Source organism: Pseudorca crassidens, chromosome 13 (assembly GCF_039906515.1).
Source record: "Pseudorca crassidens isolate mPseCra1 chromosome 13, mPseCra1.hap1, whole genome shotgun sequence".
Classification (NCBI taxonomy): Eukaryota; Metazoa; Chordata; class Mammalia; order Artiodactyla; family Delphinidae; genus Pseudorca; species Pseudorca crassidens.
Window position 1 is genome coordinate 46,013,690 of NC_090308.1, and position 1,109,840 is coordinate 47,123,529.

General features: G+C 38.4%; 5 protein-coding genes, 2 long non-coding RNA genes and 2 pseudogenes across 12 annotated transcripts; 5 read left to right on the top strand and 4 right to left on the bottom strand.

Moving 5' to 3' along the window:
- The first annotated feature begins 465,663 nt into the window (after positions 1-465,663).
- Positions 465,664-492,580, top strand: LOC137204633 (uncharacterized). Its single transcript, XR_010933761.1, has 4 exons — positions 465,664-465,778; positions 465,916-465,973; positions 488,634-488,772; positions 491,949-492,580. It is a non-coding gene; the product is annotated as an uncharacterized lncRNA (long non-coding RNA).
- LOC137204634 (uncharacterized) lies at positions 475,651-744,982 on the bottom strand. The gene is made up of 3 exons (XR_010933762.1): positions 744,896-744,982; positions 558,125-558,170; positions 475,651-475,696 (listed from the first exon to the last, which is right to left on the bottom strand). It is a non-coding gene; the product is annotated as an uncharacterized lncRNA (long non-coding RNA).
- Positions 558,215-571,099, top strand: LOC137205090 (CWF19-like protein 1; annotated as a pseudogene).
- RFPL4B (ret finger protein like 4B) lies at positions 646,137-647,151 on the bottom strand. The gene has a single exon (XM_067702948.1). It carries the CDS (start codon positions 647,048-647,050, stop codon positions 646,145-646,147), a length of 906 nt encoding a protein of 301 aa, XP_067559049.1. The 5' UTR covers positions 647,051-647,151; the 3' UTR covers positions 646,137-646,144.
- On the top strand, positions 692,721-708,144 carry LOC137205000 (nucleophosmin pseudogene; annotated as a pseudogene).
- LAMA4 (laminin subunit alpha 4) lies at positions 731,961-884,119 on the top strand. 5 transcript variants are annotated; one of them, XM_067702317.1, is made up of 39 exons: positions 731,961-732,120; positions 732,226-732,572; positions 771,921-772,022; positions 783,008-783,132; positions 789,728-789,808; positions 799,497-799,711; positions 801,898-801,993; positions 803,860-804,011; positions 806,036-806,146; positions 811,750-811,861; positions 814,911-815,078; positions 817,306-817,499; positions 823,228-823,344; positions 835,634-835,782; positions 838,970-839,111; positions 839,720-839,816; positions 844,313-844,429; positions 846,010-846,189; positions 848,533-848,672; positions 851,089-851,265; positions 851,939-852,084; positions 852,769-852,931; positions 853,815-853,948; positions 854,411-854,582; positions 857,639-857,770; positions 859,411-859,553; positions 861,149-861,287; positions 861,743-861,880; positions 863,522-863,655; positions 864,794-864,958; positions 866,796-866,949; positions 871,875-872,062; positions 873,351-873,540; positions 874,282-874,437; positions 875,826-875,985; positions 877,943-878,073; positions 879,131-879,224; positions 879,699-879,818; positions 883,648-884,119. In XM_067702317.1, the coding sequence occupies exons 2-39, from the start codon at positions 732,378-732,380 to the stop codon at positions 883,791-883,793; spliced, it is 5,475 nt and encodes a 1,824-aa protein (XP_067558418.1). In that variant the 5' UTR covers positions 731,961-732,120; positions 732,226-732,377; the 3' UTR covers positions 883,794-884,119. The 5 variants fall into 5 exon arrangements, with proteins under 5 accessions (XP_067558418.1, XP_067558421.1, XP_067558420.1 ...); XM_067702320.1 differs by having other exon boundaries at positions 801,898-801,972; XM_067702319.1 differs by having other exon boundaries at positions 801,898-801,966; positions 803,854-804,011.
- Positions 884,120-892,320: 8,201 nt separating this feature from the next.
- FAM229B (family with sequence similarity 229 member B) lies at positions 892,321-901,166 on the bottom strand. The gene is given in 3 exon segments (XM_067702322.1): positions 892,321-892,543; positions 893,718-893,856; positions 901,012-901,166. Coding segments are annotated over 2 exon segments (252 nt in total). The 5' UTR covers positions 893,843-893,856; positions 901,012-901,166; the 3' UTR covers positions 892,321-892,416.
- Positions 901,167-901,198: 32 nt separating this feature from the next.
- On the top strand, positions 901,199-919,822 carry TUBE1 (tubulin epsilon 1). 2 transcript variants are annotated; one of them, XM_067702324.1, is made up of 12 exons: positions 901,199-901,329; positions 901,424-901,497; positions 902,129-902,181; positions 904,665-904,722; positions 908,358-908,473; positions 911,054-911,175; positions 914,376-914,563; positions 914,782-914,957; positions 915,782-915,922; positions 917,757-917,897; positions 918,528-918,702; positions 919,021-919,822. In XM_067702324.1, the coding sequence occupies exons 1-12, from the start codon at positions 901,305-901,307 to the stop codon at positions 919,177-919,179; spliced, it is 1,428 nt and encodes a 475-aa protein (XP_067558425.1). In that variant the 5' UTR covers positions 901,199-901,304; the 3' UTR covers positions 919,180-919,822. The 2 variants fall into 2 exon arrangements, with proteins under 2 accessions (XP_067558425.1, XP_067558426.1); XM_067702325.1 differs by lacking the exon at positions 918,528-918,702.
- A 695-nt stretch (positions 919,823-920,517) lies between these two features.
- CCN6 (cellular communication network factor 6) lies at positions 920,518-953,002 on the bottom strand. The gene is made up of 6 exons (XM_067702898.1): positions 952,894-953,002; positions 951,278-951,468; positions 929,771-930,068; positions 925,654-925,896; positions 922,216-922,409; positions 920,518-921,178 (listed from the first exon to the last, which is right to left on the bottom strand). The coding sequence occupies exons 1-6, from the start codon at positions 953,000-953,002 to the stop codon at positions 920,897-920,899; spliced, it is 1,317 nt and encodes a 438-aa protein (XP_067558999.1). The 3' UTR covers positions 920,518-920,896.
- Between the last annotated feature and the right edge of the window lie 156,838 nt (positions 953,003-1,109,840).

Consider the following 1,109,840-nt stretch of genomic DNA (forward strand, 5'->3'; position numbering starts at 1 on the left):
GGTACATAACTAAGCTGAATTGCTGTTACTGTTTGTTTCTTTATACAAGTTATAAGATGTTAACATTCGATTTAAAAAATATTACTCCTGGAAAGAAAGATGGAAATATGCTCTCCTTATACATAAAGATGACAGATGCCTTGCCCACCAGAGGTTCAAATTCAGTTCACGTTTAGCTTGTGTCTTGTCAGGAAAAGGCAGGCAGAGATGAAAGGCTTAAATTAACCCCAAAAAGCCAGCCTGGTTATGTAGCACATTGTAGCAAGTTTATGTTTATATGCCTTTAAATAATTTCTCAGTCTGTAAAATTTAGTAATATGTTAATAATTAAACATCAGGCAATTTGTAACTTTTGGAATATAATAAAAATATTAAAGCTTAGTAATGTAATCATATAGAACTTTCCATTTTCAAAAGTGTTTTTATATGTATAATCTCATTTGCTCCTTACAATAGCATACTATACAGACCGGGGAAATGTCATTTTCCTCATTTTTCAAAGGAAACTAATGTTCACAGTGTTGATTGACACAAATAAGAAGACACAGAATCAGTCTGGTAACCAGGCTTTCTGATTCCTCCTGGTCTAGTGTTCTAATCAACAAATTAATTCCCATCAATTCCAAAATAAAATTGTTTAAGACTGAGTTCCCTAGAAGCAGAATCCAAAAAATTAATTTGCAGATAACTTACTGAGGGAATATTCTCAGGACAATCTTCTAGGGTGGTGAGGAAAGCAGGGTAGAGCACGGGGAGAAGCCAGGGAAAGATGGGGTCTCAGGAGAAGGCTAGCCTCAGCCTGATCCTGCAGGCAGCTTTGGCGTGTGAATTGCACCTAAGGTTTCCCACTGAAAGGTGAGAGCTGTTGTACGGCTTTCTCCCCATCAGTCATTCATTAGCTGTGGACACCGTGAGGGTGGGATGGGGTGGGATGGGGCAGCTGTCTTGGGCATAGTCATGGGTGGTGACTCCCAAAGTAAACTAAGGACCACGCTCTGAAGAAGGGTGCACAGGAGAGCAGCAGATGGGTAGGGGGCCACCGGACCACTAAAAATACCCAATAGAATCTGCTACAGATAACTAATTATAATTATTCTTTGAGAATTGTTTCATTTTTCAATTTGTTTTGTGAATAATTTGAAACATATATCAAGATAGAAAAGCATAATGAACTCCTATTTACTTATACCTGCATCAGTAATAATCAAAATGTGGCCAATAATATTTCCTCTGTGAACATTGTTTTGAAATACAGTGCAGTGCCTGTTACTCTCTGTGTTCAGGACACCAACATACACAGCATAGTTTAAATAATTGTTTTGATTGAAATAGTTCCTTGTTGTTGAGGAACCATTTAGTCTACTACATTGAGACTAGGATTTATGATATATGCGTTTCAGTCTTTGTTCTGCAAAGTTAGGGAACTGGACAGATTACCCACTATGATCCTTTGTAGCTTAAACACTTGATAGTTTCCTAACCAAAGGTAGCATAGAACAAATCGCTTATATTCTCAAATGCATTCAGAAGTTTTGCACTAGTTCTCTGATGACTGTTGAACCCAAGACAGACTCCCAAGTACAGCTTGTACAAAGTGGCCTTCTTCAGGTCATCATAGGACAGATGGGCATGCCAATTGGAGCCCTAGGGCAGGGGGTCTTAGCAGATTCCTATTGTTCATAGGATGAACTCCACACTCTTAGGTGAGATGCAAGGGTCTACACAATCGTGCCACTACATCTCTTTACTGCTTCACCATCCTCAAGCCTCCCACATCTATGCTGTGTCCCTGGCACTCCTGCTCCTAAGTCACCATGTCCTTTGGTGTGACTCTGGGCCTTTTAACTTTCTATTCCTCTGCCTAGACTCTGAGTCTCCACATTGCTGTGTGAAAAGATTAGTAATAGTACAGAATATCGTCTACCCTCAGAAATATTTTTCAGCCTCCATTATTTCCTCTTTTCACACTTTCTTTTTCCTTCTTTCCCTCATCTTTTCACTCTCACCCCATCTCTTCCTAGGCAAAGAGTGATTTCTTTGTCCCCAATTAATAATCTACATTCCTAGAAATATCTAGGACAGTGCCTTGGTGCCTTGTTTACATTTGCATGAATTGGGAACCTAGAAAATGGTGCCCAACAAATTATTGTTAAAAACGAACAGATGAATGTAGCTCCCTCCTTTGATTCCCTTGACGTTTTTAACATATATTTACTCTACATTTTTTTTTCGTGATTATCTGCTTCCATGCCTGCCTTACATTTTATGTTTCAACTTCACTGGGCTAAGGGATGTCAGATAGCTGGTAAACTATCTATTTCTGGGTGTGTCTGTGAGGATGTTTACAGAAGAAGAAGATCACCCTCACCAATGTGGGTGGGCATCATCCAGTCCACTGAGTGCCCCACTAGAACAAAAACGTGAAGGGAAGACAGATTCTCTCTCTCTCTCTCTTTGAGTTGGGACATCCATCTTCTCCAGTCCTCAGACACTGGAGCTCCTGGTTCTCAGGCCTCTGAGCTCAGGCTAAATTATACCTCCAGCTTTCCTGGTTCTTCAGCTTACACATGGCATATTGACAAAGAAACTAATATCTCAGACTCCACAATCAACATGAGCCAATTCCCATAATAAATCTTCTCATATATCTGCATGCAGTTGATCCCTGAATAAGGCCGGGGTTAGGGGCACCGACCTGCACAGTGGAAAATGCACGTATAACTTTACAGATGGCCCTCTGTATACCCGGTTCTGCATCCACAGATTCAACCAACCGCAGATCATGTAGTACTGAAGTATGGATTTTTTTTTTTTAAAGTTTGCATACAAGTGGACCTGTGCAATTCAAACAGTGTTGTTCAAGGATCACCTGTATACCCCATTGGTTCTGTTTCTCTGAAGAATCCTGACTAATATACCTATTGTCTTAATTTGCATTTTCCCAGAAACAGCCCCTGTGTTAAGGATTCTAGAACAAGTAGCTTATTTGTGTCACGATATTAGGAAACATGAATAGGGGAGTGGAGAAACAAGATAGGAAAGGAAAAACCAACACCGTGGGCAATTGGAACTTCAACCTGATGGGGAACTCTGGAATCTGTAGAACATGGACTTCAGTGCTATCCCATCTGCAGAGACTGATGTAGGACTGTTTCTGAGAAACGTTAATTTCCAGCATTTCAGCCTACTGCACATGGGCAGAGCAGGATTTGATGGCCAGAGAGAGCCCTCTGATAAAGAGATTCAAGTGCTGGCTGTTGGAAGTTAGTCAGGCATGGAGGAAAATAGTAGCACCAAGGGCATCGGGTGTGGCGCCGAGAGCATCTATTTTACATACAGATTGAGGGAGGTGCTGGATTTTAATCAAGATCAATTTTGCTTTTACCCTATCCCGTCAAGCTAATGATAGTGTAGAGGACCAAAATAAATGCTATAAAATGAATGCATAAATTGGTAAGTGAATGGTATGATGAATGGCTCCACTAAGTTATAGTCATGCTAAATCCAACCAGGCTCAGGGTCCTGCGAGGAAACCTCAGACCAGCACAACAATCCTGTCCTGGAATGTGATTTACTCTCCCATACCGACAGATTTTAAGACCCTCAAGCTGAATCCTTTACAACACATGCATACCACCGAAATGCCACCCCTGCTATATGTGGTAATTCTACTCTCCAATTGTGGCTTGTTAGCTGAAACCGTAAAACATAATCATAAAAGGCCTTGATATGGGTAACCTAACACATTCCAAATTTTTTCCAAGCCCATTTTCCATTAAGTTGCCAATGTGTGGTTATTTCAAGTGGAATACGATCCATATGGCTCATTTACATTTACCTCTCTGAATATTGCTTTATAAAAACAAGTTAATATCCTGAGGTACATTTTCAAAGATGTTTTAATTTGAATATATTTCTCTTTGCCTTGGAGATAACTTGACCCAGAAAAATGAAGTTGATTTTTGTGGGTTTTGAGTATCAAAAGGTTTTAGGATTGAGTTAGGTATGCACTTAACACAACCCAGATTTTGCCTTCATTGCTGTGTAAGGCAATGGGGAGTTTTTATCATAGTTAACATATTTGGAAAATGAGTGTGATTATAATGATTTGGTGTTAAAAATGTTTGACTAGGAAAAAAATGCATTACAGCCAATCTTCCACAGTGAATGAAAGATATGTGACTCTGGTTTCTCTGAGATATTTGGTATAAAATGATTTTTTATGCTCACATACACACACATACATAAACAGGGGAGAAACTTGTATTTTCTTTCACTTGTGAATATAATATTGTTGCTATAGCTTAAGATATATTGATATCACGTATTGTGAAGTTTATAGGCTTAGTAACATCATAGGTAACCTCTTATTTGCCTGAAATCTGTGAGAGTTTAAGATTTTATGTTAAAATTTGTTTCTCACCACTTTGTTATGAAAAATTTCAAATATACAGAAAAGTTCAAATAAATTTACAGCGAATGCCCATACACCCATCACCTAGATCATATCATTAACATTTTACTGTACTTGATTTATCACATATCTACGCGTCTCTATCCTTTCCATCAATCTTCAATTTTTGTATGATTCATTTCAACAAAAATTGCAGCTCTCAGTACTTCTTAAATACTTCAGCATAATAGATTTCATGATACATTACCTTTGAACAAAACCATGTTTTGGAAGATAAATAATGAAAATAATTTTAATGCTGTTGCATTTTATTACCTTTCATAGTTTGCAAAATAATCTCAAAAACAATTTTATGAAACATAAGAAAGATTTTATGTTTCCATTTGAAGAAAAAGAAAAAAACGGAAAAGAATATAGCACTTGTCATAGTTTGTAAAACTAATATGTGATAGTTCCTGTAGATCACAAATGTAGGTCTTGTGTCTCCCAATCCGATCTATTGCCAAATATATTATAAGGCTGAGGTATTTACGCTAAAGATATATGGGCAGTGTTGTTTAAATATATAGATATTCTTTGCTTCAACCATCAAACATAATTTAGAAAACTCAAAAGGAGGAGGGAAGTCTATAATATTTATCTATATTTTTCACTATTACTTCAAGATTTCTTAAGGTTTTTTCCTTTATTGTTTATTTCTTTTTCAAGAACTTCCATTAACCGTTCTTTGAGTGCAGGTTTTCTGGTGACAGATTCTCTTAGTGTTCCTTCATGTGAGAATTTCTTGATTTCCCCTTAATTCCTGAAGGATATTTTGCTAGATACGGAATTCTGGCTTGACAGTTCTTTCAGCACTTTAAATGTAATGTCACTTCCTTCTGGCCTCTGTTGTTTCTGATTAGAAACCTGCTGTCATCCTAATTACTTTTCTACTTCTACTTTTCAAGATTTTTTTTTTCATTTTTAGTTTTCAGAAGTTTGATTATGTTATTTGGCATGGCTTTTCTTGAGTTTATCCCGTTTATTGTTTGCTAAGCTTCTTGAATTTGCAGATTTATGTCTTTTACAAAATTTGGGAAATTTTTAGTCATCTCTTCAAATATTTTTTCAATCCCACACCTTTTCTTCTCTCCTTCTGGGGCTCTAATGCCGTGGATATTAGGTCGTTTGTTTTAGTCTTATGAGTCCCTGAGGCTCTACTTACCTTTTCCAGTCTATTTTTCTGTTTGTTGTTCAAATTGGCTAAATTCTATTGTTCTACTCTCAAGTTCATTGATTTTTCTTCTGTCCCCTCTATTCTACTGTTGAGCCCATACTGTTTTTTTTTTTTTAATTTCAGGATTTTCTTTCTAAAATTTCAATTTGATTCTTTTTTATATTTTCTTCACATTTTATTTTTGGCTGAGAATTTCTATTTCATTTGTTTCAAGTGTTTCCTTGATTGCTCATGGAAGCATATTTATGATGACTGCTTTAAAATCTTTGCTAGTTAATTCTAATGTTTGTATTATTTTGGTTTTGTTATATGTTCATTATCTTTTCTCATTCAAGCTGATATTTTCCTGATCTTGAAATATTGAGTGATTTTTTTTTTTATTGTATCATGGATACAAGATTCTGGATTTTATTAAATATCTCCCATTACATTGGAGGGAAAGAGTATACTGCCTTGTTACTTTCAAGGGAGTGGTAATTGATTTCTCTGTCTTGGTCTCTGTTGGTACCCCAGTGGGGGAGGATGCCTCATTACAGCTGAGCTTGATGAGAGTTCAGGCTCCCCACTAGGTTTCCAATAACACCACCTTGATTGCAAAGGGAAGGAGTTCCTAGTTACTATACCCCATATAGCCTCCACTAACTCTGTGGTCAGGAGAAGACCTTACTCATGCTGGAAGGTGAGGAAAGTTCCTGCTTCCTACTTGGCCTCCTCTGACATTATCCTTGTAGGGAGAGAAAGTGGTGCCTTGTTACTTCTGGGTGGAGGTTGAAGGGTCCCCTCATGGTCTTTACTGACACTGCCAGTGGGGAATCCTCATTATTCCCTAGTGGAAATCAAAATCCCACCTTCTCACTTCTGTCTTCTCTGGTATTATACCTCTGACATAATCTTGGTGGGAGGGAGGTATGACTTGTTACAGTCAGGGCAAGGGTGGAAGTCTAATCTCCCCATTTGGCCTTTGCTGACATGGAAATATAGCCAATTCTCTGTGTGTGTTATTTTGTTGGAGTAGAGCAGTTGCTGTCTAAAAGCTTTCTATCTTACTAGAATGCCCTTTTCCTGGTCCTATGGTTACAGAGAGCAAGCTTTCCTGAGGCTTTTTTGTCTGAGCCATTGGTTGGCATTTCCATGTTGCTTGCTTCCTCAGTGCCCACTCTCTCTATAATAGAAGGCCCGGGGAATATACCACTGGGTCTTTTCTTGGGTCTTGGGAATCTTAGCTAATCTGCCTTCAGAGCACTCTTATGATTGTCTCATTTACAGTGTCTATGGTGTTTAGCTATACTTAGCAGGAAAGATGAGAAGTGTGTCTACCACGCTTTACTGTAACTCAAGTTTGTTTTAATAGAAGCATAGAAAGAAAAAAGTAAAAGTATCATTTAATGAGACCATACAGATCATATCTATTAATATTAATCAAATAAAATGGTTAGAAAAGCAGATGGAAGAGAAAAACATAAATAATAATTAGAAATCTACTGTGCTTGATGTCTACTGTGCTTGATGTCCTTTTAACAAAAGTAACCATTATGAACAGATTTTGTTTTAATACATGTATATGTCAAGGAAAATGACAAACAGAATATGTCGATATAAAACCAAATATAAATATTGCTTTCTAGTATTTTTTTAAAAGGAGGGATAATGTTATACTCAGAGATCTATGTCTTTCCTATACTCAGTGTATCTTAGGAATCGAGACATGAATACATCGATTTCTTTAGCAGCTGTATGGATTCCATTACAGAGCTGCACCTTTACTTATCCCATCCTCTAAAATCTCTTGGGCTTTTTTGGTCATAAATATTGTCAACTATAGAAATAACATAGTTTTGTTGTCATATCTATAATATAATTTAGTAGCAGTGGATTTTGTTGGTCAAAGAGCACATACACTTTTAATTTTGATAGATATTTCCTAAAAAAGTTCTCCCAGTTTGCACTTCCACTAATAGTATATGAAAGTGCCTCTCCTACAACTTCAACAACTGTCAGTATCACTAAACATCTATTTTTAAATGATTATGTATATATCTAATGACTGAAAATAATACCTTATTGTTAATTTCACTTGCATTTAATTATGAGCAAGTTTACATCTTTTTTCACTGTTTTCCTACTTGTAGCTCTTCATCTGTAAGCTACCTATTGGACCATTTTTAAACTGAGCTTTTCATCTTATTTATTCTCAGGAACTCTTCTTCACAAGAAGAGATTGTCTTTTCTTTCAATTTTATCATGACGTTTTTGCTGAATAGAATGTTAACTTTTTTTTTTCCTAGTCAGATTCAAAAACCTCATACTTCATGGCTTTTGGGTTTTGTGATTTTCCTCAAGTGTCTGTTGAGATTTTGATTGAAATTGTAAGGTCAATTTGCAGAGATGACGTCTTACAGTATTGAATTTTGAACATTATATACCTTTGCATTTTTTAAGTCTTATTTCTTTCCTCTCTATAATATGTTGTAGTTTTTAGTGTAGAGATTGTGCACATCTTCCCTTAGATTTATTCCTAGGAACAAGATTTTTATGGTACTGTAAATGTTATCATTTTTTAAATGTAATTTTTTGATAACTTTTTGCTGACACATAGAAATAGAATTGAATTTTGCTTGATGGTCTTGCACTCAGCATCTTACTGAATTCACTTATTGATCTGCATTCTCTATTTTTATAGTTTTCAAGTTTTCTGTGGGTAAAAACATACCAAGTGGAAACAATAATTATCTTATTTCTTCTTCAATCTTCATATCTTTTATTTATTTTATTTTTACTGGCAAGCCTCCAATGCAATGATAGATTGGAAGTGTTGATACAGCGTATCCTTGTCCCTTTCCTGATTCCACAGAGAATGTGTCCAATAACTTACCAGTAAGCATAATGTATGCTGTAGTGTTTTTCACTTGTATATATTTTTTATCAGGTAAAGGAAGGTCCCTTTTATTCTTAGTTGGCTATGAGTTTTTATCATGAATGGATATTGTCTTTTGTCAAATTCCACTTCCACATTTCTGAAAAAAAATTATGTTTTTCCTTCTTTGTGTGTGTTAATGTGGCAGATTACATTGATTTATTTTCATATGTCAAACCATCTTTGCATACATGGAATAATAATCATTCTTACTGCTAATTTTTTTTTTTATGTTTGGGTTTCATGGTCATATCATCTTCAAAAAATGAATTGGGAAGTGTTTCCTCATTTTCCATGCAGAATGTATGGAAGCTTTCATCCCTGAAGCCAACTAGACCTGGAATTGTCTTTTTAGAACAGATTTAGGTAATGGGCTTAATTCTTTAATATGTATGTGTCCATTCATATTTTCTATTTTTCTTTTATTAGCTATGGTAAATTTTATGTTTCAAGGAATTTATCCATTTCACCTAAATTTTCATATGGATTTCTGTAAAGTTGTTCATAATATTCCATTGTGGGCTTTTTTTTTTTTGTAGTCAACAGGATCTCTAGTGATGTTCATTTTTTTTTTTAATAGAGAGAGTATTTTGTCTGTTAATGCAGTCTTGATAGATGTCACAGATAGGACTATCACTGCATTGTAAAGTAAGCTTTCCTTTGTGATTCTTGTCTTTAGCTGGGTGAACCTGAATAAGCTTCCTAAAAATAATCAAATATTAAAATAACCATTTCATAAGGGGAGTCTCTTTTACAGGTTATAATTGAATTTTGATAAAATCTATTATTTGTTGTATAACATGATATTATAAAATAGATATGACCATTTGAAATAAATGCCTATTTAATCAGTTTTTCTTTCTGATTTGACAATTGTTTTGCTTCCACAAAAGTACATAGAAAATGCTGTATTCACATATTGAGTAACTTCATAGAAAATTAAAATTTTTCTTTGGTTTTTAATGAAATTTATTATTAAAACATTGATAAAGCTTCAAAATAGATTTGACTGTAGAAAATATCAACCTTGCATAATTTCTACTTATTGTCCATTGTTGTTTTTAAAAGTAGTTTCTTTCATCCTTCTGGCCATTGAGCCATGACAGATGTATCTTCCTATGACTTTACAGAGCTATAGTATTTATTATAAAGACAACTTATAACAAGCCACTTAGGAAAGGCCCAAGAAGACTTCTGCAACCAAATCCCTAATCAGTCAAGTTATTATTTAAAAGTTGCTTTATTGTTTGTATTTTGCTGGATTCTAGTGAGAAAGAAAAGAATTGTTGGTTGTTTTACTTGCTTCCAATGGCCAATATTATTATTTTTTTTAATATCGGCTATATTCCCTGCATTGCACAATATATCCTTTTAGCTTTTTTATTTTATACATAGTATAAAATAATGGCCCATGTTATTTTACTGACAGAAAAACCTGATATGTAAAACAGCTAGAAGATAATACAGAATATAATAAAGAGGAACTTTTGTTACAGTGTGGGATGGGTTCGAATCTTGAAAAAAGATACTAGACCCTTTTAAAATCATTTAAGAAATGCCATGAGCACATCTGTGCCTACATGATACTAGAATAATCTATTGAAATACAAAAAAAAAATTATCCATACTTGCCTGGTACAAACTGACAGCATATTAACAAAAATGATGTTTAAAATCAATATTTTCTTTAAAATATTGGTCGAAAAAGTTATGTCTAAACAGATGGTTAAAAACTGAAGGAAATGATTGGGCAAATAATAAGTTAATCATTTTGTGTACATTAGTCTAGATAATAGTCTGGATGATTTTTGTTTTGTTTTACTAAACTGAGTGATTTTTATGGACCTAAGTAAGCATAATATCAAAGGCTCTTTCAGGAACTACTGCAATTCATTTTTTTATCCTGGAGAAGAGTCAGGATGACTAGGAGAGTACTCAACAATGAAGGTTAATACCAGATTATGAAAACAAATGAGGAGTCTATATACAGAGTCCAGTGGTAGCACGGAACCTGAAAGATACATACAGATACTTCCCTCAGATTTAGAAATATATAACCTTTTAAACTAAATGCAGAGTTTATGAGGTCTCTATCTTGAACTCCCTTCTCATTTAAATTTTTCTTGATCTGTGGATAGAAGATGAATCAGGGCTGTGTTTAGTAGAACTGACATAAGCAAGATTCTTTTGTCATGTCACATGATAAAAAATGATTACAGCTGCAATATGGGTACATAATCTCCAGAGCAATATTACATAGAAGCTTCATAAAAACCCTCTATTTCTAAAACACACTATTTCTATTCTGTGAAATTGAGATGATGACATAAACTTTATGAAAAATAGTAGCTTTACCTACCATAGTTTCAAAGTAAATTTGGGGCAATAACTATTTGAGGAATATAAACTGTCCTACATTTTGAGGTTAGGGTTTAAAAAAAAAAACGTGAAACACAAGATTTGTTAGCAAGGACATGGACGTCTTTAACCTACATATTTTTGGTGCAAGTATATAATAGTACAATTTATTCAGAAATCTGTCTGGCAGTTTCTCATAAAGTTTAACACACCTACCCTACCATTCAACAATTTCACTCCTAAGTATATACTCAAATGAAATTAATACGTAACACACACACACGTACACATACATACAATGTGTACAGAAGTGCTTGTAGAAGTTTCATTCATAATAGCCTCGAACAGAAAACAACTCAAATGTCCATCAACAAGAGAATTGATAAACAAATTGTAGCATATTCATACAATGGAATATTATACACCCATGAAGAACATACTACTTATATACACAACGACACATATTAAGATAAAAAAACACTATGCTCGATGAAGAAGCCTGAAACAAAAGAGAATATAATGTATGATGCCATTCTTATGAAGTTTCAGATCAGCAAAATTAATCAATGCTCGTTGAAATTCAGAGTAGTTGCCAATGGATTAACTTGAAAGAACATGAAATAATTACTCTGGTGATGGAAATTTATATCTTGAGCTGGTTGATGGTAATAAGCAGTGTGTCCCGGTACATGCTTTAACAAGTGGCTCTCTGAAGGAAAAAGAAAATCCTACTTTGCAGCACAAATTTCTGAGTTGTAAATACTCTCGTTATGGTCAGTTTCAAATTACCAATATGACATTCCTCAAGCAAAGCCAGGAAGGGATGTACCCAGCAGCTCTTGTGAGCCAGTAAAAGTGGGCCTTCGTACATCACTGGTTGCAAGGTGTACACATTTTTAAAAATTCATGAAGCTGCACACCAAAGATTTGTTACTGTATATAAATTATATCTCAAAATTCTAAAAAAAACTTGAAAAAAGAAAACAACATGGAAAGTTCCTCTAACCCCTTTCAGTAATCTGAAATCCAACAGTGAAAGGTCATTCACTAACAGTGACATTTCTAAGACATATTTATGAAGCATCTAGCTTTGCTACATTATGTTTAGTGAGTTATAAAGATGAGTAAGCCTTGGTTCTTATCCCCCCGTGAGCCTAAGGTGCAAGTAGAGAAATAAAACAAAAACACTGAATAGTTGCAACATACAGTAAGAAGTGTAAAAACAAAATACATATATACGTGCATACATACATTCATACAAAATGCCTGGTAATAAAACACATCTGATAGAAAAGGAAAAAAGGTGTCTTCACAGTATGTTCCCTCCAGTTTCTTGCTAACTTAATTGAAACCTTATTCCCAAGTTAGCCTGGGTGAAAGCAGTACATTTTTCTAGCTCTCTGGTGATGTTCCATGACTTACATTTTTTTTTTTTTTTTTTGCGGTACGTGGTCCTCTCACTGTTGTGGCCTCTCCCGTTGTGGAGCACAGGCTCTGGACGCGCAGGCACCCTGGCCATGGCTCACGGGCCCAGCCGCTCCGCGGCATGTGGGATCTTCCCGGACCGGGGCACGAACCCGCATCCCCTGCATCGGCAGGCGGACTCTCAACCACTGCGCCACCAGGGAAACCCAATGACTTATATTCTTGTACCTCCATGTACCCATGATTTTTACTTATCATTCTGTACTTCTACTTAAAGTACCTGCTTTTAGGGCACATACTGTATTCACTGAGGACTTTCCATCTGCTTACAGTGGCCTTCTATACCTCAAATCCTGTCATCACAGGAAGTTATTTCATCATCTATGAGGATGCCAGTCCAACTCGGGATTCACTTAATCCCTGTGACCTTCACCTTTGTTCTACCTTAGCCATCCTCTTTTAAGTGTATACAGCAGCATTGTTAGCTGAAACTTCTATAACTTTGAACTCAAATGTCCAACTTCCTGATCTCAAACTTCTATTTTGCAACTTTTTCCACACCTTATTTCTCACACCTGTTTAAAGTAGCTTAGATTTCAAAAGCATTTCCAGCCCTTGCCCTTGACACTTAACACTTTGACTGGGGTTAATAGTTCTATGTCAGGTTTTCCTCTCCTCCTACTTCTTCTCTCTGGCTCCCAACGTTGATTGTTTAATTCCCTAGTTATTTGGTACCGGAAATAGACAAAGGTTTTGATAAATATTAGTTGAATGAATAATGAAAGTCCTTGATATTCATTGCCAGAAATAAGCACCCAGTGATTCTTGCTGACACATGGTTTTAAGAAGAAACAATGACAAATTTAATTGTGATTTAAAATTACACTTTAACACTTTAAATACACCTTTTCTGGAAAATTACAACATGCCTGTATGTTACTCGTCTGAGTTATGACAATGTATTAACCGCACATAATATTCTTTAAAACTGGTGGCCTTTTTGTGTTCAAAATATTTGCAAGTTATAATTAGAAATGACTTTAAAATTTCCGAACTGAACTTGTATGTATTGATACCATGTATTACCTGGCTTTAAGTTGTCCGTACTTGATCAAGCTCCACAAATCTTCTATAAACCATTCAGGAAAGGTGGATATTTAAATATTAATGAACAATAGCAATGCCACTTATGGGGGTGGCACCTTGCTGACAGTTTTGTACTCCTCTTCTTATTTTTCTTAAAGGACCCAGTGCTGTAACATTATAGATTCATAATTTTAATTCTAACATATGAATTGTCTATCCTGCCCCTAAAGTGATACATAGATTTAAAGTGCATTTCTGAGATTATTCTTAGTAATTTGGATATAAGTGTTAGAGCTATTTCACATTCCACAAGTGTCTCAACATCATTTACTTTCAAACTGAGTTACTGTATTTGAAAGATATGAAGCTACAGTGCAGGACACCCTATGCCAAACAACTAGCAAGACAGGAACACAACCCTACCCATTAGAAGCGAGGCTGCCTAAAATCATAATAAGGTCACTGACACCCCAAAACACACCACCAGACATGGACCTGCCCACCAGAAAGACAAGATCCAGACTCATCTACCAGAACACAGGCACTAGTCCCCTCCACCAGAAAGCCTACAAAACCCATGGAAGCAACCTTAGCCACTGGGGGCAGACACCATGAACAACAGGAACTACGAACCTGCAGCCTGTGAAAAGGAGATCCCGAACACAGTAAGTTAAGCAAAATGAGAAGACAGAGAAACACAGAGCAGTTGAAGGAGCAAGGCAAAAACCAGACCTAACAAATGAAGAGGAAATAGGCAGTCTACCTGAAAAAGAATTCAGAATAATGATAGTAAAGATGATCCAAAATCTTGGAAATAGAGTGGAGAAAATACAAGAAACATTTAACAAGGACCTAGAAGAACTAAAGAGCAAATAAACAGTGATGAACAACACAGTAAATGAAATTAAAAATTCTCTAGAAGGGATCCATATCAGAATAACTGAGGCAGAAGAACGGATAAGTGACCTGGAAGATAAAATAGTAGAAATAACTACGCAGAGCAGAATAAAGAAAAAAGAATGAAAAGAATTGAGGACAGTCTCAAAGACCTCTGGGACAACATTAAACGTACCAACAATTGAATTATAGGAGTCCCAGAAGAAGAAGAGAAAAAGAAAGGGGCTGAGAAAATATTTGAAGAGATTATAGTTGAAAATTTCGCTAATATGGGAAAGGAAATAGTCAAGTCCAGGACACAGAGAATCCCAAACAGGATAAATCCAGGAGAAACACGCCAAGACACAAATTAATCAAACTATCAAATTAAATACAAAGAACAAATATTAAAAGCAGCAAGGGAAAAACAACAAGTAACACATAAGGGAATCCCCATAAGGTTAACAGCTGATCTTTCAGCAAAAACTCAGCAAGCCAGAAGGGAGTGGCACGATATATTTAAAGTGATGAAAGAGAAAAACCTACAACCAAGATTACTGTACCCAGCAAGGATCTCATTCAGATTTGATAGAGAAATTAAAAGATTTACAGACAAGCAAAAACTAAGAGAATTCAGCACCACCAAACCAGCTTTACAACAAATGCTAAAGGAACTTCTGTAGGCAGGAAACACAAGAGAAGGAAAAGACCTACAATAACAAACCCAAAACAATTTAAAAAATGGTAATAGGAACATACATATCGATAATTACCTTAAATGTAAATGGATTAAATGTTCCAACCGAAAGGTATAGACTGGCTGAATGGATACAAAAACAAGACGCGTATATATTCTGTCTACAAGAGATCGACTCAGACCTAGGGACACATACAGACTGAAAGTGAGGGGATGGAAAAAGATATTCCATGAAAATGGAAATCAAAAGAAAACTGGAGTAGCAATTCTCATATCAGACAAAATAGACTTTAAAATAAAGACTATTACAAGAGACAAAGAAGGACACTACATAATGATCAAGGGATCAATCCAAGAAGAAGATATAAGAATTGTAAATATTTATGCATGCAACATAGGAGCACCTCAATACATAAGGCAAATACTAACAGCCATAAAAAGGGAAATTGACAGTAAGACAATCATAGTAGGGGACTTTAACACCCCACTTTCAGCCATGGACAGATCATCCAAAATGAAAATACATAAGGAAACACAAGCTTTAAATGATACATTCAACAAGATGGACTTAATTGATAATTATAGGACATTCCTTCCAAAAACAGCAAAGTGCACTTTATTCTCAAGTGCTCATGGAACATTCTCCAGGATAGATCATATCTTGGGTCACAAATCAAGCCTTGGTAAATTTAAGAAAATTGAAATCATATCAAGTGTCTTTTCCGACCACAGCGCTATGAGACTAGATATCAGTTACAGGAAAAAATCTGTAAGAAATACAAACACATGGAGGTTAAGCAACACACTACTTAATAACCAAGATATCACTGAAGAAATCAAAGAGGAAATCAAAAAATACCTAGAAACAAATGACAATAAAAACACAACAACCCAAAACCTATGGGATGCAGCAAAAGCAGTTCTAAGAGGGAAGTTTATAGCTATACAAGCCTACCTTAAGAAACAAGAAACATCTCAAATAAACAACCTAACCTTACACATAAAGCAATTAGAGAAGGAAGAACAACAACAAAAAAACAAAGTTAGCAGAATCATAAAGATCAGATCAGAAATAAATGAAAAAGAAACGAAGGAAAAGTTAGCAAAGATCAGTAAAACTAAAAGCTGGTTCTTTGAGAAGGTAAACAAAATTGAGAAGCCATTAGCCAGACTCATCGTGAAAAAAAGGGAGAAGACTCAAATCAATAGAATTAGAAATGAAAAAGGAGAAGTAACGACTGACACTGCAGAAATACAAAGGATCATGAGTGATTACTACAAGCAACTCTATGCCAATAAAATGGACAACCTGGAAGAAATGGACAAATTCTTAGAAATGCACAACCTTCCGAGACTGAACCAGGAAGAAATAGAAAATATGAACAGACCAGTCACAAGTGCAGAAATTGAAATTGTGATTAAAAATCTTCCAACAAACAAAAGCCCAGGACCAGATGGCGTCACAAGAGAATTCTATCAAACAATTAAAAAAGAGCTAACACCTATCCTACTCAAACTCTTCAAAAATACAGCAGAGGGAGGAACACTCCCAAACTCATTCTATGAGGCCACCATCACTCTGATACCAAAACCAGACAAAGATGTCACAAAGAAAGAAAACTACAGGCCAATATCACTGATGAACATAGACGCAAAAATCCTCAACAAAATACTAGCAAACAGAATCCAACAGCACATTAAAAAGATCATATATTATGATCAAGTGGGGTTTCTTCAATATCAATCAGCATCATACACCATCTTAACAAATTGAAGGAGAAAAGCCATATGATCATCTCAATAGATGCAGAGAAAGCTTTCGACAAAATTCAACACCCGTTTACGATAAAAACCCTCCAGAAAGTAGGCATACAGGGGACTTTCCTCAACATAATAAAGGCCATATATGACAAACCCACAGCCAACATAATCCTCAATAGTGAAAAAGCGAAACCATTTCCACTAAGATCAGGAACAAGACAAGGTTGCCCACTCTCACCACTATTATTCAATATAGTTTTGCAAGTTTTAGACACAGCAATCAAAGAAGAAAAAGAAATAAAAGGAATCCAAATTGGAAAAGAAGAAGTAAAGCTGTCACTGCTTGCAGATGACATGATACTATACATGGAGAATCCTAAAGATGCTACCAGAAAACTACTAGAGCTAATCAATGAATTTGGTAAAGTAGCAGGATACAAAGTTCATGCACAGAAATCTGTTGCATGCCTATACACTAATGATGAAAACTCCGAAAGTGAAATTAAAAAAATGCTCCCATTTACCATTGCAACAAAAAGAATAAAATATCTAGGAATAAACCTACCTAATGAGACAAAAGACCTATATGCAGAAAATTATGAGACACTGATGAAAGAAATTAAAGATGCTGCAAACTGATGGAAAGTTATACCATATTCTTGGATTGGAAGAATGAACATTGTGAAAATGACTCACTACCCAAAGCAATCTACAGATTCAATGCAATCCCTATCAAACTACCACTGGCATTTATCACAGAACTAGAACAAAAAATTTCACAATTAGTATGGAAACACAAAAGACCCCGAATAGCCAAAGCAATCCTGAGATAGGAAAACGGAGCTGGAGGAATCAGGCTCCCTGACTTCAGACTATACTACAAAGCTACAGTAATCAAGACACTATGGTAATGGTACAGAAAGTGAAATATAGATCAGTGGAACAGGATAGAAAACCCAGAGATAAACCCACGCACGTATGGTCACCTTATCTTTGATAAAGGAGGCAAGAATATACAATGGAGAAAAGACAGCCTCTTCAATAAGTGGTGCTGGGAAAACTGGACAGCTACATGTAAAAGAATAAAAGTAGAACACTCCCTAGCACCATACACAAAAATAAAATGGATTAAAGACCTAAATGTAAGGCCAGACACCATCAAACTCTTAGAGGAAAACATGGACAGAACACTCTATGACATAAATCACAGCAAGATCCTTTTTGACCCACCTCCTAGAGAAACAGAAATAAAAACAAAAAAAAAAACAGATGGGATCTAATGAAACTTAAAAGCTTTTGCACAGCAAAGGAAACTGTTAACAAGACGAAAAGACAACCCTCAGAATGGGAGAAAATATTTACAAATGAAGCAACTGGCAAAGGATTAATCTCCAAAACATACAAGCAACTCATGCAGCTCAATATCAAAAAAACAAACAACCCAATCCAAAAATGGACCGAAGACCTAAACAGACATTTCTCCAAAGAAGACATACAGATTTCCAGCAAACACATGAAAGAATGCTCAACATCATTAATCATTAGAGAAATGCAAATCAAAACTACAGTGAGATATTATCTCACACTGGTCAGAATGGCCATCATCAAAAAATCTACAAACAATAAATGCTGGAGAGGGTGTGGAGGGAAGGGAACCCTCTTGCACTACTGGTGGGAATGTGAATTGGTACAGTCACTATGGAGAACAGTATGGAGTTTCCTTAAAAAACTAAAAATAGAACTACCATACGACCCAGCAGTCCCACTACTGGACATATACCCTGAGAAAACCATAATTCAAAAAGAGTCATGTAGCACAATGTTCATTGCAGCTCTATTTACAATAGCCAGGACATGGAAGCAACTTAAGTGTCCGTTATCGGATGAATGGATAAAGAAGATGTGGCACATATATACAATGGAATATTACTCAGCCATAAAAAGGAATGAAATTGAGTTATTTGTAGTGAGGTGGATGGACCTGGAGATTGTCATACAGAGTGAAATAAGTCAGAAAGAGAAAAACAAATACTGTATGCTAACACAGATATATGGAATCAAAAAAAAAATGGTCAGAAGATCCTAGGGGCAAGACAGGAATAAAGATGCAGACCTAGTAGAGAATGGACTTGAGGATAAGGGGAGGGGGAAGGGTAAGCTGTGACAAAGTGAGAGTGGCATGGACATATATGCACTATCAAATGTAATATAGATAGGTAGCGGGAAGCAGCCGCCTAGCACAGGGAGAACAGCTCGGTGCTTTGTGACCACCTAGATGGGTGGGATAGCGAAGTTGGGAGGGAGGGAGTTGCAAGAGGGAAGACATATGGGGACATATGTATATGTGTAACTGGTTCACTTTGTTATAAAGCAGAAACTGACACACCATTGTAAAGCAATTATACTGTAATAAAGATGTTAAAAAAAAAGAAAGATATGGATTATTCCCCAACTCCAGACTTAAGTTAATAGACACCTAGAGATATATAAAATGTATTTTTTTATTAAGGACAATTAAGGTTTTTTTGTCCAAGAAATATTACAAATAAAATCTGTTTCATTTGGAATGTTTTTCACCTTCTTGACTATCAAATTATATTAATTTCACTATATGAAAATCTGAAAATTTTTTCCTATTCGGAGTATATTGGGGTATAATAACAGGAAATAAAACTATTCTATCTCGGTAGCTGATGAAACTACTTGGTGTATAGGAATTGGTCTTTTTCACTGTGAAGTGATAGAATTAGCATAAGCTGAAGGATTTGATTAGAAATAGCCAACATAACTCCATGCTATGCTTTCACAGGTAGTGTCGAAGAGCATTTCTTACAGACATTTTTGACCAATTTGTCAATTTTTGTTTTATGTAATTTGTGACTCATGTAAATGGTTACATAGGACTTTTTTTTTTTTAATGGTACAGTCACTTTTTAATTTTATTTATTTATTTACTTTTGGCTGTGTTGAGTATTTGTTTCTGTGCGAGGGCTTTCTCTAGTTGTGGCAAGCGGGGGCCACTTTTCGTCGCGGTGCGTGGGTCTCTCACTATCGCGGGCTCTCTTGTTGTGGACCACAGGCTCCAGACGCACAGGTTCAGTAGTTGTGGCTCACAGGCCTAGTTGCTCCGCGGCATGTGGGATCTTCCCAGACCAGGGCTTGAACCCATGTCCCCTGCATTAGCAGACAGATTCTCAACCACTGCGCCACCAGGGAAGCCCTGCATAGGACTTTTTACATTGACCGATAAAATGCTATTGGCTACTTTTAATTATGTTGTCTGGTCACAGTAAAGAATACATTTCATTTCAATTTTTTTAATTTACTTTTTTGGTAAGGAGAAGATGTAAATAAACAAGATACTAAATCAATTACTTAAGTACGTTCATGTTCAAGGGATTTCCTAAGTACAAATTTAAACTGAGATTTATTTTATATTAGAAATGAGAGTACTTAGTGACATTTTAGGATTGTTCAAATTCTGGTTTAAGAGAGAATCAAATGTATCTTTCTCCTATTGAGTCAGCATTCATTCAACCAAGTTTTGGAGCAATTCAGAGTCTATTTTATATTTAATATGCTTTATATTTAAAAATAAATATGAAAATATGATTATATATATGAGGTATAAGGGGATGAGATCAAAGGATTGAATTAATTTAGAATATCTTGACAACGGATCTACGTTGGCACCAGGAATTGATTCTGCTTCTCGCAGGCCTATCTATTAAGTTGTTGGCACATTTAAATGTGTTCACACCCAATAATGCCAGAGTATATTGATATGAATATGTTCAGCAAAGTATTAAAGCTAGGTGTATCTCTATAATAATGTTTTTATTATGTTTGTGGCATGTGGTTAGATAGTTATGGAAAGAAATAATTTTCTATCTCCAAATGGACTTTCAAATATAATGACTTTCACTTAAAGACAAATTAACTCCAGAGTTTACCATGTATATTCAAAAAAAGTCTGTTTTGCCATCCCCAAATTATCATAGTACAATTGGATTCTATCTTTTAAAATCTCACTCTGTTATCCAGGGTTTAAATGCCAAAAATGTTTTTGTTTTGTTTTGCTTTGTTTTAAATGTTAGTTTATGTGAATTGCTTAAGTCTGCAAATTTCAGAAGGAAATCTCTGCAGTACAGACTTTGCTAAAATATTTCCAGTATTTCCTGCATCTGTTTGGGTGGAAATGGTACCCAATGCAGCTTTTACAACTATTTCAGTAAAAAACAGAGGTGGTTAGAATATAAGTTTAAAACAATGGAAACGTTGGTTATTTTTAAAGTTAAAAAATGTGTTTTAAGCCTAGTTCCTGACAAGGTTAAACTGTTAGTTATTTCTTATTCTGTCTGAATTCCTTCAGACCCTTAGTCCTTGAGTTGGAAGTAACTTCAAGGAAGGTTTAATTCATTATTATGTGTACATTCATATGTATAACACAGTTTCTAACAGTTTTATTTCCCCAGTATTATTAATTTTTCTATTAATCTATAAACCATGGTTAATTAGGGAAAATTCTATTTTATTGTATTAAGTTACAGCTCCACTGTCATTCCAAATAGAGTTATTTAAAATTCCACTTGGAATTAGCAGTTAATCTGCATAATCTCATGTATATATTTAAAATCCTTTAAAAATCATAACAGCAATAGAAAGAACACTCGTAATAGAGGGTCAGACTTCATTTTTGATGTTTGATCACTGACAGATTGCAAGCCCCATCTTCCCCTTTTTTTGCATCATCTGAGCAAGCTGATAAGAAACTTTACACACACTGCCCCTTTTGGTACCAGCAAAAAGTTTAAGCCTTGCAACCCTCCAACCCAGGTTCTGGAACTTTTCCCCAGCCACAACTCCTAGCTGCTATAAAGGCTCAGCCTACACACCCTGTCTCATTCAACTCAGCTCAAACCCACTTATACCTACTCAGTTCCCTCTTTAGATTATCCGTTTGAAGAGACACAATACATTTTTACTTGGCTACTTATGGGAATACCTCTTGAGCCCTGCCATGGCACACAATATTTGCAGACAAGATCTTAACTACACCCAGCCTTTCTCCAGAAACACAGGTATGACATTGCACTAATGACCTCAACCCCACAATTGGATTCACCCCCTTTCCTTGTAATAACCAGCCCTGCAGGTGTATTCACTCCTCATGATGACATCACCTTCACAGCTAGATTCATCCCCAGTGATTATCTCAACTCTAGAGTTGGAACGGTTGGATTCATTCTGGACAGAATCACCCACAACCTTGAGTCCCATTATAAAACCTATGAAATATATTCCCCCCCCATATTCCCTTCTACGCCCCAACTTTCAGCAACCACCACCTTGATTAGTCGGTAGCCATCAACATCTAGGCAAGAGGCTCAGATGATGGTTAGCATTTTTTAGCAATAAAGTAGGTTTTTTTTTTTTTTTTTTGCGGTACGCGGGCCTCTCAGTGCTGTGGTCTCTCCCGTTGCGGAGCACAGGCTCCGGACGCGCAGGCTCAGCAGCCCATGGCTCACGGGCCCAGCTGCTCCGCGGCACGTGGCATCCTCCCGGACCGGGGCACCAACCCATGTCCCCTGCATCGGCAGGCGGACTCTCAACCACTGTGCCACCAGGGAAGCCCTAAAGTAGTTTTAAAATTAAGGTTTATACTTTTTTTTGGACATAATGCTATTGCACACTTGATAGACTACAGTATAGCATAAACATAACTTTTATATGAACTGGGAAACCAAAAAATTTGTGTTACTTGGTTTTTCATGATATTCACTTTATTGCAATGATCTGGAACTTATCCCACAATATCTCTGAAATACGCCTGTACATACATTTTGTTTTGTCATACTTTGTCAGTTCCTTTGTTTCTGGATTCCAGCAACTGCCAGTCTTGTCCTTTTCTGCATCTTACACCATATCTGAAAACACTGTTTGTCAGATCCTCTCCTTCAGTTTGTTGCTTTGATTTCCTGCTCATCTCCTGTACTGTCTGCTCCCCTTGGATTTTAGCTTCATCCATCCATTCTTACTGCTGTGGACATTTGCTCCCCACTCTGCATGGATTTCCTGTATCATGTTGCCCTTTTGCCTCTATGCCCACCACTTACACAGGGCCTTCTTGACATACTACTTTCCAGTCTTAGTCCCTTTTCTTCTCCAAAACCTCATGTTCCTTCAATGATCGCTGAAATTCATCACCTCTAACCTTTTTCTCTCTCAAATTTTGACTCCGCCAGGAGTTAGGAAGCGTGGCTATTTCTGGTGGTATCACAGTGTGTAGTGTGTACTTGTTATTTATACCTGCAGTCAGTCGTTCACTCTTCTTTTCAAAAGCCCCTATTTTTCTATGAGATAACACCTCCTCTAACCTTAGTCCAAGCAGTTTGTTTGGGAGAAGGTGATTTTCACCTCAGTATCTTGGAAGACTTATGACTCAGGAGAAGCCCCTTGGGGCTGAGAGTATTTAAAGAAAGGACTTTTGTGGAAGTATAGGAAAATAAATAATTTCTTTCCTGAGGGATTTCTGTAAGGTTAGATATAACCTTGGAGATTCACTGTAATCACAGTTTGCAAGAGAGTGCTCTCCTTGTCTCTTCACATGGTATGAAGGGAGATCTGGACTGGATTCATAGATCTGTAAATCATTATACAGTATGCTGCAGTGTCAGCCAAGTGAGCTCACTGAGTGACTATCTGTAGAGTGAGAAATGTTGCCAAATGGAACTTTGGAGGAATGTCCAATATTTCATGATTAGGTGGAGGAAGACAAATCCCTAGAAGAAAAGAGAATGGCCAGGATAATTAGGAGAAAAATTGGGAGCTATGGCTAAAATAAGACAGAGAAAATGTTTTGAGAAGTAAGGTATGATCAACAGAGTTAAAATCCGCTGAGAGACCAAGCAAATTAGAACTGAAAACTGGGTGGTGTTGGTGATCTTGGCAACAGATATTGAAGTAAATTGATGAAGGAATGGGAAATGAGGGAATGGAGACAGCAAGTACACCTATGCTTTCATAAAGCTTGACTCTGAAGGGAGGAAATAGGTAAGGAAGCAACCAGAGACCAAAAAAAAAAGATCAAAGAGATTTTTTGAAGATGAAAAAGATTAACATATGTTAATACATTGATATGAAATATGGGGAATGTGAGAGAGGGGAGAGATAGAGAGGGAACTGAGGAAGAGAGGGAAGAAGAGAAGAAAAAAATGAAGAAAAGGCTATTCGGTGGAACAAAGTCTTTGAAGATACTGGTGGGAATAGATTTAAGCTCACAGGATGAAAGCAGATTGCCTGTCTTCTTCACCCTGCATCACCTTTCCCCACCCTGCTCCTAGGGCTGAGATTTATGACTAGTAAATTTTATATCATAGTTACTTAAAGTTATCTCAAACCCTGCATACACTAAATATTTCCTTATCTTTTCTCTGAAAATCTGTTTTCCCTATTATATTGCTTATCTTGATACCACCATATATTTTGCATCTGCTTTCCCAAGTCAATAATCTCACATTCATTCTTCACATTTTGATCTGCCTTACTCTTATTAGCTCATTAATCAACAACATTTTTTGTTTCAAGTCCTTATCATTATTTACTGCAGGTAATCTCTAAGAAGCATCAAAACTCTCTTGAGAATCTGCACTCTCCTCCTCTGTATCCCTTCACAGGCAATCCTTTCTCTATTCATTTATGTTTGAATAAATAAAATAATGTTGCAGAATTGCTGTATATAAAATCTTAAAACAGGCTTCTTGATATTTTCATTTCTCCCTTTTATATTTTTTCTTACTTTCCTCTTTCTAGATTTATAGGATCTTCATCATGTCTCTAAGGTCTTTCATAGTCAACATCTAAGACACTATCTGTCTAGCACCCCTTTCTTCTCCTGGGAATGCTTCTCATGTGGCTTCTCTCCAACATTTTAATGTGGTTGATGTTAGAACTACCATGTTTTTATATGATGTTGATTCTAGAAATAGTTGATTGGATCTGGAGTGGTCCAAGACCTACTATGATACAATTAGGGTTCTTTCCTGGGGCTATTTGAAACAAACTGAGGAAGTGAAAGAAATAGTTTTTCTTTGGTGGTGTTTTTTTTTGTTTTTTGTTTTAGAAGATGTTGGGGGTAGGAGTTTATTAATTAATTTATTTATTTTTGCTGTGTTGAGTCTTCGTTTCTGTGCGAGGGCTTTCTCTAGTTGTGGCAAGCGGGGGCCACTCTTCATCGTGGTGCGCGGGCCTCTCACTATCGCGGCCTCTCTTGTTGCAGAGCACAGGCTCCAGACGCGCAGGCTCAGTAGTTGTGGCTCACGGGCCTAGTTGCTCCGCGGCATGTGGGATCCTCCCAGACCAGGGCTCGAACCCATGTCCCCTGCATTAGCAGGCAGATTCTCAACCACTGCGCCACCAGGGAAGCCCCTTTGGTGGTGTTTTTTAGAAGAGGTAAAACTCCATCTTCTGTAGAAAAATCTGGTATACAGTCAGAGACTATACACACACCCCACACCCACATGCACATATACACACTCAGAAAGAGAGAAGAGAGAGAAGGAGAGAGAAGTTGACATACACAGAAACATAGATAAGATTTTGAGAACAATTTCAGGTGATTTTCAAGCCCATGATATTAGTTGTTTGTAACACCCAGCCTTAACTGTATGCCTTCTCTTACTGAGGTTATGTCCATTTCTTACAACAGTATTTCAGATGGTTTTCTGTTACTTGCAACTGAAGGATTTTTGAATAACAATCTCTGTTTACAACTCTTAGTTAGAAAGTATGAAAAAATAAACGTATTGTATCCTTTAGAGTTTGTGATAACAAAATACTTTGTGGTAACGAACAAAACTAAGTGTTACTGGCTTATAGCAACAAAAGTTTATTTCTCTCTCCTTTTATATATGAGTTGAGTGTCACTGTGGGTTTATTCATCATGTGATCCAGACCAAAGAAACAATTCTTACTTAGGATATACCATTCTCATGGCAGAGGGAAGAACAATTACAGAACTATGAAATAACTCTAAAGCTTCTGCCATTCATGGCACACAGCACTTCTTCTCTTATTCTATTGGCTAAACCAATCACTTGGCCAAACCTTTGTCATCTTGATGCAAAGTATTTTCATTCCACAGGGAATTCTGTAAGTCATAATAGCAGTGAACATAATATATGACTCATAAGAAGGATGATGAATACTTTCTAATAAGAATTCAATCTACCAAACCTAGTTTTTTCCTTACAGTATTCCATGTTCTAAAGTTACATTTTCCACTCATCATGCCAGTTCATCAAAGAGTGAAATAAAATTTTACCTCTTCTCTTCCCTGGTCTCAGATACATATTAGAAAAAAAAAGATTGAACCTGTACTAAAGCCTTCCCAGAATTATTTCTCCTGTTAAAATAGGGGTTGGTTTAAAAAAAAAATTGGAGTTGTTCAAGTAATAGGAGAAGAAATAAGTGAAATATCTTGGGCAGTGTGAGGGAAATACATTTTGAGTTATATCTGTTTATTTTATCTATCTTATGACTAGTTAATATCTTCCCTGTTTTACCTAAAGCTTCATGAGAGAAGATACAAGAGCAGGGAAGCATGGTGTGGTAGTCACACATCCCTTACCTTGGAGTTAGACCACCTGGGTTGAAATTCTAGCTCTACTGTTTCCTAGCTATATCACCTAAATTCTTTTTCTTCTCAGTGTCTGAACTTCAACCATATAGTGCTTTTTTATGGGGTTAATGATTAAGCAAGTCTAGAAAAGGCACATAATTTAGAACAGTGTCAAGCATGGATATAAATCTTTGTTATTGTTATTACTATAGAGATGTAGAATGTCTTGCTTATAATCACATTCCCAGGGATTAGCATAACGCCTGTATATAGCAGGCACTGAAAATATTTACATATTGAGTGGATGAAAGACTGTGTAAATGAACAGATGATTATATCTTTGTATATATTTTTCTGCATGTGAATATATCAATACATCAACATTGTATATGTATATATGTATAAACATATATACATGTAATTGTTTTATCTTTTTATGGTAATGCATTAAGGCAAATACATTTAAAATGTAGAAGTAGTAAAAGTCTTACATTTTTAAAGCTATAAAATCATTAATTTTGCAAGATGTCAGAATTTGAAAGGAAATTATCAGTGAAAAGCCATGGAGATATTTCTATATAATGGGGGACAAAAGGAAAGAGGTATGGCATTATTCTTCTGCCCTGCCACTTGGGCTTTATGTCAGCTGCTTAAAAGGTGGCACTGAAGTATGTGATTGGTTTTATAAGAGCCTTAAAAATGAAAAAAGAAAAGTGATTCTTGCATATTAAAACAAAGGTCCAGCAGATTCAACAGACTGAAAGAGAGTGAGGAACAGACATCGTCACATTTTATTATGGATACCAGTGTCGCTTCACCATCCTGAAGCTGACAACCAAGATGACCATAGAGTATTAGGCCATTGCTTGTGTACTGATGATTCTCTGCGTTCAGTATATATTTGTAGTTTTAGGGAACCTCAGCAGTGATAACCAGCTGGGAACTTCTGACAAATAAAATCATAAAATACTGATGCTAGAAGGAAACTCAGGTTATATGAATTCAGGTCCAGCAACCTATCCCTGCTCTGAGATTGCTTGGTCTGACCTATTTTGTTTTATGGAGCCTGTTAGGCCAAGGAAAGAAAACGTTTATCAAATGTGGCAAATGACATTCAACAGTTTGAACATATATAAATTATTCATTCAAATTCAGAGAATCTTTTTTCATGTTTAAAACAAGGTAATTGGAAAACTGAAACTTAGTGCCTTCCCAAACCATTACTAATTATAATAGTAATTAGAGATTTATTTAATAAACATTCAGTAAACAGTTTATGATTGACTACTGGAAAATTATTATTTTTTTGCTTTTTGAAAGATTAGTCAAATTTACATACAATAAAATGTCTCAATTTAAAGTATCCAGTTCAGTGAGTTGAGGCAAACAGAATCAGCCATGTAACCATCATGAACAATATATAGACTACTTCTTTCACCCCAGAAAGTTTCCTCATGTCCTTTTCCAGTTAGTTCCTTCCCACACCCCAAAATCAACTGCTATTTTTGCTTATACTTGAACTTCATGGAATTTATATCATGCAGTATGAACTATTTTATTCCCATATTTACTCATTCAACATAATGTTTTTGAGTTTTTTTCCCTAAATTGTTGCATGTATCAGTGGTTCATTCTTTGTAATTGCTGAGGGGGATTTTATTATATAAAGTATTACAATTATTTTCTTCATTTTCCCATTGCTGGATGTTTGATTGTTTTGCATTTATTAGTTATTATGACTAAAATTTCTGTTAATATTTTTATATTAGTATTTTTGTGGATGTATGTTTCTATTTCTCTTAGGAGTCAAATTGGTGGGTCAAAGGGTAGGTATGTTTTTAATAAATTGCCAATTACTTTTCAGAATGGTGGTAGCATTTTACACTCACACAAACAATATATGCAAATTATGATGGCTCCATATCCTCCCTCTGTTGGTATTGCCAGGCTTTTAAATTTTAACGATTACAGTGGGTATAAGACAGTATCTCATTATGCTTTTAATTAGCATTTCTCTGGTTACTAACGATGTTAAGCATCTTAACAGATGTTATGTTCAGGTCTTTTCACTTTAAAAAAAATTATTTATTTTAGTTTTGGCTGCGATGGGTCTTTGTTGCGGTGCACGGGCTTCTCATTGTGGTGGCTTCTCTTGTTGCGGAGCACAGGCTCTAGGTTTGCAGGCTTCAGTAGTTGTGACACGTGGGCTCAGTATTTGTGGCTCGCAGGCTCTAGAGCGCAGGCTCAGTAATTGTGGCTCACGGACTTAGTTGCTCCGTGGCATGTGAGATCTTCCCAGACCAGGGCTTGAACCCATGTCCCCTGCATTGGCAGGCGGATTCTTAACCACTGTGCCACCAGGGAACCCCAGGGTCTTTTCACTTTTATGTATGGGTCTACAATACATCTCAAATTAACTTTTATATATGAAATAGAGGTCTAGGTTTTTGGTTGGTTGGTTGGTTGGTTGGTTTCCTTTTTAAATGTATGACTATCCAGTTGTTCCTGCACCGTTGGTTGAAGTCTATTCTTTCCTCAGTGAATTATGTTGGTGTATGTGTCAAAAAATATAATTGGTCATGCAAGTGTGGGTCCATTTCTGAAAACACTATTCTGTTCCATTTATCTGTTTGTTTGTATGCAAATACTACATTATCTTGATTATTGTGGCTTTATGTTGAGTTTTAAAATCAAGTAATATAATTTCTCTAAATTTGTTATACTTTTCAAGATTGTTTTCACTATATTAGGTCTTTAGTTCTTCCATCGTTTTTAGAATCAGCTTATCAGTTTCTATTAAAAAAAAACAAAACCTGAGATTTTTTGAATGGGATGATGTTGAATCTATAGATAAATTTGTAATGAATTAACATCTTAATGTCTTAAAATCCATGAACATGGTATATGTCTCTATTTATTTAGGACTTCTTTAATGTTTCTCTATAATGTTGGAGATTTTTAGTATAGAGATCTTGAACATAATTGTTAAATATATTGCTGAGTATATTATGTTTTTTTAATGTTACCTTAAGTGGTATTTTTTCTTAATTTCATTCCCAGTTGTTTGTTGCTTGTATACAGAAATTAAATTGATTTTGTATATTGAATTTCTGTTCTTAAATCTAGCGAAAATCACTTTTTATTTTTAGGAGGTTCTAAATGATTTTATCACTTGCGAATAGTAGTGTAACTACCTCTGTAATCAAATGTCATTAAGTATGTGTGCAGTCAACTATGCCATAACCACAAATATTTACTTCATGCTACTCCTTTATTTTCATAGCTATTCCCTGTCCCCAAGCCATCCCTAATTCCTGCCAGCCACTAATCTGTTTTCTACATCTATAATTTTGTAATTTGAAAAATGTTATATGGATGAATCATATAGTATGTGACCTTTTGAGATTTTCTTTTTGACTCAGCATAATGTTTTTGCAATCTATTCTAGTTGTTGTTTATATAAATACTTTTTATTATTGAGTATTATCCATGATATAGCTATGACATTTTATTTACCTATTTACCTGTTGAGAGACATTTTGATTGTTTCCAGTTTTTTTCTACCACAAATAAAATGGCTGTGAACATTCATACACAGGTTTTTGTTAGAATATAAATTTTCATTTATCTAGGAAAAATGCCCAGCAGTGTGATTCCTGAGTCATATGATAAATGTAGTGTAGTGATTCAAAGAAACTGCCAGACTATTTTTCACAGTGGCTTATCCATTTTGCATTCCTATCAGCAATGTTTGAGAGATCCAGTTTTATTGCATCGTTGCCAGCGTTTTATGTAGTCACTATTTTGTAATTTTAGTTTTTTAATATATGTTTTGTGATATCACGTCATGGTCTTATTTGCATTTCCCTAGTGGCTAGTGATGTTTTCATGTTTCTTTTTCCATTTATATTTTCCTCTTTGGTGAAATGTCTCTTCTTGTACTTTGCCTACTTTTCAATTAGATTGCTCACTTTTTATAGTTGTATTTTAAAGATGCTTTACAAATCCTAGATATAAATTCTTTGTCATGTGTCATTGGCAGATAGTGTGTAGTCTTCTTATCTTCTTAACAAGGTCTTTTGCAGAATAAAAGTTTTTAATTTTAATGAAGTCCATTTTATCGGGGTTTTGTTTTTTCCTTTTACTCATCATGATTTGGGTCATTTCTAAAAACTCTTGCCCAAGCCCTAGTTCTTAAAGACTTTCTCATTTGTTTTATTCTGAATGTTTTACATTTAAATATCCATTTGAAGTTAAACTTGTATAAGGTGTGAGGTTTAGCTAGAGTCTTTTTTTTTCTCTTTTTTTTTTTTTTTTTTACCTATGGTACATCAGGCAAAAGACTATTCAAAGACTATTCTTCCTTCATTGAATTGCTTTTGCACTTTTGTAAAAAAAAAAAAAAAAAAAAGAAAAAAGAAAAATTCGTTGACTGTACTGGTATATACTTGTGTATTTTAAATTCTGAATTCTTTATTGTTTTCCACTGATTATGTGTTTATCCCTCTGCCAGCACTACTGTTTTGATTAGACTAGCTATATAAAAATCTTAAAATTGTGTAGAGAGATTCCTCCTACTTTATTATTCTTGTCCTTGTTAAAAAATTCTATTCTAGTTATTTTGCCTTTCTGTAAAATTTTAGAATAATTTTATTTAAATCTATAAAGTATCTTGCTGTAATTTTGATACAGATTGCCTTGAACATATATCAATTTAAAGAACTTTAATATTTTTACAATGTTAAGTGTTCCAGTCCATGAACATGGTATGTGTCTCCATACCATTTAGATCTTCTTTGATTTTTTAAAAATAAATGTTTTATTTTTCAGCATGCAAGTCCCATACATGTTTTGTTTATTTATACCTAAGAGTTTATGCAGTTCACTTAGTATTATTTATTTAGAAATAGCTAAGTATTTTAAAAATAAATTTATACCCCCTTCATCTATTTCTCTTACCCCCATTCCCTGCCTCTGGCAACCACCAATTTGTTCTCTGTATCAGTGAGCTTGGTTTTGTTTTATTTTGCTTTAGATTACACATGGAAGAGAAATTATATGGTATTTTTCTTTATCCATTGGACTTATTTCACTTAGCATAATGTTTTCGAAGTCCATCCATATTGTCACAAATGGCAAGATTTTATTTTTATTTTTCATAGCAGAATAATATTCAGTGTGTGTGTGTGTGTGTGTGTGTGTGTATCACAATTTTCTAATCCATTCATTCATTGATGGACACTTAGGGTTTTTCCGTATCTTTGCTATTGTAAATAATGCTGCAGTGAGCATAGGGGTGTGTATATCTTTTTTATTTAGAATTTTCATTTTCTTCAGAAAAATATTCAGAAGTGGAATTGCTGGATCATATAATAGTTCTATTTTTAATTTCTTGAGGAAGCATTATAGTGTGTCCCATAATGGTTACACAGTTTACTTTCCCACCAACAACGTACAAGGATTCCCTTTCCTTTACATCCTCACCAACACCTATTATTTGTTGTCTATTTGATAAGTCATTCTAATAGGTGTAAGGTGATATCTCATTGTGGTTTTAATTTGCAATTCCTTGATGATTAATAATGTTGAGCATCTTTTCATGTACCTGTTGGCATTCTGTATGTCTTCTTTGAAAAACGTCTATTCTTATCTTCTGCTCATTTTTTTAAACAGAGTGTTTTTAAACAGATTGTTTTTTTGCAGTTGAGTTGTATGAGTTCTTTATATTTTGGATATTGTCCCCTTATTAGATATGCGACTTGCAAGTATTTTCTCCAGTTTAGTGTGTTGGCTATTTATTTTGTTGATGGTTTCCTTTGTTGTACAGAAGATTTTTAGTATGATATAGTCCCACTTATTTATTTTTAAACTTTTGTTACTTTTGCTTTTGGTGTCAGATTCAAAAAATCATCCCCAAGCCCTATGTTGCCTATATTTTCTTCCAGGAGTTTCATGGTTTCAGGTATTACATTCAAGTCTTTAACCCATTTTGAATTCATTTTTGTGTATGGTATAAGAGAGTGGTCCAATTTCATTCTTTTGCATGTGGCTGCCCAATTTTCCCAGCACTTTTTTGAAGACACTTTCCTTTCCCTATTGAAGAGTCTTGGCTCACTTGGTATAAATTAATTAACCATATACACATGGATTTATTTCTTGTCTCTCTATTGTGTTCAGTTGATCTGTGGGTCTGTTTTTATGACAGTTCCATACTACTTTAATTACTATAGTTTTGTAATATAGTTTGAAATCAGGGAGCATGATGTTTTGTTCTTTTTCAAGATTGCTTTGGCTATCTGGGTTTGTGTGTGTGTATGAGTGTGTGTGTGTGTGTGCGTGTGTGTGTGGTTCCACAAAAATTTTGTGATTATTCTATTTCTTGAAAAACACTTGAAATTTTGATAGAGATTACATTGAAATTCTAGATTGCTTTGGGTAGTATGGACATTTTAACAATACTGATTTTAATCCTTAGGCTTGGAATATCTTTGCATTTATTTCTGTCTTCTTCGGTTTCTTTCATTAATGTCTTAGAGATTCTAATATAGGTCTTTCATTTCCTGGATTAAATTTATTCCTAGATATTTCATAATTTTTGATACAATTGTAAATGAGAGTGTTTTCCTTATTTCTCTTTCTGATTGTTATTTGTGCATAGAAATGACACATTTTTGCTTATTGATTTTTTGTGTGTTTTTTTGAATTTTATTTAATTTATTTTTTTATACAGCAGGTTCTTATTAGTCATCAGTTTTATACACATCACTGTACACATGTCCATCCCAATCGCCCAGTTCACCACACAACCACCCCCACCCCCCGCCACTTTCCCACCTTTGTGTCCATACGTTTGTTCTCTACATCTTTGTCTCAATTTCTGCCCTGCAAACGGGTTTATCTGTACCACTTTTTTAGGTTCCACATATATACGTTAATATATGATATTTGTTTTTCTCTTTCTGACTTACTTCACTCTGTACAACAGTCTCTAGATCCATCCACGTCTCAACAAATGACCCAATTTCGTTCCTTTTTATGGCTGAGTAATATTCCACTGTATATGTGTACCACAATTTCTTTATCCATTCGTCTGTTGATGGGCATTTAGGTTGCTTCCATTACCTGGCTATTGTAAATAGTGCTGCAATGAACATTAGGGTGCATGTGTCTTTTTGAATTATGGCTTTCTCTGGGTATATGCCCAGTAGTGGGATTGCTGGATCATATGGTAATTCTATTTTTAGTTTTTTAAGGAACCTCCATACTGTTCTCCATAGTGGCTGTATCAACTTACATTCCCACCAACAGTGGAAGAGGGTTCCCTTTTCTCCACACCCTCTCCAGCATTTGTAGTTTGTAGATTTTCTGATGATGCCCATTCTAACTGGTGTGAGATGATACCTCATTGTAGTTTTGATTTGCATTTTTCTAATAATTAGTGATGTTGAGCAGCTTTTAATGTGCTGATGGGCCATCTGTATGTCTTCTTTGGAGAACTGTCTATTGAGGTCTTCTGCCCATTTTTGGATTGCGTTGTTTGTTTCTTTAATATTGATCTGCATGAGCTGTTTATATATTTTGGAGATTAATCCTTCTTCCATTGATTCATTTGCAATTATTTTCTCCCATTCTGAGGGTTGTCTTTTCATTTTGTTTATGGTTTCCTTTGCTGTGCAAAAGCTTTGAAGTTTCATTAGGTCCCATTTGTTTACTTTTGTTTTTATTTCCATTACTGTAGGTGGTGGATCAAAAAAGATCTTGCTGTGATTTATGTCAGAGTGTTTTTCCTATGTTCTCCTCTAAGAGTTTTATAGTGTCTGGTCTTACATTTAGGTCTCGAATCCATTTTGAGTTGATTTTTGTGTATTGTGTTCGGGAGTGTTCTAATTTCATTCTTTTACATGTAGCTGTCCAGTTTTCCCAGCACCACTTATTGAAGAGACTGTCTTTTCTCCATTGTATATCCTTGCCTCCTTTGTCATAGATTAGTTGAGCATAGGTGCGTGGATTTATCTCTGGGCTTTCTATTTTGTTCCATTGATCTATGTTTCTGTTTTTGTGCCAGTACCATATTGTCTTGATTACTGTAGCTTTGTAGTATAGTCTGAAGTCAGGGAGTCTGATTCCTCCAGCTCCGTTTTTTTCCCTCAAGACTGCTTTGGCTATTTGGGGTCTTTTGTGTCTCCATACAAATTTTAAGATGATTTGTTCTAGATCCATAAAAAATGCCATTGGTAAATTGATAGGGATTGCATTGAATCTGTAGATTGCTTTGGGTAGTAGTCATTTTCACAATATTGATTCTTCCAATTCAGAAACATAGTGTGTCTTTCCATCTGTTTGTATCATCTTTAATTTCTTTCCTCAGTGTTTTATAGTTTTCTGCATACAGGTCTTTTGTCTCCGTAGGTAGGTTTATTCCTAGCTATTTTATACTTTTTGTTGCAATGGTAAATGGGAATGTTTCCTTAATTTCTCTTTCAGATTTTTCATTATTAGTATATAGGAATGCAAGAGATTTCTGTGCATTAATTTTCTATCCTGCAACTTTACCAAATTCATTGATTAGCTCTAGTAGTTTTCTGGTGGCATGTTTAGGATTCTCTATGTATAGTATCATGTCATCTGCAAACAGTGACAGTTTTACTTCTTCTTTTCCAATTTGTATTCCTTTCTTTTTCTTTTTCTTCTCTAATTGCTGTGGCTAGGACTTGCAAAACTATGTTGAATAATAGTGGTGAGAGTGGACATCCTTGTCTTGTTCCTGATCTTAGAAGACATGCTTTCAGTTTTTCACCATTGAGAATGATGTTTGCTGTGGGTTTGTCATATATGGCCTTTATTATGTTGAGGTAAGTCCCCTCTATGCCACTTTAAGGACAGTTTTTATTATAAATGGGTGTTGAATTCTGTCAAAAGCTTTTTCTGCATCTATTGAGATGATCATATGGTTTTTCTCTTTCAGTTTGTTAATATGATGTATCACAGTGATTGATTTGCATATATTGAAGAATCCTTGCATCCCTGGGATAAATCCCACTTGATCATGGTGTATGATCCTTTTAATGTGTTGTTGGATTCTGTTTGCTAGTATTTTGTTGAGGATTTTTGCATCTATATTCATCAGTGATTTTCGTCTGTAATTTTCTTTTTTTGTAGTATCTTTGTCTGGCTTTGGTATCAGGGTGATGGTCTCATAGAATGAGTTTGGGAGTTTTCCTTCCTCCTCAGTTTGTTGGAAAAGTTTAAGAAGGATGGGTGTTAGCTCTTCTCTAATTGTTTGATAGAATTCACCTGTGAAGCCATCTGGTCCTGGACTTTTGTTTGTTGGAAGGTTTTTAATTACAGTTTCCATTTCATTACTTGTGATTGGTCTGTTCATATTTTCTATTTCTTCCTGGTTCAGTCTTGGAAGGTTATACGTTTCTAAGAATTTGTCCATTTCTTCCAGGTTGTCCACTTTATTGGCATAGAGTTGCTTGTAGTAGTCTCTTAGGATGCTTTGTATTTCTTCAGTGTCTGTTGTAACTTCTCCTTTTTCATTTTTAATTTTATTTTAGTCCTCTCCCTATTTTTTTTGATGAGTCTGGCTAATGGCTTATCATTTTGTTTATTTTCTCAAAGAACCAGCTTTTAGTTTTATTGATCTTTGCTCTTGTTTTCTTTGTTTCTATTTCATTAATTTCTGCTCTGATATTTATGATTTCTTTCCTTCTGGTAACTTTGGGTTTTGTTTGTTCTTCTTTCTCTAGGTCCTTTAGGTTTAAGGTTAGATTTTTTATTTGAGATTTTCCTTTTTTCTTGAAGTAGGCTTGTATAGCTATAAACTTCTCTCTTAGAACTTCATTTGCTGCATCCTATAGGTTTTGGGTCATCGTGTTTTCATTGTCATTTGTCTCTAGGTATTTTTTGATTTCCTGCTTGATTTCTTCAGTGATCTCTTGGTTATTTAGTAACATATTGTTTAGCCTCCATGTATTTGTGCTTTTTACATTTTTTTCCCTGTAATTCATTTCTAATCTCATAGCATTGTGGTCAGAAAAGATGATTGATATGATTTCAATTTTCTTAAATTTACCGAGGCTTGATTTGTGACCCAACATGTGATCTGTCCTGTTCTGTGAGTATTTGAGAAGAAAGTGTAATCTGCGTTTTTTGGATGGAATGTCCTATAAATATCAGTTAAATCTATCTGGTCTGTTGTGTCATTTAAAGCTTGTGTTTCCTTATGAATTTTCTGTTTGGATGATCTGTCCATTGGTGAAAGTTTGTCCATTGGTGTCCATTGTTAAAGTCCCCCACTATTCCTGTGTTACTGTCGATTTCCTCTTTTATAACTGTTAGCAGTTGCCTTATGTATTGAGGTGCTGCTATGTTGTTTGCATATATATTTATACTTTTTATATCTTCTTCTTGGATTGATCCCTTGGTCATTATGTAGTATCCTTCCTTGTCACTTATAAAATTCTTTAAAGTCTATTTTATCTGATATGAGTATTGCTACTCCAGCTTTCTTTTGATTTCCATTTGCATGGAATATCATTTTCCATCTCCGCACTTTCAGTGTGTATGTGTCCCTAGGTCTGAAGTGGGTCTCTTGTAGACAGCATATATATGGGTCTTGTTTTTGTATCCATTCAGCAAACCTGTGTCTTTTGGTTGGAGCATTTCATCCATTTACGTTTAAGGTATTATCGATATGTATGTTCCTATGACCATTTTCTTAATTGTTTTGGGTTTGTTTTTGTAGATCCTTTTCTTCTCTTGTTTTCCCAACTTAGAGAAGTTCCTTTAGCATTTGTTATAGAGCTAGTTTGGTGGTGCTGAATTCTCTTAGCTTTTGCTTGTCTGTAAAGCTTTTGATTTCTCCATCAAATCTGAATGAGATCCTTGCTAGGTAGAGTAATCTTGGTTGTAGGTTCTTCCCTTTCGTCACTTTAAGTATATCATGTCACTTCCTTCTGGCTTGTAGAGTTTCTGCTGAGAAATCAGCTGTTAACCTTATGGGAGTTCCCTTGTATTTTATTTGTCGTTTTTCCCTTAATGATTTCAGTAATTTTTCTTTGCCTTTAACTTTTGCCAATTTGATTACTATGTGTCTCAGTGTGTTTCCCCTTGGGTTTATCCTGTATGGGACTCTGTGCACTTCCTGGACTTGGGTGGCCTTTTCCTTTTCCAGGTTAGGGAAGTTTTCAACTGTAATCTCTTCAAATATTTTCTCGGGTCCTTTCTCTCTCTCTTCTCCTTCTGGGACCCCTATAATGCGAATGTTGTTGCGTTTTAGTGTTGTCCCAGAAGTCTTTTAAGCTGTCTTCATTTCTTTTCATTCTTTTTTCTTTATTCTGTTCCACAGCAGTGAATTCCACCATTCTGTCTTCCAGTTCACTTATGCGTTTCTCTCCTTCAGTTATTCTGCTATTGATTCCTTCTATCTATTGTATTTTTCATTTCAGTTATTGTATTGTTCACTTCTGTTTGTTTGTTCTTTAATTCTTCTAGGTCTTTGTTAAACATTTCTTGCATCTTCTCGATCTTTGCCTCCATTCTTTTTCCGAGGTCCTGGGTCATCTTCACTATCATTATTCCTAATTCTTTTTCTAGAAGGTTGCCTATCTCCACTTCATTTAGTTGTTTTTCTGGGTTTTTATCTTGTTCCTTCATCTGATACATAGCCCTCTGCCTTTTCATCTTGTCTATCTTTTTGTGAATGTGTTTTTTGTTCCACAGGCTGCTGGGTTGTAGTTCTTCTTTTTTCTGCTGTCTGCCCTCTGGTGGATGAGGCTATCTCCAAGGCTTGTGCAAGTTTCCTGATGGGAGGGACTGGTGGGGGGTAGAGCAGGGTGTTGCTCTGGTGGGCAGAGCTCAGTAAAACTTTAATGTGCTTGACAATGCTGACAGGTTGGGCTGAGTTCCCTCCCTGTTGGTTGTTTGGCCTGAGGCGACCAAGCACTGGAACCTACCTGGGCTCTTTGATAGGGCTAATGGCAGACTCTTGGAGGGCTCATGCCAAGGAGTACTTCCCAGAACTTCTGCTGCCAGTTTCCTTGTCCTCACTGTGAGACAGAGCCACCCCTCGCCTCCTCAGGAGACCCTCCAACACTGTCAGGTAGGTCTTGTTCAGTCTCCCCTGACGTCACTGCTCCTTCCCCTGGGTCCCAATGCACACACTACTTTGTGTGTGCCCTCCATGAGTGGAGTCTCTCTTTCCCCCATTGCTGTCAGAGTTCTGCAATCAAATCCCACTAGCCTTCAAAGTCTGATTTGCTAGGAATTCCTCCTCCCGTTGCCAGACCCCCAGGTTCAGAAGCCTGACCTGGGGCTCAGAACCTTCACTCCAGTGGGTGGACTTCTGTGGTATAAGTGTTCTCCAGTTTTTGAGTCACCCACCCAGCAGTTATGGGATTTGATTTTATTTTGCTTGTGCCCCTCCTACCGTCTCATCGTGGCTTCTCCTTTGTCTTTGGATGTGGGGTATCATTTTTGGTGAGTTCCAGTGTCTTCCTCTCAGTGATTGTTCAGCAGTTAGTTGTGATTCCAGTGTTCTCGCAAGAGATAGTGAGAGCACATCCTTCTACTCCGCCATCTTGGTCTAAATCCCTGCTTATTGACTTTGTATCCTGCAACTTTATTGAATCCATTTATTAGTTCTAATAGTTTCTTGGAGGATTCTTTAGGGATTTTATATATAGTATCATGTTATCTGCAAATAGTGACATTTTTATTTCTTCCTTTCCAATTTGGATGCTTTTTATTTATTTTTCTTGCTTAATTAATTTGGCTGGGACTACCAATACTATGTTGAATGGAAATGGAGAGAGAGAGCATCCTTGTCTTACTCTTGATGTTAGAGGAAAGGCTTTCAGCTTTTCACCATTGAGTATGATGTTATTTTGTGCTTCTCATATATGGCCTTTATTATGTTTTGAATGATTATAAATGGTAATATATTTAAAATTTTGGTTTCCATGTGTTCTCTGGTCATTTATGGAAATAAAGTTAATTTTGTTACGTTGATTTTGTATTCTGTAATCTTGATGAAATCAGGTATTCTTTCTAGGAGTGTTTTTGTAGAGTCCTTGGGATTTTCTACATAAACAATTATGTCATCTGCAAATAAGGACAGCTAATTTCTTCTTTTATGAGCTTTATGCCTTTTATTTCCTTTTATTTTTACCTTTTTGAATGGACGAGAATCTCTAGTACTATGTTGAATGAAGTAGATGTCTTACCGTGTTCCAGACCTTAGGGGAAAAGCATTCAGTCTTTCACTACTACATACCATGGTAGATGTAGGTTTTTTGTAGTTTAGGAAGTTTCCCTCTAATTTGCTGTGAATTTCTAGCATGGACAGGGGTTAAATATTATCAAATGCTTTTTGCATTAATTTGCAATGCTAATGTGATTTTTCTTCTTCAGCTTGTTAGTATGGTAGATTACACTGATTGGTTTTCACATATTGAGCCAGCTTTGCATCCCTGGATAAACCCCACTTAGTCATCATGTATAATTCCTTTTATATACTACCCAATTTTACTTGCTATTATTTGGTTAAGGAGATATGCAGCTATGCTCATGAGGGATATTGGTTTGTAGTTTTCTATGTTTTGGTACTGCCTTTGTTTCTTTTTGTTATTAGGGTAATACTAGCTTTATAAAACAAATTGAGAAGTGGCCCCGTTTACATTTTCTGCAAGAGATTATTTAGACTGGTGTTAATTCTTTAAGCATTTGGTAAAATGCTTGAAATCATACAGGCCTTATTTGGAGAAGTTTAAAATTTTGAGTTCAATTTCCCTGATATTTTTAGAGCTACTCACACCTGGGCTACCAGACACTATGTGGTTTTTTAAAGAACTTCATATTTCTGGGAACTACACTTTTCTTCCAGAAAGGGCATGTAATGAAAAGAGAACCTTGACTCTGATGTCACTTTACTTTTCCCACTTCATATCTAATATTTTGTTATTCTTCTATAGCAATAGTTTCCAAACATTTTTTTTTTCATAATGTGGAAGCCCAATGTAGAAAACAGACAAAAGAAGTGGTCAGAGTTGGAAGGACTCTCTCTTGTGTTTTCTCATAAGGTGTCTCTGAAATGAACAGGACTCTGTGAGACACACTTGTCAGTAACCCTGGTCTAGGAAAATAGAGTACTGGAGTGTGAGTCAGCAGGTCTGCCCTCTTAAATCATCTCTGCCATAAAATTTCTGACCTCAGTTACATTTCTTTATTTCTCTAGGCCTCAGTACTCTACAGAATAGAGCATTAAAATTGATCAGACATTCATAACCAGGGTGCAAGAAACACATGAAATTACATCCAATATTTTGCTTGCCTGTGAATATATTTATTTTTCTTGGTATAATATCCAGAAGTTTTATCAAATTTCCAATAAGTTCTGTGACCTAAAAATGTTTCAGAAACATGGGACTAGAAAATGTTCTCTGTTCCATTCTAGAGTTAAATCTGTGATTCTAAGTCATTATATTATAAACATGATAAAGTCAAGGTATGGAATGACTTGCACTTTCTAAAATGTTATGATTTTAGCTTGCTTTTATTCATATTCTTATTTGATTTTGATAATAATCTGATAACACGGTCGTACAATTTTTTCTTCATTCTATAGGAAAGAAAGAGTATAAGTGACTTGTCCAAGGTAGAGAGATTTATATAGGGAAGCTGACAAATGAGCACAGACTTTCTGGCTTCAGATCCAAATTCTTTTTTCCTATCTCATATAACCCAGAAAAGGAAAGTTTGAGAATCATTTTGAGGGTAATTTTATGTTAAAGCAATATGAGGTAGTTCAATTTATTTAGTGTCATATGAAGTTCACTTAAATTCTAGGCCTATTATCCCAATATCTGTCTAATAAGATAAAAGATATTCCATTAAATTTATCTCTAAGTTGACCAATAAGGGCCTACTATATAGCACAAGGAACATGGCTCAATATTCTGTAATAACCTAAATGGGAAAAGAATTTGAAAAAGAATGTATACTTGTATGGGTATAACTGAATCACTTTGTTGTGCACCTATAACTAACACATCATTGTTAATCAACTATACTCCAATATAAATTAATTTTTTTACAAGCCTAATCTGATAGGCTTTTAAAAATAGTAAAATAAATAAATAAATAAAGTTGAAACCACTCTACCATCTAGAGTGTAGGTAAAACCTGATGCAGGAAAAAAAAAATCTAAAAGCTGTATTTAAAACCTTTTGATTTATTATAAGGAAAATAACTTTAAAAAAAGTTTTTTGTGTTTCTTTTTTTAAAATTTTACACTATTAGGAAATATTTTTAATCATTTTTATGCTACAAATACAAATATTAAATTTCCTCAGTTTCTAGCTACTTGCTTCTAAAAACTCAGAGAACATTATCTCTTAGAATAATGATAGAGAATTATTGTAAAGTGTAAGTATTAACAGGAATTTGGAAGATAAACTGAAGGTCTAAGGGAGGTGATGTGGAAACTGTATTTCACTGCTTTGATCTCCCTATTCCTGAAAAGAGTTAAATCTATTCTTAAAAGTTCTCAAGAAGAAAAACTACGTACAGATATAAAGACAAATATATAGACACCAAGGGGTGAAAGCAGTAGGTGGGAGGTGGTGGTGGGATGAATTGGGAAATTGGGATTGGCATGTATACACTAATATGTATAAAATAGATAAGTAATAACTGCTGTATTAAAAATTTCTGTTTAAATAAAAAGTTCAGACATACAAAAAAAGAAAAAAAAAAGAAAAAAAAGTTATGTAGTCTGAAACTCTAACAGCTTGTACCAGATTCCTGAAAGTTGTTTATGGAAAGAATATTTTTTCTCTCTCCTTAAAATTTTAAGTCAAAGCTTTATCCTGCTGAGTGGACTTTAATAGGAACCTAGAAACTCAAATTCAGATTTATTAAAAAAAAAAAAAATTCAGAAGATATACTCTGTGAAGTGAATCAAAGAATAGAGTTGCTAAATATACTAAAAGGTTTTTTTCTTTTTCCCAACTTTTTTTTTAATATCTTTATTGGAGTATAATTGCTTTACAATTGTGCATTAGTTTCTGCTTTATAACAAAGTGAATCAGCACTACATATACATATATCCCCATATCTCTTCCCTCTTGTGTCTCCCTCCCTCCCACCCTCCCTATCCCACCCCTCTAGGTGGTCACAAACCACCGAGCTGATTTCCCTGTGCTATGCGGCTGCTTCCCACTAGCTATCGGTTTTACGTTTGGTAGTGTATATATGTCCATGCCACTCTCTCACTTTGTCCCAGCTTACCCTTCCCTCTCTCCATGTCCTCAAGTCCATTCTCTAGTAGGTCTGTCCTCTTTATTTCCATCCTGCCCCTAGGTTCTTCATGACCTTTTTATTTTTCCTTTGGATTCCATATATATGTGTTAGCATATGGTATTTGTTTTTCTCTTTCTGACTTACTTCACTCTGTATGACAGACTCTGGGTCCATCCACCTCAGTACAAATAACTCAATTTTGTTTCTTTTTATGGCTGAGTAATATTCCATTGTGTATATTTTTCACATCTTCTTTATACTAAAAGGTTTTTAATGGGCTTTTCCCTTTCTTCTTCAGAAAATATCTATACTTCCTAATTACAAGTTAATGGAGAAGGTTAAATAACTGCCTTCACAAAGACAGCCTGAAAATATCAATTACATGTTAATGACCACCTATCTTGGTATTGCACGTAAAATTTCTGAAAAAATATACATCTTTTAGTATTCTGCGCATGTTTCCGATAAAGCTATTTGTATTATTTCTGCTTTAAAATAAATGATTAGAGCACAGTCTGCTCCAGTTTGTTTTCATACTTTTCCGGAGGATTGTGAACTAAGGTTAACTACTTTTTACAGATAAGTTTCAAGATAATCAGATTTGAATACACACAATTATCCCATATAAAGAAACTGTCATAGTTCATTGAGAGTCATTTCCTGAGCTTCACTGCTGATAAAGAAAACTTAGAGGGAATTGCCTTTAAGCTCAAAAAAAAAAAAAAGAAAGAAAAGAAAAGAAAAAAGAAATCCCATGCTTAGGCTGACATCTGGTAAGTAAGAAACTCATCTGCCCTTTGAGCAATGGAATCTGAACTTCAGTGAGTAGAGGCTACAGTGAGTCCAAATCTTTTATCATTCTCTTGGCCTCATTCAGTATTCAAAAATCCATCACAGTGGAGCTGTTGTTGTTCGTGTTGCTCAAAAGCTTCAACAAATATGCATGCCAGTATTTGTGGGAATAGTTAGTAATCTTCCTATTTCAAAAGAAACAGAAAGAGAGTTTCTTCAAATTGATGGAAAAGAAAACTACCCGAAGATTTTATTTTTTTGTGGTAAAAACTCATCTACAATCTTAGCCATTTTTTTAAGAGTACAACTCAGTAGTGTTAAGTATATTCACATTACTGTGAAAGAGCTCTCCAGAACTTCTTCATCTTGCAAATTTGAAACTCTACATTCATATTAAACATTTCCTCTTTTCCTCTTCTCCCCAGGCCCTGGCAACCTCCATTCTATTTTCTCTTTCTATGTGTTTGATTACTTTTGATACCTATATAAGGGGAATCATATAGTTTTTGTCTTTTTGTGCCTGTGGCTTATTTCATTTAGCATAATGTCCACAAGGTTCATCCACATTGTAGCATGTGAGAAAATTCCCTTCCTTTTTAAAGGCTGAATAATATTTTGTGTGTATACCACATTTTGTTTATACATTCATCTGTCGGTGGACATTTGGGCTGCTATCACCTCTTGGCCTTTGTGAATAGTGGTGCTCCAAAGCTTTTATTTTACTTTTCTAATTTAATCTAATTGTTTGGCTTACATCAAAGCAAATGTGGGAGAATATATTTAGTTAATTGTCTAGGAGTTTTGTTTTCCTGTAGAGTGAACCAGAATAGTAAATATGTGTAAATGAATTTTAATGAGTCAGGTACAGTTTCTCTAAGAGCAAAATTAATTAAAGAGGGAAATGCTCCAGGAGAGACTATGGGAGTTGGGAGTGGGGATGGAAGTTGGACTTGAGTTGGGAAGTGAGGTGAGAAGCAGGGTTGATTTGCTTGCCTCAATCTAGTGCCCCATGCAGATATAGGAGATGAGTCCTTTGGTCCATGAAAATTAGGGATTTAAAAAAGGGGCCTTCACCTAAAGTGGGGGCCTTTGAAGTGCTATGCCATCAGTGAAATGATGGATAAAAGTAAGTTCACATACCTGTATAGGAAGATAATCAGGAAAGCTTTTGCTCTGGTTAGGAAAGGTAAAGTGTCCTCTAGGAATTCCTAACTTTTTGCTTGTTCTTACATGAGTTTGGTATTTAAATTTATGCAGTTAAGCTGAGAAAATGACATAAAAAGGAGTCCCAGACACACTAAGTATTGGCAGAGATATGGAGGAACTGAATTCTCATACACTGCTAGTGGGAATATAATATAGTACAACTGATGTGAAAAGTAGTTTGACAGTTTCTTAAAAAATAAAACACCTACCATATGACCCAGGCATTCCACTCCCAGGTATTTTTCCAAGAGTAATTAGACATTTTTTCACATAAAGTTTTGTATGTAATTGTTCATAGCAGATTTATGTGTATTAACTTCAACTGAAAACAATTCAAATATCCATCAATAAGTGAATGTATAAACAAACTGTGATATGTCCATGCAGTGGAATACTACTCAGAAATAAAAAGGAATAAACTATTGATATGCTCAATAGCCTGGATGAATATTAAATTGTGACACTTTTATTATCAAATGTCAAAACCATTATGTTGAACTTTAAAAGCTATGCAAACAATAGTATATACTATATGATTCCATTTATATAAAATCCTAGAAAATGCAAACTAATGCAAGTGTAGCTCCTCCTCTGGGAAATTACAGATTAGTGGAAAAGGAAGATCTATTTAATAAATATATACAAAAATAATTTTCAGATGGATCAGAGACCAAAATACAAACATTTGCAACTGTTAAGAACAATATAAGTATATAACAATGACCTCAGGGAAGGAAAATCTTCTTAAACAAGATATTAAAAGCATAAATCAGGGCTTCCCTGGTGGCGCAGTGGTTGAGAGTCCGCCTGCTGATGCAGGGGATGCGGGTTCGTACCCCGGTCCGGGAAGGTCCCAATGCCGCGAAGCGGCTGGGTCTATGAGCCATGGCCACTGAGCCTGCGCGTCCGGAGCCTGTGCTCCACAACGGGAGAGGCCACAACAGTGAGAGGCCCGCGTACTGCAAAAAAAAAAAAAAAAAAAAGAAATGCAAATTAAAATGAAATTATATATCTATATAGATTCCTAATAGGTTTTTTTTTTCGAGGGCTTGCTAGGTACTCTTTTTTTAATCATTTTTTAATTGAAGTATAGTCAATATACAATGTCGTGTTAGTTTTAGGTGTACAGCAAAGTGATTCAATTATATATACATATATTTTTTTCAGAATCTTTTCCATTATAAGTTATTATAAGATACTGAATTTAGTTCCCTGTTCTATACAGTAGGTCCTCCTTGTTTATCTGTTTCACATATATTAGTGTGTATGTTAATCCTAAACTCCTAATTTATCTACCCCTTCCCCCCACTATCCCTTTTGGTAACCATAAATTTGTTTTCTATGTCTGTGAGTCTATTTCTGTTTTGTAAAAAGTGCATTTGCATCATTTTTTTTAGATTTCACATATAAGCAATTATCATATTTGTCTTTCTCTAACTTACTTCACTTAGTATGGTAATGTCTAGGTCCATCCATGTTGCTGCAAATGACATTATTTCATTCTTTTATATGGCTAAGTAGTATTCCATTGTATATATGTACCACATCTTCTTTATCCATTTATTTGTTGATGAACATTTAGGTTGCTTCCATGTCTTGGCTATTGTAAATAGTGTTGCTGTAAACATTGAGGTGCATACATCTTTTTGAATTATAGTTTTCTCTGGTTGTATGCCAAAGAGTGGGATTGCAGAATCCTATGGTAACTCTATTTTCAGTTTTTTAAGGAAACTGTGCTGTCTCCATAGTGGCTGCATCAATTTACATTCCCACCAGCAGTGTAGGAGGGTTCCTCTTTCTCCACACCCTCTCCAGCATTTATTGTTTGTAGACTTTTTGGTGATGGCTATTCTGACTGGTGTGAGGTGATACCTCATTACAGTTTTGCTTTGCCTTTCTCTAATAATTAGCAATATTGAGCATCTTTTCATGTGTCTGTTGGCCATCTGTATGTCTTCTTTGGAGAAATGTCTATTTAGGTCTTCTGCCCATTTTTTTTTCTTTTCCCTCCCTCTTGAGCCTCCCTCCCATCCTCCCTATCCCACCCCTCTAGGTCTTCACAAAGCATGTAGCTGATCTCTCTGTGCTATGCAACAGCTTCCAACTAGTCATCCATTTTACATTTGTTAGTGTATATATGTCAATGCTACTCTCTCACTTCATCCCAGCTTCCCCTTCCCACCCTGAGTCCTCAAGTCCATGCTCTACATCTGCATCTTTATTCCTGCCCTGCCACTAGGTTCATCAGTACCATATTTTTAGATTCCATATATATGGGTTAGCATATGGTATTTGCTTTTGTCTTTCTGACTTACTTCACTCTGTATGGTAGACCCTAGGTCCATCCACCTCAATATAAATAACAAAATTTCGTTCCTTTTTATGGCTGAGTAATATTCCATTGTATATATGTGCCACATCTTTATCCATTCATCTGTCGACGGATATTTAGGTTGATTCCATGTCCTGGCAATTGTAAATAGCACTGCAATGAACATTGTGGTACATGTCTCTTTTTGAATTATGGTTTTCTCAGGGTATATGTCCAGTAGTGGGATCGCTGGGTCATATGGTAATTCTAAGGAACTTCCATACTGTTCTCCATAGTGGTTGTATCAATTTCCCTTCCCACCAACAGTACAGGAGGGTTCCCTTTTCTCCACACCCTCTCCAGCATTTGTTGTTTGTATATTTTCTGATGATGCCCATTCTAACCAGTGTTAAGTGATACCTCATTTTTGCACTGATTTGCATTTCTCTAATTATTACTGGTGTTGAGCAGCTTTTCATGTGCCTCTTGGCCATCTGTATGTCTTCTTTGGCGAATGTCTATTTAGGTCTTCTGCCCAATTTTTATTGGGTTGTTTGTTTTTTTAATATTGGACTGCATGAGCTGTTTATATATTTTATAGATTAATCCTTTGTCCATTGATTTGTTTGCAAATATTTTCTCCCATTACAAGGGTTGTCTTTTCATCTTGTTTATAGTTTCCTTTGCTGTAGCTTTTAAGTTTATGTTCCATTTGTTTTTATTTCCATTATTCTAGTAGGTGAGTCAAAAAATATCTTGCTGTGATTTCTGTCAAAGAGTATTCTTCCTATATTTTCCTCTAAGAGTTTTATAGTGTCCGGTCCTACATTTAGGTCTCTAATCCATTCTGAGTTTATTTTTGTGTATGGTGTTAGGGAGGGTTCTGATTTCATTCTTTTACATGTAGCTGTCCAGTTTTCCCAGCATCACTTATTGAAGAGGCTGTCTTTTCTCCATTGTATATCCTTGCCTCCTTTGTCATAGATTAGTTGACCATAGGCGTGTGGGGCTTTCTATGGGCTTTCTCTGGGCTTTCTATTCCATTCCACTAATCTATATTTCTGTTTTTTTGTCAGTACCATACTGTCTAGATTACTGTAGCCCTGTAGTATAGTCTGAAGTCAGGGAGTCTGATTCCTCCAGCTCTGTTTATTTCCCTCAAGATTGCTTTGGCTATTATGGGTCTTTTGTGTTTCCATACAAATTGTGAAATTTTTTGTTCTAGTTCTGTAAAAAATGCCAGTGGTAGTTTGATAGGGATTGCACTGAATCTGTAGATTGCTTTGGGTAGTATAGTCATTTTCATAATATTGATTCTTCCAATCCAAGAACATGGTATATCTCTCCATCTGTTTGTGTCATCTTTGATTTCTTTCATCAACGTCTTATAGTTTTCTGAGTACAGGTCTTATAACTCCTTAGGTAAGTTTATTCCTAGGTATTTTACTCTTTTAGTTGCAGTGATAAATGGGATTGGTTCCTTAATTTATCTTCCTTATCTTTCATTGTTAGTATATAGGAATGCAAGAGATTTCTGTGCATTAATTTTGTATCCTGCAACTTTACCAGATTCATTGATTAGCTCCAGTGGTTTTCTGGTGGCATCTTTAGGATTCTCTACGTATAGCTTAATGTCATCTGCAAACAGTGACAGTGACAGTGACAGTTTTACTTCCTCTTTTTCAATTCATATTCCTTTTATTTCTTTTTCTTCTCTGATTGCCGTGGCTAAGACTTCCAAAACTATGTTGAATAATAGTGGCAAGAGTGGACATCCTTGTCTTGTTCCTGATCTTAGAAGAAGTGTTTTCAGTTTTTCACCATTGAAAATGATGTTTGCTCTGGGTTTCTCACATATGGCCTTTATTATGTTGAGGTAGGTTCCCTCTATGCCCACTTTCTGGAGAGTTTTTTTAATCATAAATGGATACTGAAATTTGTCAGAAGCTTTTTCTGTATGTATTGAGATGATCATATGGTTTTTATTCTTCAATTTGTTAATATGGTGTATCACATTGATTTCTGTATATTGAAGAATCTTTGCATCCCTGGGATAAACCCACTTGATAATGGTTTACTATCCTCTTAATGTGTTGTTGGATTCTGTTTGCTAGTATTGTGTTGAGGATTTTTGCATCTATATTCATCAGTGATGTTGGTCTGTAATTTTTTTGTAGTATCTTGTCTGGTTTTGGTGTCAGGGTGATGGTGGCCTCATAGAATGAGTTTGGGAGTGTTCCTTCCTCTGAAATTTTAGGAAGAGTTTGAGGAGGATGGGTGTTAGCTCTTCTCTAAATGTTTGACAGAATTCACCTGTGAAGCCATCTGGTCCTGGACTTCTGTTTTTTGGAAGATTTTTAATCACAGTTTCCATTTCATTCCTTGTGATTGGTCTGTTCATATTTTCTGTTTCTTCCAGGTTCAGTCTTTGAAGGTTATACGTTTCTAAGAATTTGTACATTTCTTCCAGGTTTTCCATTTTATTGGCATAGACTTGCTTGTAGTAGTCTCAGGATGCTTTGTATTTCTGTGGTGTCTGTTGTAACTTCTCCTTTTTCATTTCTGATTTTATTGACTTGAGTCCTCTCCCTCTTTTTCTTGATGAGTCTGGCTAAAGGTCTAGAAATTTTGTTAATCTTTTCAAAGAACCACTTTTACTTTTATTGATCTTTGCTATTGTTTTCTTTGTTTCTATTTCATTTATTTCTGATTTGATCTTTATGGTTTCTTTCCTTCTATTAACTTTGGGTTTTGTTTGTTCTTCTTTCTCTAGTTCCTTTAGGTGTAAGGTTAGATTGTTTATTTGAGGTTTTTCTTGTTTCTTGAGGTAGGATTGTATTGCTATAAACTTCCCTCTTAGAACTGCTTTTGCTGCATCCCATAGGTTTTGGATCATCGTGTTTTCATTGTCATTTGTCTCTAGGTCTTTTTTGATTTCCTTTTGATTTCTTCAGTGATCTCTTTGTTATTTAGTATTGTTTAGTGTCCATGTGTTTGTGTTTTTTACGTTTTTTTCCCTGTAATTGATTTCTAATCTCATAGTGTTGTGGTTGGAAAAGATGCTTGATAAGATTTCAGTTTTTCTAAATTTACCGAGGCTTGATTTGTGACCCAAGATGTGATCTATCCTGAAGAATGTTCCATGTACACTTGAGAAGAAAGTGTAATCTTCTGTTTTCAGATGGAATGTCCTGTAAATATCAATTAAATCTGGTCTGTTGTGTCATTTAAAGCTTGTTTCCTTATTAATTTTCTGCCTGGATGATCTGTCCTTTGGTGTAAGTGAACTGTTAAAGTCCCGTATTATTATTCTGTTACTGTTGATTGCCTCTTTTATAGCTTTTAGCATTTGCCTTATGTATTGAGGTGCTCCTATGTTGGGTGTATATATATTTATAATTGTTATATCTTCTTCTTGGGTTGATCCCTTGATCGTTATGTAGTGTCCTTCCTTGTCTCTTGTAACATTCTTTATTTTAAAGTCTATTTTATCTGAGTATTGCTACTTCAGCTTTCTTTTGATTTCCATTTGCATGGAATATCTTCTTCCAGCCCCTCAGTTTCAGCCTGTATGTGTCCCAAGGTCTGACCTGGGTCTCTGGTAAACAGCATATTTATGGGTTTTATTTTTGTATCCATTCAGTGGGCCTTTGTCTTTTGGTTGGAGCATTTAATCCATTCACATTTAAGGTAACTTTTGATATGTATGTTCCTATTACCGTTTTCTTAATTGTTTTGGGTTTGTTTTAGTAGGTCCTTTTCTTCTCTTGTTTTCCCCACTTAGAGAAGTTCCTTTAGCATTTGTTGTAGAGCTGGTTTCGTGGTGCTGAATTCTCTTAGCTGTTGCTTGTCTGTATAGCTTTTGATTTCTCCATCAAATCTGAATGAAATCCTTGCCAGGTAGAGTAATCTTGGTTGTAGTTTCTTCCCTTTCATCACTTTAAATATATCATGCCACTCCCTTCTGGCTTGTAAAGTTTCTGCTGAGAAATCAGCTGTTAACCTTATGGGAGTTCCCTTGTATGTTGTTTGTTGTTTTTCCCTTGTTGCTTTTAATAATTTTTTTTGTCTTTAATTTTGGTCAGTTTGATTACTCTGTGTGTCGGCATGTTTCTCCTTGGTTTTATCCTGCCTGGGACTCTCTGCACTTCCTGGACTTGGGTGGCTATTTCCTTTCCCATGTTAGGGAAGCTTTCGACTATAATATCTTCAGATATTTTCTTGGGTCCTTTCTCTCTCTCTTCTTCTTCTGGGACCCGTATAATGCAAATGTTGGTGTGTTTGATGTTGTCCTAGAGGTCTCTTAGGCTGTCTTTCATTTCTTTTCATTCTTTTATCTTTATTCTGTTCTGTGGCAGTGAATTTCACCATTCTGTCTTTCAGGTCACTTATCTGTTCTTCTGTCTCAGTTATTCTGCTATTGATTCCTTCTAGTGTAGTTTTCATTTCAGTTATTGTATTGTTCACTTCTGTTTGTTTGTTCTTTAATTCTTCTAGGTCTTTGTTAAACACTTCTTGCATCTTCTCGATCTTTGCTTCCATTCTCTTTCTGAGGTCCTGCATCATTTTCACTATCATTATTCTGAATTCTTTTTCTGGAAGGTGGCCTATCTCTACTTCATTTAATTGTTTTTCTTGGGTTTTATCTTGTTCCTTCATCTGGTACATAGTCCTCTGCCTTTTTATTTTGTCCATTTTTCTGTGAATGTGGTTTTCATTCCGCCGGCTGCAGGATTGTAGTTCTTCTTGCTTCTGCTGTCTCTATTCTGCCCGTTTTTTGTAGTGAAAAAAATAAAAAACATAAATTATTAACATCAGACTGATAAAACTTTTAAAAATATCGCAAAACTGAATGTCAGCATGGAATTCTCACATACAGTACTCAGGGTTTGAGTATAAATTGGTACAGCCAGTTTGGAGAGCAACTTGAAAACATCCAGTAAATTTTAAGATTTCTTTTCCTTAAAACCCAGAAATTCCATGTCTTGGCTTATACACTATGGAAACTCTTAAAAATATACCTACTAAAACATATACATATTTTCCATTAGCATCATTTGTAATAGTAAAATCAGAAACATCCTAAATATCTAGCTACAGAATAAATAATTATAGCATATTTGTTGTCATCAAGTAAAATATGAACCAGAAAATTTTTCAAGAAACATAAAGCTAAAAAATATACACCCATTAAAAATTGCAGTTCAAAACACTATCTAAACATTTTGACCAATACCATGTATTTTTATGTCTAACGGAGTTATGGTAAAAATATAAGATAAACATATTCAGGCACATAATAAACACTTCATTCACTATTATGGTTACATTTAGAGAAGGGAGACTGGAAGATTGCATTTCAGAAGGATATACTGATGTTTTCAACTGTATCTATATTGTTTGATTTCTTAAGAATAAATTTAAAATATCACAGTCCAATGCAAGGTAAGGTTTATATTGATCAGAGTTGGCTACAAATTCTTAAGTGTGTTCTTAAAACATTAACAACAAGAGAAGCTAGAATTTATCTGTCTCTATGACAGTATGCTTTTAAAATGTTCAGTTTTTCCATCACCTGCTTCTGTATCCCTCTGGGTAGTTGCTTTACAATGTAAAAAGGAAAACAAGTGTTCAGGCAGCTTGGGTAGTTATCTCAGCCTTTTGTTGTAGGCTGAGTTTCCTTTGCATGTACTGATCAATTACTGGAAATATTCATGAAGACTTAGGTTACTCCAGGAAATGAATTTTGCAGGTTGTGGACCCAGTGGAAAATTTGTGACAGATTTGAAGATTTTCTTGTTTTTGTAATTCATTGTCAGTAATTTGGGTGGCAGAGTTAAAAAGCATTTAACCAGGACTCAGGAAACTATCCTTAGCTAATTTTTTGACTTTGTGAAAATTTCTTCAACTCTCCATACTTATCATTTTTTTAAAAAAAAATGCAGACTTTGGATTATCTCACCAATAACCATCTTTCCAGTTCTAAATGTTCCAAGTTTCCGTTTTAACATTAATTCATATTGTTAGCCCTAAGGGAATTATTTTAATTCTATGTACTGTGTTGACACAGTCTCACTGTGACAAAATTTTAGGATGCTAGCTTGAAGCTTCACATGTTATTTGCTGACATTAATTCTCTGAAGACATAATTATATTTGGTTTATCAACTAAACACATAATCACAGAACTTTTATCAGAATACAGTTTAAAATGTACACATATATTCTTTTGAGCTGAAGATTAATGTTCTAAAGATTCCAGTATGAACCAGTTGATTTGCAAGCTGTTCAGGGAATTTAAATGCTTCTAGGATATGCATTAAATTTTAGTCACAGCATGTGTTTTCCTTCTCCAAGCTATATTTCATTGATACACCGTAATTAATTGGCTTTTAAATAAATGTTCTCTTTGTATTTATCAAGCTGACAAGAAATTAATCAAAATCATTATTTAACTTTTTAACTTGAAATAACTTTTAGAGAAATTTAAAAACCTTTTTTTTGTCATATGATTTATAATTTCCTCAAAAATACAAATAGTTCAAGAACATTTGGGGTATTAGAGTTGACTATTCTCTAGCCTGGTATAAATAGGAAAGCTCAGACTTTATAATATTTCTTTAATGAGGTATGTATTACATTAACTTGTAATGAGATGATTTCAGAGATACAGTTGCAAATACCAAACAGTCTGCTACAGGTTAAAGCTAATTCCTTCCAAATGGTTACACACTCCAATCATCACCACCACCTGGCAAAAGTAATTCTGGGATTTACACAAAAATATACATTTTTAAAATTTGAAAATGGTACTACTGTATATTTAAACCTTGTTAAGTGTGTAAATAACTGTATAAAAATGTATCAAAATGAACTCTTCCCATAATTCCCTTAAGGTTTAGTCCTTATCATACCAATATTAGTAAACTGATTTCTGGGGGAATCAGTTCATAAGTAACTCTTTCTGGTTACTTGTTAGGGTTTTAAATGAAGCAATTCATAATATATGAATCTTAAAGAACTATGCATTGAGTTTTACACACTGTATACCATAATATTCTTGTATTGATCTCTTATCCAACACTTGTGCAGGGAAATCTGTTTGTTGTGTTACAGTAGGCAGATTGGCAGAATTTCTATTTATGGTACAAATGAGCAATTTTCACTGATTTTTCAGAAAATTAGTCATATAAGATTAAATTATGTATAAATGGTAACTTATTGAAAAATAATTATTTGAAATATTTAGTTGTATCAGTATTCCATCATATATATTTGTTCTTCCAGGTACATTTGTCAATATTTCACCTCTCAGTCTTGATTTTCCAACTGAATATTAAGCCTCATCTATCTTCTGAGGTTCTGGGAAAGTAAAAGAAACTAATTAAATATATGATGTTCACAGTAGTTTTAAAACAGACACATCTATTATTTTGAAAAATCTTATTTTTCAAAAATTCATATAAATAAGCCTAAGGATTTTTTTATAAAGCATTTTTTAAATTTATTTATTTATTTTTGGTTGTGTTGGGTCTTCATTGCTGCACTTGGGTTTCTCTAGTTGCAGAGAGCGGAGGCTATTCTTTGTTGCAGTGCACAGGCTTCTCATTACGGTGGCTTCTCTTGTTGTGGAGCATGGTCTCTAGGCATGTGGGCTTCAGTTGTTTTGGCACACAGGCTCTACAGCACAGGCTTAGTAGTTGTGGTGCACGGGCTTAGTTGCTCTGTGGCGTGTGGTATCTGCCTGGACCAGGGCTCGAACCCCGGTACCCTGCATTGGCAGGTGTATTCTTAGCCACTGCGCCACCAAGGAAGTCCCAGTCTAAGGATTGTTAATCATGGCCAAATATAAGTTTTTACTGCTTTGCTTGTGACTGCAATACAAAATTTAATTCCAAAAATTCTAAGTTTAGTAAGACAAAATAGTTTGGAACTCTTCTCAGTTTAATTAACCACAGGTTAAAGGCTCAGGAGAGCTGGAAAAGGATGCATTAACATAACCTTCGCATTGCTTTTTCCCCCATTGGGTTACCAAATAGCTCTTGAATTGTGCCCAAATCTGTTTATGGCAACTGTACTTTTTATCACAATTATATGATTTAATTAATGTCACAATAAACCAATTATTATCACCAAAAAACTAATGAGAAATGAGTGACAAATGGAACAAATTCTATGAAAACTCATTTGAAAGCTTTGGAAATATTAATGATATTATAGTGAGTTGCTAAAAAAATAATGTTAAATTAACTTTGATCAGACAATTATAAAGTATAGAAGGAAATATTATAAAAATCTTAAACAAGCCTGCATCTAGAGGGCTTAACAAATATCTATTATTAATTGCTTGTTCATCTTTAACAGTGTGGTAATCTCAGATAGTGCTTTATGAGTGTGACTTATACACAAAGACTGGGAACTCCAATCATTGGATCTACAACCAAAGACTCACCCATGCATTAAAAGAAGATGAATGAAAAAAAAAAAAAAGAAGATGAATGTATGCAACTTCTCTACATTTTATATATATATACACATATATATTTCATATGTATGTTTCCCATCTTAATAGACTTAAAAAGTTAATCTACCAGTGACTTCTTCTAATCATTTGAGAACAGAGGATATCTATCTTAAATGCCAGACAAATTATGGACATTGGGAATGGAGTGATGAAGAAAGTCCTTGCAACTTTGAACATCATTTGCTGTATTCCTTGCAACTTTGAAAATCACTTTCTGAGACAGGTGTGGTAAGACAGACAATAAATATAAGAGCCAATAATCAAAAGATAATTACAAATTAACTTAAGGTAGTAAGTGCTATGAAGAGACTATAAACATACAGAGTAAAAGGGAGTGATAGTTGCTTTGACTGTGGTGGTCAGGGAAACCATCTTTGGAAAGCAGAAATTTGAATAGAAACTTGAAAATAGTCATGAAAATATCTATAGTTCTCTACAGGGAGAAAATGATTTGACGTGCTTAAGGAACATCTAGAAGGTCACTGTGGTTAGAAAGTTGTGAATAATGGGGAAAGTGGAGAAGTTAAATTCGGAGGGAGAGGTAGGGGTCCGTTTACATGAGCGTTTTTAGATAATAACAAGTCTTTTGATAAGGGTTTTGATTTTAGTTTAAATGCAGTAAGTATCCACTGGGGAATTCTAAGCAAGTATATAATATAATCTAATATGTTCTTTGATTTTTACCTTAAAATGATAAGAGAAGATACTGCAGAATCTTAAGGATTAGCATGGTAGCAATGGAGATGGCGACCTGTGACTTGAATTATTATCTTTTTCTTTTTTCCAGAATGTAGCCACCAGATTTTGCTGATAGTTGGTATAAGTGGAATGAAAGAGAAAAGAATCAAAAATAACTTATAAGTTTTAGGCTTAGCATCATTAGCTAAGATTGTAATGACTAGGGGAGGGGTAGGTTTGGCGTATGGGGCAGGTGGTGATAAGTGATTAGTTCTGAACAACAGTTTCAAAGTTGAGATGCTAATTTGATACTAAGGTAGAGATGTCAAGTAGGAAGTTCAACATACAACTCAAGATCTCAGGAGATGGGTTGTAGTTGGAGATACAAATTTAAAAATCATCAGAATCTAGGTATATTTGATGCCCATCTAGGGAAAGGGTAAGTCCAGAAGAGAGAATAAAGAGAATAACTGAGATATGAGCCATGCTGTCCTTGAGAGGTCGGACCACAGAGAAGAAGTCAAAAAGGAGATTGAAAAGAAGTAACCAATGGGGTATAAAGAATTTGACAACTTTGCGGTAATGAGAAGTAAAAGGAAATGCTGCTTTGAAAGAAAGAATGGGTAATATAAATAGTTGGGAAAGAGACTGTTGTGGCTTCAATAGTGTCTTAAGAGCCCTTCTCAGAGCTCTTCTTGTTAGTAGTGAGAACAAGCCTAGAGTTCCTTAAAAGTATATGCTATTGATACTGTGTATAAAATAGATAACTAATGAGAACCTACTGTATAACACAGGGAACTCTACTCAGTGCTCTGTGGTGACCTAAATCAGAAGGAAATCCAAAAAAGAGGGATACATGTATATGTATAGCTGCTTCACTTTGCTGTATAGTAGAAATGAATACAACATTGTAAAGCAACTATACTCCAATAAAAATTTTAAAATAAACTATTCAAAAATTTTTTAAAAAGTAGAGACATGAAGATGTGGACCCACAGTATAAATGACTCATTTAAGGAATGTTGCTATGAATTGACGAGAGAAATGGGTGGTAGCCATCAAGGAATATAAGGTCACTATGAGTGCAAAAGAGATCTCATATTAAGTAAGCCATGTTGCTATACCAGTGACAATAGTACTGGTGTGAGGGAGAGATTGAAGATGTAGGGGGAAAGTGGGACAACCACCAAAGCAAAATCCTTGAACAAGTGACTGAGATTGGCTCCAAGCATAACTGTAGAGATTGACCTTGGATGAATGCAAGGCACTTAATTTATTGTGACAGGAAGAAGTACAGTGTAAATGAGTCCAGATGCAGAGGATGGATTTGGAGAGGTAAAGTAAGTCCACTCCCATTTGAATATGTAGTAGTTAAGAGCAGCGCTCTAGGGCAGACTGCCAAGGTTCATTTCTTAGCCTGGCCTCTGACAGCATTCTCATCTTGGACAAGTTACTTGACCTTTGTGTGGCTTGATTTCTGCATCTGTAAAGTGTAGAACTACCTTATAAGGTTGTGAGAATTCAGTTAGTTAATATATCTCTAATACATGTACAGCAGTGTCATAATCCTTTTTGCAAGCTGAACTAGCTTCTAAGAGTGAGGAGACAAATAGAAAGGGATTTTGGAAATTGTTGTTTTTCTTAACATGGTATTTGTCCTGACAATCTTAGGCACTGTTTTAATGCTTTAAATGTATGAATATATTAAATACCCACAACATCCCTAATAGACATATAAATAAGAAAATTGCCTAAGGTTACACAGCTGGTAAGTGGCAGAGCTAGTATTCATATTAAGGGAGTCTGCCTCCAGAGCCTGAAATCTTTTCTTTTTTTTTTTTTTTTTTAAACATCTTTATTGGAGCATAATTGCTTTACAATGGTATGTTAGTTTCAGCTTCACAACAAAATGAATCAGTTATATATATACATATGTTCCCATATCTCTTCCCGCTTGCGTCACCCTCCCTCCCACCCTCCCTATCCCACCCCTCCAGGCGGTCACACAGCACCGAGCTGATCTCCCTGTGCTATGCGGCTGCTTCCCACTAGCTATCTACCTTACGTTTGGTAGTGTATACATGTCCATGCCTCTTTATTGCTTTGTCACCGTTTACCCTTCCCCCTCCCCATAGCCTCAAGTCCATTCTCTAGTAAGTCTGTGTCTTTATTCCTGTTTCACCCCTAGGTTTTTCATGACATTTTTTTTTCTTAAATTCCATATATATGTGTTAGCATACGGTATTTGTCTCTCTCTTTCTGACTTACTTCACTCTGTATGACAGACTCTAGGTCTATCCACCTCATTACAAATAGCTCAATTTTGTCTCTTTTTATGGCTGAGTAATACTCCATTGTATATATGTGCCACATCTTCTTTATCCATTCATCCGATGATGGACACTTAGGTTGTTTCCATCTCTGGGCTATTGTAAATAGAGCTGCAATGAACATTTTGGTACATGACTCTTTTTGAATTATGGTTTTCTCAGGGTATATGCCCAGTAGTGGGATTGCTGGGTCATATGGTAGTTCTATTTGTAGCTTTTTAAGGAACCTCCATACTGTCCTCCACAGTGGCTGTATCAATTTACATTCCCACCAACAGTGTAAGAGGGTTCCCTTTTCTCCACACCCTCTCCAGCATTTATTGTTTCTAGATTTTTTGATGATGGCCATTCTGACTGGTGTGAGATGATATCTCATTGTAGTTTTGATTTGCATTTCTCTAATGATTAGTGATGTTGAGCATTCTTTCATGTGTTTGTTGGCACTCTGTATATCTTCTTTGGAGAAATGTCTATTCAGGTCTTCTGCCCATTTTTGGATTGGGTTGTTTGTTCTTTTGTTATTAAGCTGCATGAGCTGCTTATAAATTTTGGAGATTAATCCTTTGTCAGTTGCTTCATTTGCAAATATTTTCTCCCATTCTGAGGGTTGTCTTTTGGTCTTCTTTATGGTTTCCTTTGCTGCGCAAAAGCTTTTAAGTTTCATTAGGTCCCATTTGTTTACTTTTGTTTTTATTTCCATTTCTCTAGGAGGTGGGTCAAAAAGGATCTTGCTGTGATTTATGTCATAGAGTGTTCTGCCTATGTTTTCCTCTAAGAGTTTGATAGTTTCTGGCCTTACATTTAGGTCTTTAATCCATTTTGAGCTTATTTTTGTGTATGGTGTTAGGGAGTGATCTAATCTCATACTTTTACATGTAGCTGTCCAGTTTTCCCAGCACCACTTATTGAATAGGCTGTCCTTTCTCCACTGTACATTTCTGCCTCCTTTGTCAAAGATAAGGTGACCATATGTGCGTGGGTTTATCTCTGGGCTTTCTATCCTGTTCCATTGATCTATATTTCTGTTTTTGTGCCAATACCATACTGTCTTGATTACTGTAGCTTTGTAGTATAGTCTGAAGTCAGGAAGCCTGATTCCTCCAGCTCCATTTTTCGTTCTCAAAATTGCTTTGGCTATTCGGGGTCTTTTGTGTTTCCATACAAATTGTGAGATTTTTTGTTCTACTTCTGTGAAAAATGCCAGTGGTAGTTTGATAGGGATTGCATTGAATCTGTAGATTGCTTTGGGTAGTAGAGTCATTTTCACAATGTTGATTCTTCCAATCCAAGAACATGGTATATCTCTCCATCTATTTGTATCATTTTTAATTTCTTTCATCAGTGTCTTATAATTTTCTGCATACAGGTCTTTTGTCTCCTTAGGTAGGTTTATTCCTAGGTATTTTATTCTTTTTGTTGCAATGGTAAATGGGAGTGTTTTCTTGATTTCACTTTCAGATTTTTCATCCTTAGTGTATAGGAATGCCAGAGATTTCTGTGCATTAATTTTGTATCCTGCTACTTTACCAAATTCATTGATTAGCTCTAGTAGTTTTCTGGTAGCATCTTTAGGGTTCTCTACGTATAGGATCATGTCATCTGCAAACAGTGACAGCTTTACTTCTTCTTTTCCGATTTGGATTCCTTTTATTTCCTTTTCTTCTCTGATTGCTGTGGCTAAAACTTCCAAAACTATGTTGAATAAGAGTGGTGAGAGTGGGCAACCTTGTCTTGTTCCTGATCTTAGTGGAAATGCTTTCAGTTTTTCACCATTGAGGACGATGTTGGCTATGGGTTTGTCATATATGGCCTTTATTATGTTGAGGAAAGTTCCCTCTATGCCTACTTTCTGCAGGGTTTTTATCATAAATGGGTGTTGAATTTTGTCAAAAGCTTTCTCTGCATCTATTGAGATGATCATATGGTTTTTCTCCTTCAATTTGTTAATATGGTGTATCACGTTGATTGATTTGCGTATATTGAAGAATCCTTGCATTCCTGGAATAAACCCCACTTGATCATGGTGTATGATCCGTTTAATGTGCTGTTGGATTCTGTTTGCTAGTATTTTGTTGAGGATCTTTGCATCTATGTTCATCAGTGATATTGGCCTGTAGTTTTCTTTCTTTGTGACATCCTTGTCTGGTTTTGGTATCAGGGTGATGGTGGCCTCGTAGAATGAGTTGGGGAGTGTTCCTCCCTCTGCTATATTTTGGAAGAGTCTGAGAAGGATAGGTGATAGCTCTTCTCTAAATGTTTGATAGAATTCGCCTGTGAAGCCATCTGGTCCTGGGCTTTTGCTTGTTGGAAGATTTTTAATCACAGTTTCAATTTCAGTGCTTGTGATTGGTCTGTTCATATTTTCTATTTCTTCCTGATTCAGTCTTGGCAGGTTGTGCCTTTCTAAGAATTTGTCCATTTCTTCCAGGTTGTCCATTTTATTGGCATAGAGTTGCTTGTAGTAATCTCTCATGATCTTTTGTATTTCTGCAGTGTCAGTCGTTACTTCTCCTTTTTCATTTCTAATTCTATTGATTTGAGTCTTCTCCCTTTTTTTCTTGATGAGTCTGGCTAATGGTTTATCAATTTTGTTTATCCTTTCAAAGAACCAGCTTTTAGTTTTATTGATCTTTGCTATCGTTTCCTTCATTTCTTTTTCATTTATTTCTGATCTGATTTTTATGATTTCTTTCCTCCTGCTAACTTTGGGGTTTTTTTGTTCATCTTTCTCTAATTGCTTTAGCTGCAAGGTTAGGTTGTTTATTCGAGATGTTTCCTGTTTCTTAAGGTAAGATTGTATTGCTATAAACTTCCCTCTTAGAACTGCTTTTGCTGCATCCCATAGATTTTGAGTCGTCGTGTCTCCATTGTCATTTGTTTCTAGGTATTTTTTGATTTCCCCTTTGATTTCTTCAGTGATCACTTCGTTATTAAGTAGTGTATTGTTTAGCCTCCATGTGTTTGTATTTTTTACAGATCTTCTCCTGTGATTGATATCGAGTCTCATAGCGTTGTGGTCGGAAAAGATACTTGATACAATTTCAATTTTCTTAAATTTACCAAGGCTTGATTTGTGACCCAAGATATGATCTATCCTGGAGAATGTTCCGTGAGCACTTGAGAAAAATGTGTATTCTGTTGTTTTTGGATGGAATGTCCTATAAATATCAATTAACTCCATCTCATTTAATGTATCATTTAAAGCTTGTGTTTCCTTATTTATTTTCATTTTGGATGATCTGTCCATTGGTGAAAGTGGGGTGTTAAAGTCCCCTACTATGAATGTGTTACTGTCGATTTCCCCTTTTATGGTTGTCAGTATTTGCCTTATGTATTGAGGTGCACCTATGTTGGGTGCATAAATATTTACAATTGTTATATCTTCCTCTTGGATCGATCCCTTGATCATTATGTAGTGTCCTTCTTTGTCTCTTCTAATAGTCTTTGTTTTAAAGTCTATTTTGTCTGATATGAGAATTGCTACTCCAGCTTTCTTTTGGTTTCCATTTGCATGAAATACCTTTTTCCATCCCCTTACTTTCAGTCTGTATGTGTCTCTAGGTCTGAAGTGGGTCTCTTGTAGACAGCAAATATATGGGTCTTGTTTTTGTATCCATTCAGCCAATCTGTGTCTTTTGGTGGGAGCATTTAGTCCATTTACATTTAAGGTAATTATCGATATGTGTGTTCCCATTCCCATTTTCTTAGTTGTTTTGGGTTTGTTATTGCAGGTCTTTTCCTTCTTTTGTGTTTCTTGCCTAGAGAAGTTCCTTTAGCAGTTGTTGTAGAGCTGGTTTGGTGGTGCTGAACTCTCTCAGCTTTTGCTTGTCTCTAAAGGTTTTAATTTCTCCATCAAATCTGAATGAGATCCTTGCTGGGTAGAGTAATCTTGGTTGCAGGTTTTTCTCCTTCAACACTTTCAATATGTCCTGCCACTCCCTTCTGGCTTGCAGAGTTTCTGCTGAAAGATCAGCTGTTAACCTTATGGGGATTCCCTTGTGTGTTATTTGTTGTTTTTCCCTTGCTGCTTTTAATATGTTTTCTTTGTATTTAATTTTTGACAGTTTGATTAATATGTGCCTTGGCGTATTTCTCCTTGGATTTATCCTGTATGGGACTCTCTGTGCTTCCTGGACTTGATTAACTATTTCCTTTCCCATATTAGGGAAGTTTTCAACTATAATCTCTTCAAATATTTTCTCAGTCCCTTTCTTTTTCTCTTCTTCTTCTGGAACCCCTATAATTCGAATGTTGGTACGTTTAATGTTGTCCCAGAGGTCTCTGAGACTGTCCTCAGTTCTTTTCATTCTTTTTTCTTTATTCTGCTCTGCAGTAGTTATTTCCACTATTTTATCTTCCAGGTCACTTATCCGTTCTTCTGCCTCAGTTATTCTGCTATTGATCCCATCTAGAGTACTTTTAATTTCATTTATTGTGTTGTTCATCGTTGCTTGTTTCATCTTTAGTTCTTCTAGGTCCTTGTTAACTGATTCTTGCATTTTGTCCATTCTATTGTCCATTCTATCTCCAAGATTTCGGATCAACCTTACTATCATTATTCTGAATTCTTTTTCAGGTAGACTGCCTATTTCCTCTTCATTTGTTAGGTCTGATGGGTTTTTATCTTGCTCCTTCATCTGCGGTGTGTTTTTCTGTCTTTTCATTTTGCTTATCTTACTGTGTTTGGGGTCTCCTTTTTTGCAGGCTGAAGGTTCGTAGTTCCTGTTGTTTTTTGTGTCTGTCCCCAGTGGCTAAGGTTGGTTCAGTGGGTTGTGTAGGCTTCCTGGTGGAGGGTACTAGTGCCTGTGTTCTGGTGGATGAGACTAGATCTTGTCTTTCTGGTGGGCAGGTCCACGTCTGGTGGTGTGTTTTGGGGTGTCTGTAGACTTATTATGATTTTGGGCCGCCTCTGTGCTAATGGGTGGGGTTGTGTTCCTGTCTTGCTAGTTGTTTGGCATAGGATGTCCAGCACTGTAGCTTGCTGGTCGTTGAGTGAAGCTGGGTGCTGGCGTTGAGATGGAGATCTCTCGGAAATTTTTGCTGTTTGATATTATGTGCAGCTGGGAGGTCTCTTGTGGATCAGTGTCCTGAAGTTGGCTCTCCCACCTCAGAGGCACAGCACTGACTCCTGGCTGCAGCACCAAGAGCCTTTCATCCACAGGGCTCCTTAATTTGGGATGATTCGTTGTCTATTCAGGTATTCCACAGATGCAGGGTACATCAAGTTGATTGTCGAGCTTTAATCCGCTGTTTCTGAGGCTGCTGGGAGAGATTTCCCTTTCTCTTCTTTGTTCTCACAGCTCCCAGGGGCTCAGCTTTGGATTTAGCCCCGCCTGTGCGTGTAGGTCGCCGGAGGGCGTCTGTTCTTTGCTCAGACAGGACGGGGTTAAAGGAGCCGCTGATTCGGAGGCTCTGGCTCACTCAGGCCCGGGGGTAGGGAGGGGCACGGAGTGTGGGGCGGGCCTGCTGTGGCAGAGGCCGGCGAGACGTTGCAGCCTGAGGCGCGCCTGTGCGTTCTCCCGGGGGAGTTGTCCCTGGATCCCGGGACCCTGGCAGTGGCGGGCTGCACAGGCTCCCCGGAAGGGCGTGTGGCTAGTGACCTGTGTTCGCACACAGGCCTCCCGGTGGCGGCAGCAGCGGCCCTAGTGTCTCATGTCTGTCTCTGGGCTCCGCACTTTTAGCCGCGGCTCGCGCCCGTCCCTGGAGCTCTCTCAAGCAGCGTTCTTAATCCCCTCTCCTCGTGCACCAGGAAACAAAGAGGCACGTAAAAGTCTCTTGCCTCTTCGGCAGTTCCAGACTTCTCCCCGGACTCTCTCCCGGCCAGCCGCGGTGCACTAACGCCCTGCAGGCTGTGTTCACGCCGCCAACCTCAGTTCTCTCCCGGCGCTCCGACAAAAGCCGGAGCCTCAGCTCCCAGTCCCGCCCGCCCCGGCGGGCGAGCAGACAAGCCTCTCGGCTGGCGAGTTCCGGTCGGCCCGATCCTCTGCGCTGGAATCTGTCCGCTTTGCCCTCCGCACCCCTGTTGCTGTGCTCTCCTCCGCGGCTCCCAAGCTCCCCCACTCCGCCTCCCGAAGTCTCCACCCGCGAAGGGGCTTCCTAGTGTGTGGACACTTTTCCTCCTTCACAGCTCTCTCCCGCTGGTGCAGGACCCGTCCCTATCCTTTTGTCTCTGTTTAGTTTTTTCTTTTGCCCTACCCAGGTACATGGGGGGTTTCTTGCCTTTTGGGAGGTCTGAGGTCTTCTGCCAGCGTTCAGTAGATGCTCTGTAGGAGTTGTTCCACGCGTAGATGTATTTCTGGTGTATCTGTGGGGAGGAACGTGATCTCCGCCTCTTTTCTTTTTTTTAATGGGGATTTTTTTTTCTTTTTTACATTGGTGTTGAGGTACAAAATATATAAAGTATCCATAAAGAAGATATACAAATAACAAATAAGCACATGAAAATATGTTAGCCATTAGAGAAATTAGCCATTAAAGAAATTCACGTTGAAATTATATCACCCCTATCAGAATGGGTAAGATGAAAAATAGTGATAACACCAAATGCTGGTGAGGACTCAGAGAAAGTGGATCACTCACATTGCTGGTGGAAATTTAAGATGGTACAGATACTCTGGGAAGTAGTTTGGGAAATCATTTTGGCCTTTCAAAATTGAAAATGGACTTAGCATAAAACTTAGAAATTGCAGCCTTGGGCATTTAGCCCAGAAAAATGAAGACTTATTTTTATTCATGTTTGTAGCAGCTTTATTCATTATAGCCAAAACTAGAAACTACCCAAATGCCTTTCAGTGGGTAAATGATTAAACAAACTGTGGTATATCCACACCATGGAATAGTGCTCAGTGATAAAAAGGAAGAAACTTGCTATGCACACCAAATTGGATGAACCTTAAGGAATCATGCTGAGTAGTAAAATAGCCAGTCTCAAAAGAATACATACTGGGGTAGATGCACATAGAGTCTGTCATACAGAGTGAAGTAAGTCAGAAAGAGAAAAACAAATACTGTATGGTAACATATAAATATGGAATCTAAAAAAAAAAAAATGGTAGTGATGAACATAGTGGCAGGGCAGGAATAAAGATGCAGACATAGAGAACGGACTTGAGGACATGGATGGGGGAGGGGAATCTGGGGCGAAGTGAGAGTAGCATCGACATATATACACTACTGAATGTAAAATAGTTACCTAGTGGAAGCAGCAGCATAGCACAGGGAGATCAGCTCAGTGCTTTGTGTTGACCTAGAGATGTGGGATAGGGAGGGTGGGAGGGAGGCTTAAGAGGGAGGGGATATGGGGATATATGTATGAGTATGGCTGATTCACTTTGTTGTACAACAGAAACTAACACAGTACTGTGAAGCAGTTATACTCCAATAAGGATCTATTTAAAAAAAAGGATACATACTGCATGATTCCATTATATTACGTTCATGAAATAACATAATTAGAAAGATGGAAAATAGATTAGTGTTTGCCAGGGTTAGGGATGGCAGAGAGGGAGTGGGAATGTGGCTATTAAGGGCTAGCAAAAGGTAATCAAGTTGAGTTTCTTGATTATGATGGTAGTTACATAAGGCTACACATTAATAAAATTGCATTGCTCTGTGTACATAAAAGAATGTATGTGTAACCTATGACATTTGAATAAGTTCTATCAGTTGTAGTATTCTCAATGTCTTGGTTTTGATAGTCTAATAAAATTGTGTGAGACGTTAAATTTGGGAGAGGCTGGAGAAAGGAAGCACATAATTTCCCTGTACATTTTTTCTTTTGCAGAAAGAAAAGAAATCTATATTTCTTTGTGAATCTATATTCATTTCTTTGTGAATCTATATTGTTTCAAAATAAAAAGGTTTTTTTTTTTAAAAGAAAGCAAAGTACAAAAATGTGCCATTACCAGTGTACAGGTCAATGAATTTTCACATGCGCACATGTCCTTACAACAACCACCATGTGGATTAAAAAATAGAACAATTCTAGCACCCTATAAGGATTTCATGTGCCTCTTCCTAATCAGTACCTGCTCACTCAGACTTCTATCACTACTCTGACTTATATTACCACCGATAAGTTTTTGCTGATCTTGGAACTTTGCAGAGATGGAATCCATTGGTATACTCTTATGCATCTGGCGTCCATCCATGCTGCCACATGCATCAGCCATTGTCCTTTTCCATTGCTATGTGGAATTCCATTGTGTAAATACACCACATATTTTTTTACTTTGCCATTGATGGATATTTGGGTTGTTTTATAGTCTTTGGCCATTTTGAATAAAACAGCTATGATTGTTCTTACACATGTGTTTTGGTACATACATTCTTCCCCCCTTGGGAATGTGCCTAGAAGTAGAATTGCTTTAGTACATACAGCCAAATAATTTTGAATCAATTACACTTCCACCTGCAAAGTATGAGAGATCCAATTGTTGTACATCTTTGCTAGCACATAGAAAGTGCAGTCGTAACCTCTATGCTATACATAGGAGTAAGGAAAAGATGTGAAATAAGCACAACAAAGAGAAGAAAATGGACTTTACTTGGAAAGTGTGGTAGGATTACTGACATTAATAAATATCCATTTGAAATTTCTTGATCCTAATTTTAAAGGAAAATGAGTAGTCCTGATTGTGTAATTCACTCCATCAAGATTTAGCTGCTTGAATGATGATATAGCTTGTTGGATTTAATCAAGGTGTTTTAGGAAAAGCAAGTAGAACAGATTGGAGCCCTTTGAAGTGCTTAACACCTTGTAGCTAGGAGGTTTGTAGATGGTGGCAACAAGGACAGATGACGCATGCTTGAAAAAGTGGGAATAGCTATATTTTGGGGTATTATATATTTCTTGGGGTACTATATATTTGGGGTACTATATATTTCTTGCTTTAAAAGAACCTCAATATCTCCTTTGTATCTTTCAAAAGGTCTTAATACATCTTTTAGAGAGTGCAAATTTATGGTATTGATAAGAAACTACTTTAGAGAATCATGGCAGATAAAATTTCAGTAATATATCATTGTTTACCCATTAGGATGCCTCATTTTGCTTTTATGTTGCTTGTACTTTTTACTTGCAAAGCCCATTGTTTGATATTCTCTATAGAACTTCACAAAGTTTAAGTTTACAAATCCTACAATACATCCATTATCTTATGTTTCAAAGCTTTTAGGAACATAAAGGGAGACAGCATTGTTATCACAAACTTCTGATTCCAGTTCCCCACATATTTGTTAAATCTGTTCTATAATCCTGCCTGTTGGAAGGTTTCCTTGAGAATTTCCTCCAGAGATTCCATTGCCTTTTCATATTTTACCTGCTAAGGAGGCTTAGCCAAGTAATGTCTTTCAAAAAAACAAGATAGTCAATTATTTTTAACAAAATAATTATTGGTAAAGATATTTCCAAGTAGTTCTGAATTTTACAGAAAGTCACCTGTTTTTCTTAATCATCATCTTGAGTTTTCATCATCTTTTGTAGATAAGACTGTTAGCTTCTCTCTACATGTCTGTGTTTATAACTGTGTACTGCAAAAAGTTTCATGAGTCTTTTGATTGGGCCATGCCTTTAATAACATAATTTTGTTTCATGATATAGAATTCTTGACCAAGAACTTTGGCTAGAGTGACTTTAACTTATTTTATTATGCTCTTTCTCAATTGCATACATAAATTTAAAAATATCTACTACACAGTAAGTTGAATTTTTCCAATGCTGTTTTAAAAATTTCTAGAAAATACCTTTCTGTATCTCATGATAACTTAAAGTGTAGAATAACTCCTAATGTTATTGGGAGGTATTATGATTTTGTGGTTTTAGTGACTACTTCTGCTAAAACACCCTGTGTTTCAACCTGTGTATGCCACGTGATTTTGGAGGTAGTTGGAATGACCTTTTAGGTGAAAAATATCAGCTCCATAGTAAGGTAGCTTTTCTTTACATAATTTATAAAAATATGTTCATCTTACTACAATATCATTTACTACTTTTACTGAGAGCATTTACAATAGTGATTTTTAGAAAGGATGAATATTACGGAGATTTCAAGATTCCAGCTATAAGAAGAGCCAATTTTCAACTTCCTCCGAATTTTAAAACCACAGACCTTACCTTATTATTCTCTTATTATATTGAGAGAACTTGTCTAGGGGTAAAGAAATTATTGTTACTAAATTCCATAACTCTTTTTATATAAAACTACCAATTTGATCATTTTAGAAATTTATTTTGAAGAGAGGAGAACTTAGATGGCAAGATTGAAACTGAATCTATTCTCAGCATTTACATCATCTACAGTACAATTGGCTATAAAAGGCAGAAACCAATTCTGACTTGCTTAAGCAAAAATAAAGAATTATTAAAAAGATATGTAGGGCCACATCATGAATGGGAGTCTGGGAACCAGGCTGGGTACTAGGAGAGCTGCTTAGAACCAAAAAGCTAGAAGCACAATGACTGTCTTTTAACAGAAAGAGTAAAGCTAGGTCTTCTGAGGCTCTAGGATATGGTCTCTTCTGTAGCCTTAAAAGAATTCTTCTTGTTCCTCATTTTTTATGTCATTCAATCAAGAGACAAAGGCCTACTGGGGCATCTGATAAGCTATTGCAAAATGATGTCCATATGTGCTGCCTGCCAGTGTAGAGCAAAAGTTCTTGCCTTTCTTGTACTGGTAGTGGGAGACAGACCATTGCCTTTCAACAAGGTGACACATACAGTAGGGAACTCCTACCAAATAGAAAAGAAGGATGGAAACTCATCAATCAAAAGAAGATACCAAACTTATAAATGAGCTCTTCCCCATTAAAAAATTAAATATATACATACATATATACACACATTAATACACGTATATATAAATTAAGTGTACATATACACATGTGTATTTCATGTCAATATGCATGTATATTTTACACATATTAGAAGAAATAAAATTCCTTGGAAAAAAGAGATCAATAAGTACTTTTTTCTGTGACTCTTTCCCTCCTTTTTCCCTTCTGAGCCATAATATTTTAATCTAGAGAAAAAGTATTTTGACTGCTGGTTTCCTCACCTCTGTGCAATGAATTAGTGTGTTAACAGTGTGAATAAAATACATAAATACTTTCCAATGATATTGTCCTCTAAAATCCAAAAAAAATGTACAATTGCCCCATTATTTCACTTTCCAAATGACAAGAGTGAGGAGAAATTCAAGTTGCTTATTTTAATAAGGAGTAGACAAGTGATGCTGTCACAGGTGCTACATGATGTGTCCCATGTACATGACCCTGTTGCCCCGAGAAAGCTCCCTGACATGCTTCCATCAACCCTCCCTTCATCGGCGGTCTGCATGTTCTGAGGAGACCCTGCAGACAGAACTAACCTTTCCCAGCTGTGTCCTGGTCTCTCCCTCCTTTCACTCAGCACCTTGCCAGGAAGAGGCTCTAGGGCTCCAGCAGCTCCAACCACAGGGGGCCTGGCTAATTTCTACTCTAGGTGGATTTTCAAATGATATAGTTTAAAGTTCTGATAAAAAAGTGCAGTTTCTCTTGCTAATGCTGCATCTCATATGGGAACCAGGATCTCTAGTCTGAAAATTTGTAATTAGAGATTGATGCAACGTAGAGGACTATATAATTTTAGACATTAACCAGGAGATAGGCAGCTAGGTACATAAACAGATAATCACAATGTTTGAAGATAATCATACTCCAGACTTGTAAAGTCTTTGAGGAAAACTAATGCTTCCATTTTCTTTTCCTTATATTGAACCAAAACATATATTTTAGAGAACAATATATAGCAATATTTACAATTTTGGACTTATATCTGAAGCTCTATTATTTTCAAAGTAAAGAGTAATATAAATGGATTGGACTTGGATTACAACATTAAACAGTTAAGAAAATAATTCTCCGTTAAGTTTGTTCCTATGTGTAGGGCCACTCTTAAATTCAATCTCTCTATGACACTGACCCACAGCTTTTAACAAGAAACACCTGTTTACAGAATTGTACATATTTTCCTTTTGGACTGTCTTGATATTTATATTTTCTATTAAAATACAAAAGAATAGGGCTTCCCTGGTGGTGCAGTGGTTGGGAGTCCGCCTGCCGATGCAGGGGACACAGGTTCGTGCCCCGGTCTGGGAAGATCCCACATGCTGCGGAGCGGCTGGGCCCGTGAGCCATGGCCGCTGAGCCTGCGCGTCTGGAGCCTGTGCTCCACAATGGGAGAGGCCACAACAGTGAGAGGCCCGTGTACAGCACAAAAAAAAAAAAAAAAGAATAAATTTCAGCCCACTTCTCATGGTGAAAGGGTGACCCTTCTAAAATATTTTTTGGCATATTTAAGTTGCAACGCAGCAATACAGTGTTCTTCTAGTGTTTAGAGATGATGTGTCAGAGAAGACTCTTTTAGAGAGCAGAGTTGGCTCAAATCCTTCACAGATGTAGTTAGCACAACTTTAAAGCTAAAATAGGAAACAAAAAATCCAATGTGATCTAGGTATATCTCAACTGTGATCGGAGCCTGTCTTTCCTTTCCCTTTGGAAACGCTGAGTCTTCCCAGAAGTGGATTAAGAGAGAGGACACCTGCTTCTCATTTGAGAGCTGACAGGTCATCAAACATTAGTGATTCTTGCTTAGTTCTTAACATTCTTTTCCCTGTTCTGATTTTATTTTCATTCTATGCTCTTCAGTATAAATTAATATTTCAGCCCAAATGTCCAAGCTAGTTTTTACCTTAAGAACCAGCTCATCCCTTACCTTCCCACCACCATCTTTTCCTTTGTTGTTGAGTTATTCTACTGTCATCTCGTTTATTCCTCCCCTTTAGTGAGTCACTCATACCTAGCATTTCCCCACTGAGCCACCCTGACCAACACAAAATCACTTTATAGCAACTACTCTTAACCACCAAGAATAAAAATAAAATTTGAAATAAACCTCATTCTTTGTAAGTGGAGGTGTGAGAGGAAAAGTACTCCTTTGTTTTCATAGTCACAGGCTCTCTTGGCTTTTTTTTTTTTCCAGTTTAGAAGGTGAGTGTATCTGACACCGAAGCATATTTTATACCCTAAACCGAGGGAAAATAGCAGGAAATAGTTCTAACCCAATGATAGAATAACCAACTTTGCCCATTGTAGTAGTACAGGGAGAGAGTACTCAGTTGCTTGGAAAAGATTCCTTTATCAGGTTTTTGCAAACCAAATGTATTTTATCCTCACTAACGCCTTACCCCTCTCCCTATTAAGTTTCTAAAGCTTCATGAAAATGATTAGACAAAGGATGGGGAGAATTCACTTTCTCTGGATATGTCAAAGAACTATGTTTTTCCTGTTTATTTTAGTTTTAAAAAATTCTAAACATTTTTTTTTTCTTCCTCCTCTGCTTTCACATCACTGAGTCCCAAAGAGGTTGTTACTTCGAGTACTTTTTGAAAACTGACAAATAGACAAATACATGGAAATAAAGTTAACCGCAGCAGTGGATGTTTGTTCAGACCTAATTAAAGAAATAGAAATTTGATTCAAGGACATTTTTACCATTCTGATTTGAGCTTGTCCCCAGCAATACTGAAATAACCTTCTTCTTTATAATTAATGTTTTTAGCTCATTGATGTGAAGCAGGGGCCGTTTTACAGTTTGGATGAATTGTGTGAGGGTTGCTGGGTGAACAGGACTGGCTGCCATCCTCAGGCCAAAAGGCTTTGGCTTCTGCAGCCTCTGCCACTTCTGCCATCACCTGTAGGGTTGAAGGAATGGACACTGAAGCCATTCTGCAGACTCCAGTGCAAGAGGGACTGCTCCTTACCAAAACTTACCGGAAAAAGAATTTCAGAGAAATTTTCATTCTGAGTGCAATGAAGACAATGGGCCCCAGGGGAAGGTCCCACCTGGAAACAGGAAGAAATGTGTAAGGGACCTTGAATTTTAAAATGGTGATATGGTTGAAAGAATAATGGTGCCCTAAAGATGCCCACATCCTAATCCCTGGAACCTGTGAATATGTTAGGTTAAAGGGCAAAAGTACATTAAGGTAGCAGATGGAAGGACTTCCCTAGCAGTCCAGTGATTAAGACTCTGTACTACCAATGTAGGGGGTGCAGGTTTGATTCCTGGTCAGGAACTAAGATCCCATATGCCTTGCAGCATGGCCAAAAAAAAAGGTGTCAGATGGAACTAAGGTTGCTAATCACTAACTGACCTCAAAATGGATTATCCTGGGTTCCTGGGTTTTCCAGGTGGTCCCAATGTAATCACAAGGATTCTTAAAAGGGGAAGAGAGATATAGAAGAGAAGGTCAGAGTGATGAAGTATGTGAAGAACGCAACCCACTGTTGCTGGCTTTGAGAGGAGGAAAGGGCCATGAGCTAAGAAATGTGGGTGGCCCCTAGAAGACAGAAAATACAAGGAAATAGATTCAGCCCCGCAGCCTACAGAAGTCTGTGTACCATTTTTCTAGATTCCACATATGTGCATTAATATACGATATTTGTTTTTCTCTTTCTGACTTACTTCACTCTGTATGACAGTCTCTAGGTCCATCCACGTCTCTACAAATGACCCAATTTCGTTCCTTTTTATGGCTGAGTAATATTCCATTGTATATATATGTACAACATCTTTATCCATTCATCTGTCAGTGGGCATTTAGGTTGCTTCCATGATCTGGCTATTGTAGATAGTGCTGTAATGAACATTGGGGTACATGTATTTTTTTGAATTATGGTTTTCTCCATATATATGCCTAGGAGTGGGATTGCTGGATCATATGGTATCTCTATTTTTAGTTTCTCCATAGTGACTGTACCAATTTACATTCCCACCAACAGTGTAGGCGGGTTCCCTTTTTTCTCCAGCATTTATTATTTGTAGACTTTTTGATGATGACCATTCTGACTGGTGTGAGGTGATATCTCATTGTAGTTTTGATTTGCATTTCTCTAATAATTAGTGACGTTGAGCATCTTTTCATGTGCCTCTTGGCAATCTGTATGTCTTCTTTGGAGAAATGTCTATTTAGGTCTTCTGACCATTTTTTGATAGGGTTGGTTTTTCTTTTGATATTGAGTGGCATGAGCTGTTTGTAAATTTTGGAGATTAATCCCTTGTCTGTCACATCATTTGCAAATAGCTCTTTGTTAAATATTTTTTGAATCTTTTCAATCTGTGTCTCTATTTGTTTTCTGAGATCTTAGATCATCTTTACTATCATTACTCTGAATTCTTTTTCAGGTAGATTGTCTGTCTCTATTTAGTTGTTCTTCTGATGTTTTATCTTGTTTCTTCATCTGGGACATATTCCTCTGCCATCTCATTTTGTCTAATTTTCTGTGATTACTGTTTCTGTTTTGCAGGCTGCAGGGTTGTAGTTCTTGCTTCTGCTTTCTGCCCTCTGGTGGATGAGGCTGTCTAAGAGGCTTGTGCAGGCTTCCTGATGGGAGACTGGTACCTGCCCACCCAGAGCTGGGTCCTGTCCCTCTGGTAGGCAGGTCTGTGTTGGGGGTGTGTTTATCAGGCAGCTGTTTATTCACAAAGACTTTAAGCTTATCTACTGATGAGTGGAGCTGTGTTCATGTCCTATTGGTTGTTTGGACTGAGGCATCCCAGCACTGGAGCCTACAGGCTGTTGGGTGGGGCCAGGTCTTGGTGAGAAAATGTTGGCCTCCTAGAGGGCCTACACCAATGAGCACTCACCAGAACCACCACCGCCAGTGTCCCTGTCCCCACAGTGAGCCACAGCCACCCCCACCCCTGCCTTCACAGGAAACCCTCAAACACTGGTAGGTGAATCAGGCCCAGTTTCTTATGAGGTCACCACTTTTTTCCCTGGGTCCAGGTGCACACGAGACCCTGTGTATGCCCTCCAAGAGTCAAGTTTCTGTATCCCCCAGTCCTGTGGAATTTTTGTGGTCAAACCCTGCTGGCTTTCAAAGGTGGACTCTCTGGGGACTCCTCCTACCATTGCCAGACCCCCAGGCTGGGGAGCCTGATGTGGGGCTCAGAACTGTCACTCCTGTGGGAGAACTTCTGTGATACAATTGCTTTCCAGTTTGTGGGTTGCCCACCTTGCGTGTATTGGATTTGATTTTATCACAGTTGTGCCCCTCCTACTGTCTCATTGTGGCTTCTTCTTTGTCTTTTATATAGGGTATCGTTTTTGATAGGTTCCAGCTTTCTTTTTGTCAGTCATTGTTCAGCAGTTAGTTGTGATTTTGGTGTTTCTGTAAGAAGAGGTGAGCTCACGTTCTTCTACTCTGCCATCTTGCCTCCTCTTCTAAAGTAATTATCTTATTCAGTGACAGCATTATAATCCAGTTAATTAGGTTTTATCATCCCTGAAAATAAAATATAAATTTAAATTCACATTTTAACTGCACTGTACATATCCTTCTTATTAGAATTTATTAGAGGTCAAATTTGGGTATTCAAATATATGTGTTTATTGATTTACCTATCATGTTAAAAATTGCAGAGCTGCATAAGTAGAAATCACTTATACTTCTATGTTAGTGTTACTTCAGCAAAAAGTCTGTAAGGCATTTCCATTTCTTCCAAGTAAAAGCATTATGTGACAGAAAATATAATACAGGAAGTGCATTAACGTGACACTTAGGAATATTTTAATGATTTAGGGATAAATTTTGAGCAATAAATCAGAACTTTAATTCTTTCATGTTGTTTCAACATGCATGTAGATGAGACAGGTAACAATTTCCCTGAAAAATTTCTGGACCATCTTAACTTTCATCTCCACTTTATATGAGCTACAGTGCCTAGAGAAAATCCATGAACTTAACCATCACCTGCAAATGGTCCGCCTTGAAAATCATAAATGTAACTTTCCGCTCTTTGACCACATTCTTCCATTCTTCAATCTCACTCTAACTTTCCCAATATGCCCACTTTTCAAACTAAGAGAGCTCCCAACTCCCTGATGCTTTGTTTTTCTCCTAAGCCTATCAGCCCTCCTCACTGCTAATCATCTCCTTCTGCATCTCTCCCTTCCCTCTCCCTCATTTGACACCAGTAAGCCCAACTCTGCTGCCTTCAATTCCTGTGGAGAGAGAGCAGAAAATAACTTCGTTGCACCTGCCAGTTCTGCAAATCCTGATCTATAATCCTGGAAGCAACCTTTTAATATCCTTGGTCCATTAGTGATGAGAGGTTTGCTTACGCTGCCATAGAAAATCCCAAAATCTCAATGGCGTAACACAATAGGGCTTATTTTCTGCTCATAATATACTCTGATAATACTTGATAGCCCTTCTTCAATTTATAGCTTTTCCATTGGAAGCTCACAGCCTTTAAGATTTTCATAGCTGGTGGAGAGCAAGCATGGAGCAGATATACCCACTCTAAACTGCCCCTTTGACTGGACAACACTCTGCTCACATGAGCCCTCCTAGATGTGTGAATGCTCAGGAAATCTAGAGGACAAGGTGTATATTTGCTGAACACTAACAATGTCTGGCACACATCATTAGCTCAACTCTATTTTCCTGAATATATGTTTTACATTTTTATCACTCTCCTTAAGGCCTTAAATCATTTTCTGTATCCTTCTACCTACCCCACCTCCCTCACTTCTCCTACCATTTTCAATAGATGGCCCTTTCCTTCTTCCATGAAAACTTTGAATGTTTATATTTGATCTCCTTCTATTTTCCAGTCCTATCCATCCCTCATCATTTCTCTTTCACTCTCATGCCAATGAATCTACCCTAACCCTTTCTCACCAAGACCATGCTCCCTTAATTCCTTCCTATTCTCTATCTTTAGACAACCTCTTTTATCCTAGGATCTTCTCCTCAACCTATAAGTATAGATTTAAAAAAATCTATCCTAAATGCTTCTTAATCCCCTGTTTACTTCCTTTTCTCCTCCAAACATCTCAGAGTTCTGGTTTATTACCTCTCATACACTCATGCCATTGTAATCTAGCTTTTGCTCTCACTATGTTTTTGAGATTTTACCTTACAAGGTCTAAATACAAAGGACAAAGTCTTTACTTCAATTGACTCTGCTAATCAGTATCTAGTTCTGAAAACTTTCTGTATTACAAAAGGAACATACTCTTTTGAGTCTTTTCCTATCTTTGCGTTTTTCCATGTAATGGATTTTTCTCCACCAGTCCTTTCAATGCTGATTCCTGGAGGCTTCATCCCCAGCAGCTGTTCATTTTGCATTTACTGTGGGAGATATTGTCCAATTTCATGTTTTCAGAGACCAACCATATGAAAAAAATAGCTCTGAAGTCTATGTGTCTAGTCAAGGCCACTCACATGACTTGAAGACCTTGTATCTGATTGCCTGTTTTACCACTCCAACTGACTGTTCTAAAGATACCTCAAAACCAAAAATTTAAACAGTGAACTAATTTTCTCAGCACCATCATTCAGTAGACACGTTTTCCTGAAGTCTGTTTCAGTTGGTGATGACATACTACACCCTGACAACAAAGTAACATTCTGGTCAACGCCTTCCATAACACCAATAGAAGCCTTGACCTCCTCTCTCAATCTGCACAATAACCAACCAATGATGAGGGCTGTCACTCTCACTTAGCATATATTTCTGAAGTCACTGTAACCATTCCTAGTCCCACTGCCATAGTTCAGATACTTTTCGACTCAACTTGACTACAGCAATAGTCTCCTAGATGATGTTTCTCCTTCTAGTCCTGTCTTTCCAAGTCTATTTTGCATATCCATAACCTCAGGTAATATCATTCTACTGCTTAAAATTCTTCTTTGACTTCTCACTACCCACAGGATACATTCCCAGTCTCTTAGCAGGGTATATAAAGATCTTTTCCATCTGTCCCTTGCCTACCAACCCATCTTCACATCGTTACCTATTTTGTATGTTTGCTCTCACAACATTAAACTGTTAGGAGAGCAGGAGCACACCATGCTGTTTCTCCCTCTATGCCTTTGATCATGATGTCGCCTTTCCCTGGAATGTTCCTTCTCCCCTCTTCACTTGGCTGGGTCTTCCTGTTCTCCCCATTCTTCACAACAGGGAACCAATAGGAGATATATAAACGTACACATACATTGGATTTATTATAAGGGATTTTCTCACATGATTATGGAAGCTGGCAAGTTCCAAATCTGCAGAACCAATGTTCCTGTTTTAGCCTGAAGGCTGGCAGGCTGCTCTTGTACCAGGAAGAGCCAATGTTTCCATTTGAAAAATTACCAGTGCCTTTGTGGATCAGTGGTGGGTCAGCCTTTGTGATATTCAGGACTTCAACTGATTGAATGAGGCCCATCCACATTGTGGTGAACAATCTGGTTTACTGTGTCTACTGATTTAAATGTTAGTTTCATTCAAAAATAGCCTCCCTTGTAAATCAACTATACTTTAATAAAAGAATTGGCCTCTCAGAAACACCCAGAGTAATGTTTGACCAAATATCTGTTTACCCCATGGCCCAGTCAAGTTGAAACATAAAGTTAACCATCACACCACCTAATACTATTCTAATGTATCTTATACTTGAACTCTTTTATAGAAGACCTTATCATACTTCTGTGCAATTAAAATATTTATATTAAAATTTTTTCTGATCATTATGCTGTTAAAAAAGTTTCCTCTAGACTGAGATATTATTATAATGATTATTTCTATAAAATGGATCAAAATAACATAAATATTTTACATTTTTCATAGATTGTTAAACATAAAATTCAAAATTTTACCAAGAACTCCTATTTTAATAACATAGATAGCTGCTTTCTCTTCAAATAGTTTCCATGTATTCGGATGAATAGTACTTAATGCAGGACTGAGAATGGGTTTGGCATCAATTCTATCCCTACTTTTCATTTTTATAAATGTGAATGATAAGGAATCTTGTTTTGATATAGCAGTGTCACTTGACTCCTTGTCATATGCCAAAAATCACATAGTTATCCGTCATTTACAAAAAAGAAAACTCATCTTTTTGTTGACAGCTTGATTAAGTCCTCTAACTCTTGAATCAAAGAATCAGAAGCCACCCTAGTGTGATAATCTGGGCTTTCTTAGATTGTGACAGGTAACACTGTGTAAAGTGATCACATACATGTGTTTGCCTTTCTGACTGGTTTGTGAGTCTCAAGAGGACAGGGACAATATGGTATCTATCTTTGATTCTACGGTGCTACATAATATCTGTCACATAGTAGATGCAAATTAATAAAAATTAAATTCATATATTGTGGTTTGTTTTATAGTCATTTTTATTATCTCCAAAGGTAGATAAATAATAGGTCTCACATGAGGCATAAGTAAATTAGATAGTTACCTGTATATAAAACTACTGATAATTTTTTTCAAGAAAAATTAAGAAAATCCTCTCATTCAAAGACTGGATAAATATTTCCTGCATTGTTTGCTAGGGCTGTCATAACAAAGTACCACAGACTGGGTGGCTTAAATAACAGGTGTTTATTTTCTGACAGTTCTGGAGGCTTGAAGTTGGAGATTAAAGTGTTGACAGGATTGGTTTCTTCTGAGACCTTTCTCTTTGGCTTGCAGATGACTGTGTTTTCCTTGTGTTTTCACATGGTCTTTCCTCTGTGCATGTCTGCGTCCTAATTGCATTTTCTAATAAGGAGACCAGTCATACTGAATCAGGCCCCATCCTAATGATATCGTTTTAAATTAATTACCTCTTTAAAGGCTTTATCTCCAAATACAGTCACATCTTGAGGTACTGGGGGGTTACAGCTTCAACATATGAATTTGGGGGGGATACAATTCAGCCCATAATAATCCCTAATTAATAAAATGACCGAATTTTACCTTAATTATATCTTTGATTTTACTTTCTGATTGAAATCTTACTTCCCCCCTCATCCTCACTCAAACTACTGAGTTACTTTATTCTAGGACGAATTCTCAGTTGTTTCAGTCTGTCAAGGAAATACCTTATTCACCTACCTGTGCCCTTGCTCTAATTGCCCACAGATCTAATTGCTCAGTGTCACCAAAATTGCTCTTGTTAATGGGAAGCCTTTCCATGTGTAGGTGTATATAACCACTGATCAAAATATATATGTGTACAGTTGTATAAAGAACCTAGTACAAAACTTTACTATGGAACAGATTGTATTCATTGTTGTGTTATTTTTATGTGCTTATCTCCTTCACTAGTGTATAAGTTACTGGAGGGCAGGAACCTGTCTAATTCAACTTGGACTTAGAACCAAACACAGTGCTAGTAATATGCATAGTGGTATCTCTGTAAGTGTTGAATGATCAGTTAAAAATCATATCTTAGGTTTTGCTGCATTTCAACTGATTATGTGTTGATTTTCCTTTTAGTTGGTGTAAATCTCCGCCAGACTTTTGGTGAACATAAAGGAATTGAATAGTAATTCAATTTTATTTATGTCTTTAGTAAAGAATGTTCTCAACATCCAGATGGGAGAAAAGAATGGGATAAAAGCAAAAAGCTTGAGCCTTTGAGTTTTCTGTCCTTTAATGTTCAAAGCAACTGATGCTTGAAATCTACTTCCTCACTTTCAGTGCTTGTAAGTGTCAATGTTTTAGGGGAGGAAGCATCTTGTTCTATTTAGAACTTCTTTTCCTGTGCAGGAATCTGCGCTTTTTTTTTGCTTTATTCCCCCTCCCAGAGAATTGTGTTGTATACCATCAGACCTGTGTCTTCTCTTTTTCTATTTGCTGACTCTTCTCACCAGCTACCTACGTTTTTACTTCAGGATCAGCTTGGAAATCACACTGGCTGGCTGTGATGTTGAAAATGCTTGTCCGTTTCAAATTTCTAATACAGATGGTCAGTTCCCATAACTATCTTCGTCATTTGATCAAACATACCCAGTGGAGGTGACAGAGGGGCATAGTGATCAGTACTACTCTCTTTGTGACAATTAGCTTCACTTTCATTTTCTTTCATTTGTGAGTTATATGCATTCATGGACAAAATGATGAGAAATTACTTTTACATGTATATATGACAAATCACATTAATGCCAAAAAGCTTTAGAGCACAGTGTTAGCTAAGTAGACTCCGTTCTATGAGGTTATCTGTAAATATTCTCTAGTCTGGAAAAGACTGATAAGTGAAAACATTAGTCTTAGTTTACCAGATTGCTATAGAAAAAATAGCAATATGAGAACAGATGTAATTAAATAAATGTCTAAATGCACCAGATATTTTTAGAGACATTCCACAGAGAAGTAGTAAAAATCAGTTATCTGGCTTCCCTGGTGGCACAGTGGTTGGGAATCCGCCTGCCAATGCAGGGGACATGGGTCCAAGCCCTGGTTCGGGAAGATCCCACATGCCGTGGAGCAACTAAGCCCGTGAGCCACAACTACTGAGCCCAAGTGCCACAACTGCTGAAGCCCGCACGCCTGGAGCCTGTGCTCTGCAACGAGAGAAGCCACCTCAACAAGAGGCCCACACACTGCAACTAAGAGTAACCCCCACTCTCCTCAACTAGAGAAAGCCTGTGCACAGCAACAAAGACCCAACACAGCCAAAAATAAGTAAATAAATAAAAAGGAAAAAAAATTTTTTTAAATCAATTATCAATTAAAGCCAAAATGCTATATGAGCACAAAACATATACAGTAGGTTAGAATAATACAATTCCACTCAGATAATTTTCTAACTATAACTTAGAAATGTTAACAGTTCAATCTTTATCTTCCATATACAAGATCACCTATATTTACTGGTGTATTTTGGTTGATAACCACCAACTTTATGTTCTCAATGAAGTACAGAGAAATAAATGCAAGAAATGTATTTTCAAATATAGGCAAAGTGTATTTATCTTTTTGTTGATAAACTTGGGCCAGGAAACTCATGGTTCCAAGCTTTTACAAAAGTTATCTAAAATAAAATTAGGTTTTAAGTGCTTGGGAGCAAAAGAAATAAGGCTACTTAGATAACAAGAAGTTTTGATTAAAAATGAATGATTGTGTACGTATGTCACTTTATATAGAAATTATTGGGGTTGCTGCTTGTGCGACTACCTTATATTTATAAGCTTATTTCATAAATACTTCTTTTAATAATCATGACAAACTTATTAGCTAGATATATTATTCCTCATTTACATATGAAAAAATTGAGTTTTAAAGGGGTCAGTCAGTGGCCCAAGATCACGCAACTAGAAGCAGAAGAGCTAAACTTGAACTCCCATGTACTGAGTTTAGTATATCCCAGCTTTCTCTCATGAACGGCAGCTAACATTTTTTTTAAGGTTTAAAGTTGGAAATCACCTTAGAATGTGATAACACCAAATGTCCCTTAGATAGTTAGATTATCTTTGTCTATTGGCAACTGTTATTTCTTCCTCCACTCACTTGCCCTATTCATTGCTTCATAAAATCATAGAGCTGAAAGGGACCCAGATCTTTCCTTTGTTTGTGAGAAAACAGAGACTAAGAAAACCAAATATATTTGTTCTAGATAATCCAAATAATTATTGGAGAATTTCAAATAGAATTTAGCTTTTCTAATCCCCATTTCAGGGATCCTATCGTTGCATTCCTAGTGAAGCACATAATCATTCAGAAGTTATTTATTGAAAATCTGCTCACTGTGGTAGTAAAAAGCTTCATTTTCTCTGACTTCTAAGTGCCTTATAATTCAACTGGAGAGATATAAAGATATGAAATAATGAAGTGACTGTCATTGACCATAAGTTTACTGGTACACCTCAGAGCAAGCAGAGATCAGTTCAGGACATGGTACAGGAGCCCTAAGTGAGGGAGGCTGGGCCTTAACCCTTCCGAATAGGTAGATTTCTAATGGAGGGTGGGGCAAAAGAGAATATTTTAGAAGAGGACAACAGTCTGTCGTTAACCCATATGCTACGAACTTTGTATAGATGCTCCATCAAATTGTGAACAATTTGTTAAATTTATTGTTGCTGCAAAACAGAGGCTCTGGTGATGACTGTCAGATGGGATGTTGAACTGAGCAAGGGTAAGGGACAAGTAGCTGAAGGATGTGAGAGGTGTGGCTCAATGTTTAGCTAATACCAAGGAAAAGTTGCTTTTTTTCCTCATATTTGTGAGAACTTTGTTTTGTGAAACTAGGCAAGAGGACTATCAAGGAGGTAAATGGTGCCATTCAAACAGAGGCAGCACAAGACAATTGAGTAAAAGAAGAAATAGCTAGATCTTCCTAAAGGTGTACTGAGCCAAGGGTGATGATGTGGTCAGTAGTACTGACATGTTTGGTAGGTCCTACAAGAACTTGACCAAAATACTAATTTTAAAAAATAGGTTGCAAAAACAAAAAGTTGCTGGTCTCATAGGAATGTCCATAATGACTATCAGGAGTCAGTAAAGAGATGGAGATTCAGGCTGGAGTGGATGGCCTGAATTGATGCGGGAAAGGAAACTGCGCTGCCGCTCAAACAAAGGAGAAACTGACAAGCATATTCTCTAAACTTCATTGGGTTTTTTGTTGTTGGTTTCAGTTAAAATGGAATTCAATCTCATTCCTGTTCCTAAATTTCCTTTAGAGAAAAAATAAAAGTGCTTATTTTGGTCAAGCAAATCAAAAATAAATCACAGTATCTAATACCAAAAGAGATGAGATAGTCTTTCCAGCCTACCCTAGACCTAAAACTTATTACCTTGTCCATCCAATATTTTAAGGAACATGATCTCCCTTGACAGGAATCAATTCACCTTAAACATATGTATAATGACCAGGCTTTTTTCTTATTCTTGACATGTTCTGAAGATAAAAGAGCCTATGAACCTCCAAGGAGCAAAATTTAAATACTGAAATGAAAACAATCGTAGTAATAGGAAGGCCCTAAAAGGACTTCAGTTTTATTAGAATCACAGTAAACCAATGCGTGCAGAGAAGCCAGTTGCAAATGAAAAACAGAGATTAGGTGAAGATGAATTACAAAGAAAATATATGCATTTAAAATAATCAAAGAATATTATAAATTATTACACAGCTATATCCCCAAAAAAGATTAGGAAATGAAGAAAAAAAGATACTAACAGGGTGAAATTGGAAAGTTAACATGATTATAGCTAACTTGTTACCTATAAAACAGCAATTACAAATCCTCAAACAACACTAGAGTTTGTAATACTGTGACTTTTTAGTCTATTTTTTTAAAGTATGAGCAACAGATACATATATCTTGACAGGATTAAATTTAAAAATTTCTAACAACATTTAGAACATGCTGTAATTAATTATTAGTTCTGGCTGAGTGCATTTTGCAAAAAATGCTCTTAGAAGAATACTTAGATGTTAATAGGCTCAACGTTGAAATCTTTTCAGTAAACTACAGGAAAGACCTGAATTTTAAAATAGAATGGATAGCTCATATGACAAGAATGTTATTTAAAAGAGTTGGTCATACTTCTGAGGGAAAAAAAAAATTAACAATTTTACAGCCTGGCTACAGCCTGGCAAAACTAAATAGCAGAAATTTATGAAGACACAAAGTAAAAATTCAAAACTAAAGTAATAGAAAAGGTGTGGCAAGTAGAAAAGTAAGGACAGTAGAAAAAAAGAATGCTATCCTTTTATTCCTAAATATTTCGGGAACAAATTAGAAAATAAATATACAGAAGTATTGAAGATTTTAAAGCAAATGTAGTAAATAGAAGATGAGGGTGGTGCATGGTGGGGGTGGTGTGTCTGTGATGGTGGTAGTGGTGTGTGTGTGTGTGTGTGTGAGAGAGAGAGAGAGAGAGAGAGAAACTCAGTACCCAAAGGAAACCAACCAATAGGGTTTTGTGGCTAGATTTAAAAGGACAGCAAGTTGATCTTTCAAGCTTGGTGGTAAGGCAACCGTGGGGCTTCAAATGAAAACCCATACTCTATAGGGTCACATACTTTCTTTCAAGTATAACATGCATAACTGTGGATTAGTAGTGCTACAAAGACTTGGCATTACACAGCTCATTTTGACAGATTCATCAAATCATGGATCAAATTGCACCTCTAGTCTATATGTCCAACATTTATATTGTGTGATACATAAAATGTAGCTGCACTTTGGGGATATGAGGAGATCCAGAGACACCTTTCAAACTATACTAAGAAAACACATTGCACCATGGTTTTATAAATCTTGTACGCTCACTTAGAATAGTGAGGGTAAAAAGGAATTTGAAAACAGAAAAATTAAAAAAAATACCCTTTGGAATCAATAAAGTGATTATGATGTAAGAAAATAATTAAAAAGTGGGAATGAAAGGGGAGGTATGTACATGGGAGGCAGACTTACAAGAGTGCTGAAAGGATAGATTTTTAAGTGCAAAACAATGGGACATTGGTAATTAGTATGAAATACCATCATGAACGTACAGTGGGCCGGTAAATTCAAGAGTATCATCAAGAACCTAGGGTAAGCTTTTATCTAAGACAATAAGCTATCCTGTACTGGCATCATGCCATAAACACATTTCTTTCTTTTTTTCTTTTTTTAACTTTAATTATTTCATTTATTTTTTATACAGCAAGTTCTTATTAGTTATCTATTTTATATGTATTAGTGTATATGTGTCAGTCCCAATCTCCCACTTCATCCCACCACCACGCCCCTACCTCCACTTTCCCCCCTTGGTGTCCATACATTTGCTCTCTACATCTGTGTCTATTTCTGCCTTGCAAGCTGTTTCATCTGTACCATTTTTCTAGATTCCATATATATGCGTTAATATACGATATATTTGTTTTTCTCTTTCTGACTTCTTTTACTCTGTATGACAGTCTCTAGGTCCATCCACGACTCTACACATGACCCAATTTCATTCCTTTTTATGGCTGATATTCCATTGTATATATGTACAATATCTTCTTTATCCATTTGTCTGCTGATGGGCATTTAGGTTGCTTACAAGACCTGACTATTGTAAATAGTGCTGCAATGAACATTGGGGTGGATGTGTCTTTTTGAGTTACGGTTTTCTCAGGGTATATGTCCAGTAGTGGGATTGCTGGGTCATATGGTATTCTATATTTAGTTTTTTAAGGAACATCCATAGTATACTGTTCTATTTAGTAGCTGTATTAATTTACATTCCCACCAACAGTGCAGGAGGGTTCCCTTTTCTCCACACTCTCTCCAGCATTTGTTGTTTGTACATTTTCTGATGATGCCCATTCTAACCAGTGCGAGGTGATATCTCATTATATTACTGATTTTCATTTCTCTAATAATAAGTGATGTTGAGCAGCTTTTCATATGCCTCTTGGCCATCTGTATGTCTTCTTTGGAGAATGTCTATTTAGGTCTTCTGCCCATTTTTGGATTGTGTTGTTTGTTTTTTTAATATTGAGCTGCATGAGCTGTTTATATATTTTTGAGATTAATACTTTGTCCAATGATTTGTTTGTAAATATATTCTCCCATTCTGAAGGTTGTCTTTTCATCTTGTTTAGAGTTTCCTTTGCTGTACAAAAATTTCATTAGGTCCCATTTGTTTATTTTTGTTTTTATTTCCATTACTCTGGGAGGTGGGTCAAAAATATCTTGCTGTGATTTATGTCAAAGAGTGTTCTTCCTATGTTTTCCTCTAAGAGTTTTATAGTGTCTGGTCTTACATTTAGGTCTTTAATCCATTTTGAGTTTATTTTTGTGCATGGTGTTAGGGAGGGTTCTAATTTCATTCTTTTATATGTAGCTGTCCAGTTTTCCCAGCACCACTTGTTGAAGACACTGTCTTTTCTCCATTGTATATGCTTGCCTCCTTTGTCATAGATTAGTAGACCATAGGTGCGTGGGTTTATCTCTGGGCTTTCTATCTTGTTCCATTGATCTATATTTCTGTTTTTGTGCCAGTACCATATTGTCTTGATTATTATTGCTTTGTAGTATAGTCTCAAGTCAGGAGTCCGTTTCCTCCAGCTCCATTTTTTCCCTCAAGATTGCTTTGTCTATTCGGGGTCTTTTGTGTCTCCATACAAATTTTAAGATTTTTTGTTCTAGTTCTATAAAAAATACCATTGGTAGTTTGATAGGGATTGCATTGAATCTGTAGATTGCTTTGGATAGTATATTCATTTTCACAATATTGATTCTTCCAAACCAAGAACATGGTATATCTCTCCAACTGTTTCTGTCATCTTTGGTATCTTTCATCAGTATCTTACAGTTTTCTGAGTACACGTCTTTTACCTCCTTAGGTAGGTTTATTCCTAGGTACTTTATTCTTTTCATTGTAATGGTAAATGTGATTGTTTCCTTAATTTCTCTTTCTGATCTTTCATTGTTCGTGTATAGAAATGCAAGAGTTTTCTGTGCATTAATTTTGTATCCTGAAGTTTACCAGATTCATTGATTAGCTCCAGTAGTTTTTTGGCGGCATCTTTAGGATTCTCTATGTATAGTATCATGTCATCTGCAAACAGTGACAGTTTTACTTCTTCTTTTTCAATTTTTATTCCTTTTATTTCTTTTTCTTCTCTGATTGCCGTGGCTGGACTTCCAAAACTATGTTGAATAATAGTGGTGAGAGTGGACATCCTTGTCTTCTTCCTGATCTTAGAGGAAATGCTTTCAGTTTTTCACCATTGAGAATGATGTTGACTGTGGGTTTCTCACATATGGCCTTTATCATGTTGAGGTAGGTTGCCTCTGTGCCCACTTTCTGGAGAGTTTTTATCATAAATGGGTGCTGAAATTTGTCAAAAGCTTTTTCTGCATCTATTGAGATGATCATATGGTTTTTATTCTTCAATTTGTTAATATGGTGTATCACATTGATTGATTTCCATATTTTTAAGAATCCTTGTATCCCTGGGTAATCCAACTTGATCATGGTATATGATCCTTTTAATGTGCTGTTGGATTCTGTTTGCTAGTATTTTGTTGAGGATTTTTGCATCTATATTCATCAGTGATATTGGTCTGTAATTTCTTTTTTTTTGTAGTATCTTTGTCTGGTTTTGGTTTCAGGGTGATGGTGGCCTCATAGAATGAGTTTGGGAGTGTTCCTTCCTCTGCAATTTGTTGGAAGAGTTTGAGAAGGATAGGTGTTAGTTCTTCTCTAAATGTTTGATAGAATTCACCTGTGAAGCCATCTGGTCCTGGACTTTTTTTTGTTGGAAGATTTTAAATCACAGTTTCAATTTCATTCCTTGTGATTGGTCTGTTCATATTTTCTATTTCTTCCTGGTTCAATCTCAGAAAGTTTCACCTTTCTAAAATTTGTCCACTTCTTCCAGGTTGTCCATTTTATTGGCATAGAGTTGCTTATAATAGTCTCTTATTATGCTTTGTATTTCTGCGATGTCTGTTGTAACTTCTCCTTTTTCATTTCTAATTCTATTGATTTGAGTCTTCTCCCTTTTTTTCTTGATGAGTCTGGCTAATGGTTTATCAATTTTGTTTATCTTCTCAAAGAACCAGCTTTTAGTTTTATTGATCTTTGCTATTGATTTCTTTGTTTCTATTTCATTTATTTCTGCTCTGATCTTTATGATTTCTTTCCTTCTGGTAACTTTGGGTTTTGTTTGTTCTTCTTTCTCTAGTTCCTTTACGTGTAAGGTTAGACTGTTTATTTGAGATTTTTCTTGTTTCTTGTGGTAGGCTTGTATACCTATAAACTTCCCTCTTAGAACTGCTTTTGCTGCATTCCATAGGTTTTGGATCATCGTGTTTTCATTGTCATTTGTCTCTAGGTCTTCCTGATTTCCTTTTGATTTCTTCAGTGATCTCTTGGTTATTTAGTAACGTATTGTTTAGCCTCCATATGTTGGTATTTTTTACGTTTTTTTCGCTCTAAATAATTTCTAATCTTATAGTGTTATGGTCAGAAAAGATGCTTGATATGATTTCAATTTTCTTAAATTTACTGAGGCTTGATTTGTGACCCAGTATGTGATCTATCCTGGAGAATGTTCCGTGTGCACTTGAGAAGATAGTGTAATCTGCTGTGTTCGGATGGAATATCTTTAAATATCAATTAAATCTATCTGGCCTATTGTGTTATATAAAGCTTTTCTTTCCATATTAATTTTCTGTCTGTGTGATCTGTCCATTGGTGTAAGTGAGCTGTTAAAGTTCCCCACTATTACTGTGTTACTGTTGATTTCCTCTTTTATAGCTGTTAGCAATTGGCTTATGTATTGAGGTGCTTCTATTTTGGGTGCATATATATTTATAATTGTTATATCTTCTTCTTGGGTTGATCTCTTGATCATTATGTAGTGTCCTTCCTTGTCTCTTTTAATAGTCTTTATTTTAAAGTCCATTTTATATGACAGGAGCATTACTACTTCAGCTTTCTTTTGATTTCCATTTGCATGGAATAACTTTTTCCGTCCACTCAGTTTCAGCTGGTATGTGTCCCTAGGTCTGAAGTGGGTCTCTTGTAGACAGCATATATACGGGTCTTGTGTTTGTATCCATTCAGCGAGCCTGTGTCTTTTGTTTGGAGCATTTAATCCATTCACATATAAGGTAATTATTGATATGTATGTTCCTATTACAATTTGCTTAATTGTTTTGGGTTTGTTTTTGTAGGTCGTTTTCTTCTCTTGTGTTTCCCACTTAGAGAAGTTCCTTTAGCATTTAGAGCTAGTTTGGTGGTGCTGAATTCTCTTAGCTTTTGCTTGTCTGTAAAGCTTTTGCTTTCTCCATAGAACCTGAATGAGATCCTTGCTGGGTAGAGTAATCTTGGTTGTAGGTTCTTCCCTTTCATCACTTTAAATGTATAGTGCCACTCCCTTTCTGGCTTGTAGAGTTTCTGCTGAGAAATCAGCTGTTAACCTTATGGGAGTTCCCTTGTATGTTATTTGTTGTTTTTCCCTTGTTGCTTTTAATAGTGTTTCTTTGTCTTTAATTTTTGTCAGTTTTATTACCTTGTGTCTTGGCATGTTTCTCCTTGGTTTTATCCTGCCTGGGACTCTCCGCACTTCCTGGACTTGGGTGGCTATTTCCTTTCTCATGGTAGGGAATTTTTCAACTGTAATCTCTTCAAATATTTTCTTGGGTCCTTTCTCTCTCTCTTCTCCTTCTGGGACCCCTGTAATGCAAATGTTGGTGCATTTAATGTTGGTTGTCCCAGTGGTCTCTTAGGCTGTCTTCATTTCTTTTCATTCTTTTTTCTTTATTCTGTTCTGCAGCAGTGAATTCTACCATTCTGTCTTCCAGTTCACTTATCCACCCTTCTACCTCAGTTATTCTGCTATTGATTCCTCTAGTGTATTTTTTAGTTCAGTTATTGTATTGTTCATCTCTGTTTGTTCTTTAATTCTTCTAGGTCTTTGTTAAACATTTCTTGCCTCTTCTCGATTTTTGCCTCTATTCTTTTTCCGAGGTCCTGGATCATCTTTGCTATCATTATTCTGAAATCTTTTTCTGGAAGGTTGCCTATCTCCACTTCATTTAGTTGTTTTTCTGGGGTTTTATCTTGTTCCTTCATCTGGTACATAGCCCTCTGCCTTTTCATTTTGTCTGTCTTTCTGTGAATGTGGTTTTCATTCCACAGGCTGAAGGATTGTAGTTGTTCTTGCTTCTGCTGTCTTCCCTCTGGTGGATGAGGCTGTCTAAGAAGCTTGTGCAAGCTTCCTGATGGGAGGGACTGGTGGTCGGTAGAGCTGGGTGTTGCTCTGGTGGGCAGAGCTCAGTAAAACTTTAATCTGCTTGTCTGCTGATTGGAGGGGCTGAGTTCCCTCCCTGTTGATTGTTTGGCCTGAGGTGACCCAGCACTGGAGCCTACAGGCTCTTTGGTGGGGCTAACGGTGGACTCTGGGAGGGCTCCCGCCAAGGAGTACTTCCCAGAACTTCTGCTGCCAGTGTCCTTGTCCCCGTGGTGAGCCACAGCTGCCCCTGTCTCTGCAGGAGACCCTCCAACACGAGTAGGTAGGTCTGGTTCAGTCTTCTATGGGGTCACTGCTCCTTTCCCCTGGGTCCTGATGCATACACTACTTTGTGTGTGCCCTCCAAGAGTGAAGTCTCTGTTTCCCCCAGTCCTGCCAAAGTCCTGCAATCAAATCCCACTAGCCTTCAAAGTCTGATTCTCTGGATTTCCTTCTCCCATTGCTGGACCCCCAGGTTGGGAAGCTTGACGTGGGGCTCAGAACCTTCAGTCCAGTGGGTGGAGTTATGTGGTGTAATTGTTCTCCAGTTTGTGAGTCACCCACCCAGCGTTTGTGGGATTTGATTTTATTGTGATTGTCCTCCTCCTTCCATCTCATTGAGGCTTCTCCTTTGTCTTTGGATGTGGGGTATCCTTTTTGGTGAGTTCCAGTGTCTCCCTGTTGATGATTGTTCAGCAGTTAGTTGTGATTCCAGTGCTCTTACAAGAGGGAGTGAGCATATGTCCTTTTACAATGTACACATGTGCAGAGATCATGCACACATTGATCTCTGTCTCTTTGCTTGCTAATTGTGAAAAAATAAGCAGAAAAATGAAAAAGAGTGCCAAGAGAGTATAATTACTCATTTCTCTCCATTTTTTTCCTCTAACATTATGGATGGCTTAAAGATGACCAACTAAGTGAGAGACTGAGAAACAGCAGAGTGCAAAACCACATGGGTAATAAAGGAAAAACAAAGAAAGAAAAGGAAGTATACCTCAGTTATAGGTGACTAGATTGCTTCAGAATATAATTAAATTTTATGATGGAAGAGAAAATTCGAAACTTGACTCCTTGAAACACTCTTCAAAGGATTATTCTTGACTCATTGCCTGAACCTGTATAGACTCAAGTACTCCAAGCAGTTGCCTCAGGCTGCCTGAAATCGTTCCTGCCTATAAATAGATAAGATTGGAATGACAGTTTACTGATATCCTACTTCTACTATGTTAATGCAGTTATAAACAAGAAAAAATACTCAAGGTCAGTGTTTTCAAAAGTTATAGAAAAGCAGGCAAACCTCATTCTAGACAGATAACTACTGTACTTCCTGTTTTCAACTACTAACTCTTCCAATTCAGTGGAGTATCCAGTTGTCAGTGATAAGGTGGTGTTGCTAGGCAACAAGCGTAGTCCTTGCTACTCTTCGGCAGAAGGAGCTGCTGCTGTGCAAAAGCCTTTACCAAACCTGTATTTGTCTAGAAATAGCTAGTACCTACCACTGTCTTCCTGCTGAGAATCACAAATGATAGCAAAGCCTTTTAATAATATTTAAGAAATGAATATTGGGTTTTGAGGAAAATTATTCTGCAGAGTCCATCAAAGGCTTCACATACTACAAAAGGGGTCCATTCCACACACACACACACACACAGAAAAAGGTTAATAATTCCTGGACTAGAGACAATAAAGAATTATATAAAATCAGAATTTAATTTGGAAGGTCAGAAAATTTACCTATCTATATTAGATTTCATCAATAGAATGAAATGTTGAGGTTTAACCAATTTAAAAAGTATTAATGTGACAGGAATTCTAATCTGTCAACCTTAGGGAATGTGTGCAAGGCCAAGGCAGAGGTAGAATTCTAGGTGATGTCCGCTTGTGTTTTAACATTTTCTCTAAGTGTTTTCCTACCACGAAGTACTGGATTCCTTCATGCCATTTCAGACATGACTGTCATCATGTACTATCTTCAGATATTTATCTATGTTATCTAATTGTCAGATCAAACACTAATATCTTATTACCTCTCATTTTGCTATTCTTGCTACTTTTTACACTTGCAAATATTAATGATCTTTCTCTTTGGATATGTTCATGGTAATGTTAAGGGAAGTTAAAATGTCATAAAATTTAAATTCAATACCTTCAACTCATTGAGGTACATTTTATCTTGCTTTTTGCTTTTTGTTTTATGAGTCTCATTTCTATATAATGTATCAAATTATAGTCTTCAGTTCATGGGAAACTATCATCATTGGTCTGTTTTATCTGAGGTTATTAATTTTTCCTCTTCAGCCTCTCCCACCTACAGGAACCCAATCTAATGTGTTTAGTATCTGACTTCAGTATGGGGCTATTCTATATGATTGCAGTATGTTATTTTATTTTAGAAAAGTGATATTGTGTTGTATTCTTGTTTTCTTTCTCAATTTTTTCACCTAACGTTATGTATTTAGAACCTACTCATCCTGAGCTATAACACACTCACACACACACACACACACACACACACACACACGCACCTCAACTTCAGTGTTTTTGATTGCCTTATAGTATACTGTTCTCTGTTTCTACCATATGAGCTTCCTACCCCCCCGCCAGCCCCCTGAAATTGCCCTGATTAACAGCCATATTCATGTCCTCCCTTGGGCCTGTGGGAGAGAGTCCCTGTGGACACACTAAGAAGTGGGATTGCTGGGTCAGAGAGATAGGTTGCTGTGCTAGTTTTCAGAAAGGTTGCATTTGTTCACACTCCCACTAGTAATTTATAAAGGTTTTTATTTCCCATACATTTTCTAAAACTTAGTATTATTGAGCATTTAAAAATGTACTAGTTTTTATGGAGAAAAGTAGAACCCCATAGGCATTTCTCTGATTACACTATCAGTTGATCATGTTATTCTTACATCAAAGCCACTTAGGATCTCCTCTTGTGATTTGCCTATACACGTCCTTGGACCATTTTCCTGTTGTGCTTCCCATGATTTTCTTGCTAATTAATGAGAAGTGCTTGTTAATGTTAGATACATTATTCACATCTCTGATTTAGGCATCACTAACAACTTCCTCCAATGGGTTCCCCTTTAGCAATTTTGTCTGTGGTATTCTTCATTGAATAGAAACCTTTAATTTTGATATAGTTAAGTCGTACTATTTTTTTTATTTTTTTTGCATTTTGTTTTGTGCTCTTGCATTTTATTGAAGAAATTTCCACCCCAAGATCACCAATATAGTCTCTTATATACTCTTACTATTTACCTTATAGTTTTACCTTTCCTTTTTTTTTTTTTTTTTTTTTTTTTTTTGGTACGCGGGCCTCTCACTGTTGTGGCCTCTCCCATTGCGGAGCACAGGCTCTGGACGCACAGGCTCAGCGGCCATGGCTCATGGGCCCAGCCGCTCCGCGGCACGTGGGATCTTCCCGGACCGGGGCACGAACCTGTGTCCCCTGCATCGGCAGGCGGACTCTCAACCACTGTGCCACCAGGGAAGCCCTAGATATTTTTTTAAATTAATCTGGGTTTTATTCTTCTATGTTATTTGAAAGAGGGGTTGAATTTTAGTTTTTCCTATATAGAGAGTCAGTATTACAAATGCAGTCATACATTATCTATAGTAAAAAAATATGTATTCTCCTACTGCTCCCTGTTGTCACAGCTATCACACAACACTACCCTAACTAAATATAAATCTGCTTCTGGGCATTCTTGCTTTTCCCTACTTTTATGTGTCCCCGTACCAGTATCATACTTTTTATTACTGTGGTATAGCATGCATTAAAAAAGCAATAAGGTGAGTCCTCCTCTTTCCTCTACTTCCTCAGAAATTTCTAGGAGGACAAAAAGTTTACTGGCCACATTTTTTTTCCTTCAATATAAAATTTGCTATATTTGAGAATGCTGAAAAACAATATATAAAAAAAACTTTTATGGGCTTCCCTGGTGGCGCAGTGGTTGAGAGTCCACCTGTTGATGCAGGGGACACGGGTTCGTGCCCCGGTCCGGTAAGATCCCACATGCCGCGGAGCGGCTAGGCCCGTGAGCCATGGCCGCTGAGCCTGCGCATCCGGAGCCTTTGCTCTGTAACGGGAGAGGCCACAACAGTGAGAGGACCGAGTACCGCAAAAAAAGAAAAAACAAAAAAAACCTTTTATTGCCTGCTTTAGGAATGTCAATGCAGAATTGTGCTCTGCCCTGGAACCACTAACACTTGATCTTTGGTATGTTAGAATAGGAATTGGCAGCTGTATTTTAATATTTCATTCAGAAATTAAAGCATGAGTCTTGAAGCCCAGCCAGCAACATACTCCTCCACAGTCTTTATTTTGTCCAGCACTGCTCAAGGACTTAATGTGAGATAGTTCATTAACTCTTAGCCAAAATTTTTTTAATACTCTATTGTTTTCTCTCTGTTGATCCTACTGCTTATTTTACCACTACTAGCAAAAGGTATACGAAAGAGTTTGAGAAACGTGAAGGCTCTTAATACATTACGTATTTTCCATTATAAAGAGTAGTGTTTTATAGATAATAACAGTAAAGCTTTATGTTTGTATGATTTGTAAGTTTATACGGTAAGACTTTATTCTTTCCTTGACTTTAATGACAAAACCTCTGACTTAAGAATTTCTCTTATCCCGCATTATACACGAAGGATCTGAGGCTTAGTGTGGTTCTCTTACTTTTTCAAGATCATAGGGCTGTGTGAAAGGCAGAATCAAAACTGGACCTCAGTTCTGTCCGTTAGCATGCTGATACCATTTCATTGTTTGTATTGGCAGAAAAGCCTTGTCTACTGTAGCAAATCACATAAGAGACCCCTACAAGCCACAGTGGAATCTATTATAGGTTGCATTAAACTAGAACCTCTGGGTAAGAAAAATAACCATGCATAATGTTTTTATGCCTGATTTATAAAAGAATATACTATGGCTGTCAGGCAAACCGGATTGCAGTAACAAGAGCATTAATAATCCTCTATTGGCAATATTGTTCTAATATTACCAATTATTCACTCTCCTTTTTAAATCCTTTTTTCCCCCCTGGCTCAGCTTATATCATACGTTCTGTGCATTTGAACAGTTATGCCAGAACCACTTGGCATTTATAAAAGCTTTCCCTCACAGACAAAAGTTGGCAAACACGTTGTGAGACAAATGCAAGAGGTACTATGGCATTTGCAAGGCTCAGAATATGAGGAACATATGATCACTGAGGACAAATAGACTAAGAAAAACTAAAAATGTGCACAATACGCCCCTGATTTTCCAAACTGTGATGTGGGAAGATTGGAAATCTTTGATTTGTTGCCCCTATTACTAAGAATTTTCTCACCAAAATGAAGATAACAAAAGAATTTAAGTACACCTAAATATTTTAAATATTCATGCAGAAAACCCAGTGATAAAACAAATAAAATCTATTTTTTCTGTTCTTTATTACATCATATATATATTTATATATATGTATTTTATATATATATATATATATAATTATCTCCACATTTATGAGAAAGGGAAAAGCTTATGTTGTACAAAATATGCTAGTTGAAAAAAGTTTAAAGGAGAAAATCTTGTCACCTGCTTTTTATTTTTTTGTAATAGGCTATAAATTAAGGGACTCAGCAATATAGGTGAATGACCATGAAAGACAACATGTGGGACTGACTGAGAGACCCTAGCAGTTTTCTTTTTATCTTCTTCAAATGAGCTGCATTAAACATTACTGGTATCTTGTGAAGATCAGCTCTTCAGGTTTCTGCAGATCTCTTGAGCTTGAAACTGTAGTTGTCTCCAAATGACTCCTTTCTCCATATTTATCTCCTAGTGACAAGTCCGTGCTCCTGTACCTCTGTAATAGTCTTTCTCTCTCACCACTGTCATTGCCTCAATAACTCTTTCCCAGGAGTAGTTCTGGACCCTATTAAAATAATGAATAATGTGGCCTTTTAGCACACACCTTCCCACAACACTGCAATCTATTTTATACATTACTTTCACATTAATTGTCATTTCAAACAATTCCACTAAAGAGTTTTCCTTCCCTAATCAAGATTTGTGAGCCTGTAAACGGCCCAAGGATGGATTTTGAATAGCCGAGGCCATTCACCATGCCACTCTGCCTGCTTTTTATGGCTGTGCCTCTGTTATGTATGGTTGGATTTTTAATTGTTCCAGAGCCTTCAGATAACATGTCAGCAGAGTACATTTCTAATTGGCCTTTCCAGCAACCACATTGGTTCAACGCTGAGTGCTTTATGTATGTCCCAAGGAAGAGTCATTTATATCCACCCTAGTCAAGATTCATTTGCTTCAACATTTATTATATTTAGATGTTTGACATCAGAGCATAACTCAAGGTATAATGATGGAAAAGGGAGGAATTTACAGGCATTCCTTTGCACAGTTCTCATGGGCACAAATACCAGTTGCCAAGATTTAGTAAATAACACCAGTCTACCAACAACACTTCAAATTTCAATGATCACTGTATTAGCTGTGAGTAATTGTATTAGGTACAAACTTGGAGGCTAGCTCTCAGTGCACAAATCACTACATAAATAACAGACGCCTTTATGATCAGGGACTGACTGACCACATCACTTCTTTCAAAGTCTATCAGTGATTGGTCACTGCACATCTATTATTTGGTTCACCCACAGACAGCAAAGGGTATAGTTCAGTTACCTCCTTGACTCCCAATGATAAAACCCACGTGACATTTTACAAAAGTGGATATCCAGAAGAGGAAATTGGCCAACAAAGATTGAAGTGTAGCAAACAAATGATGAATGATAATGCTGGAAGTGAAATATGAATTGGGAAAAAATGGAGGTATAAAGAAACAGCGAACCTGGGCATGTTGATGGGGCCCCGATTGGAGAGAGTCTAGATGGGCAGCCAGGAGAACTTAATAAAGGGGAACTTGACATAAATGAAGAGAGTGGTTGTGAAAAAAGGATGACGACTGTCCCGAGGAACAATACAGGCAAAACACTTCACATGAAAGGAACTCCTGGAGTTATTTCACAATACTGAAAGCACAAAGGATAAAATGTCAGAAGCATATTCAAAGTTGGAGAGAGGTATGATGGTTCTCCAAGGCTTAGAAAAAAAAGTAGCTCTGTATCCTGTTATATGGCAAGAAGAAGGCAAGCACTGTTCAAACAACCACTTGATAAGTTTTTTTTTTTACATAAAACACTCTAATTCTCAATATTTCTAGTGGTTAAAATTATAGTTTAAGTAAATAATAATTTTACATCAAAAATGTTTTAATACATTTTAAACTAACATTAACAGAATTTTTAATGTTCTGACAAAATTTTTAAAGGTCACCAAAGAATTGTAACTTTCCTTTTTAATTGTTATTAAGATCACTTTACACAGTTTCAGCTTATATGGTCATTTTTACAGTCCCATACTGTGCAAAGTGAGGAATACACACTGTGAATGTGTGTGTACGTGTGGTCGCGGTATGTGTGTGTATTTTGGGAGATAAAAATGACAAATCTTTTCAAATAAAATTTAGATATAAAGTTTATAAAGTGTAAAATGTTATTTATATATATAGCCCACATATATTTTACACTCAAATTATAGATTACTAAAAGAAGTCATGAAAAGCTATACTTTTATCAGAAAGATTACATTTATAAAAACTTAACTGGAGCTCGTCAGAGTTTATCTTTTAATTCAAATGTTTTTCAGTAGAGTTTTAAAATGGTTATATAACCATGTATTGAGGTCATATCTCTCTGGCAAGTTTACCGACCTCTCTGGAGAGTGCACCAACATGGCAGTATAGCAGTGAGTACTTTCCAATGCCCCCTGCCAAAAGGAACATTAAGTGGTTTCAACAAACAATGAATTTCAGCCACTCATATTGAATACTCTGTGTGCCATCATTGACCTACTAGAAATAGGATCCTTAGCACATTTTGCCTGCTGTAATTTTGTGACTCGATTGTCATACAGATATGAACAAGCTATACTCAATAATGGAAGGCATACTTCAATCCGTTGTGCAAATAAAATGTAATTTTTTCCTTGATATTGAAGCTTTGCAAAGCAAGATGTTGCAAAGCTACCAAAAGTTGTTCATCTGTATATGTATATGCTACTTCAAAAAACAAAAGAAAACAACAAAAGCAAAACACAGAAACATCTTGTGGTACTGAAATCTTGTCCACATGTGCAGTGAATACTCCTTAATCAATAGATTGGAGAATGCAAGGTTCAAATCACTCAAATATTCGTAATAACACACAGTTACTCTACATGTGTCTTCAGATATTAATATTTCAGATAAATAGGGCCAATAGCATTGCTTTCAGTATAATTCTTAATGAATTAGAAGATATTTTAAGATATTCTTTATGAATGGAAATTGTAGACCTCAGGAAATACAGTGCTGGTTAATGGGGATTTCTGCCTGAAGGGAAAATATTGCCAGACTTTAGGATGTGCTGTTAATAAAAAAAAAAAAAAATTCTTTAATTTGCAGCACATGCTATTTCAAAAGATTTATGTGGTTTGGAGATTTTGCCCATCTGTCATAAAAAAGGCAAAAATTACCCAACTGGTTCAAACTCATCCTTAGGCCATGGGGTTCCAGCGTACTCTGAGGAGTCTCCTCTCTAATATCACCCTGAACAAGTATCACATGCCCACCCTCTTCACTGCCACGCCAACACCCACCTTACTCCAATAACTCAGTCTTAACCTATCATCTCTAAAGGTATTACCTGAACATGGTTGAATTTCAGTCTGTGTCAACACTTGACAGCAAGAAGATCCATATATAGGTCTTTACTCTGTGAAATGCATTTTCATAATTTCTGCTTAATTTATCTCTTAAGGTTCCAAGGGGTAGGCTTTGGGTTTCATATTTCAGACTTGCTAAAGGAACTGTCTGCTTTTTACAACCCCTTCATGGCCTTATAAGCAGCAACACAATCCTATTTGGCACTTAGGTTAAAAACAGGCAACTTACTAAATTTGTGGTTTGGTTATGGAAACTTACCATCATTTACACGTTAAATACATAACTCTACAAGGCCTAGGAAATGTGAATTTGCCGTGAGGTGGTTAAGAGGCTACAATGTAAGAACCAGAGTCAGCAATCCTGGGTCCATTGCATGACATTTCGAGTCACACAAATTCTATTCTCACTTTCTTCATCTATAAAATGGGTATAATAATAATTTATGCTGCAGAGTGTTGTTAAGAGGATTAAATGAGATGATATATATCTTTATACTTGGTGGCATGTAATAAGCACTAAAATATTTTCAACTATTATTAGAACAACAACATAATTTATAACCAAGCCCAGAAGTTTTGTATTGGACAAATGCCAAACCAGACAGAATACGGAGCTTAAAATAGGATCATCCCAGGAAAACCAGGATGTATGGTGACCCTAGTTATTATTATGTGGTTGTTTTAATTAGTTTTACTTATGGCAACTGCAATTAACCTTTCTACCCACCCATTCTTACATTTTTTTGTTCTTGTATCCCAACCTATCCAAGATGGCCATATGTAAACTATAAGATGACATTAGCAAATGGTATACCATATCCGAAGTCTCTGTGGCCATACAATTGATTGCTGGAGTGGGTCAGCCCCAGAAGTACAGTGGACATGATGATGGCAGTAGCTCCATTCATTACAGCTGGCCCAAAGGTGGGCAACCCATTTTCTAGACCTGAGTCCTTTATAGCAATCTTCCTAACTTTTTTTTTTTTTTTTGGCTGCTTTGGGTCTTCGGTGTTGCGCCCAGGCTTTCTTTAGTTGTGGCGAGCGGGGACTACTCTTCATTGCAGTGCACGAGCTTCTCATTGTGGTGGCTTCTCTTGTTGTGGCGCATGGGCTTTAGGCGCGCGGGCTTCAGTAGTTGTGGCATGTGGGCTCAGTAGTTGTGGCTTGCGGGCTCTAGAGTGCAGGCTCAGTAGTTGTGGTGCACGGGCTTAGTTGCTCTGCAGCTTGTGGGCTCTTCCCGAACCAGGGCTCGAACCCGTGTCCCCTGCATTGGCAGGTGGATTCTTAACCACTGTGCCACCAGGGAAGCCCAACCTTCCTAACTTTTTCAAAGCCTTCGTCACTGTTACTTTTATTTATACAAATTGAGGACTATGAAAGTTCAGTTATAACTCATGTTATTATGTGAATTCCAACTGATGCGTGCTTTTCAGCTAAACTCAATAGTTCTTGTGTAAGTAATTCTTCAGAGTTAAATAATTCTTACCCATGAATCTCATTTTACTCTTCAGATAAAACATTTTCTTGTTTTTAATAGCTATAAACTCTAGAAACATGATGGCATTTTTCTTCCTGGAGCTAGAAAGATGTAATAAGAAACCAAGCAAGTTTATGCAACCATGGTGCTAGCAGCTGGATTGTGTCAAAATTCCTTCATTTATTACTTCAGATTTACCAACAATTATGGACTCTTTTAAACCGGCCTTCAGAGTTTGAACATATTTTATTTCTATAATCAGAGTATACTCCAAACAGATGGATTAAGAAAATGAGACCATTGACCTGTGAATGACAGTTGGGGGCAACTGGGGGAGAATGTGCAAAGTATTAGGGCTGCTGGAAATTTCCTCCTTTTATACCAAGTTTTGGACTTGAAGAAGCATAACTATTACATTTTTCTGACTAGTGGTGGGAATCATTTTCATTAGTAGTAGCCTTAGTGCCAGATTAGGACAAGGAAACCTGGGCATCAGCTAGTATTTTCACTTAACCTCTAGAGTTCAGTGTTTTCTCCTTAATATAAGAGAATTGGTGTAATCTTCAAGATGTGTGCTTTATCTGTAATTCTCTGCTTCTAGGGTTTTCTTGACAATTTAGGAGAAACTAGTCATACTTCTGGGATAATAAATCTTGCAATTGCATGATGCATCAGAGGAAATTGAAGGAAGAGAGAGAAACTCTCATATAAGAGTCAAAACCAAGCCCCTCTGTAATCCTGCAGCATCCCCTTGATGCAGTACCTATGCTTAGAAATGTTTGCAGTAGGGACTCTAGGCATTTTTACTTAAGATGAAGGTCAACAGTTGCCACAGTTGTCCTAAGTTACTCTTAGTAGTAAGCAGTCAGCTACATAAGTTCTTTTGTGTGTGCCTGAGAATCCTTCACATCTCAGAACCTTGGCCTTCCTTAGAGCCACTTGATACTTCTGCCTCAGTTTCTCAAGTTCAGTCATTACACAGTAAGTCATACAGGAAGGTGTACTCGGTGTATAGAGAGTCCATCATTCACTGCAGTATGACCAGTTTAGCTTTAGTGGAAGAGTTGATGAAGTTGATTTCCACCAGGATGGAATGAGGTTGGTCCATCTGGATGTTATGCGGGGAAGACCACACAAAAAGAGAACTTCTTTTTCCTTTGCAGATTTTAATGTATGTTTTTCTTTAAACATCTGATCTCAGAGACTAAGCTTTCATTTTATTGTTGCATAATGTCTTGCTTTCTTTCCCTTTTTCATATAAATGCCATCTTTCTGACCTTTCAGAATCACTAATTGTGTGGCATTTATCCTGAATATATTTTTGAGTTGTATTTAAATGGAACAATAACAGAATTTCTTATGACTCTGTCTCTAAGCGTTTGCCAAATGTCCTTAGATCCTCAGATTCCTGAATAACTTAAACATGCAATCAGAGATCTATTCTTTAGAAACTAGGCCTCATGTATGTGAGTCACAGGAGGAGAAAGTAGCGTCATGACCTCATCCCCAGATGCCTATCAAAGGTGAAGCAAAACAGGACCAAGTCATACTGACATCCAGGCCAAAGAGATTGCAGAGGCAGTTACTCAGTGTGCCAAGACCATAGCGCTTCATCACGTGTCCCACTAGGAACACTGAAAATTCGAACTGAAGGAGATTTTAATATGATTGTAGCTTCAGAACAAATATTTTATACCTCCAAGAATAATATGCTGTTTTGGTGAGTTGACATATCCTGGCCTGCTTTCCTGCATGAAGAAGGTCAAGCTTCAGTACATTACATTTATGATGCCACTTGGGCCTGCCAAGGGAGCTTAAGAAACACACACCTGATGTCTAAACTGAAATATTATTTTTGAAACCAACCCTATTTTGTGTAAAACTCAGCTATGTACTTTAAAAAAAAAAAAAAATCAGTTACTACTCAGCATTTACCCCCTTTCCAGATCAGGAGGCTGAGGTCTGTTTTATAATTGATTGAGAATATGTAAGTTTATCCACTGCAAGTTGGACTTCAAATTTTATAACCAGTTAGAGCTCTCATTAAGCTGCATGTCCCATGAATTTGATTCCATGTCTGTTCTCTTCTTGCCAACTACAGCAACCTTGAAATACTTGTCTACTATAAAATTTTGCTTTGCATAATAATCCCCAAAGGAAATCAAATTTAAACTTGGTCAGTTGGGTTTTTCTTTTGCTTGTTTTATTTTTGTTTTTTTTTTTTGAATCTCTTTATCAAGAATATTCTCACCTTGGTAAAAATAATGAATTTCATCTGGGTCCTGGTACCAATGTGCAGCTCCCAGACTGGGAAACTTTTCAGGGTGGATGTGAAACAAACACTGCCAGACCTCCAAGGGTCTCTAGTCACTGTGGAATGTCTTTTGTTTCTCATTGTGCAGTCTCAGGAGCCCTGGAGGTATGTAATTTTCATGTACTGGAAAGTCTTAAGAGCTAAAGTGGAAGTCACTAGACCTGGAGGAAAGAATGGTGACTTGCAAAAAGGTCTAAATAAAATATCTTTTTTTTTTTGCTGGATATTTGGAGAGATTAGGTTAGAAATACCAACACCATAGGAAAAGATACATGCGTCAAGGCACAACACGTCAGATTAAAGAGAACTCCTGAGTTATTTGAGTTCTCGGGTGTTTTCTCAAGGGTCTGACTGCCTTGGAGGTCTCCTCTGGGGGAAAAAAAAAACCACCTTACTCTTGTAATAAACAAGTTTTTTATTGCTAGGTGAGGGCCTAGCACAGTGTCTGACTCAAGAGTAAGTGCCCTTACTAAGTAGTTGTTATATTTCTTTGATATGTTGTGACTTTAAACAGTTTGAAATATCTTTTTGTCCATTATGATGTTTTTCACTTTAAATTCTATTTAGTCTTATGTTAAAATTGTTACATTGGCATTTTTATCCTGTATGTTTTATGTACATTGTCGTTCTTTGATTTCATGCTTTCTATGTCCTGTTGTTTTATTTTTCTTGTAAACAATATACCATGGGACCTTCTTTTTAAACAGATATGAGAAGCTCTATCTTTTGATTGTGTTTACCCACTTGTATTTGACTCTTACCCATTTATTAGCTCTGATTACTCTTATATCTGCCATCTTGTTTTGTATTTTCTTGTGCACGTGTGCCTGTGTGTGTATGTGTGAGACTTTGAGTACCCTGAGTTCCATGGCCAGCCAGCTAACACCAGCTGAAGTTTGTGACTACAGTGGAGAAGGTAACACCTTTCTCAGGCTACCCTGATGGCAGCTTCTGGATTGGCCAAACTCAGGGCAACGTGGGAAAGAGAACAGAACAACTAGAATGCTCTCCAACTTAGTCCACTATAGTTGGCTATTTCCTCCCTGTCAGGGGACTTGTTCCTTTTCTGATCTTTCTCAGATAACTTTTAAGTTTTCTCCATGAATGCCTTAGGACCCATGATTCTCTACCCTCACTGCACATTATTACCATCTAGGGAATATTTAGGAAGTACCAGTGGTGTAGTGTCACCTTAAGGGACTCCAGTTTAATTGGTGTAGGATGAGATCTGGGAATTGGTTGTTTTTTGTTTTTTTAATTTTTATTGCAGTATAGTTGATTTACAATGTTGTGTTAGTTTCAGGTGTACAGCAAAGTGAATCAGTTATACCTATACATATATACACTCTTTTTTAGATTCTTTTCCCATATGGGCCATTACAGAGTATTGAGTAGAGTTCCCTATGCTCTACACTAGGTCCTGATTAGTTATCTATTTTATATATAGTAGTGTGTATATGTCAATCATATTCTTCCAATTTATCCCTCCCCTCCTTACTCCCCAGTAACCATAAGTTTGTTTTTGACATTTGTAACTCTTTTTCTTTTGTGCTCTTTTTTTAGATTCCACATATAAGTGATATCATATGATATTTATCTTTCTCTGTCTGACTTACTTCACTCAGTATGACAATCTCTAGGTCCATCCATGTTGCTGCAAATGGCATTATCTCATTCTTTTCTATGGCTGAGCAATAGTCCATTGTATATAAGTACCACATCTTCTTTATCCATTCCTCTGTTGATGGACATTTAGGTTGCTTCCATGACCCAGCTGTTGTAAATAGTGCTGCAGTGAACATTGGAGTGCATGTATGTTTTCGAATTATGATTTTCTCTGGATATATGCCCAGGAGTGGGATTGCTGGATCATATGGTAGCTCTATTTTTAGTTTTTTAAGGAACCTCCATACTGTTCTCCATAGTGGCTGTACCAGTTTACAGTCCCACCAACAGTGTAGGAGGGTTCCCTTTTCTCCACATACTTTCCAAGCTTTATTGTTTGTATAATTTTTTAACATCTTTATTGGAGTATAATTGCTTTACAATGTTGTGTTAGTTTCCACTGTATAACAAAGTGAATCAGCTATATGTATACATATATCCCCATATCCCCTCCCCCCTGTGCCTCCCTCAGATTCTCCCTATCCCACCCCTCTAGGTGGTCACAAAGCACAGAGCTGATCTCCCTGTTCTATGCAGCTGCTTCCCACTATCTGTTTTACATTTAGTAGTGAAGATATGTCACTGCTACTCTCTAACTTCATCCCAGCTTACACTTCCCCCTCCCTGTGTCCTCAAGTCCATTCTCTACATCTGCGTCTTTATTCCTGTCCATACGCTAGGTTCTTCATAAACATTTTTTTTTTTTTTTTTGTGGTACATGGGCCTCTCACTGCTGTGGCCTCTCCTGCTGCAGAGCACAGGCTCCGGACGCACAGGCTCAGCAGCCATGGCTCACGGGCCCAGCCGCTCCGCGGCATGTGGGATCCTCCCGGACCAGGGCACGAACCTGCGTCCCCTGTATCAGCAGGTGGACTCCCAACCACTATACCACCAGGGAAGCCCTATAAACATTTTTGTTTGATTCCATATATGTGTTAGCATACAGTATTTGTTTTTCTCTTCCTCACTTACTTCACTCTGTATGACAGACTCTAGGTCCATCCATCTCACTGCAAATAACTCAATTTTGTTTCTTTTTATGGCTGAGTAATATTCCATTGTATATATGTGCCACAACTTCTTTATCCATTCATCTGTCGATGGACACTTAGGTTGTTTCCATGTTCTGGCTATTGTAAATAGAGCTGCAATGAACATTGTGGTACATGACTCTTTTTGAATTATGGTTTTCTCAGGGTATATGCCCAGTAGTGGGATTGCTGGGTCATATGGTAGTTCTATGTTTTGTTTTTTAAGGAACCTCCATACTGTTCTCCATAGTGGCTGTATCAATTTACATTCCCACCAACAGTGCAAGAGGGTTCCCTTTTCTCCACACCCTCTCCAGCATTTATTGTTTGTAGATTTTTTGATGATGGCCATTTTGACCGTTGCGAGGTGATACCTCATTGTGGTTTTGATTTGCATTTTTCTAATAATTAGTGATGTTGAGCATCCTTTCATGTGTTTGTTGGCAATCTGTATGGAAATAAAGATAAACAAATGGGACCTAATGAAACTTAAAAGCTTTTGCACAGCAAAGGAAACCATAAACAAGACAAAAAGACAACCCTCAGAATGGGAGAAAATATTTGCAAATGAAGCAACTGACAAACGATTAATCTCCAAAATATACAAGCAGCTCATGTAGCTCAATATCAAAAAAACAGACAACCCAATCCAAAAATGGGTGGAAGACCTAAATAGACATTTCTCCAAAGAATATATACAGATTTCCAACAAACACATGTTTGTATATTTTTTGATGATTGCCATTCTGACCGGTGTGAGTTGATATCTCACTATAGTTTTGATTAGCATTTATCTAATAATTAGTGATGTTGAGCATCTTTTCATGTGCTTTTTGGCCATCTGTATGTCTTCTTTGGAGAAATGTCTATTTAGATCTTCCACCCATTTTTTGATTGGATGACTGGTAGTTTTTTTAAGTCTCACCACCCCTGGGGATTCTAATGTGCAGTCACGGTGGAGAACCCCACTACATTACAAATATCATCTTTCACGATTTGTAACGTTTACCTAATACAAGGAACAAAAGCCTGGTCCTGAGTGGCTGCTCCTCCTGGAGGCTTTTGGAAGCTTTGTACATGTGGGGAGCTGTTTGTGGGGCTATGAGTACCCTGAGTTCTGGACTGACAAACCCCAGACAACATTTGTGGTTACCGTGGAAAGAGGGCCACCCTGCTCAGACCATTCTACTAGGAACTTCTGGGTTGTCCTCAACCAGGACAATATGGAGGGAAGGGGTTAGAATAAGGCACAAGGGGAACTTTCTACCTGTCCTCATATTCCATATTGTCTTTCCCTAGCCCTCTCCTACTGTAGGCTGCTGTTTTCTCCCAACACAGGGACTTAACCTCCTTTTTCCAAGGGTCTCTCATAGGATTTTTGTTTAGGTGACCAGTGAGGCTGTAAGTTCTGTCAGCCTCTCCTGTGCTCTTTCTGGTATTGAATGCTCCATCTTAAAAGGGCATTTTCCCTCAGCTCTTTTTTTTCATCCCTCACTGCCTTTGTCTATCTACAGTTGTAGGTTTTCATGTCTAACTGTCTTCTAGAGTGACTAGACTATAATCTACTTGAGGGTCAGAGCCTTTGTCTCTGGTAATTATTGTTTACTCTGTGCACAGAGTGGTGCTTGGCTTGGTTCATAAAATTATCTTTATTCCTGTTATCTTCAAGTAGTGAAGCTCTCCATCTTAAACAGCTTTGATTTTACAAGTTTCAATAAAAATATTTTTTAATAATCAGAAATAAAACATACATTCATTTAAATAATTTATATAATTTATTTTACTCATTTAATAGGAGGTAGGGCTATAATTTCAATTTTGTGATGGCCTCTAACTAGTTAAAATGAGCTTGTAAGTATCAAACTATTCTTAGCACGCTATGATATTACTGTTGACACAAATCAATCTGATGTGTTTATTCTGGAAAAATTACATTTTATAAAAGACATGGGCCTCTAAGATATTTTAGTTTCCTGGCTTATGGCTACATACTGCTTTTTATAATACCTAAAGTTCTGGCAGCAAATAGAGCCTTATAGAGAAAGAAAAGTAGTTGAAGGTGTTTTATTACACCTTGGGATACAAGAAAGGGAAAAACAAGGCCAAACTTTGGAGGGAATGAGCCAAGTTCAGAGCATACCAGGAGCCTCAGGAAACAGGACCTGAGGGCTTCAATTAGTCACAGAGGATGAAGAGGGGAGGCTGTAGAGCACAGTAAACAAACCGTCTTGCAATAGGCTTTAGAGCAGGCGTAGAGTCAGTTACATGCCTGAAGATGTGGAGGTTGTCCTTGTGGAAAAATTAACCTGAGAGAAAAGTCTGTCTCTGCCGGGAGAAAGGAGAAGAAGAAAGACCTAATTGGGCTTATAAGCAATTTGGTGAACAAACAAACCAAAGGGAGTGGGGGCGGGAGGGAGAGTGAGAGAGAGTACAGAGAGCAAGAGAGAGTTAATTTCCATAACTAAATAATCTGTTGGGAGAGTTTTATGTTTTTCCTTTGAGAAAACATCACAGTTTAAATGGAATATGATCAGTTTCTCAAGCTTATTCACTTTCCTTTGATTATGGCCACCATACTTAACAAAGATAGTTGGCTCAGTATAATTTTTCTCTTTGCTTGTCAGTTAGTTTATTTGCTAACTCTCAGAAAATAGCCATACATATAAAATGATTTTAATTTATAACATAATTATGAGATATGAATCTCAATTTTCCTTTAAAAAGAGTATAAAAGGCAAATTTTACATATCAGTAATAGCGTATGCGTCATTATGTCGCATTAGTCTGAAGCATTAAATATATTTTTAAACTCAAAGGAGACATGTTTAAAGTGAATAAGTTAATTTTATGTGAATTTTTTTATTCATTAAACTTCTGATAGCCAAAGGAACATTGAGATTTAAAGTTTGTTCATGTTCCATGTTCTAAAATTGAAATAATTTAAGCCCTACACATAATTTTAAGACATTCAGAAGTAAAACAACAGGGTGTCTCTAACTCCCTGGTTAACTGAGTTAAAGGGTTAAAAAGACTGTACAAGTCAATTTCAAAAGGAATTCAGAGATGTAAATCACCATGGCCAATGTCCTGCTTTCAATTAATGAATAAAAAACCCTGTAGAAAATCTACAGACTCCTATTATAGAGAATGCCCTGAAACAGCAATTGTTCCATAATGTATTGTTAAACAATAAAACATTGTCTTTTCCTTCATATAAAGTTTGAATATTTTAAACAAAGCAGAATACCACCCATCTCTTGAAGAGCTCTTGCAGCTGTTTTCCCCAGAATAAGGAGTCTATTGTTTTATAAACCAGATCTGTCGGGAGCTATCTACATGGCTGAAAAGAGCGGGATAGTCAGTAAACGGTTCATCTATAATCCCAGCAAGTCAGTTTATTGATGGTTCAGTAATCCCTCAATTCCTTGAATTGAACAACTGGGGATTTTTTTTTTTCTCTTCAGTTGATAGATGTGTCTGCCTCCAGACTCAGAATTTACCTAAAGTTCTTAAAGGATAAGTACACATACTTTATCAGTTAGGAAAAGCATGTTTGAAGTTTCAGACCATTGGTTCTCTGATGGTAGCAACTTCCTTAATTTCTGGTTTAGATTAGTCTTCCGAAAAATGATGAGATAGAGTTTGTGTAAATTATACGACAGCTATCTTCTATCTCTAAAGTTCTATAGCACTACCAAAGGGTCTTATTCCACAAAAACAGTCACTGGAATTTTTCATTTTGATAAAAAACTGGCCAGAGATATATTGCTCTCGACTTGAGGTGCCTCATGAATAGACTCAGCACTAAAATCAGGATGCACGTAGAATGTATATTCTTGTCAATTTTCAGACAAAAACAAGAGTAAAATCAAAAGCTGTCTGAAAAGATGAGGTGATCCCAAATCTGAAGGTTTCTATGTTGGCTTGTAGTTGCTATGCTTAGTAATTCAAAGAAGTACTTTTTATTTTATACTTTAAATTAAATCCACAACTTGATACAATCACTGCTGTGTTTTTTTGAGATTATAATCATACGTGAATTATTGACAAATAATCTCACGGGTTGTAATCATTGATCACTTTCTCCATTTATTTGAATGTCATTGCTCCAGGTGTTTTCAGGACTCATAGCAGGAGTGGCCCAGACTTGAAAGCTGCAAGCACAGGCATGGAGTGTGCTCTGTGAATCAGCTCTTTACAGTTGGGCCACAGTGTGAGCTTACTACACTTATTGTCAATAATTTAGGCACATAAACTATAGTATAACCAAAACTTACATCTAGATTTGAACAAAAGTTAAGCTAATTTTCTGGTATAAAGACCTCAAAAATAGTCTGTTTGCATTCCTGGTCTGGTTTACCACATTTTCCAGTTTTGAATAAGATCAAACTAAAATAATCTGCATAAATAGCATGCTAACCCAAAAGAAAACAATTATCCAGTGCCATAAATCTCACAACAAGAATTTTGTTGGCAGAGTTTTGCAAATCTCATTGATATATGAGGGCCTTGAGCTGTGTATCTGAGTACAGCTGACATTCATCAATGATTGCAAAAAATTAAGGGAGAATTAGAACACTAGAAATACTCACTGCAAAAATGGGAGAAGCTGTGAGGTGTTCCTAATCTTTAAAATAATTCCTCTCTTTCAGGGAATATATTATGTAGTCAGTTTATTAGCTAAACATTGCTTTTCCTATCACATCCTCCAAGCACAGTTCCATTCTTTTCCTAGAACATTTTGTTTATTGTGTGCTTGCATTTATATACCTTAAAATGCTCTTTTGACATAAATTTTGTAGTATTGTTTAAGCTACACCGTAAATCTTTTCTAGAGTCTTGTACATAAGGAAACAGTATTAGATGTAAAGGATTTTTTGCCTTATTAAAAATCAATAGCTAAGATAGACAGTATCAAAAATACTGTCAAACTGTAAAGATAGGGGATGGTATATTGATACATACATTTAAAAAAATAAACATATGCTTGTCATAAAAAATTAAACTTGAAGAAACCTGAGAAAACTACAAATATATGTCAACAAAAAGAAGGTAATATAGTAACTGACTACTGTGAACTACATCTAAGTGGTATATATCTATAGTATATAACTATAGATACTATATAGTATATGGCTATAGCTAAGTATTATATCTAGTAAGTTTTTTTTAATTTTTATAAAGTGGTCTTTAAAATTAATTACAAGCAATGATTTTCCTCCCCTTTTCCTACTCTCAGAAGTGAGTGCTTTTATCTCTTTAGCTTTTTCTTTTGGAAAATAATATTCTTCCAGCTAGTTCTCCATCCATCATTTTAGCCATTGATTATCTTTTGCCAGACAAATGAAATTTATCTCCTTTTTTGCCAGACCTCTAGCTCCCCTCCTCCCATATTGGAGATATATACTTTTTTTCGAGATTTAGTTCCTTTTTCAAAATGTCCCATTATATCTGTAGGTAATGCGTTAACCTCTTATTTCATGTTCCCTCAATTATGGAAGATCTCTTTGATGCTCCACTTTGTAACAAATGGATACAGTCTCCCCCATCCTACCCCACCAACAGCTCTTCTTATAATTGTGTATAAATACTGTTCATTAAAGACCCAAGAGTGAATATGATTCCACTTCACTTCTGCTGCTGCTTTTCTTTTCCCTGAAGTTGCTAATTATTCCTTTTTATGTACTGTTTATAGTAAGTATTCCCTCTATTTCTTTCTAATCATGTGTGTTTTTTTAGAAACCTTTCTCCAAGGTCCCTGTGTTCGGCTTTGATCTGGTACTCTGTACACTACACTTCTTTCCTCTTTCCTGGATTCTGTGTTTTTTCCTTTCCTTTGCTTTTCTTTCCTTTTTCCTTTTTTTCTTTTTGAATTCTGTTTTGCTGCAATCATTTAGATGGTTTGGGTTGGGTCCAGAGATTCTGAATTTCTGTATGATGCTGATGCTATTGGTCAGGGAAACACACTTTGAACAGTATTGCTGCAGACTAGTGCTGTCCAGTAAAAACATGATGCAAGCCAAATCTGTAATTTTAAAATTTCTGGTGGCCATATTAAAAAAGTAAAATAAACAGGTAATTAATTTTAATAATATATGTCATATTACCCAATATATTCAAACAGGTAACATTCAACATGCAATCAATATTTTTAAATTATTCAAAAAATATTTTCATTATTTTTCATACTAAATATTTGAAAGCTCGTACATATTTTACACTTTACAGCATCTCTGAATTTGGACTAGCCACATTTCAAAAGCTCAATAGCCATATGTGTCAGGCACCACTGTATTGGACAGTGTAACCCGAGGGGACCTCTTGCATATGTGCACTAGGACATGTGTACAAAAATGTTCACAGTGATGATGCTCAAACTAGCAAAACAATGGAAAAACCTAAATGCCTATTGACAGGAAATGAATAAGTGACTACTGTGCAGGATTAAAACTACAACTTCAAACAACAACAGGGATGAATATTGGGAACATAATTAGTTAACTAATAAAAAACTTAGTTAACTAATAAAAAAATTAGTTACATAAAACTGTACTTATAATACTATTTTATAAAACTCAAAGACATAGAAAAGTAAAACAGTATATTCCTTTGGAATACATAAACATATGTTAAACTTATAAAACAAAACTACAGTAAGAGAGTGACAAAACCAATGCTTGTGACTATGGCTTGGGGAGGGCACGAGGGTTGTGAGAGGCTGAGGAATGAGATGGAGAGAAGCACATAAGAACTTGTGAGTTATTGGAATGCACTAGTTCTTGGGAGGTGGGTAGTGTAGCCAAGGGTGTTGTAGTTTATGTAACTGCAATTCAAACCTTTTAACTCGCTTTCTTGGCTGAGGTTCCCCCAGGAAGATAGAGCCTGAGACAAGTGATGGCATGCAGGTGGTTTGTTATGAGAAGTGATTCCAGAGAACAGGATAGGGATTTTGGAAGAGGGAAACAGGGAAGAAGAGAAAGCCAACAGAGTTATTGAGGACAACTGGGGCAGGACAAATCTGCCAGGACCTCTGTGGGACCAAAAGAATCTACCTCAGAATCCCAAAGTGATGCATTCATCACTAGCTCCCGTCTCCTTTGGTCAAGGATTGCCCCATGGAGCATTAACTTCCCACTTCCAGGTGGGGCAGGAATGAGTGCTGGCTCAGTTCACCCCAGCCTCCCATGTAGTGGTTTTAGGGAAGCCTCAGCCCCCAGGTGAGAGATCACCACTCAGCTAAAGTAGATGGTCGTGGCGGGAATGGCTATAGGAATAAAATGTCCTCAAGGATGTGAAGCAGGAGACCAGAGTTGTCCAGACAACTTCCCTGCAGAATACATATATTCTTATGTAAGTATCAAATACATTTTAAAAGTTGATAATAAGGAAAAAAATACATGTACGTTTCTTTTTACCCAGATAAAATTATTTCATGGGTACTTAATACTTAACAGATATCATAGTGTCCCTAACATGGCCAAACATAGCGTCCATGACCTGGTCTTGGCTACTTCTCTAACCTCATTTTCTAACACCCTCCTCGTTCTTTACAGCAATCCATCAACATTGCCTACAGATATTCCGGGGACTCACCAACTCCTGGAACTCACCTCAGCGTCTTCACTGTTCCCTCTGCCCGGCTGCTCTTCACACGGCTTACTCTCTCTCCATGGAGGTAGGTCTCTGCTCACCTGTCAGTTTATCTGAGAAGTCTTTCTTGAGCACCTAACCTTCACATGAGCGTCCCCCACTGACCCACTAGGTTGTCACTCTCTGTACTCTTGTGCTGCTTTTCTTTACATGGCATTTCTCACTACCTGACATTACATTATAAAATTACTTTTGCTGTCTGTGTCTCCCACTAGAGTGAAAGCTCCATGAGGACAGGGATACTCCCTGTTCAATTCATAATTCATGCCTGTACCCCAAGGGCCTAGGATAGTACCTGACACCTGATGAATATTTATTGAATGCCCTCTTTTTACTGTTAAAAAAAAAAGCATACCCCTAGCTAGTTTTGTTTGTTTGTTTTTGGCCGCACCATGTGGCATGCTGGATCCTAGTTCCCCGACCAGGGATTGAACCCATGCCCCCTGCAGTGGAAGCATGGAGCCTTAACCACTGGACCACCAGGGAAGTCCCAGCTCTCTTTTTTAATTTCACACTCTACCAAAATCTCACCTACACTTCTTTTTCCAAGGACTCAAATCTAGAACAACTGCTTGAAATATATGACCCCTTTGTAAATAGCTGTGCCTTTTCTAGAACCTAAGCTGACATTTAAGTTTTAATGAAACCTAAAATTGGACAAATTCACATGGCCTCAGGCCTAACTGAGTACTTTGCATGGTATTGTATAAAGTATTGTATAGAGTGGTCATTCGTTAGCTCTTCCAGACAACACTTGCCTCCCCCGGAAGGATATTTGGGGATGCAGAGTTACAGCTGAATGGTTATGGGCTTCCTTAGGTGGCACAGTCTGTGTGTTTGTGAATCAAAAGTGTGGGCAGAAATATGCTTCACAGTCTAAAGAAATGTAGGATAATACTAACATTTGTACATATTACTTAATTTAGCCATAGGCTATTGTTATAATATTTCAGTTTACATTAAGCTGTTTGGGTTCTATTTGTAGTTGTTTCTTCTCTGACAAATGGTACATTTAAAACCGATTCATAATGCTCTCCACATAGGAAATGCTTTATACTAGCATATATTTGGTATGTAAGCCACATGGTCTTGCTCACAGGGCCAGTGGAATCACAGAGCTGATCAGTGGGGAGGAGCAGTATGAGTGACGATGGTGATTTTTACACCATTAAGTTGTAACTCTGAAGGTGGAGGACTAATGATGCTTTAGTGTTGGTGCCCAGGGCACCTATCTAGGTCCCCTTGGGGCTGAGTTACTGTCCATGGAGTCTCATCTTTGACCTGGCTACACATTATGGGTTTCTAAGAAGAAAGGACATTCACATTCAGGGGTGGCAAAGCTCTGCCTTGAAGGAAGCAGTTATGCCTCATTCATACGTGGGGCCCAACATATGAGGACCTAGTAAGTATCTGTTGATTGAGTTAATTAAATGCCCAGTATCAATGATCAACTAGTACTAAAAGAAAAACAAAGGGCAAATTTTGTTTTTGTAATTCAAAAAAGTTTAAAAGTACTTTTTTCTTTTGAAAAATGTACTGTCAGTTGTGTAGGGGTCTTTTACCCATAGCCTTAGACCAATACCATTACTTCTTAGCCTCAAACTAAATAATAATAATAAAAAAAAAAAAGCATGAAACACCAAAATTTTTAGTACTACAAAACCAAGGTTTTTTCATCCTTTGTGGCACTACATATGAGTGTGTGTGCATGCATTTGCGTGTGTATATAATACAAAAATATTAGTAAATTTAGAAAATGATATCAAAATATAAAGAGCCCAAATCCTGAAAAATAACTTGAAGTTAATAATTTTTCTACCACTATAATATATATGATGGACTTTTTTGATTTTGTGTTTGTTCTTTTTATATCTGAAGATTTAATGAATCAATACATGAATAGTACTTGAAAGAGTGCCTATTTAAAATGGCACTTGGTTTCTCAAGGGAACTTGCCAATAATTAGAATGTCGGTATCTACATAGATATGAGAGAAAAAAATATTGGAATTTTTCTAAGGTTTAATGCAACATTTCATGAAAGATTATAAGATAGAACCTAGGAGTACTAGTAAAATTTTAAGAAATTTTAGCTTGTGTCGCATTAGAGAGTTGTGTTCTGTAGATACACAGTCCTCATCCTTTCCTCATTTTCACGCCAAGTATTTTGGCTGCACCATCTTCAAATATCCATTTGGAAAAACATGTCAGCAGCTCATTTTCTCATCAATTTAAACTACTAAACTATAAATTTGTTGCAAACCGCAGATGGCCTCAAAGTCTGTGTTGACTATATAGAAAACACGCTGGATGCTTTCTAAATACGTAGCAAAATAAGAAGCATTTTTCTAAGTCAAGACATTATACCCTTTACGGAGAGACCTTCAAGATGATGGAGGAGTAAGACGTGGAGATCACCTTCCTCCCCACAAATACATCAGAAATACATCTACATGTGGAACAGCTCCTACAGAACACCTACTGAACGCTGGCAGAAGACCTCAGACTTCCCAAAAGATGCCCTCAGGCAACCTACACACAGAGGCGGGGCCAAATCCAAAGCGAACCCCAGGAGCTGTGAGAACAAAGAAGAGAAAGGGAAATCTCTCCCAGCAGCCTCAGGAGCAGCGGATTAAAGCTCCACAGTCAACTTGATGCACCCTGCATCTGTGGAAAACCTGAACACACAACGAATCATCCCATAATTGAGGCGGCGGACTTCCGGAGCAACTGTAGACTTGGGGTGTGCTTTCTGCATCTAATTTGTTTCCAGTTTTATGTTTATCTTAGTTTAGTATTTAGAGTTTATTATCATTGGTAGAGTTGTTGATTGATTTGGTGGCTCTCTTCCTTATTTTTTAATATATATATGTATTTTTTCCTTTTTCTTTTATTGTGAGTGTGTATGTGTATGCTTCTTTGTGTGATTTTGTCTGTATAGCTTTGCTTTTACCATTTGTCCTAGGGTTCTGTCTGTCCTTTTTTTTTTGGTATAGTTTTTAGTGCTTGCTATCATTGGTAGATTTGTTTTTTGGTTTGGTTGCTCTCTTCTTTCATTTTTTTTCCTTTTTAATTTATTTTATTTTCCATAATTTTTTTTCTTTTAATAACTATTTTACTTTATTTTATTTGTTCTTTACTTCTTTCTTTTTTTCTCCCTTTTCTTCTGAGCTGTGTAGCTGACAGCGTCTTGGTGCTCTGGCCAGGTGTCAGACCTGTCTCTGAGGTGGGAGAGCTGAGTTCGGGACATAGGTCCACCAGAGACTTCCTGGTTCCATGTAATATCAAACAGCAAAAGCTGTCCCAGAGATCTCCATCTCAATGGTAAAACCCAGCTCCACTCAACGACCAGGAAGCTACAGTGCTGGACACCCTATGGCAAACAACTAGCAAGAAAGGAACACAGCCCCACCCATTAGCAAGGAGTATGTCTCAAATCATAATAAGGTCACAGACATGCAAAAACACACAACCAGAAGCAGTCCTGCCCACCAGAAAGACAATATCCAGCCCCATCCACCAGAACACAAGAAGCAGTCCCCGCCACCAGGAAGCCTACAAAACCCACAGAAACAACCTTAGCTACTGGGCGCAGACACCAAAAGCAACTTGAACTACGAACCTGAAGCCTGTGAAAAGGAGACCCCAAACACAGTAAGTTAAGCAAAATGAGAAGGCAGAGAAATACGCAGCAGATGAAGGAGCAAGGTAAAAACCCACCAGACCAAACAAATGAAGAGGAAATAGGCAGTCTACCTGAAAAAGAATTCAGAGTAATGATAGTAAAGATGACCCCAAATCTTGGAAGTAGAATGGAGAAAATATAAGAAATGTTTAACAAGGACCTAGAAGAACTAAGGAGCAAACAAACAATGATGAACAATACAATCAATGAAATTAAAAATTCTCTAGAAGAAATCAATAGCAGAATAACTGAGGTAGAAGAACGGATAAGTGACAAGGAAGATAAAACAGTGGAAATAACTACCAAAGAGCAGAATAAAGAGAAAAGAATGGAGGACAAACTCAGAGACCTCTGGGACTACATTAAACACACCAACATTCGAATTATACAGGTGCCAGAAGAAGAAGAGAAAAAGAAAGGGACAGAGAAAATATTTGAAGAGATTATAGTTGAAAACTTCCCTAATATGGGAAAGGAAATAATCAATCAAATCCAGGAAGTGCAGAGTCCCAGACAGGATAAATCCAAAGAGAAACACGCCAAGACACATATTAATCTAACTATCAAAAATTAAATACAAAGAAAAAATATTAAAAACAGCAAGGGAAAAGCAACAGATAACATACAAGGTAATGCCCATAAGGTTAACAGCTGATCTTTCAGCAGAAATTCTGCAAGCTAGAAGGGACTGGCAGGACATATTTAAAGTGATGAAAGGGAAAAACCTACATACACGATTACCCAGCAAGGATCTCATTCAGATTTGACAGAGAAATTAAAATGTTTACAGATATGCAAAAGCTAAGAGAATGCAGCACCACCAAACCAGCTTTACAACAAATGCTAAAAGAACTTCTCTAGGCAGGAAACACAAGAGAAGGAGAACACCTACAATAATAAACCCAAAATAATTAAGAAAATGGGAATAGGAACATACATATCGATAACTACCTTAAATGTAAATGTATTAAATGCTCCCACCAAAAGACATAGACTGGCTGAATGGATACAAAAACATATATGCTGTCTAAAAGTTACCCACTTCAGACCTAGGGACACATACAGACTGAAAGTGAGGGGATGGAAAAAGATATTCCATGCAAACGGAAATCAAAAGAAAGCTGGAGTAGCAATTCTCATATCAGACAAAATAGACTTTAAAATAAAGACTATTACAAGAGACAAAGAAGGAAACTATATAATGATCAAGAGATCAATCCAAGAAGAAGATATAACAATTGTAAATATTTATGCACCCAACATAGGAGCTACTTGACGAGTTTAATTGTACAAGAAGATGTGCTGATGAAACCCTACTAAGTCATTCTGTACTTGGACAGGAACTATTGAGAGACTAAGTTTCACTGGAAATGAAAAAGACTTCCAGTCATTGACTGAAATGAAATTGTATCTAACAAAAATAGTTTGCAATTTAAAAAACTTCCCATCACCTAAAGAAAAAAAGACTATGATAAATGAGAGGGCAAAAATATTTTTTGGATGAAGATGGAGACTTCTTTATAGAGAAAAAAATCCAGTAAGAAATTTGGTTTGTAATGATATAGAGTAAACTTTCTAGTCAGGAAGGTTGTATTTGTTTATTTTTACCAAGGGTAAGTCCTAATATGTTACCCCAGAAGAGAGTCCTCCTTTCAAAATTATACAGTCTAAGCCCTACACTAAGGATTCTGTTACAGACACTGAAAGGACTTTCAGATTTTAAAAAGAAAACTACAGACATGACTCTTATCACTGTAAGTCAAAAGTACAATGCAAGACTAACAATCAGAAGTGGACAGGGATGACAAGATCTAATTATTTCCACCTCTGATCCAGGTTTCTCAAATTGATTCATTGCTAGTGCCCACTAGGGAATCTTAAGCCCATCATTTGCCCCTTACATAAATCCCTTTCATTGTTCCCATAATAATCAGGCTGGCACTGCTATAATTTGAAACAGTGGTTTCATGGAGTCTTATTTCTCACACTAGTTATAAGAATTCTTTGAGACACCTGGACCATACTATCCTTTGATTTTTTTCTAAGGCCCAAGGGTGAATCATGAAAGCAAAAGAGTAATGATTCCATGTATGGCAAACTAAAGACACTTATAACCCCTTTGCTGTAACATTCCCGGAGGGTTGATGTAAATACATTAATCATTCTGCCAGGAGCCAAATTTATATTCTAGTTTGCACAATTGCATCATGACAAGCAAGGTACTGTATGTTTCAAGACATCATACTTAATTAAGGCTTTTTAACAGGTCTTCTTTCCTTCTTTGGAAGAAGAATTTAAAACATTTAACATAATGTGATCTGGCTTCCTGAAGTTTACTATAATTTGTTTGGGCAAATTAAACAAACAGTATTATAACTGTTTTGTAGATTCTCATTATTTTTCTAAAATATAAACCAGAAATATGAATTAGAGCCACTTCCTCAATGAAAACCTCTGATAGATTCCCATAACTAATGCCATTTATTACAACAATGTTAAATAATACAATTGTATTGTTCTTGCAACATAATATTATAATTGTAAAGTTATTAATATAATTACATACCTGTTAATTATGGATTTATACATTTTATTATATATATAATTAGCAACTTCCCAGATACACAGTTAACAAGCACAATGATAAAACTCTTGAGAGAGGAGCATATAGTACATCTCTTGAAAGAGTTGAAAGATCTATGTAAGTTTCCTTAAAAGTTTGTCTCTATGACAAATTCAAAATATGCACAATCTTCATACATCTATTTATACACTGGATTATGGTTTAAAATTACTATGTGGTTAATGCTACTCCTTATAGATACTCTAAGAATAATTTTTAAATAAGTAAATAAATGCTCAGAAGCAGATATAATTCATACACATAATTACTATCTCCCTGTCACATGTGTGTCAACATTTATGAATTAGGAGGCACAACTTACACCTGATCACATTTGTTCATTTATTCTCTTGGATAAAAGAGTAATCACATATAAAACCTTCTGAGCTGCTCCTTGGGGAAATATACATTGGTATTTATACGTATGAAGATGGATAGCTGGTGGGTGGGAGGGAAGTTGTTCACTGGGCTATGAGTAATAGCAGCCTTGACCTCTCCTCTTACAGTCAAGACAAGGTGGAACCAGCGAGGCAGAAAATTCCTGGGGTGCTGCCATGGCATTTATTGTGCCTGGAGTTGTTATGTATGAAATGGGATCAGCCTGGGATCATGAACCTGGTATGGCCCATATGTCTGGGTTGTGTCTACAGTGCTCAGAGTATTCAATGTAGAGAGGCAAGGCCAGTACCTGCCACTGGAGTCATTGGTGTACCTGGGCCTTTAGTAGAGCATGAATAGCTAATATATCCAGGTCATCAATGAGTGCAGTAAAGTCAGTTTTCTCCATTCAGTCAGGATGTCAGTCAGACATCTGGATGGAGTGCAGGCTCCAAAAGGATCTAGGTCTACCTGCTTCCTATACTTGGCCCTTTTGTGTCCCTCCCAAACCATGACCTGAGCCTCTGTTGATGTTAGTCCCAGCAAAAATCTATACCACTCTCTTTGCCTGCCTACTCCCATCTTATTCCTCACACACAGCTCTACGTAGAATTTTGCCCGTAACCGTGGGGCCCATAACTACTACAGCTCTGGACTTCATGTTCTGGAGACCAGAGAGTGGTGGCCTAGATGGCTAATGACTTCTCATTGTGGGCTCCATATGTAGGCAGTCTGGGGTCAAGTCCCAGTTATGCTACTGTTGGTTAGGGAATTTTGAAGGAAGTAACATAACATCTTTAAGGCTCAGTTAACTTATCTTTAAAGTGAAGAAATTAATAATATCTATTTCATAGATATTAGATATGAGACCATAAATAATGCCTAGCTCCATGCTTGGTACTGAATAAGCAATGAAGAAGTGAAGTGATAGTTGTCTTCTTTTCTTTTATCCCTCCACATAAAACATTCTTCTCCCAACATTCATCTGAGCGTGGTTTTTCCATAGTCACTAGGTGGTTACACACTCATCCCTAGACTGAGAGCATGAACCCGGGGAAACAATGGAAACCATTTCGTTGGAAACCTGTATTTCCATCCCCATCTGCTCCTCACTGCCGTCTACATTCCTTCCACTCTGAGCCTCTGATTTTCTTCCCACAGCTCTTCCACACCACTCTTCTTGCTTTCACCTCTTCCCTACCTTGAAACTCCTCTTAGACTCAACTCAAATATCTGCTCTGTAAAATCATCACTGACCTCAGGAAGAGTTGAGGTCTCTCATTTGTGTCCTCAGAATTCTGTGTACAGACTCCTCTAAGTACCCTCATATGAAAATTATTTAATTCTTCTGTGAATTTAAGGAGATGTCCATCTAACGACTGCCTTTTATGTTTTAATTCTTAGGAATATAAACACCTTCCTCTGAAAATAAGGATAAGTCGGCATTAATATCACAGTTTCAAGTCACAAACTTAAAACACATACTTTAAATGGCACAGCAATGAAGACCCAATGCAGCCAAAAAAAAAAGGTTCCTAAAGCAGTCAACATTTTACACACACACAACTTCCTTCAAAGTCATATATCATAGGCTTTTAGAATACATAATTAATTATATAATTATAACAGCAAGGAAAATTGGCATCACCAGTTTGGGGAGCAAACACAACTGACTCTTGGTAAGCACAACTTGTGGGAGAAAATAGATGTAGGTAAATAAAAGATTAGCTTGCAGGTTGACTACAAGCATTAACTATTCTGTGGGCATCACTCAGCTATGTTTTGCACAGGGAAGAGAAATCCTTACTTGAGACTGATAATGCATTAATTATACTTAACACTGGATGAAAACACTGGTGTGGGGTAAGCTTATTTATTTGTATAATTCCTATAAAACTACATGAACAATTTATGAACATTGAATTTAGATGTGCCACGAGAATATTAGTCCAGGTCATTCTGTTAGGTGATTAAGTCCAAGTTAGAATGGAGAATGGCAACTGTCTGATGGGATCTGATGTAAGATGAGGAGAGATGGTGGAGAGGAGCAGACACTGGGAGAAGAGTCTGGGTTCCAGGCCCCATGTCATTGGCACAGGCCATGCAATGAGCCTCTGGTTCCTACCTGCAAATTAGGGATCCCATCTGCCTTTCTAACACATGATTAAATGAGATGGTAAATGTGGAAACCTTACAAAAGCTGAAGGTAACAATGAAAAAAATGTGATTATTATATTTTACACATTATATTTAATCTATGGAAAAACCAGCTTTTAAAATGGAAAAGGACCTTACGTGGTTTTAAAATATGTCCATTTAAAATCTTTTATGGGGCCTCAATATCCATAGTAGATAATACCAAAGAGATAACATCCAGATCCAGCTGATCTATGTGAGAAAAGCCCAGGGTCCTACTTCCTGAGGCTTTCTCTCATCCTGTCAGGCAGCCCTTAAGGCATCTTAACTCTCTCCTAAGACTCCACAAAAGTCAATTTAACACCAGAGATCCAGGCCAACGCTCAAGTTTTGCAGATAAGGAGTCTGAGGGCCAGAAAGGCCAAGCAACAAATCTGTGGAGACTTGGGGAAATAGAAAGGCTGTGATTTCACTTTCAGTAGGTCCTATTTTTTTGACAATTTGCTCACGTAGTGCCTTCTAATAAAGAGCTCTACTTAACGCGTTACTGTTCTCACTGGTTCACTGAAAGGTTACTGCCAGCACATGAACAGATGAGGAAAGCAGCATGCGTGGTCAGAATACAGCACATGCACCGTCAGCACGGCACCTAAGGCAGCTACCTTGGATAGATGACTCATTCTCTACATGACACTCAGGCATCTGCCATGTGCCAGTACTAAACATATTTTGCTCCATTTTTTTATAAACCAAATTTGTTTATATAAAATGTCAAGATGATGAAATTTCTTTTTTTATTGAAGTATAATTGATTTACAATGTTGTGTTAATTTTTCCTGTATAACAAAAGTGACTCAGTTTTATATATATATATATATATATACACACACACACACACACACACACACAGACATATATATATTCTTTTTTATATTTTTTTCCATTATGGTTTATCCTAGGACATTGAATATAGTTCCTTATGCTATATAGTAGAACCTTGTTGTCCATCCATTCTATATGTAATAGTCTTCATCTATTAACCTCGAGATGATGAAATTTCTTAATTTCTTCTGGGAATTTTTTGAGTAGTAGACACAAAGCACATAATTTCTATTTTTACAGATAACACTATGTAATTCTAGATTCTAGTCTCAATCATGCTGTCTCTCTCATACATACACACACACTTACACAGACATAAACACCCAAGGCAAAAAAAAAAAAAAATGCTCAAATGGTTAAGGTAAACAATTTTCTCAAAGTACTATACCATGCCCTAGTACATCAGTCCTGGACATTTAACGAGTAGAAAGGGTTATTTCAAGCTATCCCAAACTAGAAAGAGTTATCACATACCCAACACAAGACATTCATATGTTTTAATTTTTCACATTAGCAGATTTCCTTGTGAAAAGTGTCACTTCTGTCCTAATAAATTTAATAAAAAGTATTTAAATATTTAGAATAATAAGACCCAAATTAGGAATATGTATTTTATATGAATAGCTCAGCTTTGTTAAAAGAATACAGTTGGTTCATTTTTTAATGTGGGAAAAGTTTGAGTAAAACAAGAGGAGCCTTAAGGGAATGGAACTTAAATATGCCTGGAAATAATACTTTAGGAAAAAGGGGAACATTTTTGACCCAGTGGGAGAAACTAGAATTAAATTTATGTTGTAAAAATATAAACAAAGGCTAGAATCCAATGTGGTTAACTAGGATGTAACTGTAGAAAAGGAAATTAGCAAAGGAACTTTAAAGCACAAACAATGTGGTAAGGGAACAATTTTGAATACATATTATAAAAATAAGCAAAACTAAATGGAAAAGGATAATTAAGAAACAAATGAGAATAGACAGTATGAAGGTCAATTAAAATTTTGCCAATGATTTAAAATGAGTTTGATAATATGTGGGAGTCAGCAGTTACATCTTTGGCAAGCCTTGATGAAAAATTATTTCTTCATTGTAATTGGACTATTTTCCTCATGAAAAACTTTATTTTGAATATTTCCTTGTATTGATAATTGAATAAATGATAACTCCCCCCCCCCCACTCCCCAATACTTGACTAAGTTCTCCTGTTCAGAAACCTGCTTCCAGCTTCTCAGGCAGTCTCACCAAATAGATGCAATTAAGTAAAATATTTTTCACACTTTCAAGTAACTTTATCCTGAAATTTGTCAAGTCAACTAATTCTTTCTTCTCTCTATTTCTCTTTGCTTTCTCCAGCATTCACTTTCTCTTTATTTATTCTCTGCTAGAATATGTGCCCCATCCTGTTTTTCTTTCTCTGTTCCTGGAAATCAAGATGGAGAAGCAAGCCTACCTTGGCTTACTTGATCATGTAACACATTTGAGTATAATTAAATGACTTCTTTCATGTTGTATAATGTCCCAGATGTCAGTTCTGATTTAGATATATTTAAGACTCATCTTGAGCTAATAATGAATTAATTTCTCATCCTAATGAACTAAGTTCATTGTATACTAACTTGGGACCAGTTAGAATGCATCATATCATACTTTTCTTTGAAAATGTTTTCCTAAAAATGTTTTGTGAGTTTAGGATAGATTAAGAGAAATTCTTTTATTAGGGAATATTATCACTCTCAATTAACCAATATTTATTGAAACCCTACCTCTCAATTATAGCAACTGTGGATGATAGATACAAAGATCAGATACTTTATCAAGAGAGACAAATATGTATTCTCACAACTCTGTTGCAAAGTAAACAATGATACATTTTATAAAGTAGACCCAGCGCAAGGGCTGTGAAAGAAACTTTGCTCCCTGTGCATGAATTTTTCTCACACTGTGTATCCTCATTTGGTGGAGTCCTGTGTCTCCTGTATTGTTCAAAGATTTTCTTCACAATGGCCCTTAAACAATGAAAAATTGACTGGATTGGCAGTCTTCCAGTTTCTTTCTCCCAGGGGCATTGGGTGGGGGGCATAGGCGGAGGGAGAATTTAAAATTTTACTCTGCTTCATTTTTAACCAATGACCTCTATTCTCCGGAAACAGGGAAATGCATAACCCTGAGCCGCTAATTGGCCTTATTCCCTTATGTTATTCATGGGAAGAAATGTTCTGCTTTTTCATAATAAAACAAAAGCTCATATTTTAAATGCTTTCTAACCATTATAGTTCCAGTATGTGGAGGATCCTATGATTAACTGAATATAAAGTAGATATGATTTGGAATTTCATTTATCACATCAAGTGACTTTGTGTTTTGTTCTATACTACAATTAGAACACCACACAGAACAAAGATTTCAGCAGTGGAAATATTCTGGGATTATCCTTTATGGCTAGGACTAGAATGAGATGACTGAGGAACTTGTCTTGGACATAAAGTGTAGAGAGGTGCTGAAAAATTCAATAATTAAGATAAATAATATATAGTGCAAGATTTATAAAAATAAAAACTAACCTAGAAAATACATAATGAACAAAATATCACAATTAAAATAAAGACAGATTAGTGTTGATGATTTTTCCTTTTGCCTCAAACTATGGCTCAGCACAGCACTGGCACTGTCTCTGAAACTTCAATGTCAATGACCAATATTGAATTGGTTATTCAGTCAAGATTCATTTGTTCGTTTAAAGACATACTAAGTGGCTAGATCTGCAGTGATATGGTTATTGAGAAAGTTTATCATTTTGGTCCCCAATTTATTTTGCCTTGAACTGATGAAATTGACAAATCATTTTAATGACATGTAGACTTTACCATACTTACTCTTCTGTCTTTCTCAATTTTGCAATTCCTCTTCTTACTTTTTTCCTCTTGTGGTTTTATTTCTTATGCAAATGATGTCTGACCTTTTGGAGGACTACTTTCATTATATGTTGTAACAGATTTTTGATGGTTCACTGGTAGAACTTTGCTGACTTACTTCCTCTCCAGATTTTTTAAAATCCACTAATAATACAAGGGAAGTGATAGGTCAAAATTTTAAAGCCTTGATTATAAACCTAAATTTGAATTTCCTCTGGAGATGATTTCTTATCATTTCTGAAATTTAGTATTTTTTATCACAACAGACAATGTGTAGCTTTTTTTTTCAAAATGAATGATCATAATTTAGTAGTGAGACAGAAATACTTCTAGTAGGGTATAATTGCTGGTGTAGCATTTTTAATGCTAAACACCTCAGTTGCATACACTCCTCTTAAAATTCCAGATGAAACCAAATCATCCAGCTCTGAAACTAGCTTCAAATATCATAGCACTTAAAATAATAGAGTAAGAACCTTCCAACAGTACAATTGTCATTCCTCCCTTCCTTCTTTTGCTATACTGTTCTCATACAATTTACTTTTACATATACTATAAACTCAAAATACATTGCGACTATTTTTGCTTTAGATATACAATTTTAAAATAATTAAAAGATAATAAAAATGTCTCTTATATTTACCTGCATTTTAGCCATTTCCAGAGATCTTCATTTTTTTTGTATATACTTAGGTTTCTGTCTGGTATTATATTGCTTCTGCCTATAGAACTTACTCTAAAATTTCTCATAGAGTAGTTCTGCGGATAATAATTCTATGCTTTTGTTTGTCTGGAAGAAGCTTTACTTCCCCTTTATTTTGACATTTTCTCTGCTTATAGGATTCTGGGTTTAGTTTAATTTTTTTCTTTCAGTACTTTAAAAGTGTCACTCCAGACTTCTGGCTTGTATAGTTTCTGACAAGAGATCTGCTGTAATTCCTATCTCTGTTCTTCTGTAAGTAATGTAAAACTGCACATAGAGACCCACTTGCCTCCCAAGAAGACTCCTCTAGTATTATTAAACTTGGCACTCAGCATGCTTGGATAGATTTGAATCCATTCAGAGATAAATAAACAGAAAAATAAGTAGATTAAATGTGGGACTTGTGCAAATTTTTGTCAAAAAAAACCCACACACACATAAAGCATGCAAAAGATAGATGAGGAGACAAGATATTTTGGTTGCATACCCCAATACAGAGAAAAAAAATTGGATAAAAACTTCTTTGAACTTCGAAGGAAATTAAAGGAAACATAGATGAGAGAGAGAGAGAGAGGTAGAAATGAAGACACTATCACTCTTAAATGCTATAGATCTTTTGATTAGGAAAAGGGAGTGTAAGTATAGCAGTCCCAGTACCTCAAGTGGCTTCCAAGTACTTTCATCCTGTGCCAGTTGAAATTAGGGAATTATGAAGCTGTTTACCAATATTACCTTTATATAATTTCCCTTAACATGTCAGGTCTCTCTCAGAGAGTAGGATTATATGATTAGAAATATCTATAAATTAGAAATCATATAATCTATACATTAAAAATATAATCACCTTTCATACAAATTCCACTATATCTGGCAGAAATTCCTTTATGTATATATTTGGCACTATTCCCTAATTTTGAAACCAATGAAGTGGCTGCCACCTTTTTCATTTCTCCTTGATCATTTCAATCAGTCTGGAAGAGGAATGTGTAATCCCCTTTGCCGCTTTCCCAGAAGTTTGTATAACTGATTAAAAACAAAACATCAGCACCAGCAAAAAGAAAGACTATATCTTTTGTAAAGTTTAGAATCTGTGATCACTGTAATAATCAACATTAATTAATAAACATTATAATTTTTAATTAATAAACAAAAACGTCTGCTTTGTAGTTTGGGCTTTAATTTTAAAATTTGGATATTTATTAATATAGCATTTTAATTATAAAAATTAGAAAATATAGGTTAGTGAAAACAAGAAAATAAAGTTACCAGCAATCACCATTCAGGGCTAACCGTTGTTGACCTGTTAGTCTGGTGCCTTTAAACTTATGGAAAAATCTGTCACCCCTGCCTCCTCAAATTAACAAAATATTATGAATATTTTCCCAGGTGAATTGTTCCCTAAGGACACCTCCACATTATTTCACATTCACTATTGTGACGTTAGACATTTTCCAGTTATTTGCTACAGCTATATCTTATTTTCTTGATTCTGTTTTAAGCTATTCAAAATGGTTTCTATTAAAATTTTCTCCATCCCCACATCAATACTCTTGTGCTTTATAGAAGCCATTTGTCAAATAAAGATCTGATTGTTTTGACTGGAAGACAAGCAATGAGTTTTTAAGATTCTCATTTAAATCAAATAGGGGCCTATTCATATGGACTTCTCACATCTATATAGGAATTGAAGTTATCTTTTAGGATGCCTGAATGTTCATCATTATAATCAACTTAGTTGTTGAAGAGCATTACATCTTCAGGAGCTCATACTAAATAAATAAAACAGAAGTTTCAGGTCAATACATGTACTTGTGTCTTAAGAGATATACCTCCAGATGGCACTTTATAAAAATAATACTCATCTATAAACTCAGAGTAATATATGAAACCAATTGACTTCTCTAGTCTCATCAATACTGGGATGATAAAATCTTCTGCATCTGTTATATATGGGTAAAAATGGAATCTCATTAATTGTTTTAATTTGTGTTTTTCTGATCACAGGTGAAAATGGATATTTTTCTAATTATAAAGTACTCAGTCAATACTTGTGCTGTTTTTATTGAAATATTTCCTTATTGATTGGTAATTTTTTAATTTATGAAAGGTAAATCTTGATAAAAACATAAATGTGATTTATGCTTTCTTATTTCTTGCTTCAGTATCATGCTAAGGAAGTCATTCCATCCCCCACAATTATAAAAACTCATCACCTGAATTTTCTTTGCATATTTCAGTATTCAACATATACTTCAAATATAATTTATACATATATATTTTTTTTTTTTTTTTTTTTGCGGTACACGGGCCTCTCACTACTGTGGGCTCTCCCTTTGCGGAGCACAGGCTCCAGACGCGCAGGCTCAGTGGCCATGGCCCACGGACCCAGCTGTTCTGAGTATTGGCTATTCTCAAGTGGGTAGCTTGTTTTACTGAGTATTCCATCCTTTGCTCAATTATTTGAAATATAACTTTCACTATATACTAAATTCAGACTTAATAGTCTACCCTATTGTTCTAGATCTACTCCTACAGTAATACCACACTTCTTTAATAGATGTAGTTTTATAATACACGTCTAATTGAAAACTTTTGGATATAATTGCAGATTCACATGCAGTTGTAAGAAATAATACAGAAAGAAATATGATTAGTTTTCCCTAATCATAACACCTTGCAAAATTATAGTCCATTATCACAACTAGTATATTAAAATGTTTACCATCCATGAATCTTATTCAGCTTTCCTCAATTTTATTTGTATTCTTTAATGTATTCTTCAGTGTATCTTGACTGTGTGTATTTAGTTCTATGCAATGTTATCACATGTATATATCACCACAGTCAAGATATTGAGCAGTTCTATCACCACAAAGATTCCTCAGGTTTCCCTTTTATACCCATATATACCTTCCCATCTTCCTACCCCACTCCCATTCCTAACCCCTGTCAATCACTATTCTGTTCTCTATCTCCAACATTCTGGTGAGGATGCAGAGAAACTGGATCACTCATTCATTGCTGATGGGGATGTAAACTGGCACAGCCACTCTGTAAAACATGTAATTACCATATGACCTAGCAATTTCACACTTGGGCATTTATCTCAGATAAATGAAAACTTATATTCATATAAAAATTTATACACACAGGTTCATAGCAGCTTTATTCATAAAAGTACTCAGTAATAAGAAGGAATTATTGATACACACCTGAATGAATCTTTGGGAAAATATGCTGAGTAAAAAAAAGCCAGTCCCCAAAGATTACATACTGTATGATTCCATGTATGTAACATTTTGAAATGAAAACATTTTAGAGATAATGCAATTTAATATCTGTTAGTGCATGACCCTTATCATGGTTTTTTAGCATTTTTCTGCCTAATCTCACAACTTTAAAAATTCTGATCAAATTATCAAATCTTTTTTACCTTATTTTCCAATTACTGAGTTGTGATATAGCTGAATTACTATATTAAAATCAGGAATTTGACCCTGTGATACTAAATATTGTCATATATATGACTTAATGAGTATCTCCAATTCAAATGTTCTTTTATGTTGCTCAGTAGAATTCATGGATTCACCCATGGTGATCTTGCATATTTCTTATTAAGTAGATTTTGAGTCACTTCCTGAAAATGTGCTCTTATTAATTTCACTTTTTACTTTTTACATAAATGAAGGACACTAATTTCTGTATATTTATTTTATAAAAACTTACACTATTCATTATGCACTATATATACTAGATTTTTTTCCCCCTTAATGCTCATGATTATTGAGCACCAAGGTTTGCATATGGGTTAGATACACATTTTTAGAAGATTCGGTTTTCTAGTTATATTATTAAATAATCATTAAAACATCATTTGCATGATGGCTAGTTTTCATTTATATTTGAAATGATAAAATCCTTTGATTATTTACATGCTTTTTAATTCACATCTATAGATGCCAAATTGACATAAAAGACTTTGGTTGTTATTTAGGTTGAATTTCTCTTTGGTCTCTTAGAGTAGACATTGAAAAACATCAAAGTTCTTTGGGAGTTTGGAGCTCAGGTTTGGATTCAGGCACATTTGACTGGGTATCTCACTGGGTATCTCATCAATTGTGAGACCTTGCTCAAGAGATTTAACTTCCACCAAGTCTCAGCCTCCTCATCTATGAAGATGAAAGCATCCATCTTACAATGCTGTTATATAGATTAAATAATTAAATTTAATATAGATTAAATATAAAATATTTGGTAGACAGCCTGATAGAGTTGGAGAGCAATAAATCTGTGTGTGTGTATTGGTGTATGTGTGTGTGTGTATGTGTGTGTGTGTGTGTGTGTGTGTATATATATATAATATAAAAACGTATATATTATATGAGAAGATTTATTTTGATGTGATGAGCTGGACTCTTGTTTTAGCTGAAGTCACGCAAGGGCTATAATAAGTATATCTAAAAGATAATATATATATATTTTTTATTTAGTTAGTTTTTTAATAGATCTTTATTGGAGTATAATTGCTTCACAATACTGTGTTAGTTTCTGCTGCGCAAAAAAGCGAATCAGCCATATGCATACACATGTCCCCATATGCCCTCCTTCTTGAGCCTCCCTCCCATTCTCCCTATCTCACCTCTCTAGATCAGGCAAAGCACCAAGCCGACCTCCCTGTGCTATGCTGCTGCTTCCCACCAGCCAACTGTTTTACATTCAGTAGTGTATATATGTCGATGCTACTCTCACTTTGCCCCAGCTTTGCCCTCCCACCCTGTGTCCTCCAGTCCCTTTTCTATGTCTACCTCTTTATTCATGCCCTGCAACTAGATTCATTAGTACAATTTTTTTTTTTTTAGATTCCGTGTATATGAGTTACCATACGGTATTTGTTTTTCTCTTTCTGACTTACTTCACTCTGTATGACAGACTCTAGGTCCATCCACCTCACTACAAATAACTCAATTTCATTTCTTTCTATGGCTGAGTAATATTCCATTGTATATATGTTCCACATCTTCTTTATCCATTCATCTGTCAATGGACACTTAGGTTTGTTTCCATGTCCTAGCTATTGTAAATAGTGCTGCAATGAACATTGTCATACATGTCTCTTTTTGAATTATGGTTTTCTCAGGGTATATGCCCAGTAGTGGGATTGCTGGATTGTATGGTAGTTCTATGTTTAGTTTTTTAAGGAACCTCCATAGTGTTTTCCATAGTGGCTGTATCAATTTACATTCCCACTAACAGTGCAGGAGGATTCCCTTTTCACCACACCCTTTCCAGGATTTACTGTTTCTATATTTTTTGATAATGGCCATTCTGACCTGCGTGAGGTGATACCTCATCATAATTTTGATTTGCATTTCTCTAATAATTAGTGATGTTTAGCATCTTTTCATGTGCCTCTTGGCTATCTGTATGTCTTCCTTGGTGAAATGTCTATTTAGGTCTTCTGCCCATTTTTTAACTGGATTGTTTGGTTTTTTTCATATTGGGCTCCATGAGCTGTTTGTATATTTTAGAGATTAATCCTTTGTGTGTTGATTCTTTTGCAAATGTTTTCTTCCATTCTGAGGGTTGTCCTTTTGTCTTGTTTATGGTTTCCTTTGCTGTGCAAAAGCTTTTAAGTTTAATTAAGTCCCATTTGTTTATTTTTGTTTTTATTTCCGTTACTCTAGGAGGTGGGTCAAAAAAGATCTTGCTGTGGTTTATGTCAAAGAGTGTTTTTCCTGTGTTTTCCTCTAAGAGTTTTATAGTGTCTGGTCTTACACATATGTCTTTAATCCATTTGGAGTTTATTTTTGTGTATGGTGTTAGGTGGGGTTCTAATTTCATTCTTTTACATGTAGCTGTCCAATTTTCCCAGCAACACTGATTTAAGAGGCTGTCTTTTCTCTATTGTATGTTCTTGCTTCCTTTGTTGTAAACTAGGTGCCCACATGTGCGTGGGTTTATCTCTGAGCAATCTATCTTGTACCACTGATCTATATTTCTGTTTTTGTGCCAGTACCATACTATATTGATTACTGTAGCTTTGTGGTATAGTTTGAGGTTGGGGAGCCTGACTCCTCCAACTCTGTTTTTCTTTCGCAAGATTGCTTTGGCTATTCGGGGTCTTTTGTGTTTCCATGTGAATTGTAAAATTTTTTGTTCTATTTCTGTGAAGAATGCCATTGGTAATTTGATAGGGATTGCCTTGAATCTATAGGTTGCTTTGGGTAGTATAGTCATTTTCACAGTATTGATTCTTCCAATCCAGGAACATGGTATATTTCTCCATCTGTTTATGTCATCCTTGATTTCTTTCACCAGTGTTTTATAGTTTTCTGAGTACATGTGTTTTGCCTCCTTATCCAGGTTTATTCCTAGGTATTTTATTCTTTTTGTTGCAGTGGTAAATGGGAGTGTTTCCTTAATTTCTCTTTCTGATTTTTCATTGTTGGTGTATAGGAATGCCAGAGATTTCTGTGCATTAATTTTGTATCCTGCAGCTTTACCAAATTCACTGATTAGTTCTAGTAGTTTTCTGGTGGCATCTTTAGGATTTTGTATGTATAGTATCATGTCATCAGCAAACAGTGACAGTTTTACTTCTTTTCCAATTTGTATTGCTTTTATTTCTTTTTCTTCTCTGATTGCTATGGCTAGGACTTCCAAAACTATGTTGAATAAGAGTGGAGAGAGTGGACATCCTTGTCTTGTTCCTGATCCTAGTGGAAATGCTTCAGTTTTTCACCACTGAGTATGATGCTTGCTGGGGGTTTGTCATATATGGCCTTTATTATGTTGAGGCAGGTTCCCTGTATCCCCATTTCCTGGAGAGTTTTTATCATAAATGGGTGTTGAATTTTTTTCAAAAGCTTTTTCTGTATCTATTGAGATGATCAAATGGTTTTTATTCCTTAATTTGTTAATGTGGTGTATCACATTGATTGGTTTGCATATACTGGAGAATCCTTGAATCCCTGGGATAAATCCCACTTGATCATCGTGTATGATCCTTTTAATGTGCTGTTGGATTCTGTTTGCCAGTATTTTGTTCAGGAAAATGATATCTATGTGCATCAGTGATATTGGCCTGTAGTTTTCTCTCTGTGGTATCTTTTTCTGGTTTTGGTATCAGGGTGATGGTGGTTTTGGTATCAGGGTGATGGTGGCCTCGTAGAATGAATTTGGGAGTGTTTCTCCCTCTGCAATTTTTGGAAGAGTTTGAGAAGGATAGCTGTTAGCTGTTCTCTAAATGTTTGATAGAATTTGCCTGTGAAGCCATCTGGTCCTGGACTTCTGTTTGTCGGAAGATTTTTAATTACCGTTTCAACTTCATTACTTGGATAAGTCTGTTTATATTTTCTAATTTTTCCTGGTTCAGTCTTGGAAAATTGTCTTTCCAAGAATTTGTCCATTTCTTCGTGGTTGTCCATTTTATTGGCATATAATTGTTTGTAGTAGTCTCTTATAATCCTTTGCATTTCTGCAGTGTCAGTTGTGATTTCTCCTTTTGCATTTCTAATTTTATTGATTTGCATCATCTTCTTTTTCTTGATGAGTCTGGCTAAGGGTTTATCAATTTTGTTTATCCTCTCAAAGAATCAACTTTTAGTTTTATTGATCTTTGCTATTGTTTTCTGTTTCTATTTCATTTATTTCTGCTCTGATCTTTATGATTTATTTCCTTCTACTGACCTTGGGTTTTCTTTGTTCTTCTTTCTCTAGTTGTTTTAAGTGTAGGGTTAGATTGTTTATTTGAGAGTTTTCTTGTTTCTTGAGGTGAGAATGTACTGCTGTAAACTTCCCTCTTAGAACTGCTTTTGCTGCATCCCATAGGTTTTGGGTAATCGTGTTTTCATTGTCGTTTGTTTCTAGGTATTTTTTGATTTCTTCTTTGATTTCTTCGGTGATCTCTCTGTTATTTAGTAGCACACTGTTTAGCCTCCATGCATTTGTGTTTTTTACCATTTTTTTTCCTGTAATTGATTTCCACTCCAATAACATTGTGGTCAGAAAAGATGCTTGATATGATTTCAGTATTCTTAAATTTACCAAGGCTTGATTTGTGACTCAGATGTGATCTATCGTGGAGAATGTTCCATGTGCACTTGAGAAGAAAGTGTATTCTGCCACATTTGGGTGGAATGTTCTATAAATATTAGATCTATCTGTTCTGTTGTGTCATTTAAAGCTTGTGTCTACTTATTTATTTTCTGTTTGGATGATCTGTCCATTGGTGTAAGTGAGGCGTTAAAATCCCCTACTATTATTGTGTTACTGTCGATTTCTCGTTTCATGGTTGTTAGCATTTTCCTTATGTGTTGAGGTGCTCCTATGTTGGGTGCATAAACATTTATAATTTTTATATCTTCTTCTTGGATTGATCCTTTGATCATTATGTAGTGTCCCTCCTTATCTCTTATAATAGTCTTTATTCTAAAGTCTATTTTATCTGATATGGGTATTGCTACTCCAGCATTGTCTTGATTTCCATTTGCAAGGAATATTTTTTTCCATCCCTTCACTTTCAGTCTGTATGTATCCCTAGGTCTGAAGTGAGTCTCTTGTAGACAGCATATATGTGGGTTTTTTTGTATCCATTCAGCCAGTCTGTGTCGTTTGGTTGGGGCATTTAATCCATTTACATTCAAGGTTATTGTCGATATGTATGTTCCTATTACCATTTTCTCAATTGTTTTGGGTTTGTTTTTGTGGGTCTTTTTCTTCTCTTGCATTTCCTGCTTAGAGAAGTTTCTTTAACATTTGTTGTAAAGCTGGTTTGGTGGTGCTGAATTCTGTTAGCTTTTGCTTGTCTAAAAAGCTTTTGACTTCTCCATCGAATCTGAATGAGATGATTGCTGGGTAGAGTAATCTTGGTTGTGGGTTTTTCTCTTTCATCACTTTAAGTATATCATATCACTCCTTTCTGGCCTGCAGAGTTTCCACTGAATAATCAGTTGATAACCTTCTGGGGATTCCTTTGTATGTTTTTTTTTTTTTTCCCTTGCTGCTTTTAATATTTTTTCTTTGAATTTAATTTTTGTTAGTTTGATTAATATATGTCTTGGTGTGTTTTTCCTAGGGTTTATCCTGTATGGGACTCTCTGTGCTTCCTGGACTTGGGTGACTATTTCCTTTCCCATGTTAGGGAATTTTTCAGCTATAATCTCTTCAGATATTTTCTCAGTCCGTTTCTTTTTCTCTTCTTCTTCTGGGATCCCTATAATTCGAATGTTGGTGCATTTAGTGTTGTCCCAGAGATCTCTGAGATTGTTTTCTATTCTTTTAATTCTTTTCTCTCTGTACTGCTCCTTGGCAGTTATTTCCACCATTTTGTCTTCCAGCTCATTTATTCGTTCTTCTGCCTCAGTTATTCTGTTACTGATTCCTTCTAGTGTATTTTTCATTTCAGTTATTGTGTTGTTCATGTCTGTTTGTTCTTTATTTCTTCTAGATCTTTGTTAAATATTTCTTGTATTTTCTCAATCCATGCCTCCTTTTTATTTCCGAGATTCTGGATCATCTTTACTATCATTACTCTGAATTCTTTTTCAGGCAGATTGCCTATTTCCTCTTCATTTATTTGGTCTTGTAGGTTTTTACCTTATTCCTTCATCTGTGACATATTTTTTTGCCATCTCATTTTTTTTTTTTTTTATCAGTGGGATTGTGTTCCTGTCTTACTGGTTGTTTGGCCTGATGCTTCCAACACTGGGGATTGTAGGCTGTTGGGTAGATCTGGGTCTTGGTGCTGAGATGAGGAACTCCGTGAGAGCTCACTCCAATGAATATTCCCTGGGGTCTGAGTTTCTCTGTTAGTCCAGTTGTTCGGACTCGGAGCTCCCACTGCAGGAGCTTCAGCCCAACTCCAGGCTCATAAACTAAGATCCCACAAGCCACCTTGGGCAGAAAAAAAACTAACAAACAAAAAAAATACAACAATAGCAAAGTAAAAAATAAAATTAGACTAGGAAAGTAGCAGCTATGTTAGGAAGAATATAAAAATAAAAATATAGATGAATCAACAACCGGAAGGTACATCAGTACCACAATAGTAAAAAATAGGAGGAGGGAAAAGAAAAGAAAGGCGGGGGTGAGGCCTTGGCTGTGGTGGGGCCTAAGCAAGGGTGAGGTTTGGGTGGTGGGTGGGGCCAATGCTCAGGACCCACAGGGCTGGAAAAGGCCTTGGGGGCTGTGGGGGGTGAGGCTTAGGCTCAAGGAACAGAGGGGTCCAGGCGTGCCCCCCACCCCTGGTCTCAGAGGGCAGGGGACCTCACCTGGGTGCCCAGCAGGCTTCCTGGGCTCAAGTGGGCAGGGCAAACACCCTCCTCTCCTCTCCTGCTTCCTCCGGTCTGGGAGGGCTCCTCCCGCCTTCCTCTCCTGGTCTCCCTGGCCTCACTCCTATGCCCCCAAGGACCATCCCATCTCCTTGGGCATCAGAGTCACCCCCAGCAGTTGGCAGGCACCCTAGTTGTGGGGAGACGCTAACTCCATGTCTTCCCACATCGCCATCTTGACTCTGCCTCTATATATGTTTTATTAAAGTATAGTTCATTTACAGTGTCATGTTAGGTTCAGGTGTACAGCATGGTGATATATATATATTTCAGATTATTTTCCCTTATAAAATATTGTTATTACAGAAGGTTGTTACAAAATATCAAGTGTAGTTCTCTGTGCTATACCATAGGTCCTTGTTGGTTATCTATTTTATATATAGTAATGTATGTATGTTAATCCCAACCTCCTAATTTATCCCTCACCCCCTTTCCCCTTTGGTAACCATAAGTTTGCTTTCTATGTCTGTAAGTCTCTTTCTGTTTTGTAAATAAGTTTGTGTCTTTTTTTTTAGATTCAACATATAAGTGATATCATATAATATTTGTCTTTCTCTGACTGACTTCAGTTGGTATGATAATCTCTAGGTCCATCCATGTTGCTACAAATGGCATTATTTAATTCTTTTTTGTGGCCGAGTGATATTCCATTGTATATATATGTACTACATCTTCTTTATCTATTCCTCTGTTGATGGACCTTTAGGTTGCTTCCATGACCTGGCTATTGTAAATAGTGCTACAGTGAACAATGGAGTGCATGTATCTTTTTGAATTATGATTTTCTCCAGGTATATGCCCAGGAGTGGAATTCCTGGGTCATATTGCATGTATTTTTTCAAATTAGAATTTTCATCTTTTCCAGATACATGCCCAGTAGTGGTATTGCTGGATCTTATGGTAATTCTATTTTTAGTTTTTTTAAGGAATGTCAGTACTATTTTCCAAAGTGGCTGCACCAATTTACACTCGCACCAACAGTGTAGGAGGGTTTCCTTTCTCCACACCCTCTCCAGCATTTATTATTTGTGGACTTTTTCATGGTAACCATTCTGACAAATGTGAGGTGATATTTCATTGTAGTTTTGATTTGCATTTCTCTAATAATTATTGATGTTGAGCAGAAAAGGTAAAATATATTAATGTTGCTTTTTGTCAGGGAGGTTTTACTATACACACAGGGCCCCCATGAATTGCCATGGAGTTTGTACACAATCCAGGTCCTGGAGCACCATTCACACATACTGCAATGAGATGGTGACCTTTGTGTCTATGACATGCACAATCAGCAGGTCCAAAATTAAGGTGATGTGAGTGATGCAATCAAATATTAAATATTATTTAATATTTAATAAATTAAAATATTAATATTTCAGTGTAAAAGTTTTAAATGTCAGGTAGGCATATTTTTGCTTTTGCCTCAGACTCTGCTATAAGTGCATGGCACTGTTTCTGGTCCTGTCTTTATTTACACTTTTTATATTTCGTTCATGATAAATTTTTGCATTAATTTTTGATTCTTAAAAATATTTGTAAAATATTGCACTAAAATAGTATTTATTATCTTGATTACTGAGTTTTTCAGTGACCCCTTAAATTTTGCACCCAAGACAAGTGTCACACACTCGCCTCACCCTAGTCCCAAACATTGCAGCTAGTACAACTTTACTCAGTGGATCTATGTATACAGCTGTCATCTGACAATAGTATTGATAATCCCAAACTTTCTCTTCCTCCAGTCATTCCCTTCTCAATAAATGGCACCACCATGTACTCAACCCCTCCAGGCCAGAAACCTTACAGGTATGTTTAACTGATCTTTTTTCCTCTACACCTCGCATGTATGTAATCCACATGTAATGTGGATATGTGTAATTCACATGTAACCTAATCCAGCTGACTCTCCCTTCAAAATATATTCTACATCCACTTTTTATTACTTTTACAATCCGCCTTAATTCAAGCCTGGACTAACTGGTGTTTTTTTCTCTCTTAACCCTCACCCTCCTAGTCAAGATGAACCAGAGGGATTTTTATAAAATGTAACTCAGACCATGTCATTCTTTTCATGATCCAGAGAGACATGATTTGTGGCTTACTATACAGTTAGGGTTCATTTTTTACAAATTGGCTCTTAGAATCTAGATTCTAAACAAACATAAAAGTATTTATATTCCAATCATTAGGGCCCTCCACTGGCTTCCCATTCCAGTAGAACACAATTCAAATTCCTTTCAATGCCCTAGATCATCACAGAACCTGACTTTAGCCCATCTCTTCCTTGTCATCTCCTACCACTGACAGCCACCCTCACTCCAATCTAGCCACACTGGCCTACTTCTGTTACACTACCCTGTATTATTCTCCATCAGATCACTTTCTGGTATTTAATTATAAGTTATCTCTTTATGTGTTTATTGTCTCAGTTGCACAATTGAAAAAAATTGGAAGATAGCCTTATTTAAACTATGTAAATGATAAGGATTACTAGAATGTAATCTTTGCAAGATAGTAATTTGTCTTGTGCTTACTATGTTACTTTTTGCTTGCCTTGAAGACTTTTCTTCATGATTTTTAGCATTCCATTACAAAATATATTTCTTGTAATTTATCTAATATATACTCATATTGTTAGAGGAAAGTTCCTCAAATTATCTAGTCCTGTATTTTTAGAAGCAACTCTTTCTGAGTAATTTCTTTTTAAATAAGAATTTTAGTTTATATCAAATTTAAATGCCAATTAAACAGTGTATAATGGCTAAATATTTTTAATGTTAAAAAATTACATTTTTTAACAAAAATGCCACCTGAAAGTTTTGAAATTGAGAAGAAATACTCTTAAATCTTCAGATAAACAACACGTTACCTGAAAGTTTCTATTGGGGGTCTGCAAGTATAATTGTCATAAAAGCTCAGTTCTCTACCTTTTAGTTCTCTGTTATCCAGGAGAGACCCTGGCCCCATGTGCTATTAGCACTTGAGGTGTGGATGGTCTGATTTAAGCTGTTGCTCAAGTGTGAAATATGTACTAGATTTCAAGGACTTAGCACAAAGGAAAGAGTTTAATTTCTCTTATGAATGATTTGTATTTTACTTGCACATTAAAATGATAATATTTTAGCCATAGGGAGCTAAATAGAATGCATTTTTAAAATTAAGTTCACATGTTTATTTGTACTTTTAATGTGGCTACTAGAAAATTTAAATGATGTTTATGGCTCCCACAGTATTTTTCTTACCAAGCATGGTAGCTCTAGCTACCATTTTCAGATTTTCTACAAATTTAGTCATATTTTTAAAACAGTCTTGAAATATAAAGTGGTAATGATTTCATAAACTTTCAAAGTGTAACTTCCAAAGAAGCCTTAAATATAAGATAAATGCTATGGGTAGACTTTATGACACTTGTTTTAGAATTTGCTTTGGATAAGAAATGGTTTTAATTTTTGTTCCTATTTACAAATATAGTGCATACCCTTTGTTAAAATTTCAAACAATTTAGACACGCATAAATTGAAAAGGCAAAAAATGAACAACTCAGTTCTAACCATTCAGAACAACCTTTATAAATACCACAATATTAGATCTTCAGAATTATTTCAATTATGTACACATATACATATGATTGATTTTTTAATTAAACTCTTATTCCAAAGGTGAACAAAAGAACTCATCACTGCACCAGTAGCAATATTTCTGAACTAAACTGATGACTGTATATAAAAAAAAGTAACTATGAAACTATTATGGAATTGATACAAATTACATGTGAGATGCTAAATCTATATCTTGAGAGGTTCCCTTAATTTTTATGAATTTTTTTGTAATGATATAGCTTGCTTTCTACATACTGTGAAATGTTTTTTAAAAGAACTGTAGTTACTAAGAGAAAACCCTGAGTAGTCCATATACATTGCACCAAAATATCCACTTCTAAGAAAAGTTTAAAATTACACTGTGAGAATTCAGTAATTGCAATGAAAACCGACTGAGCAAAGGTGAAACTTATTCCTTAAGAAATGTATTAAGATTTGGGGGTGGGGTGGGAACTGAAGAGTTAAAATAAATACATCTTTGACAAGTAGTCATAAATTTAGTTACCATTACTATTTATGAAGGCAGTACTGATGCTGAACAGCCAAAACACTTCCTCCATCCTCCATGGACTTTGTATTCTTAGAAAGTCATCCTAACTGATGTTGACTGTGAAATCTAATGATAAACTTGGTTTGTTAATCTGTAGAGAAAATATTACAATTCTATTCATTTCCCTCTGCATTTTTCAATAATAACATAAAATTATCTAAACACTGTGCCATTTTTTTCAGGTTCACATCTACAGACACTGTGAGTTTCTTTTAATGAGTTTTGATACTTACAATTACTATAAACTGGGAGATAGCATACAAAGTAAAATCTAGTATTAAATCATCTGAGAATTATAGAAGTTTGTAGTTGTTGATTTTTTTTTACCTCTTTGAGAGTCATCTGCTTTACTAGTTTTCTCATGGTCTAGCCTAGATCAAATGTGAGAATTGACTTTGAGTTACCTTTTAGTGGCTTAACCGAATATAATTCATCTTTTTACTATTCTGAGAAATTTAAAACCTATAAAACTGTCTATTAGATTTAATTCCAGTTTTGATTAACAACCTACTGCCATATACTCCTTTTTACCAAATAGTGTGTGTATTTATATAGATATAATTATATATATAACTTATATATACTTACCTATAAATATACATATACAATTTTAACATTAAAAACTGTCCATATTGAACATTGTGATTGGCTTACATGTAAAGTATAATATGCATCATCTTAAATTTCATGGAAGCAACTTTGGTGGTAGAAATCTTCCCCTCTTCTTTCTGTGATGACTTGAGCTGTGAGGCTAGGGGTGGGGGTGGAAATGGCAAATAGAAAGCTTCTTGACAGTGTGAAACTCTCAGGAACATTATAGGGGAAAGAAAATTAGAAAAAAAGGAAGCGGGGTGTGAGGAAGAAGGAAACTGGGAAGCAGCCATTGAACACCACCACCTATCAGGACTAAAGATCTTCCTGGGTCCTTTGCGGGAATGAAGGTTTATGCAGCGTCTGAAGTCCACCACTTTTCTGAAATCAATTCACCACTTTTCCATTACTATTAAGAGGACCGTCTGTCCCTATATGCTTTGTCATCCTTGTGATAAAAAAATAGTGTTTATAAATGTTGAAACTCAAGAGAACATATTTGAAAATGTATCTGCTATTTTTTCCACTTTACTAAAACATTTGAAACTTAAAACTAATTACAACATCAGAATTCAAAATTCATATGATCTAAAATACATGTGTTTGCTTTGTTAAAAACTATGACTAACAGTTTGATCAAATAAAATATAAATGCATTAATAAACAGAAAAAATATAAATATTAATATTCTGTTGAAAACAGATAAAGTAAACACAATTGTTGAAAAGTGTTTTAGAAAAATAATTTTTTATTCTTTTTTTAATTGAAGTATAGTTGCTGTACAATATTATATATTAGTGATATAGTGATTCAAAAATTTTAAGGTTATACTCCATTTATAGCTATTATAAAATATTGCTATATTCCAATATATCCTTGTAGCTTAATTTATACCTAATAGTTGGTATTTCTTAATACCCTACCCCTATATTGCTCTTATATTTGTCTTACTCTGTCTGACTTATTTCACTTAGCCTAGTGGTCTCCAAGTCCATCCATATTACTGCAAATGAAAAATTTTCATTTTCTTATGAGAACAAAATAGCATTTTTTAAAATGAAAGATATAATTATTATAATTAAAAATTCAATGAAAATTTCGAACAGAATTAATGCACTGGAAGACATATCTGAAGAAATTATCTTATGTGTAATGTAGAGAAACAAGGCAATGGAAATAATAAAAGAGATTAAGAGATGACAATAGGTAATATTATACATTACAAGAAGGTCTAACATATATCTATTCAGAATTCTTTTAGAGAATGAGGAATATTAGGTGGGCAATATTTAAAGATCTAGAATGGATGAAATTTGCTAATTCACAGGCAGAGGAGGGGAGCTTAACTTAAACAAGAAAGATAAAAAGAAATCCACCATAGACATAGTGAAACTTCAAGTTAGATTCTTAAAATCAGCCAGGGAGAAAAAAAGAATTGCCTACAAAGAAGCATTAATCAGGCTGGCAGCTAATATTTTATCAGCAACAGTAGAAGGCAGAAAATGGTGAAATAATATCTTAAAAGAAGTTGAAGATAATAACTTTCAACTGGAATTCATACTCAAGAAAATGATCATTCAAGATCAAGGATGGAGTAAAGTCATGTCAAATTAAAGAAAAACTTGAGTGAGGATTGGCAAATTTTTACTAAAGTAGCTACTGAAGGATATGTTTCAGAAACAAAATGTCATATGGTAGCTCCATTTTTAGTTTTTTGAGGAAGCTCCATACTGTTTTCCATAGTGGCTGCACCAATTTATATTCCCACCAACAGTGTAGGAGGGTTCCCTTTTCTCCAACCCTCTTCAGCATTTATTATTTGTAGACTTTTTAATGATGACCATTCTGACTTGTATGAGGTGATACCTCATGGTAGTTTTAATTTGCATTTCTCTAATAATTAGCAGTGTTGAGCATTTGTTCATGTGCCTGTTAGTTATCTGTATGTCTTCTTTGAATAAATGTCTATTTAGTTCTTCTACCCATTTTTTGATTGGGTTGTTTGATTTTTTTTGATATTGAGTTGTATGAGCTGTTTGTGTATTTTGGAAATTAATCCCTTGTTAGTTGTATGATTTACAAATATTTTTTCCCATTCCGTAGGTTGTCTTTCCATTTTGTTTATCGTTTCCTTTGCTATGCAAAACTTTTAAATTTAATTAGGTCCCATTTATTTATTTTTGTTTTTATTTCCATAACTCTAGGAAATGGATCTGAACTCGGGGATTTAGGTTGGGTAGGTAGGTAGGTAGGTAGGTAGATAGATAGATAGATAGATAGATAAAGTAGGTTGGTAGAGATATACATTGAAATTTGTATTTATGATATGCCGGGTACTATCTGCATCTATGTCTATATATTAATCTATATTTATATTTTCACTGAATAAGCCCAGAAATAAGGATACCCCAGTAATAAAGATTACTCCTAGTGCCCAGGCTGTGGTGTCTGTATATTGTTTCCATTAAAATGAATCAGAACTTCTTGGAGAAATGTCTAATTCCAGAACTGATTTTATTTATCAGTTACCCACTGAATATTATTTCCTCTCCTGAAGCTTCATCTCTTGCTACCTAGTGAATCCTTTTCTCTGTCTATAGAACAGTGTTTTCCAACTTCCTTTAACCTTGCTCCCAGCTGGAACTTCTGCTTGGTGTCCTTCCTTTAACCACTACATTAGTTGTTTAAAAGACTGTCTGATACATGGTAAACACACTTCTCAGGAAATGTACAGTTCACTAGTTACTTCCACATCCTCAACTCTAGTCATCTCTTAATCTGTTGCAATCTGACTTCTGAAATGAACTCTTTGGTAAAATTACCAACGAGACATCTTTTCACAAAGTCCATTGTACTACTTCTTGACACCTGTCCACCATTTAATACTGTTTCTTGTAGTGTAAAGAACTTTCATGGCTTTGTTGGCACTTAGGCTACCTTGATTCATGCTACAATTGTTAAAACTCCTCTGTTTTTGCAACCATCAGCTTTATGTCCTATTTTTTTTTCAGATTTGCATAACTTCACTATCTCTAAATAGCTCTACTTTCTTCATTTATTTGCTTTAGAATCAAATAAGTGGAAGGATCACAAGTTTGATCAGGCTTAAGCTATCATTTTATGCTGCAATCTGCATCGATAATGACTTTTGTTAAGAGACCACCGAGTCTTTGGCTTGCTAAATTTATAGAGCATTGATGTCAGGCACTATATAGGTTAAGCACTCACCAAATACTCACAATGGCCCTTTGAAAATTAATTAATTTCCCCATTTTAGAGATGAGGAAACAGAAGCTTAGGTTAAGCAGAAATGATTATACAACTTGTAAGAGTTGGACCTTGATGGTGTGGCTCCACCCACTATCCCTGTTGCCTTGCTTGAAAGTCTTCCTTTGAGGTTGTTCTTTCCGTTTTCAGATAGTTTTTACTGTTAGAAACATATTTCTTATGTTGAAGTCTATCTCCCCTCTAGTTCCTACTATTTATACTAGCTCTGTTTCTGGAACCGTGCAGACTATGGCTAATCCCTCTTTCACATGATGACTTTCAAGTATGTGAAGATAGTTATCACATCTCCTTTAATTAATTGTCTTTCATTCTAGTACAAATACCCTCTGAACCTTCATCTATTCACCATATCACATGATTTTTAAATCACCTTACCATGCTGGCTACCCTCTTCTTATACAACGTTTCCATTTGTCATTATTTTCCATAAAGATCAATGCCTGCAATTGCCTGTAATACTCCATACATGATTTGGCCAAGTAAGAGTAATTCTCATGCTGTTCCACCTGCCAAGAATACCCTATCCCTTATCTCATCTCCTCCTACTGGGATCTTTTACTGGTCCAGATATCTGGTACAGCTGTCACTTATTTGACGAAATCAATACTGTCCCTAAAGCCAGAAATTTTTTCTGACTTCTCTACTTTCTTGACCACTTCAACCTCTCTTTTTGCATTACCATACTTGGTTTTATATTTTACATGCATATATGTTTCATCTCTCCTATTAAATAATATTCTTTGAGGTAGGAGACCAAGTTTTAAAATTTTATTTCCCACACCAACTACAGTACTGCACACTCTTCTAAGAATTCTTATATATTAGTAAGTTCTCAGTCCATATTGTGGCTCAGGTCGTGAGTTCTTTGCTACTGTGGTATATCTGGCACATGGTAGGAACATTAAGTAGTTATTTAATCACTTATGAAATAAAACTATTAGTTTTACATTCAATACATTTAGGTAGTACAAATTTAATTTTCAAAAATTTTTCCTCTTCATAATAAACACTATACATTATAATTAAAACGTGTTCTCAAGCATCTGGAATTTTTCCCCATGATATCTAACAACTATATCCTTGGAAACATTTGATTAATGAAGTGTTTCCTTTACAATAGAGTATTTTCTATTACATAAACACCACCTCAGGATTTCTATAACTAAATACAAAACAAAATATAATTTTTTAAATATAAACATTTGAAAAATCCCTGGAATTAAGCAACAGATATTTTCATGTCCAAAGAACTAAAGAAAATACACATATAGTCATTCACTGTAATAAGGGTGGCATTCAGCTCTTACTATTTGCAAATACAACCAGAGGGTAGAGAATAAGTGTTTTCTTTTGAATTTAGATCTCTGCCTTTAAAGCAAATGACAGAATCTTACTCTGATGGTACATTTTGTTACAGTGGATATTTTTTATAAATTGGACATTTTCTCTACATTGACAATTTAGTACTGGAGGAAAGAAAAATATGAAATTTACAAGTTCCAGTCACAATCTCATGTCACATTTTTACTTACAAAAAAGATTGACAACACAAAGGCCCAACCTGGCATCATTCTCTTGCCTCTCTGTGTTTTTCTTTGATTGTTGTTTCTGTTCACACAGTGCATATTTGTAAGCCAGTATGATCATTCCTCAGCACAGTACTTCCAGTAATATATAATTAACTACATATTTTTTAGACCCATAATGTCCAGTTGGTTTACCAAAAGCCTTGGTAGAGCTAGAATTAAACCCATTTTGGAGAGTCTAGAAAGGGAAGGGTAAAAGGCAAACAAAGAACTCCCCCCAAAAATTCAGCTCTGGAGTTCAGCTTTTGCTTTGAAGCAGAGGTCACCTAAAATCAGTGAAATTGAAATCCTCTGGTAGGACCTGAGAGCCCCACGCTCTGGCCTTGTGGGCAGTGTGAGTGCATTATGAGACTGCACACCCTGAAATATGAAGAGCCTCAGAAATGGAAGCCAGGACATTTGCATATAGAGTGCGGATTCGGTTGCCTGAGTGAAAGCTGCTCTTGCTTTGCTTCACCCCTGTAAAAATCCGTCCAGCCAACTGTTTACATGCTCTCCATTATGTTAGTGTTGGCAAGGAAAGGGCAATAGCGAAGAGATTTTCTTTCAGCTTACACTCTGGGGAACCGTGGGAGTTCACCAGCTTGACAGACAATTAGACAAGCCTGCCTTCTCTTTCCAAGAAACAAGAAAGTGACCTGTGAGCTATGGAGGTATATGTGATAGTGAACTAGGCTATGTTGCTTGGACCTCAGCTCCTGAAGTTCAGGTCTTAAGTGAGGGAGAGGGCAAAGCAGAACAAATAGAACAGGAATAAGTCAAGGCCATAATATATGAGTGTGCTCTGCTACAATTATTCCTTGTAGACCAAAGGGGCCTCACTGATTTTTTCAAATAGAGCTCCCTTCTAAACTCATAATTTTGTTTTTAAAATCTACTTTTCTGACCTGTTGGGAGCAGGAGGATCGGTATTTTAAAAAACTAGAAAGCAGGGCTTCCCTGGTGGCGCAGTGGTTGAGAGTCCGCCTGCCGATGCAGGCGACACGGGTTCATGTCCCGGTCCGGGAAGATCCCACATGCCGCGGAGAGGCTGCGCCCGTGAGTCACGGCCGCTGAGCCTGCGCGTCCGGAGCCTGTGCTCCGCAACGGGAGAGGCCACAACAGTGAGAGGCCCGCGTACCGCAGAAAAAAAAAAATTAAGTAGTGGGGGTGGGCTATTGACTCAAAGGCTGTGCATGAAGTCTTCTAGGGTTCAGGTTATTTTCTTCTTTGTAAGTGCTGGTTATCCAGGTTGACTCACTTTGTACTTAATATTAATAGAGTTGCAAACATTATTTTTGCACATTCTGTACATATACTTCAATGAAATTATAAAAAAATCAAACTCCTTAAATATCCTTTTCTCCCTATAAAAATCACTCATGAGGATTTCCATTATGAATATGAAGGTATAAGCTCAATATCTTCCACCTTCTCCTTCTGGAACTCAGAGTAAAGAAACAGCAAACAAAAATGATACCACAGACTCCCTTTTTTAGCAAAACTATGAGATTGGCAGTTTGAGAACTGTCAAGAATTAGATCTAAGAAAACACAAGCAAAAATACATTGGAAGTTGATGGGTTCACACTGAATTGCAAAAGTTACATCCCGTTTCTTCAAGAACGTTAGTTAAGATGTAGGCCTACCGGGGCTGATTTCTGACTGAGAATGTGCAGGGTGAAATGGAAAAAACTGGTATAAAAATGGTAGCTATAGAAGACAAGCAAAGGAGAAACAATGTACTCCTCCTTAAGGAAGAAAAAAGAGTCTCCAAAGTGGGGGGGGAAGAGAGAAAAGAGAAAAAGAGTGAAAGAAATATTTTAAAGTAGAATTCAAGAAAACTTGAGTCTAAATATAAGAATGCACCATGTACCACATCCTGCAAATTTTACACCCAAAAGTCAATACTGAGACACAAACTTGTAAATATACTGGACGTTAAAAGTAGAGAATGGATCTTTCAGACAGGCAAGCAAAAGGATCAAGCATTTATGTGTTGAGAACAATGAGGCTGTCCACAGACTTTGCCACAGTGACATTCGTTGCAGGAAGACAGGAGAGCAAAACTTACAAGATGTTCATGTGAAGGAGGCATGAGATTTATATCCAATCAAACTCTCATTCTGGTGTGAAGACTGCAGACAGACAGTTTTGAACTTGCATTATCTGAGGAAATATTATTCCCATGAACCTATGGAAGATAATTTTAAAGGATGAACTTCAGCCAACCAAAGGGTTACTGGAAACATTATGGCAGAAGAATTCCTCTCAGATTTGATCTCAAAGAAAAACGTAAGTTTTCTCTATAATGAAGAACCACTAAAAACAAGAGAGGGAGAAATTGAGGAATGTTAAAATATATGTTTTTAAAAGGATGTGTAAATGTATATCACCAAATGCAAATATACAAACAGAAAAATGTAGGAGTTGCAATCTTAATATCAAGCCAAAGGGTACGCCATAATGATTAAGGGAACAATTCACATTGAAGATATACAGTTATGTGTATTAATGTATGAAATACCATAGTAGCATAGTAAGCAGACATTACAGGAGATGTGAGAGAAATAGAAACAAAGAAACTAGCAGAAGAAAATGTTAACTCACTACTCTCAGTCCATCAGAGTTTGAGTAGACCACAAATAAAGATGTTACAAACATTCAGTGTATTTAATGAAGTAATTTTCTATCTACCACCCATCTGCCTGTCCTTCTGTCTATCTATCTATCTATCTTTGTCTATCTGCCTATCAATACATCTCACAAACTCTACTGAGAAATAGAAAACTCTCTACAGTAAAAATGGAAAACATAGATTGCTTTTAAAACAGTCACAAAAATTGCCGACGTATTAGGCCATAAAAATAATCATTCAATTCAAACTCAAAAAAATATACACGTATATGCAAATCCAATTAAAAAACATTAACAATTTGTATAAGGCCCTGGGTGAACTGCCACCTCCCTCTCCCCACCGCCCCATCCCCTTCTGCCTACCTCTCTAATTCCCTTGATGCCTCCCTGCCTATTCCTGAGCACATCAGGCATTTTCTGCCTCAGGGTTTATGTCTTATTCTTTCCTTATTTGGAATGCCCTGGTATATCATTTTACATCCTTTTACTTTTAACCACTCTGTATGTAAGGGTTTCTTGTAGATAGCATTTACTCTGGTTCTATCTTTTTTATAAATGTTGTTTCATTTGTCTTACATTTATCTGCTTTCCTTTTTGAAATATTTATTTTTTCACCCTTTTCTTAGCTCATAAATGTCTGTGCAGCTGCTTAAGTTATATAGGTTTTCTGATAAAATATTCTGGTTTTGTTGATGAGTTATATACCCTGTGATTTTCCTTCATGTCAGTGTAGGTTCATATTTCTTTAATTTTAAGGTTTATCTTGTCATATTTTTCTAACTCCTTGAGTTAATGTGTTTGTTATTTTAATTTTTTCTTATTTTACAATAAAGATATTTAAGTTTGTAAATTTCCACACAAGCTCTGCAGTCAAGTTTTATTCATTTCAAAAAATGTAAAGTCTATTTTGATTTTATTTTTATATTAAATACATGTTTGGCTTTTGCCTGTTACTTGCATTAAATACCTGAGCGGGAAGATTTTGTTGTTTGGCAGTCCCTTTGTTGTTAATTCTAATATAATACTAGTGAATTCTAGTCAGTGAATGTGTGTTGTGAGCTTTTTCCTGTTTGTATGTTAATGGTTTATCTTCATGATCAAATGTATGGTTTTAGTTGGGATTTCTTGTGTGTTTGCAAGTCCAAGCTTTGCATTTGTCCTCTATGTCTTATTTATTTTAGGTCTGCTTGAAGTTTTTTTTAGGGATTTAAAGTTATCTCTTTTTTTAGTTTATTTTTACGCAAAACATTTAAAGTAAGGTAATACATTTGGAAGAAGACTTCTTAAATAAAGAAAATCACAAAGAGAAATTCAAAAAATTTAACAATTCATAAGCAGAATTAAATGGCAAATAAAGTTAGTGCAGAGCCTCACTCCTTAAATAACTGATGGATTATATTTTAATATCTGATAGAATTTATCAGTCATTTATTACTTTTCTTCATATTATTTTTGAATATGGTCTCATTTTTTCTATATAAACTTTAGAATCATACTGTTTTAGAAATATGAACCTATTAGTATTTTACTGGGGATTGCATGAAGTATATTACTTTATCTCGAGAGAATGGACATATTTATAATGGTGATTCTGCTTCTCAAAAACTACCTATTCAAATCTTCCTTTGTGTTCTTCAGTAACCGGCCAATAGGGCTTCTAATGATAAACGACAAGTTTTGTTTTCTGTTTTTTTTTAATGCAGATCTTGCCATTTCTTATATGGTTTATTCCTAGGTTTTTGTCCTGATGCTTAATTGATCATTTCTTCTTAGTGGTTGTTCTTTCAGAAATTCATTGCACACATACCATTGAGCATTGACTAGGGTCCAGTCACTGTTCTAGGAACCAGGAATACAACAGTGGACAGAGGAAACAGCAAAGATTGCCCTGCTGTGCACTAACTTTATTTGCCATTTAATTCTGCTTATGAATTGTTAAATCGTTTGAATTTCTCTTTGTGATTTTCTTTATTTAAGAAGTGTTCTTCCAAATTTATTACCTTACTTTTAATGTTTTGACGTTTCCTTTTTTACATTGGGCAATTCATTGCATCCGGAATTTATTTTAACATTAAGTACAGAAAGGAGATAGGTGATGATGTTTTTTTCTCCAAAAGTCTTGCCAATTTTCTTGATGCCATTTATTAGTTCACACGTTGACTTATGTGCTTCCCTTGCATATATAAATTTCACATATATATACATATATATAATCACACACATAGCTATATCTATTTTATAAATACGAGATTCTCTCTCTGTCTCTCCCTCCACAGGATTCAACTGAGGAGAGTTTTGTTCTTCTTTGTTCTTTGGAACACATCTGCTTCTGTGAGCAATATCACACTGTTTATTGACTTTAGTTTTATACTATTTTTAAATTTTTGGTTCTCCTTTGTCCGTCTTCCTTTTATAAACTTTTTCATAAATTTATCTTATTTATTTTTGCCTGTGTTGGGTCTTTGTTGCTGCACATGAGCTTTCTCTAGTTGCAGCTAGCGGAGCTACTCTTCGTTACGGTGCGCAGGCTTCTCATTGCGGTGGCTTCTCTTGTTGCGAAGCACAGGCTCTAGGCTCGCGGGCTCAGTAGTTGTGGCTCACGGGCTCTAGAGCACAGGCTCAGTAGTTGTGGCACACGGGCTTAGTTGCTCTGTGGCATTTGGGATCTTCCCAGACCAGAGATCAAACCCGTGTCCCCTGTATTGTCAGGCAGATTCTTAACCACTGCACCACCAGGGAAGTCCCTATAAACTTTTTGACTATTCTAAACTGTTTATTTAAAATATAAAATTATTTATTAATAGAAAACAATCCACTGGTATTTTGATTTGGACTTTTCATAAACTTAAGGATTAGACTGAGTAGTTGATGCCTTTCTGATATCAATTTTATAATCTAAAAGCACAGCGTATCTCTCTGTTTATTTGAAGCTTCTTTATCTTTCTCAGAAAGTATCTGAGGCTTTGTTATAGGTTCTCCATATATCTTATTAAGTTTATTCTTAGATGATTTATATTTTTGTTGCTACTGTGAATTTTTGGAGTCCTTGTTTCAAATGTATCTTTTAATTATTTTGGCACCAGCGTTTTTAAAATATTTTGTTTTATATCAGAAATATCAATGATGGTTTAATAATTCTCTTTTTTACTTTACAACTTTTATTATTCAAATTTTTGTTTCATACTTTAGTGGCCAAAAGTTTCAGAAAAAATACATTTAAATGATGCTGATGTGACTTTTTCTATGTTGTCCCAGAGGTTAAGGAAAAATTAGATGTTTCTATGTAACTTGAGAGATGTTTTTATATCATATGAAAGTATTACAATATTGTTCCTAATTCGATTATTTTTTAAGATTGGACTTAGGGTTTAAATTTTATCCACTAGTTTTCTATCATCTGTGGATATGGCATGTGGTTTTCTTGGCCAACTGATATAATATTATAGTTTATGATATTAAATCATATTTACATACTTATATAAACCTACTTAGAGATGATAATTTTTAAATAAACCATTCATTTAAATTAACTTTATCCAATTAAAGATATGATGAATATAATATTTAACAAAACAATATTTATTAATAACTATTTGGGGTTTCACATATATGTCCATAAGTGAAATAGCTCTGTATTATTATTACTGTATGATATCCTGGTATAAAAGTTTTTCTAGTTTCATATTACAGATAATCTTTTAATTCTAAATGTAGTAGACAGATGGTGGTCTATACATTTAAAGCTTGAGAACAAAACTTACATAAAATTATCTATTATATCTAATTAAGACCATTCTATATCAGCTGTCTATTAAACATCTTATTTTAGTATATTATTGCTAGTTTTAAATGCTATGACTGTTAGTTTTATGTTGATCCAATATTTAGTAATAACAAAGCCTATAACAAGACCTTTAAAGTTCTCCCTAAATCCTTACATATACATAGGACTTCAGGAAAAGAATTTTATCACTTAATGAACACATTTAATGAGTGACTTTCCCCAATAAAGAATACTTGAAAATGACAAGAATGCAAAAAAAATTATTTTCAAAACTAAATTTTGGCCCTCAGGCCAAACGATGATAAATAGAAATAAAGATGAGGGTACATTGTATATCTTTCTTAATTTAAGACATAGATGTGTGTGTGTGTATATATATATACATAAACACATATATATGTAAAGAAGAAATTAAAATTGTAACTCCTCACCTTCCTTTTTATGCAGTCTATTAAAAAGTTGCATTTTAGTCATTTATTTACACACATCTGACTAATGTTTGGCAAGAAATGGCTATGGTGGAGGAAGGCATGACAAATTATCTAGAATAAAACAAACTTCAGTGCATATTTATAGTTATTGTTCTGGGAAAGCTGCCAAATAGGGAATTTTGCTTAGTAAGTTTAGAGAAAGTGGTGTGTGTGTGTGTGTGTGTGTGTGCGTGCGTGTGCGCGTGTGTGTGTGTATGTGTGTGTGTGTGTGAATAAGCAAAAAACGGAGGGCAGGGGTTCTAAAACAACTTTTAAAAAGTGGAGTCTTTACTTGACTATTTCAGGTATCAAAAAAGATATTTCTCTTTAGAATATCTTTATGCTTTAAATAAAACTTCAGTTTTTCACATCAAGGGGACATATCTTTGCCTTTTTCCCCCCCACTAAGCACTTGAACCTGCAAGATGTGGACAGTATTAGAATAGAATAAACAAATAATGTTTTTTCACCTATAAAATCACTTGACTGTTCACTTGAAATAATTTATAAATATTCTAATGTGTTAATTTTCTCTTCCTTGATAGTAAATTACCTCAAAATATAGTGGCTTAAAACAACAACAGTTTCATTTGCTCATAATTTTCTGGCCAGCAATTTGGGCTAAGCCGATCAGTTCTTTTCATGGATTCCGTTCTGTAGTCACAGTCATCTGGTAGCTGAACTGGGACTGAATGGTGTAAGACGGTCTCACTCACATGTCTGGCAGTTGGTGATGCCTGTCAGCCAGGCTACAGTAAACGTAACAAATGAGCCTGAACTCCTTCACATGGTAACGTCAGCATTTCCAAAGGCAAAGAGCAGATGCTGCAAAGTCTCTTAGGTCCTAGACTTGGAAGTTGACAAAGTAATCTCTGTCACATTTTATTGGTCAAAGCAAGTCACAAGGTCAACCCAGACTTAAAGCAAAGGGAGAGTAGACTCTACCTTTTGATAGGAAGAACAGCCAAGTTACATAGCAAAGAGTGTGAATTCAGGGGTAGGAAGAATTCTTATGGATCTTTGCAAACAATTTATAGTTCATATTATGGGACTACTAATGAGAGAAAGTTCTCAAAAGTATGTGAATGAGGTAATAAGCATATCTATCATGTCGTTTAATCGATTAAATAAACTTCAAAATAAATAAATTTGATGAATCAACTTCCCCTGAATGTAGAATGTCAACTATATCCATTCAAATAGTTTCCGTGTGTGTGTGTGTGTGTGTGTGTGTGTGTGTGTGTGTGTCTGGTTTGTGATTTGGTGTAAAACCTGCCATGAAATGAAACAACATAAACCTAAAGTTTTGGGATCAGGTTTAAAATCAACTTAGACTTTGAAGTGCAAGGTGAGACAAGGAGCAGTTTGCCTCCGTGAGGTTAACATCAGCTAGTATTTTTATTAATTTACCTGTTAGTAATTAGCAGATTGTCCGAATAGTCTTTATAGACAGTTGTTTTCCTTACTGATACCATTTCACTTCAACACAGAATTGTGTAAAAATGAGGTATATTTCTCCTTAATAAATAGATTATGCATTGATCTAATGCCACTTGAGTAAAAAACAACTCCTTAAGAAAAGCTGAAATGTTACATGATAATATGTAAGTGCTTAGTCCATCCTGACCCAATAAAAATTATTTAAATATATGTAAATAATGGCAGAATTGTCTTTAAGATAATTGAGAACAGGAAGTAAACCTGGCTACAGGAAAAGTGAGTGACTCATTGCACAAGACCTGAGACTTTGTTTGGGTTTAATATATAATAGCTTTTTGGTGAAACAAATTGTGTTGAGCTAGTCCTTACATAGACAATATATAATCTAACATTTTTTACCTAATCCTTTCACTTTATGGATGAAGAAGTTGAAATCCAGTGAAGTTAAAGAACTTACCCAAAGCCACTTAGTTAGCTGGTAGTAGAAGGGGGCTGAAAACCCAGATTCCCTAACTACCAGGGCAGTGCTTTTGTGTTTGTTTTGTTCAATTATTCAGACCTTGCATTAAGCGAATTCATATTTACCTGGTAGTTCCACTCTTCCTTCTTTATCTAGGCATTTGGCCAACCACTATTCCACCCACACCCCCGCCCCTCCACTTTTGTTTCATGTGTATAGACCAAATTTTGGGGATATCAATGGTAGCTTAAACAATGTTCTTCCTTGATAACATTTTAATGATATTATAAAAATTAATTTACTCTCATAGTATAAGCACAGTTATACCCCCGATATTAAACATTGTTTTATTAAAATGAAATGTTTGGTTCAAGTAAATTAATTCTTTTAACATCATTAACTATTATTAAGGAAAAATTCTTTAAACTGTCACTGATATAACCTATGGTATATTAAACATTGGTTTATTAAAATAAAATGTTCCGGGACAGGACAGGAATAAAGACGCAGATGTAGAGAATGGACTTGAGGGCATGGGGAGGGGGAAGGGTAAGCTTGGACAAAGTGGCATTGACATATATACACTACCAAATGTAAAATAGATAGCTAGTGAGAAGCAGCCACATAGCACAGGGAGATCAGCTCGGTGCTTTGTGACCATCTAGAGGGGTGGGGTAGGAAGGATGGGAGGGAGAGGCAAGAGGGAGGGGATATGGGGATATATGTATACATATAGCTGATTCACTTCGTTATAGAGCAGAAACTAACACAACATTGTAAAGCAATCATACTCCAATAAAGATGTTTAAAAAATAATAAAATGTTCTGTTCAATCCAGATAGCTCATATCATTATCTTCATTATTCATCATTTATATTTCAGCATTTGGAAAGATGAGGTTTTATAAATATTATTTGGGACTCTATGGAAGATAATTTTCACATAAGTAACATTAAGTAAACAACTTATTTACAAGTTTGCCTCAATTGTATTTTGCACAAAGGTTTGAATTACTAGTCATTATAGAAAAATTATTTTTCATAGGACATGTACACATTATGGTGAATTAACCAATTGCCATTTTGTAACAATATTGGCAGTTTTACATGATTTAATCCAATATACATGTTGATTGTGTTACTCAATGATTTGTGTGTTGTTTTTCTATATACGCACATTTCTAGTTAAAATTTTATTCAATCTGTTTAAATTATTAATTCAACAAATATAAACATAAATTAATGAAAAGCTTTTAAAATGGCAAATTGCTACACATTTGTGTTTTTGACAGAACCATGTAATCTTCAAGGCATAAGAAAATTCAGTCTTAAAAATAATACATAACACTCACTCAGCTTCGCTGGATAATGCAGCAAAAAGACTTTAAGCAAAAGTAAAGAAATAAGTGAAAGAAGACTGGGATACAAATCAGAAGTTGAGGGTAGAAGAGAAAAGTGGAAAAATGTAATTTTACCAAAAGGCTCAGAAGTATTAGAGTACATATTCATGCCTGAATAATACATTGATTATCTGAGATTAAATTAGAATCAGGAAAAAATGTAATACTACATTTCTTGTATTCACGAAGATATACCAGTTGAAAGACTATGACTAAGTTATTTTCTACTCAACAGTTAAACCAAACTATTTATGAAATTGACAAAGAATCTTTAAAGAAGTGTCCTCTTTGACTTTAATATTTCATTTCAAAATTGGAAATGTTATTTTCCACTCAGAAATCTCCATTAGTTTGTTACAGCAATAAAATACCATGAAGAATAAAGCTATGACCTAATAGTTTGAGAAAATTTTAGGGCCCCTACATTCAGTTTGGAATGTCTGTGTGTACATCCGTGGATTTTACGACTCCATTTTTTATTTTATTTATGTTTCTTTGGTGTTCCCACATTTGTATTTCATAGGGACTTGTCGTGGCGTTAAGCCCATTATTTTGTTTGTTCATTTTTAGCAATGAGGAAGTTACGGTTTATAGTAGCACAGTTTCTTATCTGGTCACTGTTACCAAATAGATTATTCTTTTCAAAGGAATTCAGACTTTCTCTGGCTTTTCCTGTCACTATTCTAGTGAGCCTTCAAAGTGCAATAACGTTTCACAACACAATAGGTGAGATGGGGACCTTCTTGGATAGAAACTCCTAGAGAAATGAAAGGGTATGGGCAGCACAAGTAGAGAGACCATCTCTAAGTTTCTATACTGAGTGTTAGATGGGGCTCCCAGCTGTCACTGTGTAACTTGATGAGCCAGAGGCCAAGGGTCTTAACTTCCTTGACCTGCTACTGCTCATGTTGCAAAGACTCTTCACTGAACTTCCAAGAGCTTCTTAAGTTTCTATTCTATAAAGTTTTGCTGTTCTTATTACCTTTATATTATTATTGTGATTATTATGATTAACCAAGTAGTCTGTTAGGTGCTGGGGATATAATGGTAAACAAAAAGACAGTTTCTGCTCTTATGGAAGGGAAAGACGAATCATTAATCCATAATTTGGCATAAATGTGATCACATTTTCATACTTTAGGTCAGTTTTTAACTACCCATAATCCAATTACTGTGTTTAATTTCATCATATACAGATACTTTTGCACAGATCTCAGTTCACCCTTTGGTGTTGAGACCATAGTCACTAAATTAAGCCTCCCCACTCTTTCTCCTAGATAGCATTTTTTGAGTGTCATATGGTAATCAACACTCAATATGTTTATGTTACCTTTAAAAAAATCTCCACTGTAGTCCTATGAAATCAAAAGCTAGAAATGATTAAGCTTAGTGAGGAAGCCATGTGGAAAGCTGAAATAGGGCCAAAGTAGGCCTGTTGTGCCTAATTGGTTAGCCAAGTTGTGAATACAGAGGAGAAGTTCTCAAAGGAAACTAAAAGTGCTACTCCAGTGAACACATGAATGATAAGAAAACAAAACAGCCTACTTGGTGATATGGAGAAAGTTTTAGTGGTCTGAATAGAAAATCAAACCAGCCACATTCCCTTAAGCCAAAGCCGAATCCAGAGCAAGGCCCGAATTCTCTTCATTTCTCTGAAAGCTGAGAGGGGTGAGGAAGCTGCAGAAGAAAAGTTGGAAGCCAACAGAGGTTGGTTCATGAGGTTTAAAGAAAGAAGCCATTTGCATCACATAAAAGTGCAAGGTGAAGCAGCAAGTGCTGATGTAGAAGCTGCAGCAAGTTATCCAGAAGATCTAGCTAAGGTAATTAATGAAGGTGGCTACACTAAACAACAGATTTTCAATGTAGACTAAATGGTCTTCTATTTGAAGAAGATGCCATTCAGGACATTCATAGCTAGAGAGGAGAAGTCAATGCCTGGCTTCAGAGCTTCAAAGAACAGGCTGCCTCTCTTGTTAGGGCCTTATGCAGCTGGTGACTTTAAGTGCTCATTTACCATTCCAAATATCCTAGGGCCCTTAACAATTATGCTAAGTCTACTCTGCCTATGCTCCGTAATGGAACAACAAAGCCTGGATGACTGCACATGTGTTTACAACATGGTTTACTGAATATAAGACCACTGTTGAGAGCTACTGCTCAGAAAAAAAAAAATTCCTTTCCAAATATTACTGCTTATTGACAATGCAACCCATCACCCAAGAGCTCTGATGGAGATGTACAAGGAAATTCATGTTGTTTTCATGCCTACTAATACTACACCCATGTGTCAACAGGTAATTTTGTCTTTCAAGTCCTGTTATTTAAGAAATACATTTTGCAAGGCTATAGTGGCCATAGATAGTGATTCTTCTGATGAATCTGGGCAAAGTAAATTTTAAAACCTTTTGGAAAACGTTCACCATTCTATATGCCATTAAGAACATTTGTGAGTCACAGAAAGAGATGAAAATATCAACATTAACAGGAGTTGGAAGAAGTCATTTCCAGTCCTCATGGATGACTTTGAGGGGTTCAAGACTTCAGTGGAGGAAGTAATTGCAGATGTGGTAGAAAAAGCAAGAGAACCAAAATTAGAAGTGGAGCCTGAATATGTGACTGTATTACTGCAGTCTCATGATAAAGTTTGAATGAATGAGGAGTTGCTTCTAATGCATGAGCAAAGAAATTGGTTTTTTGAGATAGAATCTACTCATGGTGAAGACTCTGTGAAGACTGTTGAAATGACAACAAATAATTTAGAATATTCCATGAACTTAGCTGATAAATCAACAGCAGAGTTTGAGAGGATTGACTCCAATTATGAAAGAAATCCTACTGTAGGTAAAATGCTACCAAACAGCATTTCATGCTACAGAGAAATTGTTCACAAAAGGAAGAATCAATCAATGAAGCAAACTTCCCTGGTGTCTTATTTTAAGAAACTGCCACAGCCATCGCAACCTTCAGCAACCACCACCCTGATCAGTCAGCAGCCCTCAACATTGAGACAAGACCCTCCACGAGCAAAAAGATTATGACTTGCTGAAGGCTCAGATGATGGTTAACATTTTTTCGCAATGAAGTATTTTTAATTAAGTTATGAACATTGTTGTTTTAGACATAATCCTATTGTACACTCAGTAGACTACAATATAGTGTAAACATAACTTTTATATGCACTGGGAAACCAAAACATTCATGTGACTCTAGTGCAGTCATCTGGAACTGAACCTGTGATATCCCCAAGGTATGCTTGTATTTTGTCATCACACACTTATTGAACACCTACTAGTTGTCAGGCACTGTGCTAGGATGCAAAAATGAATAAGTTGTAGACCTCAGTGTTGGTGGTGTGATAAGGTAGACCTATTTGTATGCAGATGTTGCACTACAAAGTGATATGTGCAAAGATGGTGGACAAAAACATGCAGCAGTAGCCTACAAGAGAGAAGGCCTCCACATCCGGAAGCTCTAGCTAGAACAGAGAATAAAGTCCTTTGTCTTACCAAAGAATAAACAATCATCTTCCAAAGAATTCCAATAATTTACAGATCACTCTAGGGTAGGAGCTTTTCCATGCATTTGTGTTTACTGGAAAGGTTCTTATAACCTATAATTAGATTCCATTCAGTTGCAAAAGTTCTCATTACTTACTTTCTCAAAATCCCAGACAGTTTCCTAAATCCCAGGTAAAGACCCATCTCCCCAGATATCTATACACAGTGGGACTTGCAAATAAAATTCCCTCTGGCCACTGGTCTAGTGGCACATGTTTCCACCAATATTAGTTTCCTAGGATGGCCATAATAAATTACCACAAACTAGGTAGCTTAAAACAGCAGAAATTTATTCTTTCACAGTTCCGGAGGCTAGATATCCAAAATCAAAGTGTCAGCAGGGCCTGCCTACCTTCCAGAGGCTACAGGGGAGAATCCAGTTATGTCTTTTTCAGTTTCTGGTGGTGCCAGGCATTCCTTGGCTTGTAGTCGCTTCACTCCAGCCTCTGCCTCTGTGGTTACATTACCTCCTGCTTTTCTGTTTGTGTCTCTCCTCTGTTTGTCTCTTATAATGTTACTTGTCATTGGATTTAGGGCATACCCAGAGTATCCAGGTTAATCGTCCCATCTTAAGGTTCTTAATTTAATTATATCCCTGAAGACCCTTTTCCTAAATAAGGTACATTTACACGTTCCAGGGGTTAGGACTTTATATCCTAATATCAATTCACTACACCATCTGAGGCAACCCTCCTTTCCAGTTTGAAACTGTCCTTTGGTTTGTTTTTGAGAGATAATGAAGGAGTTCATAGAGATTCAGGATCTCTCAGTGAAAAGGAAAGATCCTCTTTAGAAGAGTCAGGACACACCTTTCACTTTGCTGTCACCTGATAGTATTTGCAAAAATTGGGGAACCAGGAGAAATTTTGAAGCAATGTAGAATTGAGAAGCCTGGCAACAGTCTTAGAGAGACATGTATTCCCGAGAATGTCCTGGGATTTCATGAGTGGCTCTGACAAGTGGAACACAGCTTGTTTTTGATAGAGCTGGGATATCAAATGAGTTTATTTTTTTCACTGTAAGCGGCAATGATATATTTTTTAGACCCTCTCTCTAATTCCTAAGTGAGTGGTTTGGCAAACATCCTAAATCTCAGTTTATATCTTTTAATGCACTAGGTTCTATAACAGCAGTAAGCTGAGAAACACTTTTATAGAAACCAAAGAGTTCATTTGATACCTTTAAGCACATCCTCATAGGGCTCTAAAATAACCTTATATGCAACCATTATTCACGGTTTACAATTAACATCTTTATTATCCACTGACAAACTCAACCAAGTATATGACATTCTAAACTCATAGTCATTTTTAAAATGTAGTGACTGAGAAACGTTATACATTGTTTCTCTTGCCTTCTCTGAAACTAATTATGGTTTAGCAGCATCTCATAATATTAGGTCACTGGCTATGCTCAGTCACATATAGACTTTAAATTATCTCAAGCATTTTCAGAAACAAGAAGATTAAATCACATCAAGGAGTTATTTCAATATGGCATTAACAATTAAAGACACAGCTGAATCTAATTTAACTACTGTTTAATTCACCTAGTGGGTAGTGGCGATAGACTCTAGAGATCCTAATATTTTTAGGCCACATTCTTTGCTTGAATAGCCATCCACATTTGCTAGGATAAAACTATAATGCTTCATTTAACTTTTCTAAAATAGATAATGCTTGGATCTGCTGGAAACCCTGTTGAATTTGATCTATTTTTTAATCATTCTTAAACTACCTCTCTTCAGAAAGGTTCGATGATTTATAGTATTAACACATGTTTAAGAAACAAAATTATTATTAATTTTTTAAACATCTTTATTGGAGTATAATTGCTTTACAATGGTGTGTTAGTTTCTGCTTTATAACAAAGTGAATCATCTATACATATTATCCCCATATCTCCTCCCTCTTCTGTCTCCCTCTCACCCTCCATATCCCACCCCTCTAGGTGGACACAAAGCACCAACCTGATCTCCCTGTGCTATGTGGCTGCTTCCCGCTAGCTATCTATTTTACATTTGGTAGTATGTATAAGTCCATGCCACTCTCTCACTTCATCAGAGCTTACCCTTCCCCCTCCCCATGTCCTCAAGTCCATTCTATACGTCTGCGCCTTTATTCCTGTCTTGCCCCTAGGTTCTTCATAAACATTTTTTTTTTTAGATTCCATATATATGTGTTAGCGTACGGTATTTGTTTTTCTCGTTCTGACTTACTTCACTCTGTGTGACAGACTCTAGGTTTATCCACCTCACTACAAATAACTCAATTTCATTTCTTTTTATGGCTGAGTAATATTCCATTGTGTATATGTGCCACATCTTCTTTATCCATTCATCAGTCAGTGGACACTTAGGTTGCTTCCATGTCTTGGCTATTGTAAGTAGAGCTGCAATGAACATTGTGGTACATGTCTCTTTTTGAATTATAGTTTTCTCAGGGTATATGCCCAGTAGTGGGATTGCTGGGTCATATGGTAGTTCTATTTGTAGTTTTATAAGGAACCTCCATACTGTTCTCTATAGTGGCTGTTTCAATTTACATTCCCACCAACAGTACAATGGGGTTCCCTTTTCTCCACACCCTCTCCAGCATTTATTGTTTGTAGATTTTTTGATGATGGTCTTTCTGACTGGTGTGAGGTGATACCTCATTGTAGTTTTGATTTGCATTTCTCTAATGATTAGTGATGTTGAGCATCCTTTCATATGTTTCTTGGCAATCTGTATATCTTCTTTGGAAAAATGTCTATTTAGATCTGCCCATTTTTGTATTGGGTTGTTTTTTTGATATTGAGCTGCATGAGCTACTTGTAAATTTTGGAGATTAATTCTTTGTCAGTTGCTTCCTTTGCAAATATTTTCTCCCATTCTGTTGGTTGTCTTTTCGTCTTGTTTATGGTTTCCTTTGCTGTGAAAAAGCTTTTAAGTTTCATTAGGTCCCATTTGTATATTTTTGTCTTTATTTCCATTTCTATAGGGGGTGGGTCAAAAAGCATCTTGCTATGATTTATGTCACAGAATGTTCTTCCTATGTTTTCCTCTAAGAATTTTATAGTGTCTGGCCTTACATAGAGGGCTTTAATACATTTTGAGTTTCTTTTTGTGTATGGTGTTAGGGAGTGTTCTCATTCCATTCTTTTACATGTAGCTGTCCAGTTTTCCCAACACCAATTACTGAAGAGGCTGTCTTTTCTCCTTTTTATATTCTTGCCTCCTTTATGAAAAATAAGGTGACCATATGTGCGCGGGTTTATCTCTGGGCTTTCTATCCTTTTCCATTGATCTGTATTTCTGTTTTTGTGCCAGTACCATACTGTCTTGATTGTTATAGCTTTGTAGCATAGTCTGAAGTTCAGGAGCCTGGTTCCTCCAGCTCCGTTTTTCTTTCTCAAGATTGCTTTGGCTATTCGGGGTCTTTTGTGTTTTCCATACAAATTGTGAATTTTTTTGTTCTAGTTCTGTGAAAAATGGCATTGGTAGTTTGATAGGGATTGCACTGAATCTGTAGATTGTTTTGGGTTGTATAGTCATTTTCACAATATTGATTCTTCCAATCCAAGAACATGGTATATCTCTCCCTCTGTTTGTATCATCTTTAATTTCTTTCATCAGTATCTTATAGTTTTCTGCATACAGGTCTTTTGTCTCCTTACATAGGTTTATTCCTAGGTATTTTATTCTTTTTCTTGCAATGGTAAATGGGAGTGTTTCCTGAATTTCTCTTTCAGATTTTTCATCATTAGTATATAGGAATGCAACAGATTTCTGTGCATTAATTTTGTATCCTGCTTCTTTACCAAATTCATTGATTAGCTCTAGTTGTTTTCTGGTAGCATCTTTAGGATTCTCTATGTATAGTATCATTTCATCTGCAAACAGTGACAGCTTTACTTCTTCTTTTCCGATTTGGATTTCCTTTCTTTCTTTTTCTTCTCTGAATGCTGTGGCTAAAACTTCCAAAACTATGTTGAATAATAGTGGTGAGAATGGGTAACCTTGTCTTGTTCCTGATCTTAGAGGAAGTGGTTTCAGTTTATCACCATTGAGAACGATGTTGGCTGTGGGTTTGTCATATATGGCCTTTATTATTTTGAGGTAAGTTCCCTCTATGCCTACTTTCTGGAGGGTTTTTATCATAAATGGGTGTTGAATTTTGTCAAAAGCTTTTTTTGCATCTACTGAGATGGTCATATGGGTTTTTCCTTCAATTTGTTAATATGGTTTATCACATTGATTGATTTGCATATGTTGAAGAATCCTTGCACTCCTGGTATAAACCCTACTTGATCATGGTGTATGATCCTTTTAATGTGCTATTGGATTCTGTTTGCTAGTATTTTGTTGAAGATTTTTGTATCTATGTTCATCAGTGATATTGGCCTGTAGTTTTCTTTCTTTGTGACATCTTCGTCTGGTTTTGGTATCAGGGTGATGGTGGCTTCATAGAATGAGTTTGGGAGTGTTCCTCCCTCCGCTATATTTTGGAAGATTTTGAGAAGGATAGGTGTTAACTCTTCTCTAAAAGTTTGATAGAATTTGCCTGTGAAGCCATCTGGTCCTGGGCCTTTGTTTGTTGAAAGATTTTTTATTACAGTCTCAGTTTCAGTTCTGTGATTGGTGTGTTTATATTTTCTATTTCTTCCTGGGTTAGTCTCGGAAGGTTGTGCATTTCTAAGAATTTATCCATTTCTTCCAGGTTGTCCATTTTATTGGCATATAGTTGCTGTAGTAATCTCTCATGATCCTTTGTATTTTTGCAGTGTCAATTATTACTTCTCCTTTTTCATTTCTAATTCTATTGATTTGAGTCTTCTCCCTTTTTTTATTGATGAGTGTGGCTAGCGGTTTTTCGATATTGTTTATCTTCTCAAAGAACCAGCTTTTAGTTTTATTGATCTTTGCTATTGTTTCCTTCATTTCTTTTTCATTATATTTATGATTTCTTTTCTCCTGCTAAATTTGGGGGTTTTTTTGTTCTTCTTTCTCTAATTGCTTTAGGTGTAATTTAGGTTGTTTATTTGAGATTTGAGGTAGGATTGTATTTCTATAAACTTCCCTCTTAGAACTGCTTTTGCTGCATCCCATAGGTTTTGGGTCGTCGTGTTTTGATTGTTATTTGTTTCTAGGTATTTTTTGATTTCCTCTTTGATTTCTTCAGTGATATCTTGCTATTAAGTGCTATATTGTTTAGCCTCCATGTGTTTTGTATTTTTACAGATTTTTTCCTGTAATTGGTATCTAGTCTCATAACGTTGTGGTCAGAAAAGATACTTGATACAATTTTAATATTTTTGAGTTTACCAAGGCTTGATGTGACCCAAGATATGATCTACAATGTTGTACAAGTACTTGATAAGAAAGTGTATTCTGTTGTTTTTGGTTGGATTGTCCTATAAATATTAGTAAGTCCATCTTTTTTAATGTATCATTTAAAGCTTGTGTTTCCTTATTTATTTTCATTTTGGATGATCTGTCCATTGGTGAAAGTGGGGTGTTAAAGTCCCCTACTCTGATTGTGTTACTGTCAATTTCTCCTTTTATGGCTGTTAGCATTTGCCTTATGTATTGAGGTGCTCTTATGTTGGGTGCATAAATATTTACAATTGTTATATCTTCTGCTTGGATTGATCCCTTGATCATTATGTAGTGTCCTTCTTTGTCTCTTGTAATAGTCTTTGTTTTAAAGTCTATTTTGTCTGATATGAGAATTGCTACTCCAGCTTTCTTTTGATTTCCATTTGCATGGAATATCTTTTTCCTTCCCCTCACTTTCAGTCCGTATGAGTCCCTAGGTCTGAAGTGGGTCTCTTGTAGACAGCATATATACAGATCTTGTTTTTGTATCCATCAGCCAGTCTATGTCTTTTGGTGGGAGCATTTAATCCATTTACATTTAAGGTAATTATCGATATGTGTTTTCCTATTACCATTTTCTTAAGTGTTTTGGGTTTGTTATTTTAGATCTTTTCCTCCTTTTGTGTTTCCTGCCTAGAGCAGTTCCTCTGGAATTTGTTGTAAAGCTGGTTTGGTGGTGCTGAATTCTCTTAGCTTTTGTTGTCTGTAAAGGTTTTAATTTCTCCATCGAATCTGAATGAGATCCTTGCTGGGTAGAGTAATCTTGGTTGTAGGTTTTTCTCTTTCATGACTTTAAATATGTCCTGTGACTCCCTTCTGGCTTGCAGAGTTTCTGCTGAAAGATCAGCTGTTAACCTTATGGGGATTCCCTTATATGTTATTTGTTGTTTTTCCCTTGCTGCTTTCAATATTTTTTCTTTGTATTTAATTTTTGATAGTTTGATTAATATGTGTCTTGGAGTGTTTCTTCTTGGATTTATCCTGTATGGGACTCTGAATTTCCTGGACTTGATTGACTATTTCCTTTCCCATATTAGGGAAGTTTTCAACTATAATCTCTTCAAATATTTTCTCAGTCCCTTTCTTTCTCTCTTCTTTTTCTGGGACCCCTATAATTCAAATATTAGTTTGTTTAATATTGTTCCAGAGGTCTCTGAGACTGTCCTCAATTCTTTTCAATCTTTTTTCTTTATTCTGCTCTGCAGTAGTTATTTCCAGTATTTTATCTTCCAGGTCACTTATCAGTTCTTCTCACTCGGTTATTCTGCTATTGATTTTTTTAAGAGAATTTTTAATTTCATTTATTGTGTTGTTCATCACTGTTTGTTTGCTCTTTAGTTCCTCTAGTTCCTTGTTAAACAGTTCTTGTATTTTCTCCATTCTCTTTCCAAGATTTGGATCATCCTTACTACCATAACTCTGAATTCTTTTTCAAGTAAACTGCCTATTTCCTCTTCATTTGTTTGGTCTGGTGGGTTTTTACCTTGCTCCTTCATGTGCTGTGTGTTTCTCTGTCTTCTCATTTTGCTTAACTTACTGTGTTTGGGGAACACTGTAGTTTTTGCATCTATAGAAAGAATTCTTGGTTTAAATACAGAGATGTTTGTTAAAGTACCTTTTTATGTTTCTTGCAAAACTGTAGTTGGACTCGTTCAGTGCTTCCTCAAAGTTTTTTTCTTTTGTTTTGTTTTTAGTAAGTATCACCAAAGTGAAGATGCAGCAGCTAAACTTAAAAAATAGGGGAAAAAAAGAAAAAAGCTGTGTTGCTTCTGGAAGAGTCTTTTAAAACAGTCCCTGAGTTCAGAAAATTGTAAACCTGTTTCTTTTAAACATTAGATTCTCAAGTGAGATTTTGTTCACTTTGGGGTCCTAGATGTGTGAGAAGGACTGCTGATAATCTGTCATAAAAATGTCACAGTCAAAGCTCCATCTTTTTCTTTAAGTTTCCATCCTACTTTACTAAAGAAGTGGTTCAAAAGGGTGCTTTCAGAGAAGGCCATTTTTTCGTTAATGAAAATTATGTTTAAATTCACTCAGGCTCTTCTTCAGACATTAAATTAGTGTTCTGGTGTGTTCTGCCATAAACTATGGACAATTTTGGTCCTAAAATACCAGAGTGTGATCTCTGGGGAAGGTCACGCTCTCAGCAGAACTACAGTCTGATAGACACACTTTAGAAGAATCCTTCAAAGGATATTTATTACATCGTTCAACACCATAATAATCCATATTAAGATCCCACAAAAGCCTGAAGACCAACAGTAGAAATAATTATTTATAAAAAGTTATTTCCAAATGAATTACTTTAGAAAGTATTGTCATTTCAGTAGGGTTTAGGAAATTTCTAAGATTATTTTATATGCTCAGAATGTAGATTATTTTAGGTAACTATGTCAGTTATATATGTGAATTCTGACTAATGAATAATGAGGAATATTTTAGAATAATGACTAATGGACTAATTCTTATTAACTTATGAAGATGTATTCAGCCAAGTGTACCAGTGTTAAGTGGTGCTCTCATGAATATTCTCAGTTATTTAGGTTTATAAATTTAGAGTTGATTATTTTCAAGTAAACATATTATTCATGAAGTTCCGAATTATCACATTTTCCCAAGAATCACATTTTTATTGCATGCATGCAAGTTTATAAAAAATCCTTTTCTTTGGTTATTAATAAAACATATCTGACATACACATTGGCAGCTGACACATTAGTATCAAAAGTGTGACTAAATTGATTACTAACATTTCTGCTCCCTTAGGATTATGGACTCTTCATTGGATGTTAAAAGAATAAAAAATGCTATTCTGGTGATTCCCTAAAATGCTTGGTTATGAGAAAAATTGAAGCTTATCTACCATGAGTTCTTTTTTACACAAAAATGAATTTATTTCCTGAGTGATTAAAAACCATGTGTTGGCAGAGTTAGTTCCTCTTTTAAAAATATTCCATGATAGGGCTTCCCTGGTGGCGCAGTGGTTGAGGGTCCGCTTGCCGATGCAGGGGACGTGGGTTCGTGCCCCGATCCGGGAGGATCCCACGTGCCGCGGAGCGGGCTTGCTGAGCCTGTGCGTCCGGAGCCTGTGCCCTGCAATGGGAGGGGCCACAACAGTGAGAGGCCCGCGTACCGCAAAAAAAAAAAAAAAAAAAATATTCCATGATAAGTACATCAGACACAGATTATTCTTTAGCAAGATTGTTATCCTACTTTTGAAAAACTGACAATAATGTCTTACTTAAATCTTGTTATAGGTCTATGTATTATTATGTCTTACCAGGACACTGAAAAGGCTTCTTTGTGGTTTATATTTGAGCAGACAAATCAGTTTTTTTCCCTCCATTAGAAGACAGTCACATTAATAACAGTTTACAGTTATGGTCTCAGAATAAATGGGCACCATGCAGACATTTAAATCATGCCATCTATTTAGTTTGGGTGCTTAACAGAGTTCTATATCATAAGCACAGCTCTATTACTAAACTATGCAGGCAATCATTGAACAATGTTATTTTTATGTAGAATTTTTTATTTAGGTAAAATATTTTGTTTATATTCCAATTTATACTTGATGTAGATTTGATTGCATGCTATTTTTTATGGCCATGTTGACATGCCTTGATACAAAATTGTTCAGAATAAGTTGTCATAGAGTTAATAAGAACTGATTTCTGCCTAACACAGCTTCTACCCAAAGCATAAATTAGCTATTCACTTTAAATTGCTTGATCAAAAAGACAACAGTTTCTAAAAGCTTCCCTTGAAATTTTCTGGAAAATATACAGTGGAATTCATGTTGTAATGCAAAAGGTCTCAAGAAAATACATTCTTGAAGAATTTCTTACTTCAGTGTACCATCATTATAGTGTTGTACTCCATTGCTTTTAGCTGATAAAGTTATCAAGATAACTTTAAAATTCAATATGTTCTCAGTAAATATTTTTACCTAGTAATCTCTGAACACTTCCTGGCAAAAAACTAAGTCCTTGACTAAAAAACATATAAATTTCTGACTTATGTCCCTTTTCCTTCCCAATTCTCTGTCTCTTTGCCTCTGTGTAGATGTGTGTGGAACTCTTGATATAGAGAGAATAGAACAGTAAAAAAGAAGCTAGAAATGAGTTAAACATAAAATTTGGTATTAAGGAGCTGAAAATAAGGCAAAGAAACTAAAAATTTGTATACATTACATACAATAACATAGTAGGAATAATGGGATGTGAGTAGAGGGATAAGGGAGGAAATCCATTAGGCAACCTCAAAACAAGAAAGTTAAGAAAGATAATAGTGTCAGCCTCTTGCAGATCAATTAAAGAGTGGGAATTGAGCCAATGTTAGAAGGGAAGAATAGTACTATAATCTTCTTTTGAAAACAATGGCAATGGGCCATTTATCCTGTTGGTTTTACCTCGGGCTGGTGTCCAGCCTAGACAATTAATAAAATATTCTTGTTAAGGCACTGGCAACTTTATCTTGCCGCTGTTAGCAAAGTGTCACTAACAACTATGTGCACAGATCTGATCCATATTCTAAGTTTAAATGAAGTGAAAACGTAAAAATCCAATGCAATTGTAAAGAAACAAGTTAGTAGACAATGGAGATGGATCTTTGCTCTTTCTTGGGGCAAACATGTTGAATGGAAGGACAATTCAACCTGATATTTTCATGATAATGACCATTTTTACAATGAAATATCCAGATGATATCTGGGTATCTGAATGGATAAGTAAGGTAGATTATTTATGGCTCCAAACAACTGGATATTTGGAGGTCCAAGTACATTGGTCCTAACAAATGCCAAGGTAAAATAACCTAAGTAAATGTGTTTTTGGTTTGTTTTTTAACATATTTATTGGAGTATAATTGCTTTACAATGGTGTGTTAGTTTCTACCGTATAACAAAGTGAATCAGCTATACATATACATACATTCCCATAAGAAAATATATAGTACATTCTGTCCTATGCCAATAATATGTCTGAATTAGAACCAGTATTTGATATTCTCTCTATTTCTCTAAGTATTTTGAAGAGCAAATGACAACGAATACATTAGAGTTTTTTAATTACAAGGAATCCTTCAATATTTTTGCTTTCCTGTGGTTTAATCCCAATTTATTTTTATTCCCCCCAATAAATTTTTTACTAATATTAACATTGGCATTATAAACAATGTATTTTATAATTTATATACATTTATAATAAAATTCAGGTAATTAACTTTTTAATATATTATTTGATCGAACACATTTTGTTTTTCATTTGTTCTCTTTCTTTTTTTAAGAGTATTGAAGTTGCTTATTTCTGAAAATTCTTATACTCTACAATGTTAGCCACAATTGGGTCAGTTTAATCTCTTTCAAAATCAGGATCCTATCCAAGAACAAACAAGTCGCTCTCATTATTTTAGTCACAGTACGTAAACACTGGGGAAATGTATTCAGTGCTTTCTGTCAGAGTTCTTTCAGTCATCAAAAAATACACTGAATGGAGTCTAAACAATATGATTGTAAATTTCTGATAAAGATCCATTTATTTCCATCAGCCTAAATCTTAGAGATTTTATATAACATGATGGTTCACCAAAAACTAAAGGTTTGATGTGTGTGTTGAAGTTCAGTGAAAATCTAATTTCTTCTCCATACTGTTTTGTGTTAGAGAAGAAAGACTTTAAAAGGTTAACTTGGCAAATGGTATCCTTTGTTGCCTTTTCTTCTAATGGAAAATTGATACATTCCCCCAGTAATTTTTATAATGATGGAAAACTTATCGTGTTTAATTATCAAACTTACCACTTATATGCATACCCATACCTAATATGAAAATGAGAGTACAAAATTCTGAAGATTTTAGTTCCATTACCATAACAGATTAGACTACTCTTCTGGAGACTTGGTTTTCTCAAAAGAATAAGAAACACATACCCAAATACAGAAAACAGTAGAGAGGCAATAAGTAACCACTGAAGTGTGGCTGCCATATTTAATGTTTTATGTGCTATGTCTCCAGATAGCTTAGAGAGTAGAGATAGTGGAGTCCCCCCAAGCAGTGTGCCTTACTTATATACTAACATGGCATTATCACTTCAAATTAAATAAATTTTTAAAATAAGGATTATTTAAAAATCTGTAGTTTAATCAAGAGCTTGAAGATAAGCTGCAAATTTTCTGAAACTAGCCTCTGTCTCTACCTTACTCTAGTTATTTTAAGTTTTCTTTTATGAAGAAGTCTAATGAGATTTTGCACAAAAGTAACACTCTCAGAAATATATAATGATACGGAATCTTCAGAGTAGTTAAGGGTTTTTTGAGTCAACTACATTATTTTGCAGGATTATTTCAGCAGTGTTTATTTTCACCAGGGGATTTTTATTTGCTGTTGTAGTTGTATGAAGTAATGAAAATACCTTCTGGTCCTTTAAATAAGTAAATTCCTATATCCGACTTACCTAGCAGTAGTTCTTTTAGCAATTATGTGGCAAAACAAAGGACATTTCTTCTATATACAAAAGCTATGTTTCAATCCACGGATTGTTGTTGCGTTCCAAGATATTAGGTATAAATCCAGTTTATCCTTATAAAATATTCCCAGTGAAATTAGGTGGAGTCCTGATTGATTTAATACTGAAGAGTCTGGCTTACTGTAGTAAAGGCAGTTGAAAATTATATGAAATAATTGAAATTGGAATGGGACACACCCATAATGCTAAGCAGAAAGCAATATAATTAAAACCACACTGATATATCATATGACCTTGACCTAAATGGAATCAGTCTTGGACAATTCAGCAAGGGCTGTTTATCTTTGTTTTTTAATATTTGTGCTCATCCTTCTTCAGTCCTAAGAAGAAAGTCAAATGGCTTATTTTTCTTGGAAAACATCCAAACATCTGTATGTGGATTTCTACTCTCCTAACCATCCAAGTAGAATGTAGGTCACTTCCTTACATACGTGAAACTCTGTATACAGACTCTACAAAGTGGGGCAAAACCTCATTTAATTTAGAGTGTGGGTATATGACTTAATAAATGAAGGTCATATCCAAATTTTTTTATACTCAAGTTTAAACTTTTCTATTTTACCATAATTGCTAACATTTAATGACTGTTTATTTTTAATTTAAAATATTCATTTTACACCTGATAATGATAAAGAGAATTCAACTGCTCTTATTAAATTTTTTCCTACTTCTCATTCATCCCAGTCTGTCTATACGACAAGAGATCCTTCTGCACAGTCATGGGACACCCCTGCCTGCATGTCCAGGCTTTGTCCACACCCCTGTAAACAGCTACCCTGTAGCCACCCTTTGGGCCTAGAGGCACGTACTCACTGGAGTATGATTGGCCCTCAGAGGGTAGCTAGGGAAAGGGCCTGCAGGGCCTCTGGATGTGGGCATGGGGCACTCATGTCAGAGTTCCTGGTTCCTGGAGTGTGGTTTAGAAATGGTGGCAGGAGGTTGTAGCCACTGGTTGAGCGGGTGTCCTTGGGCCATCAGATGCCTAACACCACACAAAGAGACAACTGGAGGAGGATCAGAGCAGGCTTCTCTGAAATATGAAGGCCCAGGATAGGGGCACTAGTACCTGAGAATATAGATCTGGGAAATGAGAGTTCCAGACTGAGGTGGTGAGCTGTGTCGGCCCTTTGGAGTTCAAGCAGAAACAGCTTTGGCAAGAAGTGGGGTAACGTAAAGGTTGTGCACTCCACAAGGAACTAGAGAGAGCAGGATTCGACACCTGTATTTTATAAGTTGGACTCCTTGCACTTTTAATATTCTTTGTATTTATTCCTTTGGGCATTTTTTCTCTTTAGTACTTAGCTATCTGTTTTGTATTTCTAGGCCTAACTTAGCTGTGCTACAGAGAACTGGCTTATCTATACTTGCGTCAGAGCTTTTAGGGGACAGTAGCTCCAGGTGCATGCAAGGCATGAGGGAAATAATCAAAGGAAGTGGAAATTTGGGAGGCAGTGAGCATATTTACTGGATGATGGTTATACATGTACTATGGAATCCAAGTTGGAAAAGAAGGGTGTGTAAGAGAGGAGGAGATTAATGGATAAGAGAAAAATGATGGAGTCAATACATTTGAAATTTGTGAACTAGGAGTTAAAGTGGTGATGTAAATCTGTTAGTTTTTTTGGTTGGAAACCAAGAAAGTAACCCTGACTCCCTTAAACATTAAAAAAAAATTAAAAACTGTAACAAAGCCCTGGAAAATGCAGAACAGAAACTCATGGGAAGTCTAGGAGAGGTCCACGAGATGACTCAGTGAAACCACCATTCATAGTGGTTTATCTTTGCTCATTTATATTTCCTAAATTTCCAAGAAAAAGACTTTTTTTTTGCTGACTTTAAAGTGCATTTATAAATTTCTCCTCATTGATTGTTCATGTACATTCAGGGGACAGGGCTGATAACAATAATTTAATAACTAGGGAATTAACCACTTGAGCAAGAGAGCTGGATGAACAGGAGTTTATGGTCAGAGTGGAATATTAGAAACTGTGATTTCAGAAAGGGTGCAATTTCTGCTGATGACAAGGAGTGATAAGGGGTGGTGGCTGAGTTCTGCAGAAAAAGTCCTAGTCAAGGAATCATGGTCACTTGTTCCGTATTGAACAAAGGAAGAGACAAAGAATGTTTCTGGTCTGAGATATGGGAAGAATTGAAGCAGCAGTAATCAGAATGAAGGTTGTCTACCAGAAGAGCTAATTGGAGGGCGTGGAAAGAACAGACGGGGAATTATGTGGCTTAAAAATGCTAAATAAAATGCAGTGCATTATATGGAGAAATGGAGACAAATGAGGGGAAATGGGGAGACACAGCACAGGTCTCAGCCCTGCCCTGGCTTCAGTAACCTATTGTTCTTTTGATCACTCCAGGTCTCTGTTTTATTCTTGTAGTTCTCCTGTGCCCTCCCATACCTTTGTTCTTAGTGTTTTGATAAATAAACCCTTCTCAAATTATTCCAATTTGAATGTACTATTGATTTCCCGTTAGGACCCTAAATGATACATCAGCTAATTTAAAATATTTTATCTCATTTTTCTCTATTATATATTATGGTTAATGATAATGATCAACTTTGTAATTACTAATAATCAAGCAGTATGCATATATTACATAATAATAGACATTATATTATTTAATTATATTATTTAATCTGTGAGGTAGGTTGTGTTCTCTTCATATTATAGGTGAGAAAACTAAGACTCAAAGATATTGTTATATAGTCAGTAAGTTGCAAAACCAGTCTGGGTCCAGTATTTGTTTTCTTAAATACAAGTATTGGATTGACTCTCACAAAAGGGGATACCAAACTGAGTAAGCTTTACCTCTGCCCTTAGTAAGAGCAACAGCTATTTGGTAAAATAACTAATTAACTAAAAATAACTAATTAATTAATGTACGGTGTGTGTGTGTTTGTGTGTGTGTATCCTTCAAAGGATAAACTGGCTATCCTAGGTATGGAAGAAACCCACTTGAAAACTTTCCCAAAGCCCATCAAAATAGGTCATTACTTTGAGAAGTTGGCTTGATGAAAGCAACATTTACTTGAGTAAGTGTCTGCAGTGAGAAGTTTAAGCCATTCTCTATACACAGACAACCACATAGGAAAACAGCTCAGTAAATTCAAAGCATGAAGATCAAAGTTGTTATGATTACATTTTATTTCCATTTCACCTTAGCTTACTGTGCATGCTTATTATTTTATGCTGTTTATACAGTCCATTACCTACTCCCTCTAGTTCTGAGGTCAGAGGAATGGCATTTCCCCTTTAGAGCATTACTACCTCACGCTCTATAATTGGCTAGTGGAATTAGAGATTTTGTGGTTATGGGAACAGAAAATTCCCCCCTTCAGCAAAAATGCAGAATTGTCATGGTACAATTTACTTTCACTCATTCAAGCATTATTCAGACTTACTGATTTTTTAAAATTTCTTTCATTTTAAAAAAATTTGAGGTATTTTCTATTAAATTGGGCTGGCAGAAAACTATAAGATATATTTAAAACTTGGAGAAATTCCAGACACTATTAATCCAGACACTTTTGTTTTGAAAAGAATCCTTAGACATCATTTACAATTCACAGGACAGTTGTTTTCACATAGGGGAAGTTGTTATCTGCCAAAGTCATATCAAAGATAACACACAATATCTGACAGGACAGAAAATTAGAGAAGTAATGTTCTTTGAGTTTTGAATTTTTATTTTATCTTTAAAAATGTAAATATGTTCTTATAAAATAGCTCATCTATGATTTGGCATTTCTGTTGTCAATAATTTATAGAAAGTGAGAACAGCAGTTGGCTTATTTTTTTCAGGAAACTTTTCTGAAGACAACAGAACTGGAAAACTAAATTGAACAATCTTACCACCCTCAAAGGACATTTCTTAGGAGCAGAAGCCCAGACATGTAAGTTTTTCCTTGGTAATCTTGTTAATAATAACTCTTAACCACTGGCGACAAGGGGACTTTTCCGTTCAGTACCATCAAAGGCAGTTGAAATTAAGGACACTGAAAATGAAGGAGTTGGGTTGGGTGGAGGGCAGCCACTAATATAATCTAATTCATATTTAACCAGACAGTGATAAAAAAAACTTGCTTTCCTATTCATATAAATTGGATAGTTCATATAGGCTTTTTTTCTATTATAGGTTGGATTTGTAAAGAGTTAGTTTCTGTTACTTCTCCTGGTTACTGTGACTCTGCAGAATGAAAATAGAAATTCTGAAGGCTTGTGGCATGTGTTTGCATGCCTGAGTGTGTCACATGGGTGAAGAGGGAGACAGAGAGAGAAAAGCTTGTGAGCTGGTAGATGGAGCCAGTGTTCTCCAAGATGAACTCTTATGGGGGAGCCTTCTTGGATTTAGATTATTCCAAGCACAGCCTTCATTTCACTCTGATATCTTTTAATGTTGGGCTTTTTCTGTGCCAGTAGCATTCTTGAAAGCTATAAACACAAGCGAGAAGAACTGTTTATCGGTCAGGCCAAATGAGTTTTGTTTGTGGATGTTCTATGCACTGTGGAGGAAACAAAAAGGCTGTGAGGCCAGAAGAGCTGAGAACTGAGGTGCCAAGAACACCAGAGCGCATAGGGCAACTAGGGATGGGCTAGAACACAAAGGAGTTTATAATCAAGCCAGGTGAACTCTAAAACTTCATTCGTTGGGCAGGCTGGAAATTGGACTTAAGTTCGACTTCAATTTTTCCAGACATGCGGGCTCTTTTGGGCAAGTTTAATCCACGTGGACCTCAGTTTATTCTTCCATGTAATGAGGGATATCTTCTAGTCAGGGATAAAAAATATATGCATGTAGCTGAGTCTTCCCTGTTTCTCCACCCATGTGGCCAGTAAGCTAGGATGATCACACCTTTTCCTGCAGAACCCAGAGAGTGCTTAGAAGCCTTCTCAACATGATTTGCAAGAAGTAGCTATCACTTGATTGGAGCTAGTGTGTGAAGTGAAACCAATTCACCATTCAGGGCCTGACTGATCTTTGACATCTGAATTTATGAATCCAAAATATGTTGTACGTGATCTGTGTCACACGTTTGGCATAAAAATAAACAGAAAAACCATGTCTTAAATTACAGCCTTTATGGGCAACAAACTGCTTTAGGTTAAACCTATTCTAAAACAACTGGTTTCTCAATTTTCAGTACACATCAAAATCACCTGGAAAGATTTTTGAAAACAGCAATGCCCAAGTTTTATCCTCAGAGATTCTGATTCTGTTTTCCTGGGGGTGGGTCCCAAGTATCACTTTTTTTTTAAGCACCTCTAACAAATCTAATGTGAAGACAGGGTTGATAACCATTGAGCTGGAGGAAACAAAACAGTAGCACTGAACACTACTCCTCTCAGATAAGCATGAGGAAAAGAGAGAGAGAGAAACACCTGTGCAGTTTGCTGCAGTATGTCTCCATGTACGAGACAAGGATTTTATTTGGCTGTGAAGATTAAGCTGGGTCTGAATACATGTTGAGGAGAAGGGAGAGAAATTTTCAGGTTGGAGAAGTAGAATAGACAAAAAGCACAGAAGTGAAAAGCATGTCATGAGTGAAGAAGACACAAAGGCTATTTGATGTTGGGGGAGGGGTGTGAGAAATTAGATTGGCTAAGTGTATAAAGCTATTGAAATTGACTAGCATTTATCATTTAAGGTTCATAAAACTGTTCTATACATCTGCACTGGAAGTGTTACAAAAGCCTTCAGTCTCCGTTTTAGTGACTGAATAAATAGCCGATTTTCTCCTTTTAGAAACAAACTAACTCACGCTTTTAACCTGACCAATGAAGTAAAGTAGGCCTTCATCTGGTAGGAAATGCTGGTGACTGGAGTCTGTCTGCTCATTCTTGTTTAGACCCCCAGAAGAAGTGTAACCTCTTTCTGAAAATGTTATAAAAAGTGTAAGAATTCCACAACCAGTGGAAAATAATTTAACTTAGCATTAACATTAGAGAAAATCCATACCATAAGGGTTACTTTTTCTCTTTATAACAATCTTGAACTCACTGGGGTAGAAAATGAAATGGTTTTATACATCATCCTGTGACCATAAAGTACCTAACATAGAGCTTTATAGAATCTGGGTATTGAGTGTATGTCTGAAAATATAACCAGATTATTATGCTCCTTCTTTTTTGTTTTCCAATTATTGTTCCTTTCCTTGCATTTGAGTTCTTATAGCAGTCTCCCCTAATTAAGGTTTTACTGTTATTGTTTTCTGTTTTCCCGGCGCAACGCATCCACCTGGCAACCCTCTCAAGTCAGGGTGCATTTCTAAAGTTGTATGTAAGATAAGGGGAGCTCTTAAATAACCTGAGAACAAAATTCACTTAATGTGAGGTAAAGGTTAATAGATGAAAATAGACTGTGGAAAAAAAGGGCTTTACACACAAGTTCTTTGCTATTTAACTTTGAGTTTTGTAGGCAGCTAAAAATAGCCCGGGCACACCTGTGTTATTAAGTGATCCTTTATACTGTAGACTTTAGGTTAGACTGTGTTTTTACTTAGGTGTTGATAGCTAGGCAATTGCTTTAATTTATCTGCTACATTTGAATTATTTCAAGTTAGCATCATTTTTCCATGATTAGCAAAATAATAATAACTTATGAAATGGAAAGCTCTTCATTGGGCTCTGTCAATGGTAGATCATGATTTCTAATCTTGACCTTCCAGCTTCCACTAACTGGTAAAGAAATAAGAGACTGCATTAGGTGAAATAAGAATAGTAATAATAGCAATAGTAATACTTCAATGAGGAATCAACACTACACATAATCACAGAGGAAATCGTTCTCAAGCATTTTATTTTCTCCCTTTTATGGATAAGCTTTTCTACAATCTATAAACATTCATAAAAATCTCAATCTCAGTGAGTGCCCTGAACTTTGTATTTTCTAAAAATACATAAATAGAGAGGACTTCAAAATTCTGAGGTATGGATCAGGATAGCCCCAGAGATCTGTTGTCAGCATAAAGGTACATTCCAAAGATGTTTGGTTTGGTTGGAGTTTCATTGTGAATGGAGCCCACTCAGATCAGGAACTCCCCAGTATTACACTGAGCTGAAATTTTTCACTTATCCAGATTTCCTTAAATGATTCATAATCTTACTACCTCATATAATACATTTTTATTTTAGTATGTATTCCCTTCTTGTTTTTAAGTCAGCAAATTCTTTTTCAGCCGTATGCAATATATATAAGTATCTTACATACACAGTTACACACATATATATATTTCCTTGTATATTTAAGAAAAAACTTTAGCATCATCTCAGTATTGCAAAGAATCTTAAAATGTCCAATCCAACTATCCATCTGATACTAGAATATTCTCCTACTACCTACAGGCATCATCTAGGTCAGCCTTGAATATTTTCAGTGATGAATAACTCACCACCATTAGAAATCTTAGGATAACACTAATATTTGAAATGTCTCCCTTACATTGTACTGTACTTTCTGCTTATGGTTTTTTTCCTCTAGTCTTTGACAACATAAAAATTGAATCTAATGTGTCTTGTACATGCTATTTCCTGTAGTAGTTCCTCATATGGCAGAGTTTCCAAATCTATCCTTCATCAAGAAACTTTCCTCAAGAATATTACATAGAGAGGTGTTATATTCCTAGTTACAGAAAGGTATATCTACTCATAGATGTAAGTATTAGAGTATGTAAGTAAGTATGCAAGTAAAGCCCAGTATTAGCTTTTGACTTTTTTGGTTGGTTAGTTTCTTTGTTTGTTTGGTTTTGTTCTTATCTCATTCCTGTTGACCTGTTTCAAAGTTTATCATTGCATAAAATCACAAGGTTGCTAGCCAATTGATCAGACACTGTTAATTGTACACTACTATATGTTCACCACAACCATGGTTTATCTTTAAATTTTACATTAAGTGAATTTCTAATGTGTTCAGGTGTCTAGCTTTAAGGAAGTTTCCTCTATTCCAAACTCATGGGTAAATCCTGAACCCATGTCAATTATGATAATTAGTTTTCCTTACCAGAATTAAGTAATGGATGTGTGACCCAGGTCTAGTCCATGAGATGTGTTGGAAAGTCTGTAAGGTAGGAAGAGAGGATTCTGAAATACTGTTTTTTTGAAATACTTTTTCCTACAAGTAAAAAGAGAGCGTATAAAATAATAGTTTCTCTTCCACTGAATATTGTCTTACCTGTCTGTGATGCCTGAGAATATGGCAGCCTTCTTGCAAGCATGAGATAAATTAGCCAGAGGACAGGCAGACACACACAAGATGACAAAGTAGTTCTTTTTGCTGGTTTTAAAATTTATTGGGGTACAATTTAAATACAGTAAAAATATAGGCACAAAAACTTATGAATTTTAACAAATGTGTATATTCATATAACAACACCACAGTCAAGATATAGTCTCATCATCCCAAAGTGTTCTCTCAAGACACTTTGTAGTCAGTCACCTCCCTACACTCCTGGCCCTTGGTAACCACTGTTTTTTTTATTCCTGTCATAGTTTTTCTTTTCAGAGTGTCATATAAACAGAATCATACAGTATATAGCTTCTGACTCTTTTTTCACTTCACATAATGTATGTGAGGTTCATCTACGTTATCACATAAAACAGTAACTTGTTTTTTTACTACAGAGTAGAATTTCATTTTGTGCGTATGTAGCAGGAACATTGATTCTTCATGGTAGTCAACCACAGAATTAATCAGATTGAAAGCCGTCCTACTCTGGGATGTATTGATAGGCAAGACAGTTTTTCCCTTTTAAGCTATTTTGTATTTCTTGTCCAACCCATTGTAGCTGATATACCAGATTGATCTGTCCTACTATTAATGATGTCAAACAGTGAGTTTAAATGTAAGGTGGTATATTTATTCCAGCTGGACATTTCACTTAAAGTGAGTTCATTCAAAACAAGTTTGCTTAAAATCACTGTCTATAGTCCATTCACTTAAATTCTATCTTGTTGGATTGAGCACACCACAGTGGCTGTCAAGATATATTTTTGCCCTAATTTTGTCATTTAATATGTGTGCTATTCTGCTGCATTTATGCTGTACAAATTGAGTGAGCCTATCTTATATCAGCTAATCCAACATAATATAACAAAAGCTATATATATTGAAATCCAGTCTTATTGTCATTTATTATATTTTCCTTTCTCCTTTAGACCATTTATTTACCCTTTCTGATACAGATGACCACATTATTCCAATTGTTTCCAGGTTGTCTCTAAATCATTTTTCTATTTGAAATGTTTGTCCTTAATAATTTAGAGAGAGACTCAATTAATTCTTCTCCCACTGATGTTCATTTATTTCAGTAAAATTTATTAATGATAGCACCTTTCTAGAAAGAGTCATATTAATCCAGAAACACAATAAATAATATTAGTTCAGCATCTATTAAGTTGTTTACACTCTACCACATATTAACGTATATCCTCTCATTTATTCTTCACAATTATCATTTCAACTTTACAGATGAGAGAATTAAGCTTAAATCTTGTATCAACCACAGTAACATGTCCTAAATTAAATTTTCTACACCCAAATTTGTAAAATGTCATAAAAAGTAATGTGCAGCGATATGTTTTCTTTTTGAAGTGTGTTTCTTTTGACTGTAAGAGGAGGGTTTCATTTTATTTCATTAATTTCTCAACTTTAAAAAATAAACATGCCAATCTTCTACACCAAAACCCAATGGCTGCATTCAATATAAATATATCCATATGGTTTCTGTATCTGTTTTATATTTTGAAAATTGCTCCAGCTAGAAGAAGTAGTAGCAACAACATAATCTAGCAACATTCTAGCAACATTCCTCAGTATGCTTGTATCTCTTACAGGTCGCCAGAAATATAATTATATATCTCAATAGATATAATAGGTATATATATGTGCCTGTCATTTGTTTGTCCTCATCTCAAAAAGGGTTAATGGAGGCACCAAATCATATATTAAAAGCACATTGAGAAGGATAAAAGAGAGATTCTTCTGTGGGTACTTTATAAAACTACATTTACAACATGATAAAACTACCATGAGGTGATTCTCTAAATCATCCTTGAATGTTTGAGCAGTGGCATCAATACCCTTTCCTAGCAAGTCATAAAGCAGGTTGCCCTGGAGGTTCACTGGTATCCCTGCCCAATGGCCATTTTTTCCCCTAATTTGCTTTTATAGTCAATGAGTGTATTTAGTCATGTCTCCATTAATCATTTCCAGGGGAACCAGCCAACAAAGGTTATGATGTTCTGTTTTAGGATGTTAGTCCTGGTGTTTGCTTGAATACAAAAATCTAGACAATTAGCCACGGCAATTCCAAAGCTGGTGCATGGAGGCCTTCCTTCAATTTAGGAAAGAACCCTGGGTAGCTACAAGAAAGGCCACCAAGCAGGGGAATGTCCCTATTTGAGTTATGCTGAGACTAATGTGTAAATGTGTATAATGAATATGCAAGGAAGATTCTTACTTCAAAAAGAAATTACTTCTGCCCCAGGCATCAATATCTTTACAATCATAATGACTGATGCCTCTGCTGCAGCTTTCTTGGCCAGAGGTGCAATAAATGAAGGGAATCCATCAGTAGCGAAGGCTAGCAGCCTACTGTCTTATAACAGATTGTTTGATTTCCCTCAGTCAACTTAAACAAGCATGGCACTCAGGGAAGAAGTATGCATAGTATGTAGAACACTATTTGGGGAGGACTGGGAAATGCATGCTTCGGGAATGTCACTCTGTTTCAAATCCCTGCTCTGTCACTTACATCCATGTAATCTTGGTCAATTCCTTAGTTTCTCAGTGCCAAAACTTCCTTACCTTCTAAGTTAAAAATAGTACCCAGGTCATAAGTTTGTTGAGAAGACTGAATAAAATATTTTGTGTAAAGAGCAAAGAACAGTGTCTTGTATGCTATAGGCTCTTGGTTAATGGTAGCTATCATCATCGTTGTTGAATATGTGGATTACAGTTCTACTTTAGGACATCATATGAAGTTTTTTAGACTTTTTAGGTACCAGCTTCATCAAATCATTTGGACCCGCAAATACTAAAATATCTGAATGTCAAAAAGCTAAGTTAGAATCTTTATGAGCTAACTAGAATTTGCCAAAGAAAAGATTTAATCATAAAATGTGTTCTTATACTTAAATGAAAGGTACAGAAATGCTGCTACACTACTCTATACGTTATTCAGCATGAATATACAGTTTCTACATTTTTGTTTCAGTTCTTTAAAAAAATATCTGTTCTCATTTACAAGGTGCTAATTAAGAAACAAAAGAAACAAAGTGAGACCCAGGGTTGAGACTGATTCTTTATGACATATTTTACTTGAAATCACCACAGAAAGATTCTCTCTACCACATGACTTTTCTATTCCTTTCTATTTCTAGTATTTCTTACATCTCTCTGCCCTTGAACTAAAGAAACATAACCAGCTATTCATATATAATACCAATCATACAATAGGTAATGTGTGTAGAGGACACATGAATGCCCAGCACAGCTGTGGGTGCTTCCTATGTATCATCTCATGAGGCCTTCACAACTCTATGAGGTCTTAGTATTCCCACTTTATAGATGGGGACACTAAGGCACAGAGAATGTAAGGGACTTGTTTCAGATCATATAGCTAATAAGCAAACTGCATGGGACTACAGAGAATGCTCCTCACCACTGTGCCTCACTGCCTCCACAGTGCGGAGTTTGATTATAGTACTGTGTCCCTACCAGTCATAATCATCTATGTGACTTGACTAGATATCTAACAGTAATCTTCCTGGTTATTTTATACAGAATTCCATTTTCTCTCTTAATCTCTTTCTAAATATGCTGTGACAACTGTCATAAATACAAAGTATGAGGGTTATTTGGTCTCATTTCCTTTTTGCCCACAAGGATAGTGGGCAAAACTGATCAGATGATCAGTCAAAAGAAAGAATAGGTCCCTAATATCTAGATTTATGAGACTGTACTATGAAGTAATTGAACCAACTTTTTAACAAACCTCTAAATAAATTCTGTTCCATTCAGTGGTGTCACAGCTTGGTGAGGATGTGATTAACCCCAGTGATGTCTCCATTACTCTTATGGAATTTCCTTTTGTATCTGAAACACATTTTTTTGTCTTCTTTTTAATTTTGGTGGTGAACGGTCATGCATTGAATGAAAGGAGGTAATTTTCAAAATGAGCCAAAATGTATTTAATTAAAAGTATGAAAGAATATTGTAGAAGGTAGTGGCAGGACATATTTAAAGTGATGAAAGAGAAAAACCTACAACCAAGATTACTCTACCCAGCAAGGATCTCATTCAGATTCAATGGCGAAATGTAAAATTTTACAAACAAGCAACGACTAAGAGAATTCAGCACCACCAAACCAGCTTTAAAACAAATGCTAAAGGAAATTCTCCAGGCAGGAAACACAAGAGAAGGAAAACACCTACAATATCAAAACAAAAACAATTAAGAAAATGGTAATAGGAACATACATATCAATAACTACCTTAAATGTAAATGTATTAAATGCACCAACCAAAAGAAAGAGACTGCCTGAATGGATACAAAAACAAGACCCATATATATGCTGTCTACAAGAGACCCACTTCAGACCTGGGACACATACAGACTGAAAGTGAGGGGATGGAAAAAGATATTCCATGCAACTGGAAATCAAAAGAAAGCTGGAGTAGCAATTCTCATATCAGACAAAATAGACTTTAAAATAAAGACTATTACAAGAGACAAAGAAGGACACTATATAATGATCAAGGGATCAATCCAAGAAGAAGATATAACAATTGTAAATATTTATGCACCCAACATAGGTACACCTCAATATATAAGGCAAATGCTAACAGCCATAAAAGGGGAAATCAACAGTAACACAATCATAGTAGGGGACTTTAACACCCCACTTTCACCAATGGACAGATCACCCAAAATGAAAATAAATAAGGAAACACAAGCTTTAAATGATACATTAAACTAGATGGACTTAATTAATATTTATAGGACATTCCATCCAAAAATAATATAGAATACACTTTCTTCTCAAGTGCTCTTGGAACATTCTCCAGGATAGATCATATCTTGGGTCACAAATCAAGCCTTGGTAAATTTAAGAAAATTGAAATCATATCAAGTACCTTTTCTGACCACAATACTATGAGACTAGATATCAATTACAGGAAAATATCTATAAAAAATACAAACACATGGAGGCTAAACAATACACTACTAAATAACCAAGAGATCACTGAAGAAATCAAAGAGGAAATCAAAAAATACCTACAAACAAATGAGAATGAAAACACAATGACCCAAAACCTACGGGATGCAGCAAAAGCAGTTCTAAGATGGAAGTTTATAGCAATACAATCCTACCTCAAGAAGCAAGAAACACCTCAAATAAACAACCTAACCTTATACCTAAAGCAATTAGAGAAAGAAGAACAAAAAGACCCCAAAGTTAGCAGAAGGAAAGAAATCATAAAGATCAGATCAGAAATAAATGAAAAAGAAATGAAGGAAACAATAGCTAAGATCAATAAAACTAAAAGCTGGTTCTTTGAGAAGATAAACAATGTTGATAAACTGCTAGCCATGCTCATCAAGAAAAACAGGGAGAAGACTCAAATCAACAGAATTAGAAATGAAAAAGGAGAAGTAACAACTGACACTGCAGAAATACAAAGGATCATGAGAGATTACTACAAGCAACTATATGCCAATAAAATGGACAACCTGTAAGAAACGGACAAATTCTTAGAAATGGGCAGCCTTCTGTGAGTAACCCAGGAAGAAATAGAAAATATAAACAGACCAATCAGAAGTGCTAAAATTGAAACTGGGATTAAAACTTTGCCAGCAAACAAAATCCCAGGACCAGTTAGATTCACAGGTGAATTCTATCAAACATTTAGAGAAGAGCTAACACCTATCCTTCTCAAACTCTTCCAAAATAGAGCAGAGGGAGGAACACTCCCAAACTCATTCTATGAGGCCACTGTCACCCTGATACCAAAACCAGACAAAGATGACACAGAAGAAGAAAACTACAGACCAATATCACTGATGAGCATAGTTGCAAAAATCCTCAACAAAATACTACCAAACAGAATCCAGCAGCACATTAAAAGGACCATACACCATGATCAAGTGGGATTTATCCCAGGAATGCAAGGATTCTTCAATATACACAAATCAATCAATGTGATACACCATATTAACAAATTGAAGGAGAAAAACCATATGATCATCTCAATAGATACAGAAAATGCTTTTGACAAAATTCAACACCCATTTATCATAAAAACTCTCTAGAACGTAGGCATAGAGGGAACCTACCTCAACATAATAAAGGCCATATATGACAAACCCACAGCCAGCATCGTTCTCAATGGTGAAAAACTGAAACCATTTACACTAAGATCAGGAACAAGACAAGGTTGCCCACTCTCACCTCTGTTATTGAACATAGTTTTTGAAGTTTTAGCCACAGTAATCAGAAAAGAAAAAGAAATAAAAGGAATCCAAATTGGAAAAGAAGAAGTAAAACTGTCACTGTTTGCAGATGACCTGATACTCTACATAGAGAATCCCAAAGATGCTACCAGAAAACTACTATAGCTAATCAATGAATTTGGTAAAGTAGCAGGATATAAAATTGATGAACAGAAATCTGTTGCATTCCTGTAGACTAATGATGAAAAATCTGAAAGAGAAATTAAGGAAACACTCCCATTTACCATTGCAACAAAAAGAATAAAATACCTAGGAATAAACTTACCTAAGGAGACAAAAGACCTGTATGCTGAAAACTATAAGACACTGATGAAAGAAATTAAAAATGATACAAACAGATGGAGAGATATACCATGCTCTTCGACTGGAAGAATCATCATTGTGAAAATGACTATACTACCCAAAGCAATCTATAGATTCAGTGAAATCCCTATCAAACTACCAATGGCATTTTTTACAGAACTATAACAAAAAAATTCACAATTTGTATGGAAACACAAAAGACCCCAAATAGCCAACTTGAGAAAGAAAAACAGAGCTGGAGGAATCAGGTTCCCTGATTTCAGACTATACTACAAAGTTACAGTAATCAAGACAGTATGGTACTGGCACAAAAAGAGAAATATCGATCAATGGAACAGGATAGAAAGCCCAGAGATAAACCCACGCACATAGGGTCACCTTATTTTTGACAAAGGAGGCAAGAATATACAATGGACAAAAGAAAGCCTCTTCAATAAGTGGTGCTGGGAAAACTGGACAGCTACATATAAAAGAATGAAATTAGAACACTCCCTAACACCATACACAAAAATAAACTCAAAATGGATTAAGGACCTAAATGTAAGGCCAGACACTATAAAACTCTGAGAGGAAAACATAGGCAGAACACTCTGACATAAATCACAGCAAGATCCTTTTTGAATCACTTCCTAGAGAAATGGAAATAAAAGCAGAGATAAACAAATGGAACCTAATGAAACTTAAAAGCTTTTGCACAGCAAAGGAAACCATAAACAAGATAAAAAGACAACCCTCAGAATGGGAGAAAATATTTGCAAATGAAGCAACTGACAAAGGATTAATCTCCAGACTATACAAGCAGCTCATGCAGCTCGATATGAAAAGAACAGACAACCCAATCCACAAATGGGCAGAAGACCTAAAAAGACATTTTCCCAAAGAAGATATACAGATTTCCAACAATCTGTGGAAACAACATGAAACGATGCTCAACATCACTAATCCTTAGAGAAATGCAAATCAAAAGTACAATGAGGTATCACTTCACACCTGTCAGAATGGCCATCTTCAAAAAATCTACAAACAATGAATGCTGGCGAGGATGTGGAGAAAAGGGGACCCTCTTGTACTGCTGGTGGGAATGTAAATTGATGCAGCCACTATGAAGAACAGTATGGAGGTTCCTTAGAAAACTACAAATAGAACTACCATACGACCCAGCGATCCCACTACTGGGCACATACCCTGAGAAAACCATAATTCAAAAAGAGACATGTACCACAATGTTCATTGCAGCTCTATTTACAATAGGCAGGACATGGAAGCAACCTAGGTGTCCATCGACAGATGAATGGTTAAAGAAGATGTGGCACATATATACAATGAAATATTACTCAGCCATAAAAAGAAACGAAATTGAGTTATTTGTAGTGAGGTGGGTGGACCTAGAGACTGTCATACAGAGTGAAGTAATCAGAAAGAGAAAAACAAATACCATATGCTAACACATATATATGGAATCTAAAAAAAAAAATTGGTTGTGAAGAACCTAGGGGCAGGACAGGAATAAAGATGCAGACATAGAGAATGGACTTGAGGACACAGGGAAGGGGAAGGGGAAGCTGGGACGAAGTGAGAGAGTGGTATGGATATATATACACTACCAAATGTTAAATAGATAGCTAATGGGAAACAGCTGCATAGCACAGGAAGATCAGCTCGGTGCTTTGTGTCTACCTAGAGGGGAGGAATAGCATGGGAGGGAGGCTCAAGAGGGAGGGGATATGGGGATATATGTATATGTATAGCTGATTCACTTTGTTATACAGCAGAAACCATTGTAAAGTAATTATACTCCAATAAAGATGTTAAAAAAATTATGGTAGAGTTATGGCAGAGCAGGGGAGGAGGGAAGGAAGGAAGGAAGGGAGGGAGAGAGGGAGGAGAAAGAGAAAGGGGTGGGTGGGGGAAGAGAGAGAGAGAGGAGGGAGGAAAGGAAGAAGAAAGGAATAAAGAAAAACAAAGAGTTTCTCTCTGTGGTTATAATGGATCCAGAATGCAATTCTGAAAAGAAGTGTCCTAGATTTTGAGCTCTATTGAATATTGAATTGTATGCATTGGAATTTATGTGGAACCTCCACAGATGACAGCTATAAAGACAGTATTTTTTTTGTTAAACTTTGAGGAAAAATGCTTTTAAATTTTATTATTTTACTTTTTTTTTTTTTTTTAACAAACACTGAGTCAACAATCCTAAATTTTTGTTTTTTCGCAGAGGACAGCCGGATGGCAAAGAAAAAGAGTTTGCTGGAATGTGGAAATCCATTTAAACCTATGCTTGTGTCCCTCTTTACTGATTTTTTAAGTAGCCAAATGCCCTATTTAGCACTCTAGTCCTCCATTTAGGGTTTTAATCCAACTACAACCGTGGAAAGAGAGTAGTTTTAAATAATAATGGAATCTTACTTTTACTATTGAAACTTTACATCATCCAGGAACCAAAACATCTTTTTTGTCAGATGAGGCCCTCCATAAGCCTGCGTTATCCATCACTTCCACTCTAAGTTCAAAAAGCGGAAGGACCCACTTTTCTTTCAAGTAGATTTCTCATCTGTCTCAGCTAAGTCCCCTCCTGAACAGTATTCTTCGCCGTCCTCCCCTTCTCTTTGCAAAAGAACTTTAAAAGATCTCAGAAAAGAGCTCTTTGGATTGTGGTGTTCATGGCAGGATCAGCATCGCTAATTCTTCCTGAGTGTTCTCAAAGTGTGGCTTGTCTCCAAAGCCAGAAATGCAAAATACTGTGATTTTTGTCATTTCCTTCATGATCCAATTTAAGGCATTTGGAGGACTTACATTTTATATCATTAAAAGGTCTTTTAAATTTTTGTTATTGAAATAGTCCCTAAAAATTATTTGTATGGTCAGTAATAGATAAATTATGTGGTCAGTTAATGGTATTATAAACATGTGGTTATGTAACCTCTAAACCCAAAGATCTATCATAAATAAATAAGTCAGAATTCAAATCCTGTGAGAACAAATTACATGCCTCCAGTTTTCCTTAGGAAACAGCTGTACTGAATCAGGTGGATTGATGAAGGCCAACTATACTTGGCCTTGAGAGTTGGACTTAATTAGCATCCACGACTCTCACTAAAATTTATGAGGATAAACTTTCCTTAGACATAATGGTCCCTGCCTTTTTGTTATCTCACGTCATGCTCACTGGCTTCCACAAAGCACTTGAATATGTTCAGAGCCTGTGTGTAGAAACTCGATAGCATCTTATTCCTAAGGATTTTCAGGGTTATATGATGATTTCTCAGATAAATGGAACAACAAATTTCCATGAAACTTATAGATTATTAAATGAGAAATGTTCATGCTAGCTAGAGGCAATGTGCAGAATCAATCTGAGTAAAATGCAGCACTAGAAAATTTTTATGCATTTTTTAACGGACATCTATAGCAGACGCCAGTTGCTAAAGGCTAAGTAGTTTTGTTTAGCAGAAATACTAAATAGGGTCAGTCACTAATATCTGAAATTTGATATGGACCTAAGCCCTGTGTGGTTTACATGGAAAGAACATCTTTGCAGATGGGTTCAAGAAATGCTTAGGGGATCCATATGCTACAATAGTTGTATACTTTCTGCTAATTGTCCCTACCTAAAAATTGCCGAATGGTGTTAAGAAATTGGATAGATCACTTGCTAGTATACGGATGGAAGTAAGAGCAAGTTTTATAGGAACAAGTGGAAGTTATTCACATTATTCAGAAATATTAGTAATATCATTGACTTGATCAGATAATTTAATGTTTAGTCATTAGTATTAAATTAATTTTCTAAGGAAGATTTTCTGAGTTGAGATTTTCTTATTTATTTTTCATTCAAAATGTGAATTTCTTATTTTTTTAATTTTTATTTTAGTATAGCTGATTAACAATGTGTTAGTTTCAGGTGTACAGCAAAGTGATTCAGTTATAATATACATGTATCTATTCTTTTTCAAATTCTTCCCCTATTTCGGTTATTACAGAATATTGAGCAGAGTTTCCTGTGCTATACAGTAGGTCCTTGTTAGTTATCTGTTTTAAATATGATAGTGTGTATATGTCAGTCCCAAACTCCCAATTCATCCCTCAGCCCCACCTTTCCCCTTTGGTAACCAGAAGTTTGTTTTCTAAGTCTGTGAGTCTCTTTCTGCTTTGTAAATAAGTTCATTCGTATCATGTTTTTTAGATTCCACATATAAGCAATATCATATGATATTTGTCTTTCTCTCTCTGACTTACTTCACAGTATGACAATCTCTAGGTCCATCCACGTTGCTGCAAAATGCGTTATTTTGTTTTTGTCTATGGCTGAGTAATATTTCCTTGTATATATGCACCACATCTTCTTTATCCATTCATCTGCTGATGGACATTTAGGTTGCTTCCATGTCTTGGCTATTGTAAATAGTGCTGCAATGAACAATGGGATGCATGTATCCTTTTGAACCATGGTTTTCTCCAGATATACGCCCAGGAGGGGGATTGCTGGATTTGAGAGGAAGTAACAAAAAGAATAACTTAAACCATACCAAACAGGTCAACATTTAATTAGTTAATTGAAACTTACTTAATATACTTATGCATTTGGGACCACTTTTGACTCCTATTTAAAATGAATAAATGAATGAATGGGTATTTAACAAAGCCAATTAGTTAATTAGTAGCCTTTACCAGTATTTTTCCAGCAAGCACCTTGCAAGTTCCCTATCTCAGAGCAGAAATCTAAATGTTCTTACTCTGAGAAATAAAACTTCATCTGTGGATGTTTGATTGGGAGCTCAAAATTTTGACATTTATGAATAAGATTATCCATAAGAATATATCTTATTCTGACTAGTTCTGAACACAGCTGTTTGGTAAAATTGTATTACAAAAAAACATAGAAACATTTGAAAATATAATTAAATGAAAAATATTCATAACCACCAAGGCCTAACTGCTTTTAATATTTTGGTATATAGTCACTCAGGCATATTGTTGTGCACATATGGTTGCATATATAAGTATATATGCATTATAATATATAAATTATAAATCCTTAAAAATAATAGGTAATTAAATATATAATACAAAATATGACATAATAAAGCTTTCTCAAATGAAAACAATTATAATTCTACAATTCTTGCCATTTTTCATTTTACCTTCTGATCTGCATTCATATTTCTACTTAATTGTAATCATAAAATTCATACTTGCATAACTACTTTGGTAAGAAAATTATAACTGTACTTTTATTGCTTTCGGGCAATTCTTTTAACACACATTCCTCTCAAATTCATCCAAGAAGTGAAAAACCATGACATTTACATCAGAAGTGTTTTAGCCTTTTTGGGTGACAACTCAGTAGACTTATTTTAAAAAGCAATAACATAAAAAATTCCAAACATCTTATTTCCATATGGGAAGCAGCTGTTCTTTTTCATATTGGTCAAAGGAGATTTTTGTGTTCTCTGCTGTCTGGCCTACTGGGGCCCTGATCACTGAAATCGCCCTCCTGCTCTGATGCATCCTTGAGAGTTGCTGATGATACAGATAAGTTTATTGGAATTTATTCTGTGACAACACTGTGCTGTGCATTTTACAGTCATTACCTCATTTATTTCTCCAACTGCCATTTTAAAGATGAAGGAACTCAGGCTTAGAAAGGTCACCTATCTTGCCCAGGGTCATGCAAATAATAAGTGGCAGGGCCAGGATTTTCATCTGCTTGTTGCCAGAGCCCTTGACCACTAGCGCAGTGTTATCCTGCATGCCTCTGTGTAGCTACATTCCACTGTTGATTGGGAGATTAGTAATCAGATGTCTTATGCTGAAACCTTTCAAATCCTATCCGTTGTCTTCACATCTTGGAGTAAATACTTCTGGCTTTTAGAAGAGCCTAGCTTTGGAAAATCTACTGTTCTACTCTTGGGAAAGCTCCTGACACACTGTTCCTTTTCTAGCAATTTCTCCTCATTTCTTGGCTCAGTACCTTGAATTAATGCAGTGCCAATCATTACCTATTTCTATGTTATTTCTCTCCCTTAGACCTGTAAGCTTTATGCCTCCCCCCAAAATCAACCTGCATATAGTTCTCTTATCTTCAGTTTCTCATCCATTTGAGATATTTGAGGGATCCCTTGTAATTTTCAAAACAATTTAATTCCTCAAAAATCTTCCATATTGTTTTCCAGTTGTTCAGGTCAGAATTTTTGGAGTCAACCCTGAATCCTCTTTTTCTCTCTTATCCTGCACCCAAACCACTGGCACACCCTACAGGTTCTACTTTCAAAATATCTTCAAGACACAGTAGATTAAGATAAAACCACTTCTTACTTTTTTTCATTGCTGCGACCCTGCTCCAGGTCCCTATCATCCTTCTCCTTCTATCCTTGCCTCTGTATTGTATTATTTACACAGAGGCTAGAGGGATCCTATAGAAACTTCTTTCAAATTGGGTCACTCTTCTGCTCAAAGTTCACTAATGAATGACTTCCTGTCTCAGAGCAAAAGCCAGATGCCTGCACGGCCCTCCATGCTCTTATCCCTACTCCCACACTGTCCTACCAATATCCCTACTTGTCTAATTAAACTGGCCACCTGCACTTTCTCAAATAAGCCAAACATCTTTATACCTCATAGGCTTTGCACTTGTTTTACTCTCGGTCTGGGACATTCTTCTGGCCAATAGACACACGGCTTGATTCTCCATCCTATTTCACATCTTCCCTTAGAAGTCACTTTTTCAGAGTCCATTCCTGGTCCCCTTATATAAAATAGCAACTCCCAACCTCAATGTGCCCTACTCTTCCTTTCCCTGTTTTAGTTCCCACCATAGCAGTTGATCAAAACCTGACCTATGACACATTTATTTCTTCAATTGCATATTGTATTCCTATTAGGATGTAATCTTCATGAGGGCATGGAGTCTGCTGTGTTTACTGATATACTGTCAGCCTAGAAGAGCACCCACCACACAGCAAATATTTGTTGTATACATGAATGGAATTCACCTCACTTTTGAGGGATCATCGTTTTAGTATGGTGCTCACTACTTTGGAAGTAGGTTGCCCAATAATGCAAGTCACTTTAATAATAATACTTAAAGTGTTTCTAGAATATTTTAGTAATTCATGTGATATATTGACAATTGAACCCAGAAATGAATTTATCATAAAGTTATGAAGTTTAAGTAATCAAATAGTTATCTAAACAAAAGTAGACAAATCAATTTTTTGATGATGTATGTTTATACATAGCACTTGTCTTTGTCTGGTCCAATATCTCACCATCAACATTCCATACCTGGGCTCTGTGCCATTTTACAAGATAGAGAATGTTCAGAAGTGGAATAATGCTGTTTTGGCTGAACTGTCCCTATTTCTAAGGCTTTTTCTCCATTCTACCCTTACCTCTCTGTTGGAATACTATGATAGTTTTTAAAGCTGTGATCATAAGGGCAAAATTTGCATTTCCCAAATTGGGTCAAAATCTATTTGTTCCTTCATGTAACGTTTTCTCTTTTCTCCTAAGAAACATTTAACGAAAGCTGTCAGGCAGAACAATGAGAGGAAAGTAAAATCTCAACCAAAAAAATTATGGCTATTTTCACAAATTGAAAATTTATTAGAATTAAACATTCACTAGCCAAACTGGCCTCGAATGGTAATCTGAATACTATCCAATTTCATTTAGAAAATGAACCTAAGATCAAATGGTTCTTTAAAAAAAAAAATCCACATAAAAGATGACTTAAAACAAATACTGATAAATATACAAAGAAAGGAGGAGACATGGGCTAATTTAGGAAAAGTTTTTTTTTTTTTCCTTTTTGGTGGTTTATTATGACCGGGGCTGAACCCACCTATTTACAGTTTTCAGGGAAAGAAAATATTTTTTCTGACCACAGCTGAAGAGAGACCCTGACAGAGCTTTCCTGCTCCCCATCTCCCATGTCATCAGTGTTTTCTGGGAGAGGAATCTGAGGTGGTTTTCCAGCTAAGTGGTTACAGCTGTTTCCACGGCATCAGTCAGATGGAGTTTCTGCTCTTGTTGACTTTGGCTGAAGTCTTCCCCATGAGCCCAACAGCATAAGAGCATTTGCTCTGAGGCCTGGGGCTCTGGACAAACATTCCAGTTTCTGAGTTCTTAACATTAACATTTGATAAATTCTTCTCTTAATTTCTCCTGGAGAAAAGTCAAAGACACTGGAGAGTCCCCTTTGCCCTGTGACAACCATGGTATTTCCCCCACACGTAACCCTTTTCCTTCTTTATATATAGCTGAAAACCTGAAAAACATAATCATGTGTGCAAACTATGCCAATCTATGAAAAAAATGCATTCTTTTAAATACATTTCAACATATTTTTGACAGTTTTCTGAAACACCAGACTCCTTTGAAGACTTTAAAAATAAAAGAGAAAAATAAAAGAGAAAAATAGGCTTTAAAGCAAATGTTGAAATGCTGGTGTCAAAAGATGCTATGAGAAAATTTGAAGTGTAGTTACAGAGTTAATTAGGGGGGTCAGCTGTCATAATTGCATGAGGTAGGATAGCACTTCTTAAAGTTATTTTGATAACCTTTAGAAAATAGTAAGTCTAATGCTTACTTTTGGTTAAATAGTTTTTATGTGGATCCTCACATTAATCATGAGAGGCAAAACTAAGGTTTGATTCTTCAACACCTAAAGTATTGAACATAGAAGGTTATAACAAAATGACATTAGGAAATGATCCATTTTTGTTAACTGGCCAGCATGAAATGGATGAAATCTGTCTCCATTTGGGATAGCAGTAGAGGAACCCAGCTTTGGTTTCTACTCAAGGATTCCAGTTGTAAATAAGAGAGCACACCCTGAAAAAAGGTTATAAAAATGATAACTTGGATACTGAAAGTGACCTTAGAATCTTTTGCCAGCCAAGTTCTGAAAGTATACTTTTAAAAATTATTTGACTAAATTTGCCAGTATAGTCAAAGTAGGTATTAAAGTGATATTAAATGACATTTCAAAGTTCTATCAAGTCCACTACTGTTATATTTATGTAAGGTTACACTAAGACACAAAATGGCTACATGCATTTATTTTACACACACACACACACACACACACTCACATAAATTTTATATATCACTATAGTATTGTATATGTTCCTATATGTATAATCTAGAAAATAAACTCTAACAGAGCATAGTCCTTGATTCTTATCCTGATTCATTATATAAAGCTCATAACAAATAATCTGGAATCTAAGGCTATATTACCTATGTTATTTGCAACATTATTCTAAGGGTAAATGAATAAAATGTACGTTGTTCGTATGTTTGTAGATATATATATCCCCACCTATTTTAGAACAACTTAAAACCTTGTAAGAAAAAAAATCTTAACTTTGACAGTATAGGGTGATGCCTAAGAGTGTGGTCTTTGGAGACAAGTTGCCTGGGTTTAAGTCCCGTTCAGTCCCTTGTTAGCTGTTTGACCTTAGGCCAGTTATTTATCTTCTATGCCTCAGTTTTCTCATTTGTAAAGTGAGAATAATATCGGCATTTAGTCCATATACTCATAATGTTACTGAGTCCAAACTTGTACTGCTCGCCACATGACAGGCCAATAAATTAAGAGATGAGGTGCCAGAGCAAGGAATAGCAACCTTATTTGGAAAGCCAGCAGACCAAGAAGACGGTGGACTAGTGTCCCAAAGAACCATCTTACCTGAATTAGAATTCAGGCCTATTTTGTACTAAAAGGCAAGAGGGGGTTATGGCTTGTTATTGCAAACTTCTTGGTGCAGGAATCCTTTGGTCTTATAACTGTCCATGCAGGTCTGGTCACAATGCTCCTATAAAACTCCAACAAGACAGCTGTTATTTTCTGCAACTTTTTTTTTTTTTATATACCTTTAATGGTCATGCCTGGGAGGTAGAACCTTGAGAATGGGCTATCATGTATATTTCAAGCTAGAGGCACCATTCTTTTACAGAGATGCAGAGCCAGCATGACAAAGGACAGGCAAGAGAGCACAAAGTTTAGCACAATATGGAGTCAGGTTTGTTCCTCTCTGTTACAATAAGAATTAAATACATATTCTATTTAAAGTGCTTACAAAGCACTAGCCATATAACCCATTCTCAATTTAAAAAATTCATTATCTTTATTGTTTTTCTATTTTAAAGCAACTCACCTCCTAATGAAAAGATATCCTCTGTAACATGGTGCCTGTGGTCGAATAATATAAGCTTGAATATTTAAGTAAGGATGCTTTCTGGAAGAGCCCAGGGCTTTGCTGTATATCTCTAAGGGATAGAAGTTTCTTTTTTCAATTTAGGCAAAATATGACTTCCTGAATCTTCTAGATGCCTAGATCAACTCCAATCATTTCTACACCTTCCCTGTTACAACCTTCAAACCCTTAAAGCTTTGTTTAATCCCACTCCTAACCCCTATCTGTAATTACTCCCACCCCGGCCAAACACACTGCATGCACTCAGATATTTCTTCTATTATATGATTTCATTAGTCTCTTCCCATCTTAGTGAGAGGTTTGAAAACTCTTAGTTTTTCAGCCTTTGAGCCTAGCAGGTATTTTACCTTTCCGAACTTGGACACATACTTATATTGATACCGTGTAAACATTTTGGCTATATTGTTTTTGGTCGAGTAAAACCCCTTGATCTCTTTCATATAAATTTTTGTAAATCAGCTTCCTATAATTCTTTCTTTATTGTGTTGCTCTAGGACTCTTTATTGTATTGGCTCTTTATTATATTGGCTCTAGGACTTCTGTTTTTAACAATAACAGAGTGACTTCTATCAAACCATCCCACTAGCCAAGAAAACCTATAAAAGCTGGATAAAAAACAAGGACACAAGTATCCCATGTGGTTGCAGACATTAGCAAACAAAACAGCCATGATGTGAGGGGTCAACATCCCTAAGAGAAGGAAAATTCACAGGAGCAATCACCACTTCTTTCTCTCTAGGAAGGTAACAATCTGGAGCTTTTAGCAGTTGTAGAAACAAATAACTGCACTCAAGAGCTACCAAAAAGGCAAATCCCAGAGTCAAGGAAAGCACAGAGACGTGAGTCTCATAAATGGTATGTCTTTTCCCCTTCAAAATACTTGCCAAAACCAAAGCTTCCAAGGATTGAGAAGGGAAGATCCACGTGGAAAGTGACTACTGAGACAAGCAGAGTTTTTGGCATTCTCTGAGACAGTACAAGGAGATGGGGAAGGCAGAGCAACTCTTTACAGCCTGGAGAAACTGAACGTCTACCTTCTCTTCTTGACCTTTTCTGATGTGGTTGGTCCTGAGGCCCCAGTTTTTTCTGTGCTGTTTGGCCGAGTAGAGAGGTTGTCGTCTAAAAATTCCGTCTTGTTAGGTTGTCTCCTTTCTTGTCCTTTAGATAAAGGGAGCAGACTTTTATTGGGGCTTTTTAAGGTCTACTTCACTTGATGTTTCCAGCTGCATGTCTAGGATATATGAGGCAAGGTTCCCAGCAAGTCTGCCTTCTTCTCTCCAGCTTTCTGGGTCCAACTAATTAATTAATTAATTAATTATATCACGTCCAGAGTTTCCAGTTGTACCTAGTAGGAGGAACAGGGAAAAGTATACCTACTTTATTTTCCTGGAAGCATGAGTTCCCTCTTAGTTTTCTTTTACATAAAAATGCCCTTATGTAGCCTTCATTCTTGAGGGATAGCTTTTGTGGAATAGCAAAATATTCTGAGTTGGTAGATTTTTTTTTTCCCCTTTAGCATTTTAAAGATGTTCTATGTTCTTCTGAGTTCATAGTTTTTGATAAGACACTAACCATCGCTTTCCACTGTATATAATATGTCATTTCTCTGTGGCTGCCTTTTAAAATTTAATCTTTACCATTGATTTTTAGCAGTTTTATGATGACATGCTCAGGTGTGTTTTTATTTTTATTTATCCCATTTGGAATTTTTTGAACTTCTTGAATTTCTAGACTTATTAGTTTGCAGTTCTGGAAATTTTTGGCCGTTTTCAAAAATCATCTTTACCCCTTTCTCCTTCTTTCTTGCTGAGATTCCAATTAAACATATGCTAAACCATTTATAATTGTCCCATACATCCCTGAAACTGCATTTTTTCAATCACTTTTTCTCACTCAGGTGGATAATTTTTATGATCTATCTTCAAGGGAATTAATTTCTCTTTTGTAATCTTTCTTATGCTATGAAGCACACCCGGTTAATATTTTATTTTATATATTGTATTTTCAGTTATAAATTTTTCATTTTAAAAACTTGCATTTATATTTTGAGGTTTCCTCCATCTTTATTCATTATAAACATATTTGTCTTTGTGTCCCTGACTATAGTTAAAATAGCTGTTTTTATTTTTTTTAATACCTGCTTTTAAATCTTTGCTAATTGCACTGTGTTGTCTCAAAATTCTTTTCTATTTATCTTTTTCTATTGTTCTTTTCTATTTCTCTTTTCTTTTCCATGAGAATTTGTCACATTTTCCTGGTACTTCATTTGTTGAGAAATCATGAATGCTGTGTTGCGGAGCCTCTGGATTTTGTTTTATTCCTCTGAAGAGTGCTTCTGTTTTTGTTTTTGTAAGAGCAGGCAATTAACTTGATTAGACTCAAACTTCAACTTCTGTTTCCTGGCAGCAGTTCAAATCTCAATTTAGTTCTTTTATTCCCTTATCTGGCTTGTGTGTGTCTTTTCTGCATGTGTGTTTCAGAGGTAAGACAAATATTTGACAGATTCTTACACAGAAACTGGATCTTCCCCTCTCTCTGTTTCTTCTCTCCAAAATTCCTTCCTTACTTCATGTATTCATGGTTTTTCAGAGAAACTGCTGGTGTCTCTTTTGAGTTTTAACTGCCCCTTATAGAGCTACCTTTGTTCTTCCCTAAAAGCCATATAAATGGATAATTTACCTATGCCATAACTTCTTTCAAGTATTCACTCCAAAAATCTCTCTATTATTTTTCTCATTGTCCACTGCTTCTGTAGTTTTTTAAAGTTACTACTGTGTTCATAGTTGTTATCTACAGTATGGTTGGGTCCAATAGAATCTTACTTCATCATGCAAAAGCAGAACTACATCAATTATATTGGAGTGTTTGTGAATCAGAAGGCTCCCAAAGATAAAATTTTGAAAAGTACTATATAAAATCATCTTTATCTCTAAATTATTTCTAAATAAAATTGCTATATAAGAATATTAGCTACCAACTGGAAGAAAATATTTGCAAACAAAAATAACAGTATAAAAATAGTTCATCAAGACTTCCCAATTAATAAGGAAAAAAACAAATAAATCAACAGGAAAAAAGGATATCAAGAGGAAAATCAGAGATATGGAAACCCAAAGGACAATAAGTTTATGCATAAAAATTCTTAAATTCTCTAGTAAGCAAATAAATGAAAATTAAAATGTTGTCACTTCCCATGTATTAACTGAGCAAAACATAAAAAGCCTGACAATACTGGATTTTGGTGAAAATGTGGAGTAACAGGAATTTTTATGCATTACTGTTGGGAAAAAAATTTGGCATGACTACACTGGAAATATTTTGTAAAAATTAGTAAAGAGATAAGCCTAAACTATGAACAATAATCCCACTTCTAGATATGTACTCTAAAGAAATCCTCAACCATAAGGACACCTTTACAAGGATTTTATTGCAGCAAAACTTTGGAAAGAATATAAATATTAATTAATATGGTGTTATGGACTAAATTGTATCTCCTCAAAATTATATGTCAAAGTCCTAACTCCCAGGACCTCAGAATATGACTGTATTTGGAAAGAGTGTCTTTAAAGAAATAATTACGTTAAAATGAGGTCATTTGAAGGGACTCTAATCCAAAATGACTGGTCCTTATGAGAAAAGGAAATTTGAACACAGAGAGTTACAGAGGGAAGACACAGGGAAAAGATAGCTGTAAATAAGTCAATGAAAGAGACTTCCAAAGAAACCAACTTTGCTGACACCTTGATCTCAGATGTCTAGCCTCCAGAGCTGTGAGAAAATAAATGTCTGTTGTTTAAGCCAGGGAACCAGGCTGCACAGCAGGATGTGAGTGGTGGGCAAGTGAGTGAAGCTTCATCTGCCCCTCCCTATCGCTCGCATTACCACCTGAACCATCCTCCCTACCCCCGCTCCATGGAAAAATTGTTTTCCACGAAACTGGTCCCTGGTGCCAAAAAGGTTGGGGACCACTGGTTTAAGCCACCCTGTTGTGATACTTTGTTATAACTAATACATAGGATACCTTAATGATATATTGTAGTATACTTAAGTTATTACTATATAGCAATCATAATGAATGGATTAATGCTAAATGCATTTATGTGCATAAATCATTTTGAGGGAAATAACTTGCAAAATGATACATATATGGAATGATTTATAAAGTATTAAATACACAAAAATCTGCTTCATGTTTTATATATGCATACCATGTAGTTAAAGAATAAAGACTTTGATAGAAAGATTAAACAGCCACTTCAGAGATCTTATCTCTCGGGAGGGAAAAATGAAATTGGGGTGATGAATATAGAAACCTTCAAGTATACTTGTGAGGGAGAGGGAGGAAGTAAGCTGAAGCAAATATGCAAAACACTAACATTTCCTTGATGTACGTGATAAGCACATGGATTTTATTTTAATAACATTCTTTAAACTATGTTTAAATATATATAATGGATTAAAAAGAGAGATGGATCATAATTATCACATGCTGCCTCATTTTATATTGTTAGTTGTTAATTACTCAGTTGTTAGTTATTCCCGAGTCTTTCTGTGGCAATTTTCATTCTAAAATTATTTCTTGGGAATTTCTTTTACAATAGGATTTACATGACTAGAAGTACATTGTATTTCTTCATTGCTTGTCATATAAGTCAGAGATAACCATAAGGTGCCCATCAAATAGCTCCAACTATTTTCTACAATGGTAGAATTACAGATGACATTTCAAAAATGCCAATTAATGAATAATAAATTTAAGTGACAACATTTAGACCAAAAATTATGCTTTCTTCATTTCCATTTTCTGAGCAAAATTGGCTTACATATGATTGGGGTTTTATTCATCTTTTTCTTCTCTCTTACTGCTTAATTAATTGCTACTTACTTTCAACTGCTTTAAATATTTATTTTTGAAAAGGCAGTAAAATCATTTTTAATTTAATTACATTGTTGCCAACCTGTTAAACAGTCTGGCCAGAAAACTCAATGAGTGATATGGAAAGAAAGAGAAATTGAGACAAGTATTAGAACCCCATGCTATCTTTTAGATTAGTAATCATAATATAATCAGTGTGATGAATTGAGTGTTTGAGAAAAAGTTCATTAAAGTTAATAAAGAAAAACAGAAACGTCTTCAAGTCTTTCTCAACATTAGAGAGGTCTATTTTAAAAGTATTTTCTGATGGGGTCAGGCTAGATCATTTAACATAAAAAGACTCAGTAATTTTGTACTGCACATCTGTAGGGCCACTAGCGACTATTTTTACTCCCCAGGAAAAGTCAGTCTATTAGAAACATTTTTAGAATTTTTAGGATTTATCACACATTGGAAGTGGAAAAAACCCTGAAAGATAACTTAATCTAACCAACCACTTCACTGTAGTGATGAGGAAACTGAGGCACCCCAAGTTAATGGTCTCAATCAAAGTATTAAAGGGGGTTGAGAGCAGAGCCAGTAGTAAAATTCACTTATGATCTATAATTCAACCTTTCCCTTTTTAAAGCCTACTCCATTTAGTAGATGCTTTCATTATAATACTCAGTTCTTCTTTGCTTTAAAAATGCTTCTGAGGACTTCCCTGGTGGCGCAGTGGTAAAGAACCCACCTGCCAATGCAGGGGACACGGGTTCGAGCCCTGGCCCGGGAAGATACCACATGCTGCAGAGCAACTAAGCCCCTGCGCCACAACTACTGAGCCACAAGCCAAAACTACGGAAGCCCACATGCCTAGAGCCCATGCTCTGCAATAAGAGAAGCCACTGCAAAGAGAGAAGCCTGTGCACCCCAACGAAGAGTAGCCCTTGCTCACTGCAACTAGAGAAAGCCCGCATGCAGCAACGAAGACCCAATGCAGCTAAAACTAAATAAATAAAATAAATTAATTTTTAAAAATGCTTCTGAGCATTTTCAATGGGGATTTCTATGAAACTTACCTTTGGGTTGTGAATGCAACCTAGGTCTAATGCTAACCAATTGACTCTGTGTATGAGATCACTGACACTTTTCAGTGCAGCTGCCTTTGAAGGTGCTCAGATTCCAGGCCAACTGCCAAATTGCCTGGGCAAGATGGGGCACTGAACACAACCCTGTTGATTTTGAAGACCTGTCCAAATTTGTGTCCTTCATTCCTAATAGTCACTAGACCATCTGATAACTGAAGAGTTCAGTTAAGTATGGTGAAAGCAAACATCTTTTCTAAGCTGATCTTTCTTTCCATCTACTTGTTCCCATTCCTTTCTCTCTCCGTTTTTTTTTTAATTAATTTTTATTGGAGTATAGTTGATTTACAAGGTTGTGTTAGTTTCTGCTGTACAGCAAAGTGAATCAGTTATACATATACATATATTCACTGTTTTAGAGTCTATTCCCATATAGGCCATTACAGAGTACTAAGTAGAGTTCCCTGTGTTACACAGTAGGTTCTTATTAGTTATCTATTTTATATATAGTAGTGTGTAAATGTCAATACCAAACTCCCAATTTATCCCTCCCCCACTTCCCCTTTGGTAACCATAAGTTTATTTTCTACATCTGTAATTCTATGTTTCATAAACAGGTTTCATTTGTACCGTTTTTTAGATTCCCCATATAAGCAATATCATATGATATTTGTCTTTGTCTCTCTGACTTACTTCACTCAGTATGAAAATCTCTAGGTCCATCTATGTTGCTACAAATGGCATTATTTCATTCTTTTTTTATGGCTGAGTAATATTCCATTGTATGTATGTACCACATCTTCTTTATCCATTCCTCTGTGGATGGGCATTTAGGTTGCTTCCATGTCCTGGCTATTGTAAATAGTGCTGCAGTGAACATTGGGGTACATTTTTTTGAATTATGCTTTTCTCCAGATATATGCCTGGAAGTGGGAATGCTAGATCATTTGGTAGCTCTATTCTTAGGTTTTCTTGGAACCTCCATACTGTTCTCCATAGTGGCTGTACCACTATGTACCATAGTGGCTGTACATTCCCACCAAAAGTACAGGAGGGTTCCCTTTTCTCCACACCCTCTCCAGCATTTACTGTTTGTAGATTTTTTGATGATGGCCTTTCTGACTGGTATTGGGTAATACCTCATTGTAGTTTTGATTTGCATTTATTTAATAATTAGTGATGTGAGCATCTTTTCATGTGCCTCTTGGACATCTGTATGTCTTCCTTGGAGAAATGTCTATTTAGATCTTCCACCCATTTTTTGATTGGGTTGTTTGTTTTTTTGACATTAAGCTGCATGAGCTGTTTGTAGATTTTGGAGATTAGTCCCTTGTCAGTCACTTCATTTGAAACTATTTTCTCCCATTCTGTGCATTGTCTTTTCATTTTGTTTATGGTTTCCTTTGCTATGCAAAAGCTTTGAAGTATAATTAGATCCCATTTTTTAATTTTTGCTTTTGTTTCCTTTGTGTTGGGGGACAGATCCAAAAATATATTGCTGTGATTTATGTCAAAGAGTATTCCACCTCTGTTTTCCTCTAGGAATTTTATAGTATCCAGTCTTAGATTTAGGTCTTTAATCCATTTTGAGTTTATTTTTGTGTATGGTGTTAGAGAATGTTATAATTTCATTCTTTTACATGTAGTTGTCCAGTTTTCCCAGCACCACTTATTGAAGAGACTGTCTTTTCTCCATTGTATATTCTTGCCTCCTTCATCATAGTTATGTGACCATAACTACATGGGCTTATCTCTGGGCTTTCTATCCTGTTTCACTGATCTGTATGTCTCTTTTTGTGCCAGCACCATACTCTTTTGATTACTGTAGCTTTGTAGTGTAGTCTGAAGCCAGGGAGCCTGATTCCTCCAGGTTAATTTTCTTTCTTAAGATTGTTTTGGCTATTTGGGATCTTTAGTGTTTCCATACAAATTGTAAAATTTTTTGTTCTAATTCTGGGAAAAAGTACTACTGGTAATTTGATAGGGATTGCATTGAATCTGTAGATTACTTTGGGTAGTATAGTCATTTTGACAATATTGATTCTTCCAATCCAAGAACATGGTATATCTCTCCATCTGTTTGTGTCATCTTTGGTTTCTTTCATCAGTATCTTACAGTTTCTGGGTACAGCTCTTTTGCCTTCTTAGTTAGGTTTATTCCTAGGTATTTTATTTTTTGATGTGATGGTAAATGGAATTTTTTTTTTAAATTTCTCTTTCTGATCTTTCATTGTTAGTGTAATTGCCTGGGCAAGCAGGGGCCCTGAACACCATGCTTTTGATTTTAGAGACCTGTCCAAACTTGTATCCTTCATTCCTAAGAGCCACTAGACCATCTGATAACTGAAGAGTTCAGTTAAGTATGGTGAAAACAAACATCTTTTCTAAGTCGATTGCTCTTTCTATCTTCTTGTTCCCATTCCTTTCTCTCTCCATTGTTAAATAATACTGTTTACTGCTTTGAGAATCAAAAGGAGTCACCCAAATCAGTTTTTAAATCAGTCTAGAAACATTTTCTGAATGCCTACCATATTCCAGGCAGTGTGCTAAATATATCAGAAAGTGCCTTGACTGCAGGATAATTTTCACAGCCAGGTCTTTCCAGGCTATTTTGATTCAGAATCCATTGTTGGTGATCCTTTTCAGAGGTAGACAATCTAGTACCTTCTTTCATCCCCATAATCTGTCATACTTGAATACAGTGATCCAGTGCACTTAGAGTTATTGCAAATCTTTGGAAATAAGCCTGGATCATATTGACAAAAGGAGATCCAGGCTGGTCTTTTTGCAGAGTCTTTCTTGGGGTCTAATCCAGAGCCCTGACATTTCTTGCCTCCTTTGTCATAGATTAATTACTGTTAATGTGTGGGTTTATTTCTGGGCTTTCTATCCTGTTCCATTGATCTATGTGTCTGTTTTTATGCCAGTACCATACTGTTTTGATTACTGTAGGTTTGTAGTATAGTCTGAAGTCGAGAAGCATGATTCCTCCAGCTTTGTTCTTTCTCAAGGTTGTTTTGGCTATTTGGGATCTTTTATGTTATCTAATATCAACCAATCTATTATCTGTCTAAATAAAAATACCATATAACATCTTGTAACTTGATTTTGTCCTTTAAACATGTATTAGGGGACTTCTCATTTTTATTAAATATATTTCTATACTATCATCAGTCTTAATTACTAAATATTACCTCAATGTATGAATATAATTATCTTTTACAAATTTAGGCTTTTTCCTTTCTTTCTTTTACTGTTTGTAAGTGATAGATGCCCAGTGCCTCAAGTATTTGTTGAATGAATACATTGACTATAATAATAAAAATTATTTAAATTAATTTTTGTACATTTGTTCACCTACTTCCTTGTGATAAGTCATTAGAGGTGGAATGCATAGTCCACCAGTATGCATAATTTTTAACTACAGCAATTACAACAAATAAACACCCAATTAACAATTTGTTCTAACTTTCAACGTGCAGATGACAGTTGAGTAAATTACTTAATGAGGAGATTATAAAACATTCAGAACATCTGGGGGTAACTCTATAAACATGCCTGCAAGAGTTTCTCCTAAAAATTTCATCTGGGCTTTATGTTTAAAGTAAAATGTGTGTTGGTGTTCTTACTATACACAGTTCTGAATATGGACCTGAAGTAGATTTATTTCTGTTTATAGTTTTAGATTAAATATAGACCTGATGCCTAAATTGAACACAGGTTAAAAGATAAATCGATCTGCATAAAAATGTTAACAGATTTTATCTCAGTGTGGACAAGCTGTTCTAGACCTAGTGACCAACTGTCATCCTAAGAGTTCCTTTCACTAAACTTTTGTGTTTGCTCTACTCTTTCTTTCTTAAACCTGTATTTTGCCTGAATATGACCTCTGCAACAATTCCAGGAACAGCGCATATCACATAAATTTTCTGAGTACTTATGTGTCTGAAAATACTTTTATCTGGCCATTATGCTTGATTAGCTGGGTATATAATTTAAGGTTCAAAATATCTTTCCCTTTGAAGTTTAAGACATTGCTTTTCATTTTCATTTTCTTCTTTCATCAAGGCATTGCTAATGAGAAGTCTTATGCTCTTCTGACACTTCTTTGCAGATGATCTGGGGTTTTTTTCCCAACCAGAAACTTTAAAATCTTCTTCTTATACTTAGTGGAATTTTATGAGAATGCATCTAGGTGGAATTTTATGAGAATGCATGTCTTCCTTCATCCTACTGATACTTAGTAACATGAGTCTGAAGACTCTTTCTTCAGTTCTGTTAATTATTCACCTATTCCTTTTCGATTTTCAATTATCTCTTTTTTCCCTGAATTCCCCATTTGTTGAATACTGCACCTCCTATATTGATGCTCGATGTCTCTTAAATTTTTAACCATGTTCCCCTCTATTTAACTACGTCTGAGTTATCTTCTCAGTTTTCTAGCCCTTTGAAAGTTTTATGTCAACTGTCACACTTTTGAATTCTAAGAACTTCTGACCTCATGGATTTTTACTGAACTTCAGTTTTTGTTGCATGCATGCAATATCATTTCACATATCTCTGTGAATATTAATTAGACATTTATATTTTTTCTGAATTGTCCCTTTAAGAGACATCCACTGAATTTCACTCAGAGCTTTGTCTGTAGCTCCAGCAGCATAGATCAGGAAGCTGTCCTTCTTCCCAAGAAGCTGAATGAGGAGAGTTTTTGATTTGGAGCACTAGCATCCACAGTGGAAACCCATCCATCCTAAAGAGCAGTTTACCAATTGTATCTGCTTAAAATGACACTGTTGGTAAATCAGAGCCAGCACCATATTCCGGGGATTCTGATTTCAAGGCTGGTATTCTTTCATTTCTACTTCTGGCTGAGTGATCCAGCAGATATGATCAAGGCCAATTAGTTTTATATCATAAATTTTTAAATATCTCGTATAAGGGACTGGCCCTTTATAGTTACCATAGTCTTTGGTATGTAATATAAGTCATATAAAATTATATCATTTTTTACATCAACCATATCTCAATAAAAATTATAGCATTTTTCAAAGTATGAGTCATTTACAATAATACATTTATTCACATTTATAGAAGTTCTCATGCATGCAAATAGTTTGTTAAGACATCTTAGTTGAATAACCTCTACTGTGACAAGGATGCTGAGTTTTCCTTGAAATGTCAATGCTTTGAAGTCTAAGGAAAATATTCTACAGCTCCATGGCAGCTGTTTTCAGAGAGAGTTATGGTTAGTAGTTTATGGTTGCCACAGTATCCCAGTTAATACCATAGCAAGGAGGCTTAAGTCCTGTCAGAAATACAAAAGTCACTGCATTTGTATGGATTCGGATGGTATTTCTTCTCTATAGTTAAAAACAAGTCAGAGTTTTCAGCTGGTAAAATTGAGATCTTCTATGCTTTCCAAAGTACATCTCTAATCTGGTAAGGGCATATCTTCTGATGTATGCATATGGGCATTTAACGTAAGTGTGTCAGGCAAGAGAGAAGCCAGGAGGATGCTGTCATCTGCAATCTGTGGTGAGTTCTACAATGTCAAGCCCTTCCTGAACAGCCAAAGAACTTTAGGAGGAAACCTGAAAAAAATGATTTCTAGTTTAAGAAACGCAAAAAAGGATTTAAAAAACCCCACATGTTCTCTTTGCAACAGTTAATTTTTCAGGACAGACAATTTCAGAGAAAGTTTACCCCATACTTCAGCCACAGCACTGTTTCTCTATGAGGACGTCTGAGTTTCCTCAAAGAGTAATCAAATATCTGCTTCCTAAGAGACAGAAGTGCCCAATACCTCTTGGAAATTTACCCACTAGGGACTTGTCAATCATATGTGGAGACCAGTTGTCAATTCTTGCCATCAGATGGCAAATCAGAAAGGCCAACAGCAACAATGATTTAGAATGTCATAACATTCTGACTTCTCCTGAGGTGACTAATGTTTTAGCCTTGCTTTTTTTAGCTGTTAGTTTCTTGGGAAGATTTTTTTGTTGTAAGAGGAGATAATATATTTTAATAAACACAGGGTAGTAGAGTAGATGGTAGACTTATGTTGAATACCTCTGTGGATCTTTTTTTTTTTTTTTTTTTTGCGGTACACGGGCCTCTCATTGCTGTGGCCTCTCCTGTTGTGAAGCACAGGCTCGGGATGCGCAGGCTCAGCTGCCATGGCTCACGGGCCCAGCCGCTCCGCGGCATGTGGGATCTTCCCGGACCGGGGCACGAACCCGTGTCCCCTGCATCGGCAGGCGGACTCTCAACCACCGCGCCACCAGGGAAGCCCTCTCTGTGGATCTTATTGCAGGAAATATTAAGAGCAAGAATTCAGACATTTTTAGAAGTCTAGTGGACAAGAGAAAGCAGAGAATACAACATGGAAAACATTTCTTAAATGGCTCAGTAGCTTCAAAAAGATCACAGAAACATTCAATAAATGTACAGTTGTTTAGGCAGGAAATTAAAGGTCTGCAAGTGTTAGTCTGGGATTGGACACTGTCAGTGTGCCAGTATTGACCACTCTGAAGGTAGAAACGTGCTCTAATTTGCACTTGTGAATATGCTCTAATATATGTGCAGATGCCGGATGTGCTTAGACTAACATCATCAAAAGTGCAATGTTTCTGCTGATACGGTGAATCTATTCCAGCAAGGATACAGGAACACCATGGATAAAATGACAGAAGGTTTGAGTAGAGAAGTAATTTCAGAATTTAGGGAGAATTTAGGTAACATCAATTGTGGAAACCTCCAATTAGAAGTAATGAGTTCCTCCCTCTGTGTTGTCTGTAATGCTGTGTGTTGTGTTCTTGCTCAGTAAAGATCGGTGATACTCGGCCAAGTGTGACTCAGTGCCTAAGTTCAGGGGAATTTAATTCGAATGCAACTTCCAACATAGGACACAGTCTCAAGAGCTCAAATTCCATTTGGTGGATAAAATAAAAATGTGTTGTTCTCCTTTGAGACAAAAGTAATAACATTTTACTGAGTGGCTCAATCCTGTAAATATTAAGAGCTAAGTAATAATAATAACATTTAGAAAGACAATTATATTTGGATTTACCAAAAGATATTTAGGGTAGAAGGACTTAAGTATACATATAAAATATAAAATCCCTGCTTTATGTGATCAAAAAAGGTATTATTTAGTGTCAGGTCAGTTAGAATACAATTTAAACTGGGCACCCTTACATCACTCTTAGAGTATATTATATAGGTATTATCTTATTATTGAAAGAACCCCTAATCCCATTACTGTCCTATCCACAGGGATATTATGTAGTAGAATTTTGGGTAAAATTCTAATGGTAGAGATTACTGTTGTTTATTTATTTATTTTTTTTAAGATGGAGCTTATAGCGTACATAGAAAAACAAGAAGCAAAGCAAACTCAAATTTAGGGAATGATTAAAAAAAACAAAACAACAAAAAAACACAGTTCACAGAGCAACCTCTGGTATTTCCCTAGCTCAAAAATGTCAATTGGCAAGTACTTTTTGGATTACAAATCCAAGTGAAAAAGTGCTAATCAGCAAGACATAGCCTGTGAGTCACACCCTGGACCTTGGCCACCCCCTAAGCAGCCACAGGACCTCTGGGAATCACTAGAGGCTCTGGCTGCCCTTCCCCATGAACCTGAACCCTTGCAACAGAAACAGGAGCTGACTCAATCTGCTCGCTGCACACTTTTTTGTCCCCCATCCCGCTCGCCCTACTTTATTTATTTATTTATTTTGGCTCACTCTGTAATGAGTAATCTTTTGCTATCTTTTTGTTAACACTCTTTAAATCCTATTTGGATAGTCAAAGGCAAATGCTAGACTGCTAAAAAACCTATTCTCTAAAGTGAGTAAAAATTATGGGCAGAAATAAATAATATTAATCTTTTCCATGAGAACTTTGAAAAACATCTTGATATTTTAAAGAGCAGAGTTTAACTTATCAAGCATCTGATGCCTAATGGAAAGAAAATGAAACCCACTCTGTCCTTTCCAACTTTCACCTTCCCCTGAAAGATAGGCTCACACCATTACCCTCTATATGAGTTTTCAGGGGCTGCTGCAACATAACACCACACACTGGGCTGCTTAAACAACAGATTTACTTTTTCATAATTCTGGAGGTTGGTGGTCTGAGATTAAGGTGTTGGCAGGTTTGGTTTCTTCGGAGAAACCTTTGGTTTCTTTGGTTTCTTCCCCTCCTTGCCTTGCAGATGGCCGCCTTCTGGCTGTGTCCTCATGTGGTTGTCCCTCTATGTTATCTGTGTCCCTGTGTTTGAACCTCCTTTTCTTATAAGGAGATTAGTCCTGTTGGAATAGGCCCCATCCTAATGATCCCATTTGAATTTAATTATCTTTCTAAAGGGCCTATATCTAAATAAAGTCACATTCTAAATACTGGGGGTTAGGGGTTCAACATCTGCATTTTGAAGGAGGTGGGAGACACAATTCAACCAGTAACACTTTCCAACAGCATTCTTCTACTTATTACTTTTGATGATAATTTCCTCATTGTTTTTATCATGGTAAATTATTGCTGTTGCTGCTATATTGTTTAAAATACAGCACACATTTTTTTTATAATAATGTACCCTGTGCTTTGTTTATGATCAATCATCTAAGAAATGAGACATGTGGTTTTATGTCTATGTTATTAGTTAATTTTGGTCCTTGATGAACACTTCTTTAATAACGCAGTAAAAGTAAATTCTACACTTTAAGTCTTATGATGTTACCTGTTGTATTAGGCATCTGATATTCTCAAACTAACTGCCTTTTTTTTTTTTTCTGGCTGCTTTGGGTCTTCATTGCTGCACGTGGGCTCTCCCCAGCTGCGCTGAGTGGGGGCTACTCTTCCCTGCGGTGCGCGGGCCTCTCACCGTGATGGCCTCTCCCGTTGTGGAGCACGGGCTCTAGGTGTGTGGGCTTCAGTAGTTGTGGCTCGCAGGCTCTAGAACGCATGCTCGGTAGTTGTGGCACACGGGCTTAGCTGCTCCGTGGCACGTGGGATCTTCCCGGACCAGGGCTCGAACCTGTGTCCCCTGCACCGGCAGGCAGACCCTCAACCACTGTGCCACCAGGGAAGCCCCCACCTGCCCTTTTATTCTGTAGACTACCGTCAAAGATTTTTGTTGTTTATTTGGACTTTTTATACAAAATATTTGTTTGCAATATAAAATGAAATCGAATTTCATAAGAAAGCCTTAAAGGGAGAGGAAGGGAAAAGTAGTGTCCAATCAAAGTGGGAGCAAGAGGAAGAGAGATGAAGAATATAGCTAGAAATGACAAAGAAAGCACTGCCAGCTGGGACATCCAGTTCATCTGAAGCTTGTTGGAAGGTGGCAGAATGGCAGGCTTCAGGGCCGCATGCCCACAGCTTTATGTGACACACTTGGCAGTGCCAACTTTTAGCAGATTGATGATTGTAACCCTTCAGCATAATGGCAGGGAGGTTAATTTTTAAAAATCAGTGACAGGTTAATTATTCATTTCATCTAAGGTGGTTTTCTGTTGGTGTGGCCATTAAAAAACAAAACAAAACTATATTCCCGTAATGTCTCACTCACGTCCATAGTGCAGATATTCATAAATTAAAAACATGTCCAATCTGAGCACCGTGTGTTTTTCTTTTCTGGGCATAAATTAAAAACACGGAAGTGTCTTTGATGGTGGATGTTGTCCAGAGCTTGATTCATGCAATTAAGAGAAGGAAATAAGCCTGTTCTGCTCAACCCCAGATTTTTTCTTTCCAGCAAGGTGTTTCTGTGTCCAGGCATGCCTTCCAGAGCTAGTTCTATAGGCCATCTCATTCTGTCCAACTGCCTAGGTCCCTTGCATGTGAGGCAGGGATACTGGATCAGAATATCTGCTCTGCAGACACACATTCTCCCTCCTGTGGGTCATCTCAAGTTCTGTATGGGGTGGGGGGTGGGTACAGAGGCATCAAAAGGCAGATTGTTTCCCCACATCTAAACCAGATTGTCCAGGCCAGCCTTATCAGAAATCTGATAAATCTGTCTGATTTTAAGAGCCTCTAATTTTTTTAAATTTTGGTTGGAATTCTAGAGGGTAAAGCTATGTAATATTTATTGTTCCTCAATATTCATGCAATTAAACATCCATCGACAAAAACTTAAAATTCTTTATTTAACCTGCAACTCCTAGCAAGTTACATGAATGTGGTTAAGTTCTCGTTAATGAATTAATCGATGTTGCAATAAGAAATCAGTGGTTAATTGTTTTTATTGGATGGGAAAAACTTAATGAAGATGACTTCAGTAGCTTTTGAATTTATTTATAGACTTTTGTGTTAGTGGTTCTGCCACTATACTCTGCCCGTATCTTGAAAATTGCACAAATATGCTATCATTGCTACCGCAGTACTACATAACTTTGCTGCTCAGAAGATAGCACAATTTTTAGTTGTCAACGTTTATTAAGAAAATGACCCAGAAAAGCGGTGTAGATTATTTGAAGAGCAACAAATTAATGAGTGTTTAAAGAAACAAATGAGGGAGAAATGCCCAAAAGGATGAGGCAATAGAAAAGGCTCCAAGCTAAAATTTGGGAATCAGTCTAGCATATTTCTGATACCTTAACAAAAGTTGTTATAAACTTGTTTTCAATAGCACTTAAGAGTTATTATCAAGGCTTTTTAGTAACAAAATATAGTAGGGAATGTTTACTTGGAATGTGTTTAATGTTCTGATCGCCCTTCCTGTATTTCTTCGCCCCTCATTGTGTTCTCCTCTCTGCATTCAGCTACCCTATGTCTCCTTCGGCACTTGAAAATTCCCCTTTGATATAGGTATAATTCAAATGTGACTTTCATTTCCTCTGGAATTCCCTGGAAGAGCAAGCCAGAATTACCCTCATCTTCATGGGACTTTGTTGGATTTTATACTTCAGAGTGGTTCCTTTCCTTTATGCCCCAGTTCCCCAATTCTTTACTGGTTTTTCCTTAGAACACTTCTTAACTTTACCTTCACTTTATTCCTCATCTCAGGGTCTAATTTGGGGAATCTCAGCCTAAGACACTGGGCTATATAAATAGGCTGCATGTAAGATTCGAATAGCATCTCAATCAACGTCTCCTTCTTACCTAGGTTTGAGACCTTAGTACTTTTAAGGTCAGAATATGAAGGGTGGGTAGTGATCATTTGACTAATTATTGTTCCTTTAAGATTTCCACTGGATCAGAAATGTCCTTTATGTCCTTTCAAGTTTTCACCCATATTAATAAAAAGGGGGAAAAGGCTTTAGGTTAGGAATGTTTGTCTTCTAATTAAATTTTAGCAGCTAATGTGTCAGGAAATGATCTATATTCTCTTATGTCATTAGTTGTGGCTAGGCAACTTAAACTGGAGGAGAGTCATATGGATAAAAATAAATGGAAATTAATGTAAAAATGAATGAGCATAACAGAATTTTCAGGTACAGAGCATCTTGAAAAATGTTTGAAAGTCTGTTTAAGAAATTATTATTCCTGGACTTTTGCATCTGGTAATGGCAACCTAGGTAATCAGACCAAATCTCTGAGAGCAACTGGAAAAACTGGATAAAATATTCTTCTAAAACCTGCTTGAGATTAGCAAAATGCTAACAGTGTAATAAAGATTTAGGGGCCAAGATCTGTAAGAAGAATCAAACCCAGAGGGTTGAGCCCAGCATTGGGGAATGCTTTTTCTCTAGGAACATCTGCCCATTCTGGATTAGGCCAGAACTTTAACAATCTTCTGGAGTTAAGGCAACAGAAATAAGATTCCAGAATCACCAAGAATTGAGAACCCTAGTAACTTCGCTAGGTTTGGGGTTCGATATGAGCTCTAGAATTAATGATGAACAAAAGTAAATAGGCACTCAGAGAGAATGATACCCAGGTAATAAACTCAATCACTGGAATTGAATTAAAGACTGCTAATGTCTCTGTCTGTACAAAGTAAACATTTATCCTTCCTGAAACAAAAGACATTATGACAGTTCTTAAATAAAATTTACAAATTTGTATATGCAATTTCTGGTAATTATTCAGAAATTACCTGACAAGAAAGGAGATAAGACAATATGATTGCAAATTTACTGAGAAAAAAGACAGCAGAAACAGACCCATAGGTTATATAGATAATGAAATTATTAGATACAAGTGTTAAAATAATCATGCTTGATATGTTCAAAAAATGAAAAGACAAAAAGGGAATTCTAAAAGGGAAATGGAAATTATATCAAAGAACTAACAGAATTCTGGAACTGAAAATGTATAACAACAATAATTAGTAATTAAATGGATGAGTTTGATAGCTGATTAGACTCAGTGGAAGAAGGAATTAGTTAACGACAAGACTCAAAAGGAAATACCCAGAATGAAGCAGAGACAGACAGACAAGTGAAGAAAGGATAGAAGATAAAAGGAATAGACAGAAAGTCTTAAATATGTGTTGGGAGACCTAGACAGGACAGAGAGAGAATTGGGTGGGAAGAAGCAATATTCAATGAAGTAATAACAGAGAATTTCTTAAACTACTAAAATATTAAGCTATAGATTCAAAAATATAATGTTGTTTTCGTAGTAAAATTGCTTAAAATGTAAGGCAAAGGACAGGTTTTATTTAAATGATCAATAATTATTCTGGCAGCTGCTTTGTTAATATAAAGGTGTAAGTCAAAAAGACCATAGACTGATATCCTGAACATTCTGAAAGAATAAAATCACTTCTCAAGAACTCTGTGTCTTGTGAGAATACCCTTCCAAAATTAAGCTGGACTAGAGGCATTTAGACACACAAAAAATTCTGAAAAAAATTATCACTGGCATACTTTCATTAAAAGATATACTTAAAGGTGTTCTTCAGGCCAAAAAATAAAATTAATGTCAGATGGAAATGTGGAGATACAGGAAATAATAAAGAGCAAGTAAAAAGGTAAATATCTGAGTAGACATAAATAAAAATTGGATATAGAAGTATAAAAAATATTAACTGCAATGTTTTTTAGAGATATAACTTCTAAAATAAGCTGACTCAGAGACAGAATTAAGCAAATAGGATATTTATTAAAGAGAGCCGTTGAGATTAATGCCCATGGGAAGGGAAGGAAAGAAATAGGGACCAGAAAGAAGGAGAAGTTAAGCAAGCATCCAGTCTCAATCACCATCTTGGAAGATCCTCTGGGGAGCTTTGGGTCTAGAATAGTTCAAGTTGAACCAAGCCAGGATTTTGTACTCTCACATTGATCAATCATTTGATGTGTTCACCCCTGGGAAGGAGTGGAATCTTGGTTGAGGGAGCTCTCTTCAGCTGAGTCAGTTCTTGAAATGGTTGACATCTAAAGGCTATTTGCCAGCAGCACTCCCAGATGCTGGCAAATAGTCATTGTAAAAGAATCTGGACAGCACATTATAGCATTCTTCACAGTCCACCCGTTATGTCACTCTGATCCACTTATTCACATATGTTCTGGAACAGTTCCATTAGATTCTGATGGATGTCTCTTCCTGGGGTAAAACATAAAAGAAGAATAGTGGAAAAATAGTTCTTACTATGACAGCATCTCAGGTCAGGACTGATATTCATTATATCTCTCCTTCACTATCCAATCTAGTTCCCTCATTTGCAGTTAGGACGTCTGCTAAACTCAGTGATTTATTTAGGCACACGAACCAGACCCTTACCACTGACAGTTTTGTTTCCCTCTTTGGGAAGTGAGATTTCTAAACTAGTAGATCCCAGAGGTCTATGTGCAAGTTCCCTCGAGTTGGTCACTCTTGCTTCTAATCCTTGATCCTTATTCCTAAGAATTCTTCTTATTGGGAACACATTATCATGGTGAAATTGCATATAGAGTACCAAATCAAATTTCATAATGTACCTGAAGGTTGGGTCACATTCTCATAAAATATTACCTTCAAACTGGCACATTAGCTACAACTTTAATCGGTTCAGTGTAGTCAACTTTCCAACTAGTGGCTATTGGTCTTCTGAAGAGACGGTGCTAAATCAAGGACTAAGCATTTGCACAACGCTGAGAAGTGAGTGACTCCTTAAATTTTATATGTGAGGTACCTCTCCCTTTACTCTAATCCAAGCCCAGAATCTGAATATATTCTGACTTCAGATTATTTCTCTGTTCCTACAAAACTGATGACCAGATGAAACAACCCAAGCTCTGATCTTTGGTAGGATGCTCCCACACCACTGTCTTTCATACCCAATCTTGAGTGGGTTTATAGTATGGCTGCCATCTATTTTCAGCTCCCACCCACATACTGAGACAACTCATCCATAACCAAGCTCAAACTTTTTCTTTCTCTGCCAGTTTCTTGTAGGAGATCCCTCACACAACACAGGTGTGAGCTGAGAGAAAGGTACAAATGCATCAGTAGTGCATGGCATGTAGGTCTGACTACCTACTGTACAACTTGATTGTGTAATCTAGTCCTGCTTATTCTTATTCACAGATGTACCATTTCCACCTTATAATGGATCATTGCTAGATCTGTTTATTGCTAGGTCATATGACTTGGTGGGTCTGACAGAATTTGGCTCATAGTAGAAAGTTATGATCACATGGTGGCCAGTGTTCCATATCAGACACTCTACACATCTACAGTGGCCGAGTAGTACACAAGGACTTATTTTCCGAAAGGCAAAGAATTTTCTTAGGCAGATGGCATGGCCTTGCTCTGAAACCTCTGAAACCTATGGGTCTGTGTTGTGATTATCACATAAACTCCATACAGCACTTCCTTCCACTGTTGTTACCTTTAAAATAATAGGATCTGCTTGGTCTTATGGCCCAAGGGGCAGGTTGCTTGTGCAACAGTCTGGACCTGTTTGGGATCCTATTCTACTATGGGACATACACAAAGCTAAAAGCATGGTGTGTCACCAACTGTACACATCAGAGCTATATTCCAATGTGGGAAATATGCTGCCACCAGAACCCAAAGAGGGCTACTTGACATGGGCTTCCTTCTTCATATTGAATGTAACCATCCTTTACTTGGGATGACATGTCCTGATGTATCTAATTACTGGTTCTCTAAAATTTTTACCGATATGGTAGGCTCCCAGATCTTGGTAGTGTTTATTTCCCATCCTTTCAAGAACTGTGTAAGGTCTTGGATTTTACTCTGCTTACAGGTTAAGTAATTAGCCTGCCACAATCTGATGGATGCTGGTAGAATATATGATAATCCTTTTATTACTTGTATGACTTATAATTTATTACTTATAGCAATAGCAGTAACCAGATCATCACCATTTTTGTACTGGCTTCCTAAACTCCAGTTTCCACAGGGTAACATGAATATGGCCACATACCAGATGCCTACACACTCAGTGAGTTCTGTTACAGGAAAGAAACAACAAGTTGAGGGAAGCCACATGTTTTATGACTACTCTTTGCTCTTGAGGGAGATACTATCTTTATTTTCCAAGGTTATTTGCTATGAAACATTCTTGAAAAGATGGTCCAGAACAATGGGTAGTCAGTGCCTTGGTGGTAAGACATGCAGAATTGTAGGAGACCTTAGGAGAAGGTTTCTTACGAAGGTCTCCAACATATTAGCCCATTCTGGCTCATCTGGTCCAATTATCATGATATTATCAATGTAGCAGATTGGTGTATTGTACACAATGTTCATTCACTCCAGAGCTTCTTGGGTTTTATTATAACTAATATGAGAAGATTATTAACATATTCTAGGGCAAAACCTAAATATGTTCCATGTGAGTATGAAATGTTTCTTATCCTCTTTTCTAATAGGGATGAAAGAAAATATATTAGCCAAATTAATAGCTTCATATTATGTTCCTGAGGCCATGTTCTAGCACAGATAGCACACATCTGGAATGGAGGCTTCAAGTATTTGAATAGTTTTGCTCCACAAAAAGCTTTGGAATAGAAATCAACCTTCAGAGATGCCTCAAGTTGGCTAGATCTTTACTCTCCTATATCACCTATTGGATGAGGGCTGACCCAGGAAGCAGTGTGACCTGGCGTGAAGTGGCTCTATGCAGTTGAGGCAATCCTAGAAGAGGCTGACATCATGAGGCTGCCATGCAGTTGGGGCAGAAAGTGCTTCAGTGAAGGGGGATGTGGATGGCACACTACAGTGTCTGCCATGATATAGAGTTAAAATATACCAGCAAAAGCTGGCAGATAAGTCAGCAGGGATATAAATTGAGTTAAAGAATGCAAATTTTTTTCTTTTTTTTTCTTTTCTTTTTTTTTTCTTTTGCCGTACGTGGGCCTCTCACTGTTGTGGCCTCTCCCGTTGCGGAGCACAGGCTCCAGACGCGCAGGCTCAGCGGCCGTGGCTCACGGGCCCAGCTGCTCCGTGGCATGTGGGATCTTCCCGGACCGGGGCATGAACCCGTGTCCCCTGCATCAGCAGGCGGACTCTCCACCACTGCGCCACCAGGGAAGCCCTCTTTGCATTTTCTTGAAAGAATTAGAAGCATTGCTTTAATTATATACTGTGTGATTTTGACTATATGACATTCTGGAAAAGGTAAAACTATGGAGACAGTAAAAAGTTCAGTGGTTGACAGGGAATGGGGTTTGGGGGGAGGGATGAATACACAGAGCACAGAGGATTTTTTAGGGCAGTGGAAATACTCTGAATGATACTATAATAATGGATATACATCATTATACATTTGTTCAGACCTACAGAATGTACAGCACCAAGAGTGAACCATAAGGTAAGCTATGGACTTTAGGTGATTATGATGTGTCAATGTAGGTTCATCAGTTGTAGCAAATATACAACTCTGGTGGGGAGTTGTTGATAATGCTGACAAAGAGGGCAAGGGGTATATGGAAAATCTCTGTACCTTTCCCTCAATTTTGCTGTGAAACAAAAACTGCTCTAAAAAATTGTCCTGAAAGAAAGCACTGCTTTATTTTAGACTTTTATTAGTGATGTATATTGTAATTTCTAGTATAATACTGAATAACAGTGCAAGAGTGAATAGCTACAAAGCTAAAAGTGGGAAAGTTGTGGATTAATAAAATCAATCCAAAGGAGGGTAAAAATGGAAAGATAAACAGAGTATAGCTATATAGCAAGTGATTGAAATGTTAATTTAAACCAGATATATCATTATTTATATTTAAATTTATATTAGTTACATTTAATTTTGTAATTTTATTACATTAAATTTAACAAGGTAGAATAAAAGAAGAAATAGATAAATCCATAATCATAGTGGGAGATTCTATTACAGTGATAGAAAAATCAGGAAAAAATTAAATAAGATTATAAAATATTTGAACAAAAAATTAACAAGATCAAAATAGGTGACATATACAAATCGTAGCATTAAAAAATGTCAGAAACTCACACGTAACATATCTTTCGAGCACACGTGGAATATTTTTGATTGGTTATCAAAGGACATTAGACAAAGGAAATTATTAGCCTTATATGTATATATTAGGAAAAAGTTATTATTCAATGATTTAAACATCATAGGAAGTTAGTAAAATAATTAAACCTGAAGAGAATATAAAAAAACGAGTAAAGAACAGAACTTAATGAAACAGCTTCTGTTTAAAAGTTTTCTCCTCTCTCCTGAAATTGTTCATTTTTTCAGTTATTATGTCTTATCTTCTCCTGTAAATTATTTAACATATAAAATGGTCACTTTTAAGTTATTGGAGTGTCTGGGTTATCTGTAGGTCTGGGTTATCTGTAGGTCTGCTTCTGTTGGCTACTTTTCCTCTTGATTATGGGTCACATTTTCATGTTTTTAAAAAAATTCTCATTAAAAAAATTATATTCTAGACAGTTTTAGGCAGAAAAGAGGAGATTGAACACTAATATATTTCTATTAAGATTTGTTTTATATTTCCAAGATACTGCAAGCAAGCCCTTTTCTCTGTCTGGTGGTTAGGATGGCAATTGGTTATCAGATTCCTCCAAAAATCAAGTTGAGGTGAGGCTGAGCTAGAACTGAGATAAGTTGAGTTTGTCTCTGCTTAGCCCTGCCCTCATTTCCCACAGCACTGATGGTGAGGAGGAGTACTTTTTCATTGTTGGTATTTGAGCTGGGAGGGTATCAGGCCAAAGTTTCAGCTAGTTGGTTTTCAGCCCTAGCAGGCTTAGAAGCATCATGCAAATGTGGGAGACTCCATAGATTCTTTCAGCTTTCAGGACTCCCTCCACTGGTGCTTTCTCAGAAAAATACATGGGGGTTTGGTGAAGAGAAGAATTTGGGGGCTGAAAGTGTCCTCTCACATTTGTGGCTCTTCAAAATTCCAGTCCATTCTGTTAGCTCATCACATTCGCGTTTGGTTTCTCCTTGTCTCTCAAAGTCTTTCCATTGATAACAAATCTGCTCCTCTGACCACCTGCACTGAGATCAGGTGCTCGAGCCTAGTTATGAAAGCTGTTGCTTCTCTTTGTTCATTTAACAGGGGTACTTCCTCTCTAGAATTTAGTTCATCACTGCTGTATGATAGCCTCGTAAAAAAACTTTGATTTTAATTGTATTTGTTAGTCTTATTGCACCATAGGAGTAAATGTCTTTCACATTATATATGTTTCCTAATCGAAAAAGAGAATCTACCTGAGCAATTTTATTTTATACTTAAGTTAAAAATTTATTTTAAAAGTTATTTTTAGCAATATAGATAAATGAATCTGCTAGAAGACAAAAGAATTTTCACATAAAAGGAGATTTACAAAATCATATCCATTCAACACATCTGCATCACTTTAACAAAGCAAAAATTTATGTAATTTCCCAAAATTCAATCTTCCATTTCATTTGGGTGGAAAAATGTTCATTAATTATGAATTGATATCTTTTTGTTGATTATTGAAAGAGCACGGATAATTAGATAAAAAGTAGACTTCCAGGTACATTGTGGCCACTGTATTAGTTTATTTTGTAGTATTCAATTTGCCTATAAACTCATAGTAAGAAAATCTATTAAAAAGACTTAGTGCCTTTCTTTTCTTCTGTAGTGATTTAATCAGAACATGAGGGAATTGTATAGTAAGAAGTAAATAAGGACTAGATTAAGGGTTTGCAGACTAGAAAGAATATATAAAATACCTAAATCTAAAACATATAAAGAAAACTTCCTTATCATTCATGTGTTCACTTAAGTAGCACTTTTCATTTCCTTCAAGAACACTTCCTTTGCCTTCACAAGTTGGCTAACTGTTTGGGTCAAGAGGCCTAGCTTTTGGCCTATCTGGGTTTTTGACACATATTCCTCACTAACCCTAATCATTTCTAGCTTTTGATTTAAGGCAAGAGACGTTGGATTCTTCCTTTCCCTTGAACACTTACAGGCCATTGTAGGGTTAGTAATTGGCTTAATTTCAATATTGTTGTGTCTCAGGGAACAGGGAGGCCCAAGCTGAAGGAGGTAGATGGGGGAATGTCCAGTTGGTGAAGCTGTCAGAACACACATAACATTTATTGATTAAGTTCTAGTCTTACATGGACGTGGTCTGTGGTGCCCCTACACAATTACAATAGTAACATCAAAGATCACTGATCACAGACCACCATGATGAATATAATAATAATGAAAAAAATTGCAGTACTGTGAGAATTACCAAAATGTGATGTAGAGACACGAAGTGAACAAATACTGTTGGGAAAATAGCGCCAATGGACTTGCTCCCTGCAGGGTTGCCTCAAACCTTCAATTTGTAAAAAACATAATATCTGCAAAGTGCAATAAAGTGAAGCACAATAAAATGCGATATGCCTATATTCCCTTCTGTAATTGTCCCATAGTTCTTGGATATTTTGCTTCATTTTTTTTCATTTGCTTTTCAGCTTGAGAAGTTACTGTTGACACATCTTCAAGCTCATTCATTCTTTCAGCAGCCCATGTTCAGTCTACTGATGAGCCCATTAAAGACATCCTTCATGTCTGTTTCAAAGTTTCTAGTCTGTTTCAAAATACTAGTTTCCAGAATTCCCTACCAAAAGTTATATTACTGAGAGCATCAAATGAGGAATTCTCAGTAGCAACAAGTTAAGTGATTTTACTCTAATGAAGCCACCTAGTATAGCCTCTCTAGTTCACATTCTGGTTGAGAAAACTTAACAGTGCTCCTTATGAACGTAAGTCAACAGACACTGCAAGAAAATGGAAACCTATTTATTCTTAACTCAGCACAACAGAAAAGACTTTCCTTTTCTGCTCTCACTTATTAGGCCATCAATTAATTTCTCTTTACACTCCAGGACACAGCATGGAAAGGACCTGATAATTGCAAGCAAACCTAGATTTCAGTAAGATGGCTACTTCCCACTGAGGACTTTAAGTGTTCATGGGGACCCTGCTGTGTTGAATATAGATTCAGTGCCCTGTCAGGAGGATGCTCTTTTTGTTCCCATATTAACTTTCAGATCACCGACCTGTGGAGTCTCCCTCGTACTTTGAACAAAACAGAATATTCACCTATAAATTCAGACCTCCTGACAGTCGTGCAAATATCCAGTTAGGAAAGAAAGCCCTTTTCCCCTGTCACCTTTGAATTAGTAGCAAAGTATTTCCCAAACCTTTACAAAATGCATTTCTAACTAATTGGCTGCTACCCTGACTTGTTTTGAACAGCTTCAGTAATGGAGAACTTTCTTCCTCTTCAAGCAGCTCATTCCATGTGGACAGCTATCATAATGTTGGATCCAGATTGTTTCATTCTCTCATTCATTATCCTTCTTTCATTTTATTTTCCCCCAGTGTCTTATACGACAGCCTTGTAGAAAATGGCACTTCCCGTATCTAACACCCATTCACACAATGGATCTTTCTTTAATTTTTTTCAAACTGAGCATCCCAAGTTCCCTCAGTGATACCTTACACCACATGGCTGTTTTCTCTGGAGATGTGATACTCAGAACAGGACCTAGGAATGTGTGAGATGAGTGGATGAACTCTAGATTACGTATCCTATACTCTGCCTCTTCTTTGTATTTGTAAGCTATCCAAAGACAGATCACTCTCTTGGCTAAGTAATGTCCATTGACAGAGAGTCAGGAAAATTACAACAGGGAGGTGAGACTCTCTGTGATGCCTTACCTTTCTTAATCTTCCTTATTTGGGGTCCTCATTACTTTCTCATAGCATGATCTCTCATGTGCATCTGGATGCTCCCTGTCAACAACACTTCCTTTTCTGTGCCGTATCCCAGCAGGAACCTGATCATCTCTGTTGAAAGTAGATTAGTATTGAGTTAATTAGAAAAGTTTAATTTCAGGTTTACCTGGTGATACTTTTTTCTATCAGCATCAACTACAGAGTTGTGCACAAATCCAATGCTTTATAAATTGCTTAAAATAAATGTCAACCCATCCGAAATGCACATATACCCAGAAAGCACTTAAAGGATGGCTAAAGATGTTATATTCCATATTTAGAAACACACAGGTCTGAGTTGCCTCTATTTAGGACTGGGATATAGAAAGAGCAGACCTTTTCTAAACCAGTGCTACTCAAAGTGTGGTCCCTGAACAGACGTATAAACAGCATCTGGGAACTTAGTAGAAATGAAGACTTGAGGCACCTCCCCAGGCTTAACTGAATCAGAATGCCTGAGGATAGATCCCAGAATTCTCTGCAGAAAATTTTTATGCAGAATAAAATTTGAAAACCAGGCGGCTTAACCACGGCTCGCTCTCATAATCTGTCCCTTCCAGGTGGCTCTGGCTTCCTGTTGACATGGCATTAAGTGTGGTAACATGGAAGAAGAGTATATGATCTCCAGCACTGAGCGCCTGTAGTATTCAAGATTTTCAGTGATCTGATTCACTATCCTTACTTCCAGCTTTCTCCTAAAGAACCTCTCTTGGATTACAACTCTTGGACACACTGTTGTCTGAACTATCATTCAACCTAGAATGCCAATGTTATTCATCTTCATCTATCAGAATTATGTTCATCTTTCAAAATAAAACCTAAAACCCTGCTTCCTCATCACTTTCCTGACAAACCTAGATACTGCACTTAGGAAAAAACTCTTCTTTTTCTAAACCCTACTGTCACATCACTCACAGCTCTCTTGTACTCATTAACACATTCTACCTGTGTAATAATTAAGTGTTCCTAAAACAACAACAACAAAAACTGAGACTGAAGCAAAATTTTATATGCTAATAATTAATTAGAGAGTATAATCACAAAGATCAAGTAGGGGGAAAAGAGAGGAGGAAACGGGGGGAAAAAGAAATTAAATTCAAGAAGATGAATTCCTGATGTGGGTACTGCTTGGTATCAAGTGCATCTAATTGGTTATTCTTGAAGAATCCTCCTTATAGCACCCATATGAAGAACTACATCTCAGGACACCCTGTCCAGAGTGAAGAAGGTACAGAAATACAAGATTAACAGGGACTTTAAAATGTCTGCTTAATGAATTCCATGAAATTAATAAGTTCTTCTCTCTACACCAGAAACTTACAGTCTGGAAATCTTCCAGTTGTCATTTATTCTCTTTATTCTTACATCTGCCAACTAGATGTCTATGTCCAGTGCTGTTTTGGAGTCCATTTGTTAACTTCTATTAAAAACCCATAAAAGAGAGTCTACAGTCTTTAATCTATTTGACAGATAAGGAATATGACCTCCAGCTAGGGCACTAAGTATTGGATACTTTTTTTGTGTGTGCATATTTTGGGGAACGTTAGAACGTTTTATATTCCAAATTTATTTGAAACTATCTGTAGTGAAAATGATTGCATTTACTTTTCACACAGTACTTGAACAAAAACTTGCTTTGCAAGACAAATTTTTATCTTGCTCCTGGCAATCACATAGAAAGCTATAGGAAATACAAACAGAATCTGTACTTGCTGCTGTGAGGAATGGAAGCTAGAGGCAGTGCTAAAAGAATGATTTCTTCATAGCCCAGGTACATTTCTAAAGTAAAAGTCTTGGGGGTTGAAAAGAATGTCATCTCCTTGTGCTGCCTACAACAGTGCTTTAATATGGAAGGAAGTGTGCAGATATATCAGCTTTTGGCAAATCTTTTTCAGTACTTTTAAATGAATCAGTATAAATTGATCTGTTAGGTAAACTTATCATGTGAATATCCTGAAGCAGTTGTATTCTATGTAGAGTAAATTTTTTGCAATAGAAAAAAATTGCAACCAAGAGTTTATGGAAATTGAAATGATCGTGAAAGAAATTTACTCAATTTAACAACTGCTCAATTCAATAATTGCTGAATGCACACTTATTAAATACTCCATTTTTTAAAAGAAAAATACATGCCATCCATATTCTGGGTGCTTATTATGTGATCTGTAGTATAGATGTTAACATCATGGAAAACTGTAGAAATGTAATACCAAACACATGAAGCAAATGAGAATAGGCTATGAGGCAGAATGGTTTGATTTTTTTTTTTTTTACACATTATGTTAAAGCTTCTATATGTTAGATGCTCTCCTGTCCTGTGACTGTGTTTGTGTACCCAACACTAAAGGTAATGGAACTCTTCGTGGCCTAGGAATGAAGATGGGAGAAGTTAGCATCTGCCCTTTGGAGGAAAGCAGGGGCTTTTCTTCTGCCTGGAAAAATCTAGCCATAGATTTTTTGTTTTTTAAATATGGGTGATTGAGCTGATTTGGATGGGAAGTGGGGGAAGGATGGATGTTATGATGGGAGGATTCTGTGGGAGAGGAGAGAAAAAGAAATCCCTAAATGTAGAAGATGAATTTTTTCTTAAAGATATATTGCGTTATTGAAATGCTTGTATAGAATTTTTCTGTTCCTAGTCTTTTAAAAGAAAACAGTGCTTGAAAGAACATGAGGTTAGGATTTACAACGTACATCCGTGAGAGCAATGCCTCTAAGGATATTTGTGTTGCTGAGCTATCCATCACAAGAATCATCTGTGAACTGAATAATAAGTGGAGTTTCCAAAGTCAAGTTTTGAAGAGATTTATAGAAAAAGAAGGGACCTACCTTTAAGAAAATGGGTAAACAATTTAAAACTTAGCCTACACATTACTCATAATCTAAGAATTTCAAAGCTTTGACAGAATATTTGTCTAAGGGGGTTTAAATCTCAAAACTAAAATCTTAATTATTAACTGAATTTGCATTAGGAAGATGCTGTAGATATAATCAGTTTTCAGTTCTTCTCTGCATAACCTTCATTGACTTAGAAATGCCTCTAAAATTTTTTACAGACATTTCAAATACAAAACAATTATAACTCAATAAGCATTAATGTAATTATTTTGGACCCATATATTGAATGTCCGAAAAATAATTATTTTGAATCATTTCATCTAAGACAAAATGAAATCGTGATTTTTTTTTATCAGATACAATCAAGTGGAAAAGCTCAACTTCATTCATGGATTGCTTACCTCCTATTCCTTAACCAAATGTAATATGAATTAATTTGCCCTTTGGTCACTAAATTTAGATCATACTACTAGTTCGTGTACTAAGTGGAGACAGTTGTTATAATTATTAACAGGGTGTTTAAGAAAAAAAAAAGTTAATGCTAAGCCTAACTTATCCTATGGCACAATATTTAATATCTCAGACCCAAGTTTTCTTATACACTTAAAAAGGATAACACCTACTTGTAGGGTACTAAATTAAACACAACGTATGAAAAGCACTTAGCATAGTGCCTGATGAATGACACGCATGTCATAGAGGATAGTTTTGTTACCATTACTGTTGCAAATATTACTAGGCAGTTCAAGTCAAATAATCAGAAAAACTTCATTTTACAGTGCTGAGGTATAGTCTAAACTGGCATCCTTAAGAGAGAACACTTTTCATGTCCATTTGGAGATTAACATCAGTTTGGGTTTGCTTGAAATGAGTGACATACTATACTTCTCCAAATAGCAAAAACACTTGTAAAAACAAAACTGTAATAGGTTAATTTGAACCAGTTTCTAATTCCCATGAGAACTATTATTATGTTTTTATTTCCCATAATCATATGGTCATAGAAAAAACAATTTGGGTGTTAACCAAATTAATGATATTCATAAAAATTGTTAATTTGATGATGCACTGATTTTATTACTAATGGTTTTTAATCCAATACTGTCTAATGGATAGTTACAGCCCATAATTTTATAAAAATAATGACTTCAAATCATGTGGTACTGTCAAACTCAACAAAATAGTTTTGTAGAATTTGCATTTCATATATGTCTGAATGTGCAAAGTATTGATTCATTGCCTATAACCAATCATATTAATAAGTGTCAAAGAAAAAAATGAAACTACTTATCTCATATTTTTACTCCATTTCCCATATGAATAAAAATCATCTTCATATTAAAAAGTGGAAAATAGCATTCATAAGAAGGAATGGAAGTAGATTGGGATTGACATATATACACTAATGTGTATAAAATAGATAACTAATAAGAACCTGCTGTATAAAAAATAAAATTCAAAAAAAGAAAACATTGAGAAGAAGGAATGGAAGTACTTAAAGATAAGTATATTAAAGAGCACAGGCTGTTGGACTAAATGTAATCTCTGATAGAGCAAATGGTGTCCTGGTAAATTACTGAAGTCTCTGGGAAATTCACAGATGAGATAGCTGAACCACTGCTGAGAATCTCTAAGGAAACTATAGGACAAGAAAATCACCATAAATCTTGAAGATGAGCAAATATAATGGCAATTTTTCACCAAGAAATTGAACTAAACACTAATTTTTTCCTGCAAACTTGTACTCAAATTTTCCTGCACACTTGAGTTCTTGAAAGAGAAACCTGCATAGATTGCATAGATTCACTAAGGACAAGTCATTGTTTACTAGTCTTGTGGTCATTTTTTAAAATAAGACAGAGCTGGTTATTCAAGGAAATTCTACCAAAATTGTTTTTATATTATCTCTAAATTTTAGCATGGAATTGTAAAACTTCTGCTATAGCTTTCTCAACAATGTGAAATAGTAATTATGCAGTTTGGAATATTCATATAGATTTAAATAGTACTACTAATAAAAAATGATAATTAATGAGTCTTAACTTAGCAAAATGGAGGGCCTCTGTCTACAAATCTATTTCATTCAGTAGTTTATTTTTAAAATTTTCTATCAAAATAATATGGAAATATTTTTAAATACCTTATTACAAAGTAGTTTATTTTTAAAAGCAATAGTCCCTACCTTACCTTTCCCCACCCCAATCACAAACACCAGAAGCAATCATTTGTGATTTCCATGCTTAAACTTAAGTTACCTCCATTTTCTCTAAATGATATACTCATTTTAATATTTCTCAATTTATCAACAATAGGTATGATTTATTGCTTGTTATACCATGACTTTAAAGAGTTAGCTTACTTAAAATCTGCTTCATTCCCACCTCTTCTTAATAAAATTATAGTACTACTTTTCCTTTTTTTGGTAATGAGTAGAATATTTAATTTATTTATTTTTAAATTTATTCTATTTTTGAGTTGAAGCATAATTGCTGTAAAATAGTATATAAGTTACATGTGTACAATACAGTGATTCACAATTTTTAAAGGTTATACTCCATTTACAGTTACTATGAAATATTGACTATATTCCCTGTGTTGTACAGTATCACCTTGCAGCTTACTTTATAGCTAATAGTTTGTACCTCTTACTCCCCACCCCCTATATTGCCCCTCCCCGCTTCCCTCTCCCCGCTGGTAACCACTAGTTTGTTCTCTATATCTGTGAGTCTGCTTCTTTTTGTTATATTCAGTAGTTTGTTGTATCTTTTAGATTCCACATATAAGTGACATCATACAGTGTTTGTCTTTCTCTGTCTGACATATTTCACTTCGCAGAATGCCCTCCAGGTCCATCCATGTTGCTATAAATGGCAAAATTTATTTCCTTTTTATGGCTGAATAGTATTCCATTGTGTATACCACATTTTCTTTATCCATTCGTCTGTTGATGGACACGTAGGTTGCTTCCAGATCTTGGCAATTGTAAAAAATGATGCTATAAACATTGGGGTGTATGTATCTTCTCAAATTAGTGTTTTTGGTTTTGTTTTCATTTATATACTCAGGATACCCAGGAGTGGAATTGCTGGGTCATATGGTAGTTCTATTTTTAGTTTTCTGAGAAACCTCCATACAGTTCTCCACAGTGGCTGCCCCAGTTTACATGCCCAGCAATGGTGTATGAGGGTTCCCTTTTCTCCACATCCTCACCAACATTTGTAATTTGTGTTCTTTTTTATGATAGCCATTCTGACAGGTGTGAGGTTATGTCTCACTGTGGTTTTGATTTGCATTTCTCTGATGATTAGCAATGTGGAGCATCTTTTCATGTGCCTGTTGGCCATCTGCATTTCCTCTTTGGAAAAATGTCTATTCAGTTATTCTGCCCATTTTAAAATCAGGTTGTTTGTTTTTTTCTGATGCTGAGTTGTATGAGCTGTTTACATATGTTGGCTATTAATCCCTCATCAGTCATACCATTTGCAAATATTTTCTCCCATTCAGTAAGTTGTCTTTCACTTTGTCTATAGTTTCTTTTGCTGTGCAAAAACTTTTAAGTTTAATTAGGTCCCATTTGTTTATTTTTGCTTTAGTTTCCTTTGTATTAGAAGATGGATCCAAAAAAATATTGCTGCGATTTATGTCAAAGAGTGTTCCGCCTATGTTTTCCTCTAGGAGTTTTATAGCATCCAGTCTTAACCTTAGGTCTTTAATCCATTTTGAGTTTATTTTTGTATATGATGTTAAAGAATGTTCTAATTTTACTCTTTTACATGGAGCTGTCCAGTTTTCCCAGCACCACTTATTGGAGAGACTGTCTTTTCTCCATTATATATTCTCTTACCTCCTTTGTCCTAGATTAATCGACCATAACTGCATGGGTTTATTTCTGGGCTCTCTGTCCTGTTCCATTGATCTATGTGTCTGTTTTTGTGCCAGTACCATACTGTTTTGATTAGTGTAGCTTTGTAGTATAATCTGAAGTCTGGGAGGCTGATTCCTGCAGCTCTGTTCTTTCTGAAGATTGTTTTGGCTATTTGGAGTCTTTTGTGTTTCCATACAAATTTAGAAACTATTTGTTCTAGTTCTGTGAAAAATGCCATTGGTATTTTGATAGGGAGTGCAATGAATCTGTAGATTTCCTTGGTTAATATGGTCATTTTAACATTTGATTCTTTCAAACCAAGAACAGGGTATATTTTTCTATCTGTGTCTTCTTCAGTTTCTTTCATTGGCATCTTATAATTGTCTGAGTACAGGTCTTTTACCTCCTTAGGTAGGTTTATTCCAAGGTATTTTATTCTTTTTGATGTGATGGTAAATGGGATTGTTTCCTTAATTTCTCTTTCTGATAGTTCATTGTTAATGTATAGAAATGCAACATATTTCTCTATATTAATTTTGTATCCTGAATTTATTGATGAACTCTAGTAGTATTCTGGTGGCATCTTTAGGATAGTCTATATATAATAACAAATTTCTGGGATTTTTTGTTGTTTTTCAGACATAGTGTATACTGAAACCCTTTATTGCTAGATAAGTATATCAATACCCATAATCATTCCTTCACCTCTCACCCTCCTGTCCACTAACTTGTATGAGCTATACTTTGACTTTTGCATTGTCAATAGTGATGACATTTAGATTCTATTCTGCCATTATGACAAAGCTTCCATGCTTTATCTGAAAGTTGAGCCTAAAGTTGAAAGTGAAGTTTTCACATTATTTTAATTATGTGCACTGTGCCCCATGCATACTGCAGTAGTTTACTTCAATTAGATTTCTACTCTGCCACTCAAGAAAGCATGCTCAAATGAATTCTCCTTAATGGCACACCAACAGCTGGTCAAATATGTCACTTACTTTAAATTTGGTCCATGGTTGTGGTAGGCAGAATTATATGATGACCCCCAAATCTCCACTTCCTAGTGTACAGACTTTGCATACTCCTCACAATGTGAATATGATGGATTTTAGTCCTATGGTTTGATTATGTTATATGGCACAGTTGACTTTAAGGAAGGATGATTGTGTGCATGAGCCCTTTAAATTTGGGTATTAATTTCAGATACAGAGGAGTCAGAGAAAGAAGTCAGAGAGTCATTTTTCCTGTTGATTTGGAAAAATGTAAAGAGCTATGTTGTGAAATACCTATGAGGGGGATTATCCTCCAGGAGCTGAGAACAGTCCCTTGCTGACAGCTAGCAAGAAAACAGGGACCTCAATCCTACAGGCACAAGGAAACAAATCCAGCCAAAATCTTGAATGAGCTTAGAAGGGGATTCTTCCCCATGGCTGTCAGATAAGAACTTAGTCCTGCTAATACCTGATACATTGATTTCAGGCTTGTGTGAGACCCTGAGGAGAAAACCTAGTTACACTGTGCTAGTCTTCTGACCTATAGACTGTAAGATAGTAAATGGTGAGCTAATAAGTTGGTATTGTTTTAAGCAACTAAATTTGTGGGAATTTGTTACACAATAATAGAAAACATACAGCATTTACAACTGTGTTTGGAGAGTCAAAAAATCTCTGAAGTCAGGATTTTTTCCTTTTTTTTTTTTGAGGTGGTTTTAAAACATATCCACAAACTTTGATACTCCTATAAAACATGGAGTTTAATTCCTCTCCATTTGAATACGAGCTGATGTTAGTGACTTGATTTTGTTGAGCAGAATATATATATATAAGTGACGTTGTGTTACTTCCCAGGCTAGGTTGAAAAAAGTGATGGATGCCCAAAACTGGAAGCAACCAAGATACCTTTCAGTAGGATAATGGATAAACAAATTGTTCTAAGTTTATACTGTAGAATATTATTCCGTGATCAAAAGAAACAAGCTGTCAGTTCATACAACAAGATGGGTGAAATTTAAGTGCATATTTCTAAGTGACAGAAACCAGTCTTATAAGACTGCATGCTGTATGATTGCATTTATATGATGTTCTGGAGAAGGGAAGACTAAAGAGGTGGAAGACAGATCCATGATGCCAGGACATGGAGAGGGGAGGGGTTGACCAGGAGTAGGTGAAGGACACAAGATTTTTTAGAGCTGAGAAACTATTCTATAGGACACCATTTGACAAAACGTCTGTCAAAACCCGTGGAACTTCACAACATAAATTTACATAATATATGTAAATGTAAAACAAAACAGGAAAGCTCAAGATCTCGGGATGGAATGCAGTTTGTGACAAAAGAATCTAACTATATTACAAATGTATGATGTAACCTCACTGAAGAGACTGAAGAAAAAGAGGTGTTGTCCTACATAACTTTGGAAATGACTGGAAAATGTAAGACTGAAGACAAAGGAACCGTGTGAAAGCACTGCACTCTAGTTGGTAAAATTGTTTCTCACGGAAGTGCAGGTGAACAATTCTGAAGCCACTGTACATCTATACTGAATTAAACAATAAGTAAATAGATGGCAGGTGGTGAAAATCAGGCTTATTCACCATTAGAGTGGGAAGTTACAGATAAGCAAGAGGTGAAAGCTAGAATGAACCAAAGGTACTTGGACTGTGGTTTAGATTAATATAAATACTGATGGATAATGTGAACACACGGAGATATGTATGTGTACATGCATTAGTGTACGTAAATATATTTCCTCACTCTATCTGCTGAGAGGACCTAAAAAGTAATGATCACACCCACTGTCCGGATATTAGTTTACAACCCCAGTCTTCAATAAACTTAAGCAAGAGAAAGGTTGTTTTGAGAAATGACTGAATCTAGGACCAAGGAAAGGTAGGAAATATACAAGATGAGTTAGAGCATCTTGTAGTGTCAGAAGGGACATACTGCCAACTGAGAGAGCTGCTAATGGTTGAAGCTGAAACAATTTGAGCAGTGAGATAAATAATGAATAAGGGAGTATAACAAAGTATAAAATAAATATCCATGAATCCAGACTGATCTGATTAAAAATTGGATGAGAGAGAAGAGGTAAATCTTCCATACAGAAGAATTCCAAATAATGTATATAGGTACTGCTCCCTCAAAGAAGTGGAACATAACTCCTCATTCCTCAGGTATGGGCTGTGCTTTTTCACTTGCTTCCAAATAGGAGCTGGAGCCACAGAAAACATATAGCTGCCAGAGATGCTGCCTGAGGCAGGAAGGCTGAAGAAGAAATACCCTAGCTTCTCCTTTTCTGCCATCCTCCAGTCTGTTGCCAGTACCTTCTGTTGGGTGAATGCAAGAAAAGTCAGCTCAATCAGGAGGCTGGGAAATGCAGTTTGTAAGATTCAGTCTCTGACACAGATCTTAGCAGAGAAAGGCAGAGCTGAGCAAGCCCAGGAATGGCATGAAAAAGTTTTCATATGGATCCAACAATCAAATGTATTGAGTCAAAATTTATTATATATCCATGTTGAAGTGGCACGTTTTTATGAAAAAAAGAATTGTATTTTCTAAGAACTTTTTATGTTAATTGAGAACTATAAACTGAAATCTTAGTAGGAAAGTGTAGCATTTAGTTTTTCACCAAGGAGGAATATCCAAGGCAAACAAAATTGTTGCATTTATGAACTCATTCAGCTTTATATACGTCCTTAGGATTATGTATTTATCTCAACTAATGTTAAGTCAGGCATTAAAAACCTGATATTTATTGAGCTCCTGCCCCAGTAGCGATTCGCAGTCGCCACAGTGAATTGGTAGCCTCGCTGTTCCTCCACAGATGCCATCTTGAATAAAATGAATGTCACAGAAGGCACTCAGATAGAGCAACATAAATTAATCCCAACTTTATGGAAACCTTTATGGCATATATTTACAATATGTGACGTCTTTATATCTGACAATAAAACAAACTTTTTGAATTCTGCTGAACTGATACCATTATAATCACTAGAGAAGAATTGAAAAGAAAATTCCTTTTAGATATTCATTATATACTGCTGCTTAATCTCAAAGCTTTTTGATGAAAATATATGGCTGTTTTGCCCCCATGATGACAAATAACCAGATGTTTGGGAATATCCAGAAGTTCCTCTGAATATTTTTTAACTTTCCTCACTGTTTGGAGTGACATCAACACAGCTAACATATGGGAATTGCAGCTTGAATGGCAATATGTAGCTAAGAACAAATAACTATTTTTTTGGTAACTGTCTGTTTTGGCATATCGGCTATACTATAGTTATACAGATGATTTTAAAAATTAGATGAATAGAAGAGTATGCCTCACTACCATTGCAATTAACCTGGAAGGAACAAATACTACAAAACCCATCCCTTTACTGTCAAGCCTTAGTTTCCCATTTTTTTTGCCCTAGCCTCCTAGGGGCATCTTCTTTCATTCTCCCTCCACTTGGTCAAAGCATTATAGCTTTATGAATACTATTTACTGAAGGTCTAACACATGCCCTCTTTGCTAATCAAAAACTTTAAAATAATCTTATGATACTAAGCACTCTTTGCTTATCCATTCATTGTTTCAATCGCTTATCCAATGTTTATTGAGTGCCTGCTCTCTGTTAGGTGCCAAGAATCCTGACATTATTTCCATTTTACAGGAAGAAGATACACATTGCAAGAGTTATTTGCATTTTAAAGAAGGGAAAATTGAACTTTAGGAAGTTTAGGGACGTTACACAAGGTCACAAAATCCAGCACATGTAGCCCTAGGATTCCAGCTTACGAAATCTGACTTCAGTGTCAACAGTCTTGACTAGTATAATGGTTCTGATTCTCCTGCCGTTAGGCACCGTGTTTTCTCCTTTCTTAAGAAAGCCTTTAATTAATTTATTTATTCACACTGAGATGCACCTACTTGATAAGCATCTATATGTGGTAGACTGTGGGCATTGTTTTTTCTGGCCTAGCAAGCTTTCTTAATTCATTTTCCCTAGTTACAGACCCTGTCCTTGGGTCACATGGATTAAACATAAGACCCATGCCTGACCATCTTGGTAAGTCATGGTAGACCATAATCCAGACAACAGTTACTGGCTTATGGAGAGTGTATGCAACTCAAATCAAGTTAATTAGATTACCTCTCTGGGATTAATATATGGATAATAGGAGGGAAAAAAATCACTCTTTGTCTTTCATGAGTACTGATAAGGTGAGGTTGCTGGACCTTGGTAAGACCTGTCTGCGGAAGAGAATAGGGCCAACATGTAAAGAAAATGAAAGAAAAATGGATAAAGACATGGAAAAATAAGGAGAAAGAGTGAAAGAGAGAATCTCCTGACAGCGTTGAATCCCCAATTTCAGTCCCTGAGTCTTTTTCTTTTCATTTTTCTCTCTTGTTCTGTGAATTTCTAAAGCATCTACAAGACAAAAAAATCTTTTGTTTGTTTATGGGAGTTTTAATTGGGTCTCTTGTAATGCAAGGAATCATGACTAATTCTCTCTTCCAGTATCATATATATTTGTATAAGACATAAAACCTTAAGCAAATGAGTCTCCAATGTGGGAACTCTTAGCATTCATAAGCCAGTACTAAAGGTATACCTTGGTGCAGGAAGACTTGCCTCGTACCACATATCTTATGCTTATTGACTTCTTCTAAGAGATTTCCTATTGTTCAGGGCTCCTTTACTTCACAGAGTGCAATTCTCTGGACCAGAATTATTTGGCTGATATAATCTATTGAACTGGAGTGCTTTTAGGTGAGATGGGAACACTTCAGTTGTTCACAGTTCCTACCATTACTATTTTTTTAAATCTTGCCTGCATGGCTTCTTCCTGGCTCTGAAGACACTTACATTTATAATCCCTATACTAGAAACGTCTTTGTCACTCTTTGCATCAAAAAAGTGATTAATTTCTTATCAGTTTATAATTTGATAACTCCTATTTACATGTCTGACTCCTATGGAGGGAAAGAAACTTAAATTTTACCATAAAATCTGAAAACCTGATTACTCAGAAGAAATTACATGTAAAATCTTATCAGCTAGTATTCATGTTTATAATCGTCAGGTATTCAGTTGATAAAGTTAAGCAGCATGCTACTGATGTTATGGATTATAATACCAAGGTCACATAATTTTCTTCATAGATAAAAGTTAGCCTACAACTACTATACAAGGTGGTTTTAAAACTAATTGGATACTGGACATAAACCTTAAAAGTCAATAACGTATTGGCTATGGAGACAGGTGGAATGGTAGTTGACTCTTTTAGTTCAACAAAATGATGTTTAGCTGCTTCAAGGAGGTAGAATGGAAATGAGTACTTGAGTTCATTCAGTCTCCATTCAGACGAATTCAATAAAAAGTCAAGGAAAATAGCATTTGGGGATATTGGCAAGGGTATAATGGGAATGATAAATTATGAATTCTAAACTGGATTGTGTGTGAAGTTATATGAGACAAGGCTTAGTTGGTTGAAAAAAGTAGAATCATATGAATAAAAAGATGGATGGATGGATGAATAGATGGAGAACCATCTAGAACAAATGCAGGCATTTGTCAATTGACATTATATATGTCTTAAAAAACACTGAGATTTTTTTGTAGTACAAGTTTGAGAGAAAACTAAGAATATCCTATCCTGACTGTCAAGAATTCCTTTCTGTTGAAGTCCTAATATTCAATATAAATCTTTGGCCAGGAATATTTTCATCACTTCCTGTAGAAAAGCCCTTGGGGAATTACATTGAACACCTTATCATACAATACGGTGTTTTCACAATGAGATTTAATTTCAGATCATCTGTTTCTAGCCAGTTTTAAATGGGAACACTTCCTAGATATGCTGCATGTAGTGCAACAGGAGTAGTATCAAACCATCCCATTTGAACAGGAAGTTAATGTTGATGGAATCTATATAGGTTGATTTCTTTTTAATGGGACCATCCACTCCATTTATATGCAACTAACATCTTTTAAGCTTATAATTTGATAGGTTCCGTGGTAGATATTAGGCATATAAATCTTAATAGACTGTTTCTGCTCTTTAGAAGCATAAAGTCCAGTAGGGGAGTCATACATGTAAGCAGTGTAATGACATAGGTATAGCAGAGTACACTGGGATCACAAAAATGGGAAAAGCTGACTGCCTACTGAATTGGTGAAAGTTCATAAAGTAGTCAACACTTGTGCTGGGTCTTGATGGATAGATCAACAAGTGAGACTGTGTAAGATCTGAGTATTAATCATAAAATATTCACTTCTCTACCTCTGTCCCTTTGGGTGGAGCATATTTCTCTCCCACATTGATATTGGGTTTGACCAATGTGCATTGTTTTATCCATATGAACTCAGCGGCCACGATGCAAGCAGAGTCCTTAAATGTGCTACTGTGATCTAGGGTAACAACTTATATTCAGTAATCTTCCAGAAGGAGAACATACTCTGGATAGCTGCTGGTTCAAGGAGAATGAGGAAATACATGGAGCTGACCTAATTTCTAATCTATAGCTTGGAGCCAAGCCTGGTAGATCCCAGCTGAGCCTTACCTAAAACAGAGCTGCCCACACAATGCATAAGAGGAAAACAAAACTGTGTGATGCTGTAAACCACTGTACTGGGTGTTGAGGTAGTTTGTTATGCCTCATTATTGCCACATAACTAAATAATACAGAGGGAAAGTCTTGCCTGGTAGGGGAAATGCTATATGAAAGAACATGGTTATTACTTTGCTATGACTAGACATTGGGTGATTATAAGGGAAAGAAGGGAACTGGAAGACACAGTTTGAAGCCCAATAGTGAATCTGAAGTGTTGGACCAAGTCCCATAGGTGATGTAATGTCATCAACGTATTTTTCACTGAGGAAATGACATAATCATACTCCACAGAGTTAATCCTGCAATTTTATCTAGGAGGGTATCTACCAGAAAACTCACTCATTCAACAGATAATTAATGAGCACCAACTATGTGCCAGACATTTGGGATATATTAGTAAACAAAAATAAGATCTCTGCTCTTACCTCTTAGTGGAGAAAAATAGACAATAAACAACAAGTATAATAAGCAAGGTATATGGTGTATTAGAAAGTGATAAGTACTGTGGAAAAAATAAGAAAAAGCAGAGCATGCAAGGGAGGGCTGCAATTTTTAAAAGGTTATGTGGGATAGGTCTCATTGAGAAAGCAACATCATCTTGGAATCTGCAGTATCAAGGATTTTTCAAGATTGGCAGCTATCATGTAGCTGTAAGCATCTAGCCAAAAATTCCATAAAAATGATTCTATAATTAATGGTATAAACTGTTCCTTAGAGAAAGCTTATGACTCACACAACTTGTAAACATCAGATAGAAAGAAGTTGTAGAACGTTGTGACTCCAATAATAACAGCAAAGACGTCTTCGTCAATATGTACAGTGTTCTATTCTGTGATAAAGTGGTTCATGAATAGGCAGTAACTACTGCTGCTGGCCCACCTGGTGTCTTGTGATGAAACATGTTTTCAGCACCAGGATCTGAGTCTTCACTGGTGAGAAATGGTGATTTATGTTCACCAAGGCGTACCGCAAAACCTTGGCAGTCAGCACCAACTTGGCATTCTGGAAGGTATCTTTATGCTGGAGAATTCAAACACTGTGCCAGGCCTTCCTCTAAGAAACAGTTGAACTGACTCAGTTATGGTTTCAAGTTATATTTTCTTTTAAGGAAGATAGCATGAAGTTATTCAAATGGTGCAAAAAGATTCTAAGTTCTTTCTTTGCTTTACGGTGGACACATCATGGAATACAAGTATCTTAGTGTTTTGTGCTAAGTGGAACTCTGCTGATAGGAGCTGTACAATATAGATACTGTGGTGTAAGGTGCTACACGATTTTATTCATTTCCTAGTTTGCTTTCTGAAGTAGCATAGATTTGTGGAAATCTTTTGGCAAGACAATTCTTTTTTTTTTATAGATAACATAAAAATCTATTTTATGTTTTAATTTATTTTTATGTACTTATTTGTGTATGTATTTATTTTTATTGAAGTATAGTGGCTGTACAGTATTATGTAAGTTACAGGTGTACAATGTAGTGATTCGTAATTTTTAAAGGTTATACTCCATTTATAGTTACAATATATTGCTGTATTCCCCGTGTTGTACAATATATCCTTGTAGCTTATTTTATAGCTAATAGTTTGTACCTCTTACTCCCCTACCCCTATATAGACCCTCCCACCTTCCTCCTCCCCACTGGTAACCACTAGTTTGTTCTCTATATTTGTGAATCTGCTTCTTTTTTGTTATATTCACTAGTTTGTTGTATTTTTTAGATTCCACATAAAAGTGATATAATAAAGTATTTGTATTTCTCTGTCTGACTTATTTCACTTAGCATAATGCCCTCCAAGTCCATCCATGTTACTGCAAATGGCAAAAATTCATTATTTTTCATGGCTGAGTATTATTCCATTGTGTGTGTATATCACATCTTCTTTATCCATTCATCTGTTGATGGACACTTAGGTTGCTTCCATATCTTGGCAATTGTAAATAATGCTTCTATGAACATTGGGGTGCATGTATCCTTTTGAATTAGAGTTTTGGGGGTTTTTTTGGATATATACTCAGGAGTAGAATTGCTGGATCATATGATAGTTCTATTTCTAGTTTTTTGAGAAATCTCCATGCTGTTTTCCACAGTGGCTGCCCCAGTTTACATCCCCACCAGCAGTGTACAAGGGTTCCCTTTTCTCCACATCCTCACCAACACTTGTTACTTGTGTTCTTTTTGATGATAGCCATTCTGACAGGTGTGAGGTGATATCTCATTGTGGTTTTGATTTACATTTCCCTGATGATTAGTGATATTGAGCATCTTTTCATGTGCCTGTTGGCCATCTGTATTTCCTCTTTGGAAAAATGTCTATTCAGTTCTTCTGCCCATTTTTTAATTGGATTGTTTACTTTTTGATGTTGAGTTGTGTGAGCTGTTTATATGTGTTGAGTATTAATCCCAACATATCATTTGCAAAGATTGATCGTATCATTTGCAAAGATTTCCTCCCATTTAATAGGTTGCCTGCAAGACAATTTTAGGTAGTCCATCTTGACACCTCCCTCGCCCTCATCCTTCACATGCTGCCCTACTAAGTCCATCTCTCCACTGCTGATTCTCTGTCTTCTCTGACATCAACACAGTTCACAGCCACTCTCATCTCAGAATCCTCCCAGCTCTCCTCACAATGTGAGTTCTTGTACACCTACTCTCTGTGCTCTGCATTGCAACCTGAGTGATCTTCAAAAAATGTAAATCAGTCACTGACCTGTGTAAATCTCTTCACTAGTGCCCCACCGTTGTTTTATTTTTCTGTTTTTCCATCTTCTATTTTTAATAAAAACTTATTTATTCATTACAAATTTAGATGTTTCACATTCAATTTCCAGTCTTTAAAAGTTACTCTTGAATTTTGAGAATACACATGTAACAAAGTATACCCTTTGGATATGAGTTAAAAAGTCACTTGGTCAAGGAAAGTTTTCTCTTGACATAAGTCCTCATAACATCCTGTTTTATTATTTCATAGAACTTTTTTTTATCATACATAGAATTAATTATGTAATTAATTTATTACATCTGTCTCATTCCCTCCTCCTCCACCCTACCACCAACAAAGGCCATTAGCACCAAGGGCAGGTTCCTATCAAGTTTGTGCCAAATCCTTAATGCCAATCATAATACCCAGCATTTAACATTTATTTAGAGAGTAGATGGATAAATGGATTAATGAATCAATCAATATATCATTCATATACCAAACTACAATTTACCACTGAAAACCAGCATAAAACAGATAAGAACTCCCTAACAGAGATGTTTCATTATGTAAAGCAAAAGTTATATAGAGATAATATATTTCACACAAAGTTGTAATGTACAATTCAAACTGTAAGTAATTATCTTCATGAAGAAAGAAAGAAAGAAAGGGAAAGAGAGAGAGAGGGAAGAAAAGTAAAGCAAAACAAAGGAATCAGAGAAGTCTATGGAACCCATCTCACTAAAACTGCAGAACAGACACTGAGTTGAGAAAAAACACATGTAAAGTTGTAAGACATGGAATAACATTTTGATATAACTAACATATTTTTGGTTCTAAATTATATCAATTCCATTTTTTAGTCTCCTGGCCTTTTGTCCATGAAAACAAAACTATGCAATTGAGCCATTTGAAGCTTATTGGCTCTGAGCCAATAGAGGACTGAGTGACAACTGGAAGAGAATTCAAGTTGGGGTGCATTTCTGAGAAAGGGATTCTATAACCTTTCTCCTATTCCTGAAGTGAGTTTGAAGGGAAGGCATGTAAAAGAAACTCCAGTTAAATGTTGGTGATTCTGAAAATAGGAATTATCCTCTTCCCAACTGGATTTTGGAAATAACATTCTCAAGAAAGCGTCTGCTGCCTTGGTAGGGTTAGAAAGAAGTGATGGATCATAGAGGCAAGTCTTGGCAGGGAGGGCCTGAAGAAGCCCCATCAAGTCTCCATGACCCTGGAGTTCCATGAGAAAGCGAACATGGTGGGACTCTGTGGTCAGGCTGGGCAAGAGGCAGATGCAGAGGCCCACCCCACAGCCATAGGAACACATCCCTCTTGGAAGAAGTGAGCATGAAGACCATCCATAGGGCTAGAGAGTATAAGTTATAGGTCAGTGGATATACCACTGTGACAGAGGATGGCGGCCACAAAGATGACGCCTGCTGCGTGTCATGATGGTATGTAAGTGCCTGGAATGTACCCCTACAGAGAAGATGCAGTGAAAGTGGAATCAGGAATTGAGTGAATTCAAGCTTGAAGTGATTGATGATATTCTGGGATGGCTGAGTCTACCTAGACTTGAAAAAATTAAGTTTTTTGCCATCAAAAATAATAATAGCTCAAAGTAAAGATTTAGTTAAGTTGAAAGAAAAGAAGGTAGTTATATATTTGCACACCTGAGATTGCATCTTGAAAATTCCTATTTGTTCCATTAGCAAATGTGCAGATGTAACCAGCACTTTATAGATTTTATATACCAGCTGCATATTAAAGTAGCTGGCATTTGTTTCACTAAAAAAGAGAAAAAGCATAAATTGTATCTTTGGTGCTAATCCCTCCTAGAAGGGAATCCTGTTCCCTAATAAAAATATTTCTCGGGCTTCCCTGGTGGCGCAGTGGTTGAGAGTCCGCCTGCCGATGCAGGGGACACAGGTTCGTGCCCCGGTCCGGGAAGATCCCACATGCCATGGAGCGGCTGGCCCCGTGAGCCACGGCCGCTGAGCCTGCGCGTCCGGGGCCTGTGCTCCGCAACGGGAGAGGCCACAACAGTGAGAGGCCCGCGTACCGCAAAAAAAAAAAAAAAAATTTCCCTGCAAAAAATACTTAGTTCCCCCTAATATCTTTCTTCAAGCATTATGGAAAGGGGGCAAACTTTCATTTACCAAAGACAAATACCCATATTTGTAATGCTACAGAATATGTTTCAAGGACAGCCCCTCCCCGCAAATAATTCAGACACGTAAGACTCAGCCCTATTGTACACATGGCATTCTCCCTGGGCATGATCATGAATGAGTCTGAATATTGGGAAATGTTCCCACTGCCTTCTTCTGGGATATCATACCTATTCTAGGAGGTCAGTCCTCTAGTTATTTGTCCTTCTGATTCCCTCCTCTGCCCCTCTCCTAGTCCCCTTTGGAGATGGGATATTGCACATGATTAAGGCCTGAGATACCTGGACAGCAGCAGCCTCCCACTCCATGCTGCTATGGCTCCCCAACTTCCCAACTTTGACCCCAAAACAGCATTCTTCAGCTTCCACTTGGGAGGTTACTCTTTGCCTGTCTTAGCACTTGTCCACCATTTTGAAGAATAGAGGATCATTCTTCACAAATTAACCTATGGATCACATTAATTTCCTGGGGCCATTCTCTGCCAGCACTTCTGCATAGGTACAGGTCCAAGTCTCTTGAAAGCATCGTGAAGAGTAGCTCTCAACACAATGCAAATTCAGGGCTTACTAGGGAGTGCCACTTTCTATGACAGTTCTAATTTGCTTCCTTGCATTTTTGGGCTCTGTACCTGGCATTATGTGGGTGCCAACATCTTCCTCCCTCCCTTCCTTCCTTCCTTCCTTCCTTTTCTTTCTTTAATCATTGTTATACAAGAGACTAAGGTAAGCTTTCTAAATTTGCCCTAGATTTGGCTGGTACTGAATGAAGATTCCCAAAGGTTCATTTCTCTCATAAATATGCATAAATCAATAGAGAGTCAACATTTCCACCCAGGAATGAAAAAATAGTTTTCAGGGCAGTGGCATCATTTGTAGAGAGTATTTGGGCTTTATTAAAAATAATACATGTTGGCCTATTGATATTTCTGCATAGGTTTTAGTGAATCCTACATTTTTAAAAGTTCAGCTAAGCCTCTCTGGTTTGGGGGTGTTTTAGAGATAACAAAGAGTGGCTCTGGATTTTGTACCGCAGTCAATTGAAGTAATTCATCCAATAGGCAAACCCACACACTAAGAATGCTCCATAGAATATCAACTGTTTGGATGAAACATGAGGCCTCTTTTCCTCAAAAATCTGTGGAAATTGTGTTGTTGCAAATAATACTTTGAGAAGAAGCCTGAGGGTTTTTTTTATCCTTCTTTTTCAAACCATGTATTTATTCTCTTCCTCTAAATCCCTCTCCACATATAACTAAATGTGTGTATATATTTTCCCATGTTGTACCCATCCTCTGATGCTCATATTATATATCATTATATATTAGATACTATATATACATCATATATATTAGTAAAAATTCTCAATTTTTTTCTTTTAATTATCCCTTCAAGGCAAAAGATTATGCATCAAATCTGGGGGTCTCGTCCTAGTTCATCCAGATTACATGGAACCTGTAGGATTATCTTCCAAGTTTGTTGTCCGAGCCTACACTGTTCCCTTGTCTTAATAATGAGGATATTTTCTTTATAAATTTTAAAGGTTTTTAAAAAATATACCATTGAATTTTGAAGAGACCATTTACAAACTTGTACTTTTCTCAACTTTCCTGAATGTAAATCAATTTTTTAAATTGTGTGTTCAACTCATATTTTTAAAAATAATAATCCTTTCTAGATGGTGCTTGAAATGAGATAGGTGTGAATTTTAAATCCCATTTAAGCCACTTGTATCGAATGGCCTTGAGCAAGCTCTCAGCTTAATGAACCTAAGTTTTCCCACATATAAAATGGAGATAATCTGGAAAAGTATTCATCTAGAAAAGATGTTTTGAAGATTAGATATGATGTATATATAGCATCTAGGCAGCATCTGATAAAGAGGTATACAAACAAATAAATACATTATCTGAAGCCACTTGTTTCAATTAGTTGTAATTTTTAAGCTCCATTTTAAGCCACTGAGTATTTGGATATCATGATTCTTACTGTAGAATATTCTATTTATAAATGGTTTTTGAAACATATCCTCAATAACCATATCGGATGGTGGTGTGTGAGAAAAGTAGAAACTACTTCTCTAAAGTCTTCTAAGGATACTGAACTTCCATCTTTTTAAAAGAAGGCTTCTGTGAAAATTAATCAAAATGGCATTTTCAACTATTTCTCATGCTTTTACTTTTCTTCTATATTCTTCATGAACCTGTGGGAAATACTGAATTAGAAAGTTCTAAGTTATCATCCATAATTGTTCTCTCACTTTTGTATTATAAATAATCATTCTGTATACTCAGCAATTCATACAGGCAGGAGCAATTATAGGTATACTGTAGAAATAAATCACTTTTTTAGGAAAAGGAATTGAAGGAGTCATTACTTTAATTCTGTAATTTGAAATTTATAAACTGTATGTATAGGTAAGATATCACTAGGGCATACTAAAATAAAGCAATATTTTAGTAAAACTTTTTAAACATAGGGTTTAAATTCTTTTGATTATTACTTTAATGCAAATAGGAAAGCTTAGTTCTTATTCTGAATGCCACCAAGTAGACAATTCTGCATGTTCATGTTTTCCAGTAAGCTGTTGAACATTTTCATCCCAACTCTAAGAAAGGGCAAAATCACAAACTTGAAATAGTTTATCTGAAAATACATATTCTTGTCTTAAACATAGACTTTGTTTTACTGGTCCGTGTTACTTCTAACCAAGATCCATCCAGAGAAATAGTTATATTTTTCATAAAGTAGCCAAGCTACATGAAATAATCCATACACGTCCTGCTGTCTTCCTACGTAGGAAGGTTATTTTGCCATTTCCTCTGGTGGATCTATAATTTGGCTTTACAGGGAAACAGCCTGAGAAATAGCACTCTCCCAGGAGCTGACTGAGCTGGCCTGGGGCAGGAAGTCACAGTCTAAGTCGAGAAGGAACTGAAAGGAGACAAGCAGTGTGCTGACTCTTGGGTCAACCAACGAATGTCAATCAAAGTGAGATGACCTTATTTAACACTTTGTGCTTTTGACTACAGCTTCACAGTTCTCATTTCAAACCCATAGCATGAGATGAAGCATAGACCCTTGTGTAATCTTTGGAGTTCCTACGTGCTTTCACAGGTCAGGAAACATGAAGGGTGAAAGAGAACAAGGGGAAATAATAGCTTCAGCAGTCTGTTGGCCTAGCTCTATGGTTACATCCTTTCTACTCCTTTTCCTGTCTTGAAAAGCAAATCCCTAAATTAATTGTAAAATGTGAAAGCCAGGGGTAGCTTTCATGTCTATTTTTCATAGACAAATCTCATGAAATGTCCATGAGATTTTAATCACAAGCCCCAGAAGTGGAGTCGAATAGTGGTCAAGAGAAAAATTAGGCAACCTGAGTTCAAATTCCAGCTCTTTCTCTTACTAGCTGTGTGATTATTGACAAGTTAATCAATTCCTCTGTCCCTCACTTTTCTTGCCCAAAAATGAGGAGTAAAATGATAGTACTTAACAAATAAGATTTTTGTGAGGCTTAAATTAGTTAATGTACTTTTACAGTACTTAGTTTCATAGGTAATACTCAGTAAATGCAATCTATTATTAATAATATTAAAATACTCAAAACTGACCTAATGGAATATATATTTGAGTGTCTGTCTTCAAAACACAGAACCTAGGCTTCTAAACTCAGAGTATGTGACTTAAGAAAAGATACAAGTACCTTGGAATGCTCAATGTCAAGTCATGAGGCTGAGGGCACCTGAATATTAAACTTTTTTTAAGTTGAAATTCCTAAATATGTTCCCCTTTTCCCATGTTTTTTTCCATATTCACAGAAAAAAAATGTAATTGTGCTCCTGACCAATTAGCAAAATATCCCACACTATTCCATAGCCAGGGCCATATGAAATGCAAATTAATTAACTTGCCCAAAATAGAGTTGCCAGATAAAATACAGGACACCAAGTTAAATTTGAATTTCAGATAAACAATGGATATTTTTTAGTATAGGTCTACCCTATGAAATATTTGGAATATTCTCAGACTAAAACAATGTGTAGGGTTATCTGGACTTCAAAATTAACTGAATGTTCCATATTTTATTTGTTAAATCTGGCAAATGTAATCCAAGAAGACACCAAGACTGTGTTGGTTCTGTGCTAGCCAATGTGAAGATAAAACACAAGAATATCCAATATTCTGCTTCCTGGTTAGGAATCACTTAAAATAACTTATAGAATTGATATTTTCAGTAATATGATAATCAGTATACAAAAATAATTGTATTCTATTTTGAGTTTATTTTTGTGCGTGGTACTAGGGAGTGTTCTAATTTCATTCTTTTACATGTAGCTGTCCAGTTTTCTCAGCACCACTTATTGAAGAGGCTGTCTTTACTCCATTGTATATTCTTGCCTCCTTTATCAAAAATAAGGTGACCCTATGTGCATGGGTTTATCTCTGGGCTTTCTATCCTGTTCCATTGATCTACATTTCTGTTTTTGTGCCAGTACCATACTGTCTTGATTACTGGAGCTTTGTAGTATAGTCTGAAGTCAGGGAGCCTGATTCCTCCAGCTCCATTTTTCTTTCTCAAGATTGCTTTGGCTATTCAGGGTCTTTTGTGTTTCTATACAAATTGTGAAATTTTTTGTTCTAGTTCTGTGAAAAATGCCATTGGTAGTTTGAATGGGATTGCAATGAATCTGTAGATTGCTTTGGGTAGTATAGTCATTTGCACAATGTTGATTCTTCCAATCCAAGAACATGGTATATCTCCCCATCCGTTTGTATCATCTTTAATTTCTTTCATCAGTGTCTTATAGTTTTCAGCATACAGGTCTTTTGTCTCCTTAGGTAGGTTTATTCCTAGGTATTTTGTTCTTTTTGTTGCCATGGTGAATGGGAGTGTTCCCTTAATTTCTTTTTCAGATTTTTCATCATTAGTGTATAGAAATGCAAGACACTATAAAACTCTTAGAGGAAAACATCGGCAGAACACTCTATAACATAAATCACAGCAAGATCCTTTTTGACCCACCTCCTAGAGAAATGGAAATAAAAAGAAAAATAAATAGGGCCTAAAGAAACTTAAAAGCTTTTGCACAGCAAAGGAAACTATAAATAACACGAAAAGACACCTCTCAGAATGGGAGAAAATATTTACAAATGAAGCAACTGACAAAGGATTAATCTCCAAAATTTACAAGCAGCTCATGCAGATCAATATCAAAAAATCAAAGAACCCAATCAAAAAATGGGCAGAAGACCTAAACACACATTTCTCCAAAGAAGATATACAGACTGCCAACAAACACATGAAAGAATGCTCAACATCATTAATCATTAGCAAAATCAAAACTACAATGAGGTATCACCTCACACCAGTCAGAATGGCCATCATCAAAAAATCTACAAACAATAAATGCTGGAGAGGGTATGGAGAAAAGGGAACCCTCTTGCACTGTTGATGGGAATGTAAATTGATACAGCCACTATGGAGAACAGTATGGAGGTTCCTTAAAAAACTAGAAATATAACTACCATGCGACCCATCAGTCCCACTACTGGGCATATACCCTGAGAAAATCATAATTCAAAAAGAGTCATGTACCACAATGTTCATTGCAGCTCTGTTTATGATAGCCAAGACATGGAAACAACCTAAGTGTCCATCGACAGATGAATGGATAAAGAAGAATTGGCACATATATACAATGGATTATTACTCAGCCTTAAAAAGAAACGAAATTGAGTCATTTGTAGAGAGGTGGTTGGAACTAGAGTCTGTTATACAGAGTGAAGTAAGTCAGAAAAAGAAAAACAAATACCGTATGCTAACACATATATGGAATCTAAAAAAAAAAAAAAAAAGGTTCTGAAGAACCTAGGGATAGGACAGGAATAGAGACACAGACGTAGAGAATGGACTTGAGGACATGGAGAGGATGAAGGGTAAGCTGGGATGAAGTGAGAGAGTGGCATGGACATATATACCATACCAAATGTAAAATACGTAGCTAGTGGGAAACAGCCGTGTAGCACAGGGAGATCAGCTTGGTGCTTTGTGATCCCCTAGAGGGGAGGGATAGGGAGGGAGGGAGGGAGATGCAAAAGGGAGGAGATATGGGGATATATGTATATGTATAGCTGATTCACTTTGTTATAAAGCAGAAACTAACACACCATTGTAAAGCAATTATACTCCAATAAAGGTGTTAAAATAATAATAGTAATTGTACTATATATTTCAGGATTATGTATTACAAGTTATATTTATTGCTTGGTTATTAGATTCAAAACCACCAGATAAAAGTATTAATTTATTCATTTCTACATCTACTATGTAATATGTCTCATAAACCAAAAATCTGGACTAAAATATCTAAACACTTTCTATTTTCCAATTGTAAAAAATATTTACATTTAAAAATTATTTTTGTTAATTTGTTTTGTTTTTGGGTTTTTTGTTTTGTTTTTATTTTTGTTCACTTTTTATCTTTTAAAAGACACAACATGTTTAAGGGCACATAGAATATGGGGGGAAAAATCACTTCTATAAGATCAAGTGTTAGTACAAATCAGGGCTCTTACATCTTAACCAGTTCAAGAATGATATCATTAATATGATGTTTACTTCAAAGATAATATTCAAATGTGTCCTTTAGAATACTGTGCCTAATATATCTATCAAAGACTAAGCACTGCTATCTAATTTTTATGGTTTTTAATACCTTCTAGATATACCACCACCTCCTCCATATGGGTTTCCATAACTTTCTTTTCCATAGTCCCCTTTTCTCCCGTAATCTCCCTGCCCACCATGATCTCCCCTTCGTAGGAAACCATCTTCTCTACCCTAGCTTCCACCATGTCTTCTTTCTACTCTTCCTCCCCATTGTCTACCTACTTCCCAACCTCCTCCACCATCCCAGCCACCCCCTCCACTTCTACCACCTCATCTACCACCACCACTACCACCACCACCACCCCAGTCGCTCTTTCCCTGCCTGCTTGTTTCTTTTAACAAAAGGGCATTTCAGAGAGTAGTGGTTCAACTGCATTTGTTCATCCTTCCCCGTAAAGCACTCTTCACAGGAACACCATATTAATGGCACATAGTGTCTTCTCCTGGTGGGTGCCACTACTGTTTTAATATTCTTGGATGGATCTTCATGAGCAGCAAGTAGATGTGCCAAAGCCATAGTTGTCATGCATGGAAAGAAATAACAATTAGGCTGGTAAAGTTTTGTTGTATCATCATCTTTTTTAACTGAACCAAATACACATATTTTCTGCAGAGCAGTTTAACTTAAACATCCATATGCATTATTTTTTAATGATAATTTCATTCAATGGCATGTATCTATTATGATACAACCAACTGCTTTTTACTATGTCACATCATCATATTTACCATATTCTCATTTGAAAAGTTTTTATATTGAAAAATCCCATCCTTAGCACGGAAATAAATTTCTGGATTAAAATGCAAAAAACACAAATTGAAACTTCCTAGTCTGATTCTATAAAATTAGGATTACGTTTTATGTATTTTCTCCATGTTATTTATAAATAACATTTAGAATACCTTCTTTATAACAAAGAGAATATACGTATTAAAGACAAATCTCTGTCATTTATGTGATGATTTTTTAACATCTTTATTGTAATATAATTGCTTTACAATGATGTGGTAGTTTCTGCTTTATAACAAAGTGAATCAGCTATACATATACATATATCCCCATATCCCCTCCCTCTTGCATCTCCCTCCCACCCTCCCTATCCCATCCCTCTAGGTGGTCACAAAGCACCGAGCTGATCTCCCTGTGCTACGTGGCTGCTTCCCACTAGCTATCTATTTTACGTTTGGTAGTGTATATATGTCCATGCTACTCTCACTTTGTCCCGGCTTACCCTTCCCCCACCCCATATCATCAAGTCCATTCTCTAGTAGATCTGTATCTTTATTCTCATCTTGCCCCTAGGCTCTACATGACCACTTTTTTTTTTTAATTCCATATATATGTTTTAGCATACGGTATTTGTTTTTCTTTTTCTGACTTCACTCTGCATGACAGTCTCTAGGTCCATCCACCTCACTACAAATAACTCAATTTCGTTTCTTTTTAAGGCTGAGTAATAATCCATTGTATATATGTGCCAATTCTTCTTTATCCATTCATCTGTCGATGGACACTTAGGTTGCTTCCATGTCCTGGCTATCATAAACAGAGCTGCAATGAACATTGTGGTACATGACTCTTTTTGAATTATGGTTTTCTCAGGGTATATGCCCAGTAGTGGGACTGATGGGTCGCATGGTAGTTATATTTTTAGATTTTTAAGGAACCTCCATACTGTTCTCCATAGTGGCTGTATAAATTTACATTCCCACAAACAGTGCAAGAGGGTTCCCTTTTCTCCACACCCTCTCCAGCATTTATTGTTTGTAGATTTTTTGATGATGGCCATTCTGACTGGTGTGAGGTGATACCTCATTGTAGTTTTGATTTGCATTTTGCTAATGATTAATGATGTTGAGCATTCTTTCATGTGTTTGTTGGCAGTCTGTATATCTTCTTTGGAGAAATGTGTGTTTAGGTCTTCTGCCCATTTTTTGATTGGGTTCTTTGATTTTTTGATATTGATCTGCATGAGCTGCTTGTAAATTTTGGAGATTAATCCTTTGTCAGTTGCTTCATTTGTAAATATTTTCTCCTATTCTGAGGGTTGTCTTTTCATCTTGTTTATGGTTTCCTTTGCTGTGCAAAAGCTTTTAAGTTTCATTAGGTCACACTTGCTTATTTTTGTTTTTATTTCCATTTCTCTAGGAGGTGAGTAAAATAGGATCTTGCTGTGATTTATGTCACAGAATGTTTTGCCTATGTATTCCTCTAAGAGTTTTATAGTGTCTGACCTTCCATTTAGGTCTTTGATCCATTTTGAGCTTATTTTTGTGTATGGTGTTAGGGAGTGTTCTAATTTCATTCTTTTACATGTAGCTGTCCAGTTTCCCCAACACCACTTACTGAAGAGGCTGTCTTTTCTCCACTGTATATTCTTGCCTCCTTTATCAAAAATAAGGTGACCATATGTGCATGGGTTTATCTCTTTACTTTCTATGCTGTTCCATTGATCTACATTTCTGTTTTTGTGCCAGTACCATACTGCCTTGATTACTATAGCTTTGTAGTATAGTCTGAAGTCAGGGCGCCTGATTCCTCCAGCTCCGTTTTTCTTTCTCAAGATTGCTTTGGCTATTCGGGATCTTTTGTGTTTTCATACAAATTGTGATATTTTTTGTTCCAGTTCTGTGAAAAATGGCATTGGGAGTTTGATACGGATTGCATTGAATCTGTTATTGCTTTGGGTAGTATAGACATTTTCACAATTTTGATTCTTCCAATCCAAGAACATGATATATTTCTCCATCTGTTTATGTCATCTTTACCTTCTTTCATTAGTGTCTTATAATTTTCTGCATACAGGTCTTTTGTCTCCTTAGGTAGGTTTATTCCTAGGTATTTTATTCTTTTTGTTGCAGTGGTAAATGGGAGTGTTTCCTTGATTTCTCTTTCAGATTTTTCATCATTAGTGTATAGGAATGCAAGAGATTTCTGTGCATTAATTTTGTATCCTGCTACTTTACCAAATTCATTGATTAGCTCTAGTAGTTTTCTGGGAGCACCTTTTGGATTCTCTCTATATAGTATCATGTCATCTGCAAACAGTGATAGCTTTACTTCTTCTTTTCTGATTTAGATTCCTTTTATTTCTTTTTCTTCACTGATTGCTATGGCTAAGACTTCCAAAACTATGTTGAGTAATAGTGGTGAGAGTGGGCCACCTTGTCTTGTTCCCAATCTTAGTGGAAATGGTTTCAGTTTTTCACCATTGAGAAAGGTGTTGGCTGTGGGTTTGTCATATATAGCCTTTATTATGTTGAGATAAGTTCCCTCTATGCCTACTTTCTGGAGGGTTTTTATCATAAATGTGTGTTGAATTTTGTTGAAAGCTTTTTCTGCATCTATTGAGATGACCATGTTGGTTTTATTCTTCAATTTGTTAATATGGTGTATCACATTGATTGATTTGAGTATATGGAAGAATCCTTGCATTCCTGGGATAAACCCCACTTGATCATGGTGTATGATCCTTTTAATGTGCTGTTGGATTTTGTTTGCTAGTATTTTGTTGAGGATTTTTGCATCTATGTTCATCAGTGATATTGGCCTGTAATTTTCTTTCTTTGTGACATCTTTGTCTGGTTCTGGTATCAGGGTGATGGTGGCCTCAAGGATGAGTTTGGGAATGTTCCTCCCTTGGCTATATTTTGGAAGAGTTTGAGAAGGATAGGTGTTAGCTCTTCTCTAAATGTTTGATAGAATTCGCCTGTGAAGCCATCTGGTCCTGGACTTTTGTTTGTTGGAAGATTTTTAATCACAGTCTCAATTTCAGTGCTTGTGATTGGTCTTTTTATATTTCCTATTTCTTCCTGGGTCAGTTTCCGAAGGTTGTGCTTTTCTAAGAAATTGTCCATTTTTACATGTTGTCTATTTTATTGGCATATAGCTGCTTGTAGTAATCTCTCATGATCCTATGTATTTCGGCAGTGTCAGTTGTTACTTCTCCTTTTTCATTTCTAATTCTATTGATTTGAGTCTTCTCCCTTTTTTCTTGATGAGTCTAGCTAATGGTTTATCAATTTCATTTATCTTCTCAAAGAACCAGCTTTTAGTTTTGTTGATGTTTGCTATTGTTTCCTTCATTTCTTTTTCATTTGTTTCTGATCTGATCTTTATGATTTCTTTCCTTCTGGTAACTTTGGGGGTTTTTTGTTCTTTCTCTGATTGCTTTCGGTGGAAGGTTAGATTGTTTATTTGAGATGTTTCTTGTTTCTTGAGTTAGGATTGTATTGCTATAAATTTCCCTCTTAGAACTGATTTTGTTGCATCCCAAAGGTTTTGGGTCGTCGTGCTTTCATTGTAATTTGTTTCTAGTTATTTTTGGATTTTCTCTTTGATTTCTTCAGTGATCTTTTGGGTATTAAGTAGTGTATGTTTTAGCCTCCACGTGTTTGTATTTCTTACAGATTTTTTTCCTGTAATTGATATCTAGTCTCATAGCATTGTGGTCGGAAAAGATACTTGATACGATTTCAATTTTCTTAAATTTACCAAGGCTTGATTTGTGACCCAAGATATGATCTATCCTGCAGAATGTTCCAAGAGCACTTGAGAAGAAAGTGTATTCTGTTGTTTTTGGATGGAATGTCCTATAAATATAAATTAAGTCCATCTTGGTTAATGTATCATTTAAAGCTTCTGATTCCTTATTTATTTTCATTTTGGATGGTCTGTCCATTGGTGAAAGTGGGGTATTAAAGTTCCCTACTATGATTGTGTTACTGTTGATTTCCCCTTTTATGGCTGTTAGCATTTGCCTTATATCTTGTGGTGCTCCTATTTTGGGTGCATAAATATTTACAATTGTTATATCTTCTTCTTGGATTAATCCCTTGATCATTATATAGTGTCTTTCTTTGTCTCTTGTAATAGTTTTTATTTTAAAGTCTATTTTGTCTGATACGTGAATTGCTACTCCAGCTTTCTTTTGATTTCCATTTGCCTGGAATATCTTTTTCCATCCTCGCACTTTCAGTCTGTATGTGTCCGTAAGTCTGAAGTGGGTCTCTTGTAGATAGCATATATATGGGTCTTGTTTTTGTATCCATTTGTATCTGTGTCTTTTGGTGGGGGCATTTAATCCATTTACGTTCAAGGTAATTATCAATATGTATGTTCCTATTACCATTTTCTTAATTGTTTTGGGTTTGTTTTTGTAGGTCTTTTCCTTCTCTTGTGTTTCCTGCCTAGAGAAGTTTCTTTAGCATTTGTTGTAAAGCTGGTTTGGTGGTGCTGAATTCTCTTTGTTTTTGCTTGTTTGTAAAGGTTTTAATTTCTCTGTCAAATCTGAATGAGATCCTTTCTGGGTAGTGTAATCTTGGTTGTAGGTTTTTCCCTTTCATCACTTTAAATATGTCCTGCCACTCCCTTCTGGCTTGCAGAATTTCTGCTGAAAGATCAGCTGTTAACCTTATGGGGATTCCCTTATATGTTATTTGTTGTCTTCCCCTTGCTCCTTTTAATATTTTTTCTTTGTATTTCATTTTTGATAGTTTGATTAATATGTGTCTTGGCATGTTTCTCCTTGGATTTATCCTGTATGGGACTCTCTGTGCTTCCTGGACTTGATTAACTATTTCCTTTCCCATATTAGGGAAATTTTCAACTATATTCTCTTCTAATATTTTCTCAGTCCCTTTCTTTTTCTCTTCTTCTTCTGGGACCCGTATAATTCGAATGTTGGTGTGTTGATTGTTGTCCCAGAGGTCTCTGAGACTGCCCTCAATTGATTTCATTCTTTTTTCTTTATTCTGCTCTGCAGTAGTTATTTCCACTATTTTATCTTCCAGGTCACTTATCCATTCTTCTGCCTCTGTTATTCTGCTACTGATTCCTTGTAGAGAATTTTAAATTTCATTTATTGTGTTGTTCATCATTGTTTGTTTACTCTTTAGTTCTTCTAGGTCCTTGTTAAATGTTTCTTGTGTTTTCTCCATTCTATTTCCAAGATTTTGGATCATCTTTACTATCATTACTCTGAATTCTTTTTCAGGTAGACTGCCTATTTCCTCTTCATTTGTTAGGTCTGGTGGGTTTTCACCTTGCTCCTTCGTCTGCTATGTGTTTCTCTGTCTTCTCATTTTGCTTAACTTACTGTGTTTGGGGTCTCCTTTTTGCAGGCTGCAGGTTAGTAGTTCCCATTGTTTTTTGTGCCTGTCCCCAGTGGCTAAGGTTGGTTCAGTGGGTTTTGTAGGCTTCCTGGTGGAGGGGACTAGTGCCTCTGTTCTGGTGGATGAGGCTGGATCTTGTCTTTCTGGTGGGCAGGTCCACATCTGGTGGTGTGTTTTTCGGTGTCTGTGCTCTTATTATGATTTTTAGCAGCCTCTCTGCTAATGGGTGGGGTTGTGTTCCTGTCTTGCTAGTTGTTTGGCATGGGGTGTCCAGCACTGGAAGTTGCTGGTCATTGAGTGGAGCTGGGTCTTAGCATTGAGATGGAGATCTCTGGGAGAGTTTTTGCCGTTTGATATTACGTGGAGCTGGGAGGTGTCTGATGGACCAGTGTCCTTTACTTGGCTCTCCCACCTCAGAGGCACAGGCCTCACAACTGGCCAGAGCACCAGACCCTGTCAGCCATAGGGCTCAGAAGAAAAGGGAGAAAGAAAGAAAGAGAGAAAGAGAGGAAGAGAGGAAGAGAGAAAGAGAGAAAGAGAGAAAGAGAGAAAGAAAGAAAGAAAGAAAGAAAGAAAGAAAGAAAGAAAGAAAGAAAGAAAGAAAAAAGAAAAGGAAGTTATTAAAATAAAAAATAATTATTAAAATAAAAAAATTAAAAATAAGGAAAAAGAAAAAAAAGAAGAGAGCAACCATACCAAAAAACAAGTCCACCAATGATAACAAGTGCTAAAAACTATACTAAAAAAAAAGAAAAACGGACAGACAGAACCCTAGAACAAATGGTAAAAGCAGAGCTATACAGACAAAATCACACACAGAAGCATACACATACACACTCACAAAAAGAGAAATAGGAAAAAAATATATATATCCACTCCCAAAGTCCACCGCCTCATTTTTTGGATGATTCGTTGTGTAGTCAGGTTTTCCAGAGATGCAGGGTACATCAAGTTGATTGTGGAGATTTAATCCACTGCTCCTGAGGCTGCTGGGAGAGATTTCCCTTTCTCTCCTTTGTTAGCACAGCTTCTGGGGTTCTGCTTTGGATTTGGCCCCACCTCTGCATGTAGGTCACCTGAGGGCATCTGTTCTCGCCCAGACAGAATGGGGTTAAAGGAGCAGCTGATTCGGGGGCTCTGGCTCACTCAGGCCGGGGGAAGGGAGGGGTACAGAGTGCGGGGCGAGCCTGCCGCGGCGGAGTCCACTGTGACATTTTAGCAGCCTGAGGCGTGCTGTGTGTTCTCCCGGGGAAGTTGTCCCTGGATCACGGGACCCTGGCAGTGGCGGGCTGCACAGGCTCCAGGGAGGGGAGGTGTGGATAGTGACCTGTGCTCGCACACAGGCTTCTAGGTGGCGGCAGCAGCAGCCTTAGCGTCTCATGCCCGTCTCTGGGGTCCGCGCTTTTAGCCGCGGCTCCCGCCCGTCTCTGGAGTTTGTTTAGGCTGTTCTCTGAATCCCCTCTCCTCGCACACCCCGAAACAATGGTCTCTTGCCTCTTCGGCAGGTCCAGACTTTTTCCCGGACTCCCTCCCGGCTAGCTGTGGTGCACTAGCCCCCTTCACGCTGTGTTCATGCAGCCAACCCCAGTCCTGTCCCTGGGGTCTGACCTCCGAAGCTGGAGCCTCAGTTCTGATGATTTCTTTAAGGGTTGGGTTGAAATATGCTAATTCACCACTGCAGTGGCCATATGAATATATTACAACTATGCTGTTAAATACATTGATATGAACTTTTTGCTTTGTTTTATTGAAGTATAGTTGATTTACAGTATCAAGTTAGTTTCAGGTATACAGCAAAGTGATTCAGTTATACATATACATTGTCTTTTTTCAGATTCATTATACATTATTACAAGATATTGAATATAGTTCATTGTGCTATACAGTAAATCATTGTTGTTTGATATGAAGTTTTAATCTCTTACTTTAATATTAGAGTTTCTTAACCATGTTGTTTTGCTTGAACCATCAGTAGCTAACTATAGAAGAAGGAAAAATGGGATAATTAACAAAGATTAATTTTTAAAAAAAAATCTGTCAAATGCTGCCTAAGGGAAACAAGTTTGTGTCTTATCCCAGTAAGTTCAAGTAGTAAAAGCTCCTCAGGAAAATTGTATTGCAAGAGTCCTTTAGATTCAGTACACCTGTACTTATTAAACAACTAGTATATCTTAGACTCTTGGAGTGGGGAATACAGAAGTGAATAAGACATGGTTCTTGATCATGAGGAACTTCTAATCTAGCTGGCTGGCCATGTAAACCTATATACATAGGAAAGTTTAGGGCTATAAGACAATAAGTTTGTCTTATAGCCCTAATAGTAATAAGGAAAGTTTAGGGCTATAAGACAATTACAACCAAAGTATCATAGTGGAAAGGAAATAGTAATAAGGAAAGTTTAGGGCTATAAGACAATTACAACCAAAGTATCATAGTGGAGAGAGAATTTCCAATTGGAATGATCAAAGAAGACTTTTTGGAAGAGGTATTATTTGAATCAATTTGAATTTTAATTGGTGAAGGTGAAGAAAATGGAATCATCGTATATTGAAATAATTGGTTTGGAATCTCATAGCCCTAAATTCAAATCTTAAGCCCACCATGGTATAGATGGAAGCAACCTACATAGTTTCCTCATTTACAATGTAAAACTGGTTAAGAAACTTTGTCAGTCTTTTAATCTCTAACATACAACTTGTAGGTTAAATTAGATGAATGGATGTGAGAAAGAGCGGGGAGAGAGAGAGAGAGAGAGAGGAAAAGGGGCAGGAGAGAGATATGAGGTCAGAAGTGTAATGTGCTACAGGGAACCTAGGTAAAATGAAACTCCAAAGACAACTACATAGCTGCTGACCTCACCTATCTGACCTTCTCTAGGTAGCAGAGTGAAGGAGAAAGGGCAGGGAATTCAGGAGACCAAAACCTTGTCTCCTGTGTATATTTCCCAGTGGTAATTCAAGGTAGTTCAACTTTAAAATTCTTCTCTTTAAGGCTCTCTTTGCCAATTTCAAAGCTTTTCTCCTAACAATTCAATAGCAATTCCATGATATTAAAACATATAACACATAATCTTTGAGAGCAGAATAAAATAGTAATAATAAGCATGTCATGAGAGCACAGAGTATATTTGAATATTAGTGAGTATGGAAGGAAAAAATTTGAAATCAGATACTGGGGTAGCAAATGTGAAGCAATCTGATTCTAGCCATTACTAGTTACATATCAAAGTGTGTTTATGTTGTAGTGAAAAATAAACACGTGCAAATTTAATATTTCTGACTTTAGAATTACCCATCTGACAGTTTCTCTATGCTGATTTATTTTAAGAATGATTATGCTTATGGAAACATGTACAGATGTTGAATTCGATGAATTTTTATTAACTGTTGGCACAGGCTTTCTATTTAATTTCAAAGAAGCACTTCTCCTGATTTATTTTGAAAATAATAATTATTAACAATTCAGTTGTGGGAACATGCTTTGGGGAGGTCATTGCTTTTTTCTCCTTTAAGTAAGCATTCATTTTAAAATTCAGCAGGAATGTGTGAAAAGGGAACTCAATGACTAGTGTTGAAAAGAATTTTTTAAAAACAGCTCATTTTGTTGCTAGTATATTTAGGAAGACAGGGAGTCATTATGCTTTTGTATTTTGTACATTGAAAATACCCAAGGCTAGGTGTAAAACTGGGGAAATATGAAGAGAGGTAAATTTGATTCAACAATGAATTGACTATGACATCATGGGTATATAATGGCTTTTCCCATAACTGCTAATAAAAAGTCACTTTGCCAGCACAGGAAAGGAAAGTGCCAGATAAATGCCATGAAGAACCTTAAATTGTATAAATTTAGTACATTTTCAATCTCTCTAACTACTGATGAGTTAAAATGGTGTTCTTTCTTTGTGAATGTTAAAATCACACACACCAAATGTATTAATTACTGGCCAAAAGGTATACTGGATTTTATTAGGCCTACTGAAATTTTTTGTCCTCTAATACCACAAGTTAATGTAAATGAAAAAGGAATTGGTAATAATGATTCAAGACATATGTTAAGCATTAATTTATTCATTCACTCAATTAATGTATATCATGTATATTAAATTATTAGACAGCTGTGTAAATGATTCTGACATGTATCAAGGTTTGGAAATCCTGGGCCTATATAAAATAACACTACTTATACTACTAATCTTACTCGGTTTCAAAACAGAAAGGTAAGTAAAGGTGTCCCTAATATCTTTCTGTTCTCTCCCAGTTCTACTGCCATGATGCCACATCTGACCCTCATTAGCATTAACTTTCATAGGAGCCTCCTACCTGGTTTCCTTTTCTCCATTCTCTTTATTTGGTTATTAAAATACCCAGATTACTAAATCCTTAGTCCTTACTCTCAATTGACTCTCTAGAGGATGTCAGACAGTCCAGTGATTTCAGTCACCATTTTACAAAGATAACTCGAACATTTTTACATCCAGCCCAAATCTCTTTCCTGAGCTTTACGCTCATACATTTCACAGTTTAATGCACACCTCTCAAACGAGACACAAAGACATCCCAAAGTCAACTCATCTAATCTTGCCAAGCTGGTCCTCTTCTGCCATATCAAAATTCAGAGTGACCACAGGTTTACTCCCCTGACCACTCTTCTAGTGACTCCATGAGCTGGGCCCATGGATCTTTCCATGTTTTTCATTGGTTGAACTTTTTTTTTTTTTTTTTGATACATCCTTTTTCACATGAATCTGCCTCCTTCCCCTTACCAAGACACTCTGTCTCTGCCTGCCTGGTCACCTTTCTGGATGTTAGTCCCTTGATCCGGACAGTCTTCCTCTCATAGTTAACATTCTTGCTGGTCCTGATGGCCATTCCTGAGAAACACTCTCTAATTGCATCCCAGGAAAAGAACTTTCCCATCTCTGTATCTCATATTCTTCATGATAATTTACAACATTCCATCTTTAATTACAGTTATTTGTAAACATGACTTACTTATACAGTTAAGTGTAGAAACCAGATTTTTTTTGAAAACCTAACACATGCTGCAACAGTCCCAGAAACATATAAAACTCTAAATAAGTAGTTATGAAAGGAATTAATCATTCCACTCTCTGCAGCTTTGTCTTGCTCTTAAAGGCAATTTATTTTCCCAGTTGTTCAGTGGTTTTATGGATATTTGTTTTTTAATGTAAAAAACAATGCATTCGTTTCATTTTATATAGATTGGAAATGTTGAAAAACATGAAGAAGAAAATGAAAATTGCCTATTACCCCATTACCCTTGGGTAAATACCTTTAATATTTTGCACATTTCCTTCTAAATTCTTTTCCTATGCCTGTATGTAGGTATTTTGTGTAGTTACACATACCATAGATGTTTTTATGGTATGCTTTTTAGTTTTATGGTGTACCCTATAGATCTCCACAATTTTTAAAGCAGTTAATTCAACATAACTTTATTAATCATAAGTATAGATATTAGCAGCAATGTTTCTAATGGTTTTAAAATATTTGTTAGTAAAACCTGAAATACTCTAGAAATATTATACAGTAAATGCAAATAAGGGCTCTAAGAGAAAAGGAACAAAGATGGCTCTGTTTATAGTCTTATGAAATGTATATAATTCAAGCTTAGAAACTGAAGTATTTGGGAAATTTGTATTAATGTTTCCAAGAATACAAAGCAAGAGAAAACAGTAATTGTGAAATGTGTGCCCTTTCATTCCTTAATTTTAAAAACTTTCTGAACACTTGGCACTGTATTAAATATGCAGTGAACAAGATACACCAGGTGACTGTGCTTAAAGAACTTACGTAATAAATGGGGAAACAGACAATATATAGTTAAATAAATAATGGAAATCAATACAACCTGTAGTAAGTGCCAAGAAGGAAATAAAAATGATGCTGTGTAAAGAACAGCTTGTGGGACCTGCTTTAGAAACAATAATCAAGGAAAGAACCAGCTACCAGAAGAATAGGGGAGCCTCTCTTGAAAAAAAGAACAGAAAGTACATGGTGCTGAGGACAGACAGGTGTGCTGTCTTCTCGGAAAGGACAGGCCAGCCAGTGATGCTGAAGTTGGCAATAAAGGGAAGAGCATATGAGCAGAGTACGAGGGGAGTTGAAGGCATGGGCAGCTATTCTGCAAGCATATAATATAGCAGATCTATACTACATCTAAATATAAAAGCTGCTACGACTGCAATTCCTATCATTTTTTCTTGTGTTTATTTATATATGTGCACATATAAAGACAGCAGTTAATATCCACAGGTCTGATTACAAATGAGTACATTTTCTAACTCAGTCATTTACATAGCATATTGTAAAAAAAAAATCTTCAAACTTTGGGTAAAACTGAATGCATTTAATGCAGTGCTGCACACAGAAATGTTGATTGAATCTGAATTGCTGTTATTACAAAGACGAGGATGTAAAATTCAAATGTATTGGAGGAAATTTATACCCAATGTCAACCATGCTGGTTTGTATTTTATCTTCTTTAAACAAAAATAGTTGAGGGCTTCCCTGGTGGTGCAGTGGTTGAGAGTCCGCCTACCGATTCAGGGGACACAGGTTCGTGCCCTGGTCCGGGAGGATCCCATGTACTGTGGAGCGGCTGGGCCCGTGAGCCATGGCCGCTGAGCCTGCGCGTCCGGAGCCTGTGCTCCGCAACGGGAGAGGCCATAACAGTTAGAGGCCCGCACACCGCAAAAAAAAAAAAAAATTGAAATAGGAATCCATATAAATGGAAAATAAGTCTGAATATCACTTCAATAAGTCACTTTGTTAATTGTTTACGCCATTAACATCTCATTAAATCACACATATGATTCTAAAACATATGAATTATTCAGTCAACTTTTATTCTGTTAGCCATTTCTTTCCACTTAGTCTCTCCTTGGCTGCTTTCTGCCCTCATATATTTCAACTGAATTATGAACCTGCCTGAAGCTGAGTAAACCTGGCCAAAATGTACTTTCCACTAGTGCTATGGTAAGCATCCACTGCTCACATAATATATTGTACACCACCTCCTTCCATCTTAATGCTGTTTTCTGTCTGTATTTCCACCTACTTTCTTTTCATCAATTTCTCATTCATCCAACATGTCCAGATTCATGACTTCTGGTAGTCAGGCGGGAGAGCAACCCAGAGGCAGAAGGGCCCAGGAATTTATTTCATTTTGTGAGGTTTTTTTCTCCCAAAGCCACGCATCTTATTGCGGAGCAGGACAAGTGGGGTATGGTGGGTTGGGTGGAATAGGTGTTATTTTCCTCAGGGATGGCAGCCATGATGATGAGAGAGGGCTACGTGATGCCGGCACCAAGGACGTTCTCTGCACACAGTCTCTGACCAGGGGGCTGAGAGACCAGGTGGGCCAGAGACTGAGCAATGATGTCAGCTGAGCTTACCTCCAGCTGTACAGGTGGCTGGAGCACCAGCATCTCCATCTCCATGACTAGTCTCCAGGGCTTGAGCTGTCAATGGATTGAGGGTCTCCACACCATCCTGGACCTCCACATTGACTTTTGCCTCCTAACACGCTCATAGGATTCTACAGCATCAGCTCTAGAATTCACCTTCTGTGAATATACAAAAAGCCAGGCATACACCTTTTCTTCCAGGTCAGTATTTATTGAAGATTGATAGCCAGGGGTACAGGTTTGCAAAAGCAGATCCTTAGGCTTAATTTAACCCAGACCTACTGAATCAAACTCTCTTGGGCCAGGAATTGGTATTTACTTTCCTAACAATGCCTCTGGTAATATTTATTTGCACTAAGATTTGAGAACTCCAATTGTTTAGACTTAATTTATATGCATTTGTATCTGATATCTGCCTCTTTCCATGGAGAATTTTAGATAGTTAAATTCCCTAAAAATCAAGAAAAGTCAAAATATGTAAGCAAAAACTTACTTTATATTACTATGGAGAGTACAGAAAAAATGTTTATTTAGTTGTTTAATTTTTCTAATATATTGGTACCTGAGAGCTTGGGAAATTTACTTCAAACTAGATATTTTTTCAAGAACAGAGATAGCATTTGAGCTGGAACTCAAAAGATTCATATTCCTTTTCTTTATTATTTTATTGAAGTATAGTTTATTTACAATGTTGTGTTAATTTCTACTGTATAACAAAGTGATCCAGCTATACATATATATATTTTTTTCATATTCTTTTCCATTATGGTTTATCACAAGATATTGAATATAGTTCCCTGTACTATACAGTAGGACCTTGTTGTTTATCCATCCTATATATAATTGTTTGCATATGCTAATCCCAAACTCCCAGTCCTTCCGTCCCCCAGCCCCCCTTCCCCTTGGCAACAACAAATCTGTTCTCCATATCTGTGAGTCTGTTTCTGTTTCACAGATATGTTCATTTGTGTCATATTTTAGATTCTACATATAAGTAATATCATAAAGTATTTGTCTTTCTCTTTCTGACTTACTTTGCTTAGTATGATAATCTGTAGGTCCATCCATGCTGCTGCAAATGGCATTATTTCATTCTTTTTATGGCTGAGTAATATTCCATTGTCTATATATACACATATTCTTTATCCATTCATCTGTCTATGGACATTGGTTGTTTCCATGTCTTGGCTATTGTGAATAGTGCTGCTATGAACATAGTTTGCCCTGGATATATGCCCAGGAGTGAGATTGCTAGATCATATGGTAACTCTATTTTTAGTTTTTTGAGTAACCTCCCAAACTGTTTTCCATAGTGGCTCTACCAACTTACATTCCCATCAACAGTGTAGAAGGGTTCCCTTCTCCACACCCTGTCCAACACTTATTGTTTGTAGACTTTTTGATGATGACCATTATAAGCAGTGTGAGGTGATACCTCGTTGTATATTCGATTTGCATTTCTCTAAAAATAAGTGATGTTGAGCATCTTTGCATGTGCCATCTGTATGTCTTCTTTGGAGAAATGTTTATTTAGCTCTTCTGCCCATTTTCTGATTGGGTTGGTTTTTTGTTATGGAGCTGTTTCTATATTTTGGAAATTAAGTCCTTGTCAGTTGCATTGTTTGCAAGTATTTTCTCCCAATCCGTAGGTTGTCTTTGCATTTTGTTTACAGTTTCCTTTGCTGTACAAAAGCTTATAAGTTTAAGTCCCATTTGTTTATTTTTGCCTTTATTTCATTTGCCTTGGGAGACCGACCTAAGAAAACATTGGTATGCTTTATGTCAGAGAATGTTTTGCCTATGTTCTCTTCTAGGAGTTTTATGGTGTCATGCCTTATATTTTAAGTCTTTAAGCCATTTTAAGTTTTGTTTGTGTGTATAGTGTGAGAGTGTGTTCTAGCTTCAGTGATTTACATGCGGCTGTCAAACTTTCCCAACACCACTTGCTGAAGAGACCGTCTTTTCCCTATTGGATATCCTTACCTCCTTTGTTGAAGGTTAATTGACCATACGTGTGTGGGTTTACTTCTGGGCTCTCTATTCTGTTCCATTGATGCATATGTCTGTTTTTGTGCCAATACCACACCGTTTTGATTACTGTAGCTTTGTAGTATTGTCTGAAGTCTGGGAGGGTCATGCCTCCTGCTTTCTTAAAAGATTCACATTTCTGAGTGAGCAAGAACAAAACAGAAGCATTAGGGTTTAAGAATCTCAAAAGCCTGCGGACATATATAAATAGAGTAAAATTTAGATAAATATCTAGGTAGAGAGAGTAAAAGTTAGCTGCTAAAATTCTTTGGGGTCTGGAAATGAAAGACCACTTTCTAAGTAATTCAGCATAGCCATAATTATGGGAAGACTTGGGAATGCACAAAAAATAACCTCAGCTCTTTTATACCTCAAAAGCAAAGCATCCGAGATCTAGGAAACATACCTGCCTTCCAGAACTAATTCTTTACCTATGGTAAAAATGAAGAATATGGTAAGCTGGATGGCATAAGGCTGCTTTGTCTAGAAAGTGGAGTAAATGTTCTAGAGGAAGTGGCCCTAGATTAACACCTTTAAAGAAGAAAACACATGCCTCAATTCTCTGTGAAAGAGATGCCACTAGGTGTGTGCTTTGAAAAACTGAGCAATCATCCATCCGTGAATCTCATGGAAAGAAAAGAAAAGATTTGCCTCAAGTTTCGAGGTAATTGAATACATGAAATGAAGAATTGAAAAACATTATTTAAACTAGAAGTTCACATATTTTACTGTATTCTGCTATTCCAAAATTTCATTCCCTTCTCAACAACCATGATAGATATAATGTTTGACACAGTGTACAAACAGCCAGAGGCAACACTGGAATTGGTTAAGTCAACCTTCCTGAGATAAAATGGATTCAAAGCATCCCTAAAGCCAAAAGTTCCAAAAACTAAGCCCCTCTGTCCTTTGGCTCCAAAGACCAGAGACTAAGTTTAGGGTCATACTCTTAAATGAGAAGCTCTGAGCCCTAAGCCTTGCCTCCTGCACACTGGCTACACAGCCCTGGGCAAGTCATTTAGCCTCTCTGTTAATTGATTTTGTTATCTCAAAACAAAAACAATAATACCACAAAATAAGGTTGATAAGAAATATATGTGTAAGTGCTACATGATGCTGTTGAGTATAGAAGACCTAACATAATTGATATGCTGTTAAAATTATTTTCATATGCCAAAGCGATCCTTGATTTTCCAATGGCTGCCAACCATTACAGTATTAAAAATATATATGCTCTTGTGTAGCACTCAATTATATTTGGGAGCAAACAGTCCAAGAGGTCTGATATGGAACTTGTATGTTCAAGCTCTATTACACATGGCATAGCATTCTTCATTACCAAGTTACACAGGATGAAAAGCATACTACATATCAATACTTTGTATCTCTTGTCTTATTGATTGTATTTATAAACAGAAAAACTAAATTATTATTTGGTGGTTCATAACAGCTTGTTTGCTGCTTTTTGTGTTAATACTCCAGCTACACGCAGATTTTGTACCACACTGGAGCATGATTTAGTACACTCTTTGCAGTTTAGAAGTGCTTAAGCACCCTTCCCTCACATCAGCAAACCCAAGCATAGCTGCCGTTTATCAGAGTCAGCCAGAAGAGTGATGAGCTTGCAACAAATAGGATTTAAAAAGCTAGAATCAATGAGTATACTCAGCATTACTGGCCTGCATACCCCAAAGGAATGGCAAAATGACCCATGAGCAGGAACTAATAGTTGATGTCTTATGGAGCATAACAGTGATTTTACAACAGTTGGCCACATGGGTTTGGAGACTCTTCTTTGGGAGACATATCATCCATTCACAGAAATTATAATTACTGCATATTCCAGGCTGAAATTGTTGGAGCCAGCTTTATTTGTGTATCATTTGTTTTACATTTCCTCTGAGAGTTTATAAAATAGATAACTATTGCAGATAACTGTGCATACACAAACACACACATGAAGAAAAGAGATTTAGAACCATTTTCAGATTCTACTTCCACCTTTGTCAATACATTTATCCATCACTAATAGTTCTCCAATCCCAGGGCCAGAACAAATTTTTGATACTGAATTTAAATTCCATGCATTTTTTTTTTTTTTTTTTGCTTTTCCAATGGACATTTTTCTGTTGGCACGTATGAAAGTAGACACATGTCTTCTGTAATAAGAATGGAAGCAGGAGGATTTGCCAAAGCACTTTTTTCAAAATTGGACACAGTTTTAACAATTCAGAAAATTGCTATTACCGGATTTATGGCTTAACTTCACTGAGGTAAATAAGTGCTTTAATTCCATTTTAACTGGGAAAACATTTGCTAAGCTAGTCTGACACCTCGATGGACATTATCTGCTTCATCTCCTTGAGGTATCTAGGCTACAGTCAAATTTCTCTTTTCTAACATTTAATGCTACATAAAATGATGCTGGTAGTGTTTGTCACTGAGTAATAATTTTAGAGAAAGTGAAAATCAAGATAATTATAAAATACACTTGAATAATTTCTTTAGGGGAGGGGAAGTAAAGGTTCCTATATACTCTGTTATTTTACCTGCTGTTTTTCTAGCATTTACTTTCTGTTCCCAACCAGCTCAACAATTGGCTTCAGCCTCTCATTGTCACAGAAAAAAAAAACCCAAATAAAAACCATACTAACCTCTCCCTGTTGAGAATTTTATTTTCTTTTTATACTTAATTTGAAAGATCCAATCCTCGGAGGCTAAGTAATAATTATATGTGAGTTGATGATTCTAATCCTCACCTAATTGCTACTTTTATGTGGCAATCTAGGTAAATCACAAGTTTTAAGTTTCTCTTTTATGAAATGATTTTAGCAACTCTTTTGCCTTAGTTATACAGTTATATATCTTGAACACTAACAGATTTTTGAAATATATAATATATGCATAGTTGTATATGTATATATAGCTCCGCATGTAGCATCAAATTTGTTAACACACGTGAATTATTCAAACAATTTTGACTAATGTTACTACTAGCATTCTCTTTACAATACTTTTCCATTTTGGAAATATTTACAGAATTTTCAGAAAAGATAACAAAGAAGAATTACACATAATTTCAACTGGCTAACCAATGCTATCATTTTATGTTTAAAACTCAGATTTCAATATGTTTCTAAACTAAATTTATTCTGATCTACCCCTTCACCCACATTTCCTAGAATTTGAGATCAGTTTCAATTCCAAAAGCCTCTCCACCATATGTGGAGGTCTCACAAATATTCCCAAAGTCAGAACTTGGGTCACCAGGAGGGAGCCCATAGAATCAATGGTTCCTGGGAAATTCCCTGGCAGTCCAGTGGTTAGAACTCTGCTTTCACTGCTGAGAGCCAGGGTTCAATCCCTGGTCTGGGAATTAAGATCCCAGAAGCTGTGCCACGTGGCCAAAAATTTTTATTTATTTATTTATTTATTCATTCATTTATTTGTAAATAACCTTTGGTAACCGTAAGTTTGTTTTCTATGTCTTTGAGTCTATTTCTGTTTTCTAAATAAGTTCATTTGTATCATTTTTTTAGATTCCACATATAAGTGTTATCATATGATATTTGTCTTTCTCTGACAGTTCATTTAGTATGATAATCTCTAGGTCCATCCGTGTTGCTGCAAATGGCATTATTTCATTCTTTTTTATGGCTGAGTAATATTCCATTGTATATATATACCACATCTTCTTTATCCATTCCTCTGTTGATGGACATTTAGGTTGCTTCCATGTCTTGGCTATTGTAAAGAGTGCTGCTATTAACATCATGGTGCATGTCTCTTTTCGAGTTAGAGTTTTTTCCGGATTCAAAATTATACACAAAATAATAAGAAATGTCATCATTTATTGAGTGGTAGCCATTACCATATGTTTTACTAGAAATTTTCAACATATTACCTTATTATTTCTGAAAATAATTCAGTGATGTAGGTATTATTATCTCCCTTTTAAAGGTAATAAAGAAACTGAGGAATAGCAGTGCTTGGTAAATTATAATTAAGGTACAGTGCTTCTCACTTTAGTGTTAAAATATCCTATGATTTAGCACCTAAATGGACATACATTTCTCAGGCAGAGCTGTTTGAAAATCCAAAATTTATTGTCACTCCGTAACAATTTACTCCTGTTGATGGTGATGAAAACATCCTTCTTTTGCACTTTGTAATTGTACTACATATATCATTTCATTACATGCAGCTCTATTCTCTGTTTTTCTGTACCAAATAAATGTGTCACTCCTTTACATTTGGGTATCAAATAAACTGCATTTATAATGGTACTTCCATGTGTATAAGTCTTGCCTTGCCCAGTAGATTTTAACTTCACTGTGGGCAGATTGTTAGCTATGTAGTGAACTCCACAGCATCTAGGACAGTGCAGAGTACATAGGTACTCACTGAATACCCATTGTCTCATAAGTTTATTTTTTAAGAATGTTACAAGAGATATGTAATAGGTATGACCAATTGCTCAGTTTTTTAACATGAAAAATTTAGTAACTTTGAAGTATGTTTACTTCATTAATTTCTCTTCATTAATTTCTTCAGTGGTTAGATCCTTTTTCTGCTTGGAGGTTATGCAAGACTAATGGTAATATTTTTAACATGCATTAGCTTACCAGACAGACTTCATGAAGATGGTAGAATTATTGATCTAGATGTATTTTTTCTTCCTATTCCCTTAACACACTTCTCCGGCCAAGTGCCAATTTACACAGAATATGTAAAGAAACTTTATATAAAACATGCACCAAAAACATTGCACTTCTTAGCATCATTGAAAAGTACAAAAACTACCACTTTATAGTTGGAAAAAAATCAATACATATTGAAGAGCAATTTATGACTAATAATTTTTAAAAGTCATAATGTTGGATTAGCTAAACAGAAATAATACTTTTAATGAATATTAAACCCTTGTTCACACATGCTCACATATATAATATAGATATTATTTAAACATGTTCTTTTGGCTGGGGAACCATCAGGCATATTTTTCTCAATTTAAGGAAAGTACAGAGTCAACAAATACTGTTATTAGGGATGAATGTCAACTTCGAATAAATAAGCAGTACAACATGAAGCAATTTGTTTCAGTGAGAATAACTCATTTTTGTATGGCTCTGAAATGTCAAAGATTTTCTGATGATGAAGAGGCCCTTTAAGACACTGCTCCCTTTTCTAGAATGTTAAATGCTTGGACATGACCCGAAATAGTCCACATACCTGTAAACTGAGAACAAGATTTATCATATACTAGGAATGCAGAAAAATGAAGCGCAGTTAAGGAAAACCCATATGGCATTTCACATGGTAGATCATGAGGCTAAGTTGCTCTTTGTATTCAAACTGCAGGTAACAATCCAGAACTTATAAAATCAAAAGGCCTAAAACAATAATAAAAGCCACCAAGGATTTCTCAAGCTTCTCCCAATTCTGATATACTGAATCAGTTCAAATGAAGAATATGAATATTTAATTAGTTAATCCTTGAGTCAAATTTTACTTCTATGCAGCTCAAATTCTAAATATAGAAGGGAAAAGGAAAGAAAAGGGGAAAAGTTAAATTTTAATTCAACAGACAGGATGCATATTTAAAGAACTCACTGAAGTGATAAGTGTAACTTTATAGGTTATTCATATGCAAAAATAAGGCATTTAGCATAAACAAATATATACAAGTTCACACATAGAGTCTCTCTCTCTCTCTCTCTCTCTCTCTCTCCCTCTCTTCTTCTGTCTCTGTCTGTTTGTCTGTGTCTCTGTCTTCCTCTTTTTCTAATTAGCTGTATGATGAATCTTAGGACTATTTGAACTATAGCTTTCAGGCAAACAGATTCAAGTGCAAAGCATTATTGCCTCAACCTCAGAACATCTATTTCAGTTGCTAACGTATTTTCTCTATTGTCTGTTTTGGAGACTAGGTTATAGAGGGTTGAGTTTGGTAGAAATATGAACTGCAGATAAAGCTTTATTACTATAAACTACCTTCGGTGTATCAATTACCAGAATTGAAATACAAGCTTTCTCTTTCTATCTTCCTACAAAAGGCCCTTTACAAAATTTAACTGGACCTGACATAATTTACCATATCTTCATGGACGTAATTAAATGTACAAGAGAGAAAAATCCCTTCTTGAAGAATTAGATTGCTTATTTCACTTTTCAAAGGAATTTTAGAAGATATTGATAATTTATCCTAAAAGTGTGCTTGAAACATTTTGTTCTATTTAATGATAAGAAATTACCTATATGTCTTTCTTACTCCCCACTTTATGAATTAGTTCAAATAGAAATTACATGACATATCAAAAGATTCATTCAAATCTTAGTCTGTTACCTTTATGATTTCTATTTTTTAATAAAAACAATATAATAATTTTACATATTGAGCATTACTCAATATAGAATTACATAATTATTCTGCAGATCTATGAAGAAGGAAACATTTATTCTCTGGGGAGCTATAAAGAAGGAAACATTTATTCTAGTAAAGTAGAATAAACCTCCACAATTCTTTTCCTCAAACATTCACTTACTGTGACTTTTGAATTCTACCCCACAATTTCCTCTCAAATTGACTTTCTCCTACATTTCTTGCATTTGTCCATTCATAGAATACTTTTTCAGTGTTCCCCGTGTTTCAAGTGCTAGCCTAATCTCTAGGACCACAGAGATTAAAACAAGTGATAGACCTCACCCCCAAATAACTTCCAGCAACTGTAGGAGACATTCAAGAACTGGCAATAACAACATAATTGAGAGTGTCCATGGTAGAGGCTCACAGTCACAAAATTTCTGAAGGCACCTGTCTTGATCCAAGAAAGTTAGAAAAGTCTTTGAAGAAAAGGTAAAATTTGATCTGACTCTTTAATAAGTATTATTTAAGACAAGGCATGTAAAGATGTTCCAGGTAAAGGAAATACTAGCTGAAATGACTCAAAGGTACAAGGGAGCACACCTCACTCAGGAAACTGCAAGAATTTCTGTAAAGCTGGTTAAGAAACTGTAGCAAGAGATTAAAATGAAAATGTATAAAGAGGACTGATCTTAAGGGTTCTTATAAACATATCTAAAAAGTTTGGGCTTTTGCCTGAATGCAAAAGGAGCCACTGAATGATTTTAAGGTTTACATTTTTCAGCTGTGTGGATAATCAGATAGATCGGAGTCAGAGAAATCAGTTAAAAAGCTATTCTAACGATATTAATTTGTCCAATCCAAGAGCATGGGATATCTTTCCATTTCTTTGAATCATCTTCAGTTTCCTTTATTAGTGTTTTATAGTTCTCAGTATATAAGTCTTTCACCTCCTTGGTCAGGTTTATTCCAAAGTATGTTATTTTTTTGGATGTGATTGTAAAAGGGATTTTTTTTTTATAGTCCCTTTCTGACATTTCATTTTTTAGTGTGAAGAAGTGCAACCGATTTCTGTATGTTAATCTTGTATCCTGCTACTTTGCTGAATTCATTTATCAGTTCTAGTAGTTTTTGTATGGAGTATTTAGGGTTTTCTATATATAATATCATGTCATCTGCGTATAATGACAATTTTACCTCTTCCCTTCCAATTTGGATACCTTTTATTTCTTTTTCTTGTCTGATTTCTGTGGCTAGGACTTCCAATACTATCTTGAATAGAAGTGGTGAGAGGGGGCATCCTTGTCTTGTTCCAAATCCTAGTATCCTAGGTAAGAAATAAGGCAGGCTCAGCTAATGAAATCCAGTTGCAATGTGGAACAGAAGATAGGTTTGAAACATATTTAGAAAATAGAGAAGACAGTACTTGGTGATAAACTGAATGACATAAGGGAAAAAGAAGAGTTTAGGGTGAGCCCAAGTTTCTATTTTAGGGAACTGGATGAATGTGGTATGATAAGATAGTAAATACAGGGTTTGGAAGTGAAATGTGCACTTGGGTTGAAATGTGGTGAGTACGGTTTTGACATGTTGTTCGATCTTAAACAGTTTTGATATAACTAGGTTAAAATGTTGATTAGATAGCTGGAAATATGAGTCTGGATCTCAAGAAACAAAGATTGGCTGGAGAGAGAACATAGATGATAGATAAAAAAAATGTTTTTGGTGGGTAAAATCTCAGGGAGCATGTTCTGTGTGAAGGAGCAGAAGGCCACTATCAAATTATATTCTCATATATTATATTTATTTTTATAACATTTCTTGAGAGAAGGGAAGAGAGAGAATAATGATCCAAGCATGAGTAAGACTGAGTTTCCTATTGAGGCTTTCAGAGTACATAGATAGAGTCACTGGATCAACCCCAGAGGGAAGAGTTTTAATTTCCACCCCTGTTAAGGCTGTATCTAAGCTCGCCCTCCCAGGTGTTCAATGAAGGACTCCGTTTTTGTCTTTTTAGGTATGATCTGTATTACCTACCTGCTGTTTTTGTCCTGTTTGTGGAAACAGAAATGAAGCAGAATGAGGAAATAACTTGTTGAAACTCACCTAATATATTGAGATGAAAGCCAGGCCTAAAAACGAAATGTGATTGACATTGTTCTCTAGTGATCCCGTATTAGAGTTATTCCACTTATCATTCACGTGAGAAAATGAAACGAGTAAATCAGAACAAACACTAAGTGAATATCAGGACGTATATTTTAAAGGCTCTTGAGAATGTGGCTTGGTTACCTTTGGCTAAAATAGATAATAGTGGCAAAGTCACTGCTATGTGGTCACCAACTCATTCCCTTGCTTCCCACCCAACCCCCAAAAGACAAAACAAAGCAAAACAAGCTGACGTACAATTCCCAGCTTCTGCAGTTAGATGCTTGAACTTTGGCTAACGCAGTGTGGATGAAAGTGACGCACATCACTTCAACCAGGATTAGTTTCCTGTTGCTGCATACGAAATTGTCACAAACTAGGCAGCTTTAAGTAAAACAGATTATTTTACTGTTGCTGTTGGGGCATGGCATGACTTGATTCCCTGCTCATTATCTGATTGGGTGTTGGAGTGAGAGTAGCACTCATCTGGGGCTGGAGGAGCTCCTCCAAGTTCATGGTTGTTGGCAGACTTCATTTCCTTGCAGCTGTACGACTGATATCCCCGTTTTCCTACTAGCTGTCTGTCCACTGGGAACTGCTCTCAGGTCCTTGTCATTGGCCCCTCCATCCTTAAAGCCCGCAATGGAAAATTTATTCTGCGTCAACTCCCCCTCATTTTGAGTCTCTGGTTACCACTGTCTCTGATCACTAGACCCAGGTTTCCTGTAATTAGATCCATCCCACCCCGGTGATTTTCCTTTTTAAAACTCAACTCTGCCCTATAGGATAACCTAATCAAAGGAGCAAAATCCCTCATATTCACAGGACGTGGATACTGGGGAGCAGTGCATCCTCAGGACCATCTTAGAATTCTGCCTACCACTCTGGCTAACACACAAAATATTCCGTGAGACCTTCTACTCTCTTTCCTGTTTGCTGCCAGATGCAGAGAGCCAGCTGAGGACTCTGAGTGCATGAAAGATGAGGGGCCACCAGATGGAAGGGGCATAGATCCTGGAATGAGCATCAACAACATCCACTTCCTCTTCCCCCACTTTCTTGCAGTGCCCTGGAAAGTGAGCAAGAAACAAATCTTTATTGCATTAGATTTTTGGAGCTCTTTGTTCCAGTTGATAACCTATTTTGGTTAATGCAGAAATTGGTACCAAAGAATAATAGGATAATATTGTGATATATTAAGAACTTGCTGTTTTCCAGCTTTTTATCTATTCCTTCCTTTCCCTAATAATTCAGGTAGCATCTCTCGCTTTCTGTGTGTGGTGGGCTTGAGCAAAAATCTATGTTTTGAGCCACTAAGTAGATTTTGTAAATCTTACTAAACATAGACATCAATTTGAAAGCTAATGTGCTTTTGATGTGCAATGTGTAGGCTTTATTGAGAAAGAAATCCTTCTCTTGTCGTTATAAAAAACTGGTCTGCATATCAAGAGCAAAGTTGTGAGGTTCAGGATATAGACTACATATAATGTATCATAGATTAGTGAAAAATGCATATTAGTATGCAATAGTTTACTTGACTAAAAGGAGAAAAAGCATGATTACTGAAGGAGGAGGAGGATGGAGGGGTTGTAATGAGATATCCCCTTGGTCTAAAAGAAGTGGAGAGACCCACATTCCTGGGTGAACTTCAAGCCACATAGAGAAGCCCCTTGTGCATTTAGAGGTTGAAATGGTGGAAGAACTACAGCTGATGGAGGTGCTCAGGTGCATCTACCAGACTCAGTGCTGGTAAAGCACCTGAGGGTTCCAAAGTATTCTCCCAAGTAATGAATGGGCTGACAAATCTGAAGGGGCTGAGGGCCAGGACAAGGATCTCATAGCAGGTGTGAACTTGTCCTAGAGGCTGAGGCTGGGCCAGTGAGAACAGAGGCCGATGCAAGGCAAGGTAGGTGATAACCCTGCGGATGCTGCTGAAAATGCAGGATGACACTCAGTGCAGACCACACTCCTCTGATATTAGAAAGATATATTATACGACTCCCCTCCCTCCGTATTGCAAGTAGATTACTTTCAGGGAGAAGGGGAGAAAATGAAGAGAGAGAAGGAGAATAAATGAGTTTGGATTCTTAATAAAAGGGACTGGGTTTATGGACTGACAGTATTAGGCTTTCCACCACCAGCTGAAATAGAAGCCCAAATTGAAGTTACTTGGAGAAATATGCAAAATCACATCTATGAAGATAAAACATCTTCCCCTCAGTCACTTAAAGGAATACTTTTTGACTTAGATTTCAATAGCAGCTGATATTAAAAAGGTAAGAAAAAACAACAACACAAGACTTCCCAAATAAAAACCTACTTAATTTCATGAGGAAAGGAGGCCAGCTAAGGCATACTCTTCACATCTTACTGGTTTCTTTTTTTTTTTTTTTTTTTTGCCTAACTCTTAAAAGTTCCCTTGAATTTTATCCTCTGCCATCTATGTTTTACATTCCAAATACCACCCTAAAGAAGGCTTATCCACACCCATGTTATGCATAGCTGACTACCAAATCTCTGGCTTCAGCACTGATCTTGCTTCTGAGTTCCACACCTACGTTTTCAAATTCTTACAGGTCTGCATTATTGACCTCTATATAGTGGGAAGCTCCAAGTCAACACGTGTCCCTTCTTTCATCTGCAACTCCTCTTGCTTTTTCTACCTCGACCACTGAAATTTAAAAAAAAAATCTAAACATTGTCTGAGATTTCTATTCCATCTTCTCCAACTACACTTGTATGAATTCTACTTCCTGAATCTCTCACTTCTGCCTCTTAATCTCACTCCTCATTGCCTGTGTCTGATATTAGACTTCAGTGATTTCTTTGCAGGATTATGGCAATATCTTTGGAATGGCCTCTCTGCATCAGGTTTGGCTACCCTACTCCCCAAACTATATACCCAGTACCACCCAGTTCATTCTCTATATTTTTTAGAGTGGTATTCCTAAAAGACAATCTAACCATATTACTTTTCTACTTAAACTGTTCAGAGTCTCTCCTTCAGGATAAACTCCACGATATACTAGGCTTTTCATGGTCTGTCACTTGCCTACATTTAAACTTCATCCTCCTTTTCTCAATATTATGAATTACAAAGAGTTCCTTGGATGTGCTTTGTTCGTTCAGCCCTCTGTATTTGTTAACAGGAAATACAGTACCTACATTCTTGAAATCCCTTTTCCTAATAATTTTTGTCAAATATATTAACTCCCATTTGTCTTTCAAGATTCACTTCAAGCTTTACATCCTCCTGATTTTTCTCCCCCAAATCATCATTTAGATTGAAGATCTCAAAATCATTTTCTCTCTCTCAGCCCCCACCAAGAAGAACATGCGGTGATTATCTGTTACTTGCCTTTATAACTCGATTATCTGTTACTTTCCTTTATAACTCGTGTTGAAATCATTGTTTTCCCAATTCTATAAATGGAATTGGTAGCATACCTCTCATGATATTCTATAATCATCCAAAGAAAATCCATTTTTTGTTTCCTTCAAAGTTATTTTTTTCCTGGGACTTCCCTGGCAGTCCAGTGGTTAAGACTCTTAGCTTCCACTGCAGAGGGCACAGGTTCAATCCCTGGTCGGGGAACTAGGGTCCCGCATGCTGTGCGGTGCGGCCAACAACAACAACAAAAATTATTTTTTTCTGTCATCTTCATCTCACTTCAGCTCCCTTCTCATCAGTTACCTCTTTTATCGCTTTTTCAAATATGTGTATCATATCTAATTGTCTCATTTGAAAAGTTATATTGTTGCAGAAACATGTAAATGTTTGGGCCCCCTTTCTATATATAGGATACTATTTTAAATATCATTGTTTCTTAATATTTTCATGAAACTTGTTTTTGAGCTCCATCCATGTTGCTATATGTAAATCTAGTTCTCATTTTGGAATACTGAATGGCATTCCTTATATGCATGTAACATATCTTGACTACGGTATGGTATTCTATTTTATGCATATCCTGCATTTTAACTGCTGTATCTTCCCAGCAGTGGTCAACTAGGTTGCGTCCATTTATTCTCCTCCAAACAATAATACCGGGAATGTCTTCATACCTCTTTACCAGTGTGAGTTTTACTCTGAAATATCTTGAGTAGAATTGGTTACGTCTTAGGGAATATGCATACCCTATTTTATAGAGTATCTCCTGATTCCTTTTTAGAAGGAATCCTCCAATTTACATTCCCAACAACAGTGCAGAAGTGTCTTTATATACCCATGTTAAAATTCCATGTAAATTAGATATTTGAATAATACAAATAATTTCTCCCACTTCCACATTCTTTAGTTTTTTTCTTTGGTATCTCTCATGGAACAAAAATCTTCAATTTTGATGAAATCATATGCTTCAGTTTTTTTCTTTGGTGTTTGTGCTTTTTGGAGTCTTGTTTAAAATCTCCTTTTTAACCCTCAGATCACAAAAATATTCTTTATTTTGGTGACTCCTATTATCCAGTTGTTGACAATTTTGCCTATATCCACTTTTGCTCATTTATTTTTCTTCTATCCTTCTCCCATGTCATCCCAAATTAATCTCTTCCAGTGCCTTCTTGAAGAGTCTCCTACCCAGTCTTCACCTGACTAATTCAGTTTCCTACAGTATATATTTTGTCATTCAACCCACTCCTTGTCCTTTCTTATTTCCTCATTTCAGATTTTTCTCCCCATACCTGCACAGTTTCTTTAAAATATCTGTTTTGTTTCATGTTTAATATTTTCCTTATGTGTTGAATATATTTTTAATGTGCACTTTAAATGTTTGTTCTTCCTGTTGCATTAGTTCTGCTTTTTCAGGTAACAGTTTTTCCATTAGTGATTTTTACTGCATAGTGTTTGAGCTCCTCAGTAACTGGAAAATCACATTTTATTGGATCTATCTATTGCTTTGACTAATATTTGTTACTGAAGAGGAGATTTAGAAACCTAGGCTCTAACTTGTGCTCCCCTTTGTTTAAGAGTGGAGATTTCAGTATGGCATTCTACCCCTTCCATCCCTGTCCTATTTCTAGGAAACTTCTAGTGACTCTGCTCCTGTCAATGCTTTTGGCCTGGACCCTTATTTCTGTTCTGATTAGCTCGTGCAGTGGGGATAAGGGTGGAGGTGCAGGAATGATCAGAACCTCCCCAGGCTGTGTACACTCACTAATAGGGCATCTCTACCACAGCCAGACTTGTTATTCCTTGTTACTCCACTGCATGTCGCTGACAATGGGGCTGGTGCTGCTGTATTCCTGCCCCACGGAAGTGAAGGCTGAGAGAGAGAAAGGGGCACAAATAGGAAATCTAACCCAGTCTGTGCTTCATTTGAGGCTCCTGTCCTCTAATTTGCAAACTTCCCCATCTCCCACTACCCTGGTTCCATCAAGATCCAACCATCTTTCATCTTTTCAAAGATTTTATAGTTTTCTGTGAGTGGTTGAATGGGGGCTTTAATGGCTGTTGTTCTACATTGTCTAGGGAGCACCACTCATATTGTATTTTAAACTCCAGTGAGGTGCCATTCACAGAATACAATGTGAATAGTGACTTTCACAATCGTGCAATGATGGACTTAGAATTCATTAACCGTCCTAACTCTCCTATGGCTGATTCTATTGGAGGAATATAGGAGCTTGTGGTAGTTCATCGTGTTGTCTAGAAGCAGAAGAAACCATCAAGTGTCTTTTTTTGGTTTGTTTGTTTGTTTTAAATACGGTATCTCTTAACTTACTAACAGTTCATTTAAAATGAAGATTGTTTCAAGTACCACTCTATACCCAGCATGAGATTCAGCTCCTGGTTCATAATGAAATTTAGGGAAAAGGTTACATCAATTTGTTAAATGAAACAGAAAGGAAAGGGAGGAGAATTTACTTGAGAGACATCAGAGAGATAAACAGAGATAAAGGCAGAGAGAGACAGAGACAGAGAAAATAAAGAAGGAAATACAGGTAGAAAGTAATTGAAAAGTTCTGGGTGAACAACACTATTGATAAATTATACTCCTGGCTTTACTACCATTCAAAGAACCTTGTAAGATGTCATTGTTTTTCAAATACAATCACAGGGCCTGTGTTTTGCATATCATTATCTAATTGCAAAGAACCAATAAAGTCACAGCTTGTCTCATTACTGACTTATGAAAGGGTTTAAAAATAAGACTCAGATTGTCAAAAGCTATTGGCTTTAGCATGAATGTACACATTTTTCCTCAGAACAATTTAATTAATTCAGGGATGTGCACATCAGTGAAGAAGCTTACTAAAAATTAAATTTGTACTTCTTTATTGTAAAAATTACAAAAATCAAAACCTTTGTCTGTCTGGGGTAAATTCAGGCTATAAATATGACCTCCCAGCCATCATCACCCATGCTCTGAATCCATAACCATACAGAGACCATAATTTAGAGGATTATTGACAAAGTCAACTTCTTGTCACAGAACATCAATGCAGTTGGTGGTTAGCATGTACATTTTGATTCTTCAGGTTTATAAACTTCTTCTACTGGATTTCTGATCACTCTTGGACATGATTATAAGTAAATGTCTGTCAGAGGTATTCCATTAGGATCATCTTGCTAGAGTTGAAACTCAAAGCATAAGTAGATTTTTTTTTGGCTTTGATTCATAAGAAACCATAGATTTTTAACTTAAACCTTAGATTAATTTTAGTGGCATAAGGAAAAAATGCACCAGAACACATCCAGGGAAGTTTTACTTCCAATACAACCTAGTTATAAGGAAGCTTTATCTAGAATATGGGCTCCAGGGAAAGTATGGCAGGTAGCATTGTACACAGTTCAAGTCAGAGTTCATGGATATAAATGGCTTCACCAGACTACAAGAAGACAATTTGGATCACAGCCTTTAACAGGAGAGTAGAGAAAGGAGGGGGGAGGGATCATAGAGTTGCATCTATTCTTAAGTATCCAATACTTTTGAATCAGGGAAAAAAATAGAATAAAAGCTACCAGTGGTTAAAAATCCACCTGCCAGTGCAGGGGACACGGGTTCCATCCCTGGCCCGGGAAGATCCCACATGCTGTGGAGCAACTAAGCCCATGCACCACAACTACTGAGCCTGTGCTCTAGAGCCTGTGAGCCACAACTACTGAGCCTGCATGACACAATTACTGAATCCCGCACACCTAGAGCCCATGCTCTGCAACAAGAGAAGCCACCACAATGAGAAGCCCGCACACCACAACGAAGAGTAGCCCCCGCTTCCCGCAACTAGAGAAAGCCCGCATGCAGCAACACAGCCAAAAATTTTAAAAAAAATAAGATTTTAAAGAAAAAAAGCTACCAGTGGGGAGAAGGAAAAAGTTCTCTAAATTAAACATTAGTTGGAGTTAAGTAATGGGAGAAAATAATTTTGTGGCTTTAAAGAGTATCTAATTTTGCTCTTTATTTTATAAGCTATTGGTCATTTCTTATTATTTTTTAAAATATGATATTCTCATATCCATTTTTTTTTCCTGTAAGAAAGGAGTATAACCAGACTACCTACATTTTAGTCAGTTTTCAGACAGAGTTAATGTTCTTGTTCTTATCTGACAAATGCATTCACTAAAGTTGTGGTTTGTATTTCAGGTAAATATAGTACAGAGACCTAGGAAAGCAATGTCAGTATTAATCAATTTTCTGTCCTGTGTTAAGCTGCAATAAAACATTCCTGAGTGACATGACAAACCCACACTTTATAAAAAGGAGACAAGATCCAGAGAGTTTTTGGTTTTTCTCCTCGAATCTTGTCAGATATGTCCAGCTAAAAAGCCTTTCTTTAAAATATGGGATCTTAATACATATATTTGAATTCTGATAGTTTCATCAAACCATGATTTCCTTCTTTCCTTCCTTCATTGAGCGGGTCTCAGGCAGTTGCTTTCTTTGTTTCTCTTCTTTGATTTAACGACAAATGATTTTCATCATGTTGTGCTCATAGTTTTCTTTAAAAGCAAATAACAATTGACTACATGCTGTAAGTGATAATCTCACAATATAAAATCCAGTCTTCACAAAATATTTGACATGTACAGCCCTCAGAATGGAAGACCTTTTCTTTCCAAAATTTTCCAACTATGCCATATTAATATGTATATTAATATATGTATATCGATATCATTTTATCTTTTTAAGTCCTCTTAGTCGTAATGCAAAGTAATAAGCACCATATAACAAACATAAAATACTGGCTAAGAATGAAAGAGACTATAAAGAAGTTAAATAATTTATCACAATTTAATTCTCATAAACAACTTTATATGAGATTTTTAAGCTCGGGTAGAAAAAAAAACTAGGTAGAAAAGTTTGGGAACCTAGAAATATACCCTCATTGTGTGTGTGAGTATCTGTGTGTAAGTTAATTTCTATAAAGATATCATGGTGTATATATAAAAATATTAAAGGCTTATATGAGTATTATTGAATTTGAGATTACTAAATATGCACTTGAAATAATGTGAACCCAGGAGGGATTGTGAAAATTACAACCATGTTTCTATAAAGTAGAAAATATTTTCATGTAATTATAATTGATGTTTTAATTTTTTAAAATAAATTATATTATGAATATAAACATTTCTAACACAGTTAAATAGCAAATAAAATTTGGAAAATGACCATATAAAACAGAAGTCACTGTTATATGTCTTATTCATGTTGAATACATAGGATTAATTTTTAAAAAATAGAAAAAGAGTTAAAGGAGATATATATATATATTTTTTTGAAATGAATGATACAAAAATTGAAAAATAATCACCTAATTGTGATTAAAACAACATTATTATAAGGATGATGTATCTATCAGTTGTTTCTGTTTTTCTTGTTTTATTTTTAATGATTAAATAAATATTCATGTTTACTATAGGGTGATAAGACACTCTTCCACAGTCCTGGAGGGACTATGACTTGTGATACACTTTTTGGAAAACAATCAAGAGTCGCAAAAATGTTCACACATTTTTTTACTCTTTTCTTCATTGAAGTATAGTTGATTTACAGTGTTTCAGGTATACAGCAAAGTGATTCAGATATATACATAATTTTTTTTCTTCTTCAGATTCTTTTCCATTATAGGTTATTATAAGATATTGAATGTAGTCCCTGTGCTAAACAGTAGGTCTTTTTAAAATCTATTTTATGTATAGTAGTATGTATCTCTTAATCCCCAATTCCCAATTTATCCCTCCCTCCATCCTTTCACCTTCGGTAAGCATAAGTATCTTTTCTATATCTGTGAGCCTATTTGTTTTGTAAATAAGTTCATTGTATCATTTTTTTAGATTCCACATATAAGTGATATCAAATGATACTTGTCTTTCTCTGACTTACTTCACTTAGTAAGATAAACTCTAGGTCCATCCATGTTGCTGCAAATGACATTATTTCATTCTTTTTTATAGCTGAGTAATATTCCACAGGAAAAAACATATATATACATATATATATATATATATATACACACACACATACCACATCTTCTTTATACATTCATCTGGCAGTGGACATTTAGGTTGCTTCCATGTCTTGGCTATTGTAAATAGTGCTTCTATGAACATAGGGGTGCATGTATCTTTTCGAATCAGTGTTTTCATCTTTTCTGGATACATGCCCAGGAGTAGGATTGCTGGATCATATGGTAACTCTATTTTTACCTTTTTAAGGACCCTCCATACTGTTCTCAATAGCAGCTGCACCAATTTACATTGTCACCAAAAGTGTAAAAGAGGAAAAGTTTCCCCTTTCCACACACCCTCTCCAGCACTTATTATTTGTAGATTTTTTGATGTTGGCCATTCTGACCAGTGTGAGGTGATACCTCATTGTAGTTTTGATTTACATTTCTCTAATAATTAGCAACATTAAGCATCTTTTCATGTGCCTGCTGGCCACCTGTATATGTTCTTTGGAGATATGTCTATTTATGTCTTCTACCCAGTTTTTGATTTGTTTGTATATTTTGGAAATTAAGACCTTGTCAATTGCATTGTTTGCAAATATTTTCTCACAGTCTGTAGGTTTTTTCATTTGGCTTATGGTTTCCTTTGCTGTGCAGAAACTCATACATTTGATTAGGACCCCTTTGTTTATTTTTGCTTTTATTTCTATTGTCTTGGGAGACTGACCTAAGAAAACATTGGTATAATTTATGTCAGAGAGTGTTTTGCCTATGTTCTCTTCTAGGAGTTTTATGGTGTCATGTCTTATATTTAAGTTTTTAAGCCATTTTGAGTTTGTTTTTGTGTATAGTGTGAGGGTGTGTTCTAACTTCATTGATTTGAATGTGGCTGTCCAACTTTCCCAACACCACTTGCTGAAGAGGCTGTCTTTTTCCCATTGTATATTCTTGCCTCCTTTGTTGAAGATTAATTGACCCTAGGTGTGTGGTTTTATTTCTGGACTCTGTATTCCACTCCATTGATGCATATGTCTATTTTTATGCCAATACCACACTGTTTTGATTACTGTAGCTTTGTAGTGTTATCTGAAGCCTGAAAGGGTTATGCCTCCACTTTTGTTCTTTTTCCTCAGGATTGCTTTGACAATTCTGGGTCTTTTATGGTTCCATATAAATTTTAGGATTATATGTTCTAGTACTGTGAAAAATGTCATAGGTAATTTGATAGGGATTGCATTAAATCTATAGATTGCTTTGAGTAGTATGGCCATTTTAACAATATTAACTCTTCCAATTCAAGAGCATGGGATATCTTCCATTTCTTTGAATCATTTTCAATTCCTTTATCACTGTTTAATTCTTCTCAGCATATAAGTCTTTCACCTCCTTGGTCAGGTTTATTCCTAAGTATTTTATATTTTTATGAGATTTTTATAGGGATTGGCTTTCTTTTTTTTATTTTCCATTTCTGATATTTTGTTAGTGTAAAGAAGTGCAACTGATTTTTTTAATGTTAATCTTATATCCTGCTACCTTGCTGTATTCATTTATCAGTTCTCGTAGTTTTTGTGTGGAGTCTTTAGGGTTTTGTATATACAGTATCATATCATCTGCATATAATGACTAATTTTACCTCTTCTCTTCCAATTTGGATACCTTTTATTTCTTTTTCTTGTCTGGTTGCTTTGGCTAGGACTTCCAATACTATGTTGAACAGAAGTGGTTAGAGTGGGCATCCTTGTCTTGTTCTAGATTTTAGCATAAAGGCTTTCAGCTTTTCACCACTGAGTATTCTGTTGGCTGTGGGTTTGTAATAAAATCTTTTGTTATGTTGAGATATGTTCCCTCTCTACCCACTTTGGTAAGAGTTTTTATCACGAATCAATGTTGAATTTTATCAAATGCTTTTTTGGCATCTATTGAGATGATCATGTGGTATTTATCTTATCTTTTGTTGATGTGGTGTATCACATTGATTTGCATATGTTGAACCATCCTTGTGACACTGGGATGAAACCAACTTAATCATGGTGTATGACTTTTTTTTAATTTATTTAATTTATTTATTTTTGGCTGTGTCAAGTCTTCATTGCCATGCACAGGCTTTCTCTAGTTGCAGAGAGTGGGGGCTACTCTTCATTGCGGTGCGCAGGCTTCTCATTGTGGTGGCTTCTCTTGTTGTGCAGCATGGGCTCTAGGCATGGGGTCTTCAGTAGTTGTGGCATGCGGGCTCAATAGTTGTGGCTCATGGGCTCTCGAGTGCAGGCTCAGTAGTTGTGGCACACAGGCTTAGTTGCTCTGCTGCATGTGGGATCTTCCCGGACCAGGGCTTGAACCCATGTCTGCTGCATTGGCAGGTGTATTCTTAACCGCTGTGCCACCAGGGAAGTCCCTGGTGTATGATCTTTATGTGTTGTTGAATTTAGTTTGCTAATATTTTGTTGAGAATTTTTGTATCTATATTTATCAAAGATATCAGCCTGTATTTTCTTTTTTGTTAGTGTCTTTGGTTTTGGTAGCAGGGTGATTGTGGCTTCATATAGTGACTTTGAGAGTGTTCCCTTCTCTTCAGTCTTTTGGAAGAGTTTGAGAAGAATCAGTATAAGTTCTTCTTTGTATGTTCGGTATAATTCCCAGGGAAGACATCCGGTCCTGGAATTTTGTTTGCAGTCAGTTTTTTGTTTGTTTGTTTTGTTACAGATTCTATATCACTTCTGGTGGTCAGTCTGTTCAAATTATCTATTTCTTCTTGATTCAGTTTTGGTGGGCTGTTTGTTTCTAGAAACTTGTCCATTTCTTCTAGGTTGTCCAACTTGTTGGCATGTAATTGTTCATAGTATGCTCTTATGGCTTTTTGTATTTCTGTGTTATCAGTTGTGATTTCTCCTCTTTAACTTCTTATTTTGTTTATTTGGGTTTTCTCTCTTTTCTTCTTGGTGAGCCTGTCCAGAGATTTGTCAATTTGTTTACCCTTTCAAAGAACCAGCTCTTGGTTTTATTGATTTTATCTATTATTTTTTTAATCTCTATTTTATTTATTTCCTTTCTGATCTTTATTATTTCCTTCCTTCTGCTGACTTTAGGTTTTGTTTGTTCTTCTTTTTCTAATTCTTTTAGGTGGTAGGTTAGGTTGTTTGAAATTTTTCTTGTTTTTTTGAACAAGGCCTGTATCACTATGAACGTCCCTCTTAGGACTGCTTTTGCTGTATCCCACAGATTTTGTGGGTTGTGTTTTTATTGTCATTTGTCTCAAGGTACTTTTTAAATTTCCCCTTTGATTTCATTGTTGACCCATTAGTTTTTTAGTAGTGTGCTGTGTAGTCTCCATGTAATCTTATTTTTCTCATTTCTGTGCCTGTGGTTGGTTTCTAGTTTCATGTCATTGTGGTCAGAAAAGATGCTTGAAATAATTTATATCCTCTTAAATTTGTTGGGGGTTATTTTGTGTCCTAGTATATGGTCTATGATAGAGAATATTCCATGTGCACTTGAAAAGAATATGCATTCTGAGTTTTGGGGTTTTTTTGGATGTAATGTCCTGAAAATATCAATTAAATCTAAGTGTTCTATTGTATCATTTATGATCTCTGTTGCCTTATTGACTTTCTGTCTGGAAGATCTGTCCACTGATGCCAGTGGGGTGTTAAAACCTCCTACTATTATAGAATTTCTATCAATTTCTCCCTTTATGTCTGTGCTTGTTTTATGTATTTAGGTGTACCTATATTGAGTGCATATATGTTAATGAGTATAATATCTTTTTACCATTATATAGTGTCCTTTTTTATCTTTCTTTATGGCCTTTGTTTTAAAGTCTATTTTGTCTGATATGAGTATTTCTACCCCCATTTTATTCTCATTTCTGTTTGCATGAAATCTTTTTCCATCCCCTCATTTTGAATCTATGTGTGTCTTTCACCTTAAAATGGGTCTCTTGTAGGAAGCATATTGTAGGCTCTTGTTTTATTATCCAATCTGCCACTCTACATCTTTTGATTGGAGAAGTTAGTCCATTGACATTTAAGGTAATTATTGATAGATATGTATTTATGGCCATTTAAAACATTGTTTTCCAGTTGATTTTGTATTTCTTCTTTGTTCCTTTCTTTTTGTCTCTCTTTTTGTGGTTTGATGGTTTTCTTTTGCATTATGCTTGGGTTCTCTTCTTTTTGGTTTTTGTGAATCTATTGTATGTTTTTGATTTGTGGTTACCCTTGTTTCAAGTATGTTAACCCATTTACTTACTTGCTTTATACTGGTAGTCATATAGGCTCAGACATATTCTTAAAAAAAATTTACATTTTCTTACTCCCCACATATATTTTATGATTTTGATGTCCTCTGTTACATCTTCATGTTTACCCTTTTGCTATTCATTGTAGTTACAACCACTTTCGCAAATTCTTTTTGATTTTTTAAGAAGTCTGTGTACTGGTTTATTTAAATGATTTACTTTCCTATTTTGATTTTCTCTTTTATATAGTTTCTTAATTCTTTTCTATTTAGAGAAGACCTTTCAATATTCCTTTTAGGATATGTTTAGTATTGCTGTATTCTTTTGCTTGTCTGATAAATTCTTTATCTCTCCTTCTATTCTAAATGATAATCTTACTGGGTAGAGTATCCTAGGTTGCAGGTTTTTCCCTTTCAGGACTTTGAATATATCTTGCTACTCCCTTCAGGCCTGCAGTGTTTCTGTAGAGAAATAAGCTGATAGCCTTATGGGGGTTTGCTTTTAACTAACTCTTTGTTTTCCTCTTACAGCTTTTAGAATCATCTCTTTACCTTTAACATTTGCCATTTTAATTGTAAAGTATCTTGATGTGAATCTGTTTGGGTTCATCTTGTTTGGGACCCTTTGTGCTTCCTGTACCTGTGTATCTTTTTCCTTTTATACGTTTGGGAAGTTTTCAGCCATAATTTCTTCAAATACATTTTCAATCCCCTTTTCTCTTTCTTCTCCTTCTGGGATCCCTATTGTGTGTAGATTGGCATGTTTTATATTGTCCCATAGGTCTCATGTTCCTTTAATTTTTTTCATTTAGCTTTCTGTCTGCTGTTCTGATTGTGTGACTCTATCTTCCAGATCACTTATTCATTCTTCTGCATTATTTAATTTGCTATTTATTGCTCAGCTTTTGTCTCAGGAAATGAGTTTTCTAATTTTAATTATTTCCTCTTTATAGTTTTTATTTCCTTGTTACAGTGATCTGCATTTCTATAGAAAGTCTTTCTTAATTCCTTCAGTATTTTTATTACCTCATTTTTGAAGTCAGGATCTGGTATACTGGAGAGGTCTGTTTCATTGTTTGTTCTTTCAGGAAAATTTTCTTGTTCTTTGAATTGGGAGTGGTTCCTTTGCTTCTTCATTTTACTTATATTTCTCTGACTCCATGAATTTAGGAGAAACAGTTATCTACTGTGGTCTTGAAGGACTGTTTTCAACTTATAATTCTGAAAATTTTTAATGACAGAGGAAAATTATTGCTATATACTATTAAGTAAAAAAACAAAATACCATCAACTAAAAACGTGTGAAAAAAATTTTAATTGCATACAGATGGATTTAACCCCTCTATGTCTAAAATGGAGAAAATACTAGTATCTAGTTCATAGACTTACATTGCATGTTAACTAAGATGCTACATGTGAACTAACTGGTTCTAGAACTGGTACATGGTAAACATTTTATAAATGTCAGCTACTGCTGGTAAGAGTTCTTATGAGAATATTAGGTCAAAAACAGGAGGGAAGTTCTGTTCTTATTAAAGAGTTCATAGAAGTCTTTTCTTTCTCTGTGTATGAAAAAGCAATTATAATGAACAATTTCAAAATTAGGAAAGGGAAGGTAAAAAATTCATCTTCCTGTTTTGAGGTAATGAATGAACATGATCCACATGGCCAGGACAATCAAACAGTAGATGTTAAGTGTCTGTCAGATTTCAAAGGAAGTATCTGTTAACAAATGTGTCCACAGGCCAAATGTAAAGAGTGAAAAGAGCTAGTTACCTGCATACTTGGTCTATGCCACCACCTTCTGTGTTAGGCTTCCTCTTGATAGTCACCTGAATGTTCTCTACCAAATGGGCTCTTTGTTGTCTGTCACAAGAGAAGGATCCACTGTTTCCAAGCCCCTTGGGAAGGAAAACAGTAGTCAAGTGTCCTGTCAGTGGCTGGGAAGTTACTTAAGATGTGGTAAAGCTGAAAAATGGGACCCAAATTTCTATTTGTGTGATTCTGTCAATAAACTGATGAAGGGAGGGAGGGAGAGAAAGATGGGAGGAAGCAGAGAGAGAAGAGGAGGAGGAGGAAAGGAAATGGACAGCTCCTACACCTGTGTAGGACATGAGGTGGCTGTATTTAGCATGCACTTAAGTCCTCTATCATTTCCTATTTTTTTTTTAGCTTTTTTGTTTGTTTACCCACAAATCTTTCTACGTATTTGGAAATGGAAGTTCAGTGAGTTTAAATGACTCACTCAGTGACTCAGCTAGTAAATTCAGGGACAATGATCAGAGATTCCTTGTTGGTTCCAGTCTTTTCACCCTGTCATACTAGAAATGTAGGTCACCTTCACTGGGCTCGTAGAGTGCAGTTCAGCTTCTTAGTTCACATTTGGAAGAGGTCTCCACAACGCTTTACGTCTAAAAAGCCAACATTCAGCTTCACCCTCTGACAGCAGGGCGGAGAGAGACACAGATGCCCATTCTCCATTGTGATATCTTTATAATATTGCATTTACACAGTCTTCTTTTTCATATCCATTCTAGGGATGTATTTCTGAAATTCCTTTCTTTTTGAAATGGGGTTAAACAGGGTTATGACCAGAGAGGGAGAATAAAATGAGATCACAGAGTCAAAAAACAATCCCCCACTAAAACAAATATGAAGAAAATATCTGAAAAGTCACACCTCTGATTCCAGCCACAGGTAACAATTTACGAACAGCTCATTTTCTTCTCAGATTATATCAGTGTTTTCTCCAAGAATATTGTTGGGCATTTGCTTTTCATTCGTTCAAGTAAAGAGACATTTTAGGATTTTTCCCAAAGTTGACAGAAGGTGACTAAGTTCCACTTCTAGAAAGACCAATGTTAAGCAGCAGCTTTTCCAGCTCCCACTCTTTGAAGCTGTGATAATCTTGGGTCCGTTTTCCAGCACCATTTCATCAAGCATCATGATACATAAAGAACATGACTTATTTAGGTCTCACTTGAAAAAAAGATATTTTGATTGACCTAACAGTTTTCAAATTGAAAGTGGAATTATGGTATTAGAATTAGAAATAGTATTTAGGAGTTTTCTCTTCAGTCATTGTGCTTTAAAAAACTTTTGTACAGTTTCTCACTGCATCACAAAATATACCATGTTTTTAATACTCTCTTTTACTATAGTCTAATTAGGCCCACCAGGTATAAATATATAACATTTGAGGTTGAATTTGTGTGAAATTCATATAAGGACAGTCAAAACACTTTCAATTGGAGTATTTTGAATAGAGTGAAAAAATGGATTGTTTTAATAGGTGGAAGATTTTAAAGGATGTTCAGACTCAGTTATATCATTCATTATAAATGGCAGAGGGATTGCTACTAGAATAATGCATCTCAAACTAAAGTTTCAGAATATCTTCCAAGGACTTCAGCAACTCTATAAGAATATACTTTGATGATCATCTAAAAATAATTCACTCATATTCTGGATTACCTGATGGTCCTACCTGTAATCAAATACTGCAAGGTTTCAGCACTTGCATGTCTTATTATGGAGTCCAAAGCTGAGTGAACAAATGTTTTCCAAAACTCAGATTTAGGAAAAGGTAAAAGTATTTGTGCAATTGAGTTATCATATAGTATATGATAAACTTGAACAACAGCAACGATGACAAAACATGTGTGACAGCAGGCATTGTTGTCAACATGTTTGAGGCAAACTATTGCACTGTTCCTGTTTATATTGGCAGTTAGCAACAGCTTGTTCATATAAGTGTAGAAATAAATATGCAGTAAAATTTTTTTCATAGGAAAATCAGAACCAGACATTCATTTAATGCAAATTTCAGTAATACCATAGCATGCAGTGAACAGGACCACTTTACAGAATTATCAAATGATATCTCATTAAATAGTCAAGAATTACTGTCAGTTTTATTTAAGTAGGAAATCTGATTGTCCTTAACTAGCAAACAGGCTCTTAATGTTTTAAACAGTATTTTGACAATATACATAGGCAAGTCAGCATTCTCTGAATTTATATTGTTAAATTCAAAATACAGAAAAAGATTAAATGTAGAACTGGATCTGAGATGCCATCCTTCCACCATTAGCATCATGTTGTAAGGATGCCACTGGAAGGGAATTCAGAGGACCAGAGGTCCAGTCTTGGCACTTTACCTCCTTGTATCACTTTGAGCACAAAACTGAACCATCCTTAAACCTCAGTTTCTACACTATTAAAGCAATGAGACATAAGATTATTTCTGATGTCTTCCAATTCTAACATTCTATGTAAAAAGATGCCCTAGGCATCTGTTGTAAATTCATGTGTTATATTTTTAGTTCTTTGAAATATCTAAACTCCACAAATAGTGTATTTTTTATCATATTCCAACAGAGTATTCTTCATCTTCAAATTGAAGAATAAGGGCAATGATTCCAATGTTATTCTAAATACAATGCCTAAAAGAAGGAGTCCCAGCAAACTCATTTAGTCCCTTTTATTTGAGGACTATGTTACAGTAATCTTCTAAGAGAGCATAAAATATGTTTAATTGTAGATGTTTTATTTTTTAATTTAATTTTTATTTTATATTGGAGTATAGTTGACTTACAATGTTGTGTTAGTTTCAGGTGGACAGCAAAGTGATTCAGTTACGTATAAATATATCCATTCATTTTCAGATTCTTTTTCCATATAGCTTATAACAGAATTTTTTTTTTAACATCTTTATTGGGGTATAATTGCTTTACAATGGTGTGTTAATTTCTGCTTTATAACAAAGTGAATCAGTCATACATAAACATATGTTCCCATATGTCTTCCCTCTTGCGTCTCCCTCCCACCCTCCCTATCCCACCCCTCCAGGCTGTCAAAAAGCACCGAGCCAATATCCCTGTGCCATGCGGCTGCTTCCCACTAGCTATCTACCTTACTACGTTTGTTAGTGTGTATATGTCCATGACTCTCTCTCGCCCTGTCAAAGCTCACCCTTCCCCCTCTCCATAACCTCAAGTCCGTTCTCTAGGAGGTCTGCATCTTTATTCCTGCCTTACCCCTAGGTTCTTCATGACATTTTTTTTTCTTAAATTCCATATATATGTGTTAGCATACGGTATTTGTCTTTTTCTTTCTGACTTACTTCACTCTGTATGACAGACGCTAGGTCTATCCACCTCATTACAAATAGCTTAATTTCGTTTCTTTTTATGGCTGAGTAATATTCCATTGTATATATGTGCCACATCTTCTTTATCCATTCATCCGATGATGGGCACTTAGGTTGTTTCCATCTCCTGGCTATTGTAAATAGAGCTGCAATGAACATTTTGGTACATGACTCTTTTTGAATTTTGGTTTTCTCAGGGTATATGCCCAGTAGTGGGATTGCTGGGTCATATGGTAGTTCTATTTGTAGTTTTTTTAAGGAACCTCCATACTGTTCTCCATAGTGGCTGAACCAATTCACATTCCCACCAGCAGTGCAAGAGTGTTCCCTTTTCTCCACACCCTCTCCAGCATTTATTGTTTGTAGATTTTTTGATGATGGCCATTCTGACTGGTGTGAGATGATATCTCATTGTAGTTTTGATTTCATTTCTCTAATGATTAATGATGTTGAGCATTCTTTCATGTGTTTGTTGGCAGTCTGTATATCTTCTTTGGAGAAATGTCTATTCAGGTCTTCTGCCCATTTGTGGATTGGGTTGTTTGTTTTTTTGTTATTGAGCTGCATGAGCTGCTTGAAAATTTTGGAGATTAATCCTTTGTCGGTTGCTTCATTTACAAATATTTTCTCCCATTCTGAGGGCTGTCTTTTTGTCTTGTTTATGGTTTCCTTTGCTGTGCAAAAGCTTTGAAGTTTCATTAGGTCCCATTTGTTTATTTTTGTTTTTATTTCCATTACTCTAGGAGGTGGGTCAGAAAGGATCTTGCTGTGATTTATGTCATAGAGTGTTCTGCCTATGTTTTCCTCTAAGAGTTTGATAGTTTCTGCCTTACATTTAGGTCTTTAATCCATTTTGAGCTTATTTTTGTGTATGGTGTTAGGGAGTGATCTAATCTCATACTTTTATATGTACCTGTCCAGTTTTCCCAGCACCACTTATTGAAGAGGCTGTCCTTTCTCCACTGTACATTCCTGCCACCTTTATCGAAGATAAGGTGTCCATATGTGCATGGGTTTATCTCTGGGCTTTCTATCCTGTTCCATTGATCTATCTTTCTGTTTTTGTGCCAGTACCATACCGTCTTGATAACTGTAGCTTTGCAGTATAGTCTGAAGTCAGGGAGCCTGATTCCTCCAGTTCCTTTTTTCATTCTCAAGATTGCTTTGGCTATTCGGGGTCTTTTGTGTTTCCATACAAATTGCAAAATTTTTTTTTCTAGTTCTGTGAAAAATGCCAGTGGTAGTTTGATAGGGATTGCATTGAATCTATAGATTGCTTTGGGTAGTAGAGTCATTTTCACAATGTTGATTCTTCCAATCCAAGAACATGGTATATCTCTCCATCTATTTGTATCATCTTTAATTTCTTTCATCAGTGTCTTATAATTTTCTGCATACAGGTCTTTTGTCTCCTTAGGTAGGTTTATTCCTAGATATTTTATTCTTTTTGTTGCAATGGTAAATGGGAGTGTTTTCTTGATTTCACTTTCAGATTTTTCATCATTAGTATATAGGAATGCCAGAGATTTCTGTGCATTAATTTTGTATCCTGCCACTTTACCAGATTCATTGATTAGCTCTAGTAGTTTTCTGGTAGCATCTTTAGGATTCTTTATGTATAGGATCATGTCATCTGCAAACAGTGACAGCTTTACTTCTTCTTTTCCGATTTGGATTCCTTTTATTTCCTTTTCTTCTCTGATTGCTGTGGCTAAAACTTCCAAAACTATGTTGAATAAGAGTGGTGAGAGTGGGCAACCTTGTCTTGTTTCTGATCTTAGTGGAAATGGTTTCAGTTTTTCACCATTGAGGATGATGTTTGCTGTGGGCTTGTCATATATGGCCTTTATTATGTTGAGGAAAGTTCCCTCTATGCCTACTTTCTGCAGGGTTTTTATCATAAATGGGTGTTGAATTTTGTCAAAAGCTTTCTCTGCATCTATTGAGATGATCATATGGTTTTTCTCCTTCAATTTGTTAATATGGTTTATCACATTGATAGATTTGCGTATATTGAAGAATCCTTGCATTCCTGGAATAAACCCCACTTGATCATGGTGTATGATCCTTTTAATGTGCTGTTGGATTCTGTTTGCTAGTATTTTGTTGAGGATTTTTGCATCTATGTTCGTCAGTGATATTGGCCTGTAGTTTTCTTTCTTTGTGACATCCTTGTCTGGTTTTGGTATCAAGGTGATGGTGGCCTCCTAGAAGGAGTTTGGGAGTGTTCCTCCCTCTGCTATATTTTGGAAGAGTTTGAGAAGGATAGGTGTTAGCTCTTCTCTAAATGTTTGATAGAATTCGCCTGTGAAGCCATCTGGTCCTGGGCTTTTCTTTGTTGGAAGATTTTTAATCACAGTTTCAATTTCAGTGCTTGTGATTGGTCTGTTCATATTTTCTATTTCTTCCTGATTCAGTCTTGGCAGGTTGTGCATTTCTAAGAATTTGTCCATTTCTTCCAGGTTGTCCATTTTATTGGCATAGAGTTGCTTGTAGTAATCTCTCATGATCTCTTTTATTTCTGCAGTGTCAGTTGTTACCTCTCCTTTTTCATTTCTAATTCTATTGATTTGAGTCTTCTCCCTTTTTTTCTTGATGAGTCTGGCTAGTGGTTTATCTACTTTGTTTATCTTCTCAAAGAACCAGCTTTCAGTTTTATTGATCTTTGCTATTGTTTCCTTCATTTCTTTTTCATTTATTTCTGATCTGATTTTTATGATTTCTTTCCTTCTGCTAGCTTTGGGTTTTTTTTGTTCTTCTTTCTCTAATTGCTTGAGGTGCAAGGTTAGGTTGTTTATTCGAGATGTTTCCTGCTTCTTAAGGGGGGCTTGTATTGCTATAAACTTCCCCCTTAGAACTGCTTTTGCTGCATCCCACAGGTTTTGGGTCGTTGTGTCTCCATTGTCATTTGTTTCTAGGTACTTTTTGATTTCCTCTTTGATTTCTTCAGTGATCACTTCATTATTAAGTAGTGTATTGTTTAGCCTCCATGTGTTTGTATTTTTTACAGATCTTTTCCTGTACTTGATATCTAGTCTATAACAGAATATTGAATAGAGTTTTCCTGTCCTTATTGATTACCTATTTTATATATAGTAGTGTGTATCTGTTAATCCCAAACTCCTAATTCATCCCTCCCCCCCCACCTTTCACCTTTGGTAACCATAAGTTTGTTTTTGAAGTCTGCAAGTCTGTTTTGTAAATAAGTTCATTTGTATCATTTTTTTTAGATTCTACATATAAGTGTTATCATATGATATTTGTCTTTCTCTGACTTAACTTCACTCAGAATTGTAAGGTCGGATCTTAACAAACGGCACCGCGAAACAGAGGAAAGCTTCAAGTGAGCTTTATTAGGGAGCGCTCCCGAGCGAGGTTCACTGGTCCGAGAGAAAGGGGCCAGAGAAGTCGCGCCTGGGCGAGGGTTTGGGCAGAATTTATAGAGGAAGAAGGGAAAGGGAAGTGGTGAATCCAGGAGGGCGCAGGGTATTCCTTATTTGGTGGTCTTTTCGGGTATCGTGGGGGACCGTTAGTCCCGCCCTTCAAAAGGCGAGAAGGCTGGGCCGGGTGGAAAGTCCCCAGGTCAGTTCCTGGAACTGGGTGGTCTAGAAAGTCTCCAGGTCAGTTTCTGGAACTGGGTGGTCCGGAGAGTTTCGGTCTGATGCAACCTGTGAATCTGATTGCATTCCCCTGCCTCAGGCCAGTTGGCCTTACATCCTGACATCTTTGGTGTAATGGGGCAGCGTTCTGATCTCTGGCTACTTCATGCTGAATGGGGGCGTTGAAAGGGGAGTCAGGTGACCAGAGGTCTGAGGCTTAGGGGAGACCAGTGGGGGGTTCTGTAGGAAGCAAGGTGTAAGGACCGAGGAGCATTTGGTTTGTGGCCACCCGAGAGACTTCCTCCATGCGCCTGCGAAGGAACCTAAGAAAACAGGGAGCAAACGTGAGCAAGATACAGATGAGGATTAAGGGGCCTAAGACTGGTGTTAGCCAGGTATAGAGGGTGGATCGCCACCAATCGGGAATCGGGGAGGCGGACTGTTGGTGTTTGCATTGGAGTTCTTCTCTTAAGTGATGGAGGGCTTTTACGTTGTCTTTTACGTTGTCTTCGATGAGTCCTGTTTCATTGATGTAATAGCAGCATTCCTCCTGTAGGAAGAGGCAGGTACCTCCTTCGTCAACCGTCAGGAGATCCAGGGCTCATCGATTCTGGAGAGCGACTCGGGCTATGGAGGTGATTTGGCGCTGGAGAGAGGAGATGGTGGAGGCTTCAGTGGCTAGCTGGAGTTTATGTTCTAAGTCGCGGGATGTTGAAACACTATGTGTTAGAGCTCCCCGCTCCACGAGGCCTGCAGTGACCAGGGAGGAGGCGAGAGAGATGCCTGCGACCAGAGGAAGAAAGATAGCTCTTTTCCGTCGGGTAAAGGGCGGCGTGATTAGCGAGGAAAATTCGGCTTGGCTATACAGTGTGAGTTGTGGGACGAGAGTAACGGGGATACATGGGAAGGGGGAGGAAGAACTGATCTCTTTTGTGAGGGAACCATTGCACCACAAAAACATGCCTGGTGGTGCTTCAGTTGATGTGTTTACCGTGAGGGATGAGGAAACCCAGTATCAGCTAGATTTGGGTGGCTGCCATAACAGATGGTGAGATTTTTTGAATCAAGGAATATGGGAACTTTTAACGGGGAAAAAGGTGGGTTTTGGGAGGTGTAGGAAGTAGAATTGAAGGGCTGGTCGAGTGGGACAGCAGCCAAGGGTGGCCAGCCAAGCGAGGCACATAGAAAGCAGTCGGAGATGTTACCTATTCCTGTGTGGTTGAGTATCTGTACTGCTTGACGGACGAGGGTCAACCAAGAAAAAGGATCCTCTTTGTGTTTGGGGTGAGGTAGTTGGTGTCTTAGGGCTTGTTCTGTTTCCTGGATGGCAGTGGCTTGTTCGCTCAACTGTTGGATAACTTTGGGAATCAACCTGACATATGAGTGAAAGAACCTGATAGAGCCCATGGGGTAGGCATCTGTTGCCTATCGGTAGATTTTTCCTTGTACCCCTTTTACCCATCTTGTGTTCCAGGGATCTTTGATGTTGATGAATAACTGACCCTTGCCATTTGTGGTGAGCAGGTGGGATTGTCGGAGCGAGCTCCTGGTATCTAGTTTTGCCACATGGATGTTACATGAGTGATAGGGGCACCCCCCATAGGTCTCATTCCACCATTGACAGTAGTCTCGGGTCTGATCGTAAGTGAAGCAGACAGCAGGGGTGGACCATCCCAGGGGAACACCTTCTATGTTAGAGATGGGGATCTGGACTGTTACCAGGGCCTGGCACCCATCTGGTTTGCAGTCTCCCGTGCCCAGGACTCGGGCGTGGGTCCGACCTTTAGCTTGCCATGTCCCGTGGACATGGAAGCGCCATAGGGACATCTGGTGAGTCCTGGGTGACAGGAGGAGCAGCAGGAGGAGAGACAGGGTGACGGACAAGCCGTAGTCTCGTGGGACCCAGCGGTAGAGCCGTCCAAGTCTCTGGAGTTGGGGCCATTTTAAGGCAGGAAATATGGTACCAGAAGGGGTCTCCCAAGAGTTTAGCTGCCGTGGGAGTGGTGAGGATCACTGTATGGGGGCCTGTCCACCGTGGCTTGAGAGATTGAGGGTGTAATTCTTTGAGGAGGACGCTATTGTTGGGTTGTAGAGGGAGAGAGGAAGTTTCAGAGACAGTCACTGTCGGTAGATGATGGTCAGCGTGTTTGCGGAGAAGACGGTGAAGCAGGGAGAGGTAGGGAAGGTAGGAGGCTAGGGGTGGACTCTGGGTTGGTAGGTCGTGAAGGAGGAAAGGGCGGCCGTAAAGTAGTTCAAATGGACTGAGGCCAGTAGGAGTCCGAGGTGAGGCTCGGATTCGGGTAAGGGCTAGAGGAAGCAGGTTGGGCCATGAGACACGGACCTCAAAGGACAGTTTGGTGAGGTGGTCTTTTAAAATCCCATTGGCACGTTCAACCTTACCAGATGGTTGGGGGTGGTAGGGGATGTGGAGTTTCCAGGTGATCTGGAGAGCCTCTGATACCTGTTGAACCACCTGAGAGACAAAGGCGGGTCCGTTATCCCACTGAATGGAGACTGGCAGACCAAAACGGGGGATGATGTGTTGAAGCAGGATGGTGGCGAGTGTGTCTGCCATTTCTCGAGTTGTTGGATAGGCCTCGATTCAACCTGAAAAGGTGTCAATGAGCGTGAGCAGATATCGGAAGCGTTTGCAGTGGGGCATATGGGTAAAGTCGATCTGCCAGTCTTCACCAGGCTGATGTCCACGCATCTGGTGTGTAGGAATTCGGGGCCGTAGGCCTCCTTGTGGGGAGACGGATGCGCAGGTTTGACAGGCCATGTGAGTCTTTGAGATGGCCTATCTAAGTCCTGGCAGATGAAAGAGGGGGTCCAAAAAACGGAACATTGCTTTTGGACCAATGTGTAAGGATTTATGGATGTCTGATAGGAGGCCGGCTGCTTGGGCCAGAGGTAGGGCAATTTTGTTGTCTATAAAAATCCATCCTTTGTTATCTTTGTGTCCGCCTTTTGGTAGTAAGGCAGCTTCCTCGTGTGGGGTATATGTGGGTTGGGTAGGACTGGTAGAAAATAGGAGTGGAGCTGGAGGATCCCCTTTTGTAAGCTCTCGGGCCATGGAATTGGCCTTCGAGTTACCTTGTGCTATTGGGTTGGATGGGAGTTGATGACCCCTGCAATGGATAATTGCTACTTCTTTAGGAAGCTGGAGGGCCTCCAGGAGTTTTGCAATGAGGGAAGCGTTGACTACTGGGGATCCCTTAGTGGTCAGAAATCCACGTTCCCTCCATAGTGCTCAGTGGCTGTGTGCAATGAGAAAGGCATATTTAGAGTCTGTGTAGACGTTAACCCTTTGGTCTTTGGAAAGGTTAAGGGCTCGTGTAAGTGCGATTAGTTCAGCCTTTTGGGAGGTCGTTCCTTCTGGGAGTCTGTTAGCCTCGATAATAGTTGAGATAGTTACCACTGCGTAGGCTGCCCGTTGGCGTCTGTCAGGACCGAGTATCGAACTACCGTCCACAAAGAGAGTGCAGTCCAGATTTGAAAGAGGGGTGTCAAAGAGTCCCTCTCTTGGTGATTTGAAGGCTTCTATGACATGAGGGCAGGAATGGGATGGAAAACCCCCAGTGCCAGAGATAGGCAGGAGGGAAGCCGGGTTCAGGTGAGGGGAGAGATCAAGAGAAATAGCTGGGTTTTCAATGAATAGTAGGTGGAACTCCTGAATGCGGGAGGGGCCCAGGAGGGAGAGAGACTTGTGGCCTAGGAGGTCGACCAGCCGGTGGGAGGAAAACACGGTTAGTGGGTGGGCCAGAGTCAGTTTGAGTGTTTGTTTGGTCAGTTCGGCTGCCGCTGCTAGGGCCCGAAGGCGTGGTTGCCATCCCCGAATGGTTGGGTCTAGCTGTTTGGAGAGGTAAGCCACGGGGCGGTAGGAAGGCCCTACAGGCTGGGCAAGGAGTCCAGTGGCTATTCTGGCCCGTTCATCCACAAAAAGGTGAAAAGGTCGGTTTGGGTTGGGCAGAGAAAGGGGAGGAGACGATATCAGAGCGTTACGGAGGGTGAGAAAGGCCTGTCGAACGGCGGAAGGAGAGGTGAGGGGTCCTTAAGGGGTTTCTTTAGCGGCTAGATATAAGGGTTTAGCGAGGAGAGCTAAGTTAGGGATCCAGTGTCGGAAAAATCCTATGATGCCCAAAAAGGAGAGAATTTGTTCCACTGTTTCTGGAGGCTGGAGTTCATGGATAATCCGGGTGCGATCGGCTGTTAGACCTTTTGTGGTAGGGGTAAGGTGGAGCCCCAGGTAGGTTACAGAAGATACAGATAACTGAGCCTCGGCTGGGGAGGCCCAATAACCGCAAGAGCCAAGGTAATTGAGGAGATCTGCAGTATGTTGTCTTGAGAGGCTGAGAGATGGGCTACAAAGAAGGAGGTCATCTACATATTGAAGGAGTGTGCTGGGGGTAAGGGAGCAGGAGGTGAGGTCCCGTGCCAGCACCTAACTGAAGAGGTGAGGACTGTCGCGGAAGCCCTGGGGAAGAACTGTCCGGGTGAGCTGACTGGAAGTATGAGTATCTGGATCCGTCCAGGTAAAGGCGAAGAGGAAATAGGAGTCGAGATGTAGGGGGATAGTGAAAAAGGCATCTTTGAGATCCAGAACCGTAAAGTGGGTTGTGGATGGGGGGATATGGGAGAGAAAGGTGTATGGGTTTGGTACTACTGGGTGGAGAGGAATTATGGCCTCATTGATTAGTCGGAGGTCCTGGACCAGGTGATAACCCCCAGAGGCCTTGTGGACAGGCAGGATGGGGGTGTTGCAGAGAGAGTCAGTGGGGATAAGGAGTCCCTGGTTTAGGAGTCTGGTGATAATAGGTTGTAGGCCCCTAAGGTGAGTCTCAGAGATGGGAAATTGGGGCCTTGATGGAAATTTGGAGGGGTCCTTTAGGCGGATGAGAACGGGGGAATGGTGTGTTGCTATTATGGGCTTAGAAGTATCCCAGACTTGGGGGTTGATTGGGTTCGGTGTGATTGGAAGAGGGGGATAGGAGGGGGAGGGTTCTAGAGACAGGCTGAGAAGAGGAAGCAGGAGTTGGGAGGAGGGGACCTTAGGGTCAAGTCTAACCAGCTGGAGGGAGGCCCCTAAGTGGAAAAGGACATCTCGTCCTAGCAAGGGAACTGGGCAGGATGGTATGACTAAGAAGAAATGAGTAAAAGGGAGTCCTTCAATATGACATGGGAGTGGACTGGTCTGGAGTGGGAAGGATAGTTTGCCATCAATACCCATGACCGAGATCTGGGAAGGAGAAACTGGCCTGGAATAAGTAGGCAGGACCGAATAGGTAGCCTCCGTGTCCACCAGAAATGAGATGGACTTACTCACTACCTGTAGCGTTACCCTGGGCTCGGCGAGGGTGATGGGGGTCTTTGAGTCCAGGCGCTGTCAGTTGTCAGCCAATCCTAGCAGTTCGAGTGGTAATGCCGTTGGGTCGGCCTGCCCCCCGCGTGGAGACGCTGAGGGAGGGCCAGTCGTAGGGCAGTCACTCTTCCAGTGGCCCGTTAGCCCGCAGCTGGGACAGGGCTTAGAAGGAGGTTGGGGATTGGGACATTGGTGAGCCCAGTGGCTTTCTTTTCCGCATTTGAAGCAGGGCCCCGGCGGGGTTGCCCTTTGTGGACCCCGTGGATGCTGTGATCCATGGGAGATGGCTGGCCTTAGGGCGGCTACAAGAGCTTGGGTTTGGAGGGCCACCTTCTGGTGCATCCGAGCCTGTCGGCTGGATTCTGCCAAATCCTCACGGCCGTTATAGACTTTAAAGGCCATTTTTACCAGATCTCGAATAGGGGTTTGAGGGCCGTCTTCTGCCTGTTTTAATTTCTTTCGGATGTCTGGGGCTGATTGGGTGATAAAATGGGTGGCTAGGACCGCTGCCCCTGCCGGGGTGTCGGGATCCAGCCGGGTGTAGAGAGTTAAGGCCTCTGTAAGGCGATTGAGAAAGATAGCTGGATTTTCGTTAGGTTCTTGGGTTATCTCTTTTAGTTTTTCAAAATTGACTACCTTATGAGCGGCAGCCTGCATGCCAGCCAGGAGGCATTGGATCATGAGGTCGCGTTTACGACGGCCATCCTGATAAGTCCAGCCTGGATTGGTGCCAGGTACGGCAGTCGCTCCCACAGGCATGGAGTTGTCGGTAAGGTGAACCTGATCTGCATGGTTTTGGGCAGCAGTTTGAATTCTTTCCCTCTCGTCAGGGGTCAGAGTAGAAGACAGGATCACAAAGATATCGTGCCAGGTTAGATCGTAAGCTTGAGAGAGGTAGCGAAATTCTTTGATGTAGCGGGAAGAGTCGGCAGAAAAGGAGCCTAATCGCTTTTCTATTTGAGAGAGATCTTGGAGGGAAAAGGGAACATGAACGCTAACTAATCCTTCTGCTCCTGCTACCTCCCTCAGAGGGCAGTGGAGCTTTGGATCTTGGGAGTCGTGAGAGCGTGTATGTGCACTAATTGGTGAAGCAAGGGGCATGGGAGGAGAAACCATTGAGGGAGGCGGGGGAGCGGTTGGAGGGGCCGGAGCGGGTTCGGGAGGAGGAGGGACTGCTTCAGGGTAGGGTGGAGGTTGGAGAGGAGCTCTGGAGGGGGGAGAGGTGAGAGATTCGGGTGGGTCGGCTAGTGGAGAGGGGTCATCGTCAAAGGAAATTAGGGGCTTGGATATAGGAGATGTCTGTTTGGCGAGAAGGATCTGGGAAGTGGAACAACCGACGCAGAGGGAAGGGCGGGAGCGTAAATACCAGAAGGCCTGAACATAGGGGACCTTGGACCATTTGCCCGTCCTGCGGCAGTAATTATCTAGATCACGGAGGATGTTAAAATCGAAAGTCCCTTCAGGAGGCCATTTGGATTGATTGTCTAGAGGATATTGTGGCCAGGCCTCAGTGGAATAGAAAATACGCCGTCGGCGATGGAGATCTTGGGAGAAACTGAGGGCTGTAAAATTGGCTAGGAGACACCCCAGGGGCGTCTTAGAATCTGGTTTCGATTGTGAGGTTCCCATGACCCCCAGTCTGTCCCTGAGTGAATGGAGAGGGAGAGAGGCATCCCTGGTCTCAGTCTCCAATTCACGGCAGGTCGGAGGGCGGTCAGGCGATTGGGACGTCTCCACAGTTGCGCGAGGCCCGGAGAGAGGACGGAGGAGTCCCTGACATGGCGGTGATCAGGGACAGGGAGTCCGGTGGGTAGGGACTCTGGGGGTCGGAGGGAACGAGGGGGACTTACCCTGTTTTCTGCCAGATCGGGTGGATGAGTAGAGGTTCCCTGGTTGTCTCCTGGGGGAGGGGAGGGGAGGAGCGGCCCGCACGGTAACCCGCAGGGCTTGGTACCCCTCCCAGGTTTCGGCACCAAAGGTAAGGTCAGATCTTAACAAACGGCACCGCGAAACAGAGGAAAGCTTCAAGTGAGCTTTATTAGGGAGAGCTCCTGGGCGAGGTTCACTGGTCCAAGAGAAAGGGGCCAGAGAAATTGCGCCCGGGTGAGGGTTTGGGCAGAATTTATAGGGGAAGAAGGGAAAGGGGTGTGGTGAATCCGGGAGGGCGCAGGGTATTCCTTATTTGGTGGTCTTTTCGGGTATTGTGGGGGACCGTTAGTCCCGCCCCTTGAAAGGCGGGAAGGCTGGGCCGGGTGGAAAGTCCCCAGGTCAGTTCCTGGAACTGGGTGCTCCGGAGAGTTTTAGTCTGATGCAACCTGTGAATCTGATTGTGTTCCCCTGCCTCGGGCCCGTTGGCCTTACAAGAATGATAAGCTCTAGGTCCATCCATGTTGCTGAAAATGGCATTATTTCTTCTTTTTTAGGGCTGAGTAATATGCCATTGTATATATGCACCACATCTTCTTTATCCATTCATCCATCGATAGACATTTAGGTTCCATGTGCTGGCTATTGTAAATAGTGATGTAATGCACACTGGGGTGCATGTATCTTTTTGAATTATGGATTTGGTCTAACGTGTCCTTTAAGGCCTCTGTTTCCTTACTGATCTTCTGTCTGGATGATCTGTCCATTGATGAAAGCAGGGTGTTAAAGTCCCCCACTATTATTGTGTTACTGTTTCACCTTTTATGGCTGTTAGCATTTGCCTTATATGTTGAGGTGCTCCTAGGTTGGGTACATATATATTTACATTTGTTATACTTCTCCTTGGATTCATTTCTTGATCATTATGTAGTGTCCTTCTTTGTCTCTTGTAACAGTCTTTATTTTAAATTATATTTTGTCTGCTATGAGTATTGCTACTCCAGCTTTCTTTTGATTTCCATTTATATGGAATACCTTTTTCCATCCCCTCACTTTCAGTCTGAATGTGTCCCTAGATCGGAAGTGGGTCTTGTAGACAGCATCTACACCTGTCTTGTTTTTGTATCCATTCAGCCAGTCTATGTCTTTTGGTTGGAGGATTTAATCAGTTTACATTTATGGTAATTATTGATATGTATGTTCTTATTGCCATTTTGTTAATTGTTTTGTATTTGTTTTTGTAGGTCTTTTTTCTTCCCTTCCTCTTTTGTTCTCTTGTGATTTGATGCCTATCTTTAGTATTGTGTTTGGATTGCTTTTTCTTTTTTGTGTGTCTATCTACTGTAGATTTTTGGTCTGTGGTTACCATGAGGTTTTGGTATAGCAGTCTATATATATACAAGATTGTTTTAAGTTGCTAGTCTCTTAATTTCCAATGCATTTCCAACATCCTGCATTTATACTCTCCTCTTCTCACAATCACTGGTTTTGATATCATACTTGTGTGTGGACAGTTTCCCACCTTTGTTTATGTTTGCCTTTACCAGTGAGCTTTTCCATTTATAATTTTCTTGTTTCTAGTAGTTTTCTCGTTTCTAGTTGTGACCTTTTCTTTTCTGCCTAGAGAAGTTCCTTAGGATTTGTTGCAAAGTTGGTCTGGTGGTGGTGAATTCTCTTAGCTCTTGCTTGTCTGTAAAGCTTTTGTTTTCTCCAAGGAATCTGAATGAGAGCCTTTCTGGGTAGAGCATTCTGAGTGTCTTGCTGGGTAGAGTATTCTGAGTTGTAGGTTTTTCCCTTTCATCATATATTGTGCCACTCCTTTCTGTCCTGCAGAGTTTCTGCTGAAAAATTCACTGATAACTTTATGGGGATTGCCTTGTATGTTATTTGTTCTTTTTCATATTTTCTCTTTGTCTTCAATTTTTGTCAGTTTGATTAATATGTGTCTCAGCATGTTCCTCCTTGGGTTTATCCTGTATCTGACTCTCTGTGCTTCCTGAACTTGAGTGTTAACCTTTCCCAAGTTAGGGAAGTTTTTGGTTATTTTCTCAGGCCCTTTCCCTCCGTCTTCTCCTTCTGGGACCTCTATAATTCAAATGTTGGTGCATTTTATGTTGTCCCAGAGGTCTCTTAGATGGCCTTCATTTCATTCTTTTTTTTTTTAATTCTGTTCCACAGCAGTGATTTCCACCCATCTGTTCCAGCTCACTTATTCATTCTTCTGCCTCATTTATTGGGCTATTGATTCCTCTAGTATATTTTTCATTTCAGTTATTGTATTATTCATCTTTGTTTGTTCTTTAAATCATCTAGCTCTTAAACATTTCTTGTATTTTCTCGGTCTGTCCCTCCATTCTTTTTCCAGGATCTTGGATCATCTTTACTATCATTATACTGAATTCTTTTTCAGGCAGATAGTCTATCTCCACTTCACTTAGTTGTTCTTCTGGGGTTTTATCTTGTTCCTTCATCTGGAATATATTTTTCTTCCATCTCATTTTGTCTAACTTTCTGTTTGTGGGCTCCATTTCGCAGGTTACAGGATTGTAGATCTTCTTGCTTCTGGTGTCTGCCCCATGGTGGGTGAGGTTGGTCCAGGGGCTTGTGCAGGCTTCCCGGTGGGAGGGACTGGATCTTGTCCCTCTGGTGGGCAGGGCTGTGTCAGGAGGAGTGTCTAGAGGTGTCTGTGGGCCCAGAACCACTTTAGGCAGACTGTCTGTTGATGGGTGGGGCGTGTTCTCACCCTGTTGGTTGTTTGGCCTGAGGCACTGAGCACTGGAGCCTGCAGACTGTTGGGTGGGGCCAGGTCTCTGTGACAAAATGGCGACCTCCAGGAGAGCTCACGCCAATCAGTATTCCCTAGGAGCCTTCGCCACTAGTATCTTTGCCCCCATGGTGGGTCACAGCCAACCCCCGCCTCCCTAGGTGACCCTCCAAGACCCACAGGTAGGTCTGGCCAAGGCTCCTATGGAGTCACTGCTTTGCCCTGGGTCCCAGTACATGTGAAACCTTGTGTGCACCCTCCAAGAGTGTAGTCTCTGTTTCCCCCAGTCCTGTGGAGCTCCTGCACTCAAGCCCCACTGGCCTTCAAAGCCAAATGCTCTGGGGCTCTGAACTCTCACTCCAGTGGGATAACCTCTGGGATAGAGTTATTTTCAACTTGTGGGTCACTCACCTAGGAGGTATGGGATTTGATTATATCACGAAAGTGCCCCTCCTACCATCTCACTGTGGCGGCTTCTTCATCTTTGGGTGTAGAATATCTTTTATGGTAGGTTCCAGGGTTTTTTTGTCCATAGTTGTTCAGCAGTTAGTTGTGATTTTGGTGCTTTCATGAGAGGAGGTGATCTCAAGTCCTGCTACTCCACCATCTTGTCTCCAATCTCTGCTGTAGATGTTTTAATATAGCAGGAACTTCATTAACCATTTTATTGCCTGGTAAGTTTTTAAAGGGCACTATGTTCTCATTTCAAACAGAAAAACATCATTCGGGAATGTTTGTGTATTTGGGTGTATACAAGTGGTAGATATGAACTACCATGTCTATGAGAAAAGCACAGAATTTCTAAGTCCTCCAGGTCATCATTTAGAAAATGAACTCTAGCACACTATTTTCATGAATAGATTATCACCAGGATACTCCTTAAAATTATTTTCTCCTTTGTGTATAAAAAAACACATGACTTTACACCAGTGGTTCTCAACCAGGAGTGATTTTGTCTGCCAAGGAACGTGCGGCAATGTCTGGAAACATTTTGGTCATCACAACTGGGGGTAGGGTGGGGGAAGTGCTCCTGGCACCTAGTGGGTAGAGGTCAGGGATGCTTTTAAACATTCTACAATGAAGAGGACAGCCCCTGTAAACAAAGAATAATCGTCCCCAAATGTCAGTAACACCAAGACTGAGAAACCCTGCTGTAAACTGCATGTTCCCATTCCCTTCTGTAGCAGGTCTATGAAAATGCTAAAGGATACTTTTCTCCGCTTCCTCGCATTACAAATCAGGAACTTAAGGCTTTTATTCAACTGTTATAATCTTTCTTTTTTTTTAATCTGCCACATTCTATCAGTCTTTTAGAAGTGCTAACATGGGAACTATTTCAGTTACTTGGCAAATACAGTAATTTCATTACAGGACCTGTTTAGTGTCTTGTATTTCCAGAAAGACTTAATTTTTAAAAAATATAGGGCTTCCCTGGTGGCGCAGTGGTTGAGGGTCCGCCTGCCAATGCAGGGGACACGGGTTTGTGCCCCAGTCCAGGAGGATCCCACATGCCTCAGAGCGGCTGGGCCCGTGGGCCATGGCCGCTGAGCCTGTGCGTCTGGAGCCTGTGTTCCGCAACAGGAGAGGCCACAGCAGTGAGAGGCCCGCGTACCGCCAAAAAAAGAAAAGAAGAGAAAAAAAAAAAAAAAATATATATATATATATATATATAACTGACAAATAATGTCTTTCCATGCTTTTGAAAACTCAGTTGAGGAAGCCAGTGCAGCTTTTTTATTCCTTTGTCATTTTTCAATGTGTGAGAATTGTGGTTGCCAAGAGTTCTAGGAAGGATAAATTGGAAAGCCTTGGTGTTGATGTTTAAAATGTGATGTATATGCTTATATTTATTTCCAGATTTGTTCAACATAATTTCTCACTTTTTCCTTAAATTGGACAAATCACTCTTGCTTAGACTTAACTACATTTTTATTAGTGTTTCCATTTATCTGAAGGACTCCCAAATCAATATCTAGGTAAACCATAATGTAGGCCTGTTGGTGGCTGTCTCATTATTCTCACAGGATTGTAGCGCCACCTACAGGAGTCCTTATGCATACCACTATTTGACCAGCTCTGCTCCCAGCAAGCATTGATTGCTATTTGTATAGTACAAAGGAGAAATGAACAAGTCTGGAAAACAAAGGAAGACAACAAAAACCCAAGGGAAACACTTATGTTACACCATATGTCTTTCAAGTATGAACTTTACTGAAGACTTCTGAAAGCAAGTAATTTGGTTCCCAACACCAAAGGGAAATATTAGTTTCAAAAATTGGGATTTTTAAAAAAATAGCTTCAAGTTTAAAATAAAACTATACATTTATTTTTTAATGTGCTGAAAATAAATGAGTGATGAATATTTAATGATATGGAATTTTGAAAAATACAAAATTTTATAGATAAAATTGACCTGGAATTTTTTAAAAATTAAAGAAATCAAAAAAAAATTAAATCCATAAACGACTGCCAACATAAAGAGAAAATTGGAATATGTTTTCCTTTTCCATTCTCTTCAAACCATGGGTTTATTCAAATGGGTTTATTCAATTGAGTACCTTTCTCTTTTTGGCAAAAGCCAGTATTTTCTGGCTTTAAACTCACACTGCCTATTTTTGATTTGGTAATTACATCATCAAAATCTGCCTGGCCACACTGCATGTGCCATGCAATCACACTCTTCTTTTTCACCAATAGAATGTTCATTGGTTCCTTTTGGTAACTTTATGTACTGTGGATTAAAATCAGACCTTGTCTGTTCCTATCAGGGAAGGAAAAGTAAAAAGAGAAGAAGGTATTTTTAGAGTGAAGACCAGCCAAGAAAATTAAACCAGACCATTGAGCTTAATGGAGTTGGAGAAACCAAGGGGCAATTATTAGTTCAAAATAATGACCTTCCATCCAACTTCAAGGAAATGTGGGATAGCAGAATTCCCTCAACTCTCTCTGCATTTCTCTCTCTCTCCTGTGCCTAACCACGGAAGGACACAAGGAATGAAGGTGGTAGGGATCAATAACCAACTATGCTAACCATGAAGTATAGTTATATAGCTTAAATATTTTTTCCAATAGTATCAATTCCCTCTGTAACTATTAAAATAGCACATCAAAAGTTAGCCATATGGAGCTTTCTAAGAATATAGGTAAAATAAGTTTCAGTTGGTCCCAAAGAGATTTACAGCTATTTATAACCTAAAACCAGCACACTGGCTGTGATAGAATAAAAGCTGTGGGGGGTAGTGTCATGAAAACAATAAAATAAAAGAGCCAAATAGTTTTAATGGGATGACACTTATCTCAAAAGTGGTGGGAGAAAATTTGTCCTTTCTCTGTTCTGTCGTGCTGAAATAGTGTATATAGAACAGATTATGTTGCCCAGTTTAGGGAATTTTAAATTGCCCAGACAAGCAGGTTGGAAGTAGAATTTGAGATCTATCTGTATGTATTTTTGGGGAGTTTATTTTCTTATTCAAATATAGTGAATAATAAAACTAAACCATTGAATGAACCCATCTCCCTATTATACAAAATTGCTTTAGTAACCTTAATATCTAGTTTATGTTATAGTGAATTATGACTTACAATATAGTTAATTGTAGCATACTTATATAATGCCATTGCTATATAATTTTGTTAACATACAAGCAGGCATTTCTCTCTTGCCACTTTAGATCAATTTCAGAATTAAAATAATCTACCTAATACATATTAAGTGAGAGAATATAGCATTAATTTCTTTAAATTTTGTCTGAAGTTGTATAAATCTATACATACTTCTTACATGATCCTGAGAGCTCCTGAGAAATAAATGAACAGTCCAAAGGATTCTGTGATTTGAAAAAGCAAAATCTGTTGTAAAAAGGAAATATAAATCAAGAGGAAAAGTCACACGAAAGAAGTATGTATTCAATCTTTGCTTAGGATCAAACTACATTTTTCACATAATTCACAGAGACTAAGATGCCAAGTTGATACATGACTTGGAATATATTGAAGTTATAACAAATTCTAGAACACTGTTGAAAGGAAAAAGAAAATGCTAATGCTAAATTTTTGGTGCTACAAATGGGAATGCTTTGGTATCATAAAACATCTTAGCCTAAAAAGTGCATCCTAATGAAGGTAAGTATGTTTCAATCACTTTTCTGGATCTCTTCTTTAAGATAGATTTTCAAAACCTAGAGTCATGTCTGCCATCATGCTAGTATTACGTCCTTAATTGGGAAGACACTTCTCTTGGTAAAAGCTTGAAGCTACTTCTTCATGTGTGTGATTTTCTCTGGCACTAGGGACTCTGCCTCTAGTTTGTCAGAGGAGAACTTTGAAATGGGAACACTTTAGTCAACCAACATTATTTTCATTGACAAATATCCATCCTATTTAGCTTAACTTTTTTATTGAAGGGACAGTTGTTTTAAACTCAATTTATCAGTTACCATCATGAGCTGTGTTATAAGCATCTCAAAGCCAAATCCACTAGTGCCTCTATGTGCAAGTTCACGGTTACCCCCTAAGAAAGTAGTACATGCACTAAATGTAATTTTGACTTTGTCTAGAAGGGTAAGTAAAGTACAAGGGCTTAGTCCCTTACCAGGAAGGACTCCATCTTACTGCAGAGATGATTAGGAATACAGTTAGAACTAGTATATTGTACAGACATTTCTCATTTTTCCCACTTGACTGACCTTTGGTTATATCAAGGTCCCTGCTCATAAGCATCCAAAATTCCCTCTTCTTCCTATCTTTTTCTCCTTCTTTTATGACACCTTTTCTTCCTTCCTCTTCCTGTCCAATTACCCACAAGCACACACCTGCCTGGATTATTGGCTTCCTCTGGGCATCACTGTCTTTGAGATGCTAGCAATGATATCAGCAAAGGCAAGTCCTCTTTCCCTGGTGCATCTTATGCTTTAGAGTGGACTAAATATAAGATTGGCCTTTGGTCTCACTAATATGCATTATTCTTCTGTGTTATAAGCATTACTCTGGTGCATTAATACATCAAAAGCTATCCTTATTTTGCAGAGGACCTAAAAAGCCACTTGAACACTTCCGGGTCTTTTAAATGAAATGACCATGAGAAACAGGGTGAAAGAGAAAGAAAATTATCTCACATATCCCCCTCTTCCCACTAATTACCAAAGGCTTCAGGCCTTGGAATCAAATCACTTCTGGGACCCCAAGAGCTATTGGCCCAAAATATCTGGTAGTTAATACCAATACTTTTCATTTTATCATCAGTTTTAGTCTTCCTAAGATGCCAAGTGATTAGTGACGACACAGTGAAAGTGTTTAAATGGCCAAAACTTTAAATTTTACACATTTTTCTTAATATAGAAGTTGAGACTAAGCCAATATTTCCTGTACCAACACTAAAATCTAGCTATTTGTAAGTATTCATTTAAAGGGAGAAGTGATTATTTTTCAAAAAGAATTCTACCCCAAATCCAAATTAAACAATTTGCTCATTTCTGCTCCTGTTTTCTGGTCTCCATTTTAATTACTCTTATTTGGGTGTCTGAATTTACTCATAACTCTTACCTATCAGGAGATAAAAGGAATGGGATAGCAAGCCTGCCATTTTATACTTCAAAGTCAGAATCAGCATGCTAAATCTACTTCCCAAGTCCTCCTTGAAAGCCTTCAGTAAATTATTCTATAAATTATTCCAGGGGTATTGACAGAGAGCGTGGCTTTCATTTTTAGCTTTTATGCATAGCATAGAGGATCTTACTGGTATGGAGCTAACTCTTTAAGTTCTTTAACTGTAGTTGGGGTGGGAGATGGGGAGAAGAACACAAATTAAATAAAGACTATCGCTGAGTGCATTCATCTACTGATTTTCCATTCAGAGGTTCACAGATAATCAACAAGGTACAGAATAAATTTGTCTGTTGGGAGTTCTAATCAGCTGAAGAAAAACCAACTCCAAAGTTCTAATAAGTTTTTAAAACACAGGATTATGGCAAGTCCATACACTGACTCTGACTCTATCAACTGGATTTCTGCACATTGCCCATTATTCTGATCCCATTTCTACACATAATCCTTTGGTTCTTAATTTTTCTATACAGTTGACTCTCTAACAACACAGGGGTTTGGGGTGCCAACCATCCCACACAGTCGAAAATACGCATATAGCTTTTGACTCCCCAAGGACCTAACTACTAATAGCCTACTTCTGTTGATCAGAAGCCTTGCCAATAACCTAAACACTTGATTAACACGTTCTATAATTTATATGTATTATACACTCTATTCTTACAATAAAGCTAGAAAAAAATGTTACTAAGAAAATCATAAGGAAGAGAAAATACATTTACACTACACATATGTGTTTATTGAAAAGAATGTGCATAGAAGTGGACTTCTGTGGTTCAAACCTGTGTTGTTCAAGGGTTAACTGTAGTACCAACAGTCAATGGCAAAGGTTTTCAAATTTTATAAGGCAATAATAGTTTTAAAATACTGATAATGGTTTTTCGATCCACCTCCTAGAGTAATGAAAACAAAAACAAAATCAAATGGGACTTAATTAAACTCAAACCTTTTTGCGCAGCAAAGGAAATCATAAATGAAACAAAAAGACAATCCTCAGAATGGGCAAAAATATGTGCAAGTGAAGCAACTGAAAAGGGTTTAATCTCCAAAATATACAAACAGCTCATGCAGCTCAATATCAAAAAAACAACTCATCCAGTCAGAAATGGGCAGATCTAAATAGACATTTCTCCAAAGAAGACATACAGATGGTTAAAAAACACATGAAAAGATGCTCAACGTCACTAATTATTAGAGAAATGCAAATCAAAACTACAATGAGGTATCACCTCACACCAGCCAGAATGGCCATCATCAAAACATCTACAAACAATAAATGCTGGAGAGGGTGTGGAGAAGAGGGAACCCTCATACATTGTTGGTGGGAATGTAAACTGGTACAGCCACTATGGAGAACAATATGGAGGTTCCTTAAAAAACTAGAAATAGTGCTACCATATGATCCAGCAATCCCACTCCTGGGCATGTATCCAGAGAAAACCATAATTCAAAAAGATACAAGCACCCTAATGTTCATGGCAGCATTATTTACAATAGCCAGGACATGGAAGCAACCTAAATGTCCATCAACAAAGGAATGGATAAAGAAGATGTGGTCCGTATATACAATAGAATATTACTCAGCCATAAAAAAAGAACAAAATAATGCCATTTGAAGCAATATGGATAGACCTGGAGATTGTCAGACTGAGTGAAGTCAGAGAAAGACAAATCTCATATGATATCTCTTATATGTAGAATCTAAGAAAAGGCTACAAATGAACTTATCTACAAAACAGAAATAGAGTTACAGATGCAGAAAATAAACCTATGGTTATTGGGGGGTAAAAGGGAGGGAGGAATAAATTGGAAGATTGGGATTGACACATACACACTACTATACATAAAATAGATAACTAATAAGGACCTACTGTATGGCACAGGGAATGCTATACTCTATAATGGCCTATATGGGAAAGAAGCTAAAAAAGAGTGTATATATGTATATGTATAACAGATTCACTTTGCTGTACACCTGAAACTAACACAACATTGTAAATCTACTATACCCCTATAAAAATAAAAAAAAATAAAACAAAACAAAGTTTTGGTACTTTCTAAAATAAAATAATAGTCTCAAAATAGCTTCATTTATACGAAAGTCACATATTAACTACTTGACAAGTGTGGAAGGACAGGATTATTCAATAAATGATGTTGGAAAATACTGCTTATCCTTTTAAAATCTTTACCTCAGTGTTTTCAAATAAATATAGATCAAAAAGGTAAATATAAAAATTAGAGAGAAGAAAATAGAAATTAAAAATATCAAATGTTAGGAATGGCATAATATCTAACATTAGAGATAATGGGATAAAATCCAAATAAAAGATAAACAATTTTGTACACACACAATAATTTTTGATCATTAAAAAATAACAGAGGAACCAAGATGGCAGAGTAGAAGGACGTGCTCTCACTCCCTCTTGCGAGAACACCAGAATAACAACTAGCTAGCTGCTGGACAGTCATCGACAGAAAGACACTGGAACTCACCAAAAAAGATATCCCACATCCAAAGACAAAGGAGAAGCCACAATGAGATGGTAGGAGGGGCGCAATCACAGTAAAATCAAATCCCGTAACTGCTGGGTGGGTGACTCACAGACTGGAGAACACATACCACAGAAGCCCACCCACTGGAGTGAAGGTTCTGAGCCCCACATCAGGCTTCCCAACCTGGGGGTCCAGCAACAAGAGAAGGAATTCCTAGAGAATCAGACTTTGAAGCCTAGTGGGAGTTGATCACAAGACTTCGACAGGACTGGGAGAAACAGAGACTCCACTCTTGGAGGGAACACACAAAGTAGTGTGTGCATCGGGACCCAGGGGAAGGAGCAGTGACCCCAGGGGAGACTAAACCAGACCTACCTGCTAGTGTTGGAGGGTCTCCTGCAGAGGCGGTGGGGGGCGGGGCAGGGGCTGTGGCTCACCGTGGGGACAAGGACACTGACAGCAGAAGTTGTGGGAAGTACTCCTTGGCATGAGCCCTCCCAGAGTCTGTCATTAGCCCCACCAAAGAGCCCAGGTAGGCTCAAGTTTTGGATTGCCTCAGGCCAAACAACAAACAGGGAGGGAACCCAGCCCCACCCATCAACAGTCAGGTGGATTACAGTTTTACTGAGCTCTGCACACCAGAGCAACAGTCACCTCTACCTACCACCAGTCCCTCCCATCAAGCCTCTTAGATAGCCTCATCCACCAGAGGGCAGACAGCAGAAGCAAGAAGAAATACAATCCTGCAGCCTGTGGAACAAAAACCACATTCACAGAAAGATAGACAGGATGAAAAGGCAGAGGGCTATGTACCAGATGAAGGAACAAGATAAAACCCCAGAAAAACAACTAAATGAAGTGGAGATAGGCAACCTTCCAGAAAAAGAATTCAGAATAATGATAGTGAAGATGATCCAGGACCTCGGAAAAAGAATGGAGGCAAAGATCGAGAAGATGCAATGTTTAACAAAGACCTAGAAGAATGAAAGAACAAACAGAGATGAACAATACAATAACTGAAGTGAAAACTACACTAGAAGGAATCATTAGCAGAATAACTGAGGCGGATAAGATAAGATAAGAACGGATAAGTGACCTGGAAGACAGAATGGTGGGATTCACTGCTGCAGAACAGCCTAAAGAAAAAAGAATAAAAACAAATGAAGACAGCCTAAGAGACCTTTGGGACAACATTAAATGCAACAACATTCACATTATAGGGGTCCCAGAAGGAGAAGAGAGAGAAGAAGGACCAGAGAAAATATTTGAAGAGATTACAGTCAAAAACTTCCTTAACATGGGAAAGGAAATAGCCACCCAAGTCCAGGAAGCACAGCAAGTCCCATACAGGATAAACCCAAGGAGAAACATGCCGTGATACATAGTAATCAAATTGGCAAAAATTAAAGACAAAGAAAAATTATTGAAAGCAGTAAGGGAAAAACAAAAAATAACATACAAGCGATCTCCCATAAGGTTAACAGCTGATTTCTCAGCAGAAATTCTAGAAGCCTGAAGGGAGTGGCACGATGTACTTAAAGCGATGAAAGGGAAGAACCTACAACCAAGATTACTCTACCCAGCAAGGAACTCATTCAGATTCGATGGAGAACTCAAAAGCTTTACAGACAAGCAAAAATTAAGAGAGTTCAGCACCACCAAACCAACTCTACAACAAACGCTAAAGGCACTTCTCTAAGTGGGAAACACAAGAGAAGAAAAGAATCTACAAAAACAAACTCAAAAAAATTAAGAAAATGGTTATAGGAACATACATATCGATAATTACCTTAAACGTGAATGGATTAAATGCTCCAACCAAAAGTCACAGGCTTGCTGAATGGATACAAAAAGAAGACCCATCTATATGCTGTCTACAAGAGACCCACTTTAGACCTAGGACACATACAGACTGAAAGTGAGGGGATGGAAAACTATATTCCATGCAAAAGGAAATGAAAAGAAACCTGGAGTAGCTATACTCATATCACATAAAATAGACTTTAAAATGAAGAATGTTAAAAGAGACAAGGAAGGACACAACATAATGATCAAGGGATCAATCCAAGAAGAAGATATAACAATTATAAATATATATGCACCCAACATAGGAGCACCTCAATACATAAGGCAACTGCTAACAGCTATAAAACAGGACATTGACAGTAACGAAATGATAGTGGGGGACTTTAACACCTCACTTACACCAATGGACAGATCATCCAAAATGAAAATAAATAAGGAAACAGAAGCTTTAAATGACACAATAGACCAGATAGATTTAATTGGTATTTATAGGACATTCCATCCAAAAACAGCAGATTACCCTTTCTTCTCAAATGTGCACGGAACATTCTCCAGGATAGATCACACCTTGGGTCACAAATCAAGCCTCAGTAAATTTAAGAAAATTGAACTCATATCAAGCATCTCTTCTGACCACAACGCTATGAGATTACAAGTGAATTACAGGGAAAAAAACGTAAAACACACAAACACATGGAGGCTAAACAATACGTTACTAAATAACCAAGATCACTGAAGAAATCAGAGGAAATCAAAAAATACCTAGAGACTAATGACAATGAAAATGATGATCCAAAACCTATGGGATACAGCAAAAGCAGTTCTAAGAGGGAAGTTTATAGCTATACAAGCCTACCTCAAAAAACAAGAAAAATCTCAAGTAAACGATCTAACATTACACCTAAAGGAACTAGAGAAAGAAGAAAAAACAAAACCCAAAGTTCACAGAAGGAAAGAAATCATAAAGATCAGAGCAGAAATAAATGAAATAGAAACAAAGAAAACAATAGCAAAGATCAATAAAACTAAAAGCTGCTTCTTTTAGAAGATAAACAAAGTTGATAAACCTTTAGCCAGACTCATCAAGAAAAAGAGGGAGAGGACTCAAGTCAATAAGATTAGAAATGAAAAAGGAGAAGTTACAACAGTCACCGCAGAAATACAAAGCATCCTAAGAGACTACTACAAGCAACTCTATGCCAATAAAATAGACAACCTGGAAGAAATGGACAAATTCTGAGAAAGGTATAACCTTCCAAGACTGAACTGGGAAGAAACAGAAAATATAAAGAGACCAATCACAAGTAATGAAATTGAAACTGTGATTAAAAATCTTCCAACAAACCAAAGTCCAGGATCAGATAGCTTCACAGGGGAATTTTATCAAACATTTAAAGAAGAGCTAACACCCATCCTTCTCAAACTCTTACAAAAAATTGCAGAGGAAGGAACACTCCCAAACTCATTCTATGAGGCCACCATCACCCTGATACCAAAACCAGACAAAGATACTACAAAAAAAGAAAATTACAGACCAACATCACTGATGAATATAGATGCAAAAATCCTCAACCAAATACTAGCACAGAATCCAAAAACACATTAAATGGAACATACACCATGATCAAGTGGGATTTATCCCAGGGATGCAAGGATTCTTCAATATTTGCAAATCAATGTGATATACCGTATTAAAAATTGAAGAATAAAAACCATATGATCATCTCAATAGACGCAGAAAAAGCTTTTGACAAAATTCAACACCCATTTATGATAAAAATTCTCCAGAAAGTGGGCATAGAGGGAACCTACCTCAACATAATAAAGGCCACATACGACAAACCCACAGCAAACATCATTCTCAATGGTGAAAAACTGAAAGCATTTCCTCTTAAGATCAGGAACAAGACAAGGATGTCCACTCTCATCACTATTATTCAACATAGTTTTGGAAGTCCTAGCCACAGCAATCAGAGAAGAAAAAGAAATAAAAGGAATACAAATTGGAAAAGAATAATTAAAACTGTCACTGTTTGCAGATTACATGATACTATACATAAAGAATCCTAAAAATGCCACAAGAAAACTACTAGAGCTAATTAATGAATGTAGTAAAGTTGGAGGATACAGAATTAATGCACAGAAGTCTCTTGCATTCCTACACACTAATGATGAAAAATCTGAAAGAGAAATTATGGAAACACTCCCATTTACCACTGCAACAAAAAGAATAAAATACCTAGGAATAAACCTACCTAGGGAAACAAAAGACCTGTATGCAGAAACTATAAGACACCAATGAAAGAAATTAAAGATACCAACAGATGGAGAGAAATACCATGTTCTTGGATTGGAAGAATCAACATTGTGAAAATGACTATAGTACCCAAAGCAATCTACAGGTTCAGTGCAATCCCTGTCAAATTACCAATGGCAGTTTTTACGGATCTAGAAAAATCATCTTAAAATTTGTATGGAGACACAAAAGACCCCGAATAGCCAAAGCAGTCTTGAGGGAAAAAAAACGGAGCTGGAGGAATCAGACTCCCTGACTTCAGAGTATACTACAAAGCTACAGTAATTAAGACAATATGGTACTGGCACAAAAACAGAAACATAGATCAATGGAACAAGATAGAAAACCCATGCACCAATGTCAACTAATCTATGACAAAGGAGGCAAGGATATACAATGGAGAGAAGACAGTCTCTTCAATAAGTGGTGCTGGGAAAACTGGACAGCTACATGTAAAAGAATGAAATTAGAACACTCCCGAACACCATACACAAAAATAAACTCAAAATGGATTCAAGACCTAACTGTAAGATGGGACACTATAAAACTCTTAGAGGAAAACATAGGAAGAAAACTCTTTGATATAAATCACAGCAAGATCTTTTTGATCCACCTCCTAGAGTAATGGAAATAAAAACAAAAATAGACAAATGGAACCTAATGAAACTTAAATGCTTTTGCACAGCAAAGGAAACCATAAACAAAATGAAAAGACAACTCTCAGAATGGGAGAAAATATTTGCAAATGAATCAATGGACAAAGGATTAATCTCCAAAATATATAAACAGCTCATGCAGCTCAATATTAAAGAAACAAAGAACCCAATCCAAAAGTGGACAGAAGACCTAAATATACATTTCTCCAGCAAAGACATACAGATGGCCAAGAATCACATGAAAAGCTGCTCAACATCACTATTTATTAGAGAAATGCAAATCAAGACTACAATGAGGTATCACCTCACACAAGTTAGAATGGGCATCATCAGAAAATCTACAAACAACAAATGCTGGAGAGGGTGTGGAGAAAAGGGAACCTTCTTGCACTGTTGGTGAGAATGTAAATTGATACAGCCACTATGGAGAACAGTATGGAGGTTCCTTAAAAAAACTAAAAATAGAATTACCATATGATCCAGCAATCCCACTACTGGGCATATACCCTGAGAAAACCATAATTCAAAAAGACACATGCACCACAATGTTCATTGCAGCACTATTTACAATAGCCAGGTCATGGAAGCAACCTAAATGCCCATCGACAGACGAATGGATAAAGAAGTTGTGGTACATATATACAAAGGAATATTACTCAGCCATAAAAAAGAACAAAATTGAGTCATTTGTTGAGACATGGATGGATCTAGAAACTGTCATACAGAGTGAAGTAAGTCAGAAAGAGAAAAACAAATATCGTATATTAACGCATGTATGTGGTACCTAGAAAAATGGTACAGATGAACCGGTTTGTAGGGCAGAAGTTGAGACACAGATGTAGAGAACAAACGTATGGACACCAAGGGGGGAAAACCATGGTGGAGTGGCAATTGTAGTGTGCTGAATTGGACGATTGGGATTGACAAGTATACACTGATGTGTATAAAACTGATGGCTAATAAGAACCTGTAGTATAAAAAAACAAACAAACAAAAAAACTAATACTAAGCTTTCTTTGGGTTATTTGTATGGAAATATGTTAATATAAATGTTCCACACATTACATGAAATTTCTAAAAATCTTATATGTTTTGGTATAATGTTATAAGTCATAATTCAAGTTATTACTTTAAAATGTATATCTCAGAAGTAACTACATTTCCTTGTCAATTGCATTATTATGAACTTTCATCAAATCTTTAACTATGGTCATTTTTAAGTCTTTTGTCATTTACAGACAGTTCTGGGTGTACTCTGACACTTTCACAAAAATGTTCCTATAAAAGGGTTTCATCTTCAAGGAATTCATGGAAAAGACTGACAAGTACAGGTTTCTGGTAACAGAAATGAATATGCATTTTCAGAACTCTAATGGAAAACTGATGAATTCATAAAAATGCTAACAAAAGATCAAGATGAAAAAAAATGAATTACATGGAACTGAGTGAACTGATGAGGATGATTATAATTTTGGTGACTTTCTGTTTGAATAAAAAAAAAATCCCACAAGGACTCAGAGGCAAGAAATATACAAATCAATTTTCACTGCAAAGTAAAGGAGCTGTTACAGTGGAGGATTACTGGACTGAATGTCAATATCATGAGGTAGTATGAGCATGTTTCACATTTGGTAATTGCAATCATTGTTGCTCTTGTTGTGGTCATCCATTTACAATGCTTGGTGTCAGTTTATTTATCTCTATGTGTGTGTGTGAGTTTTGGAAAAAAAAAAAGAGCTCAGGAGTTGTCACTTCCATCCTCACAACAGAATAAAATCTGAGTAAACTAAAAAATAAAATAAAATAAAATACCATCAAAAAGGATAAAATATTTAGGCATGACCTTAACAAAATAAGCATGAGACATGTACATAGAAAACTACAAAATATTGTTGAAAGAAAATAAAGAAGACATAATAAATGGGAAAAAAATCCCAGGTTCATTGATCAGAAGGCCTAATACTGTTAAGGTAACGATACTTTCCAAATGGAGCAACAGATTCAATGAATCTGTGTCGAAATTCCAGTTACCTCTTTTTTTCAGTAATTGACAAGCTGGTATAAAATTAATTGAAAATGCAAGGAATCCAGGATAATCAAAATAACCTTGAGAAGGAACAAAATTTGGAGTACTCAACTTACCGTTCTTGAGTTCAAAATTTACATACAGCTATGATAATCAAGACATTGTGGCACTGGCATAAGGCTAAACATATAGATCGATGGAATAGAATTTAGTTACCAAATACGAATCCTTACATTTGGGCCAGTTGATTTTACAGGTTTGCCAAGACAATTCAATGTGGATTATTTTTCTAACAAATGTTGCTAGGACAAGTGGATATCCACACGCAAGTTGGACTCCAACCTCACACCATAAACCAATTGACTCAGAGTGGAACATAGACTTAAATATAAAAGCTAAAACTTTAGAATAAAACATAGGAGTAAATTGTCATGACCTTCAGTTAAACAGTGGTTTCTAGTTTATAACACCAAAAGGACAAGTGACAGAAGAAATAAATTGAACTTCATCAGCATTTAAAACTTTTGTGATTCAAAGCATACTATCAAGAAAGTGAATAGACAACCCAAAGAATGGGATAAAATATTTGTAAATTATAAAGCTGATAAGAGTGTCTTATCCAGAATATATAAAGGACTCTTACAACTCAAAAATGAAAAAATCAAACATTCCAATTAAAAATAGTTAAATAATTTGAATAGATATTTCTCTAAAGAAGATATATACATATAGTAAGCACATAAAAAGATGCTCAAAACCTTTGACCATTAGGGAAATGTAAACTTATGCACAGTGAGGTAAACTTCACAAGTCTTAAAGGCATTCAGCTAAAGGAAAGAAGAAGTTTGAAGAGACCATATATTGTGTGATTCCATTTATATGACACTGGAAAAGGGGAAACTATAGAGATAGTAAGCAGTTTAGTGTTTACCAGGGGCTTGAGAAAGAGGATGGTTAAATAGGTGAAGTGGGGCTTCCCTGGTGGCACAGTGGTTGAGAGTCCGCCTGCTGATGCAGGGCACACGGGTTCGTGCCCCAGTCCGGGAAGATCCCACATGCCGCGGAGCAGCTAGGCCCATGAGCTATAGCTGCTGAGCCTGCACGTCCAGAGCCTGTGCTCCGCAACGGGAGAGGCCACAACAGTGAGAGGCCCGCATACCGCAAGAAAAAAAAAAAATTGGTGAAGTGAAAATGTGTGTCGGGTGTATGTATATTTCTGAAATATATCTCTGTACTGTCTTCACAACTGTTTTATAAATCTAAAACTGTTCTAAATTTTAAAAGTTTATTTTTGAGAAGTCATTTCTGAGCTTAATATAAAGAACATTAGCAATATTGTAATATTCCCTGTATGCATATCCCCAACTTCATCCTCTTCCCTACCCACTGAAGGTGTTATTATTATTATTTTGAAGTCTCTATTCATCATTCCTTTATTTCTTCTTCTTATTTTTCTCTCTACATTTCTATTTCCAAATAACATACTGTTCAGCTTTGCTCATCTTCAAACTTAGATAAATATAAGTGTATAAATTAATCCATATCACTAGCATAATCATGAGAAAACATGCGACAAATCCACATTTTGGAACATTCTACAAAATATTTGACCAGTACTTTTCAAAAGGGTAAAGTGCATGAAAAATAAGTGAAGACTGAGAAAGTGTTGCAGATTGGGAGAATACCTGAGGTAGCGGGTAGACTCTAAGATGGTACCCGATGATCCCCACTTCTTGGTATACCACTTTGTGTTCTAATCCCTGCTCGTGTGTGTGGGCAGGAACTGTGACTTTCCCACATGGCAAGGAACTGAATGCAACCTCTAGACAATGGCCAGGAAGGAACAGAGGCCCTTGGTCCAACAGACTGCAGGTAATTGAATTCTAACCATCATGTGAGTTTGGAAGGGTAATCTTCCTTGGTTGAGCCTTCTGTTGAAACTTGATCCTTGCACATTATCTACATCTGGATTCTTCACCCACACAAACTTTGAGACAATATGTGTGTAATTTTAAGATGCTAAATTATGTGGTAATTTATTATTAGCAAAAAAATTATGTGCTACATATGGCAAATAAATGTAATGTTGTGTCCTGGAATATTGGAAAAGAAAAATGACCTTAGTTGGCAAACCTACTGATGAAATATCAAGAAAGTCCAGACTTCCTTTAGTAGTTTTATACCACTGTTAATTTCTCAGTTTTTATAAATAAACTATGGTGATATAAGAAAAAATAATAAGTTAAAAAAAGAAAATATTGAAAATAAGTTTCTGGAAGTTTTACAAAGGAAATGTACGTATTTCATACAGGCACACAAAAGAAACGCCAAGACTAGCATAAGTAACTGGATATAGGACTTAAATTATTTTGTCTTTGGTTAAAAATCATATGTTTAAGTTATCTAGTGATAAAAGAAATGAAAAATTGTCTAAGCTCATTGGTATTATACTTTTAAATTATATATAAATATGTAAACACTGTACATACTTAGGCAAAGAGGTCATGTGCATACATAGATAGTAAAAGAAGTGGGATATTTCTATTAGTAGTTTTTTAGCTATTAATGAAGTATAGAGTTGACAAATAAAAGCATCCAATACTGGTGAGGATGGACATCTTCAAATACTGTTGGTGACAGTGAAAAATATCCACTTTGGAAAGAAGGTGGCAATGCTTATATAATAAGATATAAAATGGGACCCTTTGTTTATCAGTTTTGGTTGGGGTCTCAAGAGAATAGATGATAACTGACTCCTTATTCTATAGTAAAGTGCTAGACCATCTGCAGAACTTGCAAAGAAAGTGTCCAAGTATCCAAGAACTCAACACATCATCCACCTCCTGGCTATATAAACGACCAATAATTTAATTATGGAAGTTGAAGGCTTAATAGAGGATTTATTTGGAGAAACATGGAGGTGCTGTGGTCTCATGGGGGTGGTGCTAGTCTTTTTATGCCTCAAGAGTAGTGAGAAATGATTTAAAGAGGCAACTCAGAAAGCCTGGTGTGATTTCTCGGAGTTGGTGGTCAATGGGCATTGAAGGGGTGGCCTTGTAGAGGAGCATCTGATAAACCTGAGATATCTAACTATAAAGAACCTGGCTGAAGAAGCCTGTGACATCAGTGTAGATGGGACTCTTTGACAGAGTCAGAGGTGTGTGTGTGTGTCTGTGTCTGTGTGTCTGTGTGTAGGGAATGTGATGGGAGATTGTTGGAGGAGTTAGATTAGGAAGTGAAGTGATGTGATTGGATTTACACTTTTAAAAGCTGACTCAGGCTGAGGAGTGGATTAATAATAATCGTAATTGTGATGGTTAATTTTATGTGTCAATTTAACTAGACCATTAGGTGCCCAGACATTTGGTCAAACATTATTCTGGGCACCTAATGATCTAGTCAAGGGAGAATTCAGTGTTGGGAGTTCTGTGGAGTGTTTTTGGATGAGGTTAACATTTGAATTGGTAGACTGAATAAAGAAGATTCCCTTCCCTGATATGGGTGGCAATTATCTAATCAATTAAACACCTGAATAAAATAAAAAAGGCTGAGTAAGAGAGAACTCCTGCCTGAATGTTTGATCTGGGACATCAGTCTTTTCCTGCTTTAAGACTGGAACTGAAAAATAAGCTCCTCTTAGGTCTTGAGCCTGTCAGATTTCAGACTGGAACTTACACTATTGGCTCTCCTGGTTCTCAGGTCTTTGAAGTTGGACTGAAGTTTAAACTATTAATATTAGCTCACCTAGTCCTCAGGCCTTTGAACTTGGACTGGAACAATACCATAAAAATTACTAACATTGACTGTTTCTTGTACTAGGTGCTACCCATTGGCTCCCTTGGGTCTCTGCCTTGTGGACTGCAGATCTCAGGACTTTTCGGACTCCATCATCATGTGAGTCAATTCCTTATAATATATCTCTTTCTAAATATGTGTCTATATATTCTGTTGGTTCTGTTTTTCAGGAGAACCCTGAATAATACAGTAATAATAATTACTAACATTAAGTGTTTCTTGTACTAGATGCTATCCAAATGTTTTATGTTTACATATATCAATCTATGTAATCTTCACAATGACTCTATAATAGATACTATAATGGTCATCATTTTAAAGATAGGGTAATTGACAGAGCTAGTTAGAGGTCAGATCAGGTCCAAGATTCTCATTCATACAGTCTACTTTCTGCACTCACTCCCCTACCCCCTACTCTATACTCCATAGTAACAAAAACTGATTATGGTTAGGGACAATGATGGAAGCAGGGAGACCATTATAAGGCTCTTGCCAATCAGGCAAGAGATGATAGTGGTTAAGACTAGGCTTAGAGTAGATTGTAATTACATATTGAAAGTGTGGCATAAGAGACAAGTGCCAAACACAGCAGTGGACATGTATCCTGTGAAAGCAAAGCAAAGGAAACACAGATTTTTGGAATTAACTTGTTACTCTAGCATACGTAAACTATCCTTTCTTATGATTTTGATTCTTTTTCCATATCATCTTTTAATGCATTTGAAATTTTATATATCCATTAGACATATATACATTATAATTATATAAATATATAATAGATAAATTAATATATAAAACATATATATACAGCTTTATTTACGTGGGTACATTTATTTTACCAAGAGGGTTTATAGTTATAAATTCTCAAAGAGTCTTGTATCCTCACAAAAGTTTAAGAGCATGGGTTTAAAGAGTCCCGATCAGGAGTTTCTAGGGTACAATACAGACACCTGAACCCCACTGGAGCCAAAGAACTACGTGGTGATGTTCTTGAGTGGAACCCTGATTACTAAGAATAAAAATGATGGGTAGCTCCTGAAGCAGAGCAGATGCTAAATGTCCCTGATAAATGGCATTTATCAAGAAAGGAAGATAGGAGATTTGGACAGAGATAGGAAAACTGGGACAAAGAATCAGGAATCCTGCTTTGAGCATTCCAAGTTTGAAAGCCTTTATGCTTCTAAGCAGAGAGCCAGACTATGTGGTTTCATATAAGAGTCTGGAGCTCAAGGGAGAATTCAATGCGGAGATGTAAATTTTAGTGGTATCGGTTTATGGGTGATATTTAAAACCATGAGACTATAAGCCATGAGACTAGGAAGAGTGTCTAAATAAAGAACAGAAGGCGGCTCAGAGCCAAGCCATTCCAACATCTGAAGCTTTGAAATAGGAGGCAAAATTAGGAGGGAGACAGAAAAGAAGTAGATAGAGGGGTTAGAGGAAAATCAGGAAATGGAAGTATTTCAATACCCAAAGAAGAAAGTATTTCAAGGAGAGAGAGGGGAATGATGCTGAGGGAGCAAGATGAAGGATGAGGAGTGACAACTGGCAGGATGGAGGCTGAGGGTGAGCTGGACCAGAGCTGTTTCAGCAGAGTGATTGAGAAAGAATCTCATTGAAGTAGATTGAGGAGTGATTCAAGGTTAGGAAAAGCAGACAAGAAATGAAGACAGTTAAGTTAAGCAAGCCTATAAATCATTGAAACTTGCATGTTACTGGTATTAATTAATAAAAAAATCCAAATCTCCTTTCATTAAAGATCTTAAAATTTTCTAGCAACAGTCTTAATTGGAATATTGGTGTGTCTGCTGAAGGGCTGGTGAGGGGGAGGGATTCTCTTTGGTTCTCTACTTGCCATCAGATGTCCCCAAAACCACTATGGGTCTAGTGATTCACCAGGAGGACTCAGCATATAGTCACAGTCACATCAATGATTTATTACAGTGAAAAGATGCAAAGCAATATCAGCAAAGGGAAAAGGCACGTGGGGTGAAGTCTGGAGGAGACCAGGTGCATGTTTCCATTAGTCATCTTCCAGTGGAGCCACACAGGAAATGCTTAACTCCTCCAGCATCAAATTGTGCCAACAGGTGTGAAATGTCTACTCGGGAAGGTCATTAGAGACTCATTACCCAGGGTTTCCACTAGGGGCTGGTCACATGGGCACCCTCGGCTGAGCACATACCAAAGTTCCAGACTTTCAGAAGGAAAGCAGTTGTTCAGCATAAACCACATTGTTTGCTCAAAAAGTTCAAGCGCAGTGAGCCCCTCTTATGAGTAAGGGATTGGTTGGAGCAATCCCAAAATCTAAGTTCTTCAACATCACCCAAGGGCCAACCTTGCAAGCAGGCCTTTCTAAGGACAGCAGTCTCTTGCATACCATCTGTTACAGACTAAATATTTATATCCCCCCAAATTCATATCTTGAAGTCTTAATCTCCAGTGTGATAAGTACTTGGAGGAAAGGGCTTCAGCACATAATTAGATTTAGATTAGGTCATGAGGGTCTGACCCTCTTGAGAGAATAAGTCCATTTATAAGTCTCTCTCTCTCTCTCTGTCTCTCTCTGTCACTCTCTCTCTGTCTCTCTCTGTCTCTCTCTCTCTGTCTCTGTCTCTGTCTCTCTGTCTCTGTCTCTGTCTCTCTCTGTCTCTCTCTGTCTCTGTCTGTCTCTCTCTCTCTCTCTCTCTGTCTCTCTCTGTCTCTCTCTGTCTCTCTCTGTCTCTCTCTGTCTCTCTCTCTCTCTGCATGTGCACCTAGGAACCCAGCTATACTCACACCCTGATCTCAGACTTCCAGACTCCAGAACTGTGAGAAATGTTTGTCGTTTAAGCGACCAAGTCTATGGTATTTTGTCATAGCAGCTCCAGCAAACTAAGACAGCATCCAAAGCTGATTACCTTCTTTTCTGTCTTAATGTATTTTAGTAGTATTCTGGCTTCAGTGCATACCCATCAGAGAGGCTGAGCAAGGAGAAAGGTAATTATGAATGGGTATTATGTGGAGTTTCAGCCAGATCATCAGTGTGTCTGGCAGTAGCTAGCCAGTTCCAAATGCTGATCTGAGAGCCAAAGGCACAGCTCTAGCTTAAGGAGAAGTAGTAAGGGCATGAGAGCGCCAGAACTTAAAGCAAATAGAAAATCAAATAGTAACTTTTTTTTTTTTTTTTTTTTAACAGAAGGGGAATTGTCTGTTCCAGGTCCTACCTTATAACTAGATACGAATATTTCCAATTGTTGGGAGTAAGGCCAGTCACACCCAGAGGATGGAAGGTCAAAAGCTGTGTAGTTGAGGTGTCATTCACACAGAGACCTGCCCTGCTCTAGAACCAATTGTGGTTTCTAGTAGAGGAGAAGTCTGTTCCAATTACCTGTTGCTGCATAACAAAAGACCCCACAACTTAGTGGTGGAGCCCTATATTCATTCTCATTCCATTTATTAAAAGGCAGGCACTTATTTATAATAGCCAAGATATACATAATGTAATATTAACCATAAAAAAAATGAAATCTTACCCTTTGCAAAAACATGTATGGATCTGGAAGGTGTTATGCTTAGTGAAGTAAGTCAAACAGAGAAATGCAAATACTGTATGCTTTCACTTACATGTGGAATCTAAACAAAAGAATGAATATTACAAAACAGAAACAGACTCACAGATGCAGAGAACAAACTAGTGGTTACCAGTGGGGAAGGGGGAGGAGCAAGATAAGGGAAGGGGATTAAGAGGTACAAACTACTCTGTATAAAATAAATAAGCACAAAGGATATATTGTACAGCACAGGGAGTATAGCCAATATTTCATAATAACTTTAAATGGAGTATAACCTATAAAGATATCAAATCACTATGTTGTACGCCTGAAACTAATATATATTGTAAACCAACTATCAATACAATTAAAACAAACAAGGTAGGCACTGTTTTTCAAAAGAAGGGTACACTCTAGCACACTAAGGAGCTGCTAGACTGTCTTAATTAGTTTTTACTTCACACTTATAAAGCACTGATATTTATTATGAAAATCAAAGGACCTACAAGGACTCTTCTTGGATCTACATATGAATGATAATAATGAATGTATCTGACTTATAAACAATGAAGTAAAATGGAGCTGGATCTGTTCTCTCAATGGAATGGGGATTATATTTTTATGAGTAGAGCCTACAATCTAGAGTTTATTATAAAGTTATATGGTAGGATAGAACAAAACATAATTCCCATAAGAGGAATAACAATGACAGAAATATTTGATAAAGGTGTTTAATGTGATTCAAAAAGTGCAATCATGTTCAATAGTCATAATAAGTGAATATGTACAAGCACACGGTCATAAGTGGATGGCTGGATTTCTGTTTTAGCACTGGGATACCATGCATGTTCACTTGCAAACCTTCATTAGATACTTTTTACATATTAAAAGTCACAATTTTCTTCTTTCTAATAATTACAAATTTATATACTATTCCCTCCCCTCTGCACGTGCATGTGTGTGTGTGTGTGTATGTCTCCTGTTGAATCATTGACAGGATACAATGAGAACTAGTTTGCAGCTAGAAAGTACTTCTGTTTACAAACGTCAAAGCAAAATAAAAGTTTTCTCTTTTAATATCATTAGAAAATGAGAAGTTTGTCTATAAGCAGGCTATATTATACAAAAATAACATTGCCAAGTAAGGCATTTGAGTTTTAAACATCATCCTAATTTGCTTTACATAGGTACCACTTTAATAATTATTATTAATAATTCCTGAATCATAGTAATTATTAATGGGCTCTGTTTCTCAATGCAAATATACTTCACAGAGTTTATTAGAAAATTTACAGTAGGGGAGGAATGTCATTTGCCCTCTTAAGAGGGATAATTTCTTCTCTCTGCCTTTTGGAATATAACTGGAACATGGAGACAGTGACTGTGCTCATAAAGCACAGACCTGTCAAGATGGCTCTGACTTAAGCCATTTCATTTTCAACTCTCAGCCAACACTAAGACAGATGGATTTGAACCTTTAGTTTTATTTTAGGAGCTTTATGCACTGTCCTACGTGAAAAAGTAATGCTATCTGTAATGGGATTTTTCATTTCCAAGCTTAATTTTAACAGCTGCTGCAGAAAATGTCCTTCTGTTAGACTCCTAATCACCAGGCAGGCTGCTTGGCAGATATCTCACCTTTGTATGAATATTCATTATAAAGTCTAAAATAGATGAATAGTTGTTGATCTGACTTCATCCTCCCTGGACCCAGAAAATAGTACCATAAAAACTTTATTTGCAACCCCTTGCTCCAGAGCTATCTCAGGACTAAGGGGCCACAACTGCCTGGTGGGTCCATCCCCAGGGCCTCTGCCCATCACGTTCAGGTCTGAGCCCAGAGCCCTGTGCCTGGAGTCAAGTTGCTATGGCTGCCTGAGGCACCTGTTACTGGGATAAGGTGACCCCTCTCATGTCTACCTGACAGCCTCCAGCCTTCAGCAAGGTCTTTATGTAAAGCTGAAGAAAAGGAAAAGGAAAGAAAAAATAGAAAAGGACAAAAAAAAGAAGGCTTTTACTTGATGTTTAGTTTAGATTTTTATATTTTAAAAAATCACTCATACCCATACATCTTTCTCCTGACTGGGATTTAATAATCCAGTTAATGAAGACTCTGGTCATTTTCAATGAAATCAACCAGCCTCTGAGACAATAAAATGAGGAATGTGTGTCGTGTCCTAACATTTTAGCGGTAATATCATTCCTCACGTATTTTGTTCTGTGGGTTGAAATTTACACAGAAGAATCATGATCTGTCAATGATGTCAGAGATCACTTTTATAGAGGTGCCATGCCAGATTCAGTGACTTTTTTAAAAAGCGTAGGGGAGAAGGCCCAATTAAGTTTGAATTTCTGGTAAATAAGTAATATTTTTTTATTATAAGTATGTACCATACAATACTTGGGACATACTTATACTAAAAAAATTCCTTGTTTATCAGAAATGTAAACTTACTGGGGCATTCTGTTCTTTTACCTGAACCCCAGTTGTATATGTCTTTGGCTATGTGTTGCATTGCTAAAATTAAACTTAGAAATCTCATTTAAGCAAATAGGAGAAAAATATCCAAATGGAGAAAACTTTTTTAAATGAAGATGAAAGTTGCCATGCAACAGAAATCCTTATAAATACATTGAAATAGTTAAACATCATAGTTATCTGATTATCCTTTCTTCCCTCATTCTGTAAGTATAGGGTTGGTTGGAATGCAAAAGGCAGCTCAGTGGCTTGAGAATTGCATAATTCTCTCAAGAGATGAAGCAGTAAATTAGCAAGAAATGACTCCTCACAAGAAAATTTCTCAGTTTTATTGAAATCATTGTTTATTCTAAATTAACAGAGGATGCTTAGAAAATACGGCAGGTAATAGAGAATTGAAAGGGTCAGTGGGTTGTTGGGCACTTTTTAAATACAGGTCAATGATTAGAAAATCAGATTGGGCATTTATTTACCATTTCACTATTGTCAATACTAATCACTATGTCAATACTCTAATATAAAGAGAGACTAATCCTAAACCACAACTCCAGTATCTATAATACTTCACATTAAAATACACTTTTTGCTCATTATGTTAAAAGATTAACTAAACCAATAGTAGGCTACCGTATATGTTTTATATACTGGGTTGGCCAAAACGTTCATTCAGGCTTTTCCGTAAGATGTTACAGAAAAACCCGAACTAACTTTTTGGCCAACCCAATATTAAGTGTATGTGAGTGTGTGTATATGTATGTGGATACATACAAATGTGCGGGTATATATATGTAGATGGATATATATCTATGGATACTTATATCACCAGATCACCTCCCACAGCAAGAATGGCAGCATTTTACCATAAATTTGCATGTGGACCTACATTTACTATTAATAAATGCAATAGAAACAAGATAAACTTCAAAATATGAAGTTGATATGCTGCTTTTTCCTTCGTTTCTTTTTCATAACTACTTTACAGTATATTATTTTTCTCTTTTACCAAATATGCCCATTTCTTAGAGAAAATAAATCACATTTTAATAAAAAGCAGCAGAAAGGATTTTTTTTAAAGGGCATGTGTTACTGTGGAAATAGTTAAGAGAACTCATTTAAGCAAAAGGCTTTCACACTATCAGAATAGGTTTATTAAAAAGAAGATACATTAAACAAATTGATAGTATTAATAATAGTGTAAGAAAAGCATTAACCTAGATAAAAAGATACATAGCCTTAGCAGCAACCATTTGAAAACAACAAGAACAGCAGAGCTATTCTACTGAGTCTAAAGGGGTCTATTATAAAACACTGTTAAGCTAATTTGCATTCTTGTTATGGAACTAAGTTAATAAATCCAATTATACTATGAGAATATTCTGTAATCCTAACTTCATAAGTTCAACCTAACTTCATGAACTCAAACCACAACTAGAAGGAATTAGTGAAATTTTGATTGTGTGTGTTTGAGATACCCTTTCACGTCTACAAATTACAATGGTGACTGTAGTCCTGTTTGTATGTTTGACAAAGGGACTTGTGTATTAGTAATCTTTTAATGGTTAAAACAATGAAGTTGATTGTTTATGTTTTTTAGGGAGCAACTTTCAGTAACTTTAAATATACCTCTTTGCTTTTAAAAGGATCCATGTGCTTATTTCTGCTACCTTCACCTTATAGCTATGAGGTGACAAGCAATTTCATATGTAGTGAATCTTTAGAGGAAAAGCTTTAGGTAAGCACGTGTTGCCTTGAGTGTTACGGTTTTAGAAAAATTATAATTGAAGCAGTGGAGATGGGGTATGAGGGGAGGTGATATTTAACTAAGTGATAATTCATCTTGCTGAAAACTCAAAACCCCATTAGAGATTTCCATAAAGTTTCACACTCCTAATGAACCTAACATTTCATGCTGAGGGAAGAGTTGCTATTTAGGTATTTGACAGTAGAGCGTTGAAAGGTCATTTGTCAGCAGGGTCACTAAGCTGCAGAACTTGTTAGGAAAGCTTGATACTGCTCCGTCCCACATTGTTGCTGTCTAATATCCCATGGGAAGCTAGCAAGAGCAATTAGGCAAATTCTGGTTTAGCCGAGATTGACCCCTTTCAATATTTTGAAATATGCATAAGTGCCTGTCAAAGTGTATCAGCTGACTGTATTAATAAGAGGAGATGCTCCTGGCAATGATCCATGCCTCCTGCAGAGAACTGAGATTTAAGGCCAGTTAAACTAAAGCTTTGTCAGGCGAAAGGTTATTGAAGGAGGTGGCAGATTGATGTTGGAAAGCCTGCTATTCAACCACACACTACACCTATCTTTGCATTTACTCTATCCTGTGTATCCTCTTATGGTCATTAAAGTTATAGATTGGAAAAGTACATTAATGCCCTTTCCACAACTGAGCTATTTTGATATGCTATCTCATATGGGTTAATGTGCTTTATTTTAAAATATAAAATCACAATTAAGATCGCAAAGTAAGATCTATGAAAGTAATTTCACCTTTATTTTAATATTGCTTTGTATGGCCAAATATTTCATACTTCATATGGGGATGAGAAAGTATGCACATACATGCAGAGTGTGCATGTGTGATCAGATATTTGTAGCATCCTTCAAAAGAGATGATCAGATTAAAACGACTTTTTATAATTCCCCACTCTTAAAAATCTCAGAGTTAAACGAACAAATGTAATTTTTAGAAGATAAGTCCCTCAGCAACTAAATTTATTTTCTTAGTGTCATTCTTTAGCATACAATGTACTTAACTCCAGGCAAATTTATTTTTCCAAAACAGTATTTAACATTGTCAACCCCATACCAAAAATCCAGTGGTACCTGAATAATGAAGGTTAGAAAATGCCAATCTGCCAGTCTCAGCACAATGCCAGAAAACCAACCTCTGACCAGATGCTTCTGTTGATGTTTCTGAGCCTTGCAACTAAAAGCTTATTTGAGACCAATATTTCTGCCACACGCTAAGACACTGCTTTATTAAGCATTGTCCTAGAGAATTTCCATAGAATGTAAAAATAAAATAAAAACTAAACAAACAAATCATGAAACAATGAAACTGAAAATAAGAGGTTAATTTATTCATGCTAAGGAATTGTTTACTAGTCTTTAAATAACTCATGTTATTGAGGTAAATCAAGTAGAGAGTGAGTAAGTATTATGTGCAAGAAAACCCAAGTGTTAACTGATCTGGAAGTAAATGGAATTTAATAACATAAATAGCATTTTTATTTTTCTATGTGTTGATAGTATGTACCCTCCATATGACGTGATGAGAATGACACTTTACCTCTTTGGCATTCCTCTCAAAACCCATAACCACTGTCTAATCATGACAATAACTTCAGACAATTCAATATTAAGACATATTTTACAACATACCTGACCAGTAGTTCTCAAAACTTTCAAGGTCATCAAAAACAGAAATGTCTGAGAAACTGTCATAATCTAGAGGAGGCTGTGGTGATATGATAACTAAATAAAATGTGAAATACTAGATGAGATCCTGGGACAGGAAAAGTACATTCGGTAAAAACTATAAAAAAAAAAGTTCAAATAAATAATCGGCATTTCCATGATGATTATTTACCTGCTTATTGATTTACATCTTACTGATCATTCATAAACTTTTCATCCCTCTGTTACTGTGTCTATTCAAGCCTTCTCCTCATTTATTGTATTCTTGTTTATCATTGAGCCTAGGTCATATTAGTTAAAGCATACCTAATTCCATCCAGATATTGTTCTTGATAAAATTTAATAAGAAATTACACACAATTTCATTTCTTTGGATTTTATATTGATATGCATTCCTATACACTAACAACAAAAGATCAGAAAGGAAAATTAAGGAAGCAATCCCATTTACCATCACATCAAAAAGAATAAAATGCCGAGGAATAAATCTACCTAAGGAGGCAAAAGACCTGTACTCCAAAAACTGTAATACACTGATGAAAGAAATCAAAGATGACATGAACAGATGGAAAGATATACAGTGTTCTTGGACTGAAAGAATCAATATTGTCAAAATGACTATACTACAAAAGACAATCTACATATTCAACACAAAACCTATCAAATTACCAATGGCATTTTTCACAGAACTAGAACCAAAAATTTAAAATTTGTAGGGAAACACAAAAGGCTCCAAATAACAAAAGCAATCTTGAGAAAGAAAACCAAACTGGAGGAATCAGGCTCCCTGACTACAAAGCTACAGTAATCACAACAGTATGGTACTGACACAAAAACAGACATATAGATCAATGGAACAGGACACAAAGCCCAGAGATAAATCTACACACCTATGGTCAATTAATCTTTGATAAAGGAGCCAAGAATACACAATGGAGAAAAGACCGTCTCCTCAATAAGTGACTTGGGAAAAATGGACATCTCTATGTAGAAAAATGAAATGAGAACATTCTTTAATACCATACACAAAAATAAACTCCAAATGGATTAAGGACCTAAATGTAAGACCGGATAATTAAAACTCCTAGAGGAAAACATAGGCAGAACACTCTGACATAAATCACAATACCTTTTTTAGATCTCTCTCCTAGAGTAATGGAAATAAAAACAAAAATAAACAAATGGGACCTAATTAAACTTAAAGTCTTCTGCATAGCAAAAGAAACCATAAATAAAACAAATAAGAATTTAGAGATGTGTACTTTAGTACATCATAATAAAATAATTTCATTTTAAAAAAAGAAAAAGATGATCAGATATTGGTAACATCGGCTTCTTTATGAAACAAATCCTAATTTCCAGGTAAAATTTGAAAATATATAATAATTAATGATTTATGAACTTAAGATCATTTATACTCTATGAAGTTGTTAGCTCTTAGGTGGCATGCCTAAATCTCCACATACTTTTTTTTAAAGAACTAACATATAGTTAGTTCTTTAAAAAAGAACTAACATATATAGTTATATATATTCTATAGAACTATATATAGTTCTATAACTAACTATATGTTATAGAACTAACATATAGTTAGTTCTTTAAAAAAGAACTAACATACATGTTCTTATTATTCATTTGTTCAACAAATATTTACTAAAGGCCCATATGTTCCAGCCACAATCCACAAACATCTATAAAAATCTATAAAAATCTATAAAAGGGCTGAAGAAGATGGAATGGGTCCTTGATCTCCCAGAATTTAAAATCTAGTGAGTAGATGACAAAAACAAGATGGCAGAGTAGAAGGATGTGCTCTCACTCCCTCTGGTGAGAACACCAGAATCACAGCTACCTGCTGGACAATCATCAACAGGAAGACACTGGAACTCACCAAAAAAGATACCCCACATACAAAGACAAAGGAGAAGCCACAATGAGGTGGTAGAAGAGGCGCAATCACAGTAAAATCAAATCCCATAACTGCTGGGTGGGTGACTCACAGACTGGTGAACACTTATAGCACAGAAGTCAACCCAGTCAAGGGGTTTAAAGTTTTACTGAGCTCTGCCCACCACAGCAACAGTCAGCTCTATCCACCACCACTCCCTCCCATCAAGCCTCTTAGATAGCCTCATCCACCAGAGGGCAGACAGCAGAAGCAAGAAGAAATACAATCCTGCAGCCTGTGGAACAAAAACCACATTCACAGAAAGATAGACAAGATGAAAAGGCAGAGGGCTATGTACCAGATGAAGGAACAAGATAAAACCCCAGAAAAACAACTAAATGAAGTGGAGATAGGCAACCTTCCAGAAAAAGAATTCAGAATAATGATAGTGAAGATGATCCAGGACCTCGGAAAAACAAAGGAGGCAAAGATTGAGAAGATACAAGAAATGTTTAACAAAGACCTAGAAGAATGAAAGAACAAACAAACAGAGATGAAAAATAAAATAACTGAAATGAATACTACACTAGAAGGAATCAACAGCAGAATAACTGAGGCAGAAGAACAGATAAGTGACCTGGAAGACAGAATGGTGGAATTCACTACTGTGGAACAAACTAAAGAAAAAAGAATGAAAAGAAATGAAGACAGCCTAAGAGACCTCTGGGACAACATTAATGCAAGAACATTTGCATTATAGGGGTCCCGGAAGGAGAAGAGAGAGAGAAAGGACCCAAGAAAATATTTGAAGAGGTTATAGTCGAAAACTTCCCTAACATGGGAAAGGAAATAGCCACCCAAGTCCAGAAAGCGCAGCAAGTCCCATACAGGATAAACCCAAGGAGAACACACTGAGACACATAGTAATCAAACTGGCAAAAATTAAAGACAAAGAAAAATTATTGAAAGCAGCACGGGAAAAATGACAAATAACATACAAGGGAACTGCCATAAGGTTAACAGCTGATTTCGCAGCAGAAACTCTACAAGCCTGAAGAGAGTGGCATGATATACTTAAAGTGATGAAAGGGAAGAACCTACAACCAAGATTACTCTACCCAGCAAGGATCTCATTCAGATTTGATGGAGAAATCAAAAGCTTTACAGACAAGCAAAAGCTAAGAGAAATCAGCACCACCAAACCAACTCTACAACAAATGCTAAAGGAACTTAAAGTGGGAAAAACAAGAGAAGAAAAGGATCTACAAAAACAAATCCAAAATGAGAAAATGGTCATAGGAACATACATATCAATAATTACTTTAAATATGAATGGATTAAATGCTCCAACCAAAAGACACAGGCTTGCTGAATGGATACAAAAACAAGACCCATCTATATGCTGTCTACAAGAGACCCATTTCAGACCTAGGGACACATACAGACTGAGAGTGAGGGGATGGCAAAAGATATTCCATGCAAATGGAAATGAAAAGAAACCAGGAGTAGCTATACTCATATCACATAAAATAGACTTTAAAATAAAGAATGTTACAAGAGACAAGGAAGGCCACTACATAATGATCAAGGGATCAATCCAAGAAGAAGATGTAACAATTATAAATATATATGCACCAACCACAGGAGCACCTCAATACATAAGGTAACTGCTAACAGCTATAAAACAGGACATCGACAGTAACAAAATGATAGTGGGGGACTTTAACACCTCACTTACACCAATGCACAGATTATCCAAAATAAAAATAAGGAAACAGATGCTTTAAATGACACAATAGACCAGATAGATTTAATTGATAATTATAGGACATTCCATCCAAAAACCGCATATTACCCTTTCTTCTCAAGTGTGCACGGAACATTCTCCAGGTTAGATCACACCTTGGGTCACAAATCAAGCCTCAGTAAATTTAAGAAAATTGAACTCATATCAAGCATCTTTTCTGACCACAACACTATGAGATTAGAAATGAATTACAGGGAAAAATATGTAAAAACCACAAACACATGGAAGCTAAACAGTACATCACTCAAAAACCAAGAGGTCACTGAAGAAATCAAAGAGGAAATCAAAAAATACCTAGAGACAAATGAGAATGAAAACACGATGATCCAAAACCTATGGGATGCAGCAAAAGCAGTTCTAAGAGGGAAGTTTATAGCTATACAAGCCTACCTCAAAAAACAAGAAAAATCTCAAAAAAACAGTCTAACCTTACACCTAAAGGAACTAGAGAAAGAACAAACAAAACCCAAAGTTAGCAGAAGGAAAGAAAACATAAAGATCAGAGCAGAAATAAATGAAATAGAAAAACAGAAAACAGTAGCAAAGATCAATAAAACTAAAAGATGCTTCTTTGAGAAGACAAACAAAATTGATAAACTATTAGCCAGACTCATCAAGAAAAAGAGGGAGAGGACTCAAAGTCAATTAAATTAGAAATGAAAAAGGAGAAGTTACAACAGGCACCGCAGAAATACAAAGCATCCTAAGAGACTATTACAGGCAACAATATGCCAATAAAATGGACAACCTGGAAGAAATGGACAAATTCTTAGAAAGGTATAACCTTCCAAGACTGAACTGGGAAGAAACAGAAAATATGAAGAGACCAATCACAAGTAATGAAATTGAAACTGTGATTAAAAATCTTCCAACAAACCAAAGTCCAGGACCAGATGGCTTCACAGGGGAATTCTATCAAACACTTAGAGACGAGCTAACACCCATCCTTCTCAAACTCTTCCAAAAAATTGCACAGGAAGGAACACTCCCAAACTCATTCTACAAGCCCACCATCACCCTGATACCAAAACCAGACAAAGATACTACAAAAAAAGAAAATTACAGACCAACATCACTGATGAATATAGATGCAAAAATCCTCAATGAAATAGTAGCAAATAGAATCCAATAACACATTAAAAGATCATACACCATGATCAACTGGGATTTATCCCAGGGATACAAGGATTCTTCAATATACTCAAGTCAATCAATGTGATACACCAAATGAAAAAATTGAAGAATAAAAACCATATGATCATCTCAATAGATGCAGAAAAAGCTTTTGACAAAATTCAACACCCATTTATGGTAAAAACTCTCCAGATACTGGGCATAGAGGGAACCTACCTCAACATAATAAAGGCCACATACGACAAACCCACAGCAAACATCATTCTCAATGGTGAAAAACTGAAAGCATTTCCTCTTAAGATCATGAACGAGACAAGGATGTCCACTCTCACCACTATTATTCAACATAGTTTTGGAAGTCCTAGCCACAGAAATCAGAGAAGAAAAAGGAATACAAGTTGGAAAAGAATAATTAAAACTGTCACTGTTTGCAGATGACATGGTACTATACTTAGAGAATCCTAAAAATGCCACCAGAAAACTACTAGAGCTAATCAATGAATTTGGTAAAGTTGCAGGATAGAAAATTAATGCATAGAAATCTCTTGCATTCCTATACACTAATGATGAAAAATCTGAAAGAGAAATTAAGGAAACACTCCCATTTACCACTGCAACAAAAAGAATAAAATACCTAGGAATAAACCTACCTAGGGAAACAAAAGACCTGTATGCAGAAAACTATAAGACACTGATGAAAGAAATTAAAGATGATGCCAACAGATGGAGAGATATACCATGTTCTTGGATTGGAAGAATCAATATTGTGAAAATGACTATACTACCCAAAGCAATCTACAGATTCAATGCAATCCCTATCAAATTACCAATGGCATTTTTTATGGAACTAGAACAAATCATCTTAAAATTTGTATGGAGACACAAAAGATCCCGAATAGCCAAAGCAGTCTTGAGGGAAAAAAACGGAGCTGGAGGAATCAGACTCCCTGACTTCAGACTATACTACAAAGCTACAGTAATCAAGACAATATAGTACTGGCACAAAAACAGAAACATAGATCAATGGAACAAGATAGAAAGCCCAGAGATAAACCCACGCACCTATGGTCAACTAATCTATGACAAAGGAGGCAAGGATATACAATGGAGAAAAGACAGTCACTTCAATAAGTGGTGCTGGGAAAACTGGAAAGCTACATGTAAAAGAATGAAATTAGAACACTCCCAAACACCATACACAAAAATAAACTCAAAATGGATTTGAGACCTAAATATAACACCGGACACTGTAAAACTCTTAGAGGAAAACATAGGAAGAACACCCTTTGACATAAATCACAGCAAGATCTTTTTTGTTCCACGTCCTAGAGTAAAGGAAATAAAAACAAAAATAAACAAATGGGACCTAATGAAACTTAAAAGCTTTTGCACAGCAAAGGAGACCATAAACAAAACGAAAAGACAACCCTCAGAATGGGAGAAAATATTTGCAAATGAATCAATGGACAAAGGATTAATCTCCAAAATATATAAACAGCTCATGCAGCTCAATATTAAAGAAACAAAGAACCCAATCCTAAAATGGGCAGAAGACCTAAATAGACATTCTCCAAAGAAGACATACAGATGGCCAAGAATCACATGAAAAGCTGCTCAACATCACTAATTATTAGAGAAATGCAAATCAAAACTACAATGAGGTGTCACCTCACAGCAGTTAGAATGGGTATCATCAGAAAATCTACAAACAACAAATGCTGGAGAGGGTGTGGAGAAAAGGGAACGCTCTCGCACTGTTGGTGGGAATGTAAATTGATACAGCCACTATGGAGAACAGTATGGAGGTTCCTTAAAAAACTAAAAATAGAATTACCATATGATCCAGCAATCCCACTCCTTGGCATATACCCAGAGAAAACCATAATTCAAAAAGACACATGCACCACAATGTTCATTGCAGCACTATTTACAATAGCCAGGTCATGGAAGCAACCTAAATGCCCATTAGTAGACGAATGGATAAAGAAGTTGTGGTACATATATACAATGGAATATTACTCAGCCATAAAAGGGAATGAAACTGAGTCATTTGTTGAGACATGGATGGATCTAGAGACTGTCATACAGAGTGAAGTTAGAAAGAGAAAAACAAATATCATATATTAACGTATGTATGTGGTACCTAGAAAAATGGTACAGATGAACCGGTTTGTAGGGCCGAAGTTGAGACACAGATGTAGCGAACAAACGTATGGACACCAAGGGGGGAAAATCACAGTGGGGTGGGGATCGTGGTGTGCTGAATTGGGCATTGGGATTGACATGTATACACTGATGTGTATAAAATTGATGACTAATAAGAACCTGCAGTATAAAAAAACAAACAAAAACACAAGTAATACTAAACTTTCTTTGGGTTATTTGTATGGAAATATGTTAATATAAATATTTCAGACATTACATGAAATTTCTTAAATAAATTAATAAATTAAATTAAATCTATTGAGTAAATCTTAGTGAGTTTTAGTGGATTGATCATTAAAAACTCAATATATAAGCACAGCTTTTTCCTTTGGGTTAATCACTAACTTAAAAGGGACTCTCTTTTATACCAGCATATTGAAAGAAGTCTAAGCAATAATGTTATTAAAAGTCACCTTATTTTTAGAGAGCCAGGTTTCTAACTCAAAAAAGGTACTTAATTGAAACAATTCTAGAAAATGAGCATATACATACACACATACACAAGTACATAAACACACAGTTCAGTGCAAACCCTAGTGTTACTAAAATGATCATTAAATGTTCTTAGACTAGTGTATTAATTTTCTTATTAAAAACAGTTATTTGGATTTTTGTTAAAAAATTACATCCTAGGACAACCTCCCAGATATTATGATTCAGTAGGTTAAATGTGCATCCCAGGAATACACATTATCAACCAATCTAATGTGATTCAGTTGCTCTATGGCTTACACTTTGAGAAACATTACCTTAAATAACAAATGGACTGTGTTTATTATTAGCAAATCAGAACCAGACTACAGGACTTTCATTTCTGTCCATAAATACTTACTTGCTAAGGAATTTGTTCTCCCATCATAAAAAATTTAAAAACTAAAAAAAAAAACTGGATAATATATATAAAACTATAATTATTAGATGTTTCAAATAGGCAGTAGAGGGCTGTGGTTCTTCAGAAAAGGGAAACAAATAATATGACCCCTATGGTTGCTCCAGGTTACTTAATGGAAGTAGTTCTCAGAACTCAGAGCAGGTGAGGGCAACTTAAGCCACACAGAGTTGAGAACAGAATTCCAGAAATTGGAATTTGGGAGAGGAGGGATGGCTCGAAATTGTGGGACAGACTACAAGAGAATTGGGAGCTGGGAATGGGGGTGGAGAGAGAGAGAGAGATAGATATATGTAGAGCCATTCCCTCTAGTCTTTGGCTGAGTATCTGAACACATGTAGGATAAAACTCACTAAGACTGGGGGAAAAAATACCAGGAAGAAGGCTGAATAATTCCTCTTGCTCACTGAGGGTTGAAAGTATTTTACATTCCCACAGTCAGAATAGAAAAATCTCACAATATACTCATAGAATATTGAGTAGAATCAAAAACAGGTATCACTTTAGGAACGCACCTAGAGAGCCTAAGACTAAAAACTTCTTTGGATCACTCCTAACAAAGTTTTGAAGAAAATTATGAAAGCATAAACTTGGTCTCAAACAGTTCAACTGAATGCTAGAAAAAATTCAACACCCTTTAAAGGCATACAACAAAATCTACTAACCAACAGCATAAAGTTCATTGGGTAGGACATTCAAACAAAATTCCAAGGTATACCATGAAGCAGGAAAATGTGACCCATAAGAGATATAAGTATCAATTAATAGAAATAGACCTAAAAAGGACAGATTATGGACTTGCAAGCCAGAGACTATAAAACGGAAATTACAAATGTTATAAATATGCTCAGGAGTGTAAAGGAAAACTTAAAAATGATGATGAGAGAAACAGAAGATGTAAAAAAGAAAACAACAGAACTACTAGCAATGAAAAATATAATATATAAAATGAAAATACTTAGTTGAATAGGATTAACAGCATATGAACTGCTGCAAAAGTTCAGAGAACTTGAACACATAGCAACAGAAGCTATTCAAAATAAAGTTCAAAGAGAAATACACTGAAAAGAATAAACAATATCAGCAACTGGTTGAACAATATCAAACTATCTAACGTATATAATTGGAACCCCAGAATCACGGAGACAGAGAGAGGGTGGGGAAAGGTATGAGGAGACAGAATAAAAGGACTGAAAAAATAATCAAAAGTGATGAAATGTATAAACCCTAAGATCCAAGAAGTTCAAAAAATTCCAAGAAGAAAACACATAAAGTACTATATAAAACAATAAAGACATTCTAAAAATGGTGACAAAAAGATAATCTTAAAAACAGCCAGAGAAAGAAGCATTACATACAGAAGACCAAAGAGATGATGATAAAAGACCTATTTTCAGAAACTATGCAAACCAGAATACAAGAAATGTCATCTTCATATTACTGAAAGAAAAAAAAAATCTGTCAACCCTCAACTGTACACCCAATGAAAATATTATTTCACAAATGAAGGCAAAATAAAGACTTTTTAGGAAAGAAAAAAAAAAAAAAAAAGCTGAGTAACTTTGTTGTCATCAGACTCTCCACAGGCAGAAGGAAGGAGATACCAGATGGGAACTTGAATCTTTTCGAAGGAGTGAGTAGTGCCAGATGACTAGCTGTTTAAGGCAAAAATAATAATAGTGTGTTGTGGGGTTTCTATCATATGTAGAACTAAAATGTATGACTATGTTAGCATCAAGGCAGGGAGAATAGAAGTTTTTTATACTAGATGGAAGTGATACAATGCTTGCTAGTTGAAGTGATAAGTTAAAGTGATAATGACAGTGATAAGTTTATATATTGCAAACCTAATAGAGAAAACTAAAACATAAAACAACATATGCTAATAAGCCAATAGTGGAAGAAAATGTATTCATAAAATAATGATAGATGCAAAAGAAGTGGAGAAAAGAGTAACCAAAGAACAAATGAAATATTTAGTAATATGGTAGATTTAAAATTAAACATATCAATAATCACATTAGATTTGAGTGATCTAAATCCTTCAATTAAAAGATAGATACTGTCAAAGGAGGCAAGAATATACAATGGAGAAAACACAGTCTCTTCAATAAGGGGTGCTTGGAAAACTGGACAGCCACATGTAAAAGAATGAAATTAGAACATTCTCTAATACCATACACAAAAATAAACTCAAAATTAAAGACCTAAATGTAAGACCAGATACTATAAAACTCTTAGAGGAAAACATAGGCAGAACACTCTGACATAAACTGCAGCAGTATCTTTTTTGATCCACCTCCTAAAGTAATGAAAATAAAAACAAAAATCAACAAAGAGGACCTAATTAAACTTCAACCCTTTTGCACAGCAAAGGAAACCATAAACAAAACAAAAAGACAACCCACAAAATGGGAGAAAATGTTTGCAAACGAAGCAGCCGACAAGCGATTAATCTCCAAAATACACAAACAGCTCGTGGAGCTCAATATCAAAGAAACAAACGAACCAATCAAAAAATGGGTAGAAGATCTAAATAGACATTTCTCCAAAGAAGACATACAGATGGCTAAAAGCATATGAAAAGATGCTCAACATCACTTAATTGTTAGAGAAATGCAAATCAAAACTACAATGAGGTACCACCTTACACTGGCCAGAATGGCCATCATCAAAAAATCTACAAACAATAAATGCTGGAGAGGGAGTGGAGAAAAGGGCAAATTTATAGTTTTAAGTCAACTATATTCTTGCACTGTTGGTGGGAATGTAAACTGATACAGCCACTATGGAGAACAGTACGGAGGTTCCTTAAAAAACTAAAAAGAGAGGTACAATATGACCCAGCAATCCCACTCCTGGGCATATATCCGGAGAAAACCATAATTCGAAAAGATACATGCACCCCAGTGTTCATTCCAGCACTGTTTACAATAGCCAGGACATGGAAGCAACATAAATGTCCATTGATGGATGAATGGGTAAAGAAGATGTGGTACATATACACAATCGAATATTACTCAGCCATAAAAAAAGAATGAAATAATGCCATTTGCAGCAACATGGATGGACCTAGAGACTGTCGTACTGAGTGAAGTAAGTCAGAGAAAGAAAATATCATACGATATCGCTTATACGTGGAATCTAAAAAAAGGGTACAAATGAACTTATTTACAAAACGGAAATATAGTTACAAGTGTAGAAAATAAACTTATGGTTATCAAGGGGAAAAGGGGGGAGGGATAAATTGGGGACTTGGATTGACATATACACACTATTATATATGAAATAGATAACTAACAAGAACCTACTGTATAGTACAGGGAACTTAATACTCTGTAATGACCTATATGGGAAAAAAAACTAAAAAGAGTGGTTATATGTATAACTGATTAACTTTGCTGTACAGCAGAAACTAACACAACATTGTAAATCAACTATACTCCAATAAAAATAAAAAAAGATATTGTCAGATTGGATACTATATGTAGTCTGCATGAAACCCATATAAGTATACAGATACAAATACGTTAAAAGTAAAAGGATGCAGAAATACACACCATGCAAAAGTTAATTCAAAAAAGCTTAGGAATAAGAAATATTACCAGAGATAAGCAATATTACCAAAGAAAAGGATGTCATCTCCTAATGATAGAGGAATGAATCAAGAAGACATAACAACCCTAAACATATCTGCACCTAATAACAGGTGTTAAAAATGCATGAAACAGAAACCAAAAGAGAAATAGACAAAAGTACAGTTAGAGCTGGAGAGCATGCTGATCTCAACTTTTTTCTTTCAGTAATGGATAAAATGATGTAGAAAATAGACAAAAAATTCAATAAGGATGTAGAAGACTTAAATACACTCTCAACCAACTTGGTCTAATTGACATATAGAACTTTCTAACAAGAACAATAAAAGCTACACGTCACGTTTTTCAAGTTCACAGAGAATGCTGACCAAGGTAGAGTATATTTTGGTCCATAAAGAAAATCTGAATAAATTTAAAGGGATCAAAATCATACATATGATGCTATCTGGCCACAATAAAGTTAAACTAGAAATTAATGAGTAAGTTAAGATTAATAAAAGGATATATTTTCATTATATATTTATATACACACACACACAATATAGCAATACATTTAGGAATTTTTAAATATACTAAATAATCCTCAAGTCAAAAAGTGTATCACAATGAAAATTTGAAAATATTTTGAATGGTATCAAAATGAAAACACCAACATTTTTTGCTCACATCAAGAACAGTACTTCAAGGGAAATTCATAATATTAAGTGTTTGTACTAGAAAAGAAAAAATGTGTCAAATAAATGATCTCAGCTTCCACTTAAACTAAAACATGTAGAGAAAATTAAACACAACCAAGTAGAAGAAAATAATAAGGATAATGTTAAGTCCATAAAATATAAAGCAGAAAGAGAAAAATTTATGAAAACAAAGGTTGGTTCTTTAAAAATATCAATAAAATTGATAAATATCTACCACTGGTTAAGAAAAAAAGGACAAATTAGCAGTACATGGAAAGAATGGGGAGTATTGGCTATACTTCCTACATTGAAGGCTACTAGTAAAGGAATATTATGAATATCTTTATGCCTATACATTTGAAAATATAAGAAGTGGACAGACCTTGAAAGATAAAAATTAGAAGTTCACTGAAGAAGAAATAGTAGTATAGAACACTATATGTATAAAAAATTAAATTCTTATCTAAAAGCCTTCCTACAGAAAAAAACCCACGTCTGAGATAATGCAATAATGAAAGGAGAGTGTTTGGCATAGTTTTGTAGTTTTTGTTTCTTAGTTACCCCAGCATAACCTACCTTAATCTTACTAAGATAGTATCAATAACATACTAAACTCTGATACTGTAGGGATCTCTGTCCTCTGGAAGATTAGAGGGTAGCAAAATAGAACTCTAACCTGAGAAAGCTCATTAGCCTCTGGCAAGATGTCACAGTTTAGCAAAATGGCAACAATCAAAGCACCATGCTCAAAGGTGGTCAGTTTCAGGAAACTCTTACAAACTCATATATAGTTAAATAGAATATGATTTATGTATTTGTAGAGACATCATGGAGACTGGTCAATTAAGTCCAAGTCTACTGGTAAGGGGGGTGTGTGGTCTATTTACTCAAGTCCTCTGTTCAAAGCATCTCTTCCCTGAAGGCAAATAAAACATTGACAAATTCTTACCTGTTTACTCCCTTTTCCTGATTTCTGTGTAAACATGTCCTTTGTTCCATTGTTACTATCACCAGTAAGGCTACAGCTTCCTCTCGTCAAAATGGGCTTTGATTTTCTTGTCTTTTTTTCAACTTGGAATTATAAAGACATTTAAAGTAATTTATGCAGAGAATTCATATCATCCATTGTATGTTAATTTTGCAGACTAATGCCTCACAGTTCCCTCATTCAATAAATATTTATTGGGCACCTACTACGTATCAAGCATGACTCTAGGTGATGGGAACACGGTGAATAGGCTGAAGCTCCCACTAATGAGAAATATTAAATGAGGAAGATAGACAAGAAACAAACATGTAATGTAATGTCAGTACTGGAGGCTGCTATAAAGTACTTTGCTAATTAATCCTTCGCCATCACAAATATCTTATTTGCATTGGACCTTGGGTTTGTTTGTTTTTTTTACTACAATCCTTTAAACAGTAGTGAAAGATACATTTATAAAGTTTAGGAATATTAACACATTTAAGAAAAATAATAGGTATTAGTTGTGCTTTAAAATAGCTAGTTGTGCTATAAAAATTGATGCACTATCTAACATTTATTCAGGATTCAGTACATTTAAAAATACCATACAATGAGTTTATCTTTTTCTTCAAAATGTATGTGAGCCAAGAAATATTCTATAAATAGAGTAATAATTAACACATTGCACAAGTTTAAATTCAAAGCACTTAAAGAAGTGCTTTCACAGCTCCAAAACTGTTCCTGTGGCTGAAACACCTAAGGAAGATGCTGTACAGTGTGGCCATAGTGCTTCTTATTCCCAGTTTTACTGTGTTATGGTTTCAAAGGGAGCTTACAAATAGCAAAAATGCTGTGCCATGTTGATTTCTCTAGGAAACAAGGTTCATTTTAATCAAGCCTTACTTTTATCATACACTAAAATACCTGCTAGAAAATGGTAGGTTAGTAAGCAGTCCTATATCAAATGGCTACACTGTATCTTTTTAATTTTTTTAAATTGAAGTATAGTTGATTGACAATATTGTGTTAGTTTCAGGTGTAGAGCAAAGTGATTCGATTATACATATATGTGTGTGTGTATATATATTTCTTTTTTTTCCAATTCTTTTCCATTATAGTTTATTACAAGACATTGAATATAGTTCCTTATGCTATACAGTAAATTCTTGTTGTTGGTAAAACTGTATCTTAAACCACAAAGAAACAAAAATGATGGATCACTATGCACCCTAAGGGACCTCCTAAATGACTGCTAGATTGTTATTTTCTTCTCTAAATATCCTGCAAGGTGTAACTTTGGACTTCTCTGAAACAAACAAAACTATAGACCAATTGACAAGCTATTAGGCATGGGTTACAAAACAGAAGGAGAGAAAATGTTTCACTTTTTCCAGAGAAGGGAAAAACAGAAAATGTTAGGATAGCCCAAATCTGATGGAGAGTGTCTAAATCTGGGTATACCTTGAAATCTCAGCTCTGATTCTGTGTCCCTCCAAAGTACAGGGAACCTGGTATTCTTTCCCTCTTTTTCTTCACACTTTTCTTTAAATGACAGAACCAGAAGAGTTAACATGCGTGAACTCAGGGAAATCATGTCTAAGGAGAAAGATAATTGATAATCGTATCAAGAAGTTAGAAAGAGACAACAGAGAAAAGAGTGAATGATGCCAAATTAAGATGGAGAGTCAGCTATAAATAAAGGCGTCCATTATTCCAGGGTTTGGTAGCTGTAAAGGACTAGTAGTAAATATTTTTCTGTTTTTTTCTGTAAAGGACTAGTTTTCTGTAAAGGACTAGTAGTAAATATTTTAGGCTTTGCAAGCCATATGGTCTTGGTTGCAACTAACCAACTTTCATTATAGTGTGAGAGCAGACATATAGGCAATACCCAAATGTTCCAATAAAACTTTATTTATAAATGCTAAATTTGAATTTCATATAATTTTCAGGTGTAATGAAATACGATTTTTCTTTTATTTTTTCCCAAACATTTAGAAATGCAGAAACCATTCCTAGCTGACAAGCTATATAATGTGCTGTGGACCAAATGTGGCCCATAGTTTGCCAACCCCTGTACCATCCAAGGAACATACAAGATCAATGGCTGTATGAAATTTTCTTTTTATATTACTACAGTCTGAATGTTTTATTTTTAAATTAATAATGTACATGATACTTAATATACAGTTTAAAAATGTGTGAGTAGGAAAATAAAGTTATATTTCTTATTTTGGTCAGGTCTGTTTTGTACATCCAAAATCTTTCATCCCCTGATGATATTAAATCCAAAATGCAAGAGCAGTACCTAACTAATAAATTAACTCCTTGAGAGCCAAAACTGAAAATCTGGGTAACAGAGGTAAAATCTTCAAGGTTCTGGCAAAATGTGCATGAGAGACAGAGCGAGAGTGGGAGCGAGCAAGGGAGGGGGAGGGGGGAGAGAGAGAGAGGGAGATGGTCATTGCAGTTACATTTTGATTTGATATATAACCACATCCTCGGTCAAAAGAATCTTCAAGTCCTCACAATAGTGGATCCCTACAAATCCCCATAGATTTATTCACTCTGGATTTCCTTGTTTTCGATCTCTAAACAATTATTGTTTCTAGAAATCACAGTACTAGAGAAGGAGATCTTTGTTTCCAGGGGTGATTCCTGTCCAATCAGGCATAACCTGGGGACCTGAGTCCTGGGGCTTCATGCTGCTTTCTATGTTCTGAATCCATCCAGTGATGGGGGACTGCTGAAGGATCAAACAGTGAAGGGGCCTTGCTAGAAATCTTGACAGCTTTTTTACTAGAAAGACATTGGCTAAGGTCAATACACGTAGTTGATACATAGGGTAAAAGCATTTCTGGAGGTGTCACTGCACTGCAGAGTAAGCAACAACAAAATAAACAAAGCAGGACCCTCATCTTCAAGAAACACTGGATATCTTGCTGGAAGGCTCAGAACTGCCCGCACATTAATTTATTTGCATCAACCATTCTTTTTATATAATCTTTATGCTGAATTCAGCAGTTTTCAAAACTTTGTTTTTATAGCAGCAGTTAGATTACTTTAGGAATCCAACAGAAAAATCTCAAGGTATAAATCAGTCCAAGGTGGGGCTCCTCTGGTTGACTGTGGGTGAGTCCATTGCTTGGGGTTCTCTCATCTAATTCACTGGCTCTTGGGGCTCCTTGGAATATCATTCAACAATTACTGGTCTTTACTATTTTACTTACTATTTACTTTTGCTTTGCAAAGGTAAAGTTTTTCTCCAACCATATACAGAAATGGCAACCTATTAAAAATCTTCTCTTTCAGAATAAAATTCCACACAAGTTTGTTATAAAGTTATGATAAATTTCAAATAAGATCCCTTCACCCTTTCCCAGAACAAATAAGGATCTGCAGTATTGCTCATTGTAGATTACTAAATGGTTTATTTCCTCTTTTGTTTGCCTTTGGAAATAACTTTTACTTTAATTTCAAAACAGTTAATTTTGGAAGTATCCACAGTGTCCTTCATGCACAGCATTCACAGATATTTTCATAGAAGGCAGAAGCTTCAGGGTGGGGGAAAAAAGAGAGGTTGAGTTCTTGCTAACAGGAAGCACCTCAGTGATTTCAGTTGCAAAGATTTCTAGAGAAGGCAGTGAAACCAGGGATAGAAAAGCAACCTCCAACTGTGAACAGTCATGGGAAATTGGAAGATAGAAGGACATGCATAATTTCGCCTGGCTGACAAATTAGCATTCATTCCAGTCTGTGAATACACAGCTTTCGCCTGCCCACAATTAAAGTGCCCGCTTAGCTTTCAATTCAAGGGGCATTATAAAGATCAGAAGAAAAAATAACAGTTTCTAAAGCCCTTTATTTAGACTACTGAAAACATCTTGAATTAAATTGAAAGAACAGCTCATTTACTTTCAACTACTTTTGCCACTTGTTTCCACAGACCAAGAGAAATGCAACATGGAGATTGCTCGGGACATATTTGCGGACTCCAAGAATTATTGGTGCCTGCTGCTGCTGTTGAATATTTGGTCTCAACTTTTAAAACATTAATTAGGACTCCAATTATAATATTGCCTGATCCGTGTTAAATATCACTGAACTTATTTTAAAAAGCAAACTAAATTTAAGAAAAGCTACAAGAAATATAATTTAGTAGCTCTTAACATAAATAGCCTTTTTAAGATTAGGTAACTGGTCCTGTGTAGATTTAAAAATGCAAGAGAGGGCACATCTGGAGATGAAGTTATATGTTAATTTGTTCCCTCATCTCAAGCTGCTTCCTCAAGTATGTAAGGATTTAATTTAATGTAGATTATTTGGACTTCTTTCCAGGCTTTGTTTTCTCAACCTGGGAGGTCAGTCCTGGAGGGGATGAACAATAGTAGTCAGTTAGGGAATCTTTTTTTTTTTTTTTTAAATAGGAAACTTCTGAGGTTGTATTTTTAATCCCACATAAAGGGATGTGTGTGTGTCTGTGTCTGGTGTGTGAAATGTAAGCTCAAATTTCTAGGATATACTTTTCTCTTAAAATCATACAATAGGATCTCCCGAGAATAGGTTTGGGGGTAGAAAAAGGAAGATTATTTATTTATTGAAAGTTTCTTAAACAAAATCCAGTTTCCATTTTTAATTAGTTCAACATATTAAAAATACATTTTACATATATTTGTATGTGAATACCTATTTTATATATATATATTAACATAAAATACATATTATATACATATTTATGTTAATAAATGTTATATTTATATATAATATTTATATAATATATAAATATATATATATTTTTTACATTGACTGTATGCCACCTGTGCACCTTTCTAAACTCAGTTCTATGTGAAGGTCACTGAGAGTGCACAGGCTCTTCATGTAGCCTGTGGCACTATAAAGTGTAGCAGATAATGAGCTAAAAACATATTTGGCTGTGATTATGAAAGGTCAGAGCATGCTTGCTGAAGGGTCACTAAGTGGAATTCGTTCTGAAATAAAAGCAGAGTCTTCGTGGTACTAAAAACAACCAGATGAAAAGTGAAAATCAAGTCAATCTGCAAAGTCATCTGACAATGTTTTACAGTCATAGTGTTGTTTATCCAAAGTTCACACACACATCATAGGAAGAGGCGCTTCTCAAGCATACAAAAGTTTTCATGATCGTCTAGGTTTTTAAACGGTTTGGAGGAAAAAATACACACATTTTATTGTAAGAATCAAACAAACAATTTAGTAGTAACCGAAGAACAATGATTAGAGGGGAGATGGAATTATGGGTTTTCTTTCAACAGTGTAATTTATTTTCAGTGAGGAATTGGTGATTTCAACCTCTTTCCAAGATATTCCTTATTTACTCCTCCCTAACCTCCCAGAAGGCTATAGCCCTAGTAAACAGAAGAGTTGTCAGGAGGGACTGTTGTGTTGGTGGAAGAGAAAACAATTTTAACAGTAACTTCTCACTTTTAATGCACCAAATATAATTATGTATTAAGGAAATACAGGTTAAAGGCTATGTCAAGCTGCCATGCTTGACATCATGAGAGAGCATGGATAAGGGTGTAGGCATCTCCTCAATTACAAGTAGCCTGCATTCTAGGAGTCAAGCTTCCCAGTAATGGACCACACGCACTGGTGTGACTTGACAGGGATACACAGGGGCTTGGAGATGCTGAGTCTCTCTGCACTGGGGCGGCCAAGTAAGCCCTGCAGAAGACAAGACCTATGGCCAATAACCTCCAGCTGTAAGCAGTCTTACTTTGATTTCCTTGGAGATCATCATAAGCTGGGTGGCACTTCTGATGGTCCAGCGACCTACTGAATAATACTGAAGAAATTCTCTACCAACCAGACATCTGGCTCTGAAGCCAGCAAGGGTTTGTAGGCTGCAGCTAGAAGATTTTATTCTCCAGGTTTTTCATAAATGCCCGTTATTAGACTGAAGAAGTTTTATTCTTTTCCTAGCATTTCAAGGGGTTTCATCATAAATGAACATTTAACTTTGTCATATGCTTTTTCTGCATCTATTTAGAAAATCATAAAATTTTCCTTATTCTGTTAATATATTAATATAATATTAACATGCTGTTGATTTTCAAATGTTGAACTTGCATTTTCTGGATAAACCCCACTTGGTCATGATGTATTATTCTTTTTATACATTGTTTGCCTCTCTGCTAAAATTTGGTTTAGAATTTCTGCTTCTATATTCATGAGGGATATTGATGTACAGCTTTTATGCCTTGAAATACCTTTATCTGTTTTTGGTATCAGGGTAATGTGGTCCCAAAAAAATGAGTTGAAAGTATCCACTCTTCTTCAATTTTCTAAAAGAATTAGAGTACAGTTTATGTTATTTCTTCTTTAAATGTTTGGTAGAATTCTGCAGTGAAGACCTCTGGGCCTGGCATTTTCTTTGTGAGAAGATTTTAAACTACAGTTCAATTAGGGCTACTGAGGTTAATTTATTTTCTTGGGTAAATTTTGGTAGTCGATAGTTTGTGTCTTTAAGGAATTTGACAATTTCATATGTTTTAATATTTATTAGCATAAAGTTGTCCATAAATATTTCTTATTTTCCTCTCAAAGTCTGTAGAATTTCCTCTTTTTCCTGATATTGGTGATTTGAGTCTACTTTTTATTTTCCTGATCAATGTGACTAGAGGTTTATCAATTCAATTGACTGTCTTAAGGATTGATATTTTGGTTTTATTGACTTTATTGTCTTGCTTTATATCTGCTCTTATCTTTAAAATTATCTATAATTATTGTTTAATTTTATATCTTATCTTTATTATTACTTATTATATTTCTATCATTATTACTTGTCATTTCTCCTACTTTTGTTGCATCTAATTTGCTCGTTTTTTTCTTTCAGTTTTATTGATATATAATTGACATATAGCACTGTGTAATTTTAAGGTATACAGATAATAATTTGACTTACATACATCATGAAATGATTATCACAATAATCCATCATCTCATATAGATATAAAATTAATGAAATAGAAAAAAATCTTTTCTAGTGATGAGAACTCTTAGGATTTACTCTCTTAACACTTTTCATATATAACACAGAGCAGTATTAATTATATTTATCATGTTTTATATTACATACCTAGTACTTATTTATCTTATACCTGGAAGTTTGTACCTTTGACTGCCAGGGGATCCTGGGCTGGTGCCTACCCACTAGTGGGTAAGGCTGGTCCCAGGGTTAGTGCGGCCCACTGGTAGGTGGAGCCAGGTCCCAGAGTCTCTGGCTGTAGGGTCCTGGGGGTCTCATGGATAGGGCTGGTGTACTGATGTGCAGGGCTGGGTCCTGGGTCCTCCATTTTTTTTTAGATTTTTTTAAGTGAAAGTTAAGATCATTGATTTGAAGCCTTTTACCTTTTCTAATATGTGTATAATTAATATAAAATATTTACAATTTTCTAAGCACTGTTTAAGCTGCACTCCACAAATTTTGATATGCTGTGCTGTCATTTTCATTCAATTTGACCTACTTTTTTTTTTAACATCTTTATTGGAGTATAATTGCTTTACAATGGTGTGTTTCTGCTGTATAACTAATTTGACATACTTTCTAATTTCTTTTGTGATTTCTTCATTGACCCATGTGTTATTTAGAGGTAAGTTATTTAGTTTTTGAATATTTATGGATTTTCCAGATATCACTCTGTTGTTGATTACTAATTTCATTTTGTTCAAAGAACATATTTAAATTATTTAAAATTTATTGAGACCTGTATTATGGCCCAGAAAGTTATGTCTTCATAAATATTCCATTTTCACTTGAAAAGATTTCTTGCTGTTTTATGGGGGGGGGGTCCTATAAATGTCAATTATGTCAAGTTGTTTACATTGTTGTTCAAATCTTCTGTATCCCTAGTGATGTTCTGTCTACTTGTTCCATCAATTATTGAAAGACGAGTGTTGAAATATCTGATTGCAATTGTGAATTTGTCCATTTTACTTTTCAGTTCTATCAGGTTTTGCTTCATATATTTAAAAGCTGTTATTATGTGCACAAATACTTAGCTTTGTTACGAATTTTTTATGAATTAACTCCTTTATTATCAAGAAATAACTGTCTTTATCCCATGTAATACTCTTTGCTCTGAAATCTATATTTTTCATAAGAATATAGCCATTCCAGCTTTCTATTGATTTGTGTAAGCTTGGAATTTCTTTTTCCAAACGTTTACTTTTAACATATTTGTATATTTTATTTTAAATGAATATTTTATATATAGCATAATGTCAGCTTTTGAAAAAATCCAATAGGACAATATTTGCCTTTTAATTGGTGCTGTTAGAACATTTATGACAGGATACCTTCAAGTAATATCATTCTATTTCATGTATATCATAAGGCCTTTACAACAGAATTCTTCTTCTTCCCCTCCCTCAGTCTTTGTTTCTTTGTTTTCATATATTTTACTTCTATATACATTATTTTTTTGTTTGTTTGTTTTCGGGGTTTTTTTTGCGGTACACGGGCCTCTCACTGTTGTGGCCTCTCCCGTTGCAGAGCACAGGCTCTGGACGCGCAGGCTCAGTGGCCATGGCTCACAGGCCCAGCCGCTCTGCGGCATCTGGGATTTTCCCAGACCGGGGCACGAACCCGTGTCCCCTGCATCGGCAGGCGGACTCTCAACCACTGCGCCACCAGCGAAGCCCATTCTATATACATTATTAACTCTATTTTGTAGTGAAGACGTCTGGGTCTGGCACTTTCCTTATGAAAAGATTTTTAACTAAAAATTCAATGAGTACTATAAAGAAAATGAAAAGGCAAGTCACAAACTGGGAGACAATATTGTCAAAACACATAACCAGCAAATGACTTATATCCAGAATATATATAGATCTCGTATACCTCGATAATAAGCAAACCAAGAGTCCAATAAAAATGAGCACAGCATTTGAACTGAAACTTCAGCAAAGAAGATATATGAATGCCAAATAAATACAAGAAAATATTCTCAATACAATTGAGGAAATGCAAATTAAAACTACAAAGAAAAAATATTACACACCTATTAGAATAATTACAATTAAAAAGACTTACCATACCAGATATTAGGTAGGATGTGTGAAGGAACTTGCTGGTAGAAGTGTAAAACGGTACAACCAACTGTCAGTTTAAGCATACACCTACCATATGATTTAGCCATTTCTCCATAATTATGCTCAGTGAAAGAGTATGATTTCACATAGAAAATTCTAGAAAATGCAAACTAATCTATAGTGACAGGAAACAAATCAGTGGTAATCTGAGGACATAGTGGAAGGAAAGACGGGGATGGAGTATAAAGGCATATGAACAGGGTTTGTATGTGATTGATATGCTCATTTTCTTGATGGGGTGATGGCTTCATTGGTATATACATATATATAACACATTAAACTGTTCATATATGTGTAGTTTACTGTATATTAGTTGTACATCAATAAAGCTGGATATAAAGTATTTTACTTAAGTTTTAAAAAGTATTATTGAATTTGAAATCCATTTGTGTAGTGACAAATTTCAACATTACCTTTATCAATAAAAAAGAGTTTTGTATTTTTAAAATTATTTCCAGTTGTTGTAAATCGTTATGCTTTTAATAAATGTCACATTTTTAATCACCTCCTGGCCTGAACATCAAGGGTGGCTACTTAGAATTTTAAGAAATCCAAATGAGAATTACTGATTAGAAATTGTATGTAGTCATTTCAAACAACATCTGTTATAAAAAGTTTGTGATTATGAATAAAAACTCATGAAAAGCTTTTATTTGAAAGCGGTATAAGAATGTAGTATGTAATATCTTTCTAATTTGGATATTAACTTGCTTATCGAACTTATTTTATATATATAAAAAAAACTATGTTTTTTTTCATCTAACCTGAAATAAATGCCCCTAGATTACCTCCAGCTTACTCCCGTGTGCTGTACAAAAATTATCATGTTTTATGTGTGCAATGAATCAGTTGTTTTTTGGAAAGGCTACTCAATGAACTAACATAAAATAGATTTATACTGCTATTTTTTAAAAATAAATTTTGGGTATTTGGGGTCTGGGAACCTTGTACACTGTTGCTGGGATGTAAATTGGTACAGCCACTGTGGAAAACAGTATAGAGGTTTCTCAAAAATCTAAAAATAGAACTACCATATGACCCAGCAGTGCCACTCCAGGGTATATATCCAAAAGAACCAAAAACACTAATTCAAAAAGATACATGCACTCCAATGTTCATAGCAGCATTATTTTTAATTACCAAGATATGGAAGCAATCTAAGTGTCCATCAATGGATAAAGATACAGTATATATATATATATATATATATATATATATATACACACACACACACACACACACACACAATGGAATACTGTTCAGCCACAAAAAAAAAAAAAGAAATTTTGCCATTTGCAGTAACATGGATGGACTTGGAGGGCATTATGCTAAGTCAAGTAAGTCAGACAGAGAAAGACAAATACTGTATGATATCACTTATATGTGGTATCTGAAAAATATGACAAACTAGTGAATAAAACAAAAAGGAAGCAGACTCACAAATACAGAGAACAAACTAGTGGTTACCAGTGGGAAGAGGGAAGGGGGAAGGTAATATAGGAGTAGGTAAGAGGCCCAAACTATTAGGTGTAAAATAAGCTCAAGCACATATTGTACAACACGGGGAATATAGCCAATATTTTATAATAACTATAAATGGAGTATAACCTTTAAAAATTGTGAATCACTATATTGTACACCTGTAACTTATCTAATGTTGTACAGCAACTATACTTCAATTTAAATAAATACATAGCTGAAACTAGATCTTTGAGTGGGACATTTCTATTCCCATTATTAATTTCAGGTATATGCATACGGTGAAAATTAAAAGCGGAACTCTGTTTCATTAAACTAATAACCAAAGGAAGCTTAATGGGGTGTGGCTGGAAAGAGGGCCACTCCCTCTCATGTCACACAACTGCACATTCATGGGAACCTGATGCTAAGCTGTTCCCAGACAACCTGCTTCTGGGTCCGGATTTTGTAGCAGAGCAGTTCCCTCGCTGCAATCTACTGAAAGCCTTTGACGTTAATTTTCTTTTTAAAGACATACTTTTGAGGTAAAATAAGGTGGAAGAAAAGAATGGTGAAAGAAGGAGCATATGAATAGGCAACCAACCAGCTCAACTAGCCAAGGCTACTTCGACTCATTCAAATTCTCGGCTCAATGTTGACTGCATGACTGTGCATTCCAGATTTCAAAATGTGCCACTAATACCACTTACTCTTGTGCCTGTCTTTTAAACTACAGGTACAGTGGACCCTTGAACAACACTGAGGGTTAGGGGTACCCAACCTCCAGACAGTGGAAAATCCACTAGTCGACTTTCCTTATCCAGGGTTCCTCAGGATCCTCGGTTCCATATTAAGATTCAACCATCCCCATTTTGTGTAGTACTGTAGTATTTGCTACAGAAAACAATCCACTTATAAGTGGTCCCACACAGTTCAAACCCATGTTGTTCAAGGGTCAACTGTAAAACAATAGATAATGTTCAACTTTTAATTCACAGTTTTATTTTCACATGTACTTCAAATGGTATTTCACTTATAATTTGCCATATAGTGCTCATATATTTTATTTTTGTCAGTGAATTTTAAAGTGAAGGTGCTTGACCTCCGTGTTCTCCTTCCCCCTCCCAAAGGTTGGTGAGATACCCCTGACCCTAAAGACAAAGGTAACTGGAATAATTGCCTTAGACCCACAAATGGAAGTTCCATAGCATTTACAGTAGATGGGGTACAAATGCACTACCCACCTGAGTCTGTGAATGACCTTGTGGAGAAAAGCCTGTCTACTCATTTTGAAGTATTAGTTAAGCGAGAAAAACGTTCTATTTTATTGATAGATTTTGGGGGTCTCCTTTGAAAAAGTTTAGGAGATACTCTAATGCATACAGTCTAGAAAACAAATTTTCTCCCAAACCTAGTATATTTGTATAATCTAGCATGGAGTATTACATAGATGTTTTTCTCAAGTATGTCTATTCTAGGTGAGAGATAAGGGGTAGGCCCTACCACCAACTACTAGTAAATACCATCCTTGCTGTGATAAGGAACCAGCCCCTTTTGTAGTCAAATTCTTAACCACTGCAGTCTCACAGTAGACATCAAAAGGACATGTGCAAGGTATGGAGTGTCCTCATGGAGGAGACTTAGGGGCAGCACGTGAGGAAGGGATGCAGGTGAACTCAGCAGGCTGCCATTGACTTAAATGAGCTCCTTGAGCAGTTCTTTCTCTATAGGAAGGGTTGAGGGTATGTTTATGACCACTGAAGGGTAAGGTAGGAGGTAAGATTAGACGAGGTTGACTCTCGGTGCATCCACAGTGATCAGTGAGTGTTCACAGATCATATGTGTCTATTGTTTTACTTGCTTCTAAACCCATCTCCCTTCTGTCTGATCTGATGATTCACAATCATCTCCTTCTGTCAATCTTCTGGGTGTTAATCTAATCTAATTCCCAAACCTTTCTATTCTATCCTCATAGCTCTGCTAATCTTCAGGAATAATAAAGAATCAATTAGGAATGTATAGAAGCACAGCAAAAGCTGGAATCCATCATTTTATAGAGGCTGGGGCTGGTGCAGCAGGGCACTGACCAGAACTAACCAAATATCCATGGAGCCCCAGATCAGGGAGTCACATCCAAGGGTCAGGGAGCAAAGCCATGACCTATGCAGGTAGCTGAGGTCCAAATATTATAGAAGAGTCCAGAAAACCACAACACCTGGGCTAAGGCCTAGTCAAACACAACTAGAGTACTAAAAATCAAAACAAATGGTAAGAATTTCAAGTAGCCATTGAAATTCAGAGTTGGAAGGAAACGTAGATAGCCTTTAATTCATAGTTTTTTAGTCATTTATCACGAAGTGGAAAAACTCTTTCTTCAAACAAAGCCTTACTAGGAACAGCAACATAGCTCCTGAAGCAGTGTGAAAGGAAGACAAAGATGGTATCTTGTTAATTGTCCCCACAGATCCAGACCCCACCCAAAGTCACAACCTGGCCACTAAGCTCCCTCTTCCTCATAGGAACCCTGTTATGACAAATAGTATTAGAGTAGCTCTGGTTGAAGATGGGTGAGGAATTGCAAACTCCAACAATCTTGCCTTCTCAACCATCTTTGACCTTTAAGAGATTCCATGGAGTCCTAGGAGTTTTTGCACTGAAATTTGAGAAAATCAATCTTATTAAACTTTCTTATGTCATAGATGAGGACACTGAGGTTGAGAAAGGGTAAACTTCTTGCCCAGCCTCAAGACCAGTGCCTCTTTCTCATGCTGCCAATAAATTATCATCTTTCTCTGGTTACTGGGAAGAACTGATGTGAGCTTCAGGACAAACATATTCTACGACTAGAAAATACTTAAATGGATCATTATGTATACTAAAAATAATTGGGGTATGTGGCAGCTATCAATTTAATGCCTCTCCACAAGAAATCATCCTTTGTTGCCTAGCCTGGAAAAATGAATCTGGGCCCTTTACAGTCTTTGCTTTTCGGGCTGGTATGATGTTAACATTTGTCAGTAGAGGGCAACAGAGAGGCATTTGGGGAAGAGGACAGGGCTTCTCTTCTTGGTGATACACTTTTTCCCCACTGACTCTCCCTTGGAGTTTTCTTCACTGTCAAGTGCTTATAGGGCAAGCTTTCACATTGTGTTTTCTATAGTTCAGGAAGCAACAGTGTAGATGGACGCACCAGACAAATTTGGACCTTGTCCCAGGGCTCTTCACTACTGCCCACACCCTTACTTTAGTTCTGGGTGGTAACAAATGAAGGGAGCCCTGTGGGTCTGGCCAGTCAGCAAGCTGGTAGTATTATGTGATTCCATATACCTTATAAGTAAGATAATGCCTGAACAAAATCTAGTGCTTTGCAATAACCTAGATGATGACAATATTTTTCTCATGCTTCTCATTTTTATGTTTCATGTGATATGATGTGACTATATTATAAAGCAGGAACACTGATAATGAATCAGAAAACAACAATATGGGATGTGGCAAAGTCAAAATAAATATATAGGTAGTAGCAGCTATTAAAAGAGATTGTAACTTTAAGTATCCCATGAAAGGAATTTGAAAATGGGAATTGAGGGCTTCCCTGGTGGCGCAGTTGTTAAGCATCCACCTGCCAATGCAGGGGACACGGGTTTGAGCCCTGGTCTGGGAAGATCCCACATGCCGCAGAGCAACTAAGCCCCTGTGCCACAACTACTGAGCCTGCACTCTAGAGCCCGCAAGCCACAACTACTGAGCCCACGTGCCGCAACTACTGATGCCCGCGCGACTAGAGCCCATGCTCCACAACAAGAGAAGCCACAGCAATGAGAAGCCCGCACACTGCAACAAAGAGTAGCCCCCGCTCACCGCAACTAGAGAAAAGCCTGTGCACAGCAACGAAGACCCAATGCAGCCAAAAATAAATTAATTTTAAAAAATGGGAATTGAGCTGTTATTCTTGTAATAACCTATTAATCTTGTTTTCAAAATACATTTTCCCATGCTGTAATTGTATTATAAAAGAGATATTGATGAAGACATGCCTTCAGTTAAGACAGTCAATAGGAGCAAGAAACTCTGGAAACTCAAATTACTAGCATAGTACACCCAATTCAGTATGTTTATATAACATAATCATCTCTAGATAATCTGTGTATTACTAGGCATGTTTTGAAAAAGTATAGCTCAATAAGAGTTTATTAAATTATATCCAAAAAAGACTATTTTCAATTGGAAAACTGAAAAACAAAAAAGGAAATAGAAAAAATTGATAGAGATCTCATCACCTACCATCTATTTCTTAGGAATAGTTGCTGTATTAAAAGGTAAATAACATGCCATCAATTGATGAACTTAACATTTATAACCAAGAGCCATAAAAACTTAGAGAAGTTTGAGAAGGTTTACAAGTAAGTTTGCTTGTTATGAGTAATTTTGTGTCAACATGTTTTAAAAATTACTACCTTGGATTTTAACCATGAAAAGATACAGCTCTATCCCATATCTTGGATTCCCTTACAATGTGACATGTCATTTCATTTATTTATTTTGTTTTAATTTTGCACCTTTGCTTGGATTAAGGCTGGAACCCCAAACCTCAGCTGCTATGGGCAATAGGTGGCCACCAGAATGGAGATTAACCACTCCAAAAATGTACTTGGGTTTTACTGAGTACAAATGCTGGTCTCAAACAATACCTAGAGGGGCCTGTGCTACACATATTTCATTTTGATGTACAACTGTATTATATTCTTGAGCAATATAAAAACCCCTCCAGGACCATTGGAGAAACAAGGTATCAGCCCTCTTTTGTTTCCCAGGGCCCCAGGTTGATTTACAAAATGTGAATTTGAAAATATTCTAATTAGAATTTTTTTTAAAACATTTAATAGCTCAGACCTTTCACTTTCAGTTTCTTTGCCAATGGTCTTAATTATGGGATTCAATTTTGCAATTGTCAGAAGTATTCTAGCTCTTAAAAGTGTTATAACATATAGATATGTGATTTTTGCAATTATCAATGTTATATTGTTATTAACAACATTTTCATACTGCTAATATTAGACAAGGACAATTAACCTGGTTCCAGAATGTAAGTATTCACCTCCAATATAGGTAAAAGGAAAATAATCTTTAATATGAATGAGAAATTATAGTAATTTATATTAATTATTAATATCTCAGATCATTGGTATTCCCATAATTAAGAAACCATTACTTTCTCCCCATCTCAGATCTTTTTTGCCTGTTAACTCCACACAATTTTAGAAATACTAGACTGTCCATTTGTTCAACAAATAAGATCATAATATTTCTTCACATGACAGATGAATTATCTCAACTTAGGATTAGGTTGAGAAAAAATGTGACAAAATTTCCAAAACCTTAAAAATAACTTAAATTTTCTCCTTTATTTTTTAAGTAAAGATTTTCATTTTATGACCATCATTAAATAGAAACTCTAAAAATTATAATTGTCAAGAACTATCAGCCATTTTTTGTAATGGTTGTTTTATTTGTGTAGTTTTAAATATATATACATATATACACATATATACATTATATATATAATTGAAATACTTACAGTATTTTGGTAATGAAACAAATAGCACCAATTTTAAATAATTTTTGGTAAATGGTACTTTGCAGTTGAATTTTGCCACTTCCATCCATACTTATTTCACTGTGCTTGCTAATTTTATCCTAAAAGTTACCGAACAACAATAAACTTCGGTCATTGCTAATTGCCTCACCTCATTTTCGAATTTAACATCACAACAATCCTCTCATAAAGCCATTATTATCATGACCATTTTGTACACAGTGACAGGTAGATTCTAAGATCTCAAGCATCCAAGGAGAAAGAAGGTAAGAAATAGAGCCTGGATTTTGGGTCACATTTTCTGAGCCTCATTTTCTGAGCTGTGTGACTTTTACAAGTTCACTTTTCTTTTCCTTTCCTCATCAGCAAAATAAGGTAATGATAATTTCTAACATACAGTAAAACAGTATTAACTTACACAGCAAGTGAAGAGCATGTAAGTTAATGATAGGCCTATGAAAGTATCTATCCCATGATAGATGCCCAAGAAAATGAATTTCCTATTCCTTACCCAAGGTAGCACAAATAATAAATACCAGATTATGACTCAAACCCAGATTTCCGGACTCCAAGACCAAGTACTATTTTCCACATGGTTGACCCAGCCTCCATTCACATATTTAGCTAAATCCAAATGCATGCTATGTTCAATCAGAGCCTATCAGGTCAAGGACAGGGTAGCAGTGATTTGCCATACACTTGTATGATTAGAGTTTATGTGTGTGAAATTGTGTACAAGCTGCGTCCCTGTCCTTTGAAGTAAAAGGGCTTTGCTTTAGTCTCACAGGCCTCCCCTGAGTCTCAAAGGGCTGGTTCAAGAGTTAATGATTAGGAAATGTGAAGATGTAGAAACAAAGAATAGCTGTTGGGCCTGGAAAGTGGTAACAATTTAGACTATAAATCCACACCATCACAGAATCACCGAACTCCCAGTTCCCTGAAAGATATAGATAAAGGCCTGGCACATATTCCTAAGTTGTTTTTACAGGAAGCAGACCTCCAGCAGATGAAACCTGCTGACTACAAGCACATAGACCCTAGACCAGTTGAAACCAGAGGTTGATGGTGCTTGAAACTTCACCTTGATGCCAACCAATCCAAGAATGGTGCACGAGCTGATCACACACCCTACAGCCCCCTCCCTCACACTGCCTTTGAAATCCCAATTGGGGAGTCTGGGTCTTTTGAGCATGAGCTGCCCATTCTCCTTGCTTGATGCCCTGCAATAAAAGCTCTACCTTCCTTCACCACAACCTGGTGTCAGTAGCTTGGCTTTACTGTATGTGGGCAAGCAGACCCAAATTTGGTTCAGTAACATGTAGAAGATGCTGTACATGAGAGAAAGCTGCCATGGCTTGACCTCTGGAACATAGGAAGCTGGTTGCATTTCACCTATTTTCCCATTTGTGTTTCTTGGTGGTATATTGGCCTTTTTTGGACACACATGCTCTTGTAAATACCAAGCATGCACTCAGGGTGTTATATCTAGACCTGTTTATCTGCACAACCAGAGGGAGATGCACAATTTTAACAATGATGGATGTTGAGCTTCTGGAGGCCAGTGTTTGACAGTTTCAGTATCCCACATATTCCACTGAGAATTAGATTCCAGTGGAATGAAATCAGTTTTGAATATTTTCTCACAAGTATGTTCTATAAGCATGCCCACTGTTTGGCAGCCACTGTGCTAGACACTGCTGACACAGTGGGCAACAATAAGACATGATCTTGCCCTAGAGAATCTAGCAGTGTTAGTGGAGAAGACAAAAAGCAAATATCCACTGCGACAAATAATATGAGGGTGACGTTCAGAGAGGATATGAGAGCCTACAATAGGGTATTTGGTTGGATCAGAAAGGTCAAAAGAGGCCTCTAGGATGGATTGAAGCTTGAATTGATATCTGAAAAATAAGTAGGAATAACCTACTTGAAAAGAGGAAGGAAGCACATTCTAATATACTAAACAGATGTGCAAAGGAACTGTGGCAGGAGGAACACGGTAAGTACAAGGGATGGAAGAAGTTACAAAGTGGCTAGAATAGGAAGAATGAAGGGAATACTTGGTGGAAAATGAGGGTAACAGAAATCAAAGGGTCAAATTGTTCAGAATCTGTAGTATATGTATTATAAGAAGGAGGAAGTGTTATAATTTGCTTGTTAACTTTGGCTGCAATATGAAGACAGATTGAAGAGGGACTAATATGAAAGCCTGGAATCATGCAGTAGGAGGTGATAGAAATAAGACAACGCAGATGAGAAATTTTGTAAGTTCATAATAGATGAGATAAAGAGCAGGGAGGGAGATGGAACTGTCAAGGATGAATTCTAGGTTTCTGACTTGTGCAGCTCAGGCAAATTCTCAGTAATTGGTCTACCATCTGCTTAATAGCACAGTACAGGGAGTGTGCAATATCTGAGCCCATTAGCCCTCACTCCAAGGTGACAAGTCCCTTGTCCACTAAGCCAGTGCCTCCCCTCCTCAAAGAGGCACTTGAGATTAACCCCACTAAATCACATGCCTTGTTTTCATCATTAAATGCACAGAGTATAAGTCCCCCCAAGCCTCCAAAGTCCTCTACAGCACCTTTGTATAAATGAGAAAAGGGTGACCCTGTGGGTGGATGCAGTCCCATGAGGGGGGGTGGGTTTCACCCCTCACTACCTTGCCCATGCACTGTAACAATCCACAACCACTCAACCACAGTGCAGTGCCCTCTCCAAACCTCACCTAGGACCTACCCTTCCTCCACATTCCACACCCTTCCCACATGTCCCCAAGAACTGACAAACATCCTTATACTCTCTATTTGGGGGGATATTTTCCTCTACATCTTTGATTTTAATTTAAAATGTAGCTCACCATTTTCATGTAGCCCTTTCAAATTGGTCCAGTTATTTTCTCTTATCCACACACTGAAGAGCCAGGACTCCCATTACCATGGTCATATCATTGCTCTTTCCTGCTCTTTAAATAAAAAGCCTAACTCCTAATTCCTTGAAGATTTTGTGTATTATACCATAGTTGATAAGCACATGGACTCTGAAATCTTACTCTCTGGATTCAGATCCAAACTTTCTGCCCTCATTAGCCCTGAGACCTTTGTCAAGTTACCGAACCTCTCTGTGCCTCGATGTCTTCATTTTATAATGGAAAAATAATTTTACTTAACTCATGGGATTACTGAGAATATTAATGAAATAATGTATGAAAAGCACTTAAAACAGTGTTTCACATATTTTAAGTTATACCCAATGCGTTAGGTGGTATTACTATTATTAATTAGCTATACCACTATCTTCCATGTTGCTATTCACCAACAAACTCAACAAATTTCCTGATTCACTGGACACCTTGTCATCTGAACCATCATCACACATCATGCCAGCTGACTTCAGTACCCACATAACCAAGCACTTCAGAACCATAGCTTACCACACTCTTCTCCCATTGCCGTATCTTTGGTCATGTCACTAGCATACAGATTCATTCTCCAAAAGCATTGATTCAAACATTTTCTTTGACAGAAGCCTCCATTCAACTTTTTTTTTTTTTTCATTGTTCTTGCTCTGTTTTCTGACCACACGGGGAACTCCTATACAGTGATGCCTAAACTGCTTATCAAGCTATCAGTCCTCTCCTCTCTTCACTTCCATAGTATATCAGACTTAGATTACAGGGTACATTGTTTCACAAACCTTCTTACTTTTACCCTAAATTCCCTTGACCCTCTGTGCTTTTGTCATCTGGCTCTAAACACCATGGTCCTATATCAACCCAACAACACTCGTTTCTTTGCTGGAGAAAATCACAGGAAGCAGGAAAAATGATTTCTTTAAAATTCATGAACAACAATGAAGTCGATCCTCAACAATGCACCTGACTTTCCACGACATTATTTCAGACATTATTTCCACACAGCTTTACTTTCACTAGGCTGCTAGATTGATGTATTACAAAATCAGGGAGTTTTTATCATTTGGCATATATTCTCAGCCCTAAGTTTAATTGATTTTCTGATGATCAATGATCAAATGGGCGGATACATCTGTAAAAGAATTTATAAACTGAAATTTTCTTCACACATGCTAGTGATGGCTTTATTATCATTATTACCTTTGCTGGTTTGCAGATTTAATGGATGATTGGGCCTTCTACTGGGACAAAGGAAGACTGAATAAGACTGAGTTTGGGAGAGGAGGTAGGAAATCTTAAACCCTGAGTAAATTCTACAATGATATTACAGTTCTATTCCTAACGTTTAGTGATTTTTCATCTCTAAAATTTATTTAGCTAAATGACAAAATATCAAAGACTATTTTGACAGATGCATTGACAACAGGTGCAGCAAAATCCCTGATCTTTGCTTCTACCACTCAAAGCAGATGGATCTTCAGCCACAACTTAGATTGGAAAAGAACACATTTCATTTTCGCTAAATATCAATGTGATGACTAGTCAATGTTGTAATCTGTTTTGACAGTGACCAGGCAGAGTTATTTTTTTTCTTAGATATGTGTGAACATGATATTAATGACACACACATCCATGAAACTTGAACACCACTCCCCTTCAAAGACACTCAAAGTGCATAACACATATTTATCCTCTAAAGAGCAAGAGGTGAGAGAGAGTAAGCACTATCGATAATATTCAAAATATAAGGAAGTTTACGCATAAAAACTTACTTGATTTATCCAAAGATGAATGAAAAGCAATGGGTGGAACTCAAAAGACAGCCCAGTTTCCCAGGTTCCCAGCCATCTCTGGAAAGTCTTTTTCCCAAAATCACCCTTCCTTTTCCTGGAACTGCCATTGAAGACAATGAAATCTGGCTTCACATATCTTTTTTTTTTATTTCTTAAAATTTGTCTTCTATTAAATGAACTAAAGGGATATCCTATTCTTGAATAAGAAGTAACTAGCATTTTGCTCTTGACTATCACTCCCCTCCAGAAGAGGAGAAATTTCTATTTTCAGGCAGTAAAAAAACACCATTACTTATTGAGCGCATATAATGAAAGATCAGTCTTCTTTTCATGTTTTTAATACACTGTCTGCAAATACGTCCCCAAAATACCCATCAGGTGCTTCACCCACTAAACCTAAGTATCAAACATGGCATCTGTAGACCAGAGTTTCGAGAGTCAGGTAGTCTCTTATCTGACTCTTTCAGATAGCTGCAGATAACGGAAAGCTGCTTATCAGAACTCCCAACACTTTGCAGTGTATTCATTTCATACAAGAGGTCGAGGGGCAGACAGTGCTTCGGCTGCTTCTTACTTTCTTGCTGTACCATGTTTGCAATGCCTGCTTCCACAAATCATCTGTTTACTATGGAAAAAGAAAAAAGGGAAAGAAGGCAACAGCAGACAGTGGGCAGAACCTGGCTACTTGCAGCTATAAGAGAGACTGGGCATTTGATGCATTGCTTTTACGTGAGAGGCAGGCAAAGGAAAATGGTGGGTAGAAGAAGTATGAAATGAGCAAACCCACAGTTTCTGCTCCACAGTCTCTCCTCTGCCTCTTCCTAACTCTGTCTTGCCTGGTCAAATTAAACAGACAGCCACTGATTCAGAGAGAAAATCAGGGAGATGCTTTGGGAATATAACCTAGAAAGCTTTCCTAAATTAGTTCTTCTTGAGTAATGCCTGTACAAACTCTCTGATTCCCAGAGTCATAAATTGAATTTTTTCACAAAATAGGCATCCACAGACACTGAAAGAATTAATAAAAGAGCTACACAAGCTATCCTAAAAAGCAAAATAAAAGCTCTCATAAAGGAATATCCAAGAGATCCTTGATATGGGCTATATTAAGGAACTACTTCTGCTGCATTTTTCACACTCTCAGCTTGCCTGTTGTATATGTGTTTAACAATACAGAGACCTGTAAGTAGCAAAGCCAGCAAGTCATCCTCATGAGGATATCTGTAGTCACATCTTTAAAATGACTTACTCCTCTTTTCCACTCAGGATTATCCTGCCTCTAGGAAAAAGACTGAGGTCAGAACCATCTAACATGCTAAGAATAATACAGAACAAAGTTTGAGGCACTTGTTATGTGACCTTGAGCAAGATATTAAATCTTTCTGAACTGTGCTTGTATCATCTATTAACAAGGTCTTTATAAATATACCAGAAAGAGGCTATGAATGTCAAATAAAACAACATCTGTCACTGTACATGTAAGGAATTATTAGCAATGCATTATTTCATTTCCAGAGAATTCATTGGGAAATTTAGTTAAAAGTTCTGGATGCATGAGAATGAAAGCCACTCACCAATGAAACTGCTCATCCTCTTCAAACCAAAAGATTATCGGAACAACAACTATTGTTACTCTTATTATTACCACAATTTGTGTGATTTCCCGTGTCCACTCTTTGCTAAGAATACTAGCAGCTTTGTTCCTCCTAAGAAACCCACTTTACAGATGGAGAAACTAAGATCTGTGGGATCATCATGAGCCCAAGATGACCTTACTACTAAGTGATGGCCCTGGATTCATACCCCCATTTTTTTTTAATTCAAATTATTTCTTAGTCCCTAGTATACTAGGTGCTCAGTAAAAGGATATGAAATTACTCCATTCCATCTTTTGTGTCTTTGAATTGTGCATCTCCTTAACTGGAATATGAGCTCTTTGACAGCATACAACCCATGAATCTGGTTCACTGCTGTATTTCTACAGCTTAGGACAGTTTTCTCAGTGGATGAATGAATAAATGATGAATGGTTGAATGAATGTCTTATTAGAATCAGCATGCTTAGTTATAAGAGGCCTTTCTTCTGATGTTCTGGAAAATCTTTGCACAGTTTTTCCCAATTCCTTCAATTGGTAGCAAAGATTATTCACATATTGAATCATAGGAGTAAACACCTTCATACATATTTCCCTTTTTTGGGAAAAATTATTTGAAAAGATCTTTGAAACATTCCTCATAGTACTGGTGTTTATAACCAATATGATGCTAGATTGGTTGCTTTAGCAATTAACAAAGTATCTAGACAACAACAGAAAATTAAATGAGATATAAAGGTATTTATACAGAATAAACACAAATATGTAAAATATTTACATTTGAGCACAGAAAAGTTTAGAAGGGACTTTTCTAAGGCCAGCAAAGGCTTGGAAGAAAGACTTCTCATACTAGGAGCACCAGTGAAGGTAGAGGATGAGCAGACACTGAGTGGATGGGAGGAAAGAACACTCAGTTGGGTGTGCCCAGTGGCTGGCTACAAGCTTGTAAGGAACGACAAAATTTGAAATGCTGCTTACTGTCAGATGGTAGAGTTATGTAGATTCTAGGCCAAGAAGACAGAATTTTACTTCAAGAAATTTTGGAGGGTGTTGGGGAGAAGATGGTGATAGCACTTTTGGTTAGACTGAATTTCAAGACATCTAACAAGGAGATAGCAAATGGCAATTGTAATACTGGATTTGAAACTCAAGGAAAAAATTTGCACAGGAGAAAGAAAAGCAGGCATCATCTCTGTGTAATTGGATGTGATGCCCGAGGGAGGTGGTTTAGAGTGGGAAGAGCAGGACTGAGCCTTGGGGGTCACGACAGGTAATGCCCAAGTGGAATGAAGATCAAAGGAAACCACGTAAGAGGCTGTTTAATAATCCAGGCAAGTGCCAGTGAAGAGCTGGTCTGGCATGATGACTGTAGAACTGGAAAGAAAGGGAAGAATAAAAAACACTTCTGTTATTGTTTATTTTTTAAACACAAAGGAAAACTGTCTAGTATGTGAATGACCAGTTTGTGTCTATGCCAGTGATTCCCAAAGCTGGCTGTCCATGGCCATCACCTGGACATGCTTTTAGTAATGCTAATTCCTACCTTAGCTTTTCCCCAGTATTGCATCCCCAAATCTGATTCAATAATTTGTGATGGGATCAAGGAGCTGGTAATTTTACAGAGCTCTACAGCTGATATCAGTGACCAGCCAGATGTGAGAACTGCTGGTCTAAGTAGTCCATTTCAACCCCATTCCAGCCCAGCGAACTGCGACCTTAACTGAAGTTGATATTGCCGTGCTAGGATGTTCCCCAGTGGCTTCTAGTTCAAGTTGCCATGGTGGCAGCTCACTTGATAAAGCATCCTCGATGGGCTGCCTGCCTTTTCTAGTCTCAATTTGTCTTTTCTTTACAATGTCTCCTTCACCTTTCAAATAAATGTTTTTCGTTCAGATCTTTTCCTCAGGGCCTGCTTCTAGAAAGCCCAAACTAAGACCCCTGGTTTTGAAGTGCAGAAATAGTGTTTTGGGACCAGAGTGTAAGAAGAGCACTGGACATCACAGTCTAGAGGCTGGTGGCAGCAGATACAGAGATGAAGCAACAGAGCTACTATAATTAACAGTAGGAAAGACCAGTCACCAATGATCACTGCTGGCAGAGCTTCAAGCAGAAACTCCAAGTATACATTTGAATCCCACCCCTGCCAATTCCACCACAGGCACACACACAGAGACACACTTACTATCCCAGTAATTTCTAGAAGGAATAACCAGAGAATGGAAAACCAAGGAAAGACTGGATTTTTGTTAACCAAGTAAGTGGAGTGTTAGATTCTTGTGTGGTGTCTCAGTAAATGCACTATGCTTTCTCTCCCCATTGTTTAGACCTGAAAATTACATGTTACATATATAAAATACATATATATATATATATATATATATACACATATGGTCTGAGATCAACACAAAATATGCTAAAATGAGTATCACTTTGTTATGTTGATTTTGTTCTTCATTCAAAATTTAAGGACCATAAAATGACAATAAAATCAGATCTAAAGATGAATACATGCACAATTCTTTAGACAGTGGAGGGAAATACAATTCTGGTGTTTGCATTTGAAAAATGGTAGCAACTTTTTGAAATCTAAAGCATAGATCTGGGTCAAGCAGACATAGTGACTCTGTGGGTTGAGTGAACTTTCTCCTCTCTTCCTGAGGCACAAGTACAGTTTCCCCAGTGTGAAATGGGCTCCAGTGGTTACAAATGCCCAACCCACAGAGTATATATTCTGGATACCCACAGAGTATGTATTCAATAGCTGCTTCTGAATGTCTGTGTACAACTATGAATGCTCCAGGTTATGGGGCGCTGGCTGCTGTAAGAACATAGTTATCTACCGGAGTGAAGAAGTGCAAGAAAGAGTCCAGGAGAAGCTAGCAGAAAGGGAGCTAGAGCAAAGCAAGAGATGTAGCTTTAAAATGATATGTATGCAGGGCTTCCCTGGTGGTGCAGTGGTTAAGAATCCACTTGCCAATGCAGGGGGCACGGGTTCGAGCCCTGGTCTGGGAAGATCCCACATGCCACGGAGCAACTAAGCCCATGCACCGCAACTACTGAGCCCACACGCCACAGCTACTGAAGCCTGTGCGCCTAGAGCCTGCACTCTGCAACAAGAGAAGCCACCGCAATGAGAAGCCCACGCACCGCAACAAAGAGTAGACCCTGCTCGCTGCAACTAGAGAAAGCCTGTGCAGCAACGAAGACCCAACGTAGCCAAAAATAAATAAATAAAAATAAATAAATGAAAAAAATGATATGTATACATTTCTCTACTTCACAGCGTGAAAGGCTCAGGTCCACAGACCCTGTGACTGCAGCATGCTGAGTATCATCATTCGGGAGGTGAGGGGGTGATACTATCAACAAAATCTACAAGACACCAAGGTGTAGTGGTCATGCTATAGATTCCCAGTTGCACTTGGATCAAATAAAAGGCAAATGAGCTTTTGTTATGTTTACCCATTTTTCTGGAATTATTTTCTCCTCCACTAAAACCTGTTCTTTCTGTTGAAAGAAAAGTTGTGTTGATATCATACTAAATGTTTCATGCAACGCATGTTTACCTCAGTCCCTCCGTGCAGGATAGAATTTAAAAGTTTTATGGGGATTGATCATGGACCCCTTAATTCATTCATTTATTCATCCATTCATCCAAACATCCAACAAATCATTGTTGAGTACTCTACTAGATTTTCAGTCATCTTTCTAGAATAAAAATTGACTCTTTTTTAGGATTTTGGTAAAGTGAATCAGAATATAATTGGAAACTGGATAAAAGTTTTAAAAATAACTGACCTAAGGTTTTTTTAAATGTTTGTATTATTTTACTAGTTATTAGGTGAATATACATTCAGAGGCTCTTAGATTATGTTAATCAATAGTAAATGCTAACTAGGGATGGTCACTCAAGCCTTCATGCCTTTTATTTCAATGGCAAATTCTTGCATAGTTGGTTAAAACTGATGATTCAGCTCATGATACAAAAACATGTAATTGCCTATGTGAATTAGTCATTAAATCTTATTTTCAGCGAGGACATGATTTTACCTCAGGTTGCTGCATTATAGACAGATTAAAAAACAAAAGTGAAATTAACCTCTTTAATTGAAAAGAAACTGGAGAAAACTAATTTGAAAAGTTACATGCACCCCAGTGTTCATAGCAGCATTATTTATAATAGCAAAGACTGGAAGCAAGCTAAGTGTCCATTGACAGATGAATGGATAAAGAAGATGTGGTATATATACACAATGGAGTACTACTCAGCCATTTAAAAAGAATGAAATAATGCCATTTGCAGGAACATGGATGGACCTAGAGATTGTCATATTAAGTGACGTAAGCCAGACAGAGAAAGCCAAATATCATACGATATCACTTATATGTGAATCTAAAAAAAATTGATATAAATGAACTTATTTTCGAAACAGAAATAGACTCACAGACATAGGAAACAAACTTATGGTTACCAGAGGGGATAGTGGGGGAGTGGGAGATAAATTAGGAGTTTGGGATTAATATATACACACTACTAAGTGCAAAATAGTTAAACAATGACCTACTGTATAGCATAGGGAACTATATTCAATGTCTTGCAATAACCTATAATGGAAAAGAATCTGAAAAAGAATATATATATACATATATATAACTGAATCACTTTGCTGTACACCTAAAGCTAACACAACATTGTAAATAAACTATCCTTCAATAAAAAAAGAAAAGAAGCTAGTTACTGTTTTATTCAACTGTAGATTTACTGGTTAAATGCATCACAGAATATTTGCATTCCTCATATAGGCAATTACAGGCAGGTCTTCATTATCAGAAAATTAAGAAAAATTTATGCTACTAGACGGCTTTACTTCCACAAATTTGTACATCCTTCTAATGTTGAAGTTTAACAATAAAATGTTTGCTTATATATGAAATAAAATAAACATAGTTTTAGTCATTTATTTTAATTTGTGTTCCCACGCTAACTTCCCCAAACAAATTGTTTTCATAAGAATCCCTTTTGAGATTGTTTCGTAGAAAGTCTTTAGGATCTAAGTGCAAGCAAAATATGTGTTATCCATCAACATCTGGAAGTCTCTGTAAACTACAGCTTGACTGGAGGCAAGAAAATGACCCTTGACCTAAGAAGGTCCAGCCTAACGTTACTGTAGCACTTGATACAAAAATGGCCTTGGCAAGCTGCCTCATTTTTACAGTCCCAGTTTCTTCACCCATGAATTAGCAATAATCACTTCTACTGTAAAGTTTCTGTTTCATCGTTCAGAGGTACTATTTAGAGAACTAATTTTATCAGTAACCCCTGATATTAGTGATGGAAGATAAAGTATGCATGAATTCCAACTGTAAGAATGAAATAATGTACAGAATGGTGACTAGTAAACCACTATCTATGGTACACATGCTGTTATTATTATATTCATGCAGTTAGGTTTTATTACCTTTTAAAAAGAAAAATAGAAGTATTTTCAGACTCAAGACTGATGAATATATGTGTGCATTTCATCACTTTATTATTTCCAAGATATTTGTAGCACAAGACACAGACGCTCCTGTCTGGTGCAGGCAGGGCAACAACAATGGGGCCTCTCTTAATCCACTTTCTGCCATGAGCACTACACTTTTTAAAAGGTGGCCATTCTGTAGAAAATGAGATTCAGATTTATCAATCTGGGTCACAGTTTAAGGTATGGACAGGGGCTGAATTAGTATTAGGCTGGTTTGACTACTCCAGATTAACATTTGTCTAGGAAATATTTATTGAATTGTAGCTTGTCACTTAATCCTCCCAGAATCTGAGATTCTCATGTAAAACATCTCTCCCTAATAGTTGTTTCTAAATAATCATGGGTGGAAAAAGAAGTTGAACAATTTCTTTGATCTCCCAACCCACAAGGACATTATTTATTTATTTATTTTACATCTTTATTGGAGTATAATTGCTTTACAATGGTGTGTTAGTTTCTGCTTCATAACAAAGTGAGTCAGTTACACATATACATATGTTCCCATATCTCTTCCCTCTTGCATCTCCCTCCCTCCCACCCTCCCTATCCCACCCCTCTAGGTGGTCACAAAGCACCCAGCTGATCTCCCTGTGCTATGCGGCTGCTTCCCACTAGCTTTCTATTTTACGTTTGGTAGTGTATATATGTCCATGCCACTCTCTCACTTCGTCACAGCTTACCCTTCCCCCTCCCCATATCCTCAAGTCCATTCTCTAGTAGGTCTGTGTCTTTATTCCTGTCTTACCCCTAGGTTCTTCATGACTTTTTTTTTCTTAAATTCCATACATATGTGTTAGCATACGGTATTTGTCTTTCTCTTTCTGACTTACTTCACTCTGTATGACAGACTCTAGGTCCATCCACCTCATTACAAATAGCTCAATTTTGTTTCTTTTTATGGCTGAGTAATATTCCATTGTATATATGTGCCACATCTTCTTTATCCATTCATCCGATGATGGACACTTAGGTTGCTTCCATCTCTGGGCTATTGTAAATAGAGCTGCAATGAACATTTTGGTACATGACTCTTTTTGAATTATGGTTTTCTTAGGGTATATGCCCAGTAGTGGGATTGCTGGATCATATGGTAGCTCTATTTGTAGTTTTTTAAGGAACCTCCATACTGTTCTCCATAGCAGCTGTACCAATTCACATTCCCACCAGCAGTGCAAGAGTGTTCCCTTTTCTCCACACCCTCTCCAGCATTTATTGTTTCTAGATTTTTTGATGATGGCCATTCTGACTGGTGTGAGATGATATCTCATTGTAGTTTTGATTTGCATTTCTCTAATGATTAATGATGTTGAGCATTCTTTCATGTGTTTATTGGCAGTCTGTATATCTTCTTTGGAGAAATGTCTATTTAGGTCTTCTGCCCATTTTTGGATTGGGTTTGTTTTTTTGTTATTGAGCTGCATGAGCTGCTTATAAATTTTGGAGATTAGTCCTTTGTCAGTTGCTTCATTTGCAAAGATTTTCTCCGTTTCTGAGGGTTGTCTTTTGGTCTTGTTTATGGTTTCCTTTGCTGTGCAAAAGCTTTTAAGTTTCATTAGGTCCCATTTGTTTATTTTTGTTTTTATTTCCATCCCCAAGGACATTATTTATCGTGATGCAGTCTAGATGATTAAATGGTCTGGATGCTCAGAGTAAATTAACTTTCATCTATATCCACCTCTACCTATTTTGGAAAATAATGATATTCAAAGAGATTGAGTATTAAAGCAGTAATTCAGTTCAGGCCTGCCTTAAGATTTATACAATAATAGGTTTTCTGCATGTTTGACGGAGTAATTCAGGGAGGATTTGATCAGACCTTCCAATTATTCTTCCTTTTCTGTTACACTTTTCCTAATACCATGGATAGTGGGTTACAGTAAAACAGATATCATAAGATAATATACCTGTTCATATATATGTCCTGCCCCCATACTTTTTTAATCACTGCTGCACTTTAAGTATTCATTGCTTCCTCATTGTGCATTGCTCAAATCCAAATCAAATCGAAATCAAATTTCAGAAAAGTCTGTTATTTCCTTAAAATGAAGACTGATCTATTATATAATGTATCTTCGTATTTTGTGCAATACTTTTTAAAGTAAAAAATTATAATATTTTTGTTATATTGCCATATGTCAAAAATAAGAGTAGGGTTTATTTCAGGTAACCTGAAATAATATTCAGCCAACTTATTTTCTATGCTTTCCATTAGTACCTCCTGATAATGATGGTGGGAAACAAAGCATCCAGAATTCATAGTGTGAAACCATCTCTTTAAGAAATTAGTTTGATATCTCATTTTAAAAATAATTTATTATAATTCTACCAAAAAACACATTTTAATAAAAGCAATATAAACACTGCACCAAGAGGTCTAAATGAAGTAAATGTAAGAAAGTATTGACAATACAAGTGAAGTATTAGGTAACTGGAAATACATAAAGCAAAGATTCAAAGCAAATATTTGGGTATCAAAAATGTCCACAGTTTAATGCATTTTTCAATACAAATATTTGGAATGATTCAGATTAACCATTCTAAATTGAGTAGATTTTCGAGATTATATTTAGATATTTGGCAGCACAATGTTAAAAACTTTGGGGGCAAAAATACTAGCTCAAATTCAGAATCATACTAATTTGGAAAGTGGAGAATTCAAAATTATCATCCCTTTTGGAAGTAGAAAGAAGGAATACAACTGAATTTTGCTTTTAGGTTAAAAGACATGATAAGAAACGTGCAGGAAAATTGAAAAAAAAAGTCAAAATAGCCTTATTCTGTTCAAATTTGATTTTTTTTTAAGTTTTTGTTTTCATCTGGCTACTAATATCATGTGGTGATAGCTCTGAATTAATACTGCTATAGGTAAATACCCTATAAGATTGTTTCATTTTTCTCCTGTGTACATACATTAATCGATAACTCATCACTAGAAAATAAGCTAATAAGTAAATAAATGTAATGTTACTGCAAACTGTGTCACTGTTTTAAGTTTATTATTATTAACCAGACATGAAAAATAAAATACAGATAATAGAACAAAAAATGTCATCTTTCTGTAGTCTGAAATGTTCATATTAGTATTTTATTATCAGGTTAACTCATATGTGCATATTAACCAGTTTCAATTAGAAGCTGAATCATAGTTTTGTTCCCACTTTTACTGCAAAATCAATATAGATATTCATGGAGAACTTCCCTAAATAATTACCTGCCCACAGGTAATTACGGAAGACATACTTACAAATATTTTAGCTGCTTCGTTGGTTTTTGTTTTCTTTTTTGGCCCTGATTTATCTTTCTATTCTTTTACTTTCTGTACCATAAGAAAAAATATATTTGTCATAAATCAGGAAGTTCTAAGTGAAGTTCCCAAATGAAGTCTAGTGTTCAGGACCAACATTACTTAGAAGTGAGGAATGTTAGCATTTTAGTCTCTTAGGAAATTCTCTCCAAACCGTGCCCCCAATTTACAGCTGAGTCAAGTTACACTCAGGTCACACACAGACTGAGGAGGTAACAGAGGGGAGGCGTGAGGGGCAGACACCCCACCAGGTGACTTGCTAGGGCCACTTGGGCCCTCCTTTCCTTTCAGTCCCGTTCACAGAGTAGTATCCCCTCACCATCTTTCACTTTTAGAAGTTTCTGAGTAGATGTGCAAGGCTGAGAATGTGACTCCTTCTCTGGGCCCTGCATCCTTCCCTCGCACCTTTTGCTACCCTTATAACCACACCCCTACCCTGCCCAGCCCCGCCCCTCCCCAATTCCATGCTCCTGATACAATATAAAAATTCTCCTGGACTAGCTCTGAGGGAGGAAAAGGGTTACTTATTAAGGTCTCACAAAGATTAAATCAGGTCTTGCTGTGATGTAGTCTCAAGGCCCTACAATCTGGGTGGGAAAGATAACATGCCATGTCAACAAGCCTCCTATCTCTAGTGGGCTTCTAGAAACATTCATAAAAAGTATGGCAATGTTTAGTTCAGGAGGTGCGCATTCTTGAGCTGAAGAGTTAGTGGGGCCACAGGTTTCGCTTGGAAAGCTCCTCCTGCAGTATGTCCTGTTTACTAATCTGGGTTTACATGCAGCAGAACGCAAGCAAATATAAAATCCTAATATGATTTCATAGGAATTCGGGTATTTGCCACCTAGGGGTGCAACAACAAAACATACACTTACATTGTTTTACTGTTACCCTACAACACACACATACACACATGCCATCCTGACCTCAGATATCCATTAAATAAAAGTAATATCTGTTGGTTACTTCAAGGAGGAGCATATTTACTATTGGAACAGTGAATTAAGGGACGTGTGTGTGTGTGTGTGTGTGTGTGTGTGTGTGTGTGTGTCTGATGTCTTCTGACTTTATGTCATCAAGTCATTCCTCTAAAAGAAACAGGAACAAGCTTGGAAATCAAGATTTATCAGCAACCTCTGTAGGTTTCATCGTGATACAACAGGTTTGAATTTCCTGGGAGGGTATCTTACAAGAGTTACTGGAGGCCTTTACTTAATGTTTAGTATTCACTTGATTATTGTTTCTCTCTGAAGGGATTCTTGCTGTCACATGGGTCATTTCATAGTTTGTAAGATCCAAGTGCATTCTACCCTTTGGTAGTATGTTTTCTTCCAGTCATCTGCTTCCCTTTAAAATGGGCTTTATCCGGATCTTTGCCTAACTGCCTTGGTGAAAGAGCTCTCCAAGTTCCCCATGTCTAGGTTAGGGTACTGAGTAACTGTGTGCTGCATGTATGTCTTACAACTCAATTTAAATTAATTTTCATTATGGCCAAGTCTTTAAGATATTGAGGTAGTTAAAGCAATTAAGCAATGCTATTTGACAGCCATGTCTCAGCATCTTGGTTTTCAGATGATAAGATAAAATCTACCTGTTTGGCTATTGCCTTTGCAAAGAGGTAAAACCATCTGATATTCATTTTAACAGTGCATAAATCATGGCAACATACATAAATCAAAGCAATGGTTTCCATTTCAGACTCCAAGAGCCAAGAGAGATAAGCTGATCTCAAAAGATCCAACTAAATGAGAGAAACAGATGTCAGAGACTTTGCATTTCAGTTTTTCCTCTATAAGAATGTTAATTTCTCCCCTTGGTCACAAAGCCCTAAGAAAGCAAAAAACTGCCTGCCATACCTTGTCATATTAAGTACCCCATCACCCAGCATTAAAGCACAAAGAAGAAGAGCTAAAATGACAATGATATAGTCTGAAAAAGTGATCAGAAACATTACATTTCAGTGCCTCATTTGTATAAGATGCTAAGAATATGGACCAACTTCATGTGGGTTTCTTTCAGGAATGACTTAACTGAGTGCTTTAAACACACTTCTTCTAAATTAGCTACGTATGTTACATTGATCAAAGGTCCAATAGCAATCATAGTGTGTTGAACAAAGCACTAGAGTATAAATCAGGAGATGTGGGTTCTAATCTTTACTATTCTACTGTATTAACCATGGTCCTCAGACAAGTCACATAAAACCTCTCTTCCACTTCTTTAGCATTTAAATTAGGATAGTATACCTCTGCCAGCTAATCAGGATGGATGTTGTGAGACTCAAACAAGGTAAATATTTAAAAGTGTTTTGAGAAAGTAAAATATCTGTAACAAAAATTTTTAATATAAAATCCATTTTGTGGCCACCAACAGCAATTATATAGAGTAGATTGATCATTTAACTTAGTCATTCATTTGTTCATTTAACAAAAAATTTATTTATCCTTGCTGTTTCAAGCACAATACATAATTTAAAGTAATAATCTAGAGGTTCTTACAATATAGTAAGGAAGACAGGTATACATACAAGTAACTATGTTATGGTCAATAATATTCTATGTTAAGCCTCAGACTTCTATGAGAATATGGATATAGGATCCATGATGTGCCTTTGTCAAAGAGGAGGATTTAAGAAGATCTGGAAAGATGAGTAGGACTCTGCCACAGGAAAGTCAGAACTCACTTCAAGTACAGAAACGATATGAGCTAAAAGTGAAAGCTAAGAGTGAAGAAACTTTTGGAGACCTTGAAGGATTTCAGTGCATTTGGGACGTAGATGGAATACTGAAATTGTAGTTGGTTTGGGGAAGAGGAGGAACACCGGACATGTTGAATTTGGGTGCCATGAGCCAGCCAGATGGCTCTGGGGTCTGGAGCTAGGGGGGAATTCTGAGCAAATTAGAGGTTCTCAGGTCCTCAGTGTAGCTGCAGTCATTTATCATTTACATCATCAGAGTAGGTGCAAAGATGCAAAAGGAGTGTGCAGTGGCATGCCCAGCATTTGTCACAGAGAGCAGTTTTTAAACTTTTTATTTTGAAATAATCACAGATTTCAAAGAAAAGATAGTACAGAGAGGTCCTATGTAGCCATTACCTAGTTTCTCCCAATAGTTATATTTTAAATAACTATGGTAAAATATCAAAACCAGGTAATTGACATTGGTGCAATGAATGTATATAGTTCTATGTCAATTATCACATGTGTACATTAGTGTAACCACTTCCAGAATCAAGGTACAAAACTATCCCATCACCATGGAGATCTGCTGCATGCTTGCACTTGATAGACACACTATCCTCTCCTTCATCAGTAGATTAATCACCCAACGAGCATTTATATCTCAAGGAATGGAGGTGAGCCTAGCACAATTGCTGCAAACTTGCCAGTTAGATTAACGTTGAGATTTCTTTCCAAGAGATGAAACTAATGGCCCATTGTGAGGATCTATCATGTGTGATCCGTCATAGACCTCCTAAGTGAGAATACAAATCCAAAAACTTGAAGGGGAAGAAATTTAAAGCCCAAAATTCAGGTTAACATTATAAGGAAGAAATAAATTAAATTGACTCTCACAGTCACACACACACACTCATGCATTCACTCAAACCACAGTTATGCATAGTTTCTCATTTCAACAATTCTCAGGAGAGGCTGAGTGAAAGAACATTCAATTAAATCATATTAGCTCTCTTATTAGGCGTGATAACACTAAATCTGAATTTAAAATGTTTCCCTTGACTTGTCCCAGTCTTATGACTTTCAGCCATCAAGAGGAAATAACACTGGGCAAATCAGACCGAGCCCTTTGCTTTTCCACAAATATTATACTTTGTTTCCTTGATTCTACTTCTGCATTTTGTATTCTTCAAAAAATAGCCAGAGTAATCATATGAACATGTAAATCAGACTACAAAACCCCATTCTGAAAACTCTGCAGTGGCTCCCCATTGTGTTCGAAATAAAATCCATATGCCTGGATCTCCCTTCGGGAACAAAGGACTCATTTCACTAGCTGCTGGGAATAAGGCCAAGTCAGCCCTCAGTTATCAGCCTTCCTTGTGGACTACGGTGGCTGAAGAATACTGCTTCTTCTTCCTTCTTTCAGGAGCAGCCCATATTCACTGTCTGAATCAATGTCACAACATGATTTGGGACAACTCCGAAGGGCCATGCCATGCCAGCTCCAGTGCCCCCATGGGCTTGGCTGACAGCTTTGTCAGAACTACAGTGCAGCTCATTATCTCCCTTTGCCCCACCCTCGGTCATCCCTGTCTTCCAAAGTTGGTCCTAAGAGCACTCTTCATAAATGTCCCCCATGCTAATTTCCATCTTCAAAACTGCTTCCAGGGAATTCAACCTGGAACCCTGACCACTGCCTGCAGGGATCTGCATAATCTAAGCTCTGCCTACCTTTCCAGTTCACCTCACTTCACTGCCCTTCGCTTGCTACTAGACACAGTAACCTCTTTTGACCCCTTAACTGCACTACTCCTTGAGGACCTCTGCATTTTCATCGTCCTCTGCTGGAGCACTCTCCTGCCTCTTTATTCAGCTGGATATTTCTTGCTTTTCAGGCATCAGCTCTTCAAAGTTCTTAACTCTAACTCTTCCCCTTCCCAAGTCACACTCTGTTCCTTTTTTCCTTCATTATACTGATAACTTGGAAATAATCTTGATTGTCTCCTTCCTCTTGACTAGAAGCTCCAGGAAAGCAGGGACCATGCCTGTTTGGTTCACCATTGTATCCACTGTGCCTAGAGGGTAGTTACCACATAATAGTGATAGTAAATATCTATTAAATGAATGGAAAACTCAAGAAAGCCGCAGGAATAAATTTTATTTTTATGACTTAAGAGGACCGTTTCCAGTTTTAAGCTTCATAAGTGGTACGAGAGCAGAGTCAGTAACACTTAATATCCACACCCCTCTCAACACATACACACACAGACACACACACACACACACACACCCCATTCCAATATCAGTCTATGGTTTGAAGTCCCACGGTTTGAATGTGATACTGTTTTAGGTGGTAAAAATTTAATTCGACTCATTAAACTTTACTTAATATATTTAGCTTTCTTTTGGAGCTATTGGACTTTTTCAAAGATCCCACAATCATTTTAAATGATATGACATTATTTCTCTTGGTTGTGTGATTTACGGAAAAGAATGTCCTTCAGTAAGTAGAATCTAGGTGTCCTTACCCACGTCTCTAAGATGAACAGATTATGTAAGAAAGTGGCAGACAAGCATGACCTCTTACCATGAGAGAATGTGATGACTCTGGGAGGCAGAGGGCATGGAAGCATACTGTAGAATAACGTAGGCAAGGGGTACCAAACATTCACATGTGAATTCACTTATGGAAATTACTCTTTTGACGAATCAGAGCAATCAGTATGAGGCACTCAGATTTAAAGTGAAAAGTAGAGCCTGCCCATAAATTCTACAAAATGTGCATCTTAGTACTTTCCTGGGGCCTGTACCAAATAGCAAATACCTACCTGTCAGATGAATACAGCTGTATTTTGCTATCAGGAACCTAACAGGCAAATGCACTTTGAAGTTCCTGCGACTCATTTGTGTCCACGTGTTCTTTAATCTCGTGCTTCCATTTTTGTGCATACCAACACCTGGCTCTGGCAGGAAACCAGAAATAATATTCAAAGCAATACTGTGCTGTCAGTGCTGAGCACAAACAGCTTAGTGATGGATATTTTACTTATGTTACTCCAAGTTTCAGTTGCAAAAGGCTGACTAAATCATCCCAAACTCAATATACTAACATCCTTCAAGATGACTAATTTACTTTGCAACAGAAGCATCTTCCTGAAAGGAAGGCACCTTTTGATGGAAAATAAATTCTCTCTCGGCATATGTTTCTGAAGTGTGAATGTTAATCATATTGAAACTGGGGAGAAAACATGAGCATTTTTACTGGGGATCTATTTTTATTAATAGACACACACATAATTCAATTTTGGCTTTATTCTAACGCTTCCTTGGCTATTGGTTTTTCTAACAGTGACAGGATATTGTTTTTTTCCAGAGTTCTTACATGGAAAGAGTTCTGTCCTGTATAAATCCTATCACATTAAAAAAAAAACACAGCAAATTTTGATTTAAATTAGATTATTAAGACTGTTACCAGAAAGAGATCTATTTTTAACTTAAATCTCCTTTAGTTTTATATACTTGGAATTATGAGATAAATATTTTTGTTACTTGCTTAGAAAAGTGTGGCTCTTTTTTATACTAAATTGACATATGTTCATCAACCAATATTTCAGCACTTTTTATAAAAACCACTCACTGAACGATGAGAGGCAAAAATTAACTCAATGTTTAAGATACCAAGTGTCTTAAAAAGCAAAATGGTGGTCTTGCTCAAAGATTTTTATAGTAATAAATAATAAGTCATCAATATATATAATGCAAATGATAAGCACTTTATGGATAAAGTTCAGACTTTTCTACCCTCTCCCTTCCCCATTTTTAAGTGGTGCCTGATGCAAGTGCAATCATTACCCAGAGATCTTTCCCACGTATCCATCTTCTGAAGCTAAGCTTTTACTAAGTTTTACCTATTAGTTATGCTTCACAGAGAGACCCCAGACTTAACTATGAGGACAGTGAAAGCAATAATGGGAAAGGATGCTGAAACATGTACTCTTATACATCACTTATTGAATGATAAATACATCAGTATACAAATAAATCAATAGTCAAATCAATATTGAAATCAATATTTTAAGAAAAATCAATAGTATATATGGAAAGGGGCAATGTGTATATACAGGAAATCTTTAAAAACTGCCATTTCCTGGTCTATATTGGATACCACAGAAATACACATATATAGCATCATTTTAGCCTGACAGAAATCTTGGAAATTTGGAATGGGGTTTAGAATTCTAGTTCTCTGCACTGGGCTCAAAGCTTCCTCAGTAGAATCTCTTGTGGTAATTCTAAGTAGTTTGCATGATGCTTGATGGGTAGGGTAACGATTTAATTTATTGTCCAAACCAGTGTAAAACGTGGCACAATAATAATTATACTGTTAGAGTTGGGCTAAGAGTGTAATTATTAAAGCTTAGGCTGACTCAGGCCCCCTGGGATGGTGCAGACCCTATTGATTGGAATAAATCAGAGAATCATCAGGACAGCTTGTCCTTTTCTGGACAATTAGACCGCAGTAGCTTAAAGAAGAGATATGCCTACCCACATAGCAGGTAATCAATAACTTTCAGTTAAAGTAAAAATAATTCATTTTAGGGCACTAGAGGAGTCTCAGGTTTAGAAGATATCAAAGATACTGCTAGCTGTCCAGAAAAATGCTTTCTTCCCTATTTCCATAATAGTAGTTGTTGCTGGGACATGCCCAGCCTCTTAGCCCCATCTAGAGCAGTGAGACCCAGTTTCTCTGCAGCTGTTTCATGGACATGTGACTAGCTCTGATAAATAAAATGTGAGCAGATACAAGTGTGTGATTTCTGATTGACTTGAAACTGAGCTTCCTCTTCAGTGGATGAAAAGGCAATGTCTAGAACAATCCTGGAAGCCATCTGTTGAAGGTAGCAAATCCATCATCAGACTGAATCTCTGAATTACCATGTGGAGCAGAGTGCCCACCCACCTGAAAAGTTCACTTGAGAACTACTACATGAGAGAGAAGTAAATTTCTAGGATTCTTAAACCACAATATTGGTTGGGTCTCTTTATTAGGCATCCTAGCCTTGAACCCCATCTCACGCAGGGCAAGAAGTTACACAGATCGTTTCTCTTTGATTAGGAGCAACTGACTCAAGGCTAAATGGATGGAGATGGTGTTGGGGGTGGTTCTTTTGGAGAACATGTCTGCAGTTTTAACAACCCAAGTGTTTACAGTATACTGCTTTGAGTGTCAGATATATGAGACCAAACATGACATTGTACAATTTCAGGAAGCACCATTCATATCTTGTCTAAGTGAATGATGCTCCCTGGAGTTGTTCACTGTTTATAGACATACACAGAGGCCTAGCTCTGTCAGACCTTTCAAATGGCCGCTACAATCACACCATGTTGTCTATCCTAATGTGTCTGTTGGGAACACCAAACCAAGCTTCATCTATGGTATTTTTTTTCTGTTCCTTGGCTATGCATATATATTACTCATTTCATTCATTCTTGTTTTGCAGTTTTTAGCACTAATTGGTATATCCTTCAACCTACCGTCTCACTGGTCACTCCTGTGCCTATTGTCCTTGCTTGTAACCTCAAAGTAGCCTCCCACCTTGTTTCCTGACTGATCCTGCCACTGAGCTATTTTTCCCACCAAAAGATGCTGTCCCCAGCACACTTTGGCTATGGAAGATACCTAGGGATTATTAGCCAGCTAGAGGAGTTCCGGAAACTGAGTATTGGAGCAGATGCTCTACTGAGGTGGACTAGAAGAATGAAAGACTGGAAGCTCTCAAGGTCTCAAACCACTTACAGTCGCTTACAGCACTATGTAGCATCCAAGGAGCACTGTCAATGATTCCTGATAGCCTAGAGACTTGCTATTAATCCAAAATGTGGTCCAAAAGCATTAGCAACACCCGGGAGCTGGCAGAAATACCGAATCTCAGGCCCACACCCCAACTCCTGAATTGAAATCTGCATTTTTACAAGACTTCTATTGTAAGGGGTGATTTGTATGCACAGTAAAGTTTACAAAGCATTGGTAGAGAGACCAGGCTGGCTGGGATCAGACATGGAGGCAGAGATAGAGATGAGGCATTGACCCATCAAAGATCCTAAGTTTAACACTAAATCAGCAGAGTAGTGACATTAAGGGAGCAACTCTGTCTTGCATAGGTTTTTCAGCAGGAAAGGAAATGCTGTGGGGTGATTGGTGAATCTTCTGTGAACACCATAAGGACATGGTGAGACTTAGATTCCTGAATTTTTATTCACTAATATATTTTTGCTTCTTGATAAATGATATCTTGAGGATATATAAGTATGCATGCTCCCAAAGTGGGAAGCAATTCTAGTGAATGATTTCTCCTGTTTATCCTAGAGGGGGCCTTGAGCCAATGAAGAATGAAAGCCTGACACTTTAGTCTGGGACTAAATGTCATGTGTGCTTCTAACAAGAAGTAGAAGAGGCTTTTTTTCTTCTTAAAACTCACATTAAAATTCTATTCCTCTAGAATACATGGTTGGACTGCAACCTATTAAAATAAATATAAAGAAATAAAGCAGCTGTACCTACGGGTTTTGATGAAAAAATAAATTTGGACTAATTTCCTACAAAACCACTATTTTCTACATTAAAAAAAACAATTACAGTGCTCTAAAACCTCGTTAAAAAGTCATTAAAGTTTTAAATACATTTACTAGGGCTTACAAATTTTCCATTAAGGGTGCTGCTGTACCGTATGGTTAAGAAAAAGAAATAATATCTCACAGAAAGCAAGGGAACCAGAGGATTGTGAAAACTATTACAGTGAAATGGAGAACTCCAGCTCTTCCTACATTTATTACACACACAAAAGCAGCTTCGAGGAGCTCTGAAACCAAATAAACCAAACTTCCTTTCAAGAAGGAAGGAACTAAACCAATTCCAGAATAGTAGACTGTGTTGGAAAGGTTGGCAACTAAATAGGAAATCGGAAAAAAGGAAGGGCAGTAGGGATCACTTAAAGTGACCATAAATCAAAGCAGCTCAGGCGGGAGAAATGCCTTTAAAGTAAAGCCAGTGAGGAAAGCCAACAGCAGATCCGCCAAAATGGTTCGCATTTTCTTTTCTTCATCCCTCCCTTTCACAAAAAAAAAAAAAAAAAAAAAAAAGACTAATATCTTGTTTTAAAGTAACAATAATTTTTAAATGCCTTATGAAATTTTATCTATGCTACAGGTACAACCCCACAAAGAGCCACAAAAAAACTCACTGGTACTCCACTGGAAGATTTTTTCTGGCTGGTGTAGAGGGTACAGGATGTGAAGAGGTGTTATAGGCATAATTAATGTCACCCCGATAGCAATCCAGACATCAGGAAAATCAGGCTCGTTAATTTAATCATGTACTAGCTGAAGCTGCAAGCACCTCCTTAGGTGTATCTATTATCTTTGAAAAACTCTTCAACGAATGCCAATTCCGAGAACGAAGAAAACTTCAACACATCACAGCCCTGCCAAGGATGCTCGTGGGATGCTATTTTGATCATTTATCTCGCTTTTAAGAAGAATCCAAAAGAAAAATTTTCAAATAAAGAGCCTTGGTTTGAAGCTTTTATTTCTAATGCCAACACCAAAACAAGAATCCCAGACAACTTTCCCCCATCCTTCAAAGGCACATTCAAATGCACATAATGGGATAATGGGTCTGCCCTAATGAAGGATAAGGGAATGAATCAGAAATTCTTAGAAAAGTTAACTAAATGGTGTAGTGAATTCTAATTCCTAATATTTTGGTTACTGGGACTTCCTAATGGAGACAAGGAAACTGTTTGGTGAGAGATGTTAATCACCAAAGGAAATACCAAGACAAGCTGTCAGGCAATGCCATGGTCACAGACAAACATACACATGCTACTACTATTACTTATGCCGCTAGTATGCCTATATCTTACAAATTATTTGGAAAATACAATAACATGGAAGAAACAAATCAAAGCAAGTACACTAAATGAATTTTTCAACGATTCAAATATAACTGTTTTGATAGCGATGTTCTTTTACATGTGCACATATTTTCACAGTTTGACACAAAATGCAAATGGCATTTTGTATTTGATAGTTTCATTTAACTTTCTAGCATAATTTCTACTTCTGTCAATGTTTACAATTATTAACAGGCACATACTACTCTATTTTGTTGTTGGAATATGGTGTACCAAATACTATCCCAAATATAAGACAAGCAGACCATTTCTGTAGGTTTTTCTTTTAGAGATATCACGAATAATACAATCATATGTATAGCTCATAGCATTTTTGCTTCTTCAGAATTATTTCCTTAGTATGCATGCCTCAATCTCGTTTCCACATCAAGATATTTATTTATGGTTCCTTTTACGAATGCCTACTTTGCTTTTCCAGAAGTTTTCCCCAATTACCCTTCTACCAAAAATTAATAAGGGTAGCACCCTCACAAGAATCTCTTTAACAATTATGACTTTCCTAAAAATTTGACTGCTTGAATATATAAACTGTATTTTCTTTAGCTTAGATTATTTTTTAAATTTTCTACATAGACTAAACGTTTTTTCACACACTTTAAAAATTATTTCTTTATACAAATAACAGTGAATGAAATAAAGGTATTATTGGAATTATGAGTATTATATGTATGGGATCACATATATTTCCTTTTTATGAGTTGCTTGTTCATACTGTCAGTTTATTTTATAATGAATATTGAATTTTATTTACAATCCAAATGAAATATTATTATATTGTGGTATTTATCTACTATCTACCATATTAACTGAGAGTATTTTTCCTAATCTGTTTTCTCTTAGGTTTTGTTGCATTGTAAATTTAGTTTTGTTAATTTCCTTCAGTGTACATAAACTTTAGATTTTCTAAATAACCTGTTAAGATATTTCATAAAGAATGCCTTTTAAACTTAATGGTAAGAATGTATTACATTCTTCTGCATGTCAAAACATAAAATTCAAAGGCAAACAAAAAAGTAGAAGGCCATTCACAAGAAATTGCTTGATGAAGTATTAACATCCTTTCTATACCAAATTCTGACACATTGAAACTGAAAACCACAGTAGATAAAAGGGCAAATGAAAAAATAAATCTCAAAAAGAGAAATGAATACAAACCAGCAAGTGAGGCTATCTTTATGTGTGACAGTAATCAAAAATGCAAATTGTCCTAAAGAATGATGACTCTTTCAATCTTAGAAGGCATAGATATATTGTAGTCTGTACAGAGTCAACTTCTGTGGACACAACCTTGTAAATGCTTCCAAAGGAAGAAAGGATCCGACCCCTGTTTCACAATAGAAATTTTCAAGTTTTTAAAAATGTAACTCATAGTAAGAACTATATTTTACATTGGGACAAATTCATAAACACATGTGTGTTTCTAATAAATCAAGATTCATGAAAAAAACGCCAATTGAGAGCAGAGTTAGATATCTGTTGCCTGCCTACAAGCTGGAAATGCCATGGCAGCTGAGCCTTCCGCTTGCACATTCCTCTGTCCTCTCCCTACTGCCTTCAGCTCTACAATTCCAGGGACCAGAGGACATCAGAGGACACCAGTGGTCAGAGCCAGGAGGCAAGACAAACAGACTAGGTATTGTAACCATTTCACTCCTGACATGTGGAAACCAACATACAATAAACCCCGTGAAATGCAAATAACAACTAGAGAACAAGGAGAGAAAAATCTGGCAGAAAAAGTAAGTAAGCTCCGAGATGGAAATTTCATATTAGATGGAGGGTGAAAGTTTCATAACTGAACTGGATTAAAAACTGCTCAACTGTGCTGAGTCTCAAGATTAAATTAAGTATGGTTTTCTCAAGCCTGAGAAGGAATAAAGACTTATCGAGAAATGTAAGCAGTTAGCAAACTAAAGTCGGTCACACCACTCATATCTAAGCGGTAACTGTCAGGTTATACCCCCTATTTATATAAAATTAGCCAAGATTTTATTTTTCATTGTGAATAATCAGTACTGCCACGGACTCATGAAAGCGGGACTCACACACACTGTTGGAGAGAATGAAGAGGGCTGCTACAGTGCCACAAGCACCCCAAGTTCCCATCTGGGCTCCTGACTTTCTCTTCCTCCCTGGAGTAAGGTTAGTTTTTCTTCCTCTCCCAGGTTTGCCATTGTCTCATGACAGCCAGCCTATCTTCCCCCAGCAGGCTTGCCCATGGACATCTCTCTCCTACTTGGAGTCCAGTCCCTAACCCCTCCTGACTCCAAAAGGAATAAACTCTCCTGTTTCCCCTGTAAGTTCTTATTTTTTCTGCTCTCTTAGAAACACTGACAATGAAACTGTCCATTCTCTTGGTGGAAACACCATGTCCCTAGTATGTTGTGGTCTGACTTTCCCCAAGCCTCCACTAGGACAAGCTACCCTAACATAATACTTCACATTTTCTCTGAAGCAACTGCATTTTGGTTAATTCACCATGCTTAGTTCCTCCCAATGTCAGCACATAGGTAATTGTCTTAAATCAGCATAATTAATGAGATCCTTCCAGAGAGTTTCCTCCAAAAAGGTGAAATCATGTCTTTATCCTAGAAAATCAAACTTCTTGTAACTTTTTAAATGATCAATCCATTCTTCAATTACAAAGGCCCAGTCTCTCCTAGATGCCCCATGATGTAATAATTCCATAAATATTGAAAATAGCTACCTTTTATCTTATACAAATGAACTTATTTACAAAACAGAAACATAGTCACAGACTTAGAAAAGAAACTTATAGTTACCAAAGGGGAAAGTTGGGGGGAGGGATAAATTAGGAAGTTGGGATTAACATATACACACTACTATATATAAAATAAATTATCAGCAAGGACCTACTGTATAGCACAGGGAACTCTACTCAATACTCTGTAATAACCCATATGGGAAAAGAATCTGAAAGAGAATAGACATATGCATAACTGAATCACTTTGCTGTATACTCGAAACTAACACATTGTAAATCAACTCTACTCCAATATAAAATAAAATTTTTTTAAATACAAAATAAAATTAAAAAATAAAAATATAGCTGTTTATCTTGAATGCTTATTTTATAAATGAGTGTTAACCAATTTTTAAATATATTTTCACATTTCACTTGGCAAGAACTGAGTTTTGGATAAGCTCATTATGTTATATTTCTACCTCACTGAAAAATAAATGGCTTACTTAAATTTCATAACACAAACTCATGAGTCTATGAGGAAGATGGAATTATACATGCTATATAGATGAAGACACTGAAGTTTCAGAAGGATTTCAAAAGTTACCACACATTACATATCTAGCAAGTGGCTGGGTCAGAACCCAGCCCACCTGATTGCAAAGCCCTTACTCCTTTCAGCCTGCATCAAGGCCATCTTTGCAGGGAAGATTATTTCTTGGTACCTGGCCTGGTGATGATTCCTTTGAGGGAAATGTGTCATGTTTTGTAAATTTTTATTAGCAGTTAACAGGACTGTCAAAGAAAGGGAAGTTCCAGAGTACGCCTTTATTGTAGCAGGAGAAGCTCTAGACCCTCTATTGGAGGATTCCTGCTGAAAACTCAATGATTTTGCTAACAATACTGTTGATTCCAAGCTAAAATACAAAGTGTTTAAAGGTTTTCCTTGGTTGAGAATAGATCTTCTTTTAGAATCTGAGTGTGGAAAATATGCTTAGTCTTTTCTAGTGTCTATTTCTGTTTGATAGATCATTTCTCTTTGGTAAACATAATTTGTTTGAAATCAGATATTTTGCTTTGCATTAGAATCCTATGTTCATATTCCTAGTCCTCATGAATGCTTAAAATATTCTATGAGCAAAGAAACAAACAATCCTAAATAAATAATTCACTGCATTGCTTTCAAGTACCCCAGATTTTAATTAGCTGTTTGGTTTTTTTTGCTTGTTTGTTTATTTCTCTGCTTGCTCTTTGGAGGAGAGCCCAGTACAAACAAGGGTTAATGTAAAACCTTCAATTTTTTTTTTTTTTTTTTTGTAAGAGGAGCTTTCTTCCTTGGATCTGAATAACAACATATCTGTCCTGCAATATAAACCACTCAACTGTTGCAGATATTTGGGAATGAATGCTTATCCACTAATTGGCTTCAGCTGTTTTTTCTCTTCATTATTTGAGCTGAGAAAACAGCTGTTTTGGCAAATGGTTAAGCCCTGGGTCACATGGTTAGTGATTTATGCACTTCAACATGCTGATGGATGCCTTGTACAGCATGGTTTTGTTTATTTGATTGTTACAGGCCATAGTTAATGAATCATGACTTTCTTTAAACACACAGTGAACCCAATCTCATGGAGCAGCTCTTAATTTGGAAGCTTTATTTTCTGATCATTTTTTTCAGCTTATTATCATTTGCTTGATTTTACTTCTCTGGGATAACAAGAAAACAAGGAGAAAGTGGAGATAAAGACTGACATTTTTATGAAATTTGATGTGCTTGCAAGTGAGCAGGGAGTCGACTGGCAGAGAACACAGGACAAGCGGGGAAAAGAAAAAAGAAGAAAACATTTGCCTTTTGAATTGTTTGAGCTAACCACACTCCGTGTAGTGTTCTCGGAGCAGGCCTGTTAGCACCAGGAGCTTTGGCACTCAGTTACATTTGCCAGTTAGGCATTAATTGACCAGGGCTGAGATGAGACCCTTGAAGTTATCCAAAGGGTGTTTTCTCACCACCATAATCAGAAGAGGCCAATCACAAATGCTGATGCTCTTCCAGAATTAAAATAAGTATACTGTCATCCCAGGAATGTTAATATTAATAATAAATACTATGACTAGATATGACCAGCTATAATCACATTGAAAGTGAACAGGAGGTTAAAGCAATGAATGAAATAGCAAAATTTAACAGATTTTATTTTTAAAATCTGACATCTTCAAGTAGACTTTTTCTTAAATCATACGAGATGGTTATGTTTTCAAAGACTTTCATTGTGGGCTCTTCAGTCTCCTCAAGTAATCAATTCTAGTCTATAATCCTTGATGTCAAAAAATTACTAACAAAATTTATCTGATTTTTCACCAGTTTAACTCTCCTAGGATGATAGAATGTTATTATTTCACAGAACATTAGAACTCAAATTACTCAGTCCTCTCACCCTACAATAAAGAAACAAAGCCTCTGGAAGGTTAAGTATATTGTCCACACATAGACATAGGCAAGTTCACTGAAAATAGAATATTCCCAATTTTTTTTTTTTTTTTTCTCGGTACGCGGGTCTCTCACTGCTGCGGCCTCTCCCGTTGCGGAGCACAGTCTCCGGACGTGCAGGCTCAGCAGCCATGGCTCACGGGCCCAGCCACTCCACGGCATGTGGGATCTTCCCGGACCGGGCACGAACCCGCGTCCCCTGCATCGGCAGGTGGACTCTCAACCACTGCGCCACCAGGGAAGCCCCCAACTTTTTTAGAACATTTTTAAGATTTTGGTTTTGCCTAAATCCCCTGGCTCTGCCCTGTCCTGCCTTTGCTTTTGCCTCTGCTCTAATCAAACCCCAGTTACCATGTTTGGGGTGAACTTGCATGAACATAGGACAATAGCTAGTACGAAGAAAGACCAAGAAGAGCTGAGAACTGGAGTTTATAGAAAGGGCTGATAATTATCAACCTAGAGAACAGAATCATCAATCGGCAAGGGTGGGTTTTCTAAATATTGGGGAAATATTAATGGCAAATGTGAGCCTTGGATGCTGAAGGGGTTGAGGACACTAAAATTACATGACAACAGTACAGAGGCAAAGATGAAAGCATGTGACCATTTTGAAGAATAGAATGAATTTTCACTAACATCTTCATTGATGGAGATGAATGTCAAGATGTATTTTTGAATCTCAGTGTGGTATAGTACATAGCATAGGACAGATGGTTCCCAGGGACCTATCATCGGTCTTTACCTCTTCTCCCTCTCTGGACCTAGCTTCAGAGCAGGGTATATACTGACCAAAAGAAATGAAACACAACAACAGGGAAATGATTTGCTAACTTAAAGGGAATTTTTCTTAACTCCTCTAGAGCACACCTTACTTCCCTGTAGCCCTTCCTGCACCTTTGAGCTCTTCTCTTCCATCATCTATCCAGAAGGGAAATCCAAGTGCACCATGGGACTGAAGGTAAAAGGGTACAGACAAATATAAATACAACAGGTCTTAGGATGCTTGATGAAAAGAGCAAAACATCTTTGTAAGCAAAGGAGGAGATACACAGTTGGCTGTTGTACATACTGGGTCTACTGTGTTGAATAGTGTCTCCCTCCCCCAAACTTCATGTCACTCCTGGAACCTCAGAATGTGGCCTTATTTGGAAATTAGATCTTTGCAGTTATAATTAAGATGAGGTCATACTGGATTAGGGTGGGCCCTAAATCCAATAAGACTGTTGTCCTTGTAAAAAGAGCAGAGACACAGAAACAGACACACAGAGAAGGAAGATGACCAAGTGAAGACAGAGGCAGAAATTGGAGTGAGACATCTACAAGAAAGGAATGCCAGGGATTGCCAGCAACCACCGCAAGCCAGTAGAGGCATCTCTAGAGCATTCACAGAGCGTGCCCCTGCCTGCACCTTGATTTCAGACTTCTAGCTTCCAGAACTGTGAGAGAACAAATTTCTGTTGTTTTAAGGCACCCAGTTTGTAGTACATGTGTTGTTATACAGCAGCCCTAGGAAATGAATTCACTGGGAATGGTGTGGGATGTGGAAAGATACAAAAAATTGAAAGTGTTCTGAAATTTTTATAGCAAATCAAACTTGCTATGACATCCAAATGAGTGACTGGTAGACTCGTCTATTTGGGAAGGGTATAGCCTGGTTCAGCTGCTCAAGGTCATGTGATGAGTCTCATGCCTCCTGAGTTGCATACTAGTCATGAAAAATAAGATCATGTTTCAATAAGTGCTATTTTTTCCAACTTTATTGAGATAATTACTGACATATAAATTTAAGGTGTACAATGTGATGATTTGATACATGTATATATTGTGAAATCATTACCACAATAAGGTTAGTTAACACCTATATCCCCTGACAAAATTACCATTTTTGTGTGTGTGTGAGGTGATAACTTTTAAGTTCTACTCTCTTAACAACTTTCAAGTATATAATACAGTGTTATTCATTGTAGTTACCCAGCTGTACGTTCGCGATCCAGAACTAATTCCTCTTATAGCTGGAAATTTGTAAACTTTGTTCAACACCTCTCCATTTCCTCCAACCCCTATGCCCCTGCCAACCACTATTCTACCCTCTAGAATTTGATTGGATTATTTTTTAGATTCCACACATAAGTGAGAACATACAGTATTTGTCTTTCTCTGTCTGGCTTATGTTACTTAGCAAAATGTCCTCAAGTTCTATCCATGTTGTCTCAAAAGGCAAGATTTCCTTCTTTTTTATGGCTGGATAATATATATGGATGAGTAACATACATATTATATATATCACATTTTCTTTATCCAATCATCTGTTGATGGGCACTTAGGTTGTTTCTATGTCTTTGCTATTGTACATAATGCAGCAATGAACATGCTGGGTGCAGATATCTCTTTGAGATAGTGATTTTATTTCCTTCCCATATACACACAGAACTGGGATTGCTTGATCACACAGTAGTTGTATTTTCAATGTTTTTGACAAGTGATATTTTAAGATTAGTTTCCCAACTATGACCCAGAAGTGAATAAAAATATTTATAATGTCAGCATTTATATATTAAAACATATCCTTTACAATCATTTTATTTTAAATCAAACCTATTTTTAAATTTATGATTCAAAACTATCAGATAATAATACAAATAGAATTTCCCTAATTTAAGTTTTAACTCTCATGGCTGCGACAAATTTTCATTTACCTTTTTATTAAGAAAAACACATTTTCTGGATGTGGCAGGAGTCATAAATCAAATGTTGGTGATCAAAATTATTCCAACAAGTAAAAACTAAATGTTATTTTTACTCAGATATATGATTCCTCATATATTTCATTCAGCTTTGTAGCTTTATTTGATGATGAAATACTAAAACAACAGTATGTTCTTTATGGCAGTACACTGGCTAATAAAACAATGCAATCCTCAAAATTTAAGGAGACTTACATATAAAGCATAAGGAAATAAGTTGAAAACAAAGAATACTTCAAAAGGAGGGATACTGATTAACAATTTTACAAAAGCAGATGCTTAATATTCCACATATAAACATTAGTCCTTTCTAAGCTTCTTTTAAAGTAGCACTAAGATTTGCTAAGATTAAATAGCCATGTGAAATGGCTGACACAATTGGTTAAAGATTACATTAGTAAGAGACTGTCCCAAATATTGGGTAAATCTGGGCAAAGAATTAAGCACCACTTTCCAGTGACAACATAGCTCCAGGATCTAATGAATTATGTGTCAAACCAAGTCATAAAACTAATAAACTATCAAAGATTTTTTTTCATAGCCTTTGACAAATACACCGACATAACTGCTAACATGGCAATTATTTTTAGTACATGGGTAACCTGAACATGTTGGTGCTATGAAGGAAAAATTATTTTTTTCAGTTCATTGTTGATAAATACAGCTAGATCTGAACTTTATAAACTATAAAAGATTGCACTGTCAACAAATGTTATCTTAATTTTGAGTAGTAGCACATTCTGATGACACAGTTGCAATGACAGGAAAATATTCTGGAGTAGCAACAAGATTAAGGTTTGAATATAAATTACTATACTGCTTCCTTCATTTTGAGAAATTGTTGTATAAAAATGATGTCAGTAGAACTCAACAATGTGCCCAGTAGTATAATAAAATTTACGAAGTAGATAAGAGTTAGTGTATTAAGTTCAAGGTTTTTCTCTCTATAAAACTATCAGTCTACTAACCATAAACAACTTATATCCTGATAGATAATGATTATCAAGGGAAAAAGGTATTTTAGAAATTAGAAAATAAAACTCTTAAGGTTTCTATAGGATGAAAAACAGTTTACTCTCAACGTTTTAAATATGTGAAGTGCTCAGCCAGACTGACTTATACGTCTATCTGGTATTTTAATGATCTTAATGTTTCCATACAAGAAATCAAAATATTTTTCAGTGGCAGATAAAAAGTCAACTGCAAAATTTAGAACTTTGGAAGAGCACAATTTATACAGAATGTGATGATGTGTTACATAATTTAACAATTATCAGTGAAGTAGGTGATGATCTCAATATTGCACATCAGCAAAAAGCTATCACCAAACGCCTTATGAATTTGATATAACCTTTGAAATTTGATTTTTCATCTAAGACAAAATTAAAGTCTTTCAGCCCAAGACACATAAAAATTAATTATAAAGTTAAGGTTAAAAGCTAAAATAAAGATACTAATAAAATACTAATGTCGCTAGTATATCAGATTATATATCCTAATTACAGCCTATATGTTCTTTTAAGTGTTATGTATTACCTATCTATCCACACACATTATATATATATATATATATAAACACATCTATATAGCATGTAAAACACACACACACACACTTATAGCCAAAGAAAACCTAGACCTAATACAGGAAAATGATTAAACTAGATATAAAAACACTAGGTATAATTAAATTTAAATAAATAAATAAATTTAAATAAATTAATTTAAATAAAATTTAAATTTAATAAAAATTTAAATAAATCAGACCAAATTTAATTAAACTAAACATTTTAAAAAACAAAACAACTCAATCATCTTCGAATCTTAAGATGTTTTATTAATCTACTCTTGCATCCAAAAAGAAAATCAAAACTAAATTTATAGTATATATGGAAAAATATGATCATGAAAATCTAATATAAAGGAATTTATACCATATAGCCAAAGTAGTGGTCAAAAAAATTAAAATCCAGCTTATAATAATTAGTTTCTTAGTAATTGATTTTTACTATTAATAAAGAATAAAAATCATGAATTTATCATTTAACTCAAGAAGGTAGAAATATAAAAATAACATAATCTGAAAGAATAAGAAACTAAATAAGTTAAAATATAAATTAATCAATTAGAAAAAAGACAAATGTAAAAATAATCAATGAACTAAATCTCTGAGGAAAAAAAATAAATAAGATGTTAGCCAGCCTAATAAAATTAAAGCAAGCATTTCAAATATACAAAATAAGAGGAGAAAATAGCTACAAACACTAAAGAAATTAAAAGAATATATTAAACTACTTTTCTCAACTCTTAAATGTGAAAAACTGGATGTAACAGATGAGTTCCTATGAATATAAACTCCCAAATTTAAACAGATGCCAGGACTAGATAGTTTCATGGTTAAAATGGACCAATTATGAAGTAGCAGCCACCATATTATTTAATCTGTTATATAGCACAGAAAAAAAGGGTAACCTACATTTTTAAGGGGCCCAGTCTACACTTATATCAAAGCCCCCTCAAGAAAGATAAAAAAGAAAACTACAGAGTAGTCTTACTTATTGAATACAGATGCAAAAGTCCTAAATGAATTGTTAACAAATAGAACCTAGCAGGATACTGAAAGAATACTACACAATGACTAAGTGGATTCTTAACCAAAAATGGCCAAAAATAGTCCAATATTACAAAATCTATTAATAATATTTACCACTTATTTGCTCAAGGGAAAGAGTCCTTGTCTGATCATTGTTTTAAAATCAGTGTCCATTTTTGAAAAAAAATTTTTTAAATAGGAATTGGCATAAATGGAAAATTCTTTAATGCAAATTCTTATTATTTTATACAAATTTTGTTGGAGGTTAACTTTGCAATTTAGTATTGAATATTCAGACCGGCCTACGACTGAATTTGAGTAGCAATTAACATGGAACAGAGATGAACACAGATGTGAGGACCATGCCTCTGCTCACTTGGTTTGGAAAAGGCTGAAAACATCTTCACTTGCATAAAGGATATTTGCATATTATTAGGTAGAAACACGGAGTTGTTTTTTGTTGTATGAAAGTTCAGTTTGTGAGAAGGGTGAGGATAGATGACATGTAGCTGAAGAGGCAGACTGTGCCAAGTGTTTACCTCCTAGCTTCACCCACCCTTCTGTACTGCCTTTGTCATACTGGATCTGGAGCTCTGCAAACCACCTTTCTTTCTACCTTGCCGGGTGGCACCAATGTTAGGCTCTGCCAACAGGGGGAGCTACAGAGGTACACCAAGGCTGGAAGAGGAAGAAGTAGCTTGCTTCTCCCATTTGTAAACAATGGGCTCTCAGTCTCAGGTTCAGGTGCATGTCACCACAGCAATCCTTCTTTACCCCGGCAACAGCAGGTCATTCCCATAGTAGCATTTTAATCCAGGGTGCAGTTTTAACACTCCCAGCATCCAGCCTTACACCAGTCAAGCAGCACCCTCTTCCCAGATGTCCAAGTTTCAGCTCAAAAGAGGATCTCTTCCAAGTGTCTAAGTTTTAATAATTTCAACTTGTTCCATTTTTTCCCATAGCCCTAAGTAGCAGATGCTTCCTGCAGTGCTATCTCTATGATTCCTCAGAGTTTTCTTTTTACCTTTATTTACCCAGTTTACAAATGTATGACTAGTATAAATGTATAAACTAGTATAAATGTATAAACTACAGTGTTTTCTTCAAATAACTAATGTAGTTCCTGTCTCCTAGCTGGATCTTGATTGATTCATTGTATAAACATATAATAAGAAAACAATGTTTAAGTACAATACTAATCATAATGATCACTAAAACTTACTGAGCTATTACCACATGACCCTCATATTCTAAGCTCATTATATTAGGGTCCAATTGCAAAAGGCCTTAGCCAACAAGTTCAGAAGTTTAGATTAACCCTGTAGATAGTGAGGGCTCCCCCAAAAGATTTAGAAAGAGGGGGATGAACAAATTTATTTTTTAAAAGGATATTCCTGGTATTTTTTAAGTATATGAATTCTAGGAAAGAGATACTGGAGAGATTAAGATAATAAGTTGACAATTATCAGTCAGCTGAACAATAACAAAGAGCTAACCTAGGATGATGAAGATCTAACCAGGAAAGGAGGGAAGGGCCATAATGAGAAACATTTCATAAATATCATCATGGAGCCTCGCGGCTGATACAATCCGGTGAGTAAGAAAGAGGAAGTAGAAAAGGATGACTGACACTCTTAGATGGAAAGGATGGCAAAGAGGACATGAATACCAATAACCAATGTATGAAAAAAAGGGATTTTAAGAGAGGGGAACAAAGAGTTGGTAAGTTAGTGGTCCCATCAAGAGTCTTAATCTGCCTAGCCATCTCAGCTGGACCACGGGCCACGTTGATCTCATTGCAGGCTTCGTTCTTTAACATTGGCTTCCCAATCTGCCACCTGAGTAGCTCCATTGTGCTCCCAGGTATAAAGTTTATGCACTACTACTGTATTGCATTGAATCACTGCTTTTTTGTAAGGCAGCCCATTATTTTCCTACCATTAAGAAAAATAAAACTTTGTATTAAAATAAGATGAATTTTTAATCACATTGATTATAAAATACACCCTTATTTCAGAGATGAAATATAATACTGTGAAAGCATTAGAAAAAAATGACTTTTGAAAAGAGGCCACTTCCCTAGGAAACTGCCTCAAGTTACATTACACAAACAGAAAATTGGAACTTCACAGCTTGACTGTATTTTGACAGTATTTCTAAAGAAATCTAATCTTAAGGAATAGGAAAGAAATAAATACTTTATTGAGATATTGGCATAAAATTAGTCATAATGGCTCAAACAGATGCTTGGGGTTGAACTGAAAATGTACTACTTTATATACATAAAAATAACCTTTATAAAGTCCACAAGTTTCTAAAATTTTATCAAATTTAAGCAAAATATAAATGGAAAGCTGGCAAAATATCTCAGGATTCTCTCTATAACAGACTTTAATCATTAAAAAAAAAATCAAATTTTTATTAGACGGCTTAGGGAAGATCTCTCAAATACACACTAGGGATTTTATTTTGAGAGTTGATTTATAGAATAAAACATGTCCACTGAAAAACTGGAAAATCGGTGGCTCACTACAAATAGAAAACTAATGTACTGATTTAGATGATATAATCTATCAGAGCTGGACACATTGTGGATCACAAGCCATGCCTATTTTTGTGAATAAAGTTTTACTGGAACATTCCATGCTCGTTCATTTACCTAGTCTATGGCTACTTTTGTGTAACAATGCAGAATTGACTAGTTGCCAGAGAGACTGTAAAGATTAAGGTATTTATTATCTGGCCCTTTAGAGAAAACATTTCCTGACCTTGGTCTAGATTCAGTTTTAAATTCTCTTGCTATTTCATCTTTAATGCTATATATTGATAATGCTACAGAAACTATCTTCTCATTATATATCATGAGAGAATATACTGATCTATATTGCTTATGAAAAATATATAAACTAAAAATAATGTGAAATTAAAAGTATGTATGAATCTTTATATCAAGAGCATGATCTTTTATATTTCTGCATTTTCCTATTATATACTTACATGCATTAAGCAATACACCTGCAGAAAATGAAAAATATTAAAAATAATAAGACCAACTTAAGGTTCATAAGTAAATATATAAGTAAATACATATATATATATTATATTTAGTTTTTAGTTCAATCATAATTTATCATTTTCATCATCACTGTCATCATCACCATACCATCACACAAGAAGTTAGACTCTATGACTTTTATAAAGTCCCTTCTAACCCTCTAAGATTCTATTTGTGGATGCCTTCAATAAATAAGGCTCTGCCCAAAGTAGGGAATACATAAAATTTTATAATCTGTTGTCTGTGCCCTGCAAAGCTTTGCATCTGGTTTGAAACACAAAATACACATTTTAAAAATAAACAGTAATACAGGGCAACCACGCTAAATGACAGGTATATTTCAAGAGAAGGAATAGATCATCGCAAGCTGAAAGTCTGAAAGAAATTCTCAGCAGAGGTAGAATTTGATGTAAGTTTTAAAGAACCATAAGACTTACACAGAGAAAACAAGAGTAGAAGATTCAGGCAACAGGAATAGCAGAGAACCAAAAATGCACACATTATTTATCAAGAATACGTAAAATGAAAATACATTGGTCTTTCTTCTGAATATTCCTTTCTTTTAAACATCTCATTTAACATTTCAAGCAATATTTATATTCACAGAGAAACTGGTGCACAGCTAGAATAAAGATTGGCCCAGGCCACACAGCTATTAAGTGAGGAAGGATGCTTTAAGCCCAGCGCCGCTAATCATAAAGTTCATTATACTAAATAAGACCAGTTCTGTTGAAAGAGTGGTTTCAAAGCGAGGAGTAATGTGAAATGGATTTGGAAAGGTAATAAGGTTTGGGTCAGATTATAGAAATCTCAAGTTTATACTACAGGGATGGGGAGACAACTAACCATCCTGGAGCATGAGAGTGGCACGTCTCTTATAAAGAGATGGGGAAACAATCCTGAAGCAGGCCACTGCAGGAGACAGCACAGTCCTGTCTTTGAAAATCCTGAAACCCAAACGTAGCCTTTATGAAAGGAAAATGAATTTTCACAATTCTTTAAAAGTTCTTGCTTATTAAACTTGTGCCAATACAATGATTACTTAACACAAGGAAGGGACCACCCTACTATTCCACTATCTGTCTTGGAAAGCTGGCAGCACACTCATTTCACTTTAAATTAGCTATTTGGTTTTTTCTTACAGGTCCCATGGGTGTGTTTATCACTCCCTCAAGCCCCATTCTGAAAAGATCCTTTCAGATTCTGTCAGATCATGAGGATGACTCATGTTGAAGTGATCCAGGTCTCTGATACCAGGCCCTGCCTTGTTCCTCTGACTCATGCTATTTCAGTATCTGGGACCACTTGACCTGTTACCATAATCGAGCCTCACCACAAGAAGAATTTAAAAGGAAGAAACAGCTCAACCACTCAGGGACTCAGCAAACCATTTGTCTTGCTGCTGGTTTTCTCCTGATCTACCACTTCATTTGTAGTCACTGCTTCCTTATATCCTTTGTTCTGTTAAAACTCTAGTCCTGGGCTTCCCTGGTGGCGCAGTGGTTGAGAGTCCGCCTGCCGATGCAGGGGACACGAGTTCGTGCCCCGGTCCGGGAAGATCCCACATGCCGCGGAGCGGCTGGGCCCGTGAGCCATGGCCGCTGAGCCTGCGCGTCCGGAGCCTGTTGCTCCGCAACGGGAGAGGCCGCAGCAGTGAGAGACCCGCGTACCGAAAAAAACAAAACAAACAAACAAACAAAATAACCCTCTAGTCCTGATAATCTGTTCAAGATCATAATTCTAACTAGGCCTCCAAACTCCATGCTCTGGCCCTTCCAAGGATGAGTACCCAGTCCCCGTACTTGCCCGATGGTGGGAGCCCTACCATCTGCTGTCAGGTCTTCTTAGTGCTAAGACCTTGATGTTAAGGTCTTAGCCCCACTTCTAGGTAAACTCAATCACGTTCTACAATGTCATCTCTATTGAACTTTTACTCTGAATTTATTCATGGTCACTTGTGTTAGTCAGCTTTTCCTGTTATGCTTACAACAAACAAACCCCAACTTTCAGGCTTAAAACAAGGATCATTTACTTCTCATTCAGGTGTCTGGGGGTCAGCTGCAGTGTGTCTGTCCCAGGCTGTGGGTTGGGTACAGGAGTGTTCCACATGTCCTTTCATTCCATGACCTAGGGGAAAGAGTCATCTCCTATCTGTGATGTGATGATGTCATAGCAGAAATACAAGAAAGGAGAGCAGAAGCCCACACTGCCTTATGAGTCCATGCTTAGGAAGCACATTATCAACTCTACACCCTCCATTTGTCAGAGCAAGTTCTAAGATCAAGCCAAGAGCCAGTGGGATGAGGAGGTACACTGTGCATGGCAAACCCTACCAAGGGCAGAGAAGAAAGGGGAATTGTGAACAAGTAGCACAATCTACAGCACACGTGTCAGCTAGCTGAGTTCTCTAAAACAGGAGGGTGACCTGTTAACGTAACATTAGAATAAGCTGAAATTCTCAATGCTTTGCTTTGCACATGGTCAAACAATCCTTGCTTTTTCAAATAGTTTGCAGAGAAGCTTAAATGCAAGACATGCCATTCCATTTTCCACGATGGATCTTTCCACAGGAACTTGTTGAATATGAATACACGTCTGAAATTGCAGGTCGTATGAATGAAACAGTAATGCAGCTGCTTATTTGTGTGCATGTATGTGTGTGTATATTTTAGTACTATTAGAGTTCCTCCTCGGTCTACTTCATTACCTTTACTTAACCACTTGTATCAGTGTTTCTCAGTTCAATATGCATTCCTTTAATATAAAAGGGTAAATGTAGAAAGATAAATATTACTGGGTTATTTTATCATTTTATTTTTTATGAATAACATGTCACTTCCTCTCCCACTCATTTATTTTTAATTAAATTCCTTTGTTAAAAACTAAGCTTAATTCTAGGAAACCAACCTTTTAGCGATTTGCACAAGGTAAAGCCCCTTTGCATTTTTTTGGCGTAATTCTTTTTATATGCTAGGGGAAGTTAGGGAGAAATTGTTTATTAATGAACAATTTCATGCAAATTCATAGAAGTAGAACCCAAAAGAACCTTAAGAGCTTACCAAAATGACATCAAGGTCCCCTCCCCACAGCTAATTTCTTTTTCCCTGAGATAGAGTTTACATCCTTTATGTTAGTTAAGACATCCTCCAATCTGCCAACATTTAATTCTTATTTTCGTAAATAAAATAAAACAGAAACATAAAAGGAAATGCTTATTTTAAGCAAAGATACGTGTCTCTGTAGCTAGCAGGCTTTTTTGCCTTTATGTAATCTAGCTGTTAGATGAGGATCTATTTTGAAAGCAAAGGACAAAGACTTAAGTATATTTGTATAAACTCAGGTATTTTCACATTTACCATCAGAGTACTTTGAAAACATTTATTCCAGGAAAACATCTGATGAACAAGGAGAGTATATTTATTTATCCAAAGATACATAAACTTACAATTTCAGGATATAATACCAAACCTTTGAAACTGAAGTAAAACCAAGGGAAACTTTTCATGCAGGGTGAAAATTAAACCAGTAATTGGCTCTGTGAAATGGTTATCATCAAACTTCCCACAATAAGTGGTGTACCTTAGTATACACATCTTCTGATATCAAAGAGCTGATGTTTTTGATGTCTTACTTGTTAAAGAAGAAAGAGACCTTTTATTTAAAATTAATTTAGCTGCAAGAAATATTGATGTCATATTTCAGAACACATACACACATACACTGGAAAGATATTTAGGTCCTCCAGATTTTGCCAAACTCACAGGGAACAAAAGTCTTAAATAATAACAATTATGATGAATATTATTTTCCAGAAATCAATGAAGTTAAGCACTTAAGCTCTCCTTACTTGGAGTGGCAAGATTATATGATAGATTTTGTAATTAAAAACAAGCACATAAATAAGTAACTAATAAATGTTCAAATGTATTATTTGTCCTTTTATTTATAGGATACCATTTGAATTTATATTTGAGTTTTTTTTTTTTTTTTTTTGTGGTACGCGGGCCTCTCACTGTTGTGGCCTCTCCCGTGGCGGAAAGCAGGCTCCAGACACGCAGGCTCAGCGGCCATGGCTCACGGGCCCAGCCGCTCCGCGGCATGTGGGATCTTCCTGGACCGGAGCACGAACCCGTGTCCCCTGCATCGGCAGGCGGACTCTCAACCACTGCGCCACCAGGGAAGCCCTATTTGAGATTTTTTAAATGAGAAATATAACATTGTACGTTCCATCTCCACCAAATCAGTGAATTTAGTAAGATGGCTGCAAAATCTATCAATATGGCCAATGAGAGCTGCGTATTTAGGGAAGATTGGTAATCACTTAAGTATTTTAAAAGTCACACATAATAACAATAAACCTTTTTTGGTCACTGGGCCACACATTTTTTTTCAGATTACTTGTAATCCTTACAATAATCCAGCAGAGAAATGTTATTATATCCATTTTGTAGACAGGAAGGCTAAAACAAAATGAAGTGACTTCCCCAAATCTTTTAACTGATTAGCATCCAGCTCAAATCCTGTGTTCTTCCTACTACACTATAGAATCTATAAAGGGGTGAATTACTCATTCCTTCTTCCAATTTAGAAGATAGAAATTGCTGTGACAGTTTACAGGTATTTGAGTACTTCTGTCTCTGGTGAAAGTGTCCATAAGTGCCCTTTTCGTGTTAGTGCCACCTGTTAGGTTTTGTATCACAGGTTTAGATGTGAACCTTGAACAATAAAAAAACAAAACCTGTAAATTAAAGTAACACATAAAATAAAGTGACAATTGAAGTTTTACCCCACCAGTTGCGAGAAGGTGCTGTATGTCAGTGTCAACCATTAATCCTATTAATTAAAAACAAGAAGCATCTACCATATTTCATTTCAGATCATATCAAGTGTTCATGATGCCCGTTACATTACCTAGTCTATAAATAAAATGTGAAGATGTTTATATTGACTTGTTTCCATAGTGATGAAAGAGTCTTCCCTTGAGTTGTCAAGGCAATGTGCAGTAGCCTAGCAAATTGGACAAGCACGGGAGCCATTTGTAAAGTAATAGGTTTAAGAAAAGTCAGAATAATCCAATAAGATGATCTAGCTGTAAGCAGAGCCATGAATCTCAGAATGTGAGCATTTTAGTTTAAATGACATGCTAGCACCATTTCTTTTGGTGAAATGTGAATCCATAATAAGAAGATATACTGTGCATATCCAGGTATCTTTACATTAATGGTGAGATATTTTTCCCAGAGTAGCCAAGCTTTTATTATAGAAAAGCAGTCAGAATTTTCCAGCTCTGAGGCTTAGTTGGCAAAAGTGAAAGGTTCACCAACAAATTTGATATGTTCAAGGGCATTTACATTGGAATCAACAGAATCCTCAATTATGAAAATAAATTTAGGAAAATGATTCCTTGGGTAATTTGCGGCAGGGGAAATGTTGAGAAAACCAAATACATTGTCTCCTTTTCTTGATAGATGAAAAAAATTAATAATGCACAATTCAGCTTTGTATTTCTTGGCACAGATGCCTGTTCTAACTTCCAGGGTAGTTGGGGACCTGATATTAAAAAAAAAACCTACAACCGTAAGAAAAACACATCTCCTTCCTTGAGTTTTCCTAGTGTCTTCATTTATTAATAGACAAATTGAAACCATCAGGTCAGAAAAAGCAAGAATACCTGTTTTTTTTTCAGAAACAAAAAAAAATATATGGCAACTTAGTCCCGGCTGAATTTGAGAGAAGAATAGATGAGAAGTCATATTTTTAAACAAGTGTTATAGGAAGATGTCTGTAGTTCACGACAGCAGAGACACAGCAGAGTAAGAAGATTACTCAGCTCTAGACTATGCAACAGGCAGCAAAGGACTGTCCAGCTAAAGTTAAGGCATCAAGTCACTTCTTAACAAAATTTAAAAAAGAAAATGCCAGTGACAATAAATAACTACAATAACTAGAATGCTTCTTCAGATTATAAGGGGAACAAAGCCTTAAGTCATGAAGCCTTTTCTGAGACATTTTCTTTAATAACGTGTAGTAAGTTAAATAATTTTTTACTGGTCAATTTCCTTTAGTTGTCTAGTTAAGCCAATGGTTTGGCATTTAGATGATTAAATCATCTGGTAATTTACAGTGAAAATTGAAGCAAATTTTCAAAGTATTTCATAGAGGTGGAATGGACATGTGTTATTTTACATTCTAGGTATTTTCCATGTAAGAATTTTTGCCACAAGTAGTTTCACCACACAACTAACTGGGCATAAGACAATTCTGTCCTGAAAGATAAAAAGAACATAACAAGAAAGATTAAAAGGAGATAATGAAGCATGGATAAATTTTTTAAAGATTTCATTGTGCAAAATGAAAATACAAAAACTATTTTAATACATTTAAAATGCGTGTAGATTCATGGTTATAGTTGTATTCAGGTATATCTTAGAGAAGCAACGATACTTCCTTTCTAAAAGTTGATCATTAGGGATACAGGATCTAATGTCAGATATAAGTTCTTTATAATGTAAAAAAAAATCTGCTGTCTCTTCAGATTTCTTTGGAAGTAAAAAACAAACAGGAGGGACTACCGCTATTTCTTATCAATACATGTAACACATAACTATTTCTTATCAATACATGTAACACAGTACATGTAACACATAACATAAATATCTAGACTACATTTAAATCTTCTATCACCTGCCCAATCCTTATTTTTTTTACCAGCTCAATTAAGCCGATTCTGTGCCAAATACCAAAATTCTCCACCACCAAAAAGCAAAAAATGTTCATTTTCAAGAAACTTGTACTCATCAGGAATCAGGTCACCATTCTCTTTTGAGGAGTAGGAGAAGCCTGATTCTTCTTTTCGCCTCCAACTTCTAACTTTGTATGATAAATCTGGTAAAGATAGCATTACAGAACAAGCTGTTGTTGTATCTAGATTAAAGTATAGATAACAAATGTTCTTGAAGACTGTTGTGAATTACAGCTATTTTATCTTTTATGGTAAAAATTGCCTTAGAGCCAGTTGGTTGTGGGGTAAGACTGCTGTGGCAAAGATGTTTACAGTGAAAATATGGGACACGGTTGTTTTAGTCTGCCTGGTATTCTGCATCCCCTTCATTGGAAACAGCAGACATCCTGTCCTCATTTCTTTGGGAGAACTACTTGACACAAGATAATTCTGGTGTGCTGCCACAGTTCCCTACACCCGACTGCAATTGCCAAATAAGTGTTGGAGCCATGACCCAACAGACCAATGAAATCTTCTGGGGTTTTATATATGATCGCTGGAAGCAAAGCTCTCTCACTCCTCTGTGGACAGTAGCTGAGGTAATGCTAAGCATCACCATCACACTTTTGTCCCTCCCAGAGAGAGCCATCTGCATCAGGAGAGAAGAGCCAACACAAACCAGAGTCAATAAGAACCAGAGCTGAGATGTGAGAGAAATGAGACAAGGAAGAGACCAGTATCACCATTTGAGTCCCTCAATGGAGTCCCACTTTAAATAGATTTAACTCTGTCTTCTCAGATTAAAAAAAGGACAATAACTTCAACTATTTTCATTGTTTACACTATTTTAAGTTGTATTTCTCCCATTTGCAGAGCTGCACTGCAAAAACAAAAACTCCTTTCTTAATTTTCAGTACTCAAGGTAAAAATCTGTAAAAATTATATTTACATGGCAGCCTATAATTTCCCTTTGATACATTTTCCTTGATTACTTTTATTTTGCACTGAATAATCTGCCTAGCTCCATCTTCAATCTTTAAATAAGGTCAAAAATACTCTTGGCAATTGTCCTTAAATACATCAATGTTCTGTCTCCTTTGATTAAGCACTTAAGCCTATCTGAAATGGCTTGGCAAGGTGATAGGCTGTTGTTATTTTTACCCACGCATTAGCTCTAAGTACAGAAGTTAAAGTGACTTTTCCTTGTCAAAATAATTTGGGGCTTCACAGAAGACAGTGACTTCCAGGGGTAGGAAATTTTAAACTAAAAATTCAAAGATGGAGGATGGATGGAAGGAGGGAGGGAGGGTGGGAAGGAAGAGAAGGGGAAGGGAAGGGAGGAGAATGAAGGGGGAGGGGAGGACTTATATGATTATATTCAGTGTCTCCTCTGAGATTCGCTCTCTCAAACAAAAGACACAGTCCCAACCCATTTTCTTAAGTCAGAAATCAGAGCAGCATTTTGGAGTCCTCCTTCACCTCCCTCAGTGCCCTCACTTAATCAAGAACCAAGCCCTATAGCTCTAATTTCAAAATACCTTTCCTGTCCAATAACCCACCCCCTTCATTGGCACTGCCCTAACCCAGGTCACTATCATTGTTTTCATGGACTACTGCAAGGACCATCTGGTCAGTGACACTGTCTCCTTTCCAATTTCTACTAGCATCACCCATTCATGTCCTACTCTTAAACCAAGGTGAGAATATTAAAATGCAAACACGATCATGTATGATTTAAACCCTTCAGTGGTGTATGCCTGGTATATACTATCAAATCTGTTCTTTACCTTTCTATTTCCCTTTCTCAAGGGATCAGATTGGTGTCACTTATTTCAGGAAACCTTTTAACGATATGAATATGGTCAGGTGCATTTCTGATTTGCTAACGTTCTAAATAACTTATCATTTATTATAATTGTTCACTTGTTCCTCAGTATATTATAAACTACAAAATATTAGCAGTTGTTTCTTTTGTTTACCGTTTTATTTCTAGTAGTTAGTACAATTTGTAGTATATACAGCAGATACTCAACAAGTATGTAAGTAAATTAACAAAGAAATGAATTTTTTTAGTGCTCCTTTTATCTATTATCTATTGAAATGGACAACATTCACCAAAGGAAAGTTAACATTAAGCTGAAGCAAAATATTTTTATCTGTGTTGAGCATTACTTGCTAATAAGACATACCTACCTATTAAATCAAAAAGCCATTTCATCATTTATGTGTCACTCAACAAGAGTGTACTGGTTTAGCAGAACTGTCTGTGTCTGGCATTCATCACTCTTAATTACCCAATCAACTAGAGATAAAAATTAATATCTTTGGAGAAAGAAAAAATATATTTATTCTAACGCAGAATTTGTCAACTTTCTCTTCAGACCCAAATGTAGAGAAGTGCTGATGATGTACATGCATAGACAGCTGTAAACTCTTCAAAAGAAAATTTTATGCTGCCTTAGGAAACCTCTCACAATTAAAAGTGCCTCTGAGTAAGCCTGGTTGAAAACTTGTGATTTCCCAATTTTCTTTAATCACTTGACAATTAAAAAAGGCTGGATTTAGAGTCTTAGTGATACAAGGCTGAAAACTGGGGGCTTTATTGGCACCTGATCTACATTTCCCTGGAAATGTGATTGGTTAGGTTTCTTCAGACATTTTTTTAGTAGCATTTAGTCAAGTGCTTTACTAGCCACTGTGTCCAATTACAAGCTGCATTAAAAACACTTGTCTATACGTCCATAGCAATTCTGAAAGTGTGGGAAAATGTATGACACAGACCATAGAATACCCCATGGGTTAATCTCCCAGCAGGATGTACGAACACCCTGCAGCCCCCGCATGTAAGAGTCATCTTCCTAGAGCACCACTTTGATCACACCCGTCCCTCTGCTGAACAGTATTCAATGTTCAGTGGGAAGGTGCCCTCTTCCCTTTTAGAGTAAACCTAAAATACTGGTACATTAAAAAGAGAAGCAACAAAGGATTAATATCCAAAATATACAAATAGCTCATACAGCTCAATATCAAAAAAACAAACAACCCAATAAAAAAATGGGTGGAAGACCTAAACATATTTCTCCAAAGAAGACATACAGATGGCCAAGAGGCACATGAAAAGATGCTCAACATCACTAATTATTAGAGAAACGCAAATGAAAACTACAATGAGGTATCACCTCTGACGATGGTCAGAATGGCCATCATCAAAATAACTACAAACAGTAAATGTTGGAGGGGGTGTGGAAAAAAGGGAACCCTCTTACACTGTTGGTGGGAATGTAAATTGATATAGGCACTACGGAGAACAGTATGGAGGTTCCTTAAAAAACTAAAATAGAACTACCGTATGACCCAGCAATTGCACTACTGGGCATATACCCTGAGAAAACCATAATTCCAAAAGACATAGGTAACCCAACATTCATTGCAGCTCTATTTACAATAGTCAGGCCATGGAATCAACCTAAATGCCCATGGACAGATGAATGGATAAAGAAGATGTGGTACATATATACAATGGAATATTACTCAGCCATAAAAAGGAACGAAATTGGGTCATTTGTAGAGATGTGGATGGACCTAGAGTCTGTCATACAGAGTGAAGTCAGAAAGAGAAAAACAAATATCGTATATTAACACATGTACGTGGAATCTAGAAAAATGGTACAGATGAACCTAGTTCCAGGGCAGGAATAGAGACGTAGATGTAGAGAACAGACATGTGGACACAGAGGAGGAAGGAGAGGGTGGGATGAATTGGGAGATGAAGTTTGACATAAATACACTACCATGTGTAAAATAGCTAGCTAGTGGGAACCTGCTGTATAGCACAGGGAGTTCAGCTCGGTGCTCTGTGATGACCTAGATGTGCGGGATTGGGAGGGGTGGGAGGGAGGGGATATGTGTATACATATAGCTGATTCACTTTGTTGTACAGCAGAAACTAGCACAACATTGTAAAGCAATTATACTGCAATAAAAACAAAAAGAGAAATACTGATGGAAGTTCAAAAAGGAAAACAACCTCATTACAAAAGTGCATGAAGAGGGCCACAAAGGAAAAATTCCCAGAGATCCAGAAATTCTGAAGGCCACAGAAAGATATCTTAGCTATGTCTGTACCATTAAAAAAAAAAAAAAAGACATAATGTGAAGTAATTTGGAAAATGCAGAACCACTCAACAGTTTGTATGTATCTTCTCCAGAAAAAGTGGTTTTGAAGTTGAAGGGTAGGATAAAAAGTATAAAGAGGGAATTGAAATCCAAAACAGTGAAAGGAATGTCAGTGAATACAGGATCATACTAAATGAGTTTAAGTTTCCATCTCTGAGAAAACTCTCTCAGGTTACGGCAGTAATTTACAGGTAGGATAGGTTTTATCTCAAAAGAAACTGTCAGTAATATTGAAAAATTATAAAGGAGAAGAAAGTTTCTGGAAAACTAAAAAGGAGCACACATTGCCAAGGTAACGTGACAGCAGAAGATTCACAGAAATAGCACACAAGTAACTCTAAGGCTAATGCCCAATTGCAAAACAAGAAAATGAAAGAAAATTGGCGGATCAGATACCTGGTTTTTAGTTGACACATTTCATGTAAATCATCCATTTTTTTCTAGCAGATAAAAACGCTTACATAATCTTAGTATTAGAGATTTTATAACTCTAGATTAAAAAGAGTTCCTTGACTTTTTTGATGGTTAAGACCAATATAAAGTATCGTTAGATTCTCATCAATTGTCTCTAAAAGAAACATTAATAGTTATGAATGTGTATCAATAAGGCAATCACGTTTGTAAAGGATTTAGAATCAGTGACAAAAGAAAAAATTAAAAGAAATTATCTTTGAAAAGGCTAAGGAGAAATAGAGTAGCTCTATTCATCTATTCAAAAATTTCACATGTAGAACACACCACTTCTCCTGCATGGAAAGAAAGCAGAGAAGAAGAGTGTTAGAAAGTGGGAACAGAAGGGAGAGAAGGGGGATGGAGAGAGAGACAGAGACACAGACTACTTCCTTTCAAGAAAAGGGCTGCAGTGCCCTGAAATTTTGCCGATCGAATTAACCCTTCCTGTTTTTAGGGAAGACTAAAAGAGGATGTGAGAAGACTGAGAGCTTCCACTGGGGTGACACATTTAATGTTGGCATTTTTTAGAAGGGATGAGATTTTAAACTGACTACTAATGAGTTATGTTTGACATACTATTTTTCTGAGCACAAGTACATTTTAGTTTTGTCTTGGCTACAAGAAATGCATTAAACTATGCTTAGTTCGGCATTTTTGTTTTCCTTTTATGTTCCATGTTCTTTTACATTTGATTTGTTTAATTTGCAAGGTTAGAAATTTAAAAAGAACCGAACCAGAAATTTCATGACTCCCCACTAACAGGAGTTATAAACAAGCCAGAAGTAAAAAGAAAAACACCTGGCAGAGGTACTAAGAAATGATTTCGGAATGACATGAGTCCAAAAGCCAAATCAAGGTTTTCTTGAACTGGGAATGAGATTCTGCCATGGCTACATGTCCCAGCTGGAAACATTGTAGTCTGGGCAGCAAGTGCAAAGCTCTGACTGTGTAACCATCCTGAAAGATACTATCTGCTATAAAGAAGCAGGCTCTTCATATTTGAAATCTAAATTCCCTCATGTATAAATCCTCTGGTCCTTTCCAAGCAGCTACCTGGAAAAAATGATTTGGAAACAATCAAGTTCAGGCAGACTGTTACAGTTTTAATTAACGTTACAAAATCACCTTTTGAACTACCTCGACCATGTGATTAAACACAGACAAAGAAGTATGAGGTCCTCAAACCCGATTCTGCTTTCTGGTGAGATCAAATTCATCTATCTCAATGCGTACTGTACCCAGAATACACAGTGATTCATCATGCCCGGCACCAACTTGATGGTCTCTTAAGTACCACATTCTCTAATTACTTGTACTAAGTAACTTCAGAAGACACAAATTCTAAAGTCAGTAATAGTCCTTCAATAAGCTCTTTGTATATGTGAACTACAACTACAATATTTACAGATATCACACTTGTGTGGGAGGACACATTATCTTTTCAGAACCAGCAGTATACTGAAAAGTCAGGTCTACTACAGAAGCAAAACAGAAATAACTCTTTTGACATCACCATCACAAAAAAAGAGCAAAGTATTTCAGAGTTTAACATTGAATACACCCAAATTAATTTTAAATATAGTATTATTCTTCCATTTGTTTATAGTATATAATCTGAACTAGTTTCAAGACTGGATTGTGATCTAATTCAACCTAACTTGTAAACTTTCTCTCCCACTAGTCCTCTTCATGTGCTTGCTAATTGATCCTTATGAGTGCATCAGCACAGTGAGTGGCCTTTTCCTGTTGCCATGGAATTCATAACTTTAGGGCTCAGAGTCGGGGACAAGAGTCACCGAGCACTTCACTTTATAAAGGAAACTCAGATATGAACCACCATGCCATAATTTTCACAACCTACACACACACACACACACACACACACACTCACACACACACTCTCACATACACACACACTCTCACACACACACACACACACACACACACACACACACACACACACACACACTTCAAATCCAGTTAAGCAGCAGATTGGGGAAGGAAAAGAAGGAACTGTCAGCTCTATGAGCCCCCAACTTTGCAGGACATACAGTGAATTTTCCTTCCACTTTTCAAGCCAATGGAATGAGCACATCCAAGAGAACCACTCACAGAGACTGAGAGTACCCTCAAGAAGCTGGCATTGCCATCTCATTCTTCTGTGGGATTTCTACCAAAGCAGTGGTTGGGCTTGTCTGTCCCCTGTGCCTGATACCAGTGTCTGGATTTGAGCCAACCTGTTGGTATCTCATCCAATGGCAGGTTGCTGGGCAAGGAGCCCAGCAGAGAAAGGCTGGGCGGGAGAGCACCGGGAGTACGTACGGGCAAAGGGTTATGGAGACACAGCACTATAACAGATCTCCCACCATGCACTTGGCAGCACTCCGCATCCACAATCACCACCCCCACCCCAGTTAACTCCCTGCTGAAGAACTCCCTTATGTGCCCCCAAGAGAGTCAGCATTTGAATGTCTGTTCTCAGAGAGCCTTGGGTCGCTTATGGCCGCTCAGTGGTATCCAGAGAAAGAACCGCAACAAGAGCCAATTCATATCAAGCACTTGAACTGTGCTGGACAGTCAGTGGTCAATAAATAGTAACTACTATTATTTTATCCTGGGAATTCTTTACAGGTCTGATTGACTCAGAAAATATCTGTCTAAAAGGTAACATTAAATATAACTAATGGATAATTAAATGAGGACTTAAAACATCTGATACATATTGTAAGTCACAACTCCCAAAATAGGAGATTTACTATTTCTGCTGGAGATTATAAAGAATACATATTGTCACAAGATACAGATCACTGTAACACATTTAACTTAATTACGTTAATATAAATTCAATCAGAGCACTTAAAATCACTGTCTTTGAGTATTACTCCCTACCAAAATAGGCCAATTTTTTCTTGCCAAACTAAGATGAAGGCAATCCAAAGTTAGTTTTCACAGAACCACAAATAATAATGTGAAGAGTTATTTCAGTTGTCACTCTTGAATTTTAATAATCTGAAACATCTTTAAAAATAGATTCATACACATTTTTAAAATGATTACATGTGTTAAACCTCTGTGTGGTACAACTTTTTGCAAGTCTTTTACAGCCATAAACATTGTTGGGATTATTCCTAAAATTTCATCCAACGGGACAAAAGTATTAAGCACATCCTATATAGAAATCACTTAAAATTTGATGCATTCACTGTAATTATTTGTGTGGTCATGGTTTAACAGTGGTATATGGTTCATACAAATTTTACCCACTATACTTCATTGGACATCATTATTGCCATAAATTGTTATAGCCATAAGTATTTTATATAATGTTTTTATTTCTTTTAATTTTAATTTTTGTAAAGAAGAAACTCCATAGACTTTGAGACGTTCCATCCTGTAGGTACTGATGATCTGCCTCGTGACTAGCCAAAGATTTTGGATACAGAACCTTCCCTGCCATCACATCCATAATCCCATCATACAAATAGAGCAAAACCATGAAAATGACAGGTCAGATGACATTCTGCTCTTATAAGCTAATCCCAAATAGTGAAAGACTGAAAGCATAGGAGAATATAGCTCAATGAAAACTTATTAGTATTTTCCTTTCACAAAGTCCTACATAAACTTCTGACATTCAGTTCATTAACACAAGCTTTGATAGTTATCTGCCATATCCTTGTGATTCAAGGGAAAAGTTAGAAGGCTAAATACTTAATGAGAAAGACTAAAAATAGTATTATTTCTTCCTGCTTAAAAACAAAAATAATAGAATCGCTTCTTTTTCAAAGTCTTCCCAGGTAATTTTTGCTACTGAGATAAATTTGATGTAAGTAAATTATGTATATGCATTTGGGGATGGGGTCAGGATTGAATAAAGGGACTTGAGATAGCATTAGATGTGTGAAAAATTAAGACAACTGTCTAGATAATTAATCCATAAAACTTAAAATCATTTTGTCCATTTAATCCAGTTTCACAAGAGGATGTGTTCCATGCACAAATGACAAGCATCACTGGAGTCTAAATACAGGCAGTCAATTCTTATTGATTCAACCGTAGAAAACAAAGCATTAAGAACCTAATTGGACACAAAAAGAATTAAAAAGGGTTTCTTTTTCTAGATCAGAATTCTATATGAGAATTTTTTCCTAACTATTGTAAGTTGATTTAAAACATTCATTTAAACTAAAATCACGTAATTTTATATTGACATAAAATTAGCTCGTTCAGAAAGTAATTATGGAGAACTTTCAATTATGGAGAACAGTCCACACAAGGTGGCATGCTGTCATTCGTACCTCCTCTGCTCTGCTAAATTCAACTGCTAACCCTGCAAATAATGCAAGAGGCCATCAAAGGAAAAGTCTGAAAAGGGAAAGAAGAAGGAGACCTGGTTAGGGACTGCAAGACTGGAGGAACAAGGTAACAACAGGTCATCTTGTGACCCCTCATGCTCAAAAAAAGGCTATCCAGGTCTGGTGTACCCAGACTCCCAACCCAGCAACAGGAGATAGTCCAGGTAGGCGCATTCCTCTCCTGCTGAAAACACCAGGCAAGCCCAGCAGAACAAGTGAGGGCGTTCATCGGGGGGCCTTGTTGACAAGAAGAACCAGGGGCAATGCTATCCTTCCCCATGAGCCTGAGGGCCCCCATCCGAACCCGGAGACACTGGGTGGCAACGGCAAGAGGGATCCCACCACAAAAAGGGGTCCAACCTGGAACATACAGTTTGTCCCCACAGTCTGGGGACTCCCTCCCCCCAGTTAGAGGCTCAGGCAAACGGGCCTGGGGAACTTCTTCCTCATCCCCGGGTAGCACCAGTGGGAACCAGTGTGTGCAGCAGACTGAATAACCCTGTAAAGTCTCTGAAAATTAAACCACTGAACCACAGTCCACAAAAATAGGCCAAGCCCCACATGCTAAACCTGAACAGGGTGAGTGCCTGCTAAAATAAAAGCTTTCACTGGGACCCAGAGCCTCCTTGCATTCAACTCTTTCTATATTTCATCTTTTACCCACTTTGATAGCTTCTCCTTTCTAGAATGTTGTAAGAGGATCCCATAGAGAAGACCCACTCAAAGACTCCAAATCATTCTGTACTGAGTCTGCACAGAACAGAGAATGTGAGTCTCATGGAGCCTTCAGGGTGGCATACTGAGAGCAGCAGAGAGAAAAAAGGAGAACAGAATCCTTGCATAAGCCATAGCAAGGAAGACGTTTTTCCTTACTGTGAGATCATTTTTCGAATTGACTCTTTATCTTGCTAACTATTGGTTAAGTGCAAGAGACATCTAATATACCTGATTATGGTAAATTGTAGCATTTTCTTTTTTTCCTTTTTAATGAAAGAATCTATTTTCATGGCTTTAATTTTTTATGATTGAAAATCTAGAATCTATCTAGAATCTATCTAGAATCTATCTCCCCCATGTATTCCCCCATGGAATTTGACATTTCCCTATTTCTGAGGTATTTTACACACAGAACCTATTCTAATGCAAGTGTATTTAGCCCAGCTGAACATCACTCACAAGTCACAGAGCACAGAACAGACCATCAATCAGTATACAGGGAACACACGGTTTCAACAAAACCACAACTTTGCCCCATCCAATAGCACACTAGCAAGATTTTTTTTTATAAGATCTCACAATTTTTCACTGGATGAACTGATTTAAGTAGAAGCTTTATCACATCAAACCAAACCAGAGATTTCTATAAAAACATAATCTTGTGCAAATACACACATATCTGATGTTCAGCAGGGCTGCACTGAACACTTCACCCAAATAGTGATCTGCATGAGAACTAGATCCTTCCCTCTATGTAATGTAATTCACTCAGAAACGTGTCATAAAGGAAATCTTAGCAAGAGCCTTTAAAATCCCTGCAAAGCTTACCCCACTGAATGGAAACCAAGGCACCACTTGCTCTGTTAATTTCTTTTATTTGGAATGGGATTCACGAGCAAGTTGACCCTACCATAAATGTAATGGCTTCAACTTAGAGCCTAAATGACTACATTTACTCCACCGTGTGTGTGTGTGTATGTGTGTGTGTGTGTGTGTGTGTTGGGGATGGGGGTAAAAAGCCAACAAGAGCAACACCCACAAGCAGTTGTGAATGTACAATAAAATATTCAAGTGGACTACCGTAATGAGCCTATGTGAAGCGGCCACCTATGCTGGCAGAATAAGATCCATATTATAAGGTCACATGGCTGCAATTCAAGTTCATAGAGGCTTTGTCTGAAGACAGAAAGTAAATCATGGAAAAGGCATGTCTCCATTTCACCCATGGGCTGATGGGTGACGTTTACGGTCCTGGATCTGGGCTCCCAAAGGCCTCAACCACTGTCACAAATAGGCAGCAGACCCCTGAACTACTTTGGATTAATTTCACAAAATTCCTGGGCAGCCTTGTGAAATAAAAACTGTACATGGATTTTATATTCTGTAAGGGTGTCCCAAACGGGTGTGTGATACTGTCTTTGTCTTCCACCCTGACTGTCACAAGGATGAGGTGGTGGACAGTTCCTTCCACAATTAGCATGTGAGGAGCTTGGCTCCACCCATGGGATGTAAGGGGAAGCCAGGGACCACTCCTCCTTTGCCAGGATAGAACCACAGCCCAGTGTATAAGCCATGGTGTATGGATGCATGCCTGCTAAAATTCCAGAATGCATGAGTCAGCTTTGGGAACTCATTCTTCTTGAAAACAGACATCCATGCACGTTTACTCCATAGCTGTTATACCCACTTCCAACCATAATTTTTCTTCTTAATTGTATCTAATTCTGGAAAACGTTTTCTTTCACTACTTTTAACAACAGCAAATAAAGCTAACCTTCAGAGTCTGAGCTCATATCCCAGCTTCACCACTTACAAGCTGTGTGATCATGGGTAAGCTATTTTAACAGTTTGTGCTTCAATTTTTTTGTTTTGTACAATGGGAATAAATGAATAATCACCTGATAGGTTTTCTCATGGAATTAAATCAGGTAAATTACGAGAAGTCCTTAGGATTTGTCTCACAGCAATCAATAGCTATTATTAATATCATTATTTAAATAGGGTCTCAAATCTGACCAATACTTTAAAGATTTTAGTACAAATTAAGTAGAGAATCCATAAGGGGAAGAGGCTTGCAATTCTAAATAATTTTCATGTGAAATTCTACGAAAAGTTTTTAATCATTTCCCATGGGCCTAATGGTTTAAAACTATGTAAATAAGTATTGTTTTGTTAAGGTGATGAGATGTGTCTAACGGTACAAAAACTCTGCATTTTTCTTTCTACCATAAAACCAAAACAATTAAGCATATGCTATGCTGTCTGAAATAAATCCTAAATTATGAATTATTAAAATTTGGTTCATGGCACATATAAAAAAATAACAGTCACTAGTCAACAGCATGGTGTCATTAAAAACAAATAAGTTTGAAAAACATAGAACAAGTATGGGTATGAGGAAACTAAAGTTCAAAATAAGTGAAAGTGGTAAAGTGCAGAGTTCAGGAAATTGCTTTTAAAAGGTTTAGGTCTTGTGTCCTAAATAAATCCCACTATAAAGTACTAAGAAGCCTCACAGACTGTATTTCCCCTTGGTGGTCTCCCAGGTATGTGCACAAAAGAGGATGTGGTGACAGACATCAGATAACAACACAAATGTATCAAACATCCACTCTGCATCCCATTATTACTTAATTCTAAATGGAACACTGAGAAGTAGAAACAATGATCCCACTTCCAGAGTGAAAGATGAAGACAACCCAAATTATCTGCTCAAGGTCATACAGCTGGAATTTGAAATCAGGTTTGTTTTTTATCTGAAGCCTTTCCTTTTTCTTCATTACAACATGATGCTGTTTATATACCAGCTTTCCTGGTTAGCTTCTAGAATAGTTTTTTTAAAACATTCCTTAGCATTTGGAATAAGTAACCACTGATCAGTAGAAGTCAGTTTGTTGATTCTAAGGAAAAGTGATTCCAAACAATTCTTTCTTGCTTACTTTTCAAGGATGCTCAAGAGGTAGCGTAGAGGAACACTTAGAAATCACAAATCTGGACACCAAAAAGGCATTATCTTTCATTGTATACATTGAAGGGATGTGTGTAAGCTAGCTAATGGTATAAATAAGTGAATCTGAAATTATTTGAAGACTAAAAACAAAGTGTGCTTAATAGGGTTTGAAATGAAGCTTGAGAAAATTATTTAAGCCTATCAAAAGGTTTACCTTTAGTAGCACCCAACGTATGCAATGTTTTTATCAATGATTTTGATAAGGATATTCATGGAGTGCCAATTACATACATTACATTGAATGATACAAAAAATACATTGTGTGAAATAATTAGGATTCTGAAAAGAACTCAACCCATTGGAACCATGTGATCGATCTAAGTAAATAAAGCTTAGCAGGGATAAATGTAAAGGGTCACTATTTGCTTGAAGAAACTAACTTAAAAATTGTAACAGGAGATATAACAAGAGAATATGCATTCAAATATAAATTGAAAATAAGCTCAAAATTTTAAAAGAAATTATGTGGCTGACAGAAATTTAATGCGATCCTAGGATACATTAAAAATATACTAGATAGAAGCGGTGATAGTTCCCATCTTTGCATTGACCACACACTACATTCGGATTATTTAATTATTTGTTTGTTTCTCTTATGTCTCTTATGTCAAGGGACATACATCAACACATTCTTAGGAGCAAAACCTAGGTAGTTTGAGGGGTCATGTGCTCTATCAGAAACATTTGAAAGAACTGAGGAAGGTTATACTGGATGAGAAAACCTGAGGAAAGTAATTTTTTTCCATTTGGTTTCAGGACATGTAACTAGGATGAGTAGTTAGAAGTTGTAGGGAAATGCATTTTTTTCCCCATATAAGACAAAACTATTTACCCATAAGAGCTATTAGAGTAATGGAATAAGTTTCCTATGATCACAGAAAATCCCACTTCAATGTAAGTATTTATGAGTAGAAGAATGAACAATGTATGATATATTCATCACTATAACATATTCAATGTATTTAATTCTGCTCATTAAACAGAAATGACCTACTGACATATATAACATGCATGAACCTCAAAAACATTATTCTGAGTGAAATAAGTCAGACGTAAAATAGGACAAACCATGTGATTCCATTTATATTAACTCCTGGGCTTAGCAAAAATATTCTGTGGTGACAGAAATCAGAATAACGGTTGCTTCACGTGGAGCTGGTGAGGGTGAGTGGGATGGTAATTATCCCTGACAGGAATGGACACAAGGAGACATTCTGGGCTCATGGGAACAAGTTCTCTATCTTGATAGGAATGTGTGTCACATGAGTGTATGCATTAATCAAAATTAAATGAACTATACTTTTAAGATCTGTACATTTCATGATGCATAAATTATATTCTCATTTTTGAAACGATGAACAAAACCGTCTCAGTCACATTTCCCCCTCCAGCTACCAGCTATTTCTCTGAACCCCATTAGATGAAAACTGAAAGAACTTTCTATTCTTCCTGTCCTCCGTTCTTCCTCTCCCATTATCCTGTGAACACTCTCCAGTCATGTTTCCCCCTTCACTCCACTGAAACTTTGCTAAGTCACCAATTACCTCCAGCTGAAAAATCCAAGAGCCAGCTCTCACTCCACCCTTCACTTGATCCATCAGCTGTGCATAACACAGTGGACCACTTCTTTACTTCCAGGACATGTTTTTTTTTTTTTTTTTGGTATTCCTTCCACCTCACTGGCCACTCCTTCCTAGTATCCTTTTCTGGATATTCCTTCTCTCCCTGATGTCTAGGTGTCGGCATGCTCTAGAGCTCAAATCTTAGCCTTTTCTCTAACTATGTTTATGCTTTAAAATGGAAACATTAAATCCTATGACTTCAAAAGCCAATTGTATAGGCCAATAATTCCCTAATGTATACTTTTAGCTTTCAACTTTCCCAAGAAATTTCAACTCAATTATCTAGCTGCTTATGCAGTCTCTCTCCATGGAATTGGCATCTCAGTCTTAAAACATACCTACCAGAATTCTTGATTCCCTATACTCTGCTGAGATTGGCTCCCTTTCAATTTCCCCCATCCTACTGATGTCCTGACCATTCACCAGATTGCTCCACTATATATCACTAAGATTCTTGTATGGATTTATATTAACTATATACTCGTGACTAAAGAATATTTCTGTTATATCCTTGAAGGCTGTCGTCTTTCAATAGGTTGCTTTGAAAGGAGCACAGGTGAAACTACAAGGAAAGAAGAGGAGGTATATTAAGCCAATAAAATTCACTATATCAAACCAGGTCATGAATGCGGAAAACATGTCTCAGCAATAGTTTTCTTCTACATTACTACATAACTTGATTTAAGTTTATAAAATCCAAAAAGTTCTCCAGTTAGTAATAGATGACTGAATTGGAGGGAAGGAAGGAGGGAGGGGAGGAGGGGCTACTTCACTCTGATAGTTGGGATGCTATGACCACATGATCACTGATTATATACATGTATTTATTCTCAAATACTTATTTACTGCCAGACAATATGCTAAATGGTAATTAGCACTGATCTACAGAAATTAAAATAATTTCTTTAAGTAATATTAATGGAAAATGTACCTTTTAACAGGTACTGTTTAGAGTCAGATATTTTTAATATTCTACATCTTTTGTTCCGTGGGTAAAAACAGAATGAAGGTGTTTTGGACCACCTTAAGTTGCAGCTAGAGGTCCATGTGGAGAAAACCAAGTAGACAGTTTGATACTGAATACATAGCTTTGGAGTAGAGAAGAGTAAACAGAAATATAACTTTGGGAGTATCTCAGGCTAGGTTCCTCAGAAAATAAGCCTGAAGAGAAAGCATATGCCCTTGCACTTTGCTGAGGAATAAAATCCTAGAGAAACAGTTTTACTGAAACAACAAAACCAGAAGAGCTTATCTCACTGAGCAAGATACATAGAGATGGAAGAATGATACAGAAAAAGACTGTATAGCTTTAACACTTATGAAATGCCGAGAGAGAGGAAGGAACTGGAGTGGAAGTAAGGAAGAGTTTGCAAGAAGGGTGATGGCTGAGATGCTAAAATCAGATGGGAGAATGCTTTGAGTTAGAATTTTAAAAGAGTGCGTTGAGCTTGCAAGCTGGAGATTATCTTGGTTTCTTCTTCTGCTCTGATTCTTCTGACCTCCAGATGAACTCCTCTATCCCAAGTGTCACTTCTGCCCATCGAAAACAAAATCAAAAACGAAACGAAGTAAAACAAAGCAAACTAAAAGATGTCCTAGATAACGTCAGATCTTATTCTTGTGATCGTTTTTATGAGTAGACTTAAATTTCTGGAAGTTTTAGCTGCCTGGCCTGACACTTCCATCTCTCCTTGTTACTTGCCTCCACCAAACAGTGGCAGCATGGCCAGAGGAAACAGAATGGGGAACAGCTTTTAGCTGGCCTGAATGTAACAGTGAACAGAACATAGTCTTTGATCATACAGAGTTTGCAGTTTAGCTGGGAATGTAGAAACTAAGCAAATGATCAGAAGTATGGTGAGGGCTACAAAGGACAAGTTTGGGATGATATGGGAGTGAACTATCTCTAATACAAATTGGAAGCTTATCAAACTCTTCCCAAATAAATTAGCACTTCATCTGAGACCTGAAAGAACTATGAGATTTATCCAGGTAAATGTGATGGGGATAAATATTGCAGGGTGAAGGATTAGCACATGTGAAGGTACTGAGGAGGGAAAGAGCATATTTGATCGAGAAACTAAAAGAAGTCTGGTGTGACTGGAATATGGAGAGCAAGGAGGAGAGGAGGAAAAGATGAGAATGATGTTAGTTATGTGTTGAGTCCATATCCATGTCGGGCCCTGGACACCATAATAAGGATTTAAGATTTTATTCCAAGGCAAGGGGCAGCTAATGAAGGCTTGTAGATAAGAGATACTGGATGACATTCCTATTTATAAAAGCATTTGGGCTACCATTTGGAGAATAAATTGAAGGACCCAAACATGGATTAAGTGAGACTAACTGAGAAACTATTACAGTAGTCTAGGTAGAGGCTGATGGTACTTGAATTACTGTGGCAGCAGTGGAGATTAAAAATACATGGACAGATTAGAGATATTTAAGAAATACGTTTAATAGTGATTAAGGACTAATTATATGAGAGAGTTAAGAAAGGGACAAAATAATGATTCCCAGCTCCCAGGCTTGAGAGATTGGATGTTTGAGAACATAATTTATTAAGCTAGGAACACTGAAAAAAGAAATGTTATGGATCTGTGGGCCATGGAAGTGTTTTGGACTTGTAGCTTTGAGTTGCAACTGGAGTTCCAAATGGAGTTCCAAATGGAGAAACCACACAGACAGTTGAATACTGGATATATGGCTTTGGAACACAGAGGAGTAAGACAGAAATAGAAATCTGGGAGTATCTCAGGCTAGGTTCCCTAGAAAATAAACCTGAAGCAAAAGCATATGGTCCCTACATTTTACTGTGGAATAAAATCCTAGAGAAGTAGGAGTGAAGGGGAAAGGGAGATGAAACAGGGAAAGAAAAAGTAAATTTAGAAAAAGTAAATGAATAGTTGATTGCTTGCAGATATCTCTAGAGAGGCCATATGAACTATTGCACTCAGGACAGACCCACCAGGGAAAAATATTTATCTGCTGGCTCTCTACGTCCCGTGGCTTCCATCGGTCAAAGTCCTGTTATCAAGGTGGCGTGGCACTCCTCTGTACTTGAGTACAACATCTGCGTTCTCAAGGAAGAGAAAAGTAGGAAAGCCAAAGGCCCTGAGGGTCACTCCAACCAGTGAGCAGGCCTGGAGATCTGCTTTTTCCAGGTGGCATTCTGTGCAGAACTCCTCAATCGTTAGCAGTTACAGCAGCAGCGACCTAGTTCCAGGAGTCCAGGTATACCACAAGCACATATGGGGTGGCACAGAAAATGGGTCTGCTATGGAGTCTGGTGACTGGATGGACAGCACAGACATGAGAACAGTGAACTTGCAAAAGAAACAGACATGAAGAAAAGAGGACCCTGAACAGAGGAGGATGACACCACAGAGAATACACTGGAGAGCGAAGTGATGAGGGAAAAAATTGAGAAAGCAGTATATGGGTGCTTTCAAATTCAAATGGTATTTTAGAAATAAGTAGATTTAATTTGGGGAAACAAAAGATTTGAACAAACTAATGCACAAATAGTACAAAAACAGATCAGTTTAGTGCCAGCTAGTATGTATAAAATATCACAGAAACTGAACCTGATTGCATATTTATGGGAATCAGGTGACAGAAGTACTGAATGTTTTCAAACATTAGGAAGAAAGTTAACTGGTCTTAGAGTTTTCATCAAGGAAAACTGCAGCGTGAAATAAAGTTGCCTAGAAACCAAGTCCTCCCTATATTTTAATTTCACATAAATTTAAAGGGATCACAAAAGTAAGCAGTATGTGGGATCACTCAGCCTATTCCAAGGGAAGAACTAGGTGGAAACATGGCCAACATCAAAGAGCGGCAGGGTTTGTGTGATTCCTGAATTTAGGTGTGTGCGCTGTCAGTCTACTAAGTTACTTCCAGTACGGTGGTTTTAAAAATTATTTTCACAGCACCTGGTTGACAAAACAGATAAAAGTGAGACTGCTCTGGTTGGGAAGGGGTGGGTACCCAGGGAGCTTCAGATGGTGCTATATTTAAGGTACATTTCCTATTCTTTTAGCCAAGTTTCCAAATTCTGCGTCCATGCAGAACAAAGCACAGATTAGAGGGGAGTGCAGTAAATCAACATGGCTAATTCAAAAAAAGAATTGTTCAAAAATAAGACATTCAAATTTCAAATTGGATTTAATTCCCCAAGAACCTGCCAACCTGATTTGCTAATTGAAGAAATACAGTTGACTGTGATATATACAGATAACGCAACCAAAATAAAATTCAGGAACACTGTTGTCTTCCAATGCCTAGTGCTCAAGTTGAAAGTAAATGGATGATACACTCCAGCTATATAAACACTGGAGCCCACTTTCACTAGAAAAGTCGCTGAAGGACCAGTCTTCACAAAACACCAAAGTGCTAAGCAACTACACAGAATACCAACAGGTCTCCTACCGAGCTAAATCAATGCCAACAAGTTAGCTTTTCAGAAATGCATTTCACTCCAAAGGAGACCCTCCTGGGAGAAAGGTGTGACAATGAAGATGCCACTGTGTTTTTCTTCAACCCCTAACAAACCAAAGCCCTCTTTAAAAAACTAAGCTTCAAATTGGTAACTGATGGGTGTACCTGCTGTTTAACCGAATATTCTGACACTTCTGTCAAAGGTGACTTTTAAGTATGCCCTAAATAAATCCTCTAACTCATCAATGGGAACTCACTTTTAAAGCTCTGTTTAATCCTCTATTTGGTGAAGGTGGCAGGTTTTCAGAGGTTTAATTCCCTGTGGCAGAAATTGTTCAATTTAATGTCTCTGAGCAAAGGTAGGGCTCCTCATCATCAAGGGCTTGTTAATAACAGGCCAACAATTCAGTGACAGGTAAGTGGAAAAATGCAGAGGGGATGGCCAGTAAACCTGCATCACATCCTGTTCAAGAAGAAGCAAGAGTGACTGATGTATCAGGCTCCCAGATGAACTTGTGCGCACCTTACTTTCCGGAATAAAAGGGAGTATTTGGTAAGTCAAAACATAAGATGTGGGAGAAGTTCACAATTAATAGAATATGAACACTATTTGTGTGTGTCCATTTGTACTTTGTGGCAATATCCACTCCCTCTGCTGTCTTGAGAGCCGTAAGCATTGAATTTTCTTTTTTTTTTTTTTTTTGGTAAAGAAAGAAATACATGAATTTTTGAGAGGTAAATTTGGTTGTTTATGGGACTTCCCTGGTGGCACAGTGGTTAAGAATCCACCTGCCAATGTAGGGGACAGGGGTTCGATCTCTGGCCCAGGAAGATCCCACATGCCGAGAAGCAACTAAGCCCGTGCACCACAACTACTGAACCTGCGCTCTAGAGCCCAGGAGCCACAACTACTGAAGTCCACGCACCTAGAGCTCGTGCTCCGCAACAAGAGAAGCCACTGCAATGAGCAGCCCGTGCACCACAACGAAGAGTAGCCCCCGCTCGCCGCAACTAGAGAAAGCCCACAGGCAGCAATGAAGACCCAACGCAGAGAGATAATTAATTTTTAAAAATTTGGTTGTCTATCTAGATCTTAGAAACTTGGAAAACCAAAGTTTGGTAGTGAAGGAACTTTAGATATCAGTTAATCCAAACCCTGCCCCTTCCATCTTCCAGATGAAGAGACTAAGACTGAAAGAGGTTCTATTACTTGCCCAGCATCAGGCACCTAATTGGTAACAGAATCTACAGTTAATGTCCACTTCATTTTACTTTAGGTAATAAAGGTTTCAGGGAGGTTTGTCAAATAAGATTTGTCAAAAAATTATATAAATAAGGCATGAGAAGTAAACAGGTGATTTTTGATAACATACTTTAAGTTAAACACGTATAAGAAGTATGACTCTGACACCCTTACACATACTTGAGCACCTTTAACAGCTCCTTCCCACCCACATTAGAAACTCCCACTCATGACCATTATTGAAAACGGCCTGGTTCTTTGGTTCTTCAGGTACCCGCAGGACTCTGTAGGGCTCCCACAAGCATGCTATACCCTGGGCTGGCCAATTCGCAGCCCTATGCTTCCTCAGCCGCAACGCTTCAAACTCATTGCCTTGTTCTCACAACAGGGATTCACATTTGGTGTTCTCTGTGTTAAAGGTCTTCTCTCCACCCCCTAAATAAATGGGTCTGTCTCACAATTCAGAGTTCAGAACAAATGTGCATCTCCTCAGAGAAACCTTCCTTGACCACTCTTTGAAGTAGCCCCTCTCTATCCCCTTACTCTCCTGTATTTTATTTTTAATACTTTTACTCTCTGAAACGAAACTACCTCCCTGGTTAGTGTCTGTCTACTCCACTTGAATGTAGTTCCATAAGGCCATGGACCTTTTCTATTTTTTGTTTTTCTCTCCCAGCTTTATTCTTAGCCTATAAAACAGTAAATATGTGTTGAATCAATAATTGAATGAATAAATGGATGGGCACTTCATCCTACCTACACAAAATCCTAATCCTACTTGTTCACTTTTGACAGGGCTCAGTTTTTCTTCTCTGTCTGAATCTCTCTGGATTCGTATAAAGTCAGGATAGCATTGTGGTTGAAAGCACTGATTTTAGGGTCAGTGTACTTGGGTTAAATTCCATATCCACCACTTGATAGCTGTAAGATAAACTTCCTCTTTCTTGTTCAGTGTTCTCATTTGAACAGTTCTATCCACCTCATGAGATTTTTGTGAGGATTAAATGGGAAAATATATTTGAGGCACTTAAGAGGTTTTGGTACAATGGCACTGTTTCTTGAATATTATTGTTATTGAATATTTCACAAAAGCTTTCTGTGTCCTGTCCCTAACTGTGGCTACTCTTGACTCCTCTGGTTATTCCCTGTCCCACAGTCAATGCAGCTCTCTTGCCCTCCCAGGTTCCTAAACTTCTAGCATCCTACCACTATCCCAGCCACCCACCCCGGATCTGGAAGAAGAGCTTAAATCCTGCCTCATTAAACCTTGAAACTAATCCTTTGAAATGGGTATCTCCAGTATATCCATATTCATATCAGAACATTGAGGAATGGGAGAAATTAAGCCAATCTCCCAAGATTACACAGCTAGTAAACATCTGAGCTGTTATTCAAATCCAGATCTTGCAACTTAATCTTAATTGCACTTTCCTTTGAAGTCCAGTTTCTTTCCAATATGATCCTGTGCCTTTATGTCAGCAAGCACTGAACATATCACCCCGATGCTTTTGCTATGCTCATCCAGTAAGCCTACAAAGATTTTTCAGAGCATAATGATCCACATAAAATAGTATTGCCCTTCAGAGGAAAAGGAAACTAGGGTTTTACCAAAACATTTGCATATGTAAAATAGAAATGATTTTGCATAAGGAACAAGGTTTAGAAAGGTTGGGTCTAATACAAATTTATAGAATTAATTGAATCTGTCAAAATATAGCTGTTTGACACTGAATGCCCACTACTACAACCTTTCAAGAAACTGACCTTTTTTCCAGTCTTTATTTCTGGCTCATGCAATAAACAGAAAAAGACACAAATATGCAATTTGAGCTTTTTTAAACAAAATCTTGAGTAAACCTACATTTTCCCAAAGGATTTTCTCTCATACAAATAAGTTAAAAGTTCTTACCACTATTAATAATATCATTATATAAAAATGAGATGCAATAGTTATACTCTGCAACTGAGTTCCTACACTCTAAACCACGTTTTTGTATTATGACATTTGCTAAGACTTTCTGGAGAAAGAGCTTTTGTGCAAAGGATCTAATCAGAAGGAAAGCTCAACCTTATGTTTCCTATGCAAATTTAGAGAGATGGAGTTCATTTTGCATTGTAAGAATTTCTCAATTTCTGTTAAACTATGTCCCAGAATAATTGCCTACAGGTAAATTACTGCATGCCTGGCCTGTTTTTCCAGTGGTTCTCATTATCAAACTGCAAATGTATTTCCAAGGGAAGTATGCGTTCCTCCAGGAGAATAAAAATCATATCGAAAAAGAGTTACAGTTATCATTAATAAAATACTAAAAACACTGAAACTACAAATACCAGAAATGATGAATTAGAGATGCTACAAGATTTAATAAAATGTGAAGACTACACACTTTCTAACCCTTACATCATTAAAATCTGCAATGTAGGGCTTCCCTGGTGGCACAGTGGTTGAGAGTCCACCTGCCGATGCAGGGGACACGGGTTCGTGCCCTGGTCCAGGAAGATCCCACAGGCCGCAGAGCGGCTGGGCCCGTGAGCCATGGCTGCAGAGCCTGTGCTCCGCAACGGGAGAGGCCACAACAGTGAGAGGCCTGTGTACCGCAAAAAAAAAAAAAAAAAAAAAAAAAAAAAAAAAAAATCTGCAATGTAGCTTCTCTCTGTTTTGGAGGAACAGTGATGAGAAAGATATGATTAGATCAAGTCAACCATCCCTGCTGTTTCCTTTTTTCTTTACTGCTCTATAGAAAGCACGTAAAAAGTAGGGCAACCCTTTACCATTTTCTTTGCAATAGCTCTCCTCATACCTTAAACATAGGACAAATGATTATTAGCTTCTGTATCAGTAATCTGTTACCACAATAATGCTATGTAACAAAACATCCAAAAATCTCATTGGCTTAAAACAATAGCAATTTACTTAGCTCATAGCTCTCCAATCAGAACTTGAGGCTGGGGTCAGCTAGGAAGTTCTTCTAATCTAGGCTGGGCTTGCTCCTGCATCTGAGATCAATTGTAGGTCAGCTGGGATAGAATGACCTTGACTGTGGCAACTGAGCTGTGCTTTTTACTTGAATCTGCTCAGCACATCTTGTCCTCCAGCAGGCTAGCCTGGGGATATTCTCAGCATGGAACTCCAGATATGTTCTCATGGGGATTTTGTAGATGCAAGCAAAGGAAAAGCTAGATAAGCAAGAGGAAACCACCTAAAAACAGTGGCCTAAAATAACATCTGTTTGTCATTATTCATAAGTTTACCAGTCAGCTGGGTAGTTCTACCAAAATGGGCTTGCTATGAGTGTTTAGTCAGATATAGACTGGGTAATATGGCTTTAACTAGGAGACCTGAGCTCTGTTCCACGTGTCTCATCTTCCAGAAAGCTGCCCCAAGCATGATTTCATGGTGATTACAGAAGAAAGAAAAAAGCAAAAACACGGCCTTTTTTCCAGGTTTTGCTTGCATATTTTCTAATACCACATTGGCCAAAGCAAAGATATATTGAGCCCAGAATCAAGGTGTGTGGCAGAAACTACAAAGAGAAGAGCAAATTAAAGACAAGAAAATAATAAATATTAAAAATGAGAGCAGAAAATAATGAAATTGAAAACAAAAAATAGCAAAAAACGTGTCTCTTGAACACAGATGCAAAATTTTCAATAAATTAGCAAACTGAATCCAGAAATAAAGAGTATAATACCTCATAAAAAATAAGATTTATCCTGAGAATACAAATTTAGTTCAAAATTCAAGCAATATGCCTCACCATATCAACAGACTTTCAAAGAAGACCATATAATCATCTCAACAGATGAAGACAAAGTATTTGACAAAATTCTATATTCCTTCATTATAAAAAGGAAAAAGGATAAGCAAACTAGACATTAAATGGTACTTCCTCAACCTACTTAAATTGCATCTATGCAAAACCTACAGCTAACCTTATGCTTAAAGGTGAAAGAATGACAAGGCCAGGATTTTTTTCTTACCTCTTTTATTCAGCATCATAATAGAGGTCCTGGCCAATGCAAGAAGGGAAGAAAAAGAAATAAAAGGTATACAGATAGGAAAGGAGAAATAAAGTATCTTTATTATCATGTGATATGATTTCCTCAAAAAAGTTATTAGAAATAAAGTGAGTTCAGCATGGTTGCAGGTTTTAACGTCAATATAGAAAGATCAACTGTACTTTAACGTACTAGCAATGAATATTTGATAATTTAACTTTAACAAACAGTCATGGTAGCACCAAAAACATCAAATCCTTGAAAAATATAATTCTAAAAAGTATATACTATACATTTATGAGAGAAGTCAAACACAGCTAAATAAACAGAGCTGTACCATGTTCATGGGTAGAAGATTCAATATTGTCAACTTTTACAAAATTACTCTTTACATTTAATGTAATTACAATAAAAATTCTGCATGATTTTATAGAAAATGACAAGCTAATTCCAAAGTTTAGATAGCAAAGGGATTAGTTTAGAGAACAAAGGAATTTGAATAGCCAAAGCAATTTTTGGAAAAACAAAAAACAAAAAACATAAGGTTAGAGGATTCACTGTTCCTGATTTCAAGATTTGCTATGAAACTACAGTAATCAAAATGGAATTGGTGAAAGGACAGACACATAGATCAACTGAAGAGAACATAGTACAGAAACAGACCCACATATATGAACAATTAATTTTTGACAAAAGTGTCAAGGTTATTGACACATTTTGACAGATACTGACACATATTGACACATTTCAACAAATGGTCCTTTTTTTAAAAAAAAAGAAAGAAATATGACAAATATTTTAGGCTGCATAATTAACTCTTAATGGGTCATAGACCTAAATATAGACCCTAAAACTAAAACTCACCTCGGGGAAAACATAGGAGAAAATCTTCGTTGTATCTAAGAGATCTTTGGATTAAGCAAAGATTTCTTAGATACACCACCAACGCATGATTCACAAAAGAAATTTTAAAATTGTTTATCAAAATTTTAAATTTCCATTCTTTCAGACATTTTCTAGAAAATAAGACAAGCCACAGACTAAGAGAAAGTATTTGCAGAAAACATGTCTGATAGAGGACTGGAATCCAGATTAAATGAAAAACTCTTAGACCTCAATAATATTAAGATAAGCAACTCTTTCCCTATAAAACTTTTGATTAGACACCTCACCAAACAAGATAGACACATGACAACTGTACAGATAGATGCCTGACATCACTAGTCATTCAAGGAATGAAAAATAAAATCACAACTAGATACACACAGCTATTAGAATGACTAACATTTTTTAAATGATGATGTTAAATCTTGGTGAAGAAGGAAAGAAACGATCACTCTTACACTGCTGGTGGAAATGCAAGATGGCACAGCTACTTTTTAAAACAGTTTGAGAGATTTTTATAAAGTTAAACACTCACTCCATACAACCCAATGATCCCTCTCCTAGGTATTTAGCCAACGGAAGTAAAAACACATTCACAAAAAACCTTGTATATGAATATTTATAAAATTATTTTATTCAGAATTGCCAAAAACTGGAAACAATCTGTACATCCATCAACTAGTAAGGAAACATTTTGTGATACATCTTTACAATGTAATACTATTCAGCAAGAAAAATGAATAAGCCACAGATACATGCAATAACATGGATGAATCTTTAATGTATTATTATGCCAAGTGAAAGCAGCCAGACTCAAAATGCTCCATATTATATGGTTCCATTATATATGATATTCTCAAATGGGCAAACTATGGGAAGAGACAAAAGCCCGGTGGTTGCCAACAGGCATAGGGGAAGGTGACTCTACAACAGAGCACGGGGGAACTCTTTGGAGTTATGGGAATGATCTGTATCTTGATTTTGATGATGGTACATGACTCTGCATTTGTCAAAATGAGTACACGATTGTGACTCTAAAAGGAGTGAATTTTACTCTATGTAAATTCTACCTCCACAAACCTAACATAAAAAATCTATTAAGTGTTCTGCACTATGAAACTGCTTATGTCATGTGGAAGTAAATGCTGTTGCTAAGCCAGGATCATCTTGTAACAAATGGTATACTCCAAGATCTATACAACTACTTATTTCAATATGACAAAATTTAAAGTCTTCCAAGAGAATGCATTATTTGTCTAAAGGAATTAAATGTAAAGGTGCTCTTATAATTCATCAACATGTACATTGGCTTTTTCTTTCTTTGACTAACTGGGTTCTGCAGCTGCTTCTCTCATGGGCATAGAATAGAAGCAAAAGGAATAGAGTTGATCTCTGTTTTGTAATAACTTGTACTAGTGACCAATAAACTTGTAATGAAATATATAGTTCATAGCCATATAACCCCAAATTTGATTAAATAAGGAATTAATAGAAAGTATCAAAGCTATTATAGATGCTAATCTGAGGACTATTTAGACTATTTCCCCCTTTATTCTTAAGGATCTGAAATCTATCAATACATCCAATGGGAAATACTCAAGGTCAGTGCTGGCCCTCCATTAATTGCTGAGGATAGTTATCCATTTCATTCCTTTACATTTCTTTGTTTTGTAATACAGTCAGAATCAAGTACATAAAACTTAGAAAATAAAACTATGAAGATGTAAGAGCCTAGTCTGAAACTTCAACAAACTAAACCACTACATATTTTAAAGTAGAAATTTAATTGTAAGTAGATATTTAAACAATGCATTACTGCAGAAAACACTCCTAACTTTAATTGTGAAAATTAAAATTTGGGTTAAAGTACAACTTTACTTTTGAGTTCAAATATAGAAAACATAAAATTATTGCTAGCAAAATATAGGATAGTAATAGATCACAGGATTTTCTCAAAACTTTGTTAGCCCACTCAAATTGGTTATGAGATAGCAAAAATAAGTAATAGAATAAGTCAGCATGACTGATCCGCACAGCAAAACTGCACACAATGATAATGAAAAAGGCTTGTTCTGCTCTTTCCAGGGCTTTGATAATCCATGCAGAACCAGGACAAGCATATTTGCAGATTTTGAATCTGATTTATCACTGCCTTCCTGATCTAGCTGCCCAAATGAGATTCATGTAACCACAAGACCATCTGTAAATGTGGGCTTACATTCCAGTCATCCCCTGGTGAGACACACTCAATGAACCTCACAGCCCTAGGCAGATGATTAATCTCATTATAATCTTTTGGTTAGATTTAACAATCTGTCCCTCGACTTTCAAAACTTCTTTCAAGAAATGTGGAAAGTTTAATATTTCCAACTGCCTATGTAAAAGCAAATACTCTGACCATCAGACTTACCTTTATTAAAATATATAATTTTACTAAGAATATTTGTCAAAGATTACATCGACTTATATGTTTCTTCCAATAGCAATGTCTCCTCTATTTAACTTTATTCAACATTTTCAAATGAAATCACTCTGAGTAGGAGCTCATCCAAATAAAGCAATGGTCTTTAATAAAACTTTCAATGATAAGTCCAGCGACCCTTACCCCACACAGAAATTCTAACACAATTCAAATGTTTAAAGGAGTACAGATGTGGTGTCCCTAACTTATTGGAACAAGTGGAGCAGATGTTTCCAGGGGGCAGGCTAATTGCACTACTTCCTAATTCATACCAATCTTTAAATATTTTCTCTGGAACGACCAAAGGACAATGACTTAGAAATACATTAGAAAGTTCTTTGTTTCCTAAATTGAATTAATATCTTAATTAAGTTTCCCATATGCATGCTAAAATTTTTATATAGTATACAGATCCAAAGAGCCCTCAATTATCTGTGAGACAGTGTGCATAAAAAAAAAATGAATGTAAAAAAATTAGTTAAGTAAAATGGAAAAGTTACAGTCCTAAATTTTTACAAAAACTATGAGATCTAGATAATATTAAAACACGGTCAAAGATGTGCTAAAAATATAAATTTGACACCAATTATAGAAATTTTTATCTCCATGCACAGTGCGTTAACTTCATACCAAGGTGCATTTCAAGTAACTCAAAAAGTCAGCAAACTATCATAATAGGCATTAGAGCATTTGCATGTTTATTCTCTGAGTCATCATGACAGCTATAAAAACAGGATCTATGCAGAATCTGGAAAAGCAAAATACGGTTGGGGAGCAAGGGTATGTTTTAATATACATATTATTAGCGGATTTAGCTATAAGGCATGTTCGCTTAAAAACATTTGTTTCTCAGTTGCACTCTGTGCAATGGTATGATTATTATCAGTCCTACCTCCAAAAATATAGTTTGTTATTAACTTTGATACATTTATTTCACTTTTCTCTTTCCACATGTGTTACTGACTTAGGATGTATTGTTTGTTTCTATTTCAGTTTGGCACTGCTTACTATTGTTTTTGGTGAACAACTGAGTTCATATTTTGAATGTTTCCCATGTGGATTATGAAGTACACAACTGGAACTAAAGAAGACTTCCAGCCGATTTTTATAATATTGCAGAGCCTGTGAAGTAATAAATACAAAGAATATTGGCTCTGAAGAAAATATAAAGGATGTTTACCTCAAACAAAAGTAATAAATCATCATTTAAAAAATATTAAACTGTTATGAAATATGCAGATGAATATAACATGGTTGGAGTGTATTCATGTGACTCAAGGAGCTGTGATGAGAAAATCTATGTGGTTCAATTCTCATCCTAAAATAATAGATACTAGAAGTATATGGTTCCTTGAGAAATAGGTTACAGTTATCAACTTATTTTAAGTATTTTTCTTATTTTAAAGTAACACAGAGATACTCATTAAGTATGCCTTTCACTGAGTGCCTGTGTACTGAGGATACAACGGTAGTTAGTGTGCTTAATAGCACAAACACTACACAATAAATTCAGGAGGTTCATTAATTCTGGGGCATTAGGAAACTGTCCTGATAAAGTGGTACATAGCCTAAGACTTGGGAATGACCATGAATTAGCTAGACAAGTAAGGTAGAGAAGGGAGAAGAAGGTACCTAGAAAAAAGTATTCTGAACTTAGCAGTGAGAGTAGCACTATAAATTAGGAGTTGGAATAAAGCACTGGAGGCAGTAGTGCTGGGAGTGAGAGAACATGGTGGTAAAAGGTGATACTAGATGGATGGAACAACAGGGGACGTAGTATGCAGCACCTCTCAGATCAGTGAAATATTTAGAATGTTAACTAGCAGTGTCTTACTAGAGATGAAGGCACTGAACAGAGCGTTAACGTGACTAGTGGTTTGTGGAGAATGGATTAAATTGTGGCAGACACGAACTGGGAGCAACAAATTAGGAGGGTGTTTCAGGCATCCATTCAAGAGACAGTAATGACTTAGACTAGGATGGTAGCAGAGGATAAATAAAAGTGAGTGGATTCAAATATATGACAGAGAATCTGCAAGATTCATTGACTGAACTTGAGGATATGTTAGAGGAAATAAAATAATGATGATTTCTGGGATTCTCCAACCCTCAAGACTCAGATAGTTACTTTATTACTTTCCTACTGCTACACAACAAATCATCAAAAATTTAGTGGCTTAAAACAATAGCCACTTATTGGTTCACAATTCTGTAGGTTAGAAGTCAGGCATGGCGCGGCTGCAATCTCTTCTCAGGGTATCACAAAGCTGAAATCAAGGTGATGGCTAAGTTGAATTCTTGTTTGAAGGCTATAAGGAAAACTCCTCTCCCAAGCTCATTCCTACCGGTGAATTAGTTCTTGGAGGTTGTAGGACTGAGGTCTTTGTTCCTTGCTGGTTGTCAATCTGGGTGCCGCTCTCAGCTCCTACAGGACAACCACATTCCTTGTCATGTGGCCTTCTCTACCTTCAAGTGAGTGATGATGTGCTGAATTCCTCCCATGCTTCCAAACTTTGACTTCCTTCTCTGCTTTTAAAGGGCTCATGTCGTTAGGTTATGTCCATCTGGATAATCTCCCTTACTTGAAGTCAACTGTACCATATAACATAACTCAATCACGGGAGTACAACCCATCATGTTCACAGTCCCAGGGATCATACAGGGCAGTACACCAAAACATCTTCAAGTTTTGCCTGCCACAAGTGGTGACACAAATAAGATGGGTACTGGAATAGGAAGAGAGAAAAAGCTGAGCTCCACTTTGGAAAAGTGAATATTCAAATGGAGATGTAAGTGTGCCACTGGAAAGGCCTGGACTAGAGAACGTGAAATGTGCGTGGTTGGTAGAGTCAATAATTGAACCCATGAGAAAGGATGATATCACCTATGGAGAGGTACAGAAGGCTTAGGACCAAGTCCAGAGAAACTGCAATATTGAAGGAATGTATATAAGCCGAAAATTAGTCAGCAAGAGGAAAATCAGCAGAATTTGCTGACATGAATTCCAAGGGGAGAGATAACTGAAGTAAGTAGTATTTGTTTATCTGTGTTAAACCTTGCTGAGAAATTTAGTATGAAAAATACTCAAATGTACTCCTGGGGATGTGGTGACATGGATTTAGGGGTTACAGTGCTTAAAGTTGTCTCTGTGAAATGGTGGATTCAGAAGCCAGACTGTTTGGGGAGTGGGAAGAAGGTGAACTCCAGAAATGGAATCAATGAATTTTCTTCAATTCTTGAATGTGACTATCAAGGAAAGGTACTTAAGTGGAGATTTTATTTGTTTCTTTCTTTTAAGAGGGGAGAGACTTGAGCCTATTTAAGCTCAAATGAAATGAAAGGAATTCAGCACAAGAGACTAGAAAAGGGAAAGACCCTGAAGTAGATGATTAGAACCCTAATCATCTAGTAAATTTTCCAGAAACACCTCTATCATAATTTAGCCAAGGAAAATAAGGATGATTGTGGAAGTAGAAAGACTTATATTTATGGTGTAATAATGAGGATGCTCCTATCTATTTTCTAAGTAAAATGAGAGGGAAATAAAGTTTTTGAGAGTGAATAAGAAAAGAATGAAACCAAAGGCTTGAGGAGAAAACATTCAAATTTGCCTTTGTGCTGAATGGGAGAAGCTGACTGGAGTAGTATCACAAGATTGTCTTGTAGGCATTAAGACTAAATAAAGTCAGATTAATAGAAAAATCAATTGGTTTGTTTATACATTTTCCCCAGTAGCATGCAGCTACAATTCCCAGACATATCAATGGAAACTAGTAATTATATTCATTAACCCAGGTTGGTACTTTTGCCAAGGGGCCAAGATAGAAAGACAGTGGAGTAAAAGACTTCTAGATAATCCCAAGAAAGTGGTGAATTTTTAAAAAATGTATAATGAAAATCATAGCAAATAAGAGAGAAAACATGACAGTGGATAGCTAATGGATAATACACAGGGAGAAAATGAAATCGTTTCAGGAACACAAAAGGGTTGGTATAGCAGGAATAGTTGTGCCTTCTAGCAGAAAGGATGAAAGGTTACAGTGAAGGACTGTAATGCCTGCATCAGTGATTTCAGAGAAAGATTTGCTTTCTACCTTGTAATTGCCTTTAAGCTTTTTTTTACCCTTCATTCTACGTTTATGATTTCAATACTTACTGCAAGCCCTCTTACACCATAATTTTCCTTTCTTTTAATTGGTAATTTTGTTTCATATCTCAGTTGACTGTAGTATATATCCTAATCATGTTTAAAATAATTATATATATAAATACATATATAGAGAAATATATAGATTTATATATATGATATATACATATATATGTATCTTACAACATTCTAGGCACTTTGCTAGGTACTTTACATGCATTTACTCATTTCATCTTCACAACAAAGAGATGAGTGTGTTAATTTTACAGACTAGGTAACTGGAGAAGTTAAGTAACTTGCCCTAAACTATAGTCCATAGAGCAAGAAGCACTGAAAAAAGAGGACCTCAAACAGATCTGCTCAAATTCTAACTTCAAATTTTTCTTCTTAAATATGGATACTAAACTAAAATTGAGTATACTGCTTTGAGCCTTAGCTTATTTGAGTGTCCTTCTGTTCTTTTATGTATGAATTATAAATTGACTGGTATAATCTGGAAATACACTTAAGCATTTTTCAATAAGTATATTGGAATAATTGGAATGATTCCTACAAACATGGCTTCCTATTTTGAGGTCCTTGAAAAAGGATGACAAAAGAGTGTTTGAGAAATAATTTGTAAAACAGACAGCACTCAGTGACAAATTGGTTATATCTAAATATATATTGATATAATGATTCAAAGGCAAATTCAGGATTTCAAGCTATATGAAATCTGATGTAGAATGTAGTTAACCATCCCCAGTTTCACCCAAACCCTTGGCTGTGTCCAGTGGTTCTTCACAGATCCCTAGTCAGATCACCCTCCCATACCCCAGGACTGCTGCTCCTCCAAGTATTCACTTTTCTCTTCAAATCCCTATTTCATGTCTCACTCCTTACTCACACTATCAATGGATAGCCCTGATCTTAATTCAAAGAAAAGGAAGTCATCAAGACTTGTTTTTCTCTGCTTCTTTCTGTATTACTTTTAGATTTAATCACTGTAGTACCTGTTCTTACCTCTTCCTTTCTGCCTTAAATGAGAAAATAACTATACTGTGCAAAGTTATTCTCTCCTGGGAGCTATGGATTTCCTTTCCTATTGTATTTTGGGTTAACTGCACTCCATTATCCACTTTTTCCCCTTCAGTATCCCACAAACTCCCAATTCCTTGTCTTCAGCCTATCAAAACAAAACAAATCAAAGACAAAACCCACCAAACAAACCAAAAAATCTTACAGCATCTCCTAGCCTCCTCATCTCACTGTCATCCTTTCTGTCACATCTGAGGCACCGAGGCATAGCAGAAGTGAACAGGTTTTGGAAGCAGACCAAATAGTGTTCTTTGTTTCCCTCCAATACACCATCATTTTCCACTTTGTCACTTAACTTTCTGAGACTCAATTTCCTGATCTTCAAAATGGAAATTATATATACCATTGAAGAGCATCTTTTGCAAAGCTTAGTGGAAAACATGTCACTTTTGTTTTTCTAGCCTTTTTAAGTAGGAGGTAGATATAGGAAACGGAGATTAGTACCGGCTTTTGGATAGCCAGGTCCCTAGATCTTCACTGACAAAATCTTGAAAAAGTTAATCACTATCATCATTTGCTTTCTTTAACTTCCATTCATTCCTTATTTTAATTCACTACACTTTGACTTTTGACTTCACCACTCAGCAGAAATTGCTCTAAGGTCATCAAGAACAATCTGATATTTAAATCTCAAGAGCTCTTCAATATTCTATTTAACTCTCCTTCAGCTTTTGCACTTCCCCCTCGGTTCTATCCTCTGTCCTCTTATAATTTTATTTAGAGGATCTGAGACATCTCTGTAACTCTAATCGTTTCAATAACTAAATCTCCATCTCAAATCTCTTCTCTATCAAACTGGAAATTCACATCACAGATTGCCTATTAAGTATCAAACACTAATTCAAAACTGTCCAGTGGGGAATTCCCCATAAAACCTAGTTCTTCTGAATTCTTGAATTTTTTCCTTATTGTTGCCAAGTCACCATTCCCCAAGCAGGAACCATGGATTCACTTTCAGTTTCCTGGCTCATTACTTCCCTCTGCCAACTGTGATTTGGCACCATAGTCTTATAAAGTCCATTTTTTTAAATATAATTAAGCTTGAAAATTTATTATATTCCAGTAACCTGTAACTTTAAGGCAAGGTTTTTGGTATACTCAGTTTTGTAACCCTAGCAACTAGGACAACATTTACAACATCATAAATAAATGACTCTGCAAATCAAGTCAGTTGTGGTCTATAAATCAGTTATCATTAGCCAACAAATTACTGGGCCCTCTTAGGCTTTCTAGGACTATTATACACTAACACAACTTTATATTTAAATCAATACTTGATTTTATGTTCATTTGAGAAATGCAAATTAGAATATAAATGCATATTTTAATAAAATATAGACTCCTCTGAAATTAAAAAATATTTGTCTTTCATTTTCTTTCATAGACTATAAATAGAAAAATCCCTCATATAAAATGAAGACATTTGGTTAAAATTAACATCTAAAATTAATTAACACAAAAGAGATTACATTACTGCATGAATAAAAGTGAGTGCTTTGTTCATTGATTACCACCTGAATGTCTGGTAAAGTCCCTGATTATTCACACATCTGACCTCTTTTAAATATATGGCAGTCCAGGAATTCCAGGAATTGTTAAACTTAGGTATCTATTTTTTCTAAAAGAAAGTTAATTTATAGAATATTATGTAGTAAATTACCACACTGTATTTTATCCTTTAAATTTCAATTCTCCTATGTTACTTGAGAAAGCAAAGTATTTTTATGAATTCCAAATACTGTACCTGGAGTTCTTGTTACTACTGACACTTTATAGTGTTTATAGCATAATGAACAAAGCAAAGAAAGAAGGATCAGGAATTTGGGAATTTTACCAAATTTAACACTAACTAATTTTATGTCTTTAGAAAAGTCACTTTACATTCTGGACTTGAGATTTCTCATTATTAGCTCTGCTATAGAAACATTCTATTAGAAGCCTCACATTAGTTAGAACTCTTAGTCGCAGTTCTGTTATCTATATAATACGCTGATTGAGACTTTTCAGTTTCAACCACATAACATAAATGTAGATTTTCCCTTCTTTGACAATTACCCAAAAGCAAAAATAAGAATGAAAAAGAGAAATTCCACTTTTGTTAAAAACCATGGGATTGCTAAAACCTCAATATAAATAGGAAAGTGGCTTCCAGAAGCTCTGAATGTCGAAAGTAGTATAAGACGACACAGTTCAAGGAGACCTGGAGCTACAAATCTCATAAAAAGCAGACCCAGTGCACTTCTCCAAGTAAATAGCACAAAGATATTCGCTCCAGCTAAACTTAGCAGCTTAAAGCCATACCATTTTATTCTATCTCATGAATTTGCGGCAACAATTTGAACAGTCTTCAGCTGAGTCATTCTAATGTTCCATTTGGTCTTGACAGAGGTCATTTAATTGTAGCCATCTGGTGGATGGGCTGGTCTGGAGGGTCTGAAATAGAGGCACCAGACATGACAGTGCAACTACGGGGAGGACTGAAATGTTGAGGTCAACTGGACCTGTCTACACTTCTGCCTCTTGTGGCCCCTACCACTATGGTGAATGCAGAGTAGTTGGACTTCTTACATCTTAGTCCAGAGTTCTTACAGCAAGTGTCCTAGTAAACAAGGCAGAAGCCACATGACCTTTTATGACCTACCCTCAAAAGTTACATAGCATCATTTTCACTGTATTCTATTAGTTGAAGCAGTCATAAACACCCAAATTTAAGGGGAATCCCAAACTCTAAAGACTTGATGAGAGGTGTGTCAAAGAACATGCGGCCATGTTTTAAAACTGTCATGTGCAAAACCAATAATATTTCTTTGGCCACATGGAAAACAAGTGTGCAAGCTACTGCTGAGAGCCTCCACACATCTGGTTTGGTTATAAGAAGATGAGTTATAGCCTAACAGGAAAACACAAATAGTTCATATTGCAAAAATGACGGAGGAGGAAAATACAGCAATATTTGTAGCCATAGAGCTGCTACTCTTACTTGACTAGTAAGGAATAAACTGAAATAGTGCACTAAGAACTACTGTTGTAAATAAAATTTGTTTGCCCATGAGATGGCCCTGGTCCTTCTTGCAAATAGCTAGTTCAGAAGGATGAACCTTATTTCAAAGCTGGTTAATCAAAAAGAACCAAAACAGAATACTAAAAAGAAAAAGAAAACAGGAAAATACAAATGGCAAACAATAAATATTAACTTTTAGAAGTTACTAATGTTAGTATAGAATGAAAGAAAACTGTGCCTAAACATGTAACTATAAAATTAAATTTTAAAAAACTTATTGAAACAGTCACTTCTATAGTAAAATAATTGAAAACAGAGCTACCAGAGATCAAGAAAATATGATGAGACTATGTGAAACTATAATACATAACCTGGTTGAACTCATTAAAAACCTGAGAAGAAAAACAAATCCATCACAGAAGAGAAGCCCCTACTGGAATCTACACTTAAAAAGAGGTATTGCTGGTAACACAGAAAAAGATACACAGGCCAGGATTTGAGTAAAGTGAGCAAAAAGAAATGAAGCCAAGTTTTTAAATGGAATACAGTGAAAATGTTAAATATGAAGTACAGGTCAAAGAAATGCAAAAAAAAAAAAAAAAAAATTCAATACTTGGAGTCCTAAAATAAAGAAAGGAAAATAATGGAATAAAAGAAAATTATTTAAATATATAATTTAAGAAATGTTCCAAAAATAAAAAAGAAGTTGAATCTAAAGATTGAAAGTGTGCACTATATCCCAGGAGTGTAGAATGATCACTATCAAGACTTATCTTAATATATTTACTGGACATCACAGATAATAAAAGAATCTTTTGGTTGAATAGGCAAAAGATTATGGTATGGGGAAAACACTGTCAGAATGGCTGGTGTCCGATTTCTCCACAAAGAGTAAACTTTGAAGAAAGTGGAGTAAGGCCTTGCAAAGCCACCAAGAAAAGAAAAGAAAACCCAAGAATTCTATGCCCAGAAAAACTGTCTAAGAATAAAGACAAAAGAAAACATAAATAAGCAAGAACTCATGGATTATAGATTCCATGAGACCTCTTGAAGAAAGTACTGGAAAACACACTTCAGTCAACCAAAAACTGCTTGATAAACAATTATAAGAGTGCTATTGAATACTGAAACTATTTAACTTTAGGATTAAGGCAAAACAAATATGGTGATTACGATGATAGAACAGAAACAAAAGTCAGGAAGGAAAGGAACAAGAAGGTAGGAGGTAATAAGTATGCCAATTCCCTAATCTTTTATATTAAAAAAAATCAATAGAGATTATTTAAATTATTTAAAAAGCAATAGAAGTATATTTAAAATAGGAAATATTAAATATACGAATTAATGAAAATATTCTGGGAAAAAGGGAGGAGAAAGAAGTTAAAAATATATCAACTTTATCATTGTTCAGCAGCATTTCAGTAGGAAATTAATGGGTTCATAACTAAAAATTAAAACATTATAATTATTAGACAAAAATATAAACTCCAAAGTTATTTTTAAAAATTTCTCCCCCATCCCACACACACAAGCTAGGAAAATCACATAACATAAACCATGATAACAGAATTAAAACCAAGCCACTTGTTTATGTAAAAATAAAAACAGATTAAAGACAGATAGTAAAAGAAAAAAATCTCAACTATATGTTATATATAAGTAGTTAGCCAAAGCCATGTTACTTAGAAATTTCTTATGTTATTATAGAGCAAATGAAGGAAGTCACTTAGAAAGACTGAAAAATAAGGAATTGAAAAGATATACTAGACAAATGTAAATAAAAATCAGGGGTTGTGATTTTAATATTAGATGAGATTGAATTCATTGGGGAAAGCATTAAACAAGATGGAGACAATAAGACTCACGTTTCAAACCACATGACTATCTAACTGTATGAATATATCTGTATCAAACAGCACTGCTTTAGTATATATGAAGGGAAAAAAAGGAACACGTGAGAAGAAACAAATATATTAATAGGAAACTTTAATGTACTTCTCACAGTCAATGATGGATCAAGTAGACACAAAATTAGTAAGAAATAGAAGACATAAATAGGATGATGACTTCTAAGGTAGATCTAATGTACATACATCAAACTTAGTATCTTGAAAACAGAGATGACAATTTCTTTTTAAAGAATACTTAGAATACTCACAAGTAACATGAGCAAGTACAATTTATTCTAAGGATGCAGGAATGGTTCAACATGTGCAAATCAACATGATACATGACATTAACAAAAGATAAAAATCAGATGATCAATTCAATGAAAAATTGACAAAATTCAACATTTGTTTATGATAAGAAACTTCTAAAGTGTGTATAGAGGGAGCATTCCTCAACATAATAAAAGCCATCTATGACAAACCTACAGCTATATCATATTCAATGAAAGGTTGAAAGCTTTTGCCCTTAAGATCAGGAACAAACAAAGGATGCTCACTCTCACCATTTTTAATACAACATGGTATTGAAAGTTCTAGCCACAGCAATGAGGCAAGAAAAAGAAATAAGTCATCCAAATTGGAAAGGAAGAAGGGACTTCCCAGGTGGTCCAGTGGTTGAGACTTCACCTTCCAATGCAGGGTGTGTGGGTTTGATCCCTGGTCAGGGAGCTAAGATCCCACATGCCTCGTGGCCAAGAAAATCAAAACATAAAACAGAAACAATATTGCAACAAATTCAATAAAGACTTTAAAAATGGTCCACATCAAAAAAAATAAATAAAAACAAACAAACAAAATCAAAATCAATCTCTGGCCACCCATAATGGTAAAATCTGCAAATTAAAAAAAAAAATTAGGCTTCCCTGGTGGCGCAGTGGTTGAGAGTCCACCTGCCGATGCTGCCGATGCAGGGGACGCAGGTTCGTGCCCCAGTCCGGGAAGATCCCACATGCCACGGAGCGGCTGGGCCCGTGAACCATGGCCGCTGAGCCTGCACATCCAGATCCTGTGCTCCACAACAGGAGAGGCCACAGCAGCGAGAGGCCCGTGTACCACAAAGAAAAAAAAAAATTGGAAAGTAAAACTGTCACTATTGCAGATAATATGATACTATATATAGAAAACCCTGAAGACATCACAAAAAACTTTTAGAATGATAATTGTTAGTAATAATAATAATAAATGAATTGAGTAAAGTTACAGGACACAAAACCAATATACAGAAATCTGTTGCATTTCCATATATGAAAATCAAACTATCAGAAAGAGATATTAAGAAAGCAACCCCATTTACAATTGCATCATAAAGAATAAAATACCTAGGAATAAATTTAACCAAGGAGGCAAAAGAACTGTACCCTGAAATCTATAAGATGTTGGTGAAAGAAATTGAAGATGACACAAATAAATAGAGAGATATACCATCCTCATGGATTGGAAGAATACTGGTAAAAAGATGATACTACCCAAAGCAATCTAGAGATTCAAAGCAATCCCTATCAAAATACCAATGGCATTTTTCACAGAACTACAACAAAGAATCCTAAAATTTGTATGCAACCAAAACAGATCCCAAATAGCCAAAATCTTGAGAAGAACAAAGCTGGAAGTATCGTGTGCCCTGATTTCAAACTATATTACAAAGCTATAGTAATCAAAGCAGTATGATTTGTTTCATGCCAGTGCTACACTGGCATGAAAACAGACACATAGATCACTGGAACAGAATAGACAGCCTAGAAATACACCCATGCATATATAATCAATTAACTTACAACAAAGGAGGCAAGAATATACAGTGATGAAAAGATAGTCTTTTCAATAAATGGTACTAGGAAAACTGGACAGCTACATGCAAAAGAATAAAACTATCTTACATTATATACAAAAATAAATTCAAAATGGATTGAAGACTTGAATGTAAGACCTGAAACCATAAAACGCCCAGAAGGAAACATAGGCAGTAAGCTCTTTGACATCAATCTTAGCAATATTTTTTGGACCTGTATCCTCAGGCAAGGGGACAAAAGCAAAAGCAAAAATAAACAAGTGGGACTACATCAAACTGAAGAGCTTTTGCACAGCAAAGGAAGCCATCAAGAAAAGGAAAAGGCAACCAACTGAATGGGAGAAGACGTTTGCAAATCACAGATCTGATAAAGGGTTAATATAAAAATTATATAAATAAATTATATAGCTTAAGGACGAAAAAGCAAACCTATTAAAAACTGGGCAGAAGACCTGAATAGACTTTTCCAAAGAAAACATACAGATGGCCAACAGTCACATGAAAAAATGCTCAACATCACTAATCATCGGGGGAAATGCAAATCAAAACTACAATGAGGTATCACCTCACACTGGTCAGAATGGCTATTATCAAAAAGACAAGAAATAACAAGTGCTGACGAGGATGTGGAGAAAAGGGAACCCTCATGTGCTGTTTGTGGGAAAGTAAATTGGTGCAGCCATTATGGAAAACAGTATGGAGGTTCCTCAAAAAATTAAAAATAGGACTACCATAAAATCCAGCAATTCCATTTCTGGGTCTTCATCAAAAGAAAATGAAAACACTAACTTGAAAACATATGCACACCCCAATGTTCAGAGCACCATTATTTACAGTAGCCAAGATTTGGAAACAACCTGTGTCCATTGATAGATGAATGGATAAAGAGGATGTGGTGTGTATATATATATATATATATATATTTACAATGGAATATTACTCAGCCATTAAAAAAATGAAATCTTGCCATTTGAGAAAACATGGTTGGACCTAGAAGGTATTATCCTAAGTGAAATAAGTCAGAAGAGAAAGACAATTACTGTATGAGTTCACGTATATGTAGAATCTAAAAGCAAAACAAATGAACAAACAAAACAGTAAAAGACTCAGATACAGAAAACAAATTGGTGCTTGCCAGAGGCGAGCAAGGTTAAGGGGCAGGCAAAGTATGTGAAGGAGTTTAAGAGGTAAAAACTTCTAGTTATTAAATAAACAAATCATGGGGATATAATGTACAACATAGGTAATATAGTCAATGATACTGTAATAACGTAGCATGGTAACAAGTGGTAACTAGACTTATTGTGGTAACAATTTTTAAATTTGCATAATATTAAGTCACTATGATATACACCTGAAACTAGTGATATAGTTTGCCAATTATACCTCAATAAAAAAATCACCTGTTTATTCCACAATAAAATTTAAAAGTAATATGTTTAAATTTGAACATATTTAAAATCTAAATTTAAATTTTAACATTTTTACCTCACCATGTTTCTAGATCCAGCTATGTAGAGTTTCTCTTGAACTTTCTAATAACAGAAGAGTATCGTATGTTGCTTTGAGAGTAGACAGAGAATGGCCCCACTGGGGTTGCCCCTGGGGAGGCTGAAAATAGGTGATGTTGCTTGGTTAAGGCTTCCTTTTGTTTCTTCGTAATCAAACCCCCAGATGATTTTATCTACTTATTACCTGGATTCTCAGTCTTTATAGCTCCAAGTTTTCAGATATATGAAAACAGCTCAATAAATGATTTGAATCTCATTTAGTATCTTTCCAACTCTATCAATTTATAAATGGGAACTTGGAATTCTCAAAGAATCAAAGGACTTTCCCAAAGTTACAAGCAAGTAACTGGCCAAGCAGAAACCAGAATTTAGTTCTCACACCCTGAAACCCAAGTATTTGGAGCAAATGATCATAGACATTCACATATGGCCCCTCCCCCTCCACCATGTTGCAACAGCAAGTGTTCATATCCTTCGAATGCTCAATTTGTGGGGGAGAAACGATAGACAGAGAACTAGGAGAAACGATAGACAGACAGCTAGTTAACTAGCTAAATAGGATATCTACATACATATGTATAGAATAGAAACAACTTTTTTCCACCAGAGAAGACTCTAATTAAAAAACAAAGTGATTATAAGCCTGTGGAAGGAAAATCTTAGTTTATTTCAATGCAAATACAGTATGACAGCAAGGTCTGCCAGAGGCCTGTGTGTGGGCTCATCTTGACTTTGGGATAAGCCTTCCCCCACCCCTTGTCTAAAGCAACCTGCTCAGTGGTTTTACATAAGCTGGAGAACATTTCCATGCTCCAGTTCATATCAGGTCTATGAGATAACAGAAGGAAGAGGACCCAATATATATAATAAGCAGTTCAACAGCTGACAAAGATAGCATATGGCAGTGGATACGTAAGTGTAGCTTTGATTTTGGAAGGAGAAGTGAGAAGAAGTATTCCAGAGGCAAAGCTCACTGCCACCTGAATGAGATGATGTATTTTTCTACAACAGAATGAACTTTGTGTGGGCACAGATTTATAGCAAATACAAACACCTGCACAGATCTCAGTAGGGGTTTGAAGAAACACCATTTTCCCATGACAGAAATTATAGGTGCGATAATAATAGTATTTGCATTTAATGAAAGTGGGTTTTTTTCAATTCCTGAAAGCATAAAGCATTTGTTAAAATGAATTAACTTATTTTCAGTGAACTTTTCAGCAAAAGAAAGGTATATAACAAGTAAGCTCAAACTGACAAGCTTTAAATAATAGAGCCCTAAGTAAACTGATTTTAATTTAAACAATCAAGTAAAATAAAGCTAACAGGCTTCTTCAGAACTTTTCTATATTGCCATCTAATTTTTCTTAAAAGTTTGTAAAACTTGGAAAACACCCACTGGGGCTGCTCCAGCACTCTTCAACTTGCTTTCAAGATTCAAATTCTAGATTAGAAACATTCTTTCCCTCCTGGCTTTCACAAGAAAGGAAGATACTACCATGAACATTTGCTTGTTTTTACAAACTCTCTTGTTCAGTCTTATTTCATTCTAATGTTTTAAAATTGTGCACATGAACTTTTAATATCTTGAAAAACCACAAACCTGAATGGATCAGCTGAGTCTGTACTTTACTTTCTTTCCTACCCTAGAGGAGAGGTGTCTACCTACTGCAACCCAGAGTATGAACACTCAACTCCACCAAGGAAAATTACTGTGCTGGTAACATGCATCAGGGCCCAGCAAACATGCCTATGATGGAAAGCCTGACACTAACGCTATCCTCATCCATGTGCGATTTTAATCATCACAACCCGGTCACAAGAATAATCCACAGACCGCCTGGGCTTACCAACCTATGGATGTGAATGAAGTCACCTTATCAGTAGTCAATAATGCATCTGTTCTAGTTTCTACCTACAAAGAACCTCAGCCATTTCCATTACAAAGTCACCCTATGACAAAAGCATCAAGTATTTCTGAGAAGCACTTAGGGGGCATCACATGCGGTCCCAGGCTTTATGCCACAGCCACCGCATGGCACGTACAATGTCTGTTTTGCCTGATTCCTTGTTGATTGTTTACTGTCCATAAAGCCCTAGGGAGAAGCTTCATCATTGCTATCAGTGACAGTGTCCCTCAGAACAATGCCAGAACCCTTGCCAAAGATGCTTCCAATGGCATCGTCTTCCGGATCCACAGCAATGTGGTTCTATCTGTTTTGTTCTCCATCCTACATTCAGCATCAACCACAGTGCTTGTCAGAAAGACGACAACACCTAATGAATAAAATAGGAAGAGTCTCAAAATTAGGCACTTTTCCTAAATCACCTAGGTTTTTGAGGTACTACAGAATTCCGCAGTGAACTTACTTGGTCTTTCTCTACCAGTTATGTGACACACTGAGAATTTATTTTCCATTGGAGTAAGAAAGGTTAATTCACTAACCCTTGGAAAATGCAGTGGTGCACAAAAGCCTGTATAATAGAGCACCAGCATGATCACTGTGATGACTGGCTTTGCTCATTTCATTCTCTCATGGTCTTTTGCACAAATTTACACATTTCTCAAGTGCCTCTGAGCGGCCTTGGAATCTTTCACCTCCTTTTGTACATATTGGGATCACTGGCCCCTTTCATCAATCATCCTGTTTGATTAGCTAACTGGTAGCGTTCCTGCAAGTTTATTTGCTTAGATTTTCCATTCTCACAGAAGACTTCGTGACCTTTTAAACCCTTCCAATGCAACCCCACAGCACTCTCTACTTGGCAATATCTTAGCACTCAGCACCTGATGCACCTGCTGGTTTCGTGGCATGTATACTCCTCTTGACTCTAGACACTAGACTGTGTTCTTGGAGCGCAGTAAATGCTCCCTAATTCACCACTGTATCCTGTGTCTCAGTGGTGTCTAGCGGATATTTACTGTTCCATGAGTGTTGAGAGAAAAACCTACAGTGCATCATGTAGAGAGCATCTTAGATATACTAAATGTCTACAAGACACTTAACAAAGTCGAAAATTAACTAGACCCAAGGAGCCTGCAAGGCCTGTATTTGCCCAGCTTCAAGACCAAAGAGCCCAGAGTCAGTGACAGAGACATCAATGGTTTAATGGATTGGGGAGCTTACACATCTGAAGCGAGGTGCCAGAACAACACCCCACTGTGGGCAGTAGACAGCAGGCAGGACGTGGCTTCAGTCTTCCCTCTGCGGGGGAGGGAGAGGTTACCATTTATAGGCATAACTGACGTCAGGTTGGCTCATGGGTTACCAGGGAAACCAGCAGGGGGCAGGCCCCTCATTGCCCCTTTGAAAAGCTATCAGGTGAAGCTGTTCTGATCTAAAGACTAGAACAATCACCAGCTGGGGAAGGGGGCAAGGATGTAGGAAGGTCAGTCATGTGAGTAGGGTGTAGGTGAAACAGGTGCTGGTCAAGAAGGGGATGTACAGAGAGCAAGAGAACAGCCACCTTGGGTGGCCTGTTCATACACTCCACCCCTACATACCCTGCACAACCCTTACAACCTTGGTCCAGCCCTCTTCCGTGGTATCCCTGGGGTCAGATGTGTAGGGGGGCCACTACAACCAGATACCACAGATACAATACAGACCACGGCAGCCAAAAAGCATCAAGAGTAAGATACTTAGTATGCTAAGAACAGTCATTCACCAGGATGTGGGAAAATTTTGGAGCCAAGCACTTACCAGGTCAATGGAGAGGGAGTCAATGGCAGCAGTGCCCTGTCCATTTATAAGGAAGGTAAGGCCACCCCTGATTTTCACAAACCCAGAGCCCCCCACATGGGAAGGGGAAGGCCCAGCTCTAAAACATTCCAGTGGCCTAGCCGGGAGTCAGCAGTCACAGTACAGGTCTGCCACACCATGTTATGCTGAGTGCCATTAGGGGTGGACCCATTAGGTCTTTGCAAACAAAGAAAGTTTGGAAAGTAGTTAATACCACTATTTGGACCTGTGTGTCCAGAAGCCAACCTATTCCATTCCACACAGCACAACCCAGGGAGGCTCATGGGCAGTCAGCTGTACAGTAACATTTACCAATGGGGGTCTTTCTGATGTATTGGAGTGTGGGACAGGAAGATGGTGAGAGTCTTTTCCCCCCACTGACAATGTGGGGGGATGTAACATAGTCACGTTAGCCAAGTCAGTTTTTCATGGAAGTCCAGAGGACGACAACAATGGTATCTCGCTATAGACCCAGAAATTAGACTCATTTCACAGTGAGGCCATTGTTGCCATTTGGTCCAGAAATAGATTTCCTCTGCTCAGGATGAAATGTAAGACATCTAATAGGCACAACACATTGGAGATCATGACAAGCAAAATATAAGCAGTAACCACATTCTGAGATAATACCACACCTACCTGTGGATTTTGTCTTGGTCTGAAGTACAGTTCAGAAAACTCGAGGAACTTGTCTAAAATCATGTTCACAATAGCCACCTTGGATGTCTGAACCACAGCTACTCCATTTTGACTTTCAAAAAATTCCCCTCCTCAATGGCCAAAGCAGATGTACAGTGCATATACAACAGGCCACAAAACAGGCTGCTCTGATCAGTAAAATTTAAGTTAAACTGTGGGTAAGCCAGGACGACTTCCCCATACCTCCACATGTGAAGATTTTTCCATCATTTCCCCTTTTGATGGCAAATCTTTTAATAGACCAAAATGTACATGCCTTGAAGCCAGGGTGAATGCTGCCTTCCTGCCCTGGGTGCAGTTCATGTCCCTTTATGTTAGGCATCCTTTGTATTTGCCTAGTTATACAAGTTGGGGGAAAGTGATCAGATATCATGAACAAGCTCAGAGGTATGTTGATGGGGTACATTTAGAGGTTATACATTTTATCAGTTGTACAGAATTGCTACACAAGCATTGTCCATGTGTTTTTAGCAACAGACTTAAAGCAAGTGGTGTTACACATCATGAGTAGTTGTACTCTGTGAAAACTTCACTAGAGAATTCTCCTTCCATCCTGAACATCAGGACAAAAGTATGGCTAACACAGTAACTTTCATAAATACAGACCTCAATTAGCAGAACTAAAGTTTAGTATCCACTGAAATATCATATTTTTCTTTCTAAAATTACCCTCCACCAAACACAGCCAAATCAAGACTAATTTGTTTGCAAGAGAAGTCTGGTCAGTTGACCACATAGGCTCCTCCAAACTGGCTGTGATGGAACTCCTCAGAAGGAGTCTCAGACTGAATTCCCAAAGGCTTCTCAAAGCCAGGAAAGCCATGCTAAAGGCCTGCCATCAGACTCCACCTCAGTGGATTTCTCTCTTCTAGAGGTCCCAAAATACCGAGATTCCTGCACATGCCAGGAGACAGTCTTTCCCATTCACCTGATAAGGCTACTTGGAACCCAAGAGTCTCCAATTTCTGGATGGACCAGGCAGAGAGAAAATAAATATGTTTCAGCTCTACCCGCAGGTACAGTTTGCCAAATTGCTTTAAGTCATAACCAACGTGAGGGGATGGGCTTCCCTATATCTGGAAAACACAGATCAAAACAAGTAATATTCCAGACAAAAACCATAAAATTTATAACCATGTTCACAGTTCACTCTGTAACCAATCCTTCTGTTAACTTTTTATGAAGCCAGGTTTTCCATTAGGATTCTTTAATTTCTTACCCAGTTTAGCAGTATGATCTGAAATTTATCAGAGACCCGTACTTGAAAAAGTCCTTCCTATGAATCTTCTTAATGATGAAGCACTTTTTACAAAAGCATCAGAGTACAACAGTAGCTGTCTATAAATGACAAAAGACTTAAAAAGGATTAAACACCTGATAACAATGTAATCAAGAAACTTGGTTACAATTACTAGAATTATGACTAGTTATAGTCTTAACCCTTAAAAACCTTAATCTCTGGCCAATGTCTTTTGTATTTCTGAGAATTTATGTAAGTGCTTAATTTCTTTTTACACCAATTAAACAGAGCTCATCCACAAACCAGCCTTGACAGTGCCATTTGGAGGCAGAGACACATCATATCTATAAGGTACACATGGACTTACATATATCTATAGAGACACAGATCTCTCAGTTTTCCTACTAGAGTTTAAAAAGGCCTCTTTTTATTCCCCTACATTCTCAGGCATTAAAGTTCCTGAGAGCCCAGGTAGGTCATTTCTATCTCAAAGGCACAGGAAGAGAAATACCAATTCCTTCTAGAAAGCTAACTTCCTAAAACGGCATATGCAAAAACCAGTTTTAGAATAGCAAAAAAGTCCCATCTTAGACATTTTCAGGGATTTTTTTTTCAGTTTCTAAAGAGCCAATTCAGTTTAAACAAATAACAGTAATAGGCAATAATACACATCATTCATTCACGTTCACATGCCTCATTTACAGAGGAACAAGAATCAGCATTCAAGTTAACATTTGCCTCAGCTGTTAGCTCAGCCCCTGCGGTCTTTCTTAATACAAAAAGCAGCAGCTGGGCTTCCCTGGTGGCACAGTGGTTAAGAATCCGCCTGCCAGTACAGGGTACACGGGTTCGAGCCCTGGTCCGAGAAGATCCCACATGCCACCGAGCAATTAAGCCCATGGGCCACAACTACTGAAGCCCGCGTGCCTAAAGCCCGTGCTCCACAACAAGAGAAGCCACCGCAATGAGAAGCCTGCACACCGCAACGAAAAGTAGCCCCCGCTCGCCACAACTAGAGAGAAGCCCGTGCGCAGCAACGAAGACCCAACGCAGCCAAAAACAAATAAATTTTAAAAAAAGCAGCAGCCAACCCACAGCTGCAGCCAGTTTTTTCCCCCTGTAACGGCGGCCAACATCTCTGCAACAGCCTTAGGGGTGTCTGTGAGTGCTCCGTACCCTCTTGGCACCCCCCACTCATCAAGGGCAGCCACCACGGAGCCCACATGCTAGTGGAGGGCCACCCTGGATGCCTCCACAACTTGCAGCATCACCCCTGGAACCTTCAGGCGCCCCCCCCCCGTTAGTGGACGCCCCCGCTGCTTTCCATTCCCCATTTTTATTTCCCAACATCTCGGCACTCACCGGAGTTTCCTCGGTCCCCTGGCTGCTCCACCAGTTGTTGGGCTGCACCCCGCAGGCCTACAAGGCCTGTACCGGCCCAGCTTGGAGACTCAAGAAAGAGCCCAGAGTTAGCAACAGACACATCAGTGGTCTCCCGGAAAGGGCGAGCTTAGACGTCTGAAGCAAGGTCCTGGAGTGACACTCCATCCTGTGCAGCTAATGGCAGATGGGCAGGATGTGACGGCAGTCTTCACTCCGGGAGGGAGGGGGAGGTTACCATTTATAGGGAGAACTGACTTCAGGTTGGCTCATGGGTTACCAGGGAAACTAGCAGGGGGCAGGCCCCTCACTGCCCCTTTGAAAAGCTGTCAGGTGGAGATGTTCTAATCTAAAGGTCAGAACAACCACCAGCTGGGTTGGGGGCAAGTATGTAGGAAGGGCGGTCATGTGAGTAGCAGGGGGTAGGTGAAGTAGGTGCTGGCTGAGCAGGGGATGTACAGAGAGCAAGAGAACAGCCATCTTGGGTGGCCTGATCATACAGAGCCTTACTGATTGAACCCCGTTCAATTAGAGAGCAGCTTGTTATTACCTCTGACTGGTCAATGTGAAGTAAATTATACTCTTGAACCAGTTTGTTAAGACTTATTTAAACAGCTACTTTAGCTCATTTTACATCCCAGCTATTTTCTCTTACATCTGATGTGATTCAACTGAATAGGGTGCATCCTATTTAATCACTTGCTTTGCTGTTATTCATCCTTTGAAAATGTAGTTATTGATTACATATGGCACGCCAGATAGTCAAGATACTGGTAACACAACAGTGAACGTGACAGTCGAGATCGCTGCTCTCTTGGTACTTATATTCGAGTGGAGGGAAGTAGACAGAAAATAAATGAATATGCAAGAGTATATAAAAAATGATAAGTGCTAAGGTGGAAATACATAAAGGTGCTATGTTAGAGAGACAGCAAGGGAATTCAGTTTAGGCAATCAAAGAGGTTTCACTGAAGAGGTGACATTTAATTTGAGGCATGAGTGGCAAGGAGTCAGCCGAGAAAGAAGCTCTGGGGAGCAGCTTTCCAGCTGAGGAGCAGCTCATGCAAACACCCTAATGTAGGCCCCAGCTTAGCACGTTTCTAGAGAGAGAATGTCTTCCTTTCCCTCAGTTCTCACATTTTTAATGTGTGAATATGCTTGTCTCCTGCATTTAAATATTTCTGTGGATGACCACAGAAATAATACAAAAATGGCCACATTTATAAAACAAAATTTTAAACTTTGTGACAAAGTATAAAAAGGAGTTTCTGAGGGATCATCTTCACTAAAGCCACTTTTGGACAAGTGGCCTCAATTCTTCCCCTAGGTAGGGCCCTCGGGAATTTTTCATTTTGAGCCCTATTGCCACAACACAAACAGCACCTGAGTTAGCTGATCACGTTTAAAAGTCCAGTTCAAGTTCAGACAAAATTTCTTTTTTGTTGTTTTTGGTTTCCTTTAATACTGTCAAGACAGGCCGACTAGGTATAACTGTTCCCAGAGGCTGGTATCACCCTCAGATATGTGGCTGACCTCTCTGAAACAGGCTGCCTCTGGCCAAAGTTTATTCCTCCTTGTCCCAAGTCTGATCTAAAGCTCTCTTGTCTTGTTACCAACAGGTTCAAAACATTCTTCCTTCTATAAGTTTCCATATATTTATATAACACCCTATTATATTCAAATATATACATGTAGGTATATTCATTAGAGATATATACAATGAAGGCATCTATATATGCATATTGATAAAATATGGGCTATATTGTTTGATTCTAGAAATAAACCAAGAGAAATATAAAGATAGAAACAAGTAATTGTTTAGCCAGGCACATATATATTTCATCCAACCGTCTCAACAACCCAGTTCAGTGAATACTATTATCACTACTAGATCTTAAATCATGAAATTGGAGCTCAAGTAAGTTTTTTGGTAAAAGCCACACACAATAACCTGGGAATGCAGCCTGGTTCTGCTTTTTGGTGGGAAGGGCTAGTTGACAGGCATATAGTACATATTTTTAAACATCACCTTCCCATGAAGGTAATGGGAATCTCCTCAGCTCTAAGTGGAGATACTACCTAAGGTGTGGCCAGAGACACATGCCGGAAGCATGATCCCACCTTGATATTTGAAATGATGTGCTGTTAAGGTTGATGAAATGGGGGTGAGGGGGACCTGAAGGAGGGACAAAGGGAGAAAATGAAACAAATTAACAGATGCATTTGAAACAAGCAGGTGCTGCACACTGGAAAAGGATTTGCAAAATCCTTAGAGTGGGTTACTATTTCACTGTTTTTCTCACTGATCAGGCCTAAGAAAAAGTCAATTGCACGTAGCACAGCATAGCCAGTTTTTCATTATGTACCAAGATATTCTCAACAGTAGTTATCCACAGATATAATACCACAATTGGAAAAAGCAGCTGTATTTTTTTTTTTAGCAGCTGTATTTTAATAGGGCAAGTCACAACAGAAGTTCACAAAAGGGGTAGCTAGCTGATCCGTAGAAATCAGTCTTTCAAATTCAGTGTGGCATCAGTTCTTAATAGAGAGGAAAGCTAGCCTGCAGATACAGAATAATAGAGATTACATTTGTAAATACTGATATATATCGTATGAAATATTTCTCCGCTTGGAATCTTGATCGTCCTAGCCCCTTTCCAAAAACTAATACATTTATATGTCAGTATTAGAACTATCTAATCAGTTACTTATTGTGGTGATTGACATGTCCATAAAACCCTCAGGTAGCTTAACATTTTTCAATATATGGGTCAAGTCAAAGGACAGTAATGGGCATATATATAAAGTCTTGGTTTCCAATTTTCCACCTCAATTTACCTTATTTGAATAAAATACTTTATTTAAAAGACTAGCATTTTAATTCTAATGACCATATATGTGTTTTTCTTTTAATAAGACTTACTAATATAATTTGTTTTAGTCTTTTATCAATATGCATATATAGATGCCTTCATTGTATATATCTCTAATGAATATACCTACATGTATATATTTGAATATAATAAGGTATTATATAAATAATAAAATATAATGCTAATAAAAAATATTTTTAGTGACAAAAAATGCAGACCAAAGGTGGGACGATAATAAGGAGTAGCTCCTTTTCATTTATCCAAAGAAGATTAAAATCAATGTTTTTATTGATCTCTAATTGGAAAACATCAAGTTCTTGAGCAGAGTTAAGCAAAAAAAAGGAAACTACAGGTTTTTTTGCATTTTTATCATCATTAAAATTGATCAATCAACCATAGAGTGCATGTAATTATAAGACCTTAGAATCAAAATATCTTTCATTTCAACATAAGAATCATAGTTTTCATCATTCATGGGGTTGAGAAGTCAAGGAGTGTGTGTGAGTATGAAGTGTGTCTGTGTGCAAGGCAGCTACCACTTGGCATCCCTGGCATGCTCCACAGAAATAGTAGTGTCTATGATTAAATGCATGAAAATAGCTCAGTATGTTTTCAGCTGAATGCAATTCAACCTACCCTACTTTACTGGTGGCAAACGCCTCAGCATGAACATATTCTTTGTCTATATTCACTTATAAATACTCACATCTATATCACTTTGCTTGTTTGTTTGTTTTTTGACACACAGCTTGGTTTAGCTGTGAAACATTAAATAGAAAATATTCCTGCTTGATTTGGCCTTTCCACCCATGTTCAACGAAACGGGCGTTATACAGTTGTACCCCCAGAGGTTCTGTGAAACATGGTTTTAAGGCCCTTTAAAACCATGAAAAAAACTATGAAGAACTATGAAGAATGAAAACTATGAAGAATTAACTTCTCTTTAAATGGTTTGTCAAGTATCACTACTTTGATTCATAGCAACAAATACTGCAATTTTCATAAATTACACACTTCTCTATTCTTTAGAATCTGAAGAGCGCAAAGGGAAGGTTTACAGAGGTATTGGGGGTGGGAATCAACTATAGAAAAGTTTTTCATACTATTTTGAATTCCAATTGTCCTGCAGTCATTTTGCATCTGTCTTTCTAATAAGAGTCTAAAATTTCAGTTTTAGAGGGAAGTTTAAAAATGACACCTTCCTTTAAAGTATGAATTTGAAATTAGTTAGCAAATATATTTATACTTTGGAATTTTCTAACCAAAAAACACCGACGGTGTGTGTCTGTGTTTTATCGCAGTTGCCATGGGAATCAAATAAGCAGCCCTAGGCTTTCTCACAGCCTCGCTGTCATTCAGATTACATTTTTCTCACCATCATTTTTCAGCAATACACTTTAATGAAAGCAATATTATCTTTCACTGCAAGTTAATAAAGATCCAACAGCCATTAGTTTCCCAAGCGTTTGTTTTTAATGGTTATGAAGTTTGTGTCGGAATATAAAATGCCAGGATATTATCCTTCTCGAGGCTTTTGGGCAGAGCGCTCACAGCTGCAGAGCACTACATAATTGCATTTCTTCACTGCTAAGTTCATAACTATTAACCTTTTGGCAAGGATCACCAGAGCCACCATGTCAGAAATAACCGCCTGGCCTCCTTATATCAAACAGCTTGAAAAGAAGAGTCGTGGGCTGTGGCAGCCTGGCATGGGCGGCCCTGCCCCGCCCAGCAAGATGAAGCTTCTTCCTGGCTGACTCTTTCGACTAATTTTAAAATGAAGTGCTTAAACTCTTTAATCAGCATCACACCACTCTACAGAGCAACTCTAAAAATTATGTTTCCATGGTAACAACCAGAGACGTATTCACAAGTCCTCATATTGCCTACCTAACCTATTTAATTACAAGGGAACCATTAAACTATGTATGTATATAAAATTAAAGCTATATATGTATATTCCTGCATGGAATTAATCCTGCACAGAATTAATTGCCAAGCCTCATTACTTTAATAGGATTTTAAAATACATATGTCTAGAAAAATCTTCAACATTTATAAAAAAGACAGCAGAGAAGAAAAATCCTCACACTTGTTTTTGGATCTCACCTTAATTGATTTACAAACTCTGCCTAAAATGAAACCTGTATTTTCATTCCTCATAAAAATTACTTTGGAATGCATGCGTCAGTATTCCTAGAAATATTAAATTATTTATCTGAGACATAAAGACCAATTATCCTGCCTTTCAATTCACCTGAATTTAAAACTAGGTAAGTAAATACATAAATTGATAAGATGGGCAGGGCAGGGAGAGTGATAAGTTATCTGCATCACTTTCCCTTTGTCTCCAGAGCATATGTTTATTTCTTTCAGCACATATCAATGTGGTGATCAATCAATCAATGTGCTGATATCAATGAGTCTCAGGTTCTGTATAAGGTCCTGGGGGTAAACCAATGAAATACAAATAAGCAAATAGTTCATGTTAAAATTGATGAACACACCATGTGCAGTGGTAGCATCTAATATAGACAGTGGGGGTAAGCCAAGAAGGCTTCCTGGAGGAGGTGAAATCTGAGCTGAATTTTGATGAATGAGGAAGAATCTGCCCAGCAAAGTAGGACAAGGGAAGGATTAAGGCATCCTCAGAAATAAACAGCATGTGCCAAGCAAGGAAGACACTCTAAGTAAGAAAGCTCCGATTGTGTGCTGTGGCTAGAACATGGAGTGCACTAGGGGTGGCAGGTGGTCAGCCTGGAGAGATAGATGGACAGCCATCAGTCAGGGTTTTTAGAAGTGTCTGAAGTTTAGAAAGGTCATTATGGTGGCTGTTGAACTATGTCTTAAAGGGGGGCTCAAGGTAAAGAGACCCATGTAAAAATTAAGAGAGGCTGGACGAAGGGAATCTGGTGGAGATGGCAGGGATACCTCTGATAAAGAGGTAAAATTGCCAGTTTTTGGTGATTGATTTTATCCAGGAAGTGAGAGGAGAAGTTTTAAGTGGCATCAGATTCTGTACTTACATTATTGACTTCTTAAAAGGAACACGTGCAATCACTGCCTGCATTTTCAAATATTATCCTCGTTCCTCAACCCACTTAATTCTGGACTCTACCTCCACCACTCTACTGAAATAACTCACACTAAAACACCTCTGGCTTCAATGCTGCTAAATCCAATGGATCCACACTTTACAGTTGGGCTTATTATACCATATCCACTTACTTAGATCATCTTCCACCCTCAGCGTCCATGATGCTGTACCCCCCTCCCCGCCGGTTCTCCTCCTCCTCTGCATCATCTCTTCTGAACAACATTCCTGTGTGTCTTACTCCCCGCAGGACTCAGGTTTTTCCAAGTTACCACAACTCAATATACCAAATCCTAAATTCACCATCTTTCCCACCTGCCCTCACTCCATCCCAACACTACCTTTCTCAGTGCCCCCATCTCAGCAAATGGTTCCGCAATCAATGTTAGTATTTTAAGCCCTAACACTCACGTTTTTTATTAACTGTTTTCTCTCCCTCAAGTCCTGTATTCAACCAATGACCATGTCCTGTTGATTCTACCACCTAAAGATCTCTCATTGCCATCACCCGAATCCAAACTACTAGCATCTCTTTTAATAACTACCCAATTGCCTTTCTGAATTCTCTCTTGTATTTCTCCAATTTGTTTTCCAGACAGCAGTGTGATTTTTTAATGCAAATCTGACTTTATCACTTTGCTACTTAAAATAGTTCAATCGTTTTCTATTGCATGAAGGATAAAGTCCAAAATTGGTAACATGACCTATGCTGACTTTGATTATCTTGCACCTGCCAATATTTCCATTCTTGTCTGGCATTGCTCTCCCCCTAAGATGTCAGCACTTAAGATTTCAGAGATGGAGTATTTCCCACTGTTAACTAATATCCAATAAGTGTTCAGAACGAAAAGACAAAGAGTTAAAGGTCAAGGACATAAGAGATGATGATAGTGTCATCTGTATGGACACGAAATTTACAGAGGATGATGGCAGGAGTTAGGGTAGAAAAAAAAGTAATTCTCCATGAATTATTTGTTGGTTTGTTTTGTTGATAAAAGTTTGCTGATTATAGTAACAAGGGAGATAGAGTAACAGTACAAACATCTTGTGAGTTAATGTACCAAGTTTCATTCAAGGAAAGGAAAGTAATGGTTTAGTAACAACAGTAAAAAGCTTAGATAGGCCAGTGTTTACTAACATCCCGCATTCTGGGTACAACCCAGAGGCCACAGAATATTACAGGAAGAGTTAAAATTTCTGAATTGAGAACTGATTTTGCCCTTCGCTTTTCTCCTCATGCTGGGCATTGAAATACCTGAAACAAAATATTCTCTTCAATAAAATGGGAATTAGGCCAACTTCCCTGACTACCTCAGAGAGATGCTAAGAAGATTAAATGAGATAATGTGCATAAATAAACTCTATGTTCTTTATAAACTCTATAGCCTTGAACAACTTATTTTTCCTCTCATTCTCATATAAGATGGACACACCCCAGACAACTTCTTAAGGTCTTATTATCTCTAAATAAAGTTTACTATTTTTGTTATCCAGAAGTAATTTAAGAAGTATAAATTGCTTAATATACTATCATCAAATGCCTGAGCCCTTCATCATCTAGTTAAGCATCCTAAAGAAATGAATCAGTAAAGCAGGCCAAAATAGCCAACAATGCATCAGGAGGGTGGGCTCGCCACCAGCAGGCTCCAGAGTGTTTGTAAACTGTCCTTTGCACGTGTACATTTCAGGATGACACCATTTTTGCAGTCTACATCTTCTCCATCAGTGAGGGTCCTAGCTTCCAGTTTTCCACCATCCTCACCAGTGGGCAGCCACAACTCTCCTGTAATCCAGCTGGCATTCTGGTCTAGGCAACAGGCAGGAGAAGATTAAGGTCACCCATTCCATAATTAGCATCATGAAATCAGAGCTCAGCATCCAAAAAAGAATGAAAACTAAGATTTTTTTCTGAAGAAGGGCTAAGGAGCAAATATGTTGTCTAAAAATAAAGACTAGCCACGGATTTAAAGAGGCAGCTCCAGGCCTGAATTATGACGTAACTTGACAAGCTTCGTGTCTCCCAAACCCCAAAGCGTATGTCTAATGCTCCAAAGCAGGGTGTTCCCCTTCCAAGTCATCTGATCCATTTTCTATTTTGTGTTCCACAGGAACAAGAAGAGGCCTTCAGCAAACATAATTCATGTATGTAGGTAAGTGTTGATTTAATGAATTACTTAAATTCTTGTTGTTGTTTTTTCAAAATCCACATTCAGGTGGAAAATGTCTGCAAATTTAGTATGTGTTGAAGGTTTTCTGATTCTTAGTTTTATGCTTATATTGTTTCTAGCAGTAACACTCAACCCTTGACAATTGGAGTGCCACTTACTCATCTAGCATAGCTGCAGGTAAGTGACATAATAATGTCTAAATGGACTTGCGCTGACATGTTGAAATCATGCTAATGAGTTTCCAAATGAAGAGATTACAACCGACTCTTACAGACTTCATAAATGAGGTGATTATTTCTTATATCATATTTCAGGTTCAGCTATACAAAATAAGTAGCTAGTAGCAATAAGGGATTTAACACTATTTTTTAATGACAAAATAACAGATTGCTTTTTTATCCATTTCAGATTTATACTTTCAACATGAATCCCTTCATGCAAAGATTTTTACAGTGATGACTCTAAGATATTGGCAAGTCTTGTTCAATTTAAGCCCCAGCAATATGATGGGAATATAGTCTTCTTAATTCCCTTTCTAACCACCTAGCCCAGGAGAAAGAGGGTTATAGGATTAAAGCCATTGCTGTCACATAAGATTAATATATCCATATGTAAATTAGATTCAGAACATAAATCTATCGTATGCTCAGGGCTGTACCTAAGAAAAATCTTACCAGTGGCCAGATAACTGGACATTATATAAAAAAGGTTACAGAGAATATGTATGAAAACAAGTCATTGTGACAGATCTTGATGGAAGAATAAGACTATAGAAAAGTCATAAAAAATGTCGTATTTGTGATATAGTTGGAAGTATGTTGAATATTAAACTGTAATTAATTTTCAGAGACATGGAAGAAATAAAGATTTGTTTAATTAATTCATCCAATAAATATTTATGGTGTCTTTGCTATATGTGGGTGCTGTTCCAGGTCCTAGGGGATCAACATGAAACGAAGCAGAAAAATCCTCCACCTTCATGGAGCTCATATTCTTATGAAGAGACACAAATAATAAATAAATAAATAAATAAAAGAGCATGAAATTCTCCTTCTGGCCAATATGAAGTAACAGGAAATCAATTTAATCTCTCATTTGGAACAATCATAAAATGGAAAAATATATGAAACAATAGCTTTCAAGACACTGACCATCATACAATGAAGGACAGTGATCCCTGAAATTAACTGATTTTTCTCATTGATTATTTTTCCCTCTAGTGGTTTGAAATAAATGCATTTAATTTTTCTGTTTTACCCTTCATTCATTCAGCAAATACTTAATGAGCATCTACTATGTACCTGACAATCTTCCGGGTTATAGTGATGTAGCAATTAGGTAGAGGAGAGGTAGACAGATAATAAATGAGCAAATAAATGTATAGTAAGCCAGATGATGCTAAGTGTTCTAATAAATAGAGTAGGGGATTTGTTGTCTGTGGGAAGAACACTTGCTGTTTTAAATGAAGTTATCAGATAGAGCTTTGCTTAGAAAGCAACATTTGGGCAAAGATCTATAGTTTGTCAAGAAGAAAGCTATGCAGGTATCTGAGATAAAGCTGAATGATCAGTGGAAGTAAGGAAAAATGGTATGTGCATGCCATGAACTTTGAGGAACTTCTTCATGATACAGGGTGTATGGTTCAATGTAGAAGGAGGCAACCCTAATTGACTCACAACTCCCCCCAAATATGGAAAACAGGATGCTGGAGAAATAAATAAAGGCATCTCAGAAGAACTGTATATCAAATCCCTAATTTGGCAAGGTAAAGGCAGGCAGTGAGGTAGGTAGCCAAAACCAACCATTTCAGTACAACAGGGATTCCTTTAAGGCTAAAACAAATCAAGAAACTGTGTGGTGTGGCTTCCTTCCAGAGCAGATGTCCCCCACAGGCAAACAATACAAAATAGAGTCATAGAGGGAAAAAGCCTACCCTAGTGTGATTTTCTTCCGGAACAGGCAGCCAAAGACAGAAATCTAAGGTTCTAAGTCCACTGAAATAAGCAACAGAGGAAAATAACATTAAAAATATTAGGAATTTGCTTATTGAGGGTAATGGTTGAGTTCTTTGTTGCAGACCACGCTTACCCACCCTTCCAAGAATGTCTAGAAAAGCTGTTCACAATACTTACATACACATGAAAAAAAAATCTATTGGAAGACACCAGAAAGCTACTAAGTCGGATAGGACTTAAGGGGACAGGGGTCACGGAGAAAAGGGAAGCTCATTAGAGAACGATACGCACCCTTGTCTTCTGTGGTAATTTGTAACAAGCTAGACAGAATGAGAAGGTGATCAGAAAGGAGCTGTTAAGAGACTATGAAGCTGAGCAGTACTAGTGGAAATTTCATGAAGCTGGGAAGACAAAACGTACATTTCAGGATACACAAAGGAGGAAGGGCACTGGTAAATACCCCAGGCACCCAACCAGGACATTTGGAAGAACTACACTGTAAGAGTAAGAATTATGTGAAAATGACCAACCCTAACAGAAGTCTAAAAACCAGCTTCCAACCAGCTTAATGCTATTCTGGATTGAAGTAATCTTTTCTACTGTAGCTGCCAACCAGAAAGAAACTTCTCTGTCGATGAAGTTCATTTTAACCAGAGTCCCAGAATATCTCTACACTTTTTCAACTACTATGTCTGGCCTTTGAAGAAAAGTTGCCATGACTCAAAGCAAAATAAATAAAAGCCAAGAGAAAAAACAGAAAACAGAAATAGTTCCATACATATCATAATACCAGATATTGGTTTACAAAATATGAACTTTAAAATAAGTGTGATTAACATGTTCAACAAATAAATTACAAAATGGAAAATTTCACCAGAAATCAAAAATATATAAAAAAGAATTACATGGAAATTCCCGAGCTGAAAAATATAATAACTGAATTTAAGAACTCAATAGATGGATTCAGTAGCAGATTAGACAGAGCAGAAAAGAAGATTAGAGGATTAGTGTACTGAAAGATAGGCCAATATATCCAGACGGAAGGGTACAAAAGGAAAAAAAAAGGTGGAAAACACACAAATAAGTTAAATAGTATTATAAGACAGGGCTTGTCAAGCTTTTTCTTTTTAGGTTTTGTGGGTCATATGACCTCTGTCACAACTACTCAACTCTTCAGTTGTAACACAAAAGCAGCATAGATAAGACACAAACAAATGGGTGTGGCCGTCTTCCAACAGCCTTCATTTACAAACAGAGGTGGTGAGCAGAACTGTGCCCTGGAACTGTACTTTCCTGACCCTGATAGAGGACAAAGTGAAAATTTTAACATACGTGTAATTGGGATTCCAGAAGTTGAGGATAGAGATGATGGGGAAGAAGCAATTTTGGGAGAGATATTGACTAAGAATTTTCCAAAAAAGACATGTCACAGATTCAGGAATCTCTATTGCTGGCTCATCACATAAAAACTGATCAACTATAGCCAAAGTGAACATCTTAAAAGCAGCCATAGTAAAAAGACCCATTACCTTTAAAGGAGCAACAATAATGCTGATGGCCATTTTCTCAACAGAAACAGTGGAAGCCAGAACACAATGAACAAGATCTCTAACGTGAGGAAAGAAAGTTAATTCATGGTCTAGAATTCTAGAGTTAGCAAAAATACCCTTCAAAAGTAAAGATAAAATAGTGACATTGTCATACAAAAAAAAAAAAAAAAACTAAATCATCACCAGACAATCAACAGCATAAGAAATAAACAATAAAGAGAATGCTCCAGGTAAAGAAAATAATCCCCAAAGGAAGGGTAAAAAAATCTACAAAGAAAAAGATCAATAAAGAGGTTAAATGCATGTGTAAATCTAAATGAATATTTATAGTGTAAAACAATGATAATGTTTTATTGTGGAGATTTTAAAATACGTAGAAATAAAATACATGAAAACAATAACACAAAAGGTGGAAGGAATAAAAGGAGTTAGTGTTCATTCTTTGCTTTGTACAGAAAATGATAAAAGCATTTTTAAAAATATTTGAGTCTAATAAGTCAAGCATGCATGCAGTAAACCCTAGTGCAATTCATAGAAGAATATAAAAGGAAATATAACTAAAAAGCTAATGGAAGGGGGAAACGGCATGATTGAAAAAAGGACAATGGAAGTGCAAGGAGGTGAATCACCCTGTAGAATCAGAGTGAGGGTTAAATTACATAATGACAAGAACAAACTCAGAGAGATGAGGGATGAGCAAAGAAAAGGGTAAGGACCTGAAAGAGCCCCCTGCAGGAGTGAGACAAGGCTGAAATAGAGGCTTGTGGAGAGAAATCAGGATGAAAACGGTGACAGAGTCGGCAGAATGGAGACAGGAGAAAACAGGATAACAGGAGGTCGGCAAGAGAAAAGGTTATGAGGTCTCTACTATGTGAAAAGGAGAATCACTGAAGTAGTAGAAAGGTAGACAAGAGATATATTTGGGAGGTTTTACCATGCAAAGCTATCATCTATATCATAAAACACAGATAATGAATATATCACCTTTAGACTGGTTAATATTTAAAGAGGAAAATATCACTTTAGTAGCACTATAACTCATTCACAGAAAAATTCTACCTGTCCAACCCTACTTTAAGCATCTTTAAGTTTTGACATGCAGCACAAACTTCATATCATGGCATAAAAATTGGCATAAAAATGTTGAAAAAATGATGATACAGGCCAGCAAGGAAAGATTACTAATAATTGAAAGCAAACTTCATTGTAAAAAAGAGTGATGTATTTTGCTACTTTTCTGATGTGACTAAGAGGAATTAACACACCAAATTTCTATGATGCCATGTTTTTTTCATATTACATTATTTCAGTTATTGAAAGTGTGAGAGGATGCAATGAAATAGAATTTGGGATCAGGCTTTAGTTCATTTGAATTTCAATGTCTGGAGCAAGAATTTTTTGTGTTTAAGTTAATCATCACAGGCTGAACAATGGAAATTCTGAATCAGGTAGCACTAGTGATGGTGTCTGTATGACTAAAGAAATAATGAAAATATATTAAATGCAGCTTATGAAAGTTGACATTTTGCTTTCCTAATAAAACATTTGAGTTGAGAAACATTGAAAACTTCTTGTCAAAATGGATCTATAGATTCAGACTTTGGTTAAATTTATTTGTTGCTGTTATAGTGATGATGGATATGAAATAGGAATTCCAGACTCAACATCACCAATGTCCAAAATAGAACAAAACCTAAAATCATGAGCAGAACAGAAGGCAGAGAGGCCAATTTGGCCCCTCATCCAGGAGCAGGCAGTTGGGGGCCAGGCATTCCGTTCCCCTGGGATAGAAAAGCTCAAAGGTGTTCTTTGTGGGTGGGAGATTGAAGAGCTAGAAAACCCGAGCCTAAATCTGCTTGAAGCCAGGACCACAGGTGTCACTAGAAATGATTTGATGTGGTTTTAGAAGGATGCTGACCCAAGGAAACACAAAAAGCATAAATTTAGGAGCTGAACCAAGTTGCCCATTTGTCTGATAACAGGATCTTCATAATCCCATTAACCATGATGGCGGAGGATCCCAGATGCACTTATAAGACCTGATTCTGGACCAGCAGCCAGGGAGTCTGGAGGGATGCAACTGTTATACAAAACTCAAAGCCAGAAAAGTGTTTGCAGAGAGAGTGACAAAAAATATAAAATAAAAAGCAAACACATAGAAAATTTTCTACTCAAAATAAGACTTGAAAACCAAAATTCCAAAATATCTAATGCTAAGAAATTTTAAAAAATCAACAAGCAGCTAATGAATTTACTTCAAGTGAAATTACTTTTATGAAACAGTCTGGAAAAATACCTTAAAATTAATGTAAATTAGATATTTAAAGAGAAAATAGGATAAACAACAAGGTCCTATGTATAGCACAGAAAACTATATTCAATATCCTATGATAAACCATAATGGAAAAGAATATTAAAAAAAGAATTGTGTATATATGTATAACTGAATCATTTTGCTGTACAATAGAAATTAACACAACAGTGTAACTCAATTATACTTCAATAAAAATATATATTGATAAAAAATAAAATTAAAAAAGAGAAAATAAAAATAAAACTTCCTTTAAAGTAGAAGTGAATTTTTTTTTTTTTTGAAGATGTTGGGGGTAGGAGTTTAGTAATTTATTTATTTATTTTTGCTGCGTTGGGTCTTTGTTTCTGTGTGAGGGCTCTCTCTAGTTGTGGCAAGCGGGGGCCACTCCTCATCGCGGTGTGCGGGCCTCTCACTATCGCGGCCTCTCTTGTTGCGGAGCACAGGCTCCAGATGCACAGGTTCAGTAGTTGTGGCTCACGGGCCTAGTTGCTCAGCGGCATGTGGGATCGTCCCAGACCAGGGCTTGAACCCGTGTTCCCTGCATTAGCAGGCAGATTCTCAACCACTGCGCCACCAGGGAAGCCCCTAGAACTGAATTTTTTAAGCAAAAGCAATGTAACAAGGATCAGTAGACATGAAAAATCTTGGAAGGAAAAAAAAAGTTGTTAAAAATTTTTAAATGCAGCAGATAAGATACAGTCTAGACCAATGCAAATCAAACTAATTTTGGTAAAGAATCATATTTTTTCCAATCTGATACTTTTCTAAAGTAAAATAAAAATGAATTATTATAGTAAGTTAAATGGAAAAAATCCAGACATGCAAAATACAAGCAAATTTTTATGATATTCAATAGACATAAAACTACATTTTAATAAATATAATCAGAATGAACACAATATAGGAAAAAATAAAATAATTTCAAAAATTATACATCTACTTTGAAAGTTTGCATATAGACAATTAAAATACAGAATCAGCACTATTTACAATAGCCAGGACATGGAAGCAACCTAAATGTCCATCAACAGATGAATGGGTAAAGAAGATGTGGTACATATACACAATGGAATATTACCCAGCTATAAAAAAGAACAAAATAATGCCATTTGCAGCAACATGGATGGGCCTAGAGATTGTCATAATGAGTGAAGCAAGTCAGACAAAGACTAATATCATATGATATCGCTTATATGTGGAATCTAAAAAAAGGATACAAACGAACTTATTTACAAAACAGAAATAGAGTCACAGATGTAGAAAACAAACTTATGGTTACCAGGGGATAAGGGAGGGGAGGGATAAATTGGGAGACTGAAATTGACATATACACATTACTATACATAAAATAGATAACTAATAAGGACCTACTGTATAGCACAGGGAACTCAGTACTCTGTAATGGCCTATATGGGAAAAGAATCCAAAAAAGAGTGGATGGGGCTTCCCTGGTGAAGCAGTGGTTGAGAGTCCGCCTGCCGATGCAGGGGACACGGGTTTGTGCCCCGGTCCGGAAAGATCCCACATGCCGCGGAGCGGCTGGGCCCATGAGCCATGGCCGCTGAGCCTGCGTGTCCGGATCCTGTGCTCCGCAACAGGAGAGGCCACAACAGTGAGAGGCCCACGTACCACACACACACACACAAAAAAGAGTGGATGTATATTATGTACAACTGATTCACTTGGCTGTACACCTGAAACTAATACAACATTGTAAATCAACTATACTTCAATAAAAATTTTTAGAAAGATACAGAATCACTATTACATTAGCAACTTTTTGAAATTCTGCAAATAGTTATTAGTGAAATAATGATTTCTCCTTCTTAAACACTTTGAATGATATCAATGTATATCGATAAATATTTGAAGTTTTTAATGTGACAAATAAGCTTTCTTTTTGCCTATTAACTTATCTAGTTTAAAATAGATTGGCAAAAATACTCCTCAAAGGGGATAATATACTTATAAAATGTTTCATCTGTTTTGTTTTAATAACATTAGTAGTAGAGAAATCAAATTCAAAAGAGATCTCAGGATTTTTTTAAGCTTTTATCCAAAATGAAGCAAATGACACTGAATTTTCAAAATGTCATCTTCAATTCTTCATCACTATTCAGATCCAACAATTTACACTATAAAATTATAATTTCATTTAAATTACCTTCTGGTAAAAAAAAAAAAAAGGACTCTGAAGCCATGATTTTTTTTTCTGTCCATGGATTTCTTTTGATAAAAAAAAAAATCAAAATAGTCTGGCACAAACCCCAGTCTAACATGAGAAACATTAGATGAACTCAAATTGAGGGACATTCTACAAAATACCAACCCTAGCAATATTTCTCAAAATTATTAAAATTGTAATACATACATACATGCATATATACATAAATAAAACAAGGCGAAACTGAGAAATTGTCACCAATTGGAGTGCACTAAGGAGACATGACATCTAAATGCAGCATGGACTGGATCCTGGAAGAGAAAAAGTATGTTGGTAGAAAAACTGGCAAAATCTGAATAAGTCTGGAATTTAAGTTTAGAAAGTATAGAAAGTATATCTAATCCATAGATGTTCAGGGATAAATTTTTGCAGATGTGCAATAGACAGACAATAACTTATTTCTTTGGTAAATGATATTAACTTACTGAACTTGTCATAATAATCTGTAGAAATGTATTTTTCCTTTCCATCTTATCTACAATTGAAAAATATGTATATTCCTTCCTTTGCATGGCAGTATTTAGATCATTAAAAGCACTGAGCTATGAGACAATTAAACAGGACTGACTATCCAAGTCACATGTTTAAAAAATTGAGACCAAATAGGTTTCTAATCTTTTGGAAACACTAAGAGTTTATGCCCTAGTTCTCATATTCTTAACAGAATATTTCCCCTGGAAAACTATCATCATTACCAAGCACAATGTTGTTTATGACTGGCTGTCCTATTACCACATAATAAAGATAATAATAAAAAGAATAATTTTGATTAACACATTAGCCTTTAACTAATTCATAATTCTGCATCATTAAGTGCATGATTCTACTGATGTTTCCTCTCAATAACCATTGAACCTAGCACAAAATATCAGTAATTTATGACAGTTCTTTTTAAAAGCACATATGATTGGTAACTTAAATATGCAAGTCTAAACAGCTTGTTTGATAAAGATCAAATCATATTGGTCATGAAAAAGTATTTAAAATTGAAATTAAAAGACCAACCTATAAACCTGTTAGTTATAACTGAAAGCAGTCTTAACAGAACTAGTATAGCTTTGAATACACTTTTTTAATTAAGAAAGGTTTTTTAAATGATTTCAGCATTTAAGTCAAGCAGCTAGCAAAACAACAATAGAAATAACATAAAGAACAAAACAAAAGATATAATTAGGATAAAAGTGAAAATAAATAAGATAATAATTGATTCAATAAAGTTGGTATTATATCAAAAAAGCAAACTACCTAACATAAATATTTATAGATATTGACCAAGGAAAAAGTTGACTCGAATAAAACATATGAATGAAAGGAGGACATGACCACAGCTTCATTAAAGATTTTTTAAATTTTAAAAGTTTAAATAGCTGCTCAAGAAAAATTGGAAACGTGAATGAATTAATGACCAGTAAATCAATTGAATTGATAATTAAAAATCTTACCCTCAAGGACTTTCCTAGTGGTCCAGTGGTAAAGAATCCGCCTTCCAATGCAGGGGACGCAGGTTCGATCCCTGGTGGGGGAACTAAGATCCCACATGCTGCAGGGCAACTAAGCCCACATGCCACAACTACTGAGCTCGTGCACCTCAACTAGAGAGCCACATGCTGCAAACTACAGAGCCCACACGCTGCACTAGAGAGAGAAAACACCTACATGCCACAACTAGAGAGAAGCCCACGTGCTGCAAAGAAAGATCCCACCTGTAGCAGCTAAGACCCAACGCAGCCAAAAAAAAAAAAAAAAAAAGAAAGAAAGAAAATAAATTAAAACAAAAAAATCTTACCCTCAATGACCTCACTTACCCACAGAATCTCCAGGCTCCCACTGCTTCTATATAGGATTTATTTTGCCAAGCTGACAAAGAAAAAAAATAATTTTTTATTGCAACAAATTATTTCAAAGAATGTTCTAAATGGGTGAAGTGCCTCATTTTATAGTACTAGAATAACTGGAAACTAAAATCAGACAGAGATAGCACAAGATAAGAAATTTATAGGCCAATCTCACTTTTGAACACATGTAAACATGCTACGTAAAATTCTAATATAAAATGCAAATAAAGAAAGATGAATCATAAGCAACTTGGTTTTAACCCAGGAACAAAGGAGTATGCAACATCAGAAAATCTAATGATGTAGAACACAGCATTAAGATGGTAAAAGAAAAAATCCATCTCAGAAGATGTCTATAAGCCTACAATGCTAGTCAACACTCATTCATTGAAAAAACTTAGCAAGCTGAGACTAGAGACTATCTTGAACATATGAAAATTACCTATGAAAAGCCTAAATCTAAAGTAAAATTTAATGATGAAATTTTAAAATCATTCCTTTTAAAATGAGAAAGCTTCCATTCAAAATTATACTTCAAATTTTAGCTATTGCAAGGAGACAATATAAAGAAATTAAAAGCATAAGAACTGAAAGATGATATTAGGCAAAAAAAGTTTATTACCTTGAAGATGATGATTGTTTACATAGAAAATATGAAAGAATCTATAGACAAATCATTAGAACTAACAAAGTTCAACACTTTTTCCAGAATGAACATAAAAAACCAAGAGTTCCAATATATCAGTAATAAAACTTTAGAAACAGCAAAAGAGAAAAATCTCATTTAAAATAGCTACAAAAACCTTAAGATAAGTAGGAGCTGATTTAACATAAAATGTGAAAATTCATGGGAAAAGTGTAAAACTTTATAAAGGTCATAAAATAAACTATAAATTAAGTTTAATTATATAACCTGTGTTATATATTTTATAGCAAGATAATATCATAAAGACATCATTTCCTTCTGAATTATTTGTTCAATGCAATTTCAATAAAAATCTAGAGTTTTTCTTGGAACTTGGTATACAAACCTCAAAATAGAAAAGAAAGGGCTAAACGTAGGTAATGGGTTCTGAAGACTAGCCAGGTATAGAGATTTAAAATATACTACAAAATATTAATTCTTAACATAAAGAAAGAATAATATGCAAATAGAACAGAATAATGTGGTGGACTGGAAGATGCTCCATGAGGTCTGCCTTCTTTTCTTTCTTTCTTTTTTTTTTTAATTGGGGTATAGTTGCTTTACAATGTTGTGTTAGTTTCTGCAGTACAGTGAAGTGACTCAGCTATTTGTATACATGTATCCCTCTTTTTTGGATTTCCTTCCCATTTAGGTCACCACAGAGCACTGAGTAGAGTTCCCTGTGCTATACAGCAGGTTCTCATTAGTTATCTATTTTATGCATAGTAGTGTATATATGTCAATCCCAATCTCCCAGTTCATCCTTCCCCCCATTTCCCCCCTTGGTGACATATAGAGACTGTCATACAGTGTGAAGTAAGTCAGAAAGAGAAAAACAAATATCATATATTAACACATATATGTGGAATGTAGAAAAATGGTACAGATGAACCTATCTGCAAAGCAGAAATAGAGGTCTGCCTTCTTTCGGAAAGACCTTGTATGAGCTGCTACTAACGCTGTGTGTGGCTGGCTTCTGGTGTCAGATCCTTCAGGGTTTGCCTCAGCAGACGGCTGCCTTCCCCATGGTACACCTTTCCCAGAGCGACCCAAATCCAAGGACTGATTGTGGAGAGGGTATAAAGGCTGGAGCTTTTTGCCCACTGGGGTACAATTTTTAGGGGTTGTTATATTCAGAGCATTCTGTAGGGTTAGCTGAGTCTTTCTTAGCCATTAATCAGTCGGCCTAAGAAAGAAATGGAAAATTTTATTCAAGCCAAATTGAGAATTATAACCTGGGAACAGCCTCTCAGAAAGCTCTGAGAACTTTTCCGCCCACTAGAGGTCAAAGCACAGTTATAGAGGTTTCAGACAGAGGGCTGTACATTGAATGACATATTATTGACAGTTCACACAATCTAGCGAATAGTGGGCCATGGGTCATCATGGCCCCTTACAAGATTAAGAAGGAATGTTATCTTTTAAGGAGTTGTCTTGTTGGTCTAGGAGAATGTTGCTGTTTGTGGTCAATCAGGTTTTTCTGTGGATGGGAGGTTTGGTCGATGCATTATGCAGATACACAATGCACAGTAAAGGGGAGAGAGGGGGCCAAAGGGCAGAAAAAATTTTTCATGTTTAAATTTTTCTTTTCTTGCCATAAAATATGAATTTTATTTCATACCACGCATCACAAGTTGACTTCTCATCTGCGCAATCCTACTTCCTCCTCTTCCCTCCATAGATGCCAATCCCTAATAAATACCCTGCACACCAAACTACATCTCAGCACTGCTTCTGAACCTCCAGCCTGTGACATAAGGAGCCAGAAACAATCCACAGGCATAGGAATCCTGATAAATGACCGCAGTCACACTATAAACCAGTGGAGATATATTCCATCCATTATAAGGTGCTAAGACAAATGAGTACATGGAAAAAAATTATAACTCACATCATACACAACAATCTACTGATTCACGATCTAAATTCAAAAAGAAAAACCTTAACATTTTAGAAGACTCTACAGGAGAATACTTTTAAGACCTTGGATGAAACTTCCATATGACAAAAGACACTAAATAAAATTGAAAGAGAAACCACAAGCTGAGGGAATAAATTTGATGCACATATAATTGAGAAAGCTGAAATTTATAAATATCTTTTATGAATCACTAAGAAAAGGCAATCAAATAAACAAATGAGTAAAGCTTATGAATAGTCAATTCACAGGGGCAGAAATTTAAATTGCCAATGACAGTGTAGAAAGATGTTCAAATTCATTAGCAATCAGGAAGGAGCAAAAAAAAAAAAGGCAACAGGGCTTCCCTGGTGGCGCAGTGGTTGGGAGTCCGCCTGCCGATGCAGGGGACGCGGATTCGTGCCTTGGTCCGGGAAGATCCCACATGCTGCGGAGCGGCTGGGCCCGTGAGCCACAGCCACTGAGCCTGCGCGTCCGGAGCCTGTGCTCCGCAACGGGAGAAGCCACAACAGTGAGAGGCCCGCGTACCGCAAAAAAAACCCAAAAAGACAACACTTCTCTCCTACTAGTTTGATAAGAATTTAAAACTCTGACAGCGTCTAATGTTAAACCAATTGGATTTCACATACACTGCTCATAGGATCGTCATTATTAACCTCTACAAAGCAATTTACCAATAATTCTCTATCAAAGTACATACTCTAGTAACACTCTCCCACATTTTCACAGAGGCTCATACTAGACTATTTATTTAGCATTATTCAGAAAGAAGAATTGGAAACAATCTAAGTGGCAATCAATAGGAAATGGATAACTATATTTTGCATGTTCACAAAGGAATATTATATGGTAATGAATATTCATGAAATAAGATCATTGATATCATCAAGAAAAAGATCTTGAAAATAATGTGGAGAGAAAAAGGTGCATAAATATCTGTACAATATAATACTATTTACTTAAAGTTTTAAAATAATCCAAGCAATAATACATATTTTTATGGGTGTATATATAAGTAAAAGTGTTATAAAGACATAAGTAAGTAATAAAGACAAAACTCAGAGTGGAGGTTACTTTTGGGCAGAGAGGAGAGTGAGTGGGATCAGAGAAAAGTATAGAATGTCTTCAACTCTATCGAAATGGTTTATTATTAGTGTTTTTAAAATCTAAAGCTAATGCCATTTCTTCTATGCTAAGTGTAATGATGGTATATACTATTTAATCTGAAGCTTCTATGGCAAAAAACAAAAAAAGATTTTAAAAGCCTAAGTTAACAGATAAATGTCTATTAAGTTAATCCCCAGAGTTTTTTAAGAGAGATAATAATCTTTCAGCTCTACTGATCTTGGTTAGTGGAACTTATTAGGTCAACTAATCAACCAATATTGGGAAAAAAATGGATACTCAAATGTTGGGAAATGACATACTAGCTGCATGCATAGCACTCAAAATATAATTTTACACTTCTTTACACGTTGTTTATGTGGATTTAGTCTACATTTCAACTGAAACACTTTCCCTGCTTTTCTTGAAGTAAATGATACCTACCAATAATCTGGTATTAAAACAGAGCAAGATATGATGTTGGGTACGTTTACAATCTTTAACTCCTTAGGTACATGCAATATTACAAATGCCCTTTCACTTCTTGATACATTGTTCAATAAGTAAGAATCGTTACAGCAGTCCCCAAACTATTTGGCACCAGGGACCGGTTTCATGGAAGACAATTTTTCTACAGATGGGGGTGGGGGGGGATGGTTCAAGCGGCAGTGTGAGCGATGGGGAGCGACGGGGGAGCGGCAGATGAAGCTTCGCTGGCTCACCGCTCACCTCCTGCTGTGCGGCCCGCTTCCTAACAGGCTGCAGACCAGCACCGGTTCTCCGCCCTGGGGGTTGCGGGGACCCGTGCCTCAGGACACGTATTTTTAGATAAATTATATTTTTAATTTAGAATAAAAACTTTCTGCTACTTTGATGACATTCTATAAAAATATAACAAACATTAACTCAAGCAAATTTTTTACTTGATTTTGAACTACATTTTCCCTATTTTCATTGTATAAGAAAGGAAGAATAAAAAAGAGAGTACAGGAGAAAAAGGTATTCGTAACTGTTCTACCCCAACAATAAAACTTTTGTTAATTTTTTTGTCTTGCATTCTAGTACTTGAAATAATTACATATAACATGTTGCACACATAATCAGAAATAGACCCATCAGGCATTTTTGCTTAAAGTAATTTGCCAGCCTTGCAGCCCAAAGTGTCCCAATATTTGAGTTTAACTATCTATTTGCATCCGCTCAAACCAACAAGCTCTCTGTGGGCCCAAGACTCATAATGTTCTCCAAAATCCATGTTTTCTTCCCCATAAACAAAACCCTCTTGCATCAGGCATAGCCTGGTGACTTATTCTTGCCAGTGGATGTGGGTGAGAGCGAAGTTTGTCTCTTCTAGGCCAACACAGTAAAGCCTAGCCGTGCTTTCTCCACATGCATTGGCTCTGAGGGCTTAGGGGGCTGGACAGGCCACTGTAAGCCAGAAGCCTGAGTCCCTGAATGACTATGACTCACAATGGCCTGTGACACAAGCTAAAAGTAAACTTCTATAATGTTAAGAGAATAAGATTGCATGGTTTGCCTGAATAACAGCTAGCATTACTTACCCTAATACAATTTTTAAAAATAACAGAAGACACAACTTCACTTTTATAAAATAAATTCAACAGAAAATATTAACAGGAAGTGTCATCTTAGCAAGAGGCCTCTCATGATCACCTACTCACCCACACCTGGAACTCCCTACTCCTTTCCCTGCTTTGTTTCCTCCACGGCACATATCACCATCTGATACAGCACAAATTTAACTTATTCACAGCTCTATCCCCCAAATCTATAACAGTGCCTATCACATAATAGTTTCTTAATAATTACTGACTGAATATCTATTGAAGTACAGTTTCAATTCAGAAATTGTAAAATATCTAATCCCATTTAATAATCAAAACTTCAAATTATCAATATTTAAATTGTCTTTTCTCCCTCAGTTAGGGTCTTCTGTAGGTAGAAGGCCAGAGGAGAGGCAGTCTTTCTTCTCTTCTCCCACCTTCTAGTCTTCAGTCCCATTTAGCTGAGCAAGTTTCCTCACCCCTTTTGGGTTGGAGCAGAGATTGAGGAAGAGGCTGGGCTAGTGTTGAAGGAGCAGAGCATTTCTGAGTTGACTGTTCCACATTAAGATGGATCCCAGCAGTCAGAGCCAGGCAGGTGCATAAAGCTGATGTATACCTTGTGAATTCTTCTGAGATCGCTGGCAACATTCCCACGAACAGGTGATTCATTTTCCTCTGTGCAAGTGTTCATCCCTCACCCCTTCTTGCATTGATGACTTACTCTAAACAGATGCTCCATCATTCTTTCATGTAGTATTCTTGAAAAGAATTAAAAAGATCTATAGGGCAGGTCTGTCTGTCCCCACTTAACCCACCTCTAAGTCCACAAGAAATTAGCATCCTTTACCCCAACAAAAGGCAAGAGGGTAGTCCAAACTTATCCTAGCATCAAACTCTTTTCCCTCAGCCATCAAAGCAGCTAGCCAGCCATCTCTTGTCCTCTAGATTTCTCACTGCAGTAAGAAACCAAGTTCTCTGTGTGACTCTGTTGGAGGCCCTCTTACATGACTTGAAAAGAATATAGAAGCACTTCTCCCCCACCATAGACACCCAGAATAAGGTTTGACCAAAGATCTGGGTATCCGAGGTCCAGTCAAGTTGACACATAAAATTAACCACCAAAAAGTCTTTTTAAAAAATACTGTCTGCCATGATGCATATATCCAAACTATAAATAAAAGAGAGTATAAGTCAAGAGTTAAGATCCAATCTCTCCTCAGTATGAAAATGATGATGCATTTTGCCAGGAATGTCTGCCCTAGACCTACCTCAATTCTCATTCATCCTACTTCTGTGTCATACACTGGTCCCCTTTCCTGTGCCCATTGATCTCTGCTTCCCTGTTTGAACTTCTGTGCCTACTGCTGAAACTTCTCAGCAGATCTATCTGCAGTTGTTCAGGGTCAGACTTGGAGCATAAAGCCTTCGTCAGCTATCTTTCTACAGCTCTCAGAAGCCCTACTCCTCATCTGCATTGCACAAAATCTTTGCAGCCCTAGAACTTCAGGGAAGTTCCTTGCTGTTACTGGGTTCTGAAAAATGCCCTGAGCAGCCTTCTGTTGCCAGCAACTGCTGTTCTTCCCTGTATAATTCTAAGTAAATGGGTTTGAGAATCACACAGTCCTGGCTTCAAACACTGGCTCTGCCATTTACAATTTGTATCTCTTTGGGAAATAAAATTAATCACTCTGAGCTTCAGTTTTCTCACCTAAAAAAATAGTTAAGACATGAAATATTGGTGGTGACAATGTAAGAAGACGATGAATATTAAATATTTGGCACAGTGGTTGACACAGAATAGAATCTCAACTACTATTATATTGTTATTTTGGTGGTTATTGTTACTTATGTCCTTGTTGTACCAGCTCGGGAAGAGGCCACTTTATATAGGCCACTTTAACTTTGGCAAGAAGAGAATGGCCTCTGGCCAGGGGACTCACTAGTAAGGCCACAGCATGCTTGACTCTGTGAGGCACCCTGGCAAGAGTAAGATATGGTAAGCAACTCCCTGGCCTGTGAGACAGCCCAAAAGTTTACTCTTCAACAATTTTTTATTACATATTTGAAAGAAGACAAGAGAAATAACATTAATTAGAACCAGATATGCACCTGCCACACTGTTAGGATCTTTCTACTTTAACTTAACCTAACTGAGCCTCAGTTTACTTACCTCTAAAATGAGAATAAGAATAGTACAAACTTCATAGAGCTGCTGCAACAATTAAATGATATAATGGATTAAAATTACTCATAGTGCCTGAGTAAATAATTACTATAGATCATGAAATATCATTAAGTAGAAATATTTTATTTTAAAAAATATACATGTATATAACTCACTGCTTGATATTTGTCATAAGATTTTCTTATTATGCTTTGGGAAAATACAAAGAAGTGAAAGCTCATTCGTCAAGTTTGAGTGAGCTTGAGGAATTAGTTAGAAGAGTAGGTTAAGTTATACAAGTTTACACTGTCCCTAAGGCATAGAGCTTAGACTCAAGCCCAACTCTGTACTCTTTTCAATGCACTACTTCCTCCCATACATCCATATAGGTTAATTATTCATAATTTTTAAGTGGTTCTTGTACTAGAAGAGCCCAGCAGTTAAAGAACTTTTAGTCTCTGGACTCTTTTAAACTCTTAAAGTTACTGAGCAACTAGTGTTCAGATCTTGGTTTCTAATACTATTTCTAATAAAAAAGGACCAGGTATCCCTGAAGAAATGGCTGATTCTAGGACTGGGGCAAGAAATGTACAAGATGAGCCTGGAGCATCTTGTAACGCTAGAAAGTAAGGGAGTGGAAAATAAATAAATAAACTGACATTGATAGAAGTGTGTCAGAGGTATATAGGAGCCAATAGAAGGGTTGCTCAGTGGCCAAACCTGGAACAATTTGAGCAATAAAACAAATAAAACAGAAGAAATTATAACTCAGCATATAAAATAAGTATCCAACTTAGAGGAGGGCACAACTATTTTTAGTGCCCTTCTCTCTACCCATCTCCCCAAGACTCCTGCTGTGCAAAAAAACGAAGCATTCTGGTGATACTGTGCGTTGTTTGACAAGAATGTTAGGCAAGTGGCTCTTTCCCATGTGTGATATAAGCCTGGGAAGAAGTGGTTCCAGTTTATGGGTACAGTAGTTGTGAAAGAAGTAAACATGTTTTCTAGATCTGTGAGATATTCCAGAGAGGCCAATCTGATAGGAGTAAAACATCAATCAGTTACTGAGATGAGGAAAGAAGAGTAAAAGGGAAAAGCCACAGAGATGGAGGGAGTAAGGGACATGAGCGCCGTGGAGTTTGGGGAAGAGCAGAATTCCCACAGGGCAGAAGTTAAGCTGTAATGCTCTCAACGGCTATGTGTGGTCAGCAGCCATTCGTTTGCTGGTAGCTCCAATTTAAAAGAGTTAATTTGACCCAGTTACCATGGTGTTCGACTTTGTCCATCTTCCCACACCGAGTTGAAATTCTTTTCTTCCTGAAAGCTATGATGTTGGACTAAACAACACATCCTGTGGGGTACTCTTTGGATTTTAATGAGCATCTGGGAAAACCCTGGGAGAGAGCCGTGTTCTCACAGCGCGAGGGCAGGCTCGATGCTTTCAGCTGTTGGCACCGTTCACAGTAGATAGTGTTCTCAGGAGAAAGAGTGTTAGTAAACCTTTATTTGTGTGTGTGTGTGTGTGTGTGTGTGTGTGTGTGTGTGTGTGGCTGCAGAGAATTGGCTGCAAAAGAGAAGTTCAATTCTCTTGTTTCTGAAAGCAGTAAAGAGGTTTCCAAATGACTTTCTCTAATGCATTTGGTCAGTTGCCCTCAGAGACTATTGTTTGAACCTCTCAAAATATAGGCTTAAAAATCCCTCTAATGTCTTTCATTACAAAAAAAATCTGTTTAATATTTGAAAAGATGAATTTGTTTACAAATTTCACCGTTGCCCATATTGGGAATAAGATGGTACCCTGAGAAATTCTGGAAGAAGAGGTTGAAGAAGGGGGAGTTTCAATGAGAGTTGATGTAAGCTCTCCTATCCAGTGTAAGAGCTGTTCAGGAAAATTCTTTTGACCACTCCACCACACAATGATGGAGGTGCTGATGCTGGTATTCCTGGTGCTTTCCCAGGAAGAGAAGAATCAAATATAGCTAGAGGTAACTACAGATGTAGAGTAGCTCAATTTGCAACTCCGTACATTCTATTCCGTTCACCTAGAGTAACTTTCCCTTCTTATCCCAGGCCCTCTTTTATTAAACTCTTACTCATCCCTCAAAATCCAGCTCACTCTGTACTTCCTCAGGAAAGCTTTACCTAGGCATCAGGGAAAACTGGTTTATGCTATCCTTGTACTAAGACCTATGCATCTCCAAAACACTTTTATTGTACCTCGATTGAAGGCCTGACATCTTCTACTCTTCCACTTAATTGTCCCCCATAAGATTTGTGAAACCTTTTAGAACAAGGACCATTTCACTTTTTATCCCCAATCCTACTGCAGTGCCTAATATTTCTGAATGAATGAATGAAAAAACAAGGCAGGACAGAGAAGGGCAAGACAAATAAAGCTGAAGATATGCGACAAAATAGGAAGGAGGAACAAATAGCATAGGTTGAAAGTATGTCAGTCTGGAGGAGCAGACCAAGTCAAGAAAAGATAGAAGGAAGAACAAGTAGTATGAAGATATATGTTAAAGGACAATCAGTCTATATCATAAAAAGAACGTGGAGAAAATGGGAGGAGAAAGACAGAGGCACTGAGCTAGGGTAAAGCAGAGTCTGAAATGTCAGAAGGCCTTATCTCTTTATAGGGAGTCAAACTGGTGCCCTACGAGATAGAGTGCTGGACTCAGCTCCTAAACTGTTGTTTCTCCGGGAACTAGACTGATGAAGACCCTGGCAGAGGAATTGCCTTTGTTGCAGTCAGGGCAGTTAAACCTGGAATTGAAAGGAAAATGAGACCTGTAATAGCAAAGCAGTTATTTCCAGGGACAAGAGGAGATGTACATCAGTCTTTATTCCATGCCTACATTGCTTTAAATTGAGGACAGGAGTGGCCAAAGGGAGAGCTTAGTTCATAAGTTTTGGCCTGCCACAGGGGAATCGCCCCCAGCTCTGCAAATGTGCTCTGTATATGTGGACCATAGGCCAAGCTCTGCTCTACATGGGGTCACCACTGAATTTTGGAAGCAAACAGTATTATCTCATTTCTATCTTGATTTTCTACCAGATTGTAATTTCCTCAGGGAAAGAGACTATGGGTGTGCTTCTGGAATCAATCCTGGTATGAAACTGATAGCTGTTCCTCAGAAAGTGATTGGTCCAACATGATGGTAGTCTCATTACTGGTCTAATTTGACCACATAAGTTAGCATTCAGCTAACTTATTCAGCATCTAGATTTCAGCCCTTTTAGACCTATTTTCCTCATTGCTTAGTCTCTGCCCCTAATTATTCCATACTTTAACTGGGGGAGGGCTGATCATAAAATTTTATGCCTACATTTTTTCCTCAATTTTTTCCAAGTTCTCCATCTTACTGTTAATTCTATAAAGTCTCATTCTTCTTCCTCAGGACCTCTTTCCCACCAGCTCCAGCCCTCTGAAATCTTGAGTGCTTGCCCTCTAGGCTGCCATAGGCCACTAATGATGGTTCTTCTTATCTTTTATTGCTTTCTGATGTAGAAATTGTTTCCTGAGTCATTCTTTTCCTTAGCTGACACCATTATTTTGTTAATGTGCATTTTCATATTTTTGAAGAAAGGGTATCTGGCGTATTAATTTTCCTAATCAGATAATGGCTATACTCTGCCATCACACTTGAACAGTATTCTAGGTAAGTTTAGGATTCTAGATGGGAAAAGATTTGTCTTCAGTGTTTGAAGGCATCATTCCTCTATTTTCTATCACCATAATGTAAATGAAAAGTCTTAGACAAGGCTGTCTTTCCTTTGTAGCTTAACTTCCTTTTCCTCCCTAAAATTTTAAAAATATCTTATTATTATCCTTGAGGTTCTAAAACTTCACATTGATGTGTTTAGATATGGGTCTTTTTAGTTTATTATGCTCAGTGGTACACTGGCCCTTTTAACATTTATGATACATCTCCTTTCACTCTGAAAAATGTCTTTGCATTATTTCTTTTATAGTTTCCTCTCTCCTAGTTCTTCACTCTCCTTTTATTTTACTCCTACTATTCAGATATTGGATCCTAGCTTGAGATTCTTACACCTTTTATATTTTATTTTTGTACTACATTCGAACTGATTTCCCAAATGTTATCTTCTATTTCTTTTTTTCTAATTTTGGCAAGCACATTTTTAAATTGCCAATAGCTCATCTTGGTCTCTCAAAATTCTATTTCATAGTATGTTGTTCTTTTTCTGTGGTTATAAAATTCTCTTAAATCTCTCTGATTCTAATAATCAGGGTACATATATGTTGGGGTTTTATTGCCTTTAATTTCTTTTCCATTTCTTGAATTTTTTATTTCCATTGGGACCCATTTTTTTCAAGTTGCTTTGCTTCATCTTTCTCTTTTATACTGCACAATTGCCTTGAATGTTAGAGAAAACCTATCTGAATACATACATCTGTATAGACGTACACATATACATAATTATATATAATATATGTATTTAAAAATAAAAAATATGAAGAGTGACCAGGAGTTCTTTGAGTACTGGAAGAATTTGTTAATAGGGCACACTTTGCTTTAAGATGAAGTGCCAGGGCTTCCCTGGTGGCGCAGTGGTTGAGAGTCCGCCTGCCAATGCAAGGGACACGGGTTACAGCCCTGGCCCGGGAAGATCCCACATGCCGCGGAGCAACTAAGCCTGTGTGCCACAACTACTGAGCCTGAGCTCTAGAGCCCTCAAGCCACAACTACTGAGCCCGCGTGCCACAACTACTGAAGTCTGTGCACCTAGAGCCCAGGTTCCGCAACAATAGAAGCCGCCGCAATGAGAAGTCCACGCACCGCAACGAAGAGTGGCCCCTGCTCACCACAACTAGAGAAAGCACGCACACAGCAATGAAGATCCAACACAGCCCAAATCAATCAATAAATAAATTTATTTTTAAAAAAAAAGATGAAATGGCAGGGGGCTACGTTTGACAGTGCAAGTGTTCGAGTGAACTGGGTCCCGCTGCTTGCCGCTTATCAAATCAATACTTAAAGATGTTGATAGAAAGGAAAAGTGCCTTTAATCAGAATGTCAGCAATCTGGGGAGATGGGGGGACTCAACGTCCCCCCAAAACCATCTCCGAAGATCCTACTTGGCCGTGAAAAGTTTAAAGGGAAGTAGTCTCAGTTAATCATTGAGATAGGGGGTCAGAGTCATCACCATTCCCCACTGCGTGCAGGCAAGTTAGGCAAAGAATTGTGTAATTAAAAGATTTGAAAGGTGTGCTTGGGCTGGAGATGAGTAGAACATGGGGGTGCCCGGTTTAAAAGTTAGTTACAATATAGCTTTGCTAGAGTGACAAGAAAAGGGGCTTCCTGCTGAGGGCAGTTTTTTGCAAAGAGCTGCTTACACAAGGATCCAAATTGCTAGAATGAGAAGGACTTACCCTGGGGTACATCCAAGCTAGCTCTCCTCTTTCTCTTCTTTGATTTTGACCTGGGCTAAATTCAATAGCTACAGAGAGGTCTTGTGAGGAAGGGGTTTAACATGGTTGTCTGTTCTCTACACAGACCTTTAACAGGCAATGAGACTGAGCACAGGCATCCAGAAAGATAAAGAGAGGACAGAGGGAAAATGGTGTCCAGGAAGCCAAGAGAAGGATGAGTTTCAAAAAGGAAGAAGTGCTCGATCCTACTGCAAATAAACCAAGTAAGGCGCTCCATGACGCTGCCTCCTGGTTAGTACTGATTGTTCTCTGGGTGGCATTTGACCCAAATTGGGCCAATGAGTAGTCCCTTTTCCTCTCTTAGATTTTGTTTCTTTGTTATTTATTTAGTTTAGATTGAGGAAAAAGAGTTAGTATAATATCTCTCTACTGGCTTTGGCTGTAATATTTAGGTGCTGTCATTACCCATATTTCCACCACGACATTAAAGATGGTCTGCAGTGAGAGAGAAGCAGGGAGCCCAAGAGCAAAGAGAAATGGAGCTGAGTGATAGAGGGCATCCAGGCTTGTCTGAGATGCTCACTGGACTTTCTCTTCTCACCATGCTGCCGTGTTCTTACCTGTGGGTTCTGCGAGGTACTCAAGCTGTCTTATAATACATTTCCCTTTGCTTAATCAAGCCTGGGCTGTATTTATGTCATTTGCAATTGAAAGAGCCCTCATTAAAGCAACAGTATTTCTGCTATCATTTGTCTCAACTTTAAAATGTATTAATACACTACAAAATCTTTTTAAAGAATGCCTACGTGAAGAAGGAAAAGAAGCTTAAAAATGGCAAAGGAAATATATATGACTTTTCCCTAAAATGTGGACCATGAAGATTGTAAGAGCAAATTTTCAGAGAGGTACCACCCCTTCCAAGATGATAGGAACATTATAAATAAGTTACAAGTAAGTACATTTTAGGGCTGCATATTTGGTATGATTCTAGTTTCATAAAAACCTGATTTTTCAGGTTTCAGTATTATACAGGGCATAAGGTGTGCTTAAAACAGAATTTTGCTAGGAAAAAAACTGAGGTCTATACATTAAGCCTTAAGAAACTCTTAAATGGTAGTTCTCCATGTTGACCACTTGTTTTTTAAAAGATGTGATTCACTGCCTTTTTCAAAAAACTGTGTTTGTAAGGTACCTACAAGAGCAGAGAATGGCATTCTTTCGTTGCTGTGGCAACAGCAGAATGAGTGAAGCAGGAAAGTTAAATACTTAAGCTTCATCAGGAGCCAACAAGAGTGGAGGGGGAAGGGTATTTCATTTATATTCTGAGGCACGTAACCAGTTAAGTGATGATTTCTACTAACTTCTGGCTCCTTCAGGCTATCTATTTATGGACTTCATTTACTCAAAGAAAAAACCCAGGAGGCAACCCTAAGGCTTGACAGTTTACTAGCTAGAACCAGATTTGATCTATATTTATGTCTATCTGTCTATACTTTTTATTTCTTTACATATTCATACAGAAAAGAACATAGCACCTATATATTAATAACCCCTCAGTCTCTGCATTTTCTGGGTGTGTAAACTAGGGATGATAATAAACCTACTTCATAGAGTTGTTACAAAAATCAAATTTGTTAACACATGTAAAGTACTTGGAATGGTGTCTGTGACATAGTAACTGCTATGTAAGTAGTAACTGTTTTATCAGTGGCACAGTAGACCGTAGCCATTCACAATGTCAACCTGAAGTACAGGCTTTAAGGTTAGAGGGAGGGCTGGCAGCAAGTAGTAGCCTGACCCTGAGAAGACGCTGCTGACTACTGGAAGCTTCTGGGAGTTACTGTGCATTCATCCAACAAATATGTATGAAACACATGTCATATCACAGTACTATGCTGTGTGGTAAAAGAGATATGAAAGTGAATGTGACATGGTTCAAATATCCTTTAGGAAAAGAATAAGAAAAAAGGTGAAAACATAGGAGAAAATGGGGGATAAACGATCCTGTATAAGAGAAGGCAGAAATATATAGTATGAAGAACACAGACGGAGAAGTTGGCCTTGAACACAAAAATAGACATTTAACTATTGTTACCTTCCTGAAGGGCAATAAGGATGAGAATGGGCTTTGCCAAATTTGCAGGTTGGCTGGACAAGCCAAGAAATGGCAATGAGATCCCACCTAATGGGCTCAATTTTCCCAGTTTGTCAAGTGGGCAAGTTATCTGCATAGGGACAGGTGGAAGAGGGTTTTCTGGTAACCTGAAGGAAAGTGGTGAAGGTTTGAAATAGACATTTAGGGGAGTAAAAGTGGAAGCTAAAGCAGGAAAAAGGAAAATGCTGAGAATCACAAGGGATCCAGATGATGCTGAGGTCCTAATTTTATGGGGACACCATTGTACAAGCTTATTTAGTTTTCTCAGCAGTTTTCTACTAATTGGGTAGGGGAAAGATAAAGTGGATAGTAACACTGACCCAGAGTTGGGAATTTGCCTGTTATGTACAGGGAAAGACTAACAATAATACTAACAACAATAATAATACTTATATAGAATCTGCCATACGCCAAACATTGAATATTACATGTGTATTACTCCTTAATCATTACCCCTTCTACGTTTATGACCCATGGTGCCTCCTGTAGACACGTGACTTGTTTAGGACAGTGAAATGTGAGCAGAAGTGGCCATGTGCCAGTTCTTAGCAGAAGCTTCAAGGGGAATCCTGATTCAGCTAGAGTGCCTGCTCATTTCCCACTTCCAGACAAAACTGGTTCCTTTAGTCTGAGTCCCCAGAATGAAAAGACACATGGACCAGATCCATGGCAGCCGACCCACAGCCTCTAACATGTAGCCTGAGCAAAAAAACAAATGTTTTTTAGAAGCTACAGAGACGTGAGAGGGAAGAGGTTGTTTATTACCCAATTATTACATGTAGATACTAGTCATCCCTATTTTACATACTCCCTCCCTTTCAAACTAAAATATAAGAATATTTTTGACAGTCAGCATGCCAATAAACACTTTGGGCACCTATGTAACATGACAGGAGGTATAAATAAAATCAATCTGGTTTATCACCTTGGAGAAGAGACCCTGTCACCGCTTAAGAGATTGTTTCAATTGACCAAACAACAGGCAATGAAGTCCTAGACTCTGGCAGTGGCAGAAAAATAGAGAGAAGAAAAGAGATTAGAATGAATATAAGAATGGCTTTGATATATCAGAACAAATAATAGGAATCAATTTAATTGAAAATAATCTTCAGAGCAAAAAAGGTGTCAAGAGTACATTTCTTTAAATATTATCAGCTCTCTCGCACAATTAAAGTTGATGCTGTGCCATTACATCTCAATTGTGGAATTTATAGCTTGAGACTTATTCTGAAATCAGTTCTCTGCTGATGTTTTCACCAACTCATTGATTCTTGATCTTTGTAGACTATAGAAGCTGGGAGCAAAACAAGATTGGATAATGAAGAGAAGATCACATGTCTATCCTAAACTCAAGGTAATCCAGTAAAAAGTCTACTTCATGCCATGGAATCAGAATCCTTTTCAGGATGTGGAGGGTGATCCAAACTGTGTGTTTAGGGAAAACTTGGTTTTTCAGCCTGAAACTAGCCTGAAAGGTGATGCTAGGAGGAAGTGAGACTCACGGAGAGACTGAAAACTGAAGGTGGGAGGAAAGGGAAGCACAGCACCTTCTTACAACATGGGCCTCGTGGCTCCTTATTTTGTTGATGTTGCAAATGCCCAGTTGCATCCAGCTTCAAGAATAAATGCTATGTAATTCCAAAGTTAAATATTCTGTAAGACCTTCCCTGCCCTAACCCTGGTTTTTATTTTCTAACTCCTCTCCCCTGCCATCACTTTATTTGCTCTTAGAGCCCCCAGAGTCTGGCATATTGTATTTTTACATGTATGTTTATTGTCTGCTCCCCAAGAATGGCAACTTCATGGGGGAAGAAACTTGTTTTTGTTCACTGCTGCACCTCCAGAATCTAGAACAGTGTCAGGCATTCAGTGAGCAATTTAACAAATATTTGTTGAATGAATGAATGAATAAAAATATCCACGAACCAAAACCTATGAGCTTGAGAATAATCCTGGAGAAAAATGCCTCATTGTATGCTAAAACAAGGCAAACAAACACTTTTAAGAAAACAAAACAAAGGAAGAGCCTCTGGTCTTGCTCTCCACAGATCCAATCCCTTCTCAACACTACAGCCAAGTGATCTTTCTAAAACCCAAGCCTCATGATATGCCATCTTGTTGCTTCAAATTCTCAAATGGTTTTGCGTATCTTTGAAGATAAAGGTCACGCTGTTTGGTGTAGTATGGTCTTCACAGTTGGTGAAATTTTGGTCTTCACAGTTGGTCTTCACAGTTCCTACTCAGGTTTATCACTCTAGGATCAACAAGTATGATGCCCTCACATTCTCTCTGTTAAGTCCACTCATAAGAAATGACTGGTGTATTCTTATCACGTGTTTATTCCTGCTTACCTCACTTCCTTCCGGGGAGTTATTTACCTGCCCCTGTCTGTCTTCCTATGGCATCAGGTAAAACCCAATCACAGTACTTATGGCAGGAAGAGGCTTCCATGTGCTTAAAAGCAAACAACAGGTAGTTCTAGTTCAGCTACCAATGATGTCACACTTGCTGAGAGGGATAGGCGACCTGAGAGCAAAGTGAGGTTGCTTGGGACAACAGAAAAGGAAAAAACAGCTTTTAGAGATTGTTTGGATACAGGAGAGAGAAAGAAGATACTCTAAGAAGCTGAGAGTCGAATAAGAAAAATAGTAGAGACATTGTAAGGTGATTTACAGAAAGCTTGCTGTGTGGGAATTTACCATCACCTCACAAAAATCCTTCACCAATGATATTCTCCTGCGTTTTAGGTGGTGTTTTTAGAACATTATATTTGCTACATTGTGTGCATGTGTGCATGGGTGCATGCATGTACGTGTGCTCTGAGAAAGAGCTAGGGCTGTCCTATGGTCCTGCCTGGAACTCAGTCCTCTTATGTAAGATTTCTAATAAGTGAAGCCCTAAGGAGTGAAAGAAGCGTGTTCTGAGGTGGGTGATGCCCCTGGTGTTGCTTCTAGTGAGGAAAGGCTGGTCCTGAGAGGAATCTGGAATCTGGCAGTCAGCCCTGGTGTCTCACAGGCTCCAGGACAAAAGGCCAGTCTGTCAAGACAGAGCCAGAGAGAGCTGAGCAGAGGCCACCCACATGGATCCCATCTCCTGTGGCTGCTGAACTAATTAGCTGCCTCACCTCACATATCGTAGGCAGCTTCGATGCAGGGCCAGTGTTACAGTCACTTAATATCCAAGAGTTCAGGCCAAATAAATGTTTGTTGAGTGAATGAAGTACGTAACCTGGCCTGGAACCTGTCATCAGTAATATCTAGCCCACACTACAGAGAAGAGAATTTCAATAATATTTAGGACTATAAAAGCTTCACCTAAGAAATGACAAGCATAATGTGACTACCACCGGGGCCCCTTCCATAAGCTCAAGGTTTATAAAATTTAACTATTTTATGTTAAATATCCAGACAGAATAAATATGGGTTTCTTTAAATTTCATGGTGGAACCAATGCCTGGACTACTAAGGTGAAAGGCTTTGTTGTTGCTTCTACTAAAATTCTACAATGATCGTCAAGCGTTCTTTATTTATATAACACCCTAAAGCAGGGAGGGGGGACACGGTTAGTGCTGAAACAGAAGAGAAAAAATTGTATGACGCCCCTGTGAGTTACTATCTACTTCAGACACGGAAACAAAGAACCTCTTGGAAATAACTGTGGCATTGAAAACCAAAGTTCAATTTCAGAGCTAGGATTGAATGTCAAGCTCATGGCTTCCATTTCGTGGCTCAATCCAAGACTTAAGTTTATCTGCAATTGATTATCACAGCTAACCTAAGTATTACATCATACTTTAAGTCCTATGGGAGGACACTCTTAAAACCTTATTCACTTTCCACTATCCTAACATTTTTTTATGACATTTGACTCACCTATCTCATTCTAAAGGCTTTCTAAAATGTAGAGATTTTGCAGCTAGTCTTTTATTTTGCTAATTCTTACATTAAAAAGTGAATATACAGGGAACTATATTCAATGTCCTGTGATAAACCATAATGGAAAAGAATATAAAAAAGAATGTATGTACACTTTGCCGTATAGCAGAAATTAATACAGCATTGTAAATCAACTATACTTCAATTTTTAGAAAGTGAATATATAGATACCAAACATATTAAATTTGATTTTTTAAAATACACTTTTTAAGTAAAGTTTTCTTAACTGCCTGAAAAATAGCTAGCACTTATTGAACCAGGGTACTTTAACATACGTTAATTCTAATTACCACAGCGACCCTCTTGAAAATAATTATCATTATACCCATTTTAAAAATGGAGAAACTGAGGCTCATAGTATCTAAGTAACTTTCCAAGATAAACCCTGCTAATTTGTGGCTGTGCTGAGATTTGAACCACCACCCGCCTAATTCCAAAGTTCTTGCCATTTCTCCCAAACTGTTACAGCAGATAAATCTGGCAGTCAGGAAATATTCATGAATTAAAAATCTTTACCAGTGTTTTCAAAACTGCAGTGTTTTATGTTTCTATCTTCATGATTTTTGTCATATCAGCACTTGAGTGGCATTTGCTTATACTTTTCTACAAATGAAGTTACCTTTAACATGCTTATTTTATAAAGAAACTATTGCTATAGAACTGAAAAATCACTATTACTTGTTATAAATAGACTATAACTATAAAAATAAATAAGATGAAAAATGATGCTATCAAATAGAAATTAAAGCATAAAATAAATAAATGCATGTAATATTGAATCTAATTAATTTAAAAACAGAATTCAAAATAATTTCCTCAATGATAAGAATAAAACAATTTAAGATTTAATCAGGAATGAAAGGATAACGGCTTGAAATCATTCAAATTTTATATCAATGTGACAATCTCATTTTTAGTTTTGTTGTGACTTATCATTGAGAATTTCATCTCATGTGTGTGTGTTCTAAAATTGTAGAAGGTATTGAACTGACTTTTCTGATAGGGTTGGACACTGAGAAATCATTCCTAACCAAAATGGTGTGACTGTCATTCAACAAACCAAATAATGTCTTGAATCTCTTCTGAATGTGTCAAGTTTGGGTTAAAAAGGTGAAAACAAAATCTGCTTCTTAGCCACTCATAAATGTAGTCTTCTTGAGAAAAATGATTAGAAAGTTTATCAGGTGTTTCTTAGTACTTCTTGGGACTGTTTAAAATAACTATCCTTTAGTATAGTGCCCCTGGATAACTTTATAACCAAGGGGTTCAGAAATAATCACAGGCATTCAACTCATCTTGATCAAGGTAAGTAGTCCACTGATCCAGTTTTGTGATTATTGCAATTACATCTTCCGTGGTAATTATTGATAAAATCTCATCTTTTGAAAAGATAAATATTTGGTTGTTCAAATAAGCAAATAAATCTCAGGGTATTGGAATTTTCAAAGCAAGACATTGATGTCATATGATCTCACTCCTCCAAAAAAAGTGAAGTCCCTCAGACAACCTTGACAAGAGAGGACTTTCTGAGAAAACACTAACCATAGTTACTTCACTTTGAGAAGAAAGTCCAAGATGTATGGGCCTACCTATCATGACTGATAAATTTAACAACCTCAATAAGTGCTCTTGAAAATCTCCCTAGGTTTTCAAGGAGGGAGAGCTCACTTGAACTTGCACAGGGAGTAGAGTTTGTTTTTGCTCTGGGTATGCCCACTTGAATCCAGAAAAACATCTCTAAGCAGAGGATTCAAATCACTCACAATCTACTTTGTACATTGTAGGTCATCACAAACTTACTACTGGGTTAAAATTCTCTTCTTCAGTCGCATGAATTGTCAAGTTTAGCAAAATAACATATTTTAACGGATGCCCTTGTGTTCACTTCTGTTTGAAAGAAAAATATTATATATAAAGCTGAGTTCACAACATAAGTATATCCATAAGTCTACAATGAATTTCTGGCATAAAAGCTTATTTGGGGGGCATAGTTATAACATTACCACAATCTGTGCTATTTTATAAAACCCCCAGATCATCATCTTTTCCAACATTTATTTTCTAGAAGTTTTTATGTGTCTCACCAATAATATTTGTAAATGTAGATCAAGCAGCAGTTTTAAATAATTGCCTTTAAAGGTTATGCTAGTTTTTAATAATCTACAGTCCCACAAAAAATAAATAGATAAATAAAACTACAACAGGATAACAAGACAGATGTTTTATTTCCAGTTTTTATTGAACTTATGGCCTATCAGAGTTAGCAGCTCTTGCCTTTACTTATATGTTACACTATAAATGAGGCTACTGTGGATTCTGCATTTTCATCCTGGTCATATTGTGCATGACTGATCAGGAGACTTGACTATCCTTTTACTTGGTGAAGAAAAATTCTATAGTTTTTCCTGGTGTTCATTGTTTGTTTCAAAATTGAACTTGAGCTTGGTGGATTTATACTAGAATTTGAGAGTGTCCTCAAACATAATGGAATATGTTCACTCTGTTACCAGTAATAAACATTCACATTTCAAATAATTTTCATCACATTGTCAGAATTATTACTTTTCACTTGGTATTTTATGACAATAAATAAGATTCAGGCCGGTTCATTCATTTTGTCCTCACATCTATCTGAAGGCATGTGGCTGATTTCATCACACTCACCACTACTGCTAACATTTTCATCACAAATTTCATCTTTTCTAAACTTAAAAATGTCTTCTCTATGATGGATAATAAAACTCTACCATAGAGCTCTAATTTAAAACTATGCATATTAATACATTATTCCCACACCTAATAAGTTTCAACATGTGGAAACAAGGTTTTAATGAGCTACAGAGATGTGAAACTGGATGTGTCTGCTATGTACACACAAAAAAGCACAGAGAACCATTCTGCAGAGAACTGGAGAAAGAACTAGTTTCACAAGCAATAACAGGCAAAAGACCATATGGTCTCAGTGGAAAAGAGATTGAGACAATAAGTGTGTTAGATGCTGACAACTCTATAGTTTCCTGTCTCATCTCTCCTGAGACTTGATAGCACTTTCTGCCCTTGGGTTCTAGGAGATAGTTTAATATCCTAACGATAAAGTCCCCATTTTTGCTTAAAGTAACTCGAATAGATTACGGTTACTTGTAATCAAATGAACCTTTTCTAAAATAATTTCTGACCTACCTTTGTGTTTGGTTAGGTTAACTGAATGGCTATGAACACGCAATCCAAAGTTAAATGAGTTTCTGTAGACTCAGAGTATGAAATCTTTTAAGAATCATTAGCATGAAGTTATACTATTTTTAATAATAAAATATTTTGATTTAGGCAATAGCCTCCCCCCCACCAAAAAAAACCCTAATGGCATAGTTGGGAAAACTGACATAAAATGAATACAGCCAATGTACAGGGTTACTGAAACTTTTATGGCCAAGAGAAATCTCAAGAATCCTCTGATAATTTTGAAAGATTGATGTAAATTTACTGCATAAAAATTCTAAATTCAGGAAAATTGAAAGCCAGAGACATCAATTGTTATAATCAATGCAAGATTTCACCATAAGTTCCTTAAGGTCCTGGCAAGACTACAACTGCTTGTGGCCATGCATCTCTCTGACTGTCCAAGAAATCAGGGTAGATGTGCACCACATGTGTAGCTCTTGACAAAATCAGGCCTACAAGTCTGTTCTGGAAACATATCATTAACCACTGGATATACTTTTTTTAAATCACAGCATATGTCCTAATACAAAAAAGGGAATTCTAAAATAATGAAATATACAGTGTATTGGCTTAATTTCAGCAAAACCAAAGAAAATATAACTAGCAAAAAGCCTAATCATATTAATGTTTAAACGCAGAAATCAGTGACCACTTCCATTCTCAGAACTAATAGTGATGTTATATAAAACCCTTACATTAAATAAAGTATTCTCAAATTACCTGCACATGTTAGACCCAAATAAACATTACTTTATTTCCTTTCCCCCAATCTTTGGATGAAAGATTAGCAAAACTCTTTAGAGGACACAGATTAGAGTTTAAATTTTCCCAATATGAAAAATATACTTGGAGGGTGAAAGAGCTGGCAAAAATAAATAAATGAAAAGCCAAATTTATAAACATGACTTTGTAATTAAATCCCTTCCTTAAAATAATCAGATTGCTTTAATCGTATACTCTCATATTCAAACTTAACTGATTCTCATCTTTATGGAAATTGAACTTAACTCCAAAACTTCAAGGTATGATGATGCATTTGTGTGTGTTCTCTTCTAATGGTATTAATCCCTTGTCCTTAGTAATTATCTCTAATGTTAGTTGGAGGAATCTCTCCAAAATATATAGCCTTAGGTATTATTTAAGGAAATTATGTTAACTCACAGTTCTGATTTTAATTTAACTATTTCTAATCTATAATCACATTACCCATTTGAAGTTATATTAATTCCAAGAATGTGACTTTGGAAAAAGCTCTGACTACATATATGGAGAAAGGATTTTTTTAATTTGATATCAAAGAGTTCAATCCCTGGCATTTATGTTATGAAAGCCATTGCCCTTTTGAAAGTGGTAAGCCCTTCCTTCCCTGGGGTTTCAGCTGCAGAGATATATGGAATAGAAATACGCATACTTAGGTCAGAGACCTATTTTATAATATGAAAATAATTATGGATAGAAAAGTCCAAGTCCAGGAAAAAAAGTAAATTCCAATGACTCCAAATATATATTTAAAACAACAGCAAGGATTTGGAGACAATCCGATATTTTCAGGAAAGGACCACTTGGCCATTCTACCACCTAAGAATGGTTTAGTCATTCAGGCTAGCACCCATCCAAAGAACGTCCTAGCTCCTGGTTTACAGCATCACACCAGATACGAGAGGAAATGGAATAGGGTTGATGTATTAGTCGAATGCAATTTCATGAAGTTCAGTTCAATGACAATGAAAATTCCAAACACTGATGCCATTCCCGAACCAGCCCCTTTTGGTCCATCTGGCCCTCATTTAGTGGGCCTACTGCTCAGAAAGTCTGGATATCCTAGAAGCCGTACACACAAGAGCCTGCTGGAACCACACCAGATTTCACAAAACCTCTTGGACCAACTAGTCAGTATCCATATTTTATCCAAGGACATATACTATGCTGGTCTCAGGCCTCAAAAACTGCCCTGGAAACAGAAACAGTAACTAACATCTTCTCCAATAATCTCATTTATATTAATAAGTTGTTAATGAAATAGATAGCAAATATAATATTTTGTTCATTTTTATAGACAGAGATACTCAGAGACACAAATTAAGAAACTTGTCTGTTCTTGTCATCTACATTATAGTAGCAAAAGTTCTAGCATCCTTTCTCAAACTCATGATGGCTTCCAAAAGAACGCTGTCACTTGCTCTAATTCAGAGCACACTATTTCTGGCCTATGTGTGTAGCTGAAACCGCCCTTCACACAGGTTGTTGGTATGTGTGCCCTGACGAAGGGAGATGTTTTTATAAAATCTAATTTAAACAATGACCCAAATTATAGCCTCCCTTGACTCCCCAGAGTTCAATGGATCTCTGAGTTGCCCAGGGTACTTGTCTTATAAAAATAATTGAACAACAACAACAAAAAACCCAACCAGTTCCATGTTATATAATCTCATATACTCTCATGAAAAACTTACTTTATTGAAGTCATTTTATTTAAACTATTATGTTCATTTTCAGAGATTCATGTTTTCCCTTATGAAAATGAAATCATAACTTGGGGCTGGCTGTGGTGCTTCTTCTTGGAACTTAGGTATTAAGAGGCAAGGTCCTAAAGGGTCTCATTCATTCAGGCACAGCGTGTATTAGAGTCAAATGTTTTTTGCAATTGTTCGCCATTAAGCCTTGCCTTTTGGAGACAAGTCCATGGCCTGGGTGTTACACCATTCACCAAAGAATGTGAATAATACTCATATAGAATGATAATGGTGGTATAACAAAGCAGCTCTACTCAGTTACTGAGCACCAATTTTGTGGCATGTTCTGTTTTTAAAAAATAGAATTTTTAATCATTAGAAGTTGATCCTATTAAATGATTTACTTGACCAAGCACTGAGAGTATTTTCTTGATAGTTCAAGTTGTGAGAATTCCATACTCAAAGTATTTTATTTTAATTTGGCTTCTGTGGGGATACAGATTTGTGAACATTAATTATACTGGTAATAAGGCAACCTGAGTTGAGATAGGTCCATAGTTCTCAAATTTGAGTGTGCAACAAAAGTGTCGGGAGAGCTTATCAAAACAAAAATTGCTAAATCAGAGTTTTTCAATAGGTCTGAGGTGGTGTCTGATAATTTACATTTCTAAGTTCCCAGGGACCACATTTTGAGAATCTTGAGATAGAGGGCACATATCATCATAAACTTTTAAGAGAACAACCCAGGGGAAAACAGTGAAACAAATTTTCAGAAGAGGATTTAGGTAACCTTTCTAAAATTTAGGGTTGCCAGATAAAATACAGAATGCCTAGTTAAATTTGAATTTCAGCAATTCAAAGGAATATCATAGAGATGACACTGAAATGGGGTTACAACTTCTGAGTAATGCTGTCAGAATTGTAGAACTCGCCAGAGAACCAAACTTAGGCAGTGGTATGTGAGTTTACCAAGTGTAGGAAATTTATAGAAAATTCCCCATGGAATGGCAAACTGTAATTTTGTCTGTTTCCGCATCCTCCATGGCTGTTTGCTAGAGGCTTCTACCCAGCTTCACCAGCTAAACGGGATCCCCCAGGATTAGTCACAACCCAGGGTCCTGAATTAAGGAGGCCTTGAATCTTCTGCTATAGACTAAGTGTAACCATAAACTTGAGCAGTGCAAGAGAAAAGAACTTGAACTGTGTTATAACATGTCATAGAAACAGTACAGGAATGGATAAATTTAAAGGCAAAGATGGGCTGCCATTTATATGAAAGGCCATGCACTGAGAGTTTATATAGATTCAAAGTCCTAAAGACAAGTATGTGTGTGCAGGATTGTCTCACTGTCCTAAAAGGAAGGCATGGTCAGAATTTCAAGGACTAGGACACATATCTTTGTGTAGTGAGTGTGAAAAATATGTTCCATCTTCACGATAAAAGTAGGAGAACTATTCCAGCAGGCTCTCTACTCCAGGCCAGAGGAAAGAAACTTGGAGGCTCAGAAGTTTAGTTCACATAAGGGTGACTTACAGACAGAAACTAGTAAATAATATTAAATGGCATGGTCACCCTAAATAGGTCCCCAAATTCTCACTGACAGCAAAGTCAATTAGGGGAGAAGGAAAAGGAGATAATTTAATCAGACATCATGGAGAAAGACTGACAAATGGAAACCAGGCCTGAGACACCGTGGTATCTGTAGGGAAAAAGGAAGTTATGCAACTATATGCCATAAACACAGAAACCCAACAAGCTGGTCCTAGTGCACAGAGATAAGAAAGTACCCCAATCTTGTTTGAAGATTACCCACAAACTTGCTTCTTATATGTATGGTATAGTGGTACAATGCTAGATTAATATCCTTGTTTGTCCTTTTACCTCCTGGAATTTTTCAGACTTCAACGTACTTAGGATAAAACCTGAACTTCCCCCAACTTTACTTTGGTAGTGACAAAGACATAAATTTAGTGTCTAACTGACCCAAAGCATCTTTTCCTACTATAACCAAAGAAGTCAACCTTGGAAGAGAGGAGCTTAAATCTCCATGTTTTCCCCATCTCTCAGCTCTAAGATTTGAACATGAAAATACGAAGGCCATACTCTGATCATGGCACTATCTCCAGAGTCTCCAAAAGGACTCAGGTTCAACTAGAAGGAGAAAGAAAGCGAGGGAATGGACTCTAAGTAAAAGGAGTACCAAGGCGATCCAAACAAATATCATTCCACTCGATGTGAAAGATCTCAAATATGCAGAGCACTGAAGCGAAATGGAGGACTGTATTCACCAGCAATGCTCCATGAGCATTTCACATAAGAAAGTAATCAGCATTAAGCAAAGAACCTTTTGTGCCATTGACCATGGAGTCACCTGGTCCTCTAGCCATCTTAGAAATCCAGTGCATCAGTGGGTCAGGAGCATGAATCCCAGTGGCTCCTTGTGGCCAGAAAGTGGTATAATGTGACAGGGTATGTGGAGGATAGGAAGGGGTAAAGGAAATGAGTCAGCTAAACATGAGAAAATCAGAGCTATTTCTAGCTACTGTTCTTTGTAGGAAACTTCATGGAAAGGGTATGATTTCTGGGAAGCTTTATGTATGGTTCAAATAAAACCATACATTCATGGTTTGTATAAAACCCCAAAATCAGTCCCTTTTAAAAGATAAACTATAAAAATCAACATTATTCTTTCAGGTTGCTGGACTGTGGTTGTACATATGTTATTAATACATTCATTCATTCAGTCATTCATACACTCCGAAGTAATTCTTGAGTCCCTACCATGTACTAGGCACCATTTAGGGACTTTATATGTGATTTTTCTACAGAGAATGTGACAAATGGTGCCTAGATTTATTAGGATCATGTAATAAGGAAATAAATCAATCTGCTGATTATACGCTACACAAACCCACTGAGGGCTGGCTTCCTTTCATGAATTTATAACAGTTATGAAAACAACCCTATGTAAATTCTTCGGAGTTCTATTGTACCACCTGAGGGGGAAAAATTCTGAAAACTTTTACATAATTATCTGTTCACATTTAAAAGAATCTTCACAAAGCATATGACTTAATGCCTCTGAAGGAGACACTGAATAAAGTAATACACCACGTTCTAGAACAAAAAAAAGGAAGTTCCGTAGGAGAGGTTTTGTCTACAAATAATGTTAAACCCAATTCAAAGTGGTTTAAAAGTAGAGAACTCAATGGCTCATGTAATTGGAATTCTAGAGAGAAGGAGGCTTTCAGAGTTTCCTTAACTTAGATGGGTCTTGCTCAGTTTCTTTGTGGTCTCCTAACTGAGCCCCCCTTTATGTTTTTGGTCCATCCCCAGGCCGATTTCTCTCAAAGTAGGGAAGTGGGTGTGCTGTTCCAGGCCTTACATCTACAGAGGATGTCACTCAGAGGAAAAGAAAGCTCCTCTTCTGGCGCCTTTCTTTAAAGAATGAAGAAACTTCCAAGAAGCCCAAGGAAACCTTCCCTTCCTTCCCTTTGCCTGAGTTGAGTCACATGCCCAGTCATGGAGCGACTCCTCTCGTCAGGGGAAATGCTATTTGTTGAACAGCCAAAGCTTGACCTTCTGAATTACTTACTCTGGAAAGGAATATGGATTACTTTTCAACCAATTAGGTCCACTCATAAAGCCAGGGAAGGGATAGAATTCCACTGAAACTTCTGAGCTGCATGGCAAGGATTAGACTTCTGTTTTCTGTTTTTATTTTTTGGCGGCGCTGCATGGCTTGTGGGATCTTAGTTCCCCGACCAGGGATTGAACTTGCGTCCTGCACACTGGAAGCACGGAGTCTTAACCACTGGACCGCCAGGGAAGTCCCAAGGATTAAACTTCTGAATGAATACCAAGATACTGTAATGAAGACGGAAGAGGGAATTTATGATTAACAGGTAGCAAAAATCCACTACAAGAAGTCTCTCTATCCACAGAAATGCCTCCTGATATTTCCCACCTAAAGAAAAGAGAAGAGCAATTTGGCATCCTGGCAATACATTTGACCTCATAGATGTTCCACATCATTTAATAAAAGTGTCTTCTTTGGGATGTAATGTACAACATGATAAATCTAATTAATACTGCTGTATGTTATACATGAAAATTGTTAAGAGAGTAAATCCTAGCAACTCTCATCACAGGGAAAAATTTTTTTTCTATTTAATTTTGTATCTATATAAGATAGAGGATGGCCATTAAATTTATTGTGATAATCATCTCATGATATATGTAAACCTAATCATTATGCTGTATAACTTAAACTTATACAGTGCTATGTGTCAATTACATCTCAATAAAACTGGAAGAAAAAATCTTAAAAAAAATAAATTGTGTACCTTCTTCTTTAAAAAGGGGCCTTGTAAACAAGCGTTAACAAGTATACACTCCCATGGATTTTACATTTCTAAGCATTTCAGTGTGATTGTGTTAATGCTCTAAAACTAAGATGAAATGAAGTCAATTTGCTAGATGCCTTCCCTTGATGAATCAGGAATGGAAAGGCTTTGGAAGGCCATTTGATGTTTTCTTGAGTGTGGTTATTTATTTACAACATAAAAACCTTTCCCTGGTTATGGCAACACTAATGTTATCTGAAAGGTAGCACCACATGGGGATTGTACTATCTTAAGCATTCAGGCCAAGTTTGGTAACCTCACTGTCCATTATTCTGCAAGAAACTTTATATTGACTTGTCTATGTGACATTTATTACCAATTTAAAATATTCCCATTGTGATTGCAGGGAAACATTAAGAGAAAGTTGCTCAGTCAGCTCTGTTCATGGACTCTGCAATACCATAACATTTTAAGATAAGATGAAATAAAATTTATTGACCATTTATAGTTTGAGAATGCCTACAATAAAGCCTGCTTATTTTCTCACAGATATTTTGTACAGGATTAGACATTATGCCCTTGAGGTAATATTGCAATAAGAACCAATCTGTGTCTGAATTTTCAAGCTTGTTACAGGAATTAATTTGGTGAGTAAATAATATGTTTCTTTTTTTTTCTCTTTCCTTTTAAACTGATGTCTTTACATAAATCAAGAATACATTTCTATGTTAATACAACTAAATGAAAATATTAACCAATGATTCCAACCAGTATATCACAACAGACTATGACAATAGAACCAAATTAGGGAAATTCAAGTAGCTGTTGTCTTTTCTTTCTATTTAACCAATCCTCAACTGTAAGAAATCATTGCTTACTTTAAATTTTGTTTTTCCTGTGCTTGAGTGCTTTTATAAACTGTTCGAGAATTTTTCTTTTTCTACTCAAGGATCCCTTTAGGAGTATATGCATCTTAAATATTTCATTTTCTTTTAATATAATTCAGGTTTTTTTCCTTGGTACCTTGTCTTGGACTTTCTCATTTAAAGAGTATTGTTTATGACAACATCTACCTAGTCAGCCACTGAGACTTCCTATATTTTAGCAGTAGGAAGAAATCGTCTTTCAAGCCATAAAGCTGGGAAAAAGAAAGGACTCTGATAAATATCTTTGTTGGCCTTAGGCAATAAGTTAGCTTGAATCTCAGGCACATGTGTCTGTGGGTAAAGGGTGGAAGCCAAGAATAGGATGATTAGAATTACAGAGACTGATCATTTTGAGAACAGCATTTGTTGACAAAGTCTAAAATAAAATCAGATTAAATTTGTCAATCTTGGAAAAAATATTCCATTGAGATTCTGTTACAAAAACAGAATCAATACTATCCAAATTTTCAAAAATTTATTTTGAACCATCACCTTGATTAGCTAAAACTTCAAAAATAACAACACACAAAAATCTTAGAAAGGCATACTTATAATTCCTGATACAGAGCATTTGATTATTCAGTTTTTGTTTCATGACTGGAAATCTTTAATTTCTTCGGAAAATAATAACATATTTGTTGAATGACACCTTCTGTTTAGTGACTTATTAGATAACCACTCAAGATGTATTAGGTAAGTGCTCAAATTGTTTTTATGTAATGAAAGTAAAAAGATATTTGGAAATGTTCTTTATGCATTATTTTTAGGCCATAATTTACACGGTATAAAACTTAGAAATAAAAACCTTCTCAATTAATATTCTCATTAAACTTAATTGAGTCAAATGGTAAATAATACTAAGCTAAGCCCTGTCATTACCTTTAAAATCTAAGTTTCTAAAAAACTACAAAAATGATCTGGTTCACAACATTAACTGCCAGACAAACTTTATGTTTAAAAACTGAATGTAGTATTTTTCCCAAGACTAATACAAATTTAATCTGATTTTATTTTAGACTTCGTTAGCTTCCATTTAAATGATAGCAGCATTTTTTGTTCTTCAGACAAACTGAAGTAATTTTAATAAGGCTTAGTCATATTTAAATAGCAACCTTCTGTACTGTTTTTAAAAATCTAGTCTTTTGACCATTTTAACTTTTTAAATTCAAGGCATCTTTACCAAGTACACTGGAAGGTCTATCATTGGGAGAACTGGTTGGGAGACAATAACAACTTTTGATGATAAGTCATTATTTGATAATAAACACCACAAATACTGCATCTTGTGATTTATAAAATTATGAAGAGAACACTTCCGTCAAGCTCCAAAATTTGTATATACTTTTAGGCCATAAGAGTTCATAGTTTTATTTATGACTTTGTAGATTAAGTTATTTCTGTATGAAAAAAGGCAGGAAAATATTAAGGAGTTCTATTTACAGAGAATTTCTTTAATATGTTACATTTCTTAAATGTAAACATATATTTTTAATGTATACCTAAGTAATATTTAAGGAAGCCAAAGTAATGATCCAATCACAGTATCATGTTGTCAATGACAAAAATAAAACCACTTCAGTGATTAAAAAAGAAAAATTGAACACCATTTGTTAAAAAGCATTATGGAACAGACGTGTCGAAATAAAAGAAAACCATTAAAATAATGATGCATAGCTATCTCTGTTGATCTATAGAAAATCCAGGATATAGCAAGTAAAAATAATAAACTACAAAGAAGCATATAAAATGACTCTATTCTTGTTTAAAAACACATATTTATATATAAATATTTTGTGAATAGCGTTTATCCCTGGAGGTGAGATTAAAGGTGATTTTGCTTTCTTTTTTACACTTCTCTATATTTTCTGAATGTCTTAAAAGAGTGCATATGAATTGTCATTCCAAAAAAGGTTATAATTCCATTTTCTTTTCTAAGTACAGTTAAAAACTTTTAAACAGAAACAGATATAATGTGATTTAAACAAATCAAGTAATTATGAACTTAATTACATGTTTTTTTTTTTCTCTCTCCTAACCTAATTCTCACTATACTGATTAATAGTTGATATTTTTGAATTTTTGCCTGGTAACAAAGGACAATAGCTTTTCTAGGCAGCAATTCTGTATCATCCAATAATATGTTGTAATCCTTTTCTAGCCTTGTATTAAACTCATCCTGGGTTAATCTCAAACTACCTTTTAAATGAAAAGACATGCTTTTTACCTAATATGTGGACTGTTACTTTCCAGAAGGCTAACTTAGCTGACAGATCAGCTGACTCTGTCTTTTCTTAGCTGCCCTTGGTGTCTTTCCTTCAGGTATAATACCCTTGCCTCAATGTAAGGACCAAGTAGAGGAAAGAGCCTCAGCTTTCTATGCCTGTGACCCTCCCAACCATGGGTTCACTAGAGGTTCTCAGCATTCAGCTCTCTCTCTTACTAAATTTCTTCTTGCTAGGAATTCTAGGCTTGTGACCACGGCGGACCTATAGCATGTAACTGTTTCTACATTCTAAAATGCCCAGAGTAAATCAGACTCCCAGTGCTACTGCTAATTAAAATAAAGCTTCTTGTGGTCTTCAGACAAGACCTCCCCTAATTATTTCAGAGGCCTGAGTATGTCTCCCATAAGGATAACCTCCCTAGTGTGTTTTCAAAGCCCAGTATAATATTTAACAACTCTCCCAGACAAGAAATTCTCAATACCAGCTCATTTATTCATCCATCTCATAGAAATTTATTGAGTGCCTACTACATACCAGGCCCTGGGGAAGCAGCGGTAGACAAGAAAGGCCATGTCTCTGACCTCATGAACTTGCAGTCTAGAAGGAAGGCCTGACTTCCAACAAACTCTTTCAATCCAGTGTGATGTGGGTTATGAAAAGCAAGAACAGGGGCCATGGGGGCAGCAAGCAGGGGGCCTATCATTATCTATGAGGTCATGGAAGTGCATTAATTTCCTGTGGCTTCTGTAACAAACTATCATGAACTAGGTGGGTTAAAACAACAAAAAGTTATTCCTTCACGTTTCTGGAAGCCAGAAGTCGAAACAAGGTGTCTGCAGGGGCGCACTCCCTCCAGCGGTGCTAGGGGAGAATCCGTTTCCTGAACAATGACAAAAAAATGTTTTGCTGTACTTTTTTCTAGTTAGATATTGTATTCTTTTGTTCAATATTTAATTTCTTTTCTTTCATTTACACTTTTTAACTAATAGGTAAAAAGCATTCCTGTTAATGTGCCTGATGAGACAGAGCAGTCCAGCTCTGCAAAGGCAGACTGCACCCCCAAACAGGCCTCTGACTCGAGAGACTGTCTCAGGACCCTGAAGATAGTTCTGTGGGGAAGCTTGACAGTCTCCTCCCTAAATCACTGCTCCTGAGAATTCAGCAGGTCTTCCAGCTAAAAGGCTTTCCCCAAAACAACAACAAAAAACCTATAGATCCTATTATAGCTTAGAAGGGCTACTAAAATTTTGATTTTGTATCTTCTATATAGAAAAGTATGAGCAACAAGGCAATTATCCCATAATATGGACTAAGAAGGAAATAGAATATATCACAACAAAACCCTCAATGTAATCATCTCCCCAGTTTTTTAAAATATTTTTTGTTTTTTTCTTCCAGTTTTATTGAGATATAATTGACATAGAGCACTGTGTAAGTTTAAGATGTAGAGCACAATGATTTGACCTACATACATCATGATGTGATGAGCACAATAAGTTTAGTGAACATCTGTCATCTCATACAGATGCAAAATAAAAGAAAAAGATAATTTTCCTTGTGATGAGTCTTTTAATGATAATAAAACTGAGTCCTAAAACATTTCAAAATAAGTTTTAAGAAATTTTACCAGAGTTACTTAAGAAAGATACTAGAATATCTCTTCTAATGAACAGACTTTTAGGGAAAAAAAAAATTAACTAATGGTCAACCTTCTATCAGTTTAAGTTTCCAAAGAATTCTTAGTGTGTACAGTTATTCTCAGTTCCTTTTTCTCATCAATAAAAACCATAATAAATAAATAAAAGATGAAGCTAATGCAAGTAGAGGTGTTTTCACTAACTTTAGAACTGAGGTGGTTATGATTCACCTAGTTTGGTAAGTTTCTTTAAAGAGACAGAGCCCCAAGCCACCTAGCCATGCCCACCATTGCAGTGTCAATCAACAGTAGAGGCCCTGTAGTACTACAACCATACTGTGTAATCCAAACCTCCATAAAGGACTTTCTCCTAACTATTTCCCTTAGGATAAACAGAGCAGTGTGATGTGAAAGGGGTCTTAAATGGAGCAAAAGATGGGGGGCATGTCAAGGAGCTCACTGATCACTGGCAAAGTGCAGCTGGTTAAAAATTAGCAGACATCAGTTTCTGATAGAGAATGAACAGACTGTTAGAGCTCATTGGATTTCTTTCCCCAAGGACTGAATGAGGAAAAGGGAAGAGGAGTGAGAAAGAAAACCCACACTGTGTAGGATAAAGGGAGATGAGCTGTCACTGGTTCTATCCCTGCCCTCAGCACAGGGGGCTGTCTGATTCAGACAACAGAGTGAACCCAGAGGAAGAAGATACATCAGTATGCATCTGCCCAGGAAGGAAGGTGTGCCAGAAGGTCGGAGCAGCTGGATCATTCCTGTCTAACCAAGAAGTGAAGTGGAAAGTGGATGGGAGCAGGGGCTAGGAATTGAGACGAGACAACAGATTTCTGAGACACCCCAGAAGATAGTGTGTTTATTATTACCCTGTTCTCTAAACTTAGGTTTGGAGAACTTAGCTGCTCTTTGTTCCTGGTTCCTGGAGGTAGCCTTTAAACACTTGGAATTTCTTGGGTGATAAGAATATCTTTGTTATTCGTGGTGGCCCCTGGCATCTCACTGGAGTTTATGTTAATGAAGTGACTCATGGTGGTCCCCTAGATAATTTCAGGGTGGGGACTGGCCATGCCAGAAAAACCAACCATGTGATTAGAGAGTTGGAACTTTGATGCAGCCCAGTCTCTGGGGAGGAGAGTGGTGCTAGAAATTGAGTTCAATCACAGAGCCAATGATTCAATCAATCATACCTATATAGGGAAACCCCAATAAAAACTCTGGACACCTGACCTCCAGTGAGCTTCCAGGTTGGTGATATATATCGATGTCCCAGGAAGATGATGCATCCTGAGGAAACAGAAGCATTTAGGATCCTCCTAGACTTGCTCTATGCATCTCTTCTCTTGGCTGGTCCTTATTTGTATGATAAGTACGATACTTTTCTGAGTTCTAATGAATCACTCCAGTGAATTATCAAACCTGAGGGGGTAGTGGAAACCTCCAAATTTGTAGCCAATTGGTCAGAAGTTCAGATGACTGGGGAACTCCAGAGCTTGCAGATGGCATGTGAAATAAAAAAATACTTGTAGAAGGAATACCCTTAATCTCTGAACTATGACTTAACTCCAGGTACAGTCAAAGCAGCACTGAACTGAGAAAGTTCCCATTGCTCTTGAGTAGCTTTGAGATTCTTCCCTAAGAACTAATGTTTAAGGCACCAGGCTCTTGAGACACCATCTGGTGTTATTTTTGCCAGTCAGATTTCTCCATATCCAATGATCTGCTTGATCATTCACAAATTAAACTTGGCCCCCTTTCATGGTGATTGACCTGCCCTCTGCAGGCTAACAATTTATCTTGGTCACCCTACCCTTCTACATCCACCCTTTCTACCATTTATATTCAAATATTTCCAAAGCAGAAAACTCTCCTCTGTGTTTACCTGAGTTCTTATCTAACCCTTACTTATGGTGTTAATGCAGAGAAGCAGACTAAAAGCTATCTCCTTTTTCACCCCTATGTGTAACCCCTTAATTGTGCCCACAATATCAGGAAGGACAGGTAACAACAGGCCATGAGCAGAAAGGAAGTCTTACCATTAGACTTTCTCACATACCTTTGGGGCATAGGCGTAGTGGCAAACACTTCTCTCTGTAGCCTGTTGAGTCAGTTCTCAGCCTTTAGGGACATATTTTGGATGGACCTTAAGATGTTCTTTCTTTCCCTAGTCTCCCCACACTCTTCCTTTCTCATCATCCTTTCAGGCTATTCTATCTCCCCTTCAAGCTCCATGGAGGGAACAGAAGAGCAGATCCATTGAGTCTTCCATTCCACTGAAGGTAGCTTTATATCCTTCAGTGTCTTCAGAGATAACACCTACTAGAAACACACATGTTCCTTGCCATTATCAAAATCTTTCAATAACAGCATGACTCATCAAGCCAACAGAGTCAGTGTCTCTTTTTCTCTTTCACCAGAAATATCCTCCATGGAGAAAAGAGGGGAAAAAGGAAAAAAAGGGGGGGAGCAGTGAGTAAGAAAATCCTATAGAATGACAGAATGTAGCCTAAAAGGATAAGTTGTCATTGTTTTCACTGCTTCTGACCCTGATGTTATCATTAAAACTACAACCTAATAGCTAAAATCAGTCTCCTAGGATGCAGTAGGATGGTAAACCATATACAGAACCCCCTTTCTTCTCAGACTTCAATGACTTTGCTTGATAATAGAAAGGAGCAAATAGTATGTGGACAGCCAATTATATAACTACCTGAATGTTAGTTCTGTCAGCTATAACATGAAAGCAATAATAATAATCTTTCAGGATTATTGTAAGGATAAAATGAGATAAAGTATATAAAGGATATGACCCAGAGTAGGCTTGAAAAAAACAGTAGCTATTATTATTGCTATTATTATTTTCTTTCTTGATCTTATTGCCACAGTTAAAATTTCTGGTTTAATGTTAAATAGAAATATTGTTTGGTTTCTCATTTTAAAAGAAATGCTTCTAAAATTTCATCATAGCCTTGACTTTAGATTTATGTTTTTCATAGGTGATTTTTTCTGCTCAAGGTAGTTTCCAGTTCCAGTTTGCCTAGATTTTTTTGAACATCTTCTGAGATGATTCTATGGGGTTTTTTTTAGTGTACCATCTTAATGCTGTGTTTTATATTACTAGATTTTCTGATGTTGCATGCTCCAATATTTGGGTGAAAACCAAGTTGTTTATGGTTCATCTTTATTTGTATACATTTTATATTAGAATTTTATGTAGCATATTTGCATCTGTTCAAAAGTGAGATTGGTCTATAAATTTCTTATCTTGTGCTATCTCTGATTCTAGTTTCAAGTTATTCTAGCTCTGTAAAATGAGGCACTTCACCGATTTTTAAAAATTCTTTGAAATAATTTGTTGCAATAATTTTTTTTCTTTTGCTAGCTCAGCAAAAGAAATCCCATCCAGAAACAGTGTGAGTCTGGAGATTTGGGGGGTAGAGTGAAGTGATCGGGGGTAAGATTTTTGATTATCAATTCAATTGATTCACTGGTCATTAGTTTATTCACATTTCCAATTTTTCTTGAGCAGATGTTCAATGGTTATAAATATAAGCAGTATACTAAATGGTTATAAACAGACTGTTTTCGAATTGGGCAGCACAGGTTTGAAGGCTGTCTTTCCCAATTTCTATCCATTAACCTTGACCAATTTGCTAAGCCTCTCTAATCATTGATTTCCTCATCCATCAAAGGTGGATAATAAATACTGGCTACCACAGTTGTTTTAAGCATTAAATGAAATAATACATATGAAGTGTTCATCATAGTATTTGGAAAACTGCGAGTGTTCTGTCGATGTTAGCTATTATTAGTAGTGGTTGTGGTATAGAAAAGAATGGATTTTTAGGAGATAAATTCATTTTGATCAAGAACCCATACATTTTGCACATACAACCATTCAACTGGGTAATTTTGGTGAAGGCTGGACATGCCAACCTCCCTAACTGGAGAGATTCTGCTTTGATCTACCTGCTTCAACATTTAAAAATAATAAGATATTTTTCCTTCTGATTCTGACCCATCTTCCTGGATATGACAGAAAGACAGATAGATAGATACCCCTCTATCCATGTGCATCCAGATTCTCCAAGTTTACCCAAGATGACTTAGAGTGCATTCTAGAAGGATTCCTCTTGCCTCCACGCTGAGGACCCTGGTTGTATAATTAGTGTTAAGTGGCTCTATGCACACGTCCACATTCAGTGAAGGCAAGTTCCACAGTTGATTTCAGTGTCCCCTGGACTCACACTGATCCAGGCCCGCCTCTACTACTCACTCCCCATAGCCTTGGGCAGGTTACTTAAGTTTTCAAACACCAGTTTTCATTCCTAGAGAATTTGAGTACAGGTTGTAATCCCTTATCAGAAACTCTCAGGGTCTAGTGTGTTCTGAAATTGAGACTTTCTGAAGTTTAAGTTAATGGGGCAGACATATACCATATATTATGTAACATCCTAGCTGGAGTCTCGAGAAGTTCCCTAAAATCAATCACATGGACATTTCATAAAAGAAATGTAGCATTATTCACAATAAGTAGGTACCTACACAATGGTGTTTTGTACACACTGAATGCAGTTGTGTACAGTAAAGTGATCCTAAGCCATATTTCCACTACCGAGAAGTGCTCTTCAAACAGAGCGTTTATAACCCCAGGGGCACTTGACGCCATAAAAACAAATATAGTACGTCTTCCTATAGCAAATTCTCTTGTAATTATCTTTTTATTCCCTTTCTCTCTCCCTCTCTCTCTCTCTCTCTAAAATATATATTTATATATCATATTATATAAATACATTTATATATTATTTATATAACATTTTTATAAATATATACAATAAAATATGTTTATCATAAATTTTACAACATATAAATCTTATATATATATTTTCTAATGGTCTATCTTGAGCATGAGTAAGGGGAGCCACAGCACTCCACCTGCTGTGGGAAAGACCACTGTTCTAATGTCCCCCTTCCAGCAGAAGGAGTAAAGAGGGAGCTCCTGAGCAATGTGAGTTTCATGAAAATGCTGTTTCCTGTTTCCTGTGCCTTCATACCACCATTGGTAGAAATTAAGAAAAGACCTCCAAATTCTACACCCTCCAAATTCTAGACCCACCCCTGCTCTGTCTGCCAGCACTCCCAGTCTCACACCACTATCTGCCTTGGCACTTTCAGAATTAATCTCATTCTGCCCTACATTTCTGTTTACATCAAACCCTCAAAGAAGCCCAGTACTCCCAGGTCATCTCTTAATCCCAAGACTCTAATCCCCATAGATGACTCCATCTCCCACTCCTACCCAAATTCTGAAACTCAACCACTATGCCCTTTGGCACTCCTGGTCAGTTATCCACAAGATTCCCTATTTCTTCAACATCTTCAGATTTTTTTCTTGTACCAACTGAAACTGTAACATTGCTTCTCCTGCAATTTCTTAGGAAGTGATTGTTTTCTGTCCCTTAAAACTTTTACCTCATTGCATAGCTTCCAGACCATTTCCATTCTCTCCTTTCTAAAAATCCCTGATTTTGAATCCCATAAGATCAAACTAGAGCACCCGTTCATTCTTGTTATGGTCAACCTCAGAGCTATAAGTCACTCCAACTCATGCCTTCAGAAATATGAACTCCTGGATCACTTTTTTTTCTCTTATTTAATTCTTGTCGTAACTGATGGTGATTTCAAAATTTACATGTATAACGTCTGTCATATCCTGTCATCTCAGTACCTTGACCCCCTGCTCTGCAAAGATCCTGTTCTTCACCCTAAGCCACAGACTTCTATTGTTGCCTCCAGGACCATTTCATTATCAATAACTGCACCCCCTCCAAAATTCAATTGTAAGCAACACACCTACTGTCTACCCAGAGTATATCAACAATTATCCAACTCAAAGGAACCTAAAATCCATTTATTCAACTACATTTTCACCATCTATTACTACTTTGACATCTAATTCTTCATCTCCCAGCTTAAATTCCACAGTTTTTCATTAGAATCACTTCCTTGCATTCCCCCAACTCCCTTGCCCCCCATTAATTCATCATTCTCATCTGTCGAAAGCCCAGTTCTGGTTAAATCCAACTCTCTACTCAGTTTGTATTTTCACTCACACAGCTGAACAGTGCTGGAGCAAACAGCATAACCACATTGAATGGCCCCATGTTAAATTCATGACCTTGAATTCAGATCCACAAAGCTTTCTGGGTATGAGATGCAATGAACATGTACTAAAATAGAAAGGCAAAGTTTATTGAAAACACAGGTTACAAAAGAGTATGTACCATGTAATCTCATTTGGGTTCAAAAATGTGCATGTGTATGTGCAAAGTTAGGCAGGTGGATAGTTGGCTGGATAGACAGACAGATCTGTAAGGATGCACAGTCGTGATTTCTGGAATTATGTCTTAATTTTTTAAACTTTTGCTTGTCTGATTTTCTGCAATGTTCCTGTGCTTCTTCTGTAAAAATAACAGACTATGTAAAATAAAATAAAAATGAAGTAATTCCCCAAAATCAGTCAATCAATAAACAATGTCTTAGATCCTAAAATAAATAGCCTAGTTCAAGGTGGCAGATGAGGAAATCTTACTAAAATAATAGTAATTTTTAAAGATATAAACGCTAAAAATAAGGAAAGTATGAGGGAGGCCATCTCCAGATTGAACCATGTATATATATGGTCATATACATATATATATACACACACACACACATACATATTTAAATTGGGATAGAAAGAGAAAGAAGATTATGGAATATTTGATAAATGAGACAAGGCAGAGAGAGTTGAAGGCTTTAAAACATACCTAGTGGTTAAAGCTGAGAAAGGAGGTCTTTCCAGCAAAAATCTAGGGATTCCTCAGACTCATTTTAGCTATTATGAAGGATGGAGTGAAAAGTGGGGCTAAAAACGAATTAATTGAAGGTTTTGAAACCAGTTAATACCTCTTCCCACTCATCAGTCTCTATACTGAAAATAGAGTCTCTTAAGAATTTACCCCTAGGCAAAAATAATATATATGTGTATAAAAATGAAAATTTGAGAGAGAAATTTAGAGATTCAGTTCAGAAAGTCCAACATCCAACTATTAGGTTTTCCAAACAGAGAAAACAGAGGAAAAATGTGAAGGAACTCAACAACAACAAAAATATTCAGAAGAAAAATTCCCAAGCGTTAAGAAAGACATGAGCCTTCAAACTGAAAATGCCCACCAAATGCGTGGTTAATTTTAAAGTACTGCCTATCTTATAGCAGTACTGTGAGACGGTATTCATTCACTCAACACATACGTATCAAATAATTATTACATGCACTGCATATGAGTACTCACAAAGTAGGCAGGCTTGCTGCTGTCCTGAATCTAGTGGAAGGAAATAATGAAAAATTCTTAGTAAAGTCCTCTTAAAATTGTTTTAAAATGTATATTCAAGTAAAATATTACTTTTAAATTTAACGTTCAAGTTCATTTAAGGCTTTACGAAGCTCTTGTACTATACTATCCCAGTATTTTCAGTAAGCACATATATTTCAATGTATACTTTCATAAGTACTAGACAATCTAAAGTTATTTATATAACACTAAAATAGGACTTTCTCATATCATTTTGGCTTAAGAACTTTTAAGTAAGTCAAGATATAAATTAATAATCATGATAAATATAGAAATTCTGCTACCACATTAATGTTAAAAACAATTATAAACTGTTGGTCCACAATAAATAACCAGAAGCAAATGATCTTTAAGAGATTTGGGGAGATTGTATTGTGTTAGTTTTATCTCGCAAATAAGTGTAAGATATCTAGTGCTGTTCTGTGAGTGAAGATTATAAAAAGAATTGATTTCCATATCATATTCCATCTAAAATGTACTATAGTTCTTTGGGTCATAAAACATAGACATTCCATTTGGTTTACAATGCTTAAGCAATCTGGAGTCAGGTTTTTTTCTTTTTCTGCCAAGGGAGCTTGTGCTTTTCCCTTGTTTTGAACAATAGATCTTTCAAAGACAAGAATCCAATGACCTTCTTCAAGGGTCATTTGGAAACTTGGGCAAAATGTAACAGTTCTTACTGATGGATTTCCACACACAGTTACTGGAGACGCAAAGTCTATGGTAAATAGAGTCTAGGGAAACACAAACCTGGATCTGTCTGCCAGCTCATTATTAATACATCTGAATGGCCTGAACCTCTGACCTATGCACTGATTCTTTAAGCAAAACTTCCCTTCTTCCTCTCTCTTCTCTATGGCACTGCGGTCCTTGCTGGCTTTGCTTACTTTCCTCTCTACTTTGTATTCATGTAATCTCCATTATAATATTAAGTCAGATTTATTTTGTTTTCCACATCTGCTCTTTTCAGCCCTATTGATAGCACTTCGTGGCAAGACGAGCTCGGGAAAGAAAATAACCAGAGCGTGTGGGGTTTCAGGAGTAAAAATGGAGCTCTTTGCCTTTGATCTCCAAAGTCCTGTTTCTCCTACAGAGCTTCCTCTAATGCACCTTGGAAAACTTTAGATGCTAAAGTCGTACTACTGTGAGGTTTGGGAATAGAAAAGGAGAAAGAACAGACAACAAAAACCCTGGAATTAAAAACAAGGACTCTTTACACGGCTCTTAAATATTAATCTAAACATTAAAGAAAAAACTCAAGTGAATTTGTGAAAACTACGTAAGAAACTGTATGCATAAATAAAATTATTTGACATATTTAACCTAAGACTCAAAACAAAATTATTACTCAGATGATTATCTGATAGGAAAAAGAAGAATTCTGTCATCAGCAGGAGCATATTAAATGTTGCTACAAAACATGACATCTTCCCCTGAAGTTCTCTACTAGTATTGCAATATCAGAACTTGAAGGATTTAATTTTCTGTGATGGTTCATCTCCACAGACTTAGTTGTTGAATAAATAAAGAAATCATTAGTAGCAACATCGACATGTTCATTGCCTGGTTCCTCACTGGCTTAACCATAACAACTTAAAATCTAATCTATATGTTTTCCTTAAAAAGCTAATGAAAGTTCTCTGGTCATTGAAATCTATGCCTAAATGTGATTTTAATTTTGCTTCACTATTATTTCACTCCCCACTTTTCTTCAGGTTAAGAAAACCCCCATCAAATTGTAAGTCTGGTTTTGCCCATTAATTTGGGTCCCAAAGAGATTATAGTGAATCATTTAAGTTTTTAAATTACATTCTTTTTAGGCAGGAACTGTACCATTCCTTCCCTACAGCTCCTCTCAAAAAATCCAGAAATGGGTTTATGGCTGTGAATGTGGAAGAAGTTGTGCAGAGTGTTTTGAAGTGTTAAATCTGAGCTGAAAAAAATGAGTCCTTCTGCAAGCAGTGAAAAACCAGGGAATCCTTTCATTGTCACGACCCAGTAGCCAGCAGATGCTTAGAATTCCATGTATTTTAAGGACAAACCATTCAGTGAACTCCTTTGACACCCAAAGTATGCCAATAATTCAATGTATTAGTTGGATGCAAATTTTATACAATAAGGTATGGAAAGCAAACTGTAATTGGGGCTGCCAGAGTGAATGGAGCTCTATCCTCTGACAGGGCCCATTGTTGAACTCCAGCCTGAACCTCCGACCCGTTACTTTGCAGGGATACAATAGCCTTTGATATGAGATGGTGGGAAACGGACTTAGAGACTCATTTCACATTCAGTTGCAATTCATCAGTTTGGCGAGGACTTTTAGCAGCTTTAATGACCACAGCAATTGATGGTTAAATCAATTTGTGCCGGTGACAGCATGGCTGGCCTGTAGACTGTAACAATCCAGGATTGCACCAGGCAGAAAAGACTCTGTTATTCAGATGTGCACGGCTCCTAACTCAGCTCACAGTGAGAACAACAGGGAGACAGTCTCTCACAGGGCAGGCCCCAGAGAATACACGCATTCACTCCAGTTGACCACACAATGCCAGGGCCTCTCTGTAAGTGGTGCCATAGATTTTTTTAAAGTATTGTTGCAAAAGCAAAAATATACAGTAGAAGACAAAGATTTCTAATATTTAACTATATCCTAAGAGAAAGTAGCAAACCAGAAAGAATTTAACCTTTGTTCCCTTGATCAAAATGGGTGGTCCTACTCCCGCCACCACTAGACTTCCCTCCCCGCTAAAAACAGAAAGAAAGGAATAGAAAATCAACAGTGGAGATTATGACAGAGGAGGTTACGTTTACAGGAAAAAAGAAAGGTGAAATAGGAATTTACAAAACACCACTGCATTCTGTGTCAAAAAGAAGGAAATACTGCTCCCTCTGCTGTTTATCAGAGGGATTTTTTTCCAAATAGAAGACCTCTCTTTTTAAATTTTTAAATATAAATGTTTATAATGAAAAAATGGCAGTGTCAGCACAGTGGGACAGCTGACGTGACTTATTTATAATAAAAAAATGTTAAACAAATAAATACTTTGCTGAGCCTACATTTTAATGTTTGAGAAATATATAACCAAAATTGACATTTTAAAGGTGGGGGAAGGGACAAAAAGTCATTTCACATCAACAAAACTTTTTGTGTCAGCATAAATCAGTGTTAGAATGACTAATTAAATTATATACAATACAAGTCTGCATAAAATGTACTAAGTAAGGCATCAAACTATAAGTTCAAGTAATGGGGGATGCCAATATATTATTTAAACGTCTGAATTATAATGGCTGAAATAACCTAAGGTCCACAGATGTACTTTAATGGACTTCTAAGCTATGAGAGATAATTTACATTACTGCCTGGGTTTTTTTGAAAAAGGCATTAGTGCTACAATTTTCACAAAATAGAAATGATCTCCCAAAGTACAGAAACAATGTATATGTAGTATTAAATTCAGGATGTAATAAAACACAACAAAGATGGAATATCTGTAACCCTGAGTTATCTTTTATGCCATATTAAAAATCAGACCAAATAATACAAGTTTTTTAAGCTATGGTGGACAAGGCGGGGTGGAAATAATCTCCTTCAGGACATGGATAGATCCATGGGAAATGTGTTACACAAAACATACAGCTGTAGTACTGTGGATAAAAAACCATAAACAACATTTTCCACCAGATTTGTCTAAACACTGAAAGAACATTGAGGTTGTACAGAGGAGGTCTTGGCACTGAGTCCAGAAGCTGTACTTGGTAACTGGGGAGGGGGAAGACAAGGAGGCGAGTTTCCATGGCAACGCTGGTGCTGAAAGCAAATGGAACTAGCAAGCATCTTCCCAAGGGAGGAAGGGAGCATGGAAAGTGGAAATGGAGGGGGAAGGGCAGTGGCAGCTTCTGAAAAGCTAGTTTATGCTGAATAAGTGTTTTGTGTAAAGATGTGACGTGATCCATATCAGAGTGTGTATTCTGAGAGATCTGACATCCTCTTGTAATGTACTGCTTCAGTGATTAAAGATCACTTTGCCTGGGAATATATATTTGTCTTACAATTTCCAGTTTGGATATATAAAGATACTGAAGTCATCTTGATGCTTACACTTCTCCTGCCTTTCCAATAAAATAATGAGATGAATAGAACTTTGTGTGTCTTTGTCTTTGTATCTGGGAGTCAAGTTTATATGTGGGGGAAAAAACCTTTTATTTCCTTCTCTCAGCATTCAAAGGCAGATAGCAGTGGTTTCTCATATTTGTGACTATGAAACTCTGATTCCCTCCTGACAACAGTGTTTCATGTGTCACAAGGCAGTACATTATTCCTAAGGAATAAGACTACCTAAAAGCTAATCTGATTTATCTGATTTAAATGATCATGATTAATATTTTCATTTCATTATAAATGGCTCATTGTAAAGATTAAAACAGTAATGGCACCAAGAGGAGGTGATAGATGGAGGGCTAACTCTCCTCAATGCTCTAGAAATAAACACATTACCACAGAAGAAAGCCCTTTCATTAGAGGTCAGATTAAACTACAAATTAGCACTGAATAGAGCTGCTCTGATAAAATATGGGTTTGGCTGCACAAGAGTTAAACTTACACCATGACCTGATGGTTTTAATAATAAAAATCTGGATCAGACTATACACTTGGTCTATAAGCTCTGTGAGGGCCATGGCTATGTCTACCTTTTTCCCATAGACATACATAATATTCCCAGCACTCCACAGAGCCTGCACTTAGCAGACACTCAATACGTATTTGTTTACTGTTGAAAGAGCAAGATGAAGCATTTTTCAAAACTGTGAGATATAACTTGTAAATGCACAGGACAGAAATGCGCTTTTTATTCACTATCTCCAACATAATTATTAAGGCAGCATGCTCGTGTTATTTTAATACTCACAAATACCTGGAAAGGTAGTTACTATTATCCCCATTTTACAAATGAGAAGAGAATCCCTGGAAGGCTAAGTTATTTTTCCGAATTTACACCCCTGAAGAAGCTGAGACTCAAATCCAGTCCTGTCCAAATAACGCCCTTGTGATCTTTCAACTTGTCCACACTACTTACTTTACACCAGAAAGCATGGACTAACTCCCACTTTGGTCTAATCGGAAGAACTGAAACGCAAAGGATTTACTCATCATACTCATACTCTCCTTGGGACCCCCCTGAAAGCGCAGGGAACAAGGCTTTGGATCTCCCATCAGCCCTGCCCCTTGGAGGCCAGTGGAGGCCAGTATCTGAAATCCAATGTTGAATTAACCAAGTATAACTCTTACCCTTTGTATATAACTGGGGTTGAAACTCTGTAGAAGTAAAAATATTTGTGTTCCTAAGTTCTGATGGGATCTTGGTACAACCCACATTTCCACTGTCCACTCTAATGCGCTGCTTCTCACATTCTGTGATTCAGTCTCTGCCAAGGCTGAGCCCCCCTGGCCTGGCAAAGCTTTCCCCAGATCCATCTCAACCCCTTCTCTTCCTTATCCTCCCTCTACTGATTCAATTAAAAAACATCAGTTCCAGTGATTCCAATGGAACCTCCATCCATTAACACTATGTTTTACTATGAACTTAGTCTCTTCATAGAATAATCCCTCTAATGCATCTTCATGGTTTTCTCTTTCATCTGAAAAAGTTGTTCGTTTTTCTTCTCCTTATATTTCAACGGTCATAACACTCCTGAATTCCCACCAACATTTTCACACCATTATTCTTTCATCCTTGTTCCAAAAGATGGGATGCACCTATAAGTGTCCATATATTATGAGCAAATAATAACATGACAGGCATTGTCTGAAGACATTGGCTTATTTTCTATAAATCTCACTTCAAACCCATGAGGCAGTGATATTTAATTTCCATATAACACTCCTTGGAAGTAAGCTTCAAACAGGTTATGTAACTGACCTAGCTTTTGAAGTGGAGTGGGAATTGAACCCCTAGTCAGGTTCTCTTCACAGCATCATTGTTCCTCTCCAGCTGGGTAAACCAATCTCTTTCCACCCTCATTTCTGCCACCCATCATCTCCACACTACTCCCTACAGTCACTGAAGACGCTTACAATTAACTCACATTGTACCTCTCCATCGCCAACATCTTGGGGCATGCTCACATCCACCTTGATCATGCATCTTAGTGTAGCATTAACCTCTGCCCTGACGATCTTTTTTTATATTTCAGAAAACCACTCTCATGGGTATGCCCTAAGCAGTTTCTCAAAATGTGGCCTGGAGATCTTTGATGATTACCAACAATGTCAGCAAATATGTGGCAGTTTAAAGCAAAAGATAATGAAACCATTTTGTCTTTAATTTCACAAATCTCATTCATTTAGTCCCTAAATTTCATTATGCATCAACTAATGGCCAGGCACCATTGTTGCACTGAAGATACAGCAGTGAATAAGACAGATAAGATCCTGTTCTCATGGGGCTCATGATCTCAGAGTTAGGGGAAGGGAGAAATAAAACAATTACAAAAAGAAAGAAGCAATACATTATCAAGTAGCCAAATTTAATATTTATCTATTCAACAAATATTTCTTGAGTTTCTAGTCTATATTGGTCACTGTTGTACACAGAGGGGATGCAGCAGTAACCATAAAATGCTAAAGCCAGAGAAACATTTACCCCAGGAAATATAATGGTATGAAACTTATCATATGACCTTATTACTAGAGGAAAAATTATTTTAGCCAGCTTTGGTCCATGACCTTGGCTTCAATATATTACAAAACCTTGTTCTTTATCATTTACCATTGTCTGGGATTAAACATGCAGGTCTTTGTGTCATCATCTGTTCTTTTCTGTGTGTATAACAGGCTTTGTTCATGTGTTTAGCTGAGAACTCCTTGGAAGCATGAGTTTCCTTGGCCATGAAGTTGAATAAGCCAAGCCTAGGTTTTTTTAATCTACTGAACAGTGTTTCGTTTGTTTTTCCCAGGATAATCAATGCCCTTGCTATCTTGGAGATTCATTTATAATCAAGGGGAATCATCTATAAGTAAACACTAATAAATTCATTTTACAGTACAGTGCATGAAGAAATAAAACATGGTAGTGTGAAAGGGAGAGGTGAGGGTTAAGGTTTGAGGTTTGGGAAGAAGAGAATAAATATCGTGCTGGGGGAAGGCCCTTCAGAAAGAGGAGACTTGAGAGCCGAAGAATAAGAAGTGCCAGAAATCCTATTATGTTCTTAAAAATCATCACATGCTTAATGGATGCACATGTACAACTGAAACAGTCAATTGTTTTTATCTAGCATTCAAGTTTAGAGCCATCTCAGCTAATATATTGTTTCAGAATGTATCTGTTTCTGTTTGCAGTTGTCATTATCCTATAACATATTTCAAATTTAGGGAAAAAATGGATCAATGGCTCAAAAGTTGTTTATCGAGGCACAAAAGTGGCAAAAGTAATCAACAAATTACTAGAGCCAGGCAAGTTATCAACAGTGAACCAAACTTCATGATGACATCTGATGTGAGCCTCTATGAGCAAGGCAAATGACTCTGCAAGTGTAATCATTTCACATGAATAGAAAAGGACAAAATGACAATAGGCTACATAATAATGAGTATCTGAAAATTCAATTTTATTGAACCAGTGATCAATTAGTCTCAGCACATGTTCTGTTGAAAGTATATCAAATAACATTATAAAGCCGTAAAAGCTTTTATATTGTTTTCAGAAAAGCACAGTGACCTCTCTGGTAAACCAACTGAGTTCTTCCAGAATGAGGAAAAAATAATGATGAATTTGCTTGCCAGAGGGAGAGAAGAAACTAAAACAACAACGGCAACTTTCGAAGTCGTATGCCTCATAGCACAAACAGGTATAAGACATACTATTGCTGAGAAGTTTATAAGGCCATCATCATAGTCAATTTAGTCTCTCTCTCTCTCTCTCTCTCTCTGTGTGTGTGTGTGTGTGTGCGTGTGTTTTGGAAAGAAAGCAAAATAAGTTGAATACAAGATACACCAGTGTATTTTGCATAGTATCAATGATGTATCATTTAGAGGAGCAACTGCTGTTCTGTTTGTGTTAACTGTGCTGATATTCTGTTTTACAGTTCTATAAATGTCACTAATCCATAGAAAATGAATTAGGTCCAAGTATGTGTGGGATATATGAGGACAAAGTGCTATGTAATTATTTGTTCTGCACTGACAGAGATGTGATTTTTGGTAGATGATGATGACTTTGCAAGCCAGATACAGATTGGCGAAGTTCATTTAGATCAATGCGGACAAATTTTATGTGTGTGGCAACAGGATATGTTGCTGCACAAATAAAACTAAGCGCACCTGCGCATCAATCAATACACATACTCGTTCACAAAGAGCTGTTGCTAATGAACACCGTACCCCTCCTCATATGTAGATTCAGTGTTGAAAGAAACATGAAACTTTGTGAACATAACTACGCGGGATCACTGGGTGTATGATATTTGAACACTTTAAGGAGAAATAGGTAGGGCAGTGAATATAAGAAAGTTTGCTGGTTGTTAAAGGGAAAGATACTGATACATCTATTTTTGAACTAAGGAATAAGATATAAACACTTCATAATGACACTGATATTGCTCAGAACTATTTCAAGTGGCTTTCTCAAATGTTCTGCCTTGGATAACCTGCTTTTATCACTTAAACATTAAAAAACTCACACGTTTTAATGTTGAGAATCATCTGAAAAAACTACGAGGATTTCTTACAAAGATAGAACTGCTGTATTTTTAGGTCAGTTGCTGCAAGTTTCATGCTTCCCCAACACTTCATGATTTTTTTCACACGTTGGAGATATTGATACCATATTATCAAGTTTTTTAAAAATTGTGGTAAAAAAAGTCATGAAATTTACCACCTTAACCAACTTTAAGTGTGCAATTCAGTAGTGTTAACTATATTCACATTGTTTTGCAACAGATCTCCAGAAATTTTTTGTTTTGCAAAAGTGAAATTCAATACCAGTTGAACATCTTCCCATTTCCTCCTCCTACCTGTCACTTTCTATCAGTCTGACCACTTCAGGTACTTTCACACAGTGTTTGCATTTGTGTGACTTGCTTATTTCACTTGGCATAATGTCCTCAAATTTCATCTATGTTGTAGCATATAATAGGATCTCCTTTATCAAGAATGAATAATATTCCATTACAAATATATATATATATATATATATATATATATATATATATATATATATATACACCACATTTCATTTATCCATTCATCCATCAATGGACATTTTGGGTTGCTTCTACCTCTTGGCTATTGCGATTAATGCTGCAATAAACATGGTTGTGCAAGTATCTTTTGAGATCCTGCTTTCAATTCTTTTGGATATCTATCCCAAAGTTCAGTCACTGAATCATATGGTAATGGTATTTTTAACTTTTTGAGGAACTTTCGTACTATTTTTCCATAGAACCTTCACCATGTTACATTTCCACCAACAGTGCACAAGGATTTCAATTTCTCCACATTCCCACCACGACTTGTTATTTTCTGGGTTTTTTGATGGTAGCCATCCTGATAGGTATGAGGTAATAGGTCATCAGGATTTTGATTTGCATTTCCCTAATGATTAGTGATGTTGAGCATCTTTTCTTAGCTTGTTGGCCATTTATATATTTTCTTTGGAGAAATGTCTATTCAAGTCCTTTGCTTGTATTTTAATTGGGTTGGATTAAAAAAATTGGATTTTTTTGTTGTTGAGCTATACGAGTTTTTATATATTCTGGATATTAACCATATATCACATATGTAATTTGCAAATATTCTCCCAGTTTGTAGGCTGCCTTTTCACTCTGTTGATTGTTTCCTTTAATGTGCAGAAGTTTTTAAGATTAATGTAGTCTCATCTGTCTACTTTTGTTGCGTATGCTTTTGTTGTCATAAGCAAGAAATCATTGTCAAATCCAATGTCATGAAGCATTTCACCTGTTCTCTTCCGGGAGTTTTATAGTTTGAGGTCTTACATTTAGGTCTTTAATCTACTTTGACTTAATTTTTGTGTAGGTAAGGATCTAACTTTATTGTTTTGCATGTGGATATCTAATTTTCTAACACCATTTGTTGAAGAGACTGAGCTTTCCCCATTATGTGGTCTTGGCACGATTGCCAAAGATCTTTTGATCATATATGAGAGGGTTTTATTTTTAAACCACATTCAAATTCTATAAAAATTAAAGTATAATTTACAGAGATAAATGTAACTTAATAATGGGTTAGAAATCTGTTTGCATGTATCTTCCAATGTCTACTTTGAGTGGGAAATGTTTGTTAACAGTACTGTAATTAGTTTACATGAGAAATCTCTCTGAATTTCTGGACGCACATTCATTCTGAAGAGCCAGCACTATTTGACAGCCACCAAGTAATTATTTGTATTCTGCAAACTCACGATTGGAAGTATAGGGCTTATTTAATACAAATAAAGATTAAGAATACAAAACTGCTGAGTATCATACATAATCTATGTATTAAACTATCTACAAATGAACTTGATACCAAAACCTTGGTGTAAAGCTAGGATAACTCCCTCAATTACATTAAGCAATTATCATTATTATTAACACATATTAAAATACTTATTCTTTATTTTATGTGGTCATAATTTTTCTATTTTCAAAATATTGCTCAAATATGTTCCATATAGCCATTAAATTATCTAAAACCACATTTTGAAAAGCTGTCTTGAATCTATAAATACACATCCACTAACACATCACCATCCAGTAGAAATATAACATATAATACATATATGCAAGCCACATATGCAATTTTAACTTTTCTAGTAGCCACATTAAAAAAGTAACAGATAAAAGTAATTTTAATAACATATTTAACTAAATATACCCCAAATATTATTATTTCAACATGGATTAAATATTTTAAAATATTGAGACATTTTGCATTACTTTTTTCATACTAAGTCTTCAAAATCTGGTCCATATTGTACACTTACAGCACATCTCAATTTGGAGTAGCTGCATGGGACTAGTGGCTACTGTACTAGACCACATGGTCCTGAAACCTAGCCTTAACAATCACATTCTCTGATCTTAACCTTCCATCCATTCACTTCTTTCAGTATTTTTCTCTCATTAAGTCAAAATTTAAACCTCAGGAGACCCTGTCCTTTGACGCTCCCCTTCTCAGAGTCCAGCAATTCCCTCTGGCTTATGTTAGGAAAGCTCTCTGTTTACTTGCTCTCTAACCAGCATGCCTCGCCTGCCAGACCATGTGACAATGCTGGATCCGTTTGAGCACTCAATTTTCTATTTCTTCTCCAGGACCATGAGCACTACTGAAGAAAGTACAGAGCATGTTGACTGGTACTATCTCGCATTATCTCTTCCACCCCCAGCTGGTGCAGGGGGGGTCTTCAATACTCCATTACAATTTACAATACTTGTATTCATTCTTAGTGGGATCCATTTTCCACTCCTTCAGCACACAGTCCAAACTGAGATCATGCTGCTAATGGCCCATCCCCCTCCTTCCCCCTAGACCTTGATGGACAGTCTAGCTCCCTACTTCAGAGAAAATAGAGATGCCTGAGCACGCGCAGCCCTTACCTCTTCCAGGCAAATGCCTGGAAGCTTTCAACACATCCTCTCTGAGATTCCTTAATGACTTTGTGTGTAAAACAAGAGGACAGAGGACATCTAGGTTAAATACTGATGTGATGTGATTCCTCAAGTTTTTAAGGAAATTTTACATTATTGTGCCGATTCTGGTACCAGATATGTGACTTTAAGCAAGTATTTCCAGACCTCAATTTTCTCCGCCTTAAAGGCAGGCTGGATGAATTCTCTTTTAGCTCCAGTGTTTTTTTTGTTTTTCTTTTTAACATCTTTATTGGAGTATAATTGCTTTACAGTGCTGTGTTAGTTTCTGCTGTATAACAAAGTGAATCAGCTATATGCATATGTATATCCCCATATCCCCTCTCTCTTGCGTCTCCCTCCCACACTCCTTATCCCACCCCTCTAGGTGGTCACAAAGCACCAAGCTGATCTCCCTGTGCTATGCAGCTGCTTCCCACTAGCTATTTAACATTTGGTAGTGGTGGATACATGTCCATGCCACTCTCTCACTTTGTCCCAGCTTACCCTTCCCCTCCCCATCCTCAAGTCCATTCTCTTTGCCTGTGTCTTTATTCCTGTCCTGCCCCTAGGCTTATCAGAACTTTTTTTTTTAGATCGCATATATATGTGTAAGCATACGGTATTTGTTTTTCTTTTTCTGACTTACTTCATTCTGTATGACAGAATCTAGGTCCATCCACCTCACTACAAATAACTCAATTTTGTTTCTTTTTATGGCTGAGTAAGAGTCCATTGTATATATGTGCCAGATCTTCTTTATGCATTCATCTGTCAATGGACACTTAGGTTGCTTCCATGTCCTGGCTATTGTAAATAGTGCTGCAGTGAACATTGTGATACATGACACTTTTTTTTTTTTTTTTTTGCGGTACGCGGGCCTCTCACTGTTGTGGCCTCTCCCGTGGCGGAGCACAGGCTCCAGATGCGCAGGCTTAGCGCCCATGGCTCACAGGCCCAGCCGCTCCGCGGAATGTGGGATCTTCCCGGACTGGGGCACAAACCCGGGTCCCCTGCATCGGCAGGCGGACTCTCAACCACTGCGCCACCAGGGAAGCCTGAAACTTTTTGAATTATGGTTTTCTCAGGGTATATGCCCAGTAGTGGGATTGCTGGGTCGTATGGTGACTCTATTTATAGTTTTTTAAGGAACCTCCATGCTGTTCTCCACAGTGGCTGTATCAATTTACATTCCCACCAACAGTGCAAGAGGGTTCCATTTTCTCCACACCCTCTCCAGCATTTATTGTTTGTAGACTTTCTGATGATGGCCATTCTGACTGGTGTGAGGTGATATCTCATTGTAGTTTCGATTTGCATTTCTCTAATGATTAGTGATGCTGAGCATCCTTTCATGTGTTTGTTGGCAATCTATATATCTTCTTTGGAGAAATGTCTGTTTAGGTCTTCTGCCCATTTGGGGATGGGGTTGTTTGTTTTTTTGATATTGAGCTGCATGAGCTGCTTGTATATTTTGGAGATTAATCCTTTGTCAGTTGCTTCATTTGCAAATATTTTCTCCCATTCTGAGGGTTGTCTTTTCATCTTTTTTATGGTTTCCTTTGCTGTGCAAAAGCTTTTAAGTTTCATTAGGTCTCATTTGTTTATTTTTATTTTTATGTCCATTTCTCAAAAAGGATCTTGCTGTGATTTATGCCACAGAGTGTTCTGCCTATGTTTTCCTCTAAGAGTTTTATAGTGTCTGACCTAACATTTAGGTCTTTAATCCATCTTGAGTTTATTTTTGTGTATGGTGTTAGGGAGTGTTCTAATTTCATTCTTTTATATGTAGCTGTCCAGTTTTCCCAGCACCACTTATTGAAGAGGCTGTCTTTTCTCCATTGTATATTCTTGCCTCTTTTATCAAAGATAAGGTGACCATAGGTGTGTGGGTTTACCTTTGGACTTTCTATCCTGTTCCATTGATCTATATTTCTCTTTTTGTGCCAGTACCATACTGTCTTGATTACTGTAGCTTTGTCATATAGTCTGAAGTCTGGGAGCCTGATTCCTCCAGCTCCATTTTTCTTTCTCAGGATGCTTTGGCTATTCAGGGTCTTTTGTGTTTCCATACAAATTGTGAAATTTTTTGTTCTAGTTCTGTGGAAAATGCGATTGTTAGTTTGATAGGGATTGCACTGAATCTGTAGATTGCTTTGGGTAGCATAGTCATTTTCACAATGTTGATTCTTCCAATCCAAGAATATGGTATGTCTCTCCATCTGTTTCTATCATCTTTAATTTCTTTCATCAGTGTCTTTTAGTTTTCTGCATACAGGTCTTTTGTCTCCTTAGGTAGGTTCATCCCTAGGTATTTTATTCTTTTTGTTGCAGTTGTAAATGGGAGTGTTTCCTCAATTTCTCTTTTAGATTTTTCATCATTAGTGTATAGGAATGCAAGAGATTTCTATGCATTAATTTTGTATCCTGCTACTCTACCAAATTCATTGATTAGCTCTAGTAGTTTTCTGGTAGCATCTTTAGGATTCTCTATGTATACTATCATGTCATCTGCAAACAGTGACAGCTTTACTTCTTCTTTTCCAATTTGGATTCCTTTTATTTCTTTTTCTTCTCTAATTGCTGTGGCTAAAACTTCCAAAACTATGTTGAATAATAGTGGTGAGAGTGGGCAACCTTGTCTTGTTCCTGATCTTAGAGGAAATGGTTTCAGTTTTTCACCATTGAGAACGATGTTGGCTGTGGGTTTGTCATATATGGCCTTTATTATGTTGAAGTAGGTTCCCTCTATGCCTACTTTCTAGAGAGTTTTTATGATAAATGGGTGTTGAATTTTGTCAAAAGCGTTTTCTGCATCTATTGAGATGATCATATGGTTTTTCTCCTTCAATTTGTTAATATGGTGTATCACATTGATTGATTTGTGTATATTGAAGAATTCTTGCATTCCTGGGATAAATCCCACTTTATCATGGTGTATGATCCTTTTAATGTGCTTCTGGATTCTGTTTGCTAGTATTTTGTTGAGGATTTTTGCAACTATGTTCATCAGTGATATTGGTCTGTAGTTTTCTTCTTCTGTGTCATCTTTGTCTGGTTTTGGTATCAGGGTGATGGTGGCCTCATAGAATGAGTTTGGGAGCATTCCTCCCTCTGCTCTATTTTGGAAGAGTTTGAGGAGGATAGGTGATAGCTCTCCTCTCAATGTTTGATAGAATTCGCCTGTGAAGCCATATTGTCCTGGGCTTTTGTTTGTTGGAAGAGTTTTAATCACAGTTTCAATTTCAGTGCTTGTGACTGGTCTGTTTATATTTTCTATTTCTTCCTGGTTCAGTCTCGGTAGGTTGTGCTTTTCTAAGAATTTGTCCATTTCTTCCAGGTTGTCCATTTTATTGGCATAGAGTTGCTTGTAGTAATCTTTCATGATCCTTTGTATTTCTGCAGTATCAGTTGTTACTTCTTTTTCATTTCTAATTCTGTTGATTTGAGTCTTCTCCCTTTTTTTCTTGGTGAGTCTGGCTAATGGTTTATCAATTTTGTTTATCTTCTCAAAGAACCAGCTTTTAATTTTATTGATCTTTGTTATCATTTCCTTCATTTATTTTTCATTTATTTCTGATCTGATCCTTATGATCTTTCCTTTGCTAACTTTGGGGGTTTTTTGTTCTTCTTTCTCTAATTGCTTTAGGTGCAAGGTTAGCTTGTTTATTTGAGATTTTTCTTGTTTCTTGAGGTAGGCTTGTATTGCTATAAACTTCCCTCTTAGAACTACTTTTGCTGCATCCCATAGGTTTTGGGTCATCTTGTTTTCATTGTCATTTGTTTCTAGGTATTTTTTGATTTCCTCTTTGATTTCTTCAGTGATCTCTTGGTTATTTGGTAGTGTATTGTTTAGCCTCCATGTGTTTGTATTGTTTACAGATCTTTTCCTGTAATTGATATCTAGTCTCATAGTGCTGTGGTCAGAAAAGACACTTGATACAATTTCAATTTTCTTAAATTTACCAAGGCTTGATTTGTCACCCAAGCTATGATCTATGCTGGGGAATGTTCCATGAGCACTTGAGAAGGAAGTGTATTCTGTTGTTTTTGGTTGGAATGTCCTATAAATATTAATTAAGTTCATCTTGTTTAATGTGTCATTTAAAGCTTGTGTTTCCTTATTTATTTTCATTTTGGATGATCTGTCCATTGGTGAAAGTGGGGTGTTAAAGTCCCCTACTATTAATGTGTTACTGTTGATTTCCCTTTTTATGGCTGTTAGCATTTGCCTTATGTACTGAGGTGCTCCTATGTTGGGCACATAAATATTTACAATTGTTATATCTTCTTCTTGGCTTGATCCCTTGATTATTATGTAAGGTCCTTCTTTGTCTCTTGTAATTGTCTTTATTTTAAAGTGTATTTTGTCTGATATGAGAATTGTTACTCCAGCTTTCTTTTAATTTCCATTTGCATGGAATATCTTTTTCCATCCCCTTATTCAGTCTGCATGTGTCCCTTGGTCTGAAGTGGGTCTCTTGTAGTCAGCATATGTATGGGTCTTGTTTTTGTATACATTCAGCCAGTCTATGTCTTTTGGTTGGAGCATTTAATCCATTTACATTTAAGGTAATGATTGATATGTATGTTCTTATTACCATTTTCTTAATTGTTTTGGGTTTGTTATTGTAGGTCTTTTCCTTCTCTTGTGTTTCCTGCCTAGAAAAGTTCCTTTAGCATTTGTTGTTAAGCTAGTCTGGTGGTGCTGAATTCTCTTAACTTTTGTTTATCTGTAAAGGTTTTAATTTTTCCATCGAATCTGAATGAGATCCTTGCTGGGTAGAGTAATCTTGGTTGTAGGTTTTTCCCTTTCATCACTTTAAATATGTCCGCCACTCCCTTCTGGCTTGCAGAGTTTATGCTGAAAAATCAGCTGTTAACCTTTGGGGATTCCCTTGCGTATTATTTGTTGCTTTTCCCTTGCTGCTTTGAATATTTTTTCTTTGTATTTAATCTTTGATAGTTTGATTAATATGTGTCTCAGTGTGTTTCTTTTTGGGTTTATCCTGTATGCTACTCTCTGTGCTTCCTGGACTTGATTGACTATTTCCTTTTCCACGTTAGGGAAGTTTTCAACTATAGTCTCTTCAAATATTTTCTCAGACCCTTCCTTTTTCTCTTCTTCTTCTGAGACCCCTATAATTCAAATGTTGGTGCATTTAGTGTTGTCCCAGAGGTCTCTGAGACTGTCCTGAATTCTTTTCATTCTTTTTTCTTTATTCTCCTCCCTGGCAGTTATTTCCACCATTTTATCTTCCAGGTCACTTACCCGTTCTTTTGCCTCAGTTATTCTGTTACTGATTCCTTCTAGAGTATTTTTAATTTATTTAGTTGTGTTGTTCATCACTGTTTGTTTGCTCTTTAGTTCTTCTAGATCCTTGTTAAATGTTTCTTGTATTTTCTCCGTTGTGTTTCCGAGATTTTGGATCATCTTTAACATCATTACTCTGAATTCTTTTTCAGGTAGGTTGCCTATTTTGTCTTCATTTATTTGGCCTTGTAGGTTTTTACCTTGCTCTTTCGTCTGTAACATATTTTTTTGTCGTTTCATTTTTTTTTTTTTAATGGGTGGTGCTGTTTTCCTGTCTTACTGATTGTTTGGCGTCAGATGTCCAGCACTAGAGTTTGCAGGCAGTTGGATAGAGCTGGGTCTTGGTGCTGAGATGAGGACCTCTGGGAGGCCTCACTCCAATTGATATTCCCTGGGGTTTGAGGTTCTCTGTTAGTCCAGCAGTTTGGACTTGGACCTCCCACAACAGGAACTTGGGTCCAACCTCCAGCCTGGGAACCAAGATCCCGCAAGCCTCATGGTGTGGTAAAACAAAAAAACAAGGAAGAAAGAAAGAACAAAAGGAGCAGTACAATATCAAAGAATAAAAAACAGAATAAAATTAGAAAGATAAAAAATATATTAGGAAAAATAAAACTATAATTGAAACAACTGCAACAAGGTAAAATAAATCCACAGCAGAAAAAAGAAAAAAAAAGCAGGGGGTAGGGGGGAAACAAGCCAAAAGGAGAGAACAATAACAAAGTATAAAATAAAATTAGAAAAATTAAAGATTTATTAGAAAAATTAAAAACATAAAAGAATCAACAATAATGAATCAGCAAGGTAAAACAGAATCCCAATCTAAAAGGAAAAAAGAAAAAAAAAAGCCTTGGCTATGGGGGCGGAGTTTAGGTGGGGGGTGGAATTTGGACAGGGGTGGTGTTTAGGGTGGGGCAGGACCTAGGCGGGTGGGGGGGGACGTTTGAGCGGGAGGGCGGGGCCTCTCCTTTGGACCTGCGCAGAAGGGGAGAGGCAGCGCGTGGAAAGGAGGGCCTCTGGAGTGTGGAGTTCCAGAGTTTGGAGGTACGTCTCTGAGTGAGGCTGTGTGGGCGGGGTTTAGGCCCAGCGCGTTGGAGGACGTCTCCGAGTGTAGAGGTGAGGCCCTGGGTGGGGGTGTAGGGGCGGGGCTTGGGTTCTGCCCATCAGGAGGAAGGCTCCGAGGGCACAGGATTAGGCCCGAGAGCCCAACAGGCTTCCCGGTGCCTAAGTGGACAGGGAAAGCACTGGCTGTGTTCCCTTCTGTTCCTTTGTGCCCTTCCCCCACTGTCTCCCCCAGGGCCTCCCCCATCACGGCTGGACCCCTAACCGTGGGTGGGTCCGGCTGGGTGTAGGAACTCCTCCCCTCCCCCAGCCACCCCTCAGGGGTGCCAGTCCCAAAGGTCCAGCGTTTACTTTTGCTCCCCCTTCCCTCCCTCCCCCTCCCTCAGGACCCACATGGCTGGAGGGGGCCTCGGTGGGCAAAGGGTCAGGCCCGGGATCTCAGCAGGCTCCTGGGGGCCCAAGTGGGCAGGGGAAGCCTGGCCAAGCTCCCTTTTGATCCTCTGCCCTCCCAATGGCCCCCCAATTTCCCCCTTAGGGCATGTGATCCCTTCCCCTCCCACAGCCGCCCCTCAGGGCCACCAGTCCCATCTCGCCAACACTTCTCTTCCCCCCTCACTCCCCCCATGCCCCACGTCCTACCCTGTCAATGGGGTTCCTCCCGTCCCCTTAGGTGTCGGTGGTCCCCCACTGGTGCCTGGTAGGTGCCCTAGTTGTGAGGAGACACGAATTCCGCGTCCTCCTAGTATGCCATCTTGACTCTGCCCCTCCAGTGTTTTTAAATCCACAATTCCAGCACAATAAAGAGTGAGCTTTGAAGTGCTGAACAGATGCAGACTACAGGATGAGTATGTATAGAACCAGGTGGCCTCAGTTCCTTTCTGGCTCTGCAACCTCAGACAGAGACCTGAACCTCTGCAGGATTCCATTTCCTCATCTATAAAGTTGAGATAATAGTAACCACTTCACAGAATTGCTTGGAAAAATTAAAAGGCATGGCCGCAGGTGGGCAGCCTCTCCCAGTACAGTGCCTGTGCCATTCACTGTTTCAGGCACGGGCAGAGGCGTTGCAGTGATTGCTGCCCATCTGTACACAGGTGCACCCCTGCCCTGTTCCTGCAGACTGTGTTTTCCAGGCTCCCTTGCCAACTGGCTTTCTGGCATGCTTGGCCAGTCAGAGGCACTGGTAGAAGACTAAAGGTAGAAGGAACAGAGAAATACAGAATCTCTCCCTCTTTTCCATGCCTCACACAGCATTTTACATGGTTCTAGGTCCCTACCTTAATGGTCCTGGCTTTTTGTCACAAGAGGCAGCCCTTTGGGTTCTGCTAACACCACCTCTTGTGTCCCTCCACCTCTCCTGAGGTTCCTCCCTTTGTTTAAAATATTTAGTGATTCCTGCTTCCTGGTTGGGCCCTGGCTGGCACAGCTCTGATTAGTGTCAGCTATGGCTGGAGAGGAGGTGAGGATTTTAACACTGAGGTAAAGGAAGGAGCCAAGTAACCCATTGAAACCCCTATTTGATTTCAATGTTCTGATTCTTATACTTTGTCAAATGTTCATTACACTAATTTCATGGCCTGAAATTAGCTGACAACTGACAATTAGACGGCTTTATGCTTAGTTTCAAAGTTTCACAGAGAAGTGCTGAGTTCCTAGAATGTGCGAAATTCCAGGATATAAATTTTGGTGAGTCCAATGCACTACAGCTGGTCCTAATAGCAAAGCCACAGGGTGGAAATTGTACAGACTGAGCCAGACCAAATGTATTTTATGATCCCAGGTCCAGTTTTCCCATGGCATATCCTCCCACAGCTAATGGCTTAGGTGATTCGAAACTCTTCCCCCATTCCTCCAGGCCTTGCTGTGTTGGAATGTTAAGATTTCTAATGCTAATCTTAACCACATTCTCCCCTCTGTGTGCTGCACCAGGATGGTCCAAAGCAGATGCATATATAAAACAAGATGTGGAGAAAAAAAAACCCTTAAACTTCCCTTGGGCCTAGATACTGTGTGGGAATTCATTTCTTTTTTTTTTGAAAGAGTAAAAACAACTTTTACTATTAAAGCATGACTACTGATTTCTATAAACGTGAAAATAATATTCCTTCTAGGCCCATTACACAGGTAATAACAACCATTCATTTAATTAATACTGACTCACAGTGAAAAATTCAATCTGAGTACTTATAACATACACATTAATATCAAGAAGATTCATTAGAATTAATATCACAATAAATATAAAATGAATTAGTAATGATTACACCATTATTTTAAAGCATTCCTATTTGTACTCCTGTATTTACTTTAATCACCATCGCTCTAAATAGCAATTAACAAAAGCTGGGCTGGGCATTTTTGTGTAGAAATAACAAGGCATATAAATGCAACCCAGTGCAAGCCCTGCACATTTTTATCTGCCCTCATGCATCAACACACCCAAGAGTACGGCACATATATACAATGGAATATTACTCAGCCATAAAAAGAAACGAAATTGAGTTATTTGTAGTGAGGTGGATGGACCTAGAGTCTGTTATACAGAGTGAAGTAAGTCAGAAAGAGAAAAACAAATACCGTATACTAACATATATATATGGAATCTAAAAAAAAAAAAAAAGTGGTCCTGAAGAACCTAGGGACAAAACAGGAATAAAGTCACAGACCTACTAGAGAATGGACTTGAGGATATGGGGAGGGGGAAGGGTAAGCTGAGACAAAGTGAGAGTGGCATGGAATTCATTTCTTGAACATCAGTTACTCAGAAATACTCTGCCTTGAGCTAATAGTGAACTGCCTCGCCAGAAGTTCCAATCTCTTAGAAATGTCACATTACTGGTTTCCCCTGACACCCTAACCTCTCTACCCCTGTGCTCCTCGGTTGCAATTTCAGACATTCCATCATTATAACTTTTTGCTTCTTCCTTGACCACTAATTTGTCTAAGCTCCTGCATAGCTGACAACTACATGGCTTTATATATAGTTTCTTACCTAGAGGTAGAACTAATGACATTGTATTTCATTCTAATATTCCCTACATAACAATTGTTGCTGCACAAATAATTTTCATAATTCTAACAAACATTTATTGAATCAGGCACTTTTCTAAGCACTCTATGTACATTAGTTCATTCGATATTCACAACCACACTACAAAGTAGGAAGCACTGTTTTCTTCATTTTACAGATAAGGAAACTGAAGCACTTAGAGATTGATTTGAAAGTTATGCAATTAGCAGGTAGTGGAGCTGGGATTCAACCCCAGGAATCCAAGTGCCACAGCCTCCATTCTCAATTACGACCCTGACTGAGATGTAGGTTTATTAGTAATTGCCTCGGTAGTTGTCATTTTTTACCTAAATTTTTTAAATTTAAATTTTAAATAATTTCAAACTCGTAAAAAAGTTACAAAATAGTATAATTTTCACATTACCTTCACCCAGACTCCCACAGCACAATTACCAAAATCAGGAAATTAACATGAATACAGTACTAATAATTAATTAATATGGTACTAATCTATAAATATTACTCAAATTTTGCCAATTATCACACTAATTTCCTTTTTCTTACCCAGGGATCTAATCCCTTCTTTGTTTTTCATGACCTTGACACTTTGACCTCACCATTTTGTGGACTGTCCATTTGAGTAACCAGAATAATCTTGAGGCTTGGGAAGGCTGGGTATTAATCACCAGGAAGTCCTCCCAACATCACAGAAAGGCCCAGCATGGATGTACATCTAATCTTATATCTGATGGGATGTAAGATCTGACTTCTCAAGGAGAATCCAGAGGTTGGGTCTGGGATCTATTGCTGCCCCTCCTCTGCATGCCCTTCCCCCACCAGCACTCCTTTTTCAGAGCACTATTGGTTTGTAATGAATTAGAGAAATATTTCATTCTGCTGAGTAATCTGTAGGAATGCGATCTCTCAAGCATTTTCTGCCCTGAAACAATTACGGGGAGAAGCATATGAAGGAATTTAGTTTGTTTTCCTATATAGGTTCCTCCTGAGTATTTCCACCTAATTGGCTCCAGATGAATTCCGTGCATGGATAAAAGCCATAAATACCACATTTCTATTATTACATAGGTATCATAAGCAATGTCTCCATGTTTTATAATCTAAATTGAATACAACTATTTGCCATCTTCAGGTTATTACCTAATATTTTCCCCTAGATAATCAAGGCAAAATGTGTAGCAGTTGATGCTGCTTAGACTAATCCCTGTGTCCACTATAATTATCACACTAGAATTCTTCTCAGTGGACACTCTATATACTGTATGTAACAACATGGGGAAGGGGCAAAGAAAGAACCCTTATTAATGTTAGGTAACACATGTAATATAAAACAGACATGCTTAAAATTGGTGGGTGCCAGGGAGTGAGGGCTTCCTCATAAAGTTCAATGAAAAATGACCCGTTTTCACCACTACGACCATTCTCAGTTTACACTGTCCCTTCTCTTAATCAGGGGAGTTATCATTCATTAATCAATGTGCTTAAATCTCCACTTTTCCACATAGGTGGAAATACACTACTACTTTGTAAAGTAACAGCAGCTCTCATGTTTATTGGTCTTAGGACCCCTTTATACTCTTAAAAATTATTGAGAGCTCCAAAGAGCTTTTGTTTAAGTGGATTATACCTGTCACTATTTATCATACTTGAAATTGAAACGGAGAATATTTTAAAATATTTATTTATCAATTACTTAAAGTAATAGTAAACCCATACAAATAACATCTTTGTATTATTTTGAAAATGTTTTTGACCTCACAGATCCCCTGAAATGGTCTCAGGGATCCTCAGGGTTTCCAAGATGACATTTTGAGAACTGCTGTATAATAGACATTTCCTGTTAGATCCCTGATGCCTCACCAGGAAAAATTTAAGTCACAGCTAAGTTTCCAAATTATGATATTTTTAGTAGATAGATTTAAAAACTGCTAAACCAAGTTCCTCAGGCTGAGAAGATGAGACTCAGTAAAAGATTCCCCTGGAGGAAACTGACAGCCACTCTTTATGTTGGTGGGGATGGAATTTTAGGCAACATGAAAGCTGAATATGGAGTAGTGATTATTTTTATCTTTTATTTTGATTCCCAATTCTGTATACAGCATTATTCTTCTTTGATCATCCAAAGATGGGCAATAATATAGTTAATAAAATAATCTACATAATACTTTCTTGCCTACAAATAACATCTTTCTTTACTACTTTTAGCACATGTACTTAGAAAATATCAAACTGATTGGAAGATTACAGGTTAGGACCAAATAAAAATGGTACTAAAATTATCTAGAAACTAGATTACTGCCCTAAGAAGCCAAGAGGTGACAACATTTTGTAATGTATTATATCACTCTGAAATGTGTTACCAAGGTTTCTTAAATCATTTTCCCACTGGATTTTCACTTATCAAAATCAAATCCTAAAGACTTTGCTATCACTCAGTTCAAGAACTGTTTCATATTGCAACTTCTCATATATTACTGTTTTAAATTAACATCATTTAGCTCCAGTATTCTTACAATGACCTACAATGCATAACCACTTAATTGTCATAAACAAAATGTTTATCTTTATTAAAGTCCTTTAAAAACTAAAAGAAAGGTGAATTTAAATCTTCAAGCCACAGAAAAGGGATGAAATAGTACTTTACCACCATTCCCCTTGTCTAAAGCAGCAGACTTGCAGACAGTTCTTAGCTCTGCTTTAGCCTGGCTCCTGGCCCAACCATTTCTCATTAGAGGCTCTATAAAGTGTTTGCAATAATTAAATATGTTCCTGGAGCATAACACAACTCAATAGAAATAACCTTAACCAAAACACAGCCTTTTTAGTTGCAGAGTTGTTAAATTTTATGAAATATTTAAGTTATTTCTGATATATTTTTTCTAGAAATCACCTTCTGTATCACCACCACCACCACCACTACCACCACCCCCAGACATTTTTAAAAAATAGATCAAAGTGATAAAATCTAGCCCTTTACTTCTATTACCTTGTAATCACTGCTGCAAACATAAACCGTTTACAGGTTTCAAGTGGAATTGACATATCCGCAAATGCTTCACTTCCGATTAATAACCAAAACAAAATGTTTCAGTTTATCTGATGACGCTTTCCCAATCTCATTGGGAAATACACTAATTAGGATTCTAGTTACAGATGACATTAACCCAACTCAAACTATCTTATGAAAATAAGAGTCCGTTGGGTGGATACCGGGCCAATTCTTTGACTCAGTGAAGAAATGCAGAAGTCGAGACAGCTTTACAGACTTTGGGGACTGTAATGAAGGATTCAGATGCCGAAGCCATTGTCTCTGTCTCTCTTGTTCTGTCTCTTTGTCTCTCTTTCTCCATGTCTGAAGTGTGCATGCACACCTCACCCTGGCTGCTCACTGCTTGTCAGCTCTATTCTCCCAGGCTTTATCTTTACCGGGGAATATGGCCACCTGCAGCTCTGAGGTGCAATCTTTACAACTCCAACTGCATAGAGCAAGGCCTATCTTGGGCCACTTATCTACCCCTTTAACCAAACTAGCTAGGAGGTGCAGAGCCCTGATTGGACAAGCGTAGGTCATGTGGCCACCCCCAGGTCAGGAAAAGGAAGGAAGGAAGCCAAGGGAGCCACCACCAAAACTACTTGGTTGGAATCAAGGAGAAGGTTCTCAAGGGAAGATGAGAGCTATTTCCAGAATAATGGGGGAAAGTCGTAACTTTCAATGAAAACAAAAGATTGCAACTATAGAGAGCTTTTTTCTTTTACAAATATTGATTTTGAAATTATTACATATATGTCTTAGATTTAATTAATCATTCAGTTCCATTAACTTTTGTTTTTCTTAAAATAACTATTACCTTTCCTTTACTTGCCATTTCACAACTGCTATCCTACTACAGTCCCTCAATATTTGACCCATTCATCTTCCCCCAGATGGCCAAACGACTGATTCCTCTTCATTCGACATCCTGAAGTGTCACTTTCACACTACCCTGCCTTAGTCAAAGCCGGTCCCAGGAAGAGCTTTCTGACAAGTGACATAGTTCTTGCATTTCTCAGGTCTTAGAATGCCCCTCCGTCCCCCACCTCTGTCTTCAACCCTGAACCCTTCCTTTACTTCTCTATGAAGTCCCATTCCCCTGGGAAGTATTTCCCATTTAGTCAGCTCCTCTTCTACTAGCACATATAATTGATGTGCACATTATATAAATCTTTACTGTTGCAATTCTCAGGCAGTAGATCGGGTGCCTGAGGAGAGGTGTCAGTTTTTACAATTTGTATCTGCTGCTGTATCTCCCTGGTCTATAGCTCTTCAAGCTTTTATTGATTCTGAGTTTACTCTCACCATACCTTTCTTAGGTTTTATATCTGCCTTATATATTTCAGCTTTATTGTTCGAAGTTTTTCTCATACTTATTTCAATGAAATACTTCCTAATCCATGCAATATCTTAGCAAACCTTGGATAGCTGAATACAATCTCAATGCAAACCTTAAAACGCTCTACTTTTTAAATAGTATTTGCATGATCTGGGTTATAGGTGTCTTTGCTTACTAAAGTACATTACTAAGACTTCAACCCTAGTTTACTGGGTGAGCACAATAATGGTTAATAAAGGAAATAATTTGAGAAAGAGAGAAATGGAAATATACAATAGTGGAATCTTATTGTACAGACCTGGATTTATTTCAGACCTAAGAATATAGAGGGAAATGAGATAATCATGAAAGGTAAACTATCTCAGTTGTGAGGGAAGGTAAAAGAGAACATGAAGAAGCCAGGGAAAAAAAAAAAAGTAAAAAGGACCATAAGGGCTTCCCTGGTGGCACAGTGGTTGAGAGTCCGCCTGCCAATGCAGGGGACACGGGTTCGTGCCCCGGTCCGGGAGGTCCCACATGCCGTGGAGCGGCTGGGCCCGTGAGCCATGGTTGCTGGGCCTGCGCATCCGGAGCCTGTGCTCCGCAGAGGGAGAGGCCACAGCAGTGAGAAGCCCCCGTACCGCAAAAAAAAAAAAAAAAAAGGACCATAAGCCATCACCCATTCTTCAGCCTTTATGATATATCTGCTTTGCACTTATAACTTAATGGCTCTTTCTTCTTTGAGTACTCTCCCACCTCAGAGTAGTTTCTGGATACTACATTTAAAATGAAAGTTAAATCGTGGGAGTGAATTAAACCACATGGGCCTGGCCCCTTAGTACATACAATTCTGATGATTGTTGCTATTTAGTAACTAGCTCTGCTATGACAAAGTCTTACAATTTCCCTGTGTTTATATAATTTCCTCTGTGAATTGGTGTAGGTATGCCCAAAACCCTACCAACAGGATATGTGCTAAGTATACCGCACATTGGACCTCAAAAATAAGACCTCCTGGGCTTCCCTGGTGGCGCAGTGGTTGAGAGTCCGCCTGCCGATGCAGGGGACGCGGGTTTGTGCCCCGGTCCGGGAAGATCCCACATGCCGCGGAGCGGCTGGGCCCGTGAGCCATGGCCGCTGAGCCCGCGCGTCCGGAGCCTGTGCTCCGCAACGGGAGAGGCCACGACAGTGAGAAGCCCGCGTACCACAAAAAAAATAAAATAAAATAAAAAATAAGACCTCCTAAGGCTCAGGCAAGCACACCAAGTGAGCTTTTATTTTTTCTTCCTCTTTCAGCCACCACACCAAACCAACCCTACTAGTATTCAGGGCAGGGAAAATCATTCCCTTTGTTTTGCTTTTTATAATTATTCCCTCTGCTATTTAGAAACCAGGACAACGTTTGTGGCATTCTTTTTTTAGGCAGAAAGCAGATGATACTCCAGTGCGTGTGGAATTGTAATATGACATTATTAAGAGACATAAAAGCATTTAGATCATTTAAGTCAAGTACCTTGTCCAGGAATTGCCTCCAATGATAATCACTGCTCTGTAGAGCATTTTGTTAGATGGGGAAGAAAAATCCATTACACCCATTATTTCAAATAGCTCTCACTGATGTGAATAAATTTGAAAAAGAGAAAAAGAAACCATCTAATGAAGAGATCTCACAGAATGCCATACTCTGCTGGTTTAGAATGCTGTGGTCTATAATGTGATAATGGATTTATGAAGTATATAGTCTACAGAGGTGACGGTGTGAAGAGATCTTGGTATGACAGTATTAGGTGCCTTTAAAATATTTTTTTGATGGCGTACAGTTCTTGCTGCAACATGCGACTACCCTGTTTCCAGTGGGAGGAAAAAAATAGACAGAAAAAAAAAGTGCCGACACCGGTTGCTATGGCAGCAAGTGCAAAGATTGAGCCTGAATTCTGGGCCAAGTTAATGAATTTAGCATTTACAGGAAAAGAAATGGATTTCCTGTCACACACTGTAAATCCACCACAGGAAATGAACACATTGTAGACATTTTGGGATGTTTAAAACCCATTTAAGATGCGCAAAAGTGGTAGAGAAAGTGCATCAGATTACCTCAAGGGGCCCAGTCCTTCCCCATCAGTGTGTTTCCATCCATATCTGTAAGAGGGAAGAAGAAAGAGCCTTCAATATTAACCTGGCAGTTTGTACACAGCAGGTCCCAAAGGAACAATGACATGGCCCGATTTTTCCTCTGAGCCTCATGGTTGCTCTGGACTCCTGAAAGCCTTCTCTCAGGGAATGCTCCTCAGAAGGACATTTCACTCCTTCCTTGACACTTGACGATTCTCTTGTTCTGACTTCTGTCCATTTACAAGGTCATCCTTTAATGAGGCTTCCTGAGCCCACTCCTAGGCTCTCTCCCCCCGTCACAAAAATACTTGTGATATGTTTGTCTCTGGGCTGCTAAGCTGGCAACCAAACAGGCCATTTTCAAAATACGTATATATATGTTTGTACATGTGTAAGTACAAATGCTGTATCTTATTGAACTGAGGAACAGACATAATACATAATTTAGAAAGTGCTAAATATTCAAAGATCCATGGGTAATCCCTCTTAAATAACATTTACTCTCACAGATACAATCATAACTACCTAACTAGGATTATACATTACACTTAGTAATGATGTTGAGATGCTTAATATGTGTGTTACAACAGACCTAAGTCTCAGAAATTTAATACTAAAAATATTTATTTTTTATTGATGGGCCTGCCTGATGTAAGTAAAGAAGCCCCCTTACATTGTAGCTTTGCCATCTAGAGCACTTGACCTCCAAGGCTGACTAGGGAGGGGAACAGAGAAGGCTGAAAGAACAGCCTTGGAAGTAGCATCCTTTACTTCTAACCACACCTCATGGTCAGAGACCACTCACAAGGCAACCAGGACTGCAGGGAAGCATGGAAAACACAGGTAAACATGAACCATTTCTACAACCCTAATTTTCTAACACAGACTTTACTGGACAGTATTGTCTATTTTGAACAATGGAGTGACCTTGGTTATTGATTGAGAAATACAAGTCAAACTTAGGTAAAATGATATGGTGGCTCAAAAATCTACATAAGAAATGAATGGCCTTCATTGGCAGCTGCAGTGAGCCTCTTTATGTCAACATTATTCCTTCTGTATGATTTCTTTATGCCTCACCTGTTTTTTCTAAAACGTAAAGGTGCAGAAAATGATATCTAGACTTTATTAGAGAAATATTTCTATATTGACTAGAATATTTCTGTAAGGAACAAGAAACAAAGGTCATGATGACAGTCTTTCACTGTACTTTCAGGAAAAATTTAAAACTCTTACATTCCCAGGATCCTCTTTCCCACCTTTCAAGTATCCTTAGACTTAATTTTTAAAGAAGTCCACATAAAAGTGCTATTATCACAAAATATCTTCATATCACTTAGCAATCCAGTAACTGCATCCTGATGTCAGTAAAATTATAACTAAGTGCCTTCTCACCATTGTTACTTCTATTCTCTCTGAGGATAGTTAGTGTAGTCAGAATAAAATAGAATATCAAATCAAATACTGTTTATTTTTTATATTTCTTTATTAAACAAGGCAGAAAGCATGAGTTGTCTCAGTCCATTTAGACGGAAAGCAAAGAAACAGAATTCCCAAGTATAAACTTGCCTGAACCCATTTGGAAGCCCAACTTGCCTAGTGCTTTAGAAATTAATGGACTGCAGATGTTACTATATTTTAACAGCATATTGTACCCAGATCAGAGTCTATGCATGGTCCCAGTAGGACAGATGTTTTGTTCAGTCAGTGGAAAATTCAATCAAATAAGCTGTAATTGCAGAAGTAAAGTTCATTACTTACAGTAAATACACTCAGAAAACTTCAATAGTTAAGGAAAAGCAACTTTCTTCTACCATCACATCAGACAAAATTAAAAATGAAAGAATTTGATCACTAGGGGCAAGGCAAAGGATTCTCTTCCAGTCCAGAGGTAAATAAATAGTTGCAAAGAAGTAATAAAAAAAGTTAAATTAAAATGCTCAGGGATGCTTCTTATAATAAATACTTGAGATGACAAAACTGTGGGGCACAGAATATTATCAAGCACATTGATGGCAGATTTGGACATATAATAAACTTCAAAATAGTTATATAATTTCAAAATTGTACTATTGGGAATATTATGTAAGAGGTTAAAAATATGGTAGATCTTGCCAGTTTCCTCCAAGCTCAATATCTGGTCTTTTAGTATAGCTCTGAGGAGTGACTGGGGATTTCTTGTCCTTAAAAGTTCAGTGAAGTATCACCAATCATGCATTTTATAATAGTATCACAATAGTTAACATTTTTTAATCTACTTCCTGTGTACCTGGCACTATGCTAAGAACTTTACAACAAACCAGTGAGAGAGGTTCCGTTATTTTCCCCATTTTACAGATGAAAATAATGAGATTAGAGAAGTTAGGAACATCCAAACATCACACATAAATGGAGAAGTTGCGATGACAAACGAGGCAGTTATACTCCAGAGGCCATGCTCTTAAATACTTCATTATATTGATCAGAAAGTCAGCAATATGAATCTTACTCATTTAAACATTATTCATCTCCAATAACCATTTGAGGTAGCTACAACATTTTTTAAAATCACAGGCTATTCATGAATATCTTAGAATCTCCCTTGAACTCATTTACATCTTCAGCCTCTCTGATTGTTATGTAAAGTGTCCCCTTTGATCCTACTACTATTTCAAACTTCAAGATTCAAAGAGAGTTGCTCTATTGTACATGTTCTGAATTTGAGGAATTAAGGATCTTGCTCACATTTTCCATGAATTAAAACATTTTAGATATGTCTTTATTTATTCTTGTGTTTCCTTTTAATTCTTTTTAGTAAGCCTTATTTTTTTCCCATTTGTACTAATACGTAACCCATTTACCCACTTTATCAAACCATTATTATTCTTCAAATTATTCTGTGTGACATTACAGTTCTTTTATCCTTTAAGATATGGCAAATTAGGATTACAAAAATTCTAACTTTGAGTAAGGCCAAGCTAATGTTTTCAGTTTTGCTCCTCTCCTAGTAATACTTTTTAACCATAACTAACACCTTGGGTTAGTTCAAGAAATAGGCAGTTACTTCTTCCTAGAAACCTTTCCTAGGTTGTAATTTGTAATACATTCATTTCCAATTATTGTTTGCATTCTTTTCAAAGTATCTCATATTTACCAATATTAAGTTTTAAAATTTCAAATTCTATTACCCTGAATTTTTAAAAATGAACTAATAAAAAGAGTTTTTAATGACAATGCTAGCTTTTGATGATATTATTGATCTTTTATTAACAGATTCCTTTCTGCACATGGTAGCTTAGTAAACACTGAGATTGAGGTATCTGCTTTCAATTACATTTTGCTAGAAATAATTCCCTACACTGGAGGTAATTTACAAATATTACAAGAGAAAATAACAAAATGCAAGTTAAGGAAATAGCCTGAAAAATTAACTTCCAAAACCATTCATATATAAAAATCTGATTAATCTACTGCTTCTTAAATGATGGGTCTCAGAACACTAGCTCAATAACATTAAACTTAATGGGTCTATTGTCTTAGAAATCAGTAATTAAACAAGTTAAACAAGTTTTTATACCCCAGATATCAGTTCTTTAATTATACTTAAGTTCATTATGAATTTCCAAGAGAAAACATGATATGAATTATTTCCCACATTCCTTTGGCCCCAGAGCCCTTTTATTCACAGAGTTGCTCTCAGTTCTAATACTCTATAAAGCACACACTGGTAAACGCAGAGGTAACTATTATGTTCCACAACCTACTATTCGAAACTAGAATGATTTCAACTTATAAAATGTCTAGCAGTGGATAATCTAGGTACCATCATAATATAAGGATTTATTCCAATTGGAAGGACCCTGGAGATGGTCAACACAGAAAAAGACATTGCTGAGGAGAGATGAAGCAGGGTGACAGGAAACACATGCAATTAATTATCAATATAACCTCAAAACTTAATTTCCTTAACTTTTCTCTTGTTTTCAGATTTTCATTCCCCTGTAAGCATTTGAAATCAAGACACTTTTTTCACTAAAATTTAACTTTCATTTTACTGCTATATATGTTAACACAGATGTAAATAGTATGTAAAAAATTTTCTTGTCCATTCAAAGTTTTTAAGTTGTTAAAGCACAGTGTTAGTAGTGTGTATAACAAACAAACAAAAAACCTGGCTTTCTTTAAACAGAGTAAGTCTCTAATGGGCTCACCAGGATTTTTTTCTACCAAAAGCTGTTAAGATTCCTAAGATTTCTTAAAAATCTATGGGAAATAGGAAACGTGCCAGTTTAAAACAAAACAAAACAAAACAAAAAAAACCCCACACAGACACACACACACACATCATTCTCACTTATATCAAATTGTTGAATTTGTATGAAATTTGTTTATACCATATGCCAAGCAATTAAAAATATGAAAAAATGCTTATCTTTTGGTCACAATAGGAAGGAATTTAAAAAACAAATTATTAAAGATTTTTAATTTTTTAAATGCTAGCACTACTAGCAGCTTTTCTTGTATAATATTGCAAGTGCTGCAAGGCTGAAACACCTTTTCTTGTCCAGTAAGGTCTTAGCTTCAACAAATATCTTCAATTCCTAAGGTAAAATTTGATGTACCTCCTATTTAAAGATATTTTTTTGGCCAAAAGGAGAGAGCTATATTTAGATTTAAGATGAGATTTGACCAGTTCTGAGCAGTGTCACTGGAATTTGATCCCATTGCCCATTTCTTTACCGTTATAAATAGCATCATTCCCTTGGATACTGAGGAATATTCTGTCTTAAAGCATGAGCTAGTAGATATACAAATGCTCTACAGTAGCAGTGACGTCAAATGATAAGAAGACAACAATGAACAAGACGTTTTGCTTAGAAAGGGTGAGAGGGCGGAGGGGAGAAGGGAAAAATAATTTGGAAGTGAAAAGTACAGAGGAAAAGTTTCACCTCCTTAGAAAGTGTCTTATCTGTGGATACAATAATTTTCCAACTACAGAACAATTAGTGGCAAATAAGACTGCAGAAAAGACACTACAGGGGGAGAGGGCAGACAGCAGAAGCAAGAAGAACTACAATCCTGCAGCCTGTGGAACAAAAACCACATTCACAGAAAGATAGATGAAAAGTCAGAGGGCTATATACCAGATGAAGGAACAAGATAAAACCCCAGAAAAACAACTAAATGAAGTGGAGATAGGCAACCTTCCAGAAAAAGAACTCAGAATAATGATAGTGAAAATGATACAGGACCTCGGAAAAACAATGGAGGCAAAGGTTGAGAAGATGCAAGAAATGTTTAACAAAGACTTAGAAGAATTAAAGAACAAACAAACAGAGATGAACAATAAAATAACTGAAATGAAAACTACACTAGAAGGAATCAATAGCAGAATAACTGAGGCAGAAGAACGGATAAATGACCTGGAAGACAGAATGGTGGAATTCACTGCTGTGGAACAGAATAAAGGAAAAAGAATGAAAAGAAATGAAGACAGCCTAAGAGACCTCTAGGACAACATTAAATGCAACAACATTCGCATTATAGGGATCCCAGAAGGAGAAGAGAGAGAGAAAGGACCATAGAAAATATTTGAAGAGATTATAGTTGAAAACTTCCCTAACATGGGAAAGGAAATAACCGCCCAAGTCCAGGAAGCTCAGAGAGTCCCATACAGGATAAACCCAAGGAGAAACACACTGAGACACATAGTACTCAAATTGGCAAAAATTAACTACAAAGAAAAATTATTGAAAGCAGCAAGGGAAAAACGATGAATAACGTAAAAGGGAACTCCCATTAGGTTAACAGCTGATTTCTCAGCAGAAACTCTACAAGCCAGAAGGGAGTGGCATGATATACTTAAAGTGATGAAAGGGAAGAACCTACAACCAAGATTACTTTACCGGCAAGGATCTCATTCAGATTCAACGGAGAAATCAAAAGCTTAGAGACAAGCAAACTCTAAGAGAATTCAGCACCACCAAACCAGCTCTACAACAAATGCTAAAGGAACTTCTCTAAGTGGGAAACACAAGAGAAGAAAAGGACCTACATAAATAAACCCAAAACAATTAAGAAAATGGTCGTAGGAACATACATATCGATAATTACCTTAAACGTGAATGTATTAAATGCTCCAACCAAAAGAAACAGGCTTGCTGAATGGATACAAAAACAAGACACATATATATGCTGTCTACAAGAGACCCACTTCAGACCTAGGGACACATACAGACTGAAAGTGCGGGGATGGAAAAAGATATTCCATGCAAATGGAAATCACAAGAAAGCTGGAGTAGCATACTCATATCAGATAAAATAGACTTTAAAATAAAGAATGTTACAAGAGACAAGGAAGGACACTACATAATGATCAAGGGATCAATCCAAGAAGAAGATATAACAATTATAAATATATATGCACCCAACATAGGAGCACCTCAATACATAAGGCAACTGCTAACAGCTATAAAAGAAGAAATTGACAGAAACACAATAATAGTGGGGGACTTTAACACCTACTTACACCAATGGACAGATCATCCAAAATGAAAATAAATAAGGAAACAGAAACTTCCAATGACAGAATAGACCAGATAGATTTAATTGATATTTATAGGACATTCCATCCAAAAACAGCAGATTACACTTTCTTCTCAAGTGCACACGGAACATTCTCCAGGATAGATCACATCATGGGTCACAGATCAAGCCTCAGTAAATTTAAGAAAATTGAAATCATATCAGGCATCTTTTCTGACCACAATGCTATGAGATTAGAAATGAATTACAGGGAAAAAAACGTAAAAACCACAAACACATGGAGGCTAAACAATACAGTACTAAATAACCAAGAGATCACCTAAGAAATCAAAGAGGAAATTAAAAAATACCTAGAGACAAATGACAATGAAAACACGATGATCCAAAACCTATGTGATGCAGCAAAAGCAGTTCTAAGAGGGAAGTTTATAGCTATACAAGCCCACCTCAAGAAACAAGAAACATCTCAAATAAACAATCTAACCTTACACCTAAAGAAACTAGAGAAAGAAGAAAAAACAAAACCCAAAGTTAGCAGAAGGAAAGAAATCATAAAGATCAGAGCAGAAATAAATGAAATAGAAACAAAGAAAACAATAGCAAAGATCAATAAATCTAAAAGCTTCTCTTTAGAGAAGATAAAATTGATAAACCATTAGCCAGATTCATCAAGAAGAAGAGGGAGAGGACTCAAATCAATAAAATTAGAAATGAAAAAGGAGCAGTTACAACAGACAATGGAGAAATACAAAGCATCCTAAGAGACTACTGCAAGCAACTCTATGCCAATAAAATGGACAACATGGAAGAAATGGACAAATTCTTAGAAAGGTATAACCTTCCAAGACTGAACCGGGAAGAAATAGAAAATATGAACAGACCAATCACAAGTAATGAAATTGAAACTGTGATTAAAAATCTTCCAACAAACAAAAGTCCAGGACCAGATGGCTTCACAGGGGAATTCTATCAAACATTTAGAGAACAGCTAACACCCATCCTTCTCAAACTCTTCCAAAAATTGCAGAGAAAGGAACACTCCCAAACTCATTCTATGAGACCACCATCACCCTGATACCAAAACCAGACAAAGATACTACAAAAAAAGAAAATTACAGGCCAATATCACTGATGAATATAGATGCAAAAATCCTCAATAAAATACGAGTAAACAAAATCCAACAACATATTAAAAGGATCATACACCATGATCAAGTGGGATTTATCCCAGGGATGCGAGGATTCTTCATATACGCAAATCAATCAATGTGATACACCATATTAACAAATTGAAGAATAAAAAACATATGATAATCTCAATAGATGCAAGAAAAGCTTTTAACAAATTTCAACACCTATTTATGATAAAACCTCTCCAGAAAGTGGGCATAGAGGGAACCTACCTCAACATAATAAAGACCATATACAACAAACCCACAGCAAACATCATTCTCAATGGTGAAAAACTGAAAGCATTTCCTCTAAAATCAGGAACAAGACAAGGATGTCCACTCTCACCACTATTATTCAACATAGTTTTGGAAGTCCTAGCCACGGCAATCACAGAAGAAAAAGAAATAAAAGGAATACAAATTGGAAAAGAAGAAATAAAACTGTCACTGTTTGCAGATGACATGATACTATACATAGAGTATCCTAAGGATGCCACCAAAAAACTACTAGAGCTAATCAATGAATTTGGTAAAGTTGCAGGATAGAAAATTAATGCACAGAAATCTCTTGCATTCTTGTATACTAATGATGAAAAATCTGAAAGAGAAATTAAGGACACACTCCCATTTACCACTGCAACAAAACGAATAAGATACCTAGGAATAAACCTACCTAGGGAGACAAAAGACCTGTATGCAGAAAACTATAGGACACTGATGAAAGAAATTAAAGATGATAGCAACAGATGGAGAGATATACCATGTTCCTGGATTGGAAGAATCAATATTGTGAAAATGACTACACTACCCAAAGCAATCTACAGATTCAATGGAATCCCTATCAAATTACCAATGGCATTTTTTATGGAACTAGAACAAAAAATCTTAAAATTTGTATGGAGACACAAAAGACCCCGAATAGCCAAAGCAGTCTTGAGGGAAAAAAACGGAGCTGGAGGAATCAGACTCCCTGACTTCAGACTATACTACAAAGCTACAGTAATCAAGACAATATGGTAATGGCACAAAAACAGAAACATAGATCAATAGAACAAGATAGAAAGCCCAGAGATAAACCCATGCACCTATGGTCAACTAATCTATGACAAAGGAGGCAAGGATATAAAATGGAGAAAAGACAGTCTCTTCAATAAGTGGTGCTGGGAAAACTGGACAACTACATGTAAAAGAATGAAATTAGAACACTCCCTAACACCATGCACAAAAATAAACTCAAAATGGATTTAAGACCTAAATGTAAGAACAGACACTATAAAACTCTTAGAGGAAAACATAGGAAGAACACTCTTTGACATAAATCACAGCAAGATCTTTTTTGATCCACTTGCTAGAGTAATGGAAATAAAAACAAAAATAAACAAATGGGACCTAATGAAACTTAAAAGCTTTTGCACAGCAAAGGAAACCATAAACAAGATGAAAAGACAACCCTCAGAATGGGAGAAAATATTTGCTAACGAATCAATGGATGAAGGATTAATCTCCAAAATATATAAAGAGTCATGCAGCTCGATATTAAAGAAACAAACAACCAAATCCAAAAATGTGCAGAAGAGCTAAATAGACATTTCTCCAAAGAAGACATACAGATGGCCAAGAAGCACATGAAAAGCTGCTCAACATCACTAATTATTAGAGAAATGCAAATCAAAACTGCAATGAGGTATCACCTCACACCAGTCAGAATGGGCATCATCAGAAAATCTACAAACAACAAATGCTGGAGAGGGTGTGGAGAAAAGGGAACCCTCTTTCACTGTTGGTGGGAGTAAATTGATCTAGGCACTATGGAGTTCAGTATGGAGGTTCCTTAAAAAACTAAGAATAGAATTACCATATGATCCAGCAATCCCACTACTGGGCATATACCCAGAGAAAACCATAATTCAAAAAGACACATGCACCCCAATGTTCATTGCAGCACTATTTACAATAGCCAGGTCATGGAAGCAACCTAAATGCCCATCGGTAGACGAATGGATAAAGAAGTTGTGGTACATATATACAATGGAATATTACTCAGCCATAAAAAGGAACGAAACTGAGTCATTTGTTGAGACATGGATGGATTTAGAGACTGTCATACATAGTGAAGTAAGTCAGAAAGAGAAAAACAAATAGCATATATTAACGCAAGTATGTGGAACCTAGAAAAATGGTACAGATGAACCGGTTTGCAGGGCAGAAGCTGAGACACAGATATAGAGAACAAACGTATGGACACCAAGGAGGGAAAGCCGCAGGGCGGTGGGGATGGTGGTGTGCTGAATTGGGCAACTGGGATTGACATGTATGCACTGATGTGTATAAAATCGATGACTAATAAGAACTTGCTGTATAAAAAAATACATAAAATTCAAAAGAATAAAAGACACTAGAGGGGCAAACAGTGGGAAGCAAGGGAAAGAGTCCCATTTTTTACTATGGGTACCATTATTTTTCATTTTTTAACAAGGAAAGTATTTTTAAATAAAACATTTTTTTTTAAATTTTTAAGTTTGAGGGATTAAAATCTCAAGCAAGGAAACACAAAGTAAAGGAGAAAGAATACCATGAAGCCTCCCATCTCATGCAGCCCATCCAGAGGTCAGATGTCAGGCTAATTCCAAAAGCAGGACGTGACCAGTGGAGGCAGGATTAGACCCAACCTCACTCTTCCTACAACAAAGATTTGAAGGAGGGTTTATTTTTCTTCCCAAATTTATTGCAAATTCCACAACTGCACAGATAATGAATGAAAGAAAATATAAAAATGAAAGTGCATTATCACTTCTTCTCAGGAATGGAAAACTCAAACAAAACACCTAAGTTAATGCATCAGCATTGAACACTGAAGTGAATACCAAAAAATCTTTCCTAATGCAATAGTAAAGTATTAGTATAATCAGTGGGACTCAAGTAGTAAGTAATGTGGCAAACAGTTTTAAACAAAATATCATCACTGCCAAAACTATAATTCAAAAAGATTCATGCATCCCGATGTTCATAGCAGCACTATTCACAATAGCCAAGACATGGAAACAACCCAAATGTCCATCAACAGATGAATGGCTAAAGAGGATGTGGTACATATACACAATGGAATATTACTCAGCCATAAAAAAGAATGAAATAATGCCATTCGCAGCAACATGGAGGGACCTAGAGATTATCATACTAAGTGAAGTAAGTCAGAAAGAGAAAGACAATACCATATGATATCACTTATATGTGGAATCTAAAATATTATAAAATGAACTTATCTATGAAACAAAAACAGTCTCACAGACATAGAGAACAGACTTGTGGTTGCCAAGGGGTAGTGGGGGTGGGGGAGGGAAGGACTAGGAGTTTGGGATTAGCAGATGCAAACTATTATATACAGAATAAACAACAAAGACCTACTGTACAGCACAGGGAACTATATTAAATATCTTGTAATAAACCATAATGGAAAAAATATTAAAAAGAATGTATGCATATGTATAACTGGATCACTGTGCTGTACAGCAGAAACTCACACAACACTGTAAATCAACTAAACTTCAATCAAAAACAGTTATCACTCCTTTAATTACAAGTCTTAGCAGAACACTTAAAAATGAGATTGATTTTTCCTTTTTGCAATGTACATCATAAACCTCCAAAGTTTTATTACCCATCAATTTTCTCAACATATGAACGATATTAAAAAAGTACACTTTTTATTGTTAATTTATATATATATATATATATAGAACAACCATGCCCATGGAACCACCACTCATAATTTAAAAATATTATTTGTCTGCCACATTTGACACTAATCTTTTTTCTTCACTAAAGGAAATAAAATATTAAAACTCAATTCACCTTTCCCCAGTTTTGTTCCCTACCCTTCCTGTCCCCAGAAAACCATTACCCAGAATTCATTATACATATATATATTTATAAATATATTTACATATATTTATATATGTATAACTCAAGGCATTTAAAAAAATAATCATGCTACACATATATACATCTAAATGTAATTTTGGGGGTTTTTTACTTAGTGCATTGCTAAATATTTTTGTGCAAGTTGGATTTTTATTAAATATTATTTTTCATCTAACCTATCCATATTGGTACATAGACCTAGTTTATCCATTTCAATTGCAGCAGAATATTCAAATTTTATTTTTGATGTACATATTAAAGAATTTCACTACTTTAATAGAGTTTTCATATAATGGCTTTTTCTTCTGCTTCCCTGTTTCCCTCCCTTTCTGGCCTTTCTGACCCAACACACACACACACACACACACACACACACACACACACACTCAGAATTTTTATTTTAGGGCTCTTAAGCCCCAGATTCTGTTGGAGAATGTTCTCGTATCAGGTTCCCTGGCTCTAAGTGTACAAAAGGCTGAGATGTAGAGTGTGGACAGGAAATACCTGAACTTTTGTCTGGACCCCCTTGGGTACAGTAATTATATATCGCTCAGAACCTGTTTGCAACTGAGTGTGAACATGTGAAAATTTAGTGACTATGTTTGGAATGTCACGTTAATTTTCCCAAATGGTTAAGTGGCACTTAAGGAACAAAAACTAGGGTAGGATAGGGTGTTATAGATCACTGACTTAACAGGGTGCTTCCATTGACAATGCTTTTCAGCTTTGTAATTTGGAAAGGAAAGTGAAAAGGAAGGGTGAGCTCATCAGCTCACTCAGAAAACTAAACTCTCTCATAAAGGTTTGCTCTTGGGATTGCTTTGGATGAAAGAATGCTGCAGCCTCCCTGTCCCCAGGTCCCATTTCTTCCAATTCTGGATTTAATTAGTATTACATTCTTTTCCTACACACACACACACACACACACACACGTATCTCCAAGGTCAAACTATAAACCTGAATATTCAAAATAATTTAACTATATTTTTATGAGTAAGATTATATTTGTCCCACATATTGTGACAAATCTTACTTCCACCTCCTTTATGTTTCAGAACTGAATGTCAATCGATTAAAATAATTAAATGCCTCAGAAAAGAGCAGCTCAAGCTAATTTTCATCTCCTCCCCTCAAAAATATCATATTTTACTTTATAACTATCCACAGGCTACTGATTACATTTATGGAACTTTATATATACAGTGATTCTGTATTGTACAATTAATGTGAGCAACACTGTGCTATGGATGCTATAAAATAAAATAAAAACAACAACAAATACAAAAATGATCCTTTTCCTCAGGGAGTTTACATTCTAATAAGTGGAATGACACAATCAGAAATAAGTAGCATTGACTATTAATATATTTTAATAGGGAAGAAGGGAAAATTTTACCCATTAAGAAAGAAATGTGACTGGAAGCCCAGGAAGAGTTTTGCCAACTATACTCATCAGGAAGCAAGGCACCATGGAACAGGACAGGATTGGAGACTGGGAATTCTAAAACGTTTTTCTCCACCCTGGCTCTACTCGTACTGACTTAGCATCATGCCTGACACACGGTAGGTGCCAATGAAAATTTGTTGACTTACTGTGTGGACTTGAGAGCAACACAGTTTCTCATAGTCTTTGTTCCTCTCCCAAAAATGGGGATAGGAGATAATTCATAAAGGTCTCATGAGGATCAAATAAAATAATATATATGAAAACATATATAGTAAGCTTAAAGGCACTAGAAATATATTGCTTACCATTCTTTGGGGAATTTTAAAGTGAGTCGCAGAATTTTTAAACCCTGTGCATCACAGTATGAAGGTAACTTTTCTGTGAAGAGCCCAGGGTTGGGAAAGGGAAAGAGAAACTTAGCTCACTGTTATCCTCTTCCTTTGGCCTCAGCCACCCCCCAGCCCACCTTCCCTCCTTCCCCTGGTCAAGAGGTGGCTGACCTTCCAAACTTGTGATTTCCTTTCCCATGGGTGAGTGGGACTTTTCCCAGAAGAATGTTAAACACAAACTACCTCCACATCTAAACCGAGCCCACATTGAAGCCAATCAGTATCTCCTCTATAAGCCTCAGCATATAACAGTCTTAGAGAGGAAGATTTAACAACTGGGTTTGTAAAGCTGTGGCGTTATCTGTGATTTTAAATTCCCATTCTAGGCCAAACTGCTTGCTAGAAACAATGGAAGAGCTGTGTGTATATTACCTGCAATTTCCATGTTCTGTGGTGGCCTGAGGAAAGATGCCCGGATCTGGAAATAAAACAGCACAGTGTAACCACAGAGATCAAGAGGTAATGAGGAACCTGCTCTCACAGGTTAGACGTCTAAATCACACCCTTGGAGATAACATTTATTATCTGAAAATAGGAACATTCTGAGCATTGGGACATTGACCAAACCTTCTGTACAATTCCTCAAAACAGGCATTGTGTGAATACAGTAAGTCAGGGGATTGTATTTCGTGTGCTAATCTTTTCATGACACTCTCCTTCTACAGCATTTCAGTGATGGTATAAAGAAAAAAAATATGAGTCAACCAAAAAGAGAGATGACTAGGATTATCCCAAAAGAAAAAGAGACAGAGGGAAAGGAGGAGAAAGGAAGAAGGGGAGGAAAGAGGGAGGTGGGAGGGAAGGAAGAAAGGAAGGAAATGGAAATAGGATGGTCCCCTAGTGGAGCAGGTAAAACAGATTAGGCAAAACATAGGACAATGTATGGTGCTCAATCTACCTTGGCGTATTTGAGAGAGACTATTTTATTAGGGTATTTTACTATTGACAGACTTTCTATTAAAATGCAAATTGTGTACATATTAGTAGTAACCCTCCACATATAAATCAAATTGGTTCTAAGTACATGCCATTCTTCTCAAAGATGCCAATAAAGTGTTGGGATTACAGCAAAAATAAAAGAACAGTAAGGTCCTATAAATTTCCATGAGCTGTATGATTCATTCCTTATCAATCTAACTAGTTAGAATCTTTTCAATCTTTTGTTTAAATTTCTTCTTCCTCATATGTAAACACATCTAATACATTTATAGTTATGACATTCTGCACAGTGTCCAACACACAGTATTTGTTCCCTTCCCCTTTTCCTCATATCTTTCTTTTTTTCTATGGTATCTGCCTAAACTGGTGTGTATGTGGTACCATCAAACAAGGCATGAGTAAGAAGAAGTGACTGTGAAGAATAAATAGAGGTGATTTCAAAAATAGAAAAGTTCTTGGGTAGGTAGTTTTCAAAAAGGGTAAACTGACTTTCCGATGATATATAAGTTGTTTCCCTCAAAGTATTTTCCTTCTTTTACCCCTCACATGTCCCCATTTCTTTGCAATCTTTCTCTCTCTGTTCTCCTTTGCTTTCAGATGACTTTTTGTCTTTCTCTACTACTTTTTTCTCTTTTTTTCTGTTTTCCTCTCAACATTGGAGGCTACTGCTTTAAGGGTGTTTCCTCTCTTCTTTCCCACGGGATTTTTCATGGGAGTCAATTTGTGGGTGAACCTCAGTATGTCGAGATGCAAGCGGATGAATATATTGCCAGATTCTCACCACAATGCAGTTTTTTAAAAAAACGTTGAGACTGTATTTACAGATGCTTCATAGAGAAAACCTTCAGAAGCCCCCAGGTTTCGGAGTGGATCTCTAAATGCGTACCAACGTATCAGGGGCAGCGTGGTGCAGTTTTCTTCAGCCACATCCCTCACGCCCCACTTAAGGATGCTGCCATTCATTGGCTCCTCTGTGGTTCAGGTTTTTACAAGCAGAGCCAAGTCCTCAGGCATCTACTCTTCTTTATCATCCTTTCCCCCAGGCCGGACAGCGCCACACCGGAACAGCCCTGAACCAGCAGCGCACGTGCGGTTGGCAGCGGCGACAGAAGGTCTGTGCAAGTTTAGCGGACGAGCAACCTGAAAATTCGTCCTGTCCGCAGGCCACCGGACAGACCACAGCCAATCCAGAGCTAAAGCGGGTTGTTCCAAAAAAAAGGAGTTCTGAATCCACATCTTACAGGGAATCACTCTAAGCAGATGGCATTTTTCTATAGAACAATAAATACACTGTTTGGGGTTTTCATTCCTAATCGGAGTCAGACTTCAAATGAATCATGACCAGCAATGTCTTTAAAGTGAAGGTACAGTAACTGTAAACTACTGGAAAAGCTAGTGAAATTCCAAGTCCTAAGAATAGATTTTAAATGTATAATTTACATGGATGATTATGTTATAAATCCCTGTTATAAAGTGTCTCTCCAAAGACCGAGGACTCTCCTTAATTTAGTTTAAACCTAATGTTCTAGGTATAAAAAATACAGGCCAGGGGCTTCCCTGGTGGTGCAGTGGTTAAGAATCCACTTGCCAATGCAGGGGACAGGGGTTCAAGCCCTGGTAGGGGAAGATCCCACATGCCACGGAGCAGCTAAGCCTGTGCGCCAAAACTTCTGAGCCTGCGCTCTAGAGCCCGCGAGCCACAGCTGCTGAAGCCCGCGCGCATAGAGCCCGTGCTCCGCAACAAGAGAAGCCACCGTAATAATGAGAAGCTCGCGCACTGCAACGAAGAGTAGCCCTCACTCGCCGCAACTGGAGAAAGTCCACGTGCAACAACGAAGACCCAAAAGCAGCCAAAAATAAATAAATAAAATAAAATAAAAATAAAATTTCATCATATTACTAACATAAGTTCAGCATAAACCCTGTTGTAAGTAGGTGTTAAGCTGAATGTAAAAGAGAAATTCTGAAGGATTTTTCTACAAGCATGTCTCAAGTATCTGCCCTCAAAGCTCTCTTTCAAAAGAAAACTAGCAAATAGGCTATTGAGTTTCACAAGTATCTTCACACAAATAGTTCCTCCCCACTGGCCACAACCGTGCGTCTCAGACTTTGGAACAAAACTTCGAAAAACATCCTTTATTTTTCAAACTGTAGTTTTGCTTTTGGAGATGCAACATTGCCTTGAGGAAAGTATTGGGTTGGCCAAAATGTTCAGTCAGGTTTTTCCATAAGATGTTACGGAAAAACCGAAACAAACTTTTTGGCTAACCCAATAATTCGGATTGGAATCCTATTTTATTTGAATCTTGGTTTCACTAATTATTGGTCTTAAGCTAGAGCAGGTCCTGTGAGCCTCTGAGCCTGTTTACATACCTGTGAAATCATAATACAATAACACTGGCCCACCCACCTCACAAAGGATGTTTAAAGCACCCACTATAATAATATATAATAATTTGCAAACTTTGGTTATGATCCTTGTGGATATTTCACATATCACCCAAATACTGTCCTGATAGTGTTTCATAACAATTTTCACTCATAGTGGTTTTTTTTTTCTTTATTTTTCCTAGCTACAGGATAACTCTATTAAGAACAAAGACTAGATTGTGTGAGAAATTCATGTATGTTGCTATAAGGATCAAACTGTGACTGTCTCCTTAGTGAGGAGGTACGTAAATGTTCTACAACAAGGGATGAACTGGAGATTTTCAACAATAAGTTCCTGCCTTTATTAAGGCAATTCTTGCCAACAGAATCTTCCATCAGGGCAGCTCTGGGTGCCAGCAGCTCCAGGGTGGTTGTTCTTAAAGGATTAACTCCTAGCAAAGACCTATGTAATTCCCATTTGCTCCCCAGAGGTCCCAACACCTTCTCTTAAGAGTGACTCTGGTCAGCTCTCTGAAGGACCTCTACCTTTCTTGTCAATTCCTAGTCCAGTGTCACTGTCTCAGTACCATCTGTCCAACAAGTATTTATTAAGTTCCCACAATTTGCCCAACACTGTGTTTAATGTTAGGGATAAAAGAATGCAAAGCAATATGAGAAACTTATAGGCTAGTGTTAGCTACAGACTCACCTCCAGAGACAGATATGCCTAGCTGACATTCAGGTGACTGCCAACTCATAAGGATCCCAGCTAAAACCAGAACTAGAAGATTATGAGCTAAATAAATGTATATATTTTTAACTCACTAAGTTTTGGGGTGGTTAGTTAAATGGCAAAATTTGATAAAATAATGATAAAATGAGGATGAAATAAATATTGTTCATAAGAAACTACGCTAATTATATTGCTGATGGTGATAGAAATGGCCACTACTATGGAGCAAATACAGGGCATCACAAATGGCACATTTAACCAGAGATGTTTAGGTTTTACAGCAATGCATTTTTAGCTCTTTCAGCTCAGGCTGTCATAACAAAATACCATAGACAGGGTGGCTTAAACAACAGAAATTAATTTTCTCACAGTTCTGGAGTCTGGAAAGTCCAAGATCAAGGTGGCAGCTGATTCAGTTTCTGGTGAGAGCTCTCTTCCTGGCTTGCAGAGGGTTATCTCTTCATTGTGTCCTCACATGGCGGAATGAACTCTAGTGTCTCTTACTCTTCTTTGTAAGGACACTAGCCCTACTGGGTTACAGGCCCACCCATATGACTTCATTTATTCTTTATCACCTCCTCACAGGTCTTATCTCCAAATACAGTTACATTGGGGGTTCGGGCTTCAACATATGAATTTGGGGGAAACATAAATGTTCAGTCCATAACAGCTCAAAAAGCACTATTATTGTTGAAATTCCTATAGAAAAATTCACTTTGTTATTGCAAGATTGAAACTTTCTAGTCCTTAACTCCTTTTTCCCTGTTAAACAATTACTTTTAATAACAAAATTTCTTAGGAATGCAACTTTTGCAATATTAAGCTGAACATATAAAACTAATTCTCTCTAAAATTTTTGCTATAGAACCCAATATTTTATGTAGAAAAAGCATTATACTTGAAGAAATAACTTGAGCTTTAGTAGCTTTTTAGAAGTGAAGGTAGTCTTTAAAACAAGTAAATCAGGGACTTCCCTGGTGGCGCAGTAGTTAAGAATGTGTCTGCCAATGCAAGGGATACTGGTTTGAGTCCTCGTCTGGGAGGATCCCACATGCTGTGGAGCAACTAAGCCTGTGCACCACAACTACCAAGCCAGTGCCACAACTACTGAATCCTGCATGCCTAGAACCCGTGCTCCACAACAAGAGAAGCCACTGCAGTGAGAAGCCTGCGCATCACAACGAAGAGTAGCCCCCACTCACCGCAACTAGAGAAAGCCTGTGCACAGCAATGAAGACCCAACGTAGCCAAATTAATAAATAAATAAATACATTTATTTTAAAAATAATAAAAATAAAACAAGTAAGTCATATTTGATGTTTTACTCCTTAGAAAAACAATCCTCCAAGGTCCACAAACTCATCTCATTTGGCATTTTTATTATTTCCCTTTCTTCTCATATATTTTTATTTTTACATTTTAGAAATAAAATGTCAACTTGTGATATTATTTTAATAACAAAATAGAAAGTTATATTAAGTAAATGGCAAAGAATGTTTAAAGCCTATTAGATATTTGTTTATGCTTAGTGCAATAAGGCAATATCAACTTGTGATATTATTTGAATAACAAAATAGAAACAGTTATATTAAGTAAATGGCAAAGAATGTTTAAAGCCTGTTAGATATTTGTTTATGCTTAGTGCAATAAGGTAGACAGAGAAAGACAAATAATGTATATCACTTATACATGGAATCTAAAACATACAACAAACTAGTGAATATAACAAAAAAGAAGCAGACTCACAGATATAGAGAATAAACTTGTGGTTACCAGTGGGGAGAGGGAAGTGGGGAGGGGCAAAATAGGTGTAGGGGATTAAGAGGTACAAACTACTATGTATAAAATAAATAAGCTACAAGGATGCATTGTACAGCACAGGGAATATAGCCAATATTTTATAATAACTATAATTGGAATATAACCTTTAAAAATTGTGAATCACTATGTTTTACACCTGAAATTTATATAATATTGTAAATCAACTGTACCTCAATTAAAAAAAAGAAAAGTCTATTAGGTATTTGAATACTATAAGTTTACCACAATGCATATAAAGAGACATTTTTGCAAATTTTGTATTTCTCATGGCACCATGCTACAAAAATATCACTGCTATACTGTTTCACATTTGAAGTGTTTTGTATTTTATTAAGGAAAGAAGGCTAACGTATACAACATAGTGGCTACATCTTAAAACATAAAAGAATGGCCTATTCAATTCAATAAATATTGTTGGTTGTCTACTATTATTTTATTTCCTTTTTTTATACACCAACATGAAGTCAATAGATATAGATTATACCCTACCCTGATATCATGAAGATATTTTCCTGTGTTGATAATTTTGCCTTTCAATTTCAGGTCTTTAATCAACCCAGGGTTCATTTTATGTATGATATAAAGTAGGATTTTTATTTGTTGTTCATATGAATACAGGTGTCCTGAATAGAATTTATGAAAAAGATTGTCCATCCTCCACTAACCTTCCATGTCATCCCTGTCATACATATGTCTATATGTGTGTGCATCTGCTCTTGGGCTCTCCATTTTATTTCATTAGCCGGTCTATATCTATATCCATGCCACATTATCTTAATTAATATAGCTTTATAATGTCTTTTTTTTAATCTAATTTCCCCTCTTCCTACCCCCCACAACTCTGGTAATTACGAATCTTATTTCTTTTTCTATGAGTTTGTTTGCTTGTTTGTTTGTTTGCTGAAGTGTAATCGACCTACAACACTAAGTTAGGTCCTGGTGCATAACACAGTGTTTCCATATTTCTATACATGTGTATCTAGGCAATAAGTCTTAATATACAGTAGAGCAATTCTTTGCAAGACTGTATTTATATGCAGTCTCTTGAATTTACATATGCATTTTTTATCAACTTGTCAATTGTTATGGAAAAAACATGTTATGATTTTGACTAGGATTGCACTAAATCTATAAATCATTTGGAGATAAAATAAATTAATATAATTTATCTTTTCATTTATTTAGGTATTGTTTAATATCTTTCAATTATTTTTTAAATCTCCTCATAGAGTTCTTGAACATGTTCTGTTAGATATGTTTTTATATAATTTGTATGCTTGGTGCTATTATAAATGGTATCTTTAACTTTTTTGTCTGTATTCTTACTATTTATTACTCTTCTATAGGGATGTAATTATTTTACTATACAGACTTTCATTTAGCAACTTTGCCTTCCTCTTTTATTAATTCGAGTAATTTATTTGTAGGCACTTTGGGTTATTCCTTGTACAATTATATGATTTGCAAATAAGTTTTCACATTTTTGTTCTTTTCTATCCTTAAACACATTTCTTTTTCTTGTCATACCACACTGTCTAGAAACACTGGTAAAATATTGAACAAAAAAGGTAGTCCTTAGAATCTTGGTCTTTTCCCAAACTCAGAGATCAAGGCTTCAGTTTGTTCTCACTGTATATAAAGTTAACTGTTGATTTTAAGTCAGATTAAGAAAGTTGCCTTCTGTTTCTAAGTTGCCAAGAACATCAACATCAATGAATATTATACTTTATTGAGTGCTTTTTCTGCAACTCTTGAGGTAATTTTATGGTCTCCTTTAATCTTGTATTATGGCAAATTATATCAATATACTTTTTAATATTAATACAAACTTATCTTCCTGAAATAAACTCAACTTTGTCATGGTGGATTATACCATTATGCCTTATAAATGTTCTAAATTCTTTTTGTAAGTATATTATTTATGATTTTTGCATCCTTGCCTCATAAATAAAATTTGCTCATGTCTTTGTTACCTTACTATCTTTGTTGCATTTTGGTATTGAAATTACACTAGCTTCATAAATAAATTTTTAGTGCCCTGGAAGAGTATGATTAAGCTTGAAATGATTTGTTCCATGAACACTAGTTTGAACATATCGATAGAGAGAATGTGTGCTTGGAATTTTCTTAGAGGGAATATCTTTGGCTACTGATGCAATTTTTTAGTAATTATAGCACAATCCAGATCTTCCAACTGTTTTTTAGGTAAATTTGCTAATACATATATATATACATTTTATAGAAAGTTGTCAATTTAGTTAATATTTTAAGTCAATTAAAGCATAAGGTTAAAGCATAAAGTTTTCATAAAACTGTCATAAATGTTAAAATTCCTGGAAATATCCAAATAAGTTATAAACTCATGTCCAGACAAAAAATCTGCACATGAATGTTTACAGCAGCTTTGTTCATAATTGCCGAGACTTAGAAGCAACCAAATGTCCTTCAATAGATGAATGGATAAGTAAATCATGGCACATCTGTATGATGGGATATTATTTAGCAATAAAAGTAAATGAGCTATCAAGCCATGAGAAGATGTGGAGGAACCTTAAATGCATATTGTTAAGTGAAAGAATTCAATTTGAAAAGTCTACATACTGTATGATTCCACCTCTGTGACATTCTGGAAAAGGTGAAACTATGGAGACAGCATAAAGAGCAGTGGTTGCCAGGGGTTTGGAGAAGGGAAGATGGGATGACTAAGTGGAGCGCAGAGGGTTTTTCAGGGCAGTGAAACTATTCTGAAATATACTATGACAGTGAATAGTGTCATTATACATTTGCCAAAACCCATAGAATATATCAATACAACACAAGGCGTGAACCCTGATGTAAACTATAAACTCTGGTTGTTAATAATGAGTGAATAAAGGCTCATCAGTGACAACAAATGTTCCACACCAATGCAAAATGTTAATAATAAGGGAAACTATGTTCAGGGAGGAAGGAGTATCTGGGAATTCTCTGTATGTTCTGCTCAATCTTCTATAAATCTAAAACTGAATTTAAAAATAGTCCATTAAATAAGTTAATAAATAAGCGTTACATTCATTTACTTTTTCCCATATGATGTTTCCTAGTTTCCTAGTTTCCTAGTTGCATTAATCTTTGAACATATGTTTCCATTACTATATTACATTTTTATAAGGATGGAATCCAAAGCTAAGTCCTGGATCCAGTTTCCTCTTTTACAAACTCTTTCTGTGTAATTAAAACACCACATTTTTTCCCTAATTGACTCATTTTTATGAATATGTTACTTTGATAGACAGTTTTGAGAAATGTTCTCAAAACTGTAGGTTTCCTTCCTGAATAACATTTTTTTAAAAAATTAAAGTTTCATTATTGTTGGCAAACTGTGACATTTTTTAAGGTCAATAACATTTGTTAAGCACCAGCTACACCAACTAAGATAATTCTTAGCTTACCTTAGTGCACATTTGCCTGAAATGGTCAATTTAATAAATTTATTTATTTATATTAACATAGCGGTCACATAAATCCTTCAGAGCAGATATTCCACAACTTTAGATAAGTTCCATAACTCTGATGGATTGATGATATTTTTCCAATGAGCACGGGAAACAGAAAGAACCAATTCAAGCAATTAAACAAAGACATATGGCTCAGGACACATTGAATGTCCGATGCTCTCTTTCCTATTGAATGCAGACCATCTGCACAAAGATGAAAGTTATGCATGTGGCCCTCTAATTGCCTGAGAGAATCTGGTTATGTTTTATTTGAGATGTTTAGTTAATATGATTTTCCTAAACTTCAGAATTTAATCCACTTTTTTCCTTTGGCAGCTATTTTTCCCTCAAATTACAGACGTTCTACAAAGTTGAAGGAGGTCGTAAGTTTGATTCTTCTGCATTGACTTAAGCAGCAAGTTTGAAATATCAGGATTATTTTATGAGATTCCCTACAACTAAGCAGAAAATTTATTTGCTACTATTAGTTATCTTTTTTAAAATATTTGATTAGAACGAACATTCTTTTGTTTATTCTTTCTTTTGTTTATTTGATTTGGAGGAACTATATGAATGAAGGACAGAGGAAAAATAAACTATCGTAATACATAAAGTTTGAGATTTAGTTTATAATTCCAAGCTCTTTTATTTCAGATAAACTTGAAACTAATTGAACTATTTCTACTTCAAACTCCTAAATATCAGGAACTATGATACTAACAGTAAGAATGAAGAAAATAAAGAGTCTTTTTTCCGTCCTCTGGGCATGCGGTTATGTGTTGGACTTCATTGTATTTTCTTACCTGTAAGTCTCAGGCACAGAATTTCTACTATATAGCTATTTGCTAACAAAATCAGTTAGTGGGCTTCCCTGGTGGCACAGTGGTTGAGAGTCCGCCTGCCGATGCAAGGGACACGGGTTCGTGCCCCGGTCCGGGAAGATCCCACATGCCGCGGAGCGGCTGGACCCGTGAGCCATGGCCGCTGAGCCTGCGCGTCCGGAGCCTGTGCTCCGCAATGGGAGAGGCCACAACAGTGAGAGGCCCGCGTACCGCAAAAAAAAAAAAAAAAAAAAATCAGTGATCAAAGTCTAGAGCAGGAATTTTTAGCTTTCTTGAATAAAGAAATGAATCATATTTCAATACTTATTTTTGTAAATGTCCTCTCAAAGGCGAAACTCACTAAAAATCAAATTTCTACACTAGGTCAGTTGCTTAGAAAACAGCTGTGGAATCACCGTGATTGAATCAGTCAGGTCTAATCAGCAGAAGAACCCAGACCAAGTAGTCCAATAGAGGTTATTAATAGAGACCACTAGTTACAAAGGAATAGGAGCTAAAGACACTGAGGGAATGGTGAGGATACTCAGAGTTCGGTGTCAGCACACAGAGATTACTATCAGCCGAAAGTTCTTCTAGAGCTGAAGAGATAAAGGAGGTGATGCTACCAAAGGCCTGAATACAGAGCATCCAGACAGAAGCTGAACCCACAGAGGAGCAGTCACTCAGAGACCTGCCCAGTGGGAACTGTGACCACAGAGAGGTCTGCCAGAAAGAGATGAAATAATGGAGACTCAGATTATGCTAGAAATGCAGCCCAAAGCCAAGGGAGATGGCAAAGAAGTAACCTAGCTTCTCTCCCTTAGTCCTCCAATTTCCCGTTTTTGTCTCCCATTAGCCATATCTTTTCAGAAAACAAATGGTAAAGGGGGTGTGGAAAATCAATTGGACTAGGAAAGAAGGAAGAAATGTAGGATTGGAAATTCCCATAATAACTCTAAGAGTGACATTGTAACAGACAGGAATATTCACATTATTAGTGTTTATATTAAGCTTTATAGCAAAGGACAAAGGTTTCAAAAAATGTTTTAAAAATATCTATGAGCTCTTGAATAAGTAATAAATCCTGCTTATGAAATTGTTGCCAAATTTCTTGTAATAGCAGCCATTTGTTGAATGCTTATTATGTGCCAGGCATGGCGCTATACATGCATTTTCTTATTTAATCCTCACAAGAACTCTATGAAGTAGATATGATCATCTATCTTCACTTTGTAGATAAAGGGACAAAGACTAAAAGAGGTTAAACAATTGTCTGAGTTTACAATGGTAGTAAGTGGGAGCGTTCCTATTCAAACCCAATTTTCCCAATCTCCAAGCTGTCATGATCACCATGCAATTCTGCCCCAATCAGTGCTGGCCAAATGAAGCTTCATTATGTTACTCATAATCACCTTTCTGGAGCAGATGGCTCTCTCCCACTTCCACAAGGCTGGCTCACAATAATGATGGTTAAAATTAAACAGGTGTTTTATATCCAACCCACACACAGAAGATGAAATCATTCTTACTTATATGACCAATGATTTGTTTAAAAGCTGTATGTACATTTTCTATCATCTCTGCACAGATGCAGGAAGGAAGCACCCATCTACTGGCAGTGATAACAAGCCTTCTCCTCACCCAAAGCAGCCTTGCAGACCTCCCCGGACTCCAGGCCCTTGCTGGTTTTGCCTTGCCAGCCCTGAAGTAGAAAGCATCTGGTGGTCAACACTGGCACGCATTGCTACCTTTCCCTGGCCAAAGGAGGCTTATCTGATGACTGTGTCCTCATTCTGCCCATTGGACACTACCATTCAGTGGAAGAGCTTTGGCAGAGGTGGTGGCAGAGGTGAAGTACAATGCTACACTGGGGCAGTTTGTTAAGAGTCGAGGGAAACGGTGTGTTCTATTTGAGAGAGATCGTTGCCAAAGCTACTCAAAACCCATCAACCCCCATCTTTAGCAGGAGTGTCCTTGCTCAAAACCTGCCAACTCCCCACCTTTAGCAGGAGTGAACATAAATCTTTAAGTTAAAGGGTCCAGAGATAAGAAAAGAAGCTACACACACACAAAAAAAAAAAACAGAAGGAACCAGCTGGGACCAAGATGGCAATGAATCTGACCTCCAACAGACCCTGAATCTCATTATACATTGATTTTACTATATCAGCATATTAAATGACACGCCTACCAGTAGCCATGACCAGACATTAAGGACCAAAAAAGGATAAAAATGGGATGGTATCCCACTCCCTCAAAATAGCCCTGTCCCTTCCCCGGCAGACTAATGCATACGCCTCCCCACCATTAGCCTCACTTCTCCTCCCTTTGTCTTTACTCTAAAATTAAATCCCTCTCGCCAGGTGGGTGAGAAGTTGATCTGTGAACTGCTTCTCCATTCTTTGGCCACTGAATAAAGCTTGTGCTGTGTCCATCTCACCTTCGGTTTTGTTATTCACCTACTTTAACCTGAACAGAAAAAGAACCTTCCCCTTCCAAGGCAGAGAGCCTCGGGCAGGCTTGGGCCTAAGCAGGGTCCATATGCCTTAATTCGGTAACAAGATAATAAGAGACATCACCTCCAGCACCAGGTCGTTCTTGTGCCATCAGCCAGGACACCACTGATGACATTAGAAATGCCTTCATTCCCCGGGCACAGGAACGACAGATAGTGCTCTCGGACACCCCCGCACTCTGCCGTGAAGCAGATGGCAGAGCCAGGAGCAGCAGCATATTTTTATGTTGTATTTGACTCGGGAGAGAAGCTTTTCCACAGAATTAAAGGAATTTTCCTTTGCAGTTTGGAAGAGAGGTCATGGCCAGTAAAGCCATCCTTAATATTCCTGACAAGTCTGACTGAAGGCAGTGTCGGAGCTGCAAGGAAGAGGAAGAGAGCCTGACTCACCAGGCTTCATTCTGGATGACTAAGCAAAGGGAGAGGGGCTTTATGAACTTCACAGGAAGTACCAGCAGCCTGTTTTTAAAGAAACTACAGTCTCCCATGGGGACTGTGGCCCTGCTTCTTTTTCGTGCATTCCCATGGAACCTACCTGCAGCAAAAGGCCTGAGATTGAATGGTTTTCGGAAAAAGTCACATTCTCGGATAAAAATCCAATATGTTGAAAGCATGTCTGTCACCCAGCTCCAAGTGCAGCTTGTATTTATCAACATTTTCAAAAACGTTTAAAGTATCAAAATCCAAATGCTTTTCCATGAAAAAAAAAATGTGTGATGGGTAGGAGCAACACAAATTCTGATATTTTTACTTTACACTAAATTAGACAGGTATTTGGTTGGATATTTAAGCTTAAAGAGCTTGATTAATCAATACTTATCAACTTCTGATACACTATATAGGGTGTATGTGGTGTGTGTGTGTGTGTGTGTGTGTGTGTGTGTGTGTGTGTGGTATGTGTGTGTGTTTAGAAGGAAAGTGTGCAGTGTACTATACCAGAACTCTCTCAAAATTGGATAAGCCAATGGCATTTAAGAACCTTATTTTTAATGGGTATTAGTATTCAGAATAATAGAATATATGCTATATAGTAATGAAATTTAATCCTTATATATATGTATATAATGCTACCCAGGTTACACTGGACATGTTTCTCAAAGAAATGTACTTCGAAAAAAAGTAGTAAAGAGAAGAGTATCATTCTTCAGTTTCACCCATTGAGTATCATAAAAATATATTTTCCATCTCTGGGGCCAGCATGGCATTGGGTAAAGGAATTCAGGTGTCCCACCCGTCTCCTCCTTTTCCCTATAACCTTGGACATCTCACTTAGCCTTTCTTCTTCACAGTCATTTCTCCAAAGTGTGAGGCAATTACTTCCTCAAAATACATTCGAGGTAGGAAAATGTAAAACGAGATGGTTGATGTTAATGCACTTTGCAAATTATAAAATGCTGTACAAATTTTTAAGTTACAACAAAAAGTCTTCTGAGTTCTTATGTGCTGGTTTAGATATACAGACACATCTATTATAAATGATTTCAAGCATGTGTGTGCGCGCGCGCACACACACACACACACACACACACACCCCTAGAGGCCTGAGAACCAAGTGTCATGCCAAGTATGTGATGCACACTTTTATATGTTAGGATGCATGGATCATAAGAGGTACGATAGCGTACCTTGCCCTGGCCTCTATCCTACTGCTGATCTCTCTTACTATGTTAAACAAATAGAGAGAATGGTGTGCCATTCACTGCTGGGAAAGGTATCTGTGGCAGAAAATCAATATTTCTAATTATATTGTGGTCCCCTCAAGGTTTTCCTTAGTGAGACTGGAAAAAAACACATTACCATCTCATCTCCATTTAGAAGAATATGGGATGGTACTTTCTCAGATAAATTACAAAAAGAACTTTCTCATGATTGACGTCTAGAAAAATAATAAGAAACATCGATTGTCATAAAGAGCAGAACTGTATTCACTATTATTTTAAATAATATTTCTCTATACAAGATAATTCTACTAACTGAAAATTGGAGAAATGAGAAATTTTCAATTTGGGAGATTTAATTCCAGCCAATTTATTTTCTTTTTTTATCCAACACAAAAGTTCAAAATGCCATGTCCTCTGGTTGAATTATTAGGCCATCTTTTCTGTAGCTGTTGCCAAACAATTTATCATTATTAACTTTGCTTATTATTTCCTAGGTTTTTGTTTGTTTGTTTTAGATATGCCAGAGAGCAGTCTTTTTGATTGTCTTTATTTCATGAACTACTTCATGGAAAATTCCAATCTACTCATTTATGTGTTGGTCTTAATTTTCTTCTTGACTTCGTAAAGTTTTTAGTTATTATTTTTCCTAAATTCTGAAATAAAATATGTCACACACCAAGTAAGGGGCATAGTGCAGAAGGAAAGCTGTATGTGAAAATGCTTAAACTCTTAGACTTCAGAACATCTCTCACACATAATAGAGAAACATAATTAAATAGATTTGGCCACATGAAAATAATAGCTCCTGATTTGGAAGTGCTGATTATTATATTTTATTCTGGTTTATTTCCTAAAGCAGCAGAGGTTTGCATTTGTCTTTGGAATCAACCTGAATTTATATTACAAATAAAACTGACAAACTTCTGGGCAGAATAACATGATTTATTTGGTACTGATACCAGGTTTCTAGATAGTGGGACTGGGAGGGTGTAATGGCTGACAATAGGGCTGGCCGTCTTTCAGTTTCAGATGACCAGGACATCTGTGGTGAAGCACAGGTGAACCATTAATGGTTCTAAATATAGCTCTGTTCCCTATTTAATTAGTATAAAAAATGTTCACAGATCACCCAATAATTTGTCAATTTTTATTTTAGGTATTATTGAGTTTTTGTCTTTTTCTATATCTTCATAGACATTTGTGCTGCCAGAATGATGACTGAAATACAGATTCAAACAGAAATTATAGAAAAGAAAGTAAAATATTCTTGAAGAATGAGAAATTCCAGTTGAGAGATGGAAGTAATTGTTTAACTTTAAAATGGGAAATTAAAGTCTCTAGTTACCTACTGTGGCATTTGAAAGGAATAAAACTGAGGCTTAAAATAACATTTATTGGCTCACAAATCTGCAGTTTGGGCTGCACTCCATTGAACAGTCTTTCTGCTAATCTCACCTGGGGTCACTCATGCAGTTTCTGGGATTGAGAGCTTTTCTGGGAATGGATGGTCCAAAATGCCTTCACTCATGTGTCTAGTGGTTATCCAAGACAGCCACCCAAGGCACCTCAATCATCCTATCCAAATTTTCTTATAGGGTGAAAGCAGATATTTTAAGGCCTCTCAGGATTCAGGCATACAAACCATACAAGGTCCCTTCTACTATTCTATTGGTCAAAACAAGACACAGTCCCATTCCAATCCAAGAGGTGGGAAAATAGATTCCATTTCTTGATGAAGAATAAGAAATTCACATTGCAAAGGGACATGGACACAGGAGTATGATTCACTGGAGGGTCTTATTGTCCCAACCTATCAGTCAAGACATAAAACTACTTTTTCACAGTAATGATTATAACAACTTCTAATATGTACTGAAAAATTTACATGTGTCAAGCAACTTTTCTAAATAATTAACATATATTAGGGACTTCCCTGGTGGCACAGTGGTTAAGAATCTGTCTGCCAATGCAGGGGACACGGGTTCGATCCCTTGTCCAGGAAAATCCCACATCGCAGAGCAACTAAGCCCGTGAGCCACAACTACTGAAGCCCGTGTGCCTAGAGCCCATGCTCTGCAACAAGAGAAGCCACCTCAATGAGAAGCCTGTGCACCGCAATGAAGAGTAGCCCCTGCTCGCTGCAACTAGAGAAAGCCTGCGTGCAGCAATGAAGACCCAGTGCAGCCAAAAATAAATAAAATTTTAAATATATATATATATATATTAAATTTCAGGCAACTCTCTGAGATAGGTACTGATATTTTCATAATTTTATGGATGAGAAAATAAGATCATGCAGACATAAATGTATTAAAATTGTTTCAATAATTAACTAGTAGTAACATGATCCCAATGCAGAAGTAGACAGACATAATTAGAACAAAACAGAGAGTCCAGAGTTAGGCTAAACTATATGTGAGAATTCAATCTAATACAAAGCAGGCATTTTGCAAATCAAAACTACAGTCAGAATGGCCATCATCAAAATATCTACAAACAATAAATGCTGGAGAGGGTGTAGAGAAAAGGGAACCCTCTTGCACTGTCGGTGGGAATATAAATTGATAGAGCCACTATGGCGAACAGTATGGAGGTTCCTTAAAAACTAAAAATACCATACAACCCAGCAATCCCACTACTGGGCATATACCCAGAGAAAAACCATAATTCAAAAACAGTCATGTACCATAATGTTCATTGCAGCTCTATTTACAATAGCCAGGACATGGAAGCAACCTAAGTGGCCATCGACAGATGAATGGATAAAGAAGATGTGGCACATACATAGAATGGAATATTACTCAGCCATAAAAAGAAACAAAATTGAGTTATTTGTAATGAGGTGGATGGACCTAGAGACTGTCATACAGAGTGAAGTAAGTCAGAAAGAGAAAAACAAACACCATATGCTAACACATATATATGGAATCTAAAAAGAAAAAAAGGGGGGGTTCTGAAGAACCAAGGGACAGGACAAGAATAAAGACACAGATGTAGAGAATGGACTTGAGGACACGGGGAGGGGGGAGGGTAAACTGGGATGAAGTGAGAGAGGGGCATGGACATACATGCACTGCCAAATGTAAAACAGATAGCTAGTGGGAAGCAGCCACATAGCACAGGGAGATCAGCTCGGTGCTTTGTGACCACCTAGAGGGGTGGGATAGGGAGGGTGGGAGGGAGATGCAAGAGGGAGGAGATATGGGGATATGTGTATATGTATAGCTGATTCACTTTGTTGTGCAGCAGAAGATAGCACACCATTGTGGAGCAATTATACTCCAATAAAGATGTTAAAAAAAAAAAGCAGGCATTTCAAATTACTAAGATAAAGTATACTATGCAACAAATTCTTAAATTATTTGGTAATTGTTTCATAAAATAGATGATCAACAAAATGGTCAGTCATTTGGAAAAAAAGTAAACTCCTGATAGACATCTCACTCACCAAAATGAATACAAATAGATTGAATACATAAGTATATAAATATTAATACTATAGAAGCACTGAAACAAAGTGTGAGTAAATATATCTAAAATCTTAGACTGCTCAAGAACAATTTTTTGAGTTTTTTTATTGACATATAGCTAATTTATAATATTATATTAGTTTCAAGTATACAATATCATGTTTCAGTATTTTTATAGATTATACTCCATTTAAAGTTACTACAAAATAATGGCTATATTTCCTTGTGCTGTACAATATATCTTTGTTGCTTATTTATATGATACATAGTAGCTTGTTTCTCTTAATCCCATATCCCTATCTTGCCCCTTCCCCCTTCCCAAACACATTTAGATCACAAAATCTTAGGGTAAGGCTGGCTATGAAAACCTAAACATCAGAAAAATAATTATAGATTTTATTACATAGCAATAATAATAGCTAAGACTCATTAATAACTTATAGGCAGTATTCAAAATGTTTTACAATTATTATAACATTTAACATTCACATAGTATCTACAAGGTAGGTGCTAGCATTACTCACAATTTACATAGGAGGACACTGAGGTATAGAATCGCTAATTTTCTATTGTCACATAGCTTATACTTGGCCAGCTAGAATTGGAACCTCAGCACTTTGACTACATAGCCTGCGCTCTGCCATAAAAATAAAGTAGTTTTTTTAAAAGGCAAAAAAAAAGAAAAAATATAAAGTTGAAGACATGAAAAAAGTGGGAAAGGGAAATAGATAAAATACATGGTAAATGAGAAAAAGTCCTAACAAAGAAGAAAAATACCAATAGAAAAAAAAATGGGCAAAGAATAGAAAATGGGAAATTCATACAGAAAAAGAAATACAAGTATTCAATAGAAACAAAAAATGTTCAATAGCATTAGCAATCAAACACAAACAAAAGTAGGAATAAATTATCAATGCCAATTATTAGCTTGGGAAACATAGGAATAATGAATAATGCCCAGAACTTATGAATATTGTGAAATAGCTACATATATGCATTGATGGAAGGGATATAAATTGGAGAGTGATTTAAAGAAATATCCCCAAAGTTAGAATGATCACACCCTGAAAACTGATAATATTTCCTGTAAAAATTTATCCTGAGAAGATACCTAGACATTTGCACAAAGATGTACTTTTATCACATTGTTGTTTGTAAAATGAGAAAGAAAAGAGGAAGCCATTTTAAAACTCCTCAGTAAGGGACTGGCTAATAAATTTTAGAACAACTGTGTCATAAAATGGAATCCTGTCCAGGCATTAAAATGGATGATGTAAATCTATTCACACTGACACTGAAATACCTACCCACTATCTTGGTGAATGAAAAAAGGCTGTAAAACATTCTGTAATGTGTGGTCCTCTTAATATAAAAGTACAAGTTAATGCATTAAGAGAGTATGAAAGAATATTCACACTGAGGTTAAGAGTAGTTGTAGTTGAGATACAGAGGAATTGATTTTTATTCTTTATCCCTCTATGCATTATTTAACTTTTTTACAAGAAGCAATTTTTTTTTTTTTTTTTTGTAAAACAGAAAGCTTGGCTTTCTGGATGTGGCAGCATGAAGACAGTGGAGAATCCTCTCCCCCACCAAGAAAAGCATAAAACTGGACAAAGTTGTTAAAAACAAACATTTCAGTACCATAAAAATATTGACCAATGATAAAAAACAAATTGAGACATAATTTGGATTTAAAGACACAATTAGGTTGAAAGTAAAAGGGTGAAAAAAGATATACCATACATTCAGTAGCCATAAAAACGCTGGAGTGGCTATACTAACATCAGGCAAAACAGAAGTTAAGACAAAAAATATTTCTAGTGACAAAGAAGGTCATTTCATGACACAAGGGTCAATATATATGGAAGTTATAAATGCCTAATATTAGAGCCTCAAAATACATAAATATATACAGAACTGAAAGGAAAAATTGACAGTTCAATAATTACAGGTGGAGATTTCAATATCCTACGTCTAGCAATTGATAGAACTGGGCAGAAAATCAATACTGATATAGAAGATTTGAACACCTCAATCAACTTCACCTGACATTTACAGAACACTCCACCCATAAACAGCAGAATACACATTCTTTTCAAGGACGAAGGGAACATTTCCCAAAACAGACCATAGTCTAGGCCATAAAATGTCTCAATAAATTTAAAAGAATTGAAATCATATAAAATATGTTCTCTGAGCACAATAAAATTAAATTAGAAATTAACAACAGGAAAAATTTTGAGAGATCCCAAATATCTGGAAATTAAACAACACATTTATAAATAACCCAAAGATCAGATAAGAAATCACAGTGAAAATAAGAAAATATCTTGAATACTTGAAAAGGAAAACACAACATATCAAAAGGGAATGCAGCTAAAGTAGTGCTTAGAGGGAAATTTAGTGCTTTGAAAACGTACATTAGAAAGTAATAAAGATCTAAAATGACTAAGCTTCTAAACAAGGAAATAATAATACTAAAAACAAGGAAATAATAGAGATTACTGCTGAAAGCAATGAAAACAGAAAACCAATAGAGAAAATCAGTGGAACCAAAAGTTGGTTGTTTGAAAAGTTAACAAAATTGATAAAGAGTTGCACTGACAAAGGCAAGAAAGAGAGAAGCACAAATCAATAAAATCAGGAATGAATGAAGGGGCATTAGTAATTCTCCAACAGAAATTTAAATGATTATAAGAAAATATTGCAATCTACTTTATGTCAACAAATTTAACAACTTAGATGAAATAGACATACTGATACAAATATACTTATTACCAAAAGAGACACAAGAAGAAATAGAATATCTGTATAAACCTATAGCAAGTGAAGGAATAAAATTAGTAATTAAAAAGCCTCCCACAAAAAAAAAAACAACAAAAACAGATCCAGGTGACCTCACTATGCATTCTACATAACATTTAAAGAAAAAAATGATACCAACCAAACACAAACTCTTTCAGAGAAGGAAGAAACACCTTCCAATTCATCCTGAGGCCAGAAAACTGTAAAGAAATATCCTAAATAAATATAGATACAAAAATCCTTTTATAAAATATTAGCAAATCTAGCCAACATAGCAAAAGGATTATATACCATGTCCAAGTGGGATTTTCTCAAGGAATACAAAATTGGTTTAACATCCAACAAAAATCAAATAGTGTAATACACAATATCAGTGGAATAAAGGACAAAACCACTTGGCCATCTCAGCAGAATCAGAAAAGCATTTGAAAAAAATCCAATATCCACTTATGATTAAAAACTACTTTCAACAAATTAGGAATTGTAGGGAACATTGTCAGCCTCACAAAGGGCATCTAAGAAAAGTTGACAATTCTTAATAGTGAAGGATTGAATGATTTCACACTTAGATCAGGAACAAAGAGAAGATGTTTGCTCTCGTCACTTCTATTCAATACTGTGTGAGAGGTTCTAGACCGTGCAATCAGGCCAGAAAAATAAACTAAAAGCATATATCGAAAAAAAAGAAGTAAAACTGTCTTCATGGGCAGACAACATGGTCCTGTGTGTAGAAAATCTTAAGGAACCTCAAAAAAAATAAGACAAAAGAAAATCTAGAATTAGTAAACAAATTTGAAAGGTCAAAGGATACAAAATCAAAATTAAAAACACAATTATGTTTCATAATACTAGCAAAAACAATCAAAAACTGAAATTGAGAAAACAGTTTCATTCACAATAACATCAAAAACAAATACTATACTTAGGAATAAATTTAATAAAAGAAGTGAAAGACCTGTAAACGGAAATCTAAAAAGATTACTGAAAGCATTTAAAGGAGATCTATAACAAAATAGAAACCCATTCTATATTCATGGATTGTAAGACTCAATATTTTTAAGATATCAGGTCTCCCCAAATTGATGTATATACTTAATGTAATCTCTATTAAAATCTTTATAGTCTTTTTTGAAAAAGTTGACAAGGTGATCCAAAAATAAGTGGCAAAGCAAAAGGCCTGGAATACCAAAAAAGCTTCGACAAAGAACAGAGTTGGAGGACTTATACCACCTGACTGCACAACTATTTATAAAACAACTATTTATAAAACTATAAGACAGTGTGATATTGCATTAGGAGACATATAGATCATGGATCAGAATAGAAAATCCCAAAATAAAGGTTTACATATCTGGTCAATTGTTTTGTTTCGTTTTCTAGGCATGGATATTTAAGTAAATGTTTATTTCCCTGGTTATGTTAAGTTTTCTCAAAAGTCTTTTTTAAAAAAATAAGTGTTTTGTTTTAGAATAGTTTTAGATTTACAGATAGTACAGAGAGTTTCTGCATATGGTGTACCCATTTTCCCCTATGGTTAATATCTTACATTACTGTGTTCATCTGTCATAATAAACCAACCTTAATATAATATTATTACCTAGACTCGAAACTTTATTTGAATTTCCTCAGTTTGTACCTAATATCCCTTTTCTGTTCCAGGATCCCATCCAGGATACCACGTTGCATTTAGTCGTCACGTCTCATTAAGCTCCTCTAGACTGTGACAGTTTGTCAAGCTTTCCTTGTTTTATTGACCTTGACAGTTTTGAGGACTACTGGTCAGGTATTTTGTAGAATGTGCCTCACATTAAGTATTTCCAATGCTTTTTCCCCATGGATGTACCGTGGTTATGTGTTTTGCAAAGAAAGATCATAAAGGTAAAGTGTCCTTATCACATCATATCAGGGATACATACTATCAACATGACATCATGGACGATGTTGACCTTGATCACCTAGCTGTGCTAGTACCTGTCAGATTTCTATAGTGTAAAGTTCCTCTTTCACATCTTCCCACCCCCATCCATACTCTTTGGTAGGAAGTCACAATGTAGCCCTCACTGAAGGGGTGAGGAGTTACGCTCCACCAGTGTCAGCTGGCAAAGTATTTGTTACTATTCATTAATTGTTTTCTAAAGAAACTTTATAGCAAGTTAGAGTAATTTTTATCTGCTAAATGTAGACTTGTGTTCTAATACATCTTTCTTTTATCACATGTTATCATCTTTGTTTTATCACATAATCCTTTTTTATTGTATTTTAATTAGACATATGATAGGCTGAATATTAACAAAAACAACAACTTATTTACCAGAGTTGGAGAAGCAGTGATCTTTAACTAGGTGAGTAAGCATGAAAAAAATCTGAAAAATATAATACTGAGTGAAAAGAGAAAATTTGAAAATTATATGTACAGTGTATCACCAATGATTTTGCAAATAAATATATACTTGGTAAAATATTTGTTACATGTATAGTAAAATGAAATGGTAAAATATACACAACTGTATAGTAAAAAGTGTAAATATGTACTGATGAGCCATGCATGAGAATGATATACACCAACCTCTGAGTAGAGGTACCCTCTGCAGAAGGGAGGGAAGTGGGGAGGCAGATAGACTCGTGGAGGATTGGAGGCTTCAACAGTATCTGCAGTATTTTGCTTCTTTTTAAAAATATATCTGGGACTTCCCTGGTGGAGCAGAGGTTAAGAATCCACCTGCCAATGCAGGGGACATGGGTTCGATCCCTGGTCCAGGAAGATCCCACATGCCGCAGAGCAGCTAAGGCCGTGCGCCACAACTACTGAGCCCACGTGCTGCAACTACTGAAGCCCGCGTGCCTAGAGCCTGTGCTCCGCAACAAGAGAAGCCACCGAAATGAGAAGCCCATGCACTGCAACAAAGAGTAGCCCCTGCTCGACACAACTAGAGAAAGCCCGCGCACAGCAACGAAGACCCAATGCAGCCAAAAATAAATAACAAATTAATTAAAAAATAAAATAAAATAATTAAAAATAAAAATATATCTAAAACAAACATGGCAAACTTTAAATTTTTTTAAAGCTTGCTTGTGGGTATGTGGGTATTCATTAAATTAGTCTCTACCTTTTATGTTTGAAATATTCTATAATAAAATACATAAAAGTAAATCACAGTTTTTTTTCCAAATGCAATATAAATTGCAGATTGTTGGACATTTTCCATAAAAACAGGAAAGAGATCTAAGAGAAGATCAAAGTTTTTCTGAAGTATCTGACAAACTTTAACAGATTAGGTGTCTTTCCAAGGTCAATTATTGAATATCAACTATGTATGAAGAACTCTGCAAGGTATTAGAAGTAGAGAACACTATGTGCTGAGGATATAGAAAAGACTATTTGAGAGAAACCTGAGACTAAACCAAGTGCTTATGAAGCCAGATGTCTTGATACATTCCCAAAACAAAACTAGATCTGTATCTTAGATGGACAAGATTTTACCTTGAAAGAGACAAGATTCCCACTGTTATTACTTCATTTTGCCACATTACCATTATCTCATATTATACTGGTCTTAGCACTATCACCTGGTGAACTGGCATTTCTAGGAATAGACAGTCTGAGGTTCATAAGAGAGACAAAGTTTCTAACAACAGATGCTGGGCAGATGTTCTCCCCTCTTTTCTTTCTTTTATCTTTTTCCTTTTCTTTTTAATTCGGAAGTTGGGCAAGCGTGATCTTTATGCTGTTGTTTAACTCTGCAGGCCAGCTGCCTCCACAGCAGCCTCAGAACAAGTGGATTTCCTCTGTGTGTCTGAAATCATCCAACACCAGATGTCAGCCTAGAGGTTTCCATCCCTCTAGAGTACTGCGCTGCCACATTACCGAGCACTGGGAATTATGTTTCAGAAACAGTGATTTCCTATCCCATTTCATTAAATTGAATGTGAAGTGAGAGGGAATTTGACCTCCTTGAGAGGATGGTTTCTTTGACCTATGAGAAGTTTGCTGTTATGAAATGAAAATGCAATCACCGGAGAGATGTAAAATACAAAGCTAAGCTGGGCAGCTTGTAAATCATTTAAGAGTCTGCATGTGATTTAGTAGTAATAGGGTCAAGGTTTCCAGAGAAAATAATTTGATGCTGATTACAAGATACTAAAAAGTAGAGATGCTTCTGTGTGTCACTGAACAATGAGGACATAGAACAGCAATAAACATTCTTTATTATGACTCTGCCCCTCTGGGGTCTGGTCACTTCAGATATCCTTCAATGGAAACTTGAGCAATTAAGATGGCTGATTTCCCAGGGAGAGAGCTTTGTGTTAGCAAAGCACAACTGAGCACAAAAGCTGAGAAGACTGTCCTAAAATAGCAAACTCTATTGACTCTAAAATTCCTCTTCTCTTAATTTACAGCCTAAATTAAAACCGACCGTTTCTCAGAACAAATTATCCCAATTGTTAAAGTAATCTGAAAAGAAAATCTGGATTGTTGACATGAATTTAGAAATTTGCCTTGCAGAATTTTGCAGGGCTCTTTTAGAGTCATTTTTCAGATCTAAAAGAAAAAAATCAGATCCATTTTACTGAGAAAAGGAAAATGAAATCTGCCGCAAGTAAAAGTTGGGAGCTATTCGTGACATTCTCTTTTTTATCCTCTGTCACGTTTAAGGAATAAAAGCTGAGGCAAAAACCCAGTCTGATAGAAACCTTGAGATCAATGGTTCCTAAGCTGGTTTTGTAGCACCACGGCGTATCTCCAACAAACCTCCAGATTTCCTAATTAATTTTCCACCAATTAAATGTTTATGTTAAAACAGAAATGCAGGAGCAGAGGAGTGTTTCAGGGAATTGCAAGCCCGTATCCATACTCTGTCCACTCTCGCCCTGTGGATGTTAAAAGCAATGACTCTCCAGCAGACCTAGAAACTTGCTTCTGCTACGTCATAGTAGCAAAATCACTCAAACCCTCTGCATCTCCTTTCCTCATCTATAAAATGGGAAATCACCTATATCACTATTCTGAAGAGTAAAAGGTTTATTTTAACATGTGGTAAGTACACAGTGCCTCTTATAAGCAACATGTAAATATTAGCTACTCTATTATTAGCCTTAAAATTTTGTAAATATCTATCTGCATTTTAATATAGAGATATAGATATACATGTTTTAAAACAGAAGGGAAATGCCAGAAAATGTGGAGTGATTACGGGTATAGTGACATTTTTTTTGATATGTTTTTCTATTTTCTAATTTTTAAATAATATCTCCTATTTTCCAAATTTTACTTTTGTAATACAAAAATAGAATTTCATGAGGGAATAAAAGATAATAAGTTAAAGTTCTAGCATTTGATACCTTGTCCTCCAGGACACCTGAATTCCATGTTCTTTTAACAAGCTGGACTCTGATGTCTGCTATTTCCTAATTGAGGGACAACTTTCAATTTATATATCTGACATTACTCTTCTAAGAAGAAATTTCCAGCTACTTTTAAGATTGAACTCTACTGACAACATCTCTAGGAATGGGTTTCTCATTTAGTGTAATTATAACCATTTTGAGTTCTTCTTTTGTCTACATTAGAAACATCTACAAATATAATTGCAAATACTAGGGATTAGTCTTGAAGCAGCCACTCTAGTATTTGGTACTGTATTCACTTTATTCACTCCTCTCTGAAGGAGCTGAGGCACCAGGTTAACAGGTGGCCTAAGTGAGGGCATAGGAAATTTGGTTTCTCTTCAGAACCACTCTGAGATCTTTTTTTAAACATGGCTTCCCCCTCTCCAATCCTATTGAATTAGAAACTCTCAAGAAAGAAATGAGAAGGAAGGAAAGACCTGCATTTTTGAATGCCACTTAAGTGATGTTAGTAATTGGGCAACTTTGTAAACAGTTATAGTTTGGGACCAGGTAATATTAGGAGAAAGGGTCACTAATAATTGTATGTAGCTCTATTTTATATCATATGTGTTATGTACTATAACATACATATACTACATCTATACATGTTTTGTATATTTGATGTATTTTTTGATTTATATGATCAGTTTTCCATCACCTTGAGTAAATGGAGATGTTCATAATTCCTGGTAGGCAAATAATCCTCACGCAAAATATTACCCTAGGTTCATTTATTTGGTCCAATATTTGGGTGGTTAGTCCTCTACAATTTCCCTCAGAAGATTTCTTTGTGTTAAGCCTAGCAGTTTTCCGTTACAGAAATGCAAAGAGATATTCTGGCAGGACACTCCGTACTTTCGGCTCCTTGCATTTGGACCACTTCTGAAGTTGAAAGGTGTTTGGAAAATGGTTCAGAGGAAGTGCAAAGTGACTCTCTAATAAGGCATTAGGCTTCAGGTTTATGTGGACAGCAAATGAATGTTCTGTTACTTGTATGTGAATTGTTTGGCTACCTTCCAGTCCAGCTATAATGTCAAAGCATTATATAAGTACGCTGCGGTACAACTGTACTGATTTTAGGTGCTTGAGTTTGGGCTGAAAAGTTCTTTTTCAGTCAAGTTACAGACATTAATGTTACTTAAAGAGTGGCCGATATAATAATGAGAAATTCCCAAATATTTTGCCAATTCCTTTCCCCCAAAATTAACCTTCTGCTTTTTCCACTTATGTAAATTTTATGGGTCTTGGGAAATAAATATAAAATTAAAATGCAAGCAATTTTTCCCCCACTGAGGGAGAAAGATGTGATGGATATAGAAAAGTAGGAGTTTCCCACACTCAGTTTTTACCATAAGAACAATTTGACCAGGCAGGTGACTTGCTAGACTATATCTTCCTATACCTTGGAACTTGAATAGCATCAATCCTGGTGATTCAAGTCAGGGTTATTTGTTTCTAATCCTCATATTTAAAAAGTCATGTCTATTAAACTAAAGAGAAGATTCTTGAAGGATTTTATCATCCCCCAAAATAAGTCCATAGTGATATTCTTGTTTTATAGGTTGAGATTGCTCTTTAACTAGGCCAAAAAAATTTCCAAGATTTAAATTTTAACATTCAACTTTTCAAGTAACCTGTCAGTATACACTCTGATGCCACATTCTCAAAATTAAAATGCCCAAATTTCAAACAAAGGAATTATCTGAGAAAAACGAATGATGAATTCATAGTGCTCTGGTATGCCGGTTTTGATTGCTGTATCTTAAAAGTGATTCTAAGATAAAAGCTTAGTTTTTAATTACAAGATTATTTATCATGTCACTAAGGATGAGCTTTTTCCATATGATGAGCCAGGTTTGAAGAGATTCCAAGCCAATAATTGAAAAAACCCAAGTCTGAATCCAAAGGTATTGAGTGGAAAGGATCCTGCTTTGATAAATCTCACTTGAGAACGCTTTAGTCTGAGGACCTTGGGAGAAAGCAGCAGAGTGCACTATAATTCCTTTCCAAATCACTTTCACTGGAGAATAAGTGACCATCCATACTGGGAGAGACCAAAAAAGGGGTCCCTAGTAACTTCAAGAAACCAAAGGAAGGAGCAGATCAAAGGAAGTGATATTTTTTCTTTCCTTGATAAAAAGCTGCTACTTTACAAAGTTGCCCCAAACCAAAGGCCTCTTGTGTTCCAATTTATTTAGTATTCTTTTTAATACCATGCATTCAAAGAATTCTTTCCTTCTCAGGGAAATTCAGAAAAAAATCATATTTAATTAACCAACGAAATGAATGAAAATTTCATTTGAAGTTAAATATTTTTGAAATATTTGGCTTAGTCCCATAATGCAATGCCCGAAGTGCCTTCAGATTTTTATTCCTAAGTGGGTTTTCAAGTTCAATTAAATTCTCTGGCTTCAAAGCTACTTAAGAAATATTCTGGGCCAAAGATATTTCAGTTACCTTTAAGCCCCCTGGGGAACACCCCTCCAAAAAAATCAGGTCATTTATTCTTGAAACTCATAAATGTCAATGCAAACATCTCCTGAAGGTTCATTTATCACACAGAGGTTGAGTGAACCTATGATTGGAAGTAGAAAGAATAGTAATAACTTCTGAATATGTTCCATATTTTTGCACACTCTGTAGTCTCCAGTATCAGTTTTCATTTGGTACTGCAGAGCTGGAATTTATTAAGGTGTATTAGGGATAGGATCCAGATTCATATTTCAAATATTTCTGACAATCTCTCATGCAAAAGTAAAAAATAAGTGTTCATTGATACTGATAATTCCCACCACTGTTGACAAGTTTCACTGTTTTTTCTTATTTTTCCCAGCTGAGAAAATACTTGCTGTTGAACATCTGGCTAAGGAATGTGGAAAAGTCCAAAGGCCTGGAGTATCCTCTGAAGTGGACTTTTTGAAGAAAAGTAACATGGAGTATTAAGCAGTTTCCCAGAAAGGGATTTTCAGAAAAAAAATGTCCAGTGACATTTCATGAAAGTCAGAACATTCTGAAAATGGAAGGATGGAAGAAAAGACTGTGATCAGTATGGTGAGTTATTGTGATGTGACTATTGAAATGTGTCATCATGGGAGGCTCAACTGAGAGCCATGTAACAGCCACAGCTGACAGATGCAGGCAAAGACAGTGCCAGGCTGGTACCGACGATAGCATCATCTACTGACATCTGTGCCTAGCAGGGAAGAACAGGTAAAGCTCTCAGATTAGGATGAGAATGCTCTTCCCCACCTGTGTTAGCACTCCCCCTGGGAACCAGGAGGAAAGTGCATAAAGTTGCTCTTACTGAATCATCTGGTCAGGCACTTGACCATCCAGGGTTGAATTCAATATATCAATATTTTTGTGCTGAAAATACATATATGGGTGGAAGGAGTGGTTGGGGGTACACTTCAGCGCTGGGAGAGCTTGTGGCAAATTAGAGTTTCCTTGCACGTGTACAAACAAGCCTCCAAAAACTAATATCTTTTGAGTTACTCTAACACCCAACAGGTCAGCAGCACAGGCTGAATGAACACTTATAACCTCACATCTACGTGCCTTATATCCACCAAGGGCCCATACTGATTTGTATCTGCTTATATTTCACTGCAAAGCCTCTATACTGATTATATTAATGTGTTTCAGAAACAAGAAGCAAAAATGCTACTCCTTTTACACAAGTGAGAACCACTCATATCATAATGTGAATTCTGCAAAAGTAAGGATCTTATCCCCAAAACCTGGCACTAAAAATATTTACTGTCTGAATTTAAATGTGTCCATTTAATACATAGAATTTTAAATCTGCAAAAGGACAGAGACATCATCTAGTCCAATCTTCTCATCTGGCTGAGTAAGAAACTGTGATAGGAAGTGGGATATTTCTCTAAAATTATAGAAATAAGTAGCAGATTCAGAGTCACTACCTCTTTCTACCACACTGTAAGAATTCCTTTATGATCTTTGTCATGGTATTTCTTGCCTTGATGATTAGAGGACGGTTTTGTTTTAGGTTTTCTACTAATTTCTGAAATTGTTCAATTCTTCTTCAGTGGAACTTTTTTTTCTTTAATTCTGAAATGCTAATATGGAGAAGATGAGATGCATGCTAGAAAATCAAGGCCAACAAAAGGGGCTGAGTGCTGGTGTGGTGCAATGTCACAGCCCAGGACCTAAAAATAGGACTCCCGGGGGGCCTTTTACTTTCTCCCTTTCTTATTTTCTTTCTTCCTTCCTTTCCTTTTTCCTTGGTAATAGTTTAACAAATACAGTTACTACCATGACCAGGGAAGTGATTCCTTCAGAAAGGTGCAGTCTGATACCCATTACATTAGAAATTGGAATTTTAACACTTTCTCTTGAAAAATGACCACTTCTTTTGGAATGGTAATAATTTTCCCATTTACTTATTGCTAAATTGCCTCTCTTTTTTTTTTGGCTGGGTGCTTTTTCTTTCTTATTTATAAAGGCAGAAAATAAAAGTTCTCCCACAGTGCTTAGTGGTCTGGGTTTGGGTTGTGAGCTCTTCTGGGGGAGCAGAGAGGCATAAACTGCTGCCTTTGAAGCCTGATGTGGGTTGTCCTTTCCCTGGGGCTCCTACAGATTATTCACAGCCAAACAGTGGAACAACTGCAGGCCGATCCAGTTCCTGTTTTATTGATAGCTTTCACTCCCAGATCCAATTTTCCCTCGTGAATCCTGTTGGAAACCCAGCATTCCCACACATGCGCTCACATTTTCTCATTTTCAACATTAACAAAGAATGCACTATTATTAACAGAACCAGAGAACTGGGAACAATGTTAGCCTCATCCATGTAACAAAACCAAAACCAAATAAGCAAACAGAGGCCCCGGTCTGTGGGAGGTGAGTCACTAACACCAGGAGATGACTGCCTTCTATCCCCTAGAGTCTTGTATTATTCAGAGACTTCTTGGACTATAATAAATTAGTTTGACAAATTATTCCTCTCACCAGACTTATCCATTATCAACCTTTCCGAGAGGGGTTTTAGCAAAGGGAGCTTTGTCTGCAAGTGACATGCTGAAGGCATCTGTTTAACAGATTCATTTTTTTTAAGGATCTGTGAAGGCTGCTTTCATCAGGGTAGAATGCAGGGTGCACCAGGCTCTTCATTCTCGCAGAGCTCACACCCCATGTGTCACTGTCAATCTTCCCGTCACATCTCTGATCTGTCCTTTCCTTGCCCTCTGGAGTAGTGTACCTGCTCTCAGAGGGACGGCTCAGCCCACATCACATCCTGTTTTGCAGAACACGTACCTGCCACTCACATATTTCACAAATGCATTTTTCTTTTATTTGGGGGAAATCTATTTCCCAAAGATCATAAAACAAAAGCCAATACATTTTAATCAATAAATGTGTTACCATGTTTCTCTTCAGCATAATCATTAAGATGTATTTTTCATCCTACCAGAGATGAACAGCAAGCAAATCCCTCTACCATAACTCTTCAAAAAGGCATTGCCACAAATCCTGCAAAAATAAAAAGGCTGGTCTCTCTGTGTCCAGCCTTTCCCTCTCCGATCCATTCTTCACATTGCAGATAGAGTCATCTTTCAAAAATACAGATCTGAGCACATCATAGACCTCAGCTTAAAATCCCTGAATAATTCACCACTCCTCTTATAATAAGCCTAAATTCCTTAGCCAAATGTATAACACCCTTTACGATCTGGCTTCTGCCTCCCTCTGAGACCAGTTTTATCTTTCAGTGAATTACACCACCACCCTTGCAACCTGTACATCAACCCAGTAATGCCTTTAGTGCATCCAAGCGTGCCTTATATAATGACTTACCCTTCTTGCTCTCACCCCTGGTCTTTGAACATGCAGTCCCCTCTGCTTGCAACATTCTTTCTCCTTGCCCTCCTCCTTTGGATGAATCCTAATATTTATGTCTCATCTTAGTTGCCATTCCCTTTGGGAGGATCCCTGGTCCTCCAAGATTGGGCTAAATGCCCATAGTCCCAACCAACTCAATTGCACGAATCAATCCAATTGCAGTGGCCTGTTTTCTTCTTTTTTTCCCCCAGTAGTCAGTAAATAAAGTCAGTGCTTTAAGATAAGGAGTAAATCTAATAAGTTATTATAGTCCCAGCATCTAGAATAGTGTCTCATACAAAAAATGGCAAAATGTAGTAATTTGTTAAATGGTGGACCTATTACTGTAAAATGGCAACTTTACTACATGCCCTCCTAGTGGTGATGAAAACATAGCCTTTCTGCTATTTATTTGGAATAATGATAATTCATTTTTTTAAAAAATCATTAATAAAAGAAATGAGGCACATGACTATTGGATACAAATGCTATATTAGTAAAACAAAACAGAAACTATTGCTATAGTATTTGATAGGGAAAGGGCATCACAAACTATGTAGCTAGGGGGGCTCTTATGGGGGTGAGATTAGCCCTAAACTGTGAGAGACTGGCCTCCTTGAATAAAAAGAGAACAAGGGCAGAAATGAAGGATCAAAGAAAGGAAAGGTCCAGATGGAAAAGCGTACATATAAGACAAGTTCAACAAGCAATGAGTGACTGGTTAATCTGGAGAGAAAACAGGAAGAGGATTGTGGGACTATTCCTTAATTCAAGCAATGTACATCGCACATGTATTACATGCCAGGCAGTGCTCTCAGCACCTAGAAAGTGGCAGTGAGCTAAAGACAATGAACAACTGCTCTCGTGGAGTTCACCCTCCAGTGGAGGGAAGAAAACAACAATTGTACACAAGTCCATAATCCCTTCTTTGCAAAACAAGTCTAAACAGGTCTAAAAATTTAAAGTTTTTCCTGAGTTTGTCAGTAAACTTGATCTGAACTGAACAACTACATACAGTTATTCCAATTAATAAGCTTATTTATGTGTTTTCCTTCAGAAATATTAATGTATTTGAGCACAGAACCTAGCTATGGATGAGATGTAATATATGGTATATACGTGGCATTCTCTACTAAAATTCGAAAAAGGCTAAATTCTGAAACGCATCATCCCAGTGGTTTTGGATGGAATTGTGGACCTAGAGTGTTGTTAGGAACAGTGCCATGGGAAAAAGAAAATGTGGAGCAGGTTGAGGGAGATCTGGAGGGAGGGAGGTGGGGAGGGGAGCTGGTGCAGAATTAAATAGGGTGGTCAGCGGAGGCTCAAGAGGGAGGGGATATATGTGTAAATACAACTGATTCACTTTGTTGTACAGCAGAAACTAACACAACATTGTAATGCAATTATACTCCCATAAAAATTAAAATAAATAAATAAATAGGGTGGTCAGGGCAGGCCTCATCGGGAAGGTGAGATTTAAGATTTAACCTTCACTTACAGAGGTGAGGAAGTTAGCTAAGCAGGGACCCAAGGCAAGAGTGTTTCCCGCAGCAGAAGCAGGAGAGAAAAGGCCCAGGAGGCAGGGGAATGCCTGGGCACTCCGGAGACCTGTAGGGAAACACAGAGACATGACCAAGAAAAAGAGTAGAAAAGACAATCAGAGGAGTAATATGTGACAAAATCATGTCGAATCACTAAGCCACTTCAGGGTTTTGAGTAGAGGAGTGACATGATATGACTTCGATTTTAAAAGTATCATTCCAGCTGCTGTGTGGAAAATAATCTGTAGGAAAACAAGGGTAGAATCATGGAGACTTATTAGCAGGATATTGTGATAATCCACATGAGACCATGGTGGTTCAGACAAGGGTGATGGTAATGGAGATGGTGAAAAGTAGTCAGATTCTGGATCGATTTTGAAGACAGAATCAATAGGATTTCTTAACATAATGGAGAGAGAGAAGTCACAGGTGACCCCAAGATTTGGGGCCTGAATAATCAGACAGCTGGAGATGTCACCATCAAAATGAGAGAAACTAAAGCTGCAGCAGGTTTGGAGGGGATGATTGGGAGTGGTTGGGCTTATTTTAAGATCAAGACGTCTGTGGGTCTTCCAAGAGGTGGTGTGGAGTAGACAGTTGGACATATGAGTCTAGAATTCAGAAGAGAAATCCAGCCTGGATATACATTTGGGGATTATTAGCATAGGACTGGCATTTAAAGCCATGTGACTGGGCTTCCCTGGTGGCACAGTGGTTGAGAGTCCACCCGCTGATGCAGGGGACACGGGTTCGTGCCCCGGTCTGGGAAGATCCCACATGCCGCGGAGCGGCTGGGCCCGTGAGCCATGGCCACTGAGCCTGCGCGTCCGGAGCCTGTGCTCCGCAACGGCAGAGGCCACAACAGTGAGAGGCCCGCGTAGCGCAAAAAAACAAAAACAAAAATAAATAAATAAAATAAAATAAAGCCATGTGACTAGATGAGGACTGTCAGGAAGCAGGTGTAGCTAGAGAAGAGACAGCCAAGGATTGAACTCTGAGAAAGGCAGAAGATAAACAGAGGAAAAAAATACCAGTGGGGAAGGTACACATGCATATCCCTAGAATTGAGTATTCATGCCTACTATCTGTCATCTCAAATAGTATTGAACTCAAAATAGTAGGAATGAGTCCAGTAATCCCTAGATATAAGGTTGGGAGTGGGAAATAAGACACATTAGAAAATGAACATACGTTTCCTGGCTCTTAAAGTATTGGCTGGAACTGGAAACAAGAGCTTACTAGAGTAATGCAGCTCTCCAGTGCCTAATGTATTCCTGGCAGGATTCAAATCAACATAAAACTATGTCATTCAGACCCAATTTTTATTCCCACGGAGCTGGAAGAAATGTAATAAATGCTTTCAGTTACTATAATAATAAGCATCAATTATGGTAACAATGGTGTTTGCTGCTGTGGTGAGAGCTAATAGGCAGTCTTTAAAATGTGCCAGGCAGTGTTCTAAGTGCTTTATGCTTGTTAACTCATTAACTCTCACTGCAACTCTTTGAAATAAATAACATTATTAAGGTTTAAGAATACTGCCCAAGATCACACAGTTGTGAGTGATAGAACTTGGATTTGAACTCCAGCATTTTGACTCCAGCGTCCACTTACTTTACCATCATGCTACACTTCTTGTTAGGATGAACATTCACTACTTGGCATCTGATTTCTGTAATAAGTTCTAGAAGTGAATCTATCTCTCCAGGGTGAGTTAAACCAAACAACTAACAGAATATCTGGGATTTACATCAGAATACAGACTCAAGTTTACGTTCTTTCATTCTCTAGCCATGTGCCCTGACTTAATAATTTAACAGCCCTGAACCTGATCTTTCCTATGCAAATTAGGATAACAGTCGCACCTAATTCAGCCTATCTATGAGGGTTTAGGGCAAGTATATATGAAAACAGTGCTCTGAAGTGCACATATGTTATTTTCTAGCACCTGACAAATGGGAGGAAACCCTCTGGGAAGAAAATGTCTTTTGATACAATGACAGTCCCAACCCCACAGTGACAAGGTACCATGCTCAGTCCCAGAGTGGGGAAGCCTCATTTTGTTATAGTTTTCCCCAGAGGCCAGATTTGGTCCCTTCATTATGCCACTTCCTCCCCTTTTCTTCTTTCATAATATGTTCTCATCCATTACAATTCTGGCCTATTGCACCCAAGGGCCAATTACCCCCAGCTGCCTACACCCAGAAGCTAACCTTGACAAGTCTCTGAGCTGGAACTGGAAGACACTAGTGTTAAGCTGCTTGCCTGGATTATGTGTCTTAGAGTCTTCCAGAGCAGCAAGAGCACAATTATTTTCGAGAAAGTGGAACTGTGACAAAGAGCTCCTTTAACATATTAGTAATCTCTATAAAGGCTGATTTTGTGCATCAAGGAATTTCCTCTTCCTTGAAAATTTCCCCTGAAGGTACTTGGTCATTGAGAAAGCTGTATGCTTTGTCTGCAACGTGTAAGCAATAATTTCCTCCCACTGAGGGCTGAGCTGTTTAACAAGGAACATTCAGAAGTCACTCTGCTATGTTACAAGCTGTGAAACTGACTTAGACTGGTAGTCAATGACTAAACTCTCATAAATTAATTCATTTTTTATGGATTATCAGGGGGTGAAATCTGTGGAGATAAATGTGAAAGCAATCAACATTGCTTAACTATCATATTTATCAGTCCTGTGACCTGTATAAATTCTATCTATTGCTCCCAAACTTACATTATGACCCTGAATGCTGCATCATTTTTCTGTATGGGATCCCATTAGGGAAACTCTCAGAAATGAAGGATAGAGCATCACTGCTACTGAAGCCACATTGACTTTTGGTATTTTCCAAGGCTGTATTCCACATGGGATGAAATCATCACCTCTGCCATCAGCACCTGTTTCAGGTCTCTTTGATACCACAATAGTTGAAATGAATTCATGCATGTCTGAGAGCACATCCTGAGGGATAGGAGAAGTAACACAGGAAAGAAACACTTCTTTTTCTCTCTAAAATTTGTTGGAAAAAAATTAAAAATTGAAGTAGAGCTGTTTTCTGCTTGATGCTTTGAAGTAGGCTAATATGTGGGGAGCTTTTCTTTCAGAAAAGCTCCTGAACATTGTGTTTGAGAAAACCAAATGATGCAACTATTCCAACAATAGCTTTTAAGACACCATCTGGCTCAGCTGGTGGTAAGACATTAAAAAATCCTACAAAAAAAAACCAGTGTGATGAAATGCAATCTTATGAAGAGGAAAGTGGGCTGCTAAAAACTTATAAGCTCCTATTCTGTACTAAAGAAATCAAATTATAAATAATCTTTAAAATGTTCCTGATAGATCCAATTGCCAACCTCACCATTACTGGCCAAACACATCCTTCCTCAAATACAAACTCAGAGTGTGCTTTTAATTATCCAGTAACAAGCAGAACGCTCTCAGGTATTTACTTGAAGGCATATCAGTAAGGGCAAAGGCAGGGTTTTAATAAAATAATTGGGATCTTTAATACCCATTCAGATCCTTCTTTGTTTTAGGACTTATTCAGATTCGAATCTCTAAAAGACTTTGAAAATATTCTCTAGCCCTCCAGCCCCACTTTTCACCCCCACCTTACATTTACAAATTTACTGAGAAAAGTATGCAGTGGTCCACTTCTCTGCCAAAAGACAATCTAGAGTTCTCTTAAATTCTACTCTTCATGTTTTACTTTTTAAAACAGCTTTATTGAAGTATAGTTGGCATGCAATCAACTACAGAGTATTCAATTTTGAGTTTTAAAATATGTAAATACTAATCAAACCATCATTAAAATTAAGACAATGAAAATGTTCATCCCCCCCAAAAAGTTACTTTGTGACTCTTTGCAATTCCTCCCTTCCCTCCTCCTCCCAAAGCAGCTACTAGTCTGTTCTCTGTCATTACAGATTCATTTGCAATTTCTAGACTCTTACATAAATGAAATCATACAGTATGTAATTTTTTGTCTGGCTTTTTTCACACAACATAATTATTTTGAGATTCATTCATGCTGCATAGTTCACTCCTTTTTATTGCTGGGTAGTATTCTATTACATGGATATAGTATAATTTGTTTATCCATTCACTTATTTCTAGACATTTGGGTTCTTTCCAATTTTTCCTATTTGAAATAAAACTGCTATAAATATTTGTGTCTTTGTATGGACATATGCTTTCATTTCTCCTGGTTAAATACTTAGGAGTGAAATGATAGTCACATGATTTGATTTTTTTTTTTTTCCTTGCGGTACGCGGGCCTCTCACTGTTGTGGTCTCTCCCGTTGCGGAGCACAGGCTCCGGACGCGCAGGCTCAGAGGCCATGACTCACGGGCCCAGCCACTCCGCGGCATGTGGGATCTTCCCGGACCGGGGCACGAACCCGTGTCCCCTGCACCGGCAGGCGGATTCTCAACCACTGCGCCACCAGGGAAGTCCACATGATTTGATTTTTAAGAGTCTGCCTAACTATTTACCAAAGTGATTGTACCATTTTATATTCCCACCAGGAGTGTATGAGAGTTCCAGTTTCTCCACATCCTCACCAACACTTGGTATGGTATTTTTAATTGTAGCCATTCTAATAAGTGTGTACTGGTATCTCATTATGATGAAGTGTGAATATTCTGCTCCACCAGACCTACCTTAGTGTAATCATTGAGTTGGGAGATATCATCCCTGCAAAGACTTTGAGCATGAAACTCCCAAGGATATATATGCCTTCGGGGCATTTGGTCTCTCTGCTAGAAGACCTCCTGAAAGCTTCTCACTTCCCACACCACATTTACCCTTGCCTCTCAGCTGCTCCTCCCTTTGCCCCACTGCTTTTCTGTCTCCCAAATGGGAAAAAGCTGTATATATGGCCTGATCTTTACTTTATATTGGGCACATTTTCATATCAGTACACACAGATCCACCCCACCTTTTTAAGGGGTGAATAATATTTCACTCTCTGGAGGCCCTTTAATGCATTTTTAAACCACTCCCTATTGATGGGCATTTCAATAGTTTCCATAATTTTGCTATTAAAAGAAACATGTTTGTGCTTTTTTACCTGCATGCAAGTTCCTGTTAGGAAAGCAGTGCCCATTTGTTATTGGGATTGTTGCTGCATTTTCTATAGAGCACTTCCTTCTCAGTTTATGTCCTTGCTTTCCCAGTCTCTCATTCCGTGCATTTTTTCACATATAAAGAGGCACCAGTTAAATCCTCAGAATTAATACCTATAGTGTCACTTTGTGAGGAGAAAAAGCAGCCAGCCAAGGGGAAGCGAGTGCTCTCTGACTTGCCCTAAATCTCTGTGACCCCAACTCTACTTCCGCAAGAGGTGGTGCACTTAGTGGGAAAGGCTTGGAGTCAGACTGAACTTACAATTCAGCCCAGCCTCTAATTATCTTTGCCCCCTCCAGCAAGTCACTGTAATACTCTGGGACTTGCCTTACCTATTGTCAGTGGGATAACTGGGGTGGTAGTTGAATAAAGTTGGGTGTGAGGGGGATACCCCTGCAAAGTTCTTAGGAGGCTGGGGTGGAAGGACATACTCAAGGAGCTCAGGGCAGCAGTTATTTCCAACTGGTACAGAATCACATTTTAACCACCACTGCAGCCTGAATCATATCCACCTACAGAAGAACATCAGTAAAAAGCATTGTACCTGAAACTTGGTAGGGGCTTAATATTTACTTCTTTCCCTGTATATTATAAAACTCATTTCTTTTCTATTTCTTTCATAAGCTGTTCTGTCCTAGCCATACATTTTTGGTTTGTCATGCTTCTGATAAAGGAGAATAGCATCTTCATGGAAGGTTTTCTAGTATCTTTGTGATGGAAATGGTAATATCAGCTGTCAATTTTTATAGAAAACCAATTCTATTACACATGCTAAAGAAATCTTACTTGATCCATTATCTTCTACATCTACCACCAGTATGACTAATGAGTAACTACATTAGGCCTTTATATTAAGGCTAGTGTGGGCATTCTGTCCTTGTTTGAGTGAGGAACAGCAGTTACGACAAGCAGGGTAGCCAACTCCAAGATGTGACAAAGGTCCTTGGGTACCGTTCAGTTAAAATGAATACCCATTTATCTCTGCATCTCCCAGCACCATGCCTGACAGAAGGGGGCGCTCAAGAAAAGATATGTTGAGGAAATTCCCTGGCGGTCCAGTTGTTAGGACTCGGCACTTTCACTGCTGTGGCCTGGGTTCAATCCCTGGTCAGGGAGCTAAGATTCCGCAAGCCATGTGGTGCGGCACAGAAAAAAAATAATTAATTAAAAAAAAAAAACACCTACGACTTGTTGAACTGAAGTGGACCTGTGATGGAGCTTTGGTAGAGCTATGATACTAATTGGAATGCTTCCACCTGTTCCTGCTTTTTCTCTCTAGTATATGGAGGAGCCAAGAAAAACTGGAATGGGAGGCAGGCAGAAGAGAGCAGTAATGAAGAGCTCAGGGATGAACTAACAAAACACAGACTAGAAAATAATCATGCTACACTACAAGTCCTATATACATAGCAACATATGAAGACAGATGTCCAGCTGAAAACCTACTGGTACCAACAAATCCTTGTTTGCACTCCCTCTCTTTCATTGTCTATGTCTTCATAAAGTTAAGTCAATGCACACACCGCACAGCCCTACATATGCCGCTGAAACTCTCAGGACCGGGTTGCTTCATTCATCATTACGGTCATAGGAACAGCACCAATAGCAAAGTATCAATGTGGAAACGAAATGGGTGTTTGTATTCATCTAACTAAGCTCTGGTAATGCTTCTATTGGAATCCCTTTTCCCTGCAAGGAGTCTTGCTCTCATTCCCACTAACTCAGATTGCTCCTAACAGCTCTTGCTTCTCTAATGGGGCACGTTTCTCTAATTGGACACGTTTCTCTAATTGGGCACGTTTCTTACTTCAGGGCTCATGTGGGCTTCTCATTGTCCCAGCTAATAGGTTTTTAATATTTTAACTTCTCAGCTATGTTTGTTTTACTTGGCCCCATTGCACTAAAATTAATCTTTCCTTGTGGTGTGTTTGCTGTTGTAGTGAAGGCTGAGGCAAGACCCAGGTCTCCACTCGGAGATGAGCCAGCCCCAGGATGTGGCCTCTGGCCAAAGGAGTCCAGGTGTTTTGAATCAGCAGTGGAATGAACTGTGTTCCTGGCGTGGGACTCCCGGATCAGAATGAACTTTGGACTAATGAAGTGAGAAGGGACTGTGTCCAGCAAGGTGAACCAAGTGGCGTCTGCCTCAGAGGTTGGTGTGCCTGTCTAGAGAGCCCCTCGGTGTCGCACATCTGAACAACCTCACACTTTTCTAGCTGCTATGAAAGTGATTCTCCAGGCCTCCTTCTTTGAGGCCCTTTCCTAGTTTTAACTCACATGGCCTAAAGGACTGGAATGTAATAGGAAGTTGGCTACTCTCTGGACAACCCAAAGTCTAAAAAAGGGACTAAATGTTTCCAGGCACTTGGAGATACAAAACATGGATGTAAATGGTCTTCAATGAAAAGATCACATTAAGTAGGAGCATATGCATTATGTCAAGAGTATCATTATGCCCATTTCATAGCTAATGCAACAGAGTCAAGAGATTAAGTGATTTTCCCAAAGATGATACAGTTAATTAATGATCAGGCTCAGAATAAAACAGGTTTCCTAGCTGCAAAACTATATTCTCTCATCTTCTTTCCCCTTCAAAAACCTTTCCAGGGCCTCCCTGGTGGCACAGTGGTTGAGAGTCCGTCTGCCGATGCAGGGGGCACGGGTTCGTGCCCTGGTCCAGGAAGATCCCACATGCCACGGAGCGGCTGGGCCCATGAGCCATGGCCGCTGAGCCTGCGCATCTGGAGCCTGTGCTCCGCAACGGGAGAGGCCGCAACAGTGAGAGGCCCGCGTACCGCAAAAAAAAAAAAAAAAAAAAAAAAAAAAAAAAAACCTTTCCAATTTCTCTATTCTTTAATTCTGAAAACAACAGCAATATGAAACTGTAAATTAAAATCCTACTTCATTGTGATAATTTTTTTTTGTATAAGCTTTTGAAAAAAGCTCTTACTATATGTAGGATATAAACGGCTTTTGATATATAAAAAATTGGTATGCCAGTGGTATGCCCATACCAGAGTATATAAGAGACTCTGTTTTAAGGGCTCCACAGACACTAACTCGCTTACTCTTCACAGCTTCCAGTGGAGGAGGTACTATTATTACACCACCAATGAGTGATGGAGCTGGGATTTGAACCCAGGCAGGCAAATGCCCAAGTTTGCATATTAAGTATTCTGCTTTACGCAGCTTCTTAATATTTAGTAAATAAAAACAGACACTAATGTCCCTTGCTCAGAGAAACACATTTTCTTTTCTTTCCATCCAACCAAAAAAATGCTAAGATTAAAATATGATACACTATGTACAAGATTTTCTGAATCTCTACGTACTCAAATTGTCTGTAACTTACCTCTCATGAGCATTTAAAATGGATATATAAATTAACGCTTTCTATTGAATAACAGCTAGAGTCAAGTTTAGCTAAAATCCTTGAATCCACTTTAGCTGAATTCCTTGAATAAAATAGAAGACTTTGCCGAGATGTCAGTGGGTCCATCTTGCTAGCATTTTACAAATATTTTCAAAAATTATTCTCTTTCTTTGTTAAACTGATTCTTAGTCACTCTGTTGAATAACATACAGAGTTTAACATTAACTGGAATGAAATTTTAGCCATAAAGTATATAGTGGGGTTTTTACATTTGGAATAGTATTGTTTCTAATGCTATCACTGTTTGTCTCAACAAACTCATTAAAAATAATCAATCATGGATTGATTATAGGAATCAAGGAATATAGAATACACCCAATTGTTTTTTAAATGGGCTGTTCCTTTGAGAGGTTAAATGATTCACTTAACAAAACCAGCAGCTATATACCCTCAGTCACTCAATTAAAATAAAACTTACAGTGTCCTAGAAGAACAGAACAATGATTGTATTCTCATATTTCCAGACTATGGCTCTGGTGGTGTTCAAGGAAAAGTCCTTTATGTCTGATGGAACCTTGTAAAAATGAGACTCATTTTTTAACGGTTCCTGCAAATGGTGAGCATTTCATTTCAGTTTTACTGAAGTTATCAGTGACAATGATTGATGCTCATAAAGAAGGAACATTATTCTCTGACTTGCAATTTCATTATTTTTCAAAAAACTGATTTTTCTTTTGGGCATTTTGAAACCATTTTTCAAGATGCAAAAATAGATTTCCTATTATTGGTTGGGACCTTAACAAACTAATAATGATAACTTTCTTCTAAAGACACCGGTTTGTAACCCTTCTTGAATTTTAATGATTCTAGGGACTCATGCAATAAAGGAGAATCAAATACATGATTGAAAGAATGAAACAATTGTTCTATGTGTCAGTTATCTGGACTTATGCCACTTATGTCCACAAAAAATTTATCTGCTCCTTGCCTGTGTGGAGTATATTCAAAGCAATATAAACCATGGCCTTTTGCATTATTTTCTTCTTGTGATATTTTGTTAAACAAATAGATGAATCCACACAGACATATTAAGGCTTTATATCACTTTCTATTGAGAAACATGATGATTAGATAAGAAATTGCAAATATAACTACACCCCTCTTCTCCAAAATGATAGGGGCTGTCACTTGATATAATGGGAAGAATAAAGCTTTTGAAAGTCAGACGCGCATTCCAGTTGAGGTCTTTAACTTCCTAACTGTATGACTTTTAACAGAGCCTAACCTCTTTGAGCTTCAGTTCCTGAGCTAAACACCTTCTACTTGTTCACCCAGATGCACTATCCACTCCTCCACTCCATTCTCCGTCGTCACAGCAGGCTGACCTCCAAGGACAATGTCATCGGATGACCTTGCCCACTGGCTTCCCTTCAAGTTCAGCTATGGGGAGCCTGGCAGAAAATTGGCAGGAGGGAAATGAGGTCCAGTATTCACTCCCCAGCTCCCTTTCTGCAGAGCCCCTCCAGTCAGTCCTGTCATTTGACTAAAGGTCACAACATCACTCAAGGCATCCTGCTCTACCAGTCTCCTTCCAGTTTCCAGTGTCCAGTCCCACTTCCTCCCCTTGTTCTTTGAGTCTGGGTGTGGGCATAGCTCTGTAACAACCTGCCCTAGGGGATTGTACTACCCCCTGTGGGTTCCTCGCCCTGAGGACGCCTTCATAAAGAGTCCTTTTATTAAGCCATACTTGATTTATCCTAATTCAAGCGTCCCACCTGCTTCCTACTAAAACCCTGATATAGTTCTCCCAACCCATACAAATAGGAATAAGCACACCCACCCCATAGCGTTATTATGAAGAGGGAAAAGATAAATGTGTGCAGGGCCAGGCCCTTCCTTGGCATTGAGTATACATTTGTTTTCCCTATAATTCTTTGGTTCAATTATGAATTTTCATTATGTGCAAAAGCAAATGTGTTATATGCTTTGGAATGGATCATCAGATTCCTCAGTTTAAAAATTGGTGTGACATCTGTGTGCTACAAAGACTTCAATAATAAAATGCTAGAAACTCAAGAGGAATTCTACTTCACCACCATCAGGCACTTTGTTTTCTAGTCACACAACACCCTGTAGTATACATAGATTCTTATTCCCACAGGCAGTCTCTGAACAGGAACATGAAAGAAAAATTACTCTATGAGATATATTGTATCCAGATATGGATAACATCTTACTACAGATGTAACTAAGCTGCTTAAGTAAGTAACTGTCTAAGTAACATGTAAGTAACATATATTAAGTAAGTAACATCTTACTAAGTTAAACAGGAAACTGGCTATTCTTTATGCTCAAGAAATATTATATGGGGTTTTTAAAGATAATTTCTGGCTTTGGAATTCAACCATGCTAGGCTTATTTCATTTAAACTCAAGTTAAGCATATGTATGTTGTTTTACCATTTTATTGCAAAAGAAATGTCTAAAATTGTCCTTTTATACATCACATTATTCATTCAACCAGTTTGCCAGGTTTTGCAAACATTGCAATTATTTATGTATTTTTTGATTTATTGAGCCCATATATACAACTGTTTATATATTTAGTTTCACCTAGAATACTTGATAATCACTTTTATAACTTTATAAATCATTCTGACTCTTAGAACAGCAATTATTCACTAACAATGACATGGTTGCATCAGTTCAAGAAACCTATTTAATATCTTCATTTCAAATACGGGGCTGATTATGCTAACCACTTCCAGGAATTACGTTTAAATAGATTAGATATTTGAAGAACTCTGAATTGGTATGTATTCGCTGAGCTTAAGAGAAATATTTAAAAAGGGAGTTTCAAGAGAGAGGGAAACATCCATTCTCTCTCTAGGTCAATGGCAAAGAACACTCTTTTATACTAAACTGATATGATAGTAACCAAACGTCTATCAAGCTTCTTTGTGTGTGCTGAGAATAGTACCAAGCATTTTAGATCTATTGTCAAATCAATCTTCATAACTCTAGAAGATAGTATGTAAATGAGGAATTGCTTTTGGCTGCACCTATTAGAAAATCAAAACAATGTTGACTTAACTAAATAATGGCATGTTTTTGCATGTAACAAGAGTCCCGAAGGAGGAGATGCCAGGCTGATGGGGAAGCTTCACCATGCCCACAGCAACCCCTTCTCCTTCCAGCTGCAGATGTAGTCTACAACCTCATGCTCACAAGATACCTTGGAGCTCCAACCATTGCATCCATCTCCTTGGCAGGAACAAGAGGAAGAGGAAGGAGCAAAGGCAAAGAGACACCAGTCATCTAAGTATACCACCTGTCAAAGCCCTTATTAAACAACCTCCACTCACATCTCTTGATCCAAGACATGACCAGCTCGCAAAGTATCCTCCAAAATGTAGTTATATAGCTGGGTACATTGCCAACGTCATTGAATTTACCATTATTTTAATAAGAAAGAATTCAAGAATGGATATTCGGTAGGCAGCCAGCCTGCCTCTATCACAGGTAAGTACTATTGTTATCTCCGTTTTACAGATGAAGAATTTAAGCAAACTACCTTTGGATATACCACTAGGAAGCAGCATTAGTAGTACAATTATGACTGGAATCCTTGTTGGCCTTACTATGAAACTTGTGCTTTATTTTGTTTAATTAAACTGAAAATACCAACTTATTATATTTGCCATAGGGAAAAAAGATAATTTTCTTCTATTCCCTTCACACCAAGAGTAAACCTTCAAATGTTTCTTCAATTTTATGTTAAACATTTTCAAACCTCCAGAGAAGTTGCAAGAATACCATAAGAAATACCATTATACCCTTCACCCAGATTTACAAATTATTATTTCACCATATTTGTTTTTGTCTCTTTCTGTTTATACACATACATGGATACACAAATATACACACATACATATGTTTATGTACATATATTATAGCTGGAGACGTTTAAGAATTACTAGCGAACAGACATCATTATCCTTTATATCAAATACTTTGGATTATATCTGATAAGAACAAGGACATTATCCTACATAACCAAATGCAGTTATCACCAGCAAATACTAATATTATAATATTATCTATTATACGAGCCATATCCAATAACCCTCACTACCCTGATAATGATCCAGGACTCCATCAAAGATCACACACTGCATTTTGTTTCCCTGTCTCTTTAGTCTTCTTTAATCAAGAATAGTTTCTCAACTGAATTGCCTTTCATTTTCATGTTATTGATATTTTTGAAGACTCCAGGCAGTGGTTTTGCTGAATGCCACTTGATATGGATTTGTGTGACTTGTCCTCATGATTGGATACAGGTTAAATGCTTATGGGAAGAATATTCTATTTTTCTTAGTACTTTGCCTGGTGGTGGTGGGGACGGTGTTTGTCCCTCATTAATGATATTTTGATCACTTGGCTAAAGCAATATCTGCCAAAGCTAGAAGTTGGTTTTGAGGCCTCTCTCCTTGGCTTGTAACTGGCTGCCTTCTTCCTGTGTCTTCACATCACCTTCACTATGGTTTTGCCTGTGTCCAAATTTCTTCTTTTTATAAGGTCACTAGTCTTACTGAATTCAGGCCCACCATAATGACCTCATTTTAACTTAATTCAAAGACCCTATCTCCAAATACAGTCATGTTCTGAGGTACTGGGGATTAGGACTTCAACATATAGATGCGGGGGGAGGGGACACTATTCAGTCCATGACATGTAGGAGGTGAAATAGAATTCTTCAAGGGTTTCAAAAATTACTTTTGATGGGAAGGCTCCTCTCAATGAGGTGCTAATCCTACAGCTTTGCAAGTGAATGGGCAGAAATGCTCTAGTGCAAGGGCTTCTATTATAGTTGGAAAGAACATAAGGACTTTATTCTGGGGGTGGAGTCATTTAGGTTTCACTCCTGTGCGTAGCTGACTTCCTTATGTTCTTTTTCTCTTTTCTGTCCATGGTGAATGTTTGAAGTTACCAACTGCCATCTCTTCCATTTGACTCCAGTGCTTATGTTAAACTTCACCCCCCCACCCCAATACACACACACACGCACACACACATAAACAATAAACCCCCACCCACTTTTTTGGGAGGTGCTATTCTCTCAGGCTTTATCTAGGGAAGAAACATAATAGCCAGTCCTGTACACACAAAACAGATAACTGGTGCAGCTCTTTTAAAGTCCTTTTTTGTTGTTGTTGTTAGTTTCTGCTGTATAACGAAGTGAATCAGCTATACATATACATATATCGCCATATCCCCTCCCTCTTGCATCTCCCTCCCACCCTCCCTATCCCACCCCTCTAGGTGGTCACAAAGCACCGAGCTGATCTCCCTGTGCTATGCGGCTGCTTCCCACTAGCTGTCTATTTTACATTTGGTAGTGTATATACGTCCATGCCACTCTCTCGCTTCATCCCAGCTTCCCCTTCCCCTTCCCCGTGTCCTCAAGTCCATTCTCTACGTCTGCGTCTTTATTCCTGTCCTGCCTCTAACTTCTTCTGGATCTCTAGCCTACTTCCTGTCCTCACCTTTGCTGATTTCAAGCTTGTACCCCTATGAAAATCTCATTGAAAAAGACAGCTCTTAATTCTATAGCAGCCTTCTCTCTACCATTTTCCTAGTCTCTGTTTCTTCAGCACTCTAAGAAACCCGTCTTTTTTTTCTTATATTTTTTCCTGTCATTTGAGTACAAGTTGGGAAGGTAGAGGAGGGAAATCTGTGGCTCAGTTAGCTATCTTGATCCAGAAGTCATGAACACCATTCTAAGCTGTTGCAAACCCTATATTTAATAATATAGTCTGCAAATTTCCTGGAGATCAAGACCAAGCCCTGCCTGAAGCTGACAGAGTATATTTTCCCTTACAGACAGAATAATATTTTTCACACCTCTCCTGTGTGCCATGATTTCTGCAGAATGATAAATGTTCACTCTGAGACCAAGTCCGTAACCTTTTCCATGCCTTGGCATGTACTTCCACTTTTAAAGTTGCTGGGTGGTCTCTTCTTACCTCCTCATCTGCCTGTAACTTCTCTTTTCAACCTCCTACATTTTTTTAATCCTCCAGGTTAGAAACACCTTCTAGTGAAGGAGCATGTTACTGTTTTATTGGCAATAACTCTTGACTCCAACTGAGGCTGTCACACAAGATGAAATCTTAACCTTATCTGACGGATGAAGACACCAGGATTCAGAGACAGCAGGAATCAAACCTGGTGGTAAGCTGGTGAAAAGTTTTGCACCTCTTTTTGTTAAACAACTCAAGGATGTGTGAATGATTGAAGTTTCTGAACAAGGAAGTTAAAGAGAGACTCTCCCAGATATCCACCTCATTTGGTCTTCTATACCTGGCCCAATTCCAGTAGAGACTTGAGATAGGCTTTAATGAAAGACACACAATACATAGAATTCTTAAAATAGAGGTGAAAAAAAGATGCATATATTAGACATGAGAAGGGGATAGGACATGGTTATCACCACTCTACACTAGGATCTCAATCGTGTCTGTTGGTTTAAAAAAGTAATGATACACAGCTGTTTCCACTGGTGAATCTACATCTCAGAGATAAACTACATGAAATGGGACTTCTTTTAAAATTCCATAAGTTTGTCAAATACCCCTGTCTTGAGTAAAGCAGCAGTTGTTCAAGTTCTTATTATTTTTTTGCTGGAGAGGGTGTGGAGAGAAGGGAACCCTCCTACAGTGCTGGTGGGAATGTAAATTGGTACAGCCACTACGGAGAACAGTATGGAGGTTCCTCAAAAAACTAAAAATAGAGCTACCATATGACCCTGCAATCCCACTCCTGGGCATTTATCCAGAGAAAAACATGGTTCAAAAGGATACATGCACCCCAATGTTCATAGCAGCACTGTTTACAATAGCCAAGACATGCAAGCAACCTAAATGTCCATCGACAGAGCGATGGATAAAGAAGATGTGGTACATATATACAATGGAATATTACCCAGCCATTAAAAAGAATGAAATAATGTCATTTGCAGCAACATGGATGGACCTAGAGATTGTCATACTGAGTGAAGTTAAGTCAGACAGAAAAAGAGAATTATCCTATGATATCCCTTATATGCGGAATCTAAAAACAAATGATACAAATGAACTTATTTACAAAACAGAAACAGACTCAAAGACCTAGAGAAAAAACTTATGGTTACCGGGGGGAAGGGTAGGGGGACGGGGTAGTCAGGGAGTTTGGGATCGACACGTACACACTGTTCTATTTAAAATGCATAACCATCAAGGACCTACTGTATAGCACAGGGAACTCTGCTCAATGTTATGTGGCAGCCTGGATGGGAGGGGAGTTTGGGGGGAGAATGGATACATGTATATGTTTGGCTGAGTTGCTTTGCTGTGCACCTGAAACTATCACAACATTGTTAATCGGCTATACTCCAAAATCAAATAAAAAGTTAAAAAAATTATTTTTATATTTAAGTCCTGAAATCTCATCAGGAACACAATACTGTAGCATATAACTGCAAGAACTCAAAAGGAACTAAAACAACAACATGAAACCACAGAATGTCAGAGGATGTCTAATAAAAAAAAGATAATGAATTCAAAGTCTGTTTGGAAAGAAAAAGACTGAAAAATTTAAAAGTAGAGAAGGGTAAACAGATGCCTTTAAAAACAATGGAGAAGGAAAAAAAAAGAGAGAGGGCTTGCTATTTAAATCCTGAAGATTCCACCTGAGCTCTTAAAAAAGAAAAGGAAGGAATAGTATAGTATCTTCGACAACTAACATCAGGGGAAGGACACAAAGTCTCTCTACACAAGAGTCCCAGAGGATCAATGTTAAGCAGATAGATAGAAGGTGGAGGAGGAAATACAAACTGAGGCAAAGAGAGCTACAAGTAGCAGTGGAGTCTGAGATGGAAGGAAAGAGAGAAAGGAGGTTATTCGCAATAGCTCATTAAAGCCACACAAAGATGTATTTGAAGAAACTGTAATGTAAATAGAAAACTATACAATACCAGAACTCTGAGAGAAGAACAAGAACAAAACAAAACCCAAAAGGGCATTTTGTAGATTGATCAAATTTTGGAAATTTTGTGGGAACCGTGTGACCACCGTTTAATAGTATATTTAAGAAAGACTATGTAAATACAAAGGATCAGAACAAAAAGAGTTATATTTGTGAAGACTTTCTGAAAAGGCAAACATCTGAAAAACATCCTACCCACTTACAATATCATGTATTGTATCACATACCTTTACAGAAGCAATGGACTAGGATTGTAATAAATTGGTTTCCATAAATGTGGCAGAAAGTACTAACTGCCCCCCAGAACCCAGAACCCCTTGAGTCTTAGCTGGATATACAGCTGCCCAGATAAGACTGCATAATCCCTGCCCGCCTTGTAGCTAGACACAGCCGGGAGACTAAGCTCTAGACAATGGGTTATGAGCAAAAGCAGTGTGTGCAACTTCTGGGTCTGGCTCTTCAAAGTCATTGCTTACCCTCCTGCTATGGTCTGAACGTTGTGTCCCCCCCCCCCAAATTCACATGTTGAATCCTAATGCCAATGTGATGATGTCAGAAGGTAGGGCCTTTGGGAGGTGATTAGGTCATGAGGATGGAGCCCTTATGAGTGGGATTGGTGCTTTTTTGTGTGGTATATATTTTTCTTTCTTTATTTTTTTAATTGAAGTATAGTTGATTCACAATATTGTGTTAGTTTCAAGTGTACAGCAAAGTGATTTGGATGTATATATATATTTTTTATTTTCCATTATAGGTTATTACAAGATATTGAATATAGTTCCCTGTGCTATACAGTAAGTCCTTGTTGTTTATTTATTTTATTTATGGTAGTGTGTATCTGTTAATCCCATACTCCTAATTTATCCCTCCCCACTTTGGTAACCATAAGTTTGTTTTCTATGTCTGCTTCTGTTCTGTAAATAAGGTCACTTGTATTATTTTGGGTTTAGTGCTCTTACAAAAGAGACCCCTACAGCTCCTTGGCCCCTTCTGCCATGTGAGCATACAACAAGAGGTCTACAACTCAGAAGTGGGCCCTCCCCCAACCTTGCTGGCACCCCAGTGTGGGACTTCCAGCCTCCAGAATTGTGAGCAATGAATTTTTATTTATAAGCAACCTAGTCTGTGGTATTTTATTATAGCAGCTGTGACTAAGACACCTCCCCTTCCTCTTTATTATGGATAAAGAACTGCAACATAGACATGATGGTCATAAGCTGTCTTCAACCACACAGACAAGGGCAATGTCTTAGGAGGAGACAGAGTAACAAGATAGAAAGGACTTGGGTCCCTCGCCTACTTCATGGAGTAGAAACACCCTCATGCATATGGGAATAAAAAAACTACTATCTTATTTAATCACCATTATTTAGTCTCTTTTAAAACAAACAATAATCTGATATAGTAATCCTATCAGTACTACTTCTTACCATGTCTTTTAACAAATATTTTTGCTTCCTTAAGATGGAAAAAATGTGTTCAGTGATTTAAACATTTAATTATTTCAAAACTAAAAGAAATCTGAAGAGTTCATTATAATCATCCATGAGGTAGTTTTCCTGTTCTTTTATGTGTGTATGTGTGTGTTTATTGCTTGAAGAATAGAATAAATAGCAATGATAGTGAGAAATTAAACACACATGCTAACAGTGGAGAAAAAAGGTGGAGAGCAAAAATTTGTGGGCAAGGAACTTTCATTCAACTTACAAGCGGCGTGTATCAATCAACTTACAAACTTAGATGAGCAAGAAATTTAACTTTGCTTATTTATTTTTTTTAACCAGACCAGATATTGAGCTGCACAAGCACAGGCAGAACAGATGTTAAATACTGAAATGCTTCATTATCAGTTCAAGTGCAATCCCCCCACTGCCACTGCCACCCTAGGCCATACTCCATAAACTCTCAGCCATCTGAATATTCCAGCAATTTAAGAGATTTCACAGCAGGAGGACTCTGGGATTTTCAAGCCAACAGCTGTTCTTTTTGGTTGGTACCAGTGTTAAATCGTTCCTACATATTTAATATTACCCTTGTCTTTATTTAATCTTGATTTTAGTTTTTAATGCCTATCCCATTGAATAGTAGGAACAATGTCAGTTACTTTAAGTTTCTCATCTCTTTTCCCAGGGGTTTTACCTCATTCCAGAAAGGTTAAGTAGTACAAAAGCATTGGACAGAAGGATCTGAAGATGGGTGTGGAGGGATCCTGCCCTATGAGATTGGAAAAATGTTCTTTGGCAGTTTTCCACCTTATCTCCAATTTCACTGGCACTCAGCTGTCAACTAGTAGAAAACCCAGTCTCTGAAATGTTAATAGTACTTTTACCCTGTCCCACAAATGTCTTCTTAGCCAAGCAGGCACAGTTTAGTAGTTTATAGACAACCATTTAATAACTAAAATTTTGAGTGCCAGGTTCACTCAGGGAGAAAATTAAGAGACTTTCGATGACTTCACACATCATTTGTCACTAAGGTTTGGAACTCAATAGCTGTAAGCTGCAAAACTGAGAAGGCCAATTGAATTGAATAAAGCTATAAATAAACTGTGTAGATACTAATTTCAGAGGTGCATGGAGGTGCATCAGGAACGGGCAGGGCTGTGCACAGCAGAAGAGAATCAGTGGGTCAGTGAGTCACCAGATGGGGCTCTACTACATGAATAGGTAGGTGATAGTGGCTTCAAATAAGGGGCTTCGGTGGGCTTCCCTGGTGGCGCAGTGGTTGATAGTCTCCCTGCCGATGCAGGGGACACGGGTTCGTGCCCTGGTCCGGGAAGATGCCACATGCCGCGGAGCGGCTGGGCCCGTGAGCCATGGCCGCTGAGCCTGCGCGTCCGGAGCCTGTGCTCCGCAACGGGAGAGGCCACAACAGTGAGAGGCCCGCATACCGCAAAAAAAAAAAATAATAAGGGGCGTTGGTTGGAGAAGTAATGATAGGTAATGTCCAGGGAAGAAATAGAGGAAGAAAAAAATATTTAAAGAAGAATATAGGGGGTACATCTAGATAGCTGAAAATTTCATATAACAATGCTAAGAGAGAAATTTTAAAATATTAAAAGTCGCCTGGACTTGAGGGAGTTTAAATGTAGCATCACTAGCTTCAGTAAGGAAATAAACAAAATAAGGTTACTGCCCAGTTATTCCCCACCTCTAATCAAGGCAAAGAGAGAAGAAATGAGATGAAATTCAAGCAACAGTGATCAGGTGGAGCATTAGAAATACTTTCTTCATCATAAAGATGAGGCTGGATTTTAAATACTTCATAACCATTAAGGATCCTCCTGCTATAGCTCAGAAAATAGACAGGTGGGAGACGGACCAGGGTGCTACTTGGGCACCCTGAACACTCTTATTTACTGCAGGGATCTGGCTGGCAGAGAAGTGTTTATAAATATTATTACTACATGTGTGCTCCATTTCTTTCAATTATATTAAAAACAGCTGCTATCAAGGAACGAACATTTGGGCTGTTCTGGGGCTGTGATTTTCAACTCCAGAATTCACCAATAAATATGACATTTAAACACTGCTTTCAAAGCCTTAGATAAAATGTTTAAATGAAGAGAAGGCTTATTCCCCCACGTTTTTCTTTCTCATTCTGGCATCACCTTTGACCCTGGTTATGTTCCCTCCGCACAGGACTGAAAAACCTAAATTATGTGGAGGCTCTCCCCGACTCCACCCGGTGCCTCCAGCCCCTCCACCCTCGCCCCCCAGAGCCCCATACATCGACTTGGATTGAAATTCTCTTGCAATGCTATGCTGATACATCAAGTGGGCACCGGGGAGCTCTGACCTTGTGCATTTGCCGATTTTCGTTGGGTAAATACTTCCACCGTGGCCGATTTCAAAGATGGCTGTGTATAACACACAGCTTGTAAAGTTCCTGAAAACTTCACAGTGGGCTCTCATGAGCTGCTGTGGGCAGATCCTTCATACCATTAGCGAGGGAAGTCACCCTGAATCCAGTTCGCCCCAGGCCAGAAACAGTCCAAATCTCTGAGCAGTCTCAGGTAAAACAACTATAAAAATAACAGCTACATCTTGGTAATCACTCTTAACATGCAAAGCTTTGAAGTCCTTCAGGATAACGTCACTGATCTCCACATGAACCTTCTGAAGTCATTATCATTATGTCCAAGGACAAAGGCTTAAAGAGGCTAAATAACCTGAACAAGGTCATGGATATTGGAAGTTACAGAAGCAGAATTCAAACCCAGGTATATCTGACTCCAAAATCCATAGGCTTATCCTCTACCCAGTCCTGCTTACTTTACAGTGGAAACTATCTAGATGGTCTTCCAAAAGGCCTGCTGCCTCTCTTTAATACTTTCCTGCCATTTCTCCTTACCTTCACTGGGGGCCCCGTCACTTCCTCTCTTCCTCCATATAAAGGGATGTTTGCTACTGGAGGGCAAGGGCAGTGTCCCAGGCATCTTTGCATGCCACCAGCTCCCTGTGAGAGCTCTTTCACTGTTTGCTGGATGAATGGATGGATGGATTGATTCAAATCAAATCCATGACTCAGCTTTACTCCTGTTGTTGAAAAGGCTCTGTGTCTCACTTCCCCCAGGCATCAGAACCTCAGGATAAAAGCCCACTTCTAAGGTTAGAGCCGGAAAAAAGAAGATGCAGTGGAGCCTTAAGTTAAAGTTCAATCCCAAGACATTGCTTACCACCTCCATTTGGTTTAGGTTTATTTTTTTTTAAGGTAAGAAAAGATGAAAGACTCTTAAGACAATATTCCCCGTTCATAGGTGCCCTGGGCTGGTTTGCACCTGTATTTATATCTTACACACTCATTAAAATGCAAAACTTTCAAATGGTCATTTCATTGCCTTCCTGCCCCCTAAATGATTAAGTATCACCTCTCCAGACTTGAGGCTATAACTAGTCACCTAGACTCACAGCTCTTTGACCTATAAAATAGGCTCATAAAAATTACAGCCTGGAAAACAACATCTGGAGCAGCCCATAGACAAGGCTGATAAATCATTTTATAAGTTCATAAAAACTTAAGAGCGTTTTTAATTGAATAATAATAATCACACTTCAAAAGAATCTCAGCAGGTCCTTTTTAAAGTGAGGTACACTGGAGTTTTTAAGTTGCAGTGTCTAATAGGGTATTTCTACATGCTTGACTTAGTTTCACAATGTGAGAATTAGTTAGGCAAATTAGCCTGCAGTTCTAAGGCCTGTGACACACGTCAGATACAAGAGATATTAAATTTGATGTTGGTTAGAATGTGGAAATCTGACTCATTTAACTTCTTCCACACATACATGGGTGACAGATGATATCCCCTTTTTCGTACAACCTCCAGGTTTTCTTTTTCTGAACGCAATGGCCCAAGGTAAGAATTTCATGGATAACCCAGTTTGGTTTTTTTTGGCATGTCCAGGAATAACTATTAAATTAAACCAGGAGATATTCTCTCCACATATACATACCTTTCAATATTTGGCACAGAATTATTTTAGCGAATTCCTTCTAAAAGACTATTTTTTATTTGCTTTCCTGAATTAATCACAGTGCCTTGCTCAAAGAAGGCCCTCAGCAATATTGTCTGATTGCCTTACTGACCTTTAGTTCTGGTAGAACAGCAGGAGGAGGGGGACACAGGGCTTCAGTTTCTATTAGCTTAGACTATCTTTTCTGCTGACGGTGAGTTGACCATATCACCTTTAAATAAAAAGATAGGGGCTTCCCTGGTGGCGCAGTGGTTGAGAATCTGCCTGCCAATGCAGGGGTTCGAGCCCTGGTCTGGGAAGATCCCACATGCCGCGGAGCAACTGGGCCCGTGAGCCACAACTACTGAGCCTGCACGTCTGGAGCCTGTGCTCCGCAACAGGAGAGGCCGCGATAGTGAGAGGCCCGCGCACCGCGATGAAGAGTGGCCCCCGCTCGCCGCAACTAGAGAAAGCCCTCGCACAGAAACAAAGACCCAACACAGCCAAAAATAAATAAATAAAATTTTAAAAAATAATAAAATAAAATAAAAATAAATACATAAAAAGATAGTCCATTTTTGGGTAATTTGAAACTTGGTCAGCTAGAAGAATCCCAATTTAATTCATATTTCAATATTTACTTTCTGCCCTGATAAATATATTAAAACCAGATTCTTTCCTTTTAATTAATTTATGAAACTATGGTTTTCAGAGATGACTTAAGCATTCTTAGACAACACATACCATGTATCTCATTTCACAGAGCCCATGATTCAGAACTCTACCCAGTTTTCCAGTCTTAAAGAACAATTTTGAATGTATGATGATAAGCTATTTTTGGTAATAATGCTTTACTTATTCCTTCTTCTGGTCAATGTTATTGTCATAAAAATGTTATCAATTTTTCAAATATTAGAAGCATTTAGAGAGAAAAAAGAAACATGGTAGGTGGGCTTCTTATCCTTTGTAGAATATTATTTATGAAGTATTTTATTTCCACAAAAATGAGAAACTGAAGTTTCCTGTCCTTCAATTGAATACAGTCTAACATGTTTTCTAAGTAGCAATGTCACATGTTACAAAAATTGTAGATTCAATTTATGGTTTCTATAAAATTAGATTCACACACATTCAAATTAAATAACTTAAAACTCATTTTCCTTTTTTCAGATTTTCTTTTTCTTAGTGTGGTGGGAAGAAGCGGCTGATTGGGCAAGTAGTGGAGAAGCCACTTCTCGCTCATGGTTCTGAGTTTTTCTCCAGCGTCATTTAAAATCCTTGAGTGAAGGTGCTGACTTCTGAAAGATGGGATTAGTTCACATGGGTGCTAAGGAGTTGAGAGTATATGCCAGGGATCATCACACTGATTGATGATGGAAACCAGGAGGTGAGTATATGAAGAGGTTAAAGAAGAGTAAAGAAAATATATTGCTAGAAAATTCCAGGGAAATAAGGGTCTGTGAGTTCTCAAGCCCTGAATAACTACCTGGGCTCCAAACCCAAACCAACAAGAAGAGAACCATGAATAGGGTAACCAACCACACACCCAGTTTGCTGACAGTCCCATTTTATACACAGTCTCCTGGACTAATAATCAATAGCACTCACTTTCACTCTCAAAATGTTCTTTTCTTGATAATAAATCATCTGCTCTCCCTGCTGTGGAGGACGTACAGCCCACATCAAGTGTGTGCAAAAATAAACATGGTTGTGTTGTGAAGGAGAGAAGACCTAATATTTCTTAAATTCCTCCAATGAACCAGAGCACTGTGCTTAGTGATTTTCATGTTTAATGTATAATGCAATCTGATTTGGTCTTTAAATCTAACTTTGCTCTATGAAAGTAAAATTAGTATCCTGATTTTGCAAATGGAGATATGGAAAGCTAACCTAATACTTTGCCTAAGATACAGACTTAATAATCAGTAAATGTGTAATTTCAACCCAGGTCTAACTGGCTCCAATTTTTTAAAGTAGAGTTTATAAGTGGTATATAGCTAGATAGGCAGAATAGACAAACGTATGTGTAACTTATAAAACTTTATATTTTAAAAATGTTTTCAAACATTTTCCCTTTTTGTTTAAAACTATTATTAAATTGTGCTGTTGGAATGCTGGAATTTTTTTATGCAAAGAAAGTGGTAACTAGAGAATAACCCTTCTTGACACACCTTGGATACTTTAAAACTGAACCATCATTTAACAGCTATCAACCAACAACTATGGTGGCAGCCTTGGTTTAGAAAATTTGATAGAAACCAGTTAGTTCTTTGCAGATTTTTGGCTGCAGTGAGTGACCCTAAGGGTAAAGAAAAGGATTAACAGTAAACATTATGAACAACCAATTCACAACTATATACAATATCCATGAAGAGAATTCTAAATAAAAGTCCAAACAGACAAAAATAAATAAGGGAGGGAAGGAAGGAAGGAAGGAAGGGAGGGAGGGAGGGAGGGAGAGAAGAGGCAGGAAGGGAGGGAGGGAGGGAAGGATCAAATCAAATTAACTTTTATTAAACCAAATAACTATCAATGTATTATAATCTTTCTTTAGTCTGATATTATTCATATGAGGGGCTTGTTATAAGGGAATTTTACTTGTACAGATTTCTAGCAAAATCTGACTTCTACAAATATAGACTGATCAGTAACAGCACCTGTGATGCCAATAGTCTTACAAAGGAAACCACTAAGCATCTGTCCTGCGGAGGCAACAGCTCCGGGGCTTCCTTCCAGGAAGGAAGGAACAGGTCCCTGAACCTGTTCTCTGCCTGAGTAATCCTGCCCATCAGCTATAGCTGTTTGGACCAAAGTAGGTACCTCACTACAGATTACCCCATGCAAAGGCTCTGCCCAACAGTAATCATGGTGATTATCCCAATCAAAGTATTGTGGCAGGAATTTTTGTGTGAAATACAGAAAAATTGTAATTAGTACATGGGTATTTAAAAACACCAAAAGCAGACATAAAGCAGAGGAATCATGAAGAAGACAAATTATAAGTAAGCAGAAACGTTGAATAAGCAGAAAATACACCAAAAAGTAAAGATACGAGTAGGGTAGAGAGGATGGTAATTAGGCAGAATAGTAAAATCAGAGGGAACTCAACAGAGAATTGAAGAACTGCCAGCGAGGGCCCATGAAATAATACTTGTTCCCCAGAGCTGCCTTGAATCCCGAACGACCCTTCCTTCTAGGGTGGGCTCTGTAAATCATGGCTGAAGCATGGCTCCCGTTTCTTTCCTGTGACTCAGCTGTTGCAGTCTTATGAAGCCCCATCTCCCTTACTGTCACACAGGTAACCTCATAATAAATCCCCATCATTAGAGACAGTCTCATATTCTTACAACCAAATATCTTAGCTATGCCCTCAGTATTTTTGAATGGTTTCCCCCTTTCCATCAACAAATAATTAGCAATTGCAAATGTATGATAATCATATTTTGAGAGGGTGGGAAGTGCAGAAATGGAGGAAAGGCTTATAAAGAAGGGGAATAATGGCAGGGAGCATGAAAGATGGGGCTTTAGGGTTTGGGATTGCAGGGGACTGATGGGGTTTATGGGATTACATTGCTTAATTGGGTTATCATATACCCGCTAGGTGACTTTTTCGGCTTCATAGCTAATTAATCCCTAGATGTTGGTACAGGTTGCCCCAAGTAGAAAGAGGGAAATCTAAGTTTTAAATGGAATTTGTGTGTCAAATCAAGGTGTTGGCACTGAATGGGGCATAAAGGATCTTCCTAATTTCTTTCAGTCCTGCAGGTTTCCTTGGCATCCCAGTTGACATAAATGCCTAACTGTTTTCTCAATCTAGTTCCATTAGCCTCATGGGTGCTAGTCTTCACAGATTCTTACAATAAATTGATTGACAGTTCTAGTTTTCTGTGCAGTGAAATCCAGTATTTTATTAAAATGTGTTTCTATATACACCCATATATAAACAATGTAGGTCTCTCGCTTTGCTTCTTTCTTCTTTTTTTTGTTCTCCTTGCTCTCCCTTTCTCTTTTTGAATGCATGGGGTGGGTTGGAGGTAGGGAGGGAGACATTCAGTTAAATTAACCTTATTCATGTCTTTTTTTTTTTTTTTACAGACAACACTTTGCTTTTTTTTTAATATTCAAATAATTCACACCCAAATTAGAAAATGTGATATATAGGAACAACAACAATACCAAATAATCATAATCATAATCATCATCAAGAAAATAATTTATAAAACAAAAAGTGAAATAGTAGACTGAAACAAAATTATAACAACAATCATTTCAAACTAATTATTACTTGTCTAAACAATCTATCAAATGGTAGAGATTACCAGAATGGGTTTAAAAAAAAGACCTACTTATTAATGCCTTGATAATAAATATTCCCCTGGTCACTTGGCAGAAGCTAGGTATAGACCAACACATTCTCATTCCAGGCAGGCACTGAGGCCCATCCAGCACAGTCAAAAGGAATTGAATGGAATCAGAAGCGGGGCAAAAGGGTGAGACCCTGCTGATTATCCCTGAGTTCCTGGTGGGGTGGAGATGGAGCAACAGACCCAGGTTGTTCCAGTCTTGTCCTCTGATGGAGGTTCTGGGGCAACCAGGAGCACTCTGGGATTAAAGATTCATGGCCACTCTCCATCTCAGCAAGAGGTGTGTGATGCCAGGAAAACACCATCAAGGTCGAGTCGTAGGGTGCCTTTTTTCTCCTGGAGGAGTGGCTGACTCACCACAGCATGTTGTTATTTTGGACCTCAAGTCTCTGGAATGGCGGCCCTTCGCCTCTTTCATTGTTTGGGGTCACCCAGCCTGGCAGCAGGACTCTAGCCCACATTTGTTAACTACAAGTTAAGTCAGATAGAGAAACTTGGAAATTTGGACAGTTATTTACAGATCACTTCTATCATCCATTAAGCTCTAAAAATGGTGTAGTTCCCTGAATTTGGTAGAACAAGGCCAGTGATGAAGGAAAAATCTTTAAGAAGGTGCTTATTCTTCCTGATAGTCAGCTGCCATATTTCACTGATATTGGACATATAACCCCTTAAGAAGGCATTGCTTGGGCTCCTCCAAAGCCATGTGAAGTACCAATATATCATCAAGGTTCATCATCATTCCCAAATCTTCCATATCCCCAGTCACTCTCTCTGTCACCACAAATTTGAGGCACAGGAAATACTCCAAGGCATCTTGTCTTGTACACCTACTTGTGTCAAATATCTGATAATACCCACGCCTAAAGCTTAATTCTGAAAACTACCATATGTCAATTAAATAGTCGTGAGCATCCAGCACTCACAACACAGGGCAATAGTACATTTTCAGGTCTTTACTACATGGGTTAATCCACACTCAGCCTCATTTAGCCTAGTTTTTCCTACACCTGTACAGTTGGCTATGCATAGGGACTCTGAGAAATAGTTATAAATCATTCTTTAATATAGTTGCTCAAGTCATTTATCTCTTACAAGTCATTCCCTCTGGAATTCTCCCTCAACAGCCTGGTGTGTTGTGACTTTATTTGAAGTCTCTCAGCTTTAACACAGCTTACATTTCACTCAGGAAGGCAAAGTACAGTACTCCCAGCTCATAGCATCTCTCTTAATCTCACCTTTCATTCCCTAGGCACTAGAAAGCCACTAAATTTAAGCTGCAACAGAAAAGGGAGAAGGTGCATCCTCATATGTTTGTATTTTCACACCCACCTTCTGTTTCATCCCTGAATGTTTTAAATTTCAGTGATTTGAATGTGAGTTGAAATGAATAAGATCCTAATGACTCTATCATCTCCATTTATATTAGACAAATATATAATCCAATCTACACAAATATACATGCATTCTTAAAAAGAGAATACTAATATATTGTACTAAGAATAGTATTTCAGAAGAGGTATTTTAAAATAATCTACCTAAATCTGCAACTACCTATCACACTTTACACATAGGCAAAATTATCTGGAATTATCAAGCAACTCTCTACAGTTGTGTTACCAAACCAAACTTGGGTCCGCTCACTGGGCACAGTGAAGCCAACGTACTGACACTGGGTTGTGGTGAAGGAGAGCACAGCGTTTATTGCAGAGACTCAAGCAAGGAGTCTAGGACAGCTTGTGTCAAAACGCCTGAACTCCCCATGGGTTTCAGCGAAACATTTTTAAAAGCCAGGTGTGGGAGGGGAGTCCCAGGGTGTGTGGTCAGCTCATGCACAATTCTCTGATTGGTTGATGGTGAGGTAACAGGGCAGGGTCACAAGGGTTAACATTATCAATCCTCAGGTGCCATTAGGTCTGGGGGCTACATGCTCATGGTCAAGTAGTTAATTCCTTCCGTTTGGTGGTGGTTTTAGCATCTGTAAAATAACTCAGGAAATGTGTATCAGACACTATTATCTACGCACTTCAGAGAGGAGCTAAAGCAGAGAATGTGGGGGAGGGGTCTGTCCCAGAAAGGCCCCAGAGGGTCCTGATCTTTACAGTTGGAGTCAGAGTTTCCGAAATTTTGAAGCAGAGGAAATTATAACAGTAGGGTACACTTCTGATTCTTCTACATTAATGTTTTTAAAACCTGCATTTATTAACTCAAAATATGATTCCTTTTCAAAATCAGGCATTAGTTCTCAGGAGACTTTCAACAATTATTAAGATGTGTTTTAAATTTTGCATATTCAGAGTATTAATCTATGATTGAATATCATTACCAGCAGTAAATTAGGTCTATGGTATCTGCTCAGATACACAAAGTAAATAATTCAATCTCCTTATATTCAGATTGCAGGGAAGTATAATTCAGTTTTGAGGTTTAATTAAAACAGGCTCTCTAATGTAAAGTGGAATTCTTGTATTTTTAAACAACCAGAATGTAAATGTCACTGAGTGGCAGCAAACCAATTGAAGGTTTCAATTTTATGTCAAATTCAAGTTTGTGTCAAGTCCTTTGAAAGACATCAGTAACTAGCTCTGATAAACTGTACATGCTGAAACAAAATGAAGCCGATATTCCCTTTCAATTTATGTAATTTTATTAAACCATTCTATTATATATATAATGGATATATATATGTATATATGTGCATATACACATATATATACACATATGTATACTTTCAATTTATGTAATTTTGTTAAATATATACATATATATTACACATATATTACATATACATATATGTATCAGATTGCTAAAAATCACTTCAGTGCCTTATTTGAAAGCTATCTATCATGGTTCAAGTTGATTCTAATTTCAGGTTAAACATTTCACTACCTTCACTACCACCAACATCCAAAATATTTATTGAGGTCTATTATGTTAAAAGTATCTTTCGTTCTAAATAATTCAGGTCATCGGTACTCCAAGAGTTTTCCTATTGAGAGTGTCAAAATCACTAAGTGCTGTCACATTTCTGATCTTAAAGTGAGCTATCAGCCTTGTTGTTATAAGCTGGTTATTTCAGAGTGAAAAAGAGTTAAGGGTTTGAAATGACAATGGAAAATATATTCCCTTTGCCTCTAATAGCTACACTTTAAGTTGATGTGTACAAGGAACATGGTATTATACGTATTTTGAACTAACAGAAAATTCTGCTCAAAACTCAAGGTTAGTTCATGGTGAATATCTAAGATATTCTCTTGCCAGCCCCAGCTCTTACTTTTCCGAGGATGTGCCACTGTCACCACAACTACCCCATCCAGATGACCCCTTGGGAAATGACACTCTTACCTGACTTCACCCCAGGACCCGAGCTGATTAGCCCAGATGTGGATACTCATTCAAGCTGGGCCAAGTAAAGCCCTTCCTGGGGATTTTTTTGGACTGAAACTGAGAAAGTAGGTCAGTCTTTAGTGTTAGTGGAAAATTTAATATAGAAAACTCATGAACTATTGATGGCTTATATTCAACTCCCTGTGGAACAAACAAAAAGTGATGATGGTGACATACAGAACATGAGAGAGGTTATATCCTGATGGCATTCAAATCCCTGGTCACAAGCTGCTTGTGAGGACCAGCTACTTCTCTGAAGCTTGGTTGTTCAATTCTTCCATGGATTCTAGGAGGTGATTTTGAGTTTGATTATGGTTATTTACAACCCAGAGTCTGGTTCTTACAGGGATAGAGCCTAAAATTTTGATATGGCTGAATCCAAGTAGGGTGGGAGTGAGTATCTTTTTGAAGGTCAGAGCTTTAGAATCCAACAGTTCAATATGTACACTTTCATTAATATGTATATCTTATGAAGGTAGTGAAACAGTTGGTTAAACTACTACCTGTTACCTTTTGGATTCAGACCAAATAATCACAGAGGCTTGAGCCGTAGGCAACATGGTAGGAAAATGCTATCATCCCTATCACAGGATGTTGGCTACTTCTTTCAGCATTCATAAAATTGAGGCACAGAGAGACAACCTGACTCATCTGAAAGTTGACAGGAAACAAAAGGAGAGGTGATGCAGCTTTGTCAAAGTAAGACAATTCCCCATGGACTCAGTCATCTGAGCTCTGAAGATCAGGTAACAATACAGTTTGACGAATTGCCACAAAATCTGCCTCATCCTAAAGTAGCAAGCTGAAAGGCAAAATATTGGCTTCTAGCAATTGGAATGGGTATATTCCAGAAGACCCAGGGTTTTTAGCAATATCTTATTCTTTGGCACTTCCCGTATACCTACTACAAGAAAAAGATGAAAAAACCTTCCCTTAAAAAATTCATTTGAGGGCTTCCCTGGTGGCGCAGTGGTTGAGAATCTGCCTGCTAATGCAGGGGACACAGGTTCGAGCCCTGGTCTGGGAAGATCCCACATGCCGCGGAGCAACTGGGCCCGTGAGCCACAACTACTGAGCCTGCGCGTCTGGAGCCTGTGCTCCGCAACGGGAGAGGCCATGACAGTGAGAGGCCCGCGCACCGCGATGAAGAGTGGCCCCCGCTCGCCACAACTAGAGAAAGACGTTGTGCAGAAGCGAAGACCCAACACAGACAAAAATTAAATAAATTTAAAAAAAAATTCATTTGAGTTCTAGTTAAACATGGCAAATTAACCCTAGGCTCCTCTTTGTCCTTGAATCCTACTAAAGTGATAGTTAAGGGGGATAAAAAGATATAAACCAAAAGGCAAAGCAAATAGGAGACAAAACAACTGCAGAGAAAATTTTTTTTTTTAATTTTCAAGGATGGAAAATGGATGGAGTAGTAGCAACTGACTTAGCAGATTTATGAAACTTTTAGGAGCTTATAGAGGGACTTCCTGGTGGCACAGTGGTTAAGAATCCACCTGCCAATGTAGGGGACATGGGTTTGATCCCTGGTCCGGGAAGATCCAACAAGCTGCGGAGCAGCTAAGCCCGTGCGCCACAACTACTGAGCCTGCGCTCTAGAGCCCGGGAGCCACAACTACTGAAGCCTGCGGGCCTAGAGCCCATGCTCTGCAACAAAAGAAGCCACCACAATGAGAAGCCCACACACCACAATGAAGAGTAGCCCCCACTCACCGCAATTAGAGAAAGCCCGCGTGCAGCAACGAAGACCCAACGCAGCCAAAAAAAAAAAGCTTATATAGAGAGAATAATGACAGGAAATGAGCCAACACCCTACATCACCACAAAAGGCTCATGGTTAGATGTGACGCCAGGTAAGTGTTAGGTGTGAATTGGAACGCAGGTGGATTTATTGAGAGTCTAAACAGGGAGTAGGTGGACTTGCCAGCTCTCTTCCGCAATCAAGCAGAACAAGTAACTACCCCTTAGTACTTTCCCAAAAGAAGCTGAAAGATCTATTCTTTGAGGAAGAATAGATCAACAAGAGCAACAAGAGTCTAGACTGAAGGATGCAATGACTATGGCAAAGTGTAAGATTGAAATAAGGATTAATGAAAATGTACATATTGAGTTCTCAGACTCTAAAGCATTTTACTGTGACCAGAATTCTTCTCTGGAGAAACTGAACAGCTAGAGACAGAAAATACCCACAGAGTAAGTTTTTGGCATCCTCTGACCAAAAGGTAGTTTCAATATCTGTCCATCCCACAGTGAACCCAGGAGTCAGAAGCTTGATGCACACGTACACAACTTCTAACCCACTTTCTAGTGACTCATTTTTAATTATGCACAAAAAGCCCAGGATCATCAGATTTGAGGAACTCTTTAAATATCTAAGATGAGCATCAACTTAAACAAAAGGAACTCAGAGGAAGGAAAGACAGTGAAACCAGAAAAAAAAAGTTTATTCCTATAATTAATAACCTCGGACAGTCCCAAAAGGCCACACTCCCCATTCCATTCCCAACTCAGAAAAAAGCCAATGGTGGCCTGAGAAACATTAAAGACTGAGAAACCCTATCACATCTTTTCTTATATGTGTTAATTCCCTGTATTAACCAACCACTTACACTGAAAATGATGACATGGAAGTTAAGGGAAAAAAGGGAAAGACAGAGTAGCCCATATTTTGCATACATCAAGAAGTGAAATAAAAACAGTTGAGTTAGTTTTTTCCCTCATCTGGTAAGAACAAATTACATATGCCTGCATGAAATACAAATTATATAATTTCAGTGATTCTGCATATAAATTAAGTGTTCTTATATTTGCATTTAGAACTGGCTTTGTATAATATAAAGATGAATGATAAAATTTATGCTAACAATTAAAAATTATATATACATTTATACTTACTATGACACTAAATAGCAAATTAAAAACACTGACAATTTGAGAGAGAGACTACGGAATAGAGGGAAAGCTTATATTTTAGTACCTCTAATGGCACTTTTTTGAGCAATTCCCTACGCACCAAATGATTTTAGTAGAGTCAGAATTAGGAGAATTTTTCTAACTTCGCAATCAGTTTTTCTTGCATTTTTATATTTCAATAGCATGATACCCAGACACTCTGACTTGCTTTTCTGTGAGAAGAGTGTCTCTCCAAACTTCACCCCCTTCTCTAACATTTTACAAAGGGCAGTGGAGTGAAGCAGCAAGCACTCCACCGCACCCTACACACACACACACACACACACACACACACACACACGCACACACACCTCCAGCCATTCTGTTCTTCAGGTCCTGTGCTTAAGCTTTCGGACTCCTTTTGTTACCACAAAGGCAGCAATCACTAACTTACAGATGAAAGGGTGCCAAGACTGTGTAATGCTGCTACCATGAACTGACCCAATCCTGACCTGTTTTGCACAAACAGGCTATGCCAGTTCTGAAATTATCCACTAGAGTGTGCACTATTTATTTCCAATTCATTGAGGATGACTCATATTAGTGACATTTAAAGGCAATCTATTCCAACCCTCCAAACTCACCCAAATGCTCCACCTAAATTAAGCACTCAGTATTAGGGATCTCAAAAACAAAACAGAAGAGTTGTATGTAGTGGGTCGAGTGGCCAATGTTGAAGCAGCAACAACTACCTACCTTAGTCCAATGACAGGATAATTTCTTAATCTAAGAACTGTCAACCTAAGGATGAATGTGATGGGCAGCATATGCACCATGATTTATCTGTGTTACCTATACACACACACATACAATCCCCACTTCCGGGAAAAGATGAAGGAGTAAAGATGAATCTCAGGTCAGTAACCAGGAAGGAGAGATGTGACACAAGCAGCAGTCCTGTCTGACCACCAGAGCTGAGCCCTTCTTATGGTAGCCCTGGTCTCTCTGCTGCTGTGTATCAGAGCAAGGCAACTGCTTCAGAGTTTGTTAACTCAAAAGCAGGCTTACTTGTCAATGATGAATAAATAGGATGAGCTATTAACTGTGTGTCTTATGATACAGAGAAACCACGCATTCACCAAGAGTGAGGAGTTACCATCAGGAGATCAGCCTGCCTGTGACTCCACAGAACCTTCCATAGGGAGAGATGGGGAGGAACAAACACCTAATCTGGACAGCTGAGATTACGGATACTCATTATTAAGGAAATACAAATGGACTTTTCTCAGTAGTAATTTATGTGCAATGCTCATAATATCATTCATTCAGTACCTCTTCCTCAACTGAAATTCATGTGTTTAATACAATCGTCTTTCCATAGTCTGTTGTGAGCACACTTAATGTCACTTGTTTTTTTTTTTTAGTATTATGAAACCAAAATTTCTGTACAAATTCAACCTGTTTCACTTTATGGGAGTAACTGACTTGTTTACTTCTGTAGGGCTGGCCTCTTTTCCCCTGTCAATACTAACCCCAGAAATCTCTGAAACTATCATTGTTTCCCCATCAGCTAAGACGTTCCAGACCTATCTTGCTTTCCCCCCACATTTAGCAGTAGACACCCTCAATGAGACCTCGTGCATTTTGGAGAAACATAGTACAAAATTCCTGAAATCCGGGTCCTAGTCTGCATTTCATAACATTCATATCACCATTGGCAGTAAACTGCCCAATATTAGAAGCTGTGTAAGTGATTTTAGTAGCTCAGGGGTAGACTTCCAAAGTCAGTACTTCAGCTACCTATGTGAACTAACTAGTGTTCCCCAGGATTGTCACAACAGTGGGTGTTTACTGCAATGCACATAATCTCTAGTGTAGGTACTCTGGTGGTAGAAAACTGAGTTAAATACAAAAACTTTTTCCTCTAAAATGGTAGAAACCCATAATGTGTCCATATCTATACATAACCAAGCACAGGTCCATTTCTGGTTGATTTTTCCTACATTATCAAATACAGGATAGAAAATGTTATTAACACACTCTGGCAAAATGTCCCTTGGCTCTTGGTCTCAGTTAACAAAGAAGCAATTCAATGAAATGTAGTCCATCTACTTCACTGTTCTTACTAGTACTGCCCTTGGGGATGAAATATATATTCTGTACAGGTGACCAACATATAGAGGGGTTGGGGTTTCCTTTGACTTTCCCTTTGTCCTAAATAGGATATTTTACTGCAGCTTTCTTAATTTTTTGTACCTGTTACACATCAGTTATGAATGTAGTAGTTAAATTTGTAACTTCATCTATAGGTTACAAACCCTTTTCTTGACAAAGAATATCTTTTTTTTTTTAATTAAGCTTTTGAGTTGATTTCTGTTACTTCATACCAAAGGGTCTTAATTTTTAAAGGTTGTCTCAAGTAGTCTGCTACTTGAATATGGAACATCCTTAGCATTTTAATCAAGGAAGTTCATGGATGGAAAAGCTGCTATTTTCTGACAAAAACCTACAGGATTCAGAATTCACTGGCACATTTTTAGCAAGCTAAATTGGAAACTTTAATCAGGGACTGAAAGTCTGACCATTTCCAAAGTATAGAAAAGTCAAAGGTGAGAAGATGCTCGCCTGGTCTGTGCTCTTCACAGGTCTCTTGCCTGAATTATTAATGATGGGAGAAGACAGTACACTCTTATAAAAATTTCTTTATGGGCTTTGCTTACAATTATTTCTCTGTCTGTCTGGATCTTCTGAGGGACCCTGCCTAGGGTGAATATTGACTTTAGGGCCTCTAAAATCTTCTGAGCTGCTTGTCTTTGGGATTCTCTGCCCAGGGAACTCAACAGCACAGCAACAGCCTTTAGGATAAACTAACTCACACTGTTAGGCTTACAAAACTGGTCCATGCCCACGAGGTCGCCTGCTCCTGAGATCCCCATCTGGAACAAAGCTCTGTAGAGCAGAGCCCTTAATACAGATGCTTGCAGAGGCCAGAGAGCCATGTAAATTGATGCACCTGACTGCTGAAAAACAGTAAGGGAGGTGAGCTGTGGGGGATTGCTCCACATCTACCCACCTCCTGGCTCCCACCAAGCCAGATCTTAGGTTGTCAAACCTTCCTGTTTCTCAAGAGGAAATGGTTTATTTTAGAAATGTCAGATGAGTAGTATGGGATGTATCATGCCATCAACTCATGACTCATGATCTTCATTTGTTCTTTATTTTATTTTAGAGTTTTATCCCCTTCATCCCATATAATCCAATTTCTCTCCCCCTCCATATGCTTCCAACCTAAAGTATGTAATATTTGTACTTTCAATCCAACTTCAATATTTTTATTTGTATGCGTATGTGTGAGAATCTTTAAAATACAAATATCACTGCTTGGGTATGTTTAACTTACATAAACAGTATAGGACTACAAAAATGATATTTTAGAGATCTATCCGTGTGGCTAAATGTCTGCTTGGGTTATTCCTTGTGACTGCTGTGTACAGGTCAATAATTCGACCCGATTATTCCCTGTTTTCTTTTTGCTACCACAAATAATGCTGTGTTAAACATCTTCATAAAAACCTCATGGTGCACCATTGTGAGGGTTCCCTAGTGTTGAAAGTCTATATGGTAATTACTTAATTCCATTAGGTTATTACCTTATTGCTTTCAAAGTGACCATACCATCTACGCGCTACCCAGCAGGGCCAAACTCTCCACCTCCCCACATCCTCAGCAGCACTTGATATCCTCCTTTTTATATTTTGCTCTTCTGTAAACACTATCTCAGACTTTTAATTTGTGTTTTGTTGATTATTGTGAGGTTAACATCTCATCTCTGTATATTTTTAACTATTAGGGTATCTCTTAATCCTTGCCATTTTTCTATAGTTTCTTTTTCTTGCTTCCTATAGGAATTTATCCTGTTTTAACAAAGATATTAATTCTTAGTCCTAAATATTCTATAGATCTTCTCCTGAAATATCACTATTTCCCAAATTTGTCAATGGCATCCTTTATTATCTGTCATTAAGCGCTGACTGGAAAGCTGAAAGTTCACACCTTCCAGACTGCATTGCAGTTGTGAATGGCCAGATAACTAATTTTGATGTAATAAAATGCAAACTACTATGTGTAAAATAAATAAGCTACAAGGATATATTGTATAACATGGGGAATATAACCAATATTTTATAATAACTATAAATGGAATATAACCTTTAAGAATTGTGAATCACTATGTTGTACACCTAAAACCCATATAATATTAAACATCAATCATACTGCAATAAAAAAAAGTATGACAAAGTTCAAACTCAGTGACAAATAAATGCACATTAAAACAAACAACAGGGCTTCCCTGGTGGCGCAGTGGTTGAGAGTCTGCCTGCCGATGCAGGGGACACGGGTTTGTGCCCCGGTCTGGGAAGATCCCACATGCCGCGGAGCGGCTGGGCCCATGAGCCATGGCCGCTGAGCCTGCGCGTCCGGAACCTGTGCTCCGCTGCGGGAGAGGCCACAACAGTGAGAGGCCAGTGTACCGCAAAAAAAAAAAAAAAAAAAAAGTTGGAGCTCTCCAAAATTTGTTACCGATTTAGAAGTCTTTCCAATTCAAAGGATCCAAGGAGCTAGCCCTACAAATATTTGCTCCAGATAGCCTATTTTAGAAAAGAGTAAACAACTCTTACCACTCTTATTTCCAGTAGACCATACAGGCAAGGATCCAGGAGGCTGACTGACATGGTAGGAACTTACCTTCCGCCAGCCTTAACTGCACTTGTAAAAATCAGTTTTTGAAAGCCAAAAAAACAGAGCCTCATCTTAGCCATTTCAGGGCGAGATTTCCTTTAATTCCCAATTAAGTAAGCTCATGCTACCATATATAAACCCAGCTGGTATCCCCATAGGTGGCTGTCCATCCGGGAGCTGCTCAGCCTTTGAGACACAATTTCCCATGATTAATTTGGTAGTCTAATTCAGATATGAGATATGATCTAAACTTTCTGAGGACAGTGTGGTGGATCGCATGTATGCTGCTTCTGAGTCTAGCTCCCCAAGGAGTTACCCTTGGGTTGGTTCAGCTCTTTTACATGGCTCAGTTTCTCCCTCCAACAGTCCAGAACTCCCTCTGACAGTGCTCAGAGGACTGGATGATCAGGACTTATCTCCTGTATCCCTGGAAGAGCAGTATTTACTGAATAGTTGTAGTGGGATTCCCCTATAGAACCACTGCACATCTTCAGCAAGTGGTGTTGGGAGAGCTGGACAGCTGCATGTAAATCAGTGAAGCTAGAACACACCCTCACACCATACACAAAAGTAAACTCAAAATGTCTTAAAGACTTAAATGTAAGACAAGACACAATAAAACTCCTAGAAGAGAACATAGGCAATACTTTCTCTGACATTAATCATACCAATGTTTTCTTAGGTCAGCCAAAATAACAAATGGGACCTAATCAAACTTACAAGCTTTTGCACAGCAAAGAAAACATAAACAAAACAAAAAGACATCCTATGGACTGGGAGAAAATATTTTCAAATGATGCAGCCAACAAGGGCTCAATTTCCAAAATATATAAACAGCTCCTACAATTCAATAACAAAAAAACAAACAACCCAATCAAAAAAGGGGCAGAAGACTTAAATAGACATTTCTCCTAAGAAGACACACAGATGGCCAAGTATGCACATGAAAAGATGCTAATCATTGCTAATTATTAGAGAAATGCAAATCAAAACTACAATGAGGTACCAGCTTACACCAGTCAGAATTGCCATCATTAAAAAGTCTACAAATAACAAATGCTGAAGACGGTGTGGAGAGAAGGGAACCCTCTTACACTGTTGGCAGGGATGTAAATTGGTGCAGCCCCTATGGAAAACAGTATGGAGGTTCCTCAAAAAATAAAAATAGATTTGCCACATGATCCAGCAATCCCACTCCTGGGTATATACCCAAAACTGTAATTTGAAAAGATACATGCACCCCTATGTTCATAGCAGCACTATTTACAACAGACAAGACATGGAAACAACCTAAATTTCCATTGACAGAGGAATGGATAAAGAAGATGTACATATATACAATGGAATACTACTCAGCCATTAAAAAGAATGAAATAATGCCATTTGCAGCAACATGGATAGACGGAGAGATTATCATACCAAGTGAAGTAAGTCAGAAAGAGAAAGACAAATACCATATGATATCACTTATATGTGGAATCTAAAATATGACACAAATGAAACAAAAACAGACTTACAGATATAGAGAACAGACTTGTGGTTGCCAAGCGGGAGGGCGAGCGGGGGAGGAAAGGACTGGGAGTTTGGGATTAGCAGATGCACACTATTATATATAGGATGGCTAAACAACAAGGTCCTACTGTATAGCACAGGGAACTATATTTAATAACCTGTGATAAACCATAATGGAAAAGAATATGAAAAGAATATATATATGTATAACTCAGTCACTTTGCTGTACAGCAGGAATTAAACACATTGTAAATCAACTATACTTCAATAAAATTAAAAAAAAAAAAAAGGAACCACTGCATGTCACGAGGATTGATCCTCAGACACTTCTAGTAGGTTCTCAAGTCACCTGAGAACACCCTGTGGCCAGACGGAGCAAATGTCCCTTGTTCTTCAGAACTGAATAATCCAGTCTCATTTCCCTAGCAAAAGGTTTGTTTAGACCCTATATTAACTGGTTTTTTTTTTTCAATTTAAGGCAAATTTAACAAAAACCCAACCATTTATATTTCCCTGGGCCTCCTGCCCAGATCCCCCTAGGTCCCTGCCTAGGAAATGTACCGGTGCCCCTTAAAACTCTAAGTCTTAAGTGAAAACAGCTCAAATAAAATTCATCACTTAAAAGCAATGAGATCCAGATATCAGGAGAACTCTCTGGAACACCTGAGGAGTACTAAGAAGCTGGTGGGGTTCAACAGGGCCCGTGCTGGTACTCAGTGCCAGTTGGGAGTAGACACCAGGTGTCCTCTGGTGGGTATCTCTAATATCCTTTTGGCTATATCATGCATATGTTAACAAAATTAGTCAGTAGTTAATCTAAGAAAAAAATGGAAAATTTTATTTGAGCCAACCTGAGGATTATAACCCTAATGGCCCCTTACAAGATTAAGTAGGAAGATTATGTCCTAAGGAGGTCTGGTTAATCCAGATGCACAATACACACTAAAGGGGAGGGAGGAGGTCCAAACTGGCAGAGTAAAATTATATGTTTAAATTTTTCTTGTCTTGCTATAAAATATAAATTTTATTTCATCAGTTTCCAGCTCCCCGTTCTCAAATTTCTTACAAATTGCACCTCTTGGTACTTCCTTCTTGTCATTCCAAGAGAAGGTAACATGTGCTCTGGGCCCATGAACTTCAACCAGAAGCCTCTGTACACACCTGAGATATATTTAGATTACCAAGAAGCAAGACGTGAGGGTAGAAATTCTTTGATGTCACAGACCTTCATTTATGGTGGGAAAGGGGAGGGTTTAATTGCCAATATAGAAATGAGGACCAGAAAGAAGGAATCTCATTATTTTCAGCACAGTGCTGATGAAGAGATGAGTGACTGGCTATCAGTCAATCATTAGCCAATCATTTATCATCACTACACAGATCTGTATTTTTAATACGGATGTTCAGAAAAATAATCTAGACAAATAGGACATGCCACTTTATTTTTTAAACTCTGCCACACTTTGTGAAGTTCAGATGTCATTGGTTCATCTCTGCCATCTTCATCAAAAAACAAAAAATGAGCTTAAATGGAGCTTCAGTGGTTATGAGAAGCACAAAGTAAATGTTTTTAGAAAAATATATGGCAATCATTGGTAAGGGTTTATGTATTTAATCTGCCTCAATTTGTAACATTAAGGAGATACAACCTATTTTGAACTTAAAAACTCTTGATGAGAAGTGTTTGTGCTTCTGAGTAGAACAATTTTTTTTTTTTTTTTTTTTTTTTTTTTTTTTTTGGTACGCGGGCCTCTCACTGTTGTGGCCTCTTCCGTTGCGGAGCACAGGCTCCGAACGCGCAGGCTCAGCGGCCATGGCTCACGGGCCCAGCCACTTCGCGGCATGTGGGATCCTCCCGGACCGGGGAACGAACCCGTGTCCCCTGCATCGGCAGGCGGACTCTCAACCACTGCGCCACCAGGGAAGCCCTAGAACAGATACCTGACAAAGTCTGTTTGTGGTTTCTAAAACCTGAATTTTTTTTTTTTTTCTCCAGAACTCAACCATTGGATTTAAGTGCTATGTCTGAAGAAGAAAAGATATACGTTTCATGCACAATAAAATGTATGAATAAATAAATAACAGTATATGAATAACAATAAAGACCTTCTAGAACTACTTATAATAATTAGCTTTCCAGGACTCTGGTCCATTTTAATCAGGGAAAAGTATAATCTCAGTTCTATTCTTTGGTTCATCATGTTGCAGAAAAAACAGTAGGTAGATACACCTTTAAAATAATCTTTATATATTAAATTAAAATTCCTCTTCTCAGGCTATCTGGAGTATCTGGGTCTGAGCTAATTATTTACAAGCCAAAGTCCACCTCCTCCTCTGCCTTCTTTTGTGGACTCTCCACTCAAGCCAAGTCTTAAAAACATCAACACCTTTAATGATAAACTTGCACCCCTGTTATGCTTCTGCCCCTGTTAGCCTAGCTCAGGATCTCCAGCACTGCCCAATACTGGGCTTCCCCCTTTGGCCACAGATTGTATGTTCAGAGCCTGGTAAAGTGAAGCATTAGCATCCTTTTTCTCTAAGAAATCACTGCCAACTTCCTGCTCTTACCCTTCATTAAGGTCTCCAGAGAATCACCTGAGATCACAATCCACGTCCTTCAATAAATCTGGCATTGCAGCCTTTTCTAAGGATTTTACCAAAACATCATTTTTTTAACTATCTATGCTTAAAAAATAATTTCTTACTTGAAAGATACGGGGCATGAGGTCAGTCTGTTTTTACTGGTATTTTGTAGTAATTAGACACTCTAGCAATTTTTTGATGGCAGTCACAGTGCCATGGGTTTTATTGTGAGAAGGATTAGTGGCTTCCTGGAAAAACAAAGGAAGTGTTACACTTACAAATCTTATTGAGGACTGTTTCCAGAAAATTGGCTAAGTTGATAAACACAGTACGGGAAGCCCTCATTATCTGAGACTTGGGAAAAGACCATTTAAAGTAAATCTCCTTAAATACTCTCAAGTGAAAAAAAGCAAGGTGCAAAGCAAAGTATGTACTAAATGAACATTTTTGTAAAATATATACGTATACATATAGAATACCTCTGGAAGAGCCCCCAAGCAATTGGTAACCACAGTTGTTTGTGGGGAGAATGAGGTAAGTGGGGACAAGAGTGTCTTGAGACAGTTACACTCTGTGCCTTTTTGAATATTGTACCATGTGCTTTCATTATCTGGTTTTTAAAAAGGTAGCGAGTATCAGAATGTGAAAAATACCTCTGGTGGATACAAATCCAGAAGTTGGAACTTTAAGATCATTAGTCCCCTTGAAACAAGCTACATCTCAGTCACTGTGGCAGGATCCCAGGTGCTCCTTGCAGGCTTTAGATTGACACAGTGGCTGGGGCAGGGCAGGGCTTGGGGTTGGTGAGGAGGGTCCTGATTTTTTTCTTAAGCACCTTAAGAAAACTAGAAAAAAAGTGCCTTCCTGTTTTGAGGTTGGAAACCTTGATACAGAAAAGTACAGGGAGGGACTTCCCTGGTGGCGCAGTGGTTAAGAATCCGCCTGCCAATGCAGGGAACATGTGTTCGAGCCCTGGTCTGGGAAGATCCTACATGCCGTGGAGCAACTAAGCTTGTGCGCCACAACTACTGAGCCCGGGTGCCACAACTACTGAAGCCTGTGCACCTAGAGCCCATGCTCCTCAACAAGAGAAGCCACCACAATGAGAAGCCCGTGCACCACAACAAAGAGTAGCCCCCACTTGCCACAACTAGAGAAAGCCTGCACGCGGCAACGAAGACACAATGCAGCCAAAAATAGATTAATTAATTAATTAATTTTTTAAAAAACACATTAAAAAAACAACAAACGAAAGTACAGGGACTCCATAATTTAGGTAAATAAATCTTGGACCAGCTTAGGATATCTGGCGCTACTTAAAGTGAAACTCTCAGAGCTGAGTCAGAAGGGAGAATGGGAATGTTGATTGGATGTTTGATGACATTAAGGAATCATTAACATTTTATATATGATAATGGTATCATAATTTTCTTAAGTGCTTTTCATTTAGAGATATTTAGTGAGCATTTATGGATGAAATGATGTGTGAGATTGGCTCTTAAGTAATCCAATGAGGATTTTGGACATTTGTTGATAATTGTTGAAACTGAGTGATAAGTACATGAAGATTTGCTATTCTGTCCTCTAAATATTCTGTCCTCTAAATGTTTGGAATTTTCTATTAAAAGAGAAAGCAGAGGTGCACTTTGCACATTGTCTTTCAGTTATTGAAGCTGGTCAGTGAAGAGAGGAAGGAAGCTGAGGGCAGACTGTGAGTCTGCAAAATCCTGGAAGACAACCGCCAGGGCACCAAGGAAGACAAGGTGAAATAGACACAAGCATTTAGGGCTGCTCCACAGTTCTCAAGACAGGCACACGGGGAAGGAGTTCTCTGGACAACACCCAAAAATCAATCACCACCATGTCATAGAGATGTTGGTGCCCCAGAGTATGAGTCAGGAGTAAGGCCAGCTGCAAGGAGAACACAGAAATGAGTGTGTTTGTCTCGGGGGCCCAGAGGTGAGGCCAGGTGAAAATCCTGGGATTGGAGATAAAGGAAACCCAGCCATATTCAATTCAGGAATCAGCCAGTTTATTGCACACAATTAGCCCACAACATAGGTCAGTCAAAGGAGGGATAAGGGAGTAACACGCCACTCCAAGGAGAAGCCAGGAAGGAGGCATCTCAGCACAAGCAGGTGTCTTTGGTCCAGCAATGGATCTTGGGACAAATGTGAGCAGGAAGTCGCCCTGGGCTCCCACAGATAAGCCTGCAGCAGCATCCAATGGAACAGGCTCTCAGCCAGGCAGGGTGGGGTCCTCCAGAGAACAGGCTTCAACTCACTCTGCTCAGTGGTCTCTTGGAGTAAAGGTTACCCCAGGAAAGGGGGTCCCGAATCTATCAGTTCCTCCTTCTGTTCCAGAGATGTACTTGGCCATCAAACTTCTTATCTAAAGTCATATTCTTAGTTTATCCCTCTAAGACTAAACAACCAGCGTGGAAGTTCACACTGGCCACTACAACTCCATTTTGAAGTACTTAACATGTCTTAACTTAAATCCTAAACATATCACACAGGATGAGTAGGAATCATAATACAAAAGAAATCACATCAACAATTCTGCAGCCTGTGGAAGGAAAACCACATTCACAGAAAGACAGACAAAATGAAAAGGCAGAGGACTTTGTACCAGATGAAGGAACAAGATCAAACGCCAGAAAAACAACTAAATGCAGTGGAGATAGGCAACCTTCCAGAAAAAGAATTCAGAATAATGACAGTGAAGACGATCCAGGACCTTGGAAAAAGAATGGAGGCAAAGATCGAGAAGATGCAAGAAATGTGTTACAAAGACCTAGAAGAATTAAAGAACAAACAACTAGAAGAATTAAAGAAAAAACAAACAGAGATGAACAATACAATAACTGAAATGAAAAATACACTAGAAGGAATCAATAGCAGAATAACTGAGGCAGAAGAACAGATAAGTGACCTGGAAGACAGAATGGTGGAATGCACTGCCATGGAACAGAATAAAGAATGAAACGAAATGAAGACAGCCTAACAGACCTCCGGGACAACATTAAACGCAACAACATTTGCATTATGGGGGTCCGAGAAGGAGAAGAGAGAGACAGAGAAAGGACCCGAGAAAATATTTGAAGAGATTATTGTAGAAAATTTCCCTAACATGGGAAAGGAAATCGCCACCCAAGTCCAGGAAGCACAGAGAGTTCCAGGCAGGATAAATCCAAGGAGAAACAGGCCGAGACACATAGCAATCAAATTGACAAAAATTAAAGACAAAGAAAAATTATTGAAAGCAACAAGGGAAAAATGACAAATAACATACAAGGGAACTCCCATTAAGTTTAACAGCTGATTTTTCAGAAGAAACTCTACAAGCCAGAAGGGAGTGGCATGATATATTTAATGGGATGAAAGGGAAGAACCTACAACCAAGATTACTCTACCTGGTAAGGATCTCATTCAGATTCAACAGAGAAATCAAAAGCTTTACAGACAAGCAAAAGCTAAGAGAATTCAGCACCACCAAACCAGCTTTACAACAAATACTACAGGAACTTCTCTAAGCGGGAAACATAAGAGAAGAAAAAGATCCACAAAAACACACCCAAATCAATTAAGAAAATGGTAATAGGAGCATACATGTCGACAATCACCTTGAATGTAAATGGGTCAAATGCTCCAACCAAAAGACACAGACTGGCTGAATGAATACAAAAACAAGACCAGTAATATATGCTGTCTATAAGAAACCCACTTCAGACCTAAGGACACATACAGACTGAAAGTGAGGGGATGGAAAAACATATTACATGCAAATGGAAATCACAAGAAAGCTGGAGTAGCAATACTCATATCAGAAAAAATAGACTTTAAAACAAAGAATGTTACAAGAGACAAGGAAAGACACTACATAATGATCAAGGGATCAATCCAAGAAGAAGATATAACAATTATAAATATATATGCACCCAACATAGGAGCACCTCAATACATAAGCCAATTGCTAACAGCCAGAAAAGAGGAAATTGACAGTAACACAATAATAGTGGGGGACTTTAACACCTCACTTACACCAATGGACAGATCATCCAAACAGAAAATTAATAAGGAAACACAAGCTTTAAATGACACAATAGACCAGATAGATTTAATTGATATTTACAGGACATTCCATCCAAAAACAGCAGATTACACTTTCTTCTCAAGTGCACATGGAACATTCTCCAGGATAGACCACATCTTGGGTCACAAATCAAGCCTCGGTAAATTTAAGAAAATTGAAGTCATATCAAGCATCATTTCCGACCCCAACGCTATGAGATTAGAAATCAATTACAGTGAAAAAAACGTAGAAAACACAAACACATGGAGGCTAAACAACACGTTACTAATAACCAAGAGATCACTGAAGAAATCAAGGAGGAAATCACAAAATACCGAGAGACAAAGTACAGTGAAAACATGATGATTCAAAACTGACGGGATGCAGCAAAAGCAACTCTAAGAGGGAAGTTTATAGCAATACAAGCCTACCTCAAGAAACATGAAAAATCTCAAATAAAATCTAACCTTACACCTAAAGGAACTAGAGAAAGAAGAACAAACAAAACCCAAAGTTAGTAGAAGGAAAGAAATCATAAAGATCAGAGCAGAAATAAATGAAATAGAAACAAAGAAAACAATAGCAAAGATCAATAAAACTAAAAGCTGGTTCTTTGAGAAGGTAAACAAAATTGATAAATCATTAGCCACATTCATCAAGAAAAAGAGGGAGAGGACTCAAATCAATAAAATTAGAAATGAAAAAGGAGAAGTTACAATGGACAATGCAGAAATACAAAGCATCATAAGAGACTACTACAAGCAATACTATGCCAATAAAATGGACAACCTGGAAGAAAGGGACTAATTCTTAGAAAGGTAAAACCTTCCAAGACTGAACCAGGAAGAAATAGAAAATATGAACAGAACAATCACAAGTAATGAATTGAAACTGTGATTAAAAATCTTCCAACAAACAAAAGTCCAGGACTAGATGACTTCACAGGTGAGTTCTATCAAACATTTAGAGAAGAGCTAACACCCATCCTTCTCAAACTCTTCCAAAAATTGCAGAGGAAGGAACACTCCCAAACTCATTCTATGAGGCCACCATCACCCTGATACCAAAACCAGACAAAGATACTACAAAAAAAGAAAATTACAGACCAATATCACTGATGAATATAGATGCAAAAATCCTCAACAAAATGCTAGCAAACAGAATTCAACAACACATTAAAAGGATCATACACCATGATCAAGTGGGATTTATCCCAGGGATGCAAGGATTCTTCAATATACACAAGTCAATCAATATGATACACCATATTAACAAGTTGAAGAATAAAAACCATATGATCATCTAAATAGATCCAGAAAAAGCTTCTGACAAAATTCAACACCCATTTATGATAAAAACTCTCCAGAAAGTGGGCATAGAGCTAACCTACTTTAACATAATAAAGGCCATATATGATAAACTCAGAGCAAACATCATTCTCAATGGTGAAAAATTAAAAGCATTTCCTCTAAGATCAGGAACAAGACAAGGTTGCCCACTCTCACCACTATTATTCAACATAGTTTTGGAAGTCCTAGCCACGGCAATCAGAGAAGAAAAAGAAATAAAAGGAATACAAATTGGAAAAGAAGATGTAAAACTGTCACTGCTTGCAGATGACTTGATACTATACATAGAGAATCCTAAATATGCCACCAGAAAACTCCTAGAGCTAATCAATGAATTTGGTAAAGTTACAGGATACAAAATTAATACACAGAAATCTCTTGCATTTCTATACACTAACAACAAAAGATCAGAAAGAGAAATTAAGGAAACAAACCTATTCACCATTGCAACAAAAAGAATAAAATACCTAGGAATAAACCTACCTAAGGAGGTAAGAGACCCATACTCAGAAAACTATGACACTGATGAAAGAAATCAAAGATGACACAAACAGATGGAGAGATATACCATGTTCTTAGATTGGAAGAATCAATATTGTGAAGATGACTATACTACCCAAAGCAATCTACAGATTCAATGCAATCCCTATCAAATTACCAGTGGCATTTTTTACAGAACTAGAACAAAAAATCTTAAAATTTGTATGGAGACACAAAAGACCCCAAATAGCCAAAGCAGTCTTGAGGGAAAAAACGGAGTTGGAGGAATCAGACTCCCTGACTTCAGACTATACTACAAAGCTACAGTAATTAAGACAATATGGTACTGGCACAAAAACAGAAACATAGATCAATAGAACAAGATAGAAAGCCCAGAGATAAACCCACATACCTACCATCAAATAATCTATCACAAAGGAGGCAAGGATATACAATGGAGAAAAGACACTCTCTTAAATAAGTGGTGCTGGGAAAACTGGACAGCTACATGTAAAAGAATGAAATTAGAACACTCCCAAACACCATACACAAAAATAAACTCAAAATGGATTAGAGTCCTAAATGTAAGACCGGACACTATAAAGCTCTTAAAGGAAAACATAGGAAGAACACTCTTTGACACAAATCACAGCAAGATCTTTTTTGATCCACCTGCTAGAGTAATGGAAATAAAAACAAAAATAAACAAATGGGACCTAATGAAACTTCAAAGTTTTTGCACAGCAAAGGAAACTACAAACAAGATGAAAAGACAACCCTCAGAATGGGAGAAAATATTTGCAAACAAATCAGCAAAGGATTAATCTCCAAATGTATAAACAGTTCATGCAGGTCAATATTAAAAAATGAAACAACCCAATCCAAAAATGGGCAGAAGACCTAAATAGACATTTCTCCAAAGAAGACACACAGATGGCCAAGATGCACATGAAAATCTGCTCAACATCACTAATTATTAGAGAAATGCAAGTGAAATCTACAATGAGGTATCACCTCACACCACTTAGAATGGGCATCATCAGAAAATCTACAAACAACAAATTCTGGAGAGGGTGTGGAGAAAAGGCAGTGTAAATTGATACAGCCACTATGGAGAACAGTATGGATGTTCCTTAAAAAACTAAAAATAGAATTACCATATGACCCAGCAATCCCACTACTGGGCATATACCCAGAGAAAACCATAATTCAAAAAGACACGTGCACCTCAATGTTCACTGCAGCACTATTTACAATAGCCAGGTCTTGTAAGCAACCTAAATGCCCATCAACAGATGAATTGATAAAGAAGATGTGGTACATATATACAATGGAATATTACTCAGCCACCAAAAGGAATAAAATTGGGTCATTTGTAGAGACGTGGATGGATCTAGAGACTGTCATACAGAGTGAAGTAAGTCAGAAAGAGAAAAACAAATATTGTATATTAACGCATATATGTGGAACCTAGAAAAATGGTACAGATGAACCGGTTTGCAGGGCAGAAATAAAAACACAGATGTAGAGAACAAACGTATGGACACCAAGTGGGGGAAATGGCGGGGTGAGGGCGGTGTGGCAGTGGTGGTGGTGGGATGAATTGGGAGATTGAGATTGATATATATACAGTAATATGTATAAAACAGATAACTAATAAGAACCTCCTATATAAAAATAAATAAAATAAAATCCAAAAAATAGAAAGAAATCACATCATAACACAGGCTTAAAATGGAAAGCTGTTTATTTCTGTATCACATTGGTCAAGTCAGAGGTAAAGTTCCAAGGCAAGCTGAGAGGCTGTGCAGCCGTCAGGGGTCCCTGTACACTTCATGGGCACAGGCTTCTCTCAGGCCCTGAGGCAGCCCCTTACCCTTACAGTCCAAGAGAGTAGAGCAGCAGGATGAAGGAAGAGACCAAAAAGTGGGCAAAGAGGGAGAGCCAGCTGTTTCTTAAGAAAGGTTCTTAGAAGCTTGCCACAAGGAAGTCTAAGACCAGGCTGCATGTGGCACCCATACATATCAGTACATTTTAGAGTCTGGGCAGAATCTGCCACCTATGAAAAACAAAGAACAGCACTCACCAAACTCTAAGTGAACATGTACAGACTGTCCAGAGACAGTAACCTCTTAAGAAGCAGAAAATCTCACCACTTTTTCCTGATTGCTTTCTATGGAAAAAAGGTGGCCCAGAAAGGCTTGAACAAGAACCTTTTTCTTACAGAAAGTCCTGAAACCAAATATTAAGAATACAGGCTTGGGACATTATGGTGAACAGTCATTTTTATACACACTTTGGGGTATTATCAGGGTACCAGAATTGATGAAAATCTTGTGATCAATATGCAGAGGGGCTGGTGGTGGGCTAGAATGCCCATAATGTTATCTGAGTTTTCTAAACACACTGATCTAATCCCAGCTAACCTCCCTCATTCCCCCTCTCTTCTCTTCAACTGTTCCAGGGTTTCTCTAATTTGTTTTGGTTTTTAATGCAAGAATTAAAGTTAAATTAAAACTAAAATGGAATTAAATTTTAAATTAATTAATGGACTTAATTCAAGAATGAAAATTAAAGTGCACTCTGTCCTCTAGTCCACTGGTTTCTAAATGTGGTCCCCACCAGCATCACTTGGGAACTGATTACAAATGCAAATTTTGGGGCCCCACCCCAGACCTACTGAATTCATCCAAGAAATTCTGAGGCACAATAAACTTTTGGAACCAGTTCTTTAGTCCAGTGATTTTCAACCCTGGCTGCACACTGAAATCACCTAGAAAACTTGGAGAAGTACCACTGTCTGGATCCCATCCCCGAGGTTCCAATTTGATTGGTTTAGGACGTGGTTTGGGGTCTGGGAACTTTTGAAATTCCTCACATGACTGTAAGGAGAAACCAGGGCTGAGAACATTGCTCCTGCCGCTTATGTCATCTGAGCCTTTATGGCCAAAAAAAGTCATTCAAATCAACTATGTCTTGGAATGGTGGGGAACTAGTCTTCCTCCCAAATAGAGATGTTGAAGGTAGTGTAAGCTTTTCCCCGTCCCTGTGACTCAGGTGGGAAGGACTGAGTTCCTCCTTCACCATTAGCCTTGGTTGGAACTCAGCCCGGCCCTCACTCTTCTTTCCCTGCATCTCCACAGCCTTTTCTTGTTCTCCTTCCCCACCTAGCCTGTAGTTTTAGTCAGTTATGCTAATTGAGGTAGGGTGGGATAGGTACTTAATCAGTTTAGTCCAAGAAGACCACAGTGGAAAGAACATTATGTATAAAACGTATTGCTTGGAGGGATAGTGAGGGAGAGGCAGAGGTAGATGTGAAAAAAAGAGTAAGGGGTATGATTCCGTCCAAGTTTGGGTGGGGAGGTATTTTATTAAGGATTCCCAGATTGGGGTAGTAAGGGCTGAGGGCTGGAAAGCTGAAATTTGAGAAGGGCTGTTGGAAGGGAGGTGGGAGGTGCAATAATAATTGTTATTATCCTAATATACCAATTAGATTCAGAATTGTAATTATCCTCATACTACTATTGCTTTTTGAGGCAACCAGAGCTCTGTTCCCCAAATTGACTCCACCTTTACCCCCAGAGCCAATTAAAACCTTTCCGTATACATCAGTCCACACCACAATTTGCAACAGTGGGAGGGGTTAGCTGGGGGATGGGAAGAAGGAGGGAAGGAACTTACACAGATGTGTGAGGGGGATGGGCACACCAAGATGCTTTCTTCTATCAATCCATAAGTAATACCAAACAATTGTTTCATTACTAAAAGACTAGTCAAAATGCAATACCTCTTCCTGAATAAGTTTAAAGTATTTTAAAAACTGGGATTAAAAAGATGTTTCCAACATGGTAAGGAGTATGTTAAATAAATAGCCAACCTCACACGTCACCAAAGATACTAGATGGTGTCACTAATTGGCAACAAATAGCACAGTCTACAAGCTAAACAATCGAGGTGAATTATCAAATTTAATCCATATAACAATCCTAAAGGCTGGGTTTCTTATTAATCCCTGTTTACTAAGTAGGAAACTGAGGCATAGAGAAGTTGGATAACTTGTCCAAAATCACATAACTGAAAGTAACAAAAATAGGATTTGAGCCCTGGGAAGCTGGCTCTGGTGGAAAGAAAGCTAGTGCTCCTGGAGAGGAGTGAGGGGAGAGTGTGGGGGAGGGCATCTGAGAGAATTTATTCCCCCTGACCTATTAATCCTTGCAGGGTTTAAGACAGGAATGACCTGATGGATAGTTTAAAAGAATCATTTTGGTGCCCGGGTGGAAGTGAACTATGGAAAGATGCGGGTGGAGCAAGGAGGTTAGGAGGCTGTCACAACCGTCCAGATGGGATACGTGTGAGGTTTAGATTAGGGCTGTAGCAATAGACATGCTAAAGAGTTGGATATGTGAAATATTTTGCTAAGGAAAAATACCGATTGACAACAGGATGAGAATGTGACCCAGCCCCCATCATTTCCCCTGGGCCACAGTGATTCAGATAGGAAAAAAAGAAACAGGCCAATCATTGGCCACTGGCATTTTCCCTTAATGTTTGATGAAGAAAAAAATCACTCAGGTCCTTTAGCTGGGATGAAGGAAAGCTTAGAACTTAAATCCCCCTGAAGAAGAGACAGAAAGTCCCTTAAAGCAAATGGTCCTTGAGAGAAGCTGAAATATGCAGATTATAATATATACTGTTACCTCTAGTCCTAGGAAACTGGGGCTGCCTTCTCTTTAGCACTCAAAGACATGAGAAGCCCAGGGACCTTCCCAGCTTTTCAAATTGCACTTCTAACCTATTGGTGAGTTCTGAAATCAAATTAGTGTGTGAGACCAGCATTTTTTCTAATAAAATATAATAAAATAAAATTATAGTGTTATTACTTGTCATAGGTATTGTCTCAGAAAACTTTTGTTTCAACAATACAAACACCTGTTAAGGTGGATTGGGGTGGTCCCCACCTAGGCCCAGTGTCAGAGAAGGGCAAGGAGACCCCTGAAATAAAATCATATGGATCAAAAGGGAATAACAACAACAACAAAACACCACAACTGGGCTGTCCCTCATCTCCAATGGAGCTGGAAAGAAATGGGAGATGACAATTCTGTTAGGGAACCATTAACCGAAACCGCTCACACTGGCCAGGCACGATGAGTTGTCTCACCACAGGAGGTCCCGATAAAGAACATGGTGCTGCCACTGAAAACTAACCAGGAGAATTCGGGATGGGCCAAAAGGAAGGAGGAGACGCCATCCCATAATATTGTCCTACCAACTTCCCAGAATCCTTTGCGCTAGACTCCAGCTTGGCTGAGAGATATTGGCACCACCAGGAAGGACCCTGAGTCAGACCAAATATGGGCCAAGCAAGATGATTGGCCAGAGACAACCCGGAAACTAACCTATTACCATAAAACCTGAGACTGCGAGCCACGTGGCAGAGCAGTTCTCCTGGGTTCCCTTACCCTGCAGCTCTCCGCCCAGCCATAGCCCCTTCCCAATACAGTAAGTCCCCTACATACGAACGAGTTCCATTCTGAGAGCACGTTCGTAAGTCCAATTTATTCGTAAGTCCAACAAAGTTAGCCTACGTACCCAACTAACACAATCGGCTATACAGTAATGTACTGTAATAGGTTTATAATACTTTTCACACAAATAATACATAAAAAACAGACACACAAACTAAAGAAAACATTTTTAATCCTACAGTACAGTACCTTGAAAAGTACAGTAGTACAGTACAACAGCTGGCATACAGGGGCTGGCATTGAGTGAACAGGCAAGAAGAGTTACTGACTGGAGGAGGGAGAGGAGGTGGGAGATGGTAGAGCTGAAGGATCGTCAGCAATAGGAGATGGAGGGCAAGCTGCAGTTTCACTCACACCTGACGTTGATGGCACAGGTTCTGGTTCCTTGCTGGATTCCATTCTATCTACCCTCTTGAAAAAACGATCCAGTGATGTCTGGGCAGTAGCTCTTTTTTTCTCGTCATAGATGACACGGTAGTGCTGGATTACATTCTGATCGGCTGCTGCAACCTTCATGTACCGTTCTACGTTCGGGTCCTATGACTCAAAAACTAACAGTGCCTCCTCAAGTAAAGAAAATCCCCTTGCCATTTCCTGTGTTGTGAATCTCTTTGGTTCTTCAGTTACTTCTTCTTCCTATTGTCTCTCTTTGTCCCTTCTCTGCGCCTGCAGTTCCATCAGGACTTCATTAGTAAGCTCCTCGTGTTGCACAGCAAGTTCCATCATTATCACTTGGCGCTTCTTAGCAGTACCAACTACATCACCACTGCTTTTACGCTTGCTTCTGGACAACTTGGGCTTGAAATAAAGATACCGTACTACTGTACTCTATACGGTACTGTACAGTAAAATACACAAAAGCACAACCACTTGTAGAGGATGCACGTACGTGACAATGTATGCCAGACATGTAAACTAACTTACGTGATTGGACATGTGAACGTACATTTGCATCTTTGAAAGTTTACAACTTGAAGGTTCTTATGTAGGGGACTTACTGTAAAGTCTTTTGCTTTGTCAGTACATATGTCTCCTCAGGCAATTCATTTCTGAGTGTTAGACAAGAGCCCACTCTTCGGCCCTGGAAGGGGTCCCTCTTCCTGCAACAATTCTGGGTCTCTTTGGAAAGGAAGTCAAAGTCAGAGTCCAGAACATGTCCCAACCCAGCATTCCTAGGACAGATGCCACCTTGGAAGTGGCTGACTCAGTAAAATTTTAAAAATACAACCCGAAAGCCCCTGAATGGTTTGAAAAGGAGCCATCATGAGCATTTAAGACTGGGGTGTGGGAAACTGCAGTCTAGGACAGTGTGGGTGTGATGGGGGGAGGGGCACAAATTACAGATAGGTTGTGAGAGGATCCAGTGTTCCACAGTCATTTCCCTCCTTATATAATTGATTCCAGAAGGTCCAGAATCTTAGAGAAACTGTTACTGGACCAAACTTGGGTCTGCTCACCCGTGTGTAGTAAAGTCAATCTATTGACAACGAGTTGTGGTAGAGGCAAGTGCAACGTTAACTGCAGGGCACCAAGCAAGGAGTCCAGGACAGATACTCTCTGACTGACCCTATTGGCACCTTTTTGGCCATCATATATACAATACCACTTTGACAACCACCCAATATGCCAATTATTGAACATCCTTATTAGGACAAACATGAATCACCACTAACACTACCTCAGTGAAAGGTTCTTTGTCTTTCAAGAAAGTAAAAATAAAAAACAGTTCTTTCCCAGTACATTTGTCTCTCTCATTTAACTTTCATGTCAAAATATCTCACTCTGGCATCTCATTCTTCTTTTTCCCCAGACAGTTATCATTATCAGGAATTATACTATAGAAAAGGCATGAAATAATGAAAAAGGCATTGTTCCTATCCACAAAATGTAATAATTTAATTTATAATCTAAAACTCCCCATTGTATATACTACAGAATAAATGCAGTGTAGTCTCGAATCATCACAGCTGTTTGGCTGAGAGATATAATCATCCCCAAGTAAAGACTGAAAAACTGAGGCTTTAAAGTGCTTAATAACACCCCCTACACCCCATAGGTATTTAGCTGCAAGGTCTACAAAATATGCCTTCAAATCAATTAAAATTGCTTAGCTACAAAGTCTACAAAATTGTCTCTTCTTGGGTCATTCTGACATTTCTCACATCAGAGATCTCATTCACCTCACAGGAGTTTTCTAGGAAGGGATGAGTTCCTGATGGACAGATGGTTAGGGGGCCACCATTATCACCTTCTCCGGGGAGCTCAGGACTAAAGAATGGACACAAAGGCTCCAAACAGGAGAAATTACTGTGTATGTAGATGAGGGCATCATTGCTAACATCAAAAAACTTGATTTCTTCCAACTCAATATCTAGAAAAATTCCTACTTGGCTAAGGCCAGGGCTTGCAGGAATTCTGGTTTCTGGGATGGAGCAGGTATAGATTATTCCTGCCTTCATGCTGATGATCCAGAAGCCATGTTCAGAGGAAAAACCGCTCTTCCTCTTCCTGTCAACCGATTTTTTGCAGACCCCCAGAGCCCACTCATTCCCCTCTCCCACTTCTACCACCCAGTAATGACAGCCAGAGGAGAAGCATGGAGTGCCCAGGATACAAGCCCAGTATGCAAATCTCTGGGGATCTTCCACCAGGTTCTGGCAGATCTTCCCACACTGGACACTCCTTAGGTCATCAGAGAGGACAAGAAAGGGGTTGGCGGTGGCTGCATCCAGAGTTATGTCCTCCCAGAACTTCAGGTACTCGTCATTCACATGCAGACCCTGCTCCAGTTGGGAACCATGCTGTGTGATGAGAAGAATCAGTTCTCCAACTTGCCATTCCTCCAAAGGAGGATTCTCATTGACGCCTCGACATACGGGACAGATCAATTTCAGATCCTTCTGTTCTTCCATCCAACTTTGCATGCAATCAAAGCAGAAAGTGTGGGCACAGGAGAGAGCAATGGGGTTGAGGAAAACCTCCTGACAGACTGGACAGGCTGCCTCCTCTTGCAGACGGTTGGCCATGGTCCCTGAAGTTCACTCTTTAACAGACTTGATCTGAAGCGGCCCTTTATTAGCTTCTGGGAGCGATCGGGAGCCTTCAGTACCTGATCTGCTCTTCAATAGTCAGGATGTACCTAAATCCAATACAAAAATTAAATAATGTAAACCTTTCTGTAGTTTAGACAAGAAAGTGACACTAAGTCAACAGAGAATCATAGCAAAGGCACTGTCTGTGAGGAAAACTATCCAAAATTTAAGTGATCACAAGAAAGAGAAATAGGACAGTTGGACATTGTCTTTTCATGGGGGACAGCTTACCTTGTCTGGAGACTTCTGGGTGAAGTCTTGTCTGCTCTGACCACAGCTTCTCCCCGTAGGAGGTGAGCCAAACTGGGTCTTTTTTTTTTTTCCCAACTGGGTCTTTAACAGGAACCAGGAGCACAGTCTCTACCCCCTAAACAGCATTACTTTGTAAGTCACTTGCAGTTGAAGAAAAAGAATTTCCACACCTAAATACAATCATTAAAAAAAGAAAAGGCCACCTACTGAATGGGAGAAGGCATTTTATATATCTGATAAGGGGTTAACATCCAAAACATACAAAGAACCCATACAACTCAACATCAAAACGAAAAACCCAGTTTAAAAAATGGGCAGAGGGGCTTCCCTGGTGGCGCAGTGGTTGAGAGTCCGCCTGCCGATGCAGGGGACACGGGTTCGAGCCCCGGTCCGGGAAGATCCCACATGCTGTGCAGCGGCTGGGCCCGTGAGCCATGGCCGCTGAGCCTGCGCGTCCGGAGCCTGTGCTCCGCAACGGGAGAGGCCACAACAGTGAGAGGCCCCCGTATCGCAAAAAAAAAAAAAAGTGGGCAGAGGATCTGAATAGACATTTTTCCAAAGAAGACATAAAAATGACCAACAGGCACATGAAAATATGCTCAACATTGCTAATCATCAGGGAAACGCAAATCAAAACCACAATATCACCTCACACCTGTTCAAATGGCAATCATCAAAAAATCTACAAACATGGTACAGCCACTACGGAGAACACTATGTAGGTTCCTTAAAAAATTAAAAATAGAGCTACCATATGATCCAGCAATCCCACTCCTAGGCACATATTCAGAGAAAAGCATGGTTCACAAGGATACATGTACCCCAATGTTCATTGCAGCACTGTTTACAGTAGCCAAGGCATGCGAGCAACCTAAATGTCCATCAACAGATGAATGGATAAAGAAGATGTGGTACATAAACACAATGGAATATTACTCAGCCATTGTAAAGAATGAAATAATGCCACTTGCAGCAACATGGATGGACCTGGAGATTATCATACTAAGTGAAGTAAGTCAGACAGAGAAAGACAGACATCATATGATATTGCTTATATGTGGAATCTAAAAAAATGATACAAATGAACTTACTTACAAAACAGAAGCAGATTCAAAGACTTAGAGAATGAACTTATGGTTACCAAAGGGGAATGGATTGAGGGGAGAGATAGATTGGGAGTTTGGTATTGACATGTACACACTGCTGTATTTAAAATAGATAACCAACAAGGACCTACAGTAATAAATAAATAAATAATCTACAAACAACAAATGTTGGTGAGGATGTGGAGAAAAGGGAACACTTGTGCACTGTTGGTGGGAATGTAAATTGGCGCAGCCATTATGGAAAACAGTATGGAGGTTCCTCAAACAATTAAAAATAAAACTACCATATGATCCAGCAATTCCACTCCTGGGTATTCAAAAGATAATTATAGCTAATGAGAGAGAAATGGGACAGTGGAAACAACCCAGACAGAAATGATTGCTTACATTGATTTGGGGACTTTCAGTTGATTCCCTGAAGCTCTGAAGTCTGCACTTTTACCTCTCCAGGCTTCTTGGTGAAGTGAGTGGGAGCTCTGACAATCTGGCTTTTTATAGTGCCTGGGGCACAGTCCCCGCCCACAATCAGGATCAAAGTCTAGGCCTCAAATCTTATCAAGTGAACTTACTCTTCCGGGGCAAGATGATGGCATGAAATCACATGCCAAATTTCACAGTACTACAGTTATCCTCTTTGAGTTCAACTAGCGAACCTACTGCCATCTGAATGAGATTATCTAATTTCAGAGCTCAACTTTAAACAACAAAATGTTTTAGAGATCAAATACAGAAACACACTACTGAAATCTAATCAAGTCTTGCCTAATGTAATCACATCTCTAGTACAGCTGTTAATGAACAGGATCTAGAAGAGTTTTCATATCCTTTGATTCAGCAATTCCTCTCTTGGAGGGTAGTTATTGAACAGGATAAGAAAGAGAGCAGCCAGGTAAGCCTGTTGCCCTGCCATATTAATAAAACCTCCCTTTACTTTAAGAGAGTTCTAGTTTAAACAATAAATTATATAGTGTCTGTATTGGAAGTAGAAAGAGCAATGAAAATCATAATGAAGGAGAGCTAAGACATCATCAAAAAAGATGAAAACTCTAATTTGAAAAGATACATGCACCCCAATGTTCATGGCAGCACTATCTACAATAGCCAAGACATGGAAGCAACCGAAGTGCCCATCAACAGATGATTGGTTTAAGACAATGTGACATATACATATATATATACTGGAATATTAGTAATAAAAAAGAATGAAATAATGCCATTTGCAACAACATGGATGGACCTAGAGATTATCATACAAAGTGAAGTCAAACAGAGAAAGACAAATATCATACGAAATGGCTTATATGTAGATTCTAAAAAAAAAAAAAAGATACAAATGAACTTATTTACAAAACAGAAATAGACCCACAGACATAGAAAACAAACATATGGTTACCCAAGAGGAAAGGGAGTAGGGGAGGGATAAATTAAGAGTATGGGATTAACAGATACAAACTACTGTATGTAAAATAGATAACAGATAAGCAATAAAGATTTACTGTCTAGCACAGAGAACTCTATTCAATATCTTATGATAAGCTACCATGGAAAATAATCTGAAAAAAAGTATATATATAACTGAATCACTTTGCTGTACACATGAAACACAATATTGTAAATCAACTACACTTCAATTCTTAAAAAATTAATTAAAAATAAATCATAAAGGGAGTTGGAAGGTCAATGAATTCCTGTTGCTAAGGGCAATCTAAGAGTAAACACTTCCCTGCAATACATGCATTCTGAATAACCTCCCATTTCCCAGAAGTTTCTTGTCCTTCTTGCAAGGGCAACTGCACATCTTTCATTGTATTTTTATCTGTTGGCTGATTCCATTTTCATAAGTTAAACATCTACAGCAGTGGGTCTCAAACTTTTTAAAATCTTCATCTCAAGACCCTTGACACTCTTAAACCTGAGAACCCCAAAAATCTTTGTGTTTATGTAAATTTTATTTCTCCATATACACACCATTAGAAATTCAAACTGAGGGAAATTTTTAAAGAATTTATTTAATTCATTTAAAATAAAACCATTATATGTTAACATAAATAGCACAGTTTTATGAAAAAATAACTTTATTTTCCTTCCAAAAAAAATAATAATTAGTGAGTAGAATACCACTCTTTTGCATGTTTGCAAATCACTGTAATTCCTGATTAACAGAAGACAGATGGATTCTCACATCTGCCTCTGCTGCTCTGTTGCGATATGTTGTTTTGGTTGAACTATGTGAAGAAAATTTGGCTTCCCACAGATATTTAGCTGGAAAGTGAAGAACCTGTCCTAATTAGTATTAGATGTCCTAACAGGGCCTCTAATGGTCAGGACCCCTCTGACCATTATTGGAGGACCATTGCTCTACATCATATTTCATAACTCCAAGAGACAGCCCCAAATCTTAGTCTCTTGGCAACCAAAGACCCTAATGACAAACCCAACCATCCTTTTGTATGGCTTCTGAAATCTCAGAACTAATTCATATGACGTAGCTAAATATGAATCATTTTCCTACCTTTGCCCAATTATGATGAGGTTCCTTTCTTTTTTTTTTTCTATTTAAATTATTTAACTGCGATGACAATGCCAAATCAGGTTGTTCTCTATAGCACTGTCTGATATCTAATAGGCCCTCAACAGATGCTTAACTATGACACACAGCATCATCTCTCATTGATGTACATTTTTCAGCCAGCTCTGATTGTGGCTTGATTATATAATAACTGACTCGCTGCTGCCTCTGAGTCTTTGTCTGCTGGGAGAAATATTTCTTCCCCAGAAATACTTTAATTCCAGATTCTTCATTACTATCATAATGCTGAGTTCAGGAAGAAATGCCATTTTTAAAATTTTCAGGTACTGGAAATATTTGGAGCCACTTATCTGTAATGTCTTAATACGCTCATGACAACATATCAAAAATGTGCATGAAGATTTTTTTAATTTTTAGAATAATTTTTAATTATCATTAGTGCTTCTACAAGTTAAGATTAAATCACAAAATGAGCTTGCGTCTGTAGCTTCCTGATTAAAAAAGAAATTGACTTTCACACCTGCTAGTTAGATAAGATGCAGCCTCTGGTGAGGGAGGGGGACATAGTCAGCCCTGTCGGGAATCTAACGTCCCTACAAGAAGATGAAGTGTTTGCTTAAACCACAGTTCACATTTTTCATAAGGCAGCAGCTGTAGTGGGGCAACTTTTCACAATTAACTTCCATCCCCTGGCATGGGACTTGACTCCTCTCTTCTCTGCAGCCCTGTTATACATTAAAGTGGACCCTTCTGTGTATCTGAAAGAAGATGGAGGGCACCTCTCTGAATTATTAACGACACTAAAGCCCACTAATGGTGCTCTGTGCTCTCCTCTTCAAAAGGAGCCATGCTTTGCAGACCCAGTGAGCTCCACGAAGAGAATATTTTAGGCATTTTAGAATATGTAGAATGTTGCACTTCTGCACTTATTGTAAAGGACAGACTCTACAAAAAATGTCAAGGATAATGAGACTCCATAGTTATATACTTGATAATATGTAATCCGTACTCTAGTCCTATTCAGGACCTCTTATATTTCGTTCCTCTTGTGGGTTTTTTTGTCAAAAATATTGAGAAAAAAATTGAATAATGTTTATGTGTTTTATTCACAAAGTGTGTTCCTATCTGGATAAGAACTGGCCACAGAGTTGCTTATCTACAGCAAATTATCTGTAAAAATAGCAAGTTCTAATCTGGGTCTCTATGTAAATTTCAATGACCCTAGGCCACCCACCCTCAAGTAAAGAAGTAATGCTTAGTCACCCCAAGTAGCCTCACCCTTCTGTCACCTTGTAGGTACCAGAGTCTAAGCAGAGGCCATAGGGGGTCAGTGTGAATTTGCATGAGTGGTGAGTGTGCAGGAACAATGACAAACATGTGACCCTGCCTCTGGTGCTATTTATCTTTGCGATTTCTAGAGCCAAGTATAAGCGTTTTCAGATTATCCATATGTTTTCTCCTTTGGTTTAGGGCTGATGAAATATTTTTATGTAGGTGAGGAAGCCCGAGTCAAAATAAATTTCCTTTCCCCCTAACTATCTGACGTTCAATGGTTTTTTGGGTTTTTTTTTTTGTTTTTTGATATTATTGAACGCAGCCTGCAAATCTCTTCAAAAGACCTGAGCCGCCCCGCCCCGCCCTCGGGAAATCCAGGTAATCAAGGCAAGCCGCCAGTAGTCCCGACCCCGAGCAGGGCTCATCAGCCTCCCGGAGGTCAGAGACTGCAAATCAGGCTCAGGAATAAGGCGAAGATCCAGCCTCGATAACTGCGTCCTCCCCCAAGGCATCCTCCTTGGTGGCTGCCCACTGCTTTCGGATACAGACCAAAATGCTGCCCCTCTCTCTAGCCTCATCTTCTGAAATCCACAAACCCTCCTTTCAGTCCTTTCCCCGTGCTCCCTGCTAATTCAGGACAGGTCAGTTCTCTCTGGCTGGAACGAGGTTCAGCCAGCCACCCAGCTAACACCTAGTCATGGTTCAGATACAGCTGGAGTGTCAGTTCTTCTGGGGAGTGTTCCCCAGACTAGGTCAGAAACCCAGTTTTTTGTTTGTTTGTTTGTTTGTTTTTCTTGGCTGCAGGCAGGATTTTAGTTCCCCGACCAGGGATTGAACCATGCCCCCTGCAGTGGAGGCACAGAGTCTTAACCACTGGATTGCCAGGGAAGTCAGCCCAATTATATCCTCTCACAGCACCCTGCATACTTCCTCCAAGAAAGTTATCACTATGTTAGGTTTCATTTACGGATGTGATCTCTTGATTCATCCGAGGTCCCTCACATTATTAAACAACACTTACTGAGCACTTTTACTGTGTTGCCAGGCATTTTTCTAAGTATGTCACGTTTTCTAGCATTGAATCCTTGCAGCTCAGAAGGTAGGTGCTGTTATCATTTTAACTTCTCAGATGATGAATTTAAAGTTCTACTGTCACCAAGCTGTGTGACCCTGGTGTGTTACTAAACTTCTCTTGATCGCCTACCTCTAGTCTTTCACAGGAGACAGAAATAAACTTCTACCCTGTTAAAATCGGTGTATTTTATGCACACAATCCAATCCAATTAAAGCTCAATTAAAATAGGTGCTAACCTAATTCTTTAGCTTCTAGAACTATATGGATCCATGCTATCTTGATAGTCTCATCAGACTTCATCCGGGGATTGAAAACCCTGGATCCCAGCTATATTTTCTCCCATATTTTGCATTTAGTTAATCATCTAACTGAAGAGACGAATGTGACTCATTGGCTTATCTATACTTCTAAATGTGCTTGTCTACCTGGACATTAACTCTTCAGTATTTTTACAGTTCTATTTGTGAGTTCTTTGGCATGGTATCATTACAAGACAAGAAATGGCAATGACTAGCAGAGTCAGCCCAGTTCTGTGTACGCAGTGTAGGATACCTTATGAAGTCCAATGTTTCAATTACTATAAACACAATACGCTGTGCTGCCCGTTGTCATGAGGTAAGTCCAAATAAACTAACCAAAATAACTGTCCTTCTTCAGAAGAGCCAGCTGCACCCTAAGCCTTGCACACAAACATGCAATGATTGCCTGCCATCTTTGAGATATGCACACTGTTAAATACTGAGGCGATCCCAAAACAGGAATGACACTGCTGATGCCCTATATGTTACAGCACCATTAAGGGAAGTAAGACAAATATTTGAGAAAGTAAATAATGAAGTGAAGTAGATAAGACGATCTGTGGTATGTACCGGACTGCTGGTTACTCCTACATCTTTTTTTGTTTGTTTGTTTGTTTGCAGTGCGCAGGCCTCTCACTGCTGTGGCCTCTCCTGCCGTGGAGCACAGGCTCCGGACGTGCAGGCCCAGCGGCCATGGCCCATGGGCCCAGCCGCTCCACGGCATGTGGGATCCTCCCGGACCGGGGCATGAACCCGCGTCCCCTGCATCGGCAGGCGGACCCTCAACCACTGTGCCACCAGGAAAGCCCCTCATACATCTTTAAACCACATCTACATATAGATAACAGAGGACAACATGTTTTGGTCTGTTTTTAGACATCTTCTTTTCAGAACCTTCATACCAATTAATGCTCATTTCTTAAAATAGTATCAAAGACTTTTGAAAGCAATGTCAACTAATCTATTCTACATGAAGGTTAGGGAGGTAATTGGTATAGCTTTATTTCCTAACCAAGCTCTCTTCCCACCCTAAAATAATTCCAATTATCCATGGCTGTCCACAGGAAGTGTCCAACAAGTATTACAGATTGATAGTTTGTAATGAATTTCTTTATTGATTCATGTACTCCTACCACAAATAATGTACTACTATACCTCTGTCTCCCATGCCCCTACCATAGGTGCCAGGGAGACATCTAAGTGTCTCTATAGATTTGAGGTATCTACAGTTCTGGATCTCAAAGGAAGGATGTGGGCTGCAGTCTTGGACATAGAAGGGGTTAGCATGGACATGTAAATGGTAACTGGAAGACAGGGACTGATTGGGATTGTCCACAAATCCATGCAGAATAGAAAGGAGGGCCTAGAGCAGAACCCTGAGAAACACCAGCAGTTAAGGAAGGGGAAAAGCAACCCCCAAGAGATTATGTTGAAGACACTGAGGAAAGAGATCCCTGCAATTGACAACACAATTCTGGAATCCAAAGGCCTCCATCCAGTCCAATGGAAGCAACTCTGAGAAGGCCTAGCAGTTCAGCCTAAGTGGGGCCAGAAGAGTGAGTCAGGCCATGAAAAGCCAAAGCCAGGTGTTCCAGGGGACAGTGTAATTGGACACAGGTCTGAACTCTCAATGGACAAAGAGGTCTGGACTAAAGAATATTAGTCCAAGTGAAAAAGGTCAGGCGGCCACACATACTTTCAAACGGAGGTCAGAGCAAAGCTCCCAATTCAAGGACACAAATCCAGATAGGAGGAAAGGGTGGGAAAGTGTGATCGTAGATATGCGTCTACTTAAGTTATTAAATCTCAGTGTAATAAAGTGCTGTACACAATTTATGCATAACATCTCTCCTTTCCTCTAAGAACTTCTATTCTGGGGAAATTCTTAAAAAAAAAAAAAAAAAATCTGTTACTGGTGTTGACCAAGGTCTCCTCTGCTAGTGTTTAAGAATGAGCAGCATACTAGAAATTATTTATTTCCTTATTAATGAAGTAGTCACAGTTTTAAAATCTTCAACAAAACTTTAAAATCTTCAACAAACTATCCCAGATGTCTGTCTCTTCTGTAATAAAACATTTAAATTATCTTACATATATTTTAGGGCTATTGGGAAATAATCAATAAGTTTTAGGGGAGATATTATGCAAAAAAACTTAAAAATGCTTTAAAATAACCAAAGAATGTTCACCTAATTAAACATGGCCTTGAGGGTATACACTGATTCTCAAATTAGTCCAGATATGATGTTGAAAAGTCAAATCACAAAGTATATCCAGCTTGTGCTTATGAAATGTCCAGAGGACTTATCTGTAGGTTGCCCAGAGTGATCTTGTGTCAGGGATTAATAAAAACTGAAGCACAGGGAGGTCAGCACATCATATAACTGAAAGATTATTCCATGTACTGAAGAAGAGTTTTGAAGTGCAGATTTTTTTTCAGGCTTAAATTAAAGAAGATTAAGATTCTTTGGTGTCAGTATAGTTCAAGTAACTTCAGTTACTGATTCGGCAAAACCAAGTTTATGTAGGGAAATCATTTCCTAGGAGGATAACCTCTTCCTCTGACTGGGCTGGAAAAAACAACACTCCTGTCCAGAGATTCCATCTCTTCCCAGTCAGTTGCCCCTGCAAGGCTGAGAGGCAGGAATCTTCATCGCACACTGCCATCTACCGTGTCCCTTGGGGAACTGGAGCCCCAGACTGCAATATTTTTGATTCTAACCCTGAAGGCAAGCAGGAAACCAATCGATGAGCGTCACTTTCCTTTCACTTGTGGGAGGTTTTATGACTATAAGAAAAAGATATAAATGAGAGATGTGCACTTATGCAGTTAGATTCATTGAGATCCATAGGACGATGATTTTAGGAACAATGGGGTAAAATTAGACAAGAAATTGTCTCACTGAGGGGAAATCAGTTTATAAAATCTGTGATCACTTTCTTGGTATCACAGAGAACAGGCAAAATGGCATTCTGTTTTGGCTTTTTTAAAAAATCAAATCCCGAAGCACACAACTCTAAGATGACTGAATTATGTACATGTAGAAAAAAAGAAAATCTTCATGTAGGTCTGTTTTATTTGCTCTTCCAGGATTATCAGAAATCAATTGTTCAAAGCTCAACAGTCTATATTTGGTCCATCCTCTCCTATTTTTCATCTTGGTACCTAATTTCTGGTCCTTTCTCTGCAGTAGTGAGGTAGTAGCAAGGAAAGAGACAATGCATAACACTGAACTGTCACACATAGGCTTGTTAGCTGAGATCGTCAGCATTTTTGGTGGGTCAGTGGGGAAAAAGATTTTGAAATTCAAATAGAATTTCATCATGGATGTAATTCACCAAATCACCAATGCTACTAATACCTGAATACTGGGTGAATTTCAATTTAATCGTTAATTATAATCTGTGCCTAGTACATGGTTGGCACACAACTAGTAGCTAATATTAGTGACCCCCGGTAAAACCAGCTTTGCAAGGAGTTGGCTGGCTGCTGAGAAGTCCTGTGCATTAGGAGAGGGCTTGAAATGCCACGATTCCAAATATATATTTTTTCCCCTAACATGTTGGGCATGGTCTTGTAAAAACTACTCTGGGGAGAATAATAATGTAGGATGACTCCTTGAGTAGGTAAGTAAGAATTCAGTCCCTGGGAAACAAGTATCTGAAAAGAAATAGGAGTCACAGCAGCACAGTGTGGAAAAGAGCAAGGGAGAGGGGACTCCCGCCGTGTGATTTTGTTCAGTGATGGTTCTTACCCTCTTGTTCCTCAATCCAAAAGACTGAGAGGGCTCCAGCATGATTTTTTTTAAGTTAATTATATCAAAGGAATGGGTGGTTTTGTTTTGCTTTGTTTTGTTTTTTGGCAACCAGTTTTACTGAAAGAACTTTTGCAAGAAAGACTTGTTCTTGAGCCTTCTGATATCTACAGATCTTCCAGAAACGGTCTAAAGTCGCTTTTCAAGGAAAGGTAACAGTGCAAAGACACAATCTATGCCTCAATTAAGGGAGAATTCAGCACAAATTCTGCACTTCAGCTAATCTAGCTATTCCTTTCTCCTGCAGGCTGATCTGACAGTTCAAAACAACCCAGTTCCTTAGAGTTAGACAAGGCTTCAAACCTCTAACTGTGAGCACCCACCCACCACGGCTCTCACTGCTCAAGGGACTAAACAAAATCACCGATTTCTCTCTCCCCCAGAGTGAGATGCGTTTGTAGAAGAGGGAAGTTTTTCATCCTTTCTCGTGATCCAAATATAATTTCCAGGAAGGCCAAAGCCACGCAAAATGTCATTTGGACCCCTAATTTTAAGCACCTGCCAGTATCATGTTCAAACAAGTTTGGCCAGAAACTTTCCAAGCCTCTGCTTTTCCCTCCTCTCTGCATGTGCTTGTCCAAGGTGCTCACCTCTCACAGCTAGACACACCTCCCACCACCTCGGCCATTACCCCAGGCTAAGCCACCGTTATCTCTGGCCCCAACTGCTAACAACAGCCTCCTAACTGGTGGCCCTGCATCACTCTGTCCTCCTTCCAGTCTTTCTGTTACTCACACCCACCACTCCCTGCCTCTTGGTTAAAACTCTTCAGAGCATCCCCATTGTCCCTAAGATAAAGACCAAAATCCTTACCCAGGCCCACACAGCATGTATTGCCCAGTGTCTGGACACTGTCTACCTCTATGGTCTCAATCCCCACCACTCTCCCCCTTTATTCTCTATACACGGTCCTTCCGTCAGTTCTATGATGTGCTAAGCCCCTCCCCGCAGTGCTGGAGCATGTACTGATGAAATGCTCTTTGGGCCTGAAAGGGGTCCTTTCTCATTTAAACATTACTTCTCCTGCAAAGCTTTCCCTGGGCTCAGGCCCAAGTCTCATGCCTTTGATAAACTATCTTATTGAACCTCATTCATTTCCTTTGGAGCACTTATCCTAGCATATAATTATTATTAATAGTGTATCTTTACTACTACCAAATAATCGAATTATTGAATGTGATTATTCATTTATAATCCAGCTCTCCTAGTAGACTATGAGTTCCATGATGAAGAGCAGTTTAAAAACAACATAAGGACAGAGATGATTGAGGGAGAGGGAGAGAGCGAGAGAAAGAAAAGAAGGCAAATGTTAAAACAAAAAACTCTAGCCTAATATTGATTTGGAGTTCATGTTGGAAAAATTCCCTATTGCTTGTTGCTCAGGCCCGGCGAGTCCACAAGTTCACCATTTGGCCTCAGAGTATAAATTCAGCTACTCTGACATCTTCTAATGATCTGTCTTTAGTCTGGCTTCAACTAAAGTTTTAGCTTACAGGAAAAGTTTTACTCTCTGAAAAAGTGTGTTAGAGCAAGGAATTTCTTACAGATGTCCCTTACAAAGTATTCCAAGTTCGTTTCTCTCAATTAATTTTTCAATCAATTTCTATACCCACTTCACTATATTTTTAATTTAATTTGCAAATAAAATGGCATTTGCATTTTCTTGACTATATCCCTTCAATTACCACCCATTTTCATTTCTAGAATCTCAATTATGTTATGATATGTGCCACAATAATTGCATTGTAAAAAGTCATGAACCATGATAATAGGGAGGCTATTCATAAAAAAATTCCCTCACTGTCTACTCACACTAAGGGCTTGATTCATAAATTTGAAAGAAAAATTCCATGATTATGTGAGCTGGTGGAAAATCATTGTGTTTTAATAGGTCATATAGCCTAGGGACTGGGCATATACACATGTGGTGGTTTTTGAACATGGTTTTAAAGCAAATCTTTGGGGCTTCTTACTTTAAGAATATCAAGGGTAGTTTGATATAAATTCACATCTTTTTTAAAGACTCCTCAGTCACAGATTTGACCATTCTGCTATTTTGCTGGGTCATCATTTTTGACCATCTGACAGTTAGCACCTGGGTCCATAAAGACTGGTTTTCAGCAGCTCATTGGCAAGATGGATAACGTCAAAATCCTGCCCCAATTCTTTGATACCTCTGAAAGACTCACCTCTCTGTCCATTACTCAGTACTTTGCCACTTGTACTGCTTTCTCAAAAAACATTCTGTAATTCAATTCCTTTCCATTGGAACTTTGATAATGCTGTGCTGGGCACTCTGCTGTGTAATGTAGGGGAGGGGTGGAGGAGTAAGATGTGCCCTTCTGGTTTCTAGGGGGAATGAGATTCAGCAGGAATAGAAGACATGTGTATACCTTATTCTCACATCAGCTAGAGTATGGCATATTGCATATGCAAGTTATAAACAAAGTATTGTCCTGGCTTCCTTATTCATTTTTCTAGCATAATTAGAGGTTTCTTCCTCATGATTCAAATGTTTTTTTCCCTCTACTCCAAGAGTAGGGCAGCTGCACATTATGTTGTGGTTTAAAAAATAATAAGTTGGAGACATCAAGCCATTTTGCTCTAAATACTTTTTTAGCATGTGGCTCTTAAGAACAAAGGAATTCTCCTTCACAGTGACAATATCATTATCACAATCAAGAATCAAGGTGTAAGGGTCTACATTCTATATGCTTGTCATATCTCTAAAATCTCCTGATTCTAGAACAGCCCACCATCACCACCACCACCACCACCTTCTTGTTTAAGCTTTTAAGGACACCAACATTTTGATAAGTCCATGCCAGTTGACTTGTAGAATGCCCCCCCATCTGGATCTGTCTAATTGTGTCCTCATGGTTAGGTTCAGGTCAAACTGCACCATCATTTTTAAAAGTGGATCACAATAGTGTTTACTGCTCATTGTATCTTCCAGTGATAGACAATTCTTTAAAAGAAATAGAGACTATGAGTTGACCTTTTTGAATAAAGTATCAAAGAGGTAAAAAATTGTGGATTTGTTTGCTGCCAGATTCTTTAGTTTAGGTTAGGACAGTGTATTCATGAGGTGCGTGTGAATCTTGAAATTTCTGAGCATGTTTCAAACGATTCATCCAGCCTTTAGAGATTTACTCGAAAACTCCCTTTTCTTCCTCCACTGAGAGATTTTTGAACTTGAGAATTTAGAAAGTGATTGTTCATTATCCAAACCCTTTTAAAAGAGAAAAAGGAGTGGGCAGCACTGTAAACGGGGAATCTTAGTTGCTGGGGTAAGAGACAAAATTTATGACTTTCCCACTGATTCCTTGGCCAATTTTGCCCCTCCTCTGTCCCCACTTCTCCAGAGATTAAGACATGCTTGAATTGGAGTAGTCGTTTACTTCCTTCTGTTCAGTGCCAGTTCTCAGAGGAAAACATCCATTTTGCTCTTTGATTCTTGTAGCCCAGAGATGGCAATGAAAGAACCTGCTGCTTCCTCCAGTATCAGGATTTTATTTGGGGGGCTGCAAGTCAGGAAAGAGAATTAAAGGGTGTGTGTGCATCAAGCATGCGTATGAGAATGATTTTCCCCAGGGCCAGTTAGCTGTCCTGGAGCCAGAGGCAACCATTCATCCACCTTAAATTGCACCAGGAAACAGAGATGGCTGGAGGAAGTCACTAAATGGCCCTACCACTGGCTGCCTGTTTTCATTTGTCTTTTTAATAGCGGATATCCTAGAAACGGATGCAGTTTTCTGATTCCTCCTATAGGGGGAGTAAAAGATGCACCTCTCAGTGGGTCAATGAGCTGTAAGAATGTGAATAATCTCCCATTAAAAACGAAGTGAGTTGGGGCTTGCCTGGTGGCGCAGTGGTTGAGAGTCCGCCAGCCGATGCAAGAGACACGGGTTCGTGTCCCGGTCCGGGAAGATCCCACATGCCGCGGAGCGGCTAGACCCGTGAGCCATGGCCGCTGAGCCTGCGCGCCCGGAGCCTGTGCTCCGCAACGGAAGAGGCCACAACAGTGAGAGGCCCGCGTCCCGCAAAAAAAAAAAAAAAAAAAAGCAGAGAGTTGAACTTACTCTCATATTACTATGGCCCTATAAAACCAGATACAAAGATACAGTCATTAATCATAAGTTCTATTTCTAAGTACTGAGTGGATGATGAAGATGAAAGGACTCTAGATACAGACATGGAACCTATTCAGACATCTGACGCTCAAAATGTAGACTCAACTCAACCCATCCTGGTCTGAGAATGTTTACTTTTGACATTCATCTTCAGGTTGTAAGAAAAAGAAACATGAAATAAAGCACATGAATAAAACTTTCTGAACTCCTCACAACATGAAATCAATAAATTTGCTCTAATTTATGGTGACCTCCACACATAAGTTCAAAATCAACCTAATTTGGTTCAGTTACATATTATTATCCTATTTGTATAAAGGAGCCAACAGATCTCTGGTAATTGCACTAACTTATCAGAAATAAAATTTGAACTTACCTTTTTTTTAAAACAAATATTGGCTCACTTTAATTATAAGGACAAGTTAAATAAAAATTTTGTGATTCAAGAAATTCAAATGTGTTGAAATTTTGTATGTTTTTGAATCTTCTTTTTAGTTGTAATACTTTTATTTTTTAAAAATCTTTGGTAGCCATCAAAACTAGACATCTAGTTATTTTAAAACAGTCTTAGATGCCCTAAAATCTTGCTAAATATTCCTCTATTACTAAAAATTTGAATTGGCTCTGTCATGACAAATTCAGAAAAGCACCTTTTTTTCTTCATTTTTAAAATAATTCCTAGGACATTTACAGTTAGAAAAACCTAAAACATGATAAGATATTGGTGAGCTGCTACTGCAAATTGGAAAACTAATATTTCATTTTAGAATGCTTCTTTATATAATTAAGTTAGCTCATAACAATTAAATTTTCTCTTTGAAATGAAAAATCCATACTAAGTACTTTACATGTGTTATCTGATTTAACCCTCCTAACAATGAGAAATATTATCAATCCCATTTTAAAATGTGAAGAAACTGGGGCATAGAGGGGTTAAGAATCTATGGAAGCACAAATAGTAAGAGACAAGCTAACTCAAAAATCCTTACGCTTTAACACCCAGTCCTGCCTTCAACAAACTTTTAAGTGATGGTAGAGGGAGAGGAGCCCACGTGAGAGAGAAGCACAACCAGGTTAAGGAGAGAACCGGAGGACACAGTGTTGGAGGAACCAAGGAAATACATAGAGTGTTTTAAGAAAGAGAGTGTGGTCAGCTTTGCCAAGTGCAGCACACAGATCCTCAGAGATAAAGACTAAGAAAGGTCAATTGCATCTGGGTTGTGAGGTCATTATTGGTGACCTTATTGAGAGCAGTTAAGGAATGGTGGGTTCCAAGGTCAGATGCCTGTAAGAGGTAAGAAAGCAGAGTTAGGGGTCTAGCCCACTCCTTTGAAAATTTTATATTCTCAAAGAAAAGAGAGACTTGATGGCTAGAGAGAGAAATGGCCTCAAAGCCAGTTTACTTTTTTAGAAACCTGTGGAGAAGGAAGGTTGGAGAGTGAGGAGGGTAGGGCAATGACTGTAGGAATAAAATGCTAGAGAGTTCCACAGTGGCCTATGGGTCACTGATTTAGGTCACTGACTTAGGTCAGTGGCCTAGAGGACTTGGACTTGAGAAGGAGAAAGCCATCCTCTGAGATAGGAAGGCAGTGCATGGGAGCCAGTGTGGATGTGGACAGAGGGAGCATGTTGACACATAGCTGGTGGTTGATGGAGGGCTTACCTGGGACCTAAATGTCCTCAGTATAGGGACAGCAAGATCATCTTTGGAGACAGAGGGCAGTAAAAGGTGTCAGAAGGAGCCTGGTGAGTTTGTGGGAAATCATTACGGTAACTGGAAGGTGCCAACTCTGAACAAGTAAAAGCACTAAGAGGAACTTCTGAGGACCCAGCTAAGACTGGAGACCAATTGTCTGCAGTGGCCCTGATCTGCCAGGCGTCATGTCTTTTCATCCAGAGTGTTTATTCTCCGGAGCATGGGAGCAGAGGAGGCAGATAGACTCAGAATTCAGTTGTGCTGTGCAGAAGCAGTGAAATTATGTAGTGATCAAGAAGTAAGACGACTGGCAAAAGTCATTACGATTCTCAACCATGCTATTCAGTCTAGGAATAAAATGAGTTGCTGGTGAGGTCCTTTCTCCCTGTTCCGTATTTTGCAATGGCTCCATTCAAGACCTAGGGAGCCAGAAGTTAAATCATATGCCCAGGATATTTCCTAGAGAGTTCAAGGATTTCAGAGTTTGGGAGCTTGACCTACAAACACTGCTCCTGTTGTGTAAGGAAATGAACTTTTAAATCAGATCCTTACATCAAAACATCAGAAACCAAGCAATGCACACTAACCTCTACACAACCTGTGGAGAAATGGATGGGTATGCCTCTGAATTCAGGACAATATTTGGAGTGTGGTCCTCAGTAGGAATTTCTCCCCTGGACTGTCTCAGTCAAGAATGTGTCCGGTTTTGACAATCACACTGATATAACAAAAGTCTTCCCTTGGTTCACATCAGTGACAGAAACGTCATATTTCCTTATCAAAATAAAAGAATCTTAGAGTTGGAAGAGAGGTTTAAGATCATTTAAGTCACTTTTTTTTAGTTTCCAGAAAAAGAAACTGCAGTTCAAGGGAGTAACACATTTTGTAAAAAAAAAAAAAAAAAGTCAGAATAAGAACCTCATCCTGCTATCCCTCAAATTGGAACTTAACTTTTTGTTTGTTTCCTTTTTAAAAAATTATTTATATGTCTTATTCTTATAAACTTAAAAATAAGCATTTTAAAGCATTTTAGAAGCCACCTAGAGATATTGTTCAGGAAGTAATTTGCAGGCACTGATAAATTAGACTGAGTAAGAGATTGTAATTTTTGCAGATTTTATATAACTGAGAGCAGGGATTCATAATGAGGTAGTATGTCACAGACTAAAATCTTTATTCCAAAACTTACTGAGTAGCTAAGTTATTGTTAACTTCTCTACATCTCTATTTTCTTTTCTGCAAAATAGGTAAAATAATACTATTTTACAAGGTTTTTATAAAAACTCTATGCAGAGTACCTAACAGAGAATATGAAACGCAGGGAGTATTTAAAAGAACGGCTATGGCTGTTGTTAGGAAAGGCTTTGCTGAAATTCTCTGTGATTACAGAGAAAACAAACAGTGATTACTCTTCAGATCAAAAGCCGTCCTGGGGCTCAGAGCTGGCTTCCTCTGAATCAGCAGGAAAAACTCCATCTCTGAGCACATATATTCTGCATTTCAGACTCAAGGACATCCAGTCTGTAACATCTCCAAATGCCAAGGTTTAAATTAAAGATGTTTTATTTGCGTTTTAACCACCAGATGGTGGGGGCGGCTCCCTCAGCGTGCCTGCCTCTCATCTCAGTCTGGGGGACCCGGAATGCCTGCTGCTCCCAGCCCAGCCCAGGCCCCGTTAGCGCTCACGCCTTGCCTCTTCCATAGCACTTAGCACAGTGTTGATTTTTGTCTGTCTTCCTCAATACATCATGAACGCCTTAAGGGCAAAAAATTAATCTCACTCCGATTAGTATTCCCAGTCATTAGATAACAAATATTTGTTGAGTGATGAATAAGTAAGACTTGCCCCAGCCTTGCCTTGTCTTCAGCTCTTCAGAACACTCAAGTTCTTCAATAACTAATGGGCACTTCAGCTGAGGTGCCTTCACTTACATCAGAGAATGAGCCCAACAACTGCATGCTCTGCTTCTCTTCCATCCAACATGTCCTGGTTTCCAGCTGGTTCCGTGAGCTTCCCTGTCCAGTGAGAAGAAGCTTTGAATAGGAAAGGAATTATAAAAGAACTAGGCTGCCTAGCGCATATCCCAGTAAAATTTAGGTGTTTGGAACAGAACAGAGTTAGTGTCAAAGAAACTCAAATTCTTCAATATGCCAAAAGGTAAATAAGTTGATAGGTCAGCATGTACATTCTAACTCAGGATAAGTTAGCCAAAACCAATTCAGTCTCCCCCCGTAAGTGAGTATGTACACTTAGGAAAGCTTTCAAAGGTATCAACATGTCAGGACCTGCTCTGCAAATGTCAAAATAGGGCACCGGCCTTATCTACAAACAGATAATAAAGGAAGGGCCTGCTCACTATCTCATAGCAATTTGTCTGCATAGTTTTCTTCTAATCTACCTAATGCTGTCACAATCCCAATTTTATATTTACCTTACATTAATACTTTGTAAATCATTTTTGGTAGTGTAGATCATTGATATTTCTCAAGGGATTCTTCTGGAGGTCTTCTAGAATCTTCAAATTCTGGAATATAATTACAAGTAATTATTTTCCCTCTCTTTTCTCAGTGAGAAGCTGAGTAGATCTGTGCACACAGGCTTTAAATGCCCTTGACAGGTGACCAATTAGGCTCACTCTCACTAAGAGATTTGTTCCCACAATCCTGCCTTTGTTAAAACCAGTGAAATTCAAATTGATTACAAATGGTAGGCCCTCTGGAGGTAACTTGTGACTACTGAAAACCTCAGTGTTCACCCTGACAAGGCCCTGAGTAATACCCAGATCAGAGTGGCTGTCTTTGAGATTCCGTTGTGAACTACTTTACCTAAGAAAAACTATGAGAGTTCACAAGAAATCTATAGTGTGCTTTTGTCTCTAGCTTGGAGCCATTGAGAGACATTGGTGCAATCTGATGGTTGTGGGAAAGGACAAATAAAAAAATAAAACAAATTGTTATAATGACTTACCTTGTATACTATTGGGTTGGTCAAAAAGTGACTTTGGTTTTTAAGTAAAAATAAAGGACACATTTTTCATTTTCACCAAGAACTTTATTGAACAACATATTCACCCTTTTGTTCCACTACCTTCTGCCATTTTTCAGGCAACTTCATAATTCTGTCTTCCCAAAACTTTTTATCTTTTTGAGCAAAGAATTGTTCCAGGTGCCTTTTACAGTCTTCCAGGGAATTGAAATTTTTTCCATTAAGAGAATTTTGTAAAGACCTAAATAAATGGAAATCCAAAGGTGCAGTGTCTGGTGAATATGGTGGATGAATCAGAACTTCCCAGCCAAGCTTTTTGCTTGGTCATCAAAGAAACAAGCAGTCTTGTGTTATCCTGATGGAAGATTATGCCATTTTCTGTTGACTAATTCTGGATGCTTTTCTTTGAGTGCTGCTTTCGGTTGGTCTAATTGGGATCAACCGAAAGCAGCACTTGTTGGAATTAATCGTTTGGTTTTCCAGAAGGAGCTCATAATACAGGACTCCCTTCCAATCCCATCATATACACAATATCACCTTCTTTGGATGAAGACCGGCCTTTGGTGTGGTTGGTGGTGGTTCATTTCACTTGCCCCACGATCTCTTCCATTCTGCATTTTTGTACAGTATCCACTTTTCATCACCCATCAAAATTTGTTTTAAAAACGGAATGTTTTTATTACATTTAAGTAGAGAATCACATGCGGAAACACTGTCAAGGAGGTTTTTTTCGCTTAACTTATGTGGAACCCAAACATCAAAACAATGAACATAACCAAGCTGGTGCAAATGATTTTCAGTGCTTGATTTGGATATTTTGAGTATGTCTGCTATCTCCCGCGTGGTATAACGTTGATTGTTCTCAGTTAATGTCTCGATTTGATCGCTATCAACTTCAACTGGTCTACTCGACCGTGGAGCATCATCCAGCAAGAAATCCCCAGCACGAAACTTCGCAAATCACTTTTGACACATTTGATCAGTCACAGCACCTTCTCCATACACTGCACAAATCTATTTCTGTGTTTCAGTTGCGTTTTTACCTTTCTTGAAATAATAAAGCATAAATACGCTGAAAATGTTGCTTTTTTCTTCCATCTTCAATATTAAAATGGCTACACAAAAATTCACCAATTTTGATGTTTTTAAAATGCACACTTATATGACAGCTGTCACATACAATCTAACAAAATTGTTTCAAATGAAGTTAAAACAACTGAGCGCTACTAGAGCCATCTTATGGAAAAAAACCTAACGAAACTTTTGGTCAGCCCAATACTTTCTACATAACAGCTTTATTGAGATATAATTCACAGACATGCTATACATATTACTCATTTGAAGTGTACAATAGTTGTTACTATATTCACAAAGTTGTTCAGTGATTACAACAATCAATTTTAGAACATTTTTATCTTCTCCCAAAAAAACCCCAGACCCATTAGCTGTCACTCCCCATTTTCTCCCAACCCTCTCAGCCACAGGCAACCATCAACCTACTTTCTGTCTCTATAGAGTAGCCTATTCTGGACATTTCATATAAATGTGATCCTCTGCGACTGGCTTCTTTAACCTAGCACATTTTCAAGATTCATCCACACAACAGCATGTATTAGTACTTCTTTTCTTTTTGTTGTCAAGTAATATTCTATTGTATGAATATACATTTTATTTTTCTATTCATCAGCTGATGGACATTTAGGTTGCTTCTACTTTTTGGCTATTATGAATAATGCCTATGAACACTCACATGCAAGTTTTTATATGGACATGTGTTTTTATTTCTTTCAGGTATATAACCAGATGTGAAACTGCTGAATCATATGGTATTAAGCTCTAAAGAAACTGCCAGGCTATTTTATAGAGAATCTGCACCATTTTACATTCCCACCAGCAGGGCATGAGGGTCCCTATTTCTCCACATCCTCACCAGCACTTGTTATCATCTGACTTCTTAACTACAGCTATCCTAGTGGGTATGAAGTGATATCTTACCATATTTTTAATGACTATGATGTTGAGCATTTTTTCATGTAGTTATTGGCCATGTGTATGTATGTACTATTTGAAGAAATGTATATTCAGGCCCTTTGCCCATTTTTAATTATTTGTCTTTTTATCCAATACTTTTAAAGTTTACAAGATGCTGTAGTGTATACTATTTCAAATATCGTGCTCAAGCTCAAGTGCTCAAGTGCTATCGATATTATTATTATCATAATTCAAGGAAAGAGAACTGAGACTCAGAGATGTCAACTGACTTGCCCAGGTCACTTGCTATCAAGTAGCAAAGCCAAAATTTGAACCCAGCAGAGGCATATCCCCTTATAACTATGAGCTCTGGAAAAAGAAGAAAGACAGTTTTCTTTGTATCCCACCTGGTCCTGACTGGGCAAACCACAGTGTCCAAATGTCACTAAATCAAATGACACTAGAATCTCTACACTAAAGATAACTGCCCAAGAGAGAGCTGAGCTAGAGCACTCAATATGGATTGCATAATGACCATTCAGGAACATTCCCGAGCAAGAATCCTTTACAGGACTTTGTCATGAACCCCACCGGTAACACAGAATACAACATAAACTTCCCATATGGCAGGTCATCTTGCTGTGACCATCACTAGCTCTAAAATCACACTGCCAAATGAGGCCCAATAGATGCCTTGTTTTATTTTTCATTTCAGGATGGGAGGTCTTCAACTTTCTCATGATTGATAAGAACTTTCAGATGCTTCCAGATGCAGTAGGTAAATCATTCTATGGAGTCTGTGGAAACCATCAGAAACAGTTCTCACAATCTACAAAGTTCCAAAGAACTTTACGTGGAACACAAATCAAATACTACTGAAAGCACATGGTAAGCCTTGTGTTCATTTTAACATGAACATGGTATGAAAATTACAGAGCTGGAAGGAAACATTAAAAAATGAGGTAAGGTGGGAAAACACGGGCTCTGTGATCAGACAGACTTGATTTCAATTGCAAGTAGGCCTCTTAGTGGCTGTGTGAACCTTAAATAAGTTATTTATTTTATCTGAGACACAGGTTCTAGTTATTTTCTATAAAATGTTTAAAAAATTTTTTTTAAACCTATTATATCCTCCAGGATTGTCACAAAGTTAAATGAATAGTGTGTGTAAAGTGCCTGGCACATTATACCCAGTAATGGCGCCTGGCTTATGCGAGCCGAAGAGAACATCTGTAGGATCGTGGCAATGTATGTACCATTTGAAAAGAGTAGCTCTAAAAGAAGGCATACTTTTCTAGTATACATCCCACAGGGCATATTTTAATATAGTGGGGGAAAAAGATTGTTCAAGGCAATAAGCAAGTTCTTGGCAACATGGTATATGACTTTATGTCTGGCTGCTACTGTATCACTGGGAAGATCTTCTATAACCTTGAACCAAGGAAACAAACCTACAATATTGCCACAGAACAGTGTTTAGATGGAAATGAAGACATTCTTTGTTCTTTGCCTTCTTAAACAACTCATCACTCACTCTTTCAACAAGACCTGACAGGATTTTGTCTGTCTCTTAGATTCTGTTCTTTATCGGATGAGAGATGGCAGAAACACTTTATTAATGACATAACTTGATGTAAATATGCCACTGCAAGCTAGTGCTATTTTCAGGATTGGCGTTACGGTACACAGGCCCCATTATATTCCTGGAAAATAGAAAGCTTGTGCCCAGCTGATACCCTCAAGCAAGCATAGTGGGGACAGCCCACCATTTCAGGCTCAACGTGAAGAATTCCAGGCAGGTTAATCAGAATATTTTTATGGAATATATTTGAAAGAAGTTTAATATAATTCAGAAACAGTTCAAAAGGAAAAAAGATGGGACCTAAAACTGGCCACTGACTTTGGTTATTAGTGAAGTTGAATATTACATGTGTAATATTTGTATTTTCTCTTCTGCAATTTGTATATTCATGACTTTTGCTCATTTTCCTATTACAGTGTTTGTCTTTTTCCATATTGTTTAGATGTTTTAATATGAGGAACATTAATATGATTGTCAAATACATAGCAAATATTTTCTAAGTTTTTGTTTGCCTTTTTATTTAGGTTATGACGTTATTGATGTAGAGATGCCTTCCATTATAATGTAGTCAAATCTGCCATTTCCTTTGTGATCTCTTGCCTTGAAACATCTCCCTCTTTATTCAAACCTGATTTTACAACTGCTTAATGTCACCTGATGTTACAGAGAGGTCCAGGAAGGTGAAGACTGAAGGGTAGGTTGGATTAAACAATTAGAATGCCTTTGATCACTTTTAGGGAGCAGTTTCTGTATACTTGTGAGTTTTGACCCCAGATTGCTAGAGTATAAACAGTAAGTACAGACTAAAAACTAACATTTCAAGAGCCTTTATGTAAATGAAAATAGACACTATCAAAGTCTGTGGATGGGGGAAATGAGGAGACTGACGCAACCTTTACTATGGCAGATCTGATATGCCTTCAGAGAGACAGTGTCCTTTCCTCACGATGGCTGTGACCCTCTTTGGTGATTAACTCTATCCTCAGAAAGAAATTCCATGACTCTATATTGGGTGATGTCTCAGAAAAAAGAGGAGGGAGGTTATGTATCATCATAATAGTGGTAAAAAAATGAGTTTGAAAGCTTTGAAGCATTTCTCCACGTTATTTCATTTTAGCCTTAAGTGTCAAAGTGAGATAGGTGGAGAGCTATCATTATTTCCATTTTACAGAAGAAGAAAATGAATTCCAGAGAGTTCAAGTAATTGACTAAGCCCAGGGTGGTACCTGGTGTGAAATATCAGACTATATTCTTATCCTCATAAATGTACAGTTTTGTGAGTGAGACAAGATATATTAAAGGAACAATTAAGAGTATCCAAGAGAGTACACACCAGCATCAAATTAAATAAAATAAAATACTGTAATGAGTGGAGCTAATAATAAATGCCAGACAAATAGCTGAGAAAGGGTTATATCAATGTTGCCTCATTATTAGAGAAGATTTGATGGAAACATAGTATTTCAAATGGGAGTTGGATTTTGGCAGGTAGAAAGAAAACATTTCAGGCAGGAACATAATGAGAAAGCATTAAGCTAGGAATGTGAGGTCTGGTGTAGGGAAGAAAAGGAGGCAATGAGAAGGCTGGCCTGTTGGAATAGGCTTGTTAGGAGCAGGATATTAGGATGGAAAGGAAAAGTCAAAATTTTAAAGGCCTAGAATAACAGGAAGAGATATTTGAAACAGAAACTGTAAGAAAAAGAGAAGCATTGCAGATATTTTCAAAGAGGAGGGAAATAAAGTGTTCCTTAGGAAGAGTGATATGATGAGAACATGGAGAGCAGATAGAAGGAAAAGATGCTAGAGCCTAGAAAGAGAGTTAAAATGCTAAAACTGCCATCCAGATGTGAGGTGATGAGGTCTTTATAATGGTAGTGGAGATAGAAAAGCACAGGGGTAAATTCAGAATCACAGTAGCTGAAGAAACTTCTTCCCAAGAGCTGAGTCCCAGGGAGTGAAGATAGTCTGATGACAATGAAAACAAAGACAGGCAAAGAGAAACATTTTTTATATCCATATTTGTATATATTTTGTGTGTGTGTGTGTGTGTGTGTGTGTGTGTGTATATATATATATATACACATATATACATACAGACTACTGTGCTTCTGTAGCAGGCACCCAATAAATGCCTATTCCCTGCTCCCCGCTCCAGGGGATGACACTGCAGATGACACTGCTTAAGAGGTTTATTAGTTTAGACATAATAACTAGGATTGTGAGAACAGACAAGCCCTCGATGCAACAAATGCAGAAATTAAAAAAAAATTAAAGGCCCACGGAGTAAGATTCAAAGAGCGTTCACAGTTAATGGATGAGAGAAACTAACAAAGGTGATTAAAGGAACAGGGGAGAGTGTAGCTCCCTCTGACAACAGCACAATCACCTTCTAAAGCATTAGGTTTAAAGCCTCATATGCACTGTAAAGGGTGTGAACAGTAAAGTTAATAGACAAAGCAGAGTTATTCTGCCGAAGAGACCCATTTGAAAGTGAAATAGAGGTCAAAACCCCACTCTAACATGGAAATTGGAAACCACCAGATGTTCCAATGCTGTGGTATAGTTCAAAAAGGGCAGAATTGACGGGTTATTAACCGTGCCAGCTGGCATCGTGGAATTTATGTTTCCTTTGTTATGTGAAATGTACAATCATAACAGAAACATTAAAAACCTGAGCAGGTTCAAGGAAGGGCACAAAACAATATAAATCAAATTTTGCTGTAATAAATATAACGAACAGCAGAGGGCTCCCTTCCACATCTGGCAAATTCTCAAGGCAGACAAACTCCAAATGTTTGGAGAAGCTTTTTATTTTCTGGTAACTTCTGCTATCAATTGAACATTTTCATACATAAGGGGTAAAAAAAACTATGCATTTGTAAATAAATTACAAACACAATATTTAGATCACCAGGTCCTAAGGCTCTTTTCTTTAAATTTTTTTCCACTGTGCTTTTGCTAATGAGAAACTTTATCTGAAGTCATTAATAAAACAATTCAGGGTGGTCTAGTTATAAAATGCCTCAAGACAGAAGAGTGACAACAAGTTACAATCCAGAATAGTCAAATACTTAGCAATTATGATCTTGAATCATCTGACAGGATTTCTTTTTAAATGAAAGTAATGATTTTGGGAATTAATGGTAATATATGCACAATATGGGAAATAAAAATAGAAAGAGGAAAAAATCAGTAAGCTTATCCTCCAGGTATACCTTTAGTTAATATTTTGTTTTTTTTCAATCTCTTTTATGTATAACTTTGTTTCCATGTTAATACATAGATTGATTATATTGTGTATAGAATTTATAATTTTCATCTTGCTTCAATAATTAACATTTCAATAAAACATGTCATAGTCCATTAAAAATTTATTAGTATACATAACTTAAAAATTACATGACATTCAGTAATGTGAACATATGTAATAAAAGGTATTTAACCAAATATAGTTGGATATTTAAACACATTCTAAATTTTCTTTTCACATAAGTGTAATATCTTTTTGCTTAAAATCTCTTTTCTGTATTGTGAATGAGCTCCTTAAGCTAGTTTTCCAGATAAAAAGTTTTGACAACAGGGTATGAAATAAGTAGCCGGTTTAAACATAACTTCTGTTTAAGTGGGGATGAAACAGTTAAACTGTAAAACCTTAGCGAAGCAGCAAAATGACCATTTTTAGCAACACTGCTGCCCCTGAAGGACAATTGATAACAACACGTGGTAAATAACCATAGCATAGAATAGAAGAGACCACTCAGGTTTGATAATTCGCATCAGAAGCACACTACAGTCATATCTACATTTGTGTATTTTTATATCGCTTTTAAATCTATTTACATTTTTTTACATTTACCTGGGAAAATGGACATAGTACATTCTGAAATATTGGTATAATTATTTTCTTAATTTATCATGTTGTTGTTTTAAAATCCTGAATTAATGGAATCAGTAGGATTAAAAAGAGATATGTGAGCCAGTTAGTACTCACTGACACTTCGAGTGAAAATTTTTTTTCTGGTGTTTGGATAGCAGACCCAAATGCACACCCTTTAAAACACAGTGCCTGCAGGGGTGGACTTTTGGCTTTGCAGTGACCACGAAGTGTGAGTGGTATGATGGACTAAACACAAAATCTGCAGTCAGATGATTTGGGTTCAAGTTTCACCCCAATCATTACCAGATGTATGATTTTGGACTAGTGAATCCTTGGAATTCACTTAGGGGATTAAAAAAATACAAAACAAAAGACAGTAGAGTGATTTCTCTAACCCCTCTTATGTAATTCAGACTATTCACCTGATGACACAGACAGTATTTCCATAAAATTGCAGTTTTGGGCCTGTTATTCCTGTATCCAAACGCACAAACTAGAATCACAAGAGGGCTGCCCTCTGCAACCAGGACTCTAACAAATCAGAGCTGAGAGAGAACCAACATCTGGTTAAGCACTAAGATGTTTTAAAATCAAATCAAAACCCTATTTATATTTTTTATAAGATATTTTTAAAGTATTTTGAATCATTCATAAAGCACACTATGTAGTAGACAATGTAATCTGTCCATATTTTCAATCAGCTTTTTAAAATTTATTATGAAAAATAAGGATAAAAGTAGATTTTGCCCCCAACATATTGTCATGCAATTTGCACATTGTCCTTAGAAAGGACAATGATTTTTCAAAGGCCAGATTTACCACTAGTTAAGTAGGGCACTCATTTAAATACTGATATTTTTATTTAAATGCATATCTTTGATAGCTTCTTTGGATTCATCAAAGCATATCATTAACTACATCAGGAGTCAGCAAATTTCAACCGTTCAACTCAGGGGCCAAATTCAATTGGCCGCCTGTGCTTCATAGCCCACGAGTGAAGAATGATTTTACATTTTTAAAGGACTGAAAAAAATCAAAAGAAATCTAATATTTAATAACACATAGAAATTATATGAAATTTAAGGTTGTGTCCATAAAGTTTTTAATTTCATTAATAGAAAATTTGTTTTCTATTAATGTGGAAATTTTTCTCTCTTGTTATGTAAGTACTTACATAATATTAATTTTGCCTCTTGGCCCACAAAGCTTAAAATATTTTATTTACTATCTGGCTCTAAACAGAAGAAGTTTGCCAAACCCTGAACAACGCCAAAACCCAAAACCATTATTTAATGTTCCCTGGGCTCTTTATAAATAATTAAATACTTTTCCCCTTTAGCATTAGAAGCAAAGAGTCTACAACAATTTTTTTTTTTGGTTCCCAAAATTATCTGACTTTGGAATTACCAGGGTACCTTCAAAAAATATTGATCTTTGTGTCCCAGCCCCAGAGAAGGTGATTTAATTGGTCTGGGGTATGCCCTCAGCTTTGAAAGTTTTAAAAGATGCACAAGTGATTCAAATGTGGAGTTTATGAACCACTGATTTAGAACATTGGCAAATCTAATCTACCAGCTTCACCTGGGCCCTCCCTTCTGCAGACAGCCCTCGCTCCTTCTGCTAATTCCCCAGCGCACGGCCCACTGCAGCTGCCCCAAACCCTCCAAACTCTCCTTAAGCCTTCCATTTCCACTGCCCCAGGCTTCATTTCTAATAGCAAGTGACCTCCTCCCCAACTTGATTGAAAAGATCAAGGCCAATTCATCACCAAATTTGCCTGTCTTACTTCCTGAATGGAATTCCTTCCTTAAGTCCATTCTCTTCTGTCCAACCCTTCTAGAGGGAATATACTATGGTGATTAAAAAGAGATATTGAATCAGGGAGACCTGACTATGAGTTCCTGTTCCTCTACTTACAAGATATGTGACCTTGAACAAATTATTTAATCAGTTTGACCATCAGTTTTCTCATTCATAGAGTAGGAGTAAAAACAATCCTTACCTAATAGGGATCTTCTCGAGAATTAAATGAGATATGCTTGCCACTTAAAGTGCAGTCCTTAGATCATTGGCATCACCTAAGCACTTGTTAGAGATACAGAATCTCACATTCCACCCAGACCTTCTGAATCAGAATCTACATTTTAATGAGATTTGTTTGTGATTAGTGTACACATTAAACTTTAAGAATCATGGTGCTAGGAAGCTTTTCATTTCACTGCATGCCCAAGCAGAGTCTCTTTTCAGCCCTTCTACAACACCATATATATATATATATATGAGATGGTGGTGGGTCCCTTGAGTGTGGTTTTTATGTCCAAAAACGGAATTGCTTAATTAAAAAGAAAATTGATCTGTCAGCCATGTACAAGATAATTTGAAACCAGGAGTAACTAGTGTGAGGGAAAGAGACGGTTAAAAAGTGCAGGGTTACCTTCACGCAACTTAGGAAAAGATACTCCCTCTGAGCATTTATGACCCCACAGGTGTGCACCTGATGAGCTAACAGAGTCCCTGCGCAATTTAGAAAAACATACTCCTCTGGGTTCCTTCTGCCCTGTTTCAGAGCACATAACTTGCCAAATACAGCAGGGGCTCTGCCAGTTGGCCATGGGTAGTATGTGGCAACGCTTTAGACGTGAGATTACTTGAGGTCCTGAACTAGCATGCGGTCAATTGGAATGAAAATGATGGATTCCAGAAAATGCCAAAATGGTGGAGGGCAATGGGGAAAAGGTAGGGTGGAAAGTGGGGTTCTTAAGGAAGACTTCTGGGACGAGGTAGAATTTGACACAAGGGTTTGTATAACCAGGATGTGGGGGAGCGGGAATGAAATATTTAGTATGTTATGAACAGTATGAGAGAGATGACATTTGGAAAGTGGCAGCCAGTGGGCACCATATAGCAGGAAGTACAACGGACTAGGAGGCGAGAGGGGGTTATTGAAGAGTCTCAACTCTTAAGCTATGAATTTGAAACTACATTATTTCCTTCCAATAACAGCACCCAACTATGCTAGACCAAGCCACTGCCCAACAACATCTTAGCCCAAGTTTATGCTTTTAGTCACTTTACTTGATTAAGATTTAATGCTATATCCAATTTATCACATTCTCTCCCTTCCTCTAGCCAGGGGTGTGGTCTTTGTTAGATGCCAGCCCCCTTCCTCCTCTTCCCTGAAATATCTCCTTTAGAGTTGGGGCAGGACAGAGTGAGCTTGCATGCTTCCCCTTAACCCCCATCCCTACTTGTCTGTGGCTACAACATGCTTTACCCTCACCAACACTCCCTCTAAGCCATAACTCTAGCCATTGGCAGTTCCTTATGAAATTTGGTCTGGCTGACCTCAGCTAGCACTGTTGTTTCACATTCTTTTGTCCCTCATTATGAGATTCCTCTAGAGACACATGACCCCAAACTCTAACTTCCTTGGCCAGTTGGTAGGTCTACAACATGTATATGTAGGAGCCCTCTCAGCATCTCTTAAAAGGGGGCACATGTCAATGGGGGAGGTAAGAAATCTTAGTGGCCTCTCCACTGGAGAGTTCCTTCCCCAACATGCAAGTACATATACTTGCACATCTGTGACTCTCTCTCTCCCTCTCTCTCACCTAGCAGCTCAGAGGTAGTTCATCAGCTCTGCTAAGCAGACATTCAACCAGGAAATGAAATGTCAGTAGGTCTTTCATTAGCTACCCCCAAATGTATGAATGATTCTCTTAGACTTCTCTTCAGTGAAAGAGAAGAGAGGAAATGGAAATGAGCACTTCACTCCCTCAAAAGGGTTTCTTCTCGGTTTTCATACATCAGCAGGGGATAAGAGATAGTGGCATGATAATGCCTGGTCTGTTGGAATAATCCTTCGCAGTTACACATGCAAAAAGATAGCAGGTCCCACTAGCTGCAGTTTTCAGGGCTTAGAATTTGGGGGACCATCTCAGCTCTGGGTCTTACTGATGATTCTGAGTCAACAGAGAAAATCCTACTCACCCCCTGTTGTTGCCCTGTTACAAGATTGAGATATTAATTCTCAGAGAAGGGAATATGTTTGCCTGATATCAATTAAGAGGTGAGATTTAAATACCAACACCATGCTCCTCCCACTGGTTCTTTTTTTTATAAATTTATTTTTTATTTTATTTTTGTCTGCTTTGGGTCTTCATTGCTGTGCGTGGGCTTTCTCTAGTTGCAGCGAGCGGAGGCTACTCTTCATTGTGGGGTGCGGGCTTCTCACTGTGGTGGCTTCTCTTGTTGCAGAGCACGGGCTCTAGGCACGTGGGCTTCAGTAGTTGTGGCACGCTGGCTCAGCAGTTGCTGCGCATGGGCTTAGCTGCTCTGCAGCATGTGGGATCTTCCCGGACCAGGGCTCGAACCCATGTCCCCTGCATTGGCAGGCAGACTTTTAACTACTGTGCCACAGTGAAGTCCCCTCCCACTGGTTCTTGATAAGTCAGCTTACTTATCCATAACTTGAAAGTTTTTAAGCTAGATGACTCCAGGAAAATGAGACTGAACAGCCACATTTTGTAAGCACAGCCACCATTTTAACCCAGTGAGTACCTCTACGTGCTTTTTACAAATTGATATGATTAGCCATACTGCTGAATGCTGAGCCTAACTCACTCATCAGTTACAAGCATCTCAATGTGTTACGTTGGTTTAAGAGAAAAAAATCCACTTCTTATTATCCACTGTATCCATTACTCCATAGATTTTGACTTGTTGAACACTGGGACATTAATACAACCAACAAGGAAATGGCGAAGAACTTTCCTTGGAAACACCGTTCTTCCTGCATCAAGACATTCCAACCTTGGACAGCTGCAGTTAAGCCAGCTTCCTGTGCCTTCAGAAAGGTCAAGCTGGAAATCATCTTAAGGAAACATTTATTTTTGAGTTAAGCCAGATCTATACAAGCAAAGGGAGAGAGAATGTTCCATCATTAGCTAAAGCATTTGGTTCATCTCCAAGGAGCAAACCAAGATCCTTTGCAGACATGTTTAAAGGTAGGACACTGAGCATTTACCTAAATCTTCAAGTTACTGAATATTTATGCAGTCTTTCATTTTACTGGGGATTAGAAGGTTTCCCTGCATGGAGATACTACACTGAGAAAGCCAGTGCAGGGCTGTGACCAGGAGGTCCATAAATACCACTGGGTCAGATGAAGGTGCTTTAGAGGCAATTGGAGACAAACATTATTTCAGCTAACAAGTATTTAGTGAGCACCTGCTCTGTGTTGAGCTCTGTGTGGGGGCTGTAAATGATGACTCAACATAACTTCTCTGTGAACCAGAGATATTTTCTATTCATTTTTTTCCAAAGGTACAACGCAGAGATATTATGGTTTGGCCAAATTCTCAAGGCTTTGTTCATCCTTATTGCACTGATCCATGCTTCTAGGTTCAAGATCTTTGGTGTTTTCCAGATGGGAAATATGCTTTCCCTCCTTTGATATAATCCATTTTGAGTTGGCACCAGCTGGGAAATCCTTGCTTGCCTCACTTAATTGAGCTGTCAGGCCAGTGACCAATCTACATTTTTTAAAAATAAATAAATAAAGGAAGAAAGGGAAAAAGGAAGGGAGGAAGGGAAGCTAAGGTTAATTCTAGCCCCTAGGTTTATAGTCTTAACCCATGGCTTTTGGAAGTGGAATTAACATGCCATTCTCCAGATGCTTTGTTTTGTAGAGTTAGGAGCCCCAAAGAAATATTTAAGCACTACTGTTAAAGAGCCAACAAGTATTTCATTGTGGTTAGATGATGCATTTCCCTCATTTCTATGTGTATTCTCTTCCCCCTTGATAAGAGGTAATCAGTAAATATTTAATGGATGAATGGAAAAATAAATACATGTCCAAAGACAATGTGAGGGGGACCATGGACACCTAAGGGTTATGGTTCTGTTTTACCTTGTTGTTGTTGATTCATTCATATTTTAATTTTTTCTAATAAATCTTTTATTTTTCTGATTTTATTTTATTCTTTATACTTTGTTATTGTTCTGCTCCTTTTGGCTCATTCCCTTTTTTATTTTTTATTTATTTATTTTTTGTTGTGGTTCTGTTTTACCTTGTTTCAATTATATATTTTTTTCTAACATTTTTTTTAATCTTTCTAATTTTATTTTATTTTTTATTCATTGTTATTGTACTGCTCCTTTTTCTTCTTTGCTTTTGCTGGGCCACACAGCTTGCTGGATCTTGGTTCCCAGTCCAGGAGTCGGGCCTGAGCTCCTGTGGTGGGAGCCCCAAGTCCAAACCCCTGGACTAACAGAGAACCTCAGACCCCAGGGAATATCAATCAGAGTGGGGCCTCCCAGAGGTCCTCAGCACCAAGACCTGGTTCTACCCAACTGCCTGCAAAACTCCAGTGCTGGGTGCCTCAGGCCAAACAACCAGTAAGACAGGAATATGGCCCAACCCATCATAAAAAATGAGATGACAAAAAAATAGGTTACAGACGAAGGAGCAAGGTAAAAACCTACAAGACCAAATAAATGAAGAGGAAATAGGCAAGCTACCTGAAAAAGAATTCAGAATAATGATAGTAAAGATGATCCAAAATCTCAGAAATAGAATGCAGAAAATACAAGAAACATTTAACAAGGATCTAGAAGAACTAAAGAGCAAACAAACAGTGGTGAACAACACAATAAATGAAATTAAAAATACTCTAGAAGGAATCAATAGCAGAATAACTGAGGCAGAAGAACAGATAAGTGAGGTGGAAGTTAAAATGGTGGAAATAACTGCCACGGAGCAGAATAAAGAAAAAAGAATGAAAAGAATTGAGGACAGTCTCAGAGACCTCTGGGACAACACTAAACACACCAACATTCGAATTATAGGGGTCCCAGAAGAAGAAGAGAAATAGAAAGGGTCTGAGAAAATATTTGAAGAGATTATAGTCAAAAACTTTCCTAACATGGGAAAGGAAATAGCCACTCAAGTTCAGGAAGCGCAGAGAGTCCCATACAGGAAAAAACCTAGGAGAAACACAACAAGACACGTATTAATCAAACTAATAAAAATTAAATACAAAGAAAAATATTAAAAGCAGCAAGGGAAAAGCAACAAATAACATACAAAGGAATCTCCATAAGGTTATCAGTTGATTTCTCAGCAGAAACTCTGCAGGCCAGAAGGGAGTGGCAGGATATATTTAATGGGATGAAAGGAAAAAACCTACAACCAAGATTACTCTGCCCAGCAAGGATCTCATTCAGATTCGATGCAGAAATCAAAAGCTTTACAGACAAGCAAAAGCTAAGAGAATTCAGCACCACCAAACCAGCTTTACAACAAATGCTACAGGAACTTCTCTAAGCAGGAAACACAAGAGAAGAAAAAGATCCACAAAAACAAACCCAAATCAATTAAGAAAATGGTAATAGGAGCATACATGTCGATAATCACCTTGAATGTAAATGGATCAAATGCTCCAACCAAAAGACACAGACTGGCTGAATGAATACAAAACAAAACCAGTATATACGCTGTCTATAAGAAACCCACTTCAGACCTAGGGACACATAGAGACTGAAAGTGAGGGGCTAGAAAAAGATATTCCATGCAAATGGAAATCACAAGAAAACTGGAGTAGCAATACTCATATCAGACAAGATAGACTTTAAAATAAACACTGTAACAAGAGATAAGGAAGGACACTACATAATGATCAAGGGCTCAATCCAAGAAGAAAACATAACAATTATAAATATTTATGCACCCAACATAGGAGCACCTGAATACATAAGGCAAATGCTAACAGCCATAAAAGGGGAAATCAACAGCAACACAATAATAGTGGGGAACTTTAACACCCCACTTACACCAATAGACAGATCATCCAGACAGAAAATAAATAAGGAAACACAAGCTTTAAATGACACAATAGAACAGATAGACTTAACTGATATTTATAGGACATGCTACTTGAAAGCAGAAGAATACACTTTCTTCTCAAGTGCACATGGAATGTTCTCCAGAATAGATCACATCTTGGGTCAGAAATCAAGCCTTGAAAAATTTAAGAAAACTGAAACCTTATCAAGCATCTTTTCCAACCACAGTGCTATGAGATTAAAAATCAATTACAGGGAAAAAACTGTTAAAACCACAAACACATGGAGCCTAAACAGTGCACTGCTAAATAACCAAGGCTCACTGAAGAAATCAAAGAAGAAGAAAAAAAAAATACCTAGAAACAAATGACAATGAAAACATGATGATCCAAAATCTATGGGATGCAGCAAAAGCAGTTCTAAGAGGGAAGTTTATAGCAATTCAAGTTCACCTCAACAGACAAGAAAAATCTCAAATAGACAATCTAACCTTACACATAAAGCAACTAGAAAAAGAACAAAGAAAACCCAAAGTTAGTAGAAGGAAAGAAATAATAAAGGTCAGAGCAGAAATAAATGAAATAAAAACAAAAAAATAGCAAAGATCAATAAAACTAAAGGTCAGTTCTTAGAGAAGATAAAAAAAATTGATAAACCTTTAGGCAGACTCAACAAGAAAAAAGGGGAGAGGACTCAAATCAATAAAATTAGAAATGAAAAAAGGAGAGGTTACAACTGATACTGCAGAAATACAAAGGATCATAAGAGAATACTACAAGCAACTATATGCCAACAAAATGGACAACCTGGAAGAAATGGACAAATTCTTGGAAAGGTACAACCTTCCAAGACTGAAACAGGAAGAATTAGAAAATGTAAACAGACCAATCACAGGTAATGAAATTGAAACTGTGATTAAAAACCTTCCAACAAACAAAAGTCCAGGACCAGATGGCTTCACAGGCGAATTCTATCAAACATTTAGAGAAGAGTTAACATCTATCCTTCTCAAACTTTTTCAAAAAATTGCAGAGGGAGGAACACTCCCAAAGCCGTTCTACGAGGCCACCACCACCCTGATACCAAAACCAGACAAAGATATCACAAAATAGAAAATTACAGACCAATATCACTGATGAACATAGACCCAAAAATCCTCAACAAAATACTAGCAAACAGAATTCAACAACACATTAAAAAAAATCATATACCATGATCAAGTGGGATTTATCCCAGGGATGCAACGATTCTTCAATATATGCAAAACAATCAATGTGACACCATATTAATGAATTAAAGAATAAAAACCATATGATCATCTCAATAGAAGCAGAAAGAGCTTTTGACAAAATTCAATGCCATTTATGATAAAAACTCTCCAAGAAGTGGGCATAGAGGGAAACTACCTCAACGTAATAAAGGCCATATATGACAAACCCACAGCAAACATCATTCTCAATGGTGGAAAACTGAAAGCATTTCTTCTAAGATCAGGAACAAGACAAGGATGTCCATTCTCACCACTACTATTCAACATAGTTTTGGAAGTCCTAGCCATGGCAACCAGAGAAGAAAAAGAAATAAAAGGAATACAAATTGGAAAAGAAGAAATAAAACTGTCCTGTTTGCAGGTGACTTGATACTATACATAGAAAATCCTAAATATGCCACCAGAAAACTACTAGAACTAATCAATGAATTTGGTAAAGTTGCAGGATACAAAATTAATGCACAGAAATCTCTTGCATTCCTATATACTAACAACAAAAGATCTTAAAGAGAAATTAAGGAAACACTCCCATTTACCATTGCAACAAAAAGAATAAAATACCTAGGAATAAACCTACCTAAGGAGGCAAAAGACCTGTACTCAGAAAACTATAAAACACTGATGAAAGAAATCAAAGATGACACAAACAGATGGAGAGATATACCATGCTCCTGGATTGGAAGAATCAATATTGTGAAAATGACTATACTACCCAAAGCAATCTACAGGTTCAATGCAATCCCTATCAAATTACCAATGACATTTTTCACAGAATTAGAACAAAAAATTATGCAATTTGTATGGAAACACAAAAGATCCCAAATAGCCAAAGCAATCTTGAGAAAGAAAAACAGAGTTGGAGGAATCAGGCTCCCCGACTTCAGACTATACTACAAAGCTACAGTAATCAAGACAGTATGGTACTGGAACAAAAACAGAAATATAGATCAATGGTACAGGATAGAAAGCCCAGAGATAAACCCATGCACCAATGGTCACCTAATCTATGACAAAGGAGGCAAGAATATACAATGGAGAAAAGGCAGCCTCTTCATTAAGTGGTGCTGGGGAAACTGGACAGCTACATGTAAAAGAATGAAATTAGAACACTTCCTAACATCATACACAAAGATAAACTCAAAATGGATTCGAGACCTAAATGTAAGGTCAGACACTATCAAACTCTTAGAGGAAAACATAGGAAAAACACTCTGACATAAATCACAGCAAGATCTTTTATGACCCACCTCCTAGAGTAATGAAAATAAAAACAAAAATAAGTGAATGGGGCCTAATTAAACTAAAAGCTTTTGCACAGCAAAGGAAACCATAAACAAGATGAAAAGACAACCCACAGAATGGGAGAAAATAATCGCAAACGAAGCCACAGACAAAGGATTAATCTCCAATATATACAAAGAGCTCATGAAGCTCAATATCACAAAAAAACAAACAACCCAATCAAAAACTGGGCAGAAGACCTAAATAGACATTTCTCCAAAGAAGACATACAGATGGCAAAGAGACACATGAAAAGATGCTCAACAGCACTAATTATTAAAGAAATGCAAATCAAAACTACAATGAGGTATCACCTCACACCAGTCAGAATGGCCATCATCAGAAAATCTACAAACAATAAATGCTGGAGAAGGTGTGGAGAAAAGGGAACCCTCCTATACTGTTGGTGGGAATGTAAATTGATACAGCCACTATGGACAACAGTATGGAGGGTCCTTAAAAAACTAAAAATAGAGCTACCATATTATCCAGCAATCCCACTCCTGGGCATATATCCAGAGAAAACCATAATTCAAAAATACACATGTGGGCTTCCCTGGTGGCGCAGTGGTTGAGAGTCCGCCTGCCGATGCAGGGGACAAGGGTTCGTGCCCCAGTCCGGGAAGATCCCACATGCTGCGGAGCAGCTGGGCCCATGAGCCATGGCCGCTGAGCCTGCGCGTCCGGAGCCTGTGTTCCGCAGCGAGAGAGGCCACAACAGTGAGAGGCCCACATACCGTAACAAAAAAAAAAAAAAAAAAAAAAAACACATGTACCCCAATGTTCACTGCACTATTTACAATAGCCAGGACAAGGAAGCAACCTAAATGTCCATCGACAGATGAATGGATAAAGAAGATGTGGTACATATATATAATGGAATATTACTGAGCCATAAAAAGAAATGAAACTGGGTCATTTGTAGAGATGTGGATGGACCTAGAGCCTGTCATACAGAGTGAAGTAAGTCAGAAAGAAAAACAAATTTCGTATATTAATGTATATAGGTGGAATCTAGAAAAATGATACAGATGAACCTATTTGCAGGGCAGAAATAGAAAGGCAGACATAGAGAATGGACGTGTGGACAAGGTGGGGGGGAAGGGGAAGCTGGGATGAATTGGGAGATTAGTTTTGACATAAATACAGTACCACGTGTACAATACATAGCTAGTAGGAACCTGCTATATAGCGCAGGGAGCTCAGTTCAGTGCTCTGTGATTGCCGAGTTGGGTGGGATGGGGGGGGTGGGAGGGAGGTCCAAGACGGAGGGGATGTGTGTATGCATATGGCTGATTCACTTCCACTGTGCGGCAGAAGCTAACACAACATTGTAAAGCAATTATACTCCAATTAAAAAAAATAAAAACAAACAAAAAAGGCAACCTGAGTGTTTGAGAGCCTGCCAGTAGGAACTAATGATCCGTGACACCTGGTAAAAGGAGACAAAGGCACCAAGCAAAGGCTCAGCAGAGAGGTAGAGTTACCCAGACACAGTGTTATTGGCCATGGGATAATCTGTAGATTTGCAACATTTAAAACATGTAGCAGAAACAGAAGTTGTGATACCTAGAAGATCTTTCTTATGAGCTAGAATAATGAAAATCTAACCAACTTCCTTTGTAGAAGTAGCTCAGTCCTGTTTAATACAAAGAACCAAGCAATCAATTAACTTATTAGAACAGATCAAAAAATAACACAGAAAGTAGAAGAGAGAAGACAGGCAGTGGGGAAAGAGAAAGGTAGATGGGAGGAAGGGGAGAGGAGGGAGGGAGGGGTAGGAAAGAGAGAGAAATTTTTTCCCTCGGAGCTAACCTGGGGGTGTAGACTCATTAAATAAAGAGCATGTCTTTACTTGAGAGATGGCATTAGGCTCGAACTAATGCCATGAATAAGACATCAATTTTCTGCTAGTGCCACTGAGAAGAGATGAAGAGCTTCCAATGGTTTGGGGCAGCTTAGTGATAACCAGGAGCCTGCAGTCTGTTTGCCAAGTTTATTTCAGAAATGGACAAAGAATGAAGTGAAACAACAAAATTTATGTTCCCTTTTGGTCCACAGCTGAAACATCAATCTCCAATGTGAGAGATGAATGCAGTATCATCCCCTCAAGTGTTTTGTTCTCAATAATACGTGCTTGCCTGCTCCAGGAGAACAATATTTGTTAGAAAATGCAACTGTACGTAATCCATGGACATTGTTACCATGCCTATGTTTTGCTTTAAAATACTTCAGCATAAATAGCATGTGTTAGTTTAAGTAAAGCCTTAGGTGTAGTGTGTTGTCCTAAGCAGAAATTCCCATCCCAGGGATGGTCAGTAAGCTACTTAGTTATAGTTAATTGGGAAGCCCACACTCCAGAGGAGGCTAGCACAGCCTTCAGGTATCTTTTTCTCCATCCACACCAGAGGCTTAGGAAATTAGCATAAAGAATATTAGAAACGGGCTCTCAGTGATGAAATTAATGACACCCCGGATATATAGAGGAGGTACAATAACATAGTTTCAAGAGACTCCCCACCCTATAATAAAATTTTATCCTGACCTATAGCCTGTGCCCGCTGTCCTGTATCCAGTTGGGAGGTCAGAAGACTTCTGTTTGCCTGATGTCACCTGTCAGAGTAACAGAATCCTGTCTCAGGAAATCGGTGTGTCTGCCTCAACTAAACCTTCCATGTAATGGGTAGTTAAATCACCTAAAGTCAGAGACCTAAGACCTCCTCAGCCTTAAAGAGTAGAACAAGCTAGCCTGGCCCTGCCTAGTAATAAATGTTAATGTATGTGACTCAGAATTTTGTTTGAGAATTTCTTTCATCATCAGTTCATATCAAGGTGATGAGAGAGGAGCATCAAACCACTGAAATCTCCTGTTATCTACCAAAACTAACTTAAGAGCTGTGCATTTCCAAAATGGCCCGAGTCAATTTGCTACAGATAAACAAGTAAGTTTAACAGGAACTGCTGCTTTCAAATTTCCCTTTCAAGTGTTGGAAAGTTCAGCTCGAAAGAGAGTTCCTGGAGCATCAGGCCACTCAAGCCTAGATACTGACAATTCTAGCTGCTGATTACGGCACCGATCCCTGCTGTGGCTTTGGCCTAAGCCTTCTGATTACTGAAACAGGTTGCCTCATGTTACACTGGCGAGTTGGTTCCCAGCTATGAATGCTGCTCTCAGCACTTCAAGATTTGCTGTGATTTTCTACACCACAAGATTTATGTGTCCAATGTCTCTCCCTCTCCCCCCACCTCTGTATATATATATTTATATGCCTAAGATATTAATGTGGAAGATTAATATAATGAGGAAGATTAGTGTATACTTTAGACATAATGTGTTCCACTAAAGTGAGCACTGACTCACAAAAATGTCTAACATACAATTAACAATTCAACATTAAGCCATTTAAAATATAAGGCATCAGGGTTTCCCTGGTGCCATGCCACAGTGGTTAAGAATCCGTCTGCCAACACTCTATGATATAAATCACAGCAAGATCTTTTTTGACCCACCTCCTAGAGGAATGGAAATAAAAACAAAAATAAACAAATGGGACCTAATGAAACTTATAATCTTTTGCACAGCAAAGGAAAACATAAACAAGACGAAAAGACAGCCCTCAGAATGGGAGAAAATATTTGCAAATGAAGCAACTGACAAAGGATTAATGTCCAAAATTTACAAGTAGCTCATGCAGCTCAATATCAAAAAAACAAACAACCCAATCCTAAAATGGGTAGAAGACCTAAATAGACATTTCTCCAAAGATATACACATTGCCAACAAACACATGAAAGGATGCTCAGCATCACTAATCATTAGAGAAATGCAAATCAAAACTACAATGAGGCGGCTTCCCTGGTGGCGCAGTGGTTGGGAGTCCGCCTGCCGATGCAGAGGACATGGGTTCATGCCCCGGTCCGGGAAGATCTCACATGCCGCGGAGCGGCTAGGCCCGTGAGCCATGGCCGCTGAGCCTGCGCATCCAGAGCCTGTGCTCCGCAACGGGAGAGGCCGCAACAGTGAGAGGCCCACGTACCGCAAAACAAAAAACAATCAAACAAAAAACCTACAATGAGGTATCATCTCACACCAGTCATAATGGTCATCATCAGAAAATCTACAAACAATAAATGCTGGAGAGGGTGTGGAGAAAAGGGATCCCTCTTGCACTGTTGGTGGGAATGTACATTGATACAGCCACTATGGAGAACAGTATGGAGGTTCCTTAAAAGACTAAAAACAGAACTACCATACAACCCAGCAATCCCACTACTGGGCATATACCCTGAGAAAATCATAATTCAAAAGGTCATGTACCACAATGTTCATTGCAGCTCTATTTATAGTAGCCAGGACATGGAAGCAACCTAAGTGTCCATTGACAGATGCATGGATAAAGAAGATGTGGCACTTATATACAATGGAATATTACTCAGCCATAAAAAGAAATGAAATTGAGTTATTTGTAGTGAGGTGGATGGACCTAGAGTCTGTCATACAGAGTGAAGTAAGTCAGAAAGAGAAAAACAAATACCATATGTTAACACATATATATGGAATCTAAAAAGAAAAAAAAAATGGCTCTGAAGAACCTAGGGGCAGGACAGGAATAAAGATGCAGATGTAGAGAATGGACTTGAGGACACGGGGAGGGGGAAGGGTAAGCTGGGACAAAGTAAGAGAGTGGCATGGACATACATACACTACCAAATGTAAAATAGAGAGCTAGTGGGAAGCAGCCACATAGCACAGGGAGATCAGCTCGGTGCTTTGTGACCACCTAGAGGGGTGGGATAGGGAAGGTGGGAGGGAGCGCAAGAGGGAGGAGATATGAGGATATATGTATAGCTGATTCACTTTGTTACAAAGCAGAAACTAACACACCATTGTAAAGCAATTAGATTTCAATAAAGATGTTTAAAAGAATTTTTTTTAATAAATAAATAAAGTGGGTTTCTTGCAGGAAAAAAAAGAATCTGCCTGCCAATGCAGGGGACATGGGTTCAAGCCCTAGTCCAGGAAGATCCCACATGCTCCAGAGCAACTAAGCCCATGCGCCACAACTACTGAGCCTGCGCTCTAGAGCCCACAAGCCACAACTACTGAGCCCACGCACCGCAACTACTCAAGCCTTCATGCCTAAAGCCCAAGCTCCGCAACAAGAGAAACCACCACAATGAGAAGCCCGCGCACCACAATGAAGAGTAGCCCCCACTCGCCACAACTAGAGAAAGCCTGCGCACAGCAACCAAGACCCAAAGCAGCCGAAAAATCAATAAATTTAAAAAAAACAACAAGGCATCAATGTAGCTTATGTTCCACAAATACATTTTCAGCTGAGACTGAATTGTAGCTTTGGAATAGAAATAACTTAGACAAAGAGTATTTGACTCAAAATATAGAAGGTTTGATGATGGCAAATTGGCCCATCACAACTAACATTTTTAGGCATGTTTCCTTACAAGGTCTCAAAACATTTTACCAAGAGTTTTCATTTCTTAATTTCAAAAGCATTGCTGTGCTCACTTAGCAGTGCTCACTTAGCAGATGAATAAACTGAAGAATAAAAATTCCTTTGTTTGGTCCTCCAGTAGCATATGAAAAGTCAAAGACCAAAGGAAAGTGACTCTTTGAGCATATCTTCTTTCAAATCCAAATCATACAGGTAGGTATTCTGTTCTACAAATTAGTCCTACAAAGACTATAAAGAAAAGTAGCAGTGACCTTCCTCACCCTTGCCCATACCCAGTCCTGCTTTCCAATGACACCCAGTTTTTAATCTTTTAACTATTTCCTCTAGTATTCATTCACATTTTAAAATAAGATACGCATTCTGCTGTTCTTAGTTTATGAATTTTACATGGTAACCTATTGGTTCCCTATGGTGGAAATTGAAGACTCTATCTCTTGAGCTCACTGGCAAGATTAAATTTACAAAAAGAAGCCAGAATATGAAGAAGAAAGAAAATTTGAGGAGAATTCTTTGAAGACATTTATGCTGTGATAACCAGTTCTTTTTCCACCAAAAGGGCAGGGACGAAATGTCAGTTTCAACTTCCTTAGCTTCAAGTCCAAAGAAAATGGGCTTCAAAGTGACCACCAGAGGGAATCACACGCTGTCCTCTAGTGGAACACAGTAGAAATGTCTCTAACTCCTGCCCAGGAAATCTTGAAGGAAAGAGAACCCAGTAGGCTGCTTTGGTGGCAAGACAGAGAGAAAGCTGGGTGTGTGTTGAGAACTGTGCTTCCCTCTGATGGTGGGTCAAACATCTGTGAAACTCAGGATCCAGATGTAGAACCTACAGAGGGTATGGCAAACACAACCTAAGTTGACCTCCAATGAGTCACAATCCCATAGAATTCCCTCCTCTAGAATATGGGCAGAACCTCTGACTGGCCTCTAGCTGATAGAACATGGCAAAAGTGATTGGATGTCACTTCTTTGATTATGCTACATTGTGTTGTGAAGTGTTGGAGTGTCCCTCCCTTGATTAGGTAAAGAGGATGGGATAGTCACTTGTGTCACATTACATTCCATTGCATAAGACTTCCTCTTTGCAACCAGGCTAGAGATTCAACTTCTGTCTTTGAAAGAGTAGTTGCCATGCTGTCAAAGCACCTTGAGAGGGAATATGACAGAGAACTGCATGTTCTAGGAGCTAAGAGCAGTCCCTGGTTGATGACCAGCAAGAAAACATGGACCCCAATCCTACAACCACTAGGAAATGAGTTCTGCCATCAATCTCATGAGCTTGGAAGAGGAGCCTGAGCTCCAGAAAGAAATGTATCCCATGTGAACCTTGACTGTAGCCTTGTGAGACCTTAAGCAGAGAACCCAGCTAAGTTGTGCCCAGACTCCTGACCCATGGAAACTGAGATAAGAAATGTGTGTGATTTCAAGCCACTAAGTTTCTGGTAATTTTTTTATGCAACAAAATAAAATGAGTACAATAGAAATGCTGTTCTGAGGTAATATCAGAAAGGATCCTGCCCAGAGCACAAAAAGACCTCTGACAACAGGAATCCATGGATTGATCATCTAAAACCAGAAGCTGATTGAGGGTTGGGAGTGGCCTGTCAAAGGACAATATGCACTGCCCATCACAAAGAGGTACCTGATGATGGGAGCCTCCAAAGAACTCACAGGTCAGGGGAGAAGAGGTGAACTGTCTGACAAGTCTAGAGAGCACACAGCCACTGTAAACAAAGAATGCTCTTAACAGGGCCTAATCCAGAAATAACACAGTGAGTGGCCTATCAACGGAATCCTTGCCTGACCTAGGAATGAGCCTTCCTAGCACCGTGAGACAAATTGGTCATGAACTGCCTCCTAAACCTGGGTCAAATTTATGACCAGTAAGGGGCACTGTAAACAAAGAATGTTCCCTGCCATTGCAGTTCTACGAAGATCAAATCATTAGCCACTGCAGTTACTGACCTACAAGTACACCCTGAAAGGAATTCAGGGTGAAGCATTCTGTCTTTTGGATATATGGGCCCCTAGGTAGTTAAAGTGAATATCTAAGGAAGAATTTCAATGACCCCAGATTCTTGCATCTCCCCATACATAGAAAAGCACTAAAAGCATTGAATGTCTGATCCTCGTGACTAGCAGTAACCTTTCACTGAGATCTTGAATGCACGTATATATACTGGCTCCTCCTATACCTCTTTGGAACAGTTTCTCAGAGCTACCTGAGAGGCTGTCTTCTGTCTCCTAGGCTATAGTCTTCAGTAAGACACTGAATAAACTCGACTCACAGCTCTTAATGTTGTGTTTTTTTCTAGTTGAAACCACCAAGAGCCAGGGCAAATTCCCCATTTCCTGACCCGTCACATAGTGTGTTAGTAAAACAGCTATCCAGAGAGGGAAAAGTCCTGATTTATAACACTTGCCAATTTCTGTGGTGTAAACATACCCACCATGACTGATTTCAAGCTACCAATAGCTTAACAATCTTCTCATAATTTTCCTGATATTTAACAACTGGCTTCCGGGAGCCAGTGCTCTAATACACCAGGGCTGCCTCTACTTCCTCCACCCTCGAGGGATCAGCCAGCCTCCAGGAGTAGGGACTTCGGGGAGAGAACAGAAGTCTGACCTTCAACAATAGGTCTTCAGTCAGGGGGAGGGTGAGAAGAGACTTTACCTTTATTGGAGATTGATGTGTTGGTTCATACCTCAGACTGGACTGTTAGAAAGTTGAGACTCCATGTTCATGACTTAAGAAGATGTAGAACTGCCTATTTTACATGGGTGAATGAAAGGTCACGGGACCTGCCCAGATTTTCATATACATACTCACATGCGCGCACACACACACACATATATAATGTGCCAACAAAATATGTAAATTAATTATCTTTGTAGGTTAACTAACCAAGATAGAGATAAAAATTGCAGAGCTACCATTTTCTTTCTTTCTTTTAAAACTATTTCCTAATATTCCCCTCTTTTCTCAAAATGCCTTTCTAAATGAGATGACTCATAAATTCCAAAGTTCTAAATAGACGAATGAATGATTAAATGACTAAAGTAGATTTCCTAATATGTTTGTCTGTTTAAAAGTGCTGTCACCATCTCAGGAAGCCCCCTGGTTAAATGCTCATTCAGTTAAGGCATGCACAAAGGTGCTCTGCTGTGGGGCATCTCGGGAGATGTCAGGAAAAAAACATCTGAGTTTAAAAGCAGTGCGATGTGAGTAGCTTTTCATACATAAATGGACCTGACAGCTAAGTGTGGCTAACATGAATATTTGCTTCAGGAAACTCAGAGTACAGAAGAGGAAACGACACTTCAACCTTGGGTGGAGCTAGACCTCTGGGGTCAAGATGAATCTGTCTGCACTGTTTCTACTGGATTTCCACTCACAAGTCCTTGGGTGAGTCATCTGGGAGCAGTTTGTACAGTTATCATGGGTTACCCTCCTTTGAGAATATTCTCCAAGGGATTGAAGCCCCGAAATTTCCCACCAAGTATACTAAGTTCCGGAAGAATATCATTTTGAGTCTTACGTCAAAGAGCAAGACATGAGTTGCCCATACAGCTATTCTTTGTACACACTATTATGGTACTTCTCAAACTGAACTCTTGCCTCCATTGATTCTGTTCAAGTGAAACTAGCAAACAATGCTTAATAGAAAGAGCCCAAAAGTAAAGAGTCTCTTTGACATATTTATATCTTCATAGAATTTTTGGACTATCCTTGCTCTCAGCTGGTGACCTTAATTCTCACTTCACAGGGAAAATAGAAGCAATTAGAAGAAAATTTCCACAGGCATCTACTAAAGTATCTACCTACATTCTCTGCATACTCACCTCTTCCATGGATGAAATTTCCATTCTCCAAAGTGTCAGCTCCTCTCTGTGTGTACTACATCCCATCCCTCTTGCCTAATCAAGGATGTCGATCTACCAGTTCTCTCTATCTCCTATACCATTATTTTTCACTGTCTGTTGGATCATTTCTATCAGGATTCAAATATGCTATTATGTGTTCCATCTTAAAAAGGAATAAAAGAAGCACTTGTTCTGACCCTACTTTCCCTAACCAATGCCCTTCCTTTATTCCCCTTTGCAGCAAATTGCCTGGCTATTCTCTTGTTCCTTTTCTCCATCCTATCTTGAATCCATTCAGTCAGGCTTTTGCCCTCACCCCTCCACTGAGACTGCTCTTGACAAAGTCGTAATTTCCATGCTACTAAATCCAGTGGTCAATTCTCACTGACTGTCAAGTGAGACAGTGACAAGGTTGATCACTCACTCCTCCTTTTTTTTTTTTTAAGGTATATTTTGGTCTGTATTTTTTTAATATATAAATTTATTTATTTTGGCTGTGTTGGCTCTTCATTCTGCGCACCGGCTTTCTCTAGTTGCAGCGAGCAGGGGCTACTCTTCATTGTGGTGCATGGGCTCCTCATTGCAGTGGCTTCTCTTTGTTGCGGACCATGGGCTCTAGGCGTGCGGCACGGGGGCTCAGTAGTTGTGGTTCACAGGATCTAGAGTGCAGGCTCAGTGGTTGTGGCGCACGGGCTTAGTTGCTCCGCAGCATGTGGGATCTTCCTGGACCAGGGCTCAAACCCATGTCCCCTGCATTGGCAAGCAGTTTGTTTATATGGTTTCCAGGATGACACACTCCCAGTTTTCCTTCTTCCTCACTGCTCACTCTTTCCCTGTCTCCTGAATTGGTTCTTCTAATTCTCCCTGAAGATTAGCGTTGGAGAGCCCCAAGCTCGGTCCTTGGCCTCTTCTCTTCTCCATCTACCCTCACTCCCTTAGTGATCTCATCAGGTCCCCTGACTTCCTCATTATTTATATGCTGATGACTTCCAAATGCTGATCTTCACTTTGGACCTCTCTCCCGAATTCTAGATTTGTATAGCCAACTGCTTCTTTCATATCTTCAGTAGGATGTCTAACCTCTCAAATTTAACATATCCAAAACTGAGCTCCTGAGCTCCCAAAACCTGTTCCAGCTGCAGCCTTCTCCACCTCATCTGGGGAAAACTCCATCCTTCTATTTTCTCAGGCCAAAAACTTTAGCGTTATCCTTGATTCTTCTCTTTCCCCGATACATACAACCAGTCAGAAGACCGTACTGGCTTTATCTTCAGACTCTGACCACTTCTTACCATGCCCCCTGCCCCCTGCTCCCTGATGGTCCACGCACTGTCCTCTCTCATCTGAATTACTACAATGGCCTTCTTTCTATAAGTCTCCCAGCATCCATTATTGCCCTCTAGTGTCTTTTGCAATATAACAGCCATTAATTTGAAACATAAACTCTGTTATCTCCTGCAAGGCAGTTGCCTCAAGGGAGGCCACTGCAGAGTCTTCAGGCTGAAAGATACTAGCTTCCTTAGTCAGAGAGGAATAGATGCTTCTACTGACAAAGTAAGCAGAGTTTCGAGGTACATTCTACAGCTACATCAGATTCTACATGTTCCTATCCCTATTTTCAGGGTCCATTACTTCGAAATCAATACCGTCACTTCAACATAAGAGATCCTGAAAGGTTCTGAATTCAATTTACTGCTTCAGGTTACCACCATACTGACTATGTTGCATAGGTTTCAATATACAGTGTTTTTCTTGTCACTACTTTTTCCCTAGTTTTGGGTTTGATATCCTTGTTACACCAAGAGTTCTTTGAAAGACTGCTTTTAAATTTCTAAATGCATATATATTTTTAAAAACTATTCTACTCTTGTTAATGTCTACTTTTGTTGCACCTATGTGAGACAGTATGTTATGTGTGGTTTCTTCTTTCTTGAAAGTATAAAGATTTTATATGTGTTCTAACACACGGACAGTGAGTATAACTATTTCCTGTGTTTGAAAAACGACTGTATTCTCTACTTTTACATCTGGTTAATATGTTAATTTTGTTTATCAAATTCCCTCTAGCCTTTCACATTTTGTATTGACTTCATTTGTCAATTTCTGACAAAGGTACATTAAGGTTTATACTTTTGAATCTATAAAAACAAAACAGAGGGGAGACAAATACCTGTAGTGGCTCCCATCATGTGCAGAGAAAAAACCTAAGTCTTTACAGCGGCTGCAAAGCCCCCGCTGCCTCATCACGTCTCTAGCCTCTTTTCCTATTTTTCTTCTCCTCCTCCCTCACTTTTAGCTCCATTCCAGCCAGAAGCCTCTTTGCTGTTCCCCCAACATGACCTTTGCTCTGAGTGTTCCCTCTGCCTGGAATGCTCTTCCCCAGGATCCACCCAGCTAACTCCCTCACCGCCTTCAAATCTTTGCTCAAATCTCACCACTTCGATGAGAGCTACCCTCTCACCTTATTTAATATACAACTGTTCCCACCCCAATTGGCAGTTTCAATCCCCCTTACCCTACTCTATTTTTTCTCTTTTACATAGCATTGATATCACCTTTTAACATACTATGTAACTTACTTATTTTGCTTATTCTTTATTGTCTATCTTCCCTACTTGAAAGTAAACTGTGAGAGACAGATGTTTGCCTGTTTTGTCAGCTAGTTTATTCCAAAACCCTAGAACTGTGCCTGGCACATGGTAAAGACTTTGTAAACATCTGATAAATGAACGCCCTATCCTTAGATGGAGGCTTTCATTTTCGTCATTCTTTCTGAGAACATTCGTTGCATTGCAAGACCTTTCTCAACTCTCTACTGGGAAAAATAAAGAAGATTGCATTTGTGTTCCAGTAGGTCATTAGCAATGGGTCTTGTTATGAGATCAGATCACAGTACAACTATTTGCCAGTTATTTAATTTAAAAGTGTAGTAATTTAGTTAATATAAATGTATGTTACTGTTACCCAAAAGACTACCCATGGCCAGCATTTCTTAACTCTTTTTGGCTTACCGTTCTCATTAAGAATCCCCAGGAAAAATGTACATATATATTTTTTTCTTCAATTTCAGAGAGTCTAAGAAACCCCTGACACTTCCTCATGAATCTCTAGGCATTCACAGACCTCTGTAAAAGGCTGCAAGCACACATACACTCCCAGAGACATGTACGAACACTTTGGATATAATTTACATGGACTCTCTGATTTCAATCTTTTTTTCCAGTACATTTTATTTTAACTTTTCCCTACATCTTACCAAGTTGGGTTTTGTTTTGTTTTTCTGTTTATTGAAATAACTTTAGAGTGTTTCAGTTTCACAAAAAGCTTGCAAGTACAGGACAACCACATGAAAATCCTGCTGGAAAGATATCATGTGTAAATTTCCACTTCAAAGCGAATGAAATGCAAAATGAAGATGTGGAAATAATTTCTTGGCCCATAAATATTTAATAAGCTTTTGGGTTGATGGGTGTCAAGTGGCAAACTTATAATGTACTGTGTTTAGAAATAAAATACACAGTCTCATTAAGTTCTTTGTGTGACAAACCATTCAATCTACCAATTATACTCCTTATACACAGAATAATTTATGCCTTATTAGTTAGTATATTCTTAATTATAATTATAAAAGGCAGTTCTGGTTGTGGTCTCTGAGCAATTTTTACTACAAAAAGTTTAAAAGTCTATAGAGGAAATGGCATAGGCAGGCTCTGTTTGCAAAACCACAGACAAGTGGTTTTGCAATACCTGAAGTATATGAGGCTCTCCTGTGCCACTTTACAATTATGTGTTGTAGTTTCCCTGACTCAACCACAGTCCTATTGAACCAGAATCTCCCAGGTGGTGCCCAAGCATGTACTTTTGAAAAACTTCCGGATGACTTTTTCAAGACAGGTTGAGAAGCCCTGCACAGGCCATGAGATGTTTTTGTTTGTTTTTTTTATTTAGTTTTTATTTTGGGGTAATATCTGATTTATAGAAAAGTTGCTAAAATCGAACAGTGTTCCCATATACTTTCATCCAGCTTCTCCTAATCTTAATATTTTACAAACCCATGGATCATTTGTCAAAACTAAGAAATTAACATTAATACATTACCTTTATTTAAGCTACAGACTTCATTTGGATTTCACCAGTTTTTCCACTAATGTTCTTTCTCTGTCCCAGGATCCAAGGGACCACATTGCATTTAAGCATCATGTCTCTTAGTCTCCTCTATCTGTGAAAGTTTCTTAGTCTTTCTTGTTTTTCATGACCTTGACACTTTTGAAGAGTACTGGTCAGATATTTTGTAGAACATCCCTGAATTTTAGTTTATCTGTTGTTTTCTCATGATTTGGGGGAAGAATACCCCAGAGGTGATGCGTCCCGCTCATCCCCTCATAAGGCGGAACATGATGTTAAAATCACTAATCACTGGTGTGGTGATCGCGTGGTTAAGGTGCTGTCTGCTAGTTTTCTCCACTGTACAGGGACAAGTTTTCCCTTTTTTTCTAACAACATTCATTAGAGGAGTGGCACTAAGTCTAGCTTACACTAAAGGAGAAGAGAATTAAGCTCTACCCACCCCCCCCCCCCCAGAGAGGGGAGTGGTATCTACATAAATTATTTGGAATTCTTCCGTAAGAAAGATTTGCCTCTTCTCCCCCATTTATTTATTTATTCAACCATTTATTTATGTTAGTATAAAAGTAGGATTTTTTAAAAAATTATTTGGATTATAATTCAATTCTCTCTCTCTCTTTTTTTTTTGCTCAAATTGTTTCACCTTTTAGCATTTCAAGCTCTTTCAAGTTGGTTCCTATGTCCTTTTGACATGCTCCATCTTTTTTTTTTTAAATGCATTTCCTCTCAATCTGGCACTACGAGTGCTCCAGGCTCATCTTTGATTTTCTGTGACCCAGGACTAGAGTCAGATATTTCTCCAAGGAGCTTTGGTTCCTGATGTTGGAAAATGACTTCTGGAAACCAAGTCCAGGTGCTGGTGTGCTTGTTGCTACTGAGATTTCACTGCTTCTTGGCCCCCTCAAAGGACAGAGCTAGGAAATATATACATGTGTACTAACCCATGTACACACACATATCAATAATTGTTTTGTATCCATCTATCTGTTCAAATATTAAATTAAACATGCGTTTGTACTGATGTTTCCAGCTCTAATCTACCACCAGGTTTATTTCAGCCTTCCCCACTTGCTTATTTGTAACTTCTGTCCCTTGCAGTGAGAAACCTGACTCTCATTATCTGCAATTTATTTACATATTTGTTTATTGCTTGTATACTTGTAAAGCAGTTTCACAATTGCCAATGCATAACCCTGTAAGAAATGAATTTACCAACAAGAGTACAGTGTTTATGTATAGTTCTTTTCATTTTTAGCTTTATAGCATCTAGTAAAAACACTATTTCCAAAGTTACTTAGGTCAGCTCTTTTTTACTCCATCAGTTTGTTTTTAAATAATAATTTTGCCTTGTTACACAAGTAACATATTCTCGTTGTAGAGATAAGAGTAAGCAAAAAAAAAAAAAAATACAACTCATCCCAATACTATGACTTAGCAATAACAAGATAACCACAGCTTACATTTTGGTGGACTGTGTATATGTGTGTTATTTTTACTAATATTGAGATTATTCTTCATATTCTTTTGTATGATTTTTTTAATCTAATATTATGGATCCTTAAGGAACTATAAGTTTATAGACAGAAGCATCTGCCATTAAGATTCATGTTATAAAGGCCACTCTGGTGGCATGGAGAGAATACAGTGGAGGTGAAGGGAAGGAAGGAGATATTGAAATCAGAAACAGTAGTTAGGCAGATAGAATTACCTAGACTGAGAGATGATATGTGACATATTTAGAGTAACAGTGGGAATAGCTGGATTTGAGAGGCATTCAGGATAGAATTGCCAGGATTTTAGCAAATGATTGGATACTGGAGTGAGGCAGAAAGAAGAGTAGAAGACATCTGACATTTTAAGATGGAATGGACCCATAAGCAGTGATGACATTGACCAATGTCCATGAAGAACACAAAGAAAAGATGGGTTTTACAGAGAAGGTGATAGTTTTATTTTTATATGTATTGTTTGAGATGCTTCAGGTCTTCCAGCTGGAGCAGGTCAAAGATTAGTTGGAAGTTTGTTTCTGTGCTCAGATAAGAGGATCAAGCTGGAGGTAGACTTTGTAGAGAAAATACTGGAGTTCACACCAAGAGATTGGGTGAAATCAGTCAGGGTGATGTGGAAAGCTGAAGAAAAGAACAACAAACAGAGTTGGAAATTTAGATAACATTTAATATTTGGTCAAAGGAAGAGGAATCAGCAAAGGAAAGAGAAGAAAGGGAAAAGTGGTCCAAGAGCTAAGAAGAGAACCAAAGGTGAGTTGTATCTAGAAAGTAAGAAGTGTGCAGAGTTCAGAGAAGAGTGTTCAACTGTGCCAGTGTTGCAGTCACAAAGATGAGGAGGTTTCCAAGGACTGAAGGAGGCAAGGACATTGAAGTAACATGTGTCAACTCTCCTTCCAAGAATGTGAAGGTGAGAAAAAGCAGAATCACAGAGTGGTCTCTTGAGGAGAATTTAGAGTAGATGAGAGGCATTGTTTCCTTTCTTTCTCTCCTTATGAGAACTGGGGACACTGACAGGGCAAAGGTTGGAGGTGAGGAGGCGCTCCAAAGTCTGACGGCCAAGTGGGTCTCCTGTCCTTTAAGTTACCCTTATAGCCCAAAGGCCTAGTGAGGAGTTACTACCAAATGTGAAGAAAGTAGAAATTCTTAGTGTGGGTTATGTGAGGGCAGGGCTGACAAAAAATACTGTTGAGTCTTCACTGTTTATACACACACAAGGAGAAGGCCAAAAGAAATAATAAAAAAGATTACTTGTTTAAAATGGTGTTTGGGAGAGTTATTGTATAACACAGTTAAAGCTACAGTTAGAAATTCTGGGATTCCTTGAAGAAAACCATAATAACACAATTTTGTGCTTTTCACCCATGATGTGGTTTTAAAACTCAGTCAATCTACAATGCTCAAGTGGTTCAAGAACAATAATACAATGTGTTTCCTGAGGGTTTCAGATATGTAATGACCTTGAGCATGAGTGGAACTCCAGTGAACCACTATAATACTGTGAGAAACATCTAAGCCTCAAAAGAAAAATCTACATTTCATTGCTTGTGTGGGAGTAAATGTTTTAGATTTGTCTAAACAAACAATTTCAACTTATTTATTTACGCTACATTTTATAGAAGAATCCACTGAAAACATCAACAGCCCTGAACTGAAATATGGGCTGCTTATTTATTGAATGGCTCTTTTTAAAGATAATAATCGTGAGTCACAGAAGTTAACTGTTCCCTTTTGTAACACACTGTGGAATTTCTTTTTATGTGAACAAAGATACAATTATTTGCAAGTAAAATAAAAAGAATTTCTTTTTAATTTTTGAAATTAAGAACACAGATTTATATCAAACTTTGACTCTCTGCACTTGCTATACCACTCTACTCTACTCTAGACTTATTACAATGTAAGTATATTCTGAAGAAGAGCCTTCATGGTGAGGAGTGAGAAATAGAGCCAACCCCAGTTCTGTTGCCAAATGGCAAGTCACTTGCTATCTCTGGATTTTGATCAGAGCACATTTTGCCAATTCTCTGATTCCAGGCTCCTATATGAAACATGTAATTCCATTCTCACCTCTGGAAATCGGAGAGGTAAAATCTTCTGATGAGGTGACTAAGGCAGAAAGAAACTCATTGACTTACTGAAGACAACGAACAAAGACATCAAAAGAACCAGAAGTAAGATAGAAAGTCTCAGTTCACACCAGCATAGTACAGTGGCTAACAGCAAAGGCTGGGGATTGGGACTGCCTGAACTGGAGCCCTAGGTAAGTCATTTAACCTCAATATCCCCATCCTAAAAATGGGCTAAAAATAGACCTAGTGCTTGGGGTTGTTGTGAGAGTTGAAGAGTTAGAATAAGAAAAATGCTTAAAACAGTACCTACTGCATGTAAAAGACTCAAGATATGTTAGTTATTCATATTATTTGCACTACCTTCCTCATATTTAGCCTTCAAGGGCTTGAATTTCTTAGTCAAACACAATGTAAATTAAACTACTCCTCAAAAAGTCACTCAACCAGGGCCAGACCCAAGTATTAAGTGGCCTGAAGATTATACAATTTGGGATGCCATTTTTAAGATTATACAATCTGGGAGAATTATGAATGCAGCAGAGGCCCCTGTCAGAACCCAGGCATTTGAGGAGCTTGAAGTGTAAGCATCATCAGCATCCTTTTCTATCCATCCTCCTCTGCTCTCCACCATCACATTATAGAATACAGCATGCTGCTTTGACTTGGAAACTCTCTTGTTGTAAAACAGAACAAATGTAAGAATTCTACAAATCAGCCACAGCCTAGTCCTGACTCCACTGAGAGGTTCTTGGATCCCCTACAACTCACAGCTGAGAGACTCACAGAATGTCTGAAGTTGGAAGAGACCAACTGGATGTTTTATTACAAAAGCATGCTTTACGTGCAGGTCCAGAGGCCAGTTCTGTAACTGCTGGGTCCTGACATCCAGGAGGAGCAGATGGGGATGGTGAGGCTGCCAAAGAGCAGGGCCCCAAGCAGCTGCACGTGGTGTGTGTTGAGAGCCAGCTTTCTCAGACAATGCTCGAGATGGCTCAAGTTACCCAATGCCTGAGTGAAGTTAGCTGTTATTTATTCTAAAAGAATAGAGCTGGGGAGGGAAAAGAAGAGGATGAGGGTAAAAGAGAAAGAAAGCAAAAGAGGTTTCCTGCTTGTCCTCGCAAAAGGCAGTGAGACATTTTCCTTAATGGCTTCACTCTGACAGGACAATCCTCCCTTGAACATTTCACTATAAGGCAGTGAAGGGAGAGCCGGGCAGTGGGAGAGCAGGAGCATTTGAAGGCAAACAACTAGGGAGAGAGTTTTCTTTTCTTTCTTTTTTTTTTTTTTTTTAATTTTCCTAGCAAACCATCCAAAACCCCTGCAGTTATCATTATTTATCTATAGTAAACAAGCTTAATCATGAATATACTAATAGAATTTCCTCTCCCTTGCAGGGGTCCAGGCAGGGGTAGTATTATGGAAGAAGAAAAAGAGGAATATTGGAATTATCTTTATAGCTCATCTGTAAAACTCCTTCCCTTTTGAAGAAGGCAGTACAGCTCAGTGATTAACATGGCCTGGCTCCATTTCTTTTCAGCTGCATCCTGGATAATAGGTAAACCTTTCTTAACCTTAGTTTCCTTGAATGTGAAATGGAGAGGAACATGGTGCCTATCTCATGGGAGTGCTGGGGAGGCTGAATGAGACAAGACAAAACAAACTCCTAACGAGGCACCTATTAAGTGCTCTAAAAGTGCAGCTATGATTATTTGACTATTAGGCGTGACTCGATATTTTCTTAATCCAACGTACCAATCACTTCACTGGTCAAAGGAAATATGATCTGAAGCTTTCTTGAAAGTAACAATTACTAAACCCTTCTTTCTTTTTCTTGATTGTTAACTTGTTGTTTCCCAAAGTATAGCTTTGTTCTTTTAACTTTTAAAATGTGAAAAATCACCAACCGAAGACCTCTAAGTTGAACATTTCCACAGAACACTGGCTGTGGCTGAAACTGCTTTAAGAAATAATGCTCTCAATAAGAACACAATGTTTGGAAGCTAGTCATTAACATCTTATTAAAGCAGTACTGTATGTTCAAGTTTCAGCCTTGAAACATATGTTCCAAACACAATGTTTGGAAACTTGTCATTAACATCTCATTAAAGTAGTACTATATGTTCAAGTTTCAGCCTTCCTGAAATCTATTCTTGGGAGGATACCCGGATCCTCGGTTCTGTTGCAGAAGTAGAGAGTGAGGTTCTTGGCCCTGAGGAGTTTATCATTTACAGAGCAACTGGCTGTAGACAGAATCACATAAATAAATGTAACAGAAGCACATAAGCAAATATTTATACATAGCTGAGCACAGCTGCTTAGGTTTACACAGGTGCAAAATAATATATCGGGAAAATATTTTTTAATGGTTATTACAGTACTTGGCAACTAGAATACAGAGCAATGTAAGTTTTGCAATTGCACAGAACTACATACACATGGTCTTCATGGTTGCTAAAAAGTATGTGGAGCCTAAGGAAGCTCAGAGATTAGTGAAGAAGAAAGAAATTCCAAATTCAGGGAAGAGCAGGTACAATGAATTGGAAACGAGTGGGGCTGAATTGTTGCTGTTTTTATTGTTGTTGTTGACAGTTATTCATGAGTGATACTTGAGCACTTCCACCGTGCCAGGAATAAGGCTTTAAATCAATCTCACAACAATCCAAAGAGGTTGTGTCCTTGTTACTCACATTTCACAGATGAGGAAACTGAGGCTCAGGGAAATTCAGTGCCTTGACCAAAATGTGTGTTTCCGTGACCAAAATGTGTGTTTTAATTGTCAGCAAGTGCCGATACTGGCATTTGAACCTGGATCTGTCTGATTTTAAACCTGCCCTCTTAAGCTATTACTCCACTTCCTTGCTGTCATGAACTGAAAAGAGTGGTAAAAGGAATCAGTGGAATAAAAGACTGTTAACTAAGCCCCTTAAAGCCCCAAATGAAGATCATGACAGGACAAGACTGTGTAGAAGAAAGAGGTGGTCGTGGGAAGAGGAGCCTTGGATGAGGAGAAGCTAGCAAGAGGGGCGCCAATGGCACACATCTATCTACCATCCAAAGCATTACTGACAAACTCTTCCTTTATTACTAAGCAAATTATTTTTACCTGAAAACTTTAACTCCCTAACAAACATTGCAGCATCACAATACCACACAGTAAAAAGCAGGTCATCCCAAACATGCATATAGATAACCAGAGAAAGAGAGAACTGGTTATCCACTTGGTGACCTGGCCAATTGGTAAACCAACTGGAAAAATATCTGCTGCCTTAATAACTACTCCACGAAGTAACCTTCTCTCAATGAGTTCTTTGTACAGCATTCTCTGTTAACCTATCCATTAGGGTAAGAGTGAATCTCTCAGGAAGGATGCACCTGGACTTGGGTCCAGTCTTAAACACCTATTGGCTTTGTGACCCTAGACAAGCTTTGTAAGAGCTCTAGGCATCATCTCTAACATATGCCTAGTAGATCTATCCTAGGTTTATGGAGAGGATTAACTGAGATGATACACGTGAAACAGTACAATGCTTAGCCCATAGTAAGTGCTCAAACATCTTAGCTGTTGTTATTAAAGATGTTATAAGACAGGTATAGCGCTTTATAAGCTCTTCAAGGCAGTTAGAGGCATCCTTTCTCTTTGCTACTTAATTAGCAATGATATTTTTCTGTTGGGGATACAAAAATCTGCCATTTAGTGCCTCTGTATCAGGCAAGCACATTTCTGCTGTGGGTAGTACCACTTATTGATGTGGGATAGAGATCTAATTAAGCACAATACATTGGAACTCCATGAGTCAAATCCTAGAGCTGCAGTGGTCCGGGGGCGTGGAGGGTGGCACCACTGCTAATTGAACATTTCCTCTGGGGCTTTTTGTTTCCCTCTGGCTTCCTGTGAAGCTGCTCACTGGGTTCAAGCGCAGCCAGGGTTTGCAGTGCAGTTAAATGACGCCCCAGTTGCACAGTTGCACAAGGCTTTGTTTGGGTATTGCTCAGTCAAAATGATGTAGGAGCTGGGTGGTTGGCGGGGGGCGGGGGGGGGGTGCGATCTACTGCAACTGTTCCTCATTACCCAGATAAGCTTGAGAAGTCTCCCAATTAACCTTCATGTGTAATAAAGCCAATCAGTACCGAAAACAAGAATTTCTCATTTACTGAAATGATATTTGGCTTGTGATAGCTGTCTGGGAATGTTGAACCAGGTAGAAAACATGGAGAAAATCACCCTCTGTCCCACAAATTTAAGCTTGGTGATTATATATATATATAAAAAAAAAAAGACCAAGAATTTCATTTGGTAGCCTAAGCTGTTTTTGTCCTGATTTCAAGGTAAGAATAGAAATATATATTAGTCTTCTGCTGTAAAATAATATACTAAAACATACCTGCAACTTAAAACCTGATATAAATGTATGAGGCATATCAATGTTTTCCTAAGTTCTTGTGGCTTAAAAATCTAAAGAGCAGAAATTAATTTGAAAACATATTTTCCTTACAGATATGTTTCATCTTTTCAGAGAAAGAAAAGAGAGTAAAGAAAATGCAGCATTTATGTAAATAACAGAAGGACACGTCGCTATAAAAATTAATATGGCCAGTCAAATGATACTATTTTTTGAGATCTTGCTGTGTCCACATTACTGTGCTATACTGGAGGGTCAATATAATATTAAGGGTGAGAAGAATAAACCTCACTAATTTTGTGTCTAATAGGCCCTTAAATATTTATTGAAATGAATTCAATTTAACTTCATTGAATTGATTTATACTGACTTGAATTAGGACAATTATAACACACTGTCACTATACTTAAATCTCTAATCTAGCTAAGGAATTAAATATAAATGCATGAAATTTTAAATAATACAAATAATGAATAACAATACATGACTATAATTTTTTAAAATAATGGCTATTCTCCAGACAGTAGTTGTTTATCTCTGTCCACCTCCTCTCCCACCTAAACATGCGCCACCGACCTCATGGAAAACTCAATGGACGTGGGCATGGACCCTGAGGTCCCAGAGCTATCGTTTTGGTTGTCAACTAAAGGCTGACAAAGATTATCACTTTAAAGTAGATAATAATGAAAATGAGCACCAGTTATCTTTAAGAACAGTCAGTTTAGGGGCTGGTGCAAAGGATGAATTGCATACTGTTGAAGCAGAGGCAGTGAATTATGAAGGCAGTCCAGTGAAAGTAACACTGGCAACTTTGAAAATGTCTGTATAGCCAACAGTTTCCCGTGAGAGCTTTGAAATTACACCACCTGTGATCTTACAGTTGAAGTGTTGTTCAGGGCCTGTGCATCTTAGTGCACACACTTAGTAGCTGTGGAGGAAGATACAGATTCAGAAGATGAAGAGGAGGAGGATGCGAAACTCTTAAGTACATCTGGAAACCCTTTCTGCCCCTGTAAGTGATAGCAAGTTTCCACAGAAAAAAAAGTAAAACTTGCTGCTGATGAAGAAGAAGATGATGATGTTGATTTTGGTAATGAGGAAGCTAAAGAAAAAAGCTCCAGTAATGAAATCTATAGAAAATGCTCCAGCCAAAAATGCATAAAAATCAAACCAGAATGGAAAAAACTTGAAACCTTCAACACCGAGATCAAAGGTCAAGAATCCTTAAAAAAAATAGGAAAGAACTCCTAAAACACCAAAAGAACCTAGTTCTATAGAAGACATTAAAGCAAAAATGCAAACAAGTATAGAAAAAGATTGTTCTCTTCCCAAAGTGGAAGCCAAGTTCATCAGTTATGTGAAGAATTCTTTCCAGATGACTGACCAGGAGTCTATTCAAGATCTCTGCAGTGGAAGTGGAGGAAGTCTCTTTAAGAAAATAGTTTAAATGGTTTGTTAAAATTTTCCATCTTTTTCATTTCTGTAACAGTTGTCATCTGGCAGTCCTTTTTACAATGCAGAATGAGAACTTTCCCTACCATTTCTGATACATGTTGTCCAGGTTCCATTGCTAAGAATGTGTTGTCCAAAATGCCTGTTTAGTTTTTAAAGATGAAACTCCACCCTTTGCTTGGTTTTAAGTATGTATAGAATGTTATCATAGGGCATAGTAATAGTGGTGGTCAGACAAATGGAAATGGTGGGGAGACAAAAATATACATGTGAAATAAATTAAATATGTTAATAAAGTAAACAAATAAATAAGTATAATTAATAAATAATGGTAGACACACAAGAAGTTGCAAAAATGATACACAGAATCCCATGAATCCTTTACCCAGCTTCTATGGTGCCATTTTATTTGACTGTTGTATAATATCAAAATCAGGGAACTGACACTGGTACCATACTGATAACTAGACTACAGACTTTATTTGGTTTTCTCCAGTTTTTGCCTGCCACTCAACTGTATGTGTACATGTGTGTGTGCTTATAATAGCATGTAGTTCTATGCGATTTAATCTCCTGTATAGATTTGTGTAACCACCACCACAATCAGGACACAGAACTATTCCCTCACGCCAAAGGGACCCCTTCAGTTTACCACTTTGTAATCTCACCCACCCCCAATCACAATCACTAATCTGTTCTCCATTTCTACTGCTTTGCCATTCTAAGAATGTTATGTAAGTAGAATCATATAGTATGTAACCTTTTGAGATTGGATTTTTTCACTAAGCATAATGCCCCTGAGGTCCATCTAAGTTGTTCCATTTGTCAATAGTTTGTTCTTTTTTTATGGCTGAGTGGTATTCCATGATATGGACATACCAGTGTCTGTTTAACTATTCACCCATTAGAGGACATTTAGGTTGTTCCCAATTTAGGGCTATTACAATTAAAACTGCTATGAACATTCATGTATACATGTTTTTGTCAATCTAAGTTTCCATTTCTCTGGGATGAATGCCCGGGAGTACCAATATTGGGCTGTACGGTAGTTGCATTGTTAGCTTTGAAGAAACTGCCACACATTCCCACCAGCAGGTATATGAGAGATCCGGCTGCTCCACACACTCTCCAGTATTTAGTTTCCTACTATTTTTCATTTTACCCATTCTGGAAGGTGTGTAGTAATATCTCATTTTGGTTTTAAATTTACTTTTCCTCAACACACAACTACAATTTGAGATGTCACATGAGAGTTAATTGATTGCCAAATTGTATGGACAATTCTTCTCTTCTATTTTGGTGGTTTTCAGTATTGACTTTGTTAGAATCACCTGAGGAGATTTAAAACCAACTCCAAGCCCAAGCTATACCTCAGACCAATTAAATTTGAATCTCTCAGGGTAGACCCAGGCGTCATTACTTATTTGTTAAAATTATCCCGATAATTATAATATGCAACCAAGGTTGAGAACCAATGTTGAATCTAATTTCTACACAGACACCAGAAGTCTAATCATAAAGCTCTTTTTGCTGACTCCCCCATAAACTGTGCTGCAGATAAAACCCAAGCTCATTGACTGGCTCCTCAAATCTTTCTCCCCACCTTACCTCCAGCCCCAATAACCTCCATTTTCTGTCTACATTTTATGCTCTGGTAGTAACAAATTATTTGTAGCTTGCCACAGTTATCACTGTGTTTCATGCAAAATTCCTGCAGTTAGAACCTGAGAATGTACATTTTTATCAAGCATTCTAAGTGATCCTGATGCACAATAATAGTTGAAAGACACTATTTCCACTAATTGCAAAGTGATTTACTTATTTTTTATTACTCTATTCTTCATTTGTTCATTCATCCAAAAAATATTAATTGAGGACCTAATGTGTAGAAGGCACTGGAGAGAATAACTTATGGTACAGTGATGGAAAGTCCTGGCAGACAAGTAAAAAATGTGACAAGTACCAGGGTGGGTAAGCACAGGGGTTTAGGGAGCTCACAGGAGTGGCACCCCAACCAGTTATAGTAGATGTAGCTTGAAACTTGAAGGATGAGTAGGAATTAGCCAGGCAAAGAGAGGCAAAGGAGAGGATACAGTTTTTCTGAAAGAGAAAACATGTTTAAAGGCTAACAATAGAATAACATGGCTTGTTCAGACAATTTTAAGATCTTTGGTATGGCTAGAGCAGGAAGGAAAAGGAATAAACATAGACATCTAATATTCAAATGTTTTAATCATGTTACTTTAATGTCTCTAATAAAGTAATATCAATAAATAAGAATCAGTGGCTATGAATGGGTGAAGTCATTTTTCTTAAGCAAAGAGTAATTGGCAATTGCAGCTTGAAGGGCTTTTGAAGATTCAATTGGAAATAGCCTTCACCTCATTAAACTCTATTAACAGCATTTTTTTAAGTTTATGACCCTGCCCAAGAGTAGCTGACCTCAACTTCAGGGTCAAGAGATCTGCTTCGAGCACTTATTTCAGACCCTAAATGTTATGGGAACTAAGTACTCTCTCTTAATCCAAGTGTTCATCTCTGATGGAGGATATTGCTCTGCTCTCTAAATGACACTAACACTTCACTTTTCAAATACATGTCAGCTGTGTTGCTGAGCGTCTACAGCAGTTGTCATTCTGCTGCCTGAGTCAGTGACTCAGAGAAGCTGCCCTCCCAGCAGTGCGTGTGTTTGGAGAGAGTGATGGGGATTAAAACATAAGATCCCAACTGAAGCACTTTAAATTGCTATAACTGCTACAGTAGTCCATTGGAACCAAAAGGTGATGAATTCTTCAACTGAACTGTTGAAAAAGTTATCATGGAAACTGAAAAGGAAAAGTAAAATTTCATTTCAAAGATTAGCTTAAAAAAAAAAAGCAAGTTTCATCTCACTGGGGAGCTTTGCTGTTCCAGAATGATTTTAAGTTCACTTAGGGATATTTTAGTTTTATTCAAGTTTTGGCAAAATTTATGAGCTGCAGATCATTTCCTTAAAAAAGACATTCATACTGTCACTGCCAACACTGGAGTAAATTTCACTTTATCAAGCAAAATTGTTCACTCTCACAATTTTAAAAAAAATTTATCCCGGATGCTATGGAGGGAGTGTTCTCCTTCCTCTGGACCTCTGAGAACAATAAAACCACAGTGTCAACTCGTGGGAGCAATTCTGCATCAGAAGACTCTGGCCTGGCTGTCACCACTGACCAGCTATGAATCAGGACTAGCCACTGCCATCACAACAAACTTTTAATTAAGAACCTAGTCTGCCACATAGACAGACTAGCTATGGGGCAGATCTTCTGATAAATTTGAGGGTATTTCAAGAGCCCACAGAGTGGAACATCTGAAATCAGGGCCATCTTAGAAAATCTAGGGCATGTCAGCACTGTGCCTACCTTCAATTGACTTATCATATAAACCCTGTTGACATGGATGAAGACCAAACCAAAGAAATAAAAACATGTAGTAAGCATGGTTAAGAATTTATATTCTCAACCAATTATCTTTTTTCATTGTCAATAGTTTGCAAATCCTTTGAAGGCTCAAAACTCTGTAATGGAAGGGGACATCATAAAGGCCCCACTGGCCAGCTCCTCAAGCTACTCAGCTTTGCCACTTTATGTAACAAAACTAAAAACAACTCTCTCTTAACCAGAATTGAGGCTAGGGAGGGGTGTGTGTGTGGGTGCGTGTGTGCTGGGAGAGGCCAGAGCTTGAATACAACATTAAAGAGGCTTACGATGTCCTTCCATTTGTGACTGCTCTCTTCAGAAAGTAACTCTGAGAGAGGCCAGCCCTTAGAATGTCAGCAGGCCTGGTACTTCCCTGAGGACAGCCCAAGAGTAGAAGGGTCTTTCTCTCCTGCCTTGAGTACATGTTTACCCAACTTTGCCTCTTTGGTTAAAGGAGCATTCAATATGAAAATAAATAAAAATGTCCTCCAAGTCACTGCCAACATTGAGGCAACTGGTCTTCCCCAAACTCCTGCATTATGTGCTTCTTTCCCACCCATCTCAACAATTAAATAGGACAGGCAGAGGAGCAGCAAATTTCAGACTTTTTCCTCCCTTCCTCCCCTCCCCCCACTCCAGTCCTTGAGTCTTTGTCCTCTGCCCTAAAAGTGTCTTATTTTTTCCCCTCTTGTCATCTGGCAGCCAAGAATATTGAACGCAGCTTGAAGAAATAACATCATATTATAGAAACACCCTCTTACTAAGACAGCTGACAACATATGTTAGTGCATGTACTCATTCTTTAGATTGCTATGCCATTTTAGGGCAGAGAGAGGGTTTAGATGCAGTCTTCACGCTATTTTTCAAATTTCATGTGCTGTGGAAAAAAGGCAAACCTTGCCATTTTTCATTTTGCAAGGTTATGAGGATTAGGGAGTATTTTCTTTTTTCATTGCATGATTTAACATGACTTTGAAAATTGCACATTAACTCCCAACAAGATTTTGATATTGTAAAGCCTGAACAATCTTTAAAAAGCAAAAGCAAAATATAGCTAATTAACAAGGAAACAAAGATTCCTTTCAAGGAACGACATGGTTCATTTCCAGGGTCTGGCCCAGCAAAGATGGGAACGGTGATCCTCACAAACATGGCAAGTTCAGGCCTTTAGGCACCATTGTCCTTCTGCAAGTGTGAGCTTTCTTTCAAGCTCACATATGAAACCCTCGCATGCTTATAAGGGGGCTGTTCCTTCCTTGTCCTTCCCTCTCTTTTATAACCCTAACTCTTCTCTTCCGTAAGAACTAGTTGCAGGATGGTAAAAGGAAATGATTTCATTTGGGTGGAGAAAGGAAAAGATATAGAGTTAGTCCCAAATCTTGTTAAGTTAAATGTGCTGTGCAAGAAAAACAGCTGCCGATCCACCAGCTGAGTCTCCTTAAGTGGCAGGGCCTGGCTGTAGCAGAGTCCCCAAGGACGGGAGCAGTGCAGGTGGAGACAGGGAAGAGACAGAACCAAGACTTAAATCTTGGTTCCATGTTCATAATTCTCTCTATCCTGTCGTCCTTTCCCTCTTTATTTTAGTAGGAACAGTCCTCTCAGAGATCTAGCGTGCTATGCTGGCGGCCATAACTTCTCTCTCACACACTGCGGGGAAAGGTGAAAGGACAACTAATCTTCTCTACCCTGGATTGTGCAAAATGTCTGTTTCTTAGATCATTGCATAATGTACATACGCTGAAAACTAATAATAGATTCAGAAAGTAAGATGCTATTAAAACCTGGATTTAAGATTCTATCCCAAACCAGAAAAGCACAGTTAATCCTCAGGGGGAAAAGTATTGCAAGGCATGTGCTAATTACACTTACTCTCGCTCATCCTGTCATGCTGTACCTCCAGTGTGCTTCAGCAAGGAGGGGATGCAGAATTCATTAAAATGGCCTGGGTTTTTGGGTGACAATCACACCCAGAATGGATGTTGGTGGGCTTCCTACATGCAGTAGAGGAAATTGGCTCATCAATCCAGCCTCTGGGGGGCTCAGATTTGGGAATGGCTGTGAACTTACTCCTTTAAATATCAATTTTATTTGTGTGTCTATTAATCCTTCTTGGATGGAAATCTTTGAACATTCGCATTTATCTGTCCTCATAAAGAGACGATATTTAAATTATTTTAATTGTTTGGTGACCAGGGTCTTTTTTATTAAAGTCCACCATCTGACCCACCTCTTTCCCTTTGTCAGCTCATTTCCTTTCTAACTCTTTCACAAGGGGAAGGCCTTAAAGTGATCCAGCAAATTGTAAGACATTGACTAGGCAACAATTCACTAGGAAGCAGGGTCAATGTTCGTCGACAGGTTCCAGCTCACTTGCACTTCTTATGGTCCTTCTAGGGACCTGCCCAGATGTATTTGTTCTCTTTAACATCCTTTGTCCATGCACCTATTAAGAGGGTGCCTTAAAATCTACTGGCTGGGGCTTCCCTGGTGGCGCAGTGGTTGGGAGTCCGCCTGCCGATGCAGGGGACGCGGGGTCGTGCCAGGGTCTGGGAGGATCCCACATGCCGCGGAGCGGCTGGGCCCGTGAGCCATGGCCGCTGGGCCTGCGCGTCCGGAGCCTGTGCTCCGCAACGGGAGGGGCCACGGCAGTGAGAGGCCCGCGTACCGCAAAAAAAAAAAAAAAAATCTACTGGCTGGGCACTACAAATACTACCCTATTAGATTTTATCACTAAACCTTCATGGTAACCCATGAGGTATGTACTAATATTATTCCCATTTTACAGATGGGAAGAATGAGTCTCAAAGAATGTCAGTAACATGTACAAGATAACTAGAGAGACAGCATCTAAAAGAAGGCAGTCTGTCTTCAGCCCTTGCTCTTGACCTCTGAACTATGCAGCATTTCATCTCAGCCCTGACTGCTGGACCTGCCACATGAGCCCTGATATCCTGCCAAGGTTGCTCATGTCCAGTGCTCCCAAAGTGGAAAGTGGTGCGGGCGGGGGGGGCGGGGTCCTTCTACAGGTCATGCACAGCTGTATTCTAAGCGGAGGCAGGAAGAAAGCCACGATCATCACTCAGTTCAACACTCAGTCATGGGCGTGCCAAAGCAGCCGCGCTTGGATCCTTGTTTTTTAAACTTCTTCATGAAAACCATCCTTCAGTTCTGCCATAACCATTCTTTTTAAGGGCAAGGCACATATCTGTAGACCACAATTTTATCCCCCAGTCTCCCATCAGCAGGCATTTGGACTGTTTTTATGTTTTCCTTGTTGTGATCAGCCCTGCTGTGAACATTTTCGAGCTCATGTCCTGTTGCACATGCGTGTGAGTTTCTCCTGGGAATTCAGGGAGATGCAGAATAGCTGGGTCACAGGTATGAGGATGTTCGACTTTACAGTCCAGTGTCAAACATTCCCTGGGAAGTGTGACTCCTAGTTTAGATTCAAACAGGGACCTCATTCCACAAGAAAGTAGCTCCTCCAGAGATGTGAATCAGGAAGCCTGTAGACTCTAGATTGTGGAGAAAGCATAGTGACAAGCCCTAGGCCACAGATAGCTAAGGGCTTTACTAATTCTGATGTAGACGTGCTCTGAGTTAACATTAGACCCATGCTGGGGAAATCTGTGTTTTGTGATGTATTTTTACGATCCAGTTAGCTGTTTAGTAAACTATGCGTAGTTATTTCCACAGTGTGTGGGCTCAGTCATTCTCAATAAATTCATTTATTGGTTTGTAAATATTCAAATTAAGGAGCTTCTCCAAGTATAACAGGCTACTCCCTGAACTGGGGGAGTGATGTGAGAGCACTAACAAATATAGCAAGATTCTGGCATCTGAAGGGAGCAATCAGATAAATCAGATACTGTTTTTAGATACTGCCTTACTGGCTTATGTGAGTATGCTACAAAAAACCACCACTGTAGAGATGCTTCTCCATGCCATTTAAATGGAACTGTTTTCATTTTCAAGGAAGAATCCAAATTCTGTATTTTTTTCTCTGATTTTAATTTTTTTGTTTTCTCTCTTCTCCCTCCTGCCAAATTACTAGACATCATTTCACTTTCTCTTATAATTGTGCCTGTTTTCCCCCTTATGAAATAGTCTTATAATCCACTGTGGGCTTAGAAACCACTAGCCAAACTTGTTATCATTGTGGGTAACATAAGAGTAAAGGGGGTCCAAGAAAGAGTCTGAAGAGGCTCTCTTCCAAGTAAAGTGAATTTCATGGGCTTAACTTTTAAGGGCTAAAGACCTCTTTTGCTCACTTTCTTGTTTTCAGTTGTGTTTTGAGTGGGAGAGGTAACTAAATAGCCAAATTCCAACAATTTAAGATAACTGAGCAAAGGATTCAGACCACAATTCAGGTTCTATTTCAATTCTGATATTTGATTTCTATGTGATTAAGCACAGCCTTAATCATCCTTTAGCTCTCTCAGTTTATGAAACTAGAAAATGGAAATGGCCACCTGTCTTCAGGTATAGAAAGGCTTAATTGTCACCATGTACCTGAATCTTCAACTGGATGGCATTGCCACAGCATAGGCATTATCCTAATGAATTAAGATTTCCTTAGCATATGTTGACCCCTATTTAGAAATCTCAAGGAAAGAGTCCCAAGTTTCTAAGCCTTTCATCAGGCAAAGAGCCAACTAGCTGAACTTTCCTAACAGATATTCTAGCTGGTGCAAAAACATCATACCAGGCCTGAAGGAAGACATTTTATATAGTTGAGGAGAAAACATCCAAAATATTGGATATCTAGAAATCTAAGTTTTTCTTAAACCATTATATAAAGTAGTGTTGTACCGAAGTGGATCAAGTGAAAGAAAAATGCAAGGAGAATGGTACATTTATTCTTCTAATTATTTTCGACTAAAATTTGCCAAAGCAAATGACAGCAAGCTCAGTGTGGTATATTGCAAATATCACAAACTCATCACTTTTGGCCAGTAGGACATTAGCAAACTGGACACATGCAGAAGCTGAACTTACCCTTGCACACTGGAACATGTCTTTTTATTGTTCTTAGAACCTGCCTCCACCACATAAAGAAGCCTAGACTAGCCTGCCGGAGAATGAGAGAATTTCTGCAGGAGAAGCATGTGCCCTCAGCCAGCCGACCCTCCAAAGTAAAGCCACGAGTCCACCCATACCTGACTTCAGACACATGTGGGTCTGAAATTCAAAAACAAATGAAAGAACCATCCAGATGAGCCCAGCCTAAATTGCTAACCCCCAAATCATACACTGAATAAATGGTGATTATTTTAAGCACTAAGTTTTGAGGAGGTTTGTTACTCCATAATAAACAGTTGGTACACTGAACATCTATTCCTCCTTTCTTGCTGTCAGACTTCAAATTAGTCAAGTGATTTAGAAGATGGTGACCTAATCCCCTCCTCTAAGAATGAGTCTTGATTGATCTAGGCCATTGATCTACTATCTTGCTATTTATGGTTTATTGTCTATGCCATTAATATCTACAAGTTGTAAATGATCAATTGCCATTGATTGGTGAGTAATGAAATCTGAGGGGGTGATCTGTTGGGGGGCTGGATACTTCTCTGCTTCTAAGATAATATCTAGTATGGCTATGAGACCTGGAATTGCTACCAGTCCAAGGATAACCAACATATAGAGGAAAGAAGAACCAACAGATTCACAGAAAAGCAGAGCTGGAGCCTTCACATCCTGTGCCTGTGGCTATAGCCCCTACTTCTGGACCTCTTGTGATGAGAGAACCTGAATTTCTCCATCGTCTGTGCCAGTTGAAGTAGGAGTTTTCAGTTTCTTGCCTTCCCTGAATACTCACTCCCTGTACAGCAGCTAAACTGACAGCTAGAAATGTGTCACTTGCAATAAACATTTTACAGCTATTGCATAAAACTGTTCATCTTTTAAAAATAGAAACACATAAATAAAATATTTACTTTCCATGTTTCCATACACTTTGATCTTATTACATTCTGGAAATATTCTTTGATGTGCAAAGAAACAAAATTATGCTAGCAAAACAGTGAATATAGTTATGGGAACATAATTTCAGAGCTACATACAGGCTTGGGCAGTTATAACCAAAGTCAGTTCTAAGACCTAAAGAAAAATGTAATGTATTTGTTTATCTGTTATCAAATAAACTGATAAACTTGGGCTCTATAAAATGCTAAGTATAATAGCACAGTTTTTCCACTTGGAGATACATGGAAATAGTAATTTTCAACGGAAATTAGTAGATACCACTTAAAAGACAACTCTTTGTAAACCCAAGCAAGACCAAATGAGAGACAAAGTGAGATGTCTGCTGACCACTTAAAAGAATTTTGAGCTGGAGTAATACTGAGTAAGTATGAAATTGTTTTATCCATTTTAAAAAACGTGTGCATCTCTGATTACTTTCACACTGATATGGAACTTGCCTGCAATGAACTGCCAAATGTTTACTTTCTGGAATCAGAAACAATGTCAGGCAAAAAGCTCACCATCCGTTCTGCATGGCTCTCACCAAACTTGGCCCTTACATATAGCTTACTCCTGAATGAATTCAGTGAAATGACACATCAAAATTCTTCTTTTAGAGAATGATTTCTTTTTTCTACGTGTAAATTTGCCAAAATGCATTCCTTCATTTCCAAAGATTCCTCAATAGGTTTCTTTTGAAAAGAAGTGTTCCTTGGGGCTTCCCTGGTGGCGCAGTAGTTAAGAATCCATCTGCCAATGCATGGGACGCAGGTTCAAGCCCTGGTCCGGGAAGATCCCACACGCTGTGGAGCAACTAAGCCTGTGAGCCACAACTACTGAGCCTGCACTCTAGAGCCCGTGAGACACAACTACTGAGCCCACATGCCACAGCTACTGAAGCCCATGTGCCTAGAGCCCATGCTCTGCAACGAGAAGCCACAGCAATGAGAAGCCTGCACATCGCAATGAAGAGTAGCCCCCACTCACCACAACTAGAGAAAGCCCGCACGCAGCAATGAAGACCCAACACAGCCAAAAATAAATAAATTTAAAAGAAAGAAAAGAAATGTACTTATAACAAAAAAAAAAAAGAAGTGTTCCTTGGTCTAATAAGTGGAGAAATGCATAGGACCAGTGACTCACAATACAAGGCTCTGAGAAGTATTGCTGTTTGTTTGTTTTTTTTTAACTCTTGTTTATCCCATTATCTGTAAGATGCTGCTTTGTGAAATGCTGCTTTAGTATAATCTATTGACTTGGCAATAGATAGGAAATGAGGTTCAAAAGGAGACAGTAGTAAAAATTGTGTTTACATGTTGAGGCTGGCTGATTGGAAAAACGATGGTTCTTTTAATAAGAAAGGAAGCATGAAGAAGTTTTCAGGTGTGGCAGAATGAGGAGTCCCATTCTGAGCATACTAAGTTTGATGTGAAGATCCCTTTTGGGGTATAACTGTCCACCAGTTGGAAATTCAGGACTACAGCTTACTAGAATGGTCCTGACCAGAGATGAAGATTTCATAGTCATATACAGAAGGAACAATTAAAGCCAGGGCAATAGATTAAATTGGGAAGGAACTGATAAAAGAGAGGAAAGAGTGCCAAAGGCAGAACGTCTCACTGTATTTAGGGAGTCTAATCAGAGAGTTTAGAAGGGAACAAGAGGTGTATGTTCCTTTAGAAGCAAGAAGAGGAGACAGTCTTAACAAGGAAGAAATGCCACCCAGAGATTGAAAAGATGAAGACCAGAGATAATACGGTCATTGAATGATGTGATCTGAGGTGACTGAGGACCTTCTAGAGAACAGGGATGGTGTTATGGTGAGAACCTAAGCCTTATAAAAAAGACTAAGAATTGAAGGGGTACCGAGGAACGTATGGCCAAGGAGCACTGACTTAGTATGTCAGTGATGAAAGGAATGAGAAAGATAGGTTGGTAACTGAAGAAAGAGAATACAGGGAATATTCACATTTTTAAGATGTAAGATGGCCTAAGCTTTTTTGTAGGCAAAGGAAGTGACTCCAGATGTAAGTTAAAAGGGAGATAGTTGATAAAGTAACATTTCAAAGAAGCTGGAGGACTGAGGTCAGAAGTCTGATTGCTGTTGATAGAAGATAAATTGATAAAGTCTTTTTAGAGAGCAATGTGACAATATCTGTCAAAATTATATGTGTGCGTACCCTTCAACCCAGCAATTTCACTAATATGATTCTGACCCACAGAAAAACTAAAGCAGGTATGCAAGGATATTCATTATAATACTAATTGTAATAGCAAGAAATGGAGAACCTGAATGCCCTTCAACAAAGAAACATTTAAATAAGTCACGGTAGACCTCTTGTATAGGATACCACACAGCCGTTAGAAAAAATGAACAAAATATATATATACTGAAATGGAAAGAAGCTCAGTATCTTTCCACAGCACTGTAAGCTATACTGGAGCAAGAACTATGTCTGTTTTCTCAGCCTGTATATCCATGCCCTAGCATAGAGCTTGCTCAATAAATACTTGATAAATGGAATGTTGAGTTTTAAAAACATGTTGCAGAATAACAAGTAAAATGTGAAAAGATTCACATTTGTTTTATATATACATATATATGCTTAAAATATGTATGTATAGGTTTGCATGTGCATAGAAAGAAATTCTGGAAGACTACTCAGGAAATTAGTTACCTTTGGAGAGTAGGATTGGATGAGAAGTGGAACAAGAGAAGTAAGTACATATACTTTTAATTACTTCTGTATTCTTAAATTCTTAAGTTCAAACATAGATTTCTTTAATAATTTCAATATGTCAATAAAAGATATAAAATCACTGGAGAAAAGGGAAAACAAGTGCAATAGAATGGGTTAGCCTTGAACAGGGTCAAACCCCCCTCTTCCTGAAAGAAGGGAGTGAACCATGGCAACATTACAGAAAGAAGGAAAAAATAGGGAACCCAATCATGTTGCTCAATAAAGTAGGAGCCAGTGTCATCCCTAAGAGTGAGGGCAGTGGTGACTGGCATCTGCGAAAGGTTGAGAAGGTTCAGAACATGGACTCGGTTCTAGAGCTGGGGAAGCCTTGGAGATGATTCAATCTAACCACCCATTTTACACAAGGATTTGCCAAAAAACACACATTTTTGTGAGCGACGATGCCAGTCCAGTACAACAGCCTCTAAAAATATGCAAAAATAACTCAAAACAGGTGAATAAATGGATTGCCAGGCATTTGTGAGGGGTCTGATAAAGTTAAGATGGAGGAAATATGTAGAGTCTATGCTATACTATGGCATTCTGCATCAAGGCCAGGCAGTCTGTAAGCTGGAGCAGAGGGAGGCAGTGAGTGGAGAATGGGCAAGATGGTGATGAGTCCTGGCAGATAAAAAATGTTTCAAACAATAAATACATAAAGAAGCAGAATGAGGAGCTGGAACTTATAAGCTAATGAGAAAAATTCTTTCTGAGCTTAGGAAAACGGTGTCAAAATGGGAGACAGCAGCATTGATGACTGACAGATTGGAGTTTAGATTGACTGACTCAAATGAGTGATAGGCCACTGGATTGTTCCACTTTCATCCAAAGAATCATATCTATGCTAGTGTCATGTGAGTAGATAAGTGGACGGAGCTGTTGCTTCAATTGTAAAGGCAATACCTGCTTGCTTAATAAAACATAAAAGCACGCCAGTGAATCAAAATGTCTGCTGGTTCCCAGAATCCTCAAGGTGGATCCTGACCTACCACTTTGAACAGCTTTAGGGCAGTTCAGCCCTTCATGAAGGCAGTGGCTGATTAAGGCTAAACGTCCTGGCAGCTGTATCTGGCTGTATAATAGAGGGGTGAATTAAGGACAGGAGACATTTTAAAATTCTTTTCCTTTTGTGGTCTCCAGTGGCCTTATTTCTTTTCTGGTCTACAGGTCTGAATCTGGCAGAGTTTAAAATAATAACTCATCTTTCTCTCCCCTTTGTTGCATTTGATTTATTACATGAACTGTGTACAGGCTTTCCTGAGGTACCTAAAATATAGCTTCAGGCACAAATTACTAGACCCTGGGTTTTATTATTCCATCAGGAATGGCCATGGAACAGTGCTCTCAACCTTGCTTTCTAAACCATCCATCTGCTCCCGGCCGTGGCCAGAATGGTCACAGTATCTGGGGATAGGTCCTTTTCTAGAACATGGGAGCCCTGAAGCTGGGTGGGGCCCCAGGCTCATCCTGTCTCACTTTTTATTTTATAGAGGGAAGAAGTGAAGGCCAGGGAGCTTAAGAGACTAGCTCAAGACTGTGACTAGTGAGAGGCAGCCCTGGGATGGAAACACAAGGTCTCCAGCCCCCAGGCCAGGGCCTCTTCTCTCCGCTGTGCTCTTCCATAGGCCCTCTACGGATCTGCTTTTCGGCACTCATCATAACACCAGGTTAAAAATCACACTAAACCTTTCCCAAAGGCGATCCTGCTGAATTAAGCACAGAAATGTCACGGGCTCATCTTCAGTAGCTAGCTGGAAGAAATGCTTATTTCAAGGTCTTTATCATTTTCACCCAGAAGATCTCTTCCCTTAGAATACAAGCCAGAGCCGTGATAAGCCCAGTCCTTAAATTGTCTGTGCTCAGATATCCCAGTTCACAAAGAAAGAGAATAAGCCTTCATTTTTATTCAGCTGTTTAATGATGAAGTGTGTCTCCTTCCAAACATATGTTCCTTCTCGCTGATCCCATAATCAATTTTTTCTCATTGGTATTTTTGTTTTCTAATAAATGCTAATTTAAGAGTAATAATAAGTGAACTGTTTCTCAGAATCTGATGGACAGCAATCTTGAACGCTGCTATTTTTGTGTCCTTGCTGCTCAGCTATGACTTAATTGGGGTTGTACAGGTTAAAAATGTCAAAGACTGATGACGTCAGGAGCCCGGTGGAATGGGAAGAGATCACTCCAGGCTGAGAACTTGAAAATCAGCCTTCGGGTCTTGGTCTGCTACCCCCTGATATTTTCACTTCTCTCAGTTTCAAGTTGGATGATGATGCTTACCCCACAGAGTTGTCAGGAGAGTTATTTGGGACATTGTAGGTGTCAGCATTCCGCATACTCAAAATGAAGAGAAATGAAGACCTATGTAAAATGCCACAATTCTAAAATGTTTTAGTAATTATAGATTCTGAATTTGACTGCCTGAGAATACCAGACAGGAAACTGTCCCCTAAATTATGGTCTAGTCCCCTAGAAAATCCTGTTCACTTCTAGGAACTTATTCCTATGGAATTTTACTATATCTGAGTCTACAGATGAAAATTCAAATAGAGAACTGAGTCAGGTAAGGACATGATTCATACTAAAATCACTTTGGACTGAAAGAGCCAAGTAATTAAGGACGGAGTAGTTGGAGCCATGAATTATCCGGATGGTGCTAAGGAGTAAGATGGGACCTATAATGAAGGGCTCGATGTTATCTTAGGTTGATAATGAGACCACAGCCATGTGATAGACTGAGTAGCAGCCTCCATGAAAAATGTTAACAAATATTAGATACCACGTTGATAATAAAGCATCTATAATTAAGCTATAGCTTCTGAATATTAAAATGACTAAAAGAAAAGTGAGTACTTACTGAATTGCTATAGGCAACAGAGAATTTTATTAACTTTATCATCAATCTCTCTGTCTTCTAGTTTACTCCAGAACACATTATTCATATAACAACTGGAATAATACTAATATTAGTAGTAATGATAATAGTGGCTAAAGTTTATTGAGTGCTCACTATGTGCCAGGCATCATTCTGGGCAATTTATATGCATTATCTTATTTTACCCTCACAAAAACTCTATGAGGTCGGTACACTCCCCATTTTACAGACGTGGCAGCTGAGGCTTTGAGAATGAAATAACATCCCGAGATCACACAGCTGGCAAGTAGGAAAATTGAGGAAAACAGAAAATCTGAATCTGTAGACTGGGTTTTTAACAACTACATCTAAATTATCTTTTAATAAATGTCTCCAAACTGACAAACTTATAGAAAATCAATATATTGCATATACAGGTTTTGCTTTTCTGTTGACTCCTTCCAGAAGACTAACATCCCTGTTAGTGGCTCTGCCAGCCATCTCTTATTTCTCACTGATACACTCATCACAGTCCTTTTCAAAATCACATTTCTTAAATTCCTACTGTTCTTGTATCAGAATCCTTTTGGTTTTCAGTAACAGAAAATCTAACTCAAATTGACAATAAAAGGTATTCCCTGGCCCATGAAACTGGAAAGTTTAGAGTTCAGTTTGATTTCACAGCTGAACAACTTCTTGCAAGACCCATTTTCTTCCTCTCCTCACACTATCTTCCATGGGGTCAGTTTCTCCTAAAGGTGGCTTCCCTTGGGACTGCTAATGACTGCAAAGGCAAAAACGTCCCTCTTCCATATGCAAGATATAAGAGCTGCCCACCTCTAGAGGCTCTCTCCAAACAAAAGAGAAAGCCTCTTTCCAGAAGACCCTAGCACACCTCTCCTTCCACACGATTAGCCTGTGTCAGTCACATAACTATCTCTGACCCTATAATTATGCTCCAGGATGGAATGGGATTCCACTGAATCATTTAGATCTGAACCAAGTACCCCACCTCTAGAGCAATGAGACACTAGCACAGGTACTGTGCTGGGGAGTAAAATAAGAGTAGTTACCAAGAGCTCCCTTAATTTCTCCTAGAGTTCTCATCAGTATCTCTAGGGTCCCAGCAATATTAGGGTGAAAACTAGTTTAGAAATCCCAATAGAGGGACTTCCTTGGTGGTCCAGTGGTAAAGAATCTGCCTTCCAATGCAGGGGGCGCCAGTTTGATCCCTGGCCAGGGAACTAAGATCCCACATGCCACCAGGCAACTAAGCCTGCGTGCCACAACTAATGAGCTCATGTGCCTCAACTAGAGAGCCTGCATGCCACAAACTACAGAGCCCACGGGCTCTGGAACCCATGCGTCACAACTACAGAGCCCAGGTGCCCTGGAGCCTGCGTGCCACAACCAGAGAAGAGAAAACCTGCATGCCACAATTAGAGAGAAGCCCTCGTGCTGCAATGAAAGATCCCACATGCCTCATTGAAGATCCCGCATGCTGCAACTAAGACCAAATGTAGCCATAAATAAATAAATAAATAAATAAAATGAAATCCCAATAGAGAAATGTGGCTGTACTTAAAGGTGAGAACCTATGTTGATGGGTCACTTTATTAGTAAGAAACTACATGAACTACAATCCCAAATATCATGATTGTTTGTTTTTACATATTCTTCTTTAATTATGAAAAAGAAAAGAGGTTTTGGGAGCTGATTTAATAGGAAAGATTATCTTTTTATTAAATAAAGGAAATATGTACTTAGCTTGAGATAAATATAATTTAAGACAGTGTGGGACTTTTGAGAAAGCAAATGGGGACTAAAAAAGGAGAAGAAGAAAAGAAAGCAAGAACAAAAGAGAAAGGAAGGGAGAAAACCATTAGTGGCCATTTGGAACTAGTCAAAATAGTCAAAGTAAACCCAGGGCCAGTAATTAATCAACTTTACTTAAGGATGATATGCATATGATGGATAGAAGCTATCTCAAGGAATTACTGTCAAGCAACACCTTCCACTGGCTTGGCAAACTCATGATGGTGTGTGCTGGATGGGAAACACAAGTTTCAAACATTGCTTTCTTTCCGGCCTATCCGTTCCTTCCAAGGCTAGGCAGTGGGGGGCAGGGGCAGGGGGCTGACTCTATTCAAGCTAAAACTCACCTCAGTTTCAAGGAAATATTGGTTTTACAAATTGAGATGTCTGTGATGCAACTGAATTTGTCCAAGGATGAGGAGTTGTGTTTGGGGGACACAGTGACAGTTCATAAACATTACTCTATTTGTCAGCTGAGGCCTAGACTGTTATTGCAACAGTCTCCCAACTGGTCCCCCAGGCTCCAGTCTCTCCACTTCAGTGCTCTCTCCACATGGTTATTTGATTAACCCCTCTGTGAGCCTCTCACTCTCTTCTAGTAGTAAACTAGTAATCAGCTCCATACCTATCCATACCATATTATCTCCCATTATTCACCCAAAAAAACTTCACCCAATGACTCACCCAGTCTGCCCTTGCCTGAATGTGCATGTATTTTCACTCTCCTATTCCTGTGTCTATGCTGTTCCATTTGCGTAACATTCCCTTCTCCATGCCCTTCCCCCACCAGTCTTTCCATATCTAATTCCTATACCTGTGTGGAGATCCAGCTCAAATCTATAATACCTTCTCTTCTTATTGAACTCAAAGGGGTCCCTTTCTGCTTAAAGCAATGGATTTACGCCCATCTTGACCACCTGATGTTACCCACATGCTACAAACCTCCCTTACTAGACTGTAAGGTCATCCCATAGTATTATCTACAGTATTACCCACAGTGCCTTGTAGATCCCAAGTAAAAAGACAGTTTGTGCCTGATGCATTATGTATTATGAATTTATAATGTTTTAAAAACAAGTACTTTAAAAAAGGAAGGAATACAGTGTAAGAATCCAATCTAAGAAGCATCTCAAAAAAAACTTGTCCAAAACTAAACTCTTTATCATCTCCATTGCCAACTTGCACCTCCAGTTTTCCTTCCCATGTTAGTAATGGCAAATCAATCATTTAAGTCTGTTCAGGCCAAACAACATGGACTTCAGCCTTGAGTCCTTTCTCACTCTCATTCTTCATATACAGCAAATGTCATTGGTTCTACATTCAAAATAAATACAGAATTTGAAGGCTTCTCACATCTATTGCTAACATTGTGGACTAAGCCACCATCATCTCTCACCTGTATTATTGCAAGAGCCTCTGCATAGTCCCCCTACTTCCTCCCTCATCTCTTTCCCTAAAGTCTATTTCCCACATGGCAGACAAAATAAGTCAAATCATATCACTTGTGTGCAAAGAACATCCAAATACTTCCCATCTCACTCAGGACAGAAGCCAGAGTTGTCACAATGATCTCAAAGGTCCTACATAACCCACCTCAGTGGCCCCCTGCCTTTCTGACACTGTCTCCAACTACTCTTTACCTCCATCACTTCATTCTAGCCTCTTCCTCAACAAGGCCAGCACCTTCCCCCTCTGCAGCCTTCACTCTCTATCCCACAGCAACTTCATTTTTCTCCATAGCACTTACCATTTGACAGAATGTATTCCATGCATACATATTTCTCTTGCTTGTTTATTCTTTCTCCTACCTGTGCCTCAGTTAGAATGTAAACTTCATGAAGGCAGAAATTTTTATCTGATTTCTCCTTTGCTCTTTCCCAGAGCCTATAAAAGTGCCAATGGCAAAGTAGACACTCAGAAAATATTTGTTGAATGAATGGGTGATGAATAAATCTTATTTAGAGTGTTAAATATTCAGGGGCTGTAGACCACCTAAGGGATGTGGTGGACAGTGACTTGAGAATCTTTCTTCTAAAGGTCAGAATCTGTACAATTGAACTTTTAGAATCGGATCAGTTTCTCACTTGTCAGAGGAGCAGTAACTGTACTTCAACTCCAAACTATAAGGCACCGTGCAAATATAAGGCATTGTTATGGTTATCTGCTCCCTATTCTGAAATATTTTTTCCAAAGTCAGTTGATTTCCCAAGGTGAGCATGTCCAGTATGCGTTTTCTAGAGGATAATGCATGGGATGCAGAGCTAGACTGTGGAGCTTTTGATTTAGCATCTTACAGCCTGGTCTGCAGCTGCTCACACAAAGAAGGTTAGAACATATTTTAGCCCTCCTCCCTGCTTATATGCCCACCATGGTGACAGCAAGACTTCTCTTAAAGAATCTTCTCCTCCTTTTGTGGTGCTGGGGGTGGGGTGTATGCAAGGACACAAAAAGCCCATTTTTCAGGCCTCCTCTTTTGAATGTTGCCCAATTCTCCTTAATTTCATTATCAAGTCCCAGGTGCTCCTATTTTCTACTGATCTCATCACTGAGTTAACGGATGCTGATGCCTCTGTACTCAGTTGATTACATTACCACAGAGCATCCATCACTTCCCTTTAGCCTGATGAAGTAATTATTCCAGCAGACCTAAAGGAAGGTCACAGCTGAGGCAGTTGATAATCCTTATTAGGACCATTCTCTCTTACCTGCTGGTTTCACCCTTTCTCCATCAGGATGAACGACTTGCATAAGAACATCCTCATTTCTGTTATCATTCCTAAATGCTCTCTGAGCCCCCTCTTCACCGGTACAGTCCCTGCCCTTGGAGCTGACAGAGCCAGTGTGAGAAGAAAGGGCTTCCCAACCTCCTACTGGTCCCTCAGCATTGCCCTTATCCACACTACCCAATCCTCCCAAAATGCCAATCCGAACACTGTGAGCTACTCACAGTAACACTGGAGTTACAGTGATATGGAGAAAAAGTTTAAAATATTATATACAGTTTGATTCATTTCTGCAAGAAAAAAGGAGATAGAATCTGTAAAATGGATATATATTAAAATATATTTTACAGGCACAAAAATCTATGTATATATAACAGAATACATAAAATATAAAAACAGATGGAATCCGTCAACATAGATGTAGCAAAAGCCTGAAGGTTACATTTACACCCAAACATTTTCAGTGTTGTCAGTCATTGCCCCAGAGTGGTATGATTCCTGGTGCCCCTCACTTCCTTCTTGTGTGATAGCTGTAATTTCCTATTTTACTGTAATTATTATATTTGGTACTTTTTAAACTCTTTAAATGAAAATATGAGCATGTCATTCCTGGGCTTAATTTTTTTCACTTAAAAAAAAATGATCACGGGCTTCCCTGGTGGCGCAGTGGTTGAGAGTCCACCTGCCAATGCAGGGGACACGGGTTCGTGCCCCGGTCTGGGAAGATCCCACATGCCGTGGAGCGGCTGGGCCTGTGAGCCATGGCCGCTGGGCCTGCGCGTCCGGAGCCTGTGCTCTGCAACGGGAGAGGCCACGGCAGTGAGAGGCCCGCATACCACAAAAAACAAAACAAACAAACAAAAAAAAACGATCACAATTTTATGATGGGATTGGTCAGAGAAGCAAGCATGAGCTCACCCCTACCATGAGGTCTCCAGCTGACCGTCAAGTGGCAGGAAGTTAAGGTGGGAGATGGGGTCTTCTGCTCTCACTTCTCTCCGGCCACACGTCTCCGAACGATTCTGGTGGCAGTTCAGGCCACCTGAGGAGGAGCAACAGCGAGAGTGCTGGGAGAGGACGGAGCTTTTAAAAGTGGTTCTTCCCTGTAGATAAAATACCACATTGTACCCTTCAAAACAAGGGTAGGTCTCCTGTTGTGTTCTCACCACAATGAAATTTTTAAAATTTTTTTATTTTTAAAAAAGTTGTTCTTCCTCCCAACACTTTTCTCAGGCTTTCGATCAGGACGTGAGTAGGACTGTGAACAGCTCTCCAGTCTTCAGATCTGCATTTTGGGAGGATCCCTCTGTGGCGCTGAGAGACCAGTAGGAGGCGGGGAAGCTGTGTCTTCTCACCGGGCTCCGTCTCACAGCCCTGAAGGCCATGACTATGGGCTGTGAAGAGGGAGGCTCAAAGAGCCTTTGGAAATCCCACGGCCTTCTCACCCTCCTGTGGCATCGGGGCTGTGGCACATTTGTCCCTCTGCACATACAGTTCTTCCCCCTGGACCACCATTCTTCCCTTCCTCCCCTCAGTTAAGACAACACAGTTTCCCCCTCTGGAGCCTTCTCCCACACTCCCTTGCCGAGCTCCAGTAAAGGGCTTGTTCTTCTGCTTTCAATCCATGTTAATCACTTTGCATTGCTTACAGGGTCTACTCATGGTCTGTCCCACCAGACTCTGAACTCCTTGAGAGTCAGGATCATGTTTTTATTATTTTACCTTCAGCATTTCACATGCCATACTGAAGTGTTCAATAAATGCTGATTAAATAAATGAATACGTGAATTAATGAATAAATTAAATAAATAAATACTGGATGGATGGATGGAAAGGATGCAGGTGGCACATGCTAAAAGCCAGGTGAGGCTGTGACAAGTGTCATAGTCAGGAGACAAAGCATAGGGAGCACATACTACCCACACCCCGAACAAAAGCCTGAACAAACTGATGGGAAAAGAACCACTTTTAGAAGACTTATCCTCTCCCAGCATTCTCGCTGTTGCTCCGGTGGCCTGAACTCCCACCAGAGTCATTCACAGAGGAGACTCCTGGCCAGAGAGGAGAGGAGTGTGAACAGAAAAAGAGACCCCCATCTCCCTCCTTACTTTCCTGCCACTTGACTATCAGTTAGACACCTCATGGCAGGGATAATGCATCTTGCTTCTCTGACCAATCTCATCATAAAATTGTCACTAGTACACAGTCCCCATAACAATCCCCTGTCTAATTATGTCCAAGATTAGCACTTAAAAATCCTAAATAGCATCTGACGCGACTTTCTATTTGCAGAAGGGCACATGGGATACATTAACAACACCCTTGCCAGATCCTTGGACACTATGGACAGGCCCAACAGCCAAGTGCTGAAGGGAGTGGGCAGCCTTGATCTGTTGATAACTGCAGCAGGGGACTCAGAAGAGAATTCCAGAACCCTCTGTTGATAAAGCCTCCAAACCACCAGATCTGCTGCTGCCAGAACTAAAAATAGCTTGGTCTGGTTAGGAAAGCATTGGTCTGGGAGTCAGAAGGCATGGGGCCCTCAGCCTGCAGTAACCGGCCTAGTGTCCTTGCCATTTAACCTCTTAGCCTGTCATAATGCCATGCTCTCTTCTGTGCGTTGGGAATGATGGAGCAGTACCCCTTCCATCATGGGGTAGGTGGGGGTCCCAAAGGAGAGAGTGGACATGAAAAGTACTTGCTGAATGCCTGGAGAGGGAGAGAAGGAGGGTCATGATAAGAAAGCAGCCATACTGGAGACACTCTGCAGTTGTAGTGTTAGCAGGAATAAAATCCTCCCACACTCAGGCCTTTGATGGTCTTGGGGTGGCCCTTTGGTGATTATTACCTTTGTTCTAGTGCCTTCCAACTTGCTATAAAATAGTCAGCCAGTCTCCCTCCTCGCCTGACTGCTCTGTCACTCTAAGATGCCTCATTCATGGTTAATACAAGGAAGTCCCAAGTAGCAGCCAGAAATGTGAACGGCTATTCTCAGCAAACAGGAGGTTACCCAAGTCACAGGATAAATAAACATGCTTATTTTTTCTCTTTAAAAATAATGATTCTGTGCTTTTTTAAGACTTTAAAATACAGTTAGTTAAATAGTAAATATTGAGCAGTTGACTATATGCCAGGCTGTGTTAATGCTTTATTCACATTATTTCATTTACTACTCATGAAAGAGGCATCATTATCCCATTTTACAGATGAGGAAACTGACACCCAGAGAGACTAAGTTCTGTCAAGCTCCCAGAACCACTGTAAACAGACTTAGGATTTGCAGCCTAATTTATTTCATACAAAACCCATGCTTCTTGTGTATTTTGCTGTTTTGCCTCAAAACTAATAATACTATCTGCAGAAAGATGAGGAGGAAGAGTTAGAAACATATATTTAATCAAAAAGTTCACAGGTCTTGAATAAATGCACTCCTACCCCCACTGCTCAGGCCTCTCATAGAACCTGACACTGCCTGGCAAGCAGGGAAAAGAGGCAAGCAGGGAAAAGTGTGCAATTAATTGACATTTAACGAAGAACAGGACATAATCCAGCAGGAAGCAAATGTGAACAGCTTTTGTGTACTGACAAGGTCTATATGTGAAGTCAGAATATAATATGTACCTAAACCATTATTGTTATTAATTATTATTTAAAGTTTTTTCAAAGCGAGAGTAGGACAGGATATTTGAGCATCATTTTTTCCTCTTCAGAGTCTGGCCATCTTGTCTCCCAATGTAAGTCTCTTGAAGAACCAACCAAACCAAACATATATTTTTAAGTTCTTTTACTTAATTTAGTGGGTTAACCAGTTTATGTGGAAGAAGATGATCATAATTTAGCTTAATGGTTCATTGCAATACTATTTTTATATCTTGAATTGAAAACATTACAGACGCTTTGGGAAATATGAAAACTTTTTGCTTCTTCCAGCTTTGGCACTTTTGTATTATACCAATTTGTTGTTGAAAACACCAATGACCTTAGCATCAGATTTACCTCTTTTAGTAGTACTTTTACCACGTACCCATTACCAAATGTGTATAACAACGCCTATCTCATTATAGTGAAGAGGGAAATAAATGAGATAATTTATGCAAACTTTTTGGCACCTAGAAAGTACTCAAAAAATTGGGATTTTTGTGAAATTTTTAGTGCAATCTCTTCTATCTCTGAATTTGTGGACTTTATTTCGTGAGTTTCAGTGTGGTGTAAATGTGCAAGATAGTTTTGGAATCAGTGAGGAGTGGGGCCAGCTTTCTAGCAGCTGTGTGACTTGGGCAAATGTCTTAGTCTCTCAGAACCTCCCTTTTTAATCCTATAAAAAGGAAATAATAGTCCTATTTTGCAAAAATGCTATGAGGCTTGCAAATAACACATGCAAAGTATCTGGCATATTGTAGGTGCAAAATAAATGGCTGCTTTGTTTATCCTTAGATAAAACGATTTTTGTCCTATAAATAGAGCTAATGATTAGACTTCATTGAAATGCTTAGTTGCATGATTGTGAGTGATTTCAAACACCTAGAAACTTAAGTGTTATTCTATGGTTGTCTCACTTAATCCTTTTTAAAACATGTTTGGGTCTTGTGGGAATGTTTAAAGCTCCTTATGAAGCCAATGAATGCAAAGCTATCTATCAGCTATCAGTATCTAGTGGCCATTGACCCATCCACATTGGTACCCCACATAATTGTAGCTCAACTTCACCCCGAAGCCTTGGAAAGGTTACATGACAGACAGATGTAGTAGGCATGAGATTACAGGGCAAAAGGAAGAGGTCGGAGCTGTGGGCAGTATATTTGACAGGCTCATACACTGCAAGCCTTGTTCCGGGCCCCTTACAAAGCACCTCTTTAGGACGAAAACAAGATGTTCTTTGTAAATAAAAGTTCATGCATTTGAGTAATGAAGTCATTTTCCAGTGCTGCAGTGAAAGATATTCTTCTCCCGAGCCCTCTGGGTGAGGACTGTCAGGGGGAAGAGCGTGGCCAGCCAGTCTCCAGGGAAGGTATGAGCACAAAGAGTGCAGCAGCCTGTCTCTAGAAAATGAGAAACACTGCCCAAGAAAGGGGGTGCCCTCCCCCTCTGCGATCTGAGAGCATCCACCTCCGGCTCCAGCCCAGGAATCCCTTTTCCACCCACTTTACTGCAAACTATCAGGGCCACATAAAAGATGTACATAAATATAGACAAGACATCCGGCACCTTGGCTAAATAAATAAGAGATGTGAGGAAGCAATCACAAAAGCTGAATATTCATCTGGGGCCCTTGGAGGGGCTCCAAACTGAGAGGGGGGGGGAGGCCGCCAGGAAAGGCCCGGCCACGGTGTCTGAAAGACCAGCTTGGAGGGGGAGGGCCTGGAAGTGAAGGTAAAAAGGGAGTGGTGAAAATGGGTGTGGGAAGGAAGCCAGGACAGCGCAGCCCTCAATCCCGACCGCCAGGGAAAGGAGGTGGCCGGCGCTCGCGGGGCTCGCCCCAAACGCATCCGCCTCTTGATGCTGAGCTTTAAGCTCCATCCATCTGTACATTCTGCAGCGAGAGCCTCTGGGGAGAGAGAGAGAAAGTGAGAGAGAGAAACGGAGAGGGAAGACAGAAAGAGGAGAGAGAGAGAGAAGGGGGGGTGGAGCAGGCTCTGGCTTACTCTCTCACTCTTCCTTTTTCTACTAAGTTGCTCCCTGGGCTGCCTTGAGTTCCCACATCTGGATACTGCAGACGCACAGAAGGTAAAATAAGTGAGGCACCGCTGCACCACAGGGGGGACCGGCGAGGACCAACAGTGGCCGAGCCCCTGGAAGAGCCCTGTCGGATGTCAGCGGAGAGATGGCTTTGAGCTCTGCCTGGTACGCAGTCCTGCCCCTGTGGCTCCTCTGGGGCGCCGCCTGCTCCCGCGCCGCGTCTGAGGACGACAGCGCTTCTCCTTTTGACATTGAAGGGAGCTCAGCGTTCGGCCAACTAGACCCGCCTGAGACCATCGAGGCCCGCGTGGCTCCCGGAAGCCTGCCGCCTGCTGCCAAGGTACAGTGCCCCTGCCATTGTCACCCTGCTGGGGCACCTGTGCCCCGTATTGTGTGTGTCACACTTGTGTCCCCCTCTCTCCCCACCCCCTTTCCCTTCCCCACCCGCCTTATGAGTTTCACCTGGACGGGTCAGTTCAGAAACTTGAAATAAAGAGTTTTACTTTGTACGTTGGATTTGGACTTTGTGATTTGAGAGCTGAGGCTTTGGAACACATCCCTGTTCAAACTGGTAAAAGGGCATGTGTCCTGCATACTCTGAGTTAGTAGGCTAGACTCTCAGCTGGGGCTGCAGTAGCACGTCAGTGACTTTCCGCCGCTTGTTATGTCCCAATAGAGTCATTTTTGTCAAGCCACACCACTTAATGTGTGTGCCCTGTCACTGGCTTCCTGCTCCTCTGTGATGTTAGGACAGTGGGAACAATACTGCAGGACTAATCTTTTTGTCACAAATTAAACAGAAGGTCCTCTGCAAGAGGGGAGGGTGAAGAGTGGGTGAGGGCACTAAAGAAGCTGTTAGGAAACTGCAGAGCAGATACCTTAAATAGACACAAGCCATTATATTCCAGAAACAAGAAGTCATGATGAAAGTCAAGCCCCATCCCAAATGTAAAAATGATGAAGATATGCTACTGATGATATGCTTATTCAAAGAGCTGCTGTTTGAATCCCTTGCAAAAGCGTTTATGTTAAAAGCATAACCAAAGTGTAGAAACTGGGTAAAAGTGGATGAATCCAGAGTAAGTGATTTAAGAACCCCCTGAGCCGAGACGGACAACAGCATGTCCAGGGCGTGGGAGATGCTAAATAGGAGGAAAATGAAGTCACCTAAGTTCATGGGAAAGGAAAGAGCAGTTGACCTAACAACACACACATGCACACACACACACACACACACGCACATGCACACACACACACACACACCCATAGCTATGATTATAGCAACTATAGAACCAAAGCAGTTATGTGGATTGATACATTTCTAATGCCACTGATGCATTTCTAGTGCCATTTCTAACAGCACTGAAGTCTGGATTATTGCCATTAGTCCTACTAATTGTTAGTATAACCATAGTTATTAAACTACTGATAAGATAATATGCATGAAGATGGTCCTTCTCCAGGAGTGAGCCCTACCCACACCCCAAAATGAGGGGAGGATGGGTAGGGCCAGAGCATACCAACTCCCATTGTGGTGTGAAATGTAATCCCCATGAGAAAGAGGGGCACGCCTTCTGCTCAACTTTGTACTCAGACATGGGGAGAAGCCAGACCAGGAGACACTCCACACAATGAGAAGGCTTCACTTCTCTACAGGCTTGGAATCAACCCCCCAGGAAGCATTATCTCCACCTGTTGCTTTGAGTGGAAAGTTCCAGAATGAAATGCTTAAGAGTAGGATTGCCAGATAGAATACAGGACACCCAATTAAATTTAAATTTCAGATAAACAACAAATAGATTTTGGTTATGTCTCAAATATTTCATGGGATGTGTTTATAATAAAATTTTTTTCACTGTTTATCTGAAATTCAGTTTATCTAGGCATCCTATCTTTTTACCTGCTAATTCTAAAAAGACAGGCACACATAACTTTTTGTAACTCTCATCTCACAAAACGGAAGAAAATAATTATTTGATTTTTTAGGGAAACTTAAATTTATTGCTGAAACCCTGAGCAACTGCTTATATACTCGTATGTTCAGTGAAATAATATGAAGGCAGCACAGCAGAGGGTTTTAGATTGCAGGCTTTGCAGTCTGATGGTCCCAAGTTCAAATTTCAGCTTGCCTGCTCCTTACCTTGGGCAAACTACAGATGCCCAACTTGCAGATAAAGAAACTGAGACTTAGATAAGTTATTGATGTCTACTTCATATTTCATACAGTTACTGTGATGAAATTAGATAAAATACATAGAGGACTTAACACAGTGACTAACATGTATAAATGCTTAATATATCCTACGTGTTGTCTTTATTATTATTATAAAAAATACATGGCTAGTTGGATTAAAAGAAACCCTTATTTGGGAATATTTCTCAGAACTTTATTTTTATGGTGCTATTTTACTTAATATTGCTTGTCTGTATCCTTCCAATCAAAAAGAATGTCATGTAGTGTGTTAAATTTGTAATACTGTCAGAGACTAATAGGTCCAGAATGCCCGTTGAGTCTTCTGGTTTAGGGAAACAGAAAGAATCTATTAGTCATTCCGGAGGGTCATATGATGTAGAAAGGGTGGGATTGGGGTAATTATGTTCCCACTGCATAGTTTCACATAATGCCCTCCAGTCAGCCTGCAGTCCCACAGCGATTCCAACGCCCCACCATTCGGGTTTCCCATGCTTTTTATAGCCAGTAAGGAGACCTGAAAGCAAATACATTCTGGAGATTTAATAACATGGTACAACCACTCCACTGAATTGGTTCAGGAGGTTATATTTCATCTGTAGAGAAAAAGAGAACATGGACTCATACAAGATATTATTCGCCGGCGTTTGGAGAGGTGGATGGAAGGATATTCTAAAAATACATTCATTTTATTTGAATCGGATATATATATAAATGGTCATTCCTCAATTCTCCTTCAAAGGGAAGAAAGAAAACTAGTAAAGCAAGCATGGAGCAGTGGGAGGTGCTAGGCTGACGGCCTTCCTAAGGCTCTCCCACGCCCCTCCATAGCAGGACTGGCATCCTCTCCACCCTCAGCACAGACTAGGGCATACTGGTGCACAGTGTGGGTTAGGAGAACAAATACATTCAACATGCACTGAATAAAAGGATGGGAAGCATGGGCTGACCAAGAAGGAACGCCCCTCCTTTCCTTCTAAAATAAGCACAAGCTCCTCCAGGATGCAGAGAATTTGAAAACAGGAGCACCATGGGTGCTAGTTGGTAGGATTTTCCTACTATCTGCTTTTTTACAAGCAGATAATTTACTGAGTCCATTATTTCTGAGTATATGGTGAGAACAATGATTCTCAGCAGGTGGGGGTGGACAAAGGGGAAACTAGGTAGTGTCAAAAAGTGTATTTAGTATCCTAATATTCCACATTTAAGAAAAGAAAGACTTAATTTTATTATACACATTATAGCAAGTGAAACTAGGCAAAAGTCTTCTTGGCCAATACGGAGATGCAGAAGAATGGGAGGGGACGCAGGGATGGAGATGGGAACAGTCCCCCAGGAGAGGGTATCAGAGTGTCCTTAGGAAGAGTGACATTCTTGTTTATCAAAAAGAAGCAGGAGTTAAACAAGGTCAAGAACACAAGTTAGAGGTTGATTAAAAGAAACCCTTAGTTGGGAATATTTCTCAGAACTTTATTTTATGGTGCTATTTTACTTAATATTGCCATATCCCTATTGTCTATATCCTTCGTGGCTGGAAAGAAGCCACCCAGAGACTCAGAGAGGAGTGGGGACTTTGCTGGAAGGGCAAAGCGGGAGGTGGTGGAAGGCGACGGTGCTGTTACTGCCTTTGGTAGATTATTGAGAAAATAAGGGAAATAATTGACAATACTGAGCAAACTTCCCTGAGAGGGGAAACCAGGAGTTTATCTCCTGATAACCTGATTGGATTTTGCAGTTGCTGTTCTTAGCTTCCCTCCAAGAAGATTCGTGCCCCATGAACCACAAATGTACCTCACACTAGACAAACTTGCTTGCTAAGAAAAAAAAAAGCAATATGAACTAGACTAATTTTGCGGGACTTTTCTTCTAGACACCCTTCATGGTTGATCTGTGATCCCATGCTCCAACACGTAGTTAGGTGCCCTGCCACTAAAGGATTGTAGTATGTTTATTAAAAGACAGCTCAGATCCCTTTCACTATCTGCTTTCCGTTGCCTTATCTTGCTCCCTTACTTTGAGAAAGGCTTTGTAGAACAACATCAAGACTTCCAGTCACTGGCCTAAGGCCATCATTCTATACCGCTGTTCAACAGAGCAGTTGGTAATTTAACACCCACACCCCACCCCCAGCCTGGCATGCAGTCATTATTTCACTCACTTAATACCATCCAAAGAGCAGGTTTGGAGACCTACCATGTACACAGTAATAAAGCAGGCACCAGGCGGGACAGAAAGAAGGCAGAGTCACATCCCTACCCTCAAGGAGTAAGCAATCTAAGACAGAAAAATATACACGTAGCCACTATATAAAGCAGAATGAATTTATGTTCTGTAAGAGCAGCTATCAGCTAAGTGCCATGGGGCTACTGTGGAAAAAGTATTACTCCTGGGCTAGGCCAGTAGGGCACAGCCACTTACTCACCAAACACCAAAGAAAGTTCCTGGGAAACATTATTTTAGAAGGACTGGAATACAGTAATGGTAATAATAATAATAGCGTGGCTTATCGATGACACTCATTGAGTATTTACCACGTGCCAGACACTGGTCTAAGCACTTTCCATGAGTTATTTCCTTTAACCCTCATAACAATTCAGTGGGATTGGCGTACTTATTATCTCATTTTGCAAACGTGGAAACTGAGGCACAAAGCATTTGCCCAGGCAACCTGCCTGGTAAGTGGCCCAGCTAGGAAGGAGTTTATGAAAGTAATTCAACTGTGCAAGAATATCTAGAAAAATGTGGTGAGGTAAATATAACTATCTGTAGGAACAATTTTAGTCAAAGTTTGATAATTTCTTAAAGTGAAGATATATAAAATACCATTCAAAGATCATTTATGCAGTGCTTGCTAGATGAGTAGCATAAATTACATGGCCTATCTTACAGAATTTATTATAAAACCGCTGGAAAACAGAATTCCATTTGCTGTAATACCAGAGCTCTCAGATTTAACCAGAAGAAATGGTTTTTTTTAATTGTGGTAAAATATACACAAAATTTATTATTTTAACCATTTTTCAGTGGTATTAGGTAATTCACCATTCATCATCATCCATCGCCACCCATCACCATCACTACCATCATCTCCAACACTTTCATCTTCCCAAACTCAAATTCAATACACATTAAACAATAATTCCTGTTAGCCTTTCCCCAGGCCCTGGCAACCACTATTCTACTCTCCGTTTCTATGAATCTGACTACTCTAGGTATCTCATATAAGTGGAATCTACAGTGTTTGTCATTTTGTGCCTGGCTTATTGCACTTAACATAACGTGGTCAAGGTTCATCTATGTTGTAGCATTTGCCCAAATTTCATTCCCTTTTAAGGCTGAATAATATTCTACTGTATGTAATATCACATTTTATTTATCCATTTGTCTGTTGATGGACATTGAGTTATTTCTACCTTTTGGCTACCATGAATAGTGCTGCTATGAACATTGGTCTACAATTATCCATCAGAGTCCCTGCTTTCAGTCCTTTTGAGTATATACCTAGAGGTGGAATTGCTGATCCTATGGAACAGAGACAGTTTTAAAACTCAGATTTTTACGGAGGCCGAGCAAAAAATAACTGGGCAGGGAAAGGAACACATCCTGTGAGTGGTGGGGCCCAAGCAACAGCAGAGGACGGGATGCCTCTTCCAGAGGGCACCCACCTCTCTGTGTTGCCAGGCCTTCTGTTTTTTTACAAGAAGACAGAATCTGGATTCTTAAGTGAAATTGCTGACTCAGTTTTTTTAATGCCCTGTGGGAAGCACATCTGAGGACTGTTTATTTGCAGTCCTCTGCTTTAGGACATTTGAAATTCACCTTTCATCAAAGGCACAATGTGGGCATCTAGCCAGACAGATGTGCTATGAATCCAGCTCCCCTACTTTCTAGCTGTTTGACTTTAGGCAAATTAGTGCATTTTTCAGAGGCTCCGTCTGTTTGATTTTAAAATGAATACAAATGTATTTTCTTTGCAAGATATTTGTGAAATTTAAGTGAAATTATGTGTATAAGCTGGCTAACTCAGTCTGCCCTCATTCTCTCTTCTCTCCCTCCCTCCTCACCCTTTTTCTTCCATTATCTGCTTTTATCTACCTGCGAGTTCAGATTTGTAGTATCAGTCTATTTTCATCTAAATTTTTGCTTATTCTGTAAATTTGATTACTTTCAACTTTTGCTTACAAATTTGCTGATTATCCAACACTGGACAAGAAGGAGACTAGTTTAACTATTAAAATAATTGTATCCCTAATGGTTCTTTAAACATAACCTTTCCCCAGAAATAGGATAATCTGAGCAGTTAAGAGAAATGAATGAGTTTTCCCAAATACCCAAAAAACTAAACAAAAAACCCAGCATATTTGCTATGACAAGGACTATAACCTCTTTTTTTTCCCTTTCACAATTAAATTCTAAAATCTGACTTGTCATAGATTCTTGAAGCATATAATGCCAAAAACACTCCTCTCCTTTAGGGTTTTTCCTTGCTCAAAGTAACCACATAAATATAATGATGGCCAGACATAGTTATGAGACATTTGATTGGTTAGAAACCATTAAAATCAGATTGCCAGTACATGCTTTGAGTTCCAAAACTTAGCATTTCCAAACAATTACTTTCGTGTTTTCTAAAGCAAATAATCTGCTACTTGACTGAGATATAGTGACCACATAGAAGAATATTTAAATATCTACTCCAGCATTTGCCAAAAAGCAGCATTCTTTTTTCAATTGCTTTTCTTTTTGCTCCTAGTGTGGTAAAGTTAAATTCTGGGAAATGGTTTACTAAAGGGAAGTTTAACCACAGATGTTTGTAATTCCAACTTAAGTTTCCCATCAAAGTCTTAATGAAATTCAGCTGCCAGGCAGTCAGCTCTGAATCTGAGTCTTTTTATCATGAGAAACTTGGGGAAAACAGCATTCTGAGGCTGACTGGTAGTGGGAAACTGTCCATATTCAAGCCCAAATCCTCTACATAACGGAAAAAAAAAATACACGAAGAAACAAATTCTCTTAAAAAAAAAAAAAAGGCGTGGGGGTGGTCAAATGTACTTTAAGTAACATGTAATACAGCCCTCTTTTCACTTCCAGGAATTTCTTAGTTTGTGTGTTGTGTTTTGCTGGAGGCTAGAGATCTAGTGTTTACCTAAAAGGAGTAAAGTATCAATGTTTATGACTCCATGAGAACCAATGAGTTGGAGAAATTCCATAACATTAACAGCTGCATTAACCCAAGCCCCTTGGAGACTAGAGCAGTGATCCATGCTGCATACTACAGCTAAAAGGATGCTTGAGCACAGTGCAGATTCTGTATATTAATATTTATTTTGAAATTATGCCTTCCATTACATGGAGTGGCATGATTACTTTAAAGGAAATCAAGATGTCTAGAGATCAAAGATGTCTTCACTAAAACTCACCTTGGACGTGACTGTTACATGCAACACTGTTGTCTGTTTACAAAGTGAACTGCAACATGGCACACTGCACTGAGCAGCTCTGTAAAGCCAAATGTCGACCCAAAGGAATGCATAATATAGACACAAGCAGAAGGCAAGATAAATGTCTAAAAAGCCTTGTACCGTGGGATGCCAGGGCTGTAGAACCATCTAGAATCACTGCAAGAGCCAGAGCACAAGTTCAGGGTTTAAAATCATGGCTGGCTGCTTCTTCCACACAGAATTATTCCACAGTGCCTTTCAAGGTTCACAGCCACAGTGTGTATGTTTCCCTTTGATGATCAGTGATATAATCTGACAAGCTAAGTGTGCCCTAAGTGTAACCTCTCTTCCTGCCGATATGCCATGAGTCCTAGGAGCAGCAGAGCAGTTCTGTCATCTGTGATTCTGTTAATCCCCAGGTCACAGGTGAGGTGCTAAATGCCTGTTACTTGGAGACTGAACTGAGTCTGAATGCCTGGAGATGGGCCAGTGTTTCTTTGTGGTGAATGAATAACTGCCTCATTCTATATTGTTCCCTTGGAATTGCTGTCTGTCGTGATCAATGCCAGCAGACACCCTGAAATTCCTCTCATCAGGGACAAGCCCTGAAGCCTCTATTGCAGCACAGAATTCAGCATAGAGGAGACGTGTTTGAATGCGGAGCCAGTGGGTGGTTATTATTGGATGTATAACTCTATTGGACCTTGCACTGGGAACCATAAAATCAAAGGGATCATAGGATGTTAGATCTAGAAAGAGAGTTGAGAGATTCAAACCCTCTCATTTTGTAGGTAAGGAAGCTGGGTTTCAGAGGGGTTGGGGTGCTTCACTCAAGGACACAAAGTTCATTAGCAGCAGTGCCAGGAACTATGTCTTCTGACTTCCAGCCTTATTTTCTTTCAAATTATTTCAATCAACTGAATCATCCTTAGCTTTAGAACTGGGGATCATTAAGTAAAATATATTTTTTTAATAAAATATATATATGTATACACACAGATATATATATATACACAGATATATCTTTAAGAGAAGAATTGTTTACTTCTAATATACTATCACTTTACTCTTCATTGTTTCTAGTTAACCTTAAGTTGAATTATCAGTAGGAGAGTCTCCCAGAATTGAGTGGAGTGGGAAAAGCACTGAACCATGAGTCTGGAACTAACTATTCTTGTTCATGGCCATGCCACTAACAGCCAGATTACCCTTACCAGTTAAAGGAACCTGGGTAAATCCCTTCACCTCCTGGGACAGCTTGAAAAGAACAAAACAAAATCAAGGTTACTTCAAGCAACCAAGTTCTATAACTGGCTAATAAATAGATCAAATTATAAACTACTTAAAGGGGAGCTGACCTAAGGAACGGAATCACTCAGAGTCACAGCTGCTGTCCTAGTTAGAACCCCAAGATTTAGTATCCAGAACCTGAGGGAAACACAGGGTCCTGATCTGGTTAAGAGGGTTGGGTGGGGATGGTTTAAGAGTCCTTTTTCCTGCTTCCTTCAGGGTCAGAGCTGAGAATGGTTTGCAGGACAGAGCACTGGCCCAGCCACTGACAGGAGCCTTTCCAAGATGACACGCCCAGGAGGTTTCCCAGCCAGCATCCGGTGCAGACACCTAAGTGTGTCCAATGAATATTAATGGTCTCCCATGCCAGGGTTCCTGCTGCCATCTGCCCTCTCCAGACCCTTCAGGGTGACCCTAAGCATGAAGCTCCACATGGAAAAACAAGAAGGATGACAATGGATGAGATAAGGGACATGGGGACTTGTGTCCCTGAGTCTTCTAAAACTTAAATGACATGTGACAGAGGGTCCAGAGAGGAGAATGTCTTTTCACTCTGCACAAAAGGAAGGAAGAGCCAGTGAGGGATTATTAATTCACTGTAAACATCAACTGAAATCACTGCATTATAGTAGACACAATAATGCCACCAACTAAGCCTTCATGACAAGGTAAAGAGGAAGCTTAATTTGATAGCCTGCTCTAGATTGAGCAGAATGCAACATTTGGAAGCAAATATCTTAAAGGACCTTTCTGGAAGTCAGAATCGCCAGTGTGTGAGGGAGCCTGCCCTGGGGGTGTGAATGACTGTGGGGAGGAGGGGTCGAAATCGTGGAGGCCCCAAATGTGGCCCAAGGACAGCGGCACCAGCAGCACGTGGACCCGTACTGGGAATGCAGACTCCCAGGTCCCACTCCAGAATCAGCATTTTCACCAGATGCCCAGGTTGTTCACATGCACATTAAAGTATAAGAAGCACTAGTCTCTAAAATGCAGCTGGGCTTAGATTTTAATGGGACTTCAGGAAATTGAGAATCCAGAAAAGGGAAGCATTTTTGACATAATTATAGAGAGGCCTATAAAATAAAACCAAATCATGGCTGCATGAGGCTAGTAAGAGAGCTCATAGGCCCAACGGGGTACTAGCCCCCGGCCTGGAAAGGTGCACTTCAGAATAAAAATCAAGCTTCAAAGAAAATTGCTGCTTCAAGGCATCTGGAGGAGCTGAGAAGGTAACATCACTTCCTGAAACCCTGGCCCGCACGCAGCAGGTGTTCAGGAAGGGAATTTAAAGAAAGACATGAATAATAATAATATTTTTAATGTTTATTAAAATGCTTAGAGGATATCAAACAGACAAAAAAGACAGACATGAAATGATAAGGAAGGTTTCCTACTCCCAGCACACACAGCCTAGAAACAGGACCACTGGAGATCTGTGTCCTTGAGGGGAAGGGAGCAGAGACGGGAAGAATTTACTTGTGGAACCTTCTTGGTAACAGGGCATTGCCAGACTCTTAGGAAATAGTGGGATTATAACGTTCTCTCTTGCTAACAAGGGAAGCTTTCTAATTCAGGACAGTGTGTCTTCGGGGAGTGAGGAGTGTGGTCTCTGGCCTAAACTAGAAAGAAACTTGATAAGAGATATGGAAGAGCTAGCTCCCCGGAATGAGAATTGCCAAGGCTAGCCCTCAAAATGGAACCTCTCTAGAGGGATTGAGATTTCCAGGAAAGTGCTGTTGAGACAGGGTCTCGGCCTCCTCCTGCATCAGCAGAGTCACCTCCATTCTCCTGGCCCCTTCCAGCTCTCCTTGATGCAGCCACAGCCCTGAGAGGGCCCCTTGTTATTCTGTAACAGCCTTACAGGACAGCTGTCACCCTTTTGATTTTAATGCCTAACCACCTGCTTAGCACTAGCTGTGTCCTAGGCATTGTTTGAGGTGCTCTATGTGTATTATTAATTTTGCTCATAAGCTAATGAGGAAGGCACTGCTATTAGCACTATTCTACACTGAGGAAACTGAGTCATCTAGAAGTTGAGTAATTTACCCAAGATCACAGCTTAGGGAATCTGGCTCCAAGCTCTTAATCTCTGTCCTGTAAATGACCCTCTAATGTCTGTTTCTAAATCTCAGAGTGTCTTACAATAGCTCAGCTAACAAGGGTCCCCAGTATCATCCAGCAATGCCAGAGTGGTCTTAGAAGCTGATGAGTCTATTTAAAGAACATTTAAATTAGTGGTATGTTTATACTTTGACTTGTTTTTCAAGTTATAGAGTAAACTCACTCTATCATCTCAATAACAATAGGAGGTTCTTCTTTAGGCATAATAGGAATAAAGATTGACATAATATCTGAATGTATATGTATTTATGTATCTTCAAATATGCTAAGCATTAGTCATTTCAGTGGAATCCTGAGTTTACATTAGGGACCTACAACTTAAAAGAACTTGATAGAAGGCTAAAGAAAGAACTTGAACTGTAGTAAAAGCAGGATCTCAGGGGAAATGATTAGACAAAGTATGTCAATCATAGGAAAACTGAATGAAGTCTTAGAAACTATTTATCTTTAAAAATTTTTCTTTATAAAGGAAAATATGGAAAGAAATGGAGTTTGGCAACTGAAAGGATTCAAGTCAGACCTAAAAGACACATAAGCTGTTAACTTCTTTCCTAGAAATTTTTTTTTAACCTTTGCTTTTCATTGCTTTTGTTATTTTTTTTTAACTTTAATTTTTTTTAACATCTTTATTGGGGTATAATTGCTTTACAATGGTGTGTTAGTTTCTGCTTTATAACAAAGTGAATCAGTTATACATATACATATGTTCCCATATCCCTTCCCTCTTGCGTCTCCCTCCCTACCACCCTCCCTATCCCACCCCTCCAGCCGGTCACAAAGCACCGAGCTCATCTCCCTGTGCTATGCGGCTGCTTCCCACTAGCTATCTACCTTATGTTTGGTAGTGTATATATGTCCATGCCTCTCTCTCACTTTGTCACAGCTCACCCTTCCCCTGAGAAAACCATAATTCAAAAAGAGTCATGTACCGAAATGTTCATTGCAGCTCTATTTACAATAGCCCAGAGATGGAAACAACCTAAGTGCCCATCATCGGATGAATGGATAAAGAAGATGTGGCACATATATACAGTGGAATATTACTCAGTCATAAAAAGAAACGCAATTGAGCTATTTGTAATGAGGCGGATAGACCTAGAGTCTGTCATACAGAGTGAAGTAAGTCAGAAAGAGAAAGACAAACACCGTATGCTAACACATATATATGGAATTTAAGAAAAAAAATGTCATGAAGAAACTAGCGGTAAGACAGGAATAAAGACACAGACCTACTAGAGAACGGACTTTCCTAGAAATTTTCAAGCACTATATAAAACAACATGTCTGAAATAAGTGAGTTATTCATTCAGCTCACAGTGATTAAGAGCTGAGAGGAACCAGGCAAGGCATCAGTGATTCTGTCTGGAACAAACTCAGGTAGCCTCCACCCTGCTGGACCAGGAGGATAGCTCTGCTAGCAGCAGTCACTTGTGGAGTCTGCTGTTAGCCTGGAAGAAAGGAAGGTCCCCCAGATAATCACGCCCAAGAATCTCTACTGCTTCTCCTATCCCTCTAGCTTCAGGTTTTGAAATGTTTTGCTTACTGTCTTAGTTTGCTGAGTCTGCCATAACGTTATACCACAAACTGGGAGATTTAAACAACAGAAATTTATTTTCCTACCTTTCTGGAGGCTAGAAGTCTGGAATCAAGGTGCCATCAGGCTTGGTTTCTGGTGAGAGCTCACTTCCTGGATTGTAGATGGCCGCCTTCCTTCTGAGTCCTCACACGGCCTTTTTCCTGTGCACATGCAGAGAGAGAGAGAGAGAGATCTCATCCTCTTTTATAAAAACACCAGTTCTATCAGATTAAGGCCTTACCCTTACGATCTCACTTAACCTTTACTAGCCCCTTGTAAGCCCTACCTCCAAATACACTCATATTAGGCACAGAACTTCAACATATGAATTGGGATGGGGGAGGGGTGTTAACTGAGTTGGTAACACCTACCAGGGGAAGCATGTAAGCAGTAAGTCTTTTTTTAATTAGGCAAAGTAATGTATAATAGCAAAAGAGAGCTTCTGGTAAAATTAGTAGTGTTATCACTCTGTATTAACCTCAGCCAAAAGCAAAAACAAACACAAAAATTTCATTCATTAGCATTTCATTTTGATTGTACATTTTTATGAATGTGTCACAATTAATTTTTATTAGATATTTTGAAATATGGAGAATAGTACATTCAGCCCTCTATTGCCATCTTGTATTCCTTAGGTGTTCAGGGACACTTGATTGATTACCATTAATGTTTTTATTCTCTTATTTTAAAAAGGTACCTACTACCTCAGCCAAGTTGCTTTGTATGATATAAACAGGAATAGAATCCAGTCAAAGAGATAAAACAAGTAAACAGTAGTGTAATACAACTAAATGTTATCAAAACTCTTGGAGGGTTTAGAAGGAATGTTCACTCCTGGTGGGAAGTTCACAAGTGCATTCATGGAAGAGGTGACATTTGAGTTGAATCCTTAAGATTGAGGAAAATTCAAGCTGAGGCGATAGGATAAGTAAAGTCAAAAGACACAGGGTTCTTCTGGAAAGGGATATAGTCCTAGTTGGTGCTACTGGATAACAGGGAGCCACTGAAGATTTCAGAGCAGAAAAGATGCTCAATGAGAATTCTTCATCAACATTAATCTGGACATGGGCTATTGGATGGAGGATGCAGTAGGCAGCAGAGAGCCTGGAATCGGGGTAACTTATATCATGTACTGGTAATTGTCCAGGAACGAGTAAGAAGGGTCTAGATTTAGATGGTGGCCATGGTCTGGAAGGAAGAAAACAGACGCTGGGGTCATTGCAGAGATTCTATCAGATGACTTGCCCTGTTTTGGAGAGCAAGGATGACAGAGAAGTCAGAGGTGCTGCTGCTGTTTGGAGAAATGTATTACATCGTGGGAAAAAATCTTGGGTTCAAAGACCTTTTAACACAAGACCTACTAAATCAGTGGCTTTCAAGCTGAGGCTTCATGGAAATGCATTGCCTTGGGTATAACTTGGGGTGAGGGAGGCTGAGCAGCAAGAAGTGGGGGCTCTTCTTCCTTCAACCAGTGCATCTTTTTAATCTGTTTTATAGATGAATTCTACATGAGATTTCCCTGGGAAAAAAGGAATTCTCTGCCCTACAGTGTTTGAGAGCCATGGTGCTGGGGGCTTCCGAGTTGATATTCTAAATCATGACAGGTCTCCAAAATATTGCCCAAAATCTCATTCAAATCAGTGCTTCCTAGGCAGTTTCTCAGTGTTACATATACCTGCCTCTGGGCCAGTGCGTATTGCTGATTGCACAGAGCTGCTGGTGTTCTGAGCATCTCTGCTGCGGCTCCAAACACAAGCTAGAAATCACTGAACAACTGGTGCTCTCCTAAGAGATATTTTTATGCTTCCTGTTCCCTGTCTGAGGATATTTTTGGCCCTTTCCTAGGAAATTCCACTTTTGTCTCAGTTATTACCTGGGAGTGCTGAGGAAAAGGCAAAGGAGTTTTGGAAAGTTTTGGAGGGTGGTAGTGGGTTGAACCGATAACCGGTATCTTTCAGTCCTCATAGGAACAGTCAGATGTTTGTATGGTTCTTATTTTTCTAAACCAATGGTTTCATCATTATTAACATCATCTTATCCTAAACCTAAACAGTTACTCACCTGCACTCTGACCTAAAAAGACAGCTCTTAGTCTTACTTTTCCCTCCCTCAACACTGGATTACACCCACCTTTGGTCCTTCATCTCCAAGGGCCAAAATGCTTCCACTATGAGTGTTATGTCTATTAAAAGGGAGGAAATAAACATCTAAAACCATATTTGATTTTTTTTATTTGAATGAGAAAAGTGACACCTTAAGCATTTCACAGTGTCATTAAGGCAAGTTGCCACTTATTTTATTTTGCTTTATGACATATATTCAGAACACTGAGAACTGATCTTCTGATAAATTAGGAAAGCTTCCTATATATCTCAACCCAAGTTTAAAGAGCACAGCTTTCAAAAAGCTCTTGACATTGGACAAATGTTACTTACAACTGAAAAATATTGGAATTTCCAATGACTACTAACTCAGTTGAAAAACAATGTTAATACTTTAAAGCTTCCATGAGGGGATATGGGGATATATGTATACATGTAGCTGATTCACTTTGTTATACAGCAGCAACTAACACAACAATGGAAAGCAATAAAGATGTTTTAAAAAAAAGTACATTTTAAAAAAGTTAAATAAATAAAAATAAAGCTTCCATGATTTACAAGGTATATTCATACATATTTCCACCTTTATTCCTTTCAACTATATTACAAACCAGGCAGGCCACTGGTTATTAATCTAATTTATATAAATGTGGAGATGTTAAATACTTTGCCCAATGTTTCATAGCATGGAACCAGTATGAAACAGCAGGCAGCTTTATAGAATTCTAGACTGTTAGGATGGGAAGAGCCTAGAAAGCATCGTGCCACTAATATCATTGAAAGAGGAGGAAACTGGAGCCAGAAGTTAAGTCACTTCCTCGAGGTCCCACAACAAGTTTCTAGAACTGGAACCAGCCAAGTTTCCTGACTCTTAGAGCAGTCCTCTTGTCCTACTGAATGACAGCATGGATGCCATCATCAGAATAAATAATAGGGGTGAGGAACACCTGGTGATCTGTATGTTGGGATATTAAACAAGTTGGATCAGACAAGAGCATATCCACGTGTACCTTCCTGTTATGACTTATGTCACCATCTGTGCCTTAGTCCTAAATAATTTAACTACTAAAATATTAATTCTCTTGACCTTTTGGTCAGTATATTTATCCCAATTTTGAATTTAATTTATAACCACACTATTCATACCTCTTCTTTCATTTCAAGGATTTTTGCTTTGTCCCCATATGGCTATTGACCCCTTAAATTATGCTTTCAGCACCCATACTTAAAAAGAAAGCTTTCAAGTGCACTAAGATTTCAGAATTTCCGCTTAGAGTTTCCTGATGGTCATATAAAAATAAACAACACATCCTGGATCTTAAAAGGAAGAAAGAAAATAAGATCAATTTCAAAAATGAACAATGACACTTTTGTTTTAAAACAATTGAAGAACAAAGTTTAAAAATTCCCAGACCACATTATGTCTGCTTTTCCCCCTGCACAGTCATCATTCAGGTTTCCACATGACTGTAAGAAACTTCCCTATCATGTAGCAAAACAATTATAACATGAGAAATTAATGAGGAAAATTAAATGTGTGCTGGCACCAAAGTGGTCTACTCTGGCAGTTGTACCCCGTTGTGACTGCCCCAACCTGCTTTAAAACAGTTCTGAGTTTCAGCATCTCCATTTTTATTTGTGGAGCTTTTTCACTGCTGATTTCAAAGTCAAGCCACCCCACTCTTGTAACAGCAAGTTTCTCAAAGGCAATCTACCAATTCCCAGCAGAACTGTAGTTAGTAAAATCCAGGGACTGCACCAGGAGTAGCATCTGCTTAGATGTGCCCTGAGTCTAATAGAGGATAAGAAATAAGGAAGATTTCAGGGGTTGGGGTAGCCCGCTGTGGTCAGCAAAATAAGAAGGTCTTTGGGAGGCAGAACAGTTCTAACCTGCTGCGCACTCAGTGGTTCACTTTCAGAATGGCAGGCACCATCATCCCTTGTTCTCTCCCGTGGTCTTGATGTGAGGAGGATGCTCAGTATGGTGAAAGTAATACCATATTTAAGGAAATATAAATATCTTTGTCAGATCAGAGTAATAATCTTTGGGGGAAAGGATAATACTCTTTGCACTGGGCTTAAAATCTCTGTGTTTTTTTAAAGGGCTGGGCTCTTCCTACTCTCAAACAGTATTGGTGATTATTTTGGCAGGTGAAGCACATTTTCCTTGTGACCTGTGTTTTGGGACCTGCAATATATCAAAATGTTCAGTGGAAATAAGCATTTTGTTGCTTTCTTTTCTGCAGAATATCTTTTTATCTGCTCTTCCATTCAGTTGTTTTGAAAGCTAACAAGTGTTGGACGCTTGTTTTAATTTTAAGACATTATATCATCATCTCAGATTATCTAAACTGTTGTGATTTTCCTTTGATTACGATCTCTCTTTTTGTAATCTGCTAACGTAAGTTCATCTAAAAAATGTGCTTTCTCCTCAAAGTCATAAGTCACCATGGATTTCCTTGGAACATAGTTCATATCGTCTAAGAAATTTACAAACTTTTTTTCTTTATATGCTATTCACTTGTTTTTTAACATATTTATTGAAGTATAATTGCTTTACAATGGGGTGTCAGTTTCTGCTGTACAACAAAGTGAATCAGATATACATATATCCCCATATCTCCTCCCTCTTGCGTCTCCCTCCCACCCTCCCTATTTCACCCCTCTAGGTGGTCACAAAGCACCGAGCTGATCTCCCTGTGCTATGTGGCTGCTTCCCACTAGCTATCTATTTTATATTTGGTAGTGTGTATATGTCAATGACACTCTCTCACTTCATCCCAGCTTACCCTTCCCCCTGCCCGTGTCCTCAAGTCCATTCTCTACGTCTGCATCTTTATTCCTGTCCTGCCAGTAGGTTCTTCAGAACCATTTTTCTTTTTTTTTACATTCCATATATATGGTTAACATACGGTATTTGTTTTTCTCCTTCTGACTTACTTCACTCTGTATGACAGACTCTAGGTCTATCCACCTCGCTACAAATAACTCAATTTCATTCCTTTTTATGGCTGAGTAATATTCCATTGTATATATGTGCCACATCTTCTTTATCCATGCATCTGTCAGTGGACACTTAGGTTGCTTCCATGTCCTGGCTATTGTAAATAGAACTGGAGTGAACATTGTGGTACATGACTCTTTTTGAATTATGGTTTTCTCAGGGTATATGCCCAGTAGTGAGATTGCTGGGTCATATAGTAGTTCTATTTTTGTTTTTTTAAGGAACCTCCATACTGTTCTCCATAGTGACTGTATCAATTTACATTCCCACCAACAGTGAAAGAGGGTTCCCTTTTCTCCACACCCTCTCCAGCGTTTATTGTTTGTAGAGTTTTTGAGGATCACCATTCTGACTGGTGTGAGGTGATACCTCTTCATAATTTTGATCTGCATTTCTCTAATGATTAGTGATATTGAGCATCCTTTCATGTGTTTCTTGGTAATATGTATATCTTCTTTAGAGAAATGTCTATTTAGGTCTTCTGCCCATTTTAGGATTGGGTTGTTTGTTTTTTTGATATGAGCTGCATGAGCTGCTTGCATATTTTGGAGATTAACCCTTTGCCTGTTGCTCCATTTGCAAACAGTTTCTCCCATTCTGAGGGCTGTCTTTTCATCCTGTTTATGGTTTCCTTTGCTGTGCAAAAGCTTTGAAGTTTCATTAGGTCCCATTTGTTTATTTTTGCTTTTATTTCCATTACCGTAGGAGTTGGATCAAAAAGTATCTTGCTGTGATTGATGTCATAGAATGTTCTGCCTATGTTTTCCTCTAAGAGTTTGATAGTGTCTGGCCTTACATTTAGGTCTTTAATCCATTTTGAGTTTATTTTTGTGTATGGTGTTAGAGAGTGTTCTAATTTCATTCTTTTACATGTAGCTGTCCAGTTTTCCCAGCACCACTTGTTGAAGAGGCTGTCTTTTCTCCATTGTATATCTTGCCTCCTTTATCAAAGCTAAGGTGACCACATGTGCGTGGGTTTATCTCTGAGCTTTCTATCTTGTTCCATTGATCTATATTTCTGTTTTTGTGCCAGTACCATACTGTCTTGATTACTGTAGCTTTGTAGTATAGTCTGAAGTCAGGGAGCCTGATTCCTCCAGCTCCGTTTTTCCTTCTCAAGATTGCTTTGGCTATTCCGATGTCTTTTGTGTTTCCATACAAATTGTGAAATTTTTTGTTCTAGTTTTGTGAAAAATGCCATTGGTAGTTTGATATGGATTGCATTGAATCTGTAGATTGCTTTGGGTAGCATAGTCATTTTCACAATGTTGATTCTTCCAATCCAAGAACATGGTATTTCTCTCCATCTGTTTGTATCACCTTAAATTTCTTTCATCAGTGTCTTATAGTTTTCTGAGTACAGGTCTTTTGTCTCCTTAGGTAGGTTTATTCCTAAGTATTTTATTCTTTTTGTTGCAGTGGTAAATGGGAGTGTTTCCTTAATTTCTCTTCTGGATTTTTCATCACTGGTGTATAGGAATGCAAGAGACTTCTGTGCATGAATTTTGTATCCTGCTACTTTACCAAATTCATTGATTAGCTCTAGTAGTTTTCTGGTAGCATCTTTAGGATTCTCTATGTATAGTATCATGTCATCTGCAAACGGTGACAGCTTTACTTCTTTTCTGATTTGGATTCCTTTTATTTCCCTTTCTTCTCTGATTGCTGTGGCTAAAACTTCCAAAACTATGTTGAATAATAGTGGTGAGAGTGGACAACCTTGTCTTTTTCCTTAACTTAGAGGAAATGGTTTCAGTTTTTCACCATTGAGAACGATGTTGGCTGTGGGTTTGTCATATATGGCCTTTATTATGTTGAGGTAAGTTCCCTCTATGCCTACTTTCTGGAGGGTTTTTATCATAAATTGATGTTGAATTTTGTCAAAAGCTTTTCTGCATTTATTGAGATGCTCATATGGTTTTTCTCCTTCAGTTTGTTATTTTGGTTTATCACATTGATTGATTTGCATATACTGAAGAATCCTTGCATTCCTGGGATAAACGCCACTTGATCATGGTGTATGATCCTTTTAATGTGCTGTTGGATTCTGTTTGCTAGTATTTTGTTGAGGATTTTTGTATGTATATTCATCAGTGATATTGGCCTGTAGTTTTCTTTGTGACATATTTGTCTGGTTTTGGTATCAGGGTGATGATGGTGGCCTCGTAGAATGAGTTGGGGAGTGTTCCTCCCTCTGCTATATTTTGGAAGAGTTTGAGAAGGATAGGTGTTAGCTCTTCTGTAAATGTTTGGTAGAATTTGCCTGTGAATCCATCTGGTCCTGGGCTTTTGTTTGTTAGAAGATTTTTAATCACAGTTTCAATTTCAGTGCTTGTGATTGGTCTGTTTATATTTTCTATTTCTTCCTGGTTCAGTCTTGGAAGGTTGTACTTTTCTAAGAATTTTTCCATTTCTTCCAGGTGGTCCATTTTATTGGCATAGAGTTGCTTGCAGTAATCTCTCATGATCCTTTGTATTTCTGCAGTGTCAGTTGTTACCTCTCCTTTTTCATTTCTAATTCTGTTGATTTGAGTCTTCTCCCTTTTTTTCTTGATGAGTCTGGCTAATGGTTTATCAATTTTGTTTATCTTCTCAAAGAACCAGCTTTTAGTTTTATTGATCTTTGCTATTGTTTCCTTCATTTCTTTTTCATTTATTTCTGATTTGATTCTTATGATTTCTTTCCTTCTGCTAACTCTGGGGTTTTCTTTGTTCTTCTTTCTCTAATTGCTTTAGGTGTAAGGTTAGGTTATTTATCTGAGATGTTTCTTGTTTCTTAAGGTAGGATTGTATTGCTATAAGCTTCCCTCTTAGAACTGCTTTTGCTGCATCCCATAGGTTTTGGGACATGATATTTTCATTGTCATTTGTTTCTAGGCATTTTTAAATTTCCTTTTTGATTTCTTTAGTGATCTCTTGGTTATTTAGTAGTGTACTGTTTAGTCTTCATATGTTTGTATTTTTTTACAGACTTTTTCCTGTAATTGATACCTTGTCTCATAGCATTGTGGTCAGAAAAGATACTTGACACTATTTCAATTTTCTTAAATTTACCAAGGCTTGATTTGTGACCCAAGATATGATCTATCCTGGAGAATGTTTCATGAGCACTTGAGAAGAAAGTGTATTCTGTTGTTTCTGGATGGAATGTCCTATAAATATCAATTAAGTCCTTTTTTTAAAAGGAGAAAAAAATGAAAAAGCAGTTGAAGCTTTAAATGAGGGTAGATTTTTGCTCTATTTCAGCTGTTCAGTGACTGGGCTATTGACAGGAGAGTATTAAAAACCAAGTGCACCAGGTTCTTGCTTTAATTATTGATAGATTCTCAGTCAATTCAATCAATCTCGTAGCTACCTAGAGAGCCACACAACCAAGTATTCCTATTACCATTCTTTTGCTCATCTCACTTTGGGTAAAATGCATTAGCAGAATGAATGAGGATAAAAAAAATTCTCTTCTTACAGTTGAATGGCATTATCCCTATGCATAAATTATAACTTGGAAATTATTGTCAATTCCAAACTCCTAACTTTTAAGCCACATGATAGTCCCTTATGGGATCCTGGTGACCACAAAGAACTAATGAGGCTTCTAGGCATATCTAACACTTAGTTCAGGGATTAGGGCATGCCTCCAGTATTATCTACAATATGGGGACAGAGAGTGGTATCTCTGTGTTAGTATACTGTAAGCCAGAATGTTGCTGAAGATGTCACATGAGTTTAATCGCTGATATTAAACTAATCCTTCCAAAAAAGATCACAGAAAGTAGGAAAAAAGTCAGTCCATCTGGTGCCTTTTATTGAAGTAGATTACGGAGCGGGGGGGAGGATGCCTAGTTTGAGCAATAAAACAAAAGGACTATAAGTTTGAGTCTCTCTGCCTTATGGGAAGTGACTAAAAAATGCCCTGTTTTCCAGACTTTAGGCTTCAGCCTTCTCCTTGAAGAAAACCGTGCAAAAATGCCACCTCCTCTGAAGAACCATTCTTGATCCATCCCCCACCCCCATGTTAAAAGTAATTTCCCCTTCCTCTTTACTCTCTCAGCATTTCTCTGTATCTCTCCTATACTATGATTCTTAGCACTTTCTACCATATATTATAGTAATTTACATATGCACCTTAAATGCCCCCACTAAACTCCTGGAGGCCAGCAGTGTCTGTGATTCATCTTCTGATTCCCCAAATTGACTGGCCAAGTGCCTTCAGTATAATACTTGCTCAAGAAAATAGTTCATGCATTCCTTATTTGTTGAATGCCTGCTTTGTGCCACACCCTAAACTGGGCCCTGGGTAAACAGTGCTACATGAAACAGAGAGACAGAATGAATAAATGACCATACCAAATACTGAAAGCCAGAATGGTGCTGATTTTTCTGTTTGTGGCATGTGTCCATTCTGACATAATCCTGTCATATACCTCTGATGAACAAGTCAGCATTCAGCGTGACATCAATAATGAACCATGACATCCCTAGGCTGTTCATTCCAGGAGCTCTGTGCTACGGGCGAGAATGCCTTTTAAGCTAAAAGCTTTGTCTTTCCCACTGTATATGGAAAAATTGACTATGCACTTTCATGGAGAAGGCCTAGCTAAGAAATGTTTATATTGGACCAAGCCCCATCTCTAAATCTGGGCTTGTTGCTGAATGGTATTTTGTTTCCTTGGATCAGGGAAGGGGTCTGGAAACATCTGTAACTAAAGTATTGTTTTAAAAGCAGCACAATTTTTCCCCCTCAAATTACCGATAACAAAATTACTTTAAATCAAACATTCTCAGCCTTCCTCATCCATTTCCTTTCATAAATGTGTATTATTTTGCTGTCATTAAAAACAGCAGTGCAGAGAATAGATCTATAGCACTTAAGGCATTGTCATCTCCTTTGCAGTCATTTTCTTTTCACTTTGTGTACTTTACCTTCACTTTTATAAACATGCTTTAACACAGTAAGTATCTGGATCAAAACAGTAATTTGGGCGCAAAATTTAAAAGCTATAAACAGATAATGTCAGGTTGTAAAGTGATTCTGAAACTACCCTTCAAAATTTTTACTAAAAGGAAAATGTGCAGGTTATTTATGCCATTTATCAACGTAAAATTGAATGAAATAAAGATTTAAATAGTATTTTACCAAAATCACAAAATAAAATTTTAGGGGAGGGAAGTTAGGGAGGAAAATTATAGGAAACAATCCCAAATAACATGAAAAGAATGGAAATTCTGTACCAACTTTGAATCTCATTCATGTTCTAAAAATAATAGAACTTAGGAACAGTTCATGATATTGTAGTTAAAATTTTGTTCATATAGATTTACCACTTGTTGGAAAAGTTTTTCTGTTATTGTTGTTTTAATTAGCTCCCCAAATTGAGGAGCTAAATGTTCAGGATGATAACTCATTTGCGTTGCTTTCTGTAAGCAGTTGGTGTTTGATATATTTGTTTATTTATGAACTGTTTGAAAATGGCCCTGTCATCAGAGACCCTGAACAGACCACCACTCTGAAATACTTCAGTCGTGGCCAGAAGATTCATTCTCCTGAGCCTTTTAGGTGCTTGACACATTGTAGAGATGTAAAATGTTTGTTTAATGAATTCTACTGCTCCCATTTTACAAATAAGAACACTTGGGGTAAGGGCTCACTGTCATTTGCCTCATAAAATTTGTCTTATAAAATATATCAAAATATATCAATATATAAAATATATCAAAACTTACAATCCTAAGTTTTGAACCAGTCACAAACCCTCTGTGGGATCTAGCCTCTCTCAGTGTTGAAGGGCAATGGTGTAAGTTTCATGGCCCAGTCAAAATTGTAGTGATGGTATTTTATTAGTACAATTTATAGGTCATAGTTTTCCTGTTAGGTGGGTCAAGCTGTCATACATTCTGCCCAACCAGACATCTGCTTCTGATTCATAAGGGAAACACCTGCATAACCGCTGCTGTATGTTACACAAAGGGGCATCCTTTCCTAAGGCCCATTGTCAGATCCCTCAAATGAAACAAGAGAGGTGTCAGGGATACAGCTGGATGTCATACAACCGGCTTCTAACAAGAGTTGACTTCTCTAATGAGTAATTACATTATTTGCTTCACAGTCTATTTCTATCTGCACTAAACAGAAACTGCTAAAACTTGAAACACCAGCTATAAATTATTATATTTAAATTACAAACAATTGCCATATGCCAAATCTAGTAATTACAGAGGGCCGAGGGACAAGGTTTCCCATCTCAGCTGAGCCACACAGAGCAAACCTGAGCAAGATTTAAAGTGTTCCCCCCTCACCTGCCCCCACTTCTCCATCCCATCCCACCCCCCTCCCTCACCCTCGTGCCTGGGGAGTGGTAGTCAGAGCTCTGGATGATGATGGCACTCACCCGTGAAATGAGGGCGATGGTACTACTGGAATAACTTTAATGAGATTCTTGATAAATCTGATAACCTTGAGCAGAGTTGACCTTTACCCCAGATAAGCCTGGGAAAGGCAGAAGTGGACAGTGTGGGCCTGTTTGCAGCCCCAGAACAGCCCCCACCATTCTTAACATCACTTTTTTCATCATCATCAAGAAGTGTGGTTTAGTGGAAGGTGCACTAAGGGTGGCATTAACTTGCTCTATGTACGTGACTTTAGGTGAGTCCCTTACTTTTCTCGGTTGCAGTTTTCCAAACTTGAAATAAGAGGTTAGATGAAGGAACAACTAAGATCCTCGGCAGCTCTGGAATCCTGTGATCCTATAATACCAATGTATGTACAGTGCCATACATTCACTACATATTCATTAAGCACCTGCTGTGCAGGGCACTGAGGATACAGTGACAAAACAGATAAATCCAGATTCTGTTCTCTGGAAGCTAAGTCTTCTGAGGAAGAAAGACAATGAACCAGTAACTTCAGGGGTCATTGCTGAGCTGTGTTCCATAAAGGAAGACTTATAGCTTACTGAAAAGCTACCAGTTAAAACAGACACATCCAAAAGGAAGGGAGGAAACTAACAGCTATTGAACCCCTTCTCTACCCTTCCATTGGACTTTAACTGCACAATATTAGTTGATACTCACAACCACTCTAAGAGATAATATGGTGATCACTCCCATTTTTTTCAGAAAGAGAAACTGACACCTAGCGTTAAATAAGCCAGGCCAGGTTACCTAGTAGTAGAACTGGAACTGGAATCAAGACCTCATGCTTTCCACTGCTCCCAGTTGTCTCCAGAGGATGCCACTATAAGGAATTATGGCTCCTGTAAGAAAGACTGTAGTGCACCACATCAATGCACATAGGAGATAAAACAGTGATGTCTAGAAGCTGGTGGTATCCTCAATGGAAGCATATATGGAGAAGAAATTGATTCACTCACTCAACAAATATGTACAAAACTGAATGGCTGCCAGGTATATGGTTGACAAATGGGGACTTGAACATGGATATACATGTGTGCACTTCTTAAAATGGCAAAGAATAGATTTTCAACATATTCTGACAATTTTGGGTGCAAATTCTAAAGAAAAACTACCTAAAGAGATGTGCTACAGAGTGTGGGGCGGAGGTGCGGGGGGAGGATTTGTAAGCTGTTGGAAGAATAAGGGACAAAAAGAGGGACAGAGAGAATACATTCGAAAAGAAAATTTCCCCCTACCTATGAAATGCTCTTAATCTTCTTGATTTAACAATTAACTGACTGCAATTATACTGAGAAACCTATCAAAACTGATACTTGAAAGGGATCCCACCCTTGAATACAAACTCGTTGTCTATTTAGATTCCCTAAAAATATGCTCCATCAACTGAACAGGGGAAATATGTCACTTTTGCCAGATTGTTATAAATTATGAAAGAAGAGTCCAAACATGTGAAGTGCAATCCATCTTTAGATGGTGCAGCTTCAGCCTCCAGATGAATAGAAGTCAAGTCGCTAGCTCTTTTCAGTCCATTACTGGCTACTCCAAACATATTTCTTGTAAGAAGCACTTATATCCATGTTCTTTCCTGACTGTGGCCCCTAATGGACCCACTTAAAAATCTGTTATAACCCTCAAATTAATATTTAGGATGATTACAGCTAAAAAAGACCTTTCCACTTCAACAGAGAATTGTTATCTCCCAAGAGTTGATTAAATGTATATGAAACGTTAAGCTGAGTTCAGGATGTTGGAGGAGATCATGGGTGTGGTTATGGTTTTGCTTGTTTTTAGAGGCTTATGCCTGAGGAAGGCTGAAGAATAGGGCTCTTTAAGGCAAAAAACGTGAAGGAGATGCACTGCTCTCCACCAACAAAGCAAGGAGTGGGGCCACAAGGAAGATGTGATTAAAAAACAGCTGGATATAGATAAACAAGGTCCTACTACATAGCACAGGGAATTATATTTAATACCCTGTAAACCATAATGGAAAAGAATATGAAAAAGCATACATATATGTGTGTGTGTATGTATGTATAACTGAATCGCTTTGCTGTACATCAGAAACACAACATTGTAAATCAACTCTACTTCCAAAACAAAATAACTGGATATAAATAATCCTAAACTTTTAGTCTAGTTCTAGCTCAATATACACAGTCACCGTAATTTCTGGTATCACATTTAATGATTTTCTAACAAAATTTGACTTTGCTTCTGTTTTAGTGTTCAAAACCATACTAATTAGTAAATTAACATTTTTTAATGAGCCTTCAAAGATTTGGTAAAGGCTATTTGATTCTTTGAAAGCGGCCTTGGCCTGGACTGTCTGAGAAAGTCAATCAGATGTCATTTTCTACATCTACTTCAAATGGGGACCATTTGAATCATCCCCAGATAAAGAGCTAGCAGGTCAATTATTTCATACTGCTGCTTGAGTACCTTCTCCTGCCACACCCCTGGGAATGAGGGTGTGTTGCTTACTCTCCACTTGCCCACTTATATTCCCCCCAGACCCTAGCTGTGCCTGCCTACCCACCTTGCTCTGCCTCCAGAGGCAGACCCCTGAAGACTCCTCACTCAGGCTCCCCTGCTGAGTCAGAAAGGAGAGTAGAGAGGTGGGGCAGTTCTGCCCTGCTCCCTCTCTGCCTCACCATTGCCTCTTGGGCAGAAGCTGTGACTCCCCATGCCTGCAGGTCCAATAGCAGCCTCTCCTTCACAGCTCTGGCCTCTCTGTAAGAGGCCAGAGTAAGAGCTTTCTCTGTTCCTTGGGCCCTAGGGGTGCTAGGCCTCTGTTCCCATGGCCTCTCCATTCCTTGCTGCATTAACCTCCCCATGCATCTGTAAACCATCCATCCATTCTCATGTCTTCCTTCTCTTCACTTGAATCCTCTAAAGTGACTTCTGTTTCTTACTGGGCTCCTGACTGACTGATTGACTAAATCAATGACAAGCCCTCTTTCAAAATTCATGGCCTTTTCCATTTCCTTTCTAGTGGGGTAACCCTTTCCAAAAGTACCTCCTGCAATTAGCTGTTGTAATTTACAAATTATTTTAGTTTCGTGTAAAGGAATAATGGAGAAGAGAATATACCCCCAAAAAACTAACCAAGTATAAGAACATAATCTTAAATTCCGTAAGGCAGCTTCATTTCGTTTGAATCACTGCACAGTCTTTTCCCGTTCCCCTTTTTCAGCTCCAGGCCAGCTGGAGAGGGCAACCTTTAGCTGAGTTTGTGGCTAAACATGTTCTGCCAGTTTAAAGCCAGAGATGCTTGGGGTTCCCACTATTGGCTGTCTTGGTCCCTGAGGAGGCAGGAGTCTGAGTTTGGACTCCAACTCCTCTCTTAGAACAGAAAACTAGCCTGTAAACCATCTCACATGGATTTTCACATTTTAGTTTCTCAGTCATTGGAAAATGGGAGTATTGTGCACTATTTTGAGACTCTTTTACCTCTGCCTTAAATTAGTAAGCCCCAACTAGAATAAATAAGCACCCTAAAAGTCCTCCAGATTGCACAGGTAGCCTAGGACATGTAGCTTTACTGATAGAATAAATTAAGTAGTGGAAATCAAATTAAGCAGTCATTTGAACATTTTAGAAGAACCTAAAAGCTGGTGTATGTTTTAACTGAGACACGTATACAGACACGTGAAAGGCTTCCACGTGGGATGAGGTAGCTACTAGCTGTACGATGAAAAACAAAGGAAGAACAAATTAAGTAAGGAATGTTCCTCTGCTTATTTTTTTTAACTGTGTGGAATGATACTGGTACATAAAATGAATAACAAGGAAGTTAGGGAAATTATACACAAGCAGCTGAATCTATTGTTATGACCACATTAGTCACTTCCTAGAGATGATGTTTTAGAGACCTTACCAGGTCTAGACATGGAAATCCAATAGCCAGCCAACCTACGTGGGATCTTTTGTCTTTCTTTCTTTCCTTCCTTCCTCCCTCCCCTCCCCTCCTTCCTTCCTCCCTTTCTTTCATTTTTTCTTTCTTTCTTTCTCTTTTTCTTTCTTTTTTTCTTTCTTTTCTTTCTTTCTTTCTCTTTCTCTCTCTTTCTCCCTTCCCTTTCTTCCTCTTTCTCTTCCTTTCTTTTTCTTTCTTTCTTTTTCTTTCTCTCTTTCTTTCTTTTTCTTTCTCATGAGCATTTGTATCCCCTCCATGTATCTTAAGAAATAAAATATTGCCAATATAGTTAAGCCCATATATCCTCAATCTCATTCCTCTGCTTTACCCTTAAAAGGCCTGATTTCTTAGGTTCCCATTTATTTCTTTTACTTTTCTTTATATGCATGCAGCCCTACACAGTGTGTAACACAAAATTATTTTGCATGTTTTAAAATACAATATAAATATCATACTGTTTCTATACTGCAGCTTGCTTTTTTCCTTAATATTATTTTTTAAAGATCATTCATGATTGGAGATCTTCACTTGTGAGATTTGCCAAATTTCTCTCCAAAGTTTTTACATGATTTTCCCCCTCTTGGTTCGTTCTTTCCAGGTTCAAATCCATTTTTTCAACTAACATTTTCAGCATCTACTTGCTATTTGTTAATCACTCTGATAGGTGATAAGGATACAAAGATGAATAAGACACTCCCTGTTCTCAAGGAGCTCACAGTGATTTCAGGGAGGCTAGAGTGTAGATTAAAACTTGCAATAGCATGTTCCATGTGCTCTAATGAGGTGTGTGCAGAGTGCCACGTGAACGCAGAGGAAGAGCAACTGAGTCTGAGACCGAGGAAAGGATTCATAGGTGATGGTGAGGAGAAAGGCACCCCAAGACCCTTTGTGCAGTACATGCAAAGTCAAGTTGGTCAAGAGAATGGTATGTTGGGGGAGGAGGGAAACATGTAGTTTAATTAGAGCAGAGGGAGCTGAGGTTGAACCTGAAGAGACAGTTAGGATTTTACTGTGAAATAGGAGGCTTGCATGTCATGCTAAGGAATTTTACTTACTCATGTATGCAATGAATGAAGAGCCACTGGGAGGTTTGAAGCAGAAAAGCAGTATGATAAGGTCTTTAAAAATTAATTCTGGTAATAAAGAATGGACTGGAAGGGAGAAAGCCTGGTGACCAAGAGAGTAGAGTAAACGTAATTATGATAATCCAGGAGAGAAATGCCAAGATTCTGACCTAAACAGTGGTATTAGGAACAAGGAGGAAGAGTCATCTTGGTAAATATCTCAGAGAAAGAGTGCAAACTCTATGAGGCAACAGTATACAAAGGGTGATAGGAGGTGGGATCAGTCTTACTCAGGTGGAGGCAATAAGGGGTGCATTGTGTACAGAGAATTTTAAAACAATAATAAAACTTACTAAACCACAGTCTGCTTTTTATTAGCACCGTGTGCCAGCAATTCTAAATAATGTCCATGACAAAATTCTCCTCCCTGAGAAATCTTCTGTTGTCTAAGTTCTAAGCAGTCGCTGTGGTAACTGTTGAGTTTTAATAATATAACAAATACGTAAGCTTCAACTTAGCACATTCCAGTTACTTAACCTTGATAAACATGGTATTCTACACAGAAGTTAATTTGGAGAACATCCAGTCCTATTGTCCACGTAGATAGAGATATTCATTTAGAGAGTAAATTTATAACAGATCAGAATTGTGTAAGGTCTTTTCTAACTTGAGACTCTAACCTCTGTGATACTTCATTTACCTCCATTTAAACCATAGATTTGAAATAAACAATGATAGCAAAGTGCTTGTAAAAAGGAAGAGATAAAACGTGAGTTCTTAAACTTTGTCATTCTATATGCAAACCATTCTCTGATCCTTGCAGAGTTCACTCTTTTGGAAGCATTTCCAAAAACTACATTAATGCAAAATACATTCACGTGATTTAAAAGCATTAATCCATTACTTTTTCCCTTTATGTTCCATAATCTTTATAATTAACTGAGATATAAAGGAAAAAACAGATTGGGGAGAGAATATTATAAGGTCAGTGTGGGATACATTTAACTCCATGTGCCTATAGAGCTGGAGAAGGACTTGTCTAACAAGTACTTGGAAACAAGAGTGTGGACTAAAAGAGTGAGATCCGGGTTATGTAGAGCGTTTGGGGAGTTACCAGAATATAAATGGAGGCTGAAACTGTGGCAGAGGTTGACCTCACCCAGCAAGAGTGTGTTGATAAAAAAGAGGGATACAGAGGTTATCTTGGGGTACACCTACAACACAGGGGCAGCAGAGGAAGAGGAACAACCTACCTTCCTTCCCCCCAAATGCTCCCCCCACGGATACTGAGAAAGAGAGGCAGGAGAAAAACCTAAACTGGGAGTTGTCCTGCAGAGAGAAGAGAGAATTTCAAGGAGGGAATTTCAAAAATATTAAGTACTGGAATAAGAACAAGTAACACTGGAAAAGCAAAGCCACAAAGACATCACCCGACAGCTTTGTCAGGGCAGTTTCAGTGGCACCATGGAGACAGAAACTGGATGATGGATAGAGGCATAGGTTGGCATGAAGGAAGCGGAGCCAGTGTGATTGAGTTCTCACTCACCAAGCCTGGCTGGGCAAGAATGGAGGAAAATGAAAAAGAGGCAGAGCTGAAGGAAGGTGTTCTTAGAATCTGAACCTGGGGGAAGAAGTCAGGACTTATCCAACACAAGACCCAGCACTTAACCGTACTCTGCTTCTTCTCATCCCTGTGGGTGCAAAGAGGTGGGTGGCATGTGAGGGAGGGAGGCTAGGTGATGGGACAGGGCCTGCTGGCCACAGGTGTGTAAGCCCCAGAGCACGGATAGAGGGCTAGTCTTTCCTAACAACAAGAGAAGCACTACCTCCTCTGAGGTGGGCAGAGGACATCAGGATGAGTCAAGATAAAGACAAATTTTGAGAAAGAGAAGAGAGATAGATAGTATGAGATTTTCTACCCAATGACCTCCATTTTCTCATCAAAAGAGGGAAGATTATCTCCTGAGAATAAATGGGTAGAGTAGAGATTTGGGATGCATTTCTCCTTTCCTACTAATTCACCATAGCATGTCTTCAGTGACGCATAGACCCACAAGGAAGAGCATAAAGAATGACAGGTACTGCCAGTCACATTTTGCTTTGCATCCTGAATGGTCCAGTGTGAAGGTAGCAATGAAGTACACAGGGCACCTCAAGACAGAAACAGGTACATCTACTAGCAATGGAAACTGACAGAATACCCTAACCAGAGAACTCGCCTCAGGCAGCACTGCTGCCTTCCCTGGGCATACTGAACAGAAGCCATAGTCAGTTTATAGACAATTAAACTTCCCAATTTCTTGTAAAAAGTAACAGTAATTTAGGCAGACATTTGCAATCCTGTGGGCTATTAAATGGTAATGATCAAATCAGAATATCTATAAGGAGCACTTAGCTCAGTGCCTGGTGTCTGTCAATAAATATTCGCGGTTATTATTCACAAAAACCAGTTGAAGAGGACAGAGATGCCTGTCATCTCACAACACTGATTCCTACTAAGCGGTTAAGGAGTCATATCAAAATCCCCTAAACCTTGTAACTCTGAAGTCATTCCTCTCTCCTTGCTCTTAAGGCTAGCCCTTGTGGTCCACATCTCTTCCTTTCTTGGAAATGTGTCCACGGCATTTGCCCCAGTAAATTAAATAAAACTGAGTCAGTTTTCAGATATAAAAAAAAAATCTTGCAGAGGCTATGTTGTGTAACCATAGCCTGGAAGGCGAGGAGTGAAAAGCACAAGCCAGTTACATGAGGCAATGTGAGGAGGACCCAGAGCAGAAAGCCAGATGTTAGCAGATTTCTTTTTTTAAGAAAAATCAAAGGAAAAAAGGCACTGCTAAAGCCCCATTATGTTTTATAAGTGGCAATCACCACTATAAATGAGCAACTTATAAAGTGTTTTAAATAACTTTTCAAGGAGAAAATTAAAGAAATCTTCATCAGTATTAATGAACATAATCATCCTCCAATCCAACACTTCAAAAGGAAAATCTTTATGCCTTTAGGGCTCTAAACTTTTCTTGTTTGATCCTTTTAGTTTTACAACTAAAGAGAGCTATTTATTAGCAAGTGTGGTAAGTAATTCATCACAGCCTGAGTCTGTTGGTATCTAAAAGTCCAAATAAGCATTTGATCAAGTGCAGGGCTTGAGAACAGTTATCTGAGACCTTTGAGTGGAGCGCTGGTTTCCACGCCCAAGAGAATACCCAAAAGACCCATAAAGAGTGCTGAGGAATAGCCACATAAATGTAAAGTAAATGCCATGATAACTATCTCTCCACTCTACAAAATTAAAGGACCTGGCTTAACTGTGGACAAGATAGCAGTGCTGTGCTCCTCAGAATTCCTCGGGACCTAAATCATTGTCTCTAATTCATTTGGTGATTAAATTGAGGGCTGGAGTGTTTTGCAAGTTTGCCACGGAATGGCAGATAAAGTTCCCAAGCAATAAGCACAAAGGTAGCTCTAGGAGCCAACTAGGAGAAACCAGTACCATAGTTTGTGTTCAGCTGATACCCCAGCTTTATTTATGCCAATCCTAAGAAAAAATATCTCTGAACTGGATAAACCCCTGAGGAATGTTGAAACCACTTTCCTAATCAAGCTATGGTGAAATCACTGTCAAAATCTAAAAATTAACTTCGCCTATTGAAATGTGGGGAATTTCAATTACGCAAACAAGAGCTTAAAGAGACACAAGGGAGGGTACATGGGTAATTCTCTCTATATTCAAGTGAAGTCAATCAAGAATGCAACTTGCTAACTGTAACCCACTGCATAATGCGTTTTAACTTATTTTGGCACTTCCATTGTAGTTTTGTATATGAACAATCAAAACATGTTAAGTCCTACCAGAAAAAATACAGAGGCAAAGTTATCAATAGCTTAATTCGGGACTGCTTTCCATGTCAGATACTTTATCTGTTATTTTTATAGACACAGAAAAAAATAGCCTTTGAAATACCTACCCGTGTAATAAATTCATATGTTCTTAGAAGTCACTCCTCCTCAGCAAAGGCTAAATTGATATTTTTAAATAGATTAAATTGAACAATTGGTTCCTATTAGAAGGTCCCTGAATACTATCGGATTCTTAATTCTGCCCAAGTTTTAAGCAGATGGAAGTCAGCATTGTGTAAGATCCAGAGACTCTGAGTAAAGGCACAAAGCTTTAGCTCCTAAGTGAGCATAACATTCAATCTTAAGGTGACTAAATTTTAAGGTGACTAATACACTAAAACAAAAAATGGAATTCACTAAAACTAAAACTAGAGCTGAAATCATTGTTGCCTGGAAACAAGAGAAAAGTGGATTGATTATACCCATACAAAAACCTAAGCAGAAAGATAATTGAATGTGGGCTGTTAAATTTGAAGAATACTAATTTGGAAGGCAGCAATGACTCTGGATACAAATGAATGAATTCAGAGAGATTTTTTTTTTAAAGCTTTCCACATTAAGCCTTAGTAAATTAAAGCAAAAGTTGATGAATCAAAATTTTACAAGTCTAATTCAGAAAGCAAGATGAGTCAATATTTGTAAAATGTTTGTAGATCCTTGGTTGAAGACACAATGCAAATATCTATTCCAATTTTAGGTCAAATCCTATTAGAATAGGCACAGGGCTGTGGCGTGTGCTCTCTATAATGAATTTTATTATAATTAATTCATTATTTTTGTTGGAATTGGAGATTAGAGTCTGTTTCTCTCTGGGATATCAAGTACCTACTCAGAGATCTCAAGATGTGTCTCACACCTTCAGATGACAACTTCAGGCCCCTCCTAAATCTGGTCAATTTTTGCTATTGTTAGTTTATTTTAATGGGTGATTGGAGATCTCAAATTCCTAAAGAATGCTATTAGAGCATTTAAATTGTTTAGTCAACTGGGCTTTTCAACAGAAATTCTGAAGGTCTTAGACATTCACTATCTATGCGAAAGTAATGGCTTATGGCCAATTAACTGGCTCCTCTGTGACAATATTTGGAAAACACAGTGAGATTTTTAACTTAATATTACTTTGCTTGGTATTCACTTTATTTGATAACTCCAAGAGATTTTTAGAAGTTTGCCACACCCAAAGGATGCAGACTGGACTATACTTCAAAAGAACACAATTTAAGAATTTTTAAGAAAATTCAAAATATGTTCTGTATGATGACAGTATTGTTGGTTTAAGTCTAGTGTTTTCAAGGAGACTTCTTTGAATGAGGACAAAAATGATCAATCAGCTGTATAAATGCTATCCTTTTTGTTAAGAAACAATCTTAATTACAATTACATCTAGTGAAATAGTTAACATTGTGATTATATGATGAACCTCTGGAAATAATGCCTTCTTCAAGGATATCAACATATATATACACTGTCATTTCCAGTTCCTCTAAATATAAGTGGCACATGGATACACCACACTAATTTCCTCCTAAGTTCTATCTAGTTCTGATTTCTATAAATATAAAATCAGTCAAGTAAACATATACTGATTTTTACTCCAAGCCAGACATCACACTAATCATAACAAAGTAAGCAAATGGCAATTTTAACTCTTATTCTTCAAAGGCAGAAGTAAATATTATTGATTAATCCAATCTCAGTGTCAGAGCAGGAGTCAAGCTGTAGTAACAGAGTGGCTTAAGAATGGAGAGCTGTAAAAAGTCTACAAGTGATTTAGTGGAAAGCAAAATGACAATGTGGCTGAAATAAGTTGTTTAAAAAGTAAATATTCCCATTCAATGGTTTTTATATATTAATGATTGTATATATTTTTAAAGAATTTTTTCTGGGGCTTAAAGGAGAGATTTTACATTTTTTATTCATTTCAGCCTGCTGTGGATTGTTTATAACAGCAAAAAATTGGAAATAACCTAAGTGCCCAACAAGAAGGGTTTGGTTAACATATATTAATGGTACATCAGCAGGTTAAGAGCTCAAATGTGGGAGTCAAACAAAGAATCTAATTTCTGAGTCCACCATTTCTTATCTGTGTTACTTGGCCTGAATAACAATTCCTGTAAGCCACACAGACCACATCTGCAAAACGAAGGTAACAGAACTTACCTCATAGAGCTATGGTGGGGTAAAAATGCAAGACCTATACAACATGACCAACGCAGTGACTTAGCATGATAAATATTTATGTTCAATTAATTAAAATGTAAATTAAATAAAATTTTGAATTTTATTTATTTATTTACTTACGAGGGGCAGCATGGTATAGTAGAGAAACAAGAAGATTTGGAGCAGTCTGAACCTCTTGTAAACCTATGTGACATTGGATACATTTCTAATCTTCTCTGACTCTCAGTTTGTTCATTTCTAAAATGCAGGTACTTATACCCAATTCACAGAGTTGCTGTGAAGAGCAAATACCATAACATGGATAAAGTACTTATCACAATACTTGGTACACAGGCTCTCAGTAAATGGTAACCATATTATAGTTATCATCATCATCATTATTGTCATTATTATCCTTGTTATTATTATCCATTTTTTAAAGATTGTGGCACCATCTCAGAAGATACAAATCTCCCTGAGTGCTCTCTAAATCACCCACCCACGTGTTTATACAGTTGTCTGCTGTAGGTCAATCTTATGTGGGCAAGAGGGTTCAGGGTGGCATCTAAAAATGGACTGTAAGACTTCTCTTGCTTACACACACACATATATAATACATAAACACATCTTTGTTTAGTAAATTCTGGAGACTATTTCCAAGGAAAGCACACAGATATTATTCTCCTTGTGAGAAGACTATTCAGCTTTCACAGGCCCCTAAATAGCACAGGTCTTAGAATTACTTAGAGAAAAGATTAACCAAGAGCAAAACTAAAAAATAGCCACACTTTCATCCTTGAGAATATCTACCTTTTAATATTATGACAAAGGTCAATTTTGCCAGTTCCTATAGAATTTCAAGAAGAGATCCAGTAAAACTTAACAGAACTTTCTGGGGAAAAAATGATGAAATGTTTTTACATAAAAGAAACAACCTTAAACAGCTCTTCCTGAGGATACTCAAGCTTCTTTTGAACCACTTAACAATTTACCATTTCAAGGAATCCTCTAAAGTTCTACAACACAAGGTCCAAGGTATCCAATGCATGGGCTCTAGGAATGACATCAGAAGCTCCCCATACCCAGGGCTTCCATTATTCCATATGGTGCCTTTATGTGAATTTTAAAATGGTGCCTCCTCTCTGGATAGATGAGTTAGAAAATACAATCCTTTCAAGTGTACAAAACTCAGCAAGAAAGCAGTTGGCCAGGCTTCCAACCCTCCTTGCCCTCTTGGCAGGGGGCCAAGTGACTATTCCACACAACCCTGTCCCTGCCTCCCTTCTCTTCCCATCGCCCACAGTATGAGACCTGAGCCAAATCATCCTTCACACAAGGTCAGAACCTTCATCTGGTGGGTGGATAAGTGGATAATGACAGATTCTCAGAGTGAAGTCTCCTCCTAAACTTGGCATAACAAAGATTTCATCTTGTACACAGTCTAGTCAAGGCAGTGGCTGCCTGAACTGTGTTGAGAAACACTGGAGACCCAGTCCAGCCCCAGCAGAGAGCCGTGAGTAGATTAGCAGGATAAACCACTGGTTTCCAACAGCACATATACCTCTGATGTCCTGTCCTGGTCCAAACCATTCAAATCACAATCACAAGTTCATTGAGCAATGAACATGTACAAGGTACTGTGACAGGTGCTTTGAAGCAATCCTTCCAAACCTAGTCTCACCCTAAAATCTTCATGGGGCTTTTAAAAAATACAGATCCCTCAAAATTTTTCAGTAAACGTAAAACTCTTCTAAAATACAAAACCTTCCAATTTTTTTGTGGTTTTTTTTCCTATGTTGTGATAATTTTATTTTTGTTTTTTAAAAATGAGTCTCTTAATTTAGTCAGGGCCTCAGGCTAATAAGAGATTAGCCACTGTCATATTCACAATGATGCATTTATTCAGGGCAAATCTTAATTTTCTTTGTCTTCGTCAGAAGAATGAGCTGCGAGAATGCCTAAAAGACTTGCACTACTATCAATTTAAAAACACCCTTTCAGAAATTTGATTCCTTGGGCCAGAAGAAGGTCCTTACTATAGTTGATGGTACAAGTGGGTCTTTTCATGTACCGTTTCCAGGCATCTCTATCAGACTCCCTGCTACTACCAGTGTGCTTTTCTCTTCCAAATACACCTCCAATCTCTGCCCCACTCCTTGGAACTCATAGAAACGGAGACCAGAAGGGTGGTTACAGGGGCTGGGAGGGGAGACAGGGAAACAGGGAGAGGTTGGTCAAAGGGTACAAACTTCCAGTTAAAAGATTAACAAATTCTGGTTATCTAATATACAGCACCTTGATTATAGTTAATAATACTGTATTATACACTTGAGAGTTGCTAAGAGAGTAAATCTTACATGTTCTCACCACAAAAAAGAAATGGTAGTTATGTGACATGATAGAGTTGTTAGTTAATGCTATGGTGGTAATCATTTTGCAATACATATGCATATCAAATCAGCATGCTGTACACCTTAAACTTATACAACGTTATACGTCAATTATATCTCAATAAGGCTGGGGGGAAGAATTAATTAAAATAAATAATTTTTAAAATACACAATTTATTTTATAAAAAAAAATGTAGATTCTTTGGCTTCACCATCAGAACTATTGAATCAGAAACTCCCCCAATCAGATGTCTGTAACTTGGTCAGTTAGAGAACTCAGAAACCACTGGTATGGAGGGTCCTGAGATAACTAATACTAAGGCCCTCACTACTGTTATCCATTCCTTTTATAATTAAAAGCCTCCTAATGTCAAAATGCAGGATGCAACACATTCATGGGTCATCAAATCAATGTTATGTCTTAGGACCAGGATATATTTTAAAATAAAATAAAATAAGATAAAATAAAATAAAATAGAGAAGTTTAAAGTATATGACACATAGTAAGATTAATTACTGTTTTGTGAGTCTTTTTTCTTACTCTTGTTTCTGCGAATTCCTTTTTCTGTGTACTGCATCACAGTGAAAACATGTATTTCTTGTATTTTGAAACAGAAGTTAGAAATATGTGAAATTAGGTGGTGTGAATTAAATGCTTCCTACTGCAATTTTAGCACCTTTCCCTCTCTTTTGTTCCCTAGTGGAAACTGAGAAAAAGGCTTACCATCAACTACAAAATTTCCATTATAATTTATAAATTGGTCCCTTCTCAGCCTTATTTTGTCTTCACTTAGAAAGACAGAATTTCTTTGCCTTTTCTTCATAGGCAAATGACATTATGCTCTATCAAACTTCCTCCAAATGGAATATGTTAAATTTTAGTTTTAGGACTATGGGGTTTTTATACTGTGCATGGTGTCTAGTGATTCTTTCTCTACAGAGAAAAAAGCAAGAGGAAATGGGTTTGCATAACAGTCAGAGGGACCTCAGCCAGATACAATGAAAAGTTTCCTGGTAGCCAAGACAGTACAAAACTACGAGTCAATGGCGGGTGTGATGGGAACCCTCCTCCTCTGTAAGTTTGTGGAAACCACCCAGATTCTTATCTGTCTGGAATTCTTTAGATGTAAATCTGTCTGACAGACAAGGAGTGGACTTCCAGGCCTATGATGTCATTTCTGCCTTGCAGCATTGAAACATTCCAAAGAAACATAAAATACATATCCATAAGCCCAATGGCATAAACCAAGAACAATCTCACAAAGTTTCTCAACCTGAGCACAAGCGACATTTGGGCAGGGCAATTCAGCAAATGCAAGATCGGTTAACATCACCACAACCCACACCTCTGGGTTTAATTATCTCACCAGGGGAACGAAGGAAAACAATGTGTTTCTCGCAGTTACGAGGACAAATGAAATAGGAAGAGCGCCCACGAAGGACCTGCTAAGTGTAAGGACTCATTAACTTCCTTACCCCTCCCTTTAAAATTTTAGGATCTGAAAAGCGTATTTTTTTAAGAGCTCAAGTTTATGACAGACACATCTCTAAGTTGTTCTGCCACAGGCAATAATTTCTGAACCCACAGGTCTTTATTCATACTGCATGATGCAGTAGTGCCTCACCCAAATAGTTTGGATTTGTCTTGTGTCGGATTGGAAGAAAACATTAGAAAATTTCTCCTTCACTGTTACCTAAAATCTTACTTCCTCACGGTGACAGGCTGTGTTAAAGGTGCTCCTGTTCTGCTGAGAAGTGACAGGCGTTTACGCGGCGAAGGAGAGAAAGAGACGAGATCTCGCTGCGCGAACGGCTACGCATCGCGAGAATTGGACGCCATTTGTTCTCGTGGTGTCCGGGCCGTAACTGGTCCGCCAACCTCTGCAGGAGCCCACGACCCCAGGCCCTCCCCGCCACCCCCAAAAAAGGAGTGAAAAAAGAGGCAGAAAAGATACATAAAGAAAATTGGATATACATCATTGAATGGTAGTATAAATAGTTCATGTTAGTATGTTCTGTAAAGAAATATTTGGATCATTTACCAATCAGTTCCTCGTACTCCTCTCAGAAAATGAGGCCAAAATTGATCTTTTCGGTCATGAAGATGCTTTTGTTGTGTCTGTTTCAGAAATGCGACGCAGGATTCTTTTTTGCCCAGTCGGGAGAATGTTTGCCCTGTGACTGTAATGGTAATTCCAACGAGTGCTTGGATGGCTCTGGACTCTGTGTGGTAAGTAGGGGTCATCTATCGCTTCTCAAATATTGCATCGAGCCTTTGCATCTTGGGTGGGGATAAAATATTCTTCCTGGATGTTTGAGCTGCCTAGGAGCAAACTGCTAATCAAGCTTTCTTTATACCCTTCACTTTTCCTGTAAAACACCTCATATAAACTGCGTATGACTGTAAGTGGTCACCAAGGTGTATGTCTGAATGTGCGTGTGCCCCTAGCAGTAACTGCCCCACCACCCTCGGCAGCTGGTTTCCTGCTAACAGCCATTGGTGATGGGCTTGAAAATAATACACAGAGGAGGAAATCATCCATCCAAATTCCTCTGTAATAGCACAGTTTGCCATATGTTTGGCTTCACTCCACATAGACCAGGAGAATAAAACAGTTGTTTCATAGCCTATTTTACAACTTAAGATAGTCAGGTCTATAAATCAAAATTTAAAAAAAAAGGTTTAAACCAAATAGCTAATAAAAATGAAAGCTTTGGCGTTATGGCCTTTGTAACTCTGTAATCAAGCCCCCAAAGAATTTTTTTTTCCTTAACTGAAATGAATTTTCCAATAGACAGTGAAACATGATAGAGATTTATGAAGGAGAATGAGAAGCCTTTTAGCAAAAGTACGTGCTACATATTGCCCATTTTCACTAAAAGGACTAACAACCTAGTGAAGATGGGGATTGAAATATTTACCAGAAGTGACTTCAGTAGAAGTCGTAGGAGGCGTTTTTAAAGACTTATGCCTTAAGATCATGTTTTCCTTCATGAGTGATACTATTACACAGTAGTATAACAGTAGAAGTTCCCATGAGGCAAAGAGGCTTTCCCAAACTGCAAGAATATTTTTGCATAAACTGCAAGAATACTTAAATATACCTACCTACCTCAAAATTAGCATAATTGTCTGTATTAAGCAGATAATTTTGATTGTAAGTGGTCTTCAAGGTGTGTACTTGAAGGTATTATTTTACTCATGTATTACGTTAAGATGCAAATTAGAACGTTTCCATTTATTTTAAACCTAACAATTCACATTTTTGTAGGGACAGAATTAAGTTGCAAACACTAAACATTGCTAACTCTTTGTAGTGTTTGTTTAGTCCTGGTGTTTCTGTTTTCCCCTTCCCCCATCTTCTTAAATAACCATTACATCCAGGATGTCCTCTGTAGCAGTGTAGGCACCCGCAGCTGCCAAAGTCTACCCCTTTCTAATGCTTTCATCTCCGGTTTCCTGTTATTTTAATCCCAGTGACATTTGAAAAGAAAATCCCATGGATGCACTTGAACTAATAATGTACACCTCTGATAATTTGACCAATTAAATGCTCTTTGTCACCTAGTTTATTTAAATATAAGACAACAGGGATTAGTCAGCCCATCAGCTGCTGTTAGACAGTCAGTAAGATGGAAGACTTAAATAAATTAAAGGGGAAAAATGTCCCTCCTGCTAGTGCCTATAGAGGGCTATGACAAAACTACTGTTCGTTACAATGACCTGGTCAGAATAAGAGCTATCATGGTTTTATCTTTGACCTGGACTTGAGCTTCTGAAGGGGGCAGTCATCACGTGATTCCTTCATAGTTCCTGGGGCATACGAAGTTCTAATAAAAGTTTGCGGGGGCTTCCCTGGTGGTGCAGTGGTTGAGAGTCCGCCTGCCGATGTAGGGGACACGGGTTCGTGCCCCGGTCCGGGAAGATCCCGCGTGCCGTGGAGCAACTGGGTCCGTGAGCCATGGCCGCTGAGCCTGCGCGTCCGGAGCCTGTGCTCCACAACGGGAGAGGCCACAACAGTGAGAGGTCCGCGTAACAGCAAAAAAAAAAAAAAAAAAGTTTGGGGATGGGCTAGGGTGTAAACATTTATATGCACACTCAGGGAAGTTGCCTATCTTCCTGCAATTACTTTGTTCCAAGATAGAACATTAAAGAAAAAAAGAAAATAGCCATCTTACTTCTCAGCTCCTGCCCTGTAGCCCCAGCGCCTTGTCATCGTTCAGGGAGCCAGAGAAGACACAGCGGCTCCACCTGAACACCTTGCAATTCACTGTGGGCACCAGAGTTTCAATCAGTTCTTACAGTTTGCCTGGCCTAACTAATTTCTCCCATCTTCCATAAGCAACAAAATAAATGGCCTTCTTTTATTTCATTTTGTTTTATTTTGAAGGCTTGTAATGCCTCTGTCTTATCTTCGCCTCTTGGTTTCTAATTCTTCCTCCATTCCCATGATCAATTTCAATTGGACCTTATATTTTACAGACTGATTTTAAGGAACTAAGCCATTTGACAAAATATATAAACAAAGTTACGCTACCATTTCAGACAATACCAAAAAATCTTAAGAGATTTCTTCACAAGAGGAATGCCAACTCTTCAAATGCAGAAAGGTCGTTAAGTGAAAAGTAGATTAACTAATGAAATCCAGTATGCATTGATTGTCTTTCCAAAGGGCCACTTTGCATCTTATCAGAACCGGGGTGCACTGGGCAGGATTCTCAGTGGAGTCAGCTAGGCAGAGACTTAAAGGCCAGGCAACTCCAGTGGGCATGGCAGACTCTCTAGGAAATCCCGAAAGAGGCATGAGAAAGGATTTAAGGTGTAGAAACAAACAGAAGCAGACAGATGGCTAGTGATAGGAATGCCTGGTCACTGATAACCTATAGTTTATCCCCCGATCTAGAGGCTAGGTACAGAGAACCAAGAAGAGACCATGACTAAGTCCAGTTACCATCTAAAGAACTGGTGCTTCATCATCAGGAGAAAGCGTGGAGCCCACTGACCAGAACTAGAGTGGAGAAAATCTGACTTGAAGTTCACCACTGGCACGGGCTCCTCAGGTTCCCTTTTTTTTTTTTTTTTTTTTTTTTGCGGTACACAGTCCTCTCACTGCTGTGGCCTCTCCCATTGCGGAGCACAGGCTCCGGACGCACAGGCTTAGTGGCCACAGCTTACGGACCCAGTCGCTCCACGGCATGTGGGATCTTCCCGGACCGGGGCACGAACCCGTGTCCCCTGCATCGGCAGGCAGACTCTCAACCACTACACCACCAGGGAAGCCCTCAGGTTCCTTTTGATTAAGCATTGATGTATCTGTTGATTTCATTTATCCACTTAACAAATAAGCATTTTTTGAGTACCACTTATGTGCCTGGCACTATTCTAGGATTTGGATTAAGTGCTTTCCACTGTGTGGACTGAAGGGCTGTAGGGACAGAACACCTACTTGAAAATGCTTGTGGACGTGACCAACATAATGAAGTCCAAAGTACGAGGACCAGGGGTGCTTCAGAAACACATGCAGAGACCCCCACCTGCTCAGTGACAATCAAAGAAAAAAAAATGAAAAGATTTTGAGGTCTGTGCCAGCATTTCAGGAAAAAATCTAAATCTGAATTAAAAGATTTGGATTTGAAACCACTAAATAACTGCGAAACATAATTGAAATCTAAAAAGAAAACCATCAAGCTGTTAAGGATTCACATCTGGCTGGTAGAAATGTGGACGGGCTTTTATTTTCTTCTTTTCACTTTACAGTATACCTGCCCAAGTGTTCTACAACTGCCAGTAATTTTATAATTAAAAAGATATTGATATTTAGATGGACTTCTACCCCACCCTAAGCACAATGGAGAAAAGGAAGTCATTCGACATATTGAAGGCTAAGGAATTTTTTATTACTCTCAAAGCCTAATTAAAACCTAATTCAGGAAAGCAAAGTTATTACATTTCTAATTTCTGTAGACACTAGCATTTTTCTCCTGATTTTCAAACTGTCCTTTATGTGTATTAAGCCAAAATCAACCAATGTAAGTCCCTTTAAGACTAAACATGTGTGATGGATAAAGCAACACCCTTATTAGATGTCCAGTAGAAAGAAGAAATTGAGTAATAGGGAATTCTTTTTCCTGTTTTACTTGCAACTATAAAGTTGGTATCTAAATCAAGTGCATAATTCTTACATTAAAATTTTGACAGTTTTCCAATCTTTTGCAAGCTTGGAAAAACCAAATTTTGCAAATAGTGATTGATTTGGTTCCATGTTAGCTAAAGTTTTGACATAAAGTCATAAAATTTGTGTGCAAAGGATTTTAAGGATGGCTAGCTCAGTGGAGTCTCTTGTTGCTTTGTGCCCCCAATGTAAGAGTATGATGGGAACCAAATGCAGATAATAAGTTCTCTATACATTGTTTTTTCCTTCTTTTCTCAACCTTGAACATGTTCCTCCTCTTGTATTCCCCACCTCAATTAATGACAGCACCATTCTGCCAATCCCTCATGCTTGTCCCAGATGCTTCATCAACTGCCTTTTCCTCTTCACCAATATTCAGCTGAGCACCAAATCCTGCCAGTTCAACCTAGGAGAGGGCCTCCTCTGTTCTGTGCCATCCCACTGTCTTAATTCATGCCCACAGTATCCCTCCCTGACCACTAGTGCAGCTTCCCAACTACTCATTATGCCCTGCTCCAGACTCTCCTCCCCCTAATCTGTCTTCCTCACAAGCAATGGAAACATCTTTAAAAAACACAACCTAATCAAGGCATCCCCCTTTCTAAAATCCTTCAAGGATTTCTATTCCAGACCCACTGAGCTTCTCTCTGCCACCTAAACTAACTCTGTACTTTCACTTTCTGTGTCTGAACTTGTGTTTCCCTGTTCTCTGCCTGGGATTTCTTGCTTATCCTTCAAGGCCTAGTTCAGATGTCACCACCTCCATTAAGTCTTGTCTTGCTTTCTCAGGAAGAGTAGACCCTTTCCCTTCTTTCTGACCCATAGTAGAGTCATAGCACCTAGCACACTGTATTCTTCTCAGTTTACCTCTCTGTTTTTATCACAACTTACTCAAAGTGAGTTATTCAAAGGCAGGAACTGGGTCTTCTTCATTTTAGTAACCGTCACAGCTCATTGTCTGTCATTATATCAGCTTAATCCAGGTTTAAGTGAATGAATAACAAATTTACTTAAAAGCAAAAATCTTTAATATTCTAATTTGAGACTGGGGTCCCCTTTATTGCAGTAAAATGCACTGTCTTGTTATTCTAGAGCCTTAGGCTTGTGCTGAGTGCTGAGTAACTAGCAAACAGTGCTACCGACATGAGGTGTTTCCATCTAGACCCTTGCTTCTCAAGTATAGTCTAGACCAACAGCACTGGTGATACTTGGGAGCTTGTTAGAAATGCAGAAACCCAGGCCCAACCCAGGCACCCTGAACAGAATCTGCATTTTCACAAAATCCCCAGTGCATTCTGTGCACACAGGTCTGAGAAGCTCTGATCTAGACAGAGCAGCAGTTCTCAAACTTTTTGTCTCTTGAGCCGTTTACACTCATTAGAATCACTCAAGGTGCCAAAGAGCTTTTGTTTATGTGGATTATACCTGTTCATGTTTACTGCATTTGAAATTTAAAAGGGAAAATTTTTATAATATTTTCTTATTAATCTATTTGAAAAGAACAATAATAAACCCACTACATGTTAACATAAACAGTATGTTTTTAAAAAATATAAATGTATTTTACAGATTGAAAATAGGTTTCATGTCTGGCTTAATGGAAGACAGCTGGATGTCATATCTGCCTCTGCATCAATCTGTGGTGATATCTCCTTGTCACGTAGCCTCAGGAAAACCCCCCTTACACACATGAGAAATGAGAATGCAAAAGAGAAATAAAACCTTAGTATTATTATGAGAATAGTTTTAACTTCCCTGGACATATTTTGAGAACCACAGGTCTAGATAGACTGTAGTCACGCATGAAACCTGTGACTAGCCACTAACCTGATCCTTTTAGGCTTTCTTCCCACGTTAGGCTGGTGCTGTGGCCCAGTCATCAAGAGACTCCATTTTTCACATGAAGGAGACACAGCTGGTTCCCAAATGTCATTCCTGACACTTAACGTGCAATTGATTATCTAGATGTAGCTTTCTTAACCACGGGCCAAAAATTCAGAATGCTTTTTTCATTTTTAAGTGGGGTCAGTTTCATTGAAAAATAAATTTGTACCTCACTCCAACAACAGCGTACTATTTATTGTCATTTTTCCGTTTTGTTTTTTAAATGGCAGAGCAATGAAGGTAAAGGATGTTTGCAATCTCAGAGTAAAAGATTTTCAGAGCTAGAAGAAAGCTTATAGACCGTCTCAGCTAGATCCTCGTTTTACAGACAGAGAGACCCAGAAAAGTCGAGTGACTTGCTCCAGGTCAACCAGCTAGAAAAAGGAGGAGCTAGGGAACTCTGTCCCTGCTGCCAGCACTATCCCTGCTGACCTCCCAGAATGTGCATCAGTTGCCTTTTAGGGCATTTCATAACTAAGTCTTTAAAAGAAGGCAGATGACAAGAGTCAGTGTTTGCACTCTGAGCATTTAGAGGTCATAGTGATTTGGAGGCTTTTTGCCCTTGAGGGTAATTGCTCCCTGTGGCTGCCATGGAAGAATTAGTGCCCTGACAAGGAATCCAAAGCATCCATTGAGTCCTAAGGTGACAGAATTGAGAATTGGCTCATTTTTGCAGCTAAATAGGCGCTTCAGGCATGAAGAGTGGTCTAACATCTTACAACAGGCTTGTTTTCTTCTGCACAGATAGGCTTCATCTGTCCAACAAGGACTCGGACAAGTTTGACCCCAGTCTAGAGCTGCCCTGACAGATTGCTTATGGCTTAGATTCCTGGTAGTTGGATAAGGCTCGTGGGTTTTCCCTGGGATGAGAGATTGCCACCAATTTTGAGCTGGCTTTGGGTGCATGTTAATTTCCTTTACTTGCTCCAGATGCTAATTCACCCTTTCCCACTTTTTCCTTCATTTTTCTTTCCAACAAACATTTACTGAAGGTTGACTTAGCACTTGATACAGCATTAAGAACAGTGAGGGAAATATGTTAACATCCTGTTGTCTGCACATCATACTTTATTTTCAGTTTCTCTTCTGTCAGGTGGTCTGAACTAACCTCTTATCAATAATTCTATTCTGTTAACGTAATTCTAATCAGGACCCAAAGACTGTCCACATCTAATGGCATATCAAATGCCCAAAGAGCATTCAACCATGATAGCTGTGGCCCATATCAGGATTCCTCCCTTTTGTCTAGTGTGTTGTTCTTGATATGAAGCTCAAACTGTTAGTAAAACAGTCTGACACTTTCTAATGCAGTCATTTTATGACTCTTTTGGGAAAGAAGCCTTTTCTCTAACACATTGGAGAAGCAGTATAATATGGGAGTTTCCAGCCTAACCTCTGGAGCCAGATTGCCTGAGTTCAGATCTCACTTTTGAGACACACCTACCTCTGTGTGACACTGGGCAATTTACTTAACCTCCCTGTGTCTCTATTCATTTGTAAAATGGGGAAAAAATAGTAACTTACCTTAGAATTATTGTGAGAATTAAATTAGTTAATCCAGATAAAATGTTTTGAGCAGGACCTCACTATTATTTTGAACCTCAACATAGAACATAGAGACAAAATAACAAACTCAGAGTTAAGTTTCCAGTCACTCCGTCTTGCCTTCCCCAAGATTCCTCCACAGATCCCAGTTTTTAAAAAGTTATCTGTTGGCGGTGGGGGCTCGGGCCGCGGCGACCAGGCCTGCAGAGGCGCCAAGCCCCCAGAGCCTCAGTCCCCGCAGAAGCTGCATGCCCATGCCGGGAGCCCGGAACGAGCGGAAGGGGCCGACCCGCTGCGGCTGCGGTACGGGATTCCGGCGAGCGACGCGGGCCCGGCGCGGGGAGGGCCGGGGGCTCCTCTCTGCGCTGCTACGCTCCGCCCCCGCTCCCGGCCGGGGGCCCCCTGCAGCCTTTGGCGGCGCTCAGCAATCTCCAGTGGCGCGGCCTTTACCATCCACCAAGTTTGGAGGGATGACAGTGTACACTGCCAACTGGATTAGAAGGGTTCCAGTTCAAGCTACCACCCTTTTCCTATTCCTCCACCCACCTCTGACCTCCGACCTCCAGGGCCTGCTGCTGAATTGGCGTATTTGTTCTGCCAGGCTCCTTCTGTGTGGACCACTCAGCAAGGTATATTCCTAGTACCAATGGTGTGCTGGAGCTGACTCATACCAAATTACAATTGCAATAGCCAATTGTTGAAATTCAGGAATTTTGAAAGCTGGTGATTAAGCCCAGCTACTATTAAAAATTAAATTCTATCTTTGACATAAATCACAGCAAGATCCTTTTTGACCCACCTCCTAGAGAAATGAAAATAAAAACAAAAATAAACAAATGGGACCTAATGAAACTTAAAAGCTTTTGCACAGCAAATGAAACCATAAACAAGACAAAAAGACAACCCTCAGAATGGGAGAAAATATTTGCAAATGAAGCAATTGACAAAGGATTAATCTCCAAAATTTATAAGCCGCTCATGCAGCTCAATATCAAAAAAACAAACAACCCAATCAAAAAATGGGCAGAAGACCTAAATAGACATTTCTCCAAAGAGGATATACAGATTGCCAACAAACACATGAAAGAATGCTCAACATCATTAATCATTAGAGAAATGCAAATCAAAACTACAATGAGATATCATCTCACACCAGTCAAAATGGCCGTCATCAAAAAATCTAGAAACAATATATGCTGGAGAGGGTGTGGAGAAAAGGGAACCCTCTTGCACTGTTGGTGGGAATGTAAATTGATACAGCCACTATGGAGAACAGTATGGATGTTCCTTAAAAAACTAAAAGTAGAACTACCATATGACCCAGCAATCCCACTACTGGGCACATACCCTGAGAAAACCATAATTCAAAAAGAGTCATGTACCAAAATGTTCATAGCAGGGCTTCCCTGGTGGCGCAGTGGTTGAGAGTCCACCTGCCAATGCAGGAGACATGGGTTCGTGCCCTGGTCCGGGAGGATCCCACATGCCGTGGAGCAGCTGGGCCCGTGAACCATGGCCGCTGAGCCTGCGCGTCCGGAGCCTGTGCTCCGCAACGGGAGAGACCACAACAGTGAGGGGCCCGCGTACCGCAAAAAAAAAAAAAAGAAAAGAAAAAGAAAAAAAATGTTAATTGCAGCTCTATTTACAATAGCCAGGACATGGAAGCAACCTAAGTGTCCATCAACAGATGAATGGATAAAGAAGATGTGGCACATATATGCAATGGAATATTACTCAGCCATGAAAAGGAACGAAACTGAGTTATTTGTAGTGAGGTGGATGGTCCTGGAGACTGTCATTCAGAGTAAAGTCAGAAAGAGAAGAACAAATACCATATGCTAACACATATATATGGAATCTAAAAAAAAAGAAAGTGGTCATGAAGAACCTAGGGGCAAGACGGGAATAAAGATGCAGACCTACTAGAGAATGGACTTGAGGATATGGGGAGGAGGAAGGGTAAGCTGGGACAAAGTGAGAGAGTGTAATGGACACATATACACTACCAAACGTAAAATAGATAGCTAGTGGGAAGCAGCCACATAGCACAGGGAGATCAGCTCAGTGCTTTGTGACAACATAGAGGGGTGGGATAGGGAGGGAGGTGCAAGAAGGAAGACATATGGGGACATAGGTATATGTATAACTGATTCACTTTGTTATAAAGCAGAAACTAACAAAAAAAAAGTTATCTGTTGAAGTTCTCATGCATAGATGTTACTAAGGGAATTGCTCGAACAGGAGGGTGCCTCTTCAATGGCGTTCTAATTCTAACAGTACAATTTTTCACTGAAAAGCCTATTCAAACTTTATACACTCTGGTGAATGTAGATGTCTTCTTTTCATCTTTGAAAGTATCGTAGTGCTACTGGCATTGCCTTGTGCAATCCAGTCATGTCCAGTTGGAGAAAATATCAGTAGACTAGCATCACTGACTCTTCCAGAGGACTAATGAGAAATTAATCCATCAGCTCAACAAACAGCTGCTGAGTACAGACTCCATTCAAGTTGATGGCAGTATAATGCTGAGAGACGCAGTGTGGAGGGAAGCGCTGCTGAAGCTCGGAGCTGATGATAACAGTACAATGAGGGCAATGGAAGGAGAGAAGGATCGGGGAGGGGAGCATCAGGAAGGAATCCTGAAGCTCTCAAGGCCTGGTGCAGATCTTGAATGATAAACAGACATTCTAGGCAGAAGAATCAACTGTTTTGTGCTTTTTATCCAATTATCCCCACCACAAATGGAAAAATCACACAATAAACCTGCTTACTATTTTTTGTATATCATTATCCAGGATATCAGCCCATTAGCAGAAATCTACCTTCTACTCCATTTATGCTTTATTTGGACACATTTTGTTCTTCCAAGCCCATAAATTTTTTTTTAATATTTATTTATTTATTTATTTTATTTTTGGCTTGTTGGGTCTTCGTCGCTGTACGCGGGCTTTCTCTAGTTGCGGCGAGTGGGGGCTACTCTTCATTGCAGTGCGTGGGCTTCTCATTGCAGTGGCTTCTCTTGTTGTGGAGCACGGGCTCTAAGCACACGGTTTCAGTAGTTGCAGCATATGGGCTCAGTAGTTGTGGTGCACGGGCTTAGCTGCTCCGCGGCATGTGGGATCTTCCCCAACCAGGGAATGAACCTGTGTCCCCTGCATTGGCAGATGGATTCTTAACCACTGGGCCACCAGGGAAGTCCCAAGCCCATAAATTCTTAAAGTGTTCCCCCTGATGCTTACCCAGGCGGATTTGTTTTTTCATTTCATATTTATTCCAAGTCAGTAAACTGATGCTTCTAGGATATCCAGAGTTTGATCATTCTGATTATCATTCTGAATTGAAACGAGTAACTGACGAATAATCCCCTTTTCATACAAACTCTGAAGAGTCCCCAGGCTGCTAGTGCACACGCAGAGGTCATCCCCATTGTCTGCACTTTGTAGCACTGACTGGGGCCAGCGTGGCTCCTTTGTGCTGACCAGGACCATCGCACACCATCTGTTCTGTCAGGCCTGACATCCCCTTTGCTTGAACTACTGCTTGATTGCCAGATTTGCTGTGTATAAAGTTTCTTACTGTGTCCTTGTCAGTTTTCTTATCTTTTGTCTTACAGCACTGCCAACGGAACACAACAGGCGAGCACTGTGAGAAATGTCTAGATGGTTATATCGGAGATGCCATCAGGGGAGCACCCCGCGTCTGCCAGCCGTGCGCCTGCCCCCTGCCTCATGTTGCCAAGTAAGTCTTAAAGAAAGATGGTCTCTTCTACCACTTATCTGCTTCATTTTTCTTTCTTTTTTTTCTCCCTATACAGAGTTCTAAGGTTTTTCCACAGTCAAAATTGAGTATCTCATGTTGCAATGAGACTGGAGAGATATAGGAAAGTTTTCTAGCCTAAATCCACTTTCAGGAAAGCTTAAGCACTGCAGCATAGGTGATGACTGTGTTCCCTAAATATTGGGGGTGGGGTACGGGGCACATCACAAAAGTCAATGAAGCTTCCCAAGTTTTATAATCAAGGCTAGTCTCATCTTTTCTTGGCCATCCCTTGACCTAGAGAGATCACAACTGGTGATGCCAACAGACATTATAATTCGTCATTTTCAGTGGTAGTGTTTCTCCTGGTCCCATAGAGCAGACATTTTCTACATGTGGCGGCTAAGTAGGCTTTCAATCAGAAATAGAGCACAGATAAACAGATGTGCTTTAGACCAGTCAGCTCGTAGAAGATATCTGAGAAAATGAATTTTCACTTCTGGCTATGTTTCCTGAGTGAGAAGTTAAAGACAATACACGTGCATCTTAAGGGAAATAATAGGATTCTTTTCAGGCACATATATGTATAAATCCAGTAGTTAGGTCATGACTAGCCATTTTATTGGCTTAAAAATGTAGAATGTAGAATTAAAATGATGTAGTGGTGTTTGGTTTTACAAGTATTCAACCAGTTCTCCAATTCTCTGACACCAGCTGGTGTCCTACAATCTAATCAAATCTGACACTAACCACTAGAGTTAGTGCAGACCCCATTGGTTAAGGGCTCAGTCCCACTTTGAAAGCCAGCCACAAGTTGGGGTCCCAGGCTACTCACTTTTCTGCCCAGCTAAGTACAAATTCAGGGGTCCCTTCAATGCCTCTCCAAGTTTGATAATTCTCTACAATGACTCACAGAACTCAGGAAAGCACTGTACTTACAAATACAGTTTTATTACAAAGGATACAACTCAGGACCAGCCAAATGTAAGAGACGCAGGGACATGGTATGGACAGGGAGATGGGAGGGAGCAGAGCCTCTGTGCACTTGCTCACCAGGCGCACCACCCCTCAGCAAATCTGTGTGTTCACCAACCCAGAAGCTCCCCAAACCTTGTTGTTCCGAGCTTTATCAAAGTTTCATTATAGTCATGATTGAATTATTGGTGATTGAACTCAATCTTTAGCCCCTCTCCCCTTCCCTGAGGTGGAGGAAGGGATGGGGTTGAAAATTCCAACGCTACTACAGGAACCCTACTACAGGAACCCTACTACAGTAGTAGGTTCCTCCCGCAGACCAGCCCACGTCCTGAAGCTACTGAGGGACCCATCGAGTCACCTCATTAACATAAACTCAAAGACCGTTGGGACTTCCCTGGTGGTCCAGTGGTTAAGAATCCTCGCTTCCACTGCAGGGGGCATGGTTCAATCACTGGTGAAAAAAAAGCCTTAAAAAAAAAAAGATACAATTGAAAAATTGAAAGGGACTCATTATGAATAACAAAAGACAGTCATGTCACTAAGAAATTCCATGGATTTTAGGAGTTCTGTACCAGGAACCAAGACAAAAATCAAATATATATTTTTTATTATCCCACAAGTGGAAAAAGTAAAAAACTACGTTCATATCTCTGCGTTGGCACATTATAGCTGTGTTATTTTAGACAAAGTCCCTTCTCTCTATGTCTCACTTTCCATGAGATTTCAGGTCAGGGAAACTAGATTCAGATGTTAGCTTCATTTGTTGATTTGTTTAACCTGCTCTGGATCTCAGTTTTTCCCTTAGTAAATAAAAGTTTGTGTAAGGATCTGCCTCACAAAGTTGGATTAGGATAGCACGTGTGGAGCACTTGGGTTGGTGCCTCACACATAGAAAGGTATATGTAGATGTTGGCTTTACTGAACACATACTTTATATTTTTTCTAACACATTTTGCATACTCTATGTCAGGCACTCTTCTAAGTGTTTGGATGTAATATTTGCTTGATAGTTGTAGTAAAAATTAAATAATGCATATAAAATAATTTTTAAAAGGCCTGAATGCCACACACACACACACACACACACACACACACACACACACACACACACACACTTTTTTTTTCTTTTCTATTATGGTTTAATACAGGATATTGAATACAGTTCCCTGTGCTATACAATAGGAACTGTTTATCCATTCTGTATATAACAGTTTTTATCTGCTAATCCCAAACTCCCAATCCATCCCTCCCTCCCGCTTTGGCAGCCACAAGTCTGTTCTCTATGTCTATGAGTCTGTTTCTGTTTCATAGATAAGTTCATTTGTGTCATATTTTAGATTCCACATATAAGTGATATCATCACACATACTTTCTTATAAAGAGAAAAAAGATGACAACCAAATTTCCCCCTAATGTTTTTTCCCTTTATTGAACACCAGTACCACCTAACATTTCACCTAATAGCTTGTGATTTGTTCAAATCCTCTGATGAGTCTGACAGTCTGTGAAGAAGTCAGATGTTTTACAGCCCCATCTTTCTTTAGAAACCATTAAACTGTCTCAGCCTTTGCTTTGTGATTTTTCATGTCCAATGGTATTAATAATGTGTGCAAAATGGATAGTACTGAAAGTGAGAGTGGAAAAAAACATTGTGTTCTATTATTTTCATTCAAGTGTGTCCTGATTTATGAGCTCCCTTTGCCTCATCTAGGTATATTCTTTAATTGTTCATTAATATTCTGCTCTAACATAGAGAATGGACTTGAGGACATGGGGAGGGGGGAAGGGTAAGCTGGGATGAAGTGAGAGAGTAGCATTTATATATATACACTACCAAACGTAAAATGGGAAGCAGCTGCATAGCATAGCACAGGGAGATCAGCTCCGTGCTTTGTGACCACCTAGAGGGGTGGGATAGGGAGGGTGGGAGGGAGATGCAAGAGGGAAGAGATATGGGGATATATGTATATGTATAGCTGATTCACTTTGTTATAAAGCAGAAACTAACACACCATTGTAAAGCAATTATACTCCAATAAAGATGTTAAAAAATATATACATTCTGCTCTAAAACGTGAGTCTTAACCATATGTGATGAGGTGTTTAGCATGCTGCTCCCTTACCATGGTATAGTTATTTTGTTAAATATATTAACCTCCAACTTTCTAATAACAGGTTTCACTCATTCTCCCATATAAACAAAGATGTTATATAGCACCATCTGCTCAAAGCAGCTTTATAAGCTTAGAGCTGCAGTTTCTTTAGAAACTACCAGATGAATTAGAAAGGTAATCCCAAATTCTTCATTGTATTGTCCGACTTTTGTACTTTTTGCACCATTCAGATGACAAGACTTCCTTATCTAAATTATAGGACATTAATGTCTTGAGATATAAGTCTTCTGGAGCCTCACTCCTATGGGCTGAGAAGTCTTGTCTACATAAAATCAACAAATATTAATCAAGCACTTATTATGTGCCAATCATGTACTGGTTGTTGGTCACAGTTGTGAATAAAACAGTTAAAAACTCCTGCCTTCATTAAAATGGATGAAATTACAGAAATATTTTGAAGCTTCTAAAGCAAATGACTTTCTTACCTTTGAGCCAGATTATCCAGTATCTTAGTTCATCAAGAAGCTCTTCTGAAGACTGTTAACTCTTTCAGATAAAAGAAGCAGAAACTTGCCAATCAGGTAATGAGCTTCTTGTCTGGAAAGAGGAAACATAGGTAGTTTCCATAGGCAACAAGAATCACCATTTCCACCCATGTTCTTTCTCTGCTTGTGTGAGTGGATCCAGGTTCAAAAGAGCAATTGAGGGACTTAGGGAACAGGCTGTGCAGTTAAGTACACATTCACAGATGTAAAAGCTGAAGTCTCTAGAGCAGTGGTCCCCAAACTTTTTGGCACCAGGGACTGCTTTCATGGAGGACAATTCTTCCATGGAAGGGGCTGGGGGGGGGGGAGATGGTTCAGGCGGTAACGCCAGCGATGGGGGAGCGGCAGATGAAGCTCTGCTTGCTTGCCCCCTGCTCACCTCCTGCTGTGCAGTCCAGTTCCTAACAGGCCTCGCCCGGTACCGGTCCTCGGCCTGGGGGTTGGGGACTCCTGCTCTAGAGGACAGACTTGAGGTGGAAAAACCTGCTGAAGATTAACACAAAAGCAAAAATATATGACCTATAAGTAAAGAACATTAAATGGGAGTGTGGAGGAATTGGGAAGGGTGGAAGAGACCTGCTTTCTCTGTAGTGGCAATAGTTCTACTTCCTGAAATCCCTTGGGGGAGAGAACTGGATACAGAAAGCGGGGGTGGGGTGGGGTGGGGTGGGGGGATAGTGTGTGATCATAGAACAGGACAGATTTGCCTGGATCCTATAAAGTGCTAGTCTTTGATCTGGCCTTATTATTGACTGAGTTAACTAATCTCAAATACTAATCAAATGTCATAAAAAATCAGACTCCCCACTGCCTCTTTCAGCTTTTCTTAAAATTCATATTTCTACTTTCTATAAAAAATCAAAGTGCCAGGACTTTTATTTGAGATTTCAGAAAGGCACCAAGCGTGGAATCTGAATTACACTTTGAAAGATATGCAAGTTGAGCCTACAGACCCAGGATTTGGATCTCCAGATATTACAATAGCCACATCAGAAGGCAAGGAAGTGATGCTTGAGGGAGTTTTGCAAACAAAGAGTGCTGAGTCTATTTTCCTTTAAGTTCCCTGAGGGTTTTCCAAGAACAAAAGACTCCCTTCCACTTGGAGAGAGCACCATGGTTATTAGTGTGGGCTGAGAAAGGTGCAGTGTTTTCATTTCCCTAGCCCCAAACAGACTTTAGCCTAAGCAAAATATAAACAATTAATGCTGATGGAAAACGGAAAAGGAACCCTCAGTGGCTCTACTACCTCTGAGTCTCCCTCCACCAAGACCAGTAGTCACACAGCTATTCCCAGGGACCATTTGCACAGAGCTCATTTATTTATTTTAGGGTTGGCCAGACATCCTCCATGTCTACTAATAATTGCTCCAAACAAGGAAAACGTCATCTGTTTGAAACTGCAGGACATGAGCTCAAAGCAGACAACTCCAGGCAGATATTTCATTCCTTCAAGCCATGGGTGGGCTGCTGGGTGGAACATCTTCAAAGAAACATGCATGTGGGTTTGTTCATGTTCTGGGCACTTAACTGATACTGTTTCTTTAAGTAGGCTGAGGAATAAGAACAAGCAAAATAAAGGGTAAATGCCAAAGAAATGTAATTCATTGGAATGTTTTTAACCAGACTATTAGAGAAAATAAATTGTATGTACTGCCTTTCACTGAGAAGCACATTTGTTTTCTGACTGACTTTATAAATATTTTCACACAAAGCAAGCACATCCATTTGCTTTCCTCCAAAGGTGGTTAGGTCTTTGCTGATACATGCAGGAACGTGAGAACAGCAGGCCACACTCTGTGGATTGTACAGTACCTAAGCCAAAACTAGTTTAAAAGTCTTAAAACTTTTGTACACCCCCCTCATGGGGATGGATCCATGTGTCAGTGTAGGTAGAATTTTCAAAACATATGGAGAACAATATTCCATTTCCCTTGCCTTCATAATTAAGATAGTTATTTATTCTGCTGAAACAATATATTTATTTGTTTTCTGTCCTGTGTCCTAATTTTTATTATCAAAAAAAAAGAAGAATCACGAGAGTGGGTTTCATGAACCAGGATCCTTTTACTATGGGTCCTGTTTCTTGCTTGAGTACTTGCTTTATGACTTTGATCAGCTGAGCCAGTCCCTGCACCCTTTATTCCCAATCTTTAAGGTACACATGAAAGAAATTAAGGTTTTGTGGTGATTATAAAGCATAGTTTAGAATTGGTTCATGACCTTGAAGAGTGAAAGAGAGCTAGTGCAGAAAAAAAGGGGTAAACTTTCAAGTGAATACACAGAAAGTGGTAGGAATAAGAGAAAATTCTCATAGAAATCTAAAATCACAGGTAAAATTTACTTACTTTACTCTAGCTTTAGGATATGTATTTTACATTTGCATTAAAAAATATATACATATATATTTATACACACACACATACACATATACCTGATGTTCTGGAAATTCCCACTGTTTCAAGTAAAAATAATAAAGTGCCTCTATGGAAAAATAAATGAGGTAGACATGGGAAATGGTGTCACCAGTGGTGTGTCACTTTCTGTCTGAGCCTGATAGTCTGAGCTCTCCTGAAAGGAGGAAGATTTAATTTAACTGAAGCAAATGATTGCACCCATTTGAACTTGAGGGGACCAAGGGAGAGACGATCTAATCAAAATCAAAAGTTAAGGGCTTCCCTGGTGGCACAGTGGTTGAGAGTCTGCCTGCCGATGCAGGGAACACGGGTTCGTGCCCCAATCCGGGAGGATCCCACATGCCGCGAAGCGGCTGGGACCGTGAGCCATGGCCTCTGAGCCTGCGCGTCCGGAGCCTGTGCTCCGCAAGGGTAGAGGCCACAACAGTGAGAGGCCCGCATACCGCAAAAAAAAAAAAAAAAAATGTTAAGACAGTCTCTTCAGTGATGTATGGAATTGACTTCTAATATTCTCTTTCAATTCCAGTTTTGCAGAATCCTGCTATAGGAAAAATGGAGCTGTTCGGTGTATTTGTAAAGAAAACTATGCTGGACCTAACTGTGAAAGGTAGGCTACTGAAAGTCACCATGTGCTATGGGGGTCAAAGGAAATTTCCTGTTTCTTACACTCATCAGCTCTGCCATGCTCTCGTTCAGTAGGTCTTAAGAAGAGGGAGTGGGAGATAGCATTTCAGAACCCCTTTGGGGAGCGTTCCCAAATCCCATGCCTCATATACAGCTATGAGAATGCTCCCTAGGCGTCCAGGGCTACATCTCAGGATAAATGGGTAAGGAAAGAGGAAAAATGAGTATGCGTATTTTGAAGAGATTCTCTAGATGCTTTTGGTAACAGTCCTCTCTCTCTCTCTCTCTCTCTCTCTCTCTCTCTCACTGAGAACCAGTAGTACAATTAATGTCCAAAAGAGAGAGAGAAAGAGAGAAAGTCTTCTTCAGTGATTCCTTTTTTATCAACTGGTCAGTTATTAGAGTGATACATTGAAAAAAAGCACAAACCTATTATTTAACCTATTATTTATACCATCTCCTCTCCTGAAAAGTAAACTAATTCCATGAGTTTGGATTTTCTGAATCCCTTTTTGGTATTTACACCTAACACTCTTTTTTAAGTTGCTTTGGGCTTTGCTCAAACAAGAATGGCCTTGGCAAGCAAGGGTGCAAGACTCCCACTGAATGATTCCTGGCAAGACGTTTCCCATCCTCCCTCAGCTGCTCACAGCTTTTTAAGATAAAAGTGCTTTCACTGTAAGAGTCTCACAGAGAGGCCTTCTTATTTTTAACATAAATGCCATTAATATCCTCCCCACTGTGTTTAGGCAGTGAAATGATGTGTGGTGTCCTCAAGACAGGGAGGGAAGGGGCAGAAGGGACTGGTCAGACATACAGTCCCACATCCCCACATCTGCAGCGCGCTCACTTCACCACAGCATGCTGCTTACTGCCCTGGGTGGAGCTCACAGATTCAGCCTGGGGCTCAAAAGGTAAACCTTAAATACCATCTCATTTCCGAGGAAAACACCCTCCATCTCTAAAAGTGTAGCTCTGGAACTCTTTTTAAAAAGCCACAGTGTCTATGGTACATAGAAAAATCTCTGTATTTTGAGGGCATTGTTATTGTGATTATTAAATTTGCAAAATGTGGATAATTGTTTTGCTAAAGAGCTGTGGGATTTTCCTCCTTTTACTGTAAGAGAAGAGGGAAGTGAAAGGTGAGGGACCATATGAATGTCATCCTTTAAGGGGGACTCCTAGAGATGGTCAGGTGACCCTCGGCTGATTAATGTTGGTGACACGCTTTTCCTATATTTCCTTATTTGGGGACCCAGGAACATAAGCCACCTGATTTACTCATTATCTGGCTCAGTGGGGGTGAGAGGATTGTTCATCAGCCAGGGATGGAGATTTTTCTCCTCAGTGTCTGAGGTTTAAGTCAGTTTAGTCAGATAAGGATTGAGCAATATTACCAGCTAATGGGTGTTGTATGGCTCCTGAAGGGGGAATTAATGGCCTTAAATAGAGTCCTGCTGACCCAATGCAAGTTCCTCCAGAAGTGAGTAATCTCAGCCCTAAGGGCTCAGTCCTACAAAATCACACAGGGGTGCGGATTAGGGTTCTGTCAGTGACAGTGGGGGGCCTGGCACAGGACATCATGCCCACCTCACATGTGGCATTGTAGATGATAAATCCCCTGGCCCACATCAGAGGTTCCTGGAACCTGCCATTAATCAGCAAGGCTCAGTCAAATCTGCTGCTTAGCCTGGACCTGGATTGATAGGATGGAGGAGAGAGCACTAGTTTGGGAAGTGGAAGTACCGTGTTGAGATGTAGCATCAGCCTGGGTGGCTGTCTCTCAGCTGTAGCCCTTTATGATCTCCTGGGCAAGTTATTTGATCTCTAAGTGGCTATTTCCACATCTCCAGAAAGGAAAAAATGAAAATACCCACCTCATAGGACTGTTGTGAGTAATACTGTGAAGTTTTTAGTATGGCACCTGGCACTTAATAAATGCTCAATAAAAATTAACTGGTGGGCTTCCCTGGTGGCGCATGAAATGCCCAAGGTCGCGAGGCCCCTCCACAAGACCACCAGAGTCAAAGCCAAACGGCAAGGGTCATTTATTGCAGGTTCGAACCTGGACCTCCGCGCACTCGTTGCCGGTGACGCTAAGAGGTCCTGGCGGAGTTTAGTACAGCTCTTTTATAGACCGGTACAAACATAGTCGCCGATTGGTTGACTTTTAAACAGAGACACTAGTCGCCGATTGGTTGACTTTTAAACAGAGACACTAGTCGCCGATTGGTTGACTTTTAAACAGAGACACTAGTCGCCGTCTGATTGGTTGGACGGTTGCGGGGGCGGGGGTCAGCAGGCGTAATTACAGAAGCGAGAGCGGCTGGTTAAGTTTCGGTTTCCTGAGGTTTTGTTTCTTAATTAGAAATACTTAAGGCGGGGCCATGGTCGCAAAAAGAAATAGTGCAAACAGGAGGACTGATACAACCCTAGCAGTGCTGCGGCCTCCACCAGCCCAACGGCAGGGCGTCGGGAGGCTGTGCGTCCAACTTCAGGCGGCGCTCCCAAATGTGGCAAGCCCAGCGCCGCGCCCTGGAATGGTCCTTTTTCGGCCCTTCCCCTCCGGAAAGAACAGAAAAGAAATTCCAGGAAAAGCACAAATTGAATGCAGGGCGTCAACTCAGTCCTATTCTCACCAAACTAGAACATAGCCCCCTCAGCGCAGAGGTTGAGAGTCCGCCTGCCGATGCAGGGGATGCGGGTTCGTGCCCCGGTCCGGGAAGACCCCACATGACGCGGAGTGGCTGGGCCCGTGAGCCATGGCCGCTGAGCTTGCACGTCCGGAGCCTGTGCTCCACAGCGGGAGAGGCCGCAATGGTGAGAGGCCCGCATACTGCAAAAAAAAAAAAAAAAAAAAAAAATTAACTGGTAACAGTATGAGTCATTGTGCCTATTGTCCTGTTGCCATTGCTGGCATAATGTGTGCTTGGGACAAGCTGGCTCATTTCCCTGAATCTCAGTTTCCTTAGCTAGAAATAGTGCCCTTTATTGATTGTTTCCTATGTCCTCTCTCAGCCTCATAACTACCCTGAGAGGAGGTCGTATTTTGCATATGAGGGAACTGTGACTTATCTAAAGTCACATCACTGCTAAGTGGGGGAACCAGGACTTGGAAAGTTTGGCTTAAAATCTGGATTCTTCTCCCATTCTGCTTTTCCCGAATGTCTTCTAAGAGTCTCCTATTTTGAACATTGACAATTAATGAATTAGATGAACTTCTGATATAGAGGAGAAAAATGGTTAGTCTGTTAAGTAGATTCCCTTTGACAGGAGGCTGCATTTACAAAGGTGCTGGAAATAAGCATCCCTTCTCAGGCCTTTCATCTGCATTGGGGGAGGATCACTTTGAGCAACTTTCATTTCTCCTTCTCTTTCCCATCCACCCTTCCTCTCACCCTGTTCTTTTAAAAAGAATCCACTGAGGTCTTTTACATCAAAAATTGACCTGACAATACAGGTAACTCTTTTTCAAAATAGAAATGACCACACAAACAGATCGGTGGGAAGAGTTAGGGATGCAATACATCTAAGACATGTTCTCTTGTCCTCAATGAAGTCAAGGCTAGGGGAGGAGACAAACCTGAAAACCATTCATTGCAAGACAGAAAAAATGAAAAGCTAAAGAGAGGGCAAGCAGAGGCTCTTCAAAAGCGTAGTGAAAGGAGTGGTTTCCTTCCCACAGCGGGGCTGGATCATCCCACAGGAGGTGGCCTTAACTGCTTTTGATTTGTTTGACTCTGGGACTGAGAGGGGGTTCTGTTTTGAGTTTACTCATCAAGTTGTTAAATTGTCCCAATTAAACTTCATCTAATATGTTTTCAATGAATTTGTAAACTCAGATCTCTCCACAAGATCTTTCCAAAATATGCAGCTGATTTGCATGGATATCTATCTCATTAGTTCAAACAAGAACACTCTGGGTGTTTCTGTACCTAAAGATCATTTAATCGGGGTGATTTTCAAGTCTGACTGTGTGTAAGTATCTCCTGGAAACCTTTGGATTCCCTAGCCCTCCCTCACCCGCTCCATGCCCCACTGAAAAGAGACCTCTCGGGTGAGGCCTGGGGACCCATATTTTGATTCCCCGTTGGGTTCTCACACCAGTCCTCTCACTGACTTGTGAACTACTGCTCTATTTCAACTTTTAATACCACACCTGCAAAATACAAAACAGTGATTCTCAAACTGGGGCTCAAGAGCCACTGACTGGTGTCCTTGGAAATATTCGTGGAGGTTCATGGGTTCTCAGTGACACAAAAGTGTTTCATTTCAGTGATAATCTTGAAAAAAAAGTTCATTGAAACATGTTCTGGACTTTCTGAAGTACCATTTTATAATAAAGAGGGATCTATCTGCCTCAGAGCTGAGGAGAAAATAATGGCTGATGGTGTGTCAGTGAGACATTACAGACAACTGGAGGCCGAATGACATGACAGTGAGGCACACAGAGTCATGACATAGCACAGGGCAGGTCATGCATGCTGAACTCAAACAATCCTCTACCACATCACATTACAAGTAACCATTCAGTTGCAACGACATCATCCGTTGCCCTGAATTAATAGTGTTCATTTGAATTCGATCCATTTTATAGTTTTGTTTTATTTGGAAAATTTATCTTGGTTTTTCAAGATGTATACGAGCCATAGACATAAGGAGTTACTACTTAGTTTTATGTTTGAAATATTTAAAGGTAATTTAAATGAACACTGGAAAAGATATTCTGTATGAATGTTTTTCTTTTCACAAGGATCCATACTATATACAATTTTGAGCAACACTGGTCTAAACATAAGACACGAGCCTCTTCTAGTACTGTGCAGAGCAGCTCAAAGCACGCTTGTCTTCCCAGTAAGGTCCATGTTACTTAGCCTGCTCTGGGCCCTGCCTGTCTCTTCCCAAAGTCCTTTCTCACCTCACAATTTAAACTCCCCATGCTGGACCTGCTGCTCTTAAAGTCCACCAGGTCAACTGTAGAGCTTACCACATTTTATTACATTTAGATGATGATCATGATGATGATGATAAAAATAATAACTAACATTTATTGAGTGCTTACTCTATGCCAGGCACTGTTGTAAGCAGTTCACTTGCAATGATACATTTAAACTTCAAAATAAAATCCTATGAGATACCATTTTCATCCTTATTTACAGAGAAAGAAAGTGAGACACAGAGACGTTAAGCCACTTGTTCAAAATCGAACAATTTTTTAAAATCTCATTGAAATATGAGCTTCTCAGCAGAAGTAGCATCTTATTTATTTCTCTATCCATTCTTCCTCGGTTGCAGTGTCTAAAACATTGTAGGCACTGAGTTATATTTGCTTCTATAATACTTTTTTAAAACTTTTTTTTACTAAAAAAACCCCAGAATTTTTAATGTTCCTTTAAGAAAGCACGATGTAGTGACAAGAGTCAGTCATTTCTTGCCCCATTTGATCCCCCACTTCCCACCCCATGCCTGGAAAATCAAAGACCCAGAATTGAATAGAGGTTGCAAATGAAAGTCATCTTCTGATGCAAATAATTATAAAATGCACAACCGAATGGACAGGCGTTTTGAATTCTTATTCTCATTCCAGAATGACCTACCCTCTGCTCCTAAGTAGTACATTTTAAAGATGACGGACCTGAGACTAAGAGCTATGAAGAGACTTAATCTAAGGTCACATAATTGACCCTCAATGTTCAACACAAAGTTTTCAGTTAATAAACATATATGATGTCAATGCCTTAGTATTCCACATTGTCTCTTGCGGCAGCTTTAACAGTGTACCTTTATCCATTCAATTCTGCAGGGGATTGAGAGACATGCTAAAACCGTATGAGGTTTTATCATGTGGATCTTATTGCTTAAGGATCAGGAAAGAAGAATGGGGCAAATTAAAGCAAATTCAGGGAGACCTGAAAATCCTAACAGGAAAGGCCGAACATAGTATCATCAGGGACGATGATGACAGTGATAATGATTTTGATGATGACCTTGATGTTAGAAAACAATAACAAAGAGGAGGAGGAAGAAGAAGAAGCTAACATTTATTGAGGCTTATATTATGATTCAGGGCTTTAGCCTGATTCTTTCTGCAGGCGTCAAGTTTTTCAAACTTAAGGTATCAGCCCTGTTATCTGTATAGAATTCTTATTACTCCCTACTCTCTGCCCTGCCCCATTTCTGGATTCTGGCTCTGTGACCTGGAATGCGTTACTTATATTTTCCTAGCCTTAGCTCCCAGTCATTCGTAGAGAAGTAGAGAGCATTTATATGGCATCTACTATGTAACAGGTGCTTTTTTTTTTCTTCATTTAATTTAACCCAGATGACAGCTACAGAGTGACATCCCCCGCCAGAAAAGCTTCTATGCCACCTGGGCTGGGAATTTTGGCACCTTTGATAAAGGCATTCAGTAAGAGGTATATGGCCTTGGGAAGAGAAGAAAAGGAGAAGGAGCAGAGGAGAGGGAAAGCACTACAAAAATTCCCAAAATATTAGTTCTTGGTCAAAAGCATTTTTTTCCAAAAAACGTATCTTTTTGTTTTCCATTTTTCCCAAATGATATAATCACTGACTGAAATGACAAAGTTTGTATGTCACAGTTCTTTCATTTACACTGTAATTTTATCAGCTCTATTTTCTCCAAGTGAATCAAGTCATTAATAAAGCTAGAAACAAGATTATGGAAGAAAATAAAAGTGCACCAGTACTGGGTACCTGGGCTCCAATGCTGACTCTAAATCCGACTCCTTGTCCTTTTGTGTCCTTTGTATCCTTTGTAATTTGCTCTTCGAGGACAGGAATTAGGTGTATTAATAGATAGCATTTAATTACTCAACTGTTAGATCATTAATGGACTTATTAGTTAACTCATTAATGCCAGATTTGTGGAGTGGAAAGAGCATAAGCTTGGAGTCCCATACGATGCTTGAGCCCTGAAGCAGTGAACCAATTGTCCAGCTTCTCCGCGCTGTAGTTTCCTCATCTATAAAGTCAGGGTTAGAGGGTGCCATGAGTACAAAACCTTCGTGTGCTCATTCTATAAAATCTGTAGGGTTGAAGTTGGGACTGTGACTTCAGAATTGCCTCTGAGCCTACCACCAAAAGATATTCTTGAAATTCAAAGTAACTCAAAGTAGGTTTCCACTGTGGTTGAGATTCTGACTAGTAGAAGACCAGGGGACCACCTATGGAGATCAAATACAGTGGAATTAAACAGAGAAAAGGAAGCAACTGGCATCTGGCTTCTGTGAGCTTGGACAAGTCCGTTCACTCCCAGACCTCAGGCTTCGCAGCTGCACACTGAAGTGGCAGATCTGAGTCCCATTTTAGTGAGCCTAAGTATCTAATATTCTGTTTGGTGAACTGCGGCACAGGATAGAAATTCAATCCAGCCATGTGTTCCATAGAGGAATGATTTATGCTGACTTGGGGACAAGAGGGCCTGTGAACCAAAGGTACAAAGACATGAGTATGAATAATAAAATTTATCAAACATTTCCTCAGGGGGATGTCTCTTTGTGGGTTGTGTGGCACTTACATTCATTCTTATCTTTTTCATAGTCCTCGACTTCTAGAGTTTGTGTAATTATGCCTAATTCTTTTCCTGTTCTTTCAGTGCATAGGCTATGTGTTTTTCCTCTTCCTGTCTCTTTGTTCCTTACACAAAATAGACATGAATTGTCCTTCTGTTGGATGAATTCACTCATTCATTTATAGCAGCAGCAGTGTGGTCCAGGGCAGAGCAAAGGAAAGAGCATCAGGGTCAGAAGGTCTGGGTCTTACGCTGTCACTTCCTAGCATGTGAGCCTGGAAAACCAAAGTAGCCTCTCAGCCTCGGAATGCCAAGCCTGTGTGCCCTACCTCCCAGGTGTCTGTGGTAACTAAATGAATTTACCTGGGTGAAGTCATGAGATACGTTGCAAGTGACTGAACATACACCATCATGACAACTACATCAAAAAACTGAGACATAGGAATAAAACCTGGAAAAACATATGCAAAATGTTGAACAGTGATTGTTAAGGTCTTGGGATTACAGATGTGATTTTTTTTTCATTTCTCTATTTTTCAAATCTTCTGAATCATGATTCTTTTACTTTAAATGGAAGCATTTAAAAAGGTGGTGTCCTATTATTGCTGGCTGGGTCTTATTGGTGTCCTTGGAAAGTCTTCTCTTCCTTTCCACTCCCAAGGCATAGGTCCCACCCCAGGCCCTCCCCACCCAACCCTGGTCTCCCATTCCAGCCCCGAGTCCATCCTGAACTCTGATGCCAACACCAGCTTCATTCACCGTCACTTTTATCACTCAGAAACCTTCACTGGCTCTCTTCTTTTTCTTTCTCATCAAAACTAACTCCTGTGCCTGACCTTCAGCCCCATGACGGTGTGACTGCACATTCCTTCCAGCCACTCCCAAAGCATCTTCAGCCCACCTTAGCCAGTCTTCAACACTGATTTAGGTCCATAGCAGAGAGGGGGCCACAGCCAGCCAAAAAGTGTGTAGTTTGCCTCAAAAAGTATTCTTATAAAGTTTGAGCCAACCTTTAAAAACTGAGATTTCACATAAAAATCCGAATTTCAACTTTTTCCTTTAAAAATAAGATCTGACAACATAGATCCTTCATTCCCTCAAGGCTACAGTATAGAAACAGTTGATAGGAGCTGAGAAGCAGCTACCCCCTTAGGTGGGGCCTGTGGGCCCATCACTCAGAGCAGGGCCTCTGCTGGCCGACAGGTTACCTTTTGGAAAAAGTAGAGAAAGGGTCTTTTCCTCTGGTCAGAGGCAGCCCCCCCCAGAGTGCATAGCTTGGCAAGGCCAGCAAAGGCTGGAAGTAGTTCACCCTCTGCTCTCCACCGGGGCTGGAGTCTCTCATTAAGGCCAGCTGGCATGACTGTAGGCCTCAGCTCTGCCTCCACAGCAAATACAGTTAGGCACCTGGCCTCTGTAGGCTCATATATCTGAAACATACAGAATAATGGCCATCTGGCCCCAGCTCTGTTTATCTGTGGTACTCCCAGCTCTGCCCTCTGCTTTGTCTCCGCACTGTCTTCCTTCAGTCACAAGATGGCTGCAAGAGCTAAGCGTGCTGCCTGCCTCTTCATTCACCTGCAGAGGGAGAGAAGACCTTCACACAAGCCTCAAACAAGAGCCCTGAGTCCACTCCAGCTGAATCACTCCTGAGCCAAACCATTTCGGCCAGGACAATGCCAGGCACTGGTTGGCTCAGGTTTAGGTTATCAGAACAATTCACTATGGCAAGGTAGAATACATACCAGTGTTTCTCAGTAAAGGTATTACTAACATTTTGTCCAGGACAATTCTTAGCTATGCCCTAGTGGCATATCTCATGGCCAAATGTAGCATATCTAGTACCACCATCGTATGCCAGCTGTGCACCCCAGTCATTGGAGTGACCAGAAATGCTCCCACCCTGGTCATATCCAGACACTCCTGCACCTGAAGGTCTCGCCGAACTGAATGGGCTGCAACACAATGGGGAGGGGTAGTTCCTTAAAAACAAAGTCTGGTCCTATTAGGAAGATGGGAGAGTGGGAATTAATTCTGGGAGAGCAATACACAAATATCCATTACACTTTCTTCTAGGTAGGAAAGAAGCTAAAAAGGAAGAAAACTATGGATGCTAAATTTTTAACATGTGATTCCTCTTCAGATGTGCTCCTGGTTACTATGGAAACCCCTTGCTGATTGGAAGCACCTGTAAGAAATGTGACTGCAGTGGAAATTCAGATCCTAACCTGATCTTTGAAGACTGTGATGAGGTCACTGGCCAGTGTAGGAATTGCTTACGCAACACCACCGGATTCAAGTGTGAACACTGCGCACCTGGCTACTATGGGGATGCCAGGAGAGCCAAGAACTGTGCAGGTATGGTTCTGTGCGTGCTGCAGCAGCTACCCAGCCAGCACATGTGTGATAGGAGCAGGGTCTCTGTCAGTGCTGGATTTAGATGAATTTATCTTGGGGAAATATTGCAATTACCCCCTTGACACTTTTCCAGGGCAATATAGGAATGTGCATCCCATACTTCTAGGGGTAGGTATTTTTATCAAGACTAATGTAGCTTAGCTCATGGGTAGAATGAACCATGAGACACTAACACTAGTGAACTTTTGTCTTATCATCTTTATGTCCTTTCAATTTTGATCAAATAAGTAAATCAGACTTCCATAGATTACCTGTCATTGACCAGAGGACTGAATGAAAGTTTGCATGTTTGACATCAATTTTCTTACTCTGCAAGCTATGTGTCTCTTTTTAGTTACGTTTGGTAAAATCAACATTTCAGTGAAATAGATTAGCAAGCCATAGGTAGTTTAATCATCCCCCTATTTCCTCAAATTATCAGAGTAAATATTTCAGGGATAATATATCTTCCTGGTCAGACTTCAGTTAGACTGAAAGGTACAAATTTTATTCAGGATTTCTCCAATCCATTTGCCTCAGAGAGTGAAGCTCTTCAGAAGAAAAGTTAAATTGCCTTCCTCTAGGACTAAAGGGAGGCTGAGACTGAATATTCCTTCTCTTATGTGACTTTGAGGGGAAGAAGAGTGAGGGAGAGTTATTGTGCTCTTGTGGCATGCTTCAATTGGAGATTCTCTCACTGAAACAGATTTCCACTTGAAGAGATTTTTAAGAAGTGAAGAGTTTGAAACTGAGAAGAAAACAAATATGATCTGCAGAAGCAATACAAGTAAACATGTTTCCAGGAAAGCTATGTGCACAGAAGCATAACCCCGAGAATAACAGAGTGGAGAGAGGAGCTCTGTGCCCAGTCAGACTAAAGAGAGAAAGTGGGCATCAGAAAGAGTGTTGGCAAAATCAAAGACTTAAACATTGACATCCTGATTCTCAAAATATTGACTCATATCAATATGTCAACTCATGTTTAAGTTACAGAGATGCAGATCAGTCTTAGAAAAGAAGCTGATGCTAGAAGCAATAAAGCATGATCTTGCTGAATTGTTTAATAAATCTACATTTTGTGGAACATTAAACAGCCAAAATGTAATAAATGTATGTTACCCTTGAAGCTAATTTTTTATGATTATTCTGTTAAGACAGTTAAGAGGTGGGAGGAAATTCACAATTCCAGCTTATTGCTAGCCTAGATAGCTTAAGAAATCCTTTGTAAATATTAAAAATTAATCTCCACTCCAGAAGCAGCCACATAGCACAGGGAGATCAGCTCAGTGCTTTGTGACCACCTAGAAGGGTGGGAGGGAGACGCAAGAGGGAGGAGATATGGGGATATATGTATATGTATAGCTGATTCACTTTGTTATACAGCAGAAACTAACACACCACTGTAAAGCAATTATACTTCGATGAAGATGTTAAAAAAAATTAATCTCCACTCCAAAACTCAGTGGAAAATGAACAGTCTAGTGAGACTGGGGTTTTGTTTTTGGTTTTTTCCAAAAGGCATTCTTGAAAATTATCAGTAGATTAATAATAGGCGCCCAGATCTTCTAAATTTATGTAAATATGGTCCTAATTCTTTCCACAACATTGTTGCTAGCTATCCCACTGATAGCTGTCATTTGGAGGTTTGGAGTCAGTCTTGCCGAGAGTCAAGCACTGTGGGACCCAAGAATCGCTCTTGGGTCTCCTCACTCACACCTGGCAGTAATCAAACCTGGAGCTGGATTAACTGGAGAATTTGACTGTGATGAAAGGATGGCTTTCAGATTCCAGCTGAATGATGGACTCTGTGATCATTTTGTACCTTATGAAACTGACCAGGAGCTCTTTGGACTGAAGCAGTTGCAGAGTCATGTCAGAATCTCAAATAGTTGGGAAAGGAATCCTAGAACATTTAGATTTACTTTTGCCCCAGAGTCACCTTTGAAAATCTCCCTGAGCTGGGGCTTAATTGGGTGAGAGGAATAATCACTAAATCATGTATTCCACACGATCTTAAGAAAGAATATAATTAATCCCCATTGAAGAATTATATACCAATAGCCAGTATTTCTACAAACCACAAAAACATTGCCATACTTTAGGCATTAAGAAATGAATCCCTAATCTCTTGTTTTTGTTTCCCACAGTGTGCAGTTGTGGGGGAGGCCCATGTGACAGCATAACCGGAGAATGCTTGGAAGAAGGTTCTGAACCCCCTACAGGCATGGACTGCCCAACCATAAGTAAAAATAACAGTACATGATTGACTAACCCCACTTTCTCTAATGTGCTGCAGGTGTAGGATTAAGAAAAGCTATGCAATACTCTCTCTAGAAACTGCCTGAGTCCAACCCTTGGCTTTAACCCTGTCTGTGCCTCAACCAAATGGACCCTAAACAAAAGACATTCAGTCCACTTGATTCCAATGGGCAGATAGGTGATTTACATTTAAACAGCTCTATTTTAGAAAATTTATTTTATCAAGTCTTTAAGTTCGGCATCTTACTTAGTAGGTAAAGGCTAAGTTGGAAATACAGTTCCCAGTGACTGAGTTCATTTTAGCTCCTTTTTCTATATTATCTCTTCAGGTCCTCAGATAAAGTAATCCACAGACTACGCTTTACAACATTGGGGAAACTGAGATGCCAAGAGATTTAAGTGGCTTTTCTCAAATCACTCTAAATCTGAAGTGGCACAGAAATATAATATTCAGGCCTTATGAAATGGAGCTGCCTTTTCTTTCCTGCCCCTCTGGTTATTCAAATCATGAGTATTCCTAATGGTGCAAGAACCTGCTGAAACATTTCAAAACAAATGCCCAGACCCGGTCTCAATGACTTCTCAAGCATCCTTCAAGCCCTTAGCCTAGAGAAGTCCATGATTGATTTTTTAGAAGGATTTAAGGAAAGCTTTGCCTTAGAAAACCTTCTATCAAGAAAGTAATATTTGGCTTTAGGTAGAGTGGTTTAAAGACTGCTTTAATATTAGATATCCCTTCCCCCAAACAAAAGTATCTTGGCCGCTCAGTCCCTCTAGGCACAAGAGATTAATATTACTGAAGGTGACATAGGATGGGAGGCACAAGCAGGACAGAGTTTATACACTGACAGCATAGGTGACCCCCTAAGCAAGGTCACTTTAAAGACATCAGTGTGCCTGCTTGGCCCTACGCATCTTTTCCACCAGCCTGATGTACTGGCTGGGGAGCCATTCCTTTGAGAGAGCATATGAGGAAGTCTGCGTTGAACTTCAAATAACAAATTAACATATTAACAACCATTAACACTTTAGTCTCCATTTATCAGTTCTCTAGAAGAGAGTGCAGTCTGGGGGAAAGAGATTGGGAACAGAAAAGTTTCAAAGGGTGTCCTTTGTGTGTGTGTCACAGGAGGGCGCTGGGTCCTGGGGGTGATGACAGTGGTCAGAGGAACTCAAACGTGAAATGCAGGAAGGAGCGAGAAACTGCCACCTACCTAACCATGTGTGCAGGTTCGTCAGCTATCAGGGAGTGATATTCGCAAACAGTGATGTCCTGCAGACCTGCTTCTGCTGAACCATTCATCCCGACAGGAGGTCGGGCCATGGGGAGGCGCTGAGACATCCCTGGGGTGAGGTGAAGGCATTAGAGCCTGAATAGGCAGTAAGAAAAGCTGCTAGGAGAGGGGGAATACCTGGCACGTTCCATCTTCACTAGCCGGCACCAAGCAGAAGCCCAAAGCCTGACATGGAGAGAGTCATCCCAGATAGCTTTCCTACCACCAAAGAAGAGTGGAGAGAGGGTTCTCCTTTGCCACCCATCTCTCAGATGCCTTGCCCTTTGTGCTTCCTTTCTTTCTCAGCTCAGCCTTTAGTGTTCATGTTAACCTAATTTTCACTTGCATGTGTTTGTTTTTTTGTTACGTTTTAAGTGCTCGATTAACACTTTAGCTCATCTTAGGCCCTACTCTGTTTTGAGTGTAAGGACTAGTTCCTGGCCCAGAACAACTCCTCAGGAAACAAAATTACAAGTAGTATTAACCAAGAAAGTGCATATAATAATCGACTTAAAGCAGCATGCTTCCCAGCTGACCTTTGATTTTGAAGAAATGACATACCCACTTTACCCCCAGGCTGTGATAAGTGCATCTGGGATCTGACTGATGACCTTCGGTTAGCAGCGCTCTCCATTGAAGAAAGCAAATCTGGTCTATTGAGTGTGTCATCTGGTGCCGCTGCTCATAGGCATGTGAATGAAATCAACTCCACCATCTACCTCCTCAAAGTATGCAGGAATGGTATACCTTCTGTGTATTTTCATTCTGGTTTCATAGGGTCACTCCTGGTAATTCCTGTCCATTTTGGTATGAGTCCAGTGGTTATATTACAGATTGTTAGACCTAGGAAATTATGAAAAGTTGATTACAGTCATGAACTCCAGCCTAAACCAAGAGCTGTCATCTATTAAAAAGGTTAATATGGAAAATGAAATGACTAAAAAACTAGTATCTATGTACAAAGCTATTGATGGAGGAGAAACACTCTTATTTCAGTGGAGCTGTACATTGGTTATTCAAGTCAACACTGCAGACATACCATTACCTTAGCTTCAGTTTGCTGTGTTTTCAGGAGTTTCTCTAAAAACTAACACACACACTCTCATTCTCTCTTTCCTCCTTCTTCCCTCCCTCTCTCTCCTGCCCTTACCTTTCCTTCTCACTGACACACATTCTTTCTCATCTCACACACACACTCAAATACACAGGCACACTCACATGCTCTGTTTCTCTGCTTAGATCTAGTGGTTAACATCTAATAAGCAAGTGAAAGGCAGGCAATAGTCAAAAACCATAACAGTGCTTGTATATCTAAGCTTTAAGAGGTGTTTTTTCCCCCTTTAAATCATGGGCTTCAGGGCTTCCCTGGTGGCACAGTGGTTGAGAGTCCGCCTGCCGATGCAGGGGACACGGGTTCGTGCCCTGGTCTGGGAAGATCCCACGTGCCGCAGAGCGGCTGGGCCTGTGAGCCATGACCACTGAGCCTGCGCGTCCGGAGCCTGTGCTCCGCAACAGGAGAGGCCACAACAGCGAGTGGCCCGCAAATCATGGGCTTCAATCACAACCAACGGATATTTTTTAAAACAATAATGATTTGCTGAAAGGATAATAGAATTAATACCAGCATACTTTTTTACTTTGTTAGTCAGTTTAGCATAATGGTTTAAGAGCAGAAACTTTGACACCAGAATGCTTGGATTCAAATCCCAGCTCTGACACTTAGTAGCTATGTGACCTTGGGTAACTTATTTAACCTCTTTATTTTTCAGTTACCTCATCTGGAATTGAGGATAATCATTACACCCACCTCATGGGTTGTTGAGGGAATTCAGTGAGTTGTTATATGCAGAGCAGTTAGAACAGTACCTAACATAGAAAGTGCTCATTACTCTGCTTTTTGGAGGTGCAAATGATATCCACAGCAATTGCCCAAATGTGCAAAGTGTAAAACAAAACAAAAATCACAAAATTGTAAACCTGGATGGTCTGGATGGAATCTTAGTAAGTACTCTATTCCCAATTTAGGAATTGTTCTTAACCAGACTCATCTGTTTGGACACATGAAGGCACTGATTCTCAGAGGAGTTACCCAGACTCAGTCCTTTTGATACCACTTGAATCCTCTTTCCCCAACAGCACAACTTCAAGGTAGAAATAATTATTATATTATATTATATATAATAATATTATAGCTGATGGGAAGTCAGTGCCAAGATTGAAGGGCTTACTCCAAAGTAATCGAAGGAAAGCTGCATTTGGACCAAACTGCTCAAAATGGAAAAGAAAGGGGAAAATGGTCTGAAATAAAGAGAATTGTTCTCCTTACACCAAAAAAAGGAAAGTGAATTTCTAAACTCCATTTGCACTGATTGACGTGGTTTATCATTTCCTCCAAGACCTGTGAAATTGAAGTTTTAAGGCTCAGACACCCAAGGCCACTGCCAGTCTATATTGTGCCTTTGTGCAGATTTGGAAAAGATACCCTTTCCCCAGAACCAGCACAGCCCAAGCCAGAATCTCCAGCCTGGTACGTGGAGCTTGCAGAATTTCTGCCCCTAGGGCCCTCCACCCCCTTGTGCAGACCTCAGACTTCATACCAGCCTGCAGTAGCCTGTGGACCCCACTATTCTGAGAGTAAAGGCTCACACTCTGCTCTGAGTCCTCTTGCACTGAAAGAGTTTTCTGCATATTTTTACAAACCTGGTGTGCACATTTACTGACTATGGAAAAATACGTGTTTTTTTTTCCACAGACAAAATTGTCAGAAAGAGAAAACCAATATGTCCTAAGAAAGATACAAATCAACAATGCTGAAAACACAATGAAAAGCTTTCTGTCTGACGTGGAGGAATTAGCTGGAAGGGTATGTGTTCAGTTTCTGGGACTAACTTCAGAGATGGGATTTAGCTGGTGTGAGACTGGCTAGTCACAAATGACTGAGGCTTACCACAGCCCAGAAAAAATGCAGTGACCCAGGTGCCTTAAAATAAATCAAGGCAAGACCTGAGGAGAAAGTTAATATACTTGGTCTCTACTGTGTCTTCCCATTTTAATTGGTTTCCTTGAAAAAACAGGTGTATGGAAAACTTTCATTGTATTTGCTGCTGGTAAATATGGTTGATATATGTTTTAATTAGAAGAGTCGTTCAGTTGTTCACCTTAACATTTTATGGCTAAGAGCAATAGAACATCCAGAAACAAACTTTATTATATAGAATATAAAATTTAAATGTTTGCTAAAGTATGCATTAAATAATAAAAGGAAAGAAGAGAAATTGTGTTGAGAAAGCAATTTTGCAGTTTGGCAGGAAAAAAACCCACTTTGGACCCTCATTTTATACTATATACTAAAATAAATTTCAGACAGATTAAAGACTTGAGTTTAAATCTCAAATCTACAAGAAAACACAACTAGATAATTATTAAACCTTGAAAGGAAATAACAATACATTTAAATATAGTGTGAAGAATTGTAATAAAAAGAAATAATAGATTTGACAAGAAAAAATTTCAAATACATAGTAAAACAACTAAATAAATGAAAAAAGTCAACAAGACTAAGAAAAATGTCGGGGGAAATATGACTTATAAAAGCTCTCAAAAATTAACAAGAAAAACATTAAAACATGAGCAAAGTCAATGTGAGAGACTATTAAATACATTCCCCAAGAGCCTAATGGAAAAATATCCATCCTCTGTACTAATAAAAAAAATACAACTAAGCCACAAGGCGCCATGTTTAACATGTTAAAATGTTGAACACATTTTTTTCCCTGATTATGTTCCACCAGTTCTGCCCAGAGTACTCTGGAATTTCTGCTTTCAGATACTGATGTTTGACGTTATAAATTGCTGAAGTTCTTTTCAAAAACAATTCTCATTTTCTACAAAAATAAAGGTTAAAATAACTCTGATAATCTCTTTTGACCTTGGACCTCTTAAACTAAGAGATTATGCTTCTAAAAATGTGAATTACTCTAATTGGATCCTTGGAAGATTCAACTACTTTTAAATGCATATAAAAATTGTGTCCCTCGTTCCCATGCAATGGAGCATGTTAATCCAACCATGAGCGTTTGAAGAGCAGTGAGATCGCTTAAGTTTCAAAGGAAATACCAGGAAAGAAATCTTTGTGAAAACTCGTAATTTCATTTGTGTCATGGCTGTAACTTACTGAAAGTGTCTCAAATTCTTGAGGAAATGTTTTCACCAAGATTAGCTCCTTCCATAGCTCAGACATGGACTTACTGATTCTTTTGTTGTACCGTTTTCCTACTTCCAATATAAGTTAAATGCAGGCTTTCATGGGGAGGAAATAGTGCAAGCTTGAAAGGGACATCACAGAAAAGGCTCCTGAACAATGAGAACAGACCACCAAAGCCAGAAGTTGATGATAAAGCGACTGGAGCATTCACCCAGCTGTTGCCATCGATTCTTATTGAAAATAACATCCTTCTGGCTACGACACAAACAGTTCTGATGCTGAAGGAACCTGCTGAAACATTTTGAAACAAACACCCAGAGAGGGTCTTAATGACTTCTCAAGCATCCTTCAAGCCCTTAGTCTAGAAAAATCCATAATTGATTCTTAGAAAGATTTAAGAAAAGCTTTATCTTAGAAAGACTTCTATCAAAAAAATAACAAATATTTAGCTTTAGCTAGAGTGAAGGATTCCACTGTAGTTTCCCACAATGTGATAAAAAAAATCACAGTAATGTTGCCTCTTGAACTTGAACTTATGGTTGATCCTTGAACAACACAGGTTTGAACTGCACGGGTCCACTTATATGCAGATTCTTTTCAGTAAATACGTACTACAGTATTACATGATCTGCATTTGGTTGAGTCCACAGATACAGAACCTCGGATACAGAGGGCCAACTGTAAAGTTATATATGGATTTTCAACTGTGTCGGTGCCCCCAACCCCTACGTTGTTCAAGGGTCAGCTGTATCTCTGTATGCAAAGTACCTGTCACATGAATCTCATGTAATCCAAATCTCACAATTTATATTAACCTAAAGTTACTGTGTTTTTTCCCGACCTCCATATCTAAGTCCTCTAGCCCCCTTTTGATAAATCTTACTGCCTTTTCCCACCTGCTACTTCTGGGAAACCCCTTCAGGATGCCCATGCATTTGTGTTCCCAAATAGCTGCTGCTCAAAAAGGTCTCACTTATGCCAGTGCTGATCATGTCTGTAATGAAAGTACCAAAGCCTATGTCAAGATTCCACTCTCCCATATTCCCAAAGCCACCATGCTCAAAGTCAGAGTGGGACTAGGCTACAAGCAGAAGTGAAGATGGTGGCCCTCTCTCAATCTCAGTGCTGCCCTTTGCCATCTGGATCTAAAAGGCACACTGTAGAGCCCAGTCTCCAAGGGCTAGCCCAGGAGGGTGCTGCACCATTCCCTCCACTTCTCCATCTCCTCCCTACTCCTTCCCTATGTGGAGCCACAGCAAAAGTTCCCCATATATCAACACGTACAAAGATCTTTAGGGTTGGGAGGAAAGTGGGTCACTTCCACACATCAAAAGCAACTGAGCCTGATCTCCGAGCCTGATCTCCAAAAGACAGGACAAAAAGTCAAAATATGTTTCAATTCCAATTGACGAGAAGATTGAAGAACTTTGGCCTTGGCCTTGCAGAATATTAAAGCAAGGAGCAGAAGACAATGCTGAAGAAGTTCTCAGAGGCCAAATCATGAAGAACCTTTCCCACCATGCTCATCCTGTGGACTTTGGAAGATATTAGAGCATTTACCTACAACAATGAGCTGATTAGGTGTGGAGTTTCAGAAACATTCCTCTGAAGCGGGGATGGTAGGTTTAAGACTCTGAAGACAGGGACACCCGTCAGTAGACTGCCGCAGTAGTCCAAACAAGAGTGGTCAATTGCTGCCTTGTCTTCATTGGAAAAGAATTTGCAGTGAGCAGTGGTAACGTGAGACTGTGGCGGTGGGGACCAGGAAGAGAGGCCAGAATGACAAGTGGAATAAAAATGATTCAGTAACCAATTGGATATGAAGAGTTGCAAGGATGTAAGCTCTGACGTGGAGAAATAGATGGCCAGGACTAAAAACTCAGAATGGATTTCCCTGGACCTTTTAAGGGTGAGCTCTCTGTGGATGCCAGAGATTTGAGTCTGTAGCTCAAGAGAAGAGATCAAGGCTGGAAAGGTGTTTGGAAGTCAATGTTTAGGAGATAGTTAAACCCAAATTAGATATCACTGTACAGATTCTGAAATGGCACGCCAATATTCCTACTAGCATTTTGTCCAGCACTGCCACTGTTTATGCTTGTCTCCCAGAGTGATTATTAAAAGTTCCCCTTTCACTCTCAAAAGTGTCCCAGTTTAAACAATAAAGTATATGGCCATCCTAGATATTATCATCCTCAATTTAATAGTATTCTAGGTACACTATACTTTATGCACTGTATAATAAATAAAATTCTTGCCACTTTTTACATCAAATATGTACAAGGAGAATTCGCTGTTGAGGTGAGTAAATGATTAATCCATTTGTAATGCTAAACATCAACCGGCTTGTAGTTGAAAGCTAATTTTTTAATTTCAGTTTTTCTTAAAGTAGAGTGTACCTGTTTTACCATGTGCCCATATCATTATTTTCCTTCCATAATCAAAGTTAAAGAAAAAAGTAAAACTTTCAAATAAGGCGTCACTATATATTATATCCAGTAATTTTGCATGTTCCTCTTTGCTGCAGTCTTTTATTAAATACATATATCTAAGCGCCCTCTGGTGTTTGTCAGAAGAGGTTGTCTTAGAGCTATGACATCTGCCAGCTGTCTTTCATTACTTCAATTAATTCTCAAAGTTTCCATATCAAGAAATAATTAAATGAACACAGTAATAACAATAAATCTTTTCCCCTGAAGGATAAAGCCAAAGTCAAAAATATGCATGTTGTGTTTTTTAAGTATAACTCAATTTAAACTGGACCAAAAATCAACTTGTTAAAATTTTTTTAATGTTTTATATGTCTGTGTCCCATTTTTTAAAGGCGGGGAGGGGTGACATCGAGAATAGATTCATCTTATTTTCTGTATCATCTAATTTTAAAGTGGCCACAGATTTTTGTGTCTCTGGAAAGCATTAGAACAGGATAAGAGGGAGACTGGAATTGGGGGAAAGAACATCGTGACTCAAGATTGCAATGTCCATTCAGAGAGCCCACACTTTAGGGAAGGGGCTGATGGCCACAGTCTTGCTGCGCAGGGAGATTTGTATAGAGGAGATTTCGGATAAAATGCCCGATGAAAGGCTGCTGGGGCATGTGTCTGCTAGGATACCATGTCTGCATTCTCTTCCTTGATGAAGAGCCACTTGCTTGGGTTATGCTTGGGAAGTGTAAAAACATTCCAGGTAAAATCATGGCCTAGTCCTCCAGCTGGAACAGTGGATGAAAGGAGAGAAATTTGAAATAGCCACTCTCCTGTCCTGGGGGAGTCTACCAGCCAGAACTCTGTGTAGCAGATCACCCTGCAGTCCAGTCAGGTACTGCAGCCCTTTGTCACAGAGCTGAGCCAGAAAGACACTGGACGAGGCAAGTGGGCACTTCACCAAATGCCAGACTGAAGAACTCTCCCTCCTCTCAAATATACCCATGAGTCAGTCTTTCTGATGCCAAAAGGAAGTACACGTCCCCATGCTGTGCATACAGGCCTGTGTCCTGGCCTTGAACCATTTTTTAGATCAGCTTCTGACCTTATACACACAGAGAGAAATACACACGTACACATGCACACCCACACATCCTTTCTTCAGGAGCCACATTTGAGCTGGGATTTCATTTTGACAAATCCTACGTGGGAGCTCTGTGAAACAGAGTTGAAAGAATGAAAACGGCTTCTCAGGGAAGAACTTCATTCACTCTGAGCCAAAGCTGCTTGAGTAGTTATTTGTGCACAAGTGCCATCAACGTTGATGGGAATTTGGAAGGCAGCACTGAAAGTAGCATTTAGCACAGTGAGCATAATCCTTTAAATCTCTGTGGTAATTCAGTTGCAGCAGTGGCTGGACCACCCAGAAGCCACTGAATGCATGGAGCATTTTGAGATCTGCCTGCTTTCTCAACAAGTTTCCCTTTGAACCTTTAATCATTTCAGTCAGCACAATGACAAACTGATCAGCAGACATGGCTAATTCCCTAGTCTGGCATCTTGAGATACAATAAAAATTCAAAGGGTAAATTACATATATAAGATGGTTGGTTTGGGTTGAACTGTGATTGATGGCTTAGGAATAGCATCTATAATTCTAAAGTGGGTCATCACATCTGTCTTCATGCATGATTTCTGAGACCATGTTCTATATTCTAGAACTTTCACATGTCAGAGAAATTTATGTTTATGGAATACATTATGCCCACCCACCCCCACATGCACATACACAACCTTTCCTTCTTGCAAATTTAATCTGGTATTTATGCGGATTATTTATAGGAAAGTCAAGCCACAAGAAAGAGCCAGTTGGCTCAGAAGGAAAGCATGGATACCATTAACCACGCAACTCAGCTTGCAGAGCAAGCCCACAATGTGAGGGATAAAATCCAAGGTAAATATATTCTCTTTTGGTTTAGCTTCATATCAAGGAATCTTTCATGTTATTAACAACAATAAAAATAGTGGCTACTGTTAGTGTTTATTGTGTGCTAGGACCTGTTGTTAGAGTGTTATAGGTTTAAACTCATGTAAGATCTTCTTTCAAGTTTGTTTACCTGAGACTTCTGAGCACTCATCTCTGCTTACTATCTGTCTATTTTCAATAATAAATGCACAGGGTAGAGGGAATTCCCTGGCAGTCCAGTGGTTAGGACTCGGCGCAGCAAGGCCAAAAAAATAAATGTAGAAAATCATTCCCTTTCCAGGCATTTCACAGAAATTGAATGCCAAAATACCTTTCTGGTAGAGGAAATTACATGCTGTGTTGTCTGTAAAATGCAAGAGTTGAGTAGGAGTCACATTTTTCTCAATAATATGCTGTGAAAACACTGCCTTTAGAGTGGCAGTAAACTGTCCACTAATCCAAATCGTCCTAAACTGTCTCTATAATGCTTTCCCAAGAACCAGGCAGGCCGCATGCTCTGGTCCCCAATCCAGAAGAAAAGCCAGGAGGGGGTGTGGAAGATTTCTTTGCCCTAAAGCATAAAATTGTAGCAGACTTTACCTTTCTTCTTGAGGGTTTATTTATTTGTGTTCTAACTTCTCACAAGTGCAGGCTGCATTTTGAAGACTATCTTAATAGCACACTGAAAGCCAGCCTTCAATTTACTGACAGAAAACAGGCGATTGTATTTGTTCTAAGATAAAGAGAATTTCCTTGGGTTACAGTCTGCTAAGATACAGTATTTGTGTGTTTCCATAGTTTTTATTATCCTATATATTAAGAGCTGGATGACAACTCCAGGTGCATCTCAAGGGCGCACGACAGTAAAGGGACCCACAGTGGAAGATTCATATCTTTACACTGAGTTATAGAGAACATATTCCAGGAAAAGGGATGTATGGAGCCAAGATTAATCTTTTGCTATATTTCCTTTGGTGCCCATAATATGTAATAGAAACAAATGGTATGCATTTCAAACATCCCCTGCTCCCATCCTCACTATCTCATGCTTTTGCATCTACGAATAAAATATTCTTTTCCTATAATATTTTAGAGTTACTGTTGATTTATTCGAAAAGTAAGATTAAACCTAGATTAGCTGATCTCATCTAATTAAGAAATAAATGTCCCTCTAAGCAGCAAATAAAGCCAGCGTCTTATTAAGCCATTGAGAAAAAAATGTCACCTTTCCTGTTGTAACTCAAATTTTGATTCTAAGTTGTTTCATTTGGAAAGAATCTAAATCCTCTTATTTGACCCTTAGGGCATGGGAAAGAAGGAAAAAATACAAAAGAAATGTAAAGAGGAAACAATAATTTACCTTTTTTTTTTTTTTTTTGTGGGACGCAGGCCTCTCACTGCTGCAGCCTCTCCCGTTGCGGAGCACAGGCTCCGGACGTGCAGGCTCAGCGGCCATGGCTCACGGGCCCAGCCGCTCCGCAGCATGTGGGATCTTCCCGGACCAGGGCACGAACCCGTGTCCCCTGCATCGGCAGGCGGACTCTCAACCACTGCGCCACCAGGGAAGCCCCTTACCTTTTTAAAAATAATATATGAACAGTCTCAAAGACCAAAGGCAAAAATATTGTTCTCTGTATTTCCTTTTTCTAATCTAGACCAGATGCAGCTAAAATAAAATAAGCCATATTGTAAATATAATATCTGTATCAAAATGCCAAGAAATTCAGCATTGCACGTGCTAGATCTGAGGAAAAGTATCTATGTTTAGTTTATTTCAGGAGTTAATATTTTAGACTTTACTTGAAAAGTGAATATTTAATCCCTTCATAAGTTTCTTTTTTCTTTTTTTTTTTTTAACATATCTTGGTTTCCCTAAAACTTTCTCAGTAATATTTACAACACTGAAAACCTCTTCTCCCATTTATCTCCCTCTCTTCAGAGTTCAGGGATGCTTCACAACACCAATAGTGTGTCATTCCTTATTGCCAACCATCTCCAAACCACCTCTAAAATAACTACTGGTGACCTTCAAGCTATTATCCATATAAAATACAAGCCCTTATCCTGGTATGATTTATGTGAGACCAGTGTTGTTTACCCATCTTGTCTGGCCAACCACATAGATCATAGTAAACCAAAGACAGACAATTTCATTTATGCCAGGAAGATAAAATGCTTCCTCCTGGAGCTGCCATAGGACAAGGTGGCAATTACATAATTATCATCTGATCATATGTAGTAGGAAGAGGGAGCCAGAGGCCTGCTCAGCGCCGCCAGTATTCAGACAACTCATCTAATGCCTCTGAGCCTCAGCAGTCCCTGTTGGTTCTGAAATTCTCCGTCCTACTTACAGATGTGGGGTGAAAACGACCCAAAGTTAAAACGGCACAATCTTGACAGGCAGTCATACCACAGAAGGCAAATAGCAATTGCAAAAAAAATGTATATATTAATAAGCAAAAACTCACATCCTACTATAGCAAACCTCTATATTGTATCTAATCTGTACGACAATCTGAAAGACTTGTTTAAACAACCGTCAATATACACTCATTTTGGCTTAGAGCTTGGGTAAAATCCTTGGCTAAATTGCAATTAATATCTCCAATGCCTACTGCATGTGACAGGAGATACCTCAGAACATTTTCTCCACATTATGTGTTTTATATAAAAGTTTGGTCAAAGACCCCAGATTTGTGTGTCTTAAATATTAACAGTTTTGAATCAGAATAGAAATCAGATTCAGCTGAAATCAGGGCAGGCTTTGTATTAATTCCATTCCTATTCTGAAGACACCAAATGAAAAGCAAAGAAGAGTGATTTCCTCGGGTTTAACCTCTCCCTGGAATATATGATGAACTCTGATGCCAACACATTCACAGCATGAACATCAGCATGCTGTCTTTGCTGAGTCTCTCTTTCCATTTTAGGATCAGCCCTTCCCTTTGTCCTCACTGTCCGTGTTTTCAGTGACATCGCTGTCAAATGCCCAGTCATCTCTCCCTACTGTCTTCTCTCACCGTGTCCTTCCTTTCAGAGATCAACAACAAGATGCTCTATTATGGGGAAGATCGGGAACTTAGCCCTGAGGAAATCTCTGAGAAGCTGGTGTTGGCCCAGAAGATGCTTGAGGAGATCCGACGCCGTCAACCGTTCCTCACCCAACGGGAACTTGTGGATGAGGAGGCAGACGAAGCCTATGAACGTAGGTGTATTCGACTCCTAGAGCCCAGCATGTGTCTGCTTCCTTTGTGGGTCCAGGAGAGGACCCCCAGTCACAGGGCAACATTTGGTCAAAGCAACCAATTCCCAATATCCAGTTATTTAGAGTTTATACGTGGCCTCAGGGAGTCATTCAGGACAACTTGACTATATGACCAGGATTTTTAGATCCAGGCCCAACCTTGAGCTTTTGAGAAACAGCTGAGATTCCACAAGGAATCTACAAAATTTTACTCCTGAGGAGAAGAAATAGGAACTTAGCAGTTGGTGAAAAACAAGGGAAGGAAAGCTAAGGGGAACCAATTACCAGAACTACAATAAGAAGTCTCATTGAGAAGACAGTAAAGCTACAAGCCCAGCAACATTCATGTTCCGATGTCCATGAATGACTTTTTAATGACTTTGAGCCTTCAGTGGAAATTGAACATTTCCTTTAATGATTAATGTAAGTAACAAACCACAGTAGTATTAGTGAATCTATGACTTGGTCACTGTATCAGTTATAAATTAGTATCTCACAATCCACCCCAAACATATTCATTTAAAACAATAACCATTTATTTGCTTGTGATTTCATAGGTTGGTAATTTGGGCTGGACTCAGCCTAGATAGCTCATCTCTGCTCCATGTGACATGGTCGAGCTCACTCACATGTCTGGGGTCTTAGTTGAAATGGCTGGGCCTCTCCCTCCATGTGGGGTTTTATCCTCAAGGAAGCTAGCTGAGGCTCGTTCATATGTCAGAAGCCTTCCAGGAGGGCAAGAATGGAAAGGGCAAGGTCTCTTGAGGCCTGACCTTGGAACTCAGCAATGTCATCTTCATTCTGTTGGTCAAGACTGTCCAGATTCAAGGGTGAGGAAAAAGACTCCGCTCTTGATGGGAAGAGTTACAAAGAATTTGTGTCCATTTTAATCCACACAATCAACAAAAGAAGCTCCAGGTTTGCATATCATTTTTTAGTTGTTACTGTTATCTCACAACATTAAATTCATCAGTAATTCAAAGTTTTAGCAGTTATTGGTCTCACCTCTAAATCTTGTTAGTTAATGCATTAATAAAGAAGCACATATATTATTATATTACCAATTTTTTTAATATACTGGTCTTTTTAATTCTATGTATTTTATCTTGTGCATTTTAAAATACATAAGGGCTCTGAAGGCTTCACCAGATTGTAAAGGGGCCTATGATACAGAAAGGGTTAGGAACGCCTAGGTTAGATCATTTTCCTACAATTGTCACTATCAACTTCTGTTAAAACTTACTGTGAATATTCTAGAAGAGGAACATTCTGGACATTAAGGCCTATTGTGATAGCAAATATAAGGTCTTAGAAACAGTAAGAAATAAAGAAGAATCTCAGGCCCATTTCTGAGTCAGGATGAGGCCAGCAGTCAGGAAGGTTGGAGCTCTGATGTCACAGCCAGATGCTTTCACGCTCCTTGCCTATTTGGGGATTTAACAAGACTGTTCTGGGGAAATGGAACCAAGTACATCTCCTACTTAGCTGCCTTCCGCCTAGTGAATGCATTTTCAACCACTTTCTCAACTCAGCCATGAACTTTGTATCTTCTGCTCATGGTGATGAAAGTAAATAGAAAACCTCAATAAGACAGACTGATAGTCCCTGGAGAAAAAATAGAATTAAGGCACATAGTCAATGTGTGTAACTTTGATCAGAGAATTAAGATATATGCAAAGTTTAAGAATATATCATTGCCATTTAATCTTCTTTCCAAGATAATGATTTAGGTTTGACCTAAAGGAGCTAAGTAAAAACAGCTGCCTGGAGAGAATACAGAAAATGAATGGTTGTGAACATCATTTGCCAGTAACAGACAAAACAACTGGGGTTGTCTCTAATAGTAAGACTGTAGTATATCCAAGTTTCCTTTGTATGGTCAAATTATTAGTAATCTCGGTAACAATAAACCTAGTTTAATTACATCATTTCTACTTAAAGCATAATCTTCAGGGGAAAACTAATCAACTCCCGTTTTCGCTGACGGTGGTCCAGGGGCTCCCAAACCCTACAAAATAGTATTTAAAACTTCAGATATCAAAGATGGGGCTGTTTTTGTGAACAACAGCTTCAATCGCTATTGCTAAAGAAGACATACCCTGATGAATTTGCATCTTTCTAAGTGCGGGATGGGATGGGAGGAGAAGGGAGAAGCCCAGACTGAGTTTCTATGTACCTTTCTTCCCAGTGCTGAGCCAGGCTGAGAGTTGGCAGCGGCAGTACAACGATACTCACTCTCTGTTTCCTGTGGTCCTGGAGCAGCTGGATGACTATAATGCTAAGTTGTCAGACCTCCAGGAGTCACTTGACCTGGCCCTTGACCACATCAGGGATGCCGAAGACATGAACAGAGCCACAGCAGCCAGGCAGCGGGATCACAAGGTACAGTGGACACTCTAACTGTAAATGCATTTCGGGCATCTACAACATGAAGTTATGCCAAGAAGGGACAGTTGGTAAACAGTTTTTTTTAATATTGGTACATTTAAATCTTTATTTTTAAAATTATCTGTACATTTTTTGCCACCATAATTTGCTAATATAAGTGTGTACACCTAAACTCAAGTTGAAACCATTGTAGTTGTTGAGCTTGTGCATTGATAAGAATGCAGTTGTTCCTGGTGCTTGTGTCCACCTGTGTTGGATGTATTGCTCTTGCAACTGAGTAAACAAGGCATGATTCCCGTGCCTAACTTTTTTTATACTGAGAGCAGTAAAAATCCCAAAGCAACCCGGAACCATGTTCCTGTAAAGATGTGTATAATTTTTGGAAGGGCCTGATAAGCAGATCTCACAGCCTGGCTGGTCAGCAGCTGCAGAGATAGGGAGTCTAATTCAAGCTAAGGTCATACAATTACAAAGAGGTGAGAAAAATTCCCAGGCTTGGCCAGAGGTTGCCAAGGCAGTCACCCTCCGGGGCCAGGATTTGTGCATGCCCATACCGCCAGACTTAGAACTGGTGATGCTCACACTTCTGCGCCAAGTGATGCACACACTCATCCCCAAGAGTGGTCATCTTCTGATAGGAAGACACCTGCCTCTTTGGACATATTTATAAAGGTTAGAGCGAAAAAGCAATGTCAAAAATAGGAAGCAACTGTGAGCAAACTCATTACTTTAGCTATGTTTATTGTCAGCAAACCCAACTGAAATTAGGTTCTCTGCCCTGATTTTCAGTCATCACTATCTCTTAGTAAGTCATTGTAAAATTTCCTAAATAAAAGTGAGTTAATCTCTTGCATTCCTACACACTAATGATGAAAAATCTGAAAGAGAAATTAAGGAAATACTCCCATTTACCACTGCAACAAAAAGAATAAAATACCTAGGAATAAACCTACCTAAGGAGACAAAAGACCTATATGCAGAAAACTATAAAACACTGATGAAAGAAATTAAACACAATATAAACACATGGAGAGATATACCATGTTCTTGGATTGGAAGAATCAACATTGTGAAAATGACTATACTACCTAAAGCAATCTACAGATTCAATGCAATCCCTATCAAATTACCAATGGCGTTTTTTATGGAACTAGAACAAATCATCTTAAAATTTGTATGGAGACAAAAAAGACCCCAAATAGCCAAAGCAGTCTTGAGGGAAAAAAACGGAGCTGAAGGAATCAGACTCCCTGACTTCAGACTATACTACAAAGCTACAGTAATCAAGACAATATGGTACTGGCACAGAAACAGAAACATAGATCAATGGAACAAGATAGAAAGCCCAGAGATAAGCCCACAGCACCCATGGTCAACTAATCTATGACAAAGGAGGCAAGGATACACAATGGAGAAAAGACAGTCTCTTCAATAAGTGGTGCTGGGAAAACTGGACAACTACATGTAAAAGAATGAAATTAGAACACTCCCGAACACCATACACAAAAATAAACTCAAAATGGATTCGAGACCTAAATTTAAGACCAGACACTGTAAAACTCTTAGAGGAAAACATAGGAACAACACTCTTTGACATAAATCACAGCAAGATCTTTTTTGATCCACCTCCTACAGTAATGGAAATAAAAACAAAAATGAACAAATGGGACCTAATGAAACTTCAAAGCTTTTGCACAGCAAAGGAAACCATAAACAAGATGAAAAGACAACCCTCAGAATGGGAGAAAATATTTGCAAACGAATCAACGGACAAAGGATTAATCTCCAAAATATATAAACAGCTCATGCAGCTCAATATTAAAGAAACAAATAACCCAATCCAAAAATGGGCAGAAGACCTAAATAGACATTTCTCCAAAGAAGACATATAGATGGCCAAGAAGCACGTGAAAAGCTGCTCAACATCACTAGTTATTAGAGAAATGCAAATCAAAACTACAGTGAGGTATCACCGCACACCAATTAGAATGGGCATCATCAGAAAATCTACAAACAACAAATGCTGGAGAGGGTGTGGAGAAAAGGGAACCCTCTTGCACTGTTGGTGGGAATGTAAACTGATACAGCCACCATGGAGAACAGTATGGAGCTTCCTTAAAAAACTAAAAATAGAATTACCATATGACCCAGCAATCCCACTACTGGGCATATACCCAGAGAAAACCACAATTCAAAAAGACACATGCACCCCAGTGTTCACTGTAGCACTATCTACAATAGCCAGGTCATGGAAGCAACCTAAATGCCCATCGACAGACGAATGGATAAAGGAGATGTGGTACATATATACAGTGGAATATTACTCAGCCATAAAAAGGAACGAAATTGGGTCATTTGTTGAGACGTGGATGGATCTAGAGACTGTCATACAAAGTGAAGTAAGTCAGAAAGGGAAAAACATCGTATATTAACGCATATATGCGGAACCTAGAAAAATGGTACTGATGAACCGGTTTGCACGGCAGAAATTGAGACACAGATGTAGAGAACAAAGGTATGGACACCAAGGGGGGAAAGCCGTGGGGGGCGGTGTGATGAATTGGGCGATTGAGATTGACATGTATACAATGATGTGTATAAAATTGATGACTAATAAGAACCTGCTGTATAAAAAAAATAAATAAAATTTAAAAATTTTTAAAAAAGAAAATGAGATTCTGTCTGTTTAGGTATTCTCATAAACTCCAAAGCTTCACCTTCCCAGGACTGTTTCTATCTCTTTTTGTCAGGAAACTGTTTTATTTTTTGCATACGTGAAATGGATACTGAAGCATGCTAAATAGTGCTAATTATTGTCGTTTTCACTAATTATTAGTTTCTAAACTTTCTTTTGTTCAAATTGTCCATCTTTCTGTGGGAATATCTTCGTTTCAAAGCTAATTTTATTCATTTCTGTCTAATGCTATATCTGGTAAATGACAGAAACCCTTTAATTTGAAGCATATCATTTTCCAACTACTGCCAATGAGCTTATCAGGCAGTGCTGTTCACACATGGCTTTGAAGTTTGGTTGTTACTTCAGGGTGTTAGCTGTGTTCCATTAAGGCAACTCAGATAGAAGCGCTTCTGGAAGGGGTCATATCTCAAACTCTGTAACAGGAAAACTGCTCTGAGACAGCTAGATAATACCAATCTTTTTGACCTCCCTTCCTTACATACTTTAAAATATTGCTTTTGTGTAGAGCTGTATTAACTACCTCTCCTTGTGAAGACAAGAACAATTAACCCCAGATAGTCGCACTGTATTATGCTTGATGGATTTTGAGGGGAAATTGATTTTTTTTAATGTTCTTGCTTTAAGAGGATGATCAAATGAGATACTTTTCTGTCCCTAGACCTATGTCTTTCCCTGTAGCAAGGGATTTGGAGAAGATGGGTTTAATTCGTCTTTTCCACTAAATCAGAAAAGAGTCCAGGGAGTGAGAAAAGACATTAAGATGAACTTAGAAAGTTTTAAAATATGTCATTCAAGTATAGGCTTTTATAATTATTTCTGTGATATCCTAGATTATACCATAACAAAATTTTCAACTCTAATTTAAATTACCATTTCTAAAGTAACCAGCTCATTTTTTACTCAGATTATAAAATGGGTCTTTTACTTTTTCCATGTTAAATTTCATTCTGTGTTGCTTTCAATCTCTGAAGCTCTACAATATTTCGTCAAAATCATAAGATCCCTGACTCTAGAACCCCAGAGTCAAAGTATAAGTTAAAGCATTCATCAAAAAATATATCCACACTTGGAACAACCCAATCGAAAAATGGGCAGAAGATCGTAATAGACATTTCTCCAAAGAAGACAAACAGATGGCCAGTAGGCACATGAAAAAATGCTCAACATTACTAATTATTAGAGAAATGCAAATCAAAACTACAATGAGATACCACCTCACACTGGTCAGAATGGCCATCATTAAAAAGTCTACAAATAAAAGGGACTTCCCTGGTGGTGCAGTGGTTAAGAATCCGCCTGCCAATGCAGGGGACACAGGTTCGATCCCTGGTCCAGGAAGGTCCCACATGCCGCAAAGCAACTAAGCCCATGTGCCACAACTACTGAGCCTGCACTGTAGAGCCCAAGTGCCACAACAAGCCTGCACGCCCTAGAGCAACTACAGACCCCACGTGCCTAGAGCCCGTGCTCCGCAGCAAGGGAAACCACAGCAATGAGAAGCCCGAGCACAACAATGAAGAGTATCCCTGCTCACTGCAACTAGAGAAAGCCTGCGTGCAGCAACAAAGACCCAATGCAGCCAAAAATAAATTAAATTAATTTTTAAAAATTAAAAAAAGAAAAAGTCTACAAATAACAAATGCTGGAGAGGGTGTGCAGAAAAGGGAACCCTCCTACACTGTTGGTGGGAAAGTAAGTTGTTACAGCCACTATGGAAAACAGTATGGATTTTCCTGAGAAAACTAAAAATAGAATTACTGTGTGATTCAGCAATCCCACTTCTAGGAATATACCCAGACAAAACTATAATTCAAAAAGACACATGCACCCCTATGTTCATAGTAGCACTATTCACAAGCCAAAACATAGAAACAACCTAAATGTCGATCAACAGATGAATGGATGAAGAAGATGTGGTGCATATATACAATGGAATACTACTCAGCCATGAAAAAGAACAAAATAATGCTATTTGCAGCAACATGGATGGACCTAGAGATTATCATACTAAGTGAAGTAAGTCAGAAAGAGAAAGACAAATACCACATGATATCACTTATATGTGGAATCTAAAATATGACACAAATGAACCTATCTACAAAACAGAAACAGACACATAGACATGGAGAACAGACTTGTGGTTGCCAAGGCGGAGTGGGGGAGGGAGAGGGATGGACTGGGAGTTTGGGGTTGGTAGATGCAAACTATTACATTTAGAATGGATAAACAACAAGGTCCTAATGTATAGCACAGGGAACTATATTCAATATCTTGTGATAAACCATAATGGAAAAGAATATTAAAAAAAGAGTGTATACATGTGTATAACTGAGTCACTTTACTGTACAGCAGAGATTGGTACAACATTGTAAATCAACTATGCTTCAATAAAAAAAAACTGAAAAAAAAGAAGAAAAAAATATAACCACACTTGGGCAATTTCCCTCCTCAGAACATCTGAGCATCTAACATAAAGAGCTCAGAGTAGGAGGAAGCGAGATCACAATTTTATGTTTTGATAATAGGGCCATTTAAAATTTTTAAAAGGACATTAAGATTCTTTTGTATATACTTTATTCCTGTCCAAATGAGCTATTTGTGCCTGGCCCAAAGTTAGCACATGATAAATGCTTTTTGGAATTAATTCAGTTTTCAATTACTGCAAATACAGAGCCTGTTCAATGCTATATCCCTAGCCCCATTTCACATTTATGGAGAAAGAGGCAAGGGCCCTCTCTGGAGTGTCAACTCTCTTTGATGTGGTGGCACTGTAAGTAATAATCATAACTAAGTTCTTTGAAGCTCCTGAGGTGCTTACTTTCATTATCTCCATTTTATAAATGAGAAAGCTGAGCCTGGGCCGGGTCAAATTACCCAGAGTGGCACAGCAATTCATTGGTGGGTCTGGGATAGGAACCTGGATCTGTCGGAGTGCAGTGGCAGCAAGCTGACAGCACTCTCCCTGATGCCTTCTTTATCTAAAGCGACCTTTTCTTCCTCTCTCCCTTGCTCTTCCTCATGCAGAAACAGCATGACAGAGTGAGGGAACAGATGGCAGGGGTGAACGAGTCTCTGAGGATGTCTTCCGACTCACTGACAATGCCTCGGATGACCCTTTCAGAACTTGATGACATAATAAAGGTAAGGCACACGTGACTTGTTCAGGTTAGTATTTATAGCAGGTTAGAAAAGGAACTCAGTGTCACAGAAGAATAATCAACTCCAATTCAATTTATCAAGTTAGCTGGAATTGTAAAAATAAGATCAGTAGACTGAATTTTTCAGTTCCTTTCATTGTACAGTTGCCACTAGCCACACATGGCTACTTAAATTTAAATTACTTAAAATAAAATAAAATTAAAATTTAATTCCTCAGTCACATTAGCCACATTTCATGTGCTCAACAGCACCACATATGGCTAATGTCTGCCATTTCGTTCAGCACAGATAATCACAGAAAGTTCTGTAGAAAGTGTAAATCTAGGTACATCCTACTCACTCTTGTAAGTTGTGTGTTTAATAAAGCTGATATTCAAAATCAATAAATGTCACATTTTTTAAAGTAGAAATTTTCTGATAAATGCATCACGAAAGTACTTTTTTAAATTTAACTTTTTTTAATACAGCAGGTTCTTATTAGTCATCAATTTTATACACATCAGTGTATACATGTCAATCCCAATCGCCCAATTCAGCACACCACCATCCGCACCCACCCACCGCTTTCCCCCCTTGGTGTCCATACGTTTGTTCTCTACATCTGTGTCTCAACTTCTGCCCTGCAAACCGGTTCATCAGTACCATTTTTCTAGGTTCCACATATATGCGTTAATATACAATATTTCTTTTTCTCTTTCTGACTTAACTTCACTCTGTATGACAGTCTCTAGGTCCCTCCACATCTCAACAAATGACTCAATTTCATTCCATTTTATGGCTGAGTAATATTCCACTGTATATATGTACCACATCTCCTTTATCCATTCATCTGTCGTAGGTTGCTTCCATGACCTGGCTATTGTAAATAGTGCTGCAATGAACATTGGGGTGCATGTGTCTTTTTGAATTATGGTTTTCTCTGGGTATATGCCCAGTAGTGGGATTGCTGGGTCATATGGTAATTCTATTTTCAGTTTTTTAAGGAACCTCCATACTGTTCTCCATAGTGGCTGTATCAGTTTACATTCCCACCAACAGTGCAAGAGGGTTCCCTTTTCTCCACACCCTCTCCAGCATTTGTTGTTTGTAGATTTTCTGACGATGCCCATTCTAATTGGTGTGCGGTGATACCTCACTGTAGTTTTGATTTGCATTTCTCTAATAACTAGTGATGTTGAGCAGCTTTTCATGCACTTCTTGGCCATCTATATGTCTTCTTTGGAGAAATGTCTATTTAGGTCTTCTGCCCATTTTTGGATTGGGTTATTTGTTTCTTTAATATTGAGCTGCATGAGCTGTTTATATATTTTGGAGATTAATCCTTTGTCCGTTGATTCGTTTGCAAATATTTTCTCCCATTCTGAGGGTTGTCTTTTCATCTTGTTTATGGTTTCCTTTGCTGTGCAAAAGCTTTGAAGTTTCATTAGGTCCCATTTGTTCATTTTTGTTTTTATTTCCATTACTGTAGGAGGTGGATCAAAAAAGATCTTGCTGTGATTTATGTCAAAGAGTGTTGTTCCTATGTTTTCCTCTAAGAGTTTTACAGTGTCTGGTCTTAAATTTAGGTCTCGAATCCATTTTGAGTTTATTTTTGTGTATGGTGTTCGGGAGTGTTCTAATTTCATTCTTTTACATGTAGTTGTCCAGTTTTCCCAGCACCACTTATTGAAGAGACTGTCTTTTCTCCATTGTGTATCCTTGCCTCCTTTGTCATAGATTAGTTGACCATGGGTGCTGTGGGCTTATCTCTGGGCTTTCTATCTTGTTCCATTGATCTATGTTTCTGTTTCTGTGCCAGTACCATATTGTCTTGATTACTGTAGCTTTGTAGTATAGTCTGAAGTCAGGGAGTCTGATTCCTTCAGCTCCGTTTTTTTCCCTCAAGACTGCTTTGGCTATTTGGGGTCTTTTTTGTCTCCATACAAATTTTAAGATGATTTGTTCTAGTTCCATAAAAAACGCCATTGGTAATTTGATAGGGATTGCATTGAATCTGTAGATTGCTTTAGGTAGTATAGTCATTTTCACAATGTTGATTCTTCCAATCCAAGAACATGGTATATCTCTCCATGTGTTTATATTGTGTTTAATTTCTTTCATCAGTGTCTTATAGTTTTCTGCATATAGGTCTTTTGTCTCCCTAGGTAGGTTTATTCCTAGTTATTTTATACTTTTTGTTGCAATCATAAATGGGACTGTTTCCTTAATTTCTCTTTCAGAGTTTTCATCATTAGTGTATAGGAATGCCAGAGATTTCTGTGCATTAATTTTGTATCCTGCAACTCTACCAAATTCATTGATTAGCTCTAGTAGTTTTCTGGTGGCATTTTTAGGATTCTGTATGTATACTATCATGTCATCTGTAAACAGTGACAGTTTTCCGTCTTCTTTTCCAATCTGTATTCCTTTTATATCTTTTTCTTCTCTGATTGCCGTGGCTAGGACTTCCAAAACTATGTTGAATAATAGTGGTGAGAGTGGACATCCTTGTCTTGTTCCTGATCTTAGAGGAAATGTGTTCAGTATTTCGCCATTGCAAATGATGTTTGCTGTGGGTTTGTCATATATGGCCTTTATTATGTTGAGGTAGGTTCCCTCTGTGCCCACTTTCTGGAGAGTTTTTCTCATAAATGGGTGTTGAATTTCGTCAAAAGTTTTTTCTGCATCTATTGAGATGATCATACGGTTTTTATTCTTCAATTTGTTAATATGGTGTATCACATTGATTGATTTGCGTATATTGAAGAATCCTTGTATCCCTGGGATAAATCCCACTTGATCATGGTGTATGATCCTTTTCATGTGTTGTTGGATTCTGTTTGCTAGTATTTTGTTGAGGAATTTTGCATCTATATTCATCAGTGATATTGGTCTGTAATTTTGTTTTTTTGTAGTATCTTTGTCTGGTTTTGGTATCAGAGTGATGGTGGCCTCATAGAATGAGTTTGGGAGTGTTCCTTCCTCTGCAAATTTTTAGAAGAGTTTGAGAAGGATAGGTGTTAGTTCTTCTCTAAATGTTTGATACAGTTTGCCTGTGAAGCCATCTGGTCCTGGACTTTTGTTTGTTGGAAGATTTTTAATGAAAGTTTCAATTTCATTACTTGTGATTGGTCTGTTCATATTTTCTGTTTCTTCCTGGTTCAGTCTTGGAAGGTTATACGTTTCTAAGAATTTGTCCATTTCTTCCAGGTTGTCCATTTTATTGGCATAGTGTTGCTTGTAGTAGTATCTTAGGATGTTTGTATTTCTGTGGTGTCTGTTGTAACTTCTCCTTTTTCATTTCTAATTTTATTGATTTGAGTCCTCTCCCTCTTTTTCTTGATGAGTCTGGCTAATGGTTTATCAATTTTGTTTATCTTCTCAAAGAACCAGCTTTTAGTTTTATTGATCTTTGCTATTGTTTTCTTTGTTTCTATTTCATTTATTTCTGCTCTGATCTTTATGATTTCATTCCTTCTGCTAAGTTTGGGTTTTGTTTGTTCTTCTTTCTCCAGTTCCTTTAGGTATAAGGTTGGACTGTTTATTTGAGATTTTTCTTGTTTCTTGAGGTAGGCTTTATAACTATAAACTTCCCTCTTAGAATTGTTTTTGCTGCATCCCATAGGTTTTGGATTGTTGTGTTTTCATTGTCATTTGTCTCTAGGTATTTTTTGATTTCCTCTTTGATTTCTTCAGTGATCTCTTGGTTATTTAGTAACGTAGTGTTTAGCCTCCATGTGTTTGTGTTTTTAACATTTTTTCCCCTGTAATTCATTTCTAATCTCATGGTGTTGTGGTCAGAAAAGATGCTTGATACGATTTCAGTTTTCTTGAATTTACTGAGGCTTGATTTGTGACCCAAGATGTGATCTATCCTGGAGAATGTTCCATGCGCACTTGAGAAGAAAGTGTAATCTGCTCTTTTTGGATGGAATGTCCTATAAATATCAATTAAATCTATCTGGTCTATTGTGTCATTTAAAGCTTCTGTTTCCTTATTTATTTTCATTTTGGATGATCTATCCATTGGTGTAAGTGAGGTGTTAAAGTCCCCCACTATTATTGTGTTCCTGTCGATCTCCTCTTTTATAGCTGTTAGCAGTGGCCTTATGCATTGAGGTGCTCCTATGTTGGGTGCATAAAAATGTATAATTGTTATATCTTCTTCTTGGATTGATCTCTTGATCATTATGTAGTGTCCTTCCTTGTGTCTTGTAAGATTCTTTATTTTAAAGTCTGTTTTATCTGATATGAGTATTGCTACTGCAGCTTTCTTTTGATTTCCATTTGCATGGAATATGTTTTTCCATCCCCTCACTTTCAGTCTGTATGTGTCCCTAGGTCTGAAGTGGGTCTCTTGTAGACAGCATATATATGGGTCTTGTTTTTGTATCCATTCAGCAAGCCTGTTTCTTTTGGTTGGAGCATTTAATCCATTCACATATAAGGTAATTATCAATATGTATGTTCCTATGACCATTTTCTTAATTGTTTTGGGTTTGTTTTTTTTAAAATTAATTAATTTATTTATTTTTGCTGTGTTGGGTCTTTGTTTCTGTGCGAGGGCTCTCTCCAGTTGTGGCAAGCGGGGGCCACTCCTCATCACGGTGCATGGGCCTCTCACCATCACGGCCTCTCCCGTTGGGGAGCACAGGCTCCAGATGCGCAGGCTCAGTACTTGTGGCTCACGGGCCCAGTTGCTCCACGGCACATGGGATCCTCCCAGACCAGGGCTTGAACCCGTCCCCCCTGCATTAGCAGGCAGATTCTCAACCACTGCGCCACCAGGGAAGCCCTTTGGGTTTGTTTTTGTAGGTCCTTTTCTTCTCTTGTGTTTCCCCCTTAGAGAAGTTCTTTTAGCATTTGTTGTAGAGCTGGTTTGCTGGTGCTGAATTCCCTTAGCTTTTGCTTGTCTGTAAAGCTTTTGATTTCTCCATCAAATCTGAATGAGATCCTTGCTGGGTAGAGTAATCTTGGTTGTAGGTCCTTCCCTGTCATCACTTTAAGTATATCTTGCCACTCCCTTCTGGTTTGTAGAGTTTCTGCTGAGAAATCAGCTGTTAACCTTATAGGAGTTCCCTTGTATGTTATTTGTCATTTTTCCCTTGCTGCTTTCAATAATTTTTCTTTGTCTTTAATTTTTGCCAGTTTGATTACTATGTGTCTCAGCATGTTTCTTCTTGGATTTATCCTGTATGGGACTCTCTGCGCTTCCTGGACTTGGGTAGCTATTTCCTTTCCCATGTTAGGGAAGTTTTCGGCTATAATCTCTTCAAATATTTTCTTGGGTCCTTTCTCTCTCTTCTCCTTCTGGTACCCCTATAATGCGAATGTTGTTGCATTTAATGTTGTCCCAGAGGTCTCTTAGGCTGTCTTCATTTCTTTTCATTCTTTTTTCTTTATTCTGTTCCTCAGCAGTGAATTCCACCATTCTATCTTCCAGGTCACTTATCCGTTCTTCTGCCTCAGTTATTCTGCTATTGATTCCTTCTAGTGTATTTTTCATTTCAGTTATTGTATTGTTCATCTCTGTTTGTTTGTTCTTTAATTCTTCTAGGTCTTTGTTAAACATTTCTTGCATCTTCTCAATCTTTGCCTCCATTCTTTTTCCGAGGTCCTAGATCATCTTCAGTATCGTTATTCTGAATTCCTTTTCTAGAAGATTGCCTATCTCCACTGAATTTAGTTGTTTTTCTGGGGTTTTATCTTGTTCCTTCATCTGGTACATAGCCCTCTGCCTTTTCATCTTGTTTATCTTTCTGTGAATGTGGTTTTTGTTCCACAGGCTGCAGGATTGTAGTTCTTGCTTCTGCTGTCTGCCCTCTGGTGGATGAGGCTATCTCAGAGGCTTGTGTAAGTTTCCTGATGGGAGGGACTGGTGGTGGGTAGAGCTGACTGTTGCTCTGGTGGGAAGAGCTCAGAAAAACTTTAATCCCCTTGACTGTTGATGGGTGGGGCTGGGTTCCCTCCCTGTTGGTTGTTTGGCCTGAGGCAACCCAACCCTGGAGCCTACCTGGGCTCTTTGGTGGGGCTAATGACAGACTCTGGGAGGGCTCATGCCAAGGAGTACTTCCCAGAACCTCTGCTGCCAGTGTCCTTGTCCCCATGGTGAGCCACAGCCACCACTCCCCCCGCCTCTGCAGGAGACCCTCCAACACTAGCAGGTAGGTCTGGTTCAGTCTCCCCCAGGGTCACTGCCCCTTACCCTGGGTCCCAATGCGCATACTACTTTGTGTGTGCCCTCCAAGAGTGGAGTGTCTGTTTCCCCCAGTCCTGTCGAAGTCCTGCAATCAAATCCCACTAGGCTTCAAAGTCTGATTCTCGAGGAATTCCTCCTCCCGTTGCCAGACCCCCAGGTTGGGAAGCCTGACGTGGGGCTCAGAACCTTCACTCCAGTGGGTGGACTTCTGTGGTGTAAGTGTTCTCCAGTCTGTGAGCCACCCACCCAGCAGTTACAGTATTTGTTTTACTATGACTGCGCCCCTCCTACTGTCTCATTGTGGCTTCTCCTTTGTCTTTGGATGTGGCGTGTCTTTTTTGGTGAGTTCCAGTGTCTTCCTGTTGATGATTGTCCAGCAACTAGTTGTGATTCTGGTGTTCTCACAAGAGGGAGTGATAGCACATCCTTCTACTCCGCCATCTTGGTTCCTATCCCACAAAAGTACTCCTAGCTCATTTTTATTACCTTTAAAAGGATTTTTTTTTTTTGTGGTACGCGGGCCTCTCACTGTTGTGGCCTCTCCTGTTGCAGAGCGCAGTCTCCGGACGCGCAGGCTCAGCAGCCATGGCTCATAGGCCCAGCCGCTCCGCGGCATGTGGGATCTTCCTGGACTGGGGCACGAACCCGTGTCCCCTGCAGGCGGACCTCAACCACTGCGCCACCAGGGAAGCCCAAAAGGATATTATTTTAAAGTCATCTGATCACCATCTCATTCTTTGACTATTTTAGCTTCCTTTCCATCCCTGTCTTCCTCTCCATCCCTACTCCCACCACTATCCTTGCTGACATCAAAATCCAGATGGATGAGTCCACCAGCTCTCAGACCTCCGGTTCCTTGAACTTCTGTCCAACAAGCTTTTCCTCCCATCCACCTCTGTAATCCCTGGTATGACCAGACCCAGATCTTGTCATCACTAAGAATGCCTCTCCCAAATCCCAGTATCAAGCACCTCCCTCCCTGAGCACCACCTCTTATCTCACTTACTCTAGAAGGCACACTCCACCAATTCTCTAGCCACGGCAAAACCTCCTCCATCTCATTTGCCATTCCTTCCTTAAGCTAAAATTATCAGTATAATCATTCTTTGCAAACACCCTTTACTTCCATACTTACCTCTTCCCCTATTGTACTCACCTGAGAATTCTAATCCCTTAACCCTGTAAACCCAAGTACCCTCAGCATCGTGGCCACACCAGAGAAGCCAATATGACTGGTGGGAAACCCACCTCCCCTTCTATCAGTCTGGCTGGTGAATTTGCTTCATGCTTTGCTGAAAATTAGGAACAAAGAGAGGATAATTCCCCTCATCTTCCCTCCCCAAAGCTACCAGTCTACCTGCATGTGTATCTACACTTCTACCTTCCTACCTATTATAATTAGTGAAACGTCCCTTCTCCTGTCAAAGTTTAATCCCTCCACCTATGCTCTGAATCCCATCCTTCCTCTGCTCAAAAACATGGTTGCTGGGTTTCACTCCCAAACTGTGCCCTCTCTCTTCTGTTTTGCCCAATTCTTACTCTTTACTGAATCATTACTGCCAACATAGAAACATACTCTAGTGTCTCCTACCTTTTAAAAATTAAAAAGAAGAAAAACCCTGCTCACATCCCCTCTAATCTCTGCCCCATTACTCTGCTTCACAGCAAAACATCTCAAGAGTCATTTACAGTTGCTGTTTCCACCTTCCAGCCACCCGCTGACTACTGTACTCAACCCACTCCAAGTGGGATTCCATGTCCCTTCACTGAAACTATTTTTGTCCAAGTCATTAGCGACCTCAACATAGCCAAAACCATGGTTGTTTCTCTCTCCTCAGCTTTATTAGCCCTGCCACTAATTACCCTTCCCTCTATTTTTAAACACTTGGAGCTCCTGTCCTGGGTTCTCCAATACCCCACTCTGATTCTTCTCCTTCCTCCATGGCCATTTCTTCCCAGCCAACTTTGATAGCTTCGCCTCTGCATGTCCACTACGTGGTAAATATTTTAGGCTCTGCAGGCCACATAAAACTGTTCTCCCTTATTCTTCTTTGTTTGGTTTGGCTTGATGTTTTTTAGAACTCTTTAAAAATGTAAAAAATATTCCTAGTGGGGAGCTATATAAAAATAGGCCTCAGACCACACTTGGCCCTGGGCCATGTTGGTCCCTGCTCTGGATAATGAATGGCTCAGTGCTCAGTCCTGGGCCCTTTTTTCTACTTATACTGTCTCCCTAGTTGATCGCAATGAATCCCATGACTTTAAAGAACAATTAGATGCATGATTCCACAATGTGTACTTCTAGCTCTGAGACCTCCACTGAGTTCCAAGCTTCTATATCCAAATGCATACTTGACGTTTTCAAGTAAGAACTCAGTGTGGTATGCAGCTAAATCACAATTTCATCTACCACTTAGGTGTGTAATAGGCATATCAAACTTAACATATTCTGAATAACACCCTCTTCCCTAGTTTTACCTAGCTCAGTAACTGGAACAATCCAATTGCTCAAATCAAAATTCTGGAGTCCTTCTTGATTTCTCCTTTCCCCTCACCCCCATTTCAACAAGACCTGTTGGCCCTACTTCCAAACCGAATCCTGATTTCTGACCACTACCCTCTTCTCTGCTGCTACTCTTGAGTATGAGTCCAAGTCTCCTCATCTCCAGTATGGACTTCTGAAAGAGCCTCCTACTGATTCATCTGCCTCCACACCTGCCCCTCGAGATCCATTCTCTATGCAGCAGCAGAACAATCCTTTAAAAACATAATCAGATAACATTATTTATCCCACACAAAACCTCCAGTGATACTTAAAGTAAGAAACAAACTCATGCTACATGGCCCATGAGGCCCTAAGTGACCTTACTCTGGCCCACCTCTCTGACCTCATACCCACTCTCTCCCTCCTCACTACACTTCAGCCCACTCCTGTTCATACACTCCAACTCCTCCCTGTTTTTCAAACACACCATACTTTTTCTTGCCTCAGGACTTTTGCACCTGATATCCCCAGATCTTCAAATGGCTAGTGTCCTTGTGAACATTCAGTCCAAGTAGCTCTCTTGCCCTCAGTCACTCTCTAACCCATCGCACCTGTTATCTTTTTTTTTTTGCGGTACGCGGGCCTGTCGCTGTTGTGACCTCTCCCGTTGCGGAGCACAGGCTCCAGATGCGCAGGCTCAGCGGCCATGGCTCACAAGCCCAGCCGCTCTGCGGCATGTGGGATCCTCCCGGACCGGGGCACGAACCCGTGTCCCCTGCATCGGCAGGCGGACTCTCAACCAGTGTGCCACCAGGGAAGCCCCGTACCTGTTATCTTTTATTCAAAATATTTTTTATTCCCTGAAATTAGCTTGTTCATTTATTTAATCACTTGTTTTATTTATTATTGTATATTCCCACTAGATTGTAAATTCCTTGAGAGTAGAGACTGTGTTCATAGCTATGTGTTCTATATCCTGAAAGAGTACCTGGCACATAGTGGGTACACAATGAATATTTGTTGAGCAAATTAATGAGTAAAGGTAGAATATCCATGGTATTTTTTCTGCTTATACAACTAAAAACTTTTTTTTCACAGTATTGTTCCCCAGATGACCAACCAAATGGACTATACCCTTAATACTGTAGTTATAACATAAACCCTATGTGCTAGGAACTATGCTACATTCTGGGAGTATAAAAATAAATTAAACATAGTCCCTGCCTTCTAAGATTATATAATCTGGTGGGTGGAATAATAATGTGAAATCATAACAGTTGTGTGGCACGTGGATAATTGAAATATGTGGCAACACAGCTCACCCTAGAGAGGTTAGAGATGGCTTCATAAAGGAAGTGGTATCTGAGCTGAATTTGGAAGGATGAGTATAACTTTTCCAGGTGGATCAGACAGAAAACAAAGAGAAGTTACTCCAGACAGAGAAAATATGTGAAAAGGCACAGGTGCCAGAAAAAATTACGGAGCATGAAAACAACAATCAGTCAAGTTTGGACCATGGGATGCGGTTGTGTGGGAAGTGGTAAGAAATGATGAAATTAGTAAGAGGAGGAGTCAGTTGCTGAAGCCTCGCTTAGGAATTGGATTTGTTCATGCAAAGCAAGTGGCTGATTTTGAGAAGGGAAATTATATGATCAGATTTGCTTAATAGAAAGTTCACCATTCCTGCAAGGTGGTGGAGAATGGATCAGAAGACTAAAAGGGTGGGTTCAGAGAAAGGCGTTAGATCGCTCAGACAGGAAAGGGCTGAGTCTAGCCCCTAGGAACACCAGCTTTGAAAGTCTTCTGCCTGGCCAGAGAAATAGGAAACCAGGAGAGAGCAGCATCACAGAAACTGGGGGAAAAGAGGGTTTTAAGGCAGAGACTGTGACCAGCACTGTCACAAACCAGAGACAGATCTGGTAAATACAGGAAAGTGTCTAATGGACCTGGCAGTATGGGGTCTGACGTTGGGAACCTTGGGGCAAGAACCATTTCTGTAGTGAGCACTTCATCAACACAAGAGAAGAAGCCGCAGGGGAAGCTAGAGTCAAGTAATTGTTTGTTTGTTTTTTAGTAGGAACTTAAAGCATATTTATATCTGAGAAGAGCCAATAGCTAGGGAGCAAGAAAACAGAAAACAGGGGCACTGAGAAAATAGGGGAGCATGCCTTGTACAGAAAAGGAACACTTTTCATCTTAAAATATGAGGAAGATGTAGCTATAAGTAAGTGTATAGGGTTGGCTGGGGAGGGAGCTGGGGGTGGTAGCAAAGAGTTGGGGAAACTCCTGGTTGTCGGTGTTGGAGGCTCTTAGGGGTTATCAAAAAATGGTACCCCTTTCAGCACCCAAGTTCTAAACAAGTTGAAAAATAAACAGTAAATATTACAACCAAGAATATCACCTTTATTTCAGCTAAACTGAGGGTGTGGCTTCTTAAGAGATCTCTTAGCCAAGTGGGATTGCTGATACTCAATCCCAGAATTAGGCAGGTCTGCCCAAGGAGACCAGCAACACCGCAGGGTTCCTGGGGCGGGGTGGGGCTTCTCCCCAGGACAGCTTTTGCTGTGTGCAGGAGCACAGGGAAACTCAGCTTTCTGCTAGCTGCTTGCTCCCAAGAGCAGAAGAGTGGAGTTGAGCAGGCTCTGTATAGTTATCCCCTAAATTGACCAAGCAAATAAACCACTCCTCCTCTCAGGGCAGAATACGGAAAAGGTGGAAAGGCCTGTAGTTCCACTAATTGAGCTGCCTTCATAGGGAAGGAACATCACATTGGGAGCTGGAAAAAAGTGTTCCCACTAACAGTTAGCTTATGTCTTCTAAATAAAAAAGAAAATAAAGTGACCTGATGAGAATCGGAAAGGGGTGGGGGAAGGAATTATTATTGGCTTTGGAATGGTGACAGTGTTTAGAGTCACTATGTGAGTGACCGGGAGAGCGAATTCTTTTCAGCGTTGAGGGCCCAGCCAAGGCTGAAAGTCATAGGTTTGCAGCAGCATCCTGTGTGTGGTCTTTAGCTAAGATCATAGGTCTACTGTTGAATTGAAAATTAAGAGAGGTCATGTTACAAGGTGAGTGTCAGGGAGAGTAGTCAGCAAAAGAAATACAGCTGAGAGGTCAGATAAGATGAGAACTGAGTGATACCCATTAGGTTTAGTAACTCAGAAATCATTAAGTGAATTTCTGTGTTGGTGGAGTATTGAGGTAAAATCCAGACTGGAATAGGTCAAAAGCGTGAATTTAAAGGTGATGAGATAGAGATAGCATGCATATACACTTTTTTTTTGGGGGGGTGTCTATTTTGCTATGAAAGGGATAAAAAAGTAGGGTAATAACATTAGGGAGAAGTGTGGACAATGGAGGGTTTCTGTTTAGTTTTCTTTTCGGATGAGAGATGGCAGAGCATGTCTGAATTGTAGGGAAGCAATCAGTAGAGAAGGAGTTGAAGATGCAAGTAGATAAATATCTATGTATAACCTTTTAGACTCTTGTAGATCTGTCCTGAAACTTACTGAACTTCATAGTAAGGAGGAGTAGAGATTATCTTTGGTGCTCCCTGGGAAAAATATTTTAAGTCCCTCTAAATTCAGTTCTTTTTTAAATATTTTTAGAATGCATCAGGGATTTATGCTGAAATAGATGGAGCCAAAAATGAACTACAAAGAAAACTATCCAACCTAAGCAACCTCAGTCATGATTTAGTTCAGGAGGCTGTTGACCATGCACAGAACCTTCAACAAGAGGCTGATGAACTGAGCAGGTAATATCCTGGTTTTAGAAATGCAAACATCTTTATAGGCTGAGTAATTTATTTTTATTCAATTTCACATGACAGGGTTGCTGGGATACAGTGTTAGCAGTTTGGTTTTAGAGTTGGGTTTGCTTATTTGTTTTTCTGTTTGTTGGTTGGCTAGTCTGAGAGCCAATTATTGTTTATTGCAGTTGTTTTGGGGAGACAGTTTTTCGATTTTAAAAAATCTGTCAGATTAGAGATCTGTGTTGTGGGAGGGGTAGTTCTGTTCCACATTATTGATAAGATAACCTAACACATTTTAGTTATAGGGATATAACTGCTGCCCAAAATAGTATCAAGTAAATCAGATCCTTCTGCAAGGTCTAATTCTGCCATCATCACCTATTTATTTCAGAGACAGCATTAGCTTTCCACACCCAAGTGTCTTAAGTAAAGCTGGTTGGAAGTTGGCAATACGTGGAACTTGTGGCAGATACTCCAGCCATTCCCCAGTGCCCAGCAGGAACTATTTGATTTCAGCACCTATTAAGAGAAAAATCAATTGATAATTTTCCTCGCAGTATCTAGAAGAGACTCCTAAGCACTCATTTAATGTTAATTGAAATGTACTAAAAGACTGGCATTGAATTCATGACCCTGAAAAAATAGGTAAATAATGAGATCATTATAGAGAAAGATTGCAAGTCTGGCAATTAGAAACAAGTATTGTGAAGGTCATGAATAAAATAAGACCCAGTATTCACTTCTGTTCAAAACTTAAATCACCTTTTTTTCCTGATTGCCAAGGGCAGGGGTGGGAGTGCGGATGGAGAGATCATGGTTAAAACCTTGGTGTGTGAGATGGTGTTGTATCCAGCTCAGTGTCATGCTCCCAGGGAATGTGCTTCTGATCAAGCCAATAAAATGGAACTTGGAGAAAATACTAGTTTTGGTAACAACTGTATTGGTAGATTATTATTTTTGAGATTAATTCTGTGGCCCTCTTCGTTGTTCTTTTGTCATTTAGTAACTACATCCCATTGAATGGGATCCCAACACAGACCTTCTCAACCCTGCAGCAAACAGTGTTCCAGCTAGAACTTCTAAGGAAGTTACCCCATGCTTTACATGAAACATAATCAGAAATATCAATCACCCTGAAGTCCCTTTTTTACGTTTAGCATATTTCTGACTACATATATTCAGGAAAACATCCAAATTTATAGACGTCTTCCCTTCAAAATGTGAATATTCTTCAGCATCTATCTGGTGTACCCAGTGGTTTGCATGTTTTGCCTCAAACAGAGATAAACATAATTCATCAAGAAGCTTCCATTTCAAAAGCACATCTTTATTTTCTATATTGATGTAGTACCTGTTTTGTGCCTAGTAATGAAAACAAAGTAAATAAAGGCTTTTTGTTTCAAGCTCTTTGATATGTCCGCTCACCACTCTAGCCAGCAAAATTTTTAAATATTAATAAATATTGGTAACATTTTATACCTTTTACCCCTTTCTTTTAAAACTTCCTCAGGTTTTACTCTCTGTGCCATTTCTGAGAACAGGGGGTTGTGGGGAGATTTAAGTAGCAGGCATTTGGATCAGAATTTCCTCTGCAGAGCAGGGCTGCGTTATGACCTTCATGGGCCATAAAAATTTTTTTTTAATTATATGTCATTACTACATAGGTATAAAGGCTAATGTAATCATTATTGTTATCCTCATTTTTTTCTTCTGATTTTAAAAAAGTTAACATGAAAGCATCTTTGTGGGCCCCTGAATGGTTGTCAGCCCTACTGCAGAGGAGCCAGAATGATGGTGAACTCCGACAAAAAAGAAGAAAGTTGCCAAGAAAATAAAGAGGAAGTTCCTCTGAGCCTAAGCCGGTGTACAGGGACTGAAACTGGTTGGAGGAGGCTGAGAAACAATTGGCTGAGCTCAGTAGGTCAGGGTGGTGTGAAGAGAGGAGCCAGTGTAGGATCTGCAGTGTCATGTACTGCATCACAGAGAATCTTCCGAGAAGTTACTGATGAATAAAGTGATACTAGTCAGAAATTTCTGGAATTGGGAAAACAGTATGGAACTGGTGGATTTAAGACTGAATAAAATTAAGACAAAGGATTTAGGATGAGCTGCAGAAGAGGGGGCTGGAGTTTGTATTATAGAGGAAGAAGTGTTTGTCAATAATATGAATTATTGTGTGGATACACTTACAGTTTGAAATTTCCATTTAGGAAATGGTTTAGGTATAATAAATCCTGAGATTTACTGGATGGCAGGCACGGAACCAAGCATTACACATATTTTATCCCTGTTAGACCTCATATGAATCCTCTGAGGCACATACTGTTATCAGCCTCTACGTGAGGGTGTCCAGTGCATCATGGGTATCAGTAAATGTTAGAGGAACCTTACAGGGGCCAGAAGGGACAAAGGCAGAGAACATGGTGTCAGGGCATGGGTGGTTGTGAGATGAGGATGTGCACTTAAGCGGGGGCAGCTGGGCCTCAGGAGTGAGACCTTAACCATGTTTGCCCTGGGCAAGCTATGCACCCTTCCTCAGAGCCTCAGCAACTTTTATCGAAAAAAGGAATAACAATATCAACTTCATGGGTGTGGTAAGATTTAGAGACATAATATATGAAATGGGGCTAGCCCAGTATCTGTACATGATGCTCAATATGTTTTATAACCTTTCTTAAAGAAAAATGTGATCTGTTATATAAAAGGAGGAAAAAAGATTGAATAGAGTGAAACCAACTAATATTTAACACCAGCTGAGGTTATGCACCCTCTCCAAGGGCCTTAGTTTCTTTGCCAGGGAGGGAATAACAATGCTGATTGGGTAAGCAGCAGGTGGGGATGATTGTGGGTTCATTCTTCTGCCTGACTTCACCAGGTAAACAAACTCTTGAGTAAAGAGGTGCAGATGCTGTTTTTAAATCAGCATTTCCTTTCCCTGAGGCTACTGCCAGGCAGGCAGTTGCCAAGCAGCCGAAACAAGGTGAAGCCTTGAGGGAACCAAAAGTAGAGGAATGAAAAGAAAATGTGCCCTTAGGAAAGGCAGCTCGGGAAAACCTTGCCCAGCCAGGTACTTTAAATAACAGGAAGGAAGTACCTTTGGTCCCAGAAGTACTCCAATCAGGCCCTAAAAATGGCCCTATTTCTCAAGGAGGTAAGAAGGAGAACTAATGCCACGTTTGTTTATTAACAGGAATTTGCACAGTTCAGATGTGAATGGGCTGGTACAGAAGGCTTTGGACGCTTCAAATGTCTATGAAAATATTGCCAATTATGTTAGTGAAGCCAACGAAATGGCAGAACAGGCTTTGAACATCACTGATCGAATTTATGATGTGAGTATTCCCTTACTTTAACATTCATTTCTATGTTGCCTTTTCCTGGCTTATGACTTTTCTGTTTCCTAATGTCATCTGTTGAGCTTCCAATGTAATACAAATGGCAGAAAGGGCAGGAGAACTAAGAAAAGACCATTTTATTTATGTTATGAATGTTTTCAGTAATGCAGGTTCTTCAAGATGTGTCATACTCCAATCAGCAAATGCCAATTTCTTTGACAGCTTTTTTAAACCAAAGTCCCTGAATAAAAAATATTTAAGACTTGTTCCTGCTGATAGAAAAGACACTTTATGCATACATTCAGATTTCCTCAACTCAAAAATTGTTTATTCAACAGCTTTTTCATGACAAGCACTTTGGTGGGCCCTTGGCCAAGCACTATTCCAAGTTCACTGAATTTTCCTCAAAAACCATTTATCTTGAAAATGTCAAGGATATTATTTTCTCATGTTCACATTTGACCTTGATTGTGAGCTATGAAAATGAAGCTGTATGTATTTTGCTTGGTGTTTAGCAGATAAACTGTATCATTTAAATCCTAGAATGATGAAAAGTTGATTTCTTCTGCTGTCATTCTTACTCTCTCCATCCAATTTCCTCGTAGGCTGTGAGTGGGATTGATACGCAAATCATTTACCATAAAGATGAGAGTGAGAACCTCCTCAGTCAAGCCAGAGAGCTGCAAGCAAAGGCAAATTCTAGTAAATATTTTCTTTCCTGTCTTCCTTCTGATTTATAGCTGCTTCCCTCCTTTCACACAGTTTCTGCATATAAACAGAGGTTTCAAAATGAGAGGATTAAAGAATAAATTATATTTCATCTGAATAATAAAAAAGCAAGTATTAGATATTTTCAAATAAATTGTGGTTTAAAAAAATTCCATGTAGTAAAATTACATGGAAACATATAGTTATCCAATATATAGTGGATATTCTTGCTAATCAAAAAGGCTAATAGAAACCTACTATGAATGCCAATTTTCAAGGAGATAGTACCATAAAATACACTTTAACACTAAAATTATATTGCACATAATGTAACCTTCCTTGAACAATTCAGAAGGCCCTTTAAAATTTTACCATGAAGGGATGGGTCAGCACTGTGAGAGTCAGGAGGACAGGGTACCACAAAGCCATCTGGTTTTTTGCACTTTCTTGTAGTTTGTGTTATACAAGTTTGCTGTATTTAGGACAAGCCTAATGACCATATGGAAAAAAGCACTTCCAAAGGCTGGTATCTGCACCTGCTAAATCAAGCACATCCCAGAGTGGGAGAGGGAGGAAAAAATAAAAGTGAAATCATTTCAGTTAGTTTTGAATCTTACGAGTTACTCTTGAAAACAATCAAACTAAGAATTTTACTAAACCTTACTCATCTCTGAGGTAATGAGCTCATTCCTAAGGATATTAGAGCATTGACTAATGAGGTTGGAAATCCATTATCTAGCTAACTTGTACCACCTAAAAACAAAGACCAAGTTTGAAACTGAAAATTTCATGTGATTTTATCAAAGCAATTAACCTGAAGTCTAACTGTACATTTTCTCTCTTTTTTAAATGTAGAGCCATTATATAGAGAACATAAATGCATTTGTTTTTCATATGCAGACTATTTAATTACCATAAAGCAGCTATTATCTGAGTAAACAGACAATAAAAATGCTGTTTCTTCATTCTAATTAATTTATTATACAAGTTTAGTCTTAAACATGCTCTTTAGAAAAGAATTAGAATGTTAGCAGTAAAGAATTAGAATACTTATATTAAAATATTTTTGGATAAATGTTGTCATATGTATGTATTGCTTTTGTTTGTGAAGACCAGAGTATGTGGGTCTTCACGATGCAGTGACTTAAATATTTTATTCTCCTTGATAATTTGCAAAGTATTTTCTCAATCCTGTCATTAATGATTTGTTGAACCTCATGAAAGCAATTTTTCTATTCTGATAATGCTGTCTCTTCAAAGTTCCATATTTTGTGTGTAGATAAATCTCTCTGCTTTGGTCTCTGAATATTTTTCAGATCTGGTCACCTATTTCATAACCTTGTTTGGTTAAATCCCTTCATATGTTTATTTGCCAAAGGGACACTGATGGGGAGTTAGGACTATGTGGATCAGAACTTGCCTCCCTTTAGAAAATATTCATGTTTGTAATATAAATTCAGATTTTCAAATTGAACCATATTTCATCTATTGAGTTACACTGTAATTTCAGATTACTATTAATTCATTTCCAAATGCATTTCAATGATCAGTAATCTTTATTTACCAGATTTCCTTTTTTTCATTATCTATATCAAATAGCCATCTGTAATAAACTCAGGAAGCTGCTGTCTTTTAAAATCTTCTACTGAATTACTTTGTAAAATGAAAAATGTCTATGTAAGACAGTGGGTTCCAAATAGGACAGACTTTTTATGAAGCATTTCTTCTTATAAACATCCAGCCCCAAATAGACATTCTTTCTCCTATTTTATCAAAAACTCCAAATACAGTTAAATATATTCTTTCTCAGTATATCAGCCAGTGTTTTTTGCAGTAACAAAACCCAAAAGGAAGAGCTGAATAGATTGCTTGTATTACAATATTCAAAAATTGAAACTAAAAGAGGGAGAGAGGGTGCAAAACAACAACAAAGTATGTTTAAGACCCTCCTTGAATTCTGGGAAATTATTGGCACTACCCAGAGGAAACAAGAAAGAAATGCTTGTACTTTGGTTACATTGTACTTGGTACAAGTACATTGACAGAATCAACTAAGCATCACCCATATATACCCCTTATGTACATGTATGGGGAAAAGATAACTGAACAATAAACCAAGCACACCAAGACTGTATAATTGAAAAGAGACAGTACACCATGGGAGGGTATATATTTGCAAGCCCATTGGAGAGAAAGAAAAGAAGGGGAAGTGAAGAAATTATTTTTTTGTTTGTCAAGATACATACATTTCCTGATGCTTTGGAAGTAAACAAAGCATGAAACAAGAATTCTTGGGAAAGTTGATCCTTCAGTTCAGGTGACAAGATATTACATCATGACTTTTTTAGATTTGTGCCAAGGTAGCCCCAGTTAGGGTCTATGCTACAAGTACATTTTCAAGAATAATTTTTTAAGAAAAAGACTAATTATCAAAACTGATGCAAGAATGAATAGAAAATCTGATAGAACTGTATGTACATACATGTGTATAATAAATCTAATCAGTAATTAAGCCCTCCCACAAAGAAATCTCAAGGCTCATATGGCTCCACCAGTGAACTCTCCAAAACACTTAAAGAAGAAATAACACCATTAGTACATAAATTCTTCCAGAAAATAGAAAAGGAGGAAATACTCTCTTTTTTCTATGAAGCCAACAAAATTTAGATATCAAAACCTAAGGACGGGGGCTTCCCTGGTGGCGCAGTGGTTAAGAGTCCGCCTGCCGATGCAGGGGACACGGGTTTGTGCCCCAGTCCGGGAAGATCCCACATGCTGCAGAGCGGCTGGGCCCGTGAGCCATGGCAGCTGAGCCTGCGCGTCCGGAGCCTGTGCTCCGCAACGGGAGAGGCCACAACAGTGAGAGGCCCGCATACCGGAAAAAAAAAAAAAAAAACCTAAGGACATTATAAACAAGGAAAAATATAAGCCAAATTCTGTCTTAAACAGAGATGTGAAACTCCTAATCAGGATATTAGCCAATCAAATCTAGCATACATAGAAATGGTAATACATGACCAAGTTAGGTTTATTCCAGGATTTCAATGATATTTTAACATTTAAAACATCAGTAGCAATTCACCACATTTACAGAACATAGGAGAACATTCATATGCTTATCTCACTACATGCAGGAAGATCATTTAACAAAACTCACTACCCACTCATATTTTAAAAAAACTCATAGCAAACTAGGAATAGAAGGAAACTTCCATAATTTAATAAAGAATAATAAAATAATATTCAACAAACCAATATTCATACTGAAATATTGAAAGCTTTTCCATTAAGATTGGAAATAAAATAAGGATTCCCCACATTATCAATTCAATGTGTAAATATCCAGTTTAATTCTATGTAAAACAATTAGAAATTAACTGTTTTTAAAATAACACCATTTGCAATAACATAAATTACCTAGGAATAAATCTGATGCAAGATGCTAAGATCTTTACACATAAACTATAATACACTACTGAAGAAATTAAAAGATGATCTAAATAAATGGAGATAAAAATGAGAATTTAGATCTAGGGAAGAATAAATAAAAACTGTGTTCATTAAGTGGAAGACTTGAATTTGTAAAAATAACAGTTTCTGCCAAAATTTATCTATAGATTCAATATAATCTCATTTAAAGTACCAGAACTGTATGTACATATACAGGATGCTTTTAGAGTTTCTTTGGAAATGGGGGTGGACGGTGGTAGGCAAGAATAGCCAGCACAGTCTTGAATTAAAAAAAAAAAAAAACCTAGAGGACTTAAACTACCCAATACCAAGACTTAAAACTGTACAAAAATTAAGACAGAGATACAAAAAGATATAGAAAATTACAATACTCTATCATTTCTTCTGAATAAAGCTTAAAAATAGACACAACTAACGGGCAGAGATAGGATTCAGAATAGTGGTCACCTTTGGGTAATCATGGAGGTCCCAGGAAACTGTAACGGGCTAATAATGCTTTTAAAAATGCTTTTCTTGACCTGGGCGCTGGTTATATTTTGTGTTCAGTTTGTGAAAACTCATCAAGCTGTACACTTATAATTGTGTACCCTTTTCTAGATGTGTGTTGTGTATCAATTAAAATTTATTAAAACAATCAAGAAAAAATAATTATTCTTATCTAACCAGTTATCACCATAAGTATAGATAGATCTTTTCAGCTCTTTATCAATCGTGCTGCTCGTAGTTGTTAGTCACAGCAGTACTATATTTTTCAATCAAAAAAGTTAGCCATTATCTGTACATCCGTATGAGTTACTTTATGACATCCTAAATCACTCCGAAGCAGTGTTACAAGTTTTCTGCAATCCTTTACCTCTGAGTTGAAATGCCGCTTTCCAGAATTGGTGTTCTATGTTATATTATATTCAGAATATTGCAGATGACTTAGTGGTACAAACCAGAATTTTCCTTGTTGCAATGGAGATTTCTTTCCTGGCGTCTTTGCCCTACTTGTACTTTTTTTGGCTTCTTCTCCACAGGCAATGACGAGGCAGTGGCTGACACCAGTAGGCGTGTGGGTGGAGCCCTAGCAAGGAAGAGTGCCCTCAAAAACAGATTAAATGATGCCATTAAGAGACTACAAGCCACAGAGAGAGGTGAGGATCTCAGGGAGAACTTAAGGCTCATCTGTTTGTTCACTAGTATTAAGGTAAACCTTTGAGGAAAGAGTAGGTGATTCTTTGCTTATTAATCTTTTTATAAATAAATATTGCTTTCTGATGACAAAAGAAACTATGTTTTTCTCACTCACACACGCACACACATACACACAAAAGTCCTGGAAAATAATAAAAGCTGTAGTCACATCACCTAGGAGTGACGATTAAATTTGAGAGCATTTTCCTCCAATCTTGCGTGTATGTGTGTGCGTGCACGCATGCATGTCAATGAGATCATGATGTTTATACTATTTGGTAACCTACTTTCTTGTGAACATCCTTTTTCATTAACAAATATGCCCTAATTTGGTTATTGGGTTTCTCTGGCCCCAGCAGTAAACAGCTGCTCTCTGTTACATGCCATGTCGTTCTTATAGTGCAAGCAGGGAGACCACTGAGCCAGAGAGAAAAACAAGAGTGCTCATGCTGCCTAATCTGGAACTACAGTGCTATCTTAGAAAGATGTGATTGGGCGCATAAGTGCCTTTCCCGGCATAGTGAAAGTTAACACATTGCTGCTGGATGTGGTGTTTCACTACACAGAGCAAATTCAGCTACAGAACTACAGGATGCCAAAGCCCTGGCCGGAAGGGTGTCATCAGCATCATCAGAGCTACCACATGCTAAGCACTGGGCTGTGTTTTACAAACATTATCTCAATGTGGGAAAGTATTGCTGTTGCCTTTAGGCTGATGTGAACCCTGAAGCTTGTCAAGGTTGGGGAACTTGCTCCAAAAGGCACAGCAACAAAAAGAAGCAGACCCAGGATTCAAAGCTACATCCATCAGAGTTCAGAGCATGTGGGGTTAAGTTAAATGTTTCTCCAGTTAAAAATAATTAAAGCTACAACCTCACCTGAGTGATTTTTAATTGTTTTTATTACAGAAATAATACATGACCATTATAGAAAAATAAGAAAAGAGAAAGAAGAGAAATCTTTTATAATCTCATTACCCAGGAAAAAACCGTTTTGTTGTAAACTTATATTGGTTTTATTTTAAATATATAACTTTTAAAAATTTCACTATAGATCTCTTTTGAAACTTGCTTTTCTTATTCAAAAATACCTTTCCTTATCAATTTACTTCTGTACTAGAGCATCATTTTTATGACAGAAGCTGCCCCACAAAGAAGAAAGTGATATTTACAATGAATTTCAGACATAGGCGTTTTATGAGTTAGTATCTAATATGCATTTTCTATAGCTTCCTCACCAGGTCTCTAATCTGAAGAAATACTACTCTTTTTTTTAAATTTCCCTTTAATTTGGAAATGTTTTAAATGAACGACATGATTTTAATGAGACTTTAGAGTCTTCCAAGCTCACTTGTTAATACTATTTACAATATTCTAGTGCACCTGACTTACACCATAATTAACATTTATTTAAAGATCTCGGTTTGGCTGAAAAACCTGAATTTGAGGTCTCTTTCATCCCAGTGATGAAATGGATATTCATGACCCCATCAAATGTCCTACTTCTTTGCAAAGTAAATGTCCTTGTGCTCTGTGTGAAGGTGACGCTCAGCAGCGCCTGGATCAGTCCAAGCTGATCACCGCGGAAGCTAACAAGACCACAATGGAAGTCCAGCAGGCGGCCGCCCCGATGGCTAACAGTCTAACCAACTGGTCACAGAATCTTCAACATTTTGACTCATCTGCTTACAACACTGCAGTGGACTTTGCCAGAGATGCAGGTATCACTTAGTAACTTCACAATTTGCATCCAATTGAGGAATTGGCCATTAAACCCTACACATCTTTTGTTAAGAAGCAATTTTTTTCATTCAAGTTTTAGATTGGAATATTGTAGAAGTTAGCTTAGAAAAGGATAAAACTTTTTGCTCAGTTCATCTATCAATATATATGTATGTGTGTGGACATAGGAAATATATGTATTTCCCATAAATAAACACCAGACAGACTGGTTGAGTTAATTTTTTTCTACGTGAAATAATGGTAACACTTGTTTTTATCAATGTAAGATTGATTCTTTGGGGAAGAAGGGCAATCACCTGTTAGAATAAATATGTTAATAAAATATTGGTTTGCTTTTAGGAAAAAAATTTACTAAACAGCACTGCTGTTACTAAACATCATTGCTTTTTCCTTACCTGAGTAAAGCAGGTTATTACCAACAAGTACTGAATATGGCCAAATATAACTTCAGCTTCCCATTAAGAAGTAAAGTCTGTTAGCCAACTTGAATATAAATATATAGTAATGAAGATGAAATATGTTGATATCTATCTAATTTAGTTATACATAGATATTAAAATCACATATTACTTGAGAATTATTTTCCAGTCTCATATTTTTATTCCATCTTTTCGTACCTCCTAAATATCAATGTCTTTGTCATGATTAGAACTTCCAGTTCTCCAGAATGGTTTTGCAGACCGTTTTCCCTTCACTTTCATCTGGATTAAGAACCAACTTTTTAAATCCACGTATGGATTTGTCCATCGCTAGAAATTTTATCCCAGGGCACAATATCCATTCCTGTAACAGGAAGATAGCTCTTTTATACTCATCTTTTAAGTATATATTCATGAGCCCTCCATGTAACCACTCAATTTCTTTTGAAACTTAATCTTTAAAAAATTTGCCTACATGATATCCAATATTTACATTTGTAAAGATATTGCCTCAGGAATATTTACTAAATTGGTGTTAATTTTTTTTCCTCCTTGTTCAGTCCCATCAGTGATTCCAGTAACCATCTAGGACTAACACTGATTGTGTGCTTTCCTCAAATAGCATTTTGTGGTTCAAAACAAAGTAAATGAAAAAGCATACCATAATATGAGACTTCATAAAGACTCTAAAGTGGCTCCCTTTCTCTGAGAGAATTGAGGGTAGAGAAACCTGTTTTGTACACATTTTCATAATCAGCATTTAATGTAATGCTTTAAACATACTTTATTGCCTCTGATGTTGAAGACTATTATACTATAACAATAGCCATTTTATAGCATAGCTATTGTGGTCAGTGATCCAAATAACAAATATTTACCGCTGTATTAACAAATACACTACATGATAGTAGCTATTATTTACCTGATTTCATTCCTTTTGCTGGAGAAGCACCTTGTTTCCTAAGTACAGAAAAGAGAAGTTTCCTAGGTCCTCACTGACATATTCTCCTGAATCTGAATTTAGTTTGGCTCCAGGAAGAGGCTTGCTTTTGTTCAGCTGCTAATGCTCAGTGACCATGCCCTACCCTTAGATACGAGTTTGCCCAAAGATATTTATTTTCAAGTCCAGTGGTTTTCAAACACTAGTGTGCATCGGAATCACCTGAGCCCCACCTCCATGTTGCTGGTCTGGGGACCACACATGGAGAGCCAGTGCTCCAGTCCATGAAACTTTGGAGAAAGTTACAGCATTCTCTGTATCTGGGGTTCTTTCATCAAGCTGTATCCTTATGATTTGTGCTCTTTTCTCTGTGTGTGTTATACATCCCCCCTCCCCACACAACAAAACATAACCTAAAAAGTCAGTAAGATCTGCTCCTACCATCACCTTTGTCTGGGACCATAAACCATGGCTGCCCCTCACCTTGGCACAACTGCCACTTCTCTGGATGCTCCCTTGTTTCTTCCATCTAGCTCTGCCTCTGCTTGGACCACTGCAGTGGCACTCTGATATGTGAACAGGCATTTTGGAAAACAAGATGCCACCTCCTTTTGCCCAGCATTCCTTTTGACCTGTTATATCAGTTATATTAGAAATGCAAGCAGAACTTGTGCTATATAGTGAAATGAACATCTGCATATTTGTCATGGGCCCTGCCCTTTAGAAGTGGACATTATATGTCAGCTTGCTCTGCATACAACTTATAGTTCAATATGTATTATAAATGTCACAAGATAGGAACTGATTGTGCTTTGGGCTTAGCTACTAATTTTTCAGAATTAAAAATAATTTCTTATAGTTCTACCAGAAGTAACCATGTATTTGTTGTCTCTTCATCTCATTCCTGAAGTAGACTTAATACTGAGGTATGTACTCAAGTGATTAATTTTTATTAACTGCAGTTGGAAATCTGACAGAAGTTGTCCCTCAGCTCCTGGATCAGCTTCGCACGGTAGAGCAGAAGCGGCCTGCAAGCAACGTTTCTGCCAGTATCCAGAGGATCCGAGAGCTCATTGCTCAGACCAGAAGCGTTGCCAGCAAGGTAACCAGTGAAAGGAGTCGTCATCAGTCACTGGGTGATAATGATAGCGTGAGGCTGAGCTCAGGCTCCTTGGGCAGCTTCCAGAGCTGGAAACTTTCTACTATATTATCCAACTTGGTAGCTCTCAGCTCCATCCGTTCATTAGAATCACATAAGGAGCTTTGAAAACCAAACCAATTCCTGGTCCCAACCTGAAAGCAATACTCATGCTCTCTAGAGGAAGGGCTCAGAACCTGTATTTTTTTGAAGCTCCTCAGTGATTCTAATGTGTAACCAAGATTAAGAAGCACACATTTAACCTAGTCAACAAAGCTCGTAGAGCAAAAGGAATCAAGGAAAGCTAACCCCACTAAAAGACTCAATTTTTTTATTATTATTATTATTATTCATGATCCTAACAGCTGTCTTTGTGCAGTTACTATATGGAATAATCTTGCTCATCTACCTCTTCAAAGAATTCTCTAGTGCAACATAGATGATATGAAGCTTTTACTGACCTCTCTACAGGCTTAACACATAGCAGCTAAACTGAACAATTTCAACAAAGACCTCATCCTGAGATGCTATACAGAAGCAACACAACACCATAACTAGTGCTGGCATTGATGGGAAATATCCTGACACAGCAATTAACATTTTCAGTGTGGCAAAACATGGCTTGTTCTTGGCCCCCTTTCTAATTTGTTTTTTATTAATTTATAGACCAGCATTATTTTTTACAACCAAATTATATGGTTTTATTTTTTCAATTGAGAGTCAGCCTGAACAGACTGTTGGTCCTAATTACTGACAGAATTAAGAACTGGAAATCAACTATTTTGTAATGAAGGAAATTATTATTGGTAAATATACCCAACTTTTTTTTTTTTTTTCTTTTTTGCGGTATGCGGGCCTCTCACTGTTGTGGCCTCTCCCGTTACGGAGCACAGGCTCCGGACGCACAGGCTCAGCAGCCATGGCTCACAGGCCCAGCTGCTCCGCGGCATGTGGGATCTTCCCGGACCGGGGCACGAACCCGTGTCCCCTGCATCGGCAGGTGGACTCTCAACCACTGCGCCACCAGGGAAGCCCCCAACTTTTAAATGATATATGATAATTGGTCCCACCCCACAAATCACCTTTTTTAGATACCTTGAAGAACATTTCAAAAAAGATTTATTGTCAAGAAGTGGCATTTCCAATGCTAGGTTTCTGTGAACGCCTTCTGGTAGTTTTATTTCTATGGGGTAGAATTTGGGGGCCTTAATCACCTGAAACCATTTTCTGAAGAGAGTCTTGGCAATGCCTTTGGGGCCCACACAGCTCCCCAAAGGGAGATGTTTTCTATGCATATATACATCTTTTTCAAACTCTCAGTTTTTACAAAGGAACTTTAATCCCATACACTGCTTGATTGTTCATTAAGATTTATTGTGCTTTACTCAACTGGCAACATAAGACAGCTGCACTCTAGGCACTTGGAAATATAATCTTGAACTCACTGACCATCAGTATTAATCAAATTAATATTATTCAGTTATGTAATACATCTACTTATTCATAAATATTTGCATAGACAACATGAATATACACAGTCCACCTACTTATTAATACTCTGAAAATCACCTCGAATCAGACCAGTTCAGCACGTTATATTGGGCCTCTTAGAAATGTATTTACTAAATCCTGCTTTGTTGTGATGCCTTTCTAAGGATCATTATAAGAAACATCTTAATGAACTCATCACTACAGTTATTATAATGATGAAGCCAGGCACTGGAAAACACTTTACAGTTATCATCTGGTTTCATTCTCATAACAAATTGATTGTCCTCATTTTACAGATGAGGAAACTACAGGTTAAGTGATTTGCGCATGGTTCCATAGCTAGTAAGTGGCAGAGCCAGGTTTTAAGACCCCACCTAAGACTTCAAAGCTGGCCTCTAGACCCCTCCCAACTGTCCAGACATGATCAAGGATATTGCTCACAGCCTCACCCCACGCTCCTCTTTTGAAGACCCTAGGGAAAAGGTCCTAGCTATATTAGTACCCAAGATTAGTTATTATTCTCCTGATCAATTAGTTGTTAATTTTATGGGCCTTGTGAATGTATAACTGACCAAGTATCCCTTCAAGCTGTTTAGTTCACCTTAACCAAATATGTAGTTCATTGTGGAATGCATATTTACCCTCATTCTTAGACCTACTTTGTCACCTTTTTGTCCTGCTTTCTTTCACCTCACTTTAAATTTAAACTGTATTATCTTCCTTAAATCCTTTCTCCAACAAGTTGAGGACATAAGTAAACAAAGGCTTGGAGGTCACGGGTAAAGCTCAGAGACCTCATAAGGAATGAGGGAAGCCCATTGAGAACCATGGGAAAGCACTATGCCCATTTCTGCGGGGTACTTTTAATGGAATAATTTTGTAACTCCAGATCCAAGTCTCCATGATGTTTGATGGTCAGTCGGCAGTCGAAGTGCATCCCAAAGCCAGAATGGATGACTTAAAGACCTTTACGTCCCTGAGCCTGTACATGAAGCCTCCTCCTGTGAAGCAACCAGAGCTGGGTGGGACTGCAGATCAGTTCGTCCTGTACCTCGGAAGCAAAAACGTAAGAGCATGTGGTTGTAAATGATGGAATAATGTTGAAAGGAAAGATAAGTGCTTTTTCTCTTGCCTTAAAACAAAGCTACCTGTGCAAATAAACAAAATTTCTATTCTAGCACCTCAAAAGTTATAGACCATTTTAAGGGCAAGACTAAAGTAGTGACTTTAGGACAAGTCATTTCTTCTCTGTGTGGGATATTTCTGTGGTTTCTTCATATCGGCCTCACACTGCTAACTCTGAGGAGTCTGAATGCAGCATTTCAAAGACACCCAGAGTACAGAGGCCTATCATGTTTAATGCTGAACCCTGCTTTGAAGGTGCATAGCAATCGGTATTGCCAGGCTGCATTATATCCCCAGATTAACCAAACAAGGTTAGCACACTCCTGACAGCCATCAAATGTCCACAAGCCCACAGTTGCTTGCCTTCCTGCCCAAGGTATATTTGGACAGGCATGGAGGGATCGGGGGGAGGGGCAGCACACTGATGCAGCCACAGGGAGGCTGCAAAGAATGAGGCGCTGCCCAGTCTAATGGGCACTTTGGTAATAATTCAAGCCAGACTTGCCTTATATACAGCCAAGCATCTGGATTGCTAATTGTCTTTTAAAGAAATGAGAACGAAAGATGACATTCATTCATATGGATTTTATTTAAGAGACTTCTTGACATTTCAGGCCAAAAAAGAGTACATGGGTCTTGCAATCAAAAATGATAACCTGGTGTACGTTTATAATTTGGGAACTAAGGATGTAGAGATTCCCCTGGACTCCAAGCCTGTCAGTTCCTGGCCTGCTTACTTCAGCATTGTCAAGATTGAAAGGTAAAGTGAATCCGTGACACAGGGCTCATCTGCAAATTTCATAAAAAATCTATTGAATGCACTCACGCATGCACGCACACACGCACACACACACACACACACACACACACACACAGTCTTTCTATGGATGTTGCTCCTCTTTCTTCCATTATTCCTGTACTCCTTCACAAATACCTTAGTGGAAAACAAAAAATTAGAAAGAATAGTCATCACTTCTAAAGAGCAATCTGATTATTAGATTTTTTTAATCTGGCCAATCCATGAATTGATTCCAAGATGGAATGTCTTTTTTTCCCTTTCCCTTTCCCTTTGATTGTTGACATTATATAAATGCTTATGAAAGTGACAAAATCAAATCACCAATTCTGTGATGAAGGGACATTCACATTTTGACATTTAAAAAAACAAACAAACATATTTTCGGGCTTCCCTGGTGGCTCAGTGGTTGAGAGTCCGCCTGCCGATGCAGGGGACACGGGTTCATGCCCCGGTCCGGGAAGATCCCACATGCCGCGGAGCGGCTGGGCCCGTGAGCCATGGCCGCTGAGCCTGCGCATCCGGAGCCTGTGCTCCGCAACGGGAGAGGCCACAACAGTGAGAGGCCCATGTATCACAAAAAAAAAAAAAACATATTTTCTACAAATTATCTGGCTAATAAAGAGTGAAAATTCTTTATCTGAACAGGGTAGGAAAACACGGAAAGGTGTTTTTAACAGTCCCAAGTCTAAGTAGCACCGCAGAAGAAAAGTTTATTAAAAAGGGGGAATTTGCGGGAGATGACTCCTTGCTGGATCTGGATCCTGAGGACACCGTGTTTTATGTTGGTGGCGTGCCTTCAAACTTCAAGGTGAGCTATCCAGCTATATTTTGACTTATTGCAAATCTATAGTGATTGTTTTTAGAAGTCCATAAAGCCTACAGTGATTCAGCGCTTGGATGGAAACCTTAATATCTTAAAAAAAAGAGTTTAGCTCAGTGGGTGGTAGAATTCTGAATTAGGATCTATAAATCTGCTGCTTAAATCTGGTCTGTGCTACCCACATTTTCATAGTGTCAAATACTTTCAAGCTATATCTAACACTTGAATATCAATTTATTTCATTCTGATACATGCATATGTAATTAATTACCCCTACCTACTGCAGGAATGTCTGTACCTTGTGGGTTTATAGCTAGTCTTCAGGTTTACAGACGACAGTTTCAAAAATTCCGTTATCTCAGCTAATATACAGGCATGAAATGAAATACCTAGGATGAGGGAGGGGGTGGGGTCTAGGAGGGGAGATGAGACCTGTTGAAGGGCAGATACAGGAAAGGCCCAGGAAGACAGGGAGTTGATCCAGGATTTCAGTTGCAGAACTGTTACTCACTAGTGAGAGGCACATTAGTGAACCTCTCTGAGAATTACTTTCCCTCTCTTTATGTGAGGACAGGAATACCTACCTCACAGAGCTGGTGTAAGGATTGACTTTGGTCATGAATCCACAGTCAGTTGTGTGACTGGCACATATTATATGCTCAATAAACCCCACCCTCTCTGCTAAGATATGGACAACTGAAAAATCTTCGTTATTCTAGATGGTTTAGCATAGAATAGACACAAACTCAGGTCTAGGAAGATATTTCTATCGGTGGGAAGGTCCCCTTGACCTACTGTTGTCTCACTGCCTGATCTGTGTGGACTGGATGAGATGTGGTCATGGCACAGTTGACTTCACCTTGTTTCACAGCTCCCTGCCAGCTTAAACCTGCCTGGCTTCGTTGGCTGCCTGGAATTGGCCACTTTGAACAATGATGTGATCAGCTTGTACAACTTTAAGCACATCTATAATATGGATCCCTCCAAATCAGTGCCCTGTGCCAGGTAAGAACGTGTTAAGAGTACTAAAAATTTGATAGCCATGCAAGAGCTGCAGATGAGACAAGTGTGGGTAAATATTCAGGTTTTCAATCTTTTTTGGGGGGAAACCAGTTTTGAAACTGCATAATAGTCATGCCTGCACACAACTTTTCAGTTCTTCTCTACCATAATGAGCATGCACTATTATTAAAAGTTAAACTACTTGTTTGCAGCTTTGGTTTCAGATTCCAGAGACTGGAGTCTCACTGGAACCTTCTGTTATCTTAGCACATAGGGTAGAGAAAAAAAATCCATTACAAACAATTTGTTTAAATGCTTCTTTGTGTCTCCCATGCAGACATCAGGACTTCATTTAAATGCTATTAAGGTCCATGAAAAATGTCGTGAGAATGGGTTAAAAGGGCCTCATTTGAAAAGCATAACAGAAGCTGTCATATTCATATGATCCTTGTATTTTTATTTCAGAGATAAACTGGCCTTTACTCAGAGTCGGGCTGCCAGCTATTTTTTCGATGGTTCTAGTTATGCCGTGGTGAGGGATATCACAAGGAGAGGGAAATTCGGTCAGGTGACTCGCTTTGACATAGAAGTTAGAACACCAGCTGACAACGGCCTTGTGCTCCTGATGGTCAATGGAGTGAGTAAAAATAAAAATCCTACATCTCCCTTATTGCCTTTACTTTCTGCTGTGCATGTTTCTAGGAACCTTCCCAGGTTGAGTGTGTCATGCCATCAAACTGAAGTTTTAGCTTAGAAAGCAAAATTGGGTTTTTTTCCTTCAGGGAAATGATGTCAGCAGTAAGTAAAAGCAGCCATGAGATGCATTTCCCTGCAGTACGTTTTTGGATGTATATTAAATATAACCCCTTTAATAAACTAAGGGAACTTTAAGGAAAATCAGCACCAAGATCTAGGCGAGCATGTGTCTACAGAAATTTAGCACTGACTATTTAAATCATATGCCCTAATCAGTTAAAAAGAAGTTTGCATGCTTAATATGTGTGTGTGTGTGTGTGTGTGTATATTTATATATATACACACACACATACATCTCTTTATTTATTAATGATATATATATACTACATATGAATATAATATTCAAAACTAGGAAAAAGATAATTTATATAAAAACTGAATAAAAATAAATACAATTTTAAAATAAAGATGAAGTAAAATAAAATTAATTTTATTTTGCTAATGATACAAGAATTATTAATGGCAGTGTTAGTGAGAACAGTGTAATTAAACATGCTTAAGTATTTTTGAAAGTCTCATTAAACGCATTGTGATACAAGTTTTGTCCTGAGTCCAGTTTATTTCAATACTAAGTTCTATTGGCTATCATAACTAGGCAAGATACCTCATATAAATAAAAATGTAGGAAATATATGATTAGCTGTGCTTACTAAATCATGGTACGGTTATTCAGTCTCATTCACCAATTGGCAAAAGTTGTCTTTGAAATTCAGCTGGCAGATTTTCATCTTTCCTGATGTCCGTTCTTGCAAGGTAATCAGATATCGTATCATTTTGTAAACTTTAACAAAGGAATTCAAGACCGTTAAAAATCTTCATTTGAAAGACTTTTAAACAGGTTAGAAATTACTTTCCAGAAATGTTTTAATAGTGCAGATATGAGAGTTTTTATGGTAGTATACTTACATTCTTTTCATCAACAAATTTACTTACCAATAGAAAACTTTTCCATATACATTTTTTAAAAACCATCTCCCCAGGGCTTCCCTGGTGGCACAGTGGTTAAGAATCCGCCTGCCAATGCAGGGGACGTGGGTTCGAGCCCTGGTCCGGGAAGATCCCACATGCCGCGGAGCAGCTAAGCCCATGCACTACAACTACTGAGCCTGTGCTCTAGAGCCCGCAAGCCACAACTGCTGAGCCCATGTGCCACAACTACTGAAGCCCGTGCACCTAGAGCCCGTACTCCACAACAAGAGAAGCCACCGCAATGAGAAGCCCACGCACTGCAATGAAGAGCAGCTCCCGCTTGCCACAACTAGAGAAAGCCCGCGTGCAGCAACCAAGACCCAATGCAGCCATAAATACATACATACATACATACATACATACATACATACATACATACATAATTTTTTTAAAAAAAACCATCTCTCTAGAGTACAACTTTCTTCCCTGCCAAAATAGTTTCTCATCCATTGTTACAATGCCCCTACCTTGAAATTACAGATCAAGTATGGTTTTTTTTTAGTAGCTAGTAGGTTTTATACTACTAAAAGACATTTGTCATCACAAGTAAAGGTCAATAAATTTAGAATAATTCATTTTATAAGGAAAACGTGTAACCCTCTTGAAACTTAACAGCCTTTTTAGTAACTTACAGGAAATAATCTGCAAACATCTACATGTCTCAAAATATTTTCACATCACTGTATCTCAGTAGAAAATTACTGTAAATAGTCTATTATTAAGTGACCTCACTCATAAATCCATGTAACCAGGCACACATAAACGTCAATAATTGCAATAGGCTAAACACAAAGAAATGAGTGGGGGGGCCATGGCCTGCCTTCAAGTGTGGAACTTCATTCTCAAAGCCTCACATACTGTGTGAATCTAAATCCCATGAAAATCCATCCAAAGGACAAAATGAAGGCCCAGAGTCAATCCACGTATTAAATATTAAAAGTTAGCTTCTTTCTCTATTTTAGAGTTTTAAAATGAGTATAAATAGAAGTTGAAATATTTTCTTTCTATACCTCAGTGCATTTTGTTCCACATTCGCAAGAGTATATAAATTCTGCCCAAAAGATCACTTTCTGTGAAATAGGGACTTTCCATAATACTTTATTTTTCAAATCCATTGAATTCTTTTTTTTTTCAGTCTTTATTGAATTTGTTACAATATTGCTTCTGTTTTTATGTTTTGGTTTTTTGGTTGAGAGGCATGTGGGATCTTAGCTCCCTGACCACGTATCAAACCCGCACCCCCGTGCATTGGAAGTGCAGAGTCTTAACCACCGGACCATCAGGGAAGTCCCGAAAATCCATTGAATTCTTGTGTCTATGAACTATCTTCTAAAACAAGCAAGCCTGACCAGTAAATTACTTGAGTGTTACAGAATTACTTTGGTTCTTGAATATCACATGGTCCAAGCGCGTAATAATTCCGTATTTATCTACGTAACTCCAGTGTTTCAAAATAACACAGGAATGGCCCTCTTTTTCTTAGGTCCATATTTGCTGATAATTTTCTAAGATTCTTTTCAGCATACCTTGGAATTCTTTTTCAATGTTACCAATTTTGCTCTTAAAGTGAAATGTAATCACATCTATTGGCCTGTTATAACTTTGAAATGTTGCCTTAAAAAAGGGCAGTTTGAATACATATGGTCTATAATACTCTGTTTTCAAGATTGTTAAAGGTCAATAAGGTAAATTTTAAATTTCATTAATTCACAAAGTAAATGAAAAACAATAGAAGATAGTTGTTTTAAATTGTAGATAAATATTAAAATTTCGGTGTATAAATGAGACATAACTGCTGATATGGATGTAGTTGTGATTTTTATTTCATAATAAGAATATCATGAGACTTCTTTAGTCTGAAAACAGTTTCAATAATAAAGTATACAGTGTTATTTCTCAAATTCAGCTAAACCTTCTCTTTCATAATAGCAGACGCTCACATCTTATAACTTTTTGTCTTCTCCACAGAGTATGTTTTTCAGCCTGGAAATGCGCAATGGTTACCTACATGTGTCCTATGACTTTGGGTTTAGCAACGGCCCTGTGCATCTTGAAGACACAATGAAGAAAGCTCAAATTAATGATGCAAAATACCATGAGGTACTGATGGTTGCAGTTTGAGTATTTTGTTTTGTTTTATTTGTATTTAGATCTACTGATCTAATCAGATGGTCAAATGAGATAGGTGAGAAAGTAATTAAACTGAACACCTTCACATATAAAAACCAAGTGAAAGGCCCTCACCTACTCAACTCTAGGATAACATTTGCTTTAAAAGAATGGATATTTTATCATATTGGAGTTGTTTGTTTGTTTTAATAAATTTATTTATCTATTTTTGGCTGCGTTGGTTCTTCTTTGCTGTGCACAGGCTTTCTCTAGTTGCCATGAGCGGGGGCTGCTCTTCATTGAGGTGTGCAGGCTTCTCATTGCGGTGGCTTCTCTTGTTGCAGAGCACAGGCTGTATGCGCGCGGGCTTCAGTAGTTGTGGCACACAGGCTCAGTAGCTGTGTCACACGGGCTTAGTAGCTCTGCGGCATGTGGAATCTTCCCAGACCAGGGATCGAACCCATGTCCCCTGCATTGGCAGGCGGATTCTTAACCACTGTGCTACAAGGGAAGTCCCATATTGGAGTTTCTAATAAAAGAGTCAGTGAAGATTCATTTTAATTGCTTCATTGATCAAAAGACTCCCATTAATACTCTATCTCTTGATTATGATGGCACTTCTATACATTTGTTGAAAATGAGAGTGTAGATACACAGCCATTTTTTTGCTTTTTCCTTGAGTCCCATTAAATGTAAAAAGAGTAGATATAAGTAAATCATTTCCTTTTAAACCATTTATCCAAAACTTAGAAAATACTAACACAGATTTTCTTATAAAGAAAACCCACAAAGAGTGCTCTTCAGTCCTGAACAGATGTGAAGTATACTGATAATATATTTCTTCTATTTTCACTAACAACTACTTTAAATCTACACTTTAATAAAATATATAAAAGGCATAATATCTTTTAAGTTGAACTGAAATGCAGAGACTAGAGGCTATATTTCTCTTTTCAGTTCAAAGTCCATAGCCTTCATGAGGATGGTTTACAAAGAATATTTTAACTATTTCTCTGACTGGCATTTTCCCACATTCATTAAAGCATCTCACTACACCACAAAAAAATGACACCTGGCAGCATTCAGTCCAGGGCCCAGAAGGTAACTGTTTATAATTTTTTTCCTGAATCCCCTCAGAGGGGCAAAATAAAACAGTTGGTCTCATAGCAAAATTTTTCTTGGGCTAGCCTTATCTCCATATGGAAACCCTTCTCCAGCAAATATGAACTTCTGGTTATCTAAGAAAGAGTTTTCATGTCTGTGAGTAAGAAAGGAAGATCTTATTCCCCGCTTTGTGAACAAACAAGCATAAGAACATGGAGGCCCAGCTCTTACAACCAGAATAATTAAAATATATAGCAGTCTTCAAAAAGGTGATTGTTGGCTTCCCTGGTGGCGTAGTGGTTGAGAGTCCGCCTGCCGATGCAGGGGACGCAGGTTCGTGCCCCGGTCCGGGAAGATCCCACATGCCGCGGAGCGGCTGGGCCCGTGAGCCATGGCCGCTGAGCCTGCGCGTCCGGAGCCTGTGCTCCGCAACGGGAGAGGACACAGCAGTGAGAGGCCCGCAAAAAAAAAAAAAAAAAAGGTGATTGTTAAGCAGTGATCAACTTACTATGCACTGTTTCTCCCAGATCTCAATCATTTACCACAATGATAAGAAAATGATTTTGGTAGTTGATAGACGACATGTCAAGAGCATGGACAATGAAAAGATGAAAATACCTTTTACAGACATATACATTGGAGGAGCTCCCCCAGAAATCTTAGAATCAAGGTAAGCTTTTTTGCTGTTGTTAAGCTGCTTGTTCCTAACGAAGCACTGGGCTGAGGATTCAACATCCAGGAGAGGTGTAGTAAATGTTTGAGCATTCCCACCTACTATTTTTGTACACGTTTACAGAAGCACACACACAGCCATTCACCCGTGGGCCCTGTGCAGCTAGTCCTCATGACCCCCTTAAATTGTCATCTAGTAGATGTGATCTACAGATTTCTTTAATTATTTATTACTCTTAGAACATAGTCTAATGCAGTATTTCTTATCCGCAAGAGGAAAGGTGGAGCATGTGTATTATGTGAAAACAAAGAAGCATTGTGTTCATTTACTTTTGTTTTAGTATTAATTTAGACTTATTTGAACTCTCAAATAGCATCTTAGGGTAAACAAAAATTTTAAGCCTGTGGGGGTTGTGAATTAAGTATAATGAAACATTAATATATTCAAAATTTCAGCTGTCTCATTACCATCAGTTCATAGCATCAGAGACTCTTAAAACTGAGAGACAACTTTAGGATATTCCAGTCCAGTCACTCTCAACCCTGCTTCACATTAGAATAAACTAGAGAACTTTTATAAACATCGTTACCCATGACCATTCTCCAGAAATTCTAATTGTTCTGGGATGAGGCCCCAACCGTAAGCTTCCTTTCCAAACTAAATATCCTCTTCAATTCCTTCAGCCATGCCACATGGGATATTTAACCATTATGGTTGCTGTATGTGCACCTCAGTCTGTCAATTAGCATGATCATGCAGGTATGATCTTGTCAGAGCAGAGTAAAGTGGGACTGTTACCCCTTAATTTGGCCAGTGTTCACCTAAAATACATGGAAGTCATTGTAACTTGCTCAAAATTAACTTCATATTCATACAATATCCAATAATATGTTCTTGGGCACTTCCTATCTTAGCCATAATGATGGGTGCTAGGATTACAGTTTTGAGCAAAATGCCATCCTTAATCTTAAAGATAAAGGATTTCTCACTTTCCTATTGCTCCAGAGGCCCAGCGTTCACTAAAAACTTCTCTAGCCTTAGTTGATTAGTGTGTTGCAGATACATTAAGGACAAGTAAATGAGTTCATGACCCAAGTGGATTAGTGGAAGACTGAAGACCGGGTTCAAATCCTAACTTACCACTTGTGACATTAAAAAAAATTACTTACTATTTCTCAGTTTCACTTTATAGGTAAACCATGTGAAACTGCCAATTTTTGACCCATACATATGTCAGTTCATTATGGTTCAACCTATTAATCATCTGTAAAAGGGAAATAATAACATCACCATCTATATCACTGAATTGTTATACAGATAAAATGAGCTAATGTAAGTTAAAGGATCTTGAAAATTATAAAGAAGTAAACAAATTGGCTTCGTGCAGAATAAAGCTGTTCTGTATGCAAAGATTAGACATTACTGTGTGCTTATGAAAGAAGGCATGAGAATATGAATAATTATACAGCTATTAAAAATAACTATAAATAAAATCAAAATTTTATATCCTACATATGTAGGGTAACATCATCATCACCACCACTACCATCATCATCATGGCTATATCAGTAAAGACTAATTTTCTTTTCCAGGACCCTAAGAGTACACCTTCCCCTGGATATCAATTTCAGAGGATGTATGAAGGGTTTCCAGTTCCAAAAGAAAGATTTCAATTTATTAGAACAGACAGAAACCCTGGGAGTTGGTTATGGATGCCCAGAAGACTCTCTTGTAAGTACACGATCAAAAGGTTTTTAATAAATAGACAAGAAACTTACTGCTCTTAAAAGCTGAAAAAGCTCTTTTCTCTGTAATCCTGTGTACACCTTGGGCTCTTTTCTGCCACCAGTGGAAAGAAGAATCATTAAGCTAAAAAGGCTTGTGGGGATCCTCTGTGACTTGTCCAGTTGCTTCACTTTTCAATGGTTGGGGCTGCCAAAGCCCAGAGAGGCTGCGTGAGCATCTTCACTCACTCATGGTGGAGGAAGTAGGGAAGCTGAAACCCCATCTTTTAGAGGCATACAGAAGGAAGGTTAGCATGCCTGAATTCCAGTATAAACCAGAAATTAAAACATAACTATTAACGTAGGAACTAGCAGATAAGGCCTTTGGTATGTAAGAAATGGGCATTTTAAGCTTTTTGATAATTATCCAAACACTGTATTCCTACTTTCTTTGGCACACAGATATCTCGCAGAGCATATTTCAATGGACAGAGTTTCATTGCTTCAATTCAGAAAATATCTTTTTTCGATGGCTTTGAGGGAGGTTTTAATTTCCGAACATTACAGCCAAACGGGTTACTGTTCTATTATGCTTCAGGGGTAAGTATTTGTTTTTCCCTGTGGAATCTTCTTTGTGGCAATCGTTTTGTCTGTTAAAAATACTTTTAAGCACCTTAAAAGTGATTTTCAATTCAGATTAATTTTGACTCGTGTACACACACAAATGTCTCATTTCCGACACTTTGTAAAATATTATATATGTTGTATATGAGGAGTTTTTAACCTGGGCTTCATAGACCCACCTCTCAGGGGTTCATGGAAAGAATTCAGTGGGTCTGTGAACTAGGTGAGAAAAAATTACAACTTTATTTTCTCTAACTACAATTTAGCATTTTCTTCAATTGTGAATGTTGGCAACAAACCACAGTAATATTAGCAGTACCTGTCACTTTGTCATTAATAGAAATCACAGGTATTTTTCATTGCACATTATAGTAGTCACAGGTATCTCAAAATATTTTTGCTCATTGCTACTTCTAAATTGCAGTAGTTATTAGATCTGCTAATAGATTTTATTATTTAGTGCCTTAATGTAGAAGTACGTATATAACTATATCACATATTTATTGGTTCAATATTTTGAAACTGTATTTCAATGTAATTGGTTTCCTTTGTATTCCTACATATTTTGTTCAATGATTTTAAAATATTTTATGAAGGGGTCCATATGTATCACCAAACTGCCAAAAGAGTGCATAGCACAAAAAATGTTAAGAATCTCTGTGTATATATACAAACTCATGTGTGATTCAGTTTGTGAAATAGTTCTTGAATTTGGTATAGAACACTGTAGCTCAGCTTATAAAGATATGCTGTGTTGAGAATACAATAAGGTTTGTAAAAGTTTGGTGACCTTAAGTTCTAACTGATTTATCTCTGAAAAGGTCGTCACCAATATATACACTGATGGACCAAGTCATTATATGATTTATAAAAGCAGCTTTTACTTTTCATTCTTATTACCTTGTATCTGTCACATTTATATCCAATTTAAATCAGTAGCATCTGTGAGAATTTACCCAAAACACTTTGTAGGACCTCTGCCACCAAACCTGCCTCAGATTACCATGGTTAGTTAAATAATACCTTTTGTCCACAAAAAGTAGTTATGTTGAGGGCTAACTGTAGAGGTTGATGCCCACGTAGGGAAGAGAAGGAAGATTATCATTTTGCCAATATTTTAAGACAAGCAATAAGCAAATTCAGAAAAAGATGTTAACTTCTGCTATTTTAAAATTTTTCTGCCTCTGTAGATGAAAAGTGAAACATTTTTAAAAGCCACATTAGCAAATTAACCCATGCCTGGTCATCTAGCTACATCCCCAAGGAAATTCAAATATTGCCTTTTCAAAAGTGAGACTGATGACAGAATAGAAATGCCTGAGTTAAGAAAGTAACTGATGCTGGGATGACAACTACTTAGCATGACAAAATCACCTGAAATTTTCAGTTCAAAATACAGGAAATTCCTCTTTCCATTGAAATGTATCTGATTTTATAGGTAACACCAATACAAGCAATAGAGTATTTTGTTGTTGTTGTTCATAGAAATTATTTTTCAAGCAAATTTCCCACACGATGGGTGTTCCTTTAAGCAATCCCATTAAGTAAGTGTTGAAGATGTGTCCATCTTTTGGATGCCTGGCCTCCCTAGTTAAAAAACCTGTGCTTGCATTTCAGTCAGACGTGTTCTCCATTTCATTGGATAATGGCACTGTGATCATGGATGTAAAGGGAATCAAGGTGCAGTCGGCAGATAAGCAGTATAATGACGGGCTGTCCCACTTCATCATTACCTCTGTCTCCCCTGCAAGGTACAGCTCCTCACTTTATTTTCTTTCTACCAGATGGCTTTATCTGTAGGGCATGATTCTGTCCAGTGACCACTGTGAATAATAGGCTATATTATTACTTTTATAGTGTTTAAAAAAATGATAGAAGGAACAACTTACCTTCTTTTTAAAAATTGATATCGGGCTTCCCTGGTGGCGCAGTGGTTGAGAGTCCGCCTGCTGGTGCAGGGGACACGGGTTCGTGCCCCGGTCCGGGAGGATCCCACGTGCCGCGGAGCGACTGGGCCCGTGGGCCATGGCCGCTGGGCCTGCGCGTCCGGGGCCTGTGCTCCACAGCGGGAGAGGCCACAGCAGTGAGAGGCCCGCGTACCACAAAAAAAAAAAAAAAAAAAAATTGATATTAATTTTTAAGACATGCCAAATAAATCACTATAAAATTAACTAACAGGTATGTAAAGTTTTTTTCCCAGTGAAACCGTAAGCTATATCTTGAGAGAAGTACCTGCACATAGCACTTACTAAATGGAGTGCAGTGTTTTGCACATCTTAGAAGGAGCTCAGCAAATAATTGGTTTCATTAGGTTTTAATTAAACAATTGAGAATGTTGCATTTACGGCCACATTTTAAAAAGTCTAATAACTTTATCTTTAACATATGTAATACTGAGTTTCTTTTTCATAAAAAGAAAGTCTTTCTGGAAAAAGAAAGAAATTTCCGTTTTAGACTGCTGCTATTATATGTCCACTTCTATGGAGCCCTCCCATTATAAAAAACATTAATAGGTCTTTTCAAGACACCATTTCCAATCACTATCAGTGTGCTTTACAATGAAAATAGTTTCCCACAAGTGTGATTAAATGATCACCATGATTTATGTTCTGATTTTTCCACACCAAAAAAAAAAATAAAAAGTTGCCGATGACTAGTCATCTGAACTTGCTTCTATGGGTTTAAATTCTAGTCATAGTTTGGAGAGTCTTTTCTGCATATAGACATAGTCAGCCGTTTTACCCTGAGTCTCACGAAGAGTTTGGCAACTTGTTATCTTGTCATTAACCAGATGTTCCATTTCAATTCCATGAGAAAACCTGCAACCTAGAATGGAACTCGAGGTAAAATGTTAGCTGTGTAGTGCTTAAAGAAGCTTTTTCCTTACAGGTATGAATTGATAGTAGATAAAAGCAGACTTGGGAGTAAGAACCCTACCAAAGGAAAAGTGGAACAGACACAAGCAGATGAAAAGAAGTTCTACTTCGGTGGCTCACCCATCAGTCCCCAGTATGCTAATTTCACTGGCTGTATAAGCAATGCCTACTTTACCAGGTATAATATTTTTATTATTCATAAATCTGCATGATTGATAAAGAAGATCAAGTCGATAATGAAAATATTTATGGTGTTAAAACTTAGAGCTATGAAATATCAGAGGCATTAGAGGGTAGTAATTAAAAGCTTGCATGTGCTTGAGAAACTGACACACTTGGGTTTGTGTGTAGGTGTTTTGCCTTTTAATTTCTGTATGACATTGGCCAAGTAAGCCTTCATTTCTTCACCTGCAAATTGCAAATAATAACAGGGCCTGCCTGGTAGACTTGTTATGAGGATTAAATGAGATAATGTGCATAAAGCACCTGGCGTACAGCAAACTATAAATATTAAATGCGATTATTTCTGTACTTATTATCAATGGTATAGTACAGAGCAACATACCCAAATCATCCTTAAAGGTCTCAGAAAGTCTTTTTTAACTTAATGCATGACTTCATTTTTTTCATCATTTTTCTTTTATTGAAATTTAGTTGATGTACAGTATTATGTTAATTTCAGGTGTACTACATAGTGATTTGACATTTGCATATGTTATGAAATGCTCACCAAGATAAGTCTGCTAACCATCTGTCCCCATACCGTTATTACAGTATTATCGACTGTATCCCTTTTGCTGTTTGTTACACGCCAGGGGCTTATTTATGTTGTAAGAGGGGCTTGTACCTCTTAACCCTCTTCACCGATTTTGCACCCCCACCTCCCCTTTGGCAGCCACCCATTTGCTGTCTGTATCTATGGCTCTGTTTCTGTTTTGTTGTCTGTTTTGTTTTTTAGATTCCACATATAAGTGAAGTCATGTAGTATCTGTCTTTCTCCATCTGACTTATTTCACTTAACATAATACCCTCTAGATCCATCCATGTCACACATGGCAAGATTTCACTTTTTGTGGCTGAATAATATTCCATATACATATATATATACCGCATCTTTATCCATTCATCTATCAGTAGACACTTAGGTTGCTTCCATATTGTGGCTATTGTAAATAATGCTGCAATGAACATAGGGGTACATATATCTTTTCAAATTAGTGTTTTTGTTTTCTTCTGTAAATATCCAGCAATGGAATTGCTGGATCATATGGCAGTTCTATTTTTAATGTTTTGGGGAACCTCCATACTGCTTTGCATAGTGGCTGCACCAGTTTATATTGAGGGTTAGCACATCCTCACTAACACTTGTTATATCTTGTCTTTTTTATGACAGGCATTCTGACGGTGTGAGGTGGTATCTCTTTATAGTTTTGATTTGCATTTCCCCGATGATTAGTGTTGTTGAGCATCTTTTCACATGTCTGTTGGCCATCTGTATGTCTTCTTTGGAGAAATGTCTACTTAGGTCCTCTGCCCCCTTTTTTAATCAAGTTGTTTGTTTTTTTTACGTTGAATTGTATGAGTTCTTTGTGTATTTTGTATATTAACCCTTTATCAGATATATTATTTGCAAATATCTTCTCCCATTCTGTACGCTCCATTTTTGTTTTGTACTTAACAAAGACAGTGAGGGCCCCCTGAGTACAAAAACATGCAAGGAAGGAATTTAATACAGATTAAGTAACACAGATGAGGTCCCCATCATCCAGAGCATGGTGAGGGAAAACATGTTCATCTGTCAGAATGTGCTGGTGCCAGGTACAAAGTTATTGGTTAATTGGTTAAATGATCATTTCAAGGGTTCTCATTAAGGTAGTGGTTGGTGGATAAAGGCCCATCATGTACGTGTGCACACACACACATTTTAATTGCTAAGGTTCTTTGACTGCCATAGTTTCATCATGTAATTCTAAACAACATTTTTAAGGTTTTTCTTTCCTCTATTACAAACACAGGTTGGATAGAGATGTGGAGGTCGAAGATTTCCAGCGGTATTCTGAAAAGGTCCATACTTCTCTTTATGAGTGTCCCATTGAGTCTTCGCCATTGTTTCTCCTTCACAAAAAAGGAAAAAATTCCTCAAAGCCTGAAACAAGTCGGAATAAAAAGGTAAAAGATAATGCCGTGCCAACTTCTTGATTGCCCTTGTATTCCACACACACAATTCTAGACACTGATGCTTTATAGAATTTACTCTTGTTTGCAACTGTGTACATATGAAAGATACGATTCCTGTAGTATCTGATATTGCAGTTTACCAGATTTGTTATATCATTTCTTGTTCCCAGAAAAACAGTTTGAATAAGCTTTTACTCATACTTCCAACTACTTTTCATTACAGTAGTTAAAATTACTCTGTACTTTATAATATATATTATTTATTGTGCTAATTCTCTAGTATCATTTGCTTTCACATAACTATCTCTGGTTTCTGTCACAGTCATGGAAATTATTAGTCTCTGATCTTACCCTGTTTTCCCCTCCTTTCTTGACCTTCATTTTAACCACTCACACAGTTGACCTGTGGCATCAACTAGGGCAGCTGTTTCATCAAATTCTTGAGTCCTAAATTGCGTTCACGGATGACTATTCTTTCTCGTTCATTTACTCCTAGCATGTACACTATTTGCCTTCATTACAAGTGAAAGTCTAATTCCTTCTCATTCTTTCAATCTAACCCTCCCTACTCTTTCCTGGTCAGATGTTAACAATGCACTCAAGTACCAGTGCTCCCATCCTGGTCCAAGCCATCATCATCTCCCATATGAATTACTGTAATAGCCTCCCAAGAAGACTCCCTGCTTTTACCTTGTTGCCCAATAGTATATTCTCAGCACAACAATCAGATCCTTTTAAACATGCGCTATCATGTTACTCCTCTGCTCAAAGTGGCCCCCCACTTCACTCAGAGTAAATGCTCAAGTTCCTACAATGTCATAAGAGGCCCTATATTTTCCAGGCCTCTTTCCCTCACTTACTCTTCTCCTCCCATTGATCTCCTGGCTATTTCTAAAAACAGGTCATGTTCACTCCTGCCTAAGATCCTCACTTGAGCTTTCCTCTTGCCTGGACCACTCTTCCCCCAAATATCTGCATGGACAACTCCTTCGCCTTCTAGGACTGCCCAACTGTCATCTGCTCAGTGAGCCCTGCCTTAACCCCTATTTTATTTTATTTGTTTTTTTTAAATTGAAGTATAGTTGCTGTATAATATGTTACAGGTATAAATATAGTGACTCAACAATTTTTAAAGGTTATACTCCATGTATAGTTGTTATAAAATATTGGCTGTATTCCTCATGTTGTATAATATATCCATGTAGCCTATTTTATACCTAATAGTTTGTACCTCTTATTTCCCTACCCCTATATTGTCCCTCTGCCTTTTCCTCCCCCTACTGGTAACCACTAGTTTGTTCTCTCTGAGTCTGCTTCTTTTTTTGTTATATTCACTAGTTTGTTGTATTTTTTAGATTCCACATATGTGACATCATACAGTATTTGTCTTTCTCTGACTTATTTCACTTCGCATAATGCCTCCAAGTCCATCCATGTTGCTGCAAATGGCAAAATTTTGTTCTTTTTTATGGCTGATTAGTATTCCATTGTGTGTGTGTATATATATATATATATATATATACCCCACATCTTTTTATCTGTTCATCTGTTGATGGCCATTTAGGTTGCTTCCATATCTTGGCAATTGTAAACAATGCTGCTGTGAACATTGGGGTGCGTGTATCTTGTCAAATCAGAGTTTTTGTTTTTTCAGATATATGTCCAGTAGTGGAATTGCTGGGTCATATGGTAGTTCTATTTTTAGTTTTTTGAGATACCTCCATACTATTTTCCACAGTAGCTGCACCAATTTACATCCCCACCAACAGTGTAAGAGGGTTCCTTTTTCTCCACGTCCTCACCAATTTGTGTTCTTTTTGATGATAGCGATTCTGACAGGTGTGAGGTGGTATCTCACTGTGGTTTTGATTTGCATTTCCCTGATGATTAGTGATGTTAAGCATCTTTTCATGTGCCTGTTGGCTTTTGGCATCTCCTCTTTGGAAAGGTGTTTTATTCAGGTCTTCTTCCTATTTTTTAATTGGGTTGTTTGTTTTTTCAATGTTGATGTATCTTAGCCCTTATTTTATACCCCAGCCCACCTCCTGCCTTCTACCACTACTACTGATCCTTTATCTTTTCCTAGCTGTTCTTTTTTCCATAGCACCTATCACATTTTACTTTATTATAGACTTTATTTATTATGGTTATTATGAGAGGCCTAATAGTTCATAAATGGAAAATGCACAAATAATATACTCTTTATAGAAAAAGGCAGAAAGCTATCCTGCAGAGAAAAGGAGAATGAAAGCAAACACTGACAAAAACAACGCTGAGATACCAGAAACATCCAGATAAGGAGTGCCTTAATTCTTCCTAGCTTTCTAATTCCTGATTCTTGCCTGTGGTAGGACCCCCACTACACTTTCTTTTCTTGGATTGCGGAAGATACTCCTATATCCTTATAACACATTTCCCTCTTTGTCTTAAGTAGCTCAACCAGTTTGGCTATAATCTGAAACAAAAGAATCTTGCTAAATTGAAATTGGTACCACCAGTTGGATTGCAACTAATAGACCTTCAGAGAAAGAAATTACACTGGTAAAGTCAAGTCTAGCGGGGTTTAGTGGGAATCTACACACACGTACCCATTTTGGGATAGTAAACTGAGTCTCTGTGTTATATGGTAGCAAAGCAATTGATTAAATTATAACTTTTCTTTTTTTATTGTTATTCAGAGCATATATCCACAGAGGATTTAGGGTATTTGGTTGCCATATATAAATTTTATTAGTTTTTGCAGCAGACAAGAGACAGGTCCTAGTCCATGTATTTCCACGGTGAAGCAAACAAAGGCAAGGCTGGTCAATTGAGACTCGTGATCCAACAAGCCCTGCTTTGCTGAGCCCCTGTCGTCTAAGTTACTGTCACTCTCCTCTCACAGCTAAGTGGATACACTGGTTGAGAAAAAGTGAGATCCTCTCCACTGGAATGGAGAGAATGAAGAATGGCCAGAGTTGGGGAAAGTCCCCGACCCCCACCAATCTCTCACCCGCACCCTCCATGCCACGTGCACACCATTTCCAGCTTTGTTCCTCAATGAGACAAAGGTGATCAATCTCCCATTATAAGGCTTGTTACTCCACTGGGGTTGGAATACAGTGTGGAGTCAGGGGAAATTTCCCAAGATACATTAGAGGGAAAGAGTCTCCCCGAAGCCCCACTCCAGCCCGTTCTGTCCACCCGTAGCTTGAAGCTATGGCCGTTATTTATAGGTGAGAGCCTGGGCCAACCAAAAACACATTGGTGACTGGATGTACTTCCTCCATCCAAGAGAGGAGGCTTGCTTCTGTAGCAGTGAATCAGGTTCTGAGTCCTGACAACTATGTGAGGAATGGAAGAAGGGATGGTAGAACCAGGTGGGCTTTTCTTTAGGACAGGTGAGTCTCTGAGCACCGCTTCACTTTCTCCAATCTAACCACCACTGAGAGAGTTTCCAGTATCAGGACCCAACTTTAAGAGCCTCTGCCCTGAGAGCAGGGCACTGGCACAGCTGGTCTGCCCTTTAATTCATTCATCTGCCCTCTGCCCACCATACCTGTATTTTGAGGGTAATTCTGGGATTTGCCTGGAACACTGATTTTTTTTGGAGGTCTTATATTTTGCCCATATGAGATTAAGAATTTTATTGTCAGTCTGTTCCAATCTGTATTATTATCTTCTGGAAATTCCACACTGCTTTGTTCGACTAGTAGAAAGCCTCATAGACTTCCAGGACTATTGTGGATTTATTTTTATGTGTATAGTTCTTCTGACATTTCAGTGGGAATTAGGGAGGAGGAAAACTAAATGTGTGCATTCATTCAACAACCTGAACCAGAATTGTCTTTTCTCCTTTAATCCTGTGTCTCATCCTGACTCTTACTGTGTTCTCCAGTTCTCCCTAGTGCCAAACATTTCCTCTCTCTCCACCCTTGCTTTGTTGCAGGATTTCTTCCCAAGTGGGTCAGATCAGGCCACTCCCTGCTTTTAAAACCTGAGTGTCTCCTCATCACCTAAAACACAAGACTCCATTCTTTACCAAGTCATCTAAGGTCCTTTCTGTCCAGCAACAACCTGTCTTCCAATTTGTTGTTTAAAAGCCTATTCTTCCAAATCAATTTTCAGTCCTTAAAAAACAGGAAGCATGTCTCACTCACCTTTCTATTCCCTACCACACACTGCCCATGGAAGGCACGCAGAAACGTTGATTTCTTTCCCCTTCACTCCTACCTATTAGGTACTCAATAAACATTTGCTTGAATAAATAAGTAGATGAATGCTCAGATTTACTTGCATGTACTTTTGCTTCAGAAATTGACTAAATGACCATTAAATAGTAGTCTATAGTTTCACAATTCTAAATTTTAAAATCAGTAGTGCAATTTTAAGAGCACAAGATAGTTTTTAAAAATTGTTTTATATCCTGTCACATAGGTTTGCTACATATCACCAAAAATATTCTTAAATATTTTGAAGATGTTACTAAGTTGTTAACTTTTTATACAGGATGTGTAAATAATAATATGTGTATTCGAGTGATATTGTTGCATATGATATGAGGATTTTATTGATTTGTCTTAGGGTTATTTTATTGCCAGCTTTTTCATTTTTCATCATTGATTAAGATGTGCATTTAATTTAAATCACAGAGCACTTGTCTCTATAGCTTCACTATCACAGACTAGAATTTTGGATTTGTTAAAATACTCTGTTGTTGTTGTTTGTTGTTGTTACTGCTGCAGCTACTGCTGGCATTTGCTTATGGTGGTAGAGGAAGGAAGAGAGAGGTCTAATATTTTATGAGTGGAAAATGCACAGATAATATACCCTTGAATTATTTATCATCATTATTAATGATAAGAAAATCAAAAATGAATTTTTGCTACTAGTATGTCAGTTTTGTCCCTTAAATGATTCATTGCCTATTCTTATAGGGAGAGAAAAGCAAAGATGCTCCTTCATGGGATCCTGTTGGCCTGAAATTCCTAGAGAGGAATGTTCCAAGAGACTCTCACTGCCACCTTTCCAACAGCCCTAGAGCAATAGAGCATGCCTATCAGTACGGAGGGACAGCCAACAGCCGCCAAGAGTTTGAACACTTAAAAGGAGATTTTGGTGAAAAGTAAAGTAACATACTATCCTTTCAGAAACTTGATGCCATGGCTGGGCTGCATCCTTATTTGCCATATGTCATCCTTTTCCTATAATTTTTCTGTGCCAAATTAATCGTATTCGTTTATCATCAAAACAAATACTAAATAGTACATGATTCATACTGTCCAACAAATAACATTCTCTGTGACTTTCTTCCCAAAAGTAAGGTGCATAAAACAGCATTCTCCTAGGAGTTTGCTGAACTTTATCAAAAAGAAAAGACAATCAAAGAAAGGAAGATGGGGTAAATTTTAAATGACTCATCATTTAACCTTGCTATCACCTTCCCTCCCCCATACAAATTGCTTTCAGATTGTAAATGGGAATGCATCTGAACTGCTAGAAGGTTAATAAGGAAAGACACTGAAAATACAAATGCGCTTGTATCTCTGTTGGCCCTCAAGCTATCTCTAAAGTTCATCACTCTTCCTGGTATTTCACAAATCTCCAGGTTATTTAGTATTATTGAAGATTTCTTTGTAAACTGTTAGCACCCAAATATTCTTATATAGGTCTTATATAGCTCTTTCAAACATTCATACAAGCAGTGCATTCAATAAGAAACTCCTAATGCCTTCTAATTTCCTGTTTTCCTAATGGGCAGAATCAGTATTTTGTATTCTTCAGGAAAAATTTAGAGTTAATCAGACTGGAAATTAGCCTCATAAATGTATCTTACCTATGGCCTAGAGCTAAATTTCTAGAAAATTTTATTTAATTTCTACACATTCTGGTAGCTGTTTTTAGCATGTGATATCCATTAATTTATTTTTACAGGGAGAAAATTGAATCTGTATTTTAGACAGTACACAAATCATATTGTTTCTATGCAAAATTATATATGCATATTAATTACTACTATTTTGTCCACATGAAGCTTCTTTAACATAAAGATTTTTACTAAACTAATTGCAACCATACTTTAAAAGGAAGACATGAGATTATCCTTTACTGAAACAACACTTTCTTAAATGTGGGATGTATCCCTGTTGTGTGAGGAAATGGAGAAGGATTTACATTTTTGAACTAGCGGTACTTACCCGATACTCACTAATAATACTAAGAATGTTAGTATTCTAATTTAATCTTTAATCGTATTCTATTCTAATCTTCTAATAATACTAATAATTAGAAGAATGTTGCTTGGGATTAGATCGAATGGCTTTATTCTTCCTTACACTCTGTTGCCTTGGAAAGTTAGAGATCACCCTCAGTCTCCTCTGACAGGTGGTAAGCTTTTTCTTCTCATTTACCAGATCCCAGTTTTCCATTCGTCTGAAAACACGTTCCTCCCATGGGATGATTTTCTATGTCTCGGATCAAGAAGAGAATGACTTCATGGCTCTTTTCTTAGCCCACGGCCGCTTGGTTTTCATGTTTAATGTTGGCCACAAGAAACTGAAGATTAGAAGCCAAGAGAAATACAATGATGGTTTGTGGCATGATGTAAGTTGAAGGCAGAGAATATTATTATCAGCCAATGTCCACCACTGTCAAATGGACTGACACTAATACCCACCAGGGGTTTTTCTAGAAACATCCATGTAAAAATTCTGTTGCTATATGTTCAATTTCAAAGCCTTCATTAACTCATTATAAAAATCTTGAAGCATATTATTTTAAAAGAAATACAGTCTGAGTATAATATTTTTGACAGATCAATTTTCTTTAGTGCAGTTATTTTAAACAAAAGATCAATGGCCAACATAAACCGAAGTTTGTTTTTAAGGATATTTCACTCGACTGGGTTTTTTTTCCACTGCCTATAATGTTCTAAATTTTCAATGATTGCTGAGTGTCTCGTAGACTAAGCTATGGGAGGTACAAAGTGAAGAGTAAATCTGTTAGGACGACAGGATACAACAGGTAGAATAACCTAAATATCAAAGCAATTCAGTGTGTATATACTGGAAAGAGTAAGCAATGTAAGCTGCATTACAATTAATTATAATTAAATTTACAAGAGAGAGCACGTGGGCTGGCCAGCTGGGCAGAGCCTCAGAGAACTCTGCTAAACATAAGCTGTATTCGGAAATTAAGCCTGTAATTTTAAATCAAGCGTTAAAGGAAGAGACTCCTAACCTTCAGAGAAAGGACCACTTTTTTAAAGAACTTCTGTGGCATTGCAGTTGCAAAGTTGGGAGGAGAGGCAACACAGCCTTCTCTATTGTCGTTCTCTCCATCCAGGTGATATTTATTCGGGAAAAGAGCAGCGGCCGACTGATAATTGATGGTCTTCGAGTCTTAGAAGAAAGTCTTCCCCCTACTGGAGCTACCTGGAAAATCAAGGGTCCTATTTATCTGGGAGGTGTGGCTCCTGGAAAGGCTGTGAAAAATGTCCAGGTAAGCCAGGCATGACCAGGTAGAGCCATCGACCTTTAGAGCTGGAAGATCATTTACTCTGGCCCTCATTTTACGATTAGGAAACTGGCAAAAGTAAAACTGTAGTTTGACTGGAGATGGGGTACATAAGTGGGTATTGTCCTGAGGTTGTCTGTCCACCCTGTGACATTACAAAGCCCAGAGTGATCTTTTGATTCTAGGGTAGAGGTGAGATGAAAAATGTTTCAGAGATACAAACTATCATGAAAAGTTATGTCTCAAGGAGATGCTTATTTGTTCAGCAAGTAACCATACTTTTAATCTTAAAAAAATACCCAAGAAAGAATTCCCTGGCGGTCCAGTGGTTAGGACTCAGTGCTTTCACTGCCATAGCCTGGGGTCAATCCCTGGTTGGGGAGCTAAGATCCTGCAAGCCATGTGGCACAGCCAAAAAAAAAAAAAACCAAAAAAAGAAAGCAAGTCATTCCATTATATCAATATATTATTGGATGAAAAAAACCTTTCAGGCCCTTATGTAAACTATGATCTCATTTTCGTTTCTACACACACACACATACACACAATTTGTAAATGTGCAAGGAAATGTGGTTACCCCTGGGGAGACATGAGTATATAGTAGAAAACAACAACAACATTATTTTTGTAATTTAAAAGTTTAAAATATTGGACCTTTAAAAATTATCTAGCAATAAAGGAATGCATCAAAGGACTAAGTTTTTTTAACATAAATATAGATTTGACTTTAACACAAAGAATTAATATACTTCTAAGATCTGTTAATATATGTGGATAAAGCAAAAAAGGGGGAAAATGTTCATGTTTAATTAGATTTTAGGTAAGTACCCCCAATTCCATGATAACTTCTTTAAAAGAAAGATTTCCAAAGCAGTGTGAAATCAGTTATCTCAAGTGGCCCGTGTTCCATGTTCTGTAGTATGATAAATGCTCAACCACAACAATGAAGACAGTGAAGCAAGCTTTCTGCTGTTTATTTAGCCATGGTAGATTTAACAGTTAAGAACTTTGCTAGCCTTCATCAGCATTAGGTGATCTAGGGCACAGCTGTTCTTCTTGAAGAGAAACAAACGAGGATATTTCTAATGTTCAATTTGAAAACCACAGCTACAATTTACCTTGTCTTGAAAAACGTAAAAATTTTCGTTACCTTAATTATGGTAGGCTGTCATTATCAAATACAAAATTCCAGCTTCAAAGAGCTAGTTATAAAGCAACTACCTGGAAAACTACTGATCATTCAGATAGCTAAGATAAATAAGGCAAGAAATTACTTGGTTTCTCTCTGGACTCAAATCCCTTCATTTTGTTTCCCTTGGGTACATCTGTGAGTGTTGAGAAAATGGATTTTAAGAAATGTCTTCTTCTCTCAGATAAACTCAGTCTACAGCTTCAGTGGCTGCCTCAGCAACCTCCAGCTCAATGGGGCCTCCATCACCTCTGCTTCTCAGACATTTAGCGTGACTCCTTGTTTTGAAGGCCCAATGGAAACAGGAACATACTTTTCAACAGAAGGAGGATACGTGGTTCTAGGTAACAATGACTTATGTTAAAACGTGAATCATGAAATACTTCATTCCTAGAGGTGGCTAACAGGGATATTGGGCCCAAAGATAAAAACCAGAAAATCTAACTCAGCCCTAGAAAATGGCCTCTTTCCATAAGAACCACCTTTCTCCTCTCCTACCCTCCAAACTAGACACATGGACCGTGCCCATCCCTGTTTGCTTTCCCCAGCCAGTGCTTCTCCACAGCTGCCAGACCTCTGGAGGTAGACCATCTTGGCCCCTTTAGAATTTCCTATGCTGCACCATGGTCTAACCTGTGTTGGCTCTTGGCCACCTCAGTCTCTAGGTCTTTCTCTGCTCCCTCTAAGCATCACCCATTGTTCCTACTAAGGAAAGGTCCACTTCTTCCCCTTGCCAGCAACTCTAGCAGACAACACTATCCCAAAAACATTTTATTTCTGGATTTTTATTCTCCTCAACTCTTACTCTCTCACTCATTCAACAAAGTTTTTATTGTGTGCCTCTGGTATGACAGTCCCTATGCCAGGTGATGGAACATAATAGTTCTAAAAATAAATAAATACAATCCTGGGACTTCCCTGGCGGTCCAGCAGTTAAGACTTTGCCTTCCAATGCAGGGGGTGTGGGTTCGATCCCTGATCGGGGAGCTAAGATCCCACATGTCTCGCGGCCAAAAAACCAAAACATAAAACAGAAGCAATATTGTAACAAATTCAATAAAGACTTAAAAAAAAAAGCATCAATAATTCCAAAAAATAAATAAATAAAATCCTAAACAGACTGCACACAATCACCAACCAATCCATTCCACCAACATTCTATAGAGCAACCATTAGGTGTGAGGAAGGTACAAGGACAGATGCTGGGAAAGAAGATAGAAGAAGGGTATAAAACCACATGTTCCCTGCCCTCAGCATCCTCTGAATAAAGACATTACAGTGCAGCCAAGTATTCCTTCTTAAACCGCCCACATATCCAATAGAATAACCAGAGGTAATATATCCTCTCTTTGTCTAGCTCGTGGTTTTACTTTCCTTTCTCATCCTTTATCCCTACTAAAACACCTACAGGCACATTTCTCAACCCTTCATTGAATTTCGGTGATAAGAACTCAAAGACTTGGACAGCCTGAAAAGCATAGCAACCTGCACAATTTATGTTCTCAATAAACATTAATTAATAGCAGGAAAAATTAAAAAGTTATCTATGAGGAGACACGTCAAGTGAACATTATTAAGATGCCCAGGTTTGCGATGAGTCTCTTGGAGTGAACACAGCTAGTCTTAAGAAGAATTCATTTTCTTGCATCACTGCAATAACAGCTCCTAACTGCTTTTGCTGCTCTCACTTTGTTTTTCCTCCCAAATGCTCTGCAGCACTGGCACCAGTTACTTTTTTAAGAATTATTTTAAATACAGATCTGATCAAGTCAGCTCCCTTGCTCAATGACTGCAAAGTCAAGTCTGCCTTCCATACTGGAGCACTAGAGCCCTTCCCAGTGTGGCTCCCACCAGCCTTCCCCATTCACCTTGCCTCCGTCTACCCTTACAGGGGACAGTCCAGCCACACTGGCGTTCACAGTGCTCTCCAAATGTTCCAGCCTCTGTACTTGTGTTCAGACGACTCACTCTTCCCAGTTTGCTCTTTCCTCCTTCTCACTTTTGAGATACTAAATGGTCCTGCTAGTTGGAATCAATTTCTCCTCACCTGTGCTCACATAGCCATGCTGTGTTTTCAGCAAGCTGTTTCCTCCCCAGGCCCCAGAGCAGGAGTGGTGTGCTAGTTATCTCAGACCCCCACGGAGCTTTCCACAGTGTGCTGGACATGGAAAACAACACTTTCTGCTTACCTATTGAAAAATGCATCAAACTTTCAAAAACAAGTACAAAAATCTGCAATCAAACCATGGTTACAAAATTTAGGTTGCTGTTCTTGAGAACTAATAGTATTTCTCTCCATAGATGAGTCTTTCAATATTGGATTGAAGTTTGAGATTGCATTTGAAGTCCGTCCCAGAAGCAGTTCTGGAACCCTTGTTCATGGCCACAGTGTCAATGGGGAGTACCTAAATGTTCACATGAAAAATGGGCAGGTAATGTGTTAAAAATTGTCTTAACAGTCTGTCTCCTCTGATCTTGGATTCTGGATCTGAAGCAGATTTATTTCACAGAATTATTTCATCAATCTTTCCTAACTGGGGGAAAGAACAAACAACAGGGAAGGTATAACATAAAATTAAAACGCAGGCAATATTTGGATTCAGATTCATACGTTGGGAATTGATTTGATTAGAGCAAAGAGCCACGGAATTGTGGCAAAAATCAGTAATTAAAAGGTTTTAACAAAAGAATCGGAAGAGAAATTTTTTACAACAAATGGAAGCAGCAAACATGTTCAACTATCAAAACCAACAAGTACTAAAACATCGCTCTATAATCTATATGCATATATTTTCAACTACTAAAAACAAAAACTTCTGTTATAAACACCACTTTCATCCTTAAATAATATTACTAAAGAACATTCATGAGAGTACTCAAATAAATATGAAGCATATTTTCAGTGATGTCCCTAACTTAATATAACTGATTTTTGTTTGCGTTCCCGTATATTCTATTAAACCATATAATAATAAAACAAATCCTTATATGGTGCTTTACTGTGTGTCAGATACCATTCCAGTTGCTTTATATGGATTAACTCATTTAATCCCCCCAACAGCTCCATGAAGTAAGTATTATAGTTATCACCCTTATTTTGCAAATGAGAAAACATGGCACAGAGTGACGTAAGTGGGAGCGCTGGGGTGGGAACCCAGGCAGTCTGGCTCTTAGAGTCCATGCTGTTCATCAGTACCTTAGCCTGCCTTGTATAACACATTTCATCTTTAAAATTAAAGGAATTTATTGTGTTATATTACTGTTCCTCTGCCCCCTCTTCTCTCCTGTGTCATTATTTTGTTCTCTCTCTGAGGAACAGTTTAAACTTTCTGTAGCCTACTGAAGAGTGACCCCTTGTGTTCAAATTGCAAAGCGAATCATGTCTGGATGTTAAAAGTTCTCCTTCCCTGTGGTAAATGTAAGAAATTTCATTTTATCACAATGAGGAGAAATGAAATTAAATTCCACAATGTGCCTTGTCTTTTGCAGGTCATAGTGAAAGTCAATAATGGTATCAGAGACTTTTCCACCTTAGTGACACCCAAGCAGAGTCTCTGTGATGGCAGATGGCACAGAATTACAGGTGAGAAAAGCTGAGTGTCCTGGGTTTCCTTAATAAAGTGAGCCTACACACCCACCTGTGGCATGATGGCTTGGCAGAACTTAGACTATAACTTATATGACAGAATAGGTAATAGATGACAGTCTAAAAGCGGCCAAGAGAAGAGAATCAAATGTTACTGTACTAAAATGTGTATATTGAATCCACATGTGATTTGAAAATATTAATGCTGCCAGAATAGTCTTCGGGAGTTGTTTAAATAATGCATACCTTATGGAGCAAAAATGTAGCAGAAAGAGTATCCTAACTATTATCCCTTTCAAAGGAAAATGTTAGTTATTTTTTGCTTAGACATTGATGTTTTCAGTGATTAGAGGAAAGTGTATGGTTTATTCCGGAATAAATAAAAGCCATTACTGTAATGAATTATTACCTTTCATGTGAAAATTAATCACTTTAGTGTCACTTATGACCACTCTTTTCTCTGTATTTCAGTTATTAGAGATTCAAATGTGGTTCAGTTGGATGTAGACTCTGAAGTGAACCATGTGGTTGGACCCCTGAATCCAAAACCAGTTGATCAAAGGGAGCCTGTGTTTGTTGGAGGTGTTCCAGGTAAGAGTTATTTTAAAATGACAAGTTTCCAAATCCAAAAAGACACTAAGTTCTCATAACTGTTATTATACTATTAAGAATTGAGCTATGTATTTTCATAATTCACCTAATAACTCAAAGGATTTTATATACAATATCCTTTCATAGGAAAAAGTATACTGACAATTATGAAACGTTATCCAAGGATCAAAACAAAGTAACACATAAGAACTACACCACGGCATTCTAACCAGTAGATAACTTCTCTCCCTCTGCTGTATCTGCTTAATTTTTTTCTCTTCACTTTACATACCCTCCTCACATACACACAGTGAAACACACTCTATCTTACCTCTGACACAAAGAAAACTCATACACTATTGCTGCTCTAGGATCTGAGGAAGAACCTTGGAGAACTAAAAGTTTGTGGATAGTTGCTCCTCTTCCACACTAAGAGAGAATACACAGTTCTTCCCAACCAGGACTAGTTTGAAATGTGAAAACACTGCAGACCAGAAGTTCTGTTGTTCCTATGTAGTCAAATTCCCTGAGAGGTTCCCAGCTGCAGTTCTGTAAACATCATCAGTGACATCACTGCTGTCATCTGCCAAGAATGGTGTATAATCCAGGATGGTGATAGGACACTTATGGACCCTCCACAATTACTTTAAACCTCTGAAGCAGGGACCATGGCCTTATGTTGAAAGTGATTGTTTCACACACTTCATTAACTTGGAAAAATTGAATGATAAAGGTAGCAAGAGGGAAAAATCAAGCTTTTACATCTGAATTTGGTGGGGATTTTAAGGAAAAACTTAACATGGTTTTACCTTGCATCCTAACTAGACTATTTTAGACTGACCCATGTAAAGGCAAATAATGCTTTAAGAGAGTGAGAAAGATTAAGCATCCAGTCTTGCGTACTCACAAAATAGTAGCAACAAAGCACTCTTCTGCTTTGTAATATGAATTTTTCAAATACCAGTATAGACAATAACAGTAACTCACTGATGAAATATTTGAGACCCTCAAAAAGCAACGCTTCTTCTCCTTTACTCCCGCTGTCCACTCCCATCTCCATTTCTCAGTCCTCCCCTCCTGCTCCAGGCTTTGGTTCTGAAAGAAATACTGGCAGAAACCACATTGCACTTCATACAGGTACAGTATGGAAGATGTGTCTTATCAGTTCCTCCATTTCTGCACATTGCTTTCTTCCGGGAAATCACAACGTAGTCTAAAATATTTCACACGTTCCCAGGGGCCTACAGGATCAAAGTCAGCCTGGCATGCAAGGTCCTGATCATCTGCCCACCCCCCCGCCCCCGCCTTGCCCCTGCCTCTGGGGCCTCCCCCTACCTGCTGGGACTTGCAGTCCTCTGGATGTTCAGTGATGGTCTCTTTGCTCCAGGCCTTTGCACAAGTGCACAAGGCATCAGTTTCTGGAAGATGTTCTTTCTTGCCTCCCCTAGTACCTTTTCAAGGAACTTCTCCCACTCTTCCCCCAACTTTACTCCTATTGACCTTGAGGATCCAGCTCAGACTTTTTACACACATGCCTCCCTCCCACTAGAGTGTGCTATGCATACCACCTTTGTGGCACTTATTGCAGAATATTGTTGAAGCTAAATTGTACACTTCTTGCTGCCAGAGAACACGACTTCAACACACAACAAATATGTATTGAGTGTCTATTAAGCACTGTGCTAGGCTCCAGGAGATGAACAAAACAAGCGTGGGCTCACGGAAGTTATGGTATTTGTTCTTTACTTTGCACCCAGAGTGCTTACTATATCAAATATTTGTCTCTCGTTCAAACAAATATTTGTCTCTCTGATTTGTGTTTGTTTTCAGAGTCTCATCCCAGCATTACACACTGCCATCATCTCTCCCTGTAAGACTTGGCTAAGCTCTACAGACTGGGTGGGAAAGATATACCTGAAGCCAAATTCTGCCTGCCTGAGACATGCAATGAATAGCAAATTTTAGCTAATGAGCCAACACACAGGAGCTAGCAAAGCATACCCACCAGCCCACTGCACCACTGCAGCCCTTAATTCCATCTACGAATCATGCCAGCAAGCCTAGAACAGAAGCAATTATAATTTAAGCCGAACATCATTAATCACATAATTTTGAGCTGTTCAAGATTAATTCCACTAAAATCACATCAGAAACTGGGGCATGAAAAAGAATAACTAAAGGAAATTAGGCATAAACAAAACCCCTATATGCACTGAAATCTCTTAGAATCCCAACCAGCTCTCTTATACAAGGCAGAACCCTGGTAACACATTGTTTCTATCAATAAAAAGTTAATGCATTGAAGTTCAATGAACTTTATACCAGAAAATTCAGCTTCATTGTATGATCATTTAAAAATCAAAATTAGAAGTTAATTTTTTGAGTTAAGGACGATTCATTCCTGTACTGAAGATCCTGCATTATTCTGTATATAGTCAAGCTTTCAACCTGTGGAATGTTTGCTCTTAAAATCATGTGTTGATTTTATCAATCAATTACTTAGGGTTCTGGGGCACTTTATTGTCACTACTGCAATAAATTGTGTAGTGAATTATGCAGACCATAATTTCTACATGAACTATTTCCTCTAGAATTTGTCCCCCGTGAACCACAGGGTGGTAAGCTTGGGCAGAATCAAAATCCATGTTCTAAAACTAGTGTCCAAAATGAACAGAAGAAATAGATGTTTCTACCTCTTACATTCTTTCCTGTTCATCTTTATTCTGATGATGAAGTACACTGAACAGGCTTGAAGAATATATATAGTCATACTAATCTAGAGACAAAGGGAATTGATGTCTTAGGCCCCTTCCAAATCTAAGACTTGATAATTATCATTCTAAATATGAAATGTTATTTCCATGATTTATTTTCAATACAAAGCTTCTGCATATTCTTAATCTACATTGCTTGGAAAACTTATTACAGCTGCTTGATGGTATTTAATTTGCTGTCCTTTTTTATCTTCCCTCCTGAGTTACTGATTTCTAAGTGTTTTCCATCTTTTATCTGCTACTGCTCACATAGCTGTTTTGTACATAATAATAAGCTTTCACTAAATGGATTTTAATTTCATGATATTTCTAAGCTCTCTAAATTGCTTTAAATTATATTGCTTCTATCATCTCAACACATTTAATTGTGTCTGTACAATTAATAAGCATCAAGGCTGCTTCTAGATCTCTAATTAAGATAATGGGAGGAAAGTCCCCTGGCATACCCCAGGGCACCTGTACCCACACAAAGACTAGGCTAGTTATCATTATCCTATTTAGAGTTCTTCAGCCCTAAGCTCAGAAAAATTAAAATTTAGTTTACTTGAATTCATTATTTTCTCATTATATTTTATGAGCTTGGCAAAAATGTGGAGGATTAAGGATGAAGGGTAATGATACAAATTAAACAAACATTAACCAATTCCAAGAAGAGTTTGGAAGCTAAATTTTCTTTCCTCTGTCTCAGTAAAGCACACAAAATAAGTGAGGCCCAGGTGAAATGAACTCTAAAAAGCATATGTAGATCCCAAAAATTCACTGCTGAGGCTTTACTTGTAAGTGGTAAATTTCAATGGTAAATACACAGCTGAATTATACTCTGAAATTTGATCATGGAAAACATGGCAAAACTTTAAAATTACTACATGTTCATATTACTTCAAAAGCAGATAATATTTCTGAGAAAATGCATAAATTATTACTATATTCCGTCTTTGACATGAAAATCATCTTGATAATGTGAGCGGTTATGATGTATATTTTTGCCACAAAGTAATATTTGGGCTTGGAATGCCTCAACTGCAGTCTTTGTGTTCATTTCTTTCTTTTTCCAGAGTCTCTGCTGACACCACGCTTGGCCCCTGGCAGACCCTTCACAGGCTGCATCCGTCACTTTGTGATTGACGGGCGCCCAGTGAGCTTCAGTAAAGCAGCCCTGGTCAGCGGTGCCGTGAGCATCAACTCCTGTCCAGCAGCCTGACACAGCAGAGCTACTCAAGTACAAAGTTCTTTAGAGCACTGAAAGAAACACAAAGCCAGCCAGGAGGAGTGGCAGTTCTTCCTCTTGGTAGAAGCTTTCATCTAGTTGAGCAGGACTTAAATGAATCATCAGGGACTGGATGTTTATTATTTCTTATTTGGATTCTTACACCTTGGATCCAAAATGTCTGCCATGGATAACAATCAATCAAAGGAGCGTTAAACTTACCTGTATTGTATTACTTCCTGCTGGCGAAATTACTGTTCCTGTGTCTAATAAAATAGAAGGGATTCTAAATAAACACTGGCACACATTTTTAAATCGTGGCTAGATTCTCAGATTCATCTTTCATTTAGGTAAGATAACATTCAGCCTATACCAAAATATCTTTGGTATACTTTCTTTATTTGAAAAGATTTACTAATGTACATAAAATCTAAAATTAGATTATAGATTTGCTTTTAGCACTTTTGTTTGGTCTATCAGTATAGCAAGAATATTTTAGTTTTGCTTTTTTTTTTTTTTTTTGTGGTACGTGTGCCTCTCACTGTTGTGGCCTCTCCCGTTGCGGAGCACAGTCTCCGGACGTGCAGGCTCAGCGGCTATGGCTTACGGGCCTAGCCGCTCCGCGGCACGTGGGATCTTCCCGGACCGGGGCACGAACCCGTGTCCCCTGCATCAGCAGGCGGACTCTCAACCAATGCGCCACCAGGGAAGCCCCATATTTTAGTTTTATCAAGGTTTAATAAAGTAAATTTCTAACAAATTATCAGAAAATGGTAATATGTTTCCAGGAGAGAAAGAAAAGAAAGCCTCAATCGAATAAATGCCTACTTTTTTTCCTTTCTTCCTTAAAAGAAAACTAAAATTGTGCATGAGGGGAGGTTCTTGTAGGATATTGTTACTGTGTGTTCTGTAGGAATCATGAAGGACATTATAGCAAAGAGAATAAGACAAAGTCATACAATTCCACTTAAAAGTATAGAAGTCCTTTTATTAAAAGTTTTTTCCCCCACATACCTGCAACACAACTAGTCTTATTTCTAAAATTTTATAATTATTTTTTAGGTATATATATATTAATAAAGTCTAGAAAAGGAAAAATAGGCTTGACTAGCTGGTAGAATATTAAAATATACAGACTGAAATAAAAGAATTATACATGAAAAGATAATCAACAATGAAGACAAAATGAGAAAATAGACCCTCATATCAACAGGATTGAAGGTACGTAAGAGGAGTGACTTTTGGGGTATGGGGAGGGAGTATAAAGTATTTTGAGGAATTACTAAGGGAATAAAATAATCTCTTACATATATATGTAATTATTTACATTCCCCTACTACCCTCATGTCTCAGGTACATTAATAATAATGATGAAGATCAACAAAAATAGCTAATATCCATAGAGGACTTACTCAGTGACAGCCTCCACAGTAAGCTAAATTAAAGCAGATTTCACTTGATCATCACACTAATCCTGTGAGGTGGCATTTGCAGATGAGAAGCCTGAGATTTAGAACGATTAAATACCTCGCCTCCTGTCATTCAGCTAGACTGAGGAGCCAGAATTGGAAATAGGACTGCTGCCTGCCCCCAGGGGCAGTATGACTGTCCCCTTGCTTCCTGCCCCCAGGAGACTGTCTGCCTTCAGGCCAACTCTCAACTGGTCTCTAAAGCTGGAGTCACAGACTCAACCACCTATACAGCCAGAGAGGTATCATGGCGTGAACCTGGTGGTGTCTGACTGAGAAAATCGAAAGGGCCAAAATTTCCAAAAGAAGCTGGAAATGTGAAATTTGAGGGGCTTGAAATGGCCTGATTTTTCAGTTAGTAAGTAATTAAAATTAAAACAACAGCAATCACAAGAGCAAAATACTGGGCTGACCAAACAAAACCTTCTGAGAGCTATGGCCTCTGGGCCTATGTGGCTTCTGAGCTAAAGACTCTGAATCCAGTAGTCTAGGGCCTTAACCAGTACAGATTGGACCGATGCTTAAGACACACTATGCCTTCACAGTCCTCCCTACAACAGACCCAAGATGGAGGCAGCAGCTCTGGAACAGCCTGCCATTTTCTTTTCCAAGAGATTTTCCCGAGACATCCTAGAGGGCCATTCTATGCCCTTCATTCTCAGCAGTGGCCCAGACCCTGGCCAGACCTCCAGTAACTACAGCAAGTGTGTACGCAGACTCACATATATGCAGACTAAAGTCACAAAAATTCTTCTACCTTCTCTGCAATTTACAGGGCCACTTCTTTGCAGTTATTATTTCACATTCTTATGCTCAGCAAGTAAGAATCTACTGACCCATATCTGCTGACCCTCTTAACCACAATGTCCTTCTGAAACCTTGAATTTACCATTTATAAGAGCTTGATTCAGTTCTTAGATGGGACCCCATCTTCTCTCAACTGTCTAGGGAGAAAGAAGTATGATTTCCTTTCTTTTAGTTAATCACAGTATATTGGAACTTCATACATAGAAATATAGATTAGAGTGGCTTCCCTGGTGGCACAGTGGTTGAGAGTCCGCCTGCCAATGCAGGGGACACGGGTTCGTGCCCCGGTCCGGAGTGCCGGAGTGGCTGGGCCGTGAGCCATGGCCGCTAGGCCTGCGCGCCCGGAGCCTGTGCTCCGCAACGGGAGAGGCCACAACAGTGAGAGGCCCGTGTACCGCAAAAAAATATATACAGATATAGATATCGATATCGATATAGATATAGATATAGATTGGATGTTCAGAGTAATTTTGACTAGTCATTCATGGCTCCTGCCAGTTTAGAGCACCTTGGAAATCAAGAGGCCTCCCATAGCCCCAGTTTGAAGAAGCAGCCCTATTTGGGCCTGTATCCCACTTCCTCCTCTCATGGCCACAGCTGATTGGGTAAGGGGACCATCCTATTTCTTTCCAGTGAAGCAACATCCCACTATCTGGTGGTATGAAAAGATGAGTTCCAACAACTGAAAATTTTCTCTTGAAATTGTGAATTGGGAAACACAGAAAGAATCAAGCCCATAGCAATAATAGCTGAAGCCAAAATGATCTTACCTAGAAGAATGGTTTTAAGTGTTTACCATACACATTTATAGACACATACTTCCCATTCTGTAAACATAGAATAATATATATCCACCTACCCTCTGTCCAGTAAGAACCACCTCAGTTCTCAGCACACAGTTTGTATAAGGGGGCATCTCAGAAGACACTGGGCTATTTCTGTTCTCTGGGCTCCCACTTCCTTGTACATAGCATGGTAGTAGAGGGTGTTAAGTAGGGTCTTTGCTTACCTTAATTGGTGACTACAGCCTATAACTAGGACCATAAAGCAGTAAATACACATTTTAGGTTCACCAAACTTTGAGGTGTGAAGCCAATCCCTTCTCTTTAGGACTGGCTCAAAGAAGTCATTTCAGTATAACTAGCAATGTAAAACCACAATGCCCGCAACACACTACATACATGTCACACACACACACACACACACACACACACACACAGTCTGTATAAAGGCAACAGAAGAGGCACTGTCCAGAATGTAAGTTCCACAAATTTTTGTCTGTCATCCAATGATGTGTTGTAAGAGCCTAGAACAATGCCTGGCATGTAGGTATATGCTCAATAAATATTCTTTGAGTAAATTTCAGGAAAGCCAAGTTTCCATAAAAGTTACCCCCTCATCTCACCTCCCAAGGCAATCACTTACAAAGTGCCTGGCAATCTTCAGAAAGGAAAAAGTGATACTGACTTCTCCACTTGGGTTCCCCTGAGCCCCAGGGATCTCTGATTTGCCTGAAGATATGGAGAGAAGACTACGGGAAAAAATGGCATAGCTGATCAGAGAGACAAGAAGCATTCCCTCAAGTCTTTGGTAACCTTTCAAGTCCTGAAAAGTAGAGGAAAAGATCAGCTACCATGGATAAGGCCACTCAATTTGTAAACTTCACAACACCAGAGGACACCATTCGCAGAGGATACTGCTAGGGGGCAGGATGGGGTGGGCAGAGCATAGATGAGTTTTAGGGGTGAAAGCCTGCTAATCTGCCAAATCATGTGACAGAGAGGCTCACACTGAAGAGGAATGTAACATGACACTACCAACCAGAAGAATAGCAACTGAATCCCTCAAGGAAGGAAGTGTAGTGATGGTAGCTGCTTGGCACTGAGTCCCTCACTAGCCCAGCCAGACCACAGTGAGCTTACAGTGAGCTAAATCAGCAATCTCAGAGAACACGTTTTCAAATGATCATGTCTAAAGATGGATGATTCGTGAGCTGATGCCAACCTAAAGGAAGGTTATGAAAGCATGATGCCACAGGGTTGCCCTCAGACTGTTTATAATATTCCCTTCACAGAAAGCTCCTGCCTAGGAATGTAAGGAATATGGGAAGGCATTTATTCAAGGTAGAAGCCTTAGAAGACTAAAGAATTCATCCCAGTGAAAAACTCTATTTATCCTCTTAATGTTTAAAATTTGCAGTGAAGTCCCACTCTCATTTCTGATATCAGTAATCTGTGTCCTTTTTTCTTGTTAATTCTGCCTAGAGTTTATCAATTTTATTGGTCTTATCAAAGAACCAGATTTTGGTTTCATTGATTATTCTCTATTATTTGTCTTTTATTTCATTAATTTTTTCATCTTATTTCTTTCTTTCTGCTTATTTTGGGTTTAGTTTGCTCATCTTTTCTTCTTTCTTAAGGTGAAAGCTTAGATTAATTGACTTGAGACATTTCTTTTTTCTTTTTTTTCCCTTTTGGCCACACCGTGCTGCATGTGGGGATCCCAGTTCCCCAACCAGGGCTTGAACCTGTGCCCCCTGCAGTGGAAGCTTGGAGTCCTAACCACTGGACCACCAGAGAATTCCCCTACATTTCTTCTTTTCTGATGAAAGAATTTAAGGCTTTAATTCTAAGCACTACTTTAGTTGTACCCCATGTGTTTGATATGTTGTTTTCATTTTCATTCATTTCAAGATACTTTCTAATTTCTCCTGTAATTTCTTCTTTTATTCATGAGTTGTTTGAAAGTGCTTCATTTAGTATTCCAATATTTGGAGAGTCTCCAGACATTTTTCTGTTGAATTTGAATTTAATTCTGTTGTGGAACGTACTTTGCACACTCTGCATACTTTGTTTTGTTGCTTATAACATGGTCTATTCTTGGTAAATTTTCCATGTGTGCTTGAAAAGAATGTATAGTATTCTGCTGTACTGTTGTTCTACTACCAGTTGTTAAAAATGTTAAGCTATAAATGTGGAGTTATTTGTTCTTTCCATCAGTTTTTGATTCATGTACTTTGAAGCTCTGCATAACATTTAAGATTGTATGACCCTTTTATCATCATGAAATGTCCCTCTTTATTTCTGGTAGTATTCCTTGCTCTGAAATCTTCTTGTCTATTATTAATATAGCTACTCCAACTTCCTTTTGATTAATGTTTACATGGGATATCCATTTTTATCCTTTTATCCTTTTAATTTAAAGTAGGTTCATGTAGTGCTGGTTAGCTCAATCAGTACAGCATGAGACTCTTAACGTAGGTTCATGTAGACACCATCCTCTTTTCTAGCCAATCTCATAATCTGTCTTTTAATTGAAGTGTTTACACCTTTTGTAATTAATGCAAATGTCAATATGGTTTGGTTTACATCTATTATCTTTGTTCTTTTTTTCCTCTTTTCCTGCCTTCTTTAGGATTGAGTGATATTTATTCCATTTAATCTCCCTGACTGGTGTATTAGCTCTCTGTTACTGTTTGCTTTTAGAGATAAATCTAAAGTTTACAATTACATATTTACCTCATCACAATCAATCTTCAAATACTATTATGCCATTTCATAAATCATCGAAGACACTTACAAAAGTAAACTTCCATTTTCCTCCTCCTGTCTTTTTTGCTATTGTTACCATACATTATACTTTTATATAAATTATTGTTATTATTTTTGCTTTAAATAGTCATTTGCCTGTTAAATAAATGTTTAAAAATGAGAAAAAAGTCTTTTATATTTACCCACATATTTTCTATTTCTGGTGCTCTTTATTTCCTTATACAAATTTCCATCTAGTATCATTTTTTTCTGCCTGAAAAAACTTCCTTTAACATGTCTTATAGTACTGATCTACTGATCTGCTTCTAGTACTGATGAAAAGTCCTTACTTCACCATTTTTGAGAGATACTTTAAAGATTTGACTTCATTGCCTTCTCGCCTGCATGCTTTCTGATTAAAAGTGCTCTCATTCTTTTTGTTGCTGTTGTTCCTTTGAATGAATGTGTCCTTTTGTACTATCGGGTTTTAAGATGTTCTCTTTATCCCTGGTTTTTAGACAATTTAATTATATGGCTTTTTGTTTGTTTTGTTTTATTCATGTCTGTTTTCTTTGGGGTCAGTTAAGCTACTTGGACCTGTGAATTTATAGTTTTCATCAAATCTGGAAAAAATGTGGCCATTATTTCTTCAAGTATTTTTCTATTGTCCTCCCTCCTCCTTCTGAGAAGCTACTTACATATATGTTAGACTGCTTGCTATTAAAACACAAAATTTATGCTCTTTTTTCCAGTCTTTTTTTCTTCATATTTCATTCTGGATAATTTGTATAGCTATGTCTTCAAGTTCATTAATCTCTTCTTCTCCAGTGTGTAATCTGTTCTTGATCCCATTCAGTGTATATTTTTATTTCAGAGATTGTATTTTTCATCACTAGAAGTTCAGTTGGGTCCGTTTTATACCTTCCATTTCTCTCTTCATTGTGATTATGCTTTCATCTACTACTTGAACACTTATGGTAGCTTGTCTGCTAATGCTATCATCCAGCACTCTGAATCTGTTTCTATTGACTAATGATTCTCTTGACTATGGACTGCATTTTCCTTCTTTTTTGCACGCCTGGTAATTTTTTATTGGACACCATCATTGTGAATTTTACATTTTTGGTGCTGGATTTTACTGTAGTTCTTTAAATTTTGAGGTTTTTTTCCCTCCTTGGATGCAATTTAGTTACTTGGAATCAGTTTGACCCTTTCCACTCTTGCTCTTAAGCTTTGTTAGGGCAGGTCCAGAGCAGCCTTCAGTCTAAAGCTATCCTCCACTCCAAACCCACCCCCACTGAGGCAATATCTCACTGAGGACTCTACTCCATATATTAAAAGCTCTTTCCACTATGATTGAATCACAAATTATTCCCAGCCTTGTATGAGCTCTGAGGAATTTTTCATTACTCCTTTCTCCTTTCCCATGATTCTTTCCCCAGCCTTGGGCAATTTCCTTAATGGATTTTTTTCTGTTCCTTTGAGGAGTATTAAATTTTTATTTGGCAAATAAGTTACTCATGGATCATCTTGATTCTCTCAAGTCTTATTTTTAAACTTTGTTAAGGTTAGTATACATTAATCTTTAATCTAGTGCTACTTTAGACCTCCTACTAAGACATGACCTTTCTGAGGACTCTACTCAATGCCCCACAGGTTCAATAAGGTCTTTCTACTCTGGCTGGTTGGAATTCAAACATCTCCTAGCACTGTGTGAGCTCTCAGAATTTCTCCATTTATAAATCCCTGATGAAAAGCTTTTCTTTTCACCTCATGTAGCACACATGCATCTATATGCATGTAATTATAAGCTAATAAACCTTTCACTTAAAAAGGTTTATATATATATGTATATATCTTCAGGAGCAGAAAAGTAGACAAGAAACTGGAGAAACTATATCTGACACTAAAGTCAGTCTTTTGGAGAAAAAAAAATTTCATGGGATGAAGAGTGGCAACCATCAAGAGGTAAAGAAAGCAAGCTGACTTTCTTGGAACTATTACAAGAAGAAAAAGAAAAGAGAAAGAGCTGGCCTACACCTCAAAACTGAACCTTAAGTCTAATCGAATAAAATTAAAAAATAAAATCTGAGGTTTCTCAATACTAACTGTAGACAATTTCAAGATGACTGGTTGGGACTTGAGGTAACAGTGTGATGATGAGACATCATTTTTCCTGGAAAAATAGGGGTTAGAATCACAGCCTTGACCTCATTATAATAAATTTAACCAATAACCTGAGCTCCCATATGATAGCAGTGTATATGCTTTGCAGATTAACCATGAACTAAGAATTTCCTTCAGTCTTGGGTATTATTTAAAAATGCATAAGTCACAGGGCTCCATTTCTCACCCAATATAATCATTCCTGGGCAGAACATTATCAAAAGACAGAAAGACGGAAACTGGCTTAGGCTATTCAAGTGAAAGGATTCGGCTAAGTAGCAACCCAAAAATAAGCAAAGGAAATCAGTGCAAAACACATTAAGCATTTAGAATGGGCCCTTCCTGACTGATAATCAAGGTGGCTTAAGCTTCATTGTGAATTGTTGATATTAATGATCCACTGTGAGCAAGATGATCTCTAAGGCACTTTCTAAAGGTGAAATATTATTCTGTCTTATCTATCAAACATAACTGATGGCTTATCACTACACATGTTTTACAGACTACATTCCGGTCTTTCCCTACAAAAAGTAAATATTTCAACTACTGTCACCATCCAAAGGTGCCACCACTTTTATTTGCTTACCAGATCATAAGATGATACTGGTCCATTACCCTTGACCTAGTCAAACCTCTACAAAAGACTTAATGGTGGCATTTAGGATGCATTTCCTTGCTGCTTTGTGCAGGTGGCTTTCTCATTGTTGCAAAGACAGTGATGGGAACATTAGTTATTGTCAGGCAATGATTTCCAGGGCATCTTCAGAGTTGCCTAAATAAAAGAGAAAATGACATGTACTTAGATATGAAAAAGGAAATTTTTTTCAGAGAACCAAAGTTTGAGTGTATATTCATTCAACTGTTTTAAGTCTTTTTGAAATCTCTGAATGTCACAAAATAAATATAACACAGTGGCACTAATGAGGCAGACATTTTAGACTTACATTGCAAAGAAATTGTTGTTAAATGTTGTGCCATACATTTAATCAAAAGAAACTTATAAATACAAAGACAACCCTCCAGATGTTCTTTTGAAAGGTATGCAGTGATTGCTAAATGGCAAAGAAAAGTGGGGCAGGGGGGAGTGAATAGTTATAAACATAAGTGATAATACTATGGCAATTCATACATAAATGCACCTTAAAATCACTCCAATTGAGTGATTTTAAAACTAGACTATTTGTGGAAAAATATAAAACTGAACATATTATTCCACATACTATTCAAATGTTGATAGGATCTCAGGTTTAAAAGAGCCCTTAAATAACATCTAGTCTAAAAATACACCTAGTGCTTGAATTTCCTCTCCAACATCCTCATCAAATAATAACCCAACCTTAAACATTTCTAAAGACTATTGATCAGTATTTCCCGAAGTAGCCTATTTTATCCTTGAATAACTCTGATGTTTAAAATACCTACCTTATTAAGCTTAAATCTGTGTTCTGAAAATTCCAAGCCATGAGAAATCAAACAATGTACTATGGTAAACAGAAGGAAAGTGGAATAAATCCTATTATAGTTTTCTTCAATTTTGCAAAAATAGAATCTTCACCTCTCTATCACTCTCCTTCTGCCAAAGGTCAAGTCAAAGCCAAAGTGACACTGACTCTGAGGTCTGAGTCTTTTTCATATTTTGTAGCCTTAGGCCTAGCACAGTGCCCTGCACATAACAGCACTAAAGGCTTTGCTTATTTGATTGAATGTTATATAATCTTGAAACTATTAACAAAAAACTAGCTAAATATTTACCCCCCAAAATTGGTCTATCATTCAGACTTACAATATACAGACTCTATACTAAGAAAACCTAGGCTCTGGTAATACTAATTTAATAATAGCAATGCTCCTAGGCTTCTTTCTTACTAATTGAATGTCAGCTAAAGCTTGCATTGATGATAGCCATTACATATCTCCTCAGTTGTTAGGACAAGAAGACTTTTTACCTGGTTAGTAACATCTCTTTCCCGTTACAGGAAGCACTGGAGCTCAGCCCAGGCTCCAGCCCAACTGAAGGATCTCCCCCTTCCATTGGAAACCTCCTTGGCTGGGTCCCAAACCAAAAAGGCATAATTCACTGAAAACCTAGATTAGAAAGTTAAAATAATGGAGAGGAGGGGTGAGTTGTTTTTAAATAGTTCTTTGAAATTCTTAATATTAATTTTGCTATAGGCATATAGGAACATTCTGAAAACGACATACTTAAATATCTATAAAAGTATATAAATACTCTATTATATAACTCTCCTTTACATACAATTTTAAGTCTTGAGCAAACATAAAATAGCCACTAGATGATAAAGTAAACTGTGCCCCATGGTTAACATAACTGAAGTCCATTTATGTTATGTGAAAAAAAATTGTTTTCCTTTGAATGGTTATGACAATTGACAAGCTTGAGCTCCCACTGCCTCTCTGCCTATCTAAACCCTTGTCTTCCTTTGAAGTACAGGAGTTTCACATCTGCCTGATACCTACAGCTATTCCTTCTCTTCCTGGTGATTATTTGTTACCCCCTGCCTCTCTACATTTACAGTGCATTAGTTAAGAAAGTGCCTTGGAAGATCTGGACTGACCTGGATTCAAATCCTGGCTCTGGCTCTTCCCAACTATGTGATCTTAGGCAAGGTACTTAACCAAGTATGCTTCTCAAAGATAAATTGAGCTTGGGGCTTCCCTGGTGGCGCAGTGGTTGAGAGTCTGCCTGCCGATGCAGGGGACACGGGTTCGTGCCCCGGTCCGCGAGGATCTCACATGCTGCGGAGCAGCTGGGACCGTGAGCCATGGCTGCTGAGCCTGCGCAAAGGGAGAGGCCACAGCAGTGAGAGGCCCGCGTACCACAAAAAAAGAAAAAAAAAAGATAACCTGAGCTTAATAATATTATCTACCTCCAGGGTAATAGTGGGGATTAAATAAAGTAATACATGTGAAATGCAGTGCCTAACACGTAGTACAGGCTCAATAAATGTTAACTGCTATTACTCAGCAGATACTACTGAGCATGATTAAATATATACATACACATATACAATGTAATGTATATATGAGATACATACGATATATATGATACACATACACACACACAACTACACAAAATAAGCTCCTCACTGCCTACTGTTGCCTCTGCTTGGAATTCTTCCCCACCTCACTGCTCCCACACTTTAGTTGTTAGGGCCAACTCATTCATTAAGTCTGAATTTAAATTTCACTTTCTCGGAGAAGATTTTTATAAACCCTCCATTATATGTTTTCTTAGCACTCTACTTCTGCTTTATAGCAGTTATTATCACTCTAATTCAGGATTTCTCAACTCTGACACTATTGACATTTAGGGTCATATAATTTTTTGTTTAGGAGGGAGGAGACTGTCCTGTGCATTGTAGGAAGTTTTGCAGCATCCAAGGCCTCCACTCACTCACTCACATGCCAGTAGCACCCCACCCCAAAGTTGCGACAAAAATATCTCCAGACATTGCCAAATATCACTTGGTAGAAAAGGGGAGAAAAATCTGCCCCTGTTGAGAACCAGTACTCTAATTTTTTTGTAAATGTTTTTGCTTAATCATTGTCCCCCCGACTCCCATTCCATGTCTGTCTTTGTCACCACTGATTAAATCCTTAATACCTAGAACAGTGTCTGGGACACAGTGAGTAATTAATAGCTCTATCTTGTATAAATTTACATGTCTTCAGCAAAGGGCAGGAAAAATGAAAAATGTCTTGTAACTGTTTCTTATGCCTAGTGCAGTTTTCTATGCCCAATAAGTAAGTGTTTATTGTGGTAATAATAAAACTAAATTATTAAAAGTTTTGGAATTTGAATATTATATAACAGTTTTTATAGACTGTGTGTCCATTATCGAAGAAAAAAGTGTTATGCTCAATGACAAGTTAGTAAAACCATAGTAAAAACTATGGTTTAGTATAACTAGCTATCATATGTAAGTATTAAGCTTCAGCTAACTTGATCAAGGATACACAGACTTACCAAAATAGGCCGAGTCTGATTCCTGTAGAGGTGAATAAATCAATTGCTTCTACTGACCTTCCAGAGAAGGCTGGAATTGCCAAAGGAATGATGATCAAATGTTCCAGTGATACCCAGAAATTGTGACACCAGAAGATTCTTTCACATAATTTCCTACCTGCTAACCAATATCACGATTCATAGCTCCAGCAACCAGCTGAAACCTAGCTAAAAAATGGTCTCTAAAGTTTGTTTTATTCTTGTTGTCATTGCCTTGTTTATTTTCCAACATTAAATATTTTAATCTATGAATTACTTTATCTGTATCTATTCTAAACCGACAGTCTAATCAATCTGCACAAAATCACGAGATTCTCCTCACTTTATATCCCAGTCTCCTCATTACCTTTGTCTTCCAGACTTTCCCTTGACTAATAACCCAAATTAATCCAATCTAGCCATGTCCTCATCCTATGCCAAAAGCCTCAAACTGCACCTTTACAAATTTCTTTATCGTTCTTCCTATGTAGGACTCTCTAAACCCTCTCTCTAATGCCTGGACTACCTCTTCTCTCCTGTTTCCTCAAAAGGGGCTTGAAATTCCCAAGTGACAGGAATAAGGAGAAAGGAAGAATACATCTTATACTGTCTGCCTTCAGTAACATTATACCACTTCCAACACAAGAAAATTACAAGAATATACTCTATTTCCCCTCTCACACCCTGTATTACTTTGTTGTCATGTACTTTACAACTACGTTTACCATAAACCCCACTGCACATTATTATTAGTTCTTCTTTAAGCAATCATCTCTTAAGGAAATTTTTCAAGAGAACTCTTTTATATATACCCCCATAATTATTTTCAGTGTTATCCTCTTGAGTAGGTCCAGATTTCCATCCAACAATTTTCCTTTTATCTGAAGGTTTTCATTTAAATTTTGGACTTCTGGTGATTAATTCATTCACCTTTTGAATGTTTTTCCTTAATCTTCATTTTTGAACATTCTTTTTGCTGGGTATAGAATCCTAGGTCAACAATTTTGTGGGTTTTTTTTTTTTTAAGGACTTTAAATATTCTTCTACAGTGTTTTTTGGTTTGCATTGTTTCCAACAAGAAAGTCTGCTGTCATTCTTATCTTCGTTCCTCTGTCTCCCCAACTCAGGATGGCTGCTGGGCTGTGTTTGGATGCTATTCATTAGAAAGAAACCACTAGGTCCAGCCCAGACTCAATGGAAGGTGATTACACAAAAATAGGAGGCAGATCATCTGTAGAGAAGTTCAAAAAAAAATAGGAGGCAGAGATCACTGGGTACCATCTGAGAGGCTGCCTATCACAGATACTGTGTTTTGGTGTCATGTTCGAGAGTGCTTGTGATGCACTTACAAATGTTGTTCATCAAATATTTCTGGCTTTCTGTCTCCCAGAAATTGTAATTCTTGGTCCCCTTATGATTACTTGGAGCCCATGTGACTAGTTTTGGCCAGTGAATTAACAGCAGCCATTAATTGCAGTACAAGACCCTCCTGAGTTGTCTTTCTCTTTGTCACAAAACCCAGGAATTATCAAAGAGTGGTAGCTCAGCAACTTGGGTGCCAGGGTGAAGATAACATAAAGCATAGCCACCAGACTCCCCCCTCCAATGGACATGTATCATGTGCAAAAAATAAACAACTGTCATTTTACACCACTGAGATTTGGGGGTTGGCTGTTACCACAGCATAATAAAATTTATCCTGACTTATACAGACTTAGGTCCAGACTTAGGTACTGCCATAACAAAACATAAAATATAAGTCACCAGCATAGTGGTCAAGCAGCGAGTGTCAAGAAAATTGGTATTGGAAACTGAGAGGATAGTTGTCTATGTTATTCAGGGGCAAACCTATTGAAAAAATTTTTGGAAAACTCTGTGATAACCTGGAAAGCAGATGATTTGCTGGTGAATGCTAGGTGAAGAGGTTGGAAGAAAGAATGTCAGTAACATGTTAGCTGCTGTTGGCTGTGTCTGTCAAGTTATATGACAAAGAGATGGGCTCAGAAATGCAGTGTGCAAGCAGGAATAAAAATTGATAGAGTGCCCACAAATTCAAAGTATATTTAAATGACAACTTTGAAAGCCATAGGAGTATATTTTTCTTGGAACACATTTTATTCCTTCTCAGAAATTTGTAGTATCTTTGTAATGTCGTCAAATACTAAATGTATTATAGATGAATCTAAAGGAGCCTTGTTTTTTCTCCATGCCGCCCCCCAACTTTTGTTTCTTGCTTGTGTACGTAAACAGTTCTTTCTTTATTCTGAAAACTGAGTAACTGAACCAGGATATATCCCTTAGTGTTGACTGTTCTATAGAAATTATTCCATGTAACATGGTATATGCTTTTAATCTATAGATTTTTCCTCCTTTATTATTTTTTATATCAATAAGAACATTTCTTCTTCAATTTGCTGTGTTCTCTATTTCAGGGGCACTTATTAATCTTATGTTGAACCATCTTTACCTCTTTCACATATATTATCTTCCAAGAGTTTTTATACCTTTGTCCTTTGCCTCAGTATTCTCTGTGATTATCTCAATCCTTTCTTCTAATCAGTAATTTGATTTTCAGCTCTCTAGTCTGCTTCTCTGTGCTTCTAATTATTCATTAGTCCTTTAACATGTTTTGGTCTTTAGTTTCCTTTCTCTTTTATTTCCATTTTAGTTCATTTATTCACCCAATATTTATTGATTACCTATAGTACACCAGGCAAAGTTCTAAGTACTAAGGATATAGTAGTGAAAAAAACAAGGCAAGACTCAGCCCTCAATACATTATTTTAGCATCTTGCCTTTAAGTTCCTGTACTACCAAATTCATATTCTTATTATTAATAAGTTCCTCTACAGCACAAAAATTATATGAGTTTTCTTTTTTCCCCTTAGGTTAAGTTTTACAGGTCATGTACTTCATTCATCTTTTACATGCTAGTTTCCTTCCATCCTTCCTTCCTTTTACAGGAGTAGTCTTTATAATTTTCATTGATGTTTTTCTCTTGCTCACATTTAACATATAAAATTTTGCCCAATCTATTTGCTTGGTGTGTTAGACAGCTATTGCTCCAATACTATTGCACCCCAAAATCTCACAGCTTTAACCAAAACCCTTTTTCTTGTTAAGACTGTGGAGAGCCTGCTGTTCAGCTGGTTTCCACTTGCCTCTCCTGGGTTTGGTTAGGATTAGCAGTACTCCACACTTCAACTGAGATGCAGATTCAGATCTGATCCACATGTCTTCCTCATGTTGGAAACAGCAGCCACCTGAGGTAGTTTTTCTTACGAAAAATAGAAAAGACCAAGAGGCAAAAGCATGCAAGCACACCTAAAAGCTTTGATACCTGATATCATTCCACAGGCCAAAGCAAGCCACCTGACCAAGCCTGACCAATAGGACTAAGACGTATACTCTGCCTACCCCCCTATTCCAGGAGGTACTGCACAGTCATGTGCAAAGGGAGAGAGTAAAGAATTCAGAGCAATACTCCAATCTACCATACTCTGCTATTCTGTGGGTAAATTCTCCTTGACTTCTTTCCTACTTATCTGAAATCTGCTCTTCCACTCACAGACAGTTTGAAAGGTAAATCATATATTCTTTTTCATTGTGTTTTTATCAGAGGAGGTGTATCAGAGAGAATTCCACGAGAGCTGTGTGTAGCCTTCTGGGTGGCCTGTGTTCTGCTTGCTCTTCTGAAAGTTTGTTGAATATTTTAAATGAGGTTTCAGTCCATCTAATTAGGAGTGCATTCAACTTTAGGATATGTTCAGATATATGACTTCAAGGTGGACTCCTGGAAAGTATAAACTCTAAAATGTTTTTTCTGCTTCTACTGAAGTCCTAAAGTGGCTGGTAGGTAAGGCTCTACCTTGACTCTCAAGCAGAATTTCCTCTCAGTCTGATTCTCCCCAGACTGAAGTTTTTAATGAGACTTGTTAGAACTTTCTTAATTTAATTCTGTTCCTATGTATGACCTCTAGGGAGTCATGACTAGGACCTAACCACTGCATGAAGGGTACAGCTCTGCAGAGGCCAGAATACCAGATGAGCTGGCACCATAGCTCACAGATACAGATCTACTCACAAACTGGACCAAGCTTTGCAAATTTTAGAAGTCCAGACTTTAGGACTTTAATGTTAAGACCTAAGTGAAGTGTTAGGGGAACCTGACTGTACTTCTAACACTGACTCCATGCTCACTAATAAGCAGTTAAGAGTAAAATCCAGCAAATGCAAAAAATTCTTGACTGAAAGTTACCTATTAATCATAAGATATGTGAGTAATAAGGTGAAAAACATCTAAATGGAAATGTGGGAAAGCCTCAGCCTCATAAACCACCCATCGCAACTTCAAACTTACCAGATATCAGAGATATAGTAACAACTATTATTTGTATTGGTAGGGGAATAAGGTGTTCCAAACAATCAAATATTACAATTCCTATTACCACACATTAGTTGCACATGTAATTTTAACTTTTTTTTTGGTGGGAGGAGGCTTCCTAGTATTTTGTAGTTCCTCAGAATTTTTGTGGAAAATATTAATTTTACGAAAAAAGTGCTTGAGTTTTTAATTGAAATCTGGTCTAAATTAATAAGAGTTTACAGTATTTTTCAATGTTTGAAAATTTTAGGAGTTGGTCATTTTCAGGAATACCTGATTTTTCAATCTCCTCCTCCTTTGTCCCACCTAAACACTGTACATAAATAAAATGCCTAGTTTTAATTTCATTTCTTCCATCAGACTTCTATTTACTTGTCCACGTTCTCATCCACTGAATCCTATTATACTTAGCGCCACAAAATCGTCACAATTTTTTGAGTATTTCGTGTGTATCTTCAATCAGATTGTAAGCCTTCTGGAGCTGGATCTATGTCTTAATTTCTTTTGAATCCTGCAGAGGCCCTAGAAGTTAATGTTGGGAGCATACAGCTTCAACATACATTGGTTGGGCCTCTGAAGCGCCATTTTTGTCAGTCTGTATAACCACCTAGTTTCGGTTGTACCCTGACACGTCTATTTGTCTGGGGTTTCTTTGTGCTCATCGACATTGTTTTCTATTAGAACAAAGGACTTGTTAAATAGATTAACGCAGCGTCCGGAGGAATCGGAATGAACAGAATTTGACCCGCCGCCCCAGGTACTGAGGCTGTAAATGAAGACTGAACCTCTGATAGATCATAAACAGCTTTAAAGACACACGTTTTAAAATCCCACGCCAAAGCCTAGTTACCAGCCAATGACCCGAGCCCCCGGAGCTGCAGTTGCTCAGACATTCATAGGGCAGCGAAGATCTGCTGTCGGGAGGACCAGTCGTTATGGTAACGGTGAGACGCACGTGCACTTGGCGCGGCCTTGGGACGTAAAATCTTAGCCTAAAGCTAGAGCAGAGCGGAGCTACGGCAGCGACTTGCGGCAGCAGCGTGACTTACGGCCGCCCTGCCGCCTCGGAGAGAGCCGTTGGTGGGCAGGAAATACGCAGGCCGGCGCGGGCTCCTGGATGAAGCGGGACGGCCGCGCTGCAGCATGACCCAGTCGGTGGTCATACAGGGTAAGCCGCCCCGGGAGGGTGGGGACCTGGTCGCCGCCGAGGCGAGTGGCCCTGTTGCTGCCTAATGTCTATTCTCTTACCTTCCTGGGCGCAGTCGGCCAGTGCGGAAACCAGATTGGCTGCTGCTTCTGGGACCTGGCGCTGAGGGAGCACGCCGCAGTCAACCAGGTACCGTCCCCAACGCGCGGGAGACCCCCATGCCCGCCTGTCCCCGAGGCTCTTCCAAAAAATAAGCATTAATACTCTGGGAGCTTTTATCTGGCCGATGTAAGTTGTATGGGATCTTCTCGGTAAAGGGCAAACTGGTTTTTAAACTTCTGTTGGCGTTAGACACAAGAGTCCAAACGAACACTCGCCGGAGATCTTAGTTTTAAGGTTCCTTAATTCTCAGGGTTGCATCTTTATCAGGGTTCTTGTGAGGAGCAATGAGATAGCATATGTGAAAGTACTTTGTAAAATAGGTACCATGTGTGGCATTATATTCCTTAATTTAACCAGTCAGCTTTTTAAATGATCACCAAGAATGCAGGGAAAGCTCTCATTTGATGCACCTGCTCTACAGTTCTGTGGGGACGCCTTTTCTCAGTACCTTCAGCTGCACTTAATCCATAGATCTCGCGGTATTTGCTCTTCTCTAGATTGGAAGAATCAGTATAACCATTTTATGATTGTTTGCTTTTTCTTATTGTAGCCATATGCCGGCCTTTAAAGTATTGTGGGATTATTAAATTAAAAGGACTTCGTTTGGGAAAGAGGCAAAACGTAATCAAGCGCTAATAAATGTATTTTTTTTTTTTAGAAAGCGATTTATGATGAGGCAATAAGCAGCTTCTTTAGAAATGTGGATACCAGGTAAGATGGGGTTAAAGTCTGTCACATAGCTTAATAATTATTTTCATGTCAGCAGTTTGGGAGAAAATTCTTCAGAGGACAGTAAAAGCAGTTGATAACTGTAAAGAAGTTGTTTGGCTTTTTTGTTTGTTTTTCTCATTATTGAAAGCATATTGTCATTCTCTTGTCATTAATATTCTCATGTCATTAGGCAGAGCAGAGCAGGACAACAGGTTTCCTTTTAAAGCCATATGAAGGAATAAAAGGAAACTTTAGTGTGCTTAATTTTAACTTGACCTTGAAGTAAAGTTTCACTAAAAGGAATGCTGAAAATTTCCCTGAGAGTGTCTTGTTAGTGCATTCAATAATGGCTAACTTTTGAAAGAAAAATACATTATTTACATTCCTGTGATATTACTTGTGGTCAGGAGTATTTGCTCTACAAATAGAATGTGCTAAAAAGGAGCAGAGCAGTTGTTGTCAGATTAGTTTTGTTTACTTAATAAAGGGTATATGTAAGTATATATCTTTTACCTGAAAGAGTAATTTGACATTCAGGGTGTGTTTCTAAGCTTTTAACATTAAATCATGAAGTTCATGCATTTTCAAAATGCTTAATAAAACTAAACCTGCCAGGCTTGAACTGAAAAATGCATACTTTATATCCAGTTTTAATCTAATAAAGATTTCAGTTCTAGTTTGAATTAGTTGGTTGGGTGTTTGAGGCAGTTATCTCCCTGGGAAGGCTAATTAGGCCCCACTTCCTTAGTGAATTTCAGAGTCTGACCCTCACGCTTGCAAACTCAGGAACTTCGATGACATCTTGATAATGGGTCCAGTGCTCTCTAGTACAGGCAGATAAACCAAACTCAGATAGGAAATTACAAAGCAGAAAGTCAGTGTAGTCATGGACAGTAGGAGCTATAACTCAAAAAGACTAGACACCCATTTTCTTTCAAAAGCACATTCTCTTCTGTAGGAAATCTATCAGGAGAGCTAAGTGATAAAAGGTTACTTAGTGACCATGGAATCAGACCAAGGTAAGTTAGGTGTATTACCTTAATGACTGGTGTTATTTATCTTTATTAATATGGAGATATCTGTCACATAGACTAGATTACCTCTTGTTTGTAAACTAGAACATCATCTCCCCTACATACTATTAAGAGACTCAAATTTGCCTTTGTAATACTTCCTTGTAGGTAGTATTCTAACTAAATCTGTACTTCCATTCCCTCTGTAATAACTCCTTTCATTGAATATTACATAGTTGAGATTCAGCTGGAAGCCATTCTCTCTTAATCAGCTGACTTTACCTAACTCTGTTCTCATCTACTCGGTTCGTTTTATAATTTAACCTAAGAGCATACTTATTTCTCCAATATCAAGTTTGAGGAGAAGAGCCTTGGCATCTTGCTCTTCTTTCCAACATAGTATCAACACATGCAGCATCTATTCCACAAGTTAGTACAAAAATTCTTTTTCAAAAATAAGACCACACCTTTGTATATACTTATTTATTTGAGGAAATTATCATACCTTTTTAATAGCATGATAGGAATTTACCTATACCAGGGGTTGGCAAACCTTTCCTGTAAAGGACCAGATGGTAGATATTTCAGGTTTTGCAGACCGTAAAGTCCATATCACATCTCCTTGAGCCCGCCATTGTAGTGTGAATGTAGGTATAGATAGTACATAAACAAATGAGTGTGGCTTTGTTCCAATAAAACTCGTTTTCACAAGTAGCTGGTCATACTTGGCCTGAGGATTATAGATTATCAACCCCCGACCTATAGCATCATCTATGCTCAATTCAGCTTCACTTCATATATTCTGTCTTGTAAACTATATTGACTTGTCCACTGTTTGTAGTCATAGACTTAGTTACTTTGGTGACTTATCTTCAACATGAAATTCTAGGAACAGCCTTAGATACTCAACTGTATATAACTGGTATGTTAGTTGATGTGTGTCTGGCTACAACAGAAAGCCTCACTAATGGTGGCTTAAACAATAGATGCATCCAGTTATGTCACATACAAAGAAATCTGTGTTTAGAGACATGCCCTAAAGACCAAGATACTGTCATATTGTTTCATGTGTTGGTTTTTTGTCCTCATGTTTTTGTACTTCATAACCGTAAAATGACAGCCTCCACTGCCAGGAATCCCATCTAGATTCGTGTTCAAGGTAGGAAAAAGGACCAACTGCATCTGGTCCTTTTTATCAGAAAGCTTCCCAGAATATCTCCTTTTTATTTCATTACCCAGAACTGGATTACATGACCAGCCCAAACTACAAAGAAAGCCAGGGAAATAAGTACCTCACTTTTTCAGCCTATTGGGAGGTGGGAGATTACGAATGGCTTCTTTGTTGCCTTTTGTGTCTGCCTCACTTGGCCTATAAGTAGTTTTACTATGTGAATGGAAGTTAATTTTATTACCTGATAGCACTATTAGCATGGAAGATCTTATGACCTTTTCTCATCTTTTACCTTTCAGAGTGGTTGGTGATGGTGGCAGTATTTCCAAGGGGAAAATTTGTTCTTTAAAAGCACGAGTAAGTCTTATACACTTGGATTCTTATATTGCATGTGTTTTTAAAATAACTCTACTTCCGTAACTATCATAAGAATAAAATTTTAATTTAACTTCTCAAAATAAAAAAAAGGTATTTGCTAAGCCACATTTAATATAAATATAATTAAGCAGACATTTGTGTCTCCATGAAACTTTAGGGGGAAAATTTTGTGCTTAAAGTGAAAATACTGCATATTTGGCATTTTTCTAAATGTTTTAGGGGAAATATATGTCTAGATAAATGATAACAAAAGCTTTTCTTAACTCTAAGCCTAAAATACATTCTAATGAAGGTTAATTTTCATATAAAAATGATGAAAGGTTTACTTGCACCAGAGTTACTATTCCCAGTACAAAGCATAGATTCAACCACATTCTAGTGAATACATAACATAACCATGTAAGACCTCCTGAACAAAAATACTTCTAGTCAATAGCCCATATTTAGTCTTAATCTCATTGCAGTTAACACTTCTCTTCTTTGATTGTGTCTCTGCAACAAACTGCTTTTTCCAGCTGTTGATCAGTAATGTTTGACTATGACAGAAAAGAAAGGCAGTTTTGGTGCTGTGGAAGTAATTGAGATGATAAGGATCAGACCGGGAGTAGCGGCTGAAAGAGTAAAGAGCAGTAGTGTTGTAGTATCTGGGAACCATCGCCTTGTATCTGTGATCTCCAGTGTCCTTGGGAAACAAATTTAGGGCAGAGACTATGTGCTTGTAGTCTGTTAGGATAATTGATTAACATTTGCTATAGTTCATGCCTTGGAGAGTGCTAACATCCCAATCCAAATCTTGTTCAGAGATAAAGAAACATTAACATTTCCTAGACCACTCCCAATTTGAGCTCTTTCCCACCACCCTACCAGTGAGCAAGTTGGCAAATGGAGGAAACACTGCTGGAAGAGAATAAATCAGTATGTTTCTATAGCCTTTGGCTTTTTTCCTAGAAGGTGTTCTTCCATTTCTTCTTAGTAGTCTTGGTGTCATGTGGCTCTGATCACTGAAGAGTCTAGGCTTCAAAAGATAATTTGGTGGCTGGGTTCCTCCACTGTGTTAATAGGCAAACACTCAGAATTTTGTAAATCCTGTATTACAATTAAGGGGAAGCTCAAGGGCCTAAAAGCTATCACCAGGTAGCTCTGGAATAAAATAATAAACATCGAATCTTGGAAGTTGTGACTCCAGATCTTGGATGACTAAGTGAGGAATCCAGAATAATTCCTTGTAATTAATTTCCTATGGAAAAACAAATCAGAGGTCTTATGTGACTAAGGAAAGATTGAAAGAGTTACAGACTGTCAGGGTTTAATGCTAAGTGACTATGACAGTGATGATTCCCTCAAAACTGACTTCAGGAGGTGCTTGAATGTCAGTTTGTATTCTGTATTCCCCTTCCTTTGCCTGATTGCAAAGTAATTGAAAGCATGTCTTAAATATGTTTAATCTTCCACAAATCATCTCAGTAAATCTATTTTGGAACAAGGACAGTAGAAGCTAATTTTGTTCTTTTTTGTAATCTTATACAACAGTGAAATCCCTCTTACATGGTTGATTGGGTGTTAAAGTCAGCATTTAAGATAAAAATTGCATATTATCAAAAAAATCCTTGAAAATCCCTAAAATTGCCAAGAAATGACCCTGTATAATCCTGTGTATGTATATTGATGCTGTATTTAAAGGAGCACATTTATAAAACAGAATTTTACAGTCTTTCTAATATACCACTGTAACATGATGATATAACATGTGATATTACTCAGCCATAAAAAGAAACAAAATTGAGTTATTTGTAGTGAGGTGGATGGACGTAGAGTCTGTCATACAGAGTGAAGTAAGTCAGAGAAAAACAAATACCGTATCCTAACACATATATATGGAATCTAAAAAAAAAAAAAGGTCATGAAGAACCTAGGGGCAGGACGGGAATAAAGATGTGGACCTACTAGAGAATGGACTTGAGGACACGGGGAGGGGGAGGGGTAAGCTGGGACAAAGTGAGAGAGTGGCATGGACATATATACACTACCAAATGTGAAACCGATAGCTAGTGGGAAGCAGCCGTATAGCACAGGGAGATCAGCTCCGTGCTCTGTGACCACCTAGAGGGATGGGATAGGGAGGGTAGGAGGGAGACGCAAGAGGGAGGGGATATGGGGATATATGTATATGTATAGCTGATTCACTTTGTTATACGGCAGAAACTAACACACCATTGTAAAGCAATTATACTCCAATAAAGATGTTTAAAAAAAAAAAGTGGTATGCTGTCATACAATTAGAAATATATTTCTAAAGTACTGTGTAATAATATTTTAATTGCCAGCTTACAGTAGCATACTTAATTACACAAATAATTGAATTCACAGAATTTAAATGGGCATAAATTGTGACTCCACTGTAGTCAGTACTCGGTAAGTGTCAAACTTGACTGTCTCCCTTTGATAAAATAATAGAGCATAGAGTTTGGTGGTTAAGAGTGAAGATTCTGCAGCCAGGCTAGCCAGGTTTGAATCAGCTCTACCACTTCCTAGCTGGGTGATCACAGCCAAGTTATTTAATTTTTCTAGGCCTCAGTTTCCTCATGTGTAAACTGGGAGTAATTACAGTACCTGTGCATAGGGTTGTGAGGATTAAATGGGGTGATACATGTACCGTGGCATGTAGTAAGTGCTTAATGTTACATGCTCACCAGCACTGAAAAAGCCCATAAATCAAGCACTTTCTCTGTGACTCTGAATCAAAGACTTAGGTTAAAGGGGACCCTAACATCATTTCAGATTACTTTTTTCAACTTTGCTTTTTTATTTATTTAACTCTATTTTACTCTTTCATTCTTCTTCCTCAGTGTAGGAAATATAGAAAGTAAAGTACAAAACAGTGGGGACAGAGGGTATATAATTCTACTGCCAAGCTATCTCTGCTTACATTTTGCTGTATTTCCATCCAGTCTTTTCTATTTTTCTTTCCATAGCTAATTTTATGTTTTATTTTCTCATTTTCTTCTTAGTAATAGAGGTTATCTCCCATGTCAATAAAGTTTGTGATATTTAGTGAGTTTGTGAATTTAGATTGCGAGTTACTTAGGGGAAGGGACACTTGTCATCTTTGACATCTATCCAGTGCCTTGGCTTTGCACGTAATAGTAGTTTACTGATTTGATTTGGACAGTTTTCGGCTGTGATTCATAAAGAGCAGCATGGTTATTCCTAGTGACCAAATACATTAATGAACCCTACATTTATTGAGAATTGTTTCTGGTTAAGGTTACCTTCTAAACTTCTGAGACCTTGTTCTCAAGAAATTTATAGTCACATAAGCACATAAATAAAAGAATTTTATTAGAAATTAGAAATTATTAGAAAATCAGAATTATTCAGTTCCTTTTTTTACTTCTTATTCTTAGGGTAAGAATTTAGAATCCATCTTCTCATTGGATTCCACCTTTGGAGCAGAGTGAAATTATTTTTTAAGTTTTATAACAGACTCCACAAAGAGAGTCAAAGATTTGATCAAACTTAAACTATAAAAAGAACAATGCAACTTCAAAAATTCTTTTTATTTACAGAGTGACTAAAGAAAAATATGCTAATTACATTTTATTTGTCTTTCTCAGGCTGTCTTGATTGACATGGAGGAAGGGGTAGTAAATGAAATTCTTCAGGGACCATTGAGAGATGTATTTGATAGTAAGCAGCTCATCACTGATATTTCTGGCTCAGGGAATAATTGGTGAGAATATGCTGGATGTAAAAATTAAATGTCATCTGAAAAAAAAAAGAGGAATCTTTCCTTTATTCTGATAGGTCCTGCTGACATGAAGCAAGATACAACTTGCCATACCTAACTCTAGGCCTTTCAGCCCATCATCTTTTCCTTGATAGATGATGGTGTTCACAATGCTTGGAAGCCATCTGTATCCTAGTTGTTTCTCTTTTTTTTTTTTTAAGAAAAAGATGAATCATGAAAAATTGATTTACTAAATTTCTCATTGTAATTTGATTCTTGCATAACTGCTAAGTAGTGACAAAAGTTGTATTTATTTTTTTGATATGTAGTTCCACATTTATATATTCTATAGAATTCTTCACTTGTCCATAAAGATACAAATGAAAGGTTGTTCACTGAAACATTGTTTTTAACATCAGATAGTACTCAACAGGGGCTTGTTTAAATCAATTATAGTATATCCATACAATGGAAAATCATGCAACTCTTATAAAATGTAACATATCTGTATGGAAATTTTCTAACATTTTAAAAATCAGAAGTATTAAGGCATGGAACAATGTGGCTAGCATACTAATTTGTATATGAAAACCCTTACCTTTTTCTTTTTAACATCTTTATTGGAATATAATTGCTTTACGTTGTTGTGTTTCTCCTGTGTAACAGAGTGAATCAGCTATACATATACATATATCCCCATATCTCCTCCCTCTTGCATCTCCCTCCCACCCTCCCTATCCCACCCCTCTAGGTGGTCACAGAGCACCGAGCTGATCTCCCTGTGCTATGCAGCTGCTTCCCACTAGCTAGCTGTTTTACATTTGGTAGTGTATGTATGTCCATGCCACTCTCTCACTTTGTCCCAGCTTACCCTTCCCCCTCCCCGTGTCCTCAAGTCCATTCTCTACATCTGCATCTTTATTCCTGTCCTGCCCCTAGGTTCCTCAGAACCTTACTTCACTCTGTATGAGAGACTATTGGTCCATCCACCTCACTACAAATAACTCAATTTTGTTTCTTTTTATGGCTGAGTAATATTCCATTGTATATATGTGCCACATCTTCTTTATCCATTCATCTGTTGATGGACACTTAGGTTGCTTCCATGTCCTAGCTATTGTAAATAGTGCTGCGGTGAACATTGTGGTACATGAGTCTTTTTGAATTATGGTTTTCTCAGGGTATATGCCCAGTAGTGGGATTGCTGGGTCATATGGTAGTTCTAGTTTTAGTTTTTTAAGGAACCTCCATACTGTTCTCCATAGTGGCTGTATCAATTTAAAAGTTGTAAGTATTTTTATAAACTGTTCTCTTACCTATAGTATTCGACTCAGTCAAAGTTTTCCCATCAGTCAGATTTAATAGAATTGATAGAGATGCAAGCCAGACCAGTGTCCCAGCATTCAAGGTCAGTCTGAGGCTATATTTGGCCCTTAAATATATAATGGTCTCTTCTCCTTAATGGGAAAAAAGCTCCAACAGTGATCATTTTAAAATTTACATTGACACTGGTTTTGCTGTTTTTTAAAAAGTAAGTAGGTTCTTGTTTGCCAGTCTAATATTTGTTATTTAAATTATTTGCAGTTAGTCCCTCAGGTTTATAATGTGTAATACTGTGTAATTTTACTAAAGCATGAATTTGAGTCTTGTGTTCTGAGAGACTTATTTGGGGAGAACCAGTCACTAAAATAAGTGTGTCCACCATCCAACCAGCTTTCTCTAATTGTCGTATAACTTATTCTGCAACTTTTGAGTTACACCTGACTACATGTTGTATGGAAATCGTTCTTACATTTCAATTCATCATAATAATACTTGCAAACTTGGGCAACCAAAAAGGCTTGCAGAACCTCATGAATATCAGTTTTCTACTGGGTGGCATTTCATCTAGTAATAACATGATATGACCAATATTTTTTTCATGTTTTAAACCAAAGTAGGTCAGTTTAAAATTTTTTACTTTTATGTCTTTCTAGTTGACCACATTCTGCTTTTTAATACATGAAAGTGCAATCAGTTTACTTTCAATGAAGATGAGAAAAAACTTAACTAAAACCTTGTTTTGTCGTAATTATACCTTAAGAGCAGATAAATTTTAAAAACCATAGTTTAGGGCTTCCCTGGTGGCACAATGGTGGAGAGTCCGCCTGCCGATGCAGGGGACACAGGTTCGTGCCCCGGTCCGGGGAGATCCCACGTTCCGCGGAGCGGCTGGGCCCGTGAGCCATGGCCGCTGAGCCTGCACGTCTGGAGCCTGTGCTCCGCAACGGGAGAGGCCACAGCCGTGAGAGGCCCGTGTACCACAAAAAAAAAAACAAAAACATAGTTTAATATCCATTGATAATGAACTATTTTATCAGCATATTTGAGGATTATAGGTATATATATTTGTTAAATTATCTTCCTATATCCTTGAGATATCATAATATGATTTATTGATGTTAAACAGGAATAAAATTTACATACTACAGTAAAAATACTTTTTGAAGCTTATCTGTAGTCTTTTCATTTAGTTCAGAAATAATAAAATCTTGAAATAATAAATGCAAGGATTTTTTTTTTAATCTATATTCTTTTTTCCAGGGCTGTGGGTCACAAAGTGTTTGGCAGTCTTTATCAGGAACAGATTCTAGAGAAACTCAGAAAGTCAGCAGAGCACTGTGATTGTTTGCAGTGTTTTTTTATAATACATTCCATGGGAGGAGGTAAAATTATTTATTCATTTGTCTATAACAATGTGAAAATGCAAGTGAGAATTCATTTTGCCAACATAAGCCTTGTTTTCAGACCTTTGCTTAATAAATATAGAACTATTAAGAATTAAGAGTATGTTTATGAATGTATGTACATAACAGCTTTTTAGCTTAAATTTTTGTCAAATTGTGTCACTCTGACCATTTTTTAAAAATTTAAACCCTTTTAAAGAGTCAGTAGAAATGAATCTGAAAAACTTTTTTCTTTTATCTTTAGTAGAAGGTAGATTTCAATATAAGCTTTTTGGAATGCTGCCTTTCTCCTAAGAGCTTGCTTATGCAGTTTCATATGCTGACTAGAACTAAGTATTTGTGGCATATTCATAGATACGTTTGCAAAAGAATATCAGTACCCTTTCTTTAACTACCTTCAATCCTTTCTTGTGTCCAATAAGAGAAATAAGTAAAAGAAATCCTCTTAGTCAACTCCCTTAAATCATTCCTTACATGGTAATTAATCACCTTGACCTAGAATAAATGATCTGCATTGCTTTCTTTCCCAGCGAAGCCTGTACCTTGCAAATGAAGTATTTTGTTCCCCTGTTCCATGAAGTAGAAACAGATCATAATTTGATAATTTCAAAAGAGAATTAGCCTATTTTAAAAGAAAACTTTGCCATGCTTTTTTCCTCCAAGCTGAGATTAAGATTTTTATATTCAGCAGGTTATGTACAGTTGACTTTCTTATACATATCTGTTATTCAGTATGATAGCATTTGAAAATTAAAGTTAAAATTGCTATGTAACCATGCCTTTAGAAGACCATCATAATCATTAAATTAAGAAGCTAATTTTCAGGGCTTCCCTGGTGGCACAGTGGTTGAGAGTCCGCCTCAACCGCGGTTCGTGCTCCGGTCCGGGAAGATCCCGCATGGCGCGGAGCGGCTAGGCCTGTGAGCCATGGCCGCTGAGCCTGCGCATCCGGAGCCTGTGCTCCGCAACGGGAGAGGCCACAACAGTGAGAGGCCGCGTACCGCTAAAAAAAAAAAAAACTAATTTTCTTTATACTGGTATAATTAACCTGCAGATTTTGAGTAAGTTTTCAAAAAAAACCAATTTGATTTATAGTTCATTATGGTGCTTTTTTTTTATATCCCTCTATTACTCAGAATCTCAGTAGACTGTACTTTATTTATAATTCACTGAAAATGGCAAAAATACTTTAAATAATATTGAAGGCTAAAAATGAAGTCTTTTCCCACATCTAATCCCTAATCTCTCTCCTCACAGATTATCAAGTTTGCCAGTGTCTGTCCTTCCAGATATTTCCTGTGCCCATTGTGTGTTTTTCCATAAACAAGATCATGAAATACATACTACCCTGTAATGTTTTCACTTTAAATCTTTCCTGAACATCTTTCATCAGCTCTGTCCAATTGTGAGAATATGTAATAATTTTTAAAGTCAGTTCCTCATTGATGGATGTCAAGTTATTTATGGTTTTTAGCTACTACATAAAATCCCCAGCGAACATCTGGTACCTATATCTTTGTTCATTTGTGCCACAATAGCTGTAGGCAGTATTCCTAGAAAGGAAAGTGGAACCAAAGAATATGTACATTTTAAGTTTTGGTTGATATTACTAAATAACCTTCCTACATTATTGCATCAATCCGTATGATTAGCAGCAATGTATAAGAGTTTATTTCCGCACACTGTCACCAACGCTGAGTATTATGAGACAAAATCTGTCTAATACAATATGTTCAAAATTATATTGCTTTAATTTGCATTTTTTAATTAGAGAAAAGGTTGAGCGTCTTTACATCTATTTGCCATTTGATTTATTTTGAGTTACAATTTATATCCTTTGCTCATTTTTCCATTGCATTATTTGTATTATTTTGTTGTTGATTTGTGACCCTCTTTATTAAAGAAATTTAGTCCTCCAGCATGTTTGAAGATTTTTTCTTAGTTTGCCTTTTTATTTTGTTTGTTTTTATATATACATATATAGAGAGAGGGGGGAGTTTTGTTTATTTTTAATGGAATCAAAACTATCTTCTATAATGGCTCTGGTTTTTTATAATGCTTAGAAAGTCCTCATTAAAGATTAACCCAAAAAATCTCCCTCACTTTCATCTAATATTTTTAACATCATAGCCTTTTTTTTTTGCGGTATGCGGGCCTCTCACTGTTGTGGCCTCTCCCGTTGCAGAGCACAGGCTCCGGACGTGCAGGCTCAGCGGCCGTGGCTCACGGGCCTAGCCACTCCGTGGCATGTGGGATCTTCCCAGACCGGGGCATGAACCCGTCATCGTAGCCTTTTAATATTTATCCAAATGGGGTTAGAGCATTATTGGCTTATAAACTTTTTCTCATCTGGACAGCAAGAAATACATTTTACATTACAAACCAACACACACACAAACATACACAAACTAAAACAAAAGATTATTTACCCACACTATATGTGACATACTAATATTTCTGCGTTTCATTTAAGAAAAGAAAATACTGGTCCTAACCTTATAAATTAGTTTCATAGCCCACTGATGGTTCACAAGCCATAGTTTGAAAAGCACCAGGGTAAAGGATTCCAGTTTTCTTTTAGTTCTTAAAAATATCTGAATTTATATATATGTAACTCTGTGTGTCAGAAAATTACCTTAATGAAGTTCTTAGAGTTTCTGCTTTTAGATAGATAGTAAAAAAGTTTCCTCTTTGAAACTTTTGTAAATTCAAGTTGGTCATGCTTAACTTTAAATTTTAACTCAGCATTTAAGTTGCTTAATGTCATGATAGTGTTCATCATTAAGATTATATAGGTGCTGCACTAAAGATGTCAAGATAGTTTGTTTTTTCTTAAGTTGCTTAACATCAAGTGTAGACTAAATACTGTCTTAGTTGCATTTTTTACTCTTCAGTCAGTTCTTTTGACATCATAGAGATATAACTTGAATGTAAAAAAGTGTAAAACATAGAAAGGCCTCTCATCATCACAGTCAGACCCAGAGGTTGAATTCATGACTTTAAGTCTCACTACCTATATTGTCTTCATTTCTTTATCTGAAATTAATTAGTTAATATATAATCACAGGAATAAGTTGAAAATTGTATGTCTTTAATACATAGGTTTTTAACACAAAAAGAGAATTCCGTTATATTCTGAACCATTTATGCTGTTTTCTTTTTGAAATCTTAATCTTCAGGAACAGGATCTGGACTTGGCACATTTCTTTTAAAGGTGCTTGAGGATGAATTCCCAGAAGTATACAGATTCGTGACTTCAATTTATCCTTCTGGTGAAGATGATGTCATAACCTCGCCTTATAATAGCATGTTGGCAATGAAGGAACTTAACGAGCATGCAGACTGTGTGTTGCCCATTGACAACCAAGTAAGAAATGGCATTGAATTTATGGACATACTATGTATACATTCAGTCCTGTGTTATGCTTATGTGTGTACGTGAAACAGTCTCTTCACTTTTCAGCCTTCCCATCTAAGAGAAAAAATAAGTTTAAATTGCTTTTTTTGGTCTTTTTCTTCCTGGTAGAATGTCATTTATGTCCTCTCTTCTTAATTGCTTCTCTCCCAATATTTTTCCCTTAAAAGTCTTTATTTGACATCATTAGCAAAATTGACCTCATGGTGAATTCTGGAAAGTTGGGTACAGCTATAAAGCCAAAGAGTCTGGTTACTTCAAGTGCTGGAGCTTTTAAAAAGCGGCAGGAGAAACCATTTGATGCAATGAACAACATTGTGGCAAATTTGCTGCTCAACCTAACAAGGTAATCCGTTTGACAGTGTACTTAAGGGCAGTTTAAAAATTTCCCTTGCTTTTGATAATGTTTTGCAGTAGCATTTTTTAGTTATTCTGAGTTGTAGAAGCTTTTTTAAAAACTTTATTTAAAATAAAAATTTTAGTTTGTCTAGTGTTTTCACATCTTGGAGTAATAGGCCAGAATTTTATTTTCTCTGACTCCAGAGGAGCATTTTGTTTTCCCCAGGTACGTTCCATGGAATATTAACAGATGTTAAATGGTAAAGGGTTTTGAAGGAGATACACTTGAGAAACACTTGGTTAGACAAAAACAAACTTGGTTGTTTTGTTTGTTTTTTTTTTTGCTGCGAAATGTCTTAACCTTTTAAACCAGCTAATCTATACCTCTTTATTAGCTGGTCCAAAATATTTCTTCGACTTTGATCTAAAAAATTGCTTTGGCATTATTATATTCCAAATTGTAGAGCATGTAAGCAAATCCCAGGGGAATTTAGTAAGGTTTATAGTATAATTAAATAACTGTTGAACTGTATGTATTTAATTCAATCTAAAGTCTGTTTTAAGTAAGATTTTTATGTAGGTAATTAGCAACTGTAGTAGAGTGGTTACACTTCAGATAATCCTGAAATAAGAATTGCTGTAGATGTTATGTTATATTTTGATTATCTTTATACACGATGTTCATGATACTAAATTTCACTAATACAGAAAAAAAAGAGCATCTATTCTCTAATGAAGTACAGCGTACGAAAGGATGTAGGAAAGTGCCTGCTGACTAAATCAAGCTACATTAAGTTAAATATTTTTCATGCTTTAATGTTAATTTTTTAGCTCTGCAAGGTTTGAAGGATCCCTTAATATGGACCTTAATGAAATCAGCATGAATTTAGTTCCTTTTCCTCAACTGCATTATCTTGTGTCAAGCCTAACACCTCTGTATACACTGGCAGATGTTAACATTCCTTCTCGAAGGTAAGATGTAGTAACTTTATTCCAATTACTTGAGGGCTCAAATTACTTTAAAAGCAAACACATTTTTAAGAGAAAAGTTTATAGTAACTAGTTATTTCTTCATACCATTTTCTTTGTGAGAATTATATAAAATATAGGTGATGACAGCCATTTTTCCATTAAGTGAATGCTTCCTTGTTTAGAAGTCATTGTTTAAAAATGTCAGTATTAAACTATTTGAAATTAAATCTAATAACGAAATTTTTAAGCTTATGAAAATTAATAAAGATATAATTTTTATTGAAAAAGATTTAAAGGCTTTGAAGTCTGATGTACTTAAATATGAATGCTAATTCTATCATTTACTAGCTACAGAACCTTGGGCAGGTGACGAACTTTTAGTTTTTCTCATCTTTAAAAATGAGAGTCAGAGTACCTACCTCATAAGCTTGTTGGTATATTAAATAAGAGTATCTTTTAAAGCTCTTACCCCAGTCTAGCACCATAGAGGGTTTACGGATATTACTCTATTATAGCTATTATGTATCACTTCCAGAACACCTTGTTTTATAACTGTGTCATTTTTAAGCATAAAACTTACATCAATTTACTTAACAAAAATGTAGTTGAAACATACTCTTATCATATACAATGATGATGAGCTTGAAAAGGTCACACTGACATTCACAGTTGACTGAGGGAAAAGGTCTTGTCAAACTCTGCTAGAGGAAATTATGTAAATGACAAAGTAAAAACTAGATTACAGATCTTTTTAATAGTTTAAATTTTGGCAACATAATTCTATACTGTGGGAATGTCACAGTAATACTGATTAACTTCTATTTGAGCAAGTAAATAACTGAGTATGCCAACTAATAGGTGCGGTCTCTTTCTTTGTGGGATGCTGATGAGCTTAACAAGTTAAGCGACTTGCATAGTTTATTGAACATGGGAATCAATCATTAAATGATTGCTTTTATTATCAGCCCAGCATATTAAAAATGAGTATATTTAGTAAAAGGTACACCTTTAATGTGGACACATAGAATGTAAATTGGTGCTAAACTATTTATTGTACAGTGGTGATTATCCAGACATTTAAAGTTACTCCCTAAAAAAATAAAAACATGTAATTTCTAATTAAATTCAGCATAATCCTGCTTGGGTGGGTGTGTGTGTGTGTGTGTGTGTGTGTGTGTGTGTGTGTGTGTGTGTGTGTGTGTGTGTGTGTGTGTGTGTGTGTGTGTGTGTGTGTGTACATATTTTTTTTTCTTTTTGGTTGTGCTGGGTCTTAGTTGTGGCAGGTGGGCTCCTTAGTTGCAGCTTACCAGCTCCTTAGTTGTGGCATGCGAACTCTTAGTTGCAGCATGCATATGGCATTTAGTTCCCCGAGAGCCTAACATTGTCCTTTGATAGCTTCCTCATTATTCCTAAGTAATTTATGATATATTTTATAGACAAAGTAATCTTAATGTAGTAGGTTTTTAATTAGTTTTGATAGTTCTGATACTACGAAGTAGGTAAGCGTACTGAACTAAGTAAAAATGACACAATTTTTAGAAATTAGTACTACATAGAGCTCACTAATGATGTAGTCAATATTTGTAGCTACCTGAAATCAGGTATATATAAAATACATTGCAGAAGCTTTTTATTCCCCCTAAAAAAAAATATTGCGTGATTTTCTCTCATATTTATCCAGATTGCTTTGAGGAAATGATAGCTGAGATTCAGAATATATTTGTGTGTGAAGTTTATTTACCTGTAGATGACTGTCTTTTCATTTTATAGTTACACATAGAAGAAAGATGTAGTACAGTATTTTGTATGAACAGTGACTGTCTCATTGTTTTAGGTTGGATCAGATGTTTTCAGATGCCTTCAGTAAAGATCACCAGCTAATTCGAGCTGACCCCAAACATAGTCTCTACCTCGCCTGTGCCCTCATGGTTAGAGGAAATGTACAGATTTCTGATCTTCGCAGAAATATTGAAAGGTTCAATTTTATATTTTTCAAGATAATGTTATGTGTACTGTTTGTAACTGTAGCATGTAGTTAAGTAGCACTGTGAACTTAATTGAAGTGTGACTTTGAGCAAGCTACTTAGCCTCTCTGAGCCTATTTTCCTCAAATGTAGAATAAGAATAATAATAGTACAGAGTTGTTGTTTATGTTAATTATGTTATGCACATTAAATGATGAGATGTTATTTTCTGAAAATGTTCAGGAAATTTAGCTATTATTGTTTTTATTACCATTGCTACTACCACTACACTGCTTCTAAGTTTGTTTTACTATTTGACAGTCTTACTTTTTAGGAAAACTGCTCTATTGAATTACAAAGTAAGGAAAATTATAATACCTTCATTTCTTTTCATCCCCAGATTTCTAATGTTAAGGAATGTGTTTCTAGCTTCTTGAATCATCATTATGGCCAATTTAATGTCCCTTAGTTCACTGTTAGACTGTACCATAATACTGCTAGTATTAAAAAATAGGTAACTTACATTATATACTAAGCACTTAGAATGGTACCATTAGTAATGTCCCAGTTTAATGTGGGCTGCCATAATATGGCAGATATTTTAGTACCTTAATTCTTACCTTTGAGTTTTTGCATCTCAGATTAAAACCTTCTCTACGGTTTGTCTCCTGGAATCAAGAAGGCTGGAAGACCAGCCTGTGTTCAGTACCTCCTGTGGGCCATTCCCATTCATTATTAGCTTTAGCAAACAACACATGCATCAAGCCTACCTTCATAGAACTGAGAGAGAGATTCACGAGGCTCTACAGAAAAAGGGTAATCATCAGTACACCTTTTTAACTATATGTGTTTATTTTGGCTATTTAAGATGTGTGCTCAAGAATTAAAGTAACACAAATCAGGTGTGATCCTGCCTGCTATATCTTATATCTGTGTATTGATTATAACTGAAGAGGAGAGGCTTACTCAGACTCCAAATGAGAAATCTCATGGGTTTATAGGATTTAGGTTCTCATTTCTCTTGTAAAGCTGAGTGTGAACTATCATTTTAATATGAATATTTACATTATAGGATAGTTGTCTGTATTAAATTTCCTGAAAATGGTCAAGATCATTCAGTTTTTTTATTTATAGGCTCATCTTCATCACTATCTACAAATTGAAGGGATGGAGGAAAGCTGTTTCACAGAAGCCCTGTCATCTTTATCAGCGCTCATACAGGAATATAACCAACTGGATGCCACAAAAAGCATGCCTGCCGAGGAGTTACCTAGACTAAGCGTAGCTGTGTGAAAAAGAAACCCCAAAGATACAATTTCTTTTTCTTAATTTCACATGTTTTGTCCCCTTACCTTTCTATTTTAGAATTTTTGTGATTCAGAAAGGCTGATTTGTGTTTTTCATATTGGGAAGTTTTTGTCTTTAGAGTAGTTTCCATTTAATCACAATTTGTTGATGATCCCACTGTGTGAAATTAGCCAAGTCCTAGTGCCTTGACTTTAAACATCTGTCTTTCAAAAAGTCATGTTTTCTAAAATTGAGAGAACAGAGTTCTTCAGCATTTTATTTTATTTATAGTCTCATATGTAGGCATTTATACAGAGATAATCATGTCTTCAGTAAGTCTTGTACAGATGTATTTTTTATATTTATTTATAATTTATGTCTTCACATTCTGTTTAAATTCTCCTAACTCTTTAAAAGTAAATACGGGAGTAGAAGAACACAGTATAAATATTTCTATGTAATACCCACTAACTTCAGGAATAGATTTTATTACAACTTGAGGTTTCATTTCTTCTTTGGGTAACCACTTGTTTGCACTCAAAAGAATCACAATTTACAATTATTTTAACTTGTATTAAATTATTTTTAAATATAATGGTTTTTTATCAAACCAGTTAATTTTGTAACAATAAATGTCCATGTTTTTAAACCATGCTACTTACCAGTTTTGCTTGTCCCTTTTTTTTTTTGGCCATGCCACATTGCATGTGGGATCTTAGTTCCCCAACCAGGGATCAGACCTGCACCCCTTGCATTGGGAATGTGGAGTTTTAACCACTGAACTGCCAAAGAAGGCCCACTTGTCACTATTTATACAAGCAAACAGAACATTACTAAGCTTGATATCCTCTTTGAAACTTTGCAGTAAATGACTAATAGTCTAGTGAAAGTGTTCCGGTTACTATAAATCTCCAGTTTTAGTCTTCAACATTAATTTATCTTTAATCACAATTTATATTTAAAATTCATAGGTGATTTATCATTTAAGGAAGTAATTTTGAGCAACAATTTATTTTCAAGCCAGAAAAATCTGTTGGGTGCTTTCTTTAATGTTATTTTTTAAATTTCTTTCCTTTTCAGAGTAAGGATACTGCTCTTGGTCTTTATCTTGGAAATTACAGTATTTGGTATAAATTTTTGGTATAAAAATTTAGATTACAGTTGTCAACAGTGGCCAAAGAAGTTCCATTTTTTCCTTCCAAAAGAAATCTTAGTAAACTGATATTCAGGATAGAGCAATGGAAATAATAAATATATTTACAACTTAGTCTTATTCCTAGTTAAGATTTAATCTAGAAAATCTTGCTCACCCTATAATGATTATGTGATTGGAGCCTAGGCTGTATTGTCAAAGTACAGTTTTAAAACTTTAATATGCTTTTTATATAGCTTCAACAGATCATTTCAGATTATTTTATAGAATAAAATGTTCTCTTGTAAATTGTATAACGTTTCATTATGGAATATGTAGATGGAACCAAATACTTTTGTATTACATAATTATACACTTTAAGAGCTCAATTTTAAGGTTTTCGTATTTTACATATATTTTTAGGAGAACCTTTTTTAAAGCTTCTAATGCCTTAAATACAGTTATCTGAGAATTAGCTAGGCATTCTTACTGTTTTAAACCAATAAGGCAGATTTGCCACCCTTTTAAAACCATTTTAAATTTTGATGTAATGACATGATTGACCTTAACTTTTTCCCCATGTGCTTGGTTTTATAGGATCTTGATCTCAGAAAATATATCTCCTGGATCTCTGCAGTTTCTCTGACATACACAAGATGTAATCCACAGCATCTTCCATTTAAATGACCCTTCGTTTGGGCAATCAAACTGAATGGTAATCATTTTAGACTTGTTAGGGACACAGCATCTTTTATCCAAGCATATCCCACAGAAAGTGGGTTTGTAACTCTGAGTGCTTGAGCATCCGGAAAAGACAAATTTTTCAGCTTTGACAGGTTGAAAAGTAGGTTGGCATGTTTTTCCTTTGGGGATCTGAAAAGATATATAACGTTAAGAAGTCACTCTTTAAACTTGATTACAGTAGTTCAGAAAAGCGATACTTTGTGGACTATTACATAAATACACAGATATAATTTCAGGGCATTAATAGTTGCCATTTAGTGACATCCAGCCCTTTCTTTTCTGCCTTTAAAATCCCCTCTCACCAGAGGACCTAGGAAGTCCTCCCTGTGCTTCCTCCATCATATTATAGGACCCACTCCCCAATGTTTTTCTGCTATCTACCCTTGACTTAGTTCCACAATAAATGAAAATTTCTGTTTTATTTAATATTAAGGGCCAAGACTTAAATTCTCTAATATGGCTCAGACAGTTTTAAGTAGATGGATAGATGAATGAACATCTTAATCCCTTTGAAATTGTCAGCTTTCTAATAAATAGGATAGGGAATAACTTACTTAGGGATAAGATTGGTTTTGTAGCATTTCTAAAAATTACTCGAGACAGTCACAGAAGCAGGACCAGCTCTAGTTATACCAAGAGTATGTATTATTGTATCATAGTCCTTTGGCAAGTAGTAGCTAAGCAAAGCATTTTGGAAATAGTGTGGTTCCCTCTCCAAGTTGGTGATACATAAGATCAGAACTTCTCTGATGTTCCTAATGTTTTTATAATTATGATGTAGCAACCAAAATCTTTTATCAATTGCTCTGATTCCACTACATAAAATTAATATAGGAAAAAGAAGGTAGAATCTGAAAAGGATCCTCTCTGGAAAAACAATATACATGGTGGGGTGCCCCAACAAATCAGGCTGATCAAGACCCACACTAGTAAGCTGTTAACCTGTTGATTCTAGATACCCTAACATTACCTCTCTGCTTGGTGAAATTTTTCCCACAAAGTGCAGTTAATATCTGCTTTCCTCCAAGATAGTTTGACTTTAAGAGTTATAATGAAGTGGTTTTATTAATAAACACTTCCAAAACACACACATACATAGACACACACATACTTTTCAGGAGTTTCAATATTGAATTATCATGAAGTTAAATCTACTTAAACTTTACCTTTACTGTCTTTGATATATTACTGTCACAAGGCTGAATGTAGCACAGTCTTTTCTCATTTCTCATTTCACAGTTGCTGTTTTCATTGGTTACCCTATTAGATATGCCCATCCCACATGTTCTGGAGCAAGGGGTCCACTTCGTTGCTTGCACAAGACATTTTCTTTTCCAAATAAGTGGGAGATTCCTATAAGCTAAAATAAAGGAGGAGGGAGTGCATGTGTATAAATATATATGTATTCATGTAGGTAGATAATTTTTAATCATTATTTTTAAGCTAATAGTTAATAGATCTGAACTTTATATAAAGTAATTCAGAATAAAATAAGCTTATGGTCTAATTATTCTCTTTTTCCCACTCCCCAAATTATCTTTCAATCAAGTATTACAGTGCAGTATCTTAGGAGGAATAAAAATACTTTATCTTTGAAAAACTGAGTAAAGTACCCATTTGCTTCTTTCTGCATAGCCCATCCTCTGAGTACTAAACAAGCTTATGCTTTGATGGATATCTGCCTTTTCCCTGGTTCTTGCCTCATGCTTGATGTTATTTTCAACAGATGTTGAAACAGACATCAGTAGGATTAGGGAATTCAAGATATTAATCAGAACAAGGTGGTCTTACTGTTAAATTTCGTGATGTTAAAATCTAAAATACAAAAGTTACATTTGAGAATTCAGCTATCAATGAGACCAGTTATTTTCTTCTCCACTTTTTAAAATCTAGTCTTTTAGAAAATTCTCTACGTTACACTGAACTAATCTAAATACTTACACTAAGTCATGAAAAATGTGCAATCCATTTTATTCAGTCAGCTTAACTATTACATTCCCTATGGTATCAGGCCTATGGTATTCCCTCTGTTGTCTAGACATTTCATATCACTTCGGAATGCATGGACGGATCTATGGGTGAGTGGGTTGGATAGGCAGAGCCCCCCTCCCCTGCCTGCAGCTTAGGAGAAACAAGGGAGGGGAAGGGGGTGAATAATGAAAATATAAAGAGTGCATAATAATTCTTCCATCTTGTAAATCCATGGGGAGCTTCCCTCTTGTTCTGCTCATGAATGAATCAGGCACTTGGTTCATTTTAAGCAAACTACTAATTGGTTCATTGTCTCAAAGCATTTCCTTCAGGTTAATATGCATCCTAAAGTGGGTGCTTTGGGAGTAAGGTGGAGATTTGAGTCTGCAATTAACACAGCAAAATTCAGCCTACATTAAAATGTCAATTTAAAAAGGAACCACCCACCCCCCCTCAAAAAAATGCCTTCTTGATAGGGAAGAGTCACTTTGAAGTATGTGCTGTCTTTGAATAAAGTGATACTTTGATACTGTTGTCAGTGTTATTACAGTAGGATCTTGCCACTGCACACAGAACTGAGGGAGAGGAAGCAGAAAAATGGGGATACCTGGAAGGTAGACAACAGTTTAAAGACCTCAGCGCAGGAAGCAGGTTAAAAGCTTGGCATGCATCTGCAATAAATAAAGGTAGGTTAGATTATCATATTACCAAGAACCCCGCTTAGAGTTAAGCCAAGAGCTGCAGTTCAGCAATTGCTTAACATTCATTAAAGGGCAAGAAAACTAGAAGAAATTTTCAAAGTACAAGTTCAGTGTTCGGTGAGCAGTGAGAAAAGCATAGGGGCATTATGTCATTGCATGCTTCCTGCTGACAAAGCAAAAGCTAGATTCCAACTGTAGACTGTCTGGAATTAAGTATATAAATTACTATCACAAATATATCTTAAAGTATGTGTGTGTCATTGTGCTCAACTTTGAAAGCAAACTCCTGTTTGGGCCCATAAGTACAGTTTCAAAGTTAAGCAGAGGAGAGACATTAGACTGAACATATACTTCCTTTTAAACATATCTAGGCCTATATTTTAATTACTAGAGCACACTTGGGAGATTTTCTCATTTTCTGTAGCAAAGTACTGACCACTAAGAATGACCATCTGACGCCTCCTCCAACCAGGTTCCAACTGAATCCACTGAAACTGCTCTGACTTCACAAATGAGACCAACTTGACCGTGACCCAAAGGCCTGGCCTTGGGGACAACTGCTGTTCTACGGTGGTCTCACCAGGGAGGTTCACGCATGGGTTCTAAGAACTTAACACTGGGTCAGCAAGATCCAATGCAGAAAATCAACTGTTCTTGTACATTTGTTAAAAAAAACAATTTGGCTTATATTTTCAAAACTTTTAGAGCGGTTAGCTGAAAACCACGGATGGTGAATGCCGATTTGCCGTAACCTGTTAAAGTTTTTTGAATTGGCATAATTGGAATCCCAGAGGATGTTCCTTTAAGAATTCGTTTTTAAAGATCTAAGACTCATTTCTCTGATTATAGTTGCTTTTATTAACTATCCACATAAGTGAATTTAGGAGTCTTTAGCATACATAAGTATTCTATATTTCCATGGCATCTTTCATTTACTAAGCTCCAAATTTCAAGAAAAAGGCATTCTTAATTTCTGGATGAAAGCACAGATGTGAATAATAACCAGGCATCAATATTGCCCTTTTTGAGTCCTTCCTCACCTGTGCTTCATCTGCTGGCATTTTTGAAACTCCTGTCCCCAAAAAGCCTTGGCACCTAAATAAGGTGCTAGCTTAGAGCAGACCAAACTGTAAGGTTTGTGAATATACTGATGCCAACTGTAAATGGCCAGGTGCTCCAGGTGAGTAATAAAGATTCTCATTACAAGTTTCTGACTACACACATACCTGGGTAACCTACTTAAAAATGCCTGTGTGCACATTTATTTAGAGAAGTTGGTAATTGTTAAGCTTCATTTTCAGTGAATGAAAGGGTAATTTTACATTAGTTTTATCTCTTTTTAGAAATGTTTACAAATCAATGTACCCTCAAATATTTTTGATCATAGCCTTCCATTTCTGCTTTTACCATATGGAAAAGTTGCCTTTGGACATTTTTGGAACTGGATGGTTCATACTTCTTGCCCATAATAGAACAATACAGATAAAAGTTTTTCCAGGCCAGGGTACTTGTGGATAATATTTGGTCAGTTTGCCTGAGAAGAGGTTAAATGGAAATAAGTAGAGGTAGTAAGAGTTTTCCTGACCTAGTAGAGCTTTCAAAAACTGGAATATTTGGGGAGTTCCCTAGTGATCTAGTGGTTAGGATTCAGTGCTGTCTCTGCCGTCGCGTGGGTTCAATCCCTGGTCAGGGAACTGAAATCCCATGAGCTGCGCGGCCAAAAAAAAAGGAAAAAATCTAAAACATCATAAAGTTCCATTTACAGATACTCAGAGCATACCTGCCTGAGGTAGAGACTGAGCATGGTGGCACACTCAAACTAAATCTCACTCTGATCACCAATCAGTAAGTACCTCCTTAGTTCCTGTGGTACATAAAAGGAAAGAAAACCAGGCGAAGTCATACATGAGAGACAGTTCTACTTATGAGTACCTGGCATTGTTTTGTAGCTTGTTGACAGCTGCTGTTGTGATGACCCCAGGCCACATTTTGACTGATCAGTCTTCTTTCCACCTTTAGCCCTAGAGCAGTGCCTGTCAGCCGGCTTTGGTATGAACAGAGGTGTGCATCCAATGGCCCCACTCACACAGAGGCAGCTAAACAGGGGATTGGGCTGAAACACTTGGCCATTATGATAATGTACCCTGTTGAACTCACATCCCACAGCTACAAGGTCTGAAAAGAGAGAAGAGCAAAATCACCAAAGAAGCCATAACTGATAGTCTAGACTTCAGTTATAAACCATAGAGGAAATTGCTATCTCCTTTATGAGATACAGTTCTCAATTTTTTAGGCCACATGTGAAACCCCCTTCACAGAACATCTGTAAAAAGTGAAAATGAGGGCTTCCCTGGTGGCGCAGTGGTTGAGAGTCCGCCTGCCGATGCAAGGGACACGGGTTCGTGCCCCAGTCCGGGAAGATCCCACATGCTGCGGAGCGGCTAGGCCCGTGAGCCATGGCCGCTGAGCCTGCGCATCCGGAGCCTGTGCTCCGCAACGGGAGAGGCCACAGCAGTGAGAGGCCTGCGTACCGCAAAAAAAAAAAAAAAAAGTGAAAATTAGACATTTTCATTATATCGTAGATTATCAGCCCTGAGTAGTCGCCTTCAAAATTAAGACCCTGTTCCCTGTTCTTGAGTAAAGTTAATAAAAAATCACTATGAGTATAGAACTGGGATAATGACTGTAAACCTCAGAGCTGGGTTGATGGCTGGTGAGACAGATATCCCCAGATGCCCAACAGGCTAGGATATATTCCTAGGGAGTTAGGATAAGTGAATGGGTGAAGAAATCATAAATTGTTTACAATACTGCACAGTAGCTGATGACCTTTCACAGAACTGGAAGGTCAAAACCTTTTCAGAATACTAAGATGTGACTGACTTCACTGTGTTGACATTTGTGCTGATGGTGCAAAAGCAGCAGTGGCTAAAACTGCTGCTGACACTTCAGCGTGAATCAAACTGTACAGGTTAGTCACTATTTTTCCTTGCCATACATACATAAACGTACTGTTTTTTACAGTTCTTAGCTCTACCTAAGAATGTCCTTAATGACACAGTAAAAATTACTAATTTTATTAAATCTGAGTGATCAAATATACATGTCTTTTTAATATTCTGTGTGACAAAACAGGAAGTTACATAGAGCCTTTCTCTAGATAGTGTACCAAAGTACAATAGTTATCTCGAGGAAAAGCACCTATGTTATTGTTTGGGTTGTGTGCCGAAGTAACCACTTTTTTAGTGGTAATTTCCCCTGAAGAGATGCTTGACGGATACCTCATGGTTATTCAGACTTGGGTATTTGGCAGACATTTTCTTGAAAATCAACGAAACGAGCCTGTCACTTCAAGGAAAACAACTGACAGTACTTGTTGCCAGTAACAGAATTTAAGCTTTTGAGCAAAAATTAGAATTTTAGAAAATTTGTGTCCACCCCTGAGATCTTTATAGCTACCCAATATGTAGACTTTTCTGATAATTTTGGTACTAACTAATGTGATTTTTTAAAATATCCATATAACCCATTGCTCCAAACTGGTATTTTCCAGATAACCAGTGCATGGTATTACAAAATTATACTCGAGGAAAAGCCCCATTCCAAGTGGGTCTTTGAATAGAGGAAAGTATTTTAATGTCACAGAGTCTGAAAAGGTCATTGATTTGGTTTCCGATTCCACACGATTAGCAGTGATGCAGCTAATTTTTAAGAAACTCCACTTCTCAAGTTTTAATATAATATGAAAAAAGAATATTCACAATTATCTGAAAAGTCTGTTAAAATATTCCTTCCTTTTCCAACAACGTATCTGTGTGAGGCTGGAATCCCTTCATATATTCCAAACTAAAACAACATATAGCAATATATTGAATGCAGAAGCAGATGTAAGAATCTATCTTCTGTTAAGCTAGGCATTAGAGAGATCTGCAAAAATGTAAAACAATTCCACTTCCACTCTTCTCTAATTTCTTTGTTTTTAAAGTAAAATTTTTTCACAAATAATATATTATTCTTACTAATTTGCAATGGGTTTGTTATTTTTAAACGTATTAGTAAATATTTTTAAATTTCTAATCCATTAAATACCAAGAGGTAACTCACATAAACAAAAGCTCTTTGGTTCCTCATTAATTTCTAAGACTAAAGGGATCCTCAGACCAAAAAAAAGTTTAAAAACCATTGTTCTATAATGATGAATCAGCACATTCTCTGTAAAGTTATATCTTAAGCCTTTATAGACCATTCGGTCTCTGTTGCAACTACTAGACCCTGCTATTGTAAAGCAGCCACAGACTATATGTAACTGAACTGGTGTGGCTGTTCTCTGATAAAACATTATTTACAGAAACAGACTGTGGGGCGGATTTGGTCCCTGAGCCATAGTTTGTGACCCCAGTTAGAGATCATCCCCACCCCCATCCTCATGGCTGTGCTCTGTTACAATACTCATCACATTGTACACAAAATTACTTGTGGAAAGATCTGTCTGACACAATAAACTTTGACTCCACGAGGGCAGGACCTGTATCTCTTTTTTCCCTGTTGTGTCCCCACCTGCTGGTCACAGTGTCTAGCTCAGTAGTGGATGCTCACTAAGTGTTTGTTAGGTTAATGAAATACCTTGCCTGGCACTGTTTGGGAGAAAGGGGTATCCTGAATGCCAGAGTCTGATAGATCACGTTTTTCCTGTTGAATTTCCATAAGTAATAGCTAACATTTTTGAGAATTTACTACATACCAGATATTGTGTTAGGTGTTTTGGGTTTTGTGTCTTCATTTCAATTGATCCTCCTAACAACTATAAAATAGGAAGTACATATAATATAACTGAGGCACAGAGAGGTTAAGCAACTTGATCAAGGTCACTCAGCAGACAGAACTCAGAATTTGAACCCAGAGCCTACATTCTTAACCAATATACAATAGTCAAGTGCTGACAGGGGCATCAGGCTATCAACTTGAACTGTTCCACACATTCAGTCCAACTCCAGAGATGTGCTCTCATTCATACTTACAACCAAACTTCTGCTAGTAGTTTTCCTTCCCACTTAGACTTTTCTACAGAGTAACTTAACCACCCAGCTGACATGAGTATTTCTCTTCCCTTAGAAATTTTTTTTTTAATCCTCAATAAATTGGTATCCTGAATTATTGGCAAGGCATAGGTTTAGATGGTCTCAAGCGGTCTCCAGAGCTGAGGCCCATAAAGCTGAGGATCCTGTTGTGATGTGGGGTGCCCCTACCTTCTATTTACAAATGTGCCTCAGTAAAAAGTACAGTAACTTGGGCTTCCCTGGTGGTGCAGTGGTTAAGAATCCATCTGCCAATGCAGGCGACATGGGTTCGAGCCCTGGTCCGGGAGGATCCCACAAGCTGTGGAGCAACTAAGCCCATGCGCCACAGCCACTGAGCCTGCCCTCTAGAGCCTGCGAGCTCTAGACCGTGCTCCACAGCAAGAGAAGCCACCGCAGTGAGAAGCCCGCTCACCGCGACGAAGAGTAGCCCCCGCTCGCTGCAACTAGAGAAAGCCCGTGTGCAGCAACGAAGACCCAACACAGCCAAAAATAAAATAAAATAAAATTTTAAAGTACAGTAACTTGACGGTTAGTTGGGAAGACTGAGATTAAAGCTGTATGTCTGAATACTAGATATACATCCTTACATTTTAAAAAAGATTATTTTTTAGTCACAGAAAAGGTTGAATTCAGATTGCTTCTGACAGTATTAACAAAAGCTGTCATTTGTGGCACTTTAATGAGTCAGGCCATTTACATAATTTCTCCTATTTTTATCATTAAAAGCAATTACCTGAGAAGAACTGCAAGATCATTTCAATGCAATAAAAGTAACAGGTTTCTGAATGTGTGTGTAACATCTGCTCATTTCACATGGTGTCCAACATGAGAAGGCTAGTCTCACTGGTGCGTGGAAACTAAACCCACCTCTTATTTAGTCACATTAAGCTGATTATTCCAAAGTAACAAGTGCAGGCAAAAACCCTGTCTAGACTCCACATTCGCCAGCCAGTGCAGAAGGAGACACTTACATGCACACACTCCAGTCTCGTACGTAGGCCCGTCCGCTGAGTAGTCACAGTACAGCCCTTTGTGGGGGTCGCAGAGGTCAGCTTCGTTGCAGGTGTCCCCTGGTTGCCTGGCACAGATTTTACAGCATCCACAGCCATCCCTCACCAGGCTCACTCCAGGAGGGCAGCTGGGCTTCTGGCGAGCGCACTGACAGGGCCAGTGACAAAACTGTTGACGATGGTGCACTTCTGCTACCTCACCAGGCCTTCCTTCGGGCGCCGTGTCTAACAGCCTAGTGCCCTGGGCCCTGCAGTAGAACTTCATTTGACAACAAAGGTGATGTTAGAAATGGTTCCTCAAACTAATTTCAGAGGTCTTCTGGAAATAGATTTCCCCCAGAGTACGAGAATATAGTGTGGTGAATTGTAATAATAATAGTATCTACCAGTATTTGACATGATCACTCGCTCCTTAAACTTTTCTGCGCTCAGCTTCCAACACATGACTCTTTCTCCTCCTTTCTCACTGATGGCTCCTTCTCAGTCTCCTCTGCTAGTTTCTTCTCATCATCTTCATCTCTAAACACTGAAACCCCCTGTGGGTAAAGACCTCTGAAGTAACTTCCCTCACTGCATCTCATGTCTCCACCCAGGCCTCTCTTCTGAACTCAAACTGCCTACTTAACAGATCTCCACTTAGATGTTTGACAGGCATAGCAAACTTCACATGACCAAAAACAAACTCCCAATTCTCCCCTCCAATCTACTCTTCCTTACAAGGGAAGGAGAGAAGCAGGTGTGTCAGAGAAGATGTGATGCTAGAAGCAGAGGTAACACGATGCTTCTGCTGAAGGGGGGCGTCACAAGCCAAGGAATGCAAGCAGCTTATAAAGGCTGGAAAAGGCAAAGGACAGATCCTCCCCTAGACTCCCCGGAAGGAACACACAGCCCTGCCTTGATTTTAGCTCTGTTTCCAGACTACAGATGCCAGAACTGTAAGATAATAGATCTGTGCTGTTTGAAGACTGTAGCAATAGGAAACAATACACCCCATTTTACAAGGGAGGACTATGGGGCTCTGATTGCTTAACCTACTCCAGGTCGCATGTCAAGTAAGTGGAAGAAGAGGGACTTACACCACGCAGGCAGCTTCCAGAGCCTGAGCTCTCAATCCTTACCTTCCTCCCTTCCCCAGGCCAGGGCTTGCCACCAACCAGCTTTGATATTGAACAGATCACTGAATCTCTGCGTCTGTTTTTCCTCTCTAGCCCAGACTCTCCCCCTGAGCTCACAACTAACTCATTCATCTCTTCGGGGTATATCCCACTTTGATGTCCCACAAGCACCTCACTTTCTCCCTCCCCACAAGAAACTGCTCTCAGCTAGTCCCCATTTTAGTGAATGGTGGCATCATCCCCTGAGTTCCCCAAGCCAGGAAGCTGAGATCAACCTCACCTGTTCCATCTCCTTCATCCCTCACACCCGAAGGTCAGCGACCTGCAGCACAACGTTCAGGGCCCTCCTCATCTCTTGCATTCCTTAGATGCCTTAGCTTCTAGCGAGTGAAAGTGCCTGCGGGTTCCCTGCATATCTGAGGCTGTTCCTTCTACCTGTAACCTTCTTCACCTGCCCCCACTCCTTCCCTGAGTTACCACCTTCTCCAGAAGACTTTCTATAACCTCTCCATGCTCCCTTTTACCTGTCGGTGTACTGAAGTTAGTGTATAAGTGCCTGTCTTCTCCACTCACCCTAAAGCTACCCAACCACAGGGAGTTGAGGTTCACTTGCTGGTGTACAAGTGGCACTTAGCACAGTGCCTGGCAAGTAATTTCTGTAATTAACTCTCAATTTTTATCTGATGGAACTGAAGGCAGTTGGACTGATACAGACATGCTAAACCTCTTTCCAACTCAAAAACCCTACATTTAAGGGACACCAAGTGGGGAAAGTGGTTGGGGGGGATGAATTGGGGGATTGGGATTGACATATATACACTAATATGTATAAAATAGATAGCTAATATAAAAAAAGAAAAAGTTTGGACAATGAAAAAGAGAGTCAGAATCAGAAAAAAAACAAAAACAACCCTACATTTAAAACTATCTGTTTGAAATTCCACCATTAAATCTTAAGCCTTTTTTTTTTTTGCGCAGGCTCAGCGGCCATGGGTCATGGGCCCAGCCGCTCCGCGGCATGTGGGATCCTCCCGGACGGGGGCACGAACCTGTGTCCCCTGCATCGGCAGGAGGACTCTCAACCACTGCGCCACCAGGGAAGCCCAGCCTTTTTTCTTACCACTGATGAGACATGTATTCCCCAGAGTAACACTTTCAGCTACTATTTGAGTTGAATATACCATGTGAGAATAGACTTTGAGGATACAGTGCTGGGCTTCTGAAGGACAAGGAGGAACAATGGAAATCCCGAATGTAGGGGGGCAGAATATCAAGGCTACACATAGCGAGCGCCTGCTTCGCATTCTTGCCCAGGTTCAGACGTGGTTACCAGGCACCCCTTGCCAGGTTCGGTGGCCTCTCAGCTGGGCTCATGTTCATGAACTTTCCGTCCTCCCCTCTCTAAGGTGTTGGACTCTCAATTCTTGGCTTTCATGACACCAGCCCCACACCCCTGCCCAGTTCGACCCCTACCTCTGGACATAGTTTCTCAATCTCCTTTGCAGGCTCCTGTTACCCTGCATTTGACTTAGATCTAAGCTCACTGGTGTTTCGTGACCTTAATGTATTGCTGTTCTCACCCTGCACACTGTCTCTTGACCATCTCATCAACACCCTTGCCGTCATTTTCGATCCTATGCAGCTTCAAATATAAATTTCCATCCAGGACTGCCACGCTGAGTGCAGACCCATATAGCTGGCTGCCTACCGGACGTCTCCACTAGAACGTCCTACAGGAAAAACTCACGTCCCAAACTCAACATTGCCCCACCCACCCGAGACAGCTTCTCCATACCCTGGAGACAGGAAGCTAGGAGTCGTCCAGGTCATCTTCCTCTCCCTCACCTCCCATAGTCATTTAACAACTAATCCTGCTTATCATCCTTATAGCCCTAAAACTAGTCACTCTTCCCTCATTTTCACTGCTACCAAGTACTACTGCAGTAAGTTCCTAACCGGTCTCCCTCCCTCAAGAATGACTTCAACAAATCTACCACATCACTGCTTTAAGGAGCTCTTAAAAAACATATCTGTCGGTCCCCAGCATCTCCACACAAAAAAAACAAAACAAAACAAAAAACACTGTATCTAGTTCTGTAAAAAATGCCACTGGTAATTTGACAGGGATTGCATTGAATCTGTAGATTGCTTTGGGTAGTATAGTCATTTTCACAATATTGATTCTTCCAATCCAAGAACATGGTATATCTCTCCAGCTATTTGTATCATCTTTAATTTCTTTTATCAGTGTCTTACAGTTTTCTGCATACAGGTCTTTTGTCTCCTTAGGTAGGTTTATTCCTAGGTATTTTATTCTTTTTGTTGCAATGGTAAAGGGGAGTGTTTCCTTAGTTTCTCTTTCAAATTTTTCATCATTAGTATATAGGAACGCAAGAGATTTCTGTGCATTAATTTTGCATCCTGCAACTTTACCAAATTCATTGATTAGCTCTAGTAGTTTTCTGGTGGCATCTTTAGGATTCTCTATGTAGTTTTCTGGTGGCATCTTTAGGATTCTCTATGTATAGTATCATGTCATCTGCAAACAGTGACAGTTTTACGTCTTCTTTTCCAATTCATATTCCTTTTATTTTTTTCTTCTCTGATTGCTGTGGCTAGGATTTCCAAAACATGTTGAATAATAGTGGTGAAAGTGGACATCCTTGTCTTGTTCCTGATCTTAGAGGAAATGCTTTCAGTTTTTCACCATTGAGAATGATGTTTGCTGTGGGTTTGTTGTATATGGACTCTATTATGTTGAGGTAGGTTCCCTCTATGCCCACTTTCCGGAGAGTTTTTATCATAAATCGGTGTTGAATTTTGTCAAAAGCTTTTTCTGCATCTATTGAGATGATCGTATGGTTTCTATTCTTCAGTTTGTTACTATGGTGTATCACATTGATTGAGTTGTGTATATTGAAGAATCCTTGCATCCCTGGTATAAATCCCACTCGATCATTGTGTATGATCCTTTTAATATGTTGTTGGATTCTGTTTGCTAGTATTTTGTTGAGGATTTTTGCATCTATATTCATCAATGATATTGGTCTGTAATTTTCTTTTTTTGTAGTATCTTTGTCTGGTTTTGGTATCAGGGTGATGGTGGCCTCATAGAATGAGTTTGGGAGTGTTCCTTCCTCTTCAGTTTTTTGGAAGAGCTTGAGAAGGATGAGAGTTACCTCTTCTTTAAATGTTTGATAGAATTCACAAATAAAATTTGTATGGACACACAAAAGACCCCAAATAGCCAAAGCAGTCTTGAGGGAAAGAAAAAGAGCTGGAAGAATCAGACTCCCTAACTTCAGACTATACTACAAAGCTACAGTAATCAAGACAATATGGTACTGGCACAAAAACAGAAAGATAGATCAATGGAACAGGATAGAAAGCCCAGAGATAAACCCACACACCTATCGTCAAAAAATCTATCACAAAGGAGGCAAGGATATACAATGGAGAAAAGACACTCTCTTAAATAAGTGGTGCTAGGAAAACTGGACAGCTACATGTAAAAGAATGAAATTAGAACACTCCCTAACACCACACACAAAAATAAACTCAAAATGGATTAGAGACCTAAATGTAAGTCTGGACACTATAAAACTCTCAGAGGAAAACATATGAAGAACACTCTTTGACATAAATCACAGCAAGATCTTTTTTGATCCACCTCCTACAGTAATGGAAATAAAAACAAAAATAAACAAATGGGACCTAATGAAACTTCAAACCTTTTGCAAAGCAAAGGAAACTACAAACAAGACGAAAAGACAACCCTCAGAATGGGAGAAAATATTTGCAAACGAATCAATGCACAAAGAATTAATCTTGATCACTTCCGGGAAGATGGCGGAAGAGTAAGACGTGGAGATCACCTTCCTCCCCACAGATACACCAAAAATACATCTACACGTGGAATAAGTCCTACAGAACACCTACTGAACGCTGGCAGAAGACCTCAGACCTCCCAAAAGGCAAGAAACCCCCCACGTACCTGGGTAGGAAAAAGAATAAACAGAGACAAAAAGATAGGGACGGGACCTGCACCAGTGGGAGGGAGCCGTGAAGGAGGAAAGGTTTCCACACACTAGGAAGCCCCTTCGCGGGTGGAGACTACGGGTGGCGGAGGGGGAAGCTTCGGAGCCGCGGAGGAGAGCACAGCAACAGGGGTGCGTGGGGCAAAGCGGAGAGATTCCCACACAGAGGATCGGTGCCGACCGGCACTCACCAGCCCGAGAGGCTTGTCTGCTCCCCCGCCGGGGCAGGTGGGGCTGGGAGATGAGGCTCGGGCTGTGGTTGGAGCGCAGGGAGAGGACTGGGGTTGGTGGCGTGAACACAGCCTGCAGGGGGTTAGTGCGCCACGGCTGGCCCGGAGGGAGTCCGGGGAAAAGTCTGGACCTGCCGAAGAGGCAAGAGACTTTTTCTTCCCTCTTTGTTTCCTGGTGCGCGAGGAGAGGGGATTAAGAGCGCTGCTTAAAGGAGCTCCAGAGACGGGCGCGAGCCGAAGCTAAAAGAGCGGACCCCTAGAGACAGGCATGAGACGCTAAGGCTGCTGCTGCCACCACCAAGAAGCCTGTGTGCGAGCACAGGTCACTACCCACACCCCTCTTCCGGGGAGCCTGTGCAGCCCGCCACTGCCAGGGTCCCGGGATCCACGGACAACTACCCCGGGAGAACGCACTGCGTGCCTCAGGCTGGTGCAACGTCACGCTGGCCTCTGCCGCCGCAGGCTCGCCCCGCACTCTGTGCCCCTCCCTCCTCCCGGCCTGAGTGAGCCAGAGCCCCCGAATCAGCGGCTCCTTTAACCCCATCCTGTCTGAGCGAAGAACAGACGCCCTCCAGCAACCTACATGCAGAGGCGGGGCCAAATCCAAAGCTGAGCCCCAGGGAGCTGTGAAAACAAAGAGAAAGGGAAATCTCTCCCAGCAGCCTCAGAAGCAGCGGATTAAAGCTCCACAATCAACTTGATGTACCCTGCATCTGTGGAATACATGGATAGACAACGAATCATCCCAAATTAAGGAGGTGGACTTTGAGAGCAAGATTTATGATTTTTTCCCCTTTTCCTCTTTTTGTGAGTGTATATGTGTATGCTTCTGTGTGAGATTTTCTCTGTATAGCTTTGCTTCCACCATCTGTCCCAGAGTTCTATCCGTCCGTTCTTGTTTTTTTCTCCTAATAATTATTTTTTAATAACTTTATTATATTTTATCTTACTTTATTTTATTTTACTTTATCTTCTTTTTTTCTTCCTTCCCTTCCTTCCTTCCTCCCTCCCTCCCTTCCTTTCTTTCTTTCTCCTTCTACTAATTCTTTCTTTCTACTTTTTCTCCCTTTTCTTCTGAGCTGTGTGGATGAAAGGCTCCTGGTGCTGCAGTCAGGAGTTAGTGCTGTACGTCTCAGGTGGGAGAGCCAACTTCAGGACACTGGTCCACAAGAGACCTCCCAGCTCCACATAATATCAAATGGTGAAAATCTCCCAGAGATCTCCATCTCAACACCAGCACCCAGCTTCACTCAACGACCAGCCAGCTACAGTGCGGGACATCCTATGCCAAACAACTAGCAAGACAGGAACACAATCCCACCCATTAGCAGAGAGGCTGCCCTAAATCATAATAAGTCCACAGACACCCCAAAACACACCACCAGACGTGGACCCACCCACCAGAAAGACAAGATCCAGCCTCATCCACCAGAACACAGGCACTAGTCTCCTCCACCAGGAAGCCTACACAACCCACTGAACCAACCTTAGCCACTGGTGACAGACACCGAAAACAATGGGAACTGTGAACCTGCAGCCTGCAAAAAGGAGACCCCAAACACAGTAAGATAAGCAAAATGAGAAGAGAGAGAAACACACAGCAGATGAAGGAGCAAGGCAAAAACCCACCAGACCTAACAAATGAAGAGGAAATAGGCAGTCTACCTGAAAAACAATTGAGAATAATGATAGTAAAGATGATCCAAAATCTTGGAAATAGAATAGAGAAAATGCAACAAACATTTAACAAGGACCTAGAAGAACTAAAGATGAAACAAACAATGATGAACAACACAATAAATGAAATTAAAAATACTCTAGAAGGGATCAATAGCAGAATAACTGAGGCAGAAGAACGGATAAGTGACCTGGAGGATAAAATAGTGGAAATAACTACTGCAGAGCAGAATAAAGAAAAAAGAATGAAAAGAACTGAGGACAGTCTCAGAGACCTCTGGGACAACATTAAACGCACCAACATTCGATTTATAGGGGTTCCAGAAGAAGAGAAAAAGAAAGGGACTGAGAAAATATTTGAAGAGATTATAGTTGAAAACTTCCCTAATATGGGAAAGGAAATAGTTAATCAAGTCCAGGAAGCACAGAGAGTCCCATACAGGATAAATCCAAGGAGAAATATGCCAAGACACATATTAATCAAACTGTGAAAAATTAAATACAAAGAAAGCATATTAAAAGCAGCAAGGGAAAAATAACACACAAGGGAATCTCCATAAGGTTAACAGCTGATCTTTCAGCAGAAACTCTGCAAGCCAGAAGGGATTGGCAGGACATATTTAAAGTGATGAAGGAGAAAAACCTGCAAATAAGATTACTCTACCCAGGAAGGATCTCATTCAGATTGGATGGAGAAATTAAAACCTTTACAGACAAGCAAAAGCTGAGAGAGTTCAGCACCACCAAACCAGCTCTACAACAACTGCTAAAGGAACTTCTCTAGGCAAGAAACACAAGAGAAGGAAAAGACATACAATAACGAACCCAAAACAATTAAGCAAATGGGAATAGGAACATACATATCGATAATTACCTTAAATGTAAATGGACTAAATGCTCCCACCAAAAGACGCAGATTGGCTGAATGGATACAAAAACAAGACCCATATATTTGCTGTCTACAAGAGATCCACTTCAGACCTAGAGACACATAGAGACTGAAAGTAAGAGGATGGAAAAAGATATTTCATGAAAATGGAAACCAAAAGAAAGCTGGAGTAGCAATTCTCATATCAGATAAAATAGACTTTAAAATAAAGACTATTAGAAGAGACAAAGAAGGACACTACATAATGATCAAGGGATTGATCCAAGAAGAAGACATAACAACTGTAAATATTTATGCACTCAACATAGGAGCACCTCAATACATAAGGCTAATACTAACAGCCATAAAGGGGGAAATCGACAGTAACACATTCATAGTAGGGGACGTTAACACCCCATTTTCACCAATGGACAGATCATCCAAAATGAAAATAAATAAGGAAACACAAGCTTTAAATGATACATTAAACAAGATGGACTTAATTGATATTTATAGGACATTCCATCCAAAAACAACAGAATACACATTTTTCTCTAGTGCTCATGGAACATTCTCCAGGATAGATCATATCTTGGGTCACAAATCAAGCCTTGGTAAATTTAAGAAAATTGAAATTGTATCAAGTATCTTTTCCGACCACAACGCTATGAGACTAGATATCAATTACAGGAAAAGATCTGTAAAAAATACAAACACATGGAGGCTAAACAATACACTACTTAATAACGAAGTGATCACTGAAGAAATCAAAGAGGAAATCAAAAAATACCTAGAAACAAATGACAATGGAGACACGACGACCCAAAATCTATTGGATGCAGCAAAAGCAGTTCTAAGAGGGAAGTTTATAGCAATACAATCCTACCTTAAGAAACAGGAAACATCTCGAATAAACAAGCTAACCTTGCACCTAAAGCAATTAGAGAAAGAAGAACAAAAAAAACCCAAAGTTAGCAGAAGGAAAGAAATCATAAAAATCAGATCAGAAATAAATGAAAAAGAAATGAAGGAAACGATAGCAAAGATCAGTAAAACTAAAAGCTGGTTCCAAGAGAAGATAAACAAAATTGATAAACCATTAGCCAGACTCATCAAGAAAAAAAGGGAGAAGACTCAAATCAATAGAATTAGAAATGAAAAAGGAGAAGTAACAACTGACACTGCAGAAATACAAAACATCATGAGAGATTACTAAAAGCAACTCTATGCCAATAAAATGGACAACCTGGAAGAAATGGACAAATTCTTAGAAATGCACAACCTGCCAAGACTGAATCAGGAAAAAATAGAAAATATGAACAGACCAATCACAAGCACTGAAATTGAAACTGTGATTAAAAATCTTCCAACAAACAAAAACCCAGGACCAGATGGCTTCACAGGCGAATTCTATCAAACATTTAGAGAAGAGCTAACACCTATCCCTCTCAAACTCTTCCAAACTATAGCAGAGGGAGGAACACTCCCAAACTCATTCTATGAGGCCACCATCACCCTGATACCAAAACCAGACAAGGATGTCACAAAGAAAGAAAACTACAGGCCAGTATCACTGATGAACATAGATGCAAAACTCCTCAACAAAATACTAGCAAACAGAATCCAACAACACATTAAACGGATCATACACCATGATCAAGTGGGGTTTATTCCAGGAATGCAAGGATTCTTCAATATACACAATTCAATCAACGTGATACACCATATTAACAAATTGAAGGAGAAAAACCATATGATCATCTCAATAGATGCAGAGAAAGCTTTTGACAAAATTCAACACCCATTTATGATAAAAACCCTGCAGAAAGTAGGCATAGAGGGAACGTTCCTCAACATAATAAAGGCCATATATGACAAACCCACAGCCAACATCGTCCTCAATGGTGAAACACTGAAACCTTTCCCACTAAGATCAAGAACAAGACAAGGTTGCGCACTCTCACCACTCTTATTCAACACAGTTTTGGAAGTTTTAGCCACAGCAATCAGAGAAGAAAGGGAAATAAAAGGAATCCAAATCAGAAAAGAAGAAGTAAAGCTGTCACTATTTGCAGATGACATGATACTATACATAGAGAATCCTAAAGATGCTACCAGAAAACTACTAGAGCTAATAATGAAATTGGTAAAGTAGCAGGATACAAAATTAATGCACAGAAATCTCTGGCATTCCTATACACTAATGATGAAAAATCTGAAAGTGAAATCAAGAAAAAACTCCCATTTACCATTGCAACAAAAAGAATAAAATACCTAGGAATAAACCTACCTAAGGAGACAAAAGACCTGTATGCAGAAAATTATGAGACACTGATGAAAGAAATTAAAGATGATACAAATAGCTGGAGAGATATACCATGTTCTTGGATTGGAAGAATCAACATTGTGAAAATGACTCTACTACCCAAAGCAATCTACAGATTCAATGCAATCCCTATCAAACTACCACTGGCATTTTTCACAGAACTAGAACAAAAATTTTCACAACTTGTATGGAAACAGAAAAGACCCCGAATAGCCAAAGCAATCTGGAGAATGAAAAACGGAGCTGGAGGAATCAGGCTCCCTGACTTCAGACTATACTACAAAGCTACAGTAATCAAGACAGTATGGTACTGGCACAAGAACAGAAAGATAGATCAATGGAACAGGATAGAAAGCCCAGAGATAAACCCATGCACATATGATCACCTTATCTTTGATAAAGGAGGCAGGAATGTACAGTGGAGAAAGGACAGCCTCTTCAATAAGTAGTGCTGAGAAAACTGGACAGGTACATGTAAAACTATGAGATTAGATCAATCCCTAACACCATACACAAAAATAAGCTCAAAATGGATTAAAGACCTAAATGTAAGGCCAGAAACTATCAAACTCTTAGAGGAAAACATAGGCAGGACACTCTATGACATAAATCACAGCAAGATCCTTTTTGACCCACCTCCTAGAGAAATGGAAATAAAAACAAAAATAAACAAATGGGACCTAATGAAACTGCAAAGCTTTTGCACAGCAAAGGAAACCATAAACAGGACCAAAAGACAACCCTCAGAATGGGAGAAAATATTTGCAAATGAAGCAGCTGACAAAGGATTAATCTCCAAAATTTATAAGCAGCTCATGCAGCTCAATAACAAAAAAACAAACAACCCAATCCAAAAATGGGCAGAAGACCTAAATAGACATTTCTCCAAAGAAGATATACAGACTGCCAACAAACACATGAAAGAATGCTCAACATCATTAATCATTAGAGAAATGCAAATCAAAACTACAATGAGATATCATCTCACACCAGTCAGAATGGCCATCATCAAAAAATCTAGAAACAATAAATGCTGGAGAGGGTGTGGAGAAAAGGGAACCCTCTTGCACTGTTGGTGGGAATGTAAATTGATACAGCCACTGTGGAGAACAGTATGGAGGTTCCTTAAAAAACTACAAAAGCAATCCCACTACTGGGCATATACCCTGAGAAAACCATAATTCAAAGAGTCATGTACCAAAATGTTCATTGCAGCTCTATTTACAATAGCCCAGAGGTGGAAACAACCTAAGTGTCTATCATCGGATGAATGGATAAAGAAGATGTGGCACATATGTACAATGGAATATTACTCAGCCATAAAAAGAAACGAAATTGAGCTATTTGTAATGAGGTGGATAGACCTAGAGTCTGTCATACAGAGTGAAATAAGTCAGAAAGAGAGAGACAAATACCGTATGCTAACACATATATATGGAATTTAAGGGAAAAAAATGTCATGAAGAACCTAGGGGTAAAACAGGAATAAAGACACAGACCTACTAGCGAATGGACTTGAGGATATGGGGAGGGGGAAGAGTGAGCTGTGACAAAGCGAGAGAGAGGCATGGACATATATACACTACCAAACTTAAGGTAGATTGCTAGTGGGAAGCAGCCGCATAGCACAGGGAGATCAGCTAGGTGCTTTGTGACCACCTAGAGGGGTGCGATAGGGAGGGTGCGTGGGAAGGAGACACAAGAGGGAAGAGATATGGGGACCTATGTATATATATAACTGATTCATTTTGTTGTAAAGCAGAAACTAACACACCATTGTAAAGCAATTCTACTCCAATAAAGATGTTAAAAAAAAAAAAGAAAGAAGCCAAAAAAAAAAAAAAGAACCTCAGTGACTTATGGGACAACCTCAAGCATACATGTAACTAGAGTCACAGAAGGAATAGAAGAGACCAAAAATACTTCGAGAAATTTTGTTTGAAATTTTTTCAAAATTTGATGGAAATTACAAACCCACAGATTCAAGAAACTTAATGAGCTCTGTCCAGATTGAAATGACCATTTTTCCTTTGTACCCTGTTGTATCCCATACATATTTTTTATCACAGAAACTGTAACATTTGAATGCACTTTTTTGCCTGTCTCCCTACAGCAAATTGTGAGCAATTTTAAGGCAGAATAGTGCATGACATATGATAAATACTCAATCAACCAAAGTTCTCAAATGCTAAAGAAAAAAAAAAAAAAAGAATTAATCTCCAAAATATATAAACAGCACATGCAGCTCAATATTAAAAAAACAAACAACCCAATCAAAAAATGGGCAGAAGACCTAAATAGACATTTCTCCAAAGAAGACATACAGATGGCCAAGAAGCACATGAAAAGCTGCTGAACATCACTAATTATTAGAGAAATGCAAATCAAAACTACAATGAGGTATCACCTCACACCAGTTAGAATGGGCATCATCAGAAAATTTACAATCAACAAATGCTGGAGAGGGTGTGGAGAAAAGGGAACCCTCTTGCACTGTTGGTGGAAATGTAAATTGATACAGCCACTATGGAGAACAGTATGGAGGTTCCTTAAAAAACTAAAAATAGAATTACCGTATGATCCAGCAATCCGACTACTGGGCATATACCCAGAGAAAACCATAATTCAAAAAGACACATCCACCCCAGTGTTCACTGCAACACTATTCACAATAGCCAGGTCATGGAAGCAACCTAAATGCCCACTGACAGATGAATGGATAAAGAAGGTGTGGTACATGTATACAATGGAATATTACTCAGCCATAAAAAGGAACGAAATTGGGTCATTTGTAGAGACATGGTTGGATCTAGAGACTGTCATACTGAGTGAAGTAAGTCGGAAAGAGAAAAACAAATATCGTATATTAACGCACATATGTGGAACCTAGAAAAATGGTACAGATGAACCTGTTTGCAGGGCAGAAATTGAGACACAGATGTAGAGAAGAAACGTATGGACACCAAGGGGGGAAAGTGGTGGCGGGGGTGGAGGTGGTGGTTTGATGGATTGGGAGATTGGGATTGACATGCATACACTAATATGTATAAAATGGATAACTAATAAGAACCTGCTGTATAAAAAATAAATAAAATTTAAAATTGTTTTAATTTTAAAAAAACCACTGTATCTGATTTTACTCCTCATCTCCTTGAAGCCCATCCAGTGGCTCCCCACTGTCAACAGTATATGGTCCAAACTTCTGAGCATGGTATCTAAACCCTCTGTGTGCTGGTCCTCGCCTTCCTCTCTAGCGGTAGCACTCAATGCACTCCCCTCCTATGCCATGCACCTGACAAGAGGCACCAGGTCAGTTTCTCCTCCTCTGAGGTCAGGCTTTTCCTCACATTGCTCCCTCTAATGAAGTGCCCGCTCCCCAAACTTCCCACCTGGGGACACCTGTTTATCTTTCCAGTCTGGAAGCATTTCTATATGATCTCCGAGGTCACAAGGTAACACGGTTGAAAACTAAGGATAAAGAGAAAATCTTGGAATCAGCCTGAGAAAGGGGGAGTATTACACACAGGAGAATAACAATAAGTATGAGATCTGACTTCTCATCAAAAGAAGGAAACCAAGATGCTCTTCAATAGGTGAGTGGATAAACTGTGATACATCCAGACAGTGGAACATTATTCAGTGCTAAAAGGAAATGAGCTATCAAGCCTTGAAAAGACATGCATATCACTAAGTGAAAGAAGCCAATCTGAAAAGGCTACATACTGTATGACTCCAACCATATGACATTCTGGAAAGGGCAAAACTATGGAGACAGTAAAAAGATCAGTGGTTGCCAGGGGTTGGGGGAAGGGATAAACAGGTGGCGCACAGAGGATTTTTAGGGCAGCGAAAATACTCTGTACAGTATTGTCATAGTGGATACATGTCATTACACATCTGTCCAAACTCAGAAGGTACAACACCAAGAGTGAACCGTAACGTAAGTGATGGACTCTGGATGGTTACGATGTGCCAGTGTGGTTCATCAGTTGTGTACCACTTTTGTGGGGGACACAGATAATCCGGGTGGAAGGGAGGCAGTGCACAGGAAATCTCTGTACCTTCCTCTCAAACTTGCTGTGACCCTAAAACTACGCCAAAAAAAACTATGTCTTTAAAAGAGGAGGTGGAGAAGGAGAACAAGGCCCCCAGACAGAATGTTGAAAGAAAAAAAACTGTCAACCTGAGGTTCTTTCTCCAGTGGAATTATCTTTTAAAATTGAGGGTAAAATTAAAGACATTTCCAGATACAGAAAAGCTGAGAGAAATTGTTGCTAGCATACCTGTCTCACAAGAAATACTAAAGGAAGCTCTTCAGTCTGAAGGGAAAATTACAATCGATAGTACTTTAGAAATGCAGGAAGAAATCAAGGGTCCCAGAAATGGCAAATATGTGGGTAAATGTAAAAAACTGTATATAATTTTTTCTTCAGACATTTTGACTGTTTTCAAAATCAAAAGCTCAAGACCACAAAAGAATCATCAGAATAATACAACAGAAACAATGAGGGGTCTTGACCACAGAGCTGAGCTTTAGTATAACTCTGGGATTTCGATAACTTTCATTTATTTGATCTTTGAGCCTCAATCCTCCTCTGTAAAACAGGGCTAATAATATCCACTTTGCAAGGTTATTTTGAGGATTAAGATAATGACTAAAGTGCATAGCACAGTGCATGGCACATAGATTTTCTATAAATGGTAGGTATTATCAGACCCTTAACTTTGCCATTAAGCATAATATTTTCTTGTTGCTCGCTATATAACCCGTTTTTGTGTTTGTTTTCACTTTGGGCACATCTCTCTCTGTTGGAATATTTGCTGTTTAGGGAGATGCTGTAGTTCTCAGTCAACAAAAATGACAGGGTTTTTCTCAAGAGCAGTGGAATAGGCAATAGGCAGCCCCATCTCACCCCTACTGGAGAAAAGCACCCCTCCACATAATGGTACCATTGACATTCTTGTTATGACCCTTTTAAAATCTTCAATCTCTCCACATACAACAATTTTCTACCCCTTGTTTTCTAAAATACATCTACTACTTACTGCCTCAATCAAATTAACTCACAGACACATCCCTGTACTCTAAATAACCACGTTTCAAAAGCTCTGTCTTCTGGGCTAGCGAAAACCTCCACCATGTAAATAAATCCATAAATAAGTCACCCTGTTTTAATGATCTTAATAAAAACTACTAAAGCAAAGAATTGCTCATATTAAATTAAACTTCCCTTTGGTCTGCTGTATGAAATACCTAAAAATCCCGTGGACTGATTCCTTTTCATGAAAAGTGAAAAACTCATGGGTTAAGAAAAAAGAAATAGAATGTTTTAAAAATATAAATGTTTGCTCTGAAAAGCTTCTTTCCTACAAGGACAGGCTTAGCTGAAGAAAGCCATTAGGATCACTTTTTCCAGCGGCTCTGTGCCTTCCGCCCGGGCTGGCGCACGCAGAGGACCACAGCCACCCCGCCCGCAGGGCTGCCGCTCCCCAAGTGCGTGTGCCAGCAGACTCCCGTAAAAAATACACCGTATGAAAATCTGGGAGCTGTTCAAACATATCGGAAGCAGGATTAAGTGCCCTTCCCCGAAAGGGAGAAATGTTTTTCACTCTTTCCCGAAGCTAATGAACCTAAACAGGACTCGATTTGGAGAAGAAAATGGCTCCCTGTTCGTCTGCAAGTATTTCCACAAGGAATGCATCTCTCCTCTTCCCCCATCTTCTCTTCCTTTTTATCTCTGACCTGAGGAAATAGGAGTCGCCGCATCCCCTGGGGGAAGGAGTGGTGGGAGAGCCAGGACGTACCTGTGACAGAGCAGCCAGGAGAAGCGTGGAGAGGAGCGGCCCTCGCATGGCCCCGGCCCGGCCGCGCGCAGCCGGAGATGCGAGGCCAGCGCACAAAGCTCCCCTGTCTCTCCAGGAGAAAGGACCCACGCCTCCACCTCTCCCGGCTCCTGACTTCGTGCTCCCGCTCTCAGACTCTGCTTTCGCTTTCCCAGATCCCTTTTACTGCCCTGTTTACTCTCAGGCGACTCTTCTAATATCATATTTACCTTTGCGGTGGCCTGGAGCGCACTCCTCCCGGGACTGAGAAGGGCAGATCAGGGGTGACTTCTGTTTGAGGAGCTGTCCCACCTGCTCTAGAGATCAGAGCCCGCCTTGGGCAAAATGGTGAAGTTAGACGCAGTTACCCGCCTTGCCCTCAGCCTCTCGTCTGGGTTTGCCTCTCCAAGGCCTCTCTGAGCTGCTTGCTTTCCCCAGTCCTCAAGCACAGGGTACCAGCCTGGCCTCTGGCCACAGCACCCCATCACAGCCTGCTGCGTCTGGGCTTCTCCCTCCACATGGTAACAGGTTCCCACAGGCCTCCCCTCACTCCCCAGCTTCTACTCACAGTGCCCTGTACTTATCTCTGTTACAGCACGTTCCTCATAGCAGGTGGGTTAGGTTTGGAAGAAAAATGTAGATTGAACCCAGGTGGACGCCTGCAGGGCCTGAGAGAAGCCCCTTTCTGTGGCTGCAGCCCCATGATAGATGAGAGTAAAGTTAACCCCAATCTTTTGGGGCTAAGATAAGACAACTACACTAGTAGCAATCATTCATTTAACAAATTAAGATTATTTTTAAATTTATTACAGATTTGTACCCCCCTCTCCTTCTAATTCTCACCTCTCTGGCATGTGTGGTCACCAGCCCATGTCCTCCTGTGTCCCGCTGTGTGTGACCTTGGCTTACCCAGCTTCTCAACCTTGGTCTTTGTCCGTGTGTCTTGACATGCATCTGTGACGGGGCTTCGACTTCTTGTGGATCCAGTGTCTGGTCCATCTTCCTGCCCCCATCCTAGGGCCGATTTCTATCCCTTTTGACCTGTTACCTATCCTCCCTTTACCTGTTGCCTCTCCTGGGCTCACTGCTCACCTTTGTTTCTATGTATAAGGACACAGTGACTGACGCGCATTCAGTCCCAAGCCCAAGACCTGGGGAAAAACTGTGCTGCCTGCCAACAACGGGGAATCTGGGGTCCTGGGAGAGCCAGGGACTCCATAAAATGTGCAGACATACCCTACACAATTTACTAAGTAGTCAGTTACGCCATAATTACATACACACCAAACAACAAGGAATACCAAGCATAGTTCTGGTGTCATCTCTTCATCCTTCCTCCCTGAGAAACAGGACAAAACCTGTGTAACAGGGAAAAACCTCTGCATTCTATTACAAGTCAATCACTAAAGGGATGTTGCCTATAAGCTAAAATTAACATAATGGCCCATCTCTGGGAACCCTGCCTCCCAGGTAATGAGAGTTAAGCTAAAATACCTTTGTTTAGCTCACAGGAAACATTCTGACCAGGCCCACCTGTGAATGGCTGCAGGAAGGAAGAAACTAACACACCCCCTCCAGAGCTGGATCAGAACTAAGGCTTCACCCCCTCCCCTTTTAGTATAAACGAAGCCTGGATTCTAACTCGGGGAAGATGGTTCTTTGGGACCGCCCATCTTCTCTGTCTGCTGGCTTTCTGAATAAAGTCGCCACTCCTTGCCCCAACACCTCGGTCTCTCGATTGATTTGCCCGTCCTGCCATGAGCAGGATCAACATGGACTCAGTAACACCTGAGAACGGCCTAGTGAAGGAAGATGGGTCTGTGTCGGTCCAATCTTATCTATTATTTTTGTCTCTCTGGTTTAACATCATCTGATCTTTGGGTTCCCAGCCTCAGTGATTCATGCACCACACCGGCCATGAGAAAGGATCATTTCTCATTTCCTCGCTGGTCCATCAAAAGCAGAAAAATCTACGCCCAGGATTAACATATTCATCAACTACATCCGTCCTCTTCCAAGTGTGATACTGCACCTATCTGTTCAGTGTTTGAACTTAAGGAGATTCATGTTCCTCCCATGTGCCCTCTGCGAAATGCTGGCAGCAGCAGCCATTCTTCTGGAAGTGTCTTCCCTCCCTCGGCAGTCTCTCTGCCACAGGGCATGGGAAGGTGTCATACTCCCCATCCTCGCCTCTTGGTACGAAAGGAACATCTTAGTTGAGAATGAACTTGCGAATCCTCCTCCAGTGTGCGGGATGGATGGGCTCTGGGTTACTCACTGTGGCTTGTGTTCAGACATCTCCAGCCATGGGCGTGCTCCTCTTTAACTATTTCAAGCCCACTACAGATGGACTGAGTGACTATCATATTTCTAGAGGTTGGGGCTGCCATCTTCTACTGTAGACATCAAGAGCCATCACAGTGTGTGTCTTGCTGTGAGCACTTTCCTACATTATCTCATTGAACAAAATGCTCATCTGCCTGGGAGTTCATTTCACAAGTGTTCAGCTTGAGATGTACATTCAAGTAGACATGTCATTGAGCATAACTAATATCTGCAAGATGTTTCATGATTTACAAGGAAGTTCACATGCATTATCTTTTTTAATTTCACAGCTCAGTGAGGTATGCAAAAGCAGTATTACCATCCTCATTTAGCAGATTAAAAAGTTGAGGTTAAGTGATTGCACTTGGTCCATAAAACACACTTAATCCCAGCCCTCTAGAGCTATGTAATCTACTGAGAGCGAAGATGCTAAACAAATAAACACGCAAAATATCCATGATTAAAAATTGAATAAAGGCTAAAGGCTAATAATAAAGAACAAGAAATTACAAGAGAGAATGATAGGTAAGAGCTAATTTAGATCAGGGGGCAGGGAGGACACCTGTAAGGCAGTGACACAAAGAGTTGAGAGAGAGGTACTTCCCTGGTGGCGCAGTGGTTAAGGATCCGCCTGCCAGTGCAGGGGACACAGGTTCGTTCCCTGGTCTGGGAAGATCCCACACACGGCAGAGCAAATAAGCCCGTGCGCCACAACTACTGAGCCTGCGCTCTACAGCCCGTGAGCCACAACTCCTGAGCCCACGTGCCACAACTACTGAAGCCTGTGCGCCTAGAGCCCGTGCTCCACAACAAGAGAAGCCACCGCAATGAGAAGCCCACGCACTGCAACAAAGAGTAGCCCTCGCTCGCCGCAACTAGAGAAAGCCCGTGTGCAGCAACAAAGACCCAACACAGCCAAAAATAAATAAATAAAATAAGTAAATTTACTAAAAAAAGAAGAGTTGAGAGAGGAAGCCAGCTGAAGAGTCGAGAAGACTCCTGGTCCAGTGGTCTCTCCACTGGCAAAACACACACCTCTGGTGGTGACAAGCTCCATCTGTGAAGAACATGTGCCACTGCCCTTCCTGTAAGACTCCTGAGCTTGTTCTAACAGCATCACAACTAGAATAGTCCCTTCTCCTGGGTCATCTGGGCAGGCAGAGATCAGCCTCCACACCTCCGTCAGTGCACTGAGCATGGGATGAGTCTCCCTTTCCTCACCCCGTCCTTCTTTTCCTCGCTTATTGGTTGTGGAGAGGAAGCTATTGTTAGTCCGAGAAAAGAACCGACATTGTTGGTGTAGTCGGGCGCTGAACGTGGGTGTCAGTGAAAGTAGAGCTTTAATAATAACCGCCGCTGGGCTTCCCTGGTGGCGCAGTTGTTGAGAGTCCGCCTGCTGATGCAGGGGATGCGGGTTCGTGCCCCGGTCTGGGAAGATCCCACATGCCGCGGAGCAGCTGGGCCCGTAAGCCATGGCCGCTGGGCCTGCATGTCCGGAGCCTGTGCTCCGCAACGGGAGAGGCCACAACAGTGAGAGGCCCGCATATCGCAAAAAAAAAAATAAAACCAAAAAACCAAAAAAATAATAACCGCCGCTAACAATTACCAAGTGCTCAGGGCGCCTCATCGTTGTGCCGAGCGCTGTACGCGTGTGGACTCCGCTGCCCCTCACTGCATCACTGCCGGGGAGGTACAGTTATCACCATCTCTGAGGAAGCTGAGGCAAGGCCACGTGGATAGCAAAAGGTAGAACCAAGAATCCAAGCATTTAATCCTCTGCTCTGCTGCCCCTCTGCCTGGCCTGTAAATTACACAGAAACCGCAGCAGGATGATTTATTGAGATAACTAATTTGCACCGCATTTTCAAAGTTTTTTCCTTTCCTGCTCACCTCTCTAGTTTCAAGAAGTTAGTGAGGCCATTTATATGTCCCTCTCTCCATCCTCCAAGCAGAAGAAGGAAGCTACTGCAATGCTTTCTCTCGTCTTTTAGGGAACTGGATCTCACTGAAGAGGTGCTGCTGGGAGAGAAGAGAGGAGTGAGTCTGAGGCAGCCAAGAGAAGGAGGAAGCTCGGGAGGCCGGTGGGGAGGGGTGGGCGGTAAGGACTGGACACTCGGGCCACCTCCGCACAAGTTCCCCGAGGACCTCCGTGCACATACAGAGCCTTCAGTGCCTATGCAGACGTGGCCCGTCGGGGTGTGGGCAGGAAGCTCAGCAAGGGAAGACCAGAGGCCTGGCCTCTTCTCCAGGCACCAGCTAGGCCTCCTGGATTGTTGATCAACCTCTGCTGGCGGCAGTGGTGGAACGGGGAGGAGCCCTCCAATGACGGCTTCGAATAATAAATTTATCTCCAGATGGAGATGGGGGAGGGTGCTTCAGAGCCAGGGTTAATTTAAATTTTAACTTTAATTAAAATTAAGTTAATCAAATTAAAATTTGAATTTGAAGAAAATGAAGAAACGGATATTTCCTACATGCCTGGGTTTGTGGCTTCATATTCATGCTTGCTACGAATACCGTAAGTCTCACAAAATCACCATTCTCCTAGAGCGCATATTCTCCCCTGAAAATTCACAGGCCTCAGAACCAAAACCAATGCCAGGAACCTCTGTACCATCTCCTCTGGCTCTCCGTCCGCTCTGCCTGGGCCAGCAACTAGATCTCTAATCAGGGATTCTTCCAACCAACTTGCTACTGCCGGCCCAACGGTGCTGAAGGGCATTCAAATGGCAGGTGTTCAATAAAAACTTGTTGGTTATTTAAAAGCACTCCTTTTAAAATCGCCCTAAAACTACCAAATCTATGCATGTCTCTATTCTTGCATAATTTATCCACTGCATCCTTATGTGACCTTTTTAAACTAATTGTTGCACTTCTCACATACCTTTTTCCTACATGTGTATCTTTATCTTCTGTTAAATGCGCCTCCCCCCCTTTTTTTTTTTTTTTGCAAAGCTCTAGCCTCAAGATCCTGACATGAATTTCACGACACATGTCCGGGAGAGCAAGTTTGCTCCCTCTTCTTCCCCCACTAACCTACCAGCCTAGTTCACCAGCACCTGCGCACTCTCTGAGGGGCTGCACCATGCGTGCTAAGGTGCTGCCAATGCCCCAGCCTCGGAGGGCAGGTTGGAAGGGTTGCCAGGCTCTGCTTGGCCTCCTGTCCAGCTTTTAGTGAACCAGGTCCAAGAACGAGCAGCCCCTGACGACCGCAGAACGCCAGGCCTGCCATCTGCGTGGGCCTCATAGCAGAGTCTCCTTGAAAAGGAACAGGTGCCCTCATTCCAGGGCATCAGAAAGTCAGGCTGCGGCCCAAGAAAAACAAGGCCCGCAAGGTTACCTCAGAGGATCTAACTCACTTTGTCACTTGGCCCTGTTAGACGGGTTTGCAGGGGGAGCCCTGTGTGGGAAAGAGGGCTGAGTTCATCAGATGCAGGAGCTGAGGGGCCTCCTGAGAGGCAGGAAGGGAGAGAAGAGGAGGACGACGTATTTCCCGTATTTCCAAATGTGGGTGGAGCTCATCTTCCAGGGAAGGAAAATGTGCATAATGTGGTGTTATTCCTGAGCCTGAAAATGATTGCACGTGGGAATCATAATCCAATTAGATGGGCAGGTCCGTGGGCTGACCTGGAGCCAGCAGACCCCAGTTCACACTGCAAGTTCTGCTACTTACCAGCTCGCTGACCTTGGACAATATCCTCCACGTCTCCCCACCTCTAGGCTTCTTAACCTTCCAGTCCATCCTCGACACTGCTGCAGATTTATCTTCCTTCAACACAAATTTGACCAAGTCACTCTCCTACTCAGTACCTTTCTTTTACTCCCCCTTGCACCCGGGATAAAATCCACCTCCTGGCCAGCATGGTAGATAGAGCTCTGGGATGCAGCGGCCTTCCCACGGGCCTGTCCCCTCCTCACCCCTGCACTTACACAACACAGAAATGCTGTGGGTGGGCTGTGCTGTGTGTTCCCCCAGACTCTTGCCTTTGCTTCTGAAGTTCTACCAGGAGAAACCCGCCCACTGTTCACCGGTTTGGTGAACCATTCGCATTAGTGACTCTGCTGAGAAGCCTTCCTAACCAGCACCTCTGAACAAAGGTCCTCAAGCCCTTTGTGCACAGCTAATGGCCGTGTAAAACCTGTATTGCAATCATGTGTTTCCTTGGAGGGTTGCCAGATTTAGCTAATAAAAAGAAGGGTAATAATAATGATAGGATGCCCAATTATTTTTTTAGTATATATGGGACATATTTTATATTAAAAATCTATTCGTTGTTAACATGAACCTCAGATTTAGCTGGACTTACGTTTATATGGATTGTCCCTACTGGACCGAGTCACAAGAGGGTGGAGACTGACGAGACCTATCAATACAGCCTTGGTACACACAAAATGACCGGCAGGTGCTTGATAATCTTTATTTACCTTACATGATTGGCACCTGGAGTTTCTAGACAAGTTATTCGTTTTACAGGCAAATGAATAAACACGGCATTAATTTTTTTCTTTGCCTTTTAACATTAGGTCGCCTTTTGAAGGCTAAGCGTTGCCCCACGCACAATTCAGACTGCAGTTTCTGATGTTCAATTCTGAGGTTCAGAACTGCAGTTCTGCACTTTTCCAGACCCAACCTGCAATGAACACTGATAGACGATAGATGGCGCAATGGACTAACGTACTGGCCTTCCGCCCCGCTGCGGGAGGCGGGTAAGAAAGAAGGCGCAGCGCTGCCGCAGAGCCCTGCGTTATTGATTGCAAAGCTGCCGCAGAGGTGGGAGGATCCCGCCGCCATCTCGCCAGGTCTCCCGCAGTATCCGGGATGTCCCTTCAAGATGCTTTCCACTCCCTGCCAAGTCCCTTGATGTGGGAGGAGAGAGCTGTCTGTCGCACACATTATTTTTCTCATTCATAGGAAGATTGGACCTCTCCATAGAATTATTTTAATTCACATTGTCACTGTGAACAGTGGCACCAAAGAATAGCAGCTGTCCTTTTTGAAGACCACCGCCTTTTAAATCGACATCTACGCTTAAATATTACCGAGTGTAATTAAAAGGCAATAAAATCGTGTGGGGATGGGATGAGGGTGTTCATCACTCAATTATAAAACATTATTTTATAAATAGATGAAACAGTTGGAAATAAATAGATGAAAATACTTGGGATGTAAAATAATTTCGTTATATTGATGTGTGAGCGCGGCTACGTTTTCAGCCCCATTGTAACCGGACACCTACCTGCACATTCTAACTGAAAGGAGGTGCTCTGAAAGTAAACCGTGGGTGGGGTCGCCGTGCAAGTCACGATTGGCATCCCTCACTGCTAACAGTAGAGGGCGATAATCCATTCGGACAAAAAGGAGAATCATGCGCACAAACGATACCTTTACGCAGCCAACATTTTATTGTAACAGGGAACTTAAAATCTATCTTCACAGACACACACAAAAAATCTATCTTCACTCACCAATCCTTTTATTGACCCAATGCCTCTTCTTAGCATCTGGGTTTGCTGGTTAGAGGGCTGTATTATTTCCTTTCTTTGCAAACCACACACACATAATGCATCCTCTGTATTGTCTCACTGGGTTTCCTTACTGAGATGAGAATTTAAAGACAGTACAAAGCATCTTGACTCAAGAATCCTTCTAGATGCTGTACTGATAACCATCAAATATAATTCAGCAATGCTTTTAAAATAGACTTTCCTTCACTGAGTCTTTCCAAAGCATTAAGCTGAAGTTTTATTGGTAGCACATCCCTCTTTCTTTGTGTACTGGTGTATCACTAGTTTTAATAATATCTGGTCAAACTGTGTAATTACCGGAAAACAATCAATTGGAACTAACAGGTTAGGAAAGAAGCAAACAACACACTGTGGGCCCACTAAACAGTAGCCTGTGCAGTGCCAGCCGCCAGCCCTCGATGAGCTGTGGACATCAGTCCACCTCTTAGCTCAGGCTGCTGTAAAGAACACCATAGACTGGGTGACTTCCAAGCAACAGAAATCTATTTCTCATAGTTTGGGAGACTGAAAGTCTGAGATCAGGGCCATGGTCAGGTTCTGGTGCGGGCCCACTTCCTGGTTGAAAGACAGCAGTCTTCTCACTGTACACTGACACGAGGAAAAGACGGGGAGAGCTCTCTGGGCTCCCTACCACCATCACATTGAAGGTTGGATTTCAACATATGAATTTGGGGGAGCACAAACATTCAGCCCATTACAGTCAGTATGCTTCACAAAGAAAATGGGTAGTTAATCTGGCCCATCACTTTCACGGAGGTCATTTTCAAAAGCTTCTGCTTGAATTCAGGAAATAGTCACTGTTCTTAAAAAAATAAAAATAAAAAATACATACTAATCATCTACCACTTAGCCAAATCCACATGCAACGTAATTGAGTCCTTGTGAAATCACATGCCATCCTAACTTAAGACCTGGCAGAACAAAACTGAGCTCCTCTCACCCCCAGTGGGGCTGCCAGTTGACGAGGTTCATCCACAAAGGCCTCCCCACAGTGAGTCCGTGTCAAATTTTCAGAGTGTGGAAAGCAGCTCTTCAGTCGTGGCTGCTGGAATGCCATCTGTGTCCCCTTCCAGTCACACAGACACTGTCCTTACCAGCCCCTCGGATTTTATGTCCAAACTTAGTATATCCAACTGCAGCAAGAATTTTAGTCCCGAGACTCAGGTGCACAAGAAATATATATTTTTAGAATCCCTTAAATCAAGTTAAATGTGACTCTAAGTCCCCCTTCCACTGAGTTGATGGGCAGTTGAATCATTATCATTACCGGGCACCTGCTCTGTCCTGATTTGTATCAGGGTTCCAGGTTCCTGCAGCTCACAGGCCACACTGTCCCAGCCCCTGTGGTTCCTTGGGGTCTAAAGACCTCGCTTGGGGCATGAGAATCATTGGTGAGCTGCAAGGTCCCACCTCTGGGGCCCAACCTCTCTCGCTAGGGACACTCTGGGGACATCCTGCCCTCTTTTCAGCGCACAGACAAGGAATGGCAAGGAGCCCCACCCTCACAAGACCTCTGACCAGTCGCAGGGGGAACTCTCTCCCGCATCACCCAGCTGCCTCCAAAGGTACTCCTCCCACTCTAGGGCAGAATTTACCTTAAACAGGAGCAGCTGTGACCCGCCTTGGCCCCAAGGGGCGGTAAAAACAATCTGTGGATTGGCGCTGAATGGAAATGAGTTGTTTTAATGTGGACAAAACAATTTTAAAGATTCAAAGCAGCTTTCATCAAGAATAGCCTGTCTTTTCTGGACAGTTATAAAAAGAGGAGGGATGGATACTTCCCTACGATGGAGAACACGGAGCCTCTGCTGTTGGGCTCTGCAAGCATCTCCACATGCAGACAATTCATCTTGTTAACGAGCATCTCCAGCTCATACATTCCTTCCATCCCACCTCTAATTAAGCGAGTGCATTAAATTTTCAGTATCAGCGATAAATGTCCCTCCAGCGCAAGAAATTTCTATTATAGTTGTATACCTTTTCTACTATAGAAAAGAAATAACTCACAGTTACATGATTCCAGTGTTGGCTTTGAGTAAACGAATATGGGAGCAACTCAGAAAGGAATCCGAAGGAAGTATAGTGATGGGAAAGAAGGCTGGAACCCACAGCCCCCTGGGAGCAGAAGGGTAGGTCCTGGTCAGCGAACCGCTTCCGTTAGGGAGCTCATTATTTCAGAAGACAGTCCATGCCATTATGACAACCCTCTGCAGCAACACTGGAGAGTAGAATGTTCTGCAACGATGGAAAGATTCTATAATACAGAGTTTGCTCTTACAGTGTGCTTGCTACTGGGAGCTTAAAATATGGCTAGTGTAACCAAGAAACTGAATTTTAAATTTACTTAACTTTGGTTAATTTAATTTAAGTTTAAATAGTTGTATGTGGCTAGGGGCTCCCATGTTGGACAGCACATCTCTGCGGTCTTTTTCTCTTTTAATCTATGATTTGTACCTCATCTACTTTCGTAAAAGTTCTAAAACGGATTACCAAAAAAATCAAGCGTAGCGTGAAACGGCAAAATTGAAAAAAATTTCATAATAAAAGGAGAAAGTCATTCTGTAAAAGAGAGCCGAAAAATAGTGTTCCCAGACACATGGAATGAGTTAGTCATTGCCTTTGAAAATAAATTTATTTGTAAATTGCTGGAAAGTAAGGCAAAAATGGAAGGTCACACAGGAGGCACCGTTGGAATGTGTAGTTAACAAGCGTTTGGCTGCCAGCAACCCTTATCTGTTTGGGAACGGCTGCCCTGCCTCTGAAGCCCCCAGCCCTCACCCATTGCATCTACTTATGGCAGAGCCACTGGGGGTGACTCTACCTCTGGCACCTACTGGCCAATCACAGTTGTCCTCTTGAAAGACTGGACTTGGGACACAGGAGAGTGTGATCTCTCCCTAGGCCAATGGACACAGGTGTGAAACCCGGGGTCTGTGGAGCTGAGGGACAGAAGACGGTGTCTGGCACCAAGACAGGAGAACACAGTGTGGCGACGGTCATGGGCACAGGCTCCGGGTTCAACTGCTGTCTTACTTACTAGCTGTGTGACGTTGGCCACATGCCCTAACTTCTCCAGGCTTCCTCTTCTCTAAAAGGGGAGTGATTTTAGTTCAGATTTCACAGAGTTGTTGTACAAATAAATGCAAAGACATAATAAGTGCTTCACAAATATTATTATTAATTATAATAATATTAGGGTCAGAATCCCGACAGCACTCAAGTCACTGGACTGTGTCATTGCCAAAGTCTTAGCAATTACCAGCCCTTGGGCTCCATGAGACACACTCCTCCCCTTACTCTTAAAATAATATTCTGTTCTGCATCAGTGAATTCGGATTGGGTTTCTAGTAACTGTATCAAGCAGAGTGTTAACTTGTAGGCCATCTTTTGGAACGCTACCTTGTCTTCTTCCCTGTGCAGATGGCCAGGTCGACCTAACCTTCCTCAGACTCTTACCACAGGCAGGGGCATGCATAGGAGAGCTCAGATAGACACAACTTTAAAGTTATGATTTTTAGTGGAACGGGCCATATTTTTGGCTACCCAGCACCCACACCATTTTATTTGGGAATAAACCTTGCAGAATACGTGTCTTGGAGAGAGATAGGGTCCCACTTCCTACTACAGGAGCTGGAAGTTGCCAGATGATGCTCTTCTCCACCTCTTGGCAGATACAGTGTGGACACATGACCTGGGCTGGGCTAATCAAACGCTTGTGATGGGGACTCTGGAAGGAGTGACACAGATGTGACTTGTCGTTGTCATGGTGACGGTGATGCTGACATCCAGAGCCCTGCTCTGGAGGGGGCGGCACTGATGCCAATGTGCTGACCCGATGGCTCCCGAGACCTGACCCTCACTGGCTCCCCCTGCCCAGCTTCCCATCTTCCAAGCCTAGTTCTGCAAATTTCCTGTGCATTCTGTGAGCTACCTAGTATGTTGCCAATGAACTCCTCCTCTGCATAAGCTGGCCAGGAGGGGGCCTTTGGCCCCTTTGAGAAATTAAGTGACCAAAACTAAACACAGCTTTCTCCCTGGGCTCTTGCTGCATCACCTTCAACGAATATTCCTGCTCCAGCCCCCCAAATGGGCACGTTTCTATCAACTCGTGCACAATCCTGTGGTGCGTGGACTGCCGCTTGGCCACACTCGGCCTGATTCTTGTACCACGGCACAGCGTGTGATGGAAGAGGTCAGAACGACTGAGCAGGTACCAGACATGCTGCATTGCTTCCAAAGTTACCATTATCAGGTTTGAGGCTGATGTCGTATTGTGGAGAGAGGAAAGTAAGCTGTCTTCAGAATGACTGAATTTATACACAAGTCAACTGTTCATCTTTTATTTTGAATGGATGTGCCAGAACACCTCTAATAACGACCTTACAGGAAGGCGTTCTCTCTTGATGAAGTAGTGTTTATAGCTTCACCTTCTAACATAGAGTTCTTCCCAGAAACTTGTTGTTCAATAGTCTATCCACATGTGTTCAGCTCTCAGTTGTGTGTAGACAGGAGCGTATGTACCCAGAGCCCAGTGCTATTCTCCATGAACACTAGACAATAAATGTTTGTTGGACAATGAGTGAGGGAGCTAACTCATGAGTGAAGGTGCAAGTTGCATGCAGGAGAAGCATGAGGCGCAGCCATTTGCATTCGCCCTGGAAGGACAGACCTTCCGTGAGCTTGGGAATGGAGAAGGAAAGAGCACAGCTGAGGATCCAGAACATCTACTCATTACAGAAATATGAGGCTGTTTTGGTCTGGTTTTCGCCATGAGGAGAACTGACAATTAAATCCTTCTGTGAAGGTAACAAGCACAGCCAGTGGGAGACTTGGGCTCAAGCTGTAGGACAGTCATTGACGGGGCAGGGTGCGATCACGTGTGGTGTGAGGCTGGCATGACCCTCCACAGGGAGCTCGCCTCTGTCGTGGGAGGGGTGCCACGGAGCGCCCCCTCTTCACGCGTCCAGCTCAGCTCCCCAGGAGCCCCCGGAACAGCAGACTCTTCTGTCCTGGCCCAGATTCACCTGGATGACTTGGCTGGTCACTTAGGACCTACATTCCTGATTTTCCCCCATTCTTTAATCCAAAACAAAGAAGGAAAAGAGCCATTTCGGACACCATTTGTCATCTCTATAAATCAAACTACATTTCTGGTTTTTTCTGCTTTGACCACATCAGGGGAATGCAGCTGGACAGATTTCCACCAGTTCGGGATTGCCTAACTCAAAATATTGACTGACTGGTCTTTGGAAAATCTAATTTGGGGACTCTGAAGCCTCCTCCTTCGAGAGAGGCAGTTGGCCTCCAGGGTAGCAGACCTGAGGTATAGGAGGCCGATGACTACTGACAGGGAGAGACGTGCCTTCAGTACAAAGATGAATGAAGACCACACAGGCAGACTCTCTGGATGGCAGGTGCTACATGGAGTGGAGCTGCTGTTCTAGCTCAGCGCCTCTGGGACAAATACAAATCTCCCGGGGATCATGATTCAGGATGTGGGTGGGGCCTGAAATTCTGCCTTTCGGACCAGCCCTCAGGTGGAGTCAGTGCTGGCGGTCCTCAGACCCCATCTGGAGTTGACAATTTCCAGAGCAACTTCTGTTATGGCAGATACACTCAATAAAGGAAACCTAGCATGCAGAAGAAGACATTTTTTTTTTTTTACGCGGGCCTCTCACTGCCGTGGCCTCTCCCGTTGTGGAGCACAGGCTCCGGACGCACAGGCTCAGCGGCCATGGCTCACAGGCCCAGCCACTCCACAGCACGTGGGATCTTCCCGGACCGGGGCACGAACCCGCGTCCCCTGTATCGGCAGGCAGACTCTCAACCACTGCGCCACCAGGGAAGCCCAGACATTCTTTTAAACATTTCCATTCCTGTTCCCCTAAAGCAGTGGCTCTCAACTTGAGCTGCAATTAGAATCACTTGGGGAGCTTTAAGTATCCCAGGGCCTAGGCCTCACCTCAGACCAGTGGCATCAGCATCTTGCAGGGTAAGACCCAGGCGTCCAGATGTTTTCAAGCTCCCCAGGTGATTCCAGTTGGCAGCTGGAGCTGAGACTAGCTGCCCAAAGAGAGCGTTTGCCCAGGAGTCATTGGTACAATCTGCCAGCCCTGCCTCTTGCTGCTTCTTCTACTGCTTGGAATGGTGCCTCCTGTGCTTGGAATAGTGCTATCGTCCACCTGCTTGTGGAGCCTGTTCCTCTCCCCAAATTTGGGAATACAGGTCATGGCCCGTTTGCCATGGAGAGTCCATCTTTCTGGCCTCCAGGCCTACCTGTGCTGTCGGTGCTGACACCCACTCTGCTGTCTGCTGGGGTATGGCCCCCAGAGTCTGTTTTACACAAATACCACGGGGATGCTCATAGATGCTATTTAAAGTGGAAAATACATGTATTTTTAAAAATGACAGTAGTTTGGGTTAAATAAAGTCAACCAGATTTATTTACTCTAGGACTTCTCAGATCCGTTACTATTTAATTGACCAATGTGCTCATCCCTTATAGGAAGACACTAGAGGCACAGTTCTCCCAATTAATTTGACCACGAAAACTTTTTTAAAGCACAAATTCAGGAAACAGGTTTTGGAACATACTGCTCCAGGGTAAGATTTAAATTTAAAATTTTCCTGGATACATTTTCTAATCTTTTCAATATTGTTGTTATCATGCACGTATTTTAGTCAACTCACTAGTGTCTTACAGGTAACCACCTAATGCTCTGGGCTATATCGAGTACTAGGAAATATGAATTTGGTATCTGCTTCACATGAAACAATTAGAGAATAACTGTGCTTAACTGAGTTGTATTGTTAAACTACAATAAAATGTAATTCAATTTAAAACATAAAGGAATAATAAAAGAGTGCAGCTTAAGGCAAGGAGGCCTTTGTGGAAGAAGTGGTACCTTCCTTGAAGACCTTGAATGAGTCGGATTTAGACAGGTATGAAAGAGAGCAGAAGGAAAGGCATTTACAGTGGCGGGAAGAGCATAAGACAAAACCTAAGAGCAGGAATGAGTGGGGTGGGATGTGATATAGGGAGTAGGGTATGGGTGTGAAGGACAGCAAGTGGACAGGCCTGCATACGCTACTGATGGGAATACTGAGGGTATGCAAATAAAAACATTTACTCGTAAGGTGATATCCAGTTTTCCCAATGAGACAATTTTTTTAAAATATTACTCGCCAACCTGAATGTATAAACTTGCAAGGATATAGATGAACTAGCCAGTGTCTTCCTGCAATGTTTGTTAATGTGGTACCCTCCTGACGCAGGGCGAGTTCTCTGGAAGCAGATGCTGAGAGGGAGTTTGGGGTGCACAAGGTTTAATGGAGATCAACACCTGTGAAAGGACGAGGGAGGAAGCAGGATTGCGCAGAGGAAGACGTGTAACTGAGCTACAGGCCTGACAGCGCTTCCGCCAGCCCTGCAGGGAGCTCAGGAGCCAAGGGTGCTGACTAGAGACATCCTAAGTGATGCCCCAGGGCCAGGCCCTTGTGTCTCTACCTCGTTTGGTTCCAGGACAGGGGCTGCCCCCAAGAGTGAGACCTTGGGCTGGGAAGCTGTCTGCAGCTCAATGGTGCTGATGGTGAGACAGCAAGTTCTTCCTCAAAGACCATCTGGGCAGCACGTCTTCGTGTCTCAGAGACATACATACAAACACTGCTTTTCTCCATTCTCACTTCTTATAACCCAGTTCTTGAAACACTTCTTATGTATCTTCATATACATCATCATCATTACTTACAGCTATGTTTTGAGTTATGCATCACAATTTTCCAGAGCACACCATCTTTACATTCATCTAAGATGCTGGACATACAGCGTGACTTAAATCTGTGTGCAAAGTTGTCACTAAACATTTTATCCAAGCTGCAATTTACCAGTTCCATCCCATTAGGTCATTTTTTTTTTTAACCTTCTTCTTGTGGTTACGTATTCATGATCGCCACAAAGTAACCTCATCCTGTATTTTTCTAAGTCATCTTTAAAAATCAAATCACTTTAAAAATCTTAAAAGTGAGGTCATACTCCTAGAAGTAATTACTAAACCATGTTAAGTTTCTTTGCTTCCTTTTAAAAAAATGATTCTAGCAGGTAGCCTCAATAAACACCCCGAACTCTCACCGATGTTAGTCTAATCCTATGTCCTCTCAGTCGTGTTCCAAATAAAGTAGTTCAGGAAACACCCAAATTTTGGTGCTCTTTACAAAAGCCATCAAACTTTGTAAAGACAAATATAAAGTGACTTTTCTTTTTCTGAAGGATGCTATTGGGGAAGAAATCTTCACTAGTATTTTGGGCATAAATGGTAAGTTTGTCCAGGTGATGTGAGAGCAGGTCACTGAAACGTTGAAGACCAAGAAGAGAAGTTAGATGTGTCAACTGAAAAAATGCACAGCCTCAAAGCGGAGCATTATGTTTGACTCGGTGGCCTTTCTGAGGACCTCAAGCCAGGAAGACAGCTTGTCAGATCGCTCTGAGGGAAGAGGTAAGGGAGGAGCCCGGAAACATAGGGGCTTTTGCCTCAAAGACCAGGTAGTCGGAACATCAAAAGATTAATTAATAAAAAGAAAACCAGATATCTCAAGTTAATGATTTAGCGCTTTTCTATGTATGGGAAGAGGCAACATGAGGACCTACTGTATAGCACAGGGAACTCTACTCAATACTCTGTAATGACCTATATGGGAAAAGAATCTAAAAAAGAGTGGATATAGGTATACGTATAACTGATTCACTTTGATGTACACCTGAAACTAACACAAGATAGTAAAGCAAATACACTCCAATAAAAATTAAAAAATAAAAAAGATGCAAGAGTCTGGGCTCACTGAAATCATTCCTTTGCTATGCACCATAGCTATCTAGGGCCAGCAGCCTGTGTCCCCTCAGGGCTCACTGCTGGGGGTGGCTGCAGTGGCTGAGGACTGCAATGTCCCTCATTTACTGATATGGCAGGTAACAGTTTTCATTCACAGATGGGATAGCATCTGGTTATGGAGCATGGAAGTGGCCTGATTCACATCATCTCAGGAAACTCTGTACAGCTAAAGAAGTTTTCAAGGTGTGTTTGGGGAAATATTTTGGAAACAAGAAAATCATCTCATAACTGCTATAATCAGAAGCTAAATAGTGTGGACTGTAGTCATGGCACCGGAAGTGGAGGGAGAAGCGGGGAGAAGTGAGTGGAAAAGCATTTCCAAAGAAGAATTAGTAACCTTGGAGGCAGCTGGATATTGGGCCAGTAGGAAAGTGAAGGGTCAAACATGGCCTTAAGAACTTGAAAAGAATCCTTTAAATACAGTCCACCCTCTGCATCTATGGGTTCCGCGTAGGTGAATTCAACCAATCATGGATCAAAATGTGCAGATGTCAGACTCTCCCGCAGATACAGAGGCCAACAGTACTACACCATCTTATACAAGGGACTTGAGCATCTGTGGATTTTGTTATCCACAAGAGGTACTGGAACCAACCCCTCACGGATGCTGAGGGAAAACTATACATAACTGGTGTATCCCTGAGGAATGGTTTTATAACCATTGTATAACTACAGACTCTGGTTGATAGACTCCTGGGAAAAGTTTTAAGCCACAGCAGGACACAGCGCCTACCTTCATGTCCCCTGTCCACCTGTTCCAACAATTGCTTTTTGTCAAAAAACTAAAACCAGATTTTTTTCTCTATTGTCAGCACTGACCGCTCACTGTGATGGAATCACGATTAGCCAAAGCTGCATTCCAACCTCCGACTTTGCAGGGACCACAGACTTATCAGATGCCTCCCACTTTAGTACTGCCCTGGGCCAAGTTATTGCCTTTGATCCTGCTACCACTGTGATGAAAGTTTTTACTTGGGAAACACAAGGACTCCTCTTTTTTATTACTTTGATCTTTGCACTGGTAATCATGAGTATTGGTTATCACGGTAAACATGGTAGATGGTCTATAGAAATGTAGGTATTGATTGGCTGGTTAGTTGGTTGGTTGTGTAAAAATCAATAAACAGAAACCTCAATTAAAATAGACCCAAGAGGCCAGAAGGGGGAACTCTCACCCCCTACCACCATAGCAGAGCTCAAAAGGAAGAAGAAAGACCTCCTCTTCTTGCCTGGCAAAAGCTCCGCCAATGAGAGGCTGTCACACTCAGCCAATGAAAAACCACTATACTTTGAACTGTCAGTTCCTCTAATGGGCTCTTTGTTTACTGTAAACCCCACTGCCCTCCCCCGCCCCTTCCTCTTCCCTTCTTTCAAAGAGCTCTCCTCTCTTTGCTTTGTGGGGACTAACGTGTGGCTCATCGTGGTTGCAGACCCCAATTGCAATTCTTTGCTGACCCCAAATAAACTCATTTTTGCTGGAGAAATAACAGTCTGTCTGTTTTAGGCCAAGAGTTGGTTGAGGCTCCACATAGAAATCTAGACTGCCTCCGAGCTGCTCCCAAGTGTCTACTCGGTGCTCCTCTAACTTCAATGTGCACACAGATCACCTGAAGATCTTATTAACTGCAGATTCTGATCCAGTAGGGCTGAGGCGGGGCCTGAGGGTCTTCAGTTCTAACAAGCTCCCACGATGACCAACCACGTTTATGTAGGAAGGCGGCCGTGAGCCACTGTGGACTGACCTCTCCTGGGAACATATACACACATATCGTAGATCAGTGAGGCATCCACTGTGGGTTCTGAAAAGCCAGGAAGCTCAAGGTAACAGGGCTTCAGGGCAAGCAGGAACATTTGTAAACCTCACCAGGCAAGTCCTAATGGCTAGGGTGTGGATACTATGCTGACAGCAAGATGCTAGGACTTGGAGACGCCTGCAGGGCTTTTGTCAGTCAGCTGCTTCTCAGAGGAGGCTGCAGAGGAGGCGCACACATTTCGGCAAGAATGAGGACTATTTTATTATGGAGAACTCCCTAATTATGCAGTTAGAGAATCCTGTGTGGCACATTCCGGGGCCTACACAGCTCTCACAAGGATTCCACTGTTAATTTTAAGAAGAGAAACAGCAATGCAACTTTCTCAACTCCCACGCCATTCACACATTGAATTTGTGTGCCAACTCAAAGCATACCCACTGGAAATGAAAACAGAGTTGAAGCCAGCCCTTAAACTGAAGCTTGTCAAGCTACAGAGCTACACAGGGGGAGGACTTGGTTTTCTTTCTCCCATTTCCAAACAGATTTTTCTCTCTGCCGTTTCTTAAATTTACATCAGACTTATATCTGTTAAATCGAAAATGCCAGAGCCCAAATAGCCTAACACAGGGCCCTTCACATAGTAGGCACTTGATCCACGTTTGTTGATTGCCTGACTGGTCTTTTGTACACTTCACAATTGACCTAAGGAAATAACCTCCAATAAGAGCCCCTTGTGAACAAACCCACATACTCACACTCTGGATGCTGCCCAAGCAACTCAGTCAATGATGGCCCCTCCCCCTGGAAATAGGAGTGGGCAGCACGGACGGAGCTCTTAGGTTACAAGAGACTGTACAGCAGTGAGACAGCAAATCTGGACCTGATCGCTGGCCGCTCCAGCCAGCTTTGTCCCGGTAGAGCAGCAAACTCTACAGAGCAAGGGCTTTCAAAGTCTCTTGACTGTGACTCTTAGTAAGAAAAATATTTTACACCACATCCCAGCGTGCACACACAGGCACACGCACAACTGAAACCAGAGCTTTATGAAATCATTGTCACCCTGCTATTATATAACGTGCCCTGTTTTTTAGTGATGGTCTCTTCAATGCATCCTTCAGACAGCTCCTCACATATTTTCATACATGTTTCTTTAACAACAGCAACAAAACTACATGGCAGCTTTTTTCTGATCTCACAATTTTTAAAGTACTATTTTAATAATTCCTTTTTCCTTCATCATTCCCACTCAGTGCATTGCTCCTACGGTTCTTCTCCCTATCAGTGGATTTTATTCTCCTCTTTTAAAACCTAGGGAAGCAATTAGCACAATGATGATAGAGTCTGGAGCCAGGCTCACCTCCACTACTGCGTGGCCTGGCCTGGGGCAAGTTACTGAACCTCTCTGTGTCTCATCTGTAAAATGACGATAATAACAAGGCTACCTCATAAAGCTGTTTCAAGGATTTAATGTGTTGATACAGAAAAAGCACTTAGATTATTGCAGAGCACAGATTAAGGCACCTGCTACCACAACAGCTATTACTGCTCAAACCCTCTCCTCTGGGAAGAGACACCCACTGTGAACAGCCCATGCTTGACCTTCTCAGCACTTATGCACTGAACCTAGACAGTGTCCTTCCACATCTGTGGGCACAGTCACGTTACACTTACCCTGCATTTTTCCAACCTTTGGAGTTAACGTTTTAAGCATGAAAAAGTTTTTTTTAACATTTCTAAAATGTATTATTTAACTTAAATGGTTTCAGAAGATACTAAATCTACTTGAGGCTTTACTTGATTACAAGTGGCCATCATTAAAAACATCAATTATCACACAAGGCTGGATCACTGAGATACCTTCTGAGCCCATGACAAGTTTCCTTTAGTCAGATGTTCCCATCTTCCATTTGCTCCAAAATGCTGCTCTGAGGCTGGCAGCCCAGAGAAGCATGTTTGTTAAAAGAATGAACAAAATCGTTAGAATAAATAGGTCATGTTTGAAGACCTCCTTAATGAGTAAAGGGCATGTGCTTTGGTGCAAGAGTTCAGGGACATTTATTCTGGCTGATCTGGGGACACTAGTTTTCAACTATGTTCTAGATCATTGCCACTACCCAAAAAGGGCATCTCGATTAGTGAGGTGTTGTTAGACACTGTTCTGGTGGTATTTCAGTGAGTGTAGCCTCTTCCCAACCTGATTCTAAGCAGAGTTCAGAGACTATGGTTTTTATTTCATTCATTCATTCATTCACTCATTCTTTCAACCAAAAAGTGCCAAAGTGCCAGGCATTATGCTAGGTGATGGAAAATAATAACAAGCATGTACATGGGACTTTATTGTTGTCAAAGTGCTTTTGGGTAAATTACCTTATTTATCCCTCTAAATAGCTCCATGAAACAAAGTGATCTTATTTCCATCTTACAGGCAAAAAGAAAAGTAAGAGGAAATAATGCAAAGAAAAAGTAAAGGGGTAAGAAGTATTTATTAACTGACCAAAGGTTCTGAACATCCCATCCAAGCTGGTGCTGGCAGGAAAACGACACACCCGAGGGGCATGGACCTTGATCCCTGAACTTACAAGCTGCTTTGCCCAGCCCAGCACTGCATGCAAAGAGTCACTATATAAACACTTTGGAGGAAGGTAATTTTGATGTTGGTAAGATTTCAGGTTATGTCGGGGAAGGGAAAAAGGATGCTAATGAATTCCAGGAGCCAGAAAAAAGGAGGAGATTAACAATACTTGTCCAAATATGTGTGTGTGTATAGGGGTGCTAGGGAGGACAGGCAAGACTTAAAGGAAAGTAATGAGGGTGAGGTTGATTTCAGTCTGGGGGGAAGGACAGCCCATCACAAAGGACGTGGGGCCCAATGAAGGCATTAGAGCACAGAGACTCTAATGGAGTCCAAGGACCCTTTCCAGGATGTTACAAACTGGCCTCAGGAAACACTCTTCGTGCTTTCACCAAAAACTTGCAGCCAGCAAAGTGGTTCCAGATTTCTGGCAGCCTTTTAAATTAGCTTCAGTCCCAAATTCAAGGAAGAAACTGCCCTAGCTTCCTTTGTTTCTCAAAATTTCCCTTTTCTGTTGCACCAGGGCAGCTGAAGATGCTCCTCACTGATGAGCTTGTGGCTGTTCAAAGACGGTGGCTTCACAGATGAATCAATGAGCCAAGTATTTACTGGAGATCAGCCTCGGGCTCACCATGGTGAGGCAGGCTGTGATAAGAACAGATGGACAGTATCGCGGACAGCAGGCTGCCGGCATCAAGTACTGTGTGCTAATTTGCAGCAGTGCGCTTGTGATATACCCTCGTGGGTATGTGTACTCAGCAAAAGAGGTTATAAGTGAGTGGGAAGCAGCATCAGATAGGTGGTGCGGGGCCATATCACAAAAAGCCTAAAGAGGAAGGAAGTTAAGTCAGAAGCTTTAACTAAAGTCTGGTGGCACAGTAAGTATCCAAATCTGTTGAATATACCCATGCATGAATGATTTAAAACGAGCGTATTGTCCCAGACCCAGGACACAGTCATCTCCTCTAAAGCACTGGGTCCTGGGTGTCACATTGTGTCAAAACACTTGTGTGATATTCACAGTTTTGTAGAATTATTCTGAGATTAGAGAAGGACAGAGGGCTATACTTTTCCTGAAGACAGTGACTTTTGACTACCTGAATCTATGATCACTTGGATACAGAGGAAAATCTGAAAGACAAGAGTACAGAGAGATGATGAGTGAAAGAGAAGTCACTGCTATCCCCAAATTCTCCTTCTGCTCAAGAATGGCCCCAGGAGAGCAGCCACAGGCAACGTGCAGCCTGGGAAAGGAGCTTCACCATCGCCTCTGCTGCATCCCTGCTCAACAGCCACTTCCGCAAAGGATGGTCCATACCGACCGACCACTGAGTCTTTTTTTTTTTAACATCTTTATTGGAGTATAATTGCTTTACAATGGTGTGTTACTTTCTGCTTTATAACAAAATGAATCGGCTATACATATACATATGTTCCCATACCTCCTCCCTCTTGTGTCTCCCTCCCTCCCATCCTCCGCATCCCACTCCTCTAGGTGGTCACAAAGCACAGAGCTGATCTCCCTGTGCTATGTGGCTGCTTCTCACTAGCTATCTATTTTACATTTGGTAGTGTATATATGTCAATGTCACTCTCTCACTTCATCCCAGCTTACCCTTCCCCCTCCCCGTGTCCTCAAGTCCATTCTCTACATGTGTCTTTATTCTTGTCCTGCCCCTAGGTTCCTCAGAACCTTTTTTTTTTTTTTTGGTTCCATATATATGTGTTAGCATACGGTATTTGTTTTTCTCCTTCTGACTTACTTCACTCTGTATGACAGACTCTAGGTCCATCCACCTCACTACAAATAACTCAATTTCGTTTCTTTCTATGGCTGAGTAATACTCCATTGTATATATGTGCCACATCTTCTTTATCCATTCATCTGTTGATGGAGACTTAGGTTGCTTCCATGTCCTGGCTATTGTAAATAGAGCTGCAGTGAACATTGTGGTACATGACTCTTTTTGAATTATAGTTTTCTCAGGGTATATGCCCAGTAGTGGGATTGCTGGGTCATATGGTAGTTGTATTGTAAATAGAGCTGGAGTGAACATTGTGGTACATGACTCTTTTTGAATTATAGTTTTCTCAGGGTATATGCCCAGTAGTGGGACTAATGGGTCGCATGGTAGTTATATTTTTAGTTTTTTAAGGAACCTCCATACTGTTCTCCATAGTGGCTGTTATCAATTTACATTCCCACCAACAGTGTAGGAGGGTTCCCTTTTCTCCACACCCTCTCCAGCATTTATTGTTTATAGATTTTTTGATGATGGCCATTCTGACTGGTGTGAGGTGATACCTCATTGTAGTTTTGGTTTGCATTTCTCTGATGATTAGTGATGTTGAGCATCCTTTCATGTGTTTGTGGGCAATCTGTATGTCTTCTTTGGAGAAATGTCTATTTAGGTCTTCTGCCCATTTTTGGATTGCCGACCACCGAGTCTTAAGTGCCATGATTCGTTGTGCCTTCCTGACCCCCCAATCCTTTCAAATATATGTTGCTTATCTTGATAGTGTCAAAGACATAGAATTGTGTAGAAAACTGTATATTGAGGAGTAAATTAGAAAAGGAAACGAAGAAGGAGCAGCTGGAGAGGCTGGGAAAACTGGGAGGCTTCTGAGAGGCATCCGAAGAATGTTTCTGAAACAGCAGTGATCGACGAAGTCAAATGCACTGATGAGTCCAGTAACATGAGATCTGAGAGCCCTGGGTTTGGCAACGTGGAGGTCACTATCGATCTCAACAAGGGCAGTTTGAATGCAGAGGTGGGGACAAAAGTCTGATGGGAGAGGTCTCGGGAGAGAATGGAGAAAGCACTGACAACTTTTCAAGATACTTTGCCCTGGGAGGCAATACCCCAAACCATCCTTTTACCTGCCTTAACTTTCAGAACAGCAGAGAGAATGGCCATTGGAACTTCTCTAGCTGGAATTCTAGGATCCAAAGAAGAGAGGATGGATGCTGAAGATTTCACCTGACTGTTTCGTCCAAAGTCTGCCTTGTGCGTCCTTCTTACCACCACAAAGGCTGACTGTATTCTGAAAACTCCCCATAGAAGGCTTGTCCCTGAAGTTGAAACCCTCGGTCATTGTGGTCAGATGAACCACACCCTCACTCAAGCCCCGAACATAAGCAGGGATGCCTTGACCCTGAGAGATGTATTGTGCAGCCTCCCTCCCAGGCACTGAAATGTCTTTAAATAACAAGGTTTCTAAGCTGGTGGGAGCAATGCACTGTTGTACACACACTCTGGAGATGGAGAGCTAATTAACCTTGAACTAGCCAAGTGTCCAAGTCTCTCAGAGAAGTTTATTTATGTCTCATATAACTGAGGGCAATGACGGCAGCCTTTGATTTTGGTTCTACGTTTGAGAAGGTGTGAGGCATTAATGCTAATGGACAGCAACATGAGTAAATGAGCACCAGCTTGCAAGGAGTTAAGGAAAATTATAAGATTCTCTCACAAGTTTCTAGAAGACACCATAGCATACTTTTCATAACTGTGACACCTAAGAGGACACAAGACCAGGCTCCAACAAGGCTGGAGGGGTAATACTAGCTGTCATTTACTGAGCGCTTACTCTGTGACAAGCACTGCACAAGATGCTCTGTGTGCATTATTGCTTCATCCTCACAAGAGTCTTGTGAAGTAGTTACTTCTGTTAAACTCAATTTAAAGTTGGTGGGAAATGAGGTTGAGTGAAGTCTCACGGTTTCGTGCCATTCCCATGGGAATCGCAGGTGACTATGCAAAGCACGACAGTTAGAGCCTGGTCTGTGGAGGTAAGATGCCTGCAGTTCACCAAGGAAGATGGAACCAGGGCTTCACGAAGAAACCAACCTGCTTCACTGCCCTGCATCTGAAAATGCTTTGGCAATAGCCAACATCCTTCAAAAGCCTCCATTAGAGAAAGAAAATGAAATGCTTCCTTTGTGAACTGAGACAGAGCCACAAATGGCCTAGAAGGTGTGGAGCAGGGGGGTTGCTCCTTATATAGAAGAAACCTTGTAAATACGACATTCATTTCTGGACAGAGCAGTCCGCTGTTTATTGAGGGAGGCTGGGGTCTGGTTATCAGCTCAGCTAGACCATGCATGTCAAAGAGGGAAAGAATAAAAGACAGCTTCCATTTGCTACAGCCCATGTGCCCAGTAAGATTTTTCTTTTTTTATTATGGTAGTTATTTTAACAAGGTGAAATTTAATACAACACCAGTACTAGATACCACCAAAGAGTAAACGGTGCGTGTGAGGCTGACATTTGGCATATAAAGGCAGTAGCTGTTGGTTTCCAGAGCCTTAATGGGCTACCCAAGGCCAGATCTAGGCAAAAGTTTCAAATAAGAGTGATCTTCAAAAGTTCTTTTGATCGACACCTTCTTCATTTAGGAGACCCCAGACAGCCTCAGGTGACTGCTACCTGCAAGTAATCCCAGCGGCCTCTCCCCCATGGAGGCCCCTATTCCTGCCCCTTCTTGCTCTCGTCAGAATTCATGTCCTGGACTCAATTTTGTGAGCTCCCTCCGAGGTGATCACCAAACTGATTAGAACAGAGGGCTGGTTTTTCGTGGGAGGAAAAGCACTCTTAGGTGCTGTTCAAGCCACTGCCAACTCACCTTCCTTTATCCTGCTTTGGACCCACCTCCGAAACTGGCCACGCCTTTCCCAGGCTGTGAATTGAGCATGTGAGAGGTGTGCATGTGCTAAGCAAGAGGTCCAGGGGGAGGATCCATTTATATAAAATGATCTTCACAGATCTGATCATTATTTAATAGAAATTAGTTTCTCAAATCCAAGTGAGATACTAATAAGACAAAAACTACTCTCTGAAAAGGTTGCTTTTTCCTACTCAAACCTTCCCCCACATCACAAAACAAAAAAGCAACTCATATGCACACAGCCCAGCCTTGTAATTCAGTGTCTGTGCTTCGCTACCACACAGAACTAGGTTAGTTTCCTGTTGTTTCTGTTACTTGTTAAAGGATAACTGACTGACATCAGGCAACAACTTTCCTCAACTACAAGACCAAGGTTGTAATAATATATGCCCCAAAGGGCTTTGTGCAGATCAGATGTGATAGCTCATGTGAAACCCTTAGTACCACACTTGGCTTCTAGTGAACATTCAGAAGATGTTGGCCACAGTACCATCACTGCTTGAATAATAATAGCTACACTTACTGTGTAGTTTACCCAGTGCCGAACACTGTTCTAAGCAAGAAAGCTTGGAACGTAGGTTAACTCATTTAATTGTCACAGTCCTACAATGTAGGTACATTGTCCCCATTTGAAAGAGGAGCAAATGAAGGCACAGAGAGATTAAGCGATTTGCCAAAGCAACACAGCATGCAAGTGGCGGAGCTACAGCTCAAACCCTAGTAGTCAGGCTCCAGGGTTCACACTCTTTACTAGGACCACCAAGCTCACCTGATGAGGGCTTCTCGAAGGCACACCAAGTTGGACTCCATCTTATAGCAAAGAAAAGTTGTTTGTGAGGCCAAGAGAAGATTATATGTGAACTCTGTCCCCAAAAGGAAAACAGAATTAGCAATTCAAGAGCCTGGAGGAGACTTCCACTGGGAGAATATCAACTCTACATGGCCAGCTGGAAGTGAGTGGTTCTCAAATCTGCAAGTTAAGGTCCAAGTTTCTATAAAGTTGTGAAATTTAAGGGGACAATGTTCCTCACCAGAAATGAACACAGGTCACTATGAAGTCAGAGACTAAAGAGATATTCTATAAAAAGTGCTAGTGAAAGAAGGGTGGGGCAGGAGGGGAAAAGGAAACAGAAGGGAGGAGGGAAGGGAGTAATAGTCCTGGAGTCGTAATTCACACGCAGCACAGGATCTGGCAGCGTTTATGGGGACGGCCTTGCCAATAGTACACACAATACACAATGCTCTAAGGACCTGTAGGATGTTGAAATGCTTTCTTGAACGAGATTCACAAAGGGAATTCTTGTTGTTTGACGTTCCTTCAGGTTTATTAGGCCACAATGACCTGTGTGAATTACTGTGTGTGCCACAGGGCAGCATTTAGCATATGTTCCCACTTGTATTTATTAATGCACGAGTCTTGTCTCTCCAGTTTGGATGCTGCTATATGCCTCGTATTTAATTCACTCATTTGATACTAGGGGAAGGAAAGAAGGAGGGGAAAAGAAAACCCTTTGTGGAGATTTGCCTGAAGTTTTCTTTTCAATAACTCTAAAGGAAATTTTCCAACTTGTGATTCTTTTCAAAAAGCATCTCATCTTTTAATAAAATCTCTTTAAATTTGCATCAAAAGAGGAGATCTGCACCCAGGGATTCATCAGGATAAAGTCTGGGCTTGCTCTACCTTTAGACTGCAGCTCCAGGAGCCAAAACTATTAGCTGCTGACCCTGCGGACGTTTCCTGGCCAAGTGGACAAAACCAAACCCAGGGTCCACTGAGCAAGTAAAAGGCCTCCAAGGTGTTTGCCGTTCCACCTTATATTTGGGAGTAGTTCTCCTGTTGCCATGGAGATAGAAGCCCTTTAGTTGGCGGGAGAACTATTATTTTCAGCGGCTGGCTACATGTTGGGAAGCATTATTATTAGTATTGTTTTTCTTTTCTCTTTTTTTTTTTTTGCAAATAGCACCTATCATTTCTACCAACAAACTCTGAAAAGTGGTTATAACCACTTAAGAGTAGAAGGGAACAAATAAATTGCATTTCAGCTCCTTTCCTTGCAGTCGTGCCTTTTGAGGGAAAGTAGAAATAATAAAGCAGGAGAATGGGCAATGTGTTCTTAACAGTTGTGAGCTGCAAGCTAACCATCTATGCTGTATCGCTGCCATTAGGTACTCTAGAAATTCTGCATTGGGCTGAGCCAAGGCGGCATTAGATCTGTGAATTGCCCTCCACTTGCCTGGTGACCTTAGAGCTGAGAAGGGCTCCATGCCATCTGTATAGGCAATGACTCCAAAGGCGGCTTCCTGCTCCCAGGGCAGCATGGGGCCAAGCTGCTGCCTCCCCAGCCTCTTTTTTGATTTCCTAAAGTTCTTTGACCACACAGATAAATTCTCATTTCAATTCAGGCATGTACACCTACAGGCTGATCGACAGAGACACCATGAATTGAATGATAAATAATACATTTGTATGTCTTTGTCTGTCTTTGCAGACAAAGACAACACCAGTGCTTATTTGCAGATGAAAGAACACTAGAAATTATTTCTGATGGAAATATAAAAGATTAAATTCAAGCAGGGAGTGGGGGAGGAAGTATTTTTTTAAAGCTCCTGAAGAAACAACCTCATTGTTTCACTTTCAAAAAGGCACTTTCTGTCTTGAGTTGGGAATTCAGTGGGCACTGGTAACTCAGACCCCAACGAAGATGCACATCCCCTAAGGCCAGAGCCCAAGGGAGCAGAAATGGAATTTAAATCTAAGATAGGGCACCTGCTGGAGGAGCGGTCTGGAATCTCTCTCCCTCCTTCTGGTGATTTTCTTTGGGGAACTCTGCCTTTTCCACTCCCATGCCATACAGCCAAATGGTATTGTGTCCCACCATCCACAGTGATGGGAACAGAGTTGGGACCCAAGTCCCAGTGAGACCCAGTTGCTGGGCCTGCCACTACTTTCACTGAAGTGTCCAGCCGGTGGGATGTAAGCCTGGAGCTGCTGGGGTACATGCGGTCAGGAGATCCTGCCTTGAGAACACAGGAGAACTGAGCCGAGAAATGGAGAGATCCAGATTCCTCCCAATCATGTAGCGTGAGTGCCTGAGTTCAGCCATTCCTGAAGCCAGGCTAACCTCGACATTTCAGTTACACGAGCCCATTAATTCACTTTTGTGCTTAAGTCAGTTTCAACTGGGTTTCTGTCACTTTCACCCAAGCACTCAGTCATGTGGACGGGTGGTTCCCGCTCAGATAGCTTACATCGCTGTGTAATAGAAACAAACCTGAGTTTGAATTTATGAGGAAAGGAGATGGAGAGATTATCACCCTATGCCTAGGCAATCACAAAGCCCAAGTTGGGCAACTTCTCATCTCGCTGGTATGATTCCAGCCTCACCTGTGATACTAAAGCTCCCAAGGGGGACTTGAGTGAGAACTTGTATTGTTAAAACTGAGAGGGTTTGGAGATCCTAACTGAGAATTACTCGTGGTACCCCTAACCTTAAAGTTTGACAGCTTAAATAAGTAAATATGCATAAATATGCATAATATGCATAAACATATATAGATATGGGTGTATGTACAAATATAGATAATTACCAACATGAAGGCAATCTTCTTGTGGGTATTAGTAAGAAGGTTTATCCCACTGATGGGCAAAACTTACATAAGTAAATCCAGGCTTATCAAGTGATAACTTAGGGAGTTAATTTATTAACTAAGGATTACATAAGATGTCTAGAAAGAATTACGTGGCAGACAAGGCAATTGGGGGAACACTTCTCAGAAGGAGGGATCCTGCCCTGGGAAGACACCCCAAAAGATGTTTCATACAATATGGAAAATGCAGTTTAAAAGGGGCAAATTAAAACAAAATTGAGAATCAACAATGAACGTTACGAGAATATACGTTGCTGGAAACAGGCAAATGAGAAAGCTGTTTTTATAAACTGCTCCAAGCAGGAGAGACGACCGTTTATAAAGAAGAGGAAACCATGAAAAACCTGATATCCTGTATCTCAGGGTTTAGGAAGATTCCCACAGGGAGGAATCTTCCAGTCTATAGGGAGGAGCTGGTGTAGATGATTCCTACCCTCATGCAGATGGTTCAGAAGCCAGGCTCAGAAGATGAGCCGTATTCTCTTCTCTTTCCACAGACACAGCCTCCAGTCAGGCTCTTTGATTCCTTACCCAGAGCTAATCTACCCAATCCTTTTGACTTTACCTTCAAAATATAGACCGTAGCTTATTCTCCCCCTTAGGTCCTGGACACCATCAGCCCTCACATGGGTTACTGTGAGCATCTCCTGGTTGGTCTCCCTGCTTCCACCCTCGCCCTCCTACAGTTGCTTCTATAGACCACAGAGTGAGCCTTTGAAAACACGAGTCAGATCACGTCACTCCTCGGCTAGAAACCGCTCCATCTCCCCAAGGAAAAGCCAAAGTTTGAAGGGTCAGAACAAAGAATGATTATGACACATTTCAGCCAGATAAAGAAATGAAAGCAAAGGGCAACATTTTGGTTGTTTCTAGTTGAAAGTGCAAACCCAACAGAGAATACTAGTATACTGATTTTCAAAGGTTCATAGGGCAAAAGCTATCAAACATTTTAAAATAAAAGGAGAGGAGACTTGAAGCATTATGGGGAAGAAGTAACAAGCACAGGACTGAAGTCGGATTGTCTGGATTTATAGCCCAGCTCTGCCACTTAACTAACTGTGAGATGCTGGACAAATTACTTCACTTCCCTAGGTCTCAGTTTTTTCATCTGTGAGATGAGGGCACTAGCCATACCTACCTTATCAGGTTTTTTGAGGATAAGATAATACATGTAGTGTGCTTAAAACCTTGCCTAACATATTGTGAGAATTCAATCAATGCTATTAATAGTTACCATTGTTTGTGTTAAAGAAAAATTTTCAGATCATCTATTTATGAGAAAGTATCAAAATATCACTATAATCATGCTTGCAAGGGCAAAAGGCCCATAGTTTGCCAAGTCAGAGACACTCTAAAGGCAAAGAGAATGGGGCAAATATCATTGTTAGATACAAAAGAAAAAGAATGCCTGGTTAAAGGTCTCTGAACTCTTTTCTGATAACCAGCTGAAGTCAACTGGGTGGGTAAGTAAGTAATTTCCTAGACCCAATCTTCATCTCATTAAAATTCAGCAGAAAACTGCATAAGCGTTTCTTTTCTAGGAGGAATTTATAGATTTTTATCACATAGAAAAGTCTGCTCCAGACCAGATTTGGAACAATTTTTCTATTACAGAAGAGAAGTACACTAAAGCATCATACTCTCTCACTGTTTCCTTGGAAGTTTTCTATAAGAGGAGAGTGATGACGAGTCATATTATCATCTCAAAATAACAAGAGTGAGGCCTCACTCCCAAAGTAGACCAGGTTTATGTGTTTAGGTCATATGACATGACAGTAGAAGAGTATAAAAGGCAATCCCATTCATAATAACAATTCAATGATATAATGGAAAGAAGATAGTATTTTAGCCAAGCAGACTTATAGTCAAATCCTGGTTTGGTCACGTCACCTAACCTCTCTTAGTCTCACTTTAATTATCTGAAAATAAAGATGATGATCTCTATCTCACAGGGTTATTGTGTGGATAAGGTAAGACAAAATACATCAAGTACCCAATATGCTGATATGTCACATAAACTCAAGATAATATTCATCTTCCCTTTTTCCTGCTCCCCATTCCCCTCTACCTGCAATGCCAACTGTAGCTAGCAATCGTCAACTTTTATGTCAAATACAACCCATTAAGTCTCCAAGCTAGTTGTCACACCCCCGTTTCCTGCATTTATTAGGAATCTCAGGAGGGGAGCAAAGTTAGCAATAATCAGCCTCTCCCATACACTCCAAATGGCCTCACTTATCATGAAAACCTAAAGCTCACGTCTAGGGTATTATTTTCTACTGGTCCCAATATGTCCAGTCTTCAGAGCTCCAGAACTGTGTGAGACTCCCAGTGCGGCTGGGAGAATGTCCCTCTCCCTCACCACTGGGCCATGCTTTGTTACTTGAGCTTATGTCCACAGTCTGAGTGGTTCCAACCAAGCACAGCACTCACCTGCTCCTTGGACTGGGTGGGGACACATGTTACAGTATCTCCTCCATCTCCCTCATCTTCTTTTCTTGCTCCCAGTTACAAAATAAAAATTCCCATGCATTAGATGAGAAGCAAACACGGCGGTGGTCTGCATTTGCGGGAGAGGATGGAGAAGGGGTCGTTTATTGGAAGCAGTCAGTTCACTATGCTCAGAATAAACCTTTATTGAACATTCTGAATTTGAATGATGTCCAAGGAGGGGAGAAAATATAGCCTCAAGCTCTATTATATTCATGGCCATTTGAGAGGAGGAACCTCCTCCTTAAAGCCAGAAAAGTCATGTCTCATTCTCTGTTATATCCTCCATACACTTGCTCATAATGGAACATCAACAGTTACTGAAAGCATGAATAAATTAGTGAATATTCCTCTCTAGCCAACTTAATATATACTCAAAAGATGAGATTTTTTTTCAAATTTTATAATATATCTTAATATTTATTTAATGAAGTAAACGCTTCATTTCATAAAATAGATGTGACCAGGGGATTGTAAGACAACTGGTACATTTATTCTGTAGGTTGGAATTCTACCATGTGAATTTTTGGAAGATGTGATTCTTGTCAGACCAAAACATTTTTTTTTGAAGACGTACTTTTTAATGTGTATTCTTACACCTTTTGAATTTTTTTTACCATATGCATGGATTACTTCTTTTTTTTTAAATAAATTTATTTATTTATTTATATTTTTAACTTTGGCTGCATTGGGACTTCGTTGCTGCGCACGGGCTTTCTCTAGCTGCAGTGAGCGGGGGGCTATTCTCTGTTGCGGTGTGCGGGCTTCTCATTGTGGTGGCTTCTCATTGCGGAGCAGGGCTCTGGGCATGCGGGCTCAGTAGTTGTGGCTCATGGGCTTCAGTAGTTGTGGTGCACGGGCTTAGTTGCTCCGCTGCATGTGGGATCTTCCCAGACCAGGGCTCGAACCCGTGTCCCCTGCATTGGCAGGCGGATTCTTAACCACTGCACCACCAGGGAAGTCCCAGACCAAAACATTTTTGATGAAGTATCAGGGCACTGAAAATGACGGCTTCCTGTGTGAGTGGGGATAATAAAACATGTTCATTAGAACATGTTTTATTAGCGATTGGGCTCAGATCAATCAAATGAGACTCAACGAAGAAAAACAAAGTGGTTCCCATATGAACAAATATGGAGGAAGCAGAGAATTGGGACTGTTGGTCCAGCTAAGCACAAGTCATAAATGGTTTGGAATCCACAGAGGGCCTCACGGCAACAGCAGACCGTGGTGTGTTGGGCTGGGCTGCAGGGATTTTACTCTAAGGTCAAACAGGCATGTGTTCATTACTTTGGATTTGGCCTTCACTAAGTGCAAACCCGGTGGGGATACTAAGTATATTCTTCAAGTTCCAAATTTCAAAACCAATGTAGACCAATCAGAGAAGTTTCCGAGGAAAATGAGAACAATAAAAGTTTTGAAAGATAAGTCTTATGAGAAAATACCAAAAAAACGGCCTATGTTTGTTTTTTAAGGAGAGAGATGAAGGGGAGCCATGAGTCTTTAAGTGATTAAAGTGACTTTACAGAGAGGACAAAAATGATTTAGTCTCTTAAGTGAAGGAAGTCAGAAAGAAAAAGACAAATCCCATACGATATCACTTATATATAGAAACTAAAATATGACACAAATGAACTTACCTGTGAAACAGAAGCAAACTCACAGACATAGAGAACAGAGTTGTGGTCACCAAAGAGAGAAAGGGGGGAGGCGAGGGATAAATTAGGAGTTTGAGATTAGCAGATATAAACTACTATATATAGAATGGATAAACAAGAAGGTCCTACTGTATAGCACAGAGAACTGTATTCAATATCCTGTGATGAACCATAATGGAAAAGAATACATACATATATAACTGAATCACATTGCTGTACACCAGAAATGAACAAAACATTGTAAATAAACTATACTTCAATTGAAAAAATGATTTAGGGGCTTCCCTGGTGGCGCAGTGGTTGAGAATCTGCCTGCCAATGCAGGGGACACGGGTTCGAGCCCTGGTCTGGGAAGATCCCACATGCTGCGGAGCAACTGGGCCCGTGAGCCACAACTACTGAGCCTGCAAGCCTGGAGCCTGTACTCTGCAACAAGAGAGGCCACGATAGTGAGAGGCCCGCGCACCACAATGAAGAGTGGCCCCTGCTCGCTGCGACTACAGAAAGCCCTCGCACAGAAACAAAGACCCAACACAGCCAAAAATAAAATAAATAAATTTATAAAATGCCTGATGTATATTTTTTAAAAAATGATTTATTCTCTCCATACACAGTGGAGAGTTGAAATAATAAAGACATGGTGCCGACAGTGCTTCATGAGCGCTGGTAAACCCATGACATAAGACAATGAGGACAAGCATTGGCATGGTCTGCTCCACTTGGAGTAAAGGCTGGCCTTTAGTCAACATATTACTCAAAAGCCCTGCTTTTCCACCAATAGCATAAACAAAATCTACCCTCACAGAAACCTCAGAAGGAGGAAACATTTCTTTATCCTCTCACATAGACGGTATCAAAATAAAAATATTACATTCTCAGAAAAAGCAATATGGTAGAGTGGAGAGGCGTATGTGATCACCACCAATGCCAGTTCCTTGTAATTCCTGTGCATGTGACTTGTTGAGGCCTTCAGGTGCTGGAGTAAGTGGGGATCTCTGTCCTCTGTGAACTTGGTACACTTTAATTTGGTTTATGCCTCCCCAGTATAGGCCTAAAACCTGTACAAGTTATACTGAGAAGCCAAAAGGAGGGTTTTTCATAGCATGCTGAGCAATATGGCTCTCCTCCGGATGTCTAAGCTCCCATACATCACCAGGGATACAGCCATAGGCACTCTACAGAAAACCTGATGGCTTCTCTCCAGCTCAGGCCTGCTCTGTCACCTCAGTCCCTCACTCTGGGCATATCTGTGCTGTTCTGTGTCTGCATTCTCTGTCCTGCTGCCTCTTCCCTAGTTTGCAAGCATGCTACTTTGTCTCCTCAGATTAAAGCTTCTTGTGTTGCCTCTGCTTGGCCCTCACTTCAGACTTTGCCTCAGTGTTTTCTTTTGGATTTCCTGGGACCGCATGTATGAGAGCCAGCCTCACCTCCCCACACGCCAGGTCGGAAGTCCTGGAACCCTCAGTCTAGGAAGTATCAAGCTTGATCATGCTACCCAAGGTCACTCTGAATATAAATGAATTCTAAGTATCTAGAAGCATCATCGAGATGAAAAGTATAGACATTTGGCCCAGATTCAGAATCTCACAACCTGCCACTCTGTAAGAATGTGAAGGAAGGAGATGGAGGTCCCCTCCCCGCAACCAGGAAAAAGCACTCTCTCTGTTCTGGTAAGACTTGGGTCACAAACAGTATGCCTCCAGGGCTCAGAGAGGTGATGGAAATGGCTGAAGTGGACCAGGAAGAGGAGTGGTGGGAACCGTGGCCCAGTGGAGAACACGCCCATTTGTGTTAGTCTGCTAGGCCTGTCATAACAAAATGTCACAGACTGGGTGGCTTAAACAACAGACATTTATTTTCTCTTAGTTCTGGAGGATAGAAGTACAAGATCAAGGAGCTGGCAGGTTTGGTTTCTTCTGACACCTCTCTCCTTGCTGTGTGGATGGCTATCATTTTGCTTTGTATTCACATGCTCTTCCTCTCTATCTGCCAGTGTCCTAATCTCCTCTTCTTATAAGGACACCAGTCATATTAGATTAGGACCCGCCCAAAGACCTCATTTTAACTTAATTACCTCTTTAAAGACCCTATCTCCAAATCTAGTCACATTCTGAGGTACTGGGTGTTAGGACTTCAACATATGAACCGGGGGGACACGGTTTAGCCCCGACACCATCTAAAAGAGGAGTCATTACTTGACTCTTGCTAACGTGTGCCGTCATAAGACGGGTCCAACATGGACAGTACATCTTATTTTTCAGGAGAAAGCAGAAATCTGGAAGTCCACGTGAAATCCTCAATTCTTAAATGTGGGCTGTAGGGGTCCCCGGGGTAGCCAGTTTATGACCTCTTCAGTGAGGCATGTGGCTCCCCTTGGAGCCCCACAGTGGGCATGGCCACTTGAGATGCTTGAGATTAGGAAGCCTAAGCAGCTGCGAAATGTTCACTGGCCAGCCCCGTGGGCCTCTTCCCCCAATAACGTGCTGATCTTGACCTTGCAATGGAGAGAAGGGCTGAGGGAAGACCAGCCTCAGCAAAGAGTGGAAAGAGAAAGAGCGCATTTCTCCCTAAAGCCCGGGTTCTGGGGTGTAGCATCCTGCCCCAGGCCCCAACCTGGTTCTGCTTGGCCTTTCCAGGGCAGGAGATGACACCACGTGGCAAGTAGCCCAAAGGGGAAACTGAACAAACTATTATGTGGAAGTCAAAGTATTTAAAATTGTTGCTTTTCACGCCACAAGCTTCACCCCCAGCACCAGGGCTCAATGATCTCACTGACTCACATCAGCACCACTGTCTTCAGGGATAGATGGATGGAGTATGGGTTGTTTTTTTTGCGTGTGTGGAGGACACAGGAATGCATGCGAGAGTTGGGTCCCCAAAGAGCCTACTCAGAAGCCCAATTCTGAGTGATCTTCAGGAAAACACAATCAATCGGACCTGGCTCTGTCCCCAAGAAAATCCTATAAATAGGCACAGAGAAGAAACTAGTACATTTCAGAAGAGATCTGTTATTTCTCTGGGCTTCTTTCAAACACCTGGTTAGAGATGCTGCTTCCAGGTACAGCGCAGTAATGGTGGTGGTAGAGGGACTGTGGGCCAAGAGTCATATTTGACCCTTAAAAGGCATAACTGTGCCAAATTCTGTAGAGTCCTAGTAGCTAAAGTCCAACAGGCCCCAGAGCTGTCTGGTAGGGGCCAGGGACTAAGAAGAATGGTAGGTAGGCATCTGTCAAATGGGCAGGAGAAAGGTCATGTCCCGAGAGGCAGAGGTGAAACTAGCAAAATAGATTCATGTGGGCAAGGGCCATGATCTAATCAGGGAGGGCAAACAGGATTGCACTCATGTGCCAATGCTGATTGGTAGTGGCTGCTGGGAGTTGAACATGATCTGCAACCTTATGGGCACCCCGAAGGAAAGACAGCTGAGACTGATTAGCTCTGTCTGCCCTGAACACAGGATGGGGAGTGGCCATGACTGTTTCATCCCTGCTCTAGGAGGTCAGGCAGTACCAATCAAATACCCAGGTTTGGAGATGGGAAACATCAAGGGTGTTTCAGCCACCGAGAGGCCAGAAGCTAGGTGAAGGGTCTCAGTACAAGAAGCCAGAACAGAAACAAGGGATTTCATGTTATTTGCCTGTGGAGAAAAACAAAAAACTTAGGAGCATGGAGGTTAAAGCAGAGAACTTGAGGTGCTGGTTTTTAAAAGCTAACTGATAACCGGAAGGCCAGGAAAGAGGTAGGAACAGGTGGTTCTCAATTGCCAAAACAATCAAGGGGCCAGGACGCAGGTAAATAGGGGAAAGGAACGACAGCAGCAGTGATCAGGATGTGTGAGTGCCTGGAGGATGATTTGTTTGCCAGAGGAGCCAGGCAGCAGATACTCTCAGACCGAGGGATGCGGATGTGCATGTCTGACAGAGAACCCAGCTGCATGCAGCTGGGTAAGAAAAAGCTGGGTCCTAAAATCATTTCAGGACCCAGCCGAAGACAGGCCAATTTCTGGACTGCAAGCTCACTTATTCACTCGCAGGAGTATTTACTAAACAGCTGCACTGTGTCAGGAGCGGAGAGGAAACAAGGCATACTTGGGCCCTTGAGGAGCTCAAAGTGAGGCAGGAAAACCAGGCAGGCCCCGGTCACCATAGTGAATGTGCTCAGCACTGTGCTAAAGGTAAACACGGCATGTGGTACACGCAGGGCACAGGGGCGGCAGAAATGAATGCTCACATCCGAAAATGAGCTTGTTGGATGCAGGAGCCAGGACAGCAAATACTTATACAAAACTACCTAACATGTACCAGGCATCGTTATCAATGCTTTACACAGATTAACTCATTTCCTTCTCTGAGGGAGGTATCTTGTTATTGCCATTTTACAGATGAAGAAACCGAGGCGGGGGGGGGGTGGTGGTGTCAGGCCAAGGCTGGACCGGATATGAGTGCTCACTTTTTAATGCACTTCCAGAATCTCTTTCCTATTCCTATGTATATAAATGTTTTCACTACTGTGGCAATTGCTAAAGACTTTTTGTTTGTATATTTTATCAAACTAGATTCCATCAAATACTCCCATAATTAGGAATTGTTGGTGAAGTACAGGCACTGGGAAGGGAGCTGGCTCTCCATCCTCATCCAAAGAGAGACACGGAGGACTTCCCTGGTGGCGCAGTGGTTAAGAATCCACCTGCCAATGCGGGGGACACAGGTTCGAGCCCTGGTCCTGGAAGATCCCACGTGCTGCGGAGCAACTAAGCCCATGCGCCACAACTACTGAGCCCGTGTGCCACAACTACTGAAGCCCGTGTGCCTAGAGCCCATGCTCCGCAACAAGAGAAGCCACTGCAATGAGAAGCCCGCGCACCGCAACAAAGAGTAGCCCCCGCTCGCAGCAACTAGAGAAAGCCCACGCACAGCAACGAAGACCCAATGCAGCCAAAAATAAATTAATTAAATAAATAAATTTTAAAAAACAAGAGACATGGAGACCAAGAGTCTGGCGCCTTAGCTGCTTATCTGAGTGGGAATTAGAAAGATCTGGACATTCTTGCCACAGTCTAAAATTCAAGAGCTTTAGACCAAAGCATGAGAGCTTGTGGCTTCAGTTTTCCCCATCTGCAAATCGATGATATGTACCAGCCAGTGACTGCCAGATGAGTGGCACTATCGAACTGCAAAATATTAGTATCATTGCTTTTCCTCTTTGATCTCATGGGGCAAGATAAATTTATGATATTGTAATTGTTTCCATGGCAGCAAATCATATTGTCCCAAACAGGGGATTTTATGACTTCATGGCTGGATTAAGAAAAAGGAGAAATCAGATTGAGAGTGAGAAATTTGCTCAAGAATAAATATCTTTAATGATAGCAAAGGGAATAGCGCAAACTACAGACAGGCAAAATTGCTGTTGGTTTAAATGTTCTTTTCACAAGTTCATCTCAGTGCAGAAGCCCCTTCTCCAGGCATGTAATTTGGGTAATGATGCCTCTTTGCTTGAGTTCACAGAAGGCTAATGGTGAAGCTCATCTATTTCGGGAATGCTCCAGCAATGCTAATACTAATTGTTTTGCAGCAAATATCTGGATTTCTGCTGTCAGCTGTTTTGTTTGGCTTTTCTGTTTGTTTATTGTTGTTTTTTAACTCCCTCAAGGTCTTATCTACACAAATTTATTTGAAATTAACCAATTTCCAGATAAAAATTGGCCTTTTGTCATCTGAAAATCTGTCAAAACCTCTCTCTCCTCACTAGAGGCATCTGCTTTGCCTTTCTTAGATTCCTATTGACCTTATTCCCACATTTCCAAAGTCTCTCATTAGTTTCTTCCTATTGCCTGATAAGAAAACAAAATTTCTTTCTAATTTTGAAGTCACTTAAATTTACCTCAGTTTCATTTAACCATAGACAACAAACGATGACTTGGGATTTTAAAACTCTAGGTCTCTCCCCCTTCTCTCCCTTGTCCTCCTCTCTCTTTCCCCCCCTCTCCCTTCCCTTTCTTCTCTCCTTCCTTCCTTCTCCTTCCTTCTCTCTCTCTCTCTCCCCCTTTCTCTCTCTCCCCATCTCTCCCCCAACCCCACCCCAGTCCTTTCTTTGCATAGTACCTTCTAAGAGTGATCTCCTCCTCTCTTCCTTTTAACCCTCAAAAAACCCAGAATCTTCAAGCTCCTCCTGATTTGCAAACTCCTTGACAACCAGCTGGCCCAGAAGCACCACGTGGCTTCCACTCTGCACACCCTGGAGATTCGCTGCTTCTTATCAAGTTCCCTCAGTGACGTTCTCCATTCTTATTCTGAAGACTCCACCTTGTTGAATACTGTACAACAAATTGTAGGTAGACCTCAGATTTCTTGGTTTTCTAGTGCATGTAAAAGTTATGTCTACACTATCCTGTAGTCTTTTAAGTGTGCAATAGCATTATGTCTAAAAAATGTACATACCTTAACTTAAAAATACTTTATTGCTAAGTCGTAGTAGTAGCATCAAAGATCACTGATCACAGATCACCATAACATATATAAAAATAATGAAAAAGTTTGAAATATGGGGAGAATTACCAAAATGTGCGAGAGAGACATGAAGTGAGCAAATGTTACTGGAAAAATAGCACCATACACTTGCTCGATACAGGGTTGCCCCAAACCTCCAATTGTAAAAAAAAAAAAAAAAAAAAAAAAAGGCAGTATATGTGAAGCACAGTAAAGCAAAACACAAAAAATGAGCTGTGCCTGTACTCCTCAATGTGACTCTACTATCAGCTGCTCTGTGATGGTTAGTGTTATATGTCAGTTTGGGTAGACTATGGTACCCACTTATTTAATCAAATGCTAATCTAGGGGCTTCTGTGAAGGCATTTGGTCAATGTGGCTAACATCTACAATAGTTGACTTTTAAGTAAAGGAGATGACCCTGGATAATGTGGGTGAGGCTCATCCAATCAGCTGAAGGCCTTAAGAGCAAAAACTGAGGGTTTTCAAAGAAGAAATTCTGCCTCAAGACTGTAACATCAACTTCCGCCTGAGCTTCCTGCCTGCTGCCTGCCCTGCAGATTTAGGACTTTCCAGAACCCTACAATCATGTTAGCCAATTCTTAAAGTAAATCCCTTTGTGTGTATTCTCTGAAGAACCCTGAGTGACACAGGCACATAAAGAACACGCTAGGTGTTCAGTGACATGCCAAGCAATAGACTATGAAAAATAAAGGACACATGAGATGTGGTTCATTTCCCCCGAAGAGCTTACAAGTCATGGGAGAACCAAAACTAACTGTGCCTTCACCTGCTCTGGCCGGTGACTGGTGGGAGGATGAGATGCAGAAGGCAGTTTGGAGGTTTGAGGAAGGAGAGAAGCCCTGAAACTGCCATTAGCATCTGCTGGGTGAACCCGCATTTCGCATGAATGGAGCTATGCCAGGCAGAGGCAAAGGAGTGTCGAAGGGGGAAGAGTGAGAATTGGAAATGAGCCCAGCCTTTCTCCAGCAGGGCTCTGCTTCCAAGGCACAATCCTTACCTGGATCACCATCCACCTCCAGAAAAAGGTGGCCCTTCCTGAGTGCCCACTTCATCAATAACACCATTTCGCCAACTCCATGACAGAGAACTTCAGAGAAATCTTTAATTCATTTTTAGTCTTTATTAATCCATTCACAAATCCTGCTGTCACTTTTGTCTCTTGATATTTAGCCTTCCTACCTTTCTTTTTGTACCGTCACAGCCTGAGAACAGACACTGGTCATTTCCCATGGGAACCGTCTTCCACCCCAGACTCCTTCCCTCTAAATCTACTACCCTCCTCCACTGACCCTTGCCACCTCAGCCAGAATTATCTTCCCCTGTTGGCATTGTTTTTTATTGAATCAGCATTCTTATTTTACTTTTCTTACCCATCTTGGGCTGGGATTCTAGCAGCTTTCCACATCACCAAAGATAGAGCCAAAGTGTTGACCCTTTGTATCCAAGGACAGGGAGCTCTGCCCACTTTGCCTCTTCATTGTGTCCCTCCCCCTTGGCCTGACCTTCTTCTTGCCCCAAACCTGTTCCTAAGCTGTACCACATGCTCAGCCAGGCCACCTGGGAAAACTTGCTGGACCAATCCAGTACCCACACAGGCCTCCCTGGCTCTACCTGGTCATGTGATTTCCCCCACTCCCTTCATCTTCTTTTCACCTTGTTCACGGGCTCATCCTCATCTGTCACTCCCACTCCTGGCAGATAAGTGTGATGTTAAGGGAACACATGGCCAAGGTTGGCCTGAGTCTATGGCTCTAGCCTGTCAACTCGAAGGACGGTTTCCACCTGAAGCAATTGCTTAGGTCCTAGATCTAAACATGTAGGGTGGAGGAAGCCCTCATGAAACCAGGGAAGCCCAAGCACAGGGATGTGCTCACAACTTTAAAAACAACAGTAAAAGGCAGCATTTCCACCCTGAAGTTTTGTTAAAAGGCAGTAGCAGGGCAAGCCCAGTTATTACTGCAAATGTGTACTGTGACTGTATCAGCCTTCAATGGGTTGAAGTTACAGGAAAATATTCCCTCCCCCACCCCCAAATCCCTATTCCCATCACAAAAACAGCAAGGTCATGGGCCAGGAACTGTGATTTTAGCCTTTCTCTGAAGACCCTCCCTCTGGCTCCTGACAGAGTTTGGAGATCACCCTTTGGCCCCGTTTTTCAGAGGGAATGAACACCATCAGCCTGTGAGCTAACTTGGCCTAAACATCACCCTTGAGACTCAGAACCTGGCTTCAGAAGAGTGGGAGGGGCAGAAGACAAGGAGAGAACAGAGACAGGGCAGGAACCCTCTCTGGCTGATTACTGTTATTGAAGTACCAGGTCAGGGGAAAGAAGTCTTCAATAGCCAATAGCCAAGAGAAGAAGTGGGGCTTCCCTGGTGGCGCAGTGGTTGAGAATCTGCCTGCTAATGCAGGGGACACGGGTTCGAGCCCTGGTCTGGGAGGATCCCACATGCCGCGGAGCAACTAGGCCCGTGAGCCACAACTACTGAGCCTGCGCGTCTGGAGCCTGTGCTCCGCAACAAGAGAGGCCGCCACAGTGAGAGGCCCGCACAACGCGATGAAGAGTGGCCCCCGCTCACCACAACTAGAGAAAGCCCTTGCACAGAAACGAAGACCCAACACAGCCAAAAATAAATTAATTAATTAATAAACTCCTACCCCCAACATCTTCTTTTAAAAAAAAAAAGAAGTGGAGAGCCGGCCACCTTCTGAGAGTCACTGTCACCAAGGAAGGGTGAGCAGGGGCCCCTGACCTTCCCCACAGACACTGCCCGTCGCCCCTTTCTGAGCTCCCCACTCCAACCTCTCCCGTTCAACCCTCCCTCCAGCTGGCATACACACCCCACAGTCAGAGAGGTTGATGCCATCCGGAGTGAACTCTAAAGGTAACCAATAAGGCTTAGGAAAAACAAATCCCAGTGATCTATTTGGAGGAAATCTGCTAGAGAAATAAAAAGACAACGTTTTGAGTAGCATCTCCAGCACTGATGGTTGTGCGCGGTGCAAGTGAAACAAAACTTCAGTCCTGATCTTCTCTACCAGGGAAAACAGTAAGGAAACGTCTATCTCGTCTTTGTTTGCAGGGAATTTTAGAAGCATTCCCATCTCTGCTGTTTTCATTCTGTGCTCTTAGCCAAACGCAAATCCTGAACCACACACTGGAGGTCGCTGTTCGTTACACTCCAACCTCATCTCGAAGTCGGGCGGGGGAAGGCCTGACGGCCTCTCCTCTCCACCGTAGGGGAAGCAACTTGTAGGCTGCGGCGGCAGGGAAATCTGCTTGGTCACACCCAGGCCAGGTATGTCAGGATGCAGGGGCCTGCAAGTACGTTGCCCTTCGTTACACAGACAGAAGTAAAAAAGGGAAAAAAGCAAATTACCCAAGGTGCTTCAAATTAATTTGAATTTGGTTGTGAAGTACTGCATACTTGGTGACCTTTAAATACTTCCCCTGTTCCTACACCTTCCCTTCCTCAACTACCCAATGGAATCACTTCTTTCCAAGTGACCCATCATGTACAAGAAGAAGGACCTAAATAAAAGCCAAAGTTTAAACAGATCATACCTGCAGTGAGCCACCACTACTGACACCACCGTGTTGGTATCCTTCCCAGCTGGTTCTGTGCCCAGAATATAAAACGGGTAAGGAATAAAATGACAAGACAACAAAGCAGATTACACTGTAAGCAATTACAGCTTCTCTTGATGCTGAGATTTCTAGAACTGCTACTCAAAGAGTGATACTATTCTAGTCGAAGGCCATCACCCATGAACCAGAGTGCAGGCTGGCTGACTCCTATTATTCCTTTCCTAATTCTCCTATTTATGTTCACCTGTCCCTTCTTTAGTCCTGACTTTGTAAGCTGCAATTCATTCCACACAGACCAATCCCAAAGGCAATACAGAGGCCGGAGTTGACATAAAAATCAGCGGCGTTATTGTTTCCAGGCAAGTCACAAAGCATTTCTTTATTGTTTGCTGCATTTCCACTTCTGTCCTTTACTCTAGATCCAAAGTAAAATCTAGATGGTGACCCACAGTCGTTACACAGGCAGACACTGCTACAAGACAATGTATAATTCAGCGTTAAGATCGTAGCACAGGCTCCAACTCTCAGAGAAATTCCTAAAAGATATAGCCCAAAGCACTGATGTAGACGGCAAAGATCTCTTGGTGAAGAGTGGGGCTTAGACCCTTCTGCCTGCAGGCTGCAAGCAGAGGTGGGAGCACATGGGGCTGGGAGCAGCACAGCAGGGCCAGAGAAGTAAACGGGAGCATGGCTTTCCTGAGGAGGCGGGCCGCCTGCAGCCCAGCTGGCGCTCTTGTCCCAGGCTGAGGTGCTGTAGCTGAGTTGGAGGGGAAGAAGGGAACCACCAACAGTGCCAGAGCAGGAGGGGCACGATGTGTGTCATGATGAGCAGTCTGGCTGTACACTTCTTTTCCTTTATCGTGGTAAACTATCCACAACGTAAAATTTACCATTTTCCTCATTTTAAGTGTACAATTCAGTGCCATTAGCATATCCACATTGTTGTGCAACCGTCACCACTACCCACCTCCAGGACTTTTTTTTATCATCTCAAACAGAAACTCTGTACCCGTTAAACAATAACCCCCCATCCCCTCCTCCCTCAGCCCCTGAGAACCTGTCATCTACTTTCTCTACGACCTCATCCGATCTAGGTATCACATACAAGTGGCATCATACAATATTTGTCCTTTTGTGTCTGGCTTATTTCATGTTGTGTAATGTCTCCAAGGCACATCCGTGTTACAGTACGTGTCAGAAACTCATTCCCTTTTAAGGCTGAATAATATTCCATTGTACGTATATACTATATTGTGTTTATCCATTCATCTGTCGATGGATATCTGGGTTGTTTCCACTTTTTTGCCTGTTGTGAGTAGTGCTACTATGAACATTACTCTACAAGTATCTGTTTAGGTCCCTGATTTCACTTCTTTGGGGGTATATACCTAGGATTGGCATTGCTAGATCAATATGGTAATTCTGTGTTTAACTTTTTTTTTTTTTTTTTGCAGTACGCGGGCCTCTCACTGTTGTGGCCTCTCCCATTACAGAGCACAGGCTCCGGACGCGCAGGCTCAGCGGCCATGGCTCACGGGCCCAGCCGCTCCGCGGCATGTGGGATCTTCCCGGACCGGGGCACGAACCCGTGTCCCCTGAATCGGCAGGCGGACTCTCAACCACTGCGCCACCAGGGAAGCCCTGTTTAACTTTTTGAAGAACTACCCAACTGGTTTCCACAGCAGCTACACCACTTTTCTACCACACTTTCCCTCTCTGCCTTCGTTTCAGCCTGCGGCATTTGTTAATGTCTTCGTGGGAAATGACTTGAACATCTTCAGAACCACCTGAAGCTCTTCTTACTGGCATCACAAGCTTTCATCCACGGGCCTGCGAAAGCTGTCAGTTCTGAGGCTGGGACGGCAAGCTGGTGCGAGCCAAAGGCAGTGTTGCCTCCAGAATTCCATTTTGGAGAAAAGGAACCCTGGCCTCTCTCAGTGTTCGGGGCGCTCCAGCTTTCAGACGGCATCACAGTCCTAGATGACCTGTTCCCACCTTTCCCCCTTACCTCCTACACGTGTGGGAAGCCAGTTAGAGTAGAAGGCTAGGGCCCATGGGACCCACACACAGGGCCCAGGAGTGCAGGCAGCTTCACCCACATCAGATGGTGGTCTTTCTGATCAGAACCATGCTTAACTTTGTGTAACTCTGATTACTCTGTGCCTGCCAACAAGGATGAAAAGGCTAACTGCCTCCCAGCTCCCACAGTGGCAGGGGACAGAAATTGGTGGATAAATGACCAGAAAATGAGCTGAGGCCGTATGGTCTGCAGAAGGTTTTCACAGCACCTCAGACACAGAACACCTGACGTTACTGATGCATCAGTATGGCCTCATCTCACAGTGCCCAAAGCTGAAGTTCATTTTCAATTTCCTAAACTGTCCCACCTCCAGCAGCGGAATCTGTTAATTTCAGCTCAGGTCAACCCAGCCACCCCGCGTCTCTATCTTAGACCTGGCGAATGTGCTTTCTCCCGTCCGTTGCCCTAAACAACACAGCACCACGTATTTCAACTCTGATGAAGCCGCACGGCCCCTCTTTGCACAGTCTGCTTTCTGATGATTCATATCAAATTTCCTGTTTGTCTTCTTTTATAGAAGCATGGCTCCTGGTGTTTTTACCCATCTTCTCGTGGTGCATCCGGCCCAAGAAAACTTACCGCGCTTGTCAGTTTAGCAGCTGTACTCCTCCGCTGACGCCACCCCAGGCAGAAGAAGACAGTTTCACATTTTAAAATGTTTTGATTATTTCTTCTTATACTTTTACTCTCTTTTTCTAGGATTAGTAATAGTGGGTTTTTACAACCCACTATTGTGGGTTGTAAAGTCCTAAATACATCTGAAATAGCCTGTCCAAGAGCAAGAAGCACGAACAGGCCCATCACAAGGCCTCCCCAAGGCAGGAGGACGAGGCCAAGGGAACTGCAGCACGAAGGATGGCCCCCCCAGGCCCTACACAGCCATATGGAGGATCAAGTCAGGGCTTTGGAGGTTGTCCAGTACAACACGGATTATCGACTCTGCCCACAGAAGGCAGCTGTGGTATAGACGGGTGGTTTTCAAACCGTGCTCCCCAGAGGTGCCGAGACAGAGACAGAATAGGTGGAGAACAAAGGAGAGACAGGCACTGGGCCTTCTTCCCTTCAAACAGAGCAGCTCTGAATTTCTATGCTTCATACACGCTTTTCCTTAGAAGAACATCTGTGGCCCCAAACATGCAAACCCACTAGTGAACTAGAAAGGGCTTTGTCCTGGAAGGCAGGTCCTGGGTCCAACCTAGCTCCGTGGCCTTTGGCAAAACACTAAGCTTGAAGTCTCCCTGCCACATATGAAACTGAAAGCTTTAGGCTAGGAGATTGTCAAGGCCTTTGACAAAGTTTCATGATCTCCTCTTGAATGTTATCTGCAACCTTTAGATGGCCATGTCAGTTCCAAGTCAGAAGGACTCGGGACCGAATTCCAGCTCTGCCACTGGCAGCTCTGTTACCTAAGGCAGGACCCTCCTCCTACCTGAATTTCAGATCACCCTCCCCTGTGACCACAAATAAAGACCTTGCAAGGTTATTGTGAGGATTAAAAATAATATCTAGAATTTTTCTCAGCTCAAAGTAGTTGTTCAGTAAAGGGTAGCTATGACCTGTCATGATTCTTATACATTTCCCTTAACTCCTTAGTGCCAGGAACTTGCCCTCTGGGTATCTGAATGAAAGTTCACCAAGATGTTCATACAAGGGTATTCATAGCAGCAAAATTTATAATACCAAAAAAAAAAAAAGTTGGGGGAGGGAGGACATATAGAATGTGCCCATCAATCAGGAATTGAATAAATAAAGCACAAATTAGGCCTTTCTGTATATTTGTATTTTGTGACCATGGATAGGTTTGTTCATTGATCTGTTTTATCAAAAGTGAGATTATAGTCTTACCTTTTGTTTATCTCTTCATACTTCTCTATATTAAAGGTAAGTTCAATAAATGTTATTTTTAATGCAAAATTTTCTATATTCTATATATTTGGTAAGTAAAGAAATTCTGACTGTAAAGAGGCTGAAGATGCAGGTGATGATGTGTCACTTTCAGAGGGTAAAGGAATCCTGGGGTGTCCTTCAGGCCAGCTATCAACAAAGATAAGGCTCTTCAGATGGATTTTCTCTGGCAAAGCTTTTTTTCTGGACCACATCTGCTCCACCTGATGAATTACTTGGTCCTTCTTGGGATCTTCTCCAAGTGAAATAACCCTCTGACCCTTGTTTTTCTTTTTCTCTGTTTTACAGCAGAGAAACTAGGAGAAAGGGGAGTTTACAGTTCTCACCAGGGCTCAAAACATTTAACCAAAAGCTCCTCTGCACATCATCAGGGCTCTCCAAGGACAGACTCAGCTTCTCCATTTTCCATGTAGCTTTCTCAGCAGTTGGGTTGGAGAGTGAAGAGGCTTCACATTCCCAAGCAGATAATCTATCCCACTTAAAGAAAAAAAGGGCTGCTCTCCTTACAGATAAAGCTCAGACCTTTGAGGTCTCTCGGTTTTATTCTTAAGATTTCTTTTCCTAACTGACTTTAAAATAAAATGTTCATTTTTCAGGTATTCAGCTCAGTGCTAAACAAATATCCCCACCCTACAAATTAAACACTCTAGCCAATACGAGATGAAAGGTGCAGGATGTCTGGCCTAGAAAATAAATTTGCAAGTAGGATTGTTTGGTCCCTTTCTCATCTGTGAACATCCCACACACACATGTTGAATGTCACACTACTTCCTCTGGCTTCAGGGCCCCATTACAACATCCTGTCACACCCGACTTCTTCTGAAGTGTGTGGAGCTCCACACAACCTTTCCATCTCCTTCCCCACACACCCTTCTACCACCCTACTCCCCTATCCTCATACAAACTTGAATTTTCTCCCTCCCCTTGTAAATATCAGAAGGAAAGTAGCTGATTCACTAATTTAGCTTATAGTGTGAATGACTGATGGCCTGATAATTTTCTCAGGGAAAGTGCAGTTTTTATCAGAGGCATTTAATGCAAATCTTTACCCTGCTGAGATTATAAATCCTCCACATTTTCTTTCCTCCGTTCCTAACCCAGCCCAGAATTGGATGTTGGTCCACAATCCTATTGTGGGAGGGGTCCTTAGGGCTCATAAGATCTCAGCTCATCAAGAAAAAAGCAGTTTCTTTCCTGGTAGACTGTTCTCCTCTGGTCCCAACTCCTTCCTATTTGGGTATCACAGTCTTCCCTTCCCTTCCTCCATTTTCTCCCCATGGCCCAGATCACAGGGGACTCTACTCTTACAACCAGGTCTCCTAGATGCCAGCCTTCCATGCCCAGACACGCATCCCCAGGCTTGGGGAGCACTGCATACAGAAAAGTAACTAGGAATCTAGGCTAAGGGTCCCATTCATGAAATCATGATCACTGCCTGTTCAAGAGCCCCTGAGATGTCTTGAGTGTGCTTTCAGGAAGCACTTACTTTTCTCCTATCTTCTGCCACTCTCTACCCTCAAGATTCCCCCTGCAAGGATCACCGCCTCCTGGCTGTCCTGTAGCTCCTCTAATTACCTTGTTGTGTTTCTCTGAATCACAGTCTTTTTCTGAATCACTGTCTAGGGGTGAGGTCTGTTTTTCGCCATTTTTTTAATTTTTATTTTTTATTTATTTATTTTTTTGCAGTATGCGGGCTTCTCACTGCTGTGGCCTCTCCCGCCGCGGAGCACAGGCTCCGGACACGCAGGCTCAGCGGCCATGGCTCACGCGCCCAGCCGCTCCGTGGCATGTGGGATCCTCCCAGACCGGGGCACGAACCCATGTCCCCTGCATCGGCAGGCGGACTCTCAACCACTGCGCCACCAGGGAAGCCCCCCACCATTTTTAAAAAGACCTTTTGTAAGCCAAAATATGAGACAGTTGGGCCTACTCAGTGGCTTGGAGCTGCCAATGGGACCACTTTTTCATTTGAGTACAATTTTTATTTTATTACAGTTCCCCTTCCCTTTGGAAGTTGGCACAAATCCTCCAGACCAGGAGATATTGTGGAATGCTGGCTACACAAAATATCACAAAAACAAACATAAGCTGAGTGTATTGCTTACCGCAGGAAAGGAGAGCACTTTTCCTCAGAGTCTTAGTAGCATCTCTGAGCAGGAAGACCTAAGGAGATATATTTACTGAGATTTTGAAGTCTGGCTTAAGACAGGTGTTTCAAAGTAGGGGTATGGTCAAGACTGAGGAAGGATCCTGATACAATTTAGGATTGGTGGACAGAACAAGGCAAGGATTTTGAGGCAAGAGACTCAAAGAGTCTTAGGGTATAAACTGTCATGGGATGCTTTTTTTAATTAAAGAATAGATAGGTCTTGCAGGAAGTTCCTGCAATGATCAATAAAGTTATCTGTTCTTTTATCTCCCTGGCCAAGTGTTTCCTAGAAGAATGAAGTTATACGTTGAAGACAGCGGAAGAGTAAAGTCATGTGTGAAGAGGAAGCTGAGTAGGAGGTTTGATCCTCGATAGTAATAAGAGGCAGTAGTGCTGTCCTCAATCATCTCCCTCTATTTCTATCCTGTCCAGCCATCCCCACCCTTCCTTTCAGAATCTGCAGACCTAGAAGTTTCAGGCCATCTTCTTCTCTCATAGTGATTCCTTCCTCATCCACTTCACCATCTGGCAAGGTAAAGGATTCCTATTTTCATGCCTAGCCCAGCCACACACTGTCTCTCCTCGGAGCTCATCCAGATCTCCCGCAAACAGAATTCCTTCCAGCCTTCTGGGCAGGCCCCGACAGGCCTGAATTCACACACAATAGGTATGCACCAGTGGTGCTTGCTCTCACGGACACATGAAGATTTTGTATAACAGGCAGAATGTAAAACGTGGGCATCTAAGATGGCACCAAGTTTGAAAGTACCACAGAAAATTATCCACATGAATTACTTTGATTACTGAAGGAAATGGGACAGAGATGGCTACGTGTCCTCCAACATTTTACTCCCCCCTTTCACGGTATAGAGTTATCACTGAATATTGGCTGCCCAGCCAGGGACCACATTTCCCAGCTTTGTTTATCTCTAAGTGTGGCCATGTGACTGGTTCTCACTAAAGAATATAAGCGGAAACAACTTCTGTCCTTCTAGGTCAAGGCTTTAAGAAGTGGGTGTACCTTTTTCACATCCTCCTTACCCTTCTGCCAGCTTGATGTGGATAACGCTAAGGCCCAGGGGATGTCGGGAGATAAAAGAGCCCTGGGTCTCAGGATCATCAAATGGAGGAAAGACACCTGCCATGCCGGAAGTGACGGAGAAATAAATTCCTATTATGTTAACCATGAAAAAGGTTTGGTCTACTTGTTACAGCAGCTAATTCAGGAAGTAAAATGACAATCATACTCCCATAAAGAGTCAGGAGAAAATGATCTCCATTTTAATTGTCTTGAATTAAAAAACCACACCACAGTGAAGAAAATCAGGTTCAACCTGTGGGTGACCTTCATGGGACAAATTAATTTGGCTTTTGGCATATTAATAAAGTGGCAGGTATTTACAGAACGTATTATTAGCTGACCATCCTTTGAGAACCAGTTTGCTTCTTGAGAAAGGTTTTGGCAGCTCTGAATAGGCTGTTAGTTCTCATTGTTTCCCTGCTCATAGTAATAAACTGAGATTATTATAATTTATGTACTTCAGATGGAATGAAAGGTAGAGGCAAAGTCACATTTGAGCCATTCTCAATACCTAGGCCATTCTTCTGGAGCTAAACTTGCTGCAGAATCAGGAGAACAGGGACTTCCTTAGTGGCACGGTGGTTAAGAATCCACCTGTCAATGAAGGGGACATGGGTTCGAGCCCTGGTCCGGGAAGATCCCACATGCTGTGGAGCAACTAAGCCCATGTGCCACAACTACTGAGCCTGTGCTCTAGAGCCTACAAGCCACAACTACTGAGCCTGCGTGCCGCAACTGCTGAAGCCCACGTGCCTAGAGCTGGTGCTCTGCAACAAGAGAAGCCACCTCAATGAGAAGCCCATGCAACGCAACGAAGGGTAGCCCCCACTCACCGCAACTAGAGAAAGCCCGCGTGCAGCAACTAAGCCCCAAGGCAGCCAAAAAAAAAAAAAAATCAGGAGAATAAGCTCTCCCAGCGCCCTTTTTAATACCCTCTTGACTGGAAGAAAGAATGCCCTTGCCACAAAGGAGCCCTCACTTCTGGGGACCGTCCTGCAATTTTGCCTCCCTAAGCGTGGGTGTTTAAGCTGAGTCAAAGAAAAAAATAGAACGTGCCTACAGGATAGACGAGAGCCCTCTTCTCCCTACGTTCCTATCATATTCTAGAGAAGGACATAACGTTGATCAAGGAACAACATCCATGCTAGGTTGCCTGGGACCACACGTGTACAAGGACTTAGCCATGCTGGTTCCCAGCCCAAGAACAGGGCGCTGAGCGGCGCCCTGTCTAATTCTGAAGTTACCCTGCACCCATATGATGGTGGTAAAGCATTTGATCCCACCAATTCTCTATAAAATAAGGTTGATAAAATTGGCCAATCTCATGGGGGAGATGTAGTTAAGAGATAGTAAATGATTACAGATAACAGCATTGAGGGAAATACACAGTACCAAATATAAACACTACAGACATGCTATGAGCCTCGATGCTGGGACGGGTCTTTCTATCACAAGGTAAAAAGAGTCCAGTGGATTAAAAAAAAATCTTTAAAAAAATTTCCCTTTCTCAGCAAAACTTTTATAATGAAAAAAAAAATGTAGCATTTGTCTCATCCATCCTGAGGACAAAAGAATTCTACAGGCAAATAATGTCATTAGAAGAAGCTGTCCAGCTCACACTTGTTCATTCATTAGTAAGAGCGTGCAAGCTCTCTAGCAAACAGGTTTTGTGACATTCTCAGGTGAGGAGGTCACGTGCAGCACATTCCCAAGGGTGAGCCTGGATTTGGTGGAGTTATGTGTGGGCAAGGCCCACACGAAAGCAATGCAGGTGGTTTTTTGAGTTTTAGGTGGGAGTGAAGAGAGGAGCTGGCTTCAGAGACTGGAGGGCTTGGAAACCTGACAGATTCAGTGCTAGGTGCTATTTTTAGATAGTAGTTCTTCAGCCTTATTGACATGATAAATGCCAAGTAAAATAAGACTCTAAAGAAAGGCCCCTTATTCAACCACCAAATGCGGCAGAGAATAAGCTCTTCTCCTTAATGGGCACCTTTACTCAGTTGGTTATACCTCTTAACTTCTGGGTAGAAGTTCACATTTCAGTACTTGAGGAGTGGAGGGAATGTCTTAGGATTTTATTATTTTTCATAACATGAGATTCTAAAATAAAGAGATCTAAATTTGGTTTGGGTTCAAGTGTACTTTTTGTCTTAAAGTTTCCCAGTGGAAATACCATTGAAATTTAGACCACCTGAGGGCTTATGAAATCAGAGATAAGTGTCGTCTTGACTAGGCTTTGTGGTATTGTCCCCTCACCTCCGGAGCTGGGACCTGCTCCCCTCACCTCCGGAGCTGAGGTGAAGGACAGCCCAAGCACACCTTCTGTACACCTGTCTGCTCTCCAGGAGCAGCAGCCACGGAAGAAAAAGTGGCTGTCCTTGTGGTCTGTTTCAATTTGAGGAAAAGATACCCACTGAAGTGAAGTCAAATAAAGGAGATTTCTTATGGGAATACTTGAAAAATAAAAAAGAAGTGGAGGGCTTCCCTGGTGGCGCAGTGGTTGAGAGTCTGCCTGCAGATGCAGGGGACGTGGGTTCCTGCCCCAGTCTGGGAAGATTCCACATGCCACAGAGCGGCTGGGCCCGTGAGCCATGGCCGCTGGGCCTGCGTGTCCGGAGCCTGTGCTCCGCAACGGGTGAGGCCACAACAGTGAGAGGCCTGCGTACCGCAAAAAAAAAAAAAAAAAAGAAGTGGAGTTCCAAGGCCATCCGAGAACAGGGGCTATAATAGAGCTAGGTTGCGGAAGTGCTGAGATGTGGTCCTGCCTTCAAGGACACTCAGTGGACTCCAGAGGGAAGAATGAATGGATCTTCACTCCAAAAAGTTCCAAGATCTGCTAAAACTTGTGTCAGATGATGCCATCCCTCTGCTCAAAATGCTCCAGTGACTCCCCATCTCACTCAGAGAGAAGACAAAGTTACTACTGTGACCACGGACCCAGTATGACTCTCATGCCCTCCCTCACCCACTGCTTCCCCCTCGGTCACTCTGCTGGAGCCATGCTGCCCCCTTGTGGTCTTCCACACCCCAGGGACACTCCTGCCTCAGGGATCTTGCACTTGCTACTCCCTCTGCTTGGAACGCTCATCCCCTGTTACCTGCTATCACTTCTTTTAGGTCTTTGCTCACATGCCATCTTCTCAGTGAGGCCTCCCCTGACCGTGATACTTCCTGTCCAACGTACCTGCATTCTTTTAAAATCTGGGGGTTATGAAAAATTTTAAACATCCTCAAAAATAGTATAATGAAGCCCCATCTATCCATCATCAATCAGATGTCTAAATGTTACCGATCCTATTTCATCTATTCCTCCTCCTTATTTTCCCTGCATGGTTTCTAAACTTCCCCAGCACTTGTCACTAATGTAAAATTTCTTCTTTCCTTGGTTATTTTATGTCTCCCGACGTGCATGTCACTCCACAGGGGCTGGGATGTTCGTCTGCTGTGTTCCCTGATGGATCAACAGCGCCTGCCAGAGTGCCTGACGCATAGTGGACGCTCACTCATTATGGCCAACTGGAGCAATGAAGCAGGTACACCACAGTGCCGCCTGGTTTCTTCCCTGCACCCTCCCCACCATCTGACCTGCCAAGCCACGAATTCCCCGGGCACCCCTACTCTGACTCCACCCAGTGGCTGTCAGCCACAGCAGCCACCTGTCCCCCTCCCAGATTCTCAATAGTTCCCAGGTCACGTTCCCAAGAGGCAAAACCAGACTGGCCGAGCTCTCTGTGTGCCATGTCACAGCATTCTGGCAAGTCTAAGAATTAACTTCCCCAGGGTCCTCTGGTCCCTGATGGTCATGTGACCCAAAAGTGGGTACCCAAGAGGGGTCCTAGGTGGGGCATTTGCCTTAGAAAAAGGTATGAGTGAATGACATCCCTCTTCCACATGTAATTTGTTAGCCAATGTGATGAGATTAGGCTATGTTTCTTTTTTTTTTCCGGTACGCGGGCCTCTCACTGTTGTGGCCTCTCCCGTTGCAGAGCACAGGCTCCGGACGCGCAGGCTCAGCGGCCATGGCTCACGGGCCCAGCCGTTCCGCGGCATGTGGGATCTTCCCGGACCGGGGCACGAACCCATGTCCCCTGCATCGGCAGGCGGACTCTCAACCACTGCGCCACCAGCGAAGCCCTCTTTTCCTTTTTTTTTTAATAGATCTTTATTGGAGTATAATTGCTTCACAATACCGTGTTAGTTTCTGTTGCACAACAAAGCGAATTAGCCATATTCATACACATGTCCCCATATCCCCTCCCTCTTGAGCCTCCCATCGTCCCTATCTCACCCCGTCTAGATCATCGCAAAGCACCGATCTCCCTGTGCTATGCTGCTGCTTCCCACCAGCCAACTATTTTACATTTGGTAGTGTATATATGTCGATGCTACTCTCACTTCACCCCAGCTTCGCCCTCCCACCCCATGTCAACAAGTCCATTCTCTATGTCTACCTCTTTATTCCTGCCTTGCAACTAGGTTCATCAGTACCATTTTTTTTTTGTTTTAGATTCCATATATATGTTAGCATATGCTATTTGTTCTTCTCTTTCTGACTGACTTCACTCTGTATGACAGACTCTAGGTCCATCCACCTCACTACAATAACTCAGTTTCGTTTCCTTTTATGGCTGAGTAATATTCCATTGTATATATGTGTCACATCTTCTCTATCCATTCATCTGTCGATGGACATTTAGGTTGCTTCCATGTCCTGGCTATTGTAAACAGTGCCGTAATGAACACTGTGGTACATGTCTCTTTTTGAATTATGGTTTTCTCAGGGTCTATGCCCAGTAGTGGGATTGCTGGGTTATATGGCAGTTCTATTTTTAGTTTTTTAACGAACCTCCATACTTTTCTCCATAGTGGCTGTATCAATTTACATTCCCACCAACAGTGCAAGAGGGTTCCCTATTCTCCACACCCACTCCAGCATTTATTGTTTATAGCTTTTTTGATAATGGCCATTCTGACTGGCATGAGGTGATGCTTCATTGTAGTTTTGATTTGCATTTCTCTAGTAATTAGTGATGCTGAGCATCTTTTCATGTGCCTCTTGGACATCTGTATGTCTTCTTTGGTGAAATGTCTATTTAGGTCTTCTGCCCATTTTTTAACTAGATTGTTTGTTTTTTTGATATTGAGCTCCATGAGCTGTTTGTATATTTTGGAGATTAATCTTTTGTCTCTTGTTTCAGTTGCAAATATTTTCTCCCATTCTGAGGGTTGTCTTTTTGTCTTGTTTATGGTTTCCTTTGCTGTGTAAAAGCTTTTAAGTTTAATTAAGTCCCATTTGTTTATTTTTGTTTTTATTTCTGTTACTCTAGGAGGTGGGTCAAAAAGATCTTGCTGTGGTTTATGTCAAAGAGGGTTTTTCCTATGTTTTCCTCTAAGAGGTTTTTATAGTGTTGGGTCTTACATTTAAGTCTTTAATCCATTTGGAGTTTATTTTTGTGTATGGTGTTAGGGAGTGTTCTAATCATTCTTTTACATGTAGCTGTCCAGTTTTCCCAGCACCACTTATTAAAGAGGCTGTCTTTTCTCCATTGTATGTTCTTTCCTCCTTTGTCATAGATTAGTTGACCACAGGTATGTGGGTTTATCTCTGGGCTTTCTATCCTGTTCCATTGATCTATATTTCTGGTTTTGTGCCAGTACCATACTGTCTTGATTACTGTAGCTTTGTGGTATAGTCTGAAGTCAGGGAGCCTCATTCCTCCAACTCCGTTTTTCTTTCTCCAGATTGCTTTGGCTTTTCGGGGTCTTCTGTGTTTCCATACGAACTGTAAGATTTTTTTGTTCTATTTCTGTGAAGAATGCCATTGGTAGTTTGATAGGGATTGCATTGAATCTGAGATTGCTTTGGGTAGTATAGTCATTTTCACAATATTGATTCTTCCAATCCAAGAACATGGTATATTTCTCCATCTGTTTATGTCATCATTGATTTCTTTCATCAGTGTTTTATAGTTTTCTGAGTACAAGTCTTTCTCCTCCTTAGGCAGTTTTATTCCTAGGTATTTTATTCTTTTTGTTGCAATGGTAAATGGGAGTGTTTCCTTAATTTCTCTTTCTGATTTTTCGTTGTTGGTGTATAGGAATGCCAGAGATTTCTGTGCATTCACTTTGTATCCTGCAACCTTACCAAATTCATTGATTAGTTCTAGTAGTTTTCTGGTGGCATCTTTAGGATTTTCTATGTATAGTATCATGTCATCGGCAAATAGTGACAGTTTTACGTCTTCTTTTCCAATTTGTATTCCTTTTATTTCTTTTTCTTCTCTGATTGCTGTGGCTAGGACTTCCAAAACTATGTTGAATAAGAGTGGCAAGAGTGGACATCCTTGTCTTGTTCCTGATCCTAGTGGAAATGGTTTCAGTTTTTCACCATTGAGTATGATGCTTGCTGTGGGTTTGTCATATATGGCCTTTATTATGTTGAGGTAGGTTCCCTCTATGCCCATTTTCTGGCGAGTTTTTATCATAAATAGGTGTTGAATTTTGTCAAAAGCTTTTTCTGCATCTATTGAGATGATCATATGGTTTCTATTCTTCAGTTTTTTACTATGGTGTATCACATTGATTGATTTCCATGTATTGAAGAATACTTCATCCTTGGGATAAATCCCACTTGATCATGGTGTATGATCCTTTTAATGTGCTGTTGGATTCTGTTTGCTAGTATTTTGTTCAGGATTTTTGCATCTATGTTCATCAGTGATATTGGTCTATAATTTTCTTTTTTTGTGATATCTTTTACTGGTTTTGGTAACAGGGTGATGGTGGTTTTGTAGAATGAATTTGGGAGTGTTTCTCCCTCCACAATTTTTTGGAAGAGTTTGAGAAAGATGGGTGTTAGCTCTTCTCTAAATGTTTGATAGAATTCACCTGTGAAGCCATCTGGTCCTGGACTTTTGTTTGTTGGAAGATTTTTAATTATGGTTTCAATTTCATTACTTGTGATAGATCTGTTTATATTTTCTAATTCTTCCTGGTTCAGTCTTGGAAAATTGTACCTTTCCAAGAATTTGTCCATTTCTTCATGGTTGTCCATTTTATTGGCTTATAGTTGTTTGTAGTAGTCTCTTATAATCCTTTGTATTTCTGCAGTGTCAGTTGTGATTTCTCCTTTTTCATTTCTAATTTTATTGATTTGCATCCTCTCCCTTTTTTTCTTGATGAGTCTGGCTAAGGGTTTATCAATTTTGTTTATCTTCTCAAAGAACAAGCTTTTAGTTTTATTGATCTTTGGTATTATTTTCTTCATTTCTATTTCATTTATTTCTGCTCTGATCTCTATGATTTCTTTCCTTCTACTGACTTTGGGTTTTCTTTGTTCTTCTTTCTCTAGTTGTTTTAAGTGTAGGGTTACATTGTTTACTTGAGATTTTTCTTGTTGCTTGAGGTGAGACTGTATTGCTATAAACTTCCCTCTTACAACTGCTTTTGCTGCGTCCCATAGGTTTTGGGTCGTCATGTTTTCATTGTCATTTGTCTCTATGTATATTTTTTATTTCTTCTTTGATTTCTCCAGTGAGCTCTTTGTTATTTAGTAGCACACTGTTTAGCTTCCAGGTATTTGTGTTTTTTACAGTTTTTTTCCTGTAGCTGATTTCCAATCTCATAGCATTGTGGTCAGAAAAGATGCTTGATAGGATTTCAATTCTGTTAAATTTTCTGAGGCTTGATTTGTGATCCACGATGTGATCTATCCTGCAGAATGTTCCATGTGCACTTGAGAAGAAAGTGTATTCTGCCCCTTTTGGGTGGAATGTTCAAGGGTCTGAGAAAATATTTGAAGAGATTACAGTGAAAAACTTCCCTAGCATGGGAAAGGGAATAGTCACCCAAGTCCAGGAAGCACAGAGAGTCCCATACAGGATATACCCTAGGAAAACACACCAAGACACATATTAATCAAACTAAAAAAAATTAAATTCAAAGAAAAAATATTAAAAGCAGCAAGGGAAAAATAAAAAATAACATACAAAGGAATCCCCATAAGGTTATCAGCTGATTTTTCAGTGGAAACTCTGCAGGCCAGAAGGGAGTGGCAGGATATACTGAAAGTGATGAAAGAGAAAAACCTACAACCAAGATTACTCTACCCAGCAAGGATCTCATTCAGATTCGATGGAGAAGTCAAAAGCTTTCCAGACAAACAAAAGCTAAGAGAATTCAGCACCACCAAACCAGCTTTACAACAAATGCTAAAGAAACTTCTCTAAGCGGGAAACATAAGAGAAGAAACAGATCCACAAAAACAAACCCAAAACAATTAAGAAAATGGTAATAGGAACATACATATCGATAATAACCTTGAATGTAAATGGATTAAATGCCCCAATCAAAAGACATAGACTGGCTAAATGGATACAAAAACAAGACCCATATATATGCTGTCTACAACAGACCCACTTCAGACCTAGGGACACATATAGACTGAAAGTGACGGGATGGAAAAAGATATTCCATGCAAATGGAAATCAAAGGAAAGCTGGAGTAGCAATACTCGTATCAGATAAAATAGACTTTAAAATAAAGAGATAAGGAGGGACACTACATAATGATCAAAGGATCAATCCAAGAAGTAGATATAACAACTATAAATGTTTATGTTTCTTTTCAAGTGGGGGGTAACTCTCCTGGGCAGCCTCTAATCATTCCAGCCACCGTCAGAGTTACTGTGCGTCCCATAGAGAAGATATTTTTCACCAGGCTCCACCTGTGAGAAAGGAGAGGATGCAGAAAGAACAGCTTGCCTCAGTTCAATAGCTTCCATCACTTTCAAGGCTGTCAACCAGCAAAGGCTTCTGGGCATCAGACACTCTCCAATTAGGCCATCAATAAAAGCCAGGGGGTGTTACCAGCCATGATGACAAGTTAGGAAATGGAAAGACCGGAAATATGCTAGCGCCCCAGCAACTACAACTTGGATGGCTTGTCCAATGCTCCTTGCCCAGTGTTTCCAGTCTACCTGCCACAGGTGTGTGGCTTCCTCCTTGGTCAACTCCTGTGTAAATCAAGCACTGACCAGGCAAGGGCAGATCCAGAAGAAAACATCAGGGCTGTTGCATTCATTTCAGTGAAGACTTTATTTTCACCAGGGCTGGGTGGCCCTGATAGCTCTGCTCTACCTGGCTGCCACTTGGGATGACTTGTGGGGCCACTTGGTTTTCAAAGTCATGTAATAACGTTGTAGAGACTCAGTAGCAGTGAGTCCCCATTCAGATTCAAAATTTTTAATTAACAGTACTTCCTCTACTGGATGTTGGATATGTTAGCAATGAGAATTGACTGGGACCTCACATGTGCATAGCCTTTTTCTGGATACTTTCAAGAGTAGAAGTGGTTTTCACCTGGTACTATCTGGCACAGCCTTCCTGCAGTTAAAATACTGAAATACTTCCGTACCACTTAGTAAGTAGACAATGCCCCAAGCACCCCACTCTGAAGTTCCCAGCCATCTCAGCCCCTCCTCCCAGACTTCTGCACCGTGGTATGACCCAGGAACGAAAGGGTTAATGATGGCCCACAGGGACCACAGGTATCCACTGTGATGGCTCAGCACCGGTACTAGACCAGTTGTTAAATATTTTGACTATCAGCCCTCTCCCCTCCCCCCGACCCCAGTGCCTTGCTTCTAAGTTAAAAACAACCACCACCGCCACCCCTCATTTTAGACATTTTTATCCTTGCTAATTTATAGAGAAGGATGCAGTGGGATTGGGATTGGGCCAAGTCTTAATCCCATACAGAGGCAAGACAGCCAGAAACAGAATTAATCATCTAAGTGGCGATGCTATAAGCATTTTCCTCCACTTTGGACATCTCTCCACCAGAATGACGTCCACAAGGACAGGAATTTTTGTCTGATTTGTACACCGCTGTATCCTAGCACCCAGAACTGTGCTGGGCACACAAAAAGCGCTCAATAAATCAATACAGCTCTTGAATGAAGGCATGAATTCCCTGATCTGATGGCCCAGTTCTTGCCTAACTTGACAAATCTGGGAAACCCTAAAGCTTTTCAGGACTTCACAGTTTTAATTTTTTTTTCCAAGAATTATTCAGTCTCTTCACACCTCGAGGCCCAGAGGAAGTGTGTCCACCATGCTTGCCATTGCCAAAGTCTCCACATCTGTGGCCATGTGTTTCTGGGTAGCCATCCTCTGTGATCTATAAGGCATTCCATTTTCTCCAAGAGACTTTGATTTTCATTTCCAGAAAATTAGCCTCACACATGACATCATGTTGACCGATTCAGCAGAAGCCGCTCCAGGATCTCAGCCAACACAGGTCAGACAGAGAGAGGAGGGCAGCACCCTGCAGTCATGGCTCTGTGAGAGCCACACCGTTGTGGCTTTTCGTCTCAGGGTGCTCCCAGGGAGTGGAGGGGTGTCAAGGACCAGGAGGAAGAGGCTCTGGCGGCAGAGGCTTCCGAGACTCGGAGCAACCAAGCTGACATTCTCCAGCCTCTGAAGAAAGCTGCTCTGGAGGGTGGAAAAGTACTGCATTTGATTCACCAAGGTGTCTCTCATCCCCTACCCACTGCTCAGCTGTGCTCCCTGGATGTGTGTTTTCGCTCAGCAAGTTCTCTGCAGGGTTTGAATGGAAAGGGGGTGAAGTCTCTGACGGAAAACTTGAAATCTGTGACATTTGAGAATCAGCTGTCTTGACTGTTTACAAAACTGTAGACGAAAGTGTCGCCCTCGGAACACACATCCCACAGGCAAATCCACACGTCCCTCTTGACATTAGTCTGGGGACCAATGTGGCTCCCACAGCAGATTCTCCCACGAGAGCCATGCTCCACAGGGCCTGCGTTCTCAGATGGATTGTATCTGTCTACTTCAATCTAATCACAACACCCATGGCACGTCCTACCAGGAGTCACAATGATACTTTGCTTTTAACCCCTTTCATCCATGCATCGCCATGCAGTTTTCAAACTTTAATGAATACCCTCTCTCAAAGTAGCGAGTGTCATTATCCCTGTGTCAAGGTTTGAGGAACCGAGTCACCCACAGGCTGTGACCCACAGGCCACAGGCTGAGTCAAAACGAGAGGGAGAGTCCAAATTCCTGACCAACAGCTGCCCACACCACTGGCCTGACCCCATACCCATGGCCGGGCATTTCTTATTTGAAGCTGCTCACTTCACCCCACACCTCCTCTGAGGTCTTATTCTCATTCTACAGCTAAAAAGGGTGTGGCGGCCCAGGAGGGGTGGAGAACAGGAGAGAGGGATGGTTGAACACACGTAACTCAGCACCTGAGGACCTCAGATATGGTCAAGAAAGTGAGCCTGAGGTAGGAGTTTTCTCTCATGAACGTCAGACCACAAAGCCCCGTCTCATTCCCCAAGCCTTCCAGAGGTCTCTCACCATCTACGCTTGGTCCATGCCTCCCTAGAGCCTCAATTCTTACATCATTGCCTCAATCCTATGCCATCCCTTCTGGAAACACCTCCACTCCCTGCATTCCCTCTCCTGCTGATGGTCCTTTCTCTGAGGAGAACTTTGAAACGTGTCCCTTCCTGACCCCAGTGAAAGTTCTCACATTCTCTCCATTTTCATTCTCAGCAATCGAGATGTTGAAGGAAGGGACCCCCCACTAATGTGGGACCCCTGATTTCCCTCCTTTCTCCCCATCCCCTGATCCCACAGACACCCACAGTGCTCTTCCCCTCCTAACTTCATCTGGCCAAACTCTTCAACCCACTCCAAGATGACCCTCTTATATTAATTATCCTAAGTGACTAAACTAAATTGTTCATACTTTCTTTCCATCACCCTGCTTGTGACCAGCCCCTCCCTTTCCCCTCTTCCTTACATGCCTTGTCTCCTTCTGCAAACCCTCAGACCCAAACACCATTGCCCAGAAGGCCTGGCCCTACAGCTGACCTTCTGTATATGGAACTGATGGCGCTCTCTAGAAAAGGAAGCCAGGAGCTGACTCCATTAGGAACCAGCTCTCAGGGCATGGGAGATAACATCATGTAGGGGAGATACACGGATACCTGGGAAAGTGTCTTGATTAGAGGTGGGGTTCCCACATGTTGCAAACCTTTTTCTTTTCCCAGAAGGAGGAGATACGTAAGGAAGGGGAGTCCTGACAAGTTCTCCTTCATCAAGAGGCAGTGCAGTGCAGTGGCCAGGGGAATGGGCTACGGAGCCCGGCTGCCTGAGAGCAAATCCTGGCTCCATACTGACCAGCTGTGAGACACACAGCTTTCTTCATCACTCGGTGCTTCATTTCACTCTTCTGTAAGCTAAAATCATACCTCATCCTCAGGATCATCATAGAAATAAATGACTTAAGGCATCGAAAGTTCCTAGAGCAGTGTCTAGTTCTTAATAATTGTTAGAAGCCAACATTTCTTTCTACAAACAGTTACTCAGTCCCAAACACTGTGCTAGGTTAGGAGCTGGCCCTCCAGGAGTCTAGTGGGGGAGACAGACAAACAGATATTCACCATCACCATGGTCCTGGCATGATGCGGATGTGCACAGGGCACTATGAGTTTGCCTTTGTGTGAATCAGGAGACAATTCTAGCCCCAAAGGCACATGCTAAGCAGTGGAACTCAGGCTGGAACTCAGGAATTTATTTCCTCAGCCAGGTGACAGCATGCAGTGAAAAACCTGCACACCTGTACATGGTGGAACTTCAGAATAGCATAACCCACCCTGGGGAGGAAAAGGAATGGGTCAGAGATGGGTTTGGAGAATTGATGGCTGAATTTATCCTGATTAGGGATTCATTCATCAAAATGGATGGGGGAATCCGAGGCAGGGTTCTAGGCAGAGAGAAGAGCATTAACAAAAGCAAAGAGGCAGGAAAGAGCACGCTAAATGCAGAAAAGTACAATTAATTGAGTACTACCTTAAGCATGCGGCAGGGGATGGCAGTCGGTATGTTAAGCAGGGGCCAAACAAGGCAGCAGCGGGCCCACCAGGTCTAAGGGAAGATGGCCACAGGTTCAGCTCTTTACACTGACTCTGAGCTACCGACTTGAATCTGGTTTCCTCTTTCCTTCTCTGTTCTACTCTGGGCTAACAGGGGGTGTTGCTAACAGCTGGCACCCTGAGGGTCAGTGACCTAACAACAACTTTGGGCTGCCATACTTTCTGGTCATCAAGATTAGACTGGAACCCTGTGTCAAGAGGGAGTCTCTCTAATTTGTCAAGAATCGCTAAATGAAAGGTTAAATTATTTGTACCCTCTCTGCTCTATAACTTCCTCTGAAATCCCAGGGGGATCCTCACTTAAGTCACTTCAACAAAAGAAGAAATGGATACACTCTGAACGTAGAAATAATATTGCCAAAACACTGCACAGTTCCACTGAAAATGAAATACACCATTTCATGGCAATGTGGACATTCTCAACTATAACTTTGCTTTGGAGATTCAATTCCTATTTCACATTTTGTTAATCAAATGTCACGGACAGTGAATATTTGCTTTCTCATTTTGCATTCTGGGAAAGCAGAGTAGATGGATTTCCAGGTCAGCCACATCAGTTTATACACAAAACAACCCTAGACCTGAGAACTCCTTACTCCATCTCAACCTAGAATTTGACCCTTGACCCAAGTCTCTTTCAATCATCTCATTTAATTATTCAATAACTGTTTATTAAGTATCTAGTGTGGGTCATAACAGACACATGATTTGAGTTTCTAACTTTTGGGGGAAGACCAATATGCAAATGGACAAATTAAACTACCGGGTGACCTGAAAAGAACAGAACAGAAACAGAAACAGGGCAAAACGTTTGGAAATCGGAGAAGGACCAGCTTGGTTCGGGAGAGTTGGGAAAGGCTTGATATAAGAGGAGGACTTTAAGCTGGCTCTCGGAGGCTCTCTGGTGTTTCAGAAAACAACAAGCCATTCCATCAGAATGACTGTGATGGAAGGTTTGAGGGTCAGAGTGACAGGAGCTGAGCCATAGATGTAGGTTGGAACTGAATTTTGATGAGTCAGAGTCACGTGGTCAGGTTTGGTTTTTTAGAAAGATATTTCTGGTTGTATAAAAAGGATGGACTGGAATGCAGTGCAATGAGAAGCAGGGATTCCACGGATGGAGCCATTGTGACCTGCCCAGGTCAACAATGGTGATGGCCTGACCTAACATGACACAGTAGGGGTATTTGTGAGGTGGAATTCTCTGGCTTTGTGACAGACTGACTATGAAAGTGAAAGAGAGGAACAGTTCAAGAACGACTGGAATTTCTAACCTGGGAAACTGCGGAAGTAGTGACACCGTGAATCAAGATCAAGAATACCTGAGGTAGAGGACGTGATGGATAAAAGGCTTCCATTTGAGATGTATTAATTTTGAGGTGACTTAAGGCAGTCCAATTGGAAGTATCCAGTTGGTCACTGGGAACATTTGACTAAGCTTAGGAGAAATAACAGGGCTGGAAATAGGGATCCAGAAATTATTATGGATTGAACTATATGAAATTGCCAATATTTGATCACATTTTACCTACAAAAATAGCAATTTCATTTGGGAGAATATTTCATATGGGAAAATATACTGAGTGAGAGGGAAGAGATGAATCCTAAAGGCAGGACACTATCTGGGAAACACTGACTTCTAAGGGCGGGCAGAGAAGGAGAAATCGTGAAGAAAATTGCAAAGAATTGGTGGAAGATAGTGACATAAGGGAAATTGAAGAGGGAAGAATGGTGGAGAAGCCAGAGTAAGAATGCTCATCAGAGAGGAGCGGGGAGAGGGCAGACAGCAGAAACAAGAAGAACTACAGTTCTGCAGCCTGTGGAACAAAAACCACATTCACAGAAAGATAGACAAGAGGAAAAGGCAGAGGGCTATGTACCACCTGAAGGAATAAGATAACACCCCAGAAAAACAACTAAATGAAATGGAGATAGGCAATCTTCCAGAAAAATAATTCAGAATAATGATAGTGAAGATGATCCAGGACCTCGGAAAAAGAATGGAGGCAAAGATCGAGAAGATGCAAGAAATGTTTAACAAAGATCTAGAAGAATTAAAGAACAAACAAACAGAGATGAACAACACAATAACTGAAATGAAAAATTCACTAAAAGGAATCAATAGCAGAATAACTGAGGCAGAAGAATGGATAAGTGACCTGGAAGACAGAATGGTGGAATTCACTGCTGCAGAACAGAATAAAGAAAAAAGAATGAAAAGGAATGAAGACAGCCTAAGAGACCTCTGGGACAACATTAAACACAACAACATTCGCATTATAGGGGTCTCAGAAGGAGAAGAGAGAGAGAAAGGACCCGAGAAAATATTTGAAGAGATTATAGTCGAAAACTTCCCTAACATGGGAAAGGAAATAGCCACCCAACTCTAGGAAGCACTGCGAGTCCCATGCAGGATAAACCCAAGGAGAAACATGCCGAGACACATAGTAATCAAACTGGCAAAAATTAAAGACAAAGAAAAATTGAAAGCAGCAAGGGAAAAATGACAAATAACATACAAGGGAACTCCCATAAGGTTAACAGCTGATTTCTCAGCAGAAACTCTACAAGCCAGAAGGGAGTGGCATGATATACTTAAAGTGATGAAAGGGAAGAACCTACAACAAAGATTACTCTACCCAGCAAGTATCTCATTCAGATTCGATGGAGAAATCAAAAGCTTTACACACAGGCAAAAGCTAAGAGAATTCAGCACCACCAAACCAGCTCTACAACAAATGCTAAAGGAACTTCTCTAAGTGGGAAACACAAGAGCAGAAAAGGACCTAAAAAAACAAACCCAAAACAATTAAGAAAAGGGAAATAGGAATATACATATCGATAATTACCTTAAACGTGAATGGATTAAATGCTTCAACCAAAAGACACAGGCTTGCTGAATGGATACAAAAACAAGACCCATATATATGCTGTCTACAAGAGACCCACTTCAGACCTAGGGACACATACAGACTGAAAGTGAGGGGATGGAAAAAGATATTCCATGTAAATGGAAATCAAAAGAAAGCTGCAGTAGCAATACTCATATCAGATAATATAGACTTTCAAATAAAGAACGTTAAAAGAGACAAGGAAGGACACGTAATGATCAAAGGATCAATCCAAGAAGAAGATATAACAATTATAAATATATATGCACCCAACATAGGAGCACCTCAATACATAAGGCAACTGCTAACAGCTCTAAAAGAGGAAATCGACAGTAACACAATAATAGTGGGGGACTTTAACACCTGACTTACACCAATGGACAGATCATCCAAACAGAAAATTAATAAGGAAACACAAGCTTTTAATGACACAATAGACCAGATAGATTTAATTGTTATTTACAGGACATTCCATCCAAAAACAGCAGATTACACTTTCTTCTCAAGTGCGCACAGAACATTCTCCAGGATAGATCACATCCTGGGTCACAAATCGAGCCTCAGTAAATTTAAGAAAATTGAAATCATATCAAGCATCTTTTCTGACCATAACACTATGAGATTAGAAATCAATTACAGGGGAAAAAATGTTAAAAACACAAACACATGGAGACTAAACAACACGTTACTAAATAACCAAGAGATCACTGAAGAAATCAAACAGGAAATCAAAAAATGCCTAGAGACAAATGACAATGAAAACACGATGATCCAAAACCTATGGGATTCAGCAAAAGCAGTTCTAAGAGGGAAGTTTATAGCTATACAAGCCTGCCTCAAGAAACAAGAAAGATCTCAAATAAACAATCTAACCTTACACCTAAAGGAACTGGAGAAAGAAGAACAAACAAAACCCAAAGTTAGCAGAAGGAAAGAAATCATAAAGATCAGAGCAGAAATAAATGAAATGGAAACAAAGAAAACAATAGCAAAGATGAATAAAACTGAAAGCTGGTTCTCTGAGAAGATAAACAAAATTGATAAACCATTAGCCAGACTCATCAAGAAAAAGAGGGAGAGGACTCAAATCAATAAAATTAGAAATGAAAAAGGAGAAGTTACAACAGACATCGCAGAAATACAAAGCATCCTAAGAGACTACTACAAGCAACTCTATGCCAATAAAATGGACAACCTGGAAGAAATGGACAAATTCTTAGAAATGTATAACCTTTCAAGACTGAACCAGGAAGAAATAGAAAATATGAACAGACCCATCACAAGTAATGAAATCGGAACTGTGATTAAAATTCGAAACTGTGATTAAAAATCTTCCAACAAACAAAAGTCCAGGATCATTTAGAGAAGAGCTAACACCCATCCTTCTCAAACTCTTCCAAAGAATTGCAGAGGTAGGGACACTCCCAAGCTCATTCTATGAGGCCACCATCACCCTGATACCAAATCAAGACAAAGATACTACAAAAAAGAAAGTTACAGACCAATATCACTGATGAATATAGATGCAAAAATCCTCAACAAAATGCTAGCAAACAGAATCCAACAACACATTAAAAGGATCATACACCATGATCAAGTGGAATTTATCCCAGAGATGCAAGGATTCTTCAATATATGCAAATCAATGTGATACACCATATTAACAAACTAAAAAATTAAAACCATATGATCATCTCAATAGAGGCAGAAAAAGCTTTTGACAAAATTCAACACCGATTTATGATAAAAACTCTCCAGAAAGTGGGCATAGAGGGAACCTACCTCAACATAATAGAGTCCATGTGCAACAAACCCACAGCAAACATCATTCTCAATGGTGAAAAACTGAAAGCATTTCCTTTAAGATCAGGAAGAAGACAAGGATGTCCACTTTCACCACTATTATTCAACACAGTTTTGGAAATCCTAGCCATAGCAATCAGAGAAGAAAAAGAAATAAAAGGAATACGAATTGGAAAAGAAGACGTAAAACTGTCACTGTTTGCAGATGACATGATACTATACATTGAGAATCCTAAAGATGCCACCAGAAAACTACTAGAGCTAATCAATGAATTTGGTAAAGTTGTAGGATACAAAATTAATGCACAGAAATCTCTTGCATTCCTATACAGTAATGATGAAAAATCTGAAAGAGAAATTAAGGAAACACTCCCATTTACCATTGCAACAAAAAGAATAAAATACCTAGGAATAAACCTACCTGGGGAGACAAAAGACCTGTATGCAAAAAACTATAAGACAATGATGAAAGAAATTAAAGATGATACCAACAGATGGAGAGATATACCATGTTCTTGGATTGGAAGAATCAATATCGTGAAAATGACTATACTACCCAAAGCAATCTACAGATTCAATGCAATCCCTACCAATTTACCAATGGCATTTTTTACAGAAGTAGAACAAAAAATCTTAAAATTTGTATGGAGACACAAAAGACCCCAAACAGCCAAAGCAGTCTTGAGGGAAAAAAAACGGAGCTGGAGGAATCAAATTCCCTGACTTCAGACTATACTACAAAGCTACAGTAATCAACACAATATGGTACTGGCACAAAAACAGAAATATAGTTCAATGGAACAGGATAGAAAGCCCAGAGATAAACCCACACACCTATGGTAAAGTAATTGATGACAAAGGAGACAAGGATATACAATAGAGAAAAGACAGTCTCTTCAATAAGTGGTGCTGGCACTAGCAAACGTAGTAAGGTAGATAGCTAGTGGGAAGCAGCTGCATGGCACAGGGATATTGGCTCGGTGCTTTGTGACAGCCTGGAGGGGTGGGATAGGGAGGGTGGGAGGGAGGGAGACACAAGAGGGAAGACATATGGGAACATATGTATATGTATAACTGATTCACTTTGTTATAAAGCAGAAACAAACACACCATTGTAAAGCAATTATACTCCAATAAAGATGTTAAAAATAATAATAAGTGGTGCTGGGAAAACTGGACAGCTACATGTAAAAGAATGAAATTAGAGCACTCCCTAACACCAAACACGAAACATAAACTCAAAATGCATTAGGGACCTAAATGTAAGACCTGACACTATAAAACTCTTAGAGGAAAACATAGGAAGAACACTCTTTGACATAAATTACAGCAAGATATTTTTTGATCCACCTCCTAGAGTAATGGAAATAGAAGCAGAAATAAACAAATGGGACCTAATGAAGCTTAAAAGCTTTTGCACAGCAAAGGAATCCATAAACAAAACGAAAAGAGAACGATCAGAATGGGAGAAAATATTTGCAAATAAATCATCAGAGAAAGGATTAATCTCCAAAACATATAAACAGCTCATGCAGCTCAATATTAAAAAAACAAACAACCCAATCCAAAAATGGGCAGAGGACCTAAATAGATATTTCTCCAAAGAAGATATACAGATGGCCGAGAAGCACATGAAAAGCTGCTCAACATCACTAATTATTGGAGAAATGCAAATCAAAACTACAATGAGGTATCACCTCACACCAGTTAGAATGGGCATCATCAGAAAATCTACAAACAGCAAATGCTGGAGTGGTTGTGGAGAAAAGGGAACCCTCTTGCACTGTTGGTGGGAATGTAAATTGATACAGCCACTATGGAGAACAGTATGGAGGTTCCTTAAAGAACTAAAACTAGAATTACCATATGACCCAGCAATCCCACTACTGGGCATATACCCAGAGAAAACCATAGTTCAAAAAGACACATGTACCCCAATGTTCATTGCAGCTCTATTTACAATAGCCAGGTCATGGAAGCAACCTAAATGTCCATCGACAGACGAATGGATAAAGAAGATGTGGTACATATATACAATGGAGTATTACTCAGCCATAAAAAGGAACGAAATTGGGTCATTTGTAGAGACATGGATGCATCTAGAGACTGTCATACAGAGTGAAGTAAGTCAGAAAGAGAAAAACAAATATCGTATATTAACACATATATGTGGAACCTAGAAGATGGTACAGATGAACCGGTTTGCAGAGCAGAAATTGAGACATAGATGTAGAGAACAAACGTGTGGACACCAAGGGGGGGAAAGTGGCATGGAGTGGTGGTGGTGGTGTGATGAATTGGGAGATTGGGATTGACATGTACACAGTGATGTGTATAAAATGGATGACTAATAAGAAAAAATAAATAAATAAAAATCAACATTAACAAAATAAAAAGAAAGGAGTGGGTATTCAAGAGCCTCAAAAGGTACAGAGGATGCAAGGAGGAAGACAAAAAACAGGACCTGAATCCGGCGGTTGGGAGGTGACTAAAACCTCACCGGGAATTTCAGCTGAATGATGAGACAAGAGGTTGAAAAGAGAGAGTTGTCAGCAGGTTTTCTTTGCTTGTGTGTCTTGTTTTTTAAGGTTTGGGGACACTTGAGCATATCTGTGTATAAAAGGAAGAAGCCAGAGAAAAGAAAGTAATTAAAGATACAAGACAGGAGAAATTGGGAGAGCCGGGTCCTAGAGGGAGCAGAGGAATAGACTTAGATGCATGGGGGAAGGTTTGCCCCAGACAGAGGGAAAGGGCTCATTGAAAGCAGTTTTATGTCCCTAACTATCATGTGCCTCTCTAGCCACTCAGACAGATCGAATTTATTAGTGCTATGATGTCTCCATGGGACAAAAATCCTTCTCAAAGAGAAAGATGGCAGAGATTTTAATTACCGGAACTTCTTTCCTGAGATCGGTTGCCATGCCTTTGATATATTCTTGGGCACACCCACCTCACAGGCTGAAGCACCACCACTAAGCCCTCTCCACAGGCTGTCATGGGCCCACCCTCAAAAGAAAGCCATCTCCTAAGAAAGACTTAAAAAAAACCCAATCAGGCTCTTTGGAGAGAACTGAAGAATGGTACCTGAATTCACTCTGGTTGTCAGTCTCTGGAGAGATGTTTGGACGTTTCTTCTGGCCCTGAAACTGAGGGTCTCAACTCCTATCACTGAGAAGAGTTGGGGCAAAGGGGTTCCCTTTGGGGCCAGTTTCTAACACAAACAAAAGGGGAAATTAATCCCCCAGGAAAGTTGGTATTCTTTTTTAATGATGGATCACAAACACAGATGCTGTCTTAAAACTCCCAGCTAATCCTGTCCTAGTTCTCATTACCTTAAGGCCAAAGTGCTAGGATTATGTACTTTGTAGTCATCTAACCAGAATAGTAGAGAAACAGGGTTAGGAACACAAGTCTCCTCAACCATGGAAATTAATAAATTAAAAAACCCAGCAGCCCAGCCCTCTAACAAAAGAGCCTGCAACCCGTTAGGTAAGGGACTCAAGTTTCCAGCTGAGCTGACCATAGACCTGGTAGCCTGGGGAATGTGAGGTCTTGGTAACAGAGATCAGGTGAGAGGGTCAGGGGGTTAGGTGAGAGGCCAGGAAGGTTCCCACTAAGCCCCTCATACATAACCCACAGAGTACTTACAGGGATCCTAATTGTCAACTTATGGCTGTCTCTAGTACAAGAACCCTATCTGGTACAAGACGCTCAGTAAATATGTCTCTAACGAATAAGCAAGTGAAGAATGAGTGCTATTGCCAGGTAACTATACTATTTTTGCAAATAAGACTTCAGCTTGTCTTAGTGCTTGTGCACGCATCAGAGAGAAAATGAGGTGGGTCCTTTGGAAAGCTATCTTACCACCAGTTTCTTATCTCATATTACGAAACCAGTTTTTAAAAACAGGCCACAGATTTTCAATCTGTGGTGTGTGTGTGTGTGTGCATAGATATGCATAGACACACACACACACACAATGGGGAGTGTAAGCATCAGTAAGACTATAGCTTGAAGTGAGATGATCTGGGATCCTGAAAGATTATGAGAACACTAACACAATTTTACACCTAGTAGCATCAAGGGGATTTGTACCAGCCTTTTGAGATAAATAAAACAGTAATAAAATTTTTCCAGCATGAGTTTAGCTCCTGCCTTTTGTTCCCTTCAGATTCCCTCTTTTTTTTTCTATAATCTTCCACATTTTTCTTGCACTGTGAAGTGATTTTGTTACTATGGAAACCACAGGGTCTGCATAAAGCTCACGTATGATGTCAACTCATAAAATGATTGAAATTTGTCCCATGGCTTGATAAAAAGCATTTGGAGGAATTACCAAACCCCAATATAGTAGTGTGCCCATATAAAACACGTATCTGGGAATATACCTTATTTTTTTTCAAAGGGTGGACATTTGGGGGGGCCAACATGATTAATGAAGAAATATCTCACATATGCTGCTCTGAATGACCATATAGCTTGGTTAGGAAATTCCAGGTTTATAAAACCACAGTAATTATGATTTATAGCGTACGGAGTTTATCCCTCACACGCAAAGCTCTGCCTTGCTTGCAAAGCACTTAAGTCCTAGCTTTCTGCAAGAGCCTTCCTAGGAATATTTGACAAGAGCACATCAACCGTCTAAGGGGGATCTTTTAGGTGACTTCCTGCCTGAAGGCAAAAGATAGAGAAGCTCAGCTCTCTGAGTCCTTTCTAGGCCAAGGAGAGCCTATTCTCCCACGGAAGACCTTTCTCTGTTTCTTAGGCCAAGTTCTGCCTCCAGACTAACACATAGGTTTCTGATGTCATCTTCTGGCTTTGAGTCTGTATGTGATTCACTGGCAGTGGAATCTGTGCTAACACTCTGAGATCACTTATTACTCTTAACTAGAGGGAGCCTGGGAACCCACAACCAAAGATCTACCTGGTTTATTTGAGGAGAAGCCCCAGATCGGCGAGAGCTGCTAGAAAACAAAGACAGAAGTCGAATAGAAGGCAATTTAAAAAAAAAAAAGAAAAGAAAAGAAGGTGAGCCGCTCTGCTCCCTGGCTTCCTACTCTCCCCCTCAGCTACCCTTCCCTCCGCCAAGTCACTTGCTGGTGTATCATCACAACACCGCTCTGGAGAACGTTCTCGCTGCGTAATAAGATAGCATGATTATATGCATCAGAGCTGCTGAGGTTTTCCCCTATTTTCAAAGCAATGAATATCCTGTGGAAAGGTAACAACACTTGTGAATAAGCCGAGATGACTTCCCTTGAACACACAGACAGCGGTTTGAAGGAGAGACCCGAGGACAGCCCTATTCATGTTTTTATTCTTTGGACAACCTAACCACGTTGTTCCGTGGTGCCCCCAGGAACAAACCTGTCTGTAAACATAATTAGAAGTGTAACATCTTCAAAACTAAAATATACATTCACTCTTTCTCTCTCCCTCTCTCTCCCGCTTTACACCAAATAGCCTATCTAGTGCTGAGAGAAATGTGGAGATGTTTACTTGGCCGCACTGTGCAAAACTCAAGACTGACCTCCACAAAGCATTGCATTTATTCATTCAGGTCCTCTTATTGCTCACTTCAAACATGATCAATGAAGAGGTGGGAGCTGTTTTAAGTGTCCCCTTGAGCAACATGGTAGCCCTGTGGATTTGGAATCAGAGTAAAGCTCCGTGAATCTGCAGTAACATATGGTTTCCAGAAGCAGAGGTTCTTTCCTGCAGTTATCACACCAACGTTCTTCAAAGTCCAGCAGAAACTCAGGGAGAACAGTTGTTGGTGGGGCTAAAATTTCAAAAATGTCAATCCTTGCAACACTTCTGTTTACTAAATATTGACACCTGATTCCACAGGTAAGAAAACCGAGACCCAAAGAGAGTCATCCATGCATATCTCAGGGTCCTTGTCTGGACCGGACTTCTGGGACCCAGGCTATTTTCTTACCACTAAATCAGGCTGTCCTTCAGAGAAGGCTGTGGCACTTCTAAAATAGCACGTAAGTGTGGTCGTTTGTACCACAGCTCACTAAACTCTTGGTTCCACTCAGATTGCCCTGAACAGCATATGCTCTCATATCACACCCTTGCTTTTATAAGGCTTGGGTCAAGTTCTTTTGACCATATGGACTCTGTCTGTAGCGTGGAAATGAAAATTGTCCATAGCTGTCAGAATATATTTTCCCGGGAGAGGAAGCAAAGCATTCTGGGACTTATACCACCAGCCTCAGTGCCTCACTTGGCCACAGCCTCGTGGAGATTCTGAGGCAGGCACTAGAGACCTGATTTCTTTTATTTTGGTGGTGGTTTGGGAACTAGGATCTTTCTTCTTGAAAAATCTGTTGTCAGGCAGTAAATACCAAACTTAGGGGGCTGAGTCACTTTTCCTTATCCAGCTTTGTGTTTTGCTTCTTAGGCAAGTGGGAACTCTTGGAAAACCCAATTTTTATGAGTGTACGTGTGTGTGTGTGTGTGTGTGTGTGTGTGTGTGTGTGTGTATGGAGAGAGAGAGAGAGAGAGAGAGAGAGAGAGAGAGAGACTTGGGGAAGGGGGAGGAGGAGAAAAGATATATATTTATCCTAGAACTGATTTATAGCAGATAATTCATGTTCTTAGTCTGTGGCCTTGAAGAAGACTGTGGTCTTACTAGCAGAAATGAGTTGATGTGCTATTTGCCGGGCAAGAGTTTCAAAAAAGAAGGGGAAAAAAAATAAAAACAGCCATGTGCAGAAAATGCCTTGGCAGATGGAACACATCTCTTCCAGACCCCAGGCCCTTCATTACCAAGTATCCTCCTTTTCTTGGTGTTGGACCCATTCACTGGTGGGGAAACAAATGCCAAGAGTTTCCCAATAGCACCACTGAAGCTTTCTGATATGAAAATCTGGACTGTTACAGGAAACTCTTGAACAGAGACATCTAGCCTGCTTTGCCGAAAGGCTAAGGGGGTTTCTTAACCTAGCTAAGCAGGGCACAGCCCTGTACAGCATGATGCTGTGTCTTCCTTCTCTGTTCTTGCCCTGAGCCTGGAGATGCAGGAACTCAGAGAAGTTGTTTGTTAAACTTCTTAAACTTCTCACTTGATTGACTTCATCTTCTAAATCTGAAGCGGACCACAAGAGTAGGACTACATTAATAGGTAACGATCATTTTCATTTTGTCCCAAGACCAGAACATGCATTTATTTGGCAAACTTTAATGGGATATGTTGATAGGGACACAGTGAGGGACCTGCCAGTTTTCTTTAGCATCTGAGTCTTGCTTTCCACAAATACTCAATTAACCTACGTGCACATGAAACTTCTGTTATGTGTTTGGAATCATGTAGACACTTTAGGGAGACAAAACAGACAAGGCTCCTCATACTGATAAGCGAGCAGAGATTAGCGTTGATTTGCATGTGAATGGACAACTAAAAATACAAAGGTAACCAGAGTGAGGTGTCATAACTCATCAGGGTATAAGCACATCATATTTTCATCTTTTATTTATTCCTTCATTCAACAAAATATTAATTTCCACCTATTATGTGTCAGGCACTGTTGAAGATGTTGGGAATAAAGGAGAAAACTAAACAGACCAAAAAAAAATCCCAGTGTGCATAGTTATTACACTCTAAAGGAGCAAGTCAGACGATAAAAAGTAAATAAAATATAGATAGATCAACTGTGTCGGATGGAGATAAGTGATATGGGGCAAAATGAAGCAAGAAAAGCAACGGAGAGTGTCAGCTATGTGTGAGGTGGGGAAGGGGTTTGAAATTTAAATAGAGTTGTTGGGGAAGCCTCACTGAGAAGGTGACAGTTGAGCAAAAACCTGAAAGCAGTAAAGGAGGGAGCAAGGTAAAATGGGAGAGGGGAAGAGCGGTCCAGGCAGAGGGAATAGGAAGTGCCCATGTCCCGTGATGAGAGTGTTGCTGACATGTGTGTGTGGAGCAAAGCAAATACAGGGAAAGTATAAAAGAAGACATCAGAGAGCTATGGGCTGGGCAGGGCATGAGCCAGATTATGGAGGGTCATTTAAAGCATCAGTCCCCAACCTTTTTGGGACCAGGGACCGGTTTCGGTTTCGTGGACGGCCGGAGGAGAGGCAGGGGGGAAGGGGGGATGGTTCAGGCAGTGAGGCGAGTGATGGGGAGCGACGGGGGAGCGGCAGATGAAGCTTGACTCTCTTGCCCGCCGCACAGCCCCTTCTGTGCGGCCTGGTTCCTAACAGGCCGTGGCCCGGTACTGGTCCACGGCCCAGGGATTGGGGGCCCCTGATTTAAAGGACTAATGATCAGTGATGTTGAACACCTTTTCATGTGTTTATTGGCCATTTGTCTATCTTCCTTGAAGAAATATCTATTCAAGTCCTTTGCCTGTTTTTTAATCGGGTTTTTTGGGTTTTTGCTGTTGATTTGTAAGAGTTCTTTATATATTCTGGACATCAAAACCTTATTCGATACGTGGTTTGCAAATATTTTCCCTCATTTTGTAAATTGCTTTTTCACTCTCTTGATAATGTCTTTTGATGCAAAAAAGCTTTTAATTTTGATGAAGTCTAATTTATGTTTTTTTCTTTTGCTTCCTCTGCTTTTGGTGTCATACGCAAAATATCACTGCCAAATCCAATATCATGAAGAATTCCCCCTATGTTTTCTTCTAAGAGTTTTATAGTGTTAGCTCTTATGTTTAGGTCTTTGATCTACTTTGAGTGAATTTTTGTATGTGGTGTGAGATAAGGTCATTGGAGTGTTTTGAACAGAGGAGAAACACGATCTGGCTTCCATTCTTTAAAGATCACTGGCGGCTCTGTTGGGGCCAAAGTGCAGCCAGCTGTGCTTTATTCAATTCTTTCACGTACCAACAGTTGGATTCCCAAACCACATCTCAGTATGCTTTTATAACTTCTCAGTCACACCTTTGTTCAACAATTGTCTAAATAATTTGATGCTACTTTTGCATAAGTATGTGCACAGATCCCCCCCTCCCTGACCCAACAAAAACCCTAACCCATTATATGGGGAATAGAAAGATGACTACTTTCCTCTACAATAATATTATGCTTTTATTATTATTTACTTCTTGAAGATGCATTCAACAAGTATTCATTGCCTGTACTACAAGCCAGGCACTTTCCTAGGTTGAGGAGTTATAGTGGTGAGAAAGGCAGATCTTATGCTCATGGAGCATACATTCTTGTCATGCATTAAAAAAAATTGACCTACTGAACAAATGGTCCTCATAGCCAAGGATTACAAAAACAATAATTAAATCAACTCTTGAAAAAAAAAAAAAACACCCTTTCTATTCTCGGTTATACCTAAAAAGTCTATTGAAACATGAAAACCAATCAATGTCAATACAATTGGTAAATAATTCATAGAAAACTGTGCTACTCAAACGCAGATGTTTATTTTTCCTGTGACCATAGTCAGCAAACCATATCCGTGAATTCATTGAGTCCTACTTTGTTTTCAATTCAGAAACTACTATGTGCCATGCACTGTTCTGGGAGCTAAATGAATAAGAATGCGGTGTGAGCTGACATGAGAGAGGAGGGCAGAGGCCAGATAGTGGAGGGCCATATAGGCCCCTGGAAAGAGTACGCCTGCTTAGAACATGGTCCAGGGTTAAATGATTTCAGGTGTGTTCTACAGTGTGGCATCTCAACCCAGCTCTGCATTATAACTATCTAGGAGTGTTTTTTTTTTTTGGCTGCATTGGGTCTTCGTTGCTGTGTACAGGCTTTTCCTAGTTCAACCCAGCTCTGCACTATAACTACCTAGGAGTGGTTTTTTTTTTGGCTGCATTGGGTCTTCGTTGCTGCGTACAGGCTTTTCCTAGTTGCGGCGAGCGGGGACTACTCTTCGTTGCGGTGCACGGGCTTATTGCGGTGGCTTCTCTTGTTGCAGAGCACAGGCTCTAGGTGCACAGGCTTCAGTAGTTGTGGCACATGAGCTCAGTAGTTGTGGCTCACAGGCTCTAGAGTGCAAGCTCAGTAGTTGTGGTGCACGGGCTTAGTTGCTCCGCAGCATGTGAGATCTTCCCGGACCAGGTCTTGAACCGGTGTCCCCTGCATTGGCAGATGGATTCTTAATAACTGCACCACCAGGGAAGCCCTACCTTAGGAGTTTTTTAAATGCCCATTCCTGGGCCCCACCCTCATAGATCCTAATTTAATTGATCTGGGGTGGAGCCAGGCCATCACTAGCTTTTAAAGCCTCCCTATGGGATTCTAAAACACAGCTAGGGCTGAGAACCAGTGCTGTGGAACTTTGTGGCTGCATTTACCTACTCATCCATGTATCAAAGAAGCCCAGGGTAGATGCTTTCTTTGAAAATAACTTGCATTGCTTTATTTTTTTCCTTATAACCAAAGTAACATCTGCTTATCGTAGAATAATACATAGAAAAGAAAAACATCACCCCAAATCCCACTTCCCAGAGATTTCTTCTATCAACATTTTGGTGTATTTTCTTTTTGTGCATTTGTTTGTGCTCTTCGTCCTCTAAATGGTATCCAACTTCTTTCATCATTTAATACGGTACCGTAAAGAGCCATCCAGTGTCAGAACGGAGGACTATTTTGACCCTGCCTGCAGGTAAACTCTCAGCCCTCCACACACAGAAATGGGATAGTTCTGTTTAGGCAAGTATGTTTGCTTGACTCTTAATTTTCACTTTTTAAAAAAGGACCTTAGTCTTAATCTCTACCTGGCTGATTATCCAATCACATCTCTCCGTCCTTCACCAACAGCAGAGGGTACCCATACTCAGGGACTTGCCTTGAATTCTTTCACATACTTTTCAAAAGCCTGGTTGACAGAGATATCTATAGAGGATTGCCTGAAGGACACGAGTCTGTTTATTCCTCTTGGTACTCTAAAATGTGTCCTTGCAGTGTGCCAGACGTTGGAGGATTGCATGCATAAAGCACACTATTTTAACTCCTTGTAAAAATGCTTTTACAGGATTGAACCGCAGCTGTATATCATCAGTCTTATTGGCATCATAAGAAACAGTTCTCTGAAGTTTGTCATCATAACTATTATGAAAGTAGACACATTATTATGCTGGATATCATTTACTTTTATCACTCGGTGTTCCTTTTATAAGAATCCACAAAAGTGCTCAGGAAAAGAACCACAATTTCTATATATTAACCTCATGCACCTCGTTACTCTTAATTTTTTTGTCTCCATTTTCCTTTGGCAGCCAGGAAGCTCAGTAAGATGGTACCCCAACTAGCAATTATGTCTTACCAGGGTATGCAGTCATGCATTTCCTCTTAACTCTGGCTTTATGAAATCTCTATCCTCATTTTCCCTTCACCTATTTTCTCTTTAACTATTGATTTTAACTTTTTAAGTTGGGTATATTTTTGAAGTCTTTGGGGGAGTGTGGAAGGGAGTGGGAAGAAAACAAGAAAGAGAAGATAAAGAAAATATAAAAGGAAGAAGAGAGAGAGAATGGTGGGAGGGGAAGAAGAAGGCAGGCAGAAAGGCAATAAAGGGCAGCCTAATAAATAGTGTCAAAGCTGGGGCACAGGCGTCTTAAGGGGGAAGATATCACCTTGTGTCCGATTGTGCTGGACAGTGATGGCCTGAAGAAGTCAATGATAATACAAGCTCTTGCAGAGAGCCTGCCCTCTGCAGGGCCCTCTGCCAGATACTTTAAATGCATCACCTCATTCAACCTTCATAGCAACCCTTAGAGAAAGGCACTGTCTCAGATCTTAAAAAAACCAAAATGCCAGGGATATAGAGAGGGGAAGTAACTTGCCCAAGTTCACACTGTGAGTGGTGAAACTGTTTTTTTTTTTTACATCTTTATTGGAGTATAATTGCTTTACAATGGTGTGTTAGTTTCTGCTGTATAACAAAGTGAATCAGCTATACATATACATATATCCCCATATCCCCTACCTCTTGCATCTCCCTCCCTCCTACCCTCCCTATCCCACCCCTCTATGTGGTCACAAAGCACCAAGTTGATCTCCCTGTGCTATGCAGCTGCTTCCCACTAGCTATTTATTTTACATTTGGTAGTGTATATATGTGTGAAACTGGTTTTTAATCCAGGTGTTTGCTAAACACCACAAGCCTGCAGATTAAGGCTAATATGACTCTTAAAAATGGACCGTTGAAATCTTTCAGAGAAATCAAAACTCCAGCCAAGTGACCTTTCCTTTTTAACAGTCCCTTACTTTACCATCATCTTGGTGTCTCTGTGTGTGTGTCTGTCTGTGTGAATGTGTGTGTTATAAAGGATGACTTTCCCCTTCACCCATCTATTTCCGTCTCCCAAAGAAATGTACTTACATTGAAAATAAGATCAGGAATGGCAGGGAAATAGGACAGACTTGCTGGCAGGAAAAGCAAGCAGGAAAGCCAAATGGACAAAGGGAAAGCTGACAAGACAGAAGGAAAAGAGTGAACGATGGGAGAGCAGACGGGAAAAGGCTCTTGCAAAGAACTGAAACCCTGACTGAAGGCCAGGGAAAAAACAAAGACGATCTTGGCAGCAAGCCTGGCATAAGAAGTGGCAACTAGAGCTAAAATAACAACGAGGTGCTCAGGAAAAGATGAAGTTCTAAGGAGAGAAAGAGCGAAGGCTTTTTCACCCCCTCCTCCCACCTCTGGGTCCACAGCACAGGGCTGGGGTGGACAAGGCACAGTGGGGGGAGCGCAGCGCCTGCCCTAAGCCCTCAATACCCCTATCATAACCCAACTCTTACATTTTAAAAAATTGGAGAGCTCGAGGTTTCTATTTTTAGTAAAGAGAATTTTTTTCTTTTATCTCCAATTACGCAGTTGTTCTACAGAATCGTAATTTCCCAACAGCTCGAAGATCCAATTAAAACTCAGCATTTTTTTAAAAAAAGTCTCTAAATCCCTGAGGGAGCTTTACGCTAATGCACAGATGAAGATGGATTCGTGGACTCTCGGGTGCTGACCGACAGCTGCACCACGCAAAGCGAGGCTCCGTTCACAAGTGCACTGATGCTCCGCACGGGGCTTAGTGGTTCCATTAGCAGGAAAGTGGAAACTCATCGTTTTCCTCTGGGTAAGGGACATAATCTCTACTTCAACTCGGTCTTTTTAAAAATTATCCCGGTCACAACACAGCTGGCCATAGTGTCAAAAGATTCCATTCAGGAAAGCACCCAAAAGCCCAGCATTTATACCCTGAATGAAGATAATGACAATTCTTTTTTCTCCCCTCCAACGTTTTATTTTGAAAAGGTCAAACCTACAGGAAGGTTGCAAGAAAAGTACAGTGAATATCCATATACCATTCAACTAGATTGGCCAATTGTTAATATTTTGCCACATTTATGCCTTCTCTCTGTGTGTGCGTGATACCTATACATACACACGTAATTACACGCTCACTTTTTTGCAGAACCTTTGAGCCTTTATAAAGAGTTGTCTGCTGATGTTATAATCCTTTTCTCCAAATATTCAGCATATATGTTCTAATAACAAAGACACCCTCTTTCATCATCACAGTACAATTACCATATTCATAAAAATTCACAATTGACAACTGACATAATACTATCATCTAATAATATACAGCCTACATTCAAACTTCTCCATTTATCCCAATAATATTCATCATAGAGGAGTTTGCCCTCCCAATCCAGGATCTTAACAAGAAGCAATCATTATATTTCGTTGTCATGTCCCTTTAGTCTCCTTCAACCTAAAGGAATCCCTCAGCCTTTTAAAAACAATTCTTTCATGATATTGACATTGTTTTAAGAATCCAGGCCAGTTATTTTGCAGAATGCCCTCAATTTTCATTTGTCTATTTGTTTATTCACGATTAAATTCATGTTAAATACCAGAAATACTGTTAGTTTGAATCAAGTGAAACTGTCATTTTTAAAGACCAAAACCAGTCAAATATCAGCAATTTAACGTGGTTCAACTTAACGCATAAGGAATATTGTGTCCTTATTATATCACATCAAGGACACATGATGCTTGTTTGTCCCGTTATCAGTGATGGTTGATCGTGTGATTAAAGTGGTATCCACTGGATTTCTCTATTGTAAAGGTATCTTTTTCACCTTTGTTATTACTAAGAACTCTATTATTAGGGGATCCTTTGAGACTATGTAAGTATTCTGTTTCCCAGTGGTCTTTTATCCAGTTATTTTATCATTCATTGATGATTCTTGCCTGAATCTATTAATACTATGGTGGATGTAAAATGGTGTCTTCCTGTTTCTATCACTGCTTCCGCATTTGTTAGCTGGCATTCTTCTGTAATGTGCTTTACCTTCCCACTGTTTACAAACTTTTCAGTTAGCAAGGACTCATGGATTAAAGGTTTTATCTATCTATTTATTTATTTAGTAGAAAAGAAAAAGTTTAATGAGGAACAACACAATAACATAGTCTCAAAGTATATTCCCACAAATTACTTGAAAAATTACTATTTTCTCCTTGTAATTAACAAACAATAAGGATTTACTGTATAGTACAGGGAACTATATTCAATGTCTGGTAATAACCTATAATAGAACTTACCAAGTCCTTCTTGTTTTTCTAATGCCCATACACATTCCTCCTACAATGTATATTATATACTTTGTCAAATGTAAGTTTACATGTCCTGAGAGGCAGTTCCAGAACCAGTCATAGAAGTGAGACTTTTAGTGTTTGTATTTGGTCTGAACTTTCCATCTCTTTTAAACATCTTAAGTCAGTTTCCTAAATTTGATTAACTTTTATTTATTCTTGGTTGTCACCACTTTGTTGCTATCTGTAGTTATACGTGATGGAAGTATGTGATGGAGGGGAAAGCATGGGCCTGGGAGCCTCATGGGTTTGGATTGAATCCTGGCTTTGCCTCTTAATGGTTATGCAAGCTTGGGAAAGTTATCTTACCTCTCTAAACTTCCATTTCCTCAACTAAAAAAAAAAAGAGAGAGAGATTCTAATCCCTGACATAGGGTGGTTGTGAGTATTCAGGAAAGCTGTATACAAAGTGACCAGTTCAGTATCTGGCATATAGGAAGTGCTCGACTAAGTGGTAGTTATTATTAGTACTATTAATGTCTTTTTTTTCCCACACTTACATTTCTTTGCAGGTTTTACCCATTCTTAATTTTACATCTCCCAAATTATTTTTCTACAAATGCATAATTTTGTACTTCTCCAAAGTGAAAAGTCATTTTACTCTTTCTTATCCATCTCTTTAATTTAGGTCCTTTTGCATCTAATTGACTCTTCTTGGTGTTGCATCCCCTCCTAACCCACAGCATCTGCAAACTTCATTTAAACCATATTTCTTTCATTTCTTTGTAAAATTTATAATCCTGAGTTCATTTTATATTCTCCTTATCCTCTTCCAGAAACATCCTCTTCCAAAAAGTTCATTTATAGTCACCCTATATTTAGTTAGGAAATTTCTTTCCTCCCTTGCTTTTTCTCTCTCACTTGCTTTTCTCTCTCCCTCTCTCCCCCCCACCTCTCTTTCTCCCTCTCCCTCTTTCCTCCCCACCTCTCTTTCTCCTGCCCCCTCTCTCCCTACCTCTTTTTGCTTTTCTTTCTTTCAGGTGATAGGTATGTTTTGGAGTACCTGCTAGGCCAGAGAGTGTACCAGTAGGTTCCCTGATCTCAGTCTAGTAAGAAACAGGTACATAATTCAAGGTAGACCAAATATTACAAAGTTATAAGGTGACTAGGAAATATAAAGGAGAAAGAAAGGTAGGATGAGTAAAAGCTGGACATTTGGTGTCTTGGAAGATAATTGGTAAAAGTTTAAAACCAAACTCTATTCTAACCTAATCTTAAATAAAGTTAAAATTTTCATCTAACACTGCAGGTTCACCAGGATTACACATATTTATGGACACACTGTACACATAAGTGCCACATTCAATTTCTAATGCAGAAAAGTCTACTGCTATCATTTAACCCTTCCATACAAGGAGAACAGTGTCTGATGCTATAAATAGTAAAAAAAAAAAAAAAAAAAAAAATCCTGGGTAATTTTTTCTGAACTATCTTCCAATTTACTCTTCTCTTTTTATCTTCATCTATTATTTTTAACCCATATGATGAGCTTTGAATTCCAATTGGGTTTTTTCTAGAAGTTCTCCATGGTTCTTTTTCAAAATTGTTTGGCTATTCTTTGAAATTTCTTATTCTATGTAGGTATTTTCAAGCTTGTCTTTTATTTCTTTAAACATAGCAAGCATGCTAGTTTTATATTCCTTGAATACTAATCCATTATTTGAAGCCTTTGTAGATTTGTTTCTCCGGTCTGTTTTCCTTCTTGGTACCAATTTCCTTGGGTGCTTAGTTATTTTTTTACAGTGAGCAGCTCATTTTTCATGGAAACTTATTTGTGGGACTTCTTTGTGGCCTATTATGAAGAAGTTTTCATCCAGAGAGAATTTCTTGTTACTTCTACCCAGCTGCCTGAGGCCGCTGCCATTCCCAGACCACTTTAATCTAAATTTAGGCTTGAAGTTTTTTAACTACCCAAATGATATGAAATTTGTGCTAAAAAAATGCACCAGGGCAGATTTTTGTGGGCTAAGATGTGTCCCTTCTGACACTGGCTCTGCTCAGGACCAAAGCCACTTTTCTTACAGTCCACTGGAGGTAGGGGTAGGAAGGATACGTTCATTTCTGATTGACCCCTCCCCTGAGGATGTAGCCCTTTGGGGTCCCAGTTTTATGAGCAGCGTCTCCCATTAGATAGTCCCCTACCTTAGATAGGCCCTAGCCTTTGTTTTATGTCCTCTCAGTCTTGGACCATTAAAACAAATCCAAGTTTGCTGGGTTCAGCAGTTTTTGGCAAAAACTTAAGGGCAAAAACAGTTTTCTTCCCAGATTGTTTGCCTTTACTAAGATTGGCCTGATCACTTTTTACAATATTTTTAACCCTTCTAGGCTTTTAAAAACATTTTAAATTTCGAATTATCAAGATTTTCCGGTTTCTTTTAATGGGAGTGTGCAAATCCCTCTAAGAAATAGAACTCTAAATCCGCAGTAGCTGCAGCAACTTCTCAGACATCACAGGATCACTCGATTTTTAAAAATCACAAAAAACTACTTGCTTAAAAGTTTTCCATCCCTAAATATTCCAATTTGTTTACTTTCAATTATAAAAGCTCTTATTTAAAATACATTCAAAAATCTCAATAATAGGTGTGTGCTCTGGCAAATCCTGGAAGATAAAACTTTCAACACTGATGGTTTATATGCATGTAATCTTTATGATAAAATCTAAACTTCCTAGAAGAAGCAGAGAGTAAAGTATCTTGGGTGGTTACATTTTTTTGGCTAATAATGGTTAAGCCAAAAATGGTCTTTTTGTTTTATTTTTATTATTAAAATTGTCTTAAATATGTACAATATACATTAGTTAAATATGCAAAGCACAGTTTAATGATTCAGATTCTTACAATATTACTGTTATTAAAAACTCTCAAAGGTATTTAACACCCTTTATTTCAAAGTAGCCTCTAGAAGTTGTTCCAAAAAAGTTAACGTATACATTTAATATACAAACCCATCTAATGTTTACTTGCTATTTGTCTATTTGTCATCCAAGTCAAAAGGTGAGAGACAGCAAATGGTGTTTGGTTAATTCAGGCTAATAAATTAGGTGTGCTTCAGTTAATTCTGGGTTTTATTTCCAAACAATTCTTATTTTTCACACAGTGAAAATGGCCGGAATTACCCCTCTTCCACAGACCGGCAAACAGAATGTTACCGATTGATTCAAGTAGTAAATGATCAGTTCAATGTTTAGGTGGTGGAACTGTGCTTTTATTTCCCCTGATACAACTTTGGAGGGAAATTCAATCATTTTTAAAACCCTGAAAGAAGGCTTCGGTGGTAATTCAACTGGCAAGAAAATCCAACATATAAGCAGTGGAGTAGGACTTGGGAAATCCTCTGACTCCGTGGATTTATTCAACAATTATTTACTGTGCACCTACCTTGGAGACTACGTGAAACAGTGTAGACACACAGTAAACAAGACTGAGTGTCTGCCCTCCAGGAACTTTGTTTCCTAAGGCAGTCTAAGACCCTTGGAGGTAGCAGTGGGGACAATAGCTTTCCTTCTCCACCACTTTCCCTCCCCTTCATCTCTGTTCGGCTCAGCAATTGCCACTGCCCCATTGTAAGCAAGGGTGCGGTTTTGGGGGAATATGATGGGAACTGGGAGGTCCCCTCACCCCAGCATCCACCTTGTTGACCAGGGTTCCAGCCTGGTCCCAGGCATGCAGGATCTTAGTTCCCTGACCAGGGATAGAACCTGCACCCCTGCAGTGAAAATGCAGAGTCCTAACCACTGGACCGCCAGGGAATTCCCCTGGTTCCATTCCCTCATCACCTTCTCTAGACGTCCGTCCTATACCTCATCCCAGAGCTCACACACTGGAATCCAGCAGTACCTAGGTCAGGCTTTATTCTGAAATATGGATGCTTATACGATGGTCTTATGTAGCACCCAAGGCAGCAGAGGTCCTCCTGACAGGGCAGTTCCATCCTCAGATGAGTTTGCAGGGGTTGATATCAGTGAGAAGGCTAAAGTAGAGGAATGTGAGTGGACTTATAAGCACACAGGAGACACATCCTGGGGATTCCTAAAAATAACTGGGGGGGAGCTTCACCTGGGAAGCTGAGGTCCTTATCTGTCAGTGGGAGCATCAAACCAGCAAAAGGTAGGCTTTTATGGTTAAGGCAATCTCATTGTTATCCAAAGCTAGTGAAAACTGAAGACATTCAGGACACGTATGTTGTCTCCCTGACTCCAAAATGCAAATCAAAAAGAGAAAGAAGGGATTGGAGAGGACCACGGAAAATCCTCAGAGAGAGCCTTTTACTCTCAAAGTCTCTTTTAAAGAGCCACACGACTGCTTCACAGTTGGGCATATGGGAATGAAGGTACAAGATTGAGTAGGCTCTGTCCCACAGTGGGTCTTAGAGGAAAGGACCAGGTAAGAAGGGATAGTGTCAGGAAATCAGAAGAAGTGGGCAGCCTTGTTCTGGATGAAGTCAGAAGAAAGCAGGCATTTACTAGGACCAAGAAATATGCCCAGACTTATTTATGCCAGTGGGCATCCTGGACTCCCTCCCCCAACTCTCCCCTCAACAGTAACTTATTCCATCACCACCCCTGCAGGCTCACACTCACCCCTTCATCCACCCACCACCTCCTCCCACTTCATTTTAACACAACAAACAATTTACGAATTTTAGTATCATGACTCTCAACCTTGGCTGCGTATCAGAATGACCTGGGGAGATTTTTAAAACCCCAGTGCCCAGGCCAATTAAATCAGAAGTGAAACCGAGGCATCAGTAGATTTTAAAGCTCTCCTGGTGATTCCCGTGGACAGCCAAAGTTGAGAACCTCTGTTATAGGAGCACAACTTATTAATAATAAACTGAATACTGCCTAGCTTTTCTTCAAAGGCAGACTGTCAAAAAGGAAAGCAGACTGGTGGGCTAGGGTACAGGAGGAAAATAGAGAGTAGAATTTTGTATCAGTAATGAAGACAGTGTGTGTGTATCACCCCTGTGTTCTATGAAGAGTTCATTCAAATTTAGAACAAAAACATTGGGATCTGACAAAGGAAATTGCACAAAGGTCATGAACAATTCACATAAAGAATTACAAACAGTAAACAAACACAGAAATATCCTTTTTGCTGATAATCAAAAAACCTAAATTGTAAGCAATCTTGAGTTTCCATGTCATAACCACTAATGTAAGAAGAAAAAGCTTAAATGACACTTAATTTTGATGAGATTGCAGTGAAACCAATATGCTCACAAATTGGTTTTAAAAAGCTCTTTCTGGGTAGCAAATGGCAGCATGAAAAATATTAGAAAGGTGTATGGGCCCATGGACTACTAGAGGTTTATTTTCAGGAAGTATTTAAACTGAAGCAAAAATATCGTAAATCAACTGTGCTTCAATAAAAAAACAAATACAAAAAATGAACTGAAGCAAAAGAAATACACCTGACAACAATCTCTGCAACAAATTCTAAATAGCAAAAAAAAAGGAAACAACCTAATTTTCCAACTTCAGGGTAATGGTTTAATAATTCATGGTATACCAGCACCTCAGAACATTATGCAGTCATTAAACTGACAACTGTGAAGACTGTGAGGAAATGTGGAAAAAAACTCTCCCTTGAGGGGCCTGTGCCCCAGGCTCAGCACAGCCCCTCTGCACAGCACTCCGCCTGCCGGGCCAGTCTGAGGAGGAAGCTGTAATTTGACCTGATTTCCCAGCTTCCGCTGAGAGACCACCGGATGTAGCTCCTGTCAGCTCTCACATCTCTGCCCACGTCCCTCAGGACGGGGAGCCCAGCCTCCTGCCGCCTGGGCTCTTATCCCCAGAGCTCTGAATGTCCCCTTGTCTCACTGAGCCTTCTATCCCCACCCCCAAAGCCCTGCAGTCTGTCCTCTGGAACCCATGAGGTGTGATCAGCAAGCCCCCTGTGTCCCCAACTTCATCTCTGAGCCTCACCTTGTCATCCTAACTCAGTGGTTAGAAAGCATTTTAGCAACTGGAAATGATAGTTGTCAAAATGACTGGATGCTGCTTCTGCCAGGGGGTAGGATTTGCTGCAATGAGCACAACAGTCCCTCACAAGGAGGAATTGCTCTGTATTCTGCCAGATGAGCATGTAACTTAGGAAACCGTTTATAATCATCTGAAGCCAGAATTTAACTCTATTCTATATAGAAACCCCAAGTATTTTTCATACAGTGGTAAAATATGTTGAATTTTGCAGAAATAAAACTTCCACGTTAAATTGGGGGAACACTACGCTTTGTTTTGTGCACCTTCGGAGAGTTGGGCAACATTTTGGGAAATCGCATCCGGGAAGGCAACACACCTCTTACGGTCTGCCTGTACTGCAGTCACGTTCACAGTGTTCCCTTAATGGGTCCGAATAGTGAACAACTTCATTAGGCCTTTTGGCAGAGCCATGACCAAACACTTTTACATGTCAAAATGAAATTATCTTATTGTTAAGTTACCTTCCTTTTTATCTTTGTATTATGTTACAGCTAGGGAGTTACAGATATTACAGAATATCTGTTATAAAAGAGGAACATTTGTTTTAATCAGTATTTTTTTATTGAAGTACAGTTGATTTACAATGTTGTGTTAATTTCTGCTGTACAACAAAGTGATTCAGTCATACATGTATATACATTCTTTTTTAATATTCTTCTCCATTATAGTTTCTCATAGGTTATTGAATATAGTTCCCTGTGCAATACAGGAGGACCTTGTTGTTTATCCATCCCGTATATAAAAGCTTACATCTGCTCACCCCAACCTCCCACTCCATCCCTCCCTCAGCCTCCTCCCCCTTGGCAACCATCAGTCTGTTCTCTATGTCTGTGATTCTGTTTCTGTTTCATGGATAGGTTCATTTGTGTCATATTTTAGATTCAACATATAAGTGACATCATACGATATTTGTCTTTCTCTAAAAGGGGAGCATTGAGTCTAGTAGGAATGAGCAGGAAGCTTCCTGTGTAGCTCTTGCAAGTGGAGACTGTTGTTCCTCCATCCTCTCACACAGAACCTCAAGCTGGTTCCCCATCGCTGCCTCCACAGCATGTCTGCTATCTTCTCTATTAAAAATCTCAGTTCTTTCTGAAGAACATGTCATCAGACTATAGCACCCATGACCCCCCTGCCTCGGTGCTCTCAACCACTGACTCCCAGGTCACTACCCTTCATTTATTGATTTTTTTTTTTTTTTTTTTTTTTTTTTTTTGTGGTACACGGGCCTCTCACGGCTGTGGCCTCTCCCGTTGCGGAGCACAGGCTCCAGACTCGCAGGCTCAGCGGCCATGGCTCACGGGCCCAGCCGCTCTGCGGCATGTGGGATCTTCCCGGACCGGGGCACAAACCCATGTCTCCTGCATCGGCAGGCGGACTCTCAACAACTGTGCCACCAGGGAAGCCCTATTTATTGATTTTTAACATGTGGCTCAACTGTCTTCCTTTCTACCAACCCTTCTGTCATCATTCCTGGAAACCTCAACCTCTATGAGGACAGTCTACCATCATCCTGGCTTTGCAGGTTCTTCATCTCTTCACCTCTGAAAACATTCTCCCACCCTATCTTAGCCACCTACTACCATGGTTATATCCCAGTCCTCACCACCACCAGTGAGGGCACCACCCCTAATATCTCAAGTTAAAGCCTCCACTCTCTGAGTACTGCTTGTCCTTCCAGCTCAGTCATTCTAGTGTCCTCCTCGCAACAAGGCTTACACCCCATTGGGACTCCTGATTCATTGGACCCATCATTCCTCTGCTCTTTCTCCCCCTACCCACATTTCTGCCCCCGTCCATGTCTTTACCTTTGTCCTTACTATTGACCAAGTTCTGATCCCATGATACACAATTTTACACAAACGCACACCCCTATATCTATATCCATACCCATACCTCCTTTGTTGCTTGCCCTGTTCATTTTATTGTCCAACAAAGTTCCAACCACAGTTAAACACTCTACTTCCTGCTGAGTGTAGCTGAGAAAAACACATCATCTTTCAAAATGGTCTAACTTTATGACAAAAACTTTCAAGTAGGGGGCTTCTCTGGTGGCGCAGTGGTTGAGAATCTGCCTGCCAATGCAGGGAACGCGGGTTTGAGCCCTGGTCTGGGAAGATCCCACATGCCGAGGAGCAACTAGGCCCATGAGCCACAACTACTGAGCCTGCGCGTCTAGAGCCTGTGCTCCGCAACAAGAGAGGCCGCGATAGTGAGAGGCCCGCGCACTGCGATGAAGAGTGGCCCCCGCTCGCCACAACTAGAGGAAGCCCTCGCACAGAAACGAAGACCCAACGCAGACAAAATAAATAAATTAATTAATAATTTAAAAAAACAAAAAACTTTCAAGTAGGGGTTAGGCTCATTCACACTGATAATATAATCCTAAACGATGTCTCTAGGGAGTTGACGTTCTCACTGTCTAAGGGCAACTCTGTCACATTTTCTCAAATCACTAACACCATCCTCCTCTCCTCACCCTCTGATGATGATCTGAACTTTTATTTCACCGATCGAATAGACCAAATTTGATGAGAATCACTTCATCATTCCGCTAATAAATCTAACAACCTATCTGCATCTGCAGACGGTACACATATTACGTCTTTACTAATATAAAATGGATAAACTGTCCATATTCTCAGACCAACCCTCCACTTGAGCACTGAGTCTCATCATTCCCATCACGTCTCACCTGCTTACAACCTTCTTCCTCCAAAGTATACCTCCTCTTATGAATCACTATTTTCTCTTCTCATTCCCAAAGTCTGCACACTTACTCTTATATGTGCCCCACCCTTAACTGCATCCTTTTCCAGCTCCTACACTATTTCTCTGCTTCTGCTCACAGCAAACTCAAAAGTTGTCCCTACATGATGTCTCCATTTCTTCACCTCTCATTCTGTCTGTAATGCATCTTATCAGGATTTCACCCTTACCACAGCACTGAAACAAATCTTATTAAGGTTGCCAACGACCACCATTTGGCTAAACCCAATGGACAATTCTCTGTCTTCAATCTTATTCCACCTCTCAGGAGCATTTTACCACATCCATCATGTCCTTCCTTCTTAAAGCATGTTTTCACTGCTTCTAGGATACTACACTATCCTGTTTCTTCTCCTGTCTTACTGGCCACCCATTCTTAGTTCCCTTTCCTTCACTTGTTGCTTCTCTTCTGCTCAACCCCAAAGCCTCCTGAGCTTAGTTCTCATCTCTTTCTGTTCTATCTACCTGATATCTATGGCTTTAAATATCACCTACAAGCTGATGACTCTCAGTTTGTATCTCCAGCACCAACTCTTCTCCGGGGTTCAGATGCATATCTCTCAGTACTTATTTGGCAACTCAAACTTAGCATAACCAACAGGAAATGCTTGATGCTCCCACCCCCCCACCCCCCCCGCACAGTCCGCTCTTTCACGACTCTTCCTAGTCACCTTTAATGGCACTGTCATCCACCCAGTTGCTCAGATCAAAAACTGAGGAGTCATCTCGGACTGATCCCTTTCCCTCATCCTCACATCCAATCCAACAGCAATCCTCTGACTCTACTTATATTTCACTGTGGGAAATACAAACATGTAGCATGTATCTGTTGTCAAAGTTACTCTTGTGAATGTGCGCCACTGACTGAGGCTCAGACCACAAGCGAATCCAGCCAGTCAGAACTCACCAAATCCCGACCACTTCCAGACACTCTCAAAGTGTTTATGACCCAGCTGTTTCAGCTGTCTGTTGCTGTATAACAAACCACCCCAGAATTTAGCGGCTTAATACACAACAGTTGTTTATGTGTTCCCGATTTGGCAGATTGGGCAGCTCGTGGTGGGAATCTCTGATCCACAGGGCAACCACTGGGGAGCCAGCTGGAGCTGCAGGGTCTACCCCTACCATGGTTTCACTCACAGGCCTGGCAAATTGACATCGACCACTCAGCTGAGGTTATTGGCTGGTGACCTCAATTCTCCCTTACGTGGGCTTCTCCCCGAATCTTCTTGGATTTCCTCACAGCAGAGTGAGTTCCAAGAAGAAGGAAAGAGAAGTTGCCAGTTCTCTTACAGAGTAGGTCTGAAATTGGTATGGGGTCACTTCTGTTGTACTCTATTGGTCAGTCACAGGGCAGCCAAAATTCTAGGGAGTGGATAGACTCTACTGCCTAATGAGGGGCAGTGACAAAGAATTTGTAGCCATTTTTAATTCACTACACCAGCCTTTTAAACAGTATAACTGATCTGTAGTTGATTTGGTTCTTTAGAAACAGTGGTGTGCTGGTAAATGTTGAACAGCTGACTGGAGGGAAAGGGGGAGCAGGTGCTGATTGACAGTATTTGCCTATTGCCATGGTGTAAACTCCCCCACCATGACTGATTTCAGGCTACAAATGATGCCATCGACAAACACAGAGTTGGGAAGAAACGCACGCAATTGGCTCTTACAAGCCACTACAGGCTAGCTCCGGGAACAACACTGACCAACTGAAAAAGAAAATTCTGCATGGTTGTCCAGACAGTAAATGGTTATTGAGGGCCTACTATGTATGAGGCATTCGGAAGAGAGGTGACCAAAACAGATCTGAAATCTGCCCTCATGGAGCTTGCATTCTAGTAGAGGAGTCAGATAATAAGCAACAAAGTATTGATTGAATACTATAATGATAGGTGCTATTGTGGAAATAAAACAGGGCAAAGAGGAGAGAGTGGGAAGTACTCTTTTAACATAGGGTAATCAGAGAAGACCTTTCTGAAGAGGAGACATTTAAGTAGGTTAGCAACCAATAACAGCAGAAGCTAACTCTTATATATCACTTTCTATGTGCCATGAACTCTTTTGATCAGATTACACATATTAATTTATGAATTAAATTCCATAAGAAAATGTCCTAAGTAAGGACAAATTTAGTTCAATAAAAGATAATGCTATAGCCCTTCAAACATATGTCTAGAGCAGAAGAAAACATTTGAAATAGGTAATGCCAAAAGCCAAAAGCTGGCAACTTGGGAAGAACGTGATTTGCATTTGACTCTCACCCAATCCCATTAACTGTGGTACCACCTGTGGTAGGGAACGCAGTTGTGAGAGGACGATCTCAAGAGTGTGTGAGAGGGGAGACAAGATTTACACTCAGGCGCTGAAGTCATTTAGGAAAGGGTTTACAAACTGTCTTTAATTGTGATATCATGGCCTTCCCAACAAGGGCTGTATCCAAGAGAAATGCCATAAATGTATGGTGTGTTTTATGGTCCAGACATCTTCACATTTATCCTCAAAACCACTCCATGAAGGAGCTAGGGCAAGAAATAACTCTTTTTCACAGATTAGGCATCTTGGACTCACTAAACAAGAGAGGACTGATTTTCTGGCTCTAAATCAAATTAATTCAGTAAATACGTATTGAGTGCCTGTGATGGATCAGGCATGGTGCAGGTGCTGGGGGCGAATTCTTCCCTCCCCACTTCCCCACCAGCCATCCACAGCCCTGGGAACATGGCGGTTGTGATGCCACACTCTCACTGGCTCCACACACGTCCCAGGGTAACATACCCCCACTGATGTCTATTTCAGGCACAGGAGGGAGGCAGGGAGAAGTGAGACCCCTTCTGGGCATAGCAGTGGATTTGGAATCTCACACATTCCTGCCTTAAGCCCTCTCTTTCAGCAAGAAAGAGCAGAAACAATCCATCCCTGATTTTTTAATTTCCCCATCTGTAAAGCAATCTCAAAACTAATTTCCCTTAAAACTGAACATCCTTCTATAATACTATATACCAAAATACAGATTTTGTACTCACCATTTTTTAAATCCTAAGAGATCTCCTCTACCTAAATACATGCTGTCATTGCTCTCAATTAAATGAGTAAGAGCTGGAGCAGGCAAGAGAAACCGTGCTCCCTGGCAGAGCCCTGGGGCTGATGAAAAGCATTGACTCAGTGGGTCAGAGAAACACGTCCCCAGAGACACCATCTAAAAGCACACTGAGAAATCTGAGTTAAACCACGTGCCAGAAGACCCATTGAGCCTTTTAAATGGTTAAGGGAAGGCTGTGATCAGCAGAGGGAAGGGCAGCTGAAAGATCAAAGACTCCACAGAGCAAAAGACAACCCAAGTCGGCAGTGAACAATAACTTGTTTTCTTCCTTAAGGAGCAAAACATGCTAGGGCTAAAGCCAGAGTGAGTACATTCAGGCTTTATCAAATGGCGCAGGAAACGCGTATGTGGTTATGGGAGTGAGGGAGAGGTGCAATAAAAAACTGGTTTATATGGTCCATAAAGATTCATTAAATCTGTCTTGAACTATGAGGGAAATGACTGGAATTAGGGTCTCCAGTTTACAGCCAAAGGGACCAGTGTGAAAGGAGTAAATTGCTGGAACACTGTTAAGTAGATGAACAGAAGCAGAAAAGAAAAAGAAAATCCCAAATATCTTATTCCCCTGGACTGTCCATCAGAGAACATATCCTTTATCTTAAAATGATGGTTATCTAGTTACTTTCAGCCTGGGGAAAGATCTGAAAAGTGGCAAAATGCCTGATCTATAGGCTCTCTTGGGAAAGGAGTCGGGTTGATAAGAGATTTTCCTATCAGTGGAAGACCAAGATTGACTTTCAGCTAGGAATCCAGCCAATTTAGTACTTCTTTCCTATTGTGAAGAAATACTATATATGGAGCCTTATATAGTGTTAAGCCTTAAAGAAGCCTTACAGAAACTGGTTAGAGGGGAAAGATAAAGCAAAACCCAAGTGTAGAAAGGCAGACAAGTAGGCTCAGGTGGCTGGGTTTCTATCCAAATCCACCTAATTATGCATGTGGCTTGGCTGGCAGTTTGACACCAGCTAGGCTTGTCCCCAGGCACCCAGGCTAAGCCTGCAACCTCCAGTCTGCACGGGGTGGGTGCAGAATAAACCTTGTATAAGCAACCCAGGTTTTCTGTCCTTGTGCCCAAAGGAGAACGCCCCCAGACTGGAGTGTACTCTTCTTTTTAGAATTGCTCCTTCTTTGAATGTCCAAGATCCAGCTACTCTTTGTTCCTGCTTACACACAGCTTAACACAGTCTCTCCTCCCTCCCCTAGGCCTTATCCTCTTCCTTTTTCCACTGACCCCACCCAGAAGGGACTGTATTTCGTTGTCTGTAACTAACTCAGTCATGTTTCCTGCACCAAGGATATTACCACAAAAAAAAAAAAATTCTACTACTTGGTGGCATTTACAGGAACATCTGAAAAGAAATCTTGTGGACCTCAGTCTTGTTCTCCTCTCCAAGCAAGCAAAGCCAAGAGGGACTTTCTTCATTATGAGGTGAATTTTACAGGGATGCATCTTCCCTCTGCTGTTTTCTCTTCCCTCCTTCTCCTATTTCACTCCCAGCCCCACCCTCAAGCTGCAGAGTGAAAAGGGATTTTACTGTCCATGCCCTCCTCCATACACTCAAGGATGGAGGGTGACAGGCCCCTGCAGACTGGGAGTCCATGCATGGGCAGATTCCCAGGCTCTGGATGGTGTCCATGGCCTGCCCCTCTTCCTCTGTGTCAATCATCCCCTTCTCCCCCGCCAAGCCAGCTGTCTGCACCTGGACATCTCTGTCACTCTGCTCCCTCACTCTGCCTGGCCAGAGGCCACATTGGCATGGTTCCTGCTGGGGTCTGTACTCTGCTGTGGGCAGCCAGCTGGAACTGGGTGGGGGTGGGGTGGACACCAGTGCCCGAAGCAGCAGACCATGCCCTGGCTTCACCTAGCTTTTTACCTGGTGTAAACAAATCTATAGGCTTCCAGGGAGCTTTCAAATGTGTGCTCTAACCAAATGAACAAGCGTATTGCAAAGTCTTCCTATTAGTGAACAATGTAGCTTGGGTTTACGTGGGTAGGCATATCTGTAGACCAAAGTCAATATTATCATTCAACTAAATAATATCTTCAAAATGCAATTATAAATATTCAGCAAAAATAGTAGATTTTTTCAATAACCTTCAATTTATTTAAAGTTCCGAGACTTCCCAAAGTTCATTTAATCTCTCATGAGTTTTCACACAGCAACACTTCCAGGAACCAGAATTACACTGTTTTTGCAGGTCACCCCAGTCTACACCCCATTTTGTTGAGGCTCCTTGGTTATAAGCAACAGAAAACCAAATCTACTGACTTAAGCAGAAAAAGGGAAATTGTTTGGAAGACGTCTACATAGCTCACAGAACCAAGTGAAGAATGTGAAGGAAGGAAGGAACGAGGTGGTGCTGAGGCCCTCAGCTGCAGGAGGTCCCGGCCGCCTCACAATGCATTGCCGTGGCCCTGTGCCCTGTGCATTCATTTTCTATCGCTGCCATAACAAATTATCAAAAATGTAGTGGCTTAAAGGAACATAAATTTCTTAACTCACAGTTCTGTAGGTCAGAAGTCTGGCAGTGCTCAACTGGGTCCTCTGCTGAAGGCCAAAGTCCAGGTGCCAGCCACGTTGAGGTCTTATCTGGAAGATTAAGGAGAGAATCTACTTCTAAGCTCACTCAGGTTGTTGGCTGAATCCACTTTCTTGTGATTATAGGATTGAGGTTTCCACTTCCTCAATGGCTATCAGCTGGGAGATCTCATCAGCTCCTAGAAACCACTGCACTTTCTTCTCATATGGCCCCTTCCATCTTCAAGCCAGCAGTGGGGTGTCATATTCCCCTCGTGCTTCAAATCTCTCTGACTTCTGCTGCTTTGAAAGAACCAGATAATTAGATCAGGCTCACCCGGAGAATCTCCCGTCTTAAGGTCAACTCTGCCACATAGCATAACAATTGTGGGAGTGATAGCTCATCATCTCATTATATTATAGGTTGGGGGGAGGGGATTCGAAATTTTGCCTACCACACCGGGACTCAGGTCCCATAACTTTTAGTCCCTGTCTGTCTGTGTCACTCTTCACATTCTCAGGAGAGAAACTCTGATTGGCCAGTTTGGGTCAGGCGTCCACCCCAATCAATCAATTATGACCAGGGGACATATAAGAGGGGTCAACACCTGATATCAGCGGCTGTTCTGAGAGAGGGGAAGATTGTTGGGAGATGGGCATGGATCACAGGAGAAACTGTTGGAGGGGGACATAGGGAAGTGAAGCAAGGAGAGTCCCATGCGTAGCTGGCAGACAAGCCAGCCCAACAAGGTGAAGCGCCTAAGAGAAGCAGGAGCCTGGTCTATGTGCTCATATTTTGTCCTTGTATTTTCCACCGGGGTTAAAAACCTGTAATGTTCACACTATGCAAAATAGAGCTGGGACTGGTTTGAGTTAATAAGTACATTTCTGAGAGCTATACGTTTTTCCTATGAAGAGTTGGGGATCTGTATGCTCCCCTATACTTCCCTCCAAGGGTTTATGACAGTACCCCACAATGGGGGTCAGTGGAAAGCAGTCCAGAACCGAGCAAAAACCCTCTGGCTTTATTAGGGTATTTTCATGCCCTTTTTCCCACTTCCAAGAAAACCAGGGGTTGGGGGGGCATCATCCTGCTGATTTTAAGGACTAGAAAACTGAATCCCCAGGCAAAAGCAATGGTTTTCTTTGAGGTGAGGTCCAAGGCTCTTGGAGAAAAGCCCTTAGGAAAATATCTGATAGATATTTTTCTTTATGGTAATGGTGACAAATGAATGTTCCACTTTTGTATAGTAGCACTTCATACTTTTCAAAGTAAGAAAAATCAAAAGATGGCGGAAGAGTAGGACGCGGAGATCACCTTCCTCCCCACAGATACACCAGAAAGACACCTACACGTGGAACAACTCCTACAGAACACCTACTGAACGCTGGCAGAAGACCTCAGACCTCCCAAAAGGCAAGAAACCCCCCACGTACCTGGGTAGGGCAAAAGATAAAAGAATAAACAGAGACAAAAGGATAGGAACGGGACCTGCACCAGTGGGAGGGAGCCGTGAAGGAGGAAAGATTTCCACACACTAGAAGCCCCTTCGCGGGCGGAGACTGCGGGTGGCGACGAGGGGAAAGCTTCGGAGCCGCGGAGGAGAGCACAGCAACAGGGGTGCAGAGGCCAAAGCGGAGAGATTCCCGCACAGAGGATCAGGGCAGACCAGCACTCACCAGCTCGAGAGGCTTGTCTGCTCACCCGCCATGGCGGGCGGTGGCTGGAAGCTGAGGCTCGGGCTTCGGTCGGAGGGCAGGATGAGGACTGGGGTTGGCGGTTAGTGGATAGTACACCACAGCTAGCTGGGAGGTAGTCCGGGGAAAAGTCTGGACCTGCCGAAGAGGCAAGAGACTTTTTCTTCCCTCTTCTTTTCCTTGTGCGCGAGGAGAGGGGATTAAGAGCGCTGCTTAAAGGAGCTCCAGAGACGGGCGCGAGCCGCGGCTAAAAGCGCGGACCCCAGAGACGGGCATGAGACGCTAAGGCTGCTGCTGCCGCCACCAAGAAGCCTGTGTGAGAGCACAGGTCACTATCCACACCCCCCTTCCGGGGAGCCTGTGCAGCCCGCCACTGCCAGGGTCCCGGGATCCAGGGACAACTACCCCGGGAGAACGCACGGCGCGCCTCAGGCTGCAACGTCACGCCGGCCTCTGCCGCCGCAGGCCCGCCCCGCACTCCGCGCCCCTCCCTCCCGGCCTAAGTGAGCCAGAGCCTCCGCATCAGCGGCTCCTTTAACCCCGTCCTGTCTGAGTGAAGAACAGACGCCCTCCAGCGACCTACACTCAGAGGCGGGAGCTGTGAGAACAAAGAGAAAGGGAAATCTCTCCCAGCAGCCTCAGAAGCAGCGGATTAAAGCTCCACAATCAACTTGATGTACCCTGCATCTGTGGAATACATGAATAGACAACGAATCATCCCAAATTAAGGAGGTGGACTTTGAGAGCAAGATTTATGATTTTTTCCCCTTTTCCTCTTTTTGTGAGTGTGTATGTGTATGCTTCTGTGTGAGATTTTGTCTGTATAGCTTTGCTGCCACCATTTGTCCTAGGGTTCTATCCATCCGTTTTCTTTTTTTAATTTTTTTCTTTTTTGTCTCTTAATAATTATTTTTTATCTTAATAACTTTATTATATTTTACTTATTTTATTTTACTTTATCTTCCTTCTTTCTTTTTTTCCTTCCTTCCCTCCTTCCTTCCTTCCCTCCTTCTTCCTTCCTTCCCTCCTTCTTCCTTCCTTCCTTTCTTCCTCCCTCCCTCCCTTCTTTCTTTCTTTCTTTCTTTCTTTCTTTCTACTTCTACTAATTCTTTCTTTCTACTTTTTCTCCCTTTTCTTCTGAGCCATGTGGATGAAAGGCTCTTGGTGCTGCAGCCAGGAGTCAGTGCTGTGCCTCTGAGGTGGGAGAGCCAACTTCAGGACACTGGTCCACAAGAGACCTCCCAGCTCCACATAATATCAAATGGCGAAAATCTCCCAGAGATCTCCATCTCAACAACAGCACCCAGCTTCACTCAATGACCAGCAAGCTACAGTGCGGGACATCCTATGCCAAACAACTAGCAAGACAGGAACACAACCCCACCCATTAGCAGAGAGGCTGCCCTAAATCATAATAAGTCCACAGACACCCCAAAACACACCACCAGACGTGGACCCGCCCACCTGAAAGACAAGATCCAGCCTCAACCACCAGAACACAGGCACTAGTCCCCTCCACCAGGAAGCCTACAAACCCACTGAACCAACCTTAGCCACTGGGGACAGACACCAAAAACAATGAGAACTACAAACCTGCAGCCTGCAAAAAGGAGACCCCAAACACAGTAAGATAAGCAAAATGAGAAGACAGAAAAACACACCGCAGATGAAGGAGCAAGATAAAAACCCACCAGACCTAACAAATGAAGAGGAAATAGGCAGTCTACCTGGAAAAGAATTCAGAATAATAATAGTAAAGATGATCCATAATCTGGGAAATAGAATAGCCAAAATGCAAGAAACATTTAACAAGGACCTAGAAGAACTAAAGATGAAACAAACAATGATGAACAACACAATAAATGAAATTAAAAATACTCTAGATGGCATCAATAGGAGAATAACTGTGTCAGAAGAACGGATACGTGACCTGGAAGATAAAATAGTGGAAATAACTACTGCAGAGCAGAATAAAGAAAAAAGAATGAAAAGAACTGAGGACAGTCTCAGTGACCTCTGGGACAACATTAAATGCAACAACATTCACATTATAGGGGTTCCAGAAGAAGAGAAAAAGAAAGGGACTGAGAAAATATTTGAAGAGATTATAGTTGAAAACTTCCCTAATGTGGAAAAGGAAAGAGTTACTCAAGTCCAGGAAGCACAGAGAGTCCCATACAGGATAAATCCAAGGAGAAATACGCCAAGACACATATTAATCAAACTGTCAAAAATTAAATACAAAGAAAACATATTAAAAGCAGCAAGGGAAAAAAATCAAATAACACACAAGGGTATCCCCATAAGGTTAACAGCTGATCTTTCAGCAGAAACTCTGCAAGCCAGAAGGGACTGGCAGGACATATTTAAAGTGATGAAGGAGAAAAACCTGCAACCAAGATTACTCTACCCAGCAAGGATCTCATTCAGATTTGATGGAGAAATTAAAACCTTTACAGACAAGCAAAAGCTGAGAGTTCAGCACCACCAAACCAGCTTTACAACTGCTAAAGGAACTTCTCTAGGCAAGAAACACAAGAGAAGGAAAAGACATACAATAACGAACCCAAAACAATTAAGAAAATGGGAATAGGAACATACATATCAATAATTACCTTAAATGTAAATGGACTAAATGCTCCCACCAAAAGACACAGATTGGCTGAATGGATACAAAAACAAGACCCATATATTTGCTGTCTACAAGAGACCCACTTCAGACCTAGAGACACATACAAACTGAAAGTAAGGGGATGGAAAAAGATATTTCATGCAAATGGAAACCAGAAGAAAGCTGGAGTAGCAATTCTCATATCAGATAAAATAGACTTTAAAATAAAGACTATTTGAAGAGACAAAGAAGGACACTACATAATGATCAAGGGATCGATCCAAGAAGATATAACAATTGTAAATATTTATGCACCCAACATAGGAGCACCTCAATACATAAGGCAAATACTAACAGCCATAAAAGGGGAAATCGACAGTAACACATTCATAGTAGGGGACTTTAACACCCCATTTTCACCAATGGACAGATCATCCAAAATGAAAATAAATAAGGAAACACAAGCTTTAAATGATACATTAAACAAGATGGATTTAATTGATACTTATAGGACATTCCATCCAAAACAACAGAATACACATTTTTCTCAAGTGCTCATGGAATATTCTCCAGGATAGATCATATCTTGGGTCACAAATCAAGCCTTGGTAAATTTAAGAAAATTGAAATTGTATCAAGTATCTTTTCCGACCACAACGCTATGAGACTAGATATCAATTACAGGAAAAGATCTGTAAAAAATACAAACACATGGAGGCTAAACAATACACTACTTAATAACGAAGTGATCACTGAAGAAATCAAAGAGGAAATCAAAAAATACCTAGAAACAAATGACAATGGAGACACGACGACCCAAAACCTATGGGATGCAGCAAAAGCAGTTCTAAGAGGGAAGTTTATAGCAATACAATCCTACCTTAAGAAACAGGAAACATCTCGAATAAACAAGCTAACCTTGCACCTAAAGCAATTAGAGAAAGAAGAACAAAAAACCCCCCAAAGTTAGCAGAAGGAAAGAAACCATATCAGATCAGAAATAAATGAAAAAGAAATGAAGGAAATGATAGCAAAGATCAATAAAACTAAAAGCTGGTTCTTTGAGAAGATAACCAAAATTGATAAACCATTAGCCAGACTCATCAAGAAAAAAAGGGAGAAGACTCAAATCAATAGAATTAGAAATGAAAAAGGAGAAGTAACAACTGACACTGCAGAAATACAAAAGATCATGAGAGATTACTACAAGCAACTCTATGCCAATAAAATGGACAACCTGGAAGAAATGGACAAATTCTTAGAAAGGCACAACCTGCCAAGACTGAATCAGGAAGAAATAGAAAATATGAACAGACCAATCACAAGCACTGAAATTGAAACTGTGATTAAAAATCTTCCAACAAACAAAAACCCAGGACCAGATGGCTTCACAGGCGAATTCTATCAAACATTTAGAGAAGAGCTAACACCTATCCCTCTCAAACTCTTCCAAACTATAGCAGAGGGAGGAACACTCCCAAACTCATTCTACGAGGCCACCATCACCCTGATACCAAAACCAGACAAGGATGTCACAAAGAAAGAAAACTACAGGCCAATATCACTGATGAACATAAATGCAAAAATCCTCAACAAAATACTAGCAAACAGAATCCAACAACACAAACGGATCATACACCATGATCAAGTGGGGTTTATTCCAGGAATGCAAGGATTCTTCAATATATGCAAATCAATAAATGTGATACACCATATTAAAAAACTGAAGGAGAAAAACCATATGATCATCTCAATAGATGCAGAGAAAGCTTTCAACAAAATTCAACACCCATTTATGATAAAAACCCTGCAGAAAGTAGGCATAGAGGGAACTTTCCTCAACATAATAAAGGCCATATATGACAAACCCACAGCCAACATCATCCTCAATGGTGAAAAACTGAAACCTTTTCCACTAAGATCAGGAACAAGACAAGGTTGCCCACTCTCACCACTCTTATTCAACATAGTTTTGGAAGTTTTAGCCACAGCAATCAGAGAAGAAAAGGAAATAAAAGGAATCCAAATCGGAAAAGAAGAAGTAAAGCTGTCACTGTTTGCAGATGACATGATACTATACATAGAGAATCCTAAAGATGCTACCAGATAACTACTAGAGCTAACCAATGAATTTGGTAAAGTAGCAGGATACAAAATTATTGCACAGAAATCTCTGGCATTCCTATACACTAATGATGAAAAATCTGAAAGTGAAATTAAGAAAACACTCCCATTTACCATTGCAACAAAAAGAATAAAATATCTAGGAATAAACCTACCTAGGGAGACAAAAGACCTGTATGCAGAAAACTATAGGACACTGATGAAAGAAATTAAAGATGATACAAATAGATGGAGAGATATACCATGTTCTTGGACTGGAAGAATCAACATTGTGAAAATGACTCTACTACCCAAAGCAATCTACAGATTCAATGCAATCCCTATCAAACTACCACTGGCATTTTTCACAGAACTAGAACAAAAACTTTCACAATTTGTATGGAAACACAAAAGACCCCGAATAGCCAAAGCAATCTTGAGAATGAAAAACGGAGCTGGAGGAATCAGGCTCCCTGACTTCAGACTATACTACAAAGCTACAGTAATCAAGACAGTATGGTACTGGCACAAAAACAGAAAGATAGATCAATAGAACGGAATAGAAAGCCCAGAGATAAACCCACGCACATATGGTCACCTTATCTTTGATAAAGGAGGCAGGAATGTACAGTGGAGAAAGGACAGACTCTTCAATAAGTGGTGCTGGGAAAACTGGACAGGTACATGTAAAAGTATGAGATTAGATCACTCCCTAACACCATACACAAAAATAAGCTCAAAATGGATTAAAGACCTAAATGTAAGGCCAGAAACTATCAAACTCTTAGAGGAAAACATAGGCAGGACACTCTATGACATAAATCACAGCAAGATCCTTTTTGACCCACCTCCTAGAGAAATGGAAATAAAAACAAAAATAAACAAATGGGACCTAATGAAACTGCAAAGCTTTTGCACAGCAAAGGAAACCATAAACAGGACCAAAAGACAACCCTCAGAATGGGAGAAAATATTTGCAAATGAAGCAGCTGACAAAGGATTAATCTCCAAAATTTATAAGTAGCTCATGCAGCTCAATAACAAATAAACAAACAACCCAATCCAAAAATGGACAGAAGACCTAAATAGACATTTCTCCAAAGAAGATATACAGACTGCCAACAAACACATGAAAGAATGTTCAACATCATTAATCATTAGAGAAATGCAAATCAAAACTACAACGAGATATCATCTCACACCAGTCAGAATGGCCATCATCAAAAAATCTAGAAACAATAAATGCTGGAGAGGGTGTGGAGAAAAGGGAACCCTCTTGCACTGCTGGTGGGAATGTAAATTGATACAGCCACTGTGGAGAACAGTATGGAGGTCCTTAAAAAGCTACAAATAGAACTACCATATGACCCAGCAATCCCACTACTGGGCATATACCCTGAGGAAACCATAATTCAAAAAGAGTCATGTACCAAAATGTTCACTGCAGCTCTATTTACAATAGCCCAGAGGTGGAAACAACCTAAGTGTCCATCATCAGATGAATGGATAAAGAAGATGTGGCACATATATACAATGGAATATTACTCAGCCATAAAAAGAAACAAAATTGAGCTATTTGTAATGAGGTAGATAGACCTAGAGTCTGTCATACAGAGTGAAGTAATCAGAAAGAGAAAGACAAATACCATATGCTAACACATATATATGGAATTTAAGGGAAAAAAATGTCATGAAGAACTTAGGGGTAAGACAGGAATAAAGACACAGACCTACTAGAGAATGGACTTGAGGATATGGGGAGGGAGAAGGGTAAGCTGTGACAAAGCGAGAGAGAGGCATGGACATATATACACTACCAAACGTAATGTAGATAGCTAGTGGGAAGCAGCCGCATAGCACAGGGAGATCAGCTGGGTGCTTTGTGACCGCCTGGAGGGGTAGGATAGGGAGGGTGGGAGGGAGGGAGATGCAAGAGGGAAGAGATATGGGAATATATGTATATGTATAACGGATTCACTTTGTTATAAAGCAGAAACTAACCCACCATTGTAAAGCAATTATACTCCAATAAAGATGTAAAAAAAATCATTGAATTATATGCCTTGTTAGGCTCATTTGGGGGAAAAAAATGTACAGTTGGCCACATTTATCAAGTGCCCACTTTGTGCAGAGTTTCCTGGGAGAATCAGAGAGATAGGAAAGAAGCAAAAGGACGTTGGGATACAGTGGAGGAAAGGGGACCAAAACAAATTATGCCTGGAACTGTGTTTTACTTAAAATGAAAGAGAGCCTCTCCAGAAGAAATGATACAAAACCCTCTAAAATCACAAAATGAAATTAATTTGTATTAATTAAAGTTCATATGTCATACTGAACACAGTGGTTAGGACAACCTCAAATGGAATCACAGGTCCAAGGCTTGTAGGAATGACTGTCTTTGTTTCACTTACTTCAGCTCTCATCGCCAATCTGTTCCTTACATTCGTCATTCTTACTACCTAGAAATTTTTCCCTCATTCCTTTAAACTGTTTTCCTCCTTGTCTTCAAAACTGTTCTGAAATGACTTATTCCTTATACCTCTTCCCTTTGCCTACCTGTTCTTTATTATCCTCAACTCCCCAGTTACTCTCTGAGTACCAACCATAGGTCCCCCAGCAAGAGAAATGAGCACCATCTTATCTTTGGTAAGACAGACAGAACAGTTCCACCAGCCCAGGGCTTGGTCCCATCCTATGAGGTGACCAGAGGGGTATTGAAACTATCTTCACTGATCCTGGGTTGTCATTTTGTTTTGGTTTGCTTTTTGCCAATTTGAGAAACAAAAAACATCATCTCATGTATTATGATTTCCTAGTGATTCTACATGTTGGTTAAAAATTCAGCCTGAGGGAGACAGGGAAGAATAGAGAGTGACTTCTAATGGGCATGAAGTTTCTTTTTGGGGGGACAAAATTGTTCTAAAATTAGATTGTGATGATGGTTTCTTGACCTTATAAATACATTTAAAAAACTACTTTAGGGCTTCGCTGGTGGTGCAGTGGTTGAGAGTCCGCCTGCCGATGCAGGGGACACGGGTTCGTGCCCCGGTCTGGGAAGATCCCACATGCCGCGGAGCCGCTGGGCCCGTGAGCCATGGCCGCTGGGCCTGCGCATCTGGAGCCTGTGCTCCACAAAGGGAGAGGCCACAACAGTGAGAGGCCCGCGTACCGCAAATAAATAAATAAATAAAATAAAATAAAATAAAATAAAATCCAGCCTGAATAACTTATATTTAGGGCAATTTATTGATGCTTCTTGTCTATCATGTGATCAAATTTGTTAAGCAGTCCATGGACATTGGGAAAGTATGGGCATACCATTTTCTATGCAAAGTCTTCTATATGGCTAGTTAACATGCTTATTGATTTATTCAAATCCTCTAAAATTAAAAGAAAATCTAATTGTGTCTGTCAAAGACCTTTTTTAAAATTTTTAATTGCAGTAAAACACCCGTAACGAAATTTACCATCTTATCCGTTATTAACCGTAGAGTTCAGTGGCGTTTACTACATTCACGTTGTTGTGCTACCATTCATCCATCCATCCAGAGAATTCTTCACCTTGAAAAACTGAAATTCTGTGCCCATTAAACAATAATCCTCTACTCTCCCCTCCCCATCCAGACCCTAGCAACCACCATTCCGCTTTCTGTCTCTGTGAGTGTGACTATTCTAGGTGGCTCACATGAGTGAAATCATACAGTATTTGTCCTTTTGTGACAGGCTTATTTCATTTAGCATCATGTCCTCAAGATTCATTTATGTTGTAGCATGTGTCAGGATTTCCTTCCTTTTAAAGGCTAAATAATATGCCATTGTATGTGTTTACCACATTTTGTTTATCCATTCATCCATCAATGGATACTTGGGTGACTTCCACCTTTTAGCTACTGGGAATAACGCAGCTATGAACACTGGTCTACAAATAGTAATTGAGTCCCTGTTTTCAATTCTTTTGGGTATATACCCAGAAGTGGAATTGCTGGATCATATGGTGATTCTATGTTTAATTTTTGAGGAACTACCATATCATTTTTCATAGCAGTTGCACCATTTTACATTCCTAACAACAGTGTACAAGGGTCCAAATTTCTCCACATCCTCACCAACACTTGTGAATTTGTTTCTTTGATGGTAATCATCCTAACTGGTGTGAGGTGGTATCTTATTGCAATGATCTGTCAAAGACTTTTTTTTTTTTTTTTTGCGGTACGCGGGCGTCTCACTGCTGTGGCCTCTCCCGTTGCAGAGCACAGGCTCCAGACGCACAGGCCCAGCGAGCATGGCTCACGGGCCCAGCCGCCCCGCAGCATGTGGGATCTTCCCGGACCAGGGCACGAACCCGCGTCCCCTGCATCGGCAGGCGGACTCTCAACCACTGCGCCACCAGGGAAGCCCTGTCAAAGACTTTTGTAATTCCCATCACAACTGTGGTTTCCTTCTTGTACTCCAGTACGTAATTGTGCTTTATATACTTGATACTGTTTTTTGTGCAAAAAAGCTAATAACTATTACATATTCATTGTTTTTTGTATCTTTTTTGCCTGGCAAATAACCCTTATCGCTTGGCAAATTGCTTCTTAAATCCCAGCAGATATTGAAGATAGAGGTTCACCTCCCTGATCATTCTCTGGGGCTTGTGGCCCCTCCCATTGTCTTTCATTCATTCTTTACCTTGCATAGGAATTAACATTGGCAGGCCAATCTCAAAAGGCTGTTACATACACACTGAACTCTGTGAAATCAGAAAAATAGGCTGACTACAATTGAACCATTAGTTCCTCTAACTCCACATCAGCCTGCTGTTTGTATTCTGCAAAGTAGAAGCCAGATGTAACCTGCATCCATCCTCTTGCTGCTCCCCACCTTCACTTGCTCAGCTGTCAATCAGTCGATCAGTAAATATGTGAACAGAGCCAGATCTTGTGCTAGGTACTAGAAATAAGGCTGTGAACATACACACAGCTCCTGCTCTCATGGATCTTATAGTGGAGAAAGGAGATGTTAAAAAAATAATTGCAAGTAAGGTAAGTCCTACAAAAGAGAAGTATGGAGTGTTAAGTAGCACAGACAGAAAAAGCCAGCCTGGTTGAGGAAACAGGGAAACCATCCCAGAGGAAGTTACATTTCAGTTGGTATATATAGGATCAGTCATTCGGTCAGTCACTGAAGAACCATTGAAGAGCTTCATCGTTCAGAGCACCGACTCTGGAGCTAGACGCCGTATTCAAACACTGCTCTGGCACCTAGTAGCTGGAGGGCTTTAGGTGATTTATTTAACTTCTCTGAAAATAATAGTTGTCACCGTTAATTGATACACATATCAGTTTCTGGCACATAGTAAGTACTCAATAAATATTTATTATTCATTAAACCAATATGAGTGCTTACTACTCCAGCCACTGTGGTGGATGCCGAGAGGATGATGATAAAATAGACATAGCCGTCGATTCATAGGATTAGAGTCATCTGAATATACCTTGATAGGAAATGGACTGCCAGAAAGGTCTAATTTGATAGTTTTTGTATAGAGTCTCTAAAATGCCCCCACTCTTTGGCTGAACAACTGAACTGCCATGTTGGCAGTTGCAGCAATAAATCCTCATGCAGTGGGACCGCTGTAGTGCCCCAGACGAAGAAGCCAGGGGAAAGGTGAAATTAAAAGATGTTCACTATAATGGGGTTTTAGATACAGTACTTCCCTTTTTATTCTTTATTTATCTGTATTTTTTTTTTTTTTTTTTTATGTGGTACGCGGGCCTCTCACTGTTGTGGCCTCTCCCATTGCGGAGCACAGGCTCTGGCCGTGCAGGCTCAGCAGCCATGGCTCACGGGCCCAGCCGCTCCGCGGCATGTGGGATCTTCCTGGGCCAGGGCACGAACCCGTGTCCCCTGCATCGGCAGGCGGACTCTCAACCACTGCACCACCAGGGAAGCCCTATTTATCTGTATTTTTTAAAATTCTACTGTAATAGACAGATACTGCTTTTGCAACAAGAAAAAAATTTTTTTGTAATTTCAAAAAACCCCAGAATGCAAATAAGTTGCCAAGTTTCCTGAATGGGTTACTTCACAACCTGTTTCCTTCTTTTATATCCCATTGCTTCATCTTCTACAACAAATCCCACCCCCATCACACCACACCCGCCAGTGCACCTATATATCCACATGAATTGTTTTAATGTAATTCTTATTAATATAACAATGATACAATTAGCCCATAACACTATGAACAGGCACATCACACTCCATTTTAATAATATAATGACAAAGAAATTCTTGAATTCATTGCTTAATGTTAGAGTAGAATTTTGCAGAATAATCACTAAAGATTATAGCAGGTATTTATGAAGTGCTTGATCTGTGCCAGACATGGGACAGGGTCCCTTACTTACTTCAATGGAAAATACACAATTTGAAAAAGCAACATTTCCCTTCTCCAATACAGAATTCTTATTAGATTCTATCTTTTCCGAAAAATGATTCTTTCTCTTCCAAGAACCTCAAGGCATTCCATTCACATCAAGTATTCCATTTAAGTTCTCTTGCCATCACTAAGAGGAAAACACAGGACTGGATATCACTTATCTCTCTGTAGAGTTGAGGAAGCTACAGAGATGTGATTTCCTCAAAATCACACAACTATCAGTGGTAACTGAACATCTCCCCATTTATGGAGCTGAAGGCATTGAGAGAACAATTCTTTAATAGACAGATTTTGTTGTCCTACTTTGTATTGGTCTTTTGTGCAGGGAATCAAAGACTGATTCACTCATGTACATCCATACTGCGTGCCAGGCTGTGCCAGTCACCAGGAACAAGACGGACACAGTCCCAATCCTCATGATGCAGAGGTCCTGCCTGTTCTCAAGGAGTTTACAATCAGGGGATAAACAGGGGAGCATCTGCAAGCTAGGTATGGGGCTTAAGAAAGAGAAGTGAAAGTTATGTGAAATTGGAAGTGTGCATGAAAATGCTGACGTGAGAATAAAAATACAATAAATACACACAGTTCAAAGAAACTCTCGGGAGAAGGAGAACGTTGCATGTTGAGCGTGAGGAATTGAGGAAGCAGAGTTCACAGGCAGAGATTATAACCTGAGAACATTGCAGGCAACCTTGAGAGAAGCTGTGCCTCCAGGGGAGAGGCACAGTCGGTTTGAGGCAAACTTGCAGGGAGAGAGAGAAGGAAATAAAACCTAACTTCATCCAGCTACCTCCTCTGACCTCCTGCCAGACCTCCCATCAGCGAAGCCAAGGAGCAAGACTGTCTGTTGATACAGCCTAGATGGGTCAGCCTCCCAGGCCCAGAGCAGGGTGGAGGGTGCTGGACAGTGAATCTGGAGGGAAGTATAGAAGATAGCCAACACTTGTGGTTATGCGGCTACATTGTGTTCCTTGATCGAGTCCTTCTGCCTCTGTGGACATCAGTTTCTTTACTCTTGCCAGGAAGGCCTCACTCTGGTTATCCTTAAGGCATCTCCCAGGGTCAGCACTGTACAAAAAAAGAGTCATCGGTCTGAACTAGGCTTGTATTAAGAATTAGGGGAGATTTCCTTCTACCATCTACCCAGAGGCATTCCTTCCCAACACCTGAGGCATATTTGGTGCTAAACCTCCTTGATAGGAACCCTCTTCACTGGTGAATGGAAGAGTCTTTGTTAAATGACAAAAATGCCTGTGGACTGACGCTCTGGGAATGTTAACCTTGGTGCGTACCTCGGGGGAGTGCCCCTCTTGCCGTAGCAGCGAGGAAGCAGAGGTAGACACAGAAGGTCATCTCTCCTCTTTAAATGTAAATGCGATTTTAACACAAAATAACAGAGGAGCAAGGATATGAAAGGGGAGGGGAAGATTATCATTATCACTATGGAAAATGACTTCCACCAGCTCCTCCAAGGATGCTACATGGAAATCACTGCTGAGAAGTGCAAGACGCTGGCCGACTGGCCAGCAGACAGGGCCTGAATAAAGGGATTGGTGTTTAAATCAGGGACCTGCAGCTGTGTGAAGCCCAGAGGCTCCGATGGGTCTCCCATTGTCCAGCACAAAGCACAGTTCATTTATACTGAGTGTGTACTGGGAATTAGCACACCCATTAACTGGAGAGGATGAGAGCTTACCAATGGTGGAGAAATGTTCCCCGCCTCCCCAGTCAAAACCAGTAAGGCATCATGGCTCATTTTATCCATGCATTCCAACATACTTGCAGAGTTGTATACTTTGATTTCTTAACCTGAACGGATGGGAGAGGTGATATGGTGAGGAGGTTATGTGGGCACCGGGGCAAGTCTGCCTAGATTCTATCCTTCACTTTGAGCAACTTTAGCAAGTTACTTATCTGCAGTGTAGTTCCTCACCAATAAAATAAGCAATAGTGCCCCCTCATTGGACTACTGTGAAGATTAAAGTATCTAATGAAGAGCTAATAAAGTTAATCAAGGTTGAACAGTGCCCAATATATGAGAAGTACTATATGTGTCTAATAAAATATTTCAATAGGAGGACAAAGAATACAATCCAGAAATCCTCTAACTCAAACTTCTGGTGAGTTGCCTAGATGAAGTGGAAAAGACAAAGGTAATTCCTATTTGGTTTGAGCAGGTTCCCAAGTTAATTTGAGAGGGGATTTACTATTGTTGTTGTTGTTGTTTTTAATTTTTACAGATGTTAAGAAGTATTTGGCCTATTGTCTTTATCTATTACAGCTGTCACATATTTATATTTATGTGTATATAGATAGACTTGCACACATATGGGACAAATTCTTCAAGTACATTATCTTCTCTCTGAGTTGATTCAGTAGTAGTAAAAAGAGTACTGAATCTGAAAGTACATTAGGGTTTTGTTATAGGCCCTTTTGGGGAGATCTTAGGTAAATATAGCTTCGGGATGTGTCTCACCATGTAGTTATAAGGTGATCTCTCAGAGTGTTATGAGGATCAAACGAGTTAATACAAGTAAAGCACTTAGAACAGTGCTTGAGACACAATGAACACTCAGGAAGTGTTAGCTACTTTTTGTTATTATCTCCAATGTCCCTTTCAGGGCTAAATGGTGTCAGGGCACCTGTTCCCAAAGGAAAGGACTGACTGGAGAAATCAGCTCAATGAGCAGTTCTGCCAGGGCTGAGGAAACAAAAACTGCTATAACCATGGAAAATCCACATACAAGAATTGCTAGTGAAGAACCTGCTGGCATATTTCCAGATCCCACCGCTATATCCGGGCCCCTTGCACAGGTGCTGCAGCTCAGGGCTAGACTGGGCACCCCTGCCTCTGCTCAGTGCTTCCTGAAGGTCTCCAGAGGGGTCGACATGATGGCCCCTGTGCTCTATGAGTGTTTGGCCCCCCTCAAATGACATGAGGTGCTCAGGTTTGCAAATCCAAAAAGAATTAATTTAAACAGAAATAGTCTCTTCCCTGGAGGCAGTCACTTTATAAAAAGGTGTCAGGATCATTTACTTTATGATTTCTCATTTGTTGAGCCCTTCTTCTAAAACAAGCCTTGTCATGTTATTCTTTTCCCTTTAAGAGAAACTTATTTGCTGTAATAGCTGCTGGCAGCTTTCCTTTACAAAAATTAAAAAAAAAAAGTCTTCCTGATAATTACTCTTGGCTATCTACAATGGCTGCATTACATTTTTTGTTTTGTGTGGTATTTTGCCCTGCATCACTTTACTTCATTTAAATAAATGCCTTGTTAATAGCTTAAACTAGTTGGTGTATTGTTTCTGTTTGTAAAGTATTTTGAAAGTTAATCTTTTCTCTTTTTTTTTTCCTGCTAAACCAGTCAACCTGATCTCCAATTTTGTGGCCTAGAAGGCTTTGAGGAATAGAAAATATTGTCAGTGTCAGTCAGACTGAGAGAGAGAGAGAGAGAGAGAGAGAGAGAGAGAGAGAGAAAGGAAGGAAGGAAGGAAAGAAAAGAAAAAGAGGGAGGGAGGGAAAGAAGGAAGGAAGAAAGAAAGGGAGAGAGCGAGAGAGGGAGGGAGGGAGGGAGGAAGGAAGGAAGAGAGAGGGAGGGAGGGAAGGAGGAAGGAAGGAAAGAAAAGAAAAGAAGAAAAAAAAGTAATGGTGTGAGACTTTGAACGTCTGGTCAAAAGGCACTGCAGCTTCCTGTATATTCTCTCTCTCTGGATCAGTTTCTCTGGTGAAGCCAGACTCCATGTTGTGAGGACACCTGAGAAACCTGATGGAGAGGTAAACATGGTGAGGAACTGAGGCCTCCACCCAACAGCCAGCTGTTCCTGGGAACAGCTCCTCCAGTCCCGGTCAAGCCTTCATATAACTGCAGTCCTGGTCTATACCTTGACTGCCAGGACTACCTAGCTAAGCTGCCTCTGGATTCCTGACCCATGGAAGCTGTGTGAGATAATGTTTGTTGTTTTAAGCTGCTAAATCTTGGGGTAATTAGTTACAGAGCAATAGATAACTAATGCAATAGGGGTGGAGTTCCTGGTCTACCTACACTTCGACCCAGAATAATAACAACATACACACACAAATTAGAGAATAAGACCAGATATAATAAGGTGCTAACTGTGTACAGTAGGAAACAGGACTGTGCTCAATAAGGCGATAATTCTAAAGTACGAAAAACAAGCTGGAGAAGGAAGGCATCAACTTTCCAAAAGGAAAGTAGGGTTGGAACTTAGTGCTTTATTCATCCACACAACAAATAAATTGAGCACCAACTGTGTGCTATACACTGAGCTAGGAAATTAAGCTACAAAGATAAATATCTTAGCAATGATTCCTGCCTTCAAAAAATTCACGGTTTAATGGGAGAGAGGAACAAGTAAACAAAGAATTACAACATGGGTGATAAGTGCTCTGTGATAGTTCCCTACAATTTTTGGAGATTCAGGAAAGCTTCATAGATAAAGCAACATCTAAACAGAAACGAACCCCAGGGTCACATTAGCCAAGCAAAGAGGAGGAGGTGAGGGACAATGCTCTAAACCAAGGGAACAGCGTGTGCAAAGACAGGAAGAGGACGAAGCATCTGAAATAAACTTCAAGATGTCTTGAAGTTTGGACCGAGAGAGAGCCCAGGGTGGGGAGAGAGAAGGTTGGAGAGGAAAGAGAGGCTGGAAACTGCAGCCCTTGAAAGCCCATTAAAGAGTCTGTGCTACATCAAAAGCGAGAGGGAGCCACCAAAAGGTTTTAAACTCCAAAGTTTTGGCAGAATAAGAGGCGAGAGCAGCACCATTCGAATGTATAGTGCTACCCAGTTTACTGGGCCTTCAAAGATAATCCATGTCCTTAATCCTACCAGTTAATCCCCAGGTAGGTATTATTAACGCCTCTGTAAGGAAGAGACAACAAAGGCTCCTCGTTGCGAGTTTTGCGCTCACGCAGAGTCACACGCTAGTTGTAAGGGGCAGAGCTAGGGCTTAAAAGCAAAGAAGAAAAAGAGAGAAAGGAAGAAGGGAATAAAGAAACGGCCGATAGGCAGGGCATCGGTTTGGCAGGACAGTACAAAGGACAGGATTATATTTTAAAAACCAACTTCAAGTATCTATTATTGTAATAGACTTTCTTTAAAAAGTATGTTGCCTTTCTATAGGGCTGTGAACGTATGGGAATACGTGTAAGAACCACTGTAATTACAGAGAACTCAAAATAACTCTGACAGGTTCCTGCTGCCTTCTTTATAATAGCATGTGCCCAGTGACTTTTATCGGTGGCCCTGATCTAAATTCATATAATGACAATGCCCAAGTGATAGATGCTACTCCAGCGCCATTTTGTGCCATTTGTAAACGTGATTCCCAGCCAGCCTCCCCAGGGAGCAGCACCCCTTCCCAGCCTCCCTGCCCACCTCCAGACTGCTGCCCCCCAGGGAGCACTCCTGTCCTGGCCTCAAGAAGAATCAAAAGCTGAAGCATGCCTGCTGAGCAAAAGGACATTTCAAAAACCCTTAAGTGAAAAAAAAAAAAGTCCTTTGCTGCATTCCTGAGAGTACTAGTCATCATTTTCTCCAGGCCCTTCATTTACATAATTTACCTAAGTATAAAGTCACAATTACTTTTAAGAATTTCCACCTCGAGGCTTACAAAACAGCAATGTGAAATTCATTTGTATCAATAACTGCTGTAATGAGCAGCAGATTGTCTTTACACCAAATCAAATGTCTGGGTATATGTTTGTGAGTTTTTTTGTTTGTTTGTTTGTTTTAGTATACTGCTTTTCATTTTTCTTTAATATTTTAGTGGTAGCAGAGAAAGAAAATGAGTATCTACCATGGGAGATAGGAAAAGGCTAAAAATGATGAAAAAGAACAAGATAAAGGCAAATACATTTTTCTAAATTTGATGGATCTGTTCATACGTAGGTAAAGAAAAATGCAGATTAAAAACAAGTTCGTGTATAATGGAGCCATGCCTTTGATAATATCTGAATCCTCTAATGGATCCCAGTCTCAAAATCTCAAAAAAGAGCCAATCAGACCTTCTGTGCCTGATTAAACAAAATGTGCAATTAAAGTTACCTTGCACCATCTAGAGGTTAAAAAATTGAACATGGATCTGATCAAGCCTGTGGATTGACCTACCCACTCACAGGAAACACAGAGAACAGAGGTACAAGTTAAATGACACCACAGGGAAGCAATTAGCGAAATCCAGAACATGGGACATTCTTCAGGACAAATGACTTGTTTTCTCCCATAAATCAATAGCATGAGAAGAAGAAAAAAAAAGAGGGAGGGATGAGATAATAGAGGCTTAGAAAAATCTTAACAATCAAATACAGTGTGTGGAACGTCTCTCTGCAAATGGATTCCAACAAACCAAGTACAAAAAGACATCTTTGAGGCAATAAGCAAATTTGAATAGGGTAGCGTGGTGATTTTTGTTTTATTAGATAATTTTGTCATTAAGGAGTGGTGGTGAATGTTGTTAGGCATGAAAATGGCACAGTGGCTTTGTTTTTTAAAAAGATCTCAATAGAGACATGTGCTAAAATTTATACTGGTGAAATAACAGAATATCTGGGCTTTACTTTTAAAATACTACAGTTTTTTTTTTTAAGAAGGCTACAGGAAGCAAGATGGGCAAAATGTTGTTTGGTATTGAAGCTGGTCTAGGGCATATGAGGATTCATTATACTACTCTCTCTACTTCTGTGTGCTTGAAATTTTCCATCATTAAAATTAAGGGGAAAAAATGAACTCCCTTAAGGATGGATTTCTGTGGCAGGGCATGACTATATGGTGGTTTAATCTCATTTATGTCACTTATAAACTAAGTGACCTCAGGAATGAAAACTCTTGGAGCCCAACGAGACCTCGGGGATTCTTTTGTTCCCTTGAATTGCAGATGAGAATGTTGGTGCCAAAAAGGTAAGTGAGTGATCCAGGCTATACAGCCAGCCTGTGAACTAGCAGGAATAAAATCCGGATTCTCAGTCCAGCTTTCTTTCTTCTCCACCCTGTGACAGACTGATTACTGAATCTTCCTGGAACCCAGTGTCTTTATCCTTAAAATGAAAACACCATACTCAGTCTACCTAATTCATTCAGAATTACCCTGGGGAGGTGAGAGGGCTTTATAAAACTCTTCACAACTGTAGGAAGTTATTAACGTTATCTCCCCAGTTACAATTACCCAATATCAAATGGCAAAACTCAGAGTCACCAAAAGAGGGGAGTGTGGGAAATGGGGTAGGGGAGAGTCGTAAAAAAACAACAGAACCACAGAATGGTTTTAACGCTGCCAAGACCAACTCCGTGTAACCTCCCCCAGAATGAGATATGATTGCGGGTGGAGCAATAATACCTCCAAATTATACACGGGAAAGGCTACAGCTCATCTTGCATCTTTACCTGATAGAAGCATTCAGACGGCACCTCTCACGTGACACGAGTTGCCCTCAGGGGTACTCCCCTGTTCTTTTCTGGAAACTCCTTTGCCTGAAAGCCATATGGCTCCCTGCTGGGGCCCAGGCACAATAGTGTGTCTGCCAACCAAGAGGTGTGACTTCTCTAATTGGCAAAGTCTGTTCAAGTGTCTGGCCACCAGCTGACAGACGCCAATGTTGACAGTGGGGAGGGGGAATCTGAGAGGGTGTGAGGGGAGGAGGGGCTATGATGTCGGAGAGGCAGAATTCTCCCATTACATTGATTCAGCTTTTCCCCTTCTCTTATCTTTAGAGTCGAGGGATATCAGCAACGTAATTGGCTGTTTCGGTAAAAGATATTACAGTAAGAGAAGGCAGATGCCCACTCAGGAACATCTGCTCTGCAGAGCGCCTACAAAAATAACTCTAGGACCACGAAGGAAAGGCTGAGGCTGGTGAGTCCCAGAGGAAGGGAGGAGGAGGAAAGACAGGTGGAGAATTAGCTACCCACCTGACAACATCTACCCTTCCATGCTGGCAAGCAATGGACCAGCGGGCAGCAGGCAGAGCCATGTTTCCAGGGCAGCAGAGAAAGCCTTTCTATCTATAAAATGTGTGCCATGATTCCAAACACTTGCAAGAAAAAAGAAGTCCTGCATGGAATGCAAAGTCCAACAACTTCATTTCTTTCATTCATTTCGTCATTCAACAAACATTTGTTTAGCACCTGCTCCATCCCAGGTGCCAAATAAGGTGCTGGGGATCCAAAGATAATGTGAGGACTGGGAGAAGCAAAGGGTTTATAGAGACAGAAAAGAACAGATTTTTTTTTACAATAGAGCTAAACCCTGGTTTCTGTAAAGCCGTTACATTCAGACATGAGTATTTGAATCTAGACTCCCCGTTGACTTGCTGGGTGACCTTCTTACAGCCACCTAATCTTCCTGAGATTTTGTTTCCTTACCTGTAAAATGGGAATAAAGCTGCTTTTCCTTTTTATGGGAAGTTCAAGGGAGACCATATCTATGAGAGGTCTGTAGATGTCCCATGTGTAAGGTAGTTTTACCAATGGGGTTGTGTGTTTTTCTATGTAAGGAAGTCTTCAGATTTCCAGAAAATTATGTATCACGTTGTTCTCTCTTTTCTGAAGTGTATAAGACCACACAAAAGAGAAAATAATCATAACAAAGAGATTCCCCACAAAAAGAGATCCCTGGGAAGAAGCAATTGTTCAATTGATGTGTGTCCCAATGAAGTGCAAAATACATACCATGGCACTGGCTGCCACTTATTTAGCATTTACTTCACACCAGACACTGTGCTATGGGTTTTACACACATACACACATCTCATTTAATCCCTAAAGCAGTCCAGTGAGTTAACTTTATTATCCTCACTTTCCATGTGAGGCCACTGAGAGCCAGAGAGGCTAAACACTTGCCCAAGAGCACATAGCTAGCAAGCAGGGGTGCCTTGGTTCAAACCCAAACGCACCTGACTCTGGGGTCCTTGTTTTTAAGCCTTAGACTGCACCATCTCAGCTGTTGGTGGAAAAGGACAAAACTATGACTCCAGCCAGCCAGCAGAGTGATGCACAGAACCATGAGGTGGCAGGGCTGCAGGAGATCATCAAGGTCATTTGCTCTCCCTCTTCATCCCCCAGCTCATTTTATATAGGAGAAAAGCAGGTCACAAAAGATGAAATGTGCTGCTGGGAAAGGTCACCTGTCATTCCATGATCTTCCCACCATATGGCACGGCCCTGGCTTTGAGTCACTCATCAGAGCCTTAAGATGAGGGATTTACAGGAGGTGACTTCATAAGGATCAGAGCAGTCAAGGATCAGAAGCTTACCATTTCTGGGTCTCTCCATCCCAACTCACTTCCTCCTCTAATGCCTGGCCTCCCATCTAGCTTTTGAAAAAAATCACACCCTCGTCCAGTGATTCTCAAACTTTAGAGGCATCAGAATCACCTGGAGAGCCTGTTAAAACCCAGATTGCTGGGCTCCACCTGAGCTCCTGATTTAGGAGCTTTGGGACGGTGGTGTGCAAGATTTTGAATTTTTATCAAGTTCCCAGGTAATGCTGATGCTGCTTGTCTGAGGACCACATTTTTAAGAACTATTGGTATATAGCACTGATCTTGAGGATGGGTGAGTATTTAATACGATATTTAGTCAAAAACCACTAGTTTCTCCCTAATATCAATTCTTCCCTTCTTCTGCCTTAGTAGAACCTGATTATTTAGCTGAGCACGTAGCCAACCAAAACAGAGACAACATTCTCTAAGTCCTTTGCAGCCAGGCGGTCACTGGTAGACCATAGGATCTAGTTAGAGTGAGGGCATACGAGCAGTTGTGATGCATGTGGCTTCCAGGTTGTGCCCTTAAAGGGAAACAGCAGCCCCTTCACCCTCCTCCATGCTGGCTGGAATACAGACATGGGGGAAATCACCTTGGACTCTGCAGAAGGAGAAGGGCCACTGATGATGAATTAGTGGAACACAGTCTTTAACTATCTTGGACTTTTTTTTTTTTTTTTTTTTTTGCGGTACGCTGGCCTCTCACTGTTGTGGCCTCTCCCGTTGCGGAGCACAGGCTCCAGACGCGCAGGCTCAGCAGCCATGGCTCACGGGCCCAGCCGCTCCACGGTATGTGGGATCTTCCCAGACCGGGGCACGAACCCGCGTCCCCTGCATCGGCAGGCGGACTCTCAACCGCTGCGCCACCAGGGAAGCCCCATCTTGGACTTTTATATAAAACAAAAATAAACTCCTATCTTTATATAAGACATTGTTATTTTGGGTCTCTGTCACTTGCCATCAAACCTACATCCTAACGGATACAGACATACCAAAAAAATACCTTAGAATGCCAGGAAATAGGTAGATAGGTAGATCACTAGGGTACCTTAACAGATAGGTAATTGAAGGAGACTCATTCAGCAGTCAGAGTGCAATACGTAACAGACACTTGATCTGGAGAGCTAGTTACACAAATAGATCACCAATCAACTCCAGCTGGTTTGGCCAAGGTTTAACTTTGCCAGAGTCATTTAGCTGTTTGTAAAAATTTCATTTCCCTTTACAATTATAGAAAACGTTCCTCATTCATTTTATTGCCCTGCCCTACATTATACCTATAATCTTCCTAACTTGGATTGTTATCTGATATACAATTAAGTTTCTAGAAGACTAGAATCTCAGCAGATGATTTAAAATAAAAGTTAAATGGATATAATTTGTGTTTATTTTTGTCTAATTGAAACCAAATACTATAGAATTGCCAGTGTCTAATTCACAGGGATGGCTTGAGCCAAGTGGATACAGCTTCCCTTTAAATAGCATCTTTGAGGAAAGCATATGGGGATGGGACTATAATTGTCCAAGGAAGGAAGGGAAGGGAAAAGGTCAGATCTCACCATGGCCAGGTTCTGTCGGTGAAGATTACTTTCATCTATATGTTACTTTCCAAAACTATATGGTCCCTATATTGGTCTTTGAAAAAAAGTCAGATCAGGAGTCAGAAGAAAGAGCAAAAATCAGAGCATCTCAATGTTGATGAAAAACAACAACAAAAAACTATATACATTTTGTAGCATGTCAGAGTTTGCACAGTATTTCACAACACATTATCATCTCCTTAGATGAAAGAAGGCAAAAATATTTCTCCTTTTTAAATAAATTTGCAATAGTGATCACCCACAGTTACATGAAGTTCCTGGCTAATGGTGCTACATAGAAGTTTTAGAACAATAAACTTATTCACAGGATTGGTTGCCAGCTCCCCCTCAATAATATATGCCTCATCTTGAGTGGTTCCAAATTGAAGACTGATTTGAACAGAAGTCTTTTGAGAAACTGTTTTCTGACACTTCTGCATGTTCTTAGAAGCTAGAGCAGTACCTGACATGTAGATATAAGGGGAGAAAGAAAAAGAGAAAGAGGAAGGAAGGAAGGAAGGAAGGAAGGAGGGAAGAGTAAGGGAAAGGATGGGAAGGGAAGGGGGAGAGGGAGGGAGAGAGGAAGAAAGAAAGAGAGAGAGGAAGAGTAAATGAATATAAAATACATAGATCAAACAGAAATTGAAATGAACAACTTGGAATTCTAAACATCCCATGATGCAATGTACCTTCTGGGGTAATACGAGCTGGTTGAAAAGAATCCCACCTTTTCCTTTGTAATTTAGTCTTTGGCAGAGTTGTAAGGTGATTACAGGTGATCGTGTATGTGGCTGGCATTCAGTTACATGGGGCAATTAGGAAGCAAATGTGTATTTACAAAAGCCGTTGACAATACTTATGGTATGACAGAACATCTGTGCTAATTATAATTTATGAGCAGTACATAGGAAAATATATTTAAAAGAATACACTAAGCAGTTTCAAAATAATCTTCAAATTTCAGTAAGGGTGCCTCTTGCAACATCCACCGTGATTTCATCAGATTCTAACTGTAACTTTCAAATTAGACTGTGACCATGGACCTCCCAAAAGTCTGATGTCATCGATGGCAGATAATTTCACTGCTCTCTGAATGTTTACCTAATAAACTAAAAATAATTTTTTTTAATAACCTTGGAAAATATGGTGACTCGATGCCCTCCCGGACTATTAATCATTCTTGTTGATTATCTAAATCTGTTTTTATTAAGGTCTAGGGAAAATAAATTAATGAAAGGAAGAGACATAATGGGGAGTTAGGGGAAAGGAGGGTGGATTGGGGTCAGACCCACTGGGAAGATGACCGAGTCCTCCCACAATGCATTTCTTGTGATGACAGTCGGAGATGAATGGGGGAGGGCTGTGGAGGCACCTTTAAGGTGTCTATTTGATTATATTAGGGTTAGGAGAATAAGTTTCATAAAACACTGCTAAAAGTTGTTTCAAGAAGGCACCAGTCCATCATGAGGATTTTTTAAGTAAAGAAATTAAAGGTTATTTGGCTAGAAGATACCACTCTTTTCACATGTTCCTTGTTAAGCAACATGCACAGCAATGCTCATCCTATTCCAAGAAGATGGAAAACAAGTGGGCTAATTACAGGATGTTATTTAAAAAAATAATGCTCAAGTAATTCTTTTATTTGTCAACTTGATTGCAAGCCATAAAAAGCGATTAAAATACTTATTGTGCTGTAATTTCTTTATAAATTGGTATTTTTAGAGTCATGTTTCCAAATGATAGCATCTACGGGACTCGCAGAATTAAAAAGCACTTGTACAGCAAAACAAGTACTTACCAGCAGCTAGTTCTTATCAACACAAAATGAAGCAAGTTTTGATTCCCATCAGATGATAGGCATTTAATTACCTCAGAGCAGGGAAAGCTTGGGAAATGGGGTGGTTTTTATCAGGCTTTTAAATAAGTTGGTGACCAGCAGCCCCAGAAACCCAACATCTACCTGAACTCACAGATTTAGGAGCTGAGCCAAAAGATGCAGGCCTGTATGGACATCTGGTGCTGACAGGCACTTGTACACGCTGAATGAATGAATGAATGAATGGTCAGGTATTGCTCAGAGATGACTGACCCAGGGAGCGAAAGGATTTTAGAGGCTGCCTATTTTTTTTGATGATGGATATTTTCTAAACTTATTTGCAATTCTGACTCTAACGACTAAAGTTTGAAGTGACCCTTTCCATAGCTGATCCTCAAACACCCCGTCACCAACTGCTCCTCCCCCAAATGTAACAGGGACCCTCACCCCACTGCAGCCACAAACTGAATGTTTACACCATATGAGGCACTTTTTCTCCTTCCGCCTCCCTCCGTAGGGTCAGGCAGTTGTTTTGACGTAAGAGCCTAAGGGAGAAAGGTACCGAATTGCTCATCCAGGCAGGTGAAAGCCTCATTATTTTGCAGGTTCAACTGCCTGAGAAGACACCATCGTTCAGGCCTCTTTTGCCTTCTCCCTGCATCTGACACCTGCGGGTCATCCAGGAGAGGACAGATGGAGCCTCTGGACTCTGGGGACAGGCGTAACCCTGGACAAAAGGACAGAGGGATGGGGGCGGGGGCAGGGGAGAAGAGCCAGAACTTGAAAAGGGAGAGAGAATTACCTCTGCCGTCCTAGAGACCACCAAGCCGGTTCTTGAAAAGTTGGAAGATCTGGCTGAAAGCTGAGGACACCACCATTTTAGACCCTTTCAGATTCTCTCTGGGAACTGCCTCTTTCCTCCCTTCCGTGACATAGGTGGGATTCTGGGGCTACATTCGGGTGTCAAAAATGCACACATGGGGCTTCCCTGGTGGCGCAGTGGTTGAGAGTCCGCCTGCCAATGCAAGGGACACGGGTTCCTGCACCGGTCCGGGAAGATCCCACATGCCGCGGAGCGGCTGGGCCCGTGAGCCGTGGCCGCTGAGCCTGCGCGTCCGGAGCCTGTGCTCCTCAGTGGGAGAGGCCACAACAATGAGAGGCCCGCGTACCGCAAAAAAAAAAAAAAAAAAAAAAGCACACATGTTAACCCATTTTTGGTTAATGTATTTTTATAATTCAAAATGCCGTGTTTTCCGAGATAAATGTTGAGGATACCCTAGTGGGGAGACCCAAGTGCGAGATCAGTAATGCTTTACACCTGGAGAGAGCCACACTCTTACCTGTATAGGAAGGAATCCTGTGGTTTCCTGACTTCAGTCACTCCTACCCGCCGAGCTGTGAGGTACGCGGCATCCGTTCTGCGCCTCCCCGCTCACACCCCCCGAAGCCCAGCCCTCACCCCAGCGTAATAGCAACAGAAGAGAAGACTGAGGCTCAGAGAGGCTCAGTGACTTTCCTGAGACCACTCAGCCAGCAAGAGCAGCATCGTCCCTGCTGACAACCCAGGCCTTCCTTCTCCTCTATGTCGTGGTTAGTCACTCCGGGCTGTGCATGCACGTTGATCTGTTCGTTTCTTTGTCTGTGTGGCTTACTTTTCAAAGGTTTAATAGTGTGCCCACAGAGATCAAATTTGTGAGGTTTTCCCACTTTTTCAGGAAGGCAAGTTCCAGAAAACCCTCTTGAATTAAGAGTGGCTTTCCTTCTGGGGAGCTGGGGGTAGGGGCAGAGTTTCCCAGGAATGACTGAAGGTGGATTCACTCTGAAAGTCAGGGACAGAGTGAGTGGCTCAGCTGGCCAGGGAAAGGACAGCAGTCTGACCCCTTCAGGGGTAGGGGTTCCTGGCGAGGGAGGCTCAGAGCCCTGGCTGGTCAGTCAGTCATGGAATCTGACAGTGTGGCCCCAGGCAATTTTTTGCCCTGTGCGGGCTTGGGCCTGGGAGGTGAGAGGAAAAGCATGCAAGGAAAGATGCAGCCTCCTCCACATACAAAGCCAGCTTCTGTCCAGCACCTGTGCCCTCCCCATGGCAGAAAAGAGGTCCCAACATTCTCGGTTCGCACCTGAGCAGGGGCTGGGCCGTGTGCACTCGTCCACCTTCCATGCATCCAGCCCTCAGTGGGCAGAGAGAGCTTAGCCAAGCCAAGGCACCCATGGGCCCTTACCAGCCCTCAGAGAGGAGGCCGCTAGGGGCCAGGTATGGGGGGCCCAAGCGTCTGTACCAGCCTCAAAGTGAGTGGGAAGGTGGTGGACATTCCAATTTAAAAGGATATTGCCAAACACTAGATTTCAGTCATGGCCAAGCAAGTTCTGTGCATAAAACATTGACCTTGTGCCTAAAGAATTTACCCCTTGAAACGTACGATACTTTTTCACGGAGGATCTTGTGACCAGCTGATTTGGGGGAAGAGAGGTGTCAAAGGCAAGCTTGTCTTTTGTGAAAACAACTAATAGAATGTGCTTCTAATCACTTACGAGACATCATTGAAGACCAGCTCTGAAGCGTTTACCGTTTTTGTCATGCAGTTTTTTGGTTAATTTCATTTGATCGATGAAATTCCATGTCTAACACACCTAAATTTGAGGGTTGCAATTCATCTCAACCATATACACGACCTACATTAAAGATACCAGTCACTTTACCAGGAAATCATGCTGTGTTTCATTATGAGGAATAAACAGCTGTGTTCGTTGTAAAGGACACAACAATTTGTTTCTGAGTACGAGTAGGGGGGAGTGGCCTGGGGATTAGAGACCAATATTCTAGTCCCAAAACATCTTTGTAGCCATAAACATCAGTTTTCCTGCCTTTAAAATGTGAAATTGACCTTGATCGGTAACTCCAAAAGCATGGATTTTAGTGAGTACAATTACACAATTTTCATTTTAATAATTACACATGTATTTCAGTATGTACTAGAAATATATATATATAACTAGCTCATGAAAACTGTGACTTCCTATATATTATTGTTAGGGTGGAGCTCTGCTGGACATTGGTAATGAAAACTGTGAGAGTACTTGAATGACAGGATAGCACATGCCTGTAATGGGCAACGCTCCAGGCACCTGTTCCTCACCCATAATTGCTCAGAAGCACAGATAAAGCAGGTGCTGTTCATGGATGACTTGGATTCTTATTCCCTGAATTCCTAGCCATTATCAGCAAATTCTGGCAGGAATATGTCAACCTACCACCTTCAAAAGTTGACAATCGAGTAGTGTAAAAAGTCTGGATCAATGAACATAATTATAATTAGAGGAGGTAGATCATTTATCTTTGTCCTTTCCAACTAAATACACACCTGACTTGGATATCATGGTGCCAGTTAAGCAGCTGCGGGTGCTGGACCCTGGATGTGGACTGCCTGGGTTCAGAGCCTCGCTCTGCCTGCTGACTAGCTCTGTGACCTCTGACAAGTTGCTTAACCTCTTCACACCTGGGTTTCTTCATCTGTAAAACATGGAGGATGCTAAGTACCTCGTGAGGTCCTTGTGAAGATTAGTGGAGTGTGAAAGCTCTTAGCTCTGCGCCTGGTACATGGCAAGCCCTCCATACTTGTTAGCTTTTAAATAACTCTTTAAAATGTTTTCATTGATGTAGAACCTCATTTAGTCTTACATTTAGCAATGTCAAGTTACCAATCATAAATGGCCTCATTGCTTTCACTGAGAAAACTATTTAAATATATATTTTTATAAATAGATTCATTAATACTTGTAATTCATTGTTAACTTTTATGTTTTAATATTATTCTTTTGTTTTTATTAACTTATTTTTACCGTAATGCTCTATATCTGGCAAGTAATACTGGTTTTCATTTGTGAAAATTATATAAACTTTCATTTAAATAAAATTATTTCAGTTTAAAAAAAGATAAGTATGGGCTTCCCTGGTGGCACAGTGGTTGAGAGTCCGCCTACCGATGCAGGGGACACGGGTTCGTGTGCCGGTCCGGGAGGATCCCACATGCCGCGGAGCGGCTGGGCCCGTGAGCCATGGCTGCTGAGCCTGCGCGTCTGGAGACTGTGCTCCGCAACGGGAGAGGCCACAACAGTGAGAGGCCTGCGTACCACAAAAAAAAAAAAAAAAAAAAAAAAAGATAAGTATATGTAAAGAAGATTATTAGATAAATAATTGTACAGGGGATATGCCACTAAGTCCAAAATCATGGAGCTGCTCCAAGGACTGAATTTTAGAAACTCAAACAGATCGCTTCCTAAGCCTGCTTTCTCTTCTAGCATCCTATTATTTCACAGTCTAAGTATTGCCTTTTTTTCCCCAGCTTTATTGAGGTATGATTGACAAATAAAAATTATATATTTAGTTTATACAATGTAATTTTTTGGTGTACAATGTAATGATTTAATATATGTATGTACTGTGAAGTGATTATCACAATCAAGTTAACACTCTCATCACCTCACATTGTTTGTTTGTTTGTTTTTAACCTACTTATTGAACTATTGTAATAGCCAAAAACTAGAAACCACCTACTCGTCAATAATGAACTGATGAGATAAATTAGAGTTCTACAGTCCAGATACTCTGTAGCTGTAAACTAAAATGTGGTGAATTCAAACATGTGTATATGAAGAGATCTCTAAGATATATTGTTATGTAAACAAAAATTAAAGGTACAAATTTAAAATCGTTTAAAGGCTATATACACACTACACACATGCATTTACACACACAAATACATAGCTGCATATGCAAAGGAAATTTCTGTAAGGGCATAAAATATCAGTTAATAGTGGTTAAATCTGAGGAGGGGAGCTGATTTCAAAGGTGGGACCATAGCATAGTTTTAATAGGTACCATTTTGGACTTTTTTTTTTGAATTTTTGAATTTTATTTAATTAATTTTTTTATACAGCAGGTCCTTATTAGTCATCAATTTTATACACATCAGTGTACACATGTCAATCCCAATCTCCCAATTCATCCCACCACCACCACCACCCTGTCACTTTCCCACCTTGGTGTCCATACGTTTGTTCTCTACATCTGTGTCTCAATTTCTGCCCTGCAAACCGGTTCATCTGTTCCATTTTTCTAGGTTCCACATATATGCGTTAATATATGATATTTGTTTTTCTCTTTCTGACTTCACTCTGTATGACAGTCTCTAGATTCATCCAAGTCTCTACAAATGACCCAATTTCATTCCTTTTTATGGCTGAGTAATATTCCATTGTATATATGTACCACATCTTCTTTATCCACTCATCTGTCAATTGTTACCTTTTTTTTTTGGTGTGTATAGTGAGAACACTTAAGATCTACTCTCTTAGGAGATTGCAAGTATACAATACAATATTATTAACTATAATCACCAGGCTGTACATTAGATCTCCAGAACTTATTCATCTTATAACTGAAAGTTTGTACCCTTTGACCGACATCTCCCCATTTCCCCCACCCTCCAGCCCCTGGTAACCACCATTCTACTCTGGTTCTACGAATATAACCTGAAGTCAGGGAGCCTGATCCCTCCAGCTCTGTTTTTCTTTCTCAAGATTGCTTTGGCTATTCGGGGTCTTTTGTGTTTCCATACAATTAAAACATTTTTTTGTTCTAGTTCTGTGAAAAATGCCATTGGTAATTTGATAGGGATTGCACTGAATCTGTAGTACTATTCTGCCTTGGGTAGTAGAGTCATTTTGACAGTACTGATTCTTCCAACCCAAGAACACAGTATATCTTTCCATCTGTTTGTGTTGTCTTCCATTTCTTTCACCACTGTCTTATAGTTTTCCAAGTACAGGTCTTTTACCTCCTTAGGTAGGTTTATTCCTAGATATTCTATTCTTTTTGATGTGATGGTAAATGGGATTGTTTCCTTATTTTCTCTTTCTGATATTTCATTGTTAGTGTGTAGGAATGCAACAGATTTCTGTATTTAATTTTGTATCCTACAACTTTACCAACTTCATTGATGAGCTCTAGTAGTTTTCTGGTGGCATCTTTAGGATTTTCTATGTGTAGTATCATGTCATCTGCAAATAGTGACAATTTTACTTCTTCCTTTCCAATTTGGATTCCTTTTGTTTCTTTTTCTTCTCTGATTGCTGTGGCTAGGACTTCCAAAACTATGTTGAATAAAAATGGTGAGAATGGGCATCCTTGTCTTGTTCCTGATCTTAGTGGAAATGCATTCAGCTTTTCACCATTGAGTATGATGTTAGCTGTGGGTTTGTCATATATGGCCTATGAACAACTACACACCAATGAAATGGACAACCTAGAAGAAATAGACAAATTTTTAGAAAGGTACAATCTCCCAAGACTGAATCAGAAAGAAATAGAAAATATGAACAGACCAATTACCAGTAATGAAATTGAGTCAGTAACTTAAAAACTCCCAACAAACAATAGTCCAGGACCAGATGGCTTCACAAGTGAATTCTACAAAATATTTAGGAAGAGTTAACACCTATCCTTCTCAAACTATTCCAAAAAATTTCAGAGGAAGGAACACTTCCAAAATCATTCTATGAGGCCAGCATCACCCTGATAGCAAAACCAGACAAGATATCAAGAGAATATCACTATGACATTTTAATCTTGATTTGCATTTTCCTGATGATTAATGATGTTGAGCGCCTTTTCATATATCTGTTGGCCATTTGTATATCTTCTTTGGAGCAATGTTTATTCAGGTCCTTTATCCATTTTTAAATAAGTTTATTTGGGGGTTTTTTGCTATTGAATTTTATGAGTTCCTGATATATTTTGGATATTAACCCCTTATCAGAAATATAGGGTTTGCAAATATTTCCTCCCATTCCATAGGTTACCTTCTCATTTTTTTTGACTGTTTCCCCTGCTATACAGAAGGATTTTTTTTTTTTATGTAGTCCCACTTATTTATTTTTGCTTTTGTTGCCTGTGCTTTTCATGTCAGATCCAAAAAACTCATTTCCAAGACCAATATCAAGAAGCTTTTTCCCTATTTTTCTTCTGGGATTTTAATGGTTTCAGGTCTTATATTTAAGTCTTTAATCTATTTCAAGTTAATTATTGTATATTGTGTAAAATAGGGTCCAGTTTCATTCTTTTGCATGTGGATATCCAATTTTCCCAGCACCATTTATTGAAGAGATAATACTTTCCCTATTGTGTATCCTTGGTGCCCTTGTCAAAGATTAATTGACATATTGCCCTCTTTGAAAGATCTTTTTCTAGTATTTTATAGTATCTAATGACTTGTGGTTGGAAATGTAGGAAAAGCTTAAAAGGAAAGGAAGAGATGCTATTTCATTAACCTCTAAAGCAGTATTTCTCGAATTTTAGCATGAATAAAAATTATCCAGGGATCTTACGATGCATATTCTGATTCAGGAGATCTGGGGCAGAGCCAAAAATTTGCATTTCTAACAAGCTCCCAGGTGATGCTGCAGCTTCTGTTCTGGAGACCACACTTTGAGTAGGGCAGGTGCTAGAAGTATATCTAGAGAGAGGAGCTGTGCTGTGCCAGGATAACTGTTATACAATTAAAACAGATATGTCCTTGACTTTAAGACTAATCCCAATCTCTCTTTATTGAAAATAGGAAACTCCATCTTCTCAGTAAGACATGGGTTTAAAAACGTTTCCCAGGTCTCATGAGGTATTTGCAAATAATATTTCTGTCTACCTAAACATTCTAGGGCATTCAACTGAAAAATTCAGAACTAATAAGAGGACTCAGTTATATAGCCATCCATAGGAAAAAAAAAATGATTTCCTATAAGCCACTAAGAAGCAGCTGGAAAATATAACTGTATGGAGTGCAGAAGAGAAGTCTCATTCACAATAGCAAACAAAAAAATACAAAGTACCTAAGGCTTTGCTTAGCTACAAATATGCAGGAACTATATAAACAAAATAAAATTGGAATTTAACTAAGGTATATCTACATGAAAAAGAATGAAGTTGGGCCCTTACCTTATACCATGTACAAAAATTAACACAAAATATATCAAAATCTAAACTTAAAGGCTAAAACTATACAACTCTTAGAAGAAAACATAGAGGAAAAACTTCATGAAACTGGAATTGGCAATGATTTTTTGGATATGACACCAAACACACAAGCAACAAAAGGAAAAAAATAGATAAATTGGACTTCATCAAAATTTAAAATTTTATGTGTCAAAGGACACTACCAAGAGTGAAAAGACAATCCATGAAATGAGGAAATAGTTACAAATCATACGCTTGATAAAGGGTTTATATTCAGAATATATAAACAACTCCTATAACTCAAAAACAACACAAAAACATGGAAAAAAATGGACAAAGATCTTGAATAGACATTTCTCCAAAGCAGATATATAAGTGGCCAATAAGTACATGAGAAGATGCTCAACATCACTAACCATTAGGATTGGTACTATCAAAATAGGAGGGGAGGGAGGGAGGAGGAGAGGGAAGAAAGAGAGAGAGAAAATCACAAGTTTTGGCAGAAGTGCGGAGAAATTAGAGCTTTTGTGTGATGGTGAAAACATAAAATGGTGCAACTGCTAATGGAAAACAGTATGATAGTTCCTCAAAATTTTAAGATAGAATTACTGTATGATCTGGCAATTCCACTTCTGGGTATATACCCAAAAGAATTGAAAGCAGGGACTCAAACAGATACTTGTATACCTGTGTTCATAGTAGCATTATTTGCAATAGCCAAAAGGTGGAAGCAACCCAAGTGCCCATCGATGGATGAATGGATAAACATGTGGTATACACATATGATGGAATATTATTCAGCCTTAAAAAGGCAGGAAATTCAGACACATGCTACAACATGGAAGAGGGCAGAGAGAGGCAAGCAGGGGCCACATCTTGGATGGTTTTAGAGACCATGGTGAAGACAGAATTTTATTCTATAAGAAGTAGGAAATCAGACACTATAGAAATATATGACTTGGCAAAGCAGGATTTAAAATGGCATTTAAACAAGCTATTGTCTGTCTCTTATTACACTACATTTATTGCATTTAACTGTACAATTTAAATATATATTTAATACTTCATTTTATAGTAGTTTTAGGTTCACAGCAAAATTGAGAGGAAGGTACAGAGATTTCCCATATACCCGCTGCCTCTACACATACATAGCTTGCCCCATTATCAACATTCACCTGAGAGTGGAACATTTGTTATAACTGATGGACTTACATTGACACATCATAATCACCCAGAGGCCAGAGTTTGCATTAGGGTTCACTCTTGGTGTTGTATGTTTTATGGGTTTGGACAAATGTAAAATGACATGTACCTGCCATTATAGTATCATATAGAGTATTTCCACTGCCCTAAAAATCCTCCGTGTTACACTTATTTAACCTTTCCTACCCCACCCCCGTCTCTGGCAATCAGTGATCTTTTTACTGTCTCCATAGTTTTGCCTTTTCAAGAATGTCATACCATACAGTATGCAGCCTTTACACATTGGCTTCTTTCACTGAGTAACATGCATTTAAGTTTCCTCCATATCTTTTCATGGCTTGTTAGCTCATTTCTTATTATCATTGAATAATATTGCATTGTCTGGATGGACCACAGTTGATTTATCCATTCACCTCCTGAAGGACATCTTGACTGACTCCAAGTTTTGGCAATTATGAATAAAGTTGCTTAAAAACCTATGTTAAACATAGGTTTTATGTCATTAAGTCTACTTTGTCACAGGTAATTTATTCTATTATTTTAATATACAAAATAGTATTTTCTTCATAATTGTGGTGAGTACATTATTCTTGTTTTATTATAGATATTGTATGAATATTTTTAGCTATTTCAATATTAAACTCACACACACTATTCTATGCAGACAAGTCCAATGTTTAGGCACCAGCTTATCTTCCCTCTGTGTGTGCCAAGGCAGTAATTTTCCTGAACTGGTCTCATATTCAGACTAAGACTTGATAACATTCATAGCTATCAGGTATGTTAAGTACAATTCTCTCTCCTTTCTTAGACCTTAGGCTGAGAGTAAACCCTGGCTTTCTAGGAAATTGCTCCTCCCATTAATTTATTCACTTGTTGATTCATTTTTTTCTAGTCATTAACTCAATATATATTTCTTTAGTATCTATTATGAGCCAGGTACTGTGTTATTTCTGGGGATATAAAGATGAATAAGACAGTTTCCGCCCTCAAGGAACTCATATCCTGGTAGGGGAGACAGACACTAAATAAATAATAATGATGCAGTTGTGACATATCTATAATTATAATAGCAGCGTGTGCAAAATGCAAGGGTAAACCAAAGTGGGAGAATGATTAATTTTGCTTGGGGTGAGCTGGCACAAACTTCACAGAGCCTTTGGCATTTGACCTGGGTCTTAAAGATTTGAGAAGTTCTTTCGCGGGGTAGCAGTGAGAAGACTTTCTAGAAGGAGGAAACATCACAAGCAAAGAAGATAAGCGATATATATATTTACACATTTTTATATTTTTGTCAGAATAATATATATACATGGTTTCAAAATATAATTTTCAAGAAGCCTCTCTGCCACAACTTCATTCCTACTCTATCCCCAGGGTCATCCTTTATTTTTTTCTAATAACCTTTTTATTTTAGAATAGTTCTAAGTGTGTAGTACAGTCGTCCTTGGTATCCATGGGGTATTGGTTCCAGAGCCTCACTTGGGTATCAAAATCTGTGGATACGAAGTCCTTTATGTAAAATGGCATAATATTTGCATATAACCTACTCATATCCTCCCAATACTTTAAATCATCTCTGCATGACTTGTAATACTTAAGACAATGTAAACAGTATGTAAGTAGCTGTAAATGCAATGTAAACGCTAGGTAAATAATTGTCAGTGTGCAGCAAATTCAAGTTTTGGCTTTTGGAACTTTCTGGAATTGTTTTCAAATATTTTCCATCTGCCATTAGTTAAATCCGTGGATGCAGACCCCACAGATAAAAAGGGCCAACTGTAATTTGTTACACCAGCAGCAGGAATGTAATACAGGGCTTCCATCACATAGGCCGTTCCCCATAGACTTCAACTTGGGGTGATCGGTTAGGAAATCACCCTTTTGTTGGAGAACTCCAAAATGCTGGTATATGGCCATGTTTTCTTGGGAACTGCTCAGTTTCTCCAGCAAAGAATCCTCCCATGTCTTGTCTGAAAGACTACCTGCATTCAGAGGAACATTCTAGGAGGGAAAGGCTTTAAGGAGTCTACCCATTCTGTATGCAGATTTCCAATTAGTTCCCCCATTTATAGCCCTATGCCTAACTCCTGGCCAGGTGTGCATATTGTCCCCAAATCCTAAGCCTTTTTTCTCCTCCTCTCTCTCCAAAGAATAAATCTGCCTCCCGACTAGGGAGTAATGATTACACAGCTGCACGAATTCTGTGTCTGGGCTGGAAGCAACGTGGATAGTCTGTTCCTCACATATTCTTAAACCTCTTCCCACACCCTCCCCTGTATAGATTCCTCAATTCCTGAGCTTCTCCAGGATTCTACAGGACTATCCTACTCTCTCCTTGTGGGTACACTCTGCTTGTCTCTTAGCATACGGCATCCTCAGTCCAGCTATATCAGACACCTCTCCTCTATCCCTTTTCTGGCTTTTGAAATACAATTGAAATAATTCATCAATGAATGTCCTCTCTCCTACTCTCTTTGTACTTGCAAGTTTAAGCCTCTTTTATCCTTTCAAATATTTTGGTAGGGTCTTCAAAAGGAGAGGCTATAAACTTGCATGTTCATTCTTCTATCTTTAACCTGAACAAAAGGTAAAACATTTTAACGGTTAAGGGTACAGATAGAACCTTCGTTTAAATTCTGCCTTCATTCACATACTCTCTCTAAAATCGGGCAATGTACTTAAACTCTTGAAACCTCTATCTCCTCTCTGTAAAATGGGGATAATGCTGCTCCTACCTCATTGGGTGGCTGTGAGGATCAAGTAAAATATTTGTTTGGCACAGTGCCTGGTGTCCAGCAACTCCTTAATAAATGTTAGTGATTGCCATTCTGCAGGTTAGACAGGATTTTCTTTTTTTCTTTTTCTTTTTTTTTAATTTTTTTTTTAACATCTTTATTGGGGTATAATTACTTTACAATGGTGTGTTAGTTTCTCCTTTATAACAAAGTGAATCAGTTATACATATACATATGTTCCCATATCTCTTCCCTCTTGCGTCTCCCTCCCTCCCACCCTCCCTATCCCACCCCTCTAGACAGGATTTTCACATGATGGAAAGGAGAACTTTGGGACATGAGGCTTACAAAAGTCAAATTAGTGTTATAAAGAGATAAACTGTATCATTACCGATGGCTCAGAAAAGACAGGAGGCAGGAGGTCAGTTGTGAGACTATTGTAACAGTCTAAGCGGGACATATGAGACCATGAACCAAAAAAGTGGCCGTCTTTGTCGAAAGGATAGGATTGATTCAAGCTAGCTTGAGACAAACAGTTCTCAACCCTGGCTGCCCACTATAATCCCCTGGGGAGGTTTTTGAAATTGTTGATTGCCTGAGTCCCACACCCAGACCACTGAATCAGAATGTCTGTAGGTGAGGCCCAGGCATCCGTGGTTTTAAAGCCTCCCAGGTGATTCTAATATGTCTCCATTCTTGAAAATGACTGGTTTAGATGTTGGAAATTATAGAGCTGATCAAGTGATTGTCGGAGGGCACAAAAGAAGAGAAGTTCAGAACTACCACCAAGGTTCTGGTTTGGCAGATGGGTTGGGTTGAGCTTCAGTCTTGGGAATCTGTTTAGGGGGTAATTCATACTGCGGCAAGCAACTTTTCACCCAACCTCCTCTTTAGAGAGAACAGAAGGGGGATGTCTGATGAAACTGCTAATAAAGTATATTTCTAATTATCACACTGCCTGTCCCCACCTGTTCCACCTTTAGGGAAAGCAAAACGTTGGAACGCTCTTTCTCCCCAGTGCATTCACAGCTGTCCAGGGGTTGCAGCCCGGGCTTCGGGGTGCCACAGACAGTCACTGGGCCCCCATGGAGCGGCGGTGGGAAGTAGGTTGCAGATCACTGTCTTTGACGGGAGCCGGAAGCCAGGCTTGCGGTAGTCTTATCTATTCGGGATTTACAACCTGCTTACCTTCTAAAGGATTTCAGGTAGCTTATCAGATTAAGCTAAGCACATGGTTAGGAAACCAAACCAGAGACCACCATCAAAGGGCCTGGAAGAAATAGCTGTTTCCGGGCACTGAGATGAGCTGGTCTCTGTAATTGGGCCCTGATGTCAGCTCTGGGTTCTCCAGAGGACACTGTGGGTTGTTTGTTTTTCAGGTTTAGATGCTCAAAAAAGCACGCCTCTTTCTAGGTGGGACCGGCCTTTTTCATGAAACAGACTTGAAAAGGTTTTACTACATGTTTCTATCCTACCCCATATAACAAATTCCTGGAAGAAGAGAAGCTAAGTAAATGGCTCCTTAGAGACTCATGGTACTTAGAGACTGAGCGGTTATACAACTCACAGCATGTGACTGGGACTCAGGCCTGGGCTCTGTATCAGCAAGTCCCTGGAGCTTCTTCATCCACAGAAAGACCGGACTGAGCAGATACATTTCATTTCTGCCACTTGGATGCATTCCTTTGTGATTACATTAGACAGGAAGCATAGAACTACACATTCATTAGATTTTTATAGCGAATGTATCCTCTAAACCCTCTCTTTCAAGTAGTAAGTGAATCAGTTGAGCCCTTAGTCTGTGCTCAAAGTGTTAATTCGTGGTCAAATCTCCACTAACGATCTGTAATGCCAAATTTTTCTTGTTGGTAAAGTGAGAACCAAATAACTTAGATGTCAGATATGGGAAGGACAAACCATATCATAGTCTCAGTCAAACCCAAGGTCAGCCCACATCAACTTGAAAGTGGGCGATAAGGACTTCTGCAGGCAGAGCCAGTGTTTAATTTAAAAGAGAGCATTGACTCTTCATAAGAATCTGCAAAATGGAAAAGGAATTAACATTTACTGGGCTCCAAGTCCTACTCTGCAAGGTGATGTGTACGTATACATCTCCAAGGCCCAAGGCTCCAGGGAACTCGGGCTAACTTTGCTGGTGCTATATATACATTATTTCATTTAGTCCTCACGAGAGTGATGTAAAGCAGGCAGAGATTTCCCCAAATTACATTTGAGGAAACTGAGGTTAAATAATCTGCCCAATGTTATGCAGATTGGTCTGTGTTCTTCCACAGTCCCTAACCTTCCCCGTACCCCCTTGATCATCAATGTACTTGGTTGAGTCTCTAAAGTTCCATCTCATACAGCAGGGAAACTTATTTTCTGCAGATCTCTTTGTTAAAATTGTAAGAGTACAGGGCTTCCCTGGTGGCGCAGTGGTTGAGAGTCCGCCTGCCGATGCAGGGGACACGGGTTCGTGCCCTGGTCCGGGAAGATCCCACATGCCGCCGAGCGGCTGGGCCCATGAGCCATGGCCCCTGAGCCTGCACGTCCGGAGCCTGTGGTCCACAACGGGAGAGGCCACAACAGTGAGAGGCCCGCGTTCCAGAAAAAAAAAAAAAAATTGTAAGAGTACAGTCAAAAGACATTGACATGGTAGCTAATAATATCTGTTACTTTTGTATAATTCTTTTTTTTTTTTTTTTTTTTTTGCGGTACGTGGGCCTCTCACTGTTGTGGCCTCTCCCGTTGTGGACCACAGGCTCCGGACGTGCAGGCTCAGGGGCCATGGCTCATGGGCCCAGCCGCTCGGCGGCATGTGGGATCCTCCAGGACCGGGGCACGAACCCGTGTCCCCTGCATCGGCAGGCGGACTCTCAACCACCGCACCACCAGGGAAGCCCCTTTTGTATAATTCTTTCCAATGATTTTAAAGGTCTGCCAATCTATGAGATTATTATTATTTTCCCCAAAATTCTATGAGTTGGTTCAGGACTGGTTGAGTTAATCCCTCTTGACTTTGTGGAAAACATGAGGCACACCCCCCCAGAAGTTAAGCGACTTGCATGAGGGAGTCAACTGATGAACAAGCCCAAAGCAAAACTGCCCCGCTCCAAACCCAGCCATCCCTCCACCTCAGCACATTTCCTCAGTCTTCATTTCAGCCTTAAGGATGCTCCTTCCTCTAATGAGGGGCTATTATCACCTGTCAGAAGTGGTTTTACCTAAATCCGTTTCATCAGGTAGCAGAATAACAAAGAGGGTTACCTAGCAATCGCAGGCAAAAAAAGGATGGGAATTGCCCTGGGCTGCTGAAAAAATGCACAGGAAAAGCAGTACAGGAAGCTACATGTAGGGTTTAAACAGCCCAGTTCCCGGAGTCAGACACCCAGGGCCACATCCAGCTAATTCTACCGGTGAGGACCAAATCCCTTTCCTCTGCTGGCTGGAGGGCCGGGGTTGGAGTGTCAGGTGGGGTTGAGGGGGGAATAACGGTTCTCTACGCCAGGAAGGGCTCTGACCTCTGGTTTATTATTGGCATGGCCTCCATGCTGGCAGTTTTCTGCAACAAATGGTAGAAAGATCACTTTTCACATTTGATCCTCATTTCCAGAAAAGGAACCTCTATTTTAGGTATTCAGTTATATTCAGTAAGTACTTATATTGAACACTGAGGTCAGCATAGTGCTAGTGTTAGGGAGAATTGCTATTATTATTATCCAAGTGAAACATTATGAAAGTACAGTGTGCTAGTATCAGATTAAATATTAGGGAAGCACCCTGTGCTAACATGGCAGGGGAGAGAAAATAAACTAGGGGTTTTCATCATAACTCAGGAAAATAAGTCGAGAGCCAGTCTGGAGACCCAGAAATGGACCCGGAAGAACTGCTTGGCACCTTCACAACTTCTAGTGAAAAGGAGCAAAATGACTCTAAGAACGCTTCACAAAATCAACTGACTCGAAATTCTCCATATCTAGGGATATCAAATTTATGTCTAAAATGGCAAAAGAATCAAAATCAATCTTTCTAAGACACAAAAGGGATTCCTGAGTTTGCATTTGGTTTTCAATGTGACAGCGTCTTCCTATAAAATTAGATACCGTGTAATTTTTGAGAGTTGTTCTATGAATATCAGTGAATAATTTAAGCAGCCATATTCCTCTTTGGATGTCTAATTTATTCTGAATATAGGTTCCTGTAATACATCAATGGTGTTTTTCTCCATGCTGCACACCAGGTTCACGTACCATAGCAAAGCCTGAGTAACCCAGTAAAAGCAAGCTGTTCATCTTTGCAAGGTGTTTAGCATGGACCATATTTAGACGATTTTTTTTTCCCGATAGTTGTGACACTCTGAAAACTGGGTGTGTAAAAAAGTAGCGCTGGAAATGCATGGCATCACAGCAGAACTCCCCATGATGTTCGCTGTTCGGCTCTCATCTGTGGTCTTAGTATTTCTCTTCACGGTTCGTTGCTTATGCCTGACAGCTTTAGCCTCCTGCTGGCTCCACTGCTTACTTTTTATTCCCCAGATTGCATCATGCCAAGGAAGGAAAACCTCAGACCCTGATTTCTTGTCACAATTCCCTTTTAGCCTTGCTCAAGGCCAGTTCACTTAAAAAAAAATTTTTTTTAATGTAAAAACATTTAAAAAGTTTTGTTTGAGGGCTTCCCTGGTGGCGCCGTGGTTGAGAGTCTGCCTGCCGATGCAGGGGACACGGGCTGGTGCCCCGGTCCGGGAAGATGCCACATGCCGCGGAGCGGCTGGGCCCGTGAGCCATGGCCGCTGAGCCTGCGCGTCCGGAGCCTGTGCTCCGCAACGGGAGAGGCCACAACAGTGAGACGCCCGCGTACCGCAAAAAAAAAACACTTTTGTTTGAAATTTAGATTAAAAAATAAGTTTTTAATCCAAAGATGTTCACTTCCGAAAGAATAGAGAATTGTAAGTCAGAGGAGCTGGGCCTGTCCTGGTGCTACAGCTAGAAGCTGTGTTACCTTCAGCAAATCACTTAGTCCTTTGGAGGCTCGTGTTTTCATCTGTAAAACAGTGGGTCCCAACACATTCTATAATATACACACACTCATTCATACACAGTCTGAATGCCTGCCAAACCCTCTGCTGAGTGTTGGGAAAAGCACAGAGATGGCAAAGGTGTGAACCACATGGTCAAGGAATCTTCATCCTGGCATTGCTGGTCACTGACTGACACTGAGCTCTGCTGGGGAAGTGACAATACTGCCAAAGCAACCTACTGACTTTTTTTTTTTTTTTTTTTACCAAAAAAAGTCATATTTTAAGAGAAAATTTTAACCTATTTTCCCCCACCCAAAATAGAAATGGAGCCATAATGCTAGGTCTATTATTATACTGTGCGTGTCGTATGCAAAGATGCTGGATCAGATTAAGGGAAGGGAGCATCTCAGAATGAGTGCCAAGCATTCTGCTTCACTCCCTGAAAGGCTCTCTTTGCTGAACATTTGGGGCAGCATTTCCCAAAATGTGTTCCCTAGTGCACGGTGCTAGTGTTCTGTGAAGGAAAGCTCCAGCATTATAGACGCTGGAGGAATACTAGGCAAAAAAGTTAAACATGTTTCCTTAGAGCAGGTTTTCTTGATGCCTTTATTGTGTAATCTGACTCTAAAAGAGCAAGGGGGTATATTTTGAAGCATTAACCAAACTTATAGAAATTGTTGGTCTGTTTTCCAGAGCATTTCATGAGGCCAGTCCTCTATGGGACTAGCCATTAGGACACTTGTGAAAATAGTAATTTATTTAAAAATGCACATCTTTTACACAAAAACTTGTACATGAACATTCAAAGCATCATATTCATAATAGTCTGAAAGTGGAAACAACGCAAATGTTCATCAACTGATAAATGCATAAATAAAATGTGGAATATCCATAGAATGGAATATGATTCAGCCACTAAAAGGAATGAAGTACTGCTACCACATGAATGAACCTTAAAAACATGGTACGAGGAAAGAAGCCAGACACAGAAGGCCACATATTCCATGATTCCATTTATATGAAATGCAAATCCATAGAGACAGAAAGCAGGTTAGTTAAGGAGTTGATAAGGATTGGAAGTGAGGGAGGCCATGAAATGACAGCTAATGGTAATGGGGTTTCTTTGGGTGGAGGTGCTGAAAATGGTCCAAAACTATAATTTAGTGATGGCTATACAACTCTGAATATACTAGAAACCATTGAAGTGTGTACTTTAAATGGGAAAACATTATGGCATGTGAATTATATCTCAATAAAGCTGTCAACAAATACATATCTTTGTGGGGAAAAAAGATCAACTGCAAGGGGTTGGGCCTGTCTTTTTGAATACTATCCATTTTTAGTTATGATTTATCTTCTTAGAGGTTTGCATGCCATACTGGAAGGAGTTGACCAGGTTTAAAACCTACTTGTACCGTTTACTGTTTAAGCAATCATGGAAGAGTCCTAACCTCCCTAAGGGCTCCCTTTCCTTACCTAAAAATAGGAAAAATAATAAGACTCCTGTGAGGATTAATAAAATCATGTAGACATGTTCTTTTTTTTCTTTTTCTGGATGTTCTTTTGAAAAGTAAAAATTTTATAAAGGTTAGTTATTATTTAACTGTAAACAGTAACAGATCACTTGGGTATGAAACCTATGAGGTCTTCAGCAGGTTTCTGAACCTTCCTAGGACTGTTTTCTCCTCTGAGATAAAAAAAATACTTTCCTTGCAGGGTTGTTAGGAGAATCTAATGGGTTAATAGGTGTAAAACTCTTAAAATAGTGTCTGACATTCAATAGTTATAGCTTAATTACTTATTTTTCTTGCCAAATTTACTTACCAATATAATTTTCAGACATTGTATTTTTTTCTTATTTCATTCTTCTCTTGTCTTGATCTCTTTGACCATATCTAATACAGAATTCCCCCCTTTCTTTTTAGTGGTTCTTAGTTATAAATCACCATATCCCTCTTCTCCTTCCATTATTCTAGGCTGTGCATGCCAAATTATATTTGTTGCTTCTTAAACATATGCCCACTAACCCATATTGTCGTTTTTTGGCTTGTTTCCAATGTGTCAGCAACCCCTTTGCTCATTGGTTCAATTATCTGGATGATGATGATGATTAAGAAAAAGACTACAACGAAAAGGGAAGAGAAGAATAAAATTCTACCTGGCAAATATTTATTATCCACTCTCTTTTAAAGAAAAATAGTTTTTAAATGGTAATGTTACGAGAGAAAAGTGGGATGCTAAGTATTTGTAGGACATATTTGTGCATTTATAAATCAGTATTAATGAGCTGAGCCTAAAGGAGTAGTAAAGGATACAATGTATCTCCTCTGACAGTCACTGTATCGATGCTTTTGGGTACCTTTGGTCACTTTCTAGCAAAACTTCCTAACAAAGATACTTCACTTTAATCAAATGAGAAACATGAAAATACAAATTTTAGAAATAATGAAAAGGAGAAAAGAAATAGGACTCATGAGACCTATGTACTAGTTTTAGTTTCTTCCTCTGTATACTAGACCTTCAATAAGATCCCTTTTAGCATTACAACTCTCTGTTTCTAACATTTAGAAGATTATGTTCAGCATTCATTAATTGACTCATTTAATAAACGCTTATTAACATATAATAAACAAATTAAAAAAATAAACAGTTATTGACTGCCTATAGTATACTGGAATGTAGCATGTGCGGTGAGTACTCTGTGAGAGGAAACTTCACAGGAGGGTACCTCACCCAGACTGGTAGATTAGCAAAGCCTTCCTAGTCAACATGACATTGAGCTAGGTCTTAAAGAAAAATGAAATAAAAAGAAATTAGACAGTTGAGAGAAAGAAGAGCATTCCAGGGAGAGGAGGAGCTGCCTCAGGCACAAAGGCTTGAGAGCAGCCACCATGTTCAGGGAACACCTTAATACTTTAATTTATAAATGCTCAGTGCAATCTGGCTGGTAAGGAAGTGTGTGAAGGACAGGGCATAATCTGCTGTGTGTGTGCCTGGTGTATTGCTTAGCATGTCATGCTACAGAGTTTGGACACTGTCCAGGAGGCAACAGGGAACTGAGCTTTTTAATTGGATAGGTGACATTTGCATTTTAGACATATTTGGGAAACATTCAGAAAAAAATAAGAGAGCAGGTGTAGAGGCAGGAAAACCAGTTAGGAGGCAAGCAAAGATAAGCACCTGAATTGAGGTGGACACATTGGAAATGAAAGGCATTGAGGACAGATCTGAGTCATATTCAAAAAGATACAACTAACCCGGGTGTCAAATTGGATGCACAAGCTAAAGGAGAAGAAGCCAAGAAATTCTCCCAAGTTGCCGTTGGGTGACTGAGTAGATGGAACACCAGCCTCCAAGGAGAGTGTTTGGATGGGGAGGCAAAGAGAAAAAATTCTGTTTTTAACATGTTTAATTAGAAGTGGGTGAGAGACATGCAAGTAGGAAGAGCTAGCAGGTGTTGGTTCTATGAGTCTAGGACTCAAAAGAAAGATCTGGGCTGGACTTCTAGTCCTAGTGGTCATTAGCACATACATAAAAGTCACTGCCGCTGGACTGTAAGTTCAGTGGGCAGGGACTCTGCCTTACTCACAGCAGGAATTCAAGAAATAGTCAAATGAATGAATGTGATCCCAAAGGGAGTGAGAAGACTGAAGTCCAAACCTGGAATTCCTAACATTTAAGTTGAACACACAAAGGAGGATGAGAAGAAATAAGAGGAGAGAAAATGAAAACACTAAGTGGAAAAGATACATGCACCCCAGTGTTCATAGCAGCATTATTTACAATTGCCCAGAAATGAAAGCAGACTAAGTGTCCGTCAACAGAAGAATGAATAAAGAAAATGTTTTAAATATATACATATATATAATTTTATATATCTATAATTATTGACATAAAAAAGAATGAAATTCTCCCATTTGCAGTAATGTGGATGGACCTAGAGGGTACTATTCTTAATGAAATAAGTCAAACAGAGAAAGACAAATACCTGTTTTCACTTACATGTGGAATCTAAAAAAATAAAACAAACAAACGAGTATGACAAAACAGAAACAGACTCACAGATATAGAGAACAAACTGGTGGTTACAAGTGGAGAGAGGGAAGTGGGGAGGGGCAAGGTAGGGTATTAAGAGGTACAAACTACTATATATAAAATAAATAACCAACAAGGATATATTGTACAGCACAGGGAAATATAGCCAATATTCTGTAATAACTTTAAAAGAGTATAATCTATAAAAATATTGAGTCACTGTGTTGTAAACTTGAAACTAATATAATAAATCAACTATGCTTCAAAATGCATACATACATACAGAAACAAGAGGAGAAATAGGAGGAAACCCGGGGGAGAATGAAGTGATGAAGTCCAGGGAGGAAAATATCCAAGAAGGAGAGCATTACAGCAGGATGAAAGAATACTGGAGGGTCTGATAAAATGAATTGAAAGCATGTCCATTGGCTCTCACATCAAGGAGGGGTTGGTGACCTGGGAAAACAGTACTGGCTCAGTAAAGGGGGGGACCGTCCTTTTGAAGACTCTTAGCTGTGAAGGAGAGGAGAGAGGGTAATAGCTGGAGGAGACATTTTGCAGGGGAGGGGTCTTTCTTTGTTCTAAGATGAAAATGTCATAAATAAATCTATTTGATGAGAAGGAAAAACTAGTAGAATGAAAAAGGCTGAGGCATATAAAAGAGAAGAGATAATTAATGAAATGAGTTTTACAAAAATCTTCCTAATTAGAGTCCTCTATTCAGGGAGCGCCTCATCAGCCCATAAATTGCTATATGATTTACAAAACAAATAGATTTATATTTCTTTTAAGAAGTACTTCAGTTATAGAAATCAAGAAATACCTGTGGGGACTACCCTGGCAGTACAGTGGTTAAGACCTCACCTTCCAATGCAGGGAGTGTGGGTTTGATCCCTGGTAGGGGAGCTAAGATCCCACATGCCTTGTGGCCAAAAAACCAAGACATAAAACAGAAGCAATATTGCAATAAATTCAATAAAGACTTTAAAAATGGTCCACATCAAAACAAAAAAACCTTTAAATAAGAAAAGAAATACTTGTGGTGTTGCTCCATTATCTATGAGAAATATCCATATATCAATTAAAGTTTCCTTTTTTTGTTTGTTTTTTGTTTTTTGCAGTACGCGGGTCTCTCACTGTTGTGGCTTCTTCCGTTGCAGAGCACAGGCTCCGGACGCGCAGGCCCAGCAGCCATGGCTCGCCATGGCTCACGGGCCCAGCCGCTCCGCGGCATGTGGGATCTTTCTGGACCGGGGCACGAACCGTGTCCCCTGCATCGACAGGCGGACTCTCAACCACTGCGCCACCAGGGAAGCCCTAAAGTTTCCTATTTTTAATTATAAAATGAGACTATGCCCATCGATCGCATATATTATTCCTCCTTGCCTCCTGTCCTCCCTCCCTCTCCCTCTCCTCAGCCCTAAACAATGATTTGTATTCAGAGCTCCAAATGGAAGAAGATGCATCTATTCCCAGAGTTCTTTCATTCCAACCCACAGGCTTTTTAGTTTTCGATTTACATGCAGAAACTGAAACAGAAAAATGAAATCTCACTGAAACCATGCATGCAATCCTGTGGGAGGAATGCTTCAGGAACCTGGTAAAACAATGGGATTCTGGAAAGCCAGGCTCAAAGCTCCTCTCAGTTGTAGGAGGGCTATACCACCCATCAAAAGCAAATGAAGAAACCTCTGAACAGATAATGAAAGGAGAAAAAATACAATATAGTGCATTCACGCTTGTAGAACTGTATTAAAATTCAACCGCCCCTGCTTCTAAGCGGCTACCGTCTTATTGTTCATCTTTCTATCTGAATGGACAGGTCTGGTATTTCAGTCTTGGTGGAGTGGGGGAGATTCTAGACAAAGGAGTTTCCTTAATTCCTTCTCTTCACATCTCTCTATGTCAAATAGTAAAGTAGCTCATTTAAAACATCATATTACTCGATAGCTTAGAAGTCGAATCACTAGTTTTCTAAAATAAAAATAATGTATGGACTTTATAAAAAGCTCCAACAGAACAGATGATATTAAGCAAAAGGTACAAGTCCCTCCAGCTCCTTGTTGCCCTGTGACCTTTCCCCAGAGGTAACCACTGATAGTAGTTACCGGGTATCCCGCCAAAAATTTTCTGAGGAGGTGTGAGCAAAAATAATGAATACATTTCACTGATGGTGGTGATAATCACCTGGGCCCTACCCCGCCCCAGTCCTGGGCTTTTGTTTCCAAATCTGCAAGTGGGTCGACCTGTTTTTTCCTTTCGAACTGAATTAACTGAAATGGGCACCCCAGCTGTACATTATAGTCTTGGTTGGGTAGTGATAAAGTCCTAAGTAGGTTTTAGAAGTTCTGTGAGGGAACTTCAACCCTCTGAGGGGCCTCTTTCTCCTCCAAAAGGAAAAAGCAGCTTTGAAAAGTTAACCCCCCGCTGAGGTCCCTCTCTGACTCCCTCCGGGGCTGCTCTCAGGAAGCTCTGTCCTTTTCCCAGCTGGAACCCCCCTTCCTCGGATGGGGAAAGCATCCTGCTGCTGGTTTAGCTTTAATGAGTATCCAGTTAAATAGAAAGTCCAAATCCTCTTTTCTGAAGACAAGAGAGGGTAGACCTGAGGTGGAAAATACCATGAACTAGGAAGTAAATGAGGGAGAACCAGAATTTTTTATCATTATTATTACTATTATTAACCTTTAAAAAATTCTCAGGATGATTTGCTGTTTCCACACATACCATTTTTCCCTGATCTGCCTGAGAGAGCTCTCCTTCATCATATTGAATAGTTATAATACCGCTTAAAATGTGCAAACCTGTGCGTTTGTTGACAAAAGAGAGCTGTCATATCTTTTTCAGACTCAGACTTTCCCCTCTGCAGGAACCTGAGCAAGTAGATTAGTAAAAGGGGAAAAACAGGCCGGGTCATATACTTTTTTGGCATCGACCCAATTTTCCAGTCTTCAACGTTCTCTGCCAGTTTCCCTCTCCTCATCATTGCATTGTGCTACTTGAAAGACACAGTGGAAATAGCTATGGGAACACAAAGAAAGAAAGAACACACACCATGGGGTTAGCAGAGAGGAAACCCTCATAATAGATTTCAAAAGAATAAATCCTAGAGCAATCCTGAGTTTTAAAAGATTTACCAGAAATGTAGGCAGAACTCCAAGACCGTGAATGCTGGAAAAAATTACAATATCGGGCATTGTAAGATAGGAGATAAGGAGAAGAGAAATTCCAAATGAATTAATAATGAAATTCATGTATGGTTTCTTGTTAATAAGCCCCTACCAGGAACCTCAATATCCAACCTTGTTACTCTGTTAGTTGGAATAAATATGATGTAATATTTGCTAAAGTAATTTGTATCATCTTATTTGTACATCAAATAACTTCATGTACTTGGTCCTTTCAGGTAGCAAAATCCTATGTAAAGTGAGAGTTTTCCAGTGAATTTTTTTAAATCAAATATTTCCTATAGATATATTGCCTGGTTTGTCTTGAGTTCTGACTATGCTTTCACGGGAATATTGAAATCTATAGCTTGACTGGGCCACAGCTGTATCCTCAGTCTTATGAACTCATGAGGAATATACTCATAGCAAAGAAAGCACTAGAAATTGAACTATAATAAGAATCCTCCCTAACGTCGCCTCAAGAAAAATAAATTGCGTTCGGAAGTATATCTTTTCTTTACTCCAGTGTGGGCTCTGGCAACATATGACGGTTTTTAATATATAATATGGATTTATTGGCTTTTTCTTTAAAGGTTGCAAAGATAGATTCATTTTATGGGTGTGTATGACCAATATACAAGTTTCGATAAGTTTCAAGTTATACTGAAATTTTAATAGCTTGGCTTAAAACCAAAACACTCGTCAAACATTCAGGGTTTACTGGCTTTTTTGATGTTTGGAACTCTGGAAGCAATAAAGAAGACATAACAGTATTTTTTTTAACGAATTGGTGAATAGATTTGTCTAAAATAGAGACTCAGCAATCCTGTCTGTAGGGTCCCTGTCAGAAATGCTATGGAAAGTAGGCAGGATTACAGAGCCCATGGATGTATTGGGGACCAGACTGGTATCAGAGCACAGAGTCATCATGGGAGAGAGGAAGATACAGTGGCTCAGGTGTCGTGAGATGGAGACTCTGGCCGACTCTACGGTTGCTTACCCAACATATCCCTCATTTTGTTCAGATATTGGGCAGAGAGGAGCCCAGTTCTGGCCGACCCACCCACCATCTGCCATTTCTGTCCTTTGAATTTCGTGAAGCATTTGACTGTGGCAGCCATGTTGCAATCATGAGAAGATGTGAAAAGCCAACATGCCATGGATGGTAAAGCAGAAGGATTGAAAGAGCCTGGAATTTTGATGACCCTATTGAGAAGATGAACCAATGTCAGCATTGGCTATCTCTAGACGTCTTGATATGAGAACAACAAAACCATTTGTTTTAGCCGTTGTTCATCAACTTTTCTGTTATCTGCAGCTGAAAGTGTTGCTAATTACTAAGGGAATTATAGTCTTGGTTCTAAAACTGAACCCATAGCATGACACTGAACACACACACACGTGCACGCACACATAAGGCCTTGTTAAAAAAATAAAATGAAAGGAATGACCTCTCAAATCCTCAGTTTCCTTATTTATAAAGTGAGGAATAAGGACCAAAAAAAAAATCACTGCAATCTTTTCAAGATAAACAAAGCAGTCTACCACTTTGAAACAATTAAAAGTACGTATTTTGAGGTCCTGCCTAAGGTATTAAGTCTTTCCTGGCCGTGTGCTATGGGTTTAGTCTGTATTACCTCATTTAACCTTCCAACAATCCTTTAAAGTGAGTGCTCTTAACCCCATTTTATAAATGAGAAAACTGCAATTGAGAGAGGCTGAGTAACACACCCAAGGTCACAAGGCTGAGTGACAGAGTCAGGACTAATAGCAGGTCTTTTTTCTGCATCTGAAGCCATTCACCACCTAGAGAAATACAGCAGAAATTCATCCTAACGCTATCACTGTGAGTGAGACCTAATGCCTTACAGACACTGTGCTGATATCTGTTGTTTTACATTTCAAGAGACAGGACTTGACCTATGATACAAACAAAAACTATGTAATAGCTACTCCATCCCACCCATCACCATCTTCAGAGATGGAATGAAACTGCCCACAGGAGGTTCAAGACTCTCCTAAGGAAATATTTGAATATATTCTGATACATACATAAACAGCTAATTGAAGCCCTGAAGTTCCACACCATAAAGTGTGTCTATAACAATTTTGAATTGGAAGAACTTTGAAAGCAGAAGTAATCAAAGCCCACCTGCGTCCATTCAAATATAGAATGTCTGCCATTGATGGTCTTTTCTGGTACAGAGATAAAATAAACTGCGGGATTCACTTTAGATAACAGAATGAATGAAATGTCAACTAAAGGGATTGCTAGCTACATCGGTGAGAAGGGAGGAGTTCCTGACCAAAAAGATGACTTTGGTTTTGTAATTATGATTAATTTTTTCTGGCAGGTGAGGCCACAGGTCTATTAAGGCATATCACAATTCATGATATTAAAACCGTATCCTCTGAATCTGGAACAACACTCATTTATTCTCTGAAATTAGTTTATTACTAAGACAACATTTTTGGTAGCAAATCTTAAAAATATAGACAAGAAAAAAAACAAACAGTAAAGAAAATCACCCGTGGTCCCACCACAAGATCTAACATTTTAGTATGGATACATTATCTGAATGAATATATATAGCGTTGCTATTAGTAAAAAGAGAATGTTGGTAAGACAGCAGCAGACTGCTGTTTCCACCACATTAACAGCTGCACATCCTTGGGCAAGTTTCTTTAACCAACCTCAGCTTTGGTTTCCTTACCTATAAAGTAGGAGTAATAATAATACCTACTTCATATTTTTTTTTAAGTGACGATTAAATGTTATTTTATGTAAAGCACTAATAGTAGTGCTGGTGGGTATAAAGCACCAAATAAATGTGCACCATTGTCATGTAATGTTTTGTAACATATCCTATCATCCCTTACATGTTATTTCATAATCTACTACAGCATAATTTTTAGTGGCTGCAAAGAATTCAATTGTAACGATATGCTGTAATTCAGCCAGTCCATTATTGTTGAACATTTCAGTTATTTCCAATATTTCACTACTTAACACAACTTAATACTGTGACAAAGATAAACTACTTAATAGTCAAATTTTTGCACACACCCTGATTATTTCCTTCAGATGTACTCTTACGAATAAAACGGCTGCCCCCCTCGTACCACCACCACTTTGAAAAATATTCAGTATTTTGCCAATTCGATGGTTTAAAAAAGATTTGCCTTTTCTATTTTAATTTCTCTTCATGGATTACCACTGAAGTGAAATGCTTTTTCATTTGTTTATGAACATTTATGTTTTGTCCTTGAGACTTGCCAATTCCTGCACTCTTGCAGGACCCAATTTCTTAAAGAGGTGTAGGCACACTGTGTCCCCACCCATCACTGTTCTCTGATCTCCCAGCTCACGCCCCACCCATCACCAGTGACCTTCACTTCATCAAATTCTGGGATCATTTTTCTGATCTCATTTTTCTAGACCTTCAGGGAGAATTTGATACCATTTACCACTTCCTCTTTAAAGCACTCTCCTCTCTTGCCTCTTCTGAGATACCACAACTTCTGCTCTCTCTAGCTGTTCCTTCTCAGTCTTGTCCTCTACCTGACCCCTTGTGGCCTGGTCCTGGGCCCTCTCTCTATGTGAACTCATTCATTTCCCGTTTAATGAGCACATACACTAATTACCACGTTTATATCTCTAATCAAAACTTCTCTCCTGAGCTTCAGACTCAGACATTTAACTGATAGAGCATCTCTTCTTGGATGTATCACAGTACTCTCAAATTTAACATGTTCTAAAGGAAACACTGATCCACCCCCTCCGCCCCGCTATTTCCTCAGTCTCCCCTGACTTAAACATGACTACTGTTTTCGGAGCTACTTAGGTTAGAAACCTGAGGGTCATTCTTGGTTGCTTTCTCCTTCCCCATTGGTCCTTCCCTTCCCACTCATAAGCAAGTCCTATTGTTTCTTTTTCCAAAATACATCCTAACCCTTCTAGCTCCCTTCCTCTCCTCTATAAACCTCAATCCGGGTCAGCATCACATAGCCCAACCTACACACCACCATAGTCACTTCGCATCTTGTCGCCCTGTTCCTTTATTCTCTTGCATCCCTGCAATCTGTTGTCCATAAAGCAGTCACAGGACATGTTTTGTAAGTGGAAAATTTAACCATGTTATTTTCCTGCTCAAAGCCCTTCTTTGGAGTCCCATACTTTTTCAAATAAATTCCCAACTAGTTAGCATGTTCTAGAAGGCTCTGCATGACTTGCTCCTCATCTATTTCTTCCATTTCACTCATCACCGCTTTCCCTGCCCCCTCCCTTACCACTCTGCCCTCCTTTCCACTCCTTGTGTCACTAAACATTTTACCACTCTAGGGCCTTTGCAAAGGCTGTTCCTCCTACTGGAAGGCTCTTCCCATTTCCTCCCACCCCTCTTCAGCTAGAAGGCTCCTTTTCATCCTAAAGGTCTTGTTTATATGCCACTTCCCAGGGAAACCCTTCCTGATCACTCTACCCAAATACTCTCACTCTGTATCCTCTGCTCTCTTCATAGCACCCTTCCTCCCAATGAACAGGCTCTCAAGAAATATTTCTTGAATGATGGATGAATGGGTACTTTACCCAATTTAATTTTTATTCATATCTTAATATTTTCTTGTTGATTTTCAAGAACTTCAAGCATTTTTAATCTATTAAGCATGTTAATGCTTTCTCTTTTGTCTTTTGCTCTGTTTTGTTTGTGGTGCTTTTTGTCCATAGATGTTTTTCACTTTAATGTACTCAAATGTATCATTTCTTTCCTCTAAGATTCTATCTCAGTTCTCAAGCTTAGGCTGGACTTACCCATTCTGTTATGGACTAACCCCAAATGATGCACCTTCATCTTCTTCTATCTGGTACTTTAGTATTTTAACTTACATTTTAATCATAAATCCATGTAGAATTTGTTCTGCTATGTGACATGATGCAAGATTTAATTTGTACCAATAATATTTATTCACTATTCCTTTCGTTTATGGCTGATTTTAAGTGCCACATATAATATATAATTACATACTTATAAATATTTGGGTGCGTTCCTGCAATCTGTAGGATATTCCCTTTGTCTGTCTGTCTGTCCTTGCACCAGTAACCACTCTATTTTATTATCTGGTAAGGCCAGTGCCCTCTCAGTATTTAAAGGATTTTTAAGGGCAATATTGACTGCATGGAAGTTTTCAAAAATTTTAGTCTATTCTCACTCATTTTCTCCCTTCCAGATAAACTTAAAAGAAAAAAAAAAAGCCCCAGTAGAATTTTAATTGGAATTGTACTTGATTTAGAGTTTGATTTTAGGGAAATTAAAATCTTAACATTATTAAGTCTTTCCTCCTAGGAACATGCTCCATCTCTCCATTTAAACTTTTTTATTTATGATTCTCAGTAGAAATGTGCAGTTTTACATATATGCACTACCAAATGTAAAATAGCTAGCTAGTGGGAAGCAGCCGCATAGCACAGGGAGATCAGCTCCGTGCTCTGTGACCACCTAGAGGGGTGTGATAGGGAGGGTGGGAGGGAGATGCAAGAGGGAGGAGGTATGGGGATATATGTATATGTACAGCTGATTCACTTTGTTATAAAACAGAAAGTAACACACCATTGTAAAGCAATTATACTCCAATAAATATGTTTAAAAAAGAAAACAAAAAAAAAAGAAATGTTCAGTTTTCATACATAGGTCCCGCTCCTTTTTAGGTTAACATGTGGTAGACACTGCCAGTGCCATTCCCACCAAATACCTTTGGCATTCCCATCTACTTTCCAGGGGCTGCTTCCTGGGCATCCCTATGCCTCTATGAGGGGGGCCCTTTTCTGGCCATAGGAACCCACTAGGACTATTGGCAGGGCCAGCTGGAAATCTGGAGTTTATTTCCCTAGAAATAGCCTTTCACTAATGATGATGGAGAATTGATGAGTAAAACTCCTCTGCCTTCTGTTGTAATAACTCCATCATGTGCTCACATTGTCTCCCCAAGGGGCCCAGCAGGTTGATGCTCTCTTTTCCCCCAGGAAAATCTGGCTTGATTTTCCGTGATGTACCCTTTGCTGACATCCTTCCCATCCTTGTCTCCCATCCTCATTCCCAGCTTGGGTTCCTGGGATCACTCTTCAATAAACAACTCTAACATTCATCCTTGTCTCAAGGTCAGCTTCAAAGGGAACCCAAACCAAGACATAATCCCTAATCATTTTTGGTTGCTATTGTAAAGGAAACATAAAAATTATAATTTCTAATTAGCAATATAAGAAATATTGATTTTTTTGTCTATGGTAAAGATAGATCATTTACATATATAATGCCATATTCAAACACAAGTTTTTGCCATGAAAAAATTAGTACTGTTATATTGCTTTACATATATACTCTAATGTGCTGCAAATTACTGTATATATTACACAGCTATACAGAAACAGTGTATAGAGTTGTATACACAACTGCCACGTGTACAGTATTTTAGGGGCAATTTGGAGAATTTTCAAGGGTGATTTTTGCTATGCACAACTTTGACCTCACTCACCGTTTTTAGAACCTAACCTCATGATCTTAGACAACTGACTTTGTTACTGAATTCATTTACTAGTTTTAATAATTTTTCAATTGATTCTCTTGATCTTTCCAGGTAGGCAATCACATTAACAGGAAATAATAAGAATTTTGTCTCCTTTTCATTACTTATACATACAGCTTCTTCATCTTGTTTTATTGCATTTGCCAGAATTTTCAGAACAGTGTTAGGTGTGAGTGGTGAAAGGAATATCCTTGTCTAATTTCATATTTGAGTGGAAATAGAATGTTTCTCTTTCTATTGAGAGAGTGTTTGAGAAAGAGTGTTTGGTGAATGTATACCTCTTATTCAAAGGCAATTAAATAAAATAAATGATAAATTAAATTGAATTAAAATAAATGATAAATTAAATGCAGGATGGAATAAATTTCAGTTTTACCCCAGTATATTTTCTGATTTCTCAATAAACCATTCCTAGTAAACTCGATTCTCTTGGTTTACAATGAGTATAATTTCTATAACACCATTAATAATTTGTCTATTTGAAATCTTCTCTGGCTGCTTTATTTTCATGGGACTTTTGATTCCATGGATCATATGAAGAAGCATTGCTCCTTTAGACTGGGTTGGAAACTCCAAAGCTCAGGGCAGTTGACCTTGATTTGCAAGCTAGAAAAATTAAACATCTAAAATCTAACAGGGATCTGGGTTTCCATACACACACTTGCCAAATTTACACACCCCACATAACTATTTCTGCTCTTATTATTGGTTCTGAGAGACCCAGGTGTTTTCATATAGACACAAAATACAAAAATTTAAGGTGATTTTAAAATTTGGAAGTAATATCAGCTATCCTTCTCTAAATTTCATTTTGGGGGTTGCTTTACTAACTTGGCCAACATTTTGTTTTGGTAGTTTTATAACATAGCAGTCTTCATCAAGCCAGACACTAGGAGGGCAATGGTTTTGCACATGTCAGATGGCGCCAATTTTGAGTTAGCATCAATATCTGTCGATAGTGTGTGAAGGGAAAAACTTCTTCCCTGAAGAATCCCTGGTGCAATTTTTATTCCTCAGAAAAGTTCAAGTTTTATTCTGCATGAATATATGTTGAAAATTCCTCAGTCCACCTTATTCTTCTCCCACTTCCTATTTTCTCCAGATTAGTGAAGGCAGATTCTGGGTCAGGGATGCTAAAGTGGATGATGAGGTGGAAATAAACACTTTTTACCAGGTCCAAAAGAATTGAGTCTACTTTAAGGCACAATCAATTGAAGGACTTTATTTTTTTTTAACAACTTTATTGGAGTATAATTGCTTTACAATGTTGTGTTAGTTTCTGCTGTATCACAAAGTGAATCAGCTATACATATACATATATTCCCATATCTCCTCCCTCTTGTGTCTCCCTCCCATCCTCCCTATCCCACCCCTCTAGGTTGTCACAAAGCACTGAGCTGATCTCCCTGTGCTATGCGGCTGCTTCCCACTAGCTACCTATTTTACATCTGGTAGTATATGTAAGTCCATGCCACACTCTCACTTCATCCCAGCTTACCCTTCCCCCTCCCCGTATCCTCAAGTCCATTCTCTACGTCTGCGTCCTTATTCCTGTCCTGCCCCTGGGTTCTTCAGAACTTTTTTTTTTTAGATTCCATATATATGTGTTAGCATATGGTATTTGTTTTTCTCTTTCTGACTTACTTCACTCTGTATGACAGACTCTAGGTCCATCCACCTCACTACAAACAACTCAATTTCGTTCCTTTTTATGGCTGAGTAATATTCCATTGTATATATTTGCCTCATCTTCTTTATCCATTCGTCTGTCGATGGACACTTAGGTTGCTTTCATGTCCTGGCTATTGTAAATAGAGCTGCAATGAACATTGTGGTACATGACTCTTTTTGAATCATGGTTTTCTCAGGGTATATGCCCAGTAGTGGGATATTTGCAAGTACTTTAATTTATTCATCTTAATCACCTATTGACAGACACTTATGATGTTTGCAATCTTTCATCATTATAAAAATGCTGAAAACGTTGTCCTTAAGCATACACCATTTTGAACATGTGTGAACATGTCTGGCTTGAACATAAGAAGATATGTATTAGACAGATACTGAGATATCTTAGTGAGTCCAAGAAGGAGTTGACTAACCAAGGTAGAGAGGAAGGGAAGAAGCCAACATGCTGAAGGAGCCTCAGCAGCAGGACTTTGTAGCTCATCTTCCCAGAATGCTGTCAGTTTTACCATCTACCAGTGCAGCACACTGGCTAGATGCTCACTGAGCCATTTGCTCTTCTGCCTGGGAACACCACTAGACTACGTTTCCCAGCTCCTTTGCATAGAGGTGTAACCATGTGACTATTTCTGGCCTATAGCATGTGAGCAGAAATAACACATGCTACTTTTAGGTCTGACTTCTAAAACCTGCCAAGCAATTCTCTCTCTTCCCTTGCTTCCCATGGATATGAATAGAATCCCATGAAATTCTGGTTAAAGGGAGAAGGGGGGTCTCCGAATCACTTGGTGAAAAGTTGCCCTACAAAAACCCAATTGGACTGTGACCTGATAGAGAGGTAAATCTTTGTTATGTAATGCCACAGAGGTTCAGGGATTGTTTGTTATAGACTAAAACACCCAAGTCTGCATATCTCTGATCCAGTTTTCAAGTTCTCAGTAAATAATACTTAGTTCATTATGGGATAAGTGTCTACCCCTGATCATTTGGCTACGGCTAGGCTGGGGTGTTGCAGGGTCACTTTATGTCGACATAGTCTCCAGAAGCCAACCTCTGGGTTTTGGGAGCCATCCCCCAAAAGTGGCAGTCATTGTGAGCTGGGAAGCCACTACAAGAATATCTTCTACATGAAGGATTATCATAAACAGGAAGAGGCTAAGGCTGACAGAACCTCTTATGCTGGATCTCAGGGTAGGAGCAGGAGTAAAAACTCAATCAATCTTCCATTTCCTCAGATGCTTCACATCCCTATAAGACCCGTAATAAACCCCTCATGCTCAGAAACAACTCTCCGTGGGAAATGTGGAATAAATGAAAGTTAAAAGATCGCTCACATGAGACACTTTGTTCTAGAAGGTATTGTGTACCTTACTGGAGTGACCTAGCCTGTCATCCTCTTGCCAAAGAACAGCATTTTGACTGGAAAGGAAGAAATTCCTGTTAAATGCATAGTGACACTCAATCATGGAACCTTGAGGCTCGTGGAGATATGGGTGTACAATTGCAGGGGACATTTGTCATTTTTAAAATTGTGGCCCAGCATTCCACTTCCTCTCTTACTTTGGGAAGAGTCCTATTTATCTAAATTGATTGGAAGCAAGGTCTCACCATTTTCCACAGAAGCTAAAGAAAGCCAGATACCCCTCCGTCTCCTCTGCCTCCTGTCCCCATCCCTCACTGACAGCTACTGTATGGCCAGCCTGTTGGATGTTGCCACCCAGGAACTTGAATCTTCAGCAACTGAGAAGAGAATGAAGAGACAGCTTAGAATTCCCCTCCAGGCAGAAGTCTCTGGCAGTGTGAGGATCCCAACAGAGCTTCCTAACCTAACCCGTCCTCAGATGTGCCCCTGGGTGGTGATTTCTGATTCCTGCTTGTTTTCTGAGCCTAGTTCTCAAGTCTTCTAATTGATTCTATGAGCCACCCAATATCCTTCTAACAAATTCCTTTTCTGCTTAAATTAGGCATACTGTCTAATGCTGCGACCAAGAACCTTGACCGATATGGTAATTTTCTCTTCCTTCTGTTCATTTTTTCCCTTGACAACCTGAAAGAATATTTGAATTCTTGAAAGTTGCAAGATAAATGTTATAAAATCCATGTTTCATGCAGATGTAGATCACTAGAGTAAATTAGAAAGTTGAGACATTATCTTCTTTTCTTTGGGACGACAACAGGCTATGAGCAGTAAAAATACCTGAATCATCAAGGGCACACACTTGAAGCTCCATCGGTCAAACATGCACACACACACGCACGTGTGCGCGCACACACACACACACACACACACACACAGTACCTGTGGGCCTCACTATGCAGCTCTTGAGTGTCTTCTCAGGGTTGGCAAGTCAGGCTCAGCTCACCCAAAGAAGATCAGGCCTAACCAACCTATGCCTGCACAGGGAAGTCTGAAGGCTTCTGATCCAATTATCTGCACCAGGGTGGCACTTCCTTGTGGTTCAGCCACACAGGAGGAGCTTCAGACACCATCACTGCATAGAGTAGAGCCAGGAAATAGATAAGAGTAAGTAGTCAAGAAAGGGCCAGAGTGAGAGGTACAGCCAGTTAGAATGTAAAAGAAAGTGACTGGCCATCTTATGACAAGAGAGACTCCCTTGTTAGACTCCTGCAAGCGTTCCGGTAGGAGATCTGTTAGAAGATAACTATATGAAATTAGAAATGTTTCCACCTAGACCCTCAAGGTTACTAAGCCCCATTCCCATACACTTGGACCACACCAGAAGATAATCCAGGCCTCCTCTGGGGAGCCAGGCAAAGAATCAAAGACCATCTTCAATTACCACTACCCTTCCCACCCTCCCTGTGGTCTGGTTGGGATATGGCCTCTCTTCCTCTGTAGATCCAATCCTTTCCAACAGGCCCAGCTCACCCAGTAATGACCCTGACACACTGAGAGCACCCATCAGAGGTCCATGGACCTGGGCTCTAAAACCTTGTTCATGACAATGCCTGTTTATTCAGCCTTGTCTCCACCTTTTTAAGAGGGAAGGGGGCTGGAGAGACACATACCAAAAGGCCCCACCAAGAGGAGCAACTGTCCAGTTTGGACAAAATTTTACAAGAGAGCTAGTGTGAAAGTAGTGCCAGAATCCCAGCTTCAGAAGTTGGGTGTGGTCTCTTCCAGAGGAAGGTTTAACACCACCTGCCCCTACCCCCTCCTGATCTCAGGCTGGATATGGTACGGAGGGTCCTTCCCTTCCCACATGAGATTTTCCAAGGACCATCTCCTGCTGGCTTATGGCATGCTGTGGACCCAATATACCCTAAATCTATTGGCTATGATCTAGACATCATGGATTTTATTTTATTATTATTATTTTTAATTTATTTATTTTTGGCTGCGTTGGGTCTTTGTTGCCGCGCACAGGCTTTCTCTAGTTGCAGCGAGCAGGGGCTACTCTTCATTGCGGTGCGTGGGCTCCTCATTGCAGTGGCTTCACTTGTTGAGGAGCACGGGCTCTAGGCACGTGGGCTCAGTAGTTGTGGCTTGAGGGCTCTAGAGCGCAGGCTCAGTAGTTGTGGTGCACGGGCTTAGTTGCTCCGCAGTATATGGGGTCTTCCTGGACCAGGGATCGAACCTGTGTCTTCTGCATTGACAGGCGGATTCTTAACCACTGCACCACGGGAAGTCCTGTGGATTTTAAAATATGTAGTTCTTTCTATTAGAACTTGATGGCATGAGATGTCAGAAGCAAGAGTTTCACAGTAAACCAGGTGTCAGGGTACAGAGAGGTTAGCCCTGGGACCAGTTTCCCAGGGGTCTCCTGCTTTCAAAGTTAAGTTTTTGGAGAATCATTTTTACAAGTCCCAAGAGGCTCACCAGTAGCTAGAACAGTAGTTGTGGGCAGATGGGAGCAGAAAGCCTCCAACCCTCCCAGCCCTGGCGGGAAGATTCTCCTAGATACCACCTCTGTGGCAAGAATTCTTCAAAAGGAAGGAAGAAGAGCAGAGAAGAGGAGGAAGAGAAAAGGCAAAATTATAGTAGCAAAGAAAGAAAAAAGTTTTTTAAGTTTTATTTTTAGTTTCTTCTGTTGACAAATAATAAGTGCCCAATGCAAAAAGTTCGGAAAATTAGAAAAGATAAAAAACAAAGATAACCTATAATCTGCTAACTTGGAGAAAATCACTGTTAACATTTTAAAGTATGTATTTGCATACTTTTCTTTCTATGAAAATTTACCTATGTAGATAAATTTTAAAATAATGGAAAATACATGTATAAGCATACATATATATAGATAGATATACACACACATGCATGCATACTAATTTGTTGTTCAGTTTTTTCTCTTAACACTTTATTGTGAAAATCTTTCTACATAAATAAATGGCATCATCTTCATTTTTATGGCTGTGTAGTGTTCTATTACATAGCATAGTTTACACACCAAATCCCTTATTAACAGACTTTTCTCAATTTTTCACTATGATAAAGAGTGTTCCAGTTACTTGCATCACAGGTATATCTTTGCAAACTTGTTCCATTCTTTCCCAGAAGTAGAATTGCTGGGTCAAAGGTATGTATATATATATATATTTTTTCTTAACATCTTTATTGGAGTATAATTGCTTTACAATGGTGTGTTAGTTTCTGCTGTATCACAAAGTGAATCAGCTATACGTATACATATATCCCCATATCCCCTCCCTCTTGCATCTCTCTCCCACCCTCCATAACCCACCCTTCTAGGTGGTCACAAAGCACCAAGCTGATCTCCCAGTGCTGTGCAGCTGCTTCCCACTAGCTATCTATTTTACATTTGGTAGTGTATATATGTCCATACCACTCTCTCACTTCATCCCAGCTTACCCTTCCCCCTCCCCGTGTCCTTAAATGAAGTATGTCAGAAAGAGAAAAACAAATACCGTATGCTAACACATATATATGGAATCTGAAAACAAAAACAAAAAATGGTTCTGAAGAACCTAGGGGTAGGACAGGAATAGAGACGCAGATGTAGAGAATGGACTTAAGGTATATGCTTTTTAAAGGGCTTTTCATAAATGTTACTAAGTTGTCCTCTGGAAATGATATACCAATTAACACTCCCACTAGCAGTGTAGGTATCCATTTCCCTACATTCTTTTATGTCTTTGGCCAACTACGTAGTTGAGAAAACTATATCTTTGCATTGCTTTGGTTACAGGTAGTGTTAAATCTCTTTCGTGTTTACTGGCCATTTGGGGGGGCGGGAAATGCATTTCCTTTTCATGTGTTTTTAATTAAAGTGTTCATCTTTACTTTCTTGTTGATTTGTCAGCACTCTATATTAAGGATTCTTACCCTTGCTATATGTGTTGCTGTTAACATTTAAGAGAAGATTAAAACTGAAATGTAATTATAAAGCAAGAAAATATTTTAACTAGTAAAATTAAAAATGAGGAAAATGTTACTTTAAAAGCAAGAGAATAAGAAATTAAGCTGAGACAAAATAAAGCCCAGATAGAAATAGGAAAATTTAAGGTGAAAGAAATACAAAAAGAAGCAGTACCAGTCAAATCAAAGAGAATTTCTAGAACAATGCCTATATTCTAGTTTCTATATTAAAAGCTTTCCATAAGAAGACAGAACTGGGGGCGTAGAGGACAATATGACTTATCTCTGGAAGGCTAGGGACAGTGTCACGGTTCTTTAATCGAGGTCTGTGTAGACACCAGCACAGTAGATCAAAATGGAGAACAGCATCCAAATCTTTCACAGTACTCTATATACTTGTTCAGACCATTAGCTAATCCTCCTAGGAGGCCAAATCCATTTAAATACACATTTAAGAAGGACAACAGATAAAAAGGTAGGCAAGGAAAGAATTACAAAAACAGGATGAAGTCTTGATAGGAGCAGGTTAATCTGTCATTTTAATTGCATTGTCTCTTCCTTTTGTCCACTAGTTAGATCAAGAAGCTTTTAGAGTTACAGATGCTAAAAAGTGACTCCTCTTGAAGAAACCATAAACAATGAGATGCCTCACACCACCTACTCCAGATTTTATGTAAGACAAATTGAATCTCACATGGAATTGCACGTGGTTTTTCTGAGAGTACATGACACTTTATCTTTAAGATAAAGTGGTTTTAAGAGTGGTTTTTAAGAGTGGTTTTTCTGAGAGTACATGACACTTTATCTTTAAAAAGGAGGAAGGTACGCTTCCATGTCCATTTAGTCTTCAAACACGTAGAATGCGTCAGATCAGTTTTACTATATCCCCACTTTACATATGAGAACACTAAGGACCAGAAAAGATAAATGATTTGCCCCATCAAGGTGCTCTCAACAGTGTGCACTGTGGAGCTGGAATCAGAAACAACCTACACCAGTGCTGTCCAGTAGAAATATAATGTGAGCCACATATGCTGTTTTAAATTCTCTAGGAGATACCTAAAAAAGTTAAAAGAAATATGTGAAATTAACTTTAATATTTTATTTAGCACAATACATTTAGACTATTAACATCTTAACATGTAGTTAATATAAAACTCAATTAGATGTTTTACATTTCTTTTTTTAATGCTAAATCTTTGAAATCCAGTATGTCTTTTACCTTTACAGCACATTTTTTTTTTTTTTTTTTTTTTTTTTTGCGGTACACGGGCCTCTCACTGTTGTGGCCTCTCCCGTTGCGGAGCACAGGATCCGGAGGCGCAGGCTCAGCGGCCATGGCTCACGGGCCCAGCCGCTCCGCGGCATGGGGGATCTTCCCGGACCGGGGCACCAACCCGCCTCCCCTGCATCGGCAGGCAGACTCTCAACCACTGCGCCACCAGGGAAGCCCTTACAGCACATTTAAATTTGCCCTAGCCACGTTTCAAATACTCAAGTACATTTCAAGTACTTAAGAGCCATGTGTGGCTAGTAGTTACCACACTGGACAGCCTGGTTCTAGACCAGTGGTTCTCAAGGTCTGGTACCCAGACCAGGAGCATCAGCATCACCTGGGAACTGTTAGAAGTGCACATTCTTGGGCTCCATTCCAAATCTACTGAATCAGACCCTCTGGGGGTGGAGGCCACCAATCTGTGTTTTAACAAGTCCCTTCTGGTAATTCTGATACAAGCTAAGGTTTGAGAATCATTGCTCTAGACAATTGCCTCTTCATCCCAATCCAAATAAACCTAGGACAGCCACGGCAGCCTAGTACTGACGAAGAGGAGCCCATTCTCTTGAGATAAACAATTCTTGGCTAGATAAAGTTGGCATTCTCTTATATGGAAATCTTCTAGTCCTAGTTGTGGTTCCATTTCTTGGGACTATGGAATGAATCATCAACACATAATTTAAACAAGATTTCATTTAACATTTTATTTAAGGAAGAAAAAATTGCCAGTAACCACCCTAGACAATCACCTTGAGTTTAGTTATTAATTTCTCTTGTCCTCAGTTTCCTCACCCATAAAACTGGGATTAATAAATGTTAGCACCTTTAAAATGTACTGTGTACATAGCACAGGGAACTCTACTCAATACTCTGTAACAACCTATATGGGAATAAAATCTAAAAAAAAGTGGATATATGTATATGTATAACTGGTGCGCTTTGCTGTACAACAGAAACTAACACAACATTGTAAATCAACTATACTCCAAAAAGATTAATTAACAAAAAACTAATATTACACAGATTTCTCAAGGGGAAAGTTTCTATATAAATATCTCTCTTAGCTAAAAAAAAAAAAAGTACTGTGTACCAAAAAGAAAAAAGGCAACAAAAGTGACTGCTATTTTAAAAGTACAGTTAAAAAATCAGTGGGCAGGAAAGGTAATATGGATTTTGAGCATAGAAGCAGAAGCCAATCCACTTATATTTCTCAGAACATTAGATTTTGCTGAGGGAGCAAGGTAGGGTTCTTGCCAAAATCATCAAGGAGAATGAATCCGAGTATGCCTTAAAGTGGAACTTTCAGTAAACAGGAATTACCTATAAAGAAAATCAGGAAGTTGACCTTTTTTTTTTGTTTTTTTTTTTAATGAAGTTACATCCTGCCATAGAAAAGCTGAATAGGAAATAAAGACTGATGCGCTCTCAACTGTATACTAAACCAGCTATTATTTCCATCAAGGAAAATCTGAGCAAAAGCTCAGATTTAGAGAAGGGAAAACAACATGGGAAGGCTGAATGTCATGAGAAACCAAAGACAACCAACGGCTACAATTAAACATGATTTTGGAAAAAACTATGCAAATAAACCTCTACTCTGTGATTGCAGATTTCTCAGTCGCCGCCTGCCCTCTCCACCCCCTACCCCCATTTCCGTAATACTTCCTGCAGAGTTTTGCTTGTAGATATATATACTCCGCACTCTTCGGTTTGACCAGAGAAAACAATTTCATCACCCTAACACTTTTCCAGTTTATTCTCCCACCTTCAAATGAAAAGACACTAGAAAGGCAAGATAGCCCTTTCTCGAGGCAGGTTCCCATGGTTTTGAGGGAATGGCAGATGCCTTTCTGCAGTGGCGGCTGCAATCTTCCGCAAAGCAGAAACTGCAGCTCACACCCTCTTCTTTCCTCACCCTAACCCACTATCCCAAGTCCACATAAACCTTAAAAACAC

Bases quoted from the DNA above. Each gene is read 5' to 3' on its own strand.
- TUBE1 (XM_067702324.1), top strand. From the start codon at position 901,305: ATGACCCAGTCGGTGGTCATACAGG. The intron at 914,564-914,781 runs GTAAGAAATGGC...TTCCCTTAAAAG, and splicing joins TGTTGCCCATTGACAACCAA to TCTTTATTTGACATCATTAG. The intron at 917,898-918,527 runs GTTCAATTTTAT...TTTGCATCTCAG, and splicing joins CTTCGCAGAAATATTGAAAG to ATTAAAACCTTCTCTACGGT.
- RFPL4B (XM_067702948.1), bottom strand. From the start codon at position 647,050: ATGGCCAACCGTCTGCAAGAGGAGGCAGCCTGTCCAGTCTGTCAGGAG.
- LAMA4 (XM_067702317.1), top strand. From the start codon at position 732,378: ATGGCTTTGAGCTCTGCCTGGTACGCAGTCCTGCCCCTGTGGCTCCTC. The intron at 848,673-851,088 runs GTAACCAGTGAA...TTGTAACTCCAG, and splicing joins CCAGAAGCGTTGCCAGCAAG to ATCCAAGTCTCCATGATGTT. The intron at 878,074-879,130 runs GTAATGTGTTAA...TGTCTTTTGCAG, and splicing joins TTCACATGAAAAATGGGCAG to GTCATAGTGAAAGTCAATAA.
- CCN6 (XM_067702898.1), bottom strand. From the start codon at position 953,002: ATGGCGGCGGGATCCTCCCACCTCTGCGGCAGCTTTGCAATCAATAAC. The intron at 951,469-952,893 runs GCCAGTACGTTA...TTCCTTTTCAAG, and splicing joins CTCCCGCAGCGGGGCGGAAG to GAGACTCTGCTATGAGGCCC. The intron at 925,897-929,770 runs GTAAGTGTCTCC...CTCTCTTTTCAG, and splicing joins CGAGACTGGAGTGTGTGCAT to ACCTTGTAGCTGTGGGATGT.